General features: G+C 42.7%; 4 protein-coding genes, 3 long non-coding RNA genes and 1 other non-coding gene across 49 annotated transcripts; 2 read left to right on the top strand and 6 right to left on the bottom strand.

The window, feature by feature from the left end:
* The first annotated feature begins 58,284 nt into the window (after positions 1-58,284).
* Positions 58,285-62,718, top strand: LOC125961624 (uncharacterized). Its single transcript, XR_007472554.1, has 2 exons — positions 58,285-58,732; positions 61,858-62,718. It is a non-coding gene; the product is annotated as an uncharacterized LOC125961624 (long non-coding RNA).
* A 25,521-nt stretch (positions 62,719-88,239) lies between these two features.
* LOC117203487 (uncharacterized) lies at positions 88,240-102,652 on the bottom strand. Of its 5 annotated transcripts, none has more exons than XR_007472548.1 (6): positions 102,100-102,652; positions 101,852-101,945; positions 97,455-97,616; positions 96,482-96,601; positions 89,682-90,206; positions 88,240-88,931 (listed from the first exon to the last, which is right to left on the bottom strand). It is a non-coding gene; the product is annotated as an uncharacterized LOC117203487 (long non-coding RNA). The 5 variants fall into 5 exon arrangements; XR_007472551.1 differs by lacking the exon at positions 97,455-97,616 and having other exon boundaries at positions 89,682-89,828; positions 90,118-90,206; positions 102,100-102,649; XR_007472547.1 differs by lacking the exon at positions 97,455-97,616 and having other exon boundaries at positions 88,242-88,931; positions 102,100-102,650.
* Positions 102,653-122,832: 20,180 nt separating this feature from the next.
* ZNF706 (zinc finger protein 706) lies at positions 122,833-170,955 on the bottom strand. 23 transcript variants are annotated; one of them, XR_007472543.1, is made up of 8 exons: positions 166,949-167,085; positions 164,707-164,814; positions 163,853-163,897; positions 152,489-152,592; positions 150,157-150,235; positions 137,904-137,967; positions 128,710-128,803; positions 122,833-124,852 (listed from the first exon to the last, which is right to left on the bottom strand). XR_007472543.1 is itself a non-coding variant. In XM_049700329.1 (4 exons), exons 2-3 carry the CDS (start codon positions 167,081-167,083, stop codon positions 164,719-164,721), a joined length of 231 nt encoding a protein of 76 aa, XP_049556286.1. In that variant the 5' UTR covers positions 167,084-167,085; positions 170,804-170,955; the 3' UTR covers positions 163,590-163,897; positions 164,707-164,718. The 23 variants fall into 23 exon arrangements, 4 of the variants coding, with proteins under 4 accessions (XP_049556286.1, XP_012390458.1, XP_004275385.1 ...); XR_007472544.1 differs by lacking the exon at positions 137,904-137,967; XR_007472529.1 differs by lacking the exon at positions 137,904-137,967 and adding an exon at positions 133,551-133,755 and having other exon boundaries at positions 122,833-128,803.
* A 202,197-nt stretch (positions 170,956-373,152) lies between these two features.
* On the bottom strand, positions 373,153-374,366 carry LOC125961574 (uncharacterized). Its single transcript, XR_007472440.1, has 2 exons — positions 374,243-374,366; positions 373,153-373,997 (listed from the first exon to the last, which is right to left on the bottom strand). It is a non-coding gene; the product is annotated as an uncharacterized LOC125961574 (long non-coding RNA).
* Positions 374,367-374,368: 2 nt separating this feature from the next.
* GRHL2 (grainyhead like transcription factor 2) lies at positions 374,369-540,885 on the top strand. 5 transcript variants are annotated; one of them, XM_033438178.2, is made up of 18 exons: positions 374,369-374,501; positions 374,615-374,702; positions 425,221-425,416; positions 432,803-432,870; positions 437,480-437,873; positions 447,578-447,633; positions 450,746-450,902; positions 454,430-454,541; positions 479,133-479,227; positions 485,684-485,797; positions 498,140-498,298; positions 509,195-509,282; positions 509,775-509,914; positions 514,542-514,573; positions 524,629-524,723; positions 526,923-527,008; positions 535,695-535,759; positions 537,822-540,885. In XM_033438178.2, exons 2-18 carry the CDS (start codon positions 374,683-374,685, stop codon positions 537,934-537,936), a joined length of 1,992 nt encoding a protein of 663 aa, XP_033294069.1. In that variant the 5' UTR covers positions 374,369-374,501; positions 374,615-374,682; the 3' UTR covers positions 537,937-540,885. The 5 variants fall into 5 exon arrangements, with proteins under 5 accessions (XP_033294069.1, XP_033294073.1, XP_049556116.1 ...); XM_033438182.2 differs by lacking the exon at positions 374,615-374,702 and having other exon boundaries at positions 374,374-374,501; XM_049700159.1 differs by having other exon boundaries at positions 374,379-374,702; positions 524,632-524,723.
* Positions 534,960-535,066, bottom strand: LOC117203515 (U6 spliceosomal RNA). Its single transcript, XR_004486298.1, has one exon. It is a non-coding gene; the product is annotated as a U6 spliceosomal RNA (small nuclear RNA).
* A 3,412-nt stretch (positions 540,886-544,297) lies between the features above and the next one.
* On the bottom strand, positions 544,298-971,856 carry NCALD (neurocalcin delta). Of its 10 annotated transcripts, none has more exons than XM_033438174.2 (7): positions 971,532-971,851; positions 835,667-835,719; positions 726,116-726,165; positions 712,543-712,630; positions 565,588-565,984; positions 549,378-549,483; positions 544,298-546,966 (listed from the first exon to the last, which is right to left on the bottom strand). In XM_033438174.2, exons 5-7 carry the CDS (start codon positions 565,963-565,965, stop codon positions 546,869-546,871), a joined length of 582 nt encoding a protein of 193 aa, XP_033294065.1. In that variant the 5' UTR covers positions 565,966-565,984; positions 712,543-712,630; positions 726,116-726,165; positions 835,667-835,719; positions 971,532-971,851; the 3' UTR covers positions 544,298-546,868. The 10 variants fall into 10 exon arrangements, with proteins under 10 accessions (XP_033294065.1, XP_004275380.1, XP_049556120.1 ...); XM_004275332.4 differs by lacking the exon at positions 971,532-971,851 and adding an exon at positions 971,374-971,443; XM_049700163.1 differs by lacking the exon at positions 971,532-971,851 and adding an exon at positions 965,915-965,934.
* Positions 971,857-1,030,652: 58,796 nt separating this feature from the next.
* RRM2B (ribonucleotide reductase regulatory TP53 inducible subunit M2B) lies at positions 1,030,653-1,070,388 on the bottom strand. Of its 3 annotated transcripts, XM_033438171.2 has the most exons (10): positions 1,070,174-1,070,388; positions 1,060,893-1,061,048; positions 1,057,234-1,057,350; positions 1,056,357-1,056,490; positions 1,055,684-1,055,778; positions 1,052,878-1,053,011; positions 1,041,679-1,041,783; positions 1,040,384-1,040,497; positions 1,036,376-1,036,561; positions 1,030,653-1,030,795 (listed from the first exon to the last, which is right to left on the bottom strand). In XM_033438171.2, the coding sequence occupies exons 1-9, from the start codon at positions 1,070,219-1,070,221 to the stop codon at positions 1,036,409-1,036,411; spliced, it is 1,056 nt and encodes a 351-aa protein (XP_033294062.1). In that variant the 5' UTR covers positions 1,070,222-1,070,388; the 3' UTR covers positions 1,030,653-1,030,795; positions 1,036,376-1,036,408. The 3 variants fall into 3 exon arrangements, with proteins under 3 accessions (XP_033294062.1, XP_004275378.1, XP_033294063.1); XM_004275330.4 differs by lacking the exon at positions 1,030,653-1,030,795 and having other exon boundaries at positions 1,032,654-1,036,561; positions 1,070,174-1,070,387; XM_033438172.2 differs by lacking the exons at positions 1,030,653-1,030,795; positions 1,070,174-1,070,388 and adding an exon at positions 1,069,969-1,070,098 and having other exon boundaries at positions 1,032,654-1,036,561.
* Between the last annotated feature and the right edge of the window lie 28,057 nt (positions 1,070,389-1,098,445).

Here is a 1,098,445-nt window from a genome sequence, read left to right on the forward strand (position 1 = left end):
CTCTAGAATAAATAGATGAATAAATAAACAAATGAAAAACATGTCCACTTGCCCTACTTTACCTTCTAGTGGAAGAGATGCATCACATCAGGGGATCTCCATCTCTCCAGAGTTTCTGGGTGGAATTCCCAGGTCTTAGCAGTGTAGGCCATACATGTTTGATCTTCACAAACTGAGTGCCCATGAAGTTGAAGCATGCTGGCATTCTCTTGCCGCATGATGGGCAAACATTATCTAATTTGAGTTTAAGTAGAAAACCTATACAAAATAATAATAATAATTTCAAATCCTACCTCTCAGAACTTTTATTTTCTTATCCAGTACCATAGATCTCTATCTTTCCTGCTTCTTTTTCAACCATTTGTTTATAAATGGCTATAATAGGGTCAGAGACTTTAGGTCAACAGTCATCTTTTAAGCACTAAACCATACAAAATTTTATTATTCTATGGAAAATATACTTATAAAATACATATATGCTATAAAGTTGGAAAGATTGGTGACAAAAATGATCCCCAAAGGTTTTGAAACATTGAAAAAAGTTGAAACTAAAAAAAGAGAAACTTAACAGGGTTAAATTAAAGCTCTGTATCTAGGTTTAAAAAAGTCAGTTGCACAAGGAGAGGGTGGGGTAAAGCAGGTTCAGATAGCTGTTCACATGGAGAAGGTCAGTTATAACTGACTCAAATGTTCAGCCAGTGGTGTGATGGTGTTACTTTCAAATTCAATGCATTTAGGTTTCCTTAAAATAAAGACACTAAGTTCTGGACTCAGGAAGTAAATGCCCCTTTTGCTTACTCCAATCAGCCTGCAGCATCAAGGCACTACCCTCCAAGAATATTTATAGGTCGGAGTGCATCTGAAGCAGTGATTTTCAAACTATGGGTTGCCAATTATGAGTGAGTATGAAATCCATTGAGTGGATAGCAACCTGCCTTTACAAAATAAAATAGAACACAATATATTGAATAGCATAGAGTTGAACTGGAAAATATACAAGTTTGCATCTGCTAATAAGGCTACGTATTGTTTTATGAAACTTCTGTTTCATTTATATGCAGGTATATGTGTACTGATGATATGCAAAATAGATTTCTTTCTGTGGGTCATAGTCAACAGAGTTCGAGAAACACTAACGTAGAGAAAGATATTCAGATGGCAAGAGGGATGGGCACCTGGTTACTTAAGAAACAGTTGCAACAATCAGGAATGTTTGGCTTGAAGGGTAGAAGACTAAGCGATGACAGAAGAGCTGTTTTCCAATAGCTGAAGCACTGCCATGAAGAGGAGACAATGGATTTTTTCTCTGTTGTTTCAGGAGATGGGGGTTCGAGGGAGGCAGTTTTTGGATCACCATCCAGATAAACTATCTGACAACCAGAGCTGTCCATCAATGCCACTGCAGAATAACACGCTCTAGGGGTGCTCAAGCACAAGACAGGGGACCATCTGTCAGGGTTGCTGTGGCAGAGATTCCTATATGGGGAGGGAGGTTGAATTAGATATCCTTGAATGTCCCTTTCAACTCAAAGTTTTGACCATTCTATTCTCTTTGACCATTCTATTTTGAGAATTCTATGTGCTTTAGATCAGGTAATTAATTCAGGAGATACTTTATTTATTTTTATTTTTTTCAACATATTATTTATTTATTTATTTATTATTTTTTTAACATCTTTATTCGAGAGGAGATAGTTTAAACAAGGGGTTCTCTTATATGCTTATAATATCATGTGTCACAATATTTACTTTTTAGCCATGAAATATCTATTTTACAGATGAGATTACTAAGTCACTACTGGGCACTTGGGTAGGTGTGAGAACAGGATCCAGGTCTCCTGAATTCTAGGCTTTCCACTTAATTATGACAGCCTCTCAAATCTGAATCTCAGCACTGACGTCGTTCAGGTTGTGGCAGACTGTTGGGTTCTTACCTCAGTATCTGTTCCCTTTTTGCTCGTAACAGAACTCCAGTTTTTCCCGGGGCCATGAGTGCTGTAAATAGCATATTTCCCAAGCTCCTTTGCAGTGATAGATGGTCAGTTGGACTAATTGTGTCCATGTAATATGAATGGAAGGCAGTTTCTGGCAAACTTGCCAAAGAAACAGCTGATGTGTACCCAGCTGAGGTAGAGCAGCTTCTCTACCTCCTTCCCCTTCCCTTCCTCCTTGTTGGGTGGATCTCAAGCAGCCATCCTGAACCACGAAGTGGAAACCATGTGCCAAGGATGGCAGAGCCTGGGTCCCTAAAACCATGCAATTGCTATACCAGCCCTAGAGTGGTTCTTTTACAGGATGAGAAAGAGATTTCTGTCTTACTTAAGCCAATGTTATTTGTTTGCTGTAAGCAGTTAAAGCCAGTCTTAATTGATAAGCAGTGTTTTCCTCTCACCTGTGGATATTGGGGGTCCCATCCTTATTTGCTCTAACCCTGACAGGATGCCAGATCTTCTGAAATTAGAATTTCTGCATCTCAACATCTTTCATAACAGGTAAACACCCACAAATGTTGGGCCAGTTTCTGTGTAGCTATTCCCACGGTTAAAATGAGGCATATTTGCAAGCAAATTGCTCTTTTTGTGTCTTCAATGCTCCCTTCCTTAGAAGGTGCAATTAACGGGCTTCCCTGATGGCGCAGTGGTTGAGAGTCCGCCTGCCAATGCAGGGGACACGGGTTCGTGCCCTGGTCCGGGAGGATCCCACATGCCGTGGAGCGGCTGGGCCCGTGACCCATGGCCACTGAGCCTGCGCGTCCGGAGCCTGTGCTCCGCAATGGGAGAGACCACAACAGTGAGAGGCCTGCATACCGCAAAAAAAACAAAAAAAACAAAAAAAAACCCCATATATTTTAATGATATGCTATGTGTATACCATAGGAGGAAAAAATTATAATCCACTGAATAGCATAGCTAAAAATGTTTATTTCAAAGACAATCCAGAGTCTCTATAAGACAGTTCCAAATTGGACCAAGTGTAGAATAAACATGGTTTTTACAGAAGCACCTGGTACGATCCAACGCAGCCAATAATGCTCCTTGAAGGATTACCGTCAGCCACTTAACACTTCCATACATATTTTCATTAGTGCCTCCAAAAAGAAAATCATTTTTTAAAGACTCATCCATAGAAACACATCAAAGAAATTTAGCACGTTAGACCTCTAAAACGTGACTCTGTAACACATGCCCACATATGTTCTTTTCTCTTCCTCCCAATTCCCCCTTCTTTAAAGTGAACTCCCAGGCTATCATTTTTATAAGAAAAAACAAAGGGAGTAACCTATTAAAGCAGAATTGCTTAGTTTACTTTTTGGATCAAACCCTTTCAAAGTTTGTTTTGTTTTTGGTTTTGCTTGTGTTTGGTATATACCTTTAACATGAGAAATAGATGACAAAATCTCAGTAGCTAAAATGTCCATGAAGGATGAAGTGTGTCAAGTGGCTAGGACAGGAATCTTTGATTTCCTATTTGGCAACCCCCGTCAAATAGGATTGGTCACTTTGGACCAATCAGGTTTCACACTGTTTCAGTGTCACCAACTCTAATGGCGAAAGCAACACCTGCTTCTCAATGATAGAAATGCAATATTATCTTGACTTAAAGGAAGGCCATCCTCCTTACCACAAATAGGAGAATAAGAATCATTTTGAGGCTTCATAGCTCAGTAACTTAAAAATAAGTTTTTTAAAGTCTTTATTGAATTTGTTACAATATCGCTTCTGTTTAATGTTTTGGTTTTGTCCACGAGGCATGTGGGATTTTAGCACCCCGACCAGGGATCGAACCCACACCCCCTGCATTGGAAGGCGAGGTCTTAACCACTGGACCACCAGGGAAGTCCCTCAGTAATTTTTTTTTTCTTTTTTGCTGTATGCGGGCCTCCATGGCATGTGGGACCTTCCCGGACCAGGGCACGAACCCGTGTCCCCTGCATCGGCAGGCGGACTCTCAACCACTGCGCCACAAGGGAAGCCCCCTCAGTAATTTTAATACAACAAAATTCTAGTGGAACAAAAGAATCAGGACAAATACACTGATGCTCATTGAAGCAAAATTTACCTTTGTTTAATTTGCACAAAATCATCACAAGAACCAAATCTAGTTTAAATGAGATGCCTCTAACACTCTCCAGCTTGAAAAACTTCACTTACAGGAGTTTGCTGACAAAGAGGTATTTCTCTGCTGCCCCTACAGAAGGCTGCATTCATTACTCATGCTCAGCTTTGCCCCTCCCAGGTGACTCCACCCAACTTGATCACCAAATAAGGCAATCCTACAAGTGAGTTTTCCCTCTATTTACTGGAATTGTTTAGTGAACAGGAGGATTTTTAAAGGACTAGCTGGTTCCACTTCCTTTTCAACATTCTTGACTCATCAGCCAGGGAGAGGATTGGACACGCAGAGGAGAGTGATTCTCAAACTTGGTGCACAACAGAAGCACTTGGGGAAATTTAAAACTACTGATTATTTGACTTATTGGCCTGGGCATTGGGATTTGTAAAAGTTTCCGAGGTACTTATAATGTGTGTGTATTTTGGGGTGGAGGGAGTTGTTGAGAACCATCATCAGAATTAAAATTTGTGCCCCCTTAATTCCAGAAGCCACAGGTGATCACTAATTGAGCACTCCCTGGGCCCAGCATTCTGGTAAGCGCTTTACTAATGATGTCATTGTCTCCTCCCCACAACCGTATGTCAAGCCTGAGCGATAATCTTCATCATCGGTCTAATGCAGCAAATATTTACTGAAACACCATCATTGTTCTAGGCAGCACTGTGAATACCTAGATGAGTAAGACACAGTTCATGTCCTTGAAAAGCTAATAATGATAACAGGGATTCATTATAACCATAATACAATGAAGAAGACTTTCACGAGAGAGTACAAATTACTAACAAAGTTTAGAGGAGGGAAGGAATATTACAGCTTGGATGTATCAAGAGAGGTGACATTGTAGGTTCGGTGGTGCACTAGAGCCAGCTCATTCTGGTCTCTGCATCTTCAGAAATTTTGTCAGCCAGTTGATATCAGTTTGGTAGCTTGCAATTGGCCAGGGTAGGAGTTTTTACACTATGAACGTTGACAAAAACTACAAAGCAGGGCTCTTTGTCTGCAGAGCTGGTTGTTAAATATTTACCAGCACATCACTGATGGACCTTAAAAGATGTACAGGATTTCATTCTGGAGAGGTGGGATAGATCAGGTAGAAAAAAAGAGTATGATCGGACTTCCCTGGTGGTCCAGTGGTTAAGAATCCACCTGTTAACACAGGGGACACAGGTTCAATCCCTGGTCCAGGAAGATCCCACATGCCAAGGAGCAACTAACCACAACTACTGAGCCCCGTGCCGCAACCACTGAGCACGGGTGCTGCAACTACTGAAACTTGCATGCCTAGAGCTCATGCTCCACAGCAAGAGAAGCCACCACAATGAGAAACATGCGCACCACAATAAAGAGTAGCCCCCGCTCTCTGCAACTAGAGAGAGCCTGCACGCAGCAACAAAGACCCAGAGCAGCCACAAATAAATTTAAGAAACAAAAGAGTATGATCAAAAACAAAGAACTGGGAGAGAATTCAAGCTTGCTCAAGTGAGAAAGAATGAGGAATCTAGTTTGCCTGGAGTAAGATACAAGTAGGCAAATAATAGGAGTTACAACTGAAACGCAGAGGGAGGGGTATGTTAATTAAGTTTAAAGCTTCAATGTAAAATGTCTAATAGAGCCCGACACATAGTAGGTGCTCATGAAAAGTTAAAACCTTTTATCTCCGCTTCATTTCCCAAATAAATTCAAACTCTTGACATCAAAGTTTTTCTAAAAATGAGGTAGGTACTTTTTAAACAGATGAGACTGGGGTTCAGAGAGATTAAGAAACTGGACCAAGAACACACTGTTAATGTTTGAGCCTTACGTCAGGAAAGTAAAGTGGATAACGACTCTAAGACGGTGACTGGGAGAATGGAGAATGGAGGTACTGTCTGGAGAAATAGGGAAGTAGAGGAATTAGGGGAGGGCTTACCTGGTGGCGCAGTGGTTGAGAGTCCGCCTGCCGATGCAGGGGACGCGGGTTCGTGCCCCGGTCCGGGAAGATCCCACATCCCGCGGAGAGGCTGGGCATGTGAGCCATGGCCGCTGAGCCTGCGCGTCCGGAGCCTGTGCTCCGCAACGGGAGAGGCCACAACAGTGAGAGGCCCGCGTACAGGAAAAAAAAAAAAAAAGAAGAATTAGGGGAAATCCTCTAAGTCCAAGGGCTGGTTGTGCTCACATGTGGCAATACCAGCAGCAAAGCTGGAGCTGGGGAGAGAAGCAGGGGCTAGGGTATGGTTCGCAGGTTGCTACCCAGGGCCTGATGAACACCGGCCCCTCCCATTTCTTAGGATCCGTTGGGCTTGATGAGCTATGGGTTTTCTCTCTCTCAATCCCCTCTTGGAGGCTGGGAAGCTCTTTGCTTCAATCAGCAGCAATTTCAGGGATCCCAGATCAGCTGAGGCTCACCAAAAAGTACTAAGAATTCCAGGCGCTGTGTGTAATGTCCCCGGAGATTCCGGCCAACCTCTGGAAGCTAGGATGCTTTTTTGGGAGCATCAGACCCCACCAGGCTCTTGAACTTTTAGCTGTAACTTCAATTCTCAGGTGGAGGCGCTCTAATCCAGCCTGGTCTCTTTCTGCCTCTCAGAACCAGGAAAATCTGACCTTTGGTGAAGGGAATGAGGCAGATTTCCTGAATCCAACCCAGTTTAGGCCTGACCACCTCATGAGCGCGGGCTAAGAGCACGCCCTTCATCCCCCTGCAACTGGCTCCCAGCAGACAGTCCATCCAGAAGAGTTTGTAAATCAGTCTTAAGGATGGGTCTGAGGCTCATTACTGGTGGGACTCCCAACCTGAGGATTCTCCCTCCACATCTTCAATGAAGTCCTGAAGTACCAACCTAGGCAGGTGTGGAAAGCCCTGCTTTCTTTTAAAACCCTGCTTTCTTTTAAAACATGTCAAAGAACATCTTTTAATCCTAGACTGCATTAAAAAATTTCTGGGTACAGATTGTTCCAATTAAATTTTTAAATGTCAAAAGTGTCTTAAAATAAAACTCCTTAAAATAAACCAAATCAGCCATTCTGGATTACAGCCAACATAAATCAAAGTACCAGACCAGATGGGGATTCTGTAAACTAAAGGTAATAGCAGTTGTTCACAGCTTAGGGCCTAAGGAGAAAAAGCAGAAGGCATGGAGAGGCCAATTTTCCTCTTCAAATTGTTTTTCAAAACACAGGGTAACATCCTCATAAACAAATGAATCATGCTTCCTGCAGCACCTGTTCACAGAAACCCGAAAATATGCCTGTGACGGTTCTGAAAAAAGAAGCTGTAGTCCAGTTAGCAAAACAACTGAATTTATTCAGAGCGAGAGAGGAATCCAGCAGCTGCTTGTCTAACCTGGAGAGAAGCATGTGGGAAATATCACTTACTCTAGGCCTCCATCAGCCTGAATGAGGGCATCTGCAAGACGCAGCCAGACTTGACCCAGCACACGTGGTTCTCCTGCCACGGAGACCTGCCGGGGGGCATGGCGCCGAGAAGATGCAGCTGTGTTAGACATGGTTTCCTGCACAACCACTGACTGTATCGTACACATACACCCTGCAATGAGCCTGAGTTATTGTCCTGGGAGCAAACAAGAATTCTATTAGGAAAGAAGCGCTTTCTAATAAATTGAGAGGAAAAAAGCTGCCGTTGCCTATCAACTGGGGAGGGATCCTGTGAGCTGTCGGCACCAGTATGGGAGAAGAGGGGCAGAAAACGGCCCAGGCCAAGGTCAGACACAGACAAGAACGGAAGCAAGTGTCCAAGCCTGGGCTCCGGAGCTGTCAGCACACAGGGCACTGGGCAAGGGCAGTGTGGAGCCTACAAGCAAAGATACCAAGTGGGAGCAGGGGTGGTCTCCAGGGAACAAGGGGATCCCCTTCTTTCTTAGCCTGGCTCACCACTACTCATCCTTTGGGCCCTTGGCTCAGATATCATTTTCTCAAGGCAGCCCCCAGGCCACACTGTCCCAACATGAGGCGGACTTGTACCCTCTTAGTGGCTGCATCTCCAGTACCCGGCACAGCACAGTATGTGGCCCACTGTCAGCCCTCAAGACATCTTATTGGGAGGAAGGAAAGATGAATAAAGGCCACAAGAGAGAACAGAGGGCTAGAGGGAGGATAGGAGGGGAAATCAGAGGGTGGTTCACACAAAGCTTCACCCTGTTCCATGTCCCCTTTCTGAGGACCTGCAGGAAGACTTGCAAATATAAGTGGGCGTGACTGGTTCTGAAGGTATGATACACCCGGCCCAGCAACTGACCCATGAGATGGACACTTGAGGGCATACGGTTTAGGAAACTAAAACATGAATCTCTCCTGGAAAAAATGGTCTCATTGTTTTTCTTGGTGTTTCATCTCTTGATGGGTTTTTTTTAATCTTTCTCTGGTGTTTTGAGATGAAAACAAGCTGTAACCTGAACCTATAGATACTTTGCAAGGATGACGGTATGTTGAAAGAATGTAGTTAAAATGCTCATTAGAGATCATCTGCAGTTGTAAAGAACAGGGTAGAGAAAGAGATTCCTGCAATCCTTGGATTTACTCCACAGGATTTTCCCAAAGCAGGATGAACCTCTGAAAAAATGAAAACCATTTACAACACCATTGCAAAGAAAGTCTAATGAAAGACATCTGAAGGATATAGACAAGGAAGAGCATTAAGAAACCTGCATTTTATAGGCAGAGAGCTTTACCAAAAGCTTTGATATCCATAGAATTATTGATGTTGGCTATCAAATCAGTGGCAGATGGGAGCCCCGAGAGTGGAAAGGTGATTGGTACAGTGGGTTTGGGACTATTAGCTGGGGAGAAGCAATGCTCTGCAAAGTTTAATGTTCTTACCTGAGGTTGAGTAGATGTGGGGTGAGGTCCCAGATTCTGCTTTTTTTAAAAAAACAATCTCACAAGTGATGTATATGTAGGTGGGTTTTGGACCACAGTGTGAGTAGCAAGCCTGTAGGACACCACAAGAGGATGTGTTGCTATGGAGAAAAGCAGAGGAGAAAACAGCAAGCTCCTCGCACATAGGGAACATCTCCAGGAGGTTTGTTTTTCCCTGCAGTCTCTTGTACACAATAAACACCCGTGTATTTCCATTTTACTCAGCTTCTTCGGGTTGCAAGGATTAAACTGTCACTCAACCTAGTTCAAGAGATGAGCTTTGTGGGGAAGAAATTGCGAAGCAGTGAGGGTGACAGAAACTGTAGGAAAACAGGACCTGTGGACTGTCCAGGCCTCACAGAGACTGGAACCAGATATGTCCTGAATCCAGGGCAGCTCAAGGGACCTCGCGGGCAGGGATCTGTGGAACGCCTCACTGTCTTCCTATTCTTCCAAGGGCTTTCCTCTGTCTCATAGCTATCACTCCCCTTGTTTCCTCATAACTTCCTTTCTCCTACGGCCTCTCTCCACCACCTCTGACCCAAGCCTCTTCGTCAGCTTCCTTACAGTGCCCGCCCCCCATCATGCAGGACGTCCCCCCCACCCCCCGCCCCAGTTCCCACTTCAGGCTGCAAGAGAAAGAATCTGACTGGCATCCCTCGCAAGTCAGGGCAGATCACCCAGCTTTTTTCCGCTCAGGGCAGGTGTGCCTCCGGGGGGAGTGGTCCAGCGTGGCTGCCAGGGCGCACACGTGGAAAGGGGAAGGGTAGGTGTCATCGAGAGGTTGACATCTGAGCAAAGCCTTGAAAGAGGTGAGGGAAGTTTTGAGAGTTTTGCAATATCCCTCAGGACAACACGTTAGGGGCACCTTGGAGTCTTGTGAAGCCAGCCCTGAAAACTCAGGGAATAAACAATGGAGGAGTAAGAGTGTGACAGGTCAGGAATATTCCATGGCTTTGCACCAAGAATAACCCAACACAAATATTTTAGGAGCAATGGCAGTGAGAAGGTTTGAGAGAGAAGGGTCAAAGCAGCAATATGGGAAATGGTGGCAAAGTCAAGGATCATTTCAGTGTATTATTCCTTCAATTTGTCTGTCCGTAGATTTGAAAAACTCAAAGTTGGGCAAAAAGTTTTCATTGTGATAGTGGTATGGTGATTATGTAGGAGAATGGCCTTATAATTAAGAGGTGAAGTCAGGGAAATATGTCATGATGTCTGCAACTTTCTATCAGATGGTACGTAAAAACTATTTCATGAACACGGAAAGATAACATAAATATGGCATGATGTTACCAACTGAGAATGCAGGTAAAGGATGTATAATGTGCTGTTCTTTCAACTTCCCTATAGATTTGAAATTTTCAAAATGAGAAGTTTGATTCTACTCTTTGGTATTTACTCAAGTGAAATGAAAATATATGACCACATGTAGACTTGTATGTGACTGTTCGTGGCAACATTATTCATAATAGCTCCAAGCTGGAACCAATCCAAATGCCCATCTATTGTAAATGGATAAAGAAAATGTTGCATATTCATGCAATGGAATACATCCAGCAATGAGGACCGAGTACTGATATATACTACAATGTGGATCAACCTTAAAATCATTATACTACATGAAAGAAGCTAGGAGCAAAAGGCAACATATTATGTAATTTCATTTATGTGAACCATCCAGAAAGGGAAAAATCTATAGAGACAGAAAGCGGATCAGTGGTTGTCTAGGGCTGGGGGTGAAAGTGGGGTTTGGACTGCAGACAAGTATAAGGGAACTTTGTGGGGTGTTGGAACTGTTCTAAAACTGGTTTGTGGTGATGATTGCACAACTCTATAAATTTACTAAAAGTTATCACATTGTACACTTACAGTGGGTGAATTTTGTTGTATGTAAATTATGCCTCAATAAAGCTGTTGGAAAAAAAACAGTTAAGGAAAAAAAAAGTTTATTTCTCTACCTGGGATCTGATGGTGAGACTTTATTCATTCAACAGATATTTTTTTGAGACCTACTGTGTGCCAGGCATTGTGTGCTAAACCCTGGGGCTACAGTGCTGAATCAGATAGGCACTGAAGGGCTTCCCTGGTGGCGCAGTGGTTGAGAGTCCGCCTGCCGATGCAGGGGACGCGGGTTCGTGCCCCGGTCCGGGAAGATCCCATATGCTGCAGAGTGGCTGGGCCCGTGAGACATGGCCGCTGAGCCTGTGCGTCCGGATCCTGTGCTCCGCGACGGGAGGGGCCACAACAGTGACAGGCCCACGTACCGCAAAAAAAAAAAAAAGAGAGAGAGAGAGAAGGCACAGACACAGAGGAGAAGGCTATGTGGAGATTGGGGCAGAGATTAGAGGGATGCTGTCACAAGCCAAGGACACCTGGAGCCACCAGAAGCTGGAAGAAGCAAGGGAGGATTCTCCCCTAGAACCTTCAGAGCGATTGCAGCCCTGCCTCCCTCTTGTAGACTTCAGGGAGAAAAAGAATTCCTATTATTTTAAGGCACAAAGTCTGTCTGTCGTCATTTGTGATGGCAGCCTAGGAAACAAATACAGCAGGTGATCCCAGGTGAGGGAGGGGGGTCGTGAGACACGGAAGGGAGGCAAGCCCATAAAGAGAATGTGAAGGGGTGCATTTCTGCCCTGGGGGCCCTTCTGAGAGACCGTGAAGAAGGGGTGAGAAGGCTTGGGGATCCACAGCCCACTCCTCGCTGGTTGAGGGTAACTTCTGTTTATTAATATCTAATGGAAGGTGCTCGTGTTCCCATTACATTTGTCTTACATGTGAGCTCTATAATCGTGCATTAATATCTTAGAAATGCTGCCAGATGCTTTGTGTGGAGACTGACTTTCGTATGACTCTGGACCTCACGGCACCCAGCAGGTGAGCTAGAAAGCCTGTTAGGTTTCTCACTCCCCTTCCTGATTGCTCCCCCCTGCCCACCGGTCTCCATCACAGTCACTGCCAAGCAGTGCTTCCCGCAGCTCTCATTTTTTTTTTTTTTTTTTTTTTTGCGGTACGCGGGCCTCTCACTGCTGTGGCCTCTCCCGTTGCGGAGCACAGGCTCCGGATGCGCAGGCTCAGCGGCCATGGCTCACGGGCACAGCCGCTCCGCGGCATGTGGGATCTTCCCGGACCGGGGCACGAACCCGTGTCCCCTGCATCGGCAGGCGGACTCTCAACCACTGTGCCACCACGGAAGCCCTCATTTTCTTTTTTAACATCTTTATTGGAGTATAACAGTTCTCATTTTTGTCTGTCTGTTCTTTGTTGCTTCCAGCCAGCAATGTTCTTTCCTTGTTTCTTTTCTGCTAGTCTCCCTGGGTAGAAGCCTACAGTGCTTCTTGCCAAGACTAGATGGGGAGCTCCCAGTGACATGCTATATCATTTATAAAGCTCCCAACACCAGATCTGGTATTTCATATCTAGCTTTGAACAGCGGTCAGCTGGTCACCCACACTCCCAATGAGGCTCAAGGGTACCATTTAGCACAGAATAAATGTGCATATCTGAAATTAAAAATTAAAATGTATCTGCTCATTTCAAAACTTAGCTTCTCCTCTTCAGGGTTTAGAAGGCCCTGGAAATGGCATGTCTTTGCATGTGAGCTCTCACCAGGGCCTCCTGGGTAAGATCCTGGCTGTGGCTTCTCTCTTTTCTTAGCTGTTTACTTCTCCTATGAGCTGGACTCAGGAGAGAAGAGTATCCAGAAGACTAAGGGAATTTAATTTCTAGCCAGCTTTGGCTTGAATCCTTCCGGCACCCTCAACAAACAAAAAAAGCATCCTCTATGTGCACTAAAGCCTGGAAGAAGTGATTTTTTTCAAATGCCCTAATAATAATAGCTCATATCTACTGAGTGCCTACAACACTTTAGGCTCTGTGATAATTGCTTGGCATTCTTTATCAATTTTAATCCTTACAACAACTTTATAAAGTCCCTCCTTTATCATCCCCATTTCACAGATAAGGAAACTGAGACTTGGGGAGTTCAGGCTTGTGTCTGGAGTCAGATGAGTGGTGGAGCTAGGATTCAAGCCTAGGTTTGTGTGACTTCAGGACATATGTGGTGAACCTTCAGGGCATGTGGCCTTAGATCAGAAGAACCCTCATCTTTTTTTCCTGTTCGGAGAGAGTTAAATGCAGAATTGAAAAAGCAACAGCTTCTGAAAGTGTCCTTAGAAAATCTCACCGTGAGAAGCCAGGTCTCTTCGAATCAGGGCAAATCAAGCAAGAGATGCTGGCCAGACCGAGAGCGGGCTTTTTCGTTCAGAAACATAGGATTGCCTCCAAAAGGAGAGTCACTGAAATGGACATTAGAAAGAGAGAGTGAACACTGGACCACGGAGACGGAGGGGGCTTGAGGCCCGAGCAGCTCAAAGACCATTTGGTGCAGCAAATGAGAGCAAAGCTCAAACCATATGAGTCTGCTGTTCATGGGGTCCTGGGAAAAAATGGGCAAGAAGTTCTGACTGTTGGGCGTTCAAAGCTTATCTGGCGGCTGAAGGCGGGAATGATATGGGGTCACTGGTGCGCAGAGTGTCAGTGAACCAGTGGTAAACTGACTCCTCCTCCGTTCAGAAGGGGGTCTTTGGCTGTGAGAATTCAGGCCCAGCATGTTCTCTGCCCAAAGTGTGGCCTGGCCTCCTGCCTCTCCTGGCTCTCTGGCTTTTATCACACAGAAACAGAGGAGGAAAATAAATTGGGGATATGGATAACATTTAAGTGACTCTGAAAAGTTTTGTGACAACATGGACCTGTTTCAAGAATTATTTTTAACTGTAGACATTTGGTCCCAGTAGGAAATAAAACTTAAAAGGACAGTTATAATTAGGTCACATTTTGAGAAACTTATTACCTTTTGCTGTATGTCCCAGGAGTAGTGTATCTTAAATGATCTGAGTATTTAGATTCAATCATGGTGCAGAATTCCATTTTTCTATGCAAGAATGGGAAGCAAATAAGAGAAATTATGATAGCAGTATTAGATGAAAGCAAAGGCAGGAATAAATTTACTTTGGAATAGAAGAAAGAAATATCATATAATTTGTCTTCTCACTCCCGTCTCTTTCCTTTCTTCTTGTCTACATCCTAAAAAAGTGTCTGTGGAAGGACCCTGGATCATTCCATCTGTATTCCCCATTAAATGCCCTTTTTAATTTAATTTACTTTAATTTTACTTTATGTTAATTTATGTTATATTATGTTATTTTTCAACTTTTCAGAATTTTGTTCAATATCCTTGCTCTGAGTCCAACATTACGTTTTATTAAAAAATTTGTTTAATTTTTATTTTTTTATTGGAGTATGGTTGATTTACAGTGTTGCGTTAGTTTCTGCTGTACAGCAAAGTGATTCAGTTATACACACACACACACACACACACACACACATATACATATATATATATATATATCTCCACTCTTTTTAGATTCTTTCCCCATATAGGACATTACAGAGTATTGAGTAGAGTTCCCTGTGCTATACAGTAGGTCCTCATTAGTTTATTTTTGCTCTGGATGAAAATTTGACCAAAGACAACCCTTTCATGTCTCAAGTACAATACAGTGAAGCAATTTAGTGGAAGAAAGGCTGGTATCTCACTGGGAGCAAGAAAATTAACATTGGCTGTAATACTGTTTCTATGATCTCTGCACAGGTTTCAGCACCGAGGCCCAAGTAGGGATTAGTTATTGGACCCTTGGGAGTGAGGCTGATGGGAAAGGGGGAGAAAGTTTGAAGATGGAGTGAGGAGACGACAGTGGCCAAAGCAGGGGTCACACCTCTCTTCTGTGAAAAATGTCCCATGAGATCTTTACTAGACTAGAGCCTGGCAGAATTGAAGGCCCTTTGCTCTGTGTTCTGCAGACACATGATGAGGTCTAGCCATCTCTTTTCCATCTCATGAACCTGTGAAATTAAAAAAAGGAACATTAAAATTTATCTGTATGGCAGTGCATTAAAATGGGCCAGGGATGTTTTTTCCCATTGACAAATACATAATATATTCTTATAGTTAAATATTTGCCTACAGAAATGATTTTACTAGATTCTTCCTAACCTTTTTAAATATAAAAGTTTCATGAAATCTGTATACTTGGGAATTCCTTGGTGGTCCAGTGGTTAGGATTCTGTGCTTTCATTACCAAGGGCCCGGGTTCAATCCCTGGTCGGGGAACTAAGATCCTGCAAGCTGCATGGCGCGGCCAGAAAAAAAAAGAAAAAAAAACTTGTATTCTTTACCATTCATCTGGGATTAAATCATGATCTGCCTTGGATGAGTGGACGTGTGGCTATTTACTGAGTTAAATAAGGTAGAAGAATTGTGTAGAGAGATCAGAGCTACACGTACCAAAAGCTCACTTGCATTTGATGTACAGAGATGTTGCTTACGGGAAAATGGCACAGTGGGTCCCCTCCCTGCCTGGAGGAAATGTGGGAGTCGGCCTCGGTAATCAGCCACGTGAGAGTGAGTTGCAGCCATTCGTCATGTGGTGGCCTCGGCGGAAGCTCGTACTAACTGTCCTCTCTTGGCGGGTCAGCATCTCTGCTGCTTCCTGCCTCAACTGCCCTTCATTCTGTACCTATTCTACTTAGACGTCAGAAAGTGTGTTTTGCTGCCATGCAATCTATATTGGGAAAGATCTGTGGGAAAAAAAAAATACTCAGAGAAGTCAGGGATTAGCAGTTAATGAGCTATCCTACCTTCCAGACCCAACAGTGCAATTGACCTGGCAACTACTCCATCCCAGCCCTTTTTCATACATTTGAAAAGGAGGCCTTCCCCCTCTGTTTTCCTGTCTGACAGACCTTCCTATGATACCGTAGACTAGTCTTTATCAGTTAGTGATGGATGTGTTACAACTTCTAGAGTGCACACCAACACCTTAACTTAGGTGTCACCAACTCCAACACTTACAGGAGCCAGGCAAGTACTATGAATGAGCACAGGTTGAGTGGGGACTAGGAGAAAAGATGCCCCTTCATAATATGGATGTATGGGTCCACTGTTGTCAAAATTCCTAATGTTTTAGAGAGAGTTTGGGAATCTGGATTTTTTTTTTTTTTTTTTTTTGCAGTGCGCGGGCCTCTCACTGCTGTGGCCTCTCTCGTTGCGGAGCGCAGGCTCAGCGGCCATGGCTCACGGGCGCAGCCGCTCTGAGGCATGTGGGATCTTCCCGGACCGGGGCATGAACCCACGTCCCCTGCATTGGCAGGCGGACTTTCAACCACTGCGCCACCAGGGAAGCCCAGGAATCTGGATTTTTATATGATTTCCTAACACTGAAATGTTGGATAGTCAATTCAAAAATTAAGTAACTCTCATAGACCAAACAAACAAATTAAAACACACACACACACACACACACACACACACACACACACACACACCACACTGGATCCTCCGTGAAAGCCAGTTAATTACATCTGCATTAACTCAGGTGGATTTAGAGTGTATGGTAGAAAATATCTTGGCACACCAAACTGTTGTCACTGGTTACCTTTGGGAACAAGAGTTGGTGTGGAGGGGAAACCTTACATTTTTCTCTGTATACTTTTGTATTGTTTGAATTTGGGACAATGAGAATACATTTGTATATTACTTATGTAGTTATTTAAAAAAAACAACAGTCTGAAAAATACAAGGGACAGGCTTTAGAAGTTGGAAGACTCCAACATTTAAAATGGCTAGAGACTTAACATTTAACATGGCAGATTGATTGCATGAAAGACAGAAACCAAAAGAAAAAAAAAGAAACTTTAAGGAAGCAGAAAAAAAAAAGGCAGGGAGCAGAAAAAAAAATCAAAAGGACTATCAGTTTACGAAATGAGAACAGGGTCCTATAAAAATCAGAGAACAAGAAAGAGCTCTTTGAAGTTAAAAGTGCAATACCAGAATAACATTCAGTAAAAAAGTTAGAAGATAAAGTTGATGAAATCTCATAGAAAGTAGGAAATTAAAGATACAGATTTGGAAAGTAGGAGAGAAACAATATGAAACTGATATTCAGAAAAGGAGAAGAGAGAAAGCCGAGGAAAGGAAATTACCATAGAAATAATACAAGAAATCCCATGGAGTGCCCAAACACAAGAAATAGTAATCATAAAATAAAACCTCACATCAAGGCACATTATCATGAAATTTCAGAACACCAGGAATCAAGAGAAGATTCCTGAGAGATTTCCTGAGAGAAGAAATAGGCCACAACAAAGGGTCAGGAATAGAATGACATCAAGCTTCTCAACAGCAATACTGGGTACCATCAGGAAATGAAACGTATGGAAAAAATATTTCTGAACTGGTGCATACAGTTATCTTTCAGTATCCATAAGGGATTGGCTCCAGGACCCCCTGCAGTTACCAAAATCCACCCATGCTCAAGTCCCTTATATAAAATGGTGTAGTATTTGCATATAAGCCATAAGTTTTGCTTTGGGGAATTTTCTGAATTTTTTTTTTTTTTTTTTTTGCGGTACACGGGCCTCTCACTGTTGTGGCCACTCCTGTTGTGGAGCACAGGCTCCGGACGCGCAGGCTCAGTGGCCATGGCTCACGGGCCCAGCCGCCCCGCGGCATGTGGGATCTTCCCGGACCGGGGCACGAACCCGTGTCCCCTGCATCGGCAGGCGGACTCTCAACCACTGCGCCACCAGGGAAGCCCTTCTGAATATTTTTGATCCGCAGTTGGTTGAATCCTAGGATGCAGAACCCATGGATACGGAGAGCAACTGTATAGTCAAACTAACACCAAGTGTAAGGGTATAATGAAGACATTTTCACACAAGAAGGGTCTCAAATTTTTCCTATGTACTCATTCTTAGGAATCTATTTGAGGACGCTGTACTTTACTAAAATGAGTAAGCAGATCTAGGAGACTTGGGATCCAGGCCACAATGGCTCCAACATGAGATCGAGTGAGCAAAGGAAATTCTCAGGGTGGTAGTAAAGATAGGCTTGAAGATGACAGCTGTGCAGCAGGTCTAGAGGGAAACCAGTGCATGATAGAGCAAGAACATGAAGGGATACCACAGTAGTATCTCCAGGGGAAAAAATGGAACTAATGGAGGATCTCAAATGTATGACACATAGGATATTTGGGGGATAAATTATTTTTTTAATTTTAATTTTTTACTTAATTAATTAATTTTTGGCTCTGTTGGGTCTTCGTCGCGGGCTTTCTCTAGTTGCGGCGAGCGGGGGCTACTCTTCGTTGCAGTGCATGGGCTTCTCATTGATGTGGCTTCTCTTGTTACAGAGCACGGGCTCTAGGCACGCAGGCTTCAGTAGTTGTGGCTCACGGGCTTAGTTGCTCCGCATCATGTGGCATCTTCCCGGACCAGGGCTCGAACCTGTGTCCCCTGCATTGGCAGGCAGATTCTTAACCACTGCGCCACCAGGGAAGCCCTGGTGATAGACATAATACTCAAAATATTGAATATTAATATAACAAAAAATTGTAATGTAACCTTTGGAAAAATGAAGGAGGATAGTGAATAGCTCCATGTGTGTGAATTAGGAGTGGGAGATACATAATAAAGTTAAATATTTTTCTTCATTAGTAGTCAATAGATAATGCTTAAATTGAAAATCAAGAAATAATATAAGTATTAAAAAAATAAATATAGGAATAAATATCTGAAAAATCAACTAAAAATTTAAAGCCTTTAGTAATTGAGAACTGGCAATGGGAATGGGGTAGAGCAGGGGATGGATTTTTTTTAAACCTTTGTCTCACAAAAAACCAAACAACAAACTAGTCACTGGGGGTGTTCCCCGTGTTCTGCTAATACCAACAAGGCTGGAATGAATAACCGTATACATATGTTATTTCATTTGGGTGCAGATATAGCTGGAGGATAAATTTCCAGAGGTCAAGGGGCAAATGTATTTGTACTTTTGATAGATAACGCCTAACTGCTCTCCACAGAGGTTGTATCATCTTATTCTCCCACCAAAATTGTGTGAATGTGGTTATTTTCCCACAGCCTCATCAGAAGAATGTGCTGTCAAAGTTTTGAGTTTTTATCAATCTGCCAGGTGTCAATATGACTGCTCTTATTATAAGAAAGATTAAGAATCTTCTAAAGGTTTAAGAGCCATTTATATTTCTTTTTCTCTGAATGCTCTGATTATGTTCTTTGCCCACATTTGCATTATTTTTTTTGATCTTTTTCTTCTTGATTTCTAGGAGCTCTTTGTATTTTACGGAAATCAATCATTTGTATTGAAATATTTTTTCCACTTTGTTGTTTGTTTTTGCTACTATTTTCTGCTAAGTTTTTGATGGATATGTAGTATATTTATAAATATTTTCTTTGATAGATTATGGATTCTGAGTCATAATTAGAAAGACCCTCCCCACTCAAAGCTTATAAAGCAATTCATTGATGTTTTCTCTTAGTGACTTTAAGTTCTCACTTTCTACATTTAAATCTTTGATCCATTTAGAATTTATCCTCATATATTGATCCAGCTTCATCTCTTCCAGGTGGCTACCCAGTTGTCCCAACTCTATTCACTATTTGACTCTCAATTTAAGTACAAATATTACCAGGAAAAAAAAAAAAAGAGGGGGGTTGGGCAGAGAAGCCCTGCTGATGACCTAAGTGATGAGGGAAGGGAGGAAGTGGGAAGATCACCTCCTCTTTCCCAGCCTCCCGGTCCCTACACTGCCATTCACACGGCCATTTCCATAGAGTTGTCTCGCCCTGTGGCTGTCCTGAGGAGGGATACTAGGCTGCAATGAGAAGTGTGAGTTTCATACCAGACCCCGGGAGGGATGAAGCAGGAGTTGCTCCAGGAAATTCCCTGTCGCAGGATGACTCAGCTCTAACTGCCTTCCCGCATGACGGCACTGGCACTTAGAGTTCCAGTCCCTGGGAGAGAAAATCTGATTGGTCACTTGCCCGTCTCCTGTCAGCAGGAGTCCAAGTGGCAGGATTAGCTGGACATCAGAACCAAGTGGGTGGGAGTAGGGAGGGGCAATTCCAAAGGAAGAGATGCCAGGCAACAAAACCAAAAAAACCCCCGGCAGCAGCTGTCCACAACATTTGCAAAAATAGTCACAATAAAAATAGTAGCTATTTGTGGACCATTTCTATAAGCCAGGAACTGTGTTAAGTGTTTTATCTCATTTACGTCTCACCAGCTGTGTGAGGTTGACAGGTGAGGAAGCTGAGGATGAAGAGAGGTTAAGAGACTTCTCTGTCACAGCTAGTAAATGGTGTAACCAGGATACAAACTTGGGTGATCACCCCTGCCCAGCCTCTGCCTTTTAACCATTCAGGGATACTGCTCTCTGAGTAGGAGTAAAGGTTTTCCTTGGTGTAACTCAGCTTCTGCTCCCTATACACCCCTGGCTGTTGGCCTTTGGATGTGGCCGTAGATGACTGATCTGGTACTCCCGGGGCTCCTTCAAGTCCCCATTGGTCACCCTGGTCCTTGTTGCCTGCTCTCCTGGTAAGTGTCTGGTGGCTACAGCACCTCTAGGGACCAAGATTTCTTGTTCCTTCTCTCCTCACGGCCATCTCTGGGCAAGGTCCTCTGGGTTGGGCGTTGACCTTGTCAGGGAACCACCTCTTCTACATGCACAGACCTCCCTCGGACCCTGAGCCATTGCCTGGGCCCTCTTGTGCACCTCTACACTCTCTTCCCTTGGGATGGGGTCCTTCTCCATTAGACATACTGCATGGGAGATTGAGGGGTGGCCTATGTCCCATAGTGTTAGTCACCACACCCTCTAGGTCAGTAACTGCTCCTTGAATAGGGCTCACACATTTCTGTGTAAATACCCCTCACCCTTCCTTCCACCTGCCCCGGGGCCCCTCTAGCCGGCCTGGATTAGAACTGGGAGCCCCGTGGAATCCTCTGGCACCAGCCCTACACTGCTTCATCCCTTGCTCCTCAAGCCCCAGGCTGCCCATTGGCAAGGGTCTCCTGTGCACCGTCCCGCCTTTGGCCACACTCAAGCCTGGAATGTCTTCTTCCAGCTTCCTTCCTTCATGATTCAGAAGCCTCCAAAGTTCTGCCGTTCTCTGGGCTGGGCAGCTCCCGTTGGGTGTTTTTTGGTGCTCGCCTCCAGTTGTAGAAACACCATGATTGAATTTAAACTAGAATTACGCACTCAGCATTGCACAAGTGCTGCTCTTCCAAACGTGATCGCTGCAGGACTGACTGACTCACTGTCCCTCCCCCTCGGACGTTCTGTGTTGTACACACAGGCTGCCTGCCACGTGTCTCAGCGTGGCACGGAAGCTCCGTCTGAGCAGTCACGAAGATCACCTGCAGCTGGGGATAGCCATCAGGATACTTTCTCCTAGGTGGTCTGGGGGTGGGGGGAATGCCAGCTGTAGGGAAACTCCTCTCCCCATCTGCACCCACGAGGGACCATGGTAACGGTGACCAGGGTTCACAGGGACTTGGCTCCGTGGTCATACACTGCATGCACAACACGGCCCATCACCTCTCCAAACCACGGCCTGCCCCACTCCACCTGCTCAGTGAGGACAAGTCTGATGGCCCTATTTAAAATGTAACCTGGCTCTGGGATTCCAGAGCTCTCTCCCTCCCCGCCCCTCCCCCTGCCCCCAAACACTTAAAGTGCAGCGCACTATAAAATGTACTTATTCTGCTTACTGTTTATTTCCTGTCTCTCTCCACTAGAGCTTAACTTGACAAGGGCAGGCAGGGACGTTGGTCTGTTTCGTCTAGGATGTATCCCAAGCATCCACAACAGTGTGGGCACATAGTAGGTACTCAATAAATATCTGTTAAGTGAATGAATTATGCATCCCTAAATGTCTGTGATGGTTGTAAAATAAGCTCATTACTTCTGTGATACTGCTCCCTTCAACAGTGGAGCTAATTCACATGAAAAGATGCACAACATCGTTAATCACCAGAGAAACCCAAATCAAAACCACAATCAGGTATCACCTCGCACTGGTCAGAGTGGCTTTCATCAGTAAGAACACAAATAACAAATGTTGGCGAGGATGTGGACAAAAAGGAACCCTTGTGCACTGTTAGTGGGAATGTCAATTGGTGCGGCCCCAGTGGAAAACAGTATGGAGGTTCCTCAAAGAACAAAAAATAGAACTACCAAATGATCTAGCAATTTCACTCCTGGCTATATATCCAAAGAAAACAAAAACATTAATTTGAAAAGATACGTGCACCCCAGTGCTCATTGCAGCATTATTTACAATAGCCAAGGTATACAGGCAACCTGTGTCCACCAGCAGATGAATGGATAAAGGTGTGGTATATATATATATATATATATATATATATATACACACACATACAATGGAATACTACTCAGCCATGAAAAAGAATGAAATTTTGCCATTTGCAGCAACACAGATGGACTTGGACGGTATTATACTTAGTGAAATAAGTCAGACGAAGAAAGAAAAATACTGTGTGATATCACTTGCATATGGAATCTAAAAAGGAAAACAAACCAGTGAATACAACAAGAAAGAAACAGACTCACAGATGTAGAGAACAAATTACTGGTTACCAGTGGGGAGAGGGGAGGGGGAAGGGGCAAAATAGGGGTAGGGGGTTTAGAGGTACAAACTATTAGGTATAAAATAAGCTGCAAGGTTATACTGTACAACACATGGACTATAGCCCATATTTTATAATAACTATAAATGGAATATAACCTCTAAAAATTGTGAATCGCTGTGCTATACACCTGAAACTTCTATAATATTGTACATCAACTATAACTCAATAAAAAAAAAAAAAGTGGAGCTAATTCCCTTCCCAGCCGAGTGACCACCTCCCCTCTAATGAACAGAATGTGACTTCTGAGGCTGAGTCATAAGAAGGACAGCTTTCACCTGGCTCCCTCTAATGGCTACCTCACTCCGGGGGGAGTTGTGGCCTTGTTGTGAGCACATTTAATAGCCTGGCAGGCTCATGTGGGGAGAAAATGAGGCCTCCACCAATAACTGCACCAACTTGCCCGCCATGGGAGCAGGCCATCTTGGAAGCAGACCCTCCAGGTGACAGCAGGCCTAGCTGACATTGTGACCATAACCTCATGAGAGCCCCCAGGCCAGAACTGCCCAGCTAAGGCACGCCTGAATTTCTGACCCACAGATATTGTGAGGATAATAAATATTCATGATTGTGTTGTGTGCTATGTTTTGGGGGTCATTTGTTATGTAGCAACAGAGAACCAATACAATTTCAAGGTCACCTCATGCATCGAAAATATGACTTGCTTTATAAAAGCTCCACACACACCCCACCTTATAAGAAAGTAATGCCCGAGAAAGTGAGCTACAGCTGTTGATGTGCAAATGGAGGTTGCATAGGTTTGGTGGAGAAGGAACAGTCCCGGGGACATAAAATATCGAAAACTGTCAAATAGGCCCCTGTCTGGCACTTATGTTGGGAATATCATTTTGAGGCAGTGAGTCCCTGGGGGAGGCATGTGTTAGCCAGGAAGATGGTACAAAGACTTGAGCCCTAACCCAGGGGCGCGTGCTCAGTGAAAACACTTGTCCGCTGATTCGAGTGCCCATTGTTGGTTATGAATGGTGCTCACACAGAATGAAGTGCGCCGCTGGGGGCCTGCTCAGTGGCTCATAATCTGGACCTCAACAAAGGCTGCAGCTGTTGTCTTCACTTAACTTCAGAGCGACCTGAAATTGCCATCCCCCAGCGGTGAAACAGCCAGAATTGCACACCGTTGAGGATGTTAATTAACCCCCTACAGGATACACAAGATAGAAAATAACCGCTTGGAGAGCTGCAAAGTCTCCCGAATCCTCATCAGATCAATGCGGCTGCCATCGCTCAGAGCACATTTCTTTTTAGTGCCAGGAATGGTGCCAGATGAGAGGCTCTAGGGGCTCCCAGCCTCCTGCCCTTCTGCCACCAGGGATCGCCAGCCAAGACCTGACGACTTGATCTGACAGAGGTGCTTGGTCCCTGGAGTCCCCTCCCGCTCTTGGTGTTTCTGCCTGCAGGGCTGACAGAGGTGCAGATGCCACGGTCTGGCTGGCCATTCATCTGTGTAAGAAGTGTGGTCCTTAATGAGAAGAGTTGGATTGCCTTTGACAGAACGATTGGAGGTTCTCATTTGGCTGAAATTCTCTTATCTGGGAGTTTCACCAGATCATGGGGGAAAACACCGAGAGGGCTCTAGCCACTGGCCCTTCGCTGGCTACTCCTTTTACAGTCTTATTTAATGGGTGGAAGACAAGACACACAAAGTGTGGGTGTTATGAGTGTCGCGGGAGGGCAGTCAGAGTTTCCTGGAGACCTTGCTTGCTAGTTGCAATAGTGATAACAGTAGGTAATAGTGAGCATTTGTTCTCTGTCCTGTGCACTAAGCACTTTATGTCTAAATCTTCCTATTTAAGACTCATGACTCCCCTACAATGTAGCTACTATTTTTTTTCTCTTTTTTTGGCTGCGCTGGGTCTTCACTGCTGCATGGCGGGCTCTTCACTGTGGGCTTCTCTGTAGTTGTGGCGCACAGGTTTAGTTGCCCCACGGCATGTGGAATCTTACTTCCCTCACCAGGGATCGAACCCGTGTCCCCTGCATTGGAAGGCGGATTCTTAACTACTGGACCACCGGGGAAGCCCCCAGTAGCTACTATTTTTAGCCTCATTGAACATATGAAGAAACTGAGGTTCAGTACAGTAATTTGTTCAAGGCTACATGGCTGAAGGAGGGTCTCGCTCCAAATCCACCTACCAAAGAACTGATATCCCTAATTAGTCAGTGGTCACTCTCCTGAACATTGGTGGTTCCTGGGTATCTGCCTGTTTCCAAGGTTGGTGAACTTGTTGCATCTCAAGCCTGTCATATCCAGACAACGCCTTACATCAAGGAAGGAGAATGCAGTAAACCCAGACAGCAGGCCCGTCCCTGAGCACCCCATCCATGCTGCAACGCATGTTCCTAATGATGGTAGTGGATTAAAACAAAAAAGTTAAGTCATGTGCTTTGCTTGAAAAGGAGAGAGGTGAAGACTCCCAAATGATTAATATTTTGGGAAAAGTGCTGGTTCTCAAAGGGAAACACTTCTGTTATCTGGGGTATGCAGAATACTGCATTCCCAATACCACTGGGTCAATGAGATATCTTCATATTAACATTCTAACATACTGATGTACTTTGAGATGATATGATTTTCCCATTTTGCAGGATCCCATAGGTGGATCAAAAGAAGAGGAAACTATTCCAGTGCGCTATCATTGGATTCTCTCTGCTCTACGTAGAGCTCATCACGGGCTGCTCCAGGCTTGGCTGTCTGGTTTATATAAACAGACACATCAGTATCCCTACACTGGAGGAATGATCAATAGCGCACCCACACGTTGATGGTAATAATAATGTTTGCATGTATTTGCTTTGAGCCAAGACACTGCGCTAGGCACTTGCATGTATTATTTCCTTTTATCCTCTCGTCTTCTCCATGGGGTAAGTATTATTATGCTCATTTTACAGATAAGAAAACCAAAGTAGAGTGAGGCCCAAGTAACTTGCTTAAGATTACGGAGAGAGTAAGTAGTTGAGGCCCAGATTTGTACACCAATCTTTTTCCAAAATCCATTCCTTTTTCAGACAATCTCATTGCCGTGGGTCCTCATGGGCAGAGAAAATACACAGGACAGCTGGGGATCTTCATACATGGAGAGAGAACTGAGAACAACTTCTGTAAATATAATATTGTAAAGTCAGGTTGATTAAAAACACACACACACACATACACATATGTGATCTGGTTACCCAGAATGAGAGACATTCTTTAAAATTGTCAACTTGGGAAACTATAACTCCTTCCAAACATTATCTAAAATGCTTTCAATTCCTCTTTGCAAATTGTATTCACAACCAGCTGACACTCTTCCTTCACTCCTGGTTTCTTTTGGCTACAGCTCCACCAAATAATGATGTCTCCCAGCATGATCACATACCTTGGTCACCAGGTTTACCCTCAAATACTCCAGTTGTTTCCAAATAATCAAATCGACCCAAGGAGGAATATTTGAGGCCATGGAGAATTTTTCATAAAAATCTACAGCAGGCTCTAGGGACAATTTTAAAATATGGTGAGCCATGGTAACGTGGTTTGAAAAAAAATTTGCCACTTGGATGTATAAGCTCTGATTTCTTTGTTAAAATAATAAATAAAGTCATACCATTTGAAGTCACCTAGTGTGTTACAGGGACTTCTTTCCTTATACTTTGTTAGCTGCCTCTGGGTTTCTCAGTTGAGATAGAATTTGGAAGCCCACTAATGAGACTACATCTCATTTGGTACAATAATAGTTGCAAAGGACAGGATTTGATGGCAGCCTAGTGTCTTGATTTTTTTGTGAAGGTAAAGATTCCTTTAGCACTCATGGGATCACTCTTCACTCAAAGGGCATTTCGTGGGCTTCTGATGTGGATCTAGGAAATTTGCTATGGGGGAATGGTGAGAGAAACTGGACTTAAAGGAGCAAGATTTTTATGGGTTTGAGGTTTTTCTTAGATAAGGCCGGTATAAAAAGAATAGTGGAAAAGGAAGAGGTAACAGTAGGCAGAGAACAGATGATGTGATCAATGTTTGTGGCATCCTCTTTGGTTCTCCCTGAGGTTCCCTTATCCTGGGCTTGAATTATCTCTGGGTGGTATAGGCCTAGGATGTTGGGAAGCTAATTTTCCTTGGTGCTAATTTCAACAGACCAAGCCTTGATTCTGTCGCTTACCATCCATGCGAGTTTGCTCTACCCCTCATATCTGGAATGGAGCCAGGAAACACCTAGTACCATGGTAGTAAACCAGCTCGAGGCTGATCTGAGCTTGATGCCACAGCAACAAGGGACTATTCAACTGGTTATTGGGATAAAGTGTCAACATCATTATCAAAAGGCACGTATTGAGATACCAGTAAGCAGGTAACATTTTAGCACCCATGAAGCATTAAGAAATCATACTTATTAATGTACTGTATTCTGAGTATCTAAACCAGGGGTCCTCAAACTAGCACAAATAATTACATGGAGAACTTTTTCAAAATGCACTTAACTCAGCCCTATCCCTTGATATCCAGGTCCTAGGAGAGCCTGAGCATCTGTATTTTTGAGGATTCTGCAGCTGAATATACTTCATATCTAAGGCTGAGAACCAGTGGTCTTTGTGGAATACTGGGAGGCTGTGGAGAAGCTCAAGAACTCTAAAAAGAAGTGAGCATTTTAAAAACAAAGTGAATATATCTTTCCTTCCATTACACATTTGCTTTCAACACAAGAGAGTGAAATCATCTAGGGGAGAACTAACATTTGTTGAGATGAAATGCATTAAGCACGTTGCATACTGTGTCAGTCAGAATTCGGTCAGGAAAACAGAAATTATACAAGGTATTTCAACTAGAGGGTATTTAACACAGTGAGTGAATTTCACAGGTGTTGGAATATTCAAAAGGGAGCAGTGAGGTAAGTAAACACAGAAAGCATCCTGAAGGTAGGGGGAGCAAAAGGAAAGAGGTATAATCAGAGCCTAGGAATGCAGAGGAAGGGCCACCACCTTAGGAGCTGGGCTGTTATAGGGCCGTCTTGTGCCTGGTAGTGGGACTGCCAAGGGGGCACTGTGTGGCTAGTGATGGGGCCTCTGAGAAAGTGGCTTGACATTGGTGCTAGGAGTGTCAAAAGGTGCCAGAGTCATAACAGTCCAAAGAAGGTGTGAGGAGGAAGAGAATTCCTTCCACTCTCCTCTGGCCTCTTCCAATCTCCCACTTGTGCCTCCCAGTTGCAGACCCTACCTGGAAATCAGCTAGCAAGGGAATCCGGGAAATGTAATTTTCAGACTCCAAGCCCACAGTATTACAAATAAAAGTACAGAAGGGTGTGCACGGAACTGAGAGATAATAGAAAATGACAAACACATTAGTCAATTCTTTGAATACTCCGCAAAACTGTGAATAAGTAGAACCAAAGTTCAAACCAAAGTCTAACACCAGAATCCTTGACTTTGCAGTAAGTTTTAAACAGTTTAACTCAGTTTTACATTTATACTCTGCCCTTGACACTTTTCTCATTGCATTTATTTAGCACCATCTATGTGCCAGGTCCTGTGCTAAACTCTTAGGCTATGCTTATACTGTTTAATTTTTGAAACAGTGTGGGTAATGTTGATACAAAGTTGCCCAGTAAACAACTGAATGAGAAAACTAAAGAAGAATAGAACTTGTTTCTTGAATTGTAAAGGTACTTGTGTACCTGTGTGTTTCTTTATTTATATTGATTTTAATTATGCAGAACACAGGTAAAAAAAATACCATAATTAAAGGAGAATAAGAATATTGTCCTAAATTATTCAGCATGTCACTTTAATCAAATTCAATTCATTTCAAAGCATAATTGTTAAATACATATGTGTGCACAGCACTGAGCAAGAGACCATAGAGGATAGAAGAAAAATATATGATAGACACCTTGTTCTCAAGAAACATATTGTCTAGTTCTGAAGCTGACTTAGCTACAGGGAACAACGTGTGAAAACATAAAGATCGAGGAAGGCTATGGAAAGTCAGTGCGGGCTGGGGTAGTCAGGGAAGGTTTTCGGGAGGAGATGAGACTTGAGGCAATGGTGAAGCCAAGACAGGTATGGAGAAGTGGGGTGAATATTCCATGTTAGGGAAGAGCATGAGATCAGAGGTGGGGCATGAACCCACCATTCTGAATGACAGTAAAGAGATTGGGGGTATTGGTGAGAGAAGGAATGTTAAGTTGGCTTGGGGCTGAGTCCTAGTTGTACTTCCCCATGTCCATTCTTCCCCTCTCCTATAGTAATAGAAGTTTAAGCTGGTCCCTCGGCCAACTTCCCTCGCAGCAAGGTGCGACAGTGTAACTAGACTCTGGCTAAAGGGGCATCAGCAGAAATTATATGTGAAATTTCCAGGTCATGTTCCTAAAAGGAAATAAGTTTATCCTCCACTGTTCCTCTTTCTCTTTTCCTGTAGGCTGGAGTGTGGAAGTGGCATTGAGCCCTTTTGGACTGTGTGGATAAGTGCAACATCGTAGGATTAGCAGATAAACAATCTGGAAGGAGTCTAGATTCCCCAAATTGCTAAACTGTCATACCAGCCCTGGAAAGCCTACACTGAGTGATAAATGAGGGAAGGATTCCATCTGAGAGGATGGGGAGCCACTGCTCTCAGCCACACACAGCACTGATTAGAGAGTCTGGCATTTGTTCTATCTGAAGTAGAAATGTAATCTTACCTTACCCACACATTTGTATAATTGTTACCAGGAGTATCTTTTGGGAAGACCTTTTAGAATGGGTAGGCAGTGGGAGGAGTGATTTTCTCTCTGTATGTCAGGCAAGGACACTCAAGACTTTGGCCAACCATGTTCTGAAGGAATGTGAGGTTCGCTGCAAATCCAGAAAGCTGCTGTGAGATCTTACAGTTGGTGTGGGGGAGGTATTAAAAAACACTAATATTTCTGGAATGGGAGCTTTAATTGAATGTAAGAAAAATAACATAACTTAGAACAAAATTGCCTTCGAAATCAAATACATCTTTTGCAGATGATCTGACCCCACTTTTGGTTGGCACTTTTCAAAATAATCCCCACGAAAGGATGAGTCATTGCATTGGCTCCAAATCTGCACCATCTTTCTCTCCCCTGGTATAACAAGAAGCAAATATCCCAGAACCAGACTTGAGGAGGAGGGGTAGAATTGATGGTTTTCAGATTCTGAATTCTTTCATGTTAAAGGGTTAAGTGTTAACTTTTTAAAAAAATGGAGGTGAACTTCACATAAAGTAAAATTAACCATCTTAAAGCAAACCACTCGTCCTTTGGCACGTTCGCCACGTTGTGTGGAGCTATCTAGTTCCAAAACATTTTCATCGCCCCAAAAGGAAACCCTGTACCCACTAAACAATTATTCCTCCTTCTTCCCTCCCCAGACCCTGGCAACCAACAATCTTCTTTTTGTCTCTAGGATTTACCTATTTTGGATATTTTATATACATGGAATCATACAATACGTGACCTTTGGTGTCTGGCTTCTCTCACTTAGTGTAATGTTTTCAAGGTTCATCGATGTTGTAACATGTACCAGTGCTTCAGTCACTTTTACGGCTGGATAATACCCCATTGGGTGGATATACCCCATTTTGTTCATCCATGCATTTGTTCATGGACATTTGAGTTGTTTCTACCTTTGGGCTATTGTGAATAGTGCTGCTATAAACATGTACATGTATATATTTGTTTGAGTACCGAGTGACATTTTTGATGAATGTAACACTTAAGACTCAGAAGAGAATTAGGAGCATCTGGAAGTTCACTAGAACCCTTTCCGCCTCCCTCAACATGCCAGAGGAGTGGCCTCTATGAAGGGACTGCTGCATCACACAAGCCCAGTTCTAATGGTCCCCCAGAGCTGTGTAACAGAGTGGTTCTGAGCATGAAGGAGAGTGCTGAAGTATGGACCCCAACCTCCCGCCTTGCTGTGGCTACTTCCTTTCTTTGAAAATCCAGGCAGCCACGGTGTTGAGTGAGGTTGAAGCCCATTTCCTCTCTCTGTGATGCATGACCTGCCAGGTGGTTCTCATCACTGCTGTTCTATTCAGTTGGCTCAAGGCCAACTGCCCTCACACACCCTGAAAGATGCCTTCCTGGATGTATCGGACAAAAAAACTTCCCAGGTTAGACCTGAAGGGACCCCGGGCCTCGTGATTAGAGACAGAGGACAACTAGGAAAGGGGACCAGTTCTGCAAAAATAATAATAGCTGCTATTAGTTGAGCATCACCTGGAAACAAGACAATGTCTTATTTAATCCATTCAATAACCCTATGAGGCAGGCACTATTATCCCCATTTTATAGGTAAGGAAACTGAGGCTAGCAAATAGTAAATGCTTTCTTAAGTTTATTCAGCTAATAAATGGCGATGTCAGGGATCAAACTCAGGCAGTGTGACCCCACACTGGAACTCTTCATCTCAACTCCCACAAGGGACTTACTGCTATGGGGGCCAGGGAAGAAAGGATTTTGGCTGGAAATAGGTTCTGGGGACCAGATGAGTGATGCTGACAGGGAGCCAGGATAGGGGGATGCAGCTGGATCAAAGCAGCAGCAAACTGGAGCAGAAGGACAGGCCAGGCTCAACAGGGGTTCGGGAAGGAGTGGTCCTGGATCAGAACTTGTTCCTGCATGGAGCCCTGCACACAGCACAGCTCACCATTCGTTAATAAGGGATGACCTGGACCAAGAGACATTGGTGACAATCTGCTTTGGAGCTGCACCCACTCCGGGATGTTCTGACCATCCTTGTATAATCAGCTCCTAACACAATGCCTGGGCCTTGTGGTTGGCACTCGATAAAGATCTGTGGAGGGGGATGAATGGACATACACGTGTGTATCATTACAGTGTCTCTGTAGCTATGACACTGCATTTGCCTCCCCTCAGGCAGTGTGACACTATATATATATATATTTGTTGTTGTTGTTGTTGTTGTTGTTGTTGTTTTTCCGGTACGCGGGTCTCTCACTGTTGTGGCCTCTCCCGTTGCGGAGCACAGGCTCCGGACGCGCAGGCTCAGTGGCCATGGCTCACGGGCCCAGCCGCTCCGCGGCATGTGGGATCTTCCCGGACCAGGGCACGAACTCCTGTCCCCTGCATCGGCAGGCGGACTCTCAACCACTGTGCCACCAGGGAAGCCCCTATACTTCAATTTAAAAATAATTTTTTTTAAAGAAATGTAGGAAAGATTGTGAAAGATTTTGAAATTTAGTGGGTATTCTGGTCAGCTCAGCCATCTGTCTTTGTCTTTGAAGAGCCTATTTTACAACTCTGTAGAGGTAGACATTTGTTTGTATGAAACTAATTGTAACAATTCCCAGCCATAGGAATGCAAATCACGTCCACTGGAATGCAAGTGATAGTCTCCCTGTGGATAGCGAACAGTTTTGCATCCATTTGTCAATTCGTTTTAGCATTCTTCATCTAACCAGAAAAGTGTGGGACTCCGAGTTCCCTGTGACCTTTTTTTTTGAGATACCTACTGGTTCCCTTGTTAATTTATCAGTTAAAACCTTTGACAAGTGATCGTTTTATATCTGTAGAGGAGTCATGATCTTACCTTTTTTAACCTTTAACAGACCTCAGCCTCTGTCAAGCTTCCCCCAAATGAGATGACATCATCTCATTTGATTGCCTCCCCAACAAATAAATCCACTAACATGGATTAAGATTATGTTATAGAGCTTTAATATGGACACAGGATGGGACTAAACCCTACAAACGAGTAGAAACATTTTCAAAATTTCCTATGCTCCTTTTTCCCCCCCTGTTTACAGCTTTATTGAGATTATGCTAAACTTAATATCATAGTAAGAAGATAAGCATACTCTTGACAGAAGAAAGGAAAATGATATTGAGTCATCTTTTTAGAAAACATGGTGTGTTTTCCCATTTGTTGATGTGTTCTGCTGTGTCCTTTGGTAATGTTTTTTGTTTATTGAGGTATAACTGACATATTATATTAGTTTCAGGTATGCCACAGAATGATTTGATATTTGTATATATTGCGAAAAGATTCCGACAATAAGTCTAGTTAACATCTGTCTTCACACTTACAATTTTGTGTGTGTATGGTGAGAAGTTTTAAGATGTACTCTTAGCAATTTTGAAATATGCAGTATGGTGTTATTGACTATTGTCACCATGCTATACCCCTCCCCTCCTTTATCTTCAAAGCAGAGTATTTAGAAGGACCAGATGTGCATATAAACTTGTCCTTTTTTCCTTCTTTCAGTCTAGCTCAGCGGTTCTGAACTTTGAGGTATGTAAGATGTAATGTATAGGAATTTGTACCTAAGACTGAGAATACTGTTCATGAAAGAGATTTAAAGGACTTACTGTATTTTAAGGAGCACCTATGGTAGTATTGACAGCATGAAGATTTTTGTGCTCCATGATTCTGAAACTACCAGACCACCTCCTCTTCCCCACAAAATATGACTACCCTGGAATTGCATCCATCAGCAAGGTGTCTGGGCCCCTAGTCAGTTGCTTTGATTTCACACTGCATTTCCCTGGGAAGGCAGGTCTCAGGTAAATGAAACCCTAACTTAAAATATATATACGTATATAGAATTGAAGTAAAATTCACATAACTTAAAATCAACCATTTAAAAATACACATGGGCTTCCCTGGTGGCGCAGTGGTTGAGAGTCTGCCTGCCGATGCAGGGGACGTGGGTTCGTGCCCCGGTCGGGGAAGATCCCACATGCCGCGGAGCGGCTGGGCCCGTGAGCCATGGCGCGTCTGGAGCCTGTGCTCCGCAAAGGGAGAGTCCACAACAGTGAGAGGCCCGCGTACCGCAAAAAACAAACAAACAAACAAACAAAACATACCCAGAAAAGAGAGGCTTGGCAGACATGGTCCACTGGTTCACCAAATTCACAGGAAACTGGGCATTCCCCATGGTGGAAGCCACAGAAATGGGAATCGTCAAAGTCCCTCCTGCTTAGAGATGAGCGTTGTCCTGAAGCTTGGTATATAAGTGAGCTAGACTCACAGCCTAAGGGAAAGATGTGCAGGAGAACCTGCCTCGGGGTGGGGCAGGGCTCTTGTGGTCATCCTGGTGACTGCCAGTAATGAGCCCAAGCCTGGCAGAGCCACTGGTAAAGCAGGCCTGTTTCTCAATCTTTTCCCACCTCATGAACTGTCCAAGCCCTCTGTGAGCTCAGGGTTTGGCTGGCCCTACAATCCCTGGTTTGCCAAAGAAGGAACTGAAGCTGAGGCCTTTTCCAATGTATTCTTCCCTGCTTTCACTTCCGGCAATTATTACAAAGTGCACTCCTTAGCCTTACAATGGTTCGGAGATTAGAGCTTAATTTGGCCTGTTATTTCTGCAGCTTTGCCTTAAAAGCATTTGTAGCTGTACTAGCCCCACTAGGCTGTGAAGCCAACAGATTCTTAAATCACCAGAGGCTGGAGTTTGCGTGGTTCCGATGGCTCTGGCCAGAGGCAGTTTTCATGAGAACATTTTAATGGGTCACCAGGGTTTTCTGTGGGGACAGCTATCTCTGTAATAGGCAAAATGGGATTCTCTTAAGAGAAAAGCTGGCCTGCAGGAAAAATGATCAGGCTAGATCTCTAATGCAGTAGCTGAATAGGGCACCCTTTGCTGAAAGCAAACGCAGATGAAGCTGCTCTTCTCTTTCGGGAAGTTCACGGTGTGCATCTGGGAAGCAGACAGATCGGAGTGCAAAGCCTGCCTCTGCCGGTGTTCTGTATTCCGTGCATTATTCGGACAAATCCTTTCATCTCCCTGAAACTCAGTGTGTCCAACTGTGGAGTGGGGTGGTAGGACCAGAGTTATTGTACAACTGAATACAGTAATTTAGGGAAGTATCTGTTGTCTTTGGTGCTCAAAGACAACAGCATTATTATTCATTTTATTTTATTTTACTTTCATTTTAGTACTAATAGTTGCCTCCAGTTTGAGTTGACCCAAAAGGATCGGACAATTTGGGGCCTTTTTAGTCTTAGAAGCAGTGGCTTCTGTGATGTCGGATGCATTAGAGCTCTCCAGACCTTGACATGTTGTAGGGATTCTCGTCTACAGTACCGGCCCCTCCACTCAACCAGATATGTGGTTTATTTCATCATCTGGGGGCTTAGCCAGGTTAAAGCAGCATTTTTAGGTCCATGATTCCTGGGTGGGGGACAAAGTCCAGAGAAGCCAGTGGAAGTGTAAAGATAGAAGAGTAAGAAAGAATAATCTGTTTTTTCTGTATTGCATTCAAAGCTCTTTTGGTTCTATGAGTTAGCCGGATACTTTTCCATTTATCAGTCATTCAACAAATGTTAACTGAGCATCTGTTCTGTGACTGCCTGATAGCCCAGTCCCTCCTTACACACGCCTTCCTACCTCCTTCCTGCCTGCTCCCTTAGAAAGGTCACTTCTAGGTGTAAGATAATACACAGTTTTCTCCCTAAGAGGAAGGGCCACGTGAGATGCCTGGAGGATAGTGTGAACAAAGAGGGTGTCTGAGAGAAGGAAGACAGACAGGTTCTGGAAGGAGGTGGGAGGGTAGGGGTGATGGTTTCTGTTTAGCAAAAATGCCTACTGCCCCGGGGCACCCCTCTCTCCCCAAGCGAGTGCCGCTGGAAATCACCCCTGGCAAAGGCAGGCAAAGGCATGGACAGTCTAGCTGAATAACCTTGACTAGAATTGCCCAAGGGATTAGGAAATTGCATGCTTGCTTGCGTGTGCGTGTGCGCGTGTGCATGCATATTGCAATGTTTCTCCTTCCCCTGATAGAAGAAATGCTTCCATTTAGTTCCACTACTCTCAGGCTTTCTGTCTACATACACTCTCTTGGTCAGGCTCAGGGGACTCTGGAGAGGTGTGGTCCTGCCTCAAAGAGCACAGCCAGACTCGAGGGGCAGGATCTGGGAGGCACCAGGCAAAGGAAAAGACAAACACGCGGGAGAGGGGAGTCATGTCTTCCAGCCTGGCTTGTTTATTATTACAGCTCAGGAAGGAGGAATGTGCAAACTGTTCTTTTAGGGCCGAAACCATGCCTGCTCAATTTTTTCTCCTCTTTTCCTTTCTCTTTAGCATTCTGCTCCTCAATTCCCTGACAGCCCAAGACAAATTCTAATCACCAGCAGTGCCCTCATCTTCCCAGTATTCAGGAAAAGTGTTGCTAATGCCCTCCGGGTAATTTGTTTCATTAAAGCCCAGGACATATGTTGGTTCCTGGGATAGGTGAAGAAATGGAAAGAAAATGAGAGGTCAAGTGAATTAATTGCCCACGGCCAGATCCATCAACTCCCCTGATTTCCTGGAGCCTTTGTCAGCCAAAGAAAGGATCAAAATGAAGAGCCATGACTAGATTTTTAACTGTTTTGTAGCATAGATGCAAAACAAAGTTATGGATTAATTGTGGTCCACGATGTTAAGCAAAAAGTATTCCACATCTTTTTATAGGTTGGATCCCTGCTTGATTAAAATGGCAATTTAACTTATACTGCCTTTGTTGATTGTGCAACTTAATCAGACCTGCTGTCTTGCTGCGCCAGTCCCTAGAAAACCAGCCTCTGAGACTTTGAACGTGAGTCCTGCTGTTACGCTGTGATTATTTTTATGGCATCAACCTTTTGAAGGAAAGGAATGGCTGATTTAGTTGGGTGCAGTATAGCGTATTGTAATGTGTTTAATATTATTCATCTGTCTTCAAACATTCAAGGGAAATGGCTGTGCAAAGTAATTCAGCAGGTCCAGTGTAATCCACTCCCCAGTCCCCACCTTCCCCCAAAACCTGGAATCTGGAAATTTCTGCATATCCACGAGATCCATTGTGATAGTTATTTTTCAATCTCAAGGTATGATTTTTTATGATATGATATAGTTGTAGCACCGTATCTTACTTATAAGTACATGTTTTAAAGGCTTCATTCACTGCCTCACTCATTAAACGTATATTGAGTGCTTACTGTATGCAGGTATTGCTGTTGGTGCAGGAGAGGCAAAATTACATCACTCTGGGTGACTCACTTCCCCTCTTCTTTAGCCCGTCAGCCTCCTGGTCCCATCCTGCACCTTGATATTCAATCAGAGAGACCTGAGGGAAACATGGTCCCTGGACACTCTAGGGTTTCATTTATCAACTTGTCAGACTCATGGAAACAGACCATCTCCTCTCTGATGGGTCCAGCAAAAGCCTGGGTATGTTTCCCACCGAGGAGCCTGGTTTGGGTCACGTGACCACACCTGACCCAATCTCTGTGGTAGCGGGTGGTGGACTCTGCTTGGACAGCCTGATTAAATGTCTACTCAGATAGGTGAGGGGGTCAGTTCCTCACAACCACACGGTTTCCCAAAAGTGTAGTTCAGCCAAAACAAGATAGGTAGAATGGTCAGGAAAAAAGCAGCAGATAGTGACTCTACCACTGAACCTCTCTCATGGGTACAAGACGTGGATTAGCTAATTGCTTACTCAACATCCTCACTGGGATGGCTCACATGCACCATCTCGAAAACGATACAGTAGCACACATGCAAAAGGACTCATCATCCTTCCCCACAGATTTACACCTTCCCTGGTTTACCTCATCTTGGTGAAGCATATCACAATCTACCCAACCACCCAAACGAGGACCTGGCCATTGACATACAAGCCTCAGTCCCCTTCATCCCCCTGGTCAACTGTCACCGGGTCTGAGACATTTCTTGCCTCTGTCCTTCTCTAGCCCCACCGCCACCTCTTGGGTTCAGATCATCATTGTCTTACCCAAATGTCTGCGGTGCTCTCCTGACTGGGTTTTTTCTCTCTAGACTTGCCCCTCTCCAATCCATGTTGATCTTCCCAGAACTAAAATATGACCATGTCACATGCCTGTTTTAAAGTCATTCGATGACTACCCAGTGGCTTCAGGATAAAATGCAAGCTCTTAAAACCTGGCATACAGAGGTATGCCTTCCGTGCAAAGCCCCGTCACCTGGCTTGGGGACTGCTTCTCTGGCCCTCACTGCCCCTCCCCACCCCTTGCCCCGTACTGCGCTGATAATACTGTAATGTCTCTTTGCTTGCCGGACTTTCTCCCTAAGCTGGAGCCCTTTAAGAGCCAGGATGATGTAGTGTGACTCACTCAACACCCATTCCAAAGCCTTCACACCTTTCTCTCCTGTTTGAGCTGGAAAGCTAACAATCGCTTTTATGAGACTCCCTTACAGCTGAGGTATAGGAATGTGACCTAAGTTCCATCAAGCAGATAGACTTGTATGAAACTTCCATAGAAGCCAACAGTGAAGACTGGCTCTTCTGGCAACCTTGGTGGTGATATCTCGTTCTTCTGGAGTCTTCATGCTCCAGCCCCCAGCACAAAGTGCCTATAGTGATGGTGTTTCCATCAGAACATGGCCTTGGTGTCACTGGTCATTTTTCTCAGTCTGCGTAGTTCTCAGCTGCGGTGCTGTTGTCTATATTCTTAGACACCAAGCCTGGCCCTGACCCTACCCAAGATTCCGTGAGCTACTCGATTTCTGTAATAAAAGTCTTTCTGTTTAAACTAGTTAGAGTGGATGCCCTTGTCTGCAAGGAAGCCCCCTGATTAATAAATGGTGACTAGTGCATCTTTGTGCCTACAGTGCTCAGCACAGTGCCTGGCCCAGGAAAGATGCCACATGCATGTTATCCAATAAATGGGTTTTTTTAATTAAAAAAATTTTTTTTTAATTTATTCATTTATTTTTGGCTGTGTTGGGTCTTTGTTGCTGCGCGCCGGCTTTCTCTAGTTGCGGCGAGCTGGGGCTAGTCTTCATTGCAGTGCACAGGCTTCTCATTGCAGTGGCTTCTCTTGTTGTGGAGCACGGGCTCTAGGTGCAGGGGCTTCAGTAGTTGTGGCTCGCAGGCTCCAGAGCGCAGGCTCAGTAGTTGTGGAGCACGGGCTTAGTTGCTCCGCGACATGTGGGATCTTCCTGGACCAGGGCTCGAACCCGTGTCCCCTGAACTGGCAGGCAGATTCTTATCCACTGCGCCACCAGGGAAGTCCCTGAATAAATGTTTGAATGGATGTACTTCCTCTGTTCTTAGAGAGCTCACTGTGCAGTGAAGGAGGCACGTGTGAGAACAAATATTTCAAGACAATGGGTTATAATAGAGTTAAAAGGTCATGAAAGTGCAAAGATGGGACCATTAGGACCATCTCAAGGAAGGTAACATTTGAGATGGGCCTCTAATAATCAGTAGCAATTCATTAGCTAGAAAAGGAGCTAAAGGTCATTCCAGGCAGGAGAATGGCATCTGTAAAGGAGCAAACATATGAGATTGTAGGACACGCTTAGGGGATGTGTGTGGTTGCATAGAATATGACCCTCTGGTCAGGAGATACAGATGGAAAGGGAGGGGAGAACAGGGTGTGAATAGCAGCAACAATTATAAAAGTGAGTGTTTCTGGTACTTCTGAGACACCGGATACTGATCCATGTCACTTACATACATTCTCTCATTTAATCCTTCACTGTCGCTATTGTTCTCATTTTACAGGTTGAGTTGCAAGTGGCAGAACTCATGTTCAAAGTGAGCTCTCTCTCACATGGTAAAGGATTTAAACTTTATCTTCAAAGGAATCAGAACCAATGAAGGTTGGACAGGGATATGATTAGATGGTTGTTGTTGTCAAAGCGCTGGAGAAAGAGAGCTTGACAGGAGGACTGTTAGGAGTCCAGAGGAGAGATGATAACAGCCCAACAAGTCAAGAGAGGTGAGAATGGGGAAGATTGGCCATATCTGAGAAATGTTTTAGAGGCTCAATAGACAAAGCCTGGAGACCGATCCCATATTGCAGAGCGAGGAGGCAATGGGGATCAAGGATGAAGCCAAGACGTGGGCTTGGGTGGCCGGGGGGATGGTGGTTCCGTTCATCGAAGTAGAGAAAACAGGTGAAGAAGCTGGTTTGGGATTAATGAATGATTTTGGTCTTAGACGTGTTAAGATTTGATTCCTTCAGAACAATAGCTTGGAGATCATCAAGATAATCCATTTGCCCAAATCTGTCGAGTCCCCGTGACCCTGGAGCAGGACCTGGTGCCCTGAGCGTCTGGGCAGCTGTTGAAGCATGGCTGGAATGCGGCTCAGCGCAGGCCGGGTGAGCACAGGGCCATGCGTTGCTGCATATTTAAAATTACTTGTCAGGCAAGGGAGCTACAGAGAAGAAAGGCTCTGGCTGGGGCAGGCAAACACCCGTGCCATTCAATAATTCAGCGCAGAGCTTGTCTTGGCCGCAGAGTTACCATCACAAGGAGCATTTTTAAAGTCAAACTCAATTTCTGTGCTAAGTCATGCCTGAGTGAGCTGGATAGTTGCCAAAAGACAAGAGAAGACTCCAGGCCTCTTTATGAACAGGCCCTGACAGATGGGGGTGCTGCAGGATGAAGCTGTCAGTCAGGTCCCAGCAGGGCAGGCACGTGACTCATTTGCATATGTCACATCCTTCAGCACAGCCCAGTCTGCAGGCCCGGGCTCCAGACCCGTGGGCACAAGAATCTGTGGCGCACAGCCTCTGACTATCGGATTCAAGCTTTATTAGACGCAGGGATCTGGCCTCCTATCCCTCATCTGTATGCTGCTCTGGACCAACTCACAGCCCCTCCAGCCAGAGTGGAGCTCTTCTGGCGGCGGGGGTGGGGGGCATTTCAGAGGAGTGCCCCAGCTCGGCTTTTCTGTGGGGCCCAAGAGGGGCTGGAGCACCATTAACGTGCTGCTACCAGCAGCCAACTTGCAAAGCTCTGGAAGGACAGGCTGCGTCCGCTTTCCCGGCAGGCTGCCTCGCAGCTGGCCACGAGGACAAGTCCTGTGTATGGGGCTACCTGTCCCCTGGCTTCTCCCTGGCCCTGCTTCTGTGCCTCCTTGATTAGTCCTGGAGCCCTGTGCTACTCCTACTGGGATTCAATTACTAAGAAGGCGGCCTCTAAGGAGACCTTGATTGGACGTCGATGGTGCTGCCTAAGATCTGGTATTGATGCTTGTTGACTGGTTAGCTGCCTGGTTAGGGCTGGATTCAAGCATGCATTTTCTTTTCTTTCTTTCTTTCTTTTTTTTTTTTTTGATGTGAGTTAGACACAAGGCTGCTCCCAGCAGGAGAGATCTGCCCTGGTTGCCCCATGGTACTGTCCTAGCCTTCCTGGCTTCCCTAAGGGCCAAATGCATCTATATTTCAACTGGTCCATAACCCACTAGCAGAGCCAGCAGCTAGCACAAACTAGGAATAACAGAAGTGTGTCTTTTCCTGCAGGCTGGCTCATCCCTGCACCAGGATGCCAGGCTTGGAGGACAGGACACAGGATAGATTTCAGCTCCCACCCATCCCCTATGCCAGGTTCTCTGTGCTGGTCACCAGGCACAGCCCTGCTGGGGTCCCTACCCGCGAACAGTCCATCAGTGTGCTATGATATGCCAATCGGTCAATTCTGCTTTACAGACCCTTCTGCAACCCCCCTCCCCCATTACGTGTTCCAAATTTTAAAATATACTGACTCTTAAAACACAAACTTACTTGAGTGTTGAAATTTTAATGACTTTACTTGAGATGTTTGGATTGCAAAACTTTTGGTTCAGTTCTCACTGAAGGTGAACTTTTGTAGTTTTGTTGGAGGCCTGTGCTGGGCTGGGTCTCTAAGCTCATGTTTAGGGTGCCCACTGGGCAGTCCAGCTCAGCCCCTGTGGCTAGACCTCCCAATGCTGCCTTCTCTCAGGCCCTGCCCCATGCCTCCTTGATCCTGCTGCTTAAAGAGACTGCTCGGACCTTGGCTAACAGTGCTTACACTTGGCTCCTACTTTCCCCCTTGGGCTGGTTCTCTGAGAGCCCCATCCCAGGAGTGACACAGTTTTGACTGTGTTCTTATGTTTAGGTACCCCTGATCTTTCCTGACTGTGTCTGATTCCCAATCCCAATATTGTCAAGGGGACCTTCCTCATGCTATTATCTCTGGATCCATAATAACCCACCACATTTAGGGGATCAGGATAGTGGAGGCAGTTCAGGGAATCTAGCTTCCTTCATGGCCTTTGGTGATCTTAAAATAAGTCCATGAATTATTCGATACTCCTCCCTTCCAGAGCTGGAGCTTAATTCTCTCCCCTCAACTGTGGGCTGAACTTAGTAAGTTGTTCCTTGTGAACAGAATGTGGTTTCTTTCTTTCTCTTTCCCTTGGATCCTTTACTCTGGGGGAAGCCAGCTGCCATGCTGTAAGGACACTCAAGTAGCCCTATGGAGAGGTCCACATGGTGAGGAACTGAGGCCTCCTGCCAACAACCAGCATGTGGCAGTCCTCTGAGTCACCGTGGAAGTGGACCTTCCCACCCCAGTCAAACCTCCAAGTGACTGCAGCCCTGATAATACTTGGACTACAACCTTCTGAGAGACCCTGAGCCGGAACCACCCAGTCAATCCATTCCCAAATTCCTAACCCCTGGCAACTTTGCAAGATCATAAGTGTTTACTGTTTTAAGCCCTTTATTTTTGAGGTAATTTGTTACACAGCAATAGATTACTAATACACTTCCCAAAAGTGAGACTGGAGAGAGAGATGGGGGGACTCTTAACAGAATGGTTTTCTGTACAAGCAGCTTCCGGATTGTTTAATACCCCTTTCCACATCCTAATGGCTTGTTTGCTCCTTTATTCCCCAGATAAACTGTGGGCCCTTGAGAAGAGGGTCTTGATAAACTCATCCTTAATTTAGCCGAGTTCTAAGGATACAAGCTTAAAGGCGTCAGTAATCTAAAATTCTCTATTTTCTGTAGCTCACCCTAATATCTCTTTGGGGCATCTGTTCTGAGAGTAACATACACAGACAATACTGGGGGCCCCCTACCTCCCAGGCCCTGTTTCTCTCAGCTCCTTCCATGCCCCCATTGGGTTATGGGAAATACTTGGTTGTCTCTGTTCCCTGCAGGATGTGGGAAGTCCTGCCAACTGTTCTCAAGTCCTCTGGGACACGGTTTGGTCCTTCTGGGCCTCTTCCCCAGAAAGGAGGCCCCTCCAGGCACTTGCCTGCCGTGATTCACCCCAAGGACAAGCGGCTCAATGCTTTGTTCCCCAAGAGAAAAGAATGAATTCACTTGGACTCCTAATTATAAAAGTGTCAGCAAACGCACCCTTTCAGACTTTGTTAACGATAAAACTTAACCTTCCCGGGAAAGGAGATCAATGCCCCTGCCTTCAGTTTCTCTGCAGCCCAAGGATCTGTGTCAGCAACTACGGCTCCCGGGATGGTACATATTTTCAGAAGGAACAAGTATTATGATTGATTAGTAGTGCTGCCTGCATAAGAGAGGGAGAGAGTAAATATAGCTCTGCTCTATTAACCACCTCTGACCTATACTTTTTTTTTTTTTTTGCTTTACGCGGGCCCCTCCCCGCCGTGGCCCCTCCCGCCGCGGAGCACAGGCCCCAGACACGCAGGCTCAGTGGCCACGGCCCACGGGCCCGGACGCTCCGCGGCATGCGGGATCCCCCCGGACCGGGGCACGAACCTGTGTCCCCTGCATCGGCAGGCGGACTCTCAACCACTGCGCCACCAGGGAAGCCCTGACCTATACTTTTGATGCTCCCCTGTTACTTCTCCAAGATGTTGGAGAAACAGGCCCTTGGGTGGCAAAACGTCTCCTGTCCTTCTAGGAGGCCCAGTTGCTGGTGCTGTTCTGCAGCTAGCTGACTTAGGAGGGCTCTGCCTGGATGCGGCCTGGGTAGCAGCACTCTTTTTGTAGCTAGGCTGAGAAGATAAAACAACAGCGGTGGAGTTAGCGTATTATTACCCCAGACGCTCTGTTCTGGATGCAAATCAGTACGGATGTCTGAACTGGCCACATTTCTCACCGAAGGTCCAGGCAGCAAGTATAAAGGCACTTTCATTACTTAGCATCCTGATGGAGGTGTGTGCTTGTCAGGGACAGAAAAAACCTTACAGGTCCCGCCATCTCATTGATTCCTCTGATGAAAGAAAACAGGCAGCCTGGCCACGGGAATTCCAAGCTGCAAGAGCAAAAGGAGCAATTCCAACCTGTATCCACTTTCCTGCACGTGGTGGCCCTACTGGGGTGGCCTGTCCATTGAGGGTTCATGGACCTCTTGCTTCTGCTAACTGGTCACAGTGAAAAATGAAGGCTGAATCTCTGGGCTGTAAATAAGAATACGGCTGAACTCTCTCCCCTGCCCTGAAAGGGATTGACAGGTGTCTACTTGTGCCCAATGGAAGCAAAGACTCTGAGCAGAAATATGTGCTTTCACCCTGCAGGGCTCCTGGGGACCCCTGGGGGGGGCACACTTGGGGAAGAGAAGCCAAGAGGAAGCTGATGAGGGCCAAGCTCTGATGATCTCCAGTCGTCACTCACCGCAGATGAAAGCAGCCTCGCTGTGCCCAGACCATATAAATGTTGAACAAGGCTGTTTGGAAGATTTGAGATCCTTAAAGGAGTTAGAGGGAAGAGGATGAGTTCAGTGCAGAAGATGGTATCAGAAAATGCTGACCCTCAGCTAAGAGCTAATACAAAAGTCAGCAACAAAAGAGTGAGCGTGGATTCTATCAGACATGGCTTCTATTCTTGGCTCAGAATTTGCACATGCATTACTTCCGAGGTATGGTTGTGCAGGAATTTGACTGTCTGGGTCAGAACAGTCAGGAGAAGGAAAGCATTCATCTCTCTGTTGGGTTTCCTGAAGTCTCCTCCCTTACCTGGAAGTGCAGCATGTTAACTTCAGGCTCCTTCTGTACTGCAAGAGAGCTTTCCACCCCATCACAGGACACACGCGCTCAGGGTAGCTCATTCTCTGAGGGACCCCAATCGGCTAAAGAGTCATTTTTGCTAAGAAGCCTTCCAAACACCCCAAATCTCGGCCAGGCCCCACTCTCTGCACCTCTGCAAGGCCCACTACTCATTTCCATCAGAGCACACGTGACCCTGGCTTGTATATGTGTCCATCTCTCCCACTAGACCACAGTGATGGGGCAGGCGGTGCTTTACTCGCCATTATGTCTCTTAGCAAAGTGCCCAGTATGCAGTAGATGCCCCCAAAACATGTATTGAATGAATACACGAGAAAGTGTACGGGGAGCCTCAGAGTGGGCTGTGCTGAACAGCTGCTCCTAAGGCAGCCCCCCGGCCAGAAGGTACCTCTGAGCTCTTGTTGTGACTTCTCCTGGCTAACTGCTGGTGCCACCTGGGAGATTGGCTAGGGATGATTCTCTCGCAAAGGCTGAGCCCCAGGTTTTATCATCTGACCCCTTTCCTTTCCTAGTGGTACCCACCAATCATCCAGCTTGTCTGCCCTGGAACACAGCACATCCAGGAGGCCAACTTAGAAGCCAGGAAACTCTCCTTTCACGGTGTGGTGAATCTGAGCACACAGCAAGCGCGGTTTAGGGTTAAAGCATTTCCTGAGTCTCTTCCCAGACTTTCCCACCTCTCTTACCATCTCTGGCTGCCCTAAGTCCACACTCACGGGCCTTTCTGTCCTTCTTAATATTTTCCTTTAGTTACTCTCCTTGCCAGAGGCTGAGCTACCTCTCACTCCTTTCCCCCTTTGTGGGTTCCTGGGAGTGCGGGCACTGTTAGGTCAAGGTGCCTAGGTTTTCAGCTGAAATCGCTCTGCTTACAACACCCTGAGAGATGCTGCAGCCCCGCCCTGAATCCCTGGTGTTCATACTCTGTCCTTCCTAGCTCTCCACTCTCTGCCCTCCAGGCTCTTCTGAAAACACAGCCCACTGAATGCATGTGCCCAGGCCTCACGCCCCATTAGAGTTCACAATCCCCAGGCCCCCCTCCACAAGCCCTGCTCTGAAGCTTCCTCACTCGGCCACACTGTCCCCTGGTCCTCATACGGCTCTGCCGCTCACGAGGCCTCACCCTGACCCCAGGTCTCGACTCACACTGCTTCCCGGGCATTTGCCCAGCCTGGGCCTCCCCTCGGTTCTCTATGATTTGGAGGAAGAGCCCCACAGCTTCACACTGGCACTCTCCCCTGTCCCTACTTGCTCTTTGTATGAGAAGGTCCACAGACCTTGAGGAGGGGAGCAGGAATTTACCAGGAGGACAAAGGGAAAATCTCATTCCAGGAAGAGGAAACAGCCAATACAAAGGCCCCAGGGAAGAAAATCAATGAAAGAGGGACAGCCAGAAACCTGGTGTAACCTGAGGGGACAGGTGGAGTGAGGTGAGGGAGAGTGTGGAAGTGGGGACGGAAGGCCTAACCTTGACGTAAATTTGATGGACCATCATCTGTGGGCAAGAGAGTTATTGATTAGCTCTGTGTTTATATTCACTGTCCCTCATATTACAGACAAAGGGCTAGTATCCTTGATAAGGGTTTGAAATTGATAAGAAAGTTGATGAGAAAAATTAATAAGAAACTGACTTTTAAAAATAGACGATAGGGCTTCCCTGGTGGCGTAGTGGTTGAGAGTCTGCCTGCCGATGCAGGGGACACGGGTTCATGTCCCGGTCCGGGAAGATCCCACATGCCACGGAGCGGCTGGGCCCATGAGCCATGGCCGCTGAGCCTGCGCGTCCGGAGCCTGTGCTCCGCAGTGGGAGAAGCCACAGCAGTGAGAGGCCCGAGTACCGCAAAAAAAAAAAATAATAATAATAATAACTCCAGAGAAGTATGAGCGAAAGATACGATCAGACAGTTCACAGAGAAGGAAATACAAATGTCTCTTAAACATATAAAAGATGTTTGACCTCACTCATAAGAAGAGAAATGCAAATTAATTCTTACTGAGATTCTATTTTCACCTATTGGCAGAAATCCCAGAATTTGATAACTCGTTCAATCATTGCTGGTAGAAGTGTAAATTAGCACAACTCAATGGAGGGCAATTTGGCAATATCTACTCAAAGTACAAATGCTATACCCTTTGACCTCCCCTTCTGGGATTTTTACTACAGAGCTATACTGTGCACATGTGAAATAATGTATATTCAGGGTAACTAACTATAGCATTGTTGAAATGGTAAAACATAAGAAGCAGCTAAGTGTCCATCTATAGGGTACCATTAAACTGGTGATGTCTTGTTAGGGAACCGTTGACTGAAACCTCCTGCTTGGCCAGGCACCATGGTAACTACTTGCCTGAGTTGTCTCACAACAGGAGGTTCCGATAAAGAATGCGGTGCTGCCACCGGGAGAATTCGCCAGGAGCCAAAAGGAGGAGGGAAGAGACGATATGACTTGCCAACCTCCCAGAGACCCTCACGCTCGAATCCATCTCGGCTGAGAGATGCGTGTGCCACCAGGAAGGACCCTGAGTCAGAATGCTTGTCCAGAGACAACCCGGAAACTAACCCCGTTACCGTGAAACCCGAGACTGCGAGCCACGTGGCAGAGCAGCTCTCCGGGGTTCCCTTACCCTGCTGCTCTCTGCCCGGGCGCCCCTTCCCAATGAAGTCTTTTGTTGTCAGCACGTGTGTCTCCTCGGACAATTCATTTCCGAGTGTTAGACGACAGCCCACTCTGGGGCCCTGGAAGGGGTCTCCCTTCCTGCAACAGCCTAACTACACAACTGTGAAAAAGAATGAGTTGTGCTCTCTGTCCTGACAGGGAAGAATTCCAAGACATCCAAGACAGTGATTAGATGGTTAAGTAAAAGATAGACTAGTGTATATAGTTGGTACATTTTGTGTAAAACAAGGGGGGGGGAGAAATGAGAATATATATTTGCATTTTCTTGTGAAAGCATAAAGGAACTTGGGATGGGTCCAAAATGGCCGCCCAAGTGGACGCGGGAGAGATGTGGGAACCAGGCAGGCAGGGGACGGGAGTGAGGAGAGACTTTTCACTGTGAACCTTCTTATACTTTTTCTGAATTTTGAATCATGAGACTATGTACCGTATTCATAACATTACATTAAAAAAACAGAATTCCTGTTTCCACAGTCTCTCACAATAGTTCTTCTGTAGCCTGGCTGCCCAGAGGAACCCAGCAACTGCTCTTATGACTCACAAGCCATCTGCAGTGATCCCCAAGTGTGAACAGATATTCTCCCCAAACAAATTCATAAGTGTCTTTAGAGGACGGCCTCGCAGCATCACCCAACTGTAAGTCATTACAGCTCCCTCGAGGTTGAAAAATACCTCCTCATTCTTCTGGGGCTCTGATTCGGATTTCTGCATTTTCCCATGTGCTTCTTTCCTGCTCAAGTCATCCTTTTCAGGTGGTATTTTTTTTTAATTTATTTATTTATTTTTGGCTGCATTGGGTCTTCATTGCTGTGCGTGGGCTTTCTCTAGTTGTGGCGAGCAGGGGCTACTCTTCGTTGCAGTGCACGGGCTTCTCATTGGGGTGGCTTCTCTTGCTGCGGAGCACGGGCTCTAGGCACATGGGCTTCAGTAGTTGTGGCTCGCAGGCTCTAGAGCGCAGGCTCAGTAGTTGTGGCACACGGGCTTACTTGCTCCGCGGCATGTGGGATCTTCCCGGACCAGGGCTCGAACCCGTGTCGCCTGCATTGACAGGCGGATACTTAACCACTGAGCCAACAGGGAAGCCCCTCAGGTGGCATTTTGATTGCATTAAGCCTGTATCTGCCCTTTACTCTGGTGTCTTTCTTCCTCAGTCATCCCCTCCCTAAAGCAACCTTGCTGAAAAGTTCTGTGGGAACCGGTCACTCTTGGTGCTTTGTAATCACTTTCCCAGACCCTGCATATCAAATGTGGTTGCCCAATTTGAACACTTTGTAAAAACAGTAAAAATCACTTGGTGAAAATCCTTCAAACAAGGAGCAGCTGTGCTGGAGAAAAAGCCAGCGGGGTGCTCACCACTTTCTTAGAAGTGTGGTGGGAAGCACAGTGTCCCAGAGTTCCAGGAGGTGAATGGCAAAGTTTTCCTACACGTGCACTTTGGTTGGGATAGGATTGCGTGAGAAATGGTCTTCTCCACCAGCTGGTTCACAAAGTTGCCCTCTTTAGATCATGGTCAGGAGTTCTCCTAGGAGAGCTTTGAGTCTGGGCTTCCTTCTTCTGGCTTTCTTGCTCTGTGGATGTGACACCTGTTACTCAGGCCTAAGCTAAATTACCACCCACACATCTGCAAGCAGGTGCTGAAGGAAAGATTTATAAGCTCAGGTCTGACTAGGTTGACTCCCTCCCCTGCTCTTGCCTTAAAGCTAATCTTTTGTAAAAGTTCTATTCACTCACGTGTGGCTTGTTTTATTCCCCAGATGAAAAGGGTCTTCAGCTTTGATTACACATATGTGCGCCCAGCAAACTCCTGGAGTATAGGGACCCAAAACATAGCCAACGCTCCGTAAATATTCGTTGAATAAACACATGAATGAGTGGTTAAGCGGATCTCTAACATTTGCTGTGTGTCTAGAGCCGGTCTTATCCAATAGAAATTTCTGTGATGGTGGAGATGTTCTATAGCTGTGTTGTCCAATACTGCAGCCGCTAGCCACACGTGAGCACTTGAAATGTGGCTGGTGTGACTGGGGGGCTGCATTTTAGATTTCAATTAATCTGATGTAAAGGGCCACATGCCGCTATTGGCTGTCGTATTGAATGGTATAGATTTCGATTATTGGCTATATAATTTGCTCATCTACATTGATAAACTGTGCAGCCTTCTCAGGTTAACTCTTCTTGTTTAACACGGCCCAGAAACTTTCAACAACTGCTGTGGAAGCAGTGGAAAGGCATATTAGTACTTCCCGTGGCACTTGGCATCGTCACCACAGGCAAACGGAAGCCAGGAGGAGGAAGAGGGAATAGAAATTTGTTCTGCCTGCTTTTTTCGGAAAAAGTCTTGGGTCACCCCGGGAGGGTAAGGGGTCAGCCTCCTGGTTTATGACTTACCCAAGAGCTACCCTCTATGACTGCTCCAAGTCACCACCAGCCGGCTGGGCATAGAGTCAGAGTTGAGTCTGAGGGAGGAGTGCCACGTGGTGAGTCATCATTACCATTTCTCAGAACAGGTGTTCTTCAGGGAACCTCCTCGGAGGGTTCCACACCCAACCTGCCCTTACCTGCAGGGGTGACTATAGCCTGAGGACAGGCATGGAGCTGCATTCCTGTTCAGTGTGGAGTAACCAGCAACTTGTGCTCAAAGATCCCACAAGGGGGACTTCCCTGGTGGTCCAGTGGCTAAGACTCCGAGCTCCCAATGCGGGGGGCCTGGGTTCCATCCCTGGTCAGGGAACTAGATCCCGCATGCCACATCTAAAGATCACGCATGTCACAACTAAAAAGACCCTGCATGCCACAGTGAAGATCCCACGTGCCGCAACTAAGACCCGATGCAGCCAAATAAATAAATAAATATTTTTTAAAAAAAGAAAAAAGAACAAAAGACCCCAGGGGTGGTTTTGTGCTCTGGCCAGGATTTGGATCCAGGGGTGGTTTTGTGCTCTGGCCACTCGGGTGAAAGCTGAAGTCCCCTGTATGTGTACCAGCAACAACTTTAGCAACTTTAATGCCAAACTGGAACCCTGTGTTTAGCACTTGGCCCATCTGGTTCCATCCACTGTTGCCCTGGCCGAAAGCAGAGCACGTTCGCTTTCTGGAGAGCCTGGGGCATTTCAGTCACAGCAGAAGGGATGACTGCTGAGTCAGCCCTTGTGTGTGACTATGTGTGTGTATGTGATCCCCTAGGTGCCACTGTCCTCTAATGGATGGAACGGGACAATCTCTACACCCAAGGTGAGCAGGACTTGCTTATCCTGCTGAACGAACGTAGTTCTTTTGCTTTCTGAATTAGGAAATGCCACAGGGCTTCCCTGGTGGCGCAGTGGTTGAGAGTCCACCTGCCGATGCAGGGGACGCGGGTTCGTGCCTGGGTTCGGGAAGATCCTACATGCCGCGGAGCAGCTGGGTCCGTGAGCCATGGCCGCTGAGCCTGTGCGTCCGGAGCCTGTGCTCTGCAATGGGAGAGGCCACAGCAGCAAGAGGCCCGCGTACCGCCAAAAAAAAAAAAAAAAAAAAAAAAAGAAATGTCACAGATGCCAGGTCACAAAGCCAGAGCCCCCAGAGCATCTTCTCTCATCCCTCAGAGATACAGGCAAAAGGTCCATGCCACCTAGCACTCCTCAGTCCTGCGCTAGCCTGCTTGCCACCATTCATCTGAAAGACGAAAAGACTGCAGCGCCAGGTCCCTGACACAGCAGAACTTCCGAGGTGCCTGAGGCCCAGGGCAGTGTCTGGGAGCAGTCTTCCATTGCTGGTGAGCCATATTCTAGAGCCTAGAGGTATTTCCACATATCCAACATGCCCGACAGGCCCAGCAGGCAGGGTGGGGAAGCCCATACTGCACGACACACGAGAGAAGCTCTGGTTACCAGTAGCACAAACAATGCCTCATTCAGGGGCTCAGGTAACAGTCAGGGTAACCCGTCACTCCACACTGATGCACCTCGCCCTCCCCTCACTCTTCTGCTTCTCCTCCCAACCTCATCTTCCAAATCCTTGGGGGAAGGGCAAGCCTAAGTTTGAACAATTGGTGTCCAGAAACCCAGTCCTTGCAAGAATAATGTGCTGACAGCATGGCAGTCTACTGTCACCTTGTTATTTGACCCTTTGCTTCTTGAAATCCCATCCAGCTGTGTCTAAACTTCCTACAGTTTCCATCACTGCCTTACTTTTTCAGAGCTACTCATCCTTGCAGATGGTGTGACTCTTTCTGGGTCAGGCGTGACTGAGAAGGCTGGTGTGAGTGTATCTCCCTGGCCATTCTGGAAGACCTCTAGTTCCCTGGAGAAGGGGTCTGTCCCAGGCTACTGTGTGTGGCTCTGTGCATTTCTTGGGACACTGAAGGTTACTACCTGCAGAAATTATTCCCTAAATAAAGAACAGTTATTTGAGGGCAAGTTTATCTCTGTGTAGCATAGTCATAGAATTTTAAATTTTGAGAGCTGGAAGAAAACCTAAAAATCACAGCTTCGCTTTTAGGGTGAAGAAAACAATACCAGAGAGGTTAAGTAGCTTGGCCAAAGTCATTAAGCTTACAGACACAGCTACTAGAACCTAGAGGAGACAATTGCCAAGACTTGACTTGTAAGTCAATGAGTTGAGGTTGACTTCAAATGGAAGTAGGGAACTTACTATGGACTCCTCACTTAGAAGAAGGGGTATGGCTTCAAAATTATTTTAAATAATTTCTCCCTTTTTTCCCCAGTATCAGATACTCTAAATTTTATCCTATATTAAGCAGGATGATCATGGGTCCTCTCTTTCACTGTAAAATGTTTTGCTTCCCTGTCCCCTATTCCACCCCTGTTTAAATTGTGCCCACTGGGTTTATATAATTTGGGATTCACTTGGTTGACAGAATCTGCTCATAGGGGAAGATCTAAGTGAAAGTCTTGCTGCCCAAAGGGCAAGTAAATCTTGCCTGGAGCCGTCCTTACATCTCCAGGGCTATGGATGGTGTCATTTGTCAAAAGATGCTGCAACCTCTCGGGAGGCTGACCTCCAAGGTTGAACTGGGGTCAAGGCTTGCTCTTTCCTTTCTCCTTGATAATGTACCTGTCAACTCTCAGGAGATGTGGGCTGCTATGATATTGAGATGAGAATGGGAGGCTGATACCATCTTGGGACTTACATAAGTTTCAGTCAAATGAACCCCTTTGAACCAGGTGAGAGGTAGCCAAAGTCCATTGCCGTGGAACAGGGTGCTCCCGAGGTGAGTGAAGGTTCTGCTTTTTTATGAGCCATAGGGGTCTCTCTCCTCCATCCTATCCTGGAAATGCAGGGGTCAGCACCTCTCCCAGTAGGGGCTGGTAAAAGGATCAGTTAATGTTTTCCACAAGGTTCTTTATAGAAGTTTTTTACTTGTCCTGCTAGAGGTCATTCCAGTTCTGTTTATGAAATAGTTGCTAGTTAAGAACCTGGCTGTCATCCATCCTTTATGTTGGGCCGCTTTTGTGGTGGGAATCCTGTTTTTCTGGAGATATCAGGGCTATAAATGGTTCCTGGGATGATGGCTCATGTATCCCACCAATCTAGCGCTGTATTTTAATGCTATTCTGTCTTATTCCTTCAACAAGATTGGGCATTCCTTGAGCCCAAATAATGCAATTTGTATTTTCCTTAATTTCCTGTCTGGTACACAGCCTAAGCGCACTGTACCTATGAATAAGCAACTTGATTTGAGTTATTAAAGGCTTCAATTAGGCAGAAACATACATTAGTAGCAAAATGTTTGTGTATTGAATAGAGAGTAAAAATTTACAGTAAAAATACAGTGTTACTCATTCAAGTCAGCAATGAGAAATGGAAACCTTTTTTTTTAGAAAAAAATGATCTCAGTAAAAGACTTTGATTCAAATGTCCAAAATTTTTCAATAATGTCCCTAAAAATATTGATCGAAAATGGTGCAGAGGGCGTTAAGTCAGCTTGGAAGGTACACACTTGGCGTTCACATACGTGAGGAAGCCCGACAACACCTTTGAAAGCTTAGAACCAAAGAAAGGTTGAGAAATGTGACAAATATGGAACACAGCCCTGAGACTAGATGGTTTATCACACTTGCCTGTGTCGTGAGGACAGTTTCGGCATAAATGCCAGGCATGTGGACAGATAAGGGGAAATCACATTTCAAGAATGCCTTCCCGGAGCTGGAGAGCCGTGGCTCGGGTGTGGCTGAGAGCCACTGCGCGGCATCCTTTCGAAGGGGTTTTCACTTACCTGAGGCCTGACATTCTCCCAGGGGTGCCTGCAGCCTGGAAATTAAGTGCACCTTAATTTAAGCGCACCTGGAAATTAAAGGAGGCATCCGGCTCCTGTTCTGTGAGCTGAGTCAAAGGCAGAGTGGTGCCCAGCCATTTTCTTTTAAATTTTAACAACGTGAGGGATTTATGCAGCCCCGCAACGTCTGCGTGATCTGCGTGATCCACTGCTGCCAGGGCAGAAAGCAAGAGATGGGACTCAGACTCCAGAAAGCAGCACTTTACTGGAAGATAATGAGCGAGAATAGCTAGCATTTTTAAGTCCAAATTGTTGTCCTGGAAGGTTCTGTGAGGGGAGGAGCCTGAGGAAGTTTGAAAGGAGGGATTGTTCTGCTCTCTTGGGTGCTGGTCTCAGATTAAGTATCAGCAATAACACGTGCACCTAAATCGTTCCATTGGGCTGGAGAAGTTTTAGCCGAAGGTCACTTATTTCTAGTTCTGAATAAAATTATGTAAGTTGTTGCCTTAAAATTTTCAGATGCATTTTTGAACTGGACTTTGGCCATGCTGTCAGGCAGGCGTTCAGGGAAATGTTGTTAGCTTTGGCCCTCTTGGCCTGGAGGAATTAATCATCTCCCGAAGCTTCTCTTTGGGCTTGGAGACCTCTGCGTGCCTCTCACTTGCTTTTGTCTTGGTTTATGGTTGAAGCCCACTGAAGTCCCCCACCTTTGCTTTCCTGGAGGATTCTCCCAAGTCTGAGGACAACAGCAAACAAACATAACTCAACCAAGCAAAAACCCACGCATGGGGTAAGACGTCTGTGTTTGGTTGTTGCTTGGAGTATAGTAATGTCATGGCTGTTCCTTAAAAAGGTATCATTGACTTCTGTTTTCAATGGTCAAAACCAAATGTAGGGCTTCCCTGGTGGCGCAGTGGTTGAGAGTCTGCCTGCCGATGCAGGGGACACGGGTTCGTGCCCCGGTCCGGGAGGATCCCACATGCCGCTCCGCGGCTGGGCCCGTGAGCCATGGCCGCTGAGCCTGCGCGTCTGGAGCCTGTGCTCCGCAGCGGGAGAGGCCACAACAGTGAGGGGCCTGCAGTTGGCTTACAAAATTCCTGAGCAAAAAACGGTGGACTCTTGTGAGTAGAGGCCAGCTCCAGCTTGCCACGGGCACTAGCCTGGCACGGCATTACTGAAACTAACCTGAAGACACAGAGCCAGACAGACCTGGAGAGACGCCCCCTGGCCCCAGCGCATGGGAGGTGTGTAGGTCAGGCATGTTACCTAACCTTTTGAACTTTCATATACTTAACCAGGAAACCAAGGTGAATAGCCATCAACATTCTTTCAGTTGTGAGTGGCAGAAATCATTGAAGTAAAGAGAAAAGGGGGAATTTACTGGTTCATGCACACAATCGAGGAACTGGAGCATCATGGGATTTGTTCTTCTCGCTGTCTCCCTCTGTCAGTGTATTCTTTCCTCAGGGTAAGAACTCGGGCTCATCCGCAATTTCAAATTTATATTGTCACGGTTGAATGACCAAAGATGAGCAGCTCTTTCCCTGTTCTACTGTGGGGAATCCCAGGCTTGGCCACCTAGTGTGTCATGTTGGGTCACGTGTCCATCCCTGGAGCAGTCTCTGTGGCCAGGTTGATGGAGGACTGGATGAGTGGCAGTACCCACCCTACCCTGTGGTCCCCATCAGACTTGCCCAGAAGAAGATGCCATTCTGAGCAGACACTACCCCCAGTGGCCACCTCGGGAGTTATGTGCTGATTCTGAGGTTTTGTTGTGAGCCTGGGATAAGACTGTGAGTGGAAAGGGCTGCCCTGCAGTAGGGATTCAGTGTCAGTGCCCACCTCCTCCCCTCCCATCCTTCCCATCCCTCCTGCTTTCTCCCACTGAAGTCCCAGTGAAATTCTGCCGGACAGACCATGGGCCATGGATCGGGGTCTGGCTCACCCGTTAGAAACAGCCTGTACACTTGGCCTCCTGTCCGTGCAGGGCGAACAAGACTGGGCAGCACAGAACTGGGAGGCGTGAGACATGGACATGAGTGTGTCACCACCGCCTGCTTCAGTGTCTTTTTCTTCAGCCTCCTTGGCCACTGATTTATGTCCTGGATACTGTTCCTAAAGGGTCATTGTGAATTATATGTGAATTACAGCCATGTCTTCTAGAGATGAGACGATGTAGAGCACTCTGCCAGTGCCCTACTGTGTCCCTGGCCGTGCATACCCCTCTACCTGCCGGCTGCCGGCGCTGACATTTTGCTGTCTAGGGGCTTCTCCTCACTCCTGGGGCGCCCTCTGCTCTCTGATGGCAGCTGAGAGTGTCTCCGGGAAGCAACCTGCAGGCAATAACTGATGAGCCTTGGTGATGAATACCCTGGCCCCCACCCCTCTGAGGGCTGTGTTTTACGTGGAGCCCCAGAGCTTCCCAGACAGCGTTAAGCTCCGTCATCCACACTGGCAGTGGGCTAGGTCGAAGACCCTCTATTAGCCGCCTTCCCTTCCTTGTCTCTCTTCCCATCCCCGTCTGGTTTTCTCTGTACCTATTTGTGCTTGAATCCTTGTCTCAGGGTCTCCACTGTAGGGGGAACTCAAACAATCATGGGGGATTTCTGAAACAGCCAAAAGAATAATTCTTGAATTGGAATTCCAAATTCTATTTTCTGATTTGGAAATAGCAGAGTCTGACATGTGCACATAAATGGGTAGGAACAATGGGACGGAATACTTGAAATGGAAATTATCCAGAAAATCATGGAGGTGTGGCTGCTACCGTGATAACAATGAATGGGAGGCTACTTTGGAGTGGAGACGCTGCTCCAGACCCGTAGGGCCAGCCTAGGGCCAAGCTTCCTGTCTTGAGGCCAAGGTCAAGCAGAGGAGGACAATCCTATAAAACTTGGGCTTAGGCCCCTGCCTGTTGTTGGTACTGGCCCTTACAGGACACCTGGAACACATGCTAACTCTTGTCTCTGTGTCTCACCACATCCTGTGTCTCACCACATCCTCTTGTGTCTCACCACATCTCACCTACATGTGGGAGCCATTCCCATGGAGGGCCAGACTCCATTTGCTGAGGATAAATTGCTATTTCTTGGGACAGTAGAAGGGAGAGCAGAAAGCAGGAATTCCACTGCACATGTCTTTGTTAAGCCCCTGCATATATGAATCTGTGCTCGGAGCTGGGAGGGACTCCGGAGCATTAAGACCTGCCCTCAGGGAGCTCCCAGCCTGAGTGGAGAGACAGACAGGACACCCACTAACTGCAGAACAGAGCCGCGTGAAAAAATGCCCTGGAATCTTTGCCAGTGAAATGCTGAGGGAAGGCGGGGGGGAATGATCGATTCTGATTCACAGGGTTGGAAATGACATCCTGTATATGATGAATGGATATAAATCTTCTAGCAGGGGGTCAGATGTATCCAAGGATTGATTCGCTTCTAGGGTCTTTTCCACACTGAGAATTCTATGTCTAAGTACCAGAGAATATCTAGTAGATGTTTGATGAGTTCTAGCTACAGTTATCTGCAAAATGAAAGGCAAAAGCCAAGGGCCTATTTGTAGCTGAATTACCGAACACTAAGAGGTTCTGGCTGGTATTACCTGGATTGGCTGTCCTTGATGCCAGAAAACGGTGCACAGTTTCCTACTATCCAACTCACTTGGCACTGGTGGCCCCGGCATCCCAGTGCTGGATACTGGGGGGAGGCGGGGCCCTCAGTGGGGGAGGCTACCTATCTGGGAAGGATCCAGAACACAAGGGGTATTTTCAGCACCAGGTTCTGCAGCCTTTGCTGCTGTCCTCACCGAATTGCAGTGCCTTCCAGAAGGGACTGTACTGGAGGGTGAGCTCCTGCAGGGAAGACTCAGACACCAGACACGTTGGCATTTGCAGGGGAGTTTGCTCTGGTGCCCGGTGGGTGGGAACCGTTCCCAGGGTATGTGAAGGGGTGGGAAGGAGAGAAGGCAGGGAAAGCAGCGGATTATTTGAGCTCAAGTCCAGGACCACCCCGGGAAGCCCTGCGAGGCTGCGGGAGCCATCGTCATCTTGAGAGTTAGGGGAGCGCTTGCAGGCTGCACCCGGGGAACTCTCCCCAGCCCTCCCACACAGCAGGAAAGATGCAGCGCGTGTTTGCTGCCTGTCTGCTGCCGGGGAGGAGGCTCCTGCTCTAGCTGAGCAGCTCTGCTTGAACACAGAGCTGTGGATGGGTGTGTGGGAGTGAGGGTGTGGTGTGTGCCAGGGAGGGCCTTTTGCCATCCTAAATGGCAGGGGGGCAGCTGTTTCGGGATGAGAGGCAGAGCAGGAGGGTGTCTGAGCTAGAGCAAAGGTAATGGTTAGCCGGTTTATCTAGCTAGCTCCCTCGGAGGAGGCCAGAAAGCAATGGTTTATAAACGCTGGTGTGTGTGGGGTGTGTGTGTGTGTGTGTGTGTGAGAGAGAGAGAGAGAGAGAGAGAGAAAGTCTTAAGAAAACAACTCAGGGAAAATAGGCAATATTTATCTTTAGTAAATTTTATACTATCATAAGTAATCGAATTCAGTTCACAAATGTATTTCTTTGTAAAATCGGATGCAATTATATATCGACTTGTTGGGGTTTTGGTTGGCTGGTTGAAGAGATGTTACAAGGGAATGAAAACATTTGCTGAGACAATCAGGCCATGCTCCCTACCCAGCACAAAACCTGAAGAAAATCCTTAGAGAAAAACATTTTTCCCCCTCTCTTCCCACAGCCTCTCACCACTGCAACTACTTTCCCTCCTTTCCCTTTTTCTCTTCCTTGCCAATTTCCTCTGGTTTATAATTCATTCATTCAGTCAGTCAACACACATATTATAGGCATATATGCCAGCATTAGTCTCTGTGCGTGTAAGCTACTACGTAAGCAGATTTTCAGTTTTCAGTTAATCTAAGGAAGACGTCTCTGATTAATTTCACTCCTGAAGGCAGTGTGTTCTCCATCAGGGAATGTGTCTGACTATTTGAGTGGCAGGAGCCAGCTGGGATGCATATGGCGGATTCTTGCATGATGTTGGGCTTGGCAGAGATAACACCTCAGGCTCCTCCCCATGCTGACATGCCATGATTTTGTTGTGATAATTTTTTTTTTTTTTGCAATACGCGGGCCTGTCACTGTTGCGGCCTCTCCCGTTGTGGAGCACAGGCTCCGGACGCGCAGGCTCAGCGGCCAAGCCTCACGGGCCCAGCCGCTCCACGGCATGTGGGATCTTCCCGGACTGGGGCACGAACCCGCGTCCCCTGCATCGGCAGGCGGACTCTCAACCACTGCGCCACCAGGGAAGCCCATGTTGTGATAATTTTTAATGGAATTAAATAGACACCAAGGAAGGACTGTGGTCCCTAAATTGGATTTCCACCCCCTCTACTCCCAAGTGATCAATTCCAACAAAGAAAATGTCAGGCTGATTCCTCACTTCACCCTGAGCTCTGCCTTTGCTCCAGCATTTGCTGACTTGAAAGCTGTGTAGACTGAGCTGAAGAAATTGAGAAAAGAGCAATGTCAGTTCTCCAGAACAGACAGACTTTGTGGAGAGGAGTCAGGCCTGCCACATCCAGGACGTGGCACGATTCACCCCAAAACAGGTAGGAGTCCTCGCTCAAAACTAAAGGTAACAATCGAAAATGAAGGACAGGACAAAAAGATAACTAAAAACAGGGCAATTGTCTAACTGGAGATCTGGCAGCCTCTCCAAATCACACTGGGCAGCACGAAGCAGCAGGGGCTTCACTTTGGGTAAACTGGATTCACTCTAACAGACACGTTTTGCGCATATCCGCTGCATGAGTCTGCACTTTGGGGACCTGCGGGAAAGCTCTGCTCTGTCTACCCAAATCAGACGGTCCTGGGCCCGATGCCCGACTCCACGCGGGTGGGGACAGGGCAGGCTTTCTTCCTGGAGCCTGAGATGACTTCCCTTTGCCTGGTTACCATTCTCATCTGAAACAGGGGGATTTTTTCTTCAATCTCAGTGATTAACACGGAGAAGAGTAAGTTCTGACTTTAGTAATCCTTCCGAAGATGAAGAAATTCTCCCTGGAGCCCACCCTCCTCTAGGCTTGTGTTCACAGGTGATGTATAAACCTGAACCTCTCCCCTCGCCTCCCCCGTCAGGGTGCTGGTGTATAAAGCTGTCCTTAATCAGGGAGACCAGGCAGTGGAAGCGTCTGTCAGAAAGACTGCTTTTCTAATCAAGACCTGCCTGTGTGGGTGATGAGGTAATTTCTTCTTAAGCTTCTGGTTGGTATCCAAGGAGGAAAAAGAACAAAACAAGGTCGGTTAATAAAGGTGTGAGAGTCTCTGGGTGTTTGCTCTTACTAAAGAGACCTCAAGGAAGGCTGCTTCTGGGGTGAAAGCAAACCTTTGTCAAGGATTTCATTTTAGAACGTTCAAAAGACACCAGAGAGAGAGAGAGAGAGAACAAGAGGCAGGAAGAGGCAGGCACAGAGAGGGGAAGAGATGAAGGGAGGGAGAAGCAGGAGAGCCCGTGCCTCACTGAGATGTCACAGGAGAGAATTACAAACACAGGCTCCGGCAGTCTGATCGCTGGAAAAATGTTTGTTAAGGGTTGGTGCAATGGAAGAGAGAAATTTCTGGATTTTTTTCAAAAAAGATGTGCCTTTGCTCCTGCAGCTCTGTTCACCTGGAATGCCCTTTTCTGTCCATCTTTAGCCCATCTATTCTAAAAGGCTCAGTTCAAATGTCCCCTCCTCCATGAAGCCTTCTTGATAGCTCCAGTTAGATATACAATTGCTTTACTTTCTGCAGGTCAATAGTAATATTTTTCCATTTAAAATTTTAAAAAGTTTTTAAGATTATGGTAAAATACACATAATGTAAATGTTACCATCTGAAACATTTTTAAGTGTACATTTCAATAGTGTTAAGTGTACATTTCAATAGTGTTAAGTGTACATTTCAATAGTGTTAAGTGCATTCACATTGCTGAGCACCCAACCTTCAGAACTTTTTCATCTTGCAAAACTGAAATTCTGTAGCCATTCAACGTTAACTCCCCATTTTCCCCTCCCCATTCTCCTGGCAACCACCATTCTACTTTCTGTCTCTATGAATTTGACTGCACTAGGTACCTCGTAGAAGTGGAATCAGACAGTATTTGTCTTTTGCAACTGGCTTATTTCACTTCAAATAATGTCCTTGAAGTTCATCCTCATTATAGCATGGCAGAATTTTCTTCCTTTTTAAGGAATAGCAATTTGATTTGCTTTTTCTAATGGCGATTGTAACATGCTGTCTTATTTTTAAGTTCTGTGTACACTTTATATCTCCCCTAGAGAATTCTAGATGCCTTGAGGGCAGAGTCTGAGTCTCCCCCACTGAGTTCCACCAAACCTATTAGCCCAGCACGTGGCTGAGAGTTTGTGCTAACTGAATATTTGTTGAGATCAAAGGAAATATGCTGTAATATGCTGTAAAATGCGCTGTAACACCGTCTTGAGGGGGCTCTTCTCTCCATAACCACATAACTTCTCTCTTCTCTCCGTATCCGTAACTGCACCCCACACAAGACTCAACAGCAAGTTAACCCAATCTACGTCATCAACTTGAGGTGAGAGGAAAGGAGTTGGCATCGACAGTTTAGGGCTCGTCTACTCACCCTGCAGCTTTCAATCCATCCTGTATCTTCTCTTGGCATGAGGCTTCTGCTTCCTTCTGGGAGTTCTTTCCTTTGGGACAGGAAAGCAGAGCCAATCGTAAAAGACCAGAAAGCCAGAATGGAAAGAGTAAGGAGAGAGGGCGATGGTTCACGTAGAATGGAAGCTGATATTTTAGAGTTAGGTTTCCCATCCTGTTAGCTTTCTGGTTGTGTCATCACTTTTTTTTTTTTTTTTTTTTTTTTTTTTGCGGTACGCGGGCCTCTCACTGTTGTGGCCTCTCCCGTTGCGGAGCACAGGCTCCGGACGCGCAGGCTCAGCAGCCATGGCTCACGGGCCCAGCCGCTCCACGGCATGTGGGATCTTCCCGGACCCGGGCACGAACCCGTGTCCCCTGCATCGGCAGGAGGACTCTCAACCACTGCGCCACCAGGGAAGCCCTGTGTCATCACTTTTAATACTCATATTCTGATAAAGATGAGGTGGTAATGGGGGGCAAGGGACTGTGGAGGTCTTCTTATTAACTGTACCAAACATCTTTTCCCACCCACCCCCTCACCAACTTGTCACTATGGAAGATTTGCTTATTTTGTAACTCAGGACCAATAACGGAAGCTTTGCTAAAATTCGGTTTGAGAACTTGGAGAACTAAATGAAACTTCATGCTTGGTCTGTAATAGTTATTTTTGGAGTTGCTTTAGTTAGCTTGTCTTAGAACTCTGCCTTTCCCTTTGTTTCTACAGTCATTTATAGACTGTGGAATGAACCTAGGGGTTGAGTCAAGCAGCTCTGTGTTCCACTGGTGGTGTGACCTGGGGCAGGCCAGTTCACCTCACTGGACCTCAGTTTCCTCATCTGTAAAATGGGGAATATACCCCCTTCCTCACCAGACTTTCCTGAGGAGTCAGTAGGACCACGAATATTAAGTGCTCCATCTGACACACTGCAGGTGCATAACAGATGTGAATTTCCTTGTCTTCTTCTCCTGGGTTGACCTGATGTCCCTCTACTCAGGCTGTGGCTGAATTGGCTCCATTTGGCTTCATGACCCCACATCAGCCACACTCACTTCACTGCCTTTTTCTCTTCCTCAGCAACCCCCGACCCCCATGGAAACCCTGTGGCAGTCCATCATTTTGGGATACCTGAGAACAGCATTGTGGTGTGGAAGAGGGCTCCTTTCAGGCCTAACAGAGTCTTGTTGGAAGATGGAATTTTCACACCCACAAGAGCGTTCATAGAAGAACACACTACCGCAGTTAGATTTCTCTCCAGATGGGGCAAGAGGCTCTGTGTTGTACCTGCTATTGGAGCTACTGGAGCCGACCCTGCACTGGAGCCTTCAGTTTTGGATGCACATCACCTTTATTAGAGAAGATGAGTCCTAAGGGTCTGCAAATGGGTAGGTGCTCAGACAGCCCAGAACAAGCAGAAATATCCAAGCAGTTTCTGCAATGGTGTAACAGAGCTGGTGCCTTCATCCACCCAGAAAGCCGAAAACCAAAGCCTGTTTCTGAGAAGAAAGTACATGACGTGTATCTGAGTTACTTGCCTCCTACTCATTTATCAATTGTTGCATTTATCTTCTTGAGCACAAAGTAGCTGTTCTTTCCTTCATCAACCTCTTCTCTCTTGGACTTCAGAGAAGGAAATGACTACTTCCTATAAGGGGCTGATTTGCCAAGGCTTCATGGAGGTGGCATTTGAGTCTAGCCTTAAAAGATGGGTGGGAGGGGCTTCCCTGGTGGCGCAGTGGTTGGGAGTCCGCCTGCCGATGCCGGGGACGCAGGTTCGTGCCCCAGTCCGGGAAGATCCCACATGCCGCGGAGCGGCTGGGCCCATGAGCCATGGCCGCTGAGCCTGCGCGTCCGGAGCCTGTGCTCCGCAACGGGAGAGGCCACAACGGTGAGAGGCCCGCGTACCGCAAAAAAAAAAAAAAAAAAAAAAAAAAGAGGTAGGATTGGACAATGTAAATATTTGGAAGCATATAGGCAGAACACTCTTTGACATAAATCGTAGCAACGTTTCTGTGGCTCTATCTCCTAAGGCAAAGGAAACAAAAGCAAAAATAAATCAGTGGGACCTAACTAACCTTAAAAGCTTTTGCACAGCAAAGGAAACTATCAACAAAATGAAAAGACAACCTACTGGGGCTTCCCTGGTGGCGCAGTGGTTGAGAGTCTGCCTGCTAATGCGGGGGACACGGGTTCGAGCCTTGGTCTGGGAGGATCCCATATGCCGCGGAGCGACTAGACCCGTGAGTCACAAGTACTGAGCCTGCGCGTCTGGAGCCTGTGCTCCGCAACAAGAAGGCCGCGATAGTGAGAGGCCCGCGCACCGCGATGAAGAGTGGCCCCCGCTTGCCACAACTAGAGAAAGCCCTCGCACAGAAACGAAGACCCAACACAGCAAAAATAAATAATAAAATTAATTAATAAACTCCTACCTCCAACATCTTCTTAAAAAAAAAAAAGACAACCTACTGAATGGAAGAAAACATTTGCAAATGTTATGACAAATAAAGGATTAATATCCAATAAATAAATAAATATTTTGAAGCAGGCATTCCTGGCAGTAAGAACAGCAGCAGTAAAACACAGAATTGGAAACTTGTAGTGGCATTAATGGAGAATAATTTGGGGAATAAAATATACAAAAAGAATAATAAAAATATGGAACATTAAATAAACGCTATGGTAGGCATTCTCTCAAATGGCCCCAATGATCCCCACCTCCTGACCCTCACCTTCTATGTAATCCCTCTCCTGGAATGTGGGCTGGATTTGACTCACTTCTTTTATTTTTTTAAAAATTTATTTATTTCATTTATTTATTTTTGGCTGTGTTGGTTCTTCATTGCTGTGCGTGGGCTTTCTCTAGTGGCAGCGAGCAGGGCTCCTCTTCTTGCGGTGCGCGGGCTTCTTATTACGGTGGCTTCTCTTGTTGTGGAGCACGGGCTCTAGGTGCGCGGGCTTCAGTAGTTGCGGCACGTGGGCTCAGTAGTTGTGGCTTGTGGGCTCTAGAGCGCAGGCTCAGTAGCTGTGGCACACGGGCTTCGTTGCTCCACGGCATGTGGGATCTTCCCGGACCAGAGCTCGAACCCGTGTTCCCTGCATTGGCAGGCGGATTCTTAACCACTGCGCCACCAGGGAAGTCCTACTGACTCACTTCTAATGCATAGAATATATCAGAAGTAATGGGGTATCCCTTCAGAGATTAGGTTATAAAGAGGCTGTGGCTTCCTTCTTGGGCTCTCTCTCTCTTGCTCTTATTCTCTCTCAGACTGTGTGCCCTGAAGAAAGCCAGCTGCCATGTCATGAGGCGTAGTGAGGGGCTGAGGCTGGAGTAGTGGGTTTACAGGTGCCCCTCCCCACCTCCAGCCAAGCTTTCAGGGACCTCATGGCCAACTGCTTGACTGCATCCCTTGAGAGACCTTGAGGTAGAAGCATCCAGCTAAACTGTGCCCGGATTCCTGACCCACAGAAGCTGAGATGATGTTTGCTGTTTTAAGCCCCCAAGCCTGAAGGTAATTTGTTACACAGCAACAGGATAATAGTAGAAGCACTTATCTAATGCGCCAGACACTAGAAGTGCCTCGTATATCTGATGTCACTTAAGCAGCAATATGAGGTGGGTATTATTATCCCAACATTTTTCAGTTGAGAAAACTAAGGTTTGGACACCTGCCTGTCATATATCTAGTAAGTGGAGGAGCTGGGATTCAAACCCAGGCTGTCTTACTCCTGGGCTGGTGCTCTTAACTCGGACACTGTATATGCTACGAGGAGTCCCTGTGGGTTACAGTTTGGTCCACTACTCCTACCCCTCTGCCCTGCCCCATGTCCTCTGTGGGTTACCCAGTCTTCATGTCTCAGCAGATCCTGGAAGGAGACTTGGAATTCTTCTGAAGATTTTTTTTTTTTTTTTTTTTTTTTGCGGTACGCGGGCCTCTCACCGCCATGGCCTCTCCCATTGCGGAGCACAGGCTCCGGACGCGCAGGCTCAGCGGCCATGGCTCACGGGCCCAGCCGCTCCGCGGCATGTGAGATCTTCCCGGACCGGGGCACGAACCCGCGTCCCCCGCATCGGCGGGTGGACTCTCAACCACTGCGCCACCAGGGAAGCCCTCTTCTGAAGTTTTTAAACAGAATCTCACTGTCTACACTCAGTTACCTCTGCTGGACTGTGCCATCTGCTTGAAGCTCCATCCCTGCTGGTGGCAGTGGCCACCCACCCCCAGGAACCTCAGCCTCCTGACCTTCATCTCCTTGCCGCTGCTCGTCCTGGGCAACACCTGTGGTCTTGGAAGTCAAGGCTAGTGGTGCTACGCTCAGGTGGGGGTAATGGCAGCATTTCTCTTGCCCTGGGCTAGAGGTTGTTTCCTTGGAGACCACATCCTATTCTCCAGGCCGCAACAAATGCAATTTTTACACTTACTTATATCATGGAGCTGGGAGACCCCAGATGGTCCTGCCCCCACTACAGGGGATGGAGAACTCTAACCCTGCCTGTCCTTCCTTCGTCTCTGATAAGAAAATAGAACACTGCCCAGCCTTACTCTGCTTCCCCCCCAGTTTAACTGGGCAGTGGTTTGTTGCGGGGCATTCCCAGGAGATTGACACTTGCCTCTGCTAGTGTGTCACAGAGACAGTCCCTCTCTGGGCCTTTGCAGAGATGCAGGGGTGCAGATGTGTGGGTCGCCACATGCTCCTGAGTGACCACGGTATTCCTTCTGATCACAGCATCTACGGGCAACTCAGTGAGACCTTTGACACATTGGCGGAGTCTCATGAGGTCTATGGATGAATGGTTATCTTTGGCTAATATTAAAGACAAACAAACAAACAAAAAAACAAACAAACAAACAAACAAAAAAGACAAACAAGTAGGGCTTCCCTGGTGGCTCAGTGGTTGAGAGTCTGCCTGCCGATGCAGGGGATGTGGGTTCGTGACCGGGTCCGGGAGAATCCCACGTGCCGCAGAGCGGCTGGGCCCATGGGCCGTGGCCGCTGGGACTGCACATCCGGAGCCTGTGCTCTGCAACGGGAGAGGCCACAGCAATGAGAGGCCCGCGTACCGCAAACAAACAAACAAACAAGTAAAGTAATCAAACCTTATGAGTTAGAAACAGCCTTTCATGATTGAGAAGACATTCTTCACTGTTGACTAGATATTACATTTTGCTGTAGTGTGTGTGTGTGTGTGTGTGTGTGTGTGTGTGAGCTCATAAGCTCAAATGAAACGACTGCTCACAAAGTTAGCTCCAACCGACTGGACTTTATACCTCAGCTCCCTGTTAACCCTTGGTGGGAATGAGCAGTGTCCTAAGATTCAGAAAGAATTCACAATGGATGAACTGGGGTCTAAAGGCAACCTCTTGGAACTTCCCTGGAGGTCCAGTGGTTAAGACTGCATGCTTCCATTGCAGGGGCGAAGGTTCAATCCCTGGTCAGGGAACTAAGATCCCGCATGCCACACAACGTGGCTATAAATAAATAAATAAATAAAGGCAACCTCTCCCTGGGGGCAGAAGAACTGGGCTCTTGTCCCAGCTTCGGCTGCTCTCTGAAGGATCCGGGGCGGTTCACCTCAACTCTGAATATGTTTCCTCATATATTAAAGCAGGAGGCTGGAGCAGGTCACTCCTAGGAACCTTTTTAGTCTTGACTGTGGTTTTATGGGACTTCGTGATTGTCACTAGGGCTGGCCTGTGAGCAGGGCACCACCACCTCCCTTTTCCTCCTCTCACACCGGTTCCCTAGTCCCACTGCCTCTCCTTGAAGCAGTACTGGTTTATCTGAAACAGGGTTTCACCTGGAAGCACTCTCTGGCTCAGAGGCTGAACACTCCAGGCCCAGCACCTGCAAGGGTAGAGGAGCGAAGTCTTTGGCCTCCCAGATCATTCCTAACAAGCCCAGAGCTTCCTTTCAGAAGGGTAATGTACTGGTCTCTAAATACCCACGACAGCCATCCCACTCTCGTTGGGAGATGAGGGACAGGGTGGGCAGTGACGGACATCTGGCCAGCTCCCTCCTTCCGGGAACGGGGCACCAGGCTGGTGGCCCACACAACGACCTTTTGAATAGGTTTCGTTTTACAGAGGCGGAAAATCAGCAAATGCTAGAATCAAAACTCAAACTCAAGTTCATGACAGAGGAGACATTAATGACTTCCATAAATATTTATTAGAGTGAAAGGGACCTCAACTCAATAAATCATCTGAGCCAGCTTCAAGGCAGTTTCTCAAGCAGAGAAGTAAAATGACTTGCTCAACGTCACACAGCCAGAGAACGCCTTTGATTCGCATTGTGCGTCAAGACGTTTTTCTCTAGGAGGACGGTCTCAGGGCCCTTTAAAAATAAGCTCAAGAAAATGGAAGTCGGAGGCAGTCTGTTAGTCTGCCTTCCCTCTGGTTCCAACACGACTTCCTTTACTTTTCCAGAGGATGTTCTTTGGCCTCGACACCAGCGGACCCGCCCGGAATTGAAGGGCCCTGGGTAAACACCCTTCCTTCTATCTTATCAAAATCCCTCCTGCCTGGGTTTATCAGAGGTGACTCACTCCCCAGAGCCCTTTGCGAGCACCCGGCTGGAATTGCAGGGCTGAGCAGGAAACAGCTTCTCCACCCTCTTCAGGGAAGGACATCTTAAACTTCCCCTCTTCTCCATCTCCCCCACTGCTGGGAGCTCAGCCACCCGCATTTAGGGGAGCTGGACTCTAGAATTTGGTCCCTGCTCTTCCCACAAGCCTCTTCCCTGTCGCTGGCCTTTAGGGGCACATGATCCCCAGACAGCTGGGGGGACATGGGAAGTGGGGCTGGTGAGTGTAAGAAAGAGAGCAAATGCTCTGAAATGTAAGCCAGATGGCGGGTACCCCATCCCCATTCTTGCCGCATGCAGGGTACTCAAGGAACGCTTCCTTTCGAACTAGAAGTATTAGATGCTCCCACCTTCAAGAAATATTTTTGAGAGTAAGACAAATGATGGTTTGGTTAAAGAGCCCAAAGCCCTTAATACTCCTCGTATTTTCATCATCATCAAGGTCGGATGTGGAACAGCAGCTCAGGAGAAATGTCACATTGGCTTCTGCGTCCCAGCTGGGGCAGGCTCAGGGCAGCGAGCTGCGTCACCCACCTACATCCCCAGTCAGAACTAATGGATGCGTTTCTCCCTCCCTCCCTCTGTTCCTTCCTTACTGTTGAGTGGGGACCATCTGCCAAGCACTGTACAAGGTACAGGGCATCCAGTGGGAGCAGGGGTCCTCTGGGCCTCCCAGTCCCACTGGAGGAGAGAGACGGACACCCAGACATGGCAGCTGTGAGGAATGTTGCAAAGAAGAGGTTTGGGGGGCCTCAGGGTGAAATGACTGGTCTGAGAGGCCAAGACAGGTGTTCTGGAGGAAGTGATGTTTGAGTTGATATCTGCAGGGGCAAAAGGTGAGAGGGAGTGGGGGCATCCCAGGAGGAGGGAAGGGCTTATGCAAGGGCCCGATGGGAAAACGGCAGAGAATGGAAAGGTGGCCAGTGTGGCCCAGGGCAGAGCGGGAAGGGACCCAGGAAGGAGGTGGGCCTGGAGGGGAAGACCAGTGTAGAGCACGAGACACTTTCAGAGTCTTTATGCCTGGAGCCTAGGGAAGCCTTCAAAGAGATGGGAGCAGGCAGTGACATTCAGGGAACACTGGCTGTATAAGCGGGCGCCCAGTTCAGTGAGAGCCACGGGCCCAAAGGCTCTCCGCCCTCCCTGTCAAGCAGTGTCAATGGGTAGGGACATTCCCGGGAGCAGCGGCTAAGCAGCAAAGTGAACCAGGAAGTGGTGGAGGCAGGGCAGGGACAGATGGTCGGAGAGTGGGCCCTCAGCATCACCTTCTCAGTCCTGTCCTCGCGGAGCTCAGGCCCCCAGGTCTGCCTTCCCCAGATCCTGCACACACACCCCCTCCTGGAGCGGCTGAGCATACCAGCAGAGGCTTCCACATGCCGCCTCCGCCCTGGTTACACCACAGGTGCCGTGAGTCAGCCACCTGCCTGGTGAGTCAGGGGAAGACATGCGAACGCGGGTGCTGAGGAAGCTGGAAAGGCAGGTGGGTGCTTGGCAGGTGGCCAGCTTGCGAGGCTGCTGGGGGCAGGGAGCAGCCCCTTCCCCCAGGAGCCTCCTCAGAGAAATCCTCTGGTCCCATCCCCTGCAGTTTACCCCTCCCTCTCCCCTCCCTCTCCGCCCCGCCCCGCCCCAGCTGGCCGCCTGCCACCATCACCATGGCTACGCTTGCTCCAGCTTGCAGCCCCACAACCAGCAGGAGTCAGAGCAGGGGAAGGGCGCCGGGCTCATTAGTCTTCCTATTGAGCTGGGTTCTTTTAAAACTGGCTCGTGGTTGCACACTGGAGATGCGAGGCCTAGCCGCTCACCTGGAGGGCTCACCTCAAACAAACGCAAGATGAGAACGGCTGAATAGAACATATATACCAAGGAGGCTTATTTGCACCATGCACGGACGCACCATAGCTTCCCTTTTTTTTTTTTTTAAATTACCCTAGTGAAATTCTCTGGGGTATTTTATTTTTATATTTTATTTTATTTTATTTTATTTTATTATTTTTGCAGCACGCGGGCCTCTCACTGCTGTGGCCCCTCCCGCCGCGGAGCACAGGCTCCGGACGCGCAGGCCCAGCGGCCACGGCCCATGGGCCCAGCCGCTCCGCGGCATGCGTGATCTTCCCAGACCGGGGCACGAACCCGTGTCCCCCGCATCGGCAGGCAGACCCTCAACCACTGCACTACCAGGGAAGCCCCATAGTTTCCCTTTTAAGCACTGATGCATAAGAGATTGTTGGACATGACTGATTACCGGAGATTTAAGGCCCACCCACTGTGTGACTTGAGGTAGATTTATAAGGCTTTGGTGGTTAGAGGCTATTTGAAGCCAGACAGATCTGAATTCAAATCCTGACCCTGCCACTTATCAGATGGTTGAACTGGCACAAGTTATTGAAACTTGCTGGGTCTCAGTTTCCTCATCTGTAAAATGGGGGTAGTAATACCTACCTTGTAGGTTGTGGTGAGGATTAAAGATAATTTATGCAAAATGTTTGGCACATAGTAGGTGCTAAAAATGGTTATTGTTGTTGTTGCTGTTATCATGACAGTGTTCTGAGCCATCTGAGATGGTCCACTTGTATTGGTTGATTTGAAGCTAACACAAAAGGCCAACGTTAGCTTAAAGGCTGCCAGGACCGTGAGTTTTAAGATGGTGGGTAGAGCATTTTCCACCCCCTCCTCAGAAGTCTCTTAGACGTTGGAGACATATGTAACCCTGAACCACAGTACATGAAGACAGTGGAAAGGTGAAGAAATCAGCAGGGAGAAGGAAAGTCCACACTGAGTGCCTGGGGACAGGGGTGGCATATACCAGAGAGGAGGCTATGGCCCGTAGAACCTTGGCGAGCCTCAAGAATTGGGGCACCAGGTGCTGTGGAAGGGAATGACGTAGGGCCTGAAGACAGAGGGATTCTTTAGAAGAATTTGTAAGAGGCACATAGACTTCTGCAGGTCCCAGCGCCAACTTTACCTTTTGCAGGAGAGAGGAGGTTTATTTTTCTTTATTATTATTATTAGATTTTTGGCCACGCTGTGCGACCTGTGGGATCTTGGTTCCCCGACCAGGGATCGAACCCATGCCCCCTGCAGTGGAAGCGCAGAGTCCTCACCACTGGACAGCCAGGGAATTCCCAGGAGGTTTATTTTCTAGAAAAACTGAACCAGAGAGACTTTGTGGCATCAGATACCGTGGGAGGCTGATGTGTACTCTAAGTAACCCCCCTCCCCTCCCCTCCGCCACCTCGCCTCAGAACACCAGGGCAGGAGATTGAAAGATTCTTTTCTGCAGAAACGGACCCACTCCAGGAAAAAGACCTACACATATTGACATGTGGAGGCTTCTGGTGAAAAAGCCCATTGTCTACCTGATCTTCCTAGAATAAATCCCGTCCATGTCCACAGAACTTCCAGTCAGCTCTTCAGGGCTTCATCCTTGAGCGGCAGTCAAGGATCACAGGTGAGGAAAGCATCCAACACGACAGAGAATAAAATAATCAAGCATGAAAACAACAGGATCTCTGAAGGAAGCAGAAACAAAGAGTGAGCAGCAGAAACTGCATGTATTTGATATCGTTAGAGGCATAAGGGAAGACACTGTGTCCATAGGATGTGATGAAAAAGGAACGAGTAGAGCAAAAAAAGAGCTCCTGGAAATATGAACAAAAAATTTCAAAAATTCTGTAAGTGTTGGAAGATATAGTTAAGGAGATTTCCCTGAAAGCAGAAACAGACAGAAAGACAATAGGAGAAAAAAGGATAAGAAAATTAGAGGAGTGATTCAGGAGGTTCAATATCCGATAAGTAGTTTCAGAAATAACAGAGGAAAATTACGGTAAGGAAATTATCAAAGAAATAATATGAAGATGCCCTAGAACCAAAGGACACAATTCTTGATGAAAATGCCCAGCACAATAGTTGAAAATGGACCCAGACCAAGATACATCATTGTGACACTATAGAACTCTGCGGGAAAAAAGGAGATCTTTAGAGTTTTTAAAGAGAAAACTAAAAAGTTTATATATAAAGCATCAAGAATCAGAATGGCATTGGACTTCTCAATAGCAACATTGGAAGTTAGAAGACGTTGGAAAAATGCTTTCACCATCCCCAAAGAAAATTATTTTTAGCCTAAATTTCTATTCCTAGCCACACTATCAAATAAGTATGAGGGTAAAATAAAGATATTTTCAAACATGCAAAATACAAAAAATATTGACATCAATTGTATTCATTCTTGGGAAACCACTGGAAGATGCTCCACCACGGTGAGGGAGTGACTAAGAAAGAGGAAGCCTTGTGATCCTATGATGGACAGGGGAAAAGGGAATTTCCAAGATACTGGTGAAGGGCAGTCCCGGGAGGACAGCTATGAGGTAGGCCTAGGAACCAACTGGTCGAGGTTAGAGCAGAGCATTGAGGACTCCAGGAAGAATTTCCCCAGGAAGTTCTGATCATCAACAGGTTTGAGATGTTAAAAGACAAAAACAAAACAAAACACTGAATAAATTGGTTTGCAGAGTTGTTGGAAATATGGAAAGACTTAGATGTTTACAGAAAACAAAGCAAATGCAACATTGGAAGGAACAATCAATGCCAGGAAGAAGAAAATGTTGAGAAAAAGAAATGTAATCTCGATTCACTGCTTGGCTCGGTAGTGAACAATGTTTATTGTGTATAATCATAATAATGAAAACAGTCCGTGTGGATCTGACCCAAAATTGATAAACGGTTGTATTGGAAGGATACAAAGCACAGGAAGAGGGAGAGGAGTGATCTAAAATATTCACTTACTGTATAGTGGAAAATATTTAAAGCAAGTGACTCAAGAGAGAACTGTATATGCCTATTATCTAAAAATATGAATGTAAATATGAAAAAAGAAGGAGCGGAAGAAGAAGAAAAAGAAGCAGCAGCTATGAATGTTGCAGGTGGTTGCCTCTGGGGAACAGAAGGAAGATGAGGGAGGAAAGAGGTCAAGGGACTCTTACAGATGTTATATTTTGATTAAATACAAACAAAAATTAATTAAAATCCAATAAGGGAAGTAAGACTGGACCTGCATTGGTCAGATGCTGACCTTACCTCCCCCAACATAAACCGAGGGTGCTTTTCAAATCCTTCAGCCACAAAGCCAGCAGTCAAAGTGGCAGACACGTGCACAGCATTAGGAGAATTCTGGAATTGGGACTGCCATTCCCGCTAATAGGAAAACACCGACAGTAACGACTAGCAATGGTTGTCATAGGTTTTCAAGGCACCCTAGCAAGGTAGGCACCATGTTACTCCCTGTTTTAAAGGGAAACACCAAAACTCAGAGAGAGTCAGGATTTGATGGGAGTCTTTGATATGCGAGTGGTAGAGGCAGGACCTAAAGCCAAGTCCTCCGTGGTAGATTTTATTTTCTATGATGGATTAATCCCTCATGCTCCTTCGTCCACGCCTCCATCAAAAGATGGAGTCTGGGCTTCCCTGGTGGTGCAGTGGTTGAGAGTCCACCTGCCGATGCAGGGGACGCAGGTTCGTGCCCCGGTCCGGGAGGATCCCACGTGCCGCGGAGCGGCTGCGCCCATGAGCCATGGCCGCTGAGCCTGCGCGTCCGGAGCCTGTGCTCCGCAGTGGGAGAGGGCCACAACAGTGAGAGGCCCGCGTACCGCAAAAGATTAAAAAAAAAAAAAAAAGATGGAGTCTGTTCCTCCACTTTGTTGAATCTGGGAAGGTCTTATGACAGCTCTGACCAACATAAAACAGTGTGAGCGATGCTGGGTGACTTCTCAGGTCATAAGAAGACTTGCAGCTTTTGCTCTGGTCTTGTGAAATGTTCCTTCTGGAACACTCCCTCTGAAAAGCAGCTTCCATCCTGGGAGAAGCCTAAACCACATGTAGAAGTCACATAGGCACTTTTGTCAACATCTCGGCCTAACGGGCATCGCGTGCTGCCCATGTGCGTGAGCTGCCATGCTGGACATCCAGCTCAGGTAAACCTTCAGCTGACTCCAGCTCCAGTCACTACCTGACCGCAAGCACACGAGAAGCCCCAGGTGGACCTATCTGCCTAAGATGTCAGCCCACAGAACGGTGAGAGAGAATAATGAGAGTAGAGTCTGAAATGATTACATTTGGGGAGCGATTTTGTTACATGGCAATCGGTAACTGGAACATCATCTGGACACCAAGGTCTACATTCTTTCCTCCACACCACCTATAAGTGCGTCCCAGCAGAGACATTATTAGAATTTGGATGGGAGAAATTTTTATTTTTCAGAACTTCCCTACACACTGTAGGACCTTTAGCACCCATAGCCCTTGCCCACAAATCTGATACCCCTCCCCGCATACCACAGTGATACTAAAACTGCCTTCACATTTCCCCAAATGACTCCTAAGAATAACATTCCCAGGTGAGATCTCCAGGGAGACAAGGCACCTTGAGATTATTTAAAACGGAATCGCACACATCCAAATGGAAAAGCCGGGGCAGCTCTGTCAGTGGGAAAGGACAGAAAGGGAAGGCACACAGGGTATAGTTAGCAGGTCCAACCGCAACGTCTCTGCTGCCCTAGCTCTGCCATCTGGGTCGCTGGTCGAGACCTTTCTGACCCCAGCCTCCCTAAGTCTTGCAGAGACCGTTTGGTAGTAACCATGCCTGTAGGGGGAAACTGTGGAGGAATGACGGACCCATAGAACATTGATCTGGGAGGGAACCGACAGATCTTCCAGGCCCACCCTCTCACCTGACCGCCTACCGGAGCCAAAGAGGGGTGTGTGTGCCGGGACGACACCCCAGGCCCTCCTGCCCCAAGCCTCGTGTTCTTTCTACTCCTCAAACAAGGAAGGAGCTGTGGCTGGGGTTATTAAGAAGGTGAAATGCGCGCATTCAAGTTGGCATGTAGAATCCAGCCATTCAAGTCAGCGTAACAGGAGTGCTGGTTGTAGCAATTTGCCAGGGCTGCCGTAACAAAGGATCACACACTAAGTGACTTAACAGAATTGATGGTCTCACTGTTCTGGAGGCTAGAGGTTCATGATCAAGGTGTCGGCAGGGTTGGTTCCTTCCGAGGGCCATGTTCTCCTCCAGCTTCTGGTGGCTTGCTGGCCATCTTCTGCATTCCTCTCACTTCATCGTCACATGGCATTCTCCCTATGTATGTCTGTGTCCAAATTCCCTCTTTTTATAAAGACCCCAGTCATATTGGATTGGGGCCCACCCTATGTCAGTATAACTTCATTTTAACTTAACTTCTGCGAGGACTGTTTCCAAATACAGTCACGTTCTGAGGTACAGGGGGTTCAACATATGAATTTCTGGTGGTGGGAGGGACAAAACCTAACCCATAAAAAAAGGGTTCCGTGAACTCATGTGCTTTCCGTTTCCCATGTGAAGTGTCACCTTAGATTTCCTAAGTTTGCATCTTGTTTTGTCTCTTGGCTTAAGACCATACAGTGCAGTGAATTCATTTGAAAAAATCTCATTAGGCCAGACAAATCTGGGGATCTGACTCTTTTACTGAGATAGCAATCTGCAGCCCGAGATCTGCTTTGGCAACTCCCAGAAGCCTTTGGTGGGGCTTCTAATCTGCTTCTGTGGACACACCTGTGACAGCTGTGCTGGAGGTATGAGTCACATTCTGCCTTCAGAAGGATCCCAAAGAAAGATATTAGCTGGCTGAAAACACCTGGGAAACGCAGCCATCTGGGGGATGAGGAGCCTTCCAGCTTTGGAAGCACAAAATATTTATGCCAGACAATGGGATGTGAAAGAATATGGGGAAAGCCTGATGTCATTGGAGTCCAGGGAGAGGTGTTTAGTTAATTATTTATTCATACATTCTTTCAGCATGTTCTTAGTAAGCACCCAACGTGAGCCAGGCACTGAGACACTTAAAATCTAGTGGGGAAGGGCTTCCCTAGTGGCACAGTTGTTAAGAATCCACCTGCTAATGCAGGGGACGTGGGTTCAAGCCCTGGTCTGGGAAGATCCCACATGCCGCAGAGCAATTAAGCCCGTGCGCCGCAACTACTGAGCCTGCGCTCTAGAGCCCACGAGCCACAACTACTGAAGCCCAAATGCCTAGAGCCTGTGCTCTGCAACAGGAGAAGCCACCGCAATGAGAAGCCCGCGCACCACAACAAAGAGCAGCCCCCGCTTGCTGCAACTAGAGAAAGCCCGCGGGCAGCAACAAGGATCCAATGCAGCCCAAAATAACAAATAAAATTTTAAAATAAAATATAGTGGGGAAGAACAGTAAACACACAAATAATTTCTGGTTGTGATAAATGGTATGAAGGAAAGCGTGTGTAATAATAAGGATATCAACTTTTAAAGGTGGTCAAGGCGCCCTCTCTGATGAGGTAACAATTAAACTGAGACCTGAAGGATTCAGGCCAGGGTGCTCTAGGTGGCAGGAACGGCTTGTGCAAAGGCCCTGAGCTGGTGATGAACTCGGTGTGTTTAAGGAACCCAGAAGAAGCAGATGTGCAGTGGTGGAGGCGAGAGATGAGGCTGGAGAGCAGGATGTGGGTCAGATCACACAGGGCTCTGTGGGCCGGGATGGGGAGGCCAGATACTATGCAAAGCCACTGAGGAGTTCTAAGCAAGAGAGTGACCCGATTTGATTGTTTGTTTAAAGAAAAAAAAATCATTCTCTTTGCCCATCAGATTGGCAAAGAATAAAGTTTGAAAACATAGTGTTGGCAAAGGTGTGGGAAACAGATAGACTCTCACACGGCTGGAGGAGTTATAAATTGGTATAAACCCTAAGAGGAGTGATTTGGCAATATTTATCAGAATCAAAAATGCACAATTTTTACCCAGGGGCTTTATTTCCATGAATTTATTCTCCACATGTATATTTCAAAATCGATGTATGCTAGGTTATTCATTGCAGCATTGTGTATGATTGTAAAAGACTGGAATAGTCTGCATATCAGTAAGTGACTACATCCAATGATCTCGACAAATAAGGGCTTGGATGAGCAAATGTTCGTCGTCCACACACTATACTGTTGCGCAGCGGTGGGCATGTCCTGACACGGCTCAGCCCCTGAGGTGTATATATAGCCAATGATTAAAAGCAAGTTTCAGGGCCGTGTGTATGGTGTACACACATGTTATTTGTGTAAGAGAAGGATGTGTGTCTGTGAGTTTGGGTCCTCCAGGAAGCAGACACCAGAATGGAATTAGAAGCGCAGAAGATTTGTTGGGGGAAACAATGTTTAGAAGATAAAGGGGAAACAGCAAGAGTGAGGTGGGAAGAGCTTTCAGATCCCAATGTCGGTCTGACGCCAGTGAAAAAATAAGGGGAAGGAAGGAGATGCAGCTCTGAGGAGTCACAGCCACAGAGCAAAGACCAAGTTACAGGAGGCTTGTGTCAGGCAGGAGCACTGCCGGCTCCATCACGGACCGGGCTTGAGCACTGTGGGGCACCCTCAGGGCAGCATCCCGAGGCTATGGACTGCCGACACCCTCACAGTCGTACTCCCTGGAAGATAGCTTTGAGCCATACACCTCCATGGCTGCCACGGATTTTTATGCTTGGAATATTCAAGAAAGAGGGTAAGAAACCGTGCAACACAGGTAACCGCTGGGGAGAAGAAACTGAGGCCCAGAGCATAGGGGTCGGAGGCAGATTTTCCCCACACAGTCTTTTGCATCATTTGAATTTTCTCTTTTCTTTTTTTAACTTTTAATTCAGTGTCATGTAGTGTATTGACAATGTCATGCAACCACCGCCTCTATCTAGTTCCAGAATGTTTCAGCACCCGGAAGGGAAACCCTTTACCTGTCCATCAGTTGCTCCCTCTTCCTCCTTCCCCCTCTATCCTCACTGCTCCCTGCCCCAGCCCCTGACAACCACCAGTCTTCTTCCCATCTCTACAGATTTACCTATTCTGGATGTCTCATGTAAATGGAATCACACAATACAGGACCCTTGATGTCTGGCTTCTTTCATTTAGTAAAATGTCTTTGAGGTCCGTTGTACCATGTGTCACTGCTTGACTCCTTTCTACAGTTGAATAATATTCCGTCATATGTATATGCCACAATTTTGTTTATCCATCACCTGTTGATGGACACGGGTTGTTTCCACCTTTTGGCTATTGTGATTAGTGCTGCTATAAACATGCATGTACATGTATTTGCTTGAGTTGAATTTTTAGTTCTTTTAGGTACATACCTAGGTGTAGAATTGCTGGGTCTTATGATAATTTCATGGTTCACTTTTTGAGGAAATGCTGAATCATTTTCACAGTGGCTGCACCATTTTACATCCCCATTAACAGCGCACAAGTGGTCCAATTTTTCTACGTCCTCGCCAACACTTGTTATTTTCCTTTTTTTTTTTTTTTATAGTACCCTCCTGCCGGGTGGGAGGTGGTATCTCATTGTCATTTTGATTTGTATTTCCCTAATGTTTAGTGACAATGAGTATGTTTTCATGTGCTTATTGATCATTTGTTTATCCTCTTTGGAGAAATGTTGATTCAAGTTCTTTGCCCAATTTTTAAAAAGGTTGTTTGGGGCTTCCCTGGTGGCGCAGTGGTTAAGAATCTGCCTGCCAATGCAGGGGACACGGGTTCGAGCCCTGATCCGGGAAGATCCCACATGCTGCGGAGCAACTAAGCCCGTGCGCCACAACTACTGAGCCTGTGAGCCACAACTGCTGAGCCCGCGTGCCACAACTACTGAAGCCCTTGCGCCTAGAGGCAGTGCTTCTCAACAAGAGAAGCCACGGCAATGAGAAGCCTGTGCACCACAACGAAGAGTAGCCCCCGCTCGCCGCAACTAGAGAAAGCCCGCGCGCAGCAACGAAGACCCAATGCAGCCCAAAATAAATAAATAAATTAATTAATTAAAAAAAAAAAAAAAGGTTGTTTGTCTTTTTGTTGTTAGACGTCTTTATACAATTTGGATACTATATCCATATCCCCATTTGAATTTTGATCCATATAAATACGGAGACCTCTCGAAAGAGACATAAAATTAAAACTGTAAAGAAAGAAAACGATCTTTGGTTGGTATATGGGTGACAGGTGAGCATGGGGGCGAGTGGAAGCAGTGGGAACAGTTCAGAAGCTGCCTTGGTGCTGGGCTAGAAATGCTGGTTTGGATGATGGCAGGGCCAGCATAGATGGGGAGAGGTGGGCAAATGTGAGATAAGAGAGCTGGACCGGATATAGGGGTGTGAAGACAGAAACGAGGAATGAGGGACCCCTAACCAGGTTTCTTGCTCGAATTCCTGGACGGGAGTGCTATTTACCTGGAGGAGAGGCAGCCTTGGGATAGGGTGTAGGATCTAGCTTTGGACAACGTCAAGTCTGCAGTGCCCAAGAGTCATCTGAATTGAGATGTTGCACAGGAGACATGACTGTGAGTCTGGAGTTTAGACTTCCTGCTCCATCCTTTACCCCTGAAATACTGCCAGCATCTGTAAAGACGACTGGCCATTTTCAGATGACAAGAAGAGGCAAGAGCATTCCCAGGAGGGGAGAAGTGAGTGCCAAGGTGTGACAGATAGTACTGGATGGAGATGCCACAGAGGGTTTAAGCCTAAGAACGGCATGACGTGGTTTGCTTTGTAGAGAGTTCTCTCTGGTGGTAACAGTAAAGACGGATCAGAGAGAGCCAGCTAGGAAGTTCTTGCTGGAATGAAGGAGCCGAACGCACTTGGGGTCAAAGGGATGGAGAAGAGGGTACTGCTCGAATGTGGATGGGACATGGGGTGGGGAGGGATGGACGTGCCTAGAATTGCTCTCCACTTTCTGGCTTGACGGATTGCATGGGGCGGTGGGGAGGCAAGGGGGGCCTTCCCTAAAAACAAGGAGGGCGGCAAATCCTTAATTGACTTCAGCTTGACTCTGTCCCCAGGCCCAGTGTGGTAAGAAAGCTTCCTCGCAGCCTGTCTCTCACCACGTCCCACAGCAGCCCTGAGCGAGGAAAGGTGGGGCTCTTATGCTATCACCGCCAACTTGGACTCTTTCTCTTCTTGGCTCCCACATCAGCTCCGTCACCGATGCCTCAAAATCCTGCCTTCAAACTACCTTGCTTCTGTCCTCACCTTTCCATTCTTAACAGGGCCTAAAATGGTGGGAGATGGCCAGGGCCTCTCGGGGCTTCTGGGGGCCTGTCGCTGGCTTACAGGAGTCATCTTGCTGAAACAGAGGCTGCTGTGCCTGAGACGACCTCCTCCAAAATGCACGGCAAGTCGATAGCCATGGGGAGGAGTGTGATGACAGGCCCTCTGCTCCCGCTCATAGATAACGCTGGCTAAATCCGAGGGCAGAATCCAGTGGAGATTCTTGTGAAGTTCTGGAACTGGGGAAGTCCTTTGATGGGCGGCTGACCACTGTTCATGCAGCTGCCACCCCGAGGGCGCCGGGTGACGGCACGCAGGATGCCTCAGGCCACAAGGCCTCGGCTCTGGAGGGCCCGCCTCGCCCCGCGGGTCACAGAGCCCAGCTGTGCCTCAGCGCCTCATTCTGCAGTTAGGGACGGAGGGGTCAACACCAAGCTGGCCAGGTGCCTCGTGTCAGGAGCCCAGCTAGGAGAAGGGATGCGCACAGCGTGTGTGTGTGTGCTGTGTGTGTGTGTGTGTGTGTGTGAGTGAGTGGTGTGTGTGTGGTGTGCGTGTGTGTGTGGTGTGTGTGCGGTGTGTGTGGTTGTGTGTGCGGTGTGTGTGGGGTGTGTGTCTGTGTGTTGTATGTGTGTTCGGTGAGTGTGTATGTGAGTGTGTATGTGTGAGTGGATCAGAACAGGATGGCAGGAAGGCCCCTGCCAAGGTCTCTGGATGGCAGGAAAGGTGCCGAGCAGAGGGCGTCAAGGGAAGGGGGAGGCGGTCTTGGGCTTTTCTGGCTCAGATGTACTGCTTCTCCTCTGAACTGGTCACGTTTGGAAGCTGGACGGGCGGCCTGAACTGTTTCTGAGAGCTTCCGAGAATCCCAGCATGGTGGTCCGGAAGGTGACGGGGAGAAGGGAGTAGGTTTGCCTTCTCACCTGCCTGACTCATGGTTGTAACTTGTCAGCACGCTGACAGGCTTTTTGTTTTTCAAATGAAGCTTTTGTTGGATGTTTGAGTGAAGAGCACGACACACTCACAGGATCAAAACCCTACCGTGGGGGAGAGAATCAGCCTTAATTGTATCTTCCTGAAAACCAGAGAGTATAATTTCAAGCACAACAGCTAAATAGACTTCTCTTTTTAGACGGATCGAATGCATTTTATGTGCGTGTGTGTGTCTGCGTGTGTGTGAGGTGGGGCAGGGATCTACTTCTGCTTTGCCCTCTGGGGCGGGGTGTGCTCCTGGGCAAGGAGGAGCTGAGCAGTGTGGTCTCAGGATCTTCCACCCTCCGCTGGTGCCAGTCTCCATCTTCACCTCTGACCCCCGCCCCCCGGAGTGTCCAGCACTGTGCAGGGCACATCCTGGGCCCTCAGGAGGTGTTGGTGAAAGGGTAGCTCAGAAAAGGGCTGGATGAGTGAGGAATGTGTCCATATCTGGGGCCACAGCAAGTTTTGGGGGCAGCTGTGTGACTCTGGCCTGTCACCACTGAGCTTTCTGACCACTGGGATATATCCATCAGGGTCACCTACAAGACCTGTTGACCTTAGACTCCGCGGGCTTGAAGCTCACGTCCTTGGACCTCACTAAGTGCAGCCAGGGTCATTCCCCTTGCTTCTTTGAGATTGAGCCCCTGCCTCTCTGACACCCTCTCAACTTCCTCGACTACAATTCTTGGTGATTTCAGCATCCACAGAGTTGGGGGGTCTTTTTGGCTGCACTGCACCAGGGAAGTCCCCCCCTTGGCTCTTTTAATAGAGCTTCTGGAACTTTGATGAGAGTTCTTAAAGAGCTAAAAAATTGGTTTATTTCCTCGAAGCAAAAAAAAATTCAGCAAAGATCGTATCTCTTCATTTGGTCCTAACAAACTCCTTTTTAGGGCCGCATCACATGGCTTGCGGGATCTTAGTTCACCAATCAGGGATCAAACCCATGCCCCCCGCAGTGGAAGCACGGAGTCTTAACCACCGGACCGCCAGGGAAGTAACAGTGTTGGTTCTGTTAACATCCTGTCCTTTTGTTCCTTCCTCGCTCTCCTTCACGAATGCTAGACCTTCCCATTATTAAGAACTGCCTGGAAAGCCTCTGTCGCCTCTTCTTCAACCACGTGCTACCTTCTCAGCCCTGCTCATTACTTCCAGAACCCCAATTCCCACCACGCCTCAACCGGATCAGGACGTCAAATCACTGATCCTACCACCTTTGATGGGTCCCTCGCTGCCCTCATCTTCTCTATTTCCTCCTTATCCAGCTGAAATTCCACTGCCACTCGTGATAAAAGCTCCCTTGTACACATAATAGCATCCACAATCCCTCACACACATCGACTCCCCTACCCTTCTCTTGCTTTGTGGTCTTCACAAAACTGCAGCCCTGGTGGAATTCAACCTTTCGTCAACTCCGCCCCTGTCCCACCTCCCACCTCAGCTGTCCATCCTCACAGTTGGACACGGACGAGGAGACAGATGATAAGCAGGCGGATCGGTGTTATTTTAAATCTAAGTGAGCCCTCACTGCTTCCTGAACCCAACCGTGTTCCCTGGTCCCTCCATTCTCCCCCGCTCCTGGATGACGGCTTTTCACGTCTGTCCTCCAAGCTCCAACGTCTCCATCCTCACTCCCAGGAGGTGACACTGCTTCTGATTTCACTCAGGAAATAGTGAAATTGGAAGAGAATTTTAGGAGACTCCTGTAATCATATCTTTAATTCATTTACTAGAGCTGCCATAGCAAAATATCACAGACTGGGTGGCTTAACAGACATGTATTTGCTCACAGTTCTGGAGTCCAAGATCAGGGCGTCGGCGGGGTTGGTTTCTCCTGAGGCCTCCCTCCTTGTCTTGCAGGTGGCCGCCTTCTCCCTGCATCCTCACACGGCCTTTCCTCTGTGTGCGCCCATCCTGGGAGTCCCTTCCTCTTCTTAGAAGGACACCAGTCCTGTTGCGCTCGGGCCACTCATATGAGGCAGAGCCACGCCTCCGCAGCAGCTCCAGCTCCGCCCAGGAAGCCTGAGCCCTTCAGTGAAGGCTTCAGGGGCAGAGCAAACCCCCTCACCCCCTGCACTAGTGCTTTATTTTACTTTTAAACAGATCTGATTTTTCAGTCACTTCCTAAATGCCAGCAAAACACAAAGAAACAATGGGATTCCAGGAAGGTCCAATTTTTTTGATCAAACGTTTCCTTCGTGTCTGGTGATGGAAGTCCTGCGGTTGCCCCTTCTACCCTCGGATGCCTCTGAGACAGGCCTGGGAGGTGGCCAGTGTGTTCTCCCCATCTCTCCACTATGCTTCAGGCTTCCTGCCTGTCAGATGCCCATGGCTTCCGTTCCGCGGTCCTGTCCAGGAAGGCCAGACCCGGCCCAAAGGGGAGAAGAGCGCTGGGGCAACACAAAAGTTTATTGATAACCACATTAGGTACGAAAGTCCGACTGAGCCCAGTGACTCAGCGCTCTTAAATTGGGGAGGGCAGTGAGTTTGGAGAAGAAAACAGTGTCCTTGGATTCTTTTACATTTTCCTAAATTTCTCCTACTTTTCCACTTCATTCTGGTGTTTGGAGAGAGAGAGTTAGGGAGAGATGATTTTATTTCATAAAGATTTTATCTCCCATAGTCTTAATGATGGAGGGAGTCTCAGTGTTTGTTTATTTGTTTCTGAGACGTATAAACTTGCCCTGCTCCTGACTCAAGTCACCTTGAGGCCCCCGCCCAGAAGACTAATGATCAATTAAACTGTGGAGGAGCTGCCCAAGCGACTGGCATGTGTGAAAGTCAAGGGGACAGCAGTTGGAAAAGGTCATTTTCTCTTGGGCCTGAGGCTGTTTCTCTTCCTTCAGGCAGCCTCAGAGAATCAATCAATTCTGCTTTTCTGAAGAGAAACAGATTCCAGATTTTTCTTATTAACTCATTCCTCATTACAATGAAGGCGTTTCTCTTCACCCAGAAAATCTTCCCAGCTGCAGCCTCAGTGTCAATATAAATTTGTTCTATACAGTTTTGTCTCCCAGGGTTAGCCTTTCTTGGTTAAATTTTTATTATTTTTCCTTTGTTTTTTCCTACTTTTATTATCATGATTCTTTTTATTTCTTTTTTTTTTTTTTTGTGATACGCAGGCCTCTCACTATTGTGGCCTCTCCCATTGCAGAGCACAGGCTCCGGACGCGCAGGCTCAGCGGCCATGGCTCACGGGCCCAGCCGCTCCGCGGCATGCGGGATCCTCCCCGACCGGGGCACGAACCCGTGTCCCCTGCATCGGCAGGCGGACTCTCAACCACTGTGCCACCAGGGAAGCCCTATCATGATTCTTTCCTCTTCTTCTTCTCCTCCTCCTCACCCTTCTTCTTCTTCTTCTTCTCATTATTATTACTATTATTATTCCCTCTTTTGTCCCCCTCTCTTTTCTAATCTCTGATTTCATAGTCATAGCTCCAAATGCATGGTGGATATTAAATAAACGTTTCCTATTAATAAACGTTATGTCACTTGATCTGCAGTGACAGCTCATATTTACTGAGCCTTTACCATATGCGAGCTCTGATGCAAGCTCCTACAATGCATTATCCTGCCGAACTCTGAGAGTTACCTCTCTGTAGGAGAGCTGGGACTTAGGATGAGGCAAGCAGGACACCTAGGGCACAAGCTTTAAGGGGGTGCTCACTCTCAGAGTCCCACAAGTGCAGCATCAACACCTGAGAATCTCTCAGTGCTCCCAGCCCTGGTCATTACTATAATCTCCATCTTCATTTTAACATCTAAGGAAATGAGGCTCACAGAGGGTAGGTCAACTGCCCAACACAACAGAGCTAAAGAATGAACAGAATTTGAACACAGGTCTAGCTAGCTCCAGAGGCCAAGCTCTTAAGAATTGTAATGAATACGTACCCAGGACACCATCCTTAAATAGGAAGAGGAAGCCAAGCATCTTCAGACATTTGAGAAAAGCTTCTAACACAATCACCAGAGATCTAACTAAGCAAAGAGACAAAGAAATGCAGAAAGTCCTAAAGCTGACATAATGCAGGAAGCAGAAGAAAACGTCAGCCAAACTGAAGTTTATATCCTTGAAGAATTAGGAGACTTTGCTTCCATGACATAAGAACAGGATAAAAAAGAAACATTCAGAGAATAAGAAAACACTTGTAGAAAGTAAGAAGTTCAGAGAATCCCCTGGTAGTCTAGTGGTTAGGACTCTACACGTCTGAGGGCGTGAGGGTGCAGGTTCAATCATCCCTGGTTGGGGAACTAAGATCCTGCAAGCCATGCAATGCAGCCAAAAACAAAAAAAAAAAAAAAAAAAGAAAAAAAAAGAAGAGATTAAGAAGCTCATAAGAGAAATGAATCTCTCAATAGAAGAGTTGAATAGTAAGGTTGAAGAAGTCTCCCAGGAAATAGAATAAGGCAAAAAGATGATGAACAGGAGAGAAAAGATAAAAGAGAATCAATCCAAGAAGTCCAATAACAAACTTACAGGAGTTCCAGGAAGAAAGGAGAGCAAAAAAATGGAGAGGAGGAAATTACTGAAGAACTGATGGAAGAAAATTTGGACCAAGTGCTGGGAACATTAAATAAAAAATAGATAAGTTATTGTAAAATTTGAGAACACCAAGAATAAAGAGATTATCATAAAAACTTCTAGAGGAAAATAGAAAAGATCAGAAATTCAGATTTCTCACTGTCACCATTGGAAACGAGAAGAGAGTGGAGCAGTACTTTCAAAATTCTGAAGGAGAACAACTTCCAAATGGCCAGTTGAATGTGAGGATAAACCGAATACGTTTTTCAGACAGGCAAAATCTCAACAGATTAACTTTCTCAGAAAACTACTAAAGGATGTGCTTCAGCGAAACAAGAGAATAAACCAACAAAAGGTGACCCAGGAAATATCTAGTCTAACACAGGAGAGAGGTGAAGGGAAGTCCCAGGGCAACATGGTACAGTAGGTCTAGAGAGTTCTCCATTCAGAGTGGAGCTGCGGGATGGTGGGCACTGGACCTCTGCATTCATGCCGTAACAGGGATAAATGATCTGAGTTTACACTTCACGTGTTTGTCCATGTTGAGAAGAGTCTAACGAGAAGTTGGAGGAATTAGTGAGAGGCACTTAAAAATCCGAGCAAATGTAACATGGTGATTAACTCCAGGAAAAGCAAAACACTGTACGTGAGGGGAAATGTAATTATAGCAAACTCTGAATCTTAGCTGTGAGCAATATTTAACAATATTTACCGGGACACAGCAACATAAATTCTGAGTGTTCATTAATCCAAAAGAGGTGAAATACCATACCGAAGAATGTGCTCATGTGTATAAAATGCAAAAAATGAATTTTCCTCTGCCATAGTAGGAAGTTAATGCATGTCTATAATGGGAAAAAATTGAGAAATATATTATTTAAAACTATGGAGGAAAATACCAGAAAAATGTCTAAACGAGTTGAAAGTGCGCTTACTCAGAGCTCCCTCACCCCCTCCCTCACTCAGAGCTCCCTCACACCCTCCCTTAAAAAAAAGAAAAGAAAAGAAAGAGTGGAAAGTGCTTTCCTCTGAAAAGTAGGACTCACAGGGAATCCCTGCTTTTTATTATAAGCATTGTAGTACCTTTCGATATTTAAATAAGGTATATTTGTTACCCTGAAAAAATTAATAGTAAAAGGTAATTTCATTACCAGCTATTTACTTGCCTTTCTTTTTCCCTCTAAAACTAGAAGCTAGAGTGGGAAAATGTCACTTCTCTGGGCCTTTTTGCCCTTTGAACAGAATACACTGTCTTGGTCCTTCCTCTTCTGTGTTATTACAGAACAGAGCAGCAGTTTTAATCACTCCAAACAGCACATAATCCTCAACCCGATATTTGACTTTGAAATTAATTTTGCCATTATATTTGACTACACTTAGGTCATAAAGTACATTGCGAAAAGCCAGTTCATGAACCATTTAAAAGCTGGCTACCTTTCCCACCTGCCTCCCCTCCAGGGTAAAGGTTACTGTTTCTCTGAGGGAAGGTATCAATGAGGGCTAATTTTGCCCTCATTCATGTTCCCACACCTTGCCTAGAACTGGCCGTCGAATTCAGAGGTTCAAACCCTCCAACGGCCTTTGGGTCACTAGCTCAGTAACGTTTATGAAGCATCCCAGGAAGCTCAACATCATCTTAGCCCTCTGTGGGGAGAGAAAATACCGGAACCAGTCCCTGACTTGAAGGAACTTAAAATCCAGTTGAGAGAGAGGGCCATGCACGAAAAACCATCACGAACAAAGCAGAATTAAGAGAGCACCAGTGCGATGCAAGAAGATGTGAGGCTTGCATCCTGAGTAGGGGAGACCAGAGAAGGTGGGAGTGGCCAGATCGGGCTCCAGGGAGGAGGTGGGACTCCGCCTGTGTGCTCAGAGTCACGTCCTGCTTCCAAACTATCCTCCTGGACCCCTTGACCTGGCCCTTCTCCCTCCTCAAAGTTAATCACGCGTTCCTCCGGGCTAACGCTGTGTTTTGTATGCGCTCTGGTGCTGCAGCCACCATGGGGCACGACAGTTTGTGACTGTGTGCGTTTATCCCACGAAACCGTGAGGCTACCAGCTCCTGGGCTGTGTATTCTGGCCGCCCCAGTGCCCAACTCAGCCCAAGACCTCGAGGATGTGAGCCGAACGAGTGAGTATTGTTTCATGCGAGGAGGAAAGTGACGACTGGCAGTGGGTCTCCCCGGCCCCCACGGGCCCCTGTTTCCCACCCTGACAGGTTTGCATCTGCCTGTGGAAAAGCTGGCAGGAGAGCCAGTCAGAAAGGCAGACAGGACAGGGAACGGGAGTTCTCCCGCATCGTCTGGCGGGAGGGCTGAGCTCTGGCTGTGTCTGGTACGTGGAGGATTCCCACGGAATCCGCACACCACCCTCCCAGGCCCTGGGGCTTCCTATGTAGCCCCCAGGAGACTGAACTGTCCCCTCCTGATTTCTCAAGAACACAGAGCAAACCAGAGTACTCAGGTGGCCTTGTGGGGAGAGCAGGTGGCCGACGTCCATCGACCTCCCCAGATCTGCAGACCTGGGGCCACCTGAGCCCATGTTGTGAGTCACATACGACAGCGAGAAGGGACAAAAGTGAGTGGGGCAGGTGGGGCCTGGTGGCTCCCCACCGCCCTGGAGCCGCCGCCAAGCAGAGCCACTCGCTGCCCACGGGCTTGGCAAAGCTGGCGCCAGTCTCGCCTTACACGCCTGTGTGTCCTCTGTCCTCTGTTATTTAACTTCAGCCTCTTTGCTTGTCAAAGGCCCTGATACCACCTCCCTCATGGGGCGTCCACAGGCCAGGCTGAGATCAAGCAGGAGCCCGGCCCGCACGGGGCCTGGTACCCTCACCGCCCTCGATGGTTCAAGCCTCTCAGCTTGTTGGGACTGCTTCCCACCCCCTCACACTGTAGAACCAGCTCTTGCATGTGGGAGATGCAGAGCACAGCGGCGGCCCGAAAAATGATGGGAGTGCTAACCATGACTTGCATTTTCTATAATTCTGGTTTTCTCTTGACCCAATTTAAAAAAAAAGGAGGCTTTTTGCTCCTTTTCCTCTTGGGCCCAGGGGTTGTGCTAGTTAGCCTGGCTGTGGACAGATTGTGTCAGTCAGAGGGCGTGTGGGAGGGACCCTCGGAGCAGTCTCCAGGGGCAGTGCTAAACCAAGGTCAGGGCGAGCAAGTCAGCCTCCCTGGCCTCTGCTCAGCGGCCCTGTGGGGCAGGGGGCTGGTGCAGGAGGGGCGGGGAGCAGACTCGAGCGGACAGTTCCTTGCCCCCCATGCAGCTTCCGGGGCCCTTCCTGACCAACCCTGGCCAGGGAACAACCTGAGACGCTTTTGGAAAGTATTCATGCCCAACTCCCACCCGCTTCCCATTGGTCTAGGATGGGACCTCATCATGTCATCCAGTGGTCCCCAACCTCTTTCGGCACCAGGGACCGGTTTCATGGAAGACGGTTTTTCCACGGGCCGGGGAAGGGCGGGGTGGAGGGGGGATGGTTTGGGGTTGATTCAAGCGCATTACATTTATTGTGCACTTTATTTCTCTTATTATTATATCAGCTCCACCTCAGATCATCAGGCATTAGATCCCAGAGGTTGGAGACCCCTGATGCCATCGGTATTGTTAAAAAGCTCCCTTACTGATAACAAAGTGCAGCGGAGGTTGAGACACTCCCGGCCTACTGTGACTTGGCTGCTGAGTTAACCCTTTCTTTCTTTTTTTTTTTTTTTTCTGCGGCACGTGGGCCACAGGCTCCGGATGCGCAGGCTCAGCGGCCATGGCTCACGGGCCCAGCCGCTCCGCGGCTTGTGGGATCTTCCCAGACCGGGGCACGAACCCGCGTCCCCTGCGTGGGCAGGCGGACTCTCAACTACCGCGCCACCAGGGAAGCCCGTTAACCCTTTCTTGTAAAGTCATCCTTGGAGCTCGTGCTCAGGAGTCAGGTCGCCTCGGTTTGCATCCTGGCTTTGCCACTGCTGGCTGCATGTGACCTTGGGCAGGTCAGCCAGCAGTCCTGAACTTCGGTTTCTTCATCTCTGCAGTGGAGAAGATAACAACAGTCCTTTCTCACAGTGTGTAGTGAGCATTAATGAGATCCAGCCTATAAAGTGGTTAGCACGAGAATTGACATGTCATTACTGTTAATTACTATTAATACTAATTATTATCATCACTTGGAGAAAATGCTCTTATTTTCTACCTAATCTTGCAAGTGCAGAAAGCCTTTGGATTATTCCAGGCACTCATCTAATGGATTCTGCAAATTACCATGTGGACGGGGACACCCTAGGCCATTTCTTTTCTCCCTACTCTACTTGTAAGTCCCAGGGAAATCTTCCCAGACTGTTAGTCTCCAATGGCAACAGAAATATACTTCTGTAATACATAAATGTTTGCAAAGCATTTTTTCAGGCATCATTTCATAAACACTAGCCCATGCCCACCTTGAGTGACAGACTGAGCCAGGTCTCTGGGCACAGCAGGCATGCACAAGCCACAAAGGTGGGCAGCTGGGGCGCCAGCTCTGGCCTTGAGAAACCTAAATCTCAGACATGTGTGCGCACGCTGCCTAGTCGCTCTTGCTGACGCCTAGCAGTGCAGCAATTGGGCTTAAAAAAAGCAACTCTCGTTTCCTCTTTGGGGAAGGGTGCTGCGCCCCAGCTGCCACCTGCCCTTCCCCCAGCCCCAGCAGGCGATAACGGGGACAGGGGTGCACGGAGGACCAGGTGCAGGCTCACAGGAGCAGGGAAACCATGGAGTCACTGAGCGGTTGGGGAAGCCCAGACCTCAAGCCTCTTACTGCTTCTCCTCTTCCCAGGGGCCGTGTCCCGTGACGTCTCTACCAGGTGAGCAGACCCTGCGGCTCCCTGCTGGGACTGCTCCAGGCAAGGTCAGAGGTCACTTCCGGAGGAAGGAAGGGGTCCCTCAAAGAACTGAAACGAGGCCATGTGGCCGGCATGAGTGAGCTGAAGGGGCCAGGGAGCTGAGTGGGGTGCCCGTGGGAGCTTTCAGGCTGGGCTCAAGGACTGTCTCTACCCTCAGACAATGGGAGGCCACTGAGGGCGCTGGCAGTGGGGTGCCATGACCAGAGTTATATTGTGTGCTGGCTTCAGTTCTACTCATAACCCCTTTATTCTTTCCAAGAAAAGCTCCACCGAACACAGCAAGCAACGTAGGCCAGCACTACTTACCCTGTGGCAGGCCATGTGCTGAGTACTCTACCTGAGTCAGCTGCCTCCTCTATGCGGTCCCACCCCGTGTCCAGAGGATGCCAGGGCCCTTTTTGTCCCTGGCCCATTCCAGATCTCTTTCTGCAATGCAGTGAGGGGTTATTTTTTACTTTAATTATAATTTTTTTATTGAAGCATAGTTGATTTACAAAATTTCAGGTATATAGCAGTGATTCAGTTACACACACACACACACACACATATCCTTTTTTTTTTTTTTAATGTTATTTTCTTCTTGACCTCTGGAAGCAAGTGGGTTTATTTTCATTTTTAATTTTATTTATTTATTTTTGGCTGCACTGGGTCTTTGTTGCTGCTTTTCTCTAGTTGCGGCAAGCTGGGGCTACTCTTCTTGAGGTGCGGTGGCTTCTCTTGTTGCGGAGCACGGGCTCTAGGCACACGGGCTTCACTAGTTGTGGCTCACGGGCTCTAGAGCGCAGGTTCAGTAGTTGTGGCGCATGGGCTTAGTTGCTCCGCGGCATGTGGGATCTTCCCGGACCAGGGCTTGAACCCGTGTCCCCTGCGTTGGCAGGCGGATTCTTAACCACTGCGCCACCAGGGAAGCCCCACACACACATATTATTTTTCAGATTCTTTTCCATTGAATATAGTTCCCTGTGCTCCATAGTAGGTCCTTGTTGCGGAGTGAGGGGCTCTTTTTAGCTCCCAAGGTGATGTCACATCTTACATCTGAGAATATCAAGTGTTCTCAGAACCAGAAGGACACCCAACATTCACCTGGTGTGCACTCTCACCAGCTCCTTGAACTCACCCCTCTAGAAGCCACTTCTGGGAGTCAGGATGGCAACAGAAAACATCCCTCTGGGTTGTGTGCTTAGATGTGGTGGCCACAGAGGTTTCCTAATCCTTCCCACCCCAAGTGAGCTACCCCCCAAATGGCAGACCTCCCTCCCCTTGCGGGGCCTGTGGCTGCCTGGACAGCTGACCTCAAGGGCGAGGGTGTCTACAAACAGGGGGCCTAGAGGGCCTGAGCCAGAGATGTACAAACTCGTTAATTAGTCAAGTCACCGAGTTCATTCATTCATAAAGTCCAGAAGCACCTACTTCTGAGCCCAGGTAGGAATGAGGAAAGGGCTGGTGAACGGTGTTCCCTAGCTACCACCATTGGTTGAGAAACTAGTAAACACCTGGCACTTGATAGACATGGTCCTTGTCCTACTGACAACCTATTTCACAGATGAGGAAACTGAGGCCCAGAGTGGTTATCAAATCTTGGTCACATGCCTCTTAAGTGGCTGAGCTAGGGTTTGAACCTGGAGCTGCACAGCTCAGTGACAATATCGTCCCTTCCATAGGTGCAGAGTGGCCTGGGCCTCTCTGGTGAGCAGGACCCTGAAAAGAGGCATCGTTTCTATTGTTCATACCAGTCTGGTCTTACAGTCCAGCAGCTCAGCTCCAACTGGTTTTAGCCAGTTTAGCCAGCAGCCGGTTGCTGAGCCAGCACTGGGGGGTGATGTAATGGGCGCTCAGAAGCATTCCCTTTTCTGTTTACACCCAAGTACAAACTGCACTAAGAACCTCCAAGTCCTAACGAGGCAAGTAAGACAAGCCTTGCTAGTGCCAAGTTACAGGCTATCCTGGGCCCTAAATTGTATGCAGTCACAAAAATCACTTAAATGATTTTTGACTTTCAAAATAGGATCCTGAAATGGATCCTGTAAAGTAGTGAGCTGCATGTCATTTGAGAGTATCCAGTAGATGTTGGATGTTGCCAGAGCTGTGGTAGAGGTGCTTCCTGGACATACTGGACATCCAGGTAGGGCAGACTAGATGGCATCTATAGTCTAAACAAAACTAATGTAGGAAACAGTGTGTGTGCCGCTGGGCACTTGTGTGTGCGTGTGCATGCATGCATGTGTGTTTTGGGTTGGGGGAAGGAAGGGGGAGCTGGGTATCCAGGAGGGTCTCCGGATGTCCCTCCCTATTATTTAACTGTTAATTTGTTATCTATTGGAGGTCTTATGCTAAAAACTGAAAAATCACTGCTAGAGGGGAACGGTGAGTTAATGAGGAATTTTGAGCAGAAAAGTGAGGCAGTAAGATTTGCATTTTAGAAATATCACTCTGCTTGCAAGGTGGAGAATGGGATTGGAGGGAAGCAAGAGTGGCATTTTGGAGGTAAAATTAGAGAGACCTGGTGGTTCCTGCAAGACGCAAGATAGAAAAGGAGGCATCTTGCACAATTGGTTGGTTCGGGTCTGGAAGGACGGTGGTGGGGCCGCTGAGGCGGAGCACACAAGCCAGAGCAGTTTCTAAGGAAGATGGATGAGCTGAGTACTGGGCATGTGGGTGTGACCACTCTGTGGGACATTCCAAGGATAGGTGGTAAGTTGGCAACTGTGTTTTCAAGTCCTCAATGGAGAGCTCAGGGCTTTAGGTATCAACTTGGATTTTCAGTATTGAAATGTGTTTATAAAGTTACATGAATGGATGAAGTAACCAGGGGGAAAGTATAGCTAGAAAAGGGAAAAGGGTGCAAGAATAAGGCCTGAGAAACCCTTAACGTTAAGGGGGTGGCAGAGAAACTAGAACCAACCAAAGAAATAACAACGTGGTTGTGCATTAGTGGGCAACGGGGTTTAAGTCTGAAGCTCAAGGAAAGCACTAGGTTCAGATGTGTGAGTCATCGGCATCTAGGATGTCAGTGAAATGATGGGAGATGATGGGAGTGAGAAGAACTGTGAGCCTTGGAACACCAACTTGTTGTTGACGGGGAGGGGGAAGAGGAGAAGGCCTGGAAAAAGATGATAAAGGAGGGCTTCCCTGGTGGCGCAGTGGTTGAGAGTCTGCCTGCCGATGCAGGGGATGCGGGTTTGTGCCCCGGTCCAGGAAGATCCTGCATGCTGCGGAGTGGCTGGGCCCGTGAGCCATGTCCGCTGAGCCTGCGCGTCCAGAGCCTGTGCTCCGCAACGGGAGAGGTCACAGCAGTGAGAGGCCCGCGTACCGCAAAAAGAAAAAAAAAAGAAGATGATAAAGGATCAGCCAGAGAACAGGGACAGAGTAGAGTCTTAGAAGCTGGATCAGTCAGGATACTGCTGGCTACAAGTAATAGAATAGCTGACTAAAATTGACTTAGGTAATAAGAACATTAGTTCTCTCACAAGAGGTCCAGAAGTAGGCAATTCCAGGGTTGATTCAGTGGCTCAATAAGTCAGGCTTCTCCTTGGCTTTTCCTCATGTTTGCAAGATGGCTGCAGCCACTTCAACATCAATTTTCTTTTTTCTTTTAACCAATAATGTGGCTTTTTCTTTGTGTCCCTCCTTCCCCTTTCTCAGAAAGTAAATCTTTCCTAGAAGCTCTCGCAGGTAGACTCTCCCTCAGATGCCATTACCTAGCCCCAGCTGCAAGGAAGATGGTCACTTGAATAACTAGTATTTCAGTCACCGTAGAAACAGATCTAACTACAGGAAGAAGGCGGGAGAAAGGCTGGCAATCAGGAGGGCGACTAACAGGGCTTTCCTCCGGAGCCAGAATAGGTTCCAGAAGTAGAGAGTGGTAAATATTCCACTAGAGCAGTGTGACTCAGCGCCATGAACACAAATGATTTTACAATACAGGGTAGAGTGAGTGTTAACTAAAGCAGTAGATTGGGAAAGGAGTAGACACTGAATTACAAGTGAATTGAGGAGTGAATTCAATTATCTTGGATATCCTGGGATAAGAAAATACAATAAATAATGTAAACCAGTGGTTCTCAGCATGGGGAGATTTTTGTCCTCCAGGGAACATCTGGCAAGGTCTGGTGACATTTTTTGTTGTCACAACTGGGGTTGTCAACAACGATCACGACTCGGGGTGGGGAGGTGTGCATCGTAACTCTCACTACTGGCTTCTAGTGTCCTTTACCATCTTTCCAAACTGAAAGGAATGCATCTCTAGTGGGTAGATGCCAGAGACGCTGCTAAACACCCTACAGCTCTGTAATGGACTGAATGTTTGTGTTCCCCAGAAATTCATATGTTAAAGCCCTAACCCCAAATGTGACAGTATTCTGGTGGCAGGGGGGATGGGGCTTTGGGAAGTTGTTAGTGTTAGATGAGGTTATGAGGGTGGGGCTCTGGTCTGACGAGATTAGTGCCCTTATAAGAAAAGTCATCAGAGAGCTTGCTGCCCCTCTCTCCTCACACTCAGAGGAAAGGCCAGGCGAGGGCATGAAGAAGAGGTGGCTGTCTGCATGCCAGGAGCAGAATCCTCACTAGAAACTCAACTGCCAGACTTTGACCTTGGTCTTGCAGCCTCCAGAACTGTGAGAAATAAATTTCTGTCTTTAAACAACCCAGTCCATAGTATTTTGTGATGGCAGCCCAAGAAAATTGAGGTAAACACACAGGATGGCCCCCACGATAAAGAATTATCTGGCCCCAAATGGCAATAGTGCTGAGGTCGACAAACCCTGGTGTGAACTATCCTTTTAAGAATTCAGGTCAAATGGGGAAGTGGCATGAAAATGCCGTGGCAAAGAAGAAGGGAGAGACAACGGCATGTTGCTGGGCTGGGGGCGCCAGTGCAGAGGAGAGGCCAGAAATTCTGAAGAGAAGGTTGACCACTGATGCAGAAGGAGCCTGGAGGGCCAGGAGGGAGAGAGGTCAAAAGGGAGAGGAGGGGGCCTCCTGCAGCCTTAAGACTGAAGAGGAGAAAACAAAAAGGGGTGGAGGCAGGTGTGCTTCCGGGCTTGGGGCTGGCCTAAAGGCTCTTCCTGCTCAGGACCATGATTGCCAGGAGCCACAGGAGGCAAGGAGTGTGGGAGGGGATGACGGGGTGGGGGGTGGGGGAGGGCCCTTCTGGAAGTGTTGCTGAGGGGAACGAAGGGAGGCCAGGCCAGGCGTGGGAAAAGCCTTGTGGAGCAGGGGAGGGCCTGCCTGAGGCCGGGCTCTGTGGTGGCCACAGTCCTCAGCATATGACTCTCCAAGCTGCCAGCACCCAGGGCCAGCCCGGGGAAGGTGCAGTGAGGGACTCACGGGCGGGGCAGAGGCTGAGTGCACAAAATGAAAAGGATCTCGGAAAGGGATGGGAAAATGGTTCCGGGGATCAGCCCTGTGGCCTAGGCCCCAGGCAAGTCATTTAAACTCTCAAGACCTCAGTTTCCTCACCTGTAAAATGGGGTTAATGGTGCCATTTTTCTCTGTTGCTTCATGGGGTGGTTGTGAGGTTCAAGAGAGTTTAGGAGAGAGGCTCTTCAACTAGGACTCCCTCCCTGAACGCTAGTTATTATCACTAGTCCTTGGTGGAGTGGATGGTGACCAGGACTTTCATGGTCATCTTTGCTAAGTATCTCGTACCTTCCCTCTACTCCTGGGTGTACAGAACTGAGGATTCCTGTCCTGGTGTGACAGATGGACAAACAGAATTATCCCAGGACACACAGCGAGCCCTCAGACCTTCCCTCTGTCTCTGGTGTCAGGTCATGGCCGCATAAGGAACGCCCCTGCTGCCCCCCACGCCCACCCCCACCCCAGCGCCCAGGCCTCTCTTCATCCCGTGTCTCCGGTGTGTCGTGCACAACCCTTTGATGAGCACTTGGATGGGAGAGGGTATCGTCATTGCCACTTGCTGCATCGTTTAATTAGAGTTTAATGAGAGCCATGGGGAACCACGGAATGGGGAGAGAGAGAAAAGTTAGAACAAAGGGATAGGAAGTGAGAAGCAGCTGGAGACCCAAGATGGCCAAGAGTTGGAAGCAGACAAACATAGGATACAGGGAAGGGCGGGGGTTCCAGGGGCTGCATCCTCCTGGTTTCGCCGCGTGCGCTCTTGCCCTTTCAGACTGGATGGAGTCCAGGTGACAGGAAGCTGGGGCCAGGCCGGGACAGAGGTGGGAGGAGGGAGGGCTGGGGACAGTCAGAAAGACCCTGGGCGGCAGGACGGCAGGGCTGGGTAGAGGGGTGGGGGTGGGGGTCCCTGGGACACCAGAAATAGGGTCGCCAGATCGGTAACCCATTTCAGACGGAACAGCGGGCTAGTCATCGTCACTGACTTATGTTTTGGCTATAATTTGTGTGATAACAGCAATAACGTCTTCCATTTGCAGAGCACCTACTCAGTGCCAGACACACTACCCACAGTAGCTTATTTAACCATTAGCCACGAGGTCGCTCTCAGTATCCCCGAGGACAGATGAGGACACTGGGCCCCCAGAGGCCATGTGACGCCCCAGGCCACACGGCAGTACGAGGCATAGCCGCTTGGATCCAGCTCGGAGGCTTTGGAGCCCGAGTCCCAGCCACTGCTCCACCACAGATCACGGCGGCAGCAGCGATCTCCGCAGAAAGCCCCAGCTCCCCGCTCCTCCCTCCTCGCACGCTGGGATGACTTCTTCCCAGGCCATAGGCCTCACCTAGCCATCCCCGCAGCCACGGCACACGGCCAGTCACTGCCATCACTCCAATTCCTGAGGGGCTTCGCGGACTAGAGCTCAAAGGGACGCATTTCAAGAGCAGGTTCACAGGCCCTGAAACTTAAAAGAGGAAATAATTTTGAACAGGGGGTTTTCGTGTCTGTCTCTCTACAAGCCATTAACTGACCGCTTCATCCATCCATCCATCCATCATTTATTTGTCAAGAGTCACTATAGTATAATGGTCAACAGCATGGACCCGGGAGTCCATTCAGCCATGCCTGGTTGAATCCTCACTCCCCATTCCTGACCTTCATGGACCTCATCTGTCTGTGTGTCAGTTTCTCTACCTGAGAAATGGGAATAGCACCTCCTCGGGTAGAGGCGAGGGTTAGTGGGTTAACTCAGAACAGTGCTTGGCCCTGGTGAATGCTAACCTGGGCCAGGAGATACCAAGTCCAGTGGGACACAGATCCTGCCCTTGACACACTCACAGCCCGGGGAGGGCATCAGTGCGGATCTGTCCACCCCACCTGCCGGCCAGCAAAGGGCAGGATAAGGCCAGATGCCCTAGGGCCTCTCCTCAGCCTCTCCAAGGGCCTTTCATCCAGAGGCAGGTCTGCAGCCTTGGGCGGGGGCCCAGAGGGGCAGAAGGCTGCTTTTGAGCTGGGCCCACACCAGGCTTGCCGCTGGAAATTGGCTTCAACCTCCAGGTGTGCGGGCCTGTTTGAGGCCGTGCCCCAGTGTGCTCTCTGCTTACTTCCTTCTTCCCTGAGTGCAGACTGGGGAGGGAGGAGAGGCTTTTAGGATGCCAGGGCTGGCTCTAACAAGAGTCCATCTCCCTAGGGCGGCTGGTTGATGAAGAAAGAGTCCCAGTGCTCAGAATGCTGACCCCAGACACCTTACAGCAGAAGGTAGAGCCCAATAAGGGAAGTCACAGCCAAAAGTAGGGCACTGGCCTGGGCTTTGTCACCTGCTAAAGACATCCACTGCCCCCAGTGCTTTGTGATCCGGATCCTGGCGGCTTCTCCAACAAGACGGCAGCCTCTGATCTCTTGCTTTTGCTGGAGCTCAGGCAGAACAAGGCTGGAGTCTCATTTGTCTGTCTGAGATGGAGGCTTTCAGAGCCAGGCAGCTTGGAGAAATGAGGTGACAAAAAAGAAGCCGGCCAGCAATTAGGTAATGCCAGTCTGCCTGCCGGGCAGCCCCGCACGGAGCCTGCCCCCAGAGTCCACCGGGAGCCCAGGCGAGAGCGGACACGTGGATTCCGGGGCTGGAGGCATACAGCCATGCATTAGAAGAATGGCCAGGACGTGTGAAGGCCGGAGGGGCCCTGGGAAGTGGCCAGTGGCCTAGCATCTCTGAGCCCCACCTGTGTAATGGGGTGGAGAATGCTTCTCTCACTGGGAGGCAGGGCCCTAACCTAATCCTCCTGTGATCACAGGTGCCGGGACAGGTGGTCTGTAACTACAGGTTCCTTCCTTCTCTAGTGGGACTTCAGGACAGAGCTTCACGCAGAGGAACCAGAGCTGGGCGAGCAGTCCCTGGGCACGGAGCTTGGTTGTAAGGACGCTCTAGGGCACCCCTGCAGCTGGCCCTGGGTGGGAGCTGAGGCGCTGTGCTCTGAGCCACACAGGGCCCCGTTTGCAGGCTGCCAGGCCCTCCAGAGATGGCAAAGGCTTCTCCCACACAACTGCCTCCTCTTCACCTTGGTCCCCTCTCAGCTTCTCCATCGTGGACAAACAAAACTCTTTGCTTATTCCTTTCTCTGAGTTTTCTCCCAGGCTAGTCCTTCTTTAAAAAAGAATCTTTACCCAAAGCCTCATTCTTCCTTTCTGCAAAATTCACTGCAACACTTCCCCTTTGGGTGAGCCCTGGAAGCCAAACAAGGCCCAGGATCTCTTCTCTAAATATCTGAATCTTTCTCTCTTTAACCAGGTACTTATTTTGGTGTTTGTTTTTTTTAAGTATATGTGGGCCTGTGTTTCTATGTGGGGAGCGGGAAAAGTCCAGAAGTTCTTCGCTCCTGGCTTCACTATTTACTAGCTGTGTGACTGTAGGCAAGTCACTTAACCTATCTGAACCTCAATTCCCTCATCAAATAATAGTTTCTACAAGTGTTTCCCTCACATATTGTCTCATCAGCTCTTCAGAATAGCCTCATAACAAAGGAATTATAAGAAAGTCCTACTTGACAAATGAAGAAACAAAGGCTTTGAGAAGTTAAGTTCCCTTAACTGTGTCTCTGGGACACAAAGCTAGTGACAGAACCTTGACTCTGAACTTCCCATTCTTTCTATGGGATCGGAGAAGATAAGGATCTCTTTCTGGTTTACTTCTCAAAGTTGTCACGGAAGTCAAAGGACACCGTCCATTCGTTCATCTAATAGACATTGGCTGGGTGCCATGGCGTGCCAGCCTTGGTCTCATGGAGTGAAGGGCTCCATAAGCGGTAAGGAGCTGGGCAGATGCCAGCGAGGATGGGGCGCCACCCCCCAGGGGAGCCTGCCGAGCCGTCTCGCAGAGGAGCCCACCCCTAGCGTGGCGCCTGGCACAGGGCTCCCCTTAGCCCTTGACGAACAATTCCCTTCCCTCTCCAGCCCAGGCTGTCTCGCACCTCAGCCTCACAACACCCTGTTTGCGAGGTCCCACGAGCCCCACTTCACAGATGCAGGCAATGTGGATCCCAGGGGTGGTGGAGCTCAGGCCTGGCTGCATGTGGAATCTACAGAAGCCAATGCCCGGGCCGAATCCCAGGCAATGAAATGAGGAACTCAGGGCTGGGGCCCGGGAGTCAGTGTTTTTTCCAAAGCTGTGGAGCCATTCCAAGTGCAGCGAGGAAGAGACCGATGGTCTTGGTGGCTGGGTGCCTGCAGTGGGTGCTGATGGACCGGGAGCTGATTAGTTTCTGTTTATTTACATCTCCTCCAGAGGAAGTGAAACCCAGGTCAGTTCTCCCTCTTAATGGCAGCACTGCCCCGGAGGCCGGAGGGACCTTGGAAATGGGCAGGGAAAGGCTTGGAGAGGCGACGGGAGTTGGAGACTGGCAGGTGCATCTCCATGCTTGGCCTAAGTCTGGGCCTGGAGAATTAAACGAAGGGCAACAGTCTGCTCTGGGCACCTGCAGCCTCCCAGCTTGCTGGGTGCAGCTGCTTCCTTAATAGGCTGGGGGCAGTTGTCACCCTCTGTCCTTGGAGAGAGGTTTGAGAAGCAAGGCTGCCAGGAGGCGGCCAGAGCAACAGCTTCCCTGGGTGTCCGGGGGCCAGGAGCAGTGTTCCTCTGGAATGGAGCTGGCTCGGTGCCTGGAGCACGGTAGGAACTCAGTCAGTCCCTGCCTTGAAATGGTATCCTTGGTGCGCTTCTTCCCTTTTCACTGCACCCCGTGCGCCAGCTCTTTGTGCAAGACTTCTCCCCATGTCTGTTAGAGGCATCCTTGCTGTCTCAGGAAGTTCAGGGTTTTTATTTGAGAAGCATCTTAGTGAGCTTGGGCTGCCGTAACAAGCTACCACAGACCACCGTGCAGCTTAAACAACAGGAATCTATTTTCTTGCAGTTCTGCAGGCTTGAAGCTCAAGACCAAGGTGCCTGCAGGGCTGGTGTCTGTTGAGAGTCTTTCCTGGCTTGCAGAGGGTGCTTTCTCACTGTGTCCTCACATGGCAGAGAGAGACAGTAAGTAAGCTCTCTGGTCTCTTCTTATAAGGGTGCTAATTCATGACAGGGGGACCTTATAACCTCATCTAAACCTGACTACCTTTCAAAGGCCCCATCTCCATACCATCATGTTGAGGGGACACAGTTCAGTCCATAGCATTCCATCTCTGTCGCCCCCCAGATTCATGCCCTTCTCACATGCAAAATATATTCATTCCATCCTAAATCCCAACAGTCTTAACTCTAACCAACATCAGCTCCAAAGTCCAAAGTGTCATCTCAGTATCATCTAAATCAGATATTGGCGAGACCTGAGATACAAGTGATCCTGAGGCAAATTCCTCTCCAGCTGCAAACCTGTGAAACTAGTTTCATGCATCCGGAATACGATGGTGGGACAGGCATAGGATAGGCATTCTCATTCCAAAAGGGAGAAACAGGAAAGAAGGAAGGGGTGATGGGTCCCGAGCAAGTGCAAAACCTAGCAAAGCAAATTCCATTAGATCTTAAGGCTCAAGAGTAATCCCCTTTGGTTCAACGCTCTGCCTTTCCAGACTCCCTGGGACAGTGGTTCTGCCTCTGCAGCTCTGTCAAGTGGAAGTAGGGGTCTTTCTCAAGGCTTTCTGGCCTGTTAAACCCCAGGTGGTGGCCTGATAATCTCCGAATTGCCTTCAAGGTCTTTCTTCCCTTTCCTTGAATAACAGTGTAAGTTTGTAACCAAAAAGCTCTGTGGTCTGGTTTTGTGGAACTCAAGAAGTCTGACCATCTACTCTCCTGTCTCGCTTTCTTGGTCCCCTTTAGTTCAAACCAGCAGCATCTCTGCTAGTATAATCCCATCTCCTGACTCCTCCTGCCACTAAGGATGGAGATGAGGACACCTTGGTACCCAGCCTCCCTGAGCTTCGGTTTCCTCATTTGTAAAGTGGGGATTACACAAACTAACACTTGCAAATCTCTTCTTACGATATCTGACGGTAGTAAGTGTAAAATAAATATTTACAACTACATTTTTCAGATGAAGAAACTGAGGCACAAAGAGGTAAGAACTTGCCCAAGGTCACCGGCCAGTAAGCGGAAAAGCTGAGATTTAAGCCAAGGCCATCTGTCTTCAGAGTTATGAGACCTCACTTCAAACAAATTGTCGAAAATATAATATGCACTCATGTTTTTCATTAGGAGCAGTTAACAGGATAATATGACATTGGCCAAGCAAGGGGACAAATTTGCTCTTAAACCTAATTTCCAGTGAATTTCTTCTCTATCCTCTTTTGATAGACTGGCATCCTTTAAAGTAGAGATTATATAAAAATCCATTCGAGTTGACATTAGTCATAACAGACTCTTCTGGGGGCTCAAGCTCGTTAGTGGTGGATAGGCTTAAGCTACAGTGCGTATAACCCAGATCCACATACCATGCTGGAATGGCATTCTGAGAAAATCAAGTAGTGTGGAAATGCCATCTGATGCTGCTTGTTTCAGGATGTACTCAATACCACCAAAGTAGAAAGCCTTTAGAAGCTTCCTAAGGATGGCTGCAATTCAAGTTTGCCCTGTGCTCATAAATTAAACACAGGCATGGGGACCTGGTGACCCTGGCTTGGTTCCCGCTTCCTTTTTTTTTTTTTGGAAAGGTCATGGAAACTGCTCCATCTCCAGTCGACACTATTGGCTCCCACTTCTGCCAGCTTCTAGTTGTGCCCCCTTGCAAACTCAACTTACGATCATTCAGCAGCGCTCATTTGTGGTTAATACATATATGTTCAGGGGAACGTCCTCAAAATCAGTGACACCCAAAGGGAGGTCTGCCAAGCATCTGCCGAGAAAACATCAGGGCCCTTGTTAAAATGCAGATACCAGGGCTTTACCCGGTTCTGTTGAATTTCATGCTCTAGGAACAAGGCGAGGGAATGTGCATTTCTGACAAATCCTCCAGGTAACCCCAAGCCCGCCCTCTCAGCCTGGCATACCTCAGGCAGGTGTGGGGACATGGGGCAGCTCTAGAGGAACCTTCCTGGACCATGTCACTGCAAGTCCGTCGCGGAGCTTTGCCTCAAGCCTCAAAATCATGATCCCTTTGGAGGTGGCATGGAGGTGGCGGACGGACGGTGGTTCCTGCTCAGGGCTGTGCGAGTGCTGGGGTGACCTCAGTTATGGGTTACGAGTAGTGAGCTTTGTAGAACAGAAGCCACCGCTCCCTGGCTTTTGTCTCTTTGGCTTCCTCAAGAGACACGCCAGGTTCAGGAAAGGGACGCACTCTTCCGCCTGGGGCCATGTGGCCACGCACCCAGCAGTCGGCCGTGACTCAGCTCCTGCAGCTCGCGCCCAGGCCTGGGGCGGGGCCGGACGATCAACAAAGAAGCTTCCCAACGCACCCTCCCGGGGCCGCCCTCACCTGCCCTGCCGGCCGGCCCCGCCCCTCCCGGAGGCGGCCCTGGGGATGGTTGATGCGGGGCAGACGGGGCCCGGGGCGGAGGTGCGGCTCTAGGGCCGCCCCCGCCCTCTGAGTCACCCCTCCCCGCCCGAGCCGAGCCCGGCGCCTCCCCGCTCCCCTCCCTCTGCGCCTGCGCGCTGCGCTAGTTCGCCCGGCGGGGCTCCTGGCGCCGGCGGGACCCGAAGACTCGCCCGCGCTTCCCTCTCGGCACCCGGACCAACGGGGTTCCTTCCTGAGAACAAGCCTGCTTCCCCGCGTCCCTCCGCAGCCGGTGTCTGTCCAACCGCGCGCACCAGCGGGCAGGAAACCCCGACGGTCACTGTCCTGTCACTGGGTCTTCCGCGGCCTCCCTGTTGCTGTTCCCACCCCCCTTGCCATGCCTGGAAAAGCATGGCAAGTCGCTAGTGGCACCGACACTCCACAGCCGTCAGCTTTCCCCTTTCTCCTGCCAGCGGTTCTCAAAGGTTGCTGCCCACTGAATCACCTGGGGAGCTTTTAAAAAACTGACCAATTAAATCAGAACCACGGTGAAGTAAGTCAGAAAGAGAAAATCAAATATCGTATATTAACGCATGGATGTGGAACCTAGAAAAACGGTACAGATGAACCGGTTTGCGGGGCAGAAATAGAGACACAGATGTAGAGAACAAACGTATGGACACCAAGGGGGGAAAGTGGGGCTGGTGGTGATGAATTGGGAGATTGGGATTGACATATACCCTAATATGTATAAAATGGATAACTAATAAGAACCTGCTGTATAAAAAAAATAAAATTCAAAAAAAAGAAAACGCATACACACAAAATCAGAACCACGGTTGTTGGACTCGGGCATCAGCGTTTTGCTAAGCTCCTCAGGTGATTCCAGGGTTCAGCCTGGGCTGCGAACCACGGACAAGAGGTGGGCTTCCCAAAATTTCATAGGCATTGAAATCACCTGGAATCTTGTTAAAATGCAGATTCCCTCTCAGTAGGTCTGGGGAGGGGCCTGAGAGACTGCATTTATAATAAGCTCGCAGGTGATGCTGAGTCCGCTGGTCTGAGGGCCACATCTGGAGCTGCATGACATTAAATGCTCCTCATTCCTTTACCTTTTCTCTTGTGTAGTGACAGAGGAGATATGGGCTTTGGAGCAGACGGACGGGGGTTTGAATCCCACCTCTGCCACTTCCTAGCTTGGTGAAACTGGGCTCTGGTTCTTGTGCGTAAAATGGGGGCTTGATACTTACCTTGCAAGTTTCTGGCGAGGATGACGTGAGATGATGTATGGAAGGCACCTGGCATTCAGTGAGTGTTCAGTGAAGACCAGCTGTATTAGGGTGGCTTAGCTCTCCAGTGGCACTCATGGCTAATTCAGCCAAGGAATAACAGAAGCAGAGAAGGAGTCTTCCAGGTTCCCTCTTCCCTGCTCTCCTCCCTTCTAGGAGGACTGGGTTGGACGCCAAAACACACCACTGCAGGGGGCAGGGGGCAGAAAGGAAGGGGGTAGGTGCCGGGTTGTGGGAGCTGGAGGGATGCGAGGTGGCAAGGAGGGTCCGCATGAGAGCCTTGAGGAGGGTAGTGGGACCATTCATGCTGGTGGTGGACTCCACCCTTGATCTGGCTCTCCTGAGACTTTGGCCAGAATGTGTCTCATTTGATGGCCCAGTGAAGGGGTTGGAAGTCAGAGCCTCTGCATTAAAGCTCACTGCCTTGCTTGAGGCCGGTGGTGGGGATGACGTGCAGTGAGACTGTGCACGTAGTGAGATGTATGAATGCTCCGTTAGGCTCTGCCCAAATGCAAGGCACATTTAGGATCTTCTTAATGCACAAGATTGTAAGACTGCACTTTCTTTTAAGCCATAGGTTCCAACGTTCCTCCAATGGGTAGCTCAGTGGGCAGGATTTTTTAAAACAAGCTTTCTTCTACACAGAGCCCATAGGCTCTGATAGCAAGGGACCTGCAGCTGAGCCGTGGAGCTCTGGTGCTCGGGCTGCCCCCTCTGGGCTCCTGCAGTCTGCTCTGAACACCGCTGGCCCCGTGTTCCTGCACTGTTGTATAATCATTGTTTTGTGTCCTTCTCCTCCCCTGGACAGTCAGCTTTGTGAAGGCAAGGACTGTGTCCTAGTCTACCTTGAGTTCCCATCACCCAGCAAAATGCCTGACACCTAATGGGTGCTTACTAAGCACTCACTGTCAACACAAGAATAACTGAGCGGCAGGTACTCACGTCTTTGTTTCATCTTGGGCCTCAGCTTTTTCATGCGTAAAATGGGGTTCGAGCTAAATTTGATCTCTTAGGCTCCCCCTGGCTCTAACGTTTGAGGAGTTTGCATTGTTCTTCACGGGGTTGTAATCCACTTTATTTTTCCTTCCCAGGTACACATTCCTACGCTTGACCTTGACTTTGTGTTTGATCCTTCCTCAGCCCATTTGTATGATGGGCTTTACAAATGCCCTGCTAGTTAAGGCCTGAAATGCCTTTCTTTTCTCACCAGCTTCTTCATGCCTAGGCCATCTATCTGGTTTTTGTTAGAGGCACATTGGGCTGATCATTTTAGGCGAATGGAGCTAGTTTTCTCTTCCATGCTCACCTTGACAGCTTCTGCAACATCCTTGGGCACATCTCTTCTGGGTCCCCGGTGGAGCCAACACCCCCTGTCCTCTTTCCTTTGCCCAGGGTTTGCTCTTGGCAGAGAGAATGTGCAGACTGCCCAGACCAAGGGAGGTGCCGTCTCCTCCTCCTAGCGTGTGATGCAGGCACTGGGCCCAACTGGTCACACAGCCTCCCAAAATGTCATCACCCACAGGAATAAATGTGTGACAGCCCCAACTCCTCTAAAATACCTCTCAGTTACCTGTTAGGGGTTAAAGAGTCCAAATAGAATGTAGTTTCAGGGGGGTAGGGGTGGTCTTTTCCTTTCCAGGAAAGCTGCCACAGTAGGATTTTCTGTAATATTGGCCTAACCCTTGGATATCTGCCACTAACAAGTCACCATGTGTGGTGCTGTCTGTAAAGATGGCCACGCACTGGCTGCCCCTGTTGGAACACGTGCTGCTCCTCTCATCAAAAGGTATGGTCGGGGCTTCCCTGGTGGTGCAGTGGTTGAGAGTCCGCCTGCCGATGCAGGGGACGCGGGTTCGTGCCCCGGTCCGGGAGGATCCCGCGTGCCGCGAAGCAGCTGGGCCCATGGGCCATGGGCGCTGGGCCTGCGCATCCGGAGCCTGTGCTCCGCGGCGGGAGGGGCCGCAGCGGTGAGGGGCCTGCGTACAGCAAAAAAAAAAAAAAAAAAGGTATGGTCTGTTCCTCTCTCTCCCCCCCTTTTTATAAATTTGTTTAAGTTTTAATTTTGAAATAAATTCAGATGTACAAAAGAGGCAAAAATATTACAAAGAATTTCCATATATCCTTTATCCAGTTTCTTCAAAGTTTATACAACCAATTATCAACACTTGGAAATTAAATTAATACAATACTAATGTTCCCCTCCCCTTGAATCAGGGGCCTTAAGACTGGCTTGGACCAATAGAAGGAGACAGAGGGGGCGCTGTTCCAGTACTGGGCTGAGGTCGTTTGTTTTCTTGCCATCCTGAGCCACAATGTCAAGTCCAGGCTGTCCTGCTGGTCAGAAAGCCAGCTGCCAACCTCGAGGCCGCAACTGTGTGAGAGAGGCCCTACTCCCACCAGCCTGGCCGACACCACATGGAACAGTCCCGAGACAGCACTGCTGAGCTCTGCCCAGAGTCCTGGCCCACAGAATCAGGAGCAAGAAAATGCTTTTGTGGGTTAAGTCACTACGTTTTAGGCTGGTTTGTTACACAGCAATAGGTAGCTGAAGCACCATACTCTCTGGATTCTAATTTCTTCATTTGAAAAATGATGGATCTGTCTTCCATCTTTGAAGACAAGCTAATGCTGCCATAACTGGTGTCAGAGCCTCTCACCATAAATAAGCCTTCTGATAGCTGGGCCCCATTCAAGGGTTTGAAATCAAGAAAAATACCTTTGAATCCTAGAGACTGCCGTACGAATGCAACTGAAATTCATCAAGGAAAACAAAAGAACACACCATCTCAAAGCATTGATCTTGGACTGGGAGTCCCTGGCTTTGAATTCCAGTTCTGCCGCTTCCTAGCCATCTGATCTTGGACAAATTTCTTTCTCCAAGTCTCAGTCTTCTCATCTGTGAAGTGGGGATAATGATATTACCTACATATAGGATCATAGTGAGGATTAAATAAAATAATGTCCATACATTGCTTAGCGTGGTACCTGGCTATTGAAAGTATTCAATAAACGTTAGCTGTTCTCTTTATTGGCTCAGATAATATTTTTTGCTTTTACACCTATCTATAGAGGGACTACACGTTAACCAAAACACGATAACCTTGCCCCAGCCAAGAAGAAAACGAATTATACATTAACAGGGGCACTCGTGACATTGGTGTATACTAGCTCTGCAGGTTCAGAGAAAACGTGTTAAGATTTCTTCTGTGTAAAGAAATACAGACTGCATGGGAGGGGCAGAGAGAAGATGCTGGGTAGTGATTTGCTTTTGTTTCTAGGAAGATATTGCTCACTGAGTTTATGATTAGAGAGGAAGGTTGGATGGAAAGGATTTAAAAAATTAATTCGTGGCTTTGTCGAAATAAAGCACAAGAAAGCGGCGCGTTGGTTAGCACATTTTTAGAGAAAAAGAACAGTGGAACAAGAGAAATTAAAACCTAACCTTCTACCATCTGCCACAGCTGATTCTGTAGCTCTAACAAGAATCTCATTAGCATCTTCTAAGAGGCTGGTTGTGTCACCAGCACAACAGTGATGGGGAGAGGGACACCCACACCCACACAGCACACACTCTCACACAACCTGAGCCTGCTCTGGTAGCGAGGTGGCCAGACGGCACTTGGTCCTCTCTCCCAATTCCCTCCTTTGCACACAGGAATTCCATAAGCCTGCGAAAGCTCCGGTTCAGCAAGGAGAGAGTTACCCTTTAAAAAAGATCTGCTCCAGGCAGCAAGCACAGGGAGGAGGAGTGATTGGCCTAGCGAAGACAAGAATAACACCGCACACCCACATTTGCTTCTCGTTCTGGGCCTCCTGGGTCTCCAATCGCCTGGCTACATTTTCAAGTGCTGCATTTTCTGGAGCTGTTTCAACCTGGGCCTGCCCGATTTGAGGTGCCGGGAAAATGTCCTCCCCTCCCCAGCTCCTCAAGTCACCTTCCCATCTCACTTCCCAAAAGAAGGCAAGACAATAGAAGTCTGTTCTTGAAGGGCTTTCACCTACTTAGCTGCTGTGAAAAGAATTTAGAGCTTTGAGATGAAAAATGTCACAGGAGGAAAGGAGGCCAAGTCCAGGAGATGATTCCCAAGGAAGTTTTAAGGAATTTGAGGGGGGCGGGGCTTTTCAGCATCTTTCTAATTCTTTTCTGGAGAAGTGTGTGTGTCTGGAGCCGGGGTGTATATATACGTACATATACATCCCTACACATACACACACACACGCACACACACACACACACACACACGCATATGAATAAAGCAAATATCACCTAGTGATTTACTCTCTTTGTGAAGATTGGAATCTATGAGATTCCAGAAATCCACTAAAACTTTCAGGAACTCCTGATTCAACCAGACCCTTTTACTGGGGCCAGAATTAGAGAAACTCAAGACCAAAGGGTCACTTTGATCCATTCCAGTGTGATTTCAATTCAGAGTCACTTGACTCCTTTGCCCCAGTCTCCTTGTCTAGAGACGTCCCAGGTCCCCAAGCAAAGCACTGCCCAATTTAGTGTCCCCTTGTCTCCAAACATTCTGACCTCATGAGCTTGGGGCTCCTTTCTTTTAGGGGGTCCCCAAGGATTTCAGAGCCCACGTGGGCAGATTGGTCCAGCTATATGGAGGGTGATGAAATAAAAATAGACTACATAAGCTCTGGTGGTCAGTCATGAAAATGCCGTGAGCTCTTGGGCTGGAACTCTTAACCTGCTAGGTTCATCATTCATGAAACTGAATGATAACACTGAATTGCTTTCAGGAGAATCTCAGCTAAGGCTGTGAAAATTTGCACTACTTAAGTCAAACTTACCATGAACCAGTTAATCCTGTAAGGCTGTGAGGGACCCCAACCCCGACTAGCCTGAGCAAACAGAGGGGATGTATTGACATCTGTGACTGAGCAGAGCAGGAGGGGTGGGCTCAGGCAGAACAAAGCCACCAGAGCTCTCGTATTTACCTATTGAGCTCTCTCCTTTGGCTTTATTCTCCCCATGGCTGATGGGTAAAGGGAGGTATGGATACTAACAGTTCCTTTCTTATGGCATCACAGATTAGCAACCCCCGTGGAAAGAAAGGGTCTTCTCCCAATATCTGTAAAAGCGAAGGGAAATTTCTGATTGGTGCAGCTCAGATCATGCATCCACTCTTTGGGCAAACACTAAGGACATGGGCATGGGTCTGTGAATGGCACGGGGTGGGGATAGGGGCAGTGACTCCAAAGAACGGAGGGGATGCCATTACCAAAACAGGGGACGAGGGACCCTGTGTGCCCCATGTTCATATGTTACCTTCAACAATGACTAGATCTTTCCCTTTTCTTGCCTTCAGATTCAGTTTTCATAGCCTAGGAGCTAACTGAAGGGATTCTGCGTCATGGTCTGATGTGTGTTTTCCAACACTATCAACCAATTCTCCAGTTCTCAGCGGACACTGACTGGTGTCCTACAATTCACCTCAACTCTGGAGATCGCATCAGATCGCACAGGTTAAGGGCTCAGTCCCACAAGACCAGCCCCCACTTCAGACGCCAATTATAAATGCAGGTTGTCACCTGTGCTCCTGATCAAATGGCTGTAAGTCAGAGGTTCCCACAACCCCGTCCTTGGATTTGAGTAATTTGGGAGAGCAGCTCACAGAACTCAGAGAAACATTTACTAATGCTTCAAAGTTTATTATAAAGGATACAGATAAACAGCCAGATGAAGAGGTATATAGGGTGAGGTCTGGAAGGGTCTGGAGCACAGGGGCTTCTGACCCCATGGAAGTGGGGTGCGCCATCCTCCCAGCACTTGGATGTATCCACCAACCCAGAAGCTCATCAAAAATATTGTTCAGGAGTTTTTATAGAGCCTGATCTGCAGCCACCACCTCCACTTCTCCCCAGAGGTCAGTGGGTGGGGCTGAATTCCAGCCTTCTAACCTCTTGGTCTTTCTGGTGACCAGCCCCATCCTGAGGCTACATAGGGTCCCACTCTAAGTCACCTCATCTGCATGAACTCTGTTGTACTCCAAAGGGGCTCCTTATGATAACAAAAGACACTGCTGTGGCTCAGGAAATTCCAAGGGTTTTAAGATCTTTGTACCAGGAACTGGGGACAAGGACCAAATATATGTCTTATGATACCATGCACGGTTAAACAGTAAATGCCCACAAGAGCAGAATAGAAGGCATTAGGCAGGGCTCCTGTGTACGCTTCCGGGGTTAAAGCCATCCCGGGCTGGCTTTGCTCCTAGTCTGGCCCTCTGCCTGCAGTCCTGTTCTTACCCAGTTACTGACCTGATCCCAAAGTGCCAAGTCCACTTACCCGAGGGGGACATTTGGGGTTCCTCCACACCCTGGGACTGGTTATCGGAACAAGTGTCAAAGACCTCCTTCCTGAGACAGACTTAGCCTCTTCGGAGCCAGGGTGACTCACAGCTAACACCACAGTACACCAAGCACTGTTCCAAGCGCTTTAATTATATTCATCTGGTTCATACACACACTGCCCTATGCAGGGTGTTTAACTGTTGTAGTCCCTACTTTATCGTGGAGGAAATTGAGGCACCAGGGAGCTAAGTCACTCACCTGAGGTCATGTGGCATCTAAGCGGCAGAGCTGAGAAGTCTTAAGGCATTCATGTGAAGCGGGAAGGAGGCAGACCCTGAAGTAAGACTGACTGTCCTACCGTGTGACCTCGGGCAATTTGCTCGGCTCAGCTTCTCTGAGCCTCACTCTCGTCATCTGTACAACGGCACATGGAAATTCTCAGTCTATTCCAAGACTCCTTCTAGGTCATCCCATCCAGTCTGGGAGCTTTAAAAGTCGTCTACCTGCAGGGGATTCTCAAGGTCAGATCTTCGGGCTGGCTCTCTCCCTAGAACTCCTGCCTCTTGAACATTTGCACTTGAAGGTTCCTTTGCATCTCAAACATAGCAAAATGGAACGTGCTTTTCCTCACCCAATTCCTTCCTCGCCCCCGTCCTCCTGACCTCAGGGCATGGTACCCTCCACCCACCCAGCTGCTAAGGCTAAGGCCCTGGAATCTGAATTGCATTCTTCATGCTGCTCACCCCGTAACCAATCTTCCACTAAGTCCTATTGGCTCAAGCTCCAGCATATCTCCTGAATGCTGGTCATGTTCACTGTTTCCACGGCCACAACTGTAGTCCCAACCCAGAGACTCCAGCCCAGATCACTACCTGGCCTTCTAATGAGTCTCCCTTACTGCATCCTTGCTCCATCCCCGTAAATCAGATCATTTTCACATTTCTGCTTAAACCCCTTCTGTGTTTTCCCACTGCTCCAGGATAAAATCCAAGCTCCTTTCTATGGTCTACACACGATCCTACTTAACCTGCCTCTGGTTCCTCCTCCAAATCCTCCCACCTGCTCTTTCCTTCTTGTTCTGTGACAGCAGGCTGGTCGTCTCTTTTGTCCCCTGCTGGATCCCCAGAACCTAGAATAGCAGAAGCTCAGTCTATATTTCCCTGTTGAATGGATGAATGAATGACTGTGTGTCGGCCTCACAGACCCCGTCTCTCCCCAAACCCACCACGCTTTTTCCTGCCCCAGGGCAGCTGCACTTGCTGTCCCTTTGCTTCTCACACTCTTCCCCATGCCCTGCGCGGCCATGTCCTCCCCAGCTTTCACATGGTGACTCAGATTCAGCTTCTCAAAGACACCTCCCGGGGAACTTCCCTGGTGGCGCAGTGGTTAAGAATCCGCCTACCAATGCAGGGGACACGTGTTCGAGCCCTGGTCCGGGAAGATCCCACATGCCGTGGAGCAACTAAGCCCGTGCACCACAACTACTGAGCCCAGGTGCCACAACTACCGGAGCCCGCGCACCTAGAGCCCGTGCTCCGCAACAAGAGAAGCCACTGCCATGAGAAGCCCGCGTGCAGCAATGAAGAGTAGCCCCAGCTCGCCGCAACTAGAGAAAGCCCACGTGCAGCAACGAAGACCCAATGCAGCCAAAAATAAATAAATAAATTAATTAAAAAAATAAAAACATCCTAATTAAACTCACATGCTGTACACTTGAATTCTGTGTTACCTCCCTCCTTAATTTCTGGGCCTGAATATAAACCTGGAATGTTTGCAGGGTTTGTTGCTGTATTTTTTCCTCCTTCTGAATGGTCCTTTTTTTCCTCTCTAGTTTTCATGTATTACTTCGATAATCCTGGTGGCCAAATTCCATCTTGGCTCCTTAACTTGTTCACCAAGGTGAGATCCCAGGAGGCAGGAGGGGAAGTAAAAAAAAATTTTTTAAATAAAATAAATAAATAAATTCACATGTTGCTAAAAAGAAAAGACACCTCCCAGGAGCTCTGCGCAAAGCAGCACCCTCCTCCATAGAGCTCCGTCCCATTACACACTCTATTCTACACAGCCTGTGTCAGCATCTGAAATGATCTTCTCTGTTTATTTAGCTTTTATTGCCTGTCCCACCCACGAGAATGTGTCTCAACGACAGGGACCTTGTCTGTCTATTCACTGCTCTATCCCAGCACCTAGATCAGTGCTTAGCACGTAGTAGGTGCTCAACTGCAAACTGACTGATGAACACTTAAGGTTGTTGTGATGATTAAACATATATTAAAACAACCATGTTGAAAAACTGGCCATTTCTAATAAAGCTAAGGATACACTTACAGGGATCAGTGCTTCGACCGCGCAGTATATACACCAGAGAAATGAGCACATACATCCAGAAAACGCCTTGTACAAGAATGTTCACAGCAGCCTGATTGACAATAGTGAGAACTGGAAGTAACCTGAATGTCCATCAATAAGGGAACTGACAAATTGTGGTCACACAAGGGAATAAGAAGGGCTTAACATCCTTCATCTAGGATGAATCTCCTAGACGAAGCGCTGACCAAAAGAAGCCACACACAAAAAGGACACACTGTGTGATTCTATTTATATGAAATTCAAGAATAGAGGAAACTATTCCTGGCTGTGCCTGGTGACCCGTTTCCAGCGCCGCTCACGGGCCAGAGTGACGCAGGCAGCTTTTTTTGGGAGGAGGAAGTGAGACAAACTCAGTAAGAAGGGGGAAGGATTTGCATTCACGAAGGTGGAGGGTCATTGCGGATCCTGTGGGTGGAAAGAATGCTGACAGTAATTTTGGAAAGCTATGTGCAAGGCCGCCCTGGCCAACAAAGGTTTGTGGAACAGCTGGAAAAACACAGAACTTTCAAAGAACACCAAAGAGGATGCTGCGGCTTCACGCAGGAATCAGATCTCAAAATGTAAAGCACACGATGAGGGTGACCTCGGCAGTGACCGTTGCTGCGGCAGGTGGCTTCCTGCTCGGCGTGGGGGAGGGACGAGGGGGGCTGACAAAGGTTGGGTTGGGTGGCGGTAGATCCTTTTCCTGGCCCTTGTCTCTGGGGCTGCACGAGAGAAGGTATTCCTCCATCTAGTGGTGGAGCAAAGCCCCTTTGGGGGCCCTTTTCACTTCAACTGAAACTATGCAAAGTGTGAGCAAAACAGGAAGAGGCCTGCAAGGCATCTACTTAATAACCGAGAGATGGAGACTTCCTTTGTAATAAACCCCCCAGAGGCAGCACACACAATGACAAGGGCCCTCTGTCCATCCCTCCCCCAGCATCCACCTTGCAGCCGTTTCCCCCCATCATTCATCTGTCATGTTGCCGCAATGGCTTCGGCGGGTTGGGAAACTCTGAGATCAAAATTAGCTGCTCAGTGTGTCACCAGAAACTTGTGAAACCTAAAGTAAGCTGAATTCAGAAAACATGCCGTGACAGAGCCCCAGAAATAAACCCCAGAGAATGAGATCCTTGGGGGTGCAGATACGCAGGGGAGCAGCTCTTTGATTATGCTGCTTCTTCTGTTAATTACACACAGGTATTTACTGTGGTTTGCCTCCTCAAACACACTTTGCTCCAGCTGGCTTAAAAATTCTTTACTTTCTGGAAGGTTGGGAATGTGTTTTATTGTTCTTGATAGTGTCCAGTTTAAAAAAGGGAATCTGGTGAGTGCTATTCACCACATGTGGCTGAGCATACGCTAGGATTTTAATACCATGTGTAATTCCAATCATCTTTTGGTTAAAAAAAAAAAATGCATTCCTAAAAGAGCTCCTCCAACCTGAAGATAAGCAAGTAAAGGAGATGAGAGGGACTTCCCTGGTGGCACAGGGGTTAAGAATCTGCCTGCCAATGCAGAGGACACGGGTTCGAGCCCTGGTCCGGGAAGCTCCCACATGCCACGGAGCAACGAAGCCTGTGTGCCGCAACTACTGAGCCTGCGCTCTAGAGCCCGTGAGCCACAACTACTGAGCCCACGTGCCAGAACTACTGAAGCCCGTGCGCCTAGAGCCCGTGCTCCTCAACAAGAGAAGCCACCGCAATGAGAAGCCCGTGCACCGCAAATGAAGAGTGGCCCCCACTCACCACAACTAGAGAAAGCCCGCGTGCAGCAACAAAGACCCAACGCAGCTAAAAATCATAAATACATAAATAAATTTATAAAAAAAGAAAAGGAGATGAAAGTTAAAAATTTCAAGGAAATGGAAACTTGGGTTTCAGTTTGAATTGAAATACTGTGTAGTCAGTAGCAAGAGGGACAGTATTGTTAGAAAATGATCCCAGAGTGAAATCAAAAGGGAAACTTACGAGATCAGTCATCTGTGGGTGTGACAAGGAATCAGTGAATAAGCGGCTCCAGGGAATGAAGAACTGCAAATCCATTCAGGCAGCCGGGAGACAGACCAAGGGACAGACCAGGCATCGTCCCAGCCAAGCAATAATCTCCTCGCTTGCAGTGGTTAAAAGACTTCGAGACAAGACCCCATCAAGTCTAAATCTTATTGGTTACGAAAAAATGGCTGAAGCAAATCACGCTGACCATAAATTACACCAATAAAAAAAAAGAAAAAAGATGAAGTGTAACTAGTCTTATTTAATTAGACGATGTGTACAGACTTTTCCTGCTTAGTCCTTTTAGATCTCTGAGGCACTTGCTCTGTCTCCAGGCCAAGTGTTTCTGGTAAGTTGTCAATCAAGATTCCTGACCACAGGGGTGGGTTTGTACCCCAGCCCTTAGCGACAGTGATCGGAATAAAAAGGATAAGGAGACCCAAGCAGGACAGATCCATTGCTATGTGGATGTGGGGAGAAAGAACTTTGTTATTTAAAATATTTTTTTTTTCTGTTGAGATGGTTATGGGAGGACAGACATGGAAGCCATGGAATGGATTTCTATAGAATGAAACAGAGAACAGCAAAGACCAGAGGCCGATGACCTGAGATCTAGGCAGGAGTTCTCAGCTGGGGCTGCACGTTGGACTTGCCTGGGGAGCCTTAAAAACTGGAATTTTTATTTGATTGGTCAGGGACGCAGCCTGGGCCTTGGGACTCTAAAAAGCCCTGTGGATGATTCTTACGGGCGGTCAAGGATATGAACTCTTTGTCTAGAAGGACCGCATCCGATCCCCAAGGCTTTGATCCCGGCAGCTCTTTCCGATCTCGTAACCCACCTCGGTGCCCTCAGCCGCCAGTGACTTTCCTTGTCTTGCTTAATTTAGTTTCAATGGCATTTCTGTTATTTGCGGTCAAAAGAAATCTAACCAAAAAGCTGAAAGAGACTCTGTAATCCTAGCTACCACCGATTCAGCACGAGTGATGGGCTAGGCACTGTTCCAAGTGCTTTCCTTATACTAACTCATTTAGCTTAATCATTACAACATCCCTGGATGTTGTTGTTGTGGGAACTATTATTGTTCCCATTTTACAGATGAGGAAATGAGATGTCGAAAGATGAAGGGACTTGCCAATATTTACACAGCTTGTAAAAGCAAAGCTGGAACGGGAACCTAGACACTTCCTTAACCACCTCCTCTCAAGGTAGAACCGAGAAAGGCCATTTCTCTGCAGGAAGCTCCGAAAGGGGGTCTCCAGTGAGAACATGAGTGCTTTTATCAGGAAGAAACTTTTGTCTGTAAAACAGAAAACCCCAACCCCAGCGGCTTGTGCAATTATTTAACCCATCGACAGGAAAGGAAGGGGGGCAGTTCTGGGGTTGGCTCATTCAGTGGCTCATTTTAAGTCAGCGGGTACCCCACTTCTGCCCACCGTTCTCCTCTGCCTGCGCCCCGCACTGGCCTCTTCCTTGGGCTGGCTCTCTGGATGACAGCGAGATGATAGCGGTCCCCAGGCCTCATATCGTCATAGAACAACCGCAGGCAGAGAAAGGTACCATTTACGTACCTTGTGTTTCTTATTATCGGGTAGAAACACCTTGAGCCAAAGGCCGTCAGTAGCATTCCCCTGGTGTTTCATCACAGGACGGGGTATGGGAGCACCGGGGTTCACCTGGATCTGTCCTTCTCAACTGGGACATTGGACAATGTGGAGAAGGGCGTTGTTTATTGTTTCAATGATTCAAGGCTATTCGTGGCCTTGAATTAGTAGCTAGAGATGTAAAGACAGGAGATGGTTAACGACGCACAATGCATGGAACACCCATTCTTGTGACCTTCATGAATTTTGAACATTCACGAAGGTAAAGAAACTGTTCAAAATATTGGAGCTAAACCTAACTCTTTTTATCTGTAAAACCAACGCATTTTTTAAATGCACTGTATTTTCCAGGCAAGCAATTACTGCACACATCAAGGGAACACTGAGCTTTGTTTTATTTAGAACTTTTCCAAGAGTTTGTTCCCCATTTTGGAAAATCACATTAGCAATGTCAGCACCACTCATGGAGTCTGCATCTCCACTACAACAGACCTGTATGGGCCTGCACTGCTAGCTGCCACATTCACAGGGATTCTGGGTATCCAGCACCCACAACATTGTTATTCATTTCTTCTAGGGTAGTCCTGCTGAGCATTTGCACAGTTGACAGACTCGCTCTTTTACTGTAAATTATTTTCCTTTTAATTCTACTTTGTGCTTTAGTCAGTTCAGGCAGTTGGCTTATCAACAAGAGAAATTTATTTCTCACAATTCTAGAGGCTGGAAATCCAAGGTCAGGGTGCCAGAATGATCAGATTCTTACGAGGGTGGATGGCCATTTTCTCTTTGTATCTTCGCTTGGTGTAGAGGGAAAGAGAGCTCCCTGGCAGTCTCTGTTATAAGGACACTAATCCTATCCATGAGGGCTCCACCCTTAGGACCTAAGCAACTCCCAAAGGCTTCCACCTCCTAACACTTTGGAGGTTAGAATTTCAACATACAAATTTTGGGGGGATACAAACATTCAGTCAATAACACTTTGTAATATGATTATTGAATTTTTAAAAAAGATGTGTACATATTACATTATCTATAAAATCCATTTCAGTGTAATAAAGGTGAAGTTATAAAAATACTTGTTATAAAAAGAGGGTGCTGGCTCCAACAGGATGAGAGCCACTGTTTGCGTGCTTGAGACAGGCATCCCTGTCATCAAAGTGGACAGGATGGAGCTCAGCAAGTACCTCTTGCAGGTGTGATACTATTTTCTTTATGCTTTTCTGTACACAAATGGGCTTATGTTACTTTTAAAATTAGGGAAAATGTTATTAAAGTAAGTTATTGGAAAGAGTTTTTGAATAAATGTCCATGAAGGAAATCAAAATGTAAAAAGGAAATACCAGCTAATTAAAACATCTGCAAGAACAGTAGACTTTGGACCCTGAGGAGGCCTTAGGAGCTGTGGTTAGAAAATCAACAGCAGATGGTTCTAGGGGAGTTGATTCTGAGCTGTTATTGTCAAAGAAATCTTAGGAGAAGAACCTTTGCTGTTAGTTAGGCTGGTAAGGTTTCACTCATTCACTTTCTACAAAGAAAAGCCCAAATAAACCACTTGAAGATACCAAGGCAGAACTGCTGTAACCATGCAGACGTATGGCTTGATTTCATATGCTTTGGGGTCAAATGTAGCTAGCTGGTGCTTCCATCACGACAATGTCCCCCACCTTAAACCAAGGAATTAACTTTCTTTGTGCTCCCAAAGGGCAGACTGTTGGTTGTAATTTTCCATATGGAGCCGGGGTGGGGGGGCAGAAATGTAGGGCCCTCTGCTCAAACCACGAAGAGTATCAACTGTCAGGACAGAAACAGTGCTCCAGAAATTTGATCGTTCAGTCTTACATATTAAGAAACTATCACTAATTTGAGGGGCGAGGGTAAGGGTAAACTTGACCCCATTTAAGATTGATCAAAATCTGGTTCTATTCTCCAGTATTTGGGTTCCCAGTAAAAGTCTACTCTGATTTGCCAATCCCTCATGTCTACAGGTATAATAAAAGAGAAGTCACAGATTAGTTTTGATTAATTTCCATCATGAGGGTCAGGTCTTGGTTTTCAGGGAGAGAGTAGGGGAGGAATGACATGGGTGATGAAAATCCACAGATTGCACAGACACCCAATTTAACCAGCAATTCCAAAGCCTCCTCCACTGAATTTTTTTTTTTCATTAGAGGTGCCAAGTAGCAAGGCTCAGCCCACCTTTTAGGGCTGGATCTAACAACATGTTAACTCATCAGAAGGCAGGCAGGTGGGTGCAAGAGGAACAATGAGAAGTTGGGGGTTGCTGGCCTTTCTGAAATTGCAGATTGGCCACTCTTGCCTACTCTGTTGGTTTCATTGAGCAGAAACACCACATCAGCACTGTTGGTTTACATTGGGGGCTGCCAGGCAGAATTTTTAGAAAGACCAGTTCACTCTTTGGTCACCACTAAAAAGCAGCTCACAAATAGAGGACACCCCTGCGTAAAATGGGTTTGCAGTGACTGTAGGCAGAAAGATGTGTTGGAGCAGAAGCTGAGCTCCTAGAGCAGAGGCCCTTCTCATTTGCCTCAAGTTCCAGTTTGAGCTTCTGATATGACTCAGACTCAACCCAACTTGCAACTGCCACCTATTTAGACTTCCTCACACCCAGCCCTTCCCGAAGGCCTTCATATGGCCTCCCATCTGCCTGCCATCAAGGCTGCGCATGACCTAACCCAAGTCAGACCTCACTTCTCACTACTCTCTAAACCACACACGTCAACATCTGCCCAGGTCTACCCACTGGTTTTGGCATTTATCTGACTTCCCACCATCTTGCCTTTCCTCTGATCATTCCTTAAACTCCCTTCTCTTGCTGAAAATGTAGCTATTTTTTCAAGGTCCAGCTCTTCCATGAAAGCTTCCCTGTTTCCCCAAACTCAAAGTGATCATTCTCTCCTATGACAGCGCTTTGTTTGTCTTTCATGATTCTTACCACATTATGCTTTTCATTATATCACAGTAGCTTATGTACCCTATGACTTTAATGTTCTCCAAAATGTGGGTCAGGAACCACCAGTGAGTTTTGAAATCACTTCAGTGAGTCATGACTTGAATTTTAGAAAATGAAATAGAGTCAAACAGAAGATTTTAGAGTGCATCACAGGTAAACATATTTCTCACTTTGGTTTATGGTCAAAAAGCTTGAAAATCACTGCCTTACTTTGTAATGTTTTCAGCTTCTATGTACAGAAAGCCTCCATCCAAACAGTTTAAATAACAAAGGATTTATTATTTTCCATAATGAGAAGTCTGGAGGTAGGGACAGCTCTAGGTTAGTTTATCAGTAACTTATCAACATCAAGGACCCAGATTTTTGTCATCTCTGTAATCTTTCCAGCTACCTATCCTCATGTTTGCAAGACGGCTGCAGGGGTTCCTTGTATCACAACAACATCCAACGGCAGAAAAAAAGGAGCTTATTCTTCGGATCTCTTTTTATCAGAAAATTTTTTTCCCCAGAACTCCCCCCAAGCCCCTAGTAGATCTCCTTCCATTTCTCTTCAAAATAAATTGAAATAAAATGAACGATATGCTTAGCCAAGTGTGGCAAGGAAAACCAAAATTAACTTACATGAGGATAAGAGCACCTTCCCTGAGTATCTGTCTGATCAGAAATATGGGGAAGACTAATGAATCTGAGGTAGGCAAGCAAAAGTATTTGCCAGCCCTGCACAAGTTACCTCGGACAGGGGTAGGACTAGGGTCCCTTTCTCTTCATATTCTCTGCAAGGCTTACCATGTAGTAAGTCTAGATAGTCACCTCATTTTCCAGTGATAAATTAAATCAATCACTTTGCCTCAAAGTATAAATATTCATGGGCTACATAGATCAAATATCTAATTTGAGATACTGGAGGCATTCTGCAGACATGATTTGCCAATATATAACTCACCAGAGGCTAGGATTTTTTGTCTTAATTTTTCTATTGAAATTTTAAGCATGAGGGCTAGACTAGCAGCGTTGTACATTGTAATACCATTTAAATAATAAAACACAAATTTGTCACCGTGCAGATGGCAACTGAAAATTCCACAGATGGAATTGTGGCTCTCCAGAGGAGACAGTAAACTTGTGACGGTGGGTGTAGAGAGACGGCTGTATTGGGGTGGAGAGACATTACATCATCCCAGATATGGGTTTTCTTTGGGAACCTGGCAGGATTACTGCTGAATCACTCAGCTAGGCAAATTATTGGCATGTTAGTTGTACGAAGGTCCCTGTAATTAAGCCCTTGTTCCACCACTCTCCTTGGCATCTTTCTGCTTATGTTGCCATTTAAGGCCAGACTTGAAAATAAGAATACATAAAATAATCCTATCTGCAGGAGTCAGTGGCTTAAAGTATGGAGTCAGTGCTATTTCTCCTCTCTTGCATGCACACGTATGTGTGTACACAAATACACACATCAGAGAAACCACAGGTTCAGAGGACTTTGAACTGCAGAAAGGCTTTTGTCTCTGAGATGGTTAGAATCTTTCTCTTTGCTCCTGTTATAAATGCAAGATCTTCCCATCTGACCAGTAGATAAGATTAGCCTTGTTAAGTGTCTTGCAACTCCTTCAAAAGTACACCTGAAACTAACATGATATTGTAAATCAACTCTACTTCAATTAAAGAAAAAAAAAGAAAGAAAAGAAAAAAAGAAGAAGAAAACACAGGGGCCTTTTGTTCTGGAGTAACATGGCAAACTTTTTCTCACCTGCTGGACCACAGGATGCTGAGGGTGTATCTTGTTGGTCTGGGGGCAGTAGACTTGGGTTCTACTCTTGCTTCCGCTACTAACTTGTTACCTGGTTGTAAGGCCGTGTTGGATTCTGGGTGCTCTCCCTGCTCTGCCAGAGCTTGCTTGAAGTTCCATGTTCAGTTTCAGGGGCCTTGTTTTAAGAAGGTTCTTGGCTGGCAAACTCAGTGGTGTGCTTGCAGCTATAACATGAGACGTCCAGAAACTATGGAGAAACTCTGAAGATATGACAATAGAAATAAGTACCATTGCACAGGGCTTCTACATACATTATTTGATTTGTTCCCTCTATCAACCTTATAAGGTATTTACACTCATTTTAAAGAGATTCTAGAGATCGTAGGTCAGAGAGATTAAGGTTGGTGCCCCAGGCACATTCTTTTCTTTCTTCTTTTTTGGCCACACTGCGCAGCTTGTGGGATCTTAAGTTTCCCAACCAGGGATCGAACCCGCGCCCCCTGCAGTGGAAACGTGGAGTCCTAACCACTAGAACACCAGGAATTCCCTCCAAGGCACATTCTTAACCGTGTTGTTTAACAGATGGCTTAGAACTTGGAAAGGAAGTGGCAATTACAGAGGACCACTGGACTGCACCCTCATTTCCTTTCGATAGCATTACCCCATAATAAGAGCTAAGATGTATTGAGTGCTTTCTAGGTCCCCTGCACTATGCTAAGTGTTTCAATGCATTTAAGCTTCACAAAAAATCATGAAGTGGGTGCTATGATTATTTCAATTTACAGATGAGGGAACTAAGCCTTAGAGAAAGAAGCAATTTTTTTCTGGTTGTGGCTATCCCCTGTTTTTCCTCCTTTAAAAGACTCATTCTTCAGGACTCAGCTCAAAGGTTCCCAGTGAGGCTTTCCCTGCCCCCTCTCCATCATCTACGGTTGCCCACTGCCAACCTCACGTCCTCCGTCACACGCCCCCTGTTCATTTCATTCACAGGACATATTAGAATCTGTAGATAGCTTGTTTACTTACTGATGTGCTTCTTTATTTTGTCTCTACTATTCAGATATAAACTGAGGGTAGGGACTCTGTCCTCCTGATTGTCCAATACTAGTGTCTAGCAGGGTGTCTGGAATATATTAAGTACTCAATAAAAATTTGACTGAATGAATGAGTACATGCATAAATGAATGAGTATAGTCAATCAATGGGATTTGGACATGAGTTTGTCTAATGACAGAGACAAAGCTTTAGCCCCTCTGCTCATGCATTTACTCACTCATCCTTTCAACAAGCATTTATTAAGTTTATCAACAAGTGCCAGGAACTGAGGTAGGTGATAAGAATCAAAAGAGTAAGATAGAGTCTCTGTCCTTGAAAAATCTCACCTATGAGGGGTGGAGGTACTAGCTTGGAGGAGTGATTAAGTGGGGTTTATAAAAAAGCACAAATAAAAGTATGATGCGATATGGTTTAGAATAAAGTACAAAATGACACAGCAGGAAAGAAAGGGACCTCGGTGCCCCTGCTGGACTCGGAAGACTTCTGCAGAGAAGGTGACTTTGAACCTGACCTTGAAAGAGGACTCTGAACTGTGGAGGAGAACTCATGGTACATCTGGGGACAGCATGGAGCCTGTCTCCTGTCCTGCACTGTTGCATCACATTTTGATCACAGTGCCCAGTTGTTAGAAGGGCTACTGACCAACTGACCTTTCAGTGGAAATGTCACGGAGGGGAATCCTGCCAGGGGTAGGGGTGGGAGGGCACCAGGAGGTAGGTCTGAGTGGCCTCTCGGTGTCCTCCAACCCTAAGAGTGACATGACAGGGAGCACTGTTTCTCAGAGGAAAGTACCAAAAGACAGTACAGCATGGAAACAGCCATATTCCTGCCCTAAATATAGAGAATTTCCTAACGAGAGAGCTGACAATAACCCAAGTGCATATATTGGCTTGTAGTTTTCAAAACATCTTCTCAAACATGATCTCATTTGATCCTCCAATAGCCTGCTAGATATTCTGAGGCTCAGCGAGACCATTTATTATTCATTTATTTGGTCAACATTTACAGAGGGCCACGCCCCATCCAGACCCGGGCAGTGCAAGGGGGAAGAGTACAGCCTCTGGCCCCAAAGCACTTAAGTGCGAAGATGCAACGAGGGCACAGTGTAAAGTGCTGTGACTCCACTCAGCATGTAGGAAAGAGTCTTAGCCCCGGGGACGCATGAGCAGAGTGCTGAAGTGGTGAGTGACAGTGTGGGATCCTGAGTCAGGCAGTCTTGGGTTCAGATCCTTGCTCTGTGCCCCCTTGCTCTGCCACCTTGGGTAATTAAATGAGATCGTTAAAAATAAAGGAAATGAAATAACACATGTATACTAGTTAGGCTGTAGGCTGGCTGCTAAAACAAAGATTTAAAAAGACAGTCACTTATCCAAGATGGAAAGTGAATTGTCTTCTCTTTCACATACACATTCAGCCAGGCTCTGTTCTAGGAAGTCATTCCGTCTCAGGCTCTTTCCACCTAGGCGCTCTGCCAGGTCTAGGGGTTTGACCTCATCTACCTGGTCCAAAATGGCTCCTTATCACGATGCATGCTGTGTTCAGGTGCAGCTTGACACAGGACCTTAAATGGTATCACCAGGACCCCATCCTCCCTCAGCGTGGCTTCCTTCTCCTCTGGACATTGGCTGCAGTCTCACATAAGCTCTCCCATCATGGTTGCAGGAGGATTTGGGCAGCTTCCAACTTCATGTGCTCTTAACGTTCTGTCCAGTGTCTCCTTTCTAAGAGTCGAATCGGTAACCTACACTAATCCCAGTGGTCAAGTGGATGAGAGGAGTTGATTAGCTAAGACTAATTAGGGCTCCCTCACAACGGCATCGCTTAGAGTAGGGGAAGGATGAGTCCCTACATAAAACTCTCCATACTGTTTTACCAGGAGAAGGATGAATGTATGCCAGACGGTTAAAAAGAAAAAAAAAAAAAAAATCCCTCGGGATGCCTTTCTAGTTGCTAAACGGGATGCTGCCTGATTCATGAGTCGTTGAATGAAGGCAATTGAGCTTCAAATTTACTTGGTTGAGAAAAGAAAAAACCTCTATTCCTTCTTTCCATTAATTATATGCACTTCTAGAGTACTATAATCCACAGCAGTGGTCTTTAAACTTCACCCCAAAAGCCCCAATCTTGATTATGCACCCAACTAGTACATTTATTTCTTTGTAAGTATACATATGTGCTATTCTACTACTAACATATTACTATGGTAGAAACTGCTAGTGGCATCCCATGTCCATCCTTCCCCGCTTCCTTAGTGTAGCATTTCCTAATGGGCGCATGACATCCTACAATTTCCCAGGACGCTTTGCAGCTAGATGTGGTCACATGACTAAATTCTAGCCAGTGAATTGTCAGAAGTGTAAGGTGCAATTTCCAGGAAGTGTCCTCAATGGGAGGAACATGCAGTTCTTCCCTTCTTTCTCCTTCCTGCTGCCTCGAATGTGAACAGGATGGCTTGACCGTGAGCAACAGCCTTGGACAACGGAGTGGAAGCCACATGTTGAGGATGTGGAAGAACCAGAAAGGACACTTCACCAGTTCTGGGCGCCCCACCGCCAGACTCCATTTGCATGAGAGAGAAATAAACTTCTCTCTTGTTTAAGCCTTTGTTGTTCTCTTCTCTTCTTTTTCTTCTTTCTTTTTTTTTTTGTTTTATAAATTTATTTATTTATTTTTGGCTGTGTTGGGTCTTTGTTGCTGCGCGCAGGTTTTCTCTAGTTGCGGTGAGCGTTGTAGTGCATGGGCTTCTCATTGCGGTGGCTTCTCTTGTTGCAGAGCGCGTGCTCCAGGCGTGCGGCCTTCAGTAGTTGTGGCTCACAGGCTCTAGAGCGCAGGCTCAGTAGTTGTGGCGCATGGGCTTAGCTGCTCCGCAGCATGTGGGATCTTCCCGGACCAGGGCTCGAATCCATGTCCCCTGCATTGGCAGGCGGATTCTCAACCACTCTGCCACCAGGGAAGCCCCTTCTCTTCTTTTTTAATCTCAGTCAAATCTGATCCTACGTGATAAAATTTTATACGTTATAATACATGTACCAAAATACATATAACAAGAAGAGATAACCCTAAATGGAAGTTCTAATATTTCTTGTACCCCACTGGCTGGAGGTTCACATACCCCTGGGGTGCATACCTTCCCCCCTTCATTTTAGAGCCCTCTGGTCTCCTTGGCCCTGGCCCTGTGGCGCCCCGTGGGGTTAGTTGCATTTGTGAGGCCGTTTGCCTCCTGTCTCAGAATGCGCTTTGCTCTTTGAGGCAGTGACCCTGAAGTGAGGCCTCTGGATCGCCTAGCCCAGCTGCGGCAGAGTCCCTCCCTGGCCCTGCCTTTGCTGCCTGCTGACTCTGTGTCTGTTTCTATCATCCAGATTTTGCTTTTGCAATGGGGAAAGCAGACCAGAAAATGTGACGGAATCGATAAGATGAGATATGATCTGAACCCAGAGAAGTAGGCAATCCATAATTGTCAGGGGAAAAGACCTGCCTCTCTAGCCTTGCTGTTGCAGCCCAGAACTTGAGCTAATTGGCCTGGTTCTGTAGGGAAGGAGGGGGGAAGGGAAGAGGCAAAGAGCTCTGTCATTCTAGAGCTTTCTCCCAGGCCACGGTTTTCTCTTCCCAGGAAGGCGACAACCGTGGGCCCACGCCCACCTCACCACATCAGACATGGTCAGAGTGGACCCAATTCTAAGACATCGAGGCTGGGCCGGGGAAAGCTGACCCTGCCCGGTCTCTTTAGGATCTGGGTGAGTCCATTCTCCCTCTCTTCACCCCCTTGAGGCATCAGTGCCCTGATGGTACCACAGTTTCTAAATTCCCTGACTCATGCCATCCTCGGATTTTAAAAGAGCTTATTCAAGTGGTGTAGGCAGCGTGCTCCACCCTCCACTCAGCTCTGGAGTTCAGTACAGCACTCGTGTGTGTGTGTGTGTGTGCGCGCACACACACACACACACAAACACACGCGCGCGCCCGCGCATGTGGGACAGAGGGACCAGAGAAGAAAGGGGCTGGAGTGGGGGAGAGGGGCTCCTGAAACCAGAAGGAGAAGTTCTTGAGGGAAACTTGTGCTGCTCTCATTATGAAAGCAATGAATTGGTGCCCCAAAGAGCGGCTGGCCCTTACCCCCTAAGTGGGCAGGTCAGAACGGGAAAGTGCTGCGTAGGTTTGCTCAGGAAAAGCAAACATGCTGGGGAGGAAAGCATCTTCTCTCTCCATCACAGTCTGAGCCGGCTGTTCTCCTACACTTCTAGGGAGCGAGGCTATCATGTGATTTGCTGGTAACCATGGCAACGAACCTTGTTCCGCGAAGTGGCGAAGTGTACGGAGAGAAATCCCACAGAAAGAGATCTGTCTCTTTCTGGATGTTGTCCTGTACCCAAGGGCAGCCCGACTCCAGCACAGTTTGTTCTCCGTCACTGCTGCGGCAATTGTTTGAGGATATGACAGTGATTTGCTCTCTTCTGAGCTGGAGACCTTGGGTTTTTTTGGTTCTCCTCCTGATTCTTGCATCCCCTACTTTGGAACAGTCTCTGAAGACGAAAGACAAAAATAGCTCTCTCCGAAGGAGAGGATGCTAATGCATGCTGTGCTTTCAGAGATGGGCTTCTCTTTGTAAAGCGTGCACCTCCAGTAAATGAAGCCTGGGGGCAAACTCTGCTTTCTTCCCTGGCCACAGAGAAAGCACTAGTGAAGCTGAGGGAGTGAACGCACTGCTCTCTGCCAGGAGAGGCCGGAGGAGTGGTCTGTACTGAGGAAGCCTAAACAGCAGTGAGTGGGGTGCCGCCAACCTGACCGTGGGCACTCACCACTCCCCTGCTCACAGGCTTCCCGGGAGGAAGTGGCTCTGATATTCTCTGTTGCAAACGAAGGACAAAATTATAATTTGGGGAAATGCACATTGTTAAGTGATGCAGCCAAAAGACGGCTGCAGAGTGATGGGCACACACAAGGTGCCCCCTCTGAGCTGCAGCTTCCATCTGCCTTTAGGAGACCACACAGTGGGCGTTGCCTTTTCAGTGGGATGTCATCACGTTTATTGCCTCGGTGACCTTGAACGAGCCACTGAGACTCTTTGGCTGTCAGCTTCTCCATCTTTAAAAGAGGCAGAGTAATATTTCTGTAGCCTTTCTCACTGGGTTTTTGTAACAATCCCATGCGATAATCTAAGGGAAAGGAGTTTAAAACTATAAATCTCTATATGGTACCATTATCCTTCTTCTCAGTTACAGAAATATCCATTCTTAAAGGATTCTGAAAGTTGGAATGAGTAAGTAAATTAGGTCAAAAAACTATCATAGTGCAAAGCCATAGCTGTTACCAAGATAGTGTTTTTAGCTAATGTTTAATGAATGCAAAGCAAATCGCACACTGCCTGTAACCCTAACACCCCCGCTGGTATGACAGTTTCCATTTTACGGATGAGGCCCAGATTCACATAGCTGGTGAGAGAGTTGGGATTCACGTCCTGGCCAGTCTGATTCCCGAGTCTAGGGTCTTAACTGCTGCTGGGGCCTTGTGCTGGGGGAAATTCACTGCAACATTTCCACACTGCTGGAGTTAAGTCAGCAGGTGGTTTCCTGTCAGTTCACAGAGCAGCATGGGGGTGTGTATGCGTTTATAAAGAGGGGGCTGTCTTCCTTCCCCATCTGGGCGGTACCCATTCATCCCATGCAGACATGACCGTCTCTTGGCTCCTCATGGAAAACTCCAGTAGCTAAAAGCTGGACTGCCTGGGTTCCCCCTCCTGGTACTGTCGAACCGTCAGGCCTTGCCCTGTTGGCTCTTCCAGAGTCATTCTTGACTCTTCTCACCCTGCTCATGGCCTGAAGGCCCACCCCTCTGGACCACGTGGTTGCGGTTGCGTTTGGCCACTGGGGAGCCCTGGCAGGAGAAGAGTGAGGCCAGGGAGTTTGTTCTTCCAGCTCCCTCCCTCCTGGGTGGCTGCCGCTGGCGGCTCCTCTCATCCCTTCAGGAGGGATAAGGACTCCAGCTGTCACCAGCCCCAGGGACTACACTATTCCTTGCAGGGTTCCTTAAACCCTGCTCAAACTTTTATAAAATCCCTTTATTAAACATTCCTCAGTTCCCCAGCTTGGGTGAGCTAATCTGTCCCCTTCTGGGCCCCTGCCTGACACAGTAAAACAACTTCTCCCTCCTAGGACTATTATGGGAATGAAAGGAGCCCGTGAGTGTGAGTGAGAGAGCTGTGTGCTCCATAGGGGCCAGAAGGTGAAAGTGGGATGATTGCCTCCCCCAGTGCCTCTGTGGGCATCATCCTCTCCAGGGGAGAGAGTGGCCGGCAACCTCGCCGACTGCCCGGCAGCCTGGCTTGTCCAGGAGCCCAGCCTCCATTCTTCCTCAGGCGTTGGCTGGTTTGCAGTAGGAAAACAGTGCACACTGAATAAATAGAAGTCGATGATTTACACGATGTGAAAAAGGAAACAAGAACATTAAGCTCATTGAAGGTGAAAATGAAAAACCAAATAAGTGCATATAGCAGTTATTCATTTATCCTAAAGATATTTATTGAGCACCTGCCATATGCAAAAGATGGAGCAATGAATAATACAGACCTGGCCCCATTTTCTCACAGAGCTTGCGCTCCAGTAGGGGAGACATACAGCTAAATAAAGGATACTGAGAAATCTTTTCCCATTTAATTAAAATTGTGGGGAATTCCCTGGTGGTCCAATGGTTAGGGCCCCGTGCTTCCACTTCAGGGGGCACGGGTTCGATCCCTGGTTGGGGAACTAAGATCCTGCATGCTGCACGGCACAGCCAAAAAAAAAAAAAAAAAAAAAAAATGTGTTGCAGAAGTTGGAATGGTGGTGAGGGAAGTGACTGTCAGTTCAGTACTTACTATGTGCCAGGTACTGGGTAAGGCATTTCATTTGTATCATCTCATTTAATTCCACAACATAGGGTAGAGTCATCCTTTTTCTGCGATGAGGAAGCTGAAACCCAGAGAGTTTATCTGATTTACAAGGTCAAGGACCATTCAAAAAACATTTATAGAGCACCTGCCTTGCTCTGTCCCTGCTTTTCAAGAATTTACATGTGGTAGGAGAGATAGGTATGCAAACAGATATTTATCAAACGCTTGGTTATGTGTGGTGATAGTGATGTGTTCAGGGCATAAAGGGAGCACTGGGGGGGTCGGGGGGATTCTTAGCCTCACGTGAGATGTCGGGAAAGACTTAGGGAAGGGAAGGTCTCAACTGAGTTCTAGAGTTGATAATAGCCAAGTTGGAGGTAAGAGAGAGCAGGGGTCTCTTGGACAGAAGGGGTTCCATAAACAAAAACAGGCTGCAGAGCAGGGAGTGTGGACGGGGAGCTGTAGGCAAGGGCAAGGCTCTGGCGGAATCTTATTTTATAGCAAGAAACGTGGACTGAAAATCCTATACCTTACCTTCCAGGTAAAGAGTTCAAACAGAGGAGTAACATGGTCAGTTTTGGGTTTTAGATACATCACTCTGGCTGTTATGTGGAGGACAAATTTGAGGTGGACACGAATGGGAGCAGAGAGAGAGACTTCAAGAAGCTTAATTGTCATCAAGGCAAGAGATACTAAGACCCCAAAGGAGGTCAGAGGTCCAAGTGGTGGAGAGGAGGCAACTGTTTGGAGAACTACTTTAAAAGGTAGTGTCAGGGACTTCCCTGGTGGTGCAGTGGTTAAAAATACACCTGCCAATGAAGGGGACATGGGTTCGATCCCTGGTCCGGGAAGATCCCACATGCTGTGGAGCAACTAAGCCCGTGCGCCACAACTACTGAGCCTATGCTCTAGAGCCTGAAGGCCACAACTACTGAGCCCATGTGCCACAACTACTGAGCCTGTGCTCTAGAGCCCACAAGCCACAACTACTGAGCCCATGCGCCACAACTACTGAAGCCCGTGTGCCTAGAGCCCGTGCTCCGCAACAAGAGAAGTCACAGCAATGAGAAGCCCGCGCACCACAACGAAGAGTAGCCCCCGCTCGCCGCAACTAGAGAAAGCCCACGTGCAGCAAAAAGACCCAACGCAGCCAAAAGTAAATAAATAAATAAATGTATTTAAAAAAATTAAAAAGATAACAGGGTTCCACAACTTCTAAGCCACCATCCCACACAAATCAGGTGCTGGGTAAGCATTGTATGGAAATTTAAAAAATAATAATAATAAAGGTAGTGTCAGAATGTAATGATTGGACTGGCTTTGTGATGAGAGGGAGAGAGAGAGAAACTTCTTCCCAGTCTAGGTGGTAGATGGATGGATGTCAGGGTTACCAATTGAAATGGAGAATGTGAAGAAAAAACAGATTTGGGAGGCAGAGGCATGATGGCTATTGTCTGGACCCGTTGCACCTCTTGTCCCGTGTTATTGCTATAACAGACCCAAGAAGTAGAGCCATGACCTAAGCTGGCCGTGTCAAGTTCACTCCTGGAAACTTGAATCTATGCAGTGACCTGGTTCTCGCCTCCAAACACTGGGTTGTTCAGTGATTGCTTTGACTCTAGGAACTACCTTGCAATCCTTCCGACTACTCTCTTCTACGCATAGGCTAGTCAGCCTCAGTCCCTGTTGCTTACAACCAAAGAGCACTAATGAGAGATGAATTCAGCTCTGGACATGGTGGGTTTCAGGCCCATGTGACAGCCGCCACGGGAAGACCAGCACCTCCAGGAAATATGAATCAGAGGGGAAAGGTCTGGGCTGGAGTTATCCACATACGAATCGTGGTTGAAACTAAGAATGAATCAGACCACTGAGAGAGGGGTGTGTGTGAGAATATGGGTGGGCAGAGGGCGGCACCCAGGACAACAAGAAGTAAAGGCCGGGAGAGGAAGAAACAGGAACTTAAATGTTCAGAGAGAGCCCAGAAGAACCAGGAGAGCGTGATTTCATAGAGACCAAAGGAATAAGAGTTTAAAGAATGAATAATTGAAGGTTTCACATATAGGCAAGGGGCCAAAGTAAACAAGGGGCTGAACTTTGACTTGACAAGTAGCTTGTTGATGATCCAGGGGGTAGCATGGAGGGAGGAGTAGGACGGAAGCCAGACTGTGTGAGGATGCAAAGCATATGGGACGTTAGGGAGAAGAGGTAGTGCTCTGGCGAGTTTTACATGAGAGACTAGATCGGAGAAACTAGATAGTGATGGGGAGGGGGCAAGGTCAAGGGAGGGGTGTTTTTAGTAGCTCCCATCAGGATTAGCTGACTCAAAGCCCGAGCTCCTGGGACTTCCCTGGTGGTCCAGTGGTTAAGGCTCCATGCTCCTAATGCAGGCAGCCCGGGGTTCGATCCCTGGTCCGGGAAATAGAGCCCACATGCCACAATTAAAAGATCCCACATGCCTCAGCTAAGACCCGGCGCAGCCAAATAAATAAATAAATATTAAAAAAAAAAAAAGCCTGTGCTCCTTCCATTCAAAATCTGCCTTCCTGTGCCTGGAGAGAAGGGGGGTTTGACTGGTGAAAAGAGCCCCGGCACAAAGAGTATTCTTTTCAGGTTGGTGGTTTTGTCTGCTGTCAGATGCCCCTTTGGGGCTTCATATCTGAGTGTGGGAGGGGCTGAGGAGCATTTGGAAAGCTGACAAAAGGACAAAAGCAGGTGGATTTCCTGCGCCCATTTCCGGCCTGACTTGGTTCCATATAGGCCCCAAACCAAAACAATAAGAAAAAGACGGAAAACTTGATTTGCTCTTTTATATTCAAATTTATAAGTCCCTCTGCCCCTCCCCCCCAACACCAAATTCAGGGGGAAAAAAACAAAACAAACAAACAAAACAAAACCTCAAACCATTCCTGGGAAATGAATTCGTATTAGAAGGACAGTAACTGCCCTGTGTTGTTCGGGGAGTTTGTTCCTTCAAGGAAGACGTGGCTTGGCAGGTCCACTGTGCTAACGCTTCCGATAGACTTTTACTTTAGATATTTATTGGCAAAGGATGGATGAAATAGAGTTGAGCCAATGACAAGAGTTTTAAAAAATCATTTTAAAATTCCTTGATATTATAAAACTTCTATATGCTCGTTGGAGGAAGTTTGGAAGGTACACAAAGACCTAAAATAAGCTGAAGTCCCACCCCCAGGAGGACCATCTTGGAATACTTCTTTCTAGTCTTTGTATCTAGGGGCAGGGCCAATTTTTGAGAGCTGTTTTATGGCCGATCCACTAATGTCAGTTGCAAGGCCATTTCCGGAGCGACTGTACACCAGGATCCTACCCACGGTGTGTGAGGGGAAGGGAAAAGGATGATAGGTGCAGGGAAAGAATGGTCTAGTGCTAACATCTATGGCAGAAAATAGCAACAAGACAAAGGCTGAGTATGCCCCAGAGATAGATCTGGAACCCAGATCTCCTGACTGCAGTGTCAGAACCCTTTGCACCAGACAGATGGCTCTCATGTTCCAGGTATGCCTTGCTTTAAGAAACCTGACGTCTGGGGTATCACTTGTATTTCAGTTGCTGTGGCAGGTTGGATTCTTATTCTCTAGTCTCTCCTCCTCCCATCGCGTGACCTTGTGGTGCCTCCTGGTACAGCTGGCCTACTTCCCTGCCCCATTGTCTTTGGACTTGGCCACGTGACTTGCTTGGGCTAACAGAAACATTAGCGTGGGTGATGGGAGCAGGGGCTTTAAATATGCTTTCTTTTTTTTTTTTTGAAGAATTCTTTTTTTTAACGTGGACCATTTCTTAAATGTCTTTATTGAATTTGTTACAATATTGCTTCTGTTTAATGTTTTGGTTTTTTAGCTGCAAGGCATGTGGAATCTTAGCTCCCCAACCAAGCATTGAACCCGCACTCCCTACACTGGAAGGCGAAGTCCTAACCACTGGACCACCAGGGAAGTCCCTAAATATGCTTTCATGGCTTGGCTTGGTCTCCAGCACTTCTGCCATCTGCCACAAGATGAATTTGCCTATCTAGCCTCTGGTCCCTGAATGAGGAGACACTTGGAATAGACCTGAACACAACTGGCAGCTTCAGCTGAACCTATCTGGTTCCAGCCATCACAGCCAATCTGCACACCCATAAGCAATAAATAAATGCTTATTGTTGTAATGCACTGAGATTATGGGGCCGTTTGTTACACAGCACTTGAGTAGCAGACACCTGACTACTATAATGGCTCAGATGTGCAACTTTAGTCATCTCTGACATTTGCATTTCCTTTATCCTCATAGCTATTCTTTGTCAAGCACTTGTAAGCTCCTTTGAACCATCTTCCAGATGATTCCCACTCCACTGTCCTTCCCCTTCATCACTTTATACTTGACTTCCTGCAAAGGCTTCTGTTTTTTCAGAGCTGAAGCAGCCCAGCAACTCAGAGCTAAACTTTGTGCGGTTTTAATAACCAGGCTTAGCCTAGGGTTCTGGTACAGTTCTTTCCCCTGCTTTCCATAGGTCTTATCTTTTATCTTTATGGGATGGTCCTAGGGATTGTGGGTCATTTTAGTTTAATTCTCCTCAAGTCATTTTTTTAGAAGTAACAAATATAAAGTTCTCTTCACATTAAGGTCAAATTTCTCTCCTTGATTTTCCAAGCCCTGCTATAATTTGGCCTCACCTCATCCATTATTTAAAACTAAATAATAATCATACTTATCCAGCACATTGAATTGCTTACTATGTGCCAGACATCACTTTGTCTTTCACATTGTACAGGTTAAGATTAGGTTCAACCATGTAATAAAGGCCCCAAATCACAAAGGCTTACATAAGATAGTCGTTTCTCTCTCTCTTGTGTATAAGCACAGAAGTAGGTAGCCAGGGGCTGCTATAGTAGATTTGCTCGTGAAGTCTTCAGGGACAAAGGCTTCTTCCGGCTCACAGCTCCACCATCCTTACGGTGTTACCCTTATCCTCAGGTCTCAAAGGGCAGCTAGGATGCCAGATATCACATCCACATTCCAGGCAGCAGGCTGGAAGAAGGGACAAAGAAGACAAAGGGAGCAAAGAGTACATGCTAGCTGCCTTTCCAGGTAGAAGCCAAGTAGCATCTGCTTATATCTCACTGGCCATAGTTACATGGCCAGGCACAGCTACAAGGGAGGCTAGAAAGTACAGTTTTTATTCTGGGAGGCTATATGCCCAGCTAAACATTGGAAGCCGTTACTATGGAAAAAGAGGAAAAAGGGTATTGTGGGGTAACTAGCAGCCTCTGTCTCAGATATATTCACTCATTCAATCCTCAGGACAATCTTATGAGATAGATACTATTCTTATGTTCACTTTACAGATGGGGCAACTGAAGCATACAGAGGATAACTACCTTGGCCAAGGTCACACAGCTAGGATGAATTCAGGCAACCTGCCTCTGGAAGCTGTGTTCTTCACCCCCAAGCTACCCAATTCCCGTGGGAATGAGCCTGCCCACCTGACTCAGGTAATCCCTCAGCTGAGGTCTCCTCTGTCCCGTCCACTGCCCCTCAGGACCCGGGTTCAGGCCTTGCCCTGTCCTCCTGTAAATTCTCCCCCGTGGCTTCACTGTCCTGGCTCGCAATGCCCAAGAGGGAGAGACACAGTTTATGCAGCATCAGAGTACCTACTCCATCTAAGGAGTTCGATGTAGTGATTAAGAGCTTGGGCTCTGGAGTCCAGTAGAGTGAAGTTTGAATCCTGTGTGACCTTGCACAAGTCACTTGACCTCTCTGTGCTCAGTTTCCGCTTCTATAAAATGGGAGATATGAGGGAACCTGCCTCATAGGACCATTATGAGGGGCCAATGCTCAGTACAGGGAAGCTTCTGTGATTCTGCCAACATTATAGACGCTCCCACATTCCAAACAGAAGTGCTTTAGACACACAGAGGAGGGGGGACATTTACTGGAGCCTTTCCATTTATGCCTCCCTCTCTTCTATCAGGGATCTGCAGAGGCTGCTTGAGAACATTCATCTGTGGCTCTGATCCTTTAGACATGGCCCTGAATGACCAAGAGGAGTTACAAGTTACGAATTCCTTGATTTGCAATACAAACTGGCCACCAGCGGAATCTGCTTAGTGGGGAAAATGCTAGTATTTAACAGATGTGAAGAAATACCGTTCTTGGACAGAACACAAAGCAACAACGGTATCCACCAAAGAGAATGACTTTTATTATTACACAAAACATTTCCTATCGGAGCACATATAAATCCAGAGAACAGCTGCATTTTCAAAACAAACAGATTAGATATCTTTGATGAATTGAGTGGGGTAGGGACTGGGAGACAGGGGAAAACGAAGCACATGATTATTTATTTATTTTTTTTTTTTTTGCGGTACGCGGGCCTCTCACTGTTGTGGCCTCTCCCGCCGCGGAGCACAGGCTCCGGACGTGCAGGCTCAGCGGTCACCGCAAAACGGGCCCAGCCGCTCCGCGGCATGTGGGATCTTCCCGGGCCGGGGCACGAACCCGCGTCCCCTGCATCGGCAGGCGGACTCTCAACCACTGCGCCACCAGGGAAGCCCTAAGTACATTATTTTAAAATTTGGTAATGCTTTCACTGAATTTAAACAGAAATGAAAATTAGGACAGAGTGAGAAAAAAACACTTGTTCATGAACAAAATGCCTTCTCAGGAGCAGAGCTTACTGTGATGCTCATTGTTTTATGCAGGAAGAACTCGGTTCTATCAGTATTTCCTGGGCTTGCGAAGAGGCAGCAACACCCATGCCTGGCACGGCAAAGGCTTCCTGGAGCCCACTTTTCTGAATCCCTAAGGTGGCTAAGCTAATGTGCTCCCCAGATCTGCCCTTCCCCTCCCCAGCAGGCTTCAGCCAAGCTCTGTTTATTCTCTCTTACATCTGTTCCTTCCAACCCATTCTCACTGCTCCCACCCTTATTTTCGCACATCGGGGCTAGTGTTGTAGTTTCCAGACAGTTTATAGGAACCTTTCCTCTCCATCCCACTATAATCACACAGCTAGAGTCTTAAAGGCTGACCTTTTGCCCATCGTCCCTCTGACTGTATTCTTCTGACCATTTTCAGAGGTGGAGAAGTCTCTCAAGACAGCCCATTCCTCCTTTAAGAGTTCTAGTTTTTTCTTCTAAATTCAAATCTATGCTTCTGATAAGTTCCACGCAGCTGAGATAGAATTAATCCATTGACTTCCTCTTTTACAGTTTTTCTTCTCACATGGAATTCTTTTTCTCCTGTAGCTGATTGTTAATTGTCTTCCCAATATCTATTTTCTCCTTCAAAAGTAATAGTTTTAGCTGGGCATGAGGCTACCAGGGAAGGACTACATTTCGATTTCCTTTAGGCTGGGTGTGGTCACATGACTAAGTGCAGGCCAGTGTGATATGAATAGAAGCCATATAAGCAACTTCCTGTTATGTCCTCAAAGTGACTGAGTGGTACATCTTGGTCTCTATCACCTTTCTGGCTGGGAATGGTGAGGACGGGGGCAGCCACCTTGAACCCGCTAGTGGAAGCCTCATACTGAGGACAGTGCAACTCGGTTGGACCACCTGCCACCCAAGCGCTGAGAGAGAAATGAACTGTCACTGCGGTAAAGCCTCTGTATTCTGGACTCTCTTTGTTACAGCAGCTTAGCCTGTACCTTAATCTCCTCATGTCCATTTAAGACAGTCCTACTCTGTAAGGCTTCACTCAACCAGAAATGTACCTCTCCATCCTCTGACTCCAAAGCCTTTTGACCTACCTCTCGTGTTGGGCCTCATACTTTACCTTGCACATGAGTCTTATTTGCTCCCTGAAGTTCAAACGGGACAAGGGGCCAAATCCTAATCAACACTTTATATTACACGAAGCCTAGTATGCTGCCTTACACTCGAATGGTTGTCAACAAACGAATCAAACGAATGCAGAGATTACACTTCAAAGTCTATGTACGCGATGAATTATAACAAAATATAGTCATATGTGCTTAAATAACCATATCCAAAGACTGCAAGATAAGATGTCACTGTCAAGGGACTTCCTTGGTGGTCCAATGGGAAAGAATCCGCCTTCCAATGCAGCAGACGTGGGTTTGATCCCTGGTCAGGGAACTAAGGTCCCACATGCCACGGAGCAACTAAGCCCACACGCCACAACTACTGAACCCACGCTCCCTGGAGCCTGCGCATCACAACTAGAGAGGGAAAACCCGCACGCCACAACTAGAGAGGAGCCCGAGCGCCACAACGAAGAGACCTCACGCTGTAACGAAAGATCCCGCATGCCGCAACAAAGATCCCGTGTGCCACAACTAAGACCAAATGCAGCCCAAAAGTAAGGAAAATAAATAATTACTTTATTTTATTTTTTTAAATGCCACTGTCAAGCTAGAGAGTGAGATGCCAAGCTGGCAAGCTACTGGTCTTTCTCCTGTTCAACATTTGTATCAACAACTGCAGTGAAACAGTCAGCATACCCATCACACCTGTGGGTAACACAATGGGACGCCACTAAACTAGATAAGAGAACCAAGAATCAGAAAGATCTGTACAGACAAGAACAAGGGATGAAGATTAAACTCTAACAGGTGAAGCTTCTGAATATCAAGAATACGATGTGACGGCCAAAAAATGTTAGTGCAATTCTGGGCTGAACAAATTTGGTCAACAACTACTTATTGAGTGCCTCCTAAGCACGAGTGTTGTGTGGGAGACGAGGATGAGGAAGGGGTGACCCATTTGCGAGGCGCTTACAAAGACATGGCACATGTCCCACCCACAGTGCCAGGTAGAAAGAAAGCATTTGGTGCTGCAGGAGCAAAGAGGTGGGAGCTTGGCACAAGTACGATGAAAAGGGAGTAGCTGAGTTTAGCTTGAGTGTGGGCTCGTGAAGAGCACGGAGCGCTAAGGGAGGAGAGTTGGATACCAATCTGCAGTGTTTCCTCAGTGCCAGGCTAAGGAGATTGGGATTTATGTGAAAGGAGGGGGCAACTGAAGGATTTTGCAGAAAAAAAAAAAAAAAGATCAGTATTTTAGGAAGATTTCTTTGGAAGCAGTCTGTTCAGCAGATTGGAGTGGGGAGACACATAGAAGATTAGAAATGGAGGCATCTCTTTAGAGACTGTCTTGTTCAACATCTTCATTTTATAAGTGGAGAAACGGAGGCCGAAGATATAAGTCATGTACCTAAAGCCAAAGAGCTGGCAGACGCACAGCAGAACCAGAATCCAGAACTGGGGGCTTCTTGGTCCTGGGGGAGACAAACCAACAGCAATTAGACCTTGCATAGCAATTGAAGTTTAAGAAAGCATTTCTGGAGAGACTTGAGGCAAGAAAAGCAGTTAAGGGACTATTTCCACAGTCAAGGAAAAATATGAGTAGTAGAAGTAAGAAGAGAGTAAGCTGTGGGAGAAATTGCGTGGATGCTGGGGGTTGGGAGAGAAGGAGAGGCAAAGCGACTGCGTTTTTAGGGCTGGGACACACAAAGGACGGCAGTGGGACTCATGGACACTGGAAACATAAGGATGAGGAACAAGTTGGAGGAGTCCCGTTTTGGGTGGGTCCCATCTTAATAAAACTGGAATGTGTCAAAGGAATATGTCCAGAAGATGGTAACTAGAAAGCAAATCACAGGAAGGTGTGACAGAACTGCTTAGTCTGGAGAAACCTAAATTGATTGCTAGAAGCAGAGTTGAGAAGATTTCTGGAGAGATATGGTAGCTGGCTTCACATCTTAACATTTTACAGAACATTCGTGAAACTGCCTCCTAATTAGCATGGCACCAGCGGAGGGTGCTGCAGGGCACGGGCCAAATGATCGGGGTAAATAATCTCCTCTCTGTGAAGCATTGTAGCAGGAGCAAAGGCTTTGCAGTCACACAGACCTGGGTTCTAGGCTCAGCTGTGAGCTGTGTGACTTTGGGCAAGTTGCTGAGCCTCTCTGTGCCTTAGTTTCCCCAGATCCAAAATAAAGAGGCTAGATTGGAAGACTCGAAAGATCCAGTGTAGATATAAAATTCCTTGGTACCAAAAATGTGGCTTATGTGCATAAAATAAACAAATGGAAATTTTAAGGTTATCTTATTTGGATTTTGCTCCTGAACTTGTACTAATATTGGTGATGAGTACGAACAGCCAGCTTGCTTCTGTTGCACTCCACGATGGCATGTAATGATGGAAAAGAGCTGACATGTTCACAAAAGCACTTTTCTCTGTGGGTAGGAGTGGGAAAGAGTCCCATTTAGCTGATATCACTAATTTTTAAAGAAAACCATATGAGCTAAAGAGAACTGAAGATGAATGTGGGAGCTATGAGTCAACCACTGAATTTCAACTGCATTAATTTTACATTATAAATGACACAGTTTTAAAGTTTCTTAGATTTTATAAAACTTGTGATTTTTCTTTAAAAAACCTCATCCAGATACATGCCAGTACATGTTAAAAAAAATACTGAACATTTATCCCCATCCTAAAGCATCTTTAAAACAATGACTATGCTCTTAGCTATTTTCAATACAAAATCCATTCTCTAGCAGCCTTATAAACTGATAATACTTTTTGTGAAAACTAGCTTCTTCTTATAAAAAACAGTCTGTTATCCTTGTGTGATTTTTTTTTTCCTTTTCAAATTGTTTTGTAAGAGATAATGCTGCTTAAAAACATCCAGCATTTCCATTAGCAAGGAAATATTCAGAAGGCTTCTGGATAAGCAATACTTACATATAGTTCCTTTAATCTTAGATATCTAAGTTTCAATGGCAGAAATGAGAGATTGCTTTCCTTTACTGTGGTAGAATCAAAGTAGCATTACAAATGTTCAGGTAGAGAACTAAAATGTAAGACCTAGAGATTATATAAGAGAGATCCGTGTTTGCCATCCACGCCTCAAAGCAAAACAAGACCCAGAGGCAGAAAAGCATTTCAAAGACTGACTTAGAGGACTAGGGAAAATACTTCTATCAAATCAAATTTTAGGACAATCTTGAACTGTGGCAAGAAGAAAAGAACACTGTTAAAAATAAATATTCCTTCTCTTTTAACCACAGACAGTTCTGCAACATCTTACATTAGCAACACAGACAGACTGCACCCAGTTTTAGTTCATTCGCAGTCACTTAACTGCTCCCAGCCTCGGTTTTTTTCATCACCAAAATGGGGGTGATGTTATTGCTATTTATTTACTGCCAGGGTGAGCGTGAGGCTGAAACGAGACCATGCATGTGAAACGCTCTGTAAACCATACAGCACTTCACTTCACACCAGGGCTGTTCTGGTGTGGGTGGAACCCGCCTGCTCACGGCCATGCTAACGGCCTGGAAAGAACTAGGAACTGTTGTCTAGTAACACACGCTGCTGGTATCAAAACTGCAATGGGCATTCAGTTAGAAATAGCATTATTAAGGGGAAAAACTCTGCTCTGCCCGTCGTGACAGCGACAGGGTGCTGCTTCTTGGCGTAGACCTGCCACTCAAGCTAAGTTCCATGCAGGTCGAAAGATTCACCATGTGGACCGAAAGGACAGAATTGTCTCCGGCTTTGGGTTCTTTTTTTTTTTCTTTTTTTGTAACAGAAAGCAGAATTCTCTTTGTTTAAAAAAGAATGTGGGGGAAGGAGAGTGTATGTGTGTTGTTCAAAGGCTTGAGAAAATGGTTTAAGCAGCTGGAGGAATAAAGGAAGGAGCACTGAGGAAAGGATGTGCAAAGTCTAAAGGTGGAAGCGACCAGGAATGGATTGCATTTTGGTGACAAGTGAGGCAGGTAATGGTGAGAAGGCAGGATGCTCGCATATTGAAGAGGCGCCCTTGGAAAACAGGCTTTTCCTTTTAATTAGCTTTGCTGCTGGAAGAATCTCCTCCTTCCAGTTCCTGACCATTCTCCCAGCCCAGAATCTTGTTTGCCGTCCTCACGTATCCTAAGGGTGCTGTGGGCCGGCTCTGATTGGGGGCGGGTCAGTAACTGCACGGCCACTTCACACACTGGGCCCAGAGTCCCAGGAGGAAGAGCTCCTGCGACAGGGAGTGTTCCCCCTCTAAAGGAAAACCAGGGGGAGCACAGCCTTTTTGATGGTGACTTAGACACTTTTTAAGCCAGATGTCGTTCTTCGGATGAGGTAATGATTCCTCCCTCCCTGGCCCGCCCACTCCCCCTCTGAAATGTTCTATTTTCCAGGAATATGCTGGAGAGACTACTTGTTGTTCCCCAAAGTCTGTTCCCTTCCTCCCTCTTAAGAGAATCTGCTTTTACTGGTTGCCCAAAATAAAGACAACATTTCCCAGCTTTTCCTGTGGTTGGTTAAGTGCTGGGAGCATCTTCTGGGGAGGCAGCATGCTCTGCCTCTCTCTCCTGCCTGGGCCGAGGATGTGGACATCTCGACCATGCCGATGAGGGCCATCCCCTAGGAATGATGAAGCAGTAAGACAAGGGGAGCTTCGGTCTCTGACATCATGGAGCCACTGTGTAAGTCCTAGATGGCCAACCTTCAGCCTATTAGTAAGAGCAATAAACCTCGATATTGTTTAAGCCACTGATACTGTAGGTCTCTGTTAGAGGCAGCTGAACCAATAGTCTAACAAATGCACCTTCTTGACTCAGTTTTACCTTCTTACTCTGATGATTTATATTCAGAGTATTTTTAACTTTGTCTACATCTGGGGTAAAGACATTTTTGAAGGACCCAGCAGCTCTTCAATAAATCTAGTTTTCTCCAAAACTATTCCAGCAAATTCATGTGATTGGGAAATTAGTCTACTAAGTAGGGATAAAAACGGGGTTTTTCACAGGAGATTGTTTGGGAGAGCGAGCGTATCCAAAATATAGTCCTCGGCTACATCTGCAGAATGCTATTAGAGCCCGTCTGCTCAATTACGAGCTGGTGAGCCTGCGCAGAGACAGAGAATGTGGACGCACACGCATGACAGCAGGCTGGGCCCTGGACACCTATAGGGGAACAGAAATCAGCTCGGCTGTGCTAAAATGGTTCTCCACAATATCTGGATAAGAACTGAGCACCAGTGAGTCACCAAAGTTAAAGATGAAAAACAACAGCTGAGGCTGGACTAAGAGACCAAGGAGCCAAAGCCAAGTCTGTTATATATTATTTTACAGTGTTACAGGGAAAGGGAGAGGTTTTGGAAAGGAGCAATGTGGAAGAATCTGCGTTGGGCTAAGCCCCCCCAGATATGTGTGTGTATATATGTGTATATGTGTATACATACAGTACTCCAGGGTTAGAGGATAACATCACTTTGGACAATATTCTTTACGTAAAAATTCATTTCCATAATAAAGAATTTAACAACTATAGCTTTCAAAGAATCTTAGAAGTAGAAAGAAGACCCCTTGGGATATGGTTGTTCAAGCAGCTGTAAATTCACACAAACTGCAAAATAACTCAGTCTTCATTCCACCACCATAGAGTGAGGATATTCTGAGTAAACTTGTCAGATGTAGGGATAACCTCCATCACCAGCACGCCCCCCTAATTTACCCCAATAGGAATGGTCTACCCTTCCTTACTGATTCCTTTTTTAATAAAGTTTCATAAATTGTCTTTTTAATTAAGCATTCTACATTTTTTTCAAGGAAGACAGATTGAAACTCATTGGCTTGTATCGTCCATGAGTCACCTTTTGGACAACCGGGTTGCTGTGTTCTTGGGTCCTGTCTTTGGGTCACTCATTTCTCACGAGCGGTGAGAGCTTACGGCTACTCAGTTATATCTGCAAATCTTTTCAGTGCCCTGAAAGCAAGTTTTTAGGACCTAGAGACCAATATATTTTGTACAGCCACTTATATGGAGTGTTGTTCTCTTTTAACCATGTTTGTTTCATCCTTTCTAATTCTGAGAGCACTATTTTTGATGGAGAAGAAATGGAGAGGAGTTATCTGTTGATTTGAAAAGAAACAGGTATCATGTAGAATACAGCCTTTAAAAAAGTGTTACATTTTTCTAACATTTAAGCAGCAGTGGTTCTCCACCCTGGCTGCACATCAGAACTGCTTAGAAAGCTTAAAACAAAAAAAAAAAAACGAGAAAAACCCCACAAAACACAAAAATACCATGCCTGGGGCCCCACTCCAGATATTCTGACTTAACTGGTCTGAGGTGTGGCCTGGGTATCTGTATTTTTCTAATGTGCAGGATTGCAAGAATCACTGCAAATCTAACCATTAGAAAGTATAACTTTTTTTTTTAAAGGCCTTATTCTATAGGTAATCTAGAGGGCCCATAAGTTAGGTTGCTGCCATGCTTTGGCAGATAAAAAGGCACTTTCAGGCTGTAAGCCCACACACTCATGAGGGCCCTGGGCAACGAGGTGCTGGCAGGCTTGACTCAGCCCAGTGGTTCTGAAATTCTCTCTGGATAGAACCTTCTGAGGACCATGTTTGAAATGCAGATTCCTGGAGCTCCCTCCACGCTTAGGTGTTCTGAATTGGTTGGGGAGAGAAGGAAGGTAAGGGCGACCAGGAATCTGCATTGGTAACACAAGGGCCAAGCAATTCTGATGTTGCCATCTCACAGACTTAGACAGCGGCACGTGGCCTCATAACACACATGAACTACACATACTGAGCACAGTTTAGGGTATTCAAAGTAGAGCTTTTCAGTGTCAGGTGTGAGCCTGACCAACCAGGGCTGGCTTAGAGTTCAGGTCTGCCCCTTGACCCGTAGACCCAACAGGAAAAAAGCCTGATTCTGGACCAGAGAAACACACTGACCAAGCCATGTTTTCTGGGTGGTGCCCATCATTTCTGGGGTCTGTCTTTACCTATCCCTCCCCAACACAGGGTTCTGCTATTTCTTCTCACTCTCCTCCTCCCTTAACCTTTGCACACAATTTCTAAGTATTGACTAGCCCTGGTTGGAAAGCCTCAGTCTCACTGGCTTAGGCCTTCCTGCCGGTTCCCACCGTCCACTGGAGAGCTCCATCACGCTCAGGGTCTGCGAGGCACCTGAGCCACCTCCTCCTCAGGTCAACCATGTGCTCGTGTGACAGAAGGGCCTTCTTTAGGACTCCATCTCTTTTGCACCATAGTCCCTTTTTCGTTTCTGGCCATGAAATCCTACCTATAGTTTTCTAAACTCTGTAATCTACACCTCATGAAAGGCGAGCCTTCTAGACCGCAGAGCTGGACTCTGCCCTGTCTCGGAGCGATATCTCTGCTTATCCAGGCCCTCCCTGGCTAGAAGCTGGGCACAGCTTGTGCTCTTTTTTGTTTGAGTTTTCACACTTTTCCACTTTGGTCTCAATACCTTTCTACGCATCGCTGTGATCTTGGCAATGAGGCATTTTTCCTTCTTGGTGAGAAGTATATCTAGATGCTTGACCCTCACCTTTCCTTCATCTTCTCAAAGACGAAACCGACGTGTCAAAAATCTAACAAATGCACTCTTTTGGCAGAGTGAACGTTCTAGTAAGGGTTCAAAGAGCTGAAATACATTCTTATTTTTTACCACATCTTGCCCCTCTTTGGATTCGGGATGCGGAAGCCATGGCCTACGGACGCTGGTAATGGCCTGCGGTCCCTAAGTTTTACGGAGCCCGCATGGTGAGATCACTTCTGATACTCTCTCCCTTCACCTCCACCCAGATACTCTCCACCACACTTCTTCATGCAGGGTTCCGGCTTTCTGTGTACTTTTATCATTTTTGGACATTTACTGCCCTTCTGCCACCCCTTATTTCAGGGCTTCCATATTCCAGTCTGAGCCCTCTGTTTCAGGGGTATCTGGGAAATACTGATTTCTTCCAGGCGTTAACATCTCAAGTTCCCTTTGCTTAATACTCACAACCTCCTAACTTGAAATCAGATTTTCCCTTTTTTTTCCATGCAAATTAAGGGATTCTTCAATCGCTCACTATGTCCCACGTTCTCTGATGAACGAATAGCCAAGGGCTATAGTTTCACCTGAGTGGCTTTCCCACCTTCGCGAATTCCAGCTCAAGTCTTGGTGAAGTTACTGCAACTCTGACAAGCACATCTTCCCTGACCTTCACAGGGTGAGTTGTGGCCCCTGCCATGACAGTTGTTCCCTAGGTCATCCGCCTGCCAAAGGCAATCAGGAGTTTCGGAAACCCTTACAAAGGAATTGACAAGAGATGGCTTGGGCTCGTGACCGACCGTGTTGCTGACACGTGGTGGTGCTTTCTGCCCCACGGCCAGGAAGCCCTCGATGGCGGGTCACGGCGCAGCTGGATCTCAGAGCCAGACCTCATTACTTGTCCAGTGTCAGTCTTAACGTTCGTAAGTCCCCAGTGCTGACCTTTGTCCTGCCTGTAGCTGCTGCTCGCATTTGCTGAGGTGGGAGAAGGCCTCTTGCCCCTCCTGTTACAGTGCCTTTATTCGAGTCCTCGGAGGCAGCCTTACTTACCAGTCAGCATTCTTAGAGGAGCCTCGGATCCACCACCTCACAGCTGGTCAGACGCCTCAAGGACACCACTCAGACCCAACGTCCAAGGGCTCTTGGACACTGGTTTCCTGCTGACGGGGACCTGCCTCCCAGTCCCTCAGGGCCCGGCCACCCTGACGGTCCTGAGCAGCGGCAGCCCTGCTGACCCGGGCACTGCCCACCCAGTAGTAGCTGGGGGCGGCTTGCGTTCTCTTTTTGTTTGAGAATCTAATCCCAGCGAAGTGGGGTGAAGAGTATGAGTTGCAATGTTCTTTTCACAACTTCTACCTAAATGAGAATTTAAGACTCCCCAGACCCCAGGTCCTCCTCCTCTCTGTCCCCTGTCACAACAAAACTCTTGAATCAGGAGGTCTAAACAGGCTGTTTCTACTTTCTCATCTCCCATTAATCTGCCTTCTGTCCTCACGACACACTTGAAGATGATCGTGTTAAGATCACCAGTGTGTCCTGGTGTTGCCAGGACGTTTCTCGTTCCATCTCGCTGGCCCTGGTCTCTGCGGCACTGGACAGCGAGTGTTCCCTCCCTGAAGGAACCCCCTCTCTGTGTTGCTTGACCTCATCCCCAATGCCAGTTCTTCTCTCCTTTCCTGCCTCCTAGCCGCCCTCTACCTAACTTCTGGATGTTGGGTTCCTCAGGGCTTGGGCCTACTACCTCTTCTCTTTTCTAAGTGATTTCACCCAGTCCTACAGCTTTCAATACCTTCCACAGGTTGACAGTTCTGGAATTTATACCTGCAGCCCCCAGAATATGTCCACCGAGCATATGTCCACCGAGACATACTTGCTTCAAGTACAATGTACTGGACATTACCGCTTGGCTAACACACATCCCAAACATGTCCAAAGGTGAGTTACTAATTTTCTTGGCAAACTCCTCCCAAATCTGTTCCTTCTCTCATATTCTCCACCATCTCAGTATATGGCATCACCCTCCACTCAGCTGATTAAGCCAGGAATCTGAGTCATCTTTGATTCCCCCTTTTCTTTCGTCCACAGAGAAGCCATCAGTAGGCCCAGGTGGTTCTACCTCTAAAATACGTTCTACATCAGCCCACTTCTCTATTGCCCCCACTCAGGTCCAAGTCTCCAACGTCTTTTGCTTGAGTTAGTTATACTCTCCTAATCTGTCTCCACTACCACACTCATCGCCTTCCAAGTGACTGTCCACATGGCAGGAAGAATGCTCTTGACAAGATGTAAGTCACAGCATGTCACTCTCCTGCTCTGAACATCTTCAGTTCTTCCCATTGCATTTAAAATAAAGCCCCAAAGCCTCACCACAGCCACCAAAGCCTTGTCTCCTGCTCACCTCTAAACCTCAGCCCATGCCACTCTATCCCTGGAGTGTTTGCTTCTCTCCAGCATATATAAGCCCTCTTCCCATTCTTAGAATAGGCTAAGTTCTTTCCTGCCTCCGGCCCTCTGTACTTGCTATTTCCTCAGCCTGCAAAGCCCAGGTTACCTGGCCTCCAGAGAGGGACCTGATGACCACCCTATGTGGAGGAACATACACCTGTGATACTCTCATGGCACCGGGCTACCTGTCTGCCCAGCAGACTACAAGCTGCCTGAAGGCAGGGACCCTTCTATCATGCTCCGGGTTGCAGCCCCAGTGCCTGATACATAGATGATCAAAACTTAACAGTGATCTAGATATGGGTCCTTTCACCTATAGGATGCTTAAGGGCCTATCTCCATATGCCACAGTTCCCCAAAAAAGGTATGCAGTTTAGGGTCTGCAGCACCCCTGAAAGCGTACTGCTAAGATCTCCTTCAAGACAACCAACCAGCTGTGGGAAGTCTAGTTGACTGATAGCCCCTGCGGTTGCCTGTTTGGACCTACTACTGTCTTCATGCTAGGCTATGCTCTCCACCCCTTCCCCAGGCTGCCCGCAGCCACTGACAGCTGAGCGAGGGGAGAGTGCTGGCCCATCCCTGCCCCACACGGGGTTTCTCTCCTGGGCAGCTTCTGAGGGCACCCCATGGGTCTGGCAGAAGCTTGCTCAGAACTGCACTGCAATCTGAGGGTTTTGCTACCCCATTCTTCCCTTCTTCTCGCCTTTCTCCCTTCACAGGTTTGAGAACTGCACCATGGTCCAAAGGCTTTTATAGGCTATTCCCGCTCTCCCCCTTTTATCCTTCACAGGCTCTCCCCCTAATCTGTTAAAAATTCCAATCCTGTTTTGACATCGGCTTCCCAGGGGCCCCTTCAGAACCTTGAAAGATTTGAGACTATAAACCAGGGTCCAGAACAACAAAGTCTCCTATTTGACACTATGTATAAAACCATCTGTTCACTTCCCACACCCCTTTTCCAGGCATGACCTTCAACTAAGAGAGATTACAAAATACCACCTATGCCCTGGAGCCCTGGTTTACCCCCCAGGGCTCCAGATCACTATAGGTAGTGATCCAGTCCAGATTTCATTTCACATTTGTTCCCACAGGAGAATGGGTAACCACTTGCAGACCTGATCAATTCTGGCACAACTCAGGTCCATGCTCCAGAAAGGCAGCTTAAATTCATGCTCAGGCATCTATAAATCCCTGTCACCAACTCCTGCCCCTTGTTTTGGTACTAGTGACATAATGTTTGCAGCAGCTAGTGACTAGAAAGCTTTAGTAATTTTGTAGAGGATAAAACCTGCTCTCTTCAGGAAAGAGAACCATATGCGATTTTATAACTTGTATGTATATATATATATGTGGCATTTCTTTGCCTTCTCTGATTGAAAATCAGTATTTATTTAGTCCTGCTCCGTGTAAACTCCATGAATACCAAAACTGTGTATCTGCTTCATTGCTGTACCCCATAAAGGCACTCAGTAATTATTTGTTGAGTAAACTGTCCTATAGGTTATTTCACATGATCTCATTTAAGCCTCAAAACAACATTGGGACGTAGGTATTATGTTCATTTTACTAAAACTCAGAAGGATCAAGTGACTTTCCCAACGTTCCCTGGCACTCTCCAACAATTCAGACACCAAACATTCAAACAGCTTATATGGGGTCAGATAATTAGGTTGCTTATTGTGTTTGGCTTACATTTATTGAATACTCTGCTCCAAGCACTTAATAATACTTTTATCACATTTAAGAGGTAATTAACTTTTTATCATCCTTATTTTATGGCTACGTTGAATGACTTGCCTAAGGTCACATAGGTAAGGGGCAGGGTTGAAACTCAAACACAGGCGAGTTCAGAGCCCATGTTCCAAATTCTCACACCACACTGCTTCATTCCAAATGACAAGAAACAGTCACTGCCCCCCAGACTTTAAAAGAACAGATAGCTACATCTTTGGGAGACTAACAAAAGGTCTGGTAGGAGCAGTAAACCACAGGGCAGAATTACATTTTACCTTTCCCTAAAAGAAAAGTAAATGGATCTCAGTGTTAAAACAGTAGCTTGGGGAGATCAAGTTTGACAGCGATCTTGTCATTGGCAGTATTCTGTTGACACTGACACTACATGACTTAAGGTACCCACGTCAAGATCTAATGATAAAAGGACAAAACAAAACGGGCAATGTCCTCTCAGGCTGCAGTGGAAAAAAAAATTGTGTATATGAAAAAAAGAGAAGGTACAACAGTACAGAAGAGTTCAGAGAGCTAAGCAACCATGTGATGTTCTGCCTGAGGTTTGGTGTTCCCAGCAGTTTGGCATTTGACCATTTTAATCATACATCACATTCCTATACTCAGTACTAAGAAAAAATTTGCCAAATGTAGGTTTTTGGATTATCCACTGCTGTGCCGTTCAGCCATCCTTGAAAAAGACAGGGATGAACATTCAAAATATGGTATTTAACAACTAGTAGGGCATGGGCTAATCAGACCAGATCCTGGACCAGTGCTGGTATGTGGTCCAACAAGCCCCTTCTGTGCCAGGTGTCACCCCTCTAACTGCTGCATCATGAGGAGGCTGGTGGGGGGCTGAGGGACAGGATGGCTGAAGCAGTAGGCATCACTTGGGGTAGTCAGGCCAGTGGTTATTCCTAACTAGACAGAAGTATTTTGATATGGTAACTGGCAGGGCCATACAGGTGGGTACGGCTAAAAATCAGCTCTGGACACAGGTTAATTGGGCACCAGCTAGTTTCAACCCTTTAAGTGGAAATGTTTGACACTGGACTTTTCCCTTATTTTATTATAATTATTTTAATAAAGAACCAGCTTAGAATATGAGAGCGCCAAACCTCTATGTTTGGACTTAAAGGTCACTTCATTGTCTTGATGCATTAAAAGTATTTTCTTCGAAATGCATTTTTCCTTCTAATCTGTCTTCTCCCAGGAATCTGATGGTAGTCACAACAGCCCACAACAAGTAGATTTATTCTCTTAGGCTTGTAGTTAGACTTTCAAGAACCAAACCAAAAAATACTAGTAAACTTCACTTTCTACGGTCATGTTGACACTCTTTATGGAAATGGCATTGAAAGTTGAGCCGTGACATCAAGCTGCAGGCCTCCCTCACACTGGGAGCTTTTGCATATACCAGCAGTCTGTGGCATTTTGTTAAAGTGGCAGGCTTTCTTATTAGAGCCTAACACAAGCCAATTAAAATCTGGTTTTATATAGAGTTGGTGAGCTTTGTAGTTAGAGCTTGCAAGGTGTTTTAAATCACAGTGACCCAGTTTAGTTCAGGAGCAGTCTTTGTCAATAGGTTGACCACTGGGCATAGGACTTTCTAGCTGTAGACAATGCAAACGATCATTAAAAAATAGTGGCATTTTGAATTTGAAATATCAAAACACAAACTAATCAACCCACCAGTCAACAAAACCAAAACAAAAGGAAAACCACTTGCAAGGTATAAATGAAAAAATAAGGGATTTTACTTATTTTATATCTGTACGTATTGGTTGAATTGTTTATCATGAAGAACTAAAAATGTCCCTCAACAAGACTAATAAAAAACAAGATAACTTTGAAGAAAAGTTCCAAAGCATTTAAGAGCTAAGGTATTTCCCACTGATATTCCTTCAAAATATCACAATCTTCAAATATTTGGAACACTCACATGTATACAGACTGGATGTCCCGGTCCAGCAATGCATTTGCACAAGTGCCTCTTCCAGGGAGTGCTACCTTGTGGACAGCTAACAAGAAACACATTTTTGTGTTTTAATTTCTACCAAGTACAGGAACAGAGCTCAATGCTCATTACCCAATAAAGCAGGTGGTTATCCTCATTTTAGAGAGGAAGACTGTGAGATTCAGGGATATGACTTGAGTTTACTATTCAAAGTCACTTAGATTCTAAATGGCAGTGATGGATTTGAACCCAGGTTTACCTATAGGCTGAGAAAGAAGCCAATGCTATTTCCTCTACATCACTGACTCGAAAATATTTTCTTCCTGCTACAAGACACAGGCCATTTGACATTTGCATGTCTGACATACAGACAGGCATATCTAGGGCCATACATATGATTCCTGACTTGGTGGCTTTAATTGGGTTCTTTCTTTCCCTCTGGAGAGAGCATGCTGAAATGCAACTAAGTGGTATTCTTGTGAGGGATAGTCTTGAATCCATCCTAATTCACAGTCTACAAACGTTGGTACATAAAACAGTCATGAGTTACCATCCAGCTTTTCACAGCTGTAAACCACACACTAGCACACTGCACACCACCCACCCCTCAAAGGGCTTTACACCTGAACAAAAGCACTTCAATGTACTTTTAAAAACTCCTCACAGCGCTACCAAGAGCTTCCAAATGGCTCCTCCACCACTTCCCCAGGCAAACATTCTGGACACACAGTCTTGTAACCAATGACAGCCAGTGTGTGTATTTTTAACTCAGAAATTCCACTTGTAGGAATTTTTTCAAGGAAATAGCCACTGTTACATTTGTCAATTTAAAATAGTAAAATGCATCTCAGGGGTTAAACTGTGGCCAGAGAGGATATCACAAGGTTCGTATCTCCTTGTTCAACCAACAGCGAATGAGTAACTCGAGGTATGCTCTATTTTCATGCTACCAATGAAGGCTGGTACATTTTATACATCCCTGAGGTTGGAAACATCCAAGAGCATGGGTTCAGAGGCTATATTTAAATATGGCCTATTTAGTCATTTCTAAATATTTTATGTCAACATTTTAATTATAAATTAAGCCTAAAATTATAAATTAGGCCTAAAAAATGAATGCCCTCACAGTTCCTTTTAAACTGTCAGCACTTCTTCCTGTCAACTACAAATAGGTTTCTCCGGCCATCAGTGCTTTAGGTCTCTTGGAAAAAGGCCTTGGTGGCATGGATAGACGTCTGCCATGTGACACTGCCTTGCTTTTCCAGTCAGTGGTCTACACCTGCTCCTTCCTTGCCACTCAGCTTCCATCCCTTCTAGTTTCCTGAAACCACACTCCCTTGACCTCAGGGGAACATCTGGAGGATGAACCCTGCTGTTAAGAGTGTGTTTAATCCAGGGTGGCACAAAGCGGCACTCACTGAATGAATGGTAGTTCACAGCCCTGACTACCCAGCTTTTTTTTTGCTCACTCTTCGCTTCTGCGGGCCTGTATATCCTGGTAACCCTCCTACCCCTTCAACTGCTCTTTCAGTTACGGTTCCTAGCTCCTTCTCTACCCATCCTCTAAAAGTGAGGGCTTTCCAAAGTTTTATACTCAGCTGCTTGTTCTTTTGACTATATACTGCCTTACAGATATCATCTATTTCTAGGTTTCAAAGATCACCCTATGCATATTAATGCAAATCTCTCTTCAGTCCTGACTTCTCTTAGGTCCCAGCATCATGTTCAAAACTACGTGTGCTAAATACTCAAAAAAAGTTGCCACCCGCCCCTTACCAGTCTACTTTTCAAGGGCATGCATCTTACATTCTTCACATGCTTTGCAAAACATTTTATACACAGCATGGACCCTTCTTACATTTCATATCCTTTTATTAATTTACATAGATCTATGCACCTGTAAGTTGCTAGAAACTCTTCAGCTTAAAAACAAAAGGGAAACCAAGATCCCAAGTTCTATGCTAAAGAGCAATGGTTTCCAAAGTGAGGTATGTATGTTTCAGGTGCTAATGCAAGATCATCTACTGGTATGTGGAAAGAAAATATTAGAATTTTTTTTTCATATTATCCTATTTTAATGTCTTTTTGTGAAGGCTTTATAATTACAACAAAAGTACACGCATATGATTTATAAATACATTAGTAGTGTATAGAATTTTTTTTACTGACAGAATTTGCTATTTAAGTATGGAGTCCACTGACATCAAGAATGGTCTTGACACACTATATTTATATTATTACAATACCATTTGCCAGGTGATAAAAAGAAGCACCTCTAAACTAAGTTTGACATCTAAGGGCCTATTAAAATACTGACCGTAAATACACCCTGCTGTCAGATGCACATCTCAAATCCAAATGTGATGAAGGCGTCCTGTCTCCGATCCTCACTCAATATTCCCATTTAAAATTTATAAGCAACTGAGAAAGATGAGGACAAATAAAGATGAAGCAGTTTATATGTTACAACAATAAGAGCAGTTCTTCCCACTACTTTTTCTATTTTCCTTTTGATAAAACTTGATTGAAATACAGAACAATCCAAGCGCCCCCAGCACTGTGAATTACTTGATATCACAGGATTGTGGAGTAAGAAGAGATCTCGGAGCCTGTCTACTTTACCTCCTGCCAAGTACTAGGAAATCCAGATGCACTGTCCCAGACATGATCAGCAACACCTTTGCTAAGAACTTTGGGGAACAGATGCTCGTTCCACTAGGTAAGCCATTCTGCTACTGGATAGATCCAGGCATTGTAATGATTCTCCTTACAATGAAGTCATCTCCACTCATGGCTTCAGATCTGCCCCCTAGGACAGCAAAACACTGCAAGGGAGATGCCTGGAAAGCTGCTAACACGGGCTACTGTCTATTCACCATCCTCGACCTCCTCCTCCTTTGAATGGAACCTAGCTAAGCAATGTTTCACTTAAAAACAACAAAGACACCCAAAATCAATCACCAGTTGCAAATGAGAACTGGCAATCAATGAATGAAGATGGCTTTGTGTAATTAATGTGTTCTAAACCAAGGTTGCATTCCCACCTTCTAAGGCAGAGAAATCATGCTTGACCCATAAAAAGCCTGCAATAAACTAACACATTGGCTCTCACGTGAAAAAATGCCAAGACGGATTCCTGTCCATATTTTGGACTTGCAAATGCAATTTCTAAAAATCCTAACTAGATTTACATTTCTCCCACCTAAACTGTTTCTTGTTGGTTTTACTTATGTTTCAGCCCAAAATCTTTCTGAATTGTAATTCTCTTTTAGCTTCCCTCCATACTTTGTGTCCCCCATAAACTGATCACATGCGCATGCACGTACGCGCGCATGCGCGCGCACACACACACACACAATTTAAACTGGACAGGACAGAGCTTTATGGAACTTGACATGTTGACAAATAACTATTAAACACATCAAAACAGAAGTTCAAAATTAAAGTCCACTCAAATGTACTATTGCCTATATGAAATCTTGCTATCACGATTACAATAAATGACTCTGCCTTGCTGAAATTAAGATATATTATCAAGCTGTCTCTTGATTTCTTCAAGTGTACTTTTAAATGCATCTCATAAAAGGACAAATATTTTGCAAACTATAAAGTATTCTACATGTACAGCATTGCCTGTAACAAGTACTCTTTATGGCTTAAGTTATCTAAAAAAGTAAATCCAAAAAAGTTTTTTAAAATAATAACCCACAGGGCTTCCCTGGTGGTGCAGTGGTTGAGAGTCCGCCTGCCGATGCAGGGGACACGGGTTCGTGCCCCGGTCCGGGAAGATCCCACATGCCGCGGAGCGGCTGGGCCCGTGAGCCATGGCCGCTGAGCCTGCACATCCGGAGCCTGTGCTCTGCAACAGGAGAGGCCACAACAGTGAGAGGCCTGCATACCGCAAAAAAAATAAAAAAATAACCCACAAAAGCAATGAGAATGGTTTCTTGCAATTTAGGGAAAGCTCCATTTGAAAACAGTTGCATGCTCTGCCATAAACATTCAAGTAGGTACAAATAAGCCAATTCCTCTTCTTAAGGATCCTAGAAGAATGGTACAAATAATGCTGAAAAAAGACTACTCCAAGTGGCTATGAGAGTTAGAATTGGACAGTGTCAGGAAAAGTTAGAGACAGGCCTCAGAGGAACAGAAGAGAAGAAAGGTGGCACTCTAATTAAGAGGCAGAAAAATTGTGTGGAGGCAAGAAAGGGGTAGTGAGAGTTACTCAGGAACAGCAAGCAATTCACTGTAGCAGGAGCATGGGATCAAATACGGCAGTGGAAGAGGCTGGCTGCTAAGCACGCGCTGGGGCCAGATGTGGAGGACTCAGTCACAGCCAAGGCTTGTGTGTGCACCTGGTGGGCAAGGGAGACACCTAACAGCTTCGGAGGAAAGGGGTCTGACTGGAACTACACATGAATTTAGTCCAAGTGAGGAAAAGGGAGGTTCACAGTAAAAAGATAAGTATGTCTTTACCTAGAGATTAAGAGCACATTTACAATCCTGCACATCCTTTAATATTCTCTTTTGTGCTTTCTGAAAATCAAGACACAAATTACCTATCTCTGGCCTTCTGGGTATCTTCTCATCTGTATCACTTTCCTAGAATGACAGTAGTTCAGATTCAACAATGTCAAGTTCTACAAATTCTTATAGCTTTCTGAGTTGTAATTAATCAAGGCCAAGTGAAAACTCAATGAGACCATGTGTCCCTTTGGTATTTCATCATATTGGGTTTGTTTCATTTTTACAGTGAGACTTTTACAAAATACATGGCATATAAATAGGACTTGCTAAGGCAGCGCTACCCAACACCCATGCCTTGTTATTGCTGTTTAACTCAGGAACTTTGCCCTTCTAAAATTTAGTCTCCTGACACTATTTTTAACAGTTTGCAGTCATGTTTCACGTATATTGTGTACTCCTCTTTCCCACATTTAGTACATTTTTAAAAATGCTGACCTTCAAGAAAAAAAAATCAGCATTTGAGTTGAGTACTGAAGAAGGGATGGTATTACATCCACATGAAGAGACTGGGCTTAGATGGAGAGAAGAGAAAGCATTTCAGTTAGAAAAAGCACAAGCAGAAACAGGCAAAAAATAAGAAGGGTATGTGTGAGACACATTATGTACTGAATACTACATTTCCGTAGAAGGGGAGGGGAAAGGAAGAGAGTGGGAGGAAAGCTAACAGTTACTGAGCACCAATGACTCGGCAGGTACTCATACTTAGGATGTCATTTACTCCTTAAGTCAGAACAATTCTTTGAGGTAAGTATTAGTTTCTGCATTTTATAAAGGGACTGAAGATACCGTAGCTCAGAAAGGTGAAATAACCTGTCCGAGTTCACTCAACTAGGGAAAAGAAGAGCTAAATGTGAACCTAGATGTTGACCTTTTTCTTATGGGTCATTTAACTACAGCTTTAAATAATCTCCTATTTAGGAAGGAACTCTGTTCCTATCAGAAATACTCCTGGCTATTCAAAGCAAGGCTTAAATACAGTCTATTTTGCTACTATGAAAATCCATATATGGAATTATGAAATAACAGAACTTAAATGAAGATGAGAAATCTAGAGAGATCTAGAAACACAAAAGGCAATTTTGTTACTGTAACTTGAACCAACTTAACATACTAAAAATTACTGACCTATTTCTTCATTAACAGGCAGGTATCAATAAATCAAAAACAACTTTCATCAGCCCTGAATAGAAAATGTGCATTAAATGCAAACTGTGGTTTTATACTTTATCTGTTAAGATGTCCAGCAAATAGTGTAGACAGATCCTATAATTTTTGTACTTTGTGTAAAATAAGTTATGGGTTTCACAACCCTAGCTATCTATTGTCCCCTGGCAAGTTCCAGTTCTTCTTAGTTTACTGTGGATAGTAGACTGAATATAGTTAGAGGACCCCAACAAATAAACTGGCAATGGACAATTCACAAAAATAGGAACTATAAATGGTTAACAAATTAAGATGCTCAGGCTCCACTAGAAATTAAGGAAATACACCATGCTTAAGCTACCAAATTCATGGAAAAGCGCTAGTATTCAAATGAAGGTGATGCAAAAACATTCAAGGTCAAGTGTAACCTGCTCCCCTATACTATCCAGCCTTCAACTCAGGTTCTCTCATCTTCTATTTTAATAAACTACTACACGTTCTTCAGAATCTCATCCCCTATCTCCTTGCAAGAACTTTAAAGTTTATGATGCTTAACTCTAAACGGAAATAAAGCCTTCTGTATAAATTTGAGAAAACCTAAATGATCAACAACAGAGGAATTGTTAAACAACACAAAAACCTATAGCAAATCTATGCAATGGATCATTATACCGCCACAAAAATTCACTTACACGAAGTTTATAACATGAAAAAAACACTCCACTTGTTATAATGTGAAACGGCAAAGTACAAAAACATAATGTGCAAAAAATGACATGAAAGTATGCATTAACTTAAAAAATATATTTGCATGTATGCATATGCACATGTGTGTGTATGTGAGAGAGAGAGAGAATATTCACCAAAAAGTTTTTGTCATGGTGAATTTTTAAAATTCAACTTTAATATATTCTCTAGAATTCAATACATAATAAAAATGTATCACTTTTATGATGAAGTAGACAACAAATATCACAAAGAAACATACTGTGTGTAGCCTGGGACCATTTAGAGCAGAGGCAAACAGCCCTAAACACAGCTCTTTGGGTCCTAGCAGTACCACTGCACTACAGCAGAGCAAACTTCTACCTGTAAATCTGCATTCTTAATGACCTTGAATGATCCAAAGTTAAATTATGGACAAGGAAAGTGCAAGAGGTTGTAAAAAAGATCTCTATCAAAACAGTACCAACAGCATATCTCACTGTTAAATATTAATCCTCCTAATAACCTAATAACATGTCACTCCCCTGTCCCCAAACCCTGAAAGTATCCCCACAGTGTTGTCAGTAATATGAACTATTCACTGCAGGGTATGCACATCGCACAATCCAGTCCCATTCTAATGCTGCTCCCCGCTCTCACCCCATGGGCTCAAAGGCTCTCATTCACAAGCCTTATGCTCTGGTTGGCCTACTCACTTTCTCTCAAAGAAACTTTATGTACTTGCCTGAGCTTTTGCTCACTCAGCCACCCTCACTTTTCTTCCCTTATTCACTCCTCCTCCCCCCCAGTGACTCCCCATCCTTCCAGGCACAGACCAAACTCTCCAACCCACACATCATCTCCTTCCTGTATATTCCTGTAGAAGTTATTGCCTATAAGACACACAAAGCACCTAACCCTATAGCCTAAAATTACGTAAATATGTTATCTCCTAAAATGCATTTTAATTTCTAAAGATTAGGGACCTTTGTTATATATTTTATAATAATAAATTGCTTTTATATAATGCTTTAGTTTATAAAGCAACTTCACATATATTACTCTCAACAAATATGTTGGTAACTTAGAATGCCTTAAGAAAACAGAAACAAAAAAAATTTTTTTAATGACAAAAGATTTTTTAAAAAGAGAACACTTCAATAATCATGGGCAGAAAAGTACTCACTCAGAGTCCACCACCTAAAGATCTGGGAGAATGATACTTTTCTTCCCCACAACCCACAGATATATTTAGCTAATGGTGGGAAAAAGTTCAACATTCATAATTAAAAACAACAAAACAAAACAAAACAACCCTCATACCGTGTCCAGATCTTGGTTTCTAAATACCATTCTTCAATAAAAAAAATACCACTCTCCAATCAGGTCTCTCTGGAGAAATAGTTCATTCCAGAGCTGGGGCAGGGGACATAAAAGATCAGCCAGGAGCTTCTTGTAGTAATAAGGAAATGCTCAAAAAGGGATGGGGCATGTCAAAGGGACGTGTGAGCCAATCTGAAAGAGCGCCCAATGGCCAAAGCCAGAATAAACTGAACAACAAAATAAATAAGAGTATTGGACTTCCCTGGTGGCGCAGTGGTTAAGAATCCACCTGCCAATGCAGGGGACACGGGTTCAAGCTCTGGTCTGGGAAGATCCCACACGCCGCGGAGCAACTAAGCCTGTGCGCCACAACTACTGAGCCCGCATGCCACAACTACTGAAGCCTGCGTGGCTACAGCCCGTGCTCCGCAACAAGAGAAGCAATAAGAAGCCTATGTATCGCAACAAAGAGTAGCCCCCGCTCACGGCAACTAGAGAAAGCCTGCGTGCAGCAACGAAGACCCAATGTAGCCCAAAATAAATTAAAAGATAAAATTTTAAATAAAAAAATAAATAAGAGTATTGGATTATGAGTCCATATGGGTATAAATAAGTGACTGAATAAATAAATGCATAGAAGAAACAAATCTTCCTTATGGAAGAATTCTAAATTATCCCCTCCAGCAGGTGGAACTAAATCCCTACGCCCCTTGAGTAAGCGCTGGACCTACTTTGAAAAGATAGCATATGGAAAGAAAAAAATAGTAACTTTCCATTGGAGAAACCTGATAGACAGCACCTTAACCAAGTGACAGAGGCTAACATCACTAGTGATGTCATGTGGGGATCATCCATCCCCAAGATGGTAAGAAAGGCACTTTACCTTTGTGGTCTTCTTTCCAAAAACCTGTTACCCCAATGTAACCGTAAGAAAAACATCAGACAAATCCAAATTGAAAGACATTCTACAACATACTTCCATGCATCTCAAAACTGTGAAGGTCGTAAAGAATAAAGTGAAGACTGAGAAACACAGACCACAAGAGACCAAGAAGAAACGATAACTAAATACAATATGATGTTCTGGACTGGATCTTGGAACACAAAGGATATTATAGATAAACTGGAGTTGATGGTAACATACCAAGGATGGTTCCTTAGTTTTGACAAACAAAATAATGTAAGATTATAACATTAGGGTAAACTGAAATTGGGTGAGGGGATACAAGAACTCCCTTGTACTATCTTTACAACTTCTCTGTATGCCTGTAAGAGTTTATAAGACAGAAAATTTCAGAGATCCAGGTCAAATAATATGTAGAAGCATCCTGTATCAAATCAAAAGATTTGCCCTAAGTTTTCAATACTGTTAGCCTAGCGGATGTCTAACTTGCAGCCAATGCTGCACACTTCCCTTTCTTCCTCAGTAAAAGTGTTCTATACTAACAGGCAGTACCTCTAATCCCAAATGGCATTTCCCCTAAGTCCTTTGGATGAAAGGATGATCAGGAGACAAAAGTCTGAACAACATGGTACAAACAACATAAAGTTTATATGAATGTCTGTAAATAAAGGCATTTCATAGTTTTAAAATCTAGTTAATTTTACCAGATGCTTAAGTCTTGGTAGGATATATTTTTTAAAAACTAAATAAAATAGATTCAAGGCCTTTAAAAGACAAACCTTGCCAGTACACTATATTCCCATTTAATGAGTAAGGATTTCTGGGTATCATAGTTTTCTTAAAAAAACCTACATTTATAAAAGCACTTCAGGGGCTTCCCTGGTGGCGCAGTGGTTGAGAATCTGCCTGCTAATGCAGGGGACACGGGTTCGAGCCCTGGTCTGGGAGGAGCCCACATGCCGCGGAGCAACTGGGCCCGTGAGCCACAACTACTGAGCCTGCGCGGTCTGGAGCCTGTGCTCCGCAACAAGAGAGGCCGTGATAGTGAGAGGCCCGCGCACCGCGATGAAGAGCGGCCCCCGCTTGCCACAACTAGAGAAAGCCCTCGCACAGAAACAAAGACCCAACACAGCAAAAATAAATTAATTAATTAACAAAAGGTGTTGTTATTAAAAAAAAAAGCACTTCAGGGATTTCCCTGGCGGTCCAGTGGTTAGCACTCAGTGCTTTCACTGCAGTGGGCCTGGGTTCAATCCCTGGTCAGGGAACTAAGATCCCGCAAACCGTGCGGTGTGGCCAAAAAAATGACTTCAGCTGTTCTACACAGGTGACCTTATAAACTGATGACACGTGTGATAAAAAGAGGCAATATTAAGATTTATGAGATACCTTATAAATAACATTACTTTGATATTAAATATCAATTAATATTAAATCAATATTTACGCCAAAGTGGTCTTTGGCAAACCAGGATGTATGGGTATGGTCACCTTAGCTATAGACCTCATTATGAGAAACACTGTTACACCGTTATAGAGGAAATATTATGATGGCCTATTTTCTAATTAAAATTTTAATAAAATAGAATCCAAAATGCAAGTCCCATTCTGAATTTTACAAGGCAGAAGGTAGTGATAAAGTGAGGTACTTATGTCTACAAAACCCTAAGCCATTAGTATTAATATCATGTAAAGGAACAATGATGCTCATAAATTAAAAAATGATTAGAAAGGAATATGATTTTTAACATAATTACTTCACAATATAGATATGCCCATATGGATAGAAATAAATGACTGAAGTCTGTTTGTATATGTGCAGATTTTAAATTTGCAGCCATATTACGCACAGAAAAGCTGGAGCTAAAGAATGGCTGTTCAAAAACAAAAACAAACAAAAAAACTCCAAAAATATGGTAACTTAGTAAACAGCTTAGCCAAAGAACATTTAAAATAGAAGATATTTAATTTTCAGTTTCATATGGTAATCCACAATTAATAAAGACAGGTTGTACTTTCATTAATAAAACATCTATTTTCTCAGCCAAGCAGACAGATGTTTTATTAAATCTTCACATTGGGAGCACTTAAGGTTTTTCTGAAACTTTAACAGATAAAATTAAGCTAGCCTGAAAGATCTCAGAATGTAAAGTCACAGTAAACACAACCCCCTAGTGTTGATCTTCATTGCAATACACTCTAAAAAGTATATTATCTGTGACCAAAACTAAACCAGACCAAAAACTACCCCCAAAACGAAAATTCTAGCACAAATGAATGAATGCCGATTCATAGGCTTAAATGTATGTCAGTTATAGTTTGGACTGTGATCGATCACTGTATTATAGAAAAAGGCCTCTACATTAACCACATTTTAAAACAGGTACAGTATATTCCACATATTTAAAAAATGAAAAACAAAGATTTGGGGGGGTAAAATAGTAATGTTGGTAAAGCCTATCTTATTCATGCTACATACATCCCAGCATGATATGATTAATTAGCTATACAGTATCTTAATATAAAACCAAAAGTGTTATCTCAAATCTGAGTCAATGTCTTTAAGGACTTATCCATCCATTCAATTCAATTAACTGATCTAAGCATTTTTTGTTTTAGTATTATTTTTATATTAGTAGCTAATTACTTCCCCCTTCCAACAGCTTACACTTATTTATACAGCAAGGTTCTAAGCAACGTTTTTCCTTTTATTCTTAAGAAGTATTCTATAGACCTCAAACAGATAAGACTAAAGGGAAAACCTTGAGAAATGAAAGAAATCTCTTGCCACCCTTAGAACTACCAAGTTCTACACTCAAGAGACAATTCTAAATTGAAAAATGAAAAAAAAAATGGGAAAAGGCAATATAAAAATTTCCTAAAATGTAGAAGAAATTAGACTAATTTAGTTTTCTTTAATATCTTCTTTAATAAGACATTACAGCACACAACTGAGCCCCCAGTGTGTCAGTTAAACATGGGGATGTAGATGCATACGAAGGAGAATGGAAACAAGTTTAATCTTAACCCCGTTCCTTTTGGCAACTAATGGCAATACAGAATACAAAAGGAGCAATTCTGTGTATTTTATCAAGTCTTTGAAGACACCATAACAGTTTTATAATGAACTTTGCTGTGATCTGTTAAAGAATCTTCAAATTAATGAGGATGTTTAAAAATTGTAATCTTCCCCTTACACCGATTTAAGCCGAACACAAAAAATGGGGACTGCACTAATAATTCTCGCATGAAAGAATTAATGTCTTATGCTACATCAATGCAGCCATCTCCCTATCACTGAGATCTAAAGTTAAATATGCTGTCCTCAGCTGCTTATAAAAAAAGGGTTAAATATAAGAACATAAAGCTTTTATTCTGAATTAGTCAATAAAACAAATAAAACAAAAATTAATCCAAAACTTGTAAAAGGTTTTTAAATGATTTGTTACTAACATAAACATACATATGCTCAAAGCACTTTTAAAAACTTTTAAATTGTAATTTAACCAGAACTTCTGTTAATAACCACTATAAGCAATTAGGCCAACTCTAATGTTCTGGTAACCAACATATTGGGAATTAACAAATAATAAATCTGAAACTGAGGAAATCAAATACATGAAAAAAATGACTATTTTTAAAGTAAGAGTATAATAGGAGTTACTAAGGAACTATCACCACTGAAGCTTTTCCTTGGAAATATCTTATTTTAAACTTACAGTGAAGACAAACAAGGCGGGCAGAATATGTACAGTTACAAAACAAATGCAGTGATGAGTTACAGCAGAAAGAGGGAATGCACTTTGTAATCCGCAGGATCAGATTTGCGGCTCTAAGCAATTACCAGTAAATATTTGAGTGTTCTTCCTATTCTATCAACTTTAAAATTTAAACTGAGTTACAGCGGTTTCACTTGTATTAATAGTTGGCAAAAGCAAATTAGAAGAAACCCAAATTAGTCTGTTTTAACTGGGTAGCATTTACCTCATTCATCGGAACCAACCCACTTCCCCATCCTTAGAGCCAAAAAAATGTGGATATTGGCCTATTTTAATATTTTTCTAGTTCAGACGGAAGTCATACTGTACACAGCCTTTGATTTTAGGAACCAGAACAAAGTAAAAATCAACTACTCACTTAAAAAGGAAAGGAAGGAGAAGGTTCTGGGAATTAACCCAGTCACAAGCCATTCCAATCTTTCTGTTAATGCAAAATCCATTCATAAATTGGCCAAATTGTTATTAACTTCCAAAAACTCCTTTGAAAATTATATTTCAATTTCAAATGAAAGAACTTGAACCATTTTCAAAGAGTCAAGTATAATTTATAAAAGATAGATCTTTACCAGTTCACATATGTTCCATCATATTTTGTATTGAACAGTAGGCTAATTACTTCATTGTGGCATATACTTCAGAACCTAATTTTTCAGATGGGCTGACTGACAATCCAACCACTTTAAGGAATTTATCAGTTATCTACAAGCTAGACCTGGCTGGCAGGTATAGCCAGGTCACACAGCAAGTTTAAATATTCCAACCTCAATCACAAGAAACAATCAGAGGGGAAAATGACACATGATTGCAATATACTAAGGCAGCAGGTAAGTCATTCTTCACCTAGGCCAGCAGCTGCCAATAAAATCGTGTGCACAGATTTCATGAATGAGTCTGCTCTAGTTTAACTATGAACATGCCCCTGAACTTAGAAAGGGAGATAAGAATTGCGCTTGCAATTCTAGCTGATGAATTCATTAGATTTTTATAAGGCAAATAATGTAGAAAGTTAGAACAGAATTTCTAGAACCATTTATCCTGTGATGTTGTAAAATCAAAGTACTACTTTATTAAATGAGTTATTTTATACAATATGAACATCAATATAATTACAATTGTAAAAAAATTTTTTATAACAAGGATGGACTGATTTTCAGATTTCCAAATCAGAGTCAACTGTACATTTACACAGAATTGTCTTTGCATGAAGCCCAAAAGGGAACAGCATAAAAATGAATGTTTCTGTAGCCCCTTTATTTTTGCTGATCAACAGTTTGTTAGAAAAGCAGCTGCAGGTTTGTTACCTAAGGTCTGAGACAGGAGAAGAGTCAAAGGTGTCACGAATTCACCTACAAAACATAAGCAAGATTTTCGGTGAACGTAAGCATTACACAAATGTGATTTATATGCATTTCAAATGTCTTTAAAAAAAAGCACAGGATGAATTGGGAGATTGGAATTGACATATATACACTAACATGTACAAAACAGATAACTAATAAGAACCTGCCGTATAAAAAAATAAATAAAATTCAAAAAAAAAAAAGCACAACATGCCTAAGCTACGAAGTTAGTCTGATAGATCTGTCAGCTAAATTTTTATAAACAGATCTTTGATGATTTACTTTAAAAATAATACTCATGCATATACCATCACCACCATTTAGAAAAAAAAATCCAACCACACAAAGTATAAACTGATTATTTTCAAGCAACTACCTAGTTTATACAGTGAATGCCTACATTTTGCCTTACATTTTAATGTACTCAGAAGCTCTACTAAGCATTCTAAGTAAAATACCTGCAAAAAAGCACTCATAAACTTTGGTCTGCATCCTTTCTGGGAGCAAGACCCTCAAATACCTTTACAATAGTTATTTTCTTTAAACTGAAAACTTTCTTCCATTCTTGGACCAGAGTGGGCCAGCATCACCTCATGCCATTTTTGCCTACAGTGGTTAAAAACGTGGATGTTTCAAAGGCACTGAAAGGATATGGTCTGGGAAAATGGACTTTTAACAATTGTAAAGTTAAACATTAACTTCAGTAATGAAGTCTCAGCTAGAAGACAGAAATCAATTTTACAATTACAGAAGATAATTCTGCTCTCGTATACAGCCCTGCCATTAACGAACGAAAAGAAGAAAAGGTCAATTACCTGTAAACAACTTTATGCCTGAACATCAGCTAATTCTGGAGGAAGTGGAGTCTTAGGATGCTTGCTCTCAAAGTGCTGCTTGAAGGTCTTAGGGTCTGGCATTTGTGTCTAATTTAAAAAATTGTGCAAAAAAGAAGAGTTAGACCTGATTCATGAAATAAAAATGTGCTAACTTTTAAAGTCCTGAGACTACTCACGGTTGACAACTATTGCAAAACACTTTTAAATTCCTATAACTTAATGGCTGGCATATGAAAAAGGACCCTGTAACAAAGAAATTCCTAGCATATTCCCACATTTCACATATAAAGGGTCACACAGAATGAAGTATTCTTATCTGATTAACAGTAAACAATAGGTAACATTTACCAAACACATTATGTTAAGCATGTTACCAAAATTCTCATAGAACCTTCCAGTGATTTTTTTTTTTTTTTTTTTTGTGGTACACGGGCCTCTCACCGTTGTGGCCTCTCCCGTTGCAGAGCACAGGCTCTGGACGCGCAGGCTCAGCGGCCATGGCTCATGGGCCCAGCCGCTCCACGGCATGTGGGATCTTCCTGGACCGGGGCACAAACCCGTGTCCCCTGAATTGGCAGGCGGACTCTCAACCACTGCGCCACCAGGGAAGCCCCCTTCCAGTAATCTTAAATCAGGTCCTACTATCCTCATTTTATGTGCTAAGGAAACTAAAACCTAGAGATTAATTTGTCCAATACCTATGGTTAACCTAGTACTAGGTACTTCAGATCTCAAATACTACACGATACTGACTTACCTAGGCAAGGACCTTCAATTATTCTTTAGCACATTACATTAGACAAAACATGAAATAAACATTTTTTGTTGTTTTGAGTTTTTAAGTATATGAGCTACTCTAATACTTTTAGGTCAAGGTATTTCTTCATTAGTAATTTAGCGAAATTTACTTTTACCTTGCCTCTTTCCAAACAGAATCTGAAGCTGCTCAATTTTATTATTTTGAGTATATCAAAGCTCACTATGAACAGGTTATTTAACGTAATAGATTTCCTCTCTTAGATTAATGAGAACTTTTATGTAGTTAGGAACTTCTATTTCATCAGTAATGACTTCAATAAATGATAAACTTTAGTCCAGGAATCAAGTCTTATCAAGATCCCTTTCCATCCCTACTACCAATTCTACCTAGGCATAGGGCTTTGGGGGGAACAAAAAAAGTTTCTTGTAACTGGATCAACCTCACCATGCACTTTTCCTTTGGCACTTTTATTCACTAACTTCAAGGGTAGCGAGCTTGAACAAACAGGCAAAAAAGAGACCCTGGCTTGGAATTTAAGAAAAACTTCTTTAAGGCAGTGTGGTATAGTGGTCTAAAAGGTGGGCTCTGGAGCTGGACCTCCTGGGTTTAGATCCTAGCTTTTCTGCATACTAGCTGGGTGACCCTGCACAAGTTATTCAGTCCCCATGACTCAATTTACTCTCCCGTAAAATGAGAATAAAAGTACTTTATGCCATAGGGTTGTTATGTGAATTAATGGGCTCATGCATGTAAAACACTTCGATCAGTGTCTGGCACCTGGTCAGCACTCAATAGCAGCTGTTATGATTATTCTTCAAATCTAATAAAACACATTAATTCTAGTAAAAGCTCTCAATGTGAATATACTCTATTTAGTTTTGCAGACATCATAACTATGAATGTAGCGAAGAAAAAAAAAAAAACCAATTAATATAACCAGAGGTATATTACATAGCTCTAAATTAAGAATGTAAATCTGACCTTTTTTAAAGTTCAAAGTGTTGCCCTTAAGAAGACATCTTTATTCTCCATGAGGAAACGGATTTTGCTTTGTTCACTCCTTTTCACTAACACCAAGAGAACTGTGCTTGGCCAAAGGAGCTATCCAAAACATGTAATTGTTGGGACTCCTCTGGCGGTCCAATGGTTAGGACTCCACACTTCCACTGCAGGGGGCACAGGTCCAATCCCTGGTCAGGGAACTAAGACCCTGCATGCTGCATGGCGTGAACAACAACAACAAAAAGCATATATATGTGTGTGTGTATATATGTATATATACGTATATATATAAAATTGTTGAACAGATAAATGAAGACGGGTTCCTAACACAACCAGTTCTCAAATCTCCTATTTCAAGTAAAGCACTTATCTCGCCATGTTTGCAAAATTTTAACCTATACAAACCAATCTCTAATGAAAGAACTGTCCACGAGAAAGCTGTCTTTCAATTCCCCTTACCCTACAGACAGTGCAGGTATATATTAAGGCAGCTTTGGCAGCAGCCTTTTGGTCATGTCCTTGTTTCTTCTTTTGTCCAGCTTGCTTTTTGGCATTTTTCTGCTGAGACTGAATCTTCTGCTGTCCACGAGCCATATCTAAAAACAGAAGTTGAGGCATTAAAGTGAAATCTAAGTATGATAACACTCTCAGAGTTACGAACTCTCATATACAATGCTACTAGAGGATAAATTGATATAACCACTGTAGAAAACTAGTCGTCTACTCTATAATCTCACAATTCCACTCTTGGTATATATTCAACAGAAGTGCAGGTACACTGTTTCTAAAACTGGAAACAATCCAAATGCCTACTACTAGTAAGATGGATACATAACTTGTAGCAGATTTCTACAATGGAATACTATGCAGCACTCAAAGAGAAGAAACTATTGTTAAACAACATGGTTATATCTCAGCATTAAGGAAAGAAGCCAGATACAAAGAACATATTGTTGTATAAAGTTCAAAACAGGCAAAACTAATCCATGAAGTAACGCTGGGAAGAAAGGGCATGAGGGGGATTTTTGGGGTACTGATAATGTTCTGTGTCTTGATCTAGGTAATGGTTATACAGGTTGATTCACTTGTAAAAATTCACTGAGCTATACACCTAAGAATTGTACACTTTCTTATATGTAGTCTTCAAAAGTTTACCAGAAACAGTTTAGCCCCTTCCTCAATCATTTGTCTGATCATTTTGCAAAGGTACTCTCCCCTTCCACTATTCACTGTGTGACCTGAGATTCTTACAACTTTAAGAGAAATAAAAGCTGTCATCTAATGTCTCTAAAGGAGCTCATATGAGCAATGGAAACCGTTCTCTTAAATACTCAGGTTTCATGAAACTACTGTGCTATTCCTTCTTAAAAAAAAAAAAAAGGTATTCATAGGATTGCTGGACAAATTATTAAATAAGATTAAGGGTACCTTTACAAAAATGAAAGATACCACTTTTTACTACTGATTATCTGAAATGAACATGGGTTAAAAATTAAGGGAAAAGAACTACTTTTATTTTTTCATTAAAATTAAAGACTCCTTTAAGACAACACAAGTTAAATCTGTTCATAAAAGGTCTATAATGAGTCTCAGCTGCTTTTTAAATACTTTAAAATAGGATCTAAGGAGAATTCCTATGGATAGTTTTGACTAGCACTGCAATTAAATTTTAAACTTTTAAGTCATTGCAGGACATGAACACACAAAGGATCTATAACTTCACCAGAAAACAGTGCTAGCTTTTTCTGACTGGAACCTTAACTAGTTAACAGGTATGAGGTCAAAGCATTTCATTAAAACACCTGAGCTTCTCCCAAAAAGAAAAAGGGAAACTGAAAAAATAAACACATCAATTGGACGAGTTCCCACTAGCATTAAACACTGAACCAGAAGTCAAAATATAAAGAAGGATCAATCCTTTTCTAGGAAGCTGGCTGAATATTTTAACAAATTACAAAAATGTTTAGTATGCTAGCCTAATATAAGAACCCCATTCTCACCAAATAAAGGTAAATATTACCAGACGTCTTAGCCCTTGAAGACTATCATTTGTTATTTTTTAAAAACCAAATTCTTATTAATTCCAAGCTGAAATGATTTTTTTTAAAGTCTGTTTATGGCACGCTTACAAACCAATTCCATGGAAACAGATTTGGATACTTTTGTATTATTTGGATGATAGGTATTCAATCTTTATGCATCCTAATGTTTATAGCATTCTTAATGTCTCAATGCCTTAGTATCAATACCTTATGTTAGAATACTTCCGTTCTCTCATAGATCTGAACTCTTCCACACGATGTATGCTATGCTACGTATGTTAATACACTGTGTGGGTAACCTCTTAATTGTTTTACATTGGAAAAAAACCTTATAAAATGGTAAGCTACTAATTCTAGATGTTTCTTTGATATCTAGAAGTTATTAGCTATTTTGATAACATTTTCATGCAGTGATCTGTAGAAAGCAATGCCATTAGATACACATTATTTTTAACTTTTTCAGTTACCATTTCTCCTCAAATATAACATTAACAATACACTTAACCCATTTTCATTGTCATCTAACAAAAGTAACAAAAAGCCATAGAAGTTTTAATAAATAGAAGACTGTGGTTGCTTGTTCTTATTTTTAAAACAGAAAACACCAGGTAAGGGAAACTGAATCAGTCTAAACGCCTGAGGTAGGCCCCTAAGTTCTAGCAACACGCTGCACTGATTTCCTTTCTGAAAGCAGAAATGCAAACGACCAAACCACCTGCTTTTGGACAGCTCGACTTAGGACTTACTCTCAAGCCAGCTGAGTTTTCTACAAGATCTAAGCGTAACCAAGCATAACTTCTCCTTGACTAAATGCAACAAACGGAGGAGCAAGAAGTCCTTTATAAGTACCTAAAAGCTGGCTTTTAATATAACTCTTATTTTGTCTGGTCTTCTGAGGGGGCTCCAAAGAGGGAAGCAGTAGAGGGAATAAGGAGTTCTTCCAAAATGAGGAGCTCTTACAGGAGGCAACAAGTAAGCACTGTCCCAAAGATCCTCTTAAAACCAAAACAAACGAGTAAGAGAGAAATAGATTTTGGATCCAAGAAGTAGGATCATTCTCCACAAGCATCTAAAACGAAGAGGCCCAAGCAGTGACCAACATCCTGACCCTAGCCTTTTAAATACATCCCTTTTGCAGAGGAGAGAGGATGAAAGCAGCAGCAGTGAGGTCTATTTCACCCAGCACTTCGGTGAGCCCAGCTGCAGCCCAGCGCGCCTTCCTTCCCAAACCGGCCTCTCCCGCCTGGGAGAGCTCCCTCCTCTCTTCTGCCACCCAGAGCCACACAACCCCTACCTACCCGCCACTCCTCACGGACCCCGGCCCGAGACGCGCCTCCTGGAGGCCTCGGCTGCCCGAAACCCGGCCCCTTCGGCCACAGGGAGCCCCAGCCTCGAGAAACCGACCAGCTGCTGTCGCCGGCGGGTTACCGCTCCGCCGCCGCGGCCGGCCTGCGACCCGGCCACCTGCAGGGCCTGGCAGACGCCCGAGCTTCCCGTCCTTCCGCGGCCCGCGCCGGGACCGGACGGGCTCGGCCGCCCCCAGGGAGGCGGGGCAGGCCGGCGGCCCCTCGCGACCCGCGATGACCCCCCACGGTCCCCGCCGACCCCGCCGGCAGGGCCCCCACCCGGCTCCCAGGAGTCCTGCGGCGTCAGCACCGCCCCACAGCCGCTCACCCGGGCCGGGACAGTCTTGCGTCGGAGAAACCGCGCAGCGCGAGAGGGCCGGGGGAGGTGGCCGGAGGGAGAGGAAGGGGAGCGCAGCGCGCCCAGTACCGCTTCGGCCTCCTCCACCCGCCAAGGAGGGGAAAGGGGAGAGCCGGGAGCACAACAGCCCGCGCCTCGCACCCGCCGCCGCGCGCGCCCGCCGCCGCCTCAGCCTAGGGGGAGGCCACTACACCTCGTGCTCGCGCACGCCGCACAGCTCTCCCAGTCGCCCCAGCGTAGCCTGCTCAGCGCAGCCCCCGCCCACCGGCCTTCCTGCCGCGGCCTCCCTCCGCCCCCACCCGCTCGCGCGCCTGCGCCTCTTCCGGTCGCGCGGGCCAATGGCAGCGCGCCCCTATTACATAAGCGAGAGGGGGCGGGGCCTGGCGGGGACGGTGGCCCCTCAGAGACTGGAACAGCAGGGGACGTCGCGCTCTGTCCCCGGCGCACCGCCTCCCCGTTCTCTTGCGTGCTCCATCTGGGCGGCTTCAGCCGGCCCTAGGAGCCGCGTGATCTCGGTCCTGGCGGGTGACGGCTCGCAGTGTGATTCACAAGTCGCTTGCTCACTCACTGGGGCGGCGGCCAGGCTTCGACCCCTGCGTCCCCTCTCACGAGCTTCCAGTCTCGGCGGCGTCCTCCTGTGCCCCGGCCTGGGGAGGATCCCGGAGAGGGGCGCCAGCGCCGCGGCGGTGTGGGTCACCGACCCCGGAGCCCGCCACCCTGGCACACCGCCGCTTCCGCCCCCAGTGCGGCCGGCGGGCCGGGAGGCCCTGAACTGGGACGCGCGGCCTTTGTTCTCTCACCACCTACCTTTTACCTCGTTCCCATGGAAACCTCAGTTATTTGACCATTCTGGGGGTTTTAGTGAGTTCAAGATTCACGCCTGACTGTCTCACTGAAAATTGCCGGCTAGGCCCCCCTGACCGTTTCAGGCTGACTACTCAACAATATACTGAGTTGTTAATACTTAGGGAAATGGTTAAGTTGTGGGTTTTGGTCTTGATTTATGGGCCGCGACGGCTAATTTCCAACATCAGAATCAAGAGTGATGGCGATTGTAACGATTATTAAATGTTTATCTGGAAAGGGCAGCATGTTTAGACGTTGGCTTTTTCTTAACCTTCCCCCCCCCCGCCCCCCAGCACACATTGGTTTGTAATTAGAACTACAGATGAAACAACAAAGGAGGGTCTTGCATGTGACTGTCCCACCTTGACCCATAGCCTCCGCTCTCCCAAATCTGCCCGTCAGTGCCCCAGGAAATGTTAGTTGAACGTAAGTACATCGCAAGTTTTCTGGACTGGTGTATGTGTATCGCCAAATTGTTTAAAATAGCCAGGAAGGGGTTAACTGCTTATTGCATTTGGGTGGCACACGACAACGATCTGGTTGTTCAGTCCTTCCTTTTCAACCTCATTTCAGTTCCTCTCGCCTTCACTTTTCACGCCCTCCCTTCCGTATTGCAGTTTTAAGTTACATGTTCAAATTTTATTAATATCTCTCCAGTATTCAATTGTAAGCTCATTTTCACCACTATATACCCAGTGCTTAGCAGCGTATGAAACATGGTAGGAATTGAAAAGAAAGCAGGAATTGAAACATGGCAGGGATTGAAAAGAAAGCAGGACTTATAGTGACATTTCATGAAACCATAGCTTAATTATTAGTAGTCACCATAACCATAATAACTATATTAACCTGGCTAATAGGAGGTGGATGTGGTACGTGGAAAACCTAAAGACAGGAAATCTGTGTTTGCCTAGCCATGAATGAGATTGGACAACAGAAAGGGGTAGGGAAATCTGATTGGCAAAGATAAGTCTTTTTAACTAGAAAGGTGATTTCTGTTGTGAAATAGGGTTAATATGTCACTTGTTACCAAGGCCTAGATGAAATATTCATTCATACCAAGGCCTAGATGAAATATTCATTAAAACCAGTGTTTCTTAAAGTTTTGAGTTATACCACGTTCAAGAAATTGGTAAATGCTATGGACTTTGCCCCTAAAAATTTCATGTATATATAAACTTATCCCCATTGGTAAAATTTCTGAACCTTGGTACTAATCACGTTTTGGGCTGGATAATTCTTTGTTATGGGGGCTGTCCTAGGGACTGTAAGATGTTTAGCAACATCCCTGTCCTTCTACCCTCTTGATGTCAGTAGCACTTCATCTCCAGTTGTGACAACTGAAAATGTCTCCAGACATTGCCCAATGTCCTCTTGGGTCAAAATCTCCCCTGGTGGAGAACCACAATAGAGGATATGGTATTATGGCGACTTTATATGATGGTTAGGGCATTTAAAATACAAAGGGAAAAAAATGAAAGAAGGAATGAATAAGATTCAACACCTGTGAAGTGACAAACAGTAAATGAAAGGCAGATGAATTCGCATAACTACCAGCTGGTGTCCTACTTATGTTATAGAAATGTGACAGCGAATGGGATATGAACTCCTTGGAAAAATTTTTATACATAGTTATGTTTTTAATCGTGAATGCTACAGTACTTCTACTGACTGTTTTTCCTCTTCTGCCTGAGACAGTTAATATGCAGTAAGCCTGTGCCTATTTTCTATCCCAATCACAATCAGATTATAATACTGCTCCGAAGACCTGAAAGACTTATTTATTTGTATTCATGTCAGATTTTCAGGGGTGAAAGAGCTGGTGGTTAGTCAGTATATTCTTTCTCAGATAAACATGGATTTATCTGTGGCATGTAGGTTAATATCTAAATGTAGTGAAGTGCTGGGAATTCCCTGGTGGTCCAGTGTTTAGGTGCTTTCACTGCCGAGGGCCCAGCCTGGGTTCAGTCCTTGGTCGGGGCACTAAGATTCCACAAGCCACGCGGTGTGGAAAAAAAAAAAAAAAGTAGTGCAGTGCTCAGCTCAGGGTTCATTGGAGAACAAAGCAGGCAAAGGAGGCGATTTCCTGCCCCTATAGGTCCTTGCATCTAGTGACAAATAATAACAACAGCAATAATGACAATGATAGACTCAAAACAAAAATGTTACCTTTGCTGGCTCTTCTTCCTCTGCTCAACTTCTACTTGTTGAGATTTCTCAGGGCTGCGAGGTGGATTCTCTTGTCTTCTCTACCCGCTTAGCCCAAAGGGAAAAGTTGTGGCTTTAAATAATGAACTTCATATGACCCCACATTTCTATCGCCAGTTCAGACCTCTCTTCCAATTCCAAATTAATATACCCAAATGCTTATTTTTCATTTCCACTTCAACGTTTCACAGACATTTCACATTTGGTGTATATGGTATTGAATCTAAGAAGCTATTGATTGTAAGTCACATTTATGTCCACCAAGATAAAAAAATTGCTTCCAGTTGAAGGCATTATACTAAAATACTCTTGATTGTAAGACATCACAATTTCAGAGATGTTAAAGTAGGTTTAAAAATAATGTGATGTATTAGAATAGCATCAAGAAGAACAAAATACTTAGAAGTAAACTTACCAAAAGAAGTGCAAAACCTACATTCCGAACACTAAAAAACATTGTTGAAAGATATTAAAGAAGACATAAATAAAAGGAAAGGCATTCCGTGTTCACGGATCAAAAAACTTATTATAAAGGTGGCAATAGTCCCCAAAATGCTCTGCAGATTCAACACACTTCCCTATCAAAATCTCAACTGATGTCTTTGCATAAATCACCAAGGTTATTCTGAAGTTCATTTGGAAGTTCTAAGGACCCCAGATGTGGTATAGTAAGAAATGTATTTGGTCTTTGTTCCTGTCCCATTCCTAAAAAGTTTCTAAAACCCCCAGAATGTTTGAATGATAGGAGTGTTTTTTGTAATTTATAAGAAGCTCCTTTTGAGCATACCTGAATTTATGCTAATAAGGTGATTTAGGTTGGGGGCCATAGATGGCCTCAGGATGGGGCTGGTCACCAGAAAAACCCAGTTATTAAATGACTAGAACTTTCAGCCCCACACACTGACCTCAGGGAAGGTAAAGAGGAGAGGGCTGGAGATCAAGCTCTATGAAATCTCTTGAACAAGATTTGATGAGCCTTCCGGTTGGTGAATGGGGACTTCACATGCTGGGAGGGTAGCACATCCCAGTTCCATGGGGACAGAGGTTCCTGTGTCTAGAGCCCTTCTAGACCTCACCCTCTGTCCTATATAACATCTTTTATAATAACAGTTTAAACATAAGTAAATGTTTCTTTGAATTCTGTGAGCTGCTCTAGCAAATTAAATCAAAGCTACAGAGTAGACTGTGGGAACCTCTGATTTATAGCCCATCAGTCAGAAGTGCAGGTAACAACCTGGACATGCAATAGGCATCTGAAGTGGAAGTGAGGGCAGTCTTGTAAGACTAAAACCTTGTAAGACTAAATCCTTAACCTGTGGGATAGGGTGCTATCTGTAGGTAGATAGTGGCAGAGTTGAGTTACATTGTAGGACACCTACCTGGTGTTGCAAAATTTCTTGATGTTTGGACAGCCTACATATCTGGTATCAGCAGTGAAGTAGTGTAGTGAAGTAGGTATTGAGAGTAGAGGAGACACACACAGGAGTGTTCTTCCTCACACCAGAAGAGCCAAAACAATGTTGAAAAGAGGAACAAAGTTGGAGGACTTACACTTTCCAATTTCAAAACTTGCTACAAAGCTACAGTAATCAAGACTGTGGTACAGGCATAAGAATACACATATAGATCAATGGGATAGAATTGAAAATCCGGAAGTAAATCTTCACATTGATTTCAAAATAGGGGCCAAGAAAATTCAATGAAGAAAGGACAGTCCTTTCAATAAACGGTGCTGGGACAACTGGATATTCAAATGCCTATAATGAAATTGGACCCCTACCTTGCACCATATACAAAAATTAATCAAAAATGGATCACAAACCTAACTGTATATGCTAAAACTATAAAATTCTTAGAAGAAAATATAGGAGTAAACCTGCATGATCTTGGGTTAAGCAAAACCTTCTTAGATATGACACTTAAAGCATTGATGACAAAAGACATAACCCAGTTAAAAAATGGGCAACAGATCTGATTAGATATTTCTGCAAAGAAGATATACAAATGGCCAATATGTACAAGAAAAGATGCTCTCCATCATTAGCCAAAAGCAAAATCAAAACATTGAGAGTGTACTTCACACCTACTAAAATGGCTATGATTGAGAATTCCCTGGTGGTCCAGGGTGGCCTCAGCCTGCAGCGGCTTGAGGCAGGATCTCAGTTCCCCAGCCAGAGATTGACGTCAGGCTGCGGCAGTGAGAGTGCTGAATCCTAGCCACTAGACCATGAGGGCCAGTGGCCAGTGACAAGGGCCCTGGCCCATCAGCTTTGTAGAAATGAATTTCCACAAAGAGACAGAAAGTACTGAAACAAGTAAAGTGTTTATTAGGACCTAAAAGAGTACGTGTGAATAGGCACACGTGGGCAGACTCAGAGAAAGGGTCACGCCCTCGTGGTAGTTTGAATCACTTATATGGGACATTTCTTCCACATTTCCTCTGGCCAATCATCTTGCTTTGCCTAGTTCTGAGTCCGTATTTGGTTTATCTCAGGGTCCTCCCCTGTGTGCGCACGCATCTCTTAGCCAAGATGGATTCTAGTGAAGAGGCTTATGGGTAGGTTGACATCACTTACTGTGGGGTGGTGCCACCTCCCTTTTAGGCCCCCAAGAAGCCTTTCTGCACGTATGTAGTTGGGAAGCTCTCCTTGACTTCGAGAATTAGGAATATGTGGTCTCTATCTTTTATCTGGACAGGCTCAACTCCTCTTTGCTTTTGCCATTATCTCTATCTTGGAGTATCTGTCCACAGAGGACAGACTTCAGCTGCTCAGCTTGGGGCCCATCTATCTCCTGCCTCAGTTAGGACTCGGTGCTTTTACTGCCGTGGGCCTGGGTTCGATCCCTGGTCAGGGAACTAAAATTCTGCAAGCCGCACGGTGCGGCCAAAATCAATAAATTCATAAAATAAAATAAAATGGCTATGATAAAAAAGCAGATAATAAGTGGTGAACAGAATATGGAGAAAGCAGAACCCTCACACACTGTTGGTGGCAGTGTAAAATAGCGAGTCCTTTGGAAAACTTTCTGGCAGCTCCTCAGAAAGTCAAACACAGAGTGACCATATGATGCAGCAATTCCAATAGTAGGTCTATATCCAAGAGAAATGAGACATACATCTACACTGAAACTTGTACATGAATGTTCAAAGCAGCATTTTGGCTATTCATAATAGATGCCACATAGAAATAACTCAAATGTTCAGCAGCTGACATATTGATGAATAAAATGTAGTATATCCGTAAAAGAGTATTATTCAGCCATAAAAAAGAACGGAGTTCTAACACCTGCTACAAAATGCATGAATCTTGAAAACATTATGCTACGTGAAAGAAACCAGTCACAAAAGATTAGATATTGAGTGATTGGATTTATATGAAATGCCCAGAATAGGTAAGTCTATAGAAACAAAGTAGATTAGTGGTTGCCTAGGGCTGGGAGAATTGTGGGAAAATGGAAGTGACTGGTAATAGGTATGAATAAGTAGGGATTATCTTTTGGGGATGATGAAAATGTCTTAAAATTGATTGTGGTGATGATTGCACAACTCTGTGAATATACTGAAAACCATTGAATTGTACACTTTGAGTGGTTTGTATGTGAATGATAGCTCAGTAAGCTGTTATATATTGAAAAAACCACTTGCTTTAGAATAATAAAGAGCATAATGTCCAACGTCCATTGCCATGCCCAAATCTCCTTTTCATCAATCTATCCTATCTCAGTAAAGGCACTGCTATCCACTGGGATAATCATTTCAAAAGCCTCATTGTTAGTCCTGGTACTTATCAGTCCCTGAGCCGGCACTTCCAATCTATTGCCAAGTCATGTTGATTCAACTCTAAAATATACATTGACTCTGTCCACTGTTCACCACCTCCACTGCCATTATTCTAATCCAAATCACCATCTTTCATCTGGTTTGTCTGGGGCATGAACTTACCAGGAAGTGGAGAACTTCTCCCGCTCCGCCCTCCCACCGCTCCTTTTTTTTTTTTTTTATTTTGGCCGTGCCTGACGGTTTGCAGGATCTTAGTTCCCCAACCAGGGATTGAACCCGGACCCACGGCAATGAAAGCGTTGAGTCCTAACCACTGGACCGCCAAGGAATTCCCTCCAGCTCCTCTTTAATACAATCACTTCTAGGCAATCAGAATGACCTCTCTAAAATAAAGATCTGCTCAGGACACTTCCGTGCTTAAAACCCTTCACTGGCCAGCCATGGCACACAGAATAAAATCCATTACTCTCTTCATGGCTCACAAATCCTTGTCTGGGTTCTTGACACTCTTGTCTCTTGCTGTGCTCCAGCCTCAGTGGTCTTTCAGTTCCTCAAGCCTACCAAGTTCTTTCCGACCCTGGGGACTTGATATATGGTCTACCCTCTTTTGTGATATTTGTCATGTGCTTCTACCCCTCCGTCTACTTTCTAGTCACTCTTTGATTTCCGGCAGAAATGTCACATTCTCAGAGAAGCGTTCCTTCCTTGAGCCCCCATCTAAACGAGGATTCCTCTGGTTTAGTGTTCTCATAACACCCTGTACTTTTCATCCTTAGGACTTACACTATGTAATTTATTGTAAATATAGTGTATATGCATGTATATAGGTATATGTGTATATGTATATATATCTGTAGAATGTACCTAAAATGTCTTCTTTCCATTTGACTCCTAAAAGAATAAAAATATGTAATACTTATATAGTTTCTACTATCTACCAGGCACTGTTACATGTGTTTTACATGTTTTGATTCATTTAATCCTCCCAACAACTCTTAGGTAAGTAAGGTACAAAATGGTTAAGTAAATGACCTAAGATTACATGGCTAGGGAGTAGAAAAGCTAAGATGTAACTCCTGGCACTCTGGTTCCAGAGGCTGGGCCACTGTCCTACACCATATGGGTAGGTTCTGTATGAGTTCTTTTCACCCCCCGTGTGTAACCAGCATTGAGCATAGTGTCTGGCATGCTGTAGGCATCCTATAAATACTTGCTGAATGAATATATGCCTGGGTGATCCCTCCAAACTCGGTTAGGAACCCTCTTAAGTACCAGACAGAGTGCTATGAATAGCATTTATATAATGATAATAATGTAAATATGGATCTAACCACAATTATAAATACAAATATACTTTTCCTGGGAGGATGGGGGAATGAGAAAACTCTGTGTGTGGTGAGGCCATGTAGGGGGATGGGCTGAAAGAGAGCTAACTTCTCCCCTACTATAAAGTCCCTAGATAATGCCCAAAACCGGGAAAAAACTTTCAAGAAATAATAGTATAAGAAGGCTATTCAGAGATATAGAGAAAAATACCAAAAGAATTGACTTAAAGAATTATAAGTAGCTGTGGTTGAAAAGAGAATCTGGCAGGTGGGAAAGCACTGTTTTTCATAATTAGTCTCGTAGGACTAGCTGAATTTTTAAACTGTGTGCATATGTTACTGTGATAAAACCAAAACTCAATCAATGAAATGATTTTTATTTCAAGTAATTTTCTATCCATGTTTGTTTTCAGGCAGTATGCCTGTCATCACAGTGCTTCAGAAAGATACGTGAATGAGGCCAGCCATCTCAAGCACCATTGGCGTCTCTCACGGTTAGAGCCTCTACTTTTCTCTCCCCATGAGGATATGCCTCAGGTTGCACCATGTCATTTTTCTGGTTCTCTGAGTACCATCTTTATCATTAGACTCTCAGGCAGCTGAATGAGCAAAGGAGAAGAGAGTATCCAAATTTAATGTGCTTGTCCTGCTGTCTTTCCATTATTACTCTTAAGCAGGGGGAAAACCAAAACAAAACAAGGAGATCAAGGATGGAGTGATTCATTCTTCTCCAGACACGGATTCATTGTCTACTGAGTGAGGACCTTTGCCTTGTTCTTAAATGTAAAGCTGTCTCGGGCTGGTCAATGGTCTTGATGTTGTCTGAAGTCTGCTGAGAGCACTGGTGATGGCGGGATGACTCCATAGAGAGAAATCTGTCTTGAGAATGACTCTTGTAGTTTTTCCTAACTTCTGATGACCTGCAGAGACTTTTTTCTTACGTCTCCACTTTGAACTATTACTTTGGATGAGAGAAGACAAGAAAAGAAAAAAGTTGCCTTACTCTCTGAAATTTAACCTCTTTTTGGCTGAGAATGGTTATTAATGCTTTTAATTAAGTGCTTAATTATATTCTGTTTGATTTTAATAATAGTAAAGGCATTAAGACTCAGAAGAATTTTTATTTTATTATTTTTTTTTAACCAGAAATTTTTATTCTTTTTTTTTAACATCTTTATTGGAGGATAATTGCTTTACAATGGTGTGTTAGTTTCTGCTGTATAACAAAGTGAATCAGCTATACATATACATATATTCCCATATGTCCTCCCTCTTGCATCTCCCTCCCCCCCTCCCTATCCCACCCCTCTAAGTTCAGAAGAATTTTTTTTTTTCGCGGTACGCAGGCCTCTCACTGCTGTGGCCTCTCCTGTTGCGGAGCACAGGCTCCGGACCCGCAGGCTCAGCGGCCATGGCTCATGGGCCCAGCCGGTCCGTGACATGTGGGATCTTCCCCAACCGGGGCACGAACCCGTGTCCCCTGCATCGGCAGGCGGACTCCCAACCACTGCGCCACCAGGGAAGCCCCAGAAGAATTTTTAATGACTGATTCCCCAGATATAAAATGAAAGGGTTGGTCTGAGTAACTTCAAGACCCCTTCTAGCTTTTGAACGTCTATGACTTAATGACTCAACATGAACGTCAGGGTCTTTTAAAAGAACTCTATTTATGAAAGGCAGCATAACAATCACCACAAACTCCCTCCAGATGAAAATTTGAAAGCAAGGTTGCTTGCTATTTACATATAAAATGAAAAGGTAATTTCTATATACCATAGGAGAGAACTAAGTGATGGAGGGATGAGTAAAAAATGGCATGGGGCTTCCCTAGACTCCCCATCCCCCTTGCTCCTGCGCTGCCTCCTGACCGCAATCCAGTGGTCCCCAAGTGGCCCTGTGTGTTGTGGCATGCCCTCTCCTCTCTGGAGACGTAAGTAGTCAATTCTTCTTTCAATGGCATTGATCTCTCTGTATCCTCATTCAGTCACCTCTATAAATTAAAATCCCATGGGTACATTATAATGGAAAAACTCTAGTGTTTAAAGTACTAACTCTTGATTACTAATAAAAGTATATATCCAGTGTGACATTCCCTGTAGGTTCATAATGGCTGAGATTTTCTTGTATTTTTGTTCAAAAAATTAAACTCTAATTGTTCTAAGTTGGTCAAATTGTTTATAAATACAGAATTCAGGTCAGAGGCTGAAATGAATACATCAAAAAACACAACAAATCCAAAGGAACTTAATGTTGTGTGAGTCAAATAAACCTCACGTACAAATTCTAAAAAGAAAAAAATCCCATGGGTACAGGTGAGACAGTGACCTACGTTCAATTACGTTGTCTGTGTGAACTGGGACGGGGGGGATTCCCTGTCCTCCATGTGTCACAGAGTCTAAGCTCGTACTGCTCACCATACGACAGGCCAATAATCAAGAGACAAGCTGTTGGGGCAAGGAATAACGACTTTATTCGGAAAGCCAGCAAGCTGGGAAGATGGTGGACTCATGCCCCAAAGAACCATCTTGCCTGAGTTAGAATTCAGGCTTCTTTTATACTAAATGGGGAGGGAGTAAAGTCAAACCCTTCCTGGGTTCCCATCGGCCTCCGAGGGGTGTGTTAATTTCTTCCTGCCTGCAGTCATTCACAGGTGGGCCTGGTCAGGATGTTTCCTGTGAACTAAACAAAGGTATTTTAGCTTAATGCTCACTACCTGGGAAGCAGGGTTCCCAGAGATGGGCCATCACATATAATTTAAGGTTATAGGCAATATCCCTTTAGTGATTAACTTGTAATAGAATACATAGGTTCTTCCCTATTAACACATGTTCCTTATGGAGCTGAGAGGTTGGTTCACTTGCTTAGGACAACTTACAAAGGTTCACCCAGACTTCTAATTCAGTCCCATGTGTGCCATGTAGCTTTGCTTCATGTTCACACATCAAACCCCTAGAGTAGGCCAAATTCTCAAAGTAAATGACTTATTTCAAAGTACAGGGTGACAAAGGCATTTGGAGATAGGGAAGAGAATGACAGATCATCACTGCAGCTATGACTTGTTTTTTCTGGAACAGTTAGCCATAGAACATGCCCTACTGAAGCTGGGTTCCCAGTATAATCTTCCCATATAAAATTGAATTCATTATTGCTCAAAGCCTCCTAATGATAATAATAACAGCTATAATTTGGGCCCATGCTGTGTTACTCTAATCCTCACGTCGGACCTTCACAATACATCTCATTGTCCCAATTTACTGATGAAGAAACTAAGACTCCAAGATATTAATTTTCTTATCATCACACAGAAGGAGAACTAGTAAGTAAAAGAGCTGGGATTGAGAATCCAAATCTATCTGATTCCAAACGTGACCTTCCTTCCCCCACACCACACAGCCTCAGGAATGAATTCCAGCGCGGAGAGTTCCTCTTCCTTTTGGCTGAGAACCGCTGATGCCAGACTTACAATGGCTAACGTGGGCACCATTGTTCTTTCTATTGTCATGACCATGCTCTGCTACTCATCTGGGTTGCACAGAGAAATTGCTTATCATTTCTGGCTCTTGTTTCTTAATCTGAAAAAGAGTGAGGGACTTGGAGCAGGTGTCTTTTATGATAACAATTTGGATTTTTAAAATATGATTGTAACTTTAATTATGATGTATGAAAAAATTTATATTTTATACACTTCTTATTCCCAAAGTAGATTTGGAGTACCTAAATACCCAAGTGTTAGTTTTATTTAGCTGACATTTTAACTTTTTTTCTTTCTTATAGTTTCAGAAAGTCAACAGGGAACATGAATTGGTTAACATTAAAGACAACTATCTTCAGTGCCTCGGAATTTAAAGTACAAATAAGAGAAGGATGTCTTTAATAAACAAATGATGTGTCATTTGGGACAAATGTAATATGATGTGTGGGTTCGTCCAACACAGTCATCAGGATACTTCATCATACTTGGCATAGTTAAAATTTCCAAGGTACATGTGTGTTCGTGTCAACCTTACTTAGTGTGTAATTTCACCACTGATTGGCCTCAGTAGGGCTTGTGCTTTCAGCTGTCTTTCTGTCAGTGGGGTTGGAACCTTCTCTTCCCTGATCCATCTTTTGATTTATGGCTTACTTGTGTCAGATGTTTGGCTCACTAGAAACTGTGATCATAATAGTGCATGATTATCTGACCCTCCAGGGGCCTAGTCCCATTAGCCTTAGAATCCAGTCAGCTATCTTTACCTATCACTCTGTTCAGGAGATGTGAATTTTATGCATCAGCTGGGCAAGTGATGCTACCTCATTATGCCTTAGTTACTACATTTTTTCACAGGAATCATATTCTGTGATACTTAATGGAAACCAATATTTTGCCTGATGGTATATGTTCACTGCAAGTAGTTGAATGGCTTATAAAATCATCCAATTAACTGGAGGGAAAGACAGTGTACAATGTTAAAAGCAGTTTTATGGACTAAAACCTAATTAAAACTAAGTTGAAAATTGGCTTTTTTTTTTTTTTAAAAAAAAGAATGTTTTAAATTGGGGGGAAAAGATACGGGGAAAAGAAAGAGAAAGAAATTGAGAGAAATAGGAAGATAATTTTTTATTTTGGGGGATCAAAAGTTTTTGAGGAAATCTGCATATTCTAACCCCTGACTTTTCTTGCTGTTCAATAAAATTTGCTATAACATGATGATTCTGAGTTCTTTAACTGTGAGACAAACTGTCTTTTGCTGTTATATTATTATTGTAATTAGAGTGTATTTTTCAGCTGACACAGCATTTCTTTTTTCATAACATAAAGGCTAAGCCTGAATTGTGACCAAGAAGTGGCAGAGTTAAAACTACAGATCATAAACACGTATTGAAATGTGACTGACGGTAGCAGGTCCAAAATATTGGAAATGCAGCTGAATAAGCATTTGAAGCAGGGTGTGATTCTAAATAACACCAATATATCTGGTTCCTGCCTAGTTAGGAAAGGGATGAGTAGACTTGCTAGACGAGTTGAGCAGAGACTAACTCGAAGCCCTGAAATTGTGAGAATGTTCTCACGTTCTGTTCCCATAGGATAGCATTTGTCAGGTTAAAAAAAAGAAAAAATTGCCATGCAATGTACTTTCAACTAAACATAAAACAGACTTTAGGATTTTAATGTTAAAGTGGAGTTTTGGATTATCAGTGCAGTTAGTTTCTGAGAGCAGTTGGTTGATGTTTTTCATCTTATAGCTCAATACTCCACAGGCCATGTCACTGACTCTTTTATGCCAAAAATCTCTTGAGCATCCCAGTATCATGATTCATCTGCAGAATTACTAACAGGGAGTCATTTTCCATCATCCAAAAAGATGATTGGTCTATTTGCTAAACAGAATTCTGGCTCCATAAATTTGATTTTTACTTTCTTATTCATCCTCTTCTTCCTTCCAAAAAAAAAAAGAATTTAGGCAACTGTTGACATTTTCTTAATGCATCATTGCTTCACTGCCATTTTTTTGCTTTTTAATAAATCTATTTATTTATTTATTTATTTATTGGCTGCATTGGGTCTTCGTTGCTGTGCACTGGCTTTTCTCTGGTTGCAGCTAGTGGGGGCTACTCTTCGCTGTGGTGCGCCGGCTCTCATTGAGGGTGGCTTCTCTTTGTTGCGGAGCAAGGGCTCTAGGCGTGTCGGCTCCAGCAGCTATGGCATGCGGGCTCAGTAGTTGTGGCTCGCAGGTTTAGTTGCTCCACGGCATGTGGACCAGGGCTCGAACCCATGTCCCCTGAATTGGCAGGCGGATTCTTAACCACTGCGCCACCAGGGATGTCCTCACTGCCATCTTAAAGCATGTGTCAGAGGAGGGAAATGTAGAGGGATTGTCTTAACTCAGGGTGCAGACCAATTAGGAATCCCTCTGGAAAATGACTGGAGACAAATCAGGGCCTGCTTCAATGCAATAATCATGAGCTCCATCTTATGTATAAAATGGATGTTGACTTCTATGAATAACTCAAATTGTCTAGTCTACGTATTAGCCTCTTTGCAATTATATGTAGGGAATATTTTTTCTTTTTCTCTTTACATAGCTACTTTGAAATCTTCAGCACAGCAGGTTAAGCATTTGAGAGGAGGAGTACTTAAAGATCTGTTAACAGCGGTAAAAAATTTAGAAGCTCCGTGGCTTCTGAGTTCTGGCGTAAGAGAGGAGGCTGAAAGCACTGTGAGATGAAGGAGAGTGATGGATGCGCTTGGTTCATCATGTGAGCGGTGAGAAAGGATAACTGCATAGTCATTCTCTCACACATAAATAAAAGATAACCTCTGAGAGAGAGAGAAATTGTGCAAATGAGCATGGCAAATTAGAATAATCACCATTTTTTTAAAAAGCAAATATCCTCAGGCATATTTGCTTCAGGTTTAGATTGTACCTTTAATTCTGTGTCCTGTATAGTGAATTTCATGCTAAAAGCCTGCAAATCTTTTCTATTAACAGAAGTAATAAGATATTTTCCACTACTCACTTAAATTAGAAATGTGCAAGTTTTCTGTGATTCCATTTCTCTGCCCCCTGGTGGATTATACTTAAAACTGCAGTAGTAATGTCCTGGGTATGAGCATGTCAGCTGATGATTATGTTTTATGATTTATCTCATTTGAATTTTTCCAAATGATTGACACTGTTAACAAACACTTTTAAAGCCCATCATAGGTTAGTAATAAAAATCCCAGGGATACATAGGTCCCTTTTAAGACTCTTTTTAAAGAATTTTTATTATTAGATTATTTTTTACTTAGGCCCATTTCTAAGCAGAAATAGAGTGGTCATAACTTTGGGCAAGAGCCTTGGTTAAGGTTTCTGATTTCTTTCGGAATTTTTAAAAGGCAAAAAAAAAAACTTTCAAGCATCCAGGAAAGCTGAAAGACTTTTACAGTACATCACTGTATACTCCCACAGAGATTCTACCATTCACATTTTACTTTACTTGTCACATATCATGCATATACCTAACCTTCTGTCCATCCTTATTTTTATTTATTTTTTTAGTTTTAGTTTTTGTTTTTGTTTTGCGGGCCTCTCACTGCTGTGGCCTCTCCCGTTGCGGAGCACAGGCTCCGGAAGCGCAGGCTCAGCGGCCATGGCTCACGGGCCCAGCCGCTCCGCAGCATGTGGGATCTTCCCCGACCGGGGCACGAACCCGTGTCCCCTACATCGGCAGGCGGACTCTCAACCACTGCGCCACCAGGGAAGCCCCATCCTTATTTTTAAATGAATTTTAAATTAAGTTGTAGACATCAGTACACTTCCCCCTAAATGCACCTCACTAGTGAATGTTTGCTCGCTTATCATATAGACCCTATGATTTATGACTGATTCTTCCTTTGGTCACTAGGAAGCTTAGGAATTGTGACCTACCGACTTTGCAATAATTTCTGGTATATTATATTTTTGTGTATGTTACCCATGACTTCATTTTACAGTGCCATCCATGATTTTCTCTAAATCTCTTCTTTTAAAAAACACCTATTTTGTTTTTGTTTTTGTGGTACGCGGGCCTCTCACTGTTGTGGCCTCTCCTGTTGCGGAGCACAGGCTCCGGACACGCAGGCTCAGCGGCCATGGCTCACGGGCCCAGCCGCTCCACGACATGTGGGATCTTCCCGGACTGGGGCACGAACCCGTGTCCCCTGTATCGGCAGGCGGACTCTCAACCACTGCGCCACCAGGGAAGCCCAACACCTATTTTGATCCTTCTGTATTTTGTAAACTTCCTCAAATAAATTCTGGACTAAGGTTAAAATAAAATTAGGCTGGTTTGGTATACTGTTTAAAGCATTGATTATTCAAAGAGAATGTTGCTAGTAATTTCCATGTATATCTTTATAAGAAATTGGAAACGTTTGTAACAGAGGTGAATCACAAGAACAGATTAAATACCATTCTTTTGTAATTAGGGTTATTAGAGTTGCTAGGCATTTAATAGTAGCGGCATTATTCACAATAGCTAAAAGGTGGAAACAACCTAAGCGCACATGACAGATGAATGGATAAACAAACTGTGGCATATACATATGATGGAATATTATTTGGCCATAAAAATGAAATTCTGATACATGCTACAACATGGATGAACCTTGAAAACACGCGAAGTGAAAGAAGCCAGACACAAAACCACAAGTATTGTATGATTCCACTTGTATGAAGTATTTAGAATAGGCAAATTCATAGAAACAGGAAGTGGAATAGAAGTCATCAGGGCTGGGGGAGGGAAATGGGGAGTTATTGCTTAGTGTTCATAGGGTTTCTGTTTGGAGTGATGAAAGAGTTTTGGGAATTGATAGTGGTCATGGTTACACAACATTGTAAACGTACTTAATGCCCCTGAATTTTACACTTAAAAGTGATTAAAATGGTGAACCTCATTTTATATCTATCTTACCGCAATAAAAACTTTTTTAAAAAGCAGGTTAAATATCATTCTTTTTGCGATTAGGACAATTAGAGTTGCTAGTCTTTCAATGGGTTGTTTGTAGTTGCCATGCAGTTTTTCCACAAGGCGTCCTAGATACCACAGAGTTGATCATTATAAATAAGGTAATGTTTTATTAAAGGAACAATTTTATAATTGAAAATTACATTTCAGGGTACATGACCAAGGAAGCAGTATTAAGTAAATTGCAGAGATGACCAGAAATATGCCATAAAAGCCTGGACACTACAATAATTGTCGCAACTTGGGGCTGTAGTGTGTGTTCCCACACAAAGAGGACAGTAGGGAAAGGCAGCTTAATGGTGACCCTGGGTATGTTCAGAAAAATGGTCTGCCCCAGGGCTCAGAGCAGTGCGCAGGTAATCTGGAAAGGAAGCCATGACAGACAGACAGGCAGACAGTTCTACCTGTGTTACATTACCTCTAGCCATGACAGGTAAAGGCAGACAGGAAGTAGACACCTGGAAGGCTTACATATGAGGGGCAAGGTCCCACCCACTGCGAGAAGCACAGAGTAGGACTCCAATTCCAGGACAGAGCTAAGGATTTACTCAGTTTCACATATCAAGAACACGGAAATAGAGTGCCTGGGAAAGCTATCAAAAGCCTTGATAATAATTATGTACTTCAATATAAAAACTTATTGATAAGGAATTTATTCCACAGAAGTAATTATTTAGCATAAAGATGTAACTATTAGTACAAAGATTCTTATAACAACAGTGCTTAAAATAATAAAAAAATTATGATTGACTTAAATGCTCAACAATGAGGATATCCATCCAGCAAAATAACTAGAGCCGTTAAAAATGCTGTTGTGGAAGCATTCGCAGGGGCATGTAAGTAAAAATGCTTCCATTTTTATATATACTACAACTATTCCTTGGTTAGATATGCAAGTACTCCACCGAACAAATCAAAGGAGATTACACTGCCAACATTTTATATCTGAAGCTATCTACGTTACTCAGAACTTCTTCTGGTTGCAGAGTAAGCTCATGGGATAAGAGGGTCTTTCTTTCACTCATTTCATCTAACGATATTAAAGTATTTTACTACCTTTGTATATTTTACAGAAAGAACACTTTTATAAAGTTTTGTGTAAATGCAGAGGCAAAAGACTGTATTAAAAAGTTTGCTTCTATTATTGCAGAGGGGAGAGGGGCCCTGCTCAGTAATAAATACACTGTCATTCATTCAGTCATTCGTCAAACACCTGCCATGTGCCCAGCATTGGTTAACACCAAACAGAACTCTTGGTTACAGGCTGCTTACATTCTAAGGGGGAGGGTGGGACAGACCGCCAATAAGTAACCATACAGTATTGTAGTAGTGATAGATGATATTAAAAATTGAACAGGAGAGAGCAAGACTGGATGGGGAGGCTGTTTAGGCAGAGTGTTCAGGAAAGTACTATCTCTGAGAAGCAGATATATAACCAGCCATATATGTCATTGCCAGGAGGAAGTATCCCACACTTGACACTTCTATAAAATAATAAACCATGTCACTTCATACAATCTATACTTATTTGCTCTGTGTTAAAGTATGACACGATGCAGGTGGTGTGTTATTGAGAACAAATTTTCAATAAATGTCATTCTTGACTCTTTGGTCGTCTGCAATTAGATCACTTCAAAGTGATCTTTGGTGAACTTCACCAAAAAGCCGTAAAAGGGCTTCCCTGGTGGTGCAGTGGTTGAGAGTCCCCCTGCCAATGCAGGGCACACGGGTTTGTGCCCTGGTCCGGGAAGATCCCACATGCCGCGGAGCGGCTGGGCCCGTGAGCCATGGCCTCTGAGCCTGCGCGTCCGGAGCCTGTGCTCCGCAACGGGAGAGGCCGCGGCAGTGAGAGGCCAGCGTACCGCCAAAAAAAAAAAAAAGCCGTAAAAGATATTGCCAGGTGATTAATTCGGACTTTACAAAGTGAGCTTCAAAATTCTGCCCAGAAAATTTCCAGGACACGGCTCTAAGTGGACTCCTTCCCAGAGCTGCCGGCTCAGGGTACACATGCCCGACTTTGGCTGGGGAGATGGGCAGGGTGTCCCGGGCACCCAGCCAGTGCCACAATAGCTCCTCCCCTTCCTCACCCATCCGCCATCAGACCCTACATGAGGCCAGATTTGTGCCAGCCGATCTGTTAGAGACGACAGAGGTTTTTTTTGTTTGTTTTTGTTTTTTATCTTTTTTTACGGTACACGGGCCTCTCACTGCTGCGGCCTCTCCCGTTGCGGAGCACAGGCTCCGGACGTGCAGGCTCAGTGGCCACGGCTCACGGGCCCAGCCGCTCCGCGGCATGTGGGATCTTCCCGGACCGGGGCATGAACCCGTGTTCCCTGCATCGGCAGGCGGACTGTCAACCACTGCGCCACCAGGGAAGCCCCGCCCATTACATTTTTAACAGAAAAATTTCGAACATACACTGAAGTAGAGAGAATAACGTAATGAACCCCTAAACCCAGCACCCAGCTTCCATAATTTTCAACTCTTGGTCAATCGTGTTCTCTGTGCCTCTTCTGCTTTACCAACCCCCCCTCCTCCACTCCTTGAGTTATTTTGAAGCACATCTCAGGTACTGTTTCATTTGTAAATATCCTTTTATTTATTCTGTATTACTTCTTCTCTAGCTCCTGGTACAGTATCTGCTCATGGTAGGTGCTCAGTAACTAAGTAGACTTGTTGGGTGAACCAATAAACAATTGAGTGGATGAAAGAAAGGCAGGCAGGTGACGGAGTTTGGACTCAGTTCTGTGGGCACTGAGAAGGCCGTACAGGGTGTTGAACTGGGGAGTGACATAAAGCGGTCACTGTACTGAAAGTGGAGGAAGAATTGGAAGTGGACACTGCCACCACAGAGGGATTTCTAGGAGGCTGCTATACAAAGCCTGGCAACCAGATTACAGTTATGTGTGGGAGACGGTAAGAAGCTGGAAGAAGGGAGGGGAAGGGCAGAAAAAAACCCCAAACACCTAGAGAGAGAGAGGAGAGGAAGGAACGTAGACCGGGAGACAGAAAAAAGGAAAGGAGTGAGTCAGAACAAGATGAAGGAAAGGTATAAAAGGGGAGGATGCTAAGAAGTGCTAAGGCAAAGGGGTGCAGAGGGAATGGGGGACGGGGGCAAGAGGCTCTTACAGAGATTCTCACTGTGCCAGGCCAGGCCAATGCCAGCTGGAGGGGCTCGTTTCCTGCCAGCTCTCTTTGCCCCTGTGGGTGAAGTACCAGCAACACTCAAGGCGAGAAGTGTCAGTATTTGATCCAAGAAGCAGGGGTGGTGGGGAGGGGCGGAGGACGGGCAGAAGTGCAGCACAGTACTTCTCAGGCTCGCGTGGGTCTCCAAGGAGCATCCGGACCATACGGGGGAGGTGAAATCCAGGCAGGAAAAGAGCTGGCAGGGGGCAGGCTGAGGGGAGAGCCTCCAGCCAGCTTCGCAGAGGTTCAGGGCCAGGTCCTCTCCCTGAGGGAGCTGGAATGGGAACAGAGCATCGGGACTCTGGGCAGATGACCAATGTCCATAGCACATCCAAGTGCTGTTTAATAGAATGTCAGCAGTTCGAGGATCTCACAGACACTGGCGGCAGGGGAGGGGGCAGCCACCCTGTCCCCAGGTGCACAAAGGTATGGGAGCCACTTGCTGTGTGTAGGTCCCACTTCCAGACCTTCAGCTCAGGGCATCGGAAAAGCAGATCTTGGAGTGAACAGCCTTGAAAACCCAAAGCTTGGCAGGCAGGGGACCACTATTTGAAATATTCCTATTTTCTAAACTAGCAAGATTTAATAAGGTTTCCTAACCGTTGTGAATATTCATTTGTTTTAGGGTTCGACAAACATGGGTGCTGCCTCCGCTCTCTGAGCCAGACGGTGCTGCGAAGGACTTCCCTCAGTTCAGCTGGCCTCTTAGCCCACCCCTTCCTCCTTGCCTAGTAGGCGACAGTCATTGGTCTGTGTTTGTTTATTGCGGGGAGCAATCCCCACCAGCTCCTAAGTATGCATGGGTGGAATTTGTTCCTGGTCTTCATTTTCTTTTTTTTTTTTTGCAGTACGCAGGCCTCTCACTGTTGTGGCCTCTCCCGTTGCGGAGCACAGGCTCCAGATGCGCAGGCTCAGCAGCCATGGCTCACGGGCCCAGCCGCTCTGCGACGTGGGATCTTCCTGGACCGGGGCACGAACCCGTGTCCCCTGCATCGGCAGGCGGACTCTCAACCACTGCACCACCAGAGAAGCCTTGGTCTTCATTTTCTTTCTGGACTGGCAAGAGGCTGCCACCTGGAAGTGCATTTGCAGATTCCACCTTCCCCTGGGTGGAGGCTGACCTTGGACAGGGGTTAGCAGGCCCTGAGCTGTGCTCCCTAACGTAGCCTTCATTGGCAGCAAAGGTGGCCTTTGGTTCGCTCTCTGCCACTTCTCCAGTCTAGAACTTGGGGACTTGCTGTTCTTAGGCCTGGGAAGACCTGGAGAATGCTACATGTAAGCAAGCCTTGGCTTCCGGCAGAAGAGGAAGACGTCCTGACTCCCTCAGGGACTTTGGTACTCCCTCAGGACTGGTGGTGAGATCCCCTGACACTGGCTTTTTGCCTTATTGGTGATATACATGCACAAGTTTCTCCCAAACTCTGTAGGGAGACATGTGGATCAAAAGAGAAACTAACAGGAACAGTAAACAAAAGAGGCCCTCAGCAAGGGACTGGTGGATGTCATTCGTATTCCCTTGGTACAAACCACATATATCTAATAGACAACGGAACAGCACACTTAGATTTTCTCGCTCAAGCATGCTGGTCACTCTCTACTGTGCTCTTCGTTCCTGTAAGAAAGATGGTCTGTGACACTGTAGATGCTGCGAACTTCAGGGCCCCCTTTGACATTTTTCCTACTTCTCCCCCTGTCTCTCCAGATGGGGCTGGATCAGATCGAATGTGAACCTCTGCCCTCTAGTCTGAATGTCTGTGCTTTGAGCTGGTGCCCCTAATGGTACATACAGTAATAGCTCATCATGCATTTGCAGAGAATGGTTCTAGATAAGGACGTTTTCTCTGAAACATGACAATTTAATTCCTGAAATTCATGGTTTGTAGCCATTTTAGAAAGAAAGCTTTCAACAATACGTACTCATTACTCTGCCTTAGTTAACAGAATGAGTGGGGTATAATTTGAAGTTCTGTTAATTTAGGATTGTTGTTGATATCCTATTCAGCCTGTGGAGGAACATAGCCTGTCTTTTCCCTGGATTCCACCAGATTGTTTCCACCGGTCAAAGAAGCAGCCATCTTTGTCTCTGCTTCTGTTTTAGTAGTTTAAGTTTAGTGGTTTAATAGTTCAATAGTTAAGTTTAAGACTTTGGCACCAGTCTCCCTTTAGTAGGTTCTCTAAACCTACAGCTACTCATAGAATGAGAATTTTTAGAGCTAGAAGGAAATGGGAGCCTTTAGTCTTTGATTGTCACCAAGGGTGGAACTGCAGGTTGCCAAGGAAACCAGAGAATGCAGTGTTGTTTGTAACATGAAGTCAAAATTGTTCTCTGTGCATCTGAAGGAATAAAGTATCAAGACTTTGTCACAGGGACTTCCCTCGTGGTACAGTGGTTAAGAATCCGCCTGCCAGTGCAGGGGACACGGGTTTGAGCCCTGGTCCGGGAAGATCCCACATGCCGCGGAGCAACTAAGCCTGTGCGCCACAACTACTGAGCCCGTGTTCCACAACTACTGGAGCCCATGTGCCTAGAGCCCATGCTCCACAACAAGAGAAGCCACTGCAATGAGAAGCCCTCACTCGCCGCAACTAGAGAAAGCCAGCGCAGTAACAGAGACCCAACACAGCCAAATATAAATAAATAAACCTTAAAAAAAAAAAAAGAGATGACTCAGTTCTAAAAAAAAAAAAAGACTTTGTCACAGTTGCCTTTTTGAGGTCAGAGTCTTTTAAACTGATTTACAGTTTATTTTCATGGTCACTGTAAATCTGGAACCAGGCCCAGATTCTATCCCCTCTGAAGCAAAAGTAAGCGTAATGGGGTTTGCAACCATCTCCATTCCCATCTAAGGCTCACGTGCCTCTGGAGTCAATGTCAGATGCAGCCAGAGGTAACACTGGGTACTTGGGAGGCATACGAAATAGTCCAAGTGGAAGGTTAGGGAATCATGATGGGAACAGAGGAGCACCCATGTTCATCAGATGTTCCAAAGTGAGAATTGGTAGGTTTGATGACTGGTTTCTGGATAAAGTGTGATGGGGCAAGTAGTCCCAGGTAAGCCAGCAATCTAACTTGGCTGTGACACAAACCAAGATTTAGAGCACAAAGATAGGAGCTATATTAAAAGTGTAGGGCTTCCCTGGTGGCACAGTGGTTAAGAATCTGCCTGTCAATGCAGGGGACAGGGGTTCGAGCCCTGGTCTGGGAAGATCCCACATGCTGCAGAGCAACTAAGCCCTCATGCCGCACAACTGCTAAGTCCTCGCGCCTAGAACCCGTGCTCTGCAACAAGAGAAGCCACCACAATGAGAAGCCCGTGCACCGCAACGAAGAGTAGCCCCTGCTCGCGGCAACCAGAGAAAAAGCCTGTGTGAAGCAACGAAGACCCAACGCAGCCAAAAATAAAGAAAATAGAATTTTTTTAAAAAAGAGTGTAGATAGCAGGTTTCTCTTTGTACATGGGTTTGGGGGGACATGCAGGGGAAATACAATCATCCCTGGCTTAACAAACATTCAGATCACAACTATTCTGAAAGATATTTATAGAATTGCCCCAACTGTGAAGATCAGGTGGTAGATACAGGACATTAGTTCTCTTGGGCCAGGTTCGTCCACTAACCAGCTATGTTCCCTTAAGCAGGTCATAACTTTTCTGCAACTTCCATTTTTTAAAGTATCTAAAATGAGAATATTTTCATGGTGTGTTTTAACTGTGACAGCTATAGAGAGATGTGCTTTGATTTGCTCTGTCTCCTTTCCCAGGGTGGTATACTTGCTTGTTTTTTCAGTCAATACATTTGTGTATTGCCAGGAAGGCAGCTGTGTCAGTCTCACAGATTTCTCAGCCAAGTTTATTAGAATCCTTGTGGCTCTGTCAGTGTACTGCTTTCCTGGTAGGGATTGAATTTAGCGCATTGTGTGATGGTTACTTTCTATTTCCTTAATTTCTCTTTCTGATACTTCGTTGTTAAGTGTATAGAAATGCAACAGATTTCTGTATATTAATTTTGTATCCTGCAACTTTACCAAATTCCTTGATGAGCTCTAGTAGAAAAAGCAAATAGTTTCACATAATGTCCTTGATGAAGTAAAAAAAATTTAATTCTATGAAAATTTGATCCTTGAGTACACATCTTTTTGATCTCTGTATAAAAAAATTTTAAAGTATTCATAAATCCCTTCTCTGCATATTAAAGTATGATGGTCATCTCGAGGGAAAGCACTTGTGTGATTGGGCTGTGAGTTATTTCAGTTCCTCTTTTACTTGAGAGAATGATTGATAAACTATGGTTACTTATACTTGAGTATTTGGGAGACGCTATCTGGAACCTGGACAAAGTGAGCCACTTCAGGGTAAACAATGGGCAGTATTTGTTACCAGTGATAAGGTCAAGTTGTTGAGCAAAATTGAATTTTGGAAAATTTGCATGTGCACAGCTTCCCAATATTTACTGATAGTTTCCCAATGTAAAGACTTTTCTAAGATCAGTGGTGGTATTAGTTAATTGGATTATTTTGATATGTTATAATGAAATGTGTCAATATTTGGAAGACCTGCCTAACGCAGGGGACTAATATTTTTCAAATGACCAAAGACTTCACAAAATTATGCATGGGCTAAAAGTCCATTCAAGCTGCAAGATACAGACCGACGGGTATTAATACCGTTTGACAGAATATAAAAAGTTATTGATATGGTTTCAGACCCACATTATAACTAACCTTCAGGAAACTAATCTTGAGTTTGAGTATACTATCAAAGAAGAATATCAACAATTATATGAAAAGGCTATTAAAATACTTCTCCCTTTTGTAACTATGTATCTGTATAAGACCAATTTTCCCCCATATACTTCAACCAAAACAACGTTGAATATTCCTCAGTTTAACTTTTTACTACAACAAATCTTAATAAATATAACCCACATAAACAGCGTAGAGGAATCCTGAGACCAAAAGTTTTGAGAACCGCTGGTCTAAGCCTTAATGGTATCATTGAATCAGTTATTTTACTCTTCCTGGAGCCTGCCCTAGCTCTGTTATCTTGCTCTGAATGATATTAACTTTCTTCCGTGTTTAAGTCAGAGTCAGTGAAGGTTTATTATGGCTTACAGCCTAAAGCATTCTAAACTATACAGCACGGTACAAGGTTCAAATCAATAGACTATTTTTCTCTGGTGAAATTGTATCTGAAATATTTTCAGCTGTTTTTACTTTCTATGTTCTTCAAAGTCATACATTTTTTTTGTATCATAAGCAGCATACTTATTTAAATCCAAGTAATTTAATTCTTGTTGTCTACCTTCTGCAAAATACAATGAGCTTAACACTACGCTTAATTCCTTCTGGCCAGATCCTGCTTTGCTCAGCTTGTCCAAGATGTTATGGCTAATGTTATTATCATTCTATTTGCACTCTCAAATTCTTCCAATTCCTGAGCTTGTTTTGAGTAAGGCAATAAATATCTCATGAACCTTAGCTTAGAACCCAGTGGGGGCTAGAAAGATATTTGCCGCTATTTACGTGGAACTGGTGCATAGCGGTGAGCTCTGGGCTTCAAGGAGCTCTTCTTGCTGTTACGTTCTCTGACCCTGTCTCCTTATTGATTTCCCTGTCTAACCCTTCAGTTTCCTGTGAATCCAGTAGTGGCCACCCAAGTTTTTTGCTTGTTCAGCATCCATATTGCTGCTTCTGGAAACAGCATTCTGATTTTCCTTTGAGGAACCAACTCTTAACTAAGTACATGCAGTTTTCTGGGGACTATTATTCAAGGTACTCTGTCCATCCCCTGCCAAAGTGAAGGTGAGTGGCCCAAGCTAAGCCATCAGGCTCTCTCTCCCCTTGGAAACTGAATCTTGGTTGAAAAGAGGAAAGGATAGAAAACTGCTGAAGTTGACACTGAGAGAGATTTTTCCCTTTGTCCTTGCTACCTGAATTCTCAGAGTTGCCCTAATTCCTGTCCCTTCTGAGGGCTGAATGTTCAAGTTTTCCGTAGATTTGTGAACCACCTGTATTTTTAATAAATTATTTTTTGCTTGAGGGAGCTAGTGTCTGAATCTGTTGCTTTTGACCAAGAACTTGGACAGAGATGTGGAAAGCTGCTCTGAGCTGCCTCCTAATTGGCTGGAACTCTGATGCTCTCCCTGTCTTGTTGGGACTCTTGTGACTCTAACCCATAGATTAGGAACTTATGAATAACATTGTGGATGGACAATGGATGGAATTAATTAACCTGACTTCCAGCTGTTTAAACATCCAGCATCCATCCATCAGATCACATCACTGTGCTTAAGGATCACCTTTCTGGGCCAAGCCTTCTCCCTCAGTGTCCATTCAGACAGTGTGTAAGTAATATCCTGGATGCCTCCTTGAGTACTAAGTACAGCCTGGTCCCAATTCCTTTCCCTCCCCACCAGTCCTGTGCTTATGAGTCCCACCATTTTTCAGACCCAAGACTTCAGTACACTTATAGTAGAGAAAGGACATATACCTGTTTTATATACATCTTCATAATGCATTGGAAAGAACATGGGACCCAGCATAAGAACACCTGAATTCAAATCTCAACTTTACTACTTGCTATGTAGCTTTGAGCAAATCATTTAATTTCTCTTGAGTCTCAATTTTCTCATTTGTGAGATAGGGGTTGTAATTTTTCCTGTTTTACTTAACCTTTCAAAGAGGTTGTAAGGATCAAATTAGATGACGGATGTGACAGCAGCTAATTGTATCAGACTGAGTTTCTTTTTTTTAATTTTTTTTAAAAAATTTTATTTTATATTGGAGTCTAGTTGATTAACAATGATGTGTTAGTTACAGGTGGATAGCAAAGTGATTCACTTATACCCGTACAAGTATCCATTCTGAGTTTCTAAAGGATCAGATTTGTCTTTTACCTGCATTCCAAGTACATGGCACAACACCTGGTTCACAGCAAACCCTCACAACATGTTGGTTGAATTCATCCACTTTGGGGGGGAGTTGTTCCAAAGCTCAACTAGAATTGGGACTAAACTGGCGATGGGAAAAAGAAGCAGATCTGGGAGCATGTGGCTTCATTATTCTGTCGTCTTATTGGTTAGCTCCTCTTTCAGGGTCCTTTACACTGGACTGAGTTTCTGTAACACTGAAAACCTGGGTTTTTTTGCTTCCCCCAGTTGCCGTTGAAATCGGAACTGCCTGAAAGAACAGCTGAGCAATTCATCAGGCTCTTGTGGCTTAGAAGGAGCTGCTAGGATGAGATTTCTAATGACACACAGGCTCCAGTGGGGATGTTACAATTTCACGGTCACACATTATGGGCATTGTTCAAAGCCTGCGTGAAAGGTTTTGCTAAGCCCAGCTGCCTTGGGCTTTGCATCAACCATTTGGGCAAAGTGCCAGCCTCTCTGCCACATTCTTTCCAGACCAAAAAGATTGTTGAGTAGCCCTCACAGATTTTTCTTGGGTAAAACAACCCAGCAGATATAGGTATATGTACCCTTGGATTGAGGCAAAGGCCCACGGGATTTTTGTTGTTAATTAAAATTTTATTTTTATTGAGGTAAAATTTATATACAATAATACTCAGAGATCTTAAGTGTACAATTGGATGAATTCTTTCAACTGTATATACCTAACTAACCCCCCAAATAAGGTGTAGAACATTTCTGTCGCCCCAGAAAGTTGTCTTCTGTCCCCTTTAATCTCTGCCCCACCCAGTAGGCAGCAGTTTTTGCTTTTTCTAGAATTTCATATAAATGGAATCATGCAGGGTGTCCTTTTTTGATCTACTTTTTTTGTGTGTCTGTCTTGTTTTTGAGATTTACCCTTGCTGTTGCATATATCCATAGCTCATTAGTTTTTAATTGCTGACTGATATTTCACTATATATACATACCACAATTTGTTTATCCATAATGTTTTGAGATTTATTCTGGTTTTTGTGCGTATCAAACTTTGTTATTTTTTATTGCTGAGTAATATTCCATTATGCAAATGCACCATAATTTGTATATCTCTTCTCTTGTCGAAGGACATTTGAGTTGTTTCTAGTTTTTGGCTATTATGAATAAAGCTGCTATAAAGATTTCTGTAAAAGTCTTTTTGAGGAAGTATCTTTTACCTAGGAGTGCAGTTGCTGTGTCACACAGTAAGTGTCTGTTTAACTTCAGAAGAAACTGTCAGACCTTTCACATCATGGTAGTACAATTTTATATTCCTACCAACAATGTATGAAGTTACAGTTGTTCCACATCCTCACTTATACTTGTCTTTCATTTTAATCATTTTAGTGGATGTAACATGGTTGGTATCTCATTGGATCAGTGGGATCTTAATGGAATTTTCTATATTTGCTACACGCAATTCTAAGCTGGACAGATGAGAGCAATAGGAGCACCCTGGCAGTAGTCAAGGGTTCTGGTACTTTACACTCACCTTCTCCCTACCCCTCACCAAGTTCCGCAAATTTTTTCCTTCATAGTCTCCCACAGATTTGGCCCTTTTCCATTTTCAGAGTTATCACTATACTTAGTGCTCTAATGGTTTCTATTTTGGAGTTAAATCCCTGAACCTAAGACAAACTCCAGCTCCTATTCCAGGAGAGACGGGGTCCTTGAGGGGAAATGATATCAAAAAAGGTGCTTCCCTCTCACCTCCACCTCATCTCAGCCTTTTGGCCTCCTTCAGGGTTATAATTTCACTGGAATATGCAAGACAGAGCAGACACCATGGCTGTTCTATCATGTGGAACAGGAAGTTCTTTGGGTATTGAAGCTGATTCCCAGGAATTAGAGAACTTAATCCAGTTATCATCAGAACTTCACCAAGAAAATACAGTCAAGGATGACTTCAAGGTTTTGAGTCTAAAAGCCTCTCTCTATAGATAGACCCTTAGACTTTCATCTTTATAAAACCCTTGGTTTCTGGGAGCTCTCCAGGGTACTGGACTTCTTCCTGAAAACATCTCCAATACAGAAGACTAACTTCCATGTCTGCATCTAACTAATGGTTCTCTGTGTTTTGAACATTGTTCTCCTTATTCCAACTTTTAATTCTAATGCAAGTTCTGCATGCCTATGACTATCTTTAAGATATCGCCTCTACTTTTCCATCTCCCAGCCACTATGTTAGGCCAAGCTACCTACGGTGGTCTTCCAAGTTAGCTCTACTCAAACTTTAATGTGCAAGTGAATCACTTGGGATACTGTTAGAATGCAGATTCTGATTCCAGGTTTGGGGAGGGGCCAATATTCTGCCTTCCCAACAAACTCCTAAGTCAATTTGTGCTGCTGGTCTGTGGGCCACAATGAGTAGCAAGGCTCTAGTTTTCTCACTTCCACCCTTGCCTCTCAACACTAGAGTTATCATTTTGAAAACGTAAAACCTTTCAGCGACTTCTAGTTATGCTTAGAATGAAATCTAGACTCCTTATTGTGGCCAGAAAAATGCTGCTGTGTGGACTGACATCTGTTTACCTTCCTTGCCACATTAGGCTCACCCTTCCCCTCCTTCTCTACACTTCAGTCACACTGGACTTTGACTGCACTTACAGAGGACCACATTCACCCCAACCCCAGGGATTTGTGCATGCCATTTCCTCTCCTTGGGACCCCCTCTTCTTGTAAGACTCCCTCTTTCTAATACCACAAGCTCTACCAAACTGGTCTTGGTTAACACAGTCTTTTATCAGTTACAAATAGATAACTTGTTTTTCTCTCTGGTACTCCAATCACTGATTATGGAGTCCTGAACAATCGCCCATAGCTTTCTAACTGTATCTCTAGGATTTCCTGCTTGTTAACCCGTCATATGTTCCATCATCAGTTAATGAACCTAAAGCACCTGAATATGTTTATATCCTAATGCCCAGAACCTGTTATTCTGGTACCACACATGGCAAAAGGGACATAGATGTGATACAGTTAAGGATCTTGAGATAGGAAGATTTTCCTGGATTATCTAGGATCAGAGTCAAAGAATGGTGATGACAGAAGCAAAGGTGAGAAAGAGATTCGAGGCTGTTTTGAAAAGGGAGGAGAAGCGGTCATGAGCTAAGGAATGCAGATGGCTTTTGAAGCTTGAAAAGGCAAGGAAATGGATTATTCTCTAAAGCTTCCAGAAAGAACACAGTCCTGCTGACCTATTTTAGACTTCTGATCTCCAGAACTGTAAGATAAGAAATGTGTGTTGTTTTAAGCCACTACATTTTTGGTGATTTGTTACATCGGCAATAGAAAACTAATGCAGTTAATAAGACAGGGAACTTTCCAAAAACCGAGTTCCCAGCCAAGGGGCAGCTCTGTGAGCAGGTCCTTCTAAAGAGCATCAGGCCTACAGTGTTAACTCTTTCCTATACAAGCTGATAGCCAGCCAGTTACCAAACATGTGAGAGTGATCAGCCAAGATCAGCAGAGCTGCCTCCCCCAACCCGCTGTGAGTGAGCCCAGCCAAGACAGAAAGCACTTCTCAGCACCACTATTACCATGGGCAATAATAAATGCTGTTGTTTTAAGCCACTGAGTTTTATGGTGGTTGTTATGCAGCAATAGCTAGCTAAATCACATGGAACTTAAGGCCTTTGAGTAGGAATTCATGAGCCCAATCCTTATATCCCACCTTCTCTCTTGTTTAGAACTGTTTTATTTATACTGGTCTATTTCTTTTTTTTATTATTAATTAATTTATTTATTTATGGCTGCGTTGGGTCTTCATTGCTGCACGCGGGCTTTCTCTAGTTGCAGCAGCAGGGGTTACTCTTTGTTGTGGTGCATGGGCTTCTCATCGCAGTGGCTTCTCTTGTTGCAGAGCACGGGCTCTAGGCACATAGGCTTCAGTAGTTGTGGCGTGTGGGCTCAGTAGTTGAGGCTCACGGGCTCTAGGGCACAGGCCCAGTAGTTGTGGTGCATGGGCTTAGTTGCTCCACGGCATGTGGGCTGGAACCCGTGTCCCCCTTACTGGCAGGCGGATTCTTAACAACTGTGCCACCAGGGAAGCCCTATACCGGTCTATGTCATGTCACCCAGGCAATCTTTGTTCCTTCCTATCACTGTGCTTTCCTCCATGTCATCGTTGTATCTGGAGTGCTTTTTCCATTCACATCTGTGCCTCCTATTTCAGAATGTAATTGACAGGCAATTGGCATGTACTTGTTTGAGCATCCAAGCTTCCAAGCCTAGTCAACTTGATGCCATTTGGAATTTGGTTAGGATCATTCAGTGTGTTACTAGTATTAAAAAGGCTTTTAAGGCATTGCCATCTGTCAGCTCTCAAAAGAACAAATACTTTAGAAAACACTTTCAGCTTAGATAAAAAAGTAGAGCTGGTGAGAGGGCTGCCAAAGTTATTTGTTCTTCTGTTACTGAGACGGAGGTTTATTGATTTTTTTGAGCGCTTATGGAACTCTTGTTTCCTACGTCCCATAGCTGAACACTCTGGTACTCTCACTGACACTTTATTAGTCATTGCCATATAAGAGTGAAACTAGCTACAGCGTCTTGAAACCAGGCAGTGTTCTAATGTAAGAGCTGCAAATCTTGTTGCCAATGACAAAATGGCGAGTTGGCAAATGCTCTCACTGGGTTGTAAAACAGAAACAACAGCTAATATTTCTGGAGTGCTTACTCTGTGCCAAGCCTTGGGCTCACTTATGGGGGTACAGAGGTGATAACACAGAACAAGTCCTTAACCTTATGGAATTTATAACAGAGAGTAAAAACAGTAATAGTTAAAGGCAGAAGAAAATCTTTCCTAAGGTCAGCAATGAGCTATAAAGGCATTTGAAGGTGAAAAAAAAAGCCTGAGAATAGTGATGTAATCCCACGAATACCCTAATATCTTTTGCATAATATAACCTATTCATTTCTAAATTTTGTGTCAATATTCCCCTACACAACAAATATGTCTTGAGTGCTAATTATATCAGAGGCACTCTGTCTGACACCAGGAAGACATGGAAAAGACCAATATAATCCCTGCCCTCGTGAGCTGTATATCCCATCCAAACATTAACAACAACGGGGACAAAATATCTGGGGCCACAAAAGTGTGGTTCATATTGCATTATTTGTATATTTTGCATTATTGAAATTTGTATGTTTTGTTAAATCATCCAACACACTCCTGAAACTTAGTTCTTTTTCTGGCTAAACTCTTTGATAGATATGTAGATTAATCGGATGGTCAGAGTTAGATTATGAATGAACTGCACCAATAAAAGAGCTGGGACTTCCCTGGACGTCCAGTGGTTAAGACTCTGCGCTTCCAATGCAGGGGGCGCTGGTTTGATCCCTGGTTAGGGAACTAGGATCCTGCATGCCATGCGGCATGACAAAATAAAAAAATATATATATGAGAGCTAACCCTGGGACTTCTGGTGATGTTTTAAATGGGTTCCCCATGTATCTCACTATTTGGTGAATGTAAAAAGAGTCCTGGACTTGAAATCAAGTGTCCTAGTTTCCATTTTGCCATGAAACACAGCTGTGTGATTTGGGGCAAATCACTTCACCTCTTGTGTCCTATGAAAACAGGAGTTTCAGCTCCTTTCAGCCCCGAAGGCTCGTAACCCTCTGATGTATTTTCCCCATACAGTTGTTATTTGTATTCCTCTGAATGTTTAAATTTGTTAGAGAGAACCAGTTATCCTGAGATAGAACTGTTAGTCTTATAAGACTAACATCATGTGTTACTATCACTCATTTCAATAGCAAGAACATGAAATGGCAAAGAGCAGTTGCTCATGGAAGAAGGCTTCTTTGTATTTAGACAAACGGGATTTGGAGCGCAAGTCACAATCAGTGGGATCGTGGATTGTGAAAGCCTGTTGTAGCAACTGTTTCAAAAAGGACACTTGGCTTCGATTTCAGGATGTTAGCCCCGGCATGGAGAACAGGAGAGGGATGGGGCCAGGGCATGTGCGGCTTTTGTCCTTCTGCCCACCCACAGACCCAGGGGCTGAAAATAGTGCCTGGATTTGTCCTTTGAATTTTTTTTTTTCTGCTGCGGAGCCTGAATGGTTCTGCTTTAACAGCCAGGTCACCTCTGGGGATTCAGACTTTGCAACCCGGTCACAGCAAAAGCCACCAGGGTCAGGTTAGGGAGATTTCTTAACTTGAAGATGTAAAGAAGAGTCAAACAAAATGAAAGATATGATAATATTATTAAAATCCCCTGAACAGATAGTGATGCTTTAAGGATTTCAGGATACTGGTTAGAGGGAGCCCATCCGATTGCTTCTCACTAAGGAATCTTGCCCATAAAATTGCTGACAGCGCCAAATTGACGGCTCACTCCTTAAACTCTGGGTGAAGGATGATGACAAGGGGAAGTAAATATTCATGAGGCTATCCGAGGCATCAGTATTTATGAAGAACCATTAATGTGTTAAATTCAGAGGACACAGGTAGCAGAGGGCACACTCTCCCACAAGCTGCTACCTGGCTGCAAAGGAATCCCTGCACCTCACTGAACTGCATCCTCCCAGACACTCACTCTCTCCCGCCTCACACCCCCGAGGCGGCGTCTTGACTTAGACAGTCAACTTCTTGTTTTCACGAAAGGTGTGTTTTGGTTATCCACGGTTGAAAATATCTTCCATATATCTTCACGGCAAATATCTAATCCCAATGTGGTATCTCCTGTGCCCCAGTGGATTCTGGAGTCTTCTCCGGGTTTCTGTCATTGTTGCTCAGTGGACGCAAGAACTTTTTTTTTTTTTTTTTGGCGGCACCGAGGGGCATGCGGGATCTTAGTTCCCAAACCGCGGATCGAACCCACGCCCCTTGCAGTGGAGGCGCAGAGTCTTAATCACTGGACTGCCAAGGAAGTCCCAAGAACTTTTTTTTTTTTTTTTTGGCTGCGTTGGGTCTTTGTTGCTACACATGGGCTTTCTTCGGTTGTGTCGAGCGGGGGCTACTCTTCGTTGCGGTGCACGGGCCTCTCATTGCGGTGGCTTCTCTTGTTGCAGAGCACGGGGCTCTAGGCGCACAGGCTTCAGTAGTTGTGGCACGTGGGCTCAGTAGTTGTGGCTTGCGGGGTCTAGAGCGCAGGCTCGGTAGTTGTGGCGCACGGGCTTAGTTGCTCCACAGCGTGTGGGATCTTCCCGAACCAGGGATCGAACCCGTGTCCCCTGCATTGGCAGGCGGACTCTTAACCACTGCATCACCGGGGAAGTCCTCAAGAACATTTTAATATTAGTCTGAGTAAAACCCACTGTGCAGGTGAGTCTGCTCTGTGCGAAGATGCCTTTTAGAGGGGCCAAACACCAGAGTTGTGAGAGCAGGGTACCTAAAGTAAGAGGGACCTGGGTGTGCAGGCCAGCTCAGGTCCCAGCTGGCTGGGTGAAGCCAGGCCAGTTAATTCGTTAACCTAGCAGCCTGCTTTTTCCCATCTCTAGAGTGGAGACTCTAAATCAATGCTACTTAAGTCACAGGGTTGTCATTAGGACTAAATGAGCAAATGCATATGAAGTTCTTAGCACAGCCTCAGGCATATGGGAGGCACTGATGCACCGCATCAGTTTATCCGTCAGAGGGGGCCCTGGCAGGAGCCAGACAGCACATGCAAACGGGGTCATCTGAACAGGGTTTAGTAAAGGGTCTTCAGGTGCTTACAAAGGTGTTGGCAGGGTTTAAGGGTTAAGGACTAGGGACATTGCAGTACAGCGAGGGTCCTGACAGTGTAACCACCAAAGGGGTCGGGCGGGAGTGGCTCACAGAACCCAGAAAGGGGGGCCTGCGTGGGGAGGCCACCCCCATGGCAGCTGTGGCCCTCTTAGAAGAACACAGTTAGTCCACGTGATCTGAAGGGAGGGAGCCTCAGACCCTGGGGAATAAATACTCCTCCTCCACTCTCTTCTCTCCCTCCCTCAGTTCCTGCCAGCACCTCCTTTTGGCTGGACCCAACTAGAAATGAACCTATTCTTACCACCTACGTGGGTCAGCCTCCCATGGCTCAGAGTAGGATAGAGAGACAAAGCAGAAAATACTCAGTAGAATTAGTATTAAAAATCTCATCTGGGGGCTTCCCTGGTGGCGCAGTGGTTGAGAGTCCGCCTGCAGATGCAGGGGACGCGGGTTCGTGCCCCGGTCCGGGAAGATCCCACATGCCGCGGAGCGGCCGGGCCCGTGAGCCATGGCCGCTGAGCCTGGGCATCCGGAGCCTGTGCTCCACAACTGGAGAGGCCACAGCAGTGAGAGGCCCGCGTACCGCAAAAAAAAAAAAAAAAAAAAAATCTCATCTGTTCTAACTAGTCAATCTAGGTTAGAGAGACATCTGAACCACTGACTAGCCAACAGAGATCCAGCATTGGAAACAGGAGAGTTCCCTGGTGGTTCACCTCAATAAGTGAATAAGAAACCACTTCTAACTAGTACCTCAGTTGTATGTAAATAGTACTTCTAAACCAAATGAGAGTTTGAAAACAATTTGTTCTCTTTAGTGATGTATGCTTTCTCTTTTATATTGTTTATTCAGCAAACAGATAACACAGGGGCAAAATTTTGAGTGATCTTCCGAATTCATCATAATTCCTGATCCAGTTGAACACAATGAATAAAAATTCTGGTACATCTCAAGACTTCCCTGGTGGTCCAGTGGTTAAGACTCCGAGCTCCCAAGGCAGGGGACCTGGGTTCGATCCCTGCTCAGGGAACTAGATCCCGAGTGCTGCAACTAAGACCCAGCGCAGCCAAAAAAAAAAAAAAAAGAATTCTGATACATCTCAAAGATCCAGTCAAATGATGCTGGAATATTCAAATATGGAATTTGTATTGGTTCGCTAGGGCTGCCATAACAAGGTATCACAAACTGAGTGAACAGAAATTCATTGTCTCATGGTTGGAGGCTATAGAAGCCTGGGATGAAGATGTCTGCAAGGCCATGCTCCCCCTGAAGGCGTTAGGAAAGGACCTGGGCCGACCTCTCTCCTGGCTTCTGGTAGTTCTTGACTTGTGGCAGCATACTCCAGTCTTCACATGACGTTCTCCCTAAGCGCTCTGTCTCTATGTCCACATTTTCCCTTTTTATAAGGGCATCAGTCATATTGGATTTGGGCCCACCCTAATGACTTCGTTTTAGCTTGATCACCTCTGTAGAGACCACATATCCAAATCAGGTCAGATTCCGAGGTATTGGGGGTTAGGACTCCAACACATATCTTAATGGGAGAGATATAATTCAACACCTAACAGAATTCTTGGGACCACTGCTTCCTCTTCAGGATACATAATGAGAGCTGGCTGTGGGTTTGGCTCTGTGTCTACTTACATCGAGCTATATAAGCATCTTCCTATGTGGAATGATAGCCTTTAGCTAGGGGGAGCTTCATGAAATGCCGAGTCCCAAATGGGATGACTCTGTGATACTCTTCAAGAAACAAAGAATAAGGGCACAATTAGTATAAATCAACCAGCTTAGAGGTAATGGAGGGCTGAGCGTGAGAAAACAAAGTACCCAGACAAAGCACTCCACGTTTTCGGTAGCAGCAGGACACAGGGCCCCTCAGGGGCTCACAGAATGCTTATCCCTTCCGGACACTCTTGGAGGCAGTCTTTGCCCAGAGCAGCCTTCAACGCCTGCAGCAGAGCTTCTGGGAGTCTGCCACACATCTCAGCCCAAGTCAGACATTACCTGAAACAGCTTAGACTGTTTTAACTCCAAAACAACTTGAATGTGGTTAGCTAGGTACTTCCTAAGCCAACCTCTTGCCCCTATAATCCTTGGTCAAGGGCAAAGACAACCCACTTTGTCTCCCTTTCCCCAGGCTCCCTCTTTTCTCCTTGGCCCCCTCATCCCAGTATCTCCTACCCTTTCTTGTAGGCTTATCCCCTTATAGTTAAACACTCCACTGAATGTTATCGTTTCCTAGGATTTTGTCCTTGGCCCATCTACCTTCTCCCTTTGTACACTCCAAAGATAACCGTATTCAGTGTCATGGTTTCAACCACAGTCTATCCAGTTTCTGTATTCTCCAAGTCTGTGTCAGACAGAGCCCTGCTAAACAACTTGCCACAGTGAATGTTTTTTGTATCCTCCATTCAACCATGTCTTGTTTGTCACTATATTTCCTGGTCCCTCAGAATGAATTTATTGAATGTCATTCAATAAATATTTGCTAAATTGTGCAAGACATAATGACTCCAGGATATTTATCTTGACAGCCCTCCTGAGCTGCAGACGTCTCCTTACGTCTGCCGTCTTGTTGTTTCATAGGTGCCCATGTGTCCAAAACTGAACAGCTCTCAGTCTGGTTAGCCTCTCTCTGGATGACCCCACCGCTGCCCTGATCTCCCACACTGGAGGCTTAAGCATCCATTCTTTACTCCTCTCTCCCGCCCTCCCATCTCCAAACAATCATGAGGTCCTTCCAAATAAATCTCCTAAATATTTCTCAAATCCATTCCCTCTGTCCAGTCCACTCCCCTACTGGAATATAAGCTCCACGTAGGCAGGAATCTTTATCTGATTTGCTCACTGCAGTATCCCCAGTGCCTAGAATAGAGTCTGCCACATAATAGGTGCTCAGAAATGTTTGTTGAATGAATAAATGCCACGAACACCCTAGTTCAGAGCACACGCTATCTGTCTCAGTTATCTGTGCTACATAACAAACCTCCCCAAAACTTAGTGGTTTCAAATAACACTCATGTATTCTTTCCGATGGGTGGGCCTTAAGCTGGTCTTGCTTGGGCTCACTTATATCATTGTAGTCAGAGAGCTGCTGGGATGGCCACCTGACTAGGGAGCCCCAGCTCTCCACATTGCTTCCCACCCTCCAGCTGGCTACACTGACTTCTCTGCAGTGTGGTGGTCTCGGAGTTCCAAGACAAAGAACATGAAAACTGCGTTGCCTCTTAAGGGACAGACTTGAAAGTCACCTAAGGTCACATCTGCAGCATTCTACTGATAAAATCATGTCAGGAGGCTAGGGCAGACTCAAAGGTGTGAAGAAACAGACTCAGCCTCTGGATTGGAGGAGTGGTGATGTCATATCACAAAAGGGTGTGAACACAGGGAGGCGTGGTTCATTGGATGTCATTATGATAACGATCAACCATTATCTCCCAGTTCACAGCCTCTAATTGCCTGGGGTTGCACACACTTCAAATCTGTTTTTCACATAGCTTCCAGGACCATCGTCCTGAAGCACAAATCTGACCCGGCTGTCGTCTTCCTTCATTTTCTTCTAAAAGATAGAAGATACCAAAAAGATATCTTTTGAATAGCAAATGATTAGCTATAATTACAGCTCCATCTACCTTCCACTGACAGTACTTTGGTGCACTGGAGAAGGAAATGTAGAGACACATGCCTCCCCAGGCTGGCTCTGGTGGTAGCCCATGGGGACACTTGAACGCTCTGTGGACGGCACAGAGACACCCCCGCTGAGCATGGCATCGGCAGCCTGTGGTGATCTTACAACTTGGCCACCTCCCCATTTTGACGGTGAACTGAAATCTTACAAAAAAGGAAGTGGCGGAAGAAAAAACTAAATACAGTAGAAGGAAAATTCAGAAACAAATGGCAGGTGGTTTGAAAAATGTGAAACTTGTGGGAAGAGGGGGCGAGAAGGGGAATGAAACCAAGATCTTTTCTCCCTCCTGCTTCAGTTCTCTTCCGGTAACTAAGACACACTCTGAAGCTGCAATTTTAGAGAATGTGCACTTTCTTTATCTTTTTATTATTTAAAAAAATTTCAGTATATGGATTTTAAATGTTTTTGTTGGTTTTGTTTTTGTTTTAAAGACAGTTGATTTTTTTTAAAAGTATTTATTTAGGCTGCCCGGATCTTAGTTGCAGCATGCAGGATCTTCATTGTGGCATGCGGACTCTTAGTTGTGGCATGCATGTGGGATTTAGTTTCCCGACCAGGGATCGAACCCGGGCCCCCTGTATTAGGAGCGCAGAGTCTTACCCACTGGACCACCAGGGAAGTCCCTGGATTTTAAATGTTCGAAAGACATGGCAGGAATCTTAAATGTTTTTGCTGACAGTCTTCATAGAGCTGAGTTGCCATCGTGAGCATCTTGGGGAAATACTTCCTGAGTGCCCACCAAATGCTCCTGTGCAGTGTTTACCGGTTTTATTTCTGCACAGGCTGCGTTCTCAGAGCATTCAGCAGGAGATGATGGAGAATCCCCAGATGAGATGAAAGCAATAATGGCCTAAGATGTATCTCTGCTTATCCCATTAGTCCCGTTCATGGTGAGACGCTGTGGGATTAATGGCGGATGGATCTTGGTTACAGGGAAAGGAGAGAGTGGGCAGATGAGGGATTCAGCTCAAAATGCAGCTCCTGCAACCTTCATTCATAGGCCCCAGCACGGGGGGGTGGGGTGAGGGGCGCACTTGGAAGTTCTTAACATTCTGAACAGAATGACAGAGCGGAAGGTGTTAGCAGCTTAAGTAAAGAATGAGGTGTGGATTTAGGACAATGAGGAAACCAGAAAAGAGGATGTGCCCTGGGGACAATCGGAATGGGGCATTTGAGGCCAGGTGTCAAATATTTGAAACCTATCTACTTCCCTACTTTAACCGGCAGGATGGTGGGAGCTAGAATGTCCACTTGGTGGCCACCAAGACATAACCTTGGGGCTTCAGGAGTCTGGGACCTTGGAAGCTGAAGAAGCTGGAAGAAAACGGACATCCAGGCTAGACAGGCTGGAACTGGAGTACATACCGGCCAGCTGACTCGGCCTTCACCCCTCCCTGAGACTCGATCCTGAGATAGAGCTTTGGGAATTGGGGGTGCCAGTTCCCACCCATGGGACAAGGTTTCCTAGTGTAACCACGGTCTCTTTCTCTACCGGGCTGGGGACGAGGACTCCCTAGAGCTGTGTCCCAAGGTGCACCCCTGAAGTCCCTCATGCCTCCATTAGCAGGAAGTCCACACTTTCTCTCTCCAGGTCATCTTTCACGATATCCCAGAGCCCCAAGGGGCTTCCCCAGTGCAAAGGATCAGTCTTTTCATTCCAACCTCGTGGGAACCAGAGGTCTGATTGCTCCATCAAAGGGACTTCTTCTCAGGTGTCATTACCACTGCATGGTGAAATCATAAGGCCATCATCCCTGCAAGGTCTCGCCCACTGTAAAAAAGACCCACATCATCTTCAGCAGCCTTCAGGCTTCATAGAGGAGCGGTTCTTGGGCAGGACTGACCCTCCTCCATCTGCCCTAGAGCTGTAGCTCGTCCTTCTGTGTTTCCATAGCAGTCCTCTTTATTTATTTATTTATTTATTTATTTATTTATTTATTTATTTATTTAATGGCTCCGTTGGGTCTTCGTTGCTGCACGTGGGCTTTCTCTAGTTGCGGCGAGCGGGGGCTACTCTTTGTTGCTGTGCGCGGGCTTCTCATCACGGTGGCTTCTCTTGTTGCAGAGCACGGGCTCTAGGCACGCGGGCTTCAGTAGTTGTGACACCTACGCTCGGTAGTTGTGGCTCGCAGGCTCTAGAGCACGGGCTCAGTAGCCGTGGCACATAGGCATAGTGGCTCCATGGCATGTGAGATCTTCCCGGACCAGGGATCGAACTCGTGTCTCCTTCATTGAAAGACAGATTCTTAACCACTGAGCCACCAGGGAAGTCCTCATAACAGTCTTCTTAACCACACCTCTTTGACAGTGCTTTCCACATAGGCTTGCTATTATTTCTTTGCATATTGCGGTCATTTTGGGGTCTCAGAACTTGAATAGTGCCTGACATAAAGGATGAATGTTTGTGGAATGAATCAATGAAAGAATGTTACTTTAGGAAATATTTACAATCCCAGCTTATATTCATATAGAGCTGCAAATGGGTCAAGGAGGACTATGAAGAGTACAAGTAGGCTAAAACCTTCCAGTTCCGTAGGGGCCATCAAAAGATATTTAATTTCCTTACATTGATAATTAGAAAAACATATGTTCAAGTATTAAATAAATGGCTTCTTTGGTCCTCTGCAGTTATTGGTTCAGGTGTTTACTATGACTATGATTTTATGTGAGGAACCTGAGACCCAGGTTGGTTGAGTGACTTCCCTAAGGTAGCACAGCTAGTAAGCAGTGCAGAGAGTACTGAGACTCCTCCCCTCCAAATCTCTTTCCACAAACCACACTGCTTCCCTCTGACCTATCACATAAAATCATTGATCAATGGATGGATTCATTCATTCATTTGCTAAACTACCAGCTTGGATTTGGCACTTTTCTCAGCAAAGTAGATAAAAAGATACATAAAGTTCATAATCTGGCAGCACAGAGAGCAGCAATTCCTTCTGCCTGGTGGGTCGAGAAGGCTTTACAGAGAAGTGACATCTGAGCTGGGCCTGCCCCTCCTGATTAAGCCAATAAATCACCTTTTTGACTTAAGCCATTATGAACGATGATACGGTCAGTTGCAGCTAAGAAGTTCCTTGTGTATGCTGTATGGATGTATCAGAACTTACTGACCAACTTTGTAAGACATTGGGGTTGTTTCTGAAAGTTCAGTATTATTAACAAGATTATGAATTAACTTTTTGCATATCCGTCTTTCTGTGCATGTCCTACAGGGTCAGAGGTTATATCTTTGATCCCTTTACCTTATTGCCTTCCAGAAAGATTTATCAATTACTCTTCCACCATAAGGTAAAAGAATGCCAGTTTCTCCCCAGCAAGCTGCCTCCTAATTGCAAGGCTCTGTATTAGGATCAAGATAATAGGCATAACATACTTTACAAATAGTTATTAAATTTTTATTCATTATAAAACAGAGCTTTTCTCTTAAGAAGGGAAACTCTCATTTATTGAGTGCTTCCAATGTTCCAGATACTGCACTAGGAACTATGCATTATGCTTTTTAAACTTCACAGGCCTTTGAGAAAAGGATAATTATTATCCCCACTTTTACAGATGAGAAAACAGGCTTATAGAAGTGAAGCAATTTATCCAAGGTCAAATGCAAAGCCAGCATTGGAACCCAGGTCAGTCTGATTGCAGACCCTCACTTATCACTGCTTATGTGCAAGTATGGAATAGTGGGCGTGTCAGACATACACACAGCTAACAATACTACCTGGCAAAGTTAGATAACAGGCAAGTTAAACAGATGGATAACAAGCTAAGTTTGTGTCCTTTCTAGGATGACTCAACCCCGGCTCTATGACGGCAGTTGAAAGCGAAGAAATAAGCAGGCTGGGAGATAATACTTTCCCAAGATTCCCCTCAATTTTCTTTTCCACCGGTAGACACACCCCTAACTCATCCTGAGCATCCCTCACTAAAGACAAGGCTGGATGATCCAGAACCTCTTTCATCTCATCCCCAGTAAAATTCCTTAGTTCATATAAAATCTTAAAAGGTTTTAAGGTTCCTAATTTATTCTTAACAGCGGTCAATTAATACACAGTTGTTAGCCCAGTAAAGATCAGTTTTCCTCTCTCGTCCCCTTGTATTTTTATTAAAATAAAAGAGCTTCACCTCATTATAAAAGTAATTCATTTTTAAAATTATTTATTTATTTATTTATTTGGTTGGACTGGGTCTTAATTGCTGCAGGTGGGCTCCTTAGTTGCGGCTCACTGGCTCCTTAGTTGTGGCATGCGAACTCAGTCGCGGCATGCATGTGAGATCTAGTTCCCTGACCAGGGATCGAACCTGGGCCCCCTGCTTCGGGCGTGCGGAGTCTTATCCACTTCGCCACCAAGGAAGTCCCGAAATTCATTTTTATGCTACCACAAAATGAAAACGTGAGTCAAATATACCAGAGGCAAATACATTTCTCTCTTAGCACCTATTAGGTTGCTTTGCAGACTGTGCACAGACTGGTTTCCAGCCTCCCAGGGGCTCAGGTACCCAAGTCCCAAGCTATGGCTCTCAGTTAACACAAATAAGTCTTATCAGACTGGGGCCTGAGGCCTTGGACACACCTGCCCCACTCCCATGTCAGCTCTGTGGGGCAAGGTGGAGTGAGCTGGCTGGACACTGCCAGGACGACGTGAGACCTTGTAGCTTCCTGGGAAAGGGAGACAGGGACTCTGCCACTTTACTACATTTATGGCCTTAGACTAGCTTCTAATTTGTTTCCTCATCGGCAAAATGGTGATGAATGTCCTTCTCAGGGCTTTTGTGGGGATTATGTGAGATAATGTATATGAAACTCTTAGCCCCATAAGAAATCTCTTTGCACTCTACCTGGCACAGGCAGTGCTCAAAACATAGGCATTCTGAGTGGCTTCACACTGAGAACAAGAAGAGAAAAGATGTCCATTGTGACCGCCATCTTGAAAACTCCAAGAGCTATGCCTCCCCATCCCCTTGGTTCCATATTCCTCTGACCTTTGGGGAGAGGAAAGCAATAATGGAGGAGACCACAGCACCCCTGTTAGCAGTCTCCCTGCCTTCGTTGTAGATTTAACCACTGTGCCCTACCTCAGCTGCATATTTTTAGCTATTACCCCTGTTCCCCTTCTTACTTGGCCTCTTGCACAGTTATTGCATGAAGAACACTTGGAGCTGCAGGATTTAAGATAAAGAATGAAAATGATGAAAAAAAAACGCAAAAAAAACAACAAAAAAAGAAAATGATGAATTCATATCATTTGCACATAAAAAGCACCTGCTTTCATCAAAGCAGAAGGTAAAAGAACATTTCTAATCTGCTTCAAATTATTTGAAGTCCCGTTCTTATAACCATAATAGGCAAAAGATTTGCTTATAGTTCTTTGATCATGTTCTACTCTATTTTAAATCAGCATTTCTCAAAGCATGCCCTATGAAATACCTTTTCTGAAGAATATTAGGGGTTAACACAACATTAAAAAGAATCCCTCGCTAGTAAAATATAAGAAAAGGCGGGCTCAACAAAATTTAAATTGTAGGACCTCTCAGAGCTGTGAAATGATACTGCACATGTCTAAGGGGCGTCGTGGCATGCAATATTTTCCAAATTAGAATGCAAGCTCTGTTTGCAAGAAACATGTCATAGGACTCGTGTTCTTCTAGATCCACTTTGGAAAACAGCTATCAACCCAAGGAAGATGAAACCACATTTACTGATGGTCCTATCAAATGAAAAGTGGAAGTAAAGCTGAAAATGACATACATGGGGACAGCCAGAGAATCTGTCCTTCTGTTGCCAGGAGGATCCTTAAGAGAGAGGAGAGGACAGTGGTTATTGATGGACCAGCCAGTCAAATGGGGGCAGCAAGTTCTGGGGACAAAGCAGCACAAATGTAGAGAACTTTTCTGGTTCTTGTTGTGGAAAGGGAAAATAAAGTGTGCCTAAACAGAGTATATGTCATGTCAACACGGCGGAGGGGGGAGGGGGCAGAGAGGTGTGTGTATGTGTGTGGGGTACATTCCTCTCTTTACCTTTTTGGAAATACAGTAGAACTGTGCAAAGAAATTAAGCCAGTGTCATAAATTATTAAATAAAGGCCCAATTACGTATTTCTGAAACAGTATACAAACATCACAACATGTTTAACCACATGGAAAACGAAAAAGAAAGCTATGAGTTCTTCACTTTTGCCTTGTTTAGACTTCTCACTGCTGAATCCAAGTAGCTTGTACCTCTCCCCCAAGCCCCTCCACGTTTCGGTCAGGCTATGTACTTAGCCACTGAGATTATCCCCACCTGTGTGTCTCATCCCAATCTCAGATAAGGTATACCATTTTGTTCAGGACTATTTCACTTGCTTCTGGCAACAAACAAAATGAAATGTATAAACAAAGCCTGGCTTGGACAAAAATAGAATTTATGGGGTCACCTAACTGAAAAGTTTAGACGAGTCTGGTTTCAGGCACAGCTTTGAGAGGACCTCAAACAAGGTGATCAAAGGCCCAGGTACTCTTTCCATCTTTTGGCTCTACTGCCTTGCGTGTTGACTTCATACTCGAGCTCCGTAGCATGGCAAGATGGCTGCAGTTCTTCCTCGCGCTCCTCCAATCCCAAGTCCGGTAGATAGAGTGGTCTCACACCCAGAAGTCCTTGCAATGGTGAATCTCATGGGCTCTAATTGGGTCCAGTCCCTGGGCCTAGGGAATGGGATGCTCTGACCGGCTTAGGTCTAGGTTACATGATCCACCATTGCAACCAGAGCACAGGATGAGCTTGGGGAAGGAGCTGATTTCCCAGAGGAAAATCGGTGCTCTATTAAATTACCCAGAGAAGGTGAATGGCTGCTGGGGGGCACAAATGAGAGACCTTCACCATGTCAGGCTTGAGAGGTCATTTAGTGCTACAGTCTGAATGTTTGTGTCCCCCCAGAATTCATATGTTGAAATCCTAGCTTCCGAAGATGATGGTAATAGGAGGTGGGGCTTTGGGGAGCTGCTTAAGTCATAAGGGCAGAGCTCTCCTGAATGGGATTAGTGCTTTTATAAGAGTCTTCAGAGAGATCCCTAGCTTCTTCCACCATGTGAGGACACAGTAAGAAGTAGGCAGTCTGCAACCCAAGAGAGGGCTTTCCTTTGCCAAATACAACCATGGTGGCACCATGATCTTGAACTTCCCGCCTCCAGAACTGTGAGAAGTAAATTTCTGTTGCTTATAAACCACCTAGTCTGTAGTATTTTGTTATAGCAGCCCAAACGGACTAAGGCGTTTAGTGTACAGGTGGTCCCAGATTTATGATGGTTTGACTTAGGACTTTTCAACGTTACAATAGTGGCACCTTCTCAGCTCCGGGTCTACATCTCTCTGGCTCCCCTAGTCAGTGTCTAATCCCCAGGTTCTGAGAGAAGAATCTGATTGGTCCAGTTCATCTGATCCTGCTAGGCCAAAGGGGAATTATTTGTTTAGGGTTTTCCTCTCTGTTGACTATAAATGTCCAAAGGAAAGAGACTTGAGGCTCTTGTTCACCACTGTATCCCCAATATTTGTCACAGAGCTTGACGTGTGGTTGGTCCTCAAAAGATAATTGCTACATGAATGGATGGCCAGTTTATGGAAGGATTGCCTTCATTTTTCAGGCTATGGGCATAAGTGACAGTGGGCCCAAGAGGGCAACAAGGGCCCTGGACACAGGCAGCATCCTTTGCAGGGCCAGTAGGCATAAGGCGCAGTGACTGCCATCTCTAGTGTCTGTAAGATCATTAGAACATCACTGAGTTGCTGGCTTAGACTTGGTGGCTACAAAGCACAGATCTAAATGTTGGGTTTAATTTTAGCAACTATCTTCAGCTTAGGTTTTTCCTATACAAGCATTCCTATCTGCTCCTTGGCTGACCGTCCTCTCCATCCAAAATTTTATGCATTTTTCATTAATGCTTATTTTAATGGCCCATTGCCTCTGTGTCTTTGTGAAGTTCCCTATACCTTCAAAAAGTTATGTCTTAACAATATAATAACAGTCATAAATGATAGCGTGGAAACAGATGGTTCACGGCCACGAAGGTCTGGCCCCAGAGGCACTGCCTGGCTTGAGGGCACGTGAGAATGACTCTATACTCCAGGCCCTGAAGGAGAGCAAGGGCTGTTGCCTTCCTACGCCTGAAGAGGGCTTTGGGCTCTGCAGGTCAAATCTGATGGAAACAGAGTAAACAGGATCTCTGGTCAAACTAGTAGTGAGAGTAGAGGCAGGTACTTTCTCATTTTAATACAGTTGTCTCCTTCTATCTGATCTTTAGAATATTCTAAAACCTTCAGCTTTATCTTTCAACCACACTTCTGGGGGTTCATTACAGGATTAGCCAGGCTGATACACATAATGGCTGGTGTGAATTTTGTGGCTGGGACGATGTCCTGGATGCTCTTGTTCCGTGCCAGGGATATTCTGGATCCAGCCTTCATCTCGCGAGGTAGCTCCTGTCTCCCCCTACCCCAGACTCCCCAGCTCACGAGCATCCCTCCCTTTCATCCCACTTCTGCTCATAATCTGTGCCTCCCCAGCCTCCCCTGTCTGCCTTGCACCCTCTAGGAGTGTGTAATAGGGTCCCCCTTAGAAGTTCCCTGGCCATTGGTGACACAGGGTATTGTGCTGTCCCTGTAGCTTTCAGAGGAGCCTTGGAGAGATGGGCATCCCTATCCCTCCATCCCATTTACTTCCTACTGGCAGCACAGCATGTAGATAGATACGCTGGGCTCCCCACACCCACACTGTCCCGTTGCCTTGGCAACAAGATTGAGAAAGTTGGGTTTCCTGGTATCCAAGGTTACACTGTGTTCAGACAACTGCTACCTACTACATGGACATATGGGTCTACGGTTGGCTCGATGAGAGGAAGATTTAACTGTATACAGGTATAAACAGGTGACACAGCAAATCTGAGTCTGATCACGAGATTCCCTTTCATTTGTAAAACTAGAGCTCAGGGTTATAACCAGGAACATTTTGCAGTGTTTCATGTGACCTTCCTCAGTCAACAGAGAGAGCTTTCTCCCTAGGAGTAAGGAAAGTGTGTTCTTAAAGGCAGGGAGGAGAACTGAGGAGAGGGTGGATGGAGAGAGAGGATGAATGTTTTTATTACTTTGTATTCAGTAACGTTAACTTACAAAAGAAGAAGAGATGGGGACATCTTAGTGCGGTATAGTTCATAGTCCTGGGTGCTGTTTCTGGGGTCCCACAGACCATCTCCCCCAAGATAGCCAAGGTCAAGCTTGTAGTTCAAGGGACACACAGCTCACTCCAGATACTGGCATCTGAGCAGAAGCGGCAGGCCCTCAACCCACAGTCCTCTGGTGCTTGGCCCTGAGCCGTCCTCCCAGCTCTCTCCTGCAGCCCAGGAGGAGAGCCTGGGCCCCGGCTCCGCTCTGCCTGTGGCCTCTCGGCCCAGCTCAGCTGCACAGCTTTCTCAGCCGGGCACAGGTTCTCAGGCGCTCGGGTACAGGGCACCTGGCTCCCTGCTCAGTTCACAGCAGAGCAGTTTCACAGGCATCACATATGATCTTGCAAAAATTCAAGGGGGAGGAAGGTATTCTCAGGCTCATTTGGCAAGTGGGCAAACAGGGCAGCCCTCTTGTTAGCTTGGAGCCTCGGCTGGACCTTGCTGCCCCGGGTTCTGAGGCCTGGGATCTCCTCTCTCCGGGAGATCCCATAACCTGGGAATGTGGTCCTGCCAAAGCCATATTTGCCATCCAGTTGCAAAGGAGACTTGGCATATCCCTTCTACCTGGGGTAGAATTTTTCTTTCAGAGAAACTGGAAGAAATTAAAATGATTCCATCAGCTCTAGTAGTATAGTTCTCAATAAATAGTTTATAGCCACAGTGATTATATTTCCAGACTCAAAAAATAAGACATGTGGTCTCACCAAGGATTCTTGCTAATTTCTCTGAATTTGGTTTTATGAAAAAGAAAGCTCATAAAATTGAAATCTCACTGAGCTATGCATTTAAACAATTGCACTCAGTAGAAAAAATAAAATGACTTCGATCAGGATTATCTCAGGAAGTTTGGGACAATGTTGGCTGTATTTATGATGCTATGTGGTATATAGCCATACTTAACTTAGTTTTTAAATTCTCTGAGGGAGATTAAAGTGATTTGTGAACGACTTCTAGGTATCCTTTTGTGAATATTGAAATTGAGTTCAGTAGAAATTGGTTACTTACTAGGCTTCTTCAAAGAAACCTGGCAGAATTAATATTTAAGAGAACTGTAGAATTCTGATTGTTAATTATACCTTTTTAAAAATTCAGATTAGGAAATTAGTAAAGTTGACCATTCAAACTTGAAACACAAATGTGATCTTTGATTTATGTCATGATACATTGTCAAGGCTTTTAAATGAAATTTTATCCTAGTTTTCAGTTTTTTTTTTTTTTTTTTTTTTTCTGGTTTCCTCTCAAGGAAGTTTCGGAAGGATTTAATAAACATCTAAGTCAGGTAAGTGTCCGGAATTTCTAAGAATGAGGTTGTAAATTCTTTGGCACCAGAGCTCTCCTTAGAAGGAAGGCTGGTGATGGCAATGGGCCAACAACTTTATTTTATGACAATTAGAAATAGTGAGATTTTATTATTAACCTGATTAAGCTCTGCTCCAGAAACACCGGCAGTCACATATTTCTTATAGGTTTTAAAATTAATAAAAACCTAATTGCAGTATAATTTTATGACATTTCTATATTGCTTATAAAACTATAATTATATAAATATGAAAATAGGCTTCATTATTTGAGTTCTCTCATTTTATGCAGCTCTTGGAAGAATTCATCCTCCAATATAACACTAAACACTTTTAAGCTGCCTATTTTACAACATCAACAAAATTAAGCTTCCTGTTTTTCTTAACCTAGACTATTTTGCAAAAAGCCATTCTTAAGATTTTTTTTTTTTTTTTTTTTTTGGCTGTATGCGGGCCTCTCACTGTTGTGGCCTCTCCCGTTGCGGAGCACAGGCTCCAGACGCGCAGGCTCAGCGGCCATGGCTCACGGGCCCAGCCCCTCTGCGGCATGTGGGATCTTCCCGGACCGGGGCACGAACCCGCGTCCCCTGCATCGGCAGGCGGACTCTCAACAACTGCGCCACCAGGGAAGCCCCAAGAAGCCATTCTTAAGCTTTAATAAGTGTTTTACAGCTTTAAAGGGAATGTAAGTAAACAGAGTCACATGATAATTTTTTAAAATAAGTTTTGCGGGACTTCCCTGGTGGTCCAGTGGTTAAGACTCCGTGCTTCCACTGCAGGGGGCACGGGTTCAATCTCTGGTCAGAGAACTGGGATCCCGCATGCTGTGCTGCGTGGCCAATTGAAAAAAAAAAAATGAGATTTGCATTCTCTCTGCAGGTGACTATAAAAAAATGTTTTTTAAAAAAACAAAATGAAAACTCAGAAACATAACAAATGTCATGGACGCTAAAGCTCTACAGTGCTTTCCCACCTTTATATACACGTTTGTTCTTGCTTGACCTTTAAAATTGTAAATTACCAACTGCCATGTCCAGTGTCGTTCATGACCACGTGTCCAGGAACTTAATTTTCTTCCACTTTGGAGATGCCCTGTGTGAAGCTTATTTACATACATATTCAGAACTCGCAAGGTGCACACGGCTACATTTTACAAAGATAGTCGCACCTCCCTTGCATCTGACTGGTGTTACCTGTTCCAAATGTGAACAGGTGAGACACGTGGTCTTTTCCAGGTCTGGGGTGATGAGACTTTAGTAACTACGCACCAGAGAGAAACCTGGTACCAAATGTATCCAGGTGGAATCGGATTCTAAAAACAGCCACCAGATTTGCCTGGAATTGACTCTGATAACACACAACCAGCTGCAGTTAAAATGGGTCCCAGACACAGTTTGTGTTACAGAAGTGGCCAGGTTTGGGCACTGCAGCAACATCTTCCTTTTTCCCTTTTCTCCTCCTCGCTTTATCTCTTGGCCACACCAAAGGCTCTACACCAGCATCACTGGGCCTCTGTTTGGCTGCCCACCCAGCAAAGTCAGCGGGGCTGCCTATTCTTGTGTTTTCCCTCCATCTGCACAGAAACAACCCTCCTCCTAGCCTCTAAATCAAGATTCATGCCGTGGGCAGCAGCTTTTGCTAATAGAACTTGAAGGATGAAAGAGAAAACAGAATTGAGTTGCCTTTTGGGAGGTTAATTGAAATTAATCCTGGATGGAATGAACGGCTTGAATGTCACGGCTCTCCTCTTCCCCGGCCCAGCCCTCTCCTGCCCCACACTCTGTCCCCAAGGCTGTGACACCTGGCTCCCGACACACAGTCCTAATGCCAGCTTCCCTCCAGAGCCTCTGCATAGCACAACATTCTCTCCAGTCCAGCCAGTCATTTGTGAGTTCAACACATTTACTGGTTTTTCCTATGGGCCAGGCATTGCGCGGGGGAGGCAAGGATCCATTCATTCAATCAATCAGTTATCAATATTTGTTAAACCACTCTTATGTGCTCTAGGCGCCAATTATACAGCAGAAAACCGAACAGCCTTCATGGAGTTTATAATCTACAGGGAAGGTGGTGGAGACAGAGGAACAAATTACACACATAAATGTATACTACGTTAGAGAACTGCCTGAAGAGAAACACAGCCGGAAGAGGGATGGGGCATCGGGAAGGCCGCACTGTAATGACTTAAATGAAGACCTGTGGGAGGGGAGGGAGCATGCCATGTAGACATCTGGGGCAGAGCTGTCTAGACAGAGGAAAAGCCACGCAAAGGCCCTGAGGCAGAAGGTGCTTGGCGAGATCAGAAAGGAGTCAGTAACGTGGCAAGGGCTGCGTTTGTGAGGGGGGCAGTCGTAGGAGATGAGATCAGAGAAATAAAGGGTGGGGGTAGGTCACATAGGTCTTATAAGAACTTTAACTTCACCTCTGAGTGAAATGGGGGCCGCTTGGGGGTTCAGGGCAAAGGAGGGACAGATTTGCTGTGGTGACACTCGGCTGGTTGGGGAGGGGGAACAGGGCCCTCCCTGAAGGGCAGAAGCTGGGCCACTGCAGTGACACAAGGGAGAGGTGACGGAGGAGGGGGTGGCGGTGGTGAGAAGCGCCCTAAGTCTGGGTAGATTTTGAAAATAGAGCTCACGGGATTCGCTATGGATCGGATATGGGACGTGGGAAAAAAGAGGGGAGGTATGACTAAGATTTTAGGCCTGAAAGCTGAGAAATAAGACTGAGACACCATACCTGCCCCAGAAGAGCCCACAGTCTAACGAGAGCCTCACGTGCTGGGGGACAGCTTGCGCAGGACACCAGGGAGGGGTCTGGGTGGGCACAGAGTAGGCACTGAGCTGAGCTGTGAGGGAGGAGCAGGGTTGTGCCAGGCTGGCAAGATGCGGAGTGGAGTCCAAGCTGAAACCCCACAGGAGGGCAGGGAGTTCCGGGATCCCTGGGTCAAGTCCAGCACACTGGGCCAGCAAGCAAGTGGCCTCCCATGACTTTGAAGCCAGTGTGGCTTCAATGTTGCCAGAACGAGCCACGAGTCCTTCCCACCTCCTCCTCCCCTGGCAGCTTGTCATGGCTGGGAAAGCTAGATCCCCATCTTCACCATGTCCTTTGCAGGTTGGAGGGACCAGATGACACGGTTCTGGCCGATGTCACGTAAGCTTATATCTGGCTGGGGTTTGCAGGGGAAACGTGCTTTGCTCTCTTAATGAAGGTGACAGCCGTGGCTGCTGGTGAGGAACTCATATTCCTGTATTCTTGTCCTGTGTTCCTCTAACACAGACGTGATGTGGAGTTGCAGCAAACAGCCTGCAGCCTTGAGACAGTAAACCCACCTGCAAGGAGGGAAGTGGGAAGCTGGAAAGAGAATGAGACTTGATGAGGGTGAGCTACTGCTCCAGCTCTGATCGCCTACGTCCAGACCGCTCGTATGTAAGATGACGAAAGGTCTTTGCTTGCTTAAGTCTCTGTAAGTCAGATGTTCTTGAAGTGTCCCAAGGATTCCTGAGTCATGGGGTCAGAGCCTTGCAGATCCTGCTGGGCTGCTCAGACTTGTGGGCAGTGGGGAATCGCCGAAGGGATTATAGGGGAATGACGTGATCTGCTTTTTATTTTAGAAAAATCCCTCTGGCAGCAACATGGAGCTGCATTAGAGGTTGGAGGCAGGGAGGCCCAGGAGGAGGCTGCCTCACCCAATCAGCAGAGCTTAAGGTGGGGGCAGCGAGGGGTGCTTCTCACAGTCCTGTTGGCCTGTCCCCTCCGGCCCTCTGCTCTCCCTTCGTGCAGGGCCTCCCCGCAGGCTCCCACCGCAGCCAACCTCGCAGGAGGCTGTGTCTGCCTTCCCTTTCCCCTCGTGACCCTTCCCGAGTTCTGGCCTCATCCACCCACAATTGTGACTATGTCCTGCTAAGAGTTCGGAGGGCTGGATTCTAGCCCAGGCCCTGCTTCTATCGTGCTGAGGAGCCTCGGACAGACTACTTTAACCTCTGCAGGCTGGGTTCCTTTACTCTAAGATCAGGGTGTAGAAATAGAGGGTCCCGTGCTGCTCTAACAGTCTCTAATCCGGAGACATCTGGCCCTAACAAGCAGGCAGACGGGTGGCTGCTGGGCTAGGGGGCAGCCCCTGGAGGCTGACCATCTCCAGACAGTGTCCTCTACTCTACATCATGGGGCCTGAAGACCCACCAATAGTCATGTTCTTCCTTTGGGTCCTGAAGACCTTAAGCCTTTCCGTACGCTCCGGCCGATGTGCATATACCCCTGGAGGGGGGCTCCCTTTAACCTTCATCTACTAGCTGGAGATGGGGAGGAAACAGAGGGACTTGACAAGAATCTATAAAACTTTCCTACTACGAAAGGAAGCCGGGGGCAGGAAGGGGAGAGAGGACTGATTTGAAAGGTCCAGAGCCAGACTATCCTTGCTTAGATAGTGGGACTGTCCTCCCACTGCCTATGGCTTAGTCCCACTGTGACTCTCTCTGAACTGTATAGACTAGACAATGTGTAGTCTATTCCCTTGGAAAAACCCCAGCCTAAAACCACGTGGCCCCAAGAAACTTCTGGTCGGTAAAGGAGATGTGCCGTAGTTTCCAGGTGCCCACTGCTCTTCCATCCTGGAGTTGTGCCTCCACTATGACTAAATGATTCTCTAAGCTCACATATGGCTTCATTTCCTAAATATTGTAGGGTCAACTATCAAACTAGTTGCCTTTCTCGAAGAGACCAAATACTAAAGGCCATGTCAAAATGCCAAGAAGCTGTGCATTTTGGTACATTCTTTTTCCCCTGAACTGTTGAAGGGGATTATATAATAACCGCTACCTATGTGCATGGGTGTGCATGGATAGGTGTAAACTGTCACTGCATTTTTAGCTGAAAGATGCTATTCTCGTTCCATTCCAATGCTGTCTCCCTGTTAACTTTCTCTTTTTTTACATGTATTATTAGCTATTGCAGTAGCTTTTATTTTGGATTTTACTAGTAATAGGAAAAGCATTTGGCTTTATTTTTTAATCTCCTAAAACTTTGAGTACTAAAATTTGCATTTAAATGAAGAAAATGAGTTTCACTTTCTTTTAGGTTGATGGTTTCAAAATTTTGGTCTTGTACCCCAATCAGTAAAAAGATGTTTTAGCATGAAAAAAAAAAGGGGGCATGAGTTATGCCTCATATCCTGCCGTCTCTCCATCATCAGCCAGCCATCCCCACGTCTTCTCAGTCAACTCCGTGACTCAGTTCTTGAGTCCACTTCTTATCACCACCTCCACTCCCAACTGGCCTCTCCTCATAGATGACAACTTGCCCATTTCTTTTCAAGGCCTTGGGACATCTGCCAAATGTTTGTTTATATTGTTAAAGAGAGAGGTTATATGAGATACTGGAAGGTGGTAGATTTTTTTGCTCTGAATAATTCCATACCCTGTTCCCCCGCCACATATGCCCTCCAGGTCTCCCAGACCCATCAGGTAGTGATGTGACGGTGTGGTCTGGGGTTACCTGTGAAGAGGCTTTAGTCCCGGGTGGAGCCAGAGGTGTGGAGAGCCTGTGTGCTCGAAGCTGGAAGACTCTTAACCTCGGCAGCTCCTCCTAGGCTTCTCTAAGTACCGTCTGTGTATGTAGGGGAAGCAGGAGAGGGGCAAGAAGAAATTCTAATCTCTGCCCTTTCTCACTGAAGTAGTTTCTAGGCTGCACAACAAACTACCATAAACTTAGCAGTTTAAAACAACACCCACTTATCATCTGGGAGTTTCTGTGGGTTAGGAGTCTGGACACCATGTAGCCAGGCTCTGGGCTCAGGGCTCACCAGGCTGAGATCAAGACAGTCAGCTGGGGCTGTGATCTCATCTGGAGCTGGGGATACTCTCCCAAGCTCGTTCAGTTTGTTGGCAGAATTCAGTTCTTGGGGTTGTAGGACTGAGGTTTCTGCCTTCTTGAGGCTCTCAGCTAGGGTGGCTCTAAGCTCCTAGTGGCCTGTCTCAGGTCCTAGGCAACAGGCCCCATATGCAGTCCTCAACATGGCAGCATGCTTCCCTCTCTGAGGCCAGCAGGACAAATCTGTCTTGCCTATCTGCTAAGATGGAGTTGCATGTAACCAAAGTAATCCCAGAATGACTATCCCAACACATTCCCAGGTTCCGCTCACAGAAGAGAAGGGGGTCAGACGGGGCTGGGGAATTCTGACTCCTCTAAACCCATTGTCCTCCCTACCTCTTCTTTCCCCTGTTCTCTGCACTCTTTTGGGACTTAATCTCTATGTACTTCCTGCCTCTAGAAACATGTGAGTCATATTCTAGGATAGGAGTTTTATTGTCAAAAGGGAATTTTAAGTGAATCAAAGGATTTCAGATAGACCTGAATCTGGGACTTCCCTGGTGGCTCAGTGGTTAAGAATCTGCCTGCCAATGCAGGGAACATGGGTTCGAGCTCTGGTCCGGGAAGATCCCACCTGCCGCAGCGCAACAAAGCCCATGCACCACAACTACTGAGCCTGCACTCTAGAGCCCGCGAGCCACAACTACTGAACCTGCATGCCACAACTACTGAAGCCTGCGTGCCTAGAGCCCATGCTCTGCAACAAGAGAAGCCACTGCAATGAGAAGCCCGCGCACCTCAACGAAAACCCAACGCAGCCAAAATAAATAAATAAATTTATAAAAACACCCAAAAAACAAATAGACCTGAACCTCCCTCACTGGCTAATCTGAAGTCTACCAGATTTATTTTCCGCACCATAGTATTTACTGCGTTCTAGGTACTGCTGTTAAATGCTTTATATAGGTACATGATTTTATTGAATCCCCTCAACATCTTTATGAGGGGAGCATTGGTGCCCCATTTTACAGACGAAGAACCTGAGACTCAAAATGAGTCCCCCAGGTAGCAAGCAGAGGAGGTCAGTCTGTTCATCTTGCCTCTGGCTATCACCTCACTAGGGGGCGTGTGGAGGGGGTGCGGTGAGGAACAACAAAGGCACCTCTTGGAATGACATACCTCCTTGCATTAAACAGGAGACTACCCCGGCTTGCGAAGCCATACTCGTCTGGTGCATCAGACGGCCCCCCTTGGCCTCTCTCTTTGTGACTGATGGGGTCTGACATTTTCAAATTAGCCTTCAGGCATCTTCATTAGAAGCACAACTTTGAGTAAGAGAAGATTAATTTTAAACCTCAAGAATCAGAAAGAAGAGATTGTGTGGGGGTTAAACCTGAGGCAGAGCTTCCAGCTTTCAGGACTTGCATGCATTCTGGCTAGAAATCAATGGAGCATGAAACAGAAATGCTGAGTGACCCCCCCAAGCAAAGCGCACCCCTTCCTTGGGCCAATCGCCCAGGCCTCCGCACCGGCCAATGACGCCTGGCATCGCTTCTTCAGGATTTAGCTCTTGATTGGTTGCGGCCAGGCTTTTGACCAAAGCTTTCAAATGAGACAGGAAGCTACTGGCACAAAATGGCCATATCAATTTGTTTTAGAATCTTTGTCTACACTTGTCGACCAAGAGAGCACCACGGAAAGCCTGGTGAACATATAAGGGAAGCAACTTAGCACAGCGATAAAGACCACAGACGTTGGCCCAGCTTCTGTGTCTAAACCCCTGCTTTCCTGTTTGATAGTTGTTTGACTTAGGGAAGTATTTTTTTAAATGGTACAACTTTATTTCATTCACTGTTACACTGCTACAAGTTAAATATAATTGAGTAGTGATCTTTTTCTTTTTATTGAGGTATAATTGACATATAACATTATATTAGTTTCAACATAGTGATTCAGTGTTTGTATATGTTGCAAAATGATCACCGTGATAAGTTTTGTTAACATCCATCACATACAGAGTAACGATTTTTTTTTTTTGATGAGAACTTTTAAGACCTACTCTCTTAGCAACTGTCAAATATACAATTTAACAGTATTAACTATAGTCCCCGTGCTGTACATTACATCCCCATTTAGCGAAGGTTTTTTTTACCCTCTTTGAGCCTCAGTTTTCTTATCTGTAAGCTGGGCACATGAATACCTGCCTCTGAGGGAATTTAAATGAGATACTAAATCGCCTAGCCCTCGGTATTTGTTTGATAAGGGACATCTCTTGTTACATTGCTTTTGCAGCTGATACTTTCCTGCTCTGAACTGTCTGCCAAATTCTAGCAGAGTTACCTCCATGCCCCAGTGGCAGCTTAGTCAAGTTGCAAGCAGGAAATGTCACATCTCCTAAGAAACCTTCTTTTAGGTGAAGCTCCTAACCAAGCCTGGTCGCGTCAGAGAAGCTTCTGGTAGGAGAGGAGGCTCAGAGATACACTGATGGACGCACAGGAGTCAGCAGAAGAAAAGAGTGCAGAAAGGGGCTCCAGGAAGAAGGAGCAGCACGTGCAAAGGCCCGGAGGAGGTGAGACATGGCGCATCCCCTGTGCTCTCTGGTTTGTTATTGCTGAAAATTAAGTCCTTTGTGTTTTACCTGCCCTGATGTCTAGAAGAATGCGTGTAGGAGTTTAAAACACATGCAAGTGTCACCATCTGTATCACTTAGAGATTTAAGTGCTTGGAAAAGTTTATGTGTATGTGAGCAAGACACACACATACACACAGAGTTAAACACAATTACTTTAAGGCAACATCCTCCAGAAGTTCAGTGATTCCAGTCTCAGGAGTCAGAATGTATTTTATAAACTGTGACCTGGAGGAAGCAAGCCAACTGACTCTTTGATGCAGGTGCACTTGCATCAAAGGAACAGGAACAAAACTTCCACTGCATTTTATTTATTTATTGGCCACGCTGTGCAGCACGCGGGTTCTTAGTTTTCTGCCCAGGGATCAAACCGGTGCTCCCTGGATTGGGAGTGCAGAGTCTTAACCACTGGACCACCGGGGAAGTCGCTCCACTGCATTTTAAAGTAGCAAACCCAAGATCCAGGCCCTGTGGACAGCACTTTACCTGCGTGATGCAGCTATGCTACTGTCTTTATCCATTTTCCCTAACTCAGTCTGCAGGCTGTTTCCTTTCCTGTGGACGCAGAACGTTTCACGGGGAAGAGCATGCCTGAGTCGGCAACTGGGGCTTCTGCCTGTTTGTTTGTTGCTCTTGTTGTTTTTGAAGACTGAATGGAGGCTTTTTGTACCCGTGGCCTTGTAACCTGGAAAGGACAGGGACCAAAGGACTGTTCACACTGGTGAAGAGGACAGGATGCTCTCAGTCTTGGGACATTGCAGCTTTCCTTTCCGACTCTTTGATTTCATCCCTATATCGTATTCACCTTTGTTTGCATCCTGTCTCTTTCAAACTATGCCATAGAATGACATCATCTGAAAACAAATGTATCTTCCCCTAGATCTCCTGAAACAGAAAGAACAAAGGAAAGAAAGAGGTAGAAAGTCCTCACGTCAGCCAAGTGAAAACCAGGGCAATGTCACTGTTCTTGGGCCTCCAGGTACTGTAACTTACAAGCAAATACAGCTGCAAAAGAAATCACAGACAACCGCATCCTCAGGGCCCGGATCAGGCCCTCCTGGCAGGGTCAGGCCTGTGGCCAGCCAGCCCAGCCCGCCTGCCCCTCTCTCCTTGCACCGTTCTGAAGCTTGGTTTTCTGCTACATTTTTACCCGCTTCTCCCTGGAGTCTGCTGTTCACACACAAGGGTTACTACGGTAATAGAAAAATCCCTGTTGTGTTAGAAATTTTGTAAAATATAATTCAGGAAGAAGCATGAAACTGGTGTGTTTATCTTTTTATGGGAATGGGAGCCTGGATGCTGAGTTTCCAGGGTCATTGCCTGGGCCGCTGGACCAGAATGGACTGTCAGGCCCGGGTGAACCAGAAATGGCTTAGAGGAGAGCAGGGGACAACAGCCCTGGCCCTCACTCCTCTCGGTAAACTGTCAGCCTCCGGGTGTGCTCATCAGGCCTGTACCTGAGAAATCTTTGCGGGTGAATAAATGAGCACGGGACCTTGCTTTCTGTTCGTCCCCTTGCTTTCTTTCTCCCCTGAAGAGTTGTATCGGGGGAGGAGGCTGGACGGAGAGCCTCCTGATACCAGGGCCTGAAGCGTATTTGGGCTTTGCCCCCTCTTCCCCGGCTCCTCATCTGGCCCCCATTCTAGGCTCAGTGGACTCTTGATAAATGCTTATGTTGACTTACTCCACAGCACTGGAGACCAGGAGAGAAGGTTTCAGCAGTGCTGTGAAGGGAGTTAGGTAAACGCACAGCCTCCTCTGCAGAGACCTGTCTGAGCGGAGCTCCTGGGATGAGAGGAGCTTTGGGTTATCGGTTATCGCGTGAGTCTGAAGACATCGCTCCACAGAGGCTGGGAAAGTGACCACCGTCTCCTTCCCCAGGCAACCCAGGGCAGTTCCAGATGACTCTATTATGCAAAACATTTCTGTGACTCCTGACAGGACCCACCACCATATCTCCTCCACCCCAGTCCCCCCACCCTTTCCCCGTTTTTAAGGCTAATTATCTTTTCCTTTGCTTGGCAGTATAAATCATAGGGAAGTATCTGTCCAAGAGGATAGAACAAAGGAGAACAAGGAAGAGGAGGGGGGAGAGAAGGAGAAGGGGAAGTTGAATACGGGGATAATAGGTATCACCCTGGGAGCTTTGTTTTTCTCCCCCAAAAATCATGGTACCCAGAAACTGCTGTAAACTTAATTTTCTGGGAGTGGTGCAGATACTCTAAAAATAAAGGGGTTGGAATATTAAAAAAAAAAAATCATAGGGAGGTGACTGAACTGTGCATACCAGCGTTTTGTAGAAATCATAGTCTCGCAGAACGTAAGCACTGCCATGGATCTTAGCTGTCATCTGGACCAGTGGGTGAGTCACAGTCTTTTTTCCACCCAGCACTCTAAGGGGACGAGACACACTTCCATCAGCAGGAAAATCTTCTACAGCAGTGACTTCACCTGGGGTGGGACGAGGAGGTCACACTTGGACTCTCGGCGGGGGTGGGCGGTGCTGGTACCTGTCGGGTGTGCTTTCTGCCATCCAGAAGGCAGAGGTACCATAGGACAGACACATTTTAATAAAGGTGATCAAGAATAGTCTGGACCACATAGTTGGAGGAAATCCTGAACCCCCTTTACCCCACGATTCTGATACCCCATTGTCTGAGTTGAAAATCAACAATCAAGTTAACATCTCGTTTTTGGCTTCCCTGGTGGCGCAGTGGTTGAGAATCTGTCTGCTAATGCAGGGGACATGGGTTCGAGCCCTGGTCTGGGAATATCCCACATGCTGCGGAGCGACTAGGCCCGTGAGCCACAACTACTGAGCCTGCGCATCTGGAGCCTGTGCTCCGCAACAACAGAGGCCGCGATGGTGAGAGGCCCGCGCACCACGATGAAGAGTGGCCCCCACGTGCCACAACCAGAGAAAGCCCTCGCACAGAAATGAAGACCCAACACAGCCCTAAATAAATAAATTAATTAAGAAAAAAAAAAAAAGAGTAAATCCTATTAAAAAAAAAAAGTTAACATCTCGTTTTTGAGGTGTGTCAAGCCCAGGTCTCCTGACTCCCAAGCCAGGTCAGGACGTAGCACAACACCTAGGTCTCTAAAAAGGACTCTGCTTTCTGAAGGAGAGGGGTAAAGGATATTGATCTATTCACCCATTAGATTAAAATACCGGATGAAGGACGAGCCAAGGGACTTTTTGAAAAGGGGCTGAAGGAGGCAGGGGAGGATGGGCATGAGCTAGAGGCGGGGACAGTAGGACTGGGGCTTATTCAGGAGAAGGCTGTTCTGCAGCGTCAGGGGCTGGGAAGGGGGGCGCAGGTGTGCTGCGTGAGGCTGTCTAATAGAACATCCTGCAATGATGGAAGCGTCCTAGGTCTCTACTAAGCATATCTCTAGCCACTAGCCATAGGTGGCTATGGAGCTCTGGAAATGTGGCTCGTGTGATTGACACGCTGCATTTTTAATTTTGTTTAATCTGAACTAATTTATATGTGAGTAGCCACATCTGCTCTGTGACTATTGTATCGGCATGTGTCTAGAGGACAATCTTTCCTCTTTCTTGTCCACCCTTCATAGGATTCAAACGTGTTTTGATTTGTTAAAAACCAAAGGTTGAGGGTTAATAAGGAAACGGGGTAGGGTGAGAATGCTGGCTTTTGACAATCCCTTTCACCTGTTTCTCTGGCAGAACGTTGTGAGGTTGGAGGACCATGATTCCCTTAACGCAGATGCTGTTCATAAGTGAATCTCACTGGCAGGACTCACAAATCATAGACTTACCTGCACGAATTATAAGACTTGTGTCACCTAGGATGCTGGCAGGTCCTATAATAAGTTCAAATAAAATTACTCCAGGGGGCTTCCCTGGTGGCACAGTGGTTGAGAGTCCGCCTGCTGATGCAGGGGACATGGGCTCGTGCCCCGGTCCGGGAAGATACGACATGCCGTGGAGCGGCTGGGCCCGTGAGCCATGGCCACTGAGCCTGCGTGTCTGGAACCTGTGCTCCGCAACGGGAGAGGCCACAACAGTGAAAGGCCCGCATACCGCAAAAAAAAAAATTACTCCAGGGACTTCCCTGGTGGTCCAGTGGTTAAGAATCCGCCTTCCGACACAGGGGATGCGGGTTTGATCCCTGGTTGGGGAACTAAGATCCCACATGCTGCGTGGCAACTAAGCCCGTGTGCTGCAACTACTGAGCCTGCGTGGTCTGGAGCCCGTGCACCACAAACAGAAGCCTGCATGCCACAACTAAAGAAGCCTGCACACTCCAATGAAGAGCCCTTGTGCCACAACTAAGACCCAACACAGCCAAATAACTAAATAAATATTTTTTAAAAATTATGTCAGGACTTCCCTGATGGCGCAGTGGTTAAGAATCTGCCTGCCAATGCAGGGGACATGGGTTTGATCCTTAGTCTGGGAAGATCCCACGTGCCGCGGAGCAACTAAGCCCATGTGCCACCACTACTGAGCCTGTGCTCTAGAGCTCGCAAGCCACAACTACTGAGCCCAAGTGCCACAACTACTGAAGCCCGTGCGTCTAGAGTCCGTGCTCTGCAACAAGAGAAGCCACCACAATGAGAAGCCTGCACACTGCAACGAAGAGTAGCCCCTGCTCACCACAGCTAGAGAAACCCCATGCACAGCAACAAAGACCCAACGCAGCTAAAAATAAAATTAAATTTAAAAAAGAATTACTCCAGTGTTCTCTTGGTAAAATCCTTCCAAATCCAAGTTAATTTAATACCCCTTGTTCTTTTTTTAGCCACATGTTCTAAGATACACTGTTTCCCATGACCTTGAGTTTATTAGGTTGTCATGAGAGGTTGAGAGCCATGTCCTTTGGAGGAACATTGAACACATTTTCCTAGGAGAGAATGTTGGCTTATAACCATTTGTAGTGTAGAGAAAGAAATCACAGTCTCTTCTGCATGAAGGGTTAAGTCAGGCTGTCCATACGGACTGAGGGCCCTCGTCATTATGCAGTTTTGTGTTGTGACCAGTCATGTGTCTTGCTGTTGTTGAGACAAAGGATGCAAGATGGTGACAGATAAGAGCTTGGGCTTTGGGGTCAACCAGACCTGGAGTGGATGCTTGTGTCTTCCTCTGTGTGACTGTGAGACTTTGAGCTCATTACTTGACCTTTTGCCATCTGCGAAATAGACATCATAATAATACCCAGGCCAGCACATTCCCGGCACTCAGCAAATACAGACATCTCCACCATTGTCATCAGGCAGATCCAAGTTCCAATCCCAGCTCAACCATTTATTGTGTGACCTTAGCCAAGTTGCTTAACCTGTGTCAGAATTTCCTCACTTTTACAATGGAGATAATATCGAGCTTGAGGGATTGTAAGGAATAAAAATAATCTGTAGGCAGTAGTTGGTATGTAAAAGGTACTAATCATGTAATTATTATCATATCTTTGTTTCCCTCTAGTGATAGTCACATGGGAAGCATGTAACAAATGCTTTCTGACTTGATGTTTTATCCTTTCTGCTGAAAAATACCAGGCCTCTCTGAAATCACTTCAGTGGACTCCGAAATTTATGTAGTGTTCTATGAAGATATGTTGGGGATATTCTCTCATTTGACTTCTTGTTTTTACTGACTATAATCAGGGATACATTTTGTATTTTACACTTATATTTCAGCCATATTTTGTGCGTACTCAAGTCCATTTCAGGGATGAGGAGTCTGGACTGGGAAGAAACAAACATTATCTGAGCACGTTGTGTCCAGCACTGGGTCTAGATTTACCTGTACAATCTCATTTTGTCTTTATAGCAATACTTTGTTATTCCTCTAAGGGGCTATTATCGCACCCACTTCACAGATAGAGAAACTGAGGCAAAGAGCTGTTAAATAGGTGGTCCAGGGTCACACAGGGCAAAGCCGAGTTGCAGAGCCAGGCTGTCTCCCTCCACAGCCCTAGCTCTTCATCACTCTGCTTATTCCCTACACTTCTCCTCAAGGATCTCTACTCTGGCAAAATCTTATCAAAATGAGTCTCAAAGACGTACACCAAAGAGCCCTGCACAGCCCAAGGAGGGTGTGTGGAGAGGGTCAGAGTTCCCTCGTGGTCAACCCCGGGGCCCGAGTGAGACCTGACCTTGGCCGTGCCAACATCAGCCCGTCTTTGAGTTCTTCTGCTCTTTCCTCTCCTTGAACTGCTGGGTCCCAGCAGCAGTTCAGCCCCTGGCTCTCCCTTCCTCAAGGTCTAGGTGGACAGCCGCTGTCCCCACTTGCCACCCCATGGGGACAGCTCCTGTGCTTGCTTTTCTGCAGTTAAAGAGCTCAGTGATGCATATAACGTGATCATGAATTTCCAATTGCTTTAGTAACATCTTGGTAAATGGATTTCCATCCGGTTCCACTGCAGGCCTTTGCCGTTGTGAGGAATACCAGGTAGGTGGTGATTTGTGCATAAATGGGAATGCAGGGTGTGTGCTGTGCGTGATACAGAGTCAAAAGCAAGGTTGTTGGTTGGGTCTAATCTCTCTCTGTCTCTCTCTTGTCCGTCTCCAGCAAACTGAACGAATGTTATTTCATGAGCACAAGGGTGGCAGTATCCCTTCTTTTAAAGCAAGATGGCCTCTTATTCCCGGGCTTGCTGTGGTGGGTTGAACGCTAACCATGCAGGCGCTGGATCTGGGCTGCATGTCACATAATTCACATTCTTGGCTTCCTGAGTCACTGTCATTACCTAACCTTTCCGGAGACCCTGCAGTGTGTGGGCGTAGATGGACAGGAAGTCAGATAAGCCCCATCTGTGTGCACATCTGCTCGGCACCTCTTTACCTGTTTCTGGGGAAAGAGCTTCGCATTTAAAATAACGTGACTGAAAAATTCTTGTCTGGATTTCTAAATCCCTCGTTGGAGTCAGTGGAGTTTCTGGACTGGAAGACATAGAGCTGCCATGAAAGGCTGAATCAGAAGGTACAAAGCTTCTCTTTCAATCCAGGACCTCTTTAACTGTGGAGTGAAACATCAGAGGTTAAACTAGTCACAGGTTGTAAAATCATTTGCAGAGCGAGAATCATTCTCCAAATCTAGTCTTAATTCCAAACCTGTTCCTATTCTTTTTAACCCCACAACTGTTGGGAGAGATTCTTCTTCTGCACTAAACTCCAGCCCTCTTCAAATAGGAGGCGCCTTTGGAAACATTCTCTTGAGAGGTTATCCCTAAGTGGTAGGTGTCTCTGCCACCTCTATCTCCATCTGCCCGCGTGCCCATTCCTTCCATCTTTGCCCCCCGGTTTGTGTAGAAAGCCTTAATAAGAAATGAGTCCGTGAGGGTTTTCCAGGGTCTTCAGTGAGGATGAGATGGGGGGTGGGGAGGGTCCACTACACCCCACAATGGTCACTTTGTGAGGTCCAGGCTTAGGATCGGGACACCCATATTATCCTGAGGAACTCGTTGGCTTCTATCCTGGGGACCCTGTAAACTAACTCCAGGGTCACAGACTCAAATGCCCATGGGACAACGCAGGTAACAGATGAGAAGCCACAGGGAGACGTGGCGCGCACGTGTGTGCTTCAGAGGGGACGGCTACGTCAGCTCCAGCTGACTGCTGCCAGGTGGGAAAGTAGGCCCAGTGCTGAGGCATCTTCTGATTTTTTTAATGAGGAGCGAGAAATACTTTTGAGCAACTTAAAATCTCTCAATTTTTTTAAGGTTGGCAAGCAACCAACTGAAGAATAAACAAACGATCCTGGAAAGGCCGAAATGGAATAGACGCATCGGCCACGTTTGGCCCACAAGCTACCATTTGCATCTTCCGGCAAGACCTCCTTGCACTGACTACTAAACCCACGCTGTGCATTTTTTGTACTTGACTGTATTTTGAGCTTCCTTTTGTGTATCCTTGCTTTTTTTTAAATCCATCCTCATCACTTAATCCTATTAAATATTACCTTGTTAAATTGCACTGAATATCACTGAAGGGAGCTTTTTGGAATAACAGAGGAAAGCCATCAATTGCTTAATTGCCGCAGGCCTTTCTTCCCTGTACTCCCAGGCCCACCCGGCTTTGGACTACTTTTCATGTGAATGCTGATTGGTCTAAAACAATCATGGTAATTCCACTCCCCTTGCGTGGTCATGCGACATAACTTGCATTGGGTTAGGCACAGTCATGTGACATAACTCTGGCCAATAAGATGTAAGATAAAATCTGGGGCAGGGGCGTGCACTCTGGGAAAGTTTTCCTTGATGAAAAAGGTCCTGGATCTTGATGTCATCATGAGTCTCAGAGCTAACAATCCTGGGCCCCTTGCTGTCTGCCCCTGGTTAGGTGAGATAATCAATTTTCCTTCTTAAGCTAATTTTAGTCTAGTGTTTCTGTTGTTTGTAATCAAAAGCGCCCAAACTGGTACAAAAAAGAACATTTCTGGGTCTCTAACCATGCTCCACTCATGCGATCAGATTATTCACCCATCAGTGGGCACAGGCTGGCTGCCCCTCGAGAGCTGCTCTATCTAGACCAAATTGAAGACTCTGCCCCTCTCTTGCTATGGCCGGGTGGTGGAAACAGGTCACAGGCATATTCATTCCATAATGTTTAGCCAGTACCTACACGTGCAACCCTCACCTGCAACCATCACCTGGCTACAAGCAGGAGGAACTAGGTTGTGTGTTTAATGACAGCCTCCCAGAATTCCAGAGATGAAAACTGAAGGGAGTGATTCTGGAAAAGGTCACATTTCCTTCTCAAAACCTGTCAGCATTCCTAAGCTGTCAGGATTAGGCCATTTATTGCTTATTTTCTTTCTCGTATCAACATTTTAGCCATATTTGACCCTCTTACTCTACAAGACGCTAGAAAATGTGATTTGTGACTCCCAGCAGAGGCACTGGGGACCCAGACACCCTTGAAGGGTCTACAGTGGGATGAAGTCGAGGGTGTTCATTACATTCCCAATGGCCACTGTGCCCAGATGTGAACCCTCTGGTCTGGGAGCCTCCTCCCTAATTCTGGGTTCCCTCCAACACTTTCTATTTCCTGAGCCCATTGAGGCTACAGGAAGCACTATTCATAACTAATGACGATGATGACAGTAGTAGCAGTAGTGACGGCCAATCCATATTGAGACTTTGTATGTGTCAGGCACTGTTCTAAATGCTTTCATATATTAACTCATTAACTCTCACAACACACTTCTGAGGTTAGTTATCCCCATTTTACAGATGAGGGAACTGGGGCCAAAGCCACAAAGCTAGGATTCAACAGCAGACAGTCTAGTTCCAGAGTTTGTGCCAACACTGTCCTCCCCGTGTTAACAGTTCTCACTGCTGGGCATGGGAAGAGCAGATGAGAGATGTTTGCTTCTCTCTCTGCATGGTATGGATTTTTAAAATCTTGAACATGTACTACTTTTTGCTGAGTTAAAAATATTAGATGTGACAGCCAGCACACACTCTTGGGAGTTTGTGTCTAAAGGCTATTCACCTAACCTCTGCTGTGTTATCCTTCATAAACGCCTTCATGTCTTATGCCTACAAACCTCCACCCCTCTCCCAACTCATGAGAGGCTGGAAGAGGAGAGGTGAAGGGTGCATTCCACAGTAAGAGTTTGCGGTGCTCATGTGGGTCCTTGGATAACCTTAGCTAAAACACCTCTGACTTGGGGGAATGGAGGGAGAAATTAGTCAAGTAAAGACAAGGAGCTGAGCTTGGGCAGAGTATTTATCATGGCTCTTAGGTTGCAGGGTTTATAGCTTGAGAGTCAAGGCTGGTGATATGTTTTTACAAAGTGAACATATGACTTCCTTGGTTAGATGTCTTTCTTCATCAAATGCCATTGGGTGCACATGTTCCAGTACTAGGTCTGCATAACAATTATCCCCTAAACTTAGTGGTATAAAACAGCCACGTATCATGCTCACGGGTTCTGTGGGTCAGGAAGCCGGTCAGGGCGGAGTGAGGATGGCTTGCCTGTGTCCACTCCACAGGGTCTGAGCCTCAGCTGGAAGCCTTGAAGGCCAGGGGCTGGGACCTTCTGAAGGCTTGTTCTTTCCCACGTGTGGTGGTGGAGGCTGGCTCTTGGCTAAGGGCCTCCGTTCCTCTCCATGTGGTTTCCCTGCTTAAACTAGTTTGTGCTTCCTCACTGCATGGAGGCTGGGTTCCAAAGTTGAGCATTGAGAAGGTGGTGGGGAAGGGAGGCGGAGAGAGAGACATGTGAGCGTCGGGTGGAAGTTGTCACCTCCTTATGCTGCAGCCTCCGAAGGCCCATAGCATCACCTCCACCATTCTCCAGGGGCCAGAGCAGACTCAGGCTGGTGCCCAGATTCAAGGGGAGAAGAAAACAGACCCCACTTCTCAGTGGGCGGGGCATCAGTCACATTATGAGAAGAGCACGTGGGATGAGATAGGTATCTCCATCTTTGGAAAACATGGTCTGCCCCATCATACGACTGTGGCCACAGTAGAAGTAATGGCAGCAGCAGCTGAATGAGCCTTGAACATCCTTCCCACATCTACCAGAGAGACTACCCACCCCTGTTCTGGAAAGACCCCAACACTATTTTTAACAGTTACCCATCCCATATCTCTTTCCACCAGAGCCTTGTTCTGAGCCAGTTAATCTGAGAAACTCATGACTGTTAATAGGTGCTAATGGGTTACTCACCCCAGGAGACCTAACTGCAGCTAATAGGGACCTGCCTCCTGGAGATACGATTACTTAGCCTAGAAAGTGACTTCATGATGGCCCTAGAAGAAGAGAGTGGGCACAAATGGCTCTCGTTTGGTGCCACTCAGTTCATACTGTGCGAGCAGCCACCTGTCTCCCCCAATGCAAACTAGGATCTGTGTGACAGTTCAACTAATGCAAGATTGCTAAGTGCAAGTATCCCTACAGCATGAGCTTAGAGAAGTCATTTATTTTCTGGGTCAAAAATTTCCCTTTTTTGGGGATATACGTGCTATAGGCTGCATCTAGAGACTTGAGAATTCCTGGAAATCAGAGACTTTAAGCTTAGCTCACCTCACCTTGAAGTGATTATGTAAGCCCTCTTAAACTGATATGTCAAACTACGAGGTGCAACTTGTTTGTGTTTCTGGGCTGCCCATCTTCCCAAATTTCCAAAGATCCCCTTATGTGCACTGACTTTTGTTCCCCTCAGAAGTCCAACTGAATATATCCTCAAAGGAGCATATAGCACATCTATTTCAGGGCTAGCCTTCATATACGTAATAAATCCTAGCATAGGAATAGCCACTGAAATCTATACCAGTTAACCTTCTTGCTTCCCTTTCCACTATCACTGAGTCTAACTCCCCACTGGCTTATAGAACTCTCAATTTTTTGTTTTTTTTGGGTCTTCATTGGGTTGTGCGGGCTTCTCATTGCAGTGGCTTCTCTGGTTGCGGAGCACGGGCTCTAGGCTCGAGGGCTTTAGTAGTTATGGCTCTCGGGCTCTAGAGCACAGGCTCAGTTGTAGCACACGGGCTTAGTTGCTCCCTGGTATGTGGGATCTTCCCGGACCAGGGCTCAAACCCGTGTCCCCCACATTAGCAGGCGGATTCTTAACCACTGCGCCACCCGGGAAGCCCCAGCCCACTCTGGTTTTAAATAAATCACCAACATTCTATTTAATTTTATCACAAGGGAGGGCAACAATTTCTCTTACTGGTCTTTATCACCTTGTTTCTCTGTCTTCTGTGACTTTTACTTAACCCAAGAAAGACATTTCCGGTCCCCACTATCTGCTCTTTATTTTTCAGCCTGTTCTCTGAGATCCTTACTTCCAAAATTTCTCCAGCATCCACTTATTACAAAATCAAACAAGAAACAAAGCAAGCAAATAAACAAACAAAAACCCTAATACAAAACACAGCCATTCTCATTTATTTCCTTTCTTGTCCAAATGTTTTTAGTAGCCAGCGCCAAAGCATGGATGGAAGCTGAAGCATCCAATGCTTTAGCATAATCTCATCTGGGAGAGTCCACTGTTGCTTTTAACATGAATTACTGCCTATTTTGCAAATGATTAACATTTGTATCTCCAGGTTAGACTTCTCCTCTGAGCTCAAGACCTGTATATTCATCTATTCTTTGACATATCCTTTAGGTATTCCGCAGGTACTTTAAACTCTACATATCTAAAACCCAAATAATCTTTTCCCAAACCTCACTCTTTTCCAGTCATGCGTGTTTAAATAAATATCATTATTGTCCATTTCCTTTTTAAAAATGTATTTGAAGTTTTAAAGAAATTAGTAGACTTTATTTCTTAGAGCAGTTTTTGATTTAAAGAAAACTTGAACAGAAAAATACGGAGAGTTCCCATACATTCCCTTTCCTCCTGCCCTCAGTTTATCCTGTTACTAATATATTGCAATGATATGTTACATTTGTTACAGCTGATGAACAAATATTGATACATTATTATTAACTAAATTTCATGGTTTACATTAGTGTTGGCTCTTTGTATTGTATAAATCCATGGGCTTTGCTAAATGTATAATGTCCTGTATCCACCGTTGCAGTATCACGCAGAATACTTACACTGCTTTTTACTGTCTCCATAGTCTTACCTTTTCCAGAATGTCATATAATTGGGATGAATTATATGAAAAGTATGTTGCTTTTTTAGATTGGCTTCTTTCACTTAGCAATATGCATTTAAGGTTCCCCCATGTCTTTTTTGTAACTTGTTAGATCATTTCTTTTTATTGTTAAATAATATTCTGTTGTAGGGAAGTACCACAGTTTGTTTAGCCATTCACCTATCGAAGGACATCTTGGTTGTTTCTAATTTTTGGTAATTATAAATAAAGCTTATAAAATTATTTTTTAAATTTCCCTTTTGACCTGCAAAACAGTATCATGATGTTAAAAATAATTGTGTTTGAGTCGTAAAACTAAGGGTGATTTTTGTTCCCTAATTTTCTCCACTTTCTAATTTTTTTTCCATGAGTATGCATTACTTTTATAGGAAAAGTTTTAAAATTGTTATTTTTAAAAATTTCACCAGTAAGAGTTAGGAAAACAGAAGACCTGGGCTGTAACCGTCCTGTGTCACTATCCGCTGTTGACATCTGCCCGAGCCCTAGACACCTCTGTGACTTCGTTTCCACAAATGTCCATGTTGGCGCCATTCCTAACTCTTGCTACTTCACAAGGTTGCCGTGATCATCTCACGAGTGAGCAGCTGCAAAGCATTTGGAAAAGGGCATTATTGCCGTTGTCTTCCTGAAAAAACTCGACTTCCTCAAAACAATAAAAGTGAAGCCAAGTTATTTACTTGTTTACCCTAACACGCAGGGCCATTATGCAGCAAAATGTAAGGCTGAAATATAGGATTCACAACATGTTCTGAAATCCTCCTCCTGATGTCTCACACACACGCACACACATTTGATGTGACACGAGGCAAATGGAGAGGAGGGTTTCAGAGACACCACACTCACGAACAGAAATCTCCTTTAGCATTTTCTTCTCTGGCCTTCCTGACATCTGTCTTATAACTAGATGCAGTACCTGTGTGCTCATAAATAATGTGCCCAAAGAATTCTGCCAATTCAGAAAGGTCACCGTTTGTGCATCATTTGTCTGCAAGAGAAATTTTTGGTTCAAAGCGAAAAAGCAAGTTTATTTTGGGGGCTGGTGACTTGGGACAACAGCCGCAAAAAGAAATGGGGATAAAGACCTGCTACTTAATCTTCTTTCTAAATATTCAATTAAAGTCCAACTTTGATCAAATGTGATTGGTCTTAATGGGCGAAATCTTGCCCGATGGGGACAGGAAGAATGGGAATGTGGCACAACCTGGAATCCGGAATCGCTGGATGTGCACAAGCACTGGTTAAGAACTGAGGGTGAGCACAGCCTAGAGTGGGTGTCAGCCCAACTATGACCTGGTGTCCCAAACCCTGCCTGCCTTGTGGCACAGCTCAGAAGACCAATGATGCTGCAGAGACCAGGGCCACTCTCGCCAGCCCCTCCTTGGGTCCCAGAGCAATCCTGATGGAGGCCCTAAGCTTTGCGCACAACCCCCTCCTCACTCCCATGCCGGGTGACTTGTACTGACTGACTTCAGCCCCACTGTTTCTTATGAGGCTCAGCCCCTCCCCCACCCCCGGCGCCATGTTAGCATGACTTTCAACAGGCATCCTCCGCACGGACTCACCAGACAACCCCGAGAGGGAGACGATGACATCCCCATTCTGTCAATGAGGGAACCCTAACTTAGGTCGGAGGGCTTGCCAAAGGCCACCCAAGTGACCAAGCCAAGCCCGCTTGTCCCCAGTCCCTCCCTTGTGATGTTTGTGCTGTCCTGCATCCCTAGGCTTCTGTTGGGCCCCTCGGGTGAATCCCATCCCCACCGCCCTCTGCCCTCCCTGGCTCAGTGCTGGTTTGTAGGTTTACACCTGTGTCACCCTCTGGGGCCCTTAACTGCTGCCTCCTGTGTTCTGTGGCTTGAACATTTCAGGGCTGTAATCACTGGGTACCGGTCAATTTGGTCTTGAGAAATTTCAACTTCGTTGGGAGAAGGGAACCCTTCCGTTCCTTTCTCAGCCTAAACTAACAAAGGTCACGGCCGGGGTTCACAGTACTGGCAATTTCCCTTTCTCTCCAGGCCATGGGACTGGCTTGGAGCTCCCGCTCTGGCTTCAGTTCTTCAATATCGGGCCCAAGGTGCATCCGATTCTTCTCACAACCAAGGGCCCTTCTTGGGAAGATGGTGCCCTGACCTTGGAAGAGCCTGTTGCCCACTCTTACAGCAACTCCCACAAGTGAAAAGACCTCAGACACAGAACAGCTAATGCCCCGGTGGCACCGACCTCCTCCACCTCTGAAAACGTGGCAGTGGTGGTCCCACGGGGGATGGAGCAGTGACAGGCCTGACTTGTATTGTTCTCAAATGCCCATGTTTCATCTGTTTTCAGTCAGAGTAGGCTAGTCAACCACGAGCAAAGTCTTTCCATGTGGCTAAAAATGTATGGAAATGCCAAACCAGTTTTTAAAACTCGAAGTTGTACGCTCAGCCCAGGAATCTTACTCTGCAAGAGGATACCATGTGCATTTGTCTATATTCTGTCTCAGTGATTGAGAACAGACTCCCAGGTCTTGTAACCAAAGGCCTCGGGTCCCAGAGGCTACACCTGTCTGGTTCCTGACAGCCCTTGAATTCCAGCTTCTGATCTCTTACAGGCCTCACCGTGGACAGACTAAACGCAAAATGTCTTCAAAGGCGGCATTGCAGCATTGCACGGGCTGCCTGTTTTCTGTTCCTTGATCAAATGAACTATCTTCCCTAGAGAGGCAGACTTCTTCCACGCCAGCTCTTTAATCATTATTCGTATTAGGCTTGATCATACTTTCTGAAGGGCAACTGATTTTAAATAAGTAGTCACAGGCTTAAGTGAAGTCTACAAAACACATTTTTATTCCACTGCTGTGGAAGAGCACATGTAAAACTGTGTATGGCTCACAGAAGGCAAGAGAGAGGAGGGTCAGCTCAGGACAGGAAGAGCATACACTGTTCCACAAATTACATAATCCACAATTACATAATGCATTAGCAAGGACCACGTGACATCCCAAACTCTCGGGGAGGAAAAAAGTAATTTGTTTTTTTTTTCCCCTCGTCCTTTTTTCCCCTCTTAAATGCTGAAAATGAGTTATGATGCAAAATCAGATTACTTCAAACCTGGTGATCAACACCCACACTTGGAGACAATATTAAAACAGGCAGGGAATGACTGTCCTCCATTTGATTTCTCCTGTAGTACTGTTACTATAACTACCACTACAAACTATGACATTGGAATAGGCTTTCTCAGATTACAAAGCTCTTCCTGTTGCACGTGCCACCACAAACAACTCTGTGAGCCCTCATTTCCCTTGTCCCCACTTCAGAGATGAGTCGCCTCATCCGTTTACCACTATGGAGAGAGGGGAAGTCCAAATCCACGATATCTGATGACTGGATTGGGACTTGTGGATGGATACCCCCTAAATTTCTACCCTCAGACCCGCTGCAAAGTGACTGGTGCACAGTATATGTGGTGGTCACCAAATTATCTACTGAGCATCACAGGCTACCCTGAAACTTAACACTGCAATCAATTTCTTCCATCTCACAGCTTCGTGGAGCAGGAATTCAGGGAGGACTTCACTGGGTGATTCCTCTGCTGCCCGTGGCGTGGACTGGGTCATTCAGTGGTATTCGGTTGCCCACTGTGCTGGTCTGGAGGGTCCAAGGCAGCTTGCTCCGCACACCTGGTGCCTTGGTAGGGACAGCTCCCTGGCTGTGCTCAGGTAGGCATCTCTTCTCCTCCCAGGACTCTCCGGTGCTCTCCATGGGGGTCTTTCCAGCAAGGTAGTTGGACTTCATGTGGGGAAGATCAGGGCCCCCAGAGCCAGTGTTCAGAGAGACAGGACGTGAACATCGCCTCTTTTTTTTTTTTAATTGAAATATACAGTAGTTGATTTACAGTGTTTTTTTTAATTGAAATATACAGTAGTTGATCTACAGTGTTTTTTTTGTTTTTTTTTTTCTTTGCGGTACGCGGGCCTCTCACTGTTTTGGCCTCTCCCGTTGCGGAGCACGGGCTCCGGACGCGCAGGCTCAGCGGCCATGGCTCACAGGCCCAGCCGCTCCGCGACATGTGGGATCTTCCTGGACCGGGGCACGAACCCGTGTCCCCTGCATCAGCAGGCGGACTCTCAACCACTGCGCCACCAGGGAAGCCCTACAGTGTTTTTTTTTTTTTAATTGAAATATACAGTAGTTGATTTACAGTGGGCAGCAGAGTGATTCAGTTTTTTATATATATTCTTTTTCAGTGCCTGACTCCTAAGGCCTGGGCCTGGTCAAAGCAGTCGGAGAGCCTGCCCAGATTAAAGGGGGATGGCAAATGTATCCAACGTCTCCAGGACCCCACAGAAACCAGGGAGCTCCAAAAGGGATACTATTTGATGTTGATAACTGAATACATGTCTAGGAATGAATGCTCACCATTTGGGGGAATTTCCGCTCACAGGGGAGAAAAGAATACATTGCTGTCTGCTGTGGGGCCCACAAATTCCTACCCCCCCACAAATGACCAGCTCTGGATTTCCCCAGAGCACAGTGTATATAAGTGTCCATTAACCATCCCCAGGAGGACTTTAAAAGAAGAGACAGTTCTGAGGTGTTTTGTGAGGCCTGGATTTCCAAAAGCTTGTTCCTTCCCTGTGGTGGGTGAATAATGGCCTCTGAGAAAGTCTGAATCCCAGTTCCCTGAACCCATGAATGTCAGCACACATGGCGACAGAGGCTTGCAGATGTGTTTAGGTTAAAGATGTTGAGATGAGGTTAATTGGGATTATCTGGGGGTCCCCTAACAGGGAGGCAGGAGATCAGAGTGGACAGGAGGAGATGTGATGACAGGGGCAAGAGGTCTGCATGATGAGGAAGGAGCCACAAGCCAAGGAACGTGGGCATTAGAAGCCGGAGGAGGCCAGGAACGAAATCTCCGCTGGAGCCTGCAGAGGGAACCAGCCCTGCCAACCTCTTGATTTCGGTCCTGTGAGACTCATTTTGGACTTCTGATCTCTAGAACTGTAAGGCAATAAATCCGTGTTGTTTGAAGGCACTAAGTTCGTGGTAATTCATTACAATAGCAATAGGAAACTAATATGCTCCCCTAAAGCATTGCTAAGAAATTACCTACAACACCTCCCAGGCTTTATGTCAACAAAGGGCTTGACCTAATAAATAATAGAGTAAAATCTCTTTCTGCCCAGAGGTAAATTACAATTCAGCAGCCCGCCTCTGACTAAATCCCTGTTAACACACTGTTTGATCTTTGCTCTCCTTTTTCTCTCCTCTTTCCAAGTGAACAGCTTTCAGGGAAAAGAATCAAAACTAACCAAGAGCTAAAGACCATCTTCTAATGACAAGGGAGGGAAGAACAGTGGATTTTGCTTTTATTTCAACTTCTGAACTTAAGAGAGTGGTTTAATGTGTGTATGTATGGGGGGGCGGGGGTTGTTTCTCTTTTAAGAACAAGGCCATTAAACATTGAATACAGGGCTTCCCTGGTGGCGCAGTGGTTGAGAATCCGCCTGCCAGTGCAGGGGACACGGGTTCGAGCCCTAGTCGGGGAAGATTCCACATGCGGCGGAGCAACTAAGTCCGTGCGCCACAACTACTGAGCCAGCGCCCTAGAGCCCAGGAGCCACAACTACCGTGCTCCGCAGCAAGAGAAGCCACCGCCATGAGAAGCCCGCACAACCGCAATGGAAAGTAGTCTCCCCAGGTCCCCCTCCCTCCAAGGGGCAAAGAAACAAAGACCCAATGCAGCCAAAAGTAAGTAATAAATTTATTTAAAAAAAAACATTGAATACATTTCTTCAGAATGATCTGGGTGGTTCAGTTGACTTCACACCAAGGTCAACTAATAAATTTTTTACAGGGAAATACTGGAGGTTTGTGTAATAATGTTTACTTACTTTTGGCAAGTGTTTTCACAGACCTGTCTCCATGAGTTTTGAGGTTCCTAACAAGCAAGCTTCTCTTCCCCTAGGAGAGGCTGGGAAGGGAAGACTCATCAGATTCCAGACCAAGTCACAAAGGAGGAGATCTGGGATTGAGTCTGAGCCTGAGACCCACACGCCTTCCACTAAACCTCTCAGTTCAATGTCAAAGGGAAACATTCCCACCTAACTCCCTGCCCCTCACCCAACAAGAAGGGTTGGGGAATTGAAGTGGGTTAAATGGAAAATCAATAAGATGTGTATCAAGTAACAATCTGAACTCAGTTTAAGAGAACTGACTTCTGAGACAACACAGAAATATGAGTATGAGCTAACATGGTATTAGATGATAAAGACTTGGTGGTTGGGAATTCCCTGACGGTCCAGTGGTTATGACTCAGCTCTTTCACTGCCGGGACCAGGGTTCAATCCCTGGTCGGGGAACTAAGATTCTGCAAGCCATGCTGTGTAGTCAAAAAAAAAAAAAAAAGACTTGGTGGTTCTGTTTAAAAGTGCTATCAGTTAAAGATGTCCCTCTGGGACTTCCCTGGTGGTGCAGTGGTTAAGAATCCACCTGCCAGTGTAGGGGACACAGGTTTGATCCCTGGTCCAGGAAGATCTCACATGCCGTGGAGCAACTAAGCCCATGCCCTACAACTACTGAGTTGTGTTCTAGAGCCTGCGAGCCACAACTACTGAGCCCACGTGCCACAGCTGCTGAAGCCCATGTGCCTAGAGCCCGTGCTCCGCAACAAGAGAAGCCACTGCAATGAGAAGCCCACACACTGCAATGAAGAGTAGCCCCCACTCGCCGCAACTAGAGAAAGCCTGCGCGCAGCAACGAAGACCCAACGCAGCCAAAGATAAATAAATTAAAAATAAAAAAGATGTCCCTCTGACATATTTATGAGTAAAATTATAGGTTGTCTGAAGCATGCTTTAAATTCCCCACCCCTGCCTCCCGGAATTAATAACAAGAGACGATATAAGATTGGCAACATGTCACAGCTGGGTGATGGGGTCCATGGGGCTTCACTTTACTATTCTTTCTACTTTTGGGTATGTTTTGAATTTTCCATGATTAAAAGTAAAGAGAGAGAACTGTGGCCTTGGGTCCCAGGACAAGACCAATGGAGATCCCATTACAGAGGGTCTCTTCTCCTAGCATGTCCATCCCAAGCCTGGATCCTCAGACTGGCCTCCTTGAACATCTCAGTGCCTGAGAGCAAAGATCTTACCTGGAGCACAAGTCTGAGGAAGGTGGAGGTGGCGAGCTGCTCCCGGTCAGCATTTCAAAGGAGGGAAAGACAATCTCCAGCTTGTCTGAAAGAGAAACAAGGAAATGCTCACGGGGCGGCCAAGCAGCATCTGTCACCAGCTCTCTGTCGGGCACCAGGGGAGATGGGACCCCTGTGTCCTGAAGAAGGCAGAATTGGGGTCAGCAGCTGAGGGCTGGAATCCATCAGGTTCCCAGAGCACAGCTGTGCCCACTCATCAGCTCCAGGATCTAAGACCCCTCTCCCCTAAAGATTCTTGATGAGTTCCAGAAAAGAAGGGGGAGAGGCAGGCAGTTCAGGTACAAGGTCAGAAGAGATGGGGGTGTCGGAGAAGCAGCTCAGGGGGGCCACCTGGGGAGACAAAGGGTGCTCCCTAGGCTAAGACACAGAGATGGTAGGACAGCCCCCTGCTCCCAGGCAGGCCGCTCGAGGGAACCCATGCCGGGGCAGGACAGGGCACTGGCCACGTTTCCCCTGATCTTCAGAAAAGCGAGATGATTCAGCAGCCCAGACGACTGGCAGAGCACGAGGCGTATTCTGGCTTGCTGACTGAGCTCTGCTGTCCAGCTCGCCTGGGTTCCAGGGAGCAGCTGGGAGAGGGCCTCTGTGCTGCAGCCAGCCCTACATCAGGCAGCAGCAAAAAATGGGTCTCTTTTCATTTAGCTTCGGGATAATTCCCTACCAAGGTGTGTGATTTCCTCCTTAGAGGTTTAGAGTTAATAGTTCTCAACCCTGGGTGTGCACAAGGATAACCTGAGAGACTTAAAACTCCCAGTGCCTGGACCCCACCCCTGACCAGTTAAGGCAGCATGCTCGGGGCTGGGCCCGGGCACCAGCCTGGTTAAAGCGTCCCAGGTGATTTCAAGGTGCACCTGAGGCTGGAGCCACCTACTTGGAATCATTCAGGGCTCTGCTCACCTGTCGCCACCCCAGAGAGGCTCTCTCAGACCTGCCCACTAAAAGAGCCTGCTTAATTTTTCTTCAGAGCACCTGTTGATGACAGCCATCACATGATAGAGCTGTTTGTGTTTTTATTGGACTTCATTTAATCATCTGTTTTGCTCAGCTCTCTATCACCAGCTCCAAGAATTGTACCTGGCACATGGAAGGCACCACTGAACCGTCGCTGAAAGAACGAATTCATTAGTTGGGAGCAGTTTTATACATTTAGGATCCACTCACAGGCTTGTGGTAGATGAATAGTGTCTGTAAGGTTGCAGAGGAGAATGAATCAGAGTGGAGACTGGTCCTAACTCCAGGCTTTGGGGGTCAAACCCTCCTGTTTGGGGGTTGGTAGAGTCCCTCAAAAATATTGAGTACCTTTCGATCGCTCTACAGAGCGCGGTGCACAGCGCCATCTGCTGGAGAAAACATAGCACTGAGTTTATTCTTCTAAGCCTGGACGGTCACTTCAAAGCAGCTCTTCTTGGAATAGAGCAGCAGGCAAGCCTCATCTTGGACACATTCACTAGTTTGGGTGCAAACTGTCGTGGATGTGTGTGTGTGTGTGTGTGTGTGTGTGTGTGTGTTTATGTACATGTTGATAGTGATTGAGATTTTTACCTAAGACACAAATGCAAAGCCAGTCCCCACTACTCTTTTAGGACTAGATCCAGGCAGTGAAGAATCTCTGGGTCTGTGCCAGAAAAGTCAAACTTAAAAATCTTCAAATAACTCTAAAAAGTAAAAAATACTGAGCTTGAACTCAGTGGGAGATACATGAAGGCTAATTTGTGGTCTTTGATCAATTTTCTAGAGCTGAAATGACAGAGGACCCAGCTGTTAGAAGAGTTATTCCAAGTATTTAAGTGGGTTTCCAGATGCTTACCTTATGTTCATTAAACTTGAGACTGATTTGCTTTTCATACTGTAACCTGATCTTTAGAATGAAACCTCCATAATCTCTGTCTCTGTCTCTCTCTCTAAGACACACACACACACACACACACACACACGAACAATTTAATATATTTAGAAGCTTCTCTTAGACCCTTACAAGAATAGTGTTTTCTGTTTCAACTTGAAAATATTGGACAAGGCCAGAAATAATACCTGGGACAACTGAGATTATTCAACACAGAGAGGAGAAAATTGATTTAATAGAAACTTCAAACGAAGAGCAGGCCTTGATTAGGTAGAAACAGGACTGAAATGCGAGGGCCTAGTTACACCACGGGGGCGTCCACTTTGTAGGGTTCTGTTCTGGGGTCACCCCGTGCTCCGCAACAAGAGAAGCCACCACAATGAGAAGCCCGTGCACCTCAACGAAGAGCAGCCCCTGCTCGCCGCAACTAGAGCAAGCCCGCGGGCAGCAATGAAGACCCAGTGCAGCCAAAAGTAAATAAATAAATTTTTTAAAAAAGATGCCAATGGTCAAAAGGAATGGTATGACCCACATATGTTCTGAGTCTACATTTTATTCTGCTGGGTGTTGGGACTCCCGGGGTCCCCTCTGTGTCCTGGCATATCTCGGAACAAGCACAGGAGAGACCGCTGGAGCCTTCTTCAGCAGACACAGCAGCTGGGACACGGGAAGATGCGCCATCCACCAAGCTCGCCTGAAACCCAGCTCAGGACGTGTAACCTAGTCAGCATTGCATGAAAGCATCAGAAACAGATTTCTACTTTGTTATGTTTGTAAATTATAATCTTACGCAGATAATAAACCTGCTCTCCTAGGGACTGAGAGGTCTACAAGCCTCTAGTTTTCTAGGAGGAATAGCCTCCTTAGGTATTTTGAGGGTGGTTTATCTCCCTTATTTGAGATTTCCACCTACACTGTATTTGCTCCCTCTAATAGGCCTGGTACTATTTGGAGGCATTTAAAAAACTGAAGTCTTTTCGATATTTCTGAGGTAAGAGTAGCCAAGTGGTTAAAGTTGGGCTTTCACATCCTAAAAAACATATTGTGGGCATATTAATTACGCCCTCCAGGCTTCGGTTGCCTCATCTGTAAAATGGCCATAATAATGGTACTACTTACCTGATAAGTGACTGAGTACGTGTGATTAAAACAGGGCCTCAGGCAGAGTCAAAGCCCGGTAGATGCTCTTTCCATTATTTTACTTCCTGGCCTTGGGTCAAAGTCAGCCTGTTTTGTTAACATCATGCCTGGCTCCCAGGTGGCCTGGGGCTTTGATTCTTGCCACAAAGCCCTCTCTTGCCAGACTCCTGCTACCTCCTAGACCTCAGGTCGAGCCGCTCTCTTCACGGTCCACATCCGACGTTACCAAACTCTGCTTCCCCGGCGCTCCTTCACGCTTCAATGCCTTCGCACATGTTTTCCCAGGATTTTACGTCTCCTCTCGGTCGTTCAAACCCAGCAGAGGTCATCTTCCCTGTAAGGACTGTTGGGCAGGGCTGTTCCCACCACCCTCCATCACGACCCCCCCTGCCCCGCCTCCGGAGAGTGGGTGCGCCTCCACCGCGACAACCTGGGCTTCACTCCTCTTTCTATCGCTGCGTCCACTGTGCTGGTGGGTAATTACATCTCTATACACCTGTCTCCCCGCTGCACTGCCAGCCCAAGGACCTCATCTGTGTTTGTAACACCCGGCATAACAGGAGACAGCGGGCACCTGATAAACGGTGCGCACCTGAACTATATCGCGATGCGAAGATTCGAATCCAACCTGGAGCTCAGAGTGAGTAAAAGATGCTGTCGCGGGTGCTTTGCGGGGCATACAAGCTCAATAATAGTGTTCCATGAAGCTGATGGATTAGTTAGGGACTCCTTAGACCTGTAGGTGACAAGGCCCACGAGGGGTGCAAGATAAATAAGCATAAAATCATGTAGAGCTGATAAATACCAGGTGAAAGTGCTGAAGGTGAGATGGGGCGAATCTGAGTCTGGAGGTAAGGGAAGCAAAGACTTGGATTTGAGGATTCTGGAATAAGGACAGCCTTGGAGAAACACACGTCCTAGAGGCAGGAGGGCAGGGCTTCAATGTAAGAATTCGATGGGGAAGACTACCCCATACGTCCTTGGGCAAGGGACCCTCGTGGGACATGTCTTATTCTGCTAGTTATTAGATTCTTTTAATATGAGCCTTTAATAATTAGTTATAGAATGAACAGCAAGGAAGGAAACAATGCAAAAGAAGGAAGATGAGTTGTGGACTCAAAAGGACACCTGGGTTTGAATCCTGCCTCCACTGCTTGCTAGTTCTGTGACTTAGGTGTGTTCCTTACCTATTATAAGCCTCAGTTTCCTCGTCTGTGAATTGAGGATGATACATGCTCCATTTTTGGGTCAGGTCAGTTTTATTTAGGTGTAATTTACATGCAATAAACATTCACCAATTTTAAGTATTCAATTTGAAGAGTTTTACATTATGTTTATAATTGTGTAACCACCACCACAGTAAAGGTATTAAACATTTTAATCATCCCCCCAAATTTCCTCATGGCCCTTAGTCCTTGTTAATTTTTTTTTTAATAAATTTATTTATTTATTTTTGGCTGCGTTGGGTTTTTGTTGCTGTGCACGGGCTTTCTCTACTTGCGGCTAGTGGGGGCTACTCTTCATTGGGGTGTGCGGGCTTCTCATTGCGGTGGCTTCTCTTGTTGCAGAGCATGGGCTCTAGGTGCGCAGGCTTCAGTAGTTGTGGCACACAGGCTCAGTAGCTGTGGCTTGTGGGCTTCAGTAGTTGTGGCTCACAGGCTCTAGAGAGCAGGCTCAGTAGTTGTGGCATGCGGGCTCAGTAGCTGTGGCATGCGGGCTCAGTAGCTGTGGCTTGTGGGCTCTAGAGTGCAGGCTCAGTAGTTGTGGTTCATGGGCTTAGTTGCTCTGCGGCATGTGGGATCTTCCCGGACCAGGGCTCAAACCCATGTCCCCTGCATTGGCAGGCAGATTCTTAACCACTGCACCACGAGGGAAGCCCCAGTCCTTGTTAATTTTGATGAAGTCTCCAGTTTATTAATTTTTTCTTTTGTAGCTCATGCTTCTTGTGTCCTATTCAAGAAATCTTTCCCCAACCCAAGTCACTAAGATATTTTCATGTGTTTTCTTCTAAAAGTTTTATATGTTTAGTTCTTTCCCTTTGGTCTATGATTCACTCAGCATTAATCTTTATATACAGTATGCAATAAGGGTTAAGATTCGTTTTCTTACATAACCAACTGTTCCAGCACCATTTGTTGAAAAGATTATTCTTTTCCTATTACATTTCCTTGGCTTCTTTGTCAAAAACCGATTGGCCATATATGTGTAGGGCCATTTCTGAGCTCTCTAGTCTGTTCTGTTGATCTATATGCTTATCTTTACACCAATACCACTATCTATTATTTTTACGTTTAACTTTTTTCCATTATGCTTTATATTCAAACTAGAGCCTAAGTTCCTTGAAGATACCGCTCTGATATCAATCAGTTCAGGAATATTATGAAGATTAAATTAAATTGCTGGTGAAACTATCCACCCCAGAGTTTGGTGTATATAGATGCGCAATAGATGTCAATGGCTTGTTTACTAATTCAAGTTTTCTTCTATTCATTTAATAAATGTTTACTTGCCTGGCACCATAAAAGAAATTGAAAGGCAAGGTTCTCAGACAGATCTGACATCTAAGACACTGAGATGTGTCATCATCAGTGTAGCTACGTGACATTATCATATTTTAAAAGTCTGCAGTTCTGCAGGAAAGTGGTGGTATTTTTGCTACAGCCCACATCAAAGTCCAGATGGAATGAGGGAGGGATGGAAGTGGGGCCCCATAACCCCCGGGAACTCTTAAGATTTCATCTCCTGAGTAGTATGGTCCATCTGTTTCTGTAACTTCCTTAGCAACTTAACAAGTGAATCCTTAAATAGTAACTGCTGGCAATATTTTAGCTTTTTAAATTTCTTATGAGGTACAAGAGCTGTGAAGGACCTCTACCACTACTTGAGTTGTCTTTTGAGCTGCACCTCTGGACCCATATGCCCTTCCAATTCGTCTCTAAGGGAAGGTCTAGACTTGGTCATAATGAGCCACAAATGCTCACATCATTTCTGCAAGTCCAGAACCCAATACCCCTACTTGAGGCAGCAGCTTCCTGACTTTCCCTGGACCCCTTCCCTGTTTCAGACCACATGGTTTGGGTAAGGATGGTGCCCCTTGGATAATTATTTATTTAGAGAACCATTCTGAGAAGCACATCTCCTCTTAAAAGAAATATGTAAAAACAACGTTTGTTCTTGCAACTTTGTTCTCCTGGATGGTCCTATCTTTGAAGAGTTTTCAAAAAGACAGAGAAAAAAATATTTTGTTATTCATTGTGGTTTGATTGGAAGTCTGCTGGTCAGGCATGGGGATGCGATGAGTGTGTCCAGACATCGGACTTCTTGTCTCAGATGATGTTTTTCAAATCAGAGCTTTTTGCCTTTATTTGATTATTCTTTTAACGTGACTCAAGCTGCAGTCCTCACCAGAGTGCTCAGTACTGTTTACCATTCAAACTCCCCAGTAGCTGGAATCCAACCCTCGGACAGTGTGAGTGTCCCCACATTGCCCACCGCTGTGAGGTGACATCCGCCGACTGGAACCGGAGCCTTCGTCTTCTTCATCTTGGTTCTCAGGTTCTATCGTCCAAGTTCCCAGTACATGTGAAGCCCAGAAATGATGACTGTAGATAATTTCAGATTATTTACTCCTGATTTTTAAAATATCCCTTTGTTCCCAGCCATGTTTGGTCAGCCAGCTGTCTTGATGTTTGGGTTGGGATCTAAAAACTAGAGTGCTTGGTGTCATCCCCTGAATTCTCAGCTCCTCCACCACACATCTCCTTCTCCTTCTTGGGTCCCCCTTGTTCTTCCCACTTCTGGAATGTGGGTCTTTGGCTTTCAGCCTTTCTTTTGGCAAACTGATGACCTTCTATCCTGATGACCGTTGTAATAGGCAATGCCATGCTTTTCCTCCATCTCCTTGGGCCTCTTTAAAAAATTGTTTTGGGGCTTCCCTGGTGGCACAGTTGTTAAGAGTCCGCCTGCCGATGCAGGGGACATGGGTTCATGCCCCGGTCCGGAGAGATCCCACATGCTGCAGAGCGGCTGGGCCCGTGAGCCATGGCCGCTGAGCCTGCGCGTCCGGAGCCTGTGCTCCGCAGCGGGAGAGGTCACAACAGTGAGAGGCCCGCGTACTGGTAAAAAAATAATAATAAAAAATTAAAAATTATTTTGGTGTGTTTTTAACCACAGAAAGATACGCAGAGCACTAGAAGTTCCTAGGAATGTCCGTCCCCTCCTCCACGGCCCCAAGGCCATTAGACTGTCAGTGCAGGAGCATGGGAGCCCAGCTCAGGCTGGGACAGCTCTGGGGTGAGCCTCAACGTTGACGGCTCCCCCGGGGGGTGAGGCTGAAGCAGGCTTGCAGATCCTTTTGCCCTTGTTTGGTGTAGTGGGATGAATCGTGTCCCTGCAAAATTCACGTGTTGAAGTCCTAACCTCTGGTACCTCAGAATGTGTCTTTATTTGGAAATAGGGTCATTATAGGTGTAATTAACTAAGATGAGGTTATTTTAGAGTCAGGCGAGCCCTGATCCAATATGACTGGTATCCTTATAAAAAGTCGATATTTGGACAGAAAGACACACACACACACAGAATGCCATGTGACCGTTAAGGCAGAGATCGGGGCCATGCGTCTATAAGCCAAGGAACACCAAAGACTGCCAGCAAACCCCCAGAAGCTAAGAGAGAGCATGCACCCAACCTGCCTGGACCTTGATCTTGGCCTCCTAGCCTCCAGACTTGTGAGACAATACATTTCTGTTGCTCAAGCCACCCACTACACAGATGGTAGTACTTTGTTGTGGCAGCCCTGGGCAACCCATGCACTTGCTTGTCACCCTTCCCTTTCCTATTCCCACTCTCCCTCTGGGAGCACTGCTGTGGTGAACCACTCACGTGTGAACCCTCCTCCCAGGGCCTGCTTCCTGGGAACCTTAGATAGATGTCAGACCGATGTCAGCTGTCCCTCGCCAGCACAGGTCTCTCCTGAGCTGCAGACTACAGCGCCAGCCGCTACTGAGCACCTCCACTTGGACAGCCCTCAGGTACTTTAGATTCCACGTGACAAAGTCAGACTCATCACTTTCAAAGTGTCCGTGTTCCCCAATCCTTCTCCTCGCAGGTGGAATGGCACCCTCAAGCTTCACGGCTCATGTCAGAAGCCTGAGAAGTCCCCTAGCCTCCTTCTCCCCTCTCCCTCCCCCGACGCCCATCATTGTTCAAAGTCCATCAGGTTTCCCCTCAGCCCCCAAGTTTGTCCTCCCCACTCCATTCCTACCTGCTGGCAGTGGGAATGAAGCCTAGGCCTTAGCTGCCTCTCTTGGACAACTACATTCATCTTCTTTCCCCAGCCTTCCCTTTTCTATACCCCATAGGAATTTTTCCGTGACATAACCCAACGATGGGACTCTTTCTCCTAAAACTTGTCAGCGGCTCCCTATGCCCAGTAGATGAGATCCGAACCCCATGGCGTGGCCAGCCTGTTCCCTGCCCCGCATGCTGTCTCCCTCATGGGCCTCACTGAACCACCGGGAGCACCCCAGGTCTGTATGTTGTGCTCTCTCCTGCCCGCTGCTCTACACTTGTTCTCAAGTCTAGGACCCCTTCCCTTTTCACGCCCTGGCTACCTAACTCTCATTGGCCCTCCAGAACCTGGAGTTGCTCCATGGAGCCTCCCAACCACTCTGCACCCAGCTCCTGTGCACGTCCTGGATGCCTTGGCCGCACTCCAGATGTTGCCCAACACTCTGGACTGTAACTGTTGCTCTTCCCACCAGACCGTGAGCTCTGTGAGGAGCAAAGGAGAGGACGCCATGAGAGCCAGAGCGAGGGAGCTGAGTGGGGCCCTGAGGAAGCTTTTCTAAGACCTGCTTTTAGTGCTGGCTCTAAAACCTCCTGGGAGAAGCCTGAATTCCATGTGGGTGTTACACATCTGCTTGAAAGGTAACCCAAGCTCTTTGTTATAAAACCAGTGGTGTTTTCTTTGACACGATGTTCCTGAACATCACAAGTCCAGAATTCACCTCATCCCCACGCCCCTCTCCTTTCTCCTGTTGGTGCCACTTTTGCTTGGGAAAGGCAGACAATTGTGCCCAGTGCTCTCTGGTGACAAAGGAAAGACACGCTTCCTTCTAAGGCCTTGGGGATTGTAGCTGCCTTCTTGGGTAAGCAAAGAGGGTGAGATCAGAACTCAGGAAGGTGGGATTAAGCTCAACTGTAGCCCCATTCGTTTTTTCACTTTCTACCTCTTGTCTATTGTTTGAATGTAAAGGCCTCCACCCTTAAATGAGAAGTTGTCTGGACTTAGAAGTCTCTGGGTTACAGTGCAGGTGATGAGTATCCTCAATGTACTACTCAGATAAAAGTCATTTTATTTTTATACTCACAGAGTTTACACTAAAGAGTTTCTCCTCTATGACTCTCTGACATAAAGGTCATTTATATTGTAGGCATTTACTGAGCACCTACTGTGTGCTGGGCACCGGGCTAGATTCTGGGAATGCAAAAGTGGCTAAGAAATTGTACGTCTGTACAGACAGACACTGAAACATGGAAGAGAATGTGGCAAGACTGGCAGATGACCAGTTGTTCCCCAGTCTCCCTTCTCCTCTTCTTCACAGGAAGAGTTTCCTCAGCTCCTCTGTATACCTGGGGCAGATAGTGAGCCTGTGGCCGGGACTCTGAGAAGCCAGGAGGAAAGAGTGAGGGTGGTGGTGTGTGGTGGAAACGGGGGTAGTTTCCAAGAGCAAAGAGGAAGGAGACTTTGCAGACATAGCATGTGACCCAACTTCAGGTCTACAGGAGCTGCCCTTCAGACCCATTCCTTAAACACTGGTTCAAGTTTGTTTTATAATCCTAAATTTTATGCTTATGAAAGGTCATGGGGCAAGTTTGCTTGGTCACAGACTGAGTTTGTTCCACAGTGAAATGTAGCCCAGCTGGACCATCCAGGCCTGGTGTTTATGGCAGACTTGTTAATACCTTTAAAATAAATCGGGACATTGGAGTTGCAAAGGAATATGAACTCTGAGGCTTCTCCTAAAACTTCCACCTAGACTTTCTTCCTTCGATCTTCCCTGTGCTGGGGAGGAAAAAGAAAAAATTTGTTCCCAATGCTTAAAGGCTTCCTCTAAAATAAACTTCTAGTAGCTATTTCATGGTCTGCATCCTCTGATTTCAGATCTGGGTTTCCTATTCAATCCCCAAACTCTCAGGCTTCAATATCTTCCTTTATTTCTTCTAAAATGAATGAAAGGACAGTTGGATCTTTAGAAGCAGCTGCTGCTCCTCCAAGTTAAGGAATCTCCATTCCAGAGATCTTGCCTTCCCTGCCTACAATGATTTTCTTGGTTGGAACCCGTTTCTACTCTCCCCATCAGGGTAACATTCCTGCCACACTCCTGCCCAAGCCCAGTGACTCAGAAGTAGAGAAGGGTCTCTGAGAGGCCATCTCCTCCCTCCTCTCACCCCCAGTCAAGTTGCAGGAAGCAAAACCCTTGCCTCGACCAGAGAAGGAGTATTTAGTGTTTTCTTTCATTCTTCATTTTAATTTAAATGCATTACAACTTCACCATCTGAGGCTTTGATTTTCTTTTAACTGTACTTCAGGGCTACTCAGGGTTTAAAGACTAATCTTCCTGTCTCCTGTTTTTGTTTTGCCATTTGGATTAGTCAGACAAAGCCCCTTCTTTGTAAGGAAATTATCTTTGTAATTTGGGGGCTATTCGTCCCCTAAAAATATTCTTGGGACACATACGAAGCTATAAATACATGCATGCTGTGCCCAGCGAGTAAATACAGAGCCACAGAATTTTTGCCTGTAATTTCAGCCATCCCAGCTATTTACAGGTTCATGGCTCCGTACAGTGCTTTAATTTTCATTAGTCACACTATGAAAACTCCCATTTCTTTCAATGACTGAGAAATGGGGTTCCCGGTGAATTGTTTCTCTGGTCTATGTGAAAGTTACCAAAATGGCATCAATGATGACCAATGTCCAGATAAGCCTACGACAAAATGTACCTAATCCTAGAACCACCCAGAACATTCTTGGATCCTTCTTCGATGATGCGGGAAGTCTTCTCAGTCTTGCCGTGTATTACTCAGGGCATCAAGAGACTGTTGGTTATCCACACTGGAAGGAGTGTCTTAATTATTGAGCCTCCTAGACGTTAGCATCCTGGATGATTGGAATTTTATTCTAAAACACATCAGCAAATGTATTGATGTATAAATGATCACATTTTGAGCAGGTTATATGCTAACAGATAAGAAATGATTTGACCTTAAAACAGAAACAGATACAGATGATCAGATTTAATTCCTTTAATTTTCCTTTTCAGGGTGGAAAGCAGCAAGATGGGGCACCAAGAAAATGCAGCCATTTAGCCATCCAGACTCTGGAGTCCACCTTCATTGTTTTCAGAAAATTTTAAGTACAGAGGCTATGAGCTCAGCTTATAATTATCCTGGCTACTCATTTACTGATTCTGTCTTCTAAAGATGTTTGATACTAACGTTGTTCTGATAATATGCCTGGAGTCTTCTGCTGATACCTCCCTGCATGGCATATCAGCTGATATCCTTTCTTATTTGTTGGATGTCTGTTTTGATTAGTTAGACTCATGCCATACAAGTTGTTAAACATTTTGAATAACATCCTTGCCTTATAAAATTGTAATAGGATAGTGGTTTGTAACATCAACCAAAGTTTGCTTGTTTGTTTCTTTTCCTTTCCCCTCAAGAATCTCACTGTGCTCCTGGTACTTCCTCAATCAGTTTGCAAGAGCGTCATCCTGTGTTACAGGATGTACGGGCTAGACTATGCTACAATAACCAACAATTGCAAAAAATCTCAGTGGTTTAACACAACTATAGTTTATTTCTAACTCATGTGTGGGTTGGAACATATCCAGTGTGGGTTAGTGAGGGACTCTGCTCCCCACCGTCACTCAGGGACTCAGGCTGAAGGAGATGCCATCATCTTGTAGCTGCACCATCTGGGCACATGTGCTCCTAGGTAACCACAGCAGGAGAAGGGAACACATGAGGGTTTGCATGTGGGTGTGGGGAAGTGATGCTCAACACTTTTACCTACATTTCACGGCCAGAACTAGTCAAGTGACCCCACCTAACTGCAAGGTGCTGGGAGATATAGGGCATCAAATGGAATTTTACCTTAGGGAAGAGAAGATCCAGTAAAGGTTCTGAGAAAAGGAAAAGAGCCAACTGCGTTTCACAATAAACTATCAATGTACATGCAAAACAAAAACAGATTCACAGATATAGAAAACAAACTAGTGGTTACCAAAGGGGAGAAAGAAGCGGGGAAGAGTTAAATTAGGGGTATGGGATTAAGAGATACAAACTACTATGTATTAAATAGATGAACCACAAGGACACATTGTGTAGCATTGTATGTGCATTGTATAGATAATTATAGCCATTAGCTTGTAATAACCTATAATGGAGTCTAATCTGTAAAAATATTCAATCACGGGCTTCCCTGGTGGCGCAGTGGTTGAGAGTCCGCCTGCCAATGCAGGGGACACGGGTTCGTGCCCCAGTCCGGGAAGATCCCACATGCCGCGGAGCAGCTGGGCCCGTGAGCCATGGCCGCAGAGCCTGCGCGTCCGGAGCCTGTGCTCCGCAACGGGAGAGGCCACAACAGTGAGAGGCCCGCGTACTGCCAAAAAAAAAAAAAAAAAAAAAAAAAAAATTCAATCACTATGCGGTACCCCTGAAATGAATATGATTTTGTAAATCTACTTCAATTAAAAAAACCGAAATAAACTATCAAAATATTTGGTAATGAGAAAAGCTTTGGGATAAAAAGGTATGGAATTGCAAGTACCCAAGCATTGAACCTCAGAAACCATACCTAAAGAACTCAAAGAAAAAAATCCATAAACATAGACTGGAAAATAGGTGAAGAGTTCTAATAATTGCTGACGAAGAGATGATGATTGTTCTAGAGGAAAGTTGGCGGATGGGTGTATATTTAGTTAACAGAATGATTGTTCTTTTCATGAAAGGAGACTAAATCAACATGTGCTAAATTACTTGTGCTATGCACCATCTGAAATCTATCTATTTTGCAGGACTTTACCATAGGTATTCTTATTTCCATTGTACAGGTGAAGAAACTGAGGCTCAGATTCACACAGCTAATGGGAGGAAGGATTGTGACACCAGGTCTCTCTCATGCTGTCTCTAGCTGTGTTTATCAGCGGATTAAAAAAATCCATTATTATTTTCTTTCTACAATTCTTATTTATTAACTGTAGAGGCTAAAGCAAATTAAAAAATAAAAGACAACTGTGTGGTTTTTTATTTTAAATGGAAGTATGTATCTTTCTGAAGAACTCAATAAAGGAAATGTAATCTGAAGTTGGCGCCTGGCTGGGTGATGTTGCAAACTGTCGTGGTTATTTTGGTTTGGAACGCAAATTGCCATAATCTGTATTTAGTTTAAAGGTAGTAGCTAATACACATTCTGCACAAACTATTTTATGCACCCAATTGCGCTGTGATGTTTTGGCCAGCAGGTGGCAATATTGTGTCACAAGGGACATTTAACGTTCTTAGCCGAAGAGGTAAATGGTGGTTTTATTTCCATACCAATACTTCTATTTTATTTTATTTTCTGTTTTTGTGAGAAGATTTTATTTTTTTAAAAACATCTTTATTGGAGTATAACTGCTTTACAATGTTGTGTTAGTTTCTGCTGTATAACAAAGTGAATCAGCTATATGTATACATATATCCCCATATCCCCTCCCTCTTGGGCCTCCCTCCACCCTCCCTATTCCAGCCCTCTAGGTGGTCACAAAGCACCGAATAGTTCTATTTTAAAATAAAATAATGGGCTACAATTTGATCGCTTGAATCCTGTCTCTTCACAGGAAAAAAGCAACACAGACATTTCAGGCCATTCCTTTGGAGCAGTGTTCAGACATCAGGAATGGCCTGTTGTCCGAGGAATGGGACCGGTATTCTTAACCTCCTGCAGAAGAGCCACTGCACACTGATGGCAACTTCTTGCCTTCTGAAAGCAGGTGCTAGTCCCAGGGTTCAGAGTCACCTAATGGAAGGGTAGGTTCTTCTAGTGACGATAGATATTACAGCAACTTCTCACTATAGAGATCCCCAATCCAATAATTTCAGCTCTTAAGACCCCATTCAAAAAGTGAAATAAGGTGAGGGGGAAAAAGGCATTTACAACAAAAAATGCTTGTAGAGTTGATGCACAGCGGCAAATTTGTGTAACTTATGCCTGAAAGAGACGTGGAGCTTTTTACTTAGGGGCTGTTATCATTTGGGGCATAATTCTAATCAGGCTATTTCGTTTTCTGGTATATACAGATTGAAAAACAGCTGTTTGGAAGAGGGGAAAATTGTTAGAGATAAGTACAAAGATGGACTTAAGTTCAGAAATCAGGGTAGTAAGACTGGGAACAGAAACATGAAAAGAACAGAAAATAAGAACTTGAAGGCCTGGGATTACAGTGCAGGGACAGAGAGCCCCCGGGGGCATCACTTGTCACAGAGTTCATCCTGCTTATAAAGACGGACCTACAGTCTGTCCTACAGAGTGAAATAAGACAGAAAGAGAAAAACAAATACCGTACGCTACCATATATATGGAATCTAAGAAACAAAAAACTGGTCATGAAGAGCCTAGGGGCAGGATGGGAATAAAGACGCAGCCCTACTAGAGAGTGGACTTGAGGACACGGGGAGGGGGAAGGGGAAGCTGGGACGGAGTGAGAGAGTGGCATGGACACATATACACTACCAAATGTAAAATAGCTAGCTAGTGGGAAGCAGCCGCATGGCACAGGGAGATCAGCTCGGTGCTTTGTGACCACCTAGAGGGGTGGGATAGGGAGGGTGGGAGGGAGACGCAAGAGGGAGGAGATATGGGGATATATGTATACATATAGCTGATTCACTTTGTTATACAGCAGAAACTAACACAACATTGTAAAGCAATTATACTCCAATAAAGATGTTAAAAAAAAAAAAAGGAGACCCCTGAGCCATTGATCTGTGTGTGAGTCATGTTTGTAACACTTGGTTCTTAAGGCAAGTAAGTGTATAATGAGATGGAGATGAAGAGAGTTCTATCAGCTGGGGAAATAGAAAAACCTGGTAGAGCACAGTTCCAATGACTGGGAAAATGAACTCCGTGCCCAGTGAGAAGCACTCTGAGCTCCTGGGCTCTGGAGGCAGACAGACCTGGGCACAAACCCTAGCTGAGATGTGTTACAGGAGCATCACCAGGTTACTCAGACTTGCCTAAGGCTCAGTTTCCTCAACTGCAAAATGGGGGTTAAAGTGTTTGGGTGAGGGCTTCCCTGGTGGCGCAGTGGTTGAGAGTCCGCCTGCCAATGCAGGGGACACGGGTTCGTGCCCCGGTCCAGGAAGGTCCCACATGCCGCGGAGCGGCTGGGCCCGTGAGCCATGCCCGCTGGGCCTAGGCGTCCAGAGCCTGTGCTCCACAACGGGAGAGGCCACAACAGTGAGAGGCCCGCGTACCGCAAAAAATAAAAAATAAAAGTGTTTGGGTGAGCACGCACAGTGCTTACTTAGCCCAGGCCAGGCACACAGCAAACATTTTTTATTCCAGGTAAGGCAAAGTGTAAATGTGTGGTCATGACCTCCATTGCTGTTGGGATCCCAGGACCACAGACACACCTTGGGTTTCTCTCTGCAACAGCTGTTGGGCTGAATCCCACCTCTGGGTGCAGGGTTCGGGGATAGCCCGCAGCACTCTGTTCTCTGCGCTTGCTGCGGAGACTGGTCGGGGTCCCACCCCACCTCTGTAGTGGGGGGTCCCTGGCCACACAGCCAATCTGCCCTCCACACCCCTGGTCACTCTCCCCCCCACTCTGAGTGCTGTCTCTACCTCGCGCCTGGACACTGCCATTCCAGCCCACCAGCAAGGTCCTCGCGGAGGCCCCATGTTGCAGGGCCCCATGCTTTCAGCTTCCAGCAGAGGCTCAGCAAAGCAGCGTCACAGGATCGAGCCCAGCTTCGTGAACAGCACTGACCTCAGGATGAGTGCACCCCACACAGGCTGGGCTTGTCCCTTCCTTGTGACCCTTCGTCCCCTATGGAACCCCTCCTTGCTTCCCCCAGAAAAGTATTTAGCACCTGACGGCTTTGACGACGTACAGTACAACCCCTGGGTGTGCCTGGTTCCTCCCCAATTTGTGATATAACAGATTCCCACAAGCTTGGCGGCTTAAGACCAGAGAGTTGTCTTCTCTCAAGTTCTGGAGGCCAGAAGTCCAAAATCAAGGTGTCGGCAGGGCCATGCTCCCTTTGAAGTCTTAGGTGAGAATCCTTTTTTTTGCCTCTTCCTGGATTTCTGGGGACTCCACGCATCCCTGGGCTTGTGGCTCATCTCTGCCCCATCTCCATATGACCTTCTCCTCCTCTGTGTCCACATCCTCCTCCTTCTGTCTCTTATAAGGACACTGGTGACTGGATTTAGGATCCCCCAGGGTAATCCAGGGTGACCTCATCTCTAGAACCTGAACTTAATCACATCTGTAAAACCCATTTTCCAAATAAGGTCACATCCACAGGTTCCGGGTCATGGGTGTATATTTTGGGGGTCACCATTCAACCCACTACACACTCAATGCCTTGATGCTCACTGAAGGTGGGGGAGAGCCCCGAAGGATGGCTCTGAAGTTTCTGGTTTTGAATGATTTTCCCAGGCTTTCACATGAATCCATTGGAGGTATCTACTCGCCCATGACTCACCCCACCTCCCTCTTTCTCCTCATTCCCAGTGTCTTCCACCAATCCAGGCCATCTTCATGCAAGCTAAGAACAGATTGGAAAGATCTTTAGTATCTGGGGACTTCCCTGGTGGTCTAGTGGTTAAGACTCTGTGCTTCCACTGCAGGAGGGCACGTGTTCTATCTCTGGTCGGGGAACTAAGATCCCGCATGCCACACATCGCGGCCAAAAAAAACCCAGGAAAAATGAAAAACCTTTAGCATCTCAAGATCTGCCCACAGGAGGCACTCTGCGGCCACCCTCATGCCACACAATTTCCCCAAACCAAGGCCCTATGAGTTCCACTAGGAAAGCCCCTGGTCCCCGTGAACCTGTGAAGCTGGGCCGAGGCCCCAGTGAGCTTCCTTGGATGTTGACGTCACACCATGAACATCCAACTGCAGCCTCACCAGCCTCTGTGTATCACACCAGCCCCACCAGTTTCAGGCCTATCGAAACTCCTTTAGCACCTAAAGTGTACCCACCACACACACACACACACACACACACACACACACACACACACACACTTCAATGCCCCAAAGAGGAATGTAGTACCGTTAATCCCACAGGTATTCTGAAAAATTATATCCAAATCAGAAATTGACTTCTATTTTCCTATGGAATTTCAATATTTTAGTGATGATCTATATACATTTCTTTTCTTGTTACTTTTCTCATAATTTAAATGTGTCTGTGCAATTCCAGGTTGTGATTTGTACATATTAAAGTGAACAGTCAAAAGTCTTGGAGGAGGAGGGGCAGTACTTCACCCAGCAGGACTGGCCCACACACTGCAGAATGGCTCAGCCCCAGCCCCCCTTACAAACCAGCAGTGCCTCCCCATCAGTGACAATGGAGGGCACCTCTCTGAGCAGAACGGGACAGGCAGTGGGCCAGGGAACGAATGCCCCTTCCCTCAGAGAGAAGCAGGGTGAGCCATCCTGTATGCAGCAGTCAGGGCAGGGTACCCAGAGCACTGGGGCTTGTATTGTTTTCTCTGGATTTTTTTCTAAGTTCCATTTCTAAGATGATTCCCAACCATTAAAATAACTGCAGACCTTGGTTCTCTGGTATACATCTTGATGCTTATTTGTTCATTAAGCTGATGGGTGCTAAATAGACTTTAGGTTTCAATCTGACAATAATTTGAAGATCTGCTAGATCTTTATGTTTCTATACGGAAATTTACCTGTATGCAAATGGCCACATCTGCTGAGCCCAAATGCAAAGCAATCCTTCAGGTCTTTCAAAGGCTTGGGTAGCCTCTGAGAGAGTCGGATAAGCAAAATTCATAGATCTTTGCCCGAGGGAGAACTGCTGGCTGCTCTCTTTCTAACTCCACAAATCAAGATGTCTGGTGGAGACCTTCCAGTGAGGTCCCTAGCTTTGTTTATTATGCTTTCCAAAGTGCAACTAACTTCACATCTGCATTGCTAATGACCCACATTCTCAGTGGGCCTGTATGCCCTTGGGGCTTGGGAGAGCCCTTAGAAGTTTGACTTTTTGCAACAAGATTGTCAGGCCACCAGCAACCAGGTGATCCCAGACTCGCTCCTAGGAGCCTGCTTTCACACGGCCTGGCTCAGCCAGCCAGACGCCCAGAATCTGTAACTGGGGGAGAAGAAGGAGTTCTTTCCTGCTGGGTAAATATTGACTTATGGTTTGGTATCATGGCCATCAAGGCTTCTCCTGCCCTGGCCTGCCACACGCTGGACTCCCACTCCCTTCTGTACACTGCCCCCCACCATTGTATTTCACAGACCATTAGGTTCCCCATAGTAAGCTGGAAAATAAGCATTAAAAAAAAAATTTCTATGTTGTTCACTTGGGTCTTCATCTGGATTCCCTTTCCCCTGCTTTTCTGCCTGGTGAAAGCTTCTTCCTGCTTTCAGGCCTCAGGGAAACCTTCCTGGCCCAGCCTGGCTATCACTCTACCCCACACAGCAGCACTTCCTGCACAGCCTAAGTGAAACTAGGCATCCCAGCTTTGGGCAGCCTTCCTTTGGGAGTCTGGGTTAGCTGCTCCTCACATGTGCTACATGAGCATCCTGGACAGACAAAGCACCAAAGCACCATCTCACTGTAACACAACAGTCCCTTTTCTATTGGCAAGGTTTTGCACTTCTAGAGGGCGGGATCATGTTTTTGTTTGCTTGCTTTTGTGACCCCAATCCTCAGCAAAGTAACTGGCACAGAGAATATATGCTCTACTAAAGCTGATTGAATTAATAAATTAGAATTTCAAAGCTGAAGGAAAGATCATCTACTCCAGAGGTTATCCCAGATACAGAGAGGCTTGACTAAACTTACCCATCAAGTTTTGGTAGAGTGAAGACTAAACCAAGTTCAGTGAATAAATGGTTCTGGAACACTTGCCTTTTATTTAGCCCTCTGCAAAGCATCATGGGATCAAAAGAAAAACAAGCACATGGTTCTTTTTCCATAAGAAAATTACACTGCAACCCACTAAGTACTAGGTCCTCCAATTATATTGCAGCCAGCCCTCAGCAAAGGTTTACTGAATGAATCAATGAATAAACCAACGGATGAATGAATGACTTATCTCTTTATTATTTAACCTCTTTAATGTTAAGTACACACGCATACAGAGAAATGCACAAGTTATATATATATAAAACACAAAATTCTCAAAGTGAACACATGTAATTACCACTCATGTTCAGAAATAAAACTATGCCAGTACTCAAAACCCTCTTTATGCTTTATCCCAACTATTGCCTATTCCCTCCTCTCCAAAAGCAACCACTTTCCCAACTTAACCATAAATTTGTTTTGCCAGTTTTTTAAATCTTTATATAAGTGGAATAATACAATATTATTCCTTTGTGTCTGGCTTCTTTGGATTAATGTCATGTTTGGGAGATTCAAGTATGTTATGGTATATTAGCTGTGGTTTGTTCATTTTCTTTGCTGTGTGGAAGTTCATTGCATGATTATACCATGTTTATTTATTTTTCTATTGATAAATATCTGGATTCTTCCTCGGTTGGGGCTGTTGTGAATAATACTGCCTATGAACATTATTGCTCATGGATTTTGGTGTACATGGACATAGATTTCCCTCTAGAATATCTATGGGAATAGACTTGCTATGTCATAAGGCATGCATATATTTAACATTACTAGATAATGCCAAACTACTGATATTTTTCAAAGTGATTCTATCAATTTACATGCTCTCCAGAAGTGTGTGAACATTCCCATTGCTTCACATCTTCACCAAGATTTGATACTGTCAGTCATTTTAATTTCAATTTTTTTATTTTAAAATTTGTGTGCAAACACTAAAGACTCCAAAGAGCCAAAGTAATCTTGAGAAAGAAAAATGAAGCCTTGAAGAAAAATGAAGGAATCAGGTGCCTTGATTTCAGACTATACTACAAACTTACAGTAATTAAAAGAGAATGGTACTAGCACAAAAACAGTCATATAGATCAATGGAACAGGAGAGAAAGCCCAGAAACAAACCCACCCACCTATGGTTAATTAATCTACCACAAAGGAGGCAAGAATATACAATGGAGAAAAGACAGTCTCTTCAATAAGTGGTGCTGGGAAAACTGGACAGCTACATGTAAAAGAATGAAATTAGAACATTCTTTAACACCATATAAAAAAATAAACTCAAAATGGATTAAAGACCTAAAGGTAAGACTGGATACGATAAAACTCCTAGAGGAAAACATAGGCACAACCCTCTCTGACATAAATCACAACAATATCTTTTTGGATCCGTCTCCTAGAGTAATGGAAATAAAAACAAAACTAAACAAAGGGGACCTAATTAAACTTAAAAGCTTTTGCACAACAAAGGAAACCATAAACAAATGAAAAGATAACCTACAGAATGGGGGAAAATATCTGCAAATGATGTGACCAACAAGGGATTAATTTCCAAAATATACAAATAGTTCATACAGCTTGATATCAAAAAAACAAACAACCCAATCCAGAAATGGGCAGAAGATCTAAACAGACATTTCTCCAAAGAAGACATACAGATGGCCAACAAGCACATGAAAAGATGCTCAACATTGCTAGTTATTAGAGAAATGCAAATCAACACTACAGTGAGGTATCACCTCACTCTAGTCAGAAGGGCCATCATCAAAAAGTCTACAAATAATAAATGCTGGAGAGGCTGTGGTGAAAAAGGAACCCATCTACACTGTTCGTGGGAATGAAAATTGGTAGAGTCGCTATGGAGAACAGTATGGAGTTTCCTTAAAAAACTAAAAATAGGGCTACCATGTAATCCTGCAATCCCACTCTTGGGCATATATCCAAAGAAAACCATAATTTGAAAAGATACATGCACTCCAATGTTCATTGCAGCACTATTTACACTAGCCAAGACATGGAAGCAACTTAAATGTCCATTGACAGATGAATGGGTAAAGAAGATGTGACATATATATATATATATATATATATATATATATATATATATATATAATGGAATATTACTGAGCCATAAAAAAGAATGAAATAATGCCATTTGCAACAACATGGATGGACCTAGAGATTATCATACTAAGTGAAGTAAGTCAGAAAGAGAAAGATAAATATCATATGATATTGCTTATATGTGGAATCTGAAAAAAAAATTATTTACAAAACAGATAGAGACTCAAAGACATAGAAAACAAACATATGGGTACCAAAGAAAGGGTGGGGGGAGGGATAAATTAGGAGTTTGGGATTAACGTATACACACTGCTATATATAAAGTAGATAACCAACAAGGTCCTACTATATAGCACAGGGAACTATACTCAATATTTTATAGTAACCTGTAAGGGAAAGAATCTGAAAACTAATATATATATATATACACATACATATATATATATATATATTTATGTATGGGAATTACTGTGCTGTACCCCTGAAACTAACATCATATTGTAAATCAAGTATACTTCAATTTAAAAAATAAAGAGATTATATCAAAAAAAGAAGAAATTAGGCAAACTAATAAAAAAGGGTGAAATGATACCATTTGCAGCAACATGGATGGGCCTAGAAATTATTATGCTTAGTGAAATAAGGTAGAGAAAGCTAAATACTGTATAATATCATTTATATGTGGAATTTAAAAAGTAGTACAAATGAATGGATATGCAAAACAGAAACAGACTCACAGATATAGAAAACAAACTTGTGGTTACCAAAGTAGAGAGGGAAGGGGGGAGCGGCAAGACGGGGTATGGGATTAAGAGATACAAACTACTAAAAAAATAGATAAGCAACAAAGATAGATTGTATAGCATAGGGAATTATAGCCATCACCTTGTAGTTATTATAATCTGCAAAAATACTGAATCACTATGTTGTACACCTGAAACTAATACACTATTGTAAATCAGTTATACTTCAATTTTTAAAAAAAGAAAAAAAAAGAAATTAGGCAAACTACTTTTTTTTTTTTTTTTTTTTTTGTGGTACGCGGGCCTCTCACTGTTGTGGCCTCTCCCGTTGCGGAGCACAGGCTCCGGACGCGCAGGCTCAGCGGCCATGGCTCACGGGCCCAGCCGCTCCGCGGCATGTGGGATCTTCCCAGACCGGGGCACGAACCCATGTCCCCTGCATCGGCAGGCGGACTCTCAACCACTGAGCCACCAGGGAAGCCCTAGGCAAACTACTTTTAAGTCATTTCTCCACACAGTCCTCCAACACTGTGAAAGCACAATACAGATTTATTTCACAATTTGTTCTTCCAAACAATTTAGAGAAAATTCACAGTTCTAGGCAGCATATATATCTTTTACATATTAATGTAAAAGATACATATAAGAAAAAAGTATATATATATATATATATATATATATATATACACACATGATGAAAAAAGTATATTTATTAGTTGGCTATGATTCATGTTGCAAACATGAATATATGATGTCCAGGGTGTCCTAAATCTACACTGCAGTTCATCTATAGATTTGAGATAAGGTTTGAAGAGAAAATGTTCTACTTCTAGCTAATCAAAACCTTTTCCTCTCCTTTGCTGGATACTTGGTAGGACTCTAGATCTTTTTCTTTCTTTTCTGTGACAGTTTAATCATTTTTACTTATTAATTTAGATCAAAATGGACAAGCCAGTATAGCACAGGGAACTATATTCAGTATCTTGTACTAACCTATAACGGAAAATAATCTGAGAAGAATGTATATATATAACTGAATCACTTTTTAAAAAATGGACAGGCCAATTCCCATCAGGTCTGAATTTGAATGTAATTTCCTACCACATTTAACCCGCAAACCATGCTCCAGGTAATGACTTCCAGTAATGGTAACACAGTGGGCATAATTACATGCTAATGATATTCATGGGCTACTTTTTCCATGATGCTGGTTTCTTATTTTCTCTGGGGGAGAAGTAGGACAGAAGAGTCATTAAGGTTATAAAATAAGGCACCACAGCCTGTGAGATTCGCCTTCTGTCTCAGGTACTTTCCTGCTTGGCTAAGTCAGCAGTGGGCCTGGCCCCTCCACCTCCCAACTCAGTAGGAAGAGAAGGTATGAAACTCTGGCACAGTTTTCAGGGAGCTGGTCTCCAGGCCTAAAGCGAGAGGTGTGCTGAAGCCAGATCGTGCCAGAATGCCAGGCCAGTTACACAAATCTCTTCCCAATTCCGTGTTCAGTGACCTCACGTTGATAGCTTGAAATTGGCCATGATGGGTTTATTTACACTGAGGGAATTTTCTTTTTGAAGAGCCTGATGTTAAACATTTACCAGCACATCACTGGCTGAAGTCTTCAGAGCTAAGGCCACAGGCTATTAGGAGATGAGGGGGGGCAGACCTCGGGAAGGCTGGGCTGACGTCCCTTCAGCCATGATTTAGCTGGTTACACGGCAGGAAAAAAAATCAGCATAAGGACAAACCTATCAGGAGTGTTCTGGAGAGCACAAAGCAGCAGCTTGGCTGACCCTTACAGGCTAAGGGTGAAGTGGATTTGTTAAATATGCCTTTCATTTCCCACCCAGCTGTTTTGAGAGAAACAGGCCTGACCTTCATGAGAACTAACAAGACGTCAGCAGGGGCTTCCCTGGTGGTGCAGTGGTTGAGAGTCTGTCTGCCTAATGCAGGGGACATGGGTTCGTGCCCCGGTCCGGAGAGATCCCACATGCCGCGGAGCGGCTGGGCCCGTGAGCCATGGCCGCTGAGCCTGCGCGTCCGGAGCCTGTGCTCCGCAACGCGAGAGGCCACAACAGTGAGAGGCCCGTGTACCGCAAAAAAAAAAAAAAAAAAAAAAAAAGATGTCAGCAGGCACCCCACAGTGAAAATAGCTCCCTGTTTTTTACAAAAACCATATGATCCCTTTTGATATTAGTTATCATTTTTGGTTCTTCTGTGTCTCAACATCAATGAAGAAATTAAAAATTTTACTTGAAAAGGGTAGGAAAAACCCTGAATCAAAACTGATACAGAAGAAAAGGTTTGCATATAGCATTTGTTACGTCTTTATCGTGTTGTGAAGTTGTGTCCTTATTTCTCTCTTTGCCTTTGCATGTGTTTATGCATCGTAGAAGAATGTATAAACGGAAACCGTGTGATGATACAAGCACTGTCACCCTTGGTGGATTTGGATGGATGAATATCTGCTGGTTAAATAAATGTTGAAAAATTCAGAGTTAAATATTTATTGGATAGTCTGTCCTTGCCATTAGTATCTCCACTGATATGCAATCTAAATGTGCTGCTTCCATTCCAGCTGACGTTATTGGAACCGAACAGAGAGGATGATGGATTTAATCCACTTAGCAAAATGACATTGACAAATTAATACCCAGAAATGTGTAGTTTTAAATAGTTTTGTCTCTGAAGAAATGAAATAATTTCTTTCTTGTCCTTTCAAAACTACTATCCAGTTTCCAGACTCATTAAACTGTCTTTTTTTTTTTTTTTTTTTTTTTGCGGTACGCGGGCCTCTCACTGTTGCGGCCTCTCCCGTTGCGGAGCACAGGCTCCAGACGCACAGGCTCAGCGGCCATGGCTCACGGGCCCAGCCGCTCCGCGGCATGTGGGATCTTCCCGGACCGGGACACAAACCCATGTGCCCTGCATCGGCAGGCGGACTCTCAACCACTGCGCCACCAGGGGAGCCCAAACTGTCATTTTTTTTTAAATCCAAAATTGACATTGCTGGTCACATCAATTTTATTCACATTTAAAATTGTGAATATTGAAAAATAAAAGTCACATAAAATTCCCCCTTCAGAAATGTACAGAGATTTTTAAAAATTTCTGTGTGAATATACATAAAGAGTCTGGGCTAATAGCTGTAAGAGTGTGAGAGATAGGTAGCATTTAATTAAGTGTATCCTGGATGTCTGGAGAAAACATTCTAGATTTATCTGACATTTCGGTAGTGGCCATCTTTGCAGACTACAGCAAATGTTGCTCTCTGGAGAAAAAAGCTCCTAATCTCAGAACTTATTAAATGCTAACTACCTTGTTGAGGAAAGGTGGAGGCTCAGAATGTCAACTCTAAAATGTCAGAAAATTCTGGAGTTCTCCTGGCAATGTTAATTTGTTCTTCTTATTAAGCATTTTAACATCAGTGAAAATGCTGTTAACAGACTGGGAGAAGGAAGCTCCCTCTGAGTCATGTTGGGTAAGCTCATCTCAATTAAGCTACCGGGTTCCTCCACTTCCTGGCTGGACACAGAAAAGACTTTGTTGGTGTGCTAGGACAAGAAATTGAAATGGGTGGAATCTATGGCTGGGAAGTGTCGAGAAGACAGAAATGCTCCTGGAAAGGCTCTGAGCTCAGAAGGACCATGACCGCCATGACTGTCTTATCATGAAGAAATGGCAACTGAATTTTATGCCTCCGTCACCCACAGGGAAGAAGGCATCCTTGGCACTCTGGGGGGCTTGGAATCCAACAGCCCGGAGTCTGCTTTAGTGGGCTAAGTCACAAAATTTTTGTTAAATGGGCCTTAATCCTTGACTCACTGCTGAAGCTATAGCTAATTCCATTGGTTTCAGATCTATTCTTTTGTCCTGCATCCAGCAGACCATTGAAATGGCACTCAAGTCAATGGCTAAATTTAAAATAAACCTTTGAGATCATTTGACAAAGTATCTCAAAAGTGACCTGGGAAGGATAAGTGCCCAAGTCACCAGGATTGAGATTATGTTGGTTCCCTGGCCCTTGCTGGCTAACTGTATTATCCTGGAAACATCATTGAGATCTCTTACTTGAATCTCAAGTGAAATAGAGACAGACTGTTCCATTTGTGTGTGTTTCAAATTAAATGAAATAATAAATTCTAAATACTTAATCAGGTATCTGGCCTAAGACATTATGATTTATTCACTTAGATTCTCTCCCATTCCCACTCCATGCCCCCTCTCCCTGGCTAGATACACATGTTGTTCTAAAAGGATTTAAAAGAGAATACATTTAGTTTGCTTCTTTCTCTTCCTAACTTCAAATTCTTTGTTTATCTACTGACCCAGGATTTCTTGTTTGGGGAGAACAAAAAATGTTGTTAAAGTGATGCTCAACTGTCTAGCATTCCTTACAGATAAAGACATCCCAACTGCTACTTCTGCATCCTTTCAATCCGTAAAGAATTTCCACTGGGATCAAGTCCAATTATCAGTGGTGGTTTGAGGTATATTCCTTAGGGATCCAATCAGGGGCAATCCATAAATTAATGCAGTGATTCTCCACCATGGCTGCACATCGTGATCCCCTGGAAACCTCTAAAAATACTGATGCCTGTAAGAAACAAGGGTCTTTAAAATTTTCACACCATTTGACTTGGAAATTCCACGTCTAAGAATCAATCTATTTTAAAAGAGCAGAGATGTGGACAAAGATCTATGCTCAAAGCATCTCATGTATTTTTTATTTTTGTATTTTTCTTTTTTTTTTTTTCCTGTACAGACCTCTCACTGTAGTGGCCTCTCCCGTTGCGGAGCACAGGCCCTGGCCGCGCAGGCTCAGCGGCCATGGCTCACGGGCCCAGCCGCTCCGCGGCATGTGGGATCTTCCCAGACCGGAGCACGAACCCGTGTCCCCTGCATCGGCAGGCGGACTCTCAACCACTGCGCCACCAGGGAAGCCCTATTTTTGTATTTTTTTTTTTACAAATTTATTTATTTATTCTTGGTTGTGTTGGGTCTTCATTGCTGCGCTCGGGCTTTCTCTAGTTGCGGCACCGCGGGCTTCTCATTGCAGAGGCTTCTCTTGTTGCGGAGCACGGGCCTAGGTGCACAGGCTTCAGTAGTTGTGGTTCGTGGTCTCTAGAGCTCAGGATCAGTAGTTGTGGCGCACAGGATTAGTTGCTCCGCGGCATGTGGGATCTTCCTGGACCAGGGCTCGAACCTGTGTCCCCTGCATTGGCAGGTGGATTCTTAACCACTGTGCCACCAGGGAAGGCCCCTCATGTATTTTTTAAAAAGTATCTTCCAAGTTCAATTAAAGGACTGGGGAATGGTTAAATAAAACATGATACATTCATAAACTATTGCAGCTCCATTAAAAATTATGCTATGGGTTGGAAGTTAGAATATCATTACCCTTGGGGTAGGGGTAGGACAGGGAGGGGGTATATAGGGGAAATAAAGGGGCCTTATGGGGTGCTTGTAATATTTCATTTCTTCATATGGGTGCTGGTTATACAATTGTGTTCACTTTGTAAAAATTCATCAAACTGTTTTTTTATATATACACTCTTTAAAAATCGTGGTGAAATACATATAACATAAAATTTGCTATCCTAACGATTTTTAAGTATATAGTTCAGTAGTATTAAGTACATAACATTGTTGTGCAACCGATTTCCAGAACTCTTTTCATCTTACAAAACTGAAATTCTATACCCATTAAGCAATCATTCCTCATTTGACCCTCTCTTCAGTCCCTGGCAACCACTACTCTACTTTCTACATCTACGAATTTGACTACTCTGGGTACCTCATATAAGTCAGATTGTTAACACCTGTCTTTGTATTTTTGTGACGGTTTATTTCACTTAGTATAACGTCCCCAAGTTTTATCCATATTGTAGCATATGTCAGGATTTCCTTTCTTTTGAGGCTCAGTAATGTTCCATTGTGTGTATAGACCACAGTTTGTTTATTCATTGATCCACTGATGGACATTTGGGTTACTTCCACCATTTTTGCTCTTGGGAATAATGTTGCTATGAACATGGATTTATAAATATCTCTTTGAGACCCTGCTTGCAATCTTGGGGGGTGTATTTCCAGAAATGGAATTGCTAAAGATACATGCACTTTATATATGTATGTAATACTTCAATAAAAATTTAACTTCAAAACCTTAATGCCTGCATTTTACTTCTAGGGATTTTCATTAAATAGCCTGAGGTCACTCTGGGCATCAGAATTTGTTAAGCCTTCTCAGGGGATTCTTACATGCAGCTAAGATTGAGAAGCCTTGACCTAGGAGATGCATTTAGTGCCTTCTTGCAACCAGCTGACTGAGAACTGTGTGGGAGTAAGCATTAGGGGCTAGTGTACACATTCTTCATGCCAACCTTTGTTATCCCTTCAGGCTTTTTACTTCGAATCGTTCCCATCACACAGTGACCTGGACCAGGATGTTATGTAAATCAATGCTGTGCCTCCCAATGAGTGCAGGTAGAAGAGGCGGCACTCCTGGGTCCTTATTTCAGCTCTTGCCAGAACGAGTGCACAGAACTGGTCTTTCTACCCACAGGACAAGTAGTTAGGTGCCTTCGTGATGAGAAGGAAGGAATAGCCAGGAGGGCCTCCTCCACACATACATACAAAATATTTTTCCCCATAACTTCTCAAAAGTCTTCACTTCCTTTTTCATATGATTTAAAAGCTTGCCAAAAAGTGAGAACCTTTCTTAAAAACCAACTCACCCTGGAAGGTTATACATGGACTATCAGCCATTCAAACTATATTGTGGGGCTTCCCTGGTGGCGCAGTGGTTGAGAGTCCGCCTGCCGATGCATGGGACACGGGTTCGTGCCCCGGCCCGGGAAGATCCCACACGCCGCGGAGCGGCTGGGCCCGTGAGCCATGGCCGCTGAGCCTGCGCGTCCGGAGCCTGTGCTCCGCAGCGGGAGAGGCCACAGCAGTGAGAGGCCCGCGTACCGCAAAAAAAAAAAAAAACATATTGTGAATTAGCTCAAATAGATGCTTTTCAAGAATGTAGCTCTGATTTCAGTACACGAAAGCAGGGTTTTCAGGCTCGGTCCTGGTAACATTTTGGGTTGGATAATTCTTTGATGTGGGGAGCTGCCCTGTGCCCTGTAAGATGTTTAGCAGCATTTCTGTCCTCAACTCGCAGGAGGTGCCAGTAGCCCTCCGGTCCTTGGCTGGAATCACTGTGAATGTCTCCAGACAGTGACAAGTGCCCCTGGGGGTGCAAAATCCCTTCCAGCTGAGAACCACTGTACTGAAGGAATGGGATTTTGATGGAAGAAGGGAGGAAGAAGACATTTTGCAACATAGGAAGATTTAGAAAAGGCAAGGCCTGGGTAAGGTTGGGAGCGGGTGTCGATACCCTCTTACTTCTTATGATCTACTTGGGTCTCAGCTCCAGAAAATCCTCCTCACTGTTCTGGGGTGGGAGTCAGGTCACCATGAGACATAGGAAGGCACTGAGGACAAAGCCCGTCTGTGTGGAATAGCGCCTTGCACCTGCATGGGCGCTGTGTCCTCTGGGGCCCCACTGGTCGCCTCTCCACTTCCTTAGCGCCCGAAAAACATGAAATGCAGTGAAATTAGGGTTTCTTATGGGATCCACCCTGCCCCGCCACTCCCCCCAAAATATTTCCACCTTTTCACGATGACAAATCTACCTCTTGTGAATGCCGTGAACATTGTTCACTCATTGACACGGCGTCGTGCCCTTTTTCACGTGCGAGACCATAATGCCCATTCCTGAGGTTCTTCAGTTCTAATCTGCCCCAATTCTAAAGGCCTCTGAATTGCTGACGTGGAGGCATCCTCAAGTCCACAGATGGCAGACGGAAGAGCATTGCCGGCTGAGCGTGGCTCAGAGCGACCTGGAACCTGGGAAATCCATCCTCTTTTTCTCAGGCCCTGTCCCCACCTTGCAGCAAAGAATCTTGAAAGCTATTTCCAAGGACCCTTCCCGACAGGGTGTGTTTTATGCCTTTTGTCCTTCCATTGTGCTCTCTTCACCTCAGGCTTCCACTTTACTGGTGTTATGGAACCCCAAGCGCCGCTCTGTGAAGAATGTGCAGCCCACACTTTCTCTGCGGGCAGGGGAGCCGGCCTCCTCCGGCCCCGCTCCGCGCAGCTCAGCTTACGACCCTAGCGGGGCGGCCATTTTGCAATGAAAGACACTGAGTAAACAGCGTCGGCCCCAGGAGACTGGCTGACTTAATAGAGGATGTGTGCAGGCTTTCAGGGCTCCTCGGCCCACAAGCTTTAACCACTGTTCAAACTGATTTAGAACACTAAAGCCCGACTGTTTGCTCAGTGCCTGTGTTGACTCAGTTCCCGCCTCGAAGGCAGGTGGCCTCGTCAGCCATTGTTCTGACTCAGTTCTCCTCAGTGACGCGGTGGCCTCCCTGTCGAGAGTTCCTTTCTTTATTTCACTTTCTGGTCCTTGAAAAGCTGGGCAATCAACTCCCACTTACAGGTGTAGTGTTTCATTTTTAAAGAGCCGTATTTCACTCCAGTCAGAATTTTCAGTGTCGAATTGGGTTTGTTGGGTAAGAGGAGCTTTTCTACTTTCCTCTTGCAAAGCAAAGAGCTGATTTTCTGTCGTCACCGTTTTGGTATATTAACTCTTCCCAAACCTGGGGCCTCATTTGCAAATGGCTTCCCAAGCGCCCTAATGCATAATTAAGATGAACCAAAGAGCTTCTCTAAACCTCCAGTAGTGCCTGGCTCCACTGTGAGAGCCATGGATTTGACCCAAAGTGGCAACTTGGAAGAAAGAAGCGGTGATCTTACCGGTTCACTGGAACAGTAATATCATCAGTTGGGCATATACTTTGTGCAGAGTGTTAGGCCTAGCTGTTGTTTTTTTTTTTTTTTTCTGGTTTTTGTTGTTGCTGTTGTTTTAGGTGCACTGGCCCCTTTGATCTTCACCACAGACATTTGTTCTGGGTATCATTGCCCTCCCTTATCAGGTCGGGAAGCCAAGGATAGATGCATTAAGGAGCTTGCCCACAGCCCCTTCGTGTCCAGAGGCAGAGCAGGAATTTGAGCCGAAGTCTGTTTGACTCCGAAGCCTGAGTTGCTCCCTCTCTAGCACCTGACCGCTTACTTCCCTCTTCACCCCACTCGACTAGGAGAGAAGGAAGGAAGGAAGACCCCAGGGAAGGGAGTACTCACGGGAGTGGTCCAGGAAGCTAGGCCGGTGGTGGCCCTTGTGGGCGTGCTATGCTCCCACTGTCAGAGTCCGCGTGGCCCAGAGCTGACCTCCTCCCTCTCCGTGGCCGGCGCTGTCCTTGGACAACTTCCTCAAGCTTTCTCGTCAGAGGGCAGAGCTCACGTGTCACTTGATCTGGCCGCCAGTAAAGGAAGTTGGGAGCAGCACACAAACACACACACACACAAGCACACTTACCTGTGTCATTCAAACAGGCACACATGCACACGTATTCACTCAGGCACACGTGCACTCACATCCCCCCTCTCAAACACATTTATGCACACACATCTACATGCATTCAGACACACTCACAACCACACACATTTACTCTCAATACTTTCACTCACACACTCATTCACACTCACACCACACTCACAAGTGCAAATACTCACCTTTACATCCATCACCCCCACACACTCACAAATGCACTCACACAGTCACAACCCCTGCACTTACATAAATCCATACCACACGCTCACATGCACTCATTCACACACATACGTGATTCACGCACACTTGCACACATGCACACACACACACAGGTATATACACTCCTGCACACGTTCACCTCTCACTTCCTGCGGAGGAGCTGAGGTCACGCTGTGGTGCAAGGTCAGGAGGCCAACACCCGATATAATAAACCTCGGGGGGTGAGGGGGAGTGTCCTGTGGGATTTGGCGACTCCAAAGCCACTTGAAATAACTGGAGAGCTTACAGTGGGGACGTCGGATTGGTCCTAAGGAAATGTGGTCTCTCTCCTAACTTTAATCGCCCTCAGTGTTCACGAGTCAGGTCTTTGGAACCAGGCCCTTTGCTCAGTGTCTACTTTGGAGTCTCACACACTAGCTCTGTGACCTTGGGCAAGTAGCCTAACTTCTCTTTGCCTCCATTTCCTCACCTGTAAAATGGGGATAGTAATACAGCAAGTCCCCTACATACGAACCTTCAAGTTGCTAGCTTTCGAAGATCCAAACGTGCATTCCATCAACGTCAGGCGTGAGTGAGATTGCAGCCTGCCCTCCGTCTCCCCTTGCTGAGGATCCTTCAGCTCTACCGTCTCCCACCTCCTCTCCCTCCTCCAGTCAGTAACTCTTCTTGCCTGTTCACTCGATGCCAGCCCCTCTATGCCAGCTGTTGTACTGTACTACTGTACTTTTCAAGGTACTATACTGTAAGATTAAAAATGTTTATTTTTGTGTTTGTTTTTTATGTATTATTTATGTGAAAAGTATTATAAACCTATTACAGTAGTACTATATAGCCGATTGTGTTATTTGGGTACCTAGGCTAACTTTGTTGGACTTACGAACGCACTCTCTGAACAGAATTTGTTCGTATGTAGGGGACTTAATGTAGTGCCTGCCTTAGAGAGTTATGAGCTACTTGGGCTAAGACATGTGAAGCTCATGGACCGTGCAGGGCACATACATGTTCAGGGACGGTGGGCTCTCAGCGGCTTGGGTCTGCTCTATCATTAACCAGTGAGAACAGTACCAAAGTTGGACATCAACTTGAGTTTGGTATGAAAATGAAGTTGTAAGTTCTTTTTGCTCTAATGGCTGCAAATTGTAAGCCCTTACACTTGAAAAACTTCTGGGCAGGAGAGAACTTTTTCCTTCTCAATCTCAGAGTGTCCTTGACAGCTTAGGCCAGTAGGGGATAAATTCAGTCCCCAGGGTTCGATGGGCAGCATCTCAGATTGCTGGAAAGGCAGGATTTGCACCTTACTCTCCCCCATCCCCTCAGTTAAAATGATCCTCATCTTGTGAAAATTTTGCTCAACCCAATTGGAGAAGGATCCATGCAACACATCGGAATTTTATTTTTGTGCTCAGTTTACTTGTAAACAGATGACGTCTAAGAATTAGCACATTTAATCTGCGCTTCCAAGACATCTCTTTTTTTTTTTTTTTTTTTTTTTTTTTTTTTTTTGCGGTACGCGGGCCTCTCACTGCTGTGGCCTCTCCCGTTGCGGAGCACAGGCTCCGGACGCGCAGGCTCAGCAGCCATGGCTCACGGGCGCAGCCGCTCCGCGGCACGTGGGACCTTCCCGGACCGGGGCACGAACCCACGTCCCCTGCATCGGCAGGCGGACTCTCAACCACTGCACCACCAGGGAAGCCCCAAGACATCTCTTAAAAATGATAGAAGCTGAAGTCATTTTGCGTGAAAGCAGTTAGACCAATGACACACTATTTTATTCTGTTTCTTTTCTTTGATCTCATCCAGGATCATTTTTCAAAACCTCCAAGTCTTCATTCTCCCAGTCATCTGAAGTTCCCCTCAGGCCCCCTGGCAGTTTATTGCTTTGGCCGTAACTCAGAGTCAAACCTCCTCTTCCCTTCTTTGCTCTGTGATGGTCTACACCTCGGCCCTTTCTTTCAGAAAGTCCCCAAGGGGAACTAGAGGCTGTTTCCCTCCTTTCCATCCCTCCTCCCTCCTCTGAGTTAGGCCAACTGTTTGATCGAAAAGGCACTATTTTCCTTAGAATTCCAACTATTTCGTTATCAGAGCACTCATCTCATCAGGGGAAGGACCAGAAAGAGGCTCTTTTACAACCTCTGAAAGCACAAGTTCCTCTCTCTCCTCCACCACAGAGATGAACAGAGATTTCCCAAGCAATGTTCCTTTGTCATTTATTTTTAAAGTTTGCACCCGTGTTTACAAAATAATTCCTACCTCTGCATAGAGACTTGTTGGAATGATAGTCACTTAATGCTAATAATAGTTACTTGGGGAGGTGACGGGGGTGATTTTTATTTAATATATTGACTTTTGCTTTGTAGTGTCCTGTACCAATTGACTTAAAAATGAACACACATCATTTTTGTAAAAAGAGAAGACATTTTGAGAAGGAATTTTAAAAAGCATTTACACAAAAATATGGCCAGGCTTTTTTCAAATGCTTTGAAATGTGACTTTTTTTTTCCATGGTAGTTTCTGAACACCTTTCTCAGCTGTCCAGTTAAACAGCACCTCTTTCTGAGCTCTGTTCAAGGTGGGTTTTGAGGTGAAAAAGAAAGTTACTCTGAACATGGAGGAAACATTTTCCTTCGTTTTGGAAGGCATTGCTGAATTATCAACTCATAAGCTTTTGTAAAATATGCCTTATGGGCTTATCTTGTTTCAAGCACTTTATTGGTCAGACATCTCTAAAGTCAACCAAAATGGTCAACTGGGAAAGGAATGTTCAGGGGTTGCAGTGCATGGGCTCTTCCCAGTGTGTGGGCATCTGTGAAAAGAAAGGGGTCCTCTTGGAAATAAATGTCAGTTTCCCTTAGTGAACATCATCAACTATACTTTGGCTATAAATCCTTGGGGTTGATTTTAACTTTGCATTGAAGTCTAGCTTTTTTCATTTAAACTCAGGAATCTGAAATTCATCTAATTTTGCATGTACTTGTAAATAATTCATTTTCCTTGCTATATTGGACTCTGCTGTGTGAACAGGCAATGATTTACTTATCCATTCTACTGTGGATGGTCATGGGGGTAGTTCACAGTTTTGAGCTATTATGATCAGGGAGACTAGGACCTTTCTAATACATGTCTTTTGATAAACACATGTTTGCATTTCTCTTCGGTATACGTATAGGAGTGAAACAGGTTATGCAAATGTTCAGTTTTACTAGGTACTACTAAATAGTTTTTCAAAGTGGTTATACCAGTTTGCATTCCCACCAGCCAAGTATGAGAATTTGAACAGAGCATTTTTTTTTTTTTACAAGATTTCTGATGGATAGTAACCCTGGAGAGAAATATGTCCCTGAACAAACAGATGTTAATGCACATGAGTCTTTCCAAGAAGTCCAAGGCACCATTCATTTTTCACATTAATTTTCAGATCAAAACATCCCTGGGAAATGGATGGAAGTATGTGTTATGCCATTTCCTCCTGAAGCTGAGGAAATACTACAGAAGCAACTGAAATGCTTTTTCTAAGCCCTCCTAAGCTCCCTATCTCCCACTCTAACCCCAGAGCTTGGATTTTAGGTCCAAATGCCTACTTGTGAATTTGTTACGGAAATGTCATGCTCATGCTAGCATTTCTACTATAACATTATTAGTTTCAAATAACAAAGTCTCATGCCATGAACCCTCATAGAATTTTCCAGGCAATCAGCCAGCAATAAGGGTCATATTCATAAGCTCTCAGGCCTGACCTTGAAGGTCTTCTGACAGTTTTAAATGGAAAAAAGAAGCCTGTCCAGAATTCCTGACCTGGCTGCTCGTCAGACTCACCTGGGCAGCTTTTCAAACTACAGAATTCCCATCCCCACTCTACAACAATTGAATTGACTTGCTTGGGGTTGGGACTTGGGAATCTGTATTTTATAAAGTTCTTTTTTTAAAAAAATAAATTTATTTTCCGCTGTGTTGGGTCTTCATCGCTGGGCACGGGCTTTCTCTAGTTATGGCAAACGGGGGCTACTCTTCATTGCGGTGCGCGGGCTTCTCATTGCGGTGGCTTCAGTTGTTGCGGAGCACAGGCTCTAGGCGCACAAGCTTCAGTAGGTGTGGCGCACAGGCTCAGTAGTTGTGGCTCGCAGGCTCTAGAGTGCAGGCTCAGCAGCTGTGGTGCACGGGCTTAGTTGCTCCACAGCATGTGGAATTCTCCCGGACCAGGACTTGAACCCTTGTGCCCTGCATTAGCAGGCAGATTCTTAACCACTGTGCCACCAGGGATGTGCCTATAAAGTTCTTAAGTGATTCTGATTCAACTGGAGATCACTGGTCAATCTTTGGAATCACTGTTGCCCCCAGATGGTTTTTTAAAAACGACAGCCGTCCAATGCAACTATTAAATGCATTAGCAAAATCCTGAAAATAAGAAGGAAAGATGAGACATTTCCCCCTCCTTCAAAATACTCTCTCAAAGTACAATGTTTTGCCAAATAAAACAGATGAGAGGGTTCAGTTGAAGATAGTTCTGATTCCCAAGTAATAATACTTACAAGTAACAATTACGTGGCACTTAATAGATTGTTGAATGGTGTCACATATATTATTTCACTTACTCAAGATTTCTTTAAGGAGAAATAATAATTCCCAATTTACAGAAGGGGATACTGAGGCTTGGAGGTTAAATGCCTCCTCTATTGACACACATGCTTTAAGTGGTAGAGCTCCTCACAAAACAGTTTCCTCTTTCCAGTTGTTTGTATTTCTCACTATGCCCCAGGACTCCAGGAGTCAGAAAGCTATAATACCTGAAGGTCAGCAGGAGTTAAGTGTTTCAACAACTCTGAATGAGTTCCTGGAGTCTTACCGGACCCCTTCCCCTCTCCTTCCCTCATCCCTTTCCTCTTCTCCCTTCCTTCAATATGCTTTTAATGTCTCCCACACAACAGGGTATCTGCAATATGCTAGGGAATCAGAGATTAAAGAAAAAGTCTTTACCCTCAAAAAGTTCACATTCCAGTGGGGAGATAAGACAAATCATTGTGCAATGACGCACCAATGTCACAGTCACGTCTAGTAAAATGACAGGCCACCACAGTTAGGTTGCAGTGGGAAGGGGAGATTATACTGTGATCACCCAGCCAACTGGGCACGTGGATTCATAGTCTCCACTCAGATAGAAGGTCCAAATCCTTAAAGGTCATAACTTGCTTTTACGTATTCTCACTTCAAAGGGGGACTGTTTTATTTTGAAACAATCCTACGGCCTCCAATATCCTGTTAGTACACCCTTCAAAATGTGTCTTCAGATCTCTCATCTATATTCTATAACGTGTGTTTACCCTTTCCCGACTAAATTGAGAAGTGCGTCATCTTATTAGTGGTTCATTTACATACTCTTTAAAGAATTATCAAAAGAGGTACAGAGATGGGGCTTCCCTGGTGGCTCAGTGGTTGAGAGTCCGCCTGCCGATGCAGGGGACACGGGTTCGTGCCCCGGTCCAGGAGGATCCCACATGCCGCGGGGCGGCTGGGCCCGTGAGCTATGGCCGCTGAGCCTGCGCGTCCGGAGCCTGTGCTCCGCAACGGGAGAGGCCGCAACGGTGAGAGGCCCGAGTTCCGCAAAAAAAAAAAAAAAAAAAGAGGTACAGAGGCCTTAAATAAGTGTAAGGAGGGGCTCAAGGGTTCCCTTCCAGGGCTGGTGCATAGGGAAAACAGCTTCTGATATACTAGGAAACAGCTTTGTTTATACTCAGCAACTCGGCTAGATCGAATGGATAGAATGGGGTACGTAGGTGTGTGTGTGGCAGACAGATTTTTCTAACATACTATTTCATTAGTGACAATAAATTACCAACTTTATTTTCAAACCCCTAAGACTTATTCAACAATAACTAGTTGTCAGGTGCCAGTGGGTACCAAGAGCTTCTTAAGCCCTGGGTCCACAGTGGCGAAAGAGACAGATATGATCCTGCACCCTCCCTGTTTCCTGAGTAGACTGCTGTGGACCAGTGGATCATTTCTGGAAGAGAGAATGTGAACGTTGCTCTGGAATCTGAAGCTTTATGTCATCACTTAACATTTTTGTGCACTTGTTCGCCCTTTGGTTTCTGTGCCTCTGACCTGTCCCAGTCTTCATTTTTCTGAGTGCTGGATCTCCTTCTCATCTTCATTATGTCTCCTCTGGACAGCTGTGGCTTTTTCTTCCCCACTCTCCCTGCTCCAGGATCTCCAGCTTTTAATCTAGGTCTCTCTTTCACATTTTTTTTTAATTGAAGTATAGTTGACTTAACAATACTGTATTAGTTTCAGGTGCACAGCAAAGTGATTCAGTTGTATATACATATATTTTTTCAGATTTTTTCCAGTATAGGTTATTACACGATATTGAATATAGCTCTCTGTGCTATACAGTAAATCCTTGTTGCTGGTCTATTTTATGTATTGTATTTTGTGTCTGTGAATCCCATGCTCCTAATTTAACCCTCCCAACTCCCTCCCTTTCCCCTTTGGTAATCAGAAGTTTGTTGTCTATGTCTGTGAGTCTGTTTCTGTTTTGTATATAGATTGCTTTGTAAACTTTTTGGATTCCGCATATAAGTTCATTTTTCACTTTTTCACTAGAGTTGTCTTATGTTTTTTTCCCTTTCCAACTCTAAATAATAATGATTGACAATTGTGTGGGTTTTAAAAACATTTACAGAGAAAGTTCCATACACTGTCTGAATCAACAAACACTTACTGTGGACCTGCCTTCTGTGTGATAGGCATGGCGCCCGGTACCAACCGCAGTGGTAAGTACTGAGGCTGGTCCAAGATAACACGGTAAGGATGGGACAGGCTCAAACACAGTCTTCTCACCCTTGATTCTGGTGCCTTCCATCTGTTGCAAGGTGGGTTCCTAGGAAGCAGACCCTGAGATGACGATTAGCATGCAGGAGGGTTATACGGAACACTCTTGGGACCAGAGCCTGTGGAAGTGGAGGGGAGGAAGCAGCATTGGGCAGAGGGAGGAGCTGAGACAATGTAGTCTCAAAGGAAGTCTTAAGAGTTCTGAACATGGGATGGTGCCCCAGACCTGCCTGCTTTTGAAGTGAGACTGACAGCTGAAGGTTGTCTGCCTGCGGCACTCACAGCAGGGGTGGGGAGTGAGTCCTTCAGTCATGAAGGGGGGGCGGGGGTCAGGGAGGCGCAGCTCAGCATTCACCACACCTCTCACATTGCTAACATTCACTGGAGATGACCAACTTGACTTGTTGCCTTGAGCCTTAGTGTAAAGGGCAGGGAGCTCCTGGAGAAAGAGAGCTGAGTTCCTGCACCAAGACTATTGCCCCAGGTGGTGGCAGACCAGGAAGAGGCTGGAATGGGCCTGGTCAAGTCCCACCAGATAAAGGAGCAAAGGCCAAGGTCAGCTCAAGACAGGCAACCCTACTTCCTGCCTCAGGTCTTCCTTTACAGAGGTTGTCCCTTCTGCCTGGAATGTTCTTCACTCAGTCTTTAGGTCTCTGCTTACATGTGTCATCCTTTATGCTATCTCCTTGGGCCCAACCTAACTTAAGATCCTAGAGACACACTTGCTTAATATCCTGAATTTGACCTTTGTCACACTTGTCACTCTATGGCCTGTTGGGGGACTATTTATTCAATGTTTTCTTTCCCATTTTACTGAGAGCCTCAGGAAGGCAGATATTCTTTTTTTTACTGTGTCATCCCCCATGTCTAGTTGGTGGGGGGGGGGGGTGCCTGACACATAGTACGTGCTCAATAAACACTTTTTAAGTGATTAAAACTAAAGTAGGGACTACATCAGGATTCTTTGTTTGCAAGCAGCAGAAACTGACACTGGCACAATTAAGCAAAAAAAGGGACTTATGGAAAGAATGTGGAGAGCCCCACATAGAGACCAGGGGTGAAAATAGGTAGCACCCATCAGCTCTGAGGGTGGGGAGGTGGGGGGATGGGAGGGTGGGAGGGGTGGTCACCAGGCAGGAGCTGCTGGACAAAACAACCATTTTTTATCTTGGTCATTCAGTTCAAGAGTCAATTTCCACAGGGGAGAGCGAGGGTCTGCTTGGTCTAGCCTGGGTCATATGCTGTTCCCTTGGCTGGAAGAGGACAGCTGATAGCAATCCCACCAGGCTATATCCAAAAGAAAATTGGGGGAGACTGAAGAATAGGAAGTGGATTAAGGGCAGCTAACAAAACAAAACAAAAGCCATTCCCATATAGGAGCCAGAGGGAGGAAGAAGCGTCTTGACTACCTGGGGTATCAGGGAAGAATCTTCGAAGGTAGGTAGGGGAGTCTACCTTGTTCACCTCTATCCCAGAGCAAATGTTATGCCTGCCACCCATTTTTCTCTACAAAATTCTCAGTCTTGTATTTGATCTCTTTGAATATAGTCAGAACACTTATCTTAAAATCTGCAGCGACTCCATTTCCTGTATCTCCTCTGGCTCTGTTTCTATTGTCTCATGTTTTCCATGGATTTTAGTAATGTTATCTGGTCCCATTGTGTGCTTGGTTATTTTTGTTGAATTTCAGACATTGTAGTTGCAAAATTATAGGATAATTTAAGTCCTACAAGAATGCTGTCTTGGGCTTCCCTGGTGGCGCAGTGGTTAAGAATCTGCCTGCCAATGCAGGGGACATGTGTTCGAGCCCTGGTCTGGGAAGATCCCACATGCCGCGGAGCAACTAAGCCCATGCGCCACTACAGAGCCTGCGCTCTAGAGCCCGTGAGCCACAACTACTGAGCCCTCATGCCACAACTACTGAAGCCCACGGGCCTGGAGCCCATGCTCCACAACAAGAGAAGACACCACAGTGAGAAACCTGCGCACCGCAACAAAGAGTAGCCCCTGCTCGCCGCAAGTAGAGAAAGCCTGCGTGCAGGAACGAAGACCCAATGCAGCCAAAAATAAATAAATTTAATAAATTTAAAAAGAAAAAAGGAATGCCATCTTTCCTCAGAGAGAATTTATATTTGTTTCTGGGAGATAGTTTAAGTTCTAACAATCAAGGATCAACCTAATCCCATTTCAGGGCTGGAGGTGATTGGAAACTGTGTTCTATGTGAAGACTCATCTATTTCCATATTCGCTGTGCAAGTGTAGCCCTTCAGGATCTGAAACCAATGCATTGGAAGTTTACTAGAGGCTCTCTTTTTCAATCATCCTTATACTCCAATTTTTATTCCCTTAACTCCTCAAGGCTCTCAAAATACCGTTGCCTACACCTCTCAGCCATCTACATGTGAGATGCCTCCTGGAAACATCTGGGAGTGGGTGGAGTGGACTCTGAAGGAGAGCAGAACAGTGGTTCCTGTGTTAGTTCAGGTTCTCAAAGAAGCAGACGTCCTGTCAAAATTAAATGTGCAAGGAATTCATTGACGGCAATGCCTGTGAAGGGAAAAAAAGGAGGAGTCGGGGAAGGTGGGGAAAGCCTTCACACCATGGTGTATGTCTGACCCCTGTGAAGTAGGAAGAGTCTCAGATTTCAGGCCGGTTCTCAGATGGTTTCAGCCAGGCTGATGGGGAGTCCTTGAGCCAACATCTCCTGGTTGAGGAGTCCCATGTCGTGCCATGCTCAGGAACCCCATCCTGCTCAGTCACTGGCTGGGAGCAGCCCATGGGAAACACAGCCATGGTACATACGTGACAGTAGACACAGAGGGGCAGCGTTGGAGCCTTCAGACAATCATACTCCCATGGAAAGAAGTCTAAGCAGCTCATCTTCATGGTCACCACGGCCTCGTACCAGCAGATGAGGCCAGCACAGAGAAATATCATTTGTTACAGTCTGTGAGACCAGATTTTTAACCCCAGGCCTGTGTTTACCTATATGGAGAAATTTGGGTTGCAATGGTTACAATGTTTAAAACTCTTTGGGGCTTAAAGAGTTATACTCTTAGTTATCTGGGCTCCTTTATCCAAAACTCTGCCCTTATTCCTTCATGATGTCTGTCAACTGAGGTACCTCTCCAGTAGAAGATATTAAAGGGCATCAAAGAGGTTCTGGAATTGCCAACAGCTTGTACAGAGATGGTCAAAATGAGATTTTCTGGCCTCAGAATATGGAAAGATAACAGATGGTTTGCATTTCTCTAAACGTGCATGGGGTTGGCTAGACTGATAAAGGTGAGAATATGTGAAGGAACCCAGGTCAAAGAGGGGGGAACAGTCAACACCCCCTACTCCGGTTGCTCAGAAATACTCCAGATGCTCAGTTGTCTAAGGAATAGAAAAACTGCTTCGCATGCCTAAGATTTCAGAACAGTGGTGAGGGGAAGGGTTTTAAGGGACTGAAAACCTGAGCCAGTGTGCATTTGCAATGATGTCATTGGTCAGAACGGTCAGTTCAAGAATTATTTGTTCAACTGGTGCTTCAGGCACATCAGGTTGAGCTTGTTTCCCAGCTCACGACACCTAGAGTTACCCCTGGAAAGTGAGGGACATAAATATAGGACAGGGAAGGAATTGCATAGGTGGGAGCAATTTACTGAGCTTGTTCAGTCAAGAAGTGATGACAGCCAAAAACATGAATCACATCACTATTAAAAAGTTTAGCTAAGTTCATGCCTGACAGATCACTGTCTGGGATTTGAGGGTGCTCTTCTCTGGTCTTTCGAGGGTGACCTTGGAGAGATTGTCCTGTTTGTCCCACAACAGTGTCTACTTGGGCCTCTGCGAAAGTCAGATTGCTGGACCAGATGTAGATGGTTCTAATTTAAATATTCTCAAGTGAACGAATGAATGTGAGGAAATTCTAAGGCAGCTGTTAACTCCTGTGGCTGTGCTCACTTCGGAGCATCACACTTCTGTTGGTGTTGCAGGGCTCTTCAACCCAGAAGACAATGTCATGGTCACTTCCCGGACATCCTCATTTGCTCAGCTCTGGAAGACCCTGAAGTCCACCTAATTTGTGAGTTTCCTCTCATGCAAATGTTGAACCAGAAGCTGGATCATCTGAAAGAACAGAGGTTGTTGAAACCTTTTTCAAACACGGGATCCTAACCCATGGAAATGGAGCAGCTCTGATTGAAGGGATGGTGGAGAGAGGACTTGGGGCTGAGTGCAGACAGCAGGTGACCTGTGCCCATCCCATCCTCCTTTTCTGTCCCCACTCAAGTCCCTGTGAGGCGACCTTCTCAGGGCACCATTTGAGTACCACCGTGACAAAGGAAATCAATGTATTTTGAGTTGGACAGCGCCGTCAGGGACACCCATCCAGGACTGCATGTTTGATTACATGATTACGAATGCCACACCACACATGGCAATCAGAGTTCTCTGGTGAATGGAGGTGGACTTCTCTAAAAGGTGACGTGGACAGAAGAAGAGCTTTGGAATCAGAAGACCTGGGTTCTAGTCTTGACTCTGACACTTACTAGCTTCCTGACTTTGGCAAATAACTTCTCCAAGTCTCAGTTTTCTGACCTTTACAATGGGGAGAATAACATTCCCCTCAGAGAACTGTAGGGAAGAGGAAGTGAGATGCCAAGTTGTCTTGGCCTAGAAAGGACAGTCCTGCTCAAACAAACATTCTCCAGGAGCTCTTGTCTGGTTTTCTGACAGCCTTTTGTGCTTTGATTCCCAGCGTTGACCCCAGGCGTCCTGTCTTTGGTCACCCACTTTGTACACATCGTTGAGGCCCAATATCAGTGTTTCCTGGGACACAATGCTGATCATCACCCCTTGACTCAACCTACCACAACCATGGGTCAAAGGCGTCAGGTCACTTCTCAGACTGGCCTTGCCGGACTCTGGCTGATGGAGAGGAAGGGTGGCAGGTAGGCCTCAGGCCTGGTGGCTTGCTTGGTTTCTGACCAGGTTCAGAGTCAGCCTTCCTACTGGGACTTGGGCTGTGGGCCCTACCCAAGCTGAAAAAACCTGCAGTGACTCCTTGTTCCTCACCGTAAAGCCTTCTGCCAGTCATATTCAGGCAGCCCAGTTCCTCACCCAAATAAGCATCTTTCCTGACCACAAGCCACTGGGGGAAATCTTTAGGTCTGCAGAGGATGGCATGCACAGAGAAGGCCAAACAATAGCTAGGACACCAGGGTGAGAAGACAGGTCGGGCTCCTCCCGAATGCGTCCTGGCTGCCCAGAACAATCAGAAAAGGCACCATGGAGAATCCGCTCCAGCCACGAGCAGGGATGGCAAGCAGAGCTGTAAGGAGGAAAGGGTAGTGGCCTGAGAGTCAGGAGACCTGGGCTCTGGTCTCAGCTCGGCTAGAATCCAGCTGTCACCATATGTCATGGCTTCCTTATCAGCAGAAGGAAAAGCCTGGATGAAGTGATCCCATGGACCCCATAGGTTCACAAGAAGGAATGTATGAACACAAGAGCTTGAGTCACATGTGTTATTTACTCCCCAGCGGCCCCCATATGGGCACGTGGGAAAGTGGAAGGAAAGACAAGGCTTCCAATCCGGCTTATTTGGGAGAAGAGACCCTCAGTTCTTAAGAACTTGAGCGGAAGCAACACCTCGGCCTTATCACATTTTATGCTAAGCAGTACCCTGCTGATATCTATAACACATGTTCTTGTAATTCCTGATCGGCGGATAGGCTCCCTTCTGTTCATTGTGAAGGAGTTAGCAGAAGTAAAAGGGTGTGGGTAGCAAGCAATAGGAAAAGCAGGTTTGTCAAGCCCCATCACCGTGGATGCCCGGTAATTTAACCTGCAGAATATCAGATAAGCAAACCAATCTCTTAATGGTAGGAAACGAAGTCTGGACTCAGCAAACTAAGAAGAGAGATTGGGCCAGCTATTAAAGAGCCCTTTCCTCTCCAGAGGCCATCATTTCTATCTTCTTGCTGATAGAGGATGAGTCAGGCGTTTAATTTTACCTGGAACACGAGGCGGTATTGTAGCCACATGTTCCAAATGTTGAGAAGCCTGACAGGAAAGAAGAACCATGGAATTTGGCAGAAAAGAGGTGGGAAGACAAGAAGAAAGATTCAAGGAGGAAATCAAAGGAGCCAAACACACCCTGCCCCTGGGCTCAGCACGGAGGGCTTTGGGGCAGGAGGAGGTCCCGGCCGGTGGGGGGCGCCCACGGGGAGCATCTCCACAGCCTCCCTCGAGCCTGCACCTGGTCTCCCCAGCTCATCGGAGGAATTTCTTGACAATCCAAACCCATTTCACCACCACTTGATCAAATTACGTGAAAATTCTTTATATGTGAAAATTCTTTATATGTGAAAATTCTTTATATGTGTCTATGCCACAAGTATGCCTCTTATCAGGCTTACTGTTTCAGCTTGTCTTCAGAATATATTTGGATATTAGGGAACCAATGAATAATAATAATGAAGAAGATGATGATAATATCTAAGCACCAGAAACTCTCCCAAGCAATTTAAGTATATTTTCTCACTAAATCCTCACGGCAGCCCCTTAAGGTAAGTAGTATTATTATCACTATTTTACAAATAAGAAAACAGAAGCTCAGTGAGTTGAAGTAATTTGCTCATGGTTTCAAGGCTACTCAGTGGTGAAGCTGGAAGTCCAACCCAGAACTATTTGCACTCAAATCCATATTCTTATGGACAGTTAATAATATAGTTAATATGCTTGACAATGCAGCCAACGATGGGCGGGGGCATTTAATAAACACTCACGAATGCTCAGCTCTCCCAAGCACTGTCTATCAATAATCTCATTTAAATACTCACAGCCGCCCATAGCTGTACTATTATTATCATTCTTTTTAAAATTATTGTTATTATCGGACTTCCCTGGTGGCGCAGTGGTTAAGAATCCACCTGCCAATGCAGGGGACATGGGTTTGAACTCTGGTCTGGGAAGATCCCGCATGACGTGGAGCAATTAAGCCCGGGTGCCACAACTACTGAAGCTGGCGTGCCTAGAACCCATGCTCCGCAACAAAGAGTAGCCCCTGCTCGCCGCAACTACAGAAAGCCTGCGTGCAGCAACGAAGACCCAACGCAGCCAAAAATAAAATAAATAAATTTTAAAAATCAAAATAAAGTTATTATTACAGAAGAAGACAATGAGACTTGAGAGGTTCGGTAAGTTGCCCAAGGAATTCAAGCAGTAGATGTTGGATGCAACCCTGGGCAGCCTGACTCACAAGCTCATGCCATTAACCACCAAGTGAAATTCGAGACTGCCCTGCCAACTCACTGACCCAGGGGAACACACACTGTGTTGCCAATAATTTGAATTTCCAGGGTAAATTCTATCTGTTGGGTAAGTTCAATTACCTATTTTAATGGCCTAGGGCCTTTCCCATGGGAGTAATGTTTGGTTCCTGGTTGATCACCAGTGGTACAGATCTTGGGGCAGTTTCTTCTCTCTTGGGCTTGAAATATTTATTGCCCACCCCCAGTAATTTCCCAAGCGATGCTCCTATGTGAATCGAAGGATGATGAGCTTGACAGCCTTCTCCCAACCCCCTACCATGGAACTTTGTTTAAACCTTCTAAAATCATTATGTGGCCAGCTCCACGCTTTGCCCCTATTTACCACCCTGGTGGGATGTGAGCCTGTCACTAGTAAGGGCCAAAGCTCTCAGAACTATGCTGGGTGCTCTAAGTCGAGTCTGTGATCTAAAGGGCTTTGGGATTTCCCAGCACTAGGCCTCCCTTTGACTGAACGTTCCAATCTGTCCCAGGCTTCCTTTCCCCAGTCACAGCAGCATTGCCTCGCCCCTTCCAGACCTCCTACGCTTTTGAAAAGGGCCCCTAAAGCATTTCTAATGTCAACTTCCATTTCCTGCAGCGTGCTTGGATGTAAGTTTTCTGGAGTCTTATCAGCATGGAGAATCTCGAACCCTTTCTGGTGCTCTCTGCCCACCTCCCGCATCATCAAGTCCTCTTAATTTGATTCCAGATTAAGAAAACAGCAGTTCTTCCATACAAATGAGTGCAGCCTGCCCCAAGGGTTTCACAGTTTCTTTGTCCTCATCTCCTGTATAAGGCCTTATCCTTTGTCATTTGAGGAAGAAATTCCTTTTACGTCCTTAACCTTTTGTTTATTGTTCATCGTTTTTGTCCCTTTGGAGGCTTCAAAATGGCCATTTGCTTTCTTTCTATAACAATGTTTTGTCTTTTTGGACCAGGACTTGGCCAAGCTTTAATTTCCTCGTCTGTCAAAGAGTTGGACTAGATCAGGGCCAGACACCTTTTTCTGCAAAGGGCCAGATAATAAGTATTTTCGGCTTGTGGGCCATGATGTCTCTATAGCAACTACTCAACTCTGCCATTGTAGTGGGAAAGCAGTCGCAGACAGTACATAAATAAGTGAGCATGGCTGTGTGCCAATAAAACTATTTATGGCCACTGACATTAAAACTGCATGTAACTTTTTGCTTTTCATGTAATACTATTTTACCAACCATGTAAAAATGTAAAAGCCATTCCTAGCTTGTGGGATGTATAAAATCAAGCAGTGGGCCAGGTTTGACCTCGGACTAGATGATTCTAAGTTTCCTCCTTAATATCGAAACATGACATTTCAGAACTGGGGGTGTAGGGGAGCGGTTAGAAACCATCAAGTCCAATTGCCCTGGGTACCACAGAAGGAAAGAGTGGCCAGAAAGACAAAGTGACTGACCCACACTTACACAGCTGATGGGTGAGGGGCAGCTCAGGACCACAGCGTGAGTCTGCTGGCTCACAGTCTAGGTCAATCCCACCCCTGGGCACTGCCCCCCAAAACATAAACATACATGCTGGCTTGTATTTATTAGCAGAATGAGATCATTTTAAAGAGTTACAAGTTTGGGGACCACTCTTTACTCGTGCCCGGAAATTTTACACCTCAATATTTAAATGAAAACGTGACTGTGAACACTTTATTCGAATGATCATATAAACTACCTGCGTCTGGGAAACACTAAAAAATTTGTATAGAATACGCTTTTGTTGTTGTTATGATTAAGGTCAAATTAGACAATGGCTTAAATCAACTCAGAGCAACTTACAGATATCCAAAATTTGTGACACTTGAATTAAAAAATAAGTAAAGACAATGTATCTAGAAAACTTTCTTGGATGAATTGGATGGAAGTACTAAATAGAAGAATAATCCGACATATACACAGACACACAAAAGGGAAAATTTTGGTGTGTCCCCTCAAAGAGTGGTAAAATTAGCACAGATAAGTAAAAAACTAGCCCTAGATAAGCTGTGTACAGGGTATGCCGCCTCTAACCTCCAAGAAGCCCTGCAAAGTACTTTTGACAAGAGCCTGATTTTGCAGCAAGATTGAGTCAAGCACAGAGCAGCCAGCTTAAAATATGAAGCCCTATTTTAAAATCTATCGGTCCCCAACCAAATGGATTGACCAGGCAATAAGCTAGGTTATTGCAAAAGTCTGCATTTTCCTTTCCCTGTTTATCTGCTAAAAATGGATAGAGTGTTTTAGAGGGGTGTGTGTGTCTGTGTGTGTGTGTATCTGTGTGTGTGTGTATTGGGGTGGGGACTGGGCAGCTGCTTTAAAAATACAGTGCTGGGCTTCCCTGGTGGCGCAGTGGTTGAGAGTCCGCCTGCCGATGCAGGGGACACGGGTTCGTGACCCGGTCCGGGAAGATCCCACATGCCGCGGAGCGGCTGGGCCCGTGAGCCATGGCCGCTGAGCCTGCGCGTCCGGAGCCTGTGCCCCGCAACGGGAGGGGCCACAACAGTGAGAGACCTGCGTACTGCAAAAAATAATAATAATAATAATAATAAATAAATAAAATAAGAAAATTAAAATAATTCAGTGCTCCCACTTCCTTTTTTTGGTGCCCAGGAAGGCAGGAAGTGGAAGTTGGGATAAGAAGGAATTTTATTTAAAATAGTCCACGAAAACAAGTTTTAGAATGGTAGTGGAGAGAGGAGGAGGCGGTCCAGAAAGGGAGGACTGTTCAGAAATTCCCATCTGGAACTCAGTTTATGCTTCCTGAATCTTCACACTATTTCTGCAGTCTCTCAGCTTCCAGGAGAGTCCCTGCCTTAGCAGCCAACTCTGGCAAGTGGTCCAAGGAGAGACATTACAGCAAAGAGAGAGCAAAGACACGGCGAGTAGCCCTCCAGGAGGCCCACATCTTCCCCTCGTCACCCTGTTGTGGATTGCTGGCTCCCTCACCTTCCAGAACTCTTCCCTGAGCCTGCTGGCTCTCACACCTGGGAAGAAGAGGCATCCCCTGTAGCAGAGGCAGCCCTGCTGATTCGAGCTCAGGTCTCTACCTACTAGACCCCAAGCTGACCTCACAACTAGTCAGCAAGATGCACTAAACGCTCCCAGCCAGCAGTGCTGGCATCCAGCCTTATATGTGAACCTGTTCTTGCAGGTGCCAAACCGTTTTCCCTGCTTCCCAGACCTTCGGGAGTTCAAGTCTCCATCTCACAAAAGAAAAGGATCTGGGCTTTTTACTTTGCAGAGGAGGAAGTGAGTGGTTTAGCTTTTCCTCTGGAGTGAAGAGGCCCTTGGCCTTAGTTTATCATCTCCTCCCCTGTTCCCTTAAACACACACACCACCCAGTCAACACCTGGAAGGAGGATCTGGGCATCCCACATCCACTCAGACAGAAGTCCTAGACATTCTCATTTTTTGCTCACCTAGTCCATTCTTGGGCATATCTGACTCCTGAGCTCTCAGTTTTATCCCCCTTTTCCTACCCATCTCTAGATCTGTGGCCTTCTATTCATGTTTGTTAATTCATTCATTTATTTCTGCCACCAACATTGGGTGCCGCCATGTGCAGGCCAATGCTGGTGGAGACAAGATAAACAAGGTCCCTGTGTGCTAGGGACTGGAGGTGTAGCAATGAACGAGGTAGTTGAGAAATAATTACCTAAGGATTTATACCCTTACTGTGTGGTGAGTGCTGTGAAGGATATTTGCTCACTAAATATTTGTAGAGAACCTACTCGTGCACGGCCGAGGGCACAGTGTTTATCATCAAGAGATATCCCCGGGGCTTCCCTGGTGGCGCAGTGGTTGAGAGTCCACCTGCCGATGCAGGGGACGTGGGTTCGTGCCCTGGTCCGGGAAGATCCCACATGCCGCGGAGCGGCTGGGTCCGTGAGCCATGGCCGCTGAGCCTGTGCGTCCGGAGCCTGTGCTCCGCAACGGGAGAGGCCACAACAGTGAGAGGCCCACGTACCACAAAAAAAAAAAAAAAAAAAAAGAGATATCCCCATGCCTGTTTTCATGGAAAGAGACCATTAACCTCACAATCACACTCATGACTGCTACAGTTACATTCTGAGGATAGCAGGGGAACCTAGGGTCCTGGGAGTCAGCTCCCAGTGGCTTCTGGGAGGTAATGGTGTTGAAGCAGAGACCTGAAGCCCAGCTAACTTGTTTGGCTTCTCCGCCATATACCCAGGAGTAGGTGTGATGCCCCTGCCTTTTGCCTGTATCTGGTGTTGCCAGGGAACCACCCAAACCTTCCCCTGGGACTACCCCAAGGTCCCTGACAGTGGGTATCCGACACGTGGGCCATCCGACTGCTTCAGCTTTGCTCACCACGTAGCACAGGGCCTGCACGTAGTAGTCACTCACTAAATATGGATATTTAATATAAAGTAAGTAATTTCCGTATCTCTGATAACTAGCTCTGCTCCTCTGTGCTTGGGGGTCTCCTCTCACATTATTCTCACATTCCTTTGCCCTCTGGGGAGAACTTGTTGCTAACTTACTTCTATCTGCAGTAGCTATGTACTGTCCACCAACACAAGGCCAGCTGCTAATTTGTACTGTAGCCTCTGGGGTGGGTGTCTCACTACTTTGATGAACTGAAACCCATAGCAGCCCATCTTTCCTGGCCTCTGCTGTGCTCGCTTCAGCAGCACATATATTTCCTGGCCTCTGTTTGGGGAGCTGGGAGATTAAACTGGAGGAATACACGTGGCTTGAGGGATTTGTAACAATAGGAAGAGCAGAAGCACGGCTGCTCGCTCAGGCAGAGAGCTTGGGTCCCCAGCTCTCATCCCCCTTTACTACTTATTCTTTTCAATCCTTTCTCACCTGAAGCATCAGCCAGGCTCAACGAACTAAGGAGCGTTCCGAGCCCCTGGAACACACAGTTCTGATTGCCGTTCTCCTCCCAGGGCGGGTCTGAGCAACCACTCAGTGACCGCTGCACGTTGCCTACAAGGAGAATCACAGGCCAGCCCTGGGCTCACACCCCAGGGCGGGGGCGGGGGGGCAGGATCCTCATTAAGACAATTTGGAGACACTTAGCAGAGTTGAAGTTCAGGGTCAGTGCGCAGCGGGGTTCCTAATAAAAACCTTGGCGCTTTTAAGAGGAGAGCTGCTGAGGAAAGGTAAGATGCTCCACAGACCGGCCAGGGAGGGGCTGAGGGAGGGCGGCGCTTGGCCAGCAGCCGGCCACTTGCAGTCACTTGGGAGGAGGACATGGCCCAGCCTCTTTATCTGTTTCACAGCTGTTTCGTGGCAGTATTCCTGCAGTGGGAACAAGCTGCAAGATCTGATCGTGTTCAAGTGGTCACCCTGTTCTCCTCCTAGGCTTGACTGAGGGACTGTCATTCATGTCCCCAGTCGGTAGGTGGGCGTCCCATTGATGTCAACAATGACTTCCCAATTCTCAAGTTGACCCTTTCCTTCCTTTGAGGTATATGATCTGTGATGACTTGAGGGGCTCTGAGAAACTGCTCAGCTCTGAGCGTTAGGAGAAAGAATTGTTTTAAATCATCTGTATAATACAGCCACATTTTAGAAATAAAAGTGAGAAAATTAAGAGAAAACACACAAGATCTCGTTAACCTTGATATTTTACTACTGTTGCCATTTTGGTGTATTTTCATGAATCTTTTTCAAACACACTTTTTTACAACGCTATAATAATGTGTGTTGAATCGTGTCCTATTTTGATTTTTTTTTTTTGCTTCTATCCAGTCTTCATAATAATGGAGTGGCTAGATACTATTTATTGAAAGACTAGCTCGTATTTATTTTAATTGTTCCTTACGGCTTTAGATTTTCTTACATCCAGTTTTTCCACACGTGGAATGGCACTGGAAGCACCCTTTTGGTACAAGATCCATGATACAGTCCCTGGAAAGAGCCTGAGTTATGTGGCAAAATAACTCTCTCTGCTGAAGGCTGACTTAAATCAAGGATGCCTTCTGGGGTATCTGGACTGAGGCTAACTGCACATCAATATCAGGCAGTGCTCCGTAGGGTAGATAAGACTCTGTCCCAGATCCTGGATTTGCAACCTGTCTCATTTCTGTCTCTACGAACACCTGCTTCTTGCTCTCTCCACTTCCCAGAACACGTGGTAGATGAAAAATAGCCACTCCTGAGCTCCTGGGTTCAAATCACCTTTCAAGAAACCGATTTCTGTCTCTTAATCCCTATTCCAAATTCCAGGCAGAGGGAATCTGATGGCTACCTTTAGGCCTGGTATAGGTCTCCTCTATCTGTCAACTACAGTCAGGGAGGTAAAGTCACCTAGTACTCACTGGAGGCCCACCCTGTTACTACTATGAGTGACGTATCCTTCCCTGATCCAAGGCCACACCCTCCAATTGTGCCCTGCATCCCGCTCCTTCTCACCTTCTCAAAAACGTGGTTCCTGCAACCACGCCCTCCCTCTCTTGCATTTCAATTTCCCCCATCGTTCATGTCCTCTTGTTTATCAGCAAACATGTTCTGGGTATCTTTCAACTTAACAAACCTCCCTTGACTCCATGTGTTTCTCTATTTAACACCCAATCTCTCTGTTCCTATTGACTGGTAAGATTCTCAAAAGAATGATCTCTACTCTCTCCATTTCCTCATCTTCATTCTCTTCTCAGTCCCTTCAACTGGATTTGCATCCTTCCAGTTCCACCAAAATTCTCTGGTTCAGGTCACCAAGTCCTCCATCTGGGCACGTCTCTATCCTCAACTGTCAACCTTTCAGATACAGTCCATACAGTTGACCACTCCTTTCCTGCAACATTGTCTTCTCCCGGTTGAGGATACCGTATGTGATCAATGCTCTGGCGTGCTACCCAGATTTCCTGGCAGGGCCAAGAAACTCCTTCTCCCAGCTGTCAGGCACGTTGGTATCTGATAACTCAGGGCTCAGTCCATCTCTGGGAATTGCTCTCAGAAGGGCAAACTGCTTTGCTCCTTCCTGGGGATAGCCCATATCCGAGGACTGGTTGATGTGAGGGTACAAGGCATCCATTTGGGACAACTGTAAAGGACTAGCTCAGTACCAGAGCTCTCAGCTGGACTGGACAGGCTGAAGCTTCTGCTGCAACGCATCACATTCAAATTTCTCCCTTTGCCCAATCCCACTTACCTCATTTCCTTCAAGGTGCCGTTCCTGAGATCTCCCAAATCTCGGTCTCAGAATTTGTGTCCAGGGGACCTGACCTAGGACAACAAAGTCTCCTGGTTTTCCTCTTATCCCATGTTCTGCCACCCGACTTTGTTACAAGTTCATTCCTGATTTCTTTTCTGCCTCAACAATTTCAAAATACCTCTTTTTCTCTCTCCCTCTCACTCCTTCTGTTCTCTCTAGCTTTGTTTGTTTGTTTGTATTGTCTGGTTGTTACACTTTAGAGAACTAGGAAAGTCATCCCACTCTAACAGTTTTCCTTAGAAATACTCACACTACCCAATGACTGTATTCAAGTTTTCTGGAATCTAAGGAAGAGAGAAATTGCAGGATGGATTTTATTCACTGGGTTGGATAAAATAAATGCAGCATTATCTATTCTTCCATAATTGGTTAGGTAAGTAGTATTTACCCATAGGTGCAAACCTGCGGACTTGATACACAAATCAAACTAGTGAGGTGAAATTATGTACTTAGCTGCTGTTTTGTTGTAAGTACATTTTATTATTTCTCTTAATTCAGTTATAAAATAAAGAGGAAAAGGACCAAAAGTTTGGATTTGCAACAGCTGTAAACTTTCCAGTGGGGTAGGGGGAAATTGAACACTTTTTCACAAGCTGAGGCGTCAAGAGGAAATTGGCTTCCTAGACTATTATGTACAAATGAGATCTTCTAGAAAACCAGAAAATATCCAATATATAATGTAGCATTCACGTCTGTAGCGTATTAACAGTACATACACAACCAATGTTGATCTCTTAGTTTTGACAACTGAACCGTGGTTATGTAAGATGTTAACATTAAGAGAAGCTGGGTGAAGAGTACAGGGGAGCTTCCTGTATTGGCTTTGCAACTTTTCTGTAAATCTAAAATTAAAATTTAGGAACTTCCCTGGCAGTCCAGAGGCTAAGACTCTATGCTTCCACTGTAGGGGTTGCAGGTTCGATCCCTGGTCAGGGAGGTAAGATCCCACATGCTGTGGGGCATGGCCAAAAATAAAAATTTTTTTAAGGAAAATTGAAAGTTTAAATAACATGCAGTTCAATATGTCAGCTCAATTTGATTAGCAAGCTATTGAGAAGAAGTACCTCTATTTTGCTGAAATTGGCTGTTTGGTGATGCCAGCCATTCAGAGTACAGCTCTGAACACTGAAATCAGAGAAAAGGTCTTTGAGCAGCTAAAAGCTCTCAGGAACTCATAGGAAAGGCAGAGTCCCCCTCAGGCCAGCTCACAGCAGTAGTGCATGAAGCTACTGACAAGACCAGAAGCTGCTGAGAAACCCAGATTGCAGCAAGTAGTGCTAGAAGGAAAACTACCAGTAAATGCACAGCTAGTTGGGGACAACGTGTACGGGTAAACTGAACAGGGCACGTCATGGAGTGTGACTGAATTATAATGTATTTCAATGGAGGGCATTCATAATGATAATCTTGGATGACAAATAGAGGTTGAAGTTATTTTTGGCTTCAGGTGGGAAGGGCTTCTTAGAACTTCCTGCTCATCTCTGCCCACACACCCTCTTCCCAGAGTGGAAATTCATTGTCGGAGGACGAGAGTGAGCTTTGGAGCTCACATCTCACACCGTCTGACCTTGGGCAAATTCCTTCATCTTTCTGAGTCTTAGTCTCTCCATCTATAACATGACAATACTGATAGATATCCTGCAAAGGTTGCAATGAAGATTCTCAGTGGAGAAGAGGGGTCTGGGAGGTAAAGGGTGCACGTCTGACTGAGATTTGAATGCTGCTGCCCAGATCACCCCTCCGGCCACAGCACATTGCGGCTCCCTCTCTGTTTGGTCTCTGAGCACTAGATGAACTGATATGGTCCAGTCAATGATCTTCTTAAGCCCAAGCAATCGGAGTGAAACTTATGGGGTGAGGTTGGAAGAGGTTAGAAGCTCTGGCATCTTCGTGGTTTTGTATCATCATCTTTCCGTATGCTTTTTCTCTCTGGAAGTTCCCATGAGGCTGGCAGAGTAGATAGGTCTGGGGCTGCCATTACCCTCCATCTCCAAGGTGGTGGTAGGTTTCTCAGGCCAGCCATGCCCAGCTTGACCTGACCTTCCAACTTATCCCCTGCTGTTCCCCATCGTGGCCTCACGGGCCTCCTTCCTATTTCTTGAAGGCATCAAGCACACTTCTGCCTCAAAACCTTTGCCCTTGCTCTTCCCTCGGGGTAGGACACCCTTGCCTCAGAAATTGGGAATTCCCTGGCAGTCCAGTGGTTAGGACTTGGTGCTTTCACTGCTGTGGGCCTGGGTTCAATCCATGTTTGGGGAACTAAGATCTCGCAAGCCGGGTGGTGAGGCCAAAACAAAAGTTGACCAGCTGGGCCCTCATTTCCTTCATGTCTTGACTCCAATGCTACCTTATCAGTAAGGCCTTCCCTCGTCATCCCCTGCCCAACCCCTTACCCTGCTTTCTTGCTCTCCTTTCCACTTGTTATCTGGCACACGTATTTATTGGTTTGGTTTTGGCAGTCTCACCCACCGGAAGGCAAGCGCCACACAGACAGAGACTTTGTCTGCTTGATCTGAGGATGCATTTCCAGGCCGGTGCACTGGAGGCACTCAGGAAATACTTTTGAATGGCTAAGTGAATAGAAATCAACTGGGGCGCTGTGGAGTAAAGTGAGCGATGGTGGTAATCTAGATCTAGAACTCTGGTTTTCAAGCCTTCCTTAACCACGGAAGTCTTTCTTTAAGTATAACCGAAGGGTTGGGTGTCGGGGGAGGGTTGAGGGAGTGGGGGCCCATTCGTGAGACTCTCCTTCTGCTATTCAAGGAAGTCCCGGGCTGAACCTGCAGGGCTGAGGAGCACAGTTTAAAGACCAGTGACTGAGCAGATCATTTTAATATTGTAGCTGTTTATAGTGGTTTAGAGAGGTTTTTTGTCCTTTAGCTATTATTTTGGGTACACATATGGGTTCTTTTAAGATATTCTCTAATCAAATACCTTTACCTCAGAAGAGGTTCCCCCTCCTTCTGAGAAAATAGAATTTGCTTTGTATCGATCAACTTTATAATATAGTTTTTGGAGCCTCATGTGGTGAAAAGCAAGGACTTCTTGGGATGGCATTTTGGCGAGGCGTCATTGAGCCAGAACCAAGGAGAAACGTTTAGACTCGACTTTTTGGTGATAAAAACCAAGGTATTCATTATCCAACAAATACTTATGAAGTGGCTGACTCGTGCCAGGCACCTCGAGATGCTGAAGGTTCAGGTGAGAAGTAGACAGACTCCCTGCCCCATGGCATTTACATTTGAGGGGGCCAGGCAGATAGGAAACACACACAAAAAATGAATTGCTTACCTTCAGACAGTATTGCATGCCATAAAGAAAATAAATGAAGACTATGTCACAGAGAAAGACTAGGGATTTGTCAAATAACCTTAAACTTATTTGCTATTCAATTGTCCAGAGAATTAATCAAGCCAACTTCCTTATTTCAAGACTGAACAGTGAATTTTTGTGTTCAGAATGATTGTCCAGAAGATCTGAAAGATTAACTTCTATCCCTTATATTCATTTTTAAGAAAGGAAGGAGAGAAAATAGGAGGGAGAGAGGAAGAAAGGAGGAAGGGAAGGATAAAGCTATGTTCTAGAAAAATTTCTTACAAGGTAGAGAAAATCCAATGAACCAAAACGTGCTACTCCCAAAGAATTCCAGCTAATCGAGGATTCATGGAACCGATTAAACCTGGATCTTATTACTTTGACTCTTTAGACTGAAACATCTAGGAAATAGTGCTACTATTTATTTATTTTTCCTGATTTTTGAAAATCATCTCTTTTTACTGGAGAAAATCCTGGTGTGGTTTTTATAAATATTGTTTGGATTTCAGGTATATCTATTCCATAGTCTAGTTCCTTTTGGGTTTACAAATGACATGCGACTCATCTGTGGTCTTTATATAACTGGAAAAAATATGTCTGCAAAAATGACACATTTGTAAAAGTTACAGTATTTTTTAGATCAAAGCAATCCAATTTAGTTCAAATTGATTCAGGCAGGACATGTTATTACTGCCCTTGAAAAGGGTTCAGGGTGCATCCTGGACCATGTAATTGTTTCTATTTTTCTTGATTAACTAATAAAAAGGCAGGGACGTCCTTTTCAGAGTGAGTCCAATTAAACTGAATGTGACACGGGCAGGGCCTGCATGATTTAGATGTGATTCCCTTCTCATCTATAAATACAGCTTTTAAAGTCAAGGATAAAGGACGTGACCCTCAGCTTAGGGCAGAACTGAGATTTTCCAACGCAGTTTTCTGTCATATGAGGGTTCATGGAGAAAACTAAGAGCTTGGTCAGAGTAAAGGCATTCTGGAATGTTCCTGGGCATCGTGGCACCAATCTAGACAGATGTAAAATTGTTAGGGGAACCACTGACTGAAACTGCCTACCCTGGCCAGGCAAGATACTAGCCACTTGCATGAGTTATCTTAACAAAAGGAGGTCCTGGTAAGGAACGCAAAACTAACAAGCTACCACCAACTGGAAGAATTCTGGACAGGTCAAAAGGAGAGAGAAGACGCCAGCCTATATGTCCTACCAACCTCCCAGAATCCTTATCACTGGAATCCATCTTGGCTGGGCCATGTGCGCATCACCAGGAAAGACCCTGAGTCAGAATGCTTGTCCAGAGACAACCCGGAAACTAACCCTATTACCATGAAACCCGAGACTGCAAGCCACGTGGCAGAGCAGTTCTCCGGGGTTCCCTTACCCTGCTGCTCTCTGCCCGGGCGCCCCTTCCCATTAAAGTCTCTTGCTTTGTCACCATGTGTGTCTCCTCGGACAATTCATTTCTGAGTGTTAGACAAGAGCCCACTCTCGGGCCCTGGAAGGGGTCCCCCTTCCTGCAACAAAATCAGAACAGTGTAACTAGTAAGATCTGGAGTTTTAAAACATGGTTCCAGTGGAAACGCCTGAACCATGGCTGGGATCTGGTTTATCCTCTCTTCCACCATCAGATGCTCATATAATAAATGCTAACCTCTGAGCGCACAGCAGGTGCCTTTGTTATATTCATTAGCTCATGCAACTGCCCTGTCATGTGTGTACCATTATTATGCCCATTATGAAGATGCGAACAATGAGGCTTAGCTGGATAATTTGGGCAATCTCACATGCTGGTAACTGAAGGAGTCAGAATTCCAGCAAATGACCCTAGAAGCTGCATTCATTAACACTTCTCTTTGATCCTGTTGTGCGTTGGCATTTCTTGTAAAGTTTTGTTAAAAGAGAAAAACTAGATTAGGTTGTTCAAACAAACCACCCACTCTCCAAACCAGGCTTAAAGACCACCCACTTGGAATTATCAGAACATCTCTACCTAGTGCCACTGTACCTGGCAAAGAGGGGTAACTATAATCTCCAGAGAGGTGAAACCTTTGTCCTGGGAAGGGGCTTAGAGCCTTCTCACTGAGCCCAGACACCTGGGATGATAATGAGAAGGAGACAATGGCAATAATTAATAACAGCACTCACATTTATTGAGCGCTTGCTATGTGCTAGGCGTTATAGCGTTATGCTACGCACGCTAGGTGGTTTATCCCCATTGATCCTTCTGCAAACCTTTTGAGTCAGTAGTGTTAGCATTCTGAATTTTAAAAGGAGGAAACTCAGACTTAAACTGTGTGCCCTGCCCAAGGTCATGTAGAATTCCTAAGCAACAGATATTTGAACCTTCATCTATCTGACTGCAGAGCCTGAGTCCTTAGCCACTAGACTGTATGCAACCCAAGGTCACGCCAAGCTGAATGTCATGAGGAGTTGGGGTCAGGTTAACTGCCTGAGTCCAACAGGAAGATGAGTCTGCTAAGAGGTAAGTGGAGTAAGGGTACAGCGGTTTAGGATGTATTCACCAAGCCACTGATTCGTTCTATTCTTCAACAAATATTTCTTGCTTGTTCACTATTAGTTAAGCTCAGTTAGTTCCTCTCATGAGCTCTTTAATTCGTTCAGCAAACATTTACTGAATGCTTCATCCTGGAGAGATAAAGATAAGTAAGTCCCTGTCCCCAGAAGCTCCTGCTTTGCAGAGAAGTTGTGCTGACAAATCGCTAAGAAAAAAAAAAAAATCACTAACCCAAACAAAAAAACCAAATCCCACCGACCCCAGGGACTTGCTTTCTGGACTGCCCCCTTCCCACTCACAGAGCCTGGTGGCAGAGGGAGCTCACCCCTGCCTAAGGATGCAGGGAAACTGGCTTCAGGGCTCCTGCTGCTGGAGTATGCTGCCATGGGGGGCACACTCTTTTATTCATTCGTGAGTGTTGGACATCCGAAGACAAACCCAGATCTCAGTGAGGGGAGGGAATGCAGACTGAAGCACAGGGAAATGACGGGAATGGGGACTGGTGAGTGAAAAGAAAATACGCATGTGTTGATGGGCTTCAGGAAGAGACGAGCCTCACCCCAGGGCAGACATCTAAGGGCGCTCTCTGTGGGCCATAGCTGAAGCCAGAGAACGGTTGGTAGAATTAAGGAACTCTGCTATTTCACACATACTTTTAAGCTGCTGCCTGTTCGATCCTTGACTGCAGACTGATCCTTCTCTCCCTCAAACCTTCTGTAAGTCTGGTATTCTGCTGTTACTTGTGGGAAGGAGACGGAAAAGCTGCTGTGAGGACCCAAGAGGCAGCAGGGAAGCAGGATGCAGACTGAGTGTGGGACCGGCAGCCCCCAGGTAGGCTCAGAAACCCTAAGGGGGTTGGGGTGGGCTGCAATAGGCAAAGGGGGCGTGGCAAGGGTCAGGAATCAGGAGAGCTGGGAGGGTGGTAACTTCCATCTCTGCAGAAGCAGAAGTACTTCTAAAGTCTAGATGACTGGGGTGACCTTGCAGACCCTACAATGGGGACAGGGGGAGGCAATCTAGGCTATAAATTAAGGACTTGGGTCAGCACAATACAGGAAGAGCTAAAAAGAGATTTGCCGCGCGCTGTGGAGCGCAGAGTGCACGTGTGTGGAGGCTGTGGGGAGGCTTCGACAGCCAAGGGCTTCCTGGATGATCTCATGCTTGGGCTGGGCCTCGGAGGTGAGGGAGAGTAGCCCAGACGAGCAAGGTGGCGTGAGCCTTCCCGGCAAAATGGAAGAGAGAGAACAAATGTGTCGTCGGGCAAGAACAGCAGTGTCTGTGGGAGAAGCCAAAGGGGTTCTGCATTGCCGATTCCAGGCAGGGCTGGGTGGGAGGCGGGGTCGGTAGAGGAGGGCAGGGCCGGGAGTTTGGGTGCATTTGGGGGAGGCTTGTTGTCCATCCACAGGCCCACGGTCCCCAGTCTGCCAAGATGGAGTTTTCACAGGTCCTGCTGAAATAAGAAAAATATGGACAGCTGTCTACTTTAAAGGACATTTCTTCCTCCCTAAAATGATATTCTTTTTTTTTAAAACTCTTTGGTTACAATGACCTTTTTTTATGAAAACATAGTGATATTTATTTATTTATTTTTGGCTGGTTGGGTCTTCGTTGCTGCGTGCAGGCTTTCTCTAGTTGCAGTGAGCCGGGGCTACTCTTTGTTGCGTTGCGCGGGCTTCTCATTGCAGTGGCTTCTCTTGTTGCGGAGCATGGGCTCTAGGCGTGCAGGCTTCAGTAGTTGTGGCACGCGGGCTCAGTAGTTGTGGCGCACGAGCTTAGTTGCTCCGTGGCATGTGGGATCTTCCCGGACCAGGGCTTGAACCCGTGTCCCCTGCATTGGCAGGCGGATTCTTAACCACTGCACCACCAGGGAAGTCAAGATAGTGATCTTTAAATGGTTATCGTTTCGAATGACTTATTTGGCAAAAGAAAAAGTTGGCAGCTCCAATATTATTTAGTTTAATTTAATTTACATTTTTAGCAAGGGAGAGACACAGATTTGCATTTTGGAGTGAAAGCTAGTCAGGGTGCGAGGATGAGATCAGGAGGGTAGGGCAGTGGCAGGGAGATGAGGGGGCTGGAGCCGCAGCTGAAGTGTGGAGGAGACTAAGCCAGGGCAGCGACCGGAAGGGCAGGATGCACAGGGAAGAGGAAAGACTTATATGTGGGCGGCAAAGTTCCAGAAGCTGAAGGGCCTGTTTTGTTCACCTCTGGATTTTGTTCACCTCTGGGGATGAATGAATGAACTGGGAGACTCATTGAAGTGGGAAGCAAGGGCTAGAGGGGCAGGCTAGCGATTCCTGCTTGTATGGCGGCATGGATGGCAATGCCCAAGGATGAAACGGAGGAGAATAGAGAGAGAGGCAGGACCAGGGCGATGATAGCTTCTGCTTTGGAGGTGTTGGGTGTTAGGGGCTTAAGGGACATCCAAGCGGAGAGGCACAGCAGGCGGCCCAGCATAGACCTGAGGGTCCAGGAAGAGGTCCGGCCTGGAGCTGACCTTGAGAACACTCCCTGACACCCCGAGGATGAGGACACAGCCGGGGTCCAAACACTGTCTTCTCAGGCCACCTTCAGTTTCCTCCAGGGCAGTATCTCTTAGCATAGACTGACACTTACATATTATTGCTCAGGCAGCAGAGCTGTTTCTGACCCAGCGGTCTTTTCAAGCCAGCCTTGCAGGGTACCTCACCCCCTGCCCTCACCTCAGGGCCTCCCAAAGATAGTGATCTGAATGGATGACTCCCGAGGTCCAACGCCACTGTCCCGCAGAGTGATGATTATAATTCAGAGTTTTATAATTTGGATTTGTTTATTATTTAGGCCCTCTCCTCCGGACTATAAATTTTGCAAAGGCAAAAGCCTGTGTGTTTTACTCACCACTAGTGGTCCCAGTGGTGAGTACCACTTTACTTTACTGATTGATTCTTTGTGGGTCAAATGGACACCTCTGGTCCAATCAACTGGGCCCAGGGTGCAAGATCATGCTGACTGTGCATTTCTGTAGGCTGCCAGCTTCCTGTGAATGGGGTAGAGCAGGAAGTTAAGTGGACATTGAAGCTGGGCAAAAATCCCCAGAGCAGTATCTCCCGGGCAGAGCCATCTCTGTTATTCCTTTGTATCTACACAGCCCTTCATACAGTGCTGAGCACACACACGTGATCTGTGGAATCTGCAGATTGCTTGATTGATTACAGTAATATTTTTACGCTAGGAAAGAAAATCTACCACAGCCGTGACAAGGCAGTATTAGGGGACCAAGATTTCTCAGCCTCCCCAAGTAACCCTGGACAAGTAGCAAGTTAATAGATGAACAGTCTCTACGCTGCAGTCCAGTGTTTTCTCCCGTCTCTTCCTTACTCCTTCTTTTTTCCTCTTTTTACTTCCTGCGTTTCAGAGTCTAAACTTGCATTCTTCATTAGCATTTTTGCTTTCTCTCTTTCAATCTCAGCAAATCAGCGTTGTAAAGGGAAGAAAACTAAAGCAAAACAGTGGGCAGAGCACTAAAATTTTAATCCAGTTTTGCCTTTAGCACAATCTAGCTGTGTGACCTTGGGCATATTACTTGATTTCTCAGGGTTTTTATTTCCTCAACCAAAAAAAAAAAAAGAGAGAGAGAGAGAGAGGACATGGTGGTCTGCAGGCTATCTTCCCTGGAGACTTGGGGGTCTGCAGAAGTGCATCAGGGGCAGTCGCAGGGTAGGAAGGTTGATGGGGGGCACAGCCCCATGTCCAACTGCAGAGAACCTCAGGTTTAACCGTAGGTGTAAGATTCAGAGCTCTGCTCTACACAGGACTAGTTGACCTCTAAGATTCTTTTCCATGTCAGTTAAGAATTTTGTTAGGTGGCAAGGAAAGTGTTTGCAGGGGCTTTAAAAAGAGAGCGAGTGGTCTACTCTTCTGTCATGTGAAAGAAGTCTGGAGATCAGGGTCAGGATGGGTGCTCCACGATATCAGCAATGGCCTTCACCTTCATTCTTCCTGTTCCACCATTCTTAGCACCGGTGCCCATGCTCACAGGTGCTAAATATTTACTGAGCACCTGTCTGTAAGTGCTTGAATGCCCACATGCATCAAAACCCAGAGGCCTTCAGGAATTTCTCCAGGTACCCTACCTTTGAAGTATTCTACAGGCAGATTTAGTAATTCCCACATCTGGTGCCCATTCTACTTTGTTTATATATGTCAAGTGTTGCGTTAACCACATTGTATTATATGTTATGTTTCTGTATGTTACACAGATCTGGGCTCTTGACAATGGGCACCGTGCGTTACTTCTCTTTCGTTTCCTGGTGTCTGATCCAGTGCTTGGCAAGCAGCAGGAGCGTGGTGTTTGCGGAATGGATGAGTAGACGGATGAGCCAATGCCTCATTCTGTCCTCAGCTCCCATAGCCCATCTCTAAGAAATGAGGATTAGATTGTTTGGGCATGTTTGTGTCCCCAGGGGAAAGGGAAAGGCAGAGCAGGACACAGCTCATTATCCACAGGTCTGCAGTTCCAGAAGATGGTTAAGTTGGAGGTACATTTGAGAATCCTCAACAAATATGTGGAAGTTAAATTGGTGGGATGGATAGATTGAGATCACATAGTGGGTCAATGGAGAAAAGAAGAAAAGGGAGCTCTAGGGAACACCCACATTTAAGAAGTGGGTAAAAAAAGAGGACCCAGCAAGGAAGACTGAGAAGGTATGCAAAAGTAGGAAAAGAATTGAGGCAGGAGAGAGCTTCAGAAGGAAAACGTGGTCAGCACTCCAAAGATACAAGGAGGTCAAAAGGGTCCTCTGCTTGGTCCCCTCTTGACCAGTCTCTATAATTATAGGGGACCCATTGAATTGAACCCCAATCCTCACTCTCAATCCCCTCTGCAAAAAGAACATTTTCCAGAAGTTCAGTGGAATCTATTCTCCACACCCAGCTCCATCTACCAACGCAACTCTACCTCCTTCGCTATAAGGTAATTTTATCTCAGCAAAAGCCGTTTACAACTAAAATCTATATATATTTAAGGAAGGAAAACAGTTCTTGCTGCAGAGGATGTATGGCTGGATGGTCATAGCTTAGGTCTGTCCTGGGATAACAAGGCCAAAATCAAACTGAGTCAAGGGAGCAATCAGAATCTGAGCCAGTCCTCCAAGCTGGGGTTACAAGTATAGCAGTGTTTCCCAGAGCACATGACAAGAAACACTTACCTCCCTTGTTACAGGGAGGTGATGAGGAGAACGACAACAACAAAAGAATCTCGTGGTTAAATATTAAGAACCAGGAGATGAGAATCAGCTTGCTGAGCCAGAGGCTGAGAGAGAGAAGCTTAGAATCGAGAGTAAGAGAAGAAGCTCCAGGGCTTCCCTGGTGGCACAGTGGTTGGGAGTCCGCCTGCCGATGCAGGGGACATGGGTTCGTGCCCCGGTCCAGGAAGATCCCACATGCCGCAGAGCAGCTAGGCCCGTGAGCCGTGGCCACTGGGACGCACGCCTGTGCTCCCCAACGGGAGAGGCCACAGCAGTGAGAGGCCCACGTAACGCAAAAAAAAAAAAAGAGAGAAGAAGCTCCAGAGCCAGGCCTCAGATGGTGGAGCAGAATGACAGCCCAGCTGCGTAAAAACTCTACCAGCGATAGAGACAGAATGCTGAGCAAGCACTGGGGCAGGAGAGATGATTCACGTACCAGGGACCCCAGGACACCCCCCAGATCAGCATGGGCCCCTAGCAGGCACAAGGTGTTCATGCAGAATCAATGATTCAGGTAGGATTTGAGCCGCTCTTGGAAGAATGCAGAGAGGGAAATGGGAAGGTCATTTTGGGCAGGGACTATATTTGAAAACCATAGCCTGGATATGGGCTTAGTTCTGCTGTAGGTGGTGAGAAGGGGTGGGGTCGGGGAGCATGAAGTGTTAGCTTTGCCTGTTCTCAGCGTCCCCCCAGGGAAGGGAGAGCTACTTTCAGCCTCATGCTGTTTCAGGGCACAGCCCTGGAATGAAACCAGACCCACTGCCATCATCAGTGCCAGCTTCTGACTGAGCGTGGCCTAGACCTGGGCCAGGCAGCCCAGATTCCCACCTGGACAAAGCAGACACCCAGGCTCTCCTGGCCGGGGCCGCCTGCATGGGGCCTGCTCAGCTGAGCTCAGAGCCTCCGTTACTCGGAACTGCGGGCTTGCAGGCAGGGCCCCAGCTTCTTTGTTCGCAGCTGCTCCTCTGAGCGAGGACAGCGATGCTGTATGTCCTCCCTGGCCCAGACGTTCGCTTTGTTCGGTGGGACGGCCCCACCGCTGTGCACTCCGTCACGGCCCAGTCTTTTCTCGGTACACACTCCAGGCCAAGGGAGCAAGAGATACCGCGTCCTCAGTTTAACAGGCTTGTGAGATCTTGGGTGGGAAGAGAGTGTGGAAAAAGATATGGAGTTAGAATATCTATAGATGGTGCAAAAGCCCAGCCCCAAGCCTGGAAAGACTTCAGCTGAATCCTCACTCTCAAAATTCAACATGAAACAAAAATAGGAAGCTGTCCCTTTGTTCCATAGTCACTTATGAGGACCGAAGAAGGCTAGAAGGCCTTAATTAAAGAGTCAGGATCATTTCCCGGCCTCCTCCGGTGGTCGATCTTTAATTTCTCGGTAGTTCTATTAAGCTCCTAACAGTTTTTCCTGCCTATAAAATGGGTCACCTCAGTCCACAAGTCCTCATGCAGCTATTGTGACAAGTAATGGAAGTGTTGATAAAGACACTCAGGGAAGATGATGTCTGGTGAAGACTGAGGAAGCGGATGAGTGAATTCCTTCCCACAGGATTCTCCCAGCGAGCAAATCACAGCTGCTTACGACGAGCCAAGATATTTCAGCAGGAACTCAGGGAGACTTCTGGGCTGCAGTCTCGGCCCTGCCATCTATCTGCTGGTCAAACTAGGTCCAAGTACTTGACTCAGTATCTTCTTCTGTTAAGTGGAGATAATCACATCTACTTTAAGAGTAGTTGTGAAGAGTCAGTGAAATAAAGGGTGTGAAGCATTTATCAACGCAATGCGTGGCATCTGGTAAGTGCTCAACAAGTGTTAGCAGCTCAGTGTGAAAATCACTGCCCTCCCTGTCAGGGCTGCCCCTTTACACAAAACAGGAGGGAACACGCACTCATAGGCTTTGATCCAGGAGCCCCTCTCCCAGGAATTCACCTTAAGAAACTCTACAACCAAGAGGAAACAAGAGACATAGGCATAAAGATATTCTTTACAAAGTTAACAACAATACAAAAAAAAGACTGGAACAATTGAATGAGGAAGTACCTTTATTGTAAAACATCTGTTTTATGAACTATCCTGCAACCATTAAAAATTGTCACAGAGAGGGAATTCCCTGGCAGTCCAGTGGTTAGGACTCGGCAATTTCACTGCAGGGCCAGGTTCAAGCCCTGGTCTGGGAACCAAGATCCAGCATGCCAGGGCAGCATGGCCCAAAAAAAAAAAAAATTGTCACAAAGAAGAGACAAAAGAAAGTCTAAAAAGAAGAACAAAGTTGGAGGATTTGCACAGCCTGATTTCAAGACTTCTTTTAAGGCTACAGAAATCAAGACAGTACAGTACTGGCATAAGGATAGACGTGAATAAATAAAAGTTGGGAGTCTAAAAATAAACTGTTATATTTATGGGCAGTTGACTTTTGACGAAGGTGTGAAGGCCATGCAATAGGGAAAGGACAGTCTTTTCAACAAATGGTAGTGGGACCACTGGCTATCCACATGCACAAAAATAAAAGAACAAAACAAAAGAACTTAGACCTTATATTACACCAGACACAAAAATTAACTCAAAATGGACCACAGGCCTAAATATAAGAACAAAACTTTAGGATACAACAAAGGAGAATATATTTGTGACCCTGGGTAAGGCAAGGATTTCTTAGGTATGATACCAAAAGCATGATCTGTAAAAATTTGATAAATTGGACTTCATCAAAATGAAAAACTTTTCTTCTTCAAACAAATACTACTAGGGAAATGAAAAGCCACAGATTGGGAGAAAGTACTTGCAAATCATATCTAACAAAGAACATAAGTTCAGAATATATCAAAAACTCTTGGGCTTCCCTGGTGGTGCAGTGGTTAAGAATCCACCTGCCAATGCAGGGGACACAGGTTCAAGTCCTGGTCCGGGAAGATCCCACATGCCGCGGAGCAACTAAGCCTGTGTGCCACAACTACTGAGCCTACGCACCACAACTACTGAGCCTGCGCTCTAGAGCCCGTGAGCCACAACTACTGAAGCCCATGTGCCACAACTACTGAAGCCTGTGCACCTAGAACCTGTGCTCCACAATGAGAGAAGCCACCACAATAAGAAGCTCGCACACTGCAACGAAGAGTAACCCCCACTCACCACAACTAGAGAAAGCCCGCGCACAGCAATAAAGACCCAACGCAGTCAAAAATAAATAAATAAATAATTTTTTTAAAAACTTAAAAAAAAAGTCCCCGAATCATACACTAAAATGGGTTAATTTAATGGTATATGAATTATACATCAACATAATACTTTTAAAACTGTTATGAAGATTGTGTAGCAACATGAACACATCATATGATACCTTATGGAAACACCAACAAGCTACTGCAAAATACAGAAGTAGTTAAAATACAAAATAGGTTAATGATTACAACCATGGATGGATGAGAATAAAGATGAAGAAACTGGAGCAATTAAGGTGCCATATTAGCGAAATGGGGACTTGTTTTCTGTCTTTTAACAAAATGTTCTTTAATCATTTTTTGTTATATTAGAAAAGATAAAAAGCTGAGACAGACTGTTCTGTGTTTGGTCTTTTAGCTTTGCAGGGGGTGTGGCAGGAGATAATAACACCTGCTAGCTTTCCAGTTCTTTTCTTCTGCTTTGCTAGAGAGCTTTACAGACATTAGCTCATTAATCCTCAACAATCCACCACGCAGGCAGGGAATAATATTACCTCCCCCACGTTGCTTATTCTGGTTCATTTAAAGGTATAATTGTTTTGAATTTATAATGAGGGATTTATGTGAGGCAAGTGATAATCGTATTTTTGTATGTTATAAATCCCCACAGATGTACACACCAGAACAAATGGATTACGTTTTAACTACCTCTTCGGAACTAGGTTATTTCTCCTCCACTCTCATTGTCCTGTTATCCATTCTGAGCTAAAGCTGAGGTGTCACGTTACCTTAGCTTCCAAACAAAAAAAAACTAGGCCTGCTAAATGCTTCTGGTGGGTGAGAATGGGAATTTCTCTTTTTGTGCCTATATCCTCACATTATCTAGACAGTGGAAATGAATGTCCAGGCACCAGCTTATCCAGCTGATTAATGGCATCTCACTTTGTTTTGGTTAGGACTTAACTTTCTCTCCATCACAGACAGGTCAGATTCCATGTTACAGAACAAATGACTCCTAAATAACAAATCCTGAAGTATGTCCTTGTCACCCACGAATTCCACTGCATGTGCTGTCCCCTTGCCTAAGATGCCCTGGCCCACCTTATTTATCAAGTGACCTTCCCTGGTCTTTTCAGGACTGGTATACTTTATAACCCCCTTTTTCTCCTTTACTTCTCTTTAAGTACCCCCCGCCTCCATATGGTAAAGCCTTCCCTCTCTTGTGCTCTTATGGAGATGTACAGACCTCTTTTTTTTTTTTTTTTTTTTTTTGCGGTACGCGGGCCTCTCACCGCTGTGGCCCCTCCCGCTGCGGAGCACAGGCTCCGGACACGCAGGCCCAGGGGCCATGGCTCACTGTCCCAGCCGCTCCGCGGCATGTGGTATCTTCCCAGACTGGGGCACGAACCCATGTCCCCTGCATCGGCAGGCGGACTCTCAACCACTGCGCCACCAGGGAAGCCCCAGACAGACCTTTATTTTTGTCCTCAGCTTGTATTGTAAAGTATATTTGTCTATGTGCTTGTCTCCCTCTATTAGATTGTGAATTTACTGAAAAAGAGTTAATAACATAATCATCTTTGAATCCCAGCACACGATGATGGTGATGATGATGATCACGATGATGATGATATCAGTGATGTTGAAGACAATTGTATTAGTCAGTTAGGGCTGCTATAATAACTACCACAGACTGGCGGGCTTAAACAACAGAAATTTATTTCCCTGCAATTCAGAGGCTAGAAGTCGAAGATCAAGATGTCAGCAGGGTTAATTTCATTCTGGGGCCTGTCTCCTTGGCTTGTAGATGGCTGTGTTCTCCCTGTGTCTTCACATGGTCTCCCCTCTGTGTGTGTCTGTGTCCTCATCACCTCTTTTTCTTTTTTTCTTTTTTAATTTTAATTTTTTCTTTTTTGGCTGCATTGGGTCTTTGTTACTGAGTGCAGGCTTTCTCTAGTTGCAGCGAGCAGGGGCTACTCTTTGTTGCAGTGCGTGGGCTTCTCATTGCGGTGGCTTCTCTTGTTGCAGAGCACGGGCTCTAGGCACGCGGGCTTTGGTAGTTGTATCACACGGGCTCAGTAGTTGCAGCACACGGGCCCTAGAGCGTGTGGGCTTCAGTAGTTGTGGCACACTCATCATCTCTTCTTACAAGGACACTGGGCATATTGGATCAGGACCCACTCATATGGCGTCATTGTTACCTTAATCACCTCTTTAAAGGGCCTATCTCCAATTACAGTCATATTCTGACCTACTGAGGGTTGAGACTTCAACATATAAATTTGGGGGGGGACACAATTCAGTCCATAACAATGGTAATGAAGAGGATGATAACAGCTACAATTTATTGAATGCTTACTGTATTCTGGGTACTTGACTTTCTACCTGATATCTCTTTTAATTGTCAATAACCCTATAATTATGCTATAATTATGATATATTGTCATTCCTGGTTTATAGATAAAGGAGCCAAGTCTTATGGAGATTAAGTCAATTATCCAAGGTCACAGAGCTAATGTGCAGTGGAAATAGGATTCAATCCCAAATTATTTTGCCTCCAGAATTACACTCTTCATCATCAGGCTCTGCTACCTGGTACAAAATAGGTGTGCAGTGCATTTCTGAAGAAAAAATGACCAGGTAAATGAATGAAAAAATGATTAATATGGAAAAGTGACATTTCAATTAAGTTGTACCATAGATCATATCATAGTTTCAAGGAAACTTACAAAAATTACACATAGATGATTATCCCAAAGGTAACTTTATTCTTGCCTTCTAATGCCAGATTTTTAAAAGGATTATATCGAACTTAAAATCTAGCACTTTTTTGTTTAAAAAAATAAAAATTGAAGTCATACAATCAAAGAACTTCAGAGACGGCAGAAGTTTCACAAAATACCAGTTCAAATTGTCTTTTCCAAATGAGGAAATAAAGGCTCAGTAAGATTAGCTGACTTGCCGTTATTTTATTAGACTGATAACACATTATTAATTGTGCACTATTTTTCTCATTATTTGTCATCACTGGGCCCTTAGGTGTGGAGTAATCAAATTACATTTTCCTTTTCCCCAGGATCATTCCAGAGTAGTTGGGGTTAGACCTGGGAGGAGGCAATAAGAGGGGTCAAACCAGCAATCTTTCAAAGCCACCTTCCAAATTCCTTTTGTCCACTTGCCTTTTCTTCCACCGTAATTCATCCAAACTAAAGAAAGGGGGCTTTTGCATTCCTACACTGGCTGGGAGGCATATTCCCTAACCATTGCTAATGAAAGGAAAAGCAGAGTCCTGCAAAGTTCCCAGGAAGATGGAGCATGTGTATGGACCGGTGCTAGGGAACCGACTGGAGCTCAAGGCCACAAGGCTCTTGGCAGTGTCTGGGCCTGGCAACAGAATCTTGGAAACCCACAGATCGTTACAGAGGAACTCAGAGCCTATTTAGTCCAACTTCTTCAGATGAGGAAATGAAGTTGTAGGAGGTGAGTGACTAACCCAGGACAGATCAGCCAATTAAGGAGAGTGCTGGAACCAATCAGCCTCTTCCAGGGATGAATTGGGCAGAGCGTAAAGTTTCACTCACACTTAGCACCCTTCTTATAACTGAGCAGGATTTTCCAAAATGTGGTCTGCATGCCAGTGATGGTTTCACAAGATGTTTTTAGTTATTTTTTTTTTAATGGGCCAACACTTTTTTTCTCTTAATAGCTATGTATTTTTTCAATTGATATTAGAAAAAAAATGAGCCCATAAAGTTATGAATTCACAGGCAAAACTGATTTTGAAGACATTGACAATTTAATTCAAAAAATATTCTACTTAGATAAAAAGGTAAGTTGAATTTAAGACAAAAAAATCAGTAAGTAATATTACAGCTGGCATGATAATATAGCAAAAACTGTGAGGTGGTGTGCAAGTTGTTATAGTGTGGGACACACTGAAGTAAGATAATTCTCTCCTTTTATCGATGCATTAACCGATGTGTGGAGAGGAGATGGGATCTGCTCATGAATAGGACAAAAATATTTTTACTTATAGTTGAGGGATCTGGCCTTGCCCTGCCCTTACAAGCAAGAACTAGGACTGCTCATTTATGTTTGACAGGTCTTGAGGGTTGCCATCAAAAAGAGGGTTTTTTCCCCCTTTAGATAAATATAAATACATTGTGAGAACAGCAGTTGTCTTGAACTTTGATTGATACACTCATATGGTTGGTGATGAAATGATGAACCAGAAAAGATCTCGATGCACATGTTCTCATGGTAATCTGTCACTTACCAGATCCCGGTCTTTTAACTGAAAATTGGCAGATCGGACAGCAACCAGTCTACACTTGTCCTCTATAGCTGCTGCTCTGACATGTTTACTGCAAACAAATGCATTTGGTTTTTATAGGGTGAGTAATATCCTGAAAGGGCAACTTAGGTTTCTCATTGCCCAATTTAAGCTGGTCTCAGATATCTTTAACCTCTAAGTAATTCCTTTCTTTATTTAAAATACCTCATTAAATCCTCATTGAGTAATGAATTAAGGTAAGGCTTTCTGTAGAGTTGTTTTGTGATCGTTTTTGTTGTTCACAAAGTTTCCACCTCAAAGATTTGTATCTGGAGCATTTGTAATCAACCAGCAAAGCCTTAACCCCAGTTCAGAGGAGGACCAATCATTAATCCTCAGATGTGAAGTGTGTGGGCCCAAAACTCTGGGCTCAGAATCCCCTTCTTAACACAGTCCCCAGAGGCTCTTGAGTAATCTATTAAACCTCCTCCCCCTGCAGAGAGACTTGCGCCAATGTTTTCTTGGAGATGCTACTCAAAGGGGTATCCCAAAACAAATTGGAAAGATGCAAGTCCAGTGCTGGGGTCGGATCTCACAGGCATGTGAATGGCATGCAAGACTACAGCAAACCACAGGGCAGTCCCTGGGTTGGTCTTCAAAACTTCCCAGGGGACATTATTTCCAAGGCATTTCTAGAAGGTTTCACTCTCCCTTGTGTTAAATATGGCTCAAGACATTTTCCTGGTCTAAGAAACACATCCTTCTTACCGCCGAACCTCCCTTTAGTCAGAGGTTATAAGAATATAGTAGCTAAGAACTTATAAGTTTTCAAACTGAATGCAAGTTGACTATTAGAGTCTCACAAGATAAATACAGCTCCAAGCCTGGGAGAGATCTTATGTGCCTTGTACATAGCTGGCCCTCAAGACAATCACTGGGGTGGAGACCTCACCCAGCTCAGCACTCTCATTCTACCTGATTCTCTGACTCTCTCTACTCTTTTTCTTCCTTCCTTCCTTCCTTTCTTCCTTCCTTTCTTTCTTTCTTTTTCTTTTTTCCTTTCTTTCTTTCTTTCTTTCTTTTTTCTTGTTTCTTTCTTTCTTTTTTCTTCCTTCCTTCCTTCCTTTCTTTCTTTCTTTCTTTCTTTCTTTCTTTCTTTCTTTTCTTTCTTTCTTTCTTTCTTTCTTTCTTTCTATCTTTCTTCCTCCTTCCCTCCCTCCCTTCCTTTCTTCCTTTTTCTTTAATTTTTAACTTTTTATTGGAGTGCAGTTGATTGACAATGTTGTGTTAGTTTCTGCTGTACAGCAAAGTGAATCAGTTATACATATACATATATCCACTCTGTTTTAGATTCTTTTCCTGTATATAGTATTGAGTAGAGTTCCCTGTTTATACAGTAGGTCCTTATTAGTTATCTATTTTATATATAATAGTATGTATATGACAATCCCAAATCTCCCAATTTATCCTTCCCCACCCCTTTCCCCCTGGTAACTGTATGTTTGTTTTTTACATCTGTGACTCTATTTCTGTTTGGCAAATAAGTTTATTTGTACCTTGTTTTTGGTTCCACCTATAAGTGATATCATATGATATTTGTCTTTCTCTGTCTGACTTACTTCACTCAGTTTGACAATCTTTAGGTCCATCCATGTTGCTGCAAGTGGTATTATTTCATTCTTTTTTATGGCTGAGTAATATTCCATTGTATATATGCATCACATCTTCTTTATCCATTCCTCTGTCAATGGATATTTAGGTTGCTTCCATGTCCTGGCTATTGTAAATAGTGCTGCAATGAACATTGGGGTGCATGTATTTTTTTGAATTATGGTTTTCTCTGGATATATGCCCAGGAGTGGGATTTCTGGATCATATGGTAGCTCTATTTTTAGTTTTTTAAGGAACCTCCATACTGTTCTCCATAATGTTTGTACCAATTTACATTCCCACCAACTCCCACCAACAGTGTAGGAGGGTACTCTTTTCTCCACACCCTCTCCAGCATTTACCGTCTATAGATTTTTTGATGATGTCCATTCTGACCAGTATGAGGTGATACCTCCTTGTAGTTTTGATTTGCATTTTTCTAATAATTAGTGATGTTGAGCATCTTTTCATGTGCCTCTTGGCCATCCGTATGTCTTCTTTTTTTTTTGGCCTTGCCACACAGCATGTGGGATCTTAGTTCCCTGACCAGGGATCGAACCCATGCCCCCTTCAGTGGAAGCGTGGAGTCTTAACTACTGGACTGCCAGGGAAGTCCCTGTATGTCTCTTTGGAGAAGTGTCTATTTAGGTCTTCTAATCAAACTACAGTTGATTTATAATATTGTGTTAGTTTCAGGTATACAGTATACTGATTCAGGTTGGGTTTTCTTTGTTTTTTGTTTTCTGTTTTTTTGCAGATTATATTCCACTATAGGTTATTACAAGATATTGGGTATAATTCCCTGTGCAAGTACATCCTTGTTGCTTATCTATTTTATGTATAGTAGTGTGTATCTGTTAATCCCCTACTCCTAATTTGTCCCTCCTTCTCCCTCCCTCTTGGTAACAATAAGTTTGTTTTCTGTGTCTGTGAGTCTACTTCTGTTTTGTATATAGATTCATTTGTATTATTTTTTTAGATTCTGTGTATAAGTGAGATCATACAGTATTTGTCTTTCCCTGACTTATTTCACTAAGCATAATATTCTCTAGGTCCATCCATGCTGCTCTGTACTCAATTTCTAGTTTCACTCTAGATATCCTGAGACCCGAAGTGGAAGCAGCAGTTCTTGTCTGGTTTCTCGTCTTGGTTGGCTTTCTTCCCACTCCAACCTACAGCTCCCACCTTGGCTCTCATTCCTACCCAGCTCTTTCATACAGCTCCCTCTTCTTCTTCTTCTTTTTTTTTTTTTTTGTGGTACACGGGCCTCTCACTGTTGTGGCCTCTCCCGTTGCGGAGCACAGGCTCCGGACGCGCAGGCTCAGCGGCCACGGCTCACGGGCCCAGCTGCTCCGCGGCATGTGGGATCTTCCCGGACCGGGGCACGAACCCGCGTCCCCTGCATCGGCAGGCGGACTCTCAACCACTGCGCCACCAGGGAAGCCCCCTTTTCTTCTTATTGTCATCTTCCTATTCCCATGGTCTGAGGTCCTCCATTCACCTCTCCTTCAAATGGAAACCAGAGCCTTTCAGTTGAAATGTTTTAGTGTTAACTCAAGAATTTTACACAACACACTGGAAGACCCAGTTGCCTCAGGTCAACATTCAGAGGGGAAATTTCCATGTTCTCACAGGAGATCTTCTTCAAGGGAAAACCACATCCTAAAGAATTTGGGTTGGAGATACAACCCTTGGAGATTCTCCATGAGGACTGGAAAAAAATGGTGAGAAAATATACTTTGAAGGAGATGTTTAATCTATAAGGAGGTATCTTGTATTTTGGTATCATCACAGGTAAAATGCCTCCTACCAGATTTTGCTAGTTTCCTGACCAGTCCCCATCTCCTGCTGAGTGGGCAACAAACCAGGTAAGGCTGTTCCTCCACACTCAGTTGACTGCACCTGGTGAGGGCACAGGTCTGAGGGGTGGTCCACTGGTAGCCCATGACATAGCCTGGCTCAATGGCTAAGCCAGTCAAATTCTTCTCTCAGGATTTAGGTAAAGACGCCCAGAAGGAAGTTAGTTATGGTCGCTGAACATGGAAGATCATGCATATTTGGGGACTGAATGGTCAGAAACTGCCAGCTGGCAAGGAAGATAAAGGAGGGAATATACAGAGCGAGACTTTGCTGTGAGGGGGAGAGTTGGAAATGTGAAAGAGCATAGCACAGAGCTGCCTTGATTCCTGCCTTTCCTGAGGCTGGGTTTTTTGGTTCTTCCAGGATTCCCATGTATACATGTCCTTTCAATAAACCCCATTATTTCTGGAACAACTTGAATGAGTCTCTGTTCCTTATTAAGACAAAACCATGGCGGAAGCACTGAGTGAGTTAGTCGTTATGGACACTAACCTGGGTGACCATCAGAGCCCCCTCAAGGGCAGGTTGGTTAGTGACCCTGCTCAGTGTTGGCTGGGACATCAGCCCAGGGGATGCACCCAACCATGTTCAGCCCTCATACCAAGACTCTTGCCTCTACCATTTTGCTTGGGATCTGCACATCCTTAAATCTCTCTCATATAGAATCATAGACTCTCAACGTGGGAAAGAAATGAGGCCATCATGTCCAACCACCCTTGCCATGGTTGAATCACCCCTGTAAATTCCTGGCCAGTGATTTTCAAGTCTAGACTTGAGTACTTACAGGGACAGAAAAAAAATTTTTTTTTAATTTTTAAAATTTACGTTTGGCTGTGTTGGGTCTTCGTTGCTTCAGCGAAAACGGGGGCTACTCTTCATTGCGGTGCGTGGGCTTCTCATTGCAGTGGCTTCTCTTGTTGCAAAGCACGGGCTCTAGGCACGTGGGCTTCAGTAGTTGTATCATGCGGGCTCAGTAGTTGCAGCACGTGGACCCTAGAGTGCACAGGCTTCAGCAGTTGTGGTGCGTGGGCTCAGTAGTTGTGGCTCGCATGTTCTAGAGCACAGGCTCAGTAGTTGTGGCACACGGGTCTAGTTTCTCTGCAGCATTTGGGATCTTCTCAGACCAGGGATCAAACCTGTGTCCCCTGCATTGGCAGGTGGATTCTTAACCACTGTGCCACCAGGGAAATCCCAGACAGAAAATTATAATCAAATCATTTCCATAGCTACCATTTATTGAATACCTACTATGTGCTAGGCACTATGCTAAATACTTCACATACATTCTCTCTTAATTTTTCTGAAAACAGAAAATTTATGTTTTCAAGGAGAAATAGAAGGGAACCAGCATTTATTGAGCACCTACTATATGTCTTTCTCTTCACAGATGCTATCTCATGTTATACTCTAAAACCTACTGGGATTATTTTCAAATGACGGAACTGGGGCTCAGAGAGGTCAATTTGTTTCCCACAATCATAGCCATGAATCTAGTTAATGGTTGTGTCAGAACTTTTTGCTCACAGTAGAGAAGCATTCCTATTCACTTAAGCAAAAATAGAATTTACTGGGAAAACATAGGAAGCTCACAAAATTGAGAGAATGTTGAAGAACAGGACCAGGGATGATAATAATTCTATTCTTCAAGGGCAAACTGCATCAGAAGGAATTTGGACTGGAGATATAAATCCTCGGAGAGTCTCTTTAAAGGCTGGGAAAATAGTGGGGAAATTGAGCTTGAAGGAGATGTTTAATATATAAGAATGTATCTTGTATTTTGGTCAGTGCACTGCTCAGGGAAGAATCAGCTCCAGCCATTTTCTACCCTCATGTTACTCAGTTCAAGATAGAGTGTCCTGGGAAAAAGAATCTGACTGGGCCAACTTGGGTCGCATGTTCAACTCTTGATGAGAGGTGAATAGTACAACTTGATGAATTGTTCCGCCAAGACTGTTCGCAATGGGGAAATGTTATTTCCCCTGAGACAATCAGGCCATTGCTTTCAGAATAAAGAGGGATGGACTCTGGAAAACAAAAACAACAAATGCTTACCGCAGCGATGGAACTGGCATTCCAACAGTCCTTCCACTGCTTTCCAGTTGAAGGGATCACAAATTCATCTTTATATGGGATCAAAATCTGTTTTCTTCCAACTTCCTCTTATTGGTCCTGGTTTTCCAATTTAGAGCTACACAGCACCATCATATTCTGACAGCTGTTCAATTTTTTGAAGGCAATTAGCATACTCCCCCCCCCCAAGCCCCCAGTCCTAGTTTCCTCAACTCCTGGCTATAAATATTTCTGGTTCCTTAAACTTTTCTTCACATGACATTGTCTGAGTATCTTCCTACCCTGGTTGTTCTTTTTAAAACATGCTTCAGATTGTTTATTTTCCCACTTATAGCACAGTGATCAGAGGAACCCAAAATGTCACTTCTGATATGATTTGTTCAAAGCAGGGTAGAGCATCTCAGAATCACAAAATCTTAAAGACTAAATGGAAATGTGCTTCCACCTCCTGCCTAATGCAGGTTCTAGTGCCTGATGGGTCTATTCTGCATCTCAGCATTGCCATTTGTTAGCTGCATTTATGCTTCACGAGCAGGCTTCCTTCACTGTTACCTGTAATCATAACACATACTTATGGCCACTGTAATCATTAAATGAGAGAATGCACGTAGAATAAGTGGCACAGTGCCTGGCCCATAGCAGACCCTCAGTGCAATTATCACTATTGCCATTTGTCATTATTATTACTCTACCCTAAGTAAGTGGCCATTCAGCCTTTCCATGGTCACTGAAAGTGGGTCACTGCCAGAGAAGCCATATCTATCCTTCAGAGTTCGCTCAAAGGCACATGAGGAACGGCTTGGTCAAAGAGCACAGTGTTCAGGATTTATACACACTATCAGAAGGAAATAAGAACAACCTTGCAGGAAAATGTGTAGTGCTACAGGGTAAGGAGACCGCACTGAAGTACTTCCCTTTGAGTAGGTAAAGTGCAAGCTAACTTTGCTTTCTTTTTTTCAGGATTCGCAGGAAGCAGTCCTTATGTCTGAATCTGTGATGATCAAGTTCAATTATCAAGGGGTAAAAACCAATATGCAAATATTAGTTATTGATAAGATACTTAGTAATCAGAGTGGCTTCTCACACCCACGGTAAGCTCTTTCAAACTTGAATTTACTGCTCCCACACAAATTAGGGAAATAAAACAAAGCAGGCCTGGAGTATACATGTAGTATGTGGCCTAGAAAATAGCCATTGTCCTTCGCTGCACTAAGACTCTGCTACTGAGGGTTTCTCAGCATAGCTGGGTCATGGCAGAGGTGAAGGTCATGGTCTCTGGTATGGTACTCAGTGGCATCAGAGACAATGGCAGACTTTAAAGTATGTGTACTACTAAGAGGCTGTCTAGAGATAGTCAAGAGAACTGGTATTGGAGTCAGAAACAATACAGATCTTCCTTCACTTACGATGGGTTACATCCCAGTAAACCCACTGTAAGGTGAAAGTAATGCAAATCGAAAATGCATTTAACACACTAACCTACCGAACACCACATCTCAGCCTTGCCTGCCTTCAACGTGCTCAGAACACTTACATGAGCCTACAGTTGGGCAAAATCATCTAACATAAAGTTAATTTCAGGGCTTCCCTGGTGGCGCAGTGGTTGAGAGTCCGCCTGCCGATGCAGGGGACACGGGTTCGTGCCCCGGTCCGGGAAGATCCCACATGCCGCGGAGCGGATGGGCCCGTGAGCCATGGCCACCGAGCCTGCGCGTCCGGAGCCTGTGCTCCGCAATGGGAGAGGCCGCAACAGTGAGAGGCCCGCGTACCTCAAAAAAAAAAAAAAGTCTATTTCATACTAAAGTGTTGAATAGCTTATATAATTTATTGAACATTGTACTAAAAGTGAAAAACAATGGTTGTCTGGGTACAGAACGGTCGTCAGTGTATCGGCTGTTGACCCTTTATTGACTGCATGGCTGACTGGGAGCCTCAGCTCAAGGCCACTACCCAGCATCACCAGAGAGTATCACACCACACATTGCGAGCCCAGGGAAAGATCAAAATTCAAAATTCGAAGTATGGTTTCTACTGAATGAGTATTGCTTTTGCACCATCATGAAGTAAAAAAATCAAACGCTGGACCATTGTAAGCCAGGGAACGTCTGTAATCAGACTCTACTGAGTCCAATTTGTCTGCGAAGGACCAACTCTTAAGTGTTCATCATGGTCTTGTGAATCCCGGGCACTGTGCCTGTCTCAGAACAGGAGTTCAAACCTGTGAATGAATGAATGAAATGCCTGGGTTCAGATCCTCGTTCTGCCGCTGAACGAGGATATGATCTTCGGCAAAAGCTCTGGAACTTCTCTGTGCCTCCGTCTCCTTGTTTATAAAATGGACAGCATGGTAATACCCGTCTCAGCATTGCTGTGGCGATGAAATGAGAAAATGTAGCCAGCACATAGCAAGAGCTCAATAACCGTAGGTTGTTACTGTTCTGACTTTTCATTGTTATTATTATTACTGACTTTTGATCAATTCTGGTAAAACGTCTGTACACAATCACCTTCACATTTACACAAATACTTAAAGAGTTAAATCGCCACATTAGCAGCTGTTTTACCACCAGCAATAGTCAACAATGCGACAGCTAAGGTTTTGTTTGCTTGTTTGTTTCTGCCAATTGAACTTTAAGATCTTCCGCTTCCCTATAATTAACTCTTTGAACTGGCAAGGAGCTTTCAGGGTAATATCACCAGCTGCCCATTCTTGCTTACCTCTTCCACCACACTCCCAAGGGCCTCAGCGATGGTATCCTGGGACTCTGCCTTGGGACTTCAGAGCAATGGGAAGCACCGATCATTCATTTGGAGGGATGTAAATAATTTCTACACTGAAGAGAGACAATGGGAAAGAAAGGGGGATTTTATTTTTTAGAAAACTACCTTGGTAAAACAAAACAAAACAAAACAAAACATCGTGGGAATTCCCTGGCAGTCCACTTCCACTGCTGGGGGCCTAGATTCGATCCCTGGTCGGGGAACTAAGATCCCGAAAGCTGCGTGACACAGCCAAAAAGGAAAAAAAAAATAGAAAACTAAGTGGGTAAATTTTTTTAAAAAAATTAATTACTTGGCAATTTTCAGAGTTTTGAGTTTGTTTGAGCAACATTCCCTATAGCATCGCAATTCTCAGGTCCCAATCTCCCTCGGCGTGGTTTTTCCCCTTCTCATCAGTGATGAATATGATACAGGAAGTTGAAGTGATCCTACCGCAAAATCCCTCTGAGTCAGACAGAAGTCACATTATGTATGTGGGTCTGCATCCAGAGAGATGCTCCATTATACTGTGTATTATGTAGGTGATATCATCCTAATCTCCTTCTATTATTTTAAACACCAAATTACTTTCTTTAATTACATTTATCGAAACAGTATTTTTAACTTTCAAAAGATATACAGATTATGTGTTGAGGAAAAAACCCTGGAACTTTGCTTTTCCGAGTGCCTTCTGCAGCTGTATTAAGAGATCCAGCAAACCTTTCTAGAATGTCTTAAGCCAGACACTACCGTTCAAGGAGCCTATCTTTCCCTCTCAATAATATTATGACCTCTTTAAAAAGAAAAGGGAGCAAAAAGTTGGGGGGAGGGGGACATGACTTTTCAATTCTATTATCTTTGGCGTTTTGCACCAGTCTGGGGTTTCTCAGGTCTGGAGACAAGAAGAACATATTCATTTTAGACATTAACAACAACAAAAGTTCTGAATGCCTTTGCAGTTTCTTCCTTGAGCTGTCTAGAGGGAACTATTTATTTTGCTTCTTTACCTTGCAAACAGCTAACGGCTTGCAGCCAGGGCTCAACCCAACCCTTTTGTGCCCTGCAGTCATCTCTGTGTCTTTAAAAGAAAAGCGATTCTCTGGAATGCTGTGCGTGCACATGCCTGTCGGACTCAGCAGGCCCCACCTGCCGAGCAGGTAAACCAGATCCTCCGACCCGCCTCTGCAGCCACATTCCAGCCAGGCAAGCTCCTACTCTCTAATTGTTACCTGTCAAACAGGTCAACCAGGCGCTTGGGTCTGGTCCAAACACGCGCATGTTCCCACGAAACCCTAAACCTGCAAACCTTTGACCTTTCCATAGTTCCCGAGTTCCCTTGATTATTTTAACCAGGGCTGATTTAAATCCAAACGATGACTTTTTAACAGGCGCACAGGTTCTTTTTTCTCCCTCACCATGGATGGTAAAGCCAATCACACACAGTTTGGGGTTTCTGGACTAGAACACCGTGGTAATTCAAGATGTCCAGAAGACATAGGTCAGAGTAGTTAAGGTTCCTGAAATAAAATCCACGAGTCCTAAATCACTCATAGGAACTGCAGGCTGTCCACCCTGACCAAATGGAGACTGAATTCCCTTGGGTGGATAAAAACAGAGGTGACTCACAGGTGAAGATTCCCTTCCTCCCCTTTCTGGCACTGGCTTGACAGCGGAGACTGTGTCCTATGCGCTCAGCCCCAAACCTAAGACAGGTAAGACCTTGAGCAAGTCACGTGACCTGTGGGGGGGCCTCAGCAGCCCCTCTCTAGCAAAGACAAGCGGGAGGCTACACAGGCTGTAAGCCTCTTCCAGCACCGTTTCTATTTTCTTTCCTTTCATTGATGTCACTCAGGGTAGGGGGATCATGTCCCAGGAAGGCTGATGCCCTTCACCCTTGATATCTGGGGCTGGGCGGGGGGCTTGAGCACAGTGGAGGGAACCTGGATGAGCTGACAGCCCCTTCTGATGAGCTGACCAGGTCTAGAGTCTTCCCTCAAGTATGGAAAAACCCTGGGCTTCCCCTCTTAGGACATCTGGATAGAATACAGAATACCCATCTTCACCTCAGTTTCCCCTCTGTATCCCGCCCAGTGAGTTCAATCATTTTCGTTGGGAGGTGTGATGATTTTTGTTGTTTTGGTAGCACAGACTCCCCTTTTTATTCTACTGATGATGAATTCAGAATCAAAACTACAGGCTCACCGAATCCAACCACTTCATTTTACAGATAAAGAGCCTTATGGAGGGGGTTAAGTTGCCGCATGTCGTGCAAGGAGTCAGGCTCCTCACTCAAGGGACCGTGGGAGTTCGTGAACACTGCGGCTGGCAAAATCGTTGCCAGAGAAGTGACATCGGAAGATGCTCCCAGACTGCTCCAGCGAAGGAGCTTCAAAACCGAGCTGTGGAGCGGGGTTTCTGAGACAGGCGGTGCTGTCAGGCCAGTTTGCTGGTGGGTTTCTCCTCCCGAGCTGGACAGGTTATTCTACAAAGAGCTCGGGATCACTGTGTGCACTTCCTGCTCGTTCATCCAGCTCAGACTTGTCCTCCAGAGCCAAACCGGTGGGGCTGGCTCCCAGGAGAGAAACTTCCTGAGGCTCTAGGACAATGGAGTCGGGCAGTGTGCAGGCCCGCTTAGCATCTTTCTCACCAGCTGCTCGCTTTAGGGAGAGCAAAGTGTACAGTGCATGGACTCGCGGAGGGGAAATTCAACCAGAAGACGCCCTGGCTTGTTCTCTGGGGTACCACTAACTCATGGGGGCTGTCCTATGCCGTGGGGGTCATGACCCCCCCACCAAGGGGCTGGATGTCCTGCAGGGGCCTTCAGAAGTCAAACTGGATGAACAGGCACTGCCTCCTGTGAAGCCATCCGGGAACATGGAGATCACAATGTGGTTGCTGTAAGATAAATATTAAACGGTATTTACACAACATACCTGATTAGAGTTATTTTCTTTTTCTTTTTCTTTTTTTAAAGAAGATGTTGGGGGAAGGAGTTTTTTATTAATTTATTTATTTTTGCTGTGCTGGGTCTTCGTTTCTGTGCGAGGGCTTTCTCTAGTGGTGGCAAGCGGGGGCCACTCTTCATCGTGGTGCGCGGGCCTCTCACTATCGCGGCCTCTCTTGTTGCGGAGCACAGGCTCCAGACGCGCAGGCTCAGTAGTTGTGACTCATGGGCCTAGTTGCTCCACGGCATGTGGGATCTTCCCAGACCAGGGCTCGAACCCGTGTCCCCTGCATTCTCAACCATTCTCAACCATTGTGCCACCAGGGAAGCCCCTAGAATTATTCTCATTACCAAACACAAAATCTTTCACAAATAATAAATTGTTTAGCTATCAGCTTCTATTCAACCCAAAGGTCCTAATTTTTACGCTCTTCCCCTGGTTCACTCCACCATGTATTGGCTGTGGAACACTGAGCAAGTCACATTGGCTTTCCGAACCTCAGCTTCCTCATCTGCAAAATGGGAACACTTGTCCTATTTTCCTAATAGAACCATTGTGTGGAATAGATGAGATAAAGTTCCTTGCCTGGTGTGCGGCCTCACACATAATATACATTTAACATCAGCTATTTTTGTTGCTGTGGTTGATAAAAAGCTTAGTAAAATAGTGGCCCACATCGTCCGGTTTCAGAATGGTGTTCTGATGATCAAAAAGTAACTGCAGGGCTTCCCTGGTGGCGCAGTGGTTAAGAATCCACCTGCCAATGCAGGGGACACGGGTTCGAGCCCTGGTCCAGGAAGATCCCACATGCCGCGGGGCAACTGGACCGGTGCGTCACAACTACTGAGCCTGCGCGTCTGGAGCCTGTGCTCCGCAACAAGAGAGGCCGCGATAGTGAGAGGCCCGCGCACCGCGATGAAGAGTGGCCCCCACTTGCCGCAACTAGAGAAAGCCCTCGCACAGAAACGAGGACCCAACATAGCCAAAAATAAATTAATTAAGATAAAAAAATTAAAAAAAAAACTCGACTTAAAAAAAAAAGTAACTGCAGAATAACTCAGAGTTCTTTACTCATTTTCCCCAACACTGTCAGGGAAGGGGGGTCTGTTCCTCATGCAACATAGCTGTTCCCTGTCGAGGTACTCCCTTAAATTCTAGGCACCTTCCCCTGCCACTCCTCACACGTCTCACTGCCTCGACTTGCCATTTGTTGGTAAAGGATCGGGGTTTTAAACAGATTTTAGCATCAAAGAATCCAGAGCACGATTGGAACAGGCACTCTGAAGGAGAGGGTACTTTTGGATTATGGCTTGGGGTTTTTCCACCATGGTCCTCCTCTATTGACTCAGCTCATTCAAATGACCGCATGGCAGTAGCTATGTTGGGTGACTGTCCCTCTCCAACCCTTTCTTTAGGCCACCATACTGATTACAAAGCAGTGTTTCAAAGAAAGAAGCGTCTAAAGACTGAGAGAATCACTAGCAAGCGAATTAACTCCCAAATCCTCAAGTGTTGACAGCTCTCTTTAAAGTCCTGGCTTTTCTAAAAGAGGAATGGCCCCAGGGCTACCCCAAGTACACTCCACAGGGCCTGCCCCCAGCAGAAGCAACCCAGCCTCTGAGAATGGATGAGGATGGACAGGTTGAGAGAGGTTTGCTGGACATTCGCCCTAGGGGTTGATAAGGAAGTAAATCAGTCAAGGTCTCGCAAGGAACAGATGGCGTCCTCAACAAACAGTTGTTGAATCCTTGCTGACTAAACCCAGGATGTCCAATGAATCACCAAATCCTGTCAGTTCTACCTCCTAAATCTCTCTCAAATCCATTGACCACATCCTCCTTGCTTTGTGTCCCATTTAGAGCACTAAGGTTTTGCATTTGAATTAATGAAGCAGCCTCCTAACTGGCCTGCTAAGAATGGTTTATGTGCCCTTTGATTTCTCTCTCCAGCCCTGCTCCTGGCCTTGCCTCCTCTTTGCTCCAGGGCACACGTTCCCTCTGCCTGGAACATCCTCCCTGCCCAACCCCCCAGCCTTCAGGTATCTGCTTAAACAGCCATTTCTACAGCAACAACTACATTCTACCACTACCCGTCTGTAGCCCCTTCCCAGGCTCTAAGCAGCGCGATGACGGGCACGCCTTCCATACTGGTCACTACGGCAGACTGTTCAACATGCTGTTCAGTGTGTGTTTTTTCATTTAATCTGCATGACTGCCCTAGAGCACGTGTGTGACCATGCCCACTCGACAGATGAAGAAACTGAGGTTTCGAAACATGAAATAACTCGCCCGCGGTCACCCAGCTAGGACAGAGGCAGTCTGTGTTTTAATCCAGGCCTACGCTTTTAACTTCTACCAGAAGCTGCCCCAGGAATACTCAGTTCACTCCATAATTAAACAAGTCAGGGGGCAAACAGTTAGTTAATGAGGTTCTGAGTCAGTCATGAAGGGAATCAAAAGGTTCTGGCTCCCCTCAAATTCAAATTCAAGCAAACCTGTGACCTCTTAGAGGAGGGTGTGGGCCCCCCTGGGAGCAGCTGCTGTGTGAGGCGCACTAGAGGAGCCATTTTTACTCTCATATGTATTGAAAAGACTTTTTTTTTTTTTTTTGCGGTACGCGGGCCTCTCACCGCTGTGGCCTCTCCCGTTGCGGAGCGCAGGCTCCGGACGCGCAGGCTCAGCGGCCATGGCTCACGGGCCCAGCCGCTCCGCGGCATGTGGGATCCTCCCGGACCGGGGCACGAACCCGTATCCCCTGCACCGGCAGGTGGACTCCCAACCACTGCGCCACCAGGGAAGCCCCGAAAAGACTCTTTTAAGGCCACATTCTGAAAAACCTTTTTATAATGGTTGAAAAAGAAGTTTGAATGCAGATGCACATTTTTTGCTTTTAGTTTAGACACTAGCAGTTAGCAAGTTTTATGAAAGAATGAGGTCTGAAGGGCAGTCCTCCCAATGCAAAAATGTAGACGGTGGCTGGAGTGGCCTTAGGGAAGAGGCAGAGCCCGAGGGAGGGAGGGTGACAGTGGAAGAGCTCTGGGCAGTGTATAGAGGATGCAGGAATGCTAATAGCCCACCCTCCGGAAACCCCCAGAGCTCCCGACCTCAGAGGAGAGACACTAAATTTGGTGTAAAAGAAACAAAACAGTCCTAGACTAGTGATGGTTAGAGACATAGCAGAGGGAGCTTGGATGGGGCTGTTTGGGAAAGGAACACGGGAAAGGAGTATGAACCAAAGGCTTCCTAAGGTCTCACCCCGGTACTCCTGAGAGGTCTTCAGGATTAAATGTCTGAGTTAGAGCCGCGAAGGACAGGAGGACATCAAATGATCTGGCTTCCCGCCCTTGAAGAGAATGAGAGTCAGCAGTATTTAGCCATAGGGCTTTGGTTAGAAATAAGTATGAACAGAAGCGGACAGCTTAAGATTCTAAGCGCGAAGGGAGCCGCACCCAGTTGCTCTGGTTCCTTCCCGTCCCGCCTCCTCTTTTTTTTTTTTTTTTTTTTTTCTTTTTGAGGTACGCGGGCCTCTTCACTGCTGTGGCCTCTCCCGTTGCGGAGCACAGGCTCCGGACGCACAGGCTCAGCGGCCATGGTTCACGGGCCCAGCCGCTCCGCGGCGTGTGGGATCCTCCCAGACCGGGGCACGAACCCGCGTCCCCTGTATCGGCAGGCGGACTCCCAACCACTGGGCCACCAGGGAAGCCCCCGCCTCCTCTTTGTCGTCCTACGGGACCTCTCGTTTCTGCTCAGGAGAGGAGAGCGTTCAAGACCCTCAGAGCTGAATAAGATTATTGATTAGAGACTTAGAGAATGTAGCCGGATTTGCTAAACAAACGGTGAGAGAAAAGAGCATTTTTCTTAAACTAGCCATCCTAAGTCCTTTCCAAGACAAGGTAAGGTACAAAACGATGAAATAAAATAAAAATATTGAAAGTAAAGAGAGAGGATGGTGATGGTGTTTATAAAAATTCCTTGAGTATAGGCATATAGAACTAAAATCCACCAAGTCATCAGTAGCACCCATTGGGTTAGCTAAAGAAAAAAATCATGTCAGAAGGGGAAACATTCTTTACAGAAAAAACGATGAATATCTGCAGAAATCAGTTTGTGCTTTAAGAGTGAGCACCTTATAAGAACGCACAGGCCATATCCCCAAGTGGAAGGTATTGCTCCTGTTTATGGAAGCAATACGTCTAAACTTGAATGTCAGCAAACTATGTGAATCAATTAGCGGCTGAATGAAGCAATTGAAATGCATCCAACTTCCTACCTGGTAAAGGTAATAATGTTTCATAATAATGAATGATAATAACCTATGATGGTATGTGAATGCTGGCTGAAAAACCAGTGTCAAAGGGAAGTTTTTTTTTTTAAATAAATACATACATGCACACATATTCACACGCACACACACACACAAGGGTTTGTGCTATTCAATTACTTCAACAGGAAGTCCCTCCATGGAAAACGTAATGGGACCAAAGACCCATCCGTGTCCAAGGCAAATTAATGCTGACTCTGATGGGAGCTTTGGAGACAAAGGAACCATATCATGGATAATTGGCTAAAGCTGGCTATAGAGAAACTCTAGTCTAACTTATCCAGGGAAGAGGAAAGGAAACGTTACACTCTCTGAGTTTTTGTTAATACATTTATAGAATATATTAAGAAAGTACAATTCTTATGCTAGCAAAATTTCAAAGGGATTTTGTAAATTCATGCAGAAAGAAACATCCCACCAGTCTATTGTGTGTCCTTGAACTTGCCAAGGGCTTTCTGAGATAGAGGAAATAGAAGAGACCATCGCTTCCCTCCAGTTTTCATCTAATTGGGTAGACAAAACAAATGCACGTTAAAGTCTAAGTTGTCTAGAACATTGGGTAAGTGAAGGAAGTTTGTGGGGTTTGATTATATGGGGACACAGAGCATCAGAGAGCAGAAGAGCATGTGCTCTGGGACTAGCCGGGAGAGTCCCATAAAGTAAGTGAATCTAAAGATATTACTTGGACTTGACATGTGCCAGTTCTGACCAGGATGCCCAAATAAATCATCACAAGGATACAGGCTGAGTATCTCCAGGGCTTATTACACTGTAGGGCTTACTACGTGCAAAGTACTTATTGTGTGTCATCCCACTTAATTCTCATACCACCACCAAAAGGCAGGCCCTAACACCAACCCTGTTTTTCAGATGGGGAAACTGAGGCACAGAGAAGCTAATCACCTTGCCCTAAGTGACAGAACTAGTAAGTGGCCTGCAACATGAACCACTGCTCTCTACTAGCTAGACAGTAAATGCTAATAAATATTGAGGCTTCTGGTCAAGCAGAAAAACTATCACAAATTTTAGGTTTAATCTTAATACTTCTGCTAAAGTAACAACTGCTTTAAAACGTAGAAGTTTGGTTTGGAAATCTCATGGATATCATTGCATCACACAACATAGCTATTGTACGAAGGATTTTCAGTGAACTCCTATCACTCAGGATATTTGCTAATTAAGTGTTGAAGTCTTCTCTAAACATTCCATTCAGCTTATAATGTTGATTATAACAAGCAGAGTTTTGGCAAAATTTCATTCTTTCCCAAACCAGAACACCTGATTCTGCCTAGTTTTGTCAGCAGAGGTTAGGTTTAACACATACAACCTGATTGCTTGAAGCAGACTTAGCCTTTGCCCCTTTTGAACCTGTAAGAGGTTCAGCTAAGATCCACAGGATTGGAAGTCTTACCCAATGACATTTTGGAAGAAGCCGAGAAATGGTGAAATTTCACTGAGATTTCATTTGAGGTGATCCAGTAGTCCTTGCTGGAGACCACCTCCTCTACTAAAATCCAGCTTGAGAGAGTATAGGGATTAAATGACACTGAGATCCCAAGATTCCCAGCCCTTTCTGTGACATTAGGGGTGTGTTAGATTGTTTTCTTATAGCCACTTACACATATGTTTGGGCATCATTATTAAAGTCAACATATTATGAATCACTTGGATTTTTCTTTTGGGTATGTATTGATGTAAAAGTATCCATCATGTAAAAACATAGAAGCAATGAGATTTAAAGTATATAGCTAATAGATCAGAGAGGGTACTTATCCCAGATAAATTCTCACGCAGGTGCACAAGGACACATTCACAAGGATGGCTCTTGTAGTGCGGTGGTGCTGGGGAGCTGGGAGCAATATGGGTGAATATCACTGGGGGTGTGGATGGGGAAAATGGTAGAAGCACAGACTGGCAGCCTCTGCAGCAGTTAGGAGCACAGACAGGATGTACCCAAAGCAACAGGGATGGAGTGAAAAATTACCAACCAGAATGAGTCTAGAGCACAATACATTTACATAAAGTAAGAGTGCAGGCATAAAAACCAGTGAAACACATTTTTACAAGAATTCATATACACACAAGTAAATATTGTATAAACATCAAGTATATTAGGATGGTTGTCTGTGGTAGGGGGAAGACACTTGGACGAGAGTGCCTTGCATGGACTAATGAAGGCAATGTACTTGAACTGATGGATACGACAAACTCAGCTCTGCATCTGAGGTCCAAAAACTAGCAAAGAAAGACATTTAACCCAACAATGTCTTCATCTTGGGTGCTCAGCCCCGTGGCTCCTGAACCAGGTGTTTTAACAGTGAGGTTAATGATTGCCGGGGGGGGGTTTCTTAAGCTCCTTGGATGTGCTTGGATACTCCTTAGGCCAGAGGCTCTCAACCTTGGCTGCCCCTGAAAGACAGCTGGGACAAATTAAAAAAATCCCACTGCTGCGCCCCACCCCGGAGATTCTGTTTAAGCAAACTGTGGTGAGCCCCAGGCATCAGTATTTTTCCAGAGCTCCCCAGGTGAGTTTAATGGGCATCCAGGATCGAGAGCCATTGCTTTAGGCTTTTGCATTTTTTTCTAGTTGCAAATGTTGTATTCTTTGGCATTTGAAAAGAGACCATGAAATCAGATTATTTTCCCCTTACCAAACATAAATTCACTAATTAACAGAGAGCACAAAGGATAACATAATTTATTTATTCGTTTGATCATACAATTAAAACTTTCAGCTGGGCCTCTGTGTTTAGGGTGGGCACTGCATAATTCACGGTGTAGCTTATGCAAATGGAGCCCCTTGGAGCTGATCAGAGCACAACCTGCTCTGTGTACTAGAAGCCTGTTCCAGTGCCCACTGCGTGCCATGTGCTGGGCTGCATCTTGGCTACGCTGGTGAACGAGCTGATGTCATCACTGCCCTAGTGGAACATCTATCCTGCAGGGAAGGCGGTCACACACGTGGTTTCCATGAAGTGTGGCTGTGCTACGGTTGGAGGGACGCTTCAGGAGTTCAGGTCAGAGCGCCTCACTCAGTCTAAGGGTCAGGGAGGGCTTGCCAGAAGAAATGGAATTTGAGCCCAAGGATAAGAATGTCGGGAGGTGTGGGAGAAGGATGATGCTGTTCACCCAGAAGAAATGTCCCAGAAAGGAAGGGAGATTCTATCATGCTCATAACATAACAAAGGAGCTGAAAGAAACTCAGAGGGAGTGAGTGTGATGGGCAGGGTTAAGAAATGGGAACTTCAAAGGAAGGCGAGGTCCAGTTACAAGGGGTGTTGTGGGCCAAGTTAAGAAGTCTGGACTTTATGACATGGGCAACGGGGAATGAGCTCATCAAATACGAGACGCAGAGCATTCCGGCAACAAGTGGAGCTGAGGCTGCAGGGAGAATGAAGGACCGGTTATGGGACTACTGTGCCGATGGGGGTGAGTGATGGAGGAGGTTGGTTGGGACTAGTGGCCTCGGGATGAAGGGAACTGGATGTGTATGAAAGATGTCTGGGAAAGACAGAATACAGAGAGTGCCTGAGGGTGGGAAGGTGCTAGACAGAGTAGGTGCCACTCACTGAGGTTAGGCACAGAGGAGAGGGGTAGGGAAGATGATGACTCTGCTTTGAACATGTTGGTTTTGGGAGACTAGTCTTACAGGGACTAGTCTTCCTGGGAAGTAGGCTCTGAGACACAGTTTGGTGAGCAGGATAATTTTTTTAGCTGTGCTTTTGAGGGCTACACCAACAGAGAAGGGGGGAAGAAGACAGGCACGGGCAGAGAGAAAAATTGAGATGCAGGGCCCGCCTAATGATGGCCATGGCTGTGGTAGATTATACTCTCCAAAGATGGCCACACCCACTTGTGTCCCATTCTATTACAGTGTGACATTGATGTTCCTCCAGGGAGAGGTGGGGTCTACACTCCACACTCTTGAACCTGGGTGGTCTTCTGTAACTGTTCAACCAGAATGATGCTTCATGACTTCTGAAGCTAGGTCAGAAACGGCAATACGGCTTCTTCCTGGCTTCTTCTCTTGGGATATGCATTTTAGGAGCCCTGAGTCAACAAGTAAGAAGTCTGGCTCCCCTGGTGCCTCCGTGCTGGAGAGAGCACATGGAGAGACCACATAGAGAAAGAGATGCCCAGGGAGCCCAGTGGTTCCGACCCCCAGTGCTGTGAGTGTGCCCAGGCTACATGCCAGACACGTGCAAGAGGGAGTGAGCTTTGGAATGCATCCAGGTCCAACCTTCAAGCCACCCCAGCAGACACTGAGTGGAGCAGAGATGAACAACCTCCTTGCTCATTCCCCCACCCAGAGCCCGGCCCACACTGCAGATTCATGAGCAAAGTAAATGTCGTTGTTTTAAGCCATTACATTCTGGGGTGGTTTGTTACGCAGCAGTAGGTAAATGGCACGTCAGTTCACCCCTACCATTGTTAGAAGGGAGAAGAAAGACTAAGTATGTTAGATGTCAAACATGTAATGTCTGGGACATAGTAGGTGCTGCAGAAATGATATTTACAACCCTCCCCACCACTGGGAAGATATTTAAAGAGACCACGTTCAGCAAAATTGTGAAAAGAGATATTTTACATTCAGTACCTGCAGCTTCCCTCTTTCTGTTATTTTCCCCTCCTGTGGAAGTGTGGTATTTCATGTTTTTCATATCAACATTAGTACTTAATTGGCATTAAATACCTCTAGGACGAAGTGAGCAGAATGGGGGCAGAGAGGGCATTGTTTCAGGGTCTTCAAAGCTGCTTTTTGGGGCAACAATCTCAGAGAACATTGGTAGTCTACACTGTCACTCATAATGTCAACTCACTCTTGAATTTCTTACACATAATAACAAAGGTTTTTAAAGCATTTTCTCCTCGGACATTCATTTATTAGAAGCAGCACAAAGATGCTTTCTTGTGATGGTAATCTGTGTCGCATCTTGTCGCCTCTTTTGTTTTTAAAAAAATTTTGGAAGAACATTGACACAAAGCTGATTCATTTAGAAGTAAAGTTTACCAGGATGCACGGGGAGTGAGTACGAAAGGCATTTTACAACCTGTCAGTCAGAGGAGTCACCAGTAACAACCCCTGCTGGGACAGCGTGTTCACGTCAAGTATGGGATGTGACACTCTCCACGACGCCTGACACGTACTTGCAACACAGCCAAGGACATGGAGAGTCAGAGCAGCTTACCAGTTCACCCAAAGGCCCGGATTGTGGCTGGACCCAGGCCGCACGTTTCCCAAAGCCCAGTCCGCCACACCAAGCTGTCTCCACAAGAGGAAGAAGCCAGCATGGGGCCCAGTTGCTGGGGGAGAACTGGGAGGGGTCAGCCCCAGGCTCCCGTCTTTCACCCCAACCCCTGCTCGCGCAGCAGCCCCCAGGCCCACACACACAGGCTTTGAGTCAGGGACCAGTGTCCAGGCTCAGAGGGAAAGTGGGAGAGAGCAGGGCAGCAGCTGAAGGGAGCATGGGCCTGGGAAAATGCAGTAGGGGCAAAGCCTGGAAGGAAACGCGGGCAGGTTAGTACAGCTGCGGCAGTTTTGTCAGAAGTACGCAGTGCAGGTGAGAGAGAGAGACTTAGAGAGACTGAGTGTGTGTGTGTGTGTGTGTGTGTGTGTGTGTGTGTGTCAGAGAGAGAGACTGAGAGCGTGTGTGTGTGTGTGTGTGTGTGAGAGGGAGAATGTGTGCATGTGAATGCATAGATGTATGAGTGTTACGTGAGCTGGTGTGTGTTTTTGCACGTGGAGAGAAAGTATGTATAAGCCAGCATGTATTCATGGGTGTATGTGTCTGGGAGCTTGTGTGTGAGTATGGATGTGAAACGTGGGTTGTTTGTGAAATGTCTGAGAGTGTGTGTGTGTGACAACATGTGTGTGTGTGTGAGAGAGAGAGAGAGAGACAGAGAGAGACAGAGAGAGACAGAGAGAGAGAGGGAGAGAGATTTCTTGTATGAAGAGTCCACCTGAAGATGTTCAGAGATGAAGATGCTTTAGCTGCCCTGGGCTATACTCTGAGGCACACCCGCTCCTGCTGGGCTAGGACACTACGATTGTTATTAATTTTCATGAAGGGAAAATCTGAAGGAACACAGTCCCAGAGTTACCTGAGACACTAATCCCCGGGAGTGAAATTCCTACACTCCAGCAGGTATCATTTAGAGCCTTTCTCAATTAGCAATCATAACACCTGAAGCTTTGAACGGTTGTTGTATGTTTATCTTTCTCTTCAAGTTCACTCTGCTGGCTCTCACAACCAGCCAAGTTCAAAGAACCTTCTGTCTGGCAGCCACGAAGACAGTGCCCCCAGCCCTCACCCCAAAGCAGCTCTAATCAGACGAGACTGGAGCCGGTTCCCATGATCTCTGTGTGTGTTCTGTTGCTTTTTTATTTAATTGTGCTTTATGATGTGCCTGCTTGCAACAAGGATTTGTGGAGGCTTAACAATATTAAAAACACACATCCAAAAGAAATGCTTCAGAAACACACAACACTCAGATCGAAACTCAAGCCATAGGATGGGGAAGCTGCTCCAATGTGTGTGTTCCATGACTTCATTTTCACGTCTGGTAGAACTGAGCCATGAGAAGTGCAATACCGGGTGATGGTTAGGAATGTGTCTTTAGGAGTTACCCTGTCTGGATTTTAATTATTGTGCTGTTTGCTTAAATTCTCCAAGCCTCACTTTCCCCATCACTAAAAATGGGGACGACGGTGATACCTACCTCATAGGATCAAAAACAAAGTAAGGTCATGTACATAAAGTGCTTAACACAGTGTCTGGGACGCAACAAGCAATCCATTTAGTTGTGCTGTTGTCATTTTCACTGCCATTGTGGGATTTCACTCACACCCTCACTGCATCTCTTTTGGGTTGCATGCACAGATCGGGGGGGGGATCTCCCCTTCTTTGGCCTGATGTGAAGAGCAGTGAAGTCCCGTCATCCATAGCTGAGAGTGGGCACCATGTATGGCCTGCTCTTGCGCATGGCAACGAGAGTCTTCAGGTTGCGTGGGAGACTGCATGACTCGGGTGTTCTTTAATTTTCTGTTATAGTTTTGGTTTTGTTTGCAAGCTCTGTTGGACATTTGCATGAGCTATTGGGTTTGTGGGCTCTAGGATCACCAGGTGTGGAGATGAACTGAGCTGAGGTGATGCCATGTGCGCAGCTGCAGGTCAGGCTGCACTGAGACAATGCCAGGGTCATGGCCCTGGAAGACCACGGGCCTCGTCAGGGCAGCCAGTCTCAGAGAACACTGCTGGCCTATTTGATGAACACAGCCGATAGCAGAAACACTTCCATGAGGGTTCTCCACTCAACCCAAGATACCTAGACACAGGATGAATCCATTTCTCATGTCTCCAGTGGGCAGGCGAGAGGGCTCTATGATCTCCTCAAGTGTCATCAAATGCTCAAGAGAATCCCACCGAGCCCTCCCACCCATTCAAGAACCACGCCCTATCTCCCAGCTTCCCCTTGGCATTGCCTCAGTTTCCCAGGTTCCTGAGGCAAGCACCGGCTGGACAGGGATGTACTCGGGACTTACCCCAAGAGCCATCAACTTCATCCTGCGCAGTATTTGTTTCCCAAGTGGGTGTCTGTCTCCCATTCTCTCCCTCCACCCAGCCAGGTGGGTTCAAAGGCTTCAGGGATTCATTATTTATTTCTGCATCTCCCTCCCCATCTCTCAGCCCAGGTCTACTTGTGCCTGGCACTTAATAGGTGCTCTATAAATATTTGTTGAATTAGAGCGTGAGTATGAAAGCATGTGAACAAAGGAATAAAGCATAAAGCATTTCACAGAATGAGAAAAATATTAAGGCAGAAATAAACCCTGGAGGCTGTTCGGTTGAGCACCCACATATAACAACAGCCAAGGAGACAGAGGCTGCAGCTCCCAAAAAGGTGACGAGCCCCAGTGGCAGGACTGGAGTCCAGGTGTCCCACAGTTGCTGTGACCCTGTGCTACTTATATTTTTCCTCTCAGTCTTCATCTATCTATCACTCTTCTCCAAGAGATACTCCGGGAGTCTCCCCGGGTGTCTGTCAGCTCCTCCTCTTGCTGAATCACTAGTTCATTAACAACCAGGGTTCAACCTAGCCCAGCCTCATTACAAACCAAATCAATAAATATTGATTGAGTGCCTACTATGTCGACAGCCAGGTGAGAACGAGGGAAGGCAGGAAGCACAGGAGAGAGAAGCTATGTGCAGCTTATCTGCCTTGTTAACGGTCAGTCTGACACCCAGGTCACGTCCATAGAACAGTCCAAGAAGGCAGCAGGAATGCTTGTGGGCTTTCAGCTGGGAAAGATAAGGGGGTGGGGGGAGGGTCTCTACTGGTTCCAGAGAAAGCCCCTTTCTCCCTCGGGCTAGAGGAGAGGAGAATGTTGTGTAAATAATGAGTCCACACTACACCCTGTTCATGTACAAGAATTCCAAGAATGATTAAACCTGACTGTGGCTCCAGGATAAACAAAAATTTAACATTGCGCCTGCCTAGTACATTTTGTCTCTGTCTCTGTTGCATGTGCGCTCACACACATACACACACACGTGCATGCGTGAGCGCGCACGCTGTGCACATCTGCTACCTTGTAAATGGTTCATAAGGAAGGCAGTTTAGTCTGATGGAAAGGTAACACTGGGAGCAGGCAAAAGACTTGACCACTGTCCCTGCTCAGCCACTCATTCACTGTGATTCTGCCTCCATCAGTTAATCACTCCAGACCTATACTTGTCCATGTATGAAAAGTGTATTACTAATATCGTTATTTATCTGCTTTACAGTGACGCTGTGATTACATAACCTCATAGATATAATCAATCCTTAGGAGCTGAACTACTGTATGATTCACACAGCTGAAGTATTCTTCAAAGCCAGCTATAGGATTCAATGATCCATAGAGGATCAAAAGGAAATAGAAGACCTGAACAACACTATAAACCAACTAGACATAATAGACATCTATATAACACTCTACTCAACAAGAGAACATACATCATCTCAAGTGCACACAGAACATTCTCCAGGATAAACCATATGCTAGGCCACTGCTATGAACTGAATTATGTCCACCCCCAAATTCATACGTTGAAGTTCTAACCCCCAGCACAACTATTTTGGAGTCAGGAAGTAATTAAGGTTAAATGAGGTCATAAAGGTAGGGCCCTGATCTGATAGGATTAGTGTCTTTTTTTTTTTAATGACATATTCTAAACTGTGGTTACAGCCATATTTACGGCTAAGAAGATTACCCCCTCCCCTTTTCTTAAAAATATTTATTTATTTATTTGGTTGCACTGGGTCTTAGTTGCAGCACATGGGATCCTTAGTTGCGGCAGGTGGGCTCCTTAGTTGCAACTCACAGGCTCCTTAATTGCAGCTCACCAGCCCCTTAGTTGTGGCATGCAAACTCATAGTTGCAGCATGCATGTGGAATCTAGTTCCCTAACTAGGGATCAAACCCAGGCCCTGTGCATTGGGAGAGTGGAGTCTTAAGCACTGCACCACCAGGAAAGTCCCAGGATTAGTGTCTTTATAAGAAGTACCAGTGTCAAAGAGCATACTGCCTGTTTATTTCTAGAAGTTTTATGGTTTCAGGTATTACATTAAATCTTTAATCCATTTTGAATTTGTTGCTGTATATGGTGTGACAAAATAGCTCAGTTTGATTCATGTGCATGTAGCTAGCTGTCCACTTTTCCCAGCACCATTTATTAAAGAGGCTGTCTTTTCTTCATTGTATATTCTTGCCTCCTTTGTAACAGATTAACTGCTCATATAAGTGTGGGTTCATTTCTGTGTTCTCTATTTGGTTCCATTGATCTACCTGTATGTTTTTGTGCCAGTACCATACTGTTTTGATTACTGTAGCTTTGTAGTACAGTTTGAAATCAGGGAGCATGTTACCTCCAGCTTTCTTTTTCTTTCTCAGGATTGCTTTGGCTATTTGGGGGTCTTTCATGTTTCCATACAAATTTTAGAATTATTTCTTCTAGTTCTGTGAAAAATGGCATTGGTATTTTGATAGAGATTGACTCTTTAGACTGCCTTGGGTAGTATGGTCATTTTAACAATGTTAATTCTTCCAGTCCATGAACACGGTATATTTTTCCATCTGTTTGTGTTGTCTTCAATTTCTTTCATCAGTGTCTTATGGTTTTCAGTGTACAGGCCTTTAACCTGCTTAGTTAGGTGTATTCCTAGGTTTTCTATTCTTTTTGATGTGATTGTAAATGGGATGGTTTTCTTAATTTCTCTTTCTGATAGTTCATTGTTAGTGTATAGAAATACAACAGGTTTCTGTATATTAATTTTGTGTCCTGCAACTTTATCAAATTCATTGATGAATTCTAATAGTTTTTTTGGTGGTATCTTTAGGATTTTCTATGTATAGTGTCATGTCATCTGCAAACAGTGACAGTTTCACTTCTCCCTTTCCAATCTGGATTCTTTTTATTTCTTTTTCTCATCTGATTGCTATGGTTAGGACTTCCAATACTATGTTGAAAAAAAGTGGTGAAAGTGGGCATCCTTATCTTGTTCCTGATCATAGAGGAAATGCTTTCAGCTTTTCACTGTTAAGTATGATGTTAGCTGTGGACTTGTCATAAATGGCCTTTACTGTGTTGCAGTACATTCCCTCTATACCCACTTTGTTGAGAGTTTTTACCAACAGGCACATGAAAAGATGCTCAACATCACTAATCATCAGGGAAATGCAAATCAAAACCACAATGAGATATCACCTCACCCCTGTCAGAATGGCTAGTATCAAAAAGACAACAAATAACAAGTGTCAGTGAGGATGGGGAGAAAAGGGAACCCTTGTGCACTGTTGGTGGGAATGTAAATTGGTGCAGCCACTATGGAAAACAGTTTGGAGACTCCTCAAAAAATTAAAATAGAACTACTATTTGAAAAGATATATGCACCCCTATGTTCACTGCAGCATTATTTACAATAACCAAGAGATGGAAGCAACTGTAGGGCCCATTGATAGGTGAATGGATAAAGAAGATGTGGTATTATATACAGTGGAATATTACTCAGCCATAAAAAAGAATGAAATCTTGGAACAACATGGATGGACCTAGAGGCTATTAGGCTAAGTGAAATAATTTAGACAAATACTGTATGATTTCACTTATACGTAGACTCTAAAAAAACAAAACAAATGAACAAACATAAGAATACAGAAACAGAGTTATAGATACAGAGAACAAATGTTTGGTTGTCAGAGGGGAGGAAGGTGGAGAGAGAAAAGAAACAGATGAGTGAGATTAAGAGGTACACACTTCCAGCTGCAAAATAAATGAGTCATGGGAATGAAATGTACAGTGTGGGAGATATAGTTGGTAACTATGTAATACCTTTGTATGATGACAGATTGTAGACTTATCATGTGATCATTTCAAAATGTATAGAAGTATCGAATCACTACGTCCTGTGCCAGGAACTAACATAGTGCTGTGGGTCAGTTATACTTCAAAAACAACAAATAAACAAACTCATAGAAAAAGGGATCAGATCTGTGGTTTCCAGAGGAAGGGCGTGGGGTGAGGGGGAATTGGATGAAGGCAGTCAAAAGGTAGAAACTTCCAGTTATAACATAAATAAGTACTTGGGATGTAATGTACATGATAAATATAATTAACACTGCTGTATGTTATACATAAAAGTAGTTAAGAGTAAATCTTGAGTTCTCATCACAAGAAAAAAAATCTTTTCTATTTCTTTAATGTTGTATCTATATGAGACAATGGATATTCACTAAACATTGTGGTCATGATTTTATGATGTATCGAAGTCAGATCATTATACTATACACCTGAAAGTTATACAGTGCTGTTTGTCAATTATACCTCAATAAAACTGGAAGAAAAAAAAGAAGAAGTACCAGAGAGCTCGTGCTTTCTCTCTCTACCATGTGAGGACACAGGGAGAAGGTGACAACCTGTAAACCGGGAGGAAGGTTCTCATCAGGAACTGAATAGGCCAGCACCTTGATCTTGGATTTCCCAGAACCAAGAAAATAAATTCATGTTGTTTTAAGCTACCCAGTCGATGATATTTTGTTATGGCAGCCACAAAACAAACCAATACAGCCACAAAACAAACCTCAATAAAATTAAAAGGAGAGGGCTTCCCTGGTGGCACAGTGGTTGAGAGTCCGCCTGCCGATGCAGGGGACACGGGTTCGTGCCCCGGTCCGGGAAGATCCCACATGCCGCAGAGCGGCTGGGCCCGTGAGCCATGGCCTCTGAGCCTGCGCGTCCGGAGCCTGTGCTCCGCAACGGGAGAGGCCGCGGCAGTGAGAGGCCCACGAACCGCAAAAAAAAAAAAAAAAAAATTGCCCTATTTTGACTTATTTGAAGTAGGGATTAGTCCCCCAAGCATTGGACCTGTTTTCTCTGGTTGCTGAAGAACAATCCAAGGCTATAACAGGAGAGAAGTGAAATCATGCTACTATAAACAGCAATTCTCTTTCACAGTCATGGTGACTCTTTCAGAAATATAATCCTGGACAGGAAAACAGCTGGGCAGTGGAAGAGCCAGGGCATGCACTGTATTAGAGAATATGGTCTAGTTTAGGGAATCAGGATCCCTAGAGCATTCCCTGTGTTTCTTTTATATTTTTTTTATTTTTTATTTTTTCCCTGTGTTTCTTGTAGTAATTTAGTGGCACTGAGTGGGTGGCAGAAGCTGAGATGATCCTGCTGTATGTGATTTTAGAGAGAATGCTTGATTCTCTTGAGGAAAGATGAGCTTAGTACTTCTAAGAAGGCAATTAAAATGTTAGAATAGTGTTCTAACGGGGGACCCTACATTGTTCTTTCTTGAGCAAGTAGTTTACGGCAGCCCCATGTGGGAGCATGACAACTCACACATCTAGGTTTTGCCCCTTTAAGTAATTTTCCTAAAAGGATTCCACCAACATTCATGCCTCCACAACACCAGCTGAGCTTGCTCTTCTCCTTGATAGGAAATTTTATTCAGCTAATGAGACAGTAGAACCTGAAGGTAGGGAGGGGTTGGTAGTTGTAGTTAAATGAGCTTAGGTCAAAGGAAGGAGTCTTAGAGTCATAATAATAATAGAAAATATTTATTGAGCACTTGTAATATTGCAAATTAGTGTTCAAAGTACTTCACGTGGATTAACTCATTCAATCTCAAAAATTCTATGATGCTGGTACTATTATTGATTCCATTTTACAGGTAAGAAAACTGAGGCAGAGAAGTTAGGTAATCTGCCCAAGGTCACAAGAGGTTGAGATCCATTAAGTCTGTACTCTTTTTTAGGGAAAATGAAATTAATTTTTATTGAGCAACTGCTGAATGCTTGTTATAAAATGGCAATCAAACAAAACAAAAAATAACAATCAAAAAACCTCAGCCTTTGTCTCAAAAGAGATTATACCAAAAGAGAAGGACTAAAAATGATCAATATGTCTGCTAAGAATGTACCCACTTTGTAAATGAAGTTTAAAATAATTTGTGGATTCTATTCAACTTTGGCAAAAGAAGGAACATTCATGTTTTAGGCTAAATACAAAGAAGAATAGAATGGCAATTATATTTTATAATATTTTTAGGAAGATACATATTTTAGGCTCTTCCTTTAAATGGAATGGAAAGTATTTGACTCTGGAAATCAATGTTCTGTACAAAAGACAGTGGATATACATATTAAAGTTATAGGGATTGGGGAAGAATGTTCACTGACAACACACAGCCATTGCATTTACATTTACCAAGAAAATATTTATCAATTGCATCATCTGTGATTTAAGCCATGTCCTGGGTCCTAAGGATGCTGCAGAAAATGTTAGACATAGTTTCTATCCTACACTCCAAATGGGATTTACAATCTAGCAAGGACATTGACATACACAAAAATAATATCAAGCCTTACAGTACAAAGGATACTATAGTGCAATGAAGGATACAATGGAAAGATCTAAACTTGGCTGATGAGTCCGAAGTAAGCTTCCCTGAGGAAATTATGTTTAAGCTGTTATCTGATAGGAGCATAGAAGTTAGCCAAGGAAGCTTTAAGGTAACTAAGTTATTATGCCTTTCTGTTCTTATTGAAACTCACATGGCTTTCTATTTTTCCAGCTGGAATAGCTCTGTTCTTCATCAAGGGAATATGGAGTAAGTATAATGATAAATACATGTTAATCTAAGACTAAATGCCTATATAGATTCAAATATTTTAAATTACTTTAAAAGAAAAAGGGAACAAAAGTGAAAATTTTCATTAAATACTCATACTTTTTTTTAAGAGTTTTTTTGGGGGCTGCATTGCATCTTCATTGCTGCACGCAGGCTTTCTCTAGTTGTGGTGAGTGGTGGCTACTCTTCCTTGCGGTGCGCAGGCTTCTCACTGCGGTGGCTTCTCTTGTTGTGGAGCAACTAGGCGTGCGGGCTTCAGTAGTTGTGACATGCAGGCTCAGTAGTTGTGGCTCACGGGCTCTAGAGTGCAGGCTCAGTAGTTGTGGCTCACGGGCTTAGTTGCTCCGCGGCATGTGGGATCTTCCCGGACCAGAGCTTGAACCCCTGTCCCCTGCATTGGCAGGCAGATTCTTAACTACTGCGCCAGCAGGGAAGTTCCGAAACACTTTTTATGCATACTTAGGCCTGGGGTCCTTGAATCAGAACACCTGGGGCAGTTTGGCCAACTGCATGCTTTTATTATCACCCCCAGGGGAACCCCATGCATAGTGAGGGCTGAAAATCATTTATTTAGTCAATATTTGATGGGTTCTTGGTGATGGTGGAATCGTTTTTTATTCCATAGGTACTTCTTCCCACAGCCATCTGGGCATCTTAGAAAAGCAAAGGCACTGTGGCTGTTGTGTCCTGAATTCTTTCTGTGAGTTAAGAATCACTTTCATAGTGTGTAACCCCTTCCTGGTATTCCATTAAGCCTGGCGTTAAGTTCAAGGAGATGAGCGTGCGGGAGAAAACACAAGCTTTTGGAGGTAAATTGGCGTGTATTTGTCTAATCCCGAAAGGCATCAGCAGATGCCTTTCTGTCCAATATCCACACACGTCCCAGCCTTGGCCTTTCCCTCCCTTGGCATGCAAACACCTGTGGGTCCCAGACCAACCATCTGGCCCCAAGCTACAATCAGGCTAAAATCTAGATATTTAGTTATCTAACAAAAAAAGTAAAGTGTGGGCCAAATGAACGGCAGTCTGTCTTCTCACAGAAATAATGAGCCCACTTGCCCAGAGGGCAAGTACTAAGGTCCAGGAGCAGAGGAATGAAGTGGGGAGGAGATAGAATGCCAAGGCCCAAGCCTGCCCCCCACCCCAGCCCTCCTGCACTAAATAAACAGCCATTTGAATCACTTTACTTCTCCTTTTTATTCTGTACAACGATAAAGACCATCCCTATAGTGTTTGGGGGCTAGAGTGGTATAAAACTGCATTTTGTCAGTTTGAATAAGTCAATTTGAATGACTCAAAAAATTTTTTTTAAAGGCTGAGATCAAACAGAGGTGAAGGGAAGTGTGGGGCAGGGGTTAAATGGTCCATTTGAGATGTTTGCCTTGGGTAATGTGAGAGGGAAAAGAGGGAAAGCAGGACATGCACCACTGGGCAATGCAGGGCTCTCCCAGCTTCCCGCAGCACCGTACGGTAGGGAGAGGCACAGGGTTTAACACCAATCCCTGAGGGACTCGAGGAAGCTTGTTGGAATCCAACTGGTCTGCTAAAACAGAATTAGCCAGAAGACAGGAGTTAATGAAAGCTCTCTGGCAAGCAGAGATGAACAGTGACTAAAGCATCTGGGTCCAAAGAAACAATTGCAATTGGAAAAAAGTAGTCAAAGTTGTTTCTTATACTTGTAAATGAAAAGCACAGTGTATGCTAAGAACGTAAATGTTTCAGTGAGTTGTACCTTGATCAGGTTGTATTGATGAGAGAGGGTATCAATAAAATGATCACAGTAATACGTTATTGATCTTGTTCAGATTCTTGAACGGAGCGCCTCTGGATTCTGAAATCAGTGTGAATTTTTATGAATTGCTTTTTTTTTTTGCACATTTCGTAGCATACAGGAAGACCAAGCTGCAACATCACCATTCCCCACCCCCCAACCCTCTTCCTTCCTTTTAAGTTTGTCTTCTGTGCTAATGACAAAGGGAGCCCCAAGAAGGAGAACTTTCCACGCCAAGCTCCTTCAGTGCCCAGCATGGGCTGGAGTCAGGGAAGGAGGGGGTTTACCACCACTGGAGACAGAGCGTCTCAAACAGGAGCCTCTGCTTTTTCCTAAGGTGGAAGACACTAGAGATAAGGCTGATCTTAAGGAAAGATAGGGATGCCACTGGCCAAGGTTTCTTAACCTCTCTTTATTTTTGGTTTGCATATTCACCAACAAATATCCTCATTGTTGAGAAGCAATCTGAAGCCTTTTACATGCATTTAAGCAAAGTGAATTTACTTTCTCTAATCCCTAGGAGAAGGGAGGAGATTCATTATTTATTAAATTCTTAATGCGTGCCAGGTCCCTTACAAACACCCTCATTTTAAATCCTGTAACTTACCCAATGAGGTCAGCATTATTCCTTCCCCCTTTTTTTTAACATCTTTATTGGAGTATAATTGCTTTACAATGGTGTGTTAGCTTCTGCTTTATAACAAAGTGAATCAGTTATACATATACATATGTTCCCATATCTCTTCCCTCTTGCATCTCCCTCCCTCCCACCCTCCCTATCCCACCCCTCCAGGCGGTCACAAAGCACCGAGCTGATCTCCCTGTGCTATGCGGCTGCTTCCCACTAGCTATCTACCTTACTTTGGTAGTGTATATATGTCCATGCCTCTCTCTCGCTTTGTCACAGCTTCCTTCCCTTTTTTTTTTCTTTTGATAAATTTATTTATTTATGGCTGCGTTGGGTCTTTGTTGCTGCGCACGGGCTTTCTCTAGTTGTGGTGAGCGGGGGCTACTCTTCGTTGCGGTGCGCAGGCTTCTCATTGCGGTGGCTTCTCTTGTTGCGGAGCTCAGGCTCGAGGCGCGCGGACTTCAGTAGTTGTGGCACACGGGCTCAGTAGTTGTGGCTCGCGGGCTTGGTTGCTCCGTGGCATGTGGGATCTTCCTAGACCAGGGGTCAAACCCATGTCCCCTGCACTGGCAGTCGGATTCTTAACCACTGCGCCACCAGGGAAGTCCTATTCGTTCCCTTTTATACTTATCTGAAACTAAGGCTCAGAGAGGGGAGGTAACTTTTCCAAGGTCACACAGTAAACCCACGGTGGAGCCAGGTTTCAAGCCTAAGTTTCCTGGATTCCAGGATCCTCGTTCCTGTTCTCAATACTAGGCAGCCTCCCTCCTGCCATTTTCTCTTGGCCCATCATTATCTTTCTCCAGTTCTGTTGCCTCCTGTCCTGAAGGGTGGTTTTTCCAATAACGTCTTCCCCATACTCTTCTTATCCCTAGTGACAGGGCAGTTGCCCCTGACTGACCCCACAGAGGGCCTTACTAAGAGTGTGGGAATTTCTGAACAATTTCTTGATGATATTTTATGATCAGAAGAAATAATAAATGATATTTATTCTGATATTTCAATCTTGCTTTTCTCTAGCTATTCTTATGCTTCTTCTTGATGATACGATGACATTTCTTTTCCATCTTAGGTCATAAGGGTTAAAAGCTTAGGCTCTGGAGTAAGAGAGGGCCAGGACTAAATGCGCTGTGTGGCTTTGTGTAAGTGACTTCCGTTCGTAAAATGAGGATAATCACCCGCTTTTGTCAGCAGTACGTGAAATAATGCAAAGAGCTTAGAGCGCTGACTGGCACGTAGAAGGCGCCACTGTAATGTTTGTCCTCCTATCCTTCTCCTCTTTATTATTGTTATTATTTCCCCTGGAAATTGGAGGCAGAGCAGGGGTACAGAATTGTATGTCTGACCTGCCAAGATGCCGCAGTCCGGCCTGCCAGGTCTCAGCCATCTGTAGGCTCTCAGGGAAGCTGAGCACGGGATGGTGGAGGCAAGCCCTCTTGTTTTTGCCATTTTCTCTGGCTCCAGAGACTTCCCTGGTAACATGAGTAAGAATTGGGGATGGAGATTGGAGGGCTGGAGGGAGCAGAGCAGAGGGGGCTACCTGATTGGAGTTTATGTAAAATACAACTGTATGAGCACAATGGAAATAACGTGGGCTTTGAATTTAACCAAATATACTTGAGTTTGCCTCCACTGCTTATGAGCTATTTATTTGGGGGCACATTATTTCACCTCTCTGACTCTTAGTCTCTCCATCCTAATGTTTATTGAGCCGCTATCGTATGCCAGGCACCTTGTTGATCATATATATATATATGTATTTCATATACTATGTAAGAGGGCTTACACATTCACAGGCACTCTGTAAGGTGTTATGAACATCCCCGTCTCTTTTTTTTTTTTTTTTTTTGGTACGCGGGCCTCTCACTGTCATGGCCTCTCCCATTGCGGAGCACAGGTTCCGGACGCGCAGGCTCAGCGGCCATGGCTCACGGGTCCAGCCGCTCCACGGCATGTGGGATCTTCCCAGACCGGGGCACGAACCCGTGTCCCCTGCATCGGCAGGCGGTCTCTCAACCACTGCGCCACCAGTGAAGCCCATCCCCGTCTCTTTTACACCACTGATTCATCTCTACCTGTTTAGCAAATATCTATGAAGCCGTATACTGTGCTGGGAACAGGGATATGATTAGTGAAGAAGGCGAGCACTTTCCCTGATGGGGCTTGTATTCTGGTGGTAATTTGAGGTATGAGGGGGTTAGCATGCCCAGCACATAGCATGTCTTCAATAAATACCAGTTCCCTCCTCCTTTGCCCTAATTCACCGCCACTGTGCTCCACAGGGTTCAACTATTCAATTGAATCACATAAAATTGACATATTTGGAATAAAAAATGGTTAAAAAGCGGCAGTTGCGTATGGTCCCAAATAACACAGGAAGGAGAAGTCCTGCCTGGGTTAAAGCAGTAGCAGCAACCTCCCAGTGGAAGCTCGAGTGCGCTCGTTTTCCTTGACTTCCCAGTATGGCAATTCCATTCCTTACCTTGTTAAACCCAGTTCTAAAAACAAGGCATTAAAATAGACCATGGAATGCTCACTGAGGTAGAAAACCAGAGCCCAGCAGCAGTGTCCCTCACTGGGAGCCAAAACAAGGCTGGAAACAAGGGCAAGACGGAGCAGCAGAGGAGGCTGGGGCACGCTGCCCATCAGACAGGCTGACCACAGCCACCAGCTCCACCCGGGCAGGGGCACGCTGCTGGCCTCTCTCCTTCCCTGAAGCCATTCCACCCAAGAGACAAGACCCCAAGAGATCACACTCCCAGTCGGAAACCGGGCAAAGCATTACTGTCAAGGGTGATAACCAGGAAAATCTACTCTGCCCCAAAGTAATGCTCCCTAAGGTCAGTAATGCTGACCTTAGTCTTTCTTTGTGGCCCTTAGTGATCCACATAGAGGAGTAATGCAAAAATTGGGTAGCTCAAGGAATTCGACTCTATTAACATCTAAATGCTTCTGAACAACCATTTGCCTATCACATCTCATCACTAGCTGCTCTCAAGGACAATTATCTATTATTATTGATGCCTTACTTTTGTTAATTAGGATGATAATGTCCAGTGTAAATAAAATCTTCTTTGCTAATTTTAACTGTGTACAACGAAGGGCCTTTTATTCTTTCCCCCTTTTTTCTTTCTTTCCCCATAGGGTTCTTTGCACTGAATTTACTCTGGTTCCTGAAGTGTGGAAAAAGCAAACAAAGTTTTGTTTGCATTCTACCCTTCAGTTTCTCTGGACCAGAACATACAAAAGTGCCAGAATTGTCCTGTGGTATGATAATAGTTCAGAAAATATTACAGAAAAACATCCAGAGGTTTTACAATTAAAGAGATGGGGGCTTTCCCAGTGGCGCAGTTGTTAAGAATCCGCCTGCCAATGCAGGGGACACGGGTTCGATCCCTGGTCCGGGAAGGTCCCACATGCCGCGGAACAACTAGGCCCATGCACCACAGCTACTGAGTCTGCGCTCTAGAGCCCGCGAGCCGCAACTACTGAGCCTACGTGCCACAACTACTGAAGCCTGCGCGCCTCGAGCCTGTGCTCCGCAACAAGAGAAGCCACCACGATGAGATGCCCGCGCACCGCAACAAAGAGTAGCCCCTGCTCGCTGCAACTAGAAAAAGCCTGAGTGCAGCGATGAAGACCCAACGTAGCCAAAAAAATAATAATAATTAATTAAATAAATTTTTTTTAAAAAGAGATGGGGGTTGAGGGTACATTGTTTGGTCTATTTCCAATTGCTTTGTGTTTCCATTAAAAGGTAAATAATTTAAAAATTCATGTTAAGTGAATTCACGTTTAATGAATTCATGTTAATTTTAGCCAAACGAGTATCCAGGTCATTAAATGAAAATCCCAAATGGTAGATTAAATATTTCACATGCTCATATCAAATTCTGATACAAGAACTTAAGGACTTGCAAACACACAAGAACGCAAAGAAACGAAAAACACAAAGAAACAAAAATCATCTAAATATGTGACCTTGGTCTTTCTTTGTGGCCCTTAGTGATCCACATAGAAGAGTCTAGTTAGTAAGGTGACTTATCTCTGGGGACTGTGCTAATCATTGCCAGTGTACAGGTGTCCCTCACACGACACAGCCAGCTTTTCCCTGGAGAAACCACTGGCTGAGCAGTCAAGAGTGGGCTCTATGCCTCGCTTATGGGAACACGAACATCTCCCTGATGTTCTGAATCCTGTTTTGAGACTAAACTGGGGCAAGACTTATTAAACGGTTTGAAGGTCTAGGGCAGAAAATAACTTGAAACAAAAATGCCAACAGTTAGGTGGTTAGATTACAAATGACCATTATATTCTTTCTCTCCACGGTGATTATTGAAATGAATTTCATTACTTTTATAGTGAAAGAATAGGAAATTACAAAAATACATGACACTACATAAGGTAACTTAAAAAAAATCCTATCTTAATTGGCCTATTTAAAGGGGGTTTTATAATAGTTAATTCTCATCCCAATTTCCATTTGTATATAAGGCTTGCAAATGCAGGGTAGACCCATAAAGGTATTCCAAAAATGTATAAAACCTCTCTTCTATTAACCATTAACAAAAAATAGACTTTTTCCCCTTTTCTAAGTCTTTTATTAACAAAATCCTTGAAAATTATCTCTAGTGTATTTTTAACAAACACCAAAAATCTATAGAGGATGAATAATATACATACAGTTTTTCTTTGGTTATAAAAAGTAATACAGGGAATTCCCTGGCTGTCCAGTGGTTAGGACTTGGTGCTTTCACTGCTGGGGCCCAGGTTCAGCCCCTGGTCGGGGAACTAAGATCCTGCGAGCCGTGCAGCATGGTCGGGGCGAGGGGGACGGGGGAGGGTAGGAGGGGGGAAGTAATAAAAGCCCATGCAAATGTTAGAAACTATAAAATAGTACCTAAAAATGAAAAATCACCCAAAAACCTACCAACTGGAATCAACCTTTATCAACATTTCTGTGCAATAGGAAAGAGGCCCACCACAGCTGGGGGCTTCTCTGCAGAAGACTTGGGCCCTCTCAGCTGAGGGGCAAGCATGGGCCAGGGCGAGTTGGGCTTGTCACCAGACCTGTTTATGCCCCTTGTAATGGAAGTGATTTACTTCAACACCACATAAATTAAGGAAATATGAGTGAGAAAACAAAGGGAGCTGTTGTTTCTATGCAAACTAGAGTGAATGCTTCGGAAAGACACCATGAGGCAAGATTTTTTAAATAAAAAGGATTCTGCACTCAGGTGGCCTTGTAGGGGTCCGTCTTGAGACTGAGATGGCCCTGTTCCAGGCACTGCATTCCACCTTCAAGGACCACGGTGGGCAGGGTGGGCACATGGGCTGAGGCAGCCACGAGGGGCATCACAGACTGCTGGCTGGTCACCTCCATCCAATAAATCGGGATCTGGAAATGAACACTGTGTGTCTTCATCTTCCCCCGCTTTGAGATAGGACCACTGGACCGGAAATCTCCAAATCTCGAGGACTGGGGAGACTCTCAAGGGCATCTGTTAGTTCCATACACTTTTTTTTTGACCCAAAAGATGGTGTATTTTTCATTGGAAAAAATAATATTTTTAGTTTTGTCTTATCACTTGTAAATAAATTCTCATTTCGTTTCTCAATCCAAATCTCATTCCATACACTTTTGAGGATCTACTCCAGGCCCTTCAAGTGAGTGACACGCTGGTTAAATTGCTTTCCGCTTTAACAAAGCACCAGCTCAAGTTTTCCCCTGCTGCCGCAGGGAAAGGACCTTGCCTTTCTTTTTAGTTTTCATGATTTGGAAAGTGCCCCAGGATGTTTAAGGACAAGTCATACTCAACCAAAGCTATGTTGGTTCAGATTGCCATCTAGACACCCTATTTAAGAATGTTGGAAAGCAGAAAACATTCCTGGATGGAGTCCCAGCTAGGTGCCACGGCTGGAGAGGCCTCCATCTCTCCTGGGTGCCTGTGTAGGGAGCTTCCCAGAGACTTCTTGGCAAAATGAATGGGCCAGGCAACAGGCATCTCATTTTCCATCCACCTCACCATAGGCATCGTTGCCCTGACAGTCCAAAGGGCTCTCACAGTGGGCTCTGTTGTCTTTGCCTATCTGGACCATAACCCTCTTCACAGTACTGCTGTGGGGACTCTGTCCTTGTCTCATTGGATGCCATTTGGTGGGACAATAAGTCGAGGTGCTGGGGTGGGAGACATGGGGCCATTTGACTAGAGCTAGTCCAGTTAGATGCCTTCTCCCTGGGATCTGGATTTCGAGTTAAGGGCAGAAAATGGTGGGACAGCATCCTGAGGAGGCCATCAACTCATTCCTGCTGACTGAGAACCTGAGAGCAGCCCTAGTTCCTGTCCTTCCTGAGCCTGGATATACAGATTTCTCTTTGATTCTGTCCAACATCTATAGGTTTCCACTGAGATCTGTTTCTGTTAAAGAAGCTAGAGCTAAACACTTCTGATTGTACCTGAAGAATCTTGAGGGGCATAACTCATAGCGGTGTGTGTGTATGTGTGTGTACATATGCACACACATGTGTGTGTTCTGCCCTAGAAGCACAGCCTGGGTCTGTGCATTTTCATAGTCAATCATATAACGAACATATATTCAGTTTACCACATATATTTCTTTCACTAACATCTAGGCCACTGAGTTAGTACGGAAAACAGAAAAAGGAGTAAGATTCAATACTTCCTTTCAAAGCTGTGGTGTGTGTGTGTCTGTATGTTTAGCCAGGAGAAAAATCCCACAAACTTACTACACCACTACACAGTCTAGTGGAAACCTACTGGATTATGAGCCCAGTCCATCCAAACTGGTGTTGGTGCTGGTGGTTGGTGGGGGGTCAGGTAGGGAGTGTAGCCATTTCTCCTGCCTGCCTGGCAACAACTGACTGGTCCATAGGGTCAACACTGATCTAATCTAGGCCAATCATATTTATTTTTGTTTGTTTTTATTTTTTAAATTTATTTTAATTTTTTTGGCTGCGTCGGGTCTTAGTTGCGGCATGGGGGATCTTTCATTGAGGCGCACAGGCTCTTCGCTGTGGCGCGCGGGCATCTCTTTAGTTGTGGTGTGCGGGTTTTTTCTCTCTCTAGTTGTGGTGCACGGGCACCAGAGCGCATGCTCTCCAGTTGAGGTGCGCAGGCTCAGTAATTGTGGCGTGCGGGCTTAGCTGCCCCCCGGCATGTGGGATCTTAGTTCCCCGACCAGAGATCGAACCCCTGTCCCCTGCATTGGAAGGCAGATTCTTTACCACTGGGACCACCAGGGAAGTCCCTCTGTTTGTCTTTGAGTACATTTCTGTGTATAGCGATTACGTGGATATCCACTTTTTGGAATTGCTTATCAAGTTTATTGGCTCATTTCACATTAGATTGTCTTTTCTCACGGATTTGTAGAAGCCTTTCTTTCTTTTTCTTCCTTCCTTTCTTTCTTTCTTTCCTTCCTTCTCTCTCTGTCTCTCTCTGTTTTTTTTTTTTTTTTTGGCCTACTCCAAGGTCATAAAGATATTTTCCTGTTATCTTCTGGAAGGTTTATTGTTTTACATTGAATATTCAAAACTATAAGCCACTTGGAATTACCTTGTTTTGTGTGAGGTAGGGGTCAAGTCCTTCCTTTCCTTTCCTTCTTTTTCTTTCCTTCCTTCCTCCTCATCTGGATATCCTACGGGCCCAGAGTCACCTCTTAAAAAGACTGTCCTGGGGGCTTCCCTGGCGGCGCAGTGGTTGAGAGTCCGCCTGCCGAAGCAGGGGACGCGGGTTCGTGCCCCGGTCCGGGAAGATCCCACATGCCGCGGAGCGGCTGGGCCCGTGAGCCATGGCCGCTGAGCCTGCGCGTCCGGAGCCTGTGCTCCGCAACGGGAGAGGCCACAACAGTGAGAGGCCCGCGTACCGCAAAAAAAAAAAAAAAAAAAAAAAAAAAAGACTGTCCTGTTTCCACTACACTTCATACAGTTCTGTCATAAATGAAGATGTGTGAGTGTATTCTATTAGTTTTTCAAGTTTTTTAATTTTTTTTTAAGCTTTGAAAACTACCCCTATGTGGTAGGCAGCCTCCCAGACAGCTCCAAAGATCTCACTTCCTGATGTTTCCACCCTGGCATAGTTCCCTCTCACATCGCAGCAAGATTGGCTTGTCTGACCAACAGAATACAGCAGAAAAGATGAAATGCCACCTTCAAAATTAGGTTATAAAAGATGCTAAGGTCTCTCTCTCTCATTTGTTCTAGGGGAAGCCAGCAGTCATTTCTGGAGGATATACATACATCCTTGAGGAGAGATTCACATGGCAAGTAATTGAGCCCTCTGTCCAGCAGCCCACGGAACAAGAATGTGAGTGAACTTGGAAAGAGATCCTCTGGCCTTCAGGTGACTGAAGACCTGGCTGATGGCTTGACCACAGCTTCATAAGGGACCCTCAGCCAGAAGCACCCAGCAGAGCTGCTGCTAGATTCCTGACTCTCAGAAACCAAGTGAGATAATAATGTTTGGTGGTGGTGGATTTTTTTTGTTGTTGTCGTTGTTGCACCAGGTCTTAGTTGCAGCAGGCAGGCTCCTTAGTTGTGGCTCCTGGGCTCCTTGGTTGCGGCTCGCCAGCTCCTTAGTTGCAGCATGGGAACTCTTAGTTGCGGCATGCACGTGGGATCTAGTTTCCTGACCAGGGATCGAACCCACGCCCCCTGTATTGGGAGCGCAGAGTCTTATCCACTGTGCCACCAGGGAAGTCCCCGTTTGTTGTTTTAAGCTGCTAAATTTGGGGTAGATTGTTACACAGCAATAGATAACAAATACACCATTATTTCATTTTAAAATGTTTACATATTCAAAAATACAAACAGACCTCCTAAACTTGTTACTTTTTATGAGTCGTTGAAATGTCAAAGGCACTTGTAAAGCAGAGGATTGCCTGAGGATTAATGCCTTACATGTTACAAAATTACAGGCAGTTCTGACTTTGAGCCATCAGTGATACAGAAAATGTGTGGCAGCAACAGATAGAATGAGAAATGCAAGCTTAAATTTGGGATTCCAGGATAATTTCTGTAGGTCCATCCTTCTGGACAATTTATGATTCTGGTGGAAGCCTAAGAACTCGATTTCCTTAAAATCCTTACGATGAAGAGCAATCACATTTCTTCCTCTCTCTTCATTCCTACATCAGTCTTAAGTTATTAAAGTTAAATTACTTGAAATACCAGCTGGAAAATGCAATGAGCATTTAAGATACAATGTGCAGAGCAGTTTGCCTGGGGCACAGAGTCAAGGAGGGGAAGTGTTAGGAGGTCAGACTGAGTAATTGATGTCTTTTTGCTCTTGGCCGTTAGAGCTGGGATGAGCCATACAGGACCCATGCACCAGCTGGCCCAATGAAGTGGTAGATTCTAAAGGCAACCTGGGCTGATAGTTCCTCAGACCTGCTGGTCTTGGTACCAGTGCTTGCCTGGTGTGGTAAAAATCCCTGTGCCTATGGAAGCGCGTGTTACAAATACAAATTCCTGAGACTCACCCCTGGGGATTCTGATACACTAAGTTAGAGGCTGGGCCAGGAAATGTACATTTGTGACAGGCTCCTATGGAGATTCTATGGACATCCAGGTTTAAGATCCAGAGTTCTAAGTGATTCTCCGTGGGCTGGCCCTGTTATCCCCAAGTCTTACGTGCTCATTCTATCTCTCACTCCAAGGCCTGCCCCTGAACCTGCCCCTGTTAATTCCTGAGGCTCCTGTGTCTCTGGGGACCTACCTGCCCTTTGGGCACATTTTTTCTTATACAGTTTCTGCTCCTTTTGTTTTTTTGATTTGGGCATCACCTGATATTTTGGGAAAGGAATTCCCTACTCCAGACTTGGTCCTTGGGAACTTCATCCTCAGCTTGGTCCTCACCAGCTCTCAGGGAAGAGTCATATCATTTTGCTTAAATATCATATTTTCAAATTGAGTGCCCCCTCATTGCACACGTGCGCGCATGCACACACACACACACACACACACACACACACACACACACACCCCCCAAACATACGTACTTGCCAAGCTCTCACCCACCCAGGCAGGGACCAGTGGAGGATGGAGACCCCAGCTGGTTCCACTTTCTGGTTCTTGAAAGCCTTGTCTGAAGCCCTCCATACCCACTTATATCTTTCCACTCCCTTCCCTATAGCACCTTGGCTAGACAAATATGGACACTAGCTCTGGATTTTGTTGCTTTCAAAAGCAATTTTTTGCTTATAAAAAAATTAAACTCACACAGCAAGTGGAGAGAACAATACAATGAATCCTCATAGACCCATTCACGCAAATGCAATAATTATGAAAAATTTTGCCACATTCACTTTATCTACTCTTTTTCCCCCCTTCTGTTGAATTCTTTTAATTCTTCTAAAGCCAGTTTCAGATATCATGTCATTGGGCATCTGCGTATGTCCATATACATTTCTTAAACATGTTTCTTTTCTAAATCAAGATCCAAACCAGGTCCACAAATTACATTTAGTTGTTTGTCTTTTATATTCATTTTGATGTAGATTTCTCCCCAACGCACAATTTTTTTTTCATGCCATTGACTTGTTGCAGATAAGTCTGTTTCCCTCAGGCTTCTCAATATTCTAGATGTGTCTGTTTGGCTCCTTTGGACTGTCTTTCAACTCGTTTCCGTCTCTTCCTTGTTTCCAGAGGCTTGAATAGATTGCTTCAATTTTAGGGAATAGCACCTCAAAGGTGATAACACAGGCTTTGCTGTGGAATACCTACAGTATCTGCCTGTTCTGCTTTTAATGATGCTAAGATTGATCAATGGGTTTATGTGGTGACCACCTGATAGCTCATCCTAAAGTTTCCCATTAACCGTTCATCACATTAGTTTCATCCACTGTTAATCCCAAGTGAATTCTGAAGAGGAATTTCTGCTACAACAACACAGCTGCTCCACTGGTTACAATTTACCCACAGCCATCCATTGTACTTCTTTGCTCTGAACCCCCAGGAGATATGGCTTTCACTTGTGGCTGTATTTTCAAGCCCTGGAAAATGCTTCTTAAGCCTTTAATGTGCATTTAAATCTTGTTAAAATGTAGCTCTAATTTAGGAGGCTTGAGATTCTGTATTTCTAACAAGCTTCCAGGTTATTCCAATATTACTGACCTGTGGCTTCACTTTACAAAGCAAGGCCCTGGTGCATCTCTAATGTCTAAAATCCCACAGGAGCCAGAAGGCCACTCAGAGAGTTTCAAGAAACTGGCCCTAAGAATGAGGGTGTACATCTAAATTGGGCAACACTATAGAGCTGTCTTTCTGGCAAATCTTCTCTCTTCCAATCTGGAAAACTACTGCTTAGAGACCAATCATGGCCTCCTTCATATGGCTTCTGCATCCAGTGCCCAAGCCCATGACGAGCCCCTTCCCACTGGGCTGGACCACTTAGACTTAACCACCTCCTTCCCCTCTCCTCACGCACATCTCTGCCTGAAGTTCTGCAACAAGAGATTGAAAAAGTACAGTGACAAATGTCCTGTGCTCTGATTGTCTCCAAAACTTGGTATACTGGGAATTGCATGGACCAGCTTGTGCCACAGAGGCCTGCCTGCTATCTCCAAAGTACCCTGGGAAAGGTCAGGGCTTTCTGCCAGGACCACCCAGGAAGCACTGACAACATAGGATGCAGGGGAGGGAGGGGCTGTACCAAGACCAGGGTGGATAATAAAAGCAAATCATGCCCAGCAGCAAATGCCACAGACAATTGCCCTAGATTTTTTGCTGTCCGAATCTCAGTGCTCCCAACTGGCATCCACTCACTCGTATCTCTTGGCTTGATATCCTAGATCATGGACCAGTTTTAATATCTCCTTTGCCCCACTTAAGCTTTAAGTTCTCTCCAAATATCCTTTTTGGCATTTTGGATCCACCTTCCAATTTTCATTCATGTTTTCTGGCTCTGCTTATACTTGTGATTTGAGGGGGTGCCAAGCCTTGGACAAAGACAGTTCCCTCCAACCTGTAGCCCTACAGACCCCATATCCGGCCATATTCAACTCAAGTCTCTTTCTGCAGAAGACCAGTGAGGATGAATTGGAGTTAGAGTGGGGAACATCTCAATTCATAGATTAGGTGGCCCTATGTGTACTGAAGAATTGCTCAAGGTTATCAAACAGGAAAGGGGCAGTCTCATGATATGAGGTTTTTTGAATATGTTTTTCCGGGTCAAGACAGTTTAAAGAGTATTTTGAGGTATCAGAAATGAACATGCCTCATTAAAAATCTCAGAGAGAACATTCTGTTCTGTTGTAGCCCAGCCATGGTCTCTGGGTTCTCATTTTGCCATTTTCCCTTGGGTAAATGTCACCTCTTCCCAGTTTATTTATAGTTCATTTAGACCATCAAAGCAATAATAATCCCCAAAATAGAGAGGGATGCTCTCATGATCGACGGGTTACATGAAAAGCATTTTAATACAGAGTGAAAATGAAGAGGGTGGTTTTAATATAATACCTCACAACTGCCCTCTCATTCACTCCATCAGCCCAATTTGTGTAATTTCCTTCAAGACCATGCCTCAAGTATTTTTCTTCTGTAAAGCCATTCATGACTAAATCTACCACATCTTGATACAGGAAGAACTTTACATTTAAAGCCAGGAGATGGCCTGGTCCAGATTTTGGAATAAGGCAGGTAAAGATTTGAATCCCAGATCTGCTACTTACACTATCCAAAACGAAGGTCAAATTTATCATCTATATTATGAAGCTCTCAACACTGTGGTATCACTAATTGATATATATTTTTAACCCAACGGCATTCTCCCACTACTTTCTTGTTAGATAACCCAGATCTATTCAAATATTGAGTGGAGATTCCTTGATCTCACGGAAGGTGGATCCAGCTCCTGAGCTCTACTGGTCATGTGACCTAGTTCTGACCAATGAGATGGAAGGGGAAGTCTGATGGGGGCTTCTGGGAAAGGTTTTTTCATCCCTAAAGTGAGTGCTCTACCTTCTTCCTGCTTTTGAACTTCGTTGTGTAAGAAGATGAAACTTTTTACTGTGAGAGGCAGGAAAGTGCAAAAACGCTGACTCAGAGCTCAGAGTTATGAAGCTGCTGACCAAATGCCAGCAATAGTGTTAAGTGCCGCACAGAAAGTGATGAGCCAGTAACAGGCATCATCTCTGCCCTCCTGGAGCTCAGAGTCTAGTGGAAGGAGATGGCCAGTGATCGGACACCACACGAATAAATATGAAATCACAACTGTGACAAGTGTTTTCAAAAAGAGGAGCATGTTGCTGCATCAATAAATCACATAGAAATGTATCTCCCCAATATACCTACACCTAATCGGGAGAGCCGAAGATGCTTCTCTGTGGATGAGATGACGGAGCAGGGATCCAAAGGAAGGTTAGGAGCTAGTTAGATGAGGGCCAAAAGAGACTAAGAGTTTTAGGGCTATAGAATAGCAAACGCAAAGACCCTGGGTAAGAGGGAACATGATATGTTTGCAATTGTACTTTTATTTTGAAAATTAATTTTATTTGATCAAAATTGTATATATATATATGTGTGTGTATATAAACTACACATGCGTATAAAAGTATATATAGTTTTAAAAGTCAAATAATTACCTTGAGTGATAATACTGAAAATAATATTGGTTAATATTATTGAAAACTATCAATCCATGCCTCACTCCTCCCCACTTTCCAATCCCACTCCTAAGGGCAACTCTTTTTCATTATTAGAGCTTTCTTTTTCAAATTCTAGCATTTACTTCCATATTTCTAAATACTATGTCGATTGGCTAACCCAGAACACATTTCCGCGACCTAGTTCTGGCCAATGAGATGAAGGTATTTAGGAGGCTTCTAATGTCAGCGCTTGCATTTCTTTCTTCACAAATGACAGAGTTGCAATGAGCACCACCCTCTCCCCCTTCTTATTGCCTTAAGCATAGATGTAACAGCTAACGTTGAAGGGATCATCTTGTGTCCACGTGAAGAAGGCCAAGAGAATCTCAGAGATGCCAGAACTGAGGGTCAGCACCAAAGCAAGTGCCTGCTAACTTTCAGACCTTTTTTTTTTTTTTTTTTGTGCGGTACACGGGCCTCTCACTGCTGTGACCTCTCCTTTTGCGGAGCACAGGCTCCGGACGCGCAGGCTCAGCGGCCGTGGCTCATGGGCCCAGCCGCTCCGCGGCATGTGGGATCTTCCCGGACAGGGCCACGAACCCGTGTCCCCTGCATCGGCAGGTGGACTCTCAACCACTGCGCCACCAGGGAAACCCAGACGTTTTTTTTTTTTAACTGAGAAAAACTAAATCCTATTTTTCTAAACTACTGCTAATCAGCCTTGATATTACCAGCTGCCCAAAGAATTCCTAATTGATGTTTAGTTGCTAGATCCTGATGTATGAGTTATAGGCAACAGCTATTGACTCTCTTTTATAGTAGATGATGATTTAACTCTTTCACAACCTTCCACATCCTCTTACCCACACAATACCAGTATCTTCCTCCTTCCATCTTCTCAGGTGAGGTTTATCACCAGTTTTAGTAAATTATCATTCAGTAATTCTATTATGAAGATCATATGAATATTACTCACTGTTGAGCCAAGTATGTAGAAGATTAATTTGATTATATTTCCATTCTTGTATAATTTTCCCCCTGGAGCTACTGAATGCTAAATATTTGCTTAATCTTCTCTGTACGTATTCCTAATACTTTTCACACCCTCAAAGAGTTTCTCAATATAATTTTCCACAGTGTTAAACTTAATATATGGATTCAACCTTCCGCACTTCCCTCCCACCTGGAGGCCTCTGTTGGATGAGAGTTTAGTTGCTCTCTAAGCCTGCTAAAAAGCCATCATTTTCCGACATCCCTTGAACTTTCTCCTCTGTTGCTTCACCTCTTTTCTGAGTCCTAAGACTGTCTCTTTCTTGGTTCTTTGTGTTCTCCCATGCCTTAATGGATCACATTGTCTAATATCTTTTTGAGAAAGGGTGCATGAGAGGTAATTTTTAGAACCTGAGCTTCTGGAATTGAATTTTATTCTACTTTCATACTTCATCGATAACTTGTCTAGGAATATAATTCAGTATTTAAACGTATTTCCACCCCCACCCCCAATATCTTCAAGATGGCAGTGTTGTTGAGTGAGCTAATACATTCTTTTTTTTTTTTTTTTGACCATGCCATGTGACTTGTGGGATCTCAGTTTCCCGACTAGGGATTGAACCTGGGTCATGAAAGTCCAGAATCCTAACCACTAGGCCACCAAGGAACTCCCATTTTTTTCTTTTTTTTTTTTATTCTTTTTTTTTTTTTTTTTTTAACAAAAACCTTTCACTAATTTTAAGGTTGCATAACCCTTCCTTGATCAGCAGCCCAACCCATCTCCACAAAAACCCAACAGAAGTAGGCATGTCATTGCAGGAGGCAGGAGGAATGTCTTTGGAGGTGTTTGTTTTCAGCGTTTCCATCCAGGCACTGCTTTTCCTTGGGTGGTTCTTTGTATCTTGGGGCATACACCACCCATCCATGAGCTCTGGGAAACAGTCTGGATAGATCTGAGCGCTCCAAGGAATTGACCTTCTGGTCTTCTCTCGTGGCCAGAACACATCCATGAGGAAAAGGCAAGAAGTTCTAAGATAAAAGGAGGTCCAGGGTGTTACCAAGAGGCCCATACGTTGCAGTGTTTACGCTGAGAATCACTAGCTCCCGAGGTGGCAGTGCTAACACTCTCCGCTCTTGCAGCCTATTTTTTTCCTGCGGAACAGCTCGCTACCTGGGTGACAGGCACCAACAGCCCCAGCTGTTTCTCCAAGGTGCCCAGCAGCACCCCCGGCTCAGGTCAGCCCGACTGTGCCGGCTGGAGTCTACAGCCAGAAGTCCCATCGCCTCAGGGATTCCTGCAGTTGGTAGGGAGAGCTTTGTCCCAAGAGAGGGAACAAGGGAAAAGAGAGAAAGAAGAAAGGGAGAAAGACGGAGAGACAGACAGAAGGGGGGGGGGACATGGAAGGAAGGAAGGCACGGGGGGGAGGGAGGGAGGAAGGAAAGAAGGAAGGGGGGAGGGAGGGAGGGAGGGAGGAAGGAAGGGGGAAGAAAGGAAGGAAGGAAGGGGGAGGGAGGAAGGAAGCTTTTTTCTTATTCTTGATCGTTTGTATCTAAGCAGTTTCCTCTTTGCTTATTTCATTTTATTTTCATTTCATTCATCTGGGCTAGAAGGGTCAGCCCAGACATTTTATGAGAATTGCTTCAATTTACACTATTTAGAACCCACTGTGTTGACCACTAGGTGGGTCATATCAATCAGAAGACTTATAATACTTGGGTTTTTAAAAAATCATATTTTATCTTTTCTCTGATAATTCTCTCCCCAACATTTTTCCATTCTCTTTTTCTGAAACACCTCTTAGTGACATATTAGACCTACTTGACTGATCCTGCAATTTTCCTATTTGTTCTCTTTCACTCTCTATTTTGTTGTCTTTTTGTTCTACTTCTTGGGAGGCTTCCTAGATTCTATCTCCAAATATAGAGAGGCTCTATTTCAGCTTTTATATTTTAATGTCCACAAGCCCTTTTTGATTCTCTGATGGTTGTTTTATTGCTTTTAAATAGTATGTTGGTGCTCACTTTGGCAGCACATGGCAAATGTGCAAGGATGACACGCAAATTCGTGAAGCATTCCATAAAAAAAAGAAAAGTATGCTGTTCTTGTTTCATGGATGCAATATCTTCTAATATTTTAATTATAGAATCTTTATTCCATCCTTATACTACCTGTTTTCCTCAAAATCACTGTTTTAGTTACATTTTTGTTCTGGTATTTATACTTCATTTTGGAGGCTTTTCTCAAATGTCTGGTGACCCCTAACTTCATAATCTATATTTAAGAGTGTCACATAAAAAGCTTCTTAGAAGCTCTATGGGTGAGGGTGGGACTTATTGACTGATGGACTTTGTTGAAAGGGGATCTGGTAGAGAATAGTCCCTTTCCTCCCTCCCTTCCTTCCTCTCTTTTCTTTACTTTTCTTTCCTCTCTTCCTTCTTTCTCTCTCACTCTCTTTTTTCCTGATTGGGAAACACCCACATCAGTATCTGTAGGTCTTTTCTCTAGGGCTTTATAATTAATCTAAAGAAAGATCCTCTCATCTCCTACCTTGAGGAGAGGCGTGGCTGGTAGTGGTATAAGCTGGCTGGTATATTGTGGTACAAGTTGTATATTCCTGGCTCACTGGGCTGGATGGAGGAAGCTAGGAGATGGTATCTCACTGATTAGCATGTGGCCTTCATATGTTCTCCTTGTTATAGGTCCAATGCCTCACTCCTGATGGTTCCTTCGATGTACCCAAGCCTGTGGTCTTTCTGGTTCAATTTGTCTAGAATACACTTCTGTCTCCTGCCAGCATGGAGGAGGCATGGTGTTATGGGCTGAACTGTGCCTCCCCTAAATTCATATGTTGAGGTCCTAACCCTCAGTAGAGGCATACTCCATTTTGTTGCACTTCACTTTACTGTGCTTTGCACGTATTGTATTTTTTACAAATTGGTGGTTTGTGGCAACCCTGCATCAAACAAGTCTGTTGGCACCATTTTTCCAACAGCATTTCCTCACTTTGTGTCTCTGTGTCACATTTTGATGATTTTTGCAATATTTCAAACTTTTTCATTATTATTATATTTGTTATAGTGATCTATGATAGGTAATCTTCGATGTTACTATTGTAATTGTTTTGAGGCACCATGAAATATGCCCATATTAGACGACAAACTTAATAGATAAATGTTGTGTGTGTTCTGACTTCTCCACTGACAGGCCATTGCCCCATGTCTCTCACTCTCTTCAGGCCCCCCTATTCCCTGAGATACAACAACATTGCTATTAGGCCAATTAATAACCCTACAGTGGCCTCTAAGTGTTCAAGTGAAAGGACAAGTCGCACATCTCCCACCTTAAATCAAAAGCTGAAAATTATTAAGCTCAGAGAGGAAGGCGTGTAGAAAGCTGAGTCAGGCCAAAAGCTAGCCCTCTTGTGCCAAACAGTTAGCCAAGTTGTAAATGCAAAGAAAAAGTTCTTGAAGGAAATTAAAAGTGCTACTCCAGTGAACACATGAATGGTAAGAAAGGGGAACAAAATTATTGCTGATATGCAGAAAGTTTTAGTGGTCTGCATAGAAGATCAAACCAGCCACAACATTCCCTTAAGCCAAAGCCAAGTCCAGAGCAAGGCCCTAATTCTCTTCAATTCTATGAAGGCTGAGAGAGGTGAGGACACTGCAGAAGAAAAGTCTGAAGCCAGCAGAGTTGGTTCATGAACTTTAAGGAAAGAAGCCGTCTCTGTAACGTAAAAGTGCAAGGAGAAGCAGCAAGTGCTGATGTAGAAGCTGCAGCATGTTATACAGAAGATCTAGCTAAAATAATTTTTTAATAAATTTATTTATTTATTTATTTTTATCTTTGGCTGCGTTGGGTCTTTGTTGCGCGTGGGCTTTCTCTAGTTGCGGCGAGCAGGGGCTACTCTTCGTTGTGGTGCGCGGGCTTCTCGTTGCAGTGGCTTCTCTTGTTGTGGAGCATGGGCTCTAGGTGCGTGGGCTCAGTAGTTGTGGCACATGGGCTTAGTTGCTCTGTGACATGTGAGATCTTCCCGGACCAGGGCTCAAACCCGTGTCCCCTGCATTGGCAGGTGGATCCTTAACCACTGAGCCATCAGGGAAGTCCCTCTAGCTAAGATAATTAATGAAGGTAGCTACACTAAACATCAAACTTTCAATGTGGATGAAAAAGCCTTGTATTGGAAGAAGATGTCACCAGAACTTTCGTAGCTAGAGAGAAGTCAACGCCTGGCTTCAAAGGCTGACTCTCTTAATAGAGGCTAATGCAGCTGGTGACTTGAAGTTGAAGCCAGTGCTCATCTACCATTCTGAAAATCCTAGGGCCCTATGCTAAATCTCTGACTGTGCTCCACAAATGGATCAACAAAGCCTATGTGACAGCATATGTGTTTATAGCATGGTTGATTGAATGTTTAAGCTACTGTTGAGACCTACTGCTCAGAAAAAAAAGATTCATTTCAAGATATTGATGCTCACTGAAAATGCACCTGGTTAACCAAGAGCTCTGATGGAGATGTACAATGAGATGAATGTTGTTTCATGCCTGCTAACACAACATCCATTCTGCAGCCCATGGATCAAGGAGTCATTTCAACTTTCAGGTCTTACTATTTAAGAAGTACATTTCATAAGGCTATAGCTGCCACAGACACAGATTCCTCTGATGAATCTGGACAAAGTAAACTGAAAACCTTCTGGAAAGGATTCATCATTCTAGATGCCATTAAGAACATTCATGATGAGGTGACTCATGGAAAGAGGTCAAAATATCAAGGTTATCAGGAGTTGGGAAGAAGTTGCTTTCAATCCCCACGAATGACTTTGAGGGGCTCAGGATTTCATTGGAGGAAGTAACTGCAGATGGGGTAGAAATAGCAAGAGAACTAGAAATAGAAGTAGAGCCTGAAGATGTGACTGAATTGCTGCAATCTGATGATAAAACTTTCATGAATGCTGAGTTGACCAAAGAAAGTGGTTTCTTGAGATGGAATCTACTCCTGGTGAAGATCCTGTGAAGACTGTTAAAATGAGAGAGAGAAGTACATTGTCATGATGGGTGTGGCAGGGTTTCGTAGTCACTTACAACTCTTTTGCCAAAAGAATCAAAACAATTGGGTAACAGAGGTAATTTCATGGTCGATTATTTAAAATGGTCCAGGGAGGACCTTATCCTTCATAAACTAACCAATCAATGTAGCAGGGGATAACTTGAGTTATTAGATATTGGAGAGGAAGAAAGGAATCTTGGCCACCATTGACCAAAAAGAGGTAAGGGTTGCCCACAAATTCTTGTTTTGTTTGCACAAACAAATCTGGGACAGTTTGGTAAAAGCTTTTGGATAGTTTTGGAAATGGCTTCCCATTAAAGATGGCAGATTGACCCATATTTGTTTATGTTCACTGTCTTCTGAAAAGCACACTAAAGGAACATAAAAGGATAAATCCACAGGGACAAAGAGGATGGAGGTGGGGTCATCTGCAATGGATATATTTCAACACAATTCTGGAAGATGGTCTGGATGGAAGAGTGGAAACTGTTTGTTTGTTTGTTTTATAAATTTATTTATTTATTTTTGGCTGGGTTGGGTCTTCGTTGCTGCGCACAGGCTTTCTCTAGTTGAGGTGAGCGGGGGCTACTCTGTTGCGGTGCACGGGCTTCTCATTGTGGTGGCTGCTCTTGTTGCAGAGCACAGGCTCTAGGCACTCAGCCTTCAGTACTTCTGGCACGTGGGCTTCAGTAGTTGTGGCTCGTGGGCTCTAGAGCGCAGGCTCAGTAGTTGTGGCGCACGGGCTTAGTTGCTCCGCGGCATGTGGGATCTTCCCGGACCAGGGATCGAACCCGTGTCCCCTGCATTGGCAGGCGGATTCTTAACCACTGTGCCACCAGGGAAGCCCTGGAAACTGGTTTAACGGAACATCGGAAGCTACTCTAATGTCATCCTAGAGGTCAGTACAGAAACAGCTCAGGAGATTACTCTATAAAACACCAGATAGGCCTGGGTCTTGGACATGCCAGAGATCATGAGAGAGATGCTGATGAGATGTCTCAGGATCCCAGAAGTGAGGGAGAGGTGAGAAGCCGAGAGCTGAGTGAATGTGGGTACTTGGAGTTGTTAGATCCTCAGCTCAGGTCCCCTGTGCCATTTCTTGCAGCCAGGTGATTACAACTCCAGCAGGAAAAACAGGAGAGAGGCTTGTGCATCAGGCAGAAAGAAGGGCAGGAGTAAGGCACCTACAGGAAAGAAAGAATGATACACTGCATACGGAGTTGAGAAGACTGGCAGCCTGGTGAGTTTTCCCTCAGGCAAGAGATAGCAGATACTTCTCTTGAGACGCTGAAGAGCCCAGAAGAACAGACCTCTAGTTTCTGATATTTAGGGGATCTTCCTAAGGAAAGGTGAACTTTTTATCTGATCACCACACAGCGAGCCCACCAATGAGCGAGCACACTCCCTCCCACCCCTATGTGTGGTTTCCAGTGGGGTTTTAGGACCTCATTCTTAAGTAAGAAGGGAGAGTCAAAGGTTTGCAAATATTTGATGAGAGCCTCCAGCATGATGAAATTTCAGAATATTAGGTAACCAAGGCACATAATCATGAAATTTCAGAATATTAGAGATAAAGAGATTATTCTATAAGTTTTTTTTTTTTTTTTTTTAAAGAAGATGTTGGGGGTAGGAGTTTATTAATTAATTAATTTATTTTTGCTGTGTTGGGTCTTTGTTTCTGTGCGAGGGCTTTCTCTAGTTGTGGCAAGTGGGGGCCACTCTTCATCGCAGTGCGCGGGCCTCTCACTGTTGTGGCCTCTCTCGTTGCGGAGCACAGGCTCCAGATGCGCAGGCTCAGTAGTTGTGGCTCACAGGCCCAGTTGCTCCACGGCATGTGGGATCCTCCCAGACCAGGGCTCGAACCCGTGTCCCCTGCATTGGCAGGCAGATTCTCAACCGCTGCGCCACCAGGGAAGCCCTCTATAAGTTTTTAGAAAGAAAAATTCCAGATCACAAAGGAATGGGAATCAAGATGGCATCCGAATTCTCAATGGCAACATTGGATGCTAGAAGATAAAAGAGCAATTTTTATGAACTTATGAATGAAACATTTCAACTTAGAATTCTACACTTGGTCAAACTCTTTAAAAAGTAAGAGTTGAATAAAGACATTTAAAATTTTACCTTCTGTACCCATTCTTGGGCTATTACTGGAACATATGCCATGGAAAATGAAGCAGCAAACCAAGAAAAAAGGCACAGGGCAGAGAAATGTGGTTCTTACTCTGGAGATGTCCCAGGATGACAACGGAGTAGCAGGTCCAGAGAGGAACTTATCTCCATTGGAAGAGAAGGACAGTGGACTTTGGAGGGGGATGGGGGGGTGGGGAATGGGATTGATTGATCATTTGGAAAATAAATGTGACAGTTATCTGATAGACATGTTGTAGAAAAAATATCAGGTTGGAAACATCACAAACTGAGTAAACAGATAAAAGGTTTTTATAAGAAAGAAAACAACCATAGTTGCTCTATTGTGACTAGTATTTGCACAGTCACTGACTGCTTGCTATCCCTAAACTGTGAAAGAGATATATTGGATGAATGGTGGAAGATGAAACTAGATGGGGTTTGATAGAGTTAAGTCCTTATCTAAGGCAACAGGTGGACAAAACACACCATCTAAATTGATAAATCAAGGGATAGCTGTGTAAATTATTTAGAAATAGGAAGGTAATGACAGAATAGATGGCTAAAAGTGGAATTTGGTAGCCTCTAGACAGGAGGTTAAGAAGGCAAATGAGAGGTGGGTACTGCATTATCTTAAAGTATCATGTTATCTTTAAAAAGTAAGCGTGTGTGCTTATACTGTCTTTAAAAAGTAAGAAAAAATTTTGAAATTCCTTTGTTGAGAATGAAACACAGAACAGCCAAACCTTGTCTCATAATGTAATTTTCAGGAAATACATGATCCATACAGGTTAAAATAGAAGTTGTTTCATCTCTGTCAATGTAGTATTAATTCGAAATAAATCATGATAAGCTTTCCATGCCCTCTTTATTTCTACAATTCATATGCATGGGCTAGATTACTGTCGGAACTTCCACAGATACTCGTTGGAAGTAGTGGTTATAAATTACACGTTTGCAAATTCGTTGCTCCCAACCAGGAGAAACAAAACTGCAAAAAAAGTCAGTTTCATTCTGAATTGTTTCCGTAGCAACCATATTAAGCTGGAAGGATAAATTTCCTTTGTAATCGCTGCTTCTATTGAATTACAATGTAAATGTTGATGCTTGCCTGGAAACGTCAAATGACAACAGGTTTATGGGAGGGATTCAGTGGTTTGCAGCTCTGGAATCCCAGGCTGCAGAGTTAAGATGGAAGTGGTGTGTCTGAGCCATATTAGGGTCTGTTCAACCAAATTTCTTCACCCCATCAAAACCATGCCACTCCCTATCCGTCTAGGTCATGAAAGGATGCTCACCTATTTGTAAATCTAGTAATCTACCGTATCTGTTACACATCGGGACACGAAAAGTGTTTGTTGTGGATAAGTATGTTAAAAATGCAATTACGTAACAGACTCGGCGATCTTTGTGTTTTTCTCCCCCTCTGAGCACAACGTACACTTCAGTCCCGTACTCTTCCGACACTGTCAAACCGTCTTCTTAATGTGGGTATTAAAAGCCTTGTGGCGGTGCGGTTGCATTTGATTCCGGTTGGCTTGGGATCCCCGAGTTCAGTTCTCCTTAGTCCTTCCGTTTGACCCACAATCCCTAGTGGTTGCAGGTGTTGCTTTTTTTCCTGTTAACTTCTCTCCCTTAATTCCCCCCCCCACCCCCCGCCAAACCCCCCACCCCCCTTCCCAGGCCGGCCTCCGGGAAGAAGGGGAACGTAGCATGAAGTCTACTCGAAGCACTGACCCTCGGCTCCCACGGGCTGCCGCAGAGCTGCAAGCGTGCCGCCGCTGCTCTCAGGTAAACTTCGGAGTGAGTTACCTGCACTTGGAGAAGGGCCTTACCTGAGCGCGCCTCTGCCAATGGCAGCTCACCTGAGGGAACCCCGCAGCCAATCACCGCGCAGCTCGTCCCTCGGGCTTGTACCCTTTAGTGAAAGAATTCAGCTCCTTGCGAGAAAGTTACCTGTGGCCGCCCAAGTCCGCCACTTTGTGCTCTGTGGCTGCCCACTGCCACGATCCGGGAGGACTCCGCGCCGCCCGGCCGCCTCCGAGCTCGGGCCCCATGTGAGGGGGCCCCCCCTTATCCCACCTTTCCGGCTAGGTGAGGGCGCGAGCGGGCGAGCGAGCGAGATTGGTGAGGGGGGACGGAAAAGCAGAATTACCTGTAGCTCTTGTTCTGCCATCTCGGGCTCTCACACACCTTCACCTGCACAGACTTGAAAGTCCAGTTTCACCAGAGGCTGAGGCTCCAGGAAAAGGGGAGCGAGTTCATTGGATCAAACATGTCACAAGAGTCGGACAAGTAAGTGGATCACACGCGCCGGCTGCTGCTACTACCACTTTGGGTTGATGGCAACTGGTTTGTTATGTTTTTTGGTTTTTGGTTTTTTTTTTTTTTTTTTAGGTTGCTATTGTTGGGTTTTTTTCTTCTTTCTTTTTTCTTTTTCTTTTTGGTGTATCCAGACTTTTCCAGATTATGTTTCTACCCTGGTTAAGGGGAGACACCCTGCAAGAATATGAATGTTTAATACCCCTTTTGGGCCTTGATACTAAAAGTAGGTTTTCCTCTTTCCTTCCTCCCTTACGAATGATCTCAGCCCCGGTCTCCCAGGACGAATCCTTGTATATTGGCAGAGGTTTTGGTAGAAGAGGGCGGGAGGCCTGTTATTCCCCCTCTCTTTTAGTTGCTCCCACCGCTTCAGGCTCCTAGGGCCATTTGGAAATTCAGCTGAGTTCCTTCGATTTGCCCAAAGGGCCTGCTGAAAAAAGCGGGTCTTGGCGGCTTTTGTGCGAGCGCAACAAAGAGCCTTTATCCTGCAGCAGAAACGGCCATCTTCCCGCACTGGGCCGGATGGTGTGCGTGTGCGCGCCCGCGTGTGCGCCCCCGACGGGAGGCGAGGCGCCGAGCGGCCCGGGTCTCGGGGGCAGCGGGGGCCGCCCCCACCCCCGTGCCCCCGCCCCCTCCCGCCCGACCCCGAATGGCTTGGCCACCTTACGCAGGTGCGGGAGGACTGGGCCTTTCGGGAACGAGGGGGATTGATTTGAGGCCCCAGTTTGCGCCACGGTAAGGCGCTAAGGGGCGCCTGCAACTTATCGAGTCAGACCCGCCCGGACAGCCTCCGCGGCCCCGCGAGCTCGCCGCCCTCCGAGGCCCGGCCGGTCCAGGCGCCCCGCTCCGGAGGCCGCCACCTCGGGCGTGGCTAGCGGGACGGAGCGAGTGCGCCGGGGCCTCCCTAGGCGACTCTCGCCTGAAAAGGCGGGGAGCCCGGCTTCCCGCGCCTCCTAAGGCCAGCCGGGGGGCGCGTCCGCCCCGTCCGGGACGGGAACTCTAGACGCGCCGGGGCTCGGCAGCCTGAGCCGCGGGGCGCCGGGCCCGGGTCCCGTCTCGTCCAGGAGGCCTCCCAGCAGGCGTGGCCCCCGCCTCCCGGCCGGCTTTGTGCTGCCAGGGGGAGGTGGGGCGGAGGGCGGGAGCGAGCGGGAGCCGGAGGTGGGTCCCGCGGCCCTGCCCGGGATTCGGTGGCGACGCTGCCTTCCCCCTCCTGGCGGGCGCGTCCTATCGGGAGTGCGTGGAGGCCGCCTTTCCGCTTTTCCTGGTCGCTTTACCCCGGCGGTGCGGCCACCCCAAGGAGACCTTCCACAGGGCGTTTTCGCGGGGGGAGGGCCGGAGGCCGCGGGCTGCCGGCGCCTCTTCTGGAGAAGTGGCCTGGGACCCGTCCCAAATCGAGGGACCCTGAGGGGGGCAGCAGGAATGCCCTGTGGACCTGCCCAGGGATGGAGGGGACCATCCTCAAAGTTAAGCCCCGGGTAGGGTAGGTGTAGCTAACGTCACAGGCTATCATACTTAAGAAAAACTACCAGATATTAGTACCACTTTACCCACTAATGAAAAATTAAGTGCGAGCTACACACTGGAGGGGAGGACCTAGTTACAGTACAAACACGGGCCGAGGTCGGGAGCAGGGGTGGGACTGGGAAAGTGTGGGTTTGAGTGTACCCCCGCTCCCACCCCCAATTCTCTCCGTAACCTTTAAGAAGTCAGTCCTCGAGTTTGAAAACTTCAGTAGCCAAAAGCCGAGATGGCAGCACGGTTTTTTTGGTTTGTTTCGATCTTCGTGTCAAAAATGGTTGCAAATCTAGTGACTCTTGGATAAGTCTTACTGTAATTCCTTATTTAACACGATTAACATTCGGTTGCACCACTTCGTTTTGTGATACAACGGGACTCAAATGAATTTAGGATGAAAACAGATGGGCTTTTAACCGATTGTACTTAGCACCAATGAAGATAATTTATTTAGTATTGAAAATTAGTTCTAATATAGTCGATATTGTGTTAACTTTGGATTGTAACTAGATTTATTGTGCGAATCGTTTCGTGACCTATATAGACATCAAATCACTATGTTGTACACTTGAAAATAATATTTGAATGTGAGTTATACTTCAATTAAAAATAAATGTAAAGAAAGGAAATAAGCAATAAAACTAGCAATCTAGTTCACTGCGATACATTACCTAATTTTTATGGGTAATAACTATCTAGGGTTATGTATACTTACATTTAATGAAAGTAACTTTTATCTAGCGATGGTTTCCAAGACTTCATTTCGTTTCCTGGGAAAAGTAATACTAACAATACCTCAAAGAGACTGTTGAACCCCATTTACGTCTCTTTGCCTAGACTATGGAGAAATGCTTGAAATTAATAAATGATTTTTGGATCATTTTTGCAGATTCTAGCCTAGTTTTTTAATGGCTGGCTGGCAGGGGTGGGCCCAGGTTTTATGAGCTTGAAGCTTATGCAATTGTGTTAGGTGGAGTAGGGGTGAGGGCTCTAAAAAAAAAAAAAACCAAAAAAAAAAAAAAAAAAAAACCCATGTGAGCCTGTTTCTGGAGCTTCCTGCCAGAGCAAACGGGAGTCCTGGAGCTTGAACTTTATCAACTTTTCGGTAAATCCCTGTAGGAGGCTTGTCTGTATTTTCTGGAACTAACCTAAAGGAATACACGAAGGACTTTTTTTTCTATAAACCAATCAAAGTGTAGGTAAGCTTTTGGATAGCGTACGAAGATAATTCCAGTTAGCAAGTCTGGACTGAAGTAGCATCATCTTTTTTATAGTCGTGAAGTTTTCAGATTGACACGATCTGCTTTTTATGTTCTGCAATGTTGATGCTATCGCTATTTAAAACAAAGTATTTTTAGGACAGTTTGTCTTTGTACATATTTAGAATTTTTCTACTCCCCCTTTCTAACATTTTGTGGAGATTTATGATCTTTGTCAACAAGCATGTGTATTCTAGCCGCCCAATGATAGATTTAGAAACTCTTATTTTATTGCCAAAATATTCAGAATATATATATGTATATGATTTATTTGAAACAGGTGTTTTTCATTACCTATATGTGTTTTCTGATTACCTACCATTTGCAACACATTCAGATAGGTATTATAGGAGAATAAAAAGACGTATGAAGTGGGCCATGTCCTCAAGGGACTTACACTCTAGTGGAAGATGAAACAGTAACAGATATTACATGAATCCCCCTTCTCCCTACCCACCCCGCTTTTGCCTTAGGACGATTACCTTTAGTCATTCTGTGTGTTTTGTCTTAAGGAGTCCAGCCATTATTCTAGAAAGGAAAATGTCCAAAGTTATAGATACCTCATGTGGGTAGCATTTCAAGTAATGGGATGAAATATTTTAATTAATCTTTCTACTCTTTAGTTTTATAAATGGATATGTTTCCATTTAGCTATATAATTTTTTTTTCTTTTCTTTTTTTTTTTTTTTTGGCCACGCCACGCAGGTTGCGGGATCTTAGTTCCCCGACCAGGGGTTGAACCCGGGCCACGGCAGTGAAAGCATGGAGTCCTAACCATTGGACCACCAAGGAGTTCCCTATATTATCTTTTAATATCACCAATACTGAGTTAATCATATCTTCCTCGAAGCAATAAAAATACCCACTCATTTATTCAACAAATATATCTTGAGTGCCACTATATGCTGAGCGTTGATCCTGGCACTGAGATTCATTAGCAAATAGGACAAACTGCCGGCCATTGTGGTGCTACCATTGTAGTTCCAGGAAACAGTAAATCAATAAAGAAGGAAATACATAACAAGTTAGATGATGATAAATGCTACAAAGGGAAGCAAAGCAGGCTAAAGGGATTGAGAGTAACGGGGAATTATTTTATATAAGGTGCTCAGGGATGGCCTCTCTGATGAGATGACCTTTGAGCAGAAACCTGAAGTGAGATCAAGCACTGAAGATACTTGGGATAAGAGTGTTACAGGCAGATGGATGAGCAAGTGCAAAGACCCTGAGGTGGGAGAGTACTTAGCATATTCTAGGATCAGAAAGGAGCCCAGTGTGGGTGAATCAGAGACTTAGAGAGACAGTGGTCCCATTAAGTAAACTAAGATAATCAGTCTCTACTTAATAGTCCAGACACTTGTACACTCAAAACCAGGCAACACTATACTTATAAATACAGTAAATACAGAATCAGCTAATAGTGTCAGTCTTGTATCTTTCCCCAGGTATCACCAGCTTAATGGCTAAAGTCCAGTGTTCTCTTCCCTACAATGGATTAAATCTTGCACGCTTCTTAATTTAGAGATGAAAAAAATGCACAAATACTGGATGACCCCTGGGAATTAGAACTGAAGAAGAGGGACCAGCATGGTGTTTGCTCTGACACTCATACATGTCTAAACCTCTTAATTTAACCTGCCACCCTTCCTGGCTATCTCAACCCTAAATTAGCCTCCAGTTCACCCTTTCTTTCTCTCATCCGCATTCAATTTCTGCAAACTTGTATCCATCAGAAAACAGACTGGGCCACTGTGTTTGGAAGTGAGACACTGCAAACAGTGTGCTTTGGTTAGTTTTGCATCTTCAGTGAAATAAACTAATATACAGGCAAAATTAACTTACCTGAAAAATAAGAAAATGCTAGAAAACAATGTAGAAGTCTGGATTGATTGGGGAAAAAAAAGGTTGAAGATAATTATGTATGTGCTTAGTAATAGGAATGTCCATAGGCATTCTTTAAATCACTGCAACACAAACTCATCTGATTACAAAAATATATCACCTGAGGCACTTGGTAAAACTACACTCCCTGTGCCCCACCCCAGAGTTATGGAATCAGATTCTCCAGAGAGGGGCCAAGGCATCTGCATTGGGTTATTTAGCAAAATAATGCTTTAAGTGAGTATGTTATATAATAAATTCAATTTATATATCCCTTCTCAGGTGTATATCCAGCATATAAGTGAAATGAAACCTGTAGGCTTTGTGTTCATTATGCTACTTTTGGATGAGCAGCTTCTGATATCTTTTTTTTTCTTTTTTTTTTTTTTTTTTTTCTTTTTGTTGTACGCGGGCCTCTCACTGTTGTGGCCTCTCCTGTTGCGGACGGAGCACAGGCTCCGGACGCGCAGGCGCAGCGGCCATGGCTCACGGGCGCAGCCGCTCCGCGGCACGTGGGATCCTCCCGAACTGGGGCACGAACCCGTGTCTCCTGCATGAGCAGGCGGACTCTCAACCACTGCGCCACCAGGGAAGCCCCGCTTCTGATATCTTAACTAGGGTTTAAGAGTTCTTAGGCCTTCTCTCAATGTTGTTTACTTTCATTGTGTTGCTGAACTGTCCCTTCTGGAAGAATGGGATCCTTTTGACAAGTCATATTTCCAGAGCTGCTAAACACCTGATTTGGAGTGATGTCACCCATGTGGCCTTCTGCCAGGCCCAGAGTTAAAAGGTCAAACTCAGATTTTAGGCTGGATCCCACTCACTAGGGAGCTGGGTTGGAGTTAGAAGGCCAACATTATCCTTCCATAGTTTTACATTAGAAGATAAAATTAGTGTTCATTTTTCTGGGCACAGTTATTTCATTGAATTTAGATTCTATTTTGTAGCACAAAGTCAAAGATAACGAGTTCTGATCTGTACAATCTGATGCTGGTCCTTGGTGAAATATTTAATGGGATGATGGTTGCAGTTTCATCTCTAGGGCTAATGGTAGCTTTAAGTATTACCCTAATAAGATGGTACTAGGCTTTCTGTTGATCTGTAATTAGGTCCTGTTTTAAACCAACCGCAGAGACTAGGCCACCCAAATGGACCCAGTGCCATCTGATTTAAGGAGGATTAAAAGTAAGTGCTGGAACAGTGATGAAGAGCTGTATCTAGCAATTTCTACTATACTCTGCAAAGTCAAACAGAGAATTAATACATATAGCCAAGTAAGTCAAACATACATAACATTTATACAACACCACCACCCAAGAACCCCAAGAAGTATTTGTTTGAAATCTATAGATAATTTAAACAAGATTATTATTTTGATGTTTGGTTATTGAATCTAGTTTTCTTTTAAAGACTTAGGTAACTCAGGCAAATGCTTTGGTTCCTCTCTGTGACTTTGATACAACCAGGCATACGTTTCAGGTTAAAAAATAAACAATTTGGTTAAATTGTATTTTCCCTCTTATTTTGTCCTTAGTCTGAAGCAACATTTTTTCCCCCTCTTTCCCTCCCTCCCTCCCTCCCTCCCTCCCTTCTTTCCTTCCTTGGTCTGTCTCCTGATGCCACTTTGCTGATTTTTTTCCCTCCCATATTACTTGATAGGAATTTACACATGCACTTCTTCCATGCAGTGATATAAATATGAATCTGATTTTAGGTGTTCTTTTAGCCAGTGAACTTTGCTGTGTTCTCTTAGCATTTATAGCAACAGCAACCCATTCTTTTCACCTGAGCCAAGGGTTAAGATGATGGCAGCAGGTGATGGTACCTTATCTAATTCAAGTCAACTGAGCTTAACCTTGGAAAATGTTTACTTTTAAGTTCTTCTTAGTATAAGGCAAGCCTTGTCCTAAATTAGAGTCCTCACTCATGATCCCTGATACTCACTTCGGGGTGCAGGCACTCTCTTCCTTTTCAAAAGGTATTCAGGGATTCCTGCTCAATTATAAAAAGTGAGGTCTAGGCTGAAACAGGGTAATGATTGGTTTGGCAAACTTGTCCAGGAAAAATTCCTTAGCGAGCAGCAACAGGCTGAATAGGAATTTCTGCTTTGGCCCAGGAGGATGGGTGGGTTGCTTAGTAACAACAACATATACCTGGAAGTCCCTCAGACAGCTTCACAGGTCTTCAAACGGAAGACTCCAAAATTCATATTCACTCTACCCTCCACCTGCCCTGCATATTTCCATCCATTAGAGAAGTCCTGGCTCCTTGCTTCCATTTTATTTATCCATCCATCTATCCATCCATCCATCCATCCATCCATCCATCCATCCATCTATCCATCCATCCTCCATCACCAGAAAATTACATTTTATGCTGTAAGTCTTTTAATGGTCTGTGGTAGAAAGGACTGGGCTATAATGGGGTAAGTGGGGTCGAAGCAAGGAAGTACTTCTTTAGGTATCTACCCCCAACTTCCACCCCCATTTATATTGGGAAGGGAATTACGTGTTTTAGCATGATGTGTTCTGGTGAGTAGCAGGATTAAAGCAGTATTATTTTTAAAAACAGCACATTTTGATTTGCTCTATAAAATGCCCACCAAGCACACATTTTTAGAGCTCTGTGGAAAGTACTTAAAAAGCTGATACATTTCAGGGGATTTCGATGTACATTTTGAGAATCTGTCCGGGTTATGGAGATTGACCGAGCATTTGAATGGGCCTTCAGTGGAAAGCAATCACTGCCTGTGGCGATGAAGAGGCTAATTTTACTTTGTAATGAACAGGGCAATGAACTTTGTGGGGAGCATTTTTAAAGTGGTCTGACTTCACATTCACTCCCAAGGAAATGCTTCCTTTACAAGTGTGAATGCAGACACCCCCCAGAGCAGAAAGGGAAGCAAGATTCGCCTGTTGCTTCTTTTTATTTTGGCGCCAGCCTTTCGTCCAAATGGTGGATGTGCACGTGTAACAAACACCCCAGGGCCAGAGTCTCTTTTTTAAGGCTTCTGAATTTAGATCGGGGTTTCAGAAAACGGGGAAAGGTTGAAGTGAAGGGGAGAAGAATGGAGAAAAGAGAGGAAGAAAAAAGGAGCAGGGAGAAACTATGCTTTAGCCCCCTTTGAGTTGCCAGCCTTTTCTCAGTAGCATGAGATTTGCCATGCTCCGGCGGCAGAGCTGGGCTCTAAGAGAGGATGACGTGTGCTGTTTATCCTCCTGGCGGATTGATTCTGATTTTAACTTGATGCCTTGAATCCTAGATCTAGGACGAGCCTTACAGATCATACAGAGCCTGTGAGTAACCAAGAGTAGGATTTGGAGCTGAAAGTTTGATCTGAGGAAAAAAGTGCCTTACATTCTTTCTTGTGTGTTGCATACTGGCGTTGTATGAATTGAAAATCTGAGGTTTTGATTAATTAAAAAAATATAGTCCGTTTTTTTGGTAGGGAGATTGAGAACAAGGGAGGCATTGCCTATTTGCTTCTTAAGATATGAACGTGAGTATACGAAACACGTGGTTAAGGTTCCGACAGCGTTTCTGTGAGTTAAAATGGCCTTTCCTTCCCACACTCACCCCAAATCATTGGTTTTAGTTCTCAGTTCAGTGAGCCTCAGAAAATAACTGCTTTCTGTACTTCTTGGATCTAACTTTTCAAAGCAGCAAGGAACAAAGGTAGCTTTTGCCTCTTCCCTGTATTGCCAATAAGATAATTAACATAAGATCAGAGGGTTTGTCTTTCATTATTTTTCACCTGTAAAATGAAGTCGAACTAAATGATCTCTGAGGATAATCACCTGCTCCAACATTCTGTGAGTCTCATTTTCTCCCTTCCAGTGGGGTCTGGGCTGGTGGCGGCTCACAGAATGATGATGTTAACAAGATAGGAGACTACAGGGCAGTGTGGGACCTGCTTCTGCTCCCAGGCCCCCCTCAAATCATTTTATTTTAGCAAAATAAAAGGTGGTTTAAGATGACAAAGAAACAGACTTCTGGCCGGCGAGAGGAATTCAGAGGGCCACACGGAATTCAGCATCTAAGTGGTAAGATCAATGGTTTACTTAGTGGACCCCCTCACAGCCTCACTGGGCTGGTAGATAAAGGTACAAGAAAATCAGATAAAAAGGGCTGGCAGGTACTCTGAGAACCCCCTTCCAGAACAGCACGCAGGAAGTGGTTTACTCTGCGCAGGCTCGTAGAGTGAAGTGAGAGGCAGTATTGGAATGGACGGAACATTGAATAAAATTTAGTAAAATGAAAACAGCAACAAATGGGCCTTCTCCTCTTGCCTCTTGCTGCCCTTTCCTCCCCCTTTTCCTCCTCCCTTCATCCTTCCCCTCCCATGCCCCACTTCCAGATTCCTCCTCCTCTTAATAAAACATAATTCAGGGACACCTACTGTCAACCAGTATTGCCAAGCCAATGGTTTAATAAGTGTTCAGAAAAGGTATTAAATAATATAAGAATAAGAATAGCACCTGCAGTTTCACTTCGATTGTAAGACAATATACACAGGGAACCCTGCTCAATGTTATGTGGCAGCCTGGATGGGAAGGGAGTTTGGGGGAGAATGGATACACGTATATGTATGGCTGGGTCACTTTGCTGTGCACCTGAAACTCTCACAACATTGTTAATCGGCTATACTCCAATATAAAATAAAAAGTTTAAAAAAAAGATAATATATGATTTCACTCCAGGGCACACAAATGACTATTCATGTAGGTCAGGAATAAAATCTCCTTCTCTGGTATCCTATTGTGTTATAAGATTTAGAAGTCTCTGAAGTCCATTTTCTCTGAAGCCAGTGTTGGTACCAGGAAAAAATGGATTGAAGCCCCTGGTAGTTCTCAAGTGGAGGATTTTGATAGGTTAGAAGAGCGTTTAAGTACATTTATGCTTCCTGTGCAGACCACGGTTTTTAGCTGCTTTGGAATCGTGGTGGCTACTTTTAAAACTATGTCTATCTTACATAGTTTTGAAAACATTTTAAAAAAGGACAAACGTCTCAATAGAAATATGGTCCACAAACATGAGTAGACAGTTCACAAAAGCTACAAGTGATTAATAGACATATAAAATAATATTCAGTTTATTAATAATCCAAGAAATATAGATTACAGAACAGGGAAGCTCAAGGTTTCCCTGTCAAATTGGCCAAGATTAACAAAACTGGGTTTGGGTAAAATACATTTCTAGGAGGATTATACATTCTTACAAACTTTCTGGAAGACAGTTTAGCAAAACTGGTTGAAATGGGCCTACCTTCTGACACCTGAATTCCAGTTTTAGGGCTTTATCTTAAGGAAGGAATCAAGGATATTAATCGTAGGAATATTTTTTAAAGTGAAAAATCAGCAAAGCTCTAAGTGCCCAGATACAGAGGACTGTTTAGTAAATCACAGTTCAGCGGTAAGCATTATAAATCAGATTATGGAAAAATATTTAATGACAGGAAAAATGTTCATGGTGTATTATGTTAGAAGGTTTTCAGGCATAGAAAATAAATAATAAACTATGATAATAAAACCACAGTAGGTTAACAGTGGTTTGCTCTCTGCATGGAGAAATTATAGATGCTTTTGTCTCTTATTTGTTCTTCTCTGTATTCTAGTTTGCTGAAGTGAGCTTGTACTGTTCTTGTAATTAGAAAAATTTTAAGGTTATTTAAAAAAGAAGTCATTTGGCCATGGAGAGATTTAAAAATAACACACACACAGCTGAAATAAAATGGGAAAGCCTGCTTGCTTGCTTGTTCCTGGTAGAATTCAGCTGTTCCCTCCCTGCTGAGAGAGGCATGTCACTCAGCTCTTCACTGCTGGTATGCCACGTGTGTCTTCTGCACTGTGCCTCACTCACCTGTACACTTTTGGGTTAGTGTCTCAACAACCCTGTCTCTTTGGATTTGACCAATTATCAAGTGCACCTATTTTTCAAAATAGTACACCCAGGTGTGGGAGTTTCCAGCCTTTGTATAACTTGCAGCTGGGGGCGTGGGGGGAGGGGGCGTGGGGAGCGGTGGTGGTGACTAAGCAGAAGAGAAACCTTTTCATCCACTCAGTAGGCTGCATGCGCCTGCGCAGTTTACCTTGGAGAAAAGTCTCTGGAGGCGGGGCTGCCTTCCATGCCATCTCTGACCTAACCTGAGTGGGTGCTCTTGGGAACGACTCGGTGGTAGGTCCAGTTGTATTTAATCTTTTTTCAGGACTAGGGAGAACCCGGAATATGACTTCCTTTAAAAACAAAAAGTAGTTGTAGGCACGGTTGAGTTATTATTTTTTTTAAACAACAATTTATTTTTTCCGTAACATAGACTTGCTTTTCCCTGGAGGGCCAAGCGTGTGAGTCATGTACCTGCTTCTACAAGCTGGTACATAGATCATGCCAGACGCGAGATGGAGTCTGTTAGTTAAGCTGTGTGAGATTGCATCACTGAATTTCCTGCAGGCGTCTTTAATGGAAGCTTTGTCGCAAATGTGAAGTTATTTACTTATCAACCTATCCAAGGAGCATCCACCAGGGAACAGAAAGTACACGATGTGAACTTGGAGGGAGAACGTGGCCTCACAGAATCACTTAAGTTGCCAAAAATATGTCAGGGAAAAAACGGGGGAGGGGCGAGGTTTAAACAAAAAGGAAATGAACTTTGCTAATGTGAGCAAAACCAAAGCAACGTTAGGTTGTGGGAATCAACACAGAGTTTGTGATTATACTTTTTGGTTGTGGATTCAAAAGTGAAATTTGCAATTGTCCCCTTCTCTCCCATGCCTACCTGGCTTCCCCTCCCCCATACTTTCCTTCTCATTGTGCAGAAATTCATCAGATCTCAAATACTGTACCTTACATTTTTAAAAAACGTTATCGATTTTGGTCGTTCAAAGTCTAAATAAAGGTGCATATCCTTGTAGGGCTTGCGAGAAGGAGATTAGGAAGGGCTACAGTTTGTCTTTTTATCCTGTGTTTATCCAATTTCAGTAAATAGCCTGACAGGTGTGGTTTGTATTCAGCCACGCAGGACCACAAATTTGCATTTTGAATTTGCCCACAAATCTTGGGACACAGTTCATTTATCACTCCTAGTGTCCTGAAGTTGAATCGGCTGACGGTTGTACCTGTTTCTCTTCTCTTTTCCTCATTTAAAAGACGCACATCCTTTTTTTGGGTTCCTGATCCTAATTTACAATAAAATACCTATGTGGTCGATACCCAGTGCACACTTAATTACAAGTTGGGAGTTTTTCTCTTGCAACATAACCTACGGTTGGCCAGGTGAACCAAATTGAACATGATATTCTGAGATTTTGTTGTTGTTGTGCCAGATATTCCTGGAATATGGAAGAAATTGAAAATGTTTTTATGAATCTGAGATTTTTATTGTATTTACTGTTTGATGGATTATTTTATAAATCACAGTTTTGAAGCATTTCTGAATGACCTACCTCACTGTTTTCAATGCTATGGTAGAGGCCGACTTTTTTTTTTTTTTTTTGCGTTAGGCGGGCCTCTCACTGTTGTGGCCTCTCCCATTGCGGAGCACGGGCTCCGGACGCGCAGGCTCAGCGACCATGGCTCACGGGCCCAGCCGCTCCGCGGCATGTGGGATCTTCCCGGACTGGGGCACGAACCTGCGTCCCCTGCATCGGCAGGCGGACTTTTAACCACTGCGCCACCAGGGAAGCCCGGAGGCCGACTTTTGTTGCAACTATTTTATGGTGCAGTTTTGCACTTGCCGTGTGTTTTCTTTTTTAAGCACCATTTCTTGGGGAGTCTTTTTTTTCTGATTATGCAGATACTATAAGGCCATGAGAAAAAACTGGAAACTAGAGAAAGGTATATAGAAGAGAAGTCACTCATAATTCCAGGGCCCTAACACTTCATATATTTTCTTACCGTTATGAATGTGGTTATAAAAGTGTACAAATTATAATCTCCCGTTTTTACATCATTCATGCCATTCTGCATTTTCTACTTAATGCCTTATTGGCATTTCACTAGTCTCTTAAGTATACTTCTACATAGCATTTAAAGATGAAATCTACCATCTCCTATTTTTTATGTTTAGGTTGTTTTACTTTTTCATTATTATAAATCATGCTTATATATAAATCTTTGTATCTCTGCTTATTACTTTAGAATAAGTTTCTGGAAGTATAAGAACAAAAGATAAATATTTGTAGGTTCTTGATTCATACTTTGAAAATGACTTCTAGATAGCTTGTAAAAATTTCTGTTTTCTCCCAACAGTGTTTGAGAGTGTCTTTCTCACATCTTGTCACCAGTCTATGAGATTTATAATTTTTTGGTCAATTTGAACAGCAAAAAAAGTGTATTTTTGTTTTAAATTGCAATCTGGTAATTAATGAGGTTAAACATTTTCTCAGATGTTTATTCATCATTTAAGTTTCTTTTTTACCAAAGATCTTGTTTTTGCCTTGGCTACTACATACAGTTATTTTGTTGTGTCCTGGACGAGGGGACCTTGGGGTTGAGATCGAGCTATGCTTCCCTCTGGCCTCTGCCCGGGGAAAAGGGCACCCTACAACATCTATACAAATGTACCATATGGGCTAGAAGTAGTCTGTTCTTAATTTTCACTCTTTTTTTTTTTTTTGAATTGGGATGCTGATATTTTTATTATTGATTTGTGAGCGCTTTTTACACACCTAAAATTATTAACTGTCTTGTCAAAATTCTGGCTATAATTTCCTCAAGTTCTTGGTTACCATTTAGTTTCATGATTTAAAAAATATTCAGAGCTTTAAATATTTTTTTAAAATTTTTTTTAAAAAATATTTTTAAAATATAAATTTATTTTTGGCTGCACTGGGTCTGTTGCTGCACGCGGGCTTTCTCTAGTTGTGGCGAGTGGGGGCTACTCTTCCTTGCGGTGCGCGGGCTTCTCATTGCGGTGGCTTCTCTTGTTGTGGAGCATGGGCTCTAGGCGCGCGGGCTTCAGTAGTTGTGGCGCACGTGCTTAGTTGCTCTGCGGCACGTGGGATCTTCCCAGGCCAGGGCTCGAACCCGTGTCCCCTGGACTGGCAGGCGGATTCTTAACCACTACACCACCAGGGAAGTCCCAGAGCTTTAGATTTTTTGATGTCAAATGTATTGTTCTTATGCGTGAGAGTACTTTCATTACTTTCAAATGTGCAAAGTTTGAGATCAACCTTTGTGGACTTAACTCATTAAAATCTTTTCCTTTATTTTAGCCTTATTTTTATGGTTATTTAAAAGGCTCTTTAAAGATGATTAATTCATACTTAATTGTAAAAACATTAGAGAATACAACTACTCTCAAAACTACCACTCAAAGTTATTAATAGTAACACTGCTAACACTCTGACATCTATATTTTTACTTTTTTCTATGCCTGTACATACAAATATACTATGTATACAGAGATGAGATAGTAATTTATATACTGTTTAGTAACTTATTTTTTAAGTTAATATTGATATAGCTTTTCATGGTGGTAAATAATTTTAACGGCCCATAGTTTTACATTGAATGGAAATGTCCAGATTAATTTAACCAGTTCCCTGTTGTACATTTAAAATTTTCATGTTTTTTACTATTAAAGTCAATATTTGCATGACTTATAGCTAAATCTTTACACACTTCTTAGTTTTGTCCTTGGTATACATTCCAATGAATAGACATCCCTGATCAAAAGCCATCCTCTTTGTATTTTTATTTTTTTACGTCTTTATTGGAGTATAATTGCTTTACAATGGTGTGTTAGTTTCTGCTTTATAACAAAGTGAATCAGTTATACATATACATATGTTCCCATATCTCTTCCCTCTTGCGTCTCCCTCCCTCCCACCCTCCCTAACCCACCCCTCCAGGCGGTCACAAAGCACCGAGCTGATCTCCCTGTGCTATGCGGCTCCCACTAGCTATCTACCTTACGTTTGGTAGTGTATATATGTCCATGCCACTCTCTCGCTTTGTCACAGCTTACCCTTCCCCCTCCCCATATCCTCAAGTCCATTCTCTAGTACGTCTGTGTCTTTATTCCTGTCTTACCCCTAGGTTCTTCATGACATTAAAAGCCATCCTGTTTTTAAAGATATTTGGTTCATATTTCCAAATTGCCATCCAAAAATCCTCTCCTCATTAACACTCCCATCAACACTGTATCTGAGGGAGGATTTCACCTTCCTTCTCCAGCAATTCATATTATCCTCTTTTTTCTTAATTTATTTTTTTAAATTGAAGGATAGTTGATTTACAATGTTGTGTTAGTTTCAGGTGTGCAGCAAAGTGATTCAGTTTTATATATATTCAGTTATATATTCATATATATATATATACTTTTTTTCAGATTCTTTTCCCTTATAGGTTATTACAAAATATTGAGTATAGTTCCCTGGGCTATACAGTAGGTCCTTGTTCGTTATCTATTTTATATATAGTAGTGTGTATTTGTTCTTCTTTTTAGTCTTTGCCAATTTGATAGGGTGAAATGGTAATTTGTTTTGAATTGCATTTCCTTCCATTCACTCAAATTGTATTTTCTCACGAGAACTTTATGTTTTGTTTTGTTTTCTTAATGTATATATGTAGTATTTTGATATTTTAAAAGCTCTTCTTGGGGTTTTATAGAGAGTTCAGCATTAGTAAAAAGAGTTTATCAGCAGAAGGCCCAGCCGTGGTCTCTTCTCTTGGTACAAGTCATTGTGTCTGAGAACTGTCTCTAATTCACAGCTCCCATCCCTTGCCGATGAAAGCAGGGACCCAGGCCTTCACTCAGGCTCCTTAATCAAAGGCCATAAGTTCAGGGAACTTAGTCAAGGGTTAGGGAGCCCATGTCTCCAAGCTGACTGGTGATGACTAAGCTCAGGATGAATACGTCCAAACAACAAATGGGTGGTCACCGTACATACAAATCTCTTCCACTTCATGATTTATTGAGTGCCTACAGGCCAGGTACAGAGCCGGGCACCATGCCAGGCACGGAGACCACAAAGATTAGACAGACTACTAGTTTAAGGTCTGAGGACCTTAAACAATATAATTAGAAAAAAACGCAATTTATTTTAAAAATGCACATTTACCTTTCATTCTTGAGGTAATTAGTTGTGGGCAAAGTGGAGGCAGGCAGGTCCAAAATCCTGTGAGTCTTCCAATTTTCTGCTTTATTTTGACTTGAAAAGATCTTCCACTATTTTTCATTTCTCAGGTTTGATTAGGCTTGCATCCATTCCCCTTTTTTTTTAAATCTATTATTAGTGGTTAAGAAACAGTTTGGTTGTTTATCTAAACAGTACGGCTATTTAAAGTAGAGTCACTTTTCAGAGGTAAATCTCCAGGGCTCTGTAATTAAACTTTTTATTCAAAACTTTTCTAGAGCTACGGGTGAAAACTTCTGTTTTTGCTCTCTGTCATATGTATGTTGCTTGTAGCGTTAAAGGTAACATCTGTGGGAACTGGGAATTTGTGGAAGTAATTTGGTACTTTTCTAAACTGAAGTATAACATTAAAACATCTAGGACAATTAGAAATTTATTTTAAAATCGTTGGTGACATTAGAGCCAGCTGTACTAATCAGGAACTCATTATCTGGTCTGTGAATTATCCAGACTGTTTTCTTCTATCTTCCTCTTATAGTTAACCTTTTAGATATATAATTTTTTTTCTGTACATATCTAATAGAGAGGGCGTGAAAAGGAAAATTTAGCTTAATTAGTTTGGCTACTGATTAAAAGAAAAAAAATCTAATTCCAGTAGAAGGTTGAACTCATTATTTTAAATACATTCTTTGATTATCTAGGATTTCATGTGATACGTGTTACACCTTCTATTTTTTCAAATGTTCTTGAAGCTGTAAAACTAAGGATTGTTTGATTAGGAATTCTAGCATTTGCAAGCTATAAATAATGGCCTTCCCCCATGAAACCACTATGCCGATGAAGGGAAGTTTTTAAGTAATTGGTCATATTGCGTATTTTTCTCTTTTTTCCAACCTAACTTTATAATATAAATGTTTGGCCATGATTTTATGATTTTTTTCTAAATATTTTAATAGCTGCAGAGCATTATGTGCTGTGGACTTACTGTCATCGACTTACACGTAGGTTACGTGTAGTTTGTTGCCATGGTTTTCACTATTATAAAATCATACTTTTATAAAATCTTCAGACATAAAATCTTTCAAGATTTTAGAGTATTTCCTAGAATGAGTTTCTACAAGTGGAATTTACTGGATTCAAATGAACAAATATTAAAAAGTTATTTCATTACACAAAAACTGTAAATAAATTCAGGGAGAAAAAAATAAATGCCCCTTTTATATTTCTTTATCTCCTACCATTTTCAACAGAATTTTGACAATTTGTTGGATAGCCTTATAGATGTGTTTCTAGGCATTATATCCCATATGAATGTGTATGTGTTTGAGAATCTACAAAATTTTCACAAGTAAATTATTTTATATATTGTTTTATAATTTTGACTGTTCTATGTCAATAATACCAAATCACCTTTTTGGTTGCACAGTATTCTGCAGTATGAACATACGAATGACTAAAGGATAAATTCATAGAAGTGGAACTTCTGGGGCAAAGGTTTTGCATTTTGAAATCTTAGATTGTTCTCCAAAAATGCTGCTTTAATTTATACACCAATCAATAACGTTAGAATATGCTCATTTCTGCCTACCCTCAATCAATGGATCTTATCAGTCTTCAAAGTTTTTGCTAACACAAAAAATTAGTCTCATAATTTACATTTCTTGAATTCTTTTCACATATTTAAAAGCCATTATATTTTTCCCCACTGTGGACTGTTAAGGTTCTTTGCCTATTTTTCTGTTTTGTTGTTGGCCTTTTAAAAAACAAGGTTTTATTGAGGTATGATTGACACACAAAGAATTGCATGTATTTAATAATGTGTCCAATCAAAGAGTTTGTACATGTGCAAACACCTGTGATACCATCACCACAATCAATATAATAGACATATCCAGCGCATCTCAGAGTTTCCTTGTGTCCCTTTGTGCGTGTGTGTGTGTATGTGTATGTGTTAAGAACATAACATGAGATTTACCTTCTTAACATGAGGTTTACCTTCTTCACAGATTTTGAAGTGCACAATACTATATTGTTAACTACAGGCACTCTGTTGTGCAGCAGATCTCCAGAGCTTATTCATCTAGCATAACTGAAAGTTTAAACCCATGTATAACAACTCCCCATTTTGCTCTCCCTGCAGTTGCTGGCAACCACTATTATATTCTCTCTTGTATGAATGAGTTTGACTACTTCAGATACGTCACGGAAGTGGAGTCATGCAGTATTTGTCTTTCTGAGTCTGGCTTTTTTCACTTAGCATACTGTCCTCCAGGTTCATCCATGTTGTCGAAAATAGCAGGATTTCCTTCTTTTTTTAAGGCCGAATAATATTCCACATTTTATATATACCACATTTCCTTTCTCTGTTCACCTGTCAATAGACGCTGGGGCTGTTTCATATCTTGGCTGTTGTGAATAGTGGACATGGGAGTGCAGATATCTCTCCAGGATCCTGATTTCAATTCTTTTGGATATATACCCAGAAGTGGAGTTGCTGGATCGTGTGGTGTTCTTGGTCTTTCCTTGATGAATTTTAAGAGTTGTATTTGTACTGAGAGATTAGCGTGTTGTCTACCAGTTTGTTGTCATTTGACTATGTTGTTTTTGCTCTGCAGAGGTTTTTAAAATTTAGGTAGCCAAATTCATCTGTTTTCTTAAATGGCTTCTAGGTATTATGCCTTGCTTAGGAAGGCTTTCTCTGTTCTAAAGTTACAAACAACCCCTATCCCAATACTGACTTCTCAGTTTTATTCTATCATTCTATGACTTATCATTTTGCATTTCCATTGAAAACTTTGATCCACCTAGAATTTATTTGATGAAGAAATGAGGTAGGATCCTTACTTAATTGTTTTTCTAGATAGCTCCCCTGTTTTGCCCATAGTGTTTATTGAATAATACTGTTCATACTATAATAATATTTCCACTTGTTAAAAATTCAGCCTTTATCTTATGTTAAATATCTGTGAATATTTGGGACTATTTCTTAGGTCTTTATTCCATTACAATGATCTACCTATTTATGCTTCAGAAGCAGCTAACTACCTATTTATTTACCCTTACAAAATTTTTTTTTTTTTTTGCGGTACGCGGGCCTCTCACTGCTGTGGCCTCTCCCGCTGCGGAGCACAGGCTCCGGACGCGCAGGCTCAGCGGCCATGGCTCACGGGCCCAGCCGCTCCGCGGCATGTGGGATCTTCCCGGCCTGGGGCACGAACCCGTGTCCCCTGCATCAGCAGGCGGACTCTCAAGCACTGCGCCACCAGGGAAGCCCCAAAATGTTTAATAATATCTGAAAGTGCTGTGCCATCTCATTACTCTTCTTTTAAAGAATCTTCCTGGTTATTTTTGCATTTTTTAAAATATAAACTTTAGAATCAGCTTCTGTAATTCTCAAAAAATCCTGATTTGAGGGTGGGGAGGAAGGGAGGGAATACATTAGATTTTATGGGTAACTTTGGTATAGAGTTGATATCATATTAATATTGTATCTTCCTATTTAAGAACAGAGTTCTATGTTTTGCTCTATTTATTGAAATCTTTGATGTTCCTCAGTATCATTAAAACATTTTCTTCATATAGATCTTGCACTTTTATTGTTAAGTTTATTGAAAAAATTTGTTTACTCAAAAGTATGTTATCTTTTTGGTACTATTTTCAGTGGGGTCTTTTCTTTTTTTAATATGTTTTAGCTAATTTTTTTATTAGAAAAGTTATTTTTAAATATTATTTTGTATTCAGCCACTTTACATTATTTCCTTTTTTTTTTTTGGTAATAGTTGTTCAGCTGATTCTCTTGGGTATCAGTCATGGTGTCATATTGTGTGCAAATGCTGTTTATTCATCTCTACCAGTTTTTGTACCTTTTATTTCCTTCTCATCTCTAAGTGTATCAACCTATCTCTGTAGAACAATGTTAGCTAATACTACTAGGTGTGAGAGTAGAGTCCTTGTCTAATGTCCTTAGGAGTTCAGCATTAAATATGATCTGGTCTTTGAAAAGCTTTTGGTTTTATATGATCTTCTATCTGACCACCCAACTGAACTGCTCTGTTCTAATATCTATCTAGCCATTCATCTTCCCTTCCTCTCTCTCTCTTTTACTGAATCTCAAATTGTCCAGTAATTATGTTGTCTACAAATAATGATTATTTTTTCCTCCTTTCTAGTATTTAGATTTCTTAGATTGTTCTCTTTTATTACATTGCTCAAGATGTCAAGTACAATGTTGAAAAGTCAGATGGCAGAGGACATTCTGTAAAGGAAGTGGTTTTAAAGTCTCACTTTTAAGAGTGATGGTACTTTAGGTTTCTTGGCTATCAAGCATGATTTTCATTTTGGATTTTTTTCTTTTTTATTCTCTTTTGTTTTAATCTCTGGGTTGCTTTTTTTAAAAAAAAATTTATTGGAGTATAGTTGATTTACAATGTTGTGTTAGTTTCAGGTGTACAGCAAAGTGAATCAGTTATACATATTTCCACTATTTTGTTTTGGATTTTTTCCCTATATAGGCCATTTTTTAGTCTCTTAATGTAACGATATTCATAAATAAATTTACTAATTTTTTTCAGAGCAGTCTTGTATTCCTGGGATAAGCCTTGTGTGGTCATGTTGTAAAAACATATCAGTAGATTCCATTCATCTCTACTATTCTGAGGCTTCTATATCTATATTCATCCCAATCCCACTGATTACTGGCGAGGTGACTTTTTGTAAGTTAATCCTTTGTGTCATGGTTTCTCCTCTATAAAACAGGGATAATACTAAGAGATCTTGCCTCCTAGCATTGGGGTGAGGTATGTAACTTTTATAACAGTCTGTGGTACATAGTAGGCACCCAAGAAATGTTAGATATCAATATTATTGTCATTGTAACTGCCCCTGGTCTCTTGTTTCCTGGGGTTTGTGCGTGGGGGTGCCTGTACGTGGGTGAGTGCTATCTTTGTTGTGTTTTGATATCCATGTTATGCTAGTTGATTAGAACGAGTTAGGAAACTTTCCAGGTCTTATTACGCTCTGCAATAATTCAAACAATGTTGGAGTAATCTATTCCTTAAAGGTTGCCTGGGCCCATTGAAGGTCCTTGACTAACCTTTCAGTTTCTTCTATGCTTCCTTTGTCTCTTCAGGCCTTCTATTCCAGGCCAAGTTTGAGCATTTATATTTTCCAGGAAATCATCAGTTTCAGATCCCTTTTATCAATGGTTACGTCTTCTCACTCTTTCTTTGTCTGATTTTACCTCTCCTACCATCACCTTCACTCCAGCCCCACCCTTACACACACACACACACACACACACACACACACACACACACACTCATGCACATATTCACACACTGAGGACAGCTCATCACTGCCTTTATGAATATTTCACTAGAAAAATTGGGCCACAGTGAACAGATTGGTGCAGTGATTCCTGAGCTTGTCTCAGTGTAGGTATTAAATCTCCGTAAGACTGTGTGTCAGTTCCAAGCCTCCAAGAAGCTGTCACCAAGATGAGTTTAAACAAGCGAGGGTTCTGTTAGGGGAATGTCTGTGTGAGGGAGTGTGGGGAGGGGGCTGGGTGAGCAGCGCCAGGCCCTGAGGCCAGTCTGGCTTCTCGTGCAGGAGAGAGGAGGCGAGATTGGGTGGAGGCCTCTCGCTTGCCCAGCCGTGTACGGGAGTTCCTCAGAGCCTTGGGGTCCTCTACTTTGTGCCACCAGAGGGGCTGTGTGCCTGCCTGAGCCTCCAGGCTGAGTTCAGTTATTGGCTCTAGGGGTGGTGTGGGAAGGCCTGGCTTCAGCGGCTGCTGGGCCCTTGTCAGTTCTCTGCCTGCTGCTGCTGGAGATCTGCAGGGCAAGCTTCCTGACAGTGAGAGCTTTCCACCAATGGCATGAATAGCTTTGTAGGATAGGGACTTCTCACGGGCAGACTTTAGGCAGAAGGATGTTGGGCGCAGGGAGGTGTTTACATCTGAGGGAGCAAGTCTCAACCTTCAGTACCATTTCCGCCCCCCTCCCCTCCTTCCCACCCCTTCCTTTCCTCTCTCTTCTCCTCTCCTTCTCCGCACCCCCCCCCCCGACCTCTTCCTACCGTCTCCCCCTCCTCTTTCCTCTTGCCCTCTTCCTGCCTCTGTCTCGCCACGCACACACTTACGTATGTGGTTGGGATGTGTGTCATCACTCTTCCTACTTCATGAGCTTTGTTTACAAATAAAAAATCTCTTTCTAATCCTGAAATTCAGCAGTCCAACACCCCACCCCCTCCCTCTCCCTTTCCTAGGGTCCTGTCTCTTCATTAAGTTCATGAATATAGTGACTTACTTAAGTCAAGGTTTTAGTCTTGGTTACAAGAAAAAGAATAGGAAATCATATTATTTTCACAGGAAAATGATCCTGTGAGATCAGGCCAGGGAGCCTTGATCTCTCCTGCACTTTCTGCTTTTGTGGTCCTTTGGAGTTGCTGTTGAAAACCAAGGCATGTTGTTTGCTGGTCACTAAATATTCAGGGGACACGCGAGGCAGTTTGTGTTCTCAGACACGACCTCTTTTCCCCCCATGCGTGCCCATCCTGCTAGAGGCTAGGGCACGAGGATTTCCATCATCTGGCAGGTAGGGCGCTCAGGAAAACCTGGTGATTGCATCCAAGGCATCAGCCTGCACAACCTGTGTCGTTTGGGTGAGGCTCCCACTATAAACTCCTGGTATCATTTACCAGCTGACTGGCGTTGGGACCACTGCAGTCTACTAGAGACGGCTTAATACTATTGAACCTTAAAATGACGTTACTAGCTAATACAGGTATTATGCTTATTGTGCTATGGTACTACTCTAAGCACTTTACATGTATGAACTCAGTTATTTCTCAGTCAGACCCCTGAGGGTTGATGAGAAAATGGGGGCACAGATAGGTTAAGTGATCTGCCCAGGGTCCTAGAGATGACAGGCAGCAGAGCTGGGGTTGGAACCCCTGTGATCGGATAACACCATCTGTATTTAGTCATCATGCTTCCTTGCCTGTTGAAAGGGAACAGATAGTGGTCCTGACCTCCTTCTCAGGAGATTCCTTGCCTACTTGCTCTCGCCAGAAGCTTGGTAGTTTAGTGGGTGAAACTGGCAATCACGAGCTGCTTCTGGGCTGCAGATATGTTTCATAGGGCCCACGTAGCATTTGCTTAACACTTATTTTGTATTTTTATCAGAGAAATGTATTTAGTTTAAAATGTCAAATAATACTAAAAGGACTTCAGAAAAATAGTGGTTTCCTGAGACCCGCTCTGCTCCCTGGTTTCTGGTCTCCAGAGGCAGCTATGCTCCACTCTTTGCTTTAGTACTTAGCCCCATACATCTCAATAATAAATACTTCCATTTCTCCATCTATCCATTTAAGGTATTATCTATTGACTTCCAACCATGAAGATAAAGATTCTTTTCTTTTGCTAACCAAAATAAAAAATAGTTATTAATTCTTGTGTCTCTGAAGCATGGAAAAAAAAAAAAAAAGAGAGAGAGAGAAAAGAAAAGGAAAGAAAAAGAAAAAAGGAAACTACCCTTCTCATATTTCAGCCCCAGGTCCAGAGCAAGGGGCTAACCCTGCAGGCAGTGTAGGCCCAGGGGCCAAGTCAGTCCTGGGTAGGGCTCTGGACCAGCCCATGCTTTGGCTCTTAGGCCTGGCTGGCAGGTTGTCTGCCTCAGTTTGGGGAGCCCAGACCTCAGACTAGATGGTGGGTCAGGGTCAAAGGTCTGGGCCACTCAGTTCTGGTGCTCTGGCTAAGGCAGCCAGAGGTCAGTGTTCAGATGTGGGAGCCAGGGCCACTGGGTTCTGTGGTCCACCAGATAGGGCCACAGGCCAGAGTCTGAGTTACTGAATCCTAGGCTGGGATGCAGAGTGCGCTGGCCCTCCGGGTACTGGTGCTCTATCAGAGTCCAGGCCACCGGTCCGGAGCTCCTCAGCAGGGGCGGGCCAGCTGCTGGTGGCCGCAGTGGGGTGCCACTCTCAAGAGAAGCAGTGCTGTCCAAGCAAGGGATGTCCTGGGCTGTTCTGGGGGCTGAGGCTTCAGTGCTGAATTTGGGCTGAGGCTGAGGTCTAGGGGCGCCTGAAATTTGGGGGTGCCTCCTTGGGGCTCCCTGAGACTGGCTCTCCTTTGGTCCCGCCAGCCCCTCCTGACCCGCCAGGCTCCGCTTCCCGCTGGGACCCTCAGAACTGAGGAGAGCGGACCAGGGATCCTCAGTGGGGGGCCGGCGAAGCAGAGGAGCGGGGCCGTCCAGGGAGCCCAGGGGGCGGCCACTGCAGCAGGGAAGGGGGGTGCCCCTCACCGCAGCCGCCCCAGGGAGAGCCACCGGGCCCCAACCGGGGCCTGGTGGGAGGGGTCGGTCGCCACCGCGGGCTGCGTTCTCAGGGTGGGATGTGCCACGGGTGGGGGTGGTTATTGCTGAGCGAAGTGCAGCCGCCGCCTCCCCTACTGGCTGAGGGGTCCGCATTCCCGCCTCTGTGGCTGCGGGCACGGCAGCCCCTAGGCAGGCGGCGCGGCTGCGCACAGGCCCCGGGCACCGCTTCCGCCCGCCCGCACCGGGGGTGGCCACCCGCCGGCCCAGCTCGCGGGTCGCCCAGGAGACTTGGAAGCTGGTGGAGCAGGACCGTCGTGACTCGTCAGAGGCATCGCCCCTCGCTGCCTCCAGTAGCTTCAGGAGAAAGGGTAAATGAATGGGAGGTGATGTTTTCGAGTCCTTGCCTATCTTAATGTATTTTTTTCTACCATCACGCTTGACTGATAGTTTGGTGAGATGCAGACTTTTAAGTTGTAATTAACTTTTCCTTAGAATTTGAAGGGCACTGTTTCAATTGTTTCTAGATTCCGAAGAGGCTGCTCCTTTATATGTGACTTTTTTTCTCTCTGGAAGCTTTTTTTTTTTTTTTTTGAGGTACGCGGGCCTCTCACTGTTGTGGCCTCTCCCGTTGCGGAGCACAGGCTCCGGACGCGCATACCCAGCGGCCATGGCTCACGGGCCCAGCCGCTCCACAGCATGTGGGATCTTCCCGGACCGGGGCACGACCCGGCGTCCCCTGCATCGGCAGGCGGACTCTCAACCACTGCGCCACCAGGGAAGCCCCCTCTCTGGAAGCTTTTAAGATCATTTTCGTATCCTTGGCTTTTTGAAATTTCGTAAGTTTTATGTGTTAGTCATTCTTTACTCCTTTCACTTTTTTTGTACTTGGTATTCCATGGACTTTTTGATCTGGGCATTCAGGTACTTCTGTTTGGGGGAATTTTCTAATATTATTTCTGTAATAATTACTTCCCATTAAGTTTTCTCTTCTCTCATTTCAGAATTCATATTATTCTCATGTTGGGCCTCTTGGATCGATTTTATAATTTGTTCATAATTCCCTCCTGTTGTCCATCTTTGTCTTTTATGTATTCTGTTTTCTGGAGCTGTCCCTGCCTCTGTCATCCAGCTCTTCTGTAGAATTTTTGTCATTTCAGTCATCCTGTTTTTAATTTACAAGATTCTGGCTTTCTCTCTCTTTTAAACAGCCTCCTTAAACAGCCTCCTTAAACAGCCTCCTTTTGTTTTTTAACTACGTAGGTGCAGTAGCTTCTTCTTACCTCTCTGAGGATGTTACATATTTTTCTCTGTTCTCTGCATTGTCTCTATCCCCTGAAGTTTCTTGTTTGTGTTTTCTAGCTTGCTTTTGTTTTAATCTTCGTGATCCTTGCCTCTCCATTGGGCTGTTCAATAGGTGAATGTAACAGCTGTGCAGTCGGTGACTGGAAGCTTCCTGTGTGTGAGGGGCGGGCAGGGCAGGCTTGTGGATTGCAGGCTCATTTCTCTAGGTGGTGATAGGCCAGTGACCCTTTTCTTTGTGTTACCCCCAAATGTCAGTATCTCTAGGACTTTTCTCTGGAGCTAGTGATTGTCTCCAGGGAAGCCTTTCTGGTTGTAGGTATGGGATGGGATTTTGGAAACTGGTGGGGAGGGGGAGTCTCATAGTTGATTATGTTGTCCTTTCACTGAAACCCTCTCTTTTCAGTTAAAGCCTCTACCTTCTCCTTCTACTGTGCTTGATGCTCCCAAACCCTGGGCCTTTTGAGTTCAGTGTTACCAGGGAATTAGGCTTCCATCCATGCTAGGATGTTGGAGAGGTAGAAGCCTGGCCATTTGAGGTGGGAAAAGAGATCTGGGTGAGGGGGGTGTTTCTTCTTTTATGTACTTTTAACGAATCTTTTTCCAGCCACTCCCCACACTCCCACATTCTAAGGTCCCTAATGGCTTGCAATGGCTCAGCCCTTCATACTCTGCGTTTCTGTCTGCCCTCCTGCTTGGAGAGCCCTCTGCACGCATTTAAGCTTCCTCTCACTCCACGCTGCTGGCCCAGTTGCCACTCTTCTGATGTACAGTTCCCCCATTTAACTGATAAAGCTGAGACACTGTCATCTCCTCTCCCAAATCCTTTGGCCTCTTCTTCAACTATCGTTTTAATGGGGTTTCAGAAAAGGTGTTCATCCTGCCACATTTAACCAGTAGCCTCGGTACTATAACTGAATAGTGTTTGTCTTTTCTTTGTTTGGTGTTCTGCTTCAGGGACATTTATTATCTCTATATTTGTTCCTCTTTGTCTCTGGTTATCTATTATCTAATGCCTCTAATTTCTCTTTTTTTCTCCTGCATTCACTGTGATTATCAAGCCTTTCTTGTCATTAATTCCTTTTTCAGTTCTGCTGGTATTATTTGGTCTATAATGGCTGTTTTGGTCTCTCTTTTCTTAGCTCTGCAGTTTCCCTTCTTTACCTAATTCTGTTGTACCATCAGGTGTCCACTTTTTTTCCTTGAATTCATGTTATTATGTTTTATAGTATAAAGCAATTCTGAGATTTTTCGGGGGGTTGATTAATTTAGTTTTCTTATGCATGCTGTGTTCTTTCATTATTTTATTTCCTGTAGCATCTTTTGCCCTATTGCTATGCCATTTCTTTTTGACTTGTTTATGCTTGGTATGTTCTAGTCAGACCTTCTTTGGTTATGCTGTAGTCAAAATGAATGATTTCTTTACTGTCTTTCTGCCATCGGAGACATGTTTGCATGCCCTTTCAAGGCTGGCTTGGAGCCTGGGCATTTGAAGATGGGGCAGGGTGGGAACGCTCAGCTTGGCCTTGTGTAGCCTCTGAGTGACTTGGTTAAATGTTCTGTGTCGAGTTCTCTCCACATCTGCGGGAAGGCATTCTCTTTCCTGCCTTTGGGTTTTAGGTCTGTACCCTACTTGACCTCGGGGTCCTGGGGCTTCTGTTTCTGCTGGAGACAGTTGCTTTGGTTGTTCACATCCTTTCCATTCTCACTCCCGTCAGTCACTAGGGTTGAAAGAAAAGGGTACCTGAGAGTGTTGGCACCATTGTTCATAGTTCACAGTAGAAAGTTGTCATGAAACGTCACCTGGAGCTTTCGACAGGCTTCTTCCTTCCCCTTCCCTGGTTTTTCCTCCTCCAGAGGGTCTTGCTGCATGTATCTGCCATTTTGTTTTCAGTTCTGTCTTTCTTCACCACTAGGGATATTTAGTGCTAGCTCCTTCTTCCATTCCCCTGACCTCTCTGGCTGGACCAGAGCACCCAGCATGAAGCCAGCAGGGACTGTCCAGACAGCTGCCTCTATAACCCCAACAGGTTGCAGAAGCCACTGGGACAAAGGGCTGTGCTGTCACTCCAGTGACCTCTTTCTGTCAAAGAAACCAGGCTGCTCACTGTGTTTGACTGAGTTCTGCAGGACACTTTCACTGGGCAATATTCTAACATTTGTTGGGGAGTCTGTGTAATTTAAAAAAATGCTCACTTTCCTCAGTGACAAGGCAGACAAAGCAGACAAAGGTTGAAGAAGGTCAAATAATATAAAACATACAAGAGTGATATTTGTCTTTTCTTCAGACTTCCACATACATGTGAAGTAGTCTGATACAAGTTTCACAGGCATTGCAATTAAGCGGCTACAATTTCTGGAAAGTTTTCTGCCGCGTGCAACCCCGCCTCTTTCTAATGGGCTTGACACGAGTTTGGCTAGCGTCCGCTGGGAGAGACTAAGGTTGGGAACTAGAATTGCACATTTTCGTGCAGCGGTGAAACCAGGTAGAAGAGGCAAGGCAACTTGAGTTCACCAACATCTTGTGACCCTGTCACATGGCCAGCAGGAGAGTCAATGTGTCTGTAGAATCCTAAATGTTCTAGAACTTCCAGGCTCAAGATGGTCTTATTTACAACACGGGCTCATCCCCTGTGACCTCGTGCTTTGTCCACGGTAGAGCATGGCCCTTTCTGAACTCTCCTGCACATCTTCCGCCAAGGTGGAGACACCTACATCACACATTGCCCTGCTCCTAATCAGTACTTATTATACTTACATGTGACTCTTCCCATTAGAAAACTATGAGTATGGTTTTATAAGTGATGCCCACACAGTCTCCTCTTCACTTGGTTCTGTCTCTCCCCCGTGTTTGCTCCCAAGACCCATTCTGCAGGCTCCTGGTCCTTTCTAAGACATTTCTGCCAGTGCTTCCTTGCCTAGTCATCAGAACAACATGTTATCCTTCTATCAATGTCCCTTCAATACAGAATGATTCACTCTTAGCCAATGACAGCTACCTCCACGTGGTTGAGATCATTTTGTGTTTCTTCTTCTCTTTTCTCCCAGACTAGAAATACCCCAAGTTCTTGCCGTTTCTCCTGAAGTCTGATAGGGGAGATAATGGTTTCTCTCAAAGAGTTTTCCTAAGCTGGTATTCAAGCTGTTTTTGTATATGTAGTTGAATACTAAACCTAACTAAAGAATTGCCTGGGATTTATTGTAGTGATTTCAAGTAAGAGTCTTATTTAAATAAGTAAATACACAAATGAAATCAAACACCTCAACGACTTGCCCCAATATCATTTATTGGAAGAGGAATTCTTTCAAGTCCCTTCTTTCCTTCTTCCCTCCCACCATCCCTCTCTACTTTCCTTCTCTCCTTTCTTCCTGTAAAATTTCTTTACATGTGCATAATTTTGCATACCCACATAATTTATGTAAATGCTTGAGTGTGATCATATTATACAGTGTTTTTTGTGTCTTCCTCTTTCCTTTTCTTGCCGCTTCTCTCCACCCTACTCCCCTTCACCCACGTCACACAACCAACCCCATCCCTAAGTATGTATGTATAAAGATTCACGTATGTATACATTCACATATTCATACATTCACGTAACATGTACAGCTTTAAAATTCATTTTTAACTTCAAGCACAGATCTAAGGCCAAAGGAATAACTTTGATTCTTATTTTCCTGATCGTGTTTTTAGAAGCCTGTCTAAATTCTAATAAGGCAAACTAAAGTTTAACTGATTTTTGTTATTTCTAGCATTTTTGTTTTAGGTCAAGTTTATTATATAGTAAACCCATTCACATGCCCTATTTTGTTTTGCAGAAGGGACACCTTGTGTAATCATTGTGTTTAGTGTGGACTTTGTATGGGCTTTCCCATTACTTCCTGTGTAATGTGGATCTCTGATTTATTTCCTTATCTATTACAGATGGAGTTGGATTCTAATTTTTTTTTTATAAATTTATTTATTTTTATTTATTTAATTTTTTTCGCTGCGTTGGGTCTTCGTTGCTGCTTGGGGGCTTTCTCTAGTTGCAGTGAGAGGGGGCTACTCTTCGTTGTGATGCGCGGGCTTCTCATTGCAGTGGCTTCTCTTGTTGTGGAGCACGGGCTCTAGATGCGTGGGCTTTAGTAGTTGTGGCACACAGTCTCAGTAGTTGCGGCACGTGGGCTTTAGAGCTCAGGCTCAGTAGTTGTGGCGCACGGGCTTTCTTGCTCTGCAGCAGGTGGGATCTTCCCGGACCAGGGCTCGAACCTGTGTCTCCTGCACTGGCAGGTGGATTCTTAACCACTGCGCCACCAGGGAAGCCCTGGATTCTAATGTCTTTACCATTGAATATTTCTGTTAATTTTGGAGAAAATAGACTAACACATGCTATATGAGATTACAAATTGAGTAAGACGTAATATCCACTTGCATAAAGATGGTAGAAGTTAAGACTTCTACCTAAATAAAGAATAAGGCATAAAATATCGAATGCCTTCAGATGAGGAAAAGGGCTATGTACTCTTAAGGGAGACCCTATGAAAATGATTTTTTTTTCATTAGGTAGAAAATAATCCTTAATTTATCTCTCTCCTGGACAATTTCAGTAGCCTCTTTCTTTCTTTTTATGTATTTATTTATTGATTTAGGCCATGCCATATGGCATGTGGGATCTTAGTTCCCGAACCAGGGATTGAACCTGTGCCCCCTGCATTGGGAGCACAGAGTCTTAACCACTGGACTGCCAGGGAAGTCCCAGTAGCCTCTTTCTTGATCTCCTAGTACTTCTTCTTCTTTTTTTTAATCCATTCACTGCAGCCAGAGTGCTCTTTTTAAAACACACATTTAACCAAGTTGGTCTGTTGCTAAAGACTCTGCCTGCCTTTCCAATGCACTTAGAATAAAATTTAAAATCCTTAAAGTGAATTACAAATCCTTGCATAATCTGGCCTCTGCCTATCTCTTAAGCTTCATCAGACACAGCTCTCTTCCTTCTTGAAACCTTATGCTCCAGGTACACTGCCCTTCATTTAGTTCCTCAACTGGAAGAAGCTCCACGCTGCCTCAGTGCATGCTGTTCCTGTCATGCCACTCCTTCACCTCTCCTTTTTTGTTTTTTCTATCTGACTAGTTCCTCCTCCTTCAAGTCTCAGTTTAAGTGTCACTTCCCCAGTAATCCACTCTTATGCAGCCCCATCTCAATCTAAATTAGATCTGTGTTAGGCTGGGCTGTCCAAGCTGAAGACTCCAAGATGGGATTAAACATACAAGGATTTTATTAGGGTAACCACTCGTGTGAAAAAATGGGGAGGGAACTGGTAAAGATGGGAAGGGCTGTCAGACCACGATCCAAGTCTGACTCCGAGGGGAGGAGAGAGGGAAGGCATGTTTGCGTGGAAGCCTCCACGGCTGCTTGCAATCGAAGGAAGATTTGGCAAGGGCACCGGGAGTCTTCAAGCCAAAGTCAGCCGTCAGAGGGGTCCCCTGCCTTCCTAGTCCTGCCATGTGTCTTCACTGCCTAGGAGCTATGAGGAAGTGTGGCCTCCACACAAATGTGGTTGATTTCAGAGTCAGCAGTGGGCTCCTCGATCAATAACGTTTTCTGTGGTTGGAGGACGTGAGGTGTTCACGGCCACCACAGGAACCCTCAGGACATGTTTTCTCATAGCACACCAGGCTTTTTCTTTGTTAACACGTGTCACATCTACAACTGTGTATTCTTCTGTAAAAGCTTCGCCAGGGCGTTGGGTCTGTCTTTTCATCACTGTATCCCAGTACTCAGAGCAATACCAGCCCGCAGTAAGCACTCAAGCTTGTTGAATCAATGTATTTTTAATTTCCAAGATGTATAAATAGAAGTGTCTCCAGTATATGAAAATCCATGCCCTCTATGATACAATTTTCTATTATGTCTTTCTACCTGGACTCACATATCTAAGAGTGAGAGCCTGTTGTTATAAGAGGACCTCAAAGTGTGAGCACTGGGATGAGATTTTTCTTAGCTTCTAGAGGAAGCTCTGGTGGTAAGGTTACTTGAATGAATGAATGAATGAATGAATGAGCAAATGGCAGAGACTTTGCCTCTCTTGATCACCACTGTATCCCCTGCACCTAGATCAGTGCCGGTTGCACAGTAGGAGCTCAAGAGAGGTTTGTTCAATTAATTGAGGGGGAGATTAAGGGGAGAGGGTGGGTGGAGGAGGGAACCTTTTGCCTGAAGATGCATGTAATTTCCACTTTATCCTCAAATAGAAGAGCGTTTATGTGTCCGCAAGTGCTTCAAATTAGACAGTAGTGTATGTGTCTTCCAGCAACTTGTGCTTTAATCATTTTGATGTTAACAAAGATACCTGTGTAGTCTTTTTTTTTTTTTTTGCGGTACGCGGGCCTCTCACTGCTGTGGCCTCTCCCGTTGCGGAGCACAGGCTCCGGACGCGCAGGCTCAGCGGCCATGGCTCACGGGCCCAGCCGCTCCGCGGCATGTGGGATCTTCCCGGCCTGGGGCACGAACCCGTGTCCCCTGCATAGGCAGGCGGACTCTCAACCACTGCGCCACCAGGGAAGCCCCCTGTGTAGTCTTAAGGAAGTGGTATGATTGCTCTGGACCTCAGTTTCCCCATTTGTAAAACGAAAAGTTTGAGGGAAGTAATCATGAAGATTTCTTTCAGCACTTACATGCTATGATTCTGTTTATAAACACAAAAACAACTTGTACCTCAGACCATCGGCAATCCTTGCAAATACCCATATATAAAAATTATATCTAGCTTTGAGTATTTTTGGAATTTAAGTTGCATAAAATACAAGATGCTCTTTTGAGTTTCATTTCTTTCTTAAGTAGGCCTTTTGGTCATAAACTGGGAGGGTTCACAGAGTAGAAATCTATTTTTAAAAGAAAAACAGGGAGAGAGAGAGAAAGGTGCACAGTGGAAGCTTCGTGCTTTAGAGTGGGGAATTATATAATGGTTGCTGTGATCAGCTTTTATGTCTGGAACAGAGAAAGGGAAATAAGAATTCTGGATGCCACAGAAAGGAAATGCCCAAACTCGTTAGTTCCCCCAAACTTACAGAGACTGCTTATAGAAGCACAGTACTTCTCTCTGTTAGCTGGATGGTCTTTTCTTCCATTCATATACAGTTGTATAAGCAAAATCAAAGGAGAATTACTGAAGGCAAATCACTCACAGTTTCACCTCCAAAAGTTGATTTTCTTCTCTTTTTGTTTTTCTGTTTCATAACCTTATTTATTTACTCACATATTATTAGTTTTAACATGGTCGATGTGATAGTCATCCAGACTCAGGAGTTTAGTAGAATGTCCCTCCATTGGGTTTGTCTGATGTTTTTCTCAACGTTTATTTAGCCTGGAGTTGTGGATTTTTGCAAAGAGGACCACAGAGGTGAAGTGTCCTCATCATATCATGTCACGATGTTCCCGACATCACTCATGATATTAACGTTTATCGCTTGGTTAAGAAAGTGGCTGCCAGGTTTCTCCACTGAATCAGTTTTGATTATTTACATTTTTCTAGAAATATTTCCATTTTGTCTAAGTTTCAAATTTATTAACATCAAGGTATTCTCTTTTTTTGTGCTCCATCTGTAAGTCTCCTTTATTTCCCTAATATTTGATTATCCTTGCCAGTTTGATAGTTTTCTTTGTCATTTCAAAGAACCAACTTTTGTCATAAGTTGCCCTTTCTCTCATGCCTTTACTTCATTAATTTATGTTTTTATCTTTAGTATATCCTTCTTTCTTTCTTTGGGTTAATTCTATTTTTTTTTCCTAATATATTGTATGCTTAGCTCTTTAACTTTCACTTTTGTTCATTTCTAGTATAAGCATTTAAAGCTATGAAATTACCTCTAAGTGCTGATTTATCTATATCCCATCACATGTGGGATTTATTTTATTATTCTGTTTTAATTTTTAAGATTCCCTTGATTTTTTTGATCTATGAATATTTGGAAGAATATCTTATAATTTCTAAACATACGGTGTTTAAAGTTCATCTTTTTGTTATTGGCTTAAAATTTGATTATGCTGTGGTCAGAGAATTTAGTCGGTTTCATAAGAATTCTTTGAAATGGATATTCTTGCTTGATGGCTTGCTACAGGGTCAATTTTCTTATGTATCATGGGTGCTTAAAAAGAATACTTTCTACTTAAAATTCAGTTTGAAAAAATCTCTTTTAAAAGTAGAGTTAACTCATTTTTACTTATTGCAATGCTGAAATTGTAAGGTCTTATTTTTCCCATGTTATGTCATCATTTTTATTTTTGCTTACTTTTGTTTCATTGATCAATATTTCTTTTTTCCATTATTTTTCTCTAGTGATTTTCTAGAACAGTGGTCCTCAAACTTTTTGTTCTCAGAATCGCTTTACACTCTTAATTGAAGTCCCTAAAAACCATGTGTTTGTGTGGGTTATTTATATATATCTATTACAGTTTACCATACTAGAAATTAAAGATGAGAAATATAAAATATATTTTATGATTCAGTTAAAATAATGATTGCGTATTAACCCATTGCATATTAACAATGTTACTAACATAACATTTAAAAATGAAATGTTATTAACATAACATTTAAAAATGAAAACTAATTAAAATTTCCAAAACAAAGGAATTTAGTGAGAAGAGTGGTATTGATTTACATTTTTATAATTCTCTTTAATGTCTGGTTTCATAGATGACAGCTGGATTCTCATATCTGCTTCATTCAGTCTGTTGCAAAATGTTAATTTGGTTGAAATCTATGTGAAGAAAATCCTGCTTCACACTGATAGTCAGATGGAAAAGGAAAACGTATCTTCATAGCCTTTTCAGATAATTGTAGATACTTGGATACTGCATCAAAATTCGGCAGATGATAGTTTCTTGAAGGTTAGTTGCAGTGTGGAAACTGAAATCATACAGTGAGCTTTCTGTACTCTCTTACATTAAAATCCCTCTGTCTGTTTTGCACTTTGAGTTGCTCTTTTACCTGTGTGTGATTTTTGCAATGTCAGACATTGACGCTTGGAAATGTTGGTTGACAGAGTTATTCATACCTTCCAAATGTTAACATGTTTCATGATACATTAGCAAAAAATAACATGCACTAATATCTCCTTCTAGCTCATCAGAAAATCTTAAGGTATTAGGAAGTTGTCAATAGTGGTGCAAACAAGTTTTCAAAAATTCTTAAAAGTTTAAATTTTATCATTGGCAACAAAGACTGTCAGTTGTTTTCCTTGAAGTGATAGACTCACACTTGGTTTATATTTGAGAAAATGTTGGCCAAACACCCAAGTCTGAAAACATAGATGTTGGCCTGTTAGTCTTTCTATGAAAAAAACATCCAGTTCATTTTCAACTTAAACAATTGCACAAGTACTTTCTCTGAGGCAATCATTGTTGTTCAGTATGCAAAAGGAGTGCTTTCTGTGTACTGCCCACTTTGTCACACAGAATATTAAGAAGATGTGTACTCAAAGTTTGAGTTTCATAAAATTAATATTTTATACTATGTTAAGGACATTCTGAAATGAAACTAGCATCTTTTGTTCTTGTGTTTGATTGTTTTGTTTTTATTGTGAATGTATGTTGCTAAGAATACAGTGACTCAAGGACACCTTGATGTCACTGCCTTGATTCATGTCAGGAACCAGAACTTTTACCCACTATTAGTTTTGTACCATCAGTGCAAATGTCAATATAGTGAAAAGGCAAATGTCTTAGTATCATTATGAAAATAGTTTTGACCTTATGGATCCCTGAAATCTAAGAGACCCTTAGAGGTCTGCAGACCATATAATGAAAATTGCTGCTCTAAAATTTCTCCATCCTATCTTTATCCTAGTAATTGTTACCACTGAATTTTTAATAAACACATTTAAAAATATTTTCTGTCAATATCAGGAATTAATCATTATCCATTGCTCTTCCTACATACGAAGCAAAATCTTCAGGATACTTTATTTATTTATTTATGTTTAAATTTTTTTTTTTTTCAGGATTTTTTTTGATGTGGACCATTTTTAGAGTCTGTATTGAATTTGTTACAGTATTGCTTCTGTTTTATGTTTTGGCCACGAGGCATGTGGAATATTAGCTCCCCGACCAGGGATCAAACCTGCATCCCCTGCATTGGAAGGCAAAGTCTTTTTAAAATTAATTAATTAATTAATTTTTGGCTGAGTTGGGTCTTTGTTGCTGTGCGTGGGCTTCTCATTGCGGTGGCTTCTCTTATTGCAGAGCACAGGCTCTAGGTTCGTGGGCTTCAGTAGTTGTGGCTCACGGGCTCTAGAGCGCAGGCTAAGTAGTTGTGGCACACGTGCTTAGCTGCTCCACGGCATGTGGGATCTTCCCGGCCCAGGGCTCAAACCCATGTCCCCTGCATTGGCAGGCAGATTCTTAACCACTGCGCCACCAGGGAAGCCCGGAAGGCAAAGTCTTAACCACTGCACTGCGGGGGAAGTCCCAAAATCTTCAGGACACTTTTTTTTTTTTTTTTTTTTTTTTTTTTTTGCGGTACGCGGGCCTCTCACTGCTGTGGCCTCTCCCATTGTGGAGCACAGGCTCCGGACGCGCAGGCCCAGCGGCCATGGCTCACGGGACCAGCCGCCTCGCAGCACGCGGGATCCTCCCAGACCGGGGCACGAACCCGTGTCCCCTGCATCGGCAGGCGGACTCTCAACCACTGCGCCACCAGGGAAGCCCTTCAGGACACTTTTAAACAATCTCCTATCCCCTCTCAGATATTTCATTCCAGTTTGGTATTATTATCTTTAAGAATTCTTTCCTAGTGGCTTAAATTTCATTTCCATGATCAGAAGTTAGTTACAAGTAATTTAACATTTTACTGATTTATTTGATACTCTGATTGCTATATCAGTTTTCTTTTCTACCCTGAATGCCTTGTTTTTCATTTTGAATTGAGAGATAATTCTTTCAAAAGGGATATAGGAGTAGAATAGTTTTTGAATCCTTTTATGACCAAACATGTCTTTATTTTGCCATCACACTAATTGATCTTTTGGTGTGTTCAGAATTCTATGTTCAAATCCCCTTTCTCTTGTCTTGCAGCATTTAGCAGATGAGAAGTTTATTGGTTGACTGTTTCTTGTTTTGTTGAAAGTTACTTGGTATTTGTAGCATTTTTCATTTAATCTTTAACATAGAAATTTTGCTAGGATATGGATAGATGTGTTTCTTTTTATTATCCTTTTTAGCATTTTGGGGCCTTTCATTCCCAAGGCTCAAGTTTTTGTCAGCTGGAGGACATTTTCTTCTGTTATTTCTTTAATTATTTATTTTTCCCTTTCATCCTCTTGCTTTCTTCTGTAACTCTTATCAGTTGAACATTATACCCCTGAATCTATTCTGCATACCTTTTAACTTTGTCTCATAAATTCTTTCTTTTTCTTTAGAAACTGGAAAAACGCTTGCTTAGCTCTCCCAGATCATGACTTTTTTTCCCAGCTCTTCTCTATTGCAACTCTCAAAGTTTTATTTTTATTTCAGAAATTATGTATCTTGTTTTGTGATGATTTCTTTTTCATAGTAGCCTGCTTTGCACAGGCAGTATCTTCTTTTTAACATTATTTTCTATATCCGACATTAATTATTTTCCTCATCAACAAGACGTTTTGTTCATCTTGGGCCTCTCTTTTGTTCATGTTAGTTTTCCTTAAATATCTGGTTATTCTTAGTTCTCCTATTAAGAATAAAGAGTTGCGGGCTTCCCTGGTGGCGCAGTGGTTGAGAGTCCGCCTGCCGATGCAGGGGACGTGGGTTCGTGCCCCGATCCGGGAAGATCCCACATGCCGCGGAGCGGCTGGGCCTGTGAACCATGGCCGCTGGGTATGCGCGTCCGGAGCCTGTGCTCCGCAACGGGAGAGGCCGCAACAGTGAGAGGCCCGCGTACAACAACAACAACAACAACAACAACAAAAAAAAAAGAATAAAGAGCTGGACTGCTCACATTTCAGAGCTGCCAGGGTTTGTTAGCAGAGCGCAGCTCACTCTTCCTAGGGTGGGCTGTTCTCTTAAGTGGAAGGAGTGGTCACGGGTGCTGAGGGTACCTGGAGGTTTCCTTTGCAGATATACAGGTGAGGTCCCAGGGGGAAAACTTGGGTAGGACACGTTGGAGGGTTTTCCCGTTGTTTTAAGCTAAGTATCCACGCCCCCCCACCTCCACCTTTGTTTCCATTTGGGATCTTGAAGTTACTCTAGGTGTTTTACTGAGTTATTTCTTTCTGGTGCTAGCGCCCCCCCCAAAGCCAACTCCTGTGTTTAAGAAGCGAACGCTGCAGCTAGTTCCTATGACTGGCTTGATTATAGATGCTGAAGACTGTGAATTAGAGTTTACCAGGCTCAGTGGGAAAACCAGTTTTCACTTATGCATTAACCTCTCCTGCACCAGTGTAGGGGTGCAGCCTTCTTGACTTTGGTTTCTCCTCTCTTCCAATCTTCTGTTTTCTGTCTTCTTGAAAACAAAATTTTTCTTCTTGAAAACAAAAAACAAAACAAAATCTTCAGAAAACAAAATTTCTGTTTTTACACTGACTACACGTTATTGTGTGTCTCAGTTCAGGGAAATCTTTGAGGGAAAAGTAAACACGTGAAATGGTCATGAGATAGAACTCTGTCCTGCAGCCTTTTAAGAGGCTCTTGTGTTTTTTTTTGGTTTTTGTTTTCTTTTTTTGCTGCTAAAGATTTGAGCATGATAAGTTCCTCCAAAGAACTGATTGTCGGGCTTCCCTGGTGGCACAGTGGTTGAGAGTCTGCCTGCTAATGCACGGGACACGGGTTCGAGCCCTGGTCTGGGAAGATCCCACATACTGCGGAGCGACTGGGCCTGTAAGCCACAACTACTGAGCCTGCGCGTCCGGAGCCTGTGCTCCACAACAAGAGAGGCCACGACAGTGAGAGGCCCGCGCACCGCGATGAAGAGTGGCCCCCACTTGCCACAACTAGAGAAAGCCCTCGCACAGAAACGAAGACGCAACACAGCCAAAAAAAAAAAAAAAAGAACTGATTGTCTTTTTAATTTTTGAAGCTAATTTGGTTTTAAGATGATTCTTTTCTTTAAAAATTATATTTTGGTCACTATTGAAATATAATGTTTTTTAATATATCCTGCTTATTTAATGTATATTTTTATTACATCAATTATTTAATATTTTTCTACAGGATATTTAAAAACAGATGGCCTCTGACTGTGTCAAACTAAAGGTAGATAAGGAGTAGTTGCTATCCCTCCCCATATACAATTTATTTGTGTTGTCTGCCTCATGTGTACCCTGCAGAATGTTTCAGCACCTTGGAATTCTACAAATAACTTAAACACGTCATCTTTGTCTTCAAGGAGCTTATAGACTTCCCCTTTGCACAGTTTCTCTAGAACTTTGAATTTCGACATTATCTCATTTACTTCCATGTAAGAAAATTCCCTGTCATATTAATCTCTTGTATTCAGTCTGTTTTCTAGTTCCCTCTTTTCAAGTAACTTTTTTCTGATTATGAAAATAGAGCATAGTGAAGAATTGGCGACAGAGAAGGTTGCTTAAGAGCTCAGGCTCTGTGATGCCATCCTGGCCTAAGCTAACTGTTACATAACCCTAGGCAAGCAACTTAGCACTCTCTGTTCAGTGTCCCTGTCTATGTAAAGGGCATGGTTACCTTGCCTAACTTTAAGGCTATAACAAAGAATAAATGTGTTAACCCATGTCCGGGGCTTAGAACACTATCTGGCGTATGGTAGGGGCTCATTAAGTATGTGTAACTTAAACACTATTTGAAAAGTGAAAAAGTAGAAAGAAGAAAATAAAAATTCACCTATAATCACTGTTAACATTTTGAATTTCAATTTACGTACACACACACAATTTTAACCAATTTTAGTTATTTCATAGATTGTGAGCACTACAAATTATCTCCGTTTAAAATATTATTTTCTTGTCCTCTTTCTTCTACTTTCCATTATGACATCTTTTTCCTCATGGTTGTTTCTAGTGCTTGATGATGTGCCTTTCCAGCAGCTTCTTAATTATATCGCTAATCTTCTCAGTCCTTGATTACTTAATAGGTGGGCTAAACATGCTTAGGGCACTAGCAAAGCTAGGGCACCGCTGAGAGAGAGAGAGCGAGAGAGAGCGAGAGAGAGCGAGAGAGAGCGAGAGAGAGAGAGAGAGAGAGAGAGAGCGAGAGAGAGCGAGAGAGAGAGAGAGAGAGAGAGAGAGAGAGAGCGCTCGAGAGAGAGAGAGAGAGAGAGAGAGAGAGAGAGAGAGAGAGAGAGAGAGAGAGAGTATTCTTCAATCAATGGATCAGTATATTTTGCAGTTAATATATCCAAAGGGGAACTATCCTAATTTCAATAGACATAAGTTTTGTTTTAAAATTCATTATTTTAAAAAACTGTTCATTTTATATGGTGGAGAGCATTATAATATTTTCACTGAATTAATTGAATTTCCTCTTTCTCAAATATAACCATCTGCAACATAAGATAATCAATATCATTCCAGGCTTTTGGATTCATTTTATTTCCTTTGACTTGTGTATGGATTAGGTCAAGGGCAAAAGGTTAGAGTCATTAAGGACAAGTTCTCAGTGTAGAAACTTCCTAATCAATTTCAACCCTTGTTCTAACATGGAAAGTATCTGTTATCTCTTGTGATTTGCCTCTAGCAAGCACCAAAAGGAGGGATATTATTGAAAGTAGCTACTAGTGAAATGACTAACATCATTGGCATTTAAATTGTGACATTAACCCTGATTAGGATGATTGGTTCATTAGTTTCCATTTGAAAGTCATATTCTATAACTGGAGGAAATGCCAGGATTCCCAAAGAAAGAATAATTGTTAGTTGTTGAAATCTTGCTCTTAAGTTTAGGGTCTGAATATAGTCTTTTTTTTTTTTTTAGGCTGGGAAGCTGAAGTGATTGTATGTCAGTAACTAGCTACAGTAAATCAGCTACAAGAAATTGAAGTGGATAAAGGCTAAACTCCAAGTGCTGAAGACTCAGCATAAGATGAGATATTCTATTTGGAAAATAGAATTCATAATTCAATCTCAAGATAAAGTCTCTGTATATGTGTGTGTGTGTGAGAGAGAGAGACAAAGACAGACAGACAGAGACACAGAGAGAGATGGGACAGAGAAGAGGGGGATATTGAGGCAGAGAACATAGCATGAAATCCTAAGAATTATGTAAAAACTTCACTTCTTTTTTTTTTTACATTGAAGTATAGTTGATTTACAATGTTTCAGGTGTACCACAAAGTGATTCAGTTATACATATATATTCTTTTTCAGATTCTTTTCCATTATAGGTTATTAGAAGATATTGAGTATATTTCCCTGTGCTATACAGTAGTTCATGGTTGTTTATTTAATATATAGTAGTGTGTATCTGATAATCCCATACTCCTAATTTATCCCTCCCCACCCTTCCCCTTTGGTAACCATAAGTTTGTTTTCTATGTCTGTGAGTCTATTTCCGTTTCGTAAATAAGTTCATTTGTATCATTTTTTTAGATTCCATGTGTAATTGATATCGTATGTTATTTGTCTTTCTCTGTCTGACTTACTTAGTATGATAATCTCTAGGTAAAACTTCACTTCTTAAAGAGAGGTGGAAAAAATTCTTTTGCCCCCAATTCAAGTCAGTGTTGAGAATGACATACAACAGGTGGAAGAAAGGGTCATGGATTGTAGACCTTTGCTGATTAGAGTTCAGTCTTCCTCTAGTTTTGCCTCTGGTCTGCACATACATCTGCTTCATTTCCTTGTTTGTAGGAGACCAGAACATTTTAGGAGAACAGAAAAATGAATCCTAAAATGAACATTTTAGGAGAACAGAAAAATGAATCCTCATTTTGTTTAATTTGAAGGTGAGAAGTAGGAGGTGAGAGAAAAACAGTTTAGGATCAATCCTTGTTAAATTAATTTTACAATTATTCTTCTTCAAATTAAGGCAACTTGCATTTATATAGCATTTTATAGCTCACAACCAATTTAAAAAACACACTATAAACTGATTTTATGAAAACGTGAAAAATATAGCTCCCTTCCCCCCTCCCTTCATAGTACTTTAAACCCCAGCTTATACTTCAATTCTTCAACTGAACTTTTATTCACTCATTCAACAAATTTAATTGAGTGGCAGGCATAGTTCAAACTGCTTAGGATACATCCATGAACAACAACAACAAAAATCCCAGCTCTGTGGAGCTTACATTCTTGTGGGGATAGACAGGCCATGAACACTGAACACAGTAAGTAGGCTACATTGTGTGTGAGAAGATGGTGACTGCCAGGGAAGAAAGAGTAGAAGCTGTGTAAGGGAGACGGAAAGTTTTGGAGGAATGGGAAGTTCTAGGGTGGGTTGAGGTGGGTCCCTGCATCAAGTAAAGTAGTCAGGGTAAATTTCATTGTGGTGAGATTTGGGCAAAGGTTTAGAGGAGATGACAGAGTTATTTGGGTGAAGAACATTCCAGGAAGGTGAAACAGCTGGAGCCAAGACCCTAAGGTGGAGACACGGAGACCAGTGCAGAGGATCCGAATGAGTGAGGAGCATGACAAGGAGGGTATCAGGACAGGAGGTCGGAGACATAAAGGAGGAGAGATTCTGCAGGGCCTGGAAGGCCAGTGGAAGGACCTTGGCCTCTAAGGAAAATGGGGAGTCATTATAGGATTAAGCATGGGAGTAGCATGATCTCATTTATGTTTTAATGGGATTTCTATAGATGCTTTGTTGAGAATAGACTGGAGGGAGGAGGGGACAATGGTAAAAGCAGGGAGATTTATTTAGAGACAGTATTAGTTCTCCACTGCTGTGTAACATAGTATCTAAAAACTTACCAGCTAAAATAGCAAACATTATCTTGCACAATTTCTGACGGTCAGGAATCTAAGGGCAACTTAGCTGGTTGGTGCTGACTCTGAGTTTCTCATAAGGTTGCAGTCAAGTTGTCATCTGGGGCTATAAGTGATTTAAGACTTGTCTCTGACTGCAGAATGTACTAAGCTCCCTCACGGGTTGTTGGTGGGCTTCAGTTTCTCATTGACTGGTGGTCAAAGCTTCAGTTCCTCGCCACAATATGGTAGTTTGCTTTCCCCAGAGAGAGAAATGAGAAAGAGAGAGAGAGAGAGGGAGGGAGGGAGGGAGAGAGAGAAAGAGAGAGAGAGAGAGAGAGAGAGAGGCGGGGCGGGGGGGGAGAGAGACTGACTTACCAAGATGGAACACTTTTATTATCTAATTCTGGGAGTGCCATACTATCATTTTTGCTATATGCTGTTGGTCATATAAACCAAGTCTGATACAATGCGGGAGGGAACTCTACAAGGGTGTGAGTTCTAGGAGGTAAGGATCAATGGGGGCCCATAGTGGAGGCTGCCAACCTCAGAGACAATTGCAATAATCCAAGCAGTAGATGATGGTGGCTTGCACCAGTATGCTTCCAGTGGAATGGTGAGAAGTGGTCAAGTTCTGGATATATTTTGAAGGCAGGATCAATAGGTAGGACTTTTTAATGAAGTGGATGTAAGAAAATGAAGACTTAATGGATGACTCTGTTACCTGCCTTTTAAAAGATAAGTGCCTAGGGTGTCTAGGTGTGTTAATTGACTCAGGGAGATGTGTGTGTGTGTGTGTGTGTGTGTGTGTGTGTGTGTGTGTGTGTGTGTGTGTGTGTGTGTGTGATGGTGTGGGGACTGGTGCTTTTAGAAGAAAGCCAATGCAACGCTGGAGAAGAGGGGTTTGCAGATCTTTGAGTGAAGCCAGGAAGGTTGGGAATCCAAGGCAGGTAAGGGACGTGGTGCAGACAGACTGTGGACTATGTTTGGGGTCTACTGGGCTTTTTGATTAATGAATGCTACTTTCTTGGTGTAGTTGGTGGATCCGACAGCTGAATAACAGTTTTCTTTCCATAGTCAGTATTCTTTATGTAGTAAAAATTAAATGGTAGAATATATGTAGTAAATAATATACATACTGTAGGAGTCCTTAGTACAGGGAGGCCCTTAAGAGCCCAAATAGAAACAATCAGGGAGTATTTTCTGGAAGATGGGATCTTGCAGCTGGACTTTGATGAGAGTAGAATTTAGATGGAGAGAAGCAGGAAGGGAATTTCAGGCAGGGGAACAGTCTGAGCAAAGGCATGGACATAGGAATGGGCTTCTTTAGGGTACTGCAAATAAATGGTTTAACTCCTTATGTTAAGTAAGTAGAAAGAAAGAAATTTTGAGAAGTATGTAAGGGGCTGATAATGGAGAATGTTAAATATCAGATGGAGGATTTTGGACTTGATATTACAGGTGGTAAAGAATCATAGTACACTCTTGAAAATGATTCTCTCTGAAGATGATTCCATAGGGCTTCAATAGGGATTAAAGAGGGGAAAGTTGAAGGATAAAGAGACCAGTTGGAGGCATGAAGAGATAAGACCAAAGCTGTGATCGTGGCTATGGTGACTGCCTCCATATAAGGGACGAAGAGAAAGTATAATAGCCAACACAACCGAGGCTTTTATACCATGTCAGTTTCATTTGGGGGCACATCTCAGTTTTACAGGTGAGGAAGCTGATGCCCAGAAAGGCTAACTAACCTGTCCAGGGTTACACAGCTAGTACGTGGTGCAGCCAGGATTTACACCCAGGCAGTCTGGCTCCAGAGTCTATATTTTAAACCAGTACATAAGATTTGGCTCTAGATGACTGGGGACAGACGATGAGGAGGTGTGCTCAATTGAGAAAGGATGATTACCTTAGTTTTGGATTGAGTTAAAGGTGACGACAGGACATCTAAGGAGAAGGCAGAACAGGCTCTTAGGTGATACCCATCTATTAGTCATTAAGATAGAGGATCAGGGACTTCCCTAGTGGCGCAGTGCTTTAGAATCCGCCTGCCAATGCAGGGGACACGGGTTCGATCCCTGGTCCGGGAAGATCCCACATGCCGCAGAGCAACTGAGCCCGTGTGCCACAACTATGGAGCCTTCACTCTAGAGCCCGCTAGCCACAACTACTGAGCCCGTGTGCCTAGAACCCGTGCTCCACAACAAGAGAAGCCACAGCAATGAGAAGCCCACGCCCTGCAACAGAGTAGCCCCCGCTCGACGCAACTAGAGAAAGCCTGTGCGCAGCAACGAAGACCCAGCACAGCCAAAAATAAAAATAAATTAAATTAAAAAAAAAAAGATAGAGGATCAATGAAAGCCATACGAATCAACAATGGAGAGAAAAGAGCAAAGGGCCCAGGAACGATGAGAGTTCGAGGACAAGGATGAGCTAGAGTAGAGATTAGAAAAGAGTGTTTGGCTACAGAGGAGAACCACCCTTGTACAGTATCTTAGAAGCCAAGCAAGGAAAGATTTTACAGAAGTGAGAAATGGCCAAGAAAATCCAAGGAGATTAAGAACTGAGAGCAGTCTATTGGAATTTTTTTTTTTTTTTTTTTTTTGCGGTACGCGGGCCTCTCACTGTTGTGGCCTCTCCCGTTGCGGAGCACAGGCTCCGGACGTGCAGGCCCAGCGGCCATGGCTCACGGGCTCAGCCGCTCCACGGCGTGTGGGATCTTCCCGGACCGGGGCACGAACCCGTGTTCCCTGCATCGGCAGGCGGACTCAACCACTGCGCCACCAGGGAAGCCCAGTCTATTGGATTTTGATCAGAGGTCATTAATAGAATCAGTTCTAAAGAGAAGTAATACTTATAACTATTATTTATTGAAGATCTGTAATGTACCAGGCTCTTCATATGTAAATATCTGAGTTATTCCTATAGAACAGTACCGTAAGGCTGGTATCATGATATAGAGGAAGAAACAAGCTCAAAGAAGTAAAGTACCTCATCTAAATTCAGTAATTGACAGAGCTGAGATTAAAACTGAGGTTTATTCAACTCCAAAACCATTCTCCCCCTAGATTAAGACCAAAAAAACCCCCCAAAACAACCCTCCCCTCAAAGACTAATGCCCTTCTAGGAATTATTAAAAAAAAAAAAGAATGATGAGAAATGGATTGAAAGTGATAATTTGACGTGAAAACTTCACTGTCCTGGTTTTTTGTGGTCCCAATGGAAATGGATTTATGTCTGGATTTGTTGACTATTACTACACATATTTTTAGAAGGTGAAGGCGTTATGTACTAAGTTTCACATGCTTCTCGCCAGCAAAGCATTCCCTCTGTTAGACTTCTTTTTTTTTTTTTTTTTTTTTGCAGTACGCGGCCTCTGACTGTTGTGGCCTCTCCGGTTGCGGAGCAACAGGCTCCGGACACGCAGGCTCAGCAGCCATGGCTCACGGGCCCAGCCGCTCTGCGGCATGTGGGATCTTCCCGGACTGGGGCACGAACCCGCGTCCCCTACATTGGTAGACGGACTCTCAACCACTGCGCCACCAGGGAAGCCCCTGTTAGACTCTTTTTAATGCCCCGGGGCATGTGGTAGAGCGATCTGGAGCTTTTCTTGACTTGTTGGTTATGATCTCAGCTGCATGACTGCTCCACCTCTTTCATTACTTCAGCTGATGACTCATCTCTTAATTTTTCTCCCAACATCAACAAAATGAAGTAGCGGATTAAAGAAACAAATGAAAGAAAAAAAAATATTTGTGATCTAACCCAGCCTTAGCCTTGCTGTGAAGACTCAGGTGCTAATTTAAACTTTCCACCAAGGAAGAACAGAGATCAAGTTTATAGTTGACGTGCTCTGTGTTCAAGGCAACCCAGAAAATTACATACCTAAAGCTACTGAAAGGATATTTAAAAAGCTGACCAGAGCAGGATTAGAATTGCCACTCCAGAAGAACAGTGATGAAACTCACCTTCAGAAAGTGTTCCAAACTTTGGTAAAAGCTGTTCTGTGAAACTGTCCTTCTTTACAAGTCTACATTTTTGCTCAGTGTACCAGAGAGATTGTTCTGTTTTTACTAAATCAAGCTTTATTCAACAGTGCTCTGTACCAGAGACTATAATCTATGAAAAAACAAAAAGTCCAAAGTCATTATGCAGTTAAAGGGGAGAGCATAAAAGCCCTTTGGCCATCAAAAATGTGAACAGAAACAGCTAGTAAGTATTTGCTTTTCTGGGGTATTTTTCTCCATTGATCATGTAAGGATTCATCAACCATTTCATCATAGGGGAAAAGCTGATGAACCTAGATTTATGAGTGAACATTCCTGCTGGGAACAGATAAAATCAGCAATCCAGGAGACTCAGCAGGAGGGAGTAGGGACTTGAAGGAAGACTCAAAGAAAAATCTCTCAAGTGAATCAGGGCACTACTTAGTGTAAATCAGGAGTTGGCTTTTATCCTTCACCCTGGTGCTTCCTGCTGAACTTTTGGAAATTAGCCAGTGTTGTAATTAACCCTCCCCCCCGCCTCCCAGCTTTTCTTAAGTAAGAAAGAGAGTAAAATCTCCATCTTTTTCAATGGTGAGGTCACTGCAAATAACTTAAAGCCCTTCCTTCCTGTAAGACTGAGCGTTTTGGGAAGTATGCATGCTGCCTGGGTGCTCATGCAACAGTTAGGGTTCAGATTCCTCTACTTCTCCCTCTAAGTGAAGGCTGCAGACCGGGCACCCAGGGTGGCTCCTACTAAATGGCTGAGAGGGGTGGTGGTGGCACTGCCACACATGGGCCTATCACCTCTGCCTTCATGGTCCTCCCAGAGATTTCATTTCTTCCACTTGCAGATTCTTAGGAGTCCACCAAAATTCTCTCTCTAAATCAAGCCCTATCCTCTGTGATTAGTAATTTCCACAACACGGAAATACTATTTTACTGTTAAATCAAAGTACATAAATTTCTTTTTTTTACACTGAATTATAGTTGATTTACAATGTTGTGTTAATTTCTACTGAACAACAAAGTGATTCAGTTATACATATATATATATATATATTCTCTTTTATATTCTTTTCCATTATGGTTTATCACAGGATATTGAATATAGTTCCCTGTGCTATACAGTAGGACCTTGTTATTTATCCATTCTGTATGTACTAGTTTGCATCTGCTAACCCCAAACTCCCAGTCCAACCCTCCCCCACCTCCCCTGCCCTTGGCAACCACAAGTCTGTTCTCTGTGTCTGTAGTCTGTTTCTGTTTTGTAGATAAGTTCATTTGTGTCATATTTTAGATTCCACATATAAGTGGTATCACATGGCATTTGTCTTTTTCTTTCTGACTTACTTCACTTAGTATGATAATCTCTAGGTCCATCCATGTTGCTGCAAATGGCATTATTTCATTCTTTTTTATGGCTGAGTAATATTCTACTGTATATAAAATACATAAATTTCTTTAGTTGACTCTCCAAAATGAATACAAATGTGCTCCTTTTGTCAGAAAATTCCATTATTGTGCATTACCAATATAGTCTTCACTTTAAAAATGTTCCCCCCCCCAAAAAAAAAGATGTTTCCCACATCTGCCCATTTCAGCGTTGACCGGCACACTCCTGCCTTTCCTTCAGGTCTTTGTCGAAACTTTGCTTCCTCCTTGATCTTCTGGTTAGGTTAGTCCCCTCTGTCATATAACCTCACTCATGACACTGTTCATTTCTCACACTCATTGCTCTTGTAACAGCGGTGCTTTCTTTTTTTCTTTCTCTTTTTTGGCTGCGTTGGATCTTCACTGCTGCGCGTGGGCTTTCTCTAGTTGCAGCAAGTGGGGGCTACTCTTTGTTGCAATGCGTGGACTTCTTATTGCGGTGGCTTCTCTTGTTGCAGAGCTCGGGCTCTAGGCACATGTGCTTCAGTGGTTGCAGCATGAGGGCTCAGTAGTTGCGGCATATGGGCCCTAGAGTGCAAGCTCAGTAGTTGTGGCACACGGGCTTAGCTGTTCCGCGGCATGTGGGATCTTCCTGGACCAGTGACCAACCCGTGTCCCCTGCATTGGTAGGCGGATTCTTAACCACTGCACCACCAGGGAAATCCTAACAGTGGTGTTTTCTTTCCCCCGCTGGACTGCAAGCTACTTGGGCTACAGGGCAGTGCCTGTGTCATTTGCCATTGCATCCTCCACAAATAGCATGGTGTCTGGCATCTATTGGGCTCTCAATCAAAATAGCTAAATGAACAACTTCAGTCTCCCTTTAATTAATGATTATCTTTAGCACTTCTGCATTATAACCAAAAATTGCTATACCCACAAACTACGGGAATATAGAACTGTGCTGTGATAGTAATACCTGTTATTGTATAACATTGTGCACTTTACAGACCTCTATTTTATTCATTATTTTATTCCATTCTTACAATTGCATTGTGAGGTAAGTAGGGTGGGCATTGCTGTCTTTTTTTAAAAAAACTTTTTATTTCATATTGGAGTATAGCTGATTAACAATGTTGTGTTAGTTTCAGTTGTACAACAAAGTGATTCAGTTATACATATACATGTATCTATTCTTTTTCAAATTCTTTCCCCAATTAGGTCGTTACATAATACTGAGCAGAGTTCCCTGTGTTGTACAGTAGGTCCTTGTTGGTTATCCATTCACACCAGTTAGAATGGCCATCATCAAAAAATCCACAAACAATAAATGCTGGAGAGGGTGTGGAGAGAAGGGAACCCTCTTGCACTGTTGGTGGGAATGTAAATTGGTACAGCCACTATGGAGAACGGTATGGAGGTTCCTTAAGAAACTAAGAATAGTGTTGTCCTTATTTAAGGCGTGAAGAAACCGAACCTCAGGCAGTTTTCCTCCACTGTAAGTGGTGAACAAAGACTCACTTCCAGGGCCTGTGCTGTTCCATGTCACCAGACTACCTAATGGTGAGAAAGGCCTTCTACCAGGGTTTTCCTGTTTACTTCCAGAAACTTGATTTTACCTTTTAATCCAATTAATTTACAGTTGGGTCATTTTCTCTTTCTTCCCAATCAGTTCCACCAAGCCCCTGGCACAAAGTTCAAACCAGGGGCCTGGAGATAGTCTGAAACTCCACTCTGCTCAGTGTGGATTTCCCACCCGGCCCCCAAACATATGTTACCAATGTCAGTGTCATTTTCTGACCCTACACCGATGTGTGGCACCATGCCTCCACATAAAGGGCCCTCAACACAGCCTTTGTCGGGAGTTCATACCAGTTTTCTATCACAAAGTGAACGGGGAGACCATCTACTATCAGAAGGCCCTGTAGAAATATCAGCAAAAAGGGACGTCTGTGACTGAAGGCCCATCAGAAGGCTCTTGGTGACTGAATTTCCACTGATCGGTATACATGTTGCCTTTGCAATCCTGTTACTTGTCTGTGTCATGTTACTATGCGTGGACATAGGTGTTACTGAAATACAGTGTCTCATGGTTACTTTTTGGTTTCACTTCAATGAACAAGGCTGGGGAGCTGCTGAGGACTGTCATGGTTTGTGAGTATTTAAGTTACTATCGCATCCTCCTTAAGAAATCGCTTTGATAGTCAATTGCTGCTTTACCTGAGCCTGGCTTGGTTAGGACGGACAGATGACTCCAGCCTCCTCTTTTGCCTCTACTGAAGGTTCTCCAGGTGCCCTCCTCACTCCCCATGATGATTTTTTACAACCTGTAGCTTCTATGTCCTTTAAATATAGTAGGATCCCACGGCAACACAGGATTCATATACAGAGTTCGTCTCTTTTCCTGTTCCTTTGTATCCCTATTATGCAGCATATCTGCAATGCGTCTTGTTTGCAAAGTAGCTTCTATTGCCTTTTTAAATTAAGGGACTTGGATTGGTCTATAATTTGCTAGCAATTATAGTACAAATTAAACTGGATAAAATAGTTTTTAATAACCGTTAACATGTTGATTACATTTAATGTATCGCACATATTTATACATTAGAACTCAGAGAGTTAAATGAAACCTGCTCCCTCTCAGTTTTTCATTTTATTATTCACTAATGAAGAATAATCAAAGAAAATGATTTGGCTTCTGAAGTGATTGGACGTGAAAAGCCAAGTGTGAAGGAAACCAACTTACACTACTTCTGTACTACCTTTGAAAGACCATTATTACTTCTCATGGGCAGTAGAGAAATAAATCAGTGGCTTTATCAATGCAATGGGGCAGTCACTTTAGTCTTAATCTGCCCTCTCTTCCATTCTGGGGAAGTACAAATTAACCAAATAACGTGTATTTTTTAGCGGATATCAAAAGAATGCTTCTTTGATAATGCACCTCGTGTTTTTCTTGCTTTCACAGTAATAAACGACTGGTGGCCTTAGTGCCCATGCCCAGTGACCCTCCATTTAATACCCGAAGAGCCTACACCAGTGAGGATGAAGCCTGGAAGTCGTATTTGGAGAACCCCCTGACGGCGGCCACCAAGGCGATGATGAGTATCAACGGTGATGAGGACAGTGCTGCCGCCCTTGGCCTGCTGTATGACTATTACAAGGTAGGACCTGAAGCCCTGCCTCCCTCCACTTTCTGCCTCCAGGGCCTCCCCTCTCTAGTGGGCAGAGGGGCCAGATTCTTCATCCCAGGCCAGAGAATGAATGGCATTGCCACACTCGCTCTGGAATTCAGTCTCTTCCTGTTCTCATTGCGTCTCTGCTTTCCCATCTATAAAGCACAACTTTACCACACCCCCCCCCCGAGGGAGTTTCCATTTTAGGATGATTATTTCTGTGCCCTCTGTTTACAAGCATACATATTACCTACGTTTAATTTCTACTTCATATCGTATTGCAAATCCTTCTTTGTTGCCATTTTTACTTTATGATTTTTGGTGAATAAAGAATATTACATTGTGTGGCTGTACCATAATTTAGTCATTGCTCCGTTTTGGGGCATTTAGGTTGCTTTTATCTTATTTTATTTTTTAATTAAGTAATGAGAACCTTTAAAAAAAATTTTATTTAATTTAATTTTTTGGCCGTGCCACAAGCTTGCAGGATCTTAGTTCCCCGACCAGGGATTGAACCCTGGCCCTCGGCAGTGAAAACAGAAGTGAAAACGCCGAGTCCTAACCACTGGACCACCAGGGAACTCTCTAGGTTGGTTTTAGATTTTCCATTTTATAAGAAACATCAGGGTTTCTAGATTTTTCAGTTTTGTAAGGAATACACCAGTGAACACTTTAGTGGTAGGCTTTTGCAGCAATTCCAAAATCTGTCTCCATTTGTTTCAATGAGTACTCAATATTTATTTTGAAAAACCCTTCAAACAAAGTGAATGTAATTCGCTTGCATTACAAAAATACCTGCCATAGTTACTTTCAAAACAGGAGTATTTCAGGAAATCGAACAACAAACAATGGTCTGCCTCAACTATAAAGGACTGTATCTGGTATGACCTGCTCCCTTAGAACCAGTGAAGTGTAAAAAATCAACAGGTATTTACTGAAGGGGGATATTTATTGCCTGACTTGATTGTAAACACTGTGGGCTTACGATGCTATTGGCACAAAGGTGAGAATGGCCGTGTTTAGTGAACTCTTTATTTTAGAATAAGAACTAAATCCCCCTCTTCCCCTCTCCCTCCATCATGAGAAAGTCACCCAAGAGGAATCATTTTTCTTTCGGTAAGCACCAGTCTCAGCTTCCTGTTTCCTCCCTGCTTCCCAGTTCCTGATTCCTCCCAGTGGTCTCACTTCTGCAAGTTGTGTTGTCCCCTGGGTCTCTCCTAAACCAGGGTTTTTGTGCTTTACAACGATCTCCCACCACCACTGACTCTGGCACTGCCCCCGGGCCTATTTCTTTCACCAGAATTCTCTAAAATTACTTGTTCCTTTTCCAGCTTCTTCCCGTTTTCTCTATTAAATCACTCAGGAGGGCTCCCTCCATGGGGAGAAGAATGAAAGCCAAGCCAAGTTGTGCTTATTTAAGATGAAACACGAGGTATGAGTAACTGATAGGTTGGCCCATCCAGGCTACTTTAAATAAGGATATTATTAACTCAAATAAATACATTTTTTACGGTTGAAAAGTGCTGGAGAAATATGGGAAAGGCATTCCACTGGTACCCTTGCCAGTCTAGGGTGATTTTTTTTCCCTTTACCAACGGAGCTGGAGTTGGCCGATTTCGACAGCTCTCTTGTGAAGCTGTACAACTCCCAACACGTCTCCTGACATAGCAAGAAAGGGCTTTAACTTTGGGAATTGGGGTCCAGATGAAAGGATATTTTAGGGTCTAACCTCCATTCCATGTAAGCAGGGCAGTTTCCTACAATGAACAGGAATCGCCTGAAAAAAAACGGGCCTAAAAACAAAGATGGTTTCTTGGCAGGCTTTCCTTTCTTGTTTTCTTTGTTTGTGGTTGTTTTATATGTTTTAATCCTTTTTGACTAAGGAGCTTATTTGAAAAACACAAGGATGAATTCTAAACGTTTTGGAGTCAAAATTTTCAGAATGTATTGAGGATGGTATAGAAACACAGAACTTATCATGTTAGACCGCTTCATGTTATAGGCTACCTCTTGAGGGTTCAGCTCTATTGGACTTTTGTGTTAATATGTAATGTTCAGAAATGGTCTCATCCCTAGAAAGGAATCACAAAGCAATTTTCCTTTATTATAAAAAATAGTTAAAACTTGACACCTTTTAAAAAAATATCTTTATTGGAGTATAATTGCTTTACAGTGTTGTGTTAGTTTCTGCTGTACAACAAAGTGAATCAGCTATATGTATACTTATATCCCCATATCCCCTCCCTCTTGAGCCTCCCTCCCACCCTGCCTATCCCACCCCTCAAGGTCGTCACAAAGCATCGAGCTGATCTCCCTGTGCTATGCAGCAGCTTCCCACTAGCCATCCATTTTACATTTGGTAGTGTATATATGTCCATGCTACTCTCTCATTTCGTCCCCTCTTCTCCTTCCCCTGCTGTGAAAAATTGATACCTTTATCAATCTTTAAAATCTAGTAACATATTAAAGTGACCCTGATTTAATCACTTGGGTCATTACTACATTTTTTGGTAACTTTTATAACTGTGTTAAACAAATACATTAGTTAATGCTTTTATAAGACTTTGAAGAAATACATTAAGATACACTTTGAAAAAATATATTTTTCTTATTTTTTAAACGTAGATTTTACTACTGTGAAATGGGTATAATTTCAGGCATCTGTATTAGATAGCAATTCTTTCATATTAATGAAAAAGAGAAACACACCTTGAAACAAAAATCATTAGTAATTTAGGAAAGCAATGTATTTTATTTCCCACAGGTTCAGAGGATAAAGTATTAGTAAGTATGGTACCTGGATTACCTCTCCTCTTGCACGCTTTTAAAATGTAGAGGAAAGTTGAAATACTGCTTTCTGTAAATATTTTGTAATGCAGAGTAGAGAGTTTGCATAAAACTCAATTTGAGGATGCAGAGAAAAAGGAACCCTTTATGCTGTTGACGGGAATGTAAACTGGTGCAGCCACTATGGAAGACAGTATGGCAGTTTCTCAAAAAACTAAAAATAGAACTATCATAGGACCCAGAGGTTCCACTCCTGGATATATATCTGAAAAAAAGGAAAACACTAATTTGAAAAGATACATCCACCCCAGTGTTCATAGCAGCACTATTTACAATAGCCAAGATATGGAAGCAACCCAAGTGTCCATCTGCTGACAGATGGATAAAGATGAGGTATATAAATACAATAGAGTAGTACTCAGCCATAAAAGAGAATGAAATTTTGTCACCTGCAACATCATGGATGGACTTGAAGGGTATTATGCTAAGTGAAATGTCAGAGAAAGACAAACACTGTATGATATTACTTATATGTGGAATCTAAAAAATGAAAACAAACTAGTCAATATAACAAAACAGAAACAGACTTAAATATGTAGAGAACAAACTAGTGGCTACCAATGGAGAGAGGGGAGGGGGGAGGGGCAAGATAGGGGGAGGGGATTAAGAGGTACAAGCTACTACGTATAAAATAAATAAGTTACAAGGATATATTGTACAATGCAGGGAATATAGCCAATATTTTATAATAACTATAAATGGAATATAACCTATAAAAATTGGGAATCTCTATGTTGGACACCTGAAATTTTTTTTTTTTTTTTTGCGGTACGCGGGCCTCTCACTGTTGCAGACTCTCCCGTTGTGGAGCACAGGCTCCGGACGCGCAGGCCCAGCAGCTATGGCTCACGGGCCTAGCCGCTCCACGGCACGCGTCCCCTGCATCGGCAGGCGAAGGCTTTCTGTAGTTGCGGTGAGCGGGGGCTACTCTTTGTTGCGGTGAGCGGGCTTCTCATTGCTGTGGCTTCTCTTGTTGTGGAGCACGGGCTCTAGGCACACGGGCTTCAGTAGTTGTGGCACGCGGGCTCAGCAGTTATGGTTCACAGGCTCTAGAGCACAGGATCAGTAGTTGTGGTGCATGGGCTTAGCTGCTCTGAGGCATGCGGGATCTTCCTGGACCAGGGCTTGAACTCATGTCCCCTGCATTGGCAGATGGATTCGTAACCACTGTGCCACCAGGGAAGTCCTGTTTTTTATGTATTTTTTTATGTATTTTTATGTATTTTAATGATTTAAATTCATATTATCTAGATGAATGAGTGAATAAGTGATTTAATAAATATTCATAAGCTGTTGAAATATTCATAAGCTGCTGAAATCAGCTTTTTATTTTTGGCTTATACATATACATTATAGAAAATTCAGGGAAGCTTAAAGAAGAAAGTGAAATTTCCTGTAGTTTTTCTGTCATATTATTTGGCATCATTTTCTCCATCGCTGAACGATTTTGAACATAAGCCTGGTAGATTGGAGAAATGATTTATACATATTACAGCAACAGCAGCAGCAGCAGGGAGGTGGGTTATGAGCAGAGAATCCAGTGAACAGTTCGTTGCAATAGTCCAGATAAAAAATGATGAAGCCCTAAAGTAAGACATGATGGTAGCTGTTCCTGGGTCAGCATTTGTGAGGTTCTCTCTGAATCAGCCGCTCTGTTTAGTCAGCCATACTGCATAGAGACAAAGCAGTATGTTCAAGAAATCACTGAGTATTTGTTTGAATAAAAGCTGGCAACTGGGGCTTCCCTGGTGGCGCAGTGGTTGAGAGTCCGCCTGCCGATGCAGGGGACGCGGGTTCGTGCCCCTGTCCGGGAAGATCCCACAAGCCGCGGAGCGGCTGGGCCTGTGAGCCATGGCTGCTGAGCCTGCATGTCCGGAGCCTGTGCTCTGCAACGGGAGAGGCCACAGCAGTGAGAGGCCCGCGTACCGCAAAAAAAAAAAAAAAAGCTGGCAACTGATTGTGTGTGTGTGTGTTTGTGTGTGTGTGAGATTTGGTGGGAGAACCCTATAATTAGGGTCATAATATCTAAGCTGACTCTCAGATTAACGAAGGCGGAGTACAGAAGAAGGGCTTTGGGGAAAAGGATAATTGTATGTTGAGTGTGATGCGCTTGTAGGATGTCTAGGTAGGGATGTCTGATAGACAGTATTGTGGGTCTAGACTTGAGAAAAGGGGCCTGAGTTCAGAGGTCTCAGTTTCTCTAAGAAGGACAGTCTTTGGGAAGCCAAAGGTAAACATGGTTCAGCCTGGCCCAGATGGGAGCAAACCCAAAGGTTTCCCTTTGTCACATTGTGCCCGATACTGTAGACTGAGCAGGCTGCTCAGAGCTGGCATCAGTGCATCTCAGCAACACTAATATTCACTTCCAGGAGTCTTTGGGAGTTACTAATACGTTTTAGTGTTTGGAATCCCTATTTCTCCTATTTCTTTGATTCTACTTTTTGCAGGCCATTTTGATTGATTCAGTCATTCTTTCAACAAGAATTTAGTGAGGGCCTGATACATTCCAGGCGCTTGGGACATAACCATGCACAAGGTGGACACTCGTGGAGATTGTAGTCTAATCTTGGATATGAACATTTAGATGGTTCTCGAAGTAAGCTCACAAGTTAGCTTAGAGAAGGCATGGGTAGGGTGGGGCAGGGGACTGTGTGATGGCTCTGCTGCAAGAAGGAGCATTGCATGGTCAGAGATGCTGTGTGGCTGTACACACAGCAGTGATGGGGGTGGCCCAAGTTGAGGCAGAAGAGTTTTTGGAGGCCATGTTCCTGAGAATAACGGGAAGCATTGAAGAGTTTTAAGTAAGAGCATAGTGGGATCAGACTGAAAGATCACTCTGGATCTTCTTAATGGATCCCAAATGGATTTGCAGGGGTTAAGTGAAGGAGAGGAGAGACCAGTTAGGCTGGTGCCGTAGCTCAGGTAAGAGATGTCGGGGGCTGAACCAGGAGGCAGGCATCCACAGGGAAGTTGATGGATTTGAGTCACACGGGATTTAGTGTAATGTCTTCAAGCTTCATCCATATTATAGCATGTATCAGAATTTCATCTTTAAGGCTGAATAATATCCCATTGTATGTATATATCACATTTTGTTTATCCATTCATCTGTAGATGGATGGACATTTGGGTCATTTCCACCTTTTGGCTATTGTGACTAATGCTGCTATGAACATGGGTGTGCTGGGTATTAAAATTTTATGTTTATCTGTCGTTTTCAGTAGATGATAGGAGCTATGTTTTATTTCATTTCTGTCTAGCACTTAGTAATGCCTGCTACATTGTAGACCCTCATCATTGACATGTGAGTGAAGGACAATTGATTTACTTTATTTTTATTTAACCAATGCTTATAAATTCCCAGACACTCTAAGTGGCTTTAAAAAAATTAACTCATTTAATTTTACTAAACACCCTGTGAGGTATAGGACTACCATTATGCCTGTTTTACAGCTGAGGAAACTGAGGCAGAATTAGTAAGTGGTAGAGCTGAGATTTGAACCCAAACAGTCAGGTCTAGGCCTGGACTCTTAGCCACCCTGCTATGTTGCCTCCCTTGCCCAGCTAGCTGGGCTTGCATACATATTCAGGTGAGTGGAAACCATCCATGAGGATTGCTAGTCCGGAATCCAGAAGAGAGATGCTTCTCATAAACGCTCTCTTATGTCAGAATAGTGAAGGCTGTGTTTTGAGTGCAAAGGTGTTTGGCTAGAAGGAAGATCCGGAGATTTAGGAAAAGACAAAATCAAAAACAAAAACAAAAAAAACCCAAACATCCAACCAGCCGAACAAATCTAAGCCCACCATTCATGTGTTCGAGAACTATGGTAGAGATAGGTAAGCAATCCTTCATGCGGCAGGGCAGTCAGGTGATGTTCAGAAGCACAGCTGGTAGGGGCATCCCTTCTCTCAAGTAGCGCTTTTTCAGTAATCTTTCAGGTAATATGTTGGCACTGTGGTTGTGAAGTCAATAATAAAAGTGCATTAGAAGAAGCAGGGTGGGAGCCAGTTCGAGAGCTAGGGAGGGTAGGTGAAGGCTGGCTCAGGTATTAGATGGTGCTCCCTCACTGGACAGTGCAGCCCTCTACCCAGTTTGCCCCCCTGCATGTCAGCACCTGGAGTCCCTCATCAGGGTGGAGGGTCAGTCCCTGTTCCTTAACGGGATACCTGTTGTAGCTCCAAGATGTTTTCTGTCTGCTCCAGAGCACAGATCCTCTTACCCTTTCCCCTCATCCACTCCCAGCCGAGGTGGGGAGGGCTCAGAAGGTGCTCAGGTCCAGCGAGAGAGAGTTGCCAGTGTCAGCAGGGCACAGCAGAATCAGGATTGCTGTGGCCCTACGTTGATCATCACCCTTTGGTATCCGGTCTACTGGCATTGCCAGTCAGGCTGGTTACCTTTAACCATCTCCTGGCCATTGCAAATTTGCCACCGTTCTCTGGAGAATGTTCCATTTCCTTTTCTCTGCTTATGCTGGTGTCAAGCTCTGCATCTACGTAAGTCTGACTGATGGCTGGTGATGTTTTCAGGTTCCTCGAGACAAGAGGCTGCTGTCTGTAAGCAAAGCAAGTGACAGCCAAGAAGACCAGGATAAAAGGTATGATAATATATACAGGAATATGCCTGACTCCCCATATAACTCTTTTTCTATGTTTTTTGAAAACAATAGTATTAAACTATAACTTTTGTTCTTGAGAGGATATGGGAGTCAAGAAGCTTCATGTCTGCTACCTGTTTTTGAAGTCTGGAACAAAACTGGATCTCTCAGGCGGGAGAGAAAATTGTATTTTTTGGTTTTGCAGTTCTGCAAAGGGCATTCAATATCTTCCAAGGAGGCTGCAGATCCCAAGAGTTAGAGGTGATATACAGGCAAGATAGCCTACTGCTGGTGTGAACTTTTCTGTCCGTCCGATGGCTGTATGACTGCGATGAGGCCCTTGAGGGAGTGAGACATTTGAAGATCGTCTTTGATAAGGGGGAGAGGAAGGAGGCCAGGCTGATCTCAGTTCAGGGAGGAGCTGGTAGGGAGCCATGGGTGGCAGAGGACACTGTTGGGGTGCAGGGGCAGGAAAGATGTTAGGAGACCATAGGTCATACTCCTTTCCTTCAATCCTGAGTTAAGAACCAGTTGAAAAACAAGAAACAGATTGAAATTAAAAAGGAAAAAAAATCAATTTTACTTCTGATGAAGCTAATTAGAGAATGTGATTTTGAACCAGCAATTTGTAACATTTCAGTCCTGACTTAGATATGTCTATTCATCCAGTCCCAAGCAGGACTTCAGGCCTCCCTGAAGGGACAGGCCACTGATGGCATGGCCGCGGTGGCTGGAGTGTCCCCTTTCTTTGGCCAAGATGATCCAGACATAAAGAGGGAACCACAAGGGTCTGAACCACCTTGCTCAGCTACTTCTCCCAAACTCACCAATCAAGTACATCTCTTCCCCTGCGGAGGGACGGAGAAGCCACAGTGCTTTTCTGTTGGGGGGTTTTTCCACTTGGAAACATGAAGCCAGGAGAAATGAAGTCTCCTGCTAAAACACATGTCAGAATCTTTCCTGGCCTTGATAGGAACTGCTTGTGACATTGTGATCTTGTCATATGACTAGCAGTGGGGGCCACCCCGCCAATCAGTGGCCCTGTGCTGTGTATCACCTCTAAGGCACATCCCCAGCAGAAGATCAAGGCTGTGGTTCCACAGGGATCTTCTGATGCTCTATGCTGCTTTGGGGCCCTGGGCACTAGTGAGTAGCAGTGATGACAGGGAGAAAGAGGCTGATGCTCTTCAGGTCCTATAACTTTTCCTCCATCCAGCCAGCATTTATTAGGCTAAGCAAGTGCTGTCTCCTAAGACCTATACCAGTAATCACAGAAAAGTTGGGGGAGGTGCGGCGGGTGGAGGTGGGGAGGGGAACGAATCTAAGATGTGTGCTCTGTATGCATCATAATAGACAAAAGAGCCCATGTTTTGGTAAAGTATCTTCTAGAACAACATTAAAGACTGATAGCCACTCATTGTATTTTAAAGGCCATTTTTGTGATATCAATGGAGTGCCTTAAAAAAAAACTGGCGGTGAGGTATAGACAAACCACCTTGTATGGACTGATTATGACTTAGTAGGCTTCCGGTTGAATGTAATTTGGAAGGATATCATTTGGTCTGCAATGTACTCATGAATTAAGGTGCCATGTCCTGACATGATATCATTACAAATGTTCGTATACAGAAGTCGCCACTTTGAAAAGTAATCTCAATGTCATGACCCCCCATTTTTTAAAAGTATATTTCAATGAACCATTCTTAGCCTTGCATTTTTTTCTCACATTATAATGTTTGGTTCAATTTTGAATTCTATTGCAGGTGAGTCAGTATATCTCACAATAATTCTTACTTTGTTCTGATCACCCATTTTTTGGATGACTTCCGGAGTTCTCTGGCATCAGCTTTTAAAGTCAGTGCTATTCTATAGAGGCACAGTTACACATTATAGGATGGTGCCGAGTCTGTTGTTCCCTTGTCTCATGGTAGTGCCGATTCAACCAGATTTGCACAACTCTATTAGTTTGCTTATTTATTTGTTGATAAGCACACCAAAAATATTTTGACGTGTGTTTCTTGTTTAGAATCCAAGTGTTTTGCATGAATTAAAGACTTAAGAAATTTGGGCTGAAGTGGACTCTAACTGTAGAGGAGTTGATTAATTCTGAATATTTTGGCAAAGCCAGTAAGACCGTGCTTGTGCAAAGCCCAGAAGTGCTGAAAGTGGATGATTGCTTTGGTAGCTAATGAACGTAGACCAACCGTCCTACACCCAACTTGCAGGACATTACCCACAAGTACTAGTAGTTACTCCTCCACAGAAGGGTCCCGGATAAAATGAGTTTGAGAAATCGTGGGTTACAGTTAAACAAGTGGAGGAACCCTTGGGGGCCTTTACTGTGTTCACGACTGTGACCCACCAGGGTGGTCTTGTTTAGGCAATTTTTTTTTTTTAGTACTGATTTTATCATGGTCTCCTTTCTTTGAGGAACATATATTAACATTCTATGCAATGTTCTCAACAATAAGGTTTAGGGAATACTGATATAAATGGGTGGCCTGGGTTTTGGCATCATCAGCTTACTGGATTCAGATTGAACAGAATTTCTAAATTTTCACTGTGTCTTAGATGCAGATTCATTGTATTGATATAGCCACAAAAGCAGGTTATTACTTAAAGCCAGAATGTTTATAGACTCAGATTTCATTCTTCAAAGCGTTTGTTTCTAGAATGATTTCTGCAGGTCTGTGACCGACTCAGAGAGGTCCAGGTATTTTTCTGTTGGCTTTGTTCATGTGGAGCCATTCTTTCCTCAAGCTTCACTTTGAAGTTTTATTTGAAAAATCAAAGCTAAAAATACCGAGTCCTGTTTGAGAGGCAAACTCAGAGGCGACTGGATTTCCTTTACAGAGAGGAGCCACGAGAGCCCAATTCTTGGAAGAACCAATTTTATTCAAATATTTCTCTCGATGAGAGATGGCTGTAAGCCCCAGAAAGCACATGCTAGTTTTAAAAAAACAGACATTGGGGACGGGGCTCCATGCAAAACGTGCATTTTCTCTCTGTGTCATTCAGAATAATCTATAAATAAGTAAGAGGTGGCCTCAAATCTTACTGACCACAAGGACTTTGCTAGTAAAATCATTTTGCTATCAATAACGCTCTTTTTGTAAGAAGTTTCTCTTTGCTTCTGCTCTCTCCCAGAATTCTATAGTATAGATGAAAGTATTTCATCTTATACTGGCAAGAATTAATCTTCTGAATCCTTTCCTTTCTCTTTGTAGCACGGGAGGTCTGAGATCTGAGAGATCTTGTCTTACGTAAGCCCAGTTACACCACTTCCTTAAGCCCTGAAAGTAATTCAGTGCTAAGGACATCAATGAACTGATGGTACTTCTCAGTTTAGTGAAAATATTCTAATGATAAATTCTCATTATATTATTATTATTATTTATTTATTTTTTTTTGTGGTACGCGGGCCTCTCACTGTTGTGGCCTCTCTCGTTGTGGAGCACAGGCTCCGGACGCGCAGGCTCAGCGGCCATGGCTCACGGGCCCAGCTGCTCTGCGGCATGTGGGATCCTCCTGGACTGGGGCACGAACCTGTGTCCCCTGCATCGGCAGGCGGACTCTCAACCACTGCGCCACCAGGGAAGCCCTCTCATTATATTATTTTTCCTGCAAGGAGTTTAGCCTGCAGAAGAGTGAAAAATATTCTTTCCACTCTCTTCCTTTAACTTATTGTCCTGCTCCCACCTTTTTTCAAAAAAGCTACTTAAAATGTTTTCTTCTGAAAGCTTTCAAACATACCCATAAATAAAGACGATGGTATAATGAACCCCCAGATACCCGTCCCATCCTCCGGGTTCAGCACTGATAACTTTGTGTTACACCTACTTAAACTTGACCTTTTCTTTCTTTCTTTTTAAATTTTTATTGCAATAGTATTCAAAATAAGTTCCTGGCTTACTTTATGTCATTTCACCTCTCACAACTTATGATTTGTATCTCTAAATAAAGACATTTTATTACCTAATCTCAAAATCATTATCACATCTAGGTGAGTTAACAGTACTTCCTTCACATCAGCTACCTCTCAGTTCATATTCAGTTGTCTCAAAACTCCCACTGCCTCATAAGTGCCTTTTTGGTTTTTTAGATCAGGATCCAGACAAGATCTGCTAATCCTATTTGATTATGTCTTTTAAGTTTCTTAACCTAGAACAAGTCTCCCACTTTTCTTTCTTTTTTCATGCCTCTGACTTATTGAAGAAACCAGGTCAGTAAGATGTGTGACATTCTGGTTTGTATGATTGTTTCTTTTCCATGTTGTTTAAATTATCCTTCCAGCTCCCATATATCCTAAGAACTGGAAGCTGGATGTAAAGGCTTGCTTGATTTAGAGTCAGCTGTTTCGGGGTGGGGTGGGGTGGGCAATAGCACTTTCCAGGTGGGGCTCATTGCATGACACCAGGAGGCACATACGTGTAGTTGTCCTCCTTCTAGTGATACAAAGATTCATTGCATTCCATTGTAAAGTTTGCCATCAGCTTTCCCCCTAATGCATTCGCCTCCGCTGATTCTTGCTTACATCAGTTATTCGGAGTTGCAGAAGGGTGATGTTTCTAATTCTGTTCTGTTGCGGGGTGTGGGTTTAAACACACAGAAACTGTCTTGGCACCAGTGGAGCCCAGAGTAGTTTGAGTGGAGGAGAAAACCGAGTGCAGGTCCTAAAGACTGTTCCAGTGAACCTTTCCCTAAATCAAGACCACCTGGAGAATTCAAAACGGGAACAGTATAGCACGAACGTCTCTGAGAGCCCAGCCGTCATCCCCATGGCGGGAATCACAGTGGTGAAGGCCGAAGATTTCACGCCGGTTTTCACGGCCCCACCTGTGCACTATCCCCGGGGAGATGGTGAAGAGCAACGCGTGGTTATCTTTGAACAGACTCCGTATGGTGTGCCGTCCGTGGCCAGCCATAGCACCTACCTCAAGGATGATCAGCGCAGCACCCCGGACAGCACTTACAGCGAGAGCTTCAAAGACGGAAACACAGAGGTGAGTCCCTGGCTCTTACATCAGCAGCTGGAACTGAAACCCAAAACCACCTAACTTGTTTTCTCTGTTGGCTTTTTAAGTGGGATGAGTGAATTCAACTGTGAGTTTAAGATTTTGTTTGTTGTTTTTTAAACATGCCTGCATCTTTCTTCATAAACGGGTTTTATTAGACCATTGGCCTAGGTGTGTGGAGGAATATTTCCGTTTTCCTGCCTCTTAGATGACAGATTCCTTGACTGGTTTTAGTTTTAGTCTTAAAATTAACTATTTTTGAAGAACAAAGGGCTGTTGGCGTGGAAATTTCCTACTTTGTAAAGTTTTCACTTTGACCTCTTCTAGTTTGTAACTTTCCAAATGGCAGCCAAAGATGTTGCCTACCCATCACTTTTTAAAACAATATAACTCTTTAAAGACCTTGTCCGATTGAATACTCAAGAAAGAATTGGTATTATCAATAACCAAGTGTGTACGTGTATGTGTACTTTGTACCTTACAAATAGATTCTATGTATTCTTCTCGTGTGCCCAAAGAACTTACAGAAGCAATGATCTTTGCTTGCTTGTTTGTTTTAAATTCACACGTTTGAAAATTTTGCTAATTGTTTACAATGATGTAACCAACATCAGAATCGGTGGAAAGTTTCCTCATCCTAAAAGTTTGAATTTGAAGCCCTCCCGTCTCCTCTTGCTCATGGCAGACACTAATCTGCCTTCTGTCACTATACTTCTGCTTTTTCTAAAATTTCATATAAATGGAGTGGTAGAGTATAGAGTCTTGTATGTTGTCTTCTTTCATTTAGCAGAATCTTTTTGAGATTCATCTATGTTATCGCTTGTGTTAATAATTTGTTTCTAAAATTGCTGAGCAGTATTCCATGGTAAGCATGTGTCACAATTTATTCACCAGTTGGTGGACTTTTGGTTGTTTCTAGGTTTTGGCTTCTAGGTTTTGGCTATTATGAATAATGCTGCTGTGGACAGATGCTTTCATTTGTCTTGTGTAAATACCTAGGACTGCACTTGCTGGGTCATGTGGTAAATGTATGTGAAACACTGCTGACAGTGTTTCAAGGTGGCTGGAACGTTTTCATTCTCACCAGCAATACATGAGGGTTCCCCTTTTCCATATCCTTGCCCAAACTTGATATTGTCTGTCTTTTTAACTGTTGTCGTTTTAGTGCATATGTGATTGTGTCTCATTGTGGTTTAAAATTACATTTCTCTGGTGTCTAGTGATGTTGAATATTATTTCGTGTGTTTATTTGACCATTCCTATAACTTCTTTTGTGAAATGTCTGTTCAAATAATATGCCCAATTTTTAAATTGGGTTATTTGTCTTCCTTTTATTAAGTTGTAAGAGATCCTTAAATAGTGTAGCCCTTTATCAGTTATACGTTTTGCAGTTTGATAGCCACTTTATTTTCTTAACGATGTTTTTCAAACAGCAACAATATATAATCTTGATGAAGTCCAGTTAATCAATATTTTCCTCTTAGAGTTTATGCTTTTGATGTGCAGTTTAAGAAGTCTTGGCCTAACCTAATGTCACAAAGATTTTTCTTGTTTTTTTCTAGACATTTAATAGTTTTATATCTTACGTGTAGGTTTATGATCCACTTTGAGATAATTTTTATATCTGGTGTTAGAGAAGGGTTGAGTCCCATTTCTTTCCCGCATTGATATCCAGTGTTCCAGCATCATTTGTTGAAAAGACAATATTCTTTCCATTTAATTGCCTTGGGATCTTTGTAGAACAACAATTGCTGATATAATTGTGGATCACCTCTCCAATTTTTGACTCAGAATATGTAATGCTTTTCTTCTTGTCTTTAGTTCAGGTCAGCTGCTTCAACATTTAGGAGCAGTGCCTTTACATTTGAGTCGATGGTCACTGACATCTCATTTTGCACTCCACCTGGGTCAATAAAAGACAATGGCAGAAGGAGAAAACTTGTGGTTTCTTATTTCTTAAAGAGGAGTGACTGTGGTGGCAGTATACCAAATACTTGCAGCCCGATACCCATTTAGTTGCCAATGGGACAAAATTCAGCCACCTGAGGCTGAAATTGTAACCCTAAATAATCATATTTTAAAATAATAAGCATTTGATGAGCACTTACTTTGTGCTGGGCATCATTCTAAGTGATATATACTCATCTAATCCTCACAAAAGCCCTATGAGGTACTATTATTGTCATCTGTGTTTTCCAAATGAGGATACTAAGGCACAGAAAGCATAAGGACACCCATGGTCGCACCGTAGTAAGTGGCAGAGATGGGACTTGCCACAAGCTGTCGGGCTCCAGGGCCAGTGTCCTTAGCCATTACCTCTACACTCAGAGACACTGTGGGACCTTCCAGTTCTTAGGAGCTCCATAACTGAACATAGTGCCTTGCTTAAATGTGTTTGTTTTCTTAATGAGGATTCTTTGTCTACGTCATTAGCTATTTCTCATCTTTCATATGAGAATAAGAGGAACAAAAGGAACCAGCTCTCTGCAGCGTTGGGAGGGCCTCACAGTAGACAAGTCACATTAGCAGCCCTTCTTTTCCTGGCCTGTCATTCCTGAGTGCCTGCTGCATTCTATGAAATTGGGGAATGAGCAGAGTGAGACACAATAAATTCCCTGCCCTTACCAGGCTTCCGTATTTCTTGGGTTCTGGTAGCTTTATATCAAACCTTCAGTGTCCTTGTAATAAAAATATTATCTTAAAGTTTGCTCCTTTAGCGTCCTGTGTGGTGTGGCTTAAAAGAGTCAACAACCTGCTGCTGCTGCTGCTTTTTTTTTTTTTCAAACTGAGCAAGGGATCTCGTAGGGTTTTTGGTATTGTTGAATATTTGATTTGCCCTCAAGCAGTCAGGGGTGCTTCTGTAGAGAAAAGCAAGTCATTCCACGTAGGAATGTGAGGTGCATACTTTTTCAGTAAAGGGTTGCTACTAATGTTTTTCTCACACAGTACAGAAATATTACATTAGTCACAGAAGAGTCCGTGGATGTGGTCCAATGTCAGCGGAACCATCATGCTACTTGGAGGATGTGTTATGAGTTGTGTTTGTGTTGTAGGTAAAGAGGCTTATGAAAGGACGCAATTGTATTTGGGGTTTTATTTTGAAGTGGATGAGAAAGCAACTTACCAGAAACTAAATGTGAAAATTATTTCCACCGAGTATGGTTTAGCTGCTCTCCTAGTCTTGGAAATCAGTGTTTACATTGCATATTATAATTCAATCTGATGTAAATTAAATGGAATGATTTATCATGATCTTTAGCCATGGCACTGTCAACTGGTTATAAGATCAGGTGAGCTCAGAGTGATTTCACCAAGTAAATTTCACTAAGGAAAAGTTGTCTAAAACCTAGCACTTACTTTAGGCAAACTACTAAAATGGCTACTACTTGTTGAATTAGCAAGTTTCATTTGCTATTAGAGATGGCTGCTTCTCTCTCTCTCTCTCTCTCTCTCTCTCTCTCTCTCTCTCTGTGTGTGTGTGTGTGTGTGTGTGTGTGTATAGTGATACCAGGGAAGGGAGCAGTTTGGTTCAACTGAAGCTAGTAGCATTAAAAAGTTCTTTAATGAATTTATTTTAGCTAATTGGATTTATATTTTATTTTGTGTCCTCTTCGTAGTAACATTTGGTAAATATTTGTTTATACTGGGTGTTAGGCATTGTGCTAGACGTGGGAGTAGAGGGCAGGAGGTGTGCCTTGGTTTCTGTGCTCTAGAAGGTTACTATCTATATAGCTGCTATTTATTGAGTACTACTGTGTGCCAGGCACTGTGGCTTACACACTTTATTTCTAATATCTACTATACCACAATTCTGCAAGGAAGGTATTACTCTTCCCACTTTACAGATGAAAAAACAGAGCTTCAGAGAGGTTATGAACGTGCCAAAGGTCACACAGCTAATAAGCAGAGTATAGTTGATAAATATAAAACAGGGTAGTATTAATACCTAGAATGCTTTTAGGAAACATGTAAACCTTGAGAGATGCAAGAAAGAGTTTTTATAGAAAAATCATATGTATTGTCATCATAAGAATCAAAGTAGAAGAAAGAATTTGCTATTCTGTACTACAATTTTGTATGTCAGCTAACATAAGTCTAACTGTATGAATGAAGGAACACCAGATCTCAGTGATTTGATACACTAAATGTTTATTTCTTGCTAATAATAATCTTGATAGATGTCTGCAGACCTGTCTTTTGATCAGGAATCCAGGTTCCCTCCATCTTGTGACATTACCATCTCTATATGTGGCTTCAGGGTCATCCCAGCTGGGGAAGAGAGACCATGGAGATGGCACACTGAGTTGTAAATACTGTGACCTGGAAGTAATGCTATTACCCCCGTTCACATTTCATTGGCTAGAACCAGTCACATGGTCTTAACTAACTGCAAGAGGTTAAGAGAAGTCTAGTTTTCCCATGTGCTCAGGAATGAGAATGATTTATGTGTGAGCACCAGATATCTCTACCACGTATTTCATTATTTAGTCCCTGGTATGTTATTTGTCAAATTAACATAGTTTGCAGAGAATCCTGAAATAAAATCAAAGAATTATTATTTGTTATACCCAACAGACGTATGATGGTTATATCCCTTGATGTTATATTCATCTGTAGACTGATACTGGAAGTTACCCTGGATCTAAACCCTGTCCAACATGACTAATTTTTAACTGATAGTTCATTTCCCACCACAAACTTAAAGAATAAAATCTTAAAAATGTTGATTCAAGTACTGAAATGGAACATGGCTTCACTTTTTGATCAGTGCAACCAATTTTGTTATTTTTATTTTAAATACATGATATAGTGCATATGGTACCACTAAAACTTCTATTATTTTATTAGTTTGTTTTTGCACCAAGCAAAATTTTGGAAAATCCTTAGCATACACATTTTATACTTGGGAAGGATTTAGGTTTCTCTATACATAGTCAAATTTTACGAGATTGGATGGCCTATTATTAGGTTCCTAGGGGCCATCTACCCAGCTCTTGAATAGAACGGCTCTGGAAATCCCCGTTCTGTTAAAGCTGTTACTTTGCAGCACCATTTGATGCTTTGATCACTGTTGTCTCTTGAAAATGCTCTTAGCTTTATGTCCGCAGCTTCAGTTATCATCTATGTCCTGAATACTTTTCACATTATTTTTCTCCAGCCCAGCTCTCTCTGAGCTCCAGACCTTTATGTTCAACTGCCTGTTTGACTCTCCACCAGCTCCAAATCTGACTTACATCTTCCCTCACGTTCTCTGCTCTAGTGGAGTGGCACCACCGTCCTTCTGGTTTCTCAAGCAACGAGGATTTTTTTCTTGATGCTTTGCTCTACGATAATCCCCATCTAAGTCATTATCAGTTCTATCAACTTCACTTTCTTAAATCTCTCTGAAATCATTTATCTCCATTCTACTTCCACCATACTGACCCAAGCTGTCATTATCTCTGGCCTATGATACTGTCCACTTTTGTGCACTGTACCTGGGATGGTCTTTTCAGAATGCTAATCTGATCATGACACCCTCTCACTGAAATCCCATTGTTTTCAGGATTAAGACCTAAATCTTTAACGGGTTTACAAGACCTTGCACGTTCTGTTTCTCCTCCACCTTTCCCACCTCATCTTGCACATCTTTCCCCCTGGTGCTCTCTGCTCTGAGCATCATTCAGTTCTGTGAACCTGATATGCTCCCTCCTGCCTCAGGACCCATGTGCCTGCTATTCCATGTTTTAGGACTGTGCTGTGCAATACTGCAGTCACTAGCCACCTGTGGCTATTAAAATTGAATAAAATTAAAAATTCAATTCCTCAGTCCCACTATCTCCATTTTAAGTGCTCAGAAGGTGCATGTGGCTAGTGGCTACCATATTAGTGAAGATATAGAACACTTACATCTTTGCATAAAGTTCTATTGGACAATGCTATTCTAGAATATTCTTTACTACCTTCCACACCCTTCCTCCTGTGTGACTACCTCAAGGAAGCCTTCCCTGTCCTCCCCTTTCAGTTCCTAGTAAAGTCAGTTTTCTTTGTATCTAAGTCCACCAGCCAAAGACTACCGTGAACACATCTGTAGTCAAAGTTACATTTATTTAGCTTGCTTCTGCAAGGGGCCCTTAGGGACAACTCAGCAAGAGAGAGTTGGGAGGAGCTCTTGGTAGTGTTTGGGCTTGTTCTGGATGAGTCTAAGAAGGGATCATGGAAGTGACAACCAGCTCTGGATTTCATATGTCAAGACGTTGGGGCAGTCTAGAAACTGGGTACCTCGGTCGTCATTGTTCAGGAGATGGGATGAACAAAGCAGGGCTGAGGCTATCTTTGCCAAGAAGGCATCAGTCCCGCAGAAGGGGGGGATGTTACTCACTTTTGTACCTGTGTTATTGTCTTCTGGGGTTCTGTTGGGAGCATTGCTTATCTTCTGTTGGCCTTGTCCGCGTGCTGTTGGAAGCAGTACATTCTGTTAGAAGCATCAAGGCTGATTGTCAGTGGGACTGATTTTTACTTTCTCGGTGGTGATGTGCTCTCCTAGAACTCTGTTGTTCTTCTTAGAGTGCTTGCACACAGTTTGTAAATTTTTAAATTAATGATTATTTGACTAATAATTTTCATCTACTATGTCGGAAGCTTCATGACAGCAGGGACTGCTTCTCTTTTTGTTCACTGTGGTATCCATAGCACCTAGCATGGTGTCTGATGCAAAGTAGATGCTCAGCAAATATTTATTGAAAGAGTGGATGAATGAATAAATGAATCATAAGACCTAAAAAATTGGTGGCTGATCAAAGACATGGAATTATCTTGCTATATCTGATTCTACCACTGTCAAGAATCATTGTCTTTTCGTAGTAGATTCTTAGTAGATGTCTCTTTCCTCCCACCCAAGGAAAAAACTAGAATTCTAATATTCAAAATTTAAATATAACATTCTAATATTCCTTGATGTCTAAAGTCCTTTAAGGATAATCTAGAAAATATATGTACCATACTTCCTTTACTACCATTTTTCTCAGGCCAAATGATTAAGAAATGTATAGATGCACTGCATCAAATCACAGCAAGGTATGGTGATGTTGGCTGTCTGCCTGCCTTTTGGCATCCTACAAATTATATTAAAATGTTTCCAAACAGTTGTGGAAACTTGGTAATTGTAGTCAGAATGGCCTGAGTGTTTTGGTTCTAATTGTTTCTTTTTTTGACCAAAATTTTTTATTTGACTAAATTCTATTTCATGCATAAGCATGACAGTCTCTCCTGTTTATTAGACTTTGGCAACAAAAAGAAAACCAAGCAGCCTTGTACAGCAACAGTGAAAATGCCAAGGGTGAGGGTAGCCTACAGTTTTACTGTAGGATAAATATATATATATATATTTTAAAGGCCTCTCTCCCTTTGGCCATATCAACAATCATTTAGGGCCATCATAAAGGATTGTGATGTTTTCCAGGTAGAGTATACATTTAATTTTTTTTAATTATAAAGATAATGTAAGCGAATTAAGGATAAATGTTTAAACTCGGAAAAAGTAATATCCACGTCAGTAATATGTCAACTATTTTAATTTTTTCATAGTTCTTGTTTGCATGCTCATATTATTGGATTAAGAGTTTTTATTTGTTAGCCCATAGTTGACAGTCTCTTTGAGTCTGAATAGTTGTAGTATATCACATCTTCTTACATCCCCTGGGACATTAGAACCCTAGAATGTATCAGTCCAATATGTTTTAGTAAGCAAGTCTATCCTCAGGCTGCACGGTGCCATGGCATGGGCAATGAACTCATTCAGGGCCTTGCTTATTAATACTGGTTCACCATGTGTTGTTACGGGTTACCACATATTCCTTCAAAGAACACCTTTGAAATGCATCTTCTCTGTCTTGGAGTCATTTCCTTAAATGCTCTTTTCATCATGCTACCCTCCTACTCCAAAATTTCCTAATTCTTAAATATATTAAGGGTCAAAGCAAAGTTCACAACAGCCATAAAATCTTTCCAGAATTTTGCTGATCTTCCTTTCCTGGTGATGTTCATTCTGTACTTTTCCAGTCAGGACACCTGAATAAATGAATGGATGAATGCTTTAACATAGACCTTCATATCTAGTCATTTGCTGTATTTCAGTTTCTTTTGTTGTCATTTGTCGTATGAATTTACTCACCTCCTCAACCAATTTTTATATATTTGAGGCAAAGAAAGTGCCTTATATATTTTCTCTATGTCTCTTGGCACCAGTCAGATGCCGAAGCCCCAGAATATTTCCATTTAATGCCTTGTTGATGGGTTGACTGATTGCAAAAGAAACACAAATCTGTATCTTTGAGTCTCTGTCATGATTAATAAACTAGTTAACAAATACTTGTCAGATGCTCCTGGGCTGCGTTTGGGTAAACTTTGAAGGGCAAACTGTCTTCTCGGATCCACGGAGTTTATAAGACTGTATATAAAGAAAGATCCTATGTATGTACATATAAAGTGTGAGGTGAGGGCACACTGCGTTCAAGTGATGGTGGTTAGAGATTGTGAAGGAAATTTGGAAAATAGCTGTGAGTAAACCTTTCCGGAGAAGGAAATCTTTGAATTACTTGTCAAAGAATGGAAGTTTATGGCAGAGAAATGAAAGGCAAGACGGTTGTTTCTTAGAAAGAGACACTAGAAAAAAGGCCACAGCAGAAGGTCCAGATCTGTGTGGTCCACCAAGTGCTTTTTCATCAATATTCTATTATATTTACTTTAGGATCAAGAGTTAGGGCTTTTGGTGCATCTACTTTTAAGAAGATTCTAAAGTGTAGCAAAGTGCATCCTACTTGCACTAAATATACAACAACTGAATGTCTGTGGACCCAAGCCTTTTCACATGTAATACTAAGACTTAGAATTTCCCTCCGCAAAATTACTTTTAACACTCTTGTGATAATGAAGATCTTAGAGAAGGGCATTGAGTACGATCAAGTGATTACTATAGAACAGAATTTTTGTTGTTGTTGTTGTTGGAAGAAGAAAATGTCAGTGTGAACTTCAGTTTCACAATTTTGCCTGAGTATGGAACAGAATTTAATACACATAGATAGAGCTCACCACGTTCCAGGAACTGTTTGTAGTACTTTATCTCTGCTAATGCATTTAATTCTTCTCATCACTATAAGTAGGCATTTTACAGCTGAAGAGAATACGGCACTTGCCTCAGTCTACATAGGCAGCAGGTAAAAGAGCTAGAACTTGACCCTAGAACTTGACTCTAGAAAGTCTTGCTCCAAAAACTATGCCCCAGAGCTCTAAATACTGCTTTATGATACGCTATGTGGCTTCTCTGTAATGAGTATTCCGTTAACTCAGAATTTGTGGCTTTTGGAATAAGTGTTGGAGATAAGAAAATGGAAGAGATGTTTACATGTCTGAGGAAACAGTTTCCAGTACCTGGAGACAATTTAGGAACACCCGTGGACATGTCAATGTGGACATGTGAATAAAAGCACAAATGCATTTTCTGTTGAATGTAATTCTCAGTGTGCAGGTGGTATGCAAGTTCTATACACAAATGGTAACTATTTTCACTGTAGTTGAAAACATAATACCAAAAAAATGTGTAATTTTCTTTTCTAAAATGAGGATAAAACAGTTTGGATACATTTGTCACTTTTTTTTTTTCTGCATAATGACTCACTATTTGTTTTAATTTTGATGACTTTTAAATTTTGCAGAAATTCCGGAGTGCTTCAGTTGGGGCTGAGGAGTACATGTACGACCAGACATCAAGGTAGGTTACAGGAGATGCCCCTAGAAACTGATGAACTGATAACTGTTTAAATGTATCGTCAAGTTATACTTTAAAAGAAAATTCTTTTCTCTCCACAATGACTTCTAAATTACTGTTTCCAGTCTTGATCAATTTTCTGAGACCTACCTGTACCCTTCCTTTGTCCTTTTGCTGCTAGACATCCCTTCTTAGGTGTTCCTCTAAACCTCAGGCACTTGGGCCTCCAGCACAGCATGTACGTGTCTTTTCCTCTTCTTTCCTTCCTTCTTCACTTCCTTCACATCTGTTCTTCCACTTTTATTTCTCGTTGTGCCTAATGATGCCATCCTCCCAGCCACACACTCCAGAGGTGCAAGGTGCTTGCCTTCCCGCTACACGTTCATGGCATTTGCCAAGTGCTGGATGTCCTATCCCCCCTGTCCTGTCTCTTCCAATTTACTCTTGTGTGTATGCGTCTGAGCTGTTGCAACATAACAGGTTGCCCTGCCAGCACTTTCTTTTCCCTTCCCTTCCACTTTGGACATTTCTTCCTACTAGCTGTCACAGGCTTTGGTGCCTTCCATCTTCCAGCAATGAGATAGGGATTGAGGATAAGTTATAACCTGTCCTTAAAAGAGGCCCATAGACTTTTGCAGGAGACCTGTGTGATGTCATACAAATTGCAATACATTTGCAAAATGATGAGTCCTGCTCATCTGCAGAGATACATGAATAGACAGCTGAGATGACCTGCAGGCCTGGGTGTGTGGGGGGTGTGAGTGGGATGGGACCAGAGGAAAGCTTTACAAGAAGCAGCATTTGAACTGGATCTTGATGGATTACCAGGAGTTTTCCAGGGAAAGAAGGAGGATTAAGAACATTCTAGGTAGAGGGGCCACATGTTCAAAGTCCCTGTTCGTGATCATGCCTGTAGACAGGAGAGAATGGCAAGGATGAATTAATCCATCCCATTTACAAAACTTATCAGTGATTTCAGACAGAATAAGACACCAATTCCTTATGAAGGTAGTTGGGGCCCTCTATGTGCTGGTCCCTTTTTACTGTAAACCTTGTCCCCCACTGTATTTCTTGGCCCTTTACTTTTACATGTATGGCCCTCTTCTCCTCTCTCTGTTTCCGCTTGAAGCCCTCCTGCCCCTTCAGGGTCTCGCTCCAGCCTCAGGCTCCCCAGTCACCCTCTCCAGATTCTCCCAGCCAGAATTTGGGTGTGCAGTGGTGGTGAAGGGTGGGGGAGAGGCAGAGAAGATAAAGTTCCAAATCACCTTCTAAAACGTGGAAATACATGTATAATTTGCATGCTGTCAATCCAGATAACCATGCAGCCAGCTATCAGGCCAGTGAAAAGAGCAACGACCTACCAGTCATGTGACCTGGTATCTCTTTCTGCTGCTGTCATTGTCTCCAGGGGTGAGCAAGTTTCTCAGTCTCTCTTCAGCTGTGAAATGAGGAAAGTGGTTCTCATCTTGTGTTGTGGATGAGCTTGGGGGACGTGAATCCCTTGAAATTATATTAAAAACCATTAGTGTTCATATGTGCTTTTATCTGGGAAGAGGGTTCCCAGCTTTCTTCATGTTTTTCAAGCAGTCTGTGCCCTAGACAAGTTGCACGCTCCTGGTCTAGGTGATTCCTAATATCCTGTCCAGGTCTCAAACTTTATGATTCAGTGGGTTATCTTGAAATTGCTTTTTCTAGGCAAAATGACAGTGGAATTGGTTCTGTCTTGAATGATTTATTTCCCACCTTATTCTAAGACACATATTCTGGAATTTGCTTTGTTTATCAGCTTAAGCCTAAGATTTTTATCATGGAAGAGGAATATTATTTTGCCCTTCAAATTTCTTTCTCAATATAAAAGTTAAAAAAAAATCAAACATTGCAGAAATAGTCAACATAGAAAGCAAGAGTCCCCCATAATCTTGTAAGTAGATCATTTGAAGAGGCAAACTTCAGTCATTTTTGCACACAGCCTTTCACAGACTGAAATTAAAGAGCTAAAAAAATAGATAGACCCAGTGAAGAGCCTCTGATGATTCTCAGGAAACACACAAAGCACTTGTAATTGGATCATCACTGTGTGCCATCCTGCAGTGTGACAGAAATAAATATTCTGAATGAGCATCATAAATAAAAAGATTTGACTCATATCTGTTGCTCGTTTTAAGCAATGGGCATATTCTTCAAAGTTGGGAAAATCAGTGTTTTTATTTTATAAGTTAACTTATATTTGTAAAATATTAGGGAAATTATTAAGAGCAGGGATCTGCAAACTTTTTTTCTGTAATGGGCTAGATACTAAGTGTTTTAGGTTTGGCATACTACACAGTCTCTGTCTACAGAGACAGAGACATACTACACAGCTACTCAGCTACAGCTACAGAGACATACTACGCAGCTACTCAGCCCTGCTGTGGCAACGCAAACAAACAAGTGTAGCTGTGTTCTAGTAAAACTTTATTTACAAAAAACAGGCAGCTAGCTGGCTTTGGCCGACAGCCCATTGTTTGCAGGCTCCTGATTTAGAGCAGTAACCCTGTCATGAGTTCTTTTGCAGGCTTAAAAAACAAAACCCCCAAATCAAAATATACTCCCCGTTATGGAGCTAGATTCCATACAGATTTCAATAATGAATGAGTTCTAGATTTTTACATTTTGAACTATTTTAAAGTGGGATGTAGCTATTTGCAACACCTTGGCTAGACAAAAGAAAGTTGGTATACGGATGAATTGAACAAAAGCATTCACATATTTGGCTTGTTGCTAGGATGAAAGTGGCAAATTTTAGCGATTCTTAAGTTCAGGCATTACCAAGGACCAACTAAAACCTAACAGAGGCTCCCCCAGCTCCGCCTGGCACAAGTAGGCGGGCACATTGTGGACTTTCTCCCCTTCTAAACCATCTGGTTTATGGGTCACTATTAGAAAGGTTGTGTGCAATGTACTAACAGTGACCTTTGGTATGGTCTCATCTCTTTTGCCATGTGCTGTGTTTTGTCTCTGAAATGGAGTAAACGATGGTTAATATTCATACAAAATGCTATTGATGTGAAATTGATCCAGAAGCCAGAAATGTCCAAGTGAATGAATCTGACCGCTATTTGTCTTCTGTTCACAGTGGCACATTTCAGTACACCCTGGAAGCCACCAAATCTCTCCGTCAGAAGCAGGGGGAGGGCCCCATGACCTACCTCAACAAGGGACAGTTCTATGCCATCACGCTCAGCGAGACGGGGGACAACAAGTGCTTCCGACACCCCATCAGCAAAGTCAGGGTAAGGGCCTCATTTCTCCAGTAAAGCACAGAGGGATCAGGTGAAAGCAGTGACTACCTGCCAGCCTTGTGGAAGGGCATGGAAAAAATCCCAAAATAAATAATTCTAGAACACATGTCAGAGAGTTGGGGCAAGAGAACTTATTGGCTTGCAGTTTATCATTTTAATCAGTAACTAATAAACCCCAGGGAAGGGATGTGGTTGGAACATGCTTTCTGACTGTATCCAAGGAATTTCCCCAGCTTCATTCATTGCCTACGTGCTACCTAGTTGTTGTCGTCGTTGTTTTCAATCAAATGATGTGCAGTTTTCAAGTAAGCAGCTGTAAGTCAGAGCGTATGGGTGGGCAGGAAAGAGCTGGGCTTTCTTCTGAAAAGGAGGGTGCAATTCATTCCGCGTCCCTGGGCCCTCCACAGCTTTGCTAAAAGACTTCTGCAGCCTGGCACTTACTCAGGAGTCAAGAGGTGGGCATGATATGATCCCTACCAGGAGTGACTTGGAGGAATTTTCACATTCACGAGTTATTAGTTCTATTTGTGGGACATGAAACTGCCTTGGAAGCCTGCCAGCTTCTGGCATTCTGGCTACTGCCAAGAAGGGAGGGAACTGGTAATCCCTGTCGACTGAAAAGGAGAATTATAGCAGAGCTCTCAAAAGAGGCTGAAGGAGTTTCCTGCCCTGTTGTAAAATGATTTATGCTGCTGTGTGCGTGGTGTGCACTCCTAAGCTCTTTCTTCTGCATACTGAGAAAGGAGCGCCGTGCTGTGCCGAGCCCAGCGAGTTTACCCCAACCCAGATTCCCAGGCAAAGGTAACCCCTGAGGTAGAAGAGAAGAGAGTGTCCAGGCGCCTGCTGGCCGGTTTGCCTGTTACTAGCTTTTAGGTAAAATCATTGCAGTGCTGCTTTCTTGAATCAACCCGGTTTTACGGCTTTGTTTCCATGAGAAAGACAAGGAAGAATTGCTGCCCATTTGTCCAGCAGGCCTTTCTCCCTCCGAGGCCATCCCAGTTCCAGATCAGAGTGGCAGGAGGCAGGAGGCAGGGCAGTTGAGAGTGAGGGGAAAGACAGGGAGGATGTGGGGCTAACGACCCACCTGAGGCTGAACCCGTGGCAGGTAGAGAAGTGCTGAGTGTGCCCTCCAGAGGAGTCAGTATGTTCCAACCCTGAGGTCAAGGCTACGGTGGAGGTATGCCGTCAGCCGCAGCAGCATCATCGTCACCATCAATCATCATCATCCCCATCATCACAACAACCAGAGCCACAATGTAACAGCTAGTTTTTATTGAGTGTATCTTCTGTGTGCTGGGCACCGTGTTAAGCACTGTACATCTAGTAACTCGTTGACACTAACAACAGCCCTATGAAATAGGCATTCCTTTTATAATGTTACAGATGAAGAAACTTGGCCTTTTAGAAGCTAGCAACTGACCAAGTTTACATAGCTCAAACGGGAGGGAACTGGGTTATATCCCCAAGCAGTCAGACCCCTGAACCTACTCTCTTAACCACTAAGTGTACTGTGTTGAGTAGCATGGAGGCCTGAAAGGCAGAAGGATTTTAGCATGGAATCCACCTCTGGAAATATATCCTAGAATTTGTCTCCTAAACCCTCACATGTGGATGCCTGGTAAGAAGACACTGGATACATATTCTTAAAAAAAAAAATCTTGTAAATTACAAGTGTATAACTCATGTATACACCTTGGTCACAACACTGTTATCATCACCCTGAAAAGATAACGCATGGTTAGTAATCTGAGGCCATGACAACAGTTCGTAGTGCAGGGACTTTTCCAAGAATTTTCTTTCATTGAAATCATGGAAATGATTACATATAGAAATTTTATTTCCTTCTGTTGCGTTTTGCCTAAGACCAAGAGCCTTCCTTCTCTTAAGGACTTCAGTCTAACAGCCTTGGAGAGTAGGATGGCCCTTCTCAGAATGGATCTTTCTCACTCCTAGGCTCTGTTAGAGCCAGCAGTGTGGAGAAATGAGGGATGCACTTGGAACCTCCTAGCGCTGATTTCTGAGAACAGTGTTGCATCCCAAGTCGAAGCTTAGCCGTGGTAATAGCAGTTTCAAACGGCCTTTCTCCTTACCGCTGGAAAAATACATTTCCATCCCAAGAATACGCCATTTTAGTCATGTGCTAGAAAAAATTACCTGAAATGTTCTTTTTATTTTGGAACAGACAGAAAAAAACACCAGGAGGCTGGGCAGTAAACTCTTACGTATAAATGGAAAAGCCTGCAGAAGGGGGAGGGAGGATGGAGAGAGGCTGAGCCCAGAGCTCCACCAGCCCAGCCAGTGGATCCCTTTCTTGTCAGCTCTCCTCCATGCCTTTGAGGGTCTGCCGCTCGTGAATGCAAAGAGTATGGATGCATTTTTCTAACAAACATCTGCTTTCTTGTGTAACAGATGTTTACATACCACTGGGAATAAGCCAGATTTTGACTTGACAGTTCAGTCACAAACATGTATTTGGTATCTCTTATTTGTCCGGCACCAGGGCCCCCGTGGTGAGTGACTCTGTCCCAGCCCTCATTGAGATAGGCATCAGTGGGAAGACATTGCCATGGACTGAATCATTGTAAATAATTAGGTAGATGACTACAAGTCTGTGAAATGCTACAAAGGAGAAGTTATTAAAGAATGGGAGTCATTGAAACACTCTTCTGGAATAGCAGAAAAATGCCTAAGAAGTATTTTGCATATGGAATGAGGGGGGGAGTATATTCCTGGATACGGTATTCCTCATGCTGTAATTACAGGGGTTTTGCTTTTTGTTTTTTTGGTTTGTTTATTTGTTTGTTTTTGGTACCTCCTCCATCTCATAAATGACAATGAATGAACATATATTTAGTTGAACAAGGCTGTAACTTAGAAGTGAAAGCAGTTTGGGATACTTATTTCTACAAGACATGATTAGTTTCTCATGCTCATTTTAAAAGTACATCCACATATTTTTATAAGTAACATAGTTGACCTTGTAGCTTTTGGTCTATGAAATATCTGTAGCTTAGATCTTTGTTCATCAATATGAGCTCATCTTTTAGTATTTCTCTCATTATTCCCACTAATCCAGCCAGAGGCACTTAATTAGGCCAGAAACAGATGTTTGCTCCTTTACAAAAGCACCAAATTCTATGTTTAAGGATATGAAATTTCAAAAATGTTCTTGTTCCCAATACAAGAAAAAAATCTTTTTTGGTATGCCCACTCAGCTCACACAATAATAAATTTGCTGGTAAATTGGATAATCTGTTTGTTTACGATTCATGGTGAAAATGATGTAGCGTTCTTTTTCACTATGTGCTGTTCTCGTTTCCCATTCATTTTTTTAAAGTAGTCCCATTTTCAAGCAAGACAAACCATACGCCTGGGCTTATTGGGCTTTTCTAAAGCAAGAAAAACAAATTTACAGAAATGACAGCAACCCACCTCTGATAGAACTTCTAGAACTGGAGAGTGTGTGAAGCAGGAGGTGCTGAACAGAAAGTAAGCTCCGTGGTTCTCCCCCTCTGCAGAGCGTGGTAATGGTGGTCTTCAGTGAAGACAAAAACCGGGACGAGCAGCTGAAATACTGGAAGTACTGGCACTCTCGACAGCACACGGCCAAGCAGAGGGTCCTCGACATCGGTAAGTTGACCTTGACCTCCCGGCACGGTCTTTGGTAAACTGTCATGTTGTCATGATGCAAAGGAGAGCCCAGCCCAGAAATCACAGCTGGGACCCACGTCACTCTCATGATGTGCCAGGCACTAGTCTGTGCACCTTTCCTATGTTTTTAGTGCATTTAGTACAAATCAGGCTGAGAAGTCAAAATCAGGCTAAGCTGAGAGCAAAACACTTTTCGTTCCATAAAAGTCAACTGTGTTTCCTATAATAATAGATTTAGCTTTGCAACGGCCGTGCCAGTTTCTAAAATATATTTCCATGCCCTCTTGTGTTTGAGCCTAATGATTGGCAGGCAGGCCAGAGGAACTGTTATCCCCCTGTGGCGCGAATACCTTAGCTCATTTGGTTCTAGGGTACTTGCGAAGGTCACGTGACTAGATACAGCATTCTCGTTCTCTAATTCTCCATCCCATGTTCCTTCCATCCAAACACATGTCTAGTGCAAATGATCCTAGGTGATCAGACAAACGCAATGTTTGAGAGAGCTTTCCCGGCAGCAGAGAAGGAATGGACCTGCCAAGTGCATTTTCTGGAATCCGTACATTCCTACACATGATGTCTGTTCTTCAGAGACCTAGAGCCCTCTGGACAAGACTCAGAGTCCCGTCAGGAAAGCAGAGCCCACACCAGGTGGTTCCGTGGAGATAATTCATTGCCAGAGTTGGGAGGGCTGAAGGCACCGTGAGACAGTGCAGACAGGAGCAACAGCACGAGTCTGCTGCTCTTAGCTGGAGGGCCAGAGGATCAAAGGGAGAGGTGCTGGGTGTTGTGAGAGCTGCCCAGCAGGAACAGGCACCAGCTGGAGCTGGGACCAGCTTTCCAAGAGCAGGCAGAACCTCAGAGGAGTCACTGCCAGAGACACCCCTCAGTGCCAAGAGGGCGGGGGGAGAGGGGCTGCCCTGGCTTCGCCCTGCCTCCCAGTCTCCCCCGGTGCTTCCCGGTGGCCACATTACCCTGAAGCAGAGGGCACGTGACCCTGGCACATGCACTTTGCAGGAATCAACCTCTGAGACACAGAGCAAAGCAGGGGAAGTCAGGGATTGCATCTCAAAGTACCTAGAAATTACTTAAAAACGCAGTAATACAGTAAGTCCCCTACCAACGAACGAGGTCCCTTCCAAGAGCGCGTTTGCAAGTCCAATTTGTTCGTAAGTCCACCAAAGTTAACCTAGGTACCCAACTAGCACAATCGGCTATATAGTACAGTACTGTAATAGGTTTATAATACTTTTCACACAAATAATACATAAAAGCAAACACAAAAAAATGAAGAAAACATTTCTAATCTTACAGTACACTACCTTGAGAAGTACAGTAGTACAGTACAATAGCTGGCATACAGGGGCTGGCATCGAGTGAACAGGCAAGAAGAGTTACTGACTGAAGGAGGGAGAGGAGGTGGGAGATGGTAGAGCTGAAGGATCCTCAGCAATGGGAGATGGAGGGCAAGCTGCAATGTCACTCACGCCTGACGCTGATGGCACAGGTTCTGCTTCCTTGCTGGATTCAATTCTATCTACCCTCTTGAAAAAACGATCCAGTGACACTGTACTACTGTACTCTGTACTGTACTGTACAGTAATGTACACAAAAGCACCACCACTTGCAGAGGACGCACGCAGGTGACAATGTACACCAGACACATGAGCTAACTTACGTGACTGGACACGTGAACACAGGTTCGAATCTTTGAAAGTTCACAACTTGAAGGCAGGGGACTTAATGTATATGTGTTTCTAAGTAATTTTAACACTTTATCTACTTGCTGCTTCCATGAGAAATAAATCATGTCTCATTTATAGGCTTTATTTTCACATTTTGCAGACCAACAGCGTACAGCCCCAGTGAGGATAGGCCAAGCGAAGGTTTCCACTGTGTTGGACACCAGAGGTGCTAATGAGCCATTAAAAGGATGTTTACTTTGATTTCTCCCACGTTGTAATGAAGGATTTTTCAGACCTTCCATCTCACACTTGCTGGGGCCCCTTGACCAATGGCAGAGAAGTTAGTAACTAGGTGAGGGTTAGGGACTCACTGTAGAACATATTGAAACTAACTTGCTGTTTTTTCTTGCAAAATGGCTACACCACTCCTCCCCCTTCCCCCCTGCCACACATACACATCTGTAAACTCATCAAGCTTATTTATCTAATGAACTAGGAAGCCGAGGTCTAGAGAGGCTCACTGACCCACCTTTCCAAGTGACTTGTCCTCAGATAATTAGGGCAGGAATTAGTGCAAGAGCTGGGATAAAAACAGTCTTCCTCACCCAGGTCATACCCTGAACCCCCAAAACTGACTGACTAGGGCGAAGGATTTGGGGATACTTGCCATAACCTGCTTTGCAGCCAATCTGCACAGAGCAGAGGAACAATTTTATTTTATTTGAAAAGTTTAGCCTTACAATTATTGCCCAAGAAAATGAGAGGAGCAGTTAAATAGAAATATGGACCAGGTCCAAATAAGGCAAATAATAAAAGCATTTTCCTGGCATACCTATTGGTTTAAATTTCATGTCATTACAAGGTTTACTTTTCTTGGACTAGAATGATCTCTCAGGTCTCATACGATTTCAGATCTTACCTCTTTTCTTTATCACCTCTTGCCTGCCTTTTCTCCCTCATGTAACCCTTTACACATGCGTGTGTGCACACATGTACACACACGATTCATCATTGAGATGTGTGACTCTTACCAAGTAGCTTCATGGCTACTTGGGCTACTTGCTCTGAATCTGAGGTGAAGACACTGAATCAACCCCTTAGCTTCAAATGGAAAATCAATTTTCAGACCACAGTCTCTACCCCTAATCTCAACCTGACAGGATTAGGAAATATGCAAAAAATCTCATCTAATTCATTCTTGTACTAGATTAAAAAAAAAAAATCAAGCCCTTTGTTCCTCTGCCAGTGGGTGGTTAACACCATTTCCAGTAGAATGGGGAAGCTGGTGCTGCCACAGCACATATGTCTGTGTGTGGAAGCCGTCACCGGTAGTAACTGTGCAGGGCCGTGTAGACAATGTTCGTGTGGCTGTACCTTGGCTGCTGAGGGGGTAGGGAGGCCCAAGAGTGTGTATGCTATACCGTTGTCATTTGGGGTTGAGAACCTTCTAGTAGCCTGCAAAAGAAAAGGAAGAATCCAAAATTATGTAATGTGTTATCTTTCTTCACCTCCATGAACTGGAGGTTAAAGTCAGGGCTCCAAAGTTGCAGTTCCCACGCCTCCACCAGCCACTGTGGTCAGCAGGTTCAGCTGAGCCCTGCAGGTAGTGAACTTGAAGCTCACGTTAGAGACTGAGATGAGGCCCCTTTTGCTAAAACAAGCATTCATAACCTTGGTCCTTGGGGTCTGTGGGTGTGGGCTACAGGGGAACCTCAAACTCCTCAAATTACGCGTAACACAATTTTGTGTGTATGGGTGTGCGCATCCTTTCCTCTCCTTTCCGGGGGTGCCTGGGACAAGCAGCCTGTCTCCAGCATGCGGCCTCCCTCCCTCCATTCCAGGAGAAGCCCGATGGAGCTCTTACCTCTCTTTGTGTCTTTCCTTCCTCAACATCCCCTCAGCACTCACACTCAAGGATTCTCCTGTCATCTCTTGCACCCTGAAATAATCATGCCTGGAGAACATTCTGCATCTTCCCTGACATAAGTCCGTCTCCCTTGGATAAGACTGTTGGCTGTTCTTTGTGGCTACTCTTCATCTCCCACATACTCTTGATGCTCTGAGTGGCCCCTGTGTGCTGGCTGCCTGGCGGGAGAGGACCCTCTGCGTCCCCGATGGAGCCCTGTCTGTGGATCCATGGAAAGGAGAGTGAGAGCCTGAGGGCCAGGGAAGGAGGCTGCCCCTCAGAGCACGTGGCGCCTCAGCTCCCAGCTTCCTGTGTGCTGAGTGGAGTTCCCGGTGAGGCCATCCCTGCCTCACACCAGTCACATCCCTCCTTGAGTGGATACTCCCATGATGCCCAGCTTGTTCCCTCACTTCTTGGAGGCTTTGCCTGTTGTCACCTTATCAGAGAGACCTTCCCTATCACCTTACCCAAAGTCACCCCCTCATCACTCTCGAGCTCCCTTAATTTTAGTTTACTGCAGACTGCTTGTGATCACCTAACAGGTTATTATGAATATATGTTTCTGTTTCTTATTGTGTGCCCCCTCCTACTAGAAGAAGCCCGTAAGAGCAGGCACTTGTCTGATTTGTTCTCTGCTCCGGCCCCAATGCTTAGCACAGAGCCCAAGTCATCGTGAGTGTTCAATAAATATTTCCTGAAGGAATGAATGAGTGAATGAATGAATGAATGAACAAATGTATGGATGAAACTCTTACTACAGTGACGGGAGGCAGGCTTTCGAAGGAGTGAACTGTGTCTTAATAAAAGCTCCCATGTGTCTGTTGCCTTCTTTGTACTGGGCTCTTTCTGTGCATCAGACATAAACATTTTGTCCTTCCTCCTGAAAACAACTTACTTTGTTGTTTAAAAACTGAGATGGTGAGGGGCTAAGAATTTTACCCAGGGTCAAATCCCTGGTAAGTGAAGATGGAAACCCAGGAATGCTGGAGTTTGCACCCCTTGTTTTATTTTTTATTATTCTATGTCTTTACTCCACTGTCTATTGTCTTTGTATCCTGACCTGTAGATAGTTCTTGGCCCCCATCAGGCCATGCGGAGTGACTGCACACATTCATGAATTGACCTTGCATTGAGGTCCTTCTTCTCTCCTCTACGCCTTTCTCTCCAGACATTGAGAACATCTTGCACTCTGGGTGGTAGGACTCTTGGCCGCTACTAGTTCTGATATTTCTAAAAGCCAGTTCGGAGACGTGGTCCTTGTACATTAGGCCATAAACTATGTTGGTGGGGAAGGAAACATTAGCAATTAGCTCCTACTGGGTATAAATACAACAAACCAACCCCAGCCCAAGTGCCTTCTGCTGCTTGGCAAAGCACACAAGCAGAGTTCTCCAGGTTTCACAAGTTCGTTCTGGTGAGCTCATCGGATAACAGAATTATTCCAGGTCATAGATACGTTTACATTCTGCAGCCCAGAGATTGTCCCTGTGCCAATTGTACCTACTGTACGGAATCGCCGCTTTGATGATATCTGTCGTTTGCTCCTCTCTGAGGGTGAAAGCCCCTAAGGGGGCATGGAGTTAATGCCGGTCCCATCTTAGTTACCACCAGCTTGCAGAAAGGCAGAGTGATTCCACATTCGCTCAGCAAATGGACCCTTTGTTAGGAGCAGGCAATTCAGGGATACATAAGTAAGGTGGAGCCCCCTCCTCGAACTGCTCAAGTCTAGAGGCAAGAAGATGACCAGCTAAGATACCACGCGTGAGGGGCACTTGGGAAGAGCACTTCCCTGAGATGTTTCTAAGACCCCTCGGAAAAGATAACAAGAGTGGCTGAGCTCGAAAAGGTGGCGGAGAGTGCTGTGAGCCAGGGAAGCAGCCCACGCGGAGGTGCAGGAATCCAGACAGAAAAACCAGAGTGAGATTGGCGCATAATTTTATAAAATCTGGTAAAACTGTTGGCAAAGATGGGAGGGGTGGAAACTCTCGCGCATGCTGGTGGCAGTGTCCTCGATTCAACTTACACAGGGAGTGGGGAGAAGGAGGGAAGTCCCGAGTAAACTGGGTTGAGAAATGAGATTGAAGGCTATGGTGGCTGTGGAGGCACTTGCTTTTTTAAGGGGAATCTTAGAGCACCAGGGATATGAAGTACAGATGGAATTTGGGTCTCAGGCTCTAAGAGGAGCCCCATTTAAAGCTGTTTCCATGACGTATGGGCTGAAGCTCCAGGTCTACCGTGGAGGCTGAACAAGCCCAGCTGGGTGTTTAAGGGTCCAAGGCCCAGAAGGTTCCAGGTATTAGAGGGCCACTGACAAATACCACATGTGTCCTGGTGGTAACGCCCAGAGCTGCAGCTGGAATGTTGGGGAAATGCTACCTCTCAGACCGTGGGGTGGGTCTTTGCAGAGGAACATCACCACACCAGATGCTGAGGGGAATTAAGCTCAGGGTTTCTCGTCCTCTGCTGCTTTGACATTAGCTTGGCTCCAGAGTCTTGGTTTGCAGTTTTGTTGGGGAGCTATTGAAAAGTGTGTGTTTATACTCTTTTATATTGAGGTGTAACATGCATACTTTGTATTTTGCTAATTCAGTTTTTCTACTGTTGAACAGAATGGGCTTTAGAGATCCAGGAATACGTAAGTGAGGGTTCATAAAAGTTGTCCCTCACCCAGGTGGATGTGTTGCACATTCACTTTTCAGTCCTCGCAGAACTCTGACAAGGAGGAGACTGGGAATAAATAAAGGCAAAAGGAATATGGTGATGAGGCGGTATTTCTCTTCAATGAGTTGCAGTATTTGATTTTGGAGGCTTTGGATAACCACTGAGGATTTTTAGCAGGACTGTCATGCAGTGATATCTGTATTTCAGGGAGGTAGTTCTGGGCCAGCATGGGGGTGGGATTGAAGTGAGGGAGAGACGGTTATGGCTGGGAAAGGAGAGATGCAAAGTTAACCCAGGAATGAGCGATGAATTCTAGAACTGGTGGACGCTCCAGGACTGACTGGCTCTGGGAATAAAGGAGAAGATAAAAATCACAGAAGAAAAGCTCAGCTTTGTTAGCGAGGCGAGGCGGGTGTCCCGCCCTGAGGCAGGGGGTCGGGCGGGGCAGCGTGGCCAGCTGCGGGGGAGTGGAGGCCGGCCAGTGCTGAGTCCAGCCAGGGACACGATCACACACATGGAGCAGGCTGGGAGTTACCCGGGACTTATTTGCATGGTGGAGGGATCCAGTTTTGCACGATGTAAGCCATTTTAAAAACATTTGAAATGAACCACAAATCACGAAATGAATCAGACTGCATACCAAGTCTACTCAAACCATGAATAATTCCAAAACCACTTTCCTGGGAAGGGATATTTTTCTCTTTGTTTCCTTTCAAACAGGGAAGGAAAATTATAAGACGTTCAACAACTAATATTGATTTATAAAATGAAAAATCAGAAGCTACAGCAGATATATTGAAACTCATTCAAATATAATTTCTCTACTGAACAGAATTACTTTCTTGCTTTACAATGCAGATGTTTCAAAATAATGAACATCACAGTTTTTGCACTTTCAGAACGGGTGGTGTAGATTGTCATGTAATGAGACTTATTCCACAAGCATGTCCGAATAAGGATCATTACGTTATAGTCACATCCAATGTGACCAGTATTGACATAATTTTGTAGTTAATTGTGAAACTAACCATTTGCTCTTTATTCAATCTGTCTTTAATTTTGGTTCCCAGTAAGTAATCTTTCCCTGTACCAGGTTGTATTATTTATATTGTTAATATTAATCCCATACTTTTCCATGGTAATTAGTAGGCAATTATAGTACATCTTGGGTTATTAGCGTGTGATTATAGGATTTTCGTCTGTGCCCTAATGCAAATCTATCTCTTTATTTTTAAATCGTGTTGTTAATAGCAATCTTATATTAAGATAAAGCTTTCAGGAACACTTAAGTTCCAATGAAATCAAAATATTTCTTCACGTTTAGTTCTAAATTGTTTTCTTTGAGAGTCAAAGAGAAGCCTTTCAGAAGACTTTCGTATACAGAACTTCATTGACACTGGGACTTATTCAGCTTGGCTGTCTGTCCAGGCCTGGGAGCTCTCTTCTGTCTGAAATCCTACTCCACTTTCAAATAGGAATTGCGAATAAAGTTGTCACACCTTTCCTTCCTTCGTTCCTTCATTTCTTCCTCCCTCCCTCCCTCCCTCCCTCCCTCTCTCTCTCTCTCTCCTTTCTTTCTTTCCTCCCTCCCTCCTTCCTCCCTTCCTCCCTTCCTTCCTTCCTTTTTGCTTTGAGCTTTCTAGAGGAGGCTGGCTTTGGATGTGCCCTACAAGTGTGCTTTCTTGCAGTTTTTATAGTCAAACCTGGGTTGGGCTACTCAGAGCTGTGCAGAAAAGTGGGAGGGTAGAGACTGGTGGGTTGCGCGAGGCAGCTGCTGCCTTTCAAGAGGTCAGGTAGCCAAGGAGTCAGAGTGAATCTGTGGCTCACATAGGCCTGGGAGACAAGTGTGCCCTGCCACTCTCTCCTTTTCCTCTGGGTTTCCCACTCCGCCACTGAGTTGTGTTCTGTGGAGAGCCCTCCTCCCCCAGAACTGTATAAACTTGCTCTCTCCTGCAGTCGGGAAAGTGTGGGACTTCCCTCCTTTCAAAATAACTCAAGTAAATGGAATTTTGATTTTTGATGTTTCCTAGATTCTTTCCACACTTCTGAATAGATATGAAAAGGAAATTTGATTCAAAATAAAACACCACCTCTTGAGAGCCTTCAACTTAAAAAAAAAAAGCAAAGAAACAACAAAAACCAACCAGGGCTGCCTGGAGAGTCAAGGCAGTGAGTCAGAGCTAAACTAGAGGAGCAGCCTTGAGCCTGCCCCCTGCACAGGAGGGAACAGGCTGGGGTATGGGCCAGGCTCCGCCCGACCCGCTGCTCACGTGGCGTCGTGGTTTGGCTGTTGCCACAGGTACAGGCAGTGTAGGGCGCCTCTGTTTTATAGAGAAGTACCGTAGCCACAGCTCCTGGAAAATTTTTTCATCTTCTACTTTGGTTATACAATATTTACGTGATAAAAATGGTAGGCTATTAATGTTATATATTTAAAAGATTACAAACGGCAAATATTTTTTTAAGTTTAATCTTAGTTCAGGCGGAACAAATTAGTTTTCAATGAAAATTGAGCCACTGTGGGTTTTTATTTACTGCATGCATGTCTGTGTATGAGTCCTAGAAGCTCCTTCTGTTGGGGACAGACACCTCTGGGGAGAATCATTTCCTCCTTGGCATGTGTGCCTAGGGTGATCTGGGGCTCCCTCAGCCTTCCCCCAGGGAATGGACCAGGACAGGGGCAGAGTTGAGACCGCCCACACTTACAGGCCCTGATCCCGGCAGACTCCCTTGCAAAACACTATTGCTGGGTCTTCCTCTTTCCTTCCAATCCATGTTTCTTAAAAGAGGAGTCAATGCCTACCCCCCATCCTAAACTACTACTCATGTCTGAATCCAGCATAACCTGCCTTTTATTAAAATTTCTTCATGCCAAATCTACAGGTATATTTTCACCCCTCACTAGTTTTCCTAGTTACTTCCAACCTCTCCTTTATTCCTTCTCTAGGGCTCTTCTCCTTTACCTGGCTGACATCTCGCCCCTAAGACCTTCTCCCCCGACCCCACTTAGGTGAGATCTTCCTCATCTTTCAGGCATAGTCAGCTGCTTCCTCCACGCGTTTTAGTTTATGTCTAGACAATGACACGTCTGCTGTGTTTCTCTTGGTTATCAGTTTACATTCTGTCCATTCCACTAGATGCCAGGCTTCTTGAGGGGAGAGAAGATTTTTTTTTTTAACTTTTGTATAACCAGCACCTGGTATAGAGCCTGGCACAGAAAAGATGCTCAACCAGTGCTGACTAGTTGATGAACAAACTTCCATGTATGGTTCTGTGTATGTGGGTAATACCACGGTAAGCAGGCATGTGTCTTGTAAACAGGGAAATCAGGGTGCGGTCGGGCTGTGTCCTCTTCCATGATGAAAGGATCAATTTTGGTAGTATTTTTCTGGATGCCAGCTAAATGTGCATTTGGTACTTTAATTTCTCATATTTTATATATTATTGTGTTATGCTGTAGACTTTTTGATGAAACTTGGTTAACAACTCCAAGACTTCATTGCTAACATAGAAATATAATACCTACACTAATAAACCGAGGGGAAATTTCTCCTTTTTAACTTAACTAGAAATTCTTGTTTTTCCCTGAAGCAAACAAATAGAAAGTTGTTTTAAAGCACACTTTCCCAAGAAAAGATAGCTAGATTTGGAAATTAAAAATGATACTTAATGTGGTCTTTCATTTGGGTTCATTTTTCTTCACTGCTTCCAGCAGTGGTGTTTGTCTGGCTCTAGGCATTATTGTTTAATAAACCTTTTCTGGAAAAGTTCTTCCCTGCTGCTGGCAATTTGAAGCCCTGAGTGGTTAACCAGAAGGAATGTTACGCAGAGGATTAAAGCAGGGAATGGGTGCTTGAAGAGCACCCACCGGATGGATGCTCTGAGAATCTGTTTTAACGAAAGGTGAAAGCTGTCCCATAAAGAGATACTGGTTTAGGTTATGAGGTCTCAGAATTAACGTGTGCACGCGCGCGCGTGCGCGCACACACACACATATACACAGAGATAACTAAAACCTCTTAATAGACCCACCATGCTTAATAACATAAAATGCTTTAATTTCCTGGGTTGCATCTTTTTCTTTTTCACGTTTACCGGGTACCACCACATTGTCTGCCCCTACTTGGTGGGCCGTTTTCTATATCTTTACTGATGTAATAAGACCATGTGTTCATCTCAAACATGTAATCTATGCTTTTTATTTGAGTTTATGTTTTTTGCTTGGGGCCTAATTATTTTCTTTCTTCAGAGATGCATTTAATGACACCTCAGATAACCTGATAGTCTCACATTTTTTCATATTATTTGGTTGGCTTAAAAATTAAAAAACAAACAAACAAAAAACCCCTGGCAATACAGTCTGATAGTTTCACGAGACTCATCTATTTACTGAACAAAACTATAGAGCTGGTCTTTTCAGCTGTCCTCCAGTGATGGCTGGAAGCCTCTCTCTCACTCTGCCTTTCAGCAGGAACAAATGTATGTCTTCGTTGCCTCTGCAGTACCCACAAGTGTGGAATTAGGCAAATCTAAAGGGTTTTTTTCCCTGTTTACAAAATCTAAAACTTGCCAAGAGAAAGTTTTTCCCCAAATTTAATTAAGCTCTTTGAGGCTGGAGAAGCCAAAATAAGGATCCAATCTTAAGAAAACTCTTTGAACTGGCTCCAGGAACGCAGAGCTGCCACTAAGTGTTTCTTCTCTTGAAAAGGCAAGTATTGAAAAAACCGAGAGCCGAATAAATGAGCATCTCATCGTTGTTGAGAGATGCTGTGAGGCCAGCCCTGTATTATCTCCATTTCACAGATTGGGAAGCCAGCTTTTCTAAGGTGGCTGCTGATTCTGCTGTGCTCACACCTACAATCCCCAGATGCTGTGGTTCAGCATCACCAAAGAAAATAGTAAGAGCGGTAATTGCTTCCCTCCTTTGAGGGACACATTTACCTTCTTGAAGAAATATATTTAAGAGAATTGGAATTTCAATTTTGAAATAACATCTAAATCCTCTAATAATTGTTGGAAAAGAAGTAAACAGGAATAGCAACATGAGTAATTCAAATAGCAGTTAATGCAAGAATCCCTCATAGAACAAACACCTCCCAACCCTATCGTCTACATAACAAACTTCCCTTCCTTTATCTGTGGACCAATTTGGTAGTGATTGGGCAGCCACGGGCTATCGGGGAGGTTGAAAATGGAGGTTAATTTTAATGGATCTTGATCCGCTGAAGGAATTGGGTTTATAATTCCCAATTTATCAAAAGGTAATCCATCTGAGGATTTATACTTCTTGTAGTGTGTCTGTGTCCTGCACCACCAATTACCAAAAAGTTATTTCTTTTGTTTGAACCTATTCAGTCTGCAACTCAAAAGGACAGTTATAGGAGCTGGAAAGTTATTTCTGATCTTAAGGGCTACTAGACACTAGAATGAGTCTTTGAGAGAGACCGTGGAATGTCTTATGACACAACAGCAATTCTCAAGACTCTTGCTAATAATAAAGTATCATCATTTGAGAAAGAGTTCAGTTTTCTTTTATAAATTAGAGTTGGTTTAACTGGGAAGTGTTACAGTTTCTGGAAATAACTGGGGTGGGGAAAGTTTGGGGACTTGTGCTGGAGGGAGGGAGCCCTGTTTGTAGGTCTGAGATGATTTGGGCTGATTAACTTCTAATCCTATGTGCCTATAACATCTTGTCCCCTTCCTCACCCTAAGACTGTTAGCATATTAAGTAATGAAATGAAGAATGGAAAACTGGAATAAAACATGAGTAGTTCATGCAGTGTACAAGAATAAATGACTTACTGAAGCACCACCCATGTCTTCATTCAGTAAATTGTCAGAATATGTCAGGCACTTTTGTGTTGTTCACAAATTTAAGAGACAAATAGTTTGAAAAGACAAAATAGGTAAATTGAAGTTAAGTCTCACTGAATAACAGACTGATGAGAAGAGTTAAATTTTAAGCTCATCCAAGTTGAATTAAATTCAGAGCTAGAGGCCATGGTGTGTGTATAGGCACATATGCATGTGTGTACATGTGTCTACACACAGACTATGACCTACTTTCCATTTGAAATCAACTTTATAGGTCAAGATCAGCATTCTTCTTTTCCCCCTTTTCCATTATGGTGTATTACAGGATACTGAATATAGTTTCCTGTGCTATACAGTAGGACATTGTTGTTTATCCATTCTATGTATATTAGTTTGCATCTGCTAGTCCCAAACTCCCAATCCATCTCTCCCCCCAATCCCCTGCCCCCTTGACAACCACAAGTCTGTTCTCTATGTCTGTGAGTCTGTTTCTGTTTTGTAGATAAGTTCATTTGTGTCATAGTTTAGATTCCACATATGTGATATCATATGGTATTTGTCATTCTCTTTCTGACTTACTTCACTTAGTAGGATAATCTCTAGATCCATCCATGTAGCTGCAAATGGCATTATTTCATTCTTTCTTATAGCTGAGTAGTATTCCATTGTGTGTGTGTGTGTGTTGTGTGTGTGTGTGTGTGTGTGTGTGTATGTGTATCTCACATCTTCCTTATCCATTCATCTGTTTATGGACATTTAGGTTGTTTCCATGTCTTGGCTATTGTAAATAGTGATGCAATGAACGTAAGGGTGCATGTGTCTTTTCGAGTTATAGTTTTGTCCGGATACATGCCCAGGAGTGGGATTGGTGGATCATATGGCCCTTTTCTCCACACCCTCTCCAACATTTGTTATTTGTAGACTTTTTAATGATGACCATTCAGGCTGGTGCGAGGTGGTACCTCATTGTAGTTTTGATTTGCATTTCTTTAATAATTAGCGATGTCGAGCAGCTTTTCATGTACCTATTGGCCATCTGTGTATCTTCTTTGGAGAAACATCTGTTTAGGTCTTCAAGACCAGCATTTAAACAATGAAGTCAAATAGAGTAAAAGTACTAGCATGTCTGAATGCAGTCATGGGTCACAATGTAAAACGCTTTTCTTCCTCTAAGTTTATGGTCAGTGCAATTGAAAGCTATCTCATGGGCCTATGTAATTCCTTCTCAAGAAATAGAAGGGTGCGTCAAACACAAAGAAAATATTAGGTTTAGCCTACTGGGAAAATTCCAAGAAAGAGTTCATCTTAAATGATGTGTGGAGAGTAAATATCAATAATATTATTAATAGCTCCAGCTTTAATAGTGCCAAAGAGTCGTTCTATGCCAGTCACATTCTGTGAGTCACAACTTATGTTTTCATAATGTCAGCCCCCTTTGTGCTGGATTATGTATGGAAAGGTGCTCGTTGGAAACGTTACATATCACAGAGAGCGAAAGGCTCTGCTTTGTACGTAGACAGAACTTCTTAGGCTTCAATCCCAGCTTGGCCCTTTCAAAACTAAGTGACTGCCGGGGAGGAGAGGTACTTGACACGTTTGCCTGTTATACCAAGTAGGAATCATAAAAAAAGCTACTGATCAGAATTGCCTGAGGTTGTGTTTGTGAAGTATGTGTATTTAGCACACACTAAGCTCTCAGAAACTGGTGGCTGTTCCTACTATTTGCTCAGGGCCCAGGACCCAGTGATGGAAATACATTTAGTGCCTCTAAAAATCAGCTCAAGTGTCAACACACTTAAGGAAACCCAGGTTACCTCTGACTTGGTAAAAGTATCATAAAGGAAATCATGGGCTCATTAGTGTTCTCGTGAGTCATTCAGATTTTAAGAAGCTGCTGCTTTGATTTTGAAAACAGAAAAAAAAAAATCTCAGAACCTACTTGGACTAAGGTTTATTTATTTTACCTATTTCAAGTCAGGGCGAATACTCCTAGAATGACCCTCAACTGGTTCCTGAATTTGGGCTGATCCCATGTGGCCATTGCAGACAGAGAAAAGCAGATGTTTGAGGACAGAAGGGATGGGGGAAAGTGGGGAGCAACTTGTTTCTGTCACTGACCACAGGACTAGCAGGGTCTGTTCCCTTAGACATCGCCTCTGTTTTGTGGCTGAGGAAATACAAGTGCAGAGAGGTTCAGTAACTTTTCACTGGACGTCTTAGGGCTTGTGAGAGGAGGATAGAAATTAAATTCCGGTCTGGGAGTCTCCCCCACCAGTGTCCTTTCTCTCTGTGCTTTGGGCACCACTCTATAAATGGACTCCTTGTAGCATCCTGACCCCAAATACATCCCCAAGTTCTTGGCTTTTCAAGATAGGCATCTTCTTAGACTGTGGTGTATTGCACACTGAATTGGCAGTAGCGCCCTGAGCCATTTTCAGCATTCAGCTTCATTATTACGCTAGTCCAGGCAGAATCTACCCCTTTCAAAAGAGAAGCAATTTTTACTTTAATTACAGCACTTCTTTTTATCTCCAACAATACATACAAAAAATAATTGAAAGGGGTATTTATAATTTACCAAGCACCTGAAGCTTAATTAAGGTGAAGGAATTAATAGTTCCTTTGACCGCATTCCGGAATCACACTTACACATACAATCAGTCTGAAGAAAACTCAGTCTACAAAAGTCTGAATTTAAAGACCTTTTAACAGACCACTGATTCCATGCAAAAAAAATTTTAAAGATAACAGGCTTCACCGTCCTGCTTTCCATCACAATTAAAATAGAATTGAATCCCATAATTTCAGCATAGAATATAACTTGCCAAAAACATACAGAAAGTATTGCACATCCACGTGTGCCTAGCAGCCCTTTGCTGAAACACTGTCAAGTTTATCGTCTTTGCCCCGACATCCCTTGCTTTCTCAGAAGGGCTAGTTTGTGAGCTCCATCTTCCTGGGGTCTGCAGGACACACCCCTGACTTTGCCCTCCTTTGTCAAGGCATTTGCAGTGGTCCAAAAATGTCCAGTCTCTCCACATCATCAAACTTACATTCCCCAGCACTTCTCTACCAGTTAGTTGCCACGTAGGCTATGCTATGATTTTTCTCTGTAAGATATTACTATCTGGTGGCCATTTAGTGTTTAATTTGCAAGATAAATATAGGCAGTGGTTAAAAGTATGGCCTTTGGCATTAAACAGACCTAGATTCAAATCATAGGTTGGTCTGTTACCAGCCACGTTATTTTTCACGAGCAACTTAACTTCCCTGTAGGAGGATGCTGATACCTACCTCCCAGAGCGGTGGTGAGGATTAGATGAGATACGTCGGTGGAAGGCTTGGCACTCAGTAAGCTCTCAGTCTGTGGCAGTTACTACTGTCCCAGGAGCATTTGCGTTTTCATGTCAGGAGATGACAGTGTCTGTTCCTAAAGGAAAGTGAGTTCTAGGATGGGATTCCAGGCAAGAGAATAGCAAATGTTTTGGAGCAGGTGGTACCCACGTCTCACCACGTAGGTAACTGCCTGGTCCTCCGGTATGTGGTGTTGATGTCCGCCCACGAGGGGAGACCTTTGAGGAAGCAGAACAATCTGTCTCATGGACGTCATGGGTAGTTGATGTAGGACATCAAGGCATATCTACCGCTTTCTAAGACTATATGTGGGATAAATCAAATGCACACCAAGGATTCAGTCATTTCAATTTGCCGTAGATCCATGCTACCCAGGATGGTCTCCAGAGCAGCAGCAACAGCCCTGCCTGGGCGCTGATTAGAAAGGCAGATTCTTTGCCACATCCCAGACCTGCTGAATCCAAATCTCTGGGAGTGGGCTCGGACATCTGCATTTTACCAAAGCCCTCCAGTGATTCTGATGCACCCCAGCATTTGATTATCCCTGTTACAGAACATCCACACAAGCCTATAAACTACGAGAATCCAGACACTATCAGTCTCCGTCTTTGGAGGTCATCCTAACAGGCCCTAGAGAATCTCTACGGCTGTGCATTCCCATATGCCTCACTCTGACATGCCAAGGACACACTCAGCCTGAGAACAGACCCTGGAAAGTTTGACTCTATCACCGGCAACATGACATTAACAGTGAGATCAACTTCACTCTTATTTCATTAGACGAACTCTCATTTCTTCTTCCCAGGGATGCGTTGTTTTTGATGGTTTGAGCTGGTTGTGTTATTCCTTTGTGTGAATGACTAAGATTACTAAGAACTACCTTCGTAACTCAGATTCCGTTGACATACATATTTTAGAAACTTGTTTTAGCCAATTGTAGTTTTGTGCCATCATGTCACTTTTTGGAAACATCTAAGCCATATTTCTGTTTATATCCCCGTGCTCACCAAGTAGATGCTAGTATTCTACAGATATTTACAAACCAGTGTACAAAACCTGTAGTTTTTGTGTTGCCTCGTCATTTTTTTAAAGAAATGAGGGTCCATTCAAAATGTAATATGAAGCGTTTTATTGGGCTTCACTTTATGGTGCTTAACAGATACTTCTTTTTAAAAAATTGGTTGCTTGGGGCAACCCTACATGGAGCAAGTCTATTGGCACCATTTTCCCAACAGCATTTTCTCACTGCACGTCTCTGTGTCTCATTTTGGTAATTTTCTCAATGTTTCAAACTTTTTTATTATTACTGAATTTGTTATGGTAATCTGTGATTAGTGATCTTTGATGTTATTATTGTAATTGTTTTGGGACACCACAAACCACACCCATACAAGACGACAAACTTAATTGATAAATGTATGTGTTCTGACTGCTGCACCGACAGGCCATTCCCCCATCTCTCTCCGTCTCCTCGGGCCTCGCTGTTCCCTGAGACACAATATTGAAATTAGGCCAATTAATAACCCTACAGTGACCTCTAAGTGTTCAAGTGAAAGGACAAGTCTCACATCTCTCCCTTTAAATCAAAAGCTAGGCGTGATTAAGCTCAGGGAGGAAAGCATGTCAAAAGCCAAGACAGGCCAGCAGCTAGGCCTCTTGCTCCAAACAGTAAGCCAAGTTGCGAATGCAAAGGAAACATTCTTGAAGGAAACTAAAAGTGCTACTCCAGGGAACACACGAATGATAAGAAGGCAAAACAGTCTTATTGCTGACATGGAGAAAGTTGTACTGGTCTGGATAGAAGATCAAACCAGCCACAAGATTCCCATAAACCAAAGCCTAATCCAGAGCAAGGTCCTAACTCTCCTGCATTCTGTGAAGGCTGAGAGAGGTGTGAAAGCTAGAGAATAAGAGTTGGAAGCTAGCCGAGCTTGGTGTATGAGGTTTAAGGAAAGATGCCATCTCCGTAACATAAAAGTGCAAGGTGAAGCACAAGTGCTGATGTAGAAGCTGCAGCAAGTTACTCAAAAGATCTAGCTAAGGTAATTAATAAAGGGGACTACACTTAACAACAGATTTTCAGTGTAGACGAAACAGCCTTATATCGGAAGAAGATGCCATCTAGGACTTGCATAGCTAGAGAGGAGAAGTCAATGCCTGGCTTCAAAGCTTCATAGGACAGGCCGACTCTCTTGTTATGGGCTAATACAGCTGGTGGCTTGAAGTTGAAGCCAATGCTCATCTACCATTCTGAAAATCCTAGGTTTCTTAAGAAATATGCTAAATCTACTCTGACTGTGCTCTATAAGTGGAACAACAAAGCCTGGATGACAGCACATGTGTTTACTGAATATTTTAAGCCCACTGTTGAGACCTACTGCTCAGAAAAAAAGATTCCTTTCAAAATATTACTATTGCCCATTGACAATGCACCTGGTCACCCAAGAGCTCTGATGGAGAGGTACTATGAGATTACTGTTGTTTTCATGCCTGCTAACACATGTCCATTCTGCAGCCCATGGACCGAAGAGTAATTTCAACTTTCAAGTTTTATTATCTAAGAAATACATTTTGTAAGGCTATAGCTGCCATAGATGGTGATTCTTTTGATGGATCTGGGCAAGGTAAATTGAAAACCTTCTGGAAAGGATTCACCATTCTAGATACCATTAAGAACATTTGTGGTTCATGGAAAGAGGTCAAAATATCAACATTAACAGGAGTTTGGAATAAGTTGATTCCAACCTTCATAGACGACTTTGAGGGGTTCAAGATTCAGTGGAGGAAGTAACTGCAGATGTGGTGGAAATAACAACAGAACTAGAGTTAGCGACTCAGTCTGAAGATGTGACTGAATTGCTGCAATCTGATGATAAAACTTTCATGTATGCAGAGTTGCTTCTTACGGTTGAGCAGAGAAAAAACTTAGTTGATAAAGCAGCGGCAGGGTTTGAGAGGTTTGACTCCAGTTTTGGAAGAAGTCCTGTTGTGGGTAAAATGCTATCAAACAGCATTGCATGCTACAGAGAAATCATTCTTGAAAAGAAGAGTCAATCAATTCAGCAAACTTCACTGTTGTCGTGTTTTAAGAAATTCCCACAGCCACCCCAGCCTTCAGTAACCGCCACCCTGATCAGTCAGCAGCCGTCAACGTCCAGGCAGGACCCTCCACCTGCAAAAAGATCATGACTCACTGAAGGCCCAGATGATGGTTAGCATTTATAGCAATAACGTATTTTTAAATTAAGGTTTGTACATTTTTTTAGACATAATGCTATTGCATACTTAATAGCCTACCGTACAGACTAAACATAACTCTTGTATGCGCTAGGAAACCAAAACATTTGTGTGACTCACTTTATTTCAATATTGGCATTATTGGGGTGGTCTGGAATGAAACCCACTATATATCGGAGGCATGCCTGTACATTCACAATTAAATGCTTTAAAATTCTTTTAAAGTAGGGTGATTACTTTTTAGCTACGGTGGCTCTCATACAAGAATAAGCCATACACTCAAATCACATGACTTCCAATCATAGGAGGGAATCTCAGATGCAGGGGTTGATGGTAACTCTCAAAAATTGTATGTTCATATTCTAAGTCGCAGAACCTGTAAACATGACCTTATTTGGGAGAAAGGCCTTTGCAGATGTAATGAGTTAAGCATCTCAAGATGAGATCATCCTCGCTTAGGGTGGGCCCTAAATCCAATGACAAGTCCTTAGAAGAGAAGAAAAAGGGGGAAGAAACACAGAGACACACAAGAGTACATCACGTGCAGGCAGAGGCAGAGATTAGAGTGATATGTCTGCAAGTCCAGGGATGTCAAGCATTGCCAGCCACCAGCAGAAGCTAGGAGAGGCATGGAACCTCCAAAAGGAGCCAATACTGCCAACACCTTGATTTAGAACATCTGGCTCCAGAGCAATGAGAGAATAAATTTCTGTGGTTTTAAACTTCCAAGTTTGTAGTATTTGTTATGGCAGCTCTAGGAAACTAAGCTCGTTACACCAGCTCATTACAATACCTTTTTTTTCTTTTGGCTGCGTTGGGTCTTCGTTGCTGCGCACAGGCTTTCTTTATTTGTGGTGAGCGGGGGCTACTCTTCGTTGAAGTGCATAGGCTTCTCATTGCGGTGGCTTCTCGTTGCGGAGCACTGGCTCTAGGCACGTGGGCTTCAGTAGTTACAGCATGCAAGCTCAGTAGTTGCGGCACGCAGACCCTAAAGCACACGGGCTTCAGTAGTTGTGGCGTGTGGGCTCAGTAGTTGCAGCGCACGGGCTCTAGGGTGAGCAGGTTTCAGTAGTTGTTGTGCTCGAGCTCAGTAGTTGTGGCTCGTGGGCTCTAGAGCACAGGCTCACTAGTTGTGGCGCACGGGCTTAGTTGCTGCGCAGCATGTGGGATCTTCCTGGACCAGGGCTCAAACCCGTGTCCCCTGCATTGGCAGGTGGATTCTTACCACTGCACCACTGGGGAAGTCCTACAATACCTTTTACTGGTTGCAGCTATCAGCATTTACAAAATTTGGGTTTGAGAAACTTTCTTGAGGAAATAAATTCAGGAAGAGTTAACAACAGGTTGTGGAGGTTTTATTCCTACACCAAGGGTCATGAACCCTTAAGCAAACAACAGTTATCAAAGGACATTAAGACAGTTTTCAGAAACAGGAGACACATCTATTAGCATTTTGTTTATTGGACTAAAATGCATGTGGACAAAGCAATATCAATGTGTGTAAGTCGTGTACAAAACTTTGACAGTCACCATATGATAGCAGAGCTGTTTCACCATCTATAGGTGAGTGGCTTAGAGACTAAAAACAAAGGGGTAGAAAAGAACAGATATGTCTTTTATAAGGTTAAAGAGGAGTGTGTGACATTAGTCTCTTAGTTATATTTTTGTTTAGACTGCTCATGGATCCATTATTCATTCATTTACTCAACAAATTTATGGAATGCATCTTATCTGGATAATGTTAAACACTGAGAAAGTAGCAGTATTTAAGTTCCTTGCCTTTACATAGCATGTATAGCTAATGGGAAATGGCAGTGTTAAATAAATAAACAAATAAATAAAACATTGATATGTAGTATGAAGGAAATAAGCAAGGTAATGTAGCCACCCAATAAACAGTAGCCTGACCAGTCTTGTTTTTTTTGTTTTTAGCATAAAAAGCATATTAAACGTAATATGTTTTTCATTTATTTATTTGTCTAATTATTTGTATTCTGTCTCCTTCTGAACTGTAAGTGCTGTTAGATCAGGGACCTAGTCTTATTTTCTGCTGTTTCTTAAGCGTGAGGATGCTGCCCAGTATATAGGGAACACACAGTAAATATTTGTTCAATACCTTTGTTGATTGAGTAAGTGAACATGATAGAGAGAAACTGACAGAGACCCTGTGCAAGACCCAGAAAGCATTTATTTGTGTTTGTATTGCATTTGTTTTTAAAATTCTTTACTTTTCTAAGCTAACATATTTTTTTAGGGGAGGAATTTTTCAGGTAGAGAAGGTGTGGAAAAATAAAAACTTAAAAAGATGTAGGTTAGGTGTTTGACCAAACCGTTCTGATTTCTCTTTACTGCTAGATATGGCATTTGCTTTTAAAATTTATGATTGATTTATGATTTTAAAAATGCTTATTAAAAATTGCAAAACAAAATTGTAAGACTATCTTTTAAAACAAATAGCTATAAAGAATCAGGGAACTCAGTTCCTTTAAGTTCAGTGATCTATTTTCTTTTCAAAATTTTAAGAAACTGGCTGGCCTGCTGAAAGCACAGTTTTGCATTTAAAATCATCTGAAATATAGTCATAAAGCCTTTTTTTAAACTTGTAGCGTATAAAATCGTTTTCCTTTGCTTTCTGTTTTATCGCTTAGCTTTAAGTATTTACTTTAAATCGATAAGAAAATTTGAATTCCCTAAGAGAAAAATGAGCAAAAGACAGAACAATAAACTGTTACAATAAATGAATAAATTTTAAAAACAAAGAGAAAGAATAAAAAGAAACACAAAGAGCCAGAAAGCAAATAGAAGACTGTTCTATCCTTTAGCAATCAAGGAATTGCAAATAAAATAATGTTAGCATGCTTTGCATACCAACTTGGAAAGAGACAGTTTGAGGAAACAGGAAGTCACGCACTGTTATTGTGAATATAAACTGTTTTAACCTTTCTAGGAGCAATCTGACAAAGTGAATTAGAAGCCTCAAAAATATATTTGCCTTTGACCTATTAATTTCACTTCTGAGAATATATGTTAATGAAATAATGAAGTATATATGACTCTTTTGCCATAAAGATAATTAGATGAAGCGCTATTTAAGGTAGCAAAGTATTATACATCATTTAAGGGTCCAATAGGAGCAAAATAAAGTTATAGCATTTTATTTCAACCCAAGATAATAATATTTGGACATTAAAACTATTTTCCACAATTTTATTTAGTGACATGGAAAGATGCTGAAGATGTATTAAAGGGAAAAGAAGCAAATTAAAAAATAATTGTTACAGTGTTGTGTAAAAATATTTACCTATTTTCGAGAAAGGGAGACAGAGACTGAGATAGGAAAAATGAAGTCTACACAGATGTGTTTGTAGTGGGTGAGTAGATTGTGCCTGCTTTTAAATATTTTTCTTATTTGTTCATGGTCAACAACTTTCCTGTGGTGAACACACAAGCTTCTATGTTAAAGTGTGTGTGCTTTATTTAAAATGTAAAGATCGATATTTTTGCTTTAAAGTTTCCCTGAGGAAACCAATAAAATTATAGACAAAGGGCATGAATAGGCAGTTTGTATAAGGAGACACCTCGTTGGCTATCCTGGATGTGAAGAGATGCTTGAACTCATAGGTGATAGAAGAAATGCAACATACCACTTTGTACCCACTGGATTGGCCACAAAAGTAGAAATTTGGTGAGAAAGAGGGGAAATAGAATTCTGGTCAGAGTATAGATTGACATGACCCATTATAGGAAGTGAGTCTGAGGGCCATTCTGGAGAGCACATCTCAGTAGGTTTTTCTGAATTTAACCAGCAATCCAGGTCCCAGTAATAAGGAGTTATTTTAAAAACACAAAATCAAACTGACTTTGTTTTATTATGAATTATTATGAACTTATTATTATTTTATTTATTATTATTATTGGCCATGCCACGCGGCTTACACGATCTTGGTTCCTCAACCAGGGATCCACTGGGGCTCCAGCAGTGAAAGTGCTGAGTCCCAACCACTGGACCGCCAGGGAATTCCCCTAAACTTATTGATATTATTACTATGGACTTTGTTTTATTATTATTTGTGTTATGGATAGAAAAATCAAATAGGAGTCCTGCTTCTCCCAGCCTAATTCACACGAACAAAATGAGTTGTATTAGTAAGAGAAGGTAATTAAAATCTTGGTAAAGGATCACATGAATTTAGATTTTGTGATAAATGAGGAGGAAATGATCTAAAAATGATCAGATATGTGAATTTTAGGAAAGCAGACTTCAAAATCTTACAGCATTAACATAGAGAACTTGCTGAAGCCTCAAGAAGCCACCAGCCCTGGAGTGATAGGGCCACTTAGAACACAGGATGAGGAAATGCCCATTTGGCCAGAAACATGTCAAATTTTGTAGACAATGAACACTTTATACTGGAAGTCAATCATAATAACTCATCCTAACTCAGAAACATATTCAAAAAGATTTTATAAACAAAAAGACCTCCAATATCATTAGTATTGAACCTTCCTCTGGCCCCCATTGTGGGGCTGGAGTGTGATGACACAGAGACGTGTGCAGGGTCTAATTGTAAAGCATATGATGGGTCATGGTGTAAGTTTTAGCCTTTAAAAATTAATAAAAGCACATGATTAGAGTTTTCATTTTAGAAAAATAATTATGAAAGTTTAGAAAGAAAGAACATATGTGATTAGGTGATCAAGTTGTGAGTGAACCAGACCTCAAAGAAAAGCAGATGGGCCTTGCCGTCATGCCAGCCAAGCAGGACATGGCCAATGTTTACTTAGTACACAAGGGATGGAGTGGAGGTAGGATGTCATATCCAAGGAGGCCAAGAGTAGAGGAAAAATCTTAGATGGTAAGCATGAGCTAAAAACCTCAGGAAGTAGTGAGGATTAAGCTACTAGGAACGTCGTGTCTAGACCTGAAGACCAACTAAGGCAGTGACAGTGGAGACAGAGGAATATCACAGTGTTGTCTGTGGTACCAGAGAGCTGGAGACCACTGAAGGGTCCATCTCTGGGGAGAGGGGATAAGTAAATTGTAGTTGGTGGTCACCACTAACGTCTGAAAAGGCCCATAGCGAGGGCTGCCAGATAAAATACAGGGTGCCCAGTTAAATTTGAATTTCTGTTAAACAACAAATACTTTTTTAGAGTATGATCCAAATATTTGCTAAATCTGGCAACCCTAGTCACAGTACGGCACAATTTGTGAAAATGAAAACTATGTACACGGGCAAATCAACCCAACTTATTTCATAAGGATACAGAGCAAACATGGTGATAGCTATTGTGTTTGGGGGTGGGGGATAGAGAGAATAAAAAGGAATAAATAAATGTTACATAAATAAATAAATAAGAGAGGACCTTGAGGGGACAGGTGGTGGTAATGAGCTGAGTACGATTGACTCAATTCTCTGTACCTAAATCCAAAAAGAAGTAAAAAATAAGTTTTTCTGCACTCTTGGATTTCTTCACTGAAGCCCCGGAGGCCCTGCCCGGCTGATAAAGAGAATATTCTGTCCTATGAAACGATCCCTATGGAATACTCTGGCACTGCCGGCCAAATTCAGTGGCAGAAAAGTGAGTAGGAAAGGAACTAGGTAGGTGGTTCCTCTGGAACCTGGTCAGGAGGAAGAAATTTATAAACCGAGTTAAAAAGGAAACTAATGAACAAATCAGGTAGGAACATTGCTTCACCTAGGTTTACTCTTTTAATAGAGGAACACGCTTACATTCTTATAGAGTAAATATTAGTAAAAGATTATCAGCAAGCACAAATCCTGAACTGTTGCCATGGAGACAGACAGAAGAATAGGCCAAGTTGCCATTTCCCCACTGGAAAAATGATAATTCAATACATGTCGCCCAGTAACGCTGATTCTTTTACTACCTTTTTCTTTTTTCATGTCACAGCTGATTACAAGGAGAGCTTTAATACGATTGGCAACATTGAAGAGATTGCATATAACGCTGTCTCCTTCACCTGGGACGTGAATGAAGAAGCTAAGGTGAGTGTGAAGGTAGCACTGATTCATTGGTCGCACCTGTTAAATACCGTGTCCTTTCTCTGCAGAGGATTCTTTTACAAGAGCCTCTGAGTAGGGAAAGATCTGTTAACTTGAGCCAGAAGAAAGGGAAATGAACCTATGATCTTTCTCTTGAGTCACACACATTCAATTACGCGCAGCTAAATTGCCTTTTGTGGAGCAAGGAGAAAGGGGGTGTACCTGTTCCCCTGTGGCCTCCCGCTGAACGGGCCAGGCCCCTTGTCCCTCCCAGATCTTCCAGGCCCCCAAGCTCCATTTTAGCACTTGGGGCTGACAGGACTGGGCCAGAAAAATCTTTTCTCCCTGCACTGCAGTTTCCCCAAACACCTCTCCAACTGCTGCCTTCTTCAGAGGCAGGAAGGTGCTCAGAGCGACTGTCTGCACAGGTAAGCAGCTGGGCGAGCCTCCCGACCCCCGGCCCCTTTGAGGCTTCATCTGGTCAAGGGAGGGTGCAGGAAGCAGGGCTGCAGGGCTCTGAACTTGACTCCCTGAGGAAGAGCCACCACCGTGACCTTGAGCCATTTCTTTCCTGTTAACCTCAAGCTTAAGCTTTTCTTATTTCTGTCTGGTGCCAGCATGGTTAAGAAGGGCAACAGTAAAATCTCTGGCCAGGTGCATCCTGAGGCCAGATGTCCACCGTTGCATGGATTCGGGTAAAAAAGTGAGACTTGATGATACTCAGATTTGCTTTCCAACCATGAGTCTCTGAGTTTATGAAAACTGAACTTTGCTGCTATGCCCACTCTTCTTCCTGTGTTCTGTACCTTCTGATTCTCGATCCTTATTTTGCACCAAAGGGAAGGTTCCAGGTGAACCCTAAGCTTGTTTTCTGCTTCGGTTATGTACCATCTAGGAGGGCGTTAGAAGACTTTGTCTTGGAATTAATGAAAAGGTCAATGTAAACAACTACTTTCAATGCTTCATTGTCTGTAAGCAGGGGAAGGCCAGGTGAGAAAGGAAACTGGATGGGAGTTTGTGGGCCTGACTTAGAGAAGAAGATGAATTGCTCAGTGTCTCATTTCACTCAGGTATAAAACAAAGTAAATGAAATTGGCTTTAGGCCCAAGAAAGGTGACCTAAATGGGCAAGCAGAAACAGAGCTCCATAGTAGCTGGGAGAATGTTCCAGTGGGTCAGTGCATCTGAGGGAAGGCAGGAGGCCTTGTGATGTGATGGGCACAGAAGTGCAGGAAAAGCTTCTCCTCGAGGCCCCACTCCACCTCCGTTTAAAGTTCCTCACCCAATCCCCAGGCTTTCTCCTCGTGCCCCCTTCTCTTCTCCCAGAGGCTAGATTACTGGGCTGGGTAAGGAAAAGGCAGTGTGTGCCATGGTATCAGGGCCCAGGGTTGGAATCCTGGCAAGTCAGCTGACCTCTCTGGGCCTCAGTTCGCTCATGTAAAGCAAACCAAAACAGAACAAAACAAAACAAACTTTTCCGATTGTCCCTGCTGTACCAAGCATGTGCTGGGAGCACGACGTGTGAAACTCCAGTCTCTGAGGGAGGTAAGGGAATCATTAGCTGGACAGCAGTGTGTGTGAGGAGTGAGAGGCAGGCCCAAGCAGAGCCATCCCTTGGGAAGACAATGGGATCCTATACTTGGAAGTGCCTTGTCAAGGTAAAGCAAGCTGTAACTGCAGCCCTAAATTTCCTTATCATGCAATCTGATAACACGTGCTAGAAGGTGAATGTGTTAACTGTTAGCAGTCAATAAGGACCTTTTAAAGAAAATGCCTGAACCTGAAGGGACATCTTGAATGATGGCGGCTCTGTGGTCAACCAGTGAGGTAGTTAATTGGGGGTTGAGTTGACTTTTCTTGGGTTTCCCATAGGTAAGGCCCACTTTTCTTGTTGAAATATGTATGTTTGTGCACGTGTATTGTTCCAGGCTGACACATTTAAGGTCACATCTGCTTTGACAAATGGCAGTGCTTGCTTGTTGTAGCAAAACTTGTTTCTTTAATACATATTTTCAGTAACTATTATTTGGTAGTTGTAATTGTGAGCAGTTTGGGTTAATCGATGAGTAATAAAAATAGCTCCAAATACTTCTGCCAAACTACTGGAAGAGCTTTTAAAGAAAAACCGTAGAAGTTAAATCCATTTCATTAGGTAGGCTGAGAAGATTTTTTTTTTTTCAACCTGCAGGATGTAAGGTTTTTCTTTAAAATGTCATTGATTTTGGGCTTCCCTGGTGGCGCAGTGGTTGAGAGTCCGCCTGCCGATGCAAGGGACACGGGTTCGTGCCCTGGTCCGGGAAGATCCCACATGCCACGGAGCGGCTGGGCCCGTGAGCCATGGCCGCTGGGCCTGCGCGTCCGGAGCCTGTGCTCCGCAACGGGAGAGGCCACAACAGTGAGAGGCCCGCGTACCGCAAAAAAAACCCCAAAAAACATATCATTGATTTTATAATAAGCAGGCTGCAAAAAAACCCAAAATTACATGATTGGGAAAAAGGTTTTCAACAAAGCAAGGCATAAAATCCTCTCACGGTGGGATTGTTTGTGATTTTCTTACTGTGAACGTATTCTCGGGAGCAGTTGCATTTGACTTCGAGTTCCTCTTGGTAACATCCACACAGAAATCTGTTGCAGGCTTTAGGATTGCGACATTCATTCAGTGTCACGTGTTGTTTTAGTTCATGTGGCCAGAGGACACACATTTGTGACCCGCAGCCTTCATATATTCCACAGAACGTATATGTACGTGTGTATCCTGCATTTATGTACTTATATTCCAAGTTTTAAAATATTTTGCCCACATTTAATAATCAGGAGATTCAAGAAACAAACAAAACAAAAACCTAAGTTTCCAGATTCTTTTGGGTAATTAGAGATTCTGGCAACATGAGCCCGAGTGTTTGCAAGCCCACGAGGAGCTCTTGTGAGGTACCAGCTGTTCTCTTTAATGCTTTCTCTAGCCTTCTCCATCGTGGAACTTTCCTTGCCTGGTCCTCGTGGACACTTGAAGTTTCACGCCCCAGTCGCACCCCCTCAGACAACTGAATATGCCGTGTACATCTTTACTGGCTCTCGGTGTTGGGGAAAGCAGTGACACAAGGGAGGTTGACGCCGTGTGGCTGAGAGGAATGGGCCAGTCAGGAACCCCACCAACCTCCCCAGGTTCCTTTGGCAACTGGCCACACAGAGGCTAACTTGTGTTGGTGCCGTTACAGAGAGCTGCTGCGCCCTTCTTTGTTTGAAAGAAAGGTAGTAAATCTTGATCTTTGAGGATATTTTCTAAAAAATCAGAAACCACTTGGGTCCAAATGTGAGTGTGTACCAACAAGTTGGATAATATGACTTCAGGGGTAAAAATAATGTATAGCTTTTGGCACAAGACCAGCTTTGAAGTGGGTAATATCCCGAGAGACACTACAAATATACTTTGAGCCATGGCAGTATCATTTGAGAGATCTGTGTGTCTTCCCAAGATAGCTTCTATTTGGATATTTGGTTTTGGTGCATTTATTAAAAAAATAAAACAGTCCCGTATTTGTTAGTCTTCCCACATATGCATCATCAAGGCCTGATGACAAAATTTATGGATTTTTCCAGGACACTACTCTTTTCTTTTGCTGCTGACCTATATTCTATTCTTAGCTCTCGTTTAGCAGGAACAGAAGAAAGGAAAGAACGTGAAACTCTAATCATTTAGTTTAATTTAATTACAGGGAAAGTTTGGCCAGGGAAGGTGTTAATAGAACCTAGGGGCAGGACAGGAATAAAGACGCAGATGTAGAGAATGGACTTGAGGATATGGGGAGGGGGAAGGCTAAGCTGGGACGAAGTGAGAGAGTGGCATGGACATATATACACTACCAAATGTAAAATAAATAGCTAGTGGGAAGCTGCCGCATAGCACAGGGAGATCAGTTTGGTGCTTTGTGACCACCTAGAGGGGTGGGATAGGGAGGGTGGGAGGGAGGGAGACGCAAGAGGGAGGAGATATGGGGATATATGTATATGTATAGCTGATTCACTTTGTTATACAGCAGAAACTATGACACCATTGTAAAGCAATTATACTCCAATAAAGATGTTTAAAAAGAAAATGAGGTTACGGGATTAACTGCAGATCGCCAGTCTCAAGGGCAGCACGGTTCTGGCAGAACTACTGCAGACTTCTTCCTCCCAGAACCGGTTTTGCTGGTTGTGCTGCAGTGTCTCTGCACAATGACGCCCGCAGCAGAAAGAGTCTCCGGCAGGACATTCGTTTCCCCTCAGGGTCTGTGCAGTCTGGAAGCTCCTGTAACTTGAACCGGGGTCCCTGGGCCCCTGGGAATGACTCAGGTGGCATCCAGGTGGGTGAGGCTCTGAGCGTCCATGCTGGTGGAAGCTTGGAAGTTGATGAGGTTGGGGCACCGGGTGACAGAGAAAACAAAGCGCTGAAATGGGGCTCAGGCAACCAGGTATCGTCCCGGCGCGGGAATAGCCAGCTTTGCGTCTTCCCCCTTCTGAGCTTCAGTTTCTCAGCTGGAAAATGGCGGGAAGCGGAACAGGGAGGGGCTGACAAAGTATTAAGGTCCCATCCGTAAGATTCTAGTGGGAGCACCAGAGGGCTGCATTCTTTCACATGACTCCCACTTACAAGGTCATTTCGATTTCTCTTTCTCCCCTCAGCCAAACGCAGGTACCCACAAAGTAGATCTGTTGGTCACTAATCCCCGAGATGAGAAGTTCCCAGGCAAGCCCCTATTGAATTATTGAAGGGTGGTGAGCTCAGATTCCTGGCACCGAGCGCCGGTGATGACATCACCCCCAAAGCGGGAGCACACAAACCCTAATTATAGGCTCCCCTTTCTCCCCGATTTCTAAGGAGATTCTTGAAACCAGGCCCCTTATTTGTGTCCAGAGCCTTTTTCTCTGTTCGCAGTGATTTCAAGATTAAACCAACCTCGACGTGCTACAAAGGCCTCTCTCATGTGACCACAGAGAATTACTTGAGCATTAAGATACTACTTAGTGCTCTGAGGAACGAGTTTCTTTTTTGTGTCTTTTCACTGGAACACCATACCAATTTCCCCCTATTTCTATGCCTCACCCTTCTCGTGGTTTATAGACTACCTGAGATGAAGGAGGCCTATTTCCATGAACCCTCTGCTGCTAAGCCTTTCGGAATGATCTTGAGTCAGTGAAATGTTCCTTTTCCCTCACTACCAGCACTGCTAAATAATCAAGCAAACAAGTAAATCCACTCCTAACCCATTCCCCTGTCTCTATGATTTAAAAAGAAAATGTATTATAATTCAGTTATATGGAGCTCTGTCTGCCCTGTGTTACTCTTTGCTGTGGTCTAGCCCAGCACCTCTGCTTGCGGAAGCGCAGTGACTGCGCTCTGGAGGGATGCCTACCCTCCCGCCCCACCCGCCCCCAACTCTCTCTCTTGAGTTGCAGGAGGGGCTTCGAGAGAGGAGCTGTCAGGCCCTCTGCTTTGCAAGATCAGGTGGGAAACGTTCTTCCTGCGTTTTGGTATTTGGGAGGAACTTTCAGACCAGAAGTTGTTGCAGTTTTAGAGTCAAGGACACAGATAAGGCATATTTTCATCCCTGTTAACAGATTTTTGTGGTGAAACTGGGGGTGGGCAGGGCTGAAAACTGGTTGGGGTGAGGTGGGAAGTAGAGAGGCTGAGAGACACCATGGATCATTTTCCTGTGCATCTCAGATTCTGATTCCACTAAATATCAACTTTCTTCATAGCAGGCTCTGCAAGATTGGGCAAGTGGAAAAGGTGGACTTTGAACCATGTCCCTCTGAGTCCAGAGTCCATGTTCTTAAACCATCCCAACAGAAGGATATCTGTAATTTTTTTTAGACCAAAGAATGCTATGACTTTCCTTCTCAAAGAGATGTATAGGGTACAACCTAGAAAGCAAGAAATCAAATGAATCTCATTTCCTTGAGCAAAGCAATTCTATCAAGTCACCCTGATTTTGCCCCCCATCTCCCCCATCCCCACCAACAAAGATGGGCCCACTGACCCAACACTTCCAGCACAAAGGTCTCTTCCTATCCATGTCTTTGGTTGCCCTGGTACATTCCCGGTTGATGTCATACATATTATTGACCAGAATGCATAGGGGAGTGAGGACTGTTTGGATCCCTTGCCCTCTTCAACTGAGTGTGTGTGTATTAGCCTAACATTAGTGATCTCATTGGCCTAATTATGACCTCGCTCTGTGTTAATTGAAGATCAGTGCATGCTTTCTAATAGTGCAGCTCTGAGGCATAGCAGCGTTTTCTCCTCCATACCTTACACATTTATTCTCCATTTTCCCCACTTCTCTCTAGCTCCTTTCCCTGGTATCCTGAATTTCATTTTCCCACTCATTTACATTATTTCTGTACACTTTTATGCTTTGGTTTTTTCCTGTTATGAACAATGAAGACTGTTCCTTACTCTTTTTGCCATACAATGTAGGAAGCACAGCATGAAAAAATTCGAAGCAAGGATGACAGTTATTATTCGAGAAAATGGAGGTTGCAGAAGGTACACAGTGGCTCCCTGCTTTACGTTTGCAACTTAAGAAATACAGTAAATGAAAACCCATATTTACCAAGCTGGTAAATTGGAAGTAAACATTTACACATAAGCAATATTTATTTTATATTTAGATTCTTCTCACTTTGGATCCCTTTGGATGCTATAAATGAATTGCATTTACAAAAGAGATTTTCATGTAATTTTTTTTATTGAAGTATAGTTGATTTACAGTGTTTTGTTAGTTTCTGGTGTACAGCGCAGTGATTCAGTTTCCATGTAATTTTTTAAATTGAGAGAAGATGCCAGATGAGAGGATGCATGTTGATATTCCCTCTAGGCCCTATTTCCCTTAATATTTTTGCCTATTTTTGCCTCTGTGTCTGATTTTGCACTAATACCAAGGAGATGTCATTTGAGAACTGAGACCCAGGCTGAGGGATGGAAACATGGATGTGCTAAGAGGAATCAGCTGGCTGAGCAGGAAAGCAAAAGTGAAAGTTGGGAGTAAAAAGTTCTCTTCCAGATTTGCAATTCTATCCTTAAGGAAGAAAATGAAGTTGATTGAATGCCCCAGCACTGCCCTGCAGCTGTCCTGGACATAAGGGCATTTGATGGGGCCCGTGTCATGAATTGCTTCATATTGTGAGACATAAATAAAGCTCTCATATCGGGTGACTTACTTCTGTCATGTTAAGTCCAGGTTTCTTCCTTTTCTTCCTGTGTGGTTCAGCCCGTTCTCTTCCCAGTGCTGTCTTTTCAAGGTACAACAAGTGGTCAGCAAGCCAAACCTAGCTCTTTACTCTATCAGTTGCTAAGGGGTAGGAAACAGCCCCTCAGTCCTCAGATGTCAATGTTAGTAGCTTCAAAGACAGGATGGTGCAAATGGCAGTGCTTTGATCACAGCCTATGTAAAGGCAGTAAACTAGAGAAAATGTAAGTGTTCTAACCTTCTTGTACCCTGTAAATTATTCAGTCTGTCTTTGTGGAAAATATGTTAATGCTCATTGAAAGACTGTTTTGACATTTAGTACCAAATCACAGCAGAACCATTAAAATTGTCCCAAATTTATCTCACCCTCCTTCCTTTTCTCTCTCCCTCAACATTTCTTTTCGGTCTAAAAGATTTAATCAGTTTTTACGGGGCTCCACTGTGTGTGTCAAGCAAAGTGCTTTAGAAAGTTACAGTTTCGTTAGTCTTGACGAATCACGGCTTCCAAGGGGATGCTTCTAAATGGACTGTATTCTCTTTCTGCCAAACTCCAGTGTTGGTCACCAGGGAGAAGGGGAGATGCGTAAATATTGATTTTCAAGATGAAAAGAGTACCCAAAGGACCGGCCAAAGGAAGCCATACTCCTGAGTGCCCTGTGGGTTCATGACCTAGTTTGTTTCCCTGACCTCCACCTCCCATCAGCAGTCCAGGGAGTCCACTTTCTGCTTGCAAGACAGTCCAGGATGCAGTGGAGTTGATGGATATTACTGATAGAGAAGAAGTTATATCCTAATGTTTTGACTAGATAGAGCCCAGGTTTCAGCAGCTCATCTTATGGCAGAATAGAGAATATTATAGGGCATCTTCCATGCTCTCCAGAGTAAAGAAGGGGTGGGGAAGGCTCCTGGGAGGGGTCTTGAAAGGTTGAGATACACACCGCAAAGCAGGGCAAATGGCATTTTTATGTGTTTGCTGGGGCGTGGTGTGGGTGAAGGAAGCTTTAAAAGGGAAAGGTAAACATTTGCTGGAGTCTTTGGTATTGAACTTAAAGCCACGCCTTTGCTCCAGTTTTATAAGGTAATGGATGGCAGGAAAAGCTATAAAGCTGGAGTTAATTCATATATAGAAGGAATAATCTTTGGAAACCATCTCATCCAAGCTACCTACGGCTTGATCTTTTGTTAGAATGTGGAGTATCCATGGTTTCTGGCCTGAATTCTGCTGAGGGCTCTGTAACTCGCATGTATCAACTGTTGTGTGTATACAGAGACTGAGATCGCATACTTGGATTTCATAGACTGTGTGTGTGTGTGTGTGTGTGTGTGTGTGTGCGCGTGTGTGTACCATGGCTAGTATTTATTCAGTGATTACCATATACCAGGCACTCTGCCAGGTGCTTTATATACCTTATGCAATATTCATACTTTAAGTGGATATCATTTTTCATTTAAATAATGGAGAGGTTGAAGTCCAGAGAGCTTACACAGCGAATGCACAGCAGAGCTGGGATTCCCACCCTGGGAATGTCTGTCTGAAGCATGTGCTCTTTCCATAGTGCCTTTTCATCTTGGGAGGAGGTAGTCATAGTATCTTCTGTATTATCTGTGGCAAAGGCGCAGTCATCCCCTCCAAGCAGCTTGCCTGCTGTACATCACGTGCTGGGCCAGGCAGTGGGAATTTACAGACACACCAGCCAAGCAGAGTGTCTGCCGCTCTCAGAGGACATTTTGGCTGGGCCGAGAACTCAGACATATCTGTAAATGACTGTAATATGAGGAAGAAAGTGACAAAGACTGTAATGAAAACAGAATTAAAGGGCCAGGAGAGTTCTGGAGAGGGAGATATCCCTGTTTTTTATTTTATTTTATTTTTTTAATCACAACATAAAAAGATTTATTTTCTTGAGCACAAATAAGCATCCACCTACTAGATTAGTAGCCCGGAGCTTTTTGGTAACTTTATTTTTTTAAACCATTTTTTAAATTGAAGTATAGTTGATTTACCATGTTGTGTTAGTTTCAGGTGTACAGCAAAGTGATTCAGTTATATATATTTTTTCAGATTCTTTTCCATTATAGGTTATTAGAAGATATATAACTCCCTGTGTTATACAGTAGGTCCTTGTAGGTTATCTATTTTATATATAGTAGCGTGTATATGTTAATCCCAAACTCCTAATTCATCCCTCCCCTGCCCCCCACCCCGCCCCCGCTCTGCCATCCCCTTTGGTAACCATAAGTTTGTTTTTCATGTCTGTGAGTCTATTTCGATTTTGTAAATAAGTTCATTTTTTAATTTGTTTTTATTTTTATAAAACATTTCTATTAAGTTTTCTATTTAAAAAAATTTTCCCAATTTGTTGTGTAAAAAATTGCAAATGAAAAGTTGAAAGAATAATACAGTTCTTACCACATACCCTTCACCTAGATTGACTCATTGTCAGTCTTTTGCCAGATTTGCTTTCTCTTCTCTCCCTCTCTCTCCCTCTCTCTCTCTCTCTCTCTCTCTCCCTCTCTCTCTCCCTCTCTCTCTCACACACACACACACACACACACACACACACACACACACACACTCACACACACACACACACTCTTTTCTCTACTAAAGACTTCAGCACGTAGAGAGGGTGCCATTCTGTGGGATCAGGGAAGGCTCGAGGGAGGGTGTGGCACGGGAGGGAGTTGTGTCTTAAGGGTCGGGTGGAATTTAGACGAGTGTGGGTTGGAAAGGGGAGCCAGGTGGAAGGACGGGGCGCTCAAAGGTGCAGAGACTGGCCGCAGAAGAAGAGCTGGGAGTGGTGGAGCTCAGGAGAGAATTTCGAGTGGGCTGTAAGGAGGGGAGGAGAGACGCCAGGAGAAGGGGTGAGATGCCACGGAGAGAATTGGAGGGTGGGCGAAAGAGGGTCAAGGTGGGAACTTTAGACCCACCCATTTAGGGGAGGTAGGGGAAGAGGAACCAGAGAAGGAAAGGGTGGTCGGGAAGGAGAGGACAGAAGGATGGGGAGAGGAGGAAGTGGCCAGTGAAATGGGTGTTGTAGGCAGTGGTTTCTCACAGCCTGAGCCTCCACAAACAGCAGCAGCAGCAACTTGGGAAATTGTTAGAAACGCAGATGCTAGGACCTCCGACCTCAGACCTACTGCATTGGAAACGCCAAGGGGGCAGAGTCTTAACATGTTGTAACAGGGCCTCCTGGTTGCATACCCCTGCTTACAAGGATGCTACTGAGAAGGCTGACCCGGAAGAAAGCAATCTCGGTAGAATAGTGAAGTCCTAAGTCAGATTCAAAATAGTCGGTGACATGGCCTTTACTTACAGCCAGTGATTTATATGTGCTCATGTTGAAAGCATGCATTGCAGCATCGTTTACAAGATGAAAAGACTAGAAACAGCCTCATGGTAAAGACATGGTTATTCCATAATCATGGTTCTTTTAAAAAAGAAAAAGAAAAAGCTGTCTTCAAAATATCTTGTCAAGTGGAAAAAGCAGGCTGCAGAACTGTGTGTTTACTGTGCTACCATTTGTATAGAAAAGAAAAGGATATGAATTTGCATAGCTTGTTTCTAGAAGGATGCACAAGAAAGTGTGAAGGATACTCAAGAAGCTGTTGGTTGGGGAACAATGCTGGCGGGGGAGGGGGTGTGGTTTCCATGTTTGCCCTTTTGAACCTTGTGCTAGATGCAGATATTACGAGCTCAAAACAAGTTTTAAGTATTAAACATGAACAGAAAAAGGTTTAAAATAATAACAAATGATCAGAAATTTGAGTGAGTGTCTCTTTCAGTCTCTGCGTAAATTCTTCCTCCCGCTGAGAGCTCATTATTTATGAAACAGGCCAACCCATTGTTACACAATGTCCAAATTTTTCCTTGTCCTGAGGTGCTGTTTCACAAGACCTGTTCAGGTGACAGAGCTGAGTGGCAGAGACTGGCCATTGGCAGAGCAATGAAGGTTCTGCCCGAGAGAGTTCGCCTTGTTCTCTCCCCACCAAAGCGTGTGACTCTCCCCCTTGAAAGTGTCCCACACAGATAGATTTTATGTTTTAAAAATCAGTTCACCTTCATAAGCTATCTCACTATTCGAGTTCTGTGAATATAACTAATCTACTTTGGAATCATCTGGGGAGAACATCACAAAATGCCTTGAGAGAGAGTCCGGACAGGAAGCTCTTAGAGTAGTCTGGTAGGAAGGAGAGCTTGAACTGGGGGCCAGGGGGACGCTGAGGAGGCGAGCCTCGTGGCACAGTTGGGGAGGTAATATGTGTGGGGCTTTGTGGACTGTGCCGTGGGGCTGAGGAGGAGCTTGGAGTCAGAGAGTAGGGCTGGCTGGGTGACCGGGCATCTGAGAAGATGGAGATCATGGTGGGCACAGGAAGCTGCCATAGATTTTCGTAGCACTTTACAGTTTAAAAACGTGATCTCAGGGGCTTCCCTGGTGGCGCAGTGGTTGGGAGTCCGCCTGCCGATGCAGGCGACATGGGTTCGTGCCCCGGTCCGGGAAGATCCCACATTGCTGTGGAGCGGCTGGGCCCGTGAGCCATGGCTGCTGAGCCTGCGCGTCCGGAGCCTGTGCTCCGCAACGGGAGAGGCCACGACAGTGAGAGGCCCGCGTACCGCAAAAAAACCCAAAAAAACAAAACAAAAAACGTGATCTCATTTTAAAGTGTCACAGTAGCAAGCTAGGGATTGTTATACCTATTTAAAAGATGAGGCAAACGAGGCCCAGAAAGGTGCCATTAGTCCAAGGCCATAGTGTCAGGATTTGCACCAGGGACATAATTTTGAGTCTCCTGTACCTTTTTTTTTCTTGCTGTGCTTTCTCTCATTTCGCCCTCCAGCTTCACAGAACGCTCTTTCCTCTTACAAAACTTCTCCTGTGAGTCGATCCCATTTAATCCCTGCTTCCGGGGCTCTTAGCTCCCACAGAGCCTCCTTCCGTAGCCTTACGTTCATCCTCTCGTGCTGTGTGAACACCTTGTCCATCCTGGAAGAACACCTGTGCATGGCCCTGCTGCCCGTGTTCCTGCCCAGCCTCCTGCCTCTGCCAGACTCCCCAGCCGAGGTTCTCCCTCTCCATCTTGGTGGCCTGGCTCCCTCGCCCCAGCAGTCTAGCTTCCTGTCCTTCCCTCCAGGAGTCTGGCCTCCAGAAGGGGCGCAGACCCTCTACTTCTGATCCTGGTGGTCTTTTCTTAGTGCTCACTCTGTCCTCTTGGTAACTTGGATGTTGGATACTGGGGCCACAGTTCTATCTGCCCTTGGCCTCAGTGATACACCCTTGACCTCATCAAGTGTTCCTGACCTGATCACGGTGATGCAAGCATCTTGGTTGGCCTCGTCTCTCCCCAACGGCCTTTTTTCAGGCCCCCTCTGAGCCTCCCACTAGGCTGGTCTCTTCCCTCTTTTGAGAGCCAGGATGCACTTTCTTCTCCTCCATCTCTCATTTTTCTAGCTCAGGACACCTATAGGAAATCTTCCCTTGTTGAGCTCTCTCCTTTTTTTCAAGTTCTTACAGTACGTACAGCCTGAGATATTCAACTTAGTTCCTACTTCTATACACCCCACCAGTGTATTGAGAGATGTTATATCTCCCCTCTTCCTTGACGGCAGGGCCCTACCATAGATTTCTATATCTCCTGTAGCATCTGTATGTAGCATCTTCAGTAGCATCTATACATGTATCAATACATACATGCATATGTACATACATACATTCATACTGATTATATAATTGGTGCTTGGCTTGTGTTTGTTGATATACAGTTAGATAACATTTTTTTGAGGATAAACGTGGTCAGAGCAGCTAACTGCTGTATTATCTTGACAACTTCAGCTACACAGAGCAGTCCTGACTCTTAGGATGTTTTGCTTATGAAAGCAAGAACATGGAAAAAGAGGGAAATGTGTATGTAGAAAAGTAATTTTCTCTTAATTCGTTGGACAGATATTTGTTGAGTATCTCCCATGGGCCTGGCACTGGGAGTAGAGTGGGCTTGAGGCAGACAAGGGCCCTCCTCTTATGTGTTTAGAGTCGCATGGAGCAGACAGATAATTAAGCACTAAACAGAGAAACAAGATAAATCGAAATAACGTTCAGTCCTGTGAGGCAACCAGAAAAGAGCAGCACGGTAGGGCGTGTGCTACTCGTCACGGGCAGAGGTGGGAGAAGGAGGACGAAGACAGCTCTAGATGGCCAAGGTGGGGATTGCTGAAGAGTGGCCATTGGACTGAAACCTGAACGAGAAGAAGGAGCGGGCAGTGATGATCCTGGGGGCAGCCTTGGAGGTAGAGGGCACAGCACGTAGCAAAGACTGGCAACGGCGAACAAGCTGGGCATATACTGGCAATGGAGAATATTGAGTACTAAAGGAATATGGAAAATGTGGTAGAATACGTGAGTAAGCCGAAAGTGTATCTGTGCACACCCACAGTATCTGTAGGAGAAAAGGAAGAAATCTATTCTCAGGTTTTAAATCATTCCCTAAAGGAGCTCTATCTATATAATGGAGGTGTCAGGAAATCTAGGAGTTTCTTAGATCCTCAACAAGATCACAAACTCTCTGAGGGCAGGGAATCTCAGTATTCCTGTGTCCCACCTCGTAGCATGATGCCAGGCACAGAGAGAAGATATTTGATAAATATTTGATGAATTAACGCATGGAGAAAATGAATAATTGCCCAAGACTGAGATTTCATATGTTAATATTATTTACTTTTAGTTTGTCTTTCTGTCTCAATTTAGCTTTGCATTTGTACCAAATGCAATCATATAAATGGGAAAAAATGCTGAAATGTGAGAAAACCATCTATAAGGTCTTTAATAATTCTAAGAACCAGAAAGAAAATAGAGTATGGAAACTGGCAAGAGCACACTTAACGTATTAATATATTGTTTGCATTTTACAGTGAAAATGCTGATTTCTTGCTATATGCCATGTCTGTAATTTGGAGGCTAATGTGTGTGTAATTTCTTGTAAATGAGTTCTTAAGAGTCTCAACCTTAGGAAATAAGTAGCTTTCTTGTTCTCTAATCAGAGGATCTTCTTGAAAATACAAATTACAATTGTTTAAAGAGGAAAATAAACAATTTCCATCAAATCATGGACCTTATGATTTTTTAAATCCCAAACTGCTTTGTAAATCAAGATTGGCCTATTTGTTTTAATGGCAAGCTCTCAGAAAAACTCTTGGGAGTTAATAATCAAGTTAATGCAGCAATTCTAAAGCCCATTAATCTGTATTTGTGTGTTTTTTTTTAACATCTTTATTGGGGTATAATTGCTTTACAATGGTGTGTTAGTTTCTGCTTTATAACAAAGTGAATCAGTTATACATATACATATGTTCCCATATCTCTTCCCTCTGTGTCTCCCTGCCTCCCACCCTCTCTATCCCACCCCTCTAGGTGGTCACAAAGCACCGAGCTGATCTCCCTGTGCTATGCGGCTGCTTCCCACTAGCTATCTACCTTACGTTTGGTAGTGTATATATGTCCATGCCTCTCTCTTGCTTTGTCACAGCTCACCCTTCCCCCTCCCCATATCCTCAAGTCTGTTCTCCAGTAGGTCTGTGTCTTTATTCCTGTCTTACCCCTAGGTTCTTCATGACTTTTTTTTTTCTTAAATTCCATATATATGTGTTAGCAAGAGAAAGACAAATACTGTGTTCGTTTTAATAAATCTTACTACACACATAATGCACAACTGAGAGGTATTATAACCTGGGTAAAGTCACTTTTCTTGTGTAGGAACTACAAAATGGGAATTGCAATTCACGTGTCAAAAAATGATTTTATTAAAAATCATCAGTTTTCATGAGACTGCCTCTATTTCTGGAATACAAATGCTCTTTCTATCTGAATCAGTCTTTGAACCAATGACAGAATTAAAATTGTATCTATTATCTGCCTGGATACACCTGATTCAATTAAAATTTTTCTAAAAAATAAATTATGTGCTGTAAGAATTATAGGAAAATAACATTCATAACTCTTGGTTGGCAGACCAATTGTTCATGGCATTTCTTTACATAATTAGGGCTTCTACTAAAGTTAAAAAGAACTTTCTGTGCTTGACATTTGGATGAACATTGGTGAGGGAAAGCATACCTTTTCCCTAAGTTTCTGTAATACACATTTACAAACAGTGCTTTGTAGATAAACTTCCAAGAAATGTGTTGTCACATTTGCCTGCTGGGTATGGAGCTCAGACATGGTTGGGTTTGCAAGATGAAACAAATTAATGCTTATCAGTCCCAACCCGAGGTTTTAGTTAATGTCCTTCCATGCCTTCCCAACCCCCGCAATTGCAGTTAAAGTTCAACCATTCAGGTTTTAAGTGCAGCACAGCGAGACTGTGATTGATATCATCAGGCACATAGACTGTGCTTTGCTATTGGGTCGGACAGCCAGGCAAGAAGAAAGCAGTGCCAGCCCTATTATAAAATCCCTGCTTGTAGGATAAAATCCCTGCTTATAGGATAAAATCCCTGCTTATAGGATAACTCTGGGAGCTGGCAACACAGTGTAGCAGAGAAGGCGGATTCTCGTGTTGTTTACTTTTTATGGCATTAGGATGCCATGAAGCAAAGAAGGCCCACTGGATCTTCTTCTAAGGGCCTTTCTCCATTACGAGGACCTAAGTCTAAGTGTCTCCTAGTGGTAGAGTCCAGTGTGTAGACCTTGTCTACTAGATGGCTGATCGTAACAGCTCCTCCAAGGAGGATTTCGTGTATGTATTGTAGGATATTGCCAGTAAGCATCTGTTATTTCAATGGATCTGTCCTGCTCAAGTGACCCTTATAAAAATACATGTTCCATCAGCTAAGCTTTCTTAATTGAGACTTGGAGCTGACAAGGCCACAATTAATATTGCTTCCTGCCTGTCTGAGTGTATGTTCACTGTGAGTGACGTATGGATGTATCAGTAAGCCCAACCATGAATCCTATTAGCTTAGGAAATACAGAACACTTTTCTCTTCTGGCTTCTGCAGGACTAGGCAGGCTTTATGAGGGTGAGGAAAAAAAACTAGTCTGGTTGAGGGCCCTGTGGATTACACTCACCAACATGTTGGAAGATTTCTACATGAAATATGTAGCCCTAGGTAGGAACAACCACGTCATTTGATCCCAGAGTGATCATTTGATTTGCTGACATAAAGCTGTATTTATGTATAGCTTCTGGCCAAGATAACCCCATTGTCAATAATGACAATAAAAGAAGTCAAGTGTTCCCAGAAAAGTACGCTTTTATTTTTTGACCTAATGATCGGGGTTTAATGAAGCTATTGTAATCTTTAGAGCACCATCGTGTTGTCTTCCTTTCCCATCTAGCCTCCAACTTCTGTGACTGCAGGGACCATAACTGGTGCATCTGTGCTAGTAACTAGCACAGTCTCAGGGACGTGGTAGATACTTAAAAATATCTGTGGCATGAATGAATGTTCTCTGCAGTTGGGGCATCTCCAGGAGCAGTAGACAGCATTTTCTGTCGACTTTTACCCTGGAAGTTCGGTAGGAGAAACAGGCATAAGAAACATGGCGTATTCTTTCTGAGCGGTCTTCATCACTCAGCTCTCCTAAATCTTTTGACATTTGCGTCTGTAGTTACTCTTTGTCTTTACCATTCCTAAATAATAAACAGATATTTATGGAATCCCTGGTCTTAGCCCCAGTGTCTCTGTGGGGTTTGTATTTCACTTGTGTCCTCCAAGTTCAGTGCTCTGTTCTGTGTTCTCATGGCCTCTGTACTCATCTCTCTCAGGGGAGCCCTGACCACCCTGTGTTGGTCGTTGCTGGATTACTCATTGGCCTTCCCCTTGGACTGTCAGCTTCACGAGGCTGGGATCTACTTTCTTCTGTATCCCCAGTTTCTAATTGTTTGACCTACTGTGGACTTGTGTTGATATTTATAGAAGGAATGAATAAAAGAAATGAATGAATAAAATGACCGTATTCGACGTTAGATCATCTTTAGGCACTCATTTTCAGATGCAGCTGGAGAAGTGAGATCCTGTGGCATGGTGTCCATAGTTATTGTGTCACTGAAACCTGTATCTGGCCTTGACTGCTACTGATGTGGTACCTTGCTAATGTGTTTCTCGTGGCCAAGTAAGGGGCTCAAAAACTAAATGATTAAAATGATCTTTATATAGATATAGCACTAAAAATGAGAGATCTGGCTGTATAAATTACCAAAGGTCTACAGGCATAGGACTTAAAATGAATTAGGTCAGAAATTTGAATGGCCTTTAAAATGCAGCTCATGGCAGTGGCTCTTTGCTTTCTGCAGGGTTCTTCTCTGGGGTGTTGATGTGATACGAAAGGCTTCAGGTCAAGGGTTTGAAGGTGAATAAAAATTCCAAGGGGATGAAATAAAACAAGAGTCAGATAATACATCCAATGAAATGGTTTTCAGGATAAATAACTGTACAGTTTTAAAACAGTGAATTTAAAGTCTTCTGTTAAATAGAAGTAATGCACATGGTATTAAATGGAAATAGTATCAAGGATATACTATAGTATGCCTGTTTTTTCCCAGAGCCTGCCTCTTACTATTCATGTAGTTACCACATAAATCTAGGTGCTGTCCTCATATCCCTAGTCCATGATAAATCAACTTTAAATGGTATATATTGACATCTACACACTACAGAAAAGGAGGATAAATTTAGTCGTTTGTGCTTCTCCTTCTATTCCTGCCAATATTTCGTAATAAAATTATTATTTTTAGTTCTGTTGGGCAGTGCTATAATCTTTAATTATTTGCTTGAGTTTCCATTTTTTCGGATTCATGTCATTTTTGTTGTCTTTCTTGCTATCTCATGATGTAAGATGAGGATGCTAGTGACTTTACTACCTGTCCTTCCTCCTGTTCTGTGTCTTACCTCTGCCAGCCCTGATTTTACTTTTTCACTAACATGAAAGTATCTTAGTATTTATATTCTGTTCTTCAGGGAGGGATTTAAAAATGATTTAAAGGGAAAATTGAAAACCAAAGACAAGAAGTGACTTGCCTGAAGTCTGCTTAATATTAGAGTTGGGACTAAAACCTGGGGCTTTTTGACTCCCAATCTAGTGGGCTTTCTAGATAAACTCGTTGACCTCATTCATCAGATGTTTATTCAATGCTTATTCTCTGCCAGGCACTACATTAAGTACCAGTAATACAAAAATAATAAGAAATTGTCTCAAGTCTCATACTCTCATACAAATAGGAAAGACAGATGTGTAAACAAATAACTATGTTTCAGTGCAATAAGGTGCAAAGGAAGGTGTTGTGTAGCTTTTTTTTTTTTTTATCTCACAGGTCAGAGATTAGAGAAACTGATATAATTATTAGAAGTGACAGCTTTACTACATTGAGGAGACAGCATTTTACCCAGCTAACTTATGCATGTTTGAAAAATAAGTAAGACTTTGCTAATATAGTTAAAGAGAAGTAATTTAAATTGTCTGTTTTGAGATTAAGTCTAAAAGAAAAATTTTTATAAATTTATAACTATAAATTATATAATCATGTTATATGTGTTTAATAAGTTTTTATGTGAGAATATCCAAATATTCTTCAGTTGTCCTTATAGGTTTATTTAATATTTTGACTTTAAGTCTAAGGCTTATGCATTTTTTTTAAATAGATCTTTTTTACGGTGACTTGTGAACTTTTTCCTTTCTTTCTTCCTCCCTCAGATTTTCATCACTGTGAATTGCCTGAGTACGGATTTCTCCTCCCAAAAAGGAGTGAAAGGACTTCCTTTGATGATTCAGATTGATACATACAGTTATAATAATCGTAGCAATAAACCCATTCATAGAGCTTATTGCCAGATCAAGGTCTTCTGCGACAAAGTGAGTAAAGATGACAGTTTGTCATAAAGGTATTTTTGTTATTAGATATTGCTTTAATGACATTTCCCCCTTGTCACCTTCTCTTGTCTAGTGGTGTCAAAATAATCACTTACTAATCGCAGTGGGAGTGGTAATCTTTCATTCTCAGTTCCTATTAGATATCTAGGGAGTCATCAATCAACTGTATTTTTTCTTTTCAGTCAATCATTCTACCACTAATTTAATGACTGATTGACATTGCACTGTGCTATGAGTCTGATTCAGTTAGATAACTGAAATAATAGATTGTTTTTAGTGGATATATAGATCCTGTCCCAGAACATATCGATGTAACCGCTATTAATTTATGGGTTAATTGGGGTCTCAGCTAGAGCCTTTTGGAATGGAAATGGCACCTCTAAAATAAGTTCATTAGCAAACATGCTTCAGCAGAAGATGTAGTTTTTGAATCTTTTTGAAACCTCTCATAAAAGACAGAGCAATTAAAATGGCAAAGATTAAAATCCCATGATTATGTGACAAGAGACCGTTACAAAATTCCAAATGTGAATGGGACCAAGCATCAACAATTTCAAGACCTGTGTGATGTCGGCATTGTGAGAGAAAGTAGTGGGCCCACTTGATGACCAAAGAACAGGGAACCTACCAAAGTGACCCATGGTAACAGAGAGAGAAATGGGCCATCAGAGGACAGTATGTGAAACTAGGGTGGGAGGGGATGGATTGTACAGACTTCAATTTACTGGTGGGTGCAAGGGGACAGAACATTGAAGTGTTCTGGGCTCTATAAACTCTGGAAAGTTATAAATTGAAGCTCCCGGTAGGATAAAATCCTGCTCTGAGAAGAGGCTGCTGGGAGTAGAATCCAAGTTGAGTTGAACAAAAACAAAAACAAAGGTTCAAAGGAAAGAGAAGTTCCAAATGAAAAGGAAGAGGGGAAAAGATACAGAGTAGGCAGATCTCAGGAAATACAGGACTATTTTCTTTTATCACTTTGTGAACACAACTGAAGCAGGAGCATGAGAGCCATGAAGCTAAAAGAATTATCCTAGTTCTCTCATTTCACTTAGAAATGACCAGCAGAAAGAAAAACAGTTGAATCCCATACAGTCTCATGAAAAAAATAATTAAGATCAGACTGACTTCCTGTGGACAGTGGATGCGTGCCAGAAAGACATGCCCACAAAACAGGTGAAACCTATAGCCTAATGTTCCAAAAATGGGCTTAAAATTAACATAATTTTAAAATTTTGAAATTAACAAAATCATGGAAATTATAAAGAGCAGCATAAATCACAGTTTGAAAAACTTAGACATGAGGTGTTTGGAGAACAGAATGATTTGAAAAGAGATATGGTAGAATTCAGGAAAGAATTTAGAAGTAAAAGATTAAAATATTTCAGAAGAAAAGACTACACTACAAGCAACACAAGAGTGAATAAGAAAAGAGAATGCCTTAATAGAAATAAAAGTTGGAAAACAGCAAAATCTTAAAAATCAGAAGAAATGAAGAAACAATTCAGAGAAAATAATAGATAAAGAAGAGAGGTAAAGACGATCCAAGAGACGTATAATATGTATCTTTCAGGAAGAAAGCTAAAACAATGGAACAGAAGAAATGCTAAAAATGATAAATCAGGAAAAGTATACATTTTTAAATGGGCTACCATGCATCTGGGAAAGTTGACCCAGGATGACTTTAAAAATATTCTTTGAGGGCTTCCCTGGTGGCGCAGTGGTTGAGAATCTGCCTGCTAATGCAGGGGACACGGGTTTGAGCCCTGGTCTGGGAAGATCCCACATGCCGTGGAGCAACTGGGCCCGTGAGCCACAACTACTGAGCCTGCGCGTCTGGAGCCTGTACTCCGCAACAAGAGAGGCCGCGATAGTGAGAGGCCCACACACCGCGATGAAGAGTGGCCCCCGCTTGCCACAACTAGAGAAAGCCCTCGCACAGAAACGAAGACCCAACACAGCCAAAAATAAACAAATAAATTAAAAAAAAAAATAACAAATGTTCAAGTACAATTGGTGTCTTTAAAAAAAAAATTCTTTGAGCATCTAAGAAAAATAAAATAGACAATGAGTCATTTATTTTTTTAAACTAATTTTTACTGGAGTATATAGTTGATTCACAATGTTGTTAGTTCCAGGTGCACAGCAAAGTGAATCAGCCATACACATGCATATATCCACTCTTTTCCAGACTCTCCTCTCATATAGGCTACTACAGAGCACTGAGCAGAGTTCCCTGTGCTACACAGTAGGTCCCTATTAGCCATCTATTTTATAGTAGATAAGGAGTCATTTATAAGGAAACTTTTTTTTTTTTTTTTTTTTTTTGCGGTACGCGGGCCTCTCACTGTTGTGGCCTCTCCCGTTGCGGAGCACAGGCTCCGGACGCACAGGCTCAGCAGCCATGGCTCACGGGCCCAGCTGCTCCGCGGCATGTGGGATCTTCCCGGACCGGGGCACAAACCCGTGTCCCCTGCATAGGCAGGCGGACTCTCAACCACTGCGCCACCAGGGAAGCCCTGTAAGGAAACTTTTATCGTCAAACTTTTCAACAGCAACACCCTGTCAGAAGACAATGATATTTAAAGTAATCAAATAAAGAAAATGTGAGCCAAGGATTTTATATCCAGCCAAGCTGACTTTCAATTATAAAGATGACAGGCAAAAGCAAAACAAAATAAAACAAAGAAATAAAACCACCAACGAACAAACAAGCAATCAAAAAATCCAGGGAATATTTCTTCTTGAGGAATCTATTAAAGAACAAGCTTTAGACACCAGTATGACTGTAAAGACATTGATAAAAGGACTGATGGTGAGCATTATGTGTATACTTACCTTGGATCTAATTCTAAATGATGGGAAAGACAGTAATGGCAATGTGATATGTTCTGACAGTGTAGACATAGTACAATTATTTAAAAATTGGGTAGGGTGGGGAGAGAATATGAAAAATAGAATAAGCTGGCAACTGCTTATAGGTGTTAACTGGACGTAAAAGGGTGAGTTCAGATAGGTCCCGGGGAGAGGAGAGGAAGGGGAAAAAGAGGTTAGTGGCTAATTCAGAATTGCCAGCACTCTTAAAGGTGCTACAGTCAGATGTAGATCAAAGATCCACCACGCCATTAAAATTTCCGAGTTGTAGTTTAGCAGAGATAGAGAGTAGGAAGAAGTGGGCCTCTGTGAACAGAGGCAGAGATGGTCATGAGAAAAGAGAAGGAAACACATTAACTAGAACTGCACTGAGTTTAGGGACATGTGGCATAGCAGTGTCTCTAAAATCTCGATAGCCTTTCAGGTCATAATGACTTCAGTTAGTGCTACTCGTCAGAGCAGCACAGCTCTCTCGGGGACAGTTAGGCAGCCCCCACAATACAGAGGAGACACAGTTAAGTCAGTAAGACACGGTTGTTGTGTAGAAGAGAAACCTGCCAGCGAGCACAAGTAACTCGCCAGAGTCACGGTGAAAAAGCAGAGGAGCTGGATGCAAATCCACATCTGATTCCAAACTCCTACTCCTTATATCTTTTTTTTTTTCTTTTTTTTTTTTCCCCTTATATCTTTAATTCAGCATATTAAACATTAAGAAAGCATTTTCAAATGACGTACAACGTGGAATTTTTAAACTACATGTGGGAGAACGTTTATACAATTTGAATTCCTTATTTTATTCCAGAAGTTTCAAGGGAGATGGTAGAATCCCCCTCAGTGAATCTCCTTCTTGGAAGGGACGAGAAAGATTAGGATCAAGGAGAAAGGGAGGGAAGGATTGAATGGAGGCCCTGGGCAATCCATTTACCTTTATGTCATAGTTGGAATTGAAAGTAGGAAAGAGAGGGCTTAAGGGATACTCATATAATTATTTTTTTTCAAGTGTTGAGGTCATAAATACTAAAAATCAAAACAAAGCAAAAATGCAGAATACATAGAGAGTTGTATTGTTGTTCACCTATGCCCTAGAATGAGAGGGACTCTTAAGAAACTAGTGATGTAAAGAGTTTCTAGTGGGTAGTTTTTGGTTTACGTTTCCCAATGTTGAGTGTTAGGAAACTCATAAGGAAGAAATCTCATGGGACAAGCAGCGTGTATTAACCTTAACTGCTATTAATTATTCTGATAAGCTAGAAACAAAATTTTTTTGCTATAATTTGTTATCATATTTGTAGCTCTGATTTAAAAATCCAGGCAAAATCTCACTCCTGGGAAATTAAAAAGTTTAATTCTTGCACTTTTCAAATGGGTGTGTAAATGCAAATGATTAATTTGAATTATCCTCTAAAGCAAAAGAATTAAGAGCTATTCCGTTTAAAACTGTAAATTTCCCAGTCACAGTCTAGAGTTTTAAACATATGGTATTCTGCACTATTTATAGTTCCCCAGCTTGATTTCTAATTAATGCACCTGTGAGATTGCAGATGAAGATAAAGTCCTTCTCTACCTTTTTTTGATATTATGATACTTCTATTGAAATACATATGTTTATGAACTTAAAAATTCAGGATCTGCTATATGGCTGTACCTATATCAATACTTATGTCTACATCTTTATATCCATATTTAATTACTTCCATTATCTTTTGAAAGACAAGAATTATATTGCTGAAGACAGTGACTATATATTGTTCAAAACTTGAGAATAAAGCCACATTCCCTTAAGAATTTTTTTCTATTTATTAATTCTTGTTTGGAATGATCTTGGAGACAATGACTGTTGGAGATTATGAAAAGCTAAAGATATCCCTCCAAACTACCTTCTTAGCCAACTTAAATAGTTTAAGGCCACATTCTTTTTTTTTTTTTAACATCTTTATTGCAGTATAATTGCTTTACAGTGGTGTGTTAGTTTCTGCTTTATAACAAAGTGAATCAGCTATACATATACATACATCCCCATATCTCCTCCCTCTTGAGTCTCCCTCCCACCCTCCCTGTCCCACCCCTCTAGGTGGTCACCTCAGTTATCTCTTATTTTTATTTTATTTATTTATTTATTTATTTATTTTTAACATCTTTATTGGAGTATAATTGCTTTACAATAGTGTGTTAGTTTCTGCTTTATAACAAAGTGAATCAGTTATACATATACATATGTTCCCATATCTCTTCCCTCTTGCATCTCCCTCCCTCCCACCCTCCCTATCCCACCCCTCTAGGTGGTCACAAACCACCTAGCTGATCTCCCTGTGCTATGCAGCTGCTTCCCACTAGCTATCTACCTTACGCTTGGTAGTGTATATATGTCCATGCCACTCTCTCACTTCGTCCCAGCTTACCCTTTCCCCTCCCCGTATCCTCAAGTCCATTCTCTAGTAGGTCTGCATCTTTATTCCTGTCTTGCCCCTAGGTTCTTCTGACCTTTTTTTTTTTTTTTTTAGATTCCATATATATGTGTTAGCATACGGTATTTGTTTTTCTCTTTCTGACTTACTTCACTCTGGATGACACTCTCTGGGTCCATCCACCTCACTACAAATAACTCAGTTTCGTTCCTTTTTATGGCTGAGTAATATTCCATTGTATATATGTGCCACATCTTCTTTATCCATTCATCTGTTGATGGACACTTAGGTTGCTTCCATGTCCTGGCTATTGTAAATAGAGCTGCAGTGAATATTTTGGTACATGACTCTTTTTGAATTATGGTTTTCTCAGGGTATATGCCCAGTAGTGGGATTGCTGTGTCGTATGGTAGTTCTATTTGTAGTTTTTTAAGGAACCTCCGTACTGTTCTCCATAGTGGCTGTATCAATTTACATTCCCACCGACAGTGCAAGAGGGTTCCCTTTTCTCCACACCCTCTCCAGTATTTACTGTTTGTAGATTTTTTGATGATGACTGTTCTGACCGGTGTGAGATGATATCTCATTGTAGTTTTGATTTGCATTTCTCTAATGATTAATGATGTTGAGCATTCATTCATGTGTTTGTTGGCAATCTGTATATCTTCTTTGGAGAAATATCTATTTAGATCTTCTGCCCATTTTTGGATTAGGTTGTTTGTTTTTTTTTGATGTTGAGCTGCATGAGTTGCTTGTCTGTTTTGGAGATTAATCCTTTGTCAGTTGTTTCATTTGCAAACATTTTCTCCCATTCTGAGGGTTGTCTTTTCATCTTGTTTATGGTTTTCTTTGCTGTGCAAAAGCTTTTAAGTTTCATTAGGTCCCATTTGTTTATTTTTGTTTTTATTTCCATTTCTCTAGGAGGTGGGTCAAAAAGGATCTTGCTGTGATTTATGTCATAGAGTGTTCTCCCTGTGTTTTCCTCTAAGAGTTTGATGGTGTCTGGCCTTACATTTAAGTCTTTAATCCATTTTGAGTTTATTTTTGTGTATGGTGTTAGCGAGTGTTCTAATTTCATTCTTTTACATGTAGCTGTCCACTTTTCCCAGCACCACTTATTGAAGAGGCTGTCTTTTCTCCACTGTATATTCTTGCCTCCTTTTTCAAAAATAACGTGACCATATGTGCGTGGGTTTATCTCTGGGCTTTCTATCCTGTTCCAATGATCTATATTTCTGTTTTTGTGCCAGTACCATACTGTCTTGATTGCTGTAGCTTTGTAGTATAGTCTGAAGTCAGGGAACCTGATTCCTCCAGCTCCGTTTTTCTTTCTCAAGAATGCTTTGGCTATTTGGGGTCTTTTGTGTTTCCATACAAATTGTGAAATTTTTTGTTCTAGTTCTGTGGAAAATGCCATTGGTAGTTTGATAGGGATTGCATTGAATCTGTAGATTGCTTTGGGTAGTAGAGTCATTTTCACAATGTTGATTCTTCCAATTCAAGAACATGGTAAATCTCTCCATCTATTTGTATCATCTTTAATTTCTTTCATCAGTGTCTTATAATTTTCTGCATACAGGTCTTTTGTCTCCTTAGGTAGGTTTATTCCTAGATATTTTATTCTTTTTGTTGCAGTGGTAAATGGAAGTGTTTTCTTAATTTCACTTTCAGATTTTTCATCATTAGTGTGTAGGAATGCCAGAGATTTCTGTGCATTAATTTTGTATCCTGATACTTTACCAAATTCATTGATTAGCTCTAGTAGTTTTCTGGTAGCATCTTTAGGATTCTCTATGTATAGTATCATGTCATCTGCAAACAGTGACAGCTTTACTTCTTCTTTTCCAATTTGGATTCCTTTTATTTCTTTTTCTTCTCTGATTACTGTGGCTAAAACTTCCAAAACTGTGTTGAATAAGAGTGGTGAGAGTGGGCAACCTTGTCTTTTTCCTGATCTTAGTGGAAATGGTTTCAGTTTTTCACCATTGAGGATGATGTTGGCTGTGGGTTTGTCATATATGGCCTTTATTATGTTGAGGAAAGTTCCCTCTATACCTACTTTCTGCAGGGTTTTTATCATAAATGGGTGTTGGATTTTGTTGAAAGCTTTCTCTGCATCTATTGAGATGATCATATGGTTTTTCTCCTTCAATTTGTTAATATGGTGTATCACGTTGATTGATTTGTGTATTTTGAAGAATCCTTGCACTCCTGGAATAAACCCCACTTGATCATAGTGTATGATCCTTTTAATGTGTTGTTGGATTCTGTTTGCTAGTATTTTGTTGAGGATTTTTGCATCTATGTTCATCAGTGTTACTTGCCTGTAGTTTTCTTTCTTTGTGACATCTTTGTCTGGTTTTGGTATCAGGGTGATGGTGGCCTCGTAGAATGAGTTTGGGAGTGTTCCTCCCTCTGCTATATTTTAGAAGAGTTTGAGAAGGATAAGTGTTAGCTCTTCTCTAAATGTTTAATAGAATTCACCTGTGAAGCCATCTGGTCCTGGGCTTTTGTTTGTTGGAAGATTTTTAATCACAGTTTCAATTTCAGTGCTTGTGATTGGTCTGTTCATATTTTCTGTTTCTTCCTGGTTTAGTCTCGGAAGGTTGTGCTTTCTAAGAATTTGTCCATTTCTTCCAGGTTATCCATTTTATTGAAGTCCACATTCTTAAAATAAATTTAAGAGAAACAATTTAAGTGCCAAATAAAAAAATAAAGATAGCCATCCCCATCAAAAGGTGGCAAAAGTGATCACAATATAATCAGGAAATCCTCAGGCATATTTTTTTTTTCAAATTTAACCCTCCATAGTGAACATATAAGTTGGGGAATTTATTTTCAAATGATAAATTTGGTGTTTGCAGAAAATGTACTATTCTGGAAGAACTAGACTTTTTTGTGCTTTAATGAGAGTGAAAAGATTATTTTCTAGAAGCTTTGGGTCACAAATAATCAAAGGAAGGAAAGGAATTCTTGGAAGGTCATGTTCAAGGATGCTTTCTCTATGTTAATTGAATGTATCAAAGCTGCCCTGGGTCATTGTGAAGTCAAAGCTTTATTTTAGATATGAGAACTGTGGCTCTCGAAGTTTGGATACTATCAGAATTGTTTTGGTGTGCTGATATCTGAGCCTTCTGGGCAGGAATTTCTTACGTAGATGTGGTACTAGGGCTAGGCTCTGTGGAGAGCTACTCTATGTTTTATGTTAATCCTTTGGATTTGGCATATCAAAGAATACCTGTAAAATAATGAGCAGGTGATTTTATTTCCTAGTAATTGACATTGAACATATATAAATCCTGAAACAGATTAATTTCAGACCTTTTTCTCATAGCAATTGTACAAAATAAAACACCAATTTAAAAATAAAATTGCTTGACAAACCTTGGAGTGTGTCTTTGGTGAGTTGTAGTTTATATAGATGAATTTCCATATTTCTACTTACATTAAATACCATATTGTACAGTCTTTCAAATACAGAGAAAAATGTCTTACTTGGACACAATAAAAATGAATAGGGGCCTTTTGCTTTTATTTCACACCCATTTGAACAAAGTCATGTTTGTGCATTTAACACTTTATTTTCTGAAAATATTATACGTTATCTAGACAAAAAACTCTACAAAACCTTAGTATATGTTGAAGAGACTTGCAAAGGAAATATTTCTATATTTTTTTTCTCCTTCTTTCTATGAATTTCTATGGTTTATAAACCTCAGTGACAATTCAAAACTTGAAGCACTGTGAAATAATTACTCCCTTTTGGTAGTAAGAAGTTTTGGGGCATAAAAATGCGTATTTAAAATATCTGATTAAACTATTATAACTATCCAAATCTTACCTGTGTAAAGCTCTTAGAACTCACCTGCTACAGAGGCAGTGCCCCATCAGGATTAGCTGTAATCACTCATTCTTCAAGAATTAGCTCTAAAGCCATGATGGATACCTTGATTGACCATACATCCCTGTTGTGTCATGGCCTTACTTTGGCCAGAATTGGGAATCAACTTTTTTTAAAAAAGTCAATTTGATAAGCAAACTCTATATTTCAATGTTTTAATTCAAACCATTTGTGTGTCCTTTTCTGTGAATTGCCTATTTCATGGCTCTTGTCTATTTCTTTATTGGTATGTTAGTTGTTTTTTTCATTTGAATCATTATTTATATATTAATGATTTAACACTTTATATGATATTTTATTGCAAGTATTTTCACCAATTTGTCCTTTGCCTCTTTTTAAAATAAATTTATATATTTGGCTGCATTGGGCCTTCAGTGCTGCGCGTGGGCTTTCTCTAGTTGCGGCAAGTGGGGGCTACTCTTCATTGCGGTGTGTGGGCTTCTCATTGTGGTGGCTTCTCTTGTTGCGGAGCAGAAGCTGTAGGCGCGCGGGCTCAGTAGTTGTGGCTCGCGGGCTCTAGAGCGCAGGCTCAGTAGTTGTGGCGCATGGGCTTATTTGTTCCGCGGCATGTGGGATCTTCCCTGACCAGGGCTTGAACCTGTGTCCCCTCCATTGGCAGGCGGATTCTTAACCACTACGCCACCAGGGAAGTATCCTCGTCCTTTGCTTTTTAATCAATTTGTGTGTGTGTTTAACAGAAAGAGTAAGTTGTATACTCTCAAATCTATCTCTTTAGTGTGTGATAACTTGGGGGCAGTTTCTAGGGGTAGAGGTTGCTGGCCAGTCCTTACTTTACTATCCCTTAAATCCACAAAGGGCAGGACCAGTAAATGCAGATCTGAAATCTAGGGGAGGAGTCTAGGCTGGGAGTATATATCTGGATGTCACCTGTCTAGAGCATCATGGAAATATGGGTGTAGATGAATTCTTCTGTCGTAAGAATGGAAAGAGAGAAAAGAAAAGGAAACTGTGTTGGAATGTCTATTTGGGGAGTGAGAAGAGGGAAACGAGTTAGCAAAGCTGACCAGAAAGAGAAGATATTCAGAGAATCATGGACGGCCAAGAAGGCAAGAGACATAAGGTGACGGTCAACTGGTTAAGTCAGATGGATTTGGCAAGAGAAGCCAATGAAAAAGTCAAAATACAAGGAACAGAGGAGCAAAAAGGAAGCAAATAGACCAGCCTCTTCTATTCGGTCAAATGAGTACCATCTCTAAGAGCATATGAACATATTAAGACAAAACCCCAAATCATACTTGTATGTACAAAATGATCTTAAAGCCTCTGTAGTTTACTTATGCCCTCCCTCATTTCCTCTACTGTAATGACTTTTTATAGTTCCGTACCAACGAGCAAAGGAAAAATTTTATAGGGAATTATAGGAATTACCAGGAATGATGTTAACGAGCTGATGCTTCATCCTACAACATTTTATTATGATCAGTAAAATTACTTAACTGGCTTCACTGTGATAGGGAACAGGGGGAACTCTGGGAAGAGTGGGATCCCTTGGAGGTCAACAAGGTACTGTAAACTAAGGAGCAGTCTCAGCCTTCAGAGTGGAGGCCTGACCTCGCCGGAGGATGGGAACGGGGCTGCCTGGCTCACCTCCACGTTTTGTTTCTTATCCCTGTGGCTTGTGTACAGACAGTTGCTCTGGTAACATGCCTAGCATTGTCTGCATTTGTTTTTCCCTGTCAGGGAGCAGAAAGAAAAATCCGAGACGAAGAGAGGAAGCAGAACAGGAAGAAGGGGAAAGGCCAGGCCTCCCAAACCCAGTGCAACAACTGTGAGTGTGGCTGCGAAGGGGTAGGCTTTGTCTGGGCCAGGTCCACTGGGGAATGGGTGAAAAGAAGTGGGTTGCGGGTAAAATATGGACATGCAAGGGATGGCTTGCTTTTCCCTAGCAGTGGAGAAGGGGCGAACTGTCCCTGTTAAACGTAAATAGAATCACATGATCACAATGTTAGAACTAGGAGGGATTTTTCTAATGTCAAGGAGACCAACATCCTCCTTCTCCAGACAAGGAATCTAGGGCACAGAGAGGGACAGGAGGGCAAGAGGGGACCAGAGCTCCCCCTCAGGACTGCTCACGCCAAGTCCACTCTCTTTCTGCTGGTTTGGTGATGGGAGAGGGGAAGCTTTTAAAGTGTGTTCACATCTGTGGTGTTTGGGAATCTTCATAGGAGACAGTCATGAACTTTAGCTAAGATCAGATCTTACAGGTGAGAGTTTAGTCATTCACAGCCTTCTCACTTATGGGTTTTGTGATTGTGTCCAGCCTCTGATGGGAAGTTGGCGGCGATACCGTTACAGAAGAAGAGCGACATCACCTACTTCAAGACAATGCCTGATCTGCACTCCCAGCCCGTCCTCTTCATACCCGATGTTCACTTTGCAAACCTGCAGAGGACAGGACAGGTATGGCCTCCCTGCTAACATCTGCCTGCCATCCATTCACTGGGCTGGTAGAGCCTTAAGACAGCATCACTTCAGGCACTGTTGATCTTAAAAATAAAACCCATGAATTGAACAAAAAGTCAGCTCTTCCCTACAGAAAATGGAATTTTATAGAAAGGAATGTCTCAGGAGAGGAAACCAACTTACTAAGGGGAAGGTGAGAGTGAGCTGATAATCTCGAAGTGTTGACAAAGCAATGAAAGAGGAAGAAAGTAAGAAGGCTGATAACCTGTAAGAAAAGTTTTGTTTTGTTAGTTTTGTCATGTGGGATCCACCTGATGCGATGAAGCTCCATCTAATGGTGGGAAATTGAACTGCACCCATAACTTTAGAAAGTTGCCCAAGAGGAAAAATTCTTTGATTAAATAAAACTCTATCAACAATTTTTCCCTTAGTAAATTAACAGTTTCCATTGAATAGGTAAATAATTTCACACCAAGAGAAAAATGAGATTGTAGACAAGCCTTTTAAAAAAAGTTCCTGTCTTCTAGGTATATCTATAAGTGAAATTATAGAAATAATATTATATAAAGATCCAAAAATTAACTCATTATGGTAGCTCAAGTTGATGAAATGTTATGCAGCCACTAAAATTATATTTATGAAAACTATGTAGCAACATAGGAACTCATTATGATAATGTTCAGAGGGGAAAAAAGTACAATAGCCATTTGTATCTATACTGTGATTCCAAATATATACCTGAATTCGAACAAGACAAATTGTAATACTTGATGAGTAGGGCTAGGAGATGGATGACTTTTTGTAATGTCTTTAGTATTATTATTTTTTATGTTATGAATTAAAATTGTGTGAGGTAATTACTTCCCCAGTGTTAGCCAGAATTGTCTTTCACCAAACCAGTTGGGTTTAGTGACGCTTGTATTGATTAGTTTTCTTTTAAACTCAGAGTCCTCTGAGGAAAGGTCTGTTGAGAAACAGGTGCATAATGACACATTCCAGTTTTTCTTCCATTCTAAGTGTTCACACACTCATTAGAATTGACCTTAGTCTAGGAGCAGAAATCATTATCAGCTTAACTTTCTCTTTCTGGAGAATATTTTGTGTATGAGACAAAGCAGTTGTACAACCAGGGCTTTTTTTAAAAGTTGCTGTTTTTGACACAACATGGCAATAAAATACCCATAGTTTTTTCTTAGAGTGCATTCCACTAAAATGTAGCATTCCCATCTTGTCTTGCTTGTTTGATAGGAAAAGGACACAAAGAAGAAAGGAAGGATATTATGATTTATTAAGCTATGAGGGCCAGCACCTATTTTTATTATTTTTTAATTCCCAAGAACATGATGGTGATTTGTGTATTTACAGTCTTCGTAAATACATGGGATTTTTTGAAGCTAGGTGTCCACACCTTCCAGGAGAGAGGGGGAAACTGAGTTAAATTGCTCTTATTATTTACTGGTGTGATTCTGGCTTCAGCCCGGTGTCAAAACTGACAGCCTGACCTGTTCTCTTGGCAAGATTTCTCTGAAATACACAAAGCTGTAAACGAATCCTAAGAGGAAAAGTGACCAAATCTGACTGCTCGTGACTGTCAGTCCTCTGGCCTCACTTGCTCCCTCCGTGTCCTGAGCTGGGCTCCTAGCCTGTGGCTGAATCAGAAGGAAAGTGTAGCCTTTACCGTGGGTTGGTTGCAGCAATTTGCAAAGCAGCCCAGTCAGCGTCCCCTGGGGCGTTGCGAAGTTAAGTCCCGCTGTCTGGGGCTGTTCTTGAAGAGCCTTCGGCTTCCCCTGTGGCCTTGGAGTCAGAGTTAAGGCGCTCAGTTAGGGAGCCTGCCTGGGCTTCAGGCAACAAAGGAACACACTCTTCTGTGCTCTAGAACAATGGGTGAACGTCCTGTGGTTGATCAACTTGCTTGGCCGAAGGAAAGGAGCGCCTACTGTGTAGCTGGCTGGAACTTTAAAGGCTGCCTTTTCTTAGAAAAGCTGCGAGCCTTGGGAGATGGGTCCAGAGGCAGGAGGGAAGAGGGCAGTGCCGTGGCGTGAGAAGTGGGCATGGGACAGGGCTTGGCTGACTTTGACAGGCAAAATGAGAGCTAGTTGTGGCAGATCAAAAGCTGGGCCAGTTTTACCATAAGGGAGCAGGGGCGGGTAGGGGAGGAAGGGCCATGGTACCCACTGCAGGCGTGAGCCTGGTAAAATCAGCCACGCGGCAGCCCTGCACAACTGCGGGGCAAGGAGCTGTTTAGCTTTCATGGTCGGTGAGCGCTCCGAGCCACGCTGAAGGCACCTCCGCTCTGGTCACGTGGCCTGGGGAGCAGGCTTTTCACTATCAGCCCACATGTCCCCTGCTCCCTCATTATCTCACTGATTCACTTGTGGGTTGATACATTCACCAGACGGTTATCAAAACCTCATATGAGGGCATGAACCCAACGTGCAGGCTCTGGGGAGATCGTCAGTCTCCCTCTCCTCGCACTGAAGTCCTGATACGCACTGTGGCTTCTGTCGGGAATGCCTTTAAAAAGAAGGGACAAGGGGAGCTTGGGAGAAACGGTGGGAGGCAGAGGCATTATCCCACTGGATAACATGTACTTGGCGGGTATGAGCCTTCCTCTAGCCACCTGAACACAGGGAGGACATCATTCCTCCCTCACAACCTCAAGAACCGTCTCCCCACTTGTGGCTTGTAAACCCTCCATCCCCCAGATCAGAGGCATTCTTTTTTTTTTTTTTTTTTTTTTTTTTGCGGTACGCGGGCCTCTCACTGCTGTGGCCTCTCCCGTTGTGGAGCACAGGCTCCGGACGCGCAGGCTCAGCGGCCACGGCTCACGGGCCCAGCTGCTCCGCGGCATGTGGGATCTTCCCGGACCGGGGCACGAACCCATATCCCCTGCATTGGCAGGCGGACTCTCAGCCACTGCGCCACCAGGGAAGTATAGGCATTCTTGGTAAGAATGCAGGTTCCCAAGTTCCATTCCAGGCCTTTCAAATTAAAATCTCTGAAGGGGGACTCTGGGAATTTGCATTTACGAGAAGTTCTCCAGATAGTTTTTATGCACTCTAAAGTTTGAGAAACACTGTCTAAGAATTAAATTCGTGCAATAAGCCCTACAGCCAACCAAGAAGAAACAGTGGGTCATTACATGAGAGGAGGAGAAATGACAGTGCAAGGAGGTGACAGGGACGGTGCAGCAGAGGCTGCTCAGGAGGCCAGGAGGACACTTAAGAGAAGGCTGCTTCCAGCTTTGGGTCACCAGTCACCTTTGCAGAGAGCTGTCCATAACCCTACCAGGGTGGTGCAGCAGGGTGGATGTATTATGCCACGTTTAAAGAAACCAGCAAAAGACAAGCCAACATCAGGAACTTTTCCTCCAAATCCAGTTGTGTGTCCAGTGCCATGGCTCAGGCTCCCTTGCTTATGTGGGTCACTCTATATGCATCTAAATAGACAGTCCCATTACTAGCACATGTCAGTGCTCTGATGCCACACTGAAACGTGGGGTCTGGGGAGGAAACGTGTTACCTTCATTGTTCTCTGTTTAAGAAGAAACAAAGTATACAATACAACCATAGACGTTAAAAAGTTTAAGAGGAAAAAGTTCCCTGTGGAAATCCGAGCTAATGTCTAGAATGACTCATTCCCAAAGAGTTCCCGGTAACCAGCTTTGTTATATAACTAAGTTTGGGTTTGGCAGCATCCCAGGAACGGCCACGAGCCTTTGAGAAAGTTTCCACGGAGAGTGTCAGTCTAGACACAGCTGTTTCTCTCCCAGGTGGCTGCAGCAGGGACAGTGAAGAAATGGATTAGAACCAGAGGTGACTTTGAAGTTAATGTGTGAATGTTGGATACTAACTTGAGTTTCATCCTTCACCCAAATGGAAATGGTCCTGCAGCACATAGTTAAAGCTCACAAAAGGCCCACAATTAATTGTCATAAATAATTGGATGAAGAGGACTTAACATACATAGCGGATACCCTCTGGATTTCCAGAGTTGCATAAAATAAGGATGCTTCATAATGTCTTTAAATCTGGTTCTGCCTGCTGCCATGCTGGCCACCAAAAGAAGTCTCTTTTCCTTCTGGCCAGAACACCTCCTAGAGCTAAATGACCTTTCCTGGCCTGAGGGTAGTTGACTCCTAGATTTTTGTGGTCGCGGGATGCCAGGGTAACCCAGGTCCCTTTGGGGAAAAAACAGAGGCCTGGGGTTACTGCCGTGGGGACTTCCTGTTCTGCTCTCTTCTCCAAAGCACTCTGTCTGGAGTCAGCTCTCCTGTGGACTGGATAGGATTGGTTACTCACAGGCCCTGCTCCAAGGCCTTCGTAAACAATGATTTTTAGATCTTGCTAAAATATTTCCTTAATGTCAAAAGCAAGATTTGGCTTAGGGCTATAGGTAAACTGATTTCCAATTTTAGTTCATTAAAATCTAAGAATTAACCCTAGGGAGACTGTGAAGAGGTTAAATTTGTATTTCCTCAGACACACATGTGCAGCATCATTAAACAGATTTGTCTTTTGTCTTTTTTGAGACAGTGTAATGCCTTAGGAAAGTCTATGCATCATGTAATATATTTCCATTTCTTGTGTCCAAACTACAGTAAGCCTGTTGTTTTGTTCCACAGGTGTATTACAACACGGATGATGAACGAGAAGGGTAAGACACTCGGTCTTTTCACTCAAGCACCCAAAGTCAGTTCATGTCAGTAGAAATGGGTTTCCAAGCACAGGGTAATGGGGCAGGGGGTGAGAATGTCTGCTCAGCCTCCAGACTCAGAGCTAGGAAAGGCTTGACTCTGGGGATTGTCTGGAAGGAGGCTGGGGAATGCCATTCTCCTTCCAGGCAGATGTAGCACAGTATACTGCTAGGCAATGTCTTCTAGGCAATGTAGCACAATATACTGCATCCTTGATAGGTGGTCAGCCAGCTTCTACTTGAATGTTCCCAGTGATGGGAATATTCTGATACTCATGATACTGTTGGCCAGTTCCAGCTCCAGGAAGTTTGTTGAACTGATGTCTGTCTTCTTTTGACCCATTAGCTCTATTTCTGCTCTCTGGATAAGTCTCAACCTTTCCTCCTCATTCAGACATAGTTTTACCTCTCAGCATCTTAATTCCCCCTCCAGGGGGTACCACTAGATTTGTTAATAGTCTCCTTAAAGCTGGCTCTCAGAAATACACATGTTCTGAACCACAGGAGTTGGAGATTATATTGGGATAATTTCTTCTTGTGACCTGGATACTGTTTTTCTCTTAAAGCAATCTAGAACTACGTTCATTTTTCATCTACATAACATTACTTATATACAACTAAAGTCTTGGTTTGCATTAATTACATGTGTATAACTAAACTCTCTAGATCACTGGTTTTTCAAACTGTAGTCAAACCAGGTATTCTTCCCTATGCAATTAACATATTTACTGGTAAAACATTTCAAAGTGAAGTAAGTGGAGCAGATATTCTTGAGCTCATTTCCTAGAGCAGAGCTCAGGGAACTATAGCCTAAGGGCCAAATCAAGGCCTAATACTTTTTGTACTGTCTGCAAACATTTTTAAATGGTTGAAAAAATCCCAAAGAAGAATAATATTGCATGATACTTGAAAATTATGAGGTTCAAGTGCCCATAAATGAAGCTTAATTGGAATGCAGCCACATTAATGCCTTCGTGTCTTGTCTCTGGCTGTCTTGGTGCTGCCACAGCAGAGCTGAGTACAGAGGCGCTGCTGTAGTTGCAGCAGAGACCGTCCGTCTAGCCTGGAAAGCCTAAATATTTACTTTACAGAAAAAGTGTGCCACCCTCCAAAGGATAGAGGATCTCAGAAGAGCCTAATAATTCCCTAGTTGGTTAGGAGCAGAGCCTTGTCCAGGATTTGACCTCTAGATTCTGAGTTCCAAATTTTCTAAATACATAATTAGATTGTTCTTTTCATCTTGGTACAGAGGCAATGTATTCCAGTGGTGGGAATGAACAGAAACGCTTAGCACGAGCAGTTGTAATCTGTTGTTCACATAGTTTACAAAGGACAGGTTGATGTCACGGAAAGAACGTTGACTCTGAGCTGAGGAAGCCCGGGTTCTACTCCCGGGCTGCCGCTCACCAGTGTGAAGCCTGGGGCCACCTCCCTGACCTCTGGGCTTCGGTGTCCTCCATCGTAAAATGAGGATTTTGTATAAGACGATCTGTAAGATCTCTTGTGAGAAAATTGAGTGTTATGGATAAGAAATGCCTGGGACTTAAATGCTCTTGCACGTGCAGGCTGCGCTTGTGAATCTGCCTCAGCGTAACTGTCCTTCCCTGCAAGTCGGCAACATTTAGGTGGCGAACTGACCTACTTTGACCTCTTTTGGCCTGGCCTCTCTGTAACAATTCCCCTCTTTTATTGCAGAATCTTGAGGCCTGAGGCCCAAGGCTCTTACTCTTAACCATCTTCTAATTAGCGTTTGACTGAGCAATATGGGGGGCCTTGGAGCCCAGCGTTAGCACATAGTAGGACTTGGCTATGGTTACATGTAAAAGTGGTAATCGACATTCACTGGACACCTTGGCTAGGCACTGTCCTAAGTGCTTTCTATGGATTATTTTATTGGATTCTTCCAAAATTCCCATAGGGAAGATGCTATACGTACTTCCACTTTATAATGAGGAAACTGAAACTTCAAAAGATCAGGAAACTTCGAAGCCGCATAGCTGGTGAGTGACAGAGGCAGGATTTGAACCTGGGTCTAGCTGCACTCCCATCGCCTGCCTTTAGCCATCACGCCCCATCACCTAACCCTCGTAATTCTTGATCTGTGGCTGCCAAGGAATCATCCAGAGACAGGCCCTCATCGTGATGGCTCTCTGGCCTTGACAAAGGCACACCGTTTGGATTTTCGGACCCAGGTTGTGACAAGCCTAGGAGAGTGTACCTGGCGGAGGGGGTCAGTTCACCGAGCCCTGGGGAGAACCACCTTCATGGGCATTCGCTTAGCCTTCATCAGATCAGGACTGTCTGGCCAGTTCTCCTCTCTCCCTGCCAGGCATAAATCAGTTAGTATTAAAGCATCTAACTGAGTGTTGGAGAGCGTCCTTCAGGCAGCCACCAGCTGGAGGACACAGCCTGCCCAGGTGCACCAGGGCCCTCTCCCGACTACTCCAAAGCCGGAGTGGTGGCCAGACACGGGCTTGTTCATGAGGAGGAGAGCTTTTTGGCCCGAAGCGCCAGCAGTTATAGAGAAACTAGAGAAAGTTCGGATGAGGTGGGATGGGGAGCCATCGCCAGCTAAGTACCTGAACGAAACGAAAAGAGGAGCACCTGTTCGCTCCTGCCTCCCTGTCTAGTGATAAGTATTTGGGGTGACTTCTGGTGCCGAATTTGGGGATCACAGACCCCATGCAGGCTTGTTTCCTAGGCAGGGGCTACACCAGATACAGAGGCTTTTGGACACCATCTCTGAGGAGCAGGTCTCTCGCTGCATATCAGAATCAAGCCGGGGAGTTAAAAAAATACTGACATATAGGGACCGTCTCCGGGGATTTTGACTAAATTGGCAGATGGGTGCAGCTCAGGCATGGAGACCTTTTTAAAGTCACCAGGTGATTCTAATGCACGCAGTGTTTGAGAACCACTGCTCTAGAGCCAGTCAGCCATGATTTGAGTCTTGCATTGATCTTACAAGCTGTGTAACTTAAGATAACAACCTTTTGGGGCCTCAGGTCCCTCATCTAAAAATAGCAAATATTAATACCTACCTGCTAGAATTATTAGAAGCATTAATACGTAAAATGCCCTGACACATGGAAGATGCTTTCAAAAAAACAGAGCCGTTGTTGTTGCCAAGGTTCCTTTTCAGGCCCTAAATAAATGATACTTCATTGAGAAATGGAAGAGAGGAAGATGAAGAAAAATGGAAAGAAAAACCAGACAAAAAGGATTTTCTGTAGAGCTGAGCCCTTAACCGGGGATTCATGAATGGCTCTCATGGGGAAGAGGGAAGGGCCTTACGCTCCCTGAAACAGTATTTAAATTGATATTCAAATATCATGCATGATGAGAAATTCTATTTCCGTTATTTCTGGGGATCTGGTATCCATCTCCATCTGACCTCTAGTTCCTGGAAAACCATTCTTGCCTTAATCCTCTGTCCACACTGGTCCCCACAGAGGTGTCCCCCGTTCCAGTCTATTGTGAGGTCCCCTCAAGTCTAGCAGCTCTGTGGCTTCTGCACTGCATTTGGGGCACAGGGATTCTTGGCAAATTTGGGCATCCTCATGTTTGTTTTTAATCAAACCTTTTATTTCAAGATAATTATTGATTCACATGCACTTGTAAGAAGCCCAACCCCTTTTCTTTCTTTTTTTTTTTTTTTTTTTTTGGCCACACTGCTCAGCATGTGGGATCTTAGTTCCCCGACCAGGGATTGAACCCAGGCCCACGGCAGTGAAAGCACCATTTTAACCACTGGACCACTGGGGAATTTCCAGGCCCACCCCCTTTTCAATTGATGTATTTTTATTTTTACTGTTAGATATTGCAGTTAAAAAATCCACCCAATAATACTCAAATCTGCATCAGATATACAAGGAAGATTTTTAGAAAATATTTAAGGAAATGAAAATCATGTTTACCATCCCTCAGAGTAGCAGATTTTTATCAGTTTCTTACATTAGTACCAGTTATTCTTGCTTGTATACTAGTTAGCCATTTTGCAAATTAGAAGATTTGAACTAAAGACTCTTAGAACTAAGCTTTGCCTTTTTAAATAAATTTAACCTACATTTGCCCTCTCTGTTGCTCTTCATTTCTTCCTTTATTTCTCTGTTTCTCTTTGGGATCCTTTTCCTATTTTTTTTTTTTAATTGAAGTATAGTTGATTTACAATGTTGTGTTAGTTCCTGGTGTATAGCAAAGTGATTGTTATACATGGGATCCTTTTCCTATTGCCAGAAGAATTCTGTTTAATAATTCTTTTGTTGTGGAACTTTTGGCAAAGAATTCTCTCATATTTGTTTATTTGTTGTAAATGTTTTTATTTTGTAATCGCTTTTCTAGGGTATTTCTGTTAGGTATCAAATTCCAGGTTGGCAGTTACTTTCTTTCAGTTTTGGTTTCCATCATTTTTTGTTGAGAAGTCAACTGTCTTATTGTTGCTATTTGAAATGTAATCTTTTCTTTCTTCCCTTCCTTCCTTCCTTCCATCCTTCCTTCCTTCCTTCCTCCCTTTTTCTTTCATTTGAGAAAGACTGTTTTAAAATTTTTCTCTTTCTCCCAGGTTTTCAAATTTTTTATGATGTTTCTACGTGTGGGTTTTCTTTGTACTTTCTTTTCCCCCCTGCTTGGTATTTTATACCACTCATTGAATCTGTGAGTTGATGTCTTTCATCAGTTTTGGAACATTCTTGGCTGTTATCTCTTCAAATAGTGCTCTTCCCTGTTCTCTCCCCACTCCTTTGAGACTCTAAATGTGTATTAGAGTTTTTTATTCTGTCCCTATGTTTTTTATGTTCTTTTCTAAACTGCCCATCTTCTGTACTCACCATGCTCCAGCCTGGATATTTTCTATTGACCTCTCAAATCCTCTCTTCTGCTAGGTTCAATATACTAAACCCATCTATTGAGTTATTAATTTCAATTATTGCACTTTTTAGTTCTAGGACTTCCACTTAATTGGTTTATTTTAATGAACTTCAATTCTAAATGTCTTGTCATTTATTTTCATGAACATAATAATAACTATGCTATAAGTATGTTATCTGGGTCTGTTTCTATTGTATGTATTTCCCTTGGTCCTGTTTAATATTTGATAATCATTGAATGATGAACAATATGCATAAAAATTATGGAGGCTCTGGATGACCATATTTTTCCTTATGAAGGTTTTCCCTATCTGGTATGTAGCCTTAGTTAACAGATCACCATAACTGAGTCAGGGACAGAACTGACCCAAAGCTGGGTTGCAGTTTATTTTAACCTCAGATGACCTCTAATTCATCCTAACTCCTAGATTGTACCTTTGAGGGACTTTCTATGGGTCTTTTTCCTTCATGGAGCTTGAAGTTCAATTTTTGTCTCCTTAGCATGGGGAGACTACCCAAGCCTCCTCTATGAGTTTCAAGGGCTTTCTGCTTAACTTCTTACTCTCTTATCCTGTGCAGCTTAAAAACTTGGCGAATACCTGGGAAGGAATACTGCAGTGTCTGGCTTACTTCTCTGTGCTTCTCTACTCTCTGGAAGTTTTCCTATTAGTCCTGAATAGCTTTGCAGCCCTAAACACCAATTTCTGTTTCTCTAACACCATAAGATTGCCAAAAGCTGTGCAGACTTCTTTGCCATTAAGTATGTGCCTCTGCTGCGATCACCATCCTCTACTCCCAGCTGAGAAATGGCAAATGCTTCGAGAGGAAAGTGGCCCACTGACTATCAGCTCACCTCTCGCATTTTTCTCCTCTGAGATCTCAGCTCTCAGGTTCTGGCTGACTCAACAGTAGTGTCCAATACCTTCAATAAGATTAAATATATATGTATATATTTACAGTTACTTATATTGTTCTTGGCTGGAACATTGCTTGGTTTGCCATAAGATACAACATCTTAGCCAGAAACAGAAATATCTGTATTTCCTCTTAAAATGATCCTTCTGGGGCCTACTGACCTAGTTATTTACTACTTTCAATTGTAAGCTCTTAACTACCATAATTGTAAACATATGTGGGGTTTGTTTGTTGATTTTGGTTTGTGTGTACTGAGTGTGTCAGATGAACTTCTATCAAGACCCTGAACTAGCATTGATTAAAGTCATTTGGGGATGATAGGTTCTTCCCCAGAGTGATTTATTGTTGAAAATAAACTAATTGAGATTCTACTCCATAATGTGAAAGACTTTGTGAGGACTTGAACATAAGAGCACCTCCTCTTTTCTGAGGCTAACAAAGGGTAAGGATGTTAATTTATTTAGGGCAGATGTGGTCATCAGCCTACACAGGCCATAAGCAGAGTTGTGAACTAGACAAACTATGTCTCCATGGTGCCTGCACCTCCTTTCCATGCTTTATTTTGGTACCTCCTCACCTAGGTACTGATGCCTAGTGTGGTTCAACCTGATAGGTAGGGCTCAACATTGCCAAGTATGTCCAGAGACAGGCTTCAGATCCAAACACCTTCCCAGTTTTTCTTCTGATGAAACTTAGCCATCCTTTTTTACACCTCAGGGACTTTCTTTCCCTGACATTGACCCCACAAAGCAATGATTTCATATGTTGCTGGAACTGGAGTCCCTCTACATGTTAACATGTTGTGCCCACGGGATGGAGACTGATGTCAGAGAAAGCACCTTCTCCTTGTTCTTGTCCTTTTGTGCTACAAGCCAGTGTAACTGAACAGGACATTAGGAGATCTGAAATCCTTACTCTTTCTATCAATTGGGCAGTCATTTCTGCCCTTTTTTTCTCACCTTGCTTTAAAAAGAAATGAAACCATTGAATTCAGACCACACAAGCTTATTGACTCCTACTGGGTTTATAGATTTGAAAGTGTGAAAAAACATTTCTGAACTCCCAAGAGAAATGTGGTTTATCCAAGATGTTATTTTAATGGCAAAGTTTGTCATGCTCAGAATGGGGTGCTGTCAAAAGTCAACAGACCTGGAAAAATGTAAATAAATCTTTCTTGATGAGAGAAAGAAAATCCCTAGTTTAGGAACCCTAACACAACATGAAAGAGTGTCTGGTGATGTTTCAGGCTATTTACCCATCATTAACCTACTGGTCATTGACAGCAATGTCAATAGATTTTTAATCTTCTGCTCCCAGGGTCATGGTCAGTCCAGCTCCAAGACATGACAGAAGAATATGACCCGCTTTTATGGTTTTAAAGAAAAGTGAGGGAAAGATAGAGGGAACAGTGCTCTAAAAACTTATTACCACCTTCAGCTGGGACTTGAGTTTGAGTTTTTCTTCTGGCTATTTCCATAGTTTGACTTACTATGGAATAAAATAGAATGCTGACTCTGAATATCATTTCTCATACCCTCACTCATCATCATCTCAGATTTATCGAGTACTTTATCATGAGGTTGTTCCTCAGAGCTGGGTTCTCTCAACAGCCTGTTTCACTGTTTTAGCTGCGTTGCCCTGCGTAAGACACATAACGCCCTGAGCCTTAGTTTGGTCATCACCGAAATAGGGATAAGATTGGTCTTTGCGCTGCTGGCTCACAGAGTGTTCATAAGACTTAACTGACCAAGGAGACGTAAAGTGCTTTGATGAAAAGCGTGGTCTTATTAAGGGCTCATAAACATAATTTTGGACCACCTAGAGTAGAAGATGGTAATTTAAAGCCTTGTTGGTTTAATACTTTAAACTATTAGAATTAATAGAAGTACTTTTTGGACTGGCCACAGTTTTATACCATGTGTTCTTTCTACCACTGGACCCCACCATTAGCTCCAGTTGAGAATTGATAAAAAGAACTTCTTAATGACAATGATGCCAATAGGGACTTGGCTTTGGAGCAGGGTTTTTTGTTTGTTTGTTTGCAGTACGCCGGCCTCTCACTGTTGTGGCCTCTCCTGTCGCGGAGCACAGGCTCCGGACACGCAGGCTCAGCGGCCATGGCTCATGGGCCCAACCGCTCTGCGTCATGTGGGATCTTCCCGGACCGGGGCACGAACCCGTGCCCCCTGCATTGGCAGGCGGACTCTCAACCACTGCGCCACCAGGGAAGCCCCGGAGCAGGGTTTTATATTATCTTGGAAGCTTGGGATTGATATAATGTCAGTCTCTGATGCAGGAAGCTTTTCCAACTTTAGCCCTTAAATTGGGCCAAAGTGTCAGTTTGGGCTGTTTGCTATCTGATAGGGAATGGAAACTTTGAGCTCTTTCAAATTGTCTGCCTTATGTACTCTTCCCCGTATGTCTCTTCCTCAAATCTCTCCAACTTTAATTATCATGATCATCATGACCATCATCATCTCTAACTAACACTTCTATAGTACTTAAAATGTATCAGGCAACTTTGTGAGTTTGAATTTACATTATGTTGAATTCATTTAATCCTCTCAACAGCCTCCTTTTAAAGAGGCTGTTGGCTCAGGGCAGTTGAAGAATTTGTCCATGTTTCCGTAGCTAGTAGATTGCAAAGCACGGGTTTATTTTTTAAATTTTTAATTGAAATCTAGTTGGTTTACTGTGTTGTGTTAGTTTCAAGTGTACAGCAGAGTGATTCAGTTATACATATAATTTTTCAGATTCTTTTCCATTATAGGTTATGGGTTATTACAATGGATTATTACAATAAGATATCGAGTATAGTTCTTTGTGCTATACAGTAGGTTCTTTCTGGTTATCTATATTATATAGAGTAGTGTGTATATTTTAATCCCAAACTCCTAATTTATCCCTCCCGCCCTTTCCCCTTTGGTAACCATAAGTTTGTCTTCTATGTCTGTGAGTCTGCAAAGCAGGGGTTTAAACCAAGGTAGTCTGGACCCAGATCTCATGTCTTAACAATTCTGCAGAACTGCCTATCTGGCATTGCTTCATGTGCCTGGTTCCAGGAATCCCCAGAGAGATTAAAGTCTTCTAAAAACCCACACCTGCTCTCTTGAGGGCTTAAAGGGACCGTAAGACTCCATGCAGGGGCATTTTCTCAGTGTTTTAGTCAGTTTGGGTTGCTATAACAAAATACCATAAACTGGGTGGCTTAAATAACAGAAATGTATTTTTCAGTTCTGGAGGCTGGAAGGCTGAGATCAGGGTACCAGTATGGTCAGTGTCTGGTGAGGACCCTTTTCTGGCCTGCAGATCACCATCCTCTTGCTGTGTCCTCACGCGGCAGAAAGAGAGAGGGTGTCCCTTTCTCATAAAGACACTCGCATCATGGAGGCCCCACCCTCAGGGCCTAATTACCTCTCAATGCCCGGACCTCTGAATACCATCCTCCTGGGGGTTAGGGTTTCAGCATATGAGTTTGAGGGGACACTCAGCGGCAATGACTTCTCTTCAGTGACAATCTGTTCTTCTCATTTCCTTCCTCTGGAACAGCCCTCCCTTCCCTAGAGTGCCCAGAGAGACAGAGACTTTGGGAGGAAATGCAGAGCCACCAGAACTGGCCAGTTGGGGACCCGTGGGCCCTCAGGAAGGGGGACCGAAACCCTCTCCCATGAGGAAGGGCCGGGTCTAGGGAACCTCAGCCACTGCAGTCTCCTCTGCTCCAAGCTGATGGAGTTGTGGAATAGCAGGAACCGAGGGCAGCCTCATAACTTAGAACCAGTGAGGCAGGCCCGTGCCATTTCCAGAGGTCACGCTGTGCCCTCGGGGCTGGCGAGAAAGTGCGGGACACCCAGGCCCTAGCTAGGTGGGCTGTGTAACTTGCAGACCACACAAACACAGGGCTCAGGCCCGCGCCCCCAGCCCTGGTCTTCTGAGCAGGAAGGGGGGTTAGGTGCAGAACAGAATGGGTAAAACCCAGAGGCCTCACCTCGGTGGATCCATGTTCAGCAGCAAGGAGGATGTCTCAGGGCCATGCGTGAAAGATACTGGCATGTGTGTTCTGCCCCACATGCAGACTTGGGACCCGTGAGGGGGAGGCAGGAGGTTGGTGCGTGGATCCAGTCGTGATAAGGGATGGCGTAAACAAAGGGAAGAGATAGGGACCGACACATCCATACACCTTTTTGTTGGCACCCCGGGTGCCTTCCTTAATTAACACTTTCTCCTCACCTTTTCTAGCAGCAGTGTCCTTGTGAAACGGATGTTCAGGCCCATGGAAGAGGAGTTTGGTCCAGCACCTTCTAAGCAGATGAAGGAAGAAGGGATGAAGCGAGGTACTGTTCCCGTTGAGGCCCTCCCCCGGTGTTGCTCTAATTAGGAATGGTGGTGGGGACATTTCACTGAGAAGAACCCCCGGCCCGGCCCATGTCCCTGTGGTTCCGTGCTAGCCTGGGGATGCTTTTATTGACCCAGGAAGTCCACAGTCTCCTCCTTTGCTTTAAACCTTATCTTTTTAAACACCCTAAGCAAACATTTATTCTTCCTGGGCACTGATTCTTTCCTTTACCTTGAGGGAAATGTAGTGAATATACTGACTCATCAAGCAGTGAGATACAAGGTTAAAAAGAAACTCGTGCTGTGTTTGACAATACCCTCTCATAAGCAGCAGCAGCTGAGAATCCTTCAACAGACGCAAACGATTAATCACGGTACGAGTCAGGGAACCTGTTTTCTGTGACGTCACAACTTACTCATTTTCTCTCAGTCAGGGATCTTATCCCACTTCACTGAGAGAATGAGAAACGAAGCACAGGCCTGTCAGTGTCTTGCTCAGCATCTCGATGCTGTGCTGATTCATTGTCCCTCCTGGGAGTAAGGGGAAAGGGGAGGTGGTGGCTTTTCTCCCCACATCCTGCTGTAGCCAACACCAAGAGCTTCCAGAGACCTTCTGCTTACAGCACTGGACTTTCAATGAGTCAGGTTACCGTACGTCCACCATCTGCACAGGCTTGAGGTTTTTGTTACTGAGAATTTTTTTTTTCCCTATTTGTTGAAATGGGATTTGCATAATGGTCGAGAGCATCCCCTGTGTAACCTCCCTCAGCCACATCGAGTCACGTGACCTTGGGAAGGTCCTCTGCACCTTGGAGTCCTCACTTGTAAAATGGGGTGACAGGAGTACCCACGTCACAGAGGGAGGCTTGATGAGTTAATGTATGTAAAACACCAAACTCAGGTGCCCAGTACATAGTAAGCACTCCATCTTCACTAATATAATTAGTTTTATTTTTAGACCTGGATCTAGTTAAGGAATATTATCATAATTGTGAATGAGTAATGAGCATTTCAGAATTCAAGGAGTGTAAATACCTGAGTAGTGTTAATTACAGTAGTAATATTTAAACCTATAAAGGGTTCTCCGGCTTCACAGGCTCACCATCAAATATTCGAGTGCATTTTGAGCTCCATTCCTGCATGCCTTTTATATCTCATCCTTTAGAATGAGGGCAATGTTATATGGAAATCAAGGATCACACGGGCCAAAGTGATAGTAGCTTACATCCCTATTTAGTACATGCTGGCTGGTCCAAAGCTTGTGTTTTTCAGATATTTTGAGGTTGTGAAGTCTGCACAAAAATTGCCATCAGGAATTGCTGTGACAAAATGCAAAGTCACGGCCTTTGAGACATCTCAGTCCTAGGGACACGTGAGGGCACTGCAACCTTCCAGCAATAGAGAACTCGTTCTCCCGGGAGTGGCTTTTCTTTGGAAAAGGACAGTGGAGTTACTGAGCCCCTCGCCTGGAGCTCCTACGCTGAGCTGGGCTTTGAGAGGCACAAGGAGTCAGGGTCAGTGACAGTGCCCGTTGTTTGTTAGAAGTTCTCCAGGACAGAGAATGACTGTAATTATCACCAATGCCGTTATCTGTTTTGCCTTTGTAGCCACTTCTCAGGGTGGCTCTCCCAAAGTCATGGGAGTCGGTTGCCTTTGTCTGTACAAGCTCTGGGATGCCTGATAATGGTTACTGCTATGTTAGCGGAGTGATTGCTATCCACAGATACACAGTTAATGAGAGCTGCCTCTCTGGGCAGGCCCTGGGGGTGAGCTGTAAGCCCAGCATGCAGGTGTGGCTATCGACAAGCCCAGCAGGAGATGGTGGCACTGCAGCCCATCAACCCGCTGCCATGCCCCCTTTAACCCATTCCAGGGGCTCCTACAGCAGAAGTAGCAGCCACACTATTTTAAAGACAATGATTTTCCAAGAAAAGGTCTGTAAATCCAATGGAGAGGCCCTCATTTAAATATTGGGCTGGCCAAAACGTTCGTTCGGGTGGGTCGACCTTTTTGGCTAACCCAATAGAATATGGTTTGGGGTTTCCTTAGGGTCAGCCTGCTGGAAATTACATTTTTCTGTTGGGGGTTACAGGAAGAAGTTACAGAATGTTCATCTGTAACAGCCACTGGTAGGAAGCAGTCTCCTGGGGCAGCTGTGTGGGCTTCGCAGTCACGGCTTCCCGTCCCTTCTCTTTCAGTGCTTTTGTACGTGAGGAAGGAGACAGACGATGTGTTTGATGCCTTGATGTTGAAATCCCCCACCGTGAGGGGCCTGATGGAAGCGGTAAGCAATGAACCCCCTTCAGCCTCCGAGAAACCGGCATGTAGTCTCCTGAGCTGAAATCCATTTATTAAAATGCAGCCTTCGAGATGGCCCTGGAATGAGCTTTCTCAAGGAAAAAGAAAAAGTAGAGATTCATGGGGACACTGATTTCCACCCTGTCTGGCTTCTTATTAGCATCTTAAGGAGAAGGAAACTTTGTAAAACTGCCAATTCCCTGTCAGTTTAAGGCTAATCAGAGTAAGATGCCACAGAGAAAGTTTAAACTGTGAGTTTCCATTTGTCTCTGCATGAAACCAAATTAGATACGTTTAACTTCCAAATCTATACAGAACAAAAACGATTAGGAAGTGTCTTGCCAGCTGCGATAGTGTAATCCAAAATAAAGTATGACCTCTTTTGGTTAAGAAAAAAATATAAATTGCAGAGTTATAAAATGATTTAAGTAAGATTCTGAAATCTCTCCTTCCCTCTTCATCCCCTGTTTAGTCTAGCATTACCCAACCTGGGCTCAGGAAGTTATTTTATGTTTTATCCATGTATTATCCATCTGAATATGACTCTACATTGAAAATGATATCTGACTCCCCTGTACAACCATGTTGTAGAAGATCCAGGGTTTTTGTGGTGATGAAGACAGCAGGACTGCCAAGGGACAGTCTAGAATTTTTGTTGGTCTGGAAAACTGCTGCATTGAAACAGCATATTGGGCTATGGAGTAATATGTGAAAATGTGTAGGACAGTGACTATAAGTGGAATCATACACTATGTTGTCTTTTGTGGATGATTTCTTTCACTTTGAGTAATGTTTTTGAGGTTCATCTATGTTGTAGTATAAATCAGTACTTCATTCTTTTCTATGGCTGAATAATATTCCATTGTGTGGATATACCACATTTCGTTTTTCCATTCACCAGTTGATGGACATTTGGATTCCCCCCCCCCCACCTTTTGGCTATTGTGAATAGTGCTGCAAAGAACATCCAGGTACAGGTGTTTGTTTGAATACTTGTTTTCAATTCTTTGGGGTGTATACTGAGGAGTGGAATTGCTAGCCAGACACGTAAGGTCACATTGTATAATCATACAATTTATAGGAAATATCAAGAACAGGCAAATCCATTGAGACAGAAAGCAGATTAGTTGTTGCCAGGAGTTGGGTGAAAAGTGAATGAGAAAAGTCTACTTAGTGAGTTTCCTTTTGGGGTGATGAATTGTTCTGGAACTACATAGTCCTGACGTTTGCAGAACATTGTGAATGTACTAAATGCTACTGAATTGTACACTTTAAATGGTTTAAGTGGGGAATTTATATGATATGTAAAAAAATTATTTGTTCACCTGAAATTTTTTTTAAAAAGCACAAGAATGTTACCAATGTGGTTGGCATTGTTAGGCAATTCAGAGCAGGGCATGGAGGACCACCCTCTAAGAAACACCTGGCTGGAGGGTTTGGTAATCTCTTCTGTTCTCAGGATCTGTCATTGGCATGGAGTTTGTTGTTACTGAATCTGCCCCCCACCCCATAAAGGGAAAACAAAACCAGAAATGAACACAACAAAAAGTATCATCTATCTCTCTTCAAATGAACTAGGATTTTTTTAAATGACCCTAAAATGACTGGAAGATTGATTTATGAGCTACAGAAGCCCTTTGAACAAATTTCATACCTTTAATCTGGCCTTTAAGATCATATTACTGAAACTGACTTACCTAGGATGGTGGTGAAGCTGAAAATTACTTTAGCAGCTGTTTTGAATGCATATTCCCAGTCCTCAACCCCAGATTCCCGTTCTGCTGAAGTGGAGGTGGGGGAGGGCGGTGGAGCAGCAGGAATCTGCATTTTTTTGTTTATTTTTTGCGGTACATGGGCCTCTCACCGTTGTGGCCTCTCCCGTTGCGAAGCACAGGCTCCGGACGTGCAGGCTCAGCGGCCATGGCTCACGGGCCCAGCCGCTCCGCGGCATGTGGGATCCTCCCGGACCGGGGCACGAACCCGTGTCCCCTGCATCGGCAGGCGGACTCTCAACCACTGCGCCACCAGGGAAGCCCAGGAATCTGTATTTTTAACAGTTCTTCAGGGTATTCTGAGATCAGCCAGGTGTGAGAACCACTGACCTAGACCAATTCTGAACTGATTCATTACGCCTTCTTCCTTGGTGTCTTCCTTTCCTGTTTGTGACATTTGGCTAGTTCTACAAGTGTTCTGTAGCTGTGGTCTCGCTGGATCACAGCGGGGTTAAATGTCACCTTCACTTCCACCCAAACAATCCCTGAGTTAACTCTGCTTTTTTGTTTCTCTCTTCCCCGATAGAATGTAAAGTTCATGAGAACAGGGGCTTTGTCTCTTGCTGTCTGCTGTGTATCCCCAGGTGTTTGAGCATATATATTTGTTGACTGAATTGAGCATACACTGTGTATGTACCACCATGCCAAGTGCTATGGGTGGCACGTATTTCACATGCATTGCTTCACTTGAGCTTCACTGTAGCCCTGTGAACTTGGCAGGTCAGATGTCATCACTGTCATTTACAGATGTGGGGTTTCCTGAGCTCCACAGAGAGGCAGAGCCAGCTTAAGCCCTTGAGCAACTTAAGTCCACTTAGGGAGACGTCCACACATGAAAAGTTATTACAAGAAGAATAACCATTCCAAGTCACAGCTCACAACAACTAAAGGAAAGAAGCTTAGGCAATAGTAAGCCATCAGGCAAGAAGTAGTGTGTATGATGGTTGATCCCACACAGTCAGGGTTCAAATCCTAGCTCTGACACTTCAGAGTAGTGTGACCCTGGGCAAGTTACTCAACCTCTCTGTACCCCAGGTTCGTCGTTTCTGAAATGAGAGTAATAATAATATGGGATATTATTATGAAGATAGATACTGATAAAATGAGATGTAGTGTTGTTTCGAGGATTAAATGAGTTCCTATACAAGGTGTTTAAAGTAGCACATAGAAACACTGTATATAGGGAGTTCCCTGGTGGTGCAGTGGTTGAGAATTCACCTGCCAGTGCAGGGGACACAGGTTCGATCCCTAGTCCGGGAAGATCCCACATGCTGCGGAGCAACTAAGCCCATGCGCCACAACTACCGAGCCTGCGCTCTAGAGTCTGCGAGCCACAACTGCTGAGCCCATGCGCCACAACTACTGAAGCCCATGTGCTCTAGGGCCCGTGTGCCACAACTACTGAAGCCCACACGCCTAGAGCCCGTGCTTCACAAGAGAGGCCACCACAATGAGAAGCCTGTGCACCGCAACGAAGAGTAGCCCCCGCTCGCCGCAACTAGAGAAAGCCTGCATGCAGCAACGAAGACCCAATGCAGCCAGAAAAATAAATAAAATTTTAAATACAGAAACACTGTATAAATGAATATATATATATATATATATATATATATGTAGTAGATGGCTGTAAGTGCTGTGGGGTGGAGAGGCAGATTGAGATTCCCTCAAGCCAAAGGGGCTAGAGAAGGGTGTTCTCCCCTGGTGAAGCTGGCTGGGTGCACAGGGAAAAGGTGGCTCGTGGCCCCGGTAGCACCCCCTTCTATGCAGCTGAGTCATTCATGCATGGAGATGCAGGCCTGTCCTCCCCAATTCTATTGACAGGTCAAATGTAGCCACCTAGGAAGTATTTATAAGCAAGAGCCACCCCTTTTCCAAAAGTGCACCTTAGGGGCTTCCCTGGTGGCGCAGTGGTTGAGAGTCCGCCTGCTGATGCAGGGGACACGGGTTCGTGCCCGGGTCCGGGAAGATCCCACATGCCGCGGAGCGGCTGGGCCCGTGAGCCATGGCCGCTGAGCCTGCGCGTCCAGAGCCTGTGCTCTGCAACGGGAGAGGCCACAACAGTGAGAGGCCCGCGTACTGCAAAAAAAAAAAAAAAAAGTCATCGGCCTCCAGAGCTGGCAGTTGTGTCGGATGCCTCTAGACCAGGCAGACAGAGTCCTACATTGGTGAAAACCAATGGAAATCTCTAGTTCTGCCTGTCACATATCTGAGGTTTCTGGGCAAAGAGAACTCTCCACAAAGTAAAAGTCTAAAAGTTCCAGATCATCAGCTAGCCAGTAACACACTGATGAGGTATGTCCAAGACCTAGGATCCTCCTGGGCATCAAGGAAGTCTTAGGGGGTCCTTAAAAATATTGATCATGAGATTTTAAAAGTGATGGACATATACGAGCAGTTCAGACTACTTGAAAAACACAAAGAAAAAACCAAGCAGTCCTAATGCCCCCGCTCTGAGAACTATCACGAAGCATGTGCTTGCCATGCACACGGAAGGGGAGTGTTGTGGTGACACCATCCAGCTCCTGGGCAGAAGGATTCCTTCCGTAATCTCCCGACAGATGGCCAGCTTCCTCCACGTGCTATCCTGCAGGGTCTCACTTCTTTCCAGGCTTCTGGATTTGGCAAAGCCCACTTCCTTGCCTGGCGTGGAGGCAGAGGACGCTGTGTTAGGGTGGCATTTTATCCAGCTGCCTCTGCCTTTGCCTTTGACAACTGCACAGAGGGCAGGGCTTTGTCCTCCTGGAGACTGTTGCCCTCGGCAGCCTGATGCCCGTGTCAACTCTGCCAGTTGCTTCTTGGTACTGGATGGGGTCCATGAGCCCTGCTTCAAACAGGCCCATCATATGCCCCTTTTCTCTATGAGCTTAGAATCTGAAACCAGACTGCCAGACTGTTACCTTTTAAATCCTGTCTCTGCCACTTCCTAGCTGAGGGACCCTGATTACTTACTGAGTGTTAAGCCTGAGTTTCCTTGCCCAGAGAAACGGGTCTCCTAAAAACACCTATTCTGTTGCAATGATGTGAGAATTGAGCGGGTTAATAGATGCAGAACTCCCTGTGCTGATATGCTAAGCACTTAGTAAGCACTCAGTGAATGCTGGCTGTTGCCGCTACTTCCGGCAGGTATGCAGGTTTATGCAAATTTCCTGACTGTTATCAACTGAACTGTGAGCTGAGGTATATGCGTTCATGCTTTGGGAAAAGCTGGGAGTCAAACCCCTGAAAAGAGAAGATCCAAGAATCAGATTCACCTCTCTTTCAGAAAAGGGGGACTAAGAGATATGAACTTGCTGATGTTGAGTCAAAAAAGGAACGCACTTTATTTTTCCATTTCATTTTAAAAAGAAGTTCCAAATGACACCAACCAAAGTTCAAAACCCAATGCTTGCAGGCCAAGCAACTCACAACGATAAATGTTTTGGTTTTTATTTTACTTTGCAGTTTCCTCTTTCTCTTTAGTTTTGCAGTTGGATTAAGTCACTGTTTTTCATCTTTTCTTGAAAGTTATTCTTTCCCTAAATTGTTTCAGTCTCTTCTCCTTATTGCTCTGTGATTCCATTATGTTCTTTTTACTTCAAGAATCCTTATTTAACACTTATTTCACATTCCCAGTCCATTTAACTACATATAGGTAGTTATACATACCTATAACTCTATATACGGACCATATATATGTATATACATTATGTATGGATATATAACTATAGAGCTATAGTTATACAGAGTATATATAGTCTGTCTTCGTGCACGCGTGTGTGTGTATACGTATATATATATTTATGGTACAACACTGATTGCTTGTTTTCTTCCCCCTTTGCTGAAGTCTTTGTTTTGATGCATATGCTAGAGTTCTTTTGTGAGTATTTTCCTCAAATGGGATATTTGGGTGAAATGCATTTCTTACATGCCATTCTTTAACCTGAGAAGTGAGGGAGAGCTTGTTGGTGTACAGAATTCTTGGGCTAAAGTCCCTTTTTTCAGTAGTCTGTAGGGGTTATTCCGGTTTGGTTTCTAGTGCTACAGATGAGAAGACTGAAGCCAGGTTCATTCTTTTTCTTTTCTTTTTTTGGTAACTTGTACTTTCTGTCTGGGAGGTTCCAGGATGTTGTATTTTCATTACCCTTGGAGATCTGGCACGTGGCCAGATGCATGGGTCTTTTCTCATTGCTCCTTCCTGGGATTCAGGATACCCCTCCTATCTAAAAACATGGGTCTTTCCTCTGTTATTTGTCTAATTGTTTTCTCTTCTCCATTTGCTCCTTTTTCTCTGTCTGGGACTTTGGATATAGTCACATCAGGTATGGCTGTCTCTATTCTTCAAACCTCTCTTTTTTTTCCCTTCATGATTTCCATCTATGCTGTGTGTCTTTGCTCTGCACTTGAAATGGTTTTTCTAATCGATCTTTCCTAACGCCGATTGGTTTGCTGGATCGACCACCTGGCCTTCAATTCATTTATTGACCTTTACAGATTTTTTAGTTCAATAATCATATATTTAGATCAGAATTTTATACTTGTGTGCTGTACAGCGGTCTTCATAAGTGCTCTTTTATGTTCTGTTCACACAGATGCCGTCCACATTAAGTTCTGTCCATTTTCTTTGCTGCCCACAGGCGGTGTTATTTTATGTGCTGGGCTCATTTGGGCTCCAGTATGGCCATGAGGCAGTTCCATCAGTGACGGAGCAGTGATGTGCGACAGGCAGGCCACTTGTTTCCCAGTCTACCTTTGCTGTCTCAGTCCTCAGCCCACCTGTTCTGCTCCTTTGGGGCTTGGGGGAGGGGGTGGGAGTTCTTCCTGTGCAGTGTAAGGGATGGATGGGTGGGAATCCGATTCTCTGGAGAATAAGCTCTTCCCAGAAGCCAAACCTATCCCACCTTTGTCCCAGGGCTCTTTGGCTTCTTTTCCTAGGCCCTGCTAGACTGCCCAGTAGTCCAAGTCCCAAACCTCACCTGCCCTAGCTGTTTGTGAGCCCTGCCAGCCACTGGGCTCACAAGAGGTGGGTGGATTGGATTTGGGAGAGAAAAAGCATTTTGGGTAGGTGTCTCCAGAATCCATCTCTAAACTATTATTATATTACTTTATAGTTTTATATTTATAAAGCTGAATCATGGTCACTGTAAAAATAAATAGCACAGAATTGTACAATGTGAAAAGAAGAAGAATCTCCTTGTTTCTGTCCATTCTTCCAGGGTAGCCACTGTTAATAGATTGGTGGGTCTTTCAGATATTTTCTATTTACTTACATATATTTTTTAAAAAAAATACAAGTGGGATTACACTATATACAGTGTTTTGCAATTTGTGTTTTTTCACTTAGTATGTTAAGGACATTTTTTTCATATAGGCGTCCTGCATTTCTTTTAATGGTTGCATGACGGCGTGGTTTTCAACTGTGCAAATATCAAAATGTGCTTAATGAATGTTTGTTATACACAGTTAGCTGTGTTATGAACAGTGATGCTTTGAAGAGCTTTGCATACATCTGAGTGTATTTCTGTGCACCAGATTACTAGATGTGGATTATTTGGGTCAAAAGATATATGCCTTTGAAATTTCAATAGCTTCTGCCAGATTTCCCTCCAGAAAGGTTGAGCTTGTTGCTCTCCTATCTATGGGCTATGAGAGTTGCTGTTTCTTATCCTTTGGCTGGCACTGTATTATCAATTCTTCAGTTTTTGTTAGTCTCATAGATTAAAGGTAGTATCCTGCTGTTGTTTTAATTTGAATTTTTAAATTAATAGTGAGGTGGTGCATTTTCTTATTTGCTTATTGTCCTATTGTATTTTTTCTGTGAATTACTTCTTTATGTTGTTGCCTTCCTTTTCCCATTGAATTGTTAGTCTTTTTCCTTCTTTTAATTGAAGCATGGTTGATTTACAATATTATGTTAGTTTCAGGTGTACAGCAAAGTGATTCAGTTATACGTATATATTTTTTCAGATTATTTTCCATTATAGGTTATTTGTAAGGTATTGAATATAGTTCCCTGTGCTATACAGGGTCCTATTGATTATCTATTTTATATACAGTAGTGTGTATCTGTTAATCCCAGACTCCTACTAATTTATCCCTCCCTCCACCCCTTCCCCTTTGGTAACCTAAGTTTGTTTTCTATGTCTGTTTGAGTCTGTTTCTGTTCTGTAAATACATTCATTTGTATTAAAGAATATGGGCCAGTTCATGAACTTGCACATTATCCACGTGCAGGGTCCATGCTCATCTTCTCTATATCGTTCCAATTTTAGTATATGTGCTGCCAAAGGGAGCATGTTAGTCCGTTTTTTTTTATTTGGAGGTGTCCTTTCTAACTTAAAGTTTAGTTCCATGTCTGTCATTTGTGTTGCACAAATGTTTCCCAGTGTATTGTCTGTCCTCAGCTTTCTGGGTGGTTTTGCCTATACTGGTATTTTTCATTTTATGCTGCTTTATCTACATTTTGGCCTTTTTTCTTCAGGTTTCATAGCTGGCTTGGCATCTTCCTTACTTAAAGATGATATCTGTACAAAGAATTGATTCATGGTTTCTTCTTGCATGGTTTCATCTCTTCCCTGTAAATCTTTGGTGATATTTATTTTGATGGAAGTCGTGGAGAAGGGATCTGACTTGTTAATTTTTTTCTATATGGCTACCTATTTAATCCAACATCATGATTAGAGTCCATCTTTTTCTGACTGACCTGAAATGACACCTTCATCATAGATTAAATTCTCCTGTGGGTGAATTTTTTGTTGACTGATTTATGGTTTGTCCAAAGAAATGAGCCTTTTTGAGAGTCTGACTCATGAGTGAAGACCACTGGCACCCAGAAACATTTCCAGGACAGTGAAGTTGGAATTTTCTCTCGTCTCCGCTTGGCTCCCCTTCTGCACTCACCTGCCTTTTTGTTATTGGTTGCAGATATCTGAGAAATACGGGCTGCCCGTGGAAAAGATAACAAAGCTTTACAAGAAAAGCAAAAAAGGGTAAGAAAGAAACAGAACTTAAATTGATTTCCCAATCAGATATGTCTATACAGTGCCTTTAAAAAAAAAACAAGATGGTGCCCGTCTTTCATTAGTTCTGTTGTCTGCCTTTTATAAAAATTTGTCATCCTTCCAAAGACATGCTGAGCAGCTTACGTGTGCCACGCATTTTGAAGACCTTTAATGAGAGAGAGTGGGGGGTGAGAGTGCATTGTCATGACATCAGCTGAGATGCCCCCCTCCAATGACAGGATCAGTGGGTAGAATAGAGGGGTCTGGAAGTGGTGAGAGTGCCCCTGGGGACAGTGGCAAGGTCGCCCTTCTGCAGAGAGCAGAGTTTATAGGGAATCACGTGCTGCTCTTGGGGCTGGTTTCAGGGCAGCACGGTAGGAATACAAAGGATTCAGGGCATAGAGGATTCTTCTGAGGTCATTACTAACATAATGATCGAAATGATTACTGGACCTGCTTGTTCTCACTGTTAAGAACGACAGCTCTCATTTATCTGGTGCTCAGTAGGTCCTGGGTCCCCTGCTAAGTGCTTTATGTGTATTGTTCTATTGTTCCTCACCACTCAGTGAGGTAGATTCTTATCCATAATTTATTGCTGATGGAGGCTAAGCAACTTGCCCAAAGTCTCATGTTCAGTAGGTGAGGCGCAGATTTAACCCAGGTCCGTGGCCCCAAAGCCCTAGGGTTTAGCTCGCACGTCTGCTGTCTCCAGCCCTCCCAGGGCCTCCTGTGTATGAGGCTCCAAGGTTAGTTGCCACGGAGCTGGATTCAGTGCCAGGAGAGGGTCTCCATTAGAGTCAGCTTCTGGAGCTATCTTCTTACAAAAAGCAGAAAATAGGTCTTTAAACTCTTCTCTGGGCCTCTTTCATAAAGGAAATTGATTATCTGGGATACTCGGGCTTTTTGAGTGATGTGGTCTCTCGGTTAATTTGGAGCCAAGCAGGAAACCCTTTCCACTTGAGCCCTGGTTGAAAAGCTCACTAAAATGCATGTTACAGTTCTTTCCAAAGTCAGTGCAAGAGGCTGAGTGTACTCCTTCGCTGGTGAGATTTGAGCGGTGTCTCAAGGTCTCACGTTGAGCAGAAACCCTCAGTGTCGACGCACATGCCGATGGTAACATTTCACTTCCACCGAGCCCTGTCTCAGGCCCTGGGCTAAATACTTTAATCCTAACAACCACCGTCTAAAGCAGGGTTGTTATTCTTATTTTTGCGGAAAGGCTAAACAACTTGCCTGATGACACACAGCTGTAAAATGAGAGTCAGTTCTCAAACCAAGATCTGTCTGACTTCAGAGAAGGGGATTGGTTAAAGGACTTCTAAATCACAGACAGGCCCTGGAAGTTGTTGGTTTTCTTAAAACCAAACCCAACACAGATGGTTAACCAAGGAGTAGGTCACGTGGTAAAAGTATGAACTTCAGAGTGAGGCAAAGCCTAGCTCAGCAGTGAGGCAGCTGAGTGAACCTGGGGACACGATCTCACCTTGCTGAGCTCAGGTTTCTCATTTGCACCGTGGTGATGACCGCACCTGCCTTCAAGGTTGCCCTGAGGACTGAACACAAGGTCTCCAAAACACTGGAACACACTACATGCTTGAGGAAGGGTACCTGCAGCTCTTGTTTATTTTCCTCTTCTCCTAAGTGTGGAGTACTTTTTTAAAATGCATTTTCAAGAGGCAATATGGTTTGATGAAAATAGTTCGGGGACCTGGCCCTGTCAATAGCTAACTTTGTGATTTCAGGCTCTGTTAACTTCTGGGCTGTACTTTACCAATCTAGAAAGCAAAAGGTTTGGGTTGAATGAGCTCTGAAATCCTGTTTCATAAGGAGTTAGTTCTGAGAAAGCGAGGTTTTGCTTTCCTCAGAGTGGCTTCTGGGGGCCAGTTTGGGGGCCGCTGCAGAGTGGGAGCCTGTCTCCTCTCCCCTCCAGCCCCCGCCCCCCCTCCCTGGCCTCCCTTGCAAAAGCATGGCTGAGGGAGCCCCCAGCCGGGAGCCTGCCCTTGCACTGAGCGCCTTGGTCATGGCATCTCTGTTCCCCCATCCCCGGCAGCATCCTGGTGAACATGGACGACAACATCATCGAGCACTACTCGAATGAGGACACCTTCATCCTCAACATGGAGAGCACCGTGGAGGGCTTCAAGATCACGCTCATGGAGATCTGAGCCCTGCTCCGGGCAGCAGCCCTCAGGGCCTTTCTCCCCGGGGCAGCCGGAAGCCCGGGCCCTGCAGACCCACCCAGCCCATCTCACAACTGCTGTTACACGACCGCGCTGGGGAGCGGGCCGAGGCCTGAAGCCCCGTGTTTGGTCCGTGCGTTTGGTCCGCCCGCCGGCTCCTGCCATGGAGCCGCAGCCCAAGCGCCTCGGGAAAGGGCCTTGTGCCTGTTGGATCCTTATTTATTGTCCACCTTTCTCTGGAGCCCAGGGCCCAGGCCCGCCAGGGCTCTGCAGGTCACTGCTGGCTCCAGGTGCCACCGTCCAGAGCCCTCCCCCTTCAATCCATTCATCCCGAAGGGCCTGAGGATGCTCGCCCCTGCCGTCTCACCTCCTTACGTCTCCTGAGTGGACGGACAGAACGAGCCATTTCCTTCATCAGAGGTCGGGGGAGAGGCGGACGCCCCTTCCTGGTGAGAAACCTTCAGGCTGCTCGGAGACGGTCATCTCGCCCATACCCCCAGGGGTTCCCAGTGAGTGGCCAGCAGGCCGTGTACAGGAAGACATTCAGCCACTGTGTAATTAGTAAGTAACCTAGAAGGTGTGCCTGGCTACCCGTGTACATAGTGTTTATAATATGGCAATAATATATTCTACCTGTGCTATGTGGGCATGTTTACTGCCACTGGCCGGGGGAGGCACATACCTGGAGACCCTGCTTTCTCCAAGAGGCTTCTGCCTCTGTGCTGTTCAGGAGACGCGCTGGGCGACGGAAGTGGCCTTTGGGGTGTCGGGTGACTGCGGTGAGCGCCGAGACAGCTACTCCCGTGGGCACGCGCGGGGCCTCGGTCCCTGTCCGCAGAGGGCGCCCTGTTCCCTTTCCACGGGCACTGCTCGCCCCGGAGGCCACTGAGTTTATCTCACGGCGATGCGCTTTGCCTGACCCTCCCTCTGAGCTGTCTCGTGGCAAAGGTGAGATTGTCTGAGGCCCCAGCTCCCCCTGCTTTGGTGTCGGCACCGCCTGAACTTTCTGGAGAGACCGCAGGGGGGTTGCCACTAGGGCCCCGTCTCTTGGGCCCGCTGCAGAACTCCTTGGCTATCGTGAGGATCCTGGCCACTGCGAGTGCCTCGCAGTTTACAAGCTCGTCCTTCATCACAAGTGGCCCCCTTAAAGCCCAACTGTGGTCCCGAGAGCGAGGCCGACAGTTCAGCTCTGGGTCTCCAGGCCACCGCGGCCTCCCGGGGCTCAGCCGGCACGGGAGAGGCCGTGCTCCGCCGCCTCTGCTCCCAGATGCTGGATGTGGAGGGAGCAAGCGAGGATGCCCCGAGAGCCCTGGCTCTTCGGAAAGCAGCGTCCAGAGGAAGACGGAGAGGCGGTTTGCCCTTCTGCTGGCTGCCCTAGCAGATGAAAAGAAACGCTTCCCCAAGCGATCACGATGTCATGGACCGGCCAGGCCACAGCTCTCCTTGAGGGGACAGGAACGTGGTCTAGGGGTCTGTGTTCACCTTTGTGGGTTGAAGCGCTAGCTTTCTACTAGCGAGCACACCCTCCACCCAAGGTCCCAGGTCTAAGGACAGGTTCTCTGTAAGGACCCATTTGTTTGTAAAGCACTTTGATGTCTTACCTGGGGGCTTTCTCTTCAAGGGCTCCCTGCCCTCCCACCCCATTGCCCCTGAGGCCCAGAGCTGGACGGAAGGGCTGCCTCCAGTCCAGCTGTTTGTTCTGGAGGCTGCAGAGGACTTGAATGGAATGGTGGGCAGGTGCAGAGCCTAGGAAGATCTCTGGGTGTGGTGAGCAGGCACCTTTCCGTGTCTTCTGGACACATCACCCCTCTCCGTGGTGCCAAAGGTTACATCCTGGATTCACCTCTGCTCCAGTCTGTCGCCGCCTCCTCCACTCTGTGACTGCCATGCCCTGGACCGGCATCTTGGGGAACCTCCTGGGTACTAGTGGGGCTCACTGTTGGGAGTGCATGAGGTACAGTGCGCCTCCCATGCTCCTTGCCTGAGGGCTGGTTCCAGACGTGATCGGCAGATGTAACGGCGAATACTACTGGGCCGGGGCACAGCACTCCAGAATAGGAAAAAGAGAAAATCTTTGGCAATCTGACACGGGTTACCAAGCCTTCTCTCTCCAGCCTCTGTGGAAAAAAATGTTGGCTAATCCTGCCCTAGGCAGCAGATGAATCAAAGAGGCTTTTGCCTTTGTCCCAGGTCCCTGGGCAATGATCGCGGTGACCACTGCCAGAACAAAGCATATGAGCTCAGTGCCAGCAAAGGGTGGTGCAGAGTGTCCCCTCGCATTTGATCTGTCCCCATCTTACCGTGTCCCCTCTGCGTCCTTGGTGTGCCCATGGCTTAGCTTCGATGTGGCCTTCACTATGTATATGAGCAGAGCTTTGATGAGCAAAATTGTCCAAGAAAAACACTCCAGAGAGATAGGAAAACTTGCCTCCTCTTCTTTTTTTGTCCCTTAATAAATAAGCTTTAAAGAAAAAATTCACGTAAGACGAGGGACATGTGAAACAAGTGTTTTTCTTATACTTACCCAAATTGCTTAGACTTTATGGGTGTTTAGGAATTGGGTCCAACAGAAAAATGCAGTCGGGTATCATCTTGGAATTGGATCCTAAAAGACTAAGGCACGTCCCAGCCCAGAAACTTAAGAAGCATGAACTGAATCAAACATTTCATTTTCCTTCTTATTTAAAATTACGCAAATGCAACAGAAGCAGAGGGCTTGTGCCAAATTCTAAAAACAGCCCTTTCTTAAAGACAAGCAAGGAAGACTGCTAGATGGACAATTTGCTCTCGTGTTTAAAAAAAAAAAAAAAAAAGGCAAATGTAACTTAATAGTTTTGTAAATGGGAGAGGGGGAATCTATAAACTATAAATACAGTTATTTTATTTTTTGTACATTTTTAAGAAGAAAAAAATAAATATTCCTAACAACTCAAATGTCTGGTGTTCTCGGTGAGGTTGGTATTGGGGCTCTTTGCCTGACTGGAAAGAAGCCTCTGTGTGAGCGGGGAAGGTTCTAGGCTCCCCTTGGGCACCTCAGGCCCTGGGCTCCAACAAGCAGACGTTTCCTCTTCTGGTTGCTTTGTTGTGCCCAACCCCAAGGTTAAATGAGAAGAGGGCTGAAGACATCACGAGGCCTTTGGTGTGACCATGACAGGCCACCAGCATGGCTATTCTTCCAGTTCCCAGGGCAGGGAGTAGGCTCTGTCCATCTGCATTCCTCACGCCCAGCTCCCTCACCGCCACTTAAATGTACCACCAGAGCTTTCCCGTCCCTTAGTTCATCTCGCCCACCTCTCCACAGAGACTAAAACCACGTGGCTGAAACGCCAACCTCATCATGACAGTCTCTTGCCCTGGAACCCACAGCCTCGCTAGTATCTGTCAGCTCAAATCCCAGTATTTCTTTTTTTTTTTTTTTAAGTGTGGTGTGCTAATTCCCATGGAACAAACTTTGATCACTGGGAAACTGAATATGGGAGGGAGAAAGTAAGTATCCCTGACCCCTTCTTCCTCTTTTCCATGGACAATTCCAACCTTACAGCCACATGGCTCATCTGAAGAAGCCCTGTAGGGCCAAGCAGATGCTTCTGCTGAAGGATTTCCTTTTTTTTTTAACATCTTCATTGGAGTATAACTGCTTTACAATGGTGTGTTAGTTTCTGCTTTACAGCACAGTGAATCAGTTATACATATGTTCCCATATCTCTTCCCTCTTGCATCTCCCTCCCTCCCACCCACCCCTCTAGGTGGTCACAAAGCACCGAGCTGATCTCCCTCTGCTAGGTGGCTGCTTCCCACTAGCTATCTATTTTACGTTTGGTAGTGTATATATGTCCATGCCACTCTCTCACTTTGTCACAGCTTACCCTTCCCCCTTCCCGTGTCCTCTTACCCCTAGGTTCTTCATGACCGTTTTGGTTTTTTTTCCTTAGATTCCATATGTATGTGTTAGCATACGGTATTTGTTTTTCTCTTTCTGACTTACTTCACTCTGTATTCAAATCCCAGTACTTCTCGGCATTTCCTCAGTGGCCACGCACATTCCTTCAGCCATCCTCCACGATTAGCTCCCGAGAGCCTCTCTGTTCCAAACAAGGAGCGCTTCTATGTTCTTCCACCTGTCTGTCTGTCCACGTCCACAGCTTTCAAATCTTGGCTAAAAATTCGCCAGGGAAAGCTTTCTCTGACCAACTTTGACCCCCTTGGCATCCTCGGCAGCCTCCGTGCTTGGACCAGTGGGCAGCAAAGAGGTCAGGAGAAGTGCTCGTTGAGGAGGCTTCTGGAGAGATCCTGGGATTAGAAATGGGCCAAAGGCCTCTTTGCCACGATCCGTGTCCGCAGTCTCAGTAGGAGGTCTGAATGTATTCCCCACAGGCCCGAGGACGTCCTGCCGGGCATGCACTGGTCTCCACATCTCCCCTGAGGCAGTCCTCCCTTGACCCATTGCAGCCATAGTCCTGCTGTGAACTCTGCTCCCCATGTGTGCCACACACACACACACCCCACCTCCCTGTACTGGGACTCCGGGTAGGTAAAGCTGTCAGGGCCACAGGGTCAAGTACCAGCTCTTGCCTTCACCGCTATGCCAGCTCAGCTCAGTTACTATGGACCGGGCATCGTGCCCGGTGCTGGGGAATAAGAGGCACATTAGATGCAGTCCATCCTCAGAGGCTGCAATGTGCCCAGTGATAACAGCCTGGCATCGTCAGCACCGGGATAGGGGTTCACTCTGGGAGAGCCAGGGCTTAGCAGTCACCCCAGTCCTAAGGCATACAATCCCCTCTTACCCTTAGACTTTCACAATGTGATGAGGTCACCAAACGCTAATCTCACTTTAGGAAGGCTGCCAACTCGAGTGTCTGAGCCCCTGTATCTCTGAGGGTCAGTGGCACATTAACACCCAGGGCAGCAAATGCCCAGGACCTACCTGAGCCCTGGACATGTGGTCATCATTCAAGTGTAGAGAAATCTATTTGCAATGAATATACCATTGGTTAGACCCTTGGCGTGGACATCTTTTCACTCTGCAACAATCTTTCTACTTTAGGTGGATCTGACTGATACTCTACTGCCTTGGAAAATACAGGGCTCAATTTTCTTTGTTTCTTCAGCCACCTTAAAAAAAAAAAAACAAAACAGAAAATTTCAGGGAAGTGAACGCATACTCCTGACAAAGATAAGAGAGGCCTGCATGAAGCATCTCCATTTCTTCCAAAGGGAGCTCTCGTGACCTCCCCCTGCCTCGACTGAGAAAGCAGCAGATTCTTCCTCACCTGGCCTATGCCTGCCCCGCCCCCCCATGCCTGAACTAGGCTGTCAGGGGGTCCAGAGCTGGGTTGGGACAGTACCCTGAAAATAGGAGCCTCAGGCTTGCAAACGTGCTGGAAATTAACAGGTTCCCCTCCAACAGGTGTGCGAGTGAAGAGCCTCCTGATCAGGTTGGAGGGTCGCAGCCACCTCCTTACCATCACTGCCGTGAGTGACACGGCATTACGCATGCTCAGTTCTCACGGGCCTCAGGGCCACTGCTGGTCTACAGAGAGAAACTGTGAGGTACAAAAAGACTCCCCTCCAGGCCAACTCAGCTCCTACACGAGGTCTGGTTGGCCCATGAGACACCTACCGTAGCTGACATTCAGCCCCTTCTTCCTACATTCATGGCCTCTGTGCTGGAGGCAAGGCCAAGGACAGCAGCAACAAGCACCTTGATCTGAATTGGCTTTGAGGCCATGGGCTCTGTATCATGTCAGTTTTCCTACAGACTCTTCTCCAGCCTGAGAGGCCCTGAGAGGGGAGAGGGGCATGTTAATTTCCCACTGAAGAGGAACTTGCCTCAGTTTCTCCTTCTGGTGCACCTAATGTTGAGACTAGAATTTATAGCTCCAGTTGTGAGGAAGGAGAGGAGGTAAGAAAGGGAAGGCCATGAGGGGAAAGTTAGCCCACATGTAGACCAAGGATGCTTCCGGACACGGCTTGGGGTCCAGCAGACCCTCTCATCCCCGCTTTCACAAACCCTGCTTCCTTGTGCCTGGAGAGCAGAAACCACACCCAGGAGGTGGCCAGCACAGCATCTGGGCCCTCACTCGGGCACAGATTCAGCTGGAGCAGCAGTTTAGGCATGGAAACCTCATGTCCCAGACCATCATATTAAATCAGCAACATTCTTGAATGCCAAGCTAGAGTAACACAAAAGTCACCTGATATAGGACCCACTCCACGGGGAGGGATTCATAAATTACTAAATTCACTTGTGCAAAGTGCCCCCAGGGCATATCAATGGGATGGGACTGCGCCCTCAACACCCCTTCCCCACCCTAAACAAGGATATGAACAGTCGACCACTCTATCATCCTTCACGTCGTAAGCCACTTTATTCCAGTCCCTTGAACATCACAGGCTGGCCTGATTTCAGACAGAACAGACTCCATTTCCAGAGGTCCCTCAACACAGCAATGACAATGAATAGCCCAGCACAGGAGTGACATAAGCTTTTAGGCATTCAGCCTTCTGGGTGCTGTCAAGTCCCTTGGCCACACTCGAGTGCATTGGATCAGACATACAAAGGTCTTCCTGGGAAGGAGGAGAATGAGAAAACAACCCTCAAGAAAATACAGACAGGGTCAATGGCAGGCAAGGACGAGGACTAGTTTCCGCTTTGTTTTCTTAACAGCTGGAGACACACTCCCCTGCATCTCACTCCAGCTCTAGGTTCTAGGGAACGGAGTGCGTCTGGCTCAGTAAGATGTCATGACTGAGGACAGAGCCCAGGCAGGCTTTCCCCAACATTAACTGACTCCGCCATCTAAGGAGAACTAAAGGAGGAATTAGGTCTTCAATCAAGAGCGGGAGAAAGTGGGAGGCAGCTCCTGAACATCACCTACAGAGGTGCCGGGTCCCCTTGCCACTGTGCACGCCGCGTCTTAGGTTAATTCCCTAGTTTTCAAAACCAGATTTTACCACTTGGCCAATGGAGGGACTCAGCACGTCTCACAGTGTAGAACCACTATAAAAAAAACTGACACGCAGAGGAGGATGAAGATTATTTTACTGAGTCCAGGTCTCAAAATTTCACCCTGCCAAGTTGGTTCGTTTTGGTCAACCATACAAATTCAGATTTTTACTGTCAGTTTAAATGGAATCGCGTAATACTCAGGAATCTAGAGGTTAGAAATGGGCTCAGCATCATTTTCCTCATGGTTATAAGTTTATCTTTCTGTGGTTCATGGTCTACAGGAAGTAGCTTGGCCGCAGCCAAGGAGACCTCTCTGCCTTCTCTTGGGGCAGGGTCTCCCCGTCTACATCCTTGAGTGTTTGGACTTCCCCATACCTACTGCTTGTGAAAATATGACTTACCTGTGACCAGCAACTTGTACTCTTACCTTTCAATTCAAATTAGGATGTATGAGGTCATCAGACCAAACTGCAACTCAAATTTGTACTGTCACTTCTGTAAATAGAAATTTGCATTCAGAGAACACGATGATGCAAGATACTTTCGGATTCCCAAGGGTGGGCCTTGGAAATCACAGACACACTTGCCTATGCCTTCTTTCAGGATGAACCAGGTGATGCCCAGCCTCTAACCTCTGACTCTTTTCAGGGCCGCTAGAGGCGTGGAAAAGTCAACATTCCAGCTATGGCTTCCTAACCATCCATGTGGATTAAAGCACTGGGAAGTCCCGAGAATTTATGCTATTTGGGGTGGGGGTGGGAACAGCTACAGAATATTATCTGCTCAGAAAAGCACCGCACCTCTGATCCAGGACTGTCAACGGGCTGCTGGGCTGGGTGGGCAAACCCACATCTCTAATAAATATGAACCTTCTGGTGCTCCAGTTGACACATCCCACTCAAACTTGCCCCACTTCTCTTGCCTAGGCACTACCACTGGAAAAGCATTCAAAATTAAGGTTGGGCCCTGGTCATGGTTACTTTGTACTTTTCTGGAATATATAAAATATACCTGTTGATTGGTGCATTTGTGCAAAGACGGATATGACTTTAAAATAAGACATAGACATTCATTATAGCTGGCTTACTTCACAACAAGCTACTAAAAACAGTCTCCTGTAATAAGATTGTATTAGTGCTCACTAAACATGCATTTCATTTAAACAAGGCAAAACACTTAATTTCGTCTGTAATACCCAGTATTTTATATACAGCGATCTTTTTTTTTTTTTTAAACTACAATAGGCAACAAGATGGGTCTGGCTTTGAAATATAAATTACCATTTGTGTTTAATTTCCAGAGAAACTCATCTTAGCTCAACTAGTGTAAACCTGGGAAGAAATAGCTGAGCCATCTTTTTCCTCTCCTCTATGAATTTACCTTGAAATGTTCACAGCTTAGAAACTAAAGCCTGCTGGGGAAGAGGATGGGGTGGGCCTCCAGGCGGGAATCCCCCAGGCCCCTTTAATAGCCTGGCCCTGGAGGATTCCTGGTCCCTGGGCAATCGAGCATCTGGTGCCACCACCCCTAGGGCATGTGTCACTCCAGACCCAGGTGGGGAATTTTGTTTTCCAAACAGGGCCCTTAAGCTTGCAATAGAATCACTGGACTGGATTGTTTTCTCTTCTCTTCTCTTGCCTCCCCCAGTCTTCGGTTTTAGAACACAGACTTTCGAATCAAAGGGAAAGTAATAATAATAACGATGAAAAATCGTCAGAACAACGAACACCACAAAGTCTGTGCACGGCAGCACTGTTCATGCTCTCCACAAGCGCGGGGGGCTCTAGACATTCCCATGAAGCGTCCACGACAAAAGAAGCTGCAGGCGGCACGGAGGGAGGTGCATCCGACCACACGAGGAACAGCATCACCGTCAATATTGTTTGGCAAAAAAAAAAAATTTTTTGTTAAAAAGTAAACTCCAAAGGGAACACAAGCAGCTCTACAGTTGGTGGGGCTTCCGGCTCAGAAGTGGCCGGCGCTGCTGGGGTCGCACTGCAGGAGGCGCACTATGGACGGGTCGCTCTTGGCCCCTCGGATGAACTCTTCCAGGGAGAGTTTTCCTAGAAAGCAAGAGGACCGGTGAGTGGCGGCTGGCAGCCACCGCACAGACGTAGGCTTCCCGCTGCACCTTGGGGCCGGTGGCGGCGGCCCACCTCTTCCCGGGGTCTCACACCCGCCGTGAGGCCCACCTTCCGTCTCTCCGAGCCGAGACCCCGGGGCTCGTTGAGCATCGCACAGCGCAGCACGCGGCCTCCTGAGAGCTCTGTGTGCATGGCCCTGGGCTGCGGGGCTGCTGGGTGGCCGCGACGTGGGCCCTGCCCTCGTGGCCCCTCCAGCTGCAGGCGCCCCGGAGGGACTCGGTGTCTGTGGATCAGATGGCGCCTTTCAGAGACTGAGCTGGGCTCCTGCAGCGCCAAGGCCGTCCCCACGGGCTCACTGGGCCCTCTGGGCTCCTCAGGGTCACTTGGCTACACCTACGTTTGCATGTGGGCAGAGGGGCCCGAAGAGACATCTGGGGAGAGGACCCCTTCTTTGGGCCAAGGTGTGAGGACGGCTGCCCTTCCATCCAGGCGAGGGCTGTGTGCTCCGAGAAGCAGAGAGGTGCCGCGGGGGTCCCTCCCGTCAATCAGGGCACTTTCCTCCTACCTCAATGGGCTGGACGGGGGAGACTGGCTGCCTGGGATTCCACTCCTCCTCGATGTCTTTCTCCTACTTGCCCAAGCTAGAGTATGTATCAAATTCCCTTCGGGAAGTTTCCTCGGTCATATTGTTGGTGGGGAGGCAAAGCTTCCCCCGCTTTCTTGTTGCGGCAGGGTAAACCCTGCATTCAGCGTATGTATCCGCCCCCTCGGGCTAACTACCCGCGTGCTCCCGGATTGGCTTCCCAGCTAACCTGCTGGGGGCCCAGACTTTTCTCTTCAAGTCAGCCGCCAGGGGTTAGATGCAAAGAGCTTCTCCAAGAGGAATCTAACAGCGGGAGGGTCTAGATGAGGACTTTGCTCCGGTGTGGCGTCCCGCCTTGGGGTCCAGAAGCCCTGAGCCAAAGCACCAAGTCTCCTGGTTGGGTGGAGCCTGACCCCCTGCAGACTGAAAGCCCCTCCCAGTACGGCTCCCACTCCGCACCCCCCCCCGACCCCCGCCCTTTTTTTTTTTTTTTAAAACCCAAGGCTTTCCCTTAGGAAAGCACAGGGCTTTTAGCAACGAGATGCATTTGGGGAATGCTGACCCCGTCAGGGCTCTGTGACCCCACTGTGGCCAAGTCCCAGAGCACAGGGTCTCATTTCTCGCAGTGAGCGTTCGATCCTGCAGTGTTTGGGTCTTCTCCCATCTTTCAGCCCTATTCTGAAGAGGAGGCTGGGCCTCGGGCAGCAGACAAGCCCACCTGTGCTCCCCTGGAGCATCAGCAAAATGTGCAGTTTAATGTCAGCGAGTTTACTATTCTATTAAAAGAATCCCATGTGTTTAGTCTTTGCAAAACAAACTATTCGCTGTGAATCAAGGCACATAGAGAAACAGGATGTAATGGCACCTTTGTGCAGAAACAAAGCAAACAGATTGGCCTGTACCCTGCAAACCTGGATTCTCAGGCAGCTGGTGCCCCAGAGGGCATAGGGATAGAAACTGAGGCTCACTCTGCGACAAAGCCTTCCGCCGGGGGTATATGACTGCATTTGCTCATCACTGACAAGAACTGCTGGGGATGCCCAGCAGAACAGGCAAGCTGGAAATAAAAGCAAGAGCTATAGATGACTCAGGGCTTATTATGGACCAAGCTCTGTGTTAGCACTTTAAACTCAGATATTACATCTAACTAGGGCTGCCAGATTTAGCAAATAAAATACAGCATGCCCAGCTAACTTTCAGTTTCAAATAAACAACAATTTTTTAAGTATGTCCCAAATATTGAACAGGGCATACTTATATTGAAAAGTCATTTGTTATTTGTCCAAAAATTAAATTTAATGGTGCCTCCTGTATTCTGTCTGGCAATCCAACATCTAAAATCCACTGTTCTTGAGTTTGAAGTCCATCTCTCCTTTCATTTTGGTTTGCTCTGCATCCCCTTGTTGGATTTGAATTGTGGGTGGCTCCCTCAGGGTGCAATCTGCTGGCCACCTCACCCGCCAACAGCTGAGGGGTCCCACTTGGCTCCAGGAAACCCAACACCTTGGAGCATGCACACGAAACCCCAACAAAACCCCCTGGGCAGGCTGGGGTGAAAGCTACTAGGGTCTGGGTGCATAACAAACCCCTCCCCACTTTCTGATTCGCTGGCCTGCAGGATCCAGCCTCCATCTTCCCCCTACAGGGAGAAAGCAGGATAAGCCACTTTCACAAAGGGCCTCGAGCCAGGTCCTTATGGCCAATATCTTGACCTCTAGTGGAATTTCCCTGCCCGGACACCCCAGCCCCTCCAGCAGCCCCGCCTCTGAGCAAAGCAAAGCAAAGCAAAGCAGCCATGGCCTCCTACCGTCTCTATTGGTGTCCATCTGGCGGAAGATCTTTTCTGTCCTCTTCTCTGGGGTCGACTCATCTTCAGGCATTTTCATTACAGAGGAGACCATCTTATAGATTGCCTGGGGACAGAAGCAACATGGCGTGAGACAGAAACATGGTTTGTTTTCGCACACAATGGCCCTATTATTAAACCTCCCAAATACAGGGTTGAAGGGAATGCCTCCCATCACACAGCGACCCAGCTCTGCTCCTGACCATCTGTTGTCGTAGAAGAGAGACGTGCAGTTGCTGGTGAGAGCAGCCAGGCCAGCAGAGCTTGTCCAGCGGCAAGAACCTTCAGGAGCGACAATTGGCAGGAAGATCCACTAGGCCCCCCGTGTCTCTAACTTATGTGCTTATGAATCCCCTGGGAATCTCGTGAAAACGCAGCAGCTGATTGAGTAGGGTGGGCTGGGGAGATGGGGGGCTTGAGAGTCTGCATTTCTAATGAGGTGCCTGTGTGCTGCTGCTGCTGTTCTGAGGTCCCTGCTCTCAGGCTGTAGGTGACATTCCTCAGGCCAGAGACAGGTCAGGGTCTACTGTGGTCTCTCCCTGGGTCCCTCAAGGGTGACAAACACTGATGGTCTGTAAGGGCCTGCCCTCCTCTTCTCCTGGGCAGACATTACCAATCCATCCCAGTGCTCTTTCTCCTTGGATGTGGCAATCGTCTCACATTCCTTCTCAGCAAGCTGCCAGGTATCCCCGGGATGGGAACAATCTGCCATCCAAGTTTTGGAAGAAATAAGTATAAAGTCTCAGCTTGAGATCAGCTGGGTACATCAGAAATCTGATGGGCAAAAGAGGGTTCTACTGAAAAGGTTCTGTGAACAGTACTGAAACTATCTCCCCTACCGTGGACCCCCCATGGTACCCAGTAAGCGCCTGGAAGGCCTCAGCGGTCAAATGTTGTTTTTATTTTGGAAGCATAATGTAAAGTCATTGTTTTTATCCCCAGACCATGGTTCTGGTACTCAGATTCACTTGGGGAAAATTAGCCCTGGGAAGGAGTTTTAGAAAAAGTAGATTTTGCCAGAGGGTGGGCGGAGGAATCTGGAAAGTTCTGGAACTTGGGATGTAGTGGAAAGAGAGAAAGGAAGGCAGCTGAAGGAAAGTAGTCTCCAAAGGGGAAATGTGGAAAAAAAAGGGTTGCAAAAAGAGATAAAGGCTTAACTTCTCCACTTTACAGTCTCGTTCAGGATCAACTCTGCCTCAAGTTCCTAAAATATTCTGGAGAAATGGGGGTAAATATTATAATCTCCGTTGATAAAATAGGAGTGAAAAATGGAGTCACCCAGTGTGTTGACTCTTGGGCTGATCCCACCCCATTAGGGACCCCTCAGGCCAGGCTCCCCAAGTCTGACTTGAACCCACCCAGAGTCCTCGCTGAACTGGAGCTGCCTCCACGGTGATTCTGTCTGGGAGGAAGGGCAAACTGGGAGTCATGGCTCTGTCTGGGATAATGGGTGTCACTGGGGTAAGTAAGCTTGGCCACAGTCAGCTGTCCCAAGAGACGTTCACTGAAGTGTGCTCCAGAGGCGAGAGGTGAGCCATACTCTGTCTTCCTCCTGGATCCCTATTGCTGTCCCCTCCAGCCCAGGACTACACTACCATCTGTGCTGGGGTTATAGCGCCATGCGCCAAGCCGCTGGGGACACCTGACTCCTTGGGGGAGCTAGAAAAGGCCAGAGAGTTAGAGACTTTTTTACAAATGGGAAACAGAGGTGCTGAACTTCCAGGGCCACGTGAGTATTTAGTAACAAGAGTGGAAAGCAGGACACTCTCCATACCACCATGTTTTGAGGTCCAGCGCCCTCTCCTCAGCTTTCTCTGCTCCGACACGGAAGCTTTTCTGTAACTCTTGACTCAAAGAGGAATCGGCGGCACCAACTGATGAACACACACACACACACCCCCCTCACACGGATTTCAGACTTACACAGTCTAAATATTTTGTGAATTCACAAGCCCAGGAATCTTAGAACAACAACAACAAAACAGTATCTAGATATCAGCGCCCCACTAAATCACAAGTACACCTCTTTAAAGGTTTAAGAGCTGGTACATTTCAGGAGTTGTAGAGGTGATGTGGGAGGGGCATTTATGGACAAATAATAAGTTTACTTTGGCTAGAAGTCTTAAGGATGCTGTGTAATCAACCTTCTTTGGGGCTGCGTTGCTCCTTCCCCAAATCTGTTCTGGCCTCGGTAAGGTCCCATGGTAGCAAGTAAAACCCACTGGTCTGGAACACTCCTTGGAACTCTCAGCCTCTAAGAGTTGAGGTTCATGAAATTCTCCTTCTCGGGATTCTGAAGGAAGTCAACTGTGTAATAATCTAGGGATTATTCTCTTAATACTCTGGTTGAACAAATGAACGAAAGACCAAGCAAACAGATGAATGTGTTTGAAAACAAGGCGCTTACACCCAACAGAAAGTCTTCAGGCGTTTAGTCTTTAGCTGTTAGACTAAAGGAACAGGGCTGGGGCAGAGAAATGAGGATAGGTTAGTTCAAAACAACAACAACAAAACACCCATAAATAAAAACAAAACAAAAATGAAGAAAGTCAGGATCCCCTTATATGAGGATATTTGCAAACGAGGCTTCTGGAATTGGGCAAGAGATGTAATGTCTGAGCGTACTGAGGGGTTGAGGAGGAAGTGCGAGCACCTTTAAGATGCTCACGTTTCCAGATGGCTCTTTCATAGCACTCAGACTAGACTGTTTTTGTTGATTTGTTTTTTTGGTTTTTTTTTTTTGCGGTACGCAGGCCTCTCAATGTTGTGGCCTCTCCCGTTGCGGAGCACAGGCTCCGGACGCGCAGGCTCAGCGGCTATGGCTCATGGGTCCAGCCGCTCCGCGGCATGTGGGATCTTCCCGGACTGGGGCACGAACCCGTGTCCCCTGCATCGGCAGGTGGACTCTCAACCCCTGCGCCACCAGGGAAGCCCCATTTGTTTGTTTTTAATGTGCATCAGCTCACAGAAAGGGATTAGTGGATTATTTACAAAACCAGGTCTATGAACGTGGGTGGTACTAGAGCAGTGAGCAAAGAGATGAGGTGACAAGCCCCAGGGGTCCCAATGTAAGTGGGTGACAGCCCTGCAAAACCTCAGTGGGGAATCACCTGTCCCTTTGCCCCTCTCTCATGGCCTCAGCAAGCCAGCACTGATTGTATTAGACCTGGGACTCCACAGCGCAGGGAGAGAAAAGACACAACTCCAGACAGCAATCTGAAACAAATCGTGTCTTTTATTAACCCCAGTTCCCCACACCCCTCCCCCTAATTTAATGGGATTAAACCATGGAGAGGCCAGGCTACTTCCCTACTTTATTTTTAGCAATGTCAATGAGAGGCCCAGCAGGGACATCCTGTTTTTAATTAAACTTGAAGAGCCCTATTCTTGTCTCTGGGTAAATACAACCGCTATGGGACACCCAGGAACCCAGCTCTGGTTCTGCCCTAGGCAGGCTTAGGACAGCACCACTGCGGCCAGGGGAATTACCAGCTTCCTCTTGACATATATATATATATATATATATATATATATATGTGATTTTTCTTTTTCCCTCTGAATGAACCACCTCTCGGAATGTTGGAAAGGAAGGGCTCATGTCTGAACTGATAAACGTTGTGGGATTAACTAAGGGCAGGCACAATTCCAAGAGCTAAAGTTCACTCTTCTCTCTGAAGGAAACCAGACTGGCTTTTCATCAGAAGATGCAGGGTCTTCCAACAGGACACCCAAGGCCCCATGACAACCCACCAAGGGTAAAAGAAGTTAAGCAGTATAGGTTGTTCTTAGATTATCGATAAAGAAAAGCATCCTGCTTAGAAGGATATTACATACCAGGAAAGGAGGGTAGAGAGAGGCCATGAGAATCTTTCTTGGAAATACTCTTAAAATGGGGTCAATATCTATGTATCTAGAACAGCGTAAGCACTTTCTTGTTTAGAGCTAGAAGAATACAGTAAGTCAGTAAACGCATAATGTTCTCCCGAAGTGCTGTAGACACGTTCACAGGCAGGGAGAGGATGGGGGGAGAATAAGGGCCCTACCCCTTTTTCAACCAAAGCAGCTCCGTTCTTATATTAGTTTTCACAGAAGATTTTACTTGAAACTCATTATTGCCCAGGCCCCTGCCCCCACTCATGTTTGTTTGTTTCTTGGTAAACACTCCTACCACCCACCATCCTGTAATCAAATCAAAGACATCTTTAATATGGCTCTAACCACCCGTCTCCACGTGCAGGCAGTCAACTAGACCTATCAAATCTGCCTCCTTCATATTTTTCTAAATTTATCATTCTTGCCCATTCCTCAGTCACTGTCTTGTTTCAGGTGAGTGATGGTACCCATCATTTTTAGATATGGGCAGTTACTATTTATTTCATTCTTATATAAAGTGCTGTGCAAAGATTGCTTCCAACAGCCCCTTCCAAAGATCCCGTTCACTCTCCTAAAAAGACATTCTGGAGCTGCTGTGGTTTAGGACTTCACATTTTAGGGGGCAATACTGAGTTTGTTTTTGGAATGTTTGACTGTGAGGTACCAGTGCAATGTCTTAGTGGAGGTGTCCATTAACAGCTGGACATAGCAGAGGTGAAGATCTAGAGGTACTCTGTTTCTTCATCCATAAAATGGGGCTAATAAGGTTATTGTGAGGATTAAATGAGAAAATGCACATGTACCAGGTTGACTAGTGTCCTGCAAAAGTTCATGTTCACCCAGAACCTGTGAATGTGACCTTATTTGGAAATAGGGTCTTTGCGGATGTCATCAAGTTAAAATGAGATCATACTGGATTTGGGCAGGCCCTAATCCAATGATGTGTTCATATAAGAAGAAGGAAATTTGGACACAGTCACACAGGGAAAATGTCACACGATGATAGAGAGATGTGGGCCCAAAACACCAAGGATCGCCAGCCACCACCAGAAGCTAAGAGACAGGCATGGAGCAGATCCCCCCAGGAGTCTCTGGAAGGAACCAGCCTTGCCCACACCTTGACTTTGGACTTCTGGCCTCTGGAACTGTGATAGAATAAATTTTTGTTGTTTGAAACTGCCCAGTTTATGGTAATTTGTTACAGCAACCCTAGGAAACTAATACAGTGTGGAAAATACTTAACACTATGCCTGGCCCATACAAGCACTGAGAAGATGACTTCCCAGAACTAATGAAAGGAAAAGAAGGCTGAGGCTGGACCTCTGCTTGGGAATATCCTTGTTTAGGAAACAGGAGAAGGAAGAATAGTCCACAAAGTAGACGGAGGGCACAGCCGAGTGGGGGGCCTTTGGGTAGCAGGCACTCACTTGTGTTGCTAGATGCCTAACTTCAACTCTTAAACTATAATGTGGCTTGTCACGATAAGATTAATCCCCTGATAAAAAAGGGATAAGCCAAACACAACTGATAAAGAAACACTAAGGTTAGTTCTTAGAGAAAGTCACTAACCTGGGCAACTGCTTTAAAGAATTTTCTCCAGGAGAGAAATCCAAGTTGCATTCTGGAGTAACATCTGTGGTCCACACTCATAACTGAGAATTAGGCAAGGGTTTGCAGCTGAATTCCCAGGGGCCATATCAAGACGGACTAGAAGCTTTCACCACAACACCATCCACCCCCTGCCTTTTTTTTCACCATCAGAAGAGCACAGTATTTCAGGTCTCCAAGGCACATATCACAAGTGACATAGCGTCTAAGACACCAATTTAGAAAGATCTTTGGGAGAAAAAAATGCCACTCAGGAAGTGGTTTTAGAAAGGATGTAACCAAGTCTTTCTGGTCCTGATTTTGATCCGTCATGGCACAAATACTCACAAGCTGGTTGTCTGAACTGGTCACAGCTGGTGCTCTTGAGACCAGGTCAGATTAATTTGTGAGTCTGTCTGGTGTTTGTGGACGGCAAACCTTTGCACGGCTAACACCATAGTCTCCCTTCCTCTTCATCTGGTTGCTGTATGGATACATATGCCTTATTCTGATGAGTGAATCAGGAAAAAAAATTCCCATATTGCTAAAAGAAACAAACAAAAAAATGAAGTCTTCTGTGATGCACTGCCAGCATAAGCCCAACCTCCTTCCTTTAGTTTTCATTCATTCAAAGGGTGTGAAAATGTAGACTGAGGGTGTTATGAAGTTTACTCTGCCTTATCAGAAGTGCTAATTAACCTTGAATCACAACTAGGAGGGAGAGTCTGACTCTAAGACAACACGTATTTGAACACCAACTACTTTAAAGCAATCATTACCATCCAAGGAATGAATATGCTAACTAGAAATTATTGCAACCTGGTCATTAAAGTGAGTTCCCTGAGAACTGCTAAAGGCAACACTGTGTTAGCCTATATATTCCTTTCGGAAAGTCTCTAGCAGGACTTGAGAACAAGTCCAGACTGGCTGTGCCCCAAAAGTCCTGCATGAAGTGCACCTATGGGCTCAGGGCAACAGCTCGGAGTTGGGGAATTCCTGGCGCCAACCACATTCTCTCCTGGAAAGGTGATCTTTCTGTTACTTAAATCCCGTAAGCATCAGAGCAGCCCAGAAGTTTTAGCTTATTCCCAGCTGGGATGGTGTTTGGTAGGAAACACAACAGCTGAAGAAGCCTGGGAACTCCTAAAGTCATCTGCACAAGAATATCTCTTCTGTGAGTTCCACCAATTGGAGGTTTAGCTGGGTTACCTCCCTTTGTTTTGTGAACACACATTTATACGACTAGGTAAACTTAACTTAAAACTTAATGGGAAGACTCTGGGAGGGCTCACACCAAGGAGTACTTCCCAGAACTTCTGCTGCCAGTGTCTGAAACAGAGCCACCCCCCGCCTCTGCAGGACACCCTCCAACATTAGCAGACATTGAGGAGCTGCCAGGGTTCCTATTGAATTTCCTGAACACAGTGGGCCAGCCAGTGGCCGTGGGGTCCAGAGTGGTGCACGAGGAGAGGGAATTAAGAGTGCTGCTTAAAGGAGCTCCAGAGACGGGGGCGAGCCGCGGCGATCAGCAAGGACCCCAGAGATGGGCATGAGACGCTAAGGCTGCTGCTGCCGCCACCAAGAAGCCTGTGTGCGAGCACAGGTCACTGTCCACACCTCCCTTCCGGGGAGCCTGTGCAGCCCGCCACTGCCAGGGTCCCGGGGTCCAGGGACAACTTCCCCGGAAGAATGCACGGGGCACCTCAGGCCTCTGCCGCCGCAGGCTCACCCCGCACTCCATGCCCCTCCCTCCCCCCTGGCCTGAGTGAGCCAGAGCCCACGAATCAGCTGCTCCTTTAACCCTGTCCTGTCTGAGCGAAGAACAGACGCCTTCTGGCGACCTACAAGCAGAGGCGGGGCCAAATCCAAAGCTGAACCCTGGGAGCTGTGCAAACAAAGAAGAGAAAGGTAAATCTCTCCCAGCAGCCTCAGAAGCAGCAGATTAAACACCCACAATCAACCTGATGTACCCTGCATCTGTGGAATACCTGAATAGACAACGAATCATCCCAAATTGTGGAGGTGGACTTTGAGAGGAAGATTTATTATTTTTTCCCCTTTTCCTCTTTTTGTGATTTGAGCCGTGCGGATGAAAGGCTCTTGGTGCTGCAGCCAGGAGTTAGTGCTGTGCCTCTGAGGTGGGAGAGCCAACTTCAGGACACTGGTCCACAAAAGAACTCGCAGCTCCACGTAATATCAAACGGCGAAAATCTCCCAGAGATCTCCATGTCAACACCAGCACCCAGCTGCACTCAACGACCAGCAAGCCACAGTGCAGGACACCCTATGCCAAACAACTAGCAAGACAGGAACACAACCCCACCCATTAGCAGAGAGGCTGCCTAAAATCATAATAAGGCCACAGACACCCCAAAACACACCACCAGACGTGGACCTGCCCACCAGAAAGACAAGATCCAGCCTCATCCACCAGAACACAGGCACTAGTCCCCTCCACCAGGAAGCCTACACGACCCACTGAACCAACTTTAGCCACTGGGGACAGACACCAAAAACAACAGGAACTACGAACCTGCAACCTGCAAAAAGGAGACCCCAAACACAGTAAGTTAAACAAAATGAGAAGACAGAAAAACACACAGCAGATGAAGGAGCAAGGTAAAAACCCAGCAGACCTAACAAATGAAAAGGAAATAGTCAGTCTACCTGAAAAAGAATTCAGAATAATGATAGTAAAGATGATCCAAAATCTTGGAAATAGAATGGAGAAAATACAAGAAACGTTTAACAAGGACCTAGAAGAACTAAAGATGAAACAAACAAAGATGAACAACACAATAAATGAAATTAAAAATACTCTAGAGGGATCAATAGCAGAATAACTGAGGCAGAAGAACGGATAAGTGACCTGGAAGATAAAATAGTAGAAATAACTACTGCAGAGCAGAATAAAGAAAAAAGAATGAAAAGAACTGAGGACAGTCTCAGAGGCCTCTGGGACAACATTAAACACACCAACATTCAAATTATAGGGGTCCCAGAAGAGGAAGAGAAAAAGAAAGGGACTGAGAAAATATTTGAAGAGATTATACTTGAAAACTTCTCTAATATTGGAAAGGAAATAGTTAATCAAGTCCAGGAAGCACAGAGAGTCCCATACAGGATAAATCCAAGGAGAAACACGCCAAGACACATATTAATTAAACTGTCAAAAATTAAATACAAAAAAAACATATTAAAAGCAGCAAGGGAAAAACAACAAATAACACACAAGGGAATCCCCATAAGGTTAACAGCTGATCTGTCAGCAGAAACTCTGCAAGCCAGAAGGGACTGGCAGGACATATTTGAAGTGATGAAGGAGAAAAACCTACAACCAAGATTACTCTATCCAGCAAGGATCTCATTCAGATTTGATGTAGAAATGAAAACCTTTACAGACAAGCAAAAGCTGAGAGAGTTCAGCACCACCAAACCAGCTTTACAACAAATACTAAAGGAACTTCTCTAGGCAAGAAACACAAGACAAGGAAAAGACCTACAATAACAAACCCAAAACAATTAAGAAAATGGGAATAGGAACATACATATCGATAAGTACCTTAAATGTAAATGGATTAAATGCTCCCACCAAAAGACACACACTGGCTGAATGGATACAAAAACAAGACCCATATATATGCTGTCTACAAGAGACCCACTTCAGACCTAGGGACACATACAGACTGAAAGTAAGGGGATGGAAAAAGATATTCCATGCAAATGGAAATCAGAAGAAAGCTGGAGTAGCAATTCTCATATCAGACAAAATAGACTTTAAAATAAAGACTATTACAAGAGACAAAGAAGGAAACTACATAATGATCAAGGGATCGATCCAAGAAGATATAACAATTGTAAATATTTATGCACCCAACATAGGAGTACCTCAATACATAAGGCAAATGCTAACAGCCATAAAAGGGGAAATCGACAGTAACACATTCATAGTAGGGGACTTTAACACCCCACTTTCACCAATGGACAGATCACCCAAAATGAAAATAAATAAGGAAACACGAGCTTTAAATGATACATTAAACAAGATGGACTTAATTGATATTTATAGGACATTCCATCCAAAAACAACAGAATACACATATTTCTCAAATGCTCATGGAACATTCTCCAGGATAGATCATATCTTGGGTCACAAATCAAGCCTTGGTAAATTTAAGAAAATTTAAATTGTATCAAGTATCTTTTCCAACCACAACGCTATGAGACTAGATATCAATTACAGGAAAAGATCTGTAAAAAATACAAACACATGGAGGCTAAACAATACACTACTTAATAACGAAGTGATCACTGAAGAAATCAAAGAGGAAATCAAAAAATACCTAGAAACAAATGACAATGGAGACACGACGACCCAAAATCTATGCGATGCAGCAAAAGCAATTCTAAGAGGGAAGTTTATAGCAATACAATCCTACCTTAAGAAACAGGAAACATCTCGAATAAACTACCTAACTTTGCACCTAAAGCAATTAGAGAAAGAAGAACAAAACAACCCCACAGTTAGCAGAAGGAAAGAAATCACAAATATCAGATCAGAAATAAATGAAAAAGAAATAAAGGAAATGATAGCAAAGATCAATAAAACTAAAAGCTAGTTCTTTGAGAAGATAAAAAAATTGATAAAACCATTAGCCAGACTCATCAAGAAAAAAAGGGAGAAGACTCAAATCAATAGAATTAGAAATGAAAAAGGAAAAGTAACAAGTGACACTGCAGAAATACAAAAGATCATAAGAGATTACTACAAGCAACTCTATGCCAATAAAATGGACAACCTGGAAAAAATGGACAAATTCTTAGATGCTAAACCTGCCAAGATTGAATCAGGAAGAAATAGAAAATATGAACAGACCAACCACAAGCACTGAAACTGAAACTGTGATTCAAAATCTTCCAACAAACAAAAGCCCAGGACCAGATGGCTTCACAGGCGAATTCTATCAACCATTTAGAGAAGAGCTAACACCTATCCTTCTCAAACTCTTCCAAAATATAGCAGAGGGAGGAACACTCCCAAACTCATTCTACGAGGCCACCATCACCCTGATACCAAAGCCAGACAAGGATGTCACAAAGAAAGAAAACTACAGGCCAATATCACTGATGAACATAGATGGACAAATCCTCAACAAAATACTAGCAAACAGAATCCAACAGCACATTAAAAGGATCATACACCATGATCAAGTGGGGTTTATTCCAGGAACGCAAGGATTCTTCAATATACGCAAATCAATCAACGTGATACACCATATTAACAAACTGAAGGAGAAAAACCATATGATCATCTCAATAGATGCAGAGAAAGCTTTCGACAAAATTCAACACCCATTTATGATAAAAACCCAACAGAAAGTAGGCATAGAGGGAACTTTCCTCAACATAATAAAGGCCATATATGACAAACCCACAGCCAACATTGTCCTCAATGGTGAAAAACTGAAAGCATTTCCACTAAGATCAGGAACAAGACAAGGTTGCCCACTCTCACCACTCTTATTCAACATAGTTTTGGAAGTTTTAGCCACATCAATCAGAGAAGAAAAAGAAATAAAAGGAATCCAAATCAGAAAAGAAGAAGTAAAGCTGTCACTGCTTGCAGATGACATGTTACTACACATAGAGAATCCTAAAGATGCTACCAGAAAACTACTAGAGCTAATCAATGAATTTGGTAAATGTGCAGGATACAAAATTAATGCACAGAAATCTCTGGCATTCCTATACACTAATGATGAAAAATCTGAAAGTGAAATTAAGAAAACACTCCCATTTACCACTGCAACAAAAAGAATAAAATATCTAGGAATAAACCTACCTAAGGAGACAAAAGACCTGTATGCAGAAAATTATTAAGACACTGATGAAAGAAATTAAAGATGATACAAATAGATGGAGAGATTTACCATGTTCTTGGATTGGAAGAATCAACATTGTGAAAATGACTCTACTACCCAAAGCAATCTACAGATTCAATGCAATCCCTATCAAACTACCACTGGCATTTTTCACGGAACTAGAACCAAAAATTTCACAATTTGTATGAAAACACAAAAGACCCCGAACAGCCAAAGCAATCTTGAGAACGAGAAACGGAGCTGGAGGAATCAGGCTCCCTGACTTCAGACTATACTACAAAGCTACAGTAATCAAGACAGTATGGTACTGGCACAAAAACAGAAATATAGATCATTGGAACAGGATAGAAAGCCCAGAGATAAACCCACGCACATATGGTCACCCTATCTTTGATAAAGGAGGCAGGAATGTACAGTGGAGAAAGGACAGCCTCTTCAATAAGTGGTGCTGGGAAAACTGGACAGCAACATGTAAAAGTATGAGATTAGAACACTCCCTAAAACCATACACAAAAATAAACTCAAAATGGATTAAAGACCTAAATGTAAGGCCAGACACCATCAAACTCTTAGAGGAAAACATAGGCAGAACACTCTATGACATAAATCACAGCAAGATCCTTTTTGACCCACCTCCTAGAGAAATGGAAATAAAAACAAAAATAAACAAATGGGACCTAATGAAACTTCAAAGCTTTTGCACAGCAAAGGAAACCATAAACAAGACCAAAAGACAACCTTCAGAATGGGAGAAAATATTTGCAAATGAAGCAACTGACAAAGGATTAATCTCCAAAATTTACAAGCAGCTCATGCAGCTCAATAGCAAAAAAACAAACAACGCAATCCAAAAATGGGCAGAAGACCTAAATAGACATTTCTCCAAAGAAGATACACAGTTTGCCAACAGACACATGAAAGAATGCTCAACATCATTAATCAGTAGAGAAATGCAAATGAAACCTACAATGAGATGTCATCTCACACCGGTCAGAATGGCCATCATCAAAAAATCTAGAAACATTAATAGCTGGAGAGGGTGTGGAGAAAAGGGAACACTCTTCCACTATTGGTGGGAATGGGAATTGGTACAGCCACTATGGAGAACAGTATGGAGGTTCCTTAAAAAACTACAAATAGAACTACCATATGACCCAGCAATCCCACTACTGGGCATATACCCTGAGAAAACCATAATTCAAAAAGAATCATGTAGCAAAATGTTCATTGCAGCTCTATTTACAATAGCCAGGAGATGGAAGCAACCTAAGTGTCCATCATCGGATGAATGGATAAAGAAGATGTGGCACATATATACAATGGAATATTACTCAGCCATAAAAAGAAACGAAACTGAGTTATTTGTAGTGAGGTGGATGGACCTAGAGTCTGTCATACAGAGTGAAGTAAGTCAGAAAGAGAAAGACAAATACCATATGCTAACACATATATATGGAATCTAAGAAAAAAAAATGTCATGAAGAACCTAGGGGTAAGATGGGAATAAAGACACAGACTTACTAGAGAATGGACTTGAGGATATGGGGAGGGGAAGGGTAAGCTGGGACGAAGTGAGAGAGTGGCATGGACATATATACACTACCAAACGTAAGGTAGATAGCTAGTGGGAAGCAACCGCATAGCACAGGGGATCAGCTCGGTGCTTTGTGACCACCTAGAGGGGTGGGATAGGGAGGGTGGGAGGGAGGGAGACGCAAGAGGGAAGAGATATGGGAACATATGTATGTATAACTGATTCACTTTGTTATAAAGCAGAAACTAACACACCATTGTAAAGCAATTATACTCCAATAAAGATGAAAAAAAAAAACTTAACGGGAGCCTCTATTACTTTGTCCTTTGAATGGGAAATGACCTCCTTTTATTTTGCAGGGAAACGTCCTGTCTCAGCTCCAGAAACGTCTATAGAATAATAGTAGTCAACATTTACTGAAGGATACCCATTGAGAGGCACTGTTCTAGGTACTCTACTTGTAATAACTGTTGAACCCTTACGGTTACTCTTGAGGCGGGTGCTATGATTGGTTCCAGTTCAGAAATCATGAGAACAGTGCACAGAAAGGTTAAATAACTTACCTGAGGAAAAGAAGGAAAAGGAGATTGAAAAAGGAGGGGCAAGGTGATATTGACCTGCTTTGCTCAGACAACCGCTCTCACATGCCAATTCCTCCCTTGACTCCCTCTTCATCTTTGTTTTGGATCCCGGTGATCAATTTTTGTCTAAGCCTGTGATTTTCATTCAATCATAAGAGTAAAGCAACACAGATTGTGTACTCCTACCCAATGACAGTCCTGTAGTTAAAACGTGTTCTTTCAAGGGTCCTAGTTACTTTCTGAGAACAGAAGGGGTCAGTTTCACTCTCTGTTCTTCCTGCATTCTCTCCCTGAGGTCCTGTTGATGGATCCCTAAGTTCATGTTCCCTCACCCCCAAGATCCCAGAGAGCATCTGAGCACTCGTGGTTCAATGCGCAACGCTACTCACATGCTCGCTGCCCCCTTCCTGAAACATAGCCTGTGCTGGGCTGGGTGTGGGTGCTCAGACCTGCCTCTGGCTGGGCTCAGGGACAGAGAACTGTGTGGGGCAGGAAGGATTCTCCTTCCTCTTGCAGCGGGGGGCTGAGATTAGGGCCCTCCCCCCCACCCCCCCTCCCCGCCCCAGGAGAGGATCTGCCGTTACGGGAGAAACGTCAGAATTGTGATCTGGCTTAAGACTCATGAGAGATGGTTTTGATGCAATAATAAAATATTGGACCTAAATCATGTTCCTAAGTTTGTCACTTTAAAAAAACAAACACATGAATGTGAAAATGTTTGTGTAAGACTCTAAATCTGCATATGGTTTTGCTTTTTCACCCAGATGTTGATATAGCACAAAATTATTTTTTGGAAAAAGGAACATAACTGCGTTGGGACATACGTGGGAGACTGAATAATGGCCCCCCCAAGATGTGCATGTCCTAATCCCTGAAACCTGTGAATATGTTACCTTACACAGTAAAAGGGACTTTGCAGATGTAATTATGTTAAGGATCTTGAGCTAGGGGGGATTATTCTGAATTATCTGGCGTGTCCTAGTGTACTCACAGGGGTCTTTATGAGTGGAAGGGAGAAGCAGAATGAGATACCCAGGGGAATGGCAACGTGAGAAGAACTCAATCCACTGTTGCTGGCTTTGAAGATGGATATAAAGGGCTACAAGCTAAGGAATGTTTCAAAAAGTAGGAAGGGCAAGGAAACAGATTTTCCTCTAAAACCTCCAGACAGAACGCAAGCTGCGGACCCCTTGCTTTTAGCCCAGTGAAACCGATTTCAGACGTCTGACCTCCAGAACTGTAAGATAATAAATGTGTGTTGTTTTAAGCCACTAAGTTTATGGCCCTTTGTTACAGCAGCCAATTGGTTTCCAAGAGGAAACCAATACCGTGTATTTCAGTGTTACAGGGTCCACAATAGAATCCTTCCTACCAATGCCAGGAAAAACAAAAGGATTCCGGTCTGCTACCACCACCAATATTCTGTGGATACCAAAATTACACCACAGAAAGCAACAATAAAGAAGAAAAACTAGAGAATTTATGGAGTTCCGCCCTCCATTCACTGACAAGCCTCGATCTTCACCCTGACCACTTATGAGTATTTGCAGGTGAACATCATGAATTTGCATTTTACATTAAATGGCTTGAATTTCCGAGTCTTGGAGGGACAGAAGTTCAGCAAGGAATTTATGTGCTGACACTTGTAATCAAGCTGAAGTTTCACTTGCTTTAACAGAGCCTTAATTTGTGCATGATTCTGCCGGCCCACAGCCTGCCTCCATCTCATCACTTTCTAACAGGTATTTGCCCAGACACCTAAAAGACAGCGCCGCCTCTGAAGCGACTGTAGCATCTGCAAATACGCATTCTCCTGGTGCAGACCAGCTAGAACCAAACGGTGAGAATTCCCACAAAGGTACACAGCTTCTTGGGACAGTGACAAGGCCTGAGTGTGGACTTGCAAAGAAGAGGGGGTGGTGAAAGGAAAAACGACCCCTTTTCCTGCTCTGTTTGGGAAATTTACTCTGGGTGAGTGATTTGGGGAAATAAAATGGAGTGCTTCCTATAAAAATGATGGAGGCCTTGATTCTGCACTGTTTGTATCTCTGATGAGATAGAAGCTAGATTAGAGATCCCTACTTTTATTCAAGGGTCTAATAAAGTTGGAAATTAGTGATGGCAGTGATGATGAGCTTTTCTGTAAGGCTGGCACTGTGCTAAGCATTGAACACGGAGAGTCAGTCTAATTTTAAAACAATCCCACAGCAGTGGGCACTGCTGATAGTCCCATTTTACAGACAAGGACACTGAGGCTCGCTTGGGTTAAAGTCACAGAGGTAGTGACTGAAAGAGGCAGGATTTGAACCCAGGTCAGAGTTTGACCATTAAACATCACTCCAGGCTCTAGGTCCAGGCAGGTCATTGCACTGAATAGATGGAGTGGCCACAGTGAGCATGACCAGCTGAAGAGTGCATGTCCCTCTGTAGGGAGGAGTCAGCACAAAGCCCCAGGGCACCTATGCCAGGCAAGAATGTGGGCCCAGTGTGGCCACAGCTCCTGAGTTTCCAAGAGATACTAACCAATCTGCATGTTTATGTGTAAACCTCCCTGTTTTGTATATGGGTTCCACATTTTCAAAGACACTGGCTAGGCCAAATCAGTGCCCAGGCAGACCACCCGTTTGCAATCTCTCCACTAAGCTGCACTGTGGACTTCCCAGTTCTTACTGTGACTCACACTCTTCTCTTTGTAAAGGGCAAGGTCCACGTACCTGCACAATCTCGAGCATTTCTGCCTTGCTGATGTAGCCATTTCCATCCAGGTCATACATGCTGAAGGCCCATTTCAGCTTTTGCTCCAGCTTCCCCCTTGACGTTACGCTCAGGGCTATGATAAATTCTCTAAAGTCTATTGTCCCATCTCCATTGGCATCGAAGGTGCGAAAGACGTGCTCTGCAAATTTGGAAGCATCCCCATAAGGGAAAAAGTTCCCGTAAATTTTCTTAAACTCCTCCATTGACAAATGTCCACTGGGGCAGTCTCTCAAGAAGCCTTTATACCATTCCTGGATCTCGTGCTCTGTAAAATCTGTGCTTTCCAGCAAGTCCTGCATGACCTCCGGGCGCAGCTTGCTGTTCTGTTTCCCCATCTTGGCAGCAAGAATTCAGCTGCAGATAAAAAAGAATATAGTATGTATAGTTTTTTAAACCTGTTCTTTAGAGGCACATTTTACAATCTGTGATTGTTCCTCTGGGAAAAAGAAATAAATTGTTAGTCCAATAACATTGTCTAGGGTTTTCCAACATTCTGGTCAGCCAGACAAAATGTTGAAAGATGGGCAGGCAGAAGATGCACGGCAGAACACTATCACGGACCAGAAAACTGATATTTCTTCTACACAGAGCCACCCTAAAAACAGGAGATTTATAATGAAAAAGAGACAGAAAGAAAGAGAGAGAGAGAATTAATTGGTTCCTTAGTTCTGCCTTATCTATTTGCAAGAGGGTAAGCCTGGCTTTAAAAAGACTGGGGTTCTAACACCCAATCCAAGTATTAGCAGGGAGAATTAAAGGAAAGGAACAAAAGAGAGCGAGCAAAAGAGATAATTTCGCACGTTTTAGACAACTGCAAATAAAGTGCTTGAGTACCTTCTGAATATTATAAACACAGACATGAGTAAGGAAAATAGAAACCCATTTAATTCCATTAAATGCCACCAAGCTTGGTCAGTTGTTTAAATCTGAAGTCAAATCACTGTCAACATTGCGTTAGATGGTAAAGATGATGTTTCATAAAGTTGTTTATGTCCTATGATTGTGGCTTATGAAATGGGCCAAATTTTCCTTTTTAAAATACACATAACTTCATATTTTCTTATCATAATAGTAGCACATCCATAGTAAAATAGTTAAACAACAAGTGATGCATAAAGACAAAGTGAGCATCATTTCAAACATTAACACTTAAGAGATAACCACCACCAGCATTTCGGTGTGTGTCCGTCTAGATTTTTTGTATGCACCCTTATCTAAATATGCTATTAATAAATGTTTAATACATTTACATTTAATATATTTACATTTTAATACATTTACATTTCAAAAAACAAGAATATATACCCTTTGTTACATATTTTAAAACAATATAATGTGGGGAATAAAAGGCAACTTTTATTAGATGGGGAAAAAACCTGTAATTATCATCTTCCCACTCACAGAGCTATTCAACATTAACCGAGTGCCATATACCAGGTATGTTTCTAGCGCTGCGAATGCAAAGAGTAAGATGTGTCCCCTCCTCCTTAAGGGGTACCCAGTTGTGTATTTATGGAGGTGGTAGTGGCAGTAAGAGGACAACACAATAAAAATTCAAAACATGGTATCAGGGGAATGGACATGGTGCAGTAAGAGTACATAGAAAGGACACTCAAGCCAAAAGGGGACATGGGTGCTATCAGGGAAGCTTTCTTGGAGGAGGTGATATCTGAGCTTAGTTCTCATGTCCAAAGTCTTATGATTTAAGCATGGTTAAGATAAATCCCTTTTAATAAAGGGGCTCTGAACTTATATTTTACATTTTTCTTGTACTGGAAACACAGAATATATAAAAGATAACACATCCCCATTTTAATAATGATTCCCAGTTTCTTTGAGATTTTCACTTTGTGGTGTTTGTTTATGTCTGCCTCCCTCCCACTGCAGGGTGAGCTCCTTGAGATGGAGTCTTGTTGAAGTTACTTTGTCTCTCTAGGGCCCATCACAAATAACATTGGGTGAGTTAATGAATGAAGAAACGACTGATAGACAGATAAATAATTACAATGTGGAAATATGCAATAACCTTCTTGGAAAAGGAGTCTTTCTGCCCCAAAGATGAGGCCCTGGCTTTCATATGGTTATTTGAGACACTAATCGTATTTGGTAGTTAAGACTTGGTCTTGGGGTCTCTTTTGCCTAATTTTATTGAGATCTAATTGTCATAGAGCACCGCATAAGTTTGAGGTATATGACATAAGACCTGATATATGTATATACTGGGAAATGATCACCAGAATAAGTCTAGCTAACATCCATCACCTAACATAGCTACAGAATTTGTTTCTTCTGATGAGAACTTTTAAGATCTATTCTCTTAGTAACTTTTAAATATACAACACAATATTGTTAACTATAGTCACCATGCTGTACACTGCATCCCCAGGACTTATGTATCTTACACTGTAACTGGAAGTTTGTACTTGCTGACCACCTTCACTCAATTCCCCCTCCCCCCGCCTTCGGATCTCTTAGATTGAATTGCCTGTGTACCCGTCTGCTGCCCCCACTAAAAATAAACCCTGAGGGCAGGGTTTGCATCTCACACTGCTCAAATTCTTTGTTATATCCACAGTTCAGGAAATGACAAACATCTTTATTAGTTGCCAAGTTGATTGCTTTTGTTTTCTGAGTTCTCACTGAAGGCAGAACCGGCCCACTCTGGCTCTGAGGCAGGCATCCCCCGAAGGGTAGCGTGACAGTGCTTCCTCCCTATTAGCAGGACCAACAGTTGCCCGTGAGAATTTATTTACTTTCAAAGGTGCCCCTTTATGCAGAATCAGGCAAATTCCATTTTATGCAAGAGCAAAATTAAACTACAACTCCAAGCAGAGCACAAACAATTTATAAATTGAACCTTTCAATAACTTTCACTTCCCTCTCGTGTCCCGTTTTTTTTTTCTCCTGGAGGAAAAAAAGAAAAGTTGGAGAGGCTGGTTTCTATTAGAATTTTAAAACTGTCATTTAGTTGCTAAGTTGGCAATTTGCCCGAGGCAAGAATTCAGAAACATGAGGTAATACATAATACATGGATTTACAGAGCTCCGAAACATTTTCTGGAATTTACAAGTAATTCTGAGTTTTCCTTTTGGTGAGTTCTTTAGAGGATAGCCCTTTGGTGTGGTATTCAATCAAATCACTGTTAGAATACTTTGGTTCCGTGCAAATTACCGAGTGCAAGGCCTTGGGAAAAAAAATGCCACTTTGATATTTAAATCCACTCTCTTAAAGAATGATTTATTTCCCAGGATATATAAAAAACTGTTTCTTCAAAACCGAACTGAAGCTCCCTTCCCAACATTTAAAAAGTGCTTCTCATTTATTAGCTGTTTTTGCCCTAGAAACAAATTGCCTCAACATTTTGGCTAAGACTCCCACTGAGACTGATCTGTGTGCAGCTATTTTTCCGGTAAACAGTAATTAAATCACATTTACAAGTTCATTAGCATAGACAGGCCATAACACAAACAAGGCAGAAGAGCATGGAATAAGTTATCTGGGAAGCGGGTGTTTGCAATTTAGTCCAGAACTTGTTTCTGTAGATAACTACACACACTTTACTAAGTATGATGTCTGAACTTGAGAAAACCATCTGGACTTGGTTAGGCTGTATGACAGAAACCTCCGGGGACACAGGACAGCATTTCATTCTTTGAGGGAGGAAGGGAAAGATAGAAAAATGCCTGACAATACCTTTTTTTCTTTGGAAGACGGGAATTTCTGCTGTTTGAGTTGAAGAGGGGGAAAAAAATAACATTAAGGGAAACGCTACATTAATTAGCAGTCAAGAAAACAAATCATCTGGAGACAGAAGTTGCACCTCAGGTCACATCCTTTTAATCACTCCATATTTGGTCACTGAAACATTTATCTTGTGCCGGTAGAACACAATGAGGAAAACTCAGGCCATGGAATAAAAATGCTTTTGGGTTCAAAGCCTGGCTTTACCATTGACTAGCTCTCAGGTAATTCACTTAATTTCTTGGTGCACCTCAGTCTTCTCATCTGTGACATGAGTTCAGTTGTACAAGCTCGTGTCTCACTGATTCTACGTGAGAATTAAACGAGACAGTCACATACGTAAAGCTCTGGCACTGAGTCGAGGCCAGATGCTGCGGTCAGTGAAAACTGCCTCTTATTCTCCATGGCACTTCATACGTTATTCTGTCGAACCTTCACAGCAACCCTGAGTGATGGGCAGGGTAGCTTTCGCCATTTCATAAGCGAAAGAAAGGAAGGCAGGCAGGCAGGAAGCAAGGAAACTCTGAGAGGCGAAGTGACTTGTCTCAAGTTCCACAGCTTTTGAATGAGAGAGCCAAGTGGGAAGCCTGATTTGCATGGGGCTGTCTACTGCTTTTTTTCACTATGCCCTACTAGCTTCACAGACAAGCACACGTAGAAATGAAGACAACAGCTCCATACGAGTCAGAAAGAAGTAGTTAGAGGGAAGAGACGACCCCTATTAGAGCTCACCCATTCTACAGATATGGGCTAAGCGTCTACCAGGAGGGAGGCAAGGCTCAAGACACCGGGAAGTCAGCAGGGAACAAACAGGCAAAGCTCCTGTTCTCATGCAGCTTACAGCCTAGTGGCAAGAGACAGACAATAAATAAGTGAAATGTTAGAAGGAGATGTGAGCCATGGAGAAAAGTAAGGTGAGTGGGGGAATGCCAGGAACGGGTGGGTGGGTGCTGACGTTTTAAATAAAAAGCCAGGGAAGGCCCCGTTAAGAAAGTGACCTTTGTAAAAGACCAGAGAGGCAAGGAGGTAGCCATGGAGATGACTGAGAGAAGACTATTCCAGGCCAAGAAAACAGCAGATGAGAAGGGTCTACACGGGGAATATGCTCAGCACGCCCAAGGACAGGGCTGGAGCACGGGTGCGAGGAAAGGAAGGAGATGAGATCAGAAGAGTAATGAGGACCAGAATGTGGGACCAGGAAGTAACTGGCTTGTACTCTGAGGGAGAGGCAGCCACTGCAGGATTTTTAGCAGAGAAATGATAGGAGTGATTTATATTCTAACAGGATTACTCTGGCTGCTGTGTTGAGAGAAAGCTAAAGAAAGGTAAGAGCAGCAGTGAGAAGACCAGTTAGGAGGCCACCGCAGTGACCCAGGCAAGAGATGGTGCAACCAGGGTAGCAGCGGAGGATGTGAGACTTAGTGGGATTCTGGACACAGCTTGAAGGTATAGTCAGTAGGATTAGTTGACGGTTCAGCTGTAGGGTGTGAAAAAAAAGACGAACAGTAAAGGATGAAGTTGGCATTTACTGAAATAAGAAAAATGCAGGAGAAGCAGGGGTTCGGGGTGAGGCAGGGGGCATGGGTATCAGTGCTAAGTTAGTTGTGCATGTGTTAGTTCTGACATGCTTACCATACATTTGATTGGAGATGTTGAGCAGGTAGTTGGATGTGTCTAAAGCTAGAGAAAGAGGTCCAGGGAGGCATATAAATTTGGGAGTCATCAGAAGATAGATAATCTTTATAGCAAAAGACAGGCTGAGAATGCCAAGGAAGTGAATGTGGATGGAAGAGAGAAGGGGATAAGGACTGAGCCCTGCGTCGCCCTGCCGTTTAGAATGTGAAAGAGGAGAAGGAACCAGCTGGGGAGGATGACGGGGATGGGCAGCGAGGGGGCAGGAAGACACAGAGACTGAAAGTGTGCCCACTCCGTCGTGTGTCCTTCATGCCAGCTCGAGGGGGCACATGGAAGTGCTCAAAGCAGCGGCACGGTGAGGACTGAGGCTCTTGGTTTCCTCTCTGAATCTTGTGCTCACTCCCCCACCCCAGCCTCTCCCGTCTCCGTAAAGGACATCAGCTTCCACCCAGCTGTTCACTCCAAACCCCTGGGACTCACCTATGATTCCTTGCACTCTTGTTCCAACAGCAGGTGCTGTCTAAACTTGTCTCTGTCTCTAAAATTGGTCTCAGATACACTCATTCTCACCATCTCCACTGTCATACCTCAGCCTGAACCATCATCGCCTCCTTCCTGAATGTCTACAACGCCCTCCTCGTTGGCTTCTCACTCTTGACTCTTGTCTTCCTTCTCCCTACCTGGCCCCGATCTGCTCTCCACTCAGCTCCCCAGAATGACCTTTAAAAAACACAAAACAGACCAGGTCACTCCTCTGCTTAAAGCTCCATATGGGCTTCGTAACACACTGAGAAGAAAATCCAGACTCCCTCCTTTGGCCCACAAGGCTCTGTGGAAGCTGGCCCTGGCCATCCCTGACTTCTTCTCAGGCCCCCTGCCCATGTACCCTGGCCTCCTGCACGCTCCAGCTTTTACCTCTTAAGGGCTTCTGCTTCAGGGTGTTGAAGAATACTTTTAAATAGCAATTGGGTCCTCACCCTTTAGTTTAAATACCCCATAAGATCTACCTACCTATCTATCTACTATAAAATATATATAACATATATCATATACAATATATATTAATTTTTGCTGAATCTCAACTGCATTTCATTAAATGAAATACACGTGGTATTCTATTAAACGTCAGCATTCTGTTACTCAGTAGTTTAATCTGAGCTGGGCAATGTGAAATTTCCCAACTTATTTTGGGAAATATAAGTCACATCCAGTTGCTCCGTGTCCAAAAACTAAATCTGGGGTTAATAATGACCACGGATGAAAAAGGAAAAATATACAAGACACCAAACCACCAACAAAGAACCATGCACAGGAATCTAAACTATGAAGTTAACTTTCCATCTAAAAAGAACTAAAAAAGGAATAGCTCCTAAAAATGATGCCACAGGGAAAGGAAATGGTGAGTAGGGAACAACCTTTTGGAATGCATGTGCTCCCTTCTTTATATTTTGTACCTGTGGATTGGAAAGAGCTGCATTTCATTTCTGTGATTCCCCATAAGGTTCTAAAACTCTGAGAGTTAATTCTTCAATGCCCAGAGTTAGATTTTCCAGGAAAAAATCCATAATTTACCCTGGACAGCCTGGTTAACCTCAGAGTAAGTCTCAATGCAAAGTGCACTGAGGTCTCCTAAAATGGAATAGACAAGAAGCTAGCAGCTGAAGTCACGTTTAGCTGCAACAAGGAACACAGAGCCCACAGTGGTTTCCGAAAGAGGCCGGGTTAATTAAAACGTTTGCCTGTTTGGAACATGTAACCTTGTCCTCTAAGAGTTGCTTTGAATTTTCAACCAACGGAATGTCTAAATTATGAAAACATAACTGAAAAAAAGTTCCTAAAATGTAAGGCAGAAAATGATAAAAGTTATAGGTCAATGGGAGGAAGCATTCATTTACCATCACTGGGACATCAGATGTTTTAGCCATCTGAATTTTACAGGTGGCTAAAATCCAGCAAATTCATTTCACGGTCAGTTGTCCTTAATTCTCACTGAAAAAAAAAAATGACTAAATAAAAACCTGAAGAGCACACTGCTTCAGAAATTTCTCTTCAATGGAACCTTCCTCTCAGTGGAAGTCTGAAAGGAGACCATGTATATAAACTGGCATATTTACATATAGTGGGGAAATTAGGAAATGAAACACAGTGGAGCATAGAGGGGAAAAAAATTAAAATATTACCAAGGGAGAACTGAAGTTATGTAATAATCTCGCTAACTTAGTTGCCTCGACCAAAGAATGTTCTCTCCTCCAGCCTCTGGTAAGATGAGCTCATATAAGGGAGCAAAATGTGCTCCCTACCTCCTCATGTGGATCACAAAACGGCTTTGCTGGGGCTGCTTGAACTATGTCACAAAGCCACTGCTTGCAGGGAGGCCTTCTTCCCAATGAGGACTGGGTGTTCGGACCCACATCTCCTGATTGCGGGGTCATACCTGTGCTCCTGGTCACAGCCCTGCACTCACTCCCCCTGCAGAGAGGTGATGGGGTTTGAGATGAGAACTTAACTGGTACAAAATAGATAGCGAGCAGAAGGCTCTCTAGAAACAAATCCACTCTGCCTTCTGCCTTCTGCCTTCCGCGGGCTCTGAGATAAAGCCCGGGAAACCCATCTGGTCTTCCCAGGGTGAGTAGGGCTTATGGTCTCTCAAATATCTGGGCCCTTGTTCTACAGAGCCTGAAGTTCAGACTGAGAGGGCCTGGCTTTGGGCTCTTTTCCAAGTTTTATTTTTCCATAAAAAATAAAGTACAACCCATATTACTGCCAATAAAACATATATTTCTGATAGACTCTGAAGAGAACATCATCCAACAACAACCCTTTCCTTTGTTTCCCAAAATGGAAACGATCATTTTTAGTTTTGCTGACTGCCAAAGTGCTACATTATTATTATTATAAAACATGTAAGTAATAAAGGGATATCGAAACTAGAATGTGAACACCCTCGCTCTGATCCAGTAGTACTCCATAAGAAATAACCACCATTAACAGTTTTATATATGCATATATATGTATATATATATATCATATTAGACATTTAAATGCACATATATGAAATCTGTACACTCTAACCATGAAGAGGATCATTTTCACTTAAAAGTATATTGTGGGCATTCTTCCATGTTATACATATGGATGTATCTCATCTTTTCAAATTGCTGAATTTTGATTGATTGATTGATTGATTCAACAGACAGTATTGAGCACTGACCTTGGGCCAAACATTGAATTGGGTAGCTGACAGAATAATTAGTGACATGAGGCTTACAGCCCATTGCATGACATTTATTTAACTAATCCCCCTTGAAGGCAATTTCGGTTGAATCCACTTTTCTTTCATTCCCTTGGCATCTGCCTTAGTCATGGTTCCTGGATTCCTTCGGCAGTATTTATTACAAACATGTTCTTGATGTCTTTGACAAGTACCATGATCTCTAGACTCTCCCTTATAAATTCTCCAACAAGCCATTTTCCTCTAGAGCCTTTATATGCTAACCGTGCATTTTGTAAGACTTTATACACCAGCTAGGATTAGAACTGAATTAGAATTGAAATTGGACTTGGAATTGCACACCACCCCCTCTGCCTGTGTCACAGGCACACACACGCAAATTTGGCATTAGCTATTTCTAGTACCTAGGAGGCCATGTCCACCCTGTCACTACTGCCACCACGTGAATGTCCCCTCTCTCATTTCAGCCTGAAGAGCTATTTTACCCAAACAGCACTCTAAATCCTCTGTGGCATAATACTCAACTCCTGACTTTTCATGCCCACTCCTTTCCCCCCACTTCAAGTCTAGCTAATGGCTGACTCCCACGCCCCACCCACTCCTAGACTGCTGGCAATTGGAGGTGAACTTACATTGCATGCTTCAAGTGCCCTTAAGTTAAGTGGCCTTGAGTAAATGGACAGGGGTCATACTAAACTACATGCAGAAACTACAAAGCTGATGCAGAGAAAGAAATTGTTGGAGTGCCTGAAGTCAAGGTCTTCGGATGAAGTGTATGTGTCCCCTTGCCATCAGTGCACGTGGCCATCAGGCCACTGCCTCAGAGCTGCCTGTCTGGGCCGCCTCGTGGCAGATGCTAGGTCAGGGCCAGCTGCAGGGAGGGAAAGAAGGGGAAGCTCTGAGGGCCCTCAACCATTCTCCAGGGCTGCCACAGGCTAAGACCCTACCTTGGATGACTTCCATGGAATTCCTATTTTGATAAATTTCTGCTTAGCTAAATGTACTAAATATTCTCTTAGTTATTTATTTATTTGGCCATGCTGTGCAGCATGTGGGATCTCAGTTCCCCGAGCAGGGATCGAACCCGTGCCCCCTGCAGTGGAAGTGTGGAGTCCTAACCACTGGACCACACGGGAAGTCCAATATTCTCTTATTTAAAAGACAGGAAGTACTACTTTGGGTTTTGATAAAATTGTAAAGCAGAAGAGTGAGCCATCATGCACTCAGGAGGGCAAATAGATCAGCTATGGGGATCCAGGCCTCATCATGTAATTAGCAGCCAGAGAGGCACAAGAGAAGCTCAAATGTCCATTTTTAGACATTCTCCAGGGGCCACAAATGCATTTAGCTAATTGATACAAGCCCCTCCACAGAGTCTAAGAATAGTTTATAATTCTTGTTTATTTATTCAGCAAGCATGTGCTTAACATCTACTGTTTCCTGGCTTAAAATGAGTATTCCTACAAAAATAGCATCCTACATAAGATAGAGAAAGGAAGGGAAGGAGTCTGGTATTCTGGTTGCAGCTCAGAGTATTTCCATTAGTATTTTATTTTTACAATTTTTTGCAGTTTTGTTGGTGAGAGGGATATTATATCTTGGTTTTACTCCACGGGGCTTAAGAAGCTAACCATCATGACAAATTCATGCAGCTCGTGGTCCCAGGGGAGGAGCGTGGGAACCAGCTTCCCACTCTCATCCCGTCCACATCTCTGGCTGGATCACTTCTGTATTCGAATGCTTCTGTTGGAAGGTGGTGATCAATCAATCTCTATCCTGGCCAATGTGGCTAAAATATTAACGTTTATCCATCAAGCTTAACGTACACGTCAGAAGTACAATAATTGGCTGACAAGGAGAGACTGTGAAGTAACTTCTTTTAACCTCTTGCGCCTTTTGTGTCCCCCAGCCAGGCGTGTGGAAAGAGAATTGGACTTGGTAGCAAAGGAACTGAATTAAAGTCCTTATTATAATACACTGTTATGTGACCTTGGGAAAGTCATTTGACCTCTCTAAGGGTCTCATTCTTCTACAGTAAAATAGACGTAGTAACACCTCTCTCATGGGGCTGTTTGGTGAGAAAACAGGAAATGAGAAAAAGGAATCCCGATGAGTGAGGGAAAACTCAGTATTGTGTCTGGCATCTAGCAGGTGCTCAGTAAACACTGACTATTAATCTGAATGAGATAAGGATTCAGTTTGGTGGGTTGCTTACAAAGATGAGCCCTCCAGAGTCATCCCCCTTTTTTCCATGAAGAATTAGAAAGAATAAGAGCAAGAATGTGACATGAGAGAAAGAAAGAGAACCACTGTTAGCTTCCTGCCTGACTCCCCCCTTGGATCACTTGCCAGATGTGAAAGACATTTGTGGGTTTGCACCCAGAGCGGACTCCTGCCAGACCCCTGGCTGAATGTTTTCCTTGCATAGAAGGCATTATTTTAACCAGAAATTAAGCAAAGAGGTCTCATTGGAGAAGGAGCTGATGGAGAGCAGGACACTGTTTCTTTCTCTGGTCTTCCCTCCTGAGGCTGGGAAGTGGGGCTGGGGCAGAATCAGTGCAGGCTTGGAGAAGTCCCATGGCGAATCAGCCTTCCAGCAATGGGATGGTCCTACTGCTTTAAGGAGGACTTACAACCCATTCTCAGAGTCTGGCTGGACAAGAATGCTATTTTCAGAACAAACTGGATACAAATTGGTACCACTAACAAACATCGGGTATCAATGACTCACCAAATCAATTCTTCTCTACCTGGGGTAAGAAATGATTCTCCGTTGTTTTATTACTTTTTTTTAACCATCTTTTCTAAGATCACAGGTGAAAAAGAGGAATAAACTGGTTTTAAAAAAACTCCATTTATCATTAGGGGGAAAAAAACAGCCATAGGAAAATCCTTGTCTCTCAACTTATTTCCAATTAGTGCTGCCATTTCTTAATGCAGACCTTCATCATCTCCCACCTGAATTCAGAAATGTTAACTGCTCTCCAGGCTTAAGGCTCTGCATCTGATCATGTCATGTTATTTCTCAAAAATCTTCCATGTTCCGTATTGATGACAGATTAAAGGCTAAAGCCCATAGCTTGGTCCTCAGGGCCCTTCCAGGTTGCATCCCAACCTCATCAGAACCACCGAATTCGTCACTCTATCCTGAACTTGACACACACTTTTATTTCCACTCCAATCCTCACATTGGTCCAGGGAATGAAGCTTATGAGAGAATAAACTTAAAACCCTTTGTAAACATTGAAGTGTTTCCCAATAGTCAATATTATAACCATGAGTCTCTCCTTCTCTACCTGTTGAAATCTTACTTGGTGTCAGGTGGAGATTATTACTTCCTACATTCAGCTGCCCTTTCTCTTCTAAGTGAGCATTAAGCGTATCTGTGGAGTTTTGTTGGCATTTCTCTTTATAGCTCTGAGAACGATGCTGGCATGTGGTAGATGCCTAAGAAACGATGGATCTATTCCACTGAGCTTATTTTCTACTGACCTTAAAGAGTATTACATTGCTTGTGTCACTTTAAAGAATTCCACTAATATTTAAAGAATGCCAAGGGTATGCAGGGCACTACACCAGCGACCCAATGCCACAAATTGAAATAAAGCATAGTCCCTTCTTGCATGTTTACAGGGCTTTCACATATACTGTTTCAGCAGATCCTTGAAATATCGTGAGAAAGGAAGGGGCAAGATCAATTACTTATATTAAAGAAATTGAGGGTGATGATACAAGTATTTCCCCAAGGTACCATGGCTGGTAAGTTTCAAAGGTGGACGTAGGACACAGAGCTTCGTCCTCTGTCCACTCAGCACAGCACCTCGTGGTGGAAAACAGAGCAAAGCCTCAGGGGATATGTTGCCAAGTGTTGGAGGATGTGTGCAGGTCTGTGTGCTTAAGAGAAGCCTTCCTGTCTAGCTATTTACACTCTGCTTACTATTTCCATTTCTTGTTAAGAGAAAATGAAAATGGAAGCTTAATCTGAAAAGAGGGAAGGTGAAAATATATCCACAACGTGATAAAAATGCAACAAATTCAAACAAAGGATCCCCACCAGCTCTGAAAGAGGTTCTGTGTCCAACTAGGCGAGCCCCTCCTTGTTTAGACTGTGTGTGTGCCTGGGAGAGTTTTCTAACTTATCTTGCACACCCACCTGCCCCCTTGCCAGTGGGGACGCCCTAACCTTTTCCCTATTTCTAAATTTCGACAGCAGTGGGTCACTTCTATGGAGCTACCGTTTTCTCCCTCTATATTCTCTTACATTATAGCAAACATTTAAAAACAATGTAGAATCAGTGCAAAAAAATGTTTTCAAAATATTCTAAAGTTGTTCCGAAAAGCTGGCAGCGTTTTCCTGGCATGTCACTACAGGAGTGGGGTTGGCGGAAGCCGTATCAGGTAGACGTCACACTGGCTAATGCGGCAAGGACAGCAGAGGCGGCATCCTGCACTCCACGCCCCGCACACGCACAGAAACCCACATCGCGGTACCTGTGCTGGCAAACCACAGTGTGCCCCGACTTCAGCAGAAGACGTTGTAAAGAAAATTACATTCTGCCTTTTCCTGAATAATGCGACTTCTGCCCTTTTCTATTTTATCTTGCAGCACCAAAGGGCTTATTAGTACACATAGCTTAGCAGTTATGGCGGCAGCAAATACAGCCTCAGCGTGAAGCTGCCGAGATGAACTAAAGAGAGGAGACTGTTGGGCTATGCATTCATGATGTGTAGCTAGCGAAACGCCTTAAATTTATGAAACAGGCAAACGGTGTGGACTCAGAAGCACCAATGGAATCGTATAACAAACGGCTGGAACTGACAACCTGAATCTTTCTCATTGTTAACACATCCAAAGATTCAAATATGCTTACTCTTACATAAAATTTGGGCTTTATGAGTTGGGTTGCAACAAAAACGGTTACAGTAAAAAAATAATGAAAATCTCAAATTTATCCAATAATTTTATTGAAAGAGAAAGCAATAATGGGAGAGTGTTGTATTATATGTAACTATTCTATTTGAATAATGAGGAAGATAAATTTGCCAGTACTCCTCTTTCCCTTCACTAATGAATTATACGATGTGCAACAGTGTATAAAATGATACAGAACATTATTCCAATCCTCTGAGTTGATCGCTTGTTTCTTTAGAGCAGCATTTTCCATTATAAGAAAATTATGCAAAATTAGAATTTGATTGTATTCGTACAGGAAGTAATAGTACAAGAACACAGAAATGAAGTAAAAGCATTAGAATTAACACACTTCAGTAATGAAAACTGAGTTGGATCCACTTTAAAATAAAAAAGACAAACATCTAAATGGTTTTTTTTTTGGATTTTGAATTTTACTTATTTTTTTATACTGCAGTTTCTTATTAGTCATCCATTTTATACACATCAGTGTATACATGTCAATCCCAATCGCCCAATTCATCTCACAACCACCCCCCCACCGCCCCGCCGCTTTCCTCCCTTGGTGTCCATATGTTTGTTCTCTACATCTGTGTCTCAATTTCTGCCCTGCAAACTGGTTCATCTGTACCATTTTTCTAGGTTCACATATATGCATTAACATACGATATTTGTTTTTCTCTTTCTGACTTACTTCACTCTGTATGACAGTCTCTAGATCCATCCATGTCTCTACAAATGACCCAATGTTGTTCCTTTTTATGGCTGAGTAATATTCCATTGCATATATGTATCACATCTTCTTTATCCATTCTCTGTCGATGGGCATTTAGGTTGCTTCCATGACCTGGCTATTGTAAATAGTGCTGCAATGAACATTGGGGTGCATGTATCTTTTTGAATTATGGCTTTCTCTGGATATATGTCCAGTAGTGGGATTGCTGGGTCACATGGTAATTCTATTTTTAGTTTTTTAGGGAACCTCCATACTGTTCTCCATAGTGGCTGTATCAATTTACATTCCCACCAACAGTGCAAGAGGGTTCCCTTTTCTCCACACCCTCTCCAGCATTTCAAACATCTAAATTTCAACAGTGGTATGCATGTAGTTTAAATCATTTCTTTCATTTAGATTACAAGAATCTTAAATATGCATTAAAAGGTATACTTTTAAATGTTTAAATTTATCCCCAATAGATCAAATAATGCAATTGAGAAGTTAGAACAAACACTATTCCTAGAATAAAATTGTGAGCTGTGTATACAGGAAAAGCTTGGAGTAATGTCTTTATTCAAGGAGATCCCAATTCCTTTTGAATTACTTCGCAAGAATTTCCTGAGAGTGCACTGTGCGCCTGGGACTGTCCAAGACAGTGGATTCAAATAATTATTATATAGGATGAAATGGCAGGGAGACTGGTCAGCTGGTAAACCAGATAGACTATTATTTCACATAAAAGACATGGTCTTTATACTCAAGGAGCATAATCTAAACAAGGTAATCACGTATCGCACATAAACAATGCGGGTAGGTGCTCTTTTCACTGTGTGATTGGGTTAAGAAGTATTTAGAATGACTGAATTTCGCCTATAACCCTACCCATGAAAAGAGGTAAAGGTGGCTCTGTGGTCACATGGGAAGTGGATACAGGTGAGACAAAGAGAAAGTGATGCTTTTCTCTTGAAACTTCCCTGCCCCTCATTCCTCTGACTCCCTCAAAAAACACTGTGCTGTGAGTGACACTACAAATCCTGAGGCTGTTTTCATTAGTCATAGATACCAGAAGAAACAGGATGACAATAAACTAATCTCTTCTTGGATTTATGAGGACATCATATCAGATTCGAATTATAAAAACACCCTGAGGATGCAGCTAAAGGTAAAGCTCTGGACAAGCATCTCGAGACCAAGTTTTGTGTGAAATCTGCTCCTCTCTCCTTGGGGGGGAATGCAAGTGGGGTGAACAGAGGTTCCCTCCAACTCTAGGAATAACAACAGTAAGTGGGAAAGGATCCCTTGGAATGAGGTGTTGGATGGGAAATCACAGAGGTGGCGTGGAGCGTGTGTCCTCACTTAACTCCCGAGAGAAGGCAGAAAGACTGAAATGCAAAGAGCACGTGGCATTGACTTGGAAGAAGTACCCATATGTCTTCCAAGGAGAATACAATTTGTTGGTGGAAGGATCAAAGACCCAGCAAGGCTCAGTCCCTGAACCACCACTCCACTTCCATGTCCCCTTTCTCCCTTCCTCAACTCCCACCATCCTTGGCATTCAGGGTCCTCACAATCCTCCTCCATGCACCCTTCCTTCTGCCATGCTCACCTCATCCCACCAGTGTTCACCTGCTGCAAGCAGTGTAGCACGGCAGTTGTGAGCTACGTTTACTTAGACCTCAACTGGAATCCTAGCTCTGCTTTGCCAGCAGAATATCTCTTACCACCACCTCTTCCCACAGCCAAAAAAAAGTGAGCTTTTTGAAACTGGAGCATTTTAAACAATTCCATTTCCAAAGAGAATCATCATGGATTTACGTTTGCATAATTCAAACCTCACTTGGGTGTTTTTCATGGTCACAGAAACAACCCCAAAGTAACAGAGAAGCTCCAACGCTAGCAAGACAGAGTGTGCTTGCAGACTTTAAAATGACTTTTTAAAAAAAGCTTCTCCCTATCAAGGTGTAAAAATCTTACGGTCAAAGTTTCAGGTTGAGCAGGGATCCTGTTTCCTCCTAGTTTACCTACCACGCATCTTCATTGTTAAGGTCAAGCTCAGGAAAGACACTACCTGTGGGAAGTTCTACTAACCACGTGTCCCTATTGTGGAGGCAGGACAAGCAGTGTCTCCTGGCCTGTAATGTCTCATAGCACCTGTGGAAGATGACGCTATTTTCGCTGCACCCTGGGGAGGGTGGCCTAGGCGCCTGTGCCACCCGGAGGGCTGAGGGATCAAAACCACCCCACCCATAGCTCACCCGTGGGTCCCATACCCAGGCTGAGAAGTCCTAACTTAAACGATCAAAGTAAAATTTAGTATTTGTAGAAAAGAGGACATCTCATGACTCCACTACGAATGCCCCACCACTGACTCCAAAGAACTCGGTTGCCTTCCTTCTGATTAAATCCACTTCACCATTTCAGCCTGTTCCACACTGCATAAAACACACATAAAGCCAGACTTGTGATGCTCACTCGTCACGCGCTAGCAAACAGCAGTTCCAATTATGTAGAAATGGACTTTGAAATTTGGTCACTGAAATTTAGGGGAAGACAATTCAGTCAACAGAATATTTTCTTTTCATCTCACAGCCTGACTCATGTGAGTCAAGTTTTCTTTCAACATACAAAATCAGATCTACGGAAATCAGAGAATACAGCACAGCAGTCTTTCTATGCACTGTGTAGTGGCTAGAGTTAATTAGAATCTTTTATAGCCAGGACTCAGTTAAAACAATTCTTCTGTGGGGAAAGACTTAATTACAAAGTGATATCATAGTGTAGTTAGTGAGTAGACCCTGTCTTCCTAAGTCTGTTCCTTCCTTGCTCTTTGGGATTATCACAATCACCTGCTATGTGATCAATCTCCAACTCATCGAGGGCCTCTTCTTAGTGTCCCCAGGCCAATGATCACTCCCACATCGTTATGGTCACATGTCCACAGTATGCTAAAAGTACATTACTTCATTTAATCTCTATAACAATCTTATGAGGGGGGAACAACGCACCCATTTCACAGATGAGGGCACTCGGTTTAAGGAGATTAAATAATTTCTCCCAGATCAGGCAGATAGTAAACGGTGGAGGCTGATTTGAATCCCCAGACTCCCAGGACCTGCTTTTATCATTATGCAGCACTGTGTCATATTTAAAGAACAGCAACTAGCGATGAAGAATAACCTTCACTTGTATAATGCTTGACAGTTTTAAGAAGCACTTTCACATCCATTATTTTACTTAATCCTCCGCAATAACTCTGCAAACTATTATGATCCCCACTTTATAGGTAAGGAAATCGAGGCTCAGAGAGGGAAAGTCATTGAGCCAGAAATCCAGAGAAACTTCAGGTTTCCTAAGACAAGATGAAATTAGTTCAGAAACACTAACACACAATGAGGTTGCATGATGGTAAGGAATGAACATGGACTTTGAGGTCAAAGATCTGAATTAGATTTCCTGCTCTGTCCCTTTGCAGTTAAGTGACCCCGGGCAAGGCGTTTAACCTGTTGAGCCTCCATTTTGCATGGGTGAAACGGGCATGACAATAATATCTTACAAGGTATGGATCCAGTGAGGTACTGTGCGTAAAAATATTGTGTAAATTATCCAGTGCAATATGAACGTTAATAATAGCAACAGCAACAAGAATAAAACTTGTGATGCTTATAAGTATGTTAGTGTTATTACGTGTTCATTTCAGCCTCTGCAGGATGCAAACACAAGAAGACACTCAAGGCAGACCTTCAAACAGCTCATGAGGATTCAGATTCTTGTGATGAGATCTGAAATTCAGGTCTTCAAATGCAAAGCACAGTATTTTTCCTGAACCTCTGCTAGGTGGACGTCACTGTCCTCTTTTCATCCACCAAAACCAATACCCCAAACTGTCATCATCATGTACCTCTTTAATGTAATTTTCACATTACATTACATCTTCGATCTAATTTATTTATTTAGATAAATTATTAATTTAGATAAATCTTTGAACATAATGACTACCTTGTTGTTAGCTACCATTCATTTCTCACTTGATCTTTCCTAAAATCCCACCCAAACATGCCAAATCTGAGATGCTATGACCCCCTGATGGAACTCCAACCTGGCTGTAGAGTAGTTCCCGTCATTCCAGTGGGTGTTAATGGGATAGGAGATCCATTTGAAGACAATGAATATTGTGCTGAGGAATAGACACGACTCAACCTCAATTAAGTCAAGACTAACACAGCACCCAAAGCAGCCACCTCTACAATATCCAACCGAAGTTGTTCCAACAGGATCCAGCAAGAAGCACAGTTTAGACGCCTCTACTTCTGCAGGCCACTGAGGCATGCACTGCTGGAGGCACACCAGCAGCTCTTTCCCTCTTCCACACCAGCGAAGCCTTGGTGTAGTTCTGATACCTCCTCCTCCCCACTGTAACTTGGACAAACTCTGACTAGTCTAAGCCAACGATGGTGGTTGTATTCCTCTTGCACAGAAATGATTTGAGCAAGGCTTGAGCCTCAGTTTTGGCCAATGAAATGTTGAGTGGAAGGCTGCTAGAGGCCTTGAGGAGAGGCTTTCCTTGCTGATAAAACGGGAGCACAGGAAAAGAAACAGCCTTTTCCCACAGTTCCATGTGATGGTTGAATCTGCTGTGGTCATCTTGTGACCATAAAACATTAAGATGATGTGATACTGAGGATATGAGAAAAGAGAAAAATCCTTGATGATATTACTGAGCCACTCATTGGGCTGTTGCCCGAAACTTTCAGTGGTGTGAGCTAATAAATTTTCCCCGTGGCAAGTCACGGTTGGAGATTTTGAGCCTCACACCTGGAAGTGTCCTAACTGGGACACCAGGGAAACAACCGCAGTTCTACAGCCATGTAGATTATTTCTTCCTCCTTAAGTCTATTTTCCAGGGGCCCCCATTCCCACTGGGCTTGGGGGAAAATGGCTATACACTAATAGTTGTATGAAAAAAGCTCTGATTTGAAGGACTTGCCACCAGCAACTCCCAGCTTCCTCCTCCAATGAAATGAGATGTTCATTTCATGAAATACCCGAAAGGCATGGGTTTGACCCCAGAGTGTGAAGGAGGTCTGGTCAACTTCCTTTTTTGTGTGTCCCAATGGCTTGTAAAAAAGTGAAGAAATGCCAAAACAGACTTCCAAACATTGTGATGTACTCTTAAGTATTGATGTTTAGCAAATTATGCTTTTATAATACATAAAAATATATAAAAATTCAAAGCACTTTAAATTATGCTATTTAGAAGTGAATTACAGGATTCATAAAGAATATTAAGTCATAGTGCATCATAGATGCTGTGGTCCAGGGACTCAATTAAAGTGGCATAATGAACTTCCCACCCATCAATCTCATCAGTCTAACTCTGTGAGTTAATGTGTAAACTTGACTGGAGACAATAATGACAAAAGTCTGAGTGTGCGGGCCTTTGTGAATATGAGGTAGTTTACTAAAAACGAACAAACAAACAAACAAAAAATGTTTCCCCGTCTGCCTTCTATCTCACTCACTCTGGTTGGCTGCTGTGATTTTCTTGTTATTTACCGTATTTCTATAGAGCACTCCCTATTAGACACTAACTCATTTGATACCCAGAACAACCCTCTGAAGGAGGTCCTACTATCCTCCTCATTTTACAGGGGAAGAAACTGAAACACAGAGAGGTTAAGTGAGTTATTCAAGACCACACATCTAATAAGTGGATAAGTGGTGGAGCCAGGATTAAGATGGAGGGCCATAGCTCCAGAACTCATGTTCTTAACCAGTCCATTATGCAGTCTCTGTGCTGATACAACCGTAAAAGTATGGGGGTTAAGAGAAGTGAACCTGGAGGACAGAACGGGTAAGGCTCTTTCAAAGCCAGAGAGCATGTGAGACTTGTTGGTGTCACAGTATAATCATTGTGTAAGGTGGGTGTGGTCTCTTCTGCTCCTTTCACCCTGAAGTGTGTGCACACGTGCATGTGCTCGTGTGGGTGTTCTGCACACCAGGCGTCAACGTAATCGTGTAGCAGCATTTGTCAGCGATGTGGGTTTACCTCCCTTTGCTCTTATAATCTCCTAAGACTTTTCAAAGCTACTGTTTTGCTCTGTAACAATTATTTCTAACCACGCTTTGACTGCTGAGGAGAAACAAGCCCTTAAAATAATTACATTATTCTGAAATAAGGTCATTTGTCTTTTTCTTTTAAAATAATTTTCATGTTATAATCACTTCAATTGTTTCTAGATTAGGATTCATAAATGGCTCTGCAGAATGGATGGTCTCCGTGGTCAGAAATGTTTCCCCAAAGAACCAAAACGAATTACTGGAAGAGACCTGTCACAGGAGTCCATTCTCCCCACTGAACAGGACCCGGAAGAGGGCTGATGGGGGCAAGTGTTGCAGGGCCTTGTGGAACTCTTTCTGGGGCCAAGTTTGAAAAAAAGGAATATTATGGAATAACTGTTCAATCACAGACCATGGTGTCCAACAGATCTGGGTCCAAATCCTGCTCTGCCACTCAGCTGTATGGCAGGCCATTTATGTACAGTCTCAGAGCCTCGGCATTGTCTCCAGCAAAAGAGCAATAATGACGAGTGTGCGGTACACATGCCGTTATAAAAGAAACGTACATAAAGGGTCTTTACATATACAGAGGGACGAGGAAAATTTGCCCTCCCTCTGCCTCTATTCGGGTCCCTCCCCAAGAAGCACTTATGTCACTGGTTAAGTTTCCAGGCTACTAATTTGCCAAAAGCAAGGACTGCAGTTTGCTGAGGTCCAATGCCTTCCCCCTGCTTCTTGTTTTGCCCTGGCTCCAGAGATAAGCAGAGATCTCTGGCACTTTCTCCCTCATCCCTTCTGCTTACTCGTAGTGCAGAGACTATCCCTCCCGGCTTAGCAGCTGGATGGTGGGGACACTGAGATTTGAGCCGAGAGGGTGGAGGAGGCCTCACTTGGGCCTCGAGCCTTCCACTCCGACCCGATCACCAGAGAGGACTGCCCTGCTTGTCTGGCTAATGATAAGAGGCATTTTGATTCCTTGAGGTCTGTGTATTAACAGCTACCAGGGAAACCCCAAGGGGGAGGAGAGGGGATTGCAAGGGCAGGATGTGGATATTTCCAGGTCTTTGGCTACAACATCAACTATCTCTTGGAATAAAACGGCAGCCAGCACACACCAGAAGGAAGCCCACTCTCCTAAAAGAAGGCTATGCAAAATCCTCCTTCGAGCTGCTTCAATTCCAGAGACAGGGACACTTCCACTCTCCTTTTAAAAATCCCCTTTCCTGCAATAGCAACCAGACAGCACTCGGCTGGAGCTTTCCAACACACCCTCAGCGACCCTTCCCGCCTGGAAGTGGCTGGTGGGAAGTGGGCAGCCCCTGCATCTCGTCTCTACCAGGCAATGAGGCAGGGCTGTCTTTCCTGGGAGGTGTCTGCACTTGACTCTGAGAAATAATATGAACTGTAAAGGTGTCTCCACTCGATGACACCTTCCCATACTAGCAGGCTCTCTTTGTCAGCAGGTAGTCAGACTTTTTTAGGGTGATAACATCTAGGTTTCTTTATTTCATCAGAAACAGATCTAAATGCAGAAATGGCCAGAGTGCCATCACATGTGTCTATGCTCTATCAAAAACTACACAAAGCCCAAAGGTAGAAACAATGCATATGTCCATCATCAGATCAATGGATAAATAAGATATGCTGTATACATGCAATGGAATATTATTCAGCCTGCTATACCATGGATGAACCTTAAAGACATTATGCTAAATAAAAGAAGCCAGAGACAAAGGGACAAATTTGCATGATTCCACTTATATGAGTACCCAGAATAGGTGAATTTCCAGAGATAGAAAGTAGAAGAGAGGTTGCTGGGCAAGGAGAAAGGAGGTGAGCGAGGAATTAGTGCTTACTGTGTATAGTGTTTCTGTTTAGGGCAATGAAGCTCTGGATGGATAGCGGCCATGGTTACACCATATTGTCAGTGTACTTAATGCCACCAAATTTTGCACCTAAAAATGGTTAAAGTGGTTAATTTGATGTTATGTATATTTTACCACGAAAGAAAGAAAGACAGAAAGAAAGAAAGGAAGGAAGAAAGGGAGGGAGGGAGGGGGAGAGAGAGGGAGAGGGAAGAAGGAAGGAAGGAAGGAAGGAAGGAGGGAGGGAGGGAGGGAGGGAGGGAGGGAGGGAAGGAAGGAAGGAAGGAAGGAAGGAAGGAAGGAAGGAAGGAAGGAAGGAAGGAAGGAAGGAACCACCAAGCAGTCTTGGGATAACAATTCCATGGAAAGGGAGAGTCCCAGAATTCCAATCCGCTTCCCGGCATCTAGATGTCACTGGGGCAGAGCTTTTCTGAGTGATCAAGAAAGATCAAAGCCAGAGGAAACAATGGTCTTCACAAGACCTGGCAAAGGGCACTTACTAAAGCAGTGTTAACTGACAAAATAATGGATTCCGCGATTGTTTCTGTTCATGCAGGAGGATTAGCACGCCCCAGAGACAGGGAGGGGCAGAGGACTCTGCTTCCAAAGGCCCCTCAGCCCTTTGACCAAACAGTAACCAAGTAAGCCTGTTGTCTTCAGCACATGATTTATGACCATAGATATTATTTATTTCCAAATTAGAGCTATAAATTCTCCAGACATTTCTAAAAAAGAAGATTTTCCTCAAACAATGGCATTTTGGGGCCACCATAACTATAAAATTGAATTCCCTCATTTCTGCTCATGAAATATAAAAAAGTTTCTGACTTCACTGTGCCATTATAAACAGATTTCCTGCTAAATATTTTCTGGGTTATGTTAATTTCTTGGCCTTCTAAAAAATCCTGGCTAAGAATACAATAAATGATAAAATATGTATATATAATTCTTTATCCATGAAAAAAAAATGCCAGCTGTAATTTAGCGGAGTTGAATAGAAAGTGCATAATTTATATCTGCATCTTTATTCCTAATAATGACTGTAAAAGTAACGAAAATATTCTGGAGGTTGTAGTCATGGAGACACCACTACCTCTAAAGTGTAAAATATAATTTGTCGAGGAAGGTCTAATAAGACAGAATGAAAACTAACAAAGAGAAGCAAACCTAATCAAAATCTTTCAATTCTAGTTTCTCCTCTTTCAATCTGGATGATTTCATAAAAACTCAGTGCTCGGAAGTAACCACAACAAACAGTGATTTCCAAACCTGGTAAACTTAAAAAGAAGCTTCAGACTAGTTAGAACACAGAAAAGAAACCCATGCATCAAAAATCCAGAGGCAGTAGTCAGATAAATCATCCTGTGTACTTTCATTTCCGAATGGAGTTATCTTACACTTTATTTTAACCAAGTAATGTGTTTTGACTAGATTCTAACTCTGATGGACCCCGAGGTGGGGAAAGGGAGCTACACGATGAATAATAGATCAAGAAGAGGCAGCCCCTACTCTGTAAGAGCTAACAGTCTAGTGCACAGACATGTGACGTGGGCTCCAAATGGGAACCATGCAGGGAATTTTAAAAATTCTAGTCATCACGTTAAAAATGAAAAAGAAACAGGTGAAATAAATTTAAATAACATTTCATTTAACCAAAATGTAGCCAACACATTTGAAATGATCATTTTAACATGCAATCAATTTTAAAATTATTAAATACTTTGCATTCCTCCTTTTATTTGTTCTAAATCTTTGAAATTCAAAGTGTATTTTGTACTAACAACACATCTCAGTTTGGGCCAGTCAAATTTCAGACGGTCAAGAGTCACACGTGGCTAATGCTACTATATTGGACAGAGAGGAAATTGGGAGGTATAGAAAATATACAAATAGCTCAAAAGCAAGACTGTCCCTCAGCAGGGCTATAAAGAGCCATAAATAAAACATCTGGGGCATCTTCAAAGAGGTGGTTGCATCTGAATTGAGTCTTGAGAGGTCTTTAAGTTAGGAAATGCTATACTCAGACTTGCATTATATGAAGAGCTGACTGGATGGCTGGGAAAAGGACAGAAGGAATCAAGAGTCTAGGCAAGAGAGCTGGGAAGGCAGGCAAAGGCCAGGGTGGATTTAAGAGATCTTTTGGAGGTGGAATTAGGAGACACGGCGGCTGACTAGAAATAGAGTAGAAGACACTGTACATGTTTACCCAGCAGCCATTTCTCTTTCCTTCCCTGTTAATAAGAAATTGATTCTGTTCAGGTGCCCTGCATCCTCTGCAATACCTTGAGTTTTTTTTGGAGGCAGGGGCAGGGGCGGGCAGATGAGAGGCTTCCCAGCCCCAGGAGGGTGAATCTTGATTAGCATAAGCCAATTATAATAATTTTATCTTATCATTGACTGGCTTAGAAAGGAACACGGAATCCAGTTTTAGCCAGTGAGGCTTACTGGTTAGACAGCAAGGTGGGAATCTGAGAAGGGCTTCTTAGATATTAAGAAAAGACACAGGGAAGAGATAGCCTCTTGCTGTCTCTAGTGTGTGGTGAGAAGGTAATGCCTGGCCTACGGCAGCCAACGTCATCCTGAAGTGAGTCCAGCAACATCTGAGAATGACAGAGTGGAAATATGGACTCTTGATGCCATTATCAAACCACGGAATTAACCAATCTTGGAAACACTCCACCTCTGGACATCTTGTTTTGTGAGACAATGTTTGTATGGATTATTTAAGACCTGTGGGGTTATCACTTACTTGCAAGTAAGAGTTTCTTAACAGATAGGAAAAGGGAAGAACCTAGACAATGCCCCAACCACTGGTAACAACCATAATAGCTTTCTTTTGTTCAGCATGTTACATAGTATGTGAAGCTCTTTCACCTGATGTCTTCATGGAATCCTCTTAACAGCCCAGGGAGGTGTTTAGGCAGATACTATTGTCTACTTTCACCTGCACAGTATCCCTCTCCCCCATTCTCCTTTGCATTCCCAGCAACTAGTACAGTACCTGGAATAATAATAACTGCTATCAATTCTTGAGTTTTGCTATGCGTTAGAAACTGTTCAATATTTCATGTACAAAATCTGACTTCATTTCCTCATTTGCAGGAGCTTAAAGCAGCTCTGTGAGTTGGGTTATTATTATCACCACATAACAGATGAAAAAACTGAAGCTCAGAGGGGTTAAACGATAAGTTCAAGTCTCAGTGTTGGTGACAGAGCCACAACTTGACCCCAAGTATGTCTCTCTGTAAAGGTTATGCTCTTTATCACCATGACACCATGGCACAGAGCAAGTCCCTCCGTTTACTGAATGAATGAATGAATGAATGAAGGGATGCTCAAGGAGATGAAGTACCTCGCATAATGTCATCCAGCTAAAGACAGATCCATGACTTGATGCCAGTCTTCTACCCTCAAGGCCATTGCCCTTCCTACCACATCCTATGACTATCATTTTTTCCAGCTTTATTGAGGTGTAATTGACAACCCATGACTATCATTTCTTTGCCACTTGGTTAGACATCACCTTGAATGATCCCTGGCGATTTCTTTGCGTATGAGTCTTTTCTCTGCGACCGGATTGTCAATTCCTGGAAGTGGCACGGCTTTTTTGTAGCTCCCGCAACAATCAAGACAATGTATTTTTCACAGTTAATAGCTCAATTTTTAAATATAGTGTCTTCAAATTATAGATCTATCATGGTTAGGATGACCATGACTCCTGGTGTACCTACAGTGTCCTGGTTTACACTGGTTACCCTGGCTTTATTAGTAATAGAGCAATATTAATACACTCCAAAATATTCCTGTTTGAACAATAAATTGAATGGTCACCTTAATCATGGTAAATAAGAGCTTGGTTTGTCCTGTCCAGCTATGCTCTGTCAACAATGCCCGGCACAGCTGCCTCTGGATAAAGATGAATCCAACAGCCATCAAGGTTCGTATTTAACAGTGGAACACAGAGAGCTTTCAAGCACAGCGCCTACCAAACCTCACCACCTCTTTTGTCTACCATTCACCCCATACTCTCCTTTCTCTCAAAAATCTCTTTTTCTTTGTTTTACTGGTTTCCCTTCCAGCAGCCACTTTCTAGACTGTACCTCACATCCTAAGTCTTGCTGGCAGAAACGAGGTAACAGGTTTTGAAAAGCTAGGGAAATACATTACTGTCTAGCTGCTATTCTTGGCTGAAATCCCTTTCAACTGAGGATCAACACTCCCTTGTAAACAGCAAAAGAGGGAGAAGCAAACCTTTTGTGGCTAAACACGTACCTTTTGGCCTCTATGTTGTGTGTAAGTATATGTATGTGTCTTGGGAATGTAGGGCTACATGGTAAACCAGAGTTGTTGCTGTTATTGTTTTAACCAGTGAAAATGTACAGTAGTAGCATCAAGAGATTCCCAATGGATTAATGCCATTGTGAGCTCAGCTCGAACTACTTTGAATTCTGGAATTATGACTGATATGTGGAGAATAAAAGCAAAATAATTCCTAAACACACTATACATATTGAGGTGTCTTATCAGAGGGGACCTGTCAGAGATTAGCTTTTTGTTCCCCCTCTTTTTTAATAACACAAATGGAAAAATCAGATCAGAAGTGGCCTCATTTATGAGTATAAATGCAGGGCTAGTGGCCCTACTGTCTATGGAAAGAAGTGTTTCAAGATCTTTCATTCTGAGGACTTAACAGCAAATCAGGTCCACTATTTGGGTGAAAGACCTCGGGAAAAAGATTCCATGAGGTGGCAGATGCTTAAGAGGCTTTGACTCAGCACAACTGGGGCTGAGCTGTGTTCTGAGAAGTGGCTGCATAGGTGAACCCTCTTGGTTGGGATACCCTCTTGGCCTAAGGGACCAACAGGACCAGCTAGGATTCCCTGCAGCAATGGACAGCAATGACTGTCAGACTGCATGGGGCCAGTTTTCAACATCACCGCTGAGCGACAGTGAGAAGCAAGTACGTGGTGGACCAATGAGACCTCAGCAATCTAGGCGAGGCATGTGAAAGTCAAGGGCTGTTGTTGGACTGAATGAGCCCTAGAGACTGCTGAACAATTAAGAGAAGGGCTCAGATCAAAAGAGACACATTGGCCTGCCTGCTAATAGAGTGGGGTGCATGAGAGTTCCAAAGATTTAAGTAAAAATTAGGAGGAATGCAATTTCACTTGAACCCCAGTTTGTAGAATAATTCTCACTAGTTACAAATGCATCTGACGAGAATCTGGCTGGATGAGATTATTCTGGTAAGAAACTGGCTCAAACACACACTATACAAAATGTGTTTTCTTTCATGATTATTAACTGTATCCCATTAGAATCTCTACTATTTAATATGTAAGTTATTGACTCTTATTTACCCATGGCGATGAATCCTGCCACACAGCTGTCTTTCCAATAAGGGTGCTGCTAGTAACTTCTGGAAGAATTAACAAAGTCAAAGGCAATAGATTCATATGTCTCTGTCTTCTTTTGAAGATTTTGCTATTCCTTCATGAACATCTTTCCAATAAGCAGAAGCCATCTCATGCTGTAATTCGTTTTCCTCTCCTTGTTTCCTCTTGGGTTTCATGTAAATATTTACATATCACCACTCACTCCTACTGTTTACCTAAGATGGCCTTTGGATCCCATCCTCAGCCTCTCATCAGATAACCTCATGTTTTCCATTACCTAATATTGCCTCTCATAACATTTCCACTTTGACGGGAAAAACAACTTTCCAAAGTCAAGTGCTGGTCTCTCTTTTAAAAAGAAAATCAGTTGAACATTCAAGGTACCATGAGAATATTGTCCAAAGCTGTTCATTACTTTCTCACTGTTCACTCAATTTTCATTATCTCTCTGGAAGATAATACAGAGCATGATTTCACCCCCGAAGGCTGCTGGACCAACTGCTCAGAGAGTGCTTGCCATTACTGGCCCTGTGATTTCTTTTCCCAGAGAATATGATGCAGTGGAGGAGAAAGGCAAGAAGAGAAATGGCTGTCTTTCTTTCTTTCTTTCTCTCTTTCCTGTCACTGATGAAGTATTTTGAATTCCAATGGTCTGAAAGGTCTCACTTTCCCATGAAATTATTTCTCACTTGTCATTCTCCATCACCTCCACTTCCAGACAGCCACCAGTTTTTATCAATTTTATCTCAGAAAAATGTACGGCATTGTTTCCCCTTATTCCATCCTTTGCCTGCACTCTGCCTTCATTGGTTCTCAGCAAAATGCTCAGATGCACAGGCTTTCACCGAGTACCGACAGAGTGAACGAGAACGTCAACTCTTCCTTGCACTAGTGTATTCATTTCCTAAGTAGTCTCCCCTCTAGACTATTCCCCATATGGCTATCAGAAAAGCTACTTTCTAAAACTCACATCTCTATGCTGCCTTCTTGCTTGCAAACACCAATAACACCCCACTGTCTTTAATGTCAAGTCTAATCCTTCAGTTTGACATTACAAATCACTTCACAATCTGGTCCCAACCTGTCTTTTCTAAAGCTCTTGACCCTCTCTCCACTCACTCCTGCCCCAACCCTAGAGAGGGGCAGGCTCTCCTCATGTGGCCCTGAGCTCTTGCCTCACCATAGTGTCTCCTGCTGTGGTCTCAGCCCCACTACCCTTCCTCATACTGCCCAGATGTCTACCCAATAAAACCCAAATCAACTGATTACTCTTCAGTTACAAACGATCATTCATGGAGCATGTTCTAGGTGTCAGACACTACCTGGAGGACATTATATACCATTCCAGTATTCCTTTTAATCCCAATAATAACAGTGAAAGTTAGGTATTAATTCACTGACTAACTTGTTTACCCAGTTAATAAGGACAGATCCAGGATTTAACCCCATACATCTGCTATCAAAGACCAGGTGCTCTTACCCACCAGGTATGTGACAACGCCCTCACTCCACCCCACCGCATCCCTCACCATGTGTCTCTAGCACGTTTCTTTGCAACTGTGCTTACTACCTTACAAGAGAGCTGCTGTTGACAGAGGAAAGTTCCCTGGAGGAATTATGAACACCGCAACAGCAAGGCTGGTCCTTACAGATCTGCGTATCTCTAGTGCTCAGCGTAGTGCTGGCACACAGGGTGTGCAAAACACTTTTTCTTTTGGTAATTGAATTTGAATCTGTGCATCCAATAATAGGAAAAAGCTCTGCCCCAATTAAATCAGGTAGTTGAGCCACACGTAGGTCTCAGAGCTCTTTTACCTCGAAAGAATAAATCCAGTGACTCGCTGGATAAGAAGGCGGCCGAATCTCCTCTTCCATCTCTTACCTACTTCATACACATTTGTAACTCACCTATAGGAACCTGGCATTGTAATGTTCACGGCAACCATCTGCAATTCGACCAAGCATACACGCAGAAACCACCCACGTTTTCAATAGCAGCATTGCTTAATCTGAAATGCTTTTTGGAAGACAAAGAAGCATTCATAAAACGAAACAGTAGTGAATGTTGATAATGAGAAAGTTTTACAACAAAGTGTCTTGCTGATTTACACAGTGCTTCCATGCCAATGACTAGAAGGAATTTTTATAAAGATTCTCACTGGAAAGCCTAGGCAACATGCCAGAAAGGTTGTCAGAGTCTTTAAAGACAAGGAAACTGAGGGAGAGAGGAAAGGGCAGGGGAGGAAGCAGGAAGTGAAGGAGTAGTGGGGGGAGAGACTTGGCTTTAATCCCTGGTACATAGGAGAAATTGTAAGTAGTAAAATTAAGACAACATGCCATTCCCACCGCCCCCCGACCCCAAGGAGCTCTCATCTGAATTCCAGGTAGGTCTTGAGAAAATACCAGGTACCTGCCTAGTCTCAGTGAGGGACAACAATGTTTTCTTTTCTACTCTTATTTCAATTCAACCATGAGACAAAGAGTTCTGGAGAGCAAGAAGTGGGGAGCTAAACATACATCCCCTAGAAGACCAGAAAAATTCATCAGAGTTTCAGGTCACCCAACTGAATTTCCGGGAGTTACAGCCACTATTATTTCCTTCCCTTGTATGGAAAGATGTGAAAATGTACAGCTACCCCCAAAGCTTGACTTGGGTAGCAACATCTGACACTCAGAATGCTGGATAAAAATGTATCATCAGTAGGCCACATCAAAGGAGAGAGGATGGCCTGGTCCCTGATTAAACAGTTCCCAATACTTACTCTCCCTGAGTAATTCAATAAAGGGCAACCATTCCTGCATTCTGATACTGAATTTCCAAGGCCATACTAGACCTCAAGAAGTTAGTCAAGATGGTGGCCCATAAACAAGCTGACCCAAGGTTATGGCTTCAGTCCCCTTAGCCTGGCCCTGACATGATTCTCCAAGAGCTACCGACTGATAATACACACATTAGGTCTGGTTAGAGAACATCTCATCCCATTTCTCCCAGTGGAACACCTCAGATACTGACAATTTGTGATGACAAGAACATGTAGCCTGGATTTTCCACTCCTCCCACGCTGCTTGGCTGGCCTGGCTAGCAACCGACTTTAGTTTTACAATGCTTATTACTGCGGCTTTCCCTCCTGGCCAGTGGGCCCTGAAGCAGCTGGAAACAGAGCCAGCTGGGGGCCCAGCCGACCAGCCAGGCACTTGGAACCTTCTAGCTAGTAGAAGAAAAGAACTGGCCAGAGGCCATACTGCTAAATATTCTGGGAAGGGTAGATGACGAGACAAGGGGGACGGGACCTCCATTCATCCTAAAACAAATGCAAACTGACAAACAGATTAAGGGTAGCTGAGGTTCCAGGAGAGCGTCTGGGTAACTTAACCAGATGCAGTCTACTTCTTGCTAATTCAGATAAATGAAGAAAGGCCAGTGTGCATCAGTGAAATTCCAAAATCGTAGAGCATAGACTGTTTTTTTCAAGTCCACAGAGCAACTCAACTTTATGTTAACTGTAAGCTTCACGCTGAGGTGCGGTTGTGCCCTCTGCTACTGAATCTGTGTCTCATTTGGCATAAACAGCAGTCACTTAAATTCAGCCGTTCATGAACTTAACTCCGGCAAATGTTTGTTCTCATGAATATGATAAACATCACCCCTTATCCTATTGTTGACCCTATTTATTTACCCAGCTTGGCCTTCCTTCAAAGGCATCATAGAGATAAACCCAGCCCAGTTCAGGTCAAATGAGTATAAATCGTTAGCAGAGTGCTAGGAGATGAGGTTTTTCCTTGATAGCTCGAAGCCTTGTGTTTTGTCCCCTTCCTCATGGGAGCTGTGAAAAGTTTGAACAGATGTTCAGATTCAGGGGGAGAGAGCACTTCACTGCTGCTCTATTTACTTCCCCCAGCAGGATCCGTTTTCATCTCCTTGTGGACTAGAGAGAACAATTCTACCAGCTTAACTGCTATCTGGGGGAGGGGAAGTCTGGGATCCTGGTTCCCATGAAGCATGATGAATTAAGAAAGGAATGCAGTATGCCATGAAACCACATTTACCTCTGGCTTTCTGTTCCCAAAATTAGGTCAGCAAATTTGTGCTTGATCTCTGGGTACATTAATGAAGCAGCCTCTCAGCTGGAACATGGGTCCTTTGTAGTCGGAGTCTATCTTTTGCATCTGTTTTACAATAGACGGCCCCTCTAGCTTGGCTTGAAGGGGTGTGTAAGTGTAGAGAGCCAATCTATGACCATGTTGCCTTTTGACATTTATTTCCCTGCAGTACTTACCCTGGGATTGAATAGTGTTTGTTTTGGGCATTATAATAAAAACTCTCCACAAAAATCTCTTGGATGAAAGTGCATGAACCCAATCACCCAATCAACAAATACTTATTGAATACCCACCATGTGCAAGGTGCTGAGAGTGTAAGATTCAGCCCTGCCCTTTAAGACCTTATTATTTAGTTGGTGACAGAAATATTTACAGGTATGCCCAAGCAAGGGCTTTTATTTGTCTCCCAACAGTCAGTCTCTCCTTCCTTTTAGTACTCGAATCCCCCAAGCTGGGCATATGGCTGCCCTACACACTATGTTTCTTGGCTTGGCTTAAGTACGCTCATGTGACTAAGTTCTGTCCAATGGGATATGAGTAGAAGTGAGATGTGCAGGTCCTGGGTTGTGTCCCTAAAAGGAATCCATTTGCTCACAGTTCCTACTCCCCCCCTTCCTAGGGCCTGAAACGTATAGGCAGGGGTGGGAGCCAAATTCTGCCATCTTGAGAACAACACAATAGGGGATGGTGCGGAAGGAGCTGGGCCCCAAATAACCTTGGGAGACAACCTTCTCTCTCCTGACTGCTTATCAGCTGGGGGAGGAGAGAGAGGGATGGGCTGGGGGTGTGAAGGTGAAAGGAAATCCTTCTATCTTTTTTAAGCCACTGTTATTTAGTCTCTGTTAAAGCAGTGGAATCAAGATTCCAACTAATGCATACACATTTCCCCTAACAGACCAGAATTTTCTGGAAGCCTCTTTAGTTCCCCAGCCCCATCATGGAGCCACAGAGAGTAACTGCTCACCTTATATTTGCGGATGATGATACAAAGATATAGTTAAGAAAAACTCCATTTTGCTCTTGTGAAATAATTTAATCCCACTGTAAGTATTATAAGAAGATAAAAGGATTACCTTACAAGGAAAGCTCTTATAAGTAAGTGACGTCTGGCTTGGCTTCTTAAGGGTGGGGGACACAATGTTAATCTATTAGTGTCTGAAAGGTGGAAATATTTCACAGCAAGGAGATTTTATCAGATGACTGAAAGGCAATGAGATAAGAATAAGAGAATAAACCTTTTCCTATGGTCAAGCATAATCATGTAAATTAGCACTGGTCTATACACACTGCTATCTGGATAAGGTCTACTTTTAATAAAAAAAATGGAAAATAGGTGTCCAACAATCATTTGCAGAAACTTAGCTAACCTCAGCGCTTCTTGCCTGTGACTCTGTTAAGTACTGTTTTAGAATAGCTTTACTACTACTAATGGTGTCACCCTGGCAAATTACTCAATTCCTTTAAGCCTCGGTTTTCTCATCTCTACAGTGGCAATTCAACCAAAATCATTTACTGCAAGTATACTACATCTCAGGCACTGTTCTAGGCATTCTACCCGAGGCAGACAGAAGAACGACAGTCAGAACAAATAAGGAAATTATATGGTATATAAGAGGTGAGGAGTGCTTAGGGATAAAATCACAGCAAAGGAGAGCAAGGGTGCTGGTGGCAGCAATCTCAAATATGGCGTCCACAATAGTCCCCATGAGCAATGATGGTGGCTCACATTAGGCTATTAGCAATGGAAGTGGCCAGCTGTGGTTGAATTCTGGATATGTTTTGAAGGTAAACAGAATTTTCTGACAAGTTGTCTGTGAGGCGTGAGCGGAAGAGAAGAGTCAAGGATGACGCCAAGGTTTTTGACTTGAGACGAACTGGAAGGATGCAGTTGACAAGCAACGACAGGGGAAGGTGTAGGTAGAGTAACTTTTGTCCAAAAGATCAGGAGTCCAATTTCTGGACATGCTGTGTGAGATGATTAATTTTATGTGTCAGTTTGGCTGGGCCACAGGGTCCCCAGGTATTTGGTCAAACACTAGTCTGGGTTTTATTGTATGAAACTAACATTTGAATTGGCAGCCTGAGTAAAGCAGACTGCCCTTCCCAATGTGGGTGGGCCTCATCCAATCCACTGATGACCTGAATAGAACAAAAAGCTGACTCTCCCTCGAGTAAGACAGCATTCTTCCTGCTTGACTGCTTTCGAACTGGGACATGGGCTTTTTTTTTCCTGCCTTTACACTCAGACTGAAATATCAGCTCTTCCTAGGTCTTAAGCCCACTGGCCTTCAGACAAGAACTAAACCATTGGTTCTCCTGGTTCTCAGGCCTTCTGCTTCTGACTGGAACCAAGCCATCAGCCCTCCTAGGTCTCCAGTTTGCTGACTCATCTTGCAGGTATCTTGGGACTTGCCTGTATCCATCATCCTTATAATATATGCATACATTCATCCATCCTATTGGTTCTGTTTCTCTGGAGAACCCTGACTATTATACAGTGCTAGAGATGCCTACTAGATATTCAAGTGGAGAGTCCAGGAGGCAGCTGGATATGAGGAATTTGGAGTTTAGGGCTAGTAATATATATTTGGGACTCACCGGCAAAGATGCTATTCAAAGCCAGAGTACTGGATGGGATCATCGAGGGAATAAATATTGATAGAAAAGAGGAACAATTACTGAGTCCTGGGTGCCCACAATGTCTAAGGATCAGGAACCTCAGCCACAGAGACAGAGAAGGAGCAGCCAGTGAGACAGGAGGAAGCCAAGGAAGTGTGTTGTCCTGAAGCCAAGGGGAAAATCACATCAAGTAGGAAGAAGATACCTCGTCTATCAAATGCCACTGATTGGTCACCACCATTGGTAAATGCTCTGGCCACTGGTGACCTGACGAGAAACGGAGCGTTAGAAAGGTGGGCCAAACCTGCTGGAGTGGTCTTAGGAGCAAATGTAAGGAGGGAGGTTGGAGCCACTGAATATGGGCCTTGTTTCAAGAGCTACTCAAAAGGGGTGCGAGAAAACAGGGCAGTTGTTGGCAGAGGAAGAGGGGGTCGAAAGACATTTCTTTTAATGGACAAGCTAAGAGCATGTTGTTAATATCACTAGGGGCCATCTGTGGAGCACAGCACTGTGATGCTGGGTGCTTCGCGCGTAACACCCCATCTCACCCTCCCAGTGGTTTTGCAGTGTGCATTTCACCACCTCTATCTTTCATACAAAGAAACAGATATTAAGAGAAAGTGAGAAACTTTACAAAACCATGGTTAGTAAGTGGCCGTGTCAGGATTTAAACCCAGGCTGTTTGAACTTGAAATCAAGGACTCTTTACTACACCAGGAGACTTCCTCGCACGATGGAGCCTGCTACGCACAGAGACCGCCTCCCACAGGGAGAGCAGGCCTGCGAAGACACCAGGCCAAGCTTAACTGTCAGGATTCTCGTCAGGGTGTAGAGGATGAGCCTGGGAGCAGACAGCTCCATATCGTCCTCTGGTCCCAACCTTCAGGAAGGAGGTGTATAATACGATACCCTGACACGGGCTGCCATGCAAGCGGTGCTTACATCATATCCAAGGAGAGGAACAAACAGCAGTGTGCGAATTCTATTTTCAGATTGGGCAGGGTGATAAAGTCCTTTCTTACCTAGCACACTGGTATCGATCCAAGGAACTTCATTAATATTAGCTGCTCCTGTAGCTGCTACACTAAACTGAGGGACAGACACACCATTCTGGAGATGGGATGGGAAAAGGCTCACCACTATCCTTGGCAGTGAGGATTACTGGGGTCTCCAGCCATGTCAAACCCCAACGTGTACGAAAATCTATCATACCAAGACTATATCAGACTGCATATTACGGATTCCTTATAAAAAGGCATGATGAAAAAAAATTTTCTTTCCTTCGTGAAAAGTCAGAGGCTCCTGGAATCTTTGTTCATGTTCAGAATACAATTTTCTTGTAAAACTGTATGGAAATTCCCTGCTCTGAAGAGACAGGGGGTGTACATGTGGGCGAGGGGTAGGAATGAGGAGAGAAGTGTCCTCCAAACCCAGCGTTCCTGTGGAAGATGATGAGCCTGACACCCCAACTTGAATGAACAGCAAGAGTGAGCAGGTGGAGAGCTCAAAGAAAACTCCCTTGGTTAAGCATAGGGCGCCCTGGAAACAGCCATTTCAATTAGTGCCAGACTGACTTGAAATAAGGATTAAGAGGTCATTTCAAATGATAGCTGAAGGATAATTTGCTTAGCATACAGATCTCTCCTACAGCATCCCTTGCTCCTTTCCTCTGCTATGTAGCATTAACCTCATTTACTGTTCAGTTCTTACAGAGCACACGTCACTAGTCCCAAAGATCCCGTTAGTTTTCACATAAAGACCTCCGCCTACAGCCTCACGCACACGTCTCGTTCACAGTGGAGAACACCGATAATGCTGTCAGAAATGCTCTTTATGGTTCCTCCCCACATCCCTCCTTATTTTCGGTCATTCTTAACTTTTAGGGAAGTTTCTTTTTGGACAAAATAGCCCACATTGAGTGCTTTCACAAAGGCATTCTTTGAATTTTTTCAGAGGTCTATCGATCATCTCCGGGTTATGACACAGGAAAACGTTAGAAGCCTGGTCATCAAGAGAGAAACAAGCAGTAAATTCCATTTAAAATTGGAAACAGTTCGACTTCATCTATAATCTTAAAAAATGTTTTCTTGATTATAGAAATAATGCATGCTCACTGAAAACAAATTCAACCAAAACAGAAAATCATAAAGGATAGCATGAAAAATATCTTACAATCCCATCTGTCAAAGAGCATAAGTAACAATTTGGTGTATATCCTTCCACATTTTTCTTTACATGTAATACATATATATTAGAGATCCCTAATCTAAACCTCTTGAAATTCTATGTGAAATTTTGTGTGCATGTATGTATATACATTTTAAAGGAAAAGAGACCATAAATTTCATCAGTTACCCAAAAAGTTAAAAAATATATATATTTATATGTATATATATTTACCTATATATACATATAACTATATATAACAAAGTATAATAAAGTATAACATATATAACTAGATATAAATATATATTCCTATTTAGTTTACAAAAATCTAATCATAATCTACATATAATTCCACCACTCATTTTTTTCCATTTATGGACGTTTTTCCATTTTAGAAATAATGGTTGTTGTTCCTGATAGTATTTTATTGTCACTTGGTTTTTCTCCCTTTAAATGCCAGAATCTGGGCCTGGAGACAGAAAGATCTGGATTGGACTCCTGGCTCCACCACTTATAAGTTCTGTAAGTTTAGCAAGTTACTCAGACTTTAGAAGTCTGTTTTGTCATCTTTAAAATCGACTAGAATTATAATAGAGTTACTACAAAGACTGAACGAACTATATTCTAGGCAGTTGGCACTGACCGGCATATAGTAAATATACAATAAACATTAGCGCTTTTTCCAGGTGGAATGCACTTGGTCCAAATTCATATATATGACAACATCTGGAGAAGTTCTAAAATCAGGATTTACGATGACAATAAAGTGGATTATTGAGAATCAAGCTGAAGCCACACTCTGGGATAAGATGGTATTATCCATTGCTGAAGAGTAAGTCATCAAGCAAATGATGATCTATACAGCTGTAAATACTACAAAGGATCGGGTATCGGTACTAACCAGCATGGCTAAGGGAGCTGCTTATCCCTTAGATCCCAATCCTCCTCTTCTATGATATTGCGAAGGTCACGATCCATACCATTCTTTGTTGGGGTCTGCCTTCCCATTCTGGGTCTTATTACTAAGTTCTCAGACTTTGCATCTGCAAATGGTGCAAGTCCCATCAATGTACGTGCAGAATTCCATTTCCTTTGAGGAAGCTAGTGAGCTGCCTCGTTTATTAACAGAGGAATGGCTATGGTCTCTGGCTCGACCTGCAGCTCTCTCCACTCCAGTGTTCTCTGCCTGGCTTGTGTCCACTCTTTACACCTGGGACCTGGGCAGCCCAGAGCACGACCACCACTCCCTGGGCAACAACTATATGCCAGGCATGTGCTAAGCACTTTGCACATTTTGTTTTCATAATCTCACAGCAATTCTGGAAGTTATCATCTCTGTTTTTCAGTACAGAAATGGAGGTTTAACTAAAATAAGATATTTGTGCAACAGTACACACTTAGTAAGGGACAGATTTGGTATTTGAACTGCTTTATTCCAAAGCCCTGGCGCTTATGAATGCTATCACAACAGCTTTGGATTCTGTGTAGTGAGCTCCACGTTACACTTGGAAGACTTGGTGGAAATGGAAAAAATATCGATTTGTTGCCCGCTGGAAGTTTCCCTTGGACTGAGTAGATTCCAAAGCACCAGCAGGCCTTCTTGGTAGGTGGTCTTGCTGCAGGACGGCACATTCAAATTCACAGTCCACATCTGCAGATCTTAGCTGTAACAAAGCTAAGCTTAACTCCTGCAGCTTTGTGGGAAGGTCAGTGAGAAAACTGATCAGAAAGGATAAACTAGATTATCTGTGGCAGGCAGACTAACGGCCCCCAAAGATGTCCACATCCTGATCTCTGAAACTTGTGAATATGGCAAGTTTGCTTAGCATACAGATCTCTCCTACAGTATCCTTTACTCCCTTCCTGTGCGATGTAGGATTAACCTCATTTACTGTTCAGTTCTTACAGAGCACACGTCACTAGTCCTAAAGATCCCGTTAGTTCTCACATAAAGACCTCCGCCTACAGTCGAGGGCAGAGTGTATGCATATATATGTGCATATATGCCTTATATGGCAAACAAGGCATTGCAGACATGATTAAAATAAGAATCTGGAGACGGGAAGCTTATCCTGGATGACCCAGGTGGGCCCCATGCCATGACGAGGGGGAGGCAGGAAGGCTGGATTCAGAGGAGAAGATGTAATAACGGAAGCAGCGGCAGCATCTGGAGTGACGTGGGCGACCTCTAGTAGCTACAAGAGGTGAGAAAACAGGTTCTCCTCTAAAGTGTCCAGAAGGGAACTCTGCCTCACTGACCTGTTTTAGGCTTCTGACCTCCAGAACAGTAAGATAACAGATTTGTTGTTTCGGGCACTCGATTTGTGGTGACTTGTCACAGCAGCAATAGGACACTAATACAACGTCCACATCCCAAGTATCTCATAACAATATTGTCCGTATTAAAGTCCTATACCCAATTTGTCAAAGTTCCTAAGATTAATGTTTCCTGATATTTCAAACAGCCTATCAGTGATGTTCTGATTGATCTGGTTCTTCCTCTTCGTAGAGAAAATGAATTCTAATATACCACCTGTGAGCTTTGAAGTGAACCTCGCACTAAATACTCTAGAGATCTCCAAAACCTAAGAGAGGAAGGCCATTTTCCTTTCCCCTGGAAAGTGACCTAGGCATGCTGTCCTCTGACTGACACACGTTCACTCGTTGACCCTCAGCGTGACAAATCTGAAACACACAGGCATGACGGGAAGGGAATGTGAATTCCCTCTTCTGTGGAGACACTTGTGAACATCTTCAACACCCATCTCCAACAGCTACTTCCGTCGGCTCAACTGTGCGAAGGTTAAAAACTCTTCCTAATTTTGATTCCAATAAATGACTTGAAGAAAGGTGTGTCCCTGTTTGTTTATATATATAAATTTAGAAGCATGGTGAAATCTCGAACAAAATTAGCCACCGGCAGAAAGAAAATATCAGATAACCTAATTAACCTAATAACCTAATGGCTGAGCCATTTGCAGGACTCTGGGTAACACTGGCCATCTGAGCTGAAGGGAGAGCAGATAAGCACTGATGAAGAGCCAGCAGCCCAGGAATAGAATCCAAATAACGGGAAGGAAGGTCATTGGCTGATTGATGAGGCTTCTGTTGTCCTTGTCACTGAGTGTGGAGAGGAGTCCTGTAGCCCTGGAAGGTTCCTAACATCATCGTTATTTGAACAAGCCAGGAGACAGCAGATCCCAGAAATGCATCCTTTGTGGTCATACATTTCAGAGAGAAAGTTTTGGGTTTTGGAAACCTGCTGTGTAGCCCTATGCTCTCCAACAGGACATCTCGATGATCACTGTTTCTGTGCAGATACTAAACTGCTTTGGAATAGCCAAAGCAACATTTATTGGTTCTCCTATATTATTCATTTCTCCAATCGAGTGCTCCAAACAGCTGAATGTGCCCGGCGTACTAGACTAACTCCCTTAAAGAAATTTCATCTAGAGCTGACGTTATACTCATTAGCCAAAATTACCGTAATTATTATTTTTTCCTGGATTTTCTACGGTCTCCTTGTAAACAGGCTCCTTCTTACTCTCTGATAGTAGCAATTGACACTGAAGAAATGGCTAAAAATACCAGAATCACTATGCAAACGCCTTGCTGCCTTCCTGCAAAGAAGAAGGAGGCTGGCAAATATAGTTGCTATTTCCTTACCAGGAAAAAATAAAGTTAGAGCAAGTGGCATGTCTGTGTGTGCCAGCTGTCATCTGGGACAGCGGGGCCTCTTGAACCACTTGGCAAATGGCACGAACTTCCAAGTCTCTTTTTCTCTCCCAGGGCACAGGGCAGACAGGGCCAGAGTTCAGATTTCCCAAAGTCCTGATTTCAAAAAATCTCATTTTTCAACACAGTGATTTGTTTAAATCTAAATGTGGTTTAATCCTTATGCTGGTTGAAGACTGTTCACATAAACACTTAAGAAATAGATAAACTTTATAGACTGTTTGATGACTCAGGGTTAAGCAAATAAGGTCACTATGTTTTCATACATTATGTGTAGTAATGAGGTTTAAATTTAACTCCCCAAATCAAACATAACTTACAATGCAGAGTCTGGACAAATGAGCTCTCTTTCCTAGTCACGGCAGCTGTGGATCTGATCTAAGTCCCAATGCCTCTCCATCAAAGTAGCTTGCTTTTCCTTCTATGCACACTCTCCAAAATATAAAAGTAAAAACGAAGCGCTGTAGGGTAGGTGCAGATGGGTGAGATGCGCAAGTAATAACAAGCTCATGGCACCTCCAGATGAACAAGTTCAGGGTAGGGGTGGGGCGGGGCAGGTGAAAACGTTCACAAAAATGCATCATTTCCGGGGTGCAGTAGCACAGAAGAAACACTTTACTTATTTGGGAAACTGCTTAAAATGAACACCACCCACTATAAAAGAGTCGAAGAAAATATCCCATTCTTGCTCCATCTCTCTTCTCCCTTTAAACTTGCAGAGCCTGTGGTTACAAAACCTACTTGGGGGCAGCCTTTACTGTCATATGCCAGGAAGTTCACTGTTGGGAACCAGCATATGCCTTTCAGGAAGGATCAGACTAGATACTGAAGGGCCTACTAGACCATTAATAGCTGGGACTAATTCCTAAGGAAGTCATTAAGAACATATTTTATATGTGTGGAGAGTTTAATTTTTGCAAACTATTATATTTCCATGACTGTTTTGAAGTAAGATGGGCAGGATTATTATGAGGTCATTTTGGATAGGTGAAAAAGAAAGACACCAACTTAGGACAATCACTCACATCTCCTGATCCTTAGTCCTATACAAAATCACCTCAGAAATCACTTCCCTCCAACAAGAGTGTGTCAGTTGAGTATTTAATTCTGAACACCCAAGGTGCTATCTGTGGCAGCAACTGAAGTTTGGCATAACTAGATTTCATGCATTCACTCAATGAATAGTCATTCCACAAATAGGCAGTATTTGAGACTCAACTATGTGCCAGAGAGAAGAACAAGACAGGTGTGAGCCCTGCCCTTGTACAGTTTACAGCCTCATCTTATGCCCCTACCTGAGTAGTAGGGACCTGGTAATGAGGCCACATCCCACAGAGGGTTCTACACACCCCTGAGAAGTGAGGAAGGGGCTTTAAGGCAGAAGCTCCAGGAGTTAAGAAGGCAAAAGAGCCAGAGGAGTTGGAAATTCTTCCCAAGAAGAAAGGGTTCCATGATCAAATTAGTTTGGGAAACCCATCTTACCATCTTTTCCTCTTGGAAATCTACAAGCAAATTAAAAATACTGAAAAGTTCTCCAATTAAGAAACCTGCTAACTTTCATCTACCCAGGAAGTCTGTTTACCATGGGACATCCCATAGAATCATCCTTTTGCGGGTCCTGTTGTGAGAAATGCTAACAAGTCCACAGTCTTAGAGCAGAGTCGGGGGCTCTGATTTAGAAACCATATTTTCCCAGCAGTACACATGCTTGTCAGAACGGCCTGCGAAGATATTCACATCTGGGACCTTCCAGGCTTAAGCAAGTCTTAAATCAGGCAGAGACCAAGGCCCTGCTCGTTCCCAACAGTGAACTCTAGAAGGCTATTCCTGAGACCACTTCCTTCAGCCTTGGGTACCTCCCTTGGTTTCTGGGTCATGGATTTGCTTGGGACTTGGCCCTATAGCCTCTGACTTGGTAGCTCTCTGTGCTCTTGGAGGCACGTCTTGTGACAACCCCGTTTGGCTTCCTGGTACCTGTTCTCATTCTTTAGTCCAAGGCTACAGCCTGACCCTACAGCTCTGAGGCCAAGGGGCTCCCTTGTAAGGTTTTGTCCACTCTTGCTTCTGAGTCAACTTGTTAAGTCACCACCTTAAATCTAACCTTATATTTCCTTGTAAGAATTAGCTACCTTGAAGGAGAGGGTTATGGTTCATCCCCATTTTAACTAAGAGAACTTAACAGTGATCCAGTGATGCTGGAAAGGCCAGGGGCCACTGATGATTGCATCACATATTATCTCATTTCATATCTCATCTCATTTGTTGTTGCCCCAACAAATGATGAGGTAATTACAATTTTTACCTCTGTTTTCCAAATTAGGAAACTGATCCTTTGAGAGGTCCGTAATTTGCCCAAGGTCACAGAGCTTAAGGGAGCCAGGATTTGAACCCAGGCAGTCTGACCTCAGAGTACATGCTGCTCCGAGCCAGTAAGCCTACCTTGATTCCCCACCTCTTATCAAAGTCTACCTATTCACCTTCCAGAACCACTGCCCAGGAGCATGGCACTCCTATGGGGTTGGGGTCTTGGGACAGCCCAGGGTTCCCAGTGCCACCCCTCCCTCACCAGTCTGGTCAGCACTCCATACCCTGGGTTTGCTTTCTTCTCCCTGTCCCTCTGTCAGAGTGATGTATTTCTATTAAAGTTAACCCTGCGCTAATGTTTCCTTTCTGGTAACAACATGCTTTAACCCAGGCTAAATGTATACTGTAATGGTAGGATGGTGGACACCTATGTGGGGAGACTGTTGAGTCGGGTTTGGAACTTAGCATCCCACGAACCCTGCTCACTTTGCCTGGACCAGCATTCTCAATCCTCCCTGCACAGGAGCACCATACAAGCTTCTCTCTCTCTCTCTCTCTCTCTCTCTCTCTCTCTCTCTCTATCTCTCTCTCTCTCTCTCTCTCTCTCGGTGATTTTATATGAGACTAGAGCTGAATACTCCTTTTTTAAAGATAGAGTTAGCCATGTAAATGGAAACACTGTGTCTAAATTTTGGTCTTTGTACATCCCACTGAAGCTGGTGAAAGATGGCAAGTGTGCATACTCAGAGGAGGGAAGAGGTTTAAGAATCATGGGTCTGACTCTGATCACCACGTGCTCTTGGGCCAGAAACAACTTCTTTGGAGTTTGGTTTTCTTAGCCAGCAATGAGGGGTTAATGCTAACTTGCCTCGAAGGTGGGTGATGAGAAATGACTAACTCAGATGGCCATAAGGTACTACTTAGGCAAAGTTAAAATGCTTCTACGACAAGCAAGGGAATTTGAGTGATTTGCCTCTTAAATATTGTCAAGATAGCCCAATAACTGTAAATAAAGAGCCAGAATGGACTGCAATGAAGCAGGCAACATGGACCCCCTGATTACCTACAGATGGCTACTCTCTCCTCCCATTAATATCTTTCCTCTGGAGAGCAATTTGAAAATAAATCAAAAGAAAAGAATATCCTGAAGCTTCTTTGGCACACTCCCACAATGCCAATACTGTCGTGCTGACAAACTGTTTCCTGGAAACAGGTGTGCCTCAACTTAAAGAAGGGGGATCTACAATGAAAGCTATAACCAAAGTGTTGTTCCGCTTTAGAAAGCTTTCTTGAAATAGGAACCTCCCTTGTGCATAGTTCATTAACTTATTACCCTTGGGAGAAAAAAATCAATTCAAAATGGAAATGTAACTCCGAAATGACCATGTTATCCAGTGGGGAAGTGTGCTTTAATTTACAAAACCTTTACAGTAACTCACGATATTGGAAGTGAGGTTTATTCCCATGAAGCTATAAAGAGCTCCAAGAGAAAAAAGACATATTTAGACATACAATGTTCAGCCCTTTCCAATCACCAGCTCATTTCATAACTGATGGAGAGCTTGGTCAGTGAGTCAGAGTGGAGGCACTCACCGCTGGGGATGTGAGGAGGTCTACCATAGCACATCAGTTCTGCTAGGCAGGCTCTCGCCTCCTACCACTCCTAAGTGGCCGGCACCAAGGTTAGTCTCCTTTTAATAAGAACCATTTAACACTGACACCCCGCCCCTCACGCCATGTGTCTATTATAAGCTGAGTGCTGTGCTAGGCTTGCTAAGGAAGGTGACGATAATAGGCAAGCCCCCTGCCCCTCTACTCTCATCAATTTATGGCGACCAGATACCCAAATTTGACAGCCTCGATCTTTTAGGAAGTGTCCCTAAATAAGCTTAGGGGTAGGACTGCCAGATAAAATATAGGATGCTTAGTTAAATCTGAATTTCATATAAACAACCAATAATGTTTTAGCATAAGTATGTCCCAAATACTTCATGGGATATACTTACACTGAAGAAAACTACTCCATGTTGGAAAGTTCAAATTTAACTGGGTGTCTTGTATTTTCATTTGCTAAATTTGACAACCTTACTTAAGGGATCTGTAAGGCCTGTTGTGAACTTTGTGAATTAGCCCCACCCTTAGGTTGCTCCTCACAAACAGGGAATTTGGAGTTGTTTTCTAGCTGTGGTAGTCATCACTGGGCTGATGACTTCCTATTTGCATCAGATCTCTGTGACCAGTGGCATACAGCCATCAAAGGAGTTTTCAGTGATACTAGGTGGTCCTGTTGGGTTGAGGGTGCAGATTATGACTTCACAACTTAATAACCTCTGAAAGGAAGAATTGCCTTCAAGGCCTAAAGCAGTGCCCATGTTCTAGAATCACTTGTTAAATGCAAGGGCACAGAACTTGCCTCCTCAAGTCATGTACTGACCAGCCACATGCTTGGCTGAAATTCCTGGTGTCGGGCAGTCTGTCCACAGCAAGAGATCCTTGGAGAGTGAGAGGATGAGTAAGTTCAGGTGGCTCTCAAGGTTTAGCTGGTGGAAGTTAAGAATCACCTAGGAAGTTTTGTAAAGAGGAAGACCCCAAGTCCCAGCCCTCCAGATTCTGTACCAAAGTTTTGAATTCAGACTCAGGAATCTGCATCTCAACCACAGGGCTGTGATTCTAACCCCAGTGGCTGGGGGGACTGTGTTTAGCCCTTGCACCTCTCCCCTCAGGCTCCTGGGAAGATTCCAGCCAAGAGCCCCTGGGGGTCAGTTTGGGCTGGTGTTCCTCTCCACTGACCCAGCAGCTCAGATCCAGCTCTGGAATTCTGAATAATGAGAAGACCTGAGCTGCTCTTCCTGTGTGATCTTCATGCAGTCATCTCTCTCCTGATGTCTCCGGCCCTGATTACCCAAGGGCTGCCAAAAATTGTGTCCCTTTTTGCCAGTCACTTTACACCGTTAGCGTTCCCAGACCTGTTTTCCTATTAGCACGGCCTGGCGTTTTACTGATGGTTGCCAAGGCAGCTCCTGAGTCAGACAACTGGGAACACCCTGGTTTATACACCTCACATCTAACCGGACTGCTGAGGGGCCACACAGCTTTACTCTTAAAAACAAACCCAGATCGATGCTGAGAAGTTGGTGTGTGATGGATGTGCCCTTTGAGTCAGGGTCTCTGCCACGGGGAGCCGCACATCCGCCAGACAATCCTGTGTTATGGACAAATTAAAGGACCCTGCTGAGATGTCTTTGGTGACATTCTAAATCCTGGAATGAATTACCCCCAAAGACAAGAGATGGATCATGTGTGCAATACATGATGGAACAGAAAATGGCTGAAATGGAAAGAGTAAGTGGCCTGAAATCTAAAACAGCTCCCTTCACTTACCGGGGACAATTTCCAGCAAATGTGCTCCTTAACTCTAGTTTCAGAAAAGGCAAACCCCATCTCTTCTTGAATGTTTCATTCATTCTTTCACCCAGCTGACAAATATGTACAGAGCTCCTGCTATGTGGGTAGAATAACACATCTCAAAATTGAAAGCCTCGTGTTAACTAACCAGGAATCAAGAGCCTACTTGCTTCTGACAACTAGTAGTTTTTAATTAAGTAACCAGACATAGGAGGTGAGGCCCTCAGACCTCTGGGGAGGACTTCCAGTGGCGACTGGAATCAGAGGCATTTGAGTGAGGAAGTTCTGCCAGAAAATCACATGAACGGCAGAGATCTGTAACTTCAGCTCTGCACTTCACCAATTTCCAGCAGGCTTCAGGAGCCCAACGATGATGGAAAGGCTCCATTCTAAGCCATCTGGGGTTTCATGTTGTTCCTGTGAAGTGAGGGCTCAACACAATTCATGATACTTAATACAAATGTAAGCAGATCCTGTAATATAAACGTGCAAAGAACATTGATATAGGTTTTAAGTCATGACTGTAAAGTACCATGAAGGAGCCTTTATTGACACCTATGGAATTGAGGCACCAGCATTTCTGCTAAAACAAAACATTAAACCTACATTCACTGAACTGGCAAAGTTGAAGAACCCTCTAATCAGACTGCCTCTCAGAACAAAAGGACACAGCAAAGATTAGAGATTGAACTTGGATGAACGAAAAATCTACAGCCCTCTGGGAACAACCTCCATCATTCCCCCCAAAAAGCCATGCCCCAGTTTGTCTTCGAGCCTTTCCCCATACTGCTCTTTCTGCCTGAAACAACCTTCCAGAGCTTCTCCTGACTAATGAGCAGGTCAGTGGCCTCATTTTCAACAAGGAAGGTCAACAAACCTGTTTCCAAGGTCAACATCAAGCTTGTTCATTCCCTTGTTTATGCATTCAGTTGCTTGGTTAATCGATCTGTATTGGGCATATAATGCATGCCAGCCCCTATGGAGTGCAGCAAGGACGCAGACCTGAAATAAGGCACCTCATTCACCTTCAGGGAGCTTAGAGTTTAGTGGAAGAGACAAGTAGGAAATTGAGCTGTGGGGTTGGTGTTATAATTGGGGTTTGTATTATGCAGGAGTACTGGGGAAGTTAGCAAGCCTTCCTAGAGGAGGTGGGGCCTGACTGGTGTCCAGCAGGATGAGGTAGTACCTGTTGGAGGCAGATATTATGGGTCTGGTGATGGAATTGGCTCATGTGATCCATCCTCTCACTCTCTGTTCTCTTTGTAAAAATGATCCATGTTGATCATATGGTCAACCAGCATTGGGAGTGCTGTGCAGGGCCATGAAAGAAAGAGGAATGGCCTTGTGGTGAGTAAGACATGTGCCACGGTCTCATGCCACTCGGAATGGTAGTACAATCTCACTTTAAGATGGCAGACTAAGCTTCCAAGTTTACCTATCCTACCTCTGTTTTTCAACTATGAAGGCAAAATGAAGATCTACAAGGACTTAGCCCTTCTTCTGCCATTTTGAAAAAATAATTAAAAAATATACTCTAGCAAAATTGAAAATGAATCCAAGAAATAGGAAGACCTGGAAACAATGGAAATAATCCAGTTCAGATGGAAAGAAATCCTAGTGGAACAGCTTATATTTACTCCAAATTACAATAGTGGGACAGAATGCTTGGTGAAAAACATCTTCAACAGAGCAAAAGATTATGATGATTAAACTGGATACCTAAGAATCGGGAAGAAAAACAAAACAAAACAAAAAGAATCAAGAAGTAAACCATGACATGCCACATATGTACTAAAGACTCAAGTTTCTCCAGGTCAACCAGAGAAGAAAAAGATAATTAGACACTCTAGAAAGATAAATATACATAAAAGGCAATCATGGTCTAAATATGAAGCAAGCTAAAATTCAGTTTGTATTTAAACAATTAATGGAATATAAAAACCACTGGTAATTGTAAATATTTTTGCACCCAACATAGGCGCACCTCAATACATAAGGCAAATGCTAACAGCCATAAAAGGGGAAATCGACAGTAACACAATCATAGTAGGGGACTTCAACACCCCACTTTCACCAATGCACAGATCATCCAAAATGAAAATAAATAATGAAACACAAGCTTTAAATGATACATAAACAAGATGGACTTAATTGATATTTATAGGACATACCAACCAAAAAAACAGAATACACTTTCTTCTCACATGCACATGGAACATTCTCCAGGATAGATCATAACTTGGGTCACAAATCAAGCCTTGGTAAATGTGAGAAAATTGAAATCATATCAAGTATCTTTTCTGACTACAACACTGAGACTAGATATCAATCACAGAAAAAAAACTGTAAAAAATACAAACACATGGAGGCTAAACAATTTACTACTAAATAAACAAGAGATCACCGAAGAAAAAGAGGAAAACAAAAAATATCTAAACAAATGACAATGAAAACACAATGACCCAAAACCTATGGGATGCAGCAAAAGCAGTTCTAAGAGGGAAGTTGATAGCAATACAGTCCTACCTCAAGAAACAAGAAAAATCTCAAATAAACAACCTAACCTTACACCTAAAGCAATTAGAGAAAGAAGAACACCACCAACAAAAAAAACCCCCAAAGTTAGCAAAAGGAAAGAAATCATAAAGATCAAATCAGAAGTCAATGAAAAAGAAATGAAGAAAACAATAGCAAAGATCAATAAAACTAAAAGCTGGTTCTTTTGAGAAGATAAAAAAAATTGCTAAACCATTAGCCAGACTCATCAGGAAAGAAAGGGAGAAGACTCAAATCAACAGAATTAGAAATGAAAAAGGAGAAGTAACAACTGACACTGTGGAAATACAAAGGATCATGAGAGACTACTACAAGCAACTATATGCCAATAAAATGGACAACCTGGAAGAAATGGACAAATTCATAGAAAAGCACAGCCTTCCGAGACTGAACCAGGAAGAAATAGAAAATATAAACAGACCAATCACAAGCACTGAAATCGAGACTGTGATTAAAAATTTCCCATCAAAGAAAAACCCAGGACCAGATGGATTCACAGGCAAATTCTATCAAACATTTAGAGAAAAGCTAACACCTATATTTCTCAAACTCTTTCAAAATATAGCAGAGAGAGGAACGCTCCCAAACTCATTCTACAAGGCCACCATCACCATGATACCAAAACCAGACAAAGATGTCACAAAAAAAAGAAAATACAGGCCAATATCACTGATGAACATACATGCAAAAATCCTCAACAAAACACTTGCAAACAGAATCCAGCAGCACATTAAAAGAATCATACACCATGATCAAGTGGGGTTTATCCTAGGAATGCAAGGATTCTTCAATATATGCAAATCAATCAATGTGATACACTGTATTAACAAACTGAAGGATAAAAACCATATGATAATCTCAATAGATGCAGAAAAAGCTTTCAACAAAATTCAACACCCATTTATGATAAACACTCTCTAGAACGTAGGCATAGAGGGAACTTACCTCAACAGAATGAAGGCCATATATGACAAACCCACAGCCAACATCATTCTCAATGGTGAAAAACTGAAAGCATTTCCACTAAGATCAGGAACAAGACAAGGTTGCCCACTCCCACCACTCTTATTCAACACAGTTTTGGAAGTTTTAGCCACATCAATCAGAGAAGAAAAGGAAATAAAAGGAATCCAAATCGGAAAAGAAGAAGTAAAGCTGTCACTGTTTGCAGATGACATGATACTATACATAGAGAATCCTAAAGATGCTACCAGGAATCTACTGGAGCTAATCAATGAATTTGGTAAAGTAGCAGGACACAGAATTAATGCACAGAAATCTCCTGCATTCCTATACACTAATGACAAAAAATCTGAAAGAGAAATTAAGGAAACACTCCCATTTACTATTGCAACAAAAAAAATAAAATACCTAGGAAGAAACCTACCTAAGAAGACAGAAGACCTGTATGCAGAAAACTATAAGACACTGATGAGAGAAATTAAAGACGATACAATCAGATGGAGAGATATACCATGCTCTTGGGTTGCAAGAATCAACATTGTGAAAATGACTATACTACCCAAAGCAATCTGCAGAATCAATGCAATCCCTGTCAAGCTACCAATGGCATTTTTCACAGAATTAGAACAAAAAATTTCACAATTTGTAGGGAAACACAGAAGACCCCAAATAGCCAAAGCAATCTTGAGAAAGAAAAACGGAGCTGGAGGAATCAGGCTCTCAGACTTCAGACTATATTACAAAGCTACAGTAATCAAGACAGTATGGTACTGGCACAAAAACAGAAATATAGATCAATGGAACCAGATAGAAAGCCGAGAGATAAACCCACACACATATGGTCACCTTATCTTTGATAAAGGAGGCAAGAATATACAATGGAGAAAAGACAGCCTCTTCAATAAGTGGTGCTGGGAAAACTGGACAGCTACATGTAAAAGATGAAATTAGAACACTTCCTAACACTATATCCAAAAATAAACTCAAAATGGATTAAAGACCTAAATGTAAGGCCAGACACTATAAAACTCTTAGAGGAAAACATAGGCAGAACACTCTATAACATAAATCACAGCAAGATCCTTTTTGACCCACCTCCTAGAGAAATGGAAATAAAAATAAACAAATGGGACCTAATGAAACTTCAAAGCTTTTGCACAGCAAAGGAAACCATAAACAAGACGAAAGGACAACCCTCAGGATGGGAGAAAATATTTGCAAATGAAGCAACTGAAAAAGGATTAATCTCCAAAATTTACAAGCAGCTCGTGCAGCTCAATATCAAAAAATCAAACAACCCAATCCAAAAATGGGCAGAAGACCTAAATAGACATTTCTCCAAAGGAGATATACAGATTGCCAGCAAACACATGAAAGTTTGCTCAACATCACTAATCATTAGAGAAATGCAAATGAAAGCTACAATGAGATATCACCTCACACCAGTCAGAATGGCCATCATCAAAAAATCTACAAACAATGAATTCTGGAGAGGGTGTGGAGAAAATGGAACCCTCTTGCACTGTTGGTGGGAATGTAAATTGATACAGCCACTATGAAGAACAGTATGGAGGTTCTTAAAAAAACTAAAAATTGAACCATCATATGACCCAGCCATCCCACTACTGGGCATATACCCTGAGAAAACCATAATTCAAAAAGAGGCATGTACCACAATGTTCACTGCAGCACTATTTACAATAGCCAGGACATGGAAGCAACCTAAGTGTCCATCAAAAGATGAATGATAAAGAATATGTGGCACATATATACAATGGAATATTACTTGGCCATAAAAAGAAACAAAATTGAGTTACTTGTAGTGAGGTGGATGGACCTACAGTCTGTCATACAGAGTGAAGTAAGTCAGAAAGCGAAAAACAAATACCATATGGTAACACATGTACATGGAATCTAAAAAAAAAAAAAGGTTCTAATGAACCTGGTGCAGGACAGGAATAAAGACGCAGATGTAGGGAATGGTTGGGCGGACACGGGGAGGGGGAAGGGTAAGCTGGGACGAAGTGAGAGAGTGGCATGGACATATGTACACTACCAAATGTAAAACAGATAGCTAGTGGGAAGCAGCTGCATAGCACAGGGAGATCAGCTCAGTGCTTTATGACCACCTAGAGGGGTGGGGTAGGGATGGTGGGAGGGAAACGCAAGAGGGAGGGGATATGGGGATATACGTACGCATATAGCTTATTTACTTTGTTATACAGCAGCTACTAACACACCATTGTAAAGCAATTATACTCCAATAAAGATGTTAACAAATAAATAAAATGTCATTTAAAAAAACCCCACTGGTGTCTGAAGTAATTAAAGTTAAACCTCTATGGTCAAGGGAGAGGGTCAATAAATATAGTGAATTCCTCTAAATTCTCTGTGAGTTCTAGGCCACTGGGTAAAGTAACTGCTTCCCTATTGTATGATTTAGTTTTGCTTTTGAAAGTGGTTTTGACTTTAACATGTAAGGAACTATTCCTTACATATTAACTTTTTTATCTACGTTTTCCCCAGGAGACCATTCCTAAAGGTGATCTCTGGTTAAAAACTTTTTATTTCCCCCAAGGTATTTTTGATTATCTCTGATCTTTTCTGATCTTTATGAGACTGTAAACTAAGATTTACTAACTGAAAATATAAACCTATACCCATTGAGAAACAATTAGTTTTTAAGAAACATTGATTCCTCAATCTCTTACTGTTCGATTGAATTTCAATTTTTTTGTTTTTTTAAGGGAATTCCTTTATTTTTATTTTTTATTTATTTATTTTTGGCTGTGTTGGGTCTTCGTTTCTGTGCAAGGGCTTTCTCTAGTTGCAGCAAGTGGGGGCCACTCTTCATCGCTATGTGCAGGCCTCTCACTATCGCGGCCTCTCGTTGAGGAGCACATGCTCCAGACGCTCAGTCTCAGTAGTTGTGGCTCAAGGGCCTAGTTGCTCCGTGGCATGTGGGATCTTCCCAGACCAGGGCTCGAACCCGTGTCCCCTTCATTGGCAGGCAGATTCTCAACCACTGCGCCACCAGGGAAGCCCTGAATTTCAATTTTTAATTGGCAATTTAATTTAGTTAAAAATCGTTAATTCCTGCTTTAAAGAAACAGTTACCTGAAGTTCAAACGCTTGAGTTCATTTCAGGGTTCTTTTTCTTCTGTTGTAGTGAAGTAAGATGAAATATAAACTGAAATATAATGCTTTTTAATTTTAAAATATTAATAGTGGCTATTTTAGGCAGTAGAATATTAAAAGTCAGGTTTATTTTCTTCTGTATTTTCTGAATGTTCTATCATAAACATATATTGATTCTATACTTAAGTTTCTTAGAAGACTAATATAGGACTATTTGAGAATATTACTGGGACCAGAAAATCTCAGGTTCCATGGCTTTCTCTTTGACAAGCAAGGTGGCAAGCTAAGTGATTATATAAAAATTGTCTTGAATATGGTTTAAGTAGGTGGGTTGAACACATGTATGTCTGAAATCTCTATATCGTGGAACTTTGTGTAAACTTTGCTCAGTGTAAACCTAAGAAATTTCCAATTATTTGGGGACTTTTAACAGGGACTTTAATTAATTAATTAATTTATTTATTGCTGCATTGGGTCTTCGTCACTGCGCATGGGCTTTCTCTAGTTGTGGCGAGCAGGGGCTACTCTTCCTTGAGGTGCGCGGGCTTCTCATTGCAAAGCATGGGCTCTAGGTTCAAGGGCTTCAGTAGTTGTGGCACGCAGGCTCAGTAGTTGTGGCTCTCAGGCTCTAGAGTACAGGCTCAGCAGTTGTGGTGCACGGGCTTAGCTGCTCTGTGGCATGTAGGATCTTCCTGGACCAGGGCTCGAACCCATGTCCCCTGCAGTGGCAAGTGGATTCTTAACCACTGCGCCACCAGGGAAGTCCCCAGTTTGTTTTAAATTGATAAATTCTAGGTCCTCCACAGACCCACCTTACATGTTGTACATTTTGCTTTTTCCCAGGCATTTTCTTGATCTCAGATGGGTGAGTGTCTGTTTCTGTTACTAGGAATGTACTTATGATGTTTCTTATTCGTGGGCAATCCTTTCACTCCTGTTCATGCCAAATATTCTATATCCTTTGAAGCCCAACTCAAAGCTCACTTCCCCTCTGAAGTCATCTCAATGCCATACACCTTTCTATAGTTAATGTATTCATTAGTCTCCTACCAGAGATTTAATAAGTGGTTACTATGTGTCCAGTGCTACACTAGGCACTATAAGAAGTTGTACCCAACAGGGAAGACAAAGCTCTGGACCTCAGCTGCATATGCTGTCCGGCCTCCCCAACTAGACTGTAACCCTTTCAAAGACTGGCTGGTCCTATGTTACCCTCGTAGTATCCTACTTAGCTGGGACATCTTGGGTGAGGTGGGACATATGTTGGTCATTGAAAGGTCTAGGTGACTGGACCACATCTTCCTGGTGTTAGTGGTGAGCAAATGAGAGACAACTGGAGGAACCTTACTAGTCCTTGGACACAAAGGAAATCTTTTCATAGGTGCTCAACAACAGGGCCCACTATATGGAATTAATACATGTTGAATGAATACATCAAAAGTGAACAAACTGATTAGCCTTCTAAAGGGAAGGTGGGAAGACCCTCAGGATGGGGTGACGTTTAAGCAAGAAGAAAGTCAGAGGTATTGATTTCTCTGCAGCAGAAGAGACAGAGATGCTTCTTTGAGTCAGGACCTAAGGACTACATTTCTGAATATTTCAAATACTAGGTTTGACCAACACATGGAGCCGCAAGCCAGTGGGACAGCTGCCATTTTGGCAGCTTTACTAAAAGAAAAAAAAGACTTTGCTGAATGGGCTAAATCTTACCTGCCCAAGAGAAACTCCCTAGCTTTACTATAAATCATTAGAGCAGAAAAATAGGTTAGGAAGCATTGGAAATGGGCCAAAAGAGAGTGTCAAGGAGACAGCAGGATCTAACAATAGAAAACTAGGCAGCAGATTAGACAGAGTAGGTGTGAGAGAGACAAAAGCAGATACAGAGACTAAACAGTGACCAAGGGAAAATGGCACAAGTACTGCTGTCTACACAGGACTCTCCTGTTGAGAGGGTCCCAGCCAGGAGGAGGCAACGAGGGAGATTTCACTAATGCATAGTCCATCACAGTGTAGCCCAAATCTTCTCCTAGAACCATCTATAGCATTACTATGTAGGGACTCTTTTCCAAATTTATGAACAGGATGTGTACCCAAAGCCCATCTGTAATTTAACTGGTAACTGAAATATATTTTCCTCCAGAAATTATTTTAATTAGGTTAGATACTTATGCCAAATCCCCAAAACCTATTTAATCTACATGTACTTACAGTTTAGTCCTTTACACAGGTATTTTAGTAATTTCTAATTACCCCATACATTCCAGTTACTCTGGTTGCCTATGAAATAATTCTAAAATTTATGGACTTAAAACCACCCCAATTTTTATTTTGCACATGAACCTGCAGTTTAGGGCATGGCTCGGCAGGGGCAGTCCACCTCTGGTTCGCGTGGTGTCAGGAAGGGGAAGGGGGCCCTGGGGCTGGGGCCTGGGATCCTCAGAAGGCTTTGCCCACTCACATTTCTGGCAGTTGATGCTGGTTGTCTGGCTGAGATCTCAGCTGGAGGTGTCGGCTGAAACCTACATATGGCGCCTCTATGTGGTCTGGGCTTCCTCATGGTGGCTGGTTTCCAAGGGCAAATGTCATGTGTAAGAGAAACAAAGAATAGCCGAGAGAAAAAAAAAATTGAATTCTTTTTCAAATCCAGCCTTGGAAGTCATCTAGCGTTGTTCTCACTGTGCTCTATCAGTTGGACCAATCACAAAGCTCATGTGGGTTCAAGGGGAAGGCAACAGACTCCACCTCTTGAGGGAGTGTAGCAATATTCCAGAAGAGCAAGGGGGAGCAGATAGAATTACAAGGCCATTTTTGGAGAGGAATTTACAAATAGCGTCCCACAATAGTGTACAGTCTGCCACAACATATAACATTACTTCTAGAAAAAATATTCCAGCTTAAAAGGTAATACAGCATAGTGACTCTAGAGCCAAATCCCCAGAGCTCCGTTATATACTTGTGTGATGCTGGGCAATGTGCTCAAGCTCTCTGTTCCTTAGTTTCCTCATTTATAAAATTGGGATGTTGTGAAGAAAAAACAATAGTTATTTTGAAAAAAGCTTAGAAGGCTATCTAGCTCTCTAAGTGTCAGCTGTTCTCGTGACACCAGGGATACACGTCCTCCAACTTTGGCAGTGGTACTTCCTGGCTCCTGGGGGGACAGCGGTGGTGGCAGCACGACAAGGGGTAGAAAATGAATGATAACAGTTCACATTATTGAGTACCTAATACCTGTCAGTTACCATGCCAAGTAAACTGACTTAAAAATCTATACGGTAGGTACTAATATTATCCAGGTAAGAAAACTGTGACTTTGGTAACTTGCCCAAAGTGACACCTGCAAGTGGTAGAGATGGGATTTGTCCCCAGATCAGTTTAACTAGATGGAAGGAGCCTGAATCCCTGGATTACTGCATGGAGCAGAGCCTGTCTCCCAAATCTGATTTGTGGCTGAGTGAAAAAGGAACAGTACTGTATTATGCCGTTGGGACTTGGGGTTATTTATTAGAGCAGTGAACCTATCTTGACTGGGTGAGTACAGGGAAGATGGGATTGATATGCTTGAGCACAACTAACTTAAGGATTCCTTTCATAAGATGAAATGGCTCTTGTTGTTTGCATAAGGCAGGGTATATGCATAAAAGAAAATTATTCTCTAGGTCAGTCCCTACCAGTCTCTTGTATCTTCTGAACAGGAGAGGACAAGCAGCCTTTGGAAATAGGGCTGGGTGTACTGATCTGGAATCCTTGACACTGATATGAACAGACTGCTCATGAATTAGGCTGACTGTTCACCAGCTGAGGAATGCCTCTTCTAAGGTTTGACTCTGGTGTAAAACCTAATGGTTCCCAGGTTGTCTGCTTGTCTCTTTTGTTTTGATTTTTTTCCCTTATAGAGAAGGTTCTCTTTTTGACTATGCTGACCAGCACAGCTGTGAGGGAGAAACCTTGGTTGCTGTTACACTTAGGTCTCTGGGAAGGTCCCCTATATAGTTAGACTGTAAGTTCCATGATGGCAGAGACCTTGTCTGTCTTGTTCACCATAGCATCCCTAGTGTCTAGTCTAATGTCTGGCACACAGTAGGTGCTCAAAACTTATTGAATGCATGAAAGACTGAATGTTTGAATAAAAGCTCAAGCAAACAGAAGTCAGAAGTCTATAAAGTAACTTGGGCTCTTTAAGCCAGTGGCATATCCCTCAAAGACCACATGAGGGGGGAGCCCCAAATGCCTACTACGATACTGTGGACGCAGTAGCCCCTTGATAAAATGCTTGCTGATTGAGTGATGCAACCCAATGCTTCACCTGACCCATGGCAAAACGTGGGAAGGCGCAGGATCGGATAACTGTTGTGGGATGCTAGTTTTAAATTTATCTCCAAGGATGTTGTAAATATGGTCGTCACAAAATTGGTCGTGGTTTTAGTTGTATGAATCATCCGTAAGTCTGTGGGAGTCAGCAGAGCAGTCAGCCAAAGAATACAACACTCTTCTATCTCATGGATAGGGTTTAAATTCATAAAAGTAAAGCAATTCTAGAATCATCCATAAGAGAATTCATCTTGGCACGAAAGCAGTTTGCAGTCTTTGGTTTTCCTGCACTCATTGCAATTCAGAAATCAGAAAATATGGACAATCCTCCTTTTAGGACAGGCAGCAGCTAGACTATCTTTCAGACTAGAGATTTCTTTCTTGAAAATCAAATATAGAACTTTCATGTGATGTAAGTATACTATGTTTTACATTAATGTAAACTAAGTTTTAAAGGGATGCTATGTCTCTAATTAAAGGCATTTACAGAAATATGTCCAAAAACTCCCTAAAGTTCACTGCAGAAATAAAAAGAGCAGACTGTTTTTGGTTTGGAGTAGATGCCTCCGTTGGATTTAAATATTTATCATATAATTTTTGTATCGAAGTCTTAATGAGCACTAACTTTTACGGCATCACCTCTGGAAACAATAAAAAATACTGCGTTTTGGAATGCTATTTCTAGTTGATTTCCATCACAGGCTACCATTAAAATAACACTTGATTTCATGAAAAATAATGGCACATTCCTTTCCAACTGGATTCTGAGATTTTTGACTTTTTCCAAGTTTCTTTATCAAGGTGCCACAGACACTCAAAGCCCCCGAAGAAGGTGTCCTTTTCTAGTCCAAAGAATAAGAAATGTTTGGGAAGATCCTCTTTTGTAATTCCCCAAGAACACATGAAGAAAAACTGCTAAGCTTCCATTTCAAATGTTAGGGATTTGGATAGAGTTTAAACACCAGCTTGTGCATAATGTCATAGCTCCAATTTTCTTATGCTGGGGTGATGGTGCTGATGTAATAAAAGGATGTAAGGACTAAGCGCAGAGCTGGAAAGGCAGCGATACACGACATCAGCCAACTAACTGCAAAGTCACCTAGTTAGCTGCAGAGGAAAATTAGGCAATATCTTCTGCAAGTTAAGAGTGACATGGGAAAGGAGACAATTCTTATATAAGTCACCCTAAACAATAATATTAATATTTCCTGTGTTGTTCTTGAATATCCAATAAGTCAAATAAGATTTTGCGTTCCGATTACTTGGGAAGTGTCTCCATTCCTCATTTCATTTTGAATCAATGTCTCCTGTTCCAGGGACCTCTGACAGGTGAACCAGCAGGCTCTATCCAGAGTAACTGAAATTTACATTACAAGTGATCAATTTATGCATGTATGTGCTTTACATCAAACTGAAAAGTGACATAAATTCTTTAATGCTCATTTCAATTGTTGTGAGCACACAAAGTACCTTCTAGAATATTTCTTCAGCTACGATCTCATATAACATCCTGCATTCTTCATGAAAGTACTACTTGCTTATTTTCTTTGACTGGATAAAGGTCCCTTTGTAAATAGCTATAGTCTTACTTCTATGGTCCACGGTTTTAACTTGCGTTAACACTAAGTTTTTCCTCTTAACCCCTATCTAACTAGGTATGAGCTCAGTCCAAGTACACAAGCCTGCTTATGGATTAAGGAGGAAAACAAAAGAAATTTACAATTTGGTAGCAATGTGGATACCACCCCTTTCACACAGAAATTAGAGAATACTGTGAAATTCACACCGTCAGAGAATAAAATCAGATGTGGTAGAGCTGAATGTGGAAATGGAGGTGTGGATTTTGTCCAGTGCAGTTCCAAGACCTTTTAGCATCACAAGCTTACATATCATTTAACTCAGGGGTGGAGAGAATTCATGGGATCCAGGAACTTGGATGGGAAAAATATTCTATCTTTAGTTTCACTAACCTCAAAGTAAAATTTAGATTAAAATGTAGAGCATAAACCACCGTACCTGCGGTTTTGTTGCCAAGAGAAATCACAGATATTCTCACATCACATTACAGTCACTGTAGCCATCTCGAAATACCTTTTATGTTCATCACTACTTCAAAATTATGGTAGTTATTATAACTATGGTAGTAATTATAACTGCTGCTAATTTGTTTTATTTAATAGTGAATTATTGACAACACACACAATTTTAAAAATTTGGTTAATGTATTTCAATAAAAGTAATTCCCTTTGTCATCCTGCATACTTTATCATGCATTTAAAATCATCATTCTAAGGAGAACCTATAAGCTTCACCAGCCTGCCAAAGAGGTCCATGGTACCCAAAAGATTAAAATCCCTTGAAACTGTACATAAAGCATTTAATAATGCAACATCCAGGTTTCTAGAGTAAATCATTCCTTGCTAGTATCTTTTCAAGTTGAAGCAAACTTGACCTTGAAATCAACACAGTCTCATTGCTGTAAATAGATGATTCTGATAAGAGTCATTTTTTCCCCTAATTTTCCATAAGAAAAGACCTGTAGATTCTAAACTATTTCTGCCATCATAGCATAGGTTGTTTTCTTCTAATGATAAACTTTATCATTGTCATTTTGCCGATCAACACTAAAATATTCACTTATTTCGTATTGCTGAAATCCAGTCTGTTTTATTAGGGCACTGAATACAATCATTTTATAACTTTAAAACACAGAGAGAGCATCAAGAAAATCTTCACTACCTGGAAAAACTATAACGAAAATTCCTTATTTTGAGTAAAAGAAGCAAACATCAAAGCATCCCATCAAAGACTGCTTTTAAATGACAGTGCTACTGGCTATGGGTCCTATTCATGCTCACTTGAAATACTGCAAATCAATTAACATATTTCTAGGAGTGTTAGGAATAGGGCCTCTGAGTTATTATAATTATGAGGTAAATTAAACAATGAGATAACGCCTCAGTAGATGTGCCTCGAGTGTAAGCACATTAAGAGTTTTTGGAAAATCCTCCATGGAGACTCTGGCCAAAAACAGACATATCAAATGCCAGCAAGTTAAATGAATATTCACTCATTGAAAGCTACTGAGAAATTATTTATGCACTCACAATTATTCACTTATTATTGAAGCTAAATACTGTTCAAAATGTTCATCTCTAAGTAAAATAAAGGTGACCAGAATTCAGAAACTAATAAAGAACATAGAAAAGAATAATAGATTCTTGCTATCTTGATATACAACTCACATACTGTAAAATTGATATGTAACTCACATACTATAAAATGTGTATTCTTCATTTACATAGTTAAACCATTATTTTTCTATTCATCAAAACAGTAGGTATATTACATGTGCTGCTCTAAAATTTGCCTTTTTTTCCAGTTAAATTTGTAAGATTTAGATACCTGCTTATAAATCTAGGCTCGATCAACTTCAGTACCAGAGGTTTTTGTTGAATTACAAGCTACGAAAACCATCCAACTTGTGTGCAATGATGGAAAATTCAAAATTACTAAACTTGGGAAAGAAAGGAACTACAACAATGCAACACCCCCCATTTGTAGTATATATTGTTATAGGAATAGAGATTAAAAGCTTTATTAATCACAGTTATCAAATTACTCATTCAAGATCTAGAGCGATTTTCAGTGGCTATTTATATCTGTCTTTGAATTAAAGTAGATCTACCAATGATAATTTAGTTTTAGGGCTATTGTTTTCTTCTCTAGGTAGTTATTTCAATTTTTAAATATAAAAATAGCTTACATGCCTCCTTAGTGAATGAAGACCATCCAATGCTATTCTCTTCACAGCTGAATTTTCAGAGGAAGATACTGAAAATGTGCACTTTGCTCTGAGAACCAAAAAGCAACTGCATGAGCACATGTCAGAGGTTCCACCCCAACTTCCTTGGCATATTCCAGATTATTTTTCTCTAAACAGGAAGCTCTTGACAGTTTTCCCTGGTATTTTCAGAATACTTTATTTACTAGAAGAACCCCAACTTTTGTTTCAAAGTATAATGTTCTTTCCCGCCGTGCCTATTGTTGCTAATTATGAATGCTACAAACAAGACAGAAACCAAATACCAAACTACTCCAGGCTGATTCAGAATATAGTAGCAAATATAAAAAAAGCAAAGTTAGCAACATGTTGCAAGGCTATGCTGGAGTCTTTAAACCGAAAACAATACTGAAGGGAGGATTCCTGGAATTCAACGGGGAATATTTGGCTCAAGCCGCAAAACCTGTATCTCTAAATAATGTCATGTTAGCAAGTGTTGAACAAGAAAGGCGGCTAATATTTTAAACTACTTCACAGAACACTAATCCAAATTTAACCAAATGCCAGAGATTCCACCCGAAATTAACAACTAGAAGCTGCTTCACATTTTTCTCCTGGTACAACAGTAATTGTTCATGAAGACAAACTTGTAAGAGGTAAGAGAGAGGGCCAAACCACAATGATCTACAAACACATCTAACTACTGTATGTAAAGCAAACTAATTACCTCACACAGAAGAAGTACAAGATTTAACAGTCCATGCTCTGCAGCCCCTGGGACGCAGAAGCAGCAGCGGCAGCAGCGTTAAGAGCAGCAGCGGCGGCCAGCATCCACCAGATTCTCACAGGCCTTTGACTGTGTGGACTCAGCCACAGACTCTGCCTCCGGCTGACGTCAAAGTCCCTGTCACATGGCCAGATGAAAGCCAAGAGAGCATTGGTTGTCGTAGCAACCACAGAACAGCTCTGAAATTATTTCAATAGGTCATCTGTCACTGTGATGTGTATGTGTTTGTGAGTGCATGTGAGTGTGTGTGTGTGTGTGTGTGTGTGCACGCACACACCCCACAACCATCACGGACAGCTACCCAGCAACCTCAACCCTTGAAGTTGTGACTAAAGAGTGCCTACAACTTTCCTCTTCAAGGCTGTTCCTTACAGTTTCTGGCAAGAAAATGCATGCCCCTCTGAAGTTCCCATTGGTCTCAGTGTCACCAGCATGAAGTTTGTGTCTCTCTCTGTAGAACAGAAGGAAAGAACTAAGAAATGCTGGGGATAGTATTCTAAGCTAATTAAATCTATTTGTAAGTAAATGGATAAAAACAGAAGCTCAAGGGGAGCTGGAAGAAAAGATATTTTTAAAATGATATAAGAATCCACATCAATGTACTGAGACCAGGCTAGTAATGGAAAGAAAGAGAAGAAACATGGGGCGTGGTGGCCCTGAGTCAGATGAGAGTCTAATGAGCCTCACGTGAACTAGGATGGGGAATCAGGTGAGATGAATTCAGGATCCCTGCATTGTAAAATGTCTATGCAAGGATGAACGACCAAAACAGTTTCAAAACAGTGCTACTTTAAAACACTTTACATTTTAAACTTTTTTGGATTTTTACTTCGGGGGTCACCATAGAGGTGCCAAATCCTCCCCTTCTAAATGCTCTTGTCCACATCCCTTTGGGACTCAGCATGGAGTAAATGGGTGTCCCCAAACACAAACTTCAGTGAAAGCCTAGGACAGCAGAATAAAAGGAAGGTCCGGCACATTTTCTAACTTCAGCTTCATTTCCTTTAGGACAACCCTACCTTACTTCTAACTCCACACAGTGCTTATTTCCTAGTTCATTCTCCCTCTTAATTAATAGGAAGTCCATTAAATAAGATGAAATAAAATGCAGAGGAAGGTACTTTGAAAAATACATCCATTGAAACATATACCATTCAAAGGGGAAAGAGGTTAAAAGGCGGGGAGAAGAGATTGCTCTCAAAACCTTCCCATGCTAAAGTTATCAGGATTTCTTCTGGCTGGCTTCTGCTGGCTTCTTTAAAAAGACAAAAAGTAGCTCTGGGGTGCTACAAAATATAAATGGAAACTGAGCTGAGCAGACTACATTTATGTCACTGCAAAAGAATGAAATTTCTTCAGTTAAGAGTCAGGAATTACTTCTAGCACAGTAAGACTAATGTTCAAACTGACCATAGAATCTTCCTATTCCATCTTCCTCTTCCTTTACTTCTGTCCCAGCCCCATCTGGGAGAAAAGATACATTTTTATTTGCAAAGTTATTTTCCTGATGCTATTAGCTATAGCACTGCAAAAGTAAAATCAAAGTGTAATGCTATAATGAACGCTCCCCCCTTTAATTTCAGGTTAATGATAGCTAGGAATTTACCTCTTAGCACAAGGACAATTGGCTCATTGAATCCAATGCCTATCTAAATGGGTCAGGATGTCACACCAGTGGTAGATTTCAGCAACAGTCACAATTCACAAATTTGTAATTTGTTCCAGTTATAGTTCTGGTTTTCTGTCAGAAATGTACATCACAGCAATGAGGGGAATGGGAAGAGAGGAGAGAAAGCATTTCCTTCTAGACTTCCAGGGCCCCATGTTCTCTGAGCTGCCTGCTTTACCATCTCTTTGACTCCAAATCCATGACTGCCTAATCATCTCTTCCTCTTTATGCAGTGAAACTGCAGTACCACAGTTTGCCAATAGGTGATGTCCTCTGAAACAAGAAGTTATCAGTTCTTAAAATTCTGGCCTTAAATTAGTTTAAAATTCAACAAATACTAACACCTTCTTATTTTGAATTTTCTATCATTTTTAAGACTAAGTAGAGGGGGATCTTCAAGATGGCAGAGGAGTAAGACGTGGAGATCACCTTCCTCCCCACAAATACAACAAAAATACACCCACATGTGGAACAAACCCTACAGAACACCTACTGAACACTGGCAGAAGACCTCAGACTTCCCGAAAGATGCCTGAGGGTGACCTACACACAGAGCAGGGCCAAAACCAAAGCTGAAGCCCAGGAGCTGTGCAAACAGAAGAGAAAGGGAAACTTCTCTGTGCAGCCTCAGGAGCAGCAGATTAAATCCCCACAATCAGCTTGATGTACCCTGCATCTGTGGAACACCTGAACAGAAAACGAATCATCGCAAAATTGAGGTGGTAGACTTGGGGTTTGCTGTCTGTGACTAATTTGTTTCTAATTTTAATGTTTATCTTAGTTTAGTTTTTAGCACATGTTATCATTGGTGATTTATTAGTTTGATTGCTCTCTTTTTTAATTTTTTTTAATTTTAATAAATTTTAAAAATGTTTTAAATTATTTTATTATTATTATAATTTTTCTTTCTTTTTTTTTCTCCCTTTTATTCTGAGCCGTGTGGCTGACAGTGCCTTGATGCCCTGGCCTGGTGTCACACCTGAGCCTCTGAGGAGGGGGAGCTGAGTTCAGGACACTGGACCACAAGAGACGTCCCGGCCCCAAGTATTACCAATCGGCAAGAGTTCTCCCAGAGATCTCAGTCTCAACGCTAAGTCCCAGATCCACCCAGTGGCCAGCAAGCTCCAGTGCTGGATGCCCCATGCCAAACAACTAGCAAGACAGGAACACAACCCCACCCATTAGCAGGGAGGCTGCCTAAAATCACACTAACTTCACAGACACCCCAAAACACACCACCGGATGCAGGCCTGCCCATCAGAAAGACAAGATCCAGCCCCACCCACCAGAACACAGGCACTAGTCCCCTCCACCAGGAAACCAACACAAGCCACTGAACCAACCTCACCCACTGGGGGCAGACACCAAAAACAATGGGAACTATGAACGTGCAGCCTGTGAAAAGGAGACCCCAAACACAGTAAGTTAAGCAAAATGAGAAGACACAGAAATATGCAGCAGATGAAGGAGCAAGGTAAAAACCCACCAGACCAAACAAATGGAGAGGAAATAGGCAGTCTACCTGAAAAAGAATTCAGAGTAATGATAGTAAAGATGATCCAAAATCGTGGATATAGAATGGAGAAAATACAAGAAGTGTTTAATAAGGACCTAGAAGAACTAAAGAGCAAACAACGATGAACAACACAATAACTGAAATTAAAAATTCTCTAGAAGGAATCAACAGCAGAATAACTGAGGCAGAACAGGTAAGTGACCTGGAATATAAAATAGTGGAAATAACTACACCAGATCAGAATAAACAAAAAAGAATGAAAAGAATTGAGGACAGTCTCAGAGACCTCTGGGAAAACATTAAATGCACCAACATTCGAACTATAGGGTCCCAGAAAAAGAAGAGAAAAAGAAAGGGTCTGAGATATTTGAAGAGATTATAGTTGAAAACTTCCCTAACATGCTAAGGGAAATAGTCACTCAAGTCCAGAAAGTGCAGAGAGTCCCATACAGGATAAATCCAAGGAGACACACACCAAGACACATATTAATCAAACTATCAAAAATTAAATACAAAGGAAAAATACTAAAAGCAGCAAGGGAAAAGCAACAAATAACATACAAGGAAATCTCCATAAGGTTAACAGCTGATCTTTCAGCAGAACCTCTGCAAGCCAGAAGGGAGTGGCAGGACATAGTTTAAGTGATATAAGGGAAAAACCTACAAACAAGATTACTCTACCCAGCAAGGATCTCAGTCAGATTCGATGGAGAAATTAAAACCTTTACAGACAAGCAAAAGCTAAGAGATTTCAGCACCACCAAACCAGCTTTACAACAAAGGCTAAAGGAACTTCTCTAGGCAGGAAACACAAGAGAAGGAAAAGACCTATAATAACACACCCAAAACAATTAAGAAAACGGTAATAGGAACGTACATATCGATAATTACCTTAAGTGTAAATGGATTAAATGGTTTGGATTATACCAAAAGACACAGACTGGCTGAATGGATACAAAAACAGGACCCATGTATATGCTGTCTACAAGAGACCCACTTCAGACCTAGGGACACATACAGACTGAAAGTGAGGGGATGGAAAAAGATATTCCATGCAAACAGACATCAAAGAAAAGCTGGAATAGCAATTCTCATATCAGAAAAAACTGACTTTAAAAAGACTATTACAAGAGACAAAGAAAGACACTACATAATGATCAAGGGATCAATCCAAGAAGACGACATAACAATTATAAATATATATGCACCCAACACAGGAACACCTCAATACATAAGGCAAATGCTAACAGCCATAAAAGGGGAAATCGACAGTAACAGAGTAAGAGTAGGGGACTTTAACACTCCACTTTCAAAAATGGACAGATTCTCCAAAATGAAAATAAATAAGAAAACACAAGCTTTAAAGGACACATTAGACAAGATGGACTTAATTGATATTTATAGCACATTTCATCCAAAAGCAACAGAATACACTTTCTTCTCAAGTGCTCATGGAACATTCTCCAGGATAGATCATATCTTGGATCACCAATCAAGCCTTGGTAAATTTAAGAAAATTGAAACCATATCCGGTATCTTTTCCAACCACAATGCTATGAGACTACACATCAGTTACAGGAAAAAACTGTAAAAAAAACAAACAAATGGAGGCTAAACAATACACTACTAAATAACCAAGAGAACCCTGAAGAAATCAAAGAGGAAATCAAAAAATACCTAGAAACAACTGACAATGAAAACACGATGACTCAAAACCTACGGGATGCAGCAAAAGCAGTTCTAAGAGGGAAGTTGATAGCCATACAGTCCTACCTCAAGAAACAAGAAAAATCTCAAACAATCTAACCTTACACTTCAAGCAATTAGAGAAAGAAGAAAAACAACAAGAACAAAAACCTCAAAGTCAGCAGAATGAAAGAAATCATAAAGATCAGATCAGAAATCAATGAAAAAGAAATGAAGGAAACAACAGCAAAGATCAATAAAACTAAAAACTGGTTCTTTGAGAAGATAAACAAAATTGATAAACCATTAGCCAGACTCATCAGGAAAAAAAGGAAGAAGACTCAAATCAACAGAATTAGAAATGAAAAAGGAGAAGTAACAACTGACACTGCAGAAATACAAAGGATCATGAGAGATTACTATAAGCAACTATATGCCAATAAAATGTAAACCTGGAAGAAATGGACAAATTCTTAGAAAAGCACAACCTTACAGGACTGAACCAGGAAGAAACAGAAAATATAAACAGGCCAATCACAAGCACTGAAATTGAAACTGTGATTAAAAATCTTCCAACAGGGGCTTCCCTGGTGGCACAGTGGTTGAGAGTCCGCCTGCCAATGCAGGGGACGTGGGTTCGTGCCCCAGTCTGGGAGGATCCCACATGCCGCTGGGATCGTGAGCCATGGCCGCTGAGCCTGCGCATCTGGAGCCTGTGCTCCGCAACAGAAGAGGCCACAACAGTGAGAGGCCTGCGTACAGCAAAAAAAAAAAAAAATCTTCCAACAAACAAAAGCCCAGGACCAGACAGCTTCACAGGCAATTCTATCAAAAATTTAGAGAGAAGCTAACATCTATCCTTCTCAAACGTTTCCAAAATATAGCAGAGGGAGGAACACGCCCAAACTAATTCTACGAGGCCACCATCACCCTGATACTAAAACCAGACAAAGATGTCACAAAAAAAGAAATCTACAGACCAATATCATTGATGAACACACATGCAAAACTCCTCAACAAAATACTAGCAAACAGAATCCAACAGCACATTAAAAGGATCATACACCATGATCAAGTGGGGTTTATACCAGGAATGCAAGGATTCTTCAATATAAGCAAATCAATCAGTGTGATGCACCATATTAACAAATTGAAGACTAAAAACCGTATGACCATCTCAACAGATGCAGAAAAGGCTTTTGACAAAATTCAACACCCATTTATGATAAACACTCTCCAGAAAGTAGGCTTAGAGGGAATTTACCTCAACACAATAAAGGCCATATATGACAAACCCACAGCCAATATCGTCCGCAATGGTGAAAAACTGAAACCATTTCCTCTAAGATCAGGAACAAGACAAGGTTGTCCACTCTCACCACTATTATTCAACATAGTTTTGGAAGTTTTAGCCACAGCAATCAGAGAAGAAAAAGAAATAAAAGGAATCCAAATCGGAAAAGAAGAAGTAAAGCTGTCACTGTTTGCAGATGACATGATACTACACATAGAAAATCCTACCAGAAAACTACTAGAGCTAGTCAATGAATTTGGTAAAGTAGCTGGATACAAAATTAATGCACAGAAATCTCTGGCATTCCTATACACTAATGACAAAAAATCTGAAAGTGAAATTAAGAAAACACACCCATTTACCACTGCAACAAAAAGAATAAAATATCTAGGAATAAAACCTACCTAAGGAGACCAAAGACCTGTATGCAGAAAATTATAAGACACTGATGAAAAAATTAAAGATAATACGAGTAGATGGAGAGATATACCATGTTCCTGGATTGGAAGAATCAACGTTGTGAAAATGACTCTACTACCCAAAGCAATCTACAGATTCAATGCAATCCCTATCAAACTACCACTGGCATTTTTCACAGAACTAGGACAAAAAATTTCAGAATTTGTATGGAAACACAAAAGACCCCAAATAGCCAAAACAATCTTGAGAACGAGAAACGGAGCTGGAGGATTCAGGTTCCCTGACTTCAGACTATACTACAAAGCTACAGTAATCAAGACAGTATGGTACTGGCACAAAAACAGAAATATAGATCATTGGAACAGGATAGAAAGCCCAGAGATAAACCCACACACATACGGTCACCTTATCTTTGATAAAGGAGGCAAGTATGTACAGTGCAGAAAAGACAGCCTCTTCAATAAGTGGTGCTGGGAAAACCAAACAGCTACATATAAAAGAATCAAATTAGAACACTTCCTAACACCGTACACAAAAATAAACTCAAAATGGATTTAAGACCTAAATATATGGCCAGACACTGTAAAACTCTTAGAGGAAAACATAGGCAGAACACTCTATGGCATAATTCACAGCAAGATCCTGTTTGACCCACCTACTGGAGGAATGGAAATAAAAACAAAAATAAACAAATGAGACCTAATCAAACTTACAAGCTTTTTGAACAGCAAAGGAAACCATAAACAAGATGAAAAGACAACCGTCAGAATGGGAGAAAATATTTGCAAACGAAGCAACTGACAAAGATTAATCTCTAAAATTTACCAGCAGCTCATGCAGCTCAATATGAAAATAACAAACAACCCAATCCAAAAATGGGCAGACCTAAACAGACATTTCTCCAAAGAAGATATACAGATTGCCAACAAACACATGAAAGTTTTGCTCAACATCACTGATCATTTGAGAAATGCAACTCAAAACTACAATGAGGTATCACCTCACACCAGTCAGAATGGCCATCATCAAAAAATCGAGAAACAATAAATGCTGGAGAGGGTGTGGAGAAAAGGGAACACTCTTGCACTGTTGGTGGGAATGTAAATTAATACAGCCAGTATGTAGAACAGTACGGGGGTTCCTTAAAAAACTCAAAATAGAACTACCATACGACCCAGCAATCCCGTTACTGGGCACATACCCTCAGAAAACTGTAATTCAAAAAGAGACATGTACCACAATGTTCACTGCAGCACTATTTACAATAGTCAGGACATGGAAGTGTCCGTCGATAGAGGAATGGATAAAGAAGATGTGGCACATATATACAGTGGAATATTACTCAGCCATACAAAGAAAAGAAATTGAGGTATTAGTAGTGAGCTGGATGGACCCAGAGTCTGCCATACAGAGTGAAGTAAGTCAGAAAGAGAAAACAAATACCATATGCTAACACATATATATGGAATCTAAAAAAAAAAAAAAAAAAGGTTCTGGTGAACCTAGGGGCAGGACAGGAATAATGACACAGATGTAGAGAATGGACTTGAGGACACGGGGAGGGGGAAGGGTAAGATGGGACGAAGTGAGAGAGTAGCATCGACATATATACACTGCCAAATGTAAAATAGATAGCTAGTGGGAAGGAGCTGCATAGCACAGGGAGATCAGCTTGGTGCTTTGTGACCACCTAGAGGGGTGGGATAGGGAGGGTGGGAGGGAGACACAAGAGGGATGGGATATGGGGATATATGTATACATATAGCTGATTTACTTTGTTATACAGCAGAAACTAACACAACATTGTAAAGCAATTATACTCCAATAAAGTTTTTTTTTTTTTTAAAGACTAGTATACTTTATTGTATACTGACTTGGGCACTCATATTATAAGTTAAAATTATCAGTGGACTGACCTTCAAAATGAAAAGTGGATACATGTAATCCTTTTTTCTATAGCATGCTTCCAACCTGCCATCACTCATTTCCCTTTGCAAACTGTCTAGAATTAGAGATTCCTCTTACAGCTAACGAAGTCACTGGTCTCTTGCAGAGTTGAAATTGTGACGATGATCTCTTTGGAGCTCAGGTTTCTACCCATTTGGCTAATTAATCCAAATGTAGGTAAAAATATCATAGGAAATACATATGAGGGCCTTTTCCAATCACAGCCCACTGCATTGAAGACAATATGAGTCATTTTCTTTTTAAAATAATAACTCATATTTTTAGGTAAAAATGATTCACTTAATTTAAAAATACCCATTCAAAAATACTTCTGCACCATAGTTTTCACTTGCTGTATGAATGTCAGGGCTCCTTATTATTAGTTTGACCACTCTGTCGGAAATAACACTTAAATGCTACTAAAGAAGCATTCTGATTTGGGTTCACATACCTGAATTAACAGGTGTTTTAGGCAATGAGTAGACAACTATAATCAGCCTTTTATTGGATGTTTCTAGGTAGAAATTTTGCTGTATCCCTGTCTCAGCATTAGTGGGAAGGCCATAGACCTATTGTTTGGAAGCACTGGGTTCACATCTCATCTGGGTAAGTTACTCAAGTGCTCTGAGCCTTAGTGCCTACATCCTAAGGTTGTTGTGAGGATTTTAAAATTCTGATACCCTGCGACAGGGTCAGTGGCTCAATGTATATGTAATTTCTTACTTATCTGTCTGACTCTGATAAGTCTAAGACCTTCAGGGAAAGGATGAATCTTATTCATCTCTACAACTCTATGGTTAATAACACAAGGACCAGAACACGAATGCTCAATAAATGTTGAGTGACTCCTCAAAATGCTGAGAAAGAAATGTTTCCTTTTTCTTCCTGCTAACAGAGAAGGGAGAGCCTCCCCTCAACCCCCCAAAAAGGCAAAGGAAGGAAAAACAAAACCAAAAATGTTGAGTTATCACAAAATTTTCTAGCGATGAATGCGTTCAAGTGAATTTGCCAAATAAATCAAACTTATCTCTCTTAAATCATATTTATTATGAGTGCACATAAGTTATATGCTGATGTATTTTATGGTTATAGCTGTTGATGTTGGATAATCTTTTACATTAACTGATTAATCGAGCACTTACTATATCTGGAGCATTGTTCTAAGTGCTATACGTATATTAAATTATTCACTATAATAACTATGAGGTAGGCATCACTCATTTCCACATTTCATAACTAAAGAAACTTAAGCATAGAGTGATTAAGTAACTTGCCTATTTAGCACATGGCAGAGCCAGGATCTACACCCAGGAAACCTGGCTCCATAAATTTTGGAAATAATTTACATTTGATATATTTTTAGAAAGCATTGATTTATTTCTTATGGTTATTTGATACTTGAAGGTTGTTTTTATTTTTAATTTCTTATGAGGGGGAGAAGGCCAACTTATCTTTTCTGCATTTGGGAACTCTGGTGATCTTAATCTAGGTTTGTCCTAAGGTGTAATATGGCAAGAAAAATCTAATTCAGAAGATTTGAATAAAGGAAAATGGGCAAAGTAACTGAAAATATCCTGAATGAAATCACCCAAATTATTATAGTCTTAAGTGAAGCAAACATCTGGACTACACAGGCTTGGGTAACTTCTGTTTCCCAGTATGATGGAGTTTTTTGTATTCAAACTAATACTCTCACTGAGATAATAATAGCTGGATTTTTTTTAAGTGGTTGGAAGGCATCAAAGAGTAGCAAAGGCAGCAAAACCTTTAAGTGCCAAGATCCCAGATAAAAGGAATATATATTGATGTAAGCCCAGCATTCTCCACATTATCTGCTACTTTTCTCCTCAAATTATTTGATAATTCATAAGTGGTATGGGGTTTTTGGCATTCTCAAAACTGGAGAGACAAAAATTGGGGATTCAAATATTCAAAAACATCCAGGACTTCAGGGATTGAGATCCTGGTTTAAAAAAAAGGAATCACAGAGAAGAGATCCCAACATTCTGAACTGTTTTCCCCTTAAAGCACCTGCCAATTCCTAGATGGTGTTAGACAAAGCATTAATATGCAGCAAATAAGATAAAAACATAAAGGGCGAGTTTATGTTTGGGAGTTCAGGATCCTTCAAGGAGCTGGAGCTTGTGAACATCCTAAGTTTTCAGGCCTCATAACTGAAAGGCCCCAGAAGTAATGGAAAACAGAAAATAGATGCATCCTCACAAAAACCTGGATCCATCCTAGAATCATTACAATACCTAGTTGGATCAAGGCAATTCACCCCTATTCTTACTATTTTCCAGAGAAAATTAACCTTCTTTAAGGGAAGATAACATCATACAGAGCCTCTGCCATTTTTCATATACCATTGCCAATTCACTCCAAAATCATTAATCATGCTAGGAAATAGGTATAACTGACCAAAATCCAAGAGGAAAAAATAGACAGTAGAAATAGATCCACAGGTGATTCATCTTCTCTAATTATCAGACAGGGACTTTAAAATGACCACAGTTGACCCTTGAACAATCTGGAAGTTGACTGTCCACACAGTTGATAATCTGGGTCTAGGTTTACAGTCGGCCCTCCATATCTGCAGTCCCACACCCACAGATTCAACCAACCATGAATTGTGTAGTACTGTATTGTGTATTTAGTGAAAAAAAAAAACCCACGTAAGTGGACCCACACAGTTCAAACCTGTGTCATTTAAGGGTCCACAGTATAATTAATATGTTCAAGGAAATAGCAGGATGGAGAGTTCCACGTGCAAAATAGTAAAATCTATAAAAAAGAGAACATATTAAATTTAATTGAAAAATACAATTAAGAGCACAACAGATGGGTTCAAGAACATAGAAGATATAGCAAAAGAGAAAAATAGTGAAACGAATGATTAGCAGACAATATCTAGTCTGAAGAATAAAAGAATGGAAAATACTGAAAATAATGTAAGAGACATTTGGGACATATGAAAAGGCTAACATGTATATTAGGGAGAGGAGAGAAGAGGAGAGAGAGATAGGACAGAAGCAATATTTGAAGAGAATTGGCTGAGAAGTTTCCAAAACTTATAAAAGATACGAAACAACAGATTTAAGAAGGCCTATATATCCCAAACAGGATAATTACAAAGAAAACCACACATAGACACATCGTGACCAATCTGCTGAAAACTAAAGACAAAGACAAAAAGACAAAGACAAGATGAAAATTGATACACAAACTAACAAGCAAAAACTGTTGTAGCATTATTATCAAGCAATAGTACTTACTTGTAATATAAGCAAGAGATACTACTAGAGACATAGAAGAACACTTCATAATTCACTGCTTTAAATATGCATGCACCTAATAAAATAGCATCAAGATAAATAGAAAAATTCACTCATAGTATTGGTTTAACATATTTTTTTCAATAACTTACAGAACAAGTAGCAAAATAAGGTAGAGGTACAGAATATTTTAATGATGCAATTAACCAATCCGACTTGATTAACACATGAAGAATGATGATCTCAAGAATTACAAAATACACAACTTTCCTCTCAAATATATTTAACAATACTGACTATATGCTGGGCTACTGGAGTTTTTCAATATATTATAAATTATCAAAATCACAGAGTATACTCTGTACACAGCGGAACAAAGCTAGGACTCAGTATTAAATAGACAAACAGAAAATCTCTAAATGGAAACCAAGCAATACATTTCTAAATAATCCATGAATTAAAAAGATTTACATTGCAATGTAAAAATATTTTGAACTGAATAATATAATGTATCAAAATTTATATGCACCTAAAGCACTACTTAATGGAAATTATTATATCTGTTTAAAAAAAATACTGAGGTTCCACTTTTAGCATGGTACTTTGAGGACCTCCGTGGCCCTGTTCCCTAGTGAAACAAGCATAACTTGTGAAAGTATTTTTAAATATCATAGAAAGTCTCTGAGAATTGTCCTTAGGGTATAGAGCCAATGAAGAAACATTTATTCAAGAAAACATACTAAAACTTGATAAGAACATTGAGAATCTGTGGCACTTTTAAGTCACTTCCACGCATGCTCCATCCTGGAAAGGTGTAACCAATAAGACTGGGCTCCTTTTCCCCTCAGCTCTTGATAAAGGGACACAGTATCTCACTGGGAAAGGCAGGCCATCAGCGTTTCTCCAGCTCTGGTGTTAAATTCCTGGTCAGTGCAGCCAAGAGGTTGGGGGCACCCTTCCTCCACCTAGCCCCCACTCGTAGGGGCAGATGCTCTACTCCAGGCACAACAGGTCAAAAATCCTGAGGCCCTTATTACCCTCAATCCAGCTCACTTGTAGGGCAGAGGTTCTATTCCAGAGGCAATCTGAGACTAGGCTACCAACACTGCTCCATGTCCAGAGGTTTTTCCCAGAGGGAGAGACAATCCCTGAGAGCAGAGAGATCTGTAGATCTTCACAGAGGAACTGACTTTATTAAATAGAATGTGGGGAAGTTCAAGCTTAAGGTTGCTCTTGAAAATAATGGAGATTTTGATGGTAAACAATTGAGAGGAGACTGATAGAAGAGCAAAAGCTAACCTGTAGACCAGCTAGTTTACCAGAGAGAACCAGGGAAAGAAACAGCTAAAAAGAGCCCTTCTGGGATCAGAACAAACAGACTGGCCTCAAAAACTGCCCCTAGTGAATTTAATTGGATCATACTGTGGAGCAATTTATGCCCCAGAGCACTGTAAGAAATACTAGAGCAATCAGCCAAAAATTAGTGAAGCCCAACAGCTGGGTGTGATACCAAATGTGGCAGACAGTATAACAGAGATCAGGGGAAAAGACAGTTAAAGAGAGCCATGCTAAAACTAATCATCGCAAGCTGACTGGGCACAGTCACTGAAACAGTGGTAAGAGTAGCACCCTTGTATTGTGCTTTATGGTTCACATAGCACTTCCACGATTCTATTTCATTTGACCCTGAATCAATAAAAACATTAATTTTTTAAAAGGTTTAAAAATCCATGATCTAAGTTTCTACCTCAAGTAGCTGGGCAAAGAAGAGCTGGGATATAGCTGCCCAGAATAAAGACATTTTCTAGCCTCCCTTCTAGCTCTGTAGCTTTGTGATTAAAACAGGCCAACTGGATGTAGATAGATATGTCATGTGTAGCTTCCAGAACCTTCCTTAAAAACAAATGAGCAAACACACGTGTCTGAGCCCTTTTCGTTGTTTTATTCTGTTTACCATCCTACTGCTTGGGAGCATGGAGGTGATGGCCACCAGTGGACCATGAGGAAGCGGGCTATATATCCTAGAGATGGATGGTGGAGCTATGAGCTGGAAGAAGCCTGATCCCCAAAGACTTCATGGAAAAAAGCTGTCAATCCAGTCCTACATTTCTTCCCTCTGGACTTTTAGATGAGAGAGAGAGAGAGAGTGAGAGAGAGAGGGAGGAAGTTCTCTCATATTTAAGGCACAATTATTATATGTCAAACCTATTCCCAAGTGTTAGAGTTTCCACCATCAAAAAAAGGGGGAGGGGAGGGAACTTTGTGCAAGTGAAATGTCAGATGTTAAATAAGCTATGAACTTTCATGAAATTCCAGGAATCCATCTAGAAGAAAACAGAATGCAATGCATTTTGCTTTTTGCAAAAGCATTGCAAAAGGAATCCTAGAAAACAGCTCTTCATTTCTCCAGGTAATTAAATTAGTAACCTTTAATTAATATTTGGTAATAATCATGTGAAGATTCTTTAAAGTCTTTCTAGACACTGAAGAGTCACATGGGTTGAAGATAAAGAAAAAGGAGAAAAGAAACAACAAAATTACTCAGGGAATAAAAATGGGCTCTCCTTTCACCCTGCTTGCCTTTTCATAGATTGCATGAGGGATATAAATTCTTTTCTTTTAAAGAGAGACAATTTTTCACATGAAACTAAGGATTTCATGGGAAAATGGTTGACAAATTATCTCTTTAATTTCTCATACAAAAAGGAAAGCTGCAAAATGTTAATTTTCCATCAGCAACATCCAGTACAATTAGAACAAACATTGATCTTTGTTTTTGCTTTTTTCTTTTTAAAGATTGGTTTAGAATCATAACTCTCTCCTTGCTGTCAGACACTCTTGTACATTTATAAACCTGATTTTTACAGATCATCAAGGATTCTATTCCTTCCTACTTCCAAGAGATAAAGAAACAGACTGAAAAGCATGAAGAATCTAGATGCTTTCTGTGGTGCCCGTGTTGAAATGCAACTCCTATAAACAAGAATCGAGAATCAATCCTGAAATTTATCTGCAGCCCCAACTCATGCATTTTGTTGAGTTTTTGTACAAAACGTGGGTATCAAGGGTTCTTGCTGCATTATACTGGAAAGGGTATGAACTTTGGAATCGGGTACACTCAGATTTAAATGTGGGCACCCAAAACATGACTTTTTCATTTCTGTGACTTCAAACAACTTACTTAACCCCTCTGCGTCTTCATTTTATTATCTGTGAAATAGCAGTACTAATGGCCCTGCAGGGTGGTGATAAAGAGTGACGCTCAAGTTTAGTAGTGCATCTGATACAGTTAACAGAAAGCTAAACTTCACAATTAGGAAGAATAATTAACAAATGTGCTAATTAGGGTCCAGGTTACCTAAGTTTACGCTTTCTAAAGAATAAATTTACTTGAAGTGTGATTTCGTATTTTCATGGAATTCCTTAGTAAGTAAATTATAATAGTTCCTAACATCAAGAGAACTATGAATTTATATTTTCATAGTCTATATTTCCACTTAATAGCATTTAATGACAGTTGAAACCACAGCATAGAATCATATTTAACCTATCAAAAATGAGATGTTCAGTTATTAAGTTTCCCATGGTGTAAAGTTGTCAGCATCCTCCGAGCTCCTGAGGATGAGTGTCATGAGATCAGCAACCTCACCAAAAAGGAGTGAGAGCCCACAGTGCCTGGATACACTTGTGCCAGGGCTGGAGGGACTCAAAACTTTCCAGAGCAACAAGACTTGACATTGGCCTTTTCTCCAAGAAATTTTTTATAAGGAATTTCATGAGGAAATAATTCCCAGCAAACAGAGTTGAAACAGGAATGGGAGGAGAGAAGCAATTTGGTAGGGGCTCGGGGGAAGGGTGGGGGTCCCTCACCAAAGAAGGAGAATCATGAAGTCAAGATGAAAGGAAGATTTCTGACTCAGTAAGGCTGTTCACTTGGGAATGAGTATCAGTGGAAACCTTCTAAAAAAGGATGAGGGGCTTGGAGTCAGAGTCCTACAGCATGAGTCCCCAGGTAGTCTCTGAGCTCTGCAGGGCCTCTCCAGTTCCTATAGTTACACCCAGGCGCACCGCAACATCAAATCAGTAACTTCTCTTTTTGCCTCACCAGCCTGAGCGGGCATTCCATCATTTGAAGCAAGTGATCTCTAATATAAACACAATCATCTTTGTCCTTCACTCAATTAGTGTCACTGTTTCCTCAAAATGGAAAAGACTTTCATTACCTCGATCATTGCATTCATTTGTTCATTCATTCACCTAATAATCTTCAGTGAGTGCTTTCTCTGTGTGTCAGAGGACACAGCAATGAATAAGAAAGACACAGACTTTGGCGTCATGGAGTTTATAGTTACTGAACAATTACAACATTTAGTAAATAATGAGTGACACAGAAGGAGAGCTACCCGGTGCCAGCCCAGGAGAACATAATGCAGCGTGGGATTTCACAGAAAAGCTCTCAGAAGACATGACCCTTGAGTGAAGAATAAAGAGGAGTGAGCCAGTTGAGGAGCTGGGAGATGTACTGAGCAGAGAAAACAGTGGGTTTAAAACCTCAGAGACGAGAGGCCACATGGCATGTTAGAGGAACTGAGAGGCCAGGATGGCAGAGCGCTGAGAAAAGTAAGTGGCACACGATGAGCAAGCCGGTTGTGGGCAGCTTATAGAGGGCTTTGTAAACGAATGTAAACAGGTAACTGAGCCACTCGCTCAAGGACACACAGCTAACAGGTGGCACATTGGACCCTAGGTCATCTGAGCTCTAATTCAGAGACCAACTAAACTTTTTAAAGTAATGTTCTTTCAAAAGTTCTTTTCTGATTCTAACGGTAACACATGCTGATTGTAGAGAGAATGTATCTTCTATTGGCACAAAGGGCACTATGCAAATGGCCCCCAGGTACCCAGTACACACCTTGCGTGATGTATAACATCAAATGATCACCCTCAGCAAATCCATTATCCCCAGACACTAGACATCTTTAGAACGTCTTTAATTATAGGATTTGTCCAGACTGAGCCATACAAAAGTCACAGGATTAGGGTTCATGATGAAAATCTGTCCATTACACAAAGGACCCCACACTCTTCCCCATAAGTCAGCTGCTTGCCCGTTTTTACTGCATGAAAATGTAGACTTGAAGATAATCGAGTGATTATACTCAGAAAGATATCTGATAAATTATATTTGCACATTCCCTGGTCTCTTCATGGCCTGGTCTCCAGAATGTCTCTGTCCATTTCAAAATCAGAAGATGGTGTTTTCATCACCCAACCACAGAAGCCCTTTAGGATGTCTCTGCCTCTCTCCGCACTGCCAGCAGCTCCAATTCCTTGGTCAAACCCAAACTGAGCACTTCTCATAAGGATTCATGTACCAGAATAGAAGCCCCTTGTCCTTCCTCCTGGGAAGGCGCTCTGCAAGGCTACGGAATCAACCCTTCCCTCCTAGTTGGAGTGGCAAGCAAACGAGCCCCAGGAAGCCTGGCCAGCAGATAAAGTGCTTGATTAAGATGCCCTCCTCTTCATAGTTAATTGGCAGATCGTTTTTAGAGTTCATGCCTTAGAATTCGTTCTTTCTGGGTTGTCATTTTATTTTTCTGCCACCCACATTAAAAGAAAGTCTCTTTTGCCTGTCTTTGCAGTTCCCAAGCCTAATGATAATCACGGTTTCAGCCTACTGTCTTGAGATTCTGACAGCATAAATAATGCAGGTGCACAGAAATAAAATGTAGCTATGCTGGCTTTTGCTTCTCTAGCCAATCAACTACCAAAAAAAGGAAAGAGACTGAATTGATAGAAAGATGCATTTTACTATCCAGCTGCCAAGGGGGCACTGTCGACAATGAAGATTTCAGAATAATAACCCTAAAGAGAGGAGGTTCAGAGCGTCCCATTCACTGCGGCCACAGTCTGAAAGACGCATTGTTCCCGACAGGTCAGGTGGAAGACCCCTCCCATGAATGCAGCATTCTGAGGAAATGCTAAGCCAACCATTTTTTAAAAGACCCTCTGACACCAGAAATTTCAAACATGATTTGGTTCTCAGGGAGCGATACCATATCCTCACAGGTGTGGGATAATCAGGCATCTAAGAACAGCAGCTTCTCCAAAAACAGCTGCGGAAAGGATAAAGATACAATTGGTCCATTTAAAATCTGTGCAGTGGACTCCCCCGGCTTAATGTCTGCATTCTGAGAGCTGTGGCAGGGTTGCGAAATGGGGCTTTCCAGCTGCCAGAAAGAGGAGGGGCCCTGATATGAGGACTTCGCCCTGGGAGGCGTCTGAACTTAGAAATACATTTTTAAAAATGTCAACATATAAAACATTATAAAGGGAAATACTCAAAAATAAAATATTCACCCATTCCATTAACCTGCTTAAGACTTTTCCCCCATGTTTTTCTCATGCTCTCTTCTAACCTTTAATTTTGACACAGAGAAAAATGAACATAGTTACAAAGATAATATTTAGGTATGATTCTTTTATTGGCTTGTTTTGCACTTGGCACTGAGTGCTTTATGTGAGTGACCTCATTTGATCTTCATAACAGCCCCATGAGGTAAGTACCATTATTACAGATATGAAGAAACTGAGTTTTAGAGGAGTGACCATCACTTGCCTGAGGTGCCTGACTTAATCCGCGGAGTTAGTTCACACAAGAGCTGGCACTCAAATCCAGAAGCCAAAGGTCTTCCCTCCTTTCCACTCACTGTGGGCTAATGAATCCCTTCTGAAGCCTTCAGAGCCTCCATATTTATCCTTTCCAGTTGCTACATGAATTCCAATGAACTGATATGCCATGGTATATTTAATATTTAATTCTCTGACTGCTTCAGATTTCAGTTGCTTCTAGATTTTCTCTATTATAAATAGCAACACATAAACATCTTTATACGTTTACTTTTTTTCCTTTGAGTTGTTTCCTTGGGCAAAAGAGACTAATGAAAGTGACTACCGAGTCATAGGTACTGAAAGTTGTGCCTTTGATACTACTTCTCGTCAGACTTTTAAATGAACTGTAACTGTTTTTCTAGCCACTAGCAAGAACTGGATGTACTGTATCTCCACAGGCTTGTTAGCACTGCATCAGATAGATCTAGATCTAGATCTAGATCGATTGATCTATCTATAATTTATTTATTGTTCTTCGTTTGTAAGTGCCAAATAACAACCTGTCATCACTCAGATTTTTATTTCTTGCCCTACTGGACAGTTGAACATTTTTTCATATATTTGTTTGCCATTTGTATTTTCCTGTCTGTAAATTGTATTTAGTACTTCTGTATTCATTGAGACCCAGATTTCAATCCTCACCAGATATAGCTTTGTATAATTCCAAAACTAATATCTTTCTCTCCCCAGTTCCCAGTCTGCTCAGTGAGATGATGATGGTAATGATGATTTCAGCTTTATGTTAATCTCCACCTAAATTCCTTCCCACCCCCCTGGTTTTTACCAGAAGAGTCTGCGGCAGTGCCACGCCATTTTCTAACACGTTGTTAACTCATGTACATCTGTATATATTCCTTAAAGGATTTCGGACCTTGATGAAGGAATGACCTTATTTGCAGTTACACTGTTCTACTGCTTCCCATAAGTCACGCCTGGTGAGATAAAGAGCACGGCGCCCTTTAAACAGAGTGAAGAGGAAAGGATGACCCACGTCCCAGCGGTAAACACACCGCAGTGAGGGAAGAAGCTAGGGTACTGGGCTGAGGTTCCACAAGAATTTCAGAAAAATGGGGCTGATGAGGCCCTATCATCTCACAAACCTGTGAATGAAACAGTGTCGAAAGCCTCCCTTCTTCTCAACTTTTCTTTTGTTAGGCTCTCTTTATTGCCTAGAACATTCTAAATTAGGTTATCTGCTACTAGCAATCAGAGGCTTCTGACTAATGTAGAACAGTCCCCTTCATAACTATAAGGGTAGGTATTTTCGTTTATTTTTTATTATTAAGAGGGACTCAAGTATGAAGCCACTTGGCCATCTGTAAAACAACCACCATCCTCCACCCTTCACCTGCTGACCTCCAGGAATTTTGTACACAGATAGTGGTAATCCTGCTTTAATGAAAAGTGGCATCAAAAATTAAGGTGCTTTTGAAGTATTAAGAAGTTAGGGATTATTTAGCTTTAACATTTCTAACCTCGGGACGTTGCCTATTTTATTCACTCTGTATTCACAGCATTGAACAGTGCCTGGCACGTGGCAAGTGATCAAAATGTACTTGTTCAATGAATGAATGAATGGATAGGTGAATGAATGAACTAAAATTCAGTTTTTAGGATAAAGACCCCACAAAAAGTTACAGATGTATGATCTGAATTTAGAAAACTGACTCAAGTGTGGTTTCTTCAACTTGGACTAGGGTCTAGGGATGTGAAATATTAAGGAAAACCAGTTTTTATCAGTTTTGAATTTTCTGAAAAATCATATCCAGTTTCTTCAGTTTTTGCCAAAGTAACATGTGCCCTGGTAACACAGGAATCCCTGATGAAGAATGGGATAGGCTCTAAAGGCATTCTGACCATGGTGTGATGCATGAAAAAGCTAATTTCAAAGTAGCTTTTCCAGGTTAAACCAGAGCTACAAATGTCACAGTACGTTGATCCTTGACCCTCAACTTCTCCAAAACAAAACACTTGAATATATGCAGCCAATATTTGAACTATCTACATTGGCACCAGCCTTCTAGTGCTTTCATAGTAGGAAATGGCAAATACCCAGTTACTTGGGAAAGCAACAGGGGAGCAAAACCAAATAGGGACCTTTTACTCATCAAGTGTATAGTAAATTCATGGTAAGAGTAAATCTGCATGTGAAATTCCAGAGGATACTTTTGCAGAGGAAGTGAATACTGTGATACCATGTGTGCAAGTACACACACGTACACACAGAGATGATGTGATTTATCCACTACTATTATACACTGAATGTGTCCCCCTAAAATTCATATATTGAAATTCTAACCCCCAATGGATGGTATTAGGAGGTGGGGACTTGGAGAGGTAAATAGGTTATAAGGGCAGAGCCTGCATGAATGGAATTAGAGCCCTACTAAAAGAAGCTCTAGAGAGCCCTTTTGCCCCTTCTGCCATGTGAGGACACAGCAAGAAGACACCCATCTATGAACCAGGAAGTGGGCCTGCACTAGACACTAAATATGCCAGCACCTTGATCTTAGACTTTCCAGGCTCTAGTCTGTGAGAAATAAATATTTGTTATTTATAAGCTACGCATTATGGTATTCTGTTACCGCAGCCCAAATGGACTAAGACACCTACACCTGTGCTTGAAAACTCAGGTCACTTCAGTTCAACCAGTTGCTTTCTCCCCCAGAAAGCTTCCAGATATTCAACATATAAATGAGCTAAGTCTTTCTGATTTCTCATTTACAGATCTCTTTGTTAATCACTTAATATACTTTTATTGAGTCCTGATGAAATTATTATGTTTTTTTAACCAATAAAAAATTATACAATGGTAAACTGGTATTTATTAAGCACTTAGCCTATGCTAGCTATAGTATCTGAAAATTTTTGTACATGAACCAACATATTTTTACAATGATCCTTGAGGGGTAGGTATTATTTCCATTTTATGGAAGAGAGTACAGAAAAATTAATAACCTTCCCAGGTCACATAGCTAGTAAGTAGTGAAGACAGGATATGAACTAAGTTGTCTCTGAAAGTCATGATTCCTGTGGTCTGGCTCTACACAGCCCATGACGAGGGCAGGACCTTCCAAAACCCACAATCCAATAGCCACACATTTCTCGAGCTCTTCCTAAGTGCTAGCCCTCCACCAGGCTCTGTGTGGGGTTCAGAGATGAATGTAACCACCGTGGTGGTCCTCAAGGTGCTTACAATAATCTATTGGGAGGAAATGACAGAGAAGCAAATGAATATTATAAAAGGCCAATGAAACCTGTGTTATAAAGAGATTCAAGCAAAGAGATCTGGAAATTCAAGATGGGCACCAGTAAGCACTGGAGGGTACACTGTTTCCTTGAGTTCACAGTAGTATTACAGTAGAAAAAAATATTCTGGCAACCTATTTACAAATCCTATTTTTCCCACATCAAGGTCTCTCTTGGGTTGCAAGTAAAAACCTGCCATTATTTTCCAGGCTGCAAAGCCACCATGTGCTGGCTGGAAAGTGCTAGGCAGAGTTCTTGTCCCCGCTCTGGAGACGAAGAGATGTGAAGGTTTGTCTGAGACTCTGCTTTCTTGGGGAGTGACGGTGGTGCCTATAAAAGTAATTCCTTAGTGGCTGTATCAATTTACATTCCCACCAACAGTGCAAGAGGGTTCACTTTTCTCCACACCCTCTCTAGCATTTATTGTTTGTAGATGTTTTGATGATGGCCATTCTGACTGGAGTGAGGTGATACCTCATTGTAGTTTTGATTTGTACTTCTCTAATGATTAGTGATGTTGAGCATCCTTTCATGTGTTTGTTGGCAATCTGTATGTCTTCTTTGGAGAAATGTCTACTTAGGTCTTCTGCCCATTTTTGGATTGGGTTGTTTTTTTGATATTGAGCTGCATGAGCTGCTTGTAGATTTTGGAGATTAATCCTTTGTCAGTTGCTTCGTTTGCAAATATTTTCTCCCCTCCTGAGGTTTGTCTTTTCGACTTGTTTATGGTTTCCTTTGCTGTGCAAAAGCTTTTAAGTTTCATTAGGTCTCATTTGTTTATTTTTATTTCCATTTCTCTAGGAGGTGGGTCAAAAGGAATCCTGCTGTGATTTATGTCATAGAGTGTTCTGCCTATATTTTCCTCTAAGAGTTTTCCTCTAAGAGTTTTATAGTATGGAGGTTCCTTGAAAAACTACAAATAGAACTACCATATGCCCACTACTGGGCATATACCCTGAGAAAACCATAATTCAAAAAGAGTCATGTACCACAATGCTCACTGCAGCTCTATTTACAATAGCCAGGACATGGAAGCAAGCTAAGTGTCCATCGACAGATGAATGGATAAAGAAGATGTGGCACATATATACAATGGAATATTTCTCAGCCATAAAAAGAAACAAAATTGAGTTATTTGTAATGAGGTGGATGAACATAGAGTCTGTCATACAGAGTGAAGTCAGAAAGAGAAAAACAAATACCATATGCTAACACATATATATGGAATCTAAAAAAAAAAAGAAAGGTTCTGAAGAACCTAGGGGCAGGACAGAAATAAAGACGCAGACGTAGAGAATGGACTTGAGGACACGGGGAGGGGGAAGGGGAAGCTGGGACGAAGTGAGAGAGTGGCATGGACATATATACACTACCAAATGTAAAATAGATAGCTAGTGGGAAGCAGCCGCATAGCACAGGGAGATCAGCTCGCTGCTTTGTGACCAGATAGAGGGGTGGGATAGGGAGGGTGGGAGGGAGACGCAAGAGGGAGGAGATATGGGGATATACGTATATGTGTAGTTGATTCACTTTGTGATAAAGCAGAAACACACCATTATAAAGCAATTATACTCCAATAAAGATGTTAAAAAATAAGTAATTCCTACCTCATAAGGCTGTTGTAAGTATTAAATGAGAAATGTTTGTATATCACCTAGCATTTTGTAAAAGCATAAGCCAAAGCTGCCTTCCTCCAAAACTTGCTGAAGAAACAAATTACATAAGATAAACTATAACACGCATTGCTTGATTTTCTTCATTCATATTCCACCTTTAAATATTTAAAAAATGGAAGATATTTAAAATTTAAAATATTTGGGGAAGTGAAAAGAAAGCCAAGTGAACACTTATTCATTCATGAAGCTGGAAAGAGGGATGTGACACATTGTGTTGTTCCATGTCAGATTTGTCTAGAACACATTTTTCCTCTGTGTGAAGGACAGACATGAGCTGTCATTTGCCTGTTTGCTCTCAATTCTATTCCTTCCCTTCTAGGCTCAGCTCTGTTTTGCAGTGAGCTGGACTCTGCCAGCTAGCTACATTCTCCAGAATCCTGCCAACTGACTATCAATTAGATCCAAGCAGTGAGACACACTGGCATGTGTTTGGAAGATGCAAGGTGGAGAGAAGCCATTGCTCATCCTCTCATTGCTTCCAGCACCATGTCCAGCCATGGAGGCAGCAGGTGGCTCTGGACTCCAATGGTGCTGACTGTTCCGGGTGCAGCAGAAGCAGCCTTGAGTGGCTGTGGTCCAGTAGCCTTTGCAGTTCCAGCAGTAGCATCAGGAGGTCCAGGAGCAGATGCACACTTGGATAATTCCAAGGAGTGCACTTCTCAGCTCTGGGGCACCACCTTGGCTCTTTAGTTCTTCCAGTAATAGCAGCTTGACACTAACCTCTTGTGTTATCCCACCTTCCCTTCTTTTGTTCCTTCAGGCCTTACTTTTGGAATCAGTCTCCTATTTTAAACCTCCTTTATTTGACATACCTAACGTGGTTTCTCTTTTCCTGATTAAACCTTTACTGATACATTTAGCCAAAAAAAAAAAAAAAAAAAAAGAATGAAAAATCCTTTTCTGATGACCAGAATCATATTTAACCCAAACAAATCCCATAAAATGCAGTCTAATTGTTTTTATAAGCCTTGTCAGGATATAAAAATGTTCTTTGATATTTTGCAATTACGTAGAGTTCAAAAGTTTTCTGATGACAAACGGCATCGCTTCATGGAATGACAGAATAGTTTTGGCAACTAGCTACAGTTTTAGAAAATTAAAGATATGGTGAGTATGTAGAATGTGAAAAAACTTTTTTCCTGCTGTTAGCAAGGCCATGAAATGTTCTACTTAATAAAAAGAGAAGAAAAAGAGATCTTAGAACTGGCTGAAAAACTAGGTCCTAGAACCTCTGTTTAAAAGGCTGCAATTGTAAGATGCACCCACATGAAAGACAAGAAGGATCTTTCAATACTCTTCCTTCAAGTTTAAGTTTCTATACATAAGGCCTCCCCATTGGTGAAAATCACTCCCACCAACCTCCTGAGTTTGGCCTGCCTTGGAATTTCACAGCACTTTTTAGGACAAAGGTACTAAAACAATATTTTTCGTCAATCCTGACAAGATTTTCAGGAAATAAAAATGTAAAAACCATCAGTATCCAGGCTTCTTAAGGTCAATAGCATGGGGATAAAAACATTTCTAGAAAAAGAGAAGGAGCCAATGAATGTTTACAGGTTGATGGGTTCTCAGAATACTAGAAAATTCAAGACTGTACTCAAAATACATTGCTCTTTAACTGGGGTTTAAGATCAGAATACAGGAAAGCCCGAGAGAGAAGCCAGACCATTTTCTGAGTATGATGAAAGCTGACAACAACCCGCTGGAAGCATCAGTGGAGCGATTACATAGGGCAGTGCCAACTGAGGCAAGAGAGTAAGAACATTCTGGAGAGATCCCTGTTTGCCTTCCAAAGTCCTAGGAAGAAAATTAAACGCAGCAGCTTACTTATTGATCTACATGGGGGCAGTTTGTGTTACAAATTTTCATTTCCCTTTGATCAACTGTCAAAAGGAAACAGTGTAAATCCTATAATTATCCTGAACAAAATGTCACTTAATTGTCATGAAACTTTTATATCCAGTCAATTGTTTCTTTGTTCTGATCTCAAGGAATAAGGAAAGAAAAAAAAATAATCTCTGTAAGTAGAGCAGGGGACCTATGCTCTCTTCTGTCATCTTGGCCCATTCCCAGCCTCTCTATAGAAGCCGGAATACGTTATTATTACTGGCAGTATTTGTATTGATCAGCATCAAACTCCCTATCTATTGAGCCCTCCCAGTTTCTACTGGCCTTTTGTACCCTGGTCCTGATGGGGACCAAAGCTGCACCCATGAATTATTGCTGTTCTCACAGGCTGACAACAGCTTCCAAATTACAAATAAACCCACTATACTGGGGTACAAATAGGTACAGACTCTATTTTTCCTTAATAACTCACTATAGATTCATCCTCTTATTTTTATATAAGTTCTTACAGTTTTTTTTTTTTTTGGCGGAACCACTTCTCCTACCACCACTTTAGACGATGAGCTCATTAAATATATTACAAGTGTACCTTAGAGATACTGTAGGTTCAGTTCCAGACCATCACAATAAAGTGAATATTGTAATAAATCAAGTCACATTGATTTTTTGGTTTTCCAGTGCATGTAAGAGTTATGTTTACACTATACTGTGGTCTATTAAATGTGCAATAGCATCACATCTAAAGAAAAATATACATACCCTAATTAAAAATACTTTATTGCTAAAAAATGCTACCCATCATCTGAGCCTTCACCAAGTTGTAACCTTTTTGCCAATGGAGGGTATTGCCTTGAAACTGATGGCTGCTGACTGATCAGAGTGGTGGTTGCCGAAGGTTGGGGTGACTGTGGAGGTTTCTTAAAATAAGACAACAATGAAGTCTGCCACATCAATTGACTCTTCCTTTCACAAACAATTTCTCTGTAGCATGCAATGCTGTTTAATGGTATTTTACCCACGACAGAACTTCTTTCAAAACTGGAGTCAAACTGCTGTTTCTTTATCAACAAAGTGTATGTCATATTCTAAATACTTTGTCGTCATTTCAACAATCTTCACCGCATCTTCACCAGGAGCAGATTCCATCTCAAGAAACCACTTTCTTTGTGCATCCAATAAGAAACAACTCCTCATCCATTCAAGTTTTAGCTGAGATTACAGCAATTCAGTCGCATCATCGAGCTCCACTTCTAAGTTTAGTTCTCTTGCTATTTTTATGACATCTGCAGTTGCTTCTTTCACTGAAGTCTTGAACTTCTCAATGTCATCCATGAATCAACTTCTTCCAAACTCCTGTTAATGTTTATATTTTGACCTCTTCCCATGAATCATTTAGATACTTAAATGGTCTTTAGGTATCTAGAATGGTGAATCTTTTCCAGAAGTTTTTCAATTTACTTTGCCCAGATCCATCAAAAGAATCACTTATTGGGCTTCCCTGGTGGTGCAGTGGTTGAGAGTCCGCCTGCCGATGCAGGGGACACGGGTTCGTGCCCTGGTCCGGGAAGATCCCACATGCCGCGGAGCGGCTGGGCCCGTGAGCCATGGCCGCTGAGCCTGCACATCCGGAGCCTGTGCTCGGCAACAGGAGGGGCCACAACAGTGAGAGGCCCGTGTACCGCAAAAAAAAAAAAAAAAAAGAAAAAAAAAGAATCACTTATCTACGGCAGCTATAGTCTTATGAAATGTATTTCTTAAATTTTAAGACTTGAAATTTTAAATTATTCCTTGATCCATGGGCTACAGAATGATGTTGGGCTAGCAGGCATGAAAACAACATTCATCTCATTGTACATCTCTATCAGAGCTCTAGGGTGAGCTGGTGCATTCTCAATGAGCAGTAATATTTTGAAAGGCATTTTTTTTCTGAACAGTAGTTATCCAGAGTGGGCTTAAAATATTCAGTAAACCATGTTGTAAACCAATGTGCTCTCATTCAGGCTTTGTTGTTCCATTTATAGAGCACAGTCAGAGTGGATTTAGCATAACTCTTAGGGGACCTAGGATTTTCAGAATGGTAAATGAGCATTGGCCTCAATTTCAAGTCATCAGGTGCATTAGCCCCTAACAAGAGAGTCAGCCTGTTCTTTGAAGCTTTGAAGTCAGGCACTGACTTCTCCTCTCCAGCTATGAAAGTCCTAGATGGTATCTTCTTCCAATATAAGGGTATTTCATCCACATTGAAAATCTATTGTTTAGTGTAGCCACCTTCATTAACTATCTCAGCTAGATCTTCTGGATAACTTGGGGCAGCTTCTACATCAGCACTTGCTGTCGTATCTACCTTGCACTTTGATGTTATGAAGACGGCATCTTTCCTTAAACCTCATGAGCCAACCACAGCTAACTTCAAACTTTTCTTCTTCAGCTTCCTCACCTCTCTCAGCCTTCACAGAATGGAACAGAATCAGGGCCTTGTTCTGGATTGGACTTTAGCTTAAGGGAATGTTGTGGCTGGTTTGATTTTTTCTATTCAGACCAGTAAAACTTTCTCCGTATCAGCAATAAGGCTGTTTTGCTTTTTTTATCATTCATGTGTTCACTGGAGTAGCACTTTTAATCTCCTTCAAGAACTTTTCCTTTGCATTCACAACTTGGCTTACTGTTTGGTGCAAGAGGCCTAGCTTTTGGCCTGTTTTGGCTTTTGACATGCCTTCCTCACTAAGCTTAATCATTTCTAGTTTTTGATTGAAACTGACAGACATGCGCCTTGTCCTTTCACTTGAACACTTATAGGCCATTGTAGGTTTATTCATTGGCCCAATTTCAATATTGCTGCGTCTCAGGGAACAGGGAGGCCCGAGGGAAGGGAGAGAGATGAGGGAACAACAGGTCAGTGGAGCAGTCAGAACACACACATTTACCAGTTAAGTTTGCTGTCTTATACGGACATGGTTTGTGGTGCTCCCAAACAATTACAATAGTAACATCAAAGATCACTGATCGCAAATCACCATAACAAATACAGTCATAATGAAAACATTTGAAGTATTGTGAGAATTATGAAAATGTGATACAGACACATGAAGTGAGCACATGCTGCTGGAAAAATGGTGCCAGTAGACTTGCTGGAAGCAGAGTTGCCACAAACCTTCAATTTGCAAAAAATGTAGTATCTGTGAAGTGCAATAAAGCAAAGCACAATAAACTGAGGTATGCCTGATACTCTCCTTGTGAATTTTCTTTAGCTCAACAATAACATCGGCTGAAAAGGACAAAGATTTGAGTGATTACTATTTACCTAGCAGTGCGGAAATCTTTATATTAACTCTTTTACTTAATCTTGACACGAACACTGTGAGGTAAAAGTATTATCCCCATCTTATAGGTGATAGAATTGAACAAACAGTATTTAAGATCATGGCTTCTGCTTTGCTTCTATGATTATGTGAATTTATGACCCCCTCCCAATGGCTGAAGACTTCTCAAAAATATAGATAGATACATATCCACAAATCAGCACACTGTACAACTTCAAGGAGACATGTTGTATTTTGTGGGAAAAGCATGTCCAGGTATTGTGCAATGCAGAGGTTCCAAGTGTGACATCAGATGGAAACAGTTTTGAGTCTGACCCAAATTCCCAGAGTTGTGTTGGGAAAGGAAGGATTTCCTTAAAATCATCCCCTGTGACCAAGAATATACTCCCCCAAGCATCCTATTTCTCATAATAACCCAGTATCAACCACTTACTTTTCTTTTAATCCTTAAATAAATAACCTTTTCTACCTCACTTCCATCTTATCTACAAGTTGAGACAATTAGCCCTATACTACCCTCAAAATGAGCATAGTTCATTCACCAAAAGGAGATACTTCATGATTTTTATGAGTGAGGCATTGTGATAGGTGCTGGGAATGCCCTATACAGGTGTAGGAGACAGAAAAAAAAGTGGATCATTTCAATATAACATGATAATTGAGAATCCAACCACCTCTCACTACCACACCCTGATTACCGCAGTATCTCCCAATAGGCCTCCACTTCTGTGACTGCCCCAGGTTATAGACTGAATATTTGTGTCTCTCCACCCTCCCCACCCCCCAGTTGCTATGCTGAAGCCCTACCCCATAATGTGACGCTATTAGGAAGCAGCGGCTTTGGGTGGTAATTAGGATGAGATGAGGTCATGAGGGTGGAGCCCTCTCAATGGGATTAGTGTCCTTACAAGAGTCTCGAGAGGACTTGCTTCAAGCCACCAAGTCTATGGTACTTTGTTGCAGCAGCCTGAACAGACTAAGACGCCCCCGTTTAGTCTATTCTCTATAACACAGACAAAACAATCCTGTTAAAGCGTTAAGTCAGACCAAGTCATGTCCTCTGCACAGAGCCCTCCAGGGGCTTCTCACTGCACTTGGAATAAAAGCCAAAATATTTGCAGGGCTCTGCAGAGTCTGCCACTGCCCCTCTCCTTTGACTTGTCACCTCTTTGACCTCAGGGCTTCCTCTCCCCTCACTCATTCAGCTTCAACTAAAACCTGAAGCACAATCCTTCCTTGGGGTTTTTATCCTTACTGTTCCCTCTGCTCAGTAAACTGCACAGGTATCTACAGGACTCAGCCTCTCACCTCCTTTGGGTGTTTACTCGAACGTGATATTCTCAGTGATGCTTTCTCCGATTACTGAATTCAAAGTTGCAGTGTGTTCCCTGTCACAATTTAATTTCCTTTTCTCCTTTGTTTTTCCCCATAATATTTATCACCGTCTAACTTATTATACATCTTATTTTTCAAATGATCTGTTTTCCCTCCTTAGGATGTTAGTTTCATGATGGTTGGGATTATTGATAGTTTTGTTCATTGTCTGTTTGTACACCCACCATCTAGAATGCTGACATCTAGTAGATGATCAATATATATTTGCTGGATTAATGGGTGATAAATGGATGAATGGCTAGATGGATGGATGGATGAATGGAAGGACAGAGAGATGGAAAGGTGGGTGGATGGGTGGGGGGATGTGTAGAAAGGGTATTATGGGAACACAAAGAAGAGGAGAGTTCTAAATGCAGCCCGAGATGATATGTTTTAGGAAGGCAAATGTTCATTTCACCTAGTCATACCCTTCATGGGTCAGTTAGTCAATGAATATGCCTCCTTCCCACCTTCATTCTTCATGACACTTTTATTTTTTCTAGATAGCATAATTGTCATCACAGAAACAATCAACCTCTTTGGGTCTCATCTTAAGTTCAACAATTCCTTTAATATGTTGACAGAAGATAACTTACGAGAAATTTAAAAGGAAACTCCGTGTATTACAAAAGATTTTCATGGTCACTATCCATCTCTTTATGCAGTGCTTAAGGACTCCACTATATTTTAAAGGTCTTGTTTTTATAAATTTAACCCATATGGATAACATCCTATAACATTCTGTGCACTTCTGGCATTAACTACTTTGCTATAAAGGCTTTCCTCTGTACGATTTGGGGAATGACTTTCATCCGGCCCTATCTCTGTCTCAGTGGTCATATTTACCTAGGTTTTCCATGAAACATTTTTTAATTAAAGAAATAATTGTTGAAGGCATATAATTTCCAGTATATTTTCTCGTATGTGGTATGCACACTGGCAAAACACACACCACACGCACGCACGCACACACACACAAATTTAAAGTAGTTCTTTAGTTTCTGAATTATTGAAACAGAATCTAGCAAATACTCTAAGTAGAAACATATTGACAAAATAAATGCTTTTATACAACTACATAGCAAACATCCTACACTGCAACACCTGCTCTAATCCTTGCTTCTTCAGATATTCAACAATATTTTCTATTTCTAGTCCAACAGTATCAGCTGACAAGAAACGCATTTTGTTTGTCCCTAAATATATTTTAGGCATTATTTCAACCATTTTTAACAGCATCAAGAAGAACAGATTTACCCAGTCATATGTGGCTTTTTCAGTAATAAGTAAGAAATCTCAAGAGAGGCTTTTAAAGATTTATCATTAAATTTGGCAAAAGTTTTAAGTACTGGTGAGAATCGCATGCCTTTAACCACCTGGGGGAGGGGTGGAGGGAGGGGGACTACAGAGTTTTGTCTTTAAGTCCTACATGTATTGCTTTTAAATGAATTGCTAGTCATGATGGCTTCCTAATGTCCTTGAACTTACATTAAGGTACAATGGATACCTGGGTGACATTCATCATCAAGGACAGCGAAGGTAATTCACATTTCAAATCATCTTCTTGAAAATATTTTGGCAACTTGTTAGCTCAGATGAGATTGCTGTTTTCAATATCATACTATGGCAGACAATGAGTGCATACCCAAAATAACAGAAACACTGGCTCTGCTGTTTTCTGGGCTTGGTGTGTGTTTGCATAATTAATATTATCCCATTCTTTGCAAGATTCATTCTAAGTTGCTTTTCCTCTCTGTCAGAGGAAGGAAGACCCTGAAATCTATCAATTCACTTCACTACAGGTGAATAAGGGGCAACAGGAGGCAGAAAGTGAACAAGCTGGGGGTCACTCTGATCCGAGACATGGGAATGCCCTCAGTCCTCAGGAGACATTGTAATGGACACCTGGACATTGTAATGTGGGGCTGTCTGATATAAAAACTGACAAAACGTGCCAAGCTCAATCTGTGTAGTCAATATTGGTAAAGCTGAATTTCTTTCTGATCTTTAGGGGGAAAAACTCTAAATAGCTTCTTTGTGCAAGCAATAGATTATCGTGTGTACCCTCCAGGGTGCAGTGGGTTGTCCATTTTAGAGGCCACTGGTCTAGTAGGAGAAGCACTAGCCTTAGAGAGACATTCCTCACAATACTGCCATGAGGACGGTCTATAGACTGACAATCCATGTCCATGTAAGAAATGATTATTACTTAAAGAATGGAACCTAATCAAACTTCTAAGGTTTGCACAGCAAAGGGAACCATAAACAAAACGAAAAGGCAGCCTACGGACTGGGAGAAAATATCTGTAGATGATGCAGCCAACAAGGGCTTAATTTCCAAAATATACAAACAGCTCCTATAACTCAATAACAAAAAACCAAACAACCCAATCAAAAAATGGGCAGAAGATCTAATTAAACACTTCTCCAAAGAAGACATACAGATGACCAACAGGCACAGGAAAAGATGCTCAACATCACTAATTATTAGAGAAATGCAAATCAAAACCACAATAAGGTACCACCTCGCACCAGTCTGAATGGCCATCATTAAAAAGTCTACAAATAACAAATGTTGGAGAGGGTATGGAGAAAAGGGAACCCTCCTACACTGTTGGTGGGAATGTAAATTGGTGCAGCCACTATGGAGAACAGTATGGAGCTTCCTCAGAAAACTAAAAATAGAGTTGCCATGTGATCCAGCAACCAACTCCTGGGCATATACACAGACAAAACTATAATTTGAAAAGATACATGTACCTGTATGTTCAAAGCAGCACTATTTACTATAGCCAAGACATGGAAACAACCTAAATGTCCATTAATAGATGAATGGATAAAGAAAATGTGGTGTATATATATACACACACACACACACAAACAATGGAATATTACTCAGCCATAAAAAGAATGAAATAATGCCATTTGCAGCAACATGGATAGGCCTAGAGATTATCATACTAAGTGAAGTAAGTCAGAAAGAGAGACACAAATACCATATGATATCACTTACATGTGGAATCTAAAATTCGACACAAATGAACATATCTACAAAACAGAAACAGACTCACAGACATAGCAAACAGACCTGTGGTTGCCAAGGGGGTGGTGAGGGAGGGAAGGATTGGGAGTTTAGGAACAGCAGATGCAAACTAGTATATATAGGATGGATAAAAAACAACGTCCTACTATATAGCACAGGGAACTATATTCAATATCCTGTGATAAACCATAATGGAAACGAATATATATGTATAACTGAGTCACTTTGCTGTACAGCAGAAATTAACACACTGTAAATCAAGTATACTTCAATAAAATTAAAAAAAAAAAAAAGAAATGACTATTACTACCCAGGAAGGCCTACCTGTGTCATTTGGATTATCTTAACCTAACTCCATTACCTCGCACGGACCCAATGTCAAATTTATCTCCAATTCCCTGGCAAATCAGAATTGTCATAATCTCATAGAAGAAACTGATCAAAGAGTATTTGAAACTCCAAGATCGTTGCCCCTCTGTCCCCTTCCCATTATTGTACCTATATATTTTCCTTTAAAGAAAACCTGGGATGCATTAGACAGACTTCTTTCCCCCTAAAACGTTATGGGCTTATTGTAACCTTTCCTATGAACCCTGAGAATCGCCTCCTGACATCGCTCTGCCTTCTCCTAGCATCTTCTCTTCTGCCCCAGCAGTCTCAGCACAGCAGACTGGGTCAGAATTGCCATGTGCTCCCACTGACTTCATCTGGAATATTCCAGATCTAGACAGCCAAGCATGGATTGTGGGTGGCTCCACTCCCATCATTTCAGGTTAAACCCACAGAAGCCCTAGTCCTTGCCAGGAAATCCAATTTCTCCTGACCCCAGAGGCATGGAGATTCTGCATCTGCTGCTACCGTTCTCATGAAGCAGTCGTGATTCACACAGCTGTTCTTTTATTTAGTAACAATAGAAACATACTCCTTTATGTTTTGCCACTACAGATAAAGCCATCTTGAGCAAACCAAATCTACCTCTGGGCCTTGCCAGGGCTATGTCATCAGCCTGACTCCCCGCAGCAAAGAGAGAAGGGCTTGAAGAAAGAACGTACACTAAGTGGCTCCTGTACGTCAGACTTCGTGATCTGGTCTGGGTACGTTACAGCTCATTTACCTGCATCCAACCCCAAAACAAAGGAATGCGAATCCTCCTTTCTCTGCCTTCTCTCCCGGCCCATAAACCCTTGGGATCTCCTTTTGTCAGGTCTCTAACAGCCTGACGCTTCTGCCGCAGGCAGAGAATTCAGACCTATATATGTGACAGGGCATTTGAACGTCTTCCTCTCCCACTGGAAATACACAGCATTCTATTCTCTCCATCTTGGTGTCTAAAATAATTGTTTTCATTGCTTCCTAGCACATAGCAAGGTTTGACAATCAAAAACAATTTCTTTTTCATAATGACAGCAAATGTTAGAACCTATACATGTGTGTCCAGTTTTATTGAATTTCTAGTCCCGTTTACATTGAAAACTGTAGCCCCAAAGAACTAGGTAGGCTGCCTGAGGCAGTAATTGCATCAAACCTGAAATATGAGACACAGGTTACGTTTATTGTTTTAAAGGAACACCTGACTTTAGGGACCTACTCAATAATAGACATGTTTGGGATTAATGAGGATGTTTCCTCATATAAACAGTGAAAATCCCAACATAAATATTGTGGATTCTGACCTCCTGCTTCCTTGTAGAGGAGACAACCATGCTCCCGCTACCACTGAGAAACTATTCACAGCCAGGGGCTGAATAGATGGGGACTCACTATTTACCTGTCTGGTCTGAAATGGCCACATCAGCTCATATCTGTCCCAGAAGGGTGTCTTTCAGTTATTTTTAGAAAAATGCCCACCATGGAAGCAGTTCTAGAACATTCTCTTACTTTGTGGTCGTGTTTAAGTATGGTTGAGAGCGAATATCACAGAGATTTCAGCCACCCCGTGAGCCCGCATCTGGAGAGATGACGTGGTTTGTGGCAGCTTGTTTTCAAGATGCAGCCCCCTGGTCTTGTGCCATGGCTTCTCCTTGCGCTCTGAGACGCTGAGAACCTGCCGGGGCCTCAGTTCCCTCACATGGCAGATGAAGGAGCCTGACTAGACAAGTGCATCTCTAACTTTAATGTGTACACAAATCACCTGGGGGCCTTCTTGACCTGCAGATTCTAATTCAATAGGTTTGGGGAGGGGCCTAAAATCCTGCATTTCTAGCAAGCTCCCAGGGGTGCCAGTACTGCTGGTTAGTCTGTGGACACACTTTCAGTAGCAAGGAGTTAAATGATTTCTAAAGAAACTTTTCGTGCTGCGTTTTTTTCCTATTCAGAATGATGCCACAAGGTTAAGCCACAAATGTTGCAACATAATAATAAAGAAAACCTAAATATCTAAAGACTGAAGTCTCTTAACAATAACCCAGTTCAGCAGACTGTCCAAACACTTTGGCCAGGACTGTTAACAGTTTAGTTTGACAAAGCATATAGGACTTCAGATGTCTACACATTTTTTTTTAATTATTCCCCATGAGCAATTAAGATGAAATTTTTTTTTTTTACAATGACTCAGGAAAATTCAACAATTAACTCCCAGCTCAGACATCCTGAGACCTTAAGTTTAATTCCAAGAACTGTTATCCAAACTGGAGGAAAAAGGAGAGAGAGAGAGAAGTGTTTAAAATTGGTGAGTATCCCAACTTAAAATAAAATTTGTAATTCTCAAAGAATGAGAATAGTTGTTCCCTTTCTCCCAATTTAAGACTTGTCTGGAAGGACTAGTTTGCAGAAGAGAGAAACTACTGATCCGAGTGAACGTGGCAGTGGTAAGGCAGACATTCAGCCTTCCTTGGTGGGTGAGAGCCTGGCTTGTGCTACCTGCGAGAATTTACAGAAACTTAACCAACCTGGGACAGATGATCACTGTTTTGTAAAAACCCCAGGGAAGGTAAGTCCATTCTTCTCTCCATAAACTGGTAAGAAAAAGCTAATAAGGGGCCATATTATAGGTGTCTTCTAGGGGGGAATTTGTAAATGCAGAAGTAGTACCAAGGTCCACATGGTCAGAACTGGCTCAGGGGATAAAGAGACGTAGAATAGAGGAAGTGGGGTGTAAACATATGTACAGGTGCATTAACTGGTGAGCTTACTCCACAGTTCCTCCAAAGGACGCCTCTCTCACATGGGAAGAGGTGCCAACGTCTCCTGCTAGGACTAGCCTCACCCAGTTGCCCCAGGAATGGCCTGCAAGCTTAGCGTGCCCGGGGCCTGAGCCAAAGAGAGCCAGGCTTCAAGTTCTCCTAGAAACATCTTTTCCACTAGCAAGTGGGCTTGTCCCCCCACTCAGAGCACACAGCAGGTGTGGCTGGGCCACCTGGTGGACCTCTGTTTCCCTGGTTTCCTGGTCCCTTAGTCCTCTTCTCCTCCCAGTTGGAACTCCATGCTGGCCCTGCTCTGGGGACTCACCTCCTTGGGACCCCACTGAACAGCATAACTGAAGACTGAGGCGATGTTTTACCCCCAAATAGTGACTTAGATAATATAACACAATGAACAGGCAGAAAAAACACAATGGAGGGATGAACTATAGGTGCTTTATACACCTATCCTACCTGCAGGACTAGGCTAACATCAGCCTAAGTTTTGGCCAAGTTAAACTGTACCAGGTTTTTGAGATAGCGCTACTTTTCAGTGTAGCTGGTTTCACCATTTCCCTCCATTTTTAAAAAAACTAATTAATTAATTATTTTTGGCTGTGTTGGGTCTTTGTTGCTGCATGCAGGCTTTCTCTAGTTGCGGCAAGTGGGGGCTACTCTTCGTTGCGGTGCGCGGGCTTCTCATCATGGTGGCTTCTCTTGTTGTGGAGCACGGGGCTCTAGGCACTTGGGCTTCAGTAGTTGTGGCTCACGGGCTCTAGAGCGCAGGCTCAGTAGCTGTGGCACAGGGGCTTAGCTGCTCCGCGGCATGTGGGATCTTCCCCAGCCAGGGCTGGAACCCGTGTCCCCTGCATTGGCAGGCGGATTCTTAACCACTGTGCCACCAGGGAAGTCGCACTTCCATCTGTTTTGACTGGAAAGTGTTAGAGGTGGGTGACTTCTGGTTAAGGCATTGGACAAAGCCTCTGGAGGCCTGAGGCCTGGGCCTGCCTCTGCAGCTCACTAGCTGGGTGATCTTGGACAAGTCACCTCACATCTTTGTACCTGGTCCTCATCTGTAAAGGGAAGAGGCCGAATTGGGTCCAAAGTTTCTGAAGGTTTTGTTCATTTTATTCTTTTTGAGGGAAAACCTTCTTTAAAAGGAATCTTATGCAGAAGTCCAATTTGCAAAGCAGATCAAAGCAGTGTGTTTGGTTAGGTACCACCATGTGTTTTAACAAACAAACCTCACATTTTCCACAGCTGATAATCCAGTGCAGTAATACCCAGTTGACTTTCTACTCCACAGTGATGCAGGGACCCATGCTCCTTCCATCAGTGGCTCTGTAACACTCTAGGCAGTGGTTCTCAATCAGGGGTCATTTTGTCTGCCCTCTCCCCCCAAACCAGGGGACATTCATTTGGTAATGTCTGGAGACAATTTTGGTTGCTACAAAGCGGGGAAGTACTACTGACATCAAGCGAGTAGAGGCCAGGTATGCAGCTAAACATCCTTCAATGCACAGGCTAGGCTCTCACAACCAAGTATTATTCGGCCCCAAATGCTAACAGTGCTGAACTTAAGAAACCTTGGTCTAGGTCCTTAAATTCTGTATATCCAACCAACAGATAGGGAAAGAGCACTGAGGAACGTTGCATGGGAGTCAGATAGGCCAGGCCTAGAAGTGGTGTGTATCACTGCTGTTCACATTTCATGAGCTAAGCTTGATTGTGTGGCTGTCCCTAAGTGTGTGTGTGTGTGTGTGTGTGTGTGTGTGTGTGTGTGTGTGTGTGTGTGTGTGGCGGGTTGGGGGGAGTGGGAGAGATGTGATTTCTGACTGAGAAGCTACACCCCCCAGAAACAAACCTGTACTACACAAAGGGGAGCTTGAAGAGCTAGTGGAAAGTTAGCTGTCTGCCGCCTGGTCTCCTCAGCTGAACGCACCTAATGACAAAGATTACACATGACAGATCTAGATTACCTAAGTGGTGCTAAGACAGAATTGTGTAGGGTCTTGCTACCCAAAGTGTGGCAACACCTGGGAGTCTACAAAGGACCCCCACCAGTGCTCATAAAAAGCACTGACTGGCTGCCAGGGTCACACAGAAGATGCACATGGAAATCTACCATCTTCTGTGCAACTGCATTTCCCACTGTAGGGAAGGGACCGGGGCTGGGCTTCATGGAAAGCTCTCTTTTCTATTTGAAGAGCAAAGATGAATACAGTCAAATACAATAAGGAGATTAAAAATGACACAGTGGATTTAACCTCTTTGCCTCTCAGCCCAGAACACCACAGTCACTCTTTTCCTCAGTTACTATCACTAATCAGAGTGTGACCCAGTTTCAAAGGACACGGACATTTGGAAAAACAAATGAAAAGACATGCAAATTGTGTTAGGTTTTCAGAAGAAAGCTCAATGAAATAAGTCAAAATATCTGAACCCAGACCCCTATCTGCTTCTGACAAGCAGTACTACAGGGGAATACACTTTCCCTTCCTGGGCCCTGGCACCCTCCTTGGCAAAATGTGGAGACAGGCCTGGAGCAGCAGTTTGCAAACTGTGTCGCAGGGAACCTCTTGGAGACATTAACAGAGCAAGTCGATGGGGATCAGACTCCATGTCCAGCTCCACTTTTGTCTGTCTGACATACTATATATCGGTATCGGTATAAAATATTGTTTACAACATTTGAAAACCCCTGAAAGAGATCATCACGCATTTCCAATTCTAACAGTCCATGATTAGCTCACATGACAAGAACGATCTCCGTAAAAACCTCTATTCATTCCACAATGTAAGTCAATGTCTTACTTCTAAATTTTAAATTACCATTGAAAAGGCAAAATTAGTCTGGCCCAATCTTTTTTTTTTTTCTCTGTATACATTAAAGTTAGTCTCATGTAGAAGAATACACAATGAAACCCCTCACAGCCTGCAGAGAACTTCTGCAGATTCTAAATAATTATTAGTTAAACTGAATTTTTACATTTCAAATATACTCTGATCTCAAAAATCTATAATAAATTTGATCTTTGTGTGACCTTTAACAGTTGTTCTCAACCCCAGCACCTGCTATTATCAATGACACTGCTTCGATAGGGTTAAGGGACCCTTCGTCCTGCACCAAGACCTGGGGAAACTCTCCATTGCCCATCACTCCACAGAAATGAGCTTTTAAAACATCTCAACACGACAACACTCTTATTTTCCCATTAGGAACCAAGACCTACTTCCATTCACAGTTGGCATTCTCCCTGTGACCTTGAATCTGCATGCCCTATGTCCTTGCTTGATGTCATTCCTGAGCTATAAACCCACTGAGAACAAAACAGAGCCCCCTCAGTACCTAGCATGGCTCTTTGCATACAATAGAAATAACTAACTAAACATTAGTGTAAGACACATGTGACAAAGACCAACAGATGTAAATCAAACAATTTAATTCCATTACTTACTAACATTTGGATATCCATGTGACTCAATCATATTTTGTTGTATAAACAAAACGTGCTTCTAGAAACTCCCCAAGTAGGAAATATTGCTCCAGCTTTCAGCAGCAGCAATTACTTCCCACTTTCTCTACTTGAACACAATCACTGCCACTGGAGCTGCCGTTGGTGACAGCCCCCTCCCATTACTGATAGGCATCACTATTCTCCTCCAAACCGCTGAGATTACAAATATAAATCTTATTCCCCTTAACTAGTTCCACAACCCTACCACAAAAGCACCAAGAATAACCAAGTCCAGAGAGATCACTGCAGACCCTCTTCAAAACCCCAAACTGCACCACCAGAGCAATACAACTGGCTCTTGTCTGGGTTACGATGGTCTCTTAAACCAGTGATGGAAGAGTCGTAGTAATGTCAAGTGACGTGGCAGAGGTAGACAATGTTTTATGGGCTGGTGAAGTTCTCAAAATTGAAAGATATTCACTATTGCAATTCTGTTTGTTGCTCTGTCTCTCCTCTCTAAACATAAAGACCTTAAGGCAAGAATTAGGTCTACATTTTTCGCTCTTAGGTCCCTAGGTCCTAGCACAATGCCTAGCACATGGTGTTTATTGAATGACTGGATGGATAAAAGGCAATGTATAGCCATTTTGGTGTGGCAACACCTGGTTCTCTAAAGGAGGTGAAAATATGTAATATAATTCAAGTTCGTATACCCTTCAGTAGTCATTGAGTATTTTAAAAGTTTCCTTCCTGAAAATTAATATTTTTCAGAAACAGGAAATTTTTTGGAGAAGTTCACACTAAATGATCTAAGGAAAGATCAGTGTTTTCCAGATGTTCTGTAAGCCAAGTCAACCTGTATTCATTCATTCAAATCAGAATCCAACAGGCTAACATTTGGTGCTCCACTGGAAGGTCACTGGCTGGACCAATGCTTTGTTTTGTTAATATATACGTTTTATTTAAAGAGCATTGATTGACACCATTATTTCATGGTACTTTCATAGGATGCAGAACACTGATAATATTAGAGCTCAGTGAAATAACCAATGCTCACAAGAAGATCCCTAGTCATGAAGCAAAGCATTATGTTAGACCTTTTTCTTAAGGCAGGGATGTACATAAAATTTTTTTCATCTGGAAAATGGTTCAGCATTCATAGGGTTATGGTTTAGCTACCTGTTCACCCCTCTTTTGGGGAACACCTCCTTTCTCATTGATGCTGGTAAAGATAGACACCATAGTAACAACAAGACATTAATGCAACATGTCTTTACTGAGCCCACCCAAATGTCAGAAACTGTCTGGGCACTGGTGATATAGAAGTGAGTCAGATACGATCCTGCCTTCAAACTGCTCACAATCAAATGCTGAGGAAAACTGTGTTGGACAACTAGAATTCCACGCCATCAGAGAAAGACAAATATCATATGATATCACTCATATGTAGAATCTAATTTTTAAAAATGATACAAATGAATTGATTTACAAAACAGAAACACACTTACAGATATGGAAAACAAACTGTTTACCAAAGGGGAAAGGTGGGGGAAAGGGATAAATCAGGAGCGCGGGATTAACATACACACACTACTGTATATAAGTTAGATAACCAAAAGGGACCTACTATATAGCACAGGAAACGCTACTCAATATTCTGTGATTACCTATATGAGAAAAGAATCTGGAAAAGAAGGATTATATGTATAACTGAATCACTTTGCTGTTCACCTGAAACTAACACAACATTGTAAATCAACTAGACTCCAATAAAATAGTAATAAAAAAAAGAATTCCATGCCAGACCTGGGGCGACCAGTAGTGCAGAGGAAGTGCTGCCAGCATACATGAGAGAGGGTGTGATTAATTCTGTCTGGAGAGGGTTCAAGATGATTTCTCAGAAGTATGGTTTACACAGTGAGATATCACCTCACACCTGTTAGAATGGCCATCGACAAAAAGACAAGAGACAACAAATGCTAGCAAGGGTGTGGAGAAAGGGAACCCGCATGCACTGCTGGTGGGAATGTAAATTGACACAGCCACTATGGAGAACAGTATGAGGATCCTCAAAAAATTAAAAACACAACTACCATATAATCCAGCAATTCCACTTCTGGGAAATATATCCAAAGAAAACTAAAACATTAACTCAGAAAGATATCTGTACCCCCATGTTTACAGCAGCATTACTTACAATAGCCAAGACATGGAAACAACCTGTGTCCATAGATGGGTGAATGGATAAGGAAGCTGTGGTATATATAAACAATGAAATTTTATTCAACCATAAAAATGAGAACATTCTACCATTTGCAACAACATGGGTGAAATGTGAGGGCGTTATGCTAAGTGAAATAAATTAGACAGAGAGAGACAGATACAGTGTGATCTTACTTACATGTGGAGTCTAAAAACAAAAGAAAACAAAACAAAAAGAAAAATCCAAACTCACAGAAAAAGAGATCGGATTTGTGGTCACCAGAGGCAGGGGGTGAGGGGAGGGGGAATAGGAGAAAGATGGTCAAAAGGTATTGGCTTGGCCAGAAAGTCTGTCTGGGTTTTTCTGTAACATCTTACGGTGGCTGGGACATCTTACGGGGAGGAATTGGAGGAAGGTGTTCAAAATGTGCAAACTTCCAGTTATAAGAAAATAAGTACTAGGGACGTAATGTACAGCATAATGACTAGAATAACACTGCTGTATGACATATGCGAAAGTTGTTGAGAGTAAATCGTAAGAGTTCTCACCACAGGAAAAGAATTATTTTCTTTTTCTGTTTTTTATTGTATCTATATGGGATGATGGATGCTAAATAAACTTATTACAGTATTCATTTCACAGTACATGTAAGTCAGCTCATTATGCTGTACACCTTAAACTTATACAGAGATGTATGTCAATTATAGTTCAACAAAACTGGAAAAAAGGGGGTCAGAAGTAGGGTTTACACTGGGTTTTGGTAGCGGTCATGGATGCTGGGGAAGGGGAGAGAGTCTAGGCCTTGGGAACACCAAAAACTAAGGAGCAGAAGAAAAGAGAAAGCTGTGCGTCCAGTTCCTGGAGCAGTCACAAGCCCTGCATAGCTGCAGGTTGGCTGAGTGGGAAGCTGGGGTTGGGTGGTGGAATATAAGAGAGATTGGGTGCTATTATACTCAAAAGAGGCATGCAGAGAAATCAGCCCTCAGTGACGCCACTGGAAGGGGCTTTCCACGAGGCGAATGACCAGTGTCTGTGCCAAAGGGTGACTCAGGGGGGGGCTTTATACTCCCCTCCCCACCAAATATCTGTCAGCCTCTGCACAGCTGACTCAAAAAGAAAAAAATACAATTCAAATAAAATAAAACACGTTTGCCCTGCAAACACTCATTCAAGACAAATCCCCTAGCCTTCTTCTATACTGCTACCTCGAAATATGTGGGAACTCAGGAGCTGCCCCTGAGGACCTCCACAGTCCATCAGGGTGGGCTTGGATAAAGTCAAATGAGTCTTGAATAAAGTGGAACCTACGAGGTGGCTTGCCTTCCTTATTCAGTCGTGGCACCAAACCAAAGGTAGTTTGGGTGATGAGGAGGGCTGAGGTCACTGAAGGGAGACCATCTGAGAAGCTTGGCTTGGATTCGGCCTCTGAGGGCAGGGATCTTGTCAATTAGCTCCAGGCTCCCTGTCACATAAGCTGTACATATTGGCAGTAAAATAACAAAACCAATTGTGTCACCCCAGGCAGCACTGAAGTAGATGTACAGTGTATCTTCCACGGCTATTAATAGCAAGGAGCTTGGAGCCAATTAGAAATATGTCCATGAAATAGGGAACTGGAGCGCTCTTAAATGTGTAAAACATCATTATCTGTCATCCATAGGCAACTAAACAGAAAAACACAGCTTAAGATCGTCCTCAAACTGATGGAATATTCCTATGAAGACCCTAGGTCTATAATAGGGCTGAAGGAAAGATGATAGCTCTGCCTTCTAGACACTGGTTAAGAAAAAAAGAAGTGAATGCAAAAAATGTATGTGAATGCAAAGGATCACATCTAAGTGAATATATTAGTGGTCATTCTTTTAAAAATGAAGTCCAAGGCAAGCTCCTCATGAACTGATTAAAGAATGTTTAAGCAAAAGCACTTCTTGGGAGGCCCTGTGAACCATAGCCTATAAAACAGAAAATGCTTTACAGTTTAATGCTTTTTGCTATATCCAAAGCTGATACATTATGATATATATAAAGGTAGGTACACGATCACTTTTAACAAAACTGGACACCATGAAACTGTCAGCAAATTCGGCCAAAGTCTTCTATGTCACTTCTTCCATTGTTATTTGAGGGGAAATTGTGATCTTGCAAACAGAGGCCATAAGCAAACAGAACAAATTCTATTTGTAAAGGAAATTACAGGTCATGGCATTGATTTCTTTTAAATCTAGCGACCTTTGTAGAAACAAGTGTGCCTATCATTCAATAATATAAACCATATTTAAGTAAAGTTTGCAAAGGAAGCTTAAAAATTGTTGAACTATTATTTAAACCATAAATATATTTTACTACATCATTTCTTATTTACTGCAAACTGTCAAGATGGATGGATACAAAAAAATCTAGTCATTGATTATAATGCTAAAAAGAGCTACTCCTAGAAATTATGAAATTAATTTAAATATATACCAATAATATACCAACATAAGGTTATTAATATATTTTAAATATTAAAAGGCATTAATTTTACATGGTGATTAAGGCATTCTTATACTCAGAGCTAGTGAAATCTAGTGATTCGAGTGACAGAGTACCATATTTTTATATTTTTAGTCCTATATATGTATCAGACTGTAGTCTCAGAGGATCTAAATAGGCCTATTCTAATTTATTTTAAAATCATCATTTGTTTTCTCCTAACTTTAGTCTGCACAAATCTTTCTGACTCACTCAGGTGTCTGACATACAGTTGTAGACTAAGGGCTGGCCAGCCAATGTAATGAGATCCGTTTCCATCACTCAAGGGTGCTGTAGCCTGCAGCTGGCTAAACTGACAGGGAGGTGCTACACATGTAGTTCCATCTGTGGCAGATCTGAGGGCAACTACTCGTTGCCTTCCCAACAGCTCCCCGCAGCCCCTTGTATCACAGGGTTCCTCAATCTTACACTTTTGACATTTGGGACGGATACTTCTTTGTCGTAGGGACTGTCCTGTGCATTGTAGAATGTTTAGCATCATCCCTGGTCTCTCTGAAATAAATGCCAATAGCAACACTCTCCCCCTAGGTGTGACAACCAAGAATGTCTCCAGACATTACCAAATGCCCCTGGAGTTGGGCAAGGATCATCCCTTGATGATAACCACTCTTCTTACAGAACCCTGTTTGTAATTTGGTCCCCATCATTCTACGAGCATCTATGAGCTGTAAGAAAGGCAGTTTCCACTCCCAGCCAGAAGAGGTCAATCCTGACTGGTCTAGATCAGTTATGGTGGACCCAGTCCTCTTCTCAGCTATTGGTTTACACAAGGGCATGTAAAGTCTGCTGAGGGGCCCCAATGAAAGGGTTCCTCACTCTTGGGTGTTCCTTGGATATTACACACACACACACACACACACACACCCCAGTCAACAAAGGAAAAGGAAAAGGAAAAGAATAGAGAATGAAAAAAGGGGAGGAAGAAGTGTATTAGTCTGCTAGCACTGCCCTAACAAAGCAGTGCAGACTAAGTGACTTAAACAACAGACATGGATTCTCTCACAGCTCTGGAGGCTAGAAGTCCAGGATCAGGGTGTCATCAGGGTTAGTTTCTCCTGAGGTCTCTCTCCTTGGCTTATAAATGCCCATCTTCTCCCTGTGTCTTTACATGGTCTTTTCTCCATGCATCTTTGTATACAAATTTCCTTTTCTTTTAAGGACATCAGTCATATTGGATTAGGACTCACCTTAACAACTTCATTTTAACTTAATTACATCTTTAGAGACCTTATCTCCAAATACAGTCATATTCTGAGGTACTAGAGGTTAGAATTTCAACATATGAATTTGGTGGGGGAGGGGCCCACAATTCATCCCACAACAAGGAAAGGAGAAAAAGGAAGCCAGAAGAGAAGACAAGAAAGGGGGCGGGGTGGGCAGAGAGGCAGATGTATCAGTTGGGAATGATTTCCTCTGCAGGTGATAGAAATTAACTGTATTAAGATAGGGTTTTGCTTTTATCACTAACATTGTCTGAATATGGGTGGTTTGCTAACAGTGGTTCAGCTGGTCACAAATGTTATCAAAGACTAGGCTCTTTCACTATTTCTACTCTGCTACCCTTGGATTTTTCATCCTGATTTTGGCTGCCTCATGGTCACAAGATGGCTGTTGCAACCCCATACATCATGTCCACCTTCAAGGCAGAAAGTCAGGGAAATAGACTATACCAGTGATCTTCTTCTTACTGCTGTTCCCTTTGTATAGAAGCAAAGCCTTTCCCAGAAGACCCCCCCCAGCATACTTCCACTTATGTCTCATTGACTGTAACTGGGTCCCATGGCCAGCCCTGGCTGCCAGGGAATCTGGCACAGCAAATATCTGGCTTTCCAGAACCTATGGTTACACACAGCAAAGAAGAAGGGGGTTGAGATAGCTATCAAATTAGTCAATCAACCATGTTTATCCAAGGGAGGAAGAGCAGAAAGAGAGAAAAGAATAGGAGAAGATTGGTGGGGGGGAGACAAGAAGAGCAAAGGAAAATTATCGTAATCATTATTAATTACTATCTACAAAAAAGCAAAGTTTTCATACGCAGCCCTCACTAAGGAGTTCCCCTAGCCTGCTGATTAGCTATTATAATATCCAACAGCTTGCTTCAGTGCCTAAATGACTGCTCATCTTTTGGCGTAAACATATTGATATAAACTGTACTTAACAATTGCTTCTCGATAAGGAGTTGTAAGTTACGTATCTCCAGCATGTAACTTAATTCATGGCACATAGTAGGTAGTTACTAAATATCTATTGAATAAATGAATCAAAGCAATCCAGATCACTGTGGGAAGAGCACATAATGTCTACTCAACAAGACATCATCAGGATTTGTTTTGAGAACTTGTTAGAAATGCAGATTTTCAGGCTTCACCCCAGACCTACTGAATCAGAAGGAGAAGTTAGTAATCTGTGTTTAAAACACCCTACAGGGGATGTTGATACATGCTAAAGCTTCTGAACGCGCGCGCGCGCGCGCACACACACACACACACACACACACACACACACACACACCCCTAAGCTGTGTCCTTCATAATTTTAAGGCCATGAATATTTTATCTACTGCAATATCTCTTCTGTGTTACACTGATCATCTGAAGACACTATTCTGTTTTAGGGATATTGTTTAACTTTTTTAATGTTAAGTTACAAAATATTAAAATGTAAAGACAAGTAGAGATAAAAATATAAACTCCTAGGATTTAACACATGTTAACATTTGCCATAGTTGCTTGCATGTCTTTTTGTGTGTGTGTGTGTGGTATGCGGGCCTCTCACCGTTGTGGCCTCGCCCGTTGCGGAGCACAGGCTCCGGACGCACAGGCTCAGCGGCCATGGCTCACGGGCCCAGCCGCTCCACGGCATGTGGGATCTTCCCGGACTGGGGCACGAACCCGTGTCCCCTGCATCGGCAGGCGGACTCTCAACCACTGCGCCACCAGGGAAGCCCCGCTTGCATGTCTTTTAAAGTTGCTAGGCCCAGCATTCTTCTCTCCCATCCCTCCAATCCTCTCTGACAGCTCGTCTCCATTCCTAAGCATCCTGGCCTTTTTCTGCTGCTTCCTAAATTCCTAGGCTAAGAGACCGCAAGCAATGTGATGGAGAAGCATATTCTCACTGGTGCTCCCCCAGAGGCCAAGTTAATAGCAATTTTCATGACCTGGAGCTTCATTACCCCTTCACTTAGGTTCCGATGATACATACTGAGATTGGCTTTATGTTCAGACACCCAGGAGGGAGGTTGACTGTGAAATGAATTGTCAATATTGTATGCTTCTCATCCAAAACATAACTCTAAATTCTTTTTCCTCTTCTTAAGCTCAAGAACAATGTTCTTTCAGATGAGCTCTACCATAGAGAGAGAAAAGAACTAATAAGCAAGTTCCGCTAAAGTCAGGGATGCTGGGGAGTGGTGAGTTTTAATTTGGCCAGTGTTATCTTCTTGTTCTCTTTGAACCTTTTATTCCAGCTAATGGAGGAAAGAGAACACTATCTGATTCTGAAATCTAATTAGGTTTATAAAGTACATCCACATATACTTGCTCATTTGATACTACCATTTGATGACAGCTGACATCCTCACAGACTGCCCTGTTGACCACTGTCTCCCAAGCATCCAGCACAGTACTCCGTACACCGTGGGCACCAACTAAATGCTTGTTAAAGGAATGAAGGACAGAAGGATGCCTGAAGTGTCAGATCCAGAACTTCCAGGAAGAAAGGGCCAGGGTGGCTGTCTTGCTGGAAGGGGACTATTGGAACAGTGCTTCACAAAGGAGCAGGTCTGCAAACCATTTGTTTCTCTCCTGCACTGATTTTTTCTTTAAGAAAGTCTTAGTGTGAAAAAAATGTCAGTTGAACTAAACAGTGAGCTTAGTAACATACCGTTGGCCCTTTTCCACCCGTGGGTGGCTGAATCTGCAGATGAGGAACCAGTGGATAAGGAGGGCTGACCGTACTAGGCCATTTTCTACAAAAGACGAGCATCCATGGATTTTGGTATCTGCAGGAGGTCCTGGAACCAATCCCCTAGCAATACTGAGGGATGACGGTACTTGATTTACATTCGAGTTCAAGTTCTTTAGCTTGTTGCAGACCAGTAACAGAGTCCTTGGATTGGATCTGCCTGTGAACCAGGCTTTGGGGAGGCCTGGGCCACAAGGCCTAACTTAGAGCTGCATGTGCTCTGTGAGCACTTTTTACATAATTGCATTAGTTAGTTTTGGGTTATTTGGAGGAAATGTACATGGATATTACAGGATGGCTAAAACCCCCTCCCCAAAAGCTACCTTTTAGTGGCCCCATGGAAGCTTAAGAATTGTACATTTTATGAACTGGTTTGCAAGGCAGAAACAGAGACACAGATGTAGAGAACAAATGTATGGACACCAAGGGGGGAAAGCGGAGGGTGGGAGGTGGGATGAATTGGGAGATTGGGATTGACATATATACACTAATATGTATAAAATAGATGCCACTTCGCTGTACAGTAGAAACTAACACAACATTGTAAAACAGCTATACCCCAATAAAAAAAAGAAAAAAAGAAAGAACTGTACCTTTCAAATAATTTTTAATTACAAAATCCTAGAGTAATGCTTTGTTGCCACACAGGATAGAAGCCCTTCAACTGCGTAGGAAGGAAGATGGCCATCTGAATGGAAGAGGCCTTTGGCATTTGTTGGCATGCTAAGTTTCCTTCGTTGCCTGGTTATTCCACACAGATTTTTCTTCAATTTCTTCCTGAACCCAGCAACTTCATGACCCTGGATTGTTCTGGCCCTATTTGGGTGAGCTTAATTGTTTTATAAAGACTTTCTATGCCTAACTGGACCACTAGCCTATGCAGCCTACACTGGAGATGTCAGGACAGGAAGAGCCCGAAAGGCTAGGACTCCGTGTTTGGTCACTCTGGTCCAGTGGTCCTCAGACTTTTGAATGCATCAGAATCCCCTGTAGGGTATTTAAAACAGATTACTGACTCCATTTGCTTATGATTCAGTAGGTCTGGGGTAAGGCCTGAGAATTTGCGTTTCTAACAAATTCCCAGGTGATGCTGATGTAGGTGGTCTGGGGACTACAGTTGGACAATCACACTTCCGGGAACTCAACAGTCCATTTGTGGGGGGAAGCCTACCACTCCATCCATATGCAGTATTTTTGCATACTTACCCTGGCAGAGATGTTAGGCTGCCTAGCAAATATCCATTATCTCTTTCTTCTTTCCCAACTGAACCCCAATTTTATTAATAAAAACATACCCAGTTTCAAGAACACTGCATTTCCAGACTCCTTTCACTATAGGTGTCCATATGACACAGTTTCATGAATGAAATGTAAGTGGACTCACTGGATAGCACTTCTGAGAAAGTGATTAAAGAGGGTTGGCTGATTGTTGCTTTGTTGGTGTCGACCACCAACAAGTTTGTCTATGACAAATTGCCCATTCTCCCTCCCTTTTTTCTTTCCTGGAATGTGGACCCGATGCTGGAGGAGCTTCAGCTATCTGGGGACCACAGGTGACAAGCAGATGCTAGGGATTCTTGAATAGACAAAGTTACCTGGGTCCATGATGACATAATGGGTCATCATGCCAGCTCTGGACTGCTCCCCTCTAGACCTCTAATTATGTGAGTAAAGGAAAGCCCCTAATTTATTCAAGCCATTGTTATTTGAAGCCAATGGAATTCTTAACTAATACCCCCGCCATATTAAAGACCAATGCTCAATGTGGAGATGGAAAAATAAGATGTGTCTTCTACCCTCAAGGAGTTTATAGTACAGCAATGAAGACAGAAAACAGACACTGCTCCTGGGTGCATGTGAGACTCAAGGGACCCGAAGGTTAATGCTTTCTGCATAACCATTTTAGAGAGACTTAGATAGAGAGTAGAGTATGGGGTGAGGTATTGATATGTGGTTGAACTTAGGGACCCTGAGATAAGAGAGTTTAACTCCAGGCATTTAAGCTCATGAGAAATAATGATCCTATGTGAAAAGAGGATGCCGGGACATGTTCAGGTCTGTCACAAGGATGGGAAATGGTAAAGAACCATCTATGGTGCAAAAGGGAAATGAGGAGGAACAAGCATTACAAAAGTCTGAGAAAGGCAACGTCTCAAGTAAGAAGGGAAATGATCCAAAGTTGACATAAAGAGACTTTGGAAGTTGGGAGACTAACTTGAGCAAGACAAGCATGCGGCTCTGATGGGGGAGAGCAGGAGTCTGCAAACATTTTAAAGCCCTGGATCCCTTATTTCAGGAAAGCATTGTAAGAAAAACAGCCCCAAATGGAGCTATTCTGGTTCATAAGTCATAAGAGAACCTTACTTAACTTTTCCTTTCTCATTGCATCTTGGGGTTTCCATGGAGCACCGAGGGCTACAAGAACCAAATTAGGGAAAGAAGTTGAAGGTGCGGGTGGAAAATGGAGTGGTTTAGATACCATGAAATAATTCAGAGGTGAAGGAGCAAGAGAAAACTGGAAAAAAGTATTGTCTGGGGATTCAAGACCTCTTGAACATGTTTTAGGTCTGCTGAACTATTAACTCCCAGACTGATACAAGAAAGCTGTTGGACCTCTTAGAAATTCCAAGTTCAAGGTGCTTTCCAGCCCTAAAAGTGTTTTATCCTAAGTTTGGGGAAATTATATTTAGAAAAGAAGAGGTCATGTTTCCCAGAGGCTGTAGATTTTACCTAAAGAGTTGCACTGAAATAGTCCTAAGATTTTTAATGTTCAGTTGCTCTTTGCTCTTGAAAGTTAAGTTTCTTTAACCGAATCCCTTCTCTACTTTCTGTTTTAAAGTAATAAAATCTATGACATTAACTTTGAATTTGTACATAAATCAGATAGTAACAAAAGAGAAAGATAAAATCCAGCTTAAAAAAATGTTCCACATTATTGCTTCTAAAAATTTTAAGATAAATGAATAGAATTTGGTATCTGATTCAAAGTGTGCTGAGAATTTGTGACCCCCCCCTTGTTTTTTTAATAAGATAAAAATTATATGTTGATACTTAGCATGAATACAGAGCTGTTGATTTGTAAAATGACCTGTAATAATTTTTTTTGTCAATTATTCATAATGTCACTCTGTAAAAGGTCTTTATTTCTCTGCCCATTTTCCAGATAGGAAACCAGAAAATGCAACAAGGTAAAATTCACTTAATACAGCTCGGTGACGGTAGTAACTTGCCTGGCTGCACTAGCACAGGAACGGAAGTCTCCTGCATCCTAATCTTTCTAAAACGTACCACCAGCCACTATGATGGAAAGAATCATTTATTTCATAAACCTGTCTTGGATAGAATTATAAGCGAACAGAGACAAGCTAGTGCCAGCTTTCATCTTTGCCACTGTGACAGACATGGAATTTGAAAGGGCTCTGAGCAAGGCAACGTGGTACGTTCACATTAGCGACAGACACCCTTTCTTGTGGCCCCCCAAGTGTTCACACGATTCAGGAAGCTCTTCCAAATTCAATAAAGCTAATAAAAATGTAGAAGGTTTCTTTTCGGATAATATTAATTCAAAGTACTTTCCACATCTGCTTGCGGAAGTAGCCTTGTCACGACTGAACAGGCCTCTGGACCAAGCACGTACACAATCCAGCTCGGGTGTCACTCAGAGAGACCTGGTACTGCCCCTTGGGGTGCTTGTCACTAAAAAGGCCCTAGACTTTGAAAGAGCCAAAGGAGTGTCACAGGCCCTGGCATCAGCCACCGGCCCTGCAGAGGAAGCCTCTCCCTACAGCCAGGGTCCTGTCTCCTCTGGGCTAATACCCCGAAACACTTCTTCCATGGAACATAACCCAGATGAACCCTGAGTCAAGGCACTTCCAAGATACAGAGAGATGGCTGCCCACGCACACAGCCAGGACACACCAGCTAACCTGACGTGTAAACGAATCTAACATGGAGCACACTGCTTTCTGATAGATCATATTTTCTGTAAGTAAATGATGAGAGAGAAGTGCAAAAACGTGCAGAGCCTCCAGACCTAGGGCTTATATTGGCCTTGGAACCTTGCTTTTCATTACTAGACACAAGTTTGACATATCCTATAATCCAGCTCACCATGGGGGAACCAACCCACACCATCAGCCACTTGGCTAGAAACTTTTCCAGAACGGTAGGGGTTTGGGAACCCAGGCCAGAGGGAGTGATTCACTCCCTTTCAACTTTTATCTTTAGGACAAGATCAACCACTAGACATAACTTACCAGAAACCCAATTGCTGGGAAAAGCGAGGAAATTAAATGTCTAGAAGATCGAGCAACGCATTTTAAACCTGGCCCTTGCTGTATTGAAAGTGCCCATACACGCAGCAGCTAGACTAGCGGTCACAAGCTCACAAGCTTGGAAGGGTCAGACAGGAAATTTCAGTGGACACTGTGGTCTCCCCACTGTGACGAGGACTGCGGCAAGCTGCAGCGTGCGAGCCGTGTCCACGCAGCTGACTGTTCTCAGCTTCGGCACGAGCTGGGAATGTAAACAGAATGATTCCCGGTGTCCCTGTTTTCAAAAGTCAGAAAATCCAGATTTCTATGTAAATTTTCTGAAATTTCGGACTGTGGATGAGCCATGTAAAATACATCTGTGGGCCAATCTACATTCTCTGACCTAGAGTACTGATTGGGAAGGTAAGTTGCTTGAGAGGCTGCATAGCATGGTAGTTAACACGGACTTCAGAGGCGGATTGCCCACATCCGAGTCCTGGCCCCATCCCTCGCTGGCTGTCCTGTAATCTCTCTTTGCCTCAGTTTCCTTATCTATAAAGTGAAGATAATATTAGTACCTGCTAATAAAGTTTAATGAACATTAAATAAGTTAACATCCGTAAAGGGCTTTCAGTGGTATCAGGCATTTAGTTAAATGCTAAATTAAGTGTTTGTTTTTTCTTTTAAAGTTCTAAAAAATATATCCCAAGGACCCAGGCCAGCTTTGGAACTTCCTGGATGGCAGATATATTCAAATTTCTCCCTCATGCTTAAGCTCACCAGGATGGAAAAACATTTTGGGAGAAAATATTCCACAAAAATAGATGGGGAAAGGTGAAGAAACTGCAGTACAAAATTTTGGGTGTCATAGCCTAAAAGACAGAGGGACTTAAATATTCCAGCACTAGGGTCTGCTGGTTTTACATGGAAATGGGATTTGAGTCGATTACTGTCTCTGTGGACTTAACAACCCTCCACAAGACCTGGGCAATTTTGAAAGAGAGAAAGCAAATGGTTCCTCCTGTACACAGGAAGAAAGGAATACTTGTTTAATTTCTGAATTTGGACTGAACTAAGTTGGCCTGTAGGTTCTGAGCGGAGGCAGAGTGGAAGGTGAGGCACAGTGGCTGGGAGTGGACGCTTGTTCTCTGCTAACAGGCAGAACAGGGGCAGCTGACTGTGGGATGAAAGCTCAATAGCTTCCTCTCTTCTCAAGAGACAATTAACTTCCATCTGTTGAAACCTCCCCTGGGAACCCCTGATATCCCATTTAACCTCCTTCCATAAACCCGGTGTGAAGTTAAGAAAACTAAACCCATTTGAAACGCAAGCCTTTACACATCAAAAGTCATGGGAGAGGACTGGTTGACCTACAGGTCACCATATGAGACACAAAGAAGCAAAAAGGGACATTTAGGAACAACTGCTGTTTCGAGGATTATAAGTCAGAGACTTAACATCTGCTCTGGCCCAAGAGCCAGCTTGAGCTGCCTAAAATGAGGGATATAAAGTACATTTAAAAAATGAAACCTCAAAAAAAAAAAAAAAGAAACCTCTAGTTCTATGTGCTGTTTACTTAGAAAGATGAAAGCATTCCCTTGTGCCAAAGAGGTCTCTGTGAATGTTCTGAACTAGGGCAGCAGGTGCTGCTTGGCACCCTCTGAGGGTCTGAGTAACACAAGCTGCCGGCCCCGAGACGGTGCCTGAAGACAAGTGGACTCCACTGAACGGATCAAACGCTTCTCCTGACAACAAGGCTGGAGCCACTCTACTTCCAATCTGGTTTCAAACAGTTTGGTTACTTGCAACCTAAGACATGGGAGAGCATTTGGGGGAGGGGGGCCGGGATGGTAGAACTACAATCCTGAAGTACACGTGACAGGAAGCCCCTACACTAATTTTTCTACTGACCATGGACATTTTCTCTCCCACTCACTGCCTTTCCACTTCCCCTCATGTCCTGCATTTTATTAGTCTGTTTCTAATTTCCCTGGTCCCTCCAGTAAGCCTTTTCTTATTCTTCATGCTTCATTCCTTATAGCACAAGACCAGCCATTGATCCATCATTTATTTAAATCCCAAACTATATTTTACTGCTGAATAAACATATGGTTTTTCCAGTCTGCCATGGAAGAAAACATGAGCCTCATGCTTAAATACAGAGCTAGGACAGCTATTATCCTAGAGTATAACAACAAGTTTTGATACAATATCATATGACTTTTTAAAAAAAGATAACGGATTAAGACTGGGCACCTGAATCATTCTTTTAGGAATTTACAACACTATTCATTCACCTCATACAGCAAACCTTAACGAGTATTCTCATGTAGCGAGCACTCTCAGTACAGGGGACAGTGTGATCAATGATGCAGCCACTGAGCTGGTCCGACCAGGAGACCTGCGTGTTCCACACAAGTGGACCAGCAGTGGGAACAGGCTGGGATACAGGGAAGCACAGAGCACAGCGGAAGTAGGGGTCAGAGTCTCCCGAAGAGATTGCTGGGGACAAGGGGGAGTAGTTGGAGACACCTGGAGATGATGCTCAAGCAGAGCAGGAAGGGTGAGTGTCAGGCAAAATCACAGGGGACTGGCATCCCTAATACAGTGAACAGCAGTTGCAAAGAGGTCAGGGAGCACTCGCGGCTTCTTGCAAGATCTTCTAGGGATTCGGTCTGGCTGGAGCATGTGGGAAAGTGATGAGAAATGAAGCCGGGCAGGTAAAGCCTTCACCAGTCAGCTCCTGAAAGGTCACAGTCAGGGAAGAGAGTTTATAATGAAGGAGATGGGAGCCACTCAGACACTCTGCATCTCCCGGGAGGCAGGCAGAGGGTGAATGGAAAGAAAACTAGATGGGAGGCAGGTACACTTGTTAAGAAATTATTGTTGTGATGTGGGTGAAACATAATAAGGATCAAAATGAAGACAGTGGTAATGGGGATGAAATAGAGAGATGGCTGGAGGAGATATTTAGAGGCAATGAGCAACAGTGACGCTGGGCTAAGTGACTGATCATATGTAGCAAGTGAAAGAGAAATTTAGGATGACCCTAACTACGTGGCTTGGTAATATGGTAGAAACTTCTATTGTTCTTCCACGTCTGGGTCTCTTCTCTAGACACACAGGAGGATAATACCCCCTTCTCTTGCTTTTGGGTAGGACCTCATGGCTAGGTCTGGTCAACGGACTGTGACCAGAAGTAACGAGTGTTATTTCTGAGCCAGATCATTTGATCGCTAATGCGAGATCCTCCGCTTTATCTTTCCTTGGAAGCATATGCTGATAAGAAGATTCCATAAGATGAGAAGCAGTCTGGAATGCTGAGCCTACGCATGGAATGAGCTACCCTGGAGAGTCCCTTGGACCCGTAATGGATTATATGTGGGTGAGAAATAAACTTCAGCTGTGTTAAGCAAGAGATCCGAGGGGTCGTGTGTGTTTTTTTTAATGCAGCATAATATAGTCTATCATGACAGAAACAGTCAGCTATATTCAGAGAAATGGATACATTCAATAAATGGAGGCTCACATTTACTTACTCTTTAATTTCTTTTTTAGTTTAAAAGGTTTATTTCTTGGTACTATTTCTATTCTTATTTCACATTTATTTCACGTTTTAACTTGTATGTACCGCTCATAAAAGAGCTGCCTTTTATGAACGCACAGATAAGTACAGGTCATTCTTGTACTTGCCACACAAAAACTCAAGCCACTCTGGGCTCCTTCTGGCTACTCAGAGATTGAATGTCCACTTCAATGCCCTTACAGTTTTAACCATTAAGTTATATCCTCTTATCTCAAAGCTCTCTCCCAGGGAGGCTTTCCTGTCTGTGTGGGTGAAATGGAAACTTTCATCTGTGTGGGTGAAACATAACTTTCAAAGCACCAATATCCTTCATCATCCTGAATCATCTATTTCACCAGAATAAGAATGTATATGATAATAGGATGTACTTCCACAAAGCATGATCTCAAAACACTGTAAAGTGTATATTTTTTTCAGCTTTATCGAGGTATAGCTGAAAAAAATTTTAATATATTTAAAGTGTACATGATGATTTTTTAAAATTTTTATTGGGGTACAATTGATTTACAGTGTTGTGTTAGTTTCAGGTGTACAGCAAAGTGAATCTGTAATACAAATACATATATCCACTCTTTTTCAGATTCTTTTCCCATTTAGGCCATTACAGAGTACTGAGTAGAGTTCCCCATGCTATACAGTAGGTCCTTATTAGTTATCTATTTTATATATAGTAGTGTGTATGTCAAACCCAATCTTCCAACTTATCTCCCCGTTACCCTCCGGTAACCATAAGTTTACTTTCTACATCTGCAACTCTATTTCGGTTTTGTACATGATGATTTGATACATGTATACATCGTGAAAGGATTCCCACTATCAAGATAAATAATGCATCCATCACCTCACATATTCACCCTTCTTTTTTGTGTGTGTGTGAGAACACTTAGGTTCTACTCTCTCAGCAAATTTCAATAACAGAATACAGTATTATTAACCATAATCATTATGTTATACATTAGATCCTCAGACCATATTCATTTTATAACTGAAACTTTGTGCATTTTAACCAGATTTTCCCTATTTCCCCCACCACCAGCCCCTGGCAACCACCATTCTACTCTCTTGTTTCTTTGTGTTCAACTTTTTTTTTTTTTTGGTAGATTCCACACATAAGTGATACTGTGTAGTATTTGTCTTTCTCTGTCTGGCTTATTTCACTGCATGTTAGGATTGTTTTTTCTATTTCTGTGAAAAATGCCATTAGATTTTGATAGAGATTGCACTGAATATGTAGATTGCTTCAGGTAGTATGGACGTTTTAACAATATTAATTGTTCCAATCCATGAGCACAGAACATTTTCATTTGTGTCTTCTTCAATTTCTTTCATCACTATCTTATAGTCTTCATTGTACAGGTATTTCACCTCCTTGTTTAAATTTATTCCTAAGTATTTTATTCTTTTTGATGCTATTGTAAATGAGATTCTTCTTAATTTCTCTTTCCAATAGTTGGTTGTTAGTGTTTCAAAACACAACAATTTTTGTATATTGATTTTGTATCTGCAACTCTACTGAATTCATTCATTAGTTCTAACAGTTTTTTGGTGGAGTCTTTAAGATTTTCTATATATAATATCATGTCATCTGCAAAAAGAGACAATTCTACTTCTTCCTTTCTGATTTAGATGACTTTTATTTCTTTTTCTCATCTGATTACTCTGGCTAGAACTTCCGGTACTATGTTGAATAAAAGTGGTGAGAGTGGGCATCCTTGTCTGGTTCCTGATGTTAAAGGAAAAGCTTTCAGGGTTTCACCATTGGGTATGATGTTAGCTGTAGGTTTGTCAAAAATGGGCTTTATTATGTTGATGTACGTTCCCTCTATACCCACTTTATTGAGAGTTTTTATCATAAATGGATGTTGAATTTTGTCAGATGGTTTTCCTGTATCTTTTGAGATGATCATATGACTTTTATCCTTCCTTTTGTTAATGTGCTATATCATCTTTATTGATTTGCATATATTGAACCATCCTTGCATCCCAGGAATAAATCCCACTTGATTGTGGTATATGATCCTTTTAATATACTGTTGAATTCAGTGTGCTAATATTTTGTTGAGGATTTTTGCATCTGTATTCATCAGGGATATTGGCATGTAATTTCTTTTCTTGTAGTGTCCTTGTCTGCCTTTGGTATCAGGGTAATGCTGGCTTCATAAAATGAGTTTGGAAGTGTTCCCTTCTCTTCTATTTTTGGAACAGTTTGAGGAGGATTGGTATTATTATTCTTTAAATGTTTGGTAGAATTCACCAGTCTAGCTAAAGGTTTGTCAATTTTGTTTAGCTCTTTAAAAACTAGCTCTTAGTTTAAATTTTATTATTTATTTATTTAATTTTTGGCTGTGTTGGGTCTTCGTTTCTGTGCGAGGGCTTTCTCTAGTTGAGGCAAGCAGGGGCCACTCTTCATTGCGATGCGCGCGCCTCTCACTATTGCAGCCTCTCTTGTTGCGGAGCACAGGCTACAGACGCACAGGCTCAGTAGTTGTGGCTCCCGGGCCTAGCTGCTCCGCGGCATGTGGGATCTTCCCAGACCAGGGCTCGAACCCGTGTCCCCTGCATTGGCAGGCAGATTCTCAACCACTGCGCCACCAGGGAAGCCCCTAGCTCCTAGTTTTATTGATCTTTTCTAATGTCTTTTTAGTCTCTATTTTATTTATTTCCACCCTGATCTTTTTATTTTCTTCCTTCTACTGACTTTGGGCTCAGTTTGTTCTTCTATTTCTAGTTCCTTGTGGTGTAAGGTTAGGTTGTTAGTTTGAGACCTATCGTTTTTCTTAATGCAGGCATTTATCACTATAAACTTCCCTCTTAGAACTGCTTTTACTACATCCCATAAATTTGGTATGTTCTGTTTTCATTGTCTCATGGTATTTTTAAATTTCCCTTTTGATTTCTTCTTTGCCCTATTGGTTGTTCAGAGGCATGTTGTTTAATCTCCACATATTTGTGAATGTTCCAGTTTTCTTCTTGTAATTGATTTCTAGTTTCATACCACTGTGGTTGAAAAAGATGCTTGATATGATTTCAATCTTCTTAAATTTATTAAGATTTGTTTTGTGGCCTGACATATGATCTACCCTGGAGCATGTTCCATGTGCAACTGAGAAGGAAAGTTTTATATTTGTCTATTAGGTCCATTGGTCTAATATGAAGTTTAAGATCAATGTTTCCTTACTGATTTTCTGTCTGGATGATCTATCCATTGTTGAAAGTGGGGTATTGAAGTCTTTTACTATTATTGTATTGCTATCTATTTCTCCCTTCAGGTATGTTAAAGTTTATTTTATATATTTTGGTGCTCCAGCGTTGAGTATATAAATATTTACAATTGTTATAACTTCTTGATGAATTGACTCCTTTATTGTTATATAATGACCTTTCTTCTTGTTAACGTTTTTGGCTTAAAGTCTATTTTGTATGACATAAGTATAGCTACTCTTGCTCTCTTTAGGTTTCCACTTGCATGGAATATCTTTCTCCATCCCTTTACTTTCAGTCTAAGTGTGCCCTTAAAGCTGAAGTAAATCTCTTCTAGGCAGCATATAGTTGGGTCTTTTTAAAAATCTATTAAGCCACTCTACGTCTTTTGATTGTAGAATAGCCCATTTACATTTAAAATAATTATCAACAAGTATGGAATTAGTACTGCCATTTTGTTCACTGCTCTCTGGCTGTTTTGTACAGTTGACCCTTGAACAACATGGGTTTGAACTGGGTGGGTCCACTTATATGCAGATGTTTTTCAGTAAATATTACAGTATGACACAATCTGCAGTTGATTGAATCCATGGTCAGTGCCCCTAACCCCATGTTGTTCGAAGGCCGACTGTAACTCCTTTTATTCCTTTTTTCCTCTCTTGCTCTCTTCCTTTGTAATTTGATGATTTTTCTGTAGTGGTATACTTTGATTCCTTTGTCTTTATCTTTTGTGTATGTACTATAGGTTTTTGTTTTGTAGTTACCATGAAGATTACATAAAACATCTTATATTTATAACCATCTATTTTATGCTGATAACAACTTAACTTTGAATGCATACAAAAACTCTACATTTTTACCCCCCTATATTTTATGTTTCTGATGTCACAATTTACATCTTTTATAATGTGTATCCATTAACAAATTATTGTTGTTATAGTTATTTCAAATATTTTTGTTTTTATACTTTACATTGGAGTATAAGTGATTTACCCCCCACCATTATAATATTAGAGTATTCTGAATTTAACTATATATTTACTTTGCCAGTGAGCTATATCTTCATATGTTTTCATGTTATTAATTAGTATCCTTTCATTTCAACTTAAAGAACTCCCTTTAATATTTCTTGTAAGGCTGGCCTAATGGTGATAAAGTCTTTTAGCTTTTATTTGTCTAGAAAACTCTGTATCTCTTCTTCAATTCTGAAGGATAATTTTGCCAGTTAGAGTATTCTTGGTTGGCAGTTTCTTCTTTCAGTACTTTGAATGTATCATCCCACTTCCTTCTGGCCTGAAAGGTTTCTGCTGAAAAGTCTGCTTATGGTCTTATGGGGTTCCCTTATACATAACAAATTGCTTTTCTCTTGCTGCTTTTAAGAATATCTCTTTGTCTTTACCTTTTGGAAGTTTAATTATAATGTGTCATGGTGTAGGTCTCTTTAAATTTATCCTATTTAGTACCTTTTAGGCTTCCTGGACCTGGATGTCTGTTTCTTTCCTCAGGTTAGGGAAGTTTTCAGCCACTATCTCTTTGAATTAGCTCCCTACCCCTTTCTCTGTCTCTTCTCTTTCTGGGATGCCTGTAATGCATATATTGGTCCACTTGGTGTTCTATAGGTCCCTTGAATTATCTTGACTCTTTTTCATTCCTTTTTTTTTTTTTTTCCTGCTCTGATTGGATGAATTCCACTGACCTGTATTTGAATTTGCTGATCCTTTCTTCTGCTTGATCTAATCTGCTTTTGAACCCACTATTGAATTGTTCAGTTCAGTTACTGTATTCTTCAGCTCTATGATTTGTTTGGTACTTCTTAATATTTTCTATCCCTTTATTGAAATTATCATTTTGTTCATGCATTGCTCTCCTGACCTCAGTGAGTATCTTTATGACCATCATTTTGAACTCTCTATTTGGTAAATCACTTATCTCCTTTGTATTAAAATCAGTTTCTGGAGATTTATCTTGTTCTTTTGTTTAGAATATATTCCCTTATTTCTTTATTTTCCTTGACTCTTCTGTGTTTGTTTCTGCACAGTAGGTAAAACAGCCACCTCTTCTAGTTTTGGTCTCATGTAGGAGATGAACCTCATCAATCAGCCTGGCCCAAGCTCAAGTTGCCTCTCCAACCTTTGTAATTGTCTAAACTGCCATCTTTGTTGTTAGTAGCTCCCAGTAGTTGAGCGTATTTCAAGACCCATGAGCGTCCCAAAGGAAAGGATTGCAGTCAGCACCTAGATACAGGCTAATTAGAAGCCTGATTCTCAGGTAGCAGGTGGGAAAGTATGCAGTCAAACCCCTTCCAAGGAGAAACTGGGAGAAAGGCTTTTTTGCCTGCTTCCTCTGCACTGTGGATGCTCAAATTTAGAAAGGAAGATAAAGTGTTTTACATGGCTATGCCATAACTTAAACTAACATTAAGTTTGAGATGACTATGGTGTGTCCAGATGGAGACATGTCAGGGGGTCAGATGAAATATATAGGCTAATTGGACAGTCACCAGTGGAAAGTGGAAAATGAAATCATGGGTGTAGAAAAAACATATAATGTGAAAAATGGATTAGAGGGGAAAAGGGAAGATCCCCAGAATGGAAAATTTGGAAATAAAAAAAGACAGTGGTATCTTAGAAACTCAATGCTCTTAAAAGTCTATTGCATTGTTGATGCCACATTACTTGTTTCTAATGATAAGATCTTAGCAATACTTTTCTCTTCTTTCCTTTGAAGCCTATAGATGATCAAATGTTTATATCTTCGTGAACACTCATACATCTTACTGAGACATTCTTAGGGTTTCATCTCAGGTTGAGTCACTGCATTTGAAATAATCTTTGCAGGACACTAGAGGTTACCTAAAGGCACTTTGAGGACAGGAAAAGGTGAAGAATGGACTCTAAGCTCCATCCCTGCAATATATACTACAGCAGCTCTGATCTTACTCATTTCTATATCGAGCTTATGTGTACGTTTCTATGTGAAGAAAGAGTTCTGCTATTACGAAAAAAAAGACAAAGAAAACTACTGGTCTTGGTGAACCAAAAATCACAATATTTTAACATAAATAGGAAATCTTATGGTATAATTAATGAATCAAAAAATGTTCCTCTGGGGTAGAAAATCCTCCTTGTTACCAAGGCATAAGGGGCCCCCGGAATCCAGGGTCATCCTACTTTCCCAGCTCTGTGGCTTGCCACTTTCCACCAAGCTAGACACATTCTCCAGACATGAAATAGCCTCTCAAAGTACTGTGTCATGACACACACAGATTTTTTTTTTTATAAAAGATGTCCTGACTCCTTCATCTGCTGGCAAATTCCTGCTTTCTGTTTAAGAAGTCAGTTCAGATGTCTACCTTCAGTGATGCCTTTCTTAACTCCCTCCCTATTCCTCACATAAGTTATTCCTTCCACTCTGTTTATAATTATAGCACTTTGCTAACATCTCTGTCATAATCCGTTTTATGTATTTTTGACTCTCTTCCCCACCATGCTGTGAGCTCTTTCAACTCTGGGTCCCAGTGCCTACTGATTTAATAAATGAAGACAATATCAAAACTGCTTATGAGCCAAGCGTTGCTACCATATGACTGTGACATAGCAAAACACGGAATAAATAATAAGATGCCAGGATGTGATTTCATTTTAACTTGCCCTTACTACACAATGTCCATCTTCCTCCTCAAACTCTGTCTCCTTTTTGATTCATAGTTCTTTCGGATAATAGAGTTTCAATAAGACCTATTTGGAGGCACAACTATTCATTTTCTCTTTGGCATTTGTGAATTTCCAACATGGCTCCCATCCCAAAAACAATCTAATACTGACACAGCCAAGACAATACAGATGCGCATATCTACTCATTCAGAGACATTCTGACTTCTCTCTCCTACAGAACTCTGACTTTTCACTGAGTTCTAGTCTCCAAGAACAAGGCCAGAAGAAATAATGTAATGTAACACTGGTTTCCGATTTTCTGCTAATGCCATTGATCTTGCTATTACACTTCTTACAGTATCTTTAATTTGCTCTTCTATCTCCAAAGGAAAAGGGGAAAGAGATTTACGTGCTGAATAGGGTAGCGAGTCAAATTCTGTTGTCTGCTGAGAAGATGGAGACATCGAGGAAATGGAGGTGAAAGAGGGAGGACAAGATATAGTTCTTTCTCTCCCAGGGTCAATAACTATCCCTGCTTCAAAGAGGTCAGGGAAATCATGATAAGTCAACAAAATTAAAGAAATCAGTAGCACAATTAATGCATTTGGTTTGCCAGTTTTAGTACTGAATAATCCATATCCCAGAAAACCCCTTTTGTATATATTTTAATTTTTCTACAATGAAACAACATAATCTATAATGAACTTATTGAATAAAACAAGTTTGTTTGTTTTTTTTAAGGTAGGCTAAATGCTTGAATACAATGATTCTCAGCTCTAGTGAGTATACTAATCACCAGAGAAACCTGTAAAAATGTAGTCCTGGACTCTGCTCCCAGACACTCTGATTCTTTTGGCTTTCGTGGGACCCAGGGTTCTTTATTTTAATCAGCACTGACCTTCCCTCCGCCTCCACGCAGTGATTCCAATGCAGCTGTCCTGACGGTCACATGTTGAGAATGATTGCTCTGGGGAGCTGTGGGGGCAGAACCTGCCCCATCCCCCCAAATGCCCATTTCCTAATCCCCAGAACCTGTTAGGTCCCAATGGCAAAGAGGAATTAAGTTTGCTTATAGAATTAAGGTTGCTAATCACCTGGCCTTAAAATGGAAAAGTATTTTGGATTACCTGGGAAGTGCAATCACAAAAGTCCTTAAAAGTGGAAGAGGGAGGCAGAGTAAAAATCAGGAGAGGAGCTGTAATGACAGAAGGAAGGTCAGAGCAATGTGATAGGAGGAGGACTCAACCCACTGTTGCTGCTGTGAAGATGGTGGAAGGGAGCCAGGAGACAAGGAATTTGGGTGGCGTCTAGAAGTGGAAAAATGAGGAAACATATTCTCCCCTAGAGCCTCCGGAAGGAACCGGCCTTGCCGACACCTTGATTTTAGCCCAGTGAAGTGCGTTTTGGACTTCTCACCTCTAGAACTGTAAAATGATAAAACCGCGTTATTTTAAGTCATTAAGTTTGTAGTAATTTGCTATAGCAGCCAAAGGAAACCAATATAGGCTGCTTAGTTTTTCTTGGCTTGAGTCAGGGCTGAGGAGCCAAGAGACCGGGCTAGCCCTGCCCACAGGGGAAGTTCACTGAGGAGCTCATTAAACCCTTGCCCTTCCCCTCTGGGTCACTGGGGTTTTCAGCGCCCCCCCCCCCCCCCCCCCCCCCGCCGCCGGGGTAGTCCCACTGTGGTTCTTGCTGGTAGAGCACAATATATACAGATGCGAAAAGCAGGGGTTGAACATTTGGATGGGAGGAGCAGAGGGAACAAAGAACTCATAAAGAAACTTGAAGACACAGACTGAGCAATGCAAAACTGGGATTTTAAGACCACACATATGATATTTTTTAAAAAAGGAAAAAACTAACCAAAGTATATAAGTGCTCTACTTCAAGAAAAGTAAACATGAAAACTGCAATGTAAAAGAACAAATACATTAAATGGTAATGAATCACTGGATAACTGGGTGAGTACCTGCTATAAAGACAATCTTAGACTGCCACTTGTTCTCACATATTTGATTGCATTTCTCACATATATGACTCCATCTGAAACTCTCTGGTTTCATGAGGTAGAAAGGGAGATGAGAAAATTAGTGTTCACCCAAAGAAGAAGCCTTATCCACAGCAAGTTAGTTCTTAGGGCTGCATGTGTGCCTAGGTCTTGGCTTCATGTACAAGTGTTTTTGTTTTTCACTGTAGAATGCTGTGATGGATAGAAGATATAATCCTTGCCCTTAAAGAACTTATTATCACTTATTATCTCATAATTATGTAATTGTCATTGCAAAAATCAATCCCTCAAATTTGCAGAAGGGTTCATTACCAGGCTGCCCTTAAATAGTAAAGAAGACTGTTATGTTCCCTGATACCACTAAGTATTCATTTATAGGCTTTTAACTACCACACCTGACAACGAATTAGAAGTTACTGTGAATTAAAATCAATCAAAACCAAGAAAATATTTCACAGATATTATAAGTTAATGGGGAAATGAATCAAATTATAAAAATTCGTTTCAGGCACAGTTGTGCAGGACATAGCTACTATATAAATTAAAGTGTATCTGAATAGTAATTAATGAACTACTACACAATTGTGACGTATTCTGGGACACAGCTGATTTCCCCTAAGTTATCCCTTTGAGGCCATAGATACAAAGCCTGTAACGTCGGGGCCAGTTTCAAATGAATAGTGTTTTCTTAATTATGACCATGAAGCCTTTCTTTGGCTTGAACTTTCTAAGTCTTGGACAAAAGTTAGAAGATGTTTAGCACATGCTTTTTCTGAAAGTAAATTATTCAAATTACAAGCAAATATTAACTAGTAATTAATTTCTAATAGCATAATAAAGAAGGAACATAATTTGGATAAACATTTTTTAAATGACAAATACCCGAGTATAGCTTTGCCCATTTCTCATAACTTTGACTACTGTCACTTACTGTTTAAATCTAACACTAGTTTTCCCTAATGGGAACAATAGAACCCTTCCAGTATTTTGGGAAGAGTAAAAGTCTGGTCACATGTCTTGCTCCTGGCCCCCTGGGATTAATGCCATATGACTAAAAGAAAACTTTTTCCAGCAGTTTATACTTTTAAAATGGCAGTAATAAACAACAAGGTCCTACTGGATAGCACAGGGAACTATATTCAATATCCTGTGATAAACCATAATGGATAAGAATTTTAAACAGAATGTGTGTATATATGTATGTATAACTGAATAACTGTGCTGTACAGCAGAAATTAATACAACACTGTAAAAGTATACTTCAATTTAAAAAAAGGCCATTAATTATAATAGATGCTTGTAAGCACTTGATATTTCCCAACAGTTCTGCTGCAAATTTTTCCATATTTTTTCATTTAACTTTCTAATAACCCAATGAGGCCAGGGCTGTTGTTCTCTCCTTACAGGAAGTGAAGGCTCAGGAAGGAAAGTCAAGTCTGTAAATCCTCACAGCTGCTCAGCAATAGGCCTGGGTTCAAATCCACGCAGGCTGACCCTGGACCCTGCTTCCTCCTCAGCACACCCACCAAGCTCCTCACCCCCCCGCCCCACGCCATAGCTTCTCATTACCTTTCATCAGGTGTGAGGCATGACAGGGACAAATGCAGCATCTCTGTGGCTTGTGACCGTTTTTCCTCAACTCTGAGGTTTTTCTTTGACAAGCCAGATTTATTCCCTCAACCTGGATATTGGTTCTGTAACTACAGGGATGAGGTTTCTTGCCATTTGTCAGTTTGGCCTCTGCCAAAGACTTGCTTTCAATTTTTAGAAAGATTGGATCTCCTCCCTCTTCTTTTTGGAATGTCTTAAAGCCATGTTTCTCACTTTTTTTTTTTTTTAAACTCCGGCTTCCTCTATCATCTGCTTTTCCCCAGCAGCCAGGAGGGTTTAGGCTAGCATTCCATTCTGTGGTTGGTATTCTTAAAAATAATAGGGAATTGGAAATGTAGGGATGATGCCTTAGTGGGCAGGACCCCATTCCTCCATGGACATGGAATTCAATTCCTTATCATTCCACATATATTGTGTCGGGGAGCCATTAAATGCTTTGAAGAACACAAAAGCACTTTGAAGAGACCCGTGACTTTAACGTGCAGCAAGACAGAGAACTGAACCACATGAATCAGCGACCAGGACACCACCTGACAGTCAGAGAGTGCTGTATACTTCTGACAGCATTTTTACATGCTTCACAGAACCTCAATTAACCTCAATCAACCTTGTAAGACCCGTGAAGCAAGACTACTTACTGCCATATGGTGGTTCAGGAAACATTTTCAGGAAGCTTTTTGTGTCAAATCACTCCCGAAGGCAACTCTGAGCTCCAGCCTCCCTCCAAGAGGCTAACAGTGAGTGAAATGCATCTACTTGCTACACATGAATATCAACAACCTATGACCACCAGGATCCCCCCTGCACTTCAGAGCGCTGGAATGTCAGTGCTGACTAAGGCTGATGGGGTTAACGACGGACACCTGCATGGATGACTGGACTCTTAAATGCTGATGGAGAAAAGGGGCGCAACCAGGAAAGGGGAGTGAGCTAAACACGTTAAGGTAACAAGAAACAGCTTATTATAAAAATTTGACCAAAAAGAACCTGTACATGCCCTATAGGATTGTTCTAATTTCCTAGAAGGATACAGAGTACTTGTAATTTTTATCTACTTTAAATGGAGGACTAAAAATAGAACTGTTCCATCAGGTAATCACAAAGATTGGTTACAGCCATGTAACTCAATTGCTCCCAACTGCAGGTGAGACTCAAGGACTCAAAAACAAGAAGTCAGGGGCTTCCAGTTTCTCCCTGATCATCAACAGACCTGTACACATATGCATCTAAGATTGTGGCTTAAATATTCTAAACCCAGTTCTTGATTTCCCAGAATAAGAGAGATTTTGAATAATGAATACTCACCTGTTCCTAATTTCATTTTAACCGATGAAGTTTTATCATTGTTGCCAATCAAACTGATACCAAAGAAGCAACCAAGTACGATAGTTTGAATTTCTTTCCCTGTTGTGTTTGTTGGGGCTTGGGGGTATGGAAGTCAAATCCCTTTTCCTCTGATTTTGCATTTATGTGAGAACTCTTGGAGGGATATTCCTAGCCTCTTCCCTCCCTGCCTCACTGTCCTATAGGGAGAAGCAGTGTTTTCTTGAATCAGACCCTTGGGGATAGGAACTGCGCATGTGTAGTCTCAGCTGTCCCTCACTCTGTTTTTCCTCTTTGTGATACTAACTGCCTGCAGGAAGCATGAACACTTGTATGCTCTCAGCATATGCTTAGGGATGTGGGGCTTATCACTGTAAGGTGCGCGCGCTCTCTCTCTCTCTCTCTCTCTCTCTCTCTCTCTCTCTCTCTCTCTCTCTCTCTCTCTCTCTCTCTCTCTCTCTCTCTCTCTCTCTCTCTCTCTCCTCTTTCTGATGGTAGTGGTGGTGGAGTGGGTGTGTATTTCTCCCATTCAATTTGAGTTCACAAGTCTTGGTCTCCAGTTTTGTTGACTTACTGGATTCTGGTGAAACAGAAATCAACATTCTCTCCAACCACCCTCCTTCACTCAGTGCCAGCGGATTTCTGCTGTGGTATTTGGCAATACTAAACACTTGGCTTGGGGAATATCCTTGTGCCTTAAGTAATTTTTCAGGAGCCGTAGACTATCTTGTTTTCTAATTTCATGTGTATGAGGCCAGTGCTATAATACTTTTAAGTGTCCCATCAACTCTTCATATTTACTAAAAAGCAATCCACTTGGATGATTTTGTGTCTAACTCTACTACTTAGTACATTAATACCTGAAGAAACGACATCCATGGAAGACAGCCAGTCTATAGCTGCTGAAGGCAGGCACAGACTGTCCATCGGTCTGGCTGAGACCAATTTTATCAAAGTTCCCATTAGCTTCCGTGTTGCTAAATCCAATGGGCAATTCCCAGTCCTCCCCCTCCAACCTCCCAGCAGCACTGGACACAATTGTTCAGTCCCTTCTCCTTGAAACAATTTCTTCACTTGGTTGGTTTTTCCCCCACCTTCCCAGATGCTTTTACTCCTTTTCCTTTGCTGGTACCCCCCTCATCTTCCTGATCTCTGTGTTGGAGTCCCCCAGGGCTTAGGTCTCGAAATTCTTCTCGTTTCTGTCCACATGCACCTTCCAGGTGATCTCATGCAGCCTCATAGTTTTAACTAAAATCTACATACTGATAATCACCAAGTTTGTATCTCCAGCTTGGTCCTTCTCCCCTGAACTCCAGACCCCTATGTTCAAATGCCTGCTCATCTATTTTTGCATGTTTAATAGGCATCTAGGACTTAGCATATACAAAACTGGCCCCTTGATCTTCTAAACCTGTCTCCTTCCCAGTCTTTCCCAGTCTCTTAATGGCGACTCCACTCTAGTTGTTCAAATCAAAAACCACGGTGTTATCTTCAACTTCTTTTTATCTCACACCCCAGACAAATTAGAAAATTCTGTTATCTGGCCCATCAAAATATACCCAGAATCTAAACTCTTCTCATTACCTCCCTTTCACCACCGAGTTTAAACACCGCAAACCATCGCCAGGAGTATTGCAATGGCCTCCTAACTGGTGTCACTGCTTCTGTCCCTAATCTCCTTCAGCCTCTTCATAGCACAGTGGCCAGAGGGGTCTGACTTACACTTTAAGTCAGGTGATGTCACTTCTCTCCTCAAAATCTTCCCGTGCCCCCATCGCACTGAGAGTAAATGCCCAAGTCCTTCTCTTTGGGGCCCTATGTGGTCTGGCCCCCATTTCCTCTCAGACCACCATCTCCTACATTCCCCTCTACTCTTTCTGCTCCAGCCACTCTGGACGTCCGCTGTTGCCCAAACATCCCAGGCCCACACCTGCTGCAGGTCCTGGGCCTTTGTGCTCCCTGGGCCCAGCACAGCCTTTCTCCAAATTTCTGCCAGGCTCCTCCCTCATGTCTGTCAAGTTTTACTTAAAAGTCATCTTCTCCATGAGACCATCCCTGGCCATTCTACATAAAATCCCAAACTGCTGCTACTCCCCTTTCCCCTACTCTTTTTCCTCCTTAGCAACCATCACTAAAATGCTATATATTTATCTTATTTATGTTGTCTTAAACATAAACTCCATAAGAACATGATGTTCTTGTGTTTTGCTCACTGCTCTATCTCAAGTACCTAATACAGGGCCTGGCACATAGTAGAAGCTCGATAATTATTTGTTGAATGACTAAATGACTGTGAAGTAATTTCTCAGAAATTTCTGAAGTAATTTTAAACTTTGCTTTAATGACTGAAGCTTTGATTCCTTTAGGTTTTTCATTCGCAAGAGCAAAAGTTTCGGATTTTGAACTTTAATTCTTTGGGGCTTTGATTTTGGAGTTTTAATTGATAGACTTTACATTTTCTCTGTGAAATTCACAATGTGAAAAAAGTTTATACCATACTGAAGGCATCAACACATTGTTGGCATTTCATTAATATTTATCTTAATATTGTCATTTAATCTCCCTGCCAAATTTCTGATGAGTCTATTGGACAATGTGGCATGATTAGGGATGAATTTTTCAGCTTTGAGTAACTTAATTAATGCACCATCTCTGAACTTAGCATTGACATTCATTGTTCACTCATTCAATATAGTGTTGTCTATTCCTAGGGACTCTGTGCTTTTTCCTTTAAACCACAGGTCAGTTGCAAATTGGAGAGCTGAATGGCCCTTGTGCACATTTTTCTTTTCCTCACACAGGGTTTAAAATAAAACAAAAACAGATTTCTGGTTTTGTTCAAAAAATTCAGAAGATGTAGCAGCACTGGGTCCCCTTCCTCTGGGACATTGTATCTACCTTCTTTAGAAGGGCAGACAGTCTCTCTTTTCCCACAGTCCAGCTCCAGGCATTCGATTCTGTCACCTGTCTGGCTGCTGGAAGCAATGCTGCTTGTAGATGTCAGCAACTGGCCCTGTTCTGAGTCTCTAGCTCCAGAGGGCCCTACTCTGCCCTTCTGTCGGCTGCACTCCTCCTTATAGGTCAAGAAGCACGAGAGCCGAGAGCATGTGCCCACACTGAGCTGGCACTGATCTTTTCCAAAGCCAGACTACATTCCAAGGACTCAGGATCCCAGAACGTCCCGTCCAATTTTTCCAAGCCACCAATAGGACCTATGTGAACCCTTGCCCAGGTTGGCCCTCCCAAGGGCAGACAGGCAGTACTGCTGCTATTCCCATGGGCAGACAGAGCATCCCTTGTGTATGTGCATGGAGGGGGCAGTTAAGAGGACGGAGTTTGAAAATGCAGGACTGGAGAGTTCACGTGTATCTTAGGCCTCCCAAAGGTGTTTACCTCCCAGTCCCCAGAATCTGTTAGTATGTTACCTTACATGATAAAAGGACTTTACAGACATGATGAAGTTAAGGATTTAGGATGGAAAGATTATCCTGGATTAGCTGGGTGGGCCCAATGTAATCATAAGACCTCTTATAAGAGGGGGGCAGGTGGATAAGAGTTAGTTGTAGGAAATAATGACAAGCAAGATGTTGGAATTATGAGAGAAAGGGGCCATGAGCTAAGGAATGTAGGCAGCTTCTAAAAACTAAAAAAGGTAAGGGAATGGATTATTCCTTCAAAGCCTCCAGAAGAAACGCAGCCCTGCTAAGACCTTGATTCACATTTCTGACCTTCAGAAGGGCAAGATGGTAAACTGGCCTTGTTTTAAGCCACTAGGTCTGTGGCAATTTATTACAGCAGCTACAGAAAACTAATACAGCTTGCTTGCATGGAAGGCCTCTCTTGAGAGGCCAGAAGGGCTGCAGGCTGAGGCTTCCATCTGTACTCTTGTCTCAGGCAGGCTCAAATATTAATTTATAACAATACAGACTCAAAAGATATTGTTTCAGTGAAAGACTTACACCAAAGTCTACACACGCAATCTAAGTTTTATGTGTCACATCTGTGCAGTGGCCAAAATGCCGGGTATTGTTAGAACAACAGTATTTGCGTAATCCATCCACTTATGTATTAGTCATGAAATTATTCAGGAGTGGGCCACAAAGAAGAATTTCACCAAATCATGATAAACCAGATGTAAGGAAGAATGATATTTTATTGGGGCTTGATTTCATGCATCTTTCTGACAAGCTTCAACCCAAATTTCCCTGTATCAAATTTCTCAAATATTTACTTGTGTTTTCTGTTCCCAGGAAACAGACACCATAATATGTTGTTCTACAGGTCAAATATTGAGGAAATTAAAAACAGAAAATAAAAACAAGCCATCGGCATGGGCACAATGCTAATTCACGAGGGTTAGGGAGTACTGAATTAATGTCCTGATTTGCTCAACTCAGACTCTGACAATTCCCCTCATTTCATACACTTAAAATTTTTTCCCCATCAGAAATGTGATTGCTTCAGTGGTTTAGATCTACAGAACAATGACTCTTTTCCCAACTCACAAGAAGTGCTAGAAATGAGTGTTCAGAGGATGGGCAAAAGAAATACCTAATGAAAAAAAAAACCCATTTTCCCACAGTTTCCATTTTATCTTAGGGTATTCTCTTAAATTTTGATTTGATTGTATATATACTCACCACAAGTCACTTTGTTCACATAAAGTTCATACGAAACAAACAAACAAGGATCAAAATCACATGAAAGAATCTGCTTTTTTTCCCTCTGGTACAATAATTTAAGCTGTTATTTTGTTTGAATCATTCCAAGAGCCAGCCAAGGGCAGTGAGCTAAGCTGTCAGATGCACAGTAGCTCAGTGGCCCACACCATGTGATGAATCTTCTTCTGGAAGAAGCCAACTCACCACGGAGGCTGAGAAAGGCTTGACTTGGTCAAAGCCTTGACATCGTCTCAACAATTCTGAAAAAGTCAAGGCATACACAAAAATGGTCTTTTTTTTTTTTTCTCTGGAGGTGAAAGTCCTGGAGAACTAAGATTTTATCCATGGGTCCGCCTCTAAAGAGAACCAATTATAAAATGGAGAAGAGAAAATAAATAGGGAAAGAGGCAAGGGGACCTTCCAGGGACAACGTTCTGAGCAAAAAATAAAAATGAAGAAGGAAAAAAGCTGTCATAAGTTACCTAAAGTACATCTGGCAGAAATTGACGTGAAAATGTAATTTCAGATGAGTGTTCTCTGAAGTCTGGAAAGAAACCAAAACCTTATAAATATCCTAGTTGAGGTTTTGGAAGAACAGTATATGAGGCTGCACGTCATGTGCTTTGAGTGCAATTTAATTCTTGGGCTTTTCCTAAATTCATCTCAGGAAGGGGTAATCAACAGCATTCTTGGTGCAGCTTGACAAAGAGTGTGCTGTCCTTTGGCTGAATCTGTTCTCTTGGATGTGTAGACCATACCTAGTCTCCTCAGAGCCTCCCAGTTCCTGTCCTCTTTTGGAAAGGATGGAAACCATATCAGCACTCCCTCTCAGAAAGCGCTATTTATTTTAAAATAGAAAAATCTGGAAAAATACAGAACAACATGGAAAATTTTCCTAATTGCCCCTTGTGCAGCTGCCTTGGCTCCTATCATACCCCTCTCCCCCACCCCCATCCCCGATTAAAATTCTGTGGTATTAGGATCATCAGCTTCTACCAGTCCAGTCCAATGCATGCTGTACCCCAACACTATGCCTCTGCCCAACACGGCTGTGACCATCTGCAGGCACTTACTTCAGCTGTGTGCCAGGGAACATGTGCCCAAACAGAGATATTTTAATCCTCTGGAATTCAGATTTTTGAAAAAAATATTTACTCTTTAAATCTGACTGACCTTTGCAGATGTGTGGGTTTGAATCAATCAGATCTGTATTATGATAAAGGCTAAGGTCTTTTCCTTTCATTATTAAGTAGGAAAGGATGCTAGGGAAAATCTAGACTCTTTTCTAACTCCTTCTGATAGTATTAAATCTATCTTTTATGCCAAGGTCATATGTCAAGGAGAAACTAACCTGCTCAGAGCACGATATCGTTAGCAGGAAGTTTCTTGGAGAGTACAATCCCTTTGGCCCTTCAAGCTGGCCCTCTGGTGTATCTAATCAGTTCTCACACCATGAATGAGTCCAAAAGTCAAAAAGGAGGAGGATATGAGGACCTCTACAAAATCTCTAACCTTTCATTTAATACTCTGCCTCTTTGAGAAACTGCATTTCCCTCCAGTGTTTTCCCTCACCATCACCATCACCTCACCCCCATTGTTTTCCTGCTACTCTGTCTTACTCTCTCCAGCCCTTTCCTCTGCTATTCATTCCTATTTTTTAAGCCAGAAAAATACCTTTTTTTCCTCATTCCAGCTCCTCTTGGGCCTTTCCCTCAAAGAGAAAAAGCTTAGTCACTTCTGTTACTTCATTCCAAAATAAAGTGGACAGTCTCCAGTGTCTTAGAATGGGATTCCCAATATTTTCACTGATAGGAATGCCTTTTTATATACTCCCAAGCTCTAAGATCACTGGGGGAAAGACACTGAGACCCCTAGGATGCTGCCCCTCACCTTCATGGAGGGGTTTCCCAAAGTGTGGAACGCATACTGCTAGCATTCCGTGAGACCATTTTAGGCAGTGCATAGTTATGGTGGATTGGGGCTGTGTATTTGTTGTAGTGTACGTTCGAAAAAATATAGCTGGCGCATCAAATCTGCAATTTCACAGCTATCACTGCTTAAGGCAAATGTAAGTTAAAATATAAAGAGAGGGTGGTTTAAAGAAAGATATTAAGTAAAAATAGTACACAGAGAATATGGATATAGTAAAAATCATGAAGATAGAACATGAATTAAAACTTGGGAAGCCATTTGACAGAAATGACTTGGAACTAGGAAGAATGGGGCATGAGGTCAGTTTCTGGCTATACTTCCTCTTTCCTTGCAAAGCCCTGAGCTTGGGGCAGAGTGGGAACACAGCTGTTACCCAGGCAGAGATTCACAATTGCACACTAGGGATCAAAATATGCAGAAATTTTCCCGAATGGATAAATCAAATTCATATCCTGCTGTAAACCAAGGATAACACTGCCATTGAATTTACAATTAGAAGCATTCTGGTCCAACTCTTCCAGTTTAGAGGCTAAAAAGCCAGAAAGATTACATGACTTGGCCAGTATCTCCTTAGGTGAATAGCAGCAGAACTAGAACTCAAACCGCAAAGTTTGCTCATTCTAAATCTTTCTACTACGTTATTGCTGCTAGACGAGTCTTTCTGATGCCAACAAGTCTTATCTATTCCTGATTATATCTAGCTATATTTAAGAGAGTAGTGGGAGATAAAATCAGAGAGGTAACGTGAATGGTGGGAGGGAGACAGTGTCAGGACTTCAGGCCAGTGTGAGGACTTTGTGGGGTCCAGCTCAAAGATGGAGCTGATTGCTGTATCTCATCTAGGCAACAGAACGAGAGTAAGTGACATAAGCACTCAGAGAACAGTCACTGGGACAATCTGATACTATTGCTATAGAGTCCTCTTCTCAGAGCCTTCTTTCTTAACTTTTAATTTTAGAATAATTTTAGACACACAGAAAAGTTGCAAAGGTAATACAGAGAGTTTCCCAGCTTATCCTATTGCTAACACCATACACAGCCATGGTACATTTATCAAAACTAGGAAATTAACATTGGTACAAAATACTACTAAGTAAACTACAGGCTTTATTTGGATTTCCGCAGTTTTTCCATTATCTTGTTGTTGTTGTTCCAGGATGCAACCTAGGATACCACACTGCATCTGTCACCATATCTCCTTAGTCTCCTCTGATCTGTGACAGTTTCTGGACTTTTCCTTGTTTTTCATGACTTCGACACTTTAGAATAGGTCAAGTGTTGTGTAAACTTTCTGTCAGTTTGGGTTTGTCTGGTATTTTCTCATGATTAGGTTTAAGGAATCGGAGGAAGGATACCACCAAGGTAAAGTGCCCTTCATTTCAAGGGATAGATGCTATCAACATGACTTATCAACAAAGATATTAATGTTGACCCCTTGCTTAAGGTAGTGTCTGTGAAGTTTACTACTGAAAAGTTCCTCTCTTTTTCTTTCCATACTTTATGTGTTAGAAGTATGTCACTAAGTCCAGTCTACACCCAAAGAAAATTAAGCTCCACCTCCTGGATGGAGAAGTATCAAACAATTTGTGACAAAGGTTAAAACTACCACAGTAATTAGGAAATATTTTGGGAGAGAGACTTTGAGGCTATGCAAATATCCTTTTTCTCCTAAAATTTTGCCCATTAATCTTAGGATTCACCACTGGATCTTGCCGGCAGCAATTATTGCTGCAATGTTCTAAGGATGATTTTTTTGCCCTCGTTTCTTCTACATTTCTAGTTTGGAATTTTTCTGTAAGAAAGATTTGTTCCTTCACTCCTGTTTGTTTGTTTATTTATTTATTCCATCATTTGTTTATATCAGTATGGACACATGGATATTTATTTCATTCTTGTGGTTATAACCTATACTAATACTATCATTACTTTTTTTTTTTTTTTTTTGGCCATTCCACGCAGCATGCAGGATCTTAGTTCCCCGACCAGGGATCAAACCCGTGCCCCCTGCAGTGGGAGTGTGGAGTTCTATAACCACTGGACCGCCAGGGAATTCCCACTTTTTTTCCCTTAAATTATAGCTTTGGCTATAGGGAGCTTTCAGGTTGACTCCTGGAACATCTCCCCCCCCCCAGGATGAACAGCTGCCTCTGTTTTAGGGGTGAACTGATTCTTTCCCCATTGTTTTCATGCAGGAAGGTTAGCGTCTCTTTTCTCCCACAATTGTTCAATCCACTGCAGAGACAGTCTTTCCTTTAAGATGGCTCCAACCCCTGGGATTTCTTGCTCTTCATCAGAGCGGAAGTCAAGTTAGAACACCATAATTTAAGACACCAAGCTAGGATGACTTTGGAGGCAGAGAAAGAAAAGATAGTAAAAGAATGCCAGGATTCTCCAATGTATAGTTACTATTTTAATTTGGAGAAGAAAGGAGGGCTTAGGTAGAAGTGCATCCAGATCAAATTCTCCCCAGAGACAAACTTGTTCTCCAATATGCATGATAAAGGGTAAATGACAGGGGAGTGCTAGCACTGTTATTAGTGAAACTATTAAATTTTCATTAGGAGGAAATAGGGATTATGTTCGTTTTTAGTTATTATGGACCCTATCAGCGCCTGAAAGATCAGAGCCAACAAAACAAGAAGTCTGAAGAGTATTACAGCAAGTTCCCACATCTTACAGGGGTGCTATCGCTACCGTCACATACTTGCCAGCAGTGAAAATCAGGAGCCTTATATAGAACATTAGAGTTGTAGGAATCTTTTACTACTCTTTCTTACCTGCAGCCTAATTTCTTTTTGGTTCTACACTGGGCTAATGCCAGCTTTCAGGGCTGATCTCTGTACTTATGGGAATATACCTAAACCTACACCCACCAAGCCACAGTCTAAGCACTTTGCTAATACCATGACAATGGATACAAGCAATGTTAGTTGGAAAGGAAAATAAAAATACCTGCCAGGACGTTTATAAGACATACTACTTGCTTTTGCTGTTCCTGCTCAAAAGAGTAAATACTATGATGCATGTTGCTAAGCAATGTTGCATTTTCAGTCCTCAATAACTCCATTAGTAACAAAGGATGCCTTACTTCTGTGATAATCAGCCTCAGCAACCATGGCTTCCAACGCAAGGCAAAAGTGATTACTGCAAATATTTATCCTTCTGATTCAAAGATAACACTTTTTAGGGATCCTGTGTGAGAGTGACTGACTCTGCAGGACAGTCCCAGATCTTATATTGATGACAACCCTTTGGTTTACAGATGCTGGAAAGTTTCTCAGAGTAAACTGTCAACTAATAGCTTCTCACCCTTTTCCCCCAGTTACCCAGCATTCCCTGGTTACCCAGGATTCCTTGGTTACCCAGCATTCTCTAGTTACCCATCATTCATAGTCATCTAATATTCCCCAGTTACTCAGCATTTCTCAGCTATGAAGTATTAGGCAGAGACAGTCTGCAAGAAAATAATGTCTTCAGCAGGATTCTACCAATGGAATCTCTACTTATAGGAGCAATGCAGCAAAAGACACTACTCTATGAAAGTTAAAACACAGAATCTGGAGCCAGACTCCCTGAGGTGAATCTCAACTACACAGTTTCTTATTGAAGTGACTTTGGCAAATTAATGTCTTCATGCCTCTGTTTTCTCACCTGCTATTGCAATGATTAGATAAGCTGATGTGTGTAAAGTGCTTAGAACGGTGCCTCCTTCTGGAACATTCTAGGTCTGAGGCAGAGCTATAAAAGTGTTTGTGAGTCTTCAAACATCTCCCCAATCAAAACAAGTAAATTCCACAATTTGTGAAGGAGGGAAAAGCTGACTCCAGAATGCACCTTACGATCTGTATTTACTGCTTTTATGTTTCAGAGGAAGAAGCTAGAAATTGCCAAAATTTGAATTCCTATAACATCAGACTGTGACAATTATGGTTCTGGTCATATGCCATATGTTTCCCAGAAATAACAAATGTTCCATGGAAAAGTAAGTGGCCAATAATGGTGAGAAAAACATATTGTTTTTCTTGGCTGTCAATTTTAATATAATGAAATAGTCAAAGAAAAACATGAACATTCAACAGCAACTACTTCTTACCACTTCAGAAAGACACTCTTGAACTACTAAAAGTTAGAAATCTATGTTCAGATAGCATTGTCAAGTATTCTGAATCTCTTACATTTTAAATTTTGAAAAATGTTACTCAAATTCCAGGTGTTTTCCCCAGTAGAAATTACAGTGGTAGATGTTAAACTAACTCCATGTGATTCTCATTTTCAAAAATACAATTTTGGACTGCTTAAGAGTTTCAATGTATCCCCCCTTGAGCTGCATAAAAGAAAGCCATTTTGGTTTCAAATATAGTTTTGTTTCTGTGGGGTTTTTTTCTATGAGGAATATATTTCTCTTAGACAATTTCTCAATATTGCTATTTAACAGGCAAAGTGTTTTAGATTTCTTTTAAGCTCCATTTAGTTTACTTAAATGAAGCTGAATACAGTGAGTTTCTGCAACTATTTAGGGAAAGAAAATTAAATTATTGATTAAGTGAGCTTCATTTATAAAGCCTATACCAGCACTAGCAGGCTGGGCGTTTCATTTCAGTAGATTTTTTACTAAAGAACATGTGTTTTTAAAATAAAACAGTCTGATATTCTCATTCATACAGGTTAGGCATGATAATCCTATAGGTGCTAAAAAGTGATCACGATCTGATCCAAGCTACTTTGGTGCTTTCAGGTGCTGTTATCTGTAATATGATACTTCTACGTGGAATAAGTGTGCTTACTATGGGACAGGCAATGCCAGGTGCTAGAATTATAATGATGAAAAAGCAGACCTGGGCCCTGTCCTCGTAGAGCTTATAGTCTCGGGCAGAGCTACCTAAAGTGTGGTCTGTGGACCAGCAGCACCTCATGAACTATCCTTATCAGCAACAGCACAAGTACAGAGATCGCCAGTAATTGTTCAGACAGTTTTACAGCATTGGACACAGCTGCACTACTCAAATGTGTGATCAAGTGGACTTGGCTCACTGAATGGGGTTTAGACCAGATCAGATATGCGAATTTCACAGGGCGAGATCTAAGTACTGGTCATAGACAGGAAGATACATATTGTCCTGTAATAAACTGGAAATTAAAAAAAATTCTAGTCCTTCTCATAGGTGGTTTGAGGAACACTAGTGTAGTGCTTTCCAAACATTATAGGAGAGAGGGAGAGATTAATTCCAACTGAGAAAATTTGGGAAAATTTCATGGAAGAAATCGTTCTTAAGCATGGATTGGAATCTAAGGGGTAGAGATCGTAGCATGAGAGCACTATAAAGGCAGAAAAATGCAAGGATGCCCTGGGCAACCTAGTTCATTGCAGCTGGAGTGTGATATGGAGACAGGGGCAAATGGAGGTAAAGGAGATACCTCTGAAGAGATCGATTGCAGTCCAGTTAGTAGAGGGCTTTAAGTGCCATGAAAAAGAATTAGAACTTTATTTTTGAGACAACTGGAAGTTCTTAAATATTCCTGAACATAATAGTGACATGAAAGAAGGCTCTATTTAACAAAATAACATTGGTCTCATTTGAGCTATATAAAACACTTTGAGTCAAGAGGCCTTTAGGTGAAGTAAATAATAACAGTAAAAGGAATTTAAAATCTCTCTCTTAATGGTATCATATATTAGTCATACGTCAAGTGAATTTATGTAATCTTAAGTCTTCCCAGGCACCACAGCATAGTAAAATACCACTTTAGAAGATTTAATCATGTACGATTAAAGTGATTTTGAAATGCCATTTCTTAGCTTAACAGTGACAGAGAAAACACACATTCTTCCCGTTTTCAGAAACTTTGAGTAAACCACTGATATTAAGGGAACATTAAACCAATATACTATTGTAATAACTTACACTAAAATGTCAAGTACCATCATCAAAGGATACAAGGGTAGCACTTTTTTCTCTCTGCTGTTTTCGGCTTCCTATAAAACTAGAAATGAACTTGCTGAATGTGCCTCATTCAAGTTTTTATGTGACACCAAAAGGCTATTAATTCTTGCAGCTGACTGAGTAGGAGTCTTTTGTGGCATTAAGATTCCCATAAATGTATCTTTAAAAAAATAGTTGAGCCACTAAGTAAGTTTTAAACTTTGAGGATAAAATTTTGTCAGGCTTTAACAAATAAAACAAGGTCCTTAAAGTGTAAACCACCCCCCCCCGCCTCCCTCCCTGCCTCCCCCCAAAAAACATATTACCGTGTCAGGATTTCACACATTTGGCTGAATAAAAATCTAATTCTGGTTTCATAACATTATTTTTAATTGTGATGTAAGAACTATAGAATTAGAAAGATACCATCTTGTTAAACTGAAAGCTATGCGTTTAGAGTTGGACACGTCTGCAACACAACAACAACACAAAAGCTAATGCAGCATGGTGAGTCCGTGATTATGATAGACTAAAGAAATGGCTCTCAACTGAGAATGATTTGGCCCCTTCCAGAAGACATCTGGCAATGTCTAGAGATGGCTGTCAGAACTGGGGGGATACTACTGGTACCAGGTTGCCACTAAACATCCTACACTGCATAGGACAGCCCTTCACAACAAAATTATATGGTCCAAAATGTTAACAGTGCTGCAGTTAAGAAATCCTGCACTAAAGGATCACACTAGCAACATTTCTATTATTCCTCTTGGATTATATAGAAATAATCACTTTGATGTATGCAATCTAGAAATCAGAAGCAAGGAAGTTCCTGAAGATTAAAACAGATAATTATTATGCCTCCCTTTGATACAATGAACTACTTTCTGATTTTTGCAAACAAGACCTGAAGGTGACCCTCACAGGTGCTCTGGTTTATTAATTCCATCTATGGTAATAATTTATATGCAGATACAAAACACTGTCACCAGGAAATCTTCAAGCAGAAAAGACAGGCATGACTGAAAACTCAAACAAGGTTCCAGATAAGTACTATTTTCTGACTGTAAGTCACTGATGATTTTAAGATGCGCCATCAATTAAATAAAAGCTTTGGGGAATGTGACAAAGAAACATCTCTCCTTAAATGTGTACATTGATTGTAAAATGTGAACCTTTTATAGAGATGGTAAATGTGCAAAATCTATAAAGTATTTTAAGTATATAATAAGATGTTTTAAGCTCTTTTTATAAAAAGAAATAGCAAGACTCTGGAATACTCTCCCTCTGAGATCCTTTTCCATCAGTGTTAGCCTCAGTTATTTTCATTTTTTCCATCGCTCCCCTCCTCCTGCCCCCACCACTCCAGGAAGAGCTGGTAAGGTGCTGGTGAGCAGCGGCCTCACTAGCTCCTCAGAAACAAGAACAAATGCAAATCTCTTAGCTTCCCTCTCTTATCTTATTCTCTTGGAATTTCTCCAAAGTCTTTGACTGTGAATTGAGTACTGTGAAGAACACCTGTGCTGAGCATGGTCCTAGATCTGCTAAAGGATATAACTCTATTTAACCAAACAGAGGAATAACCATACATAGATGCAATATGATATACATTTGAAATTATTTTTAAAATTCCATCGAAAGACCACTTAACACCATTTATTCATAAACAAAAATTTACTATAAAACCTATATATTTGCTGCTTGTTCCACTAGAATTTAAGATCCATGTGAACAGGGATTTTTTTTCTTGGGTTTACTGGCTGAATGGCTGAATGAATGAATGAATACCGTATCTCCCAAACAGCAGAGTCATTATACAATTGCAAACTCCTTTTATTTTCACAATAATGACAGGAGACGACAGGACTAACTCCATGTTATTAACTACTCATGTTCATTCGTTCATTCATTCATTCTCTACTAAGTCTTTCACGATCTGCCCCTGCCACCTCTCTAGCTTTTCCTGCCCCACCCCGTTCTCCAGCGACACTGGCCTTGGTTCAGTTCCCAGTAAGCTCCAAGCTCCCTTCTACCTCAGGGCCTCTGCCCAGAACATTCTCCTCCCCATTCCCAACCTCTTCAGATTTCTTCAGGGAAGTCTTCCCTGATCACCACTTAGACTAGATGTAGGTAGTGCCTGTATTTTATAGTCTTGGTTTCCCATTTTTCTTTGGTTTTTTTCTCCCCCATCATAGTATTGATCACATTTGTAAAATCTATTTGTGGAATTATTTGATTAACATCTTCCCTACACCCCACACTCAACTGTAGACAGAAACCATCCCTGCCTTGTTCCCCATTAAAATCCCCATCATTTAACACAGTGCCTGTCATACAGCAAGCACTCAATAAGTATTTATTGAATGAGTAAATGAATTAGGTTTCTAGGAACATGATCTATTATTAAATATATGAGTCCATGTTACACTATATCATTCTCCACTAGGGCTCAAGTTAGTAGGTGCTTAATCAATACTTTTTGGTTAATTGGAATCATCAGTTATCTACTACAAACTGCATTCTCCTAAGTCTACATGACACTAAAAGAACTTGTTGCAAAATTGCTGAGAAGTCAACTACTCTCTTTCTCTTCTTTTTTCTACAAACTAATAAAAGAGCAGGGTTTTTTCCCATTGAATTTATTAGCTGTTTTGGCGTTGAGAACGAGACTGAGTGAAAAATCGTTGTCAGGGAATCAATTATTTGAATTATTTGTCTCTACTTGAAAACATCTGGAAGGATACTTTAATTATCCTTTAGATATATGGTGTCTTGTGTTCTCAGCCTCTGAGATAATCTCTCCCAATTACTACTCCTGAACGAAAGGTATGCTATTGACAAAGTAGGTTTTTTTGATACAGGAGAATTTCTGAGACACTGAAATTAAAGAGTAGTAAGCTCCTAGGCTAAGAGGATTAAAATAGCATTTTTTTAAGAGAACAAGGAAAGAGGTCTTTAGTGCAGAAAACCGTAGCAAAAATATAATTCCATGTAATATCATGTAACTGAGAAGCTAGTCACATAGGAAGCGTTGGGGAAGAGTATGGATTTCTTGCGGATCCAGACAAAATAATTCTAGCCTAAGGGAGCTAAAGAGAGATACCCAGACAACAGGAAATCAGAAATGACTGTAAACCTAGAGTCTATTCATATACTTTACTTTAAAATAGCTTCTTTACATATATCTTTCCTATCTATTGTCAGGAACTCTGTCACTAGGTAATTTTTACAAGAGTGTCTGGAATTCTTGAGCAAAATTCCAAAAGCCCAGGAAATTGGGGCAGTGTTTGCTAACTTAGGCCATTCCTTTGGAAAGCCCCAGTTAGACAGTTTAGCCTCTGTTTAAGGGGTCGTCCTCGTCTCTGCCTTGCCCATTCCTCTCTCGAGGCAACAGTAGTTGAGCAGAAAGTGGCTCCTTCACTGCCTCAAGAGCTGTTTGGTCAATTTCTTATTCAAATCGTCCTCCTTTGGGTCTGGCAGATGCCTCAAATTTGCAGCACAAACTCCTGTAGCCTCCCCTTGCTCTGCATAAAGCAGAGATGAAGTACAGTATATTTGGGACTCACTCAAGAAGGGAATCTGCAGTGAGGAATCACCTGTCCCTGAGATCACAGACACAGAAGAGAAACTTGGATGCTTGAGGAGGGGCAGAAACAACCAGCCAACAGCAGATATAATGATTCTCTACACCTCACGTCAAGGGGAAGGGTTCTTATGTTGGATCATAGTCATGCTTTACTGTCTTTGGGGATAAGAATGCACATTTTTCTATTATCCTTTAGTTCGATATCAGAAAGATCCAAGGAACTAATGCAATGGCTACTATCATGTTTAGGGTTGAGATCCATAAGTACTTCAAAATATCTCAAGCTGCCTGATCACTGCCAACTTAAATGCACAATTCTTTCTTGGGCTCCAGGAGAAATGCACTGGGGTTGAGGCTTAGTTATCAATGTCATGAGGAAAAAAAAAAAAAGATTTTGGTTAGCTTGACTTCAAATATTTTATTACTCTCCTCTAGATCTCATTAAAAGAACTGGCCTATCCAATTTGGAATAAAGGCTTTTCACTTTCACTTTCATAATACATCCAGATGAGCCATGTTGCTCACCTAATAATTAAACCATAGAGACTTAATGGGGATGAAGGAAATGGGATGAAAAAGAGCTAAGTACATTTAAGTTTCATTTTATATTCACTTATCTCCCTTCCCTGCAATATCAGCAAAATACAAACTAAAGCTTTGTTCTGGCCCACATTTACTTTAATATTTTTGCCATTTTTTCCTCATATAAAACTATTTGGCCAAGTAAATATTCATGCCTTATTTACAAACAGTCACAAAAAGTATTACCAGGGCTTAAGCGATATTATCTTGCCTACAAATCTTGGCTGACTCTCATCTAGGGCCATTAGCATATTTTGAAAAATTTCCAAGAAATTCATAAATCAGCAGATTTCCCTTCCTGAAAAGCCAATTTCCTAAACATTCAATGAGATGGCTTTTGAGACCCACAGCAACAAAGTAGGAAAGTAATAATGTTCCTATCTTAACAGTAAATTCACTACTGCGGGTGCTGCTGCCCTCATTAGAATTTCAAAAGAATCTTTTCTGAATTAGAAAACATTCCATCTACTTGCTGCACAATATCCTCTTCAATTTTCCATACCAAATGAGTAGATTTGGAAAGTAAGGAGGGGCACATAGTTATTGCCTTTCTTCCAGGAGGCAAGTCAGGTTTTTACTTCTTTATAACTTCTCCTACATTTTTTTAAGTAAATTTCCTTAGCCTTCTATTTAATCAGAGGCACCACAGAAGAGAAAAGAATTTTTACAAAAGTAGAATGGCGGCATAGTTTTCTTTTTGGTAACATACAAATTCATCTACAGTTAAAAATGGAAATGTATACTTCACAACAAAGTTTTCATGGCAGATATAAATTACCATTTTCTATTTAACAAATACCAAAAACATATAAACACACAACAACTTAACTAGGATGCAACATCTTTGCATTCTGAATCATAATTTACACAATTTAAAACCCAGGCATTTGAGAGGTTAAAAAAGTAACTCACGATACGCAGTCACGCAGCGCCTCGGATCTCAGAGCCTTCTGCAGTTATCACGACAGATTTTATCACCCGCAGTTCTCTGGCCCTGCGACTGAAATCACTCATAATTAATGAATAACTTACTTGAATACTTGACAGCTCAGTAAGCGGTTTATGTAAGGCCGTTACTTTTATTTCTTCTGTAGTTGCCTTTGCAAACAGGAAACAGGAAACACACCTACAAGAACACTGACATATCTCAGCCTAATTGGTCTTTGCCTCAAAGTACTCAGGGGTAAATCTTGTACTGCAGGGGTGATAAATACAGTCCCTAAAAGAGCAACACTCAGGTCCTGGCATGTCAAAGTTTAAAATCCTTTAGACAGATGCCATGCAGGAATTGTATTACAAGCTTTCTTAGTAATATTCAGGCCTTATGGCCTTAATCCTGGAAGGACTATAAATTTCAGAATATATATTTATATATATATATTATACTTATAAATATGTATATACATATGTGTGTATATATAAACATAAACATATAATATGCTAAGTAATATATTATATAAAATATATACATTATTTAAAATAATAAACATTAAAATAATATATATAATTTTTTCCTGGAATAGATGTGGAAACTATCATTCAGGAATCTTTTGGCTACAAATAACAGAAAACCCAACTCAAACTCACTTAAACAAATAAATAACAAGACATGGAAATATTTTGGTTCATTGAGCTGGGGAAGAAAAACCTGGATGTAGGGTTGGTTTCTGGAAAACAGGGGTTCACTATGTATATCATTTGACTCTCTGCAATTCTCTTAGCATGGCATTCTCTGTAGATTGACTTCATCTTGTGGCTGCCTTTCCTCATGGTGCAAAAATATAGCTTCAGCAGTTTAAGACCACACATCCATCTCCCAAGAGTGTAGTGTTAGCATGCTGCCAGTCTCAAGCTCTGAAGTCATTCTGACTGCCCATCACTGAATGTCACGATACTTTGCTGAATGACTTTCATCTAGCCTTATCCTTAGAGGAGAGGGTAAGGAAGGACACTCCAAAGAAAAATCACATGGAAAGGCATTCAGATTACTAAGAGGAAGAGAAAAGGAGGAAAGGAGTATTGGAGGAAATCAACAAATGTCCACTACAACAATGTTCGGCAATAATCTGAATCTGAAGACTGGTGTTTGAGGATGTGTATCTATGAAAACACTGGATCTTGGTCTATCCAAAGATGTCTGAAAGAGAATGAGCTGAGGTTTAAGAGATATTGATTACCCAAGTCGTTGCATTTAGTAAGACTTTCTATTAATAGTAGGTTTGCTCTCTGAGAAAATAGTTCAGAATGTTTCCACTTTGTTTATGAAACATTTTATAATGTATGAAATGCTCTTGCATGTGATCTTCCATTTTGTTATCCAAACAACCCTGCTAGGGGGATAGGCAATCCTGGCAGGAGCTTAGAGAGCGGGGCAGACACTGCTGGTTAACTATCCAACACCCAGTCTACCCTCTGTCCTAACTGAACCTTGATTTTGCTCAGGGCAGCAATTTGCCCTGTTTAAACTACAGCTAAGGATGGGCAGGTGGAACAGTTGGGGCCTTGGAGATGTAAGCTGGAGGTGCTAGGCAGAGCTCCTGGAAAAGCTCTTTTAAAAGGCTCTGGCATTTGCTTTTTGCTCTTTGCCCTTCCTGTTCCTATGCCTGAAACTGAGCAGAGACTTGCCAACAGAAAGCGCCGCTGGAAGCAGTGCCAGGACAGGAAAATGTGAACTGTAATTGACCAACTGCTGGAGGCTCTCTGGGGACAACTCTGAGAGTTAAACACTCCAGGGGGACACAGTCACTGTGGGGGGGTCCTTACAATACTGTGAGATTTACTTCCCGGAGCTCTACCAGATGTCCACAGTAAATACCAGAGAAAAATCCCCTCAGGCTTCTGGAAGGGGGAGGGGAAAATGAACATTTTTTGATATGCCATAACACTCTGTTCTTGCCCTCAGGGGAAACTAGTTAACCAGAGCCTAACCTGCTAGAATATCCTCAGAGCCTAACTGACCTGGGGAAGGGAAATACTCAGCTCTAGACTCCTCTAGGCTTCCACTGTGGGAGAAGGGAACTGCTCAACTGCAGCCCACTCTAGCCATCCTGTCCCACCTAAGCGAGGAGAAAAAAACTGAGAAATACTTGGGAACTTGGCAGTCCAAAGGCACAGGCTCACCAAAAGACTGAGACCTAATTGTAGGATGCATAGAACGCTTCTTTTCCCTGAAAACTCGCTACCACATTCCTAAAGATCTATTTACAGCAGTTCCTTTTACCCGGTACATCATGTCTGGCTATCAAGAAAAAAATTATAAGGCATACCAAAAGAAAAGAAAAGGCCACACAATTTTTAGAGACAGAGCATCAGAACCAGCATGGCAGGGAAGTTGGAACTGAAAGATAACAGAGCTCTCACAAAGGTTGGAATAATTTACTGAGCCAAAAGTCAAGGAGGAGCCATACCTAAAGATCAATTCCAGAGGGATTAAGGACTTAGCTGAAAAAGCAAAATGTTAAACCTTGTAGAAGAAAATATAGGATAACATCTTTCTGACCTCCAAATGGGAAGAGTTCTTAAGGCTAAGTCCAAAAGTGCTAATCACAAAAGGAAAGATTGATAAATTTGCCTACTCTACTATTAAGTTCTTCTGTTTATCGCAAGGTACAATAAAGAAAGAAGACATGCCAATATCTGAGACAAGTTTGCAACCTGTGAAACCAGCAAAAGACCGGTATTCAGATTATATAAAGAAATGTTACAAATCAGTAAGAAAAAGACAACACAATAGAAAACTGAGCAACAGATCTGACATCTCCCAGAGAAGAAAAATATGAATGGTGAACAGTTTTCTTTCTTCCTTTCTGATCTGCCTTTAATTTTCTCTTCTTACTTTATTGCATTGTGTAGAACTTCCAGTTCTATGTTGAATAGGAGTTGTGAAAGAGGGCATCCTTTGCCTGCTCCTGATCTCATGAGGAAAGGATTTAGTTTTTCACTGTTAAGTATGCCACAACTACTGAGACCACCTGCCACAACTACCGAAGCCCGTGCACCCAGAGCCCATGCTCTGCAACAAGAGAAGCCACCGCAATGAGAAGCCCTCACACCACAATGAAGAGTCGATCCTGCTCGCCACAACTAGAGAAAAGCCCGCACGCAGCAATGAAGACCCAACACAGCCAAAAATAAATAAATAAAATAAATAAATTTATTAAAAAAAGAAAACTAAGTCCTTTGATAATCTAAATCAGGGGTCTGCTACAGGCTAGATAATAAACATTTTCAGCTTTGCAGACCATACAGTCTCTGCTGCAACTACTCAGTTCTGCTGTTGTGTCACCAAGGCAGCCTAGATGACACAAAAACAAATGAGCAGGCCTATGTGCCAATAAAACTTTACCTACAAAAACAGGCAGTCAGTGTGCAAGTCATTGTTTGCCAACCCCCAACCTAAATCAAGCTTCTGGTGAACAACTGGCTTCATATTTTCTTTCCAAACTCTTATCTTTCATTGTGGTCACTTGATTAGAAAGGATACCAGAATTTCATTTGATATGGTCTTTTCTTTTTTCACAAGGTTATAATTAAACCAAATTCAGGACCCCAAGTGGATGAGGGGAAATCAGGAGTGGGTACTGAAAGCTCTCCCTGGGACTTTCCCCCCAAGCCCTGTGGACACCACCCCAGGGTGGGGGCAGGGCAAGGCCAATGGAGTGAGGAGCTCACTCTCTTTGGGCACAAATTTTAACGGGGGGCACCAAAAAACTCAGTAATCAAAGTAAATATATTAATGCAATACTTTAGAAAGTCAACATTGTTTTGAATTGACGTTTTGTTTGTCATAGGTATTTTTGCATTTTGATTTTGAAAAAAAAATATTGCATTAAACGTTATTTTATGGAGTTTTATGGTGCCTTCTTTAATTTTGTGACAAAGCGAGTGCCCTAGTCACCTCCCTCCCCATTCCTTAGAACCAGCCCCATGTCACCCTATGGGTGCGTTATCAGCACCCACTGCCTTTCAGAGGATGATGTACACCTTTTTAATGTTACCTTTGGACTAGATCATTCCTCTGGGCTGCTTTGATACCATTTCGGTTACCGGACCTGCCTCATACACAGACAGATTTGAAGCGTGTGGAAACTCTTGTACCTGAATGTCTAGAGTCACTTCTTGAGGGACATGTTAAGGTGAAAAGGAAACTAACATTTTATAAAATACACACTAAGTCCCAAGTGACACTAGGGTAAGGGACTTTCTAACCATCATTGCTCATGACAAGCCAATGAGATTTTGTATACGTTCTTTTGGATGAATGAGGAAATGGAGGCTCAATAAACGAGGATTACAGAAAATATTAAAGCCAGGTGGAAGCTTCCTGCTACAACTCATTACCCATCAAAAAGCTAACACTGTGGACATAGGTAAGGCACCTTTTTGCCTCTCTCCCTAACATTTGCACAGAACCTCTCTCATGCATAAAGAGCGTTCCAGTGCTTCATCTCATTTGAGCTTCATGATAAACCTGGGAAGTAAAAGTCTCATATGTAAGACATGCTAGCATGGACTCATCAATTCTATTATATGGATGAGGACATACTCAGAAAGGTTAAGAAACATAGCCCAACGTCACCAGCTAATGAGTGGCAAAACTGGAATTATAAACCTAGGTCATCTGAGGCCTGGTGAGTTGTGCTTTTCATCATATCCTTCCCACCCTGGAGGAGCACCCCCAGCATAGGTATCTTTGACCCAGTACCACTCATGTTCATATCACAGAGAGTTCCCAAAAGGAATAATATCTGGGACTAGAAATTCTGATAGAAGGAAACTAGCACATAAGGGAAGGATCCTGAAGTATTGAGTGCTATCTACCCTGATAAGGAAGACCTGAGGTAAGGGAGTGGAGGGAGTGTTAGGAACCCCTGGAAGGATGGAGGCATGATGAGGCTCAGAAGGACAAGGCCGACCTTGGCCTGCTGCACCCCTTTGCCAAGGGTCATCCTCTTGGTGCCAGGATTCATTGTAATTGTAATTAAAGCAATTGTAATCCATCAATGCAACTTCTGCTCAAACCCCCCAATCTTTCTGAAGATGTGGTACATATATACAATGGAATATTACTCAGCCATTAAAAAGAATGAAATAATGCCATTTGCAGTAACATGGATGGACCCAGAGATTGTCATACTGAGTGAAGTAAGCCAGACAGAGAAAGAGAAATATTGTATGATATCGCTTATATACAGAATCTAAAAAAAAAAAAAAGATACAAATGAACTTATTTACAAAACAGAAACAGTCTCACGGCCTTAGAGAACGAAATTATGGTTACTTATGGTTATGGGGAGGCGGCGGGGGGACGGGGGGAAGGCGGGGAGGGATGCTTAGGGAGTTTGGGATTGGCATGTACACACTGCTATATTTAAAACGGATAACCAACAAGACCTACTGTATGGCACAGGGAACTCTGCTCAATATTCTGTAACAACCTAATTGGGAAAAGAATTTGAAAAAGAATAGATACATGTGTGTGTATAACTGAATCACTTTGTCGTACACCTGAAACTAACACAACATTGCTAATCAACTTTTATTTTTACTTTCTATAAAATAAAAAGTTAAAAAAAAAGCAAAAGAGCAATTTCCAGCGTCCATTTGCCACAGGTGCCACCAAGATTTTGTGATCAGAAGGAACACCATCCGAACACAGGGCACAGAGAAGACCATTCAGATGGGGGAGAAGGCTCAGACCAAAGTGAGGACCGGATACAGGAGCTGAGGAGAGGGACAGGGGGCATTAGGATATCACTTCCAGCCCAGAGCCAGGGAGAAAATGGCAGGTGCTCCACTTTGGAAAGAAATCACATTTCATGTTACTCCAAACAACCTCCAGGGAGGCATCAACCCACATGAGAGGTCACACCTGGTATTGTATCTCTGTAATGAGATGTACAACAGGCACTTTCAAGTGTTTAAAGTACTTGAATGTGCAAAGTTTCACAGTTGGTCACATGTTCACAACAGCTATGTGCCTCTTTCATTGGGGGAGCTGCCACGCCATGCTGGGATTCCACAGGGCAGCATGGCTTCCCCATTCATCAAAATAGAGCTGCTGAAAGAATCCTCTGGCAATTTTAACTACACGAAAATAGAAGACACCCCAGGCAGAGTGTGAGAGACCAACCTTGTAAACAGCAGGATGGTAAGGTATAAACAAGAATGGAAAGAAAACATACAGCCTTAAAAAAAAAAAAAGTTGCTTTTGACAAGGACGATAAAATGGGAATAAATTGAGCCTCAAATATCTGGAACAAAAGCCCAGAGAAGTGTTAAATCACAAACTAGGTGGCTGCAGGAATTTGCAGTGACCCATTCCAATCTGCCAACTCATCCCTTTTAGCATCAAGCTTGATTTTACGGACCCCTCTTTCAGTTTTATATGCTTAGGTTTTTGTTTGTTTGTTTGTTTTTCCTTTTTCTTTCATGCACCACAACCAGCATTTTTAAGCAACTTTCCTAAGTCACATCTTTCTTGGTCTCTGACCCCACAAACAATGTTGCTTTGGAGAAAGAACCACAAACCACAATATTTCCATCTTTCATTTGACGGGATCTTGTTCTTGCATGCAGAGAAAATATGTTCTCATACTTGTACTAAGTCTTGTGCTGGTAGAAGATGTAGTGCAGCAAAACTCCAGCATCTCCTGTCCTTTCAATCTTTCTACCAATAATTAAGCACTTGAGCATGTGCTCTAGACAGTGGCCTGGGGATAACAGGGATGAACTGTCAGAACCTGGGTTTGAGGACCACACAGTCCAATGGAGGAAAGAGACTCAGAAGTAAACAGTTATGAAAAGGTGTGAAGCTACCTTTATCCCTCCACTCTACAGTGATAATGTGCATGGGTTACACTCAGACTTTTTCCACTCCCTAGCAGACTGCTTCCAGGCCAAAAATGCCTCTGCAGACCAACCGATCAGGGGATTAGGTACCAGTGGCTAAGCAAGCACAGATATTGGACACTACTCATGTTCTCCTATGAAGGGAGGAGGTCCTTTCTAGGAAGCTATCCTCCATCCTCCTCCACCTCCATCATTGCCTTGCTCTGTATACCTCTTCTCAGCCTCAGACCTCCAAACTGCCTTGCTTGGACTTACAATCCTCCCTAGCTTTAGTTATTATTATTGCGGTCACCCGTGTCATGCATATTTACTATGTGCCAAGAACAGCCCATACAGTCACTTGTTGAATTTTCATGGCATCCTTGGCCTTTGTTATTGTGGTGTTATAAATGAAGGAAATGATCCCCAGGAAATTTTAGACACTTGTGCAAGCCTACACAGCTGACAAGTAGAAAAACTGAGATTAGAAGACAGAACTGTGTGATCAGAAAGACTCTTAAACAGTACACTGGTCTGCTCCACAGGCACATGTGGTCCAACTGCCCTGCTAGGTTATTTACACTATAAGGACAGAGATCACCATTTCCGTTCTTTTAACAGTTCCTATGCAGGTACACCTGTAAGCAAGCAGAGTAGGAATCTCCCTGTGTGGTGTTATTTAAGGGAGGCCAGACAAGGATGGGTTAAAAGTATCTTCACTGTTGCTTATCACAGTGTCTGGAATTTCACCATTGGAGATACATTACTTTGGGTCTTGAAGTCTTTCTGGTTTTCAGGATTTCTCTATTAGAACAAGATTGTCCTAGTAGTGTCATACTCAGCTGAGACCTCAGTGACATCAGGGCCTCAGAGAATGAGTCACAGCAGAGATGCCTAGAAAGGAGCCTGGGATCTGGGAATAGCAAAGTGGTCCTCAGAGGAGGATGAGAGGTCCCAAAGTCAGGAGTGATCGTTTTGCTTGGCTGACCCCACTTCTGTGGTCCCCAGCACAGGGCGAGCCAAATGGAGCGTACATAAGTCTCGATCTGAGGAAACACTGTTTTGATCAGGTGTAAGAGTAGGAGACATTGGGCATGGTGACAGGTAGTCATCAAGTTCTGAGGAGCCTGAGCTTTGTGAAGGCGCAAAAGACAAGAGGCAGAATCCTTGCCCTCAAAGTGCTAACAGTCTCTTTGGGGAGAAAAACTATCCCTAGCAAAGAATGGGTAAATAAGACAAGACAGGAATGACCAAGAACAGAATACATGTGTGATAGGAAACTCAGGAAAAGGAGAGCTCAGTGTGGGAGGAGGTGGTGTGGGCATCACTGGGGACACAGGACCCCAAGGACAGTACCAAATAAAGAGATATGATGAATGGGTTGGTGAATGCCTGTCTTATGCCAAAAGAAGACCCAGGTGACAACGAATTGCTACCTCGGTACTCCCAAACAAAGAAATCCAGCTCCGATTTGATCACCATGATGCAAAATGATGTTAAGATGGTCTAGAAACAAAATCTGAAGACAGATATAATGTACAGAGATACTATTTAGAATATATACTACTTCAAATTAAACTCAGGTCTTTCGATAAAAAGATCAAATGGTTGCTCCAATCGTACTATTAAAAAACCCAGAATTTCAGTAATAGGTGAAAATAACAGATTTATATATTAAAGTACATGGTGAATAAATCTGATGAAATCATTAGGCAAGACTAAACCCCTTTAAAACCAGGAGGAAGAGATCTGATGATCACCACAGGCCAACAACATTGGCAAATTCCAAGACATTCCCCTGGATTCAGCTCTGATAAGAATGCTTTATGCTGTGACCTTCCAGCCAAAGACAAATGCTCTTCTTCTGGGATTTCACGTAATACTTCCTTCCTAAGCAGGAAAGGTTACTTCTATTTAATCTAACTTATCTTGTATTTTTTTTTAAAGTTCCCTTTATTTAATTCCTACAAAGAAAACATCTCCAAGGAAGAAAGGAAGGAAGCAAGCAAGCTTTGACCTTTATTTGCTACATGAGCTATTTTACCAATAGCTACAAGTGATTATGTTTTCACTATTCTGAATAACAACCCTTTGCACCCCTTGGCATAAGAGAACCAATAGCTGCAACCTAAGGCTTACTTGTGAGTGAGCAGAAAAATACAGGCAGAAAAAGACTAGAAAAAGGGTGAAGGGTAAGGGAGGAGGAGCCACAAGAAATCACTTCTCCTTTGAGTTTCTTAACTAAATTATTGCAATACATATTTTCTTTTCATGTCAACTTGGCGGCTAATGAGCCTCATTTCCACAAGTTGCTTGTTTTCTTTAAGGTGGCTGTATATCTGAGACAAACTGCAAAGGTCTCTGGTTCAATCTGCTAATAGGTTTGTATTAACCTCCATGGAGATGCACAGACAGTGAACACATTATCCAAACCCACAATTCAGACGCAGGGTCTAACAAAGGGTACTTGTGCTTTATTTCCAGATGCAAGCAGCAGCTTGGCAAATGCAGTTCCAATGACTAAATGTTAGGATTTCTGGGACATTTTGGTCTTATAAGGAGCAATCAGGAAAAAAAAAAAGAAAAAATTGTGTTCCTGAAAATCTGGGTGGTGATTACAAAACTGGAGCAAAATGACAATAGCAGAATTCCTGTATTTACTACTTTATAAGAAAAGGATTCAGAACCCATAAAAAGAAATCAGTGAAAATGGATATTTAATACATTTAAAATATACAAATTTATAACCATCATGTAAAATGTATCAATTAAACAGTATCATCCTATTAATAATTATTAGTAGGCAGAGTGTAAAAACATTAAGTATTAAAAAACTAAACAGTCTCAAAAATGAAAAAAATTAAGTTACAATATGTTGAAAATGAGATATTATTTGGACTTTTATAATGAGAGGGCATAAATGTTGTTGCCACTGAGAACATATTTTTGTGCAAATTTCTTCATGGAAAAGGAAAAAAAAACACCCTAATGGGGAAAACGGTGATGTATTTATGAGCTACCTCCAAATATATTTCTCTGACTCCTTCATCTTCAAATACTCCTCAGAGTTTAAAAATATTCATCCAAGTTCAATATAATGTTGTGTATTTGTGTGTGGATGGGTGGGATGAAACTTATTTAGTTACTTCGAGTTGTAGTTTGCTTGAAGGCAACAAGCAAGCATTTCTGACTTGTTCTCCTTTTATTTGGTTTGATCCTCTATGCCCAGCTGCCTGTGTTGGTTTCAAAACTCTCCTGTTGTAGTGGACACACCCTAACGTGACTGCCCAGTGAGACACGCCCTAGGATGATCCCCTCCCCTTGAGTGCAGGCACAACTTGTGACTTGCTCCCAAGCCAAGAGAATACTGCAAAGCCATAGGGGATAGTCACTCCCTTGATTAGGTTACACTATGTAAGTCTCCGTCCTAGCAGACTGGGGTCAGAGATTCTCCTGCTGGCTTTGAAGTCAGCTGCCACGTTGTGACAAGGCCTGTGAGAAGCAATCAGCCACATGGCAAGGAATCCTGAGTGATACCTGGGAGGTGAGAGCACCACAGGTGACAGCCAGCAAGAAAACAAAAGGCCTCAGTCCTACAACCTCAAGTGAATCCCACCAACAACCACGTGGAGCTAGAAGAAAAAAAAATCGGGCTCCAAAAAGGAACACAACCCAGCCAACATCTTGATTATACCCTCATGAGACCCTAAGCGGAGGACCCAGGTAAGATACACCCAGATTCCCAATCCACAGAAACTGCAGGGTAATGGTTACATGTTGTTTTACGCCACTAAATTTGTTATGCTGTTAAATTTGACAATCCACTTCGAACTCCAATAACAATTATTCTTGCAAAAAAGGTTTGTGTTGCCAGTGCTATTTTCTTCCTCCGTTTGAGGACAGCAGAAATATAACCTAAAGCTTTATAGATGTGTACACCTCTGTCCAATTCAAAACTTTAATGCAGGGCTTCCCTGGTGGCGCGGTGGTTGAGAGTCCGCCTGCCGATGCAGGGGACACGGGTTCGTGCCCTGGTCCGGGAGGATCCCACATGCCGCGGAGCGGCTGGGCCCGTGAGCCATGGCCGCTGAGCCTGCGCGTCCGGAGCCTGTGCTCCACAATGGGAGAGGTCAAAACAGTGAGAGGCCCGCGTAACGCAAAACAAACAAACAAACAAACCAAAAACTTTAATGCAGAATATAATTCTCCATGTATGAGTCTCAAAACATAAATTAGCTGAACTGAACATTTTTCAAAAAACTATTATCTTGGCACTTGAAAATTGGAGAGTATACCTTCAAACCAGTTTTTTTTTTTTAATGTGCATACTTCATTATTTTTTAGAATAAAGTTTTTAGTTTTGAAAGTTTCAGATTTGCAGAATTATTGTGAAGCTAGAACAGAGAATTCTTGTATACCCCGCTCCCAGTTTCCACTGTTATTACATCTTACATCAGGGTGGTACATCTTTCACAATTAGTGAACAAATATTGATACATGTTTATGAACTAAACTCCATACTTTATTCACATTTCCTTAGTCTCTACCTAATGTCCTTTTTCTGTTCCAGGATCCCATCCAAGATACCACCTTACAGTTAGCTGGCCAGTTGACTTAGGCTTCTCTCGGTTGTGACAGTTTCTCAGACTTTCTTTGTTTTTGATGACCTTGGCAGTTTTGAGGACTATTCAGGTGTTTTGTAGGATGCACCTCTATTGAAATTTCTCTTATGTTTTTCTCATGATTAGACTGGGGTAATATGTTTTGGGAGGAAGATCACAGAGGTCAAATGCCATTGTCATCTCACATGATGTGAAGGATACCTACTATCAATATGGCATGTCTCTGTTAATGTTAACCTTGACTACCTGGCTTGAGGTAGTGTTTGTCAGGTTTCTCTATTGTAAGTTACTCATTTTTAAAAAAAAATCTCACTCCCTTTCCATACTGTGCTCTTTGGAAGAAAGAAACTCTGTGCAGCCCCATCCAGAGTTATGCTTTACCTCCCATATAGCAGAGTATCTACATACATTATTTGGAATTTTTCTGCATAAGAGATTTGTCTATTTTTCTCGTATATTTATCCATTTATTTATATCAGAATAGATAGTTATCAGATTTGGGTTATACCTCAATACTAGTTATTTATCTTGTGGTTCAAATTGTTCCAATTTTGGCCACTGGGAGAACTTTTAGTTGGCTCCTATATCCTTTCAACATACATTGTGTCACAGTCATCATTACGAGATTTTGTTTTTGTTTTACCTTTTTTCTTTTAGTACTTTCTGGCACTATAAGATACTCCAGGTTCATTTTGCATATTTCTTGCCCCAGTCCTCAATCAGCCACTTCTCTGGTTCTTTTTATTGGGAAATAATATTGAAACCAGGATTTGAGTGGTAGATATATTTATTGCTACTAGAGCATTATTGCTTCTAGGCTAAACCAGTTTTTCAATCTCTAAATCTGGAACCTCAAAATATCCCTATATGTTTAATATATTTTAATTTATTCAACAAACATTTTATAGAGATCACCACATGCCAGGCATTATTTTAAGCATTTTGTAAATATTCACTCATCTAATTCTTGTAATAACCTCATAACAACAACAACAACAAGAGAGGTAGTTTTAATTAGCCCAATTTGTGGATGGAAAGCCCCGGGCACTGAAAGGTTTGGACCTGTGACAAAAGTCATGAAGCTAGTAAGTGGCAGAGCCAGGACCTGAACCCAAGAATCTGGCTCCAGATTTGGGGCACTAACCAGTGCACCACATTGCCTCACACTAGTGAGGACCTCAAAGAGCATAAAATTGATGAATTAATTAATCCACCCATTCATCCTCCAATAAATTTCTATTATGTGCCCATTAGGTGCTAAACTCTCTGCTAGATGTTAATTGGTGCTTAATGCCATTTGAGATACTTCTTGGACTATGGCCCAATTTAAAATGGAAGAAGCAGCTGTTGTAATATGCCCCTTGAGAGGACTCTGGCAGCTGCCTGGGATGAAGATGGTACATAAAAAACACTCCACTAGGTGGCTGCAGATATACTTTATTATGCTATGGGCAATATTCAAGAGTGATAAGCAGTGCCTTATTCATTTAATTTCTATCCATTATCCTTTTCACAAATTTTAAAGAGAGGGTTTTTTATCTTTCCTGTATATGAAACTCCCATTATTTTTCCATAAATTTATTTATTTATTTATTTATTTTTGGCTGCATTGGGTCTTCGCTGCTACGTGCGGGCTTTCTCTAGTTGTGGTGAGCGGGGGCTACTCTTCGTTGTGGTGTGCAGGCTTCTCATTGTGGTGGCTTGTCTTTGTTGTGGAGCACGGGCTCTAGGCACACGGGCTCAATAGTTGTGGCTTGCGGGCTATAGAGTGCAGGCTCAGCAGTTGTGGCTCATGGGCTTAGTTGCTCCGCGGCATGTGGGATCTTCCCGGACCAGGGCTCGAACCCGTGTGCCCTGCATTGGCAGGCGGATTCTTAACCACTGTGCCACCAGGGAAGCCCCCAAACTCCCATTTATTATACTACTATTCACTGATAAAATATTTGAATGAAACTGTCTCTGGTGAAAACCACTGAACAAAACTGAGATTTCCATTTACAGCGACTGAAAGAAAATTTAAAATGTATACTTACTTTATGACTGTCGCTAGTGGGTGGTTCCAAGGGACCAAAGCTGAGATGATCTAAAAGAAAACAGGCAAAATAAATATGTTGAATGAAAAAATCTTAAAGGATTTTTTAAAGGTCATTTATCCCCACATATTTACTGGCAGAACTCCGCGAGGCATCCCACGACTTGGCCTTAGTTATCAATAACCCCTTTGGGGAAGGGAGTGCAAGTGGGGTAGAGGTAGAGCTCTCCAGAAAGGACTTGCCTAGAAAAGGCATCAGAGGCAGAAATGGGGAGTCTGGCATTGACCTCTTGTTGATATTTATAAACTCCTTGGAAGAGAATACAGATCCAAGGGAAGGGACAGTCAGGAACACGGGTCTTCATTTTGCACTTCAGAACAAGCACCAAATGAGCCTCCTTTTAGATGTACCAAAGTTTAGGTACATTCCAAAAAGAATTAGCAGACACAGTGTCATAATGTAACAATAAGAAATCACGATAAATAGGTCAATAAGTGAGAGTAATGTATTGGTTAGATTCATAGTTCAGAAGAAAGGAATGATCAAAGTTGTTAGCCAGGAGGAGGCTGTATGGGAGGGAGCCTGTGAGGAGTACGGCTCAGTGTGTCTGACTGAGAAGGCTAGGAGGAAGGGGGTGTGGTCTGCTGAATCCCATCGCCAACAGACATGGGGAGGGGGTGGTCTCTCAGATTGTGTTTCTTGCATTTATAACCTCTCTTTGAGAAAAAGTGTATTTTAGAACTCTGGGAACACTAGTTTTTAGACAATCTAATTGGTCTACCTACTACAGTTTCAAAACTATCAACAGGGTCAAAGCCCTCTTGGGAGATCTGTAAAAAAAAAAGAAACAAAATTCCCAACTCATATCATTTAACTCTTAAATATCAGAGTGTTACCTGTATTAGGAATAAATACCAAGAAATGCAGAATTTGGGGGTTTCTAAAAATCCTCCTTTTTATTAAAAAGAATCAATTGGAGTAATTCGAGAAGAAAAGATGTTCCAACTGACATGTTAGAAAAAAATAATATTCCACCAATTTCTGTGTATTTGATGTTGTACTAATCACTGCAAAATGCATCTCAGTCAATAAACCAAGGACTCATATTCCTCCAAGCATTTAACAAGGAACTGAACACAGTTAAAGCAAAACTAGGAACTTTACCAAAGAGTTAAGAGATTTGTCCCTTTGAACATAGTTAGAGGCGATATATTTCAGTGGTAAGGACCCTCAGGCAATACTGAACCTCTGGATGTACCATAAATAATAGTTGTTATGCTATTTTTAGTTCTGGCAATATAAGAGTTCTGATGTAAGACAGATTCTTAATTTTTTCTTACTACACTAATCTGTACATTTTAATAATATAGATATTTAAAAGATATTTTGGCTTAATATAATGTAATCTTTCCAAGCATGACTTTTTTTAACTAAAACAAAAAATCTGTGAAATGGTTTTTGTATATTTTCCTTTATCTCATAGTTACTTTGTTAACATATAAGCGCATTACAATTTGAAAAGTGATATTTTAGGCTTTTCCACTGTTAAGATGTGGGATTAAGTCAAATGAATTCACAGTGTTTTACATTTTAAAATATATATAGTTCACTCTGTTCCAGAGCTTCAGATTTTACTGAAAACAAAACAAAACACAGATGCTGACTTAAAGTGTCAAGGTGAATAAATAAGCAGTTTACCAGAGCTGACCAGACATAGGGCCCCAAAGGCCTTCTTTAGTGTCAGAGTGGACAGGCCATTAAAAACCAAGCCTGTCACTGGCATCCAAGTCAGCTGGGTGAGACCAGGAGAAGAGGACACCACCCAAGAGCTATCAAAGCTCTGCCTGTTCTCTATGCCACTGGACAAGTCTCACTGATTTGCTCACAGAGGCACACTGAAACAGCCTATCTTACCTATTTTTTCCCAGCGATTGATAAGAAAATGATGGAGGTGGGGTGGGAGGGGCAAGGACACATGGGAAAGCAGGTGTAAATAATCCACAGGGTGTATATGCATTGTTTATATAATAGCTGATTTCACTGAAACAGATACAGAAGAGAAATTTTGTAGACTACATGCATATCTTGCTAATTCAAACGATCATGTCAGGGAGACAAGGGGATAAGGTGGAAAGAACACAGGTGTGGAAGTCAGGAATCCTGGGGTCTAACCCCAGTGTGGCCGTTAGTTAGCAGGGGGCTAACTTTGGAGCAGTCACTTAGCATCACTAGATCTCTATACTCCGAGAATGTATGTAATCACTCTAAAATCCCTTTTGACATCCATTTCAAGTTGGTTCTTAACTTTTCCTTTAAGATCTCTATCAGGAAGTTTACTGTTTATGAACAAATGCATACGGCCAGCCAAATCAGCTTTTTCAGAAGGCTGAAGTGAATCCTTTTCTAATGGTGACAGCGTTTAAAATAGTCACCGTATATATTTTGGTTTGCATCCACAAACTTCAAGGTCTATGATAGGAAAGTCTGAAAACATTTGGATAAAAACTGCTTTAAAAGGTTTTAAATGTTATATGAAGATATTGTACAGTTACCAACACCACTTAACCATTATTTCTAACTACCTGGTCAGTCAGCCATTCCATCCATTCATGCTAACAGCGAATGAAATGGTTTCTGATCTTAGTGTTGGTATCTAATTGTTTACCCAAAACATGGCATTTTCACTGAGCAGTGTATCCTGACAAGTACTTATAAATAGAATCAAATGGCTTTTTACATTTCATTTTAATTTGATTTAATAAGTCTAGTAATTTGAATTTCAGCATCTAACCCTAACTTTCCTCTGGAAGTGAAAAAGGCTTAATATTTATTCATTTAGAAAAAAATGTACCGTGCTCCAAAACACAGTTCAACTGGAAACAGATGATGTTCATCCTCTCAGCGGCACTTAGCATAAGCTAAATATATTCACAGCACAGCTGACCATTTATAAACCCAGCTACCATCACAACCAGAGAGCTGTGTCAATGGCAGTCCATTCACTGGTCTGAAGTAAAAAGCCATGAATCCTGCTAGGGTGGAGGCCACGTCTGAACATCGTGCAATCAACACTGGCTCTACTTTACACAAATGTTTAATAAAAATATTTTAAAGCACTTCATTGTCTTGTTTTCTACTTTTAGACTGAGTACTTAAATGAGGATTAATTTAGTACTTTCCACTTCAGGAAACATGGACGTTAAGTATGGAGGCAGCAGATTTAATAGGAATCCAGTTTCCCTCAAAGGACCATTGCTATTGCCCCTGTTTCTCACGGCACAACCTCACTTGGGCTAGGTGCTCTCCTGAGCTTCCTTCAGATGCCATGATTCATTCTGGTGCCATGACTCTGGGGCTCAAGTTGTGAGGAATAGATATTTTTCTCATTTCTTTCTCAGACCTGGTCGTAAATTCAAAAAGCACGTTATGAGAAAATAAAAACAATAATAGCACAAAGAAACCAACCTGATTCCAGAGAAGAGAGATCCACTAAATAGGGGGTTAGAGAAATGTCTTATTCAGCTAACTGGTCAGTCAACAACAGAGAACTGACGAGTGCAGGAATTCCAGGCCACCTGCGATGCCCCTCTTGGGAGAAAGGCTGGCTGGCTCACAAGCAGAAAAATACAGTCATCCAATAGCCACACATAAGGGGTGTGTGTTTATCCATTCATTCAACAAACACTAATTTAGCATCCACAGTGAGGCAGGGGCTAGCCCTAGAAATGAATGACATGACTTCACCCCTAAGGGGCTCACCGGCTAGACAGGGCAAGCCAGCTAGTCACTTATGACAGACAAGTAAGCAAATAAACTAATCAGAATGGGAGCAGTTGAATGACAGACTCATCCAAACATGCATACCTGATCTGAACAGCACCTCCACACACTCCTCACTCCTTCCTTTCCCTGTCTTATGGTCGTTCTCATTAGTGATTTGTCATTAGCCCTGTTGCCACTTGATGTCATCTATTTATTTGTTTCTGTTTGGTTGTCTGCCCCCCCCAACTCAGGTATGTCCTTGATTTCTTGGGTTCACTGAGGTAAACCAGCCCCCAGAAGAGAAACTGACACCTAGTAGTTGCTCAGTAAATATCTGTTTACTAAATGAATGTATGAGTGAATAAACATAGAAGTTACTCAGAAAAAGGAATGACTGTCTAGAAAGATGGGAGGAAATGAAGTTGAGTTCTTATAAAAGGCAATTAAATTTTGACAAAGAGGAAGTTGAGAAGTCAGTTGAGAGAAAGTGGCTTAGCAGGTCTTCAGAAACACCCAGCTATAGGTCTGTGGAGAACAATAGGTAGTTTTGTCTGTCCAGTGTCCTGTCCTCAAGGCTTCGGTGGGGCGGCCAACCCCAGACTTCACTCTTCTTACCATGGGGGAGGGCCCAAACCCGAGCTGGGCCATCTGAACCTCCCTCGTGGGCATTCAGGGGCGACAGGACAAGAGGCTGTGCAGTCAGCAGTGCAGCACCTCACAGGATGGTTTACTCACTCGTTCTTGCTTTGAAGACCCTCAGTTGCCCTGGTTCCTGCAGGCCCCTAAGGCCTCTTCCCTCAGTCAGCTCTTCCCTCAGTTCTATAAGCTATTTTTTTCAGGCTCCAGTCAGTAATTGCCGTTTATTTCTGTTAGTCACATCCAAAGCTCTCTATGACCACAGGATCTGATTAAAGATGAATGTGGTTTACAGGGACTCTCAGGAAAGAATTTTTCTCCAACACTGACCACGTGCAGGTACTGAGCTAAGCTCCCTACAGGAGTTATCCAATTTAATCAACAGAACCATCTCTATGGGTGCCCATTCCCACTTTAAAAATGAGGACTCTGACGTTTACAGACGTTAAGTGTCTGAGCTTAGCTCAGAAGGGCATAGGTGGAGCTGACTGAGGTAGGCAGGGCCCAAAGGGAGTTTGCATTTTATTCTGAGTGCAACTTATTCTCCCATTATTCCCATAAGAAAACACATCAAAGAAAACAAACCTAAAAAAACAAGGAAAATATTTTAACAAGTATTTTCATGTCTATTAATGCCGAAGCAGCTGACAAAGTGCTATACTCTTGCAACGCTGGGCTACAAATTGAATGACGAGCCAGGAACCGACTGGAAAATGATCCTGCAAAAAGCTTCACACGGCAACTGTTCTATGAATCCTTAGCAGATAAGAATTAAGAAATAGACAATCTCTCCAAGATCTTACGAGGTAGACGATGATCCGCATTTTATACAAGGAAAATGAAGCTCAGAGGGGTCCATAGCTAATTAGGTGGAAGAACCAGAACTATGACCAGGCTTGTCTGACATCAAATCTCAGTCATAACCATAATGCCACACTTCCCCCAGATTCAATTTAATAAAATACCATGTTGTTTGATCAACATTACTGAAGAATTATGTAAGCCTCCTGCACCACAGAGATTCTGTAAAAAAAAAAAAAAACTTTAGAATATATACCTTGTTGGATGAAAATTTTTCACATTTTCTGCACTTTGTATACCAAATGCCCATGTTAGTCACATGAATATGACTGATCCCATGTTGCCCTCATGCACTTTGAAATGTAAACACCTGTTTGCTCCGAAAGGAAATGGGCCTATATTACAGACTCAGAACACTGTATTATTATTTTAGTTTTCTGTGTTTGATTTTTTTCCTGTCTCTTTATTCACTTTGGAGACTTTATTTCTTGCAATTTTCAGTCTGACTGCCTCTTGAAACTTTTCCCTGGATAGTAACATGCTATTTGTTACTCACTTGGGATTAAGAAACCTGACCACTTTGTTTGTTAGCATTCTTAGTAAAAGAAGAATAAAGAGAAGCCAAGCAAGGAATATTAAATGCAGAAACAAAGGGCTGTGGAAGATAATGTGGCCTGGGGGCCTGACTTCAAAGGGCAGGCCTGCAGGGTGTCCTCAGAGGAGGGTAGGGAATGAGCTAGAACAGAGAGCAGAGGCCAGACCGTGTAGGACACGGATCATCCAGAAGGTTCTTCTGAGTTGGCAGTTTATAACACAGGGCACACTCTTTTATGGGAACAGCATTTTACATGGTGGTTGGGTTGTCAAACCATTCTTTAAAATCTTATTTAATCTCTTATATACAGGAAACGTTTTCCCCTTGATTCTATGAGAAAGTGAAATAGGAGCGAGAAATCAGAAAGTCAGGTAAATATTGTAACACCATAGGCTCTAAAAGAAAAAGGAGGAGGAGAGGCGAAGGAAGGAGGGAAAGAAGGGAGGGAGGGAGCGAGGGAGGGACGGGTGTTTCCTTGTACGGGGGGTGTAGGAGGGCAGATCCAGGTTTGTGGTGTCTGAGCTTACACAATTAGAAGCCCTTTTTAAATAAGTACAAATTATAAAACAAAATTAAATATAAATGGGGATATTTTTTAGAATAAGAAAAGTATATTATAGAAATTACAAATTTTAATAACTGAAAAATAGCTTAGCATAATAATATATGTTTAGTAATTGACTACCAGATACATGTATATATGGAAGTGACTGTAAAATCGCATAAATATATCTTATTAAGCCCATATAAAATGTGTCCCCAACTCAGCTTCCCCTGACTGATCCCCAAAATGCCTCTGGCTATGCCAACACCCCTCCACGTGAGGGTAAAGGCAATCACAGTGGAAAGAGACAGTGCTCTTAACCCACTGTAGTTAAAGTCTCCTTTGAAAAATCTTACTAAAACACGTGACCAAGGAAGCCCAAGGCTAGGGTGCCTCAAGCATCCGAGCTCAGGGTAGATCCTGTGCCTTTCCCTCCTCCATGTCCGCCCTATTCCCGTCATCAGAGGGCCCTCTTCGTCTCGTGTCACCACAAGAGGAAGCAGAAAAGAGTCCATGCTCCTGCTTTAATCAGTCAGGAGAGCTCGGGTCTCCTGATCCAGACTCATCAAAACGTGCCGCCTCCCACAAGGCACACAAGGGAAGCTGTGCAGCAAGACGATTAGCAACATGGATCCCACTGGAGCTTTACGGAGTCTTGGCTCTACATCTTCTCTCTGAGACAGTCATGAAAATAGCTGCGTCCAAATCCTCCTTCATCAGCACCCGTGTGCATGTGTGGGGCACGGGTGTGTCCCTCTGCAGCCAGGACGTCAAGTGCTCTGGCCATGGCTTCAGCTTTTCCTATTCCAGGGAAGTGGTGACACGGCTGGTCTGGCAGCCTTTATTTGTTTCTACTGCAAAGCTTGTACAACTCCTTTTTTGCAGGTTTTGCCAGTGATTTGGCCTTCTGAACTGGAAGCTCCTTATCAGTGTCATATAATCAGGAGCAGGTTGTGCCCCCCAGCATCAGTGTTTCTGGCATCACTGAGCCTGAAATCAGCCTGGATCATTCCACCAACTTTCTTTATGGGTCTTGGGGTCAGCCGGCCCACGGGAGATTCAGTACTATCTGTATTCCAAGGATCAGTGAACAAGCGAATGTCCACCCCAAGGCGAAAAGGGCATTTACTACCTAGTGGTGATTTGGACCTTACATGAGAACCTGGTCGATGACCTAGAGCATCTCTGTTACCTGAGGTTTGGGTAAGAAGCCAGAACTCCTCCCTTAGAGCTGGGCTGGGCCCTTGTCCACAAGGCTGGCTGGGTCATGCTGCTGGTCCTAAAGCACCCTGTGTGCATCTGAAGTCAGAAACTCTGCCAGAAAAATGGAAAGCGGAGTCGGGGAGCAGAAAGAACTCAGGGCCGGGGACTTGAGTGAAACGTGTATGACTCTATGCCCTGAGCTGTGAAACAGTCACAAACATTATTTGGCAAGAAATACGAACATGCATGACTGTATCTCCTAACAGATGTCTCACATAACAATTAATGATCTTTCTTTTCTTCCTCTTTCTTTCCTTTCTCTTTCTTCTGTTTTTGTTTGGTTGGTTTTTGCTGTCTCTTTTTTCTTTTTAGCACAGCTCCTCTCATTTGTGGGTACAGGCAGGTCCCATGCAGAACATGTCACATACATTATCTCTTTTATTTCACGTAACAGTCCTAAAAAGGAGGAATCATTGCTCTTATTTCACACATGAGGGAACAGAGGCTTTGGGAGGTGACAGCTATATTAATGGGTATGCCAAGCCTGTTCTATTAGGAACACTCAGTATCTTTTTCTTGATAGACAGATGCCATCATAGGCTAGAGTAGAGGTCTTTCCTTTGGCACCCTACGTTACATCCTGCCCGCCACTCTGCTTTCTGCTGCAACTGGAGGACTGGTGGAGGGGGTGCAGACTCCCCTGGGGCTGACAGTGCTCTCCTAGGTATCTTCCAACTTTCTGCCTCCAGTCCTTCCCCAGTGTTGAGGCCCTACAGTCTGCATGTGCAGCCAGGAAGCACAGGGGACAAAAGCTCCAGGATGGTTCTCAGCCAGGGGAGAACGAGACTGGATGGATAAATGCCCAGCTGTCCTCCTTAAGCAACTCCCAGAGACAGTCTAAAGTAAACACATCCCTATTTGCCTACTCAAATGCCTGCCTCAAAATTTGCTTCTGGAGGGGAAATCAAACTAAGACATCTTCCAATGATCCCCTTAATCCCATTTGCCTTGTTAGCAGACCTTCTGCTTCGATGTACATGCATTTTATATGGCTATCAAGCTTCTCAAATGAAGGAATTTCTTTCCACTTTTTTTCATTAACCAGTCATTTCCCTTAACTACACCGCCTTTTAAAGAAAAAGGGATGCAAGAGAAACAAGCATGTTATAAACATCTCCCTCTTCCTCTGCTCGGAGTCCTGAAGCCCAGGCTCAAAGTCCTATTAAGAGGAGAGCTCATCAGAGCTACTGACAACACCTCCTACTTTGTTCAGGTGGGAAGCAGACACCTGAACATACTGTAATAAAACAAAACTTAGGGCTTCCCTGGTGGCACAGTGGTTGAGAATCTGCCTGCCAATACAGGGGACAAGGGTTCGAGCCCTGGTCTGGGAAGATCCCACGTGCCGCGGAGCAACTGGGCCCGTGAGCCACAACTACTGAGACTGCGTGTCTGGAGCCTGTGCTCCACAACAAGAGAGGCCGCGATAGTGAGAGGCCCACTCACCGCGATGAAGAGCGGCCCCCGCTCGCCACAACTAGAGAAAGCCCTCGCACAGAAACGAAGACCCAACACAGCCAAAAATAAATAAATAAATTTTTTAAAAAAAGAGCTAAAAACAAAACTTAAATGATAATCTGACAAGTTAATTAGTTAGAAAATATTATTTTGCTGTCAGATATTTAGGCATAAATCAGAGGCAGTTCATATAAACGACTCTAAGGTTTACTTTTACACAAAAAAGCTATCTAGAATTTTTCCCCTTGGCACTGTTAATTTTCTATTACCTAGAAACAGTATTAATAGCAACACTTTTTCTTCCATCACACACACACACACACACACACACACACACACACACACACACACACACACACACACCCGTTGACCCTCACACCTGCTAAAAATCAATGATTCTGGATCTCCATCCACTAGAAGTGGCGAGACTTTTGCTTGTATCCCCACCCTGACCCCGGACCACTGCTGTAGGCTGAATCATGGCCCCTCAAATATGTCCTAATCCCCAGCACCTGTAGGTGTTATCTTATATGGCAAAAGGGACATTGCCAATATGATTAAACTAAGGATCTTGAGATGGGGAGGTTATCCTGCATCATTCAGATAGGGCCAGTGTAGTTACAAGGGTCCTCATGGGACGGAGGCAGGAGGGTCAGAGTCAAGGGAGAAGGCAGTGAAAGCAGAGGTTGGAGTGACACAGTCAGGAGCCAAGGAATTCCAACAGCCTCTAGAAGCTGAAAACGGCAAGGAAATGGATTCTCCCCTCAGACAGAGCCTCCAGGAGGAACCGGCCCTGCTGACATTTTGACTTTAGCCCACAGAACTGATTTCAGACTTCTGACCTCCGGAACTATGAAAGAATAAATTTGTGTTGCTTTGAGTCTCTAAGTTTGTGGTGCTTTGTTACAGCAGCCATAGGAAACTGATAGAGCCACCTTTTCATTCTGCTACTTCATTTCTATGCTAACCTAACCAGCACCCCTTTGCTCCCCTCCCTAAACCTACACACTACATCCAAATGAGAAATCAGAGAGTAGTTTTCCTCCTCATCAACCCTGAATGACATGTCCTGGGTGTTGGAGACCTCACAGCACTAGGAACCCTGTACCATGAGGACAAGAAACACTTGCATACAAGGGGTAAGATGTACAAAAACAATCAGATTAGGACAGCAGTCAGGGCTACAAAAAAGGATTTAGGAGTCATTGGCATATGGGTGATGGTTGAAGTCAAACCACAGCTATGCCACATAAATATATGATAGCAGCCTTGGTAGAACTAGGAAGTGGATAGGGGGGTTAGTTTGCAAATGATACCCTATCAGAGATCCACAGAAAATTAACAAAAGAAAATGTGATCTGGAGTATAATTTTTACAAATTTTTCTTGAGCTGAAATGCAAATCTCAGATAGCTGATGAAGAAGATTATGTCGCATTTAGAGAAAAGCAAGCCTCACAGGAAGCTCTTGAGTTCTGTTATTAGGCACAAGGATACAAATATAGTTCCTACCCTCAAGGAGATCACAGATAATTTCATTATAATGTAATTTGTGGTATGATAATGGCATCCCCAAGTGTTACAGGTGGGGGAGGGGACAGTTGGTCCAATTTATGGACTGAAGAAAACCCTACTGGAGGAAGGAATAACTAAGAGGAGTTTTGAAGGATGAAAAGAACAGGGAGAGAGGGGGGAACATTCAAGGCAGAAGAAACTGCACAAAATAGTGGAGGTAGTTAAATGAATATGAGTAGATGAGTTTGCCCAGGAAGATAATGCATAATGAAAAAACAAACAAACAAAAAAAACAGGAGCAAGGACAGAGCCCTGGAGAAGAGGAAGGATTAGAGAAGGCAAAGGAAAAGAAGCCCACGAATTAGTCCAAAAAGAAAAAGAGGAGCAGGAGGGAAGTCTGGGGGAAAAAATCGATGAGGGTAGAGAGCTTCAGGTAGGCAGGAGGTGAGGAAATAACTGCTAAAAGGACCAGAGGAAGCCATGAGGGAATTTTCACAGAGCGGATTCACTGGATGATGTGAGTAAACACCGGATTGCAAGGGGCTTTCACGTAAACGGAAGTAACGAAGTAGAAGTCGATGCACCATGTTCCGTCTGCCCTTTCCAGTTTCTCGGTTGAGACAGGAATGAGAACCATGCCTACTCGTCAGCTTTTTAAACTTTGGAGACCAAAATAGGCTTCATAAGCCGGCACTGAAAAGAATAGATACGATTTAAATACACAATGAGAAGATAAGAATCAACTTGGACCATCCTCCTCAGACTAAGGCAAAGCTAAAATAAGTGGAAATATCACCACGAGAACAGTGGGGCAAGCTGGCTGGGGAGAAGAAAAACATTTTAAAAGTATGAGACTACATATTAAAAAAATTATCAAAGAAGTCTCAAATTACAGATCCCAAGAAGAAATAAGGAGATCTGGAAGCAGATGAACTAGAGAAATAAGTGGGAATAAGTTACGAAGTTTAAGACAAAGAAGTAGATTCTACATCAAAGGGGAAAAATAATTAAACAAAATATTATGAAAACTACAAGGTAAAAAAATAAAGGAGGAAAGCTCATCTTAATTGATGAGGTGTCTGGAATGCAGACTAGTTTTAACCAGGCACGCTTTTGTAAATCACACAGAAGCTAAATGCACACAAACCAGTGGTGAGTGTTACTAAGTAGGTTCTTAGTTCTGAAGAATTAAGACACAATGATAAAGCAGAAGACAGAGGAATATTTTAAAAACCCAATTTCGGGCTTCCCTGGTGGCGCAGTGGTTGAGAGTCCGCCTGCCGATGCAGGGGACACGGGTTCATGCCCTGGTCCGGGAGGATCCCACGTGCCGCGGAGCGGCTGGGCCCGTGAGCCATGGCCGCTGAGCCTGCGCGTCCGGAGCCTGTGCTCCGCAACGGGAGAGGCCACAACAGTGAGAGGCCCGCGTACTGCAAAAAAATAAAAAAAACAAAACAAAACAAAAAACCAATTTCTACAGTCACTTTCAAATTTAGCAAAAATTTCCTAAGGACTGACCTAAGGGAACAGAATTACATTTACATAATAGCATAACTTAACAGCAATAAACACAAAATGGGAAATTGAGTTTAAGGAGGATGTTAAAATGTTCTTTTCATGCAACCCCAGTGGCCAGATAAGATGTTGATGGATCTAGTATAAAAGTTAAGAGCTTAAAACCCACAACAGAAAACAAGTGATTAAAATGGTCAAGGAAAATAAAGAACAAGAGGAAAGGAATCATTCGTAGTGTCAAATGCTGTCAACAAGCCCAGTACAATGGACACTGAGAACTAATCATTCCAGTTAGCAGGACAGAGGTCACTGGGGCCCTTAACAAAAGGTTACGGTAGCTTTCTGGTTACACATATCTGGATAATCTTGTGAAGAAAAGATCAAAATTGTACCATCAGGATGGGCAGGCAAAGAGCACGATCCAACTCAGTGTTGTCATTTCTAATCATTTTCTGATAGTAATTTCTTTGCTGAACAAGCAAAGAAATAATGGTTAAATTTGCAAGTGGCAACAGAAACATGCAACAAGTAATTGCATCCTGAAAAAGTCTAAATAATGATAATGACCTACAGTGTATCCTCAAGCCTGAGGCTGAGGTCAGACCTTCACCTTATGCTGAGCACAGGCACATGACCCCACAGATCCCTGGTCATTACCTGTGATCACCAGTGACTGTCTGGCCTTACTGAAGGGCTGGGTCATCTTTGTATTCACTTCTGAAAGTCAAATAATTAAATCTTTTTTAAAATTAATTTTTTATTGAAGTAGAGTTGATTTACAATGTTGTGTTAGTTTCAGACGTGCAGTAAAGTGATTCAGTTATATATGCATATTATATACATTCTTTCAGATTCTTCTTTATTATAACCTTCATTATAGGTTAACAAGATATTGAATATAGTTCCCTGTGCTATATAGTAGGTCTTTGTTGTTTATCTATTTTATATATAGTAATGTATGTCTGTTAATCTCAAACCCCTAATTTATCCCTCCCTCTCTCCCCCTTTCCCCTTTGGTAACCATAAGTTTGTTTTGTATGTCTGTAAGTCTATTTCTGTTTTGTAAATAAGTTCATTTCTATCATATTTTAGATTCCACATATAAGTGATATCATATGATATTTGTCTTTCTCTGACTTACTTCACTTAGTATGATAATCTCTAGGTCCATCCATGTTGCTGCAAATGGCATTATTTCATTCTTTTTTACAGCTGAGTAATATTCTGTTATATATATATATATTTACTGGTATATATATATATAGGTATTATTATATATTGTTATATATTCTTTACCCATTCATCTGTCAACGGACATTTAGGTTGCTTCCATGTCTTTGGTATTGTAAACACTGCTGCTATGAACATTGGGGTGTTAGAGTTTTCTCTGGATATATGCCCAGGAGTGAGATTACAGGATCATATGGTAACTCTATTTTTAGTTTTTTAAGGAACCTCCAGACTGTTCTCCATAGTGGCTGCACCAATTTACATTCCCACCAACAGTGTAGGAGGGTTCCCTTTTCTCCACACCCTCTCCAGCATTTATTCTTTGCAGACTTTTTTTTTGATGATGGCCATTCTGACCAGTGTGCAATAATTAACTCTTGCCCTGTCCTTACTCATTCAAAGGATGGAGTATAACATGCAGGTGATGACATTATATACCTAGTTAAATCTGGTATCTACCAGTGCTTGCATTTGACCAGGATTCCCAAGGAGAGGGAGAAAGCACATTTTCACCACTACACAAGGCAAGCTTTATCTCTGTACCTTGATGCCAGAAGAAAAATTCTTCTGTAATTGCATGCCAGGTCACTGATTGGCTGTTAATAATTGTTCAATGCATTAATGAAGGGATAGGAAAGAGGAGTGCAACCACAGCACAAATTAGTATAAGCAAATGAAGGTCTTTCCCACAATCTTGGTGAAGATGGGTAGCACTTTACTTAATGTTCCACTTTTTCAGTGTTAGAGAAACTTACGGATTCAGATTAATTGAAAGGAAAGCACATCTTAATTGATGAAATGTCTGAAATGGAGACAAGTTTTAAGGGAGGCACGCCTTTGTAAATCACACAGAAGATAACTGTACACAAACCAGTGGCAAATGTTACTAAGTAGGTTGTCTCCCCAACCCTTTCAATGACTTAGATAATAATTATTTTTAATTAATTCTTTCTCTTTATTTGCAAATAGGAGATTCTAAAAGCTTTAAGTAGCTTAACTTTTCTCCTCATCACCGTTCTGGCTGACAGAAAAATTTGCTTAGCAAAGACCCTCTTCTTAGTAAAAAAGAAAAAAAAAAAAATTAACTTCTGCTTAGCCCTGTCTGAACAACTACAAATTCTGATTTAATTAATGATGTTTTGTAATAATTAAATTTAGTATATTTACCAACATATAACCTGGCAGTCTCACTGCATCAACAATCCTGGCAGAGAGAAACTAATATTGTGGAATACCTGCCATTTGTGAGGTAGTTTCCGTTTGATGGTGTCATTTGATCCTCATGACAATTCCATGAAGCACCTACTATTATCCCTATTTTACTGATGCTGAAACTGAGGTTCAGAGACGTGAAATAATGGCCTCATGATCAGACAGCTGGTAAGTGGCAGCGGCCAATATGACCCTAGGTCAGTCTTACTTTTTTTTTTTTTTAACATCTTTATTGGAGTATAATTGCTTTACAATGTTGTGTTAGTTTCTGTTGTATAACAAAGTGAATCAACTATACATATGCATATATCCCCATATCCCCTCCCTCTTGCATCTCCCTCCCACCCTCCCTATCCCACCCCTCTAGGCGGTCACAAAGCACGGAGCTGATCTCCCTGTGCTATGCGGCTGCTTCCCACTAGCTATCTATTTTACATTTGGTAGAGTGTATATATGTCAGTCTTACTTTAAAACCTATGGGTCCGTTCCTCATCACACTGTAAAATAAGATCCAATTCCCTGGGAGCCAATTCAGTGCATAAAAGGAGCTTTTAGGAGAGTGGCAGTCAGCATGCATTTATTGCTATTTTTTCATCACTTAACATTCTTTTCAAGGTTATAGTTGTACTCTTTGAACACTTAATACATATCTTAAGGGCAGCAGGTTTTGTTTCATTTGCAATTTTGAGAGCAGTACCTGGAAGAATATTCTTGACTTGGCATGTTGAGATGAATCTCAAATACTTCTAGAAAATTAATTATTAAGGCAGAGATCCAGGGAAAATTGGTTGCCTTGGGTAGCAACAGGAAGGGATTAGGTTCGATATCAAGGAGTACTTCCTGACAATAAGACAAGATAAGCACTGAGATGAACCAAGGAAATTTAGTGACACTCCTGGATGAAAATATATAACAATCATTAATCCATCATCTGTCAGAGGAAATGTGTATGGAAGCAAAAAGATGATCCGTTTTAAATGACCCCGACATGCCCTTATCAAATGCTGACACTAACAGTTAAAATACAAATTGTTCTGTGTTCTTTTATGGGATGGTCAGTCAGGTGTGGCCATAAGTGGAAACATAGGAGAGGCTCAGGAAAACAAAAGTTTATTATATTCACAGGTCCTAAGAACAGGAAGCACACCAGGCCATGCAGGGCTCCATGGGGAAGCCTCAGGGTAGCTGGGTGGTCAGGAGGCAGAAAGCAGGAGCAAGGGGGATTGGCCAGAGCCTTTACAGGGGTTTCCACGGGAAAGGCAAGGCAGGGGAAAATAAACAGTTTTAAGATTGGTTAGCTTGAATAATTCCTGCAGGTGGGACTTTAGGCTCTATATAGGGGTGGTCTCTGGTTGCGTGGTAGCAGGCCCTGGGATGATTTAGGGGAGGGGAAATACTGGCTTGGTGTGAATTTGCCAGATGCAGGAGATTAAGACTTTGGATTGGTTAGTTTTCATATCAAAGGTATGATCCCACTGACCCTTTGCTATCTCTAAGAACTGGGTAGCCCAGGGAGGGGCAATCTCTCCCCAGTCAGAAAGGTTTTTAAGGTGTGAAAACATCATAATATATAGAAAATTAAAACTTTAGACCAGAGACAAATATACTAAAAAGCACTAGATGTTTGAATCTGGATAGAGCTCCAGCATTTGTTTAACCTGCAATGTGACAGCCTTTGTCTCCCACTGAGCCTGTGCAAACAGCAGTAGGCACAGCTGGTTTGGGTAACTCAAGAGAGCAAACACAGTATAATGAACACGGCTGTTAAGCCAACAGACAGTTCAAACCCAGAATGAGACAAGATCTAGGTTTGAACAAAAGTATTACAATATATTGGACAAAGTTCACAGAACCTAATCTGGCAGCTGCAGGATGGAAAACACAGAAGAAAGCTGAAAGGTCTGTAAGTTAACGGCACATCACAAACAACAGCCAAATCCCCATTGCTACAGAGAACACATTTGGATAGACCCAGAGGCTTCTGAACAGAACCCATCTCCAAAGCTATAAAATATTTTAAGATAAAATATTACAAATGTTATTTACAAATGCTTTTTTAAGAAGAGGGGAAATACCAACTTTTCACCAACAAACAAGGCCAACACATTTAAGAGTTTACCCTTGGAGCTTCAAGATGGCGGAAGAGTAAGAAGCGTAAGAGTAAGACACGTTCCTCCCCACAAATACATCAGAAATACATCTACATGTGGAACAACTCCCACAGAACACCTACTGAATGCTGGTAGAAGACCTCAGACCTCCCAAAAGGCAAGGAACTCCCCCACGTACCTGGGTAGGGCAAAAGAAAAAACAGAGACAAAAGAATAGGGACGGGACCTGCACCAGTGGGAGGGAGCTGTGAAAGAGGAAAGGTTTCCACACACTAGGAAGCCCCTTCGTGGGCGGAGACTGTGGGTGGCGGAGGGAGGAAGCTTCGGAGCCATGGAGGAGAGCGCAGCCACAGGGGTGCGGAGGGCAAAGCGGAGAGATTCCCGCACAGAGGATCGGTGCCGACCGGCACTCACCAGCCCGAGAGGTTTGTCTGCTCACCCGCCGGGGCGGGCGGGTCTGGGAGCTGAGACTCGTGCTTTGGTCGGATTGCAGGGAGGGGACTGGGGTTGGCGGCGTGAACACGGCCTGAAGGGGTTAGTGCTCCACGGCTAGCCGGGAGGAAGTCCGGGACAAGGTCTGGAGCTGACAAAGAGACAAGAGACTTTTTCTTGCCTCTTTGTTTCCTGGTGTGCGAGGAGAGGGGATTAAGAGCGCTGATTAAAGGAGCTCCAGAGACTGGTGCGAGCCGCGGCTAAAAGCGCGGACCCCAGAGATGGGCATGCGACGCTAAGGCTTCTGCTGCCGCCAACAAGAAGCCTGTGCGAGAGCACAGGTCACTATCCACACCCCGCTTCCAGGAGCCTGTGCAGCCCGCCACTGCCAGGGTCCCGGGATCCAGGGACAACTTCCCCAGGAGAACGCACGGCACGCCTCAGGCTGGTGCAATGTCACGCCAGCCTCTGCCACCACAGGCTCGCCCCGCATCCGTACCCCTCCCTCCCCCAGGCCTGAGTGAGCCAGAGCCCCCGAATCAGCTGCTCCTTTAACCCCCGTCCTGTCTGAGCGAAGAACAGAGGCCCTCAGGCCACCTACACACAGAGGTGGGGCCAAATACAAAGCTGAGCCCCGGGAGCTACACGAACAAAGAAGAGAAAGGGAAATCTCGCCCAGCAGCCTCGGGACAGCGGATTAAATCTCCACAATCAACTTGATGTACCCTGCATCTGTGGAATAACTGAAGAGACAACGAATCATCCCAAAGTGAGGAGGTGGACTTTGGGAGCAACGATATATTTTTTCTTTCCCTTTTTCTCTTTCTGTGAGTGTGTATGTGTATACTTCTGTGTGTGATTTTGTCTGTATACCTTTGCTTTTACCAATTGTTTTAGGGTTCTGTCTGTCCGTTTTTTCTTTGATTGTTTTACTTAAAAAAATTTTTTTCTTCATAATTATTTTTTATTTTTATAACTTTATTTTATTTTATTATATCTTCTTCTTTCTTTCTTTTTTTGCTCCCTTTTATTCTTAGCCATGTGGATGACAGTCTCTTGGTGCTCCAGCCAGGCATCAGGGCTGTGCCTCTTAGGTGGGAGAGCCAAGTTCAGGACACTGGTTCACAAGAGACCTCCCAGCTCCACGCAATATCAAACGGCGAAAATCTCCCAGAGATCTCCATCTCAACACCAAGACCCAGCTTCACTCAACGACGAGCAAGCTACAGTGCTGGATATCCTATGCCAAACAACTAGCAAGACAGGAACACAACCCATCCATTAGCAGAGGGGCTGCCTAAAATCATAGTAAGGCCACAGACACCCCAAAACACACCACCAGACGTGGACCTGCCCACCAGAAAGACAAGATCCAGCCTCATCCACAAGAACACAGGCACTAGTCCCCTCCACCAGGAAGCCTACACAACCCACTGAACCAAACTTACCCACTGGGGGCAGACACCAAAAACAACGGGAAGTACGAACCTGCAGCCTGCGAAAAGGAGACCTCAAACACAGTAAGTAAAGCAAAATGAGAAGACAGAGAAACATACAGCAGATGAAGGAGCAAGGCAAAACCCCACCAGACCTAACAAATGAAGAGGAAATAGGCAGTCTACTGAAAAAGATTTCAGAATAATGATAGTAAAGATGATCCAAAATCTTGGAAATAAAATAGAGAAAATGCAAGAAACATTTAACAAGGACCTAGAAGAACTAAAGAGCAAACAAACACTGATGAACAACACACTAAATGAAATTAAAAATTCTCTAGAAGGGATCAATAGCAGAATAACTGAGGCAGAAGAACGGATAAGTGACCTGGAAGATAAAATAGTGGAAATAACTACTGCAGAGCAGAATAAACAAAAAACAATGAAAAGAAGTGAGGACAGTCTCAGAGACCTCTGGGACAACATTAAACACACCAACATTCAAATTATAGGGGTCCCAGAAGAGGAAGAGAAAAAGAAAGGGACTGAGAAAATATTTGAAGAGGTTATAGTTGAAAACTTCCCCAATATGGGAAAGTAAATAGTTAATCAAGCCCAGGAAGCACAGAGAGTCCCATACAGGATTAATCCAAGGAGAAACACGCCAAGACACATATAATCAAACTATCAAAAGTTAAATACAAAGGAAAAATACTAAAAGCAGCAAGGGAAAAATAACACACAAGGGAACACCCATAAGGTTAACAGCTGATCTTTCAGCAAAAATTCTGCAAGCCAGAAGGGACTGGCAGGACATATTTAAAGTGATGAAGGAGAAAAACCTATAACCAAGATTACTCTACCCAGCTAGGATCTCTTTCACATTTGACGGAGAAATTAAAACCTTTACAGACAGGCAAAAGCTAAGAGAATTCAGCACCATCAAACCAGCTTTACAACAAATACTAAAGGAACTTCCCTAGACAGGAAACACAAGAGAAGGAAAAGACCTACAATAACGAACCCAAAACAATTAAGAAAATGGGAATAGGAAAATACATATCGATAATTACCTTAAATGTAAATGGACTAAATGCTCTAACCAAAAGACATAGGTTGGCTGAATGGATACAAGAACAAGATCAGTATATATGCTGTCTACAAGAGACCCACTTCAGACCTAGGGACACATACAGACTGAAAGTGAGGGGATGGAAAAAGATATTCCATGCAAATGGAAACTAAAAGAAAGCTGGAGCAGCAATTCTCATATCACACAAAATAAACTTTAAAATAAAGACTATTACAAGAGACAAAGAAAGACACTACATCAGGATCAAGGGATCAATCCAAGAAGAAGATATAACAATTGTAAATATTTATGCACCCAACATAGAAGCACCTTAATACATAAGGCAAATACTAACAGCCATAAAAGGGGAAATCAACAGCAACACAATCCTAGTAGGGGACTTTAACACCCCACTTTCACCAAAGGACAGATCAACCAAAATGAAAATATATAAGGAAAAATATATAAGGAAAGATAGATCATATCTTGGATCACAAATCAAGCCTTGGCAAATTTAAGAAAATTGAAATCGTATCAAATATCTTTTATGACCACAACGCTATAAGACTAGATATCAATTCCAGGAAAAAATCTGTAAAAAAAACAAACACATGGAGGCTAAACAATACAATACTTAATAACCAAGAGATCACAGAGGAAATCAAAAAATACCTAGAAAAAAATGACAATGAAAACATGATGACCCAAAACCTATGAGATGCAGCAAAAGCAGTTATAAGAGGGAAGTTGATAGCAATACAATCCTACCATAAGAAACAAGAAACATCTCAAATAAACAACCTAACACTACACCTAAAGCAATTAGAGAAAGAAGAAGAACAATAAAAAACCCCCAAAGTTAGCAGAAGGAAAGAAACCATAAAGATCAGATCAGAAATTAATGAAAAAAACAGTAACAAAGATCAATAAAACTAAAAGCTGGTTCTTTGAGAGGATACACAAAATTGATAAACCATTAGCCAGACTCATCTAGAAAAAAAGGGAGAAGACTCAAATCAACAGAATTAGAAATGAAAAAGCAGAAGTAACAACTGACACTATAGAAATACAAAGGATCATGAGAGATTACTGCAAGCAACTATATGCCAATAAAATGGACAACCTGGAAGAAATGGACAAATTCTTACAAAAGCACAACCTTGCAAGACTGAACCAGGAAGAAATAGAAAATATAAACAGACCAATCACAAGCACTGAAATTGAAACTGTGATTAAAACTCTTCCAACAAACAAAAGCCCAGGACCAGATGGCTTCACAGGTCAATTCAATCAAACATTTAGAGAAGAGCTAACCACCTATCCTTCTCAAGCTCTCCCAAAATATAGCAGAGGGAGGAACACTCCCAAACTTATTCTATGAGGCCACCAGACAAAGTTGTCACAAAGAAAGAAAACTACAGGCCAATATCACTGATGAACATACATGCAAAAATCCTCAACAAAATACTAGCAAACAGAATCCAACAGCACATTAAAAGGATAATACACCATGATCAAGTGCGGTTTATCCCAGGAATGCATATATATTCTTCAATATATGCAAATCAATCAATGTGATACACCATATTAACAAATTGAAGGAGAAAAACCATATGATCATCTCAACAGATGCGGAGAAAGCTTTTGAAAAAATTCAACACCCATGTATGATAAAAACCCTCCAGAAAGTAGGCATAGAGGGAACTTTCCTCACCATAATAAAGGCCATATATGACAAACCGACAGCCAACATCATCCTCAATGGTGAAAAACTGAAACCATTTCCACTAAGATCAGGAACAAGACAAGGTTGCCCACTCTCACCACTCTTATTCAACATAGTTTTGGACGTTTTAGCCACAGTAATCAGAGAAGAAAAAGAAATAAAAGGAATCCAAATTGGAAAAGAAGAAGTAAAGCTGTCAGTGTTTGCAGATGACATGATACTATACATACAGAATCCTAAAGATGCTACCAGAAAACTACTAGAGCTAATCAATGAATTTGGTAAAGTAGCAGGATACAAAATTAAAGCACAGAAATCTCTGGCATTCCTATACACTAATGATGAAAAATCTGAAATTGAAATTAAGAAAACACACCCATTTACCATTGCAACAAAAAGAATAAAATATCTAGGAATAAACCTACCTAAGGAGACCAAACACCTGTATGCAGAAAATTATAAGACACTGATGAAAGAAATTAAAGATGATACAAACAGATGGAGAGATAGACCATGTTCTTGGATTGGAAGAATCAACATTGTGAAAATGACTCTACTACCCAAAGCAATCTACACATTCAATGCAATCCCTATCAAACTACCAGTGGCATTTTTAACAGAACTAGAACAAGAAATTTCACAATTTGTATGGAAACACAAAAGACCCCGAATAGCCAAAGCAATCTTAAGAAAGAAAAACAGAGCTGGAGGAATCAGGCTCCCCGACTTCATACTATACTTCAAAGCTACAGTAATCAAGACAGTATGGTACTGGCACAAAAACAGAAATACAGATCAATGGAACAGGATAGAAAGCCCAGAGATAAACCCATGCACATATGGTCACCTTATCTTTGATGAAGGAGGCAAGAATATACAGTGGAGAAAAGACAGCCTCTTCGATGAGTGGTGCTGGGAAAACTGGACAGCTACATGTAAAAGAATGAAATCAGAACATTCCCTAACACCATACACAAAAATAAACTCAGAATGGATCAAAGAACTAAATATAAGTCCAGACACTATCAAACTCTTAGAGGAAAACACAGGGAGAACACTCTATGACATAAATCACAGCAAGATCCTTTTTGACCCACCTCCTAGAGAAATGCAAATAAAAACAAAAATAAATAAATGGGACCTAATGAAACTTAGAAGCTTCTGCACAGCAAAGGAAACCATAAATAAGACGAAAAGACAACCTTCAGAATGGTAGAAAATATCTGCAAATGAAGCAACTGACAAAGGATTAATCTCCAAAGTTTACAAGCAGCTTATGCAGCTCAATATCAAAAAACCCAATCCAAAAATGGGCAGAAGACCTAAATTGACATTTCTCCAAAGAAGGTATACAGATTGCCAACAAACACACGAAAGAATGCTCAACATCATTAATCATTAGAGAAATGCAACTCAAAACTATAATAAGATATCATCTCACATGGTCAGAATGGCCATCATCAAAAAATCTAGAAACAATAAATGCTGGAGAGGGTGTGGAGAAAAGGGAACCCTCTTGCACTGTTGGTGGGAATGTAAATTGATACAGCCACTATGGAGAACAGTATGGAGGTTCCTTAAAAAACTAAAACTAGTACTACCATACGACCCAGCAATCCCACTACTGGGCATATACCCTGAGAAAAGCATAATTCAAAAAGAGTCATGTACCAAAATGTTCATTGCGGCTGTATTTACAATAGGCAGGACATGGAAGCAACCTATGTGTCCATCAACAGATTAATGGATAAATAAGATGTGGCACATATACAATGGAATATTACTCAGCCATAAAAAGAAACAAAATTGAGTTATTTGCAGTGAGGTGGATGGACCTAGAGTCTGTCATACAGAGTGAAGTAAGTCAGAAAGAGAAAAAGAAATACCATATGCTAACACATATATATGGAATCTAAAAAAAAAAAAAAAAAAAGGTCATAAAGAACCTAGGGGAAAGATGGGAATAAAGACACAGACCTACTAGAGAATGGATTTGAGGATACGGAAAGGAGGAAAGGTAAACTGGGACAAAGTGAGAGAGTGGCATGGACATACATACACTACCAAACGTATAATAAATAGCTGGTGGGAAGCAGCCGCATAGCACAGGGAGATCAGCTCGGTGCTTTGTGACTACCTAGAGGGGGTGGATAGGGAGGGTGGGAGGGAGGGAGATGCAAGAGGGAAGAGATATGGGGACATATGTATATGTATAACTGATTCACTTTGTTATAAAGCAGAAACTAACACACCATTGTAAAGCAATTATACTCCAATAAAGATGTTAAAAAAAGAAAAAGAGTTTACCTTAATCTCAAGTAACTAAAATATAATGGAGACATTCTATTAGATAAACTTCCCTCTGCAGTCTAAGTTACAACACATTCTAAACCTCAAAAGTAGTCTATGCTTCTCTTTTATCAGAAATCTAACAGAGCATTCATTCATTCCCTATCTATACAAGCTAATGTTTATGATTATTCTGACGCATAACATAAACTTCTGAATCGGATTGCAAAAATAACATCTGTGCATCTTTCCAACTAATACAAGCAGGAGCTCACACTGGGCAGTATGTGCTGCACTTGTCACGTGCATGCACCTGCACCTGCAAAGGTGTTTACGAGCGAGCAGGATGACAGGTTGACGTGGGGTGTTGACTGAAAGCACATTCTCATCTTAACTACAGCAATTTCTGTAGTAAATCATTGTTTGATGTCAATTCTTTTACAGTCATTAATATATCACAAGCATAGGCGAAACGGTTTCAAGCTGGAAAAAGATGTATTTCTTTTTGCTTAAGGGAAACCCAAAACAGGAAGTAATAACTCGTTATTTATTTTCTTTTCCTTTTATTCCCCCAAACATCTCAAGTCAAAAGCTTGGGGAGGAATTTAGTTAGCCGTCATCAGAATGAGTCATCTCTTGGATGTGGCTACTTTCCCAGCATGCACTTCCTCACGGTGGTAGAATTCCAGTTTGAGTCAAGGTCATGAAAGCTACATTTGAAACCAAGCAAATGTTTTATTACATAAAGGGGAGCGAAAAGGGGAGGCCCCGAGTCTCACTTAGTGTTCATTTCAAACGTTGTCTAGAGCTTACCTAGAGAATAGGGGAAGACTCCTCTTGGCACTAGAATTCACATTCTGACTCTGCACTTGGTAAATCGTGTGAGCTGATGAAGGCAGGCAGAGGCACCCAAATCCAGAAGCCTTAATGCATCTGCTACTGGCCTCTGGCTGAACAAAGAACTTCACTGCAAGCTATCAGCATCAATCCTGAGGCCAAAACCCTGAGCTATGGTAGTTCTTTATTTCAACCAATCGTAAACATTAATTGATTGCCTACTGTTGCCTGTAAGAACCTCAAGGCCCAATACGTAAGACAGAATCCAAAATGACAATACAATGTAAAAAATGCTATTAGAGGTATGATCAACACACTATGGGAACACAGGGGATGGACAACCTCTCCTTGGCATGTCCGAGAATAATAAGAAAAATGCACCACAACAACTACCACCATCATTTGTTGAGAACTGACTTCGGGTCAGGCATAATTCCAGTGCTTTGCATGTTTTACCTAACTTATCCTTAACAATGAGATAGAAAATAATACACTACAGTATTCATGAAGGGTTACCACAAATGGGGCATTGTTCTAAGGGCTTTTTCTTAAACGAACTCATTTAATCCTCACAACAAACCTATACAGATCTTATCACCTTCATTTTGCAGATGAAGAAACTGAGGCACTGAGAAGTTCATTAACTTTCTCAAGGTTATATAGCTGGTAGGTGGTTGAGCCAGCATTTGAAGCCAGGCAATCTGGCTCTGATGCCTTTAGACTTAACCACTGAAATATGCAGCCTCACCCATTTACCACTCCATATTTACAAAAGCAGAAATCAGGGCCCCTGTTGAGAGGCTGACTAGATACAAAGTGCAAGTAGTTTGACTGCAGAGCCTACCCTCATGGGGACTATCTCATGAGAAGGGGCATTTGAGCTGAAACTTGAAAGACAAGACTTTCACAAGGTGGAAGTGAAGGGCAAGGGTGTTCTCAGAGGTAGGAAAGAGTGTGTGCAGAGAACCAAGCACCATGGAGAGTTCTGACATTGACAAATGGTCTGGAATGGCTCAATAAGTAACTGGGATGCCCCACTGGTTCTCTTCTTGAACGGGGTAGCGCGGAAGGGATTCCACACTGGGGAGAAATGAGCACTCAAAGAGAATAGCATCCTGGCCACCAATCAAGGCTGCCATCCTGGAACTTTACCAACAAACAGTTGCTGTCATTTTTCATAAATTCAACTTTCCACATAATCCAAAATGCCAGAAAACACTCATTTCCTATTTGTGGGAGGTTTTGCAGGGCTGATTATGACTAAAAAGCATCATGCCCTGTTTCTTTTATCAGGAACCTGATTGACAGAATCATTTACTTTTTATGAAGACAAATGAACATGGTTATTCTGATTAGAAGCAGAACAGTATCAGCTCAGGAACCAGACCCTGAACACAACATCTGGGGCACCACAGCTGCCCAGCTAATCCTGGAGTGGGGGAGGGACTGAAGCTGCATCACACCATAGGAGAGCCCAATGCCGGGCACACTTGGTGAATCCAGTTGACAGAGGCAACTTGTCCTGTGTTCACAGACTCTAACGGTGAGCATTAGCTGGTCCCTCCCAACAGGACAACTGATATTATTAGCCTTCATATGGGAGGATGGTCACCTTGGGGGTGACAAAGTCCTGGACATGCAAGGTGGCTTCCAGTCAGACTGTTTCCTCTGAGGAACCTGCAACCCATAACCAGTTCTGAGAGATTTTTCGTCACAGGCCCCCCTGCTTGGCAGCTAACTGAACCAGAGATAGGTGTGGGACCCAAGGACAATCTTCACAGGCTTCCCTGTGAGTGCCCTGTCCCATATTAGAGGAAAACACCATCAGATTTTCTCTGGAAGAGTTTAAATGCAAGCCATATAAAGAATAGTAGACAGCAGAGTAGCAGAGATGCAGAAAAGACGGATGCCGTAAACTGATGTCAAGAAACACTGGGCACCGTAATAGATTGGAGTGGGGGTGGGCAGAATAAAGTTGATCACAAGCGACCGCTCTCTATTTAAAGAGAGAATCACTTACCAAAAACAGTGGCGCACACTAGCTTTTCTCCTGTCCCCCACCGCCAGGTCCATGCCTCCTCCTTCTGAGCCCCAGGAGGCTGGCTCTACAGGCCACATCACTGAGGTGCCTTGCTTCCTGGCTCCCCATGGGGCTGTGCCGAGTGGAGACTCAGCAGGAGATGAAAGGTAAGGAGGAGAGAGTTTAAGCATCTCTTCCTCTTCCTCCTCTCCCGCCTCGCGCTGTCTCCTGATGTGACTGCATCCCTCTACAAGCATGCCCCCGGCCATGGCCCTCTCCGTGCCCCAGGCCTCACCAGCTCCAGCTTTTCCCTTCAGGCCCAGGAGTGGTAACAGCTCCTCTATTGCTGGTCCCAGGAAGCTCCAGCCACCTGCTGGCTCCCCTGCTCCTGCCCACTCCTCTATAAACAATCCCTTCGTGAAATTTTCTTTCAAATCCCAGCCTGGGAGCCTCCTCTTTCCGTGGGGGCTGAGGTGTGGGAGAACACAAAACAGAGCACAACTGAACCAGAAACGAGTGAAATGTCTGTAGGAGTCTCAGGGCGAGGTTCATGCTCTGCACGAGGTCTGCTCAGAAGCCATCATACTCCTCCCTGCTCCTCTCAACCTGCGGTAAGCAGAGCAGGACCCTGTGCAGAGGCTCGGTGACCTATGGGGTATCAGGGAGTCGCCCACACGCCTCTCCTGTTACGACTGCCACTCAACCAGTGATGTTTTACACAAGCATTCATTGAGCCCTAGCATGTGCCAGGCAGCATGCTGGGCTCTGGGACCCAGGTGACAACAGAACAGATGCAGTCTTTGCCCCCATGAACCTTACAGTGGTTGGCATCGGGGAGGCAGGGGCTGAAGCAGGGAAGGGAGCAGACAGCAAACGAATAATCAGGCAAATAAGTGGAGAATTACAAACCCTGACCAGCGATTCAGAGGAAAACTGAAAGGAGCTAAGAGAATAACAGGGGATCTCATCTAGAACATCGACTCTGTTTAATGACTGGCGTTGCTACCGGCCAAAGTATCCATCTTATGGATGAAGAGACTGATAAAAAGGAAACCAGGGCTCCGGGAATGTGGAAAGGAATGTGAGATAAGCATGTTTAGGTAAAAACGCCTGGGCTGATACTGTGAAGCCACGTCACCTCCACCAGTGCATCTTCCGCTGCTGAAAACAGATGATGCTGGGGTTTGATAACTATGCTCCGTGGAGGACAAGTTTTATGATGGCCAAGGTTAGTCCAGACACTGTCCTCAATCCACGCTTTCAAAGCTTCCCATCTTCAGAGAACCTGTCTCTGAGGAGGCAAGGATTTTAGTGTTTGAAGAAGTGTGAACTGAGGCCAAAAGCTGCGCCAGCCACTTCCTTCATTCAGTTGGGAAAAGTTCATTCTCCTTTCTCTGAGGGCACAAAGCATTTAGAAACACCCTCCAGAACCCCTCCTACCACATCCACTATTGTCTCCTCATCATCTCACGGCTTCCCTAGAGGGACAAGTGATCCTAATTAATAGGGCATCAGAATTTCTGGAAAAAAATAGGAGGAAAGTCTTCCCCTTATTTTCATTTATTCCCCAATGTCTTGAAAAACAAGTAGCAAAGGTATGTCTTCAGTTTGCCTTCTTACATGGTGATCCGTTAGGGACAAAACAGCATTGAATTTTGGGGGAGGAGTCTTATTTTGGGAATGAGGCAATTTATAAACTTTGATGTTTTATACAATAGTCACTTAATATTTAATAAATAATTATCGAGTTCCTATCATGTGCTAGTCATTGTGCTAACCTCAGAGGATAGTTTATGAGCTAGACCTACATGATCCTTGCCCTTAAGGGATTTCCAGTGTAGCCAGAGAGACAGACAACTAAACAAGCAATTGCAATATGTCATAGTAAGGGTTACATAGGATACTTTTAAGGCATTTAATTTAGACTATAAAAGTCAAGGAAGGCTTCCCAGAGAACATTCTTACTTTAAGTTAATACCTGAAGGATGAATAGGAGCTGGACAGAAAAGTGTAGTGGGTAAGGGATTGAGACTGATCTAGGCAAAAGATACTCCATGTGCAAAGGTATGGAGGTGAGCAAGAGGTGTGGAGAGATGCTGAAAGATGTTCAGCTACAGGAAAGGATGTAAGAAAAAAAGAGACAGGAACTGAGGCTGAAAACGTAGGAACTGACCAGGTAATGATCAGCCTTGGAAACCAAGTTACGGCTGCTGGCCTTTACCTTAAGATCACTAGGAGTCCCTTGAAGAGTTCTAAGCAGGAAAACATATGATTATGTTTTAGAAAGATCATATGGACTGCAACGTGAGATAATGTCTATTTAGGTCTACTGCCCATTTTTGTATTGGGTTGTTTGTTTTTTTAATATTGAGCTGCATGAGCTGTTGATATACTTTGGAGATTGATCCTTTGTCCGCTGATTCATTTGCAAATATTTTCTCCCATTCTGAGGGTTGTCTTTTCGTCTTGTTTATAGTTTCCTTTGCTATGAAAAAGCTTTTAAGTTTCATTAGGTCCCATTTATTTTTGTTTTTATTTCCATTACCTCTAGGAGGTGAGTCAAAAAAGATCTTGTTGCGATTTATGTCAGAGTGTTCTTCCTATGTTTTACTCTAAGAGTTTTATAGTGTCCAGTCTTACATTTAGGTCTTTAATCCATTTTGAGTATATTTTTGTGTATGGTGTTAGGGAGTGTTCTGATTTCATTCTTTTACATGTAGCTATCCAGTTTTCCCAGCACCACTTACTGAAGAGACTGTCTTTTCTCCATTGTATATCCTTGCTTCCTTTGTCATAGATTAGTTGACCATAGGTACATGGGTTCATCTCTGGGCTTTCTATCCTATACCATTTATCTATATTTCTGTTTTTGTGCCAGTACCATATTGTCTTGATTACTGCAGCTTTGTAGTATAGTCTGAAGTCAGGGAGTCTGATTCCTCCAGCTCTGCTTTTTTCCCTCAAGATTGCTTTGGCTATTCGGGGTCTTTTGTGTTTCCATATAACTTTTAAGATCTTTTGTTCTAGTTCTGTTAAAAATGCCCTTGGTAATTTGATAAGGATTGCACTGAATCTGCTGATTGCTTTGGGTAGTATAGTCATTTTCACAGTATATATATTTTTAATTTTTTAATTTAATTTTATTTTTACAGAGCAGGTTCTTATTAGTTATCTATTCATTTTCACAATACTGATTCTTCCAATCCAACAACATGGTATATCTCTCCATCTCTTTGTGTCAGCTTTGAATTCTTTCATCAGTGTCTTATAGCTTTCTGAATACAGGTCTTTTACCTCCTTAGGTAGGTTTATTCCTAGGTATTTTATTCTTTTTGTTGCAATGGTGAATGGGATTGTTTCGTTAATTTCTCTTTGTGATCTTTTGTTGTTAGTGTATAGGAATGCAAGACATTCCTGTGCATTGATTTTGTATTATGCAACTTTACCAAATTCACTGATTAGCTCTAGAAGTTTTCTGGTGGCATCTTTAGGATTATCGATGTGTAGTATCATATCATCTGCAAAGAGTGACAGTTTTACTTCTTCTTTTCTCACTTGTATTCCTATTATTTCTTTTTCCTCTCTGATTGCTGTGGCTAGGACTTCCAAAACTATGTTGAATAATAGTGGTGAGAGTGAACTTCCTTGTTCCTGATCTTAGAGGAAATGCTTTCAATTTTTCACCACTGAGAATGCCGTTTGCTGTGGGTTTGTCGTATATGGCCTTTATTATGTTGAGGTAGGTTCCCTCTGTGCCCACTTTCCAGAGAGTTTTTATCATAAATTGGTGTTGAATGTTGTCAAAAGCTTTTTCTGCATCTATTGAGATGATCATATGGGTTTTATTCTTCAATTTGTTAATATGGTTTATCACATTTATTGATTTGCGTATATTGAAGAATCCTTGCATCCCTGGGATAAATCCCACTTGAACATGGTGTGTGATCCTTTGAATGTCTTGTTGGATCTGCTTGCTAGTATTTTGTTGAGGATTTCTGCATCTATTTTCATCAGTGATATTGGTCTGTAATTTTCTTTTTTTGTAGTATCTTTGTCTGGTTTTGGTATCAGGGTGATGGTGGCCTCATAGAATGAGTTTGGGAGAGTTCCTTCCTCTGGAATTTTTTGGAAGAGTTTGAGAAGGACGGGTGTTAGCTCTTCTCTAAATGTTTGAAAGAAATCACCTGTGAAGTCAGCTGGTCCTGGACTTTTGTTTGTTGGAAGATTTTTAATCACAGTTTCAGTTCCATTACTTGTTATTGGTCTGTTCATATTTCTATTTCTTCCTGGTTCAGTCTTGAAAGGTTATACCTTTCTAAGAGTCTGTCCATTTCTTCCAGGTTGTCCATTTTATTGGCATAGAGTTGCTTATAGTAGTCTCTTATGATGTTTTATATTTCTGCAGTGTCCATTGTAACTTCTCCTTTTTCATTTCTAATTTTATTGATTTGAGTCCTCTCCCTCTTTTTCTTGACGAGTCTGACTAAAGGTTTATCAATTTTGTTTACCTCCTCAAAGAACCAGCTTTTAGTTTTACTGATCTTTGCTATTGTTTTCTTTGTTTCTATTTCATTTATTTCTGCTCTGATTTTTAAGATTTCTTTCCTTCTACTAACTTTGGGTTTTGTTTGTTCATCTTTCTCTAGTTCCTTTAGGTGTATGGTTAGATTGTTCATTGGAGATTTTTCTTGTTTCTTGAGGTAAGATTGTATTGCTATAAAGCTCCCTCTTAGAACTGCTTTTGCTGCATCCCATAGGTTTTGGATCACCGTGTTTTTGTTGTCATTTGTCTCTAGGTACTTCTTGATTTCCTCTTTGATTTCTTCAGTGGTCTCTTGGTTATTTAGCAGCGCACTGTTCAGCCTCCATGTGTTTGTGATTTTTACAGTTTTATTTCCCTGTAACTGATTTCTAAATTCATAGTGTTGTGGTCAGAAAAGATATTTGATATGATTTCAATTTTCTTAAATTTACTGAGGCTTGATTTGTGACCCAAGATGTGATCTATCCTGGAGAATGTTTGGTGTGCACTTCAGAAGAAAGTGTAATCTGCTGTTTTCAGATGGAATGTAATGAGGTGTTAAAGTCCCCCACTATTATTGTGTTACTGTCGATTTCCTCTTTTATAGCTGTTAGCATTTGCTTTATGCATTGAGGTGCTCCTATGTTGGGTGCATATATATTTATCATTGTTATATCTTCTTCTTGGATTGATCCCTTGATCATTATGTAGTGTCCTTCCTTGTCTCTTGTAACATTCTTTTTTTTAAAGTCTATTTTATCTGAAATGAGTATTGCTAGTCCAGCTTTCTTTTGATTTCCATTTGCATGGAATATCTTTTTCCATCCCCTCACTTTCAGTCTGTATGTGTCCCTAGGTCTGAAGTGGGTCTCTTGTAGATAGCATATAAATGGGTCTTGTTTTTGTATCCATTCAGCAAACCTGCGTTTTTTGGTTGGAGCATTTAATCCATTCCCGTTTAAGGTAATTATCAATATGTGTGTTCCTATGACCATTTTCTTAATTGTTTTGGGGTTGTTTTTGTAGGTCCTTTTCTTCTCTTGTGTTTCCCACTTAAAGAAGTTACTTTAGCATTTGCTGTACAGCTGGTTTGGAGGTGCTGAATTCTCTTAGCTTTTGCTTGTCTGTAAAGCTTTTGATTTCTCTGTCAGATCTGAATGAGATCTTTGCTGGGTAGTGTAATCTTGGTTGTAGGTTCTTCGCTTTCACCACTTTAAATATATCGTGCCACTCCCTTCTGGCTTGTAGGGTTTCTGCTGAGAAATCAGCTGTTAACCTTATGGGAGTTCCCTTCTATGTTATTTGTCGTTTTTCCCTTGCTGCTTTCAAGAATTTTTCTTTAATTCTTGTCAAGTTGATTACTATGTGTCTCGGCATGTTTCCCCTTGGGTTTATCCTGCCTGGGACTCTGTGCTTCCTGGACTTGGGTGGATATTTCCTTTCATATGTTAGGGAAATTTTTGACTATAATCTCTTCAAATATTTTCTTGGGTCCTTTCTCTCTCTCTTCACCTTCTGGGACCCCTATAATGCAAATGTTGGTGCATTTAATGTTGTCCCAGAGGTCTCTTAAGGTGTCTTCACTTCTTTACATTCTATTTTCTTTCTTCTGTTCTACAGCAGTGAATTCCACCATTCTGTCTTCCAGGTCACTTATCCATTCTTCTGCCTCAGTTATTCTGCTATTTATTCCTTCAAGTGTATTTTTCATATTAGTTATTATATTGTTCATCTCTGTTTGTTAATTCTTCTAGGTCTGTGCTAAACATTTCTTGCATCTTCTCGATCTTTGCCTCCATTCTTTTTCCGAGGTCCTAGATCATCTTCACTATCATTATTCTGAATTCTTTTTCTGGAAGGTTGCCTATCTCCACTTCATTGAGTTGTTTTTCTGGGGTTTTATCTTGTTCCCTCATCTGGTACATAGTCCTCTGCCTTTTCATTTTGTCTATCTTTCTGTGAATGTGGTTTTCATTCCACAGGCTGCAGAAGTGTAGTTCTTCTTGCTTCTGCTGTCTGCCCTCTGGTGGAAGAGGCTATTTAAGAGGCTTGTGCAAGCTTCCTGATGGGACGGACTGGTGGTGGGTAAAGCTGGCTGTTGCTCTGGTGGGAAGAGCTCAGTAAAACTTTAATCCACTTGTCTGCTCATGGGTGGGGCTGAGTTCCCTCCCTGTTGATTGTTTGGTCTGAGGCGACCCAGCACTGGTGCCTATAGGCTCTTTGGTGGGGCTAATGGCAGACTCCAGGAGGGCTCACACCAAGGAGTACTTCCCAGAACTTCTGCTGCCAGTATCCCTGTCCCCGCGGTGAGCCACAGCCAACCCCCACCTCTGCAGGAGACCCTCCAACACTAGCAGGTAGGTCCGGTTCAGTCTCCTATGGGGTCACTGCTCCTTCCCCCTGGGTCCTGATGCACACTACTTTGTGTGTGCCCTCCAAGAGTGGAGTCTCTATTTCCCCTAGTCCTGTCAAAGTCCTGCAAACAAATCCTGCTAGCCTTCAAAGTCTGATTCTCTTGGAATTCCTCCTCCCATTGCCAGACCCCCAGGTTGCGAAGCCTGATCTGGGGCTCAGAACCTTCACTCCAGGGGGTGGCCTTCTGTGGTATAAGTGTTCTCCAGTGTGTGAGTCACCCACCCAGCCGTTATGCGATTTGATTTTACTCTGATTGTACCCCTCCCACCGTCTCATTGCAGCTTCTCCTTTGTCTTTGGATGTGGGGTATCTTTTTTGGTGAGTTCCAGTGTCTTCCTGTCAATGACTGTTCAGCAGTTAGTTGTGATTCTGGTCCTCTCACAAGAGGGAATGAATGCACATCCTTCTATTCCACCATCTTGAACCAATCTCCAGTTCCTCCTATTTTAAAATGGTGAACATAATATCTATAGAATCAACTTCACAGAGTTGTTCTGAGGATTAGATGACCTATATGTAAAGTGCTTAGAACAGGGGGCACGGCACTTACCAAATGCTCATCAGGTTGTTAATTATCATAAACTGTACCTTACAGTGAACACCTGAGAGTTCATTCAGCTTTCCAGGACTAATGTGTTCCAAGTAATGAAAGGTACATAGAAATAGATTTCTCACTACCCACCCACCTTGTATAAACTACTTATATTCATAACTACCCCCAAATAAAACCTGTATTGAATAGAACTTTTATTTAACGAAGAGCTTTCATTGTCTCCCGTCATTGTTCCAATGACTCCATGAGCAAGGAGACCTGTTTCCTCTTCCAAGAGATCAAGAAAATTACCCAAGGTTATACAGAATGTAAGAAGTGGGATCAGGATTTGAACCCCAGTTCTCTGATTCAAGGTTTGCTAATTGTTACAGATCATTTTTCTCCCTTCTTCCCCTGCTTGGAAATATATTTATAGGTCCCTGTTCCGATAGCACTGCAAAATATTTCCATTAAGTTTTGAAATGATTTTCACCTGCAATAACTTTTTCTGCTACTCTAGCTGCACACACCCAGTGTGGTAGAGAGGCTGTGGGTCAAACAGTTTATGATGTAAATGTCACTACTGTTGGAGCACTCTTGTCCTCAGCCCTGCCATCCATCCAATGGGAAGCTCTAATGGTCAACCAGTATTTTGGAAAACATGAAAGAGCTGATCAAACCATGAGTTATAGAGTATCTTTCCCACCCCTATCACTTCCAATGAACTGATAGGAAAAGAATGAAGGCAGTCAAAACAGACTAGGTAGCTATATTTTGCATTCTTTTGCATTCTGACTTAGTATAAGAAAATCCAGCTTGTTATTGTGTGTTACGCATGTACGTGTGTGTATGTGTGTGTGTGTTCAAGTGAATAATTCTTATGCCTCAGATTCAGATCAAAAATAGTGATACTATATATTTATGGACTCTGAAGAGGTAGATGATTTCTTAAAATATATCTGTGTTTATGGACACAACATTGAGTCAGAAATGGTTATTCTGCAGCTGACACTGTGTTCCAACAACCAGACAGACTGAGAAGTGAGTCACCACCCGGTCAGGCACTCCATCACAGTTCCTCTACTTGGTTGTCTCCGGGCAACAAGGGGCTCTGAGCTGCACGTAATTAAAGCCAGATGAGCTGAAGAGGGAAGGAAGGCTGATCATTAAGGTGTCAAGAAGGAGACAGGTGGGAATGATGATGGATTGAAAACATGCATTTAGCCTTATTCTTTCCCCAAACCCCATGAAAATGAGAGCAAAAGGATTTTATTACAGGCATAAACCCACAAGGACAAAGAAGATGTGAAAAGAGACAGAAGCAATGAAATTTGAAAGCTGGAAAGCAGATGGGCAAGTGGTAGCTGACTTAACAAACCTGAAAATATGAATGCTAAGGAGGTGGTGAAGAAGGGAAGAAGCAGCAAGATTTACATCGCATAACCCAGAAACAGCTCAGGAATTGGCAGGACAAGGGGTTTCTGGAAGAAGGGGTTGATGCTGGGGCTAAAAGCAAGAGGAAAGTCTTCTTGAGAGACTGTCAGATGCCCAGATATCCCTCCTACGCAGCAGGACAGCTGGAGCAGATTTCACTATCTTCTCGAGTTTTCATCCCTCCCTCTGCCCCGTGGTTGTGTAGTTGCTTCTACTGGAAAGAGAACATGCATCTTCGTCTCACTGATGTTGTGTTTGGCCAATGGAGTATGGGCAGACTTGACAGTGAACGAGTTCTGAGCCGAGGCCTTACTAGACACCGTGTGCTTCCACTTGTCCCCAAACCCCAGTTCAGTTGTGGCCATGAGAGGCTATGCCCCCAGGAGCCTGCTGGTCCAAGAAGAACGAGAGACATGGAATGGAACAGAGCTGATCTAAGCACACAGCCTGGATCCCAGCCCAGCCAAGCCCAGCTGACCTGCAGTCACAGGAGCTAGAAACACTGCTTGTTGCTGCAATACGCTACCGATATTTTGTGGCTATCTGTTCTTCAGCATAGTTGGCTGAGACGGTAATAGGTCCATACAAGCGGATGCTGCTGTAATAAAACTAAAGTATGTGGTATTATTGGCTTTGGGAACAGGTCACAGGTGGTGAGGTATATATATATTTTTATACATTGCAATATGTATGTTTTATATATTGTAATATGTTTTTATATATTGCGATATATATTGTGAGAGCTAAAAAATGATAAGGAAAATATTATAGGAGATGGAAAAATGGTGCCCATGTTCTGCAATGGCAAGACACTTGGTATAATTGTTACCGAAAGTAACCTGGAGGCTAGAAAAAATACCTAATGAACTCAAAGCCTTGAGCAAGGAGGTTTCCAGACAGAATGTTGACAGAGGTGACTGGAGCATCCTTGGCAATCTTGGGCCAAAGCACAGAAGGAATGGGCAAATATGCAAGGATTTGCGGGGGGGTGGCAGCTCCGTGGATGGGGGGGTGGCACATGTGGGCAGAGGGAGGCTGGAGTCAGGACATAAGACTGAGCACAGACCCCAGACTCCCATTTCCCTAGGCTGGGGCTTTGATGATGTTTCCAGCTCGACATGAAGGCATCTGGGTTTGAAAAGGCTCTTGTGTGTGACACTGTGCGTGACCAGAACATGCTGGAACTGGTGACTCCAAAACACTCTGTGCATACCATATTTTAACATTCCTGCCAGTGCCTGGTACTCAGCAATTGTTTCTTGAACAAATAAATAAATGATCTTAAACAAGTCACTTAACCCCCCTGACTTTAGTTTCCTTGGCTTCTTCCATGGCTAAGCTCCTACAATGGATATTTGTTCTAATCCTCAAGCGACAGGGAGGCCTGGGAACTTCTGGGAGCTGCTGGTCAGCTTTAGACAGTCCCTTGGGCATCTGCTGGCAGGGACCAAGCGGTCAGTCCCCTCCAGGCTGAGCCCCTGCTTCTCCCAAAGTCAGGGCACCACAGCCAAACTTGACTAAACCAGAGAGAAGAGAAGGATAATTTAGCTTATGTATTGTTTAAAAGCCTTATTTAGTTCTATTCTAGCAGCCAAGAATCTTCTGTCATTTCAGCAGAAAGTTCTTCAGAGGGCAGTGTTAGATCCAAGCACTTCTTAGCATCTCTGGAAGGTCTGGGCAGGAGACAAGTGGGAACTGGCCGCTGCATGGATCTGGGAGAAGGCCCCAGAGAGCTGCCCCTCCTCGTCCTCTATTCCTCAGGCAACTGAGAGCGTTAGCTGTCGTCCATGCAAAGAATGCAAATGTAAAAACCACTAAACAGCTCACATCTTCACATGCCCACCTCACTCTGGACCAGCTGAGGACGGACCAAGCTACCCCACCACCTCTCTTCTGCGAAGCTCTGGCCTCTCCTTCTGTCTCCAGCATCTCCCTCGCCCTGAGACCTCATCTTCACAGGGCCTGGGCCGGCAGAGCCAAGCTGCCTCTTGCCCCCTGGGTCCCCTGGCTGTAGACGCCAGGCAAGGGCCACGCAGGCAGCGCTGATTAGACACACTTCAGCCCTCATCCTGGGAGAAATGTTCCTAATGTCCATGCCCCTGGGCCCCCTCGCCCGGCCCATCTCTGATCACAGCTGCGGAGCACACTTGCTATCAGCAGGCTCGTGACGGGGGCTCCTCAACAGCTCCAAGAGCACCAAGAGGCTGAAGGGAGAGCTTAATACCTCACATGCTCTGGCTGAGGAGGGGCAGAAAGGAAGGCGGGGAGACGCTGGGCATACGCATGCTGTGATGATGAGAGAGATTTAAGTGTGGATGGCACCGAGCGGTTTCCTGGGGCTAAGTTTTCCACGGGTGCTAAGGGGGCAAAGAGATCTCCACCCTGTCCAGCTCTCCAAGCAGGCTCCCCACCTGCCAGCCGGGCAGACGTGTCTGACAGAACCGGCTGTCGGGAAGCAGCAGCAAGACTCTTCTTTTCAGAAATCACACCTTCTCTTTCCCAATTTCCCTTCTGTCTTCCTTCTGTCCTTCATCCCCACAATTTCTGAGGAATCTGGGTGACTATACATGCTGGATCTCTCTAACGAGCCTGGATTTCTTTCAGGAAACTTTCGCTGCTGGCCCAGGACACTGATTTCTCACTAAGGGGAGAGGAGCTGTCAGGACAACCACGTATTCACATTTGGAAAAATGACAGCGTCTTTTCCAACCTGAGGTAGATGTGGGGCTGTGGCTGCCCCTCTGTCACCCACTTCATCTGTCACCAGGGAAGAACAGCCACTGCTGATGGTGATATGGTCCTCAATCTGGGAGTATCCGACTGCTGGCTCTCTTCCCAATTTAAAGAACATCAGAGGAAGCACAAGGTTGCCGCAGACCCTCTGATGTTTTCATGATGAAAACTAAGGGACAGCTGGTGGCTATTAGGAACCCTACTTTAATCCAGCCATCTCTGTCAGCGTCTCTCTTGTCTCCAATTTGGAGAGACATTGAGAATCAGGCAAAAATCTGCTTTGCACTAAGTGGTTTGTAAAATAAAGATGTCAGGGCGGTGATAACTGCCCTCTTCAAGAGCTGAAGAAATCTTGCTGTTTTGAAATGAAGGATCAGAGACCTCAAGGAGTTCCTGCAATAAAAACAGTTCAGAAGAACCACTCATGTAGAGGAATAGGGCTTGGTCCAGAGCCTGGTTGATGACAGGCACTAGAAAAAGGTATGCTGCCTTCGATGAGATGGAAGGAGGGTAACTCGGGTTGTGGTGCTTTTTACGAAATGACCATGTGGATTTTAGAGGGTACAGCCTCTGTCTTCCAGCACTGTGGCTGGCTTACCTTTTGTTTTGACGCAGAGGGTTTTGGAATAATCACACCCAGAAGACCGTTTGTGAAATACTTGCCTTGTGCCTATGCTTCTGGTCAAAAACATTCAATGGTTCCCTACTGCCAATGGATTTAAGCACTGTCTACTCAAGTCTGTCCATAATCTGACTCCATCGGCTCTTGGCTGCCTGTCTCCTTCTGTTCCCTTCTCTCCTCCATGCTCAGAGTCACATTAAGGGGCAGGTCAGCTACACATCCAGTCCATAAAAGATACCTAAAAAGAATGTCAACGAATGCAAGCAACATCTCCATTCTCAGTAAAAAAGCCTTTGGCATTCAACAAGACAGTATGCCGCAGAGGCTGGGGGTCTACAAGCTTGGAGTAAAAGACTGAGAGGCCCAGGGAGGGCAGATCTGAGAAGGGAAGGCAGGGAAGGGGAAGGCTGAGTGTGGGAAGGGGAAAAATGGAGAGGTAACTCAGCAGCTGCAAGGTGGAAAAGCAAGGCTTCAGAGAACAGCCAAACAACCGCAAGTCGAAGGACTTAAACTTTTCCCTCCTTCTCCTCTTTGAAATGGTAAGTAATGATACCAGGTAACACTACATCACACAGACTACGTGCCAAGGCAGTGCTGTGATTTATCTATATAAGCTTGTCTGATTCACATCACAAACCTACCAGGTAGAAACTATCTTTATCCCCACTTTACTGATGAAGAAACCGAGGTGCAGAGGGGTTGAGTGGCTTGTCCAAGGTCACACGACTAGTAAATAACGGAGCCAGGTCCAGTTCTAGACTCCTCTAGTCTCCATGTCCAACACCATCCTATTCTGCCTTTTCTATCCACCCTACATTGCTTCCACGTTGCTACAAGTTGTGGAGGTGGAACTTTGGAGAAGACCAGAGGAAGGGAGAAGGGTCAGTTGACATATGGACTAAAATATAAAGGAAGGGGTAAAGAGCTCTTACAGGAAATTGACTCATGCCCTCAGTCACTAAATATATATTGGAAAAATATCTACTCTAGATTCATCAAGTTGCATACATTAAATATACACAGCTTTTTTTGTATGTCTATCATATCTCAATAAAGTGTTTGGTAAAAGAAAAGAATGAAGGAAGAATGGGCTCCCCAACCTGACCAAACTGAGAAAATTAACTGTGGCTTTCAGTTCAGTATTGCACATCACAACCACAGTGCCCTCGTGTCTATCTGCTCTTAAGATATTTGCGTTTACTGATCTAGATGAAGGCGGGATTTCAATTGCATCATTTCAAACTTAGCTTCTGTTTGAGACTTGGGTTCACATAATCAACTTTCATGCTACCTGAAACTTTGATTATGTCACACTTCTCAGACCATGCCTGAGTTTATGCTGATGCGGTGGCTCATGGTGGGCCCATAGGTGGTTTCAGGATGGGGGATGGCCAGGCTGGAAAGCCCAACCATGTGATTAGAGGGTTGGGGCTTTGAGCCATCCAACAGTCAGCTGACCTCCAGGGCGGGAAAGGAGGTTGGTGACAGAGTTTAATCACATGACCAATAATTTAATCAATCATGCTTGCATATTGGTGTCCAATAAAAACTCTGGACACCGAAGCCTGGCTGAGTTTCCTGGTTGGTGATACACATTGATGTGCCAAGAGGGTGATGTCTCCTGAGGACAAGGAAGCTTTGTTTTGGGGACCTTCCCAGACCTCACTTTATGCATTTCTTCATTGAGCCGGTGCTGTTTGGTGTCCTTTATAATAAAACCATGATCATAAATATAGTGTTTTCCTGAGTCCTCTGAGTCATTCAAGCCTATTACTGAACCTCAGGGCATTGTGCAAAGCCCTGAATTTGTAGCCAGTTGGTCAAAAGTCCAGGTGGCCTAGGAACCCCAGAGCTTATGGCTAGTGTCTGAAGGGAGGGGAGTCCTGTGGAGGACTGAGCCCTTAACCTGTGAAATTTGACCTAACCCCAGGTAACTGGTGTCAGAATTACATTGCAACTCTGTAGACACATGGTAAGAAAGACAGACATAGACTCTGGCCTTCATGGGGCTCACAGCCTAGCCAAGATGGCAGACACGCACTAAGCAATTCATGTGGGGAAGCTTTGTTTGAAGTGAATTATAGGGCATGGTGGGGCCTATGGCAGAAGGAGCCCCTGGCACCTAGGGACATAGCAGTGGACCTGTCTCTTATTCATTTACATTTTGCAACAATGAGGATGAAGACTTGGCCTTCAGAGGTGCTCGATAAATTATTCCTAAAGTCAATGGAATAACACAACACTTTGTTCACGACAGTTTCTACCCAGAAAATTCCTAGGCGAGTGACCCCTTTTCTCACTTGCCCAGATGGGTCATGCCACACGGAAACCAGGAACATCCTCGCCCCTGAGGGCCTTCTCATTTCCCCTGACCTCTTTTGGCTTGTCCGCTCTCTGCTTTTCTTTCTTTCTTTCTTTCTTTTTTTTAATTTGGCCTCACCACACAGCTTGTGGGATCTTAGTTCCCCAACCAGGGATCGAACCCGGGCCCCAGCAGTGAAAGCACTAAGTCCTAACCACTGGACCGCCAGGGAATTCCCTGACCTCTGCTTTTCTTTTACTTCTCAATGCATCCCTCCCACTTCCCCCCTTTCCTCGTTCATTCTCATTCCCTCTCTCTCTTTCTCCCTCTCTCTCTCTTTCTCATCAGAGAAAGCCAGTCTCACTTACGGGGGCAGCAATCATCCTCCTCCTTCAGTCTAAAGGACGGCTGAATTGTTCTGCACTAACTATCAATAGTGATTTGGATGTGAAAGGAGAAGATGAGAGGACAGAGGAAGAGAAGACAGAATTGGGACCAGAATTCTCCCCGCACAGTGCTCTGGGCAGGGTCCACAAAGTAATCCCATTAGCACCTGAAATGAAGCCTGCCTGCCACTCCTGGTGGCGTAAGTAGACTAGAAGACTTAAACTTGTGCTACAGATAATATAGAAATTAGACTCATCATTATCACCGTAAAACTGAATACTGAGCCCTGACTCTGTGCCAGGCATGGCTCTAGAGAGACAATCAATGTTTTCATAAATGATTATTCCAGAAAGGTTAACCCTTGCTCCAGTAAGTGGCAAAGCTAGGACAAAGAGTCCTATCTCTGAAATGGTCTATCTACAGCTTCATCCAAGTCCTTGATCCCCTCTGAGCCTCAGTTCTTTATCAGCAAAATGAAGCTTAGAACCATGTCCCAAGGTCACACAAATAGCCAGTAAAGGAGCCAGGACTTAGATCATGTGACCCTGAGCCCAGAGACCTTTCAGCCGCCCCACAACTCCCTCTGTCCTCTTTCAAATCACTGCTGTCTTTTGCCAAGTGACTAAATGGCAGAAACAATAAATGTCGTGAGAGAGAAGAAAAACTTTCAAGAAGAGGTGTCCCCAAATGCCTCATACAGTTAATTAAATGGGAATTTAGAGATGGAACAATAAAGTCCCTAGACCTAGTTTTATGTTTTTAATGGGAAGGAAGATGTGGGTTCTGGGGAAACAGAAGGGAAATGCTTCCCATGGATCCCCAACGTATCCCTTTTGTGGAGAAGGCAAATGTGAGTACATACAACCTCACAAAAAGTTTAGACTTAATGCGCCTATGTCAGAGGCCGCACAAAACAAGAGGTAAGCTGATGCACAAGAAGTTACCCTCATAAAAAAAAAAAGTCATAGTGATTAATAATTAGAAAGCTGAGATACCTGGGATCTAAAATTGGGCTTTTATCCATTTGTTCATTTAGCAAATACAGGCAGTGAGTTAAGAGATCTAGGAGATACAAAGTTTATGGGCTTCCCTGGTGGCACAGTGGTTAAGATTCCGCCTGCCAATGCAGGGGACGCGGGTTCCAACCCTGCTCTGGGATGATCCCGCATGCCGCGGAGCAACTAAGTCCGTGTACCACAACTACTGAGCCTGTGCTCTAGAGCCCGCGAGCCACAACTACTGAGCCCATGTGCTGCATCTACTGAAGCCCACGCACTCTAGAGCCTGTGCTCCACAGCGAGAGAAGCCTGTGCACCACAATGAAGGGTAGCCCCTGCTTGCCGCAACTAGAGAAAGCTTGCGCACATCAATGAAGACCCAAAACAGCCAAAAATAATAAATTAATATAAATAAATAAATTTATAAAAAACAAAACAAAGTTTAACAACACAACAGGCTCTGCCCTTAAGAAACTTGGGCTCACATACTTATGAAACCTTCCAATAAAACATAAAGCAGTGCTTTAGAAACCAAACAATTCTTAATATAGTTTCAATGAAATATGATAATGAGGGGGAAATGGTCAAACACAGAGGTAGCAAAATCAAGAGTCTGTGTTTTGAAACATCAAAATAATTAGAGAAGATCTTGAGACCACTGACAAAATTTATATCTAGACTGTGGATTAGATAGTAGTCCTATATTAATGTTAAATTTCCTACTTTTGTAACGTGGTTATGAAAGAGGATGTGCTTGATCTTAGAAAATGCACACTCAAGTATTTAAGGGTAATGGGGTGTGATGTCTCCAAGTTCAGAGAAAAATATACACAAACACATGCACACACACACACACACACACACACACACACACACACACACAGTGCGGGAAGAGGGGAGAGAAAATGACAAAGCAGAGAATCCAAAATGTAAACATATGTGGAATCTAAGTAATAGAATTAGAACTACTTGTACTATACCTGAAATTTTTCAATAAGTTTAAAATTATATGACAATTTAAGTGTCCCCAAATCCCCTTAATTGATATAATGGATAAACCACAGATACTAATGGAGCATCACCTAACCCCAAAGAGGTTCCTTCCGGCTGGTGCTGCGCCTGAATCATGGTTTTTCCCATCTTCTGCAACCAAAACACAGGAAAATCTCAGGCTGGTTGCATGCCAAGCATGGAAGGTAACATGTTTCAGAATGTGGGTCAAATGACTATGTTTAAATGAACCAACTCAAGCCAGTTTCTTGAAGAGTTTATCCAAACACAGCTGGTAGAAAGAAACACCTTAATCAGAGCAGGACTATCCAAGTCACAAAAATCATTAACCCCCAACTGTCCTTAAGTTACAGCTGCTGCAGCAAACATACACCAAAGGCAATGTCTTTGAAATATTATAGCAATGCAGGAATGTATTTGTATACACTGTATACACAGGTTGTGAGGAGGAGGGAAAGAGAAAAAGAGAGAGAGACACCTACTATTATGGACTATAAGACATTGCTTACTTGGATGACAGCCAAGAAATAATATGGACAAACAGTTAAATTCTGTAGTCCAGTACCTAACTTCACAGGACTGACAAGAAAAATGATTGAAAGAAGAATATTCTTTACAACACAGAAAACCCTTTTACCTAACCCACACCATCATGCCCAGCTAGAAGGATATAATCATGTAACATGTAACAATTAAACTTCATTCTCATTTCATCCTAAAAACACATTTTACCCAGAGTTCATTGTGCAGCTTAATAAAACATAGAAATACCAATTGGGGAAAAGCTAAATTCTGAACAAGCCATATTTAAATAAAAATTTAATGCTTTTTTTCCCTCCAAAGAAAGAAATGAAAACAGGAAAGGTTTGCTCCTTAATGAATCTTCGAGATAAACACAGACACTACAGTTAACCTACTGGGATTTATGAAAGTAATTTTGATCCTTGCATTATTGATAGGGATCTAGTTCTGGTATACTCTAAATTCTAATTAAACAAACAAGGAAAAAAGTTTTAAAATGAACAATGCAATCAAATAGAGACGTTCTATTTAGACACAGTAATGTTAGCATAACGAGTTAAAAAAAGAAAAGGGAAAATAATTATTAAACAGATGGGTGGTGAAAAGAAAAGTTGTTTTTTTTTTTTTAAATGCATAAAGCCTTAATCTGAAGCCAAGCAGAGACGAAGATAAACAAAAAGTTGCCCTTCCCGGCCAAAGAGCATCCTACCCAGGAAATCAAGTGAAATCAGTCTGAAATACTGACTGCAGTTAATGAACTTAGTATTCTGATGCCAAACGAAATATTAAAGCAAGTTCCCTATTTTTAGGGCTTTGTATCTTGGTGATTGTATGATGAATCAGGATGTGTCTTGACAAACTCACTAGCAGCCCCGAGGATATTTGTTTTCCTTCCAAAAATAGTTGGAGTCTCCTAAACTGTGGAATGGACATAAAGTGATCAGAACACTTGAGGAATCTGACCCAACTACTGAATCAGAAGAACAGTCAGGGGCTCGGGGCTAAGGGCCTGACACCTTGTCTGGCCATACAGGAACCTGCTGGGACACAGTGCTGGCAGTCAAAAGATTAGGCAGCACTTTGTCTGCGGTCTGCAAGGCATACTATACAGCTGCATTGAGAAAACACAGGGGGTTCCAGAGCTGAGACCTTACTAGCCTGTCAGAATGGGTCCCCCAGGCTGGAATCTAGTAGGTCAGGGCCCCCCGCCCCCACCAGCAAAGGTCCCCACTTAGAATCTGGTAAATTCCTCCACTATCACCTGAAAGATGTGCATTTCTCCACATCGTTTCTCCTTCTCTCATGGGACCCCAGCATCACCCAAACTATTTTAACCTCTGTGTCAGGATACCTCCAAGCTCCAGTGGTGTGGTCCTATGTGGGGCAAATTTCACCTCTCTGGGCCTCAGTCCCCTCACCTATAAAAATGAGAGGGCTGGACCCAATGATCTCCAAAGGCCTTTGCAGATCTAAAAATGGAATTACAATGTGCAATTCTAGATTTCAAACCCAGAGAAAGTAAGTTGGGGCCCTCCACAGTCTTGGCTGTGGGTGCTAGCAATCAACACATATATATTTTTAACATCTCTATTGGAGTATAATTGCTTTACAATGGTGTGTTAGTTTCTGCTTTATGACAAAGTGAATCAGCTCTACATACACATATATCCCCATATCTCCTCCCTCTTGCATCTCCCTCCCACCCTCCCTATCCCACCCCTCTGGGTGTACACAAAGCACCAAGCTGATCTCCCTGTGCTATGCGGCTGCTTCCCACTAGCTATCTATTTTACGTTCGGTAGTGTATATATGTCCATGCTACTCTCACTTCGCCCAGCTTCACCCTCCCACCCCGTGTCCTCAAGTGCATTTTCTATGTCTACCTCTTTATTCCTGCCCTGCAACTAGGTTCATCAGTACCAACTTTTTTTTTTAGATTCCATATATATGTGTTAGCATATGGTATTTGTTTTTCTCTTTCTGACTTACTTCACTCTGTACGACAGACTCTAGGTCCATCCACCTCACTACAAATAACTCAATTTCGTTTCTTTTTATGGCTGAGTAATATTCCATTGTATATATGTGCCACATCTTCTTTATCCATTCATCTGTCGATGGACACTTGGGTTGCTTCCATGTCCTGGCTATTGCAAATAGAGCAGCAATGAACACTGTGATACATGACTCTTTTTGAATTATGGTTTTCTCAGGGTATATGCCCAGTAGTGGGATTGCTCCACTATGGTAGTTCTATTTTTAGTTTTTTAAGGAACTTCCACGCTGTTCTCCATAGTGGCTGTATCAGTTTACATTCCCATCAACAGTGCAAGAGGGTTCCCTTTTCTCCACACCCTCTCCAGCATTTATTGTTTCTAGATTTTTTGATCATGGCCATTCTGGCTGGTGTGAGGTGATACCTCATTGTAGTTTTGATTTGCATTTCTCTAATGATTAGTGATTTTGAGCTTCCTTTCATGTGTTTGTTGGCAATCTGTATATCTTCTTTGGAGAAATGTTTTTATCTGGCCAAATCTCACAATTATGTCTAGTTGGCCAAAGATGGACCATAAGCCTCCCCAGCAGCTCTTAGGAAGCCTATAACCCTGTCACCGTAATCGCAGAATGCTTGTGGATATTCACTTTTAGAGCATAATTGGTCATATACACTGCAGCTTAGTTATGGCACCACTGAACACGGGGAGCACTTCAGTACAAGGAGGGACCTTCTTGGAGCTCATTCAAGGGAGGTGTGTTATTAAAGGACTGAGAAGGATAAACTACAGAGATGTTTTTACGCCTTAAGGAATAATAATAGTAGCTAGTATTTGTTGACTGTTTACCATATGCTAGGACCTGTTCTAGGGTCTTTGCATGATTATCTCACTAAATTCTCCTCTCAACCCTGTAAAATGGATTGTTATCCACCATGTGATCAAACAGATAAGGAACATGGGCCCAGAGAGGATAAATAATTCACCCAAGGACACTCAGAACTAGAATTTGAACCCAGGCAATCTGGTTTCAGAGCCATCATCCTTCAAACAAGGTTTCATTTTAAATACAGCTGCACAATGTATGCAGGACATTGGTCCCTTGACCTTCTAGTCCGCTCTTAATTTTTTAAACTTTTTATTTGGAAACAATTCCAAACATATAGAAAGTTGCAAAAACAGTACATTTGAACCATTTGAGAGTAAGCTGCTGGCATTCTGCCTCATCACCTCCAGGAAGGCTTTAGTGTATTTATTCTGTAACTGTAATGCCACCATTGAAATCTGGAAATTAACACTGAAACACTGTTGCCATCTCAGCGTCAGATGCCACCTAGGTTTACCCACTTGTCCCAGCCAGTGTTTTCTAGGAAAAGCAGCCAGCTCAGCATCGCAGAGCGCACTCAATTGTCCTGGCTCTTTAGTCTCCTTCGATGTGCAACAGCCTCTGGATCCTTCCTTCACTTTCATGACCTTGGCATTTTTCCGATTGCAGGCTAGTTATTTTAAAGAATGGCCCTTTGATTTGAGGTTTTCTGTTGAAACCTCATGGTTAGATTTGGGTTTAGACATCTTTGGCAGGAATATCACAGAAGTGATGCTGTGTTCTTCTCACTGTACTCACCAGGTGGCACATAATTTTTACTTGTTCTATTACTGGTGATGTTCACTGGAGAAACCTGGCAGACCACAGTGTAAATTACGCTTTTTTTGGTGATGTATAAGTATTTCATAAGAAGGCACCACGAGACTGTAAATATCCCATTCCTCAAGAAACTTTCTAGCTATTTGCTTGTTTATATTAATATGGACTCATAAATTCCTGTTTTATTCATTAGGTTACAATCTGTTATCATCTTTTATGCTCAAAGCACCCCAGATTTGGCCAGTAGAAGACCCTTTAAGCCAACTTCCATGTTATTTAGAGAACAGTATCCGGGCACTAGCTTTGCTCATAACTATTGCTCATCGCTTCCACTGCCCTCCCTGTCCCCAGTGTAGACATCCTCTTCACCCCGCTCTGGCTTCAATACCCTCCCCTCACCCCACCTGGGCTGCAACATCCTTCCTGAGCCACCTCAGCCTTCCTCCCATGATGCCCACCTGCTGGGCACACTGAATATCCCTTGATCAGCCCTATCTATTGGCTTTGGGACTGGATTGTTCAGAAGGACAGATAAAGAAGAATTAGCTGCCTTTAGATCACCATGTTTGCTAATTCTTTCAGGTTCACAGGAAGGAACACTAAAGGGCTCCCACATTATTAATTTCCATTTTCTGTACATTTCCATCCAGATGCTCCAGTGCCCACCATACTGTTCTGTTGCATTAGCCTGGCCAGTTTCCAAAAATAATGGCAAACCAGATAGAACAAAATTTATTGAAGTAGCTGCTGGAAGACTTTTAAACATCAAAATCAGAGTTCCTTCACTCTTTTAAAAGCAGAATGCAGTGAAGCACACTGCCCCTGGCCCATTTTTCAGGGAGGAAAACATTAGTTCAAGCATTTAAAGTTAAAAAAAATCATTTAATTTACTAGTATAACTGTTTTAAATGTGGGAATAGCGTGAGTACAGGGGGAAAAAAAAGGAAACAGTACAGCATGGAATCTGGAGTTGTTCAACTCAGAAGTGATGCCACCACCTGTGCCACTTAATCACTGAATGACCTTGGGCAAGTCACAGGACCTCTGTGTACCTTGGTATCCTATTTGTAAAATGAGGAAGTGATAGAAAAGTAACAATAACAAGCGTAAATTGGATCATTTCACTTCCCTGCTTTTTTAAACCCCCCAAAGGCTTTTCACTTTTCTAAACTCTTTACCTTGGCCTTGAGGACCCTTCATGGTTCTCATCTTATTTCACTTTTACCCTCACTAATACGGTCTGATCATCCTGACTTGATTCCTATTCTTTGAATATACCAAGCTCCTTCCCTCCTTGGGGCTTCACACTTGCTGCTTCCTCTGTCTGAAATACTCTTTTTGTCACTAAGGCCTCAGCCCAAATGTCACCTCCTCAGTTTAAAGCCATCCTCTTCCACCTCAGGCACCATCCACTATACTAGCCAGTTTTATTTTCACAGTAGCAGCCATCGCTGTCTGATGATCATATTTGTTGGTTTATTTCATCATTGTCTATTGCTCCCACTAGAATATAAGAATATGAATATAGTGATTCTGGTTGTATCCCCAGCATCTAGGACAGTGGCTGACACATAGTAGGTGTATAATAAGTATAAATGACATAAACAAATGAATGGTAGCTTTTTATAGGCTTTATGAGTATTAAATGAGATAATAAAAGTAAAATATTTATCATAGAACCTGGTACATAGTAAATCAACAATCTGAGGCATAATTAAAATACCAAGGAACCCAAGTTCTAGTCTTGGCCCTTTCTTCAATTAGCAGGATGATTTGGGGCAAGCCATACATTCTCTGAGCTGTAATTTCTCATCTTAAATCCTGTGGGATGGATTAGAGCATCTCTGAGGTCTCTTCCAGAATTAAAGTTCCACAGTTTTGCATATCTAATGGTCAAAGTTTCCAGCCTTGCCCAATGGTAACTGAACTACTGTTGCCTTAGTAGCAACTCAAAAAGGCTAATTGTGGTGTTGCTTGAGTATTTCAGTTTCCATTTGCTAACTATACTTTTAGCTCAAGTTGACAAGGGGTTTCTAGGCAACTCTGCAAAGTTCCTGCATTTTCCACTGTGCCTCAACTCTTCCCCCTACCCTAATTTCCAGGCACGAAACAGAGGCTGGCTTTAACAGTCATCTGACCTGAACCATAAAGAAAGATTTATCAAAATAGAACTTGGGAAAATTTCAGAAAGAGCAGTAAAAATTTGGCATTTCACCCAGATATTCCTAGTGGAATTTCTGGACCCTGGGTCGAAATTGACAATCCTGAAGACATCAGTTCATTTCCAAAGAGAGAGCACCTAGAAACGTTATTAAAGCAGAGAACCAAACTGTGGACCATTCATTTTGTTATTTCCAAGAAAAATGCAGTAGCCTATACTACCCACTCTAAAGCCCATGGCAATTTCCTCAGTGATTTAGCAGTCATCCACCCTTGAGAAATGACTCCTGGGCAACAGGTTAAAAACAAAGCAATGTGTCTCATAGACAAAGCTGTGTCATGGCAGAGTGTGCCAAACTCAAGTTGGGAGCCCGCATTCATCTTTTACCTTAATAGTCCAATACAATATATGATCTATCTGCAAAAAATAAATACAGAAGAAAAAGGATAAACATGTCTTTCCATTCAGCGTGCTCTCATCCCTTGATTGCTTATGCCAGTCAGGCCAATTTGCCTGCTGTTCTGTTTGGGAACTGGCTTCAATCAAATCCCTTTTAGTGCTTCCAGTGCTCTGCTTCCCTGGTTAGTATCTGGAAAATCTCCTTCCATTTAATTGACTTAACCAAAGTCAGTTTCCCCAGCAGGGCCACACACGAAAAGCATGGTTCCCTATCATCATCGCAAAATGTCACCAGGACAAAGGATCCCTCTGATTCAATGCTTCTGTTGTGTAACAGCCATCTCACCCTCACCCTTTTCTCCTGCAACATATTACAAAAATTAAGGGTTGAAGACTTGTTACCGGAAGTCCCTAGACCAGCAGCAATGGCAACACCTTTAAGCTTATTAGAAACCTGAAATCTCAGACACTTCTCCAGACCTACTGAATTAGAATTTGCATTTACAGGATCTGCAGGTAATTGACATGCACATTAAAGTTTGAGAAGCATTAAGTTAGAATAATGCCTTTGAGGTGTTTATTTCAAATGAAATAAACTTATTCCCAATCAGCCTATTCATTTGGGAAGAGGGGAATACATTATTAGGCTTGTTTGTCTTAGAGCAGCTGATAATTAACCCTATGGGGACTTTCTGTAATATTATTTTGGTCTTAGGATTTATTTTCCCTTTTTATGTAATAGGATTTCTCATAATCCTGGAGCATGGTAAGAAACCCAGATGTATTAAACAATACCCAGTGGTGTACTAGTAAATTGGTTTTCTGGAGAGAAAAGCCCTGATTTGTACCATTTGCCAATTTCCATGCTGTAAATGTTCATTCATGATCAATTTAAAGCTACCAATGATATAACAACTGCCATGAAAAATTCTAGAAAATTTAATAATTGGCTTTTACAAACTGTTATGAACCACTTCAACACCACTGAAAGATACTCAAAAAGAAAACCTCTTTTCAAGTCATGGCCACTCCACGCTCGAACCTATTGATACAATGTCAGGCTAGACTTCCTAAACATCCTTTTCATTATGACATTCATGCCTCTGCTCCAGAACCTAAGAAGCTTCCCTATTAATCACTGAGTGCACATATCTAACCTCCTTTTCTGTTTTTCAAAACCCCCTCTCATTCCTCATACACCATTTATCCCACTTAATTTTCTAGTTCTCCTGAACATACTCCATATTCCCCACTTCTGTTTCCTGAAAGGCATCAATTCTTGAGGTCATGCTTGAGGAAATATATTACCCCAGCTGCTGCTGGCATCTAACTTCCAACAACGAGGCATAAGACCACACAGGGTAGAACTGGCACAGCAAGTGGCAGATGGAGAAGTGGAAAGAATCTGAGTGTTAACATCTTTTAGTTGCTGAATCAACCTCCCCTGAAGTCACCCTTCTTGCAGACTTTCTGTTACAGGAGTGAATGAATATCTAGATTTTATACAGGCAACTGAAAGCAAAACTAACAGTAGGCTGAGAGAGAAAGTTCATTGATGGAATAACAAGCTACATCACTGTGAACCCAAATGAGGCCATCACCAACACAGACTTCAGTGGTTCCTGCCAGCCCTATAATCTGAGGAAGAGAGAAACTATCTGAAAGATACCAGTGGGGAGTTGGCCATGACAACAATATGTTACAGTAGTTCATAATCTCACTGAATCTTAGATATGGAAAGAATCTTAATGGCTTTATAATTTTACTTCCCACCAAAGGCATCCATGACAGGTAATTATCAGACTTTTAAAATGAATGGGAATTCATATTCTTCCAAGGCAGTGTATTCTATTTGATTATTTATTCTATTTATTATTTTAAATTCTTTGTGACAAGCTAAAATATGCCTTTGTGTAATTTCTAGTCACTAGTCATAATTCCCCTCTCTTGAATCACACATGAAAAGACCTTGAGATATATGAAACTATCGATCATGGCTTGTCTCTTCTAAGTATCTTCTTCCCCACCTTCCAGACCTCTCACCACCTCTTATCCATGGATAGAAGGACAAAATACAATGGCATGCCTCTAGACAGATCCCTACACACTGACATCAGCCCACAGCAATCTACTTTTTTTGCACACAATGTTCAATCTGTCACAAATTTAAATTTTCTCTAACTTGACCATAAGAATATAGTATTAGTCAAGGTAACACCAGCTCTATAACCAGACTTCAGTGGCTTAATCCAATAGAAGTTTATTTCTCCTTCACAAAGACTCAAAGTTCTGACTGGTCTCAGGACTCAGGATTCAGGGTCTCAGCATCTTACTGTCTTATGGCTCTACCAACTTCAACACCTGGCTTCCAAAGCCACCCCGGAAACAGAAAGGACAAAGAGGATCTGGTAAAAGGTGTGGTTATGTCCAAGTCTGGAAGTGGTGCACATCTCTTCTACTCACATTCCATTGACTATAACCCAGTGAGATGCCATGTGTGACTAAAAACACATGCCTAAGAAACATATTTAGCTGTGTGACCAGGAGGAAAAGGACACAATCTTGGTGAGCAGCCAGTCAATTTCTGCCACAAATACCATATGAAAACATCTGTCTAAATGTCTAAATATTTACAGAAATCCAAATTATCCATAAGGACAAAGAAGGACTTGCCTAAAGTGGAAAGACAAAAAGTGGAGTCCCACAGGACAACAGTTATGACAGCACATTCTGTATATTTCATAAAAATAGAAAATATTTTGGCAGGGAATGGGAAACACCTCAAAAAGAGTGCTTCCCAAAGGTTTCCTAAAGAGTGTATTAGGAAAACTCATTTCCTCCAAAGCATAATAAAAGAGCAATAGTAAGTCAAAAGTAATAACACTCATTTTTAGAAAATATTTTCTGTGGCCTGAATTATTTATAAGGAACAGCAATGCTGTACTATGTTACTCTCAGAACATTATTCATATTTATTCATTATTTAATAATATGAAGCAAAAATCGTAAAGAGTAAATTGATAGATTTAACTATGTAAAAATTAAGCTTTGGTATATCAACACACAGTATAAAAATTAGGAAAATACTTGCAATGATTGTGACAAAGAGCTAACATTCCTAAAAATATAAAGAATTCTTACAAATAATGAAATAATGAAAAGTAAATACTTTATTTATTTTCAACAAATAAAGAACATGATTAGACAAAACATAAATTATCATTATAATGAGATATTTGACACAACAGCAATCAAAGCAAAAAAAATGGAAAAAAGTTACCCATTTTTAACTGATCAAGTTGGTAAAAACTTCTTTTAAAGGTCAGTATCTATGTTGACAACAATGTGCTAAACTTAGCATTCTCATCTAGAACTGCCATAGGCATGAAGAGGCTCACAATTCCTTCTGACCCACAAAATTCGTATTTGGGAGCCTACCTTAAAGGGAAAATCACAGAATCTTCTCTGTTAGGATGTTCATCATAACATTATTTCTAATAGTGAAAATGAAAATATCCATTGCTGAATAAATTATGGAGCATTTATACAAGAGAATACAAAGTATCCATTAAAAGTTATACTTTTGAAAAATATTTAATAACACAAAATACTTTTATGTGGAAAAAACAAATTAGGAAGCAAAATAATATATATTGCATGATGTGTCCTAATTTTACAGAACACATGAGTGTGTTTAGTATATGATAACACATGTATATAACAAGTAGTTGGAATGCTTGATGAAAAGAAAGAACTAGAGCTTTCCAAATAACTGCTGAAATTTTCTGGAACAAACTAAATTCTAATTATTTCCACTTCTTATCCATCTGTTAGTGATAACATGGTGCTTACTAGGATCTTAAAATTTTACCACTGGGCCTTGAACAGTGTTATAAACCACAACAGAAGCTGCTACAGTTGTGTGCTTAATTCCCCTTTCTCCAAGAGGAGGGGAGCAAACAGAATCAAGGAATTTAAAGATGTTTATTAGGGAACACTTAAGTGCTTCTTCACCACATTTTGGTATGAAAACAAAATGACTCCAGGATCACTTCTTGTTAGGAGGTCTTTCTTCCTGGGGAACCCCTGCCTGGATGGGACAAGAATCCTGGGGACCCTCATTTAACCCAAGCAGTCAGATGTGGTTACCGTCCCTTTGCAAAGGAAGAGGTAGAAAGCTGGATGCATGGGTTGAGATGTCCCGTTCTCTGCCACTGTAGACAACCCACCGTGACACACTGCTAAAGCAGAATCTAGTACTCTTGCTAGGTAGGGCCTGTCAACTAGCAGGTGGCCCAGAACCCGAGGGCCTAAGGGCTCACCCATGCTAGTGAGAGTCATGGGAACTGAAGCCCAGTTAGACAACGGAGGGTGAGGATTCTCTCCCAGTCTCACTTTCTTGGACACACTCCTCCAAAGCAGGCCTGGTTTCCCAGCATTAGAGCAGCTTGTTGATACAGCTCTTGCAATTTACACACACACACACACACACACTCACACACACACACACTGAACCCTTTTCAGGTTCTACCATCAGAACATTCCCTCTGACAGCTCTGGAGTAGTATGGAATCCAGATTGCTAGCCAGGAAAACAAGTTAGATCCTCAAAGGGAAACAGAATATAGAGGGTGGCCCTTTAAGAGACCATATGCAAATCTGCCCATCACTCCACCCAGGAACCATTCAGTTCTGCATAATAACGTGTTGGAGAATCTATGACCACCTCTGTTCTTCTATACCTCCAGTTTTCTCCAAGCCCCAAACTCTCCTGTTACATTCTCAGAAGAGTGGCTTGGTGTTTGCTTGATATCTACACAACTAAAGGGGACTACTCAAGTGGGTCTTCTCAGAATCAAAAATTTTTCTTTCCAGGTGAAGAATCACAAAAACTGGAAACAGAAACGGCCAACAACTTTAAAGGACAGTTTGTCTTGCTTAAAAGAAAAAGAATAAATTTAAGTTCCCCCTTCACCAGGCCCCCTGTAGCTCAGAGCAACTTTTCTGGATACAACAAGGAGATCAATACATAATTTTTGTGACAAATAGATTTTTCCATGTTGGAGTTTTAACCATCTAGGACTAAGTCATGGTAAATGAAGGACCTCTCTTTGAGGTCAGTGGCTGAGACCAAGGCACTGCCTAGAGTGCTGTGCTGTTGAAGCTCAGTCTTTTTATCTGTAAGGTGAGTCATAAAGCTACCTGAGTCTTCTTAACAGAAGACTCACCCCAAAACCCTCCACACACTTTTATGTAAAACAAACAAAAAACAACCAACCAAGAAAACCCAAATGGCAATGTGCTTTCCACATTGTGCTCTTCAAAGTCTATCAGTGACTTCCCCCTCCAAACAAAATATCAGCAAACCCCAAAAGGTAAATAGACAGAACTGATGAACATGTTCCTGAAGCAGCTTGTTTGATGCTCCACAGCCTGATGAAAAAGACCTGATAGCAACGTGTAATTTAAGCATCTCTGGGTCCCCAGGTTACTTTGGAATACAGTCCCAGGTGAACTGTGATTGATTCTACTGTGTTCACAGGAGGGACAGCAGGTTGAAGCTTCCACTGGTTCATTCGTTAAACCACCTTGGAATTTGCCAACATGGGCTTTCTCTGCACATGAGAAAAGCACCCACGGCAAAGCTGAACACACCACCTGTCTTGTTAGATCTGGTGACATACAGAACCATTTGTTCTGTTCTCAGCGCATAGCTAAAGATATTTTTAATTAAAAAAAATAAGGTGTCATCCAAATGATGTCTCCACTTTCATCTAAACCGAGCTCTTCTAACCCGTTATCACATTAAGGGGAGAAATCTCCCGCCTGCATTAGCTGATGGATCTACTTCCCAGAATGGACAGAGGAGTCTGGGTGGTTTGTCTTATTCAAGATTATGTTCTCCTGTCTGAACAGTCTCAATCGGATTCCCCTATAATTAGCCATGATGATAATGATACTATGTTACCCAACATAATTTTTAACCTTTCAAAGCCCTTCAATGCTTATTTCATTTGACCATAAAAGAAATCCTGAAAAAGACATAGGTTGGGGAAGTATTACATTATTTATCATCTCTTTTAACGAAGACATAAGTAGAGCCCAGGTCTGCCAACTCCTAGGTGGGCCCACTGGCTATGAGAGACCAGGACAGCTTCTGCTGGCAAAAAAAAAAAAGCTTCAGGACAAGCCTCAGGAGGACTTTTAAATTTCTTCCAATATGACGCTTCATCCTTGATAACTAACACCAGATAATGGATGATATTTCATTGCCTTTTGTGACACATCTAGAATTTACCAAGCACGTTCACATATTAGATTGAATCACATGAAACTGCCAATATTTGGCTGTTTTTGACTTTCAAAAGCAATTTCAGATGATTTTGACCTAATACTTTACAAATTTCAACCTTCTGTAGAATAAATAGGTCCAAGCTGTTAAGTTTATTTCAGATCTGGGAAATGTAAGCAGCAGGAGTGAATCTAATCACATGTGTGTGTTTACAGATAATCAAGCATAAATCATTTGGCTTAGCCATTTAGGTACAATTCCCAAAGTGCTCCCAGAATATAAACAAAGAAGAAGCTATAAACATTAAGTACCTAGCCTGAAACTTGCCTCTTATTAGCTTCATTTTTCTAATCAATGGATTATCTCTGTAGGTACTTAGCTAACACAAACCATTTCCAAGCCCACTTCCAGATACTCAGAATGCAAGTAATAACAACTTCCTTTATGCCTTTTATGTAAGCTCTTAACAAGGAAATTATGGACGTTTATTCACTTAAACTGATTTTTCTGATTTCTACTTTTCCTTCCAACCTCTTTGTAGCCACATGGACATTTTAACTGCATTATGTATTGCATTGTAATAGTGTTGTAATAACAAAATGATTCCATGCTAATTTCCCACCACTACTACTGCTTGCCCCTTCCCAGACGGTAGATTTCTACCATTCAAAGAGTCTGCACATTTTGCAGAATTTCCGTGGCCCCAACCAGTAAAGCTCTATCTGCCTCCAAAACAGTTTTACAAATTGTGTGAAATAATCACATTTGAGCAGTATGTTCCTCTATATACTTGTTAAGTTTCAGGGCTCGAACTTCCCATGTGGTTTAACGAAAACTAGGCACTTCTTAAGAAAGCGTATTATAGAATTCAGCTTCTACCAGTGTTGTATCAGTCTTGATTTAAAAAAAATAATAATTCAGAAGAAACCTATAAACCCACTAAGTTGGATCAACTGTGTCAGTTACAACGCTGTTTAAATTTCTCCTCCCTGCTGAGATCATTTCCCTGAAGGCTTCTAAAGATACAAAGCATAAGGCTTCAGTGTCCGCCATGGTCTTCAACTTAACTTCTGCTGTCTTTGCAACATCACCCCTTCCCTCAGAGTGCAAAGGTTAGATGATGGTCCAAAGTGGTACGGGACCCACAGTGGATACCAGTCAGTCTTGCCTCTGTTGTTTATGGAAATGGCTTAATAAAAGATGGGGACCCCAGAAGGACTAACCTGGCCTTCCCAACTCTATTTTTCTCCACCTGGCTGCCCACCTGACCCCAATCATGCTCCCTTTTCCCTTCATCTTGTAGCTACCATGTATGAGAAAGCTGGGAAAGGTATGAGAAAATATGTAATGGATCAGAAGAAAGCCCTGCCATCTTCTGCACCTGGGAAAGTGGACCCTTAAACTTGCTTTGTGTGGGAAGAGAATCATGTCCAAATAGCCTTTCTATGTATTTTTACAAAATCCCCAGCAGGAATCAACCAATTCAGTAGGGGTATGTGAGGAGGAAGAGAATGATAACTCTGATGAGGATGACAAACGATGTGTAAATAAACGTTTCTACCTCTGGAAAGCACTGGCAACAAACTGAAGCTCAAGCCAAGGACCAGGACGAGATCCAGGACTTCCAGTGGCACAGGCAGCATCCCTGGAGGGGCTGCATCAGGAGGCAGCTCTGTGAGAAGAGCACAGGCTTGCGGGGGCAGGCAGTCCTGGGCTCCAGACTGGGCTGGGCCACGCATGGGCTGAACCTTCACACAAGTTCATTCACCTCAGCTTCCTGGGCTACAGCTGCGACAAAAACACTCAGTTCAAAATGTAGAGATGAAATGAGATCATCTGTGCACTGCTCCAGTACCATGTGGGTAAATATCCTTTCTCCTTTTCCCCCTTAATTTTTCTTAAAATGACCATAAGGAAACTAACAAAACCTACTTTGCAACCTGAGGAGAATTTCTACAAGAACAATGACGTTAAGGAAGCTAATGTGAAATCTGCTATTCAGTGAATGCAACTTATCTCCAGAGAGTCTGTCACCAAGCACATTTTTGTGTCCTCTGACTGCACTGAAAATTACTTTTCCCCAACCTGCTTATACAGTTTAGAAATATTTCAATGTGAACTCTGGGGGAGAAATCACGTAATTAATATTGAGATAAAGTCTTGAAAAAGAGCAAACCCTTCTCTCCACAATCAACATTGCTCCCCTTTGTACAATTCATCTGTCCTGAGCTAGGTCACACAGACTGTGACCCAAGAATCCCCAAGAACTGTGTAGTGTGAGCTGGATCTGGGCTGGCGAACAGCTCTCAACAAATGGAGTCAGTTTTTTTGTTCATTTGCAGTGGGAAGAAACATTAATTATAACTTCAAGAGTATCTGGATGAACTACAGTTAAACAAAGAACCCCCAAAGTGCTCTGTGAAAGGAATGAATACGGATTAGTGGGGGACGTGTATTGAGAGATGTGCCCAAAGCAGGAGAGGCACAAGGAAGAGAAGCCCAGGGATGTGGATGGGCAGGACACTGGGGGCAGTACCTTGATAGGGAATGCAAGGAGGAAAATTGGTAGCGAGAAATATTCTGTTCCAGGTGCATGACGAGGGGAACTTTCTTGATTAACAGACTTTATTTTTTAGAACAATTTTAGATTTACAGAAAAATTGAGCATGTTGTAAAGAGAGTTCCATGTACCACAACCAGTCCCCATATAGTTTCCCATTATTAATATCTTACGTTAATACGGCACCTTTGTTAATAAACCAGTATTGATACATTGTTATTAATTAAAGTCCATAGTTTATTCAGATTTCCTAAGATTTCACCTAATGTCCTTTTTCTGCTCCAGGTACCACATTACATTTAGTTGTTACGTTTCCTTAGGTTTTTCTCGGCTTTGAAGATATTTCAGAGTTTCCTTGCTTTTGATGACCTTGAGAGTTTTGAGGAGTACTGGTCAGGTATATCATAGGATGTCTCTTTATTGGGATTTCTATGATGTTTTTCCCATGATTAGAATGGAGGGGGAAGAGCTTCAAGACGGCAGAGGACTAAGGCGTAGAGATCACCTTCCTCCCCACAAATACATCAGAAATACATCTACACGTGTAACAACTCCTACAGAACACCCACTGAACGCTGGCAGAAGACCTCAGACCTCCCAAAAGGCAAGAAACCCCCCACGTACCTGGGTAGGGCAAAAGAAAACACAGAGACAAAAGAATAGGGACGGGACCTGCACCAGTGGGAGGGAGCTGTGAAGGAGGCAAGGTTTCCACACACTAGAAACCCCTTCATGAGCGGAGACTGCGGGTGGCAGAGGGGGAAGCTTCGGAGCCGCGGAGGAGAACACAGCAACAGGGGTGCGGAGGGCAAAGCGCAGAGATTCCCGCACAGAGGATCGGTGCTGACCAGCACTCACCAGCCCCAGAGGCTTGTTTGCTCACCCGCTGGGGTGGGCAGGGCTGGGAGCTGAGGCTCGGGCTTCAGAGGTCAGATCCCAGGGAGAGGACTGGGGATGGTGGTGTGAACACAGCCTGAACGGGGCTAGTGCGCCACAGCTACATGGGAGGGAATCCGGGAAAAAGTCTGGAGCTGCCGAAGAGGCAAGAGACCATTGTTTCGTGTTCACAAGGAGAGGGGATTAAGAGCACCACCTAAACGAGCTCCAGAGATGGGCGCGAGCCGCAGCTATCAGCCCGGACACCAGAGACAGGCATGGGACGCTAAGGCTGCTGCTGCAGCCACCAAGAAGCATGTGTGCGGGCACAGGTCACTCTCCACACCGCCCCTCCCAGGAACCTGTGCAACCCGCCACTGCCAGGGTCCCAGGATCCAGGGACAACTTCCCCGGGAGAACACATGGCGCCTCTGGCTGGTGCGATGTCACGCTGGCCTCTGCTGCCACAGGCTCGCCCCACATCCGTACCCCTCCCTCCCCCCGGCCTGAGTGAGCCAGAGCCCTCGAATCAGCTGCTCCTTTAACGCCATCCTGTCTGGGTGGGGAACAGACGCCCTCAGGTGACCTACACACTGGGGCGGGTCCAAATCCAAAGCTGAACCCCAGGAGCTGTGCGAACAAAGAAGAGAAAGGGAAATCTCTCCCAGCAGCCTCAGGAGCAGCGGATAAAATCTCCACAATCAACTTGATGTACCCTGCATCTGTGGAATACCTGAAGAGACAACGAATCATCCCAAATTGAGGAGGTGGACTTTGGGATCAACGATATATATGTATTTTTTCCTTTTTCTCTTTTTGTGAGTGTGTATGTGTATGCTTCTGTGTGTGATTTTGCCTGTATAGCTTCACTTGTCCTAGGGTTCTGTCTGTCCCTTTTTGTTCTTTGGGGTTTTTTTAGTATAGTTTTTAGCGCTAGTTATCATTGGTGGATTTGTTTTTTGGTTTGTTTGCTCTCTTCTTTCTTTTTTTTTATTATTTAAAATTTTTTTTTTAATATTTATGTTCTTTTTTAATAACTTTATTTTCTCTTTCTTTCTCCCATTTATTCTGAGCCATGTGGATGACAGTGTCTTGGTGCTCCAGCCGGGCGTCAGGCCTGTGCCTCTGAGGTCGGAGAGCCAAGTGCAGGACATTGGTCCACCAGAGACCTCCCGGCTCCACGTAATATCAACAGGCAAAAATCTCCCAGAGATCTCCATCTCAATGCCAAGACCCAGCTCCACTCAACGACCAGCAAGCTACAGTGCTGGACACCCTATGCCAAACAACTATCAAGACAGGAACACAACCCCACCTATTAGCAGAGACGCTGCCTAAAATCATAAGGCCACAAACACCCCAAAACACACCACCAGACGTGGACCTGCCCACCAGAAAGACAAGATCCAGCCTCATCCACGAGAACACAGTCACTAATCCCATCTACCAGGAAGCCTACACAACCCACTGAACCAACCTTACCCACTGGGGGCAGACACCAAAAACAACGGGAACTACGAAGCTGCAGCCTGCAAACAGGAGACCCCAAACACAGTAAGTTAAGCAAAATGAGAAGACAGAAAAAGACACACCAGATGAAGGAGCAAGGCAAAAAGCCAACAGACCTAACAAATGAAGAGGAAATAGGCAGCTACCTAAAAAGATTTCAGAATAATGATAGTAAAGATGATCCAAAATCTTGGAAATAGAATGGAGAAAATACAAGAAACATTTATCAAGGACCTAGAAGAACTAAAGAGCAAACAAACAGTGATGAACAACACACTAAACGAAATTAAAAATTCTCTAGAAGGGATCAATAGGAGAATAACTGAGGCAGAAGAACGGATAAGTGACCTGGAAGATAAAATAGTAGAAATAACTACCGGAGCAGAGTAAAGAAAAAAGAATGAAAAGAATTGAGGACGGTCTCAGAGACCTCTGGGACAACATTAAATGCACCAACATTCAAATTACAGGGGTTCCTGAAGAATAAGAGAAAAAGAAAGGGACTGAGAAAATATTTGAAGAGATCATAGTTCAAAACTTCCCCAATATGGGAAAGGAAATAGTTAATTAAGTACAGGAAGCACAGAGAGTCCCATACAGGATTAATCCAAGGAGAAACACATCAAGACACATATTAATCAAACTATCAAAAATTAAATTCAAAGAAAAAATATTAAAAGCAGCAAGGGAAAAACAACAAATAACACACAAGGGAATCCCCATGAGGTTAACAGCTGATATTTCAGCAGAAATGCTGCAAGCCAGAAGGGAATGGCAGGACATATTTCAAGTGATGAAGGGGAAACACCTACAGCCAAGATTACTCTACCCAGCTAGGATCTCATTCAGATTTAATAGAGAAATTAAAACCTTTACAGACAAGCAAAAGCTAAGAGAAGTCAGCACCACCAAACCAGCTTTACAACAAATGCTAAAGGAACTTCTCTAGGTAGGAAACACAAGAGAAGGAAAGACCTACAACAACACACCCAAAACAATTAAGAAAATGGTAATAGGAACATACCTGTCGATAGTTACCTTAAATGTAAATGGATTAAATGATCCCACCAAAAGACATAGACTGGCTGAATGCATACAAAAACAAGGCCCATATATATGCTGTCTACAAGAGACCCACTTCAGACCTAGGGACACATACAGACTGAAAGTGAGGGGATGGAAAAAGATATTCCATGCAAATGGAAATCAAAAGAAAGCTGGAGTGGCAATACTCATACCACATAAAATAGATTTTAAAATAAAGAATGTTACAAGAGACAAGGAAGGACACTACATAATGATCAAGGGATCAATCCAAGAAGAAGATGTAACAATTGTAAATATTTATGCACCCAACATAGGAGCACCTCAATACATAATGCAAATACTAATGGCCATAAAAGGGGAAACCAACAGTAACGCAATCATAGTAGGGCACTTTAACACTCCACTTTCACCAACGGACAGATCATCCAAACTGAAAATGAATAAGGAAACGCAAGCTTTAAATGATACATTAAACAGGATGGACTTAATCGATATTTATAGGACATTCCATCCAAAAACAACAGAATATACTTTCTTCTCAAGTGCATGGAACATTCTCCAGGATAAATCATACCTTGGGTCAGAAATCAAGCCTTGGAAAATTTAAGAAAATTGAAATCATATCAAGTATCTCTTCCAACCACAATGCTATAAGACTGGATATGAATTACAGGAAAAAAATCTGTAAAAAATACAAACACATGGAGGCTAAACAATACACTACTTAATAACCAAGATCACTGAAGAAATCAAAGAGGAAATCAAAAAATACCTAGAAACAAATGACAATGAAAACACGATGACCCAAAACCTATGGGATGCAGCAAAAGCAGTTCTAAGAGGGAAGTTTATAGCAATATAATCCTACCTTAAGAAATAAGAAACATCCCAAATAAACAACCTAACCTTACACCTAACGCAATAAGAGAAAGAAGAACAAAAAAACCCCAAAGTCAGCAGAAGGAAAGAAATCATAAAGATCAGATCAGAAATAAATGAAAAAGAAATGAAGGAAACAGTAGCAAAGATAAATAAAACTAAAAGCTGGTTCTTTGAGAAGATAAACGAAATTGATAAACCATTAGCCAGACTCATCAAGAAAAAAAGGGAGAAGACTCAAATCAATAGAATTAGAAATGAAAATGGAGAATTAACAACTGACACTGCAGAAATACAAAGGATCATGAGAGCTTACTACAAGCAACTCTATGCCAATAAAATGGACAACCTGGAAGAAATGCACAACCTTCTGACACTGAACCAGGAAAAATAGAAAATATGAAGAGACCAATCACAAGCACTGAAATGGCAACTGTGATTAAAAATCTTCCAACAAACCAAAGCCAGGAGCAGATGGCTTCACAGGCGAATTCTATCAAACATTTACAGAAGAGTGAACACCTATCCTTCTCAAACTCTTCCAAAATATAGCAGAGGGAGGAATACTCCCAAACTCATTCTATGAGGCCACCATCACCCTGATACTAAAACCAGACAAAGATGTCACAAAGAAAGAAAACTACAGGCCAATATCACTGATGAACATACATGCAAAAATCCTCAACAAAATACTAGCAAACAGAACCCAACGGCACATTAAATGGATCATACACCATGATCAAGTGGGGTTTACCCCAGGAATGCAAGGATTCTTCAATATATGCAAATCAATCATTGTGATACACCATATTAACAAATTGAAGGAGGAAAACCATATGATCAGCTCAACAGATGCAAAGAAATCTTTTGACAAAATTTAACACCAATTTATAATAAAAACCCTCCAGAAAGTAGGTATACAGGGAACTTACCTCAACATAATAAAGGCCATATATGACAAACCCACAGCCAACATCGTCCTCAGTGGTGAAAAACTGAAACCATTTCCACTAAGATCAGGAATGAGACAACCTGGTTGCCCACTCTCATCACTATTATTCAACATAGTGTTGGAAGTTTTAGCCACAGCAATCAGAGCAGAAAAAGAAATGAAAGGAATCCAAATCGGAAAAGAAGAAGTAAAGCTGTCACTGTTTGCAGATGGTATGATACCATACATAGAGAATCCTAAAGATGCTACCAGAAAACTACTAGAGCTAATCAATGAATTTGGTAAAGTAGCAGGATACAGAATTAATGTACAGAAATCTCTTGCATTCCCATACACTAATGATGAAAAATCTGAAAGTGAAATTAAGGAAACACTCCATTTACCATTGCAACAAAAAGAATAAAAAACCAAGGAATAAACCTACCTACAGAGACAAAAGACCTGTATGCAGAAACCTATAAGACACTGATGAAAGAAATTAAAGATGATACAAACAGATGGAGAGATATACCATGTTCTTGGATTGGAAGACTCAACATAGTGAAAATGTCTATACTACCCAAAGCAATCTACAGATTCAGTGCAATCCCTATCAAACTACCACTAGCATTTTTCACAGAACTAAAACAAAAAATTTCAAAATTTGTATGGAAACACAAAAGAACCCGAATAGCCAAAGCAATCTTGAGAAAGAAAAATGGAGCTGGAGAAATCAGGTTCCCTGACTTCAGACTATACTACACAGCTACAGTAATCAAGACAGTATGGTGGGCTTCCCTGGTGGCGCAGTGGTTGAGAGTCCGCCTGCCGATGCAGGGGACACGGGTTCGTGCCCCCGTCCGGGAAGATCCCACATGCCGTGGAGCGGCTGGGCCCATGAGCCATGGCCGCTGAGCCTGCGCGTCCGGAGCCTGTGCTCCACAATGGGAGAGGCCACAGCAGTGAGAGGCCCACGTACTGCAAAAAAAAAAAAAAAAACAGTATGGTACTGGCACAAAAACAGAAATACAGATCAGTGGAATAGGATAGAAAGCCCAGAGATAAACCCACACACATATGGTCACCTTATTTTTGATAAAGGAGGCAAGAATATACAATGGAGAAAAGACAGCCACTTCAATAAGTGGTGCTGGGAAAACTGGACAGCTACATGTAAAAGAATAAAATTAGAACACTCCCTAACACCATACATAAAAACAAACTCAAAATGGATTAAAGTCCTAAATGTCTGGCCAGACACCATAAAACTCTTAGAGGAAAACACAGGCAGAACACTCTATGACATAAATCACAGCAACATCCTTTTTGACCCACCTGCTAGAGAAATGAAAATAAACAAATGGGACCTAATGAAACTTAAAAGCTTTTGCACAGCAAAGGAAACCATAAACAAGACCAAAAGACAACCCTCAGAATGGAACAAAATATTTGCAAATGAAGCAGTTGACAAAGGATTAACCTCCAAAATTTACAAGCAGCTTATGCAGCTCAATATCAAAAAACCAAACAACCCAATCCAAAAATGGGCAGAAGACCAATAGACATTTCCCCAAAGAAGATATACAGATTGCCAACAAACACATGAAAGAATGCTCAACATCATTAATTATTAGAGAAATGCAAATCAAGACTACAATGAGGTATCACCTCACACCATTCAGAGTGGCCATCATCAAAAAAATCGACCAAAAATACATGCTAGAGAGGGTGTGGAGAAAAGGGAACCCTCTTGCACTGTTAATGGGAATGTAAATTGATACAGCCACTATAGAGAACAGTATGGAGGTTCCTTAAAAAACTAAAAATAGAACTACCATATGACCCAGGAATCCCACTACTGGGCATATACCCTGAGAAAACCATAATTCAAAAAGAGTCATGTACCAAAATGTTCATTGTAGCTCTATTTACAATAGCCAGGACTTGGAAGCAACCGAAGCGTCCATTGACAGATGAATGGGTAAAGAAGATGTGGCACATATATACAATGGAATATTACTCAGCCATAAAAAGAAATGAAATTGAGTTATATGCAGTGAGGTGGATCGACCTAGAGTCTGTCATACAGAGTGAAGTAAGTCAGAAAGAGTAAAAGAAATACCGTATGCCAACACATATATTTGGAATCTAAAGAAAAAAAAAAGATCATGAGGAACCTAGGGGCAGGACGGGAACCTAGACGCAGACCTACTAGAGAATGGACTTGAGGACACAGGGAGGGGGAAGGGTAAGCTGGGACAAAGTGAGAGAGTGGCATGGACATATATACACTACCAAATGTAAAATAGATAGCTAGTGGGAAGCAGCCGCATAGCACAGGGAGATCAGCTTGGTGCTTTGTGACCACCTAGAGGGGTGGGATAGGGAGGGTGGGAGGGACGGAGACGCAAGAGGGAAGCGATATGGGGATATATGTATATGTATAGCTGATTCACTTTGTCATAAAGCAGAAACTAACATACCATTGTAAAGCAATTATACTCCAATAAAGATCTTAAAAAAAAAAAAAAAAAAAGAATGGGGTTATGGGCTTCCCTGGTGGTGCAGTGGTTGAGAGTCCGCCTGCCGATGCAGGGGACTCGGGTTCGTGCCTCGGTCCGGGAGGATCCCACATGCCACAGAGCGGCTAGGCCCGTGAGCCATGGCCGCTGAGCCTGCACGTCCAGAGCCTGTGCTCCGCGACAGGAGAGGCCACAACAGGGAGAGGCCCGCGTACCGCAAAAAAAAAAAAAAAGAATGGTGTTATGAGGTTTGGGTAGGTTTAGGAGGATGATCGTAGAGCTAAGAATGTATTATCATATCAAGGTACATACTATTAATGTTTTAAGGCTGTTGATGTTGACCTCGATCACCTGTCAGATTTCTCCGCTGCGAAGTTATTTTCTCACCACCTTTTCCATACTGTCCTCTTTAGAAGGAAGTCACAAAGTGAAATTAAGAAAACAGAAGTTATGCACCCCAGGGGAATTTTTTAGGACAAAACTAATATTTAATACTAAATTATCTATGTGCTGCCATCCTCCAGTTAGTATCTCTGAATAGTTAGGAGAAGTCTGCTGCACACAAATGCCAGGCATGAGAATTATTTAGGGGAAACCAAGGAGAAGGGGCTGGTAACTCTCTGTGGATCCACACAGGGCAGAGAGCGAAGCACAGCTACAGATGAGCCACACATGTGACCAAGAGCTCAGGAGCAGCTAGAAATCAGAGCAAGAGAGGACCCTGAGACCATAAGCCACCAGGACTTCAGAGCACCCAGGATGGAGTTCAAGTCTATTTTATGTACATTTCACTGAACAAAGTCACCTAAGGAACATCTGAGTTACACTTATCTGCACTTTATGTATTTCTTTAAATAGCTACTAAAAGACAGGCATTGCACTTGGTGCAGAGTTGGTGGGGAAAGACACAAAGATGAATCGAACACTGCTTCTTCTTTAAAGAAACTTAAGGAAATTTAAATACTACCAACTTGATAATCCTTTCATTCTTGTACTTGCTCAGTTCTTTCATTGGTTTATTACCTTCATAATATGCCAGGGTCAACCAAGAGCTATGCCAAGAAGTGGGTGGGGGAGACAGATTGAGATGGTGAAGTAGGGAGACCCTGAGCTCACCTCCTCCCATGGGCACAGCAAAATTACAACTACTTATAGGGCAACTATCTGTGAGAATGACCTGGAAACTAGTAGAAAAGATTTTCCACAACTAAAGATATAAAGAAGGAGCCTCAATGAGACAAGTAAAAGGGGTGGAGACACAGTCTAGTCAGGACCCACACCCCTGGGTCAGCAACCCACCAACAGGAGGGATATCACAACTTCAGAATCCCTCCCTGAGGAGTGAGGGGGTCCCCATTCCACATCAGGCTCCTCAGCCCAGGGGTCTCCCAGTGGGAAGATGAGCCCCCAGGATGTCTGGCTTTGAAACAAGTGGGGCTTGTTCAAGAGAGCTAGAAGGCTATAGGAAACAGAGACTCCAGTCTTAAAGGTCATGCACAAATCTCACTCTCTGAGTCCCAGTAGTTTGACAAAGTGGGCAGTTTGACAAAGTCCCTTGCTGATCTTGGAGAATTTCCCAGAGAGGCAGAAGGCAGCTGGAACTCCCCCTAGAGACAGAGATACTGGTGGCAGCCATTCTGGGGATCTTGATCTACCATGCCGACAATGGTGCTGGCAAGCACCATTTTGGAATCCTCCCTCTAGCCAATTAGCACTGGGGGCTTGCCTCCAGTAGTACCCACCAGCAGGTCCGCAGCAGAGGCATATCACCAGGCATCACAACTACTCATGCTGGAGGCCTGTCCCACCCACCAGTGCACTGACAGCAACTGCATGAGACAGCTAGGTCGAGAGCCAGCCCTGCTTACCAGCACACTCACGGTAATCAGCCCCAGCACAACAGAAGCATGATGCAGCCCACATAAGGGACACCCCTAGAGCATCAAGCTCTGGTGGCCAGAGGGGAGTACACTGCTGGACCCTGTAGAACATCTCCTACATGAGGCCACTTCTCCAAGATTGGGAGATGTAACAGACATACCTAATACACAGAAATAAACACAGAGATTTGGGCAAACTAAGAGATAGAAGAATATGTTCCTAACAAAGGAACAAGAACAAAACCTCAGAAAAAGAACTAAACAAAATGGAGATAAGCAAACTACCTAATAAAGAGTTTAAGGTAATGATTATAAAGATACTTACTGAACTTAGAAGAATGAATGAATACAGTGTGAATTTCAACCAAAAGTTAGAAAATATAAAAAAGAATTAATCAGAGATGAAGAATACAATAACTAAAATGAAAAATACACTAGAAGCAATCAACAGTAAATTAGATGATACAGAGAAATGGATCATTGATCTGGAAGACAGAGAAGTGGAAATCACCCAAGTTGAACAGAAAAAAAAAAGATTTTTTTTTTTAAGTGAGGATAGTTTAAGAGACATCTGGGACAACATCAAGTGTACTAATATTTGCTCTATAAGGGTCCCAGAAGGAGAAAAGAAACAGAAAGGTGCAGATAACTTCTTTGAAGAAAAAATAGCTAAAAATTTCCCTAGCTTGTAAAAGGAAACAGACAACCAGGTCCAGGAAGCACAGAGGGTCCTAAACAAGATGAACCCAAAGAGATCCATACATTATAAGTAAAATGTCAAGAATTAAAAATAAAAAGAAAATATTAAAAGCACCAAGAGGACAGCAACTACTTACAGACGTTCCCATTAACACTATCAGCTGACTTTTCAGCAGAAACTTTGCAGCACAGAAAGGAGTGGCACAATATAGTCAAGTTAATGAAAGGGAAAAACATACAACCAAGAATACTCTATCTGGCAAGATTATCATTCAGATTTGAAGAAGAGGTAAGAAGTTTTACAGACAAACAAAACTAAAAGAGTTCGCCACCACTAAACTAGCTTTACAAGAAATGTTTAAGGGACTTTTTTAAAGTAAAAAAGAAAGGTCACAACTAGACATATGAAAATTTTGAAAGGAAAATCTCACTGGTAAAGACAAACATATAACAAAGGTAATATATCAACCACTTATTAAGCTAGTAGAAAGGTTAAAAGACAAAAGTGGTAAAATCATCTTAAAATCATCACGTCTATATATAGATTATTATATATAAACTTAATGGTAACAACAAACCAAAAATCTATAATAGATACACAAAAAAAGGGAAAGGAATCCAAACATAACACAGAAGACAGTCATTTAATCACAGGAGAAGAGAGCAAGAAAGGAACAGAGAAGAACTACAAAAACAACCAAAAAACAATCCACAATGGCAATAAGAACACACCTGTAGAAAATTCCTTTAAATGTAAAGGAATTAAATGGTCTAATCAAAATATACAGAGGGGTTGAATGAAAAAAAAAAAACCAAGACTCATATATATGCTGCCTATAAGAGACTCACTTCAGATGTAAAGACACGTGCAGACAGAAAATTAAGGACTGGAAAAAGATATTCCATGCAAATGGAAATTAAAAAGACAGGTGGGGTAGCAATATTTATATCAGACAAAACAGACTTTAAAACAAAAACTGTAACAAGAGACAAAGAAGGACATTACATAATGAGAAAGGGATCAATCCAAGAAGAAGATATAACAATTATATGTGCACCCAACATAGGAGCACCTAAATACATAAAGCAAGTATTAACAAACATAATGTGAAAAATGGACAGTAACACAATAATACAGTAAGTCCCCTACATACAAACAAGTTCCATTCTGAGAGCAAGTTCATAAGTCCAATTTGTTCATAAGTCTAACAAAGTTAGCCTACGTACACAACTAACACAATCAGCTATATAGTACTGTACTATAATAGGTTTATAATACTTTTCACACTAATAATACATAAAAAAACAAAAAAAATAAAGAAAACATTTTTAATCTTACAGTACAGTACCTTGAAAAGTACAGTAGTACAGTACAACACCTGGCATAGAGGGGTTGGCATCGAGTGAACAGGCAAGAAGAGTTACTGACTGGAGGAGGGAGAGGAGGTGGGAGATGGTACAGCTGAAGGATCCTCAGCAATAGGAGATGGAGGGCAAGCTGCAGTCTCACTCATGCCTGACGTTGATGGCACAGGTTCTGGTTCCTTGCTGGATTCAATTCTATCTACCTTCTTGAAAAAAATGATCCAGTGATGTCTGGGTAATAGCTCTTTTTTTCTCATCATAGATGACACGGTAGCACTGGATTGCATTCTGAACAGCTGCTGCAACCCTTGTGTACCATTCTACGTTCGGGTCCTGTGCCTCAAAAACTAACAGTGCCTCCTCAAATAAAGAAAATCCCCTTGCCATTTCCTGCATAGTGAATCACTTCAGTTCTTCAGTTACTTCTTCTTCCTCTTGTCTCTCTTCATCCTTTCTCTGGGTCTCCAATTCCATCAGGTCTTCTTTAGTAAGCTCCTTGTGCTGCACAGCAAGCTCCATTGTTATCGCTTGGCACTTCTTAGCAGTACCAGCTACATCATCACTGCTTTTACGCTTGCTTCTGGACATCCTAGGCTTGAAATAAAAATACTGTACTACTGTACAGTACTGTACTGTAGAGTACACAAAAGCACAACCACTTATAGAGGATGCACACACGTGACAATGTACACCAGACACGTGAACTAACTTATGTGACTGGACATGTGAACACACATTCACATCTTTGAAAGTTCACAACTTGAAGGTTCGTATGTAGGGGACTTAGTGTAGTAGGGTACTTTAACACATCCACTACATCAAGGGACAGATTATCCAGACAGAAAATCAGTAAGGAAACATCAGCCTTAAATGACACATTACATCAGATGGAATTAACAGGTATATACAGAATATTTTTATCCCCAAACAGTAGAATACACATTCTTTTCAGATGCATGGATTAAAGACTTAAATGTCAGATATGAAACCATAAAACCTCCAGAAGAAAACCTAGGAAGTATGCTCTTTGACATCTGTCTTAGCAATATTTTGGGGGATCTGTCTTTTCTGGCAAGGGAAACAAAAGCAAAAATAAACAAATGGGACCACATAAAAGTAAAAACTTTTGGCACAGTGAAGGAGACCATTAACAAAACAAAAAGGCAACCTGCTGAATGGAAGAAGATATTTGCAAATAATACATCCAATAAGGGGTTAATATCCAAAATATATCAGGAACTCATACAACTAAATATGAAAAAAACAAACAATCCAATTTTAAAAATGGGCAGAGGACCTGAATAAACATTTATCCAAAGAAGACATACAAATGACCAACTGACACATGAAAAGATGCTGAACATCACTAATCATCAGGGAAGTGCAAGCCAAAACCACAATGAGAAACCACTTCACACCTGTAAGAATGGCTATCATCAAAAAGACAACTAATAACAAGTGTTGGTGAAGATGTGGGGAAAAGGGAACCCTAGTACGCTGTTGGTGGGATTGTTAATTGGTGCAGCCACTATGGAAAACAGTATAAAGTTTCCTCAAAAAAATTAAAAATAGAACTACAATACAATCCAGCAATTTCACTTCTGGGTATTTATCCAGAGAAAACAAAACACTTATTTGAAATGATATATGCATCCCTATGTCCACTGCAGCATTATTTACAATAGCCAAGATGTGAAAGCAACCTACCTAACGTCCATCAGTAGAATGGATAAAGAAGATGTGGTATATATAAACAATGGACTATTACTCAACCATAAAAAATAAAACCTTGCCATTTGCAACAGCATGGATGGATCTAGAGAGTATCATGCTAAGTGAAAAAAGTCAGACAAAGACAAATACTGTATGATCTCACTTATATGTGCAATCTAAAAAACAGAACAAATGAACAAACAAAATAAAAACAGATACAGAGAATAATGGGTGGTTGCCAAAGGGGTGGGGGACGGGGGGCTGGGTGAAATAGATGAAGGGGATTAAGAGGAACAAACTTCTGGTTATAAAATAAATAAGTCACGGGATGTAATATACAGCATAAGGAATATGTTCAGTAATAACTCTGTATGGAGACAGATGGTTACTAGACTTACGGTGATCATTTTGTAATGTATTTTAAATGCTGAATCACTATATGGTACACCTGAAACTAACATTAATATTGTACATCAACTATATTCAATAAAAAAAGAAGTGGCTGGGGGCAAAAACTTTAGTTCTTCCTGCCCCAATAATTTCTCCTCAAAAGCCAATTTAATTTTTTAGAGTATTCTTTGATATAATTTATCGCCATTTTATTAATTTTCCATATAGTCTAAAAAAAGGTTTTTGGGAAATTTTTTAATTTTATGAATTTTGATACACAAACTAAGAAAACTAGTGTGTGCTTGCTTTACAAATTTGCCCTCAAGACAAGTAAGCCCTTATTCTACTCCCCACCTCTAGCAACAAGGCTACTGCCGCAAACACCCTTCTAAGCAGAAATTTCGGAGTCACCACATTTAATATAGGCAGGCAATATATTATTATGGCTTTTTGACAAATAAGAAAATGCAAGTACAGAAATAATGGGTGATTGCCCAAGGTTTTGGATTTGTAGGCCAAATACAGAACCGGGATGAGAACAGCTCTGAGCCTGCCTGCTGAACCATACCACTTTCCGTTTTTAAATATTTAACAGCCTAATGCTTACATGGACAGTTCAGACGCAAGAGTTGATGCAAGCAGAAATGTAGTGACACTTTCTGCAAATGCTTTGTGTTCAAAACAGCAATAAGAGCTAAAACAACTAAGGACATGCTGCCGAGATGTAACTGCCATTCTGGAAATCACACATGCATTCGCATGGTGAAAGGTTTATGGGCACACCACTTCAGCTGTACCACGAAGGGCAGGAAACGGAAAAATAACACCTCTGGCCATAAGTCAATTCTAATATTTTGAAATAAAACAAAATATGCATCTATGTAAGCTATAAATATAGATTCCATACATCATCAATGCAATTGACACATATATACAACACCACGGAACATTTGAACAAGAGGGAATCTTTGATCATCTCAAACAGGGGTTTTCAAAGCTTCTTAAGCCTTAGAACCCCGTGTCCAAATGAAATATTATAAAAATAAGTGTATCACTTTAGTTGAGTGGATTGGCCCAGTGACCCCCTTGGCTCTGAAAGGGATCAGATAAACACTGTTTGAAAACCACTTCTTTCATCCAATTTCCTTATTTTACAGGACTGTTTGAAAATATGTCAAGATTAAGATAAAATTGTGTGAACTGCAGTAGTGTGTGTGTGCGTGTGTTACTCAACAGCCATGCGCTTATTTTTTCATGTTCCGAAAGTTTATAATATCTGCTAAGGCTTCTCAAGCTTAAGCCTGCTAGGAATCACCTGGAGAGTTGTTAAAACACAGTTTTCTGAACCCCAACCCAGAGATGCTGACCCGGAAGATTAGGGTGTGGTCATGGATTTGCATTTCTGACCAGCTCCAAGGTGCTGCTGCTCTGCTGCTGGTCTGGGAACCTCACCTTGAGTACCTGCACTCAAGGTACTCACTTGAGTATCTGCACCTACAGATACAGACTTGCACTAAAGGAAAATGAGGGCACCAAAAGCCTCCCTTACAAGCTCTCACACCCAACACAGCAAAGGGCTTGCAAATACTTGCTGAACAAATGACCAGTTACTGAGACAGCTAGTTTGTAAAGTGAGCTGCTCCATGGCATTGGATATAACACTTCTCATTGGAACAGTGCCCAGGTTGACACTCCAAGGACCTCACATAAATAACCTCATTCCACACTTTCCAGGGTTTCTTTGTCCTCCGGTGGGTTTCAGTGAAGAGAATGCGGCTGTGTCTTCTATCTCCTTTACCTTCTATCTTCTCTTTGCACCTCACATTCGTTCTCCAACCTGCTCCACCTGACCCTTATGGACTAAATCAATGGGTTCCCTTATCCCCTGACTTCCGGTTGGATTGTATCCACAGAAGGCACTGGCAGGAGGTTAGGAAGTAGGAGAAGGTTGAAGGTGCTGTTTGCATTGCCCCAGCTTCCTCCCTGCCAGGATGCCATGGGCTGGCAGTGCTCCTACCAAAGGGCACAGCTCATATTGGATGGCCCTTTCCTTTCAGCCACCCTCTATGGATTCCGGTAACTCTCCATCCCCTGACCTTTCAGGACTAGTGGGAGTAAAGGCTCCCAGCTGTAGCTAGCCCTGGGGTACTGCATTATCTCTGAATAGTTTCTATAAACCCCAGCCTCACTTTCATTTTGTTAAATTCTGCTTGAATGGCCAGTTCAAGGGTGCCTTCACTTCCTGATGGGACCCTGACTGGTAATATAAGGATGTTTCTTTGACTGCTCTCATGAGAGGCCAGGGCTTGGGGCCCTACCCTCACCCATGACTTACTCTCCCTGTGCTAGCTGTAATTTAGTAAAACTACCTACCTCTTCTCTATCTCACACAGGGATGAGAAGATACAATAATTTATTTGAAATCAATGCACACTTTTAGAAACTCAAATGTTCATATCCAACTTAGTTGTAGCATTTGATATATACCATGACTTAAACATTCAAAGCAATATACAAATAAGTCTCACGTGGATTTTTTAGACTTTGAAGTTTAATGGATGCAAGTATTTTGAAGGCTGATTCTTTCACTAGCAGTTTGCCTGTTATTCAATAAATAGCTATTTTTGAGTTAGCTATTACTCAAAATATAAACTGAGCTCCTGCAATGTGCCAGTCACTGAGCCAGGCCCAGTATGTACCAAGGTGAACAGGACAATCTCCCCTCCTGCCATCGTGGAGATTCCAGTCCAGCAAAAAAAGGAGATATTCTAAAATAAATTACAAAATTTATTTTTAGGTTATTACTATGATAGGTGCTATGCAGGAGAAATGCCAATGCTGAGTACACAAGGCAAAGGGGTGGGATGGGGGGGGAACGTGGGGGAGGGGAGGGTTGGGAAGTTGGGGTGGGTATCCTGACTAAGTGGAGGAAATAGCAGGTTTACATGGACATACTTCATTTCACTATAGTCTTTTCTGAATCTTCTCCTAATGGAAATTCACATTTAAATAAGAAACAAAGACAGAAATGCAAGTCCTTTGAAAAGCCGAGGGAGGGACTTAGAAGATGGAAAGGAGAAACAACTGTTTGCCCAGCCTGAAATGTTACTCAGAAATGGTTAAGGTGGAAAACAAGAAACGCTGTGATCGTTACACGTGTTTTCATACCAGGAGAACAAGCCTCTATTTTCTATTTTTGTCCTAAACTATTTTTATTCAATGTCCACACTCTACTATGTTTAGATACCTCTGCTGAAAAACAAGTCTTCTAAGAGAATTGAGAGGCTGCTTTTCTTTCCTTTAGGACATTTTTCGTTGGACCTGTTGTTTCCTGAAGAGTCATTCTAAGTGCTCAAAATGCTAAAAGGCACTAAAAAAATAATGAACAAATTTTCACAGAAAATTTGTTTTCCAAGCAACAAACTTGGTGCTAATGAGGGGATTTCAACGTGGCCCCTCAGACACTGAAAACCAATTTCAAACAGAAATCCCATTAAAGGCCCCACAGGTGAACACTCACAGGCAGGTGCATTCACTCTGGCGGCTTCTCTCAGGCGGACCTTGGCTCTGCTACAATGAACTCCCTCTTTACCACTCACAGGGGTCCTCGCAGCAGACTGCGATGCATAGAATTTCTATCCTAGTTCAGCACAGGGCGATAGGGCACATTACTCACTTTCATGAAATTTATGGAAGATTTTGGTACTTAAAATGGTCTTCAATTATTTAAGGACCAGGCTATAAAAGCTACAGGCAAGTCTTGGTAAATAGAGCAGGAAATGAGAAAGCCCAGAGGCTTTGTCCTCTCTTCCTTCTCTCCCCACTCTGTACCCGTTCCCAACAAGTCCCTTGTCTTTTCTCAGTAGCTTTTTTGTTACAGGAGATGGCAGCCCATGTTACACAGTGACCAGTGGCCCAAATACAAATATTCTGCCCCCTCTCCAGAGAAATGCATATACATGCTTGTCAGTCTACATGGGATGATCTTTTGAGTTCAGAAAATATGATTACTATACTCATATATATCCCAACTATGTTTACCTCCTTTTCCTTTTTGTTAATTTAAACAGATCCTATTATCTTGGTCAAGAAACTAGAGATTAAGAGCATGTGTATCAGAGCCAAGGTCAAACTCCTTCCAAATGCCCCATCCAGGCTCCCAGCTATGATCACCATCTTCATTCTCATTGAATCAGGTCCTATCTTAAGTGCTGTAAGTCAGTTATATTTCATTTCGCCTTCCCCTGTATTCTCCCCATTTTACCAATGAGAAAGCTGAAAAGAGATTAAGTTATGTGGGCAACGTCACCCAGGTAATAAATGGAAGACCTGGGATGTCATCCCAGGCCTATCTGATTCCACAAGCCAGTCTCTACACCATAATGATGTTCATTAAAACAGAACTTAACCCTTCAGTCGAAGCATGTATTGTGTGTATGTGGTGGGGCAGGCGGGAGAGGGAGTGAGGGGAGAACTGTTTTATCGGTAATCTCTAATAAACCTTCATGACTGTAAGCTCTGAGAGGGCAGGCATCCTACGTGTCTTATTTTCCATGGTATCCCAGATCCTAGCACAAGACTTGGCATACAGCAGGTGTTCAACAAAAGCCTGAAGAAGAGAAGGAAGGGAGGGAGAGGGGGAGGGTGGGAGTAAGGGAAGGAAGGAAGGAAGGAAGGAATGCAGGCTGACTCTCAAAGAAAACAGTACATCTGGTAAAGTAGATAGAAATGTATGAGGGTCTGTAGCTCAGCTCATGTATCTGAATGCTGTGGCCCTTTAAGAAATAAGGAGGCAGTTTTCCAGTTGTTCAGGGAGATAAAGGAGGAATGAACAAGATTGGCAGCAAAATATTTGTCATACGGTTAATAGGGTACTCAGACCAATCGGTTTAGGCCACATATACATTTGTAAAAAATACTCAGAGAGCAAAACCCCAGGGAAGTACAATGCAGTGGGCAGCTTTTCATTCCTGAAGATTCCAGTGGGGGTGGGTGGATGACCATTGGTAGTGGGACCCTGGGAGCAGCCATAAGGGACTAGTAAGTAAGCAGGAAGGCATCTTTTGGATAGCACGCATTCTGGAAATTTTTCTCTTTTTGCTAAAACCTAACAAGGCTCATAAGGCCACTCCAACTCCAAAGTATGGAGAAGAATGCATTTTATACCACGAATGATGTAACATTCATTCCTGAACACAGGACAGAGTAATGAACAAATATAGTGTTTATACTCTCGTGCAGCTCACAACAAATCAGCAAATAAACACGAGAAGTACCAGGAGGTGATAAGTGCTATGCAGAGAATTAAAACGGGGTGCTGGAGGCTGTCATGGAGCTTATAGCAAATCAACAAATGAATCTGGGAAATATCAGTGTAGGATAAGGGCTCTGCAGAGAAGCCATGTGATTGACTTTAAAATGACGCAGAATAAAAACAAGAAGTCATTCTGAGTTTTCTCAATAAAGCCAAAAGCTACACTCTACTCTCCTTCCCTGAATTTATAGATAGACTTTTCCTTTCAGAATGCTGTGATAAGGGTACTGAGTTGGACTATGACAGCTCAAATCCTTGTAAGACAGAGCGAGAACAGCAAATAGAAACAAGTAAATGAAACTCAATCCATATAGTGTAAGGAATGCATTTTGCAGGCCTCAGTCATCTTTCTTTCTGGGAACTAACCTACCTTCCCAGCCAGTCTAAATGCCACAGAAGACCCTGTTAGCTTCGTGGAGCGGTGAAAAACAGAAACTCAGCCAGCATAGCCTTTGTGTTACATCGGGGCCTGAGGCCCTAATGAGCTCACACTCAGGACAGGGGTGGTGGCGGTGGCACCACCTTGGTCAAAGGCTTGGCAGCCGTGAGGAGAAAGACACTGCACTGGGCTGAGGCCAGAGCCAAAGGAAGGCCTGGCAATCCCACATCAGCCTTGGCATCTCTGGAAGCCGTATGTAATACCAGGACAACAGAAGTGCACTACTTACAGCTCACAGGCAATGGCTTTGCTCCTTCACCAAAGGAAAAATAATACCACAATGACAAGACCTCACTCCCCTCCATCCTTGCCTGCACCAGGAACCTGACCGGGCCTAGCCAAGTCCACTCCCAGGAAAGGCGGAGGTGGGGACACATCAGATGCTGCATCATACTGGATCTTCTGGTTAAGGTGGCATTTTACAGAAGGGGAAACAGGAGCCTGCATTCATTCCATGGGGACTTGAGAGCCACTGAAGCTTTTCAACAGTGGAGTGATCAGATCTGTGCTTTACAGGAGACAGAAGTACTGGTAAAGGCAGGGTCTCAAGATGCATAGAGAAAAGTGACCGAGATGGCAAAGTATCTGAAAATGATGAAAAATGAGAAACAGCTGAAAGAACTGGGCAGGGAGGAGACATAGGGAACATAAAATACTCTTTAATACTTCAAGGCTCTCATATGGAAGAGGGGTTCAGAGTTCTCTGCAAGAACTAGAATGGAAGTTAAAGAGTTGGAATGGGGAAGAGATACAGATTTCACCTGTGACCAAACAGAAGAACTTTCTGATGACTAATGCTAAGCAAAAATAGAGCAGGTTACCCATGAAGTCTGACTCACTGGTGGTGTTCAAGTATGGTCCAGATTACATGACCATGAAATCCTTGTCCATTTTGTTTTTGTTTTTGTTTTTTTTTGCGGTACGAGGGCCTCTCACTGTTGTGGCCTCTCCCGCCGCGGCGCACAGGCTCCGGACACGCAGGCCCAGCGGCCATGGCCCACGGGCCCAGCCACTCCACAGCATGTGGGATCTTCCCGGACTGGAGCACGAACCCGTGTCCCCTGCATCGGCAGGAGGACTCTCAACCACTGCGCCACCAGGGAAGCCCAATCCTTGTCCATTTTATGCTCTATTATTTCATGATTTCCTCCATCAATGCCCAAGGCCTTTCTAAGTCTGTCAACTCATAGCTGTCCTGAAAAATACAACTCAAGTTCCATCTCCAAGTCACTCCAGGCCTTTCCATAATCGTCTCTCCCTTTTCTGAATAAGACACTTATTACTTGTACCATTTATCTGGGAGATAAGCTTGCACAGCTTTGTGGCATTGTTTCTATTGAACAGTTACGTATTTCTTGTATATCAATTAGTTTTCATGGATTTTATCTCTGTAATTAGACAACAGCTTCTGGAAGGCAATAATCTCATCTTATATTTACAGAACAAGTCTTGTGCCTTGCACATAGCAAATGCCCAGCCTGTTGGCTTATTACCAAGACTCCTCAGTGCCTACCCTGTAAAGCTGCAGGTCTCAAGGTAAATTTCTTGTGCGCATCCATACAAGAACCTTGTGGGTTCTTTCAGATCTCTGATCCTGATTATTTCATTTTCTGATTATACTCAGTTATATTTTAGTTGTATTGAGCTAAATATTTCATCCAATTAAAACAGTATTCTTCCACAGCATATTTTTAGAGAAGGGGAAAAAAAAGAATGAAACTTTTAATTGAAAACATTTTAAATCTTTCTTTCCATCACAAAATAAAAGGAATGGTTCTGCAGCAGAAACTGTCATCCAGAAAATCAGCCACTTATGAAAGGCTTAATTTTTCTCATGGTTGAATTAAAACAAGTGCAATTAACACTACTGATTTATTCTCCCACACAGAGGTTGCCTTTGTGAATATTAGCATTCAAGACCAATAACAGGGAATTCCCTGGTGGTCCAGTGGTTAGGACTCCACACTTCCACTGCAGGGGGCACGGGTTTGATCCCTGATCAGGGAAATAAGATCCTGTATGCTGTGCGGCATGGTCATAAATAAATAAATAAATAAAATAAAATCAATAGGGAAAAATTTGACTCCTCCATAAATGATGTTGAGACAACTGGCTATCCATTTGGAAAAGAGGTAGATCACCAACTCATACCACAAACAAACAAACAGATCAATTAACAAATTAAGGTGCCTCTCAAACCAAATGACTGTAGGAATTTTTCAGCCCCTTTGGGTCTTTACATGGATACACCTGTTGAATGTGGCTCCTTCCATAACCTATTTAAGTGATCATTCCTTTTTCTAAATGCAGCCTTTGAGGTATACGAATTTCCAGTATCGGAGGGCAGTTCACAACCATATTTTGGATGTGAACTTTCCTTTGGAGAAGGAGCCAAAGCCTCAGAAGCTGAAATCTCCCCCAAGATGCTGCTTTTGAGCAAGCACCATGAGCTTGCCTTATACCAAGTCCTTCTGATACTTTGAGATTGGAGCAGACTGAATGGGAAATACCACAGACCCACTTTATATGTTGAGAGCCAATGTGCATGCAGTTAGGCTTCTTGTAAAAGGTTATAGCCTTGAAAATCCCTCTGATTTCTTATACGTAAAAAATTGCACATACTGTTTTCATGTAATGGATTTTCCATGACAACACATAAATTAGCATACGTTGGAAACTGTAAAGGGCTCTCTTCCCTTCTATTTCCGGCTGCTTCCACACTGAAAGACATGACCCCGTGGGTATACAGAGTTAGACAATTCTATTTTTAAAAGAGAAATAAAGCATGGCGTGAACGGTTCTAAACCCCCAAATGGCCAGAGGCTACCAGATAAATACACTTCTGAGACAGAGGCTGAACACTTCTTGGAACTTGTTCTCCCTTCTGAGCACATTTACCACAGAAGTTCCCCTGCCTCTGAGGTCCTGTCCCTCTGCCACCAGGCAGTGAGGGGTTTGCAAATCTAACTGACGGGCACGTTGTCTCCTCATCCCCATCCCTGGCCCTCTCAGAGGCTCTGCCAAGGGTTCACTGCCCTAGTCCAGAACCAGGATCTCCTTTTCGTTAAGAAAGTTTAGTTCCAAATACCTTAGCCCACCTCTGCTATCGACCCGCAGAACTCCACCTCCACACCGTGGCCTGAAGAAAACCAGAAATGGAAAGCTTACAATCCCCTTTGTCCCCAGGCTAATGAAAATGTGTGTGTGGGGGGGGGATTTTATGCATCTGAATTTTCACCTTCCTATTAGAGGGAAACTTGTATGAAATTCATCACGCAACTAGGCCCACCAGATGAGCTTGTTTTTGTGAAAAAAACAGCTAACAAACCAAAACTGTAGGGTCGTGTTTATCTGCTGTGATAGCTACTCTCCATTGGCCCCTTCAAGTCCACTCTCTATGCTTCACTCTGCTCAGAAGCCCAGAAGGCTACATTTTATGGAATGCAGCGCTGGGCTTCTTGCCATCTCCCTGGGTTCGGGTTGGGGTCTGCAATGGAAGGCCTCGTGAGCAGAAGGAAGAGAGCCGGAGGGTTTACTGTTCAGTCTTCTCCTGGTGGGTGGATATGTTCCTCTGCTCTACGCACAGCCCCATCCAGCGGCCTCTCCCACCTGAAGTTCGTTCCCTTCCTCTGTCCCCTCAGGGTGCTTTCATTGTCCTTTTTTGGTTTCCCTTAACCTGCCTACACTTTTGTAAATAGATCTTTCCTTAAACTCTCCCAAACTGCCTGCTTGAGTGTGCCTCTGTTTCCTGCCGGACTCTGCAGCACTATTTTAATCTAGCGTTCTCCAGAAATGCCTCCACCTGAGGATTCAACAAGCCATGAGCACCCAAGAAACCAGGAGAGAGGAGAGAAACCAACTGGTTATATGCTGTTTATAAAAACAACTCATTCTTCGGACAGTTCTCTAAGTCTTTAACCTTTCTAAAGGTTTTAATGCAAAAAAAAAAAAACCCAAAAGAAGGAAAAATCTCTGCTTAATTAAAACATCATCTACCACCATCCCAGGCTCTGCATCCAATACAACAAACTTCTGCTTCCAAAACCAAGGGTATAGACGTAGCCCTCTTCCAGCATATGGTTCCATGACATAAATAGTTTTAATAAATATCAGTATAATAAAATATATCATTGACATCAGATAGTGTTATTTATAGAAGAAATGGGCACGACCTTTAAGAATAAGAGCGAAAAATCTGTTCTATAGGACAGCTGACTAATAAATGTTGGAGCTCCTAAGTGAAAGGAGTTTGCAATTTAATACCAAAATTGTTCAGCTCTTTCTAACTGACTCAAAAACAACTCTTGGAAACCTAGGAGATCAACAAGCAATGAAGCATCGTGCTCTTTCCATCAGTGGAAAGGGCTTAAAGGACTCTCCAAATAACATCCTCTCTCTCCCATATTTGAAATTAAAGGTAAGCCAGAAGCTATCAAGTGTAACTTTAGCCATTCAGAACCCATCTGAAGAGAATAGTCACGTCTCTTCCGTTTAAGAACAAGGATAAAGGAGTGCTGAAAAGCCACCACTTTTTCAAATCACAGAGAATGGTATTTTATGATTGAATCTGTGACTCCCTAAGACAACTCTACCCAGAGAGTTTCCACCATCGTCTCAGATCAGGTCTTTGCAGCTCAGCTTCTCATCTGTGCTGAGAGCTCAGGCACCCCACACACTTTGGGGGCTGGAATACCAGCTTTCTAAGTAACATGTGACAGCAGACACCAGAGTCAGGGACATGGATGTAGCTGAAGGGCCTATCCACAGACCATCTGCTTTATTAGAGCATAAAATATCTAAACAAGGTCAGTCCCATGCTCCCTTTAATCCAGCATCCTGCCCCTCGCTGAGAACTGTCATTTAGACACCAGCTTCAAGGATGAAGGACATCCTCTAAAAGCATGTTTCCACTCCTGACCCATATAGATTATATCACCCACTGTCCTGTCCTTACAAAATAATCAGGAAGACTAACTGAACAACAACAAGAAAGAGTCTAGTGGGACAAGGTGAAGTTTACTTCTGCTTCTCCAACCAGCCAGAAGTTCCAGAGTGGTGGCCTGGGAGGTTGGGTCTGTCTCCTTTAGGTGAGGAAAACTCTCTCCTTTACATCACCATCCCCATACCCTGCTTCACTCACAAACGTGACCTACCTGGCCCTGTCCTAGACGGTGTCCCAGGTTCACTCCTATGAACATTTAAAGATACAATTAAAGACAGAGGAAGACGAACTGGCCAGGCGGCAGGGTGGGGGCAGAGAATCCTATGGGTGCTGGGGTGGCTTTAAACCTTGTTGGCAAATTCTGTGATATTTCTCCCAGGTAGAGGTGGAGTCAAATTCCCCAGCTCTCGAATTTGGGATGGCTTACTCACATCCACCAAATAAAATGTGGTGGAAGCTGTGCTGGTAACTTGCAAATTTAGATCAAAAGAGCAGGAGAACTTCTGTCTGGCGCTCGCGCGCTCTCTCTCTCTCTCTCTCTCTCTCTCTCTTCCCCCCCACCCCCGCCCCGCCTCTTTTTCTCATTCAGGATCTTCACTTGTGGAACTCGGCCACCAAGCCACATGGAAGCCAAGCACCCATAGAGAGGCCCATGTGAAGAGAAACCAGGGTTCCCCATCCCAGCCTTCTGGCAAGCCCCTCACCTCAAGCCCCCAGCCAAAAACCAGAGCCAACTTGCCAGCCATGAGAGGGTGCCATCATGGCAGTGGGTCCTCCAGCCTCCAGTTGACCTGTCCCAGCTGATACCGTGTGGAGCAGAGATGAGCCACCCAGCCCAGCTCCGATTAGAGATTCGTGAGGCATGTAAGTGATTGCTTGGCCCCTTGGTTTTGGGGTGATTTGTTATGCAGCAATATCAGAACAGACGCTTAGACTCTAAAACTTTTACTAGTAATTCCAATATGGAATCTATTAAATATGTCTTCATCTAGTGAGAGGACAGAAAAATGAGGGAGAAGGCAGGCTCTATAGCTTCTACATTTTTTAAAACCATGAGAACCCAAATATAACCCCCAAAAAAGGGGGTGACCTTTTACACTTGACATTTTACTCACTTTTAAGGGCTATAAAAAATGGAAGAGGAAAGAGGATGAATGCTAATGATGCTGGGACTGGAGAGCCAGAGTAGGCACGCCTATCTCTGCCCCTTCACTTTAAAAACCCTTGCAATACTTCCTTTTTCTTCCCAACCTGCTTATTTTTGCTGGCAAGATTATTTACAGTCAACCTTCTTCCTAGAAGGACATCAGATCAAATTCCAAAAACGCTCATTCAATAACACTCAAGGGGTGAGGGTTGAAGCTCTGAAGCCTTAGGGCGCGTTTTTTTCCTGAAAATTATTCTGCACACTCCATCACATGAAGTTCCTGAAATTCACCCAGCAGCATGTCACTTCCTTGTTCAAAAACAAATGAGCACTCCCTTTTACTTACTGTATTAAATCTAATTTTCTTTGTCTATCTTTTATGGTATCATGGCTTCCCCTTGTATATTGAACTATACTTCCCAATCTGCCTTGGTTATTCTCACCTCTAAGCTTTGATTCATGCCAAGCCATAGCCCCTTACCTATGTCTTTTTTATCAGTCAACTGTCTTTCAAAGCCATATTCAAGCCTAATCTCAATTTTTAAAAAAAAATTCCCTGACCACTGCAGCTGACAGCAATCCCTCTCTCCATCTGAACTCTTACGGCACTCACAATCCACGGGGCTCATCTGGTATTTATGCAGATCTTCCCGTTCTCCACCACTCATTATGGGTCCTTCAAGTGCAGGACCATATGTTATTCATCTTTACATTCCTCCCCATCACTCCAAACATAGCCACAGCCCCACTCAGCATCTTGAATATCTTATGTGTTCAATTACTGCTTATTAGATTAGTTAAATGAACTAAATAATATGGCAAATAGCCTGCAAAGTTCCATCTAGTAATACTTTTATTTTAACCAGTAACTACTCTTAAGGAATGAAGCTTTAATTGGGCAATTCTGAGCCTGAGCCAGCCAGCTGGGGTTGGTAAGTATTTGGTGGGGGAGGGATTGAGGAACACTCAAATGGGGAGGTGGCTGCCTATGTCAGACCTGCCCAGGGAAATTTATCTTCTGTTTATTATATATGAAGAAAGGTGTAGAAATTATTTACTGTAAACCTTCAATTTAGAGATGAAGACAGTAAGACTCAGAGAGGATAAGTAATAAGTCCCAAAGCAGCTGGTTATCCGCAGAACTGGCCTTGACCTAATTTCTCCTGACTCCAGGAGTTCTAGCATTCTTTCCACTACAGAAAACTGGAGGACTACTGCCTTTTCTCAATAAGCACTCCTCTTTGAAGAGCAGCCTATAGACAGTATTTCAAATTGAACATTTAAATGATCTTTTTAAAGTCAATTTTGACTGTGAAGAGTGACCCCAATTGCTAGACATTTTCTTCTCAAGAAAAAAAAAAATCCACTTTTTTATTCCTCTGACTGAGAAAGATGCGTTCATGTATCTAACTTGCAAGCAATTTCTCCAAAGGAAAAGGGGATTCTTATCTGAGCACTGCATCATACAGTGTCTCTGGGATGAAAACAGCGAACCAGACCAAGTAATTGGCATAGCCAAAAGAAAAATATAAAAGATGAATGCCGATGCATTAAAAACAAACCCAGAACCCAGGACATTTCTCAAGTAAATGTGTGCATTTACTTGAGAAATTGATAAAAAGCAGCTTAAATTACAAACCCTTTAAGAGGCTCAGCAGTCACTCCTTGTTAGTATACTCGCAAATCCTTTTTACCAGATTTACCTTCCAGATTCTAAGACGGATTAAATCTTTCCACTGACCTTGTCAAAATAGGCCTTTCTTATAACAAGAAGTAATAAAGGCAACTCCATGGCCCAGATTAATAAGATCAGACAGGTAGGCTGACACAGACAGCAGAACAAAGTCCCCCAGTAATTTTTAATTTAAAAAAGTAACTCATGAGAAATAAGTACTCCACTTTGTTTTCAAGTTCTGGCTCTATATTTTGATTAAATAAGGAAAAGTTATTTATCTATAGCTACAGCTATATCTGAGATAAACATTCTTGTCAACACATATGTCAAAACAGAAATTTAAGGAGTATAGTGGTATATAGTAGTTAAGAACCCATCCTCTAAAGCCAACTACCTAGTTGAAATCCCAGCTCTGTCACTTCCTGTGTGACATTGGGAGAGTTACTTAAAACATTTTCTAGTTCAGTGTCTTGATCTAAAATATGGAATTGATATTATTAGTTAATTCACAAGGTTTTTATTAGGAATCAGTGACAATACGTGCAAGGGACTTAGTGCCTAGTAAACACCTAAACATTAGCTGTTATTATTATCTGGGAGAGGGGCAAAATTATTACTATGTGACTACAGGTGGTCTTCCCCTATCCCCTCCTGCTTGTCAGGTCAGCTCCAGGGTTTTCTCTTGTTGCACTGAGTCTGGGTGTGAGAAAATCCACTAGAGAGCATTCAAACTCTATTTCCCGGGGGGAGGTCCTATGTAGGAAAAAGGGTCATGGGTCGAGTGTGTGGGCTTCGGGGAAGATGGCTAAGTGTATGAGCTAGACAGTATGTGTCAGCAGAAAAGTAACAGGGAAGCCATTTAGAAATGAGATGGCAATACGAAGAGAGGAAGTTTCAAGCAACTGCGGCATGAAATAGAATTGAAAAGAAGAGAGAAGGTATATTTAAGAACTTCATGTTCGTTTCATGTTCTTTGAGAGTTATGATAAAGATAGGAACTAATTTTTTTTGTCATTGCTTTGGACTATGGGACATTGTTCCCTTGGATGTGAGGCTGTACTGAGACTGAGCCTCAATTTCATATGGGTGCAGAGCAAGTTAGGGCGACAGAACAATTTGCACTACATGGCTTCAGATCTACAAGAACAGATTATCACAAAGTGGTAAACATCACTGAGCAGAGCACACAGCTTTAAAAAGAAGCTAAAACATTCCCTCCATGTATTCACTAGAGGCCTTTAAAAAAAATTTTGGCAGTAGGTATCCAGAGCCATAAAAACATTTATCCCCCTCCACGGGGTACTAATTCATCCTAAAGGAAAAAAAAAGAAACGCTGTACACAAGAAGATGCTCATGGCAACATTATTTATAACAGTAAAAAAAAAAAAAAAGGAACCAACCAACCAACTAACCAAAATAAAGTGCACTGATTTAATAGAATGATACAACTTTGTTTAAAATGATAATGTTGAAACTTGGGAAAATTTCTTAAAAACCCAGAATACTGATGCTGATCCTGGAGCTGTCCGCTTCCAGCTTAAGGACACAGAAAAGATCACTGCCCTTAGAATTATGGGCTACAGCCTGTTTGCTGATGCTTTCTGGGTAACCCAGGCTTTCAGAACTCCTTTATTTTCCTCAGAAATGACTTTAGATTAACCCTCATCCAATTAACCTAGTATCTGCAACTGCCCACCAGTTTAAAGAGATCTGGGCCTGGCCCCTCTTATTCTCCTTAGTTCTAGTTTAAGAATAACAAATAAAACTTTTGCATTTATTCTTCTGGTTTTGAAGGTTTTTAAGTTTCACATCCTCTATTGGATTCAGAGGGTTAATAAAGCCTTTGATAACCCATTTCTTTAAATAACAGTCCCAGCACGCCTGGAACAGTAAGTAGAATCCTGGGAACAATGCTCTTGCTGAGAACCTGTGTGATCTCTGCCACATAATCTGTAGAATCAGACCTGGGTTTTTATTTAAGGAACTTGCAGAAAAGGAGAGAAACATAACATGTTAACACCATTCATTCCTTCATTCATTCATTCCACAAATAAGCACCGACAATGTGCCAGACACCACTGGGAGCACAGACTGTCACAGTCCCAAGCTGCAAAAGATGCAGAGAACAGTTAAATCTCATAAAATGGGATGTGTGCCTTGAGAGAGGAAGTGTGGGGAGACAGAGGAGACAGCTAAGCCAGCTTCCAGTAAGTCAGGGAAGAGGAGGCAACATTCTCCCTGGATTCAGCCGGAAAGATTTCAAATCAATCGTAGAAAAAATGAAGAAATAGGCGCAATTCAGACTTTGTATTCTTATTTCTAAGCCATATTCTTTCAGCCTGTCCTGTTCTATTCTCCTAAACACCGCCTCCAAATACCATTTCAAAAGCAGACACCATAAATGTAATCTGAGAACCAAAGTCCCCTCAGCAAATAGCAGATAAGCTAACATTCTCCAACAACCCACTGTGGGCCAGGCCCTCATCCAACCGCCAACCTTGCCATTTTGATTTTCTCTGTCTTGGATGAAAATATTCTCTCTCTCCATCCTGGTATGGTTTTAATTTAGCTCTGTGAATGACAGTAGTAGGAAGTAGTTTATTTTGGTTTCAAGTAGAAAGGAAGACATATTTTGTTTTTTTTTTTAAGAGTGGCAAAGGGCACACTGAATCATCTTCTTTTGCCTGACATCGTATAGACAATGTGCTATTTTTATAGAAAAGATTCATCTTCTCTAATTTTGATGGTGTCCTGAGTAGCCTCAGTGTGACAAGTCGGAGAAACTACACAGTGACACAGACTTGTCACAAACACAATAAATTATCAGGTGCCCCTCACCTCTCCTGGAAAAACTACCAAGGCTGCTTGTTCCCGTGAGGCTGAGACCCTTACAGCTTCATGCAGGATGGGAATTTGAGAAGAAAGGGAGTCAACATTGATCCATCTCCATTGTAATCCAACTAATACAAAAACCCTAACCTTGAAATCTGATTTTAGCCACTCCAATAAAATTTCAGGAGAAAAAAACAATTTTGAAACATGGAGAAGTTTGCAAAAAGTTATCTACTTCACATATATAGTACTAACTCATGTGCCTGAGTTCTCCCCCAAGGCAGCGGGGATCCAGAGGAGTTCAGGGAGGGCCAAGGAGGGCAACAGAGAGAAAAGACAGGGCTGAGGAAACAGGGCAAGAAAGAGTCCAGCCAACCACCCAATGCAAAGGATCTAGGTAAAGGGGAGACGCAGGTCGAGAATAGGAGAAAACAAAGGAGAATGGAACAAATCTGGAGGTGCTATTTATAGGGTGTCTGTGGAGAAGGCAAGAGCCAGGGAGGGCCCAGAACCATTTCAGAAGGCACAGGCAATACAATTAAAACCCTGGCCATGCTCCTCGCAACTGCACACTGTCCACCATCCAGGGCAAAAAGGGTCTCTTGAAGAGGCAGTCCCCTTGAAAATCCCTCAGGAACGTGTCTCTCTGGGGCCTTGCCATGCCGCTTGTCAAAAATTTCAGCACAGCTAGTTTGGGTTCTTGCGCTGGAGTGAATCTTTGGTTGAGCACCAGCTGAACTAGCTGGCTTCATTTATCGGCCATGTTGGATGAAAAGCACACTATTAAAGCTCTATGCGGCAAGATGCTCATACCATGTAAGTCATGTGAGAGGCAAAGCCATCTGAGCAAAGAGTGCGGGCGGTGACGCCCTGATGGAAGGGCAGATAGAAGTGCTGGTGTTATTCAAATGTTCAGTGGGCTTGTTCTTCCTCTTCCCGCTTCCTCCTTCCCTCCCTCGACCCTAATCACAAAGAGCTCAATTATGATAAGGAAAGTGTGTCACCTTTTCCCAAAGTCAAGTGAATTCATGCATTTCCATTATTAAGCCAAAATATATGTATTAACTATAAAGGCTGAAAATGTAAACTGCTTCAACAAATATTACAATATATTAAAATAGGTAAGGACAATGAATGCAGGTTGATAAAGAACATCAATCTATCATGGAGATCTTCCCTCCATTTTGTGATTGACAGGAAAGACTCTATACTAGAATAATACAAATGGCCAACATCCCAGCCGTGCCACTTACCAGCTGGCTGAATTTGGGCAAGGTAACTAATAGCTGTGTCTAAGTTGTAAGCAGGATTAATAATGGATTGTTGTCTAAATGTCCATCGACAGATGAATGGATAAAGAAGATGTGGCACATATATACAATGGAATATTACTCAGCCATAAAAAGAAACGAAATTGAGTTATTTATAGTGGGGTGGATGGACCTAGAGTCTGTCATACAGAGTGAAGTAAGGCAGAAAGAGAAAAATAAATACCGTATATTAACGCATATATATGGAATCTAAAAAAAAATGGTTCTGATGAACCTAGGGGCAGGACAGGAATAAAGACGCAGATATAGAGAATGGACTGGAGGACATGGGGGCGGGGGGTGGGGAAGGGTAAGCTGGGACGAAGTGAGAGAGTGGCATGGACATATATACACTACCAAATGTAAAATAGATAGCTAGTGAGAAGCAGCCACATAGCACAGGGAGATCAGCTCGGTGCTTTGTGACCAGCTAGAGGGGTGGGATAGGGAGGGTGGGAGGGAGACGCAAGAGGGAGGACATATGGGGATATATGTATATGTGCAGCTGATTCACTTTGTTATAAAGCAGAAACTAACATACCATTGTAAAGCAATTATACTCCAATAAAGATGTAAAAAAAGAAAGGATTGTTGTGAGGATTAAAGAGTTAAAACGCATGAAGCACTCAGAGCAGTTCCTGGCACAAGGCCACTGCACTGCACACCTTCTGGGTGACATTCCCAGGGTTGCCTATGAGGAAGGTGCCCCTGGGAGCTGTGTGGTACACAGCTCATGCCCAGGCCTGGCACAGAACAAGTGCTATTTGCTGTTCTTCTCATTTACGGGGTCTTTACTGTGTACTAAGTAATGTGCCAAGCAATTTTCAAAGATTTTCTTGCTTAATCTTCAGAATAACCCTATGAGGTAGGTACTCTTATTATTCCCATTTTAGAAATGAAGAAACTGAGGTGCAGAAAGTTTAAGTAACTTACCCAGTATAAACCAAGACATCAGGACTCAGACCCTGGGTGCCTAACTACAGCTCAGGCTCTCTGTACACACCACCTGGCCAGGCAAGGAAGGGACCAGGTCATTCTTAGATTAAATCGACTAATTTATGCAATTAATCCACAAGCATACTCTATAGGGAAAAAAAGGCTACATCACTCCCTCATCTCCAGAACGTGCAGTCCAGGGATCATTAGCTGCTGCCACCACCTTTCCCCTGATGCTGTGAAATGGGGAGCCATATCCAGAATTAACAAAGAGCATCACTTGTCCAGAGTCAACAAAGATCTTTCTGTGCGCACAGCTCCTAACAAGGGCACATGTAATTAGTTAAATAAGCAAACCAGTAGGTTGATAACAGAAAGGTCAACACAAATGTATCTGCTAATCGGCTGATAGGCCCATGTCCCAGCAAATCTGAGGCAATTTCACTGCCTAGGAAAGATGAGAATTTCAGCCCTTAGCTTTTTGGACTCCCTCTTGCTGTCCAAGAAGTAACACTGGGTGAGGATACTATTTTAAGCCAGTAAATTCCAGTGATGCATGCAAAGAGAAGCGGGGCTGACACAGAGTGGGGGAGGCGTGGATGAAGCTCCAGCAAGTCCTGTCCTCCTCGTCCCACTACAGTCCTTCCCGCTCCTGACTACCAGTTCTCCATGCCATTTGGCTGCCTGTTGCATTGGGGACAATCTTCACTTTCACAGCTGAAAGGACAGACTTCTTGAGGACGCATGACAGAATGAATGGGCTCTGCAATCAGTCCAACTGAGTCGAAATCTTGGCTCTACCACCTCCCACTGTGTGACTTGCCAAAACCCCCAAGAGACTTCTTAGCCTCGGTTTCCTCATCTATACATCTGGGACACGAACAGTATCTATCTAATGGGATTGATGTAAAGATTAGATGCATGTCAGCTTCCAGAACTCCATAAATAAAAGTTGCTATTCAACACTGTATTGATTGAAAGTGGCAACACATTTTTTTCCTTTAATTTACAAGGACATAGACATTCAAATGTTCATTATGCTCTCCAAAGCAATCACCTTAAGAATATCTCCAGGCAGCATTTTTTCCCTGAAGCTTCCTTTGCTTAACATGTTTCTGGAACTTCTCCTTTGGAATGGCCTCCAGCAGGAATATCTGTGGTGATGACAAACCTCTTTTCTTTGGGGATGCGTTATGACCAGAATGATCATTCAGAGGCAAGCGCAGTGTCAAGAAGAGGAGCATCCGTCCAGTCAAAAGTGAGGGGCAACTGTGAAGCTCCAATCTGGTCCCAATACATATGTCCAGTTCTATCGGCTGCCACTGCTCCCATCCTACACACTAGAGTTCTCAAGCCTCACCTCCTGCTGCTCTCCAGACTCGGTGCCTGCTATTCCTCCTGAATGGAATGGTACAGTCTTTCTCCCTGATCCCTCTGGAAATATCCTACTTATCCACCATGCCCCAGCCCAGATTCAACCCTTCTGTGACGCTTCTCCTCTGCCAATGAGGCAGAACAGCACAGAGGGTAAGAACACAGACATGAGGGTCCAATGACACGGCTCAAGAGAAGCAGCAGCCCAGCTGGTGATGTGCATGGACCACGGAGCCAGGCTGCCTGGGTCTGAATCCTGCCCCTACAATGTGACCATGAGCTCTGTGATCTTAGATGAGTTACATCACTTCCCCATGTCTCAGTTTCCTCAACAGTGAGATGATAGAATAAAGCATAGTAGCTACCTCAAAGGTCTGTTTTGGAGATTATATAAAGCACCTAGAACAGTACCCTACAGATATTTAATAAAGGCCTAGATCTGCTGTCTCCTAGCTGGGTGACTTTGGGTGGGTTATTTAACCTCTTTGCGTCTCAATTTCTTGACTTTAAAATGAGGGTAAAAAAAATAGCGTCAACTCTGTACGACTGTTGAGGATTAAATAAAATAATACATATATTATTTTAGTACATAATGTATGTAGAGCCTTGTATATGATATCAGCAAAACAGTAGTTTTTTTTGTTAAACAGTTGTTTCTTCTGAACTCCATAACACCTTATTTGTATCTCTACTATGGCACATATCAAATATAATAACCTAGACTGGAAACTCCTGGAGGACAGGAACTGTGTCATTATTCTTCTGATAAAGGGAAAACCTGTTCAGCTGGCAACTAGGCTGTTAGGGGGGAAACTGAAAATTGAAACAAAAACCATAACTTGCAAAACTGTATTATAATGCACAAAATAGAAAAATTGTACCAAACCATGACATGCAAGACAAACTAAGTTCAGACTCAACACCAGCTCATTCAGATGCATGGTATTCTAAGCAAGACCACAGACAAACTAACCTAACAGTAACTCCACACTGTTATGTGCCCCAAAGATAAGACCACAGACAGTTTCAGCAACTTCCTACATTACAAATTCTGGCCGATCTTTGCCAAAGCCATCCTCTGACTAACTCCAGTCCTGCAAACTCTATAGATGTTCTTCCCTAACTTCCACCTGTTGAAATGCCCTACAATTCTCCACGATGTGTGCTCTCCCTTACTGCAGCCAGCTAATAAACCTAAGCTTGTTTGACGATGGTGTGTCCTGGGAGTCTTGTCTAGTGGGCTTTAACACACGTTGGTGTGCCAAGGCCTTGGAGCAGCACCTGGGACTAAGCAGGCATTTAATAGATTGCATCTTGAACAAAAGAATGGGGCAATGAGACTCTTTTGCTTTTGTAACTTATGAGTTCTGAAGATAATTCTAAATAGAGAGTTTCAAAAATATTAAGAACTACATCAAGCAGCCTTGAGGAGACTATGTATATAATTTTCCAAGCTATATACCTTAAAGAGCAATCTCAACTGACAAATATATCATCGGGAACACTGATTAAAAACCAGTCTTGGACTTGCCTAACAGTGCAGTGGTTAAGACTCCGAGCTTCCAATGCAGGGGGCACAGGTTTGAACCCTGGTCGGGGAACTAAGATCCCACATGCTGCACGGCGTGGTCAAAAAATAAAAATTAAAAAAAAAAGTTTAAAAAAAACAGTCTTGTTGCTGTGCACTTATACACATCAAGTATAATTCATGCTCTACTGGAAATGATAAACTAATTGAGGACACACGAAGTAAACAAGCAAGTGGACATGGTCTGTGTTCCCACAGCACCTAGCAGAGGGTCTTGCTCACAGCGGTTGCTCACAGAAACGTATTTATTGGTTACTGACAGGGATTTTACTCTGTCAGTAATAACTGCTGAGAGCTTTTGAGTGGAGGCAGATCCTGATAAATATGAGAGTCTAGGAAACTCATGTAGCAAAAGCAAAGAAATTCTGTGAGCAGGCAGGCTTGTGGGAGGATATCTCAGTAACCAGACCATTAGGAAGGTCCTTGCCTATGGGGGTAACAGTGGGAAAGGAAACAAGTCTGTCTTGCAGAGCTAGAAGGGATGACCGCGATGACTAAGTGAACGTGAGGGAGTGTGGAGGGCAGCGGAGGTAAAGATGCATCGATGTTGAGCACCACAGCAATTTGGAAAATGATCCTGATGCAGACGGAAACAGCTGCCAAGGACAGAGGTGATCTTTCCATCAGTGCTAATGCCTATTATCATGGGGTTTGGGTTCTTAGGTTAAAGCAAAGGTACAGCATTGCATTAACCACTACCTACTGCTCTAACACCGTGAAGAGGTCAGATCAATAAGGGTGAAAGGATCTCTGTATCCACGTAGAGTCACTAACTATAAGCACCTCATTGATCCTAGCTACTCAAAACCATGACATTCCTTCATCAGGCATGATACACAGATTTTTTTTCCTCTAACTTTGCTCAAAATCACAATAAAACTAATTTAAGCTATGAGAGTCAATGACTTGAAATTTAAGCCAACTGACCACTAGAATGAATAGCTTATGATCCTTTTTTTTTTTTTACTTTAACATTTTTGTGATTTAAAGAGAGCAGCCAATATGACTGAAGACGAAGCCAGACCAGACATTTTTCCAAGCTAGGGAAAAAGGAAATACAGTCAAGACGAATAACAGTGAAAACTAACTAAATGACATAAATACATAAATAATACCTTTAAAGAGCATGTTTTTATTTTATTTTTTCCAGAGCCTTTTATGTGAAGGTAGCTTTGCCCAAGAATCCATCACAAATATGGAAAGGAAAAGTGGGGTTAATTAAATAGGAAGAAAACGTCACAGCAAATAGGAGACTGACAGCCTCCACTGCATCATATTTAAGATTCGATATGAAGTATTTCAGAGAGACAGTCCACCAGGAAAAGCAAGATCAAATATGAATTTCTTTTCCCAAGAATGCAATCTTCTGGGCACTGTCGATTCATCACTCACTAAAAACCCGCAGCTGAAGAAAACATTTTCGGATCCCTTCGCTGAAATTGCTGCAACCAATCTATTTTCAGCTCTATTTCTCTGAGACTCACAGCAGAAGTTCTTAAATGATCCTGGGGCCAGGTTTTGTTAAAGTTGCCAGAAGCATTTAAGATGGTTTTGTTGCTTTGCTTTCATTTTCAAATAATCTGCAACTGAAGGTACTGGGCTAGAGTGAACGCTTTCCCAGAAGCAGGCCTCTCTACCTCTTGGTCATCTGGGTCTGTTTTCATTAAATAATCATGCACCGAAAAATCAATGAACAACTGGAAATGATTATTTAGTAATTACATTTAGCTCCAACAGACACAACTCATTAGGACAAGAAGAGCACACACGATACAATGGCCATTTTTAACTCTGAAAATGCCAGTTGGGGCAACCAACAATGCAAGCTATGCCAGTCCTCCTCCTCCTCAGGGCTCAGGAGGTCAAATTCAGGCTCCGCATCATGTTAAAGGCAATACCTTTCTCGCGACACAGTGAGGCCGAGGAAACGAGAAATCAGGGTCTGTGCACTAAAACACTTCAGAACAGGCTAAGGGAGTAGCAAGTTTTTAAAACAATAAAACTGGCTCTATAGAAAACGGATTTGCTCATTAATTGAATGCACCTACTTTGAATTTCCTCTAAACGTAATGTCACGAGTAATCATTTCAGGGGCTCAAGTAGCAACAAACCATTTTGCTCGCTATTCCCCATCCCTGCTACAACACCCACAACCCTACTCCACCTCTCCTGCCCCCATGTCACCTATACTGTTGGCTTCCTGTTGGGTTTGACTAATGGGGGCACCAGGAAAAGACGGGAGGGCTGGGAGGAGAGCAACGGGGTTTTGTTTCCCCTACTCTCTCCCTGTTTCACCTCAGTGTCTGACCACAGTTATGGCCCTTCACCGCTACGGCTCCTGTCGAGTGGCCCTTCCGCCATGGTTACAACCCTCCCTGGACTCCACTATTTGTCCCTCTTGTCCCTTTGGCCTGGGGATAGCAACGGCTTCCCGCTGCCACTAGTTCCTGGGGGCTAGACCACCCCTTGTTTGTTCTCATGACCCTGCCCACGGGTTTGCAATAATCCCTTCCTCCACTAAACTCTCTTCATTCAAACCCTCCGAGGTAAATTCTGTTTCCTGCCAAGATCCCAATGCAACCACTTTGCAAAATAAATATAGCAGTGCTTGTTTCCTCACTGAAGACGGTGAGCAAACACAAAAAAACCAGTATCTATGAAAAAAACGTGCATGAGCAAAACAAACCTCCACCAACCTGTTTTGGCAAACTTGATGTATTTAATGTCAAAAACAGCAAAATACAGCTAATATTCCTCCTTGCTAACTTCTACTCCTTTTTTTGAAATGAAGGGGAAAAAAAATCTCACCCACTCACTCCCACCATCAAAAAAGCCTCCACAGCATAAACCCCAGGAAAGCCTAATTCTAAAGACTAGTGATTCTCCATTAAGTCCCATGGATGCTGAGGACAGGTGAGCTTTCCTCCTACTCTTATCCTTTTGCAACTACAAAAAGAAAAGGATCATTTTCTGAGTCTTTTTCTTTGGTGTCCAGAATTTAATTCACTGTACTGCAGAATGGGTGATGATATTGCCTTTCAAAAACTAGAATCAAGTAACAAAATAGGGAAAAAATAAATAAAAGCACTGTTTCATCCAAATTGTAGAAGGTGGTATATGACACTCTTAAAATCTGTTATCAATTCTAAAATTATATCTCAGACAGCCGTTCTTTTTCTTCAGTCTAGGTATTTATTTATTTAGCTGGAGGCTACAATTCTTTTACTATCATTAACCCACCAAAAGAATGTTTGTTGAATTTGCAACAAGTTGATCAATTGTACAGTTTTCGAGTCTAAATGTAATGTTTTTGTTGGATCCTCTTTTTTTTTTAATTAAGGTACGGGCCCCTCCTAACATTGTAGCTATGAATTAATAAGCAGAGCACATGTTTTAACCCAGGCACAATTAACTAATCAGACTATCTCTCCTGCATTTTTCTTTGACACAGGGCTGGTTATTCTCACCTCAACCCCTCTCTCAATGCATTCTCCAGATCCATTCTCCACCCTCTCTTCTTCCTCTGTGCCCAGCAACTGTATTGTCCATTCCCTGCCCTCTGGCTTCTTGTTAAGTGTCGCCAATGGGGGGCACCCACAGGAGCACAAAGACCCATGTCCTCTGAACACTGGAGTCTTAGTTTGTGGCAGTGGCTGGTTCTCCAACTACACATCCCTGACTACTGCTGTACCTGGTGGCTGGTCCCAAAGAGGGGAAAGCTTTTCATTGCTGAAAGCTCCTGGTTGCCTTAATATCCTTTATTTGTTTCTCTCACCCTGCCTACATCTCCATAAACAGCACTTTTGCTAAATTCTCTCCAGGCTCTTCCAGAGTGTGCTTTCTGTTTCCGGATCTGTCCTGGACTGACAGAAGCAGGACTTGGGATGCAAAACACAAGGTACCCCTCAGGCAAGGGGAGGTCTCCCAGGCACTGGTTTCTGAGCACTTGTCCGGTGTGCCCAGAGTCTGTCCCTGGCTTTGGAAGAGCAATGGCAATTGAGTTGTAGTGTCTGAGAACCACCTGGGAGCTTATTAAAAATGCAGATTCGAGGAAAGACTAAGAAACTATCACAGATTGGAAGAGACTAAGGAGACATGATGACTACATGCAATGTGATGTCCTGCACGGAACAGAAAAAAGGACATTAGTGCAAAAACTGGTGAAATTTGCATAAAGACTGTAGCTTAATTAGTATTAGCGCATTGATATTAGTTGGTTAATTTTGACAAATATATTCTGCTTATGTAAGGCGTTAACATTAGGGGAAGCCAGGTGAAGGAAATATAGGAGCTTTCTGTACTATTTTGCAACTTTTCTAGAAATATATTCCAAAATAAAGTGCTTATTTTTTAAAAAAGCAGACTCCCAGACCCTGCTCCAGACCTCTTGAATCAGAATTTCAGGAGTGGATATTTAAGCAGGTGGCTTGAGAACTAAACTTTGAAAATCACTGTCCCTAAAGGACTTGGAAACTATTATCTCAGGTTGAGATGAGGATGGAAACAATTGTTTACGAATGCCAGATTGCAGCATAATTACTTGACTATTTAAGGAAAAGAACTAATCAAAGCTTTGTCAAAGTTCACCTTCTATTCCAGTTACTTAGAATGATTCATCCCTCGACCAGTCTCCGTATTTAGTTTCCTGCATAAAAACACTTGAAAAGGTACAGGTAATTATAGAACCAAAGAAAGAAAGTGACAGTAAAGCCCTTCCACTTCCTCCTCCCTCTGAGATCAAGGGGTTTTTTTGCAGTACGCGTCCTTTTTATTTCCCCCAACTTTGAGTTTCCAAAAGAGCAGGGCCAACCAAACCGACTGCTGGATAGTGATTTTCCTCATCTTTTCCATCATGGGTTATCCTGTTTCCCTAAGCTTTAAGCTCCCCGAAGGCAGGAGCTCTATTTTCAGTTTCTTCTGTGTTTTTCTACAGCTCAGTTGAATGTTCTTCATCTACTACTTTGATGGATTGACAACCTGCACTTCCCCACTATGCTCATATCTTTGCCTACTTATTTTATTTTATTTTATTTTTTTTGCCTACTTATTTTAGATATAATTCTTATTATGCCATTGGAACATGTAAGAAGGGGATGGGTAGAGGTGAAAATGTTGGCATTATTATTGCTTGTTCACCAACAAAAATGTTCACTGAGAATCTACTATGTGCCAGGCACTGCTCTAGGCACTGGGGATCTAACAGTGAATAAAATAATCTCCACTTTAGGGAGCTTAACGTCAGACCAGGGAGACAGACGATTAAGCAGATAACTGCCAAACAAGTTATAGGTTCTCCCTTACCATCCTCACACTTAGCTCATCATGACAGGGCAACCTGAAGAGGAATTAGGAATAGGACAGGTAGGTTCTAGTTCCTGGTCTACCTCTGGTAAGAATGATTTTAAGGGAGGCATAAGCTCTCATTCAAAAAAATGGGAATTAAAAAAAAATCTGTCTTTCTGTCTTCCAGCGGTTGTTAAAAATCTCAAATAACAATGGATGTGAAAGTGCTCTGAACACTGCAAAGTGTTATACAAAATGTCAAGCAATAGAAGGTAATGACTTAAACTGTCCCTGCCCACTAACTCTAAACCAAAAAATTAGTGGTTCAGTGGTCTTCCCATTAAGCAGAAATTTCAGACAATAAGCATTTATAAAAGGCAATCCTTTCAAAGATCGAAACTCTGTTGCTTTGGAGTTAGCAATTAAGGAGAATTAGATTAATACCAAAGAACTGGGCCAGAGGAGAGAAGTCACCTGTGAAGAAAGCAGGCCTGTCCTTTTATTCACAGCAGACCCATCTGGCTTCACTCTCCTTGAATAAACAGGGCTCAGTTACTGCAACTCTTGTCTGAAATTGAAAGGGATTTCTTAGCCAGAGCCATTCAACATTTCTAGTTTATTCAAAGAGAAGCTTCCAGATCAGAGATGAAAGAAAAGCTTCTCCAAGTCTGTGCTAGAGCACATAAACCTGTGAGCAGTCTTCAAAAATGTCTTATAAAAAATGATGCTTGGAGAGAAATTTTGAAAATCAGATTTGCTGTTTCAGATAAATACAGTTTCTATTCTCAGCTTCTAAGGTAGAAAATGTTCTATCAGAGCAGTTTACCATCTTCCTCTCGTCTGGAGAAGTCGATGAGCTTCTAAGGGCTCTCTCTGGATGCCATGGTAACAGCATGATTCTGGTCAAGTCTGTTGTGTCTGGCGTACAGCTTAAGGAACTTTCAAATGCTACCTAAGAAAATATGCATGACAGCCCTGCTGGCATGCTTGAACTGGACACACGATCCATTCTCTTCAGGGGCACATACACCTGTAAGCCTCAACGGTGTCCCAGCACCGGGCCAGCACTAGGGTAACTCAGTGAATGGAAGACACTTGCAAAGAACTCGCAGTAGGTGTGGTCCCCAAGGAGCCACAAGAATAAACAAATATATATATAGGAATGATATCATCAAGTTTTAGCTTTTATTCCAAAATGTAAATTTTATTCTCTAGCTTTTGCTGTGATTTCAAGTGTGGAAGACTTTCACGAAGATTACTTCAGCTAAATACAGACATGAGAAAAAGTTGACTGTTGAGCATGGGAACAGCAACAGGATCAGAAAGAAGTTTAAGTTGTTCATTTGGGTCTTCAAATGCACTTAGCCTGCAAAATCATGAGGGGACAAAGGAGAACTATTGGCCTATGGAAAGCAACAGCATTTTTGGCTTTCTGGGTAAGGCAGCATCACATCCAGCATGTGGGACTCTCTGAAGTCTCCTCAGACGGTCTCCCTAAAGATGATACTTTCCGTTTACCTGGAAGTACTGAGCAAGTGTCAGATGATGGAGACTTCCTCTTCACTGTGGTTAGTATACATGTGTGTGTTTATACCACTGTCAGATTATATCAGAAGTCACTCTGGAGCTCACCATTTACATGAACCAATGACCACCTCAATCATTTCTATATATGTGAAAGAAATTTGATCTATGACTCCAAAGAAAGCCCATGAGTGAGCTGAATTTCTTCAGGAAATATTTAGGAAGCACATGCTATAAGCAACATGCTGAACCAGGAGCTGAAGGAGAAACAAAAGAAACATCATACTTGGCCCTTTTTTACCCTTTGGTGGAAGAGGAAGATAGACCCAGAGGAAACAGTCAGGTAGCAGTTTGTTCTCTTTCTCTTGTCTCTTAGCCACTCTCCATTTCCTTATTGACCTAATGGAGTTCTCCTGGCCTTGGCCTCCACCCACCACGTCCATTAACCATTTTCTCCATCTTCATGATACCCCCATCTGACCCCGCACACACATCTTGGCCTCCCTTCCTCTGTGCCCAATATGAGATGATTACAGTGTCTCCCTAGACCCCTCAATATCTCTGTTCTCTCCTCTTCCCAACACTGGATAATCCTGTATTCTATGTTCTCCGCTCTAACACTGAACACTCTTGGAGAAAAACCATGTAACCATGAAGATGCCTTCAATGAAACCATGAAGAAAGGACCACTGGAGAATGTTGATTCCCTGATTAGAATGTAAGTTCCTTGCAGGAGGGACTGTGTCTCACGTTGCTTTGTTAATAAGTCCAAAGGCACATCAGCAGGCTCAATAAATCCTTGTTGCAATAAGTTAATACCAAAAACAAAAAATTAGAAAAGAAGGGTCCATACTCATACTTGGACAAGTAGATTTTTTAAACTTTCACACATGGTTTATAAGCAAATAAACACAGTTATTTATTCAATGCTTTATTAATGCTTTAAAATAAAGCATTCAATAAAAGAGCCTTAAAAAACAGCTGGTAAAAGTTCTGTGGATTTCAGAGTTGTAAATCTGTTCAAACTTCTTTTATAATTTAGAATTTTTATAACTTAAGATGGTTCTTCCTGGCAATTAAAGCAATGTAGTGAGATCTCACTACACTGAATGGCAAACCACCTCTAAAACTTCCCGAAATAGAGGCCATCCTCAGGTCATATCTGTCTTTCTCCCAGGAAGAAATGAAAGGGTCTCTCCATGTTGGCCAGAAAGGCAAATATCAAAGGAATCCTGAAACATCACGTTTCAAAGAGAAGAAAGTCAGCATCCTCTGAGGGAATGGCTGCTGTGAGGTGTAAGTTTCAGTGGGACATTGCTTCCTGAACAGGGGCCCCAGTGCACCCCTGGGTCTCTGAGACCACACTGGGAATGCAGAATTCTCCTCCCTCATACCAGGGGCAACGCTGTCTCAGAGCTGGGTAGGGACTTCTGTTCTGCCAAGCCAACTGCACCACAGGCCACAATCCTCATACCGGATTGGCAGGAACAAACCCAAATGTCACCTGATTATCCTACAAATGGAATAATGTCTGATAAGAGGCTGATTGGACAGCACACAATGTCATTTCCTCTAATTAAGGAACTCTTGAGAAAAACCAAAATAGCCACAAAGCACCGTCAGCAAAGCAATCAGCAGCAACAATCAGCTGTCAACTCGGTCCTGAGCTGAGCCTTGTGTAGTGAGCTGGGGGGTTGTTATGGGTTTCCAATCAGCGTGACCGCAGGAGTCAAGGGTGACCAGGCGAGAAGAGGGGCTGGAGCCTGCTGCACACCAAGGAAGTCTGCAGCAAAACCCTCGGGTTGGGGGACGGCGTGGGGGGGGGCGGAGGCAGCAGCTTGTTGGTTGGTTTCTGTGCAGCAATGAAGTGGGGGGATGCTATAAAGAATCCTGCAGCAAGCTTCCAAAGCAGCTGGAAGTCTACTGGCTGCAGCCCATGCTATTTATTTGCACTGAATCATTCTTCTTCTCAACCTGAAACTATTCTACAAATCTTTAAAATCTATAAGTAGCTCATCTCCATCTCCTTTATGAGGGTTTCACAACGTCAACACATGTGAATTCTCCCTTTGCTCAACTCTCATAAGAGGTTACCTTCTATATTACAAAGTCATTAACTGTAGGAGTTGGGAAAAATATAACACAACTGTCACAATATGTCATAATATATAATAAGACATTGTGTGTGTGTGTGTGACACACCCGTGTACGTAACAATTATTAGGAGGAGCATTATTCTCGCCTTCCCAGCATCCCTGCTTGGGCACATAAAATAAAACTGTGTGTCTTCTTAAAAGAAGGTGACTATTGGAAGGTGACCTCTACCCTTCACTACATCCCTTCACTCCTCCTCAAGGAAGTGACTCCTTGAATTGCTCAGACTGAGTGAGGGAAAGTTCATGGAGGTCTGGATACCCTCCTTTCTATTTCTGGCCTCAGCAGCATGTATTTTTCTTTTCCATGAAAGAAGACTTCAGCAATAAACGTAATAGGATGCCTGATTCTAGCTGATTCTGTCCATAATTTAAGCTCATTCTCCAATCCAGGATCACTGGGAATACAGCTGATATTGAATAAAGCTCCCTGTCTGTCTGATATCTGCATTTAGTTCTCCATCCACAGCAAACCCAGCCCTGATTTCTTTTGCACCAACAATACGCCCAACTCAAAGATACATTTCCCAGCCTCCCTTGCAGCTAACGGTGACCACTAAGATTAAAGCATAATTCACTGGTCCCAGGAAACCAGGACAGCTCTTAACCTGGGCTGACTCAGCTAAGAGGCCCCTCTGTGTCCACCTGCTTGGAATACTTCCATGATGGTCCCAGGTTGAACAAGCTATGTTAAAAGAATTTAATGATATTGCCAGAACTCTCTGACTTGATGTCTCTCACTGAGACATGGGGGCAGGGGGTGGGGGGAGGCTTCAAAATACCTGGATACAAAAGCAAAGGTAAAGACAAAAGGAAAGCAGATGCTATAATCCAGCAATCATGGCCAGCATTTTTTTATGAAATCCAAGGAAAGAGGACAACTTAAGAACTGGGATAAATGTAAAATTAACCTTTACTGAAAGTTGAGAAAAAACAGAGAAAACTAGAATTCTGGCAGCACAGTTGCATCATTGCATCACAAGATACTCGAAGTTGGGAAGATTCAAAAGCTGAGGGTCTCTCAGCAAGAACCTTGTCTCTAAAGGTTCTTGGGATGGGTACTTGCTAGAACCCTTTAGGCCAGGCTTTGAAGCATCACTGTAGGAACCTGTTGCTTGAGCTGAACCCAAGGTGGAGAGGAAGAAAGAACTGCCCCTAGGAGGCAGGCTTCAAAGGTCTAAGAAATCCCTTTATAAGAGGAAGCAACAGAAAAATCCCTGCTACAAGAAAGAGTCAACATTTTTGGGTGCTAGGAACACAAAGCTCAAAGAAGAATTTGAAACTAAGAAGCTTTAACTATGCATATCAATGATAATTGTTCAATTAAATTCAATAATTTAACTAGAAAAAAACATTTAAATGCCTTAGTTTAAATATGTGTGCACTACAACCCAGTTTATTCTTAAAGTAGGGTTACCTTCACAATATTTTGAGTTTGAAGGATTTTAATCTCATTATTAAAAGCACAGTTAGCAAAAAAAAAAAAAAAAAAAGAAAACAGTGATTGGGTAAAATAGGGGTCCCCAACCCCCAGGCCGCGGACCAGTACCAGTCCATGGCCTGTTAGGAACCAGGCCGCACAGCAAGAGGTGAGCAGCGGGCCAGCGGGCAAAGCTTCATCTGCCGCTCCCCATCGCTCCCCACTGCTCGCATTACCGCCTGAACCTCCCCCCACCCCACCCCACCCCCATCCGTGGAAAAATCATCTTCCTCGAAACCGGTCCCTGGTGCCAAAAATGTTGGGGACCACTGCAGTAAAACACTACTTCTCAAAGTGCACAAGAATCCCTCAGGGATCTTGTCAAAATGCAGACTCTGATTCATCAGGTCTGAGCATGGGACCTGCGATTCTGCACTTCTGACAAGCTCTCAGGTGATACTGATGCTGCTGGTCCTGCCCTGATGGAAGAACAAGGGACTCTCAGGCCCAGAATCCTGCACTGACACAAAGAAGAGGTCTGCTACCACTGAGGGAGGGGCAGGGAACTCTCTCCCACCCAAGCCACCTACAGATACAAGGCAGAAGTGGAATGCCACGAAGAGGAACAGGAACATGGACAAAGCTGCAGTCCCAAGGCCTGCCCAAGATTGGAGGTGGACCAGAAGAACTGGGAACCCCCTAACATAGCCACAGCTTTGCACTGAGTAATGAGCAAAAGCCATTCACAGCTAGGAGAGGAGCATCAACATGGAGAGCGATCCCCTCAGTGGAAAGCTGAGGATGGAGTCTGGACGGTGAGAAAAACCCTCTGGCACACCAGGCCACACACTAAGCATGAGGTAACTTCAGTCCACCACTGGAAAACTCTGCAGTCTGCTTGGCTGAAGAGAACCATAGCAACCAGGAGGCCAACCCCACCCAAACTCCCTACTAACTACTAATCTTATTAACTGCTAACAAGGGACCAAACCATTCTTACATTAGCAGCCTTGCAAAAGAAGTGTGCCCATTTCTGGGTGGCAATATTATCAACTTTATTACCTACTGCTCTTCTACCAACAACATCCAACATGCAATCAAAATTATGAGACATTCAAAAAACCAAGGAAAAACAACCTATTGTCAAGATAAAGCCACCAACAGAACTAGACAGAGAGATGACCCGGATATTGGAATGATCAGAGACTTTAAAATGGCTATGATTAATATGTAAAAGGCTCACATGGAAAAGAAGGATACAATCCAGGAAAAGATGGAGAATTTCAGCAGAGACATGGAAACTACAGAAAAGAAACAAGAATTCTAGAAATAAAATGCAATATCAGATGTGAAGAATTCTTTGATTGGCTGATGAGACAGGACACAGTGAAAGAAAAGAAGCAACGAACTTAGCATTTCTATAGAAATTACCCAAAGAGAAATGGTAATTTTAAAAAGTGCCCAAGTGGACTTCTCTGGTGATCCAGTGGTTAAGAATCTGCCTGCCAATGCAGGGGATACAGTTTCGATCCCTGGTCTGGGGAGATGCCACATGTGCCACAACTTCTGAGCCCATGGTCTAGAGCCCGCAAGCCGCAACTACTGAGCCCACTCGCTGCAACTACTGAAGCCCACGCACTCTGGGGCCCATGTGCTGCAACTACTGAAGCCCACATGCCTAGAGCCCATGCTCCACAACGAGAAGCCACCACAATGAGAAGCCCATGCACTGCAACAAAGAAAAGCCCCTGCAATGAAGCAATGAAGACTCAGCGCAGCCACACAAAAAAAAAAAAAAAGAAAGAAAGAAAGAAAAAGAAAAAAAAAGTGTCCAAGAGCTGTAGAACAATATTAAACAGTCTAACATGCATGTAATTAGAGTACCAGGAGGAGGAGGAGAGAGAAAGGTGTGCAGGTATTTAAAAGGGGGAAAGGACAGCTTTTTCAACATACGGTGCTGGAAAATGTGGACACTCATGTAAAAAATTGAACCATGACCCTTACCTCACACCAGATACAAAAACTACCTCGAAATGTGTCATATAACTAAATGCAAAACTTTTACGTTTTAACTATATTAAACTATAGTTTAACTATAGTTTTAACTATAAAATTTCTAGAAAAAAATTAAGAACATCTCTGTATATTTGCTTTTAGCAAGGATTCCTTAGGACACAAAACTGCTATCCAACAAAGAAAAAATTGATAAATTGAACTTCATGAAAATTAAAAATTTCTGCCCTTTGAATGATGCTTTTAAGAGTATGAAAAACAAGCCACAGCCTGGGAAAAGGTATTTGCAAAGCACACATTTGATAAAGGGTTTGTATCCGGAATAGATTCTATTATAGCTCAATAATATAAAGATAGATAACTTAATTCTTAAAATGGGTGACTGATTTCAACAGACACGCCACTAAAGAAGATATGCAGATGGCAAAGAAGCACATAAAAAGATGTTCAACATAATTAATCATTAGGGAAATGAGAATTAAAGTTACAACAAGATAATACTACAAACCAACTCAAAATTGCTAAAATTATGGAGACTGATTATACCAAGTGGTGGAGAGACTGTGGGGCAATAAAATTTTATGTATTGCCGAATGGAATGCAAAATGGCACAGTCACTTTGGGAACAGCTGGAGGGATTTTTTTTGTATAATGTTAAATGTATACAATCCAGTATACTATATAGTATATGACCCAATAAACCTACTCCTAGTAGTTTACCCAAGAGAAATGAAAACATACATCCATACAAAGACCTATTAATGAGCAATTATAATAGCTTTATTCATAAGAGCCAAAAACTATAAATAACCCAAATGTTCATCAATCGGTTAATGGATAAACAAATTGTGGTACATCCACACAATGGAATTCTACTCAGCAATAAAAAAGAACAAATGACTGGTACTAGCAATGACATGGATGAATTTTTGACAGTCTTTGAGATTTTTTTTAAAGAAATCTAAAACAAAAGGCTACATACTGTATGACCCCATTTATATATTCTGAAAAAAGAAAAAAATCTAGGGACAGAAATCAGATCAGTGATTGTTACTACAAAGGAGCATTCTTTCAGGTGTTAGGTACATTCTGCATCCTGATTGTGGTGGCGGTTTCAGGATGGTACACTTTGGTGAAGCTTATCAAACCATAAATTTCAAGAGCATGAATTTTACTGTGTGTTCATTATACCTCAGTAAGCCTGACCAAAATAAATAAATAGGTAAATAGTGCTATGACAAAAGGATGGCTTCTGGTCAAGTGCGTATCCACATGGAAAAAATTAATCTTGACCCTCTACCTCACATCATATACAATAAAACCAATTCCAGACGGATCGTGGCTCAAAATGTAAAAGAAAAATAATATAGCTTTCAGAAGAAAACATAAAAGTTCTTTGTGATCTTAGAATAAGGCCAAGATTTCTTAAATAGGTACAATAGTACCAACCACAAAGAAAAAAAAATGGATAATTTACACTATTTTAAAGAAATTTCTGATCATAAAAAGAGTAAAAAGGTAAACCACAGGGAAAAAAAGTAGATATTTACAACATATATATCCTACCAAGGCCTCAAATCCAGAATACATATTATTAAAATGTCTACAATTCAATAAGGCAACACAATTTTTTTTCAGAAGACCTGAATAAGCACTTCCCTTTTTTGGGGGGGGGGGACTTGAAAGGGCTTCTCACAAAACAAGATATTCAAACGGTCAATCAACATATGAAAAAGTATCCAACTTCATTAGTCTACAGGGAAATACAAATCAAAACTACACTGTGCTACTACTTCACACTTAGCAGTAGAGACTAAATGAAAAATCAAACAAACAACAAAACAGAAAATACCTTGTATTGGAAAGGATGCAGAGACATCAGAACTCTCACACACTCCTGGTTAGCATGTAAATTTTTAAATTAATAGAACCATTCTGAAAAACTGATAGTATCTTCTAAAGCTGAACACACACCTACCCCATGATCCAGAAATTCCCTTGCTGCAATACATATCCAACAGAAATGTGTATATATAACCAAAAACAAAATGTGCCAGAACTGACTCAGGAAGAAATCAGAAAACCTAAATAAATCAGAAATTAAATCAGCAGGTAAAAATTCTTCCCTCAAAGAAAACAACAGGTCTCAACTGTTTTACTCTCATATTCCCCCATACATTCAAGTAGCAAGCAATTGCAATATTTTGAAAACCATTCCTGGCAAGGAAAACACCAGAAAAAAAAAATTTTATCCAATCTCAGGATAAAACTAAATCTTAGCTAAATATAGAAAGGATAATGCATCATGACCAAGTTGATTTTGTCTGAGAAATGCAAGGTAATTTAATGTTAGAAAATCAATTAATATAAATTACCATGATTAGATGAAGAATAAAAATCATTTCATCAGCTCAGTAGATTAGAAAAGCATTCAATAAAATTCAACACCCAGGACAACTAACTTGCTTTTAGCAAACTAGGAATAGAAAAGAAACTTCTTAATCTGATATAGACTATTATTAAAGTTCCTCCATCAAATGATGTGCCATAACTGATTTAACACAATTTGCCTACTGTTGGATACTTAGATTCTCTCCTCGTTTCGTTTTATTTGGCAAGTATAATTTATGCTGTGATGAACGTCTTTGTGCATGTTGATCAAGTTGCCTAACCTCTCTGTGTCTCAATAAAATACACCTAACTTATAGGGCTGTTGTAAGGATTAAATAAGATGTTGGATTTGAGTCTTAGGAAAGTCTTGGGAGAAAAGTATCGTTTATAAATCTGAGGAAATTTGTTCTGCACTTACCTGGCGGAAGATCTCTCAAAGCACACTGCAGGCTCAAGTCAGAAGTCGTCACTCTGTCAAAAATAAAGTTATTATCTTCAGGTTATCAGGAATTAAGGATGTAATATCTGAGGAAGGCAGTCAGTGATGGGGGCTATTGCTTGCTGCAGGATTCCCTTGCATCATTTGATATCTTCTACCCCTCCCAGCTACCATGTCTCAAATCAAGTGAAGGTGACTACAGCCATGCTCCCTTCATCTGCCCTTGATCTACAGCACCCCATTTTTGCACAGCAGCCAGAGTGAAATTCTAAAATCTGAGCATGACATACCACACCCCTCCTGAAACCCCTTCCACAGCTTCCTCTTATCCACAGGATAAAGGCCAAGCTCCTTGGCACGACTTATAAGGCCCTTCATGATCTGATGCCTACCTACTTCTCTAGCCTTGTCTCTCATCCCCGTAGCACTGTCTGGGCTCCTACTACACTGGACTTGCTTCAGCCCCTCACTCCTTGGCACGTCCCAGCTTTCACACACACCATCCCCTCTGCCAGGACCGCCCTCCTCTTCCCCTGGCTAACTCCTACTCGTCCTTCCATTCTCCACTTAAGTGTCACTTCCTCACTCAGGCCATCTGCTCCCCTTGACCATCTTAAGCTCCTCTATTTACACTTCAAATAAGCCTGCAAGTCTTCTTCTGTAATATCGTACATGCAACTATTTATTCAATATATCTTGTCTTCCCTGTGCACCCAGAGATCATATCTGCTTTGTTCACAGCTGTATCCTCATGCCTATCCCAGCACTGGTCTCACAGTAGACACTTAATAAACATTTATTGAGCAAAAGAATTACTAAACTTATTCCTCAGGTCTTAGCTTTCCAACTCATCTTTTGATTCATACTGATAATTTAATTGACTTCCTACTTCATTACCATAATTCACTGATTAAGATTCACTGGTTGTAAGAGACAATGCTATTTTACATAATAATAGGAAAGAAAAAATGGTTGCAAATTAAACTGTGATACAATACTAAGATTTAGAATTTTTATCTTGTACTTATTGAAAAAGCTCTATTAGATTTACTTAGGCATGGGTTTTATTATATTCATAAAAATGAAAATGTAAAAATATTAGTGAAATAAATTGGTTAGTTGCTCCAATTTGATTTAGATATCACATTCAAAACCCACTCTTTTTTTTTAACATCTTAATTGCACTATAATTGCTTTACAATGGTGTGTTAGTTTCTGCTTTATAACAAAGTGAATCAGTTATACATATACGTATGTTCCCATATCTCTTCCCTCTTGCGTTTCCCTCCCTCCCACCCTCCCTATCCCACTCATCTAGGTGGTCACAAACCACCTAGCTGATCTCCCTGTGCTATGCGGCTGCTTCCCACTAGCTATCTATTTTACGTTTAGTAGTATATATATGTCCATGCCACTCTCTCACTTTGTCCCAGCTTACCCTTCCCCCTCCCCGTGTCCTCAAGTCCACTCTCTAGTAGGTCTGTGTCTTTATTCCTGTCTTGCCCCTAGGTTCTTCATGACCTTTTTTATTTTTCTTAGATTCTATATATATGTGTTAGCATATGGTATTTATTTTTCTCTTTCTGACTTACTTCACTCTGTATGACAGACTCTAAGTCCATCCACCTCACTACAAATATCTCAATTTCATTTCTTTTTATGGCTGAGTAATATTCCATTGTATATATGTGCCACATCTTCTTTATCCATTCATCCAATGATGGACACTTAGGTTGCTTCCATGTCCTGGCTATCGTAAATAGAACTGCAATGAACATTTTGGTACATGATTCTTTTTGAATTATGGTTTTCTCAGGTATATGCCCAGTAGTGGGATTGCTGGTTCGTATGGTAGTTCTATTTTTAGTTTTTTAAGGAACCTCCATACTGTTCTCCATATTGGCTGTTATCAATTTACATTCCCACCAACAGTGCAAGAGTGTTCCCTTTTCTCCACACTTAAAAGCTTTTGCACAGCAAAGGAAACCATAAACAAGACCAAAAGACAACCCTCAGAATGGGAGAAAATATTTGCAAATGAAGCAACTGACAAAGGATTAATCTCCAAAATTTACAAGCAGCTCATGCAGCTCAATAGCAAAAAAACAAACAACCCAATCCTAAAATGGGCAGAAGACCTAAATAGACATTTCTCCAAAGAAGACATACAGATTGCCAACAACACATGAAAGGATGCTCAACATCACTAATCATTAGAGAAATGCAGATCAAAACTACAATGAGATATCATCTCACACCAGTCAGAATGGCCATCATCAAAAAATCTAAAACCCACTCTTCTGAATCACTTTTGCCACAGGGTCCAATGACTGTGTTTTTCCACACAATATTGTCCTCTATACCACCAAGAGATTTAGTGATGCAGCATTTCTTAAAGGAGTGCTCAAGTATTGCATCTGGGATTTTCTTCTAAGCTTCTAATGCTTTTCCACAGTGTTGATGCTGGCAAGAAAATCTTGCTAACAGGTGTCAGCAGAAGAGTTCAGTCAACACCTAGGACCACATTCCTTCCTCAGATGATCATGGAATGGACTGCTGACTGAAACAATGAGCAGTTTCACTCGTGTTATCATGCAACCAGAACTACCAAGTTCACACACGCATGGACAATGAAGCTGCAGCACAACCATCGCCTGACCAACAGCAATGAAAGATGCTTTCGAGTGTATGACCCATCCTGGTATCAGAGTATTAAAATGTGAAAAAAATAAAACGTGTCTTAGAATCAATGAAATACGAGAGGTCAAAAAAGATTCTTCAAGAGAACTTGGGAAAGTTAATAAAAGGAAGAATGCAAATTCATTCTCTCCCTCTCCTTCCCAACCCATCTCTCTCTCTGTCTCACTCTCTCTCTCTCTCTCTCTCTCTCTCTCACACACACACACACACACACACACACACACACACACTCAATCACTCACTCATGGTCAGAGGCTCCTCACATGTTGGGAGATGGGTGCAGGAGGCATGAGTTGAGAGGAGGGTGGAGATAAGTTCAGCCCATGCTCCTCCAGCCCAGTCCTGCAGCAGGTGCTTCCACCCTGGAGGAAGAAGGCATTTCCTGCCTCTCCGCTGGCCCAGCCATGCCCCCATGGACAGTGTCCCCCCAGGGGGACTCCTTTCTCTAACTACTTTTTGACCTATTAAAATACTTTTTTTGCTTCTTTTTTTGTGGTTAAAGAAAAAAACAGAACATGAGATCTATCTTCTTGAATGTTTAACTGTGTAATACAGTCTTGTTAATTACCAGCACAGTGCTGTACCACAGATCTCTAGAACTTATTCACCTTGCATAACTGAAACTTCATGCCCATCGAATAGCAACTCCGCTTTTCTGCCTCTCCCCCAGCCCCTGGCAACCACCACTCTGCTTTCTGCTTCTATGAGTTCGACTATTTTGATAACTCATGTAAGCGAAATCATGCAGTACTGGCTGATTTCACTTCACATAACATCCTCAAGGTTCATCCATGTTGTTGCATATGACAGGATTACCTTCTTTTTTAAGGCTGAGTAATATTCCATTGTATGCATATACCACATAAAACAGCATTTTTTTAACATCTTTATTGGAGTATAACTGCTTTACAGTGTTGTGTTAGTTTCTGCTGTATAACAAAGTGAATCAGCTATATGCATATGTATGTATATCCCCATATCCCCTCCCTCTTGCATCTCCCTCCCACCCTCCTTATCCCACCCCTCTAGGTGGTCACAAAGCACCGAGCTGATCTCCCTGTGCCATGCAGCTGCTTCCCACTAGCTACCTATTTTACATTTGATAGTGTATATATGTCAATGCTACTCTCTCACTTCGTCCCAGCTTACCCTTCCCCCTCCCCATGGCCTCAAATCCATTCTCTATGTCTGTGTCTTTTAAAATAGCATTTTTAAGGGCACAGTTTTTAAATAAATGGAAGTTTTTTAGAAATGTGTCATCACATTAGAGCAGAGCAGACTCTAGTTTCAGAGGTTATCTCATCCTCAGTCCAGCATTCAAGGTCTCACTTGTGAATACTCAATCATGGCTGGGAAAAGGAGGAGGAAAGGGACACCACTGGAAAAGTCAGTGGGCTTTTCTGTGCCTCAGTTTCCTCATCTGTAAAATGGTCATATAGGATTAGATGATTTATCAGTTCAGGGTCCCAGCATGAAAGAGATTACACACTCAAATGGGAGTTTTTATTAAGGGGATTATTTACAAAGTGTAGACAGGATTAAAGAAACCATCAAGGGATGGTAAAGCAGGACTTCCCATTGGCCAAATAAGTGATTGATGTGATCCATGGACACTAGCCTCCCAGGACCCAAAACAGCGTGCAGAAGCGGGGAGAAGGGATCTGGAAGGACAGAGCATGTTCATCTAGGATCATGTCTGAGTTGCCACAGAGCTGCAGTATTCTGTGACCATTTTGGTACAGAATTAAGTTTGCTATAGCAAGAAAAAAATTCTGTTTACTCTAAAGATTTGAGGAAAATCCACCAGTATGCATTTTCTCATCATTCTGTGCTTAGCTCAGATAGCAGCACCCACTTGCTGCTTTTGGAAACAGCTCAGGTTGAGAAGATTACTCTCGACAGCCCGTTTTTCTTTAACTGAGCTCTTACAAATGTGGGATTCTGTTTTGAGCTAGTAATTGATGCTTCTCCCTCCTGGTCTTATCCCCTGAGATTCTTCCCTTTTTCCGGAAGGAGGCTCCTGCAGTGTCCACTGTCTCACAGAAGAGACATTCCAACAGAAGCAAAATAAAGTCTCTTGGCGTTCTAAACCCAAGCACTTGGCGTCTCAGAGAACAGACAACATGACGAGCCAGAGCAATGCTTACCACCTGCTCCGGCCCACCACCCCACACCCAGGCCAGAAAGTATGGAGAGAAAGCTGGGACCAAGTAGACATTGTGGGTCCTGAGAAAAGGGCTCCCAAATCCTTTCCCCACCATGCTGAGGCAGTAGATGGTCAGCACCGTAGGGGCTCTTTTCCTCTTCCCACTCATAACTCATCTTTGGATCTCCCCCCTTTCCCTTAGCTGTGCCCCCCTTTCCGCCTGCCTGCCCTGCAGCAGCAGCGAAGCCCCATGGGTGCTCAGGACTCACAGGGGTGCTCAGTCCTAGGACAGAGCTCTGAGATTTTTAATTTTAACAATCAATGATCCTTTTGAAAGTTTGATAAACAGTTGCTTCTAAAGAAGTTCCTGGTATCACTCACCCTAAAGACCCAGGCAACGGTGCTGATCAGATTCTAGCATTCTAGCATCTAGCATCCCGAGTTCAGAGGCGCTGCCATGCTCCAAAATGCATGGGGTTTTGCTGTGACTGTTATACAGATGTCCAACTGGGCTGCACCAGCCATTAGAGAGATGTCACGCTGTGTGGTGAAAGGTCTCTCAGAAGAGAGGGCAGTCACACTGCCTCAGAACAAAAACCCATATGCAAAAAAACAAAAATAAGTTTTCTGAGTAAACATGTCTTTTCTTCTTTCAAAGGAGTTAGACTATTTCCCAGAGGCTTTATAAAGTGAAGAAAGACTCTTAAGTTCTGGCAAATAACAAACTAAAAGGAAGCGGGAGGCTGCCATCCTGCCCATTCTGAGAGAGGCGTCTAGCTGGGCCAGAGGGTTCAGTCACTAGCTGGATGGCTGTGGTCAAATTGTTAACCTCTCTGTGTCTCGTTTTCCTCATCTGCAAAAATGCCAGGGGTTTGGATGAAGATAATTATCAAAGTCCCTTCCATTTCTAAGAATATTTGACTTTCAAACTGGGAAAGGGACATTCCAGTTCAGGGTCCAAGGATCTGCCATTGAAAAATGAAGCAAAGAAGGAAGAATTGCCATCATCAGCCAACAAGGCTGTAGCCTGACAAATTACAGACAGGAAGTACTCTGCAGATTCTGTCATTCTGGCCTTGATGTGTTAGGGCTGCATTCCCATCTCAGATGATACCGCACAAATGGGCGATTCCATGCATCTAAAGAATGCCCGACCATATTAGGAATTCTCCTAAGTGACTCCTCTGTGACATTACACAGTGTTGCTCCTGACGTGGACATTTCAGTCAGCTTCGAACTCAACTCTAGACGAAAATATTACAACTGGATGATTTGTCAAGTGCTAAATCTAATCCTTGCTATTCTTTTTCTACAGTCCTTAAAAAGAAGATTGCCAGATGTTATGCTTGTATATTTAACGGGAAACTGAATGGGAAAAACAAAACGCAGCAAGTCTAGTTGTAATATTTAACCATTCTTGAAAACCCACCATCTAAACATACCAGAAATAACATATTTTCAGAACTGTGACAAAGTCAAATGTCTCTCAAACACAAAAAAATAAGTCTGTCATGAGTAATTCAAAATAAAGCAATCTGTCAGTTGTAAAATTCAAGAACCCTTTTATAAGTAGTTTGAATGCTTCCAACTCTCTCAAAAGATACCATGTTAACGTATCAAAAATATTCAGAGAGGGCTTCCCTGGTGGCGCAGTGGTTAAGAGTCCGCCTGCTGATGCAGGGGACACGGGTTCATGCCCTGGTCCGGGAGGATCCCACATGCCGCGGAGCGGCTGGGCCCGTGAGCCATGGCCGCTGAGCCTGCGCGTCCGGAGCCTCTGCTCCGCAACGGGAGAGGCCACAGCAGCGAGAGGCCCGCGTACCGCAAAAAATAAAAAATAAAAATAAATATTCAGAGAGAATTTCATCGACCTCAGAAAACATTAACCAATCAGCTACTTAGGTAACATCAGGCTGGATCTCCCACAAACACTTGGCACTTATCAGGGACAATTCTAACTCATCGTCTGTTGCCCAAACTGGTCCCCCTCTTGCTATCCCTTTCCATTAATCACACGAGCCAGGAACCTGAACATCATTTAATACCCCTCCACTTTCTCCTCTCGTCAATAACCAAATTCTATAGATTGTGCTTATTGAGCATCTTAGTCTCCTATTCTGTCTCTTTACTGCCACTACCTTAGATCAAACCTCATCCCCTATCTGTTAGACAATTGCAAGGTCTTCCAGTCTTTGATGTCTTCAACTAATTCATCCATCCTTGAGAGTTCTCTTTCTCAAATGCACATTTGATACGTCATTACCCCACTCATACCCACTCTTCAAAGCCTTCAAAGCGTAAGAACTCAATATTCAAGATGGTGTCCTGCTTCACACTCCACATCCCAGCCTTGTCAAACTGCTTACAGTTTTCCATTGATTCATTTCCATTGTGATATTCAGGTCTCCATGTCCTAATTGATCAACCCCTTGCCACCACATCTCCGAAAGGGTCCATCTAACAATTCTACTTCTTTCAAGATGAAAATTCCTTATCCTCACCTGGCACTACCCTCCTCCTCCACTGCTCAGCTCCAGCTGTACAACCCTCTGTGGGGTCTGCTGCCCTCCTCCTTTGAGTCTCAAGTTCAAGGTGGTTCCCGCAAAGAGACCTTCCCTGACCCCCAAATTTGGTCTTTCTCCTACATACTCTGCAACCTGCTATTCTTTTCCCTTATTGCACTTATCACGACTGATAGCTATATGCTTACTTTTGTGGTAATTAGCTCAAAGCCCACCATCCTCAATGGACACTTACCTCTGTGAAGTAGGGATGGTTTAGGCCCAAAGTTAATCTCTAGAGGCCTAGCACTCAATAAAAATTTTAAGCCAATGCATGGTATCTCCAGCCTCAGTGCTTCTATGAATAACTTTCCACTAATTCCCACCGAGCAGCTAAGGATCACGTCCTCCCTTGCAGCTCAGACAGGTCCCTGAGCAGACTTAAATCAGAGCACCCATGATGCCTAATGCACTTCCATGTCATTCTTCTTCTGCTCTAAGCTCCTTCCGGTTCTCCTTGCAAAAATCTTTTCATGTCTTTGAGGCATGTGAATCCTTATTGCACAATGAAAAGGATACACAGGGACATACGTCCTCAGATATCAATTTATGAGGGTGCCACAAGAATGGCAGCAAAAACATTTTGTACTTCAATTTGTATTTTAGGGTTTTTTTGACATCAAATAACAAACATGAACCTACTATGCTTTGATATTTATGCTCAATTCTAACTAGAATAGAGAAAAGGGCACAAATACATTATATTGCTCTTGCGTAGCAGGTACCCGGCTCTGTGCCACTGATCTATCCCCAGCATCTAGCAGAGTGCCTGCATGTTGTAGGTGCTCAATAAATGTTTAATGAATAAATGAATGAAAAATAAATAACAGAGTGAAAACTGAATGATTTTTATCCTCAAAGAATTTACTACTCAAAGAAATAAACAGCAGACACGCCAAAATTTTGAAATCTCTATAGATAGCTCATGAAATTGCTACTTTTATAAGGCAGTTTCATATGGTTTAATCTAATACTTATGTATAGTAGTGTACATGCATTCATTTTTTCCATCATGTTTATTTATAACTTTTATCCATTTGGACAAGATAAACTGTGGTGCAAACAACAGGCATATATAACCAGGGTACCCATATATTTTGGTTTGCCTGACACCATTCTGACTTAAGCATATGGCCCCAAAATAATTATTTCACTATCAATAATTATTTCATATTCACTATAAATGTTTCACTCTCAAACGTGTCCCAATTTGGATGATAAAACTCTGTGATATGATAAAATCCTCTTAAGACATTCTAAGGCTTAAGACCACAGCCATAAAAAAGCTTTCTCTCTCTATGGGAGTTAATGATTTCTCCTTTGAAGAGAAAAGACTGAGCAGAATAAATACTGGTTTCCCCTGAAGCCTCATCTTGGGGGAATGTCACATTCAGGGAAATATAGTCCACAAGTGACTAATAAGCATCATCTTTCCTGGTTCTGGAAGAACACTAAAGAGAATCCAATACCTAACTCACACAACTCCAATACCTAACTCCAATACACAACTCACAACAATACTTCTTCAAAGTTCCTTCCACTCCTCTCCAAGCCCCCATATCTCAGAGCTACAGAGTGAGGGGTGGGCAGTAGGAGAGGAACTCAGGCCTTTCTAAAGCCTCAGGACCAACTTCCAAGTAACACACCCCTCCTCCCACCCCTCATTTCCTCTAGCCCATTAACCCATCTCTGGATTCTTCATCAGTAAATTCAAAAAAGGAGAGAGCAGATCTGGCAATGATGCAACTTTCTTTAGAAGAATCTAAGTGGGTAAAGGCAAAATTCTTTAAAGAGTGAGGGGGGAAAGAATTTCAAACACTGTATGTCAAAAATATGTGTCGCACAAACACCGAAAACAGGCACAGAGACTATGCAAGATTAAAAGAGATGAAAGAGACATAATGGAGCCAATGGATTCAGGATCCAAAACCTGTTTGAAGACATTTGAATATGGACTGTATATTAGATGATTTTGTGGAATTACAGTTAATTGTCTTGGGTGTAGTAATGACATTGTGGTTATGTAGAAGAATGTCATATTCTTAGGAGAAACATGTGGAAGTATTTAAGGGTGAAGCATCATGATGTCCTCAAACCAACATTCAAGTGATTCAGAAAGAGAATGTGAACATTTATACATAAATCTTACTTTAACACAAACTTAATCCAATGCGTCTATATATGGAACAAGCAAGAGAGGAAAAGCACATGTAGCAAAATGAAGGGACTATGACTGTGTACTATTCTGTCAACTTTTCTGTAGGCTAATTTTAAAAATAAAAAGGAGTGGAAAATAAATAAATAACAAGTAAATAAATAAGATGCCTTTCACTTGTGTATTAAATATTCCACACAATGCCCAAGTATTCTCCTTTGAAGCTCTAACTGCACTGACCCAAGGGGGAAACAATGCCCACAGCTTTTCATGTTGGGAGAAATTGTTTATTAAACCCTCAGGGAATCTAACTTTCTGATGGGAAAGTAATAGCTCTGGGCAGTGCCATTAGGAGGACTAGCTCTGGCAGGAGTCAAAACTCATCTCCTTAGCATTTCCTGATGGCCTCTGCAATGTGGTCCCTGCCCCACAGCACAAGACAGTCTCCTTTTTGTGAACTTCTTTGCCCACCATATATGGATTCCACCACCCCTCCTGCTAAATGACCGGTGATTCAAGCATGAGTATGAGGCAGCCTCAATCCCCCAGTTACTTCTTCCAAGGGTGACTGGTCATTTATCATTCAAATCAAGACACTTTTGAGAATGCAAGAGGGGACTAATCAGACAAGGTAGTAGGACAGCACCTGTACTGAGACTGTCCAAGGAAAACTGGAACTGTCTCAAGAACATCTGGATACATGTTCATCCTATTTGTACCCCATAAGCAAGTGTATCAGACAAATACATAAATGATGGCAACAGCCATCTTTACCCATATAACAAAATAATACAAAGCAACTGCATAAACAAATTGCTTGGGAGTTCAAAGGAGGAATGAAGTAATTCCTTTGGAGGAATCAGAAAGAAATTCCTGGGTGAGGAGGAATTTCAAGTTGGTTTTAAAATAATAAGATTTCTGCAGGTAGAGATGGGAGACAAGGTCATTCCAAATGGAAGGAATTATGTGAGTGAAAGCCAAGGTAGGAAAGCGGGGGGTATACCAGGGAAATGGAAGCAATCTAATATAGCTGATCTGAAGAGGTGTCCACAGGAAAGCCAAGGAGATGAGCTTGGGGAGGTAAACTGGAACCGTAGGGAAAGTACGCACTCAGTCCAACAGGCAATAGGGAGTCACTGAGGGTTTGTGGGGGAGGATGGTAATAAGACTGTGGAGGGCCTTAAATATCAGGCTAAGGACTTAAGCCCGGAGAATCAGACAGACCTCTTCCAGAAGAGTAAATCAATATTACCCGGCCTGGAAACATGAATAATATAAACCAAAAGAAAACTGTCACCGATACTGATGCCATAAGCTTCTCAAAACCACTTTTATTCTCTCCTGTGGGAGGTTCTGTTTTGTATGCTGGCTCAAGTATTACTTCTTCTGTCAATTTTTCACCATAAACTCACAGGAGCCCTGTTGCCAGAAAGTGACTGTCACAGAAACAGAACTGAGAGGGTTAAAATGTTCAGAATTGTCCAAGCTTGAGAAGATGAAAACAGAAAGCACAGCATTTGAGCTAAAGGAAAAGCAAGTTACCAAGAGAGGAGGGATATGATAAATCTCCTTTGAGGATAGGAAATTACATTTTCAAGGCACAGCACATTTTGAATGCAAGTCCTTCTACCACACACAAAGAAGCCTGAGGCAATCTCACATTTAATAAGATTAATTTATTTTTCCCAAAGGTTAATTCACAGTTATTTATTGGATTACACAGAGAATTTTAAGGGTGGGGGGGAGTAAGTGTTTCAGCTGTTTTTAATTTTATTCCAGATATTTGACTAGGCAAGAGCACATGCTTCATAGAAGAATAAGTCATTCTAGAGAAAAACTATTAATATCAAATCTTTCCGGAAAAGGTGGACAACACTGGCAAAGCAATCTCCTTTTCAGAGGAGAATAGCCCAACAGGAAGCCAGTGCTCTGGGCTCTAGATACAAAGCCAGGAATATTTGTAAACAGAAAGCACATATTCCCTTTCTATAGAGGGTGTGCCCGCTCTTTAAATATATTCCCTGGTCAGTTAAGGCCATAAATGAATGGAGAAAAGGTTGGTCTAGAGAAGTAGTTCTTGAGTTTTCAGTCCATGGAGTTTTATATCTACAAAGGGCATCCAGGAAAAATAAACAGGAGCCAACTTTAAGAGGCTTCTACTGGGCTTTGAGCTTCCAAAAAGATAACTGCAATTAAATGGAACCCATCAAATATGCTTAAGTCCACAAAGTCATACACACACACACACACACACACACACACACACACACACACACACACACACACACACACACACACACACACACACACACACACCTTTGGAGGATGAAAGGGAACCAGATTCATGATTTTGAAACTTGGTAAATAAAAGAGTCAAATATTTATCTTGTCTCTCCTATGTGAACTATACCACTGGATAATCAAAAAATAGATGAGGGGAAGAAATTCTTTATAAAAGTATTCCACCTGATAAGTGAAAAAAAAAAGTCTAAATTAGAATATCACCATTTTACCAACCCCAACAAATAAATGAATCTAAGCATTGAGCATCAACAATAGTTAACATCACAAAAAGGACAAGACAGATATCACACGCTTCCAGACGGAAGAACACTCTTACAGTGTTGCCAAAGGAATTGTATCTGAGTCTGATCAAGCCTCTAAATCCAGCTACTACTCTACAGCAATACAGAAGACAGGAACACAGTGAAATGTGCCACGACTACGAGAAACTCTACAGGTCAGAAGGCTGGGTTCATCCACAGATAAACTATAAGGAAAAGAAAAGGATGGATCAGGAATCTATAGATAAAAAGAATGGTGTAGCAGTGTTTTTTTGATGAGTAAATTCATTTTCAAAAGCTGTTAAACTATAGTACCTAAGGATGCCCATTTGGGTGATTACTACTAAAACCTCGATAATGGTTACTTACAAAGCGAAGTAGGGGATTATGATTGAGATGGGGGCACATGGAAAGGGCTTCTAGAGTGGGTGGCAAATTTTTATTTCCTGACCTGGGTGGTAGTTACAAGTGCTTTTGCCTTATCAAATATATGCTTTACTAAGCTACATATTTGATTTGGAAGGGAGGTTCTATCTGTGTCTTGTTTTACAGTAAAGTAGCTTGATTTAAAAAGAAGAAAAAATATTTCCAGTAAAGTCCTTAGAAGCATGAAAAAGGATCTAAAGAAGCATCTGATAATTTCCAAATTTGGGAGAAGTATGATAGGTATATAAAGCAATAAAGATTCATATTTGGGGAAGGTGAGTTAAAATATACTCAATACATTTCTGTAATCAATACTAGAAAAAGTCGACAAGGAAGGAATATAATTCAACTAAGAAAACTTGAAAGGAAAGATGCTGATTGATATGTAGAACTCTATGGCCTCCATTCCCCATGAATCTCCTCGTGATCCCCAAAAGTGTTATAGCTCAACCCCCAGATACAAAAGGGGACGGTTTAACAATCCTGGGGCAAGTCATACAAAAATCACAACTTTGAATACTAATATTTTAGAGCAAAACCAGCCTCTTCTGCTAATTTTCACCCTCTGAGAAATAGCTGATTTTTCCCCTTGAAAGTCCATTCCTAGGCTCTTGTGGAGGCAGAACTCCTGGCCTTGGACACCTGATGACCACGTGACCTGAGCTGCCCACCATAAACCAACCATGTCATTTGATCCACCAATCCATAAAATCGGTTAAGTGCAGTCACACTCTGTCACCAAGTGGAAGTGATGTATATAAGATAGGTCTGTAGCAGGTCCAGAAGGTACAGTAAGTCACATGATTAGGAACCCAGATTCCTATGGCCACCTACTCGTGCTACATGGCCTTCTCTTTCTCAGCCCACACCTATGACCTCATAAGGGATTCCCTATAACCAGTTAATGCTGGGAAAAAAACTTGGGTATGTTTTATAGATAATTCTTCATTATATACCAGCACTAGCTGGAAACAGACTGTTGCATATTCACTCAGGGGTGGCCCTAAAAAACAGTGGAGAAAGAAAATCCGGCCAGTTGGTAGAACTTCACAGTACATGTGGATATCCACTTTGTCCAGGCTGAAAGATGGCCAGAAGTACAAATCTATACTCACTCGTAAGTAGTAGTTAATGACTTAGCCAAATGGTCAGAGAATTAGAAAGAAGAGAATTGGAAAACTGGTAAAAAGGAGGACTGTGGAATAGGTATATGGATTTTGGAATGGGCAAAGGGTATGAAATATTTGTATCCTATGTGAATACCCACAAAAGAGCATCCACTGCAGAGGCTCTCAATGGTAAGGTAGACAAGATAACACATTCTGAGGATGTCAGACGACAGTCAGCCTTTTTTTCCCCAGCTACTCCAGTGCTTTCTCCAAGGACTTATCTTCAGAGCGTCTATGGCGGCAATCAATCAGGCTGTGCATAGACTCACCAAGGCAAATCTTGCTACCACCATTGCTGAGTACTCAACCTCCTAACAGCAGGAGCCAACAGTGAGCCCTGGCAGACCAGCTAGCCATCTGCTGAGGGTTGATTACCTTGGTCCCCTTCCAGAAAGAAGGGGGCAAAGATCTGTCCTCACTGGAATAAATACGTTCTGGATATGGATTAGCCTTTTGCAAGCACCACCATCCACATATTTATTTACCATCATGGTACCCCTCACAACATTTCTTCTGAACAAGGCACTAATTTCTCAACAAAAGAAGTACAGCAACTGGCTTATGACCATGAAATTCTTTGGTCCTGCCACATGTCCATCATCCAGAAGCAGCTGGCCTGACAGAATGGTGGAATCACCAACTGAAGGCTCAATAAAGTCACCAACTGGGAGATAACACCTTGACAATTTATGGAACTATCTTACAGAATGCAGTATATGCTTTGAATCAACAACCCATATAAAGTGCTATTTCTCCCTAACTAGAATACATGGATCTGGAAACCAAGGATTAAAGTTGAAGGGTCTGCTTTTATTATTACACCTAATAATCAATCACAAAAATTTTGCTTCCCATCCCTGAGATGCGGGGCTCCACTGGTTTAGAGTTATTAGTTCTCAAGAAAAATATTTCCATTATAGGCACAAAAATGGTTCTACTGAACTCAAATTTGAGACATCCTCCTGGTCATTTTAGACTCCTCATGCCATTGAACCAATGGACAAAGAAAGGTTTCACTGTCCACATTGAGGTGATTGGTCCCATCTGTAAAGATGAAATAAGATTGCTGCTGAACAATGGGGACCTAAAGAGGGATGTCTGTAATTCAAAGGATTCTCTGGGGTTCTGTTTATTACTTGTTCTGTTATTACTGTTTATTACATGTTCAGTAATAAAGTTGATAAAAGATTTTACCAGTCCAATAAATGAGAGACGACTAAGGACACAGACTCTTCAGGAATGAAGCATCAACTCACTGGAAAAAGAATCCTCACAAACCAAAGGACTAGATAAAAGGAAAAGGAACATGAAAGTGGACAAGGGAAGAAGGAAAATATGTAGCTACAGATATAGATCTATATATGTAGATCCCCTATTTATCTATCGCTATATATCAATTATGGCCTTGTGACCAGTTACAGAAGTGAGAACTGTAGCAACTATGTGTATTTGATTCCTAGATTTTTATGTACATATTTGTATATAGAAATCATTTTCTCCTTTTTCCTTTCCCCTGATGTCATATAAGGACTGCTGGTTGATAGTTAACTTTACAGTTTAGTCTTGTGGGTTATAAAATAGGATTTGACTAACCTGTGAGAGTAACTAAGATCATTCAAATATGGACGCACTTGACTGATAAGACTTTGCATCTGCCTTATCGGGGAAAGGGTGAGCATGCCTTCACTGTGAAGGGGACAGTTGTATCAGCAGAAGCACTGCCATGCTGCTGTTATTGTTTTATCAAGTTCGTATGTGGGTAGAAGGCTGAGTGCGGATGCAGAAGAGACAAAGGTGTGGACTGTGCCTAATGGTGCTCAACCCCACGCTCACTCTTCGACGTACCTTCCTCCGACAGCACACCATGTTTTTCAGACTAACTCACCACTTGGCTTCCTATTGGGTTCTATTAGCTGAGGCACTAGCAGGAGACTGGAAGACAGCAGAAGGGAGACGCCTTTTTGTTTCTCTGGATTTCTGGCAGTGCCCACAGAGCAGGGGCAGTGATGTCGTCACAGCTAATGAGGGCCCTGGGCTCCTGGTCAGGCACCTCGCTTCTCACAGCAGAGGTGGGCTGTGAGCCAGCTGAGAGCAGGGACTGTCTTAGACTTATGGCTCCCCTATAGTGCCTGACCTAGGACAAAACCCACAGTAGGCACATGGTTGTTTTGTTTTAATTGTGGTAAAAAAAAATAAATAAAATAAAATTTACCATCTTGACCATTTTTAGGTGTACAGTGCAGTCATGTTAAGTATGTTCACTTTGTGTGAAACGGAGCTCCAGAACTTTTCGTCTTGCAAATCTCTACACCCGTTAAATAACAACTCCCCTTTCCTCCTCCTTCCAGTCCCTGGTAACCACCACTCCACTTCCAGTTTCTATGAATTTTACTACTTCAGAAAAGTAGGCACATGATTTTTTTTTTTTTTGGTCGCGCCATGCAGTCAGTTCCCTGACCAGGGATCAAACCCCGGCCCTTGGCAGTGAAAGTATGAAGTCTTAACCACTGGACCACCAGGGAAGTCCCAGCACATGACTTTTTAAAATTAACATAATTGTAGAATCTCAGAGTTGGAAAAAACCTTAGAAGTAATCTAGTCCAGGGTCTTACCCAGTGCATGGGTCACACCTTTTTCATCTTAAATCCAGTAACCATTACCTTTTGATCACCTTATCTCTGCTGGAAAAATCCCAGTGACTGCTTCAAAAAGGTGATAAAAAAGTTCTTCCTTGCATTAAACGAAAATGTCGAACTGCTCCCCATTGATCTTGGTCTATTTTCCAGAACAGAACAAGTTTTCCTTCATCAAAGTTTACATGTTTTTGTGCTATTTTAAAAACACGTTTTTATCATGTGTTTAGCCTGCCATGGCAAGATTTGCATGGAGAAAATCAGCAACACAAATTAAGACTATCAACTGCTGCTGATATTCAATACTCAGCAACAGCGTATCATGTAGCCAGAGGTCTCCATAGCCAAAGGGAAGGCAGCAGAATTCAGGAGCTAATTTAAACAGTGAATCAGTGCTTGTTCCTGAGACCCGCTGTACATCTAGGCCTTTAAAAATAAATACTCCTCTCCACGTGTTCACAAGATTACTGACAAGTTTCTCATTAAGTGACTTCTTAGCTCTTTAATAAACCAAGGGATTCTCTCCCGGGTAGTCACAATATTTACCACAATGTAAAGGCAAAAACTGTCGCTAATGAAATCTCATTCAGAAAAGCCCATCACCTCGAAATGATTTCTGAAGTTACAGAGGCAGGATATCATCTTGTTCTTGCAGTGTTTCTAGCAACACTAATGGCAACCCCTTCCCCGAATAACTGTACCATAAGTTCTTTACACGACAAGTTTATGCTCTTGCCATAGAAATAAAACCAAATAATAATAATAACGAATGTGAAGAACATGGAGGCTATGACAAAATGCCTCTGATGGAAGATTAGGGGCTGGGCCAGCCTTGCACGAGAACTTAACTATAGGAGGCAGCTGCCTCTGTGGGTTGTGATAAATGCCTTGGGAAACTGTCTTCACCGTCCCCCTCATCATCATTGTTAAGTGCACTCAGTATGCCTTTGATACAGAAGAAGCACTTAATGTCAGTTTAAGAGAGAAATGTAAAAATCAGTAAAGGCCAGGAAGCAATAATTTATAAAGAATAAATGTAAATTGCAGATATAAACATTTGGAAAAATCTCTCTCTGACTTGTAATCAAAGAAATGCTGATGAAAACAATGTAAGGTACTACTTTTGCCTCAACAACTGAGAACAACAGATACTGTCAGTACTGTAGAAGTGTAAACTGGTACAATCTTTCAGATTAATTTGCCAATATATAACAGAAACCATAAAAATATTAATATATTTTAGTCCAGAAACTTTATTTCCTGAAACATAGGCTATAGAAACAATTTTTTTAAATGGGCACACAAAACGTGTATACGAGGGTTTCATAATTTGTAATAATCAAAAATCAAAAACATCCAAATAGCAAGCAACGGATGATAAATAAGTTATGGCTCACCCAGAAGATGGAATTCTATGCAACCATTAATAAAAGCAAATGTCACACAGCACTTACCATGTAGCAGGCTCTATAAATAAATTAACTCATTTGATCTTTACTATAAATTAACTTTAAATCTTTACTATAAATAACTTACTGTAAATAAATTAACTCATTTGATCTTTACTATAATCCTATGATGTAAGTATTATTATTGCCTGCATTTTACAGAGAAAACTAAGGCAAAGAAGTTAAGTAACTTGCCCGAGGCCACCAAATTAGAAAGTGCTGAGCTAGTGTTCAAACTCAGGCGATCTGATCTGATCCCAGACTCTGTGCTCTTAACCATCACACCATTATACTATAGAAGAATATTTAATGCCATGTTAAAAACCTCAAAAAATACTTGTAAAAATCTTTTAAATGAAATTACCAAATTGGTGTGTGTGTCTATAATATACATCCACATGCCAAAATATCAACAACTGTTATTGGAATTATAAGCATTTTTTTTACTTTCTTCTATTTTTCTAATTTTATTTTTTGCAATTAGCATGTACAGCTGGCCTTCCATAGCCACAGGTTCCACATCCACGGATTCAACCAGCCGCATATCCACAGATGAGGAACCCACCAATACAGAGAGCCCACTGTACTAGGCAATTTTATACAAGGGACTTGAGCATCTGTGGATTTTGGCATCTGCAGGGGTCCTGGAATCAACCTCCCACGGGTGCCAAGGGATGACTATATTACATTCATAATTTTAAAGATAAAAGAATGCTCTCAGTACCATCACTTAAATATTCCTGACAGGCCACTGCCTTTAGCCTAGAACTGGAAGGGACCCAATTATTTGAGCAAACTGAAGTGCTTCACATCAGTTTGCCTCCTTCTTGACCATGAGATACAGTTGTTGTTTTTAAATCTTGAGGAAAACTAAATAAAGGATCTTGACCTGAACTGATAGCACTTTGTATATAAAACATCTTATATCAATAAAATATTTTTGTTATTTCAATACCTGAAGTTTCAAAGCACTCAACCTGTGTCCAGATAAAGTCGCTCTCTTCCCTGCCTTCACCCCTAGGTAATCTGAGTTCATCGGTGTGCAGATACTTAACCTCACCAACAAAATTTCCAGCTGGTGAGGACAGTGCTGCTTCTTATAGGGCCTTCTAGGGCCCCTGACTCACTGGAACTTCCCGATGGCCATTGCCTTACTGTACTAAACTGACCCTGAGCTGCTCCGTGGTAATTCTCCACTGAACCAATTTGGGGATTTAAATTGCCCTCAGGAAATGGACAAGTGAAATGTGACAGAAATGAAACCAGCACCTTCCCACACAGGCTCTGTCCACACCATGCGGAAAGAAAACTATTGCCTATAGGCCTGTGAGACAGAGGCAATAATTATATTCTCGCAAAGAACAATCCTTGCTCTGGATAAGGAACGCTTATCACATAGTACTCTGCATGGGGTTTGCAGAGTATGTAGGAAACAGGGTGAGCCTGCGAGCCTGCAAAGGATGCTGCATCAACTTTCATCAGAATCAAGTCCACAAACTCCCCTGGCAATTCTTACCACCTGGCATTTGGTGGCCTTGATTATTCCCTTGGCAGCAAAGCCCCTAGAAGACTTAAGCAGAAGGCTCCAGATTCTGCAGCATTAACCAGAATAGCATGTAAGTATGTTTGGGTGACGTATCCATATTCATTAGTAACCCATTCCACAATTTTCTAACACTCACTTTAGCAGTGTTGCTGAGACCCCTATGGGCTCCCAAACCACAACAACTATAGTGGGCAGAATTCTAAGATGTCCACCAAGATTCCCTCACCCAGGTGTACACACCTGTGTAATCTCCTCCCCTCAAGTGGGAACCTGTGAATATGGTGGGATGGTCACTTCCTCAATTAGGTTACATTATATGACTAATGGAGATGGGACTGTCACTCCATCCTAGCCAACTAGAGAGAGATGCACTCCTGCTGGCCTGGAAGAAAGCAAACATCTATGTTGCAAAGCGCCTACGGGAGCCAGCTGGCGAGGAATCTCAGGTGTCCTCGAGGAGCTCAGGGCGGTCCCAGCCAACTACTAGCAAGAAAAGAGGGATGTCAGTCCTACAATATCAAGGAAATAAATCCTGCCAACAGCCAGTGAGCTAGGAAGACAACCCTGTGCCTCAGCTGAGATCACAGTCCCTGCTACCACCTTGATTTCAGCCTGGGGAGACCCTGAGCAGCACCCAGCCAGCCTGTGCTGGATTCCCGATCCTCGTGAACTATGAGATAATAAACTTGTGTTGTCTGAAACCCAAGCCCCCAGCAATAGAAAACTAATACAATGACCAGGATGGTGACATTGTCAGAACATGTTGCTGCTGTTCTTTCTCACATTTCCACTGTCTTCAGAAGGAATGCCTGTCCATAACATTCTCCCCTAAGGAAGCCAAAGGAGAGTGATAATTGATATCTGTATAATCGTTGGGAGTTTATTTAACTTTCAAATACAATCTCATTTAAATTTTGCATCATTAATCTGAGAAAGTCCAGGCAGTGATGATTAGAAACAAAGATTCAGGAGCCACGCTGCCTGGATTCGACTCCCTCTCCTCGCCACTTACTCACCAGATGAGCTCAAGCCAGTTCCTTGACCTCTCTGTGCCTGTAAAACAACAATGTGATAATCCCTACCTCCTAGGGGGCTGTGAGGATTAAATGATTTTGCATAAAGTCTAGCTCCTAGTAAGCACTGGATAAGTGTTTATCATTCTTGTAATCAATGGTAGTATCTAAACACACAAGAAAAGCACAACTAGCTTTGCTCACTTCCCACTATAATATGTTGCAAGAATTAAAGCCTATAGTTTCAACAGGTTCTACAACACTGAGCTTGTGTGTTATCCTGGAGAAAAGTAACCCACAGCAAGGAAAGAACCGATCTCCACCATTTAGCTGTTGTCCTGAGTAGAATGGGGGGAGCACAGGCAAGAGAGAATGAGCTTTCTGCAGCCCCTAGAAAGGACCACAGATCCAGGAGCAAGTGGGAGTGTAATGGTTTCCTTCGGTGGCCAGGTAAATCAAACCCTGGTTCCAACAGAATTCTGGATTTGAGATGAGAATACAGACACAAGTGGGTTCCTGCTGCTACAATTAGACTCACACAGCCCACATCACACACATTCTGGAACCCAGACGGGTTGTCATGTTGACCAGCTCCAACAGGTGTTCCTTCCAGGTAAGCTTAGTAATAGTAAATCCATTAAAAGGCAGTTGGGATGGGCAGCGGAGGGTTGGTAATGCCTCCTGAAGGGCTGCCAGTTCCATATGTGGCAAAGACAACAGTCGTCTTGTCACTGGAACTATTCAAGGTGAGCTGCCCGTGTACCCACCTTCATAACATGGAGACAGGCTCATAAAAGGACACTTTCTAGTTCAAAGAGTACCCCGACAAGCTGTCCCATAGGTCAGGGCTGCTGTGGACATGGTGGTGTTTTGGTTCATGGGCACTGCTGTGGTTATACTCTGGAAAAGTTTAAGGCAGAGTTAAAGGTGTATTTTCCCAATGTGGTTTTGGTCCCATTAAAGTATCATTGACCAAAGGCCTACTTAGTCATCCCTCATCTGTTTTACTAATTTCTCAATTTAAGTGTTAAAGAATTCTTGTCAGTGGGGGGAAAATACGGGGGTGTATCTTTTGTTGTTGTTGTTGTAATAAATGCCCCTCTTTTGTCTTAGCCCTTACCTGTGCAGCCTTCATGCCACAGAAAGAGACATGCCCCTTTCTTTTTGGTACTCTCCCATCACTCCTCTTCCCCCAAAACAAATAAATCATTGACAAAGGAAATGGAAAACTACAACAGAAAGTGCTTTTACCTTACCTCCCGATTACTCAAAGGCATATTGGCTTGTTTCAGTGAGTTTACCTTAATTCACACTGGAAGATATCCTAAAAGATCCAAAAAGAGGTAGTAAAGCTTGAATGCCTACAGGCACGTGCAGTTAGCACACAGGAGCTGTGCGAGCTAGGTTGAAAGGAACAGGCCTAGATGACTTGCCTTTTAAAACACTGTGCAGACCTAACAAAACAGCCAAACAAAAATCTCTCCAGTGGGCCATGTGTGGCTTGGGGCCACATTTGTAATGACCCCTGACCTAGAGAGTAGGAGGTTCTTTCAAAAGCCAGTTTGATACAGGGAATGTAGACCCCCAGGCCAAGGCATGAGGACCTCAAAGAGAAAGTCAAAGCAACTGGAACTGCTCTCTGAAAACTGCCATCCTAGCTGATTGGTGAGCTCAGAATTCTCCACTTGGCGTGGCCTGGAAGTCCAGAGGAAGGCTGCAATAACACACCAGTCTAGACACAGAGGGCCACAATCAAGAGGAAATGCCTCCCTGCTGGCACCCAATTACCCTTGAGGCTTTGATCAAGGAAAAAAGGTCTCCTTTTTCTAGTCAAAATCCAATCACCTACTATGGTACGGTGGGTTTCACTAATCAGGGCATCACCCATTGATTAGAGGCCTTTTTCCTGGGAGGAATGCCCTGCTCAAATCCCTGGAGAGCGTATTTCTCCCTAGCAGAGCTTGGTCTAGGCCTAAAAGTACACACCGTCCTCAATGAGTTTGGTGGGTTTACTACATGTGTAACAGCATGTCAACGTGGAAACTTTTCTCTCAGTTTAGAGACAGTAAACCCAAGGCAGAATTTTACAGTTAGTGTCCAAGAACTAGTTAGAGCACTCAGACCCCTCACCAACAACAAGAATATCAAAGAGAGAGATGAGAGGAAAACAACTGAGAAAAGAATGTGTGAGGAGGACTTATTTGGAGAGAGCTGTACTTTAACCCTCGGGAAAGGGGTGGAGGCTGTCTATTTTCACTTCAAGCCTGGTTAAGGGCAGTTCACTCCTGCATCACAGAAGTCACCGTGGATTGAAAATCCTGAAGTGCGGGAGGTAGACTTGTTAGAATCCGGATGGGCCTCCACTAGAGCTCACCAGTCCAAAGGATGCCTGCATGTTTCCCGTGATGAGGTGCAGATGGGGCCACACACAAGAGGGCTGGTGTGAGGTCACGTGAGGGCCTGTTGTGTAGGGTCTCCTAGATGCTTGATGAAAGCTGGATGTGACTCCAGACTCCTCGGGATGAAGAAGGAGTAAATGAAGAACCAGAGGAGAGACCATGCATCACGTGCATCAAGAGAGCTACCGGTGAAAGGGTCTCAATGATTAGGGCAGCAAGTGGGGGTGGTGGTGGAGGTGAGGAAGTGGGTGGTCTCTGGAACATCCATAAAAACACCCAGGAGGAAAAAAGTTGGCCTTCAACACCAGCCAGGTCCAGAGAGTATAAAGCCGCCTAACAGCAGGGACATCAAGTCAAAACTTTCCAGCTCCCCTATCTTTCCATCCCAACACAGAGGACTTGGCGAGGCCCTGGGATGGGAGGAAAAAGGGAACACAAGGGAAGGAGCCAACCAAACCCCTTCTCCGTATGTGCTAGCAGTGGACCCACCACCAACAAAATGCTGCTCCAACAAGATCTCCTGAGACTTATCTTAGACTTGCTGTCATCAAGGTATTAAAAGCAAAGGATAAACTCACCTCTCACACAAGGAAGTCACTTTGGGCACACCTGCTTGTTCTTACAATATTTTAAATTTCCTTTACACAATTATGGACATTTAACTGGATTCCTCAATTAGTGTATGGCCCATGTGAGTCCTTTACTCATTTCCATTTGAGGATAATATTTTGTTGAAGTTTAAGCTTTGGAAACTTCTTTAATGAAAAAGTTTAGAGAAGGTTTTTTGTTTTGTTTTATTTTTCTGATGTTCTTCCTGCTGCTTTCTATAACTGTTGCCATAGAGTTGACAGCTGTCTTGTCCTTAATCCAGCAGCAAGTATCGGTATTGTTGATTAAATATTAATAGGCTGTCACAGGTTGAAAATCTGGATGTGAGCAAAATGCTGTAAAGATAATGAAAGGCTGAGAATTGGGAGCTTGGACAAGGAGAAGTCAAAGGAGTTGGGACTATTAAGAAGTGACCTGAAATTGGAATTAAAGTGTAAAAGGCAAAATGTGAGGAGGTCAGCAAGCAGCTGTTCTCCATTTCTATTATAGACAAGATAATTTTTTAAAATAAAAAATAAGGTTACCTATGTTGTACTAAATCGGGCTGGAGTAATAAGAAGGGGTTGGAAGGGGAACGTTTTGTAACTGCTCATTTTCTTTGCTTCCTTGTCCCTACCTGAAAGGCCAAGCCAGAAAGAAGACACCTGGTAGCTACTCCTAAGCTCTAGGACTCTGGTTGCATCTCTACTGGGAGGAAAAATAATTCCATCATTGGTTCAAGGACTCCAATTTGCCTCAAATGACTGATGTTAAAATATTACCAGAATCTCTGAGCATCAACACTCAGAAATATGTTAGAATTTCAACATATTTTCAGTTACTTGCGGTCAGTTACGGCCTTCATTTTAAGCAGGACATGTTAAAACAACACATGGAAAATTGCTACATGAGTTACGTAAAAATAGTTCTTTTTTTAAAATTTTAAGTCTAATTTAAGTCTGATAAAATACTAGAAGAGACAGAGAAGAGGAATTTGAGAAGACAGTTGGAGAGGCTGTAAGAGTATTATTTACAACTTTAAATGATGAATAAACTGACCAAAACAATAGTTAATCCTTGCTAGGGAATTTGAGGACTCAGAGAAATGGGTTCAGGAAGAGAGGAATATTTGGGAAACAGCTCCTCTGGGCTGAGGAAAAAGCTAGCATAACGTCTACAGGTATGGGACGGAAAGGACCATAATTCATCCCACAAACGGAGTTAGCAGGGAGAAGAGTGATGACTGACACTACTGAACGGATGTTTCTATAAGTTAGAAAGAACTTTCATGGCCAATCAGAAGCGGCTCAGAAAGGCGTTCAAAGAGTTGAATGGGGGAAATTTAAGGATTCTTTAACATTTGGAGAGGATCTTTACTGTCATGGTTAAGTACATAGCTTTGGAGCAGGTCTACATAGATTGGATTTCAGTAATGTCACTTAGTAGCTCTGTGAGTCTGGGCAAGTTACTGGTCCTCTCAAGCCTTCAGTTTTGACACTAGTAAAACAGAGATGCTAACAGAATCTACTAGGTAGGGTTCTGTGAGATTTCAATGCATTAATACATGCAAAGTGCTTACAACAAGGCCTGGCACAGAGTAGGTACATTTACGTGCATAGGTTCAATAGACAACAGCTCTACAAAAAAAAATGGATTTAGAAAATAGAGGAGAAATCCAAGGCTCACAAAGGTTAGCAACTGTCTCTATGTCTAAACTCAGGGCTTCCTACCATAATGCACTGCTGCCATGAAACCAAGGGGCCATAAGTAAAAGAGATCAAGTCTGGTTTCACCTCCTTTTGCTTCTATGGCTGTACTCTGATGGCAGGGTCACTGAGTAATGACCAAAAGGTTGAGCACTGCCTTGTTCAAAGGCATCTTAAAGGAAAATATGTTGACTCTAGTCCACTGACCCTGAAGACAGAGAGTCTTGGTTCAAATCTCAGCTCAACTTCTGCAGCAGCTCTATGACCCTGGGAAGGCATTTTAACCTCACTGAAACATAGCCTAGGAGTATAATGTGCCCATCTGGGTGGGTGTATGTGAGAATAACATTTTTAAAAATCCTTACATTTTATTCTTTGCTACATAACTGAATTTTTTTTGAGCAGTATAATTTTTATTTATCCCAATGATATTTATTTTTTTTTTAATTTTTATTGGAGTATAGTTGCTCTACAATATTGTGTTAGCTTATACTGTACAGCAAAGTGAATCAGCTATACATATACACATATCCCCTCTTTTTTGGACTTCCTTCTCATTTAGGTCACCACAGAGCACTGAGTAGAGTTCCCTGTGCTATACAGTAGGTTCTCATTAGTTATCTAGTTTATACATAGTATCAACAGTGTATATATGTCAATCCCAACCTCTCAATTCATCCCACCATCACCCCTTCCCCCCTTGGTATCCATACCTTTGTTCTCTACTTCTGTGTCTCTATTTCTGCTTTGCAAATAAAATCATCTATACCATTTTTCTACATTCCACATATATGTGTTAATATACGATACTTGTTTTTCTCTTTCTGACTCACTTCACTCTGTATGACAGTCTCTAGGTCCATCCATATCTCTGCAAATGACTCAATTTTGTTCCTTTTTATGGCTGAGTAATACTCCATTGTATATATGTACCACATCTTCTTTATCCATTCCTCTGTTGATGGACACTTAGGTTGCTTCCATGTCCTGGCTATTGTAAATAGTGCTGCAATGAACACTTGGGTACATGTGACTTTTTGAGCATAACTGAATTATATATAATGTTTTGCAAATAAAATGTGATTTGTGTAAAGAAATAAAAGCACTGGTACATGGTAAACATTCAGATTTTAGCTGTTCTTGTCATCATCAAAAACAACAGGGTTCAACTATCCAATTGATACTTGAATTTCCTCTACACCACTGGCTTTTAAACATTTCTCACCGCAACCCACGGAGGAAAAAAAGAATTCACTGTGACTCAGTATGCTCATATACACTTATTTGAAGCAAATATTTTACAGCACAATGTTTTCCCTTAATACATGCAACATACTCTGGTATTTCCCATTCTATTTCATTCCATTTCATTTTTTAAATGTTGGTCATAACTCACTAAACTGATTCTATGATCACAAATTGGTCACCATGCACAGTCTGAACCATGCTGCATTGCACCGTTTCTGCCAGCCATTTCTAGGAATGCACAGGGACGTATGATTTAGTTCCCCCATGTTCATTGAGGCTATAATGTGCTAAGTTCAAATAACTTTAAATTATATAATCCACTCCCCCAAATAATCTAGCCTATGTGATAAAAATTATTCTTGATACTTCATAAATAAACAGTGCTGCTATTAATCTTGCTTTTATAGGTCACTGTTTACTTTGAACCCTGTCCACCAAATACATTTAAATAATTCACTGTTGGATTGATGTTCCCTGATATTGCACCAAGCATCTATAAACTCTACTTCACCAACTGAGAACAATGTATGATAAACCTTCCCAGAACCTTAAAGGATCCTCCTAAAAGACATAAACTCAGCCCTTTACCAAGATGATGTTGATCTCTCCTTTACTGTACCTGACCTCCCCTTATCTGTTCAAGTTTCTGTGTCTGAATCATATACTCATAAGTACTTCCCTTACATGTTCTTAGACAGTATTTACAAACTAGAAGAGTGACTGCAATGCCTTCCACTGTCCAAAAAGTTTTACCAGGTAAAGAAACATTTAACCCTCTGGCCACATTTTTTTTTATTATTATAGCTTCATTCTGATTCATCTCACAATGAGTATTTTTTTTAAATGTTATAGAGGTCATATCAGACGTGGTGTAAATCATTAATTATCTGATATTTGAAAGACAACCCTTGGCTTATGAGTTTCTAATGCCATCGGGTATACTCCAGAGCAGCAACAGAACTTACTTGGATGATGAAAAGGTTCTATGTCTGCACTATCCACATGTGGCACTGAGCCACTGAAATGTGGCTAATGCAAATGAGGAACTGAATTTTTACTTTTAGTTTATTTTAATTAATTTAAATTTAAAGAGTCACAGGTGGATAGTAGCTACTCTATTAGTGCAGATCTAGAACAGTTATCCATAGTACATACTAATGATCCTGATGAAAAAGAAAATGATAACAAAAGGTGCCATTTATTGAACATTATCAGGGGCCAGGCATTAGCCTAAGCCCTTTTTATATACATTATGTAATTTACTTCTCACAACAATTCTACCTGGTAAGGACTATAATTATTCTTCCCCGCTTTTGATTGAAAAAACTGAGATCACAGCCAGTAGTAAGTCATAAAGCTGAGGTTCTAAACCAGGTCCACCTCCAGAGCACAGAGCAGAAGAGCTGTATTCCTTCCCATGCAATAGCCACTGGACATGGGTGTGTCTGTGTTTAATTTCAATGGAAAGGAAAAAGAGCTGTGCAAAAGACTGGCGAATAAATGACTTTTTCTCTATCCTTTTAAAAATTTCCTCTACTTAGTGCCCCAGATTGGCCTCTACAGAAAGGAAAATTCTCTTGAGTGAGGACTCTTCCAGTTCTAAAAACAAATGTCTCTGTGATTTAAATAAAAGGTTTGAGATCAAGAGGTGAACTAGAATTCAAATTGCATTTATGGTTTGGAGACTCTTTTCCCACTTGAGGATATGTTACTATTTTTACATTTACTTAAGGTTTTTTTCTTGTCTGCTTCTGAGAGGCTTTGAGGGGGCTTATAGATTAAGACATTTAAGGATCATAAAGAGCAGAGGTCACTTGAAAAAAAATTAATGGGCTAAAGATTTTAAGCATCCAATTTCTGAGACACAGGACTGACTAACGCCTTCTAGCTAAGGCAGAATAATAATAATAATGTATTATTGTTATTAACTAATTAATAAAAATGTAGGGGTATTAGGTTATACACAGAGTCTGTTGTTCTTTGTTCTTTTTCTAGACAATGAAATCAATCAAATTGGTGTGCGGTTTTCACTAAAGACATGGGTTGCTCATGTAATTCTCATCTCTCTTCCTCCAAAAAAGCAGACAATATTGCAGGAAAATACAACTCAGTAAAGGCAATTCTCTGAGGAGAAAGCCACATAGCCCAAGAACTCTTTTTCTGAGAGTCCATGAGTGTCCTTCTATCCATCCAGCACTAATTCAGACATGGCTTCCCTGCCAGGTCCTCTCTGAATGGCCTCTTCTGTCCACTGCTGTTGCTGACCACTCAAAACTGGACCGGGGGGTTAGTGGGCCCCTCCACTACCAGAAAGGAGGAGACCAACTAAGAAAAGTGGCCACTTGGCTCTACAAGTATGTTCTTTCATGTGAACGTGGGAAATCTTTATAAATGAAGAACTGCCTGTTGTCATTTACTTGCAGTTGAACTGAATTTGTGCGTGTGTGTGTGTGTGTCTGTGTGTGAAAGTTTTAAGTGTGCTTTGAATTTTTTTGTGGGTTTTATCTCATTATGTACTTTCTTCTCCCTATTTGGAGAAGAAAAATAATCACAATAATCACACACACACACACACACACACGCACACTTTCTAACTTGAAACAATAACTTCTATGGGGATTTTCTAAGGAGTGAGGCTTTGTCTTTATCAGATCAGGCAGTTAAAGAACTTGGTTGTCACTTACCCTTCAGTTCACAGCTGCCTCTAACCCACTTTTTCCTTCCTGTGTTCCTGGAGCTGGTTATAGAGGGAGAGTTAACTTAAAGAGGATAAAGAAATGCAGAGCCTTTGACAGCCTTACTGTACTGTCAATTCCAAAGGGAAATAAAAGGAAAAACTAATCTATAATTTGTATGCTTATTAATGTGAGGTGCTTTATATGCCTAAATTTAATCCTCACAAGTCTGTCAATGGTAGGTATGGTCCTTATTGCCAAATGAGAAATGAAAAACTGAGGTAAATCACCCAAGATTTCACAGGCCATAGGCGTCAAGGCTAGAATAAAAACCAAGATTGTCCACCCCAAATATCATGATCAAAGTCACTAAACTGCTAGTCTTTGACAGGAGGGACCCAATCTATATTGAATACCTGTGCACCGGGCCCAGCACATAGTAGCATTCAACCAATATTGGCAGACTGACCAGCTGAGGGTTCTTTACCCCTGCATCTTTTTGCTTTTACCACAACTGTGCTCTAAGTTGCTAACCTGAAAGGAATATAAATTCAAAAAATTTTCCAATTATTGCTAAAACACTTTACAAAGCTTCAAGAGCCTTCTTTATTCTAAGGATAAAAGGATCTGCCAATCTACTCCATTCATTCTTCTAGCCCATTCTTATCCATTCAACTCAACAAATATTTCAGTACAATGTGAGCAACAGTGGGAATATACATTCTAAAAATTATGTCTCTTGGATATATAAGAGTGGCTGAATTGCTGTTCTTCCATAAACGGGGTTGAGTTGTAAAAATTAATAAGCGTCAACAAGAAGGGAAATAAAGACCTAGATGTTGCTATTGTACACTGTTTGTTTTTAATTAATAACTCCATTTTTTAGAGCAATTTTAGGTTTACTGAAAAATTGAGCAGAAAGTACAAAATTCCCATAAACACCTCCTCTGCTGCTCCACCCCACACACAATAAATTTCCCCTGTTAACATCCAACATTAATGTGGTACATTTGTTACAACTGATGCATCAATACTGATAAGTTATTTTTAACTAAAGCTCATAGTTTACATTAGGGTTCACTTTTTTGTGTTATATATTCTACGGGTTTTGACAAATGTATAATGACATATATCTAGCACTATAGCATCATACAGAATAGTTTCACTGCTCTGAAAATCCTCTGTGCTCTACCTATTCATCCCTCTCTCTAACCCCTGGAAATCACTGACCTTTTTATTGTCTCCATAGTTTGGCCTTTTCCAGAATGTCATATAGTTGGAATCATACAGTATATAGCCCTTTCAGATTGGCTTCTTCCATTTAGCAATATGTATTTATCACTGAATAATATTCCACTGTATGAATGTACCACAGTTTATCCATTCACCTACTGAAGAACAGCTTGGTTGCTTCCCAGTTCGGACAATTATAAATAAAGCTGCTATAAACATTCATCTGCAGGTTTTGGGAGGGACATATGTTTTTAATTCATTTGGGTAAATAACAAGGAATGTGACTGTTGGATTATACGGTAAGAATATGTTAAGTTTTATAAGAACCTGCCAAACTTGTTTTCCCAAGTAGCTGTACCATTCTGCATTCCCAAGAGCAATGAATGAGAGTTCCTGTTGTTCCACATCCTTGCCAACATTTGGTGTTGTCAGCGTTTTGGATTTTAGGTGTGTAGTGGTATCTCATTGTGTTTTAACTTGCAATCCCTGATGGCATATAATGTTGAACATATTTTCCAATGTTTATTTGCCATCTGTATATCTTTTTTGGTGAAGTTAGATCTGTTAGCTCTTTTGTCCATTTTTCACTTGTTTTCTTATTGTTGAGTTTTAGGAACTTACACTCATTTTTTCCCATTGTTATAAAAACATTAAGCCTTAACACATATATATGGAATCTAAAAATAAATAAATAAATGGTTCTGAAGAACCTAGGGGCAGAACAGGAATAAAGACGCAGATGTAGAGAACAGACTTGAGGATACGGGGAGGGGGAAGGGTAAGCTGGGACGAAGTGAGAGAGTGGCATGGACACATATACACTACCAAATGTAAAATAGGTAGCTAGTGGGAAGCAGCTGCATAGCACAGGGAGATCAGCTCAGTGCTTTGTGACCACCTAGAGGGGTGGGATGGGGGGGTGGGAGGGAGATGCAAGAGGGAGGAGATACGGGGGTATATGTATACGTATAGCTGATTCACTTTGTTATACAGCAGAAACTAACACACCATTGTAAAGCAATTATACTCCAATAAAGATGTTTTAAAAAAAAAAAACATAAAGCCTTGCTCTCTGCTCTTTAATTTTCTTCCTGCTTTTGTCAACTAGACATGGTAACTCAACTGCTGGTTTTCCAATGTCGCAGAGCTCTATGTCAACATCTGAGTTAAAACTCTTACTGAACAGCACTGTACTCCAAAAGGCTATAGGGATAGGACAACTGGAAGAAATAAGGGAATCATCTAAACAAAGCCTTGAAAAGTCTTAGCCCATGACCAAGCCATCAGAACACAGAAGTCAAAAACCACACTGCACCACGCAGAATCCAAACTACAGTGTATCAGGTTAACACAATGCCCCATTATTTCAATATTTTTAAAACATGAGACTTCCTGAAGATATCATTTCTCTAGAGTGTTCATTCTAAGCAATAATGAGGAGCTATGTTAAAAAAAATTTTTTCAACAAAAATTTTAATAAAGTAGGTCTTCAAAAGAGCAGAAGAATGAACTTTCTAAACTGCAACTTGCCACAGAGAATTACATCCGCCAGAATTTTTCTATCTGGAAAGAAACTGAATTTAATGTTCTTTGTATTTTTATCAGCAGCAAGGTAAGCAGGAAGAATCTCTCATAAGCACTTTTATGAAGTTACACAAAGAAATAAGTTTCAAGCATTTTATGGTTGGCAGCTTAAGATAATTTTTCTTATTTTTAAGGAAAGGGTTTATTAGTTCTTTTGACATGTTGATAACATGTACCACAGATTTCAGTAATTACAGCAGATAAACCCTGATGAAGCAGTTGAGAAGATTACAGCCTAAGAATATCAGAAAAGAAAAGGAAAAACACTCCCACTGGGTGGTGCCCTTTTTATCTAATGCATTTGGGCCTAAAAAAATTACAGATTACAGACCTCTATTCACAGACTCCCTCTTGATTGCCTAAATAGCAGGCCCACCTGCCACGACAACCTTTTGATATCAGCTCTGAAGCCATTTACCTTTCTCTCATCCAGGGCTCCACTGTCTCTAAATGTTCTCACTTGCGCTACCTCGGAAGGTAAGGATGACTTAAAGTAGTTAAATCCACACATAATCCAGGAAGTTTATTTTACCTAAAAGCTTCCGTCTCTGACCTAACTTGCTAACAGGTTCCAAAATGAACAAAGCTGAATCTGACCTCTCTGTTCTACCACATTTGGAACTGGACAGGTGCTGGCAAACTTTTCCTATAAAGGACCGGGTAGTTAATATTTTAGACTTTGTGGGCCATACAGTCCTTGCTGCCACTACTCAGCTCTGCAGCTGTACCATGAAAGCAGCTATGGACAACCTGTAAAGGAATCAGTGTGGCTGCATTCCAATAAAACTCTATTTATGGACACTGAAATTCTAATTTCATAGAATTTTCACGTCATGAAATATTATCCTTCTTTTTATTTTTTTTTTTATTTTTTTTCCGGTATGTGGGCCTCTCACTGCTGTGGCTTCTCCCGTTGCGGAGCACAGGCTCCGGACGCGCAGGCTCAGCGGCCATGGCTCATGGGCTCAGCCGCTCCGTGGCATGTGGGATCTTCCTGCACCGGGGCACGAACCCGTGTCCCCTGCATCGGCAGGCAGACGCTCAACCACTGCGCTACCAGGGAAGCCCCCTTCTTTTGATTTTTAAATGTAAAAACCGTTCTTAGCTCAAAGGCCATACAAAAACAAGCATCAGGCCAGATTTAGCCCACAAGTCATAGTTTGCCTTAGAAGAAATCTCAAAAAATTTGATAGTCACAAAACAAACAGGAGCCAGACTCTTCTATTAGAACAATCTGTGGAATCCTATAAGGAGACAAGCTTCCAACCCACAAACATAAAGAACAGTATGCCCCAGAAATTCTTGGTATGTATATTTAAGAAGTTACCATATATGTTATAATCTCATTTCATATGTGCTATGAAATTCAAACCCAATGACGAAATCTTGATTTCTTTAAAATCTACTGTACCCTCTTTATTTAAAAATTGGTTATTTGAAAAATATTAAATATTTAAATACTAATATGAAATATGAATTTAATATTTTAAATATTATTTAAATACTGAATGCTTAAAATTGGGATATTTAAACATATTGTCTCTACTCTTAACTGACTATTAAAAGCAGCATACTAAAAGATAAATATGAAGAGAGTGCTAATGAGTAACACTGCTTGACCACTTACTCTACACCAGGATTAAGCATTTTCCACATGTTCATTTAATCTTCACAGCAACTCCAGAGGCTGATCACGGTTATCCCCATTCTACATTGGGGGAAACTGAGGCACAAAATTAATCAACACGGGAGCCAGAATCCAAACCCAGGCAGTCTAACTCCGAAGCTGGCATCGTTAACCACCTGGCAATACCAACACACATCAGGTTGGTTAGATGTCATTTCTCTTTGATTCAGTAATATCTTACGGTTTAAAAGGCCTCTCATTCCTTTAGGTTTTTATTATGGACACATGAATGCCTATTTTTTAAAGGACTCTCAGTCTTAAAGTTGTGGATTCACCAATTAAGGTAAAATATATAGAAGGACCCCACCAAAGCATTCACGAAAGTTTAACTCTTTATTCACATACAAATTGTATCCCTTCCAATTCTACCAGTATGCAATTCTTACACAAACTGAGATTCTTTAAGATCTTGCTTTCTAAGATATTAGAACATGTTAACTGTCATTTTCTCACCCATCCTCATGGCATCTCTTATAGGTTATGAACTAAGACATTAGCGGAGTCACATCTTTCTTCCAGTCATTCTTTCACACATTCATCCAAAAGTACTTGCACTGAACATGCTTACTATGTGAAAGGCATTGTCCCAGCAGCAGAAATGTTTAAAAACATCCAGTAATGGCTAACTTTATGTGTCAACTTCGTTAGGACACAGTGCCCATATATTTGGTCAAACACCAGTCTAGATGTCACTGTGAAGGTATTTTTTAGATGAGATTAACATTTCAATCAGTAGACTTTAAGTAAAGCAGATTACCCTCCATAATGTAGGTGGGCCTCATCCAATCAGTTGAAGGCTGTAAGAGAAAAAACTTGAGGTCCTCCAAGAAAGAGGGAATTCTGCCTCCAGACGGCCTTTGTACTCCAGCAGCAACATCAGCATTTCTATGGGTCTCTAGCCTGCTGGGCTGCCATGCAAATTTCAGACTTGCCAGCTCCACACATACCTAAGCCAGTTCCTTAACATAAATCAGTCTCGATAGATAGATAGATAGACAGATACATAGATACACAAATACATACATACCTACACAGATACACAGATCAATACATAGATAGACTGATAACTAGATATACATATATACGTATGTGTTATCGATATCTATCTATATAATATATATTTATATACCATGTATATGAACATCCTATTGGTTCTGTTTCTCTGGAGAACCCTGACTAATACACATCCCCTCAGATCCATCAGACTGGGGAAAAAAACGGAAAGTTCACCAAGAATTGATGATCCGCGGACAAAGGGAGCCCTCCCATGCTGCTAGTGGGAATGTAAGCTGTACAACCACTGTGGGGTGCAATCAGTTGACATCTAGCAAAGGTAAAGGTGCCCTCATCCTATGCCCAGCCCCAGAAGAACAACCACGTGGCACCGCATAGCCAGAACCCCCTGGAATCGTTGTTGACAGAAATAATTGCCAAGTTTAAAAAGAAAAACTGAACTTAGCTTGACAGCTTCAAAACTATCTCAAATCATTCAAGAGAGACCCAAGTCACATTCATTCACAATAAGCTGAAAAAAAGCCAACGGAACCATGTCTAACACTTCTGGACCCCACTGCCCCTCCCCCCTGCACCCTCCCCACCACAGTAGCAGCAGCTTCTCACACTCTCCAGACACCTACAAATCACCTGTGGTCCCCACACCCCAAAGTGAAAAGCCTAGTTAATGACAGAAAGAGAAGAAAGACCCTAGAGCAGTGTCTGCATATAACAAGTGCTTGCTAAACATTAGCTATTATTAAGGATATAAAAATACACATGTAATTGTTTTCCTTTTAAGTGACTTGCTGAATAAAATGCCTGCCTTCTCCCTGGCACTTCTACTCTGTATTCAGTGGTACCAAATGAGGACTTTCGATAGAATCATCCCTTTCTGTTGAATAATCAATTTACTCAGACATGGCTGGATTGATTCTCTTTTCACCAAATTAACGAAGAGCAAGAAATGATTAGTCATCAGTTAATCAGCTGGTGTGGACTACACCATCTTACTCTTAAACACACAACATACCATTGTCTGAAATTTCAGACTGAAAAGTTGATAGAACAAAAGCAAACTAACATCTAATTTCTCTTTCAGCTTTCTTGCGGCTCTCTTTTTATTTCTGAGTGGATCTTGGTAAACCAAACTATTATTAGAACCCCATTTTTCCCACCTCTTTTTGTTGTAGAACAAAACAGAGCCCATGAGCACACAGGAGGCACAAAACAAACACTCCGAGATGACTTTCATTACATCCTTAGTTATCTTTTGGATACAGGTTTGTATGAAGAACATACATTTTAGGGAGTAACTTGATACTCTCTTTGGAGGTCAGTATGCCAGATATGTTTTTAAAGCCTCAACACTTTGTATACCTTTTAACTAACCAATTACACTTCTCAGAAATTATCCAAAAGGAAAAATAACATCATAAAATATGTGAAAAGACGTAACTATGTTGTTGATTTTCTAAAATTTTTACAAAGAATGTGTGTCACTTCCTTAGTAAGAACAATGGGGTTTATGCTTTTTTTGTTTGTTTTAAGAGCATGAACTTTGGGATGAAACAATCCTGAAGCTGCCCCCTTAATAACTACACGACCTTGAGGAAGTCTACCTGGCTTCTTGAGTGCCAGCTTTGAGATCTGCGAAATGGGGATAAGATACACCTCCCTCAAAGAGGATTCACTATCAATAAATGCAGTAAGAGTACTTCTGAAAGAAGGGATGGATGAGTGAGCAAACAATTGAACAAACAATCCCAGAGGCTCTATGCGGGGCTGGTTGGTGGTGGTGAGAAGAACAGATCAGCAGGCAATAGTGAAAATTGTCACAAACTCTAAATCAACACTATCATAGTATAAGTTCCCCTTGTCTTGAAAATATTCACTAGTGAGCTCGAGCCTGACCACTCACATTTCAGGGCAACCTCAGCAGGTCAAATCAAAGACCAATCCCAGGTGTCCTTGAGATCTGACCATCCAGGTAACCAGTCTCCAAGATGGTCTCCACCTCCCTGTATTCACACCTCTGCGTAAGTCTCTCCCACATTAGAGCAGGGCTGATCACCATTTGTCTCTGTAACCAACAGAATATGACCGAAGTAATGGTATGTCCCTTCTGAGGTTAGATTATGAAGGACTGCAGCTTCCATCTGGGGCTGTCTTCTCTTGGATCACTCATTCTCGAGGAAGCCATGTCATGATCAGCCCCATGAAGAGGCTCATTAGGGAAGGAACTGAAGCCTCCTGACGGTAGCCATGTAACTGAGCTTGGAAGTAGATCCTCCAACCCTACTCAAGGCTTCAGTCCCACCCAACAGTGTAACTGCAACCTCATGAGAGACCCTGAGCCAGACCACCCAGCTAAGCCACTCTTGGATTCCTGACCCTCAGAAACTGTATAAGATAACAAGTATTGATATTTGTTGTATTAAGCTTCTATCTTTTGGGGTAGTTTGTTGCACAGCAATAAATAACTAATACACAGGGCTTCCCTGGTGACGCAGAGGTTAAGAATCCGCCCACCAATGCAGGGGACACAGGTTCGAGCCCTGGTCCAGGAAGATCCTACATGCCACAGAGCAACTAAGCCTGCGTGCCATAGCTACTGAGCCTGTGCTCTAGAGCCTGCAAGCCACAACTACTGAGCCCACATTCTAGAGCCCGCAAGCCACAACTACTGAGCCCACGTGCCGCAACTACTGAAGCCCACACACCTAGAGCCCCTGCTCTGAAACAAGAGAAGCCATTGCAATGAGAAGCCCACGCACCACAACAAAGAGCAGCCCCCACTCGCCGCAACTAGAGAAAGCCCCACGCAGCCAAAAATAAAAATAAATTTTTTTTTAAAATTTTAATAAATAAACAAATAACTAATACACCATTCCAAGTAGAACAGGTCTTCAGACTTCAGTATGTATTATTATTGGACCCAATTTACAGATAATAACACTGAGGTACGACGAGGTTAAATGACCTTCCTAAAGGCCACCCAGCTAAGAAGGGGTAAAACCAGGATTTGAACATAGCTTTGCTTGGGTCCAGAGCCAGTGCTTTATAACCACCACACTATATACTTCTTCCACCTCCTCCTTACCATCCCTAAGTCTGGGGTAGCAGCCATGTGCTCCCATAGTAATCCGTATTTCCTCTGTCACAGATAGCACTTACTACATCGTATTTTATGTTTGAGTCATAGACTACTAGACTGTAAATTCCTGGAGGGCAAGAACCTATCTATATTCATTCATCCAGTTGACAAATGTTTACTGAGAGCCTACGCTGTACTGGGCACTGGGAATACCATGACGTACATAGTCAAAACTCCGCCCTTGGACAGCTCACAGTCTAGTGGAGGAGACAAGCATCTCTCAAACAAATATAAAACTACAACTGGGGCTTCCCTGGTGGCATAGTGGTTGGGAGTCCGCCTGCCGCTGTGGGGGACATGGGTTCATGCCCCGGTCCGGGAGGATCCCGCATGCCACGGAGCGGCTGGGCCCGTGAGCCGGGGCCGCTGGGCCTGCGCGTCTGGAGCCTGTGCTCCGCAACGGGAGAGGTCACAAGCAGTGAGAGGCCCACGTACTGCAAAAAAAAAAAAAAAAAAAAAAAAACCTACAACTGCAAAGTGCTACACGGGGCTCTGTGACACATTTTACCTAGTCAGGAAGAGCCCTGAGAGGTGGTCACCTCAAATGAGGCAGCAGTTACCCAGGGGAAAGGGAGAAGCAGGAGCCGCCCAGCAGAGAACGCACACACCCCAAGTTCTCAAGATGGAGGGGAAAAGCCATGCCTGACAAGCTGAAAGAAGGCCAGTGGGAAGGAGCACAGAAGCCCAGGATGAGAAGCGGGAGGGAGAAGCAGCAGGAGGAAGTACCTGGGGAGAACATGGGTTGTCACCTGCAGACCATGTTCAGGAACCTAACCTGCCCCTAAAAGCAGTGGGAGCAGTGGCAGGGGTTGGGAGTGCATGGGTCACAAGACCATCCTTGGGGCTTAAAACAGGCACTCTGGCAGCAGTGCAAGGGACAGCCTGGAAGAAGGCTGGAGTGAAAACGGGAAGATCTTTGAGAAGTGACGGGAGCTCGTTCACGTTGGGCCCCCAATGCCTTGTACAGCGGCTTGCATAGGGTTGGCCCTTCATAAGTAGTAATGGAAATGAAGTACTTGTTAAAATGAGTGCACGGTAACCTGCAGCAAGTGGGACAAGAGAAAGAAACAGCACACAAGAGCTCTGAGACCTTCAACACCTCGGGAGCTCATAGGAATCTCCTCAGCTTCAAAGGGGGAGGAACGATATAGATCAAAACACTCAGGGTGGAAAAGCCTGTCAAGCTTGTCTGGTACATGTCAGCCCTGGTATATCAATTTCTTCTTCCAAAACTCACTATATGTAAGTCATCCCTCTGATTACACTTAAAAAAAGAAACAAATAAGGATTGTCGGAGACATGAGGCATAGCCTGGGCAGTATTTAAGCCACTCTAGGATCCACGAATGTCTGCCATTCAGTCAAGACCACCCCAGAGGCCATTGTTTAAAAGATGAAACAAAACATGAAACTGGGTGATGCTGGGCAACTCTACAGTGTATAGAAGTTTGTGACTACTTGGCCAATTTTCTCCAAACCACAGCAAAATGAGGAGTTACCTTTAGAAGCTTTAATTTTATGCTTTTTCCTTTAAGATTTAATATCTCACAGTCATATATACGAAAAAATTATTAATTGTTTATAAACCCCTGCTAGATTTAAATAATCTTCAGTGAGTCTTGACCCTTAAAGGGTTTGTTTTCTGCTGAATAGGGTGAAGGGTATGAGTTTACGAGTTGAAATAAGGTTGGATTATGCAAAGCTACTTTGCATAGAAAAGGGAAAAACTGAGAGATGGAAAGATCTGGAAGGGGAAGGAAGAATGGTGGAAGGGATGGGAAGAGATTCAGTTACTGATGAGCTAAAATCAGAGACTGAGGTGAAATGTCTAACGGGGATTTTTTTTTTTTTGAACGGAAAAAACCTATAGATTATGTGATGTAACCTCCCACCCCATCCCTGGACTCCATCATGAAATCGTCAATAAAATCTAAGTGGGTTCTGTGGTGGGAATGCCAAGAAGTGCCAAGTCTACCTTCATGGGTGACATGAGGGAAGACAGGGGCTGCCTGGAGGGGTTATTCTTTATTGAAAGAAGCAGTGAATTATCTGATTGACAGCTGGGCAGCAGTGGGTAGCAGGCTCCGCTCTCTCCTCTCTGCAGATGTGCCTATATCCGCAGAGAATGTGTGTCCCCAATCCTCTTCCCTCTGCCTTTGAGGTGGACACATTCTCATATTCTAGCACTGCCTGTGACAGATGCCGGGGAAGGAATCCGCAAACCCACCAAGCCTCATGCTTAAAGGCTGATAAAAACCAGACTGAAGAATCTGGCTTTAGACTTGAGGTTAAGCGGGTTTAGATGAGACGCTAATTTTTTTCATCTGTCTGCCTCCTGTGTCTCTTTCTTAATTAGCTCCAAACTCACGCAGGAAAGAATATTATTTATAGAATTTCTTAATTTCTGACCTCAGCATCTGTGAGTATACTGTAGAGGGTTCACAAGAAAGCACAACTAGATATTTAATAGACGTTATCTCTGTGTAAGTAAGTCTGACTATATGTTACAGTTTTCCTGTTAGAAACATGTATTGCTAAAATTTTCAAATTCCAGTTATTAAAACAGTTGTTAAAAAATATAACTGTTTCATTTTACATGGGATGAGCCAGGATTTAAATTCAAGTCAGTGTGTCCTCCAAGCCCACACTCTTGTATTTATGAGTTTCTCCCTACCCTGACCTACTATTCTTCTCAGTTTGGGTGTAAATTACTTCTTTTGACTCCACGCCATCTACATTTATTTCTCAGATCCATCTAACATTCACTGTCTGATTTTCTTCTCTCTTATCTCTTCTCAGTGGTGAAGTATTAAGGGTAAAATACTTTTTAATAATAATAATAAGTTACTTACATTCCGGACAGTTTTGCTGCATGAAGCACTTGAAGACCAAGTAAAAATCGGAGCTTTAATACAATGAAACATTTGATGGAGATGGGATCAGAAGAGAGTGTGTAGTTTATGGCCAACCTAAAGTCCATTACTGCTCATAAGTATTCGATAAGTGTTGGCTGATGACTACTTGAAATTGCATTCTAGATCACACTAGGGTAGATGATTTCCCAGCTAAGGGACTTAAATGTTAGGGACCTTAATACAGTCAGCAAGTTCTCCTTTTACGATATGCCATCTTTACCTGGGAAAGCAGCTAAAAGGATGAGGACACAGGTCAAATGTGGTTAGAAAGGAAGGTGAGCAAGATTTACTGTTATTTCATTGCAGAAGGATACTCTGTCTGGCCTGGATATACCCCTCAGGTACTGTGAATATAAAGTTGGTTTTTTTTAACTATAGATAGCAATGCAATGCTAGTTTTTACTGACGAGCAAGTCTACTGTACCAAAGCTCCCATGATTCACAGTGGCTTACCTAATAAATTTCTGGTGGGTGAGACAGATAAGCAAAGTAAGAAAAACTAGAAAAAGAAGAAATGGAATTTTTCTACCTATCTCTATCTGTTCCTGTGGCCAGCATCCATTTTTTTTCTTCTACAAAGAAAGGAATTATTTTTCTAAAATAGTAGGCAACAGAATTAACTCAGTCACTAAAACTTTTTAAACTTGGGCCTCTGCTGAAAGCATCTCTGTTCCATTCTGCCATATGCATGTTTCCATTTCCGTTCTCAGCAGCACTTCCTCCCTCACTCCTGGCCACAGCACCGCGGCACGGGGCTTTCTTGTTCTTTCTGAAATAGTCTCCATGCTCAGGCATCATGCTGTCCCTGCAGGAGGAAGAATAATGGTCCCCGAAGATGCTCTAATCCTCAAAACATGAGACTATGTTACCTGACGTGGCAAAGGGGTCTTGCGGATGTAATAAGGTTAACAGCCTTGAGAGGGGTAGATTATCCTAGATTTTGTAGGTAGGTCCAATCTAATCATATGAATGCAGACCACCAGATAGGTGGCAGCATGAAAAGGATACCATCCGCCATAGCCGGCTTTGAAGATGGAAGAAGGATGCCACACGCCGAGGAAGGCAGACAGCCTCTCTTCTAGCTAGAAAAGACCCAGAAACACATTGTCCCCCGGAGCGTCCAGAGAGAAATGGACTCGGCCAACACCCTGATTTTAGCCCATGTCAGACTCCTGATCTACAGAACAATACATAATTTTATATTGCTTCAGCTACCAAGTTTATGGTAATTTCTTACAGCAAATACAGTCCCAGATGTATTTTCTCCACGCAAAACATTCCTACCTATCTTGACTACCTGGTAAGTGTTTTTGTTCCTTTAGGTCTCTATTCAGATATTGCCTTCTCCATGAAAATTTCCCAAAGGCCATCCTCACATCAGGATGGGTGATGGAGGGTGGGTCACTCCATCCTCTTTGCTCCCAAATCTCTTTGTATTCACTGTAACTGAGCATATCGTGATTATCGTTATAAACAGACATCATACCCCTTACGCTACCTATCCTTGACAGCAGAGCACGGGGTCTAGTACATAACAGTTGCTCCACGGCATTTGAGTGAATGCGTGAATGAATGAACGAGTATTTAAAAAACTGAAGTCACAGGCTTGAGTTCTGAAAGAATTCAGGGCAACCATGAAAGAAATCAGGCTATAAAAATGTAAAGCTATTAGTGAAATATCAAAATATGATCTACGTACCAATTTTTCTAAGTTTGCAATGTGCCATGAATCACTGCCATGCTAGTATAACACTTAGGGGACATAAATGAATGAGTATTTAGTGGTCTCTTAAAAGTGACCATTCTGCTAAATGTGTTAACTGTTAAGTAGGAGGGGGAAATTTTTTTCATGATTAGCCTTGGACAACCACCCTCCAACCCTGGGTGACAGATGTGGGATCCCTGATGCTCTTTTTAGGGCTATGATTCTTCAACTTAGGATCCGCAGAGTGCTTGTTAGAACAACCTGTCTGGAGCTCCACACCAAGGGTGTCTGATTCAGCAGGTCTGGAGTGTTTTTAATAAATTCCCAGCAATACAGAAGACGCTGGTCAGAGAGCACACTTTGAGAACCACTGCTGTAGGGCAAGGAAGGCTCACCCCAGGCCTCTGGTTCTGACCCCTTCTCTGACAGTCAGTCTAAGGAGACCTCACTTGCAAGTCCAGGCACTGGCCAGAATCACTTGGCCCAGGCCCTTGTGGGAGGAGAGATTAGGTAAAAAATTATTTCTTTCCTTCCCCTTCCCAAGCACATGGAGGTCTTTCTTATGAAACCAGACTCAGTTCAGCTTCAGTTTCTCCAACGCTTGATCCTTTCTTCCTGTCGCTGCAACACCCTGACTGCAACCCAGAACCTGATCATTGAAACAGATCAACCAAAGCATCCACGCCCTGGAAAGCAGTGGGCTACCAGAGAGCCCGGGAAATGCAACAGCCTTGAGAGCAGATCCTACAAGATCACATTACAATTCGACATCTTGTCCTGAGTACTTTGGGCTTAACTCAATCAGGAAGAAACCATTAATGTCTTAACCTAAAAATAAAACATTGTTTCTAAATGGCTGAAAAAACACACCCCAATAACACACCCACATGCTTGCAAACCGTTCCCTCCCCACTTCCCCAAAAAAGACAAAGCAGAGGTTCTAAGAAAGAACAAGGAACATCATCCCAAAGATTATGGCCAAGAGTATGACTATCTATAGAATGGGCAGAGGGGGAGGCTAGCTTCTCTCTGCGAATCAGACTTCCACTTACCACTGGATCCCCACAGTGGATGGAGAAAGACCTTTCATGTCTCTGAAGGACACTCAAGTACTTCATGACTGTCCATAGTGTTACCCCACCTGCCCTAGACCACTGACATTTGAGACCTAGAAAAAAGGGAGTTGGACATCAAAGCAAAAAACACCAAATTTCACCACATTCCAAAGTGCAATAAACTATTTTCCAAACTCCCTGCTACTTGTTAATATACATCTAGGACTAACCTGGACAAGCAAGCCTTACATCCTTAGAGTTAAACCTAAAATGGGCCTTGCAGGTTTAAGGCCTCTGAGAATTGAATACATATACCCGCATTTCAGCCCTGCTCTCCATGAAAAATGTGAATTTTTGCTACTGATTCCCAACAGTCCCAAAAGTCATAAAACTGAACTTTTCCGTCATTTGAATAATATTTTTAAATGTATTCAACATTACATTCAAATTCCCTTCCCAGGATGATGTTTTCATTCCAGAGCAGCCGCCACAGACCTCCAGAGTCGGCAGAATTTTCAGACATGCATAAATATAAGCACACACACAGCCATTTACCCTGATGAAATTTCACGTACACAGGGAGATTATTTTTAGTTATGGAACCCAGTCAAAACTTTGCATAAAGCAAAATCAAGCAAGAGCAAAACTGGTAGACAAAGTGATGACGCTCTTATTTTTTCATCCATTTTTATATTCTTTTGTAGACATTTCTGGACATGAGTTGGGAGAAGTAAATGCCTTAACAAAGGCAGTTTTGATAATAATGGTGGCAACATCAATAGTCAAGTTATTCCCTGACTTTTTTGTTCAATATATGACATATATGTAGATAAGATCACACATGTAGACAAGATCATCTCTATCCAGATAATGGTCACTTTCCAAACATGTCAGTACAAAGTTAGTTTGCGGAAAAAACAAAGCATCCATCAGATACATAAACAGTCGAGCAAAAGTTATTGAACATCCACTAGAATGTGCACTCTCTAAGGACTGAGACTTGGTCTGTCTTGAAGACTGCTGTAACCCCAGCAACAACAGCAATAACTGACACATAGTAAGTGTTCATTAAAATCCAAGCGTATACACCCTAATGTGGCTAACTAATCAATGTGCTAGATCCTATCAGTCCGTTATTGCTACAATAACGCTGTGTCGCAAACCACCACGGAATATCATACAACAATAAGCATTTCTTTTCTGCTCACACATCTGTTGGTTGGCTCAGCTAACCTAGGTTGGGCTCAGCTGAATTCAGGTCAGCTCTATGTGTCTGTCATTCTCTTTGGACCAGCAGCACCTGAGCCATTGTCTTCTCCCAGAGAACGGGAGGAATACAAGAGGCCAAGCCAAACTATCAGCTCCTTTCAAGCCTCTGCTTTCGTGGCCAAAGCAAGTCACATGGCCACGCCCAGTACCCCCCAGGGTGGGGAAGTGTACTCCCCCCATGGAGGTGGGGTGGGTGGGAAAGCAAGTGTCTCCCACAGACCAGCATTTCCAAAACTTGACTAAGAGACTTTCCTTTTAAAGAAAAAAATATTCCTCAAGGACCTCCAGGGCTGACCAAAGTTATTTTTATTATAATTCACTTAAATATATAGAAATACAAAATGACTTTATATTTATATATAGATCTATATCTTGTGCTGGTAGTCTCATACCACTATAAAAAAATTGTACAAATTAAACTCAGACAAAACTGCAAAGCCAATAAAACTCAAAATACCATTAGTGCATGTAAAGGATTGTTGTTTTGTTGAAACTCAATTGCTGCTTTCAATTTGACCATGGTGCTGACTGCTGCAGCCCAATTTCCCTTGCATTCAGCATGCCTGTGCTGCTATATGCCATGTGAAAACACCATTTCCCAAACATTTCTCTCTCTTCTAAAAACAGCACTCTGTGGTATCATTTGGTCTGCACTTGACGCAAAGATTGTTTTTATATTAAGCCTGCTTCTATTTTTCTCTCGTTAGACCATGACAGTTAACAAATTTCTATCAGAACCAGTGCTTCAGAAAACCCAATGCACCAAAACGAATGAAGAGAGAGCTCAGTGCTCATGGTGTTAAATATCAACAGATGATCCAGAACAAGTAGATAAAGGGACCACTTTTTATGATTCTTATTTAAGTGAAACATCAAATTTTTGAAGTTCTCATTGAGAGTCCCCCAGAGAAATGCAGACCTCCATTAGAGAAACACTGAGCTAGCCTACCATCTCCTCTATGGCTTCCTAACCATAGTGCATTATGAAGCCACTCTGAGTGCAGCCTCCCCTTCTAGGGTCCACAGCTCCACCTGTCACCTCCTGTTGCTCATTCAGAGTTACCAGAATGTCCACTAAAACCCCAAGCCATGCACTAAAAGATCAAAAGTACTCTTGATAGATGACCTACAACTAAATAGGCCAGAAAGACTAGGAAGTAGGCAGCCTGAGAAATACACCATCAGTTCATGGTCAGGGGTGGACATCTGTCGTGTCTGCCTTCCCAGCATCCACCGGGACAATGCTCCTTGGCTGCTTGCAGTCTCCGCCTTCTGGTAAGTGGATGGGCAGAATGACCCAGCTGACTCGCTCTTCCAGGAATTTGAATCTCCAGGGAAAGAATGTCAGGATGGAAAACAGTTGTTGCCCATTCATCCCGATGTGAATGCTGAAAAGACTATCCCTTAGTTGCCTAACATTTAGAACCCCAGAACTGTCCAACTTCTTTTCTGAGGCCAGGTCATGTACAATTCATTCTTTTCCTTCAACTCTGGGAGCTGCCTGATAGCCTTCCAGTGGAATCCTTTTTTGGCTTAAGTAGCCAGAGTTGGTTTCTGTACCCCAACTGACAAATATTCCAACATGAATTTCTAAATATAAACAATCTCAAACAGGGCCATGATTACACGAACAAATGCAACTGTGTTTGCCTTTAGGTTCCCAAAACAGAAGTGATCTCATCCCCAAACGCTGTTTATGCTGTATATTCAGTTGCTGCAACCCCAGGATTAACCCTTCTTCTTCCACCCTCCGGCCCCAGAGCTCTGAGAATCTCCCACCAAGAGGAGAGGACGCTGACGAAGGTCAGTCCCTCACGCTGCCAGGGTGCGGGGCAAGTCACTGGATGCTCATGTGAGACAGGTTTATGGTCTTATAACCCATCCCCAGACCCCTCAAACATGTGCTACTGGGGCAAGGAGGGCTGAGGGGGAACCAATGGATAGCTCCCCACATCTCCATGGCACAACTAGGTTCAAATACAAAAAATATCTGCTGAATCATTTTATATTCTTTCACTCTTTTTAGGAACATTGTTCCCTCCCCTCCTGCACATCTGTAGAGCCATTTCTACTTCTACAAATGATGCAGGTCAAAAACAAACAGCATTCCACAGATAGAGAGCCCCTTAGGGTTAGGGACTAAATCTTATTGGCCTTGGAAACCTCAGGGTCATGCACAGTGCCTACATGTAGTACCTGTTCAATGAACCTGTTCATGGTACTAGATGATCAATTACTCGATCAATCCCAGGATATACACAGGCACTTCTGGAACATCATCACCATCACCACCATCATCATCATCATAGCAAACACTGATACAGCAACTCCTCTGTGCCAGGCACTGTTCTAAGAATCTATCACTGAGAGACACAATAAAATGTAATAGATATTAAGCCAAAGCTGAAGTTACTTTGTTATTTTTGGATAACATGAGAATATTTATTATTTTCATCTTATGTCTAAAATAGATAAAAGGGGGAATATATAAACACCCTCCTACGAGAGAAAAGTCTTTTCATTAATTGTGGCTTAAAGATGGGAACTGAAACAGAAACTTCAGCATCTCTTACTGTCATTAATACTGTAACTAACCAATTAAAGGAAAAGTTAAATCAAAAAGCACTCAGTACAAGTTAACAGACAGATACATGTAAGAGATTAACCCTATGGTACTTTAACTTAGCAAAGTTAGCAAGATTGTCCCTTGAGAGCAAAAGGAAAGGAAAAGATAAGGAGTTTTGGAAATTTTAGTGTTCCTTAGAAATAAAATGTCAAAATGAAAAACAATTCTAAATACCCAATTTCTTTATCCCTTGCTTGAAATACTAAAAAGAGCCAGTACTTCATTGCTCATGAAATGCAATTCAACAATTTTTGAGTTTTATTTCTCTCAGTTGTCCCATCCTAGTAAATGGCCAAACACCTGCACAGCTGTTCAAGCCAGCAGAGGCACAGAGAGGGGGAAAAAAAATATATATATATATATATATATATATATATGACATATATATATAACCATTGTCTATAGCAACTAAACTGAGTTTCTGCTGTATTGATGATATGAAAAGCACAAAAATTACGTACCACACAGGAACACAAACTTTCTGTCATGGATGTTTGAACTAGTGTGTAAAGTTAAATGGTGTCAGTGGGCGGTGCTCTTGCAAAGTGCCCAAGACTGAATGAGTCTCTTAATAGAATTTCGTGCTTTGTTCCTTTCTGTATGTGTATCCTCATCTGCTCATGTACTCACTCATTCAACTAGCATTTACGGAGGACCCAGCCTGCTTCAATTTGAGACTCCTTCAGTGGAGTCCAGCCTATGATAAAATATCAGATTCATCAATTCTTCTCACCCCAGGCAGTTGAAAAACCCCAGGCAAGAGACTCCACAGCACTGGGAAAATGAAAAAGCTAAAAAGCAGAAGGGGCTTTGAGGCCTGAAGGGGGAGTGGAAAAAAGAAGAAAGAAACAGTTGGAGAGATGCTCTCAAGACCCAAAATAGAAATGCTGAGCCGAGGCAACAGATTTCAATCTGCTAATCTGAAAAGTCACATTACTTTGTCCTGATGTGAATCAGTGAGGCTTTTTTTTTCATAACCGTCCCGGTATTTCCACTGCCCCATACACAGGCACCACCTCCCAGTGAAGCCCATCTGCAGGCTGCCTGTTTCCTCCAGAACATGAGGGGACAGAGATAGAGTGACAGTGGGTAGGGTGGGGATGTGAACAGTTCCAGGAACCACCTGAGCCCCTGTCCCAGCTACTGGCAGATCCCCAAGGAATGTTCACATCAAACCTTTGAGAGGTTATTCCTCCATTTTCAAAGGCATAAATATAAAGCTGAGGCCTCTATTGTTATCCAATGGAAAACGCCAAGGGCAGAGGCAGTGAGCCTTTGGGGTTTTTTTGTTTGTTTGTTGTTTTTTGTTTTTAATTTTTATTGGAGTATAGTTGATTTACAATGTTGTGTTACTTTCTGCTGTACAGCAAAGTGAATCGGTTATACATATATGTATATCCACTATTTTTTAGATTCTTTTCCCATATAGGCCATTACTCTATTGAGTAGAGTTCCCTGTGCTATATAGTAGGTCCTTATTAGTTATCTATTTTATATATAGTAGTGTCTATATTTCAATCCCAATCTGCCGATTTATCCCTCCCCTCCTTTCCCGCCTGGTAACCATAAAACTGTTTACTACGTCTGTGACTCTACTGCTGTAAATAAGTTCATTTGAACCATTTTAGATTCCACATATTTTTTAGATTCCACATATATTTGTCCTTCTCTGTCTGATTTGCTTCACTCAGTATGACAATCTCTAGGTCCATCCATGTTGCTGCAAATGGCATTATTTCATTCTTTTTTATGGCTGAGTAATATTCTATTGTATATATGTACCACATCGTCTTTATCGATTCCTCTGTTCATGGACACTTAGGATGCTTCCATGTCCTGGCTATTGTAAATAGTGCTGCAATGAACATTGGGGTGCATGTATTCGAATTATGGTTTTCTCTGGGTATATGCCCAGGAGTGGGATTGCTGGATCATACAGTAACTCTATGTTTAGTTTTTTCAGGCAGCTCCATACTGTTCTCCACAGTGGCTATACCAATTTACATTCCCGCTAACAGTGTTCAGCTTTTTACCCCCATCACCTGTATCCTTCCTTCCTGACCTCATCTCCAATTTTAAACTCCTCCTGAGCTATAGGAGTCATCTATTGCGGCACTAATATTATAAACATCACCACTACCCTCCCCTCCCCAAAAAAATCCAGCACATTTCTACCCCACCACATTTCCAAGCAGATAGGGTTGCAGGGTTTTTCTTGGCAGTTTTTAACAATTTTATAAATATATATAATTTTATAACTATACATGACTCTCAATTATTCAAGAGAAGACAAATAAGTCTTTAGAAAACCCACCCAAATTCTTTGAGCTATTAGTTTCACCTTCCTGTACCCAACATACAGTTGCTAACAAGTAATGAAATGAGTCATTTTTCTTCACACTCCCTTTCCCCTGACCATGAGGACAATAAATAGTGAAATGATCAAAATGCAGGCAGCCCAGAGAAGTCCAAAACATGGCAGGTTATGTGTTTGGGAATTATCATGAAGATGTTGAACCAGAAATAATTCTTGCCCCAAGAAGGACAGCTCCCTCCTCACTTACTCTCTCTAAAATGTATTTTATGTCTTGAGTTCTGGTTTCCTAGGACCTTATTTATTTGCTGTGAAGATCAATTGAAACTTCTGGCCCAAGGTAAGAGAAGGTTTGTATCTCTAATATCACGCTGCAGTTCATCAGAGCTTTGTTCAGTAGTTCCAGAATCTTTATTGCGCCCCTACTCTGTGAGTGGCGTGGTGCTGGGCCCAGAGGACACACCACAAACAAGACAGAGTTCCGCCATTGTGAGGCTTGGGGCATAGCCTGGGAGGCAGCCATTAATTATATAAATAGCCATTTAATTACAAGCGTGAAATAGTTCTAACAGAACACTAGTGAAAACCATTTCCTTTCAAGACTTGTGCTTAGGGAGGAGTGAGAAAATCAGCAATGAGGCAGGCATATGCCCACAGGTTAATGTCTGACTGTGAGACATGTCTGAAAAGGAACCTTCCACTTAATTTTTTCTCATACTCTGAGAAAGCAGCATGAGCACTGCACCCCACGTCATCAGTGCAAAATGCACAAATTTATGTTAAATTAAAATACTGGAGGAAAGTCCTGCTCTGACCTCCTTTAAGCTTTACCCCTCTCCATCTGCCCCTGGACACCTACCCTTAAGCTCATTTCTAATAATTCCAGCAGAAACATTAACTGATAACATGTGCACTGGGTGATCATGGCCTGGCTCTGAATTTGCATTTTAAAAGAAGATTCCTGAAGACTGAAAGAAATCTTTCTGATTCTAGAAATTAAAATGATAAAATGATGTTGTCTGCTGAACCCATCAAACCTCCCCCAAACTGCTGTCCAATCCTAACCCACATCAAGAAATAGGTTCACCCCATGAGTTCTGCCTCCCATTGTGCAAACCCTTGATTGTTCCCTTATTTCTATTTCTGCTTATTTCCAGCACACTGGCTTCTGGGGCACCTAAAATAACAAGGAAACACATGAAGCCATTTTAAACAAAAACTGAATCTAAATCTACAGCCAGTGTCAGGATGTCAAACTCAGATCAGGTAACACTAAAAAAAAAAAAAAAAAAAACATAATTCAAACATTTAACTCTGCTATGGTTTTTTTCTCATCCTTCAACTGTGTACTTTTAAGTGACACAGAATCATCCTGTTCCACACACACACACACACACGCACGCACGCGCACACACACACACACACACACACACACACACACACACACACACACACACACACACACACACACACACACACTCCAATTGTCCTTATATGACCCTGACATAATTTCCTTTTAACAAGGACTTTCCAGGAAGAGAATCTAGTAAAGTACCAGTAGGAGTTACCTTTCTGAATCACCACGACTGCCTTCTGATACCACAGAACACTAGTATTTTGAACCATGAAATAATATAAACCAGATTCAAAAAGTTAACTATGAACCTTTCAGGCAGCCTAAGCAGTATCATTTGTCCCTTGGCTTCACTGAGGAATTTGTAGCTCAAGATCTCATTCCAGATATTGTTACATTAATACACCTCACAATCCTGCAGCAGGAAGCAGGAGCCCAACGAAAGAGGGAGCAGACATATAGAACAGAGAACTAAACCGAATCACAGCTAGCAAACAGACTTCCCCTTTCATATTATACTGGGGCCTGTTTTTCCTGCCCTTCTATCTTTCCTAGTCTAATAACATTATTTTCCATCTGGCTTCCCAACGCCAGAATCCTTTTCATCACATGCTCCATGTTTGCTCCACTCTGCTGAATTACAATTTACGTTTCCAGTCCTCCAGTTTTATCACTCTTGTTCTACACAATTGGCTTTATCTTCGGGGCTTCAGCCACAGACTCACACGAGAACCAATTTTGTGGTCTACCACGATCCAAAGCCCTAAATGTTTAAAGGAGAGAGAGATGATACTTCCTGCATTCCTGGGCCGGGTCCGCGCTGTTGAGGGTTATCAGGTTCATCAAGAGGCTGGACACCCACCAACAGGCGCAGACCAAGAGTGATCAGAGAGATCTCACATCACAGCTTTAACCCTCCAGAGGCTGCCCGCTGCACCCAGAAAATTCCACTACTTCCACGGCCCACAAGGCCCTGGGTAACCTGTGTTCACCTCTATCTGCAGCCTCACTTCACATGCACAATTTCTACCTTCATGTTCAAGCCACTCTGGCCTCCCTTCTACTCCCCTCATAAACTAAGCTGTACCCCACCCAGGGCCTTTGCACTTGGTGTTTTCTCTGCCTAGAATGTTCTTCCCACTGCTCTTCAGAAGGCTACAGCTACTTGTGTCTTGGATCTTAGCCTAAAACTCATCCTCTAGTCCCCAAAGGGGCTTCTCCCGATACCCAACATAAAGTCACCTCCCCACCCCAGCCCAGTTACTCTCAATTCTATCACCCTGCTGATTTCCTTCACTCCATGTATTATTTCTGAAATAATCTAGTTTTTTTCCCCACATGTCTGTCTTGATCACTGCTGTATGTCAATGTCTAGTTCATTGTAGCTACTCAATAAATATTTGCATGACAAGATAATTAAGAAATTAAGTTGTTTCTTCTCTTTGTATTTCTCTCTCCCTTGTTCCATGAAAGTAGCTAAGTCAACTTCTCTTAGAAAAATCTTGCTTTTCAAAGTGCAAAGAGAAGCTGTTAGGAAGATATTTCCTTCCTGACATTTTCCCCTAAAGCCTGAGTTCATTGAAGATATTAGATAAATGCCTTTAAATACAACAAAGGGACAAGAGAAAAAAATTAACTGACACTGGCAAAAAGAGATGGGATGTGGCAGAGATAGCTGACCTACCACCAAAGATTCCTAGTCCCCTTTCTACAGTGTAGAATGGCTGCTGGGAAGCAACTGCTTCGCCAGGGACCACATATCCAGCCCCCCCGGCACCCAAGCGAGGCCATGTGAGCAGTTTCACCAATAGAAAGTGGGAGGAAGTGATTGGGTCCCTGCCTGGCCAAGGGCTTCATCCTCCATATTCTTTTTCTCTTTCCACATACTGGGAAGCAAAGGACTCTGAAGCCCAGGAGGATGGTGAATTCATAAGATGGAAACACCTTGGGTCCCTGAGTCAGCACCAAGGAAAAAATAAATATTTATTATGGTAAGCACTGAGGTTCATTAGTTGGTTGCCTCAAGAGTTGCCCACTATGGCCAGCACAAGTTGGGCAGGGCTGGGAGACAGGGAAGAACCAGACCACCCCCTGGTAACAATGCCCTGAGGATGTGGTGAGGTATATGTGTGGTACAGCTGAGAAGTCTGGGCCCTATGCCCAGGCCCCGGTTCCACTGTTTGTAATTAGAGGCTTTTTGCCTGTTTTCTAAGTGCTTTAACCATAAGCCTCCTTGATTCTGGTGTAACCCTGTAAGGAAAGGGGCCTCAAGAATGGCTAAGATTACACTCTCAACCAAGTCAAATTTAAATTAATTTTTAAAACAAGCATGTAATAGTTCTTACACCTCTATATTTTTTAGACTGAAATTTCTACCTGCTACATTAGTTGAATAAATAAACTGAGAGTAGTAACCCCACAGTCACAAAGATCAGAAAGCCAAAACAAACAGAACATTCTTAGCAAAAAAAGAGTATACAATTAATGAAATTCAATTAATCACTGGTCCCCCAATGCCACAGCAGGGAGAATTTCCTAACTGGAGCAAGTACGTCGGGGCGGTGGTGACATAGGAAGGTCCGGAGCTCACCTCCTCCCATGCACACACTGAGTCTACACCTACATACGGAACAATTCCCTCTGAAAAAGACCTGAAAACTAGCTGTGCAGCTGCTTCACATCTACAAACAAGAAAAGAGTCATCACATCGAGGCAGGCAGGATAGGCTAAGCCGTGATACTGCCATAAACCCCACCCCAGGGCAGCGACCCACAATCGGGAGGGAACTCACAAACCCGGAGCATCCCCCTGAGGAGAGAGGGGTTCATACCCCACATCAGCACCCCAACATTTAAGACCTGCACTTGAGAGATGACCCTCCCAAACATCTGGCTTTGAAAACCAACGGGGCTCATATTCATGAGACCCAAAATGCTGTAGCAAACTGAGAAACGCCTCTTTAAGGGCACACACTCACTCACCAGGGTCCAGCTCAGAAGCAGCTGTTTGAGAAGCACCCAGACTTTATGTCAAAGAGTTCATTTGCAAATATTAAAGCACTGGCCTGAGGGGCTGGGGCCAGTTGGGATCCTCTCCGGGGATGGAGGGCACCGTGTCAGCACTCTCCCTCTAGGTAAAGCCAGCAGGCACCATGTTTTTTTTTCTCTTTTTCCTTGGAGGGTGTCATCCTTGCACTCTCCCTCTGCCAGGCTCTACAGCACCACTGTCTCCCAGAGGGGAGTTGTTACATACGTCTGGTGTACTGGGTTTTATGCCCAGTATCTCAGTTTTTACATCTAGTGTCCTGCTTTTTGCAGCTTCCACCCAGGGGACATCCCTTGAACAACTGGCTCTAGTGACCAGGGAGGCTTTCCTTTCTGGGTCCCATAGGACTATAAAAATCAGGGAGACAGTTCTTGGCAGGCTACCACCCAGGACTGCACAGACAGCAGACTGAAACACAACCCCGGACTCTCTGTGAAAGAGGCCTATTTGCTTGTCCTGGGCACTTCAGCCTGAGAGTCAGGTTTCAGGTTGGCACACAGCTAGAGGCTACAGAGGGGCTCTCAGCGAACATAGTCTAGGGGACACCATCTTTTTGCTCTCCCTCTGCCTCACTATAGCTCACCAGGATCTCCCAGAAAGGAGCTTATATGCTCTTCTAGAGTACTGATTTTTGTGACTGTCACCCAGGGGACACCTCCAAATCACCTGGTCTGGTGGCCAACAGTGCTTACCCTTGTGGTCCCACAGGATTGTATATATTTGCATACTTTGAAAGCTGCTTCCTGAGGGTCTGGCTTCCAAGCAGGTGCTGATCTAGGTGCTGACTGAGAGCTCAAAGTCATGGTCATAACGATGTTCATCAACTTGGAAGAAGAATGGATGGAGCAGGATGCTGCTGTCTTTCAGACCCCTTTATCTGGATTCCTGAACACAATTACAGCGGACCCTCGAACACAGGTTTGGACTGTGTGGGTCCACTACGTGCAGATGTTTTTACACTAAATACGAACTACAGTTCTACACAATCTGCAGTTGGTTGAATCTGCAGATGTGAACCATGGATTTCGAGGGCCAACTGTAAAGTTATATGTGGACTTTTGACTGCTTGGAGGGTCGGTACCCCAACCCCTGTGTTGTTCAAGTGTCAACTGTATTTAACAAATATTTATTGAGCACCTACTATATATCAGACACTTTTCTACAAGCTTGAGATATATCAGTGTGCGAGGCTAGCAAAAATGCTCTCCTGTGGAGCTTAAACTCATGCAGTAGTAAAAATATATATATATATCACTTATTGTTTTTAGAATAAACTGAGATTATCTATAGAACTGATAGAAGACTTTGTTAGACCAGCAGTGACTTTATAATAGTACATAAAAATAATCCACATTATCTTCTAATTGTTAAGTAAAAGCTCCAATTGCCAAATGAAATGTACATTTTTTATTAAATGTACAACCACAAGCCAAACAGAACCCTTAGAAGAAGTAAAAACTAAGAAAACTTGCACAAAAAATATAAATTGTTGCTGTTCTTAGGTAAAGCAAAAATAACATATATAGGGCTTCCCTGATGGCGCAGTGGTTGAGAGTCCACCTGCCGATGCAGGGGACACGGGTTCGTGGCCCGGTCCGGGAAGATCCCACGTGCCACGGAGCGGCTGGGCCTGTGAGCCATGGCCTCTGAGCCTGCGCGTCCGGAGCCTGTGCTCCGCAAGGGGAGAAGGCCACAACAGTGAGAGGCCCGCGTACCGCAAAATATATAAATAAATAAATAAAAATAACATATATAAATGGAAGCACATTCTGAGAGCAATTCTGATGGGGAAAACAGCAACCAAATGAAACATTTTTGTTATAAAATGTCTGCTAAGAAATGCAGTTCTGAGGGAGACTGAGACTTCAGTTTCAGTTAAGAATGTTAGGACTTCGTTCCCGGGAGAACACACCGCGCGCCTCAGGCTGATGCAACGTCAAGCCTGCCTCTGCCTCTGCCGGCTCGCCCCGCATTCCATACCCCTCCCTCCCCCTGGCCTGAATGAGCCAGAGCCCCCGAATCAGCTGCTCCTTTAACCTCGGCCTATCTGAGTGAAGAACAGACGCCCTGAGGCGACCTACAGGCAGACACAGGTCCAAATCCAAAGGTGAACCCCGGGAGCTGTGCGAACAAAGAAGAGAAAGGGAAATCTATCCCAGCAGCCTCCGGAGCAGCGGATTAAATCTCCACAATCAACTTGCTGTACCTGCATCTGTGGAACACCTGAAGAGACAACGAATCATCCCAAATTCAGGCAGTGGACTTTGGGAACAACGATATATATATTTTTTCTCCTTTTTCTCTTATTGTGACTGTGTATGTATAGCTTCTTTGTGTGATTTTGTCTGTATAGCTTTGCTTTTAACCATTTGTCCTAGGGTTGTGTCTGTCAGTTGTTTTTTGTTTTGGGTTGTTCTTTTTCAGTTTTTGGGGGGGCTGTTTTTTTTAAATAATTAGTTTTTATATTAGTAACTTTATTTTACTTTCTTTTTCTTTCTTTCTTTTCTTTTTCCTCCCTTTTCTTCTGAGCTGTGGGGCTGACAGGGTCTTATTGCTCTGGTCGGGTGTCGGCCTGGGCCTCCGAGATGGGAGAGACAACTTCAGGACATTGGTCCACCAGAGACCTCCCAGCTCCACGTAATATCAAGCGGCGAAAGCTCTCCCAGAGATCTCCATCTCAACCATAAGACCCAGCTCCACTCAACAACCAGCAAGCTACAGTGCAGGACACCCCATGCCAAACAATTAGCAAGACAGGAACAAAACCCCACCATTAGCAGCGAGGCTGCCTAAAATCATAACAAGGTCACAGACACCCCAAAATAAACCACCAGACGTGGTCCTGCCCACCAGAAAGACAAGATCCAGCCTCATCCACCAGAACACAGGCTCCAGTCCTATCCACCAGGGAGCCTACACAACCCACTGAACCAACCTTAGCCACTGGGGGCACACACCAAAAACAACGGGAACTACGAACCTGCAGCCTGCAAAAAGGAGACCCCAAACACAGTAAGTTAAGCAAAATGAGAAGACAGAAAAACACACAGTAAGTTAAGCAAAATGAGAAGACAGAAAAACACACAGCAGATGAAGGAGCACGGTTAAAAACCCACCAGACCAAACAGACGAAGAAGAAATAGGCAATCTAGCTGAAAAAGAATTCAGAGTAATGATAATAAAGATGATCCAAAATCTTGGAAATAGAATGGAGAAAATACAAGAAACGTTTAACAAGGGCCTAGAAGAACTAAAGAGCAAACAAACAGTGATGAACAACACACTAAATGAAATTTAAAATTCTCTAGAAGAAATGAATAGCAGAATAACTGAGGCAGAAGAACAGATAACTGACCTGGAAGATAAAATAGTAGAAACAACTACTGCAGAGCAGAATAAAGAAAAAAAGAATGAAAAGAATTGAGGACAGTCTCAGAGACCTATGGGACAACAAGAAACACACCAACATTCGAATTATAGGGGTCCCAGAAAAAGAAGAGAAAAAGAAGGGAACTGAGAAAATATTTGAAGAGATTATAGTTGTAAACTTCCCTAATATGGGAAAAGAAATAGTCAATCAAGTCCAGGAAGCACAGAGATTCCCATACAGGATAAATCCAAGGAGAAATATGCCAAGACACATATGAATCAAACTATCACAAATTAAATACAAAGAAAAAATATTAAAAGCAGGAAGAGAAAAACAAACAGATAACATACACGGGAATCCCCATAAGGTTAACAGCTGATCTTTCAGCAGAAACTCTGCAAGACAGAAAGGAGTGGCAGGACATATTTAAAGTGATGAAAGGGAAGAAACTACAACCAAGATTATACTACCCAGCAAGGATCTCATTCAGATTCGATGGAGAAATTAAAACCTTCACAGACAAGCAAAAGCTAACAGAATTCAGCACCACCAAACCAGCTTTACAACAAATGCTAAAGGAACTTCTCTAGGCAGGAAATACAAGAGAAGGAAGAGACCTACAATAACAAACCCAAAACAATTACGTAAATGGTAATAGGAACATACCTGTTGATAATTACCTTAAATGTAAATGGATTAAATTATCCCACCAAAAGACACAGACTGGCTGAATGGATACAAAAAAAAGACCCGTATGTATGCTATCTACAAGAGACCCACTTCAAACCTAGGGACACATACAGACTGAAAGTGAGGGGATGGAAAAAGATATTCCATGCAAATGGAAACTAAAAGAAAGCTGGAGTAGCAATTCTCATGTCAGACAAAATAGATTTTAAAATAAAGACTATTACAAGAGACAAAGACGGACACTACATAATGATCAAGGGATCAATCCAAGAAGAAGATATAACAATTGTAAATATTTATGCACCCAACATAGGAGCACCACAATACATAAGGCAAATACTAACAGCATAAAAGGGGAAATCGACAGTAACACAATCATAGTAGGGGACTTTAACACCCCACTTTCACCAATGGACAGATCATCCAAAATGAAAATAAATAAGGAAACACAAGCTTTAAATGGCACATTAAACAAGATGGACTTAATTAATATTTACAGGACATTCCATCCAAAAACAACAGAATACACATTTTTCTCAAGTGCTCACGGAACATTCTCCAGGATAGATCATATCTTGCGTCACAAATCAAGCCTTGGTAAACTTAAGAAAATTGAAATTGTATCACGTATCTTTTCCAACCCCAACGCTCTGAGACTAGATATCAATTCCAGGAAAAAATCTGTAAAAAATACAAATACATGGAGGACAAACAATACACTACTTAATAACCAAGAGATCACTAAAGAAATCAAAGAGGAAATCAAAAAATACCTAGAAACAAATGTCAATGAAAACACAACGATCCAAAACCTATGGGATGCAGCAAAAGCAGTTCTAAGAGGGAAGGTTACAGCAATACAATCCCACCTCAAGAAACAAGAAACATCTCAAATAAATAACCAAACCTTACAACTAAAGCAATTAGAGAAACAAGAACAAAAAACACACAAAGTTAGCAGAAGAAAACAAATCATAAAGATCAGATCAGAAATAAATGAAAAGGAAACAAAAGAAATAATAGCAAAGTTCAATAAAGCTAAAAGCTGGTTCTTTGAGAAGGTAAACAAAATTGATAAACCATTAGCCAGACTCATCAAGAAAAAAAGGGAGAAGACTCAAATCAATAGAATGAGAAATGAAAAAGGAGAAGTAACAACTGACACTGCAGAAATACAAAGGATCATGAGAGATTACTACAAGCAACTCTATGCCAATAAAATGGACAACCTGGAAGAAATGGACAAATTCTTAAAAAAGCACAACCTTCCAAGACTGAACCAGGAAGAAATAGAAAATATAAACAGACCAATGACAAGCACTGAAACTGAGACTGTGATTAAGAATCTTCCAACAAACAAAAGCCCAGGACCAGATGGCTTCGCAGGAGAATTCTATCAAACATTTAGAGAAGAGCTAACACCTATCCTTCTCAAACTCTTCCAAAATATAGCACAGGGAGGAACACTCCCAAACTCATTCTATGAGACCAGCATCACCCTGATAACAAAACCAGACAAAGATATCACAAAGAAAGAAAACTACAGACCAGTATCACTGATGAACATAACGGAAAAACCCTGAACAAAATACTAGCAAAAAATCCAACAGCACACTAAAAGGATTATACACCATGATCAACTGGGGTTTATCCCAGGAATGCAAGGATTCTTCAATATACGCAAATCAATCAATGTGATACAACATATTAACAAATTGAAGGAGAAAAACCATATGATCATCTCAACAGATGCAGACCAAGTTTTTGACAACATTCAACACCCATTTATGATAAAAACCCTTCAGAAAGTAGGCATAGAGGGCACTTACCTCAACATAATAAAGGCCATATGTGAAAAACCCACAGCCAACATCGTTCTCAAAGGTGAAAAACTGAAAGCATTTCCACTAAGATCTGGAACAAGACAAGGAAGTCCACTCTCACCACTATTATTCAACATAGTTTTGGAAGTCCTAGCTACAGCAATCAGAGAAGAAAAAGAAATAAAAGGAATCCAAATCGGAAAAGAAGAAGTAAAGCTGTCACTGTTTGCAGATGACATGATACTACACGTAGAGAATCCTAAAGATGCTACCAGAAAACTACTAGAGCTAATCAATGAATTTGGTAAAGTAGCAGGATACAAAATTAATGCACAGAAATCTGTTGCATTCCTGTACAACAATGATGAAAAATCTGAAAGAGAAATTAAGGAGACACTCCCATTTACCACGGCAACAAAAAGAATAAAATACCTAGGAATAAACCTACCTAAGGAGACCAAACACCTGTATGCAGAAAATTATAAGACACTGATGAAAGAAATTAAAGATGACACAAACAGATGGAGAGATATACTATGTTCTTGGATTGCAAGAATCAATATTATGAAAAAGACTATACTAACCGAAGCAATCTACAGATCAATGCAATCCCTATCAAACTACCATGGCATTTTTCACAGAACTAGAACCAAAAATTTCACAATTTGTATGGAAGCACCAAAGACCACGAATAGCAAAAGCAATCTTGAGAAAGAAAAACGGAGCTGGAGGAATCAGGCTCCCAGACTTCAGACTATACTACAAAGCTACAGCAATCAAGACAGTATGGTACTGGCACAAAAACAGAAATATAGATCAATGGAAAAGGATAGCAAGCCTAGAGATAAACCGACACACATATGGTCACCTTATCTTTGATAAAGGAGGCAAGAATATACAATGGAGAAAAGACAGCCTCTTCAATAAGTGGTGCTGAGAAAACTGGACAGCTACATGTAAAAGAATGAAATTAGAACACTCCCTAACACCACACACAAAAATAAACTCAAAATGGATTAAAGACCTAAATGTCAGGCCAGGTACTATAAAACTCTTAGAGGAAAACATAGGCAGAACACTCTATCAGATAAATCACAGCAAGATCCTTTTTGACCCACCTCCTAGAGAAATGGAAATAAAAACAAAAATAAACAAATGGGATCTAATGAAACTCAAAAGCTTTTGCACAGCAAAGGAAACCATAAACAAGACGAAAAGACAACCCTCAGAATGGGAGAAAATATTTGCAAATGAAGCAATTGACAAAGGACTAATCTCCAAAATTTACAAGCAGCTCATGCAACTCAATATCAAAAAAACAAATGACCCAATCCAAAAATGGGCAGAAGACCGAAACAGACATTTCTCCAAAGAAGATATACAGATTGCCTACAGACACACGAAAGTTTGCTCAACATCACTAATCACCAGAGAAATGCAAATCAAAACTTCAATGAGGTATCACCGCACAACAGTCAGAATGGCCATCATCAAAAATTCTACAAACAATAAATTCTGGAGAGGGTGTGGAGAAAAGGGAACCCTCTTGCACTGTTGGTGAGAATGTAAATTGATACAGCCACTATGGAGAACAGTATGGAGGTTCCTTAAAAAACTAAAATTAGAACTACCATACGAACCAGCAATCCCACTACTGGGCATATACCCTGAGAAAACCATAATTCAAAAAGAGTCATGTACCACAATGTTCACTGCAGCTCTATTTACAACAGCCAGGACGTGGAAGCAACCTAAGTGTCCATCGACAGATGAATGGATAAAGAATATGTGGCACATATATACAATGGAATATTACACAGCCATAAAAAGAAACGAAATTGAGTTATTTGTAGTGAGGTGGATGGACCTAGAGTCTGTCATACAGAGTGAAGTAAGGCAGAAAGAGAAAAATAAATACCATATGCTAACACATATATATGGAATCTAAAAAAAAAAAAAGAAAAAATGGTTATGAAGAACCTAGGGGCCAGACAGGAATAATGGCTCAGACGTAGAGAATGGAGTTGAGTACATGAGGAGGGGGAAGGGTAAGCTGGGACGAAGTGAGAGAGTGGCATGGACACATACACACTATGAAATGTAAAACAGATAGCTAGTGGGAAGCAGCCACATAGCACAGGGAGATCAGCTTGGTGCTTTGTGTCCACCTAGAGGGGTGGGATAGGGATAGTGCGAGGGAGATGTTAGAGGGAGGAGGTATGAGGATATGTATATGTATAGCTGATTCACTTGATTATAAAGCACAAACTAACACACCATTGTAAAGCAATATACTCCAATAAAACAATAATAAATAAAAGAATGTTAGGGCTTCCCTGGTGGCACAGTGGTTAAGAATCCCCTGTCCAATGCAGGGGACACGGGTTCGAGCCCTGTTCCGGGAAGATCCCACATGTTACAGAACAACTAAGCCCATGTGCCACAACTACTGAGCCTGCGTGCTGCAACTACTGAAGCCCACATGCCTAGAGCCTGTGCTCCGCAACAAGAGAAGACAATGCAATGAGAAGCCCGTGCACCGCAACGAAGAGCAGCCCCTGCTCGCCGTAACTAGAGAAAGCCCGTGTGCAGCAACAAAGACCCAGTGCAGCCAAAAATAAATAAATAAAAATAAATAAATAAATTTATTTTTAAAACAGAATGTGAAATGCAAAGACTCCTCAACCACACCAAAAGTTCAAGGGAAAATTAACCAACCCCTCTGGAGAAAAGGGAACCCTCCAGAGAAAAGGGAACCCTCCTACACTATTGTTGGGAATGTAAATTGGTGCAGCCACTATGGAAAACAGTGTGGAGTTTCCTTAAGAAACTAAAATAGAGTTACCATATGATCCAGCAATCCTACTCCTCGGCATATATCCATAAAAGATGAAAACTCTAATTCAAAAAGATACATGCACCCCAGTGTTTATAGCAGCAATATGTACAATAGCCAAGACATGGAAGCAACCTAAGCATCCACTGACAGATGAATGGGTAAAGAAGGTATACTCTGTGTGTGTGTGTGTGTGTGTGTGTGTATACACACACACAATGTGTATATATATACACAATGTGTATATATATGTATACAATGTATATACATACACACAAGGAATATTACTCAGCCTTAAAAAAAAGAATGAAATAATGCCATTTGCAGCAACATGGATGGACCTAGAGGTTATCATACTAAGTGAAGTAAGTCAGACAGGGAGAGACAGATATCACGTGATATCACTTATATGTGGAGTCTTAAAAAAAGATGCAAATGAACTTATTTACAAAACAGAAATCAACTCACAGACATACAAAGCAAATTGATGGTTACCAAAGAGGAAAGAGAGGGAGAGATAAATTAGGAGTTTGGGAATTAACAGATCTACACTACCATACATAAAAGAGATAAACAACAAGGAATGGCTGTATAGCACAGGGAACTATATTCAATATCTTGTAACAACCTATAATGGAAAAGAACTGAATCACTTTGCTGTACACCAACAAATAACACATTGTAAATCAACTATACTTCAATTAAATAAATAATTTTAAAATAATAAACCACTCTTTCCAGTAGGCCCAGTGTCATGGGTCATCTCCACAGGAGACCACTCCTAAGGGAAGAAGGAAAATTTAAGTCTGATCAGAAAAGCATAGCAGCCCCCAAAGCAAGAATGTATCTGATTAAGGAGGAATTGATTAGCTCCAGGTCTGAGGTTTGAAATAAACAACTTTTGTTGTCCTTCTGACCCTCACTTTATTTCTACTCCCACCAGACAGAACTCTCTCTTTTACTCCCAGTCTCATTCAGTCAGGCGGTTACCATTACAATCTATCATACATTAAAGACCCCTGACTCCACAATCCACACAGACCCCCAACCTGAGGACCATTTGGATGTCTACTTGGCATCTCCACTTGAATGTCTCACAGGTACACAGATCTATAGCATCCAAATCTGAGGCGACTATCTTCCCCCACCAAGCCTGGACCTCTTTTGGTTGTTTCTCATCAGTGGTCTCACTGTCCACCCAGGAACCTGGAGTCAACCTAGACATTTCCCTCCTTTCATACCCACTTGCTTAAAATCAGTCCCCAATTCAAACAATTTTTCCTCTGAAATTCCTTTAACATCTGCCCACTTTTCTTCATCTCCACAGCCAACACTTATCTGATAGAGGCCAAAACTGCAAAACCTCAACCACACCCCAGGTCCCCAGTGCTCCAAGAACAAAGTCCAGAATCATTTACCTAAGCCTGTACTGCCCTACTTTTCTCTACCTTCATCGTGTTCTGCCCCCAGCCTTCTTCTGGTCCCTGAAGACACCCATTTTTTTTCATCTCAGGTTTCACATATGAGGCTCCTGCTGCACTGATTTCTCCCAACTGGCCAACTCCTCCTTATTCTTAGTTCTCAGCTCCCTGCCGTCACAGCACACATCAGATCAGGTCCCGATACTATACTTCACTGCACACCACTTTTCCTTTCTAGCATTTCTTATAATAAATATAATTAATTAGTTGTTTAATTATTTGTTTCGTGCCTGATTTCCCTGCTAGATAGGACATTTCAAAAGGGAAGAGACTGTCTCTGTCTTAATCCCTGTTTGACACACAGTAGGAACTTGATAGGTAGTTGGAGAATGAATGAACATATAACCTCATTATCACTCACACTCTGTTGAATTCTCTCTCCTCTTGCCTTTGGGTCTTGGCTCAGCCTGACCCCTATGATGGCAGCAGTCCATTCTCAGCACTCCATTAGTAATAAATGAATCCTTACCAAATTAACCTGGAATCACTCACCACTCCCACATAATCCCAGATCATGATTCTGCTCTCTTATTTGGATGTCCATCTCCTGGAAGGTAATTTGCATGTAATCCATGTACAAGAAGACAGTGTTAAGGTAAGATGAACCTCCTAACTCACAATAATTCCTGATAACTATATGGTATTAAATTCATTTTAATGCATTACCCACATCATTTAGCTTATTATCCATAAACACACATAGCAAAGTAGTTAAATGGCTTGTTCAACATCTCAAAGTTAGTGATGAAGCTGAGACTGGAGTCCAGTTTCCCAGGGCTCCTACAACTTGTTGAGTCCAGTTTTCCCAGGGCTCCTACAACTTGTTGTCAGTCCTGTGCAAAGCCTAGAGATAAGTTTACCCTAGAAACACGCTACAGAGGTAGGCCATGGTCACACCCATCACCATAACTCAAATTTGAGAAGTATCTAGAGAAGGGGGCTTAGGGATAGAAGATGTGGGTAAAGGGAATTCCTTCCTTACATCACCATCTTTTCCTTCTCCTTCAACACCAAGTTCAAATGTAACTTCTCTTCTGAACACTCCTGGGACTAACTGTGTTGCCTCTTTCAACAAATAAACATTAACTGGGCACCAGGCCCTATGCTAGGACCCAAGGAAACAAAGACCGTAAGACTCCTGGCCCTCCCAGAGCCTACAGTCTTCCCCAGTGCTTATCTAACTCTGCTCCAGCATGTACTGAGTATAAATATTTGTTTATCTCCCTCACTAAACTGACAGGATTTCAAGGGTAAAGACTCGCTCTGTCCCCTCACTCCAAGTTCAGAGCATCACAAAAGGAAAGAGGTAAAGGAGGAAGGGTAGCAGTCAAAGGTAAGTCGTATGGTTTCCACATCAAACCACAGAGTCCAGGACACTGACCACTAGTTTTCTCCATGGTAGGCTTGACTTTGTGCACAGGCATTTTAAACTTGAGTTTGTCCTAACTCTCTACTCCTTGATAAGATCTCTAGGGGTAGGAGTTATAGCTGATCTGATTGCTAGAACTAAGTTTATCTCATTTGCTCGGATAGTACGGTGTTCCATGTATTTTGCAGAACTTAATGAAATTCTAACCAACACATCAGGAACAAGTTACTAACATAATATGTGTCTGTGTGATATGAAATTACAGCAGGAAGCACACAAGGCCACAAATATGAACTGTTTAATAAGTAAGATTAGCTACTTCTACATATTAATGTTAAAAAATGTTGTAACTTCTTATCCATTCGTCATGTCACTTGCTGACAGAATAAGCAATAGTAGTCACCAAACTTAATTCCATTAAGTAAGTTAACTTCTTTCTTTAACATGTGGAAAATATCATTCTTTGGTTCAGGCTGGGAAACAGAGTCCAATTCATGAAATCAACGTTCTAAGGAAGCCTAGTTTGGGATTCACTGCTGTGAAAAATCTCCTAGCAATTCATCCATCACATCCATTCTATGAGTGTCCAACAAAGCTTTCTGAATGCTGTGGAAGCCAGCAGGTGGTCAGAGCATGCTACATTACATTTGCCTGGATCCCCAGAGGGAACTCTAAAATAAAAAAGATAAGTCCTTACACCCAGACTCAAATCCTAACCAATAAGCAACTGTGTTGTAGTCTTAAGTTGATGACCAAATAGCTTCCACCCACTTAAGATGATAACTTCAGTTCACCTGAGTTGGAAGTCTCTTTTTTGCTTATAGGATAAGTGATTTTCCAACCACAGGAAAGTTCAGAATTAAAGATAGGAATGAGGGCTTCCCTGGTGGCACAGTGGTTGAGAATCTGCCTGCCGATGCAGGGGATGCGGGTTCGTGCCCCGGTCTGGGAAGATCCCACATACCGCAGAGCGGCTGGGCCCGTGATCCATGGCCGCTGAGCCTGCGCATCCGGAGCCTGTGCTCCGCAACGGGAGAGGCCACAACAGTGAGAGGACCACGTACCGCCAAAAAAAAAAAAAAAAAAGATAGGAATGAAATCACTCAAACTTACACTTACATGTTAAATTTAGGAGTAAGCTTTGTAATCATCAGAACACTCTGCATGCATTTGGTATTTATTTGTAAAACTTAAGAACATCTGACATTTTAAAATCTGACAGATTTTTTAAAATTTCAGTTTAAAATGTATGATGACTTTAAGAGTCTGAAGGTGAATGTGCATCATTTAATTTAGCACTTATTCACTTATTAGCAATTATTAAGCATATTCTTTGTACCCAAAACTAGAAGAATGCAAAGGAATTAATATAGTATTTTAGGGCTGAAAGGGCTCTGTTCTAAAGAAGTTTATATACTGGTGTTTGGGGTTGAATTCTGGGCCCCAAAACTTCATATGTTGAAGTCCTAATGCCCAGTGTCTCAGAATGTGACCTTATTTGGAAATAAGTCATTGAACGTGTAATTAGTTAAATTAAGATGAGGTCATACTGGAGTACGGTGGGCCCCTAATCCAATAAGACTGGTAAGAAACACCTTAATCTCTGATTTCTAGGCTCCAGAACTGTGAGACAATAAATTTCTGTTGTTCAAAGCCACTAGGTTCCTGGTGCTCTGATATGGCAGGCCCAGCAAACTAACACAACTAGCTATTTACTTATTGCCTCTTAGCTCCAAGCCCAGCATTCTCTTTTCTTCTCTGTGATGTTGAGGATGGGACTCTGCAAAATTGATTTCACTAACTCTCTTGTCAGCTGGCTTCCTGGAAGTTTCTGCCAGTACAAGGCACTAGAGAGAGACTGGAAGCTGAGAGGAGAAAGAAGGGACTTCCTTCTGGTTTCTCGTTTCCGTCAGCATTACACCAACAACAGTACAAGGCTGGCCTCAGTCCCCAGTTTCTCTCCACAGTGCCAACACTAACTATCCCATGTCTCCCTGGATGTGCTGGCAGCTGGGCCACACCCTCCTGGCAGTCAAACTGCCAGCCGCTGCACAACGTCACCAGCCAGGCTGCACCCACCTGAGGTTCAGCCCATCCCCTCCAGGCCCCTCCCCAGAGCTCCTAGGTCTCATCTTCCTACCTCTTCCCTGCTGCTTCTTGCAGTTACTACCTCTGAGTGACTTCAGCATTTCCTTTTTGCACTTTCTGATTTCCAGTACACGCGGAACCAGCTCCCTGTGTGAAATCTCTGCTATTTGAAATACTTAGTGTGGTTTTGGGTTTTCTGACTGGATCCTGACCGATTTAGCTTACAACCCCCATGGAGAGACAAATATACAAAAATTTAAAAATATAAGCAGGTCAAGATTCACGATAAATAATGTTTGCAATGGTGCAGGTAAACACTCCCAATTTGATGTTGATGAGAATAAAAACTAACTCAAATTTTCTGCAGGGAAGTTTGGGAAAATGAATCTAAAGATAAAATGTACACAGACTGAGTCCTAGAATCCCACTGCCAGAATTGTATCCTAAGGAACTAATCAGATAAATGCTCAAGATTCATGTACGAGTATGTCCATTGCAATGTTGTTTATAATAGTAAAAAAAAAAAAAAGAAATTTACCAAAGATGTCCATCAACAAATCACTGATTAAATTATTTTACATACATACACACACACACATACACACAAATACACACACAAGAAATCCTAAGAAGCTATTAAAATAATGGAGCTCTATATTTTTTGACATGGAAATATACTCATATCACAGAATATCACATGACAAAAGCAGATTTCCAAATAGCAGGTATAGCATTAAAAAAATGTGGAAAATAATTATAATTATTTCATAACAAATAAGTACAAAAAGTCATTATTTCTGGGTGGTAGGAATTCCGGTGATCAGAGAAAGTGCCAGTTGCCTTGGGGCAAAGAGAAGTGTTCTATTAGTAATAGTCACATAGCCGTGGGGCAACCTGGCCCTGCCCTTCAGCAGGTCAGAACCAGCCCCATGGCCCCATGGTCAGCTCAAATAGCCATGTGGGCACATAGTCACACCCTGTAGGTGGGCAGCTACCTAGTGCCTCCCCAGGCCACACAGGAAGCCTACTCTGCAACCAGTGGCCCACAGCCTCCACACTAGGCTTCACAGCCAACCAGGCCAGGGGCCAGCCCCGTCTACCAGTAAGCTAAAGTAGTCAGCCCCTCCACAACAGGAGAGTACACACAGCCCATAAGGGGGGCACCCTCAGAGCATACAGCTCCGGTGACCAGAGGGGAGTGTGCTGCTGGGCCCCACAGGACTTCTCCTACATAAGGCCACTTCTCCAATATCGGGAAACACAACTGACCTGCCTGATACCTAGAAATAAACACAAAGAATTGGGCAAAATCAGGAGACAAAGGAATATGTTCCAAACAAAGAAACAAGACGAAACCTCAAAAAAGAACCTAAATGAAATGGAAATAAGCCATTTACCTAATAAATAGTTCAAGGTAATGATTTTAAAGATACTCACTGAATTTAGGAGAAAATGGATGAACACAGCAAGAATTTCAACAAAAAGTTAAAAAATATAAAGAAGGGCTTCCCTGGTGGCACAGTGGTTGAGAGTCCACCTGCCGATGCAGGGGACGCGGGTTCGTGCCCCGGTCCGGGAAGATCCCACATGCCACGGAGCAGCTGGGCCCGTGAGCCATGGCCGCTAAGCCTGGGCGTCCAGAGCCTGTGCTCCGCAACGGGAGAGGCCACAACAGTGAGAGGCCCGCGTACCACAAGAAAAAAATATATATATATATAAAGAAGAACCAAACAGAGCTTAAGAATACAATGACTGAAATTTAAAAATACCCTAGAAGGAGTCAACAGTAGATTAGATGACAGAGAAGAATGGATCAGTGATCTGGAAAACAGAGTCGTGGAAATCACTCAAGCTGAACGGAGAAAAGAAAAAACAATTTTTAAAAATGGGGATAGTTTAAGAGACTTCTGGAACAATATCACACATACTAAAATTCACATTACAGAGGTCCTAGAAGGAAAAGAGAGAAAGGGGCAGAAGAAATAATAGCTGAAAACTTCTCTAACTTGGGAGATGAAACAGACATCCAGGTCCAGGAAGCACAGACACTCCCAAACAAGATGAACCCAAAGAGGTCCACACCAAGACACATTAAATTAAAATGTCAAAAATTAAAGAATCTTAAAAGCAGCAAGAGGAAACGAGCTACTTACATACAAGGGAACTCCCATAAGACTATCAGCTGACTTTTCAGCAGAAACTTTGCATGCCAGAAGAGAGTGCACAACATATTCAAAGTAATAAAAGGGAAAAAAAACTACAACCAAGAGTACTTTAGCCAGCAAGGTTATCTTTAGATTTGAGGAAGAGATAAGGAGTGTTAGACAAACAATGCTAAAAGAGTTCAGCATTACCAAACTGGCTTTACAAGAAATGTTAAAGGGACTTCTCAAAGTGGAAAAGAAAAGGCTACAACTAGAAATATGAAAATTATGAAAGAAAAATCTCACTGGTAAAGGCAAACATACAATAAAGGTAATATAATCAATCACTTATAAAGCAAGTAGTAAGATTAAAAGACAAAAGTAGTAAAATGATCTATATCTGCAATAAGTAGCAAAGGGATACACAAAACAAAAAGATGTAAAATATGATGCCACAACATTAAACGTGGGGCTAGAGGAGTAAAATGTAGGGCTGTTAGAATGCATTCAAACCTAAGATATCATCAGCTTAAAATAATCACTGATATATAGGTTGTTATATATGAACCTCATGGTAACCACACACCAAAAATCTAAAATAGATACACACCCACACAAACAAGAAAGGAATCCAAACATACTACTAAAGGTAGTCATTGAATCGCAAGAAAAGAGAGCAAAAGGAGAAGAAACAAAAAAGAACTATAAAAACAACCAGAAAACAACTAACAAAATGGCAGTAAGTATGTATTTATGTATCAATAGACACTCAGAGTGGCTGAATTAATTTTTTAAAAGCACCATGTATATGCTGCCTACAAGAGACACACTTTAGATCTAAAGACATACACAGACCGAATGTGAGGGGATGGAAAAAGGTATTCTATGCAAATATAAACCAAAAAACCCCAAAAAGATTAGTGAGGATGTGGAGAAAAGGGAACCCTCATGCACCCTCATGCACTCTGGTGGGACTGTAAACTGGTACAGCCTTTATGGAAAACAGTATGGAGGTTTCCCCCACCAAATTAAAAATAGAAGTGTCATATGGTTCAGCAACTTCTCTTCTGGGTATTTACCCAACAAAAACAAAAAAACTAATTCAAAAAGATATATGCACCCCAATGTTCACTGCAACATTATTTACAGTAATGAAGAGATGTAAGCAACCTAAGTGTCTACTGATATATGAATGGATAAAGAAGATGCATGTACTCAGCCATAAAAAGAACGAAATCTTGCTCTTTGCAACATGGATACTCCTAGAGAGTATTATACTAAGTGAAATAAGTCAGACAAAGCAAAATACCATATGATCTCACTTATATGTAAAATCTAAACAACAAAATAAGTAAGCAAACAAAGCAAAATGAAAACAGACTCATAGATACAGAAAATAAATAGGTATTTATTCGCCAGAGGCAAGGGTGTGAAAGGGGGCAAAATCGATGAAGGGGATTAAGAGGTACAAACCTCCAGTTATAAAATGAGTAAGCCATGGGGATATAATATACAGCATAAGAAATATTGTCAATAATATTGTAATAACTTTGTATGGTGATAGATGGTTACTAGACTTATCCTGGTGATCATTTCATAATGTATGCAAAGGTCAAATCACTATGTAGTACAGTGTAACTAACATAATAGTGTCTGTCAACTACATTTCAATTAAAGAAATAAACAAATGTCATAAAAATACTTATAGAACACTGTTTTAATGTCAGTATGTAAATGCTTAAGAGAACCAAATATATAAAATGTTGAAAAATTCAACTATTTGGAAAAAAAATCACCCTGCATTTATACTATTTAATCCAAATTTACAAGGGTATGCATTCTTTTATTTTTCTCTTTTCTATTATTTCTACCACTCTCATTTGTTTCAAGGTGATCCATATGTATTTAACAGTAATAACATATTTATTCATATGCTAGCTCTTAATCGAGGTGTGAGCCTAATCTGATAGTAAAATGTCAACCAATATGGAAGAAGACCAGAAGAAGACCTGTGGCCTCAATTCAAAACTGCCTTAAATATTTTATCGACATACTGCTTAAACTTCTAACAGCATCTCTGCTGCTTGCAAAGAAACAAAGAAACAATGGAATTACCTCCTTAGAAACAAACTCATCATGCAATGGAAGAAACATCTTTTTCCAGCCACATGGACAACAGAATCCATGAAAGAAATGGCTACTTGCAATCAAAATGCAAAAATAGGTATCAAAGTCCTATCAGTGCTTTTCCTCCTAGGAGTCATCGCAGCTCCCAGGCTGCCACTTCACAGTCCCATGAATCTTCAGAATGGGCAAGAGCCGCTGCATACTGGGAAAAGACCACCACCCACTCACGTGAGCCCTCATCCTCACTCTGTAACACAATCTCACTCACAAAATCCAAGTGCATACTAGAAATCTAAAAATAACATTGCTCCTGGAATTTAAAAGCTCAAAACTGAAAATTTCCCAGGCTTCACTCCAGTAATAGTAAAACTGCACATTTTTTTTTTTCCTACACCAACAGAAGCTTGGGGAATTGGGACTGAAGGCAATGAAGTCCGGGAATCCATCTGCTCCATGATATCCTGGGGAGAAGCAGTCACTGCTTTTTCAGAAGTCTCAGAATGCTTAGCAGGAGTCGTATAGAACACAAATAACACGAACATACCATCAGAGAAGCATCCTGGAACTGGGAACCACAAACCAGGCAGAATGACCTGGAGAATCTTCAACGTACCTGTAGCAACCCTTACAAATCTAGATGTACCAACTCACAAAAAGTGGGTTTTATCCAGCATCCTTTCTGTTGGTGGTGGTTTACTGATCATGTAGAATAGTAAATTACAGCTTTAATTTCATTGTTTTCCCCATCATCATTTAAATAGTCAACCAAAATTCTCTTAATATCTCCCATGTTTAACGTACTATGGCTTTGCCTCAAGAATCATGTCTCAAGTAGCTCACAATCTGGTGGGGGAAGAAAGAAGTGTACAAGAATTTCACAATATGGCAAGAAAATTTTAAAAATAAAAGGCATAAATATTAGAAAGGAAGAAGGAAAACTTCTTTCTTAGCAGGTGACATAATTATGTGCCTTGAAAATCCAAAGGAATGTATCTACAAACAACTACAACAACTAGTGTGTGAATTAAGGAAGAAACAAGATACAAAATTAGTATACAAAAGCCAGTTGCATTTCTATATACTAGAAATCAACAATCAGGAAATAAAATTTAAAAAGTAATACCATTTACAATGGCATAAAAAATCAGATACGTGGGAATAAATTTAACAAAAGATGTGCAAGAACCCTACACTGAAAATACTGCTGATGATGAAAGAAGACCTAAGCAAGTAGATTGTTAAGATATCAATTCCCAAATTGACCTATAGGTTCAACAGAGTTCCAATCAAAATCCCAGCAGGCAATTATTTTTCAGAAACTGACAAGCTTATTCTGAAATTTATATTGGAATTCAAAGGATCCCAAATAGCCAAGACAATTTTGAAAAACAAAGTTAGAGGGCTTAAACTTCCAGACTTTAAGATACACTAGCAAACTACAGTAATTAAGACAACGCGCAAAAACTTGAACAGGCACTTGACAAGAGATGATATACAAATAGACAATAAGTATATGAAAACGTGCTCAACATCATTATTGATGGTGGAATTAAAACCACATGCTTCATTAAAATCACAGTGAGATACCACTACACATACAATACAATGGAAAAGATGTATACCACCATCAAATGATGGTGAGGGTATAGATCAACTCTCGTATATTTCTGGTAAAAATGTAAAATCAAATAACCCCTTTGGAAAACTATTTGGTGGTTTCTTGTAATGTTAAACATACACCTACCCTATAATCTAGCAATCCCTTTCTAGGTATATGTGCATGAGAAAGAAGAATTTGTTCAAGAGTATTTCTAGTATCTTTATTTATAATTGTGAAAAACTGGAAACAACACAAGTTCACCAACAGGGGAATGTATAAACAAATTGTTACAGAATGGAATTCTACACAGCAATAAAAAAAAAAGGAACAAATAATTGATAGACACAATAGCGTGGATGAAATTCAAAAGCATTATCTTGAGCAAAAGCAGCCAGACAAAAAAGGGTACATATTGTATGATGCCACTAATTTGAAGTTCAAGGACATGAAAACTAATCTGTGATGACAGAAATCAGAATAGTCATTACCTTTGGTAGCTGGCAGCAGTTATTAACTGGGAAAGACCATAAGGGAACTTACTGAGGTGATGAAAATGTTCTGTCTTGATCTGAGTGGTAGTTGCACAAGAATATGCATTTGTAAAAATTCACTATGTTGTACAATTAAGATTTTTTTCATTTACTATACATAAATGATATCTCAACATGAAAGAAAATATAGAAATAACCAGATGGTAGGAGGATAAAAAGTTCCAGAAAAGATGTGCATATAAATGGGTATTAGATGGTGAAATTTCTATCTGAGGTGGTAGTGAAGAATGGGGGTGGGGGCATTACATTTAAAATGACTCTTGAAAGAGGGAAAAGACTTGAATCTAAAGAAATGTAGAGTGAAGGTGAGAGAAGGAAGAGGATACTGCAGGAGAGAAAACATTACGCATTGCTATGGTCTGCGTGTTTATGTTCCCCCCAAATTCATGTGCTGAAATCTTAAAGCCCGAGATGAGTACTGGGAGGTGGGGCCCTTGGAAGATGCTTAGGTCATGAGGGTGAAGCCTTATGAATGGGATTAGTGCTCTTCTAAAAAAGACCTGAGAGAGCTAGCTTGCCCCTTCCACCACGTGAGGACACAGTGAGAAGGTACCATCTATGAGGAAGCAAGCCCTCATCAGACACTGAATCTGCTGGTGCCATGATCTTGGACTTGCAGCCTCCAGAACTGTGAGAAGTGGACGTTTGTTGTTTATGAGCTATCCAGTTTATAGTATTTTTGTTATAGCAGCCCAAACACACTAACACACACATTAAGTGAGAATCGGAACTGAGGTAGATACGACAGGAACAGAGAAGATGTGAAGAATATTACAGAGCCAGAGTGTACCTGATTTGCCAACTCATAAAACACAACTGGAGCTCAGGAGAAAGGTCAGAGCTAAAGATGGTTAAGAGAGTGAGTCATTCTTAGAGAGGTGATGTGTACAGCTGGTTAATAAATATTTGTTGGGTGGATGGATAGACATAGGGGATAGACAGATAGGAGATTGAATCAGATTGTCAAAAGAAATATACCAGGCTTAACCATATAAAACTGCTGGTATCTAACCACTTTTCAACCTTCTAAAAATTGCAGTTTCATATCGTTCGGTCTAATAGAGAAAGAAAAGATAGAGGTCAAGAGTATTTCTTAAGAAGAGGAGGAAAAGCCAGAGAAAAGAGCCGACAGGGGAAAACGCAAAATAATAATGATAACAGTAATAACAAATGTATTGCCTTAATTTAAAATTTTCTAAGTAAAAACTCTTGCCTAAGGGTATGAACTGACAATTTACAGAAGATACACAAAGACAAAATTCATATAAGAAATATTCAGCATCACAATAACCAGAGAAATAAGCATTAAAACCATGGGATACCATTCCAAAGATTTTTTTTTTAATACCAGTACATGTTTCTGGCAAGGGTTTAGGAAAACATTCTCACACATTTCTTTAAAAAATATAAATTCACACAGACTTTCTAGAGAGCTACTTATCTGTATGTAAAACTTCTTTAAATTTGGCACATTTATTATGAATTTATTTTGTGTATAAATGTACTATGTGTATAGTAAAAAATTTATTATGTGTATAGTAAAAAATATGCATATATAGATATATGTAGAAAGATGTTTACCACAACCTAATTTATAATATAAAACATATTAAAGTAACCTAAAGCTCCAATAATAGGGAATTTTAGAATATTATACAGTTATTTTTTTAAAGCCACCCTTTTATAAGATTATTCAATAATATAGGAGAAAGTTCACTACATAGTTAATCTTCAAAATAACACTTTGAAGTTGTCCCTTTTTTGCAGGTGAGGAAATATAAATATATAAATATATAAATACGCATATATATTCAATAAAAAGAACATCTAAAAGAAAATACACCAAAATCCCCACACAGTAGTATTACGGTAAATTTTTTTTAATTTTTCATTTTCTCTTTTTGTTTTTAACAACAGCATGGATTACCTAATTTTAAAACAAACTAAACATTATTTATTTTGAAAAAAACTATTGCCCTCAGATTGTCAGGTAGCATACAAAACAGTCCAAAGGCACACTGATGGGTTTACCACAAAGCTTCTTTAGCTTCAAGCTTCAGGACCATTTCTGAGGGCACATGGGCCTTCCCAATACTCTAGGTGGGTCCTAACAGTGTGCCTACATGGTCATTTGTTTCTTTGTTTAATTTTACACAAATAAGCTATTTTAAGAGCAACTGGTTAAAACAGTTGTCTCGACCACAATCTCTCCTCCATCATACTTTGTCTCAGTTTAGGTGGTGTCGGAATTGCCCCGGGCATTTTTGGGTCTGGATAAAAGGAAGTTGAGTTGGGATATATTTAGTTTGGGGCTTCACAGGACATATTAATAAGGTTTATGATCATTTCCAGGTATAGTTAAGTTATTGCTGGCTGTCCCAGGATAGATACGGTTTTCAGGAATATTCCCACCACCCACGGCGCTGACTCACCCATTGTCATTTGATGAAGGTGCAAGGCCAGAAGATGTGAGCATGTCTTAGGACCTTAGGCACTTCAGGGTGCCCAGTACTGGAAGTATGTAAGCTGAAGGAGAAACAAGTTTTGAAACATACAGAGCCAGAAGCTAGTCTATAGAAAAAAATCTTCCAATCACCAGAGGTGTAACAGAAGTTTCAGCTCTCATTGACATCTACAGTCATTTTTCAGGACTCCGTGGGACTACAGAGGTACTAAGGCAGAGGATAAGCTAGCAGACAGATCTGGTGAAGGAAATGGCACCAGAAGCAAAGCCTAGCGTCCACAGGTTGCTTCTCCAGTGTTGATTCACGCATCTGGACAAATTCCTGTTCTAATCTGTGAAGTTCTCCCTGTCTTTAACGTTTACCTCAGAAGTTCCTGACCTTGGTATAACAACTCATTCTGAACCCCTAAGAGTCTGACCTGACTTCTTGTTTGTCACATTTACTTCCTTTGATACCTTAATCCTTGCGCCCCAAAGCCAGACTGGTTACCTGTATCCTTCTCCTCATTGGTCTCTGAGTTTCAGGAATTAGGCTTCATGGTCTTCAACCCTGACTGAACTTGTATCAGCAACTTTCATGTCAGTTCACAGGAAATCCTCAACCTCTTGCTGTGGGCATACTGACTTACACACAATATTTATGATTTATGGGCATACAGATTTATACACACCTCTTTCTACAAAAGACTTGAAGAAGCTATAAAATATATGCATAAACTAGAATTTTTCTTAATCAATTATGGGCATTTCAGTTGTGATTACATTCAGCTATGAATCTTTGATTACTGCTACTCCACATTCCTTATGTATAGCTTTCTTCCACTGCTCATAAGATGGCTGGTGTATCTCTCAACATCATAGCTGCATTCCAGGCAAAAGGAGAGAGGAAAGTGAAGACAGCACCACAGGCTTCTACTTAACCTCTCTTTGCTCAGAACTGAGTCCCATGGCTACCTTTAAGGGTACAGAATTGAGTTTTTAACAGGGCTCACTGCTGCCCTGTACAAAATCAGGGTTCTGTAAGAAAGAAGGGTGACACATAGCACGTAGCCAACTAACAGCAAGTGCCACACCAAGGAAAGTACAAACCATGTAGATGTCACCAAAGTCTGTATGGTTCAAAAAGTTTGTCCTTATGTGTCTGTGAATATTTATATAATAGTATATGCTTCTATGATTATGTCAGTCTGCTAAACATTAAAACTCAATAACCTAGATAAGTACTTACAGAACATCTTAGAGTTCCCCTTTTCTCCTTCGTATCTCTCCCTTCTGAAAATCTCCCCTCCTTATTTAAATCAATAATAGAATCTTAATGAGAAACTTGAGAAGTTTGACAATGTGTATCAAGACTCACATAACATTCCTACATTTTGACTCATAATTAGGGTTGCCAGATTTAGCAAATAAAAATGCTGGATACCCAGTTAAATTTGAAATTTAAATAAAAATGAATACTTGTTTAGTATAAGTATGTACCGAACATTACATGGGACATACTCGTACTAAAAAACTACTCATAGTCTATTTGAAATTCAAATTTAACTGTCATCCTGTGTTTTATGTGGCAACCGTACCCATATTACTGCTCCTGGGACTTTATCCTACGGAAAGAACGCAAAAGTAAGGAAAAGAGCCCTGCAGTGACATAATAGTGGAAAACTGAAAACTAAGTAAATGCCCTCAAAGAAGAGAACAGTAAATAAACTTTGGTCATTCTAATCTATGGAATAGTACACAGGAAAAAAAAATGCATTAAATTATTTTTAAAATTACAGAAGCATATGCAAGTTTTGTGTATGCCATAATTAAAACACTAAAAATATATACAAATAGCAGGAAGACCAAAAAGAAATAAGGAAAGAAAAAGAGTTGTGTTTATTAGGCAAGATCTGAGATTTTCTCTCCTTCTCAACTTCTGAAATATCATGATAATCTTTGTAAAATATCCTAAGAGAACACTGCTGAGTTATGGTTAGTAACCAAGTTGAGCTGATCATAGACGTGTGCAGATGAGGGAAATCAGTGTCATCCCCAGGAAGGTGCTGAACCACCTGGCTTCTAGGTCATGGCTTTGCTGGTTCTAAGAGAATGCCTCCCTGAAAATGAGACTGAAGGGTTGGGAACAGAGAAACGGAATAAGATTTTAGCAGCCGTGTAGCACTTGCCACATTTCAAGGGTATTAAATTCAACAATCTGAGTGAGAAAGGTCAACTCTATTATCACAGTTGATATGTAGAAACAGAAGCTCAAAATTTGCCAGGGAGGATACATCCTCTCACAGCAAGAAGAATCGAGGGAACCCAATTATGCCTCAAATCTGCACAGCAAACCTGCTGGCCAGGAATGGAGTGAAGCAATGTTAAACCAGCTCCCCCAAACACCCGCTTCCCTTAGAGGATCCCTCCGAAACCGAGTCTCTTTGATCAACATCTACTCACAGCATTCCCAAACCTAAGTCGTGCTCCCTTCTCTGTCTCTCTCCTGAGGGGAACTTGGGATGCCTTAGCACTCTCTGAGTGAAAGATTTATTCCAACAGAACCTGTATGAGGTTGAGAGGATCATTTCACAACTGCCTGGAGAAGTGCTGACTACGATGGTGGCCCCATCCTATGGTTCCTCCACGGGGCACAAGATACTTGATACTTGGGGTTACTGACACTGGATTGTATCCATGGATGTGGACGTGGAAAGGAATTTTAAGGCTGGACCAAGAAAGGAGAAAAGACAAAAAGGTGAGAAGGAATCCAGACACTGGTGGTACCAAGGGCCTTTAAGATCCTTTGGAAAGTAAAAAATAGAACTAGTAAAAAGTCTATAAAAGTGAGATAAATTAAAAGAAAGCTATGATGTGAGAGAGAGAGAGAAGTAATATCCTTAAGAGTCTGTCAACAGAATTTCAATTATATTTTAGGCAGGTTTCAGAATCTCCAACCCACCCTTTCTCCTTCTCAGGATATCTGATCCTGCCCACAAAACTCAGTGGACCTCAGCAGGCTTCATACCCCATTCATTTGGGCCACTACTGACTGGACCAGGGGTACTTAGCAAACGTGAAGGTGACCTGCACCTTGGTGGACTAGTTATCAACTGAATTCACTGTCTCTGGAATTTGACTTCCTCCTCAGTCTCTGCTGGCTCCCTTCCTCTTCCTCACCTCTAGATGGCTGGAGTGCCCCAGGGATTAGTCCTGGGCCTCCTTCTCTGCACTATAAACACAGTCTCTCTATGTGATCTTCATTAGGCCCCTGGTTAGAAGTAGCTCCCAAATTCCTGAGCTCTCCCATGCTCCAGATTTAAATAGTCAAGTAGCTCCTTGACATCTCCACTTGGATGTCTAGGAGACATCTAAAAACTCAACATGTCCAAAACATAAATTTAATTTCTCCCCTCAGCCCTGTTCCTTTCCCAGTCTTCCCATGTCAGCCAATGTCAACTCCACTGCAGCTAACTCCTCTAGAAAAAAAACATAGTCATCAACCTTGATTTATTTCCATCTCAACACCCCACATCCACCTCACCTACAATCCTGGAATATCCCTAAATGGCCACTTCTCACCAGCTCCACTGCCTCCACCCTGATCCAGCCACCATCACCTCTTGCAGGGATGACTATAATAGTCTCCTACCTGGTCTCCTTGCATCCACTCTTGCCCCTTCACATTTTATTTTCATATAGCCACCAGAGTGATCTTTTCAAAATGTGAATCAGATCATATAACTCTCCAACTTAAGATCCTTCCAGTGGCTTTCCATTTCACTTAGAAAAAGTCCAAACTCCTAACTGTACTACAAGTCCTTTTGTAAACTGCCCCACTCTTCACCTTGCAGACCCCATCTCCCACCACTTGACCCCTCATTCATTACACTCCTGCCACTATGACTTCTAGCTGTTCCTTCAATCCACCACTTTCATTCCTGACTCAGGGCCTTCAAACATGCTGATCCCTTTGCCTGGAATTATCTTTCCTAGATCTCTACATTGCTGGCTCTGCTCATCACTCAAGTCTAGTCAAATACTACTTGACCCCTGTCTTTAAAGTGGCATAACATCCTCCATCTCTATCACTCTCTATCCCATCATCGTATTTTATTTTTTGTTCATTCATCTATATCTGAAAGTATATTGTTCATTCATTTGTTTGCTTGTTTACCTGATTATTGTCAGAACCTTCTGCTAGAGGGCAGGACTTAAAACACGGACCGGAGCATAGTAGGTGCTCATCAATACTTGTTAAATGAATGCATATGAGTCTTAGAATCTACAGACAGTCAGTGGTGAGTTCGACCTGGTAAGTCACAAACACTCAAGGTTGGGAGCCATAATGAACCTAGCAGAGGAAGCTGGCTGAGAGAAGACGGGGCAAAGGTGAAAGAAGCCAGACAACCCCTGAGGGCTAGAGGCCACGGCTTCAGTTTCTAGTCATTTTCCTGCTGCAACTCGCATGTAGCCTGGCTGCTTCCAGGACCTATGTCTGGGAATTAATCTGTTGTATCCTTTCCTCCTTTACCTGCACTAGCTTCAGCAGACATCTGTTTCATGCACACCAACAGCACTGAATCCAGCTGAGAGCAGAGACTACAAAGCTACCAGCTGCCTGTTCTTTGTTCCTTTTCTAACCCTCACAAAGCTAAAGCCTCCTGGGAAGTGAGCTGGACAAAGAGGATATTCTGCACAATCACAGTATTTCTCCACTTTACAGGGAAAGAAACTGAGACCCAGAAGTGTGTGTGTCTTTCTCATGACAGCCAGCTAGTCCCCGGCAAAGTTAGAATTTGAAGATAGGAAGGATTAACTCTTCCTCTCATGAAACATGATCTCTAGACCCAGTACGTGGAACCCACTCTTTTGAAGACAATCACGGCATGATAGCCTTCACTTTCCAAAAAAGGGAGAACATAAGCAACTCTGCCACCCAGGACGCAATTTTCATTAAATAAGGCTTTATTTAAAGTTACGACTGTGCATTTCTTTAAAAGGTTACGGGCGTAACAGCAATTGGCCATACCTACAGAAACAACTGCTGCGGTTTTAACAGTCCTTTTCTCAAGCACCTCCTACAGCTAATCACTTGACAGCTCAAAACGAATATTAACTGCAATGCATAATTAATAAATTGGATTACTTTCCCTTTGCACATGCAAACATACAAAGCAATCTGCCACCAATTAAGGAAATCCCATCATGCCACGAGGCGTTAAATCAAAGTTAAAGAAGTGAGAAATTAAGACAGAGAGATAATGGCAAACTTGCCCAAATATTATAAAGCACATCCAGCGAAGTGCCGCAGCAGGGAGGCAAGACTACTGCGTCTTCTGCCTCCAGTTATTCATGTCTTGTCAAATAATGGGAAAGACCTGATTGCAAACACACAGCCATTTCATTGCACTTCCCAAACCTTTTTAATAAAAATAGATCCCTGCTGCCACCCACCTTCTTTTAAAAAAATAATCCACCCAGGAAGCAGTCACCTCTCTTCCAGTGACTTCACATGAAAAGGTCACGTGCTCCAGCAGCCAGCAGTGTTTGCTATTTTGACTTCTTACTTAAGAGTTCCAATATTCTGAACAATCCCAAGCAAATATCCTTATTTAAACTACCCCCAGCTGACCTTTATAGCCTAATACTAGGTTCATCTTGGCAGTTTCCTATAAGCATTCATTTCAAGACTGACCTGCAGAATTATCCAAAAACAATCCACCGTGTCATACCCCAGTCTTTCAGAGAGCACGAATGCAGGGGAAAGTGGGCCAGGTGCTTCACTGAGGATTGTATGGGTTGGCTCCTGAGTACATCCCTGTTCTCTTCCTGTCAGAGCTGGTGATGGAACTTCAGGGGACCTCAACCCAAATGGATTAACGTTTTCTTCTCAGAGGCTCGACAGGGCAGGGAATTTAGCAAGTGTCCCCACTAATCAAAGGGAACACCTTGGGAGTTTCATTTCACTTGGAAGGAAGGCCCTCAAATAAAAGCATGGGCTCCAGGGAGCCTCTGGGGGACACTAAAAGTCGGTGACCATTCCGCACAGGGGGCATGAAGGGCCTGGGGCTCCCACAAAAACTGCAATCACAAGGAGATATCAGGACTGGCGTGTGTCATTCCTAATCACTCGTTGTCAAACTACATTCTGCCCGTGGGGTACGAGGGACTCGAGCTGAGACTAGGTCTTCAGCTCACTCACTAGGCATTAAGGCAAAGCTTCTAAGAGTGTGCAACTGTTTAAGGGTTTGAGATATGGGAAAAGTGTTGAGGTTAGAGAAGGTTTGGAGTTTTTTTTCTTTTTTTTTGTTTTGGTTTTTTTCCCCACAGTATGTTGTTCAGACTACCTGCATCATAACCACCTGTGGTATCTGTTAAATATTCAGATTCATGGGCCCCTCTCCTTATGTTCTGAATCTAAATCAAGGGCAGGGGCCTGTTATCTGCATTTTATGCACACTCCCCAAGTTTGAGAACTGCTCCCTTAAGAACAGAAGCAATAAAGGGGCTCTTTTATGACCCTTCTCTTGGTGGTTCATCCCTTATTGTCAAAAAAAAAGGATAGAACAAAATATTGTTTTAATAATGTTAGAAAATGTACTGTTTACAATGTCAATAAATCACACAAATGCAGTATGACCAGCCTAAGCCAGGTCTGCTTAGAATTCAAATGCATTAGCACATTATTTTTGAGGCTAAATCTCTCATGAGTCATTTGGTTTTCACTATCCCAACAAAGTCCCTTCCATACAGAAAACTGCTCTTTAATATTATTAGTATCACACTGATGAAAAAAGCACTATCCTGTGGCACAAACAGTCCCTGGGCTTAAAAACAGTTTAGCTCATTCATGCCTATTATTGATTTAATGTTGAGGAGCTTTCAGGTAATGGGAAGGTAAAAGCTCATTGGTCTTCCACACAAGCACACTCTCTCTCCTCTCCGAATCTGCACTCCTTTTCTATTATTTCTCCCACTGCGTCAGTCAGCCAGCCAGCTAAATTTCTGTGCCCAAACTCTAAGCGAGACATCATGCTGATATTTGAAGATGATCCCCTTTTCATCATTAGAAGAAAAACAGCTAGAATACTGTTATGGACTGAATATTGTATCTCCCCAAAAAACATGTTGAAGCCCTAACCCCCAATGTGATGGTATTAGGTGGTAGGGCCTTTGGTTAGACCAGCTCATAAGGGTGGAGCCCCTATAATGGGATTAATGCCCTACAAGAAGAAGACGGGAAAGAATTCTCTCTCCTCGTGGATGCACCAAGCAGCACAGAGAGAAGGCCATTTGAGCACACAGCACGATGGCAGCCATCTGCAAGCCAGAAGTGGCCCTCACCATACACTGAATCTGCCAGCACTTTGATCTTTGAGTGCTCAGCCCCCAGAACTGTGAGAAATAATGTGTGCTGTTTAAGTCACCCAGTCTATGGCATTTGCTAGCTAACTAATACAGAAATAGTTTGGTAAACGTAACAATTTTAAAAAGTTAAACGCTCATCTGCAAGCCCTTTACAAGGCACTGGAGAAACACTCAGCAGGGCATGGCTAGGGCTTTCTCCAACACCAAGCCTCGCGGAACCCACCAACTGCTGGACCAATCCTGGAGGCAACAATTTAGTTCATGAGTGGGAATGTGACCTAATAGTGGCCAGCAGTCGCTGAACATGTGTTGCATCCTAAATGTACCTTCACAGCCCAATGCTCCCACCCCCTCTGTAAGGATACTCACTAATGCTACCACAGCCAAGTTAGCTGCTGGTTTTCTACCTCTAAGGGTACACAAAGGAATAAAAAGGCATCACAGTACAGATGCCCACTTCACAATCCCTAGCTGTAAAAGCATCAATTCCTGCAACATGAAAAGTTCAGAATGTTCTAATTAGTCCATCATTAATTGGGTCCAAAAGCATTCTTATCACCACTAACATGGTGTCATCACAAAATACTGCCAAGGAATCATCAAATGCATTGAAAAGAAAACGTGAAGAGGAGGAGGAGGAGGAGGAGGAGGAGGAGGATGAGGATGAGGATGAGGATGATGATGATGATGACGATGATGATGCCTACGATACTTTGTAATTATTTGTCCTGAGACACCTTCCCTTGGTGCTTATTATTTTCAAATAATAGCCCTTTAGATGGGCAGTTATTTGAGAGGTAAAGCTCTCTTTGGAGATATGATTGACACATGAGCTCTCTGTCCCTACCAGAAATTGATACAAATTAAAAGGCCTCTTCAAATTGCAGCTTCTCCCCAAATCCCCCTCTGACTAAAATAGACATGGAGCACCCACACCCCTCCCAAATCCCATTCCAAAGGGTCTAAGTATGCAACCTCCATAAATGCTCCACAAAGAAAACTTATCCCTATGTCTTGTTTAATACTTGAAATTACTATTTCTTCAGTCACTGCAGGAATCATTGTCTTTATGTTGGAGGCATCAGGAAAGAAATCACCAACTTTAAAAAAAAGAACAAGAGAAAGGAGGCTTCGAGATAACATACGGTTGAATGCAAGGCTATTCAGTTCAGAAGACTTCCTGGCAATAAGAAAGTGAGCACTCCCTCCCAGCAGGATGTATTTGTAAGGAAGGGGCAAATTCATGTGAGCATTTGGCCTGCCTCTCAAGCCCTGGCTGCAGCCATTCCTACTACGGCTCTGATACAGATCATTCTCTAGTCCATGAGAGAAGAACACAATAGAGAGCTAGATGAAAAACCAAGAATTGCTACTGAGATGTGAACATCTCCTCCCCCTACTTCCAAAAGGGCAAAAGAAAAGTCAATGTGTTTCACTGCTTGTGCTTATTAACAGTGACTTTTTTTTTCCTTTTGGTGCATAAGGAACAAAAAAATAACTGCAGGAGGCGATACTTATAAAAGAGAAATACCACCTGAGTGTCTCCCCACCAATGAGTTCGTGAAGTGTGACTCAACCCCGAAATGGTAGCCAGCCCCACAACTTTAACACTGAAGTTGTCGAATTAAATCTACACATCCAAGCCAAGAAGATACGTTCCTTTAACTGAAATAACCCATGAAGAGCAGACTGGTATTTCAAACTGACTCAGCATGATTTGGGCTTAACTTTGGCAACAAACAAACCGTTCTGGAACCCTTTATAAGCCTGCCCATAACCAGTCACAGTGCAACGGCTGCAGTCATGAGTATAAAAGGAAGGTGCAGGCCTTCCCTGGAGGCGCAGTGGTTGGGGGTCTGCCTGGCGATGCAGGGGACACGGGTTTGTGCCCTGGTCCGGGAGGATCCCACGTGCCGCGGAGCGGCTGGGCCAGTGAGCCGTGACTGCTGAGCCTGCGCGTCCGGAGCCTGTGCTCCGCAGCGGGAGGGGCCACAGCAGTGAGAGGCCCGCGTAACGCAAAAAAAAAAAAAAGGAAGGTGCAGTGCTTCTAGATGGGCACAGCGATCCTTTCCTATGCAGCAGCTTAGAGTCCAGCTGGGTGATCCAACATAAGGCTAAAGGACTCCTCTATTCTTTTTACCTTTGTTTGACTCATATTTTTAATTAAGCTAACATTTGTGTATTGTTTTAAAAAGTGAGATTGCACTTATAAGGCTAAGAGGAAAAGAGAGCAGCTCATTTTTACCCACCCCTACCCACTTCCCAGTCCCATTCCCCACAAGCAACCACTCTCAACACTTTGTACCTATTTCCTATGATCGTAAACTCCTTATTTTTATGTTAACTGCTTCACTGCTATTTCTTGTTTCCTTTTTCTATTTAGACATTATCTACTACTTCCTACTATCAGTGATTAGAATTTAGCAGTTACCTAGTTTCCCCCCATTTCTCCACCCCACCATCATCTTTATATAGGACTATCACTCTTTTGATTAAAGCAATGTGGTATTTACATTGTTATGACTATGAACCCAGGCTGCCTTGGTTCAAATCTTGCTTCCAACAGGCACAAGCTATATAACCTTGTATATCATTTTCCATGTTTATAAAATGAAAACAGTATTCACACCTACTTCATGGGGTTGCTGTGAGGGTTAAATAAGTCATTGTGTACAAACACTTAAAACAATGCCTAGTACAAAATGAGTGCTCCCTAAATGCACAATCAGCATAGATTTCCTTTCTTGTCCATTCCCTTTCGTTTTTGCCTCATTTTTCATATACTTAATTTTCTATATAACTTTCACTAATGTATCTTGAAAACTTCCACAAAACTAAAATCCCTCTCATCGGAGGTATCACATTATGTAGTATTTGTTTGCTTTTCTTAAAGACATCCTTCTTGGAATGCTCCATCATCCTCTTACAATCTGCCCAAACTCTGTGGGCCTGATGCACACTTTAAATCAGGCATTCTTTTCTCCTTTTACACAATCCCACGTCCCAAGTCTTTCTACCTCTTGATTATATTCCTTTTAGATGGAGCACATCCCCCAGCATATTCCTAACACAAGGTATATAGGAGGTAAATTCCTTCAGTCATGTAACTTTGAAAATGTCTTTATTCTAACTTTACATGTGCCTGAACTTCTGCAGAATATGGAATTCAAAGTGGAAATAATTTTCCCTCAAAATGTTGAGGGCAATGCTCCATCACCTTCTAACTTCCAGTGTTTCTGTTAAAAAATCTAGTGCCCCTCATAACTGATTGCTTTTTCTCTCTGAAAGCTCATAAGATTTTCCGTTATTGCTGGTTTAAAATTTCATTGTGATTTGCATCTCTGGTACTGGGCACCCAGTAGGACCTTTATTCTGGAAACTCATACCCTTTGGGGAAATTTTCTTGTATTTTTTCTCTTCTGATTTCCTTCCTTCCATGTTCTTTTTAGAATCCCTAGTAGTTGGATGTTGATCCCCTGGATTTTCCCCCATTGCTTTTTTTTCCCCCATCTCTCGGTCTTTCTGTTCCACTTTCTAAGCATTCCTCAACTGTACTTTCCAACCCTTCATTTTTATTTCCACTCTCATATTTTAAATTTCCAATAACCTCTTTTGTTTTCTCAATATACCTTTCTTATTAATAGCATACTGTTCTAGTTTAAGAAGTGCAATAGCATCTCTTATCTCTCTAGAGGTACTATAATCCAGTTACTTTTGTTTTCTTCTGTTTCTTGCATTCTTTATTTTTCTACTAAATTCCTTTTTTTTTTTTTTTCCTCTTCATTTTTCTCTCCATTTGTCATTATGAGACTGTCCTCAACTATCTGGTCAGTTGTGGCTCTCCATTCACATTTAAGAAAGTCTCAAAAAATGAATGAAAATTCTTGCAGAGTGGGTAGAATTCACAGTGGGTGACTGGCAGGGACCTGGAATGTTGGGAGATTTATAGATGTCAGTATCTTTCTCTTTGCTCGTCAACTTCCTAACAGAAATATTCTCCCATCTCCTGAACTGCCTGCGCATATACATGTCTGTGTTGGGTGGAGAGGCAGGGAGTCTCACCCTAGATTTGCACTTAATTCAGAATTAGTCAAGCTCAGCACTATTGACATTTGGGGCCAGATAGTTCTTTGTTGTGGTGGCTGCCCTGAGTATTGCGGAACATTTAGCAGAATCTACCCATTAGATGCCAGTAGCAAACTCCTGCCAAGTTGTGACAACAACAGGTATTGCCAAGTATCCGCTGACTTGTCCCATAGTCTGGGAGCTCCTCAGTTCATACTCTCTAGGCAGTAAACTCCTATCTTTGCAGAGCGGAGGAAGGGCACTTGCCTAGCATGACGACTGGAGGGAGGGGATCCTTTTTAAGCTAATCCCCCTATCAGCCCCACCTTCAGAGGTATCTAGCGCCACCAATATCTGAGCCTGTCTGGTGTTTTGTGGCACAAATCACCCTGCTTATTGTTGGCTACAGGCTTTATTTAACCAAGCAGAAAAAACTAAAACCCAAATCAGTTATCATTCATCTATCTGCCTTCCATACCTCAAAAATTTGCTGGCCTCTTTTGTATGCAGTCATCTCCTTCCTTATTCTCTTTGTCCTCATAGGGTAATGCTGCTTAATCCTTTTTCTGACATTTAGTGATGTTAAGGATGTAGGAGAGTCCACAGTAAACACTGCATTTGGGCACCATGTTTAATCTGAAACCTCCCAATTCTTTGATTCTCAAATTCTGATAAGTGAAAAAAAGCTAACAATTCTCAGAGGCAAGGAAAACATCACCTAAGCATCTCTCATCTTAGTGTACAAGAACCTACACATCTTTGGTGTACATTTTATTAAAACACCAGAGTTTAGGATTAGAAAAATATACGAAATCACAAATATTCTAAGACCAAACCAGGACCAAATCTCACCACAACCCAGGTCTGGTGAAGCCTGGGTTTTTCCGAGTTTGAACAAACCTCTAGAACAGAACACTGTTACAACCAATAAATTTAATGTAAACAGTTCTCTTTCATATTATTGCTTTCTACCTGGAGCATGTACCTCAGAAAGACACAGCTGGACCATCATCCGCCCTCAAAAGTCAAATGGCTCTACGAACTACTAAATCCATATACATCTTTCCACACCTACAATCATCATCATTCTGGATCAAGCCACCATTATCTCTTATCTAGGCTCTGGCGTGGTCTGTCTGCCACCATTCAATCCAGTCTGGTCCATTCTCCATCACAGTAATCTTTACAAAGAGCAAATAAGATCATTTTACCTACCCTCAACCTCCACCCCTACCTTAAAACTCAGTGGCTTCCCATTGCTCTTGGGAAGAAGACTGAAATCCTTAACATGTCTAACACTTCCCCACGTGGCTGGTCCTTGCCCACCTCTCTAGCCTCATTTCTTAATGTGCTTCCTCTTGTTTCTGGTGCTCCAGCCACACCAACTAGCCTTTTTCCCATGGTCCTTCCACCACTGGCCTTCATCTGTACTATTCCTTCTTTCCGGAATGCCTGGAATTCCTGGAATGCTATTTACCCACACATCCCTTTCAACTATGTATTTCCTATTCATCCATCAAATTTCAACTCATCTATGGAGTCAGGAGCCTTCCCTAACTCTAGGACCAAGAGAGTTTTTCTTATTGTATCTAAGACATATCATTCTTTGTCATCACAACTTCTTCTTGTCTTTATGCAATTCTTTGATTCATGTGTCTCTACTCCTCCACTGGACTATAACTAGGAGAGAAGGGATTGTGCCCGCCTAACTCACTGCTCTATCCTCAAGCGTCGCAACTTGATAGCTAGGAAAAACACAAGCTTACTATTTGTTGCATAAATGAATAACTTCATTAATTCTCATGAGTTAAAAAACTGTCCTAGATGCTCTAGAAAGAACTACTTTTTAGTTTTTTAAGTGACTCTTTTCATTGTGATTGACCATTTTTGTTGGATAGTAGGAAATGCATTTTAATCATGAAGGGGATAATCAAATGAGTTGAGAGAGTTAAGTCAGAGATTGTTAGTTTCCAACATATCAATTCTATCCTATCTATATCACTGAGTAACAAAGTGCCCAACTAAAAATACTTGCATTTCTCCAGTCTCCCTTACAGACAAGTGTGGTGAGTGATATTTAAAAAACAAAACAGAAGGTAAAGCTTTCAGTAAAGATGATAAGATGTTGACTCAGCTGGGAAGCATGGCCATTTGCCTTTTACTTCTTTTCTCCATCCTTCTACCTAGAGGATGGATGTGATGGCTCCAGCTCCAGCAGACAGCTTAGACTATAAGATTATCTTTTTTTTCTTCCAGTTTTATTGAGATATAATCGACATATAACATTGTGTAATTTTAAGGTGCACAAAGTGATGATTTGATATACATATATATTGTAAACTCATTACCATAATAAGGTTAGTTAACACACCCATCACCTCATATAGTTACCATTTTTAGTGTGTACTGTGAGAACCTTTAAGTTCTACTCTCTTAGCAACTTTCAAATATACAATACAGCATTGTTAACTATAGTCAACATGCTGTGCATTAGATCCTCAAAACTTGCATACATCTTATAACTGCAAGTTTATACTCTCTGACCACATTTACCCACCCTGTGCCCCACCCCCACCCCTAGCAACCACCAATCTACTTTTTGTTTCTAAGAGTTCAGTTTTTTAAAACTAGAACTACCATACGACCCAGCAATCCCACTACTGGGCATATACCCTGAGAAAACCATAATTCAAAAAGAGTCATGTACCACAATGTTCATTGCAGCTCTAGTTACAATAGCCAGGACATGGAAGCAACCGAAGTGTCCATCGAGAGATGAATGGATAAAGAAGATGTGGCACATGTATACAATGGAATATTACTCAGCCATAAAAAAGAAAATGAAATTGAGTTATTTGTAGTGAGGTGGATGGACCTAGAGTCTGTCATACAGAGTGAAGTAAGTCAGAAAGAGTTAAAAACAAATACCATATGCTAACACATATATATGGAATGTAAAAAAAAAACTGGTCATGAAGAACCTAGGAGCAAGACGGGAAACAAGACGCAGACGTAGAGAATGGACTTGAGGACACAGGGAGGGGGAAGAGTAAGCTGGGACGAAGTGAGAGAGTGGCATGGACATATATACACTACCAAATGTAAAATAGCTAGCTAGTGGGAAGCAGCCGCATAGCACAGGGAGATCAGCTCGGTGCTTTGTGACCACCTAGAGGGGTGGGATAGGGAGGGTGGGAGGGAGATGCAAGAGGGAGGAGATATGGGGATATATGTATACATATAGCCGATTCACTTTGTAATACAGCAGAAACTAACACACCATTGTAAACCAATTATACTCCAATAAAGATGTTAAAAAAAAAAGGAATCGACTGTAGGGGGTAGGAGATGAAGCAGCAAGACTCATTAGGTTAAGTTTTAAAAGTAACGGTAGGGGCTTCCCTGGTGGCGCAGTGGTTGACAGCCTGCCTGCCGATGCAGGGGACACGGGTTCATGCCCCGGTCCGGGAAGATCCCACATGCCGCACAGTGGCTGGGCCCGTGGCCATGGCCGCCGGGCCTGCGCGTCCAGAGCCTGTGCTCCGCAACGGGCGAGGTCACAACAGTGAGAGGCCCGCGTACGGCAAAAAAAAAAAAACAAGAAGATCAGATGATCCTGAACAAGGGAGGGCCCTAATTCAATGACTGGTGTCCTCAGAAGATGGAAATCTGGGCCCAGAGACATACAGAGAGGAGAACACTGTATAAAGATAGAGACGCAGATGGGAGTGATGTGTCCAAAAGCCAAGAAGGCAAAAGGACTGCCAGCAACCACCAGAAGCTGGGAAAAGGCAATAAAGAATTCTCCCCTAGACCTTCAGAGGGAGTATGGCCTTGCCGACACCTAGATTTCAGACTTCTGACCTCCAGAACTGTAAGAAAATAAAATTCTGTTGTTTTAAGCCACCCTGTTTATAGTGACATTTTTTTTCGGGCAGCCTTAAGAAACATAATAGTTAACCCTGTTAACTTTTTTTTTTTTTTTTGCGGTACGCGGGCCTCTCACTGTTGTGGCCTCTCCCGTTGCGGAGCACAGGCTCCGGACGCGCAGGCTCAGCGGCCATGACTCACGGGCCCAGCCGCTCCGCGGCATGTGGGATCTTCCCAGACCGGGGCACAGAACCCGCGTCCCCTGCACCGGCAGGCAGACTGTCAACCACCGCGCCACCAGGGAAGCCCAACCCTGTTAGCAGTACGCGGGCCTCTCACCGCTGTGGCCTCTCCCATTGCGGAGCACAGGCTCCGGACGCGCAGGCTCAGCGGCCATGGCTCACAGGCCCAGCCGCTCCGCGGCATGTGGGATCCTCCCGGACCGGGGCACGAACCCGTGTCCCCTGCATCGGCAGGCAGACTCTCAACCACTGCGCCACCAGGGAATCCCCCTGTTAACTTTTTTTTTTTTTTTTTTTTTTTGCGGTACGCGGGCCTCTCACCGTTTTGGCCTCTCCCGCTGCGGAGCACAGGCTCCAGACGCGCAGGCCCAGCGGCCGCGGCACACGGGATCCCCCCGGACCGGGGCACAAACCTGCGTCCGCTGCATCGGCAGGCGGACTCCCAAACACTGCGCCACCAGGGAAGCCCAACCCTGTTAACTTTTAAGGCTGTTTTGGCCTTAGCAGTAACCCGTCTGCTTGAGTGTGAAGTTATGCCCATGACATGTGACGTGGGGCTGGTGCACTGGTCAGATGGAGCCGAGAATGTGTCCAACACTTACCCGCCCAGTCCCGGAAGGCGCTGAGAAGGATGCGAGAGATGGCGGGTAGCAGATGGAGCGAGGGAGGCAGAGCCAGGTGCGGTGGGCGGCTTGGGCTTAAGAACTGAGCTGGGCCAGCGAGACGCGAACAAGTAACAACTATTCAGGATGGTGATGCAGGAGTCCTCATCATTACTGCCTCCAAAGACCTGGAGGACCTCCTTTCTTCCACTCACCCAAAATGGGGCCACGTAAGGTAAACCAATTTAGTCCTGTGCTTAGATTTGAAACATCTGTTAGGTTTGAACCAGCTAAAACCCATTGAACAACAGCTGGCTCCAATTTTGTATTTTATACAATGCCGAAGTTACTGTTAGTGGGTTCATTAAGCGGATGAGCTGAAGCAAGTGCTTAAAATCATTGGGGAGACAATTACTGAAAACGTACACCCTGAAATGTATGAAATTTTTAATAATACAAACCCAAGCCAAGAAAATATTCTTGTTTAAATGAAACTGATAGGAGATAATGGAACTGAAAGGAACGTATCTCAAACTTGCTTTTCATTATTAGGCTTGTTTCACGGTGGAAGCACCCATTTCTAGATAGTTTCTAGGGAAAAATATGAACATTTTTCTAAGATGATAATACTAACAATAGTTACGACATTCTCTTAAACCCAGTCACCTTTCAATGAAACCAGTGAGACGAAGTAAATAAATCTTGCCAAAGCTTCCCTCTTATTAGGGCGACCAACCTGTCCTAGTTTGCCTGGGAATGTCCTGGTTTTAGCACCGAAGGTCCCACATCGCAGAAACCCTTCAGTCCTGGGCAAACTGGCACACTTTGTCACCTCCCTCTAGTGAACAACAGTAATGGTCATGTGAGCAAGCACCTCAGGGAAACTGATGCAAAGATCTAAACTGTGTACTCAAAGAAGAATCTTATGAGGTGAACAGGTCCAAGGGATGAGTCTGAAAGGAGGCTAACAAGCTGAAGACCAAAAGTGGCTTTTCAAGCACGCGCACACTGTACACACTGGCTTCTCACTGACCACTCCCTGTGCTCACCTCTCCGCTCAGCGCTCACTAACCCAGGGCTCAGCCACAGGCCCTCTTTTCCTATCCACACTCATCTCATCCAGCCCAAGACTTTAAATACACCTCTATGCTGATGACCCCCAAATCTCTCGCTAGCTTTCCCATCTCTCCAGGTCCATACAACCCATTGGTGACTTATCCTCACTGGGGGTGTAACTGGTGTTTAACTTAACATATGTTAGTTTGCTAGGGCTGCCGTAACAGAGTGCCACAGACTGGGTGGCGTAAACCACAGATATTTACTTTCTCACAATCCTGGTGGCTAGATGTCCAAGATCAACGTGTAGGCAGGATTTTTCTTTTAAGCTCTCTCTCCTTGGCTTGCAGATGGCCATCTTCTCCCTAAGTCTTCATGTCTTCCCTGTGTGTGTGTGTGTGTGTGTGTGTGTGTGTGTCCTAGTCTTTCTTTATGAGGGCACCAGTATTGGATTAGGCCCCACCCTAATGACCTCATTTTAACTTAATTACTTCTTTAAAGACTCTCTCCAAACACAGTCACATTCTGCAGCACTGGGGGTTAGGACTCTCATATATGAATTTTGTGGGAACACAGTGCAACACATAACACAGAACTCTGATCCACCAACCCACCTCCACAGTACCTCCTCAAGATACCCCTAGGTTTCTCCAGCTCAGAATAAAAGACATCACCATCCACCAAAGCACTATATATAAAAACCGGAAATCATTCCTGAGTCCCCTCCCTCCTTCAATTCCCTCCTTATTTTAAGCCATCAGGACCGCACATTGGCTCTGCCTTTTCTCTACCTCCATTACAACTACGGCTCTTTTCAAGCCACTACCATAACTATTTTTTTTTTTTTTTTGCAGTACGCAGGCCTCTCACTGTTGTGGCCTCTCCTGTTGCGGAGCACAGGCTCCGGACGCACAGGCTCAGCAGCCATGGCTCACGGGCCTAGCCGCTCCGCGGCACGCGGGATCCTCCCGGACCGGGGCACGAACCCGTGTCCCCTGCGTCGGCAGGCGGACTCTCAACCACTGCACCACCAGGGAAGCCCCTACCACTACTTTTAAAACAAAACCTAATGAGTCTTGCTGCTTCATCTCCTACCCTCTACAGTCAATTCTTTTTTTTTTTTTAACATTTTCATTGGAGTATAATTGCTTTACAATGGTGTGTTAGTTTCTGCTGTATAACAAAGTGAATCAGCTATACATAAACATATATCCCCATATCTCCCCCCTCTTGCATCTCTCTCCCACCCTCCCTATCCCACCCCTCTAGGTGGACACAAAGCACCAAGCTGATCTCCCTGTGCTATGTGGCTGCTTCCCACTAGCTAGCTATTTTACATTTGGTAGTATATATAAGTCCATGCCACTCTCTCACTTCGTCCCAGCTTACCCTTCCCCCTCCCCGTGTCCTCAAGTCCATTCTCTAGTAGGTCTGCGTCTTTATTCCCATCTTGCCCCTAGGTTCTTCATGACCATTTTTTTTTTACATTCCATATTTATGTGTTAGCATATGGTATTTGTTTTTACTCTTTCTGACTTATTTCCCTCTGTATGACAGACTCTAGGTCCATCCACCTCACTACAAATAACTCAATTTCGTTTCTTTTTATGGCTGAGTAATATTCCATTGTATACATGTGCCACATCTTCTTTATCCATTCATCTGTCGATGGACACTTCGGTTGCTTCCATGTCCTGGCTATTGTAAATAGTGCTGCAGTGAACATTGTGGTATATGACTCTTTTTGAATTATGGTTTTCTCAGGGTATATGCCCAGTAGTGGGATTGCTGGGTCATATGGTAGTTCTGTTTTTAGTTTTTTAAGGAACCTCCATAGTGTTCTCCATCAAAAGCAACCACTTTTAAAATGTAAAAAAGAATATGCCATTTTTCGGTGTAAAGTTCATCAATAGCTTCCCACTGCCCTTACGAAAACTCCAAACGCACTGCCCTGGCTGCCAAGCCCCTGATGCACCTGGCAACCTCAGCTTAAGCATTTCCCCTTTGCCTTCTGGGCCAAACACTCTGACACATTGACCTCTCTGCTCCTTCCCCACATCAAGCTCATTCCCATCTCCGGGCTTCTGCACGGCTCTTCCTTCATCCTGCACTGTTCTTTGCCCTGCTATTCTCATGACGTGTTCCTTTTCATTAATCGTAATTAAGTTTCAATCCTATTTTCTCAAAGAGGTTTTCCCTGAACTTCCAACAAAATGTGGTGCCACCATCATTCTACTCTATATGAGCGGTCATAAAATTCGACTTTAATTCTACTTTAATTAGAATCCTACCTCTAATTCTCTTCAGTTCTACTTTAATTCTATTTTCTTGAGGGTAAAACTCTTGCCTGTTTTTGGCACCCCCATATTCCTAGTGCCTAGAAGAGTGGATGGCACAGAGTAGGTACTTTGTAAATATCTGCTATTTCTATTGAAGCCAATTAGTTACACATCCAAGGCAGGCGCCACTTTTCCTCCAGTGTGATTTAGGGAAAAGACACACCAGACACAATGGACTGGTTCTCTGGTGACTTCTAACCTGAAAACACGGACATAGCCACAAGTCATGGATGTGTAGGGATTTGAGAAGATTGGCTTACCTAAGCTCCATAGTCTTAGCTTACATAAGTCACAGCTTACCTGAGTCCCATAGTCTAAGACACTACAAAAAGGTAAGACTAAGAATTAGGAACCGGGACTTCCCCGGTGGTCCAGTGGTTAAGACTCTGCCTTCCAATGCAGGAGGCATGGGTTCAATTCCTGGTTGGGGAACTAAGATCCCACATGCCGTGGGGTGCAGCCAAAAACTTAAAAAAAAAAGAATTAGGAACCAAATAGGAACTAGCACAGGGGAAAAAATGGGTCCATTCACTACATCTAACATTCATTCATACCACACTTGACAGCCCGTATTTCCCACCTATTATTTCACTCACCTGCATAGCAAGCCTGTGAGCCAAGGTCCTTAATCACAACCAGGGGGCCCCAAACCTGTACCAACCCCAAGGATGACTAAGTGCAAGGTGATTTCATTATCTCTTGCTGTTGTATTTGTGCCCTCTCTTGCACAATATCACAAGATGTTTATTCCATATCCCTTACTCCTGTTAAGACTGACACACAGAGATGCTATTTCAACAGAAGTTGAGTCAGTTGTGAAGGCTAAGGCCAGAAGTTCTGGATGAGGCTGGATACAGCTTATCTGATAGCACCCACCCTCTGGCAATAGTCAATAACCTCTTTTCAAAGTACCTCCTTATTCTGAATTCTACTCAATACTCTGTCATGACCTATACGGAAAAAGAATCTAAAAAAGAGTGGGTATATGTATATTTATAACTTATTCACTTTGCTGTACAGCAGAAACTAACACAACACTGTAAATCAACTGCACTCCAATAAAAATTAAAAAAAAAAAAAGTACCTCCTTACTCTGGACCCTCATCAACTTATCCCATTATTTTTACTACTGAAACCTTAGTCCTCCTGCTCTTTGCCCCAACAGGATCTGCAGCCCTGACAGGTACATAGGTCATTATTTCCAAATTTAAAATTACGGCATAATAAGCCTTCGCGCTATCTCTCTCTCTTCTTTTCTTGGGCCACACCCCCAGCCCCACCCCCAGACAACACAATTCAGAATGCAATGCAAAGACAGGGCCACAGAACAGGCTGTGCACTGCAGGATTTCAGAGGACGCCATTCACATGATGTGAATGGTGCTTCCTACACAGACCTCTGCTGTACCCCTGGCAAAGGCATGTGGTGTTAAGACAGTAAAATAAGTATAGTCTGTGCTTGGGGTAGGAGTTGGAGGCAGGGGATGAATACATCTAAGAAAATCTGCATTTAAATAAGGTCTGAAGAAGACTGAGAATGAGAAAGACTGGGATGACCTCTATTCGTCCTCCTAGGTGCCTGGAGGTGCCTGTGTACTAAATGAACTAGGCTCTCTTGCCGTCTGGCTTCTCAGTGGGTTCAAGCAATGGGAACCCAATGGGAATCAAGCACAGCAGAGATGTGAGAGAGGTCAGGATGAGAGAGAGATTGGGGTATTCATCCTCCCCATTTCTTCCCTACCAGGCCATCGTTTGACAGTAGTGCATCCCTCTACCCAAGGCCTTGGCTCTTGTCAGGTCTCCCTCTCCCACAGCCACTGTTCTCTCTGATTCCAGGAGCTATTCCTCCCATTACTCCTCTAGGTCTGAGGATTTTAACAACTTCCAGCAGTTTCTGGCCCTAAGGTGCCTTGTCATTCCTCAGTGGTTTCCCTTGACCTTGCTGACACCCTATAAATAATTCCTTAATTAAACTCTCACCAATCATTAACTGAGCAACTCTGTTAAGGCTTGTGTCAACTAAAAGAAACAAAGATGAGTAAAACCAGTCCTTCCCTATAGAGAGATTTCAGGACACCTAAATGATGTCCTGCGCATCTTTCTTCTTCTTCTGACACCAGCCCTGTCCTTCCAATGAGGAACCCATCTCAAGCACTTGGAATTTAACCAACCATTCCCCAGCCCCTGACACAGCGATGGCCGTGGGACTCAAACCTAGCCAATTCATCTCCCCACCAAGATAATTGGTTCAGGGATGATCATATGACCCAGGCCTGGCCAATCACTCATTACTCCTCCACCTCAGTAACTGGCTCAGGGATGAGCACGTGACCCAAGACTAACTTCATCCCTCTCTTGTAATTTTGTCAGAGCTTCTGTAGAAAAAGTCTCTCCTTTTTCTAGGGTTGCTAACTGCCAGGGTGATGTATTCCTGGAGCTGCTGGCAACCATGTTGGCTTCCACGTGGAGAGAGCCTGCTGAGAATTAGATTAGCACAGATGAAAGCAGAGATGAGTAGAAAGTGTGAGAAAGACAAATTCCTCAGATTCTTTGAACATCATAAATGGGTCTCAATTCCACCCCTGGAATTTTCAGTTAGTTGCGCTATTTTGCCCAATTTAAGTTCAGTATCTGTCACTTGGAAAAAAACAGTCCTGCGTAGTAAAAATGGCCTGCGTTGCTAAATCCATGCTCACCAATAATCCAAGGCACCTAAGACTTATCATAGGAAAGTCAATTCCTTAGAATCATTACAAACATCTTTGGGGGGAATGGGGTGGGGGCAGGTGGAAAGAAAATTAAACTACAAAACACTTAGATGAGACAAGAATCTTGGATCTTAACTTTTAAGGGATTTCTCCTACATGTCTTAAAATTTAAATGTATTAGTTTTAAAACAAGTAAATAGGAAGACATTGATCCTTATCAAGAGACAGTAGGTCTATATTAAGATACAAAATTTGTCCTTGAACTGTACTTTCATAGTTAAGCCAACTTGAAATTTAAAATGTGCCCCCCCCAGGAAAAAAAAAAGGAAAAGGGAATTCCCCAACCGTCCAGTGGTTAGGACTCGCGAGTCCATTGCAGAGGGCACGGGCTCAATCCCAGCTCAGGGAACTAGGATCCTGCAAGCCACGGCACTAACAACAACAGCAAATAAAAAATGTGCCCACACACATTTACACTCGCGTGTTTTCTTTTCTTTTTTTTTTTTGGCCGCACTGCACTGCATGCGGGGATCTCAGTTCCCCGACCAGGGATTGAACCCGCGCCCCCTGCAATGGAAGCTCAGGGTCTTAACCACTGGACTGCAGGGGAAGTCCCTGGCGTGTTTTCTTGAAACTGCAAATACATTGAAAATAATAAAAAATAATTACAGCAGAAATTTACTAATTCAGATGAAGGTTTGCTGTATTAGTTTAAAAGTCTAGGTTATAAAACATTTTAAAGAAATGCAATCATAAAGTTTTCAAGAAAATTCTAAAACGAGCCAGCCTCTAAAACAAATCTTACGTAGTAGGACAGGAGCTATGAGGGTCCAGCTTTAATGAAGAGGATCTGTGATTTGCATGTCAAATTATTTGTAAACTCGTACGTTTCATTTTCTGTAAGTACTTGAAAGCAATTTGTTTTCTTAAAGAGTTTAATGTTCTCTGCACAATATTAGTTGCACTCTTTTTTTTTTAACACCTTTATTGGAGTATAATTGCTTTACAATGGTGTGTTGGTTTCTGCTATATAACAAAGTGAATCAGCTATATGTATACATATACCCCCATATCACCTCCCTCTTGCGTCTCCTCCCACCCTCTTCTATCCCACGCCTCCAGGTGGACACAAAGCACCGAGCTGATCTCCCTGTGCTATGCAGCTGCTTCCCACTAGCTATCTATTTTACATTCAGTAGTATATATAAGTCCATGCCACTCTCTCTCTTTGTCCCAGCTTACCCTTCCCCCTTCCAGTGTCCTCAAGTCCATTCTCTACCTCTGCGTCTTTATTCTTGTCCTGCCCCTAGGTTCATCAGAACCATTTTTTTTTTAGATTCCATATATGTGTTAGCATATGGTATTTGTTTTCCTCTTTCTGACTTACTTCACTCTGTATGACAGACTCTAGGTCCATCCACCTCACTACAAATAACTCAATTTCATTTCTTTTTATGGCTGAGTAATATTCCATTGTATATATGTGTCACATCTTCTTTATCCATTCATGTGTCGATGGACACTTAGGTTGCTTTCATGTCCTGGCTATTGTAAATAGAGCTGCAATGAACATTGCGGTACATGACTCTTTTTGAATTATGGTTTTCTCAGGGTATATGCCCACAGATGAACATAGATGCAAAAATCCTCAACAAAATACTAGCAAACAGAATCCAACAGCACATTAAAAGGATCATACACAATGATCAAGCAGGGTTTATCCCAGGAATGCAAGAATTCTTCAATATACGCAATTCAATCAATATGATAAAACATATTAACAAACTGAAGGAGAAAAACTGTATGATCATCTCAATAGATGCAGAGAAAGCTTTTGACAAAATTAAACACCCATTTATGATTAAAAAAAAAACCCTCCAGAAAGTAGGCAGAGGGAACTTACCTCAACATAATAAAGGCCATATATGACAAACCCACAGCCAACATCATCCTCAATGGTGAAAAACTGAAACCATTTCCACTAAGATCAGGAAAAAGACAAGGTTGCCCACTCTCACCACTATTATTCAACATAGTGTTGGAAGTTTTAGCCAGGGCAATCAGAGAAGAAAAAGAAATAAAAGGAATCCAAATCAGAAAAGAAGTAAAGCTGTTACTGTTTGCAGATGACATGATACTATACATAGAGAATCCTAAAGATGCTACCAGAAAACTGTAAGAGCTAATCAATGAATTTGGTAAAGTAGCAGGATACAAAATTAATGCACAGAAATCTCTGGCATTCCTATACACTAATGATGAAAAATCTGAAAGTGAAATTAAGAAAACACACCCATTTACCAATGAAACAAAAAGAATAAAACACCTAGGAATAAACCTACCTAAGGAGACAAAAGACCTGTATGCAAAAAATTATAAGACAATGATGAAAGAAATTAAAGATGATACAAATAGATGGAGAGATATACCATGTTCTTGGATTGGAAGAATCAACATTGTGAAAATGTCTCTACTACCCAAAGCAATCTACAGATTCAATGCAATCCCTATCAAACTACCAATGGCATTTTTCACAGAATTAGAACAAAAAATTTCACAATTTGTATGGAAACACCAAAGACCCCGAATAGCCAAAGCAATCTTGAGAAAGAAAAACGGAGCTGGAGGAATCAGGCTCCCGGACATCAGACTATACTACAAAGCTACAGCAATCAAGACGGTACGGTACTGGCACAAAAACAGAAATATAGATCAATGGAACTGGATAGAAAGCCCAAAGACAAACCCACGCACATACGGTCACCTTATCTTTGATAAAGGAGGCAAGAATATACAATGGAGAAAAGACAGCCTCTTCAATTAAGTGGTGCTGGGAAAACTGGACAGCTACATGTAAAAGAATGAAATTAGAACACTCCCTAACACCATACACAAAAACAAACTCAAAACGTATTAAAGACCTAAATGTAAGGCCAGACACTATAAAACTCTTAGAGGAAAACATAGGCAGAACACTCTATAACATAAATCACAGCAAGATCCTTTTTGACCCACCTCCTAGAGTAATGGAAATAAAAACAAAAATAAACAAATGGGACCTAATGAAACTTCAAAGCTTTTGCACAGCAAAGGAAACCATAAACAAGATGAAAAGACAACCCTCAGAATGGGACAAAATATTTGCAAATGAAGCAACTGACAAAGGATTAATCTCCAAAATTTATAAGCAGCTCATGCAGCTCAATAGCAAAAAAACAAACAACCCAATCCAAAAATGGGCAGAAGACCTAAACAGACATTTCTCCAAAGAAGATATACAGATTGCCAACAAACACACGAAAAAATGCTCAACATCATTAATCATTAGAGGAATGCAAATCTAAACTACAATGAGATGTCATCTCACACCGGTCAGAATGGCCATCATCAAAAAATCTAGAAACAATAAATGCTGGAGAGGGTGTGGACAAAAGGGAACACTCTTGCACTGTTGGTGGGAATGTAAACTGATACAGCCACTGTGGAGAACAGTATGGAGGTTCCATAAAAATCTACAAATAGAACTACCATATGACCCAGCAATCCCACTACTGGGCATATACCCTGAGAAAACCGTAATTCAAAAAGAGTCATGTACCAAAATGTTCATTGCAGCTCTATTTACAATAGCCAGGAGATGGAAACAACCTTAGTGTCCATCATCTGATGAATGGATAAAGAAGATGTGGCACATGTATACAATGGAATATTACTCAGCCATAAAAAGAAACGAAATTGAGTTATTTGTAGTGAGGTGGATGGACCTAGAGTCTGTCATACAGAGTGAAGTCAGAAAGAGAAAGACAAATACCGTATGCTAACACATATATATGGAATCTAAGGAAAAAAAAATGTCATGAAGAACCTAGGGGTAAGACAGGAATAAAGACACAGACCTACTAGAGAATGGACTTGAGGACATGGGGAGGGGGAAGGGTAAGCTGTGACAAGGCAAGAGAGAGGCATGGACATATATACACTACCAAGCGTAAGGTAGACAGCTAGTGGGAAGCAGCTGCATAACACAGGGAGATCAGTTCAGTGCTTTGTGACTGCCTGGAGGGGTGGGATAGGGAGGGTCGGAGGGAGGGAGACGGAAGAGGGAAGAGATATGGGAACATATGTATATGTATAACTGATTCACTTTGTTATAGAGCAGAAACTAACAAACAAAAAAAAAGAATTAGCTTAAGTCATTTAATCATTTTAAGTGCATTCTGAATCCTATACAAATAAGTTTGAGAAATTTAAGAAAATTGTGTTTCCTTAAGTTTTGCATATCTTTTGTTATGCCATGTAAATTCCCTTCTTTTTCATATGATTAAAGAAAAGTTATGGAAAAAATAAATCTAAAAATAGAACTGCCATACGACCCAGCAATCCCACTACTGGACATATACCCTGAGAAAACCATAATTAGTTGCACTCTTGATTTCAAAAAGTTATGTCCACAACTGCCTTAGAGCGAAATGCTAAATAAATATCAGCAATGCAAATTCTGGCCCAGTGCCTACCTAAATAACCAAAATTCCACGTTGACATCAAGTTTTTGTTCTCATAATAATACAAGGGAATTGTCATATGCCTATGTCAGATAATAACATTTAGGCTGATGTTGTCATTAAGAAAGAACAGATCAACAATAGTACTCTCTCAAAAAGAGGAGCAAAATCTTTTGACCTTTCCATTTAGCACTCAGTGGGAAAAATTTACATGTTTCCTAGCTTAATGCAATCTGAAAGTTCAGAAATAAAATCTAAATTATTTTTATATTTCTCATCAGCACCTACAAGGAAAAGGTCTCATTAGCATACACAGCACACCGAAGCAATATGAACAAGCTTCGTTCAGATCAAGAAAACCAAATACATTGCAAATTTCTTCCTAAAACAGGAGTTTTCATAGCGAAACTCAAGACTAAATAGATCACAAAATGTTAGTTACAGATATTTTTATTAATGTGACATTAAATTTTGAAAATCCCACAGAAACTACTTTTTACAATTTTAAAAAACCTAAGTCATTTTCATGCGATGGCTTGAGGAGTTTTCACTGCTTCTCCAAGAAGTTAATTCATTAAGCTGAAGTCAGTCCCTTGCCTTGAGGAGACCAGTGAAAGAGAGGAAAGCTGGAGCAACAAGAGCATAGTGGGGAAATGGTCAAGAAAATTGTCCAAACAATGCAAATGCTTAAGGGACTCAAACAGATATTTGAACACCCATGTTCACAGCAGCATTATTCCACCAAAATGGGGAAGCAACCCAACTGTCTACTGACAGATGAGTGGATAAACTATGGTGTATTCATACACGGAATACTATTTAGCCTTAAAAAGGAAGGAAATTCTACATGGATTAAACTTGAAGACATTATGCTAAATGAAATAAGTCAGCCACAAAAGGACAAATATTATATGATTCCACTAATATGAAGTACCTACAGTAGTCAAATTCAGAGAGACAGAAAGTAGAATGATAACTGTCAGGAGCTGAGGGGCGGGGAAATGAGAAGTTGTTGTTTAATGAGTAACAGAGTTTCAGTTGGGAAAGATGAAAAAGTTTAGGGGATGGATGGTGATGATGGTTGCACAATAATGTGAAGTACTTAATACCATCGAACTATACACTTAAGAATAGTTACGGACTTCCCTGGTGGCGCAGTGGTTGAGAATCCGCCTGCCCATGCAGGGGACACGGGTTCGAGCCCTGGTCCGGGAAGATCCCGCATGCCGCGGAGCAGCTGAGTCCTTGCGCCACAACTACTGAGCCTGTGTTCTAGAGCCCACGAGCCACAACTACTGAGTCCGTTTGCTGCAACTGCTGAGGCCCATGCACCTAGAGCCTGTGATCTGCAATGGGAGAAGCCACCGCAATGAGAAGCCCGCGCACCGCTTGCCACAACCAGAGAAAAGCCCTCATGCAGCAACGAAGAACCAACGCAGCCAATAATAAATAAATAAATAAATAAATAGTCAATTAGCTACAAAGTGGGAAACTCAGGATTAAAAAAAAAGAATAGTTAAAATGGTAAATTTTATGTTACGTATATTTTACCTTTAAAAAAAATGCAAATGCTTACAGGGACAGGCATGCCTGTGGGTGAGCCGAGCAGGTCAGGGTTCGTGAAGGTAGGAAGAGTGGAGATTCACAGCGGTGAGTGTGCAGGTGTCCTCGCTAAAGAGAGCAGGTGCTGCTCAGCTCGCTGATTGCAGCCATGTGCCATTTTCCCGGCAGATATTATTTTTCAAGAGAAGCTTGAGATCCACATTTTTGAGACATATTCTACTTTCTTTAAATTGGCAACAAATTTTAAGTTTTAAAAACACTACAGGTCAAATAAAGCATGTCTGCTGGCCTCCAGAGTGCATCTTTTGATTTAGAAAGTGAATTAACAGCATTCTTTTTATATACAAAGGCCACGCTTGATGCAGGGGAGCAAGCCGAGTCCTGAACAGCATCTGCTGGAGCACAGGAATTATTTCCAGTCTGTGCTGCCAGCCTATGCATTCAGGAAGGAAGGCATACGAGTATATCACAACCATAACCTTATTCTAGGAAATTACTAACAAGTGGGAAAGGGGTGTTTCTGTGTGTGCTTTGCTTTGCTTTTGTGTATCTGAAATGAGAACCTTTAGAATTCTTGCGCATGTGAGAACAGGCTGTCCACTTTGGGCCAGTATAATAGATTCCCATGTTTAGTCTCAGACAAGAAATGAATCCTCCATTTACAAAACAGTCAAATAAAGATGTGAGCAGCATTTATCCGAATCACATGAAGGATGACTTTGCAGTATTAACACCCCCAATTCTTGTCAATAAGGCTGTGGGAAGCTGAATTCTAAACGAAAATTCATGTTTTAATTTTCTATCTCATGAATTTGGGGAGGCAGGGGGTGATCATTTCAAAATGATAAAACATCCTAGAATAAACTAACAAGAGTCATTATTAAATAAATGCAACTCTGGAACAGAACTAAGAGCCTTCATAATACATCTTTTGTTCTTCAAAATAACCAGTTTTATTTTTCATTTTTGTTTATCTTATTACTATTATTCTGTAGATGAGGCAAATAATGTCTTTAGTGTAAGAATGTAATTTGAATTAATTGGTTATTAGGCAGTAATATTCAATTCAATTTAACAAGTGTTTATTTATTGAGCACCTTTCATATACTCAGTGATGTGATGGGCATAGTGAACAACACATGAGAATTATGTCCATCCACTTTCCCCACCAACAACACCCCACCTACACAACCTAGCTTCATTTCAAATGGACCAACAAGGAAAGCAAACATGAAACCATCAGAGGACAGGAGAGGGTAGAATCTACCTGTAGCTCCCCTTGGTTTCCACATGGTAGAAAAATATTGTGCCATAATATCCTCAACCCTTGTTGGGAGTCATCTTGTCAGGGCATGAGTACTAGAGCCAGAAGAGAAACCAAGACGGCTTTCAGTCATGTTCTGCCTTCAGTAGGGAAAGACTTTATCTCCATTACACAGATAAGGCATGTGAGGGTCAGTTAAGGGATTCGTCCAAAGGCACACAGTAAGTGGGAGAAGAGACCAGGACGCAGACTCCTGCTTGCAGGGCACGGCTCTTCCTGCCCCAGTCCACTGCCCATTGCATCGCCAACAGCGAGTACTTCCTTAGCCCAACAAGCATTTAATGGGCTTCTTCCTTTGGCACACTATGCTCTGCCCAATCCCACCAGACATTTGGGGTTAAGTCTGTCACACTGTTTAAAAGTTTAAAGGCTAGAGTAAGGCGGAAGAGAGACAGTGGTGGGCGAGTTCTCTGCAGCAGGGCCTCACAATGTCTGCACCTCCAAGGGGTCACTGCAGGTCCAACGTCTGGTCTTCAGTTCTGCACATTCAGGAATTTGATTTTATCAGTTCCCTCAGGGATGATGAGACTCTGGGGGACTGAGTCACGCCAACCAAATGCTCAAGACACTGACTGATAAACCATAAGGCCAATCTGCTCATGTACCACGAGAAACATTATCAGGCAGGCCAGAACATGCTTCTATGCTGCTTCGAAGCCCCTTTCGGGAAATCTCTTCCAAGAGGAGACTCCTTGAAAAACACAGACTCGGAAAAAGGGAGCCTTGGTGAACTGGGCTCCAGACAAACCACACAGCTGTTCACCAAATGCATGCCACGTCCTCCCTCTGTTGCTCACACACTTCTTCAGCCTGTGATTACCACCACTCTTCTCCCCAAACACACCTTACCCCATTCTCTGCTGCTTAAAATAATATTAATAACTTATTGAATGCTTACTACAAGCTAAGCACAGCTCTAAATAGTTTCACATGCATTGTCTCATTTAATCTCCCCAACGTTGTGAGATAGGCACTCTCATTATTCTCCTTTTGAAAAAAAGGAAGGCTCAGAAACACAGAAAGTTGGCTATCCTAAGGACACCAGCCAACAGCAATCCAGAGACCTTCAAGATGGTGGAGGAGAAAGACGTGGAGATCACCTTCCTCCCCACAAACACATCAGAAATACATCTACATGTGGAACAACTCCTACAGAACACCTACTGAATGCTGGCAGAAGACCTCACACTTCCCAAAAGGCAAGAAACTCCCCACGTACCTGACATGTGGCTGACAGGGTCTTGGTGCTCAGGCCAGGTGTCAGGCCTCTGCCTCTGAGGTGGGAAAGCCGAGTGCAGGACACTGGTCCACCAGAGACCTCCAAGCTCCACATAATATCAAATGGCGAAAGCTCTCCCAGAGATCTCCATTTCAACATTAAGACCCAGCTCCACTCAACAACCAGCAAGCTCCAGTGCTGGACACTCTATGCCAAACAACTAGCAAGACAGGAACACAACCCCACCCATTAGCAGAGAGGCTGCCTAAAATCATAATAAGGTCACAGAAACCCCAAAACACACGGCCGGACACAGTCCTGCCCACCAGAAAAACAAGATCCAGCCTCATACTCCACAACACAGGCACCAGTCCCCTCTGCCAGGAAGCCTACACAACCCACAGAACCAACCTTAGCCACTGGGGGCAGACACCAAAAACAACGAGAACTATGAACCTGCAGCCTGTGAAAAGGAGACCCTAAACACAGTTAAGTTAAGCAAAATGAGAAGACAAAGAAACACACAGCAGGTGAAGGAGCAAGGTAAAAACCCACCAGACCAAACAAATGAAGAGGAAACAGGCAGTCTACATGAAAAAGAATTCAGAGTAATGATAGTAAAGATGATCCAAAATCTTGGAAACAGAATGGAGAAAATACAAGAAATGTTAACAAGGACCTAGAAGAACTACAGAGCAAACAAACAATGATGAAAAACACAATAAATGAAGTTAAAAATTCTCTAGAAGGAATCAACAGCAGAATAACTGAGGCAGAGGAATGGATTGGTGACCCAGAAGATAAAATAGTGGAAATAACTACTGCAGAGCAGAATAAACAAAAAAGAATGAAAAGAATTGAGGATGGTCTCAGAGACCTCTGGGACAACACTAAACGCACCAACATTCAAATTATAGGGGTCCCTGAAGAAGAAGAGAAAAAGAAAGGGACTGATAAAATATTTGAAGAGACTAGAGTTAAAAACTTCACTAATATGGTAAAGGAAATACTCATCAAGTCCAAGAAGCATAGAGACTCCCATACAGGAAAAATCCAAGGAGAAACACGCCAAGACACATATTAATCAAACTATCACAAATTAAATACAAAGAAAAAATATTAAAAGCAGCAAGGGAAAAACAACAAATAACATACAACGGAATTACCATAAGGTTAACAGCTGATCTTTCAGCAGAAACTCTGCAAGCCAGAAGGGAGTGACAAGACATATTTCAAGTGATGAAAGGAAAGAACCTACAACCAAGATTACTCTACCCAGCAAGGACAGAGATTCAACAGAGTAAATCATTCAGAATGATTTTCTGAATGATTCAGAATCTCATTCAGATTCGACGGAGAAATTAAAACCTTCACAGACAAGCAAAAGCTAAGAGAAGTCAGCATCATCAAACCAGCTTTACAACAAATGCTAAAGGAACTTCTCTAGGCAGGAAACACAAGAGAAGGAAAAGATCTAAAATAACAAACCCAAAACAATTAAGAAAATGGTAATAGGAACATACATATCGATAACCACCTTAAATGTAAATGGATTAAATGCTCCCACCAAAAGACACAGACTGGCTGAATGAATAAAAAAACAAGACCCGTATATATGCTGTCTATAAGAGACCCACTTCAGACCTAGGGACACATACAGACAGAGAGTGAGGGGATGGAAAAAGATATTCCATGCAAATGGAAATCAAAAGAAAGCTGGAGGAGCAATTCTCATATCAGACAAAATAGACTTTAAAATAAAGACTATTACAAGAGACAAAGAAGGACACTACACAATGATCAAGGGATCAATCCAAGAAGAAGATATAACAATTGCAAATATCTATGCACCCAACATGGGAGTACCGCAATACAAAAGGCAAATACTAACAGCCATAAAAGGGGAAATCGACAGTAACACAATCCTGGTGGGGGACTTTAACACCCCACTTTCACCAATGGACAGATCACCCAAAATGAAAATAAATAAGGAAACACAAGCTTTAAATGACATATTAGAGAAGATGGACTTAATTGATATTTATAGGACATTCCATCCCAAAACAACAGAATACACTTTCTTCACAAGTGCTCCTGGAACATTTTCCAGGACAGATCATATCTTGGGACACAAATCAAGTCTTGGTAAATTTATGAAAATTGAAATCATATCAAGTATCTTTTCCGATCACAATGCTATCAGACTAGATATCAATTCCAGGAAAAAAATCTGTAAAACATACAAACACATGGAGGCTAAACAATATACTACCTAATAACCAAGAGATCACTGAAGAAATCAAAGAGGAAATCAAAAAAAACACCTAGAAACAACTGAAAATGAAAACACGACGACCCAAAACCTATGGGATGCAGCAAAAGCAGTTCTAACAGGGTAGTTGATAGCAATACAATCCTACCTCAAGAAACAAGAAACATGTCAAATAAACAACCTAACCTTACACCTAAAGCAATTAGAGAAAGAAGAACAAAAGAACCCCGAAGTTAGCAGAAGGAAAGAAATCCTAAAGATCAGATCAGAAATAAATGAAAAAGAAATGCAGGAAACAGAAGCAAAGATAAATAAAACTAAAAGCTGGTTCTTTGAGAATATAAACAAAATTGATAAACCATTAGCCAGACTCATCAAGAAAAAAAGGGAGAAGACTCAAATTAATAGAATTAGAAATGAAAGAGAAGAAACAACTGACACTGCAGAAATACAAAGGATCATGAGAGATTACTGCAAGCAACTCTATGCCAATAAAATGGACAACCTGGAAGAAATGGACAAATTCATAGAAAAGCACAATCTTCTGGAACTGAACAAGAAATAGAAAATATAAACAGCTTCCATAGTGTAATGGTTAGCACTCTGGACTCTGAAAATATAAACAGACCAATCAAAAGCACTGAAATTGAGACTGTCATTAAAAATCTTCTAACAAACAAAAGCCCAAGACCAGACGGCTTCACAGGCTAATTCTATCAAACATTTAGAGAAGAGCTAACACCTATCCTTCTCAAACTCTTCCAAAATATAGCAGAGGGAGGCACACTCCCAAACTGATTCTATGAGGCCACCATCACCCTGATACCAAAACCAGACAAAGATGTAAGAAAGAAAGAAAACTATAGGCCAATATCACTGATGAACATAGATACAAAAATCCTCAACAAAATACTAGCAAACAGAATCCAACAGCACATTAAAAGGATCATACAGGGCTTCCCTGGTGGCGCAGTGGTTAAGAGTCCACCTGCCGATGCAGGGGACAAGGGTTCGTGCCCCGGTCTGGGAAGATCCCACATGCTGCGGGGCGGCTAGGCCCATGAGCCATGGCCGCTGAGCCTGCGCGTCCGGAGCCTGTGCTCCACAACGGGAGAGGTCACAACAGTGAGAGGCCCGCGTACCGCAAAAAAAAAAAAAAAAGGATCATACACTATGATGAAGTGGGCTTTATCCCAGTAATGCAAGGATTCTTCAATATAAACAAATCAATCAATGTGATAAACATATTAACAAATTGAAGGAGAAAAACCATATGATCATCTCAATAGATGCAGACAAGCTTTTGACAAAATTCAACACCCATTTATGATAAAAAAAAAACCTCCAAAAAGTACGCACAGAGGGAACTTACCTCAACATAATAAAGGCATATGACAAACTGACAGCCAACATCATCCTCAATGGTGAAAAACTGAAACCATTTCCACTAAGATCAGGAACAAGACAAGGTTGTCCACTCTCACCACTATTATTCAACATAGTTTTGGAAATTTTAGCCACGGCAATCAGAGCAGAAAAAGAAATAAAAGGAATCCAAACCAGAAAAGAAGAAGTAAGGCTGTCACTGTTTGCTGATGACATGATACTATATAGAGAGAGTCCTAAAGATGCTACCAGAAAACTACTAGAGCTAATCAATGAATTTGGTAAAGTAGCAGGATACAAAATTAATGTACAGAAATCTCTTGCATTCCTATACACTAACGGTGAAAAGTCTGAAAGAGAAATTAAGGAAACACTCCCATTTACCATGGCAACAAAAAGAATAAAATACCTAGGAATAAACCTACCTAAGGAGACAAAAGACCTGTATGCAGAAAATTATAAGACACTGATGAAAGAAATTAAAGATGATACAAATAGATGGAGAGATATATCATGCTCTTGGATGGGAAGAATCAACAATGTGGAAATGACTGTACTACTCAAAGCAATCTACAGATTCAGTGCAATCCCTATCAAACTACCAATGGTACTTTTCACAGAACTAGAACAAAAATTTTCACAATTTGTATGGAAACACCAAAGACCCTGAATAGCCAAAGCAATCTTGAGAAAGAAAAACGGAGCTGGAGGAATCAGGCTCCCAGACTTCAGACTATACTACAAAGCTACAGCAATCAAGACAGTATGGTACTGGCACAAAAACAGAAATATAGACCAATGGAACTGGATAGAAAGCCCAGAGATAAACCCACGCACATATGGTCATCTTATCTTTGATAAAGAAGGCAAGAATATATAATGGAGGGCTTCCCTGCTGGTGCAGTGGTTGAGAGTCTGCCTGCCGATGCAGGGGACACGGGTTCCTGCCCCGGTCCGGGAAGATTCCACATGCCGCGGAGCGGCTGGGCCCGTGAGCCGTGGCCGCTGAGCCTGCATGTCCTGAGCCTGTGCTCCGCGACAGGAGAGGCCACAACAGTGAGAGGCCCACGTACCGCAAAAAAAAAAAAAAACTAAACATAGAACTACCATACGACCCAGCAATCCCACTACTGGGCATATACCCTGAGCAAACCATAATTCAAAAGTCATGTACCACAATGTTCATTGCAGCTCTATTTACAATAGCCAGGATACGGAAGCAACCTAAGTGTCCATTGACAGATGAATGGATAAAGAAGATATGGCACATATATACAATGGAATATTACTCAGCCATAAAAAGAAACGAAATTGAGTTATTTGTAGTAAGGTGGATGGACCTAGAGTCTGTCATACAGAGTGAAATAAGTCAGAAACAGAAAAATAAATACTGTATGCTATCACATATATATGGAATCAAAAAAAAAAAAGGTTCTGAAGAACCTAGGGGCAGGACAGGAATAAAGACGCAGATGGAGAGAATGGACTTGAGGACACGGGGAGGGGGAATGGGAAGATGGGATGAAGTGAGAGAGTGGCATAGACATATACACACTACCAAATGTAAAACAGATAGCTAGTGGGAAGCAGCCTCATAGCACAGGGAGACCAGCTTGGTGCTTTGTGACCACCTAGAGAGGGGGGATAGGGACGGTGGGAGGGGGACGCAAGATGGAGGGTATATGGGGATATATGTATATGTATAGCTGATTCACTCTGTTATAAAGCAGAAACTAAAACACCACTGTAAAGCAAGTATACTCTAATAAAGATGTTAAAAAAAAAAAAAAAAGGAAGGCTCAGAAGGGTTAAGTAACTTGCCCACAGTCTCACAGCCAGCAAGCCAGCACAAGGATTCAAACGCAGGAAGTCAGACCCCAGAGCCCATACTCCTAACCACGAAGCTACCCTGCCTGCAAGGCACTCCAACTCCTTCAATGCCCATTTCACATGGCACTGCCTCTGATGCAGCCTTTAATGACCCCTGATGATCTGTGTTCTCACCCTCCTCCAGGCCCCATTGCTCCTCTAGCTTTTGCTGCATATGTAACTACCATCCTTACCTTCCTATTTGGGATTTAAGGCAAATGGATCCATAGTCATCTGCTCAGGCTGCTGTAACAGAATCCCACACTCTGGTGACTTAAACAACAGTTATTTATTATCTCACAGTTCTAGAGGCTATAAGTCCGAGATCAACTTTTCAGTAGAACTGGTTTCTGGTGAGGCATTCTTCCTAGCTTACAAACAATCACCTTCTCACTGTGGCCTTTTGTCTGTGCATGCAGAGAAAGAAATAGCTCTTGTATCTCTTCTTTTTCTTAAAAGGACACCAGCCCTCTCAGATTAGAGCCCCACATTTATTTAACCTTAACTACATCCCTAATGGACCTGTTTAAATATCATCACACTGGAAATGAGGGCTTCAGTACATGAATTTGGGGGAGGCGGAGGGGACACAATTCATCTAATAATGAATTATATTGTAAAGCAAACCATGTTATTGGAAGTTCCACTGAATAAAGCTTCCATTTGCAACTAATAATATTCATTTCCTGGTTATATCAGGGGCTTAGCTGTGGCAGAGACACAAGTAAATCCCAATTCCCTCACCAACACTGCATAATTCATCTTTGTAGGAGGCAGAAGGACTGTGTTGAGGGCTCATCAGAAGTCCAGCCGTCTCTCTATCACATACTACTGACAAGGAAAACCCTCAAGTCAGAGAGCATACCTGGCTCCAAAGGCAGTACTGCACAGTGTGTAGAAAAGCAGACTCTGGAGCAGACCTGGGTTTTAATCACTTACAGGCTGTGTGACTTTCGGCAGGTGGGTTACCTTCTCTGAGCATCAGATGACTCATTTTTGGTTTTTTAGACCAGTTTCCTGCCTTCATGCAGGGAACGGATGGAGACTGATTTAGCTGATACTGATGAGGCAACCAAGGGCAGTAAACAGGTGGGTGGTGGGAGGTTTACATTCAATGAAAAGTAATGAAACTCCTATATGGCATTAGGCCAGGGGGTTCCTTCCTGCGTTCATTCAAATTGTACTCAGTAGGAAACAGCCCTACTGTTAGATGTCAGTCACTATTTTAGAACAATAAGGTATACAGAGGTAAGTGTAGTAATTTGTCATATTTTGTGGCCAAACAGCATTTTTTCGAATACTCCTCCCACATTTGAGAAACTTCCTACCTTCTGAGTCCATATCTTCCAGAGAAGTCAGGAATTTGAATCCCCAGCTTACTTTACAGGCAAGTGACCTGGGTTCCACCGATCAGCAGCAACCATGCAAAGATTCTTCTCAGAAGAGAGCAGGCGTACAGAAGGAGTCACCACACGGGATTCACTGTGGTGGAGATGTGTGGAGCATGGCAGAGAGACGCCCAGCCTGCAGAAGCAACAGCAATGGGGTCCCCACATAAGGACTCACTTGATGGTATCAGCAGAGGGACCTGTGCTCTGTGGTAGCCACACCAAGGTCTCTACTGGAGCCACCAGTGTTGTAATTTGTGTAGTGTTCCTGGCTGCATGGCCTCCAAGTCTGACCCTGGTCCTCCCAGAAATTCTGTGAGCTCCTTAATATCCTTTTATAAACTCTCTTTCTGTATAAACTAGCCAGAGTGGGCACTATTGTTTGCAATTGAGAACTTCAAACCAGTATGAAACCAAGTAATAGTTGCACTACTAAATTAAAGTCAAGAGAGAAGAAACACATTTTGGCATATCACGGAACTTTTTTAACCCCATTAATATACTTTTTTTTTGGGGGGGGGGCACAACTTTCAGCTTGCATGAGCTTAGCTCCCTGACCAGGGATTGAACCTGCAGGCAGTGGAAGTGCAGTGTCACAACCACTGGACTGCCAGAGAATTCCCTAAAATTTTAAATAAGTACAAGAAATTAAGGCAACTATCTGTGAAACTTTAATAGCTAAAAGCAGCTGATCATTTGTTCCAGTGGATATCTGGGACCACTGCAGTAGGTACAGTAAGCAAGAGATATGGCAATTCTGTCAGCACAAAGTTATATCTATATACACACACACACAACACACAAACTACTCAAGACTCGAGGTTACATAGATTCAACCTGTATCTGTTAGCATGGGGACTTACTAATTTAACCTCCCCTGGCCTTGAAGTTCCTGATTTATGAGATAGTTAAAAACCAAGCAATTATTTCCCAGTGGGTTTTAAGATCATGGATATATAGACAGGACAATTTAATCATTACCTCAATAAACCGGGTCTTAAATCCTAGGCACAGCTAAAGGTTTACACAAAGGCTTTATGTAATTCACCAAAGTCATTTCAATGCTAGAACAGCTTGGACTTTAAATAGAGGGCACCTAACAAGAGCCCTTAAAGTCTTATCCTCCTACTTAATCAAAAAAATGGAGACAAGACCACCCTGCTATTGGTTTTCTCAAAAAGATGCAAGTCTTTTTTTAAATTTAATTTTATTTATTTTTTATACAGCAGGTTCTTATTAGTTATCTATTTTATACATATTAGTGTATATATGTCAATCCCAATCTCCCAAAAGATGCAAGTCTTAATAACAACTTTGTTTGGTTTAATAGCATCATTTTTCAGGACTAATGACTAAAAAAACATAGGTGATCTAGGCCTTTCCAAACATTCTGGACTTCATACGTCTTTGGATTTGTCACATACAAAAAAGATAAAGTCAGTGACCCAGACTGCTTACCCTGAGCCCCAAAATCTTGATTATGGATATCCAGTTATTTATGATATACCTGAAAATGTTCCAAAGTGGACATGGGTTATTTTTGTCTGGACAGCATACATTCCCATTTCTTCAGGTACTAACATCCCAATTGTCTCTGGAGACTATACTCCCCTATACCCTGTCCATGTGTTTTAATAAAGAGGTGGTTTAACCCCTCTCCAGGGGTGGGCAGTGACCCAGGCCTGACCAAGCAGCCTGGCTGCCATGTTTGGTTGAGAGGCTGGCAATCCAGAGCAATGAGAATCAAACCTGGGAATTCTGCTGGTACTACTGAGAAAGAGAAGCTCTCCACGGGGCAGCTCGGCTAACAGATAAGCCTGGAGCTTCCAGTGGTGTCTTGAGGTCATGAAGGGAGGGCCTGCCTGAGGATGAAACCAATTCAGATGAATGCAGAGCCAAGCGATGGCAAGAGTCTGATTTCCGAGGTTATTGTTTAAGATCTGGATCCAGCCAAGCTTCTGCCTACGCAGTTACAAGAACCAATTAATGATTTATTTAGATGACAGTCAACCTTAAAAGTTTTTAAAAACAGTACTTCTAGAATAGAAAAACTTGCCAGGTTAGTCATATGTTGCATCTATTTTATTTTCAATTCTAGGAGAGATATCTTTAATAAATTTGGGGTAGCCATCTTCAAAAAACAACAAAAAAAGAGCCAATTAAATTTGATATTTTTCTAAGTTCCTTGAAATTCAGTTTCTATCATTCACAACCTGAAGAGTCTTAACAGATATAGATACTTGAGACTTTATAAAGATAGCAAATGTGTTATTTAACTTTAAAAGTATTAAAGTATAATATGAGCTTATACCAGATGTTAATTTCCTGCTCTGAACAACTTCCTAAGTCTTGCCCACAATCCCCTGCTTGGGAGAATGGTGCTGGAGAAGTCCGTGCATCAGGCAACCACCAAAGGACCTGGGATGAACAGCCAACCCAAAGGCAGCTAATCTTTTTCCTAGCCAGGCTCTAATGGCTGTGTAGCCTGGCTCAATGAACTAGACCAATAGGAAACTCTCAGTTACAAGTTTGAGCCAGAAGATACTGAGGTCCCAGGCTGCAGCCTTATGGGCTGGCCATTCAGGGACCATATGTAAAATGAAGCAACAGAAGAAGGCAGGAGAGAAAAAGGGAGAGGCCCACTGAGCGAGACCACATGACCTCTGAGAAAGGTAATGACTCCATTCCTAATTTTAAAGTCCTTTGTTTTGGGCTCCATGAGACCCAGCTGTTCTTTGTTTCACAGGCTCAGAATCCTTTGAAGGGGCAACGCAGTAGAGTGGTTAGAGACTATGGCTCCCAAGTGACCACCTGGGTGTGAGTCCGGATTCCCACTGACCACCCACATGCTTAGGACACATTCTCTAAGGCTGCTCCTCCTCAGTAGAGTGGGGTTAATAACACTCTACCTGGAGTAGGACAGAAGAGTCCATGTGACAATATACTCAGAACAACGTAACAATAGAAGTAGTCATTGTTACAATGAGCTCCTTGTACTTAAACTCATTTGAGTGACATCCTAGTCCTTGGCCACTGAGAGGGCCCAAACTAATGCAACAATTTATTAAGTGATTAACTTAAACAAAAATATAGTCTTAAACAATACATACAGTACTGTCAGCCTATGGATATAACTACAGGGAAAAATCCTCTTTAACGGGAAAACCTGAGCCATGGGTAGCACGTGAAAGTGGACACCCCGTCCCTGTCTTTATCCTGTAATGTGCCCTGCTCCTCTTGGGTCCCACGCTGACCCCTCGGGACCAGGTCATTCCATGTACCAGGGCTGATATGCCAACTTCCCAGACTCCTCTTCCTCCATCTGCAACTGCTCGAAGCTTAGCCTCCTCTTCCAATGCATTCTACAGCTCTAGCTATTCCTGTGGCTCCTTGTTCTTGTCAGGCAGGTGCCCATGTACACTGCGTGTGCCAGGAAAAGATACCAATGCTGAAGAAGTAGGAGAGTGTCTGTAGACTGCCCTGGCTTTCAGGATGAAGAAAACAGCTAAGCCAAATCCAGAGCCTTCTCTCATTACTCAAACCGCTGGCCTGTGATTACTTCCTGTTCCGAGTGGGCCCACCCCTTCTGAGGTCGGAAAAAAAATTCACCTACAGGCTGGGGGGTTTTACTCTGTAACTGTTTTGTCCCTTCTGTGAAAATTACACAAGCAACTGGACAGATTTTGTTCCTTTCCAAGTAAGTATTGTTTAATCATTCCGAACAGCTGATCTATGCTTTCCAGCCTTTAAAAAAACAAAATGGATTTTGCTACAGAAAGGTGATAAAAAAAACACATTTCAAAGAACCTCTTTAGAAAACAAAAATTCTCTATTTCCCCGGAAAAAAAGATTCACAGAAATATTCTTCAAATCTGTTCTCCAAAATGTATTAAGAATGAGAAGCTGGGCTTCCCTGGTGGTGCAGTGGTTGAGAGTCCGCCTGCTGATGCAGGGGACACGGGTTCGTGCCCCGGTCCGGGAAGATCCCACATGCCGCGGACCAGCTGGGCCCGTGAGCCATGGCCGCTGAGCCTGCGCGTCCGGAGCCTGTGCTCCGCAACGGGAGAGGCCACAACAGTGAGAGGCCCGCGTACCGCGAGAGAAAAAAAAAAAAAAAAAACGAATGAGAAGCATACAGGAGTCCTGAGAAAGGAACAGAAATTTTATTTCTTTAGGAAAAAAATAAGGGCCTTCCCCAAAGGCCCTGGTGTATTTGGTTTTGTATTCTTTGCGAAAAGGCAATAATCAAGGAATTAAATCTATATTCCCGAGGTCTTTCTCCCTGCCTTATTTTGGTAGAATCAGGATGTAAGTTTTTTAGTGCAATTACTACTCTAAAAATTGGAAGACTAATATATTCTGACAGCTACAGAAGAGGGCTGGGGGAGAGAAGGGCTAACACACTCCAATGTTTCAAGCAAGGGGCCACTCCCATGCCGGGATAAGCCACTTTTTGACCTTAAAGCCAGTCCCTCAACTTACAGGCTGATCATGTTCTAAGTTTCTTCCTAACCTGGAATTCTTAGAATCTAGAAAGTATTCTCCCCCAAGAACAATGTTCTAAGCACTGACTTATGTCACTCTAAAAGAGCCATCCTCACCTCAGATTTCCTTAAGAATCACAGAATTTTGTCCTATGGGCCCTGCACACTCCAGACACAACTCGTACCTTCCTTTTTGGAAATGCATTCAGAACTCCAAATAAGACACAGTGCTTCTGACCCTACAGCACTGTCACCAGTGCCAAGATGTCAGTGATGGCCAAGGCCTGCCTTCCTGGGGTGAAGAGACTCGCCTCACCCACGGTGACCAGACAAGGGAACCGAGAGGGGTTAGGGTAGGGGCAGGAGGGGTCCTTCCTGTCCCTCCTTGTGGTCCTCACTTGGCCACCAGTAGAGAAGGCAAAAGCAGGAACTTGAGGCTGGCAAGGCAGACCCCAGGGCCACAGAGTGCAGGAATGCGGGAGGGAAGGAGAATTCTCTAAGGCTTCAGCTGGCCAGTTCCTCCAGCTCAGCCAGGACTGCCTGTGCTCTTAACTTTCATTTCCACTGTTGGTTGCTAAGTGCTATACATAATGTAAAAGTAAATAGTAACACAGCACAGTTTGGGAGACACAAAAACACACATCAATCAGCCAAGGGGGAAAAAGAAAACCTCTCAAAGTTTCTAGCTTTATTTTTAGATCCTGGTTGACCAAATGAGTAACCTAAGTGCCCAAAGGAAGAGAAGCTGGGACGGAAAAGTGTAACACAGATGCTGCAGATCTCCAGGCCCATCTTAGCTGATAAAATATGCATCAGTCAAGTCCTCAAGTGTTTTAAAGTACCTCACAGTAGTGCTTTGACTAGGGTACAACATCCAATGCACTCGACTCACAAGACTTGCTGGATAGAAAAAAACATCACCCCCTGGGGTTTCCAGACTGTGGAGCAAGCGCAACACAAAATATTGATACCCTTTAGTAGAGAACGCAACTTAATAAAAGTAACTAAAACAATGCTAAAGAAATGAGTGTAAATCCATTGAGGAAAGGAAGAGTGTTTTATTCACCTTGTATTTCCCACAACATCTGGCATATTGCCTTGGACAGAGTAGACATGCAACAAATGTTTTTTTCAAAAATAATATTAATAATAATTATGGTCCTGGAAGAGCCCTCATTTCTAAGCAAAACTATCATTATGACCTTCCTCAGGTTCCCTACATGGTGATCAAACTAGACCTGAAGTTTCAAAGATAAATTTATCACTTTAAAAGGAAATCAGAAGGAAGAGCAAAACAAGAGATAGAATAATATAAAAGAATCAACCACCAGACTGGAAAGCAGGAATAACCCTGAATGAGTCTTTGAGATTTGCTTGGCTTCTTCACCTGTAACACAAGATTATATTTGTGGCCCTACACCTCAGGGCAATGCAGCAGAGATGGATGAGAAATCATTAGGGGCTGCTCAGACTACACTCACGAGCAGCATCGTGATGGTCAAGTTACAAGGCAAAGATCTAGGATCCAAGGGGACCAAGTTACTCTCAGTGGAACTACCACGTAAATGCAAAATCTTCTTTCCCTTAGAAAAGACCCTTCTGATTATAATACCACTGTTTTAAGTTGGGAAAAAAATGCACAAATAAGAAAAGACACTTGCTTTATGGAAAGTTAAAAAAATAAAAAACACCATTCAATAAAGAGTGCTAGGACATCTTTTACCTTTTTAAATGTTCAAAACGTCAATCTATTAAATCCACTAGAAATATATCCTAGGATATAATCTTGCATAAAGTAAAAGTTACTGTACAAAAATGATAATAGCAAAAAAATTATTTAGATCTGTTATCAAATGACCAATCATGGAATGGCTAAGTAACCTGAGGTATATCCAGTCAATGGATTCGTTTATGCCCAATTACATATTATCTACAAAGAATATAAAATAAAATGGAAAAGTCCTTTAAAGTAAAAACTTCCATTTCTTTTACTCTCAATCCTTCACTTCTGACACCAATGCACAAGGGTTTTTTCCACACCAACCAATTCTCTAACTCTCTGGGCACCAAATGGGTGTCCTATAACTCCATTCTTACTACTAACTACCTGGCGTTAATGCAGACCCCTCAGGTTAAGGGCTCAGTCCCACAAGACTGCTGTCCACTTCAGACACCAGTTCCAAGTCCTAGGTTGTCACCTGTACTTCTGACCAATCAGCTACAGATTGGGGGTTCCTGAGACCCCCTCCTCAGGTTCAATAATTTGCTAGAACAGCTCATAGAACTCAAGAAAATAGTTTACTTAGTAGAGTATCAAACTGTTACAGAAAGATACAACTCAGGAAGGCCAGTTGGAAGAGATGCATACAGCCAGGTATGGGGGAAGGGGCATAGAGCTTCCATGCTCTCTCCAAGCGTGCCACCCTCCCAGCACTTTGATGTGTTTGGCAACCTGGAAGGTCTCCAAACCCTATTACTTAGGATTTTTATGACAGTTCCATTATGTAGGCATGTGTTGATTAAATCATTGGCCTTTGGTGACTGAATTCAATCCCCAGCCCCTCTTCCCTCCCTGGAGGATTGGGGGAGATGGAGTGGGGGGGAGGGACTAAAAATTCCAACCCTCTATCTTACAAGAGTCACTTAATTAGCATAAATTCAGATATGGCTGAAAAGGGCACATTATGAATAACAGAAGATGCTCCTCTTATCCCTATCACTAGAAACTCCAAGGGTTTTAGGAGCTCTGTGCCAGCAACTGGGGGCAAAGACCAAATATATATTTCTTATTATATCACAATATTACAGCTTGCAGTACAGTTAAATGAAAAATAATTTTTAAATTATATATAAATATAACTATGTAGCTAAGAAAAAAATCTCTCATAAAAATAATGAAATGTTCCAAATATTAACCTTGTTTGCCTTTGAATATTTGGATTATTTTTTCTTTCTAGTTTTCCATAATGTTCACATTTTATTTCATGATAATGCCTTACTTTTATAATGGTGAGGATTAGGGTATGAAGGAAACGGCACCCAAGCTCTGGGGAACATATTCTTTAAGTGTCTGGATTAGAAAAATAGAAGGCACAGTCTTCCTGTTGCTTTCCCAAGAAACTTCAGAGGCCAGAATTGACTTCTGATTCTCACTGCTTGCCTTTTGGTCTCACATGGAAAAGGCTGTCATGTCTTCCAAAGGGTGAGGTGGTGGGAACTCAACATCACAGACTTCCCACATCCCGATCCTCCCCTTCCGACCAGTCACAGAGCAAAATTCCATCAAAAAGCTCTTACTTTAAATATCCTATTAGAAATTTTAGGTCACAAGCCTAAAGAAAATGTGTGCGTGCGTGTGTGTGTGTGTGTGTGTGTGTGTGTGTGTGTGTGTCTTTCTGTCTGTCTGTACATCGCTTCCTCCCCCCTTCCTCTATCTTCAAGGGCAGCAAGACAAACTCCAGGGCAATGATGCAGCCATCTGCCTCATTCGCCAAATCTGATAAATCTGAGTGATAAATGATAAATCTATTTATTAAAATAAAATGACAATGCAAAAGAGTGAGAACCAAAGGAACCCCAGCCACGTTAACACTCCAATATTAAACAATTTTAAATAACAACAGATTAAAGTCCATCCCTCCTCGCAACCTTGCCATAAAATCCAAATTAATAATCTCGGATCCCTATGGGCAGTATTCCAGACCCTAATACTGAATTAGGCTAAATATTTCCCCTTCAAGTGCATACAACAATGAGATAAACATTCAAAATCCCTTACATAGCACTACAGAGATATATATCATATATACCATTACATAAATGGTAAATTATGTAAAAACCCAATTATTAACACTGGCTGCCTTTGAATTATGGGTAACAATACTACAGTTATGTTCCTAAAAGTGTGGGGTAAATTAGAGATTTTTAATTTCAAAACTACTAAAAGTACACCCAGTGGTGTGTTCACCATTGAAAGAAATTCTCTGAAAAGCTTATTAAAACAAAAAAATTGTAGCAAAGAAAATGATCCCTCGAATTTATCTCTTTAGTAAATTCAAGTATTGGCAACTTCTTGTATGAAATGAAGGTGGTACAATTGTACCTTGGATATTAAAGAGCAGCTCCAGCAGCAGCAGGAGTTCTCTATGTGAGATGCTGCACCTCGTGCCCACCTAACCTTCTCAACCTTCACAGCAGCCCCATGAAGCAGGTCCATGTATTGTCCACATGTCACCTGAAGATGCAAGTTCCAGGAGCTCACACAGCTACTAAGCAGCAGCACTAAGACTGAAGCCAGGTTAATCCTGCTCCAGAGGAGATGTGCTCTTTCCACTCTGGATCTACAGATTGCCTCTGCACCCCTTTTTCCTCCTACCGAAATTATCCACGCTCAGGCTTCCCTGGTGATGCAGTGGTTGAGAGTCCACCTGCCGATGCAGGGGACGCGGGTTCGTGCCCCGGTCTGGGAGGATCCCACGTGCCGTGGAGCGGCTGGGCCCGTGAGCCATGGCCGCTGGACCTGCGCGTCCGGAGCCTGTGCTCCGCGACGGGAGAGGCCACAACAGTGAGAGGCCCGCGTACCGCAAAAAAAAAATCCACGCCCAAGCTTGGCTTGGACAACATTTAGGAAAAACAACTGGTATCCACTAATCAACGAGATCATCAGGGACTTTCCTGGTGGCGCAATGGTTAAGAATCCGCCTGCCAATGCAGGGGACACGGATTCGAGCCCTGGTCCGGGAAGATCCCACATGCCATGAAGCAGCTAAGCCCATGTGTCTCAACTACTGAGCCTGCGCTCTAGAGCCCATGAGCCCCAACTACTGAAGCCCACGCGCCCAGAGCCCGTGCTCGGCAACAAGAGAAGCCACTGCAATGAGAAACCCACGCACCGCAATGAAGAGTAGCCCCTGCTCGCCGCAACTAGAGAAAGCCCGCGCGCAGCAACAAAGACCCAACGCAGCCAAAAATAAATAAATTAAATTAAATTAAAAAGAGACGATCAATAGTAATGCTGAATGAAGAAGTTACTGAATTATTATGTCAATTTTCAAAAAGTTAATCAATCCTCAAATTAGAACTAGAGGAAGGAAGCTATACATGGCCTTCCAATAATGAAAACAGAAAAAATAAACCAATTACCCGGTCTGGTGGGGAAAAACAAAGGTATAGAAGGGCCTAAAAATAGATGCCATGTTATCTCCGCTTTAATAATAGCAGATTTGCACACATTCTCTTGGAAATGTCACCTAGGCAACCAGAAATACAAAGACAGAGATGTTTGGAAAAATATATGTATATGAATCTATTTTGCCATCTTCTGAACATAAATGATCACTATTGCAAGAAAAGGACGAAAACTAGGAGACTAAATAGTGGGGGAAAGGTAGGTACAGGAGAAAGTTTTGTAAGCAGGTGCCCAGTATAAAGAAGGGTAATAAGGTATAAAAGTAGGTCTCTATTTGTATAAGAAACCCTGACCTATTGCCTCAAATTTGGGTCAAGAATCTGCTAGGAGTGTTAAACATATTTTTTCTATGTTGTTGAAATCTCAAGTTTTTATCTAATAAAACAAAGGCAGACTAATACAAAAAAGGGTAGCCTGGCAAACTTTAAAACACATTTGGAAAACTATCTTAAGTCCCACTTAACTAGGGGGACCATATGTCGCTCTTCACCTGGATTGCCTAGGACATCCGTGTTTGTGCCTGTTGTTTTGTTATAATCATTAAAAAGCTCTCCTCCTTCACACTCAAACGTGTCCTGGTGTGAACAATAAATTATGTGGTCACTATATTTAGCCAAGACATATTTCTTATCCGCTTAATGATGTGCTAGCTACTAGGTTGGGAACTTAGATTAGCACCAAGACAATTCTGAAGATAGAATCTCTGATCTCCAAAACACTACAATCTCGTTGAATAGACAAAAATAACACCCAAAACGACAGTGAAATAATGAAAACCTGATAATCATTGGTGTACTCTAGGCTGTAAGTGCCTTGGTTCAGATCAGAGACAAAGTAGACAGTGTATCCCCTCAAGTGGGGCACTACAGAGAACTAATGGCAAATGCCACCAGGCTTTACAAGCACTTACTGCATAGCAGGCACTGTGCCAAGCATGATGCCCACATGACGTCAGTTCATGCTCAAAACAACCCCAGAAGCGACGAACTATCATTATGCTCATTTTGCAGATGAGATGACTCACCCAAAGTCATGCCGGAGAATTCAAATGCCCAACTCCAAGCACACGTTCTCCACCACTGCGGTGTGGACACACTGCTTCCTGACTGCCAGCTTCTCCAGGAGTTGGTGCAGCAGTCACGCGTTAGCAGAGCCATCAGCTGCTCTTTCAGCTCTGTAGCAGTGCAAGCTGTGGTCAAGCTCTGGCAGAGGGTTGCCAGATCTGTTAGGGCCCAGGCAAGCCCCAGAGGTCTCTGTGATCCTACTGAGGATCGAGGCTAGTGAGAAGACGGCAATGAGGGGTTTAGGAAAGCAGTGAAGGCTCCGCTCACAACATCAGGGAGCATTACCACCCTAGGCCTGAGGGCTAGAGGGGAAGGAGTGGCTAAAGGAATGCAGAGAGGATGGCTGCAGGCAGAGGATGCCTGGATGGAGCTGTGGCCTTCGGGCAACAGACAAGCCAGCCTGCAACATCCAACCCAGCAGGAGGGCACGGAGGAAATAACTACCCTACCCCACTCTCCTCCCACCCTCCCAACAATGGCTGGACCCACCATAGGCTGAATTACACTAGAAATCAGAAGACAAAGATGGACATTGATGCTGATGGTAGAGATCAGCCTCTCAGGGCACAGAGCCACGTGGATAAGGGAGGAAAGAGACACGGAGGACACAACAAGAGATGGCCAGCCTGCTCGCTGTCCTTGTCCCTACAGAAGAGTGTGCTTCAACTGCAGCACAGGAAACTGGCCTAGTCGCTCTTTGGGGGTCAAGAAGATGCCAGTAAGTCAGAAGACGCCATCCTCAGCATCTATGTGACTCCAAGGCCAGCTTCATGGGCAAGTGACCTGTGCAGTTACACAAGGCACCATGTTCAGAAGGGCTTCCTGCTTGATCTAATGCTCACTGACACCATCTTGAAATTCTTAATCACTTTTTTAACAGGGGCCTCACATTTTCATTTTGCACTGGGCCTCCTAAATTATGTAGCCAGTCTTGTGCAAGGCAAACCATTTTCTTCAGCTGGTGAGACTAAATTTTCTAAGCATCACAGTATGCCACGTATACTATTCAAAGCAAACAGACCCAAAGTTAATATTAACCAGAGTAACAATATTATAGCAGAATATATAACATAATAAAGTGAAGGGACATTTTACCTTTTTTTTTCTTTCCTCTTTCCCTTTTGAAGTCAAACTGCAAAGTGGCTGAGAAACCAAAATTAGCTGGCCCCTGGAGAGAAATGTACCTTAATTACAACTGCCTCTCCATAGCACAGAGGGAATGGATGTTGGCTCTTACCCAGTTAATGTGATCAACACAGACAAACAGAATAATTTACACCCTGGGGTGGACTCTCTTGATATATTCCACTTGATGAGTTGCAGCCATCAAATTAGCCAGGTAATTGCCAAAGCTACCCTTGACCTTGTCTTGTGTGCCTGATGTACACAGGCCCCAGTTTGGGACTCATTATTGAAAACACACGCATAAAAGCCTTGTTGATAGGCTGGTAACATTTACAAACCATATTTCTAAGCCAATGCTTTCTGAAGGACTAAAACTTGAGACTTTACTGCTTCTGCTTCATTTTCCTGAAAGACTCTAACATCTTTAGCCTTCCTCTGAGTAATTACAGTTTTAAAAGCATCTAGCAACCCCAGGTGAGAAGCCAGAACAGGAGCAGTGACTGCCCTTCTCCCATTCATTTCCTCCAAGCACGGGACAAAGCAAAGCACAGAAAACTTCCAGCAAGGCAGAGACCGAACTGGTTTTTGACAGCCTTTTTCACTCACCCCTTCATTTCAGAAATAAGGGATGGCAGATTCTAAGAATTTTGTTTGTTTGTCATTTAAAGTTAAAATAAAATTTCAATAGATCAAATCAAAAGCATGTACAAGACCTATACTCTATCAAGGAACCTATAGCCCAGGTGGTAAATCAAATCTATGGGCATCATGACAGAATCACAGGATCAAGGACTGCGGTGTACACTCATGAGCTCTGTTGTGGGTTGAATGGTGGCCCCAAAAAAGATATGTCTGCATCCTAAACCCAGGAACAGGCAAATATGATCTTATTTGAACAAAGGGTCTTTGCAGATATAATTAAGTTGAGGATCTTGAAATAAGACCATCCTGTAAAATGCAACTTAAAACCACAACGAGATAGCACCTCACCACTGTTAGAATGATCATTGTTAGAAAGACAAGAGATCACAAATGCCAGTGTGGATGTGAAGAAAAGGAAACCCCTGTGCACTGTTGGTGGGATTGTAAATTGGTACAGCCACTATGAAAAACAGTATGGAAGATCCTCAAAAAATTAAAAATAGAACTACCATATGGTCCAGCAATTTCATTTCTGGGAATATATACAAAGGAAATGAAAACACTAACTCAAAAAGATATCTGCAACCCCATGTTCATAGCAGCATTATTTACAATAGCCAAGACATAGGAACAACCTAAGTGTCCACTGATGATGAATGGATAAAGCTGTGGTATATATACACAGTGGAATGTTATTCAGCCATAAAACAATGAGAAAATCCTACCATTAGTAACAACATGGATGGACCCTGAAGGCATCATGCTAAATGAAATAAGTCAGACAGAGAAAGACAAGCATTATATATCACTTATATGTGGAATCTAAAAACAAACAAATTTTAAGAACCCCACCAAACTCATAGAAAAAGAGATCAGACTTCTTGTTACCAGAGGCAGAGGACAGGAGAAGAAGAAATTGGAGGAAGATGGTCAAAAGGTACAAACTTACAGTTATAAGATACATAAGCAGTAGGGACGGAATGTACAATATGATGTTATAGTTAACACTGCTGTGTGATGTATGGGAAAGATGTTAAGAGAATAAATCCTAAGAGTTCTCATCACAAGAGGAAACATTTTTTTTTCTTTTTGTGTTTCTTCTCTGTTTATTGTATAAATATGAGACGATGGATGTTAGCTGAACCTTTGTGGTAATCATTTCACACTACATGTAAATCAAAACATCATGCTGTACACCTTAAACTTATAGCGATGTATGTCAGCCTTTCTCAATAAAACTGGGGGGAAAATTATCTAGAATTATTATCCAGGTGAGCCCTAAATCCAATGACAGTTGTCCTTATAAGGTACACACAGAGGAGAGGAGGAGGCAGGAGTGGGAGTGATGCAGCCTCAAGCCCAGAAATGCTGATAGCCACCAGAAACTAGGAGAAGCAAGCAAAGAATTCTCCTCCAGAGCCTCTGGAAAAAGCCTGGCCCTGCTGTTAACTTGATTTCAGACTTCTGGCCTCCAAAATCGTGAGAAAATAAATTTCTGTTATTTTCAGCCACCCAGTTTGTGGTATTTGTTGTAGAGGCCACAGGAAACTAATACAAGCCCTCAGCCACATCTCTCACCTGTGGCCTCAGCTTCACCTCTCAGGGAATGGAAAATATGAGGCCTTCCAAAGCAGCCCTTCTGCTTTCACAGTGAGCCTAGTTCTGGCCCCAGAATAGGTCTTTTCCGCAATGCAGTACATGTATTTGGAGACCATAATAATCAGGCTCCCACAGAGCTTCTTCTGGCTACAGAGCCCCTCATGTCATGCCTCAGGGGAAATGAGCTCCACCTCCCACACACTAGACCCCGCCCTGTGCATTCCCCCCAGCCAGAATAGCAGGGAGGGAACTACCATCTCCTTTGTCCTCAACACTCTTCTCCTTCCAAGGTGGCCAAGTCTCATTAATGTTTAAGCAGCCAGGTTACGCTATAAACTCTTTTGAAACTTTGAACTAAAAACAAAACAAACTTACAGCTTTCTCACGTGTGTTTCACGGACATATCATCAACTATACAAAAAAGATTTTTTTATTGAAACATAACCAATCAGCTATGAAACATATCTAAAAAATGCCTGTTGTTGGGACTTCCCTGGTGGTCCAGTGGTTAAGAATCCATCTTGCAATGCAGGGGATGCCGCAGGGCAACTAAGCCCGCACGACACAACTAGAGAGCCCATGTGCCGCAACTACAGAGTCCATGTGCTCTGGAGCCCACGTGCTACAACTACAGAAGCCCGTGTACTCACAGCAACGAACAAAGAGCCCGTGCACCACAATGAAAGATCCCGCGTGCCACAACTAAGACCCGACGCAGCCAAAAAATATTAAAAAAAAAAATACACACTGTTCTTTAGAAAAAAGGGGGGGGTGATTTCTGAGCAGTCACTTACTCTAAATTTTGACAGCCTAGCTAAGTTTGCACAAATCAGGTTACTACCAAAGAATCAAAACACACAGGTTTCTGAAAAACCTAACATTCCAGATCCAACTAGATGTACAGAAGAAATGTTCCTGGGTTCAAATCCCAGCTCCACAACTTACTAGCTACTGACCTAGGGTAGGTCACTCAACCTCTTGATGCTTTAGTTCTCTTACCTGTAAAGGATAATCGTAAGGCTCCCTCTTGCCGGATTCTCTCTGCTTTGCCCTCCAGATCCAACCTCCTCCCTTCTCCACCCTGCTCTCAGCCCTGGGAGGCTGACTTCTATAGAAAAAAAGGTAGTCCCTGCATTTCTTGCCCTCTGGCTTCTGGTTGATTTGGCCAATTGGAAGACACCAGCAGATTAGAGGGGGGGAGAAAAGAGTGGCTGGGGACTTACTCACCTGGTGCCTCCCGGCCAGACCATACCTAGGCAGTAGCTGTATTCTTCTACTGAAGGGCAATTCCAGAAACTGCTCTTTCATGTCACCCTTTCAGGACTGCACACTCATCTAGCCAGTGTGGGTGACTTCCCTTAATTTGCCCACAACTTTATGAATATGGTAGTCCCCCATTATCCATGGGGAACACATTCCCAGCCCCCCAGTGGATGCCTGAAACCACAGATAGTGCTGAACCCTATATATACTATGATTTTTCCTATACATATGTAGCTATGGTAATAAGTTAGACACAGTTAGAGATTAACAACAATAACAAAATTGAACAGTTATAGCAATATACTGTATAAAAGTAATAAAAGTTATGTGAATGTGGTCTCTTTCCCTCTCTCAAAATATCTTAATTGTACAAATGTAACGCCTTTTCCATCTTAACTAAGCATTTATCATTCACTGGGGCCGTAACTTTTTTTTTTCTTCAGAAAAAAATGCACCCATGCACAAATTTTGCACAGCATTTCAAGGGGGACTCACGCCTTCTTGGAGCCCAACAGGGACACCGTCCGTGAGGGTCGCAGGGCCCAGGTTAGGGGCTGTAACTTTTGCAGTTTGAGATATGATAGCAAAACTAGCACAGCACATATTTCTTTTTCCTTCTTCACAATTTCACGGATAGAGGATTCGTTCTTACCGTAAATCTCAGCAACCTCAGCATAAGGCTTTGTTTTCTTCCCTCGTTGAGAGCTTTCACCTTTTCACTTAAAGTAAGCACTTTACAGCTTCTCTTTGGCATATGAGAATTCCCAGCATCACTACCCTTGCGCTTCTGGGCCGTTATTAAGTAAAATAAGGATAACTTGAATACAAGAACTAAAATACCACGGAAGTGGATCTACTAAGTGACTAACGGGCAGGATACGCTGGACAAAAAGACGATTCCGTCTTGGGCGGGGCGGAGCAAACTAACGCGAGATTTCATCACTACTCAAAATGGCGCACGATTTGAATTGTTTATTTCCAGATCTTCCACTTATTTTCGGACCATGGTAAATGAAACCTTAGAAAGCAAAACTGAGGATAAGCGAGAACTAGTATAGTCTTTTCATTAAACTTTCTTCAGTTGTACCCTTTTTTGTGTGTGTGTGTGTGGTACACGGGCCTCTCACTGCTGCGGCCTCTCCCGTTGCGGAGCACAGGCTCCGGACGCGCAGGTTCAGCGGCCATGGCTCACGGGCCTAGCCGCTGCGCGGCATGTGGGATTTTCCCGGACTGGGGCACGAACCCGTGTCCCTTGCATCGGCAGGTGGACTCTCAACCACTGCGCCACCAGGGAATCCCTTCTGGCTATTTTGAGTGATGCCGCTGTGAGCATAAACCCTATGAAAGGTTTATCAGCCACGGTCCTACAGGGAGGCAGACAACACACTCAAAAGGGTATAACTGGGCTTCCCTGGTGGCGCAGTGGTTGAGAGTCCGCCTGCCAATGCAGAGGACGCGGGTTCGTGCCCCGGTTTGAGAAAATCCCACATGCCGCGGAGCGGCTAGGCCCGTGAGCCATGGCCGCTGAGCCTGCGCGTCCGGAGCCTGTGCTCCGCAACGGAAGAGGCCGCAGCGGTGAGAGGCCCGCGTACCGAAAAAAGAAAAAAAAAAAAAAAAAAAGCCAAAAAGTAGAAGCAACCCAGGTGTCCATCGACAGATAAACGGATAAACAAATGTGGTATATGCATACAATGGAATATTAGCTTTAAGAAGAAAGGAAATTCTGACACGTGCTACAATATGAATAAACCTTGAAGACATTACACTAAGTGAAATAAACTAGTCACATAAGGACAAATATTGCACGATTCCACTTATATGAGGTACCCAGAGTAGTCAAATCCGTAGAAACAGAAAGTAGAATGAAGGGTGGTGGCCAGGGTCTAGTGGGCACGAGGAAATTAAAAGTTTTTGTATAATGGGTATGGAGTTTCAGTTTGGGAAATTGAAAAAGTTCTGAAGATAGACGGTGGTGACGGTTGCACAACAACGTGAACGTACTTAATGCCACAAAACAGCACACTTAAAAATGGTTAAAATGGTAAACTTTATGCTATATATATTTAACCACAATTTTTAAACGTATTTAAGAAATATTAATTGCTCACCTATTACACAAAGCACCGCACTGGGGATACACAAACTGGAAGGTCACTGTCTCCATCAAGGGTGCTCAGCTCCTGCACTTCCCCCATATACCCCTCATTCCAGCAATCTGTTCCCTAATTATGTCTTGCACTTTCAAGCTGGAATACAAATTCCTTCAAGACAAGGGACTAGATCATACTCATCCAAATCCCTAGAACTTAACAAAATGTTGAGCACATCCTCAAAAATATTGGTTGAATAAGTGAGTAAAAATCTAGCCAAAGAAGTCTATGTTCTTTTTTTCCCAAGTCTTCTAGCCAGTCAGTACTTAACATTTCTTGAAGTTAGTTACCTATATTTTCAGAAATGAAAAGAGTAGAACCTCACGCTAAACTCACTTTAAATTGTTCTTTTGACAAACAATCCTACTAATTGCATAAATTGTGGGTTTTAAATCAGAACTCCTTTGTTTGCTAGCCATGTGTCCACGGACAAGTTATTCACTGCCCCTAAGCCTGTCATCTGTTAAGTGGGAATGCTGACATTACTATAGTGGACATCTATTGCTTTGTAATCCAAAATCTATTGGCCAATCTCCTGGTGACAGCATAACAGTGTTGTGCTGGAGAAACACCCTTGCTCCTACTTCTTAGCCTATGGCTCAGGGATGAAACCCGCAACCAAGCCCAAGCCCTAGACTAGTGTAGAACTCAGGAATGCTGGGGTATTCTATCATGGTGATAGAGACAGAGGGACGGTGAGGACCAAGCCTGGCTGTCATTATTGCCTAATCCCAAACCCTGACAGACATCGCTAATTGACCACAGCACTCGTTCCTACTGAGCCTGGACCCAGCCTTGGATTCCTCTTCAACCCAGCTCTCCAGGCAGCCACTACCAATCAAATCAGTCAAAGATGACAGGCAAAATGAAACCAATTGTCTTAGCTCCAGAACAGCAGTTGGCAGTTTTTATGTAAAGTACAGTGTAGTAAGTATTTTAGGCATGGTCTCTAATATATATTCTTCTTTGTGTTTTGATTTGTTGTGTTTTCAGCCCCTTAAAAATGTTAAAAAGCATTTTTTGATCTTTCAGCTTACTTAACCCCCTGCTCTGGAGCCTTGAAATCAGACTCTGGGGCTGTCCCAGAGATCCAGGCACCATCTTATCTCCCTCTGCAGGACTCCTGGGAGCTCAGTACTGGAGCACTTGGAAATGCCACCTCAGTCAGAAGTGCACACACAGAACACACTGAATTGCCTGAAAAGTACAGAGGAGCTTTGATGACAGGAGAGTTTCTGTTCTTATCACGCCAATCCCAGGGCAAGCTGACACCCACACTCTGGGGGAAGCTACAATCCAAGGAAGAGCTACAAAGCCCATGCACGTGCTGACCTTCACTTCTACTTCCAGAAGCAATTTCACCGCACAGCCCCTCAGACAGCCGAACACACTCATTCCCCACAGCCAATGTGAGGAAAGCAAGAGTTCAAATCACTACATTTCTCCATTGTTAGTCTAACTCCTTACAATTAAAAAAACACCTCTGAAATTGTTCCAAGAGACTGTGCCACATGTCTTTTGGCCAACCTTTGATTCCTTATTTATTCCTTATTTCCCAAAGCTTTTCTTTTTTTAATTGCAGAGTAGTATGTATAAAAGTTGGTTTGGTCCTCCTCTTTATTATTTTCCTTGTTTCTGGTTTTAGTGGAAAGGAATGAACTTTGCTTGACTGATGTTCATTCATTCATCCAATAAACAATTACTTATAATCCCAATCCACCTCTCAAGGCACTTGCAGGTAGGAAAGACAATTGCAGATGATAATGCAGAGTGATAGGAGGGGTAGGTGCAGGGTAACATTCCAGCATGAAGCAAGGGCAGCTCAGTCAGCTGTGGCGGTGATGAGTACCAGGAGGTCTGCTGGAAGGCAGTGTCACTGCAGCAGAGCAGGGAAGAATGCATAGGGGTTGACCAGGCAAGGAAGGATGGGAGGATGGCAGGTGCTGAGACTCAGTGGCCTGAGTAAAGGCTACACATGGGGTTTGGGGGCGGAGGGAGTTGGGAGATGAAGCTGGCAAGGAGACCAGCGTAGGGTCATGAAGGCCTTGGATTCCAAACTCTATCCTGAAAGCCACAGAAAGCCTCTGAGGGAACTAAGCCGAATGACTGACTTAGATTTTTATTTTCAAAACAAGCATTCTAGTTGCAGTTTGGAGAACCCACTGGAGCAAGAGAGTCCTGATTTGGAGCAAGGAGCCCAGTGTGAAGGCAACTGGAGCAATTCAGGCAAGAAGTGATGAGGTTATGAACTAAATCAGTGACAGCAGGAAATGAGAGAAGGGGGAAGACATCAACAACAACAAAAATAAGAGCTCACATTTATGCAGCACTTTCTAATGACAAAGCACTGTGTGAAGTGCTTTTTGTGTATTAATTCACTTTATCTTCACAACAAGCCTGAGATAAGTTTGGTACCTATTGTCAACCACAGATCAGGAAACCCAGAGAGATTAAGGAGCCCAAGGTCTGAGAGCTATTTGTGTCCCAACCAGAAGTCACATCCAGCAGTCTGGCTGCAGAGTCCACTCTCCTCACAGCCCACTCTCCTAAGCACACCCACAGAGAGTGGATATTCGAGATGGGCGCTGAGTGGTTGAAATGGGGGAGACTCCAGGGCAATCTCCAGGGGCCTGGCTTGGGTACCTGAACATTTGGATTTCAGCTTCTTGAGCCTCCACTTCTGAAAGAAGCCCCATCCCCAAGTCTATATTTAGCCCTCAACCAGCATTCCCCATACACCCACACTCTCCCCATCACCCCACCACCCCTTTCTCCTTTGCAGTCCTTGCAGGCGCATTTGGAGTGAAAAACCTCACAAGCACCGCCAGTCAGGTCTGAGAAACCCCGACAGCAAAGTCTGCTCTTGGTAATCCAGAGGCTTAGGTCTATTATTTTCAAATCAGTCAGAACTGGGAAAACTTGGAGCAAGCCTGTGTGGTATCCTTCTCAGCAAGCAAGACCCTGGAAGCCCTACCTCTGTGTTTCCCACTAGTTGCCCTAGAGAGCAGAACGTGTACCATTATTTGGGGCCAGCGCTTAACAGAAGCACGTTCGCCTGGCCAGCAGCCTCAGACCCGCAGGAAGAAAGTGGCCCTGGCGGGGAGACCTTCAGAAAGCCAAATGGCTTCTTTCTCCAGGCATGAGAGTTAAAGCAAGCATCTGCAGCAAGAAACTTGTGTTATTTCCTGCGGACAAGGAGACCTCCTGCCCCTCCCGGGCTGATCCAACCCACTTTGCACATCCTGCTTCTCTGGGAGCTAAAAATAAATCGGTATGCACTGAAAAACACTCAAACACATCTCCCCAGCACACCCCTTCCCGAGTTCCCGAGGGCAAGAAACCCAAATCTTTCAAGTCCTGAGTCCAAAATGCAGACCACTTCCTCGTCTGCGTTCCACTGGCGCCTGTTGGTGGTTCCCAAAGCCCCCTCCCCACGCGCCCACCCCTCGCAAGTTAACTCTGCGGCCTCTGAGGGCCGACTCTGAGGCCCGGGAACCCACGAGTGCCCTCGACCCCCACCTCCTCCCCCGACCCCGGGAGGGATGCTTCCGGTGTCCCGGGCCACCAGGCGCACCAACGCCTCCTTCCGACCCAGCACGTCCCCTTCCGACCCAGCGCGGCCCCAACCTGCCTGCCCTGTGCGCCTCTGCGCGTCCCTCTGCAAAGTTGCTCTCTTTTTCTGCCACCATCTTCAGGGTCTTTGGTTTTGTTTTATTTTCCCTCAGAGGCACTGAAGGAAGGACGGAGGAATTGACAGGATGAGCTGCAGCCGGGAAGGGCTGCGGGGACCAGGTCTCCGGGACCGCGCGCTCCTCGCGCCCACCCCTGCGCCCGCCGCGCCCCGAGCGCGCCGGTCCCCCTAGCAGCCGCTCCCGGTGCCACCACCCCCGCACACCCGCCAGGCTGCAACTCCGACTACGCTCTCGCTCCGGAGAAGCGGACGGAAGGCGCTGCGACTCACCGCCTCGGCCGCTCCCAGCGTCTGTGCCGCCGCGCCTGAGGCGGCGGCGGCGGCGGCGCCTTCCCTCCGCCCGCCTCCCCCGGGACAGCACCGCCGCCCGCCGCGCCCCCCTCCCCAGCCTGGCTCGCCGCCTCCCCCCCTCGCGGCCGCCGACCCACCTCCCCACTGCGGCCCCGCAGGCAGCCTCTCCTGGGTGGGCGGACGGCTGGGGTGCAGAGGGCCAAGCTGAGGCGCGCGCGCGGTTTGCAGGTGCAGTGGACACCCCGATGTTGTGCTGGTGCAGCCGCTAGGCTTATTATCCCCGTTATACACGCTAGTCCTAGCCCACCGCCAGGCTTCTAGGCAGTCTACACTGCTGCTTTCTAAGCGGTGCCATTTGTTTAGGGTCGTGGGAAGGTCAGATTCAACGTAGAGCACCTTCTTCCAGGCTTCGATTGGGAGACCCTGGGGTCCCTGCTACGCAGCAGTGAAGTTCAAGGGAGTCTTGGAAGGACGAGCCCGCAAGGAGGGACGGGCTGCTTTGCCTCATCAGTGTTTTCTTTACCAGAGCTTAGCAAAAAGCTGGGAAGAAGGACATCTAAGGGATCTCTTCCCCCCTCGTTTCCCCCACCTCCTGTAGCCCACCGCAGAATGTCACCAAATCTTCCATCTCCACTGGAGATGATAAGAGGCAAATGTCTTGACAATTTATTCAACCAATATTTATCAAGTGACTGCCATCACATGTTCCTGTCCTGCTGCGTTGGCCACTCAGGACCTCTCAAAAAGCTACTGTAACTTCCTATACTTGTCAACTGCAGCAACATTTCCAGAACCCACAGAAGATCTCAATAGCAAGTCAAATTCATTGATTAAAAAAACTTGCTGGTAAAAATAACGAAAAGGCACCATGTAAAGCTGTAAAGGCACCATGACTTGTCCATGCTTGTTATAATGATTACAAAATCTTTTAATATGACTAGTAGTTGTAGAAATGACCGTCACATTTAGGTTCATACATCTGCCAACTCTGATTTGAAAATCACGGAAAATGTTCCCCTGACCAAAGCCATCCTCTTAGTTCTTAGTTCTGCCTTCCATTTCCACATCATTTACTCCTTCAGGCAAAGCTTACAAAACCAAAGACATCTGAGAGGCCATTAAACCATTTATGGGATACTAAAATTTGTTCCAGATTGGATTAGCAGATTAGCTCAGTGTTTTTGCCTCTCTGGGTACACTTTGGAATCACCTAGGGAGTCAGATTTTTTTGTTCGTTTTTTAGTGGTAGGCCTCGCCCCACACCCATAGATTCTGATTTAACTGCTTGGGGTGCAGCCTTGCTTAGGGACGCTTTACAAGGGCCCCAGGAGATTCTGATGTGCAGCCAGGGTTGGAAATCCAGGGATTAGCCAATCATCAAACTGAGCCTGAGGCAATGGGATGACAAACCAAAAAGTTTTGACGCAAGGAAAGGTCTGAGCAGGTGCTGCAAACCTCAAACGTCCCTAAGGGATTAAAAAGAAATAACAAGTGACTTAGCCTGGTTGCACAGGGCCAAACTGGCAAGGACTTCAAGGACATAAAGCACAGTCTCTTTTTTCCACATGGGAAATGCAGATCCAGTGTGGCCACTCGGGGATTTTTTCATTTTGTTTTGTTTTTCCTCCACAGAGAAGCCAAAAACCTACATTTAATGTGAACTCTTTTAATTTTAAAATGTTGGTAACTAATTAAAAAAATATTTTTAAAAAGAAGAGTTTATAGGCCACAAGGGGTCCCTAGGTCATCATTTTGTCACCTGTGGCCTGCACAGTTTAGACCTGGTCATTGCCTACAGACTACAGGAAGAACCCTGGTGAGTAGAAGGTGGCAGTGCTTTGGGTGGAGGTGTCTCTGAGAGAGAATGATTTAAAAACCCACTTTATTTTTTTAATTTTGCTTTAATGATCTCTGCTTTTTAGAAAACAAAAAAAAGCTTTGTTAAAATATAACTCATACATACAATTCACCGATTTAAAGTATCCAATTTGATGTTTTTAGTATATTCATAGAGTTGTACAACTATCACCATAATCAATTTTAGAACTGATTTTGATCACCCCCAAAAGAAATGCTGTGTTTATTAGCACTCATTCCCTTTATTCTCCCAACCCCCAGCCTCTGGCAACCACTAATCTACTTTCTCTATAGATTTGCCTATTATGTACATTTCATATAAATGAAGTCTTCATACAATATGAAGTATTTTGTGACTGCTTTCTTTCACTTAGCATAATGTTGTCAAGGTTCATCCATGTCATCAGTACTTCATTCCTTTTTATGAACAAATAATGTCCCATGGCATAGATATATCATAGTATGTTCATCCATTTTTCAGTTGATGAACATTTGGGTTGTTTCCACTTTGGGGCTATTATAAATAATGTGGCTATGAACATTTGTGTATGCCTTTATTGTGTGGATGTATGTTTTTATTTCTCTTGGGTGTCTATTTAGGAGTGGAATTGCTGAGTCACATAGTAACTCTAAGTTTGACATTTTGAGGAACTGCTACACTGGTTTCCAAAGCAGCTGTACCATTTTACATTCTCACCAGCAGTGTGTGAATGTTCCAGTTTCTCCACATCCTTGCCAACACTTGTTATTTGCCATTTTTCAAGTTTATACCATCCTAGTGGCCATGAAGTGGTATCTCATTGTGGTTCTGATTTGCATTTTCCTAACAGCTAATGATGTTGGTCATCTTCTCATGTGCTTATCTTCTCTGCAGAAATGTCTATTCAGATCCTTTACCCATTTTTTTAAAGTCAGTTATTTGTCTTTTTTACTCATTATTTATTATGATTTATTATTCAGGTATAAGTGTTCTTTATATAATCTGGATATGAGTCAGATATATACTTTGTAAATAATTCCTCCCATTCTGTGGGTTATCTTTCCATTTCCTTTGAAAGAAAAAAGTTTTCCATTTTGAAGAAGCATGAATTATCTATGTTTTCTTTTGTTGCTTGGACTTTTGGTGTTATATCTAAAAGGCTTTGCCTAATTCAAGGGCACAAGATTTATGCCTAAACATTGGACCCTACTTTTTACAATGCTCTTTAACGGTGTGATATTGGAAACTGGGAACACTGAAACAACTGGCCTTGAGCCCATGGTCAGAGTCTCCCACTTCCAGAGTTTTAATGTGCTGGGACCGCTCTCACCATGGCATTTGGTCAACTTTGGGCACTTAATTGCAATTTTTTGTCAAGAAAGCAACTGAGTGTGTAAATTTGGGGCTAGCTAGGTCAATAGTGGCATGCATTCATTCATCTACTCCACAAATATTTCCTAAGGGCCTCCAATGTGCTTTAAACTGTTCTAGGTTCTCAGGATATAGCGCTAAACAAGGCAGACAAGATTCATGTTCTGGTGGGGCTTCTAGCTTAATGAGATAGAAAATAGATGACAGATGATAGATACATAGATAGAGCACATAAGATCCATAGCAAATGAGTGCTATGTCAAGAATTCACATAGAGTGATAAGCTGGAACAACTAGGGAAAGAGCCAGGCAGAGGAAACAGAGTGCCAAAGATCTAATTTGAGGGGAGAAATACACAGCTTATTCTGGGAACACAAAGAAACCTAACGTGACTGAAGCTTATTGGGTGTCTTTGGCTGAACTACCTAGAAAGTCAGGCCCAAGCAAATGGTTAGGTGACAAGACTATAGGGAAGTGAAATCTCAGGAAAGGATGGAGAGAAAAGAGGAGTGAGTCAGGAAGAGAGGGAAAGCAGCTACAAAGAGTTGTGTTACACAGCTGGTGATGGTTGCCAGAGTCGGCAGGAAGCACCATGGATTTGTAGGAGGCGGCATGGAGGTATCAGTGGATAGGCTAAAGAAGGATTCAAAAGGAAGATGCTGATTTCTGGTCTACAGGGAAGCAACGTAATGCTTCTGAAGCTTCAAACATCTGTCGGGGGTCAGGGGAAAGAGTTCTGGTGTGGTAGAAAGAGAGAACATTTATTTGCAGGCTCCTTTCTCTCATTGCTCAATGTTAACTGATCGGCACTCCTGGTTGCATGTGAGTGGTCACCAAATAGCTGTCTGGGAAGACTAGGGAAGTCCCAAGGTGGAAGGCAAAAGGCATATGGCAGGAGGTGCGGCACTGTTGGGCTGTACCCAAGAGCAACTTGAGAGATTCAACCCAAGGTAGTGACAGAAGTAGCAGCAACCTGGCTCCATGACCACAGTCATAGCACAGACCATTGCTGGATTTGCTCTAGGAAATTGGTGTCTCATCATCCATTGAGTTGGTGCATAAAATGAGTTCAATACAGCGGGCAAGGGGGAGAGTGAGGGACAATGTGGTCAGAGAGTGGCAGGACCAGGCCATGCACTGCTTTGCAGGTCAGGATAAAGAACACAAAATTTATTCTAGTTTGGAATTTACTCTAAGAACAATACAAAGCCATTGAAGGCTCTTTGTAAGTTTATTTTTTAAATACATGTACAGTAAAAGTCACTTTTTAAAGGAACAGTTCGGCAAATTTTGATAAATCCATTACCACCATCAAAATTCAAAATGGTGCCATTGCTCCAAATATGCTGTTGCCCCTTGTAGTCAAGCCCTCCCCCTAACCCTAACCCCTGGAAACTACTGATGTGTTTTTTGCCTCACAGTTTTGTCTGTTCGAAATGTCGTATCAGTGGGATCATACAGTATGTACCCTTTCAAGACTGGCTTCCTTCACTGAGTATAAGGCATGTGAGATTCACCTGTGTTGTTGAGTCCATCAGTGGTTTATGCCTTCTTATTGTATGAATGTGCTACAAGTTATTTATCTACTCACAGTTGAAGGAAGTTTAGGTTATTTCCAGTTCAGGGAAGTTATGAATAAAGCAACTGTAAATATTGGCCTACAGGTTTTTGTGTGAATAGAAGTTATCATTTCACTTGGGTAAATACGTAGGACTGGATTTGCTGGCTCCCACAGTGAGCGTATGTTTACCTATAAAAGAAACTACCAAACTGCCTTTGACATTGCATTCCCAGTAGCAATATACGAGGGTTCAGTTGTTCTGTATTCATTCCAGGATGTGATACGGCTAGGTGTTTGTTTCTTTGTTTTGTTTTAAACCATTTTAAATGGTGTGTAGTAGCTTTAATTTCTATTTCCCTAATAATTAAGATGTTGAGCATCTTTTCATGTGCTTATTTGCCACCTATTTAATTCCATTGTAGTATCTTTTCAAAAATTTTCTATTTCTTAATTGGTTCATTTGCTTGCTTTTTGATAAGTTTTAAGTATCCTTTATATATAGTGGATACAAATCCTTTGTCAGTTAGGTCCAAATATTTTTCTTCCACTGGGCAGAGTATCTGTTCATCCTCTTATCATGATCCTTCACATAGCAAAAGTTTTCATTTTGATGAAGTCTAATTTATCAATTTTTTCCTTTATGTATCATACTTATGGTATCATATCTAATAACTCTGCCTAATCCCAAGTCACAAAGGTTTTCTCCTAAAAGTTTTATAGTTTTAGGTTTTATATTTATGTCTATGATCCATTTTTAGTTCATTTTTGTACAACATATGGGTCAAGGTTCATATTTTTGCTTATGGACATCCAATAGTTCCTACACTATTGAAAAGACTATGTTTTTCTCCATTTAATCACCTTGCAACTTTGTCAAAAATCAATTAACCCTATCTGTGTGGATTTAGTTCTGACTCACAATTCTGTTCCAATGATCCATGTGTCTGTTCTTTTGCCAGTACCACACTCTCTTGATTATTGTGGGTTTTTAATGAGTCTTGAAATCAAGTGATACAAGTCCTCCAACTTTGTCCTTCTTTTTCAAAACTGTCTTAGTTTTCTGATTTATTTTTCCTTTTCACATACACTTTCGAATCACTGTGTCACTATCTACAAAATCCCTACTGATATTTTTATTGTGATTGCATTAAAACTATAGATCAATTTGGGGAGAATTAACATCTTAAAAATGTTCAGTCTTATAATCCATGAACATGATAAATATCTCTATTTAAGTCTTCTTTGATTTCTTTCATTATTGAGTATAAACATCCTGCACATTTTTGTTAGTCTTATAACTGTATTTCTTTTCCGGTGTGCTATTGAACATGTAAATTTCAATCTTCAATTGTTTAAGGCTTAACATGTAGAAATATGATTGGTTTTTGTATATCGACTTTTATCCTATGAATCTGATAAACTCACTCACTATTTCTAAGAATTTCTTTGTCGAATCCTTGGGGTTTTCTATGAAGACAATCATGCATTTGTGAATAGAGTTTTATTTCTTCTTTTCTAATCTCTATGGCTTTTATTTCTTTTTCTTATCTTTTTGTAGTTTCCAGAACTTTCAGTTCTATGCTGAAGGGGCAAGAGCAGACATCCCTGCCTTACTCCTGATTGTAGGGGGAAAGTATTCAGTCTGATTAGGAGGGTACTTTAGGTTGTGTCTCATGAAGGGAATAAGTGGTGTATCCTCTATGTATTCTAGAATCAGTATCTTAAAAGGAACCCACACATACACTCCACTGGTGATTCTGATGTCCAGATAGATTTGGAGACCACCAATCTGGAGACCACTAGTCTCTTTGCACACTTCTGGCTCTTAAATTCTATGAGACCAGCTCTTTTATTCAACAACGAATATTTATTCAGTGTTTTCTATATGCCAGGTGGAGTTTTAGGCCCTCTACACACAAAAATTAAAGCTCGGTATGTGCTCTCACCACCTTAAGTCTAATGGGGAAGACTCACACGTCTGTCTGTGTTACAATGCAGTGTTAATGCTCTAATGGAGGTATATGCTTGCTCTACCTGCTCTTAATTTCCTAGATCCTTGAAGAAGGAGAGAACACCTGCCTACCGAAATCTAACTGACGCTATATTCCTCATAGCCACCTAAGAGCCAGTCTTTTCTGGATTTTACCCACAGAGGAGTCTTCCTCTTGTTATAAAGCCTGAAAATTTGTGGATTCCCCTTGAGATAATTTGAGCCTGTCATCTTAATTAGGCTTTTTAATTTCCCCTCAGAACTCTTTTTTCCTCTTCAACAAGCTCCGTAAAAGGATCTTATCTCTTTTAAGTGTCTCTTCCTTCATTTCCAATCAGGGTGATCACATCTTTACACCTTATATCTAGATCATGTTTTTTAACTCCTACATGTGTGTTTAATAATACATCTTCATTTAATTATAGCTCATGCGCACTAGCTAAGGATATGCTTATATACCCCAGCAAAATCACAGTATCATTGGGGGGAGGGAGGGTATAAAAGTTTTTACATTAAAATGGCTTATTCACTGCTGCCAACACAGTATTACTTCAGTACTACACTTCATCTCCAAAGTACCTTTGTGAAAAAGTAGGCTAGTAATTTTTTGACAGTGGTAGCTGAATGATCAGTTATTTTCTAAATGCTCTCATTAATAATGACTTTCTAAAATAAAAAATTTTCATCAATTGATACATTTAGTAATACTATTTTTGTTTAGTCTAAAAGTGTCCATAGAAAACAAACAGTAGGATGTCCCAAAAGTTTGAAGCAAATGTTATGGGAGAAACTGACGCAGTTGAGAAAACTTTAGTGTGAACTTTTGTGGTTTTTATATGATTAGGAAAAAACTCATTTTTCACTCTTAATGGTAACACGCTTCAACCCAGTCTTTTACTGGGAAGCTGCTTCTGTGCCAGACATGAAGGAGTTACTAAGATATATAAGCTAGTCCCCCTACTGTCAGGGAACTCTGTTTAATAGAGGAAAGAGACACATAAACAGATGGTGACATTGCAATGTGGGATGTGCTATGATCCAGGAAGGACAGGCTTCTGTGGGAGTTCAAAGAGGGTTCTCTAATCCCGAGCCAAGGGGAGCAAGCATAAGTAAAGTCTGAAATAAAACTAGCTAACATTCACTGAGTATTTGGCATGGGCCAAGCACCCTTTTAAGCACATGGCACATGTTAGCACATCTAATCTTCACCAAAAGCCCATGAGGAAGGTACTACTATTACCCCACTATCTAATGAGGCTTTTTAAAAGGTTGGTGACTTGCCCAAGGTTACATAGCTCTGAAGATACAGGGTTGGAATCCAGAATAAGGTCATTAAGCATAATAATGGCCCCTCAAAGATGACCACGTCCTGGGGCTTCCCTGCTGGCGCAGTGGTTGGGGGTCCGCCTGCTGATGCAGGGGACGCGGGTTCATGCCCCGGTCCGGGAAGATCCCACATGCCGCGGAGCGGCTGGGCCCGTGAGCCATGGCCGCTGAGCCTGCGCGTCCGGAGCCTGTGCTCCGCGACGGGAGGGGCCACAACGGTGAGAGGCCCGTGACGGCAAAAAAAAAAAAAAAAAAAAAAAAAGATGACCTAATCCTCAGGACCTATAAATATATAACCCTACAGGGCAAAGGGGAAGTAAAGATACAGATGGAATTAAGATTACTAATCCATAGGCCTTAAATAGGGAGATTATCCCAGTTATCCAGGTGGGCCAATATAACCACAAGGGTCCTTAGACGTAGAAGAGGGGGAGCAGAAGAAGAAGCAGAGGGAGATCTGAGCTACAGAAAACAGTCAGACAGAGATGCAGCTCTGCTGGCTGTGAAGATGAAAGAAGGGATCCCAGAGTGGAGAAATGTAGGTGGCCTCTAAAAGCAGGAAAAGACAAGGAAACAATTTTCCCTAGAGCCTTTGGAAAGGAAAACAGCCGTGCCAACACCTTGATTTCAGCCCAGTGAGTCCCATTCCAGACTTCTGAACTCCAGAACTGTAAGATAATAAATTCATGGTTTTTAAAATTTATTTATTTATTTATTTTTAGGCCACACCATGGATCATGTGGGATCTTAGTTCCCCAACCAGGGATTGAACCAATGCCCCTGGCATTGGGAGCATGGAGTCTTAACCAGTGGACCACCAGGGAAGTCAATTTATGTTGTTTCAAGCCACCAAGTCTGTGGTAATTTGTTACAGCAGCAGTAGGGAACTAATACACAGGCCCGGATCTTTCTCATTTAAGAGCACAAGGCTTTGACTCCAGAACCCTTTTCCTGAGATTTAACTTAGAAGAATGTAAGCCAATATTTTTGCATGTGTAGCTTGGAATATTGGCCCCTAAATTCCTTACCTCATTCTCATCCACTATTAGAGGCAGCACCCCCTTCCGACCCTCATTCATCGCCCAGAGACCCTCCTTGTACTTTCTCCCTATCCCCTTGGCATTTCTCAGAGCATCTTTAATTCATCTGCAAACTACAAAGATTCATTGTGTACTGATTTTCTCCTAGAACATGACCCAAACTGCCAAAGGAAAACCATACGCACAGTGCCATGATCAGAGGGGAGAAATGTGTTCATCAAACACCATGACTAATCCTATCAGCCAGGATGTCACTGCCCGGACCTGCAATTTTTGTTTAGGGTGGAGGAAAACCTAAGAAGTACCTAGTAACCTTGACAGAAGGCAGAGGTTTGCTGCATTCAGTTATACCTCAAAACATACTTGGTTTCGTTCAAGGCAAGTATACCAAAGAAAGAAGAAAATAGCTTCCCTCCCTGCATGTCCAGGCTGCTGCTTTGCCCTGCCTGCAGCTCTTCAAGAATGAGTGAAGAGGAGAATCCGGCTCAGGGTACAGGAGACCATGTTTGCTGTCTATTGTTGGCTGCACAGATGCCAAGACCATGAGAGCAAGTGAAATGTAGGCTCTCTCCTGACTGCTTACTCAGGCATCAGCCAGTGATCATTACATCATCTTTGCAGTTCATCTCCCAGCCTTCAACATGTTCTCTGGGTCTCTTGTCAAGGGGCAACCAGAATGAAGTGCAGTTCACTGAGAGGATCCTTCTGACAAGGCAGCCGAAGGTGATGAGCACCAATGTTGAGGTCACAGCTGTGTGCTGGAGTCGTGAGAAATGACTGATAATAGGAATATGGCAAGGCAGTGGAAGTATTTACACAATAGAAATAGACAAAGGCTACAAATCAGGCTACAAAACAGGACACCAAAGGGTCATGCTGGCTGTGTGCATTTTGAGACATTATGTCTATTTACTTGCTTTTGAAAACCAGCACCACAGATTCATGCCATTCAGGCTGTAGACCATGAAGACAGAAAACAAAGGACAGTCAGTCACCAAGAAAAATACAGCTTCCACGCCCAAGCACTACTCTTCAACAATTCCTTAAATCTCCATGGGAGTTCAAGTACCAAATATCTATAAAAGAATTAAGATAAAAACCTAGTATGTTACACTAGAAGCTCTCCCTGGGGTTCAGGGGACAGAGAGGCTATTTGGTAAAAATCAGAGATGTCTTCATGAAGGAATTGATTGGGGCTTTATTCCTTATTTTACCGTCAATTACAGAGCACTTCCCATGGGCAAAACCCTGTTCTAGTTTCTGTGGGGACACAAAGATGAATCTGGATGTGGGCCCTCTCCCAGAAAAGTCTGACTTTGAGGGACCTCCAAGAAGGACCCCTGGGCATCGTGGCTCTCATTTGGGAGCTGTGCCAAGATGGTTTTCCTTGATTCCCGCTGCTCCCCCATTTTCAGTTTTTCTCTCCTTGGCACCCTAACTTGACCTGTTCCTTTGTTTCTGTCTTCTCAGATTGTTGGACTTCATATCACATGCCCAAAGACTTCCATGCTCTCAGCTCACATGCCAGCCCCTCACCACACCCTAAAGCAGCCCCCATTCACACCATTCACATAAGCACACAGAGGTACAGATACGCTTTATCACATCATTCAATTTATTTCTTTTGTGGCAGTTATCATAACCTGTACTTCGGTCATTTATTTGTTTACTTTTTTATTGTCTGTTCTACCACCACCGCCTGCCACTAGGTAAGTTCTCTAAAGGGCAGGGACCTTACCACCATCGCTCTAATACCTATTGCCACGCCTGTGCATTCAACAATAAATCTTTAATTAATCAATACAAATATAAATGAATTGCAATGATTGGACCTCAGAGGAGGGGGTGGTTACATCCAACCAGAAAGACTTTATAGAAGAAGTAGATTTTGAGCTGAACCTTGAAGGATGGGTAGGATTTGAGAGGCAGAGGGTACAGAGTGAGTAACAACGTGCAGCAGTAAACACAGAGAGTGGAAACCAGCAGAGGAAGAGATAATGAGGTTGCTCTGGAAAGACTGGACAGCCATTGCCATCAGTTCAACCATACATTCAAAACCTATGATTCTGGAAAGAGAAATATTCTATAATTTTTCTTTTCTTAAGACTGATTTCAACATTGAGCTCTACAGAATCCTCTTCCCACACAGCTTGGCTGGGAGTGGGGTGGAGGGATGAATGTTTATTTGGATTTACCTTCCCCACCTCCCTCCCTCTCCCCCCCCCCACCCCGCCTCAGTCAACCAGAGCAACTCTGCTTTAACCTATTCTATCTGTCTGTGCTTTTATGTAAGCTGTGATTTAGGGAAAAGATCCCATCTTTCTTTCTTTATCTTCCTGTACAATGAAAATATTTCTTTATCTTCTATTTTCAACTCTCATAGAAAAATATACACTTCTCTATTTTTCCTTCTTAAATAAGACTTTTTTCCAGAGATTTAGATCCCTTACCATATATAGATTTTGCAGAGTAAAGATTCATTCTTTTAAGAAGATAACACGTTTGAAATATAGATTCTTTCTTCTTTCCTATGGATCCTATGAGCCATACATAGATCTATTTGGAAAGTATGTTTATGACTATGTTGAAAGACAGGACTATATCATGGACATGTTTAAAGAAATGGAAATGGAGAAAGTATATTTAAATATCTAGGTAGAAAAAATTGTCTTCTGGGTCCTGGGACACTGTGCCAAATTTTAAGGGTGAATTGAAATAAATGGAGTAGCTGTAAAATATTCTGAACTGCATTCAAAAGATAATCATTAAAATTCAAAGTACACTTATCAGCTCTGACACTTTTATGTTGTATTCTGCCTCTGACAGGTTTAGGTCTTCTAGCAATTTATTTCAAATCAAAAGGAGAATCAATGCCCACCCCCCTTCTTACCCTATGATTCAAATACCAATTCCTTCACAGATCACATCTTTTGTTTCCACTTAAAAAGCACCCCTACACAAACCTTTATCTGCCATGGCCTGATCAAGAAACATGTCATTTTATCTTGACTGGTATTAAGAACTTTGACATCCAAAAAGATTCAGAAATACTCCTATTGATTAATCCTTACATGGTATTAGCAGTTGAATCCCTGCTACAGTAAATTCAGGGTAATTAAAATTGTATGATGATAAGTCTCATCCACCTAGTAGCCCATTTATTTCAAGAAATTCTAATAAATGAAATAATTTGGAGTTCAATTACAATGAGATTTGGTCAATATTTTTAATATCTTGGTGAAAAGTATGGGAGTAAAACTGATGGTCTGACACAGAGACACAAAATTTAGGATTAAAGGTCATGATATTTTGAGGATTCTCTTGTCCCATCAAGTTATACAGTCTCTACTTCTGGTGCTGACCTTCATATTAGAATGCCTTAGTTTCTAGTTCCAGTATATTATGACGTGCAGCAGTGGATTCATGCCCATGAAATCCATGCACACCACCACCCAGAAGCATCTGGCTTAATAGGATGGTGGAATGGCCTGTTGAATACTCAACTGTAGCACCAGTTGGAAAACAAAACTCTGAATGAAAAAGACAAGATGCAGTTATGCTTTAAGTTAACAACCAAGATAAGGTGGTGTTTCCTCGATAAGCAAAATATACAGGTCCAGGCTGCATAGAATGAAATTTTGCCACAATATGAAATTTGCAACAATATGAATGAACTTGGAAGGTATTTTGCTTAGTAAAATAAGTCAGACAGAGAAAGACAAATACTGTATGATATCACTTATATGTGGAATCTAAAAAATACAACAAACTAGTGAATATAACAAAAAAGAAACAGACTCACAGATATAGAGAACAAACTAGTGGTTGCCAATGGGATGAGGGAAGGGGGAGAGGCAAGATAGGGGTAGAGGATTAAGAGGTACAAACCACTACGTAAAATAAATAAGCTCAAAGGATATATTGTACAGCATGGGAATATAGCCAATATTTTATAATAACTATAAACAGAGGGAGTATAACCTTTAAAAATTGTGAATCACTATGTTGTACACCTGAAACATATATAATATTGTAAGTCAAACGTACCTCAATGAAAAAAGATATTAAAAAATTAATTCAATGACTTTTGGAAGTTTTTATTTCTTCATTTTGGGGAAACAGTGAGGACTGTCTTTGGTTGTACAAAATTTAGTTGCATTTAGTTAGGCGAAAGCATAAAGAAGTTTTTTGTTATTGTATGGAAGTATGAACATGTAGGAAAGATGGTTATAAATACTGAGTAGCCAATGGAATGAACTATGTCAGTTATTAACCTATTGCCTCTCAATTCAACCCACTCTCTATACTCTGCTGGAGACTACAACACTCTTCTCTCAGTAATTAATAAAACAAAATCATAGGCAGAAATTCATCAAGAATATAGACGTCCTAAAAATAATACTATTGACTTGACCTAGCTGACCTAGAACACTCCACCCAACAACAGCAAAATACACTTTTCAAGTGTATATGGAACATTAACTATAATAGACCATATTTTAGGGGCTCCCCTGGTGGCGCAGTGGTTGACAGTCCGCCTGCCGATGCAGGGGACAGGGGTTCGTACCCCCGTCCGGGAAGATCCCACATGCCGCGGAGCGGCTGGGCCCATGAGCCTGCGCGTCCGGAGCCTGTGCTCCGCAATGGGAGAGGCCACAACAGTGAGAGGCCCGCGTACTGCAAAAAATAAATAAATATATAAAAATAATAGACCATATTTTATACCATGAAACAAACTTTAGCAACTTTAAAAGAATTGAAATCTTACTAAATGTGTTCTCTGCTCATAACAGAATTAAACTAGAAATCAACAGCAGAATGATCTGGAAGATCCCAGGTATTTAGAAATTAAGTTCCCAAATAACTGGAAATTAAATAACACATTTCTAAATTACATATTGGTTAAAGAAGAAGTTTCAAGGGAAGTTAGAAATATTTTAAGAGAGGAGTGTTGGTATCTCTGACTATAATTGTGGATTTGTCTATTTGTTCTTAGAGTTCTCTTGCTTTTTGCTGCATGTATTTTGAAGCGCTGTTAGTAGATGCATAAACATTTAGGAGGTTTGTGTCCTCTTAAATGACCAGTTAATCATGATGAAATGATTCTCAGTATCTCTGGTAATAGTCTTTGCTCTGAAATCTACTTTGTCTAATATTAATGTAACCACTCCAGTTTTCTTTGATTAATAATAGCATGGTATATATTTTAATTCTTTTATTTTTAACTTATTTGTATCTTTAAAGTTGGTTTCTTGTAAGCAAGATATAATTGGGTTTTGCCTTTTATCCAATCTGACAATCGTTGCCTTTTTATTAGAGTGTTTGGGCCATTTACATTTAACGTGATAACAGATATATTTGGGTTTAGAACTTAGAAGCAGGAGTTATTCAGTCATCTTATCCCTATTCAGGGAGAGCCTAGCAGAGAATAAAACCAACATAGCAGAAATCAGAGTTATGAGATGAAGAGAAACCAGGTCCTGGTGACATTATCTGAGCCACTGAATCTGGCTGTCCCTATGGCTGCAGTAACCCTGGATCTTCAACAATCTCCATAAATCCCCTTTTTAGTTAAGTCAATTAGGGTTGAGTTTCCTATTCAACCTTAACTTCTACCTGAAGGAGTCCTAACTGATATAAGAAGTTTTCTCTCTGGATAGGAATGACTTGAACATGTTTGTAGGTTAAGAGGAGCCTAGTTGAGTAGAAAATTATTTAGGAGATGAATAACATAAGAGAATAATACACCTTTATTTATTTATTTAGCCAGGGTAATACAATAGTTTCTTATATTTTATTTTTGTTATATGTACATGTCTGTTACCATCCAGAGAAAGTGCCTCTGAGGCAAAATAAGAGCTCAACATCCAAGGAATGATTATATGCCGTGGTCTACTTACTAAAAGCAAAACTCCTTCTAGAATACCTTTTGAATTCCTAGAACTCCCTCAACCCTCATTTATTTATATGGCTAGCTCCCAGTTAGCCTTCAAGAATTAGTTCAACAGTGTCAAACTCTAGAAGGGTGTCCCTTTAATTTTTCCTCAACCCTCTCCCACTCCTAAGCTAAATTAGGGTCCTCTCTGATGTCCCATAATGTTTCCTGCATATGGGGATCAGAGCCCTTTTAACCACCATGTGGCCACTTGATTGCCAGAACCATGAGGGCACCTCCTGACTGTGGTGAGCTCCTTTAAACCATAGGGAGGCACAGTAAATGCAGGGAAATGAGAGTTGGGAAGAAACTAGGTAACTGCTACTGTCTCAGACACCCTCTATTCAACTCTGTGTACGCTAATGAAAGAGTGTAATTTGCTGCTCTGACATAATGAAAAGCATCAGAAGAGACTCACTTTTTCTTAATGTCTAGGGTCTGCTTTTAGTAACAGCCTTGTTGGTCTGGCTACACTTACCAAGCTTTGAGGCTAAAGGGAAAATAAATTGCACCTAATTTACATGAAGTTAGAAGCTTAGGAAGAACGGTTTTCATCTGACTGCACACAGTATTGTGGAAGGAGAGAAACAGGCACGTACATGCAATTATTTTTCTTCTAGGCTCCCATTAATTTAAGGGCAAAAAAGCCCTGCCACATTTCTGAGTTCTTACTTCTACCTGGTGTGCTGCTGAAAATCAGAATTGATTAGAGAAGGAAGGGGTCTGTGCCTTTCTTTGTCTGTGGGTTTCCCTTTAAACAAGTCCCCTGATGTTTCACTGGACTGAACAGAGGTGGCGCAAATTGCAAATCGCCATGGCAGGATGGTGAGATGGGATGCAGGCAAAAGCTTTTCCTGGACCACACAGAATTTAACTCAGTAAGTGTGAAAATTGTCCATTTTTTAAAAGTATTTTAGCTCCCTACAGCCAGTTAATGTGAACAACAAACAAAGCAAACTGCCAACTCCATATTCAGTCATTTCCTTCAAATTGATTCTTTCCTTAGTCATTCAATTTTAAAATTCATTTCCTTTAGCATAGAGTTTGAGAAACTGAGGGAAGATGTTCAAAACATGACAGAACATGACACAAGACAGTATGTGAAATTGGCTACATGAATTATCAAAGGTGAGTCATGGTCAAACTTGTTATGCTAAAGTATGGTCCTCAGAGATCGTTAGTTGAGATGGACACTTAAAGCAAAGATAAACCATGAGTGCCATCTCTCTTAGCCCAGGCTCTCTAGGAAGATGAGCCTGAGGCAAGGATTAAAATATGGATGTTTTCTTTGAGAGGTGCAAAGCCCAGGAGGCAGTGAGGGTGGAACTGCAAAGAGCTGGTCATTCAACAGTTTCATTTGCTGGTGCTATGGAACTTCTCTAGAAGGGCTGCAAAAAGGAACTGCATCTCAAAGAATTCTATAGAGGGAAGAAAGGAAGTGGGATTTATCTGCCCAGCTCACTTCCATTTCCCATTTCCGGTTAGTTAAGGTCTATCCCCCTGCATCAACTTGTTGTGTCATCCAGCCCCCTGGTGGCCACTGGGAAAACAAAATTCCACATCTGCAGGATAGCACTCCATCCAGATCTGCAAGTAGGAGTGACTTGGTATAGATGAGCTCTGTATGCGGGGTATGTGGTCCACGATGGTCTGGGGCTTCAATCTGGGGAGTCCTGCAAAGACTCTCACTACTTACCATTGAGATGTGCCCCTGGTCAAGGCTGTATTGGGGCACTTCAATTTGGAAAGCATGCAATCAAAACATAATAAAGGAACACTCATTAGAAATTTGGTATTCAGCTAGGCTCTGTAGAGGATACAAAGACGTTTATAACTCAATCCTTGCCCTTAAAATATCCAAACATACACAAAGATTTGAGTTCTGAGCTACTAAAGCCATTGGAATTTCCAGGGCAGGGTACCTGAGAAGAGGGAGCTGCACAGAGGAGGGGCCCCAGAATATAAATAAGCATTCACTATACCTCCTTGGCCAAGGGTTAATGTATTAGCTGTCCATTTCTTCTTAACCCCAAAAGTTAGAAGCTTAAGACAACACACATTTATTGCAGTTTCTGTAGCTCAGGAATCAATCCATTCATGGGCCCTCTCTTTCAGGACTTTCATAAATTCACATATCTGGTTGTTGGTAAGATTCAGTCCCTTCAGAGCTGTTGGACTGAGGGAATTATTCTTTGTTGGCTTTAGGCCAGAGGTTACCCTCGGTTTCTTGCCACTTGGGCCTCTTCAATATGACAGCTTGCTCATCAAAGCCAGCAAGTCTGCTAACATCTAGAAGTCATGACATGCTACAACCTAATCACAGAAGTGATATGTCATCTCTTTTGCTGTATTTTATTGCTTAGAAGCAAATCACTAGTTCCAGCCCACACTCAAGGGGAGAGGATTATATAAGGGTATGAATATTAGGCAGTGGGGGACCATTGAGGGCCATCTTAGAAGTCAACCTACCATATTTGGACTGCACATGTTCAAGACAAGATCTATAAGGCCCTGCAGAGATTGAATCTTAAAGGGCTAACAGCTGGGAAAGTAGAATGGAGCTACCTTACTGATAACTAGAAAAGCCCCAAGTATTAGGAAATTAAACAGCACGCTTGTAAATAGCCCATGGAAAAAAAGTCACAGGGAAAATTAGAAAATATTTTAAACAGAATGGTAATGAAAATACAACATATAAAAATCTGGGGGCTGAAACTAAAGCTATAATTAAAGGGAATGTTATAACCTAAATGTTTATATGAGAGAATAAGATTTAAAATCAATGACACCTAAAGAAAATATAAAAAGACAAGCAAATTAAACTAAAATAAGTGGGAAGACAAACATGATAAAGATACAACAGAAATCAATGAAATAGAAAAACAGACAATACAGAAAATTAATAAAACCAAAAATTGATTCTTTGAAGAGGTCACAGCTGATGAACCCCTAATCAACAGAAAAATAGAGAAAACACAAATTACCAATAGCAGGATTGAAAGAAGCGCTAGCACTACAGAAACCACAATACTGAAAGTATAATAAGGGAATAATATCATCTTTATGCCAAAAAATTCAATAACAGATGAAATGGGAGAATTCCTTGAAAAACCCATACTTATCAAGTAATGGAATTGGTACATGACAGAAGATTTCTTGGCCCCTGTTTGCCACAAAATCTTAAACAGCAAAGGGAAAATTACAAGAAATGCTAAAGGAAGCTCTTCAGAATAAAAGGAAATGACACCATGTGTTAACTCAGATCTACAGGAAAGAATGAAGAGCACCACAAATGGTAGTATATGGATGAATATTAAAACTATGTATTTTTCTTTCTCTTCTCTTAATTTATGTAAAAGTCATATTTGACTATTTAAAGCAAAAATTATAACAGTATTGTTGGGTTTAAAATGTATACAGATACATTATTCCATTTATAAGAAATGTCCAGAATAGGAAAATCTAGAGAGACAAAAAGTAGGTGAGTTGTTGCTGGAGGCTGGGGGTAGAGGGGAAACAAGGGAAGCTCCTAATGGATATGGGGTTTCTTTTTGGAGTGATGAAATGTTCTGGAATCAAACAGTGGTGATGGTTGTACAATTTTTTGAATATAATTTTTAAAATACTGAATTGTACACATTAAGGGGGTAAATTTTATGGTATGTGAATTGTATCTCAAAAAATATATATAGATGTAATATACATATGGTAAAAATAGCAAAAAGAAAGGGGGAAATGCAACTAGACTATTGCAAGGTTTCTACATCTTTCTTGAAGTAATTCTACATAAAGTCTAAGAGAATTGTGATAAATTAAAGAGGCACAGTATAATCTCTAGAGCAATGAATAAAAACTAAACAGAAAGAGCACAGGACAGTGGTCCATGAGAAAAGGGAAACTAACAACCAGGCCCTGTACTTATCCCAGCTTGTTGCCTAGAGGCAATTTCATAGTCACTGGTACAGCTAGGTGCAGTCAAAGAGAACATTTTGGCCTCACTGAAATAGATATGGAGTTGGAGTTTGGGGAGACCAAGGCAGCTGGGAATCGTAGGCCTGGCATCTGGACTGAAGGGAAAAATGCAAGAAGACTCAGTAATTTGCTTATGGGTCTGCCTGAGTCTTTGATGAGTGCTGGGTTAGGTGTGCATAGAGTAGAATTTCACAGAGAGGCAAAAAAATGACCAGACAGTTGTAAATATAAAGTTCCCCAAATATAGCCAATATTTTGTAATAACTGTAAATGGAGTATAACCTTTCAAAATTGTGTAATTAATTAATTTAATTTAATTCCCCAGAGCTCACATCTGGTGGAAAGACAAGAGATCTGACCAGCGATGGTAGAAGAGCCTCAGTGATCATCCAGGGAATCCCTAAACACAATAAAATAGGATCTCAACTATAGTACCTTGCTTAGTGGGTAAACCCTAGACATGCAGCAAAAGAATATCAGTGCAAAGAGTTTCCACCTTAAGAAACAAGATCTTTCTTCTTTTTTAATATATGGAAACTCTCATACATTGCTGGTGGGATTGCAAAATGGTACAGCAACTTAAGAAGACAGTTTGGTGGTTTCTTACAAAACCAAATATATTCTTCTCATACAAGTAATCATACTCTTTGGTATTTACCCAAAGGAATGAAAACTTAGGTCTACACAAAACCAACACACAGATGTTTATAGCAGCTTTATTCATAATGCCATAAGTTGAAAGCAACCAAGATGTCCTTCAGTAAGTGAATGGATAAAAAATCTGTGGTACATCTAGACAATAGAATATTAATCAGCACTAAAATAAAATGAGTTATCAAGCCATGAAAAGACAGGGAAAAACCTTAATCATATTACTAAGCAAAAGGAGCCAATCTAAAAAGACTGCATACTGTATGATTCTAACTATAGGACATTCTGGAAAAGGCAAAAACTAACAAGATCAGTGGTTTCCAGGGGCTAGCAAGGATGGAACAGGTGAAGAATCAGAGAACAGAGGATATTTAGAGCAGTGAAAATACTCTGTATGGTACTATAATGGTAGATACACGTCATTACAATTTTGTCCAAACCCATAGAATATACAATGCCAAGTGTGAACCCTAATGTAATCTCTGGATTTGGGGGGACTATGAAGTGTCTATGTAGGTTCATCAATTGTAACAAAGGCTCTACTCTGGCGGGGAACATGGATAATGGAGGAGGCTGTATGTATACAGGGGCAGAGGGTATATGAGAAATCTCTGTACTCTCTGTTTGATTTTGCTGTGAACCTAAAACTGCTTTAAAAAATAAAATCTGTTTTTAAAAAGTTCATTTATTCTCTGATCAACAATAGCATTAAGAATTTATCTCATAGGGCTTCCCTGGTGGTGCAGTGGTTAAGAGTCCGCCTGCCAATGCAGGGGACACGGGTTCGTGCCCCAGTTCGGGAAGATCCCACATGCCGCGTAGCGGCTGGGCCCGTGAGCCATGGCTGCTGAGCCTGCGCGTCCGGAGCCTGTGCTCCGCAGCGGGAGAGGCCACAACAGTGAGAGGTCCGCGTACCGCAAAAAAAAAGAAGAATTTATCTCACAGATATACCTCTCTATGAAAACAAAAAAAAATTTCCAGGGAATTTTATTGCCATATTTTTATAGCAAGAGCCTGGAAACATTCTTAATATCCATCAATATAAGATTGGTTAAATAAATTATGGTACATCCATACAATAGAATATAAAGGAGTCACTTAAAAGAACAAGGCATTGTGGAAAACGTTATGGCAGTTCCTCAAAAATTAAACATACATCTATCTAGCCATATGATCTATCAGTTCCATTTCTGGGTATATACCTAGAAGAATGGAAGCAGGGACTCAAATGGATACTCGTACACTCATGTTCATAGTAGCATTATTCACAGTGGCCAAAAAGTAGAAGCAATCCAAGTGTCCATGGACAGATGAATGGATAAACAAAATGTGGTATATACACACAATGGCATATTATTCAGCCTTAAAATGGATGGAAATTCTCATACGTGCTATAACATGGATGAACCTTGAAGACTTTATGCTAAGTGAAATAAGTCAGCCACAAAAGGACAAATAATATATAACTTCACTTATATGAGGTATTGAGAGTAATTAAATTCTTAGAGATAGAAAGTAGAATGATGATTGCCAGGGGCTGGGGGAGGGGAACATAGGGCATTAGTGTTTCATGGGTATGGAGGTTCATTTGGGAAGATGAAAAATCTGGAACTGGACAGTGGTGATGGTTCCACAACAATGTGAATATACTCGATGCCTTTGAACTGTACAATGAAAAATAGTTAAAATGTAAATTTTGGCTACGTATATTTTGCCAAAATTTAAAAAAAAATACTACCTCAAACTGAAATCATTTGATGATGCAACAGAAATAAATAAAAGCTTAAGTTCAGAAACAGAAAAAAAGATCGGTTCTGTGCATACTGATACAGAACAATGATGAGTATTTTAAATTTAAAAAAATGAGGGTAGAACAATGTGGATAATATGCTACCATTAGTTTTAAAAGAAAAGAATATTCTTGTGTGTGTGTGTATATAAGTGAAATATTTATAAATACAGGATATAAACACACATATGACTGTATATAACTGTCAGGATGCACAGGTAGCTGATAGAATCAAGCTCCTGGGGTGGAGAATTGGTTGGTTAGTGGTTGGGAGTCTCAGGAAAGTCATTTTCAAATATGTATCCTCTTCTGACTTCCCTGGTGGCGCAGTGGTTAAGAATCCGTCTGCCAATGCAGGGAACACAGGTTCAAGCCCTGGTCCGGGAAGATCCCACATGCTGTGGAGCAACTAAGCCCACGTGACACAACTACTGAGCCTGTGCTCCCCACGAGCCACAACTACTGAAGCCTGCATGCCTAGAGCCTGTGCTCCGCAACAAAAGAAGCCACTGCAATGAGAAGCACATGCACCACAAAGAAGAGTAGCCCCCGCTCGCTGCAACTAGAGAAAAGACCGTGACCCAACGCATCCAAAAAATAATAATAATAAATAAATGAATACATTTATACAAAAAACTAAAATGCATATTACTAACTGAAAGAAGCCAATCCAAAAATGGGCAGAAGACCTAAATAGACATTTCTCCAAAGATATACAGATTGCCAACAAACACATGAAAGCATGCTCAACATCATTAATCATTAGGGAAATGCAAGTGAAAACTACAATGAGATATCATCTCACACTGGTCAGAATGGCCATCATCAAAAAATCTAGAAACAATAAATGCTGGAGAGGGTGTGGAGAAAAGGGAACCCTCTTGCACTGTCGGTGGGAATGTAAATTGATACAGCCACTATGGAGAACAGTATGGAGGTTCCTTAAAAAACTAAAAAGAGAACTACCATACGACCCAGTAATCCCACTACTGGGCGTATACCCTGAGAAAACCATAATTCAAAAGAGTCATGTACCAAAATATTCATTGCAGCTCTATTTACAATAGCCAGGACATGGAAGCAACCTAAGTGTCCATCAACAGACGAATGGATAAAGAAGATGTGGCACATATATACAATGGAATATTACTCAGCCATAAAAAGAAACGAAACTGAGTTATTTGTAGTGAGGTGGATGGACCTAGAGTCTGTCATACAGAGTGAAGTAAGTCAGAAAGAGAAAAATAAATACCGTATGCTAACACATATATATGGAATCTTAAAAAAAAAAATGGTCATGAAGAGCCTAGGGGCAAGACAGGAATAAAGACACAGACCTACTAGAGAATGGACTTGCGGATACGGGGAGGGGGAAGGGTAAGCTGGGACAAAGTGAAAGAGAGGCATGGACATATATACACTACCAAACGTAAAATAGATAGCTAGTGGGAAGCAGCTGCATAGCACAGGGAGATCAGCTCGGTGCTTTGTGACCACCTAGAGGGGGTGGGATAGGGAGGGTGGGAGGGAGGGAGATGCAAGAGGGAAGAGATATGGGGACATATGTATATGTATAACTGATTCACTGCATTATAAAGCAGAAAGTAACACACCATTGTACAGCAATTACACTCCAATAAAGATGTTTAAAAAAAAAAAAAACATGGGCAAAGACCTAAACAGACATTTCACCAAGGAAGACATATAGATGGGCAAGAGGCACATGAAAAGATGCTCAACATCACCAATTATTAGAGAAATGCAAACCAAAACTATAATGAGGTATCACCTCACGCCAGTCAGAACGGCCATTATCAATAAATCTAGAAACAATAAATGCTGGAGAGAGTGTGGAGAAAAGGGAACTCTCCTGCACTGTTGGTGGGAATGTAAATTGATACAACCACTGTGGAAAACAGTATGGATGTTCCTTAAAAAACTTAAAATAGAACTACCATATGACCCAGCAATCCCACTACTGGGCATATACCCTGAGCAAATCATAATTCAAAAGGTGTCATGTACCACAATATTCATTGCAGCTCTATTTACAATAGCCAGGATACGGAAGCAACCTAAGTGTCCATCGACAGATGAATGGATAAAGAAGATGTGGCACATATATACAATGGAATATTACTCAGCCATAAAAAGAAATGAAATTGAGTTATTTGTAATGAGGTGGATGGACCTAGAGTCTGTCATACAGAGTGAAGTAAGTCAGAAAGAGAAAAATAAATACCGTATGCTAACACATATATATATGGAATCTATAAAAAAAATGGTACTGATGAACCTTGTTGCAGGGCAGGAATAAAGAGGTAGACATAGAACATGCACTTGAGGACATGGGGTGGGAAGGTGAAGCTGGGTGAAGTGAGAGTAGCATCAACATATATATACTACCAAATGTAAAATTGTTGGCTGGTGGGAAGCAGCAGCAAAGCACAGGGAGATCAGCTCCGTGCTTTGCGATGATCTAGAGAGGTGGGAGAGGGAGGATGGGAGGGAGGCTCAAGCGGGAGGGGATATGGGGACATGTGTATGCATAAGGCTGATTTGCTTTATTGCACAACAGAAAGTAACATGGTAGTGTGAAGCCATTATACTCCAATAAAGATTTATTAAAAAAAAAAAACAACTAAAGTGACATCTCAGTGACATCACACTACACGCCCATTATGAGTCAGCTGGGGGTTCTACTCTGATTTCTTCTTACTCCAACACCCAGGCTTACAGAGCAGCCCCCATTTGGAGTGTTGTCAGGCAGTGGGCCAGAAATAAAAAGAGTGATGAATTGTGCATTGATTTTTAAAGCTTTCATTCAGAAATAACACACATCAGTTTGAATCACTTTCATTGACCAAAGCAAGTTACATGCTTGGGTTCAGTCATAGAGTCAGCACATATTGAATTTAATTAGGTTTGGAATATGCCAGGTGGGTGTGATGGAGGAATAGAGCCAAGGGAGGAGTGTTTGAAATAATGGACTTCTGTGTCTGACCTGGATAAGAAAAGAAGTGAGGTCGTGATGGGATGTTTGACAGCGATGGGGTCAATGAATTGGAGACCTCTGTAAGACTGAAGATGAATGGTCTTGGGAGGAACTTCATGTTTATTGGGAATGACACATGTAAAGAGGGTTTGGTGGGGGGTACAATTCAACCCACAACAACTAACTGCCTTCTATTTTTCTTATTTATTTAAATATATGTATATATTTTTTAAAAATTTCCCCCTGCTAGAGTGTAAGCTGCAGAAGAGCAGGGACTTTGTCCTATTCACCATTATATCCACAATGGCTAGAACAGAGCCCAGAATGAGTAATGGGTGTCTTTTCTTTCCACAACACTCCTGAGAAAAGCTGATAAATGATCCCATCACCCTGGCCTGATAGACAGACTCCAAAGATGATACCATTACTTTCTCCCCTCCCTGGGCCTTTCTTCCACTGAGCAGTGGAGTTTATTTTTCCTTCTTTCTAACCTAAGAAAAACCTAGGACTGCTTTGATGAACAGAACGCAGTAGAAACATATTCTGGGACCCCTCAGCCCAGGCCTTAAGGATAGAAGCTTCTACTTCCTTCCTCTTGGAACTCAGTTGCCATACTGTACAAACGAGCCACATGGAAAGGCTATATGGAGGGGAACCAGGTCCTCTGACAGCTTCAGCTGAGCTCCCAGCTGACAGCCAGCACCAACTACCAGTCATATGAATGAACTGTCTTGGACGGTCCAGCCCAGTCTAGCCTCTGCAGCCCCATAACAACCCATGGAAGAAAGCAACCTCCCAGCTAAGACCAATCCACCACCAAATTCACACACACAAAATACAATGGTGGTTGTCTTAAACCACTAAGTTTTGGGGTGATTTTTTGAATTTTTACACAGTGACTGAAACAAAAATTGGCACCTAGTAATGCAATGCTGCATAAGCAAAACCTAGAACATGTAGAACTGGCTTTGGGAGCAGAAGGTGGATAGAGGCCTGAAGACTTTCAAAAAGGCTATTAGTGAAGGCTGGCAGAGCAGTGAGGAGATTGCTACTGATTGCTAGAGCAAGGGGTTAGCCATGTGTATACCAGAAGAGATTTTATTGAAACTGTTGCCTGGGGTAACAACACAAATAGAAAGGGTGCCTCATGAACTTGTGGATCCGGCTAAGGAGATTTCCAGGCAAAATGTTGAAAGTGTCAACTGGCTTCTTTTAGTTTCCTATGCTACGATAAAATACAAGAAGAAAGGAATGAGCTAAATAAAGAACTATTTGAGCAGAATTTAGAAGAAATATAGACAGTCCAGGGAAACCTTCTAGGCAGCAAAATATTTTCAAATTAAGAAATGGCCTTAAGGCAAAGATCAAATCTAGGGTGTTGCCAGTAAAACATAGCTTCAGTGTAAAATTCATATCAAAGGTGCAGCTCCAAGATCTTTTGCAAAGACCTTGGAAAGATTTAAGTTGTACCCGAGAGACCCTTAAGCCAGACAAAAAATACTTCTAAAAATTTTAAGGGCATGACTTGCAGACCCCAACAAGAGAGCTTCTAAGAATGTTAAGGTTGTTATTCCACAGCACCTCAAATCAACTTTGATGCCACTGTATATCTAGTAAACTAGCAACAGTAAATAAGAATATTAACAATCCAATGCGGATGTAGCTTCAGGGAAACGTATTGTTGGTGATGCTGTAAAACTCTTTCAGTCTTTTTGTAAAAGCAATCTGGCAACAGGTAACAAAATGTTCATGTGTTTTTCCCAAAGAATTCATCTTTAGGAATTTAGACCTAAGGAAATGACCCCCAAGAGATAATTTTAAAAGCCACTGGTCTAAACAAGCCTTCACAGTCACATTGTTTATAATAGAAAGAAACTGGAAACAGCCCAAATGTCTAAAAATAGAGCTATGGATGAGCAAACTGTGGCATATTTACATGATGGACTGCTCTATAATCATTAAAAAGACAAGTTTATGGATTGTGTTGACTCAAGGTTATGTGGGTTTGAAATATTATTAATAAAGAGGAAAGTACAAAATGATAAGTGCAAAGCTATTTTAACTCCATAAAAATAAGTACTTCTATTTTTCTTTTTTTCTTTTGCGGTACGCAGGCCTCTCACTGTTGAGGCTTCTTCCATTGCGGAGCACAGGCTCCGGACGTGCAGGCTCAGCGGCCATGGCTCACGGGCCCAGCCGCTCCGTGGCATGTGGGATCTTCCTGGACCGGGGCACGAACCCGTGTCCCCTGCATCAGCAGGCGGACTCTCAACCACTGCACCACCAGGGAAGCCTGTCTATCTATTTTTAATAAAATAAAGAAAATGTGCACATAACAATTTAATGTTTGGTATGTTTTAAACTTAAAGTGCTTGATATCCTAGTTTGAAAGGGTAAAGAGGATACTTTTGGTAATTACTAGGAAAAAAGTTAAGGGAAGTTAACATGTGTATATATATGTGACAGGGACCTACCTTATACTCAGCCCTTTGACACAACAACAGAACTAAAGAAGAGTAAGATATTATCCCTGGGCTCATTAACATTCAAGAAACAAACAAACAAAAACAAACAAAACAAACAAACAAAAAGGTAGATTATAGCGTAGATGAATTTTTTTTGTTCGTTGAATTCTGTGGAAAAGACCAAAGGGATTTTCTTTTTCTTTCTTTCTGGCCACGCCTCGTGGCTTACAGGATCTTAGTTCCCTAACCAGAGATTGAACCCACGCCCTTGGCAGTGAAAGTACAGAGTCCTAACCAGAGTGCCAGGGAATTCCTCAAAGGGATTTTCAAATTGTGTTTTTAGAAATTCTAAGTTTTATAAAAACTTGCTAGAGTTCTGTATTTTGTAAATGGAATTAGGCTTTAGGTAATATTGTGAAATTATACATTTTTAACCTATCATTTTTATTAAAAATGTTGATTTTTAACTATTGCCTTTGTTTTAAAATGTTCTTTTGAAACGCTTGAGCAGGGCTTCCCTGGTGGCGCAGTGGTTGAGAGTCCGCCTGCCGATGCAGGGGACACGGGTTCGTGCCCCGGTCCGGGAAGATTCCACATGCCGCGGAGTGGCTGGGCCCGTGAGCCATGGCCGCTGAGCCTGTGCGTCCGTAGCCTGTGCTCCGTGGCGGGAGAGGCCACAACAGTGAGAGGCCCACATACCGCAAAACAAAACACACACAAAAAAAACTCTTGAGCATTATGGGAAAAAACAAAGGAGAAAGTAAAAAATATATATATCACCTAAAATCAATCCTATCTCTGAGAAATAATCATTGTTAACATTTTGTAAACATCATTTCAGCCAGGTTCATTTAGTCAGGGTTCAACCAGAGAAACAGAACGAGTAGGAAAGATATTTTCATAGATTTATTGCAAAGAAATTGTTTACACAATTGTGGCGGCTGATTACACAAGTCTGAAATCAATAGGACAGGCCATAAGGAAGGACAGGATGGAACTCTGGGGCACAGGCTGAAGCAACTGCACACAGGCAGAATTTCTTCTTCCTGAGGAAACCTCAGCTCTGCTCTTAAAGGCCTTTCAGCTGAATCAGACCCACCCAGATTATCTAGGGAAAAATCTTTAAACTTAACTTAAAGCCAACTGATCATGGATTTTAATCATATCTAAAAAATACCTTCACAGCAACACCTAGATCAGGGTCTTATTGAATAACTGAAAAGTTTAGCCTAGTCAAGTTGACATGTCAAAAACACCATCACAGTCCAGCCCTTGTCAACATGGCACCCATACGCACCTCTTTAAACCATACTTAATCTCCAGATAAAGACAGTAACAAGTCATACTTCTTGACATGATATAATTATCATGTGTACAACCAAAATCACACTAATCCTTTCTCTAGAAGAGCATGCAAAGTCCTTAGGTATTGTTCACTCTTCTCCTTTGATATTCTATACTGTGATATATTCTATTCTATTCTATACTGTATATCACTATACTGTGATATAAATTTACCTTTTACAAATACATCTTATGTTTGATGATAAGGGGATAAGAGAGGGAAGAAAACAAAATATTTGCTTAACATATGTACAACCATATGCATAAAAATTAAGGAAGAAGTACTTATCACAATTAGTCCTCGTTTCTGCATCTAGTCACCTGGTCATAGTATTTACAATTACATTCTTCTACTTTTCATTCCATGTTCTCTTTGCCCTCAGCAAGCACTTGAACCAGACATGGTTCTTTACCTGGTAGGGTGACCCAGGACTTCTTTTCCAAAGAGCCTGGGACATTAGCAGTCCAGCCTGAATTGGGTCATTTTAGTTTTCCATCGACTTTAATCACTGAGCATGGTAGTACAGAGAAACACCCTTGAGGGATTTCCTGATTCCAGGCATACTCTTCCTCACTGCCATTGTGTAATGGATGCCCAGTTTCTCCTTGGTAATCAGGATCACTCATCCTTCTTTGCCTACTGATTTGCAGACCCCAAAGTGACCAGGTGATGGTCTCAACTTCCATCTCAATGGAATCATTGTTGTGTCTCCTGGTAGAACTATTCCTCCCTTTGGAATTTACATCTCTAGACCAGCAAAGCCTAAAGACACAGGGATGGAAAGAAAAAATTTGCTAGTAGAGTACCAGCCACTCACATTTCTACCCTTTGATAGACTCATGAATCCTGGCTACGGGAGACATAGCCTCATATATTGGATGCTGATTTAGAGCACATACAGAAACCTAGAGGTCATTTCCTAACCCTGCAAGGTATTATCAAGTAAGTCTTCAAAAGGCCATTCCACTATTCTATCAAGCCAGCTGCTTCAGGATTATGAATATTGCCAGCAAAATGGTGGCACTTAATCTCCAAAGGTAGGGTAGACGTGGTTACCATGATGGACAACAGAGGAAAAGCAGTAATCGGAAGAGTCTGACTCACAGAGAACTATGGCTTTGATTAGTTAACCCTGGGGTCCCAAGTAGCACATCAGTAGTTGCCAGAGAGTGGAGGTGGCCAGAGAGTGACTGCTAATGCATGCAGGGTTTCTTTTGAGGGATGACAAAAATGTTTCCGGAATTAGATAGTGGAGATGGTTGAAAAACTACTTACAAAAATCCCTAAACCGTGCATTTTAAAGGGTAAATTTTATGGTATGGAATTTATGATACGTGATAAAGTAAATAAAGAAATCATTTACTATGTCTTTATTTTTTTTCAAAAAAAGATATATTTCATATAGGCTCGTTTTAGAAAATTAGAAAGTACAAATAACACAAAAAAGGAAAATGAAATCACTTGAGAATCAAAACAAAGAAATAACATGAGACATAGTTTCAACTTTGAAGGGACTTGTATTTGGGTACTCTATATCTTGATATACAAGCTAAAGGCAATATGATATAAAAAGTACTATTGGGGAATTTCCTGGCCGTCCAGTGGTTAGGACTCCATGCTTTCACTGCCGAGGGCTCAGGTTCAATCCCTGGTCCGGAAACTAAGATCCCACAAGCCGCTGGCATGGCCAAAAAATAATAATAATAAATTAAAAATTTTAAAATAGAAAAGTGTCCTTCAAGTCCACTCCCCGGCCCCTTAAAGAAAAAAAAAAAAAGTACTGTTAAACTATGACCTGGGGGCTTCCCTGGTGGCGCCATGGTTAAGAATCTGCCTGTCCATGTGGGGGACACGAGTTCGATCCCTGGTCCGGGAGGATCCAACATGCTGCAGAGCAACTAAGCCCATGCACCACAACTACTGAGCCTGCGCTCTAGAGCCCACGAGCCACAACTACTGAGCCCATGCACCACAACTACTGAAGCCCGCACGCCTAGAGCCCATGCTCCACAACAACAGAAGCCACAGCAGTGAGAAGCCCACACACTGCAATGAAGAGTAGCCCCCACTCACCACAACTAGAGAAAGCCCACGTGCAGCAACGAAGATCCAACTCAGCCAAAAATAAATAAATAAATAAAATAAATTTATTTAAAAAAAAAAAACAAAAAACTATGACCTGTCTACTGCAGGGATTAAGTATTTCTGGACGTTCTTTACCCAGATAGGATAAAATTGCCTGTTAGCTTCCCCCCACCACAGCCATGCATTATAATTAATGGAGAAGATGCCAACAGACAGTTGGTCCTGTCTCAGGAAGAAAAGCAGATCCACCCTCCGGCAATGGTCCATGCCGTAGGTTGGCTCTCGGTGTGGCTGCTAACTTGTAGGTGATCTGGCGGAGAAGACTGAGCCAAGAAATATCGATGAATCTAACTCTAGTCAGAGGACTCTACTAAGGCATTTTGGCCTTTTGTCATTCTTGTTACTTCATATACGGTGTTCAGCGATCCCCACTGCTTGTGTTTGCTGCTACTACCGTGCTCTGGGGGAGCTCTGAGAACAAAGTGTGAAGTTTGACAGGACCTCCTCCACCTTCCTAGGTATTCACGGCCCACCTGGCAGCTCTCCTGCTTCAAGGCATTTTAGCGAGACCTGTGGAGTATCCACCATTCTCCAGGAAATCTAATGACACCTTTCACGGATGGGGTCAAGTCAAACGTCCTGCTAGGTCACCTTAGAGACTATTGTGAAGTCTTTTTCCAATAAGAAAATGAGACGTTCTGGAGCTTCAGAGACTTCCTCTCCGGAGAAGCTGAGAAGTGATTATCTGTAATCACTTTTCTCTCTTCTCTGCGTCCTCCGCGTACTTTCTTCAGCTGGCACGAAGTCTCCCAGCAGCTACCACCACGTCTACCACGCAGGAGGCGGCCTGGAAGCCGTTCCCTATCGAGAACCTGATTACTTAATTGTGCATTTTCAATAGAGGATGCTATGCTCACGATTTTGTTTTCTGATTCACCCTGCTTTCACTTTTGTGGTACAAGAACACATCCCTTCCTCTGTTCCTTGAAACAGTGTTTTGGTTCTGATGGATCAGCTAAGTGCAAGAAGAATTAACTGGCTTTGCATCATGCCAAACTGCGTTACAAAAATCTTAACCAAGTATAGTTTGTAGAGAGAGAGAAAAGAGAAGTGGTGTGGCAACCCTGTGGGAGGAGGGGGAAAGGGACCAAACCTCCAGGCTTCAAAGCCCTATTTCCCAGTACTCACTTCCCACTCATTGCTTTAAATATCTATTCTTTTGTGTTTCTGCATCCTTGTAATCAGTTCTTGTCAGTAGGAATTGTATTATGAATTCACACCTTTAATTCCTAGTTCTATGGCTGGATGAGTTCATAGAACCTAAAAGAACAACCTGAATAAGGTCCTAAGAGGAGAGATGGGGGAAAAGGGGAAGTGAAAGACAACAAGGTGGTTCTCCCCGAGGAAAGGAAAACTGAACTGCTTAGCACCACCAAAGGCCTGGGAGAGGGTTGAGTATTCGATACCCTAAATAAAGTTAGCAGGTAGGGTTTGTTGGGGCCTCAGTTACATGCTGATCCCATAGAACTAACAAGGCCTTATGTTCAGGGTAGGGGTACAGGCAGTCAAATCAGACCTACTCTTAGTCCAAGGGGTCCAGTGACTGGACTAGTCTGCATCAGAATCCCTGGCACAGGGCTTTTAAACTTCACACACACACACACACACACACACACACACACACACACAATTACTCCAAGTGATTCTAGAATGGGTCCTGGTACAGAAGGAGAGCTAGAGTGGTTTGCAAATCTCCTTGAGTTATTCTGCTACATGACTTCATTCACGGCCCAGCCATTTCCCTGGCTTAACCTGCAAAGCCACAGGAAACCCTCGTTTCCTTCTCACCCACAAATGCTGCTTCCCTCGACATGCCAGTTACCACAGTGAGCACGACCCACACTGGCTTAAAGAAAGACTAGGGATGCAGGCTCACATTAGTGCGTGGCTCAGGTGCAACTTGATCTAGGACTCAAACGATGTCACCACGTTTGACATGGTTCCCACTCCCTCCATTTCTGTCTCCACTTCCTTGGTCCTAGTCTGACCTCTGACCCCAGGGGGTCACAGATGGCTGCAGCAGCTCCAGCAACTACATCCTTATTCTTTCATGTCCAGCAACGGGAGAGAAAGAGTCTCTTCCCCAGGATTCTTAGTGACTGTATCATTGCACATCATTGGCTCATTTCTGAACTGATCATGGAACCGAGAGAGTGTTCTATGCTAATTAGCCAATCAGCCCTCAACCTGGGCTTTGAAGTCAATTCCATCCAAAGAACAAAGCTGGAAATAGGAGAGGTAATTTCTCACAGGAAATTCAGGATGCTTTTGTCAGAAGGAGAGATGGATGCTGAACATCGAATCACTAGTGGCCACTGCACTCCACTCCACCCTACTCCACTCTGAGTGCGCAGGTAACCAAAGTAAGCATCTCGGGAGTCGCGCAAAGCATTGCTAGATTGACCTCATCTGGTTGTTTTGTATGATGTGCCGTTCCTCTGACACATTGATCTAAGGCTGACAGAAGACAAACGTAAAGAAGGCTTGGTCCCTGACCTCGAGCAGCTTACATGTTTTCACCTTGGAAGGAAAAATGGAAAAAAATCTGGTCCAACTAACTGGATAGTCCCTTTCTTGGAATTCAATTCTTAATGACCCAGCAAAGTTCTGAAAGTAAAAAAAATTGTTAAGGGGTTATTTTCTTCAACCAGGCATTTAACCTCATTCATTTCAAATCGTCCCTCTGAGATTGCCACCTGTTAAAATTATGTGAGCCACCTCCACAGGGCCACCTGATGCACTCACATTCATTTGAGGACATCTAGTGATGAGAGCAAAGAGCAGTGAATTAGGAGGCAGAAGACCTTGATTCTACCCACTTCTCAGCCATCACTAGTGATGGGATGCTGGGTAAGTGGCTTTGTTCCCTAACTAGGAAAGGGTTTTTAAAACTTTACAACAATATTGGGAATTGTTGTTCCCAATTAAGGGAATATTGTTCCCCTGTAGTAACTAAGCTTTTGCAGTTTACATTTAAAGGAGCTACAAAAAGAAAGGACCTTCCACTTTCAGGAATATAAAGAGACTCGTCAATATATAACTAATGAGCACCCACTAGGTGCCGGCACAGTGCTGGGCTCTAAGAATAGAAAGATACAAAAGGCCCAGCTGCTGTACTGGATGAATGCCCAAGTTGGTCAGGGAGATAGACAGGTAATCAACAATTACAGTGCAATGTGCCCCACGCGAGAACTGAAATCTGCACAGGTTGCTATTCAAATTGAAAGGCTGGACATAAGTCCTGATGGTTGAGAATGAGTTTATTACGTGAACAAGGGACAGGAAAGGGGGTGGGGTCAGGTGAGCCTTTCAAGCAGAAGGAAAAGCAAGTGCAGAGGCTCACTGATGAAGTGCAGCGCATATGCTGACATTGCACTGCCTCTCCAGATCCACTTTCCACCCCTGTCTACTCTGCTCTGTGCCCTGGGACTGGCCTCTGCAGAATGCATCTTCAGGGTTCCCTTGCCTTCTGACTTCTAATTGAGTTCAGCCAAATGGGATAGAGCAGGTGCACAGTGGAGGGAAGTAGGAGACAAGGTTTCTGTATTCAGCCCCCCAGCTCCCTCCCTGCACAGCAGCAGCAGGGAGGCCACAGCTCCAGCTCTCCAGGATGACCCATCTCATTCTAGGTCCTGGGAACAGCTCCCTCACATTGGCCCTTGCGGCCTAGAAGCGTAATGACCTTCCATTCTTATTCCCCTTAAACCCTGTCCACACCTTTGTAAATAGTCTAGTAAACTCTTCAGTTACCCCTTTTGTGTGCATCATCTGTTTCCTCCCAGCACCCTGATTCATAAGTGTGTGGATTATGTGGAAATCGCAGGGCTAGAACACAGCACTTACGTCTGCACGTGGTAAGAGTGATGAAGACAGAAAGTTGGCAGGAACTGGGTCTTTGAGGGCCTTGGATTGCCTGTACAGAGTGAGTGGAGACTTTATCTTGAAGGTAATGGAAAGCCATTTTCTGAATCATTAAATTACATTTAAAAAAAGTTATTTGTCATCATTATGGGTAACACATGCACTATGCACAATTCAAAAGCAGCTACTTGCATGTTACTAGGCCTTAGCTGGGACAGAGTATCTCACCTTCGTAGAGACGGAGCATGGAACAGCAAGTGACCGTGCAGACAGAGCTGCCCATTGTGAAACAGGTTCTTTCAAAGGTGAGCAATCCATCCTAAGGGAGAAGGACCAGGCAAAGCAGCAAGGGGTACAAGTAAGCAGCAGAGACAGAAGGCCCAGAATCTCTCTACTTCAGTTCATGTGTGTGGCTGCATGAAGGAAGAGGGGAGGCTTATTACCAGCTGGAAGAGGAGGGAAACAGGCTGATCTTGGCTCATGGGTGGGTTGGCTTGTGCTATGGACTGAACTGTATCCTCTCCCAAATTCATATATTCAAGCCCTATCCCCCAGTGTGATGGCATTTAGAGAAGAGGCCTTTGAGAAGTAACTAGATTTACATGAGATCATGAGGGTAAGGCCCCCATGATGGGATCGGTGCCCTTATAAGAAGGGACATCAGAGAACTTGCCTGCTCACTCTCCACCACGTGAGAAGGGAAGAAAGCAACTGTCTGCAAGCCAGGAAAGCCTTCACCAGAGCCTGCCCATGCTGGCACCCTGATGTCAGACTCCCAGCCTCCAAAACTGTGAAAACAAGTTCCTATTGTTCAAGCTACCCAGTTTGTGGTATTTTGTTATGGCAACCTGAGTGGACTAACACAGCTTGGTATGTTGGTGTGAGTCTGCCGCTGATTTATGTCACCACTTAGTAATGTCTCTGAAAGATAGGAAAGTCCTCCCACTGTGCAGCATTCCAGACAATGTACCCAGTCACCCACTGTATGTGGAAAAAGAAGGGACCTGAGGTAAGAATATACATGAATCCATAGGGAGTGGCCACAGCTTGGCTGGTTGGTCAGGGAACTGGAAAGAGAAAGATTAGAGTAGCAGGGTCAAAAGAGCTCAGAAAGAAACATATGGGCTTATGGGAATGAGTAAAAGTATCAATGTATCATATGCTAACACCTGACAGAGATCATCTACAATGGAAAAGGAATTAAACAACCAAGCAGACAGAATGACTGGCCACGTATCATTAGCCAGCCTCCAACATCATCTGTCCCAGTGCTGACACAATGGGCTCATGACTGACAGCCATGGTGGCAGGGATGGAGGTTCTGCCCAACAGCATGGACTTCCATTTACCAAAACTGATCTAGCTACTGCCACTGCTGAATGTCCAACCTGCCAGCATCAGAGCTAAACCCCCTGAACTGACACCATCTCTCACAGAAAATGACTATTTTCACCCTGAAAGAGGCAGCAATTTACATTGACTGAGATCAACACTTATTTCGGACATAAGTTTGTCTTTCCTTCCTGCAGAGCCTTGGCCCAGAATCACCAGCCAAGGACTTGCAGAGTGTTTGATTTACTGGAGTGTTGGGATGCCACATAACATTGCCTCAGAATGAGGGATTCAGTCTCCAGAAAAGAAGGTAGAGCAATGGGAACATAACCATGGCATCCATTGGTCTTTTCACGTTGCACACCACCAGAAGCCATCAGCCTGAGCAGCAGAATGGCCTCTTAAAGATGTAACTGAGGTGCCACTTAAGAGAAAATAAACTGAAAGGATTGAGTGCCATTCCAAATCAATGACCACTATGTGAAGCAATGTCGCAGTTGGAAGAATACATGGGTTCAGGAGACCAAGGGTTGGAAGCAGGAGTAGCCCCACTTATCCTCACACACTAGAACACAAGACCAACGAGAATCCCATGAAAGCTGTTTTGAAGTGGGGCAAACTTACTATAAGAAGCAAGTCAGGGACTTCCCTGGTGGTCCAGTGGTGAAGAGTTTGCCTTCCAATGCAGGGGTTGCGGGTTCAATCCCTGGTCGGAGAGTTAAGATCTCACATGCCTAGCGGCCAAAAAACCAAAACATAAAACAGAAGCAATATTGTTAAAAAATTCAATAAAGACTTTAAAAATGGTCCACATCTAAAAAAAAAGTTTTTTGAAAAGAAGCAAGTCAATATGAATGGTGCAAGTGTTGGCTGCAATGGGTTCTACAGCATCTGACCCAGATCTCCTTTTGGGGGCCATTCCCCCAAGCACCAGTGCACTTATTCCCCCATCTGCTAATATCAGCCACTGGCAACTCACCGTTGTGTCCCTCACTGAACATTGTCCCCAGCCACAGGGTTATGCCTTGCTCAAGGCTATGCCCCTACCCAGAGGGCATCCCACAGCCATGACTGGTTGATGCAGGGTTACGAAGGCCGGCCGGACCTTTTGCCTCCATGTGATATAATTATGAAGGGCTTTCCCACCTCCAGGGCTCCTCAAGCCATCGATGAGCTGAAGCCTCAGCTGCAACCATGTTGCTGGTTAGCTTCTCACTCTAACCAATCTTGTCTTCCTCAAGGGCAAGTGAGTCCCAAGACAACCCCCCGCAAATCCTTTTGCATACAACTCCTTGTCTCAGAATCTGTTTCCAAGGGAACCCAATATAAGATCTGGGGCTTCCCTGGTGGCGCAGTGGTTGAGAGTCCGCCTGCCGATGCAGGAGACGCGGGTTCGTGCTCCGGTCCGGGAAGATCCCACATGCTGCGGAGCGGCTGGGCCCGTGAGCCATGGCCGCTGAGCCTGCGCGTCCGGAGCCTGTGCTCCGCATCGGGAGAGGCCACAACAGTGAGAGGCCCGAGTACCGCAAAAAAAAAAAAAAAAAAAAAAAGATCTGAAACTTCCATTCATTCTAACAAAGTAAACACAGTTGAAAAGAAAACAAGGAATTATTTTAATTGTACGTTAGTACTAGGCGCAATTAGACTTTCATTTCAAATTTAGGCAACTTTGTTGTTTTTTAAAGGGAAATGTTGTGCGTAGTGACTAAAATTTTCACAGCCACCTCCACCAGTCCTTCCTTGGCATGTCAGGCACCCATTAATGTTGTTCAAGCTACCCCAAAGATGGTATTTTGTTATGGCAGCCTACTCAAAGAAATATAGGCAGTCCAGAGACTGGCCCGAAGGGCTATGAGAAATCCCCAGCATGGAAAAGAGGGCTTGTGTTCTAGCCAGCAGGAGAGAAAAGAAGGTTGAGAGTTTGTAATCCATATGGGTTTTATTATATCAAATTCTAAGTCTACTGTTTATCACCACTAGAAATTTATTATGTGGCTGCCTCTTCCCTAGAGAGTTTTGCAGTGGCAAATGGGAGTGGGTGAGTATCAGTCATGATAGGCGAGATTATACTGTGGCGGTAAATGGCTCTAAACACCTCAGTGGCTTATAACAACAAAGGTTTGCTTCTCCCTTATTTCTACTTGTCCAATGAGGGCCAGCTACTGTTTTGACTCAATTTAACTTTGGGTCTCAGTCTAATGGAGAAGTCTCATTGTGGCACTGTGAACCACACAAGCTGGATCTCACAGCCTCTGCTCAGAAGTGGTCCACATTAGATTGGCCAAGCAAGTCACATGGCCACTTCTGAGTGCAACAGGGCAGAGATGTTTAATCTTCCAATAGACACAGACACCATACAGAGGAGCACCAAAATTATGGGTAAACAGTAATATAGTCTACCACAGTAAGGTGGTTTCTTTTGCTCCTTAAAGAGGGGTCCATATACTCAGAAATCCAACTAAAGTAGGCCTATAACTATAATGATCTATATTCCTGGGACGGAAGAATTAACAATACAGACATTTAATCTAAAGACACCAAATTTTTTTGGATGTATGGTAGATATCCTATGATCTTTCTCCTAAAAGAGCATTCTTTTATTGTCTTAGCATATAATAAACATATTTTTATTTCTAATAATCAGAATCTCAAAATTTGAAATGTAAGGGGATAAGTTAGATGAATATACATATTTTTTCCTGTAACATCTCTCTATATAATAAATACATAAAGAGAGGGAGGAGAAGAGGGAAAGGGAGGGAGGGAGGAAAAGAGAGAGAAAGAGAGGCCTAGCTAGAAAGTCAGCACCATGTCTAACACTGGAAAGTCCTCATATGGCTTGAGAGTTCTTCAAGGAACCACCATGGATAATTCTCATGGTGGGCTTCTGCTGCAGAGAAAATGACCATGTTTCTAATTGTTGAGAGCTGTGGAGTTCTGGGGTAAACTAGGTATATCACCTTTCCAAGTAGGTTTACTAGGTTTATAGCTAGGTTTATCGTCTTTCCAAGTAAGAGGACCATTTGAGTCATTGAAAATCACCTGCAGTATCTAATAATACAAATATACTTGGGATAAAAACAAGGTATTTCCAAGTCATAAGGATTTTGGCAGGGTTACAAACACCTCTGTATCTTCAGGTGTCAGAGAAATGCCTGAAAGGTGATCCTGACAAGACAGAGGAAAATAAAAAGATCTTTGTCAGTGATCCTGTCTTGGCCGTGTCCCTGGAATCAACATGTGAGATTCAGTCCTGTGAGTAGCTCAAAAATGAATACAAGCTTGTGGAGTTGCATGACTCGGTCTAGCAAAGTCTTTGGTGTCAAGCATACCTGAGTCTGAATGCTGTCTCTGTCACTCATTAGCCATGTGATGTTGAACTACCTAACCTCTCTGAGTCTTGGATTCCTCATCTGTAAATTGGGGATAATAATAGCTCTTATTCATAGGACTGTGGTGAAGATTAAATGAGATAGTATTCCTGGCACATGGTAAACCCTTAATAAGTTGTAGGTATCTTTGTCAATCATCATCAAGTTCTTCATCTTCATAGCATCATGATGAGCCAATCCACAGAAAGAATTAGAGAGGTACAAAGGCTAGCTCAATCATGAAACATTCCACAGGCCGGGGAAGTAATGTTTGCTTTCACAAATATGTTCCTACTGTAATTACAAACCCTAGATTTCTGATTTCAAAAACATTATGATACTAAGTGTCATGGACAGATGAATAGATAAAGATGTGGTTATATATATAGAGATAGATAGATAGATATGTATGTATATATATATATATATATATACACACACAGTGGAATACTACTCAGCCATAACAAAGAATGAAATAATGCCATTTTCAGCAACATGGATGGACCTAGAGATTATCATACTAAGTGAAGTAGGTGAGACAGAGAAAGACAAATATATGATATCATTTATATGTGGAATCTTAAAAAAAAAGACACAAATGAACTTATTTACAAAACAGAAACAGACTCACAGACATAGGAAACAAACTTATGGTTACCAAAGGAAAAAGGTGGCGGGAGGGATAAACCAGGAGTTTGGGATTAGCAGATACACACTACTATACATAAAATAGAAAACAAGGTCCTATTGTATAGCACAGTTCACTATCTTGTAATAATCTATAATGGAAAAGAACCTGGAACAGCATATATATATATGAATCACTTTGCTCTATACCAAAAACTAACACAACATTGTAAATCAACTCTACTTCAATTTTTAAAAATTGTGATAAATCTCATTAATTAACTGGTTAATGATTGAATGCTCTATTTAGAAAAATCTGGGTATTGCAATCCTGTTTTTCCCATTAAATTTAGCATCAACCACTATACCACAAAAATGAGCGTCTTCATAATCAAACTATTTCCATTCTCATTAAGAAGTGTCTGATGTAGAGAATGGACTTGAGGACATGGGAAGGGGAAGGGTAAGCTGGGACGAAGTAAGAGAGTGTCATGGACATATATACACTTCTAAATGTAAAATAGATAGCTAGTGGGAAGCAGTTGCATAGCACAGGGAGATGAGCTCAGTGCTTTGTGCCCACCTAGCAGGGTGGGATAGGGAGGGTGGGAGGAAGATGCAAGAGGGAGGAGATATGGGGATATATGTTTATGTATAGCTGATTCACTTTGTTATACCACTGTAAAGTAATTATACTCCAATACAGATGTTAAAAAAAAAAAAAGAAGTGTCTGAAATTTGTGATTTCATGAACTGAAATGATTTCTTTGTCCTCATTCAGAAAGAGAAAACATCTGCTCAATAATAATGCCATGGAAAAAATTACCACAGAAATTAGTCATTTTGTATTTCCTCCTTGCAAAACTTCGCAACTTTGTAGGGTTCCCTCAAGGGAAAAGACAAATTTAAATTCATAAAAAATATTGCCTTCTAAATTTAATCACTGTTAAGCTATTTTATTTGCGTATTCAAACTGTACTGGGTGAAGCACAATTTGTAGGATGGTGTTTTTCAGAAAGGCACAGTGGAGAAAAATTAATCACAGAGCTCCAGAATTCATTCACCCAAGCACACAGAAAATATACATTAATAAGTGACGAAGTAGAATCCATAGGAGTGTATTTGCCTTCTTGAGATAGGAATGAGTTTTTCTTAGGTGCTTTGATAGCCAGGGGCTCTATAATTGGGATATAAACTATAAATGGACAGGTCATTTAGGTTTCAGAATGCCATTCTATGCCAGTTCTCTGTGTGGCCATTTCACTAAGGGTTTAATTTAATTTAAAACTTATTTCCCTATTTGAAAAGACAAAAATTAGAGATGCATCCCTCTTTAGCTGCCCTCTCTTACCATAATACCCCAAGAGAGTACTATCTGTAAATGGACTGCTCATGAAAGAGAAAATATAGCTAGAAAACAAACAAAAAATTCTGAGGACATATTCAAAGAAAAGCAAATTTTAGAAATTGTGATTTTACTTACTTGTAAATTTATCATGTTTAAAACAAATAACCAATACTGGCAAGAATGTTGAGAAATAGGTACCCTTATCCACTGTTGGTAAAACTGTAAACTGATACAAACTTTTTGAAAGGTCGGTACAGTGTCTCCAAAGCCAAGAATCTGGAAATCTTATCAAAGGCAGGTTAAGACCATGGGCTCTAGAGTTGGAACCCTGCCTTCAAATTCCTTCTCATTACCTGCTGTGTGACTCTGGGCAAGTTTCTCAACTTTCCTGAACCTGAGAATCCTCATTTATAAACACTGGAATAATATCATAAACCTCTTAAGGCTGCTGTGAAAATCAACTGAGATAATATCTGCAAAGTATTTATTACAGAGAATATTAGTTTTCTATTGCTGCATAACAAATTACCACAAAGTGTGCTACTTAAAACAATATATATGTCTTATCTCAGTTTCTGTGGGTTGAGAGTCTAGGCATGGTTTAGCTGAGTCCTCTGCAAAACTTTAATCAAGGTGTCAGTCAGATGGTTTCCATCCAGCGGCTCAGCTGGAGAAGGGTCTCTTGTTGGCTTTTGAATGGCAGTTATCCTCACCTCCTAAATACTTCCCTTAGCTCCGTGCCTCATGGATCTCCTAATATAACCACTTACTCTTTCAAATCCAGCAAGGGAGAAAGTGTCTAGAATGAGTCTGCTAGCAAGGGTGAGTTTTATGGAATGTAACATAATCACATCCCATCACCTTTGTTGTATTCTATTGGTTAGAAGTAAGTCACAGGCCCTGGTCACACTCAAGACAAGGAAATGACACAAAGCCATCAATACCAGGACCAGGGATTATGGGTGCCATCTCAGGGTATATCCACCACACAGAGCCTGGTAATAAATGTTAGTTATGTCTATATACGTGAAGAAGTTCAGCACAGAATTGTTTATGGCATTGAGAAATGTGAAAACAACTTAAATGGCCACCATTTAAGAAAAGCAAGCTCAAAGTGGCCGGAGCATATTGTGTGAAATGCATGAGGGTAGTGGAACTACCGAGCCAGAAGGAGCATGTCAAAACTCTCCCAGCTCCCCCACTAATGCTTTCAGACCACAAAACACATACTATTATCTGGAAGTTGGCCTGAGTATAACAGTAGCATACTCGTCATAGTGGTAACAGTAGTAAGAGTAGAAGCAGTAATAGTAATATAAAAACAGCTCTTTTCACACACAGGTTATACCTGTCTCCTTCTCTCCTCGTCACTGACATCAGATCTCTTTTTCCATCCCTGCATTTCCTGAGGACAATATCAGGTGCCAGATTTCTGCTCTCCAGTTCTGTGCTATTATTATCCTCAATTCCATCAAGATCTAAGCAAACTACCCATCCAATATCCTGGCTTCACCAATCCTTTGATTCTCACAACCCACTTCAGCCATCCTTACTTATGGCCATGCTTTCAATTCTGACAGAATCTTATAAACTGTAGATTCCATCTTCCTCCCTAAGCATACTGTTTGATCCTTCCAGCTCCTTCAATTTTTCACTCCCATTTCATCAACCTTCTCCTCACTGAGGCCTCCAGAGCCTGGACCTCCACTTTATCTCCTACTGCATTAGATTCTTTCTATCTCTGTATCTTTCCCAATCCAACCAGATCCAGTGGCCCATCCCTTTGGATACTGTCTCAACTTCTGACTTTCTTATTATTTTTATTTTCATATTATTATTATAAAAGATGCATATGCGCACTGGTTATTCTCCACTCCTGCACCTGCACTTCCAATCCCCAACCCTCCCTGCTCTGCTCTTGTCCTGGGAGGCCGACCCCTGTGGATTGTATTTGCCAGGTTCCCTTGTCACCTGGCTTCTGGCTGGGTTCAGCCAATGGCAAGCACCAGCAAAAGACTGGTTGGGGGAGGAAAGAAAGATCACACTACCTCCCCATACCCACCCCAGCTCTGACACTGTGACTCTAGGAAGAAAAACATAAAACCCTGCCCAGATCCTTCACCTCTCCAGACTAAAGCCTTAAGTGACTAAGTGTGGGGCAGCAAACTCTGTTGCCCCCAAGGAACATGCGAAGATCCACTGTAGCTGGGGAAAGCATAAAAGAAAAAGAACGCTTCCCTGAGGGAAGGACAGGAAACAGTCCTGGGCCCAGGATACCATGTCGATACAATTAAAGGTCTCCTATCACTGATGGAGAAGTAGGAAACTCCCTCCCACACAAGATCTGCCAGACATATAAGACAGGGTTTGTCTTCCTTGGGAAGGAGTAGGATGACTGAATCTCCAAGCTAAAATGCTGACACAGAAGACCTAAGACCAGAAATAGACCAGGATAACAGAGGAAAACTCCTGACTCCGCCCCCCACCAACTAGCAAGTATCAAGTAAGAAACAACCGTAGTCTACCACTTAGGGAAAAGAGCATGAAGAGAGACCTTTTGTGGCACAGGTGCACAAGGAAATCAGAAAGCTAAAAGTAGAGCAGGAACATTGAGGAAAACTCTCTGGCACCACAGCTCCCACCCTAGGAAGGTTAACACCAGAGGAATTTGAAGTTGATGGTACTGATACGTAGAACATAATAATAGCAACAAGAGCACTTAAATTCAGCTCATCTCCTAACTAAACTGACTCATCCTTCCCAACTCACCCCCCCAACACATACATACACTAATGGTCTAGCAGAAGAAATTGTGTGCCCATTTTCAGGCACGAATACTATATACCTCATGTTCTACTGATCTACATACAATGGGCAGCATTCAATAAAAAATTATGAGATATATATATACACACAAAGGCAAGAAAAAAATCTACTGTCAAAAGACAAAGTAATCCATAGAACCAAACCAAGAGGTGACCCAGACAGGGAATTAAAATTACTATGATTCATATTTTAAAGGCTCTAGTGGAAAAGCTAGATGGCATGCATGAACAAATGGAAAATTTTATCAGAGACATGGAAATGATAAGAATAATCAAATAAAAATACTTAGAAAGTAAATACACCCACCCACAGTAACAGAAATGAAGAGTGCCTTTGATGATATCATCAATAGAATTGACAGTCAAGGAAAGAAAAAGGTGAACTGAAAGGTAAATCAGTAGCAATTACCCAAACTGAAATATACAGAAGAAAAAGAATGAAACAAGCAAATACAACAGAGCATCCAGGAGGTATGGGACTATATCAGTGATCATAGATAGACAGATAGATAGAGATAGATATTTTAGAATCCAGGAGAAGAGGAAATGAATATAAGAGAAGAACTATTTGAAAAACAGAATGGCTAAGAATTTTTCAAAAATAATGAACTATATCATACCATAGATCCAAAAATCTCAGAGAATTTCCAAGCAAGATAGACACGTCCCCAAAAGCACACAGACACATCATATTGAAACATACTGAACCAAACAGAAAATCTTGAAGGTAGCCAGAGAAAAAGGATATTTCATGCAGAGAAACAAAGGTAAGAATTACAGAGACTTCTTGTCAGAAACTATGCAAGCTAAATGGAGATATATCTTTAAAGTACTGGGAGGAAAACCCCTCAACCCAGAATTTTACAGCCAGCAAAATATCTTTCAAAAAAAGAAGTAAAATAAAGACTTTTTTTCAGATAAAAAGTTCTGAACATGAAAGAAAGTTCTGTTCTGAACATGAAAGATTCAAAATTAAATAAGAAAAAATCTCTGCCCTCAAAAGATCATGGAGCCAATTCAGCAAAATATACTGATAAAAAGAATTTAAATATAATGTTGCAAGTGATAGGGAAGATAATGAGTTCCATTTGAATGGCATCTGGGTCTGCTGGGTATCTAGTGAGTAGATGGAAAGGTGGATCTGGAGTTCAGGAGAGAGGAAGAGTATCTGAGAGTCACCAACATATGACTAGTAAGTAGTTAATACCATGGAAACAAATGAAATCACTCTGCGAGGGTATGCAGTGATGGAAGAGAAAGAAGGTGGTCCAAAGGTGGAACTGGAGAACACTGATACTAGAAAATACAAAGAGGGAGAGCTGTGCTGGGCCCATTTTCATCTGCTTTCTTAAAATGTCCATGCACCTGGATGGACCTGGAGGGTATTATGCTTAGTGAAATAAGTCAGACAGAGAAAGACAAATACTGTATGAGATCACTTGTATGTGGAATCTAAAAAATACAACTAACGAATGAATATAACAAAACAGAATCAGACCCACAGACATAGAGAACAAACTAGTGGTTACCAGTGGAGAGAGACAAGGGGGGAAGAGCAATGTAGGGGTAGAAAATTAAGAGGTACAATAAAATAGATAAGCTACAGGGATATATTATACAGTACAATATATACATAAGTTACATATATTATACATATATTATATATTGTGTATGTTGGGAATATAGCCAATATTTTGTAATAACTATAAATGAAGTATAATCTATAAAAATATTGAATCACTATGCTGTATGCCTGAAACTAATATAATATTGTAAATCAACTGTACTTCAATAAAAAAATTTATACCCATGTGCCAAGAAACAGGGGGAGAGAGGCAGATGAAAGGGAGAGGAAAAAAACCCACTGATTGAGCTCTCAGTAATGCCAGGCATCGTTCTCAGTGCTTTACATGTATTATGTTATTTAATCCTCACAGCAGCCTTGTTTTTATTCCATTTAACAAATGAGGCACAGAGGTTAAATAATAACCCCAGTGTCACACAGTATAAGCGGTAAAGCTAAGATCCCAGGCCAGATGTTTGGCCCAAATTCCTTCTTCTTTCCACTATGCTGTATTACTTCCAAAGAAGGGAGGAAAAAATAACAACTGTATCCATAAACACTCATCCCTCAATCACAATGGAAGTCTAAAACCTAAAGGAGCAATAAATGCCCCAACTTTTTCAAAAGAGACTGGCAAGCGTTCCAGATGGAGGGTTCGTGGCATTGACTTTTCATGCGATACAGGCACTCACGTGCACTGTGGGTGTCCAAGCTGGGCCCAGCTCCACATCTGGTTTCCTTCTAAATGGCTACGCTGGCCCTAAGGTCATGTTTCCTCATTCAACAGCATCTTGGTGCATATCTATAGAATTTCCCTTACAGAGTAGTACAAGTAACCTAGGAAGATAGGATTATTCATAAAGCTTTAAAAAATAATATGTCATTTCTTTAGCTATAAACATAATTTCTATCAGTTATAGAGAGCAGAATTTGGCTCTAAAACACTGGTTCTGAACAGACAGAGGAGAAAGTTTATAAAAGGAAACAGTAGGGGCTTCCCTGGTGGCACAGTAGTTGAGAGTCCGCCTGCTGATGCAGGGGACACGGGTTTGTGCCCCGGTCCGGGAAGATCCCACATGCTGCAGAGCGGCTGGGCCCGTGAGCCGTGGCCGCTGAGCCTGCGCGTCCAGAGCCTGTGCTCTCAACAGTGAGAGCCCCACGTACAGCAAAAAAATGAAAATAAAAATAAAAAATAAAAGGAAACAGTAAAATATAATAAATTTAGTTTGGTGGGAAGAGGGACAGTCTTCTTAACAATGCTCTGTCTCAAAGATATTTTTTCCTGCCAAAGATGATAGGATCAGTGTGCTGAATGTGTAGAACTAAAGAAAAAACAGAGCTTTGTCTTTTTAAATTTTATATTAACCACTACACAAGGGGAGACAGAGAACTGGTGTTTCACATACCAGAACTTAGAACATGGTTTTTAGAGTGTTAGAACAGGGAACTTAGCTTTTGGCAGGAACAGACTTTAAAACTCTCGGGAAGGTTTAAGTTCAGTTATATCCAAACTGACTAACAAGTACAGTTAACCATTATTACCTCCTATACCAGTCATGTTTTGTGACTTCTTATAATTACCTAAAACATACTTCATGGTTCCTGAAGGGCACAAACACATGGTAAGTTTACATATCAGATGAGTAAGTTTGACATCAAGAGACTGCTTACCATTCTACACCGAATGACAAAGAACTACCACCTAGAATAGTAAAACCAAGTTAATCAAGACCTTGTCTCCATCTGAGTAATGAGTAAATATTTAGCTCTTGAAGGTAAAAAATATATTGGATCCTTTGGTTCTTTTTATCAGCAAACAGAAAAGAAAGCAATTTACAAGTGGTGCTGAAATAAATGGTTCGAGTGTTTCCTTCAGAGTTTTCCTATTTAAACTGATTTCCTTCTTAAAGGGAGACTCATATTCCTGTTTTCTATTTTTCTTTCTCAAAGACAGAACTTGTATTACTCTGTTTCCAGAGAAGATAAACATACCAACAGACAAATGGGGAAAGGCAATTAGAATAAACTGTAGGTATATGACCAGAAGGGTAGGAAAAAGAATACAGATTCCTGATCAGTAGGTCTGAGTGTGACCTGAGATTCTGCATGACCAACAAGCTCCCAGGGGACGTCTACAGTGGTGGCCTGGGGCCCACCCTCAGAGTAGCAAGGGTACAGGCCGTGTGAAGCCAGAGCTGGCTGAGAGGCTAGGCTGAACGGAGTGGGACAGCAGAGTCCACTGCAGTCAGGGAGGTAAGCGGGACCAAAAAGAGCTAGAAAACCAGCACAGACATTAAGCTCATAGCTACGTGACCAAGGCAGGCTTGCCTAGAGCAGAAGATCCCTGCAAGGGAACCCTAAGACACTGATCCCTCAGTCTTCAAGTGGCTGGAGCCCTGAGCTAGTCACCCGCAGCCTCCGCTGGGCTCCATATCTACAGTGGGAAACAAAAATATCATTTTCTTGGTGTTCTATGATTAGTAAAAGGTTGGGATATACTTCTTTAGAGATCTGAAGGCTGAAGATTTGGCTTTCGTGAGCAGGTGCCTAAGAAAAAGTCTTCAGAGGCCATGCAGAGGGCAAAATATGGAAGAAAATGTGAGCAAAAGCAAGCCCAGAATGGAAAAGCCTGAGGCCAAGAAAAGACAAGCCCAGAGGAGCTGCATAAGAATGTGCTGCCGAGGCTTCCCTGGTGGCGCAGTGGTTGAGAATCTGCCTGCCAATGCAGGGAACACGAGTTCGAGCCCTGGTCTGGGAAGATTCCACATGCCGCGGAGCGACTGGGCCTGTGAGCCACGGCTACTGAGCCTGTGCGTCTGGAGCCTGTGCTCCGCAACATGAGAGGCCGCGATAGTGAGAGGCCCGCGCACCGCGATGAAGAGAGGCCCCCGCTCACCGCCATTAGAGAAAGTCCTCGCACAGAAATGAAGACCCAACACAACCAAAAAAATAAATAAGTTAATTAAAAAAAAAAAAAAGAATGTGCTGCAGCATGGTGGCCTTGAGAGGTAAAGATCAGTGTGAAATTCTAGCAGTAAACACAGGCCAGGACCAGAAGGGCAGGATTTGGAAAAAGTGGGCTAGAATCAGATTTGAGATTAGGCACTCATGACTAGAAGAGTTTGCCAAAATCTTGAGAAGGAATTGATATTTAAGCAAAAACATCTGTAACGTATATTATATTTCTTATTCACATACATGTGAATGCTCTTTTTTTTTTTTTTTAAGCAGACTGTGTATCACTCATCCATAGCTATGTTTTTGTCCTCAGCTAATTCCTTTTGTTGTTTTCAAAGACTGGAGCATTAAAAAATGTCTTCAGATATCACAAACCAGTCCTAGGTAGTAAACCTTGGGCAAATCCAGCCAAGCACCTGGTGTTAGTCTTGATGTCTTATGTAAGGGCTCCCTTTAATTAGGTTAGCCACGTACCCAGTGTTTACGAGGGATCTCAGTATCTGGTTGCCAGCAGCAAAAGAACTAAGTGCCAGCAGTTACATTCTCCTTACAGACCTTTCCTCAAAGTCCTCTACCAAATAGGATATTTATCAACCCACCAGTTCCCACAATGAAGATGATGGCCTTGAGCCATGATCTATATTTGTTATGTTTAGTGTGACAATTCCATTCCCTAGAGAACCTCATCTTCACTCTCCCAGCAACATCAATTGGGCCCTTTCCAGGGGTCCAAGTTTATCTCCCTTCACCTGGAATCCATTGCTTGTAATTCTTCAACTTAAAAAAAGTCCCAGTACATGAGTTAAACCTGTTTGCTATTTTTCTGATATAGACAATTGTTCAAACCTGTAGGGTAAATTCATTCAATTCAACTCACTTAATATTTCTGTCTCTCCTTTCTTCCTCCTTCGTACGTTAAATAAGCACAAATTGAGTTGCAATCAAAACGCAACTTTATTTTTGTCACCCAATGACATTTTAAAATTAATTTCATGAGCATACTATTTCCCTGCCCCGGATGAAAACTTTTTTATTCCTTCTTGAGTTATACACTCTCCTAGTGTCCATAAGTTGCAAATACAAATCAACTGAATGATTTGAATGTCCAGTCCAAGATATTAATTAAAACTTTTAACTTGATTCAGCATAAAATACACCAAATATACCTCCTCCCCCCGACATCCCCCAGTTCAAATCTATTTTCTTACGGTGGCAAAAAGCGATGTGGTTGGTTTTGTCTCAGGATCATCATTTACAATTGTGCAAACTGGGTGCTGAACAACGTTGGGGGGAGGGCCGCCACTCAACATTCATAGCCTTTTCCCTAATTTTCACGAAGAAGCTGTTGGGCAGGGCATTTCCGGCTTCTTCTCCACCTCTCCTCCGGTACAGGGCGGAGGTGTGGTAGCGAACAGGAAATCGCTTCCTGAAACTGGCTCTTCCCTCAGCTAGACTGGCAGCTGTTTAACACTGGTTCTTTCCTTTGAGGGGTCTTCTGAAGGCTTGGGGAGGGGGCCCCCATGGACGACTACAATTGTAATCCCACAGGGTAAGGGATGCAGATTTCCTCTATCTGGCAGCTTTCAGGTCCCCTCGGCTTCTGCTTTCCTGGGGGTCCACTCCACACATATCCTCACTGTTGGAGTGCCCTTCCTTTTGGCAAGAGCCATCTTGGGTAGGATTCAGGCAGATCCAAGCCAGCTCTTTCTCCCTGGTTCATGGGAATTCCTGCAAGTTCACCCCAGCACAACCACTTCAGTTCTGGGCCACAGCACTTGCGTTCTCTCGCTTGTGAACACAGATACCTCCCCTATGTTTCTCTAGGGCAGGGAGAACAGGTCAAGCTCACCAGTGGGTGCAATGGAAGCCCCTCACTAGATTTGAAATGGAAGTACCTTCACCTCTCCCCGCAAAAGAGGGGGGCTCACAACAAAACAGCATTTCTCTCCAAAGAAATCCATCCATGGTACCTCCTCATTCCACTCCAACCCCTATTTATATCCTTAATCTAAAAGGCCCAAGCATCATACAACAGTTCTGCACAATTTCCTATCTTAATGCTGCCTATGGGGAAATTGATCTTACATTCATTTTGGCATCTGATGGCCAGATCTGTGACCTTTGAAATTAAGCCCCAGTTACATCCATTTTAGAGTCACTCCACTCTTCCCTTCCCTTCCTAACAAAAGCATTGAGACCAAACTTTCAGAGAAAACCATGATCCATCTTCCAGATTCAATAGTAAAGACAGCAGCAGAATTCACTGGGTAGTGAACTTTGTCCAGATCCCTACAGGACCTGGTGGTCAGCCAAGCTGAAGGTCAGTGTGGGATTCTCTCAGACAACAGCCCTATGAGAGGCAGGCTGCCTTCTGGTCCAGTCTGTGATGATTCTATCAAGTTGGTAATTGTCCCAGGGCTAAAGAACTAAGTGTTAATACATGAAGTTGGAAAAAAAACACAAAAAAAAACAAAATCAAAAGCCCTATGAGTGAGAGATGCGTATGCCAAGACACTTAGCTATGCAATGAAAATGAATTCTTAGAATTACATTTTTACTTACCATTTTTAAATGTCCTGCTCAGACTCTCCCTGCTAGCCACAGAACTATCTCTAAAAAGTACCTCTTCTCTGGTGGGCCAAACTTCAGCATCAAAGGGCTCCAAAGATGCCATCTGTGCTCAGAACACTGTGATCAACCTTCTTGGGTGGAACTGAGTTTGCAGAGCAAAATTACCAGCTGTTCTCAATTGCAAGGGGGCTCTATAGGAAGGAGGGAGATCTCTGTGGCTACTGGAGTCCTGGCTACACCACTAGACAATGCACTGGGAAATCTAAAGTCAAAGACTTTGTGTTCCTGCCCTGAAAGGCTCTAATAAACTTAGTGTCCAGCATGTATTTAAATATCAGGATGTCCTAGTTTAGTTCCAACTGGAATCTGGATCCTTGAAGAACTCATGGGTTAGGGTGCTTATCTGCACGGGTTGGTAGACCTAAGGGGCATTTGTGTGTGTGGTTGGTGTGTGTGTGTGTGTGTGTGTGTGAGAGAGAGAGAGAGAGAGAATATGTACCCAATCCCCAGGACTATTTTTAAACCCCTCTGAAGAAAAATTTGAGGCAGATGCTGGAGGAACTGTTTTCATGAGGGAATTTGAAAGACATTATGCATACAGAGCACTGCTTTGGGACCTTGGTGATGAGTAAGGTGCAAAGTTGGAGATGGAACTATTCTCCCCACCTCTGCATTAAGTCCAGAGCCAGGAGATGACACCGTGACACAGACACTGGTGTTTTCACACTGGGCACCACTGGAGTCTCTTGTTGAGTGGAGGACAGTGTCAGGGGGAGCCAGGGACAGAGAGGAAATGGCAACAGACCCCTGTGGTGGCTGTGCCTGGATCACGAGCCACGAGAGGCAACCTTTGCCAGCCTCTCAAAATACCTGGGGCTGCGGATTTCACAGGAACAGGTGAGGGCAAGAGCAGGAAATGTGGAAGATTGACTTTAGTGGGGCTTCATTTGTGCCCACAAACTGACTCGGCCATGATTTCCTGACAGCCAAGAAGAAGCATTTACAAAATGGGGGCATTTACAATAACAGCTGAACCTCGTTACAACATGACTCACATTACATGGATTATTCCGGGGCAAATCCTGACTGGAATTAATCTAACACCTACTCAAATCTTGGGGGGTACATAACGAATTACTTCCAGATTCTCTCCAAGCATGAGAATTCTGACACCACCCCCAGAAAGTGTAAATGAGGAGATATAAGGTGGGGCCCAAGAATCTTCTAGCAGGTCCCTCAGGCACTTCCCAAGCCAGTGAACTAAGGCCCAAGCTTTGACAAACACTGGCTTACAGTAATACACCACCAGGCTTGCACATATAGCCAAAAGTTGGGGATATTTTAACTTCCACGCTGAAAATAAATCTGCATACCATGACTGCCAAGGCTCACTGTCCAGGTCCCTCGCCTCACACAAGTTACCTCTGGTAGCAGGAATAACCTCTGAAGAAAATCTTACTGCTGCTAGTCTCAAAGGTAACAGAAGTTCCACCTCCTCACCTTCTCATCTGAGGGCCTCCGTAACTCTCCATATAGTTGCACTTTGATGAGAATGAGATCAGTAGTGAAAGGATCCTTGAACAAATGAAGTAGGCAGATAAGCCAGGTGCCATTGCTCTGAGGGTTGGATGAAGAAAATGTGGGTTTCCCAATGACAGGGAAGACACAAAGGAACCATCTCCAGTGATGGGAACTCCAGTGCAATCATTTCCATGAGCTTGTAAGAGAGAACTAAATGTTCAAGATGCTGAGCCTCCAAGATTTCAGAGACACAGAATCTGGAGTGATAGGTAGGAGGACGCTATCTAGAATACAGTGTTACCAAACTGAGGTGGCTGGTATCTTCCTCAGCCTAGGAAAGAGCCATAGTGCGTGAAGGGCCAGGAAGAGGGAGAGGGCCTGAAGAGCGAGCCAGGCAGAGGCCCAGGAGCTCTAGGGGGCCGGGGCAGGGCCCAGGCAACAGCCCAACAGGCAGCCCTTGCCAAGATGCCAAGCTAAGCCGGGGTTGGCATTCTAGGTGCAACATGTCTGACTGTATTGCCACTGACTTATTTCCTACCGTTATTTAGCTAATATTCCAACATTCTCTGACAGACATAAATTACTGCTTTAACTCTATTCCATAGTCCAGTGGTTCTCAAACTTGGGTGTCCATCAGAACACCTGGCAGGCTTATTAAACCACAGATCTATGGACCCCAACCCAGGTTTTCTGACTCAGTAAGCCCGGGCAGGGCCAGAGAATTTGTGTTCTCACAAGTTTCCAGGTAATGCTGATGTTGCTCATCCAGCTACCACACTTTAAGAACCACTGATAGAGCCCATCCTTCCCTCAAACAGGTGAAAAGAGGAGGATGGGAGGAAACTGGAGAAAGAAAGAGGAGAAAGGGGCCTGGGAAGACACAATATGTGACAATGTGGGCAGGGCAGTTTACTCTGTGGATACTGTGATTTCAGTGGCCATGGAAAAGTTAAGAATAATAAGAAAAAAGGTTGGGGCTTCCCTGGTGGCGCAGTGGTTGAGAGTCCGCCTGCTGATGCAGGGGACACGGGTTCGTGCCCCGGTCCGCAAAGATCCCACATGCCGCGGAGAGGCTGGGCCTGTGAGCCATGGCCGCTGGGCCTGTGCGTCCGGAGCCTGTGCTCCACAACGGGAGAGGCCGCAACAGTGAGAGGCCCGCGTATCGAAAAAGAAAAAAAACAGTTTGTACCAGCTGATTGATGCAATAAATTTCACATGCAGAATTTACTGCACTGATTTGAGAGTAAATGCTTCTGAGAGAAAATACTCATAGGTCATCAGCCTTTTACACTTTATTCTGAACAAGTTTAAAAATTCATATCTATATGTAAAATTGTCAACTGCAAAAGAGATAGTTTCACTTCTTCCTTTCCAATTTGGATGCATTTCATTTCTTTTTCTTGCCTAATTACTCTGGCCAGAACTTCCAGTACTATGATGAATAGCAGTGGTGTGAGTGGGCATCCTTACCTTGTTCCTGAGTTGGGGGGGAAGGTTTCTACTGAGTATGAGGTTAGCTGTGGGAAAATTCATAGTTGAGAAAGTTTGGAGAGTAAGGGGAGGTGAAAGGGCACCAAGGGTGGGGATTGCCTGAAATTTATTCATTTTACCCTTGGTGGCCTGAAAGTTTTAAAAGCCAAGTTATCAAGGAAGATTTAAAATTAAAACTGATTGCCTAGGTCTAGTTCCAGTTGCTATTGCTCTAACTTGCAATAGCTGTGGAATCTTGGGCAAGGTTCTTCACTTTTCTGACCTTAGTCTCCTTCTCTATAAAATAAACCTGCAAGTGGTTATCCTGAGAGTAACACAGCTTTAAGGAAGGCCTGGCCTGACCACAGGAGAGTCAGCTACCACTTTAAACTATTTAACAATTAAAACTCCCCAAGACCAGCTCAGGCACAAACTGAGACCTTACTCCTGTCTCCACTCACTCAGCACTCTTCCCTTGGTACACTCAGCTCAGATCCGGGTTCCTTATTTTACTGAAGTGAACTGCTCACCTCATACTCTTTTAAACCTCAAATCAAAAGGCATCCCCATTTTACAGATAGAAAAACTGAGGTTCAGAGGGGTTTAAGCCACTCACCCAAGGTTACATGGCCAATAAATGGTAGAACTGAGATCTTTCTCATCTGTCTGACCATTGTATTTCATCTTTCCACCTTACTGCTCTCTGTGACTCCCAACCCAGTACTGTTTTCACTGTACCACATACTGGTGCCAAATGCACCTGCAGTATCTCCACCTGAGCCTCTGCCACACCCCCTTCCACTCTCTCCTCAGGTATTGAGCCCGAAGCCAGGAAGGGGGCATTCCTTATCTGCCTGCCCCTTCCCACCCAGCATGAGCACTCACTTCCACAGTCTCCCACTAGGCTGCCTGTGAAAGGTATGGGCTACAGGATAGAATAAGCCCTGTAATTTATTCCTGTCACAGGAAACTTGAATATTAGTTAAATCACAACAGAAAACCAGCCATTCAGGGGTAACACAATCAAACATTTCTCTCAGTCCAAACATACCTGTAGAAGGGAAAACGAATCCAGCTGTCTTTGAATCTGAAAGAATCCCTGAGCTCTTTGTATTCCAGGCACGAGTGCCTTGTGTACTATTTTCAGAACAAAGCTTCCGGTTTGAACATTAAGCATTTCTAACATGGTCTCAGTTAAAAGGCAGTAGCACAGAGATCCCATCCACTGTGACCCCTCCTCAGGAAGGAGGGGTGCTGGGGTTCAGTCCTGAAATGAAAAGCAGGCAGGGCAGCCCAGTAGCAGAACCCAAGAGTGCCTTGGACACCTTCTCTTGCCTTGCTGCCATGGGGAATGGGGAGCTGGGTGGACGGCAGGGTGAAGCCACAAGGAAGGCAGCTGACTGCTCAGGGTTACCTTGTGTCCTCTGCCAAAAGGTGGAAAAGCCAAGCTGAACCAGGGCTAGGTGGGAATGGACATTTGTGAAGGATGCCAGAATTGCTGAAAAATGGACCTGGGTGTCTTAACATTTTTAAATGTTTTGTAAAGAATGTAATCAGAGTGGGAGTACTGAAACCACGCTATGGGTGAGGGATGCAGGATAAGAGGAGAAGGATAATGATCTCATTTTGAATTGTTTAAAAACGGGGAGCATGTTTCAATTAAGATGCATTTGTTATAAGTAATAGAAGCCATGAGTAAGAATAGCCCAGGTAATCTTGGTACTTATTGTCTCATGGAACGGAAAACAGGAGGTAGGAGTTTCCAAGGCTGGTCTAGCCATATAACAGTATCTTCAAAACCCAGGCATCTTTTGCCTTTTACCTCTTCCCATCATCAATATCTTGCCCTTTTTGTTTCTCCTCATGCTTGTTGCCTCATGGTCACAAGATGGCTGCCACTGATCCAAGGATTACATCCTCACACAACTCTTTGAAGGCAGGGCACAAAGGAGCATTTTTGGGAGAGATTTTCTTTTCATAAGACTCACTCTCAGCAGAGAGGAAAACTTATTTCTCCGTAAGACCCCAGCAGGTTTCCTTCACGTTTTATTAGCCAAACTGGGCTGCTTAGCCACACCTAGCTACAAGGGAATCTGGGAAAGCAAGTGCGTGGCTTTCCCAACTTCTGTCATTGAAAATAGGCAAGGGTTGGGGATGGCTTTGGAGGTCACTGCTAAGCATATCTGCCATAGGAATAAATAGAAATGTGGCCAAAACAAAAATAAAAACAAAAATTCCTCTTCTGAGGCCAAAGAAAAGGTTTTAGAATATATCTAGTTTTAATAAAAAGAAAGTTTTATATATAAACATCTCTATTATTTTAAAGAAAAAAAAAAGACAGACCTGTCTTTGTATGCATATTTTACTTCCATACATAGTTTTTTTAAAAAATAGGACAGCTTCAGAATTCTGCAATCCTTTGACCCAATTTGTCCCAGGGGAAAATCATGGAAAAGTATAAAGTTGTATATGGACATGTCTATGCGTGTGTGTGTGTGTGTGTGTGTGTGTGTGTGTGTGTGTATTTACAACAGCAAGAAGGTGGAACAACCAGGCACCCCCTTGCTCTGCCAGGCACCAAAGTCGATTACAAGATGGCTTGCAAAGGGGAATGGACCTCTCCTCTTTGTATTATCCTTGGTGTGGTTTGTATCCCAACATGGGCAAGGTTCTGTAAAACCACTCTTTCAAACTCTAGCTTCACCCTTGTCCTACCTGGGAGGGTTTGCACAACGGCCTCCATGCTACATTCAGAATCTCTGCCCCATCCAAGCACTTGGGTCAAACCCATCCGATCTGTCTCCTCCTTGCCCCAGAGTTGATCCTCTCCCAGGAGACCCCATGCAAAGAAACTTCAGTTGAGCCACCACACCAGTTCTCTCAAAATACCAGCCATGCCTGAATCCCAGTGGTGGTGCCTAGGCTCAAACTGAGGTCCCTACTGCAAATGAAAGCCAGTCTGAATCCCACCTTGTGCAATGAGTGGCTTTCAAGGCAGAGGAGCCACAAACCTGGACCCTCAAGCTCTCAATCCATTGTAGGAACAGCAGGATAATATCTACTGGGATTGAAGTTTCTTCTTAGAGCCATGATATATTGTGGCACTACAGCTACTTGACTTTGCTACCCATAGAACCAAATGGGAATTATTCATTATGAAGGCTTGTGATTTGTGCATTAGCCTTAAAAGGGAATGTTCGTAAAAACAGCAGAAAGCGATGTTACACCTTATAGATAATTACAGTGAACTGAATTTCACTTGCTCCTAATGTTGTAGGCAGAGTAAAGCTGTCTTATTTGCTAAGGAAACACACAAGTATATTTCCCAGCCAACTAAAATGCTAGATACTAAGACCATTTAGAAATTTATACTAAAAAATTGAAAAATCAGTCTGTAAGATGGAAATGAAATCTATACTATGATGAAATTGTTAGAGGTGACAAAGCCAGAGGCCCATAGCTCAGCCTTACAGGAGCTATTGATTTTAAGGTCTCTCTAAACTAATGGGAGTGTTCCAGGCATAGAGTTAGAATTTTAGTGCTAGACAGAAGCTATAAGACAATAGCGTCAATTATTGAGTGCTTACTACGTGCTGAGCGCGCTTTTAAGTGTTCTGCATATTTATACAACAACACAAGAAGTCCACACTGTTTTTCTTCCCACTTTTACAGATAATGACTTGCCAAAATCCAGCCAGTAACTGGTAGTGCCAAGATTTGAATCAAGTAGTTTGGCTCTAAAGCCCACATCTCACAATAGCAGTGTCCCACATTTTGAGGTACTTTCTGTGGGTTGCAAGTGAGTTAACTGGGTCAAGACAGATTGAGGCTAGAGGGAGGATTCCACAATGGTACCTGCCAGTGGTGGGCTCCCAGGGGTGGCTGCCTCCTGTGTCTGTGTCCCCAGGGTGAGCTGCACTTGCCTCCTGCCTCTCCCCAAGACTCTCCAAGACCAGGAGATATATACCCAGGAGTGGAATTTCCAAATGCAAATTCTTGAGCTCATCCACACCAGCAAATCAAACACTGTGAGGCCCAGCACTCTGTGTTTTAACAAGCCTGTAGCTGTGCAGCAGGTGTAAAGTGTTGCCAGTGGGGCCCTGCTCTTCACAGGGAATAATAATACAGGATTGGACACAGATTCACTCCCAAGTAATAGACCTAAAGCCTCAAAAATAAAGGAATTGTTAAGGAAAAAAGAAGATTTAGGCTTCATGGGATGAAGCATCTTTTAATGGCCCCTAACTCCCAGGAAACCTGCTTCCCATTTCCGAATTGTGAAAATACCCCCATCCTGCCCCGACCACATAGATCACCCTCCTCAGACCAAGGCAGAGGAGAGCTGCAGGTATCCAGGGCCAAAGGAACTCACGTGACCTATTCAGGTACAATAGACAAGAGCTAGTATGTTCCCTCCATCCCCAGATCCTCCCAGAATGGACTAGAGGGTAAGCGCCACCTTTCTGCCATTTCTGACCCTCCCCTCTCCACCATCCCCTCTCCTCTCTACCACACCCTCCCTCCAACTCATGGAGAAGCCAAAGGGACTCTGTGACTAGTCCGAGGCTTTGATGCCTCACAAGGGTGTGTGGTTTGTCAGTTGTTTCATAACTGCTTGGCATCGTTTATGGAAAGAGGATCTTCCTCCTTCAGTTGGTGCTAAAATGCAGGGCTTCCTTTGTGGCACTGTCATCTAGACTTTCATCTCTATACAGCCAGCCAGGGGGCACGTTCCCTGTGGGCTTTTGCTGGGAGTTTGCCCTTCTAAAGGGCCAGTGCTGAGCGTGAATTCCTTCTATGTTTCCAGAGGCCTCGCTCTGACCAAGCAGCCCAAGCTGGACTGGAAACAGTCGTCTTTCTTCAAAATCTAACTCCTTAGCTCCAGAGCAAAGGAGCAGCCTCTGGGCTTAGAAACCAGTGGCTCAAGGGCTCCACCACGAGGAAGTCAGGAAATGCAACCTCAGGCAAAACATTTCCAGGATCTTCCGGAGCAGGTACCACCCGCAGGAAGCCAAAGGCTTCCAGTAGTAGTAGGAATAGAAATTTGGGTACACTCAGTGAAAAAATGATGGGATTTAAAGCCATGACAGCTGGGTTGGAGTCCTGCCTCTAACTTTTACTCGTTGCATGGGCTTGGGCAAGTAACTTAACTTGTCTAAGCCTCAGATCCCTTATAAACTATTATTATGACACAGTAGTTCCTCATAAAATTAGGGAACCAATGAAATGATTGGAATAATATGATTGCAAAAATCACCTTATAAATGCTAAGGTATGTACAAAATATTATTTTGTTGAGAATTAAATGTTCAAGATACAGTGAAGCACACATTTTTCCTCTTAGAACTTGGACACTATTGTTACTGGTGAGACAATATCAAGAACATTCTCTTTGACCATTACTCACACAAACTGGCGATGCTCTCTTTCCCTATGATGTGTAAACACGCCAACTTGGAGAAACGAACAGAGCGCAGATGTGGTTGTGAGACGTGGCGTACGGTTGCAGAAAGCCCAGATGCACAAGTCACCTGAAAAGGCCACGTAAAACAAGGACAGCTGTTTTTTTATTGCAGGATGAGTGTGCAGACCATGGACACTACATTCTTCTGTAAAAACCCTGCTCTTCTGAGATTCACAACTCAACTCTACCTCCCTCCCCTACTCTTCACCTTGTCCTCCAGACAGTACTTCACTTTCACTGAAGATTCAAACACCCGGCTCTCAGGGTCCACCCAAGGTGCAATCCCTGGGCTCAAGGTGCAAACTCCAGGCTCTCAGCTCCTGGACTGATGCACACATGAACACCCTGGTTCTTGCCAATCACTTTGTTTTTGTTTTGTTTCCAGGAACCAATTTCTGCTTTTAGGGTCTTTTTGGTTGCCAATCAAGAAACTTAACTTGAACTATCTTAGGCAAAACGTAGGCATTTATTACCTTGACAATGAAAGGTTACAAAGAATTGGGATAAGATTGGACCTCAGGGGGAGTTAGAGGTAGGACACTTTCTCTAGTTTTGTTGTTAGAATAAAAGTGATCCTTTTCCTTTTGTTTCAATTAGAAAATCTTAGGTAAGGACCCGGCCCCGCCTGGATCACATGCCTCACACTTGTGCCCAAACATATGAAGTACACATTGTGCAGATGAAGTAGCATTGGCAGCCCTGCAAGAACCAGGGCTGGGAGTGGGAGCAACAGCTCCCAGAATCAAGTGGCTGTTATTCCCAGAAGGGAGGGCAAAACAGATATTCTCCTTAATCACTCTGATTGTAATGACTGCACAGAACAGAAATCATGCATAGAAATTGGTATCTTGGATTCTACTGCCAAGCTCTTAGGTTCTAGATTTAGAACTCCTAAATTGTCAAAATTTTCTGCTGACTCTGAGAATCTCTCTGTTGTGCCCATAGTCCAAAGAGAAAAAAGAGATGATATAGGTTCCTCTTTGGGGAGTCAGGGTAGGAGCAGACAGAGGAAACAGCGTGAAAAAGCAATTGAGGAGAATGGAGAACAAGTTTACCAGGAAACTGTAGTATGATTGTCAGACAATGCTGATGGAGGTGCTATAAACCTAAATGTTTGTGTCCCACCAAAATTCATGTTGAAACCTAATTCCCCAATATGATGATATTTGGGGTGGGGCCTTTGGGAGGTGATTGGGTCATAAGGGCAGAGCCCTCATGAATGGGATTAGTGCCCTTGTAAAAGAGCCCTCAGTGAGCTCCGTTACCACTCCCTCCATGTGAGGACACAGCCAGTAGACAGCTGTCTATAAACCAGGAAGCAAGGTTCACCAGACACTGAATCTGTCAGCACCTTGACCTCAGACTTCCTAGCCTTAAGACCTGTGAGAAATAAATGTCTTGTTTAAGCTACCCTCTCTACGGTAGTTTTTTATAGCAGCCCAAATGGACTAAGACAGTAGGTAATCATGAATGTATAGTAGATCCAATTTGTCTTACATGACTTTTTCTCTAGCAGTATTTGGCTGGTGGGGTGCAAACATGGAAAAACTGGATTGTGGCTTCATAACAGGGTGGAGGAATTTCTTTGAATTTTCTATGTAAGGTAGAAATGCAGATGAAAAACAAAGTTCAGGGTATTGATAGAGAATGTTACGTCTAGTAATAGAATAGATTGTAGAATCTCAGCTGGATACAAAGAGACACAAAGAAAGGCAGGCTCACGGATTGGGAGAAAGTAGATGAGAGAGAGCTGCGGGGGTTCCCACTTAGGTCAAAGAAGAGTGGTAGGAGGAATAGTTAAACATAGTAATACCAATATGTATTTATCTGTATACTCAAATAGAAAATATATACATTCCTTTACTAGGATAGCCCCTGCACTTACAAAGAAACATTCTTACTCAAAAATGACATACACAAAATGATGTAGCTATGATACAGTTTATTCTAATGTACTAAACTAATAAAATAACAGAACAACTCATTTCTTTGGGGAAAAAAACAAATTCTATATATGCAGGATTGGCTGGATTGACCATAATGTAAAATATATTAAAAATATTTAAGTACACCACACCTAATAAACCTTTCTATGTAAACAGTAGATACTAGCTTTGCTAAATGACCAGACATTTGGAAAAATCAAAACACGGTTGTAAAACAGATACGTAAGTTAAGGTTCCTGGAAACTTAGAAAAAGACTGAATTGTTATGCTTTTACCTGTACAAAAAAAATTCTTCAGCCTTTCATTTTCACCTGTATTTTCTTTAACAGAATTAAGCCCCAAATTTAAAGGCTTAAATTCTTTTGTCCTAATGCCTCAGAAATATCAGATTTTCCTTCAAACCTGTTGCTGTCTAAACAGGAGCAGACCATTTGAAGGGTGGGAAAAACAAAGATATACAGATTTCACTTCTGTGCTACGCATGCAGATTTCTGCTGAGGAAGAGTTCCTGAGTTGGCTACCAGTTCACTCAACTTAGTTCAAAAACATAATAGCTGGTTACAGGATTCAACTGGCATTCTTATAGCAGCAGCAGCTCTCTTTATCACCGAAAATCAGTTAGTGACATTCAGCCCTTAGCTTAATCTGCACAAATGCAATTTGGGAATTCTGTGGTATGACGTTTGCATATTTAAATGTAAAATGCAAATTTATGAATATGAAATAATTTATTTTTTAAATATACAAGTTGTTGTGTTTTCTCTATAATTACGTTTTCCATTAACAAATGAAAACCAAAGTGGCAAAAGGAGCTGAAAATTTTGAATGTTCCAAAATGAGAGAACGGGAAAAATTTCGTATATAAAGACATGACTGAGGTAAGCTTAAACTGTAAGAATAATTGTTTATTATTGTATGTAACTGAACAGCAAAACAGCCCTGTCTGAAAGCACTGGATCAGTCTTCCTGAGTCCTTCCAAGTCATGATTCTACATGGCTACAAGGAAATATTTTTAATAAATGCAATTTGTCATCAAACAACTAGTTTTTACATTCTTAAATAACCAACTTTACTATAGCAATGATTTAAATACATGTGCTGTTAAAACAAAAGTTATAAACATACTCTGAATTTTTTTCTTTGCCTGTCAGATAATATTAAAAAGAGATTCCACAACTTCTTGATTCCCTAAGAACTAAGAACCAAAACACTAAACATAATAAATAAATATGAAACCTGGAAGCCAGGAAAAGGGGATAGAATACTGAATATAATAAACCAGTGTATTAAAAATCCAGTATTTCAGTATTAAAATGTCATCTCAGTACAGTTAGGTTTATTGCTACGATAAATAAGCTTCATGTTAAGGCACCTGTAATCACCTCTGAGAAAGATTTGGATTCAAAACAAAGGGAATATGCAATATAAAACTTTTTTTCTTGCATTCTGATGTCACTACCGATATGTTATCAATTTTAAATGTAAGTTTTTGTATGGCAGTAGATGAATGTCTTTGAACATATTTCCTGAATATAGTTAAAATGTTTATGATACTATGATACTTTAATGAATGTATATGGTACCTTAATTAAAGTATGTGATAGTTTAATGGAAAAATAGGGAAAACGAAGTGAAGATGGATGGCAAAGGACTAAATATCAGAAATAAGACAACTTCTAAGAAAAAAAAATATATTGTAGGGACAGTGAGTATGAGCAGATCTTGGCCAAGTCATTGAACTTTGCTGAGCCTCATTCTCTCCATCTATAAATTTCAATCCTGGGCTTCCCTGGTGGCGCAGTGGTTGAGAGTCCGCCTGCCGATGCAGGGGACGCGGGTTCGTGCCCCGGTCCGGGAAGATCCCACATGCCGTGGAGCGGCTGGGCCCGTGAGCCATGGCCGCTGAGCCTGTGCGTCCGGAGCCTGTGCTCTGCAGTGGGAGAGGCCACAACAGTGAGAAGCCCACGTACCGCAAAAAAAAAAAATTTCAATACTACCTGCTTTGTCAAGCTCATAAGGCTGTTGTGAGATCAAATGAGGTGATGCAAAAACACTCGGCAAACTATGAAGCCTTGAACAGATAAATGGTATTATTATAGGCCAAAATAGCTCAAGTTTCTGATATCCTCTCTAACAGATAAAGTTATGGCCTGTTCCTTTTGCATCCACTTGAAAACTCCCAGTTTTAATCCATTAGATAGTTGTGGAATGAATGGAGCAAAAATTTATGCAAAGAGAAAATTTCTAAACCTTATTAACCAGAATTGTATAAAATGATTTGCTGTGAGTGGGGAACCCACTGCTTGCTTGGGTTCAGGCTACCTCTTGACAGTTCCCTATGATAGAGGGAGCAGACTTCTCAGATGCTGGCCTTTCCTCAGTCTCCCTAACCATCTGCTGTCATGCAGCAGGCATCGTTCCATAAAAGAATTAAGTCTCATAACAGCATATAAGAGTTGTGGGAGTATAAGAAATATAGCTGAGGTCAATCACAGGTACATTCCTCAGCTTGGCACAAAGTTGAAATGGTTCAATAATCCCTACCAGGTTCTCCCTTGCTTAGTCCACAGGCCCTTCCTCCATGTATAGAACGGTTATCTAGGCCAGCTTTTTCCAACCTATGTTCTGAAGAACAATAGTTAGGTGAGATGTTAACAGGTGAAAAACAGATCTTTGTTAAGTAGGTTTGCAATATGCAGGGGCAAATCAGTTTATGTACTGCAGAATTTCTCAGTCTTTGATGTACTGACTATACATTCTAAAGGGGAATGGAGTGTACAATATTTCCCAAAGTCATTTGACCACAGAATCTCTCCCCACCAACCCACAAAATATCTAGAGGGGCTAACAGCTTCTACAATACTCTTTGGGAAATGCTATTCTAGCTAATTCACCCTGGTTTTAAACATTCCAGGGCTATGTCTGGCTAAAATTACCCTTTTAATTTCTGAAGGAGCAGAATCATTTTGCTTACAAGGTCAACTAGCATGATAACCTCCTAGATTCCACTCCATAAGTATCCTGCCCAAAGCAACTTAGAACTAAATTTCCTTAACTACACACTGAGAAATTCAAAGAAGTTATTCTCATGTTAATGAAAATTATAATCTTTTTAAGGAAATCTTTATGTTCTTCCTAAAACATTAAAAATACAAAGATCTAAGTCTAGATCTTAGGACCTAGAATCACAATTACTTTGAGGAGATGGGAGTATTTTATCACATCACTGCAATTAATACTGTTACTAACAACAACAATAATAATAATAGGAGGGGGAGATGGAAGGAGGAGGAGGCTGCAACAGCAGTATTGGCTAAGAACTTATTTTGCATCTTAATCCTCATACACACTTTATGAATTTAGGACCTACTATTACATTCCTTTTAAAGATAAGTACACTGAGGTTTAGAGAGATTAACTGATTTACCAAGGGTCACACAAAGTAGGACAGAATCTCAAACTCTTATCTGACCCCCCACGCCATGCTCTTAACAAATATAATGCCATCTTTTATTTTAGTGATGAACAAAAGCATTTAGAGGTCATACTCTGACTGTTAAACAGGAAGATTAAAGCATATTTCTATAAATGCAACTTGATTGATATTTGGATTTCCTTTTGAGCAAACTCCTGTGCCCTAAAGAAGATGTTTTAGGTTTTTTTTTTTTTTTTAAGCAGAGAAAAATAGACTGCTATTTACCAATGATAAGTTTAGATATGTATGGGGAGGGTTTTAAAAATCTGCATCTAAGGTGAAGACATTATCTGTAGTTTCTGCCATAACTGCAAAACGCTGATACTCTGAAACTCGTTTCTCAAAGAAATTTGTTTTCCCCTCTAAAGAAATGTTTTCCATAAAATCAAAGGGATTTTCTGCTTGAAAAACCTGAAAAGAAAAGAAATATTGTTAGACATTCTGAAGAAGCCAAATTATATCCCACCAGAAGAACAATAGATAACTCAGGTCTCCCAACACCTGTCTAGTCACCTTAAGATCACACTATTCCCTAGGGTCCTGGAAGCACTCAAGGCTGATACATTTTAAGATGACTAAGATCACCTATTAACCTCTTAAAGAAACTATACGAGCATCTCTGGTATTCAAAGAAGCAGAAAGAAAAAAAAAGACTATTTTAAAATGGAAATGAAAGATTTAATGCCAAACTAAAATGACTAAAATGTCTTCACAGCTTGAGAAATCTAAAACACCATAGGTATTATAGGCATTTTTCACAGGTATTACCATTAGATAGTCACATCTACATGATACTACAAAATATTAAATTACCAACAATGTACTGTGGACATAAATATGTTTCTTAGTTCATAAGAGAACATATAATCATCAAATTGATGTTAAGGGACCATGATTGGGGAAGACAGATTAAATGCTGTCCATAGTAACCCCAAACAAAAAGTGGCACATAAGTTGACAAAACTTTTTTACTGCTTCTGAATTCAAGAGGCAGGCCTGGAGATAAAGCTTGATGGAAATGGAGATATTTCCGTGATCCATGAAAAACAATAAAAGAGGATTTTTTTAAATTAGGAATATTCCAGCAGGAATTAGGAATACCACAGATAAGAATATATTCAAATAACCCAATTAAAAATGGGCAAAGGATCTGAATGGACAAACGTTTCTCTAAAAAAAGATATACAAGGGCCAATAAGCACATGAAAAGATGCTCAAAATCATTATCCATTAGGGAAATGCAAACCAAGACTACAATGAGATACCATTTCACACCTACTAGGATGGCTGTAATAAAAAAGACAACTTATTGTGGTCATCATTTCATGATGTATGTAAGTCAAATCATTATGCTGTACACCTTGAACTTATACAGTGCTGTATGTCAATTATATCTCAATAAAACTGGAATGAAAAAAGATAATAAGTGTTAGTGAGGATGTGGAGAAACTGGAACCCTCATATACTGCTGGTGTTAATGTAAAATGATGCAGTGGCTTTGGAAAAGAGTATGGTAGTTCCTCTAATGATTAAAAACAGAGTTACTATATGACCCAGCAATTTCACTTCTAGTTATATATCCAAGGTAAATGAAGACATATGTTCACACAAAAACTTATACATGAATGCTCATAGCAGTATTATTCATAATAGCCAAAAAAGCAAACCATCCAAATCTCCATCGACCGATAAATGGATAAATAAAATTTGGTATAATCATACAATGGAATATTATTTGGCCATAATAAAGAATAAAGCACTGATACATGGTAACATGAATGAAATCTGAAAACATTATACTGGCTTTGTATATACCATATACCAGTATATGGTATGTATCATATATTGTATGATTCCATTTATATGAAATGGGATTTATAGAACAGGCAGATCTAAAGAGACAAAAAATTAATAATGCCTAGGGCTATGGTGGGGATGGAGAAAAGAAAAGGAAATGACTGATTGCTAATGGGTATAGAGTCTCTTTGTGGGGTGATAAAAATATTCTCAAAGTGTTGTGGTAGCTGCACAACTCTGCAAATATACTAAAACCACTGAATTGTACATTTATTAATAGGTGAACTGCATGTTCTGTGATTTATATCTTAAAAAAGCTATATGTATTTTTTTTCCAAAAAAAGTACATATGCTGGGTGTGGTTGAGCTGTGGAACTCTGTGAAATTGCCTGTCAGAAATACTGCTAAGAGGCGGTGAAAAGGTGAGTTATCACTCACAGCAGGATACAGTGGAAAGAGCACAGAACAAGTCATAGATTCACTGGATTTTAAAACTGGGTATCTTCCAAAAAATCTGATCCAAGTCATTCATGTCATGGACAAAGTAACTAAGACCAACCTAAATTAAGTAGCTTTGTTTTGACACATAGAAGTACTCAAATATTTATTGACTAATCCAAAACTAAAAGAAAAGTTGAAAACAACATTAATGTGGCTTCTATTTAGAATTCTGTATAAATGACAACCATTTGCTAATTTAAATAATCTCTTATTTTACCAAAAACTAGCATTATAAGAATAATTCTTTTTGTAGTTCTTTGAGTTCAAAGTTTAGTTCATGTATTTTAAATTGTCTTGCTTTCTTAATAGACATTCAAGGCTACAAATTTTCCTCTGAGGATCTGTTTGGCTGCATTCTGCAAGTTGTGATATATAGTAATCTTAATGCCATTTAGTTTATATTTTCTATTAGTTTATATTTTCATTTTTACTCTCATTTTAAAGAATATAGTCTCAACTTCTAAGAAGACGGAACTTTTTGGTAATCTTTTATTGTTAATTTCTAATTTTATTGCATTAAATCTAAGAGGTCAGTATAATCTGCTTTTTGAAATTTATTGAGATATTTTGAAGGCCTGTGGAAAAATAATGTTTTATACTACATCCAGATTTTCTTCTTAGGAGGCATGTTTTATATATCTAGAGTTAGCAAATTCCCAAAGGAAAAACTAGACTCAGGGGTGTGTAGTTTTCCAATAAGCAGGAGAATGTGGATGTGTGGGTGTGAGGATATGGTGGTGGGTTAAAGGATAGTGAGTTCACTTTAAGGTTTAAGTAAACAAATTAACTTTCCTATAACAAACATATTGTATAACTTAGGAAAAAAAAAATTTCTTCTAATACATAGTTTATAAATTTCAGAGATCATATTAATGTAATTATAAACTTTATTTCTCACTAATGATCAGTAAAAAGAGAGGATCTTGCAACTAAAATATATAAATAGTGATATTTTACAGTTTATAATTACAAAAAATCTTTGCCCCATCTGACTTTTTCATCACAGTATTTTTGTAGTTACCAGAAAATAAATGTATTACCAAGAAAGGTAATGATTACCTCAGCATCATGGATTTCATAATTCTTCTCATTAATTTAAACTTCCATTTCCATGCTGAGAAATCAAAACCTATAATTTCTAATTAACATATTATAGTACATAGTAAATTTCTGTGAATGTTCCACTTATGATGAATACAACATGACCATTTAGTGTTCATTTACTATATGTCTGACACTATTTTAAGTGCTTTAAGTATACCAACTCATCAACAATAATCTGTAGTAAGGATTATTATTATCTTCACTTTACAGATGAGGAAACTGAGACAGTTGTTAAGCAACTTGCCTAAGGTCACATTGCTAGAAAGTGGTGGAATCAGGATTCAAACCCAGGTAGTCTGGCTGCAGCCTCCACCTCTTAAGTCATGTGAAAAGCACACATGAAAATTCAGGTACATTATCTCTGATAAACAAAATGACAGAAATAACTTAAAGACAACTGAGTTCAAAGAGTCAAATTATGACAGTTAATGTCTTCCTAATAATGATTTCCTATTTAAAAGCATTAACCCACAAATTATAACATAGACACATGGGGATTTATCTGAGGGTAAACATATATTTGCATATTGAATCCAATTACTTAAAGATAGTCCTGTTAAACAGATACCTACAATTATGTATTACAATGTAATTTATTGAGCTTATTAGTTCTAAGATTTATCAGCACGTACTTCTGTTATGAATTTCATTTAAGTTTCATTTAAGGATTTTGTAAAATCAATTTGTTGATGTAAAACAAGGCTGTTGTGGACAATTAAAAAAAATAGACTAGTATGTTACAAAAGCTTTCAGTGAAATATAGTACGTATTTTAGAGGCCTTACCTCACTATAACATTTTAGCTAGCAGTGATACGTTTTAAACACCTTACCTTTGAGAATCCAAGTTCTGAAAGCAATCTGTCAGCTACAAATTCAATATACTGTTTCATCAAAACACAATTCATTCCGATGAGGCCAACTGGCAAGGCTTCTGTTAAAAACTCCTGAGATATAAAGAAAAACAGAATAAAGTAGAAAGAAAGAACAATAAATTGTATGTGTTTTCCAAATAAAAAGAGGGTTCTAATTTTATTAATCTTCTAAGTCACTGATCTTGTTCAAGGAAAGTACACTAGGATAAATTCTTTCAACATGGCAAACAACGCTCATTTGCTTAAAAATGTTTGGGGTGTTACTATTCACATTATTATTTCACATTCTCATATAGCCAAAGTAAATTGAAACTATTACACTACCGGCATTTTTTAAAGTAGCACTTACAGGACCTGAATTTTTATGCTTTCTCAATAGAAAAAAAGGAGATACTTTGTTCTGAAATACCCAGAAAAAGATTCACCTAAGATGATTGTTGTGGGGAACATGACTATGAAAGGGAACTGGGAAAGAGAGAAAGCTCAATTAATAGAGAAAATGAGAAAGAAATAGAAATGGATCTGGGAATTGGGAGATAAACTGAACGCCAATTATATTGAAACACAGTGGTAAAGTTTTAATAAAGAAAAAAAAAACATATTAACCATTTGGATTTAGTTCTAAAAGTGATTCAAGATTTATGCCTTTTCTCTCTTCTCAATATGAAAACTATGGCTGTTAAAGTATGCACTATTAAAAAGAAGTTTAAAAACTTATTTTACTTTTCAACTAGTTCTTTAAAATGATAAAAGTACTCTAAGTGAAGCATCCAGGTCTTTCTAGTTAGAGATCTTTACATGCCCTAAATCATACTTTACTATTCACTAATTCATTTATTTATTCATTCTGTGAACATTTGATGCTTCAAGCTAGATACCCTGCTAGTTTAAGAATACAAAACAAGAAACCATCACTGCCCTCTAGCAGCTAAAAACCTAGAGAGCTAAGATAATTTAAATAGTTTGTTATGGCATGAAATTTGACAGATCAATGAGACAAAAAAATAGTCCTGAAACAAATTATAGTATACATAAGATCTTAATATATAATAAAGACTGACTTATAAACCAAATTATAAGTTGACATAATAACTGCAATACATCATCTATTGGTACTGCTAGGTTGACCATATAATATTGCTGATACCTATTTTGACCTACAAAATGGCAATTTCATGTGTCAACCTAATGAAATAATGGTACAAACATCAAAGAAAGAGAGATGTACTAATTATGTAAGCTTTCCTGCTTACCTGCTCAATTTCAACAGCATTAACAATGATCTCCCTAACCCTTTCTTCTGAAGGCTTATTTACTAAGTATTGAAACATCAGGCAAGCAAAGTCACAGTGAAGCCCCTAAAATAGAAGAAAAATATCACTGTCAAAGGACGTTTAATCAGCTATTTTCACACAGTGATGCATCAGGCATTATATAAAGTAGTTAGGAATGCAACACTGAACTTCTGGAAGACAGAAGAAGGATTAACAGGGTCAGGAACTTCTTTTCTTCAAGCCTTATTAAAATGCCAATTATAATAACCTATAATGAAAAATTTTCAATGCCAGCAAATCTCAGTTCATTAACATGAAAGAAGAATTAATTAACAACAAATCTGCAACCAAAAGCATTTTGGAAAGGAAAACAAAGAAGAATCAAAATGCAAATTCGTTTATTTTTAGTGTTTTTTAAAAAATTAAGAAATGATTGAAAAACAATTAAGTATTTAAAGAACAGGTGAAACTCACAGATTTCAAAAACACAAGTTATATTAAACAAGAATGGCTCAAGATAGAAATAAATTCAGTGTAATGAAAATGGAAACTGAAGAATTAAGGATACCATCTGAAGCTGTATAAAGCAGAAATGACATTGCAGATAACTCAACGACAAAAGAAAGTAAAATTGTGAAATACCTTGAGAACAGAATAGTTATGCAAATATATGAAGTGATATAGAAATTAAATAATTGGAGAACAGAATAGTTATGCAAATATATGAAATGATATAGAAATTAAATAATTGGAGAACAGAGCAAGGAGATTCAACCTACAATAATCGGGATTTCAAAACACAGAACAGATGGTATAAAGCTGAAAACAACAGACGAAAATTTCAAAAAAAAACAAAAAGAGAAAGGTCAGAGGCATAGAAAGATGATGGAGTTCTAAACAAAATTAACAATTAGAGACTGACAACAAGGCAGAGTCAATTAACATTTCTAAACTACAAAGAAAAAGAAATGAATCTGTAAGCCAACAAGGGAGGAGAAGGTGGAAGGACTACACACTTTAGAGGATTACAAATCAGAGCTGCTTAGCTTTTTCTAAATGAAACAACAAAAACCCAGACAATTGAAAGATAAGACTCAAATCAAGGGTTGTTTTCCAAGGATTATTTACCTAAATTGTCATTCCCAGAAGAAACCATTAGGAAAAAACCTCTTTAAATAGCTAATCTTAGAAAATTTACTAGTGAAATATACCCCCTCCACTTGACTCAAGAGGATATTTCAAATTACCAAAGGCTGAATTTCAAATGAAATGCTGAAAGGTGACAACGTAGTGTTGATTAGAACCGACAGCTACCTACCTATTACAGAGATGAGTAAGTCAAAGGCAGGCACTTGTAATTGTTAAATCAATAAGGGAATAAAATTAATTTTGAGGTTTAAAGCGACTCTAATCAAAATCCTAGTGGGGTTGTTTTTAAGTTAAAAAATTAATCTGGAAGACTAAATGGAATCTTTTAAGAACACTTTAAAAATAAAAGTTATGAGATTTAGCCTACTAATTATCAAAACATAAAAAACTACAATAATTAAAATAGTTTATTATGGCATGATATTGACATATAGGTTAATGAAAAAGAAAAAGCCCTGAAACAGATTTTAGTATACTTGAAGTCTTAATATATAATAAAGAAGACATCACAAGTCAATGGAGAAGGAAGGATTACTTAAAGAGCATTGGAAAAACTTCCGAAGAGTGTGTGAAATAAAATTAAGTTACATTCTAACTTATCCTATGCTTTATTTATATTACATTCCATACTTGTACTAAAGAAATTTCAATGGCATTAAAGAGTTAAATGTTCAAAAGCCAAAACCAAAGTATGTGTGACTATTTAACTCATCTCTGAAAGTAGATCCCACGAATTTCAGGGTTTTGTACATTAAAAGAACAAACAGGGGACACACAATTTTTGAGGGCAGGAGCCCACTGTGTCCCCCTTTGCCTGGCAAAGTAATAGAGCTATCCTCTTCTACTTCACCCAAAACTCTGTCCCGAGATTCGATTTGGCACGGGTATACAGAGAGGCCAAGCTTTCGGTAACAATTTTGGTGATCACCAAGGGACTGCCTTGGGGACGGTCCGGGTGGGGGGGGTGTCCCTAGAAGCCAGATCACCTAGGATGCTTGCCTGGAGGCCGAGCCCCCAGTCATAACCCTGTCTGCCATCCTGGCAGCTGGAACTCTGAGGTGGGAATAGACAGAGGAAGAGGGACCGCCCTAGCAACTGCCAAGGCCCTTTTTGCCTTGAGGACATTCCTCTCTTCCTCTCTTCCTCTCTTCCTCCTGCCTGGACCGCCCTGGATGTCCTACTCCTAGGAATTGTTTTGGGGAAGCAGAAAAGATAGCGTCTGATGTCGCAACACTGCTGCCAGAATCTGGGTAAGTCCCTGGGAGTGCACTCCCAGGCTCCTTCAATTTTGTCCCTCTGAAGAACTTTTGGTTCCATCTGGGGAACGTTTGGTTCCCATCTGGGGATTTTCTGTTTCAGAAATCCCATCTGTAAGGCGCAGCTTAGACTAAGGTCATGGGATAAGTAGGACTTGGAAGCAACCACTCTGAGCTTTGTGCTGTCTGTTTTTTTCTGGCATAAGGCTTCCGTCTGCTGGCGAGGGTTCTGTTTTGTTTTCAGTCCGCTCATGAGTGTTCTATCAATCAAATATAGGAAGTGCTCCTTCTTTTTCTTCTCCTTCTTCTTCTTTGCCTTCTCCTCCTTCTTCCTCCTCTCCTTCCTCTCCGTTTTCTTTTTTTCTCCTTCTCCTTCTTCCTCTTCCCCTTCCCCTCCTTCTCCTCCTCTTTCTCCATCTGATAGCCCCCTGGGAAAAATCTTGGCAGACTCATCGACCTATAATTCTAAACCTATAACTAGGAAAAAAATGAAATTCTATTGTAATTCTGTTTGGCCAACGTACATTCTTGAAAATGAGGAAAGATGGTCTTTGTTTTTTTTCGTTGTTGTTGTTTTTTGCGGTACGCGGGCCTTTCACTGTTGTGGCCTCTCCCATTGCGGAGCTTAGCAGAGCTTAAGCTCCGGACGCGCAGGCAGCGGCCCTGGCTCACGGGCCCAGACACTCCGTGATCTTCCTGGACCAGGGCACGAACCCGTGTCCCCTGCATCCGCGGGCGGACTCCCAACCACTGCGCCACCAGGGAAGCCCAAATGAGGAAAGATGGTCTTTGAATGGTAGCCTAAATTATTATACTATTCTCCAGCTAGAGCTGTTTTGTCATAGGAATAGAAAGACAGGAGAAATTCCATATGTTCAAGCATTCACGCAGTTACATAATAAAAGTGAGCAGCTAGGTAACAAGCTGATGGTACAAAGAGAAAGGAAAGTCATTTTGCCTAGAGCTGGTTGTTTCTGAAGGGAAAGGAAAATAAGGAAGACTGAGAAAAGAGTTGTACATGTTTTGTTCGTGGGACCATGTTTGTTGTAAGTATGCATGTCAGTACATTGACCGGTTGAGACGTCTTTGAATAACAGGGCTCACTAACAGGGCTCACGTGTGACAACACCAGGGAATCCGTCCTATTGTGTCTGGTTTTGCCTGTGGCAGACTGTTGGTTGGGATTTTCCCTTCTGGACTAGCCTTGCTATGGGTGATCAGAGCTCTGTTCCATCTTATAACACCCCACCCAGGGTATTTTTACAAAATTGGAAGATCTTCAGCTATTTCCCCATGAAAAGGAACTGTTATTTCTCTCCCCCTGTGCCTGGGCCCGCCAGAACACTTATTTTATCTAGACCATCTCTAGTTCCTGAGACTGAAGAAAAAGGCAGGGAAAGAAGGCCTTTTTAAACTCAAGCAAAAAAATTCAGATCTCTGGTTCAGTCTTTACATAAAAGTTAACTTGTAAATGAGCTCTATCTAATTGACTTAAAAGTAAACACTTACAAATTATATCTAAATGTCTAGAAAAATGGCCAAGATAAATTTTAGGACCACATGATCTGGGAAATATTCAGTATTGAATTAATATCTGCTATTGAAGGTGGCTTAAGCTTGTTGGTTTGATTAATATAGACATGTCTTTAGAGTCATCACTGTTAAGTAATGCAAGTGAGATAAGAGCTTTTGGGTAAACTCTTTAGGAATAATTCTCCATAAGAAAGCACATGTTTTTAAAGTTGTGCATGATCAGGATTTTCAAAGATTGGGTTAAATCTATTTGGGTAAATGGATTTTGTTGGGAGTGGGCTAGGGCAAGACCAGATTCCTATGTGCCCTTGAAATCTTTTCACTTTGTATAAAATGAGTAAGTATTGTTTGGCAGTTTCTAAAGGTTCTTTTGATCTCCAGCTAACTTTGAGATTCTTCAGAGGGCCCCTGAGGCATCTCAGAGAGAAATATTTAACTAGGATTATTTGGTATGTTAAATTAAATGTAATCAGTCAAGTTAAATGTAATCCTGGTTATTGTAACCAAGTTTCTTTACCAATTACATTGCAGTCAGATGCTTAACTGAGCCCTTTTAAGTCTTTCTGCTGCTGTACTCTGATGCTTTTGCAAAGGTACTTCATCTTCAAGAAGACTTATGTGAAGGACCCCTTTTGACAAATACAGGTCTCTGATAAATTTCATATCATACAGCTGAGCTGGTTAAGAAATTTTAAAATCTTAATGGAGAATCTGATGGCTTCATAAAAAGTTAGCAAAAGGATTAGTTACCGAGTGGGCTGATAAATAATGTTTATGGTTTTCCCAGACATAGGGAAGCCCTTCCCCTCAAGCTACTTAAGACTTAGAACAATTGGGTAAATTACACCTCTGTAGGAAAAACTGAAATATTCTTTTATCTCTGCCTAGTCCCTCCAGAAATTGGAGACTCTTGGGTTATGAAAATGGGGGTAATTTTAGAGAAAAGGATTATGTTTCAATAGATATGAAATTCTAGTTCTGTTAATTGAAGTTTGAATTTATGAAAGTTGTTGTGTTAGTCACACTTTTGCCCTGATGTTTAGGAGGAAAGGAAAACTACCCAGTGAAGGTATCAGCGTGTAATTACTCATCATGTACCACTGCTTGTTTTAGGTCTATTGCTGAAAGCACATGTACAATGCTTGTGTGACAATTGGGTATAAATGATAAAATGTATAGCCTATAAAGCATGTCCTCATTAACATACCTCTGTGCTTGCTTGTTCACTATACTTGATCAGTTTTCCCCCAATGTGGATTGACTAGGTAAATACAAAGGAGGCCTAGCACCAAGGGACATGATCTACACCTGGGGCAAACAGCGGAATCACCCTGGCACCAAGGGACAGATATTTTGATCATCAATGTCTTCTACTGAAAGACTTGCAATCAAAAGGGGAAATGAAAGAAAAAAATCTGCACATATTGAGGTATGAGGAAGTCACTCTGGTCTATACATGGTTTAACTTTAAAAAGCGGTAAAAAGTGGCCTGTTTTGTGACCTTTCAGACGTGCATTGTACATCTGCTTTAACATTGACATGGGGAATGCATTTGAGAGTCAAAATGGAGTAATTATGATAAAACTACATGACCATTGTGGATGTGATTTCAGACACATTCATTCCTGTATTGTTGTAAACTTGGGATTTTCTGAGCTATGTCAAACTCAAGGATGCCACAAGGATTTAAAAATTCCCCCACCCTCTTCAATGAGATTTTGGCTAAAGATTTAAGAGGATTACACCTGGATCAAGGTTGAGTAGAAGCCTTTCCAGCCAGAAGGGAAAAAGTAGTAACAGTAAAAAAGAGAAACATCTCTAACACAGGAAGAAAAAAATTAAACAGTATGTACAACAGACTGGTCAACTGTTAACTGTATGCATGGATGAGTTTATGTTCCACAGGTCTCCCCCTCACCTGGAAGCTCTCTTGCATCCCCTCAAAGCAGGAGACAAGGTGCTGCTGAAAGTATGGAAAGAGCAAGGACCTAAGCAGCAGCTTAAAGAGAAACAGAAGGGATCCTAGGAAGGGATCCTATAACATTCTTCTTACTACTCACGTCTCTCTAAAATGGGATGGAGTAAAGCCATGGGTACATCACACCAGAGTAAGATTACCAGAGACTGACCAGCCAAGCCTGCCTACAGCCAGCGAGCAGACTCCCGAGAAGTGGACATCTCACCCTTCGGGAAACTTAAGTATTTGTTCCGACAAGCGGAATGAAAATTCTGTTTTCTTAGCCTTTCTCATACCTTCTACCTATAGATTCACATGCTGATTCTTTTTGATAATTCTAACGGCTAGATATGTGGTCAGCTTCCTATTTCCAGGTCTTCAGGATTGCCTTGATGGGTTTTCACCATACAAGGGATAGTTTGGAAACAACTGGCTACAAGTCTCTCCTAAGTACCAGTTCCAAACTGGCCTTCAGACCTATCCTGAATTCCTAAGGGAATGAGATCCATTCTGTCTACTAAAGTTCCAGTCGTCACTCTTACCTCTAACCGGACCAAGGAATTGAGATCTTAATCATATAAGACTCGGATCCAGGATGTGGAACTCAAATATGTTTAATTTGGTATCTATTGCCCCAAAATTAGGCAGGACTATGCCCCATCTGAGCAGGAAGTAGTCAGAACAGTCATCACCCACTTCCCTGAAAGATTTGGGGAAAGATAAAAACCGAAGTAAGGATTAAAACCAAGTCTTCCTAAAACAGGGTTCCTCCGTTTATGATTAACATCTCTATCCAAAATGATTGTTCCCTTTCTTGTCCAATATCTGTCCTCAAGATTGAGGAATATCAAAGAAAAGGGTGGAGTGAACTGAGGCCCTTTGGGGCTCCCAGGCTTGGAGGCCCTTTTGTCCCCCATTTCTTGTAGGCAATACTCCAGCCTCCATGACCTTCCCTGAGTTCCAAAGGGCAGATTCGAACAGAGAAATGTAGTTTTCTTCGAGGTCAGGAGCCCACTGTGTCCCCCTTTGCCTAGCAGAGAAATAAAGCTATCCTCTTCTACTTCACCCCCCCCCAAAAAAAAGAACAAACAAAATTAAAAAGCAAACGACAAACTGGGAAAATATTTGCAGTAAATATAACAAAATTCATATTTTATATTATATTCATGTGATAAATATAACAAACTCAATAAACAAATACTTATTGAAAGAGCCCAATCAGTTACTGTGCGTTGGGAATATATACCGATGGTAATAAAAGCAAAAGACCAGAACAGGTAACTACAGAAAAAAAGACAAATGACTAGTATCACTATGAAAACAATGTTCAATCTAAGCAGTAATCAGATAAATGTAACTAAAACTAATAATGAGATACTAACTACTCCTATCAAATTTATCCAATATTTAACAAGTAAATCTGGTAAGGGTATAGTAAGAAAAGACATGTTCATATATTGTTAGGCGGGGCTACAAATTGTTATCTGATTTCTGGAAAGAAATCTGCAAGTGAGTATGATGGCCTTTAAAATGTTCATGCCTTATACTCTAGTAGTTTTATTTCTAGGGAATCTACCTTAGGAAAATAGTATGAAATTGAGACAAAGCTTATATACAAAGATAGTCATTTTGCATTATAGCAAAACAAACAAACAAAAAACCAGGAAACGACCTAAATTTCTACTTATAGCCAAATAAATGATACATGTACTCATTAGGATATGTAATATATAATCTAACAAAACTGTTTCTGAAAAATGCTTAATGTCATAGAATAATGTTCATAATATTCTGCTTAGTGAAAAAAGAAGATCTTAGCTCAAAAAAATATGAAAAACGCAGAATATCTCAAATTATAAAAATATGTTTGTATATATTTACATAGGTTTAAATGTAGGAAATTGTCCAGAAGGAAATACAACATATGGAAGGTGGCTATCTCTGCGTGTTGAGACTGAATGATTTTATTCTCTTAATTCTCTATAATAATCATATATAACATTAATAATAAAAATTATTAGAAATTTAAAGACACAAAACAACACAAAGTAATTATACAAAGCATTTTTTTTTCTTTTGGCCATGCCATGCAGTTTGCAGGATCTTAGTTCCCCAACCAGGGATTGAACCTGCTCCCCCTTAGCAGTGAAAGCACAGAGTCCTAACCACTGGACTATGAGGGGATTCCCAAAAAGTACTTTTACATATTGTTTCATTGCATTTTAACAAAAGCCTGTTAAGGTGTATAACTGAAGAAACTGAGGCTCAGAGAAGTTAAGTAACTTGACAAGGTCTCTTTAGAAATAAGCTGAGGAGCCAGGATTAGTCAATCAATGTGACCCAAATGGCTATACTGGTCTAACACTGAGAACACAAAGATAAATGACAAGGCTTCTGCACTCAAGGAACTTGAGTCCAGTAGAGGAGAGAGACAAGAGTGCAATAGAAAACTACTAGAGCTAATCAATGAATTTGATAAAGTAGCAGGATACAAAATTAATGCACAGAAGTCTCTGGCATTCTTATACACTAATGATGAAAAATCTGAAAGTGAAATTAAGAAAACACTCCCATTTACCATTGCAACAAAAAGAATAAAATATCTAGGAATAAACCTACGTAAGGAGACAAAAGACCTGTATGCAGAAAATTATAAGACACTGATGAAAGAAATTAAGATGATACAAATAGATGGAGAGATATACCATGTTCTTGGATTGGAAGAATCAACATTCTGAAAATGACTCTACTACGCAAAGCAATCTACAGATTCAATGCAATCCCTATCAAACTACCACTGGCATTTTTCACAGAAGTAGAACAAAAAAATTTCCCAATTTGTATGGAAACACAAAAGATCCCGAATAGCCAAAGCAATCTTGAGAAAGAAAAACAGAGCTGGAGGAATCAGGCTCCCAGACTTCAGACTATACTACAAAGCAATAGTAATCAAGACAGTATGGTACTGGCACAAAAACAGAAATATAGATCAATGGAACTGGATAGAAAGCCCAGAGATAAACCCACGCACATATGGTCACCTTATCTTTGATAAAGGAGGCAAGAATATACAGTGGAGAGAAGACAGCCTCTTCAATAAGTGGTGCTGGGAAAACTGGACAGCTACATGTAAAAGAATGAAATTAGAACACTCCCTAACACCACACACAAAAATAAACTCAAAATGGATTAAAGACCTAAATGTAAGGCCAGACACTATAAAACTCTTAGAGGAAAACATAGGCAGAACACTCTATCAGATAAATCACAGCAAGATCCTTTTTGACCCACCTCCTAGAGAAATGGAAATAAAAACAAAAATAAACAAATGGGACCTAATGAAACTTAAAGCTTTTGCACAGCAAAGGAAACCATAAACAAGATGAAAAGACAACCCTCAGGATGGGAGAAAATATTTGCAAATGAAGCAACTGACAAAGGATTAATCTCCAAAATTTACAAGCAGCTCATGCAGCTCAATAACAAGAAATCAAACAACCCAATCCAAAAATGGGCAGAAGACCTAAATAGACATTTCTCCAAAGAAGATATACAGATTGCCAACAAACACATGAAAGAATGCTCAACATCATTAATCATTAGAGAAATGCAAACCAAAAGTACAATGAGATATCATCGCACACCGGTCAGAATGGCCATCATCAAAAAATCTAGAAACAATAAATGCTGGAGAGGGTGTGGAGAAAAGGGAACCCTCTTGCACTGTTGGTGGGAATGTAAATTGATACAGCCACTGTGGAGAACAGTATGGAAGTTCCTTAAAAAACTAAAACTAGAATTACCATATAACCCAGCAATCCCACTACTGGGCATATACCCTGAGAAAACCATAATTCAAAAAGAGTCATGTACCAAAATGTTCATTGCAGCTCTATTTACAATAGCCAGGACATGGAAGCAACCTAAGTGTCCATCAACAGATGAATGGATAAAGAAGATGTGGCATATATATACAATGGAATATTACTCAGCCATAAAAAGAAACGAAATTGAGTTATTTGTAGTGAGGTGGATAGACCCACAGTCTGTCATACAGAGTAAAGTAAGTCAGAAGGAGAAAACCAAATACTGTATGCTAACACATATATATGGAATCTAAGAAAAAAAAATGTCATGAAGAATCTAGGGGTAAGACGGGAATAAAGACACAGACCTACCAGAAAATGGACTTGAGGATATGGGGAGGGGGAAGGGTAAGCTGTGATAAAGTGAGAGAGTGGCATGGACATATATACACTACCAAACGTAAAATAGATAGCTAGTGGGAAGCAGCCGCATAGCACAGGGAGATCAGCTAGGTGGTTTGTGACCACCTAGAGGGGTGGGATAGGGAGGATGGGAGGGAGGGAGACACAAGAGGGAAGAGATATGGGAACATATGTATATGTATAACTGATTCACTTTGTTATAAAGCAGAAACTAACACACCATTGTAAAGCAATTAAACTCCAATAAAGATGTTAAAAAAAAAAAAGAAGTGCAATACATGTTATGGACTCTAAGGTAGGGACAAGTTCAGGTTTCAAAGGAATACATAGAGCAAAGAGTGGTCAGTTTTATCTAATTGGGGTAGGAAAGTTTTAAGTGGCAACTTGTGAGAAGGTAATCAACAGATGAAAACAAAAATGGTAGAAAAGATGGAAAGAGTGTTGCAGATAGAGGGAGACAAGATTTAGTGACTGACTGGATATAGCAAAAAAAAAAAAAAAAAAAGCAGCAATCTAAAATGACTCCCAAATTTCAAATTCGTATGACTGGGTAGAAGGTAGAGGCACTCAATGAGACAGAGAAAACAGGAAGAACACATTTCAGGAGAAAGATGATGAGCTTGATACTAGGTTTGAGATATCTGTGGAGCCTTCCAGGAGAAAACGTCTATCATGCACTTGAATTTATGGGTTTGGAGCTCAGGAAAGAATAACCAGGCTACAGATAAAGTTTTAATTGTTATGAGCATCTAGGTGGCAGCTGATTCCATGGGAATAAATAAGATCAGCCAGGAGGTCATGTATAGGGAAAGAGAGCGACCAAAGTGGGAACCCAGGAGTACATTGGTACATAAGGATGGGCAGAGATTGAGGAGGAACAGTAAGAGAGGTAGGAAGAAAACACAGATTCTTAAAATCCAAGGAAGAAATGACTTCCTGTTTTATTTTAATTAACAGGATATTTGTGTCACCATAAGTATTTTCAGCAGAAGGAAAAATAAATGAACAGCAGCTATGATTACAAATATAAGTAGAAGAATACTTCATTCCTTACTTCATCTCTGCTGATGAGTTCATTGGAAAAAGTAAGTCCAGGCATAAGTCCTCTTTTCTTTAGCCAGAATATAGCAGCAAAAGATCCCGAGAAGAAAATTCCTTCTACAGCAGCAAAGGCCACCACCCTTTCCCCTGGGAGACAAAAAATAGTCTCACTTTCTGAAATATCATATACTGCAGACATTTTCAAGCTTATATATGTATAATATATACTTTTACATATATTTTTTAATAATAATATCACAACTGTTTTGCCAAGAAACACAATCAACAAGTTAGTGCTGCGGCCAAGTCTTCAGAGGAGGAAGTTTGCCACCTCTACCTACTAGAGCAGAAAGGTATGTCAACTTCAGGTCTTAGGTCCAACACTGGACTCCTGCAGGTCTTGGAATGTGGACAAAGGAGAGCCTTCCACACGCAAAAAAAGAGGTGATATATCTGTGCACCACACATGCCTGTGAGTGCAGGTACGTGTTTGTTTGTTTTTTTTGCAGGTACGTGTTTGTGAATGCAATATGTACATACATGTATGTTTGAACACTATGCTCTGTTGACCCTTTTGAAAACAAAAATAGCTCTTTAGACTAGTGACTTATTTGTTTTAGGATGGAGAGTTATCGTTAATTTAACATAGATTACTATATTTTCATCTTGCTATTAATAAGATAATAGGTATAACTGATTCATTTTTAATTGACATAAATGTGATGTCATGTGAATGTTCATCTATAAGGGAACTAGACTATAATTTTATACAAACTTTGAATAAGAGGAACATTGTCATTTTAACTATTCTATGCATTCACATGAATGCTACAGAATGAAAATCATAACAGAAATAATTATAGAAGGCTATTCTTTTTGGAGAAGATTAAAGGATTATGAGGGGTAAATTTTACAAATTTTCAAGAATAGATGTGAGCTACAAATGTTCCAAAACATTTCTTCTAAAAGCTATAATGAATTGTAAAGGCCTCATGATTTTAGATAGGAAAGTAGGATGTATTTTTAAGATACAGCTAACCTCTATGATGCAATGCAATAAGATTGTGTAACTCATACTTATTTTGATGTTTGAAATGTAATTTCATTACGTATATTAAGGTTGAATCTATATATTTAATGTTTTAAAGTTCTTTAAAGATATTTTAAAAAACTAAGCAGTATATCTCACTTTTTAAAAAAACTAAGCAGATTGTCACAGGATGACTGCCACCCTCCTCTATTTTCTCTATTTCTAGGTTACTTCTTTGGTAGTATCATGAAAGACATGCTTTCTGTGAGCCTGTCCATCATTTTCTATCCACACTAATCTTTTCAGTGCATATTGAACACCTTGACGTTTCCCTTTGTTTTTCTCTAAAGCCAATGTTTCTCAAAATGTGCTTCTCAATCCACTTGTGAGAAAATCAGCTGGGTATAAAATGCAGATCACTCTCTGGTGAGGACCAGGAATCGGCAGGATTTTTCCACAAATTCTCCAGATGATTTTATGCACACTGAGAATCACTGCTTTTCTCATTCTTGAAATGAACTGAAAGCAATGCAGACATATATGTTTCTTCCCTGATACACTACATCTTGCCCATATCTTACACTACATCACTGGTTCTTGACGTGTGGTCCAGGGATCCCTGGAGATCCACAGACCCAGGAGGTCTGTGAAGTCAAAACTATTTTCATAGTAATAATAAGACACTATTTATCTTTTTTACCATCATTCTCTCATGAATATACAGTGGTGTTTTCCAAAGGCTACACAACATATTCACAACAATCTGAAAAGCCTGGTAAAATACTTCTCCTTTTTCTAACTACATATCTGAAGGAGGTTGGATTTTCTTTATATACTTCAACCAAAACAACATTCTGCAACAAATTGAATGCAGAAGCAGATATAATCCAGCTATCCTCCTATTAAGTCAGACATTAAAGAGATTTGCAAAAATAAAAAACTAGGCCATTCTCATTCCAGTGAGAATGGAATGGCCAAAACTAGGCCATTCCAATTTTTTGGGAAAATACAGTGTTTCTTTTCATAAATATACATTATTTATTTCAAACTGCAATGGGTTATTACTGTTAATTTAATATGCATTAATAATTAAATATTTTGAAATTTTCTTGGCTTTAATTTCTAATATGAAAATATCAATAGATATAACCAGTCCTCAATAATTTTTAAGAGTGCAAAGGAGTACTTAGACCAAAAATTTTGAGACCTCTTTCCCCACATGATGAATAAAACCAGAAAGTAAAGACAACCAATTGTGAAATAAATAAGAAAGGTACTTAGAGCTATTTAAATTAAATATCTGAATATTTTAATTAAATGTAATAAATATTTATATTATAAGAAACAATGTTAATCGCTTCCGTAAAAAAATGTTATTGGATCTCAACTCACCCAAAAGGGTGTTTGCGTTTAACTTATCTGTGAAAAATAAGCCTGTTATTGCAAACTGTTTCTTGCCTTAGTTGAGTGCACTAATTGACATATTTGTTCCCTGAAAAATGTTAAGACTTTGACTTGCTTTATTTTAGGGAAAATAAACATTACTGAAAGCATATAGTCTTGCTCTAATATTCTTGTCAGAGTCTATGTGACTGATTCTTATTTACCTGTAATTATGCGCTGACATTTAACCTCTCAACTTTCAATTTAATAAACAGAATAGATAATAGATTTAGATTATTTTTCACCAGTTTCGAATTAATTCTTAGGAATAGTGATACTACACCATGTAAAATAGCATTGTATAACCCAAGGCTAATTTGATCATATATAAATTAAAGCTACATACCAAAAGTAGATTTTCTATCTGCTATCCATCGCAAGGCCCAATCTGCTTTTTTCTTAACATATGGCATTGTTTCAATTGCATTAAATAAAAATTCCCTGTAAAAACAAAAGATTAATGGCAAAGTTATTCACTTGGTTTTTTGGTTTTTTTTTTTTTTTTTATCTTTGGCTGCGCCACACGGCTTGCAGGATCTTAGTTCCCCGACCAGGGATTGAACCCGGGCCCTCAGCAGTGAAAGCGCCAAGTCCTAACCACTGGACCACCAGGGAATCTCCAATTTACTTGTTTTTAATCAGACTATATTTGATTCTATGCAATTCTATGGTATGCAACAGACCTGTAGTTTTTCTGTATTTTTGCATGTCCATAAAATATAGAAGTGAAAGTAAAACTCAAATTAGTGCTTTGGATCTGGTCTTATACAAAATTGACTAAATTAGAATATTTAATTTCTAAACAGAACAGTGTGTGAACAGTTTTTTAAGATATACTATCCAAAGATTTACTGGTCCTATACAAGTTTTTTTTAATCTAACACATTATTAAGCAATAGAAAATATTGTACTCCTAAACTTCCATATTTGAATAATCTTTCCCTAATATTTAGTTCCTTAATATTAACATAATCAAGCAATAGGATAAACCTTTGTAAATAAAATCCCAGCAGTAATACCTTTTCTTAGGATCTCTGATGTAAGTGTCTATTAGCAAACTGTACATCTCTGAGTGAACATTTTCGATGAGAATTTGAAAGCCATAGAAACAGCGAGCCTCTGGAACCTGCACCTCCTGACTAAAGCGCTCCACCTAAGAAGATAAGGGAAACAAATATATCCAATTCTATGGGCTCTCATTAAACACTGCAAATCAGAATCTGGACATCAGAATTACCACTTAAAAATCACCTGTCATGCCACAGACAGGTCAGAAAGACCTTATGAATTATTTTAAGCAGTACTACTTAATCCATCAACCCTCCACAATTAGTTGCATACTATATTCTTAAGCAATTAAATAAACTGACCTATTAGGTGGAGATACTGCCTATAAAGCCAAATAAATTTTAGAACATCTACCAAAAATAATTATTTTGCTTTGTAGAATTGACCTTAATTAGATCTACTGAAGCCCCTACAAGCTTATAATGAAAGTTTGCATCTTCCCATTCTTTTTAATAAGAAAGCATGTCTTCTAACCAACCATAATAGAAGTTTAAAAATGGGAAGCCAGACCCAGTGCTCTATGGCAGAGCTCTGGAAAGATTATTAAGGTGCAGGTTCTCTATTAGGATTACTATCTAAGGGTAAAATCAAACTCATGCTTATGCCTTGTAAGTAGTTTTGATTGGTACAATATGCTTGATTTCATGATATTTTGGGGGGTCAAATAACAGAAATGTATCCTTGCCTCTGACACTTCATCAGAAAAAATGTTTTCAAGAGTTAAGTTCATTTCTTAGACATCATTTTTCAGACTCAGTCTGATTATCTTACCACCATTACTATCATTTAACTGCTGAATGAGAACAAAAGTGGAAACAAAAATCTTACCAAATTTTCATTCACAATTCCATCACTGGCTGCAAAAAAGGCTAAGATGTGAGAGATAAAATACTTCTCTTCTGATTTAAGCTTGTTCCAGTGAGGGAGATCCTTTGATAAATCAACCTGAAATAAAAAGATTTTCGAAAGTTTTAACTTAAATTCTTCTCAAAGTATGGAAAACTGACTTCCATTTCAAAGTTAAGGTGGGACATCTCATTGGCAGTAAAATGTGAAAAAGAAAAAAATTTCATCATTCTTGCTATAGACTAAGTATTTGTGTCCCCGCAAAGTCCATATTGAAACCTAATCCTCAATGTGATGATATTTGGAGGTGGAGCCTTTAGGAAGTGATTAGGTCACCCTCATGAATGGCATTAGTGCCCATATAAAGAGACCTCAGAGAGCTCCTTTGCCCCTTCTGCCATGTGAGGACATAGCAAGAAGACAGCTGTCTATGAAACAGGAAGCAAGCCTTCACCAGATATCAAATCTGCAGGCACCTTGATCTTAGAATCACCAGCCTCCAAAACTGTGAGAAATAAATTTCTGTTGTTTGCAAGCTATCTACTCTATGATATTATTATAGCAGCTCAAACTAAGAAAATTACAAAGGAACAGAACAAAATTAAAACATTATGAAGACATCTATCTTCTAGCTAATTGAGAAGCTGGCCAGGATGTCCTTTCAAAATATTAAAATTAACCTATTCTCACCACAAAAAAGAAATGGTAACTATGTGATGGGATACAGGTGTTAGCTTATACTATGGTGGTAATCATTTTGCCATACATAGTGTATCAAAGCAATACGTTGTACACTTTATACCTACACAATGTTATATGTCAACTATATCAATAAAGCTTGGGGGAAAGCCAAAATCTGGAAGCAATTAAGGAAGGGGCAAAATGGGGAGAGTAGAAACAGTCAAGAAGGAACTGAGGTGAATAAACTAATGCCTTTCAGCAGCCATTTCTTTAACATATTATACATATTTACCATTGTGTTAGACAGATAACTAGGCACTTGTTAAGCAATTGTAGCTGCTACCTTACTGCTGACTAATCTACTTTTATACCCAGAAGTAATGTCAGGCACATAACAATCTGGGTTTTAAAACAATTTATAGATATGGCTTCCTCTGGAAATAGAAATATTTCGGAAAATATTTATTAGAACTAGTCCTTGGAATTAATAGAAATGTATTCTAGAGTTTGGTGAAATTTACAATTGTAAAATAGTCTTTAAATGTACCTTGTAGATATCATTTTGTCTCAGGAAGATCTCTTAAGTATGTTTCATAATAACCTCATAAACATTTGCAATATGTAATTGTCTTTTGTCCTTCTTTTATTTATTCTAACAAAGCCCTAATCTCTTTCACCATTCCAAAAAAAGACTAAAGTTTCATCCTTTCAATCATTTGTGTTCTTTTCCAAAGTCCTTTTTCTCATTACTTTATTTTTTAAATGTTTACTGAGCACCAACTACATGCCAGACACTGTGCTAAATGTTGGGGATACAATGGAGCAGAGAGGAAATATTTGTATACATCTTTTAAAATATGTAAGCTAAAAATCATGTCCTATTCTATTAAGAGTTCACTCGGGTTTAACTGACATCTTCCTGGTTTTTGTGTATTATACTCCTGATACTAAATTTTAATATTACAATATGCTCTCTCTTAAATATTAAACTTACCTACATTAGTCATTTTCCATTCCTAAAAGGTAAAACTTTTCGCCCAGCTTTATCTCATTTGAATAAATTCTCAATTTTACAATCTAAAGATTGATTACAAACTACTGGTTTACAGAACTGCCTGGGTAGCTTTGAAAAAAAACCCCAAACACCAGAACTTTATCTTCTGAATCAAGGCTTCGATGATCAGGCATATTTAGGAATAAAGCTAAATCACTGATAAAACAATGAAGTCTAGAGTCGATTAAACTGTAACTTACATAATTTGTTTAAATGAATAATATGTGGAACTAAAAATGTGTTTGACTTCCCAATTAATTATGTATTTGAATCTTTCTATCAGCTGTCTATAAAACATGTACCAACTTTATATTTTAATTTTCAAAAATTAGTGTTTTTTAAGTCATAGTACTACACATATTACATTTCCTAAAAGATGTAAGAAATTTTTTGATGAATTAAAAAAACCCAGGTATCACAAGTACTTTTTTAACATGATGAATGAAAAAGCCACCTATGTACTCTGTTTGTTCTCTTAACCACATCTCACAAAAAACTTTCTAAAAACCACAGTTAGAGACAGTCAGGTGTGCCTAGCACTATGGCCCAATTTGAAAATGCTGAGTTTGGGTTTGGGTTGGTTTTTTGCTCTACATGCCAACTACAATATAACAAAGATGTTAATAACGTTAACAAATATAAAATAACAAAGATGGGTAGGTGGGTAAAATCAATGTAACAGAAGCTTCAAAAATTGGCGCCTTCTGATTTCTAGTATAAATCTCCCCCCTTCTGTGTAAAATAATAGCTTACATTTATTTGGTGCTTGCTAAATGCCAAGTAACATTCTACACATCTAATTAATCCTAACAACCAGAACTAGGTACTATTAGCCCAATTTACTGATGAGGATACACAGAGAGGTTTCACAGAGCAACTTTGCCAGTGGCACAGCTAGTACGAGGTAGAGCCAGGATTTGTACCTAGGCAGCCTGGTTCCAGAGTCTGCATTCTCAACAGCATATGTAAAGAGTCAATTTCTCAAAAAACAGATAAATAAACAGACAGATCCAAATATATCTAAACAAGTAGATATATCTATCTATATAGATAAACATGCACACACAGAGAACAGAGTGCTATACAGGTATCATCCATCGTATTCAAAAATGAAGACAATGATTATTTGCAGACTATGGAGCAACCGCTTGCATGACCAACTGCCCTTTTACCAAACCAGCGAGGATCTTCTGATTTGCTGTGTTCAACTCATTTCCTAGGCGGAAATTGCCACACTACAGGAAAACATTCCACAGCTGTCCTGTCTGTTGGCACAGCTGTGCCAGGTTTGATGTGGCTGAGGGCAGGGCCAGGCTGGGAGGAGCACTGTGAATTCAGGCCAGCACCTCAGAAGCGAGTGCCCTGCCCAGGCAAACTCCCCATGTGACAGCTCCTTCTGCACCATCAGATAAGCCTCTCATCTGAAAGGAGGGTCTCTAAGGCTTTCACTATTTCATGCTTTAGCTATGGCTGCAATTTTATTTATTCCACTAACCATAAGTAAAGACTAGTCTTATTTGGTCACAGCAAACCAAAACTCTGTTTAAAAATGGAAAATGTTCTGAAATATATTGGAGGTAAAATTCTGGCAGACTGAGATGACATTTTTGCAGCAGAAAACATGTTTATAGACAGTAATCTAAACACAAAACATTGCAGAACCCTGTATTTAGTACTATTTAGTACTAATAGTATTTAGTACTATTTAGTACTAATAGTATTTAGTACTATTTAGTACTTAGTACTATTTAGTACAAATAGTATTTGTATTTCAAACATTATCTTATACAACTGATCTTATTCAATGTACCTTATAATGTAAGTTAAACATTTTTAATGTCCTGCAACAGAAAATGTGAACACTGCACTACAGAACATGTTTGCTGATGACGGTGCTGCTACTTACCTCTTCTGCTGTCCAGAAGGAGGCCTGTGCCTGTTTATACATTTTCCAAATGTCAGGGTACTGGATTGGAAAGATGACAAATCGGCGAGAACTCTTTCTTAGGAGTGGCTCTTCATTTGACTTTGCTTCATTTTCGTTGGTATCTGAAGATAACCTCTGTGAAAAATAAAATACAAGTACCCATTTTATGGAGAGATTTCCTCTTTATTCACATCTAAACACACATCTGGGGAAGTTCGGGAGACAGCATCATTTTGGGAGCCAGTGTCCCCAGCTTGAATCCTTACTGTTATGTGGTAGCTGGTTAATGGTGTTTGCTTAGGTGTGTGGCTATAGGAAGTTCCTTAACTTCTCTGAGCCTTGGTTTCCTCATCAGTAAAATAATACCTACCTTAGAGGTTAATTGTGATGATTAAAAGTGTTTTAAACAGAGCCTGGTGCATAGTAATCTCTCAAAATATTATTGTCATTATTGTTACTTTGAGGATAAGTATAAAATTAGACCCATAAACGTCACAGTGGACAAATTTCTAAAGTTGTGGACAAAATGCCCCTTCAGTGCCTCTCACAGAGACAGAATGCTGGCATGAATAGGCTACTGTTATGAGCTACTTTTTAAATTTTAATGTTTTCTTTTCTAATATTAACTGAAATTATAATACTTATCTGAAAACTCCTTACCAAAAACTTAGTAGCCTTTGTTTGTCTGACCCTTCCCATGTACCAGTTGGTTTTTGCTATTTACATGTTAACATTCCTTTACTGCATATGGTCTCACTGGGGCTGTCTCAAAGCTCTATGGGATAAAGTAAGAAACACAGACCTAAATACATACTGCTTGGAAAGAGGATGGCACTCTAAAAGGGGACAGTGCCATATATGTATGTATGTGTGTGTGTGTGTGTGTGTGTGTGTGTGTGTGTGTGTGTGTGTGTGTATATTTTTAATAATCAGCAAGAGAGCAGAGACCAGTTTTTATATATTGTGGTGTTCCCAGAGTACTGTGTCAAGTGTAACATCAATAAACATTAGCTAAGTAAGTGAATGGGCTGTTAATTTCTCTTTACCTTGTGCTCAGATTACCGGATACCTTTAGATTTTTAAAAATTTAACATAAGACCACAATACATTAGTGAAATAACCTAATAACCACTCAAAGCAAGCCTCCTCTGAGTGCCCTCACATCTCCTCCTCCCCCCACTACACCAAAGGCCTGGATTAGGTGCCTAACATAGCACATAGCTCACTGCAATTTAATTCCCTGTTACTTCTCTACAGTCTCTTCTAGACCGTGCTTCTTAACAGCAAAAACCAACTTTACACTCGTGGAATCCCTAGAGCCTAGCATAGTACCTGGCACTTACTCAATATTCATTCCACAAATATTTAAGCAAATTTTTGAAACAGAAGTGGTCAAGTTTTTTGTTTGTTTGTGTTGCCATTGAGGGCTCTGCAATCTCAAAAAAGCCGTAAGATCCTGACACTGCAGTTCCAGGCTCTAGAACAGGAGATACACATAAGACCATGTCCTCTGGGTCCGGTATTGAGGCTGCTTTTGAACTGTCACCACACAGATGCTTTATATACCTTATTCTGCTTAATCTGTACAAGTCAGTCAAATAGTAACAGTATTCCCATTTTACAGATGAGACAACTAGGTCTTGAAGTACATAAATAACATACCCAGGATCCCACAAGTGGTGAGTGGCAGAAGTAAGATTAGAACTGAGATAGGTCTGAACTCAAAGCCTTGCCTTAAACTACATCCATACATATGTATGGATGGCAGCTAGTAGGGCCAGCCTACATCTAAAAACCAGAATTCAAAACAGTGAGATAATTAAAGTTAAAAAGAGTAAACACTACAATTAACCCTTGAACAACACAGGTTTGAATTGCACAGGTCCACTTACATGTGAGTATTTTCCAATAAAAACTACAATACTATTCCATCCACAGTTGGTTGACAATCAGTGGGTGCAGAACCATGGATACAGAGTGCCAACTGAAAAGTTATATGTGGATTTTCAACTGCACCAAGGGTCAGTGCCCCTAACCCCCAGGTTATTCAAGGGCCAACTGAAATATCTCCTACTAAGCAAAATTAATTTAACAAATGGTACTGATGTAACCAGTGAAATGACAGGAGGAGGAAATCACCAAATTTGATTTTAGGAAAAAGCAAGAAAAATAAAAATGATTTCATTATAAATAAAGTTGAAAGAACCAAAGTGATCCTTTGGTTCTTACCAGCCAAACCGATAAGGCTTAAAGCAGTGATTTTTAACTGGTGCAAGCTTCAGAAATCTCAGAGTAAAACTTTCTCAAAATGCATTCACCTTCTCCTTTACCAGGTTAAAATCACTATGTATAATGAGATCATTGAAGTGTGCTGTTGATGAGGATGTATTTCACAGGTGAATGATAAGACAGTAAAGATAAGATTGAAAATCAACACTTTGGAAATTGCTGCCTCTACGGCAGAATGTGAACCAAATGACCATATTTCACTCTACACTGTTCATTAAAGTACAAAATTGTGTTCACTTACAATAAGCACAAAGTATTATTCATGTCTTTAGGCAAGTCATTTAATCTGATCATCATCACTTGTAATTAGGAGGGTTGTTAAGAAAAGAAGCTGAATTAGGAGATACTGCCACGTAAAGAGAGGGGCTTTCATGAACATAGACTTTTGAACTGGGTTAGAGATGACATATTGCTTATTTTCCTGAAGCTAAGAAAAATCCACACACATTTTAAAACAATGTCAGGAGAACCACACATCCCAAAGTTCTAGGCTCTGCAGGGTATTCTCTGTGGATGTGGGCTAAGAACCCATATTTTAGAAGAAAAAACAATATGAAAAAAGGCATGATGGCATATGACATTTTTAAGAATTGGAAGTAACTTTCTATATCTGGACTTTATGGTATGTGGAGGACGACAGAAGAAGATAAACCAGAAAGGCAGAAAACACTTCACAATGACTTTTCCAAGTGTGCTCTTAAGAACTATGTGGTTCCTCTAGTGTCACAAACATTAGATTTAAAATTTCACTCTAAAATGTGTTTTTACAAGGACCTACTGTATAGCATAGGGAACTATACTCAATCTCTTGTAATAACCTATAATGGAAAAGAATCTGAAAAAGAATACATATACATGTATAACTGAATCACTTTGTTGTACACTGTAAACTAACACATTGTAAATTAACTATACTTCAATTAAAAAATAATAAATGTTTTTAATCATTTAAAACAGTAATAAAAGTAACTGACAGAAATGTTTTATACCATACAGAAAGGTAACCACTAATGCATGGACTTGTGTTTCCAGGTTGTCCTTTTTTTTTTTTTTTTTGGGTGAACTCAGATGAAAGTTTCTCTAGCTATCTCTGCTTAACTGAAGAATAACACGAGATTAAAGACAGGCAGTTAAAAACAACAACAACAACAACAAAAACCCTGTAAACATTTGTCTCTATTTTTCAGGCGTGACCCAAGATTTTTTTTTCAAAACCAACCAAAAAGGAAAAAAACAATAATGCTAATAGTAACAATAACATAATAGTAGCTCTCTTGTTCGAAGTTAAGAACTGTTAGTTGAAAACTGGTTAAATTAAGGAATCACAAGAAAAGTATATATGCCTTAAACTATTTGATTTCACTTAAAACATTTACATTTATTTGCTAATCTTCTGCTATAAGGCCAAAACGTTGTCGTTGTCACACTGATTGGAGTCCCAAGACTTTCTGACATTAAGACAGCACAACGCAACACCTATACTTTCTAGTTTTAACACACTTAGGGTAGCACAATCTCAGTGCAAAATCCTTATCTCTTTTATGATTCTCCCCAATCTTTTTATACTTGTTTGCTTACATCTAATTCTACAGAATTTGTTAACAATTCATGTTTATTGAATTTTCCAAAGCTCTCAGTTTAAGTTTTCAGAGAAAAAACTTTCTTTTCATACTCACATATTACTAGTTTCCACATATTTAATTAAATTACAGTCACTACAGGACTTCCCTGGTGGTCCAGTGGTTAAGAATCCACCTTCCACTGCAAGGGACACTGGTTAGATACCTGGTCGGGGAAGTAAGATCCCACATGCTATGGGGCAACTAAGCCCACGCACCACAACTACTGAGCCCGCATCCAGCAAACTACAGAGCCCAAGCACTGCAACTAGAGAGAAGCCTGCATGCCACAACGAAGAGCCCACGCACCAAAACAAAAGATCCCGTGTTCCGCAACTAAGATCAGACGCAGCCAAAAATAAAATAAATAAATAAATAAATAATTCAAAAATGAATAAATTAATTAGTCATTACAAAACAAGTACTACTGGTATAAACAGCACTGGAAATAAAGACAGCTGATCCTGGTGGCAACAGAAGTACGTGAGTGCATCAGACAGCAGCATACTAGCCATATGCATTTTGAATGCTACGGGTATCCACATATTTTACAGGGTTGATAAATCCACAGAATTGGCCAGTAGTGAATTAAGAGAACTTCTGAAAAATACGCGAGGTAATTCTTTACTAAGTTTGATATAAATCTTCAACTATCATCTATACACCAATTTAAAGTGATGGGTTCATCAAAACAGACTTACTATTCCATTGATTTTATAAGTAATGATAAAATAATATATATAATATATTATATATAATATATATGTTATATATATTAACTTAATTAACTTATTATATTATACAAGTTATATATATTAACTTAATTAACTTATTATATATAATAATATATATGTTATATTATTATTTTATACTTATTTTATACTTATTATTTATACTTATTATTTATACTTATTATATATAATATATGTTATACATAACTTATACATATTAATATATAATATATAACAATAATATAATATTATCATATTATATATAATTATATTAATTATATATATTAATTAATTAACAATTAATATAATTAATTATATACAATATATAATTATATATTAATTATTAATATATTTAATTATGTAATTAATTATATAATAATATATAATATTATAACTTATAAGTTATATTATTAACTTATATTATTATATAAGTTATATATATTAACTTAATTAACTTATTATATATAATAATATATATAAGTTATATATATTAACTTAAAAAATTATACTAATAAAATAGACAAAAGTCAATTTTATCAATTAGTGTTGTACTTATGATTTTGTTTGGAAAATTGGCCCAGGTTTTAAACCATGCAAGGGCATTGAATGTAAATATATATGAATTTTGCCATAGCTATTTTCCTATCGCCATTTGATACAACTATTTTGACAATTTCTTTTTTACTCAGTGTCATCATTTTGACAAAAAGAAGCAAACGAAACATTTTTTAACTTTCAGCTGTTAAAATACGTACTCCATCTCCAAGCTTTATCTGAGGTTAAGGGGGATGCGCCTATTTTTTGCATTTTAAATGGATATTAAGATGTTGATTTTTTTGAAAATGTTGGAGCAGGTCAAAGTGGTCTGCTTTGATATATAACACTTTGGCATCTGGCCTTAGCATGCAGTCTACTGGGAGCAATTGAAAGTTTTTAATCAGGTAAGGAACAGAATCAGATTTGTTTTATAATCACTTTTGGAGAAATGTGGCTAGATTAGAAGAGAAATTGGAGGTGGAGATAACAATGAAAAGATTATTGCACTATCCATCTCTTGCCTGAACGAGGATATCAGCTCCAGAAACACAAAAGACTGATTTAAGGGATATTCAAAAGTAGATTTAATAATTCCTGCTAAAATTTGGATTCTGGACAACAGGATAAGGAAGAGTTGAAGATGCCCTTGAGGTTTACAGCTCCAACAACTGGATGATCAAAATGAGAAATAAGAGACTCAAAGTGCTCAGCACCTGGAGAATAACTGAATCAGACAAAAACTCTTACTTCTCACATTAGATGTTTAACAAAAGCTTAATTTGAATTAACTCCCCCCACCAACCCAAGCCATAACAAGTTACAAACACAAAAGCCTTTTAAAAATCACTTTGGTCGGGCTTCCCTGGTGGCGCCGTGTCCGCTGCCGATGCAGGGGAAAGGGGTTCGTGCCCCGCCGGGAAGATCCCACATGCCGCGGAGCGGCTGGGCCCGTGAGCCATGGCCGCTGGGCCTGCGCGTCCGGAGCCTGTGCTCCGCAACGGGAGCGGCCACAACAGTGAGAGGCCCGCGTACCGAAAAAAAAAATCACTTTGGTCAATAAAAAAGATAATGGGCTCAAGTTTCAAGATATCCAGAAGGCAGCTGAAAATATAACACTATGGTAGTAGGCAGAGGCACTACCTCCCTCCTTCCTAATTCAGTGGAGATCTATGAGTAGTCGCCAAGAGGATGGATGTGATTATTCAGGGAGAACATATAGAGCAGCAGCAGCACAGCTGAGAATGCAGACTATCTCTCTTCACAGAAAAAGGGCAGATGGAAGAAGAGCCAGCGGGGATTAAAACTGGCTGAAATGGTTGTAAAGCAAAGGTAGAAGTGACCTGACTTGGCTAAAGCAAGGATCAACAGATGAGACAGAAAGGATCTACACTGTGGATTTCAATTGGGCTAAGATGTTTGGAGTTTTCTGGGCCAAAGATTTTCAAATATCTGGGGGGCTGGGAGGCTGAGACTTCAACTCTCCTCACAGGCATTCATTGTGGAGCACAGTTTAAAATCATTCCTGGGAATTCCCTGGTGGTCAGTGGTTAAGACTTTCACTGCTGAGGGCTCGGGTTCGATCCCTGGTTGGGGAATTAAGATCCCACAAGCCCCGCGGCACGGCCAAAAAAAAAAAATCATTCCTATGGAGAGTCATGGAGAGTTTCTGGGTAGGAATTAACATGGATTGGGATGCCATGAGAAAGATAAATTGAACATCCCTGTGTAGGTTAAATTAGAAAAGAAAAAACATAGATTTTGGTAGCAACTATAGTGTCGATTTCAGAGGTAGAAATGACAGCCTGAATTAAGATGTGGCAGTTAGCGTGAAAAAGCTGCTTGAACAGGACTTTGCCAGTCTGAGGAGCTGGGCAGGTTTTGGTGGGAACTGAGACCCTTTTGGGAGTATTTATTTGAGTGGAGTGACACGGAGGCACAGGTTTAATGATGGATTAATTTGGCAGTGGTAAATAGGATTGGACAGCAGGTAAGACCGGAAGTAGACAAATAAATTTGTTGTAACTGCATAAGTGTTAAGTGAGAATGTGAAATAGCTTCTCATCGTCATTCCTTGGCAACATTCCACCATCTTTTTCAGAATGGTGCTTCCTGTTTCTGGTCACCTGGTCCCAAGAGTTACTAGGACATGCTAGGGCACCCATCTAGATCAAGATTCCCCAGCTAGCACTCACCCTGCTCTGATCTAGGCTGGCATTCTACACAGCCCCTCCCTCCCATCCACCTCCAATTTCACCACTTTCATTTGCTTGCCTTCACCTCTCTCCTATTCTTCAGGTGAAGTAGAATATTTGGATGCTGTCAGAGCCATACACTATTTGTAGGTGTTTTCATTTTCCTATTCCCACCAAATCTAATAAAACAGATGGAATACTGGCCTAGGAATGAGAACTTGGTTTTAAACCTAGCTCTGCTACTGATTTGTGTGGTCCTGGGCATATCATTTCATCTTTTCTGGCCTAAACTTTCTTACCTTGAAAATAGGGACTATCAATTAGATTAATGATAGTTAATTTTGAGAAACTATAAAAACTTTGAACCCCCTTTATCAGGAGATTCACAGCTGCACATACAAAGTCTACAAACTTCAGGAGAGCCATAAACCCCCTTCAAGGTATAAACTCTTCAAGGTAGTGTTCTTAAAATATGTGTACCAGGATCACCTGAAGTGCTTGTTAAAAATGGAGTCCCAGACCCATCCCAAGAGATTTTGATTCACTACATCTGGGGCATAGGCCCAGTAATTTACATTTTTTACAATGTTTTCCAGGTGATTCTGCTGCAGGTGGCCCATGCTGCACCAATATATCTAGAGAAAAAAAGTACTTAAGGCACCCTTGCATTTCGAGTTAAAAACTGTGGAAGAGGTGCTCACTAAAATTATTTCTATATCTAAAGTACTGCCTCTGTCTTTGTGGGTCTGTATCAAGATAGGGATAATAAATAAAAATTAACTTCCAGGTCTTAAATCTCAATAAGTCTTGGTACTACTAGCACAAACAAAAATATCTGAGTTGTCCCATTACAGTGGGGAAATTGGTACTAAATATATTTGTTTCAAGAGGGGAAGAAAAAGTTTGAGGGCTATTTACAATTTGTTAACTAGCTACTAAATGTTTACAAAGTCAAAATAAAATAAAATCCCAAATCTGGAATCTACAACTTTCTGAAGAAATGTAGGGCCAAGCAAGTGTCTCTGTGAACTGAAACTCTATTAAAATAATCAGATACCACACACAGCAACAGGTTTAGAAGTATTTACAGAATAACAGGGTATGAAAATTATAGTGCAACAATTTGAACTACCCTACAACCCTACAATCTAATGAATCCCAACTTACTTACTGTTGCTATATACCTCTACTAATATAGAAGCAGAGAAGATGAACACGTTAACTAAGGTTTTTATTAAGCACCCACAACTTCTGTGGCACTTTGCATAAAGCATTTTACTTAATTCTTTGTGAAGGAAGTATCATTTCCACCATATAAACGAAGATAGTGATACCCAAAGATTCACAGCTAGTTTAGCCGGGTCTGAGAAAACTGGCCTCCTAACCTGATCATTTCATTGTTAATGAGGATTTCCCGACGCCATTCTACCTATCATCTCCACCCCATCCACCTGTGTCAATTTCCACAGGCATCCTTCCAAGTCCTTTTACCGATCCCAGAGATGGCATGCATTTCTCTAGCAGAGCCACCAGTCCTCGGCCCTTGCCTCAATTTCCCCGGCTAGGGCTCCAGAACAGGGAAGGATGGGAGGGGGGGTGCGCCTTGCCCCGGTCTGAAGTCTCAGAGCATTGCCTTTGGGTAGCCCCGGAACAGAGCAGTGGAGCAGAAACCCGGCTCGCTCCTCACCCCTCCCCGGGGACTGCCTCCCGGGCGCTCGAAAAGACGAAACCCGTCTGCAGCGACGACTCGAAGCCGGGCCGACACCAGGTTTCAGAAGGCAATGAATAAAATTTCTCACAGCGCTCCTGCACCTTGCAGGTCCCCGCCGCAACCCGCAATCTAGAGGCCAGTCGTGACTGGGGGCGGGAGAGGAAGCAGCAGCAATGTTTACCTCCTCCTGCTGGGGCCTGGACGCTTCCGGCCTTTCCGCGTCTCCCATCGCGCAGACTCCGCCAGAGCTACAAGAGCAGAGGGAACCAAGTGCCTCAGGCCACCTCCACCTGGGACAGAACCAAGTAGCCGGCGGGTCCTCTGAGTCGGCCCCGACCCCTCCTACTCCTGCCGGCCCCGCCCCGCTCCACTCTGTCGACCTCACTTTCTCGCCTGCCCATTGAGGGACTGTCCCAGCTCTGGCCTGGCCCCGCCTCCCCGGCCTCAGGGACCCGCCTGCTCCGCAGGCCCCGCCCCACTCCTCTGCGCCGGCCCCACCTCCCGCCTGTTTAATGAGGGTCCCTCCCTGCGCCTGCCGGCCCCGCCTCTCCCGCCTCCGGGCCCCGCCCCGCTGCGCCGGCCCCATCTCCCGCCTGCCCAGTGAGTGATTCTCTCTGCGCCTGCTGGCCCCGCCTCCCACGCCTCCAGGCCCTGCCTCCTCCGGCAGCCCACGCCCCCACGCCGGCCCCGCCCCCTGCTCGCTCACTGAGGAACTCTCCCAGAGGCACCCCCTCGGCACGACCCCCAGTCTGTGGCCTGAGGGGTTCGGCTTTCGGCACCTTCCGCGAGGCTGTCCTCTAGTCGCGCGGTGCAGGAGGTGCCCGGACCTGCCAGGTCATCTCTCTTGGTCGAGACTCTCCAGCTAGCTCTCGCCTTGCCTCAGGAATACGGTGTGTCGCGCTAACTCGGCCTGAGAGACCGCCAGGTAGCGGTCGGACCACACACAGGAGGAGCTAAAGAGGAGAGAGCGCTCTTCGCGTGTGGAGCGGTAGTGAGGAGAAGCCATGCTCTCGGTGAGAAAAGAGGACCGCACCGTTACACCACTGGTGAAGAGAGAAGGCTGCCCTGCTTTGTCCTGAAGCGACCGAGAAGAGATAGGCGGAAGGTGTGCGGGAACGGGTCGGTGGGGCGTCGGGGTGAGGAGGGGGGCGAATGATGGAAGGCGGGGATGGGGTTTGAAGGCTCTGTGGATACTGGTTCAGCAAACTAAGCTTGTAGTGACACTTGCGCTTAGCAAGTGACGGGCGCCGTACCGCCCTGTGAACCGAGCCGCGGGGTCCCGCGACGCCCCTGTGCCGTAGACAGCGATGCCCCTCCGCTTACGGACCAGGAACTCGGGCTTGGGATAAACCCCTGAGGTTACCCAGCCCGAAGGCAGTAGGCTTCCAGGCTCCCTGCGAAACGCTCTTTTCAAGGCCGAAAGTCAGAGTGTGGAGCGGGGACAGACTCGGGGGCTGCCGATGGCCCCGCCTCTCAGAGGAGCTATCTAAAGATAACTGCCCACAGAAAGAAAAAATAGTTGGGTCCAAAAACTAGGAATGAGGTGAAAGAGAGATTTCCTTAAGTATTTTGAAGCTGGAATATTGAGGGAACCTTGTCGTGCCTTGAACAACATGCACCTGTTCTGTGATTAGCTGATGAGGGAAGTGTGGTTAAAACAGGGTAGAAGATTAAGCTTTGAAAACGATGAAAGTTCCTTCTCAAACCTGTCCTAGAGCTGGGGGATGAGAGATAGCCTTTCTTCCTTAGGCAACTGCTAGGGGCCAAGTGCTGAGTAAAAACTTTTACAAATAGTAACTTTAAATAATAGTTAAATTAGTACTGTGAGGAAACTGAGTCTTAAGTTAGATAATTCATCGTAGGCCATGTGGCAAATAAACTAAGAGCAAGGATTCTACCATTTAAAGTCATCGAACAGTATGCTATATGTCAGGCATCATATTCGTATTGAAGATGCAAAAGTGAATGAGACTAGTGGAAAAGAACGTGGATCCTGGAGCCATATCATCCTGGGCCTGAATTCTAGCTCCCTTGTTTATTAGCTGTGCTACTTTGGACAAGTTACTTAGCCTCTGAGACTCAGTTTCCTCAATTCCTTCCTCATAAGATTGTTGTGTGGATTTACTAATATATTACTTGTAAAGCACCTATTGGGGTGGAAAATGACAGTGATAGCTTCCAAGTACACTAGTAATCAGGCCATCCTAGAGGTCATGGAACAGGAAGGCTCAATTGAGTCACTCGAATCACATGTTTTATTAAATTAATTGAAAACATACATTAAGGGGAAAGAGATGGAGTAGCTAACCTATTTAAGATAGGATGTGGGGAGGGGAGGGAGTGGAAGGACCATACTATTCAAATGTTAATCAGTATTCATATATCCTGTCTTTGTTCCATCAGCCTTCCTGGCTGGTGGTATAGTTACAAAGGCCAGAGTTGAGGATGAGCATGGGGTTCTCAGCAGTGGAGCCAACATACACTTGCTCTTTTGGAGGGATGCAGGAGCAAGTAGGCCTGGTCACAGCTGTAACTTGCCTAAATTAGCCTGCTGAGCAGCAATGAGTTTTATCTGTGTTTCTTGGGAAAAGCTTATGTGAGGCCAGAATAGATGTCACCAATTAGTGGTTGATTTAGCGGTAACATAGTTGTCAATCTGGAAGTGACATGATCCTTAAAGTATGAATGTTTAAGAATTACTTGGTTCTTGCAGCCCTTTCTGTCTGTGACACTCTAATTTGTTCCATTATTTTTGTCTATGTTCAACACATTTATGTTGTTTATTCTATCTTTAACATGCCTCACAGGTTAATAACTTGTTTACTATTTATACTTAACATGTCTTATGAATCTCCTTATGTCTTGCAAGCTATTTGCTCCCATACTTAGTTTCTTTCCATTTTTATATTAGAATTGAATAATCTTAATACAGCAGAAACACATTTCAGTGCTTATTATATTGCCTGAAGCGTAGTAGGCAGTATGTATTAGTTTCCCTCAAGATGTTTAAAGTTAACAGGAAGAGCAAATGTAAAATATTATATGTGCAACTGAAAGATCTCTGGGAGTAGGAGGATTCTACATCTTCATAGATTCTGTGGCATATTATATTTTCCTAATATATTTGGAAAACATTTCTCATCCCAAACACTGTTCCCATCAAAAGGTGGAGTCTTTTTTTTTGTTTAATAAATTTATTTATTTATTTTTGGCTGTGTTGGGTTTTCGTTTCTGTGCGCAGGCTTTCTCTAGTTGCAGCGAGCGGGGGCTACTCTTCATCGCAGTGCGCGGGCTTCTCATTGTAGTGGCTTCACTTGTTGCGGAGCACAGGTTCTAGACGCGCAGGCTCAGTAGTTGTGCCTCACGGGCTTGGTTGCTCCGCGGCATGTGGGATCTTCCCAGACCAGGGCTCGAACCCGTGTCCCCTACATTGGCAGGCAGATTCTTAACTACTGTGCCACCAGGGAAGCCCAAAAGGTGGAGTCTTATTCCCCTTCTGCTGTGTTCTGAACATTTGTGTCCCCCAAAATTCTTAAGTTGAAAACCTAGTGCCCAAGGTGATATTTAGGAGGTGAGGCCTTTGAAAGGTGATTAGGTCATGAGAGTAGAGCCTTCATGAATGAGATTAGTGCCCTTATATTGGATTGTTTGTTTTTCACTACTGAGTTTGTATGGGTTCTTTATATGTATTTTGGATATTAACCCCTTACCAGGTGTATGATTTGCAAATATTTTCTCCCGTTCAGTAAGTTGCCTTTCCATTTTGTTGATGGATTTCTTTGCTATGCAGAAATTTTTTAGTTTGATATAGTCCCACTTGTTTATTTTTGCTCTTGTCTTTGCTCTTGGTGTGAAATCTAAAAAGTTATTGTCAAGACCAATGTTAAAGAGCTTACTGCCTCTGTTTTTTATGATTTGAAATATATTTCAAAACTCAATATATTTTGAGTTAATTTTTGTATATGATGTAAGATAGTGGTCCAGTTTCATTCTTTTGCATGTGGCTGTCCAGTTTTCCCAACACCATGCATTGAAGTGACTCTTGTTTCTTCATTAAATATTCTTGGCTCCTTTGTCAAATTAATTGATGAAATATGTGTGGGTTTATCTCTGGGCTCTCTATTCTGTTTCATTGATATGTGTGTCTGCTTTTATGCCATACTACAATGTTTTGATTATAATAGTTTTGTAATGTAGTTTGAAATCAGGGAGCATGATACCTCCAGCTTCGTTGTTCTTTCTCAAGATTGCTTTGGCTATTTGGGGTGTTTTGTGGTTTCACATAAATTTAGGATTATTTATTTTATTTCTTTGAAAAATGCCATTGGAATTTCGATAGGAATTACATTGACTCTGTAGATTGCTTTGGGTAGTATGGACATTTTAACAATATTAACTTTTCCAGTTCATGAGCATGGAATATCTTTCCATTTATTTGTGTTCTCTTCACTTTCTTTCATTAATGTCTTACAGTTTTTAGTGTTCAGGTTTTTACCTCCTTGGTTAAATTTATTTCTAGATATTTTTCTTTTTGATGCAATTGTAAATGAGATTGTTTTCTTAATTTCTGTTTCTGATAGTTCATTGTTAGTGTATAGAAACACAGATTTTTGTATACTAACTTTGTATCCTGCAAATTTACTGAACTCATTTACTCTAAGGTTTTTTGGTGGAGTCTTTTGGGTTTTCTATATATAATATCATCTGTAAATAGTGACAGTTTTACTTCTTCCTTTCCAATTTGAATGCCTTTTATTTCTTTTTTATTGACTAATTGCTCTTGCTAGGCATTTCAGTATTATGTTGAATAAGAGTGGTGAGAATGGGTATCCTTGTCTTGTTCCTGATCTTAGACAAAAAGCTTTCAGCTTTTCACTGCTGAGTATGATGTTAGCTGTGGACTTGTCATATATGGCCTTGGTTATGTTGAGGTACATTCCCTCTATACCCATTTTGTTGAGAGTTTTTATCATAAATGGATATGATTTGTGATATTGGCCTGTAATTTTCTTTTCTTGTGGCATACTTGCCTGGTTTTGGTATCAAGGTAATGCTGGCCTCATTAAATGATTTTGGAAGCATTCCCTCCTCTTCTATTTTTGGAAGACTTTGAGAAGTGTTGGTATTAATTCTTTGAATGTTGGGTAGAATTCACCAGTGAAGGCATCTGGTACTGGACTTTTGTTTGTTGAGAGGTTTTTGATTACTGATTCAATTGCCTTACTAGTAATTGGAAATAGATTTTCTATTTCTTCATGATTCAGTCTTGGTAGGTTGTATGTTTCTACATTTATACATTTCTTATAGATTGTCAAATTTGTTGGCATATAATTGTTCATAGCAGTCTCTTATGATCCTTTATACTTCTCAAGTATTAGTTATATGTCTCCTCTTTCATTTGAGTTTGAATCCTCTCTTTTTTTTTCTTGGTGAGCCTAGCTAAAAGTTTGTCAATTTTGTTTATCTTTTAAGAGAACCAGCTTTTAGTTCCATTGATCTTTTCTCTTGCCTTTTTAGTCTCTGTTTCATTTATTTTCTCTCTGATCTTTGTTATTTCCTTCCTTCAACTAATTTTGGGCATCATTTGTTCCTCTTTTTCTAGTTCCTTGAGGTATAAAGTTAGGTTATTTGAGATTTTTCTTGTGCCTTGATGTAGGCATTTATTGCTATGAACTTCCCTCTTAAAACTGCTTTTGTTGCATCCCATAAGTTTTGGTATTTCCATTTTCATTTGTCTCAAGGTATATTTTTTAAATTTCTTTTTTGATTTCTTCTTTGACCCATTGGTTGTTCAAAAGCATGCTGTTTAATCTCTACATATTTGGAAATTTTCCAGTTTTCTACTTGTAATTCATTTCTAGTTTCATGCCATTGTGGTCAGAAAAGGTGCTTAATATAATTTCAGTCTTCTTAAATTTGTTATAACTTGTTTTGTGGCCTAACATATGATCTGTTCTGGAGAATGTTCCATGTGCACTTGAGGAGAATGTGTATTCTGTTGCTTTTGGATGGAATCTTTTATATATATATATATATATATATATATATATATACATAATACATATATGTATATATATATAAAAGATCTATATATATCATATATCATTTATATATATTTTATATATATTCATCCTTATGATACAATATGCCATTTAAGGCCAATGTTTCCTTATTGATTTTTCTGACCCAATGATCTATCCATTGATATAAGTAGGGTATTAACATTCTCTACCATTATTTATTTATTATAAATTTATTTATTTATTTTTGGCTGCATTGGATCTTCGTTGCTGCACGCGGGCTTTCTCTAGTTGTGGCAAGCAGGGGCTACTCTTCGTTGCAGTGCATGGGCTTCTCATTGTGGTGGCTTCTCTTATTGCAGAGCACGGACTCTAGGCGTGCGGGCTTCAGTAGTTGTGGCATGAGGGCTCCGTAGTTGTAGCTCGTGGGCTCTAGAGTGCAGGCTCAGTGTTTGTGGTGTATGAGCTTAGTTGCTCTGTGGCATGTGGGATCCTCCCGGACCATGGCTCAAACCTGTGTCCCCTCCATTGGCAGGTGGATTCTTAACCACTGTACCACCAGGGAAGGCCCCCCCTACCATTATTTTATTGCTGTCTATTTCTCCCTTTAGGTCTGTTAGTATTTGCTTTATACATTTAGGTGCTCCTATGTGGGAGTGCATAAAAATTTACAAATGTTATATCTTGTTGTTGAATTGACCCCTTTATCATTATGAAATGCCCTTCATTGTCTCTTATTACAGTCTTTGTCTTAAAGTCTATTTTGAAGATGTTAAAAATAGCAATTATGCTCCAATAAAGATGTTAAAAATGTTTTTTAAAATAAAGTCTATTTTGTCTGGTATAATTAGAGCTATCCCAGCTTTCTTTTGGTTTCCATTTGCTTGGAATATCTTTTTCTATCCCTTCATTTTCAGTCTGTGTGTGTCCTTACATCTGAAGTGATCCTTTTGTAGGCTGCATATAGATGGGTCTTTTTTTTTAAATCTATTTAGCCATTCTGTGTCTTCTGATTAGAGAATATAGCATATTAGTGCCCTCATAAAAGGCTCCAAAGAGCTTTCTCGCCCTTTCCGCCATGTGAGGTTACAATAAGAAGTCTGTGACCCAGAAGAGGGCCTTCACTTGATCATGCTCAGACCTGGATCCCAGATTTTCAGCCTCCAGAACTGTGAGAAATAAATATTTATTCTTCATATGCCACCCAGTCTGTGGTAGTTTGCTATAGCAACTGCAATGGACTAAAATACCTCCCTTTGGGGACTTCCCTGGTGATCCAATGCAGACTTCACCTTCCAATGCAGGGGGTGTGGGTTTGATCCCTGGTTGGGAAACTAAGATCCCACATGCCTTGCAGCCAAAAAACCCAAAAAACATAAAACAGAAGCAATATTGTAACAAATTCAATAAAGACTTTAAAAATGGTCCACATCAAAAAAAAAATCTTAAAAAAAAACCCTTCCTTTGAATGTGAGCTATCCTTAGTGACATACTTTTTTTAAATAATTAATTTTTGGCTGCTTTGGGTCTTCATTGCCATGCGCAGTATCTCTAGTTGTGGCAAGCAGGGGCTACTCTTTGTTGCGGTGCACAGGCTTCTCATTGCGGTGGCTTCCCTTGTTGTGGAGCACAGGTTCTAGGCGTGTGGGCTTCAGTAGTTATGGCACGTGCACTCAGTAATTGTGGCTCAAGGGCTCTAGAGCGCAGGCTCAGTAGTTGTGGCACACAGGCTTAGTTGCTCCACAGCATGTGGGATCTTCCTGGACCAGGGCTCGAACACGTGTCCCCTGCAATGGTAGACGGATTCTTAACCACTGTGCCACCAGGGAAGCCCCATGACTTACTTTTTTCCCCCAGTTTTATTGAGATATAATAGACATACAACACAGTATAAGTTTAAGATGTACAGCAAAATGACTTGACTTATATAAATTGTGAAATGATTACCTCAAGTTTAGTTAACATTATTATCTCACATAGATACCAAGAAAAGAAAAAGAAAAACTTTTTTCTTTGTGATGAGAATTCTTAAGAGTTACTCTCAACTTTCCTGTATATCATACAGTAGTGTTAACTGTAGTCATCATGTTGTACATTATATCCCTAGTATTTTATCTTATAACTAGAAGTTTGTACCTTTTGACCATCTTCATTCAATTCCCTCTTCCCCCACTCCCCTGCCTTGGGTAACCACGTATCTGATCTGTTTTTCCACGAGTTTGGTGGTGTTGGGTTTGGGTGGTTTTTTTTGTTGCTTTGTTTGTTTTTATTCCACATATAAGTGAGAGCATACAGTATTTGTCTTACCCTGTCTGACTTATTTCAGTTAGCATAATGCCTTCAAGGTCCATACATGTTAAGCAAACTTTTTTTTATAGCTGAATAATTATATGCCACAACTTCTTTATCCATTCATCTGGTAATGGATACTTAGATTGTTTACATGTCTTGGTTATTGTAAATAATGCTCTTATGAACATGGGGTGCAGGTATCTCTTCAACAAAATGTTTTCATTTCCTTCATATATATTCCCAGGAGTGAAATTGTTACTGACCGGACTTGGGTCCACTTACTTGATGCACAGCAAAGCCAATCTACTGACACCAGGTTGTGGTGAAGGAAAGTACAGCATTTACTACAGGGCACCAAGCAAGGAGGATGGGCATCTTGTGCTCAAAAGACCCAAACTCCTCAGTGGATTTTAGGGAAGGGTTTTAAAGGCAGTGTGAGGGAGAAGGTCATGGGGTGTGTGATCAGCTTGTGCACAGTTCACTGATTGGTTGAGGGTGAGGTAACAAGGTGGTATTTCAGGGACCTCAATGATCAGTTTTCTGGCTCCAGCCAGTCTTGGGTCTAGTGCTGGTGGTCAGCATGTAGTTAACTTCCTTCACCTGGTGGAGATTTTACTCTCTGCAGAATAACTAAAGGATATGGCTTAGGATATTATCTATAGCCCTTGAGAGGAATGAAAGGTCCTTGACTGTTTTATAGCCAAACTATTATTATTTTGTCTTGCTTGACTGCTTTCCTTTTTTTCTGCATTTTTTCACATCTCTGATTAAATTTGCTCTTTGGAACTCAGGGAAGGCTTAGGAGGCTAAAGCTTTTCTACAAACAAGAGTCAGGGGTCACAGGGGTTCTGTCCCTGGGAAGACCCTGTAGGGTCCTGCTTGGTTTCAGAATTGCTGGATCACATGGTAGACCTATTTTTAATTTTTTGAGGAACCTCCATACTGTTTTCCATAGTGGCTGTATCAATTTGCAATCCCACCAAAAATAGCACACAAGGGTCCTCTTTTCTCCACATCCTTGCCAACATTTGTAATCTCTTGTCTTTTTGATGCTAGCCATTTTAACAGGCGTGAGTTGATACCTCACTGTGGTTATGCTTTGCATTTCCCTAATGATTAGTGACGTTGAGCATCTTTTCATGTACCTGTTGGAAAACTATCTATTCCGGTCCTTTGCCCAATTAAAAATCAGTTTATTTGCTTTTTGGCTATTATATGATTACTTTACATATTTGGGGTGGTTTGCAGATAATGTTTTCACATTCTGTGGGTTATATTTTCATTTTGTTAACGACTTCTTTTGCTATGCAGAGCTTTTTAGTTTGATGTAGTCCCACTGGTTTATTTTTTTGCTTGTGCTTTAGGTGTCATATCTGAAAAATCATTGCCAAGATCCATATTAAGGAGGTTTTTCCCTATGTTTTCTTCTAGAAGTTTGATGGTTTCAGGTCTCATATTTAAGTCTTTACTCCATTTTGAGTTAATTTTTGTGAGTGGTGTAAGATAGGGGTCTAGTTTCATTCTTTTACATGTGAATATCCAATTTCCCCAGCACCATTTATTGAAGAGACTGTCTTTTCTCCATTCAGTATTCTTGGTTCCCTTGTCAGATGTTAGTTGACTGTATATGCATGAGTTTATTTCTGGGCTCTCAATTCTGTTGCATTGGAGTGACTGACTTAACAAATAGAATCCATGGCTTTCAAGTCTAGTTCATAAAGGACAATATAGACAGCTTTTGCTTGGTTTTCTTTCTCTCTTTTGGAAAGTTTGCCCTTAGAACTTAGGTACCATTCTACAGGAAGCCAAAAACTAGCCCACAAAGATGACATGGAGAAGCCTATGTGGGAAGGAACTGAGGCACCCAATCAACAGGTAGTATCAATTTCTTGATGTGTGAATGAACAAACCATCAGAGGATTCCAGCTACCAGCCATCAAGTCTTCCTTCCACTTGAAACCCCCAGACATCATGGAGCAGAGACAAGCCATCATGATTGTGTCATGTGCAAATTCCTAATCCACAGAATCTGTGAGCATAATGAATGATTGTTTTATACCACTAAACTTGGAGATAATTTGTTATGCAACTGTAGTAACTGCAACAGCCTCCATTCCACTTACATAGATTTGTGTGGTAATGACTGAAGAAGGCAAATTAGCCTATGGTACAGAAAACTTATAATTTCAAGCTACTGGTGGCTTATTGTGTAACAATAAGATGGATAAATCCTCATTTCTCAAACTTGAATGATGTCTCAAACTTTTTAAAAAGAATTTATTTATTTATTTTTGGCTGTGTTGGGTCTTCATTGCTGCACATGGGCTGTCTCTAATTGCGGTGTACGGCTTCTTTCTGTGGTGGCTTCTCTTGTTGTGGAGTATGGGCTCTAGGCCCACGGGCTTCATTAGTTGCAGCACTCAGGCTCAGTAGTTGTGGCTCATGGGCTCTAGAGCACAGGCTCAGTAGTTGTGGTGCACGGGCTTAGTTGCTCTGCGGCATGTGGGATCTTCCCGGACCAGGGATTGAACCCATGTCCCCTGCACTGGCAGGCGGATTCTCAACCACTGCGCCACCAGGGAAGCCCCTCAAACTCATTTTTTTACATCTTTATTGGAGTATAATTGCTTTACAGTGGTGTGTTAGTTTCCGCTTTACAACAAAGTGAATCAGTTATACATATACATACGTTCCCATATCTCTTCCCTCTTGCGTCTACCTCCCTCCCACCCTCCCTATCCCACCCCTCTAGGTGGTCACAAAGCACCGAGCTGATCTCCCTGTGCTATGAGGCTGCTTCCCACCAGCTATCTGTTCTATGTTTGGTAGTGTATATATGTCCATGCCACTCTCTCACGTTGTCACAGCTTACCCTTTCCCCTCCCCATATCCTCAAGTCCATTCTCTAGTAGGTCTGTGTCTTTATTCCCATCTTACCCCTAGGTTCTTCATGACATTTTTTTTTCTGTAGATTCCATATATATGTGTTAGCATACAGTATTTGTCTTTCTCTTTCTGACTTACTGCACTCCGCATGAAAGACTCTAGGTCCATCCACCTCACTGCAAATAACTAAATTTCGTTTCTTCTTATGGCTGAGTAATATTCCATTGAATATATGAGCCACATCTTTATCCATTCATCCAATGATGGACACTTAGGTTACTTGCATCTCCTGGCTATTGTAAATAGAGCTGCAATGAACATTTTGGTACATGGCTCTTTTTGAATTATGGTTTTCTCAGGGTATATGCCCAGTAGTGGGATTGCTGGATCGTATGGTAGTTCTATTTGTAGTTTTTTAAGGAAAATCCGTACTGTTCTCCATAGTGGCTGTACCAATTCACATTCCCACCAGCAGTGCAAGACTGTACCCTTTTCCACACCTTCTCCAGCATTTATTGTTTCTAGATTAAAAAAATTTTTTTTTGTTTTTTGTTGTCCAAAATACCGATAATGATCTTTTCAGAAACTTTTCTCATGACATAGTTCCTTTCAGAACAAGTGAAATTAGTTCTGATTTTTTTTGTCTCCCTCCCTATCCCACCCCTCCAGGCGGTCACAAAGCACCGAGCTGATCTCCCTGTGCTATGTGGCTGCTTTCCACTAGCTATCTACCTTACTTTGGTAGTGTATATATGTCCATGCCTCTCTCTCGCTTTGTCACAGCTTACCCTTTCCCCTCCCCATATCCTCAAGTCCATTCTCTAGTAGGTCTGTGTCTTTATTCCCATCTTACCCTTAGGTTCTTCATGACATTTTTTTTTTTCTGTAGATTCCATATATATGTGTTAGCATACGGTATTTGTCTTTCTCTTTCTGACTTCACTCTGTATGACAGACTCTAGGTCTGTCATTACAAATAGCTCAATTTTGTTTCTTTTTATGGCTGAGTAATATTCCATTGTATATATGTGCCACATCTTCTTTATCCATTCGTCTGTTGATGGACACTTAGGTTGTTTCCATCTCTGGGCTATTGTAAATAGAGCTGCAATGAACATTTTGGTACATGACTCTTTTTGAATTATGGTTTTCTCAGGGTATATGCCCAGTAGTGGGATTGCTGGGTCATATGGTAGTTCTATTTGTAGTTTTTTATGGAACCTCCATACTGTTCTCCACAGTGGCTGTATCAATTTACATTCCCACCAACAGTGCAAGAGGGTTCCCTTTTCTCCACACCCTCTCCAGCATTTATTGTTTCTAGACTTTTTGATGATGGCCATTCTGACCGGTGTGCGATGATATCTCATTGTACTTTTGATTTGCATTTCCCTAATGATTAATGATATTGAGCATTCTTTCATGTGTTTGTTGGGAGTCTGTATATCTTCTTTGGAGACATGTCTATTTAGGTTTTCTGCCCACTTTTGGATTGGATTCTTTGTTTTTTTGTTATTAAGCTGCATGAGCTGCTTATAAATTTTGGAGATTAATCCTTTGTCAGTTGCTTCATTTGCAAATGTTTTCTCCCACTCTGAGGGTTGTCTATTGGTCTTGCTTATGGTTTCCTTTGCTGTGCAAAAGGTTGAAGTTTCATTAGGTCCCATTTGTTTATTTTTGTTTTTATTTCCATTTCTCTAGGAGGTGGGTCAAAAAGGATCTTACTGTGATTTATGTCATAGAGTGTTCTGCCTGTTTTCCTCTAAGAGTTTGATAGTTTCTGGCCTTACATTTAGGTCTTTAATCCATTTTGAGCTTATTTTTGTGTATGGTAGGGAGTGATCTAATCTCATACTTTTACATGTACTTGTCCAGTTTTCCCAGCACCACTTTTTGAAGACGCTGTCCTTTCTCCACTGTACATTCCTGCCTCCTGTATCAAAGATAAGGTGACCGGGCTTCCCTGGTGGCACAGTGGTTGGGAGTCCACCTGCTGATGCAGGGGACGTGGGTTCATGCCCTGGTCCAGGAAGATCCCACATGCTGCGGAGCGGCTGGGCCCGTGAGCCAGGGCCGCTGGGCCTGTGCATCCAGAGCCTGTGCTCCACGGTGGGAGTGGCCGCAATGGTGAGAGGCCTGCTACCGCAAAAAAAAAAAAAAAAAAAAAGATATGGTGACCATATGTGCGTGGGTTTATCTCTGGGCTTTCTATCCTGTTCCATTGATCTATCTTTCTGTTTTTGTGCCAGTACCATACTGTCTTGATTACTGTAGTTTTGTAGTATAGTCTGAAGTCAGGGAGCCTGATTCCTCCAGCTCCGTTTTTCATTCTCAAGATTGCTTTGGCTATTCAAGGTCTTTTGTGTTTCCATACAAATTGTGAAATTTTTTGTTCTAGTTCTGTGAAAAATGCCAGTGGTCGTTTGATAGGGATTGCATTGAATCTGTAGATTGCTTTGGATAGTAGGGTCATTTTCACAATGTTGATTCTTCCAATCCAAGAACATGGTATATCTCTCCATCTATTTGTATCATCTTTAATTTCTTTCATCAGTGTCTTATAATTTTCTGCATACAGGTCTTTTGTCCCCTTACATAGGTTATTCCTAGATATTTTATTCTTTTTGTTGCAATGGTAAATGGGAGTGTTTTCTTGATTTCACTTTCAGATTTTTCATCATTAGTGTATAGGAATGCCAGAGATTTCTGTGCATTAATTTTGTATCTTGCTACTTTACCAAATTCACTGATTAGCTCTAGTAGTTTTCTGGTAGCATCTTTAGGATTCTATCTGTATAGTATCATGTCATCTGCAAACAGTGACAGCTTTACTTCTTCTCCGATTTAGATTCATTTTATTTCTTTTTCTTCTCTGATTGCTGTGGCTAAAACTTGTTGAATAAGAGTGGTGAGAGTGGGCAACCTTGTCTTGCTCCTGATCTTAGTGGAAATGCTTTCAGTTTTTCACCATTGAGGACGATGTTGGCTGTGGGTTTATCATATATGGCCTTTATGTTGAGGAAAGTTCCCTCTATGCCTACTTTCTGCAGGGTTTTTATCATGAATGGGTGTTGAATTTTTTCGAAAGCTTTCTCTGCATCTATTGAGATGATCATATGGTTTTTCTCCTTCAGTTTGTTAATATGGTGTATCACGTTGATTGATTTGCGTATATTGAAGAATCCTTGCATTCCTGGAATAAACCCCACTTGATCATGGTGTATGATCCTTTTAATGTGCTGTTGCATTCTGTTTGCTAGTATTTTGTTGAGGATTTTTGCATGTATGTTCATCAGTGATATTGGCCTGTATGTAGTTTTCTTTCTTTGTGACATCCTTGTCTGGTTTTGGTATCAGGGTGATCGTGGCCTCGTAGAATGAGTTTGGGAGAGTTCCTCTCTGCTATATTTTGGAAGAGTTTGAGAAGGATAGGTGTTAGCTCTTCTCTAAATGTTTGATAGAATTCGCCTGTGAAGCTATCTGGTCCTGGGCTTTTGCTTGTTGGAAGATTTTTAATCACAGTTTCCATTTCAGTGCTTGTGATTGGTCTGTTCATATTTTCTATTTCTTCCTGATTCAGTCTTGGCAGGTTGTGCATTTCTAAGAATTTGTCCGTTTCTTCCAGGTTGTCCATTTTATTGGCATAGACTTGCTTGTAGTAATCTCTCATGATCTTTTGTATTTCTGCAGTTTCAGTAGTTACTGTTCCTTTTTCATTTCTAATTCTATTGATTTGAGTCTTCTCCTTTTTTTTCTTGATGAGTCTGGCTAATGGTTTATCAATTTCGTTTATCTTCTCAAAGAACCAGCTTTTAGTTTTATTGATCTTTGCTATCGTTTCCTTCATTTCTTTTTCATTTATTTTTGATCTGAATTTTATGATTTCTTCTGCTAACTTTGGGGTTTTTTTGTTCTTCTTTCTCTAATTGCTTTAGGTGCAAGGTTAGGTTGTTTATTCGAGATGTTTCCTGTTTCTTAAGGTGGGCTTGTATTGCTATAAACTTCCCTCTTAGAACTGCTTTTGCTGCATCCCATAGATTTTGGGTCGTCATGTCTCCATTGTCATTTCTTTCTACGTATTTTTAAATTTCCTCTTTGATTTCTTCAGTGATCACTTCGTTATTAAGCAGTGTATTGTTTAGCCTCCATGTGTTTGTATGTTTTACAGATCTTTTCCTGTAATTGATATCTAGTCTCGTAGCATTGTGGTCGGAAAAGGTACTTGATAGAATTTCAATTTTCTTAAATTTACCAAGGCTTGATTTGTGACCCAAGATATGATCTATCCTGGAGAATGTTCCGTGAGCACTTGAGAAAAATGTGTATTCTGTTGTTTTTGGATGGAATGTCCTATAAATATCGATTAAGTCCATCTTATTTAATGTATCATTTAAAGCTCGTGTTTCCTTATTTATTTTCATTTTGGATGATCTGTCCATTGGTGAAAGTGGGGTGTTAAAGTCCCCTACTATGAATGTGTTACTGTCGAATACCCCTTTTATGGCTGTTAGTATTTCCCTTATGTATTGAGGTGCTCCTATGTTGGGTGCATAAATATTTACAATTGTTATATCTTCTTCTTGGATCGATCCCTTGATCGTTATGTAGTTTCCTTCTTTGTCTATTGTAATAGTCTTTATTTTAAAGACTATTTTGTCTAATATGAAAATTGCTACTCCAGCTTTCTTTTGGTTTCCATTTGCATGAAATATCTTTTTCCATCCCCTTACTTTCAGTCTGTATGTGTCCCTAGGTCTGAAGTGGGTCTCTTGTAGACAGCAAATATATGGATCTTGTCTTTGTTTCCATTCATCCAATCTGTGTCTTTTGGTGGGAGCATTTAGTCTATTTACATTTAAGGTAATTATCGATATGTATGTTCCTATTCCCATTTTCTTAATTGTTTTGGGTTCGTTATTGTAGGTCTTTTCCTTCTCTTGTGTTTCTTGCCTAGAGAAGTTCCTTTAGCGTTTGTTGTAAAGCTGGATTGGTGGTGCTGAACTCTCCCAGCTTTTGCTTGTCTGTAAAGGTTTTAATTTCTCCATCAAATCGGAATGAGATCCTAGCTGGGTAGAGTAATCTTGGTTGTAGGTTTTTCCCTTTCATCACTTTAAATATGTCCTGCCACTCCCTTCTGGCTTGCAGAGTTTCTGCTGAAAGATCAGCTGTTAACCTTATAGGGATTCCCTTGTGTGTTATTTGTTGTTTTTCCCTTGCTGCTTTTAATATGTTTTCTTTGTATTTAATTTTTGACAGTTTGATTAATATGTGTCTTGGCATATTTCTCCTTGGATTTATCCTGTATGGGACTCTCTGTGCTTCCTGGACTTGATTAACTATTTCCTTTCCCATATTAGGGAAGTTTTCAACTATAATCTCTTCAAATATCTTCTCCGTCCCTTTCTTTTTCTCTTCTTCTTTTGGAACCCCTATAATTCGAATGTTGGTGCGTTTCATGTTGTCCCAGAGGTCTCTGAGACTGTCCTCAGTTCTTTTCATTCTTTTTTCTTTGTTCTGCTCTGCAATAGTTATTTCCACTATTTTATCTTCCAGGTCACTTATCCGTCCTTCTGCCTCAGTTATTCTGCTATTGATCCCATCTAGAGTATTTTTAATTTCATTTATTGTGTTGTTCATCGTTGTTTGTTTCATCTTTAGTTCTTCCAGGTCCTTGTTAAATGTTTCTTGCATTTTGTCTATTCTATTTCTAAGATTTTGGATCATCTTTACTATCATTATTCTGAATTCTTTTTCAGGTAGACTGCCTATTTCCTCTTCATTTGTTAGGTCTGGTAGGTTTTCATCTTGCTCCTTCATCTGCTGTGTGTTTTTTTGTCTTCTCATTTTGCTTATCTGACTGTGTTTGGGGTCTCCTTTTTGCAGGCTGCAGGCTCATAGTTTCCGTTGTTTTTGGTGTGTGTCCCCAGTGGCTAAGGTTGGTTCATTGTGTTGTGTAGGCTTCCTGGTGGAGGGGACTAGTGCCTGTGTTCTGGTGGATGAGGCTGGATCTTGTCTTTCTGCTGGGCAGGTCCACGTCGAGTGGTGTGTTTTGGGGTGTCTGTGGCCTTATTATGATTTTAGGCAGCCTCTCTGCTAATGGGTGGGGTTGTGTTCCTGTCTTGCTAGTAGTTTAGCATAGGATATCCAGCACTGTAGCTTAATGGTCATTGAGTGAAGCTGGGTGCTGGTGTTGACATGGAGATCTCTGGGAGATTTTCGCCATTTGATGTTATGTGGAGCTGGGAGGTCTCTTGTGGACCAGTGTCCTGAAGTTGGCTCTCCCACCTCAGAGGCACAGCACTGACTCCTGGCTGCAGCACCAAGAGCCTTTCATCCACACGGCTCAGAATAAAAGGGAGAAAAAGTAGAAAGAATTAGTAGAAAGAAAGGAGGGAGGGAGGGAGGAAGGAAGGAGGGAAGGAAGGAAAAAAAGAAAGGAAGAAGATAAAGAAAAATAAAGTAAAATAAAATATAATAAAGTTATTAAAATAAAAAAATAATTATTAAGAAAAAAAGAAAACTTAAAAAAAAAAGACGGATATAACCCTAGGACAAATGGTGGAAGCAAAGCTATACAGACAAAATCTCACACAGAAACATGCTCATGCACACTCACAAAAAGAGGAAAAGGGGAAAAAATCATAAATCTTGCTCTCAAAATCCACCTCCTCAATTTTGGGATGATTCGTTGTCTAAAGGAGGGAGGGAAGGAAGGAAGGAAAGAAAGAAAGAAAGAAGATAAAGTAATATAAAGTTATTAAAATTAATTATTAAGAAAAAAAGTTAAAAAAATGGACGGATAGAACCCTAGGACAAATGGTGGAAGCAAAGCTATACAGACAAAATCTCACACAGAAGCATACACATACACACTCACAAAAAGAGGAAAAGGGGAAAAAACCATAAATTTTGCTCTCAAAGTCCACCTCCTCAATTTGGGGTGCTTCGTTGTCTATTCATGTATTCCACAGATGCAGGGTACATCAAGTTGATTGTGGAGCTTTAATCCATTGCTTCTGAGGCTGCTGGGAGAGATTCCCCTTTCTCTTCTTTGTTCTCACAGCTTCCAGGGCTCAGCTTTGGATTTGGTCCCGCCTGTGCGTGTAGGTCGCCAGAGGGCGTATGTTCTTCGCTCAGACGGGACAGGGTTAAAGGAGCCGCTGATTCTGAGGCTCTGGCTGACTCAGGCCGGGGGGGAGGGAGTTGCACGGAGTGCGGGACGAGCCTGTGGTCGCAGAGGCCAGTGTGACGTTGCACCAGCCTGAGGCCCGCCTTGCGTTCTCCCGGGGGAGTTGTCCCTGGATTCCGGGACCCTGGCAGTGGCGGGCTGCACAGGCTCCCCGAAAGCGGGGTGTGGATAGTGACGTGTGCTCGCACACATGCTTCTTGGTGGTGGTAGCAGCAGCCTTAACATCTCATGCCCGTCCCTGGGGTCAGCGCTGTTAGCCGCGGCTCGCGCCCGTCTCTGGAGCTCCTTCAAGCAGCGCTCTTAATCCCCTCTCTCGCCCACCAGGAAACAAAGAGAGAAGAAAAATTCTCTTGCCTCTTCGGCAGGTCCAGACTTTTCCCTGGACTCCCTCCCGGCTAGCCGTGGCGCAGTAACCCCCTGCAGGCTGTGTTCACGCCGCCAACCCCAGTCCTCTCCCTGTGCTCTGACTGAAGCCGAAGCCGAAGCCTCAACTCCCAGCCCCGCCCAACCCGGCGGGTGAGCAGGCAAGCCGCTCGGGCTGATGAGTGCCGGTCGGCACCGATCCTCTGTGCGGGAATGTCACCGCTTTGCCCTCCGCACCCCTGTTGCTGTGCTCTCCTCCGCGGCTCTGAAGCTTCCCCCTCCGCTATCCGCAGTCTCTGCCTGCGAAGGGGCTTCCTAGTGTGTGGAAACCTTTCCTCCTTCACAGCTTGCTCCACTGGTGCAGGTCCCATCCCTGTCCTTTTGTCTCTGTTTATTCTTTTCTCTTTTGCCCTACCCAGGTACGTGGGGGCGTTTCTTGCCTTTTGCGAGGTCTGAGGTCTTCTGCCAGTGTTTAGTAGGTGTTCTGTAGGAGTTGTTCCACGTGTAGATGTATTTCTGGTGTATCTGTGGGGAGGAAGGTGATCTCCACGTCTTACTCTTCCGCCATCTTCCCGGAAGCCTCTGTTTCTAGATTTTTTGATGATGGCCATTCTGACCAGTGTGAGATGATATCTCATTGTATCTTTGATTTGCATTTCTCTAATGATTAATGATGTTGAGCATTCTTTCATGTGTTTGTTGGCAATCTGTATATCTTCTTTGGAGAAATGTCTATTTAGGTCTTCTGCCCATTTTTGGATTGGGTTGTTTGATTTCTTGTTATTGAGCTGCATGAGCTGCTTGTAAATTTTGGAGATTAATCCTTTGTCAGTTGCTTCATTTGCAAATATTTTGTCCCATTCTGAGGGTTGTCTTTTGGTCTTGTTTATGGTTTCCTTTGCTGTGCAAAAGCTTTTAAGTTTCATTAGGTCCCATTTGTTTATTTTTATTTCCATTTCTCTAGGAGGTGGGTCAAAAAGGATCTTGCTCTGATTTATGTCATAGAGTTTTCTGCCCATATTTTCCTCTAAGAGTTTGATAGTTTCTGGCCTTATATTTAGGTCTTTAATCTATTTTGAGCTTATTTTTGTGTGTGGTGCTAGGGAGTGTTCTAATCTCATACTTTTACATGTACCTGTCCAGTTTTCCCAGCACCACTTATTGAAGAGGCTGTCCTTTCTCCACTGTACATTCCTGTCTCCTTTATCAAAGATAAGGTGACCATATGTGTGTGGGTTTATCTCTGGGCTTTCTATCCTGTTCCATTGATCTATCTTTGTTTTTGTGCCAGTACCATACTGTCTTGATTATTGTAGCTTTGTAGTATAGTCTGAAGTCAGGGAGCCTGATTCCTCCAGCTCCGTGTTTCATTCTCAAGATTGCTTTGGCTATTCGGGGTCTTTTGTGTTTCCATACAGATTGTGAAATTTTTTGTTCTAGTTCTGTGAAATGCCAGTGGTAGTTTGATAGGGATTGCATTGAATCTGTAGATTGCTCTGGGTAGTAGAGTCATTTTCACAGTGTTGACTCCTCCAATCCAAGAACATGGTATATCTCTCCATCTATTTGTATCATTAATTTCTTTCATCAGTGTCTTATAATTTTCTGCATACAGGTCTTTTGTCTCCTTATGTACGTTATTCCTAGATACTTTATTCTTTTTGTTGCAATGGTAAATGGGAGTGTTTTCTTGATTTCACTTCCAAATTTTTCATCATTAGTGTATAGGAATGCAAGAGATTTCTGTGCATTAATTTTGTATCCTGCACATTTACCAAATTCATTGATTAGGTCTAGTAGTTTTCTGGTAGCATCTTTAGGATTCTCTCTGTATAGTATCATGTCATCTGCAAACAGTGACAGCTTTACTTCTGCTTTTCTGATTTGGATTCCTTTTATTTCCTTTTCTTCTCTGATTGCTGTGGCTAAAACTTCCAAAACTATATTGAATAAGAGTGGTGAGAGTGGGCAACCTTGTCTTGTTCCTGATCTTAGTGGAAATGCTTTCAGTTTTTCACCATTGAGGATGATGTTGGCTGTGGGTTTATCATATATGGCCTTTATTATGTTGAGGAAAGTTCCCTCTGTGCCTACTTTCTGGAGGGTTTTTATCATAAATGGGTGTTGAATTTTTTCGAAAGCTTCCTCTGCATCTATTGAGATGATCATATGGTTTTTCTCCTTCAATTTGTTAATACGGCGTATCACATTGATTGATTTGCGTATGTTGAAGAATCCTTGCATTCCTGGAATAAACCCCACTTGATCATGGTGTATGCTCCTTTTAATGTGCTGTTGGATTCTGTTTGCTAGTATTTTGTTGAGGATTTTTGCATCTATGTTCATCAGTGATATTGGCCTGTAGTTTTCTTTCTTTGTGACATCCTTGTCTGGTTTTGGTATCAAGGTGATGGTGGCCTTGTAGAATGAATTTGGGAGTTTTCCTCCCTGTGCTGTATTTTGGAAGAGTTTGAGAAGGATAGGTGTTAGCTCTTCTCTAAAATAGGTGTTAGCTCTTCTCTAAATGTTTGATAGAATTCGCATGTGAAGCCATCTGGTCCTGGGCTTTTGTTTGCTGGAAGATTTTTAATCACAGTTTCCATTTCAGTGCTTGTGATTGGTCTGTTCCTATTTTGTATTTCTTCCTGATTCAGTCTTGGCAGGTTGTGCATTTCTAAGAATTTGTCCATTTTTTCCAGGTTGTCCATTTTATTGGCATAGAATTGCTTGTAGTAATCTCTCATGATCTTTTGTATTTCTGTAGTGTCAGTTGTTACTGTTCCTTTTTCATTTCTAATTCTATTGATTTGAGTCCTCTCCCTTTTTTTCTTGATGAGTCTGGCTAATGGTTTATCTATTTTGTTTATCTTCTCAAAGAACCAGCTTTTAGTTTTATTGATCTTTGCTATCATTTCCTTCATTTCTTTTTCATTTATTTTTGATCTGATTTTTATGATTTCTTTCCTTCTGCTAACTTTGGGGTTTTTTTGTTCTTCTTTCTCTAATTGCTTTAGGTGCAAGGTTAGGTTGTTTATTCGAGATGTTTCCTGTTTCTTAAGGTGGGCTTGTATTGCTATAAACTTCCCTCTTAGGACTGCTTTTGCTGCATCCCATAGGTTTTGGGTCATCGTGTCTCCATTGTCATTTGTTTCTAGGTATTTTTTTATTTCCTCTTTGATTTCTTCAGTGATCACTTCGTTATTAAGTAATGTATTGTTTAGCCTCCACGTGTTTGTATTTTATACAGATCTTTTCCTGTAATTGATATCTAGTCTCATGGCGTTGTGGTCGGAAAAGATACTTGATACAATTTCAATTTTCTTAAATTTACCAAGGCTTGATTTGTGACCCAAGATACGAGCTATCCTGGAGAATGTTCCATGAGCACTTGAGAAAAATGTGTATTCTGTTGTTTTTGGATGGAATGTCTTATAAATATCAATTAAGTCCATCTTGTTTAATGTATCATTTAAAGCTGTGTTTCCCTATTTATTTTCATTTTGGATGATCTGTCCATTGGTGAAAGTGGGGTGTTAAAGTCCCCTACTATGAATGTGTTACTGTCGATTTCACCTTTTATGGCTGTTAGTATTTCCCTTATGTATTGAGGTGCTCCTATGTTGGGTGCATAAATATTTACAATTGTTATATCTTCTTCTTGGATCGATCCCTTGATCATTATGTAGTTTCCTTCTTTGTCTATTGTAATAGTCTTTATTTTAAAGACTATTTTGTCTAATATGAAAATTGCTACTCCAGCTTTCTTTTGGTTTCCATTTACATGAAATATCTTTTTCCATCCCCTCACTTTCAGTCTGTATGTGTCCCTCGGTCTGAAGTGGGTCTCTTGTAGACAGCATATATATGGGTCTTGTTTTTGTATCCATTTAGCCAATCTGTGTCTTTTGGTGGGATCATTTAATCCATTTACATTTAAGGTAATTATCGATATGTATGTTCCTATTCCCATTTTCTTAATTGTTTTGGGTTTGTTATTGTAGGTCTTTTCCTTCTCTTGTGTTTCTTGCCTAGAGAAGTTCCTTTAGTATTTGTTGTAAAGCTGGTTTTGTGGTGCTGAACTCTCTCAGCTTTTGCTTGTCTGTAAAGGTTTTAATTTCTCCATCAAATCTGAATGAGATCCTTGCTGGGTAGAGTAATCTTGTTTGCAGTTTTTTCTCCTTCATCACTTTCAGTATGTCCTGCCACTCCCTTCTGGCTTGCAGAGTTTCTGCTGAGAGATCCGCTGTTAACCTTATGGGGATTCCCTTGTGTGTTATTTGTTGTTTTTCCCTTGCTGCTTTTAATATGCTTTCTTTGTATTTAATTTTTGACAGTTTGATTAATATGTGTCTTGGCGTATTTCTCCTTGGATTTATCCTGTATGGGACTCTCTGTGCTTCCTGGACTTGATTAACTATTTCCTTTTCCATATTAGGGAAGTTTTCAAGTATAATCTCTTCAAATATTTTCTCAGTCCCTTTCTTTTTCTCTTCTTCTTCTGCAACCCCTATAATTCGAATGTTGGTGCGTTTAATGTTGTCCCAGAGGTCTCTGAGACTGTCCTCAGTTCTTTTCATTCTTTTTTCTTTATTCTGCTCTGCAGTAGTTATTTCCACTATTTTATCTTCCAGGTCACTTATCCGTTCTTCTGTCTGTTATTCTGTTATTGATCCCATCTAGAGTATTTTTCATTTTATTTATGGTGTTGTTCATCATTGTTTGATTCATCTTTAGTTCTTCTAGGTCCTTGTTAAATGTTTCTTGCATTTTGTCTATTCTATTTCCAAGATTTTGGATCATCTTTACTATCGTTATTCTGAATTCTTTTTCAGGTAGACTGCCTATTTCCTCTTCATTTGTTAGGTCTGGTAGGTTTTTATCTTGCTCCTTCATCTGCTGTGTGTTTTTTTGTCTTCTCATTTTGCTTATCTGACTGTGTTTGGGGTCTCCTTTTTGCAGGCTGCAGGTTCGTAGTTCCCATTGTTGTTGATGTCTGCCCCCAGTGGCTAATGCTGGTGTTGAGATGCACATCTCTGGGAGATTTTTGCCTCTTGATATTATGTGGAGCTGGGAGGTCTCTTGTTGACCAGTGTCCTGAAGTTGGGTCTCCCACCTCAGAGACACAGCACTGACTCCTGGCTGCAGCACCAAGAGCCTTTCATCCACACGGCTCAGAATAAAAGGAGAAAAAGTAGAGAGAAGGAATTAGTAGAAGAAGGAAGGAAGGAAGGAAGAAAGGAGGGAAGGAAGGAAGAAGGAAAGAAAGAAAGAAAGGAGTGGGGAGGGAGGGAGGGATGGTGGGAAGAAGGAAGGACAGAGGGAAGGAAGGAAAAAGAAAGAAGATAAAGTAAAATAAAGTAAAATATAATAAAGTTATTAAATTAAAAAATAATTATTAAGAAAAAAATTAAAAACAAAAATGGATGGATAGAACCTTAGGACAAATGGTGGAAGCAAAGCTGTACAGACAAAATCTCACACAGAAGTGTACACATACACACTCACAAAAAGAGGAAAAGGTTTGGAAAAAATCATAAATCTTGCTCTCAAAATCCACCTCCTCAATTTTGGGATGATTCGTTGTCTAAAGGAAGGAAGGAAAGAAAGAACGAAAGAAGATAAAGTAATATAAAGTTATTAAAATTAATTAAGAAAAAAAGTTAAAAAAACGGATGGATTGAACCCTAGGACAAATGGTGGAAGCAAAGCTATACAGACAAAATCTCACACAGAAGCATACACATACACACTCACAAAAAGAGGAAAAGGGGAAAAAACCATAAATCTTGCTCTCAAAGTCCACCTCCTCAATTTGGGGTGCTTCGTTGTCTATTCATGTATTCCACAGATGCAGGGTACATCAAGTTGATTGTGGAGCTTTAATCCACTGCTTCTGAGGCTGCTGGGAGAGATTCCCCTTTCTCTTCTTTGTTCTCACAGCTCCCAGGGGCTCAGCTTTGGATTTGGTCCCGCCTCTGCGTGTAGGTCGATGGAGGGCGTCTGTTTTTCACTGAGACAGGACAGGGTTAAAGGAGCCGCTGATTCAGGGGCTCTGGCTCACTCAGGCCGGGGAGAGGGAGGAGCGCGGAGTGCGGGTCGAGCCTGCGGCGGCAGAGGCCGGCATGACGTTGCACCAGCCTGAGGCCTGTCTTGCGTTCTCCCGGGGAAGTTATCCCTGGATCCCGGGAACCTGGCAGTGGCGGGCAGCACAGGCTTCCCGGAAGAGGGGTGTGGAGAGTGACCTGTGCTCACACACAGGCCCCTTGGTCGTGGCAGCAGCAGCCTTAGCGTCTCCCGCCCGTCTCTGGGGTCCGCGCTTTTAGCTGCGGCTCGCGCCCGTCTCTGGAGTTCCTTTAAGCAGCGCTCTTAATCCCCTCCCCTCGCACACCAGGAAACAAAGAGGGAAGAAAAAATCTCTTGCCTCGTAGGCACCTCCAGACCTTTTCCCCGCCTCCCTCCCGGCTAGCCGTGGTGCATAACCCCTTCAGGCTGTGTTTACCCCGTCAACCCCAGTCCTCTCCCTGCCTCTGATCAAAGCCCAAGCCTCAGCTTGCAGCCCCGCCCGCCCCCCGGGTGAGCAGACAAGCCTCTCAGGCTGGTGAGTGCGGGTCGGCACCGATCCTCTGTGCGGCAATCTTCCCGCTTTGCCCTCCACACCCTGCTGCTGTGTTCTCCTCCGCGGCGCGGAAGCTCCCCTCTCCGCCACCCGCAGTCTCCGCCCGCAAAGGGGCTTCCCAGTGTGTGGAAACCTTTCCTCCTTCACAGCTCCCTCCCACTGGTGCCGGTCCCGTCCCTATTCCCTTGTCTCTGTTCTTTCTTTTTTCCTTTTGCCCTACCCAGGTACGTGGGGAGTTTCTTGCCTTTTTGGAGGTGTGAGGTTATCTGCCATTATTCAGTAGGTGTTCTGTGGGAGTTGTTCCACGTGTAGATGCATTTCTGGTGTATCTGTGGGGAGGAAGGTGATCTCCGCGTCTTAACTCTTCCGCCATCTTCCCCTCCTAGATAATTTATTGATTCATAAATTATATTTGAGCCAGGCACCATTCTAAGCACTGGGTTTAAAAGAAGTAAACAAGGATAGTTTCTGATGGTCTCTGCTCTTGAGGTCACTGGAGAAGTTAGACAACAAGCGAGTGAACTAGTTTCAGATAATGCATGGACCAAGAATGGTGGGAATTACACCTGTGCCTCTGAGCTTTAAAGGTAAAGTCATAGCTGTAGGAAAGCAATGGCTAGGAGTTCTTTGTTATTCTCATGAGCTTTCAGAAGTCTAAGGCATTGTGGTAGCGGAAAAGTGCAGAATGACAAAAATTGTATGAAAATCTTGGTTCTCCTCTTTCACTTTCCCAAATCACTTAAACCTTCAGCTGCTGTACCTTGAAATATCAGTAAGTTTTTGCCTCCCTTATTTAATGTTCCAAGGTAGTTCTGCTAAAATTTTATTTAAAAATTAATAGAATCTGTTTTACAATCTTTAAGATGCTTCCAGAAAGTTCATATGATCAAGAAAACTTACATACCTATCCAAGACAAGCTTGTCTCTATCTTGCTTTACTACCTCACTAATTGTAAATAATACAGTAGTTCCTTATCTATTAGAAGCCTTTAAGGAATAAATTATTTCTTTCATTCAACACATATATGAGTGCTTACTTTGTTCCAGGCCCTGTATTTCAGGTTACAGAATTTCATTTGACATCCTAAACCTTACCAACTTTGTATCTTTTAAAACAAAATGCATGCTTCTCTGCCTTTTTCCAGTGTATACAGACATTTTTAGTGAAATGAATAGTCATCCTGAGCTGAAGTATTGATAAATGTTAGTCTTGGGTGCTCTTTTTGAATTGGTTGGGTCTCCTGCCATGTCATCTGTGTAGCAGATACATTGTTTGCAGTATTCAGATTTTCAGACCTGGTACTACCAAATGTTTCTACATTAAATGGCTCCATTCTACTTTTTGAATGTTTGCTAGCTTCCTTGATCCTAATTTGCCATTTCTAATCTGTCGTGAAGCAGAAACCCAATGATCAAACATTCTAGGAATCAAAGCCTCTGCTTTCATTATTGTACTTAGATTTTGGTGCCTGTTTTTTGACACAGCCGTTAGCACTATTTTTACTCACTCTTCCCCACCCCAATCCATTTCTTGGTAATTGAGAGGATTCTTATGGTTTTTAGGTGGGCAGAATTCTTAATGAAACATAACACAAATTTAGGTATTTGTTATTTAAAGGTACTAAATAAATGTGTAAAAAATGATCACATAAGCCTTCCATTTCTATAAGCAGTAAACAGTACCTTATGATTTCATTACACAATCTGAAAATTTTTACCTGAGAGCTTGACACTTTGTTTACAAAGTTACTTTCCTAGGGCTAATTCGTGATACTCAAATGTAATCAGAACTATGCCATAATTTTGCAATAGACAGTGCATTTAATCTTCATAAATAGTCAAATTTCATCTTCCCCTTGAAGAAAGCATTTCAAACAGAAATACACAGCCTGCTGTTTTTCCCGAAGAGTTCCTGCATGTACCTACATGCACTACGTAAAAATGCAAACTATTGATTCAAAGAATCCAGTTCAGCAACTAGAAATAATCAAAAATACATTCTGAAAGAGATTCAGAAAATTATTTTACCCATGAAAGACATTTACTATTTTAGAGAAAGCAGCTCGTTTCAACTCATGAGAAAACTTGCAAACAAGAAATTAGTTTTTCATTATGTATGGTGCTTTTCATTTTTTAAGACTTAAAAGTAGGTACCATGGTTGATTTTAGAAAATTCACAGATCTTCAGAGTTCTTATTATCCTCAGGGGAAGTTACTAAAAGACAAAAGTTTTTCTTAGAAATCTTTAGCAAAAAGTATATGAATCACTCTGCCTTTTCATAATCAGCCAGACTCTCATTGGAGTATTTCATTATTCTATGACTGATATTGTGATTTATAATAAGCAGTACATATTTGGTCTTTATTCCCTGTTTCTGGTGCAGAGCTCCCCAAACCCTCAGAATTTTCTAAGTGATGAGAACAATGTTGCTTTTGTTATGTTAATGAGGTGACTTTTGGACCACTCATAAGGATGGGGGCTGGTTGCCAGGGGAACCAACCTTGACTGGGTTGGAACTTTCAGTCCCACCCCCACCTCTATGCAGGGAGAGGGACTGGAGGTTGAATCAATCACCAGTGGTCAATGATTTAGTCAATCATACCTGTGAAATGAGGCCTCCATAAAAACCCAGATAGGCAGGGTTCAGAGAGCTTCAGCGTTGGTGAACACGTGTAGATGTAGGGAGAGGACATGGAAGCTCCACACCCTTTCCCCATGCTTTGCCCAGTGTTTATCTTCCATCTGGCTGTTCCTAAGTTACATCCTTTTATAATAAACCAGTGACCTAATAAGTACAATGTTCGAGTTCTGTGAGCCGCTTCAGCAAATTAATCAAACCCAAGGAGAGTCATGGGAACCTCTGATTTATATAGCCAGTCAGAAGTATAGTTAACAACTTGGGCTTGCAATTGGCTTTTTTTTTTTTTTTTTGCGGTACGCGGGCCTCTCACTGTTGTGGCCTCTCCCATTGCGGAGCACAGGCTCCAGATGCGCAGGCCCAGCGGCCATGGCTCACGGGCCCAACCGCTCCATGGCATGTGGGATCTTCCCGGACCGGGGCACGAACCTGTGTCCCCTGCATCGGC

Source organism: Orcinus orca, chromosome 17 (genome assembly GCF_937001465.1).
Source record: "Orcinus orca chromosome 17, mOrcOrc1.1, whole genome shotgun sequence".
NCBI lineage: Eukaryota > Metazoa > Chordata > Mammalia > Artiodactyla > Delphinidae > Orcinus > Orcinus orca.

What these genes read in the sequence shown, in the direction of transcription:
- NCALD (XM_049700164.1), bottom strand. Translation starts at nt 565,965, where the DNA reads ATGGGGAAACAGAACAGCAAGCTGCGCCCGGAGGTCATGCAGGACTTG. An exon ending in AAATGCTCGAGATTGTGCAG is followed by an intron (nt 549,484 to 565,587) that starts GTACGTGGACCT and finishes TTCTGTCCCCAG; the next exon opens with GCAATCTATAAGATGGTCTC. An exon ending in GATGGACACCAATAGAGACG is followed by an intron (nt 546,967 to 549,377) that starts GTAGGAGGCCAT and finishes CTTGCTTTCTAG; the next exon opens with GAAAACTCTCCCTGGAAGAG.
- RRM2B (XM_033438171.2), bottom strand. Translation starts at nt 1,070,221, where the DNA reads ATGGGAGACGCGGAAAGGCCGGAAGCGTCCAGGCCCCAGCAGGAGGAG. An exon ending in CCAGGCCCCAGCAGGAGGAG is followed by an intron (nt 1,061,049 to 1,070,173) that starts GTAAACATTGCT and finishes TATTTTTCACAG; the next exon opens with AGGTTATCTTCAGATACCAA. An exon ending in CAGAACTTGGATTCTCAAAG is followed by an intron (nt 1,036,562 to 1,040,383) that starts GTAAGGTGTTTA and finishes TTTTCTTTTCAG; the next exon opens with GTTTTTCAAGCAGAAAATCC.
- GRHL2 (XM_033438178.2), top strand. Translation starts at nt 374,683, where the DNA reads ATGTCACAAGAGTCGGACAA. An exon ending in ACCCCATCAGCAAAGTCAGG is followed by an intron (nt 450,903 to 454,429) that starts GTAAGGGCCTCA and finishes CCCCCTCTGCAG; the next exon opens with AGCGTGGTAATGGTGGTCTT. An exon ending in CCAAACCCAGTGCAACAACT is followed by an intron (nt 509,283 to 509,774) that starts GTGAGTGTGGCT and finishes GATTGTGTCCAG; the next exon opens with CCTCTGATGGGAAGTTGGCG.
- ZNF706 (XM_049700329.1), bottom strand. Translation starts at nt 167,083, where the DNA reads ATGGCTCGTGGACAGCAGAAGATTCAGTCTCAGCAGAAAAATGCCAAA. An exon ending in ATACCTGCACTGTCTGTAGG is followed by an intron (nt 164,815 to 166,948) that starts GTAAGGGGAATT and finishes TTTTTAAATTAG; the next exon opens with ACACAAATGCCAGACCCTAA.